We start from the raw sequence: 1,153,433 nt of genomic DNA, 5'->3' as shown, positions 1-1,153,433 counted from the left end.
TAGCTCTGTTTCCTGCAAAATTCAGCCTAGCTGTATGACGCTCATACCGGGCATTCGAGGACTTGTTATTACTAGATTGTTATTCAGGGGTTGATGGGTATTGGCGCTTGATACAAGCACGACTGTTGCCACATATTCTTTTTCTTTTTCGTAGTACTTAAATTATTAGTATTCTGAAAGCTTATTTTAAACATAATCCTGGGCGTGGGCAATGCAGTGTGTAATCCTGTGAAACTCTGAAGAGCCGCTCGCTTTTCTGAACTGGCTATTGTGCGTTTGTGAACAGTATTCTATTTAGGTGTTTTAGACGTACAAGTGACTGCACTGTTCGTCCAACATCTTGTAGAACGACACGTCCAGTACTGACCTTGTACAAGTTTTAAGTCCTACCCACACTCGGTTGTTTGTAAAGGGAGCTAATTGGGCACCTGCTGGCACACGTAATTGAGTTTTAAACTTTTGGCCAATCGTTTGTGTCTTGTTTCTTAATGAGAATAGTGCCGGTTCATTTTAATAAAATTGTTATTGTGCAAATGATGTTTATTTTGCGGCCTAGCCTCACCACTTCCCAAGCACCAAGCTCAGTGGCCATTTAGTGACAGGATGTCCCTGACGCATCAAATGCCATCTGAGTTTCCTCTGACGCTACTAGCCGTGACGTGAAATCATACCCGACGGTTTGTGTACTCTACAACGTCTGGTAGTGGCCTGCAACTGGAACAGAAAAGGAAATGAGTAATAGTGATACAAGGTACCTTCCACCATGCACCGCACGGTGGCTTGCGGAGTATGGATGCAGATGTAAATCAACTCTACACATGGACAACACTGATGTGTTCTTGTGACTTATCTACCCATCAAAGAGAATTACAAGTCAAGCCACCTACATATCGTCCGTGGTGTGTACGTGTAGGAAGTTAAACTGACATCTGACCATGCATTACAGATGCTTCACTTTCTTTGCCAGGCAGTGTATTTAGAGCGAGTGAATTCAGTGAAATCAGAAAGTGATATGAAATGAGACTATTAGTAAAATCATTATTCGGCTAAGAGAACAGAAGACTTAAAGATTTTGAAAGGTTCCTGGTATAAGACAATGCACGTATGAAGGAAGTCACTCACGAGACACGAAAGTGACTATTTCTGGAATAATCTTCCAGTTTTCGAAGTTCCTATCGGATACGCATGGCAACAGATACCAAATGCATTCAGAGAAGCGCTGCCTGTACCATAACAGGCCTGCTTATCCAATGCGAAAGTGTAGGGTAACAGCTGACAAACACGGCATCACCTGGGTATTGGTTCAAATGGCTCTGAGCACTACGGAACTTACCATTTGAGGTCATCAGTACCCTAGAACTTAGAACTACTGAAACCTAACTAACCTAAGGACATCACAAACATACATGCCCGAGGCAGGATTCAAACTTGCGACCGCAGCGGTCGCGCGGTTACAGACTGAAGCGCCTAGAACCGCTCGGCCACAATGGCCGGCTCAACTGGGTATTCACTGTTCCCAAAATCTTATCAGACATCAAAAAAGAAATTGAGCAGTAGTTGTAGTGAAATATTGAAATATTTTCTAACTATATATGACGGTAGTATCTGTTCGCGAAAGAACAGTTACCGTGGATGACCATGCAGCTTTGCTAGAAATGAAATGATAATAAAATGGACACCCTAGCTGCAAGCAGGCGTTGATACACTTCATTGGCGACATGTTGAAAATGTGTACCCCGACCGGGACTCGAACCCCGGATCTCCTGCTTACATGGCAGACGCTCTATCCATCTGAGCCACCGCGGGCACAGAGGATAGCGCGTCTGCAGGGATTTAGCCCTTGCACGCTCCCCGTGAGATCCACATTCCCAACATGTCCACAACACTACATTCGTAGTGCGCCTAATAGACGTTTGCCCATCATACTCATTACTCGTGGCAGATTAATCTACCAAGTCCCGTACGAGTTCGGGCATAGCGTGTGCGTTCGCACAAGAAGGTCAAAGGCCGGGAACCCATATTTTTAACTATATATGACGGTAGTATCTGTTCTCGAAAGAACAGTTACCGTGGATGACCATGCAGCTTTGCTACAAATGAAATGATAACGAAATGGACACACTAGCTGCAAGCAGGCGTTGATACACTTCATTGGGGACATGTTGAAAATGTGTGCTCCGACCGGGACTCGAACCCGGGATCTCCTGCTTACATGGCAGACGCTCTATCCATCTGAGCCACCGCGTGCACAGAGGATAGTGCGTCTGCAGGGACTTATCCCTTTTCTTTTCCATGTATTCACAAAAACACATTAGAAATTATGAAACAGTCGTACAAAGAAGTATGCGTCATGTACTGCTGTACTAGTACAGTATCCCGCAGTATCCTGCAGCTGCTTCACTTGTCTACAGCGCGATTTTGTAATTGTGTCTAAATGGTAACGCCTGTTCATAGATCTAAGGACTGCTACACTTTTCGCCCATAGCCGTCTATGCTTCGCAATTAAAAGCTATAATAAACGCTGGCAGCTGTCAAGGATTTCCTTAAGTTGACTCGATTGTAGGAATGTCTTAGTAATTAAGCATAAATGTAGTAAAACCTCCGCAATGGCCGTCGACTTAACGATCGAGAGCAGACTCGTTTGCGTAGAGTTGTCAGTGCTAACAGATAAGTACACTGAGTGAAATAACTGCAGAAGTCAATGTGAGACGCACGCCGAATCTATCCGTTAGATCAGTGCGGCGAAATGTGGCATAATGGTCTATGGCAGCAGACGACCGACGCCAGTACCTTTACTAACAGCACGACATTGCCTGCAGCACCTCCCCTGAGCTCGTGACCATAACGGTCGGACGTTAACCGACTGGAAAACGGTGGTCTGTCAGATGACTACAGATTTCAGTTGGTAAAAACTGACTGTACGGTTCGAGTATGACGAAGACCCACGACGTCATGGACCCAAGTTGGCAACGAGGGACTGTGCAAGATTATGATGTCTCAACAATGGTGTGGGTTGTATTTACATGGAATCGGCAGGGTGCTCTGGTCCAAATGAACCGATAATTGACTGGAAATGGCTATGTTCAGCTATCTGGAGAGCATTCACAGCCATTCATAGATTTCATGTTCGCAAACAACGTTGAAAGTTTTAATGGATGACAATACTCGAAGTCACAGGTTACAATTGTTCTCGATTGGTTTGAAGAACATTTTGGTGAGTTCCAGCGATTGATTTGGCCACCCAAACCTCCTGACATGAATCCCATTGAGCAATTACAGGACATAATCGGGAAGTCCGTTCGTACACAAAATCCAGCACCGGCAACACTTTCGGCGTTATGAACTGCTATAGATACAGTAGGGCTCAATACTTCTGAAAGGGACTTCCAATGTCTTGTTGATTCCATTCCATGTCGTGTTGCTGCACTACACCGGCAGTAGGAGGTCCGACACGATATTAGGACGTATCCCATGACTTTTGTGATCCCACTGTATATTTAAACGTCAAGCATAATGCCGCAATTTTCCAGGCATGTTCTTGTTTACAACGTCATATCTCCTGAACTGTGTTAGGTAGTTGGTTTTTACCTGCACAGCGATATTTTCCTGAAAGTAACGGATTTGTGTACCAAGTTTGGTTGCAATCTGTCAGAGGATTTAGGAGGAGATGTGCGAATACATACCCGCATTTACACATTTTTTTTTCTATAATACGTGTCGATTCTCAGAGATCTTAGGTGGGGATCCATAAAGAAAACCTATCTAGTTCTTACGAAATCCTTTTGGATAAATTTAGACAACATCTGTTCAAAGAAGACAGTTTCAAAGTTATGCTACCACATTTCTCTTTTAGGAGTTATGAGAATGAGTAAGAGAGATTAAGACATGTACAGGAGTATATAGACATTCAGTAGCTACGTTGACGAGTAGGAGAAGAAATAAAACTGATAACACTGGTACAATGTGCAGTCCACCATGCACTGTAGAGTAGCTTTCGTAGTTCGATTGCAGATGTAAATGTAGATGTAGATGACGTTCCTGCAAGAGCAGGTGCATATTTTCCGCAGTTAGTGCAGCAGTAAGTAGGGAAAATCGGGGAAAGTCCTTGGGCAAACTTGTTGCTTTACAGCTAGGCATGGTTCGGAGAGCACCTCGGTGGAGCTCTAAACGACGAGGTCGTTATATTCATAAAACGGAACTTTGATAATTATCGCGAGAGCAAGGACAAGACGGCGCCCGTGGGAGGTGTCGTAACAGCCGAATGGGCAGGCGCCGCCGCTTCGGAACTTGCGGCGTTACGTTACGATACGGCCTGGCGGGGTCGCCAGATAAGGGCCGCCTCCGATGAAGTCGTCCGGCCGGAGGCCCGGAACGGTTATTGACAGCGCGCCGGTTGACGCAGGCCGTGTTTACGCGCCGCCTCCCCTGCGCCCTCCGGAATTAATCCGGCCGCGCATTACCCCGCCCCCACTGCCACCCCCACTGCCGCCCCCGCGTGCCGCTGGCCGTGATTTAGGGCGGCAGCAGAGCGGCACTTAGCTGCCGGCGGCGGCACTACAGTCTCCGTAAACTGCCGCTGCGTGGGGGACAGAAGCAACAGGCACCTCCCTCAGACCCTAGCACTGAAACTGTATTGCACCCTCCCACCATCAAACGCCTGCAAACGGTTACTCGACTGATTGTGCGTGATACACAGCCACAGTCACAGTCATAACCAGATCGTGATTACGAATAAGACGTTTGAATGTATGATGATTAAGACATGTACATTCATATCTGAAGCTGGCAGAAAATCAGATACTTACTTTAAAGTGGTTTCTACAAAGTAATTTCTGGGTAAAAGTTAATCTTTTCTACAGGGTGTTCGGAAATTTCCGTTACAAACTTTTAGGATTTCTAGAACATTACGCCGGCCAGAGTGGCCGAGCGGTTCCAGGCGCTACAGTCGGCAACCGCGCCACCGCTACGGTCGCAGGTTCGAATCCTGCCTATGGCGTGGATGTGTATGATGTCCTTAGGTTAGTTAGGTTTAAGTAGTTCTAAGTTCTAGGGGACTGATGACCTCAGAAGTTAAGTCCCATAGTGCTCAGATCCATTTGAACCATTAGAACATTACGTTTTGTGCATAAAGTATGATGGGATCTTTATTGTTTTGAAATAATGTAAACACGTAACGGTTAAGTGTCAATCCTAAAAATGTGCTTAAATGATAAATGCATGCTTAGTTTTTTAACTGTTACCTAATAATTGTACTGCGGCACGTCTAATCCAATTCGTCAAGCAGAAGTGGATGAGTTTCACTTCTGAAGTGAAATCGTAGCATAACGGAAACGGTATGTTCCTGAACATGGGTTCCTATTCAAAATGCTAGGTATTCACTAAGCTCTGCAAGTCCTAGAAGTTTGTAACGGGAATTTCCCAACACCTTGTATATTATGAATGTGAAAGTTTGTTTTTTAAGTTTTAGTGTGTGTGGGCGCGCGTGCCTGTGTGTGTGTGTGTGTGTGTGTGAGTTAGTATATTTATTACTCCTTCGTGCCCAAATATCTGGACGGATATGGAACGGACGTAGTTTTTACCCACAATTAACACTTATGCTATGTAAATAAGCTGTTTAGGTTTTTATGTTGGTAACTCCATGTAGCGCTCTATATGAAAATAACTGACAGTGCTGTGTGCAGTCTGTGGCTGGCTCGCATTGTTGGAATAGTCGCCATTGTAGTGTTGGGCAGTTGGCTGTTAACAGCGTGTAGCGTTGCGCAGTTGGAGGTGAGCTGCCAGCAGTGGTGGATGTGGGGAGAGAGATGGAGTTATGAGAGCGGATGATCTGGACTTGTGTCCATCAGATACAGTAAATTTGTAAGACTGGATGCCATAAATTGCTATATATATTATGACTTTTGAACACTATTAAGGTAAATACATTGTTTGTTCACCATCAAAATCTTTCATTTGCTAACTATGCCTGTCAGTAGTTAGCGCCTTCAGTAGTTTGAAACTTTTATTTAGCTGGCAGTAGTGGCGCTCGCTGTATTGCAGTAGTTCGAGTAACGAAGATTTTTGTGATGTAAGTGATTCATGAAAGGTATAGGTTATTGTTAGTCAGGGCCATTCTTTTGTAGGGATTTTTGAAAGTCAGATTGCGTTACGCTAAAAATATTGTGTGTCAGTTTAGTGTTGATAAGAATAAGTAAAGAGCGAAATGTCTGAGTATGTTCAGTTCTGCTCAGCTGTTTGAAAATCAAATAACGTAAGGGGTTTACCAGCACAGTAATTCAATAATTTTCTAAGGGGACGTTTCAACTACCTTATGTATATCTAATTAGCAAGGGGGCGGGGGTGAAAAGAAGTGTAGCCCACGACGTTTGAGTACCCACACTTAGTTCTTGCCGTATTTGAGAATGATACCACTTAGAGACTTGCAATAAACTTTACACATAATATCAGAGGATTATGAAACTTTTTCTCGGTGACAATCTTCACCGAATGATGAAAGGAAAAAATCTTAGGAGATTACTACATTTTCGCTGTTCATGCAGTGGAACTGAAGCATGACGTTTTAATTTATTACTTCTCACTACTAACTGCAATCGCGACACAGTTTGCAGGTGGTGTTCACATCTAGCACTGGATGTACCTGCAAAATTATATGATTGTTCGACTTGGAGGTTATCGATCCGTGCGTCACATGTGGCAAACAGAGCACTCATTGAGTGGTATCGGATCTTATGGGGAAAGAAGCCGGAGTTCTCTTGCACTGGTTCGATTCCACCATTTTCCAGAGTGCGCGTGTCTCACTCCAGAGTTTTCTAAATTTGTGCCAACTGCGAAATTAAAGGACTGACTCACGTAAAACTAGACTCTTCAGAACGGAGAGGGAAATGTTTACTACACAATCTCTGATTGGCAGTATTTCTAACTTTCTATCTGAGTGTACAATCAGTAATCTCTGTCTTCCTGCAGAGAGCTAAAAGGAGGGTGTTTTTTAGGTTAGATTCTTAGTCGTTTCTGAGAAAATAACGGTCAACGTTTTCGATGTAACTTTTATTCCTTTTGGAGCGCAGTAACCTCACCTGCTGTGCTGGCTCAGTTGGTTACGTGCTGCGGGTTCTCAGTTTTGCACCCTATGTTCAAAACCTGATTTCTGTTTTTAGTTATTTTATTTTTTCATTTATCCACCGGTGTCCGTAGAAAGTTACTACATGAAAGTTTCTTACAAAGTTATAGGATATAAGAGTTTTATATTACTTGTAATATTACAGCTGGTTTTAACATTGTTATACATGTGTGTATGGTATTATCATAGGTTACAATGCATTTAAATTGTCATATTCTTATGTTTTATTTTGATAACCGTCCTTATATTTTGTTCTTACGTTCCACTTCGGGAAGATCTGGTGCATTCCTTTGGTTGATACTAGACGTAGAAACATACGGAATATTAAATTCCGAACACCACTGGCATAGCGCGAATATAAGTATGTCAAAGTGACATTTCTTCGTATGAATCTCACTTGCGATAGAAACGCCGACAACATTGCTGAAGATTTGAAGTGTTAGCAATAATTACAAAGCAAACCACACATAACACATCACTTTTCCGTAAACTGTCACTTGCAATTGATTCAAAATACAATTCAGGAGTTTCACCTAAAACTATTTCAAATATTTGTCTCCTCCATTGAATGTTTCTTCTTTTAATTCATTCGCCAGACACACAGTTAGTAGACGACTAAGGACAACGTTATTTCAGTATAAACTGGAAAATATTCGTCTAAGAATCTTCTACTGTCTTGAGAGAGTGGATGAAAATCAAAAATAAAAGTAATTATCGGATTTAGATCATGGGGTGCAAAAGCTCTGACGCTAACCTTTAACACCACCTCAGTTGGACTACTTACTCACTAAAGACATGTAAACTACCTTCAAAACACTGCCGCTGCTTTCTCAGAAACAGCCGAGTATCTATTTATAGGCCGAGACAGGTGTTCGCTTATTTCGACCTCTGTTCCACCAAGCAATGTTTCATGGCAATCGGGTTATGGCACTTGCCGTGTTCACCTCGTTAGTTGGGAAACGAAGAAAAGCAGTTTTCTTGGTCGGGCCGTGAAGCGGAACAGTCATCTTGGCTGGGACACAAAGCAAAGCAGTGCTCTTAGTCTGGACATGAAGCAGAGCTTTACATTTAGTCGGGAGAGGGTGAATCACTAGTCTACCGGTGGGCGGGGGCTCAGGCGAAATATTTAACTTCTGGACATGCCGTGGGCAGCACTTGCAGTGCAGACCACTTTGACAGTCACTGCAGTAGCTGCTCATCACTACGCAGCTCTAAGTAGGTAAGTCCAAGCAACACCGTGAGGCGAAACGTTAATAATGGCGTAAGGGTAGGAGAGTTCTCGTTTGAAGTTCTCTGGGGTTCTTGTTGTTACTTGCGATTTGGCAGTTGATTGCTTAAGCAGTTCATGCCCTATTTCCGGCTCAGTTGTTTATATTTCCTGCCGCAACTCCCTACACCGCATCACATCGGCACAATCATCACGAAAGTTGCATAACCGTGCACCTGATGAATTTAAATTACACTGTTAGCAATCAGGTTATTTTCTTCCCTTCTGTGCAGGCTTTACTGCTCGGGTTCTGGCAACTGTTTAGTTATACGGATTTTATATTCCCACATCTACTTACCTCCAGTGTGCGAAAGTTAAGTATTACAATTGTTTATCATGTGCTGCACCTTCTCTGGAATGTTCTGTAATAAACAGTGGTGTAAGTTACTGATCTTGAAATTCGGTGTATAGAGGTCAACTCCTCTATCCTCACTATTAGTATTTATTTCAGCACTAACCACACTTGCGTCTCCTTTATCAGGGCCAACAGCTTTGAAGCCATTTCCACTGCTTATGGTTTACTAAATACATATGAGGTGATGGAGTGGGGGCGGGGGGGGGGGGGGGTTGCGGGTGCGGGTAGCGATTAGCACATCGATAGGATTCTTTAGATTCGGATCGAAGGCACTCTTTGTGCTTAGCCCTAGTCCAGTGGAGTCTTAACTTCTAACTCTATTCTCTACACATATAATTCATTGGTCTTTCGGTGAATAAGTAATAAAACCATTTTACTTCCGGCTTTTTGTGTCTTTAACAACAAAAGTTTTACGTGGTCAACGTCAAATACTTATCGTTTGTAAAGCAATTAGGCGTTCAAAGATGTTTTATACATGAGAGTTCGATTTCATAATGAATATATGAACCTGGCCTTAATGACCTCGTTGTTAAGTGGACGTTAAACACTAATTAACTAAAGAACTGGGTTATTTGGGGTAGGGAGTGCTTGATTACTGGTGTCTCAAAGTACGTAACTGCATTTAACGTCAACGTACGTGGTCTTATCATTTTCTTAAAAAAAAGAGGGCGCTAATTAGGAACTGCCACAGGTACTCCGTAAATAATTCATCACTCTGCAGTATTTCAAGATATGAAGTTGAATCGTGTCGGAGGAGATGCATTAGTAAGCAACCGTTACTTTTCACCTAAAACGCATGCTTGGAAGAACGCAGTGTTCTCGATAGTGGTGGAGCAACAATTACACCCCTCTCACAAACAACGCATGCAAACAGTGCCACCCAAATAGTTAACAGTCATGTTTCCGTTATATCATTGGAAGGTCAAGCTCAGCGCGGCTGTGCCAAACTTGCTCAGTTGGTACTGGTGGTGGCTTAAACTGTTACTATAGCATTGTCTGGCATGGATGATATTATCCACAAGACGATAGCATTTACAAAAAACTGTGGTCCGCCCTTTGCGATATTAATGACCGCGAGAATGTCTACATTCCATACCCTCTAGTTAAACTGTAGAACGACTACATGTCCACCTTTACAGTGCGATCGCCATATCTCACCTCTATAGATCCTTTCCTATATGGTATATTAAATCGAAGCTGGGTGAAACCCCAGAGGAAACTGTGGAGGAACTGATAGGTAAGAGCGAAGAGGCTAAGGGACAGTTTTATGCGCCACTTAAATGTGTACACTGAGATTAGCATTTCAACCTTAGCTTTAATCATATAAAGCATTAGTTCTATCAGTTCAAATATTTTGTTTTGGTGTTCAGTTCGTTTTATGTTGACATGGAATAGGCATTTAGAAGTGCCTTACTTGAATCGTTATAGGTCCATGTAAGCCATACAAAACTATAACAGAGATGTGGTGGGAACTTGATTGTATATCTTTGTCAGAGTTTGTTCTCGTGAAACTCTGTTGTGCAAAATTAGAGCCCCAGTAGCCCAGTAATGTTGTACTACCACTTTCGGTGTAACGGAAATTAGCCGCAGGTACCTCAGGGTCCTTACTGCCCCAGTGTTTACAGGTGAGAAGGTTAGATAATGGTTGGTAGCTATTAAGTTATTGGATTTAGTATATGTTTTGTTATTTATATGCGTTGTTCTTATAATTTCTGTACATAAACAGTTGTTTCTGTTCTTTCCACGTCGCTAGGAGGAGTGCGGCAATGCGAAGACGGCAGCGTCTTCTTTGCTGCCTCTAGACATAATAAGCCGACCACTGCCTCAGATTAATCAACGGTTAGAGCGGAAAAGAAGATCCTGCCGGCGACTTTTGCCGATCTTAACTCTCAATTGAAATACTTGCAAAAAATTTTGTACTTGAAAAACACGATATCGTGATGAAAAGTGACGCATCTGAATTTTTTATCTGATAACTCTTCAAGCTTTTTAAATAAAATAAATGTTGTTAACATTCTACATTGTTATTCTTCATGTCTACGAAGGCCAATTTATTCCGCAAACTTAGTCACTCTGGCAACAAACAGATTACTGTCAACGAATGACGTGTTTGTTGACACCGTCACTGTAGAGTGTACGACTTTGTTGACGAAGGCACAACTTCACATCTGGTTGCACCACTTCGTCGCTATCAAAGTGAAGTCCTCAAAGTTTTTCTTTGAGTTTTGGAAACAGATGAAATCGGATGGAGTCGGGTCGGGATTGTATGGAGGATGATGGATAGCAGTGAATCCAAGGCGCGAGATTGTTGTAGATGTCGCAGCGCTCTTGTGTGGTCTGACATTATCACGCTGAAGGAGAGTGTGCTAATGTTTGGACGAACTCTCCGAATTCGAGACTCAATTGCACCAGGCTGCTTTTAACGCACAGACATAGTTAGTCACACTCCGCCATTTTACTCGGTACAGTTCGGAGTCCGTAAAAACGGGCGGCTGTAAATTTGTAGACATGAAGAATAAAGATGTAGAATATTATTAAAGTTTCTTTTACTTAAAAAGTTTTAAAACTTTTCTCTTCAAAAACTCAGAGCCATTACTTTTCAGCACGTTCTTCTAAGTGAATATCGTTATGTTAACTAAGATAGAGGACTGTTCGGAAAGTGAGGCCCGATCGGTCGCGAAATGACAACCATGGGAAGTAGCGTTGTACAAACTTTCCAGTAACCTCGTCACAGAAAGTAGCAACCTGTCGTTTCCGCCAATTCTCTACGCTGATCTATAGCTGGTTGTCTGTGTCAAAATGTTGTCTTCATAGCCAGTGGTTCACGTGAACAGAGATAAACAACGAAGGGAGCGAATTAAAGGCTGTATTGTCGATAATCAAATACTTCTCATCGAAAACGCTGCAGGTTCGTCTTCATTGCCCCTGCAGAATGTGGCTGAAAATTGTCTTGAAGAAAGAAACGCATGACATTTATGTTGAGTGAGCTGCATAGCTTCAGGCGAAATCTCTCACCAGATCCACACACTTGGCAGGAGACACAGTTGTTTTAGACATTTCAGCGTCATCACTTTGCGCTCTGAACTGAAAACAGCGACGTGAAGCGATCGACAGGCACACTAAAGACGCTGTCCAACACATGTGTGCAAAGTTCCATTGTGTTACTCAGTACGCTGATTGGCGTCGTACTGTCAAGAGCTGTTACGCATTTAGTTGTAACAAAGACCACAAGAAGTGAAAATTAGTTGTTCTCTATACCTTTCAAGAAGCATACAGTGGTTGATCATTTACAATATCAAACAGAATGTTAATCTAATTGTTGGCTGAAGATTAATGTGAAGAACAGAAAATATTTTCAGACATGATTTACGCATATCTAACAGTTCATCAGAGATTACCGACAGTGTTGCACGTTCCGGAGATAGGCTTCATCATTGACAATTTTCGGTGAAGTAAACATTATTTGCAGGACAGTTGGAAGTGCTTTCTCTCAAGGTACGGCATTGTTTCGAAGATCGAATCTGCTAAGTGCTTATCAGAAAACTGACAAAAGACGTACTTGTATCTCACACCCTGGGTAACAGAAATCCGAGCGCGGAAACAACGATTTAATCAAATATTTAGGTAAGTGCTAGACTAATTAACTGAAAACTGATCTTCTGCAGTACTTATACAGCGAAATCAGGGGCAGTAACGCCTCACGTTTTGCCCCTGCAATGGTATATCTCTTAAACAAATCGTATGAATAAAGCGAAAATACACTCCTGAAAATTGAAATAAGAACACCGTGAATTCATTGTCCCAGGAAGGGGAAACTTTATTGACACATTCCTGGGGTCAGATACATCACATGATCACACTGACAGAACCACAGGCACGTAGACACAGGCAACAGAGCATGCACAATGTCGGCACTAGTACAGTGTATATCCACCTTTCGCAGCAATGCAGGCTGCTATTCTCCCATGGAGACGATCGTAGAGATGCTGGATGTAGTCCTGTGGAACGGCTTGCCATGCCATTTCCACCTGGCGCCTCAGTTGGACCAGCGTTCGTGCTGGACGTGCAGACCGCGTGAGACGACGCTTCATCCAGTCCCAAACATGCTCAATGGGGGACAGATCCGGAGATCTTGCTGGCCAGGGTAGTTGACTTACACCTTCTAGAGCACGTTGGGTGGCACGGGATACATGCGGACGTACATTGTCCTGTTGGAACAGCAAGTTTCCTTGCCGGTCTAGGAATGGTAGAACGATGGGTTCGATGACGGTTTGGATGTACCGTGCACTATTCAGTGTCCCCTCGACGATCACCAGTGGTGTACGGCCAGTGTAGGAGATCGCTCCCCACACCATGATGCCGGGTGTTGGCCCTGTGTGCCTCGGTCGTATGCAGTCCTGATTGTGGCGCTCACCTGCACGGCGCCAAACACGCATACGACCATCATTGGCACCAAGGCAGAAGCGACTCTCATCGCTGAAGACGACACGTCTCCATTCGTCCCTCCATTCACGCCTGTCGCGACACCACTGGAGGCGGGCTGCACGATGTTGGGGCGTGAGCGGAAGACGGCCTAACGGTGTGCGGGACCGTAGCCCAGCTTCATGGAGACGGTTGCGAATGGTCCTCGCCGATACCCCAGGAGCAACAGTGTCCCTAATTTGCTGGGAAGTGGCGGTGCGGTCCCCTACGGCACTGCGTAGGATCCTACGGTCTTGGCGTGCATCCGTGCGTCGCTGCGGTCCGGTCCCAGGTCGACGTGCACGTGCACCTTCCGCCGACCACTGGCGACAACATCGATGTACTGTGGAGACCTCACGCCCCACGTGTTGAGCAATTCGGCGGTACGTCCACCCGGCCTCCCGCATGCCCACTATACGCCCTCGCTCAAAGTCCGTCAACTGCACATACGGTTCACGTCCACGCTGTCGCGGCATGCTACCAGTGTTAAAGACTGCGATGGAGCTCCGTATGCCACGGCAAACTGGCTGACACTGACGGCGGCGGTGCACAAATGCTGCGCAGCTAGCGCCATTCGACGGCCAACACCGCGGTTCCTGGTGTGTCCGCTGTGCCGTGCGTGTGATCATTGCTTGTACAGCCCTCTCGCAGTGTCCGGAGCAAGTATGGTGGGTCTGACACACCGGTGTCAATGTGTTCTTTTTTCCATTTCCAGGAGTGTATTATGTAGACAAGGAATTCAAATCAATCGCTTAGTATACTTGATACCCAATCACCTCTCTAATACCGTGTAAATTGTTTCGGTTAACTTAATCTTCACAGTATAGGAGAAAAAGTTTTGTCAGTTTATGTCGATAAAATAAACAACCAGTATACTTTATTTGCCCTGTCTATCTCGTGAACTTTTCTCACTGTTACTGTCGTCCCCCACTCCTTATCCCCACTCCTTATCCCCACTCCTTATCCCCACTCCTTATCCCCACTCCTTATCCCCACTCCTTATCCCCACTCCTTATCCCCACTCCTTATCCCCACTCCTTATCCCCACTCCTTATCCCCACTCCTTATCCCCACTCCTTATCCCCACTCCTTATCCCCACTCCTTATCCCCACTCCTTATCCCCACTCCTTATCCCCACTCCTTATCCCCACTCCTTATCCCCACTCTTTATCCTGAAATGTTCTTCACATAATCTTATCTTGTCTTTCTTTTCTCTTCTACTCCAGTACATTGTATACGTGTCATATGTCCTCCTTCTACCGACTGACCTGTTCGATCCCAAGTAACACTGGATCAAACGCTAGTCGTTAACATTATACTACAGGGTGTACAAAATTAGAACAGAAAGTCAGCTCCTGGAAAGTGTTTAGACATGAAAAGGCCAGTGAAGGCCACCTCTGAATTTTGTTAAAATGTAAGATACGCGATAATTCTTAGAGCTCTTTCTCGTACACGATTGTCGAATGATATTACGTTTACTCGTCTGACAAAGTTCTTAGAAATGGAAATGCCACAGATATCGCAGTTTAATATCTTACCATGAATAATTTTGAATGCTGTACGACAGTGGTGAAAGTGGACGTTTATTCATAAATTATGTCAACAAATTTTGAAAGTTTCTTGGGAATATTACTTGTTATTGCCCACTCGAAGGCGAAAGCGCAGCAATAACGCCTATTGTCCTATAAGTTTCTTTCGAGTTATGCTGGCGTAACTTCTACATTTGTTCCGTATTATCTGAGAGTTTCTCAACTCTTATAACCCTTTCTCTCCTTAAAGGCTATCGATTGTACGTAGAGAAATAACGGACCCGACTCTAGAAGTTTCAAATACTCAGCAGTCTTCGTTCTGTTTACACATTTCTGGCGGATGTTTTTCTTATAAGTCATCGGCTGTCGTGTTTTCTGAAGGTAAAGAAACTAATTCGTTGAGAACTTTATCGGCGGTGAATACACGATCGGAACAGCACTCTAGCTCGATTAGGTTTCTTTATAAGCTTTCATATCGGTTTCGTTGATGAAGTCGCTTTCGTCTTGGTGTGTTAACATCATGCTGTGACTTACTATTCTGTTTCAATCAACATCATTAGCTGCGGAATAGACAAACTATCATTTGTTTACTGAACAACGTTCATTGCGTGGACAGAACAAAATCAATGGTACAATCTGACATACGACGCGTGCTTTTGATTTAGTAGGCCAGTCAAACTGTGATACGGTATATGAGTATTCTTTATACAGGGAGTCCATGAGTGCAAAACTGTGAATACGGCTGTTTTCATCTTGGAATATGTAATTTCTACAGCATAATTACCATGAAGACGTAGAGGAAACGGTACCGATTGGTCACTGAGAAAGCTGAAATAAACATTCTGGTATATATTCACAGGTATCTGAATGTGTAGGCCCCAGACATCGTACGAAAAACATCTCCATAACTTTAGAAAATCACCTCCGGCCAATAGTACACACTCCAAATCGGGTTAGAAGGTCTCACTGGGCCGACGTTGAAATCGGAGCTGTCCGTCGTCTGAAGAAAGCCCAAATAGTTTTCGAAGCCACACGGCGTGCTTCCATTCAGTTACTGTCTTGTTTATTTGTCGCTAGGTCGCTGAAGACGAGAAACTGTGTTTTTCTCTTTGAGAAATGTGTTTGCCCGAAGTACCTGTGTTCAGATTTCCATTGCATGCAGTTAACCTCGTGCAGTTCGCTCGGAAACTGGTCGAGATGCATCTGCATTCACTGACATCAGCAGTTCTGCTGGGTTTGCGACCGATTGTTACAGAAAAGAAGTGACACTCGTCTCTGCTTCCTGTTGTTTAAGATCTTTTCTAACGGCCACTGCTTTTACTCCACGCTACACGGCTGCCTTTCCTGATAGACATGGTAGATATTTCACGCTAATATACCAACAATTCGGTCAGCATCATCACGGTGTAGTCAAGGGCCCATCCAAATACGATAGCTCTTCCCTGAAATTGCACCACGTTTCCACGTCGATCTAGTTTACTGCTTTGGTACCATTTAACTAACAGAACTTGGGTCTGGCATGGGCTTCTTGGTTTATCCAGTCACACAAACAATCCCTGCAACATCGACCGTCACTTCAGTCCACTTGGGAGCGATACGGAGGAAGGATCTCTAATCGTTTTTATGGCTGGTGAGTAAATTTTTATGTCGCAGTTTTTTTTGTTCTGCTAAATCTGTAGATCGAAATGAGGAGCTACTGATGGCAGTTTTTGAAAGAGCAGTTAACTATAGTAGCGTGCATGCATCATAATCTTTTGTTTCTGTTGTTACAGACGGTGAGATATTTATTTCGTTTTTCATATCGCTATGGCGCTATTTGGCAGAGTTAGGTATGGGATTAGTTGGCATACCTGTGACAACTTGCCCCATACTATGCCAAATAAACAGTCCATTACTGTTCATTAAAAAGAAACAATATCTGTAAAAATTGATAAATAAAACAGCTGGGCTACGACAGCAACCAAATCATGGTTGAAAAAAAACTTCCCAGAAAATGTCGATTTGAAATTGCTAATGATAGTGTGAAAGATATTATTAATGCCGGAAATGACGACCGCTTGGCCTTCCATAATAACTGTTCAGTTACTTAATAACCTCTCCCTGGCGTCGAGCATTCACCCTCAGCCTCCTGTCCTGGTCACAGCAGGCCCTTGAGATTGTGAGGGATTCGTTGCTAGTCTTGTTCGATGTGACCTGTAGGAATCTTTTTGAGGTTTACGAACATCCGTGGGAACTGTCGACTTAGAATCTTCACCTTCATCTGGGCAGGAGGCTGAGGGTCAATGCTCGACACCAGGGAGAGGTTATTAAGTAACTCAACAGTTATTAAGGAAGGCCAAGCTGTCGTCATTTCAGGCAGTGTTAATATCTGTCACACTATCATTAGCAATTTCAAATCGACATTTCCTGGGAAGTTTTTTTCAACCATGATTTGGTTGCTGTCGCAGCCCAGCCATTTTATTTATCAATTTTTACAGATATTGTTTCTTTTTAATGAACAGTAATGGACTGTTTATTTGGCATAGTATGGGCAAGTTGTCACAAGTATGCCAACTAACCCCATACCTGAATTCCATGTAAATTACTTTTTTGGGTGAAGTACCAGCCCCGCCAGTAACCTGGGAAGATTGTCGAAACCGATGGCAACGAGATTCGAGCGTCTACCATGGTTTAAGAGGGCAGAACATGAGGGGGTCAGTCGAGGATGAGTTAGCTGGATACGACCAAAAAAAAAGTGTGCTGAAATTGAAAGCACCTGCTCAAACACACGAGTACCATACCTCTACATTTGTGGTTGATTTACAACACTGATCTAACTCTATTTGAACAACTGTTGGTAGCTATAACAATAACCAAATTTATTTTTCGCGAAGGATTCATTGTTTGTTCACACATTTAAGTTCATACCGTTATTTATATATTTAAGTAGAATTAATTATTGTTCGAATGCTATTTCTTCTAGCGGAATTTTTGTTTTGCAAAATTTATTCTTTGAAAAGCAAGACACTCCAAGCTTTGAAATGGTTTTCTACGAAAACTGCTCTGTTCTGTCTAAGTATCCTATGTGTATCAGCTATTGCCAAATCGTTCCTAGTGTCATGTCAGCTACTCCCGCACTGGGGTTAGTTTTCATACAGTTAACTTCACATTCACACACACACACACACACACACACACACACACACACACACACACACACAGGCGCGCGCGCGCAGGTGGGGTTTTCGCAGCATTACACACACACACAGGCGCGCGCGCGCAGGTGGGGTTTTCGCAGCATTACCGCCTAACGCCTGATGCACATGCACACCATTTACAGTACGTTATAGAGACTAATTCGATTTTCCCAAAAGTTTGGTATATCACGATAACAACACTCCGGAAAAGTTGCTTCTTCACAGTGTCTGAACACACAGATATGTCCACCGCGATTCAGTATGCACAACTGGTACTTGGCTGAACAGAAGATGACACTCTTGCATCCAGTATTGTCGCTGGGCCGATCACGCTCGCCAAGTCAGTCTCAGCTTCCATCTCAAGGAAAGACTCGACAATGGTCGCTGTGGTGACAGACTGTATTGCTACAGACGTCGTTGTACTGTCAGTTTGGATACTTGTCTTTCTGCAAACAGTCCCATTTCCAGACAATGTATGCATCTTCGCTGTACCATCCTGCACGGACCATAACGGCGTTCAGCCGTTGATGCTGTAGATGGAGTTGAATGTGACTCTCCTACACTCGTCGATTCCTTGACTGCATCACAATTGTGGGATCCCGACCAGGGCCAGTAGCCGTGCTGTGGAATGCTAAAGCATAGTCTCGTAAAGACACGATACTGCCTCCGGTACATGCTGGTAACTGTTTTTCAGTTTTCCACTGGGGTAACAGTCCAAGGTGATTTCTGATTGAGAAACACGCAGACACAAAATTCAATGATGGGGGAGCTCGAGTCCTGAAATACGTAGCTGTGGATTATATTCCTCAATTTTGTGTGTTGTATGCTGAATACCGTTAATGATAATCTTCACATCTCTAGATAATAACAACGCCTGTCTTTACAGTCCTTAAGATGGATAACATTAGAGTACTTTGGCATATTCTCTTTGTGATCATCACACATCATGACAGTGCGTGTGACCAAATAATGTTTTTCGAAGTTTGAAGGTGGCGCTACGTATGATGAAACAAAGATGCAATTCGCAAACATTATATCCTGCTGCTTAATACCGTATTGGTCTGCATTTGGAACGCAATTCAGGGGTCATTGTGCATGGCATGGAATCGACAAGTCCATGGTAGATTCCTTGAGATACACAGCTTGTAACGATGCAAGTGTAGGTGTTTCTATTGGTGGCTGAGGACAACGTATTGAAAAACGTTACTTCAGTATTTAGGTCACTTGCTTTATAGCTGTCAGGAATTGTATGTTTTTAGGTTGGTTAGTACCTCCAAATATATGTGGCAAGAACAAGCTATTAATGTTCATTTCCTGTTGGGCGGCAGGGCAGGTGTTAAAGTGTGCATCTTGGACGCCAAACGGTTAGTCCTTGCTGACACTAGTATTCCATGTGATGGTGCAATTACATCCTTGTAGAAGACATCAGGTTGTAAAGTTTGTGGAAAGACTGTTGTATCCAGAGAGAAAGCAACGAACAAGCTGATGTGTGTTTATACTTTTTACTAAGGTACAACATATAGAAATATCTGCATCTATAGCCGATACGCACTGAATAACGCAACAAGGTAGAACATATAAAAATATCTCCATCTATACCCGTTATCCGCTGTATAACACAAGACCGACGGGACACATTATTTCCGTAAATTGCAGGCCGATGTTTCACGGGTGCGGGCCTAGCGCCCTGTGTCGTCCCAGTTCTACTCCACCTGGTTCAAATCACACGAATTTGGTGGCGGAGACGTAAAAGTAAATTTCTTCCCCTGCTGCAACGTATCACCGCTGTCACCTATGACGGGAACCATGTGGTTCGTAATCTACGAGGGTGGCCCAGAAAGTAATGCAATGCACTTTCTTTCTCAGCCGAAAACAATGCTACGAATGCTAAACGTTACGTATGTATTATGTGAAGTCTCCTGAGTGAGCGCGCCAAGTTTCCGTCACTTCCGACAGATAGCGTACCTGTGCCTCAGTTTGAAAATGGCGCCTGTAGGTGATGTACGTTAGAAGCAACGTGACGTCATTGAATTTCTCACAGCAGAGAAAGAAACTGTGGAGAATACTCATAAACGCTTGTTCAAAGTCTTTGGAGCGCCTGCCGTCGACAGAAGTTCAGCAAGTCGTTGGGAACGGAGGGTGAGGTCAGCAGAAGGCGGTTCGGCGGAGTTCCACGATTTGCAGCGATCGGGGAGACCATCCACAGCTGTTACACCTGACACGTTTCTGCGAGCTGATGTCATTCTCGACGACAGGTGCATAACGACTCGTCAGTTGGCGCTGCATCTGTTGATCAGCAGAGGAAGTGTGGATACAATTATCCGCACTCTTCGATATTCAAAAGTGTGTGGGTCTCGCAGTGTCTAACATTTGTCTTGATTGGTTGCAGCTTTTTGAAGCTAAGGGGGAGGCCTTCCTGTCCCGCATTGTGACAGGTGATGAAACTTGGATTCACCATTTTGAGTCCGAAACAAAACGACAGTCGATGGAATGGCGCCATTCCCAATGCCCACAGAAGAAAAAATTCAAAGCATCTGCTTCCGCCGGTATGGTCATGAGCACCGTGTTCTGCGACTGTGAAGGCGTGATTCTCATTGATGTGATGCCGAGAAGTGGTACCATTAATTCAGAAGGGTATGTCAACACATTAACAAACCTCAATACGCGCTTCCGGTGACTTCGGCGCCACAGAAAACCAGGAGATATCTTGCTGCAAATGATAACGCTCGGCCCCACACAAGTCTTACTACTGCTGAACAATCGCGAAACGGGGGTTGGATAGTGTTACCCCATCCACCCTACAGCTCTGAACGAGCGCTCTCGGACTACCACTTGTTTGGACCATTAAATGATGCTATTCGTGGAAGACATTTTGAGGACGATGAGGAGGTGATTTACATAGTGAAGCACTTGCTCCGCCACCAGGACCAGGATTGGTACCAACAGAGCATACGCGCCCTTGTTTCGCGCTGGGGGAAGGCCATAGAAGATGGGGATTACTTGGAAAAATAGGGTGTGTAGATGAAACACCATACCTTCGTGTGTGTAATTCTCATTATTTTCAATAAAGAATTGATGAAGAAAAAAATGCTTTGGATTACTCTCTGGGCAGCGCTCGTAGTTAACGTAGCCAGCAGCTGTCATGACGCCTTCGAATACGATCAAAGGACCCATTGGTTCCCAGATGAATGTCCCTCACAGCCTAACACAGCTCCCACGAGGTGCGCCTGTCGTGCAGTGTGTGTTTGAAGCGCCAGTTCACCTGGATGACAACATATTCGAACAGGACCCTCGATCTGATATAATAAGAAAAGACCAAGTGACATGTTTGCATTAATTCACATACGGAACTCGACGATCCTGGTTGGTTGACTGGTTGATTCGGGAAAGGGGGCCTAACAGCGATGTCATCAGTCCCATCACATCAGGGAAGGATGCGGAAGGATGAGCCCACTGCTGTTGTAATTGACAACGACGTCGGCTCCACGTCGGAACCCATTTGCTGCGGAACCTATGTGCATCAATGTGCTCTGAATGCTGTGCTCCGTGACACTAGTGTCTGCATTCGCATTATCATCAGTCTTGCAACACGCCGCTGTTTATCATGCTTCAAGAGCGGGCCAGCTTCCAGCTCCCGAGCTGTGATGATGCATGGACGTTCAGCTCCTTGTCGTGTGCCCGTGGTTTCACTGTCCGTTAATCACTTTCCACAGACGATCACGACAGTGGCAAGCGAACAGTTGACCAGCTTCGCCGTTTCCGTGATTCTCGTTCCGGGATGCCGCGCCGTAACAATCTGCCCTTTGTCAGAATCGCCAATGTCAAGGGGTTTCCTCATCTGTGGCCTGTATCGCCCCTGTAATGGTTCCTCATTTGTCTCTGCTCCGCTTTTGTGCTTTTCTAAACAGGTCACGAGCCCACAACGCCAAAGGGTGGCATTATATCATGCAGTGATTGTTTTTCGTAATGTCTTGGCTCAACAATGGATAATCAGCGTATAAAGTCGTTCCTGGCGGACAAACATTTTAAATCTAGACTCCGTAAGATCTGAGATAGCCATCCACAGCCCCCTTAAAAATGTACAGTTTAGGACTTTCTACCGTCCGTATAATTTTGAACGGAACATGTAGATAATCATACACACTAATAGGAGTAGACCGTTTTACTCATAATAAAACAATGCGACGGGTACTGAAGCATCGAGTTTCGGTTGTTGTTTCACACCGACGCGTCACTAACAATATTTTTACAACTATGTATCTGATCGACGGTTTTCCCTAACACAACTATACAGGCCAGTTGATAGGAAGCTATCCCCATAATGTCACAGTAACACGATGTATGTTTCTGTCGTATCATTTATATAATAAGATGTGATCGCTGTTTTATTTTGATACCATTTTCCGTTCCTTCTTATATTTTGCTAATCGTATTATCTGTCAGCTTTATTGTTTACACACAACTTCCTTCTCCATAGTGTGAGTAATGCATTTAGCGATTTGTAATAGTAAATCATCTGCTGCGTATATAAAAAACAATGCCTCAGTTAGCATTGCAGTATAAATAAACATACCACCCAGTGGTATTTCACTTCGAAAGGTATGTCTCCGACTGCAGCTGATATAATTGAGCCGTGAATCGTGAGTGCTTTTGTGAGCTGTGACACCTTGCATCTCGCTTTGGAGTAGTTTACTCAGTGTGTAGTGACCCCTATTGTTTTCTTGCCACCAACATGTTCTTGACAGAGCTTAAACATTCACAAGTAATATACTGAAACCTTCCCACTTCTCAGAATTTACTTTTAATCTCTGCTACGCAGAATGAATCTCTCATGTATTACGGCTTTAATTATTTATACTTGCTTTGAAATTCATTTCCGACTAAAGTAGACTTGATATTTATTTGCCGTTAGCAGAGACTAAACATCCAGAAACCACAGTTAACATCTTATATTAACTCTTCCTAAAAATTACCTTGGTATCCGTGATTGTACACGTTATTCAACTCATTTTTAAAAAATTTATTTCCAAGCAAGCTGAATTCTTGATTATATCTTTCTGCCGTTATATTATCGTATTGTTTCTTTTTGTCAGTAAGCATTTGTCCTTACTTAGGATCAAGTATCGGCAGATGTAGATATTTTTACTTTTTCAGGTTTCCGTACCTCTGTCGGTAAAAAACGGAACCCTTATACGATCACTTCATAGTCTGTCTCTTTGTCCGTCTGCTAAGGGTCCATATTCTCTGGAACGGGTAGATGTATCAAGAGGGAATTTGTGTCAAGTACTGAAGTCTATGGTCCCTTGGTGACGTAAAAAAATTTAAGCTTCTAAGTCAATTACACCAAAAGATACGTCTGCTGAGTCCTCTTTTTCTCAGCAACGGTTAGAGGTATCAATTTGAAATTTACGTCATATTAAGGTCTACAGTCATTGGCGGTATAAAGGTTTTAAGCTTGTAAGTCAATGCACTGAAAAGATGCGGAAATTTGCGTCACAACTTTTGATACTAGCAAACAAAGTCATCAAAATGTGTAAGTGAACAATCTATATACAGAATTAAGTTTGTACGGCACCCTCAAAGCACCAGTCCTACTCGTTCTTTTTTACTGTCTTTACTAGCAGCTTGGGACAACTTCCCGATTTAATTCTTTATCCTCCCGTTATTTTACTATTTTTACGTGTCATGTAATTTTGTCGTAATATACACACTCAAGCTAAAATTTTAGCTGTCTGTTTGTATGTCCTTGATTTCTGGGAATTTTTCTTTCTGCTTCCTTTTATTGTTTTACTATGTGTATTTCTGAATACTTTCAAGTCTCGCATACAACATGTTGTAAATTTATTGTATTAAAGACACTTCTGCTTTATTAACCTACTGACGTATTATTTTTATAACTGTCAAGACGTCAGTCTTTGTTTCTCTTTTGTTAAATGTTTATCATTTGAACAATTTAATATCATTCCTGCCTTATTTTTACGCCCAAAATTAATAATGGATTTTAGATATTCTTTTCGTCTTCTACTATAATTTTTGATCTTTAATGCTCCTTCCAGAACCAGGTTAGATTTTTTTCCTAACATACAGCTACACGGAAATGTTCTTCAACTTCGTGTTAACACTGAAATGCACTAGACATCTTTCACTGAAGAAAACTTTCATCTGCGTGAACGTCCAACTAGTGTCTTTCGATGGCAACCTTACTGCCAAATCAGTAAAAGTCCTTCTTGTGATCTATTTCTCCAATTTTCATGAATTTCGACTTCTTATTCTCCTGCGTTTTAAGCAAAGTCACTTTGAATACACTGTTGTATCAATTATCTTTGATTATAGCTGGTAATCACCTTCAGTGATTGCCGTCGTGGTGTAGTCGTATGTCCAACTGATGAAGGAAACATATGCTCGTATTTATCCTTCAAAACAAAAGTATTGAATTTATGCATAACATTGCATAAGAATATACACATCTCACTGATGTAAATGTAATTACTTAAATGTTAATATATTTACTGCGTGTTGCGCAATTTTGTGGTAATATGCACATTTAAGATAAAATTTTAGCTATTTCTTTGTATATTCGTATCCTAGATTTATAGCTAAGTTCAAATGGTTCAAATGGCTCTGAGCACTATGGGACTTAACATCTGAGGACATCAGTCCTCTAGACCTTAGAACTACTTAAAGCTAACTAACCTAAGGATATGACACACATCCATGCCCGAGGCAGGATTCGAAGCTGCGACCGTAGCAGTTGAACGGTGCTTAGAACCGCTCGGCCGCCGCGGCCGGCTACAGCTAACAAGGGAACCTCCCCATCCCACCCCCCTCAGATTTAGTTATAAGTTGGCAGAGTGGATAGGCCTTGAAAAACTGAACACAGATCAATCGAGAAAACAGGAAGAAGTTGTGTGGAACTGTGAAAAAAATAAGCAAAATATACAAACTAAGTAGTCCATGCGCAAGATAGGCAACATCAAGGATAACCTGAGCTCAGGAGCAACGTGGTCCCGTGGTAAGCGTGAGCAGCTGTGGAACGAGAGGTCTTTGGTTCAAGTCTTCCCTCGCGCGAAAAGTTTTATTTTTTTGTTTTCAGACACTTATCGAAGTTCAGGCACTCACACATAATCAACTTCGCTCTCCAAAATTCCAGGACATGTTCAGATTTGCTTGGACATATGCAGAATTTGACGATTTACACACGGAAAAATTTGAAAACGTTAAAAACATATGTTTTGACAGAGCACAGGGAAAACTGTGCGACTGTGAAACTGTTGCATTCATTTGTTGCAGTTTATGTGACAAACTCTTATGTCTTCATCACTTTTTTGGTAGTGATTATCACAGCCACAAGGAAACCTAAATCGGGCAAGGTAGACGAATCTTTTTACCCATTCGCCAAGTGTACAAGTTAGGTGGGTCGTCAACATATTCCTGCCATGTGACGCACATGCCGTCACCAGTGTCGTATAGAATATATCGGACGTGTTTTCCTGTGGAGGAATCGGTTGACCTATGACCTTGCGATCAAATGTATTCGGTTCCCATTGGAGAGGCACGTCCTTTCGTCTACTAATTGCACGCTTTTGCGGTGCGGTCGCAAAGCACAGACACTAAACTTATTACAGTGAACAGAGACGTCAATGAACGAACGGACAGATCATAACTTTGCGAAAAAGAAGAAAGCAAACTTTTCACACGAGGGAAGACTTGAACCAAGGACCTCTCGTTCCCCAGCTGCTCACGCTAACCACGGGACCATGCGCTCCTAAACTCAGACCATCCTTAATGTTGCCTATCTTGCACATGGACTACTCAGTTTCCATATTTTACTTATTTTTTTCATAGTCCCACACAACTTCTTCCTGTTTTATTGATTGATCTGTGTTCAGTTTTTCAAGGCCTATCCACTGTGCCAACATATAACTAAATCTGAGGGGGGTGCGATGGGGAGGTTCCCTTGTAAGAAGCCTGTCCATTCTCGTCTACTGTTTTGCCATGACGTCCTCACTATTGCCATCCTGAGGTAATACAAAGGCGCTTGTAATTAAAGTTTTGTTACTTGATCCAGTGTAGATGGAAAACTATGTACTGTATGAGTACCTACCTCACAGGAATGGTTGTCAGACTGTGAGCTGAGGGATATGCGTTGTTAGTAGTGTTAGTGTTATGACTAGCCACTAGGAGCCGGTACTGGTACGGTGACGTAGGGCTGAGACACGTGCGTCGGTATGCATTACAGCTGCAGACAGTCAACATAGGTCTGGGCGAGGTGAGCGTGGCTTTACTCGTAAAGCTGTTTTATCAGAACATGAGCAATAGCAATGCTGCTATTCACGATAATCGACACTTTAAAGGAGTACGTAGAGGTTCTCTCTTCGGGACAGGGTTGAAGAATCTCATTTCTGCCACTACTAATAATATTCGTCCTTCTTCGGCGAACCCTCCGCCTATATTCTGTATTCATTAAACAGTTCATTCCATGAAAAGGCCCTGCAATTATGCGTTGTCTTCTCTGAGGATAGCAGGGTCATCAGTGATTCTAATGATTGATAATTTTCAGCCTGAATTTTAATGTCACTCTTGAATCGTCCTTTTATTTCTATCATTGCTTCTTCAGTGTATTGATTGAATAGTACGGGCGAAGGCCTGTCTATACACCCACAGTAATCCGAGCTCTTAGTTCTGGGTCTTCCATTCTCAGTGTTCCCTCTTGGTCGTCATACACACTGTATAACGCCTGTCTTCCCCTACACGTTACACCCAATTTCATGAAAATTTCGAACATTTTGCCCCGTGTTACAATATCGAAAATTTCTTCTAAGTGAATAAAGTCTATCATCCGGTTGAAGCAGTAACAGTGTGTCCATTTGGTATTGTAACTGTGGAGCAGAAAGAAATGGATGAAGCCTGTGGTGTCTCGCTGCGCTGTGTAACATACAAATGTCATGATGTGAAGTATCACACCCTAATCTCTCTGTTCAGTATCTATGTACATCAGGAATCTATTTTCCAATGTCTTATTAAGGCATAACCTAAGGTGATTCACCTGTGGGGGCCAGGCGTTTGTTATCCTGTGGATGATATCACAATGTGAAATTACCTCTGATATCACTCTCGACTAGAGAACTTTTCCACAATCGGAGATCACCACATGGTGTGCTCTGTGTTTCAAAACTGTATCTTTTACGTTGTTAATTAAACGCCAGAACTACCTCTTTGGTGCCTTTATGTTTCCTAATGCCATATTGATTGTCGTCTAACAGGACTTCAGTTTTCTTTTCCACTCCTCTGTATATTATTTTTGTCAGTAACTTGGATGCGTAAGCTGTAAAGCTTATTATTGTGCGATAATTTTCGCACTTAACGGCTCTTGATATTTTCGAGACTGTTTGGATGATATTTATCCGAAAGTCTGATGGTACGTTGCTTGTCTCATAGAGGCTACAAGCCAACTCGAACAGGCGTTTGGTTGCCACTTACCCCATTGATTTTGGGGATACCTATGAAAATTTTATCTAACGTTTCTGCCTTATTTGATCTCAGTTCTTCCGGAGCACTTTAAAATTCTGACTCTACTACTGGATCCTACCTGACTCCCTTGTTGATTCCAAGTTCTTCTACTATCCCGTCATTGGGCAAGTCCTCCTCCTCATAGATGCCTTCGATGTACTCCTTCCACCTATCCGCTCTATCCCCTGCTTTTAACATTGGAATTCCCATTGCACTTTTAATGTTACCATCGGTGCCTTTCATTTCACTAAGCGCCCGGGTTCCTGGGTTCGATTCCCGGCGGGGTCATGGGTTTTCTCTGCCTCGTGATGACTGGGTGTTGTGTGATGTCCTTAGGTTAGTTAGGTTTAAGTAATTCTAAGTTCTAGGGGACTGATGAACATAGATGTTAAGTCCCATAGTGCCCAGAGCCATTTGAACCATTTCACTTAAGGTTCTTTTGACTTTTCTAAATGCTGATTCTTTATTCCCGACGATCGTTTCTTTTTTGATTTCTTCACACCATTCCTGCAGCCATTTCACCTTGGCTGCCCTGCAATTCTCATTCATTTCATTCCTAAGGGATACCGACGTTTGTCTGTGCAACACCTGTTACTGCCATTTTTATAGATGTCCACTCCTATTCAACTCAGCTGCCTACCCTGGTATTCCTTACTGCGTTATCCACGTTAGAAAATTTCAAACGAGTCTCATAATTCCTCAGTACTTCAATATCCCACACTTCTTTCCACTATGATTCTTCCGGACTGTTCTCTTAAGTCTACTCTTCCTCATTGCTAAATTATCTGATTTTATGGTTGGATCTTTGTTACACCCTATAACCCAATATTTGATTTCGGAGACTGTCTGACCATGATGTAATCCACGCTGAATCTACCCGTGTCTCCGGGTTTTCTCCAAGTATATTTCCTCCTCTTGAGATTCACGAACTGAAGTTTATTGAGCATCTGGAGTTTATTGAAGGATTCAATTAGCCTTTCTCCTCTCTCATTCCTGCTTGAAACCCATATTCTCCTGTAACAGTTTATTCCATTTTTTTCTCCGTCGACCGGAGTGGCCGCGCGGTTCTAGGCGCTTCAGTCAGGTACCACGTGCCTGCTACCGTCGCAGGTTCGAGTCTTGACTGGGTATGAATGTGTGTCATGTCATTAGGTTAGTTAGGTTTAAGTAGTTCTAAGTTTAGGGGGACTGATGACCTTAGCTGTGAAGTCCCATAGTGCTTAGAGCCATTTGAACTATTTTATTCTTTCTACAATATTGCCGTTTCAGTCGCTATGGTTATTATACTTTCATCACCCTTTGTATAGTGAATTACCCTCGTATACTTTCTCTATCTCCTGCTTGCGACGATGGCATGTATACCTGAACTATAGTTATCTGTATTTGTTTGCTGTCGAATCTAACGAACTTCCACAGCAGCTCCGCCTACTTTCCTGTTCATAATGAATACCACTCCAGCTGTACCATTTTCCGCTGCTCTCGATTTTACCCTTTGTTCGTCTGACCAGAAACCTTATCTTTTTTCCATTTCACATTACTGACTCCACAGATTCAGCTGCAGCACTTCCCTTTTCATATTTTGTAGCTTTCCTGTTACGTTGAGACTTCTAACATTCCACTATCCGGCTTGTAGAACGTTATCCCGTCCTTGGTTATCCCGTCTTTTTCTCTTGGTCACCTCCCCCTTGGCAATGCCCTACGGGAGATCCGAATGGTGGTTAAAATGGCTCTGAGCACTATGGGACTTAACATCAGAAGTCATCAGTCCCCTAGAACTTAGAACTGCTTAAACGTAGCTAACCTAAGGACATCACACATATCCATGCCCGAGGCAGGATTCGAACCTGCGACCGTAGCGGTCCCGTGGTTCCAGACTGAAGCGCCTGTAACCGCTCGCCCACAGCGGCCGGCGATCCGAATGTGAACTAATCCGAAGTCTTTCGCTGATGTAGAGATCATCATGACATTTTTCCAATTACAGGCCACATGTCCTGTGGAAACACATCATGCGCCATTAATGCAGTCGTTTCCACAGTCTTCTGCGGACTCATGCTGTTGATCGTAGCTGATTCTTCCACCTTTTGGTGGCAGTTTCGCAGTCCAGTGGTAACAGAGTGCCCTGAACCTCTGTCTGCTCCTCTGCTGCCTTTGACAAGACCGTTGGCAGCATGAGGGTGACTTCTTACGCCGGATGTCTTTAGGCGCCATTGCTGATGATTTAACAGTGGCAGCCTTCGATTCAGGGGCCGAGGACCTTTTGATTACTAATGATTGAAAGTACCCCTAGACCAAGGGTTCAGCTTTTACTGGCTGAAATTTATTAACTTTGTAGAAATGGGAAAATAAATAGTTGTTTTAGTGGTATACGTGCTTTAAAAATGAAGAACATTGTTGTTCGTATTGTTTTATTATGTTTGAGCATTGCATTCTTGCATTTGTGATTCCACGACTCACGTGAGAGGATTTTTACATTATCGAAAACGAGAAGCGGCATGTGTGATTCTGCACGAACGTCTGCTCACAGAGTGAAGACGAACAGATATAATGAGTGCGTTTAGAGATATCTTGTACTAGGCTCCACTTTCTATAGTGACATAGCTTGACTAGAAACAACGTATTTTTGTTTGAGAAAGTGTCAAAACAGGTCGCACATTGAGCGTAAGAAAACACGAGGAGGAACGTGTGCAGTTATATAATGAACTGAATGACCTCCATTAAATCTCGTCACAAAAAGATCCCTTGAACTTCAGGGGATCAACAATGCATGTCCACATTAAAAGTTGGAAAATGAGAATATTTAGATCGTTGTTTGTGAACAGGTCGTTTGGCAACAACTTGGAGCAAAGAGTAACAGACTGTTGTAGTTCTTTGGCACAATTTTGAAATGTCAAGTCTCGCTCATCAGTGGTTTTTTCAGAAGTGAGTGCAATATATCACTTAGGAGTAACGTAATTTCCTGGCCTAAGGCAAATCCCCATTACGTGCAAGACTTTAAAAGGAAACTATCTCATACTATAACATGTCATCACGATACCCAGGGCCGGTTTAAGATTCGAGTGACACAAGTCACGACTTTTGGAACCAAGTTGAGCGGGGTGGGAGAGGCGCCACAATTATAATATTTCTCAGTAGCGAGTACGATTAGACTTCAGCTGCACAGTTCATTAGCGACATGTGGAAACTTGTACTTGATTGGGACTCGAATCCGGACTTCCCGCTTTACGTGAGTGGTCGCCTTAGTCACTATCCGAGCACGCCTCCCAGAATGATCCAAATATACATAATGTTACTGTGAGTCCACATACTGCACTCGCACAGTTACTGTAACTGCCGCACGGTGAAAGATTATTTATTATTGTCGCGTCTTGTATAGCCATGTAACACTTCTTTGCCGTGTTTCTTACGGTATACTGTGCAGTTGCTTTCAGACACGCATACTTGTCTGAAGGAACAAACACTACTACCATCTACAGCTGTATAAAACAGAAGAAGTATATTCAGATATACTGGGAAATTCAAAACGTCTCTGAGTGTTCAACGCGTAGTCGTGCATATGTACAAATTTTAGAAAACGTAAACAAAAGTAAGAAATAAGGATTTCTGCGAAAGCACAACTAAATGGGAGACAGAGCACATTTGTAAATCGACATCTTAAAAATCACTGGATCCGTCGTTCGAGCTAAGACGCTGCTGCCTTGTGCTCTTGGCACCTAAATATGTGGACCTGACCTCATGAATCTATTTTAACTGTCTTATGTGAAAGACGTTGTGTATCTGTCACTTTATATTCTATTCTATAACTCTAAATGCGAATTTATAATGCATTCGCATCGATCACATGTCCCCCAGAATATATAGCGTGAAAATGCTCATCCCCTAGATATTATCCATGAGACCAAGGGAAGTTTCTATTTCTAACATTCTATATCTAGGTTTAACCTTGATGTAATCTTTTGGCAGAGACTAGATGCAATACACAACAGGAGCATATATTTTTGCGTAAGAGAAAATATAAAACAGTGTGATAGTCTATTAAAATACCTAAGCACTTTCATTTCAAAAAGATTCGTAGTGAATGCCACAAGTCTACAGTTTTTAAAAAGTAATCCATGAATATTTATCACTGTGCGTACTATAAGTCCGATAAACAAATGAACCGAGGTGTTACCTACCACAAGAACTACATTTCACATTCAGTCATAATGTTCCTGTCATACGGCTCCACATCGTCAAGTTTGGAAATGCATTACCATTCTACATTCCAGCTATTTACAGGCCAGACATGGAATCTGGAACTGTTAATATACGTGTTAAGCAGCATTGTACACGTGCAGACATTCAACCCAAGTTTCCAACACATTTATTGTACATTCTCTCAAAACGGGGAACAGATTATCACAAAGCTGCAGTTAATTACTACGAAAAAGAAATTTACTGTTAGCAAAAACTGTGTAATCTTATTACGCATTGCTCCCTGTCCTGCTAGATGACGATCTCGGTGTTGCAAATAGCTGCACAATAAAAGAAATTATAGCTTCTAGCAGCTTGCATGGTTTTTAATAACATACAGTTGAAAGCCTATAGTTAAAACGTTCACTTTCAAAGTTTTCGTTCCTCTGCGAGTTCTGGATCTCAAGTACGTTGCAGAGATATTTAGTACCAGGTGAGCGGCTACGTAATGTTTTGCATTCTTTGACTAATCTGGGAAAGACATGTTTGCTAGAGTATATTTAGGAGACAGCGTGTTCAAACCAGTCACAGGCGTGCACGGTCGGCATAACATCTTCGTGAGCCCTGTTGATCGAGAGGACAAAGCATTCTCCGTTCTCGTTCCGCTCTTTGTCTGAGGCTGCTGACTCGTCTCATCGCTTCTATGATTTCGTTACGAATTACTGGTGTGGCAGCTTGCTTTGAGGTTGCCTTCTGACAGCTATTCTATACAACGAGATATATGAAGTGTGGTGTGGCTGCGGTCTGCATTTTGCAGCTTGCCATTATACCTGCTGGGTCTAAAAAGGTATCTTAATTTGCACTCGAACTAAACATCTGTTGTTCAGCGAGGTAGACGGTGATTGATGCACATTCTAAAATACCAGATTTTCGCTAGTTCATCCGTGCAGTAGGTTTTCTGAGTACATCATACTCATAGGTGTAATGAGTTTTCAGGAACTGCTCAACTGTCCAGAATGTGTTCAGTTCATTAAGATATATTGTAACCCCCTATATCACGCGGTCCACGAAGGGACATGTGTAATCTTTTGTATATTACAGCTTTGTAATTGCGTCTTAGTAACCATAATCATAATCTACGATTTATTTTCATGCATGAATCACTTAAGAAATTCATGCTAGAAATGTGCTTTTTTTTCATTTACAAATACACCATGTGATCATATGTTTCTCATATTAGGTGCAGTGTGCTGCCACCTACTGCCAGGTACTCCATATCAGCGACCTCAGTAATCGTTAGACAACGTGAGAGAGCAGAATGGGGCGCTCCGCGGAACGCACTGTCTCCGAACGTGCTCAGGAATCGTGCCATACGTCTGTGCGCGAGATTTACACACTCCTAAACATCACTAGGTCCACTGTTTCCGATGTGATAGTGAAGTGAAAACGTGAAGGCACACGTACAGCACAAAAGCGTACAGGCCGACCTCGTCTGTTGACTTTCAGAGACAGCCGACAGTTCAAGAGGGTTGTAATGTGTAATAGGCAGACATCTATCCACACCATCACACAGGAATTCCAAACTGCATCAGCATCCACTGCAAGTACTATGATAGTTAGGCGAGAGGTGACAAAACTTGGATTTCATGGTCGAGCGGCTGCTCATAAGCCACACATCACGCCGGTAAACGTCAAACGACGCCTCGGTTGTTGTAAGGAGAGTCAACATTTAACGATTGAACAGTGGAAAAACGTTGTGTGGAGTGACGAATCACGGTACACAATGTGGCGATCCGATGGCAAGGTGTGGGTATGGCGAACTCCCGGTAGACGTCATCTGCCATCGTGTGTAGTGCCAACAGTAAAATCCGGAGAGGCGGTAGTGTTATGGTGTGGTCGTGTTTTTCAAGGAGGGGTCTTGCACCCCTTGTTGTTTTGCGTGACACTATGGTAGCACAGGTCTACATCCATGTTTAAAGCACCTTCTTGCTTCCCACGATGGAGCACCTGTTCATAACGCATGCTCTTTGGGAGTTGTTACATGACAATAAAATCTCTGTATTGGACTGACCTGCATAGAGTCGTGACCTGAATCCTACAGTACAACTTTGGGATGTTTTGGAACACCGAATTCGTGCCAGGCCTCACCGACCGACATCGATACCTCTCCTCAGTGCAGCTCTCTGTGAAGAATGGGCTGCCATTCACCAAGAAACCTTCCAGCACCTGATTGAACGTATGCCTGCGAGAGTGGAAGCTGTCATCAAGGCTAAGAGTGGGCCAACACCATATTGAATTCCGTCATTGCCGATAGAAGGCGCCACAAACTTGTAAGCTATTTTCAGCCAGGTGTCCGGATACTTTTGATCACATAGTGTATGCACTTAATTAGAACACGGAATATACTCCGAATTCGGCCTTTAGCAGGAATGTCACTCAATGCAGAACGCAATTACTGGTAGCAAATGCTTTCTTCACAATTGCAATCAGCTCTATTCCTTTGCAGTTCTTTGCTTGCTTCACAGTTCCGAAGGTAAATTGTGCTGCCAGTAGTGCTTATTATATTGTGTTCGACGCGACCCATACATACACATATTTATTTCAACTACGGTTAACAAGATACTTTTTTCAAAATTGCAATCAGCTAAAGCACTTTGCAATTCTTTGCAGTCTCCTGGAGGTAACTGTGATTTTAAAATTAGTCAGAAATTCGTTTATGCCACTGCACAATATAAGCATGCCCTACTTTTCAGTGTGTTTGTGAAACGTGGACAGATTGCGCTGTAAATTATTTCGTCGGTCAAGAATTTGTATAACCATGGCACATGTCCAGGGAACAGGAAATGAAGCCTTCACGGTATACTCTTTTGACCTAAGGATGCCTTCTCTGACACATTGTACAATTCTTTGTTTCTTATTCATGAGAATTTACCGCTCATAACATTTTTTGTAGTAATGTTCAGGTGTTGATATTGTTGGAACGTCTCAAAACTGATCTCAGAGTAAATAAGTAGATCCGCTTTTATTTCTGTTACCAGGATAAAAGTGTCGATATGATCAGTGATCCATGTTGACTCTTGCAGCAGCAGCAACTGCTTCGCAAGAGACGTTCATAATTCGCGAGAATATCCCCCGTACAAGTAGGTCAACGCGATGAAGTGTAGCAGGACAAAACCACTGCATTCAATAGCGGTGGTCGCGGTCGAGAATGTAATATCGGAGAGCACAAAAACGGATTAACCTCCGCGGCGGACAGCAGACTCATAAAACACAACTTGGTAGCCGCAGGTATGGATTTCTGCGCCGTGCCTCGGACTTCCTTGGTCCGCCACCGGCGGTGCGCGTCATCCGGAGGATCCTGCGCCGTCCCCGCGTGGAATCCGCGACAGCAAGCGTCCTGCCCGCTCCGGCACAGCGGGATAATATTTTGCGCCGCGTGAAAGCCCTCTAAGCCGCCATAAATTTCTAACCTCCAGAGACATTAAAAAGAGAAGTGGCCGAGCGGGCGCCACACGTGCAACGCTCGTGGGGGAGTTCCGCCAGGCGCTGAACGCTCGCCTCTCTCGACACACCCTTGGGATGCTGCTTGCTGTCGTGACGTAAGCGGGCGTTTCTGAAGGCGTTGCATTGTAGCGGAACAAGCAAAAGCTGTTACTCTAATAGTTCACTGTGGCCGAAACATGTCTAACACTATCAAACATCGGCCATAATCTGATGGAGACGTTTATAAGATAGTACAATTTGAAGCGGGCCGTTGACTGTGGGAAAAGAGAATCGACGCATTTGATATGTGGCGCTATTGAAGGTTGCTGTTAAAGAAGCTTCTCGCTTAAGTAAGAAATGAGTCTGGCTCTAGAATTAAGGAGGTGAAGAATGTGTGGAAAACGCTGACAAGAAGAAGGGACAGTATCTTAAGACATGTTGAGGTTGAAACGTCCCCTTTTGAAAAATTATACACGACTGTGCTTAAACTATCACACAATATTTTTAGTGCAACGCAGTCTGACTTTCAATAATTCCTACAAAAGAATGGCCCTGACTAACATTAACCTATACCTTTCACAAATCACTTACCTCACAAAAATCTTCGTTACTCGAACTACTGCAATATAGCGAGCGACACTACTGCCAGCTAAATAAAAGATTCTAACTACTGAAGGCACTAACTACTGATAGGCATAGTTAGCAAATGAAAGATTTTGATAGAGAACAAATGATGTATTTACCTTAATAGTCATAATATATATAGCAGTTCATGACATCCAGTCTTACAAATTTCAAAACTCCGCCATCTCTCTCCCCACATCCACCACTGCTGGCGGCTCACCTCCAAATGCGCAACGCTACGCGCTGTTAACATCCAGCTGCCCAACACTACAATGGCAGACAACAATGCAAACTAGCCACAGACTGCACACAGCACAGCCAGTGATTTTCATACAGAGCGCTATGTGGCGTTACTAATATAAGAACCTAAACAGTCTACTTACATAGCACCCATGCTCCCCACAAAAAATTTTACAAATTGTTTTGGGCAGTGGCCAATAATGATTTGATAAAATTTTTCATAATTACAATAACAAAGAAATCAAATGCACATACTTATTGATACAATGTTGGTCAAAAACTAAAATTTTCTCACAGTCCATAAAGACAGTCCTGATCGTTCAACACAGTAAAATAGCAGTGTTTTTCTCAAAGTTTCAGCATTAGAAGAAGATGCACACAGAAGTAGTGGATTTCCATGCAGTCTTGAAGAAGTAGTGTTGTCCTTCCAACAAAAAGACAGTGCTGACTCTTGACATGCAGACAGGTAATGGGCCACAACAGAGCAAACCCACCGCAGTCGAAGTTTTGAAGAATATTGGTAGGTAGGTCATCACAGAGTAGACCCACTGTAGTCCTGGTAGAGAGTATGGTATTGCTGGGCCACTAGAGGTGCAGACCCACTGAAGTTCTTGTAGAGATTACGCTATTGGTGGGCCACCAGAGGTGCAGACCCACTGCAGTCCTTGTAGAAATAATGGTACTGTGAGTCAGCAAAGGTGTAGACCCACTGTAGTCCTTGTAGAGATGGCCATCAGCCATCTGCTGCGACTGTGCAGGTGCACAATCACCATCGAAGAGTCTTGCAGACAATATACACTCCTGGAAATGGAAAAAAGAACACATTGACACCGGTGTGTCAGACCCACCATACTTGCTCCGGACACTGCGAGAGGGCTGTACAAGCAATGATCACACGCACGGCACAGCGGACACACCAGGAACCGCGGTGTTGGCCGTCGAATGGCGCTAGCTGCGCAGCATTTGTGCACCGCCGCCGTCAGTGTCAGCCAGTTTGCCGTGGCATACGGAGCTCCATCGCAGTCTTTAACACTGGTAGCATGCCGCGACAGCGTGGACGTGAACCGTATGTGCAGTTGACGGACTTTGAGCGAGGGCGTATAGTGGGCATGCGGGAGGCCGGGTGGACGTACCGCCGAATTGCTCAACACGTGGGGCGTGTGGTCTCCACAGTACATCGATGTTGTCGCCAGTGGTCGGCGGAAGGTGCACGTGCCCGTCGACCTGGGACCGGACCGCAGCGACGCACGGATGCACGCCAAGACCGTAGGATCCTACGCAGTGCCGTAGGGGACCGCACCGCCACTTCCCAGCAAATTAGGGACACTGTTGCTCCTGGGGTATCGGCGAGGACCATTCGCAACCGTCTCCATGAAGCTGGGCTACGGTCCCGCACACCGTTAGGCCGTCTTCCGCTCACGCCCCAACATCGTGCAGCCCGCCTCCAGTGGTGTCGCGACAGGCGTGAATGGAGGGACGAATGGAGACGTGTCGTCTTCAGCGATGAGAGTCGCTTCTGCCTTGGTGCCACTGATGGTCGTATGCGTGTTTGGCGCCGTGCAGGTGAGCGCCACAATCAGGACTGCATACGACCGAGGCACACAGGGCCAACACGCGGCATCATGGTGTGGGGAGCGATCTCCTACACTGGCCGTACACCACTGGTGATCGTCGAGGGGACACTGAATAGTGCACGGTACATCCAAATCGTCATCGAACCCATCGTTCTACCATTCCTAGACAGGCAAGGGAACTTGCTGTTCCAACAGGACAATGCACGTCCGCATGTATCCCGTGCCACCCAACGTGCTCTAGAAGGTGTAAGTCAACTACCCTGGCCAGCAAGATCTCCGGATCTGTCCCCCATTGAGCATGTTTGGGACTGGATGAAGCGTCGTCTCACGCGGTCTGCACGTCCAGCACGAACGCTGGTCCAACTGAGGCGCCAGGTGGAAATGGCATGGCAAGCCGTTCCACAGGACTACATCCAGCATCTCTACGATCGTCTCCATGGGAGAATAGCAGCCTGCATTGCTGCGAAAGGTGGATATACACTGTACTAGTGCCGACATTGTGCATGCTCTGTTGCCTGTGTCTATGTGCCTGTGGGTCTGTCAGTGTGATCATGTGATGTATCTGACCCCAGGAATGTGTCAATAAAGTTTCCCCTTCCTGGGACAATGAATTCACGGTGTTCTTATTTCAATTTCCAGGAGTGTAGCAAGTCCATAACCATCACTTGTGCACACACAAAGTTTTCGGAATTGTCCTTAGAACTAGCAATGCTGTTATCCAGTCCCTTGCTGAATTATTAACACACATGCAAACACTAACAGTCCCTACTTCTCACATATTGTCCATATACTATGACCAACAGAAACGTGTACAGCGAAATGAAACTTACAAGTTAATAATATGATGTACTGGTGTCAATTACAATTTTATAACATAAGAATACAACTACAAAGGAACAAAATACATCATTAAAGAACATAACAATACAGATAGCTCTGTAGTAGTACAGCCTTTACAAAAGAATAGAAATAAACAGATACATCAGTGTTATAGGAATTATGACATAAGTTCATACATAAAAGATCAGAATAACTTTTGAAACATCAACTTCACACATGAGCATTGAAACAAAACAGAATAAATAAGGTCTAAACATCTTTACAAAGAAAATAACATGTTATTAGCAAAATTCCACAGCAGAACTCATATCAGCTAAACACATAAAGACAGGAAAAACACAAATATACAAGAGTACACAAACACATAGCAGAATAACACAAGAGGAAAGGACAGGGTTTGTTTTCATTGTAACATTTGGTACTGCAGTCCAACCTAAAACTTCATTCCATAGATCTTTCATCTTATTTCAACATCTGTTTCCACCAAAAAAATCCTATCAAAGCATGCATTCTGTATTTATATGTTCACATATTTCTTACCCCATTATTTATTTTCCATTATCTTACCTCATCATTTATTTCCAAGAAAATCCTACCTAAACCTGTTGTCCCTAAACCCTACTTTTTTGTTCGTATCCTCTTTCAAAAATAGTTTTTCTCCACTGTACACTACTTTTTTGGCCAAACCATTTTCTTATAGCTTCTCAATGCATTTCTTCCAATTCATCATAGTTTCTTATATAGTCTAACCCCTCTTAAGGTAACTTAAATCTACTGAGCTCAGATATATATACCAAGGGACGAGGCAATGCAGCAGCACATAAAAAATTAACACAAACAGCAATGACAAAAAAAAATTGGAAATTGGCAAAGCAAGATACAGTAAATCTGAATTACCAAGCAATGCAACATTACAACTAATATGAGCCAATTTGTAGCAACAAGAAAAATAAATCAGTAGTAAAACTAGCTTAATACAATGTAAAATACAGTAGAACTATGCCTGGCAAACAGCAGCAGCAAATGCAATAACTTATACCTAAACATGACAAAGCTCAAGCAGAAAAAATATTACAGTAAAAATGGCCATGTTTAATACTTATGTCACATCTTAACACTAGGGTGATGCAACACAAAAACTTACTTCGCAAGAAAGTTACCAAGTCATTAAAAAATTATTTATACAATTCCTGTGAAGGGAAATGTCTATTTGTGCTCTCTTTTCTAAGAAAGTATATAAGAAACGTATTCTTTACTGGGTCTGTAGACAGAAAATAGTGATATTAGTACATCTATTAAATTTTATAATAACCAATGCTGCAGTGCAGCTAGAAACTAGATATTAAAGAAAATGAGCAAATATGTACAAAGGAAGGCATGAAACATCATTGATTAGCCATATGGCATTTCATAAGGTAGTAAAAAAAATCTCTCAACTAGAAAGACAGTATTCATAATCAGATGTATAACATAAAATATTTCTCGTCATTTCATTAGACATTTCAGTAAATATCATAAATTAAGGGCTCCACAGTGTTATCATATGTTTTCAACTTTGAGCGTGTCGTATTTGTGATGCTTTCTACAAAGGAATGTCAATAGCGAGGATAATTGGCCTCCCCCTTTTTTTTTACCTGTGCCTCTGAAAAGGCACACACTAATGGCTTTTTCTCCAGGCGTCTGACACAGCTGGCCACTCAAGATGTATTACGTCAAGGTCACTTGGCTTTCTTACCGAAATATTTACGACACCAGTTTGCACTACTGTGACAGTCTCATATAAAAATTTCACAGTTTGAGAATTTGTGTTGCAAATCTGTAGAAACGAAATCCTACAAATATAACAGTGTCCAAAAATATTCGTCAGCATTGTGATACATTCACGCATTTAGACACATTTCGTAACTCTTAAAGTACGATTCTTGATTTCCAACAACCTTTTTCACAAACCAGAGTCCCTAACCACTACCCATTATTCTTACCTTATTCATCGACACTTTTTCAATATTTCATCATAACAGATATGTAGCATACTCAAATAACTCATATAGCATCAGCTTATTGATCATAAACATACCGCAACACATAGTCATCGTAATAATAACATCATAACACCTCAGTCAACTCTCAAAATCGTCGTAGCTTCCTCCAATAATTTGAAAACCTAAAAAAAATTCTCTACTCTTTTCAATAGTGTCATCTACCTCAAACGTACTTTAAAATCATGATCCCATACCAAATACATCATTCAAAGCTCTTGTAATATCACAATGGTTCCAAAAAAATATGAACATTTCCCAAAGTACAGATAAAATACAATTTCATAAGTGTGAAGTTATCCAATTGTGTAATTACATAAACATCTGTCACTGATGTAGTAAGATAAATATTTGTCTCTCTCAGTTAAATGATCAGATAGCTGTGTAATTTGTGTGTTAGAGAAATATGGTACCGATGTGTACAGTTGTATAAGCAAATACCATATTATCTAGGGCTCCTTGTGCTTGCCAAACACATGGTACACAAAGTAGTTATGTACCCCCCTGAGGATTAATGTAATTATACCCTCAGGTGTTACAGATTACAGCAATGGAATGAAATGTATCACAGAAAACTTTCTTCGTCATTCAAAAATCTTTAAAAATAAATGTTTTAAATATAAAATTAATCTCTCAAATATATGTACAGTAGCGCTAAACTGTGCGTCTTGTTGCAACATAATCTCTGTGGAAGTGTTGTAGTTATCGTCCTCCGAAAGCTAAGTTCTGCAGAAGTCAATGTACTTACCTCATGATAAACAAAAGTGAAATGCTTTGCGTATAGATTTCGTAGTTATTATGCTTATTGGCGTGATGAAGAAAGTACTGTACAGTAACGTATTGTTGTGCCACGAAAAAGGCTGTCTCATTGTTGCTATACCACAAAAGTTACTACTAAAACATGTTTTACTTTCCAGAATAATGCAGAAAAACTGTACAGATATAAAACAGAAACACCGCAAAAGCAACATTGTAAATTGTCACTCATTAGTAGCGTCGTGATAAAACCGTGTAGTTGTCACATAAACTAACCACTGTGTCGTCTGGTATCTCACAGAAAGTACTTTAAATCCAGAATGTATTTTCAAGTAAACCAAAATGTTGCATTAAAATCTCATTAGCAGTACCAGTATGTAAGCCTTATAGTCGTTACGTAATCATGCAACTAACAAGCAAGAATGTACACACACAATAACACTGTGACGTCTGTTCACTATAACAATGCATTCGTAATTTCTGTTTCAATAAGTTCTCTTGGTTCTTGACTGGATATTTAACTTCAAACATTGTTGCATGTTAACAGATTCTAAGTCTGACAAACATACTAGTAATGTAAAGTGACAAATTTTATAGCAAAGACTAAGTTAAAAAGCAGATTATTTTTCAATAAACGGTTTTACATGTGAAGTGTGGTGCTATCCTTTACTCTTCATAGTACTCACAGTTTGATTTGAATGCTATTATCATGTTGTATACGTTGGTAAGGAATGCTAAAATTTTTCTCAAGGTTAGCGTGTATGCTATTTTTCCCTGAGCCAGCCGGCACAGGTGGCTGCCTGTGGTGCGAGTCATTGTCTGTTTCTTTGTTGGCGCGCGTCGTTATTGGGATTTCGAGACCTAACTTTTGCCAATTCACCTTGTCGAGAGCGCCCTGCTCTGTCTGAATCCCGCCAGTTCCGATGCAATTCAGCTCTGTCGTTACGATCATATCGTCTGTCGTCATGTCGGTAGATTCCATAGTTTCTTTCTTGTCGGTCACATGGTGGAGAATTTCCCCTGGAATCGTAACTGTGCGCTGAACTGTTGCGTCTGAATTATTCTGTCTCCCTTGATAATAATAGTTCAGGTTACCATATTGTCTGTTTCTATAGTAATCTCTGTCATATTCATTACTACGGAAATGCGATCTTTCTCTGTAACTATTATTACTTTGCCAGTGGTTGTCAGATGGGTGGTGTCTGTTTTGGTCACGATTTGCGTTGTGAGAATAGCCTTGTCGTTTCCAGTTATTATTTCTTTCATTGCAGAATTGCGACAGATGTGACCTGTAATTGTTGTGTTCCTGTTTTTGTGTTCCGCGATTGTCAGTGTCAATTTCTAATTCTTGTAAGAGTCCCTGAAAAGCTTCAATGTCGTCTTTGCAACGTCCTGCCAAAATAATATGTCGTAAATGTTCAGGTAATTTGATTAAGCAAATGCGGATGAGTTCTGAGGGGCTGTATGGGTTTGACAGGTACTGATTCATGTGCAAACATGTCTTCAAAATATTTCAAAAGATTGGAAAATTCAGATTGTTCGAAATGTTTCATCATTATGATGCTATGTTTTACTTGGTCTTGTGTAGCTTGAGATCAATATGCTGAGAGGAAGGCATGATAAAATTCTCCTTCACTGTGACAATCGTGAATGACCGATTGCATTCTTACAGCTGGTTCATTCTCTAAGTAGCCACACATAAATTCTAATCTGTATTCTAACGACCAGTTGGGAGGAAAACAATGAGAGAATTGATGGAGCCTTGCTTGTGGATGAAAGTCGTTGCCAGAATTCTTAAATGTTTTGAATTTACATGTAGTAATGAACAGCTTATAGTCAAAATCATCATGTCGGCGAGTCACATGTCGGTCATTGTTACGTCGTTTCGGCGGTTCCATCTCAAAATTCGGTGTGCCTTGCCAATTTCTTTGATAATTTCCGAAGTGTCCTGTGTTATTATTTTGTGGTTGTTCCGTATTTATAAGTCCCTCTTCCCGTGTTGGAGCGCGAGTTTCCTCTGAAATATGTAATTTTTGTATTACTTGTGCCAACTGATCTTGTACTTCCCGGATTTCTCTTTTGTGTTGCGTATTAATTTGATTCTGATTTTGTTTGAATTTCTTAATTTGTTCATACTGTTCTGTGTCAGTGATGGCTACAGGTCTTGTGTCATTCAGATCATCATCTACCTTTGTAGATAAGTTAGTGAACTGATCCGAAAGTTCGGCTACTTTCCCCGATAGTGTACTTATTTCCTCAGTGTGTTTTTCTGAACCAAGTTTCAAAGTATCTACTGTGTCCTTTAAGTTTTCCTGAGTTTTTGCAAGTTGCGTAACTGAATTGGGAGATGCAACTGAGTCAATTTTAGCTTGCAAGGTGTCGTGATTTTCATAACAATGGTTTGCAGTTCTTTTATGGCTGCTTCGTGATTCTGTAATGCATTTTCATGCCGCGAAAAAATAGGTTGAAAATGCTCACAAATTTGTGTTTTTACTTCATTACAGACTTTTTGACATTTCGATTCAATGTTATGTAACTCAGTAGTTAAATCTTCATGTGTTTGTTCAAGTGTGGTGTCTAACTTTTGAAGTTTTTGCTGTGTTTGTCTCTGATTTTGTTCCATTGTGTCTAACTGTTGCTGTGTTTGTCTCTGGTGTTGTTCCATTGTGTCTAACTTTTGAAGCTTTTGCTGTGTTTGTCTCTGATTTTGTTCCATTTGTTGCATTAGCTGTAATAACAATGCATTAGTGTCTGGAATCTGTTCCTCTACGCTTTTCGGCAGTGCATTTGCACCGGCAACATTTACATTTTGACAAGCAGAAAATGTGTCTTGACTTATTTGAGAAAACGGTGAGCACGCAAAACCTGAATCTACAGTATTTGCAAAATTGTGTCCTGTCATTTCGGATTCCTGAGGCGAGCTGTTGCCGAGCGATCGATCGATAATACTTCCCTGTTCACTAATTGTTTCACTGCCTACACCATTGTTCGCTGCCCGCTCAATTTCCCTATGCACAATTACCAGATTACTATGTTGAACATTAGTTAATTCATTACACAGTGGCGCTAACACACTGCTTTCGTCTTCACTGTCATTTCTCAGTTTACTTTGGAGCTTAGTATTACTGTGGTGTCACCGCCAGACACCACACTTGCTAGGTGGTAGCTTAAATCGGCCGCGGTCCATTTAGTACATGTCGGACCCGCGTGTCGCCACTGTGTAATCGCAGACCTAGCGCCACCACCAAGGCAGGCCTCGTGATACGAGAGAGCACTCGCCCCAGTTGTACGAGAACCTAGCTACCGACCAGATGTACGAAGCCTTTCTCTCTCATTAGCCGAGAGACAGAATAGCCATCAGCTAAGTTAATGGCTACGAACTAGCAAGGCGCCATTAGCCCTACAGTGATTGTACTTAAAGTCTCCTGTGTATCGTCAAGATCGATGTACCACAATGATTGAGTAAAGTTAAGTATTAAACCTGCTCCGTACTTTTCTTCCTAACATTAATTACGTATCCTGTTCCAGTACTTCACGCCCGTCTGCGTTAGTCTAGCTTGCCTTTTCAGCCATCTCAACTTCACGGTGTCGGCACAGATACCGACACAACATTGGCGACGAGGGAAAAGAGTTCTTTCTGATTGCTTACATTTAATTGTGTCATGGCTTCGCCACATTCTCCAGATGTACTGTCCGAATTTTATCGCTTGCAGAATCAGCAGACGCAGGCGTTATTGGATGCCCTTGGACAGCTCGTCCAGGGTCAACGTGCGCTGCACACCGATGCGGCCACCGCCGCTTCACCGCTACCGCAGCCACAACCTGCCGTTGCACCGCCTTTTAGGCACTACGACCCGAACCAAGAAACCTGGCACGAGTGGTCCCGCGAGTTTGCGTTCCACCTCGCTGCCTACGGAATTCAAGGTAATGAGCGGCAGCCGTTTTTGCTTTCTTGTGTCGGTGTGTCCACCTACCGTGTGATAGTGAAATTGTTTCCCCGACGCGACGTAGCAACTCTGTCCTATGAGGAAATTTTGTCTGCATTAGATACCTATTTCAAAGAAACAGTTAATGTGGTTGCAAAACGGTATACGTTCTTTCGTACAACACGTACGGCCGGTCAAACTAATAGGGAGTGGGTAGCAACATTGCAAGGACTTACTAGGGACTGTGCCTTTGAATGTGACTGTGGTCTTTCTTATTCAGATACAATGGTGCGTGATGCAATTGCACAGAACGTTTCTGATGTTCGCATACGGGAGCAAATTTTGAAACTAGTTAATCCCTCCCTTCAACAAGTGATAGACATATTGGATAGACAGGACACACTTGACTGTGCTCAGGAATCTTTTGAAACTTCGCCAGCCGTGTGTAACATTAACCGGCCCGCTGGACGCGCTGCGCGGCCCGGTAACCGGGCCTCGCGCACGTCCGCACAGCTGCCGCCGCGCGCTCAGCCACGTGTGCCGCGCCAGCCCACAAATGTAGTGAAATCGTGCCCGCGGTGTGCTACTTGACATTCGCGTGAACATTGCCCGTCACGCCGAGCTATTTGCTTTTTCTGCAATAAGAAAGGACATGTTCAAAGTGTTTGCCAGAAAAAGCTCAGATCAGACAATCACAATCATTCCAGGCCCTTTGCTTTGCGCCGGAATCGAACCAAGGACAATCAGGCTCGTGGACCTTCGCCTATGGACATTCATGTCGTTAATTCCACTTCGTCCAGTGACACTTTCTCTAACAGTGACTGTGATCGTCCCACAAAAACTGTGCGTCGACGTCGCCGGCAATCACGTCAATTAGCAAGTGATTCTGTACCAGTGTCTATTCAAATTGCACAAAACAGTCGCTTTTGTCGTCAGCAGGACAATAAACTTTTTGTGGACTTAGACTTTGAAGGCAAAGTGATACCATTCCAGCTCGATACCAGAGCTGCAGTTTCATTGCTCAATCATGACACGTACAAACAACTGGGCAAACCTCCGTTGCGTTCCGCAAATGTTAAGCTAACTACATATTCCGGACATACAATTCCTGTGTTAGGACAGTGCAGCCTTCTTGCCACATACAAGGGACAAACAAAACTTGTGTCATTTTACGTTCTTCGTTCTTCTTCTGCAGTGAACTTGTTTGGTCTAGATTTGTTTCAGTTGTTTAACATGTCTATTGTAAATCAGGTGCTATCAGTGAATCAAACTGTGCCTTCAGACAGTGTTTCTAGTGTATGTGAAGAATTTGCAGACATTTTTGCACTGGGCTTAGGTTGCGCTAAAAACTATGAAGCACATTTAGAACTGAAGGTAAACGCGCAACCGAAATTTTTCAGGGCGCGCAATGTTCCCCACGCATTGCGTGATGAGGTCGCAAGAACGTTACACGATCTCGAATCACAGGGTGTAATTGAACGTGTGCAAGCTTCTCTCTGGGCCTCACCCTTAGTAATTTTGCCAAAACCTTCCGGAAAATTGAGACTTTGCGTGGACTTCAAGGCCACAGTGAATCCACAGCTAGTGACTGCTACTTTTCCTTTGCCCCGCCCGGAAGATCTTTTTGCTAAACTGTGCCCGGGAAAATATTTTTCAAAGTTGGACCTAGCCGATGCGTACTTGCAAATACCGGTGGACGACGAATCCCAGCGCGTATTGGTGGTTAACACGCATCTTGGATTGTACCGCATCAAAAGACTGCCATTCGGGTGTGCATCCGCCCCTGCCTTGTTTCAGCAATATTTACAAACTATTTGTGCGTCGGTCCCTACTGCAGCAAACTATCTGGACGATATAGTGATCTCCGTACAGACAGAAGAAGATCATCTTGCGAACTTACGAACATTATTTCAGGTCTTGCGGCAAAATGGTCTTCGCTTGAGGAAGGACAAATGTGTGTTTTTTGCTCGTGACTTACCATACCTGGGACATGTCATTAATGCCCAAGGCATACATCCGAGTCCAGAGCACCTCCGTGCCATACAAGAATTGCCTTCCCCTCAAAATGTGAAACAGCTACAGAGTGTGTTGGGTAAAATTAATTATTACAATAAATATGTGCGCAATGCCTCTTCCATTTCAGCTCCGCTTCATCGCTTACGCCGTAAAGGTGTTCCGTTCGTCTGGACGACGGAATGTGAACGCGCCTTTCGCCAGTTGAAATCGGCGTTGCTTTCTAATACTTGCCTTACGCCATTCGATCCCCAGAAACCACTTTTGTTGATGGTCGATGCATCGGATTTCGGGATCGGTGCTGTGCTTGCGCACAAAGTTGGCTCCCATGATCGCCCTATTGCCTTTGCGTCCAAATTGCTCTCGTCTGCGCAAAGAAATTATTCACAGATAGAGAAAGAAGCTTTGGCTCTCGTGTTTGGTGTTACTAAGTTCCATGATTTCTTGTATGGTCGTCACTTTACCATCATCACAGACCACAAACCTTTGACATCGCTTTTTCATCCGACCAAGCCTGTACCTCCACGTACAGCGCAGAAATTCATTCGCTGGTCTATTTTCCTCTCGCAGTACCGCTACGATATCTTGTATCGGTCCACTGCTAAGCACGGAAACGCCGATGCGTTGTCCCGTTTGCCTGTTGCTGAGGATAAAGCATTCGATTCTTCCGAACTTGCTTGCATGTTCATTGATTCAGAAACCGATGAAGTGGTCGAATCGTTTCCGATTGATTTTCGTTGTGTCGCTACAGCCACAGCTGCTGACCCTGTCCTTGCTACTGTTTTACGTTTTGTTGCTACGCAATGGCCTTTGTCAAAGTCTCGGATCGAGGATCCGTTGGTTCGCCGATTTTTTGCTCACAAGGAGAGACTTTTTGTTCGACGTGGTGTTTTGTTGTTGCGTTCTGATAATGATCAATCCAGAGTCGTGGTCCCACGTTCGTTACAGTCCTCTGTTTTACGGCTTCTTCACCAAGGACATTGGGGTATAGTGCGAACGAAACAACTTGCTCGTCAGCACTGTACTTGGTTCGGAATCGATGCTGCGATTACGAATATGTGTTCTTCGTGCCCGGCGTGTGCCGAACAACAATCCGCACCGCCGCGGAAAGTCTTTGCGTGGCCAAAAGCCACTTCCCCTTGGCAACGCTTGCACATTGATTTTGCTGGTCCATTCTGGAATGCTCGCTGGTTGGTTCTGGTCGACGCCTTCAGTAATTTTCCTTTTGTTGTCCGGATGTCTTCCACGACGTCCTCCGCCACCATCCAAGCGTTGTCTGCTATCTTTTGCATTGAAGGTCTTCCGCAGTCTATTGTTTCCGACAATGGCCCACAATTCATGTCCGCAGAATTTCAGTCATTCTGCCAGGCCAATGGTATTCAACATCTGACATCCGCGCCGTTTTCGCCTCAGTCCAACGGTGCCGCTGAACGATTGGTCCGGACTTTCAAGTCACAGATGTTGAAATTGAAAGAGTCGCATTCTCGGGAGGACGCATTGTTGCTCTTTTTGTCTTCGTATCGCTCTCAGCCCCGAGATGGTCGCTCGCCGGCTGAGTTGCTCCACGGTCGTCCTCATCGCACCTTGATGTCTTTGCTGCATCCGCCGCATCCGGTTCCTGTGCAGCGGCAGACTCCTGCTTTTGCTCCAGGCGACGTTGTATTTTATCGCAACTATCGAGGTTCACGGCGTTGGCTCGCAGGGCGCATTCTTCGCTGCCTCGGCCGCGCGATGTATTTGGTTTTGGGGGCCTCTGGTGAGGTGCGTCGGCATCTCAATCAGCTGCGCCTCTGTCGTCGCACGGGTTCTGCCGCCCCCGTCTGCTTTCAGCGACGGTGCCGTCTGGTCAGCGCCCTGGGGACCCATCTACTGGCTCGCCTCATCCCCAGGTGTTACCGACGATGCCTTCCATTTTGCCCCATGGCGACGCGCCGCCGCCGCCGCAGCAGCAGCAGCCGCCGCCGCCGCCGCTTGTTCTCCCGCCGGCGCCGCCCGCATTCGACGCTTCGTTGCAGCCGCCAAGCGCCTCCCAGGGTCACGCGCCGCCGATCGCTTCCCGTGACCAGCTGTCCTCCGCCATGGAACTCCCGCCCGCTCCGGACCACACGACGTCATCGCGCGTCGGCTACCCCGACGCAATGGAGGTTGATCCTTCGGTCCCTCCTGTCTCTTTACGGGCGCATACACCGCATGTTGACGTGCACCCTGGACTAGTTTTTCAGGCGTTTCCTAGCTCCCCTCGGACCGAATGGCCGGGTGCGGGTGGCACAGCCTCGCCTGTTGTTAGGCTCCCCACCTCATCGCATACGTCAACATGTGGTCCTCCCCACGGCGGGCGGAAGCCTTATCACACGACCGTTCGCCGATTTGCGGGGGAGGAATGTGGTGTCACCGCCAGACACCACACTTGCTAGGTGGTAGCTTAAATCGGCCGCGGTCCATTTAGTACATGTCGGACCCGCGTGTCGCCACTGTGTAATCGCAGACCTAGCGCCACCACCAAGGCAGGTCTCGTGATACGAGAGAGCACTCGCCCCAGTTGTACGAGAACCTAGCTACCGACCAGATGTACGAAGCCTTTCTCTCTCATTAGCCGAGAGACAGAATAGCCATCAGCTAAGTTAATGGCTACGAACTAGCAAGGCGCCATTAGCCCTACAGTGATTGTACTTAAAGTCTCCTGTGTATCGTCAAGATCGATGTACCACAATGATTGAGTAAAGTTAAGTATTAAACCTGCTCCGTACTTTTCTTCCTAACATTAATTACGTATCCTGTTCAAGTACTTCACGCCCGTCTGCGTTAGTCTAGCTTGCCTTTTCAGCCATCTCAACTTCACGGTGTCGGCACAGATACCGACACAACAATTACGTTTTTCACACGCCATCATTGTCACAATATTTCACACGATAACACAGAAAAGCACAATTTGAAGATTAAAATAAGATAACATAACAATGGAAATAACGTCTACTTAATTGCAAGTGCAGTTGCGAAATACTTGGTGCAAATCTACACATGCATGTCACAACTGTTTTACTGTACAACAATGAAAAACTACAATTACAAAGGAAATTCTCTCTATGATTATGCGCTAGCAATAAACAAAGGCTACACTAATTACACAAACTACAAGAAAAAAATCAGGAGACTCCAGTGAGGCATCCTGGTAGGGTCGCCATATGAAACGTCCCCTTTTTAAAGATTATACACGACTGTGCTTAAACTGCCACACAATATTTTTAGCGCAACACAATCTGACTTTCAATAATCCCTACAAAAGAATGGCCCTGACTAACATTAACCTATACCTTTCACAAATCACTTACCTCACAAAAATCTTCGTTACTCGAACTACTGCAATATAGCGAGCGCCACTACTGCCAGCTAAATAAAAGATTCTAACTACTGAAGGCACTAACTACTGATAGGCATAGTTAGCAAATGAAAGATTTTGATAGAGAACAAATGATGTATTTACCTTAATAGTCATAATATATATAGCAGTTCATGACATCCAGTCTTACAAATTTCAAAACTCCGCCATCTCTCTCCCCACATCCACCACTGCTGGCGGCTCACCTCCAACTGTGCAACGCTATGCGCTGTTAACATCCAGCTGCCCAACGCTACAATGGCAGACAACAAAGCAAACTAGCCACAGACTGCACACAGCACAGCCAGTGATTTTCATACAGAGCGCTATGTGGCGTTACCAATATAAGAACCTAAACAGCCTACTTACAAGGTCTGCATAATATTGTAAAATGGATGTCTGTGTGTGAGTTCCACATCTCCTCCTAAACCATTGAAACCCAATGGGGAGAAGAACTACCTACCTACCATACACTACTCGCCATTAAAATTGCTACACCACGAAGTTGACGTGCTACAGACGCGAAATTTGACCGACAGGACGAAGATGCTGTGATATACAAATGATTATCTTTTCCGAGCATTCATACAAGGTTGGCGCCGGTGGCGACACCTACAACGTGCTGAAATGAGGAAAGTTTCCAACCGATTTCTCATACACAAAGAGCAGTTGACCGGCGTTGCCTGGTGAAACGTTGTTGTGATGATTCGTGTAAGGAGGAGAAATGCGTACCATCTCGTTTCCGACTTTAATAAAAGTCGGATTGTAGCCTACCGCGATTGCGGTTTATCCTATCGCGTAACAGCTGCTCGCATTTGTCGAGGTCCAATGACTTTTTGCAGAATATGGAATCGGTTGGTTCAGGAGGGTAATACGGAACGCCGTGCTGGACCCCAACGGCCTCGTATCACTAGCAGTCGAGATGACAGTCACCTTATCCGCATGGCTGTAACGGATCGTGCAGCCACGTCTCGATCCCTGAGTGAATAGAGGGGGACGTTTGCAAGACAACAACCATCTGCACGAACAGTTCGACGACGTTTGCAGCAGCATGAACTATCAGCTCGGAGACCATGCCTGGGGTTACCCTTGATGCTGCATCACAGACAGGAGCGCCTGCGATGGTGTACTCAACGACGAACCTGGGTGCACGAACGGCAAAACTTTTTTTTTTTCGGATGAATCCAGGTTCTGTTTACAGCATCATGATGGTCGCATCCGTGTTTGGCGACACCGTGTGAACGCACATTGGAAGCGTGTATTCGTCATCGCCATACTGGCTTATTACCAGGCGTGATGGTATGTGGTGCATTGGTTACACGCCTCGGTCACCTCTTGTTCGCATTGACGGCACTTTGCACAGTGAACGTTACAATTCAGATGTGTTACGACCCGTGGCTCTACCCGCCATTCGATCCCTGCGAAACCCTACATTTCAGCAGGATAATGCACGACCGCATGTTGCAGGTACTGTACGGGCGTTTCTGGATACAGAAAATGTTCGACTTGTGTCCTGGCCAGCTCATTCTCCAGATCTTTCACCAATTGAAAACGTCTGGTCAATGGTGGCCGAGCAACTGGCTCGTCACAATACGCCAGTCACTACTCGTGATGAAGTGTGGTATCGTGTTGAAAGTGCATGGGCAGGGGTACCTGTACACGCCATACAAGCTCTGTTTGACTCCAGTCCAGGCGTATCAAGGCCGTTATTACGGACAGAGGTGGTTGTTCTGGCTACTGATTTCTCAGGATCTATGCATCCAAATTGCGTGAAAATGTAATCACAAGTCAGTTCCAGTATAATATATTTATCCAATGAATACCCGTTTATCATCTATTTTTTTCTAGGTGTAGCAATTTTAATGGCCAGTAGTGTACTTCGGGAGGTAAGACGTCATAAACAATGAGATGCGTGGAAAACTGTCGCATTGAGAATAACGCTTCTTTTCTGCTCACTGTACTCGCAACACATTTTGCATACAGTATCCACATACATCGCTTGTGACGGTACGTCACATTAATGGTCATTTGGAGAAAGAGAAAAGAAGTTCTTGTTATGACCTCTGTGAACCACAAATTATCTAAAAACTATGTACATCTGTGCGATGTATAACAAATAGTAAAGAATGTAAATTATTACTATGAAAACTCACAAATATCGATGTAGTTAACAAAGAGCAGTTTTTTTTTTACCTCTGTATAACATAAGCCATGAAGATCAGAGACAATGCCTTGATTGAACTCTCTCTCCTGTTTTTGTTTCGTCTAGCGATATGCCGCCATTGTAGCGCTGTCTGATAATTTATGTTTTTTTCTGTATTTCAGCAAAATATAATAGAAATTGTTATTAGGAGTGTATTATAGCTTAGTTGTGCAACCATTAATTATCATTAACGAAGTTTTTTCAGAAGTTCGAGTTGCGGGGAGCTCTTCTTCCCTAGCAGCATTTAGTCGGCCATTACGCTGACGATCTTTTATAATCAATAAATCATGTTGTAATATTAAATGTAAATGCGAGAGGCTTCTCAGTTTTGATCTTTCGTTAATTTCAAAGTTAAAGAGAGCAGTGATAGATTTCATTTTCTAAAATTCACAGCACTAAATGAGTTCAGTATGTTTCGTTTTGGCCGCTTAACGGCAGATGAGATTCTCTCCAGTTTTGCCTTGTAAATAATGAACAAGAAATATCGAAAATTATTCCATTCAATAAACTCCGCTATATCTCAGTTAATCTCTGTGAAATTTGGTACATAAATAACCAGTAGCCCCTGAGACCCATATTAATAATCACTGTTTACGTAAGACCACTCATAATTTCTTTTCTACATAGCAGTGCTCACGCAAACTATTTATGAGAAGGCGGTGTGCGCGCGTTGTGTTTAAAAAATATTATATCGTACGTGCTTCGGGGCAGCCAATGCTCGTACGAGTGTTATCGCGGTATAAGTCTCATGTTAGCCCACAATGTTTAAAGACACCCTAGCCAATAAATCATAAATAAAAATATATAAAATATACAATACATTCACCGTAAATATATTATACCGCCATACGCTGAATATACCCGCAAAATTGCATCATTGTATGACTCGTAGACCAGGAGATACAACGTCATAAACACCTAGATGCGTGCAAAAATGCAGTATCATGTATGACGTTTAAATTAAATATTTCTTTGGTACTAATTCTATGCGCAACGAATTTCACAAACAGTATCTACATATATCGCTGAATGTATCTACATAAATATGTATTTGTACGTCATATAATTGAAGAGATAGGACGTCATAAACAATTAGATGCGCGAAAAAATGCCGCACCATACATGAAGTCTTATTACATTTATTCATTGCTGTTAAAATACTCAAACAATCTAGTCAACCAAAGGAAGTCACTGATACTTGGCAGCGCTTTCGACACCTTTCAATTGCGCTGCGCATACGTCAGTAGGCGAAAACAATAGCCTGCTATAAAATTACGAATAGGCGTCGCCTTAGAGCCGTTTACAAAATCGGGTTGTAGAAAGCGCGAAGCATTTGTACTTACACGATTGCACTGTACATTTCTTTGTATGAGTGTTTCATAATTTCAAAGGTTTTTTTTCCACAGATACAAGGACATTAATTACACTCCTGGAAATGGAAAAAAGAACACATTGACACCGGTGTGTCAGACCCACCATACTTGCTCCGGACACTGCGAGAGGGCTGTACAAGCAATGATCACACGCACGGCACAGCGGACACACCAGGAACCGCGGTGTTGGCCGTCGAATGGCACTAGCTGCGCAGCATTTGTGCACCGCCGCCGTCAGTGTCAGCCAGTTTGCCGTGGCATACGGAGCTCCATCGCAGTCTTTAACACTGGTAGCATGCCGCGACAGCGTGGACGTGAACCGTATGTGCAGTTGACGGACTTTGAGCGAGGGCTTATAGTGGGCATGCGGGAGGCCGGGTGGACGTACCGCCGAATTGCTCAACACGTGGGGCGTGAGGTCTCCACAGTACATCGATGTCGTCGCCAGTGGTCGGCGGAAGGTGCACGTGCCCGTCGACCTGGGACCGGACCGCAGCGACGCACGGATGCACGCCAAGACCGTAGGATCCTACGCAGTGCCGTAGGGGATCGCACCGCCACTTCCCAGCAAATTAGGGACACTGTTGCTCCTGGGGTATCGGCGAGGACCATTCGCAACCGTCTCCATGAAGCTGGGCTACGGTCCCGCACACCGTTAGGCCGTCTTCCACTCACGCCCCAACATCGTGCAGCCCGCCTCCAGTGGTGTCGCGACAGGCGTGAAAGGAGGGACGAATGGAGACGTGTCGTCTTCAGCGATGAGAGTCGCTTCTGCCTTGGTGCCAATGATGGTCATATGCGTGTTTGGCGCCGTGCAGGTGAGCGCCACAATCAGGACTGCATACGACCGAGGCACACAGGGCCAACACCCGGCATCATGGTGTGGGGAGCGATCTCCTACACTGGCCGTACACCACTGGTGATCGTCGAGGGGACACTGAATAGTGCACGGTACATCCAAACCGTCATCGAACCCATCGTTCTACCACTCCTAGACCGGCAAGGGAACTTGCTATTCCAACAGGACAATGCACGTCCGCATGTATCCCGTGCCACCCAACGTGCTCTAGAAGGTGTAAGTCAACTACCCTGGCCAGCAAGATCGGATCTGTCCCCCATTGAGCATGTTTGGGACTGGATGAAGCGTCGTCTCACGCGGTCTGCACGTCCAGCACGAACGCTGGTCCAACTGAGGCGCCAGGTGGAAATGGCATGGCAAGCCGTTCCACAGGACTACATCCAGCATCTCTACGATCGTCTCCATGGGAGAATAGCAGCCTGCATTGCTGCGAAAGGTGGATATACACTGTACTAGTGCCGACATTGTGCATGCTCTGTTGCCTGTGTCTATGTGCCTGTTGTTCTGTCAGTGTGATCAGGTGATCTATCTGACCCCAGGAATGTGTCAATAAAGTTTCCCCTTCCTGGGACAATGAATTCACGGTGTTCTTATTTCAATTTCCAGGAGTGTATTTTTATGTTACACTACAGAAACTGTTTACTTTTCGTTTCCGTTTCTAATACAAAACTGGCAAAATTGACATGCGAGCAATGCAGGGTTTGTCAGCTACTTAAGGAATAACTTCCATGATAATTCAGGGAGCTTTAGGTGCTTCGATCGTCGGGATGGCGGAGACTGCAATACAGCTCAAAAACAGTTTAGGGCGTTGCGGGTAGGTGCTGAACTGAGATAAAGAGGTGTCATGGGGGGGGGGGGGGGGGCGTATCAAACCAACCGAAAGACGGATAACCCAGAAAAGAAAAACCCGTGAGGGAGGTGAGGTCTTCTCAGACAAACGAAAAAAGAGAAAGTCATGAGGAATACGGGGACTTCTCAGACAACCCAAAAAAGGAAAAGTGTTGACGAATACGGGGACTTCCCAGACAATCTTCCAAATTGTCACTTGGCTCCTCAGTGCATTTCAGTACAGGACCGCACCCTACGGGCACTACAGGTTCTAAAACCAGAATCCAACTGATCTTTTAGTGTTACTTCTAGATCCGGTCGTGTTCATGACAACCTGCAATGATCGCACCGGTAGGTTATTGCCTTCCATTGACAGTAGGGCTGATGCTAAAGGACTCTAAACTTAAAATAAATATTCCTTGCAGAAAACGAAAGTCACTGTAAATGCTATTAAACATCCTACGCTAACGCTTAAAACATCATTACAAAGAAACAAAATAAGTAAAACTAATTTCATGCTGCTTTTTCCTATTTGATGGATCGCTTATGCCTGATTTGCTTCGCTAAAATCGGTAGTTACAATGAGGCACCAATGGAATTGAAAGAAAAGCGTTTCCATATTACCACTTTTGTGAATATTTTTCGCAGGTGGTGCTGGACAGATCTCATGAGCTCTAAAAACTGCATCATAAAACACACAGCTGGACTTTTATTTGTATTAAAGTCGATCGATTTCAGTCATTAATCTAACCATCTGGGGGTCACAAAAAGATATTTAGCCATCCACTGCACATAGCGGTACCAATAAAACTTTTAAAATGTTCCATTCGTGATAGACTTGTAACACAAACATCACTCTTCTGGTAGCCCTATTCTCTCACCTTGAACATAAAGGTTCATGACCGAAATCGGTCCAGTTTAATAAAAATAAAGAACTACATTTTATGATTGTAAGTCAGGAGTTAATGTAAAAATGAAGCAGCAGACGTTTGGAGACTTTCCACCGTTCGAAGTAATAACTGTCCTTTGATTTCACGAATTCATAGACGTGATATAATCCTTTGAAGAAGTGCCGCTACTGCAAATTAAATGAGCTTTTGGCTCCGACTGTAAGTACAGAGGAGCCACAGTGCACGCGTCAATAGGTGCAAGTGCAATCTTTAATGTAAATACAAAACTCCTACTTTTCAGGCCGAGTTACTATCCGTCATTCAGGTAATTAGACGAATCATGTAACTACCTGAAAGATTAATATTGTGTTCCAAGCCTGGATTCGAACCTGTAGCCTTACCTTTCGCGGCTGATGCTATAACTGAATGACACATGACCCTCGCTCACTTTAGATCTTGTAGTTCCCTTTCACATGTTTCTCAAACGTTACCGTAGCTCTCACACATAACGTCTTGAACTAGCACTGTAGGAAGAAAGGATCGTGTTCGAAAGAAGAATGCAACGCAAGTGTTATGTCAATCCACTCGCAAGTCTTGTTATAGACTCAAGTAGCAAACGCAGCTGCAGCGAAATTGCGCACACGGTACTTTCTACGTACCTCCCCTCCACCGATGAAGGCAATAAGGAGGCAGTACTTTGTCTTTTTTCTATGCAATTTCTGTGTGATTACGGCGTCAGGCAACGGTGTAAAGGCACGGCCATTACCACAGAGTCACGTTTCGTCAATACATCGACCTCGGAGAAACGACGGAGCTACGAAATCGCCGCACCGCGTGAATCTCTTTCCCGTGGAAGAACCACGGGTAATAGTCACCATACATGGTACCGAAGAAAATGAAAATTGGCTCTGAAAGGTGTAACAATGACTTCAGGCGGCTGTTTGGTATCAAAGTAAGCAGTAATACGCGGATGATTACCTATAATGTAGACAAATATTGTTATAACATGAGCCAGATGAACCGTAAAGGAACGTTCACTGACAGTGAAGAACACGGGTCTTCCCTTGACTCACAGGAGATACTCCGCTTCGCTTTGACCCATGTTTGGAGACAGATCTATCGTGGAGCACGTAGTACAGTATATTGTCTCAACTCTCGAAGGGTACATCTGCATCTACATCTGCATCTACGTGAATACTGTACAATTCAGGACTGGCAAAGAGTTCGTCCACCCACCCTCAAGTTATTTCTCTATTATTCGACTCTCGAACATTGTGCGGTAAAAACGAACACTTAAATCTTTGCGTACGAGGTCTGATTTCTCTTCTTTTCTTATGATTTTCATTTTTCCCTGTGTAGGTGAACAGAAACAAAATACTTTCGCACTCAGAGGAGAAAGTTGGTGACTTACATTTCACGAGAAGAAAAAACTCTTTTGTTTTAATGACTGCCACGTTAATTCTCGTATCATGTCCTTCGCACTACCTCCCCTATTTCGAAATAATAGAAAAAATGTTACCCTCTTTTGAAATTTTTCGATGTTCTCATGCAATGGTATCCGATGCGGAGCCGATACCGCACAGCAGTACTCCAGAAGAAGGCGGACCAGTGTAGTGTAATCTCTATTATTCGACTCTCGAACATTGTGCGGGAAAAACGAACACTTAAATCTTTGCGTACGAGCTCTGATTTCTCTTCTTTTCTTATGATTTTCATTTTTCCCTGTGTAGGTGAACAGAAACAAAATACTTTCGCACTCAGAGGAGAAAGTTGGTGACTTACATTTCACGAGAAGAAAAAACTCTTTTGTTTTAATGACTGCCACGTTAATTCGCGTATCATGTCCTTCGCACTACCTCCCCTATTTCGAAATAATAGAAAAAATGTTGCCCTCCTTTGAAATTTTTCGATGTTCTCTTGCAATGGTATCCGATGCGGAACCGATACCGCATAGCAGTACTCCAGAAGAAGGCAGACCAGTGTAGTGTAAGTAGTTTCTTTAGCAGATCTGTTGCATTTTCTAAGTGTTGCCAATATAACGCAGTCTTTGGTTTGCTTTGCATATAACATTATGTTTGCGATCGTTCCACTTTAACTTATTCGTAATTGTAATCCCTAAGTACTTATCTGAGTTTACAGCCTCTAGATTTGTGTGATGTATCGTGTAACTGAAATTTAGCGCGTTCCTTTTAGTGCTCGTGTGGATGAATTCACACTTCGCATGATTTAGTCAATTACCACTTTTGGCACCATACGGCTACCTTGTCTAAATAACTTAGCAATTTTTTCGATCTTCCAATAGCTTTACATGGCGGTAAATGACAGCATCATCTGCAAAAAATCTAAGAAGACTGCTTAGACTGTCTCTTAAGCCGTTTATTTAGATCAGGAACAACAGAGGAGCCTATAAACACTTCCTTATGGAACGCCAGATATTGCTTCTGTTCTGTTCCATGATTTTCCATCAGGACTAGGACCAGTGATCTTTCTTACAGGACATCAAGAGTCCAGTCGTGCAGCTGAGATGGTATTCCATAATTTGATTAGAAGTCGCTTGTGAGGAACGGTGTAAAAAGACTTCTGGAAATTAACAACTTGGAATCAGTTTGACATCCCCTGTCGAGAGCACCAACTACCTAGTGAGAAAAGGAACTAATTGGATATCACGAAAACGACACTTCATGAATCCCTACTGACTGTCAATAAATCATTTTCTTCGAAGCATTTCATAATGTTCGAACACATCATCCAAAGTCCCACTGGAAATTGACATTGGCGATATGGGTCTGCAATTCAGCGGCGGCCGTGGTCTAGGGGAGGACAGTCCGCCTTTAGCCGCGGAGCAGCTCGGACTTGTTTACGTCCCGGCTGCGAACGTTCGCGGAAGAAGCGGTGTTTACACCGTCGTCACTCGCGTGTGTTACTGTTTGAATCGAACGCAATGGCACACAATTTCCGAAAAACCACGATACAGTTCACGTTCTGTAACGAGTATGCACGACCGAAGGCATTCGAAATCGAACGTTTCTTGAGGGACGAAGTGCAACTTAATTACACTGAGGTTATTGGAATTCATTTATCGATCGTGAGCAGCACTCTTTACGTAAAGATGATTGACGACGCAGCATGCGATAAGATCATTGAAGCTGCCAAACGAGGATTCCAGTTCCGACACTCCGATGGTCATATTGGCGACGTGTTAGTCGCTCATTCGGGCCTGGGTGTGCGTACGATTCGAGTCTTTGAGCTGCCTTTCGAGTTACCAGAATCCTTGGTCACTGAATCGCTCCAGCCATATGGCAGAGTTATTAGTCATACAGCCGAACGTTGGGCAAGTTTTAGCACGTATCCAGTGCTCAATGGTGTCCGACAGGTGCGAATTGCACTTACGAAACATGTGCCATCGTACATCAACATCGGCGGCTGTCGAGCTATTGTCATCTATGATGGACAGCCCCGGACATGCTCCGGGTGTGGTGGTGAAGGACATCTTCGATCTGCGTGTATGCAGAGGAGACTCGTGCAACTCCCCAGCGGAGACCTCCAGAATCCGACTACACCAACGTCACTGCCGATGACTTACGTGGCAGCGCTTCGCGGGGAGGTGACGCAGAGGTCGGAGCGCACTATCGAACCGACGCCGCAGTTGATTGAGGCGCCTTCGGACCCCACTGAAGAAGGAACAGCTCCCACCAACCCTCAGTGCCAGACATTACAGGTGGTGCAGAAAGAGGATGAGAGCATCACAACAGGCATGGAAGCTGAAGTGGAACGGCCCCAGGGCGTTGTAGCGGCGGCGAGAGCGCAGGTGATGCAAGATTCGCCAACACCAGAGGCCGAGGTTAGGGCCCGCAAACAACGCTCGCCAAAGCGCCGCAAGAAGCGCCGACTAAACTCTGCGGAGACGCTCCCTTCTCTTCTTGGAAGCCCAGATGAGTCTAACACTATGGAACTGTCTGACTTGGAACCACAAGCTTCGGATGTCGCAGACCATATGAATTCGGACAGTGAAAAGATGTCATGTCGCTCGGAAGATGCATCCGCTCAGGGGCCTGCTACCCCTTCTGCGGTGGAGTCTAATGCTGCGAAAGAACAACAGATGTCACACATCAATGCCGCACAGGAAAATTTGGAGCACCCCAATAGTATCAGCTGGTATGAACAGGACGACGAAATCACCGATGCGGACCATTCTACTGGTGGGGACTCGCATCCGTCCGCATCTCAAGAAACCTAATGCCGCAGGGACACGTCCGTCGGGCGACCCTCTGCGGATGTGCAAAGGGACTATCGATACGGTGAAACTTTGTCATTTTAACATCATGTGGAGATGACAGCTACTCGACCCCAGGCATACAGAATAGGGACAGTGAATGTAAATACCATTAGATCGCCCGTGAAACAGCAGTTGTTTAGGGACATGATATACGCGTCGGATGTTGATATACTTATGGTGCAGGAAATTTACATTCCTGAGTTCCAGGAAGTCCATGGATACATCTCCTACACCTCGCCGCACTCGAACAACGACAGTGGAACGGCGATATTGGTCCGGGACGGGATTCCGGTCCGAGACCTGGCTTATCTACCTTCGGCACGAGGACTGGCGATAACTGTTAATGGAATTCGCATTCTCAATGTTTATGCCCCGTCCGGCACAGACAACAGACGGGCGCGTGCTAGATATTATTCGGAAGAGATTGTGCCCTTATTTACCGGCAGATTCGATCATTTCATTATAGGTGGTGACTTCAATTGTGTTTTAGCGCAAAAAGACCAGACTCCACATTACAATACCTGTCGTGAATTGCATGTGCTATGCCGGGATCTGGAGTTAAGCGACACCTGGGACATGATTCATAGGAACCGTGAGGGATATACTTTTTATACCAGTCACTCGGCGAGCAGACTCGATTGAATATATGTTTCGGTTGGCCTACAGGATAAGGTGGTCGACGCGGAACGATGGCCTGCGGCATTTACTGATCATCTGGCTTACATTTGTACCATATCACTCCCTAGGCAAAGTGTGTGGAGAAGCCGCGGGACATGGAAGCTCAATTCGTCACTTTTGGCGGACCCCGAATGTCGTCGGAGAGTCGAGGAGGTATGGGTCACATGTCAACGCCGTCTACCAACATATACCTCCGTGCTTCAATGGTGGCTCGAGTGTACTAAGCCGGCATTAAGAAGAGCTCTCATACAGTATGGTCGGGATAAGACGAGATGGCAACGAGACACTCTTGATTATTATTACACCATGCTTCGTGAGCTGTCCTTCCAGGTGCCGTCTGCAGAACATCATGCGGAAGTTCACCGTGTCAAGGCACAAATCCTATCGATCATGCGACGACGACTGGGTGGCATCCCAATACGGGCAAGATGTCTCGATACCATCACTGGGGAACGTACCTCGATGCACCATGTGTCGCGGGAACATAAACGTTACCGCCGGGCATTGGTAACAGTGCTCCACGGTTTAGATGGCCGTCAACTGACAACACAACAGGACATTGCAAATGAATTTTTAGAGCATTTCCGCCACCTCTATGCCGGTACACCTACGGACCGTCTGGTGGGGGAAGAGATACTGCAACATCTGCAAACGACACTGACAGAGACGGATAAGGCAGCGCTTATGGAGCCACTCACAGAAGACGATATAAAGGTGGCACTCACAAAAGGAGCGGCCCATAAATCACCAGGACCAGATGGGATTACGCTAGAGTTTTATCGAGAATTCGTGGACATGATGATGCCACAGTTGGTGTCGATGTACAATGAGGCGATGCGTCCGGACATGCGCCTACCGTCGGATTTTATGACGGGCTTTCTTCTTCCTATCCCGAAGATGGCGGGGAGTCGTTGTGTTAATCAATATCGGCCTCTCACTATGCTAAACACCGACTATAAAATCTTTGCACGACTACTAGCGTCTCGTCTCAAGCTGGCGATTTCCAGGACAATATCCCCTGATCAGGCTTGCCTAGGGGTGCGAAGCAACATCTCCTCGGCGTTAAGTGAATACCGTGACGTTATCGCCCTTGCGGAAACGTGTAAAATGCGAGCAGCGATGATATCTGTGGACTTCGATCGTGCGTTCGACAGGATAAACCATGACTTCTTGGTGTCAGTCATGAGTCGAATGGCGATTCCTCCGGTTTTCATCTCCATCGTTATGAGGCTAATACGAGGGGCTACATCGAAGGTGATTGTAAACGGTCGGGAAGCGGGCTCGATTCCTATTAACAGCTCAGTCCGACAAGGGTGCCCACTCTCCATGATGCTGTTTGCGATAGCGCTTGAGCCGATGATGTGTGTTATGAGGCGCTCACTTACTGGGATAGCGCTTAATGAGAACTCTTTCATTTGTCGCGCATATGCGGACGACCTGATCCTTCTTGTCAGATCAGGACATGAAGTTCGTCAGGCTGTTGAACATCTAGACTCTTACGGGACGGCGGCAGGCAGTGTCGTTAACATGACGAAATCCAAAATTATGCACATTGGACGGGGTCTGGTAGACGTACCGGGACCGTTCCAGACGGTGGAATCGCTGAGATGTCTGGGGATTACATTTACCCGTTCACTACGGCGGTCAGCGGCGGCGAGTTCTCGGCGGCTTCTGCAGAATGTTCGTCTGACGATACGCAACAACTCACTGAGAGCCTTTGACATGATCCAACGTGTGGCATACACCAACGTTCACATAGCGTCACGAATGCCCCATTTAGCGCAGATCCTACCAATACCGAAGGGTATCGCCGACCGCCTCATGGCTGCCTTTGGTTACTATGTTAGTACTGGGATGTTATTTAAGATCAAATATGATACGTTAACGTTACAGTTCCGGAACGGTGGCCTCAACCTCACAAACGTGCGAAACAAAGCTCTGGCGCTTTACATGCGAGCGATGATACGAAATTGGCAACAAAGAAAGCATACCATAACGTCAGCTCTGATAGAAGCACTTGTTCCGCCTTCGTACGAACCCCCTATTGCGGTGGGCAATATTTCGCCTTCTCTTGCACACATTGCCTCATTTCTTGTTGATTACAGTTATGTTCGTCTGAAAGTACCTTCAACGAGAATACCCACGACTCGGGAGATCTATAGATGCTTGATGGATCACCATGGCCGCAACATAATGGAATTCAAATACCCGTCGAGAACGTGGAACCACATTTGGTGTGCAGTGCATACTCCATTACTGTCAACAGCAGCGAGATCGATGTGGTATATTCTTATAAACCGTAAACTTGTGACCAGGAGTCGATTACATACAATTCATATGGTCGATTTTCCTCTTTGCACCAACTGTGGACTGTTAGCCACGGAAGAACATGGTTTAGTGTGTGGCGCAGCGAGGGACGTCTGGATGCTGACGCGTCGAATATTGGCCTTCCTTCGGCGCACTAACTACACAGAAATCACATCGGATGTACTTTTTCTACCGGACAAGACCTTTTTTCCGAATCAAAAGACGTATGCGGTCAATTGGATCGCTGGACATGCGGTGAAATATTTGTATTCGTACGATATTAAGTCCGTGATGGATTATTGGTTGTATTTACAAGAACAACACGAGCTCATACGGAGTCATACGAAATACAGGACTTACTTTTCCAATTTTTTAGGAAGTGTTTTTCACAATCCGCCCGACAGCTGGGGTGTCCCAGAACTGGGGAGACTCCTGCAGCAGAACGACTAGAGACACTGGCAGAAATGGTCAAGATTATATGGCTTTCTGCCAGGTTTATGATGCGACACCGCGTGCTGCAGGGATTGTGATGCAGATGATAACTTCATTTTCACTCCCGCCCGTGACTAGGATTGTCATTTACTTTATTCCTGTTACAAAAAAAAAAAAAACAAAAAAAAATTAAAAAAAAAAAAGAGGGCGGCCTTTGCGTTGATTTTATGGTTTTCAAATTGTTTTTGCTGTCTCGATACTTTACTTATCCCTAGGACAGCACAATTGTACGAATAAAGATTGTTTGTTTACCCTGACTTCCTGTCCCCCCCCCCCCCAAAAAAAAAAAAAAAAAAAAAGTGGTCGCGTTGTTGGACCATAAAGCGGAGGAACCGCGTTTTTATTTTTATTGAAAAAAAAGAGATTATGAGTTCAAACCTTGTGCGGTGTGTAAAATTTTCTTTATTTAAAAACAATATTGGAGTGCCTTAAAAAAAAAAACAAAAAAAAAAAGGGGTAGCGTCTTTGATTCATAATCAAAACGTCTCCGGTCCCGGGTTCGATCCCTGCCACTGCTTAAATTTTGATAAATAATCAGCATTGGCGGCCGAAGACTTCCGGCATAAGAAGTCAGCCTCATTCTGCCAACGGCCTTGTCAAAGAGGGCGGAGGAGCGGATAGAGGTTCAGGGCACTCTCTTGTCCTAGGGGTGGGAAATTGCCCCTAAAGGCGGAAGAATCAGCAATGATCAACGACATGAGGATGCAGAAGGCAATGGAAACCACTGCATTAAAGACACGTAACGTGTATCCACAGGACATGTGGCCTGTAATTGAAGAAGTGTCATGATGATCTCTCCATTGGCAAAAGATTCCAGGATAGTCCCCCATTCGGATCTCCGGGAGGGGACTGCCAAGGGGGAGGTTACCATGAGAAAAAGATTGAATAATCAACGAAAGGATAACGTTCTACGAGTCGGGGCGTAGAATGTCAGAAGCTTGAACGTGGTAGGGAAACTAGAAAATCTGAAAAGGGAAATGCAAAGGCTCAATCTAGATATAGTAGGGGTCCGTGAAGTGAAGTGGAAGGAAGACAAGGATTTCCGGTCAGATGAGTATCGGGTAATATCAACAGCAGCAGAAAATGGTATAACAGGTGTAGGATTCGTTATGAATAGGAAGGTAGGGCAGAGGGTGTGTTACTGTGAACAGTTCAGTGACCGGGTTGTTCTAATCAGAATCGACAGCAGACCAACACCGACAACCATAGTTCAGGTATACATGCCGACGTCGCAAGCTGAAGATGAACAGATAGAAAAAGTGTATGAGGATGTTGAAAGGGTAATGCAGTATGTAAAGGGGGACGAAAATCTAATAGTCATGGGCGACTGGAATGCAGTTGTAGGGGAAGTAGTAGAAGAAAAGGTTACAGGAGAATATGGGCTTGGGACAAGGAATGAAAGAGGACAAAGACTAATTGAGTTCCGTAACAAGTTTCAGCTAGTAATAGCGAATACCCTGTTCAAGAATCACAAGAGGAGGAGGTATACTTGGAAAAGGCCGGGAGATACGGGAAGATTTCAATTAGATTACATCATGGGGGAAGTGGCAACAAAACGACTATTCACGTTGGTGTGTAGAATATAAGAGTCTGGCGATATACCATCTGACTTTCGGAAAAGCATCATCCACACAGTTCCGAAGACGGCAAGAGCTGACAAGTGCGAGAATTATTGCACAATCAGCTTAACAGCTCATGCATCGAAGCTGCTTACAAGAATAATATACTGAAGAATGGAAAAGAAAATTGAGAATGCGCTAGGTGACGATCAGTTTGGCTTTAGGAAGAGTAAAGGGACGAGAGAGGCAATTCTGACGTTACGGCTAGTAATGGAAGCAAGGCTAAAGAAAAATCAAGACACTTTCATAGGATTTGTCGACCTGGAAAAAGCGCTCGACAATATAAAATGTTACAAGCTCTTCGAGATTCTGAAAAAAGTAGGGGTAAGCTATAGGGAGAGACGGGTCATATACAATATGTACAACAACCAAGAGGGAATAGTAAGAGTGGACGATCAAGAACGAAGTGCTCGTATTAAGAAGGGTGTAAGACAAGGCTGTAGCCTCTCGCGCCTACTCTTCAATCTGTACATCGAGGAAGCAATGACGGAAATAAAAGAAAGGCTCAGGAGTGGAATTAAAATACAAGGTGAAAGGATATCAATGATACGATTCGCTGATGACATTGCTATCCTGAGTGAAAGTGAAGAAGAATTAAATGATATGCTGAACGGAATGAACAGTCTAATGAGTACACAGTATGGTTTGAGAGTAAATCGGAGAAAGACGAAGGTAATGAGAAGTAGTAGAAATGAGAACAGCGAGAAACTTAACATCGGGATTGATGGTCACGAAGTCAGTGAAGTTAAGGAATTCTGCTACCTAGACAGTAAAATAACCAATGACGGCCGGAGCAAGGAGACATCAATAGCTGACTCGCTATGGCAAAAAAGGCATTTCTGGCCAAGAGAAGGTGTCTATGATTTCTAAGTATTCAGGTATTGTATTGGCACCCTCTGAAATGAACCTAGGTGGAACGCATTATGGACGGAGCCCTTGCATTTATTAAGTGGTTTAAGCTACTTCTCTACGCCGATAATATCTACTTCTAAGTTAGTCACGTTCTCAGATGTTCTCGATTCGAATCGTGGAATATTTACTTCGTCTTCTTTGATGAAGGACTTGCGGAAAGCTGAGTTTAGAAAGACTGCTTTAGCGACACTTCATCAGTAATGTCATCATTGTTATCGCGGGGTGAGGTGCTGATTGCATCTGGCCACTGGTGTACGACAGAATTCTCTGAGTTTTCTGTCAGATTTCGAGACAGAGGATGGAAACCATTAAAAGCATGAGATTGCTTCTTTGTAAAACTTCGTCAGTAGGAGTTTTACGCTCTTTTAAATTCGGAATGATTTATCGTTGCAGATTCTGCAACAGTGTTGTGACCAGTTTTATGTACCATGGCGCATCTCTCTCGTTTGCTCTGCGTATACAAGACGTCTCACTTGTTGTTGTTGTGGTCTTCAGTCCTGAGACTGGTTTGATGCAGCTCTCCATGCTACTCTATCCTGTGCAAGCTTCTTCATCTCCCAGTACCTACTGCAGCCTACAACCTTCTGAATCTGCTTAGTGTATTCATCTCTTGGTCTCCCTCTACGATTTTTACCCTCCACGCTTCCCTCCAATACTAAATTGGTGATCCCTCGATGTCTCAGAACATGTCCTACCAACCGATCCCTTCTTCTAGTCAAGTTGTGCCACAAGCTCCTCTTCTCCCCTATTCTATTCAATACCTCCTCATTAGTTGTGTGGTCTACCCATCAAATCTTCAGCATTCATCTGTAGCACCACATTTCGAAAGCTTCTATTCTCTTCTTGTCTAAACTATTTATCGTCCATGTTTCACTTCCATACATGGCTACACACCATACAAATACATTCAGAAACGACTTCCTGACAAATCTACACTCGATGTTAACAAATTTTTCTTCTTCAGAAACGCTTTCCTTGCCATTGCCAGTCTACATTTGATATCCTCTCTACTTCGACCATCATTAGTTTTTTTTTTCCCCAAATAGCAAAACTCCTTTACTACTTTAAGTGTCTCATTTCCTAATCTAATTCCCTCAGCATCACCTGACTTAATTAGACTACATTCCATTATCCTTGTTTTGCTTTTGTTGATGTTCATCCTATACTCTCCCTTCAAGACACTGTCCATTCCGTTCAACTGCTCTTCCAAGTCCTTTGCTGTCTCTGACAGAATTACAATGTCATCGGCGAACCTCAAAGTTTTTATTTCTTCTCCATGCATTTTAATTCCTACTCCCAACATTTCTTTTGTTTCCTTTATTGCTTGCTCAATATACAGATTGAATAACATCGGGGATAGGCTACAACCCTGTCTCACTCCCTTCCCAACCACTGCTTCCCTTTCATGCCCCTCGACTCTTATAACTGCCATCTGCATTCTGTACAAATTGTAAATAGCCTTTCGCTCCCTGTATTTTACCCCTGCCACCTTCAGAATTTGAAAGAGAGTATTCCAATCAACATTGTCAAAAGCTTTCTCTAAGTCTAGAAATGCTAGGAACGTAGGTTTGCCTTTCCTTAATCTTTCTTCTAAGGTAAGTCGTAGGGTAAGTATTGCCTCACGTGTTCCAACATTTCTACGGAATCCAAACTGATCTTCCCCGAGGTCGGCTTCTATCTGTTTTTCCATTCGTCTGTATACAAAGACAATGCAGAAGGTTACATATACGCAGCTTTACCAAAGTCTTTATTTGCAAGTCCTGCCATATGATAGGTACGGTAGGCAATAATGTCTAAGTCTACAAAACTTTCAAGTCCAGGAACGGTAGGAACACCAACACCTCCACGTACAATAGCTACAGTGAACCAACCATTACCCTGAGAAAAACTATCATTAATATCAATACTAAAATTAAGTCTACACCCACAAAAAACACAAGGTCCGTCGACAAGTGCAGTAGCAGCAACACTCTTAACTGGTATCCTATTCTTCTTGTCACCAGCTGTTGTGGAGAACTCGATGTTCTCGATGGTTTTGTAGACTGTCTGTTTAGAACGGCTGTGACTTATTAAACTGGTAGTTCAGTAATTTTCACATCTGTCAACACCTGCTTTCTTTGGGATTGGAATTATTATATTCTTCTTGAAGTCTGAGGGTATTTCGCCTGTCTCATACATCTTGCTCACCAGATGGTAGAATTTTGTCAGGATTGGCTCTCCCAAGGCTGTCAGTAGTTCTAATGGAATGTTGTCTACTGCGGGGGCCTTGTTTAGACTCAGGTCTTTCAGTGCTCTGTCAAACTCTTCACGCAGTATCATATCTCCCATTTCATCTTCATCTACATCCTCTTCCATTTCCATAATAGTGTCCTCAAGTACATCGCCCTTGTATAGACCCTCTATATAATCCTTCCACCTTTCTGCTTTCCCTTCTTTGCTTAGAACTGGGTTTCCATCTGAGCTTTTGATATTCATACAAGTGGTTCTCTTTTCTCCAAAGGTCTCTTTAATTTTCCTATGCGCAGCATCTATCTTACCCCTAGTGAGATAAGCCTCTACATCCTTATATTTGTCCTCTAGTCATCCCTGCTTAGCCATTTTACACTTCCTGTCGATCTCATTTTTGAGACGTTTGTTTTCCTTTTCGCCTGCTTCATTTACTGCATTTTTATATTTTCTCCTTTCATCAATTAAATTCAATATTTCTTCTGTTACCCAAGGGTTTCTACTAGCCCTCCTTTTTTTACCTATTTGATCCTATGCTGCCTTCACTATTTTATCCCTCAAAGTTACCCATTCTTCTTCTACTGTATTTCTTTGCCCCATTCCTGTCAATTGTTCCCTTATGCTCTCCCTGAAACTCTGTACAACCTCTGATTCTTTCAGTTTATCCAGGTCTCATCTCCTTAAATTCCCACCTTTCGCAGTTTCTTCAGTTTTAATCTACAGTTCATAACCAATAGATTGTGGTCAGAGTCCACATCTGCCCCTGGAAATGTCTTACAATTTAAAACCTGGTTCCTAAATCTCTGCCTTACCATTATTTAATCTATCTGGTACCTCTTAGTATCTCCAGGGTTCTTCCATGTATACAACCTTCTTTCATGATTCTTAAACCAAGTGTTAGCTATGATTAAGTTATGCTCTGCGCAAAATTCTACCAGACGGCTTCCTCTTTCATTTCTTAACCCCAATCCATATTCACCTACTATGTTTCCTTCTCTCCCTTTTCCTACGCTTGAATTCCAGTCACCCATGACTATTAAATTTTCGTCTCCCTTCACTATTTGAATTATTTCTTTTATCTCCTTATACATTTCATCAATTTCTTCGTCATCTGCAGAGCTAGTTGGCATATAAACTTGTACTACTGTAGTAGGCGTGGACTTTGTGTCTATCTTGGCCACAATAATGCGTTCACTATGCTGTTTGTAGTAGCTTACCCGTACTCCTATTTTTTTATTCATTATTAAACCTACTCCTGAAATGCCCCTATTTGATTTTGTATTTATAACCCTGTATTCACCTGACCAAAAGTCTTGTTGCTCCTGCCACCGAACTTCACTTACTCGCACTATATCTAACTTTAACCTGTCCATTTCCCTTTTTAAATTTTCTAACCTACCTGCCCGATTAAGGGATCTGACATTCCACGCTCCGATCCGTAGAACGGCAGTTTTCTTTCTCCTGATAACAACGTCCTCCTGAGTAGTCCGCGCCCGGAGATCCGAATGGGGGACTATTTTACCTCCGGAATATTTTACCCAAGAGGACGCCATCATCATTTAATCATACAGTAAAGCTGCATGCCCTCGGTAAAAATTACGGCTGTAGTTTCCCCTTGCTTTCAGCCATTCGCAGTACCACAACAGCAAGGCTATTTTGGTTAGTGTTACAAGGCCAGATCAGTCAATCATCCAGACTGTTGCCCCTGCAACTACTGAAAAGACTGCTGCCCCTCTTCAGGAACCACACGTTTGTCTGGCCTCTCAACAGATACCCCTCCGTTGTGGTTGCACCTACGGTACGGCTATCTGTATCGATGAAGCACGCAAGCCTCCCCACCAACGGCAAGGTCCGTGGTTCATGGGTCACTTGTTGACAATAAATGTCACTAGTGATGGCTATACCTTGGAGGACCAGTTCGTAGTACATCTTTCTGTCGCTGTTCCACCACATGCAAGACATCGTCTTCTGTTGGTGTTAACAGCTATAGGAGTTCCTACTTTTTCTGAGCTCAACCATTCCTTTCTTTTCCATTTGTTAGCACACATACACCAGTTCTCGTCACCAGTAGCGAAGCAAGATAGGAATGTTCGGTGTGATCCACAACACAATTTATGGCGAGGAAGCAGTGACGCACGTATGTCCACCTGCTGATTTTTGTGAGTCTGGATTAGACAATGCACTGCACACACATTTTTGAACCTTTCCCTTTCCATGCGAACGTCGCACGATGGTGGAATGATCACAGTTCATTACATATGCCAGTTCTCGAGTGCACAAACGTTGGTCGTTGGTAATTAACGGGTTTAAACGATCTTGATCAAAGCCTGAAGGTCTACCCGAACGTGTAGATTCACTAACGTCAAAATCATCTCCTTAAAACGAGAAAACAGTTTTCTTACCGTTGTCTGTCTCGTGGAATTATCCCCATAAACGGCCAAGTATTTCTGTATGCTTCCGCTGCTGTCGCCGCTCTACTGAACTCAGAGGGATATGTCGAAAATGTTCCGAGTTCTCCACTTGGCACTCCATTTCATATCGTTCAGAACTCCATTCACTATCTCCAAATGACAAAATGACAATATGTAAACTCAAATAGTAACAATGAATTACAAACAAAAATGACAATTGGTAAATAAACCCATAGCGACCGGAATCCAATATGCAGAACATAAGCGCTAAGAACTTATGCACCAACCTAACATAGCCTCTGCCAACAATAAGTCATAAGAACTATCTACTGCATTTTCACTACAAAGTAAGCTACTTCTGTCAGTAATAAACACTCCACCATCATGTGTATTTAATCCGTTTTTGCCGAACCTGATTAGGTCCTTTGAATAAAATTTGGCTTAACTTATGTCTGACTTTATTCACCTTTTCGTACCTATAAGGATGTGTGCTTCAGTGATTGCTGTCAGCGCTTGGAGCTGTGATTATTTTCCAACAAATCTACGACACTCTACAACAACAATAGCGATTGTTGTTAGGCCTTCCTTCTTGTGTCTGCCGTGCACCCTTTTAGACTGACATCATTTTCGTAGTTTCCCGTGGCCCTTTAACCCACATAAAAGGGTATTGCAATCGCTTGCCCCTCGTTCGTCAAATCCAGGCAACGACAAATTCAAAACTACAATCAATACCGGACGCCAGTCTTCACCTCCCCACTCCTTCCTGCTACCATGTGCAAAATCACTAAAGGGTGTCCTTGAAGTACAGGAATTAGGAGCAGGACCGTGTTAACCTCCTGCAGCCTAGAATCCTAGCCAAAAAGAGGCCCGCGCCACAAAAATGTAAAACAAAAAGAGCTGGGCGGCTTATAACTGTAAGAATCGTAGGCGTAATTATTTTCCAACGTTCAGTTCGTGAGAATTAAGTCAGCATTCGTCTATCCATACCCGAGTTCCCTCGCGTCAAATTCCCAGAGTCAGCCAATAAAACGTAGCGCCATTACACTTGGCAAAATAGCCACGACGTTTGAAACAATGATTAACGGAAGTCTGGCAGTTTGATGTTGGTTCCATTTCTCATAGTGTCGATCTTTTCCATGCAACATTTCATCCATACAGTGGACAATGAAATGTGTTATCAGTCGGGGTTTGTTGAATCCCTGAAGTAGGAGGAAACAATTTTTAGGTAATTTTATTCGTTAATGATATATTGTGGTAAACATGTAACTTCAGATCAACAGCGTCCGACAGAGAGCTTCGCTGGCTCACACATCGTAACAAGGTCACGTAACAACAGTGACAATTTTAGTGGGAAATTCACATACGCGTTGTTTATGTTTTTATTTATTTATTGTTATTTTTAGGAAAAAGAATCTTCTTCCACCGTTCAAGATTTAAGCAGTCGTGCCTGTTTCGTGTTTACATTTCACTAGCAACTAATTTTGTATCTTCCTACGTCCTTTCTTCGTCTTCACGAGTGCAACATGGCCTGACGACGGATTTTCTCTATACTCACTTGTTATAGATGCTGTTACCACAATATTTTATTTTCATCAAATTTTATTATAGTAAATATCTAATTGAGTCCTAACACCTTCACATTCTATATGGTGTCCTCTGGTAACATCTCTGACTGCCACTTGTAGGTCACTTTTATCAGGGATCCATGACTCACTTCTACAATACAGAAATATGTCTTATGGTCATAATAATTATTAACGACTGGAAAAGCTCGAAAACGTGGTCAATATCCCTGTTAAAGTATTATGACAGCTGCAACCGTCATTGCAGCACAACACAGAGAACTGCCGTCGTGGCGTCACCCGTCAATGTAAGAGAATAACAAAAATGTATCAGCAAAGTAAAGCTATCACTTTAATAGAACTTTTTTGCGGTTCTCCGTGTAATCTACTGGTCTGAAACACGATGAAGTGTACAAACTATACATAACAATAAATAGAAACTTAAATGCGGAACTGCCCCAAAAATTATTTTCATTTATTAAACAGCCACTTGTCCTACCCAACAAGTATTACCCTTTACAGTTCCATCTAGACGCCTGATGCCTTCACAGATTTCCTTCCACCCTGTCCCTTTTCTTGTCAGTGTGTTTTATATGTTCCACTCTTCTCTGATTTTGCGGAGAACCTTCTCATTCCCTATCTTACCAGATAACGTTAATTTTGAACACCCATCTATAGCACCACATCTGCGATTTATCTACAATCCATGAGTCGCTTCCATATCATTCTGTACATTCTCGGAAATTTCTGCTTCGAACTAAGGCAGGTATTTGATTCTAGTAGACCTCTTTAGATCTGTAGGCTCTGAGCACTATGGGACTTAACAGCTATGGTCACCAGTCCCCTAGAACTTAGAACTACTTAAACATAACTAACTTAAGGACATCACACAACACCCAGCCATCACGAGGCAGAGAAAATCCCTGATCTCGACAGGAATCGAACCCGGGAACCCGGGCGTTAGATCTGTAGGCACAACTACTCTGCTGTTGACAAAGTGATGGAAACAATATCTACCGCAATATATCTAGGAGTGGAATGACCACATGAAGCAAATAGTAGGAAAAGCAGATGTCAGAGTGATATTCATAAGGGCAATCTTAACGAAATGTATCTCATCCATTCGACTAGTTTTTGAGTATTGTTCATCTATCTGGGTTCCTTACCGGGTAAGACTGGTAGAAAAGATAGATAAGATCCAACTAAAAGCGGCGGTTTTCGTCACGGGATGGTTTAGTCTGCGAGAGAGCGTTACAGAGATGCTCAACAAACTCCATTGGCAGACGTTACAAGAGAGGTTTACTACTGAAAATTCAAGAGAACGTCTTCCAGGAAGGGTCAGACAAAATATTCGTGCCACATACACCTCACGAAATAACCACAACGAGAAAATTCAAGAAACTGTAGCTAATACAAAGACCTACCGACGTAATTCTTCCTACGCGCGATTCGCGAGTGAAACACGGACAGGGGAATCAGTTCGTGGTACCAGAAGTATCCTGAGGCACACACCATTAGGTGACTTGCGCATTATGATGCAGATGTACGTATACTCTCTTTGCCGGTGCTGTGTAAGCTCTTACACCCTCCGTAATTTTAATCTTTCTGTCTGTGGCTACAATTGGTTGGCCAGAGGCTTTCTTCAGCCACAGTCACATGAACAGCTAAAGTACTGGTTGACTGTGGTTACCATAACTGTAATAAAGTGTACTAAAACCCTGAATAAAACCAACCTACTTTCAGAAAAAAATGTATTGCATTACTTATTGTACTTCCCTCGAGATGGAAACAAATTGTACCTACAAGTTGAACAAGAACTCCATCGACAAACTTCCAGAGGATGTTGAGAGACACGTTCTGAGTAGTTTGGTATAAGCGTCTCACGGTCTCCGGAGGCTTGTTACAGAATTCTTGCATTTCGTTCGGTATCTTGCCGCAGTTGCCTTCGTATGTATTTGTATTGTCCACTGTGGACAACAGTGCAAACGGCGACTGTATGCGCAGTGTGTCTTTCTTTCTTTCTGTACTTGCTGTTGACAATAGTAATTCCCTCTCTAACTCGTTGCCCTCAAGTTTGCATTCGAAAAATGGCTCTGAGCACTATTGGACTTAATTTCTGAGGTCATCAGTCCCCTAGAACTTTGAACTACTTAAACCTAACTAACCTAAGGACATCACACACATCTATGCCCGAGGCAGGATTCGAACCTGCGACCGTAGCGGTCGCGCGGTTCCAGACTGTAGCGCCTAGAACCGCTCTGCCACTACGGCCGACTTTGCATTCGATACTGTTCGGTTGTTTCTAGAGTTTTGTTTTCTGGCAGTGTTACTTGTGCGTTTACAGTGATATACGATAGTACTACTGATAACTTTTCTAACAAATAGTGAGCCGATGTGTACACCGTGCATGGATTCAGTGAATACAGTGGAAGAGACGCAAAATGAAGGGAAGTTGAGCTGTTCCCGCAACGATGTTCACTCGGTAGAGGAGTCGTCCTAGCAACTAGGGAGCTAGCAGACAGTGAACTATGAAGAATCCACCACAACGGCGACCGAAGTGTCCAAGGAACGGAGAGTAAGTGCCTACGGATGTGAAAGAGGCGGAGAGTATTGTGTAAAATGACAAACTAGAAAATCGTTTAACTACTGTTTATAACATACTTCGTTACTTAACAGAGTATACATCTACATCTACATCTATACTCCGCGAGCCACCTTACGGTGTGTGGCGGAGGGTACTTATTGTACCACTATCTGATCCCCCCTTCCCTGTTCCATTCACGAATTGTGCGTGGAAAGAACGACTGCTTGTAAGTCTCCGATTTGCTCTAATTTCTCGGATCTTTTCGTTGTGATCATTACGCGAGATATATGTGGGCGGTAGTAATATGTTGCCCATCTCTTCCCGGAATGTGCTCTCTCGTAATTTCGATAATAAACCTCTCCGTATTGCGTAACGCCTTTCTTGAAGTGTCCGCCACTGGAGCTTGTTCAGCATCTCCGTAACGCTCTCGCGCTGACTAAATGTCCCCATGACGACGAATCGCGCTGCTTTTCGCTGGATCATGTCTATCTCTTCTATTAATCCAACCTGGTAAGGGTCCCATACTGATGAGCAATACTCAAGAATCGGACGAACAAGCGTTTTGTAAGCTACTTCTTTCGTCGATGAGTCACATTTTCTTAGAATTCTTCCTATGAATCTCAACCTGGCGCCTGCTTTTCCCACTATTTGTTTTATGTGATCATTCCACTTCAGATCGCTCCGGATAGTAACTCCTAAGTATTTTACGATCGTTACCGCTTCCAATGATTTACCACCTATGGCATAATCGTACTGGAATGGATTTCTGCCCCTATGTATGCGCATTATATTACATTTATCTACGTTTAGGGAAAGCTGCCAGCTGTCGCACCATGCATTAATCCTCTGCAGGTCCTCCTGGAGTACGTACGAGTCTTCTGATGTTGCTACTTTCTTGTAGACAACCGTGTCATCTGCAAATAGCCTCACGGAGCTACCGATGTTGTCAACTAAGTCATTTATGTATATTGTAAACAATAAAGGTCCTATCACGCTTCCCTGCGGTACTCCCGAAATTACCTCTACATCTGCAGATTTTGAACCGTTAAGAATGACATGTTGTGTTCTTTCTTCTAGGAAATCCTGAATCCAATCACAAACCTGGTCCGATATTCCGTAAGCTCGTATTTTTTTCACTAAACGTAAGTGCGGAACCGTATCAAATGCCTTCCTGAAGTCCAGGAATACGGCATCAATCTGCTCGCCAGTGTCTACGGCACTGTGAATTTCTTGGGCAAATAGGGCGAGCTGAGTTTCACATGATCTCTGTTTGCGGAATCCATGTTGGTTATGATGAAGGAGATTTGTATTATCTAAGAACGTCATAATACGAGAACACAAAACATGTTCCATTATTCTATAACAGATTGACGTAAGCGAAATAGGCCTATAATTATTCGCATCTGAAATATGACCCTTCTCGAAAATGGGAACGACCTGCGCTTTCTTCCAGTCGCTAGGTACTTTACGTTCTTCCAGCGATCTACGATAAATTGCTGATAGAAAGGGGGCAAGTTCTTTAGCATAATCACTGTAGAATCTTAAGGGTATCTCGTCTGGTCCGGATGCTTTTCCGCTACTAAGTGATAGCAGTTGTTTTTCAATTCCGATATCGTTTATTTCAATATTTTCCATTTTGGCGACCGTGCGACGGCTGAAGTCAGGGACCGTGTTACGATTTTCCGCAGTGAAACAGTTTCGGAACACTGAATTCAGTATTTCTGCCTTTCTTCGGTCGTCCTCTGTTTCGGTTCCATCGTGGTCAACGAGTGACTGAATAGGGGATTTAGATCCGCTTACCGATTTTACGTATGACCAAAACTTTTTAGGGTTCTTGTTTAGATTGTTTGCCAATGTTTTATGTTCGAATTCGTTGAATGCTTCTCTCATTGCTCTCTTTACGCTCTTTTTCGCTTCGTTCAGCTTTTCCTTATCAGCTATGATTCGACTACTCTTAAACCTATGATGAAGCTTTCTTTGTTTCCGTAGTACCTTTCGTACATGATTGTTATACCACGATGGATCTTTCCCCTCGCTTTGGACCTTAGTCGGTACGAACTTATCTAAGGCGTACTGGACGATGTTTCTGAATTTTTTCCATTTTTGTTCCACATCCTCTTCCTCAGAAATGAACGTTTGATGGTGGTCACTCAGATATTCTGCGATTTGTGCCCTATCACTCTTGTTAAGCAAATATATTTTCCTTCCTTTCTTGGCATTTCTTATTACACTTGTAGTCATTGATGCAACCACTGACTTATGATCACTGATACCCTCTTCTACATTCACGGAGTCGAAAAGTTCCGGTCTATTTGTTGCTATGAGGTCTAAAACGTTAGCTTCACGAGTTGGTTCTCTAACTATCTGCTCGAAGTAATTCTCGGACAAGGCAGTCAGGATAATGTCACAAGAGTCTCTGTCCCTGGCTCCAGTTCTGATTGTGTGACTATCCCATTCTATACCTGGTAGATTGAAGTCTCCCCCTATTACAATAGTATGATCACGAAACTTCTTCACGACGTTCTGCAGGTTCTCTCTGAGGCGCTCAACTACTACGGTTGCTGATGCAGGTGGTCTATAGAAGCATCCGACTATCATATCTGACCCACCTTTGATACTTAACTTAACCCAGATTATTTCACATTCGCATTCGCTAATAACTTCACTGGATATTATTGAATTCTTTACTGCTATAAATACTCCTCCACCATTGGCGTTTATCCTATCCTTGCGGTATATATTCCATTCTGTGTCTAGGATTTCGTTACTGTTCACTTCCGGTTTTAACCAACTTTCCACTTCCGGTTTTAACCAGTTACAGATAGGAGGGAAACAAGTAGTAGGACAATAGTAGTAGCAGATATAGCCAGGTGTTGTCTTCAGTAATAGTAGAAACTGATAAGGTAATGAGAAGTAGAATTGGTTTAGCTGTAATAGTGTATTTAGTATAATTAGTTTCGGATATACAATAAAAAATAAGACTGTTCGTAGTAATGATTTTAGTAAGATTGAATACAGTATGTGTTTATAATATATGTGAGAACGTTCTAAACAAATAAATAAATTAATATTTAGCTGCCTCGAGTTATTGTCCATCAGAATGTCGGACTGGCGAAGCTTATATGTCTACTTTAGAAATGCTTCTTCTTCAATTTCTTCAATGGATACAATTACGTATATGCACCAAAGAACCGCATGTGAATAATGTGTAATGTGTCATAGTATCAACGCGTGGTATGTTGATACGATGGGAAGTCAATCATAATACAACAAAATAATGAGTGGCAGTGGTTTAAATCTCTTCATCTACATCTACATACATACACCACAAGCCACAGTATAGCGCATGGCGCAGGGTATACTGTACCACAACTGGTGATTTCCTTTCCTCTTACCCTTATAAATACAGTGAAAACTAAAAACCACCTGTTATATGCCTCGGTACGAGTCTTCTCTTCTCTTATTTGCGTGGTCCTTACTCAAGGAGTACGTTGACAGTAGTAGAACCGGTCTAAGCCCACGTCAAATGCCGCTTCTCTAGATTTTCTCAGTAATGTTCCTCTAAAAAGATATCGTTTTCCCTCCACGTATTCCACCAGAGTTCACGAAACATCTCCGTAATGCTCGCGTGCTGATCGAACATCACGGCAAGAAACCAGCAGCGTCCATCTAAATTGATTCGATGCCTTCCTTTAACACGAATTTGTGGAGGGTTGGGGGGAGGGGGGATCCCAAACACTCGATCAGTGCTCAAGAACAGGTCACACTAGTGTCCTATATGTATACTCTTTTACACATGATCGATACTATCCTGAGATTCTGCAAATAAACCGAAGTTGACCATTCGCCTTCACTACTACATTCTTTACATGCACGTTCCATTTCGTATGGCTTTCTATCGGTACTCCCAGATATCCAAACTACGTGGCTATGTCAAGCAGCACATTACCAATGCTGTTTTCGAACATTGCGGGTTTGTTTTCCCTACTTAACTGCATTAGCTTAAATTTTCCTACATTTAGAGCTAGTTGCCATTCGTTGCGTCATGCTGAAAGTTTGTCACTTTCTCCTAAATTCACTCAACGACGAAAACACGCTATCAATATTAAATAGCCTCAATCTGCTTGTCACCATGTCCCTCAGATAATTTATGTATATAGACAGTGCGACACTCCCCTTGGGCGCTCCTGACAATACCCTTGCCCCTGATGAACATACGTCTTCGAAGACTGGACTCTGTTACTTAAAAAGTCTTCGAATCATTCACATATCTGTAAACCTATTCCGAATGCTCGTACCCTCGCTAACAACATCCAGTCACCCACCGCGTCAAATGCCTTCTAGAAATCAAGGAACAAGGATTCTGCCGAATTCTCTTCATACATGACTTGCAGCACCTTCTGAAAAATGGTCAAGTTGAGTTTTCGCACGAGCTGTGCTTTCTAACTCATGCCCATAAATTAAGGATAATTGTAGAATGTGGTGCCACACAACGTGGCACTACACAAAACTGGCGCTAATAGTATAGGCACATAGGGAACACACACGACACAGATCTGTAAGTCCACAATACTGGCGATAAGTTGAGAAAACCGTCCCGAAACACATGTGCTACAAAATGCCACTGATTCCTGCGCATGTACCCCGACATCAATATGGGATATGATCACCATGCACACGTACACAGGCTGCACAACGGATTGGCATACTCTCGATCAGGTGATCCCATTTTTTCACCAGTGCCTGTCGGGGCTCCTGCATCCCAGGCTTTCTCTATGGGGTTTAGTTTTGGAGAACAGCCAGGCCACTCCATTCGACTGATATCTTCTGTTTCAAGGTACTCCTCCACGATGGCAGCTCGGTGGGGCCATGCGTTATCATTCGTCAGGAGGAAGGTGGGACCCACTGCACCCCTGAAAATGTGGACATACCGGTGCAAAATGACGTCCAGATACACCTGACCTGTTACAGTTCCTCTGTCAAAGACATGCAGGGGCGTACGTGCACCAATCATAATCCCACCCCACACCATCAAACCACGACCTCCATACAGGTCCCTTTCAAGGACATTCAGGGTTGGTGTCTGGTTCCTGGTTCACGCCAGATGAAAATCCGGCGACAGTCACTGTTCAGACTATACCTGGACTCGTCCGTGAACATAACCTGGGACCACTGATCCAATGACCGTGTACTGTGTTCTTGACAGCAGGCTTTACGGGGTCTCCTGTGACCAGGGGTCAGTGGAATGCACCTTGCAGGTCTCCGGGAGAATAAACCATGTCTGTTCAGTCGTCTGTAGACTGTATGTCTGGAAACAATAGTTCCAGTGGCTGCGGTAAGGTCCCGAGCAAGGCTACCTGCAGTACTGGCTCTGAGCACTATGGGACTTAACATCTTAGGTCATCAGTCCCCTAGAACTTAGAACTACTTATAGCTAACTAACCTAAGGACATCACACAACACCCAGCCATCACGAGGCAGAGAAAATCCCTGACCCCGCCGGGAATCGAACCGGGGAACCCGGGCGTGGGAAGCGCTACCTGCAGTCCTCCGTGGCCGTCTGCGGGCACTGATTGTAAGATATCTGTCTTCATGTGGTTTTGTACACTGTGGACGTCCCTTACTGTAGCGCCTGGACACATTTCCTGTCTGCTGGACTCGTTGCCATAATCTTGAGATCAAACTTTGTATCACCGGAGGGCCCGTGCTACTTACGACCTGCTGTGTTTGACCAACCTCCAGTCGCCCTAGTATTCTACGCCTCATAACGTCATCAATATGTGTTCTTTGAGCCATTTTCAAAACAGAGTCACCATTATCACGTCTGGAAACATCTGCACACTTACTCACTGCACCGTACTCTGACGCGTACCAACACACCTCTGCGTATGTGGACTGCTGCCAGCACTACCGTGCAAATGCACCGCATGGTCATACCCCGAGGTGATTTAAAACCGCAAACCGCCCTCCAGAGCGTTGTTTACCATGTATCAGCATCATCCTTAATTTATGAACATGAGTGTAAATTATTCTTGATTTGAGGCAAAAGCTCTCCCATCTCAAGAAAATTTGTTATATCCGAATTGAGAATATGCTCACGAATTCTGCAGTGAACACATGACAAGGATACTGCTCTGGAATTTTTCAGGTTCGGTATACCATTCTTGATATATACAGGAGTCACCTGTACTATTTTCCGGCGGCGTTCACACTGATGGAAAAAACTGAGACACCAAAATATAATTAATAGAGTAATGGTACTTCCGGAACACATTTTTCTAGGTGACGCTTTTAGGTGATTAACACTGCGAGGCCACTGATTAATGTAAGGTCGAGGTAAACCCTCACAGATACGAGATTCTGGTACGTTAATAATCGGTGTAAACATCAGTGTTGAATTTAAACGTAGAAATATGCATGCATTACGTTTTAGAGGTGTCGGCTGTCAGTTTGTGGGATGGAGTTCCATGTCTGTTGCACGTGGTTGGTCAATACACGAACCTTTAAAATTTGTTACCGATGAAGCTGGAGCTGTCGTCCGATGATATCTCGTATGTGCTCGACTGACACAGATCTGGTGATGGAGCGGGCCAGGGCAACATATCGACATTCCGTAGAGCATGCTAGGATACAACAGCGATATGTGGGCGAGCGTTATCCTCTTGGGAAGCTCCCCATGGAATTCTGTTCGTGAATGGCAGCGCAACAGGTCGAATCACCAGATTTCTGTTCAAACTTGCAGTCAGGGTGAATGGGATGACAGCGAGAGTGATCCTGCTGTCACACGAAATCGCATCCAGACCACAACTTCAGGTGTAGCGCCAGTGTGTGCTCTCCTCCTAACCAACACACAGCCATTACTGTAGCCGGGACAGAACCAGCTCTCATCAGAAAACACAACAGACCTCCACCCTCTCCTCCAATGAGCTCTCGATTGACACCCCTGAAGTCGCAAATGACGTTGATTTCGGCTCAATGGAATACACACTACAGGCAGCCTGGCTCGGACCTGTAACCGCTTCGTAACAGTCCGTTGTGGCAACTGCTGCTCAAATTGCTCCTATAGATGCAGTGTGATGCCAGAAATCGTGTACAGTGGCTACACTCCTGCCAAGTTTTAACGCAGTATTGTAGAAGGAACATTCAGCCCTATTACACGACCTTGTTCAAACGAAGTGAGGTGTTAGTAATGGCATCTTTGTAGCCTTAAATGCATTCTTGACTAACATCAATTTACCACGTTGAATCTCAAAGGTAACTAATGCTCACGAGCGTTAAAACGTGAATTTAAAGCAAACCTGACCTGTATCCTCATAGCGTCGTTACTAGCACCACTCGTATGCGATCGACGCGAAATTTTAACAGACATCATCTTTCAAATGTAGGAACACGCCTACCAACTTTCATTTATGTCGCACACTCCCTCTTGTTGTTGCAATTTTTTTCCATCAGTCTAGTCATGGTAATCGAAAGCAACATTGTTTTAGCTGCAATAGCGCGTTTAGTATAATTAGTTTCCGATGTATAAGAAAGAAATAAGACATTTCATAGTAATAATTTTAGTAACATTTCAGATAAGCTGTGTTTAAATTATAGGTAACAAGTATAACGTAAAGTGTTTGCCAATTTTTCCATCTGTGAATTGCGTATGTTTACAATGCAGTGAATGAAATTCCTGAAACACACTGTGAAAGTTTTGAGAATACTTATGATAAGGTTTTTATCAAAGAGACAGAGTATAACTAGAGGAGCTGTGACACGTTGTTTAGCGCACCCTGCAGTGCCACACTGTACTATTACACGTCGTATTTTTGAAAGTAATTGTGTAGGAGCCATTAAAATGAGGGGGTAACTGCTGCGTGCCGCTGGTTTTTGAAAATAGGTCACGTGGCGTCAGTTGGTTGCTTCGTGGTGCGATATTTGTCTTGACCGCTAGATTTATGAAAGCGCTGTTAAGCATTCTATGGCAGCTAAATATTTGTGACAAACAGCATTATAAATATGACTGCTGCTGGTTTCATTCGCAGCAATTCAAGCTCTCGAAACCGAGACACACTTGGAAATAAAGGGCCCAGTATTCGTGACATGCAAGAATACAAATGTGATTGCTGCTCATTGCATTTGAAGCATTTAGATTAGGTTCATCCCTACCTGCACCTTTTGAAATAGCGAGATATTCTGAAAAAAAAGATCAAATTATTATTATAACTTTTTTTATCCGAATGAAGGAACGAATTCGAAGAAACTCGTTGCTGATAGAGCACCCTCTTATATGCAGATATATAATTCTTCACATTCTAACAGCATGATCACAGCGATCGGTTACAGCTTCGAAAATTATTACGGTGGTATTACAATCTCCTAAGGACTTCTGCATTAGATGTGTCCTTTTTTTTTTTTTTTTGGTCATCAGTCTACTGACTGGTTTGATGCGGCCCACCACGAATTCCTTTCCTGTGCTAACCTCTTCATCTCAGAGTAGCACTTGCAACCTAAATCCACAATTATTTGCTTGACGTATTCCAATCTCTGTCTTCCTCTACAGTTTTTGCCCTCTACAGCTCCCTCTAGTACCATGGAAGTCATTCCCTCATGTCTTAGCAGATGTCCTATCATCCTGTCCCTTTTCCTTATCAGTGTTTTCCACATATTCCTTTCCTCTCCGATTCTGCGTAGAACCTCCTCATTCCTTACCTTATCAGTCCACCTAATTTTCAACATTCGTCTATAGCACCACATCTCAAATGCTTCGATTCTCTTCTGTTCCGGTTTTCCCACAGTCCCGGTTTCACTACCATACAATGCTGTACTCCAGACGTACGTCCTCAGAAATTTCTTCCTCAAATTAAGTCCGGTATTTGGTATTAGTAGACTTCTCTTGGCCAGAAATGCCTTTTTTGCCATAGCGAGTCTGCTTTTTATGTCTCCTTGCTCCGTCCGTCATTGATTATTTTACTGCCTAGGTAGCAGAATTCCTTAACTTCATTGACTTCGTGACCATCAATCCCGATGTTAAGTTTCTCGCTGTTCTCATTTCTACTACTTCTCATTATCTTCGTCTTTCTCCGTTTTACTCTCAAACCATACCGTGTACTCATTAGACTGTTCATTCCGTTCAGCATATCATTTAATTCTTCTTCACTTTGACTCAGGATAGCAATGTCATCAGCGAATCGTATCATTGATATCCTTTCACCTTGTATTTTAATTCCACTCCTGAGCCTTTCTTTTATTTCCATCATTGCTTCCTCGATGTACAGATTGAAGAGTAGGGGCGAAAGGCTACAGCCTTGTCTTACACGCTTCTTAATACGAGTACTTCGTTCTTGATCGTCCACTCTTATTATTCACTCTTGGTTGTTGTACATATTGTATATGACCCGTCTCTCGCTATAGCTTACCCCTACTTTTTTCAGAATCTCGAACAGCTTGCACCATTCTATATTGTCGAACGCTTTTTCCTGGTCGACAAATCCTATGAAGGTGTGCAGATTTTTCTTTAGCCTTGCTTCCATTATTAGCCGTAACGTCAGAATTGCCTCTCTTGTCCCTTTACTTTTCCTAAAGCCAAACTGATCGTCACCTAGCGCATTCTCAATTTTCTTTTCCATTCTTCTGTATATTATTCTTGTAAGCAGCTTCGATGCATGAGCTGTTAAGCTGATTGTGCGATAATTCTCGCACTTGTCAGCTCTTGCCGTCTTCGGAATTGTGTGGATGATGCTTTTCCGAAAGTCAGATGGTATGTCGCCAGACTCATATATTCTACACACCAACGTGAATAGTCGTTTTGTTGCCACTTCCCCCAATGATTTTAGAAATTCTGATGGAATGTTATCTATTCCTTCTGCCTTATTTGACCGTAAGTCCTCCAAAGCTCTTTTAAATTCCGATTCTAATACTGGATCCCCTATCTCTTCTAAATCGACTCCTGTTTCTTCTTCTATCACATCAGACAAATCTTCACCCTCATAGAGGCTTTCAATGTATTCTTTCCACCTATCCGCTCTCTCCTCTACATTTAACAGTGGAATTCCCGTGGCACTCTTAATGTTACCACCGTTGCTTTTAATGTCACCAAAGGTTGTTTTGCCTTTCCCGTATGCTGCGTCTGTCCTTCCGACATGCACTTCCTATTTATATCATTCCTCAGCGACTCGTATTTCTGTATTCCTGATTTTCCCGGTACATGTTTGTACTTCCTCCTTTCATCAATCAACTGAAGTATTTCTTCTGTTACCCATGGTTTCTTCGCAGCTACCTTCTTTGTACCTATGTTTTCCTTCCCAACTTCTGTGATGGCCGTTTTTAGAGATGTCCATTCCTCTTCAACTGTACTGCCTACCGCGCTATTCCTTATTGCTGTATCTATAGCGTTAGAGAACTTCAAACGTATCTCGTCATAACTTAGTACTTCCGTATCCCACTTCTTTGCGTATTGATTCTTCCTAACTAATATCTTGAACTTCAGCCTACTCTTCATCACTACTATATTGTGATCTGAGTCTATATCTGCTCCTGGGTACGCCTTACAATCCAGTATCTGATTTCGGAATCTCTGTCTGACCATGATGTAATCTACACTCCTGGAAATGGAAAAAAGAACACATTGACACCGGTGTGTCAGACCCACCATACTTGCTCCGGACACTGCGAGAGGGCTGTACAAGCAATGATCACACGCACGGCACAGCGGACACACCAGGAACCGCGGTGTTGGCCGTCGAATGGCGCTAGCTGCGCAGCATTTGTGCACCGCCGCCGTCAGTGTCAGCCAGTTTGCCGTGGCATACGGAGCTCCATCCCAGTCTTTAACACTGGTAGCATGCCGCGACAGCTTGGACGTGAACCATATGTGCAGTTGACGGACTTTGAGCGAGGGCGTATAGTGGGCATGCGGGAGGCCGGGTGGACGTACCGCCGAATTGCTCAACACGTGGGGCGTGAGGTCTCCACAGTACATCGATGTTGTCGCCAGTGGTCGGGGGAAGGTGCACGTGCCCGTCGACCTGGGACCGGACCGAGGCGACGCACGGATGCATGCCAAGACCGTAGGATCCTACGCAATGCCGTAGGGGACCGCACCGCCACTTCCCAGCAAATTAGGGACACTGTTGCTCCTGGGGTATCGGCGAGGACCATTCGCAACCGTCTTCATGAGAAGCTGGGCTACGGTCCCGCACACCGTTAGGCCGACTTCCGCTCACGCCCCAACATCGTGCAGCCCGCCTCCAGTGGTGTCGCGACAGGCGTGAATGGAGGGACGAATGGAGACGTGTCGTCTTCAGCGATGAGAGTCGCTTCTGCCTTGGTGCCAATGATGGTCGTATGCGTGTTTGGCGCCGTGCAGGTGAGCGCCACAATCAGGACTGCATACGACCGAGGCACACAGGGCCAACAACCGGCATCATGGTGTGGGGAGCGATCTCCTACACTGGCCGTACACCACTGGTGATCGTCGAGGGGACACTGAATAGTGCACGGTACATCCAAACCGTCATCGAACCCATCGTTCTACCATTCCTAGACCGGCAAGGGAACTTGCTGTTCCAACAGGACAATGCACGTCCGCATGTATCCCGTGCCACCCAACGTGCTCTAGAAAGTGTAAGTCAACTACCCTGGCCAGCAAGATCTCCGGATCTGTCCCCCATTGAGCATGTTTGGGACTGGATGAAGCGTCGTCTCACGCGGTCTGCACGTCCAGCACGAACGCTGGTCCAACTGAGGCGCCAGATGGAAATGGCATGGCAAGCCGTTCCACAGGACTACATCCAGCATCTCTACGATCGTCTCCATGGGAGAATAGCAGCCTGCATTGCTGCGAAAGGTGGATATACACTGTACTAGTGCCCACATTGTGCATGCTCTGTTGCCTGTGTCTATGTGCCTGTGGTTCTGTCAGTGTGGTCATGTGATGTATCTGACCCCAGGAATGTGTCAATAAAGTTTCCCCTTCCTGGGACAATGAATTCACGGTGTTCTTATTTCAATTTCCAGGAGTGTAATTGAAATCTTCCCGTATCTCCCGGCCTTTTCCTAGTATACCTCCTCCTCTTGTGATTCTAGAACAGGGTATTCGCTATTACTAGCTGAAACTTGTTACAGAACTCAATTAGTCTTTCTCCTCTTTCATTCCTTGTCCCAGGCCCATATTCTCCTGTAACCTTTTCTTCTACTCCTTCCCCTACAACTGCATTCCAGTCACCCATGACTATTAGATTTTCGTCCCCCTTTACATACTGCATTTCCCTTTCAACATCCTCATACACTTTCTCTATCTGTTCATCTTCAGCTTGCGACGTCGGCATGTGTACCTGAACTATGGTTGTCGGTGTTGGTCTGCTGTCGATTCTGGTTAGAACAACCCGGTCACTGAACAGTTCACAGTAACACACCCTCTGCCCTACCTTCCTATTCCATTGCCTTCTGCATCCTCATGTCGTTGATCATTGCTCATTATTCCGCCTTTAGGGGCAATTTCCCACCCCTAGGACAAGAGAGTGCCCAGAACCTCTATCCGCTCTTCCGCCCTTAGCTGACATTTAATTACAACGAATGGTACCTAAAGTGACATGTTTGTGATAAATCTTCAACGAGTCTTTGCCCTGAAACAGCATACTGTCATAATGCACAAGTTATAATACAGAAAAAACGAAATTGGAGTCGATATGGAACACATACTGGATCCACTATTAGAATCAGTTTAAAAGGCTTTGGAAGACTTGAACTCAAATACGGCCCGAAGGAATGGACAACATATTGGAATTTCTAAAATCGTTGGGAGAAGCGGCATCCAAACGACTAGTCAAACTGGCTTGTAGAATATATAAGAATGGCGAAGTAACGTCAGACTTTCGGATAAATATCATCCACGCAATTCGGAAGACAGCATGTACCTCAGAAGGATAATATACAGAATAATGGAAAAGAAAATGGAGTATATGTTAGATGACGACCAGATTGCCTTTAGGAAAAGTAAAGGCATTAGAGGATTAGATGTATCGTTCCATTTGATAATGGAAGCTAGACTGAAGAAAAAGCATTCGACAGTGTAAAATTTAGCAAGATATTCTAAATTCCGAGAAAAATAGGAGTGAGCTATAGGGAAGGACACGTAATATACAAAATGCACGAGAACGGAGGGGGAACAACAGCACTGGAAGGACAGAAACAAAGTACTCGGGTTAAAAAGGGTGCAAGACAGGAATGTTGCTTTGCGCCAGTACTGTTGAATGTATACGTCGAGAAAGCAATGATGAAAGTAAAAGAAATGTTCAAGAGTGGAATTAATATTCAGAGTGAAAAAATACCGATCATAAGATTCTCTACAGAGACTGCTATCCTCAGTGAAAGTTAAGAAGGATCTGTTGAATGGAAGGAAGAGTCTAATGAGTACACAATGCGAATTGAGAGAAAGCCGGAAGAAGACCAAAGTAATGAGAAGTAGCAGAAATGAGAGTAACGAGAATCTTAATATCAAAATCTGTGATGACAAAGTAGATGAAGCAAAAAACCCACGACTGACTAAGTAAGACGGACATAAAAAGGCAGATTAACACAAGCAAAGAGGAGATTCCTGGTCATGAGAAGATTTCTAGTGTCAAATATAGGTCGTAATTTGAGGAAGAATTTACTGCATTTGCACGTTTGGTACATACCATCGTATGGTACTGAAAAAGCGATTACGTGATAAACGGAATGGTAGAGAATCGAAGCGTGTGGAATGTGGTGCTGCAGAAGAACGTTAAAAATTGTCTAGAGTGATAGGAAAGGAATGAGGAGAATGAGGAGTGTTTATGCAGAACAGGTGAACAGGTGAATAAAGGAACACGTGGGAACACTGACAACAAGAAGGGACAGGATGGTAGCACATGTATTAAAACATCCGAGTGAACAATAGGGAGTAAAAATTAACAGGAATACGGATATTAGAATACATCCAGCAAACGATTGAGGAAGTGGGGAGCAAGCTTCGCACAGGAGAGTAATTAGTGGCGAGCCGCATAAACCAATCAGAAAGCTGATAACACCGAAAAAAAGAGGATGTCCAGGCGATAGTAAATTTCACTCCATGTCTTTGCAACACGACTTATTTCACTGCCTCTACAGCATCAAGTATTCCTGTCGTAAAAGTCTGTATATAAGGAACGGGTGTACTGAACGCTTCGCCTTAGCGTAACGCCACAGAAAAGGTGATGAGTGTCATATCTGGTGAGCGTGCTGGCCATGATTTTGGGTCACCTCAACTAACCCATCTATCCGGAAGTGTTTCATCCAAGATCTGACAGTCAAATCTCTACTCCCTTTTGAAATTCCTGTAACTTAGATGTCAGAGGACATGTAGAATTTTATCTGCAAAATCTTCGTGAGTTAAGCTACCATTTTCAACAAACCGCTTACCTAGATCTAACATCGTTCCTTAGAAATAAATATTTGGAAATCAGCGAAAGAGTTTATATTCACTCTGTATTTATAGGCCTATAACGTTGCACCCACATGGCAGAATCTTCATCCATGTTTTGTCCAGGTCTCCAGGTCTTCCTCAGGTGCACTTGTTCAGTTGCAGGTACTGAGTCATGCTACAATCGATTGTGTCTAGTGTTACGTATTTAGGTTGCTTTATTTTTGTCTTTATACTAAATATGAAAGTTTATCTTTACATGAAAACGACTATAAAATACATAACGGTAATCATATTAGCTAAGAGATTCGTATAGCTAAAGAGCCACAATCTTTAAATATTCCTGTAACAGTTAAAATACATCTCACTTCGGATAATTTCCGCCCACGGTAGCTGAGTGGTCAGCGCGACAGAATGTGAATCCTAATGGCCCGTTTTCGATTCCCGCCTGGGTCGGAGATTTTCATCGCTGAGGGACTGGATGTTGTGTTCTCCTAATCATCATTATTTCATTCCCATGGACGCGCAAGTCGCGGAAGTGGCGTCAGGTCGAAATACTTGCACGCGGCGAACGGTCTACCCGACGGGAGGCCCTAGTCACACGACATATATGTTTTACTTCGGATAATACTTTTGGTGAGAGACAGCCGTGCATGACGAACTGCGTTATGTGGCTTGTGATACTGTAATCAACATACAGATGTGAAGATGACGCCTAGAGTCTGTAGTTGGTAATTTGATTGTGGCTGCCCTCTTTTGCAACTGGATAAGTAACAAGTTTAAAGGTTGTGCTTTAGGTTCTTCAAAATAACAGAAATCAGTTTCTATTTCCGTGTGACTATTTCTTGTAATTATTGTGTGCTTTTTTCAGACAACAGTTTTCTCCATAAATGAATACGACTTGGGGTGTGTGTGCAAAAAGTAAAGATAATTTTGTAATTTTACGTGTTGCTGTACTCGGACCTGCGTGATTTTTTCGTTGTTGTGTTGACAAATATTTCTGGAAATGATCAGTACAATGCGACTTTTAATCTTTATCATCTGTCATAATGAATCAGTGAGTTTCGTTAGCACCGAAATTTATTGTTCCGTATAAAAATGGATCAGAGTATTCGAACTGAATTTAGCTATAAAAACGACATAAATTCCATCAAGGCGTTACAGATGTTAAATATAAGTACTCGTGAGTCGTCTATGACTAAACTAGTAGTATAAAAATGCTAAAAGCGTTTAGAAGAAGGCCGTGAGGACGCTGAAGATTACGAGCGCCCTGGACATACCACTACATCATCAATCTATGAAGTCTTATAAAAAGTGAAAGGGATGATTATAAACGGTGGCTGAATTTGCAATAAGAGAAGTCGTGGGTGGTGTTGTCATGCCTTGAAAATTTTCAGATGTTTTGGTTATGAAAGCTGTGGCAGTAAAATTTATTCCAAAATTTTTGAATTTCTTTTAAAAAATAAATGAAGTAGAATAAAATAGAAAAGTAAGAAAACTGTACAGCCGCCAATAAAAGTTTCTCAGGAGTCGCTAAGTGAAGCCAACAATGACTGAAGCGTGTCATGACAGATGATCAAAAATGTATTTTGGGTATGACGCCGGTCTAAGTCACAATCGTCCCAGTGGAAGGATTCTGAATCGTCACGGTCGAAAAAAAGCTCGAGAAGTGTGGCTGTTCCGCTGTAAGGGAAAAGTGCACCACAAGTTTTTTCGACAAGGTCGAGCGATCACTTACAAGTTCCATACCGTTTGTCTGAAACAATCCGAAAAAAGTCGCCCAGATCTGTGACGAAGCGATTCACGGTTTCTGAACCAGGATAATGCACAGCGCACATTTCGGTGCTTGTTCCTGAACATTTGGCCAAAAACAATCCTGTAAGGATGGCTCGTCGTCCATGTTTGCCAGACATGAAGCCAAGCGACTACCCGCCTGACCTTCGACCATGCGGTCTGCGATGACGCAGTGATGAGTGAAGCACGGACTCTGGGGTACAGAGGGTCAGTGGGACATGGCGTGGGCCGAGCTAGCTGGGCACCGTTCTACAAGTATAAATGAGATTCAAAACGCATCACTGAGAACTAAAAGCCGTAGCATCAGTAGTGTTTGGAAGATTGAGAAAAGCACTGGAATGGGTGTGTAATATCTAGTGAAAACTACATTACCTGTTCAAAAGAATCCGGACACTCGCTTGTAATACAAAACTGACCACTAGATATCAAGAAAGGCGGATTCGTCAGTTTAAACGATGCGCTGAGTAGTGTACGGGGCGGCGCTTCAATCCGGAAAATTTTCAATTTGAATTTGCCGCGCCGTATCATAGTACCCCCGGAGGTCGCAATTGGCGTTCTAGAAAGCCGTAGGTATCTAGTAAAAAGCCAGAACCTCAAAATGGCCCAGATGTTACGGACAAGTGTGGAGTACAACCGTGATTAAAGTCCTCGCCCTGGGCGTTCGATTCTTCAGGTACCCGACGTCAACTGTTCACGATATTGTAGCCAAGTATGATACTTCGGAGAAGTATGGGGAAGGCTCCGCTAACCCGGCGAGGAAACCTCATTCGAGAACACGCATGTCATAAAGTGCGGCAGTCATTGGACAAGGCTCAGCCGCTGATTTAGGAGGACTCAGGGCAATAGCTGAGGAAATTGACGTCAGTATTGAATGTCAGCGAGCGAACAATGGGTCGGATGGTAGAGGATATTTAGTCCAAAACTGGCTCTCGGGTAGCGCTGACTTGTTCTGGTCAAAGGAGTTCTGGACCCCAAATAGCCCGAATATTAACCCACTCCACTACTATTGAAAGTCACGAGCTCTTTCTTCTTATCTCATGTTTTCTACTCAAAATTTCGTGCTTGTACTCTTGTTAACTTTTCTACTACAGAGATCGCCTAAACTTTATTTTTTTTAATTGGTCCTGTGCGCAACAGATAACTTACTTGGTCTTTCTGGTGCCACTGCTTGATCTGCTGCATTCTATTATTTAACAAAAACATAAAAAACTATTATTTATGATGAGTGCAATGCATGTTCTGTATGGCGGCTCCTGCTGTTGTTGCGGCTGCTGCTGCTTACGACAACTACATATAATTCAAGAGAAAGGGTTTGGTCAAATCTAAACTCGTTAAATGATAACCGAAACAAGTAATTCCTTTTTTTAAAAACTATATTCTGAAAGCGATTCTTTCTCATTCCATTAACAAAACGCTAGAAGCTCTTTGAACAATCGCTTGGTATGTAAATCTGCCTCCAGTGGCATTAAAGCAGTATTACAAATTGATCAAACTCTTGAGACAGACTGAAATAGTTCTCAATTATATACATAGTGAAACAATTCCCTGACAATTACAGAAGAAATCAATGACAAAAATCAATACTTAAGGGAACCCGGAACCTAAAAATGATGAAATTTTGGGTTTTCAGTTTATTGTGAAATAAAATACTACAGATCTTCCTCTTTAAAATGACATATTAATCTTACCTGTAGCTCAACTCCAAATATTGAAAATATTTTCAATAATGTGATGTAGAGGGCACTGAATTTCCAAGGATACATGTTCATCGAAAACATTGTTTTTCAAAACTTCCGGTCTTTCCAAAGACTTTATAGTATGTTGGCAACACGATTTGATAGCTAATTGTTTTGTCTGCGTATTGTAGTCTTTGGATACTGTTGTTTACATTGAGCATTTGGTGGTTATTGCACGATTTCACAATTTGTGTTGAATTTCTATTGCGTAACTGGAACTTATCAAATATGCCTCGATTTAGTAACAGAGTTTACAAGAGGAATAAGCCTCCCCGGAGGTACACTAGTAGAACTGTGACAATTTCTCCGACATTGGGAAATGATTCTGAAAATAGTGAGGTTATTCATGAAGTGAAATCTATTCCTGTCTCTAGCACAAGCAAGAAGTTGCATGGATCAACTGAAAAATACTGCAGTTTATTGGAGAAGTGTAGTGAGGATAACGTGAACGAAATAATTAACATTTCATTGCTCTCAAAGATAGTTGAGAGTTCAGTACTGTGTAAGGAATGTTGCAAATTGAGTATGTCAGTAAATGTCAAGCGACACATAGGGTTTGCAGCAGAAATCTGTCTCCATTGTACTAGTGGTTTCATTTTGGAACTCAGAATATGTCCAAATAGGAAGGCGAATCTGATAGTGAGAGAAGCAAGTACTATGGTGTAAATATTAAATGTGTTTATGCTCTAAGGTCAATCGGTAAGGGATACTCTGCTGGTCAAATGTTTTGTGGTGTAATGAATCTACCACCACCACCAACGAAATTCTCTAAGTATAACTCGGTTGTTGGATCCTGTGTTGAAAATATTGCCCAAGAATCCATGAAAGAAGCAGTGGAGGATGCTGTGGCGGTGAATGAAGAAATTCCAGATGTTCGCAATCCTCGGGACCTGACTGTCGCACTAGATGGTACGTGGCAGAAGTGAGGGCACACTTCACATAATGGGGTAATAACGGCAACAAGTGCTGATATTACAAAAGTTATAGACGTTGTAATTAAATCCAAGCACTGTAGGTGTCCTAAAATAGTGAAGGATGAGCATGCAGAAAACTGTCGATGGAATTACAGTGGGTATAGTGGGACCACGGAAGTTTCCGGTGTGAAAGACGTTTTCAGTCGCTCTCTTCTGTGGTACAAGATCAGATACCTAGACTTCCTGGTGAAGGTGACTCGAAGTCTTTTGCTGCTGTATCTGAGCTGAAACCTTATGGAAATGATGTTACCATTACCAAACAGGAGTGCATAGGTCACGTTCAGAAACGTATGGGAAGAAGGCTGCGTCGACTGAAGACCACAGTGAAAGGCCAAGTACTCAGTGATGGAAAACCTTTGGGTGGAGCTAAAAGATTGACAGACGAGGTACTCAACAGATTGGAGACAGACTATGGACTGGCAATAAGACAAAATACTCACAGTGTTGATGCAATGGAAAAGGCCGTAATGGCACTTTACTACCACACCTTATCGACTGACGAGGAACCACTACCTAGACTATGCCCACAGGGACCGAATTCCTGGTGCAAATACAACAAATATCAGAGATCTGAGCGTGCATGTAAGCATCATCACAGTCTACCAGAAACTGCCATGAAGGCTATAAAACCAATTTTCAGAGATCTTTCTGCAACTGAACTTTTGAAGAAATGTCTCCATGGCCGTACACAAAATCAAAGTAATTTGGACCAGAATCGCAAAAAATGTGTTTGTGGAAATTCATACTCTTCATTTTGGAGTATATGATGCCATTGCTACGTACAGCAAAGGTAACATTATAAAGTGCAATGTGCTGCAGAAGTTGGATGTGATGCCCGGAAAGTACACTGTGAGTGCAATGATGTCGATAGACAATGAGAGGAAACGGGATGCTGAAAGGAAAGAAAAGGAGTGTGAGAGGCAAGTCAGACAAGGAATGAAAGGTGTGAAAAGAAGGCTAGATGGGGAGATGTCTAGTGACACTGAAAACCCCTCTTATGGAGCTAGACTCCACTAAAATGGTAGTGAAACTTTGAAACTCGTTTTCCACAAGTTAACTTGTTTGCCTTATAAGGAACATTTTCTGCTAAACTATTAGAGATAAAGACTTAAAATTTTCAAGGAATGTAAACAGTGCCAATATACACCTTGTATCATAGCCTTTTTGTGATACATAGTTGATAACAGATTTTATTTCAAAGATACTATGACAAAAAAGTGTCAATTATTTTCAGTAACAAAATAATTAATATCTTCCCAAAAAAACACCAATAAATTAATATCCATATGGTACATGGTATTAAATATATGTAATATTATACTGTAAAAGTTTCATCATTCTGGTGTTAATAGTTCATAAGAAAATGTTCGTTACATTTAACATTGGAGGTATAGGACGTTCCAGGTCCTCTTAATCTATTCGACTAACAATGGTTTCCCTTAAGTATTCAACTCCTATCATTATCAAAATTACCGTCTACTGTTACGCACATACATAAACCCTTTTCTTTAAATTAATAAGCGCGCTGCAAATTATAAAAAATGTCAACTCAATACCAAATCCTGTGTCGCTGCTGGAGGACACGGCAGTACGGCAACTCGGCGACGACCCCTCTACCAACACACGTGCGGACCACAGAAGGCGGGCTCCTACACTGGCTTCCAAACTGCCACTAGTTAATCCGTACGCTGCGAAGCGCGACAACAATACCTTAGATTCCAGAGCTTGTGTATGCGCGCTGTTGCCAACCTTTAAATCCTAAGAGAGTATTGCCAACTCTCACTATGTCTGCAGCGCAGTAGAAAGTGTTACCAATACGACGAGGCACCCTAATGTCGCTTCTCTATGCACCGCTATCAAAGAAGCATTCACGATTACGGCAGCAGGCAAGACTGGAGGCAGTCACTGCAGCTGAAGGGGGTTACATTGAGTAATGTACTCGGAAAGGTACCTCTGTTTATACATAAAAGGACTTACACTTGCATTTGTAATTTGTTTTAATAAATTTGATTTTGAAAAAAAGGGCCGCACCCTGTATTGCAATTGAGAAGCAGTTATCAGCAGAATGTGTCGGTTTGGAAAGCTCAGCGACTTAGAATGCGTACCAATCGCAGAATATCACTTGAATAAGAAATCTATCAGCCACATTTCAACAGTTATAAAGTTGCCCTTGTTGACTGTTGGTGATGTGGTTGTGAAGTGAAAAAGCGAAGGTAAAATCACAACTAAATCAAGACCAGGCAGAGCTGATGTGGTGACGACCAGGGACCGAGGAACATTGCGGGGCAGTGTTGTAAAAAATCGCACGAAATCATCGGAATGGATCAGTCGTGAGTTCCAAAGTACTACCAGCGGGTCAGCTATCTCAATGACTGTGCGTTGGGCCCTAAAGAGAATGGGGCGCAATGGGCGAGCAGCTCCTGATAAGCCACAATTTTCTGTAATCCATGCTAAAAAATTATTTTCAGTGTTGGCCACCAGTTGCAAATCTGGCGCTGTGTATGCAAGGAAGACGTATATAAATGTCTCCATATGTAATGGATGAGGAACAGGACGTGCGCAGAAAAGTTCAAGAAAATGCACGTTATGGAGAGTTCCTTGTACTGCATGTGATTCTTGCTTTGAAAGAGCCAACTATGTGGGCAACATGGGGCATGTCTCGGTGCAACGACGAGCGCTTGCACAACCAAGAGCAAGAACGGAACCGCAGAGAAGGCTGTGAGACGACGTCAGCCAGTAGTACGCTGACCAGAATCGCGCCACGACAGGACCGGCCTCTATCCGAAGAGAATATATGCGCTTCTGCTGCCAGCATCGGCCGGACAGTAGAAGACGGACACTAGAAACCACGCACTAGAAGAGGGCGCTAGAAGAGCGGTGATTTGTTATTCATATGAACTTGTGTGAATTACTTGTACGGAAATTGTATATAGCGAAGAACATAAGATTATTTGCATTTCGCCAATTGCTTGCGAACCAAAGTTAAGTATTGTCAATCTACTTCATTGTAATAAAAACCAATCATGTGATTTGCCTGAATTGTTGTATAGCTATCCGAGAAAGCACCATCCTATAGGCACCCTATAAGAGACGAGTGGGCAGGACCCCACATTACAAAATATCCTGTCGCTCGCCTAGCGAAAGATCTGCTTAAAACAAGCTTCCACAAACCTGTTACCTCCAGAAGTTTTCCAGAAGCGTCACCTGCAAGGCCACCGGATCTGAATCCTTGTGACTTTGGGTCTAGGGATATCTAAAAGAACTCGTTAACCAGGAACACGTACAGTCTAAGGCTGTTCATAGACATGACGATGTATCGATATATCGACAGATTGCCAGAACATATCGATATATAACGGTAACTTTCTAATATATCAAAACGGCAATATCGATTGCTGAATTTTTATTACATGTTGTATTTTTTCACATTTTTCCGTAATACATGAAACTGTTGAAATAGTAGTAGGTCGTAATTTTACTTTCACTGTGTGATGAAGTCTTACTAGTTTTTGAGCTTTCATAACGTCCAGTCTTCATCTTAGATGTGTGAAGGAAGTATATGTGGCACAAAGAAGAAATCCGATTTCACTGGTTGGTGGCGGCGTAAATGCAGTAGCAAGATTTCTGATGTGGAGAAATAGCACAGCAGTTGCCCTAAGAAAAACAATTTTAAAGCAACTAGTGTGCTATTTCTTCACATCGGCATTCTTCAAAAACAGTTGATGAAAAAGCTGATCGTAATCCAAACGACAAGATTGAGGTGAGCGGAGACCTGTGAAGAGATATGCTGATGTAATCGGCATTGGCAGTTTCCAACAGAAACTGCAACGTTTAACTTCACTACGCAATTTTGTTACTACAACTGCTAGGCTGCTGGCGTTTGCAAAAATGGAAAAACAGGGAAGTCGGCATGAAGTGATCCAGACAAATATGTGTAGAAATCGTTGTGTCATTTCCATGCAGTTACCGATGTTAATAAAGCGATTATCACTAAGCGTGAACGTGCCTCGTTTTCCAATCAGTTCTAGCTCTAAGGGGGATAAGCAGACAACTGGCTAGTTGATGTACAGAATATCTAATAATAAATCAGAACTTAAATATACAGATCAAAAACTGGCTGTATGTTTGCAATGTGCAGCCAATATGTTTAAAGGCCGGTAGGACGATATTATTTTCGTCGATATATCAATACGGACGTGTTTACGATATATCGAGGACGCATAACAATATGCTTTTAAATATTAATCTACCGGTTTCCTGATATTTTTAAAAATATCAACAGTCCTAGGACGGTCTCTATCTGATCTGAAGACCAGCATATAGGAACACATTGCTGAAATTCCACCGGAATTGCTGCGAACAATTATTCATCGCGGCGTTTTACGGATGCCACGTCTCGCTGATGTCTTCGGTGCTCACTGTACAAATTCTGTTAGCAGCTGTCAATGGTAAAAGCAACATTGTGCCTTTCTCAATTGTTTGACCTTTTCTGACCAAGTCCCGTTCCTGATTCGTCACATATGGAAATATTTCTACACACCTTTCGTGCATTCACAGCGCCACATTTGCAGCTGGTGGCCAAAATCGGAACTAATTTTTCCCAGCGCAAATCAGCTCCGCAGTAACGCATTAGTATGTCTACTAATTTTCGCTGACAAATGATAATTGCAGCCCACACCGGATCTCTGTGAGTACACTCCCTACGCACTGACGTGACAAAGGTCACGAGATAGCAATAAGCACGTATACATATGACGGTAGTATCGCGTACACAAGGTATAAAAGGACAGTGCAATGGCAGACTTGCCATTTGTCTTCACGTGACACATGTGAAAAGGATTCCGAAGTGATCATGATCGCACGACGGGAATTAATAGACTCTGAACGCGGAATGTTAGTTGGAACTAGACACATGGGCCATTCTATTTCGAAAATCCTTCAATATTCCAAGTTCCATAGTGTGAAGAGTGTTCCGAGAAAAACAAATTTCAGGCAGTACCTCCTATCACGGACAACGCAGTGGCCGACAGGAGCGGCGGTTGCATAGAGTTGTCAGTACTAACAGACAAGCAGCAGTGCGTGAAATACCCGCATAAATCAATGTGGGACATACGACGAACATATCCGTAAGACACTGCCATGAAAGCTGGTGTTTATGGGCTATGGCAGCAGGCGACAGACGTGAGTGTCTTTGCTAACAGCACAACATCTCCTATCCTAGGGTCGTGACCATATCCATTGGATCCTAGACGACTGGAAAACCGTAGCCTGGTCAGATGACTCCAGATTTCAGTTGATGTGAGCTGAGGATGGGCTTCCAGTGTGGCTTAGACCCCACGCAGCCATGGACCCCCAGTGTCCATGAGCACTATGCTAGCTGGTGGTGGCACCATAGTGGTGCAGGTTGTTTCCACACGGAATGGACTGTGGTCCAGTGGAACCGATCATTGGCTGGAAATCGTTATGTGCAGATCATTTGCAGCTATTTGTAATGTTCCCAAACAACGATGGAGTTCTTATGAATGACGATGTGCCATGTCTACCCACAATTGTTCGCGACTGATTTGAAAAACAGTTAAGCAGAATTGTTTGGGTATCCAGATCGCCCGATATGAATTACATCGAATCTTTACGGGACATAATCGAAAAGCCAGTTGGTGCACAAAATCCGGCACCTCCAAGACTTCCGCAATTACGGATGGCTGTAGAGGCGGCATGGCTCAGTATTTCTGAAGGGGACTTAGCGCGACTTGTTGAGTATATTCCACGTACAGGGGCTGCACAACGGTGGATAAAAGTAGATCCGATACGATAGTAGGAGGTATACCATGACTTATGTCACCTCATGGTAATTATGTTGTTGTTGTTTTGGTTTTCAGTTCTGAGACTGGTTTGATACAGCTCTCCATGCTACTCTACCCTGTGCAAGCTTCTTCATCTCCTGTACTGCTTAGTGTATTCATCTCTTGGTCTCTCTCTACGATTTTTACTGTCCACGCTACCCTCAAATGCTAAATCTGTGATCCCCTGATGCCTCAGAACATGTCCTACCAACCGGTCCTTTCTCCTTGTCAAGTTGTGCCACAAACTCCTCTTCTCCCCAATTCTATTCAATACCTCCTCATTAGTTATGTGATTTACCCATCTAATCATCAGCATTCTTCTGTAGCACCACATTTCGAAACCTTCTATTCTCTTCTTGTCTAAACTATTTATCGTCCATGTTTCACTTCCATACATGGCTACACTCCATACAAATACTTTCAGAAACGACTTCCTGACACTTAAATCTATACTGGATGCTAACAAATTTCTCTTCTTCAGAAGCGCTTTTCTTGCCATTGCCAGTCTACATTTTATTTTCTCTCTGCTTCGACCATCATCAGTTATTTTGCTCCCCAAATAGCAAAAGTCCTTTATTACTTTAAGTGTCTCATTTCCTAATCTAATTCCCGCAGCATCACCCGACTTAATTCGACTACATTCCATTAATTTCGTTTTGCTTTTGTTGATGTTCATCTTATATCCTCCTTTCAAGACACTATCCATTCCGTTCAACTGCTCTTGCAAGTCCTTTGCTATGTCTGACCGAATTACAATGTCATCGGTGAACCTCAAAGTTTTTATTTCTTCTCCATGGATTTTAATACCTACTCCGAATTTTTCTTTTGTTTCCTTTCTGATTGCTCACTATACAGATTGAATAACATCGGGGAGAAGCTGCAGCCCTGTCTCACTCCCTTCCCATTTACTGCTTCCCTTTCGTGCCCCTCGACTCTTATAACTGGCATCTGGTTTCTGTACAAATTGTAAATAGCCTTTCGCTCCCTGTATTTTACCCCTGCTACCTTTAGAATTTGAAAGAGAGTATTCGAGGTAATTATAACCACCCGGTAAATGTTAACAACCAAATCAGTGCGGGAATCTCGGAAAAGGATAAGCTCTGCGGAGATACTCGAGAGAAGTTAACTGGCAGATAATGCAGTAACGATGTCGCGGCGAGACAGAGCAGCCAGCCCGTGCGGAGTGACTGCGGGCGCTGCAGCTGGGTGAAGGAGGCGCTCGCGTGCAGCGTGGTGAGCGAGTCGGCACGGCGCGCGCACGCCTGCCACGACCCTCGACCCCGCGGCCAGGGATGACGTAAGGCTGGGTGAAGCACGGGCTCTGGGGTCCAGGGGGTCAGCGGGACGTGGCTTGGCGTGGCGTGGGCAGAGGCGGCAGGGGCGCCGCGGCGGCTGAGTCAGCACCCGACGCGGCCTTGACACAGACCAGTGGGCCTGCTGCGAGTGGCACGGTCCCGTGCTCAACAGACATGTGCTCCAGGAGCAGGTGGCGACTCCGTGTGACTCGAAAATAACAGAGGGAAAAAAAGCATAATGTGGCAAACCTGCTCTACAATCGGGGGATTCTTTCGAACATAATAAAAACAATTGAAGATATTTATTGCAGCTACATAGAGGAGAGAATTGGTTCCAGGTAAACTAGTTGCATAGCAGTTAATAATGACCTGTAAAGGCAACAGTGATGAATCTAATAGGAATCTTTATATTTTATGAAGTTGCCAAGACCGTTAATAGTTGTAGTTCATTACTGATCACATGATGCAATATCTTAAAAAAAATTTTTTTTTGTTTTTTCTTTGGTAGCAAAGATGTGATGATTCTGAGATAGCTGCTAAGCAAAAGTCAATAAAGAAGTCTTAAGCAGGCCAAGTGGCGTGTGCTCTTGTCATCAAGTCACTCATTGTTATCGAAACATCCTGTTGGCTACAAGCGCCAGTGACGAACAATTCGTTACTGGGATTTATTTGTGCTATTCTATCAGCCATTATAGCCACCTTTTCGAGTCCCTCTCCACTGACAATTAAAATGTTCCTTACAGAATCCGGAAGTTTTTCTAGCCAAAGTATTTTTAGGACCTTTTCTGACCCATCTACACCCGCCAAGGCTTGCATTTTACGTAATAACTGACTAGGTTTTTGGTCTCCCAAATCAATTCCAGTAACTAATCTCTTAATACGCTTATCTTCACTTTTTTTGAATGTATTCAGTAGACGTTCCTTAGCCAACGAATATTTATTCGCATCTGTACCGCAAATAATGTCCCAAATATTCTCGATGTATTTTGGTTCTAATTGTGACACTAGGTGGTTAAATTTAGTTTCTTCTGTGACAATTTAGCAAATGCTGAACTGTGCTTCTACGTGATAGAACCAAATTTCGGGTTTTTCACTCCAAAAAGGCGGAATTTTGATGCTACCCTTGTTTACTTCCAGGCGATCTTCGGAAACGCTCCCGTTTGTCGTCATATCTTCTTATTATCACGTCGGGGTCACCAAATATAACTGCTGTAACGTAATATTTGCGGAAGTTCCCAAAAGATGTTGCTTGACGATATTTAGTCTCATTTTAAATCACCAAGAACACACGCCAATTGGCCTGCTTAAGACTTCTTTATTGATCATCTATTAATCTGCAGTTATAGACTTTAGACAAGGTGACTCTTTGAAGCCGCTGCATTTTAATACATTCACAGACGACACCATAAAGAAGGCATTGGCTCGTAATAGAACGTGAGGCGAAGAAATAAAAATCGTTTGTTATGCTGACGATGCAGTTCTGCTTGCAAATAGTGAAGATAACCGGTATAAACTTTAACGTGTATTTAATGTGGCAGCCTAAAACTTAAAAATGGTCATATCTGTTCAAAAAACAGCAAGTATGACAACGTCTCTCTGTAAGTACATAGATCCAAACTGAATGTGAACGGAAAAAACTATTCAAGTGATAATTACATTTCAATATCTTGGTTCTGAATTGTCCAGCAGCGTAAATGCCGGAAAGGAAGTTAGAGAACAAGTAGCAAAAGCAAAGTGGCAGGGTGATTAAATGGTACTGTTTGAAAAACGAAGCATATAGGGAGAGATGCAAAGCCCAGACTATACACAACATACGTGAGACCATTTATATCATACACATTTGAGACATGACCAGAAGCATCAGAAACGAAGAACTTTTGGAAAGCTTGTAAATGAAAGTTCTGTGAATGGTTAAAGGGAAGACTCAGAGGGGTAGAGAGAGAAGTGAAAGCATTGCAAACGGATGTAAACTGGTCTCCGTTAATGAGTGGGTAAAAAGGAAAAAGCATGAACGGAATGGAAACATAGACAAGATGGATGAAAGAATTATCGTGAAAATCGTAAGGAATAAATCACCAGCTGCTAAAAGAAATATTGACCCACCGAGGGAAAGACAGATTGACAACCTCAGGGTGGACTGACGAATACAGAAGGAAACGGGTTAACGAACTTCAACGTAGGAAAAAAAGAGGAAGAAGAAGAAGATGAAATCATCGAGACGGAATTCGAAACTGTAGTACGATGCCATTATGGTAATAAACAGGACAATGTAAGCTTCGAAGGTAGTATCGTTTAGGTAACTTCATTGAACCGTGCAGGCTCCTACCTAAGTCGTTGCTCGACGGGACTTTTATTCTCTGAGTGTGAGCATCGCCGTTAGAGATGAAGGGCGTGCACGGAGGCGCAAATGTGTTTAGCGGATGTCCGAACTGCGGAGCGTGCAATGGAGGGGCAGCTCTACCAGAAGCTAGGAAGTGAGCAGCATCACGGAGTGCAAACGCGGCGAACCGCGGCCAGTTTTGTGGAGAGTGTACGCGCATTTGGCCGCCTGGGATCGTAGCCAAAGTCATCTCCGTGGTTATTGGGCTGTACTGTGCTGCCCTCGACGGCTTAAGGCTTTCCTGTGGATTTAATGCAGCTTGATGCCAACTGCGTTTATCGGGAACATGGATCTACTAATTCACCTGGCTGTCAATTGGTTCAAAAGGCTCTGAGCACTATGATGACCTCAGATGCTGAGGTCATCAGTCCCCTAGAACTACGCGGTCGCGCGGTTCCAGACTGAAGCGCCTAGAACCGCTCCGCCACACCGGCCGGCACCTGGCTTTCAGGACTACCTATTATTTTGGTGAGCGATGCCGCTGTTTCCGTAACTTGGCGCTGTAGTTGTTATGTGCTTGACGACGTGAGATTCAGGTTTAAAAATCACTGTAAAATCTACAGTATACGGTCGTTCTATTCTATTAGGGTCGACACCGCAATTTTAATGGTGCCTGATTCTGCTCAAGTCCACGTCGTGACAGAAGTTGTCAGTTTGGGTGAATGCAACGCAAGCCTTATGCACAGTAACTGCGTGTTTGGTATTTCATAATTAACATTTGAACATCAGCCGAGACCAAGCTGTTTAGCAAACTTTCTCAGCGTTTCTGTTAAGGTTTCATTGTGGTTACGAAGCGCAAGTGAAACATATTCTCTTGTACCATTGAGAGAAAAGAGCTGTCAATCTTGGTAACGGTAGTTTTAGGTGCTTTATACTTTTGCTATTGAGCAAATTGATTATAACTCTCTGTTGGTTAGAAAAGTTTATGTACTGTGCAGTTTCAGTCACACTGGTAACCAACTACAGCGTCTTTGTGCTGAGGTTTGAACGTCCGCGATATTAAGTTGTTTAGTTCACAAACGTCAGTGTCGCTCAAGGGCTAACGGAGTAAATATAAGTTTTACCGCACATTCGGCGTGGTTGTTCTGAATTAAAATGAAACCCTCACTCAGGTATTTGCTCTTAACTGTTTTTTTAATTGTTTGTAACACATTTATAATCAGTGCTGTTGGAACAGGAGGCCTCCTGAAAGCATATTGGAATTTTCTTAAAGGTATTGTATATTTACAGGGTTTAATTATTTGTTTCAGTTAATGCTCGGCCAAGTTCCGGATGCACTCTTTTTAAATATATTTACATTGCCTTCCTACTGTGCTGAGATTTAAGAATTTTTTTAGGTCAGAAAAGGAAATATTATTAGGGCCTTGTATATATTTGAAATGTAATCCTAATTTTTAGTATGTTGCAGTGATTTTTTGTAATTTTTTTTTATCCGAGGCTATGGGACTTTCTGGGTTGTCCCGTCACGGTGACTGAGTCTGCCAGTTACAATGTCGCCGAAGGCGCCGCTCTAAAGATTCTTGTTCAAAAACACTAAAGAGCCAAAAACACTGGTCCATCCGTCTAATATCGTGCAGGGCTCCGGGGAGCACGCAGAAGTGCCGCAAGACGACGTGGCAAGGACTCGACTAATGTCTCAAGTAGTTCTGGAGGGAACTGACACAATCGATCAGGCAGGGCTGCCCATAAATCAGGAAGAGTATGAGGGGGAGGAGATCTCTTCCGAAAAGCACGTAGCAAGGCATTCCAGATATGCTCAGTAATGTTCAGTCTGGGCAGCTTGGTGACCTGCGGAAGTGTTTAAATTCAGAAGAGTGTTCCTGGAGTCACTCTGTAGCAATTCTCGACATGTGAGGTGTCGCATTGTATTGCTGGAATTGCCCAAGTCCGTCGGAATACACAATGGAGGTGAATGGATGCAGGTTATCGGACAGGATGCTTACGTATGTGCCAACTGTCAGAGTCGACTCTAGATGTATCAGGGATCATGTATCACTCCAACTACACACACCCCACACCGTTACAAAGCCTGCACCAGCTTGAACAGTCTCCTGGTGACATGCAGTGTCCATGGATTCAGGAGGTTGTCTCCATACCCGTACACGTCCATCCGCTCGATACAATTTGAAGCGAGATTCGTCCAACCAGGCAATACGTTTCCAGTCATCAACAGTCCAATTTCGATGTTGACCCACCCAGGCGAGACGTAAAGCTTTGTGTCGTGCAGTCATTAAGGGTACTCCAGTGGGCCTTCGGCTCCCAAAGGAGTTTTGTCGTTTTACCGCGTTTCTGAAATTCACGGTACTCTCATGAAATGGTTGTACGGGAAAATCTCCAATTCATCGCTACCTTGGAGATGCTGTGTTCTATCGCTCGTGCGGCGACTGTAATACCACGTTCGTACTCGCTTAAATCGTGATAACTTGCGATTGTAGCAGCAGTATCCGATCTAACAGCTGCGCCAACACTTGTTGTATATATAGGCGTTGCCGACCGCAGATCCGTACTCCGCCTGTTCACATATCTCTGTGTTTGAATATGCATGCCTATATCAGTTTCTTTGGCGTTTCAGTGTAACTATTCACAGGAAATGAATGTAAGTTAGGGAGCAGGTTGCCAGAGGTCTTACAGCCGTGCACGGAAAGCTGGATGTCACTTTGTCTGGGGTGAGTGTAACTGAGGACTGGTCCGCTGTCAAAGGTTATTGTTCCCGCTACGCGAGGCAATAGAAATACCAGGAAAAGCCGGTTTGTACCAATCAGCTAGTAGTTACTGTGTGCTGCGTGGTGTTCTTCTTTCCAACACAGCTCGGAAACGACATCTGAAAGAATTCACAAAAGGAAGAATCATTGGGAGACAGGAAGAAGGTCTTAGTTTCGCGAGTGTAATGCTCACAGCATTGTTTCACGTGCGTGGTGTACGTGCCGAACCAAAGGCACTGCTGCCCGATGGATGGAATGTGGTATACCACAGTCAGCTACAGCAGCAGATGACAGCTACACTGTGCAATAGCCAACAATTGGACCGTGTCAAACAGCGAGTGAAGCTGGAATCAAATTTAGCAGAACTGCAAGGCACGTAAGATTATGCTTCAGAGTGGCAGGGACAACTGCATGGGGGTGAGCTCTAAGCCCAAACACCAGTACGTTGTGTTTTGTAGAAACTTGCACATTGGCGGCACCACTTACGATGTGCCGAGATCATAGGTACTGGACCAACGAGGAGTGAGGTGGCATGCTCTTCAGATTCAGTCCCAGTAGTAATTACGGACGTATCCTCATATAAAGAGGTGTGGGAAACATAAGGCAGGCAGGAACATTTTCGAGCATGATCATTTTAGTGGTCCAGGTGTTATTTTGTGGAAAGTCATTGTTGCACGGGTGTACTGACCTAAAAGTCTTTGAACACGGTACACTCCCCATTCAATCTTATTGTGGCACTGTTCATCTCCGTCACATGCATCTTTACGAATAACAACGCCACTGTGTAAGCTTCCACGGCTAAAAGGGTTGAGTGGTTGAAATGGTGGTCACTAACTCAAGTCATTTGCATTGCATATTTGTATAATTTTACCGGCTAGAGAGATGCAGCTGGTTATAAGAAACGTTTTCTTTGTCCATGTTGGTACTCTAGTTACTGTAGGTAATCTAGCGATTGACAATTTTGATCATGCAACGAATTACCAAGTCAACTGTAGCAGAGCATGTTCTTCAATAGGAAACCATGAAGTGAGGTTTTCCGAAACCGAAGTTTTCTCTACCATGACAAACTACGTATTATCCACGACTATATAGAGAAGCCATAGAAATACAGGGTGTTTCCAGAAGAATATACTTATTGCAAAGTATTATTTTGTCGAAACTATCGATCGCTGCGAATTAGCTCGGCTATTGGAGAAATGAATAGGCCTTCGTAGTCTAGTTTACATTAATAGCCGCTACCTGTCAGTTGTCTTCTGATTTGCTTGGTAACCGTCATATGTTTAAAATGGCTGCTCCGCAGCAAAAATAATTTTGTGTTCTCGAGTTCGCGAAGTGCAATTCCATGATTACAGTGCAAAGACGTTTCAGGTTGAGTTCTAGGGGACTGATGACCTCAGTAGTTAAGTCCCATAGTGCTCAGAGCCATTTGAACTATTTTTGTTCCTGAAGAAAATGTTGCACGAATGGAGACTGCTTTGCAACGTAGTCCTTCAAAATCAACTCGTCGTGCCAGTCGGGACTTACAATTGCCTACAAAAACAATTCGGCCTGTTTTGAGACGTTGGTTGGTTATAAAGCCGTAAAGGTTACAGCTGCTACATGCTCTGCGTCCTGATGACAAACGCAAACGAGATTCTTGATGCTATTGACAATGATAACCATTTCGCACAACGCATCGTGTTCAGTAATGAAGCGACCTTCCATGTTAGTGGTCAGGTAAACAAATACATTTTTCGAATTTGGGGCCTACAGAACCCACATGCAGCCATTGAACATGTACAAGATTCGCCCCAAGTCAATGTGTTTTGTGCAATATCCCAATCATCTGTTTGCAGCCAATTCTTCTTTGATGGAAACACGATTAAAGGTAAGCAGTATATCGCTATGTTACAAACCTGGTTGTTGCAGAGGCTGCACGAATAAAACTTCATTTTTCAACAAGACGGAGTACCCCCTCACTGGAGTCTCCAAGTTCGTGAATATCTGAATGAAACTCCGCTGAACCGATGGATTGGTCGTCAAGGAGCGTATCTCAGCTGGGATTCACTGTCACCGGATTTGTCACCCTCTGACTTCTTCTGTGGAATTTGACTAAAGACAACGTTTAACCACTCCCACAGAACCTGGAAGAGTTAAAGAACAGGATCCGTACTGCCATAACATCAGTCACGAAGGACATGCTTGCCCGAGTATGAGTATTGATGTGATATTGTTTGTGTCGCTGATGGAGGACTTATTGAACATCTGTAATCTGAAGTTGAGAGGTTCGTAAATATGTATGTAAGGTTTCATCTTCGGTTGTCTTATAGATTAATAAAGATATGCATTCGAAATACGTATATTCTTTTTGAAACACCCTGTATATAAACATAGAGGTAATTTTAACGGAAAAGAAGGAACCATGAAACTCATTGGTATATGGACAATGGCTCTGCAGGATCGATAGACGAAACTCGATAATTAATGTCAGAATTGGAAAAGTATCTTCGACTACGGCCGTACAGGCCGACTGACGTTTTTATTTTGAAGGGATGGTCGCGAAGTTGTACATGAGTTTACTTAACTGCACTTCTCTACCGCGATTATGATTGTGGTATGCTGGCCAAGTCTGCGGGATGTGTCAAGATCCCGCGCGAATCCGAGATAGCTGAGACCATCAAGGTGGTATTTGTGTACTAGTTTTTTAATGGAAATCTTGCTGCTCCTTGTATAGGATATGGTAGCAGATATCCTAAACGCAGAATGCCTGATTTAATAGGGTTTGCTTGTGTTTCCATTAAACAGCGTGAGACTGCCGCTGTTCACTGCAGTTTTATTTCATTTTTGTATGTAAATGAACAGTGTCTAGATGAAGTAGAAGAAATTATTCAGTTCGTACGACATAGTCCTTCAACATGCACACAGAATTTTTACACCTATCGATATTCTGGATACAAGACCTTCGCATACTTAACGTAAGCCGAACTCAAGTCATATCATTCACAGCGGATTCAGTACGACCGAGACGCAGATCAATGTAGACGATTGTAGTTTTGTCGGTAGCTAATTGCAAATTGCCGTGTAGACCCATTACCACTCCTTACGGATGAAGCCACTTTCACTCGTGACGGCATCAATAACACCTATAACTCATATTGGTGGTCCGAAGAAAACCCTAATGCATTTGTGAAAACACATTCTGATGAACACCTCTCTATAAATGTGAATTGTAGTATGACGGTCAGTTGCTTTGGTCTTTCGTGCAAGGCATCGTCTCAGAGGCTACCGTTATCAAGACTCTTGAAAACGCGCTTCCAGCATTCATGTTACACGCTTACAAGGATGACTTTGTTGGCCCATGACGAAGCCCCTGCTAAATCTAGTCGTCAAATGACACACACTTTAACCTAATATCCTCCAGAAGATGGATCTGCTAAATTTGTCACATTTCTTGGCCATTTAAGTCTCTGGCCCTTACCACTTTCACCTTTGAAGATGCCTGAAACCCAAAGTCTACAAATTAGTATACAAGACACAATTGATCGTTGGGCTTGCGATCAATGCTGCACTCGTAAAACAAGGCGAATACGACCTTAGAAGACCGACACGTGGTGTTGCCAAGAGATTGTGAAAGTACTTTGACGTCTGAGGTGGAATTCATGAAAATCAACTTTGAACTTAATCATTTGCCTTTGCTTGATACCTTCTGTGAGTATTTGTGTTACATTCTACCAGCCGTTCCTCCGTAACGAATAAAATTTGGACACATGTTGTACATATAGTTTTCTTCGAATTAGACCTCCTCCCAAATATTTTTTTCGCTTTTCCGAAAATACCATACGTAGCTGTTATTACTTGTTTCTCGGTCTTACGTATATTGTAGTTTTAGAGAGTGTGACAGGTTTCTTCCTCACGTCTAGCAAAGGTAGCAGCGGAAATAAATTAGTTACACTTCCATCCTTCAAGAGCTGTCAGCTATTAGGATCTCGCCTTTTCTGTTGCTGCATGTACGTTCTTTGCACTTCACTTTCATAAAAATTCTCACAATTGTTTTTCATGTAAACCTGTTAGTAGTTTCACCAGTTGTGCGTTCAGAATTGCTTTTCGTGTGTATGAACGTTAAATGTTGGAGTGGGCGGAGAGGAGGGGAGGGGGAAAATGGTTGCAGGAAAATATATGATTGATTGATAGCACTTATTGCAGAAAATGGCCACCTAAATAAACGGAATGGTTGTATTGTGCGATCGGCCATTCTGATTTAGGTTTTCCGTGATTTCCCTAAATCGCTCCAGGCAAATGCCGGGATGGTTCCTTTGAAAGGGCACGGCCGACTTCCTTCCTCTTCCTTCCCTAATCCGATGAGACCAATGACCCCGCTGTCTGGTCTCCTCCTCCCCCCCCCCCCCCAAAAAAAAAAAACAATTGACACTTTCATCCTCTGAAAAAGAATGATTCGTCCATCCACATAAAGGTTGAAACACGTCCGGTAATACTTATCACTTGTCCTTAAGATCCTGAAGCAGTGGTCATGTTAAAGTCTCATACCTGGAGCCGTAAGTCAGTTGTCACTAGTAATCCTTAGTATTTGTTTTGCCTACTGCAGTGGTACTCATTTGTGAATTTGACTGGTTCTTAGTATCCATAGGCAACGGCCTTGCCGCAGTGGTTACACCGGTTCCCCTGAGATCACCGAAGTTAAGCGCTTTCGGGCGTGGTCGGCACTTGGATGGATGACCATCCAGACCGCCTTGCACTGTTGCCATTTTTCGGGGTGCACTCAGCCTCGTGATGCCAATTGAGGAGCTACTCGACCGAATAGAAGCGGCTTCGCTCAAGAATACCATCATAACGGCTGGGAGAGCGGTTTGCTGACCCCACGCCACTCCTATCCCCTCCTCCACGGAGGATGACACGGCGGTCGGATGGTCCCGGTAGGCTACTCGTGGCCTGAAGACGGAGTGCTTTAGTATCCATAAATCAGTTGACATACTCAGTTTTAGACTATGTTGTTTGTCATTACGTGAGACTCAATGATAGAAAATTAACTACAGAAAGGCGTGTATTTGTTTTCCAAACGTGATGGAAACATGAACAAAATTACTGTGATGTTTGTAATTTGTTCATAGAACGGTTCCCAAATATTCAACGTCCATCTTAGCGAGATATCCAGAAATTAAAGTTCAAAATGCTTCTTCGTTGTGGTACGCCAAAGTCCTTTATCACAGAAGAGAATCTTAATGTGGCCATCCAATGTTTTGTGCAGTGAGCGACTAAATCTCAAAATGAAGCGTCCAAGGAGTGTGGAATAGCAGGACAAAGCCACTAAGGACTTAGAAAAAGATGGACTTAAGACCATACGCCTTATATCAAGCCTAAATGACGATGATCCGGACAGGCGTAAAGAGTTCTGTGAGATGTACATTATCCGACAAGAATAACAAATTTTAGAAAATCATTCTTTCGAGCGACTCTTGAGGTGAATGGCAGAGTTAACAGACACAACTGTGGCTACTGGTATTCTGCGAATCCTCAAATGGGAATGGGAACTCTCCTGGCGTGAGTGTACATGCAGGGGTTTTCAGCGATGGGCTAACCGGGCCTTATTCTTTAAACGGTACTGTCAGTTCTACGATTACCTGGATGGGCTTCAAGAAGTGTTGTTAGAAGTCTGCAATATTCCACTTTTTGAAAATCTGCAGCCAGTTACGGAAATATTGCCAAGACAACAAGATGGAGCATCTCCTAATCATGGTGTTGCTGTGAGAGACATCCCAACTGAAAACTTTGCTGTATGGATTGGCAGAGGGCGTTCAGTTGAATTCTCTCGGTGATTCCCCGATATCATACGCACGGATTTTTCAATATTTGGTATATTCTACCACAACAGGAGATTTATTCCGTCAAGATTCGTAGCGTTGGGCATTTGAAAAAACGAACCCAATCACAATCTGAATACATGCAGTCCCGGAGAGTTTCTGGAGGTTTTGGAAGGTTTTGTGTCCACTCAGGATTTATGCATTAAACTGTCACAGATAACGTCGATGCTCACGCTAATTGTTTGAACATAGTTTCTGAACCAAAAAATTGGGCTGTACGTTCACCAGGTGAACTTCGTGTAAAGGAGAAAATAAGTTTTCGTAGTTCGCATGATTTAATTATGAATTAAAACATTAGTGTAGCTAGGTAGATTATAATTTCCGAGACATGAAGTCATTGGACACATCTGTAAACGGATGACCTTCTCGGGATTACTTTATAGATTTTAGATTGAAAATTGTTTACATTTTATCATGGAAATAGATCATCTTGTAATTTTGACGAATGGAAGTAACGAACGTTCCTACTGGCAGCTATTAATGCAAAAATTTGAACTGCTGTGAAATAATGGCGTTGAGATTCCATTATGGATGAAAAACGTTACACAATTTGCTTTCCTGTGATGTCCTTTTATATTCACTTTTCTGTAGCAATTCCCGATGCAGTGGTCGTTAAACCGCAGTGCGGCTTGCTGAACGCACGCCGCCCAAATCGAATATTCGTGTGGCACGCGGCTCTCAGGCGTATCTTGTAATGATATGAATCTATCAACGAACACACGAATCCGAAGACGTCACTAACGTTAAGAGTTTATTCAGAGTGAGGTTTTTCCCTCCTCAGTAATAAGCAAAACTGCTTCCTGAGACAGTAATATTTTAATTTGTGCTTAATTTTAACTAACGTTGAATAAGGGAAGTTGGCCGCTTATTTCAGGGGAAATGTTGTAAGTAGCGAGAATGTGAGACAGAGAATGTGAGACAGAGAACGTTTTTTTGTCTTCCAGTACTTACAAAGCACGGCGTGTGTACGGTCATCTGCTATGTTATAACGGAAGAAACATGGATTTATAAATGTGGATTCTAGAGACAGTCATCTTCAAATGCGGCACGTATTTGTACCAAGGAATTTGAAAGTAAATGAAGACTGTTTTATTACAAAGCAGTGGGTATAAGAAAACTGATCTTCAAAATATTTAGTAAAATATTTTTTGATCGAGTGTCATTATGCACGATGCATTTACGTGTAAGTACAATTACTGCTATAAAGCAATTAATCGTCCTCTGACACAGAAAACCGAAACAAGATAACAACGCTTTGTCGGGCAATTACAGAGCAACAAATATGGGATCGCTGAAGGTTGCAGCAAATCTGAAACATAAAACGGTCGACACGAAGAATTCCGAATACTTTTATCGATATGTAGTTTAGGGACTGTGGTAAATTTATCGCGCCCCTCCTATAACTAGTCTGTTCGGGTCTCATAACGTACCAACTCACGTTGTTTTCAAATTAATAAGAGATCGGGGCAAATGCCAACCGAAGTGCCACAGCTCAGTGTCTGTATTGGCTCTCGCATAACAGAGTGTGGCGTACCCTAACTTGCTGTAATAAGTGTAAATCATTGATGAGGGTACAATAAGCGCGCTTCTTACGGCTAGGTGATCTAAGTTTTGAAGCGAACGTTCACAACATTACAGAAGTAAGTAACACAGATGAAGAACAATCTACCTATATGTCTAAAACTACGTCCTTAAGATTTTACTATAACCAGTTCGTGTATAGCGACTTCAGAAACAAAATCGTGGGTACTAATATTTAGAATAGTGTTTTGGGTTGCGTAATGAAGCAAGAAATTTGAACATGATAAGGAAACTAGAAAATCTGAAAAGGGAAGTCCTTCTGAAACGGGAAATTTTAAGGCTCAATTTAGGTATAGTGTGGGTCAGTCAACTGAAATGCAAAAAAGACCAAGATTTCTGGTCAGATCAGTATAGAGTAATAAAAACAGCAGCAGAAACTGGTATAATGGGAGTAGGATACGTTATGAATAGGATGACAGACCAGTGAGTGGGTTACTGATAACAGGTCAGTGACAGGTTGTTCTCAACAGAATCGACACAAAACCGACGCTAACTACAACCGTATAGGTAAACATATCGACGTCGCAAGCAGAAGATGAAGAGATAGAGAATGTATTGGAGGAAACTGAACGGTTAATCCAGTACGTAAAGGGAAAGAAAACTCTAACAGTCATCAGGGAATTAGAACGGAGTTGTAGGCGAAGGAGTTGAGGAAAAGGTTAAGAGACAACATGGGATTGGTAGCAGGAATGAGAGAGGAGAAACACAACTTGTAATAGTGAATACTGCGTTAGAGAATCACAACAAGAGGAGGAGGTATACTAGGAAAAGGCCGGGAGGCACGAGAAGATTTTAGTTAGATTATATCATGGTCTGGTAGAGATTGCGAAAGAAGGTATTGGATAGTAAAGCATACGCTAGAGTAGATATAAACTCAGATCGAAATGTGGTAATGATAATGAATAGGCTGAAGTTTAATAGACAAGTCAGGAAGAAGCAATGCGCAAAGAAGTGTGATACGGAAATACTAAGGAATGACGAGATAAACTTGAAGTTCCGTAAGACTATAGAAACTGCGATAAAGAATAGCTCAGGAGGCAGTTCAGTTGAAGAGGAGTGATCTCTAAAAAGGACAATCACAGAAGTTCGGAAGATAAACGCAGGTAAAGGAAGGTAATAGCGAAGAAACCATGGCTAAAAGAAGAAATACTTCATTTAGAAGAAAGAACAAAAATGTTAAGGAAAATTCAGGAATACAGAAATACAAGTCGGTCAGGAATGAAATAAATAGAAAGTGTAGGGAAGAAAATGCGAATTGGCAGCATGACAAATGTGAAGAAAGCGATAAAGAAATGATTGTCGGAGGGACTGACACAGCATATGGAAAACTCAAAACAGCCTTCGGTGAAACTAAGAGGAAGATTGGTAATATTAAGAGTGCAACGGGAATTCCACTGTTAAGTACAGATGAGGGAGCAGGTATGTGGAAAGAGTACACTGAAGGCCTCTATCAGGGGGAGGAACTGTCTGATGATGTGATAGATGAAGGAACAGGTGTCCATAGGGAAGAGACAGGGGATTCAGTATTAGAATCAGATTTTTAACGAACTTTCTAAGACACAAACTCAAATAAGGAAGAAGGGATAGAGAATATTCCATGGGAATTTCTAAAATCATTGGGAGAAGTGGCCACAAAATAACGATTAACGCCGGTGTGTGGAATCAATGAGACTGGCGATATGTCATCAGACTTTCGGGAAAACGTCACACACAATTCAGAAGATAGTAAGAGCAGACAATTACGAGAATTATGGCACTATCAGCTTAAAAACCCCTTGTATCCGAAGTGCTGACAAGAACGGTAGTAAGAATGGAGATGAAAGTCCACGTCCTGTTAGATGACCAACAGTTTGGCTTTAGAAAGCATAACAGCACCAGTGAAGAAGTTCTAACTTTGCGTTTAATAATAGAATCAAGAATGAAGAAAAATGAAGTCACTCTGACGGCATTTGTCAATCTAGAATAAGCGTTCGACAATGTAAAACAGAGCAAGGTGTTCGAAATTCATAGTAAATTTGGAGTCCGTTATAGAGAAAGGTGGGTAATATATAAATTGCATATGAACCAAGAGGGAAGAATAAGACATGGATGCAATCTTTAGCACCTACCGTACAGCCTATACATCGAAGATGCTATGACGATAATAAAAGAAAGATTTAAAAGTGGGACTGACATTTGTGTGAAATAGTATTAATAATAAGCTTCGCTGATGACGCAGCCGTCGTTAATGAAAGTGAAGAAAATTAGAAGATCTGTTGGACCGAAAGAACACCCTCATGATTGATGTAGATTGAGAGTTAACAGGAAAACACAAAGGTAATGAGAAGCAGATGAAATGAGAGTAGGGAGAAGCCTAACATAAAAACTGGTCATCACAGAATAGGGGAAGTTGAGGAATTCTGGTACCTTGTAGGCAAAACAACATATGACAGACGATGCAACGAGGGCATAAGAGCTAGGCTAACACAGTCACACAGGACATTCCCGGCTAAGAGAAGTCTCGTGGGATGAAACATAGACATTAACCTGAGAAAGTAGGTTTGGTGCGCAGCATTGTGTGGTAGTGAAACATGGACTTTGGGAAAACCGGAACGGGAGAGACTCGAAGCATTTGAGATGTGGTGCTACAGAAGAATGTTGGAAACTAGGTGGACTGATAAGGAAAGAAACGAGAAGGTTCTCAGCAGAATCGATGAGGAAAGTAATGTGTAGAAAACACTGGCAAGATTAAGGTTCAGGATCATCGGACATCTATTAAAACGTCACCGAATAACGTCCATGGCACTAGAGTTAGCTGTAGTGTTAGAGGAAGACAGAAATTGAAATACATCCAGCAAATAGTTGAGGATGTATGGTGCAAGTGCTGCTCTGTGATGAAAGGGTTAGAACAGAGGAGGAATTTGCTATCCTTCAGCAACTGTTCAACTGCCTAATATTACGAAACTGCTTCTTCCATGTTCCACATTCAAATAAGTAAATGCTCCATAACACAATATATTTTGATTCACAGTTCCTTCACTCCATAGCATCTGAGTACAAAAGCAACTTCAATTGAGGCGAATACAAAGATACCCAAGTTAAAAATTTATACGTTATGTTCAGTGATATTTAGAATGTAGAAAGAATATAGAAGACTGGTGTGGTCTATTCTTTCAGACCTATATACAATAGATTAATTTTTTTATCACAATTGCCCTTGTTCCGGTTGAATCACCATATAAATTCTGAACAAAAGAACTACAGCTTTAAGCTATCTGAATTTGAGCTAAATAGTAACAAACGGTAGTAGATGGAGAAACATTCGCGCGAGAGTTATTCGGAAAGTAATTGTAATCTGCAACTTCTCCTTTAGATTCGGAACAATACTTTTAACAGAACACAGTGAACCTCTATCTACGAATATTGATATCTAAACTGCAGTAACTGCGTTGGGCTATTCAACTTGCGGACGAGAAAAGTTTCCTCGGGAAGTCAGAGTACTGCACATACACGCAAATCTGCAAATTACGCCTGACACACGGGAAGTGTAGTCGCCAATTCAACTGGATTGCCTAGGGGCCACCTACGTAAGGCCCAGATCTCGCGTCAGATGTATTTCACCTATTTCCAAATTATAAATTCATAAGTTACTTTTTTTATCAGCCTTGTGACTGGTGTGATGTGGCAGACCATCGATTTTTCTCTGTGTGATCGTAATCATCCAAGAGTAGTACTTGCAATAACTTCTTAAATAGTTTGTTGTATATATTCCAATATGTGTATTTCCCTAACGTTTTTCAGCTCCATCAGGTACCATGGTACTACGGAATGTCTCAACCCAAGCCCTAGCCTCCTCTCCCTTCTTCTTGTCAATGGTTTCCATGTGTTCTCCTACTCGCCAATTTGGTAAAAATAAACAGTAACCTAAAGCTGACAAGCATCGGCAGAAGACACAATGTGGAAGATGAGAGATACTTTATTGCTGAGGAATGGTGAGATCAATTTGAAGTTGTATATTCCTGAAGACAACAAAAGGACAACACAGATGTTGGGTGGACAAATATTGGTATAAGGAAGATAACTGCGAAGGAACCTTGGGTAGCAGTACAATTACTTCAATAGATCAACGAAATAAGGAAGTACAATTATTTTCAGGAAAAGACAGTCATACAGCAATATAAATCTTTTAGTAATGAAATTAAAAGCAAACACGACAGTAGTGAGAGTGCAAGAGGAATTCCATTGTTACAAGCTGAGAAGAGAGCAGATGGATGAGAAGGTTACATCGATCGCCTGTATGCAGGAGGGGAGGAACTGCCTGACATAGTAGCAGCAGGAATGGAGTCGATATGGAAGACATAGGAGACCCAGTATTAGATTTTGGAGAGTTTGTGAAGAATTGAGAAAAAACAAATCGGAATGCATAGACAACATTCCTTCGCAATTTATAAAATAATCTGTGGAAGTGGCAACCAACGAATATTCTAATTGACTTGTAAAACTTGTTGTAGTTTCCTCGCCAATGGACGCAACACAGCTGGGGCACTGAGATACCGGCGGCGCTCTGAAGTTCGCCACCAACCACAAGCGCAGCCTAATCGGTAATCTCCGCGCCGCCGAAAAATGAGATGGACTTTCGCGTTGCGACAAGCAGAGGCCACAGGCAGCAGGGGCTTTACGATCGGCGTCGGCATACGACAGTTCTAGTACAGAGCTCCATGGTTGTAGTTACAGTTCACATTGGAGATCAGCCTGGGAGATTGGTTCTACAAGTGGAGCAGCCTGTGTCCTTCGCATAGGGACAAGTGTTTACTACAGTGATCGACAGTGTGGCACCCAGGACGGACATAGTCTTGTTGGCATTGCATTCAGTAACGCACGCCCTGGCAAACCAATGCTTCGTTGTTTCTGTCCTCAAGCTGTACAACCTTTGTTAAGTATCGCAGGAAATAAAGTGTATAATGGTGTGTCACTAATTTGTTTCCACTGTCACAATTCCTCCGTCCACCTCGGAGTATCTAAACCTAATACAATGTATACGAGCCGTTCTACCTATACGTCCCCAAAACATCGCCTATAAATCTGGACACACATCGCCACTGCTTTCAGAATAATATCACGCACAGAGTACCGAAGACGTCAAGCACAGATAAATGTGAGAACTATTGCTCAATCAGGTTGACAGATCACGCTTCCAAGTTGCTGACAAGAATACTATACAAAGAAACGAAAAAAGTAATTGAAAATATATGACGACCAGAATGGCTTTCGGGGGGGGGGGGGGGGGGAAGAAGGAAACACAAGAGAGGTAGATCTGTCATTGCCCTTGATTTACTAATAATCGAGAAAAGTACAAAGGAGTTGTCGATTTCTAAGAAAGGTCTCGGTAATGATAGTGCAACACATTCGAAGTCCCAAGGAAAAATGGATTGAGAGAAGGGAAGAGACGGATACCATGCAATATTTTCGTGTACCAAAAGGGAAAAATGAGATTGGATAACCCAAAAAGTAAAATGTAAGATGCGAGTATAGTCTATCACCCCTATTGTTCAATCTATGCATAGCAGAAGCAGTGAGGTGAATAAAAGAATTCAGGGTGAAAGCTTATCAGTGGTAAGATTCACTGATGAAATTACTGTCATCACTGAAAGCGAGGAATAATTGCAGGCATCTTAAACTGAATGGACACTTTAATGAGTCACAGTATGGATTCAGAGTTAACTGGACAAAGGAGGAGTAGCATAAAAGATATGAAGCCGTAAGCTTTTCATTAAAGTTGCAGACCACGACGTACATGAAGAGAATAAGTTATGCTACCTTGGAGGCAAAATAACACATGACGAACAAAGCAAGGAGGACACAAGATGCATGCTAACATAGAAGAAGAGATCTTTGCTGGTCAAAAGAAGCATATTAGTCTCAAATATCAGTGTCAATTTGAGGAAAAATTTCTGAGAGCGTAGGATTGGAGGAGAGAATTTTATGAATGAGAAGCAGGAACTGTGGATCAACCGGTAAAGATTAGAATCGGAGCGTTTGACATGTGGTGCTATAGGTATTGAGAATTATCTAGTCTGATAAGAAATGGAGTTCTCCACAGATTCGGCAGGAGAGGAACATGTGGAGACCATTGACAAGAAAAAGGACACGTAGTAATAAATTCCATGGTACTTGACGAAGCTGAAGATGGTAAAAATTGTAGGTAAAGAGAGAGAATGGAATTCAAGCAGTAAATAATTCAGCACGTTTGTTGCAAGTGCTGCTCTGAGATAGGAATTCGTGGTGAACCTCAAAGAGCTAGAAGATCTTGTATTACTCTTGTCGATGCTAATCTCGTAACTTCTTTTCAAGACGCTATCTGTTTCACTTAATTGATATCCAAGTCTTTTTTCGCTTATGGCAGATTCATAATGTCATCAGCAACCCTGAAAGTTAACGAATTCTTCACCTTGTACATTAATTCCATTTCCACATTTTTCCGTGGTTTTCTTTTTCTGTCTGCTTATTACTGCAACACCTGCGTCCCTTCCATGTACTTCTATTCATACAGCGAGAACAGGGTTTCAGTACAAACTCTGGATAATATTTTGCTGCCACCAGAATTTCAAAACGTGTATTCCACTCTGTATTGTTTATCGTTTTCTGTAAAGCTATATGGTATAAAATTAGGTTGAGTGAAGTCTGTCTTCTAAGATAACCATAGAGTCAACATGGCGTCGCGTGGTTCTCCATTTTGCGGAACAAATTGATCTTCCCCGTTGTCTTCTTCCACCAGTGTTTCCAACACGTATCTTAAATAAATGAAAGTGTATAAGCCTAGTACATAAAACATTAAGAGGACAAAACTATCAAAATAATAGGTAAAAGGTGATAAAGGCATGTTAACACTTGAAGTCACAGTTGCGCGACCAGTTGATGACTGATCTGAAAAATACAGTAAAAGCTGAAACAGTTCATAAACAGCAATTTCTGCGATCTAGGCTACTGAATAAAACTTGTTATTATAGCTAATGTACCCGGTGTGTGTTTCTGCTGACCGCTATCAGTATTTCCAAATTATCCAAAGGTGTCCACTATCTTCATACACCTCAGTATTTAACTTCATCTTGACCTGCAGGGCAGGTATATCTTTATCCGATCTGTATTTCTAGGTGCATCTTTTGTAGTATAGATACAGTGTTTGACAAACATCACGGCAGTTCCTAGAGGGATGATAATAGGAGGAGGGAAAATTTTGATGGTGGGGAGATGTAAATACTATGAGGAAGTATAGGAACTTGTCTAATAGGAAAAAAAGCAAAGAAAGCACGGACAAGCAAGATGAATGTAGCATAAAAATTAACTGTAAACATTAACATTAATATACGATCAATGCGAAACTGAGACATTACCACACAGTGATTCGTCCTGAAATCTTACGCAGCAGAAAGAGTGAGCTTAGAGGAACAGGAACAGTTAAGAGACTAGGACTTGTGGAGAACAGTATTCACAGGAAGAAACTGGAATCTCGGAGCGAGGGAGGCGGTCAGTAGAGAAGGTGAGCGAATCAAGAACTGTACACGCAGATAGGGACAATTTCGGACGTCATAAAGAAAAGGAGAGTGCTCTTCGGACACATTCTTAGTATGGACCAGTGGAGGTCAACACGTCAAATAATACAGCTTCGTGAGAGCAAGAGAAGGAATCTACGTTGGGTCCAAGAGATAAGAAAGGATTTGGAAGAAATGGGAATACTAGAGGAATCAAAGATTTACGTCACGGTGGTTTTAAAATAATAAATTTAGCCTTTCACCGGCTTCCAGGTCAGAAACAGATCCAGGGCAAACATTACTAACAAGGAGTGAGGAAGGTAGCAAAGCCTCAAAATGAGAGAATATTGAACAAGGAAAAGACCAGAAGAAATGAGGCTGGCCAGAATTAACGTGGTGCACACATGGTTAAAACGAAAACTAGCAGATCTAGTTCCTCAACAGGGAAGTGGAACTGTATCTCTTTATTTCACACTGCTACAAAAGTGGTTATACGAGGGGCATTCAATAAGTAATGTAAAAGACCTTTTTTTAAAAAAGTGGGTTGGTTTTATTCAGGATTCCAATACACCATATTATTCTCCAGTCTTCCGACTAAAAAACGCTATTTTTCAACGTAATCTCCCTTCAGTGCGATGGCCTTACGCTACCTTACCGGGAAGACCTGTATGTTAGCATGGTACCACTCTACTGGTCGACGTCGGAGACAGTTTCTTACTGCATCAATAACCACCCCATCATCCACATACTGCTGCTCGCAGAGTGCATCATTGACCGGGCCAAACAGATGGCAATCTCAGGATACGAGATCCGAGCTGGATGAGGGCATATGAGAAAGACAAATCCTATGAGGTCTTATGAGCTCCTCTCGGGTGCACAAACTCATGTGAGGCCTGATGTCATTGAGAAGGAGAACCTGGTTTGCTTTTTATGACGAAAAACACGCTAAAGTTTTTTCTTCAATACCCTGATGGTAGCACAATACACTTTAGAGTTGAGCGTTGCACCTTGAGGAAAGACATGAAACAAAATAGCCCTTCAACGTCCCAGAAGACCGTCGCCGTGACCTTACCAGATGAGGGCGCGGCTTTGAACTTTTTCTTCAGGGGAGAAGTGGTGTGGCGCCACACCATGGGTTGCTGTTTTTTCCCGGTTCGCACATCAGCCTCGTACCACGTAAGCAATATCGGTGCCCTTTATGGCCTACTATTAGGTGGGGAGTAACCCAGTGGGCACACACCATTGAGTGCCCCAATTGCTGGACGAGTATGTCAGCACTAACATCAGAGCAGCGAGGTGTTGGACTGTGATACGTCGATCACCTCGAATGAGACTGTCCGCACGTTTCAACATTGTAGACGTCATAGTTGTGTGCGGCCGCCCAGCACGCTGTAAATCGGACAGGTTGCGCGACGTTGTTGCATTAATGACAAATGCTGCGGCCAACGACTCATCGTGCTTTCGTTCACTGCCATGTCTGCGTAGACATTCTGCAAGCTCCAATGAATATCTGCGATGTTCTGGTTTTCCACCAAAAGAAGCACAATAACAGCTCTCTGCTTGGAACACATCTCCGATATAGAAGCCATTTTGAAGTATACATATAGCCCTATCGGAACTTCATGAAACTACAAGGATTGAAGCGAGAATATTCTTCGACGTACCACAACAAATTCAGCAGTTTTCAACCGAAATAGGCGGAGAAAAAAATGTGTTCCGCTAATTATTGAATGCCCCTAGTAGTTCTGTTCCAACCTGAAGTCTACTTTCTGCGAAGATAAATAGTTTCTTTACATCGCACCAGTACTTTCCGGATAACCGTCATACCTCAGAACAACCCATCCTACGCCCTATTCTAAAAGAAATCCCCGTCGCTCATTGTTCAGACGTCGTTTTTCCTCGTACTTTCCCTTCTTTAGACTCTACAGCTTCAGTTACTGATAAATGACGTACCAAGTATGGTATTCACATAAATCTTTCAGATAATTGTACAAAAGTCTGTCTGCATTTCATTCCCAGTATAGCATAATGGTACGAAATATGATAAATAAAACCTTCAAACACTATAGCCAAATAAAGTAAACGGCAGAATTCTATAAAACTATGATACAGAAAAATTCTGAAATGGAAGTAAAAAGGAATTTGTAGGACAAAAAACAAGTACAGAAGTAAAGTAATATGAACAATTCGGGATCCGTGCAATGTGACATACATGTTGTTGTTGTTGTGGTCTTCAGTTCTGAGACTGGTTTGATGCAGCTCTCTATGCTACTCTATCCTGTGCAAGCTTTTTCATCTCCCAGTACCTACTGCAACCTACATCCTTCTGAATCTGCTTAGTGTATTGATCTCTTGGTCTCCCTCTACGATTTTTACCCTCCACACTGCCCTCCAATACTAAATTGGTGATCCCTTGATGCCTCAGAACATGTCCTACCAACCGATCCCTTCTTCTGGTCAAGCTGTGCCACAAACTTCTCTTCTCCCCAATCCTATTCAATACTTCCTCATTAGTTACGTGATCTACCCATCTAATCTTCAGCATTCTTCTGTAGCACCACATTTCGAAAGCTTCCATTCTCTTCTTGTCCAAACTATTTATCGTCCATGTTTCACTTCCATACATGGCAACACTCCATACGAATACTTTCAGAAATGACTTCCTGACACTTAAATCAATACTGGATGTTAACAAATTTCTCTTCTTCAGAAACGCTTTCCTTGCCATTGCTAGCCTACACTTTATATCCTCTCTACTTCGACCATCATCAGTTATTTTGCTCCCCAAATAGCAAAACTCCTTTACTACTTTAAGTGCCTCATTTCCTAATCTAATTCCCTCAGCATCACCCGACTTAATTAGACTACATTCCATTATCCTTGTTTTGCTTTTGTTGATGTTCATCTTATATCCTCCTTTCAAGACACTGTCCATTCCATTCAACTGCTCTTCAAAGTCCTTTGCTGTCTCTGACAGAATTACAATGTCATCGGCGAACCTCAAAGTTTTTATTTCTTCTCCATGAATTTTAATACCTACCCCGAATTTTTCTTTTGTTTCCTTTACTGCTTGCTCAATATACAGATTGAACAACATCGGGGAGAGGCTACAACCCTGTCTTACTCCCTTCCCAACCACTGCTTCCCTTTCATGTCCCTCGACTCTTATAACTGCCATCTGGTTTCTGTACAAATTGTAAATAGCCTTTCGCTCCCTGTATTTTACCCCTGCCTCCTTTAGAATTTGAAAGAGAGTATTCCAGTCAACATTGTCAAAAGCTTTCTCTAAGTCTACAAATGCTAGAAACGTAGGTTTGCCTTTCCTTAATCTTTCTTCTAAGATAAGTCGTAAGGTCAGTATTGCCTCACGTGTTCCAGTGTTTCTACGGAATCCAAACTGATCTTCCCCGAGGTTGGCTTCTACTAGTTTTTCCATTCGTCTGTAAAGAATTCGTGTTAGTATTTTGCAGCTGTGACTTATTAAACTGATAGTTCGGTAATTTTCACATCTGTCAACACCTGCTTTCTTTGGGATTGGAATTATTATATTCTTCTTGAAGTCTGAGGGTATTTCGCCTGTTTCATACATCTTGCTCACCAGATGGTAGAGTTTTGTCAGGACTGGCTCTCCCACGGCCGTCAGTAGTTCCAATGGAATATTGTCTACTCCGGGGGCCTTGTTTCGACTCAGGTCTTTCAGTGCTCTGTCAAACTCTTCACGCAGTATCGTATCTCCCATTTCATCTTCATCTACATCCTTTTCCATTTCCATAATATTGTCCTCAAGTACATCGCCCTTGTATAGATCCTCTATATACTCCTTCCACCTTTCTGCTTTCCCTTCTTTGGTTAGAACTGGGTTTCCATCTGAGCTCTTGATATTCATACAAGTCGTTCTCTTATCTCCAAAGGTCTCTTTAATTTTCCTGTAGGCGGTATCTATCTTACCCCTCGTGAGATAGGCCTCTACATCCTTATATTTGTCCTCTAGCCATGCCTGCTTAGCCATTTTGCACTTCCTGTCGATCTCATTTTTGAGACGTTTGTATTCCTTTTTGCCTGTTTCACTTACTGCATTTTTATATTTTCTCCTTTCATCAATTAAATTCAATATTTCTTCTGTTACCCAAGGATTTCTACTAGCCCTCGTCTTTTTACCTACTTGATCCTCTGCTGCCTTCACTACTTCATCCCTCAAAGCTACCCATTCTTCTTCTACTGTATTTATTTCCCCCATTCCTGTCAATTGCTCCCTTATGCTCTCCCTGAATCTCTGTACAACCTCTGGTTCTTTTAGTTTATCCAGGTCCCATCTCTTTAAATTCCCACCTTTTTGCAGTTTCTTCAGTTATAATCTACAGGTCATAACCAATAGATTGTGGTCAGAGTCGACATCTGCCCCTGGAAATGTCTTGCAATTTAAAACCTGGTTTCTAAATCTCTGTCTTACCATTATATAATCTATCTGATACCTTTTAGTATCTCCAGGGTTCTTCCATGTATACAACCTTCTTTCATGATTCTTAAACCAAGTGTTAGTTATGATTATGTTTTGCTCTGTGCAAAATTCTACCAGGCGGCTTCCTCTTTCATTTCTGTCCCCCAATCCATATTCACCTACTATGTTTCCTTCTCTCCCTTTTCCTACACTCGAATTCCAGTCACCCATGACTATTAAATTTTCGTCTCCCTTCACAATCTGAATAATTTCTTTTATTTCATCATACATTTCTTCAATTTCTTCGTCATCTGCAGAGCTAGTTGGCATATAAACTTGTACTACTGTAGTAGGTGTGGGCTTCGTATCTATCTTGGCCACAATAATGCGTTCACTATGCTGTTTGTAGTAGCTTACCCGCATTCCTATTTTCCTATTCATTATTAAACCTACTCCTGCATTCCCCCTATTTGATTTTGTGTTTATAACCCTGTAGTCACCTGACCAGAAGTCTTGTTCCTCCTGCCACCGAACTTCACTAATTCCCACTATATCTAACTTTAACCTATCCATTTCCCTTTTTAAATTTTGTAACCTACCTGCCCGATTAAGGGATCTGACATTCCACGCTCCGATCCGTAGAACGCCAGATTTCTTTCTCCTGATAACGACATCCTCTTGAGTAGTCCCCGCCCGGAAATCCGAATGGGGGACTATTTTACCTCCGGAATATTTTACCCAAGAGGACGCCATCATCATGTAATCATACAGTAAAGCTGCATGCACTCGGGAAAAATTACGGCTGTAGTTTCCCCTTGCTTTCAGCCGTTCGCAGTACCAGCACAGCAAGGCCGTTTTGGTTATTGTTACAAGGCCAGATCAGTCAATCATCCAGACTGTTGCCCTTGCAACTACTGAAAAGGCTGCTGCCCCTCTTCAGGAACCACATGTTTGTCTGGCCTCTCAACAGATACCCCTCCGTTGTGGTTGCACCTACGGTACGGCTATCTGTATCGCTGAGGCACGCAAGCCTCCCCACCAACGGCAAGGTCCATGGTTTATGGGGGGGGGGGGGGGGGGTGACATACATAACGCAACAAAAACTCTGTTATTTGGAACACGGAACCACGGTTGTTGCACAAGATCTAGCAGAACGGAGCAATTTGCTCTTATATAACCTCCAAATTACATAGCCGATTGAGGCATCGTGAAGAATTTTGTACTTATCTCCACCACCCGCTGTGACCGAGCGGTCGTAGGCGCTTCAGTCTGGAACCGTGTTGCTGCTACGGTTGCAGGTTCGAATCCTGCCTCGGGATTGGATGTGTGTGATGTCCTTATGTTAGTTAGGTTTAGGGTACTGATGACCTCAGATGTTAAGTCCCATAGTGCTTAGAGCCATTTGAACCATTTTTGTACTCATCTGATATCTAAAGAAATGGTGAGATGAAAATAAAATGAGGATTTATGAGGCAAAAACAAATAATGAAATGGAATACTGTGAGAAACCTGGAATCCATGGAATTCGTAGATGGCCAAATTTCGTTCGAATAACTTTGAAGGTATCCGAGATATTTAAACGTATGATGTATTCATTCAATAAAATCGTACCTGACCGATGTCTGTATGTAGGACATATTTAAGAAAACTTAATATAAGGGGTTTTTATAACAGCAGTAGAAGACAAAAAAAATTATTTTTTGAATTTTTGTTTGTTTGTCTGTCTATGTGTGTGACTGTCCGTATGTGTCATGCAAAACCTACTGCACGAAACTGAATACAGCTTTCCTATTGGTGTTGTTGGAGGTCCAACTTAAAATCTGGTACTTGCTTCGTCTTGATACGTCACCTAGAAGCCGAAGTACCTACGCATACGGAGTGTTTTCTTTAACTGAGTCAGTACGGTGAAATCGGAAACCATTGGAGATACAGGGAAATTGTTTTAGGAACCTTTAGGTACTTTTTGGTGAAAACAATTCTGGCATAATCGCATCTTTGTTCAAGCGTGAGTGGTCCATGATAATGAGTAACACTGACAATTTTTTTAATGTATACCGATTAGCTTTGTGTAAGGATCACTTCGTTGTATTGGAAGAAAATAATTGCGACAGCAGGAGATTTACAAAAATAAACTAAATAAACCAGATTAGGAATGATACAATCCGTGAAAATTAGTATTTTGGATGGTTTTATCATCATAATAATTATGTTAACAGCCTAACCCCTTCATCCACATACATTCATGAATTCAGTTTTGAATCGTTCAAACTATTGTGGTCGACAAGTTGGTCGCGTTGACGCTTCCATTAGCGTTGGTAAGTTTGTCGAATTGGCTGTTATCGTTGATAATTTTGTCGAGTTGACACTAAAAATCACATTCGTACATTTGTTCAGAGCTTTTCATTGTGTCTTATCGATATAACAGAAGGTTACAATTATTCTGATTTCTTATTAGTAGCCGGCCGCGGTGGTCTCGCGGTTCTAGGCGCTCAGTCCGGAGCCGCGCGACCGCTACGGTCGCAGGTTCGAATCCTGCCTCGAGCATGGATGTGTGTGATGTCCTTAGGTTAGTTAGGTTTAAGTAGTTCTAAGTTCTAGGGGACTGATGACCAAAGATGTTAAGTCCCATAGTGCTCAGAGCCATTTGAGCCATCTTATTAGTATCTTCGTTCGTAACTTCTTTCTTTCTAGAATTCATTTTTCAATTGATGTAACTATTACCGTCGCTAAGTTTGTCGAGTAGTAATAATGCCTTGCCCGCGACTTCATCCACATGAATCTCGATCACATATGAATTATGAAAAATACGGAAGTTTATTAGCGGTAAGCAAAACTATATAAAAAAAACTGAAGGTGAGGGTTCCAAAAGGGCGCAACGGTAAAGAATTGATGTGTTTATAAGCAGAGATTCTTTAATTTTCTTAATTTCTTTAAATACAACACTGGACTGTTTCCCTACAAAGGTTTATTGGTGTCCCGTACTTCAAATATCTGTATCTGTGCTTGCAAACACGTCAATACTTTACCGTTGCGCCCTTTTGACAGTTTCACCTTCAGTATTTGGTATCAGTTTTTCTCAACGATAATAAACCTCAGGAGTTTTCGAAATTCATCCAGGTTTGAGATTCACGTGGACGAAGTCGCGGACAAAAGCTAGTGCATAAATATTTGCCAAAAAAAGTGCAGAGAATTCTGTAGGACTGTTCACAGTTCAGACAAAAAGATATCTCACGCCCAAAGGTCTCATTACACGCCACGAACTGAAACTGGGCCTGTGTTTGTTAAGTAGCATAAAATCATTTGACTACGAGCACGCTTAAACCTAAAACGTTCACGAATGATGAAGGTCGATTTGAGCTGCGTCGAAGACTGAGGGAAATGGGAGAGCGAATAAGATATTTGCTTCTGACTGTCATATAAAATTAAGCGGTCAAAATTATAGCAAGTAACTTCGTTATAATTAAATGTAAAATAAGTTGCAGCTTTTGTGCAATACTACAGATGTCTCGCTCAATCTGTACGAGACACTAACATTCAGCACAACAAAAAATTAAAAAAGGGAAAAAGGGGGCAGGGTCAGCCCTCCACGTGTGTGACATGTGGCGTGCGAAAGCAACAATTTGTGTTTTCTCGAGTTTCCATTCATTTCATGTTTTGCTAATTAGTTACGCTGCAACTTTCCTCACCATATTGAGCTCACAACACGTGGATACTGCTGTCACTGTGAACGAAATAATGACGTACTGTGTTTTCGGTAATGCAACACGTTGTTCTGGGAAAGGTGGAGTAGAAAGTGCTGACAATTGACATCATTTTGCGCCGACGACGGAACTGCTGCGTTTGCAGGGTGTAATGTAATAATTTCCCTCCGCCAAGTATGGAAGCACTCGTTTGGTCACGCCGCACGCGAGGGGAAGCCTTAGGGGTTAATAACAGGCACATTTCTCGTGACTTGCGGGCCCGCCGGTCGTTATCTGATGGCCGTAAGAACTTAACAGTGCACGCGAAGTAACTATTCCACTTACAAGGCAAGGAAGGATAAGGATTGAACAAATAGAAACTGGGTTGCTTGGAGAGACTTTTATTGCACTATCGAGAGCTCGTGTTCATGCGAGATATACTAAAAAGGGCATTTATCGAAGAATATAATTACTTCTTGACGTGATTCGACCCTATTTAAACATTCAGAAGTCGTGTACTCTTTACTGACCATTAAGAATGGCGCAAATCGCTTATCCCGACGTTTTTATCTTATCGTTCTGTAATGACAAAATTGAAATAATTATCACTTTAAAAAATAATTACAGTAGCAGCATTGGCCGAATATATGTCTGCCTCGTTTTCTGCAGTGTGACTTAAAAGTACTTTCCATCACAGTTCAGTTACAACTAAGAAGCAGGCACATTACAAGAACGATCAACAAAATAATACAGTGTTTAGTATCCAAAGCAGTGTCTAAATGAAGTTGACAAAATCTGAAAAAAAATTGCACTACCATAAAAATTCACCAAAGTCTTAATCACTGAATTAGGTCAGATAGAGAAGGTTAAATAGCTGAATGAACTGTATTGTTGTTATGGACTTCAGTCCTAAGAGTGGTCTTAAGCAGTTCTCTGTGATAGTTTTATCTTGTGCAGCTCTCTTCATTTACTTTTACCCGCCCAAGCTCACATCCATTTGAACCTGCTAACTGTATTTACCTCTTGGTCTCCCTCTACGATTTTTACAACCCACGCGTTCCTCCATTACCAGATGAAGCTTCCTTGATACCTCAGGATGTCTGCTATTAGATTTAGTCACGTTATGATAAAGATTTCTTTCTTCTCGAATTAGATTCACGACCTCCTCATTCCAAACGCAATCTACCCATTCTATATTCTACATTTTTTTTCTGCAGAATCACATTTCAAAATCTTCTGTTCTCTGCTTGCCTGAACTGCTTATTGTCTGCGTTTAACATGCGTAAACGGCTGCACATCAGAAAAATACCTTCACAAAAAACTTCCCAACATTTAAATTGATATTAAATGTTAACAAATTTTATGTTTCAAACAGTGTCTTTCTTGCTGTAACCTGTCGGCATTTTATATCCCCTCGACTTCGGCAGTCGTCAATTATTTCCCTTCCCAAATAGCAAAACTCATCTACTATTTTAATGTTTCATTTCCTTAGCTGAATTCCTCATCGTCGCCAGATTTAACTCGACTACATAACCCTCACTTTACTATTTTTCATGTTAATTTTATCACCCTTTTTAAAGACGCTATCTATTCCGCTTAACGGCTCTTCCAACTTCTTTGGTGAGCCTGACAGAATCACAATGTTATTTGCCAACCTCAAAGTTTATAATTCTTCTCTCTGAACTTCAATTACTTTTCAAAATGTGTCCTTGGTTTCCTGCACTGCTTCCTCATTATGTACAACAAATAACATCGGGGATAGACTATCATCCTGATTCACTCGCTTCGCAGGCAATGTTCCTTCTCATGTTTTTCGACTCCGACAACTGCCCTATGGTTTCTGTACAAGTTGTAAATAACCTTCCGCACCCTGTTTTTATCGCTCCCAGCATCAGAATATCTAAGAGTGAAATGAGTATGATAAAGTGAGAAAATGGATTATGAAAATACGATCTTATAAAAGGTGCAAGAAAGAGAAAGAGGCTTATTGAATAGCCAAGAGCAGTTATAATAAACAGTGTTCAGTGAGAATTGCGTAATAACTTGGAAGTCAGACAAGAATTTCTCTGCATAAAATAATGTCTAGCGTTCGAATATAAATTAACCGAATCAACGCATTACAGAGAAAATTATGAGGAAAATGCTAGGTTTAATAACATGCACATAGGCCTGAAAATTAAAAGGTAACGAAGATACAAACTTATACACAGCAGATAGAAGAACCAGTACGGAAAATAAAATTGATACTTTTGACACTGTTTTGCAAACTGAGTGACGAAATAATCTTTAAACATCTGTGTATGAGAAGTTAAAAAATTTTAGAAACAATATGAAAAATGGAAACTTAAAAGAAAGGCATGGTTTTAGAGGTAAGGCATTAAAATTAGAGAAGGAAATTATCTAAGGGAAAATGAAAAAATATGAAAGGAAAAAGGACTGAAAATAAGACGGAATTAAAACCGGCATGTGGTACCTAAGCTGGCGGTAGCAGAAAAGAAACAACGCCTGTGGAATTAGGCAGACGCCTGATAAGCACATACCAAGTTATCACAAGTGATATCCACTTCCTACGGACGTGGTTGGCACCTCTGTCTAAGTTCGTGGTGCTCAATGTGTGGCGTGATTTACTCCATCCGTGGTCCATCTTCCTAATACTAAAACCCTTACGTTTCAGTAGGCATACTAAATGTTAGGTCGTGACAGAAAGAATGTTACTGGGAATATAAAAGTTCCAAATGACCCGTTTATATCTTAGTCATTAATAGCGCACAACCAACTATGTTAGTATTGAGTCTTGTATTGGTATGAAAAACATGAATGGTACTCTTATTCTATTTGATGGAACAGAAATTATTATTTTGTAAAAGAGCTAAAGAAACTGCACTAAAATGCAAAATTCTCTGTAGCACACGAAACAGATATTCTACAAACTGCCTTGGCAAAACAGGAACAATTCCTAATACACAGAAAACCTGCTGTTACTGATATCACAATAAATAGTACAACATGTCTATCCAAATAACATAAAATGGCATGTTATAGGGCAATGCTCGATATTTTACAATCATCTGGGTACTGAAGATACACTACTGGAAATTCACAGTGATGGTTATTGATCTGCCATCATCACTAAACTAAACAGGAGCAATAAAAGCAAATACAGAGACAAAATATCTCCATGTCTACCTCAAACAGTAGTTTAACACAGCCGTCACCAGCCCCACAACTCTGTAAAATACGAAGAACCATCAAATAATAAGATACACGTTATTACGGCAAGCCAGGTAAATTTTACTGAATACTGCACTACACAAAATGACACGGATAATGATACACACATGTCGGAAGTTTCTTAGTTTGCTGTTGTTTGGCTGTGAGCGCCTCTGAACTTTCCAATTGTCAGAGAAACCACATATATTTGCCCGCGAGAATACAACAAGAATTTGGCCCTGTTTTATAATCTTTCTAAAAATGTGCAAACTGATTAAATCCTGAACTTTATTATTAATATCTTTAATTAAACAATGTGGTCCCTGTGGGTTAACCATCTGTCTGATAACGCTGTTCATGAAATAGTCCCTGTGCGTGGATAAAATAACTGATCCTGAAATGAAAATATATCTTACGTCGTAATGTAATTTCTTGAAAACGTGGTGCTTGCTGCTCTCTGTGCACCAGCGGCAAATATCTGACTTCAGTTGCTGACAGCTTAGCACAATGCTCCAGACAACAAGTAAACTATTTTATACACATCACTGAGTGAAACACTCTATAAATAAAAATTACTTGGATCGAGTATGTGGACAATGCTCTTAGGTGAAATATTTCTTCAACAAACTATTTTTAAATTATCTGATATATTCTTACTTGTATGAAATTCGTGTTACAACATTCTTTAACACGACGAATGGTAACACTCATACCATACTTTTACTCTGACAAATATTAGACAAGTAATTAATAAACGTGAAAAATACCTTGCGCTGAACATTACACGATCTTTAACGAAAAATTTAAAATAAAGATGTCTCAGTCAACAATGGTTCCAAACTACGAGCTACTACAGTGCAACTAAATAAAAGTTATTACCTTCATTCCTCTTCACATGTCGTTTTAACCTCATTAGATCTCCATTCCTTATAAATCACTAATCGAATCTTTTTTCTCTGTTTCGCAATATTCAAACACAAATCATTTTACTTAAAGACAGAAGCACTTAACTTTATAACTATATTGCCACGAATACTCTGCTCGACGTCTGTCTCACTACTCCTCCAACGATAGAATTCCGGTTCTTCTCGCTGCCAAGCAGTGATGACAAGACAAGCTCATCTTCCAGTGACACAGCCACTCTGACCAAACATTGCGCACGAATAATAAGCAATTTAGAATTGTCGCTTAGCGTTTGAGACATCCAAAGTATGTAAAAAAACCAGAAATGCAAGAAACAAACTCCCAATGGACCTGTTTTCTTGTTACTGTTTTCGAACAAAGTTCACAAGTCACTGTGATCAATGGTCAGGATGTTGTATGAATCGTTCAAATACTCTATGATATAAATCCTATAGTTGGTCATGGAACCAACCGAGAAAGTCGTCATCGCTGGGAAATCTGCGTCTGCTGCGAATCAGTTCCTTGATTCTGTAAACGTTGCATTCTGTGGTTGAAGTCTATGGGTTTCTTTCGTGATCAGCATCCCCCATGTCTGTGTGGATCGGTCAAATTGTTGGCACCATTTCACTACGGCTGAACGTGACATTTCATTTTATCCATAAACAGCAAGAAGTTCATAGTGAATCGGTGTTTTGCCCACAAGATTTGTAATGTCCCACTTATTTCAACTTTGTAGTACATTTCCTGTTGGTGCACTATTGAACTCTCAAACTGTGGTACATGTGTTATTCGTACAGTAGCAGAAATGTGTCTGCAGAAAACAGAGAACATCTTCTCTCTTCTGATAATACGCTACTCTTGTTGATCAAAGGCTTCAGAGTGGGCCACATACGTACCTGTGTTCACCGAATTTTGTATTGGGCAAACTGGTAGGAGCTCCACGATAAAAGAACCCTTGAATACACTTGCGCTAAACAACTTACATGATTCAACTCCCACAACGTGAAAGCACAGAGAATATCGAGAAAGACTTAGAAAGACTACACTTTGATGAGAAAGAATATCTGGTAAATTTGTTAGAAGAAGTAGAAATATACAGCAGTAGTCAACCTTACTGCATCCTGGATGGCGGACCATAGTTAAGAAGCGAAATGGCCTACGAAATTCTATGCAGCATTTGCAGAGTAGAAAAATAAAACTGAGGCAGTCAAATGAAAACGAGACAGTTGGGAAACTAAGTAACCTGTTTGTTATTTGAAAACGTAATCGCCCTGAGAGTTAATACATTTATCACACTGTGAGACAAGACGATTATTACCTTCATAGAAAAACGTTTTTTGTTGCCTACGGAAACATTAATACACCCAGACACGCACCTCTTCATCCCTCTTCCTAGAGATACATCCACAATCTGAATACATGGCTCTTATGATGTGATGCGAGAAGAGGACGGATTTGATATCACATGATCGCTGCTTCAGAATGCATGCCGGGTGTTATGGAGGGATTTATATTCCTGCAGGAATTTGAACTCGATATAGGTGTTCGTGTATTTGAAGGCAGATTATTACGTAGGATATTAAATTTTGCTGGGATTATTACGAGAGCTGTTCAGCAAACATCAGTTCTAGGAAGCAGCTTGTGAGGATTTGTCTGCTAAAAGCAAGATTCACCCTTCAAGGGTTTATAGCGGACAAAGTACAGAGAAAGCTCGTCCGATGGGGCTCTCGGAACGGACACTCAGGGTCAATTCTCTCATGCACTGCTGCCACCATAAACAATTTTTGTCCTTTGTGCCCAGTACCTACAAATATCCAGAGAAGCTGAGATACAGACTCTTGAGAATTCCATTTAATCTGGGAGAGAATTCCTCAGCGCTGTCGCAAAAATACAAAAACCATTCAAAAGAACTTAGATGCAGTTGTAAAGTTTTACTGTAATACGAGAGTAAAATTACAATATATCTGAAGCATTGATCAGTCAGGAAGACAGGTTTATATTCGTCCCTTAAATTGTAAAATAACGTATCTTTCTTAAGCAACTTACAAATTTGTACCTCATTCTCTCCTGTGTCGTAAAATTTTCGAAGACCGACTTACATCAGTTGCAAAAAATAATCCGCTTCTGGGTCAATATAAGCAACGAAAGTGAGATGAATCGTCATGGAAATTAATGTAAGTAATTTCTGAACCTTTATTCAATAGATATTGTACCGTCCGAGGAAAATAATGTTTCATGTCCTTGGCAGACGTTGGAGGTCTCTTAAGTATGTTCTCTGGCACAGACGATGGCTCAGTAATGCTCAAATCTGGATATCTTAAAGCCAGGGAAACCTTATTATTAGGTCCTCATGTTCATCAAAAATATCTGGATTATTTTCACTTCTTTTCTTGTTGATTTGACTGCTGCGATAATTGGTTTGATGAAAATGAAGGATGTAACAACAACATGAACCATGGACCTTGCCGTTGGAGGGGAGGCTTGCGTGCCTCGGCGATACAGATAGCGGCACCGTAGATGCAACCACAATTGGGGGGGGGGGCGGATCTGTTGAGAGGCCAAACGTGTGGCTCCTGAAGAGGGACTGCAGCATTACCAGTAGTCGCAAGGGCAACAGTCTCGGTGATTGACTGACCTGGCCTTGTAACATCAACCAAAACGGCCTTGCTGTGCTGGTACTGCGAACGGCTGAAAGCAAGGGGAAACTACAGCCGTAATTTTTCCAGAGGGCATGCAGTTTTACTGTATGGTTAAATAATGATTGCGTACTCTTGGGTAAAATATTCGAGAGGTAAAATAGTCCTCCATTCGGATCTCCGGGAGGGGACTACCCAGGAGGACCTCCTTATCAGGAGAAAGAAAACTGGCGTTCTACTGATCGAAGCGTGGAATGTCAGATCCCTTAATCGCGAAGATAAGTTAGAAAATTTAAAAAGTGAAATGGATAGGTTAAAGTTATATATGGTGGGAATTAGCGAAGTTCGGTGGCAGTAGGAACAAGACTTTTTGTCAGGTTAAGACAGGGTTATAAATACAGAATCAAATAGAGGTAATGCAAGAGTAGGTTCAATAATGAATAAAAAAAATAGGAGCGCGGGTAAGCTACTACAAACAGCGTAGTGAAAGTATTATTGTGGCCAAGATAGATGCGAAGCCCACGCCTCCCACAGTAGCACAAGTTTATGTGCCATCTAGCTCCGCAGATGACGAAGAGATTGATGAAATGCATTATAAGATAAAAGGAATTATTCGAATTGTTAGCGGAGACAAGAATTTAATAATAGTGGGTGACTGGAATTCGATAGTAGGAAAAGGAAGAGAAGGAAACGTAGAGGTGAATATGGAATGGGGATAAGGAATGAAAGAGGAAGCCGCCAGGTAGAATTTTGCAGAGAGCATAACTTAATCATAGCTAACACTTGGTTCAAGAATAATAAAAGAAGGGTGTATACTTGGAGGAGACATGGAGATACTGGAAGGTGTCAGATAGATTATATAATGGTAAAACAGAGATTTACGAACCAGGTTTTAAATTGTAAGACATTTCCAGGGGCAGATATGGACTCTGATCACAATCTATTGGTTATTAACTGTAGATTGAAATATAAGGAACTGCCAAAAAAATGTGAATTTAGGGAGATGGGACCTGGATAAACTGACAGAACCAGAGGTTGTAGAGAGTTTCAGGGAGAGCATTAGAGAACGATTGACAAGAATGGGGGAAAGAAATACAGTAGAAGAAGAATGGATAGCTCGGAGAGATGAAATAGTGAAGGGAACAAAGGATCAAGTAGGTAAAAAGACGACGGATGGCAGAAATCTTGGGTAACAGAAGATATATTGAATATAATTGATGAAAGGAGAAATTATAAAAATGCAGTAAATGAAGTAGGCAAAATGGAATACAATCGGCTCAAAAATGAGATCGACTGGAAGTTTAAAATTGCTAAGTAGGGATAGCTTGAGGACAAATGTAAGGATGTAGAGGCATATATAACTAGGGGTAAGATAGATACTGCTAACAGGAAAATTAAAGAGACCTTTGGTGAAAAGAGAACCACTTGTATGAATGTCAAGAGCTCAGATGGAAAACCAGTTCTAAGCAAAGAAGGGAAAGCAGAAAGGTGGAAGGAGTATATAGAGGGTCTATACAAGGGCGATGTACTTGAGGACAATATTATGGAAATGGAAGAGGATGTAGATGAAGATGAAATGGGAGATATGATATTGCGTGAAGAGTTTGACAGAGCACTGAAAGACCTAAGTCAAAACAAGGCCCCGGGAGTAGACAACATCCCATTAGAACTACTGATAGTGTGTGTAAGTGATCGTGTAAGACGGTCATTGAAGAGAATTTTGATGAAAAATACGAAGACGAGAGCTGCAGAACTCACTGCAGAACTGAATGTCGCTCTCGTCAATCCCGTCAGCAGCAAAACAACAAAAAGGGAGCTCTATAAGTAGGCACGAGCTGGAATTCCCATTAGTGAAGTAAATTGCCTTAACAAGAAAACGTTGTGCCGGGGTCATAAAAACTGGGCTATGCAACAATCCAGAAGGAAACTTGCTGCACATTATTTCTAACTTCTGGCCAAGTTTACGTCACAAGAGTGACAATGGCGAGATTTCTTGATGATTATGTTGTGGTATTCCATTGGCCCTGTGGGCACACAGCAAAGTCGGATTAATGCCTCAGATTATGTGATCATTTTGGCAGAGCAGGTCCATCCCGTGGTACAACGTTTGTTCCGCTGTGGTGATGTATTCGAAGATGAGAAGAGCCCCTGTTCACACAGCTCGCATCGCCAAGACCGGTTTTATGAGTGCTGGGACGAACTGTGGCGTGTAACTGGCCACCACAGTCGCCAGCCCTCAATACTACTGAGTCTTTGTGGTCTACTTTGAAGAGAAAGGTTCATGATCGCTACTCACCTCCACCAACGTCGCCTGCCACTATTTTCCATTAAGAATGGTATTAGATTCCCTTGACAACGATACAGGACCCGTATTTTTCCTATCCGAGACGACCGTAAGCTGGTTTCAAGCCAATCGTTTCCCTACATCGTATTATGTAAGATAATGTGTTGTGAATTTGGTGTTTCCATGTTTTTGTACGCCCCCTGTATGTGACCTTCCAGTGCCAGCATGATATGCACAGGGAACACTGTACTATTACAGAATGAATAATTTACTATGGAGCAGAATCTGCGCTGGTTTCGTACTTCCTCACAGATTAAACCTGTATGCTGGACTGCGCCTCGAATTCACAATCTTAGCCTCTGTAGGCATGATCTAACCGACTCAGCTATCCAGGTGCGATTCGCGACGCGATCCTCATAGCTCTAAAAAAAGTTCAGACAGTGGTGGAGACATACTAGCAGAAATGAAGCTAAGAGGGCGAGTCGTGAGGCACGCCTCGATATCTCAAATGTCAGGAGGCTAGGTTTGCAGGTACAAGCTGCAGTCCGGCACACAGTTTTCTTGTCTCTCACTTTCAGAAGGCTCAGCACTCCGCTGCAGAGTGCATGATTAATACTTGAAACAACCCCATAGGCTGTTGCCAAGAAATTTCTCGGCAGAATCGTTTCTTCCAGGAGTGCCAGATAAGCAAACTATATATAATGAGCAGGCCGGAGTGGCCGAGCGGTTCTAGGCGCTTCAGTCTGGAACCGCGAGATCGCTACGGTCGCAGATTCGAATCCTGCCTCGGGCATGGATGTGTGTGATGTCCTTAGGTTAGTTAGGCTTAAGGAGTTCTAAGTTCTAGGGGACTGTTGACCTCAGCAATTAAGTCCCATAGTGCTGAGAGCCATTTGAACCATAGATAATGACGCGTGAAAAGTCGGGAAAGTATGAGACAGATGATGACAGAATTAGGGCTGTGGAGCCGGTTCCTCAGTGGTGCCTGGATAGCTTAGTAGGTTAGAGAATTTGCCTGCAGAAGGCAAGGAAAGACATGCGAGACCTGGTTAACACAACGTTTTAATTTTCCAGGACGTACCAAGACACAGTTTCCACTGTATAGTACATTACTCAGTGGTGTTGAAAGTTAGAAAAATGCAATCTGGCTTTCGCACTTTGAAGTGGTACTAGTAGTATGCATCATTGACGAAAGTCAATTCTGAGCAACATGAATGACAACTGCGAAAGAAAATGAATTACTTAGTTGATTATAAGTTACTATTAACGTTACAAGTTACTATCAACGTAACATCCGTCTTTTTTTTTTGCGTATCCCAACACATCGACATAGGATTTGTGAGGTAACAGGCGAATTGCGGCACGCTGAAACTATTCTGAGTTCGGTGTTGGCGTGGCCGCACGGGCCGCTCGGCTAGCCGGGGCTCGTCAGCAACCGCTTGGTGCCGAATGTTAGCCAGAGCAAGAGGGTTAGCCAGAGCGCATGGTCCAGGCGGACCGCGTGGCTGGGAATTCCATGTTGATGCTGTGTCGAGGACTGTGCTTTGTGTCGATGAAGGAGATATGTATGCTTTGAGTGCCAAAGATGACTGACTTTGTGAAACCATAATGGCAGACATTCCACAGTTCATGCAGAATTTAATAATAGCTACAGGAAACACAATACCTGAAAAAGAAACATGTACATTACCATCATTTGCACGACGATTCTGATGGTGTAATCAGATTTTCAGTATCTTTATTAGTTTGAAGTTTGGTATCTGACTGTAAATTATACAAGTAACACCCAGCAACGAATTTCCAAAATCTAAACGGTTCATCCGATGTGGTCAATCGACATGTCTTTAGAAATCTATTAGTGTAAACTTAAATTGATATGAATTACAGGCATGTAACTTGAATAGTACATGAGCTATCGGAGGTCATAGTGGCTAATTACTATTAATCGCGTCAGGCCATAAGTACTCCACAGTTACGCGAAGAAACGGTAGCTGTGTGCTTATAATATATTTATTCGTCTGTGTCTTTGTTTATATCCGATATATACTATTCATGAAGAAATTGGTCAAATATTTACCGTATTTTAGAAAGCACAGAGACATTAGGCTACTGGTCTACTTTCGGTTTCTGTTCCTTTGATATGTGTTTATTTGATATGTGTTTATTTGATTTGTTTAAGTATTTTATGATGTATGTTAGAGCGTGTTTATGGTCCAGCCGCAGGAATATTTATTTAATTTCAAGTTATTTAAATGTAAATCCAGTATTTCGAATGTGTTTATTATGTCTGTGGGTGTGCGTTGGCTTGGAAGTAGGGTGGGTGCGCTCTAGCCAGTGGCAGAGTGGCATGTGGAGAGACTGTATGGAAGTAAGGGAGAAGCATCGTTTCGAGGCAGGACAGGGGAGTTCCGGACAGTACGGGAGAGGACACGAGAGAGTCCTGGACAGTACAGCGCGACGGATGCACCGTCGCGGGAAAGGCTGGATATGGAGCAGTGACATACAGTCACGGGAAAGACTTGGTGAGTGGAGCAGTTTGCGCGTAGTCGCGGGAGGTAGAAATACACTCCTGGAAATGGAAAAAAGAACACATTGACACCGGTGTGTCAGACCCACCATACTTCCTCCGGACACTGCGAGAGGGCTGTACAAGCAATGATCACATGCACGGCACAGCGGACACACCAGGAACCGCGGTGTTGGCCGTCGAATGGCGCTAGCTGCGCAGCATTTGTGCACCGTAGCCGTCAGTGTCAGCCAGTTTGCCGTGGCATACGGAGCTCCATCGCAGTCTTTAACACTGGTAGCATGCCGCGACAGCGTGGACGTGAACCGTATGTGCAGTTGACGGACTTTGAGCGAGGGCGTATAGTGGGCATGCGAGAGCCCGGGTGGACGTACCGCCGAATTGCTCAACACGTGAGGCGTGAGGTCTCCACAGTACATCGATGTTGTCGCCAGTGGTCGGCGGAAGGTGCACGTGCCCGTCGACCTGGGACCGGACCGCAGTGACGCACGGATGCACGCCAAGACCGTAGGATCCTACGCAGTGCCGTAGGGGACCGCACCGCCACTTCCCAGCAAATTAGGGACACTGTTGCTCCTGGGGTATCCGCGAGGACCATTCGCAACCGTCTCCATGAAGCTGGGCTACGGTCCCGCACACCGTTAGGCCGTCTTCCGCTCACGCCCCAACATCGTGCAGCCCGCCTCCAGTGGTGTCGCGACAGGCGTGAATGGAGGGACGAATGGAGACGTGTCGTCTTCAGCGATGAGAGTCGCTTCTGCCTTGGTGCCAATGATGGTCGTATGCGTGTTTGGCGCCGTGCAGGTGAGCCCCACAATCAGGACTGCATACGACCGAGGCACACAGGGCCAACAAAAAAATGGTTCAAATGGCTCTGAGCACTATGGGACTCAACTGCTGAGGTCATTAGTCCCCTAGAACTTAGAACTAGTTAAACCTAAGGACAACACAAACATCCATGCCCGAGGCAGGATTCGAACCTGCGACCGTAGCGGTCTTGCGGTTCCAGACTGCAGCGCCTTTAACCGCACGGCCACTTCGGCCGGCTACAGGGCCAACACCCGGCATCATGGTGTGGGGAGCGATCTCCTACACTGGCCGTACACCACTGGTGATCGTCGAGGGGACACTGAATAGTGCACGGTACATCCAAACCGTCATCGAACCCATCGTTCTACCATTCCTAGACCGGCAAGGGAACTTGCTGTTCCAACAGGACAATGCACGTCCGCATGTATCCCGTGCCACCCAGCGTGCTCTAGAAGGTGTAAGTCAACTACCCTGGCCAGCAAGATCTCCGGATCTGTCCCCCATTGAGCATGTTTGGGACTGGATGAAGCGTTGTCTCACGCGGTCTGCACGTCCAGCACGAACGCTGGTCCAACTGAGGCGCCAGGTCGAAATGGCATGGCAAGCCGTTCCACAGGACTACATCCAGCATCTCTACGATGGTCCCCATGGGAGAATAGCAGCCTGCATTGCTGCGAAAGGTGGATATACACTGTACTAGTGCCGACATTGTGCATGCTCTGTTGCCTGTGTCTATGTGCCTGTGGTTCTGTCAGTGTGATCATGTGATGTATCTGACCCCAGGAATGTGTCAATAAAGTTTCCCCTTCCTGGGACAATGAATTCACGGTGTTCTTATTTCAATTTCCAGGAGTGTATTTCATAGGGCCGACTTGTGCACTTGTGAGACTTCCGTGGCTTCTGCAGTGAAGACGTAATACGCGTTCAGTAGTGAATGTCTCGCGAGCTATGTTGTTGTTCATAACTAAATACGTGAAGTAGGAATCTATTGCTTACGTGTTATTCAACTTATATTTTATTTAATTGGTTGACCATCGACACCAATAAGGGTTTTACAGTAATAATGGATATTCTTAAAGGTACTTCAGCTACCGTACTCATCATTTAAAGTCGTTAAAATAGTGCCTGCAGAATTTATTTAATTGCAGTCCTTCATGTATAAATGTCTATGTTACGTTCAAATTTCGCAACTGCTGAGTGATAGGAACCTTCAGCCATTCGATTCATGTGTATATTCGTAGTGTATACCGTAGTCTCAGCCGTATTTGACTTGTAATGTGGCAACTACGTATCCCAGCCCCTAGACAATGAAACTAGCCAGAACATTTTAATATTTCAACTCTGAGTCAGAGCGTACACAGTTGGGCGCGACACCTCCACATTTCATTCTTATTTTGGAAAGCCCGCAGAATGGAAAGAACCTTTTTTTTTCTCAATGAAGAGAGTGCTTGGTCACAATTCCTAATCCTTTCCATGATCTTCCTGCTATGTGTGTGAGCGTAATGATCTGTGAAATAAATAAGAACTAGAAGGGTGTAGCTACCTGAAAAATAGGTGGTAGGGCAGCAGGCTTCTCAATGCAGAAACTACTGAGGCTCAAAACAGGAATGGCTTGCGATGCTTGAGACGGATGAGTTAGGTAGAGTAGAGAACACACTGGTCGGCCTACAGCTAATGAGACCGTGTGATTAGAAAAAGGGACGTTCGGTCCAGCCAGGAGCCCTCTGGAGTGTTATTGTTAACTGGAGCGCGCTGGAGACAGGACGAGCCGCGGAGGCGTTGCGTCTGCAGTATAGTAATATGTGGTTAAATTACGATATTGTACTTGACACGTTTCTAGGCGTTGCAGTTTGCTTCATTTTAAGTGTAGAAGTACTGAACGAGGCAATAATTGTTCTAATTTTGGCAGACTGAGTGGTTTTCTAGGTCACAGTCGTAACGACTTTGTATTTGTATGAGCAAGTAGCACTTGGGCTGTTAAGACGAACAGCAGATAGCAGTACTCCTGTTTTTCGCTATAGTATAAATGATTTCAATTCGTAGCATAAATTTTGTAGTGAGAAATTAATATCTGATGTGGTGCGATGTGATGGTTATCGGAACGCATCTTGGCACGATTTTCCACGTGGCAGTTTCAGTGTCCAGGAATGTATTCTGTGAGCAAGTAAGGAAAGGAAGTGCTGTAGATTAAAGATAAGAGTTGTGCTGCTGTAAGTTTTACGTAATTATTTTGTGAATTTTGATGTGTTTCTTTAGGTGTTGTGTTCGCGCCACGTGTCGTGCAGACAGAGAATGAGAGTGGCAGTAGTAATAGTATTTCGCTTTTGTAACGTTCTTTCATGTTAAAAGATTAAGATAAATTTTCTGCAATGAGAGTGGCGCGTTTTCTGCAGGTTTTGTAAATTTTCAGGTGGCTCTCTATGTGCGAACACTGGTCGTTATTGCTCATACCACGTGACATGTGAGGGACATGTGAGGGTGGCTCTCGGCTTAGTGGAGACATGGGCACTATAGTTAAACAATACACGAACTCAATAGTGCAATTTTTAGTGTAATCAATTTACTGTCTCTCGTAATTTTTGTAAATTTTGTGTTAGTTTTTTGTTCGATCCCGCCTCGTTTACGATACTGGACGGTCTGACCACGTGTTCAGTTTGTGCTTTGCTTGGATAAGTATTCATTACGTAATTATTACGAATGATCATGGCCTTCATCCATCCCTGTCGTGTTAGAACCAGAATATTCGTCATAATATATTTGCGATGAGAGAAGCGTCTTTGCTCGCTTCCGCCAACTTCGGCTGGAATCGCGGAACCGCAACGGCACAGATCACGGCAGTTGATATAGAAACGCACTTTAATTCGGTTGACCTACTAATAAGTTGGGTAACGAATAATTTTTTTGGTCCGGCCTTTGATTTTGCTTATGGAACTCTCAACTTGCAGCCCATTACGCAACCTTTCTGGTTTCTGGAATTTGCACTTTGCGTAGCCGTGTGTGTGTGTGTGTGTGTGTGTGTGTGTGTGTGTGTGTGTGTGACGGAATGGAAAACCAACTTGGAAACCTAAAGAGAAATCAACGGAGAGAGAAGATTATTAAAGGAAGTGAAAAAGAGAAAAATGAAACTTATTCGACAGGCCATTAGACGCAACACTTCGATCAACATTCTTAAACGGAAAGTGCTGCGAAAGAGAGGAAGTATGTGGAAGACCTCGAGAAGAGCATAGAATGTATTATAAGGAATTGAAACGAATTCAGTGACGGAAGAGATTGGTTGCATCGACAATGCATTAGCCTCTGAAATAAGTATGTATATATGTATGTACACTACCGCTCATTAATTTCAGTACACTCTGGTATTTCAGATTTACAACACAAATCAAACGTTATTTCTACACGTCGCGCTAACCGAGAACTTAAAATTACCACGCGTGACAGTGTGGCGTGTGTTACGGCGTCCTTTAGCCCTGAAACCATATCGATTACAACTTGTACTCTTCGAGATACTGGCAAAGTGAAGCGAGTGGACTTCAACAATGCTATTCTAGAAGGCATGGAAGATGACACTTTTATGTCACAGTTGATATTCAGTGACCAGGCAACTTTCCATATTAGCGGTAAGGTTCACCGTCATGACGTGCGTATACAGGGGCTCGAAAATTCTCATGAAACAATTGAACAAGAACGTGATTCACCAAAAGTGAATGTTTCTTGTGCTGTTTCGCAAAGCAGCGTTTATGGACCCTACTTTTTCGAGAAAGAAACCGTAACAGGACAATCATATCTTTTAATGCTACAGAACTGGTTATTACCACAACTTGTCTCTGACAATTTCATCTATCAGCAAGATGCAGCACCACCGCACTGGCACAACAAGGTGCGCAGTTTCCTCAATGTCAAAGTGCCTCAACGTTGGATAGGGCGTACTGGACCGCGAGACCAGGCTTTACACTCTTGGCCTCCTACGTCCCATGAAAACAACTTGTGATTTCTTCCTGAACGGATATGTTAAACAGTGTGTTTACGTTCCTCCCATACCTCGTGACATTGATGAACTGAAAACCAGAATATCAGCTGCTGTAGTTTCAGTGACAGAAGACACCTTACGCCCAGTTTGAGATGAATTCGGCTAACGGCTAGATGTCGTCCGTGCAGCCAATGGAGGACTTATTGAACATTTATGATGGATTTTTATACACTTCTGTCTTTTCTGAGTAATTTGGTATGCAATATGTTGGAGTTAAAGCCTTCTTCCTAGTAAATAATTCTATTTAAAATTGCGTCATTCCTTTTGGGCACCCTATCTTTTACCTCCTCCTTTGGAATTGATGACTGTCGCACAAACTCGAGGCATGTAGCCAATCAGCTTTTGTAGGTATCGTGAATCTCTATGATTCCACACATCCTGAACAATATTACAGAGATGTTCCTTGTTGAATATATTAACTTCCCTGATACTTCTGTCCACTTCACCCAGACCATTTCAAAAGGAGAACGATCGGGGCTTTGGGACGGCAGTACCATATCAGTCAGTACTTTCGGTTTTTCCTTTGATGTAATGTAGTTCGTACAGTATGCCGACCGATGTTTCTGGTCATTATCCTGTTATAAGGTTAACCCTTTCCCTATTAAGCGCAATCCACTTCGTACTGCATGATACTGAAGTACGCGGTAGTACTGGTTCAAATGGCTCTCAGCACTATGGGACTTAACTTCCGAGGTCATCAGTCCCCTAGAACTTAGAACTACTTAAACCTAACTAACCTAAGGACATCACACACATCCATGCCCGAGGCAGGATTCGAACCTGCGATCGTAACGGTGGCGCGTTTCCAGACTGTAGCGCCTAAATCCGCTCGGCCACCCCGCCCGACTGATACATACATCCTCCTATTTTCGCAATGTCGCCAACTCTATTTCCAGCAAAACATCGCCAAACCACAATAGAACCTTCACCGTGTTTAACTGTAGGTAGAAAACACTGATGGGCTACCCTTTCCCCTACATATCGGCGAACAAATATTCTCCCTCTGGTTCCAAAAATCTCGAACTTCGATTCATCGGTGAATAACACATCCGTTCTCTCTTCCGATGTCCAATTACGATGTTTTATAGCCCATTCAAGACTCTTCTGTTTATTTATGGGCCTTAGCAGGGGGTTTCTTGCTGTGACACATCCTTTCAAGCCGCCTTCAGTCAGTCTCCTTTATATTTTTGCAACAGATATTGTTGTCGTTTTCATTTCTACCAATTCTGCACGAATTTGGGGCGCTGTTTCGAAACTATTTCTCTTACTGGTAATTCTGATATATTTATCATCACTTTTAGTTGTTTTACGTGGTCGTCCTCGTCATGGTATGTCCTTATTGCTACCTGTTGCCTTCTGGCGGTGAAGGGTGTATTGCACTCCCCCTGTACACACAGTGCACTGTTTCGCAATTTGGTGAATAGACAAACCTGCTTGGCTAAGTGCTACAATTGCAAAACGTTTTTCTATGGATATCTCCATTCGTGGAGAGATACTAGCGATGTACACACTTCAATCTCACGAAGGAACTGACTTGTAGGAACCACATGTTATGTATCGTAGCAATGCTTGCCGTTCGCTGCGAACATCACATCGCTACAGGAAACAACATAGGTGCACCAAATGCTGCGTCCGTCGGCAGGTAGGTACATAACGTTTATGTACACAACACTGTTTGTGGGATACTATTGTATCTCGATTACCACAAAGAAAAATCATGACATGTGTACAACTGTTGTACTATTCCTTGGCTTCTTCAGCCGTACCCACGGTATTAGACCTTATCTACAGGTGTATTGAAATTAATTAGCGGTACTGTTTGTAACCACGTTTGCGGTAAGGAATAGTGCAAAATGAGATTCATCTGGTCAGAGTCTCGGCAGGGCAGCAGTACTGGTTCATTGTTGCTTGCTCCACTGGAGTCTGGTGTTCAGTTTTGGCGAAAGTAACTACATCAATGATATTTTTGCATACATTTGTCGTCGCATTGACTTCGTTGACGATGAGGCTTGTAAAGAGAAGTTAAGGCTCTAGACTCATCAGTGAAGTAATATTTTTCCTGTATTTGTCAATTTAACTTGATTCTTTCGCCACTGAGTTTATAATACGAAATCTTCCACGCACACGATTTGTTGTTTGTGGCGCTCCTTTTACCATTGTTAATTATTTTGCTATTTCAAGCTGTTTTTCTGAAAAGATATACATGAAATAACATATGAAAAATGTTTGAAGTATCGGCAAAGTACAGAAACAAAAATTGTAATTTAACAAAGATTAACAATAACCCAAAGACATTATTACGTAATATTCACTCTCGTGCCTAGATGTTTGGAATGACAAGGGGTTTTATTAGAACAAAAAAAAAAAAAAAGTTCACAAAATGACCGACAGATGGCGCTGGACAGAAAAACTGCTACCGTGACGGGTGAGAGGTACGCCGGTATGTTACAGACTCGCATCATCCCCAGCCTGGCCGATAAACACCTGCTGGAACGTAGTATGTTTATGCAGGATGGCGCTCCATCCCATATTGCTAGACGCGTGAAAGATCTCTTGCGCGCGTCGTTTGGTGATGATCGTGTGCTCAGCCGCCACTTTCGTCATGCTTGGCCTCCCAGGTCCCCAGACCTCAGTCCGTGCGATTATTGGCTTTGGGGTTACCTGAAATCGCAAGCGTATTGTGATCGACCGACATCTCTAGGGATGCTGAAAGACAACATTCGACGCCAATGCCTCACCATAACTCCGGACGTGCTTTAGAGTGCTGTTCACAACATTATTCCTCGACTACAGCTATTGTTGAGAAATGATGGTGTACATATTGAGCATTTCCTGTAAAGAACATCATCTTTGCTTTGTCTTACTTTGTTATACTAAGTATTGCTATTCTGATCAGATAAAGCGCCATCTGTCGGAAATTTTTTAGAACTTTTTTATTTTTTTGATTCTAATAAAACCCCATGTCATTCCAAGCATGTGTGTCAATTTGTACCTCTCTATCTACATTATTCCGTGATTTATTCAGTTTTCAAATTTATACTGACTTTTTGATCACCCGGTAATATAAGATGATGCTTAATAATGCAATATCCTATTCTGATTCTATCTCTACTTGATGTATTATATCTTAATAATATCGGAGTAAAATAAGACTTCCATTAGAGTTGACAGCCTACCCTGAGTCGCTCTTTTTCAAAATCGAAATTTTTTTGTAAAACGTGGTGACCTCAGTAACTGTTATAGCTGATGCTTGTGTGGAAGTTTGGGTGACCGGTCGGCTTTGTCAATCGATCACAATTTCAGTATCTACAAAAGGGAACTTGAGTGATTCATTAGTAATATACTGAGTCCAATGTTTTATTGAAGGCGATGCAGTGCAAAATTTATTTACGTAATGCAACTTTATTTTAATACAATCACACAGAGCCGATGCTATTGCAGTAACTTCGTCTTGAAACCTATTTAAAGGAATAGCAGAGGCTAACGCATATGAAATTCTAATACTTCATAAGAGAAAGCTTTATTTGAGTGACATACTGTTTTCTTTCACTTCCATTATTCAGCAAGGAAATGATCTTACAGAGTACCAGCATTTTTTTCATGTTCGAAAATATAGCTTTTCTTCCTGTGTTATTACGAAAGGCATTTCGAAATACCTTTGCATTTCATGTAAGTAGGCTATATGTCATTAAGTTTTACGTTGCAAAGGTTTCAATAACTTTAAATAGCACTAGAATACCGATCGCTATCGTCCGGAACGTTGCACCTAGGCCAATATCGTTTACTCAACCTTTCCTGAAACCTACAACAACGACTGTCAGCTAGAAAAATACGAGGCGCGTAAAATGAGTACCATTTTAAAATAAAATAAAGAAAAACAGTATTAAAACAGCTTTATTTATACGTTAAGGTTTGGACTATAATCTACTTCTCAACATTATTCCTCCTTCGTTAAGGCACTTATCGTATGACCAGCTCCTGAAATCCACCCACACACAAATCTGCAGCCAGATTTCTGTACTATCGTTTTGACATGGCCTCCTTCCTCGTAGCGCTGACCGGCAAGGATCTTCTTCGAGACGAAAATCAATTCTAGGATTGGGCTGTAGGGGGGGGGGGGGGTGATCAGACTATTCCCAATCACATGGCGGGCGTCTCGCTGATTGTGCGGCCCCGAGGCAAAGAATCGACAAGAAAAACACGCTGCCCATCCCAAAACTCGGTGTACATGGTTTTTCGGGCTGGGATTATTTGCTAGAACTTGTTTCTTGGGGCGATGTTGTATGTCTCTATTATAAGGACTGATGTTTAGCTCCGATTTTAGTAATCCATGTTTCGTCACCAGGGAAAATATGACTCAAAAAGTCTCATCTCCGTAACAAACTAACTCTGAAGACAAAATGGTTTTGTGCCACTCGCTCATAGTTGTAGGAACCCAGCGTGCGTACTATCTCCCATATTGTAAGCGTTCTGTCACAGTCTCATACCGAACGCGGAGTAATGCACGAGATAATGATGAAATCGTATAGCGTCTATCTTCCCAAATTTTTTTGTCATCAACTTCTTGCGCAGGCCGTCAGTAGTGATGAAAGGTATCTCACACGTTTCTTATCGTGCACAGTTCTGTGGACATCTTTGAATGGTCTGCACCATTTTCTAACCACTCCAATGGTCACAGTGTTTTCTCGAAGCACTGCAGTAATCTGCTGATAATTCGGCACCTTCAGCATCTGTAGCACTTAAAAAATGAACAACAGTGCGCATTTCACAACCTGCGGCGTTTTCAATCAGCTGAGTCATTTTAAGCTCGTATAAATAAATGTTCATTCCAGCGAAAACTACCGTAATGGCGTTTATGGGTAGTCAAAGTTGAAGATACCTCGTGAGTATACCCTGTTCGGGCACCATAAAACTCTAATAGCTTGATTCAAGAATGATGCTTACTTTAATATCGCTTCTCGAAGAACTATCACATGCTGGCTGCTCAGAACACTAGCCGAAACACTATGAGGGCAAAACTGAACTCCCGAAAGCCACTGGGTTGCAGGTAACTCAGATTATAACTCAGAGTACTAACTCAGTAAATAAAATGGCGTATTGTTGTATCGAGTGCGGATATCTGATATACGTTCGAGTTGTAATTAACTGACTCTCAGATATTTTTAACCACGCGGATGAGCAAAACTAAATAAATTTCAGGAGGAAAAGAATCGTCAGTTACGTCGTTAACGTTTATCGAGGTGAAGTGGCACTCAGTTGCAGCTATCGCTCGTGGAGATAACCATCATGGACACGCCACGAAGTCAACGCGTTCATGTAATCACGCAGAAATTTTTTACTGTTCGTCCACTTGTCGCACAAAACTTCGACTAGTTCACTACAGATGGTGAAGCGCACCAAAAAACCTCAAGTGACAGCAAAATTAATGAAAACGCTAAGTTCAATAAGCTGTATGGAGCCGCTTTAGTTTCATATATTGATGAGTGATTGGTCTACAGTGCAGTTAAAAACAGTAAATTTTTGAGGTCATTGCTCAAGTTTTGCTCTTGAAAATCTAATAGATGCTATGACATGACGCGCGCTATCTCATGCCACAAGAGTCTCATAGACTGTATGAACTACTTTCTGATGAGGCAACGAAGGTCCTTTAATTTCGTGCTCTATATTCTTGTGATTATCTCATGTCAGAAAACAATCTTGTAATCACTATTAAACAGAAGTGGTTTGTAACAGGGTATTAATAGCAATAAATCTCGCTCTTGTGCCACTGTGATAGAAACAACAAGTATTTTGTTGTGACATAACTGTTCTTTTATTTAATAGTTTAAAGGACAGCGAACCCTGTGATTCTGTTCTAGAATTTTAATTTTTGATAAGCAATACAGAGATTTAAGACCTGCGTTATCATTTCATAGAACACGCAAAAGAACATATACTTCATCAGGTTTGCTAAGTGGACTACTTTCGTCGCATAGTGCGTGTTGTGAAACTACAGTATAAGTATGTTGGACCATTTCTTGTCATGGACTAATATTTCGCTAAGTACATTGAGTATACTGAGCACTTGTTGTTACATATGGATGTAAACATATCGAAGTGATGCACTTCGTAAAGTAATATTTAAGAGAATGTAAAAATTCAAGCATGAGAACTGTACCGAGAAACGTTTATAAGTATTGTGAAGTTGGCAGATAGTAGGTGTTTCGTGGGTGAAATTCGTTAGTTCTACACCGCGACCACAGACACTTTCATTTGACGGGAAAACTATAGATAAGGCATTTCCCACTACATTACTATATAGGTGGCAGTTGTAGTGGTTCTGCTTTAATTTATTTTTGTATTTACATTTGTTACGTACTTCTGTATTTTATTCTAAATTTGTCATTATATTTTTTCTTAATGTTGTTATTTCATTTGAATGTATATTCCTAGTGTCTGTTAATTTTACTTTTTATTTTCTGTGTTTAAGCAAATTTCATGTCGTAAAACGTTGTGTTTCAGTTAATATGTTAGCAAATTACATGCTGCCATTAAGTCAGTTGGCTTCGATGAATCAGGAATGAATATGTGGATCTTTTCGACAGTGAAGTGTTTACACGACGTGAAAACTTGTGACAGCTATTTTTTTCATTTAATTGCAGAACTAGTCATACAGCAGTACTCTCCACCCCTTACGGGAACTGGCTTATCTGTTTTTGTTCATACCAGTAATAGTCTCGGAATAGCTAGAATTTGTGTTTTTACCTATTCCAGGACTAGTGTGTTCTTGATATCCGTAGCACTGCCACTCAGAGAAAGAAGGCGTCTGTTTTCGCGAACCATCAGTAGATATAAACATAAATACGTAGCAAAGACTTCTCTATTCCTTAAAGGTCATCACATTCGCCGTTGACTGTGGTAATTATTTATTTCACAATTGCGGTTTCATCCTTTGGGCCAGTTTCAAGTCCTACTGCAAAATATTTTGCTTCAGCACATATAAGAATCCAAAGGCCGAAATTGCAATTGTAAGTAAATATTTTCTATAGTCAACGGCGAATATGATGATCTTTAAAACATTCTATATGACTGTGAACCCCGATCATGAAAAGTTACCTTCCTTATTCGTTTCCTCACTGTGAGTGGATTTCTAAGTTTGACTCTGCAGTCATACACATCTCCCCCTGCCAAAATAGAATTTGACACTGCAGTCCGTAGACGTAGTACGAGTGATAAGTTTCTGAGACACGCTGAGCATCACCATTGTATGACGAAGAATTGTATCACGTAAGTTTTATTCGTCGCTAGCTATACCAGTCCACCACTTCGTCAGCTGTTGGTCCATTATACGGTGCTACCTGACAGGTGTTTTGTCAGCTTTAACTACAGCTTTGAAGCCGTCAGCTGGCATTTGTTTAGACGGCAGTGTTGATCGAATGAATTTAGTAATGCAGCGACAGTTTCTCGTTTAGTGCTCGTATTGAATCGATAACGTTGTTTGATATGTAGATCAGTGTTTCTCATGAAATAAATTTGACTAAATTTGTGATCTGCATTCGGCAGTAGTAGTAAAGATACGGTATCATGACAAAACTGCCAGTGCAAGTTGAATGTTACCATGCAGTTCTCGCACATGATACTTGGAGCACCAAATGATGTTTTGCGCCTGCTTGTCTTAGCCAAGAAATTTTTTGAATTCCTTGTGTCACCTGATACCATGGGTGACGTTGTTTCGTGCGGTGAATTTAATTCTGGAAATTTCATTTTTCTAGCGGCGCAGTGCGTTCCTGGTATTTCATTCTTAAATTTGAGAACATTATAGTACAAGCGTAATTTATGTAGCTTTACAATAACCACGTTTTGTGTGTGCGTGTGTGTGTGTGTGTGTGTGTGTGTGTGTGTGTGTGTGTGTGTGTGTGTACATAGCTCTCTGAAATGGAACTCTGTCCACTACCTTCGAAGAACTATCAGATCACACCAACCCAAAAACACACCCACCCACTCTGCCACACACACACACGCACACACACACACACACACACACACACACACACACACACACATTTTTCAACACAGAATTAATTAATGTTAATCATAACCAAAACATTCCCACTCATAAAATTTCGAAGTAAATAACTTTTCTACATTGGGTTCTATATGGCTGCAGATGCCAAACTGTGCTAGGAAAGCAAGTATAACGTAAAACGTAAGAAAATACAGGAAACCACAGCATGTGGTAACAGGGTATGTATGTACAAATCGTTTCCTTGTTATTTAAATTTGTAAATACCTACTTAAAACTAAAATCTATGGGTGTACAAGTTGTAAAGAGCATTTTTACTGTGTAATAGAAAGAAAATAAAAGCACACTGATGATTCTGAGAGTAAAGCGAAACATATTTCGGTAAAGAAGAACAAGATCCCCTCTAAAAACAAATTTATTTGTAAGTAAACACTTACAGAACAGCTTTAACCTCAAGATGGTTATGACAGTCCAGTATTAAGTACATTTAACATCAAGACAAGCTTACCCTAGCACATCAGTCGTTGCAGTGTACAATCCAGACAAGAACTGAACGTTCATATAAGGAAACTGCAATCCATTTTCTTCAGCGGAGGTGGCTAGGACCTCCTAGGCTGCTATGAGATAGTACCCGCGTTGTCGCGGCTGGCCGTGTTGGCTTTCATCTACTGCTTGACTGTTACAAACACAGAACTTCTGCAACATTAGCTTTCCAACAATTAACACAAATAAAACCTCAAGTTTTTGACACACTTTATAGCCCTACCACTACTATTGTAATTTAGTATGCTTTTTCCTAAATAACAGAAACCCTGACTATGTTGCCACGTGTACTATATCCCAACAGAACAAAAAGTCCTGTCACGGGAAAAGCCAGGTATAACCCTCTTACTAAAATTTAGTTTAATTTCCAAATAAAGTACGCTATGGGAAGATAGTCCTGTAAATAGGAAAATCTAATCAATAGAGTTAGACTTTTTACAGGATTTGACTGTGTCTTGTGTCTAATGGATAAGTAAATCAGACTATTCACTTCTTTTCCTAAGATCTTACCCAGCGGTTAGATAGAAATGCAATATGAATAATATTATACTGTAGCTAGGACAACCCAGTTCCAAGTTCATTTAGTGGTTTAAAATACATACTAATGGTCACCTGCCTATCCAGGCAATTAAACAGAGTAGTTTGGAGAAGTATGAATTTTGCCTACCTTCTAGCTAGTATTTAATTTGGTTCTTCAAATTAAATATTACTCCACTTAAACAGTCTTGGACTACACCCTTATACATTACGCTTTTAAAAGAGAAAAAGCCCAGTAGATAACTTCAAGGAAGCTAAAAAACTTTAGCCATGAAATACCGGAGTGAACCAGTTTCTTTAAAATTCAAGAATGATTATTAAAACACAGTTTAAATTAATTGTTCACGCTGTACGAAAGAAAAATAAAAAAATCAATTCTGGTGGCTGTAGGCTTGTGTGTGGTGAACAATTATGACAGCTACACTATCCCATAATACGGCCTGCAAGTATCTTGCTGTATGGGCTCAATTTCTCTTCTTGGCGTCCTTCAATTTTACATACGTAGCTCAACAACTCGCAGCTATGCCGTAAGCCGTTTGTATTCTTCATCTGAGGCATTTTTGTGCAAATTTGTAGGCAAAACTTCTCCTGTTCCACAAACGTGTTGCACTAATCACTGCTGCCTACAGACTGTGTGACTTACATCCCCTGCTTTCGTTTCAAACAAAAGGACACTGGCTTTTACATAAGACCTATTTCTTACATTGTTCCTAAGCGTGACCATTTCCTTAATTGTCAAATTTACATCAACATGTACAATTTATACACAAAAATATTTTTCAATACAAAAGTCATCAGAAAATCATTCAACGTAATAAACAATTTACAATGTATTTTACATACATTACTCACTTACAATGCAAAGAATTTCAATCTCAGTATAGAACACTTTACTTTTCATATACAGAAAATATAGTACCAATATGAGAAAAATTTAAAGCAAAAATATTATAAAAATGTAAATAAACCATAAACAAATATTGTTATAAATTGTCCGCTCAGTAGTGATGACGGGCAGAAAACCTCCTATGCTCACAATATATTTGAGGATTAAAAATGGAAGTTGATGGTCCAACTGGGCGAATCGCGACAGGTGTGCTTAGTTTGTTGCAATAAATTTTATGATTCGACCATTCGTTGCCTTTGTTGACAAATAATGTTGATAAAAAGTTCATCCATCCTTAGAGTATCATCTGGCTACGTCCTACCTGAATTCTGCTATACTATTGCGTAATATTGATCTTCTACGTAGGCTGGTATGGCATGACATATTAAACGTCTTCACATGAACTTAGCACTAACTGTGGGTCTTCCAACCACCTTGCCAGATGGAAATTGACTGATAACTCCCGGGAAATTAAACCAGAAAATAAAACAAGCTTCTTGTTGTCGTGATCTTCAGTCTCAGAATCTGTCCTATCAACCGATCCCTTCTTTTGATCATGTTACGCCTCATATTTCTAGTCTCCCCAATACCACGTCACAAATCAAAAGCTATAGATGAACTGTCTACGTGTCTGTCAGGCTTGGTGGTATAGTGCCAAAGCACTTGCCTGGAAACTGAGAGGTCGTGGGTTGGAGTCGCGGTCAGATCACGGTTTTTCCAGTCTCCATTTTAACGTAACCTTCACCTCCCAATAATATGAGGAGACGCCAGAAACAACACGTGGATGGGACTCCATGTAAAACTGTGGGTCCCCCTTACCCTTTGGGATAGCTGGCGTACGTTAGGGACACATAAGACGCCGAAGTGGCGTTCAGCAGAAGAGGATTCACAAGAAACAACATGTGTTTTGTACTCCACGCTTAATTGTGGTTCCCCCTTTCTTGGTTGGATAACTGGGTAGGTCAGGGACAGGCAGGTCACCGACGTGGCGTCCAATAGAAAGACTTGCAGCAGACCATTGAGCCGCAGGAAATCATTATTATTATTAGCTACATACATAACTGTGTGCGGTACCGTGAGGGTGTGAGTCCAGCTGGTGCATGTCTATTTTTGTTGTTGTTTCTGTTTTTGTTTTATGAAACTTCCTTCTAGCGTTAGGTGGACGATCTTCTTTTGATTTGATTGACCCTTTGTTTTTGTACCTTCATCTTTTTCTGCTGTCTAATGACAAATTGTTGATACTGAACATTTGTATTTGTAAATTTGTTGGTGATACTAAAATAGATTGCAGGCTCGCTAGTTGTAGTCTTCATGTTTATGAGTTTGTGCATAGGCTACAGCCGTCAAACTGCACCTTCCCTATTATGCGTTGGCCGTTGACAGAAGAGCCACAAACACAGCCAGTGCCGTCTCCCCTGCAGTACCATCTGTTCAGCTACGAGCCAAATGACTTTCTGTGAACACTTCGTTGTATATGGCGTGTTTTCTCTCTCTCTCTCTCTGTCTCATCGTCATCAAAAGCACGCAATCTTTTAGTTTTGCAACGTTAGTGATTTCATTTTCATTTATTTCTGTTCCATGGAACACCTGTATCTGTAAAATCTGTTCATCTATCATGTATTTACGTATCCAGAACTGTTTTACAGGAAAATATCTGTATCAGTGGCGACAAGAATCTCCTAGAGGATCTACCACAAAAAAAACACTTAAGTAATAACAGATCTATACTTAGCATATAATTCCCACAGCCTACAAACAGAGTGTGACCGGAGCAGAGAGGCAACGGAATAATTATCAAACATAATTTCTTGTAGCACGAACTTTCCTTTAATGCAATATGTAGGGAAAGATCTCGCAGGGAGTAACACACCATTAATTTCTATTTGTGCATTTATATATATATATATATATATATATATATATATATATATATATATATATATATATATATATATAATTTCATGTCTGGCACCATTAGTTGGTTGATTGGTTAGTTTGGGGGAGAGGACGAGACGGTGATGTCATCGGTCCCATCGGATAAGGGAAGGATGGGGAAGGAAATCGGCCGTGCCTTTTAAAAGGAACCATCTTGGCATTTGCCTAAAGAGATTTTTGGGAAATCAAGGAAAACCTACATGAGGATGACCTGACGCAGCACCATTACTACGGCAGCAAGAAGTAAGTTTCAAATTCCGTATACACAGACCTGCCCACGGGAAACAAGACTGATTTTACATTCGTGTACCTAGCAATGCCATCTATGAGTCGATGCAGAATTTTACTAGCGTGGTACATCGACTACAATCCGTTTAAAATGTAACAATGCTTGCGTTACAATCTGTTCGTAGTAATCAAAACTTTAACAGCAGATCTTGAACTTGGGTCATGAGAACACTGAGTTTGTTTTTAAATTGCTTAAAAGTACCTCAGTCATTTTTTTGGGCAAATTGTTTATAGCGTGTCAGCGAGTCACACAAACGTGGTATGCAAGGTTTGGTGATGGTAGACACAGCTCTGAAGATGATCCACGTTCAGAAGCATCGTCAACATTATGAGTCGGAGAACACATTGAAAAAGAGACTGAAATTCTTCGAAATCATAGTTGTGCATTTACCACGGTAACTGAAGAGCTCACTCGATTTTCTAAAACAACTGTGTATCGCATTCTAGTTTAAAATTAGGGCCCACAGATCTGTTGCTGATTTGTATACTACTTATTCACCGATAATCAAAAATATCACGGAATGGAGGCCTACAGAGGTATGAGAAGGTCGGTCACTAGGGACCCAGACTTAATGTCGTGCAACATAACAAGTATTGAAACGGGGTATTTTCAGTATGAGTCTCTTACAAAACGCCAAAGCTTGGAATGGCAAGGTTCAGAATCTCCGAGATCGAAAAATGTGTGCATGAAGCAAAGCAGAGTCAAGACACGGTTCACTGTTTTCATTTATTCAAAAGGAATTATTCATGAAGAAATCGCTCCAGAAGGACTAATGGTGTCTGGGCGAGAATTTTTCGGATTAGACCCGAATACCGCAATCAAGGAACATGATGTTTGTTGCACGACAATGCAACAACACACAAAAGCAATGTCGTATGCGATTTCATGGCTGAAAAATGTTTCATTGTGCTTCAAAAAAATGGTTCAAGTGGCTCTGAGCACTATGGGACTTAACATCAGCTGTCATCAGTCCCCGAGAACTTAAAACTACTTAAACCTAACTAACCTAAGGACAGCACACACAACCATGCCCGAGGCAGGATTCGAACCTGCGACAGTAGCAGTCGCGCGGCTCCAGACTGAGCGCCTAGAACCACTCGGTCACCGCGGCCGGCTCATTGTGCTTCAACACCCTCCTTGTTCACCTGAATAGTCACTGCACTACTACATGTTATTTGTAGAACTGAAAATGTCAATGGAAGGGTAGCCTTTAGACGCGATTTCAGATATCCAGAAGGCTACGAACATGGTACTGTGGGCAATGTGTAAGGTAGTGTATCAGATTTGTTTCTAACAATTTCTCCAACACTTCCAGTTATGTACTGACTTACAAAGAGTTTATTTTGAATAATATTTTATTTCACAACAGTCACCTTTCTTTTAGGACTGAATGTGTATGTCCCAAAAACACATATTCACACTCGATGTTCAGGCTATGATATGAAGCTATACGTAAGCCACTACGAAAGAAATCAGGAGATTAATTTCTCAGAACTAGAACTTGAGATTCCCACATTGAACGAAAGGCGCTGTGACGAGTATATGAATGACGTGACTTAACATGAGGATATGGTAATGTTTTTCGCAGTTTTTGAAAATCATTGAGAGTGATTATAGCTTTTCTTCTGTGATAAAATCTTGTGTGAAAACGACCTATAAAGGAGAACCCATTAGCTACTTCAGATATCGCCTGCTTTATCAGCTCCGGGAAGAATTTATTTGTGTGAACTGTCTGTTTCGTACCTTGGCTGTTCTACATTCGAGAATGCAGGCCACGCCAAGATATTCCAGTAAACATCCGACAGTTGCCCATTTGTGCACGTATAAATTACTGTAAACTTTATTGCAGAAAGATCTTACTCTGAGCGCACGTACTGTCTCGTAGAGGTGAGCAATGTAACAATAGCAATGACTGAGAGGGGAATATCCTACTAATAACAGCGTGCGTAACTTGAAAATTACGTAGTCGTGACGACATACGGAAATCAGATGTCAGCAACGTTCTTGCGGTGACGTCATCATGTGTCCTCAGCTGTAATACAAGGTGAAACTGTACCGTTACTTGTCGACCACACCTGCTTCCAACTTTCACCATTTGCGTCTCTCTTGACGAAATATACTGTTGCGGTATATATCTGGTTAGTGCGCCGAATTAAGTGCACGTAAGATGCCAAGATGGCAAATTAAAATGAAGGAGTATTATTGTTATTACTTGAGATAGCGATGTAAACAGTACAGAATTTGAACAACTCTGGAATGAAGATTTCAGCGCATACCATTTGAATAAACGTGTTACGACCACCTTCACGCATGCTGCCACCTGGGTCTACGTATATCGCTGACGCTTTACTGCACATTCATCGTTTTCCTGTTTCTGTTGTTCAATGAACTTGATGTATCTGCCTTCTACATTCAGGTCGAAATTCGCCCAAGAAATCGGTTCCACGAATCAGACACTGACAGCAGCAATAGCTGCACAATTCTATTACGTCTGAAGTTGTACTTGCCTAAATGGGCAAAGAAAGTATACCTTAGCTTATTAGAGAAGAATGAGTTGTTCAAAAAGATAAACAGCCGCAAGCTAGACAACATGCGTCTCCAGAATCCTCGTAGTTTCCCCATCCATGTGATGTAGCCACTCACAGCTCATATAGAATCACACAGACGTTAACTGCATACATGGAATGAATCAGCTTGACTGTGGCAGATGTTACCTCAGTGAGCCAGCTTGCAGCGTCGGTCGTGAGGTGTCACCATCTTACGAGCAACAAAATATAACAGTTACTTTTAGAAATTGCATTCCACCTTTCTAATACAACAAATGAGATAGAGCATTGCTCTGCAACGTGGTATGTCAATGGCTAACAAGAATGTCAATTTAAATCTCATAGCTACGGTACTTTTAGAGTGGCGCGAAATCACACAAAATTTAGGGCTTTCATGAATAAGTAACTTCCTGATAATCTCTAACGTATTTCTGTGAAGAAATAACATAGAAAAATACATATTTTGAGATCATAACTAAATATTATGTAATAATTTGATGTGTTTTCTGACGCCATGTTTTCTGTGAAGTATTGCATATTTCATTTTTTTTGTTTGATTAAATGAATGATAAAGTACTGTATAATATGTATGTGACATATGAATCTTTGTTATTCTAAGTGACATATGAATCTTTGTAATTGTAAGTAACTAATCAAGTTCAAGCGTGGAAACCTAAGTATGAGACGTTCATTGTAAATCATATACGTGGGGAAGTTGTGAACTGTGAAACAGACAGTTTACGAGAGTTTGTGATCATAATACCCAGTACAGTCTTTCAGACAACTGATGGTAGCATTAATTTGTCTTTTATCTGTTTTTATGAAACTTATTATTTAATGACTCTAACAAAACCAACTTCATAATCTGATTGGTTCAGAGAGGATAACGAGGGATTGAATGGTTCTTAACGGAAAGGTAACTGACTACGTTTGGATTCATCGAATCAGAAGGTAGATATTTGACAAGCATCAATTCTATGGCACAGATTGTGATCTGCAATCAACAGGAATCGGTCTTCAGTCCTGATGACGGTTCGGTGAGTAGTCAGTGAGGTCTAACAATAGCCGTAAATGAGGATTTTACAAATTCCGGATTTTTTGTGCAACTTGTGACTTTACGTCGAATAACGTAAATTCCGTGGTGCATGCTGTGCATTTGTAACTTAGAAAGTACAGAGTATTAGGAGCATGAATTCTGATACTGGTGACTGAGGACAGTGTACTGAAAAACATTACGTCAATATTTACTTCATTTGCAGTTTAATAATTATAGCTACTGGGAGAAGTATGTTGTTAGGTTCTTTAGTACCTCGAAGCACCTGTGGCAAAAGCAAGACGTTAATGCTGTGCACCATGTCAGATGTCGAACTGAGTACACATGGACACAAAACGGTTAGTCTATACCGACAGATGTAGTCCACTCAGTGGTGCAGTTACGACAGTGCAGAAGTAGTAAGTAGTAGTAGTAGTAGCTTTATTCATCTTTGATCTCTTTTTATAAGGATATAGGACATGTCAAAGTATTTACAAATTTAGATCAGTTTAAAATAAGCTATTTTGTATACACATATATTTACAGACTTCTAGTTAGAGGCAATCATTAGAATTACTCCTGGTATACAATACTTTTTTCACAAATAACTTACTAAATAATGTAATACCACATTGTTCACTCATATCTCACTATCAGTCACTGCACATACTACACACACATTGTTTCATAACACCTCACATACTACACACACACACACACACACACACACACACATTGGTGATCTCTGGGCCATTATCTGTACCGCAACTTCCCATTTGCTATCCTGAAAAACTGAGTCAGCATCCCTCCATAATGAGTGAGATGTTGAGCTCAGAAAGAGGAAGAGGTGTTAGTATTGTGCAATGCATAGCTTGGGAGTAAGTATTTATAGAAAGGTAAAAAGAAGGGAAAAACATAAAGTGAAGATGTTATGTGAAACGTTGGATATTTTATATTCATTATTAACATTATTTATTTGTGTAACATTTTTTTATCAAGCCCTTACTCTGTTTCACCTAAGTAATCCTTCAATGTATGAAATGTATTGCATAACAGGTACTTTTTAGCTGCCCTTTTAAATAAGTGTATTTTGGCAATTTCTTTAACCCTGTTGGTAATTTATTGTACAGTTTTATTCTTTGGTAGAAAATGCTGTTTTGGGTTTTATTTTTATTTTTTCTTGGTAAATGTAAGTTGAATCTATCTCTTGTTGCATAGGCATGGACAGAGCTGTTTGTGCATTAATTACCAATCTTATTTTTGATGTGTACAACTGACTAGAAATGATGACTGGTAAATGTATTCACATGCAGCAGTTAAAATCCCTAGTGTTCTGAACAGATCTTTACAATGAGCTCGACTAGTATTTTTGGTTATTATTCTTATGGCTCTTTTCTGGAGTTTGAAAATTGTGTTCATATTTTCTGCATTTGTTCCCCAAAAAAGAATGACATAGCTAAGAATTAGCTAAGAACATATGAATAAAATGTAACTAAAAGACACTGCATATTAAACACTGATGATAGGATTCTAAGGGCATAACATGCTGATGACATTCTGTTTGTAAGTACCTTTGTGTGTTCACACGATTTCAACTTAGAATCAATACTCATTCCTAGAAATTTTGCATTTGTTACACAGTCTATAGCGGTGCCATCTACGTTTAATTTAACATTGTCTTTTTCCTCTACAAACTGAAATTCATGGTATTAGTTTCCTTTATGTTCACCAAGTGTTCTTTATGTTCATCAAGTAGTAAATTGTGTGACTAGTTTGTGGAAGACTGTTAGACGTAGAGAAAAACCAAGTGACACACTGACGTGGGTACATATTAAGGTACCAAACATCACAAAATGTGGACTAATACCCTTAACACCCTGTATATTATGAAGTAAAGAAGTTCTAAGCATTGTGTGAGCATTCAAACCACTAAAATCCATGTATATTTCGGTATCATGCAGTGCTGGCAACCTCTGACTGACTGCTTAAGAGTGATTGTATAGTGTGTGTGTTTTACCAAGCGTAACTAGTATGGAATTGGTGGCGAAATGTGTACTCACAAAGTCTCAATAGACTAATTTTCTTTCTAGGATGAGGGATCGGCCGATCGTGCAGTTTTACTGCCAGCGAACACAGCAACTCCGACAGCAGGCGCAGCGAGCTTGGGACAGTTTTTTTTTTTTTTTTTTTAGTCGTCGGTCTTCTTTCTGACTGTTTTTATGTATCCCGCCACTAATTTCTCTCCTTTGTCAACCTCTTCCTCTCAGAGTAGCAGTTGCAATCTACGACCTCAGTCATTTGCTGGGTATATTCCAGTTTTAATATTTTTTTGTGGTATTCAAAAAGTTTAAAAACCTCTCTCACACCGACCTGATTTAGCTTCACTGATCAGGATAGTAAAAACACGCGTATTTAAGGGAATTTTCATTCACAAAGCAGGCTTATCACATTCACACAGTTCAATACTGTTCTATCCTGATTAAATTGAGCTTAACTTAAATTCCATAAGGCAGTGAAGCAATTTAGAAGTCTCGGTGCGACGAAAATTGTCAGTCGATCTCCTGAAAACATTTGTAATAATTATTAACTTTCGGTGATCACATGGGGAAGACCGGAGATCTGCTGGTAAGACCGTGTTAGCCTATTTATTTGAAGTAACTGGATATCTTGAGCATACAAAACGGCAGGTTCTTTCAGTGTAAATCAGACGTTCCCCACTGATCCCGTGCAACACAGCGTAGTAAGCAGACATTGTCAATAATAATCAGTTAAATAATACGCGAACACACTTACTTTAGTTTAGTTCATGTATTAAATTCCTTCTCATACAGAATCTCATCAAGATGGCGACTAGCTCAACAATACATACATATACATCTTCCTCTTTTCACGGCTGATCGGCAGGATCTCCTCCATTCTTTTCATAAGAGAAAACATAGATAGCAGAGAAGCTATTCCATGGAGTAAATGGACGCTCCAAGGAATAATAGGGCTTGAAACTACTTTGCATTGATAATCATCGTATATTAAAGTTTAGGAATCGGTAAGATAAGAAGAGATATTTCGAGATATGTACTGAGCTATGTTATTTATAAAATTTCAGAAAATATCGCGGAGAGACCGCTGCAAGAGACATTACACAGTCTCTGTCTTCCTCTACAGATTTTGCTCTCTACAATTCCCTCTAGTGCTATGGAAGTCACTACCTGATGTCTTAAAGATGTGCTATCATCCTGTCCCTTCTCCTTCTCAGTGTTTTCCATATATTCCTTTCCTCTCCGATTCTCCACTGAACCTCCTCACTCCTCACTTTATTAGTCCAGCAAATTTTCAACATTCATCTGTAGCACCGCATGTCAAATGCTTCGATTCTCTTCTGTTCTGGTTGTCCCACTGCCCGTGTATCACTAGCATACAATGCTGTGCTCCAAACGTACATTGTCGGAAATTTCTTCCTACTAGTGAAGAAAGATGATACGATACAGTCTGTTGTGGGTGCCACTCAAAAAAGCACTTCAGAGCAAAGACAGGTAGTGTGGTCATGATGTTTCAGTCATGATGTTTCAGTTGAACACGTACCTCATTTACATTCAGTTGTGGAAATGAAATCGGAACATTATCCACTGATCGGTGTAAATACACAGAAGCGGCAAAGAAACTGGTATAGTCATGGGTATTCAAATACAGAGAAATGTAAACAGGCAGAATACGGTGCTGCGGTCGACAGCACCTATAAGAGACAAGTGTCTGGCGCAGTTATTAAATCGGTTACTGCTGCTACAATGGTAGGTTATCAATATTTAAGTGACTTTGAACGTTGTGTTAAGGTCGACACACGAGCGATGGGACACAACATCTCCGAGTTAGCGATTAAGTGCAGATTTTACCGTAGGACCATTTCATGAGTGTACTGTGAATATCAGGAATACGGTAAAACATCAAATCTCCGACATCGCTGCAAGGACGGGACCAACGACGACTGAAGACAATAGTTCAGTGTGACAGAAGGGCAACCATTCTGCATATTGCTGCTGATTGCAATGCTGGGCCATCAACAAGTGTCACCGTGTTAACCATTCAACAAAACATAATAGATATGGGTTTTCGGAGCCAAAGGCCCACTCGTGTACCCTTGATGACTACACAACACAAAGCCTTACGCCTCGCCTGGGTCCGTCAACACCGACAATGCACTGTTGATGACTGGAAACATGTTGCCTGGTCGGACGAGTCTCGTTTCAGATTGTATGGAGAGGATGGACTTGTACGGGAAAGAAGACAACCTCATGGATCCATGGACCATGCATGTCAGCAGGGGACTGTTCAAGCTGGTGCAGGCTCAGTAGTACTGTGGATCATGTGCAGTTCGAATAATATGGGACCACTGATACGTCTAGACACTACTCAGACAGGTGACATGTACGTAAGCAACCTGTCTGGTCACATGCATCCATTCGCGTACATTGTGCTTTCCCACGGACTTGGACAATTCCAGCAGGACAATGGGACATCCGACACGTCCAGAATTGCTACAAATTGGGTTCAGGAACAATCTTCTGAGTTCTTCAATTGGCCACCAAACTCCCCAGACATGAACATTGCTGAGCACGTCTGGGATGCCTTGAAACGTGCTGTTCACAGAGGTCTTCACCCCCTTGTTCTCTTACGGATTTATGGACAGCCCTGCAGGATTCATGTTGTCAATTCCCTGCAGTACTACGTCAGACATTAATAGAGTCAGTGCCATGGCATGTTGCGCCACTTCTGAGTGCTTGCGGAGGCCATACACGATATTAGGCAGGTGTATCAGTTTCTTTGGCTCTTCAGTGTATGACGAAGCGTGTCAAATCTCATTATAGTCGACTGAAGGACTTTAATTATTCTGGTACATCTTATATTAACAAAGGGGAATGGAATTAAAAAGAAACTGTGACAGTTGACGTAAAATTTCGACCGTTTCCTGTAAAGTAGAGCAAGCTAGAAGTGGTAGACGGGAAAACACAGAGGCCACGGGTATGACCTCGTCCATTGTGGGTTACTATGTTGCAGTGTGGAGTCGACTGAAGCCTGCCGGACACCAAGCACTGGGTTCCAGTGAAATGATATTACGGCTCTCAACATTTATTGCATATAAAATTTGTAAGTAGGCTGTTTATGTTTTCTTATTGGCAACGCCACGTAGCGCTCTGTATGAAAATCACTGGCTGAGCTGTGTGCAGTCTGTGGCTAGTTTGCATTGTTGTCTGCCATTGTAGTGTTGGGCAGCGGCAGCTGGATGCGAACAGCGCGTAGCGTAGCGCAGTTGGATGTGAGCCGCCAGCAGTGGTGGACGTGGGGAGAAAGATGGCGGAGTTTTGAAATTTGTAAGACTGGATGTCATGAACTGCTATATATATTATGACTCTTAAGGTAAATACATTAATTGTTCTCTATCAAAATCTCTCATTTGCTAACTATGCCTATCACTAGTTAGTGCCTTCCGTAGTTTGAATCTTTTATTTAGCTGGCAGTAGTAGCGCTCGCTGTACTGCAGTAGTTCGAGTAACCAAGATTTTTGTGAGGTAAGCGATTTGTGAAACGCATAGGTTAATGTTAGTCAGGGCCATTTTTTTGTAGGGATTTTTGAAAGTCAGATTGCGTTGCGCTAAAAATATTGTGTGTCAGTTTAAGCACAGTCTTGTATAATTTTTCAAAGGGGACGTTTCATAAATTGAACGGATTATATTTCGACGCTGTCAGTTGCGAGGTGCCCCGGCAGGAGACATCTACCGAGGCATGTGATGACCAGGACGTGGTTTGCAGCCACTGTAGTGGCAGCTGGCAGTGGCGTCAGGAATAGCGTCATCACAAGCCTCTGGCCTCGTGAAGTTATCGTGCAGTCTCGTCCAAGCTGTCAAAGGCAGCTAGCGGCTTCACAATTGGGTGACCATACTTGATCATGCTGTGGACAGCACACAGGAAAGGCAGCCACCGGCAGGGGAGTTTGCCCACAGCAGCAAGAGGTGGGCAGAGGAGATGACCCGCCCATCGTGATAACAGAGGAACAGCTGCACATCTCCAGATGGAAACCAGACACCCTCACAGTGGCAGACGGCACCAATTACATTGGAATCCACCAGCAGTCGAAGGCTCCTAAATTCTTCCCTGCACCGCAGCTAACAGCGTTGAAGTCCACAGGGCAGAACTTGCTGTTACATATAATCACAGCTAAACATGTAGGTGGCAGACCGACGGAAGTCTCTTATTCAGGTTGGGTCTCTTATTCAGGCTGGTCGGCTATAGACTGATTCCTTGTACTGGAAATGAGCAATAATTTTGTGAGAATGGCCCACGTTTCTCATGCTACTGTGAGGTAACAGTGATGTCACTTGGTCTGGTTTAGCATCTGGTTACCTTTTCAGAATGCTCTATGATTTTCCTACTTTGCGTATTAGACACTGTGGCTGGTGTTTTCTGCAGCCTCACTGTACTAACGAGCTCCTCTTGCATCCAACTTATGCTTTCTTGATCAGTCACACCTGGTCACAAAAATTAAGGAACCTCTCTTCATGCACCGTCGTTTTGCTGCGTTTTCACCAGATAGTTCAGTGCCCTGGATATAGGTGTTGTTCGACACTCCCATGTTGTGTGGTTTCTTGCGTTGCCAGGGAAGGGCGTTTTACTTTTTATTTGCCTGTGCCAATATATTATTCTGTGTAGCATCAAAAGTAAACGAGAAAGGCTACATGGAATGTTTACAGCTTCAGAGTTTACACTGAACAGAAATTTTGGTGATGTGAATCAGGAAATTTAACAGAAAATTGATCAGCAATAAAGTGAGTTTCAGCGATAGATAGGTTCAGCAAGCTTGGTTGGTGAGCTTAAAAAGTTTAAAAATGCAAATTGCTACTGATTTATAATAGACGTGGGAAAACAATTTACATTTTTTGACACTAATATTCAAGGAAAAATTTCTCAATTAAATATTTTGGAAATTCGATCTGTACAATAGTAGATGCAGGCAGATATGAAATAGCTGTGGAGCTGTCTCCAGTGGATAAAGAAGGATACGAAGACAGACATAAGACTACTGCATTTGCTGGCAGACCTTTACAGGAATAAGTAACCAGTTATTGTATATCGAAACAATATACTCTAGCTATTATTTTCGGATTCTAGGAATATCAGTAATATTTTTGGGACACAAAGTGACAGTTTATAGTGATCACAGGGCTTTGTCTTACTTAAAAACATGTAAGTGGAAACAGCTGAGGTTAACATAATGAACTTTGTATTTGCAGTAGGATATTAAATATATTAAGATTAAATACATTAATGTGTGTGGAAACGTAGCTGCAGATAGTTTACCTTGTTATGTTAGGGATAATGGACAGAATGAGAACCAATTTTGGTACAGAAAAGGACTGAATGTTTCCTTACACTGATATAGATTAAGACAGTCACCTGAAATGGTTTTCGAAACATTATGGAGGCAAAAGAACCAGGCTGATAAACTAAAATTAGTAAAAAGTTATTCAGCAATCCTACTAAACGCAATGTGACAGAATATTTTCAGGTACAGAAAAGCATTCTGCTCTGAAGGAGAATGAAAACTGAAAGTGTTTGGAAAACTCGCTTTCCTGAACAATATGTAGACTTGCTAATTGAATATGTACACAAAAAGATTAGTCACTACAGTGCTAGTAAATGTATTATAGAGCTTAGTGAAACAGTTGTTGTTAACGACATATGGAGCCAAGTGCAGAAAAGGGTGTAAATGTGTGAGCAATGTCAGAAAGTTAGAGTAAGTAAGAAAATTATGCAAATTCAAATGAGGAAAGTAGAGCCAAAGAACAGACTGGACTTAGCAGCTGCGGATCTGTTTGGATAGATACCTGTATCGAGGACAGGGAGTGAATATGTCCTTTTATTGGTAGAGAGCTTTATGAAGCATGTGAGAATGTACCCAGAAGGAAAATCTAACGCGAAAGTGCTGGTGGACAACTTCAGAATTAAAACTTCGTTAAAATAGGCATACCAAAATTTATATTACGGAACGATGGTCCACAACTGGCGAATTCCACAACAAACGAATTAAAGAATGTTTTAAAAATAAAAATTTTGAAGACACTAAAATTTCAGCACACTTTCCTCAAGATATTTTGTCTAAGAGATTCACGAAACGGCTTAGCAGGTTATGGAGTAGGTAATTTGGTGGCAACAGGTGGGAGTAATGCTGCTAGTCTGAGAGGTGTGAACAACTTATACACTCCTGGAAATTGAAATAAGAACACCGTGAATTCATTGTCCCAGGAAGGGGAAACTTTATTGACACATTCCTGGGGTCAGATACATCACATGATCACACTGACAGAACCACAGGCACATAGACACAGGCAACAGAGAATGCACAATGTCGGCACTAGTACAGTGTATATCCACCTTTCGCAGCAATGCAGGCTGCTATTCTCCCATGGAGACGATCGTAGAGATGCTGGATGTAGTCCTGTGGAACGGCTTGCCATGCCATTTCCACCTGGCGCCTCAGTTGGACCAGCGTTCGTGCTGGACGTGCAGACCGCGTGAGACGACGCTTCATTCAGTCCCAAACATGCTCAATGGGGGACAGATCCGGAGATCTTGCTGGCCAGGGTAGTTGACTTACACCTTCTAGAGCACGTTGGGTGGCACGGGATACATGCGGATGTGCATTGATCGCTCCCCACACCATGATGCCGGGTGTTGGCCATGTGTGCCTCGGTCGTATGCAGTCCTGATTGTGGCGCTCACCTGCACGGCGCCAAACACGCATACGACCATCATTGGCACCAAGGCAGAAGCGACTCTCATCGCTGAAGACGAGACGTCTCCATTCGTCCCTCCATTCACGCCTGTCGCGACACCACTGGAGGCGGGCTGCACGATGTTGGGGCGTGAGCGGAAAACGGCCTAATGGTGTGCGGGACCGTAGCCCAGCTTCATGGAGACGGTTGCGAATGGTCCTCGTTGATACCCCAGGAGCAACAGTGTCCCTAATTTGCTGGGAAGTGGCGGTGCGGTCCCCTACGGCACTGCGTAGGTTCCTACGGTCGTGGCGTGCATCCGTGCGTCGCTGCGGTCCGGTCCCAGGTCGACGGGCACGTGCACCTTCCGCCGACCACTGGCGACAACATCGATGTACTGTGGAGACCTCACGCCCCACGTGTTGAGCAATTCGGCGGTACGTCCACCCGGCCTCCCGCATGCCCACTATACGCCCTCGCTCAAAGTCCGTCAACTGCACATACGGTTCACGTCCACGCTGTCGCGGCATGCGACCAGTGTTAAAGACTGCGATGGAGCTCCGTATGCCACGGCAAACTGGCTGACACTGACGGCGGCGGTGCACAAATGCTGCGCAGCTAGCGCCATTCGACGGCCAACACCGCGGTTCCTGGTGTGTCCGCTGTGCCGTGCGTGTGATCATTGCTTGTACAGCCCTCTCGCAGTGTCCGGAGCAAGTATGGTGTGTCTGACACACCGGTGTCAATGTGTTCTTTTTTCCATTTCCAGGAGTGTATGTCACATCTTCTTTTTATTATAAAAGAACATCCCATAATCTAAACTCAAGGGATGTTCTCCCGGATTCGACAAGCCTCACTCACAATAAACATGCGCAGACTTCTAACAATCCTTAATAAATTTTAAAACGGCTTATAAAAAGAAAATCTTAGCAGCTACAGGCAGTCATTATATAAATACACTAGCACCATCAGAACCAAATTAATGGTTGAAAGACACAATTACACAGAACAATAAATCTAGTTTAGAGGAACCACTTTTAATAACAAGTATAAAAGAGATCACATTATAACTATCATGGTTCTGATAACAAAATTTAACAGTTAAAAGACTACACACACAACTGCATTTTACTTGATACCAAGAAACAGCTCCATGCAATAAACATTGTAGTTTTGGAGAAAGCCCGTTAAAGCACAAGTCAAACCCAACATACACAAAATACTACATAAGTAACACACCACTGGATTTAACTTCGTAAGTATAACCTCATAGATACTCCTAGCAACACTATACGTCTCCAAAACATACAAGATATCTTTATTCTCTAGATTCACTCTTCACACAAACCGAGCAACATTGAGACTGATACAAGGGAGTAAGTCAGCGGCCAGTCAAACTCATGGTCCTGACTTAGTATCCGGTCGAGCCACATAGTAGTAACCAGCCAATGTTTACTCGTTGCTCACTTGACAGGGAAGGATGGCTATGCCTGGCACACTAGCCAGGGTCAGCAAGCCAGGGCGCCTTCAGGAAAAGTAATTCTCTGGTCGCCATCTCAGACAGTGCCAGAGCCACTGGGCGAGAGATCAAAACACTGCCCTGCGTGACAGTACTGAACTCTCACACAGCGTGGGTAAAGTGTTACCTGAAACATTAAGACACAGACATCACAAGTTGTGAGGCGGTGTGTGGAATAAGGCCAAATAACCTATTGCTTGATTTGGTGGAATTTCTAGCTATCATTGATGTAGCTCAGGCTCACAAAGAGAAAATATCTCAGCCAAATATCAAGAAAACAGCTTTCCACAGCATAAAGCAGCTTGATCACTACAAATTTTCGAACAAGAGATAATTATTATCATGGTTATGTGCCGATAAATGCAGAGGTTATCATACCCTGTGTTTGCTGTATCCTCTTCACAGTCATTGCACTCCTTCCCATTTATCTTCAACCCTTACGAAACTATGTGAATAACACAGCTGAAATGAACATTCTCAACAAAGTAAAATCGTCTTGTACCTCTCCACAACACTGCCAGTTCTCTAAATACTTTCTGTTTCAGGAAACTAATTTTGGACTAATCTTCTAAGACATTAGAGAAATTAAAAACCTTTCAAACTTCGAAAGACAGCAAATGGCCCACCTATCACAATAGCTATTTCTTCTTGCAGCTCTTTCTGTCGACCATCCCTCTCTTACCATTTTCCCTCACCTTGCCTACAGTGTTTTTTACTGAGATTCTCTTCTTTGTTAGCAACTACTGTCTCTTTCATTTCAATCCTCTCCTCTTTTCAGTAGCCCTTACACATCTTCTAATACGAACCATGTTTCCACAGCGATAAAATAACTGTCTAATTTTCAATACCTATAACATTTTTCATTACTATTATTGTTATTACTATCGTTACCACTGTAAGGCATCTGCATTTTACAGACCTTACATGAGGTCAGTCTATAATGACAGTACAATGCAGTTTGACATCCTCAGAAAACTGTTATCAACAAAAAACAATTGTAGTAATCTCATGTACCGAAAACAAACTAAACAGTATCTACCAATATAAGGACAGGGGCATGCATAAATAAGTTAAAGTGAAACACAGTTTTGAGACAAACCGAGTAGGTGGTTAATGGCATTGGAAAACCCCACGTAACAAAAGAATTCCAAGCTTCACCGCAGGAAGGGATAAGGTCAGAACTATACATTACTCCTATCAAAGTAAATACGGCCGGGGCCTAGGGTAAGTGGCTGCATGGCTTTGATAGAGCTAACGGCGACACGGCAAGAAAAATAAAAATTCACCTCTAATGAGACGGCGGTTGGCTGAAGCCATACTGGGCGACGCAAACGCGACATGGTGGGGAGATTCCCAGTATATAAAAACATTTTGAGAAAATAAATTCTAGACCTCTCTCATCTCGCGGCAGACCACACAAGTGTGTGGAAAATAGTGAGGGCGTTGCGAGCTTTGCATCTGCAAAGTGTAGACGATATGCTTCACATATCATGGCGACAGATGGGAAAGAGTTAGTTAATCATTCGTGTGGTAATTTTTACGGGAAATGAAATTGTGCACATTACTCCAACCTTTAGCGAGTGTGCAATAGCCATTATTTTGACTAGGGAAACGTTAATGTTGTACAGAACGCATAGTTGAGACTGAGTGTATTCAGTCAAGGCCAGAGTAGGTAATTAGCGTTTCAGATCCAGCACAGAGACAACATCGTTGCATATCCTGGTTGTTAAAGTACCATCACACATTGGACCACAGTAAATGTTGAGTCGAAATTTTGCACACTCCAACCTGCGTACTCTTTGACCATTGAATATCAAAAGCTAGGATACGAACCTACCCTCATTTTGAGTATATAAGAGTTTGTTCATTGGTTTAAAAGGTAAACTTATTCTCCACCAACCCAGTGCACTGACCAGGTACGATATCGTAGAAGTAAATTTAATAGATGCTGATTTTTGATCATTTTTGCCTGTGATAACATTTTCATTTGTAGAGCTAACGATTTAGTAATTGCCAATTCAATACCTCCAAGAGTTAAATATTTTGTTATTGCGTTTTGAAACTAATTGAACATGATTGTTGTGTATCACTTGACCCCTGAAAGCACAATTGATAAATTTTATATACAATGAAAAAGGAACAGCTGTTTTGTCTTTCTGGAATAGACCCACAACTTTCACTTTTATTAATTCATGCTTTCTAGTTACGTGACAAAAGCATTTCTAAATAATTTGTTATGACCCACATGTAATGTAAGCTATCTTACAGGGCCAGATTCATATCCATATAGGATGTCTGTTTAACATCCTGGGCTTGAGAAGTCAGTTCAGATGTTTTATCCATTTGCGTGCATAGCTCACACCATTGGAAATTATTACTTCTGTTAGTAATGGAAATTATTACAATTGAGTTATGTAATAATTAATTAATATCGTTCTTAATTCCTCCATTATTTTGTGATTATTATTAGTATTACTAGCATTATTACCAATATTATTGTTATTCTTATTACCAATTACTATTTTTATTAATAAGGCAAATTAATATTATAATGATTGCTATGTAACTTTTTTGTGTGTGTTGTTCATGATCAGATGTGTGAGAGGGCCTTAAGGCCGTAATCAGGTCAGCCTAAGTATGCAATGTACCAGTAAATAAATAATCACAGAAAATCTAGATATGGAAGAGCCAAAACAGAAACGTTTACCGAGAAGTTTGTGGACCCATGTAGGGCAGCAGAAGAAACCACTTGCAAACGTGAACTTGTTAGTCTTGGAAGTCAAGGAAACCTTTTGGTTTAAGCAATATTATTAACTTTAAGAGACATGTGCACCAGAAATGGATGTGGGATCTTAAGGCTTCAGATAGCATTGCACTCTTTGCAATGCTAAGTCCTTAGTTAGCGTATTTGAGAATACTACTTAATTTTCTTTTCGTGTTCTCAGTCTTCCTCTTCTGCCTTTCTGAAGTACATCTCCTGTACTTAACATTCTTCGCTATCTTGGGCGGGGGGGGGGGGGGGGGGTGGAGGCAGAGTTACGAGAGATACTAGGGACTATTTGTGAGCAAATGATGTGAGAAAAAGTTAGTGAATGATGTATAGAGAATGAGTAACGACTACTATTCGCCGACTGCTCTGGTCGAGCGGTTCTAGGCTCTTCAGTCTGGAACTACGCGGCTGCTATGGTCTCAGGTTCGAATACCGCCTCAGGCATGGATGTGTGTGATGTTCTTAGGTTAGTTATGTTTAATTAGTTCTAAGTCTAGGGGACTGATGGTCTCAGAAGTTAAGTCCCATAGTGCTTAGAGACACTTCAGCCATTTTTTTTTTTTTTACTATGATTCGTGAGAAATGTTATTGGCGGGGAAAGAAGATTATACGGAATTAACTGTTGCTTAGACGAACGAAGTTTTGAGGTAAATAAGAAGCTGATTTTGAAGTAGTGACATAAATAAACCAGTTGTGACTTGTCACTTTGAAATTAAGTCGCTAATATGTGGAAACTAATGGTGAGTGTAATATGAGAATTATACTCTGTACCGACATAAGACGTGCTTAAAGAGTCTATGGTGACAAGGTTTTGGAGAGAATAACTAGATTTTAAAGCAAATATATGATAGCAGAGGAAAAGAGGTTTTTGTAGTGATGAGGGAGGAATGTGGAAGTTTTTACGTGGCTAACTTGGAAAGTATGAGAAGTGAGAAGTAAAAGAGATTAATGCGAGGATTTTCACAAACAGTGTCTTTATTTTTGAACCTGTTGTGAAGTTCTTTCTTAGGTTAAAGTTAAAAAATTATGAAGATTTTTGAGAGATATTGTAGAGTACCTACCAGACAAGTGACGGAATAACTGTAACAAGTAACCCAGATAGCAGCACTTCTTTCATTTATTATTTGCGGTAACCGATTTGTGTCTGAGGGACCATCAGCAGACCAGAAGCCCTGTAATTTATAATGGGCCATGTACGACAACCCCCCCCCCCCATCCCCCCCATGAACCATGCACCTTGCCGTTGGTGGGGAGGCTTGCGTGCCTCAACGATACAGATAGCCGTACCGTAGGTGCAACCACAAAGGAGGGGAATCTGTTGAGAGGCCAGACAAACGTGTGGTTCCTGAAGAGGGGCAGCAGCCTTTTCAGTAGAAGCAGGGGCAACAGTCTGGATGACTGACTGATCTGGCCTTGTAACACTAACCAACATGGCCTTGCCGTTCTGGTACTGCAAACGGCTGAAAGCAAGGTGAAGCTACAACCGTAATTTTTACCGAGGGCATCCAGCTTTACTGCATAATTAAATGATGATGGCGTCCTCTTGGGTAAAATATTCCGGAGGTAAAGTAGTCCCCCATTTGGATCTCCGGGCGGGGACTACTCAATAGGATGTTGTTATAAAGAGAAAGAAAATTGACGTTCTACAGATCGGAGCGTGGAATGTCAGATCCCTTAATTGGGCAGGTAGGTTACAAAATTTAAAAAGGGAAATGGATAGGTTGAAGTTAGATATAGTGGGAATTAGTGAAGTTCGGTGGCAGGAGGAACAAGACTTTTGGTCAGGTGAATACAGGGTTATAAATACAAAATCAAATAGGGGTAATTCAGGAGTAGGTTTAATAATAAATAACAAAATAGGATTACGGGTAAGCTACTACAAACAGCTTAGTGAACACATTATTGTGGCCAAGATAGACACGAAGCCCACACCTACTACGATAGTACAAGTTTATATGCCAACTAGCTCTGCAGATGACGAAGAAATTGATGAAATGTATGATGAGGTAAAAGAAATTAATCAGGTAGTGAAGGGAGACGAAAATTTAATAGTCATGGGTAACTGGAATTCAAGAGTAGGAAAAGGGAGAGAAGGAAACATAGTAGGTGAATATGGATTGGGGCTAAGAAATGAAAGAGGAAGCCGCCTGGTAGAATTTTGCGCAGAGCATAACTTAATCATAGCTAACACTTGGTATAAGAATAATGAAAGAAGGCCGTATACATGGAAGAACCCTGGAGATACTACAAGGTATCAGATAGATTATATAATGGTATGACAGAGATTTAGGAACCACGTTTTAAATTGTAAGACATTTCCAGGGGCAGATGTGGACTCTGACCACAATCTATTGGTTATGAACTGTAGATTAAAATTGAAGAAACTGCAAAAAGGTGGAATTTAAGGAGATGGGTCCTGGATAACCTGAAAGAACCAGAGGTTGTACAGAGTTTCACGGAGAGCATAAGGGAACAATTGACAGGAATGGGGGAAAAAAATACAGTAGAAGAAGAGTTAGTAAATCTGAGGGATGAAATAGTGAAGGCAGCAGAGGATCAAATAGGTAAAAAGACGAGGGCTAGTAGAAACCCTTGGGTAACGGAAGAAGTATTTAATTGATGAAAGGGGAAAATATAAAAATGCAGTAAATGAAGCAGGCAAAAAGGAATACAAAAATGAGATCGACAGGAAGTGCAAAATGGCTAAGCAGGGATGGCTAGAGGACAAATGTAAGGATGTAGAGGCTTATTTCACTAGGGGTAAGATAGATACTGCCTACAGAAAAGTTAAAGAGACCTTTGGAGAAAGGAGAACCACTTGCATGAATATCAAGAGCTTTGATGGAAACCCAGTTCTAAGCAAAGAAGGGAAAGCTGAAAGGTGGAAGGAGTATATAGAGGGGTAAAATACAGGGAGTGAAAGGCTATTTACAATTTGTACAGAAACCAGATGGCAGTTATAAGAGTCGAGGGGCATGAAAGGGAAGCAGTGGTTGGGAAGGGAGTGAGACTGGGTTGTAGCCTCTCCCAGATGTTATTCAATTTGTATATTGAGCAAGCAATGAAGGTGTAGGTATTAAAATCCATGAAGAAGAAATAAAAACTTTGAGGTTCGCCGATGACATTGTAATTCTGTCAGAGACAGCAAAGGACTTGGAAAAGCAGTTGAACGGAATGGACAGTGTCTTGAAAGGAGGGTATAAGATGAACATCAAAAAAAGCAAAACGAGGATAATGGAATGTAGTCGAACTAAGTCGGGTGATGCTGAAGGAATTAGATTAGGAAATGAGACACTGAAATAGTAATGGGGTTTTGCTATTTGGGGAGCAAAATAACTGATGATTATCGAAGTAGAGAGGATGTAAAATGTAGACTGGCAATGGCAAGGAAATCGTTTCTGAAGAAGAAAAATTTGTGAACATCGAGAATAGATTTAAATGTCAGGAAGTCGTTTCTGAAAGTATTTGTATGGAGTGTAGCCATGTATGGAAGTGAAACGTGGAGATAAATAGCTTAGACAAGAAGAGAATAGAAGTTTTCGAAATGTGGTGCTACAGAAGGATGCGGAAGTTTAGATGGGTAGATCTCATAACTAATGAGGAGGTATTGAATAGGATTGGGGAGAAGAGGAGCTTGTGGCACACCTTGACTAGAAGAAGGGATCGGTTGGTAAGACATGTTCTGAGACATCGAGGGATCACCGATTTAGTATTGGAGGGCAGCGCGGAGGGTAAAAATCGTAGAGGGAGACCAAGAGATGAATACACTAAGCAGATTCAGAAGGATGTAGGCTGCAGTAGGTACTGGGAGATGAAGAGGCGTGCACAGGATAGAGTAACATGGAGAGCTGCATCAAACCAGTCTCAGGACTCAAGACCACAACAACAACAACAACATGTACGACAAAATTATTCAGTTAAAAACTAACTTACAAACAACATAGATTTATCTGGAAAACTCAAGAACAAAATACATGAAGTAAACATAACACGTCATGAACATGGGTGATGCATTCTTGCCAGAGGTTTCCCAGTTGTGCACAGAAAGCTAGACTTCTCACGTCGCGAGGTCAGCGTGACTATAATGCCAAACTAGTCTGGTCCAATGACATGCCAATCCATGAGCAATTACGGTCCACTGTGATTGTGTTCTCTACATCAATATGGCCCGGAGACACCATGCCGATGACTTCAGAGGGGGGAGAATCATCGGAAAACTGGAGGAAGTACTAAGTGTAACGAGTGTAGCCCAGATGTCTGGTACAACAAGAAAACACTATTTCACCTGCATGGAGAGCGTTCCGAACCACAGACACAGCTTCTCGATTCAGAGGTGGCGGTTGACGATGGTCAACTACAGCAGTAGCTGGCCGCTACATTGGGCATGGGGCGAGAAGGGACCCTATTTGGCAGGACTACAAGGCAGATAATCTCATGCTCCTCAGTGGCATGGTGACTGCTTGGGAGACACCACCCTCGCCCTGCGTCCAATACTTTATGCTCCGTTGACGCTCGTCCATCGGCGGCACCGTTTGCGGAGGTGCCAAGAGCATAGGGACTGGACGAACGGGCCTGATAGCGTACGCTTCTCGGATGACAGCAGATTTAGTCTAAGTAGTGATTCTGGACGTGCCTTCATATGGCGAGAAATGGGAACAGGTAATGCACTGAAGAATAGAGTAGAAAATGGTTCGTTTTGTGGTCCAGGTGTTATGGTGTGCCGAGGCATGGTATTGCAAGAGACTACTCACCTCCAAATCTTTGACACGGTACAGTGAACGGTAATCATTATTGTGGCATCGCACTCCTTCCCCATGCGCGCCTATTCAGGGGACCATTCCGACTTGGCTATATTTTTGTGGATGAGCATGCGTGCGTATCGAGCAGCGCAGATGGAGGAGCTACTTGATCGAGATGACATTCGGAAAATGGATTGGCCTTCCTGTTCCTCCGACATAAATACCATCGAGAACGTGTAGGATTCGTTTGGGAGACGCATTGCAGAATGTCAACATTCACAAACAACCATCTAGCCGTTTTCAACAGCGCTGATGGACGAATTGAATGTACTACCACAAGAACTCCTTACCAACCTTATGGCCGGTTTGGAAGTATATTGGGGAGCAAACACTGCTGTCTGTGATGATCACACATACTATCAAGAATCATGTCCCACCTTTTGTAATGTCTGTGGAGAGCAGTATTGTTTCTGTTTATTTCATTCCGTACTTCTTTCACTTACGTTCTCCTTTATAATCTATCGTCTTCAATTTTTACACAGCAGTGTAGCTGCCTATTGGAACTGAACCATTCGTGCTGGTTACCACTATAACCTAAAAAGCCATAAAAAATTTCGTTTAACTTCTTGATTAACAGCAATATTTTCCTAGGGCTGTTCTTACATTTTCCTGATTTGTTTTTGTAAACTATTCATGACATTTTTAGTAAAAAGGCTGCGCGTATTTGCGTGTAAAGGTTTTGTGATGTAACACTGCATGACACTGAGCGTGAGGCGAGACACACATCGTATCATTGGCCCGCCTGCAGGACAAGTTGTCAGTGGTTCAAATGGCTCTGAGCACTATGGGACTTAACTGCTGCGGTCATCAGTCCCCTAGAACTTAGAACTACTTAAACCTAACTAACCTAAGGACATCACACACATCCATGCCCGAGGCAGGATTCGAACCTGCGACCGTAGCGGTCACGCGGCTCCAGACTGTAGCGCCTAGAACAGCACGGCCCCTCCGGCCGGCAGGTTGTCAGTGGAATGGCAATACTAGCTGACGTGTGTCTCCATGTCTTATGTTGAAACTGAGTCTCCAGAATGTTATACTGTTTTTCATTTCTCCACCAAGTCACGTTAATAGTGTTGTGGCTAATGTCACGCTTGAAGTAACTTCATTAGTGAAAAGAACGAAAGGAATTACTCGCTTATTAATGATTACCCAACGACAGGCTCGCTTTACAGCTAACCTATGTAGCATTTGCTGAAATGAACAATTTTGACGTTTTAAGCGCAACACCGACATGCCAACTCATTTCGATGGTTCGAGTGCTGCTCGCAAATCTATGATTAGCTGATTAAGGAATGGCGTTCAAATTAGTTTAGTTACACCTTCAGAAGGAATATTGACCCTGTTTTTCTATATTTGTGTGTCTGTATGTGAATGTGTGTGTGTGAGTCAAAGGCATACGAAAATTACCCAACCAAACCACAATCATATTTTATTTACGATTTATTCTACACGATTACATGACAAAATTATATATATATATATATATATATATATATATATATATATAGATTAAATTTCTTTTGACCAAGTCGCTTTGCAATAACTATCATTGACGACAAAAACTCGCAAAATTAAATGTAGTATTTTTATCGTAAAACATGATCATTTCCACTGCTATAAAAGTATTTCCCGCTTACGTAAAAGGTTTTAATTTGCCTGGAAATAAATGCAGTTTTAAATTTTGGCACACAGAAGTCAAAACAAATGCTACGTGCTCTCTTATTGCGCTACATATTTAAGAATATGAACTGTTTGTAACAATTTAATGAGTTTATGTTAACGTCTATTTGGCAACTAAATTTTATAATGTATACACGGTTTCGCTTTCTAGAAATTCTATCACTGGCATGAAATAACTATATAGTCCTCAATACCTACATTAACCTCTTCACAGTGACAGAATACATTTGCTGAGTGAGTTTGGTTAAAACAGATCATTTGGCAGTTTTGATTGCATCAGTAGTGTGTATCAGCAAAAAATTTCTCATCGATGAAACAGTCACCAAACAACGAATTCACTAGATATGAAGATGCTCTAGAAAGCAGTTTTCAAGTAATTTATAATTTCATGCTGTTGATAACAGCGTAGGAAACGAAAAATATTGCACGTAAATAATCATCGTAAATCCCATTTACACAGCAGATGACAAAATGAATTTATAGTATTACGGAAAAAATATGCCATAAAAGTCCGAATGCGGTATAGCTTTCATACCGCCCCTTTTTCGTGATCGGATCTCAAATATGATAAAGCTGGAGTGTTTTCAGCATCGCGCTTGAAATTCATGTTAATTACCATCGAAATAATTTATGTTTCGCTCATTGAGTTAGTCGTTCTGTTCTTCGTTTATAGACATGATAGAGATATGTCAGTCTCCTCTTTGAATCCGTTTTACAAGAATTGTAATTCTCACGAGGGTGCTTCTCTGGTACATAAACATTACATTTTTCCTAATTCTTCACGACATGGTTCTAATTGGAAATACGTGTCGAGTACTTCAGAGAGAATATTGTAAATACATTTTTAAACATACTCTGCTGTTAACCACTCTACAGGAAATTAGCAGTCTGGTGACTTGAAAAATGTATACCGTTTTTACAGAAATTAATTCCCTTCGTCATTTTATAAAAAAATCTGACTCCGATCTCACCTGATGTCAGCTCTTCCTACTTTCGAAGAACAGTTATTAAAAATAAATGTGGATAAAATTCACTGCATAGAAAATGTACAGATAATCTGCGCTCTTCACTGGCTGTTGTATGTGCACCGGGACCGTATTTCCCTCCCATTAGCTTGGATTAACAACGTTTCATTATGAGCATGAACAGTTGTGACATCGTAATTTAAGGAGTCGTTGCAGTGCTTGAACTTGGCGGGTGTTGAACCAGTCAGCAGAACTGGTCGGCTATGGAGTATCAATTAAACAAAATCGAACATTAAAACGCATTCTATACTTACCGAATAAAAACAAATGGCGTAGCCGCAACAGAGACATAAGAGCTAATGGAGATCTTGAAGCACAAAACGAGAACGAAATGGGTGGACTGTACTACAGACGTTTGTATAGACTTCAGTTCCCATTTGACTTACATCAATGATCCATATTTCTCAGTTTTGTGGTGGAAGAGGCTAACTAACCGCGCTGAGGCATTTTATGGCATGAGATTAGTTGCATACTTAACTCACACGTGCAACGAAAACAACAACACACGTCATTTAGCTGTCAACTGGCAGGGGCATTCGACATACCTTCCAGTCATATCGGAGTGGGCATATACAGATCCTGTGCAGTTTTCAAGAGAATTCTTCCTGCAAAATAGTGAGACGTTCAGGTACCGAAGATGGAGGCGGGTAAAAATCGCTCTTTATTGTTTCCAAAGTAGGTCACAAAGGATCGATAATATTGAGATCTTTTGACTTTGTTGGGCAGGGGAGATGTGACAACTCATTTTAGTTTTCACTAAAGCCTCCTGATGATGCGAGCTATTGAACGATTGGGGAAGAAATATTGTACTATCTCATGGACCTGATCTGCCAAAATGGTCACACAGTTCTTGGCAATAAAGCGTCCTCGCAGAGTAAACGTGGGACTCATGGAATACCACGATAAGGCTGCCCAGACCATTAACAAATGCTCTCATGGGGCGTATATTCTGTCGGAAGTTAGGAACAGTATGAAACAAGACTCATGCGACCAACTGACTTTCTTTCTTTGCTCCATTGCTCAGGTTCTGCGCGTCTGGCACCACGTTTTCCCGTTACGAGTATTTGGATTACTGTTGACTGATTCTTAAATTCCAGCTCGTCCTGAATTCCCTACTTCTGGAGTTCCGTTTGTGTCGTTTCGATGCTGACAGGGCTTACGAGTGTGACATTCAGTTCTTCTGCAGTGACTGTTGGAGCTGTCGTCCTCTTATTTATCGTTGCTATACTCTTCAATGACCATCTGTTACCATTATTCAACACACGCTTTCCTCCGCAACTTAGGGTATGATGTTTCTGTGCTTTCTCTGTTGCGGTATAAATCTTCGATACGGTGTCTCTTGGAACACGGAACACTCTGGCCCCCTTGGTTACGGCAGCAGAAGCCATACGAACATGAACATTTTATCCACGTCCTAGTTTACTCACGACTACATAGAACATCGATCTAAACACTAGTGACACTTGGAGCTTATTGCGGACATTGCAAAGGTGGTGCAACTTGCAGGCTTGGCTAATATCTGCATTTATGTTCATATTTGAATTTCTCGGGGTGTTTCCATGTTTTTTCCCAGACCTGCGCTGTCGATAAAGAAAAAAATATTGTGAGCTGATTACCGTGAATGAAGAATGAGGAGCGCTTCAAAACCGCATCAGAGCGTAAAAATGAGCTGCAGATAAAATCCGCTTATGCAAATGAAAATCGTAAACAAGAATATAAAAGCATTGATCTGGTTGAGTGGCACCACGTGAAATTTCGAAACGGACCGGCAGTAAAATTTCCTGATTCCGCCGGCAAGAAAGAGCTAATTACCTTTACTGATGGGAGCGCGGCTATCGATTTAAGGGGTGTTGACAGGTGTCGGCTGACGTATTTAAGAGTGATGAAAGGAAATTTTCTGAAATGTCTGAATAAATTAAACAAGTCTATCACGTTAATATCTGTTATTAATCACGAAACGCGATGCAACATTTTAAATACGTCCTGGAAAGAAAAGAAGCGAGCAGTCGCTAGCCACGGCAGCCGCCTGCAATACAGTCCACATTGCGATGTACAGAGCAAAAACGGTGAATGAAGCCCTGAATTAGACTGACAGGCTCACTCCCTTGACCAGTACCTACGCAACGGTAATGTGTTCTGACACATACTAGTCTCTCAGAAATTCCTCTGTTGCGTGATATGGAGTAAGTCAAAAGCCATAACTCTTCGCTTTTTCGGTATGTTACTGAACGTGACAAAGCACTGATAAAACAGCTCACAGATATTCCATAGGTAAGAAGCGAAAAAAGGTAGCTTAGAGTTGACTTCATAGAAAACATATGGTTCCAAAACGAGAATTGTATTCTAAGATCGGAAACATGAGGAATGTGGCTGCGAGAGTGTAAGGTTATCGTGATACAAGCAAGTATCTGTAGATGTATCTTTGAATTATTTTTTAATCGGACACATAACTCTCTCACTTACGTACTTGCTCTAAAATCTACAGAGACTTTGTGATAGTTGGAAATAGTAGTGGTAGACCAATATCGTTTCTTACTCTCGGCGACCCAGTGTGATACATTTCATTCACAAACAAGAAACTGCTCCCAGCTCTTGAAAGTCTGCGACTGATGTCTGCGCAGAGATTTCTTCACAGCACCCAGTAAGTGGTCATCAGAAGAGGCCAACCCAGGAGAATACGGTGGGTGTGGCAGTACTTGGAACCCCATTACAGCAGTGGCATGTTTAGCTCGAAAGAATTTTTTACCATTGTCTTAGATTTTTTATTTTTTATATAGGTTTAAAGATTCTATTGATTTCATTTATTTAGTGAAACTTTTTGAGAAAAGTTAATAGAAGAGTTTTATGTTTTCAAAATATATGCTTTTGCTAAGCCAGGACATTATGACCACGGACCTACTGTCAACATAAACCCGTTCAGGGATAGCAGCGTCACCTAGCGAGGAATTATTACTACTCAGGAACACGCTTGGTGCATATACTCGTACTATCGGTGAGCGTGCTGTCCATGTGTAGAACGAGGAAAGCAGGCGATCTGTATGAGTTTGACCGAAGGCAGAGTGTGATGCCCTGTAGGCTCGCCATGAGCATACCGGAAATTGCAGGACTTGTCGGGTGTTTGATTACTGCTATGATGAGTGCGTTTAAAACGTGGCGAAACCTTGGTAAAACCATGTCCTGGCGTCGTCGGGTTGGGCGGCTGTCCCTCATTAAAGATGTCCGACGTCGCAGGCTGGGCGGACGTAAAACCAGACAGGCATCGAATTGTGGCGGAACTAATGTCAGACATTAATGCCAGGCAGAGTACAAGTGTGACTGAACACACAGTGACAGAACACGCGATGGGTCTCCACAGTCGACGACCCAAGCTTGTGCCAATGTTAACACCACGACATCGTCAACTACGACTGAAATGGCTACGTGACCATCGACATTAGACATTGACGGAGGGCTGCATGGTCTGAAGAACCCCGATACCTTCTTCACCATGCCGATGGGAGGCCGCGAATCCGTCGTCTTCCAGGGGAAAAGCTCATTGACACCTGTATTTCGGACGGAGACAAGCTGACGGCTACTCCATTACGCTCTGGGGAACATTCACATGGGCATCCATGAGTCCAGTGGAGCTTGTGCAAGGCACCACAACGGACAAGGGTGCAGTAACTTGATTATAGATCACGATTATGTTTGCTGATGGCAGGGGCGTTTTTCAGCAAGATTATGCGCCACATCACAAGAGTGTGGTGGAATGTTTCGAGGAACACAGAGGGGAGTTCCAATTGATGTGCTAGTCTCCAACTCGCCTGATCTGAACCCGATCGAAAACATCTGGCATGTGGTTGAACGTGGCGTCAGAGCTCATCGTCGTTCTCCTCGGAATTTACGGGAAATAGGTGAGATGTGTGTGCAGATGTGGTGCCAAGTCCCTCCAGCGACCTACCAAGAACTCATTGCTTCCGCGCCTGACACTGGATAAGACATTGAAATAATGCGCCTTAGAAATAAATGTGGCTCGTTGCGTTATTCACTAACTACGTTATACACTGTTTACTCACATTTATGTGACCAGCTATTAAATGCCTGAAACACCACCTTTTACAGCACGAATGTGCACGAAGAGAGTCAAACAGATATTCGAAGGTACCGACCCGTGCCGATTGCAGTATTGGCCAGCTGCACCAGGTTTCTCGGTTGACCTTACTGCCCAGTCGAGGTGGTCCCAAAGATTCTTGATTGGGTTTTAATCTGGGGTGTTTGGTGGACAGAGGAGTACGGCAAACTCAATCTGGTGCGCTTAGAACCACACACATACACTGCGAGTTGTATGACATTTTGCATTGCCTTCTTGGTAGAAGCTGGAAGAATCCACCATGCCGAGGAGAAACGAACTACTCCTGGGAATGGTGAAGGTGTCCAAGGACAGATGTATGCTTGTGTTGATCCAGTGACCTTCCAGAAGGAAGAGATCACCTAGGGCATGCCTGGGCCTTTCCGACGATTGGACTAGAGTGTTTGCTTTCAGGCGTTTCACGCTGCACATGACCAAGACCATCTGTCTGATACAACAAAAATCTGATTTGTCTGGAAAGATCACATGTCGTCAATCAGTGAACGTCTATTTGCAGTATTGGCGTGAAAATTCCAGCCTTTGACGCCGATGAACAGTAGTTAGCATGGGTGAATGAATCAGGCGCCTGCTGCCGAGGCAACTTTCGTTGAGAGGTCATTAAGGAGACACTGGTGGTAGCCCATTGGTTCAACTGGGCGGTCAGTTGCTCAACAGTTGCAAGTCTGTTCGCCCATGTACGTCCCTGATCCGTCGTTTACCCCTGTCATCTAAGGCCCTTGCTGCACCAGAGGCTTCGCCAACGGTTTTGGGTAGGGTCATTTTGCCATAAACGGTGTACTTTAACTATAGATGCACGCGAACTGTTTAAAAACTTCCACCCTTGGTCCGAAAGCCTACGATCGTGCGGTCAGATAAATCACTGGGTTTCCGTTTTCGACATTGATGGGATTGTATACCGCTTCCCATGGACACGCTCCATATACCCTCCACTGCTAGTGCTACCACCTGTATTCTGTAAGTTGTATTGCACATTGACGTCGAACATAGGCGGTGGTCACATTAATGTCACCGGGATTTTTTGTTTGTTTGATTTGTGAGAGAGGACCAAACAGCGAGGTCACTGGTCCCATCGGATTAGGGAAGGATGATGAAGGAAAGTCGGCTGTGCCGTTTCAAAGGAACCATCCCGGCAATTGCCTGAAACGATTTAGGAAAATTACGGGAAACCTAAATCAGGATGGCCGGACGCAGGTTTGAACCGCCGTCATCCCGAATGCGAGTCCATGGTGCTAACCACGGCGCCACCCCGCTCGGTATTGTGACTGTTCGTATACTACATCAATTACAATTTAGTTACAACGTACGTATAAGTAAACGGACTATGCCCCATAATATAAAACATCGACATGAATGAGCAACATTTACTCTCCAGTATCATTATATCAAATTAGACGAGGGACATGAAATAGTATGTAGATATACTGATGAACGAAATACCAGTTCTATTCGCAAACCACGGAACGATCGTCAACAGCTCGTGGTCTAGTGGCTAGCGTTGCTGCCTCTGGATCATGGGGTTACGGGGTCGATTCCCGTCTGGGTTGGGGATTTTCTCCGCCCTGGGGATTGGGTGTTTATGTTGTCCTCATCATTTGATCATCATCATCATTCGTGACAATGAATAGATTGGACTGTGTAAAAAATTGGACTGCGAAAAAATAAGGCTTTGCTCGGGCGCTGATGACCGCGCAGTTGAGCGCCCCACAAACCAAACATCATCATCATTACGGAACGATCGGTTGCGAAATAGATACCAGAGTGCAAAACTAAACTGTTTTAATTGCAACAATTATCTACACCTTCAAGATTCTACTCTACATAGTCGCATCTCCGACTTAAACGTCTGTTGTAACATTGTAACAACTTCCTAATACCCTCGTCGTAGAAGGCAGCTTCCTATGCTTTCAGACAATTTACTAAGCTGGATTGTAGCTCGTCTTTGCCGAAATTTTTTCGTAGCCAGCGGTTTTACCTGAAAAGAGATGAAACTCAAAATAAGCCAAGTCCGGGCGGTATGGAGATCGATCCAACACTTTCCATCGAAAACACTGCAGGAGTGTCCTGATTGCCCCTTCATTCTGCGGTCGACAACTGTCATGAAGAAAGAAATACATGACATCGATATGACGGGTTGCATGAAATCAGGCGAAGTCTCTCGGCATGCGCCCATACGTGGTTGGAGGACTATTTTCTAAGCATCCTTGTGCGGTCTCCGTACAGTCAGGACAGAGAAGACAGAAATGACGCTATTATGGGCATACTGGAGACAGTGTCCAGCACATCTGTGCAAAGCTTCATCGGATTTTCACTATGATTTCCATTTCGTGACCGATCGTTGCTTACTTTCCGAATAGCCCTCGTATTATTGCCAGTGCTCCTAGTGAGATTCTGTGCTGTCTGCTGCCGTTTCAGGCAAATGATGCCATAAGGGAAGCGTATAAGCAGAGCTGAGACGTATGAAGGAATGAACCTAGTGCCGGGAGATTCACTGACACTAAAAAGAAAAGGCAATTTGTTACAGCCAGGCACTTGGAAACGAGCATCTAGGAATTGGTGAAACTGGTTGGCTGTTCGCGTGCTGCGTTCATGAAAGTGGGAGAGTGTGGAAAGTGGGAGAACAAGGCTGAAACTATGATTACAAAATAAGGTTTTGTACGAAGGGCTTTATTAGGGAAGCCTGTGGTCGGAGGCCTGCCCCTCGGTAAAGCGGTATAGTATATGTGTAGTAGACGTGACGACAGAGTACAATGCTGGTGCATGCACAATTGCTTCAGAGTACATATGTGGGTGCACATTGTTCAACATAGGGCTCCTCGGCGGACGACTCTACATGATCCCTTGTTGACTAAGATCTCTTCAGTTGTGATCGCAGTGGGTACGAGATCATCTACATTGGACCGTGGATCAATGCAAACGTGTCGGATCAATCACGTTTGTTGTTACTCCAGATCGCTGATCGCGTCCGAAAACGCCGTTGTCCTGGTGAACATACAGGGGTTGGTCAAAAATGAGGAAACACAGCATGCTTGAACATAAATGCACGTGTTGCCAAGCCTAAGCTTGTGCTGTTGTATTTGACCACGAACGGCACCTGTGCAGTGTCCCCTAAGCGTTACATTTGTCAATAGTGGTTAGAACAGTGTTATGTCGGAGCTAAGTGAATTCAAACGTGTAAAAATTGTTGGTGCTCGTAAGGTAGGTGCTTCTGTAAGCAAGGTACCGGAAGGTTCGGTGTTTCAAGACGTACCGTATAGAAGATTTATACCGCACACAAGCAAAGTGGAAAAATGACGTCCTCTAAGCCAAATCACAGACGGAAGTGTGTGTTCAGTGAGCGTAACAGATGGTATGACTGTTACAAAAAGTAAAGGGACTGCAGAACTCAATGTTACATTCGTGAACTCTGTTAGCACTAAAGCAACCCGAAGAAAGCTCCATAAGAAGGCAGTTGGAGGCCGGAGACATAAAACTTGGACTGTAGAGCAATGGATGAAAGTCTTTTGATCCGATGAGTCCTACTTCACACTACTTCCAACTTCTGCCCGCGTTTACGTCTCAAGAGGGAAATAAGGATGGGATTCGCTGAATATTTGGGCAGCCGTATCGTGGTTTTCACAGAGGCCATGGGTACTTTGCAAGGTCGCACTACTGCCAAAGACTATGTGAACATTTTAGTTAATCATAGTTAATCAGGCCCATCCTATGGTATAATGTTTGCTCCCCCAGTGGTGATGAGGTGTTCCAAGCCCAAAAGGGACCTTTTTAAAAAGCTAGTATCGTCCAGGGTTGGTTTTTGTCAGCACGAGAATGAATTATCGAAATTCTACTGACTACCACAGTCACCATATCTCTATATTTTCATCCTTTGGTTAGATGTTTCTAAGATCTGAATCTACAACCGTTATGTTTACCTTAAACTGCACTATTTTGCAGGAAGGGTGGTATATGATTCCCTCGAAAAGCGTGAAGATTACGTATTTATCTATTCCGACAGGGAGCAGTTTCGAATGCCAACGGATTTCCTACACCGGAATATGCATGGTAATGTACTGTGTTTTTGGTGTCTCCTTGTTTTTGTCCACACTCTGTACCTCCGAAAATCTACGAAACTGTCTTCTTGATTCCGTGCCACGCAGATTCGCAGCAGTATTGCACGTGGACCAACGCATTATTAAACGATTGGTCATAAAGTTTTCTGTCATCAGTGCATTCCCAAATCTATTGCTCGGTTTCAGCCCGTGCCCGCATGAAAAGAACCCTGTCTGTAACAGCAGCAGCCACTGCGTATGGGTCTACTACTGGACTTCATTGTGAGGCGGTTAAAACGGGAAGTGTGTTCGCACTGATGTAAAACTACACACTGCGTCTCGTGCTACTGCCACTGTACGAGTGCAGTCGTGTAGGAAAGAGTGTGAATCACGCCGTAAGAGCCCAATGCAGGAAGAGTGTGAGCGAATCACGTGCGGAGAGCATCACGTGCGCGCCTGCGAGACAATAGTCGCACGCGCAGAGAGGTGGAAGATCCGGACGTGGGCTCCGGAGCCTTGGTGTGTGACGTCCCGCCGCATCCGGGAGAGGAAGGAAGCTGCGACCTTTCACGCAGCGGGTACCAGTGACGTCATCACACGAGTCGGCAGACCTTTTCGGAGGAGCGACCTCGTACCCGCGTCGTGTAGGAATTCTGCGGGAAGTAGGAGGTGGCGCTGGAGCAGTCGGCAGACCCCGGCGTGCTGCCTGGCCCCCACCTCGCGGCTGCAGGTATTACGGGCTGTTATGCACAAACTGACCATTCAGCGGGCAACCGCCCAAGGCTGCTCCTGAGGATTGTGCAGCTAAATGCCGCGCCCTGCGTCACGGGCCACCGCCGTCGTGCTTCGTGGGCGCAGCCTCGTGGCAACATTGTCTATTGATCAAGTGCTGAACTTTATTGCAGGTACTTTATTCCGAGTCAAACCTTAAGATGTAAGGAGCCGCTGCTGGGACTACTAGGCATTATCAAGAGACATTTGGTGTTGTTGTCATCAATCGTAGCGAGGAATAATTTTAGGGTCTGTTAAATGGAACAAGCAGTCTAATGACACGATGGATTGAGAGTAAGCAGAAGATTGGCGGAAGGACTAGTAAACATGTGTCACCCGTAAACAAATAACATAAAATCTAACCATATCACAATGCAGACCAAGAGAATGAACTGTTAGCCGCGCAGGGTAGCCGTGCGGTCGTTGGTGCCTTGCCACGGTTCGCTCGATTCCCTCCTTCGGAGATTCCAGTCCTCCTTCGGGCCTGGGTGTGTGTGTTTTCCTTAGCGTACGTTACTTTAAGTTAGATTAAGAAGTGTGTAAGCCTAGGGACCCATGACATCAGCAGTTTGGTCCCATAGGAAGCAAAAAAAAAAAAAAAAAAAAAAAAAACAATACTGTGCTATGTTGAATGCAAAATAACACACAACGAATGAAACAAGAACACGAAGAGTACACTATCACAGACAAAGAGGTCTTTCCTGGCTAAATGAGATCTATTAGACGTTGGCCTTAATTTCAAGAAAAAAATTTCTACGAATGTACGTTTAAAGAACAGCTTTGTATCAAAGTCAATCACGCATTGTAGGAAAATCGGAAAAAATCTTTGCCGTGCGGAAGGGGCAGGTTGCTCGTAGATGTGTTAAGACGTCAAACAATGACATCCATGGAAACAGAGGGAGATTTAGGGCGTAAAAAGTGCGGAGCAAGTCACAGACAGGAAGAACTAGGCAGAGGAGAGGTGTTTCTGGTTGGTCGCACCAAACCAGTCAGTACACTGCTGGGAAAAATGTCGAGTCGTTTTCTCTTTAATAAAAGTGACTGTTAGTATCCTTGACACTTCTGCTTGTTGTACACGTAACATATTCCTAAGTGATAATAACGTTGCAAACAAGCCATGACGTTAGTGCGTTTGGGAAGAAGGAACTAAAGGAAAGAGAGGGAACTAAAAACTCAGACTCAAGATTTAGACAGTTGTTAGAAGATAGTTAGCTCTTTGGGCTTGGTGGCAACCTCATCTTTCCTTATTTGTTTTGATGAAAAGTTAGTAAAATCATCTGTATTAAGTGATACACTACATACAGTGGCACATCGCGTTTCATTGTTTGAACTCATCTACACGGAATACATTTAGATAGCAGGGAGTCAAAACACACACTGGCTGGGCAAAGTTCTCCAGACATCGAACTAAAGACCCAGCCAAATTCTTCAACATCACTGATTTGTTTCTTCTCAGAGTGAGACAGTATGTTTGAAATGGGCAGCAGTTTTCTGCAAATTATGTACTGCACAGAAAGGATAATTAAACTTCATTATGTCGAGAACAGGGTTAGCGAAAATACTCTGAAGTTAGAGCGTTGCGGAAGCTCAGACGTTCCCGTTCACTATTGAATAGAACATCAGATAGTGAGGGCCACACCAAAACGGTCCGACGAAATGCGATAGGTCCTCGCCTTCATGACCATGCTGTTGAACAGAGACTACTCACAGTAAGTACCATTCTCAGGTTTTCCATGAATTCCCTGAGGCTATCAAAGAAAATTCAGGAATGTTTCTTTCGAAATGAAATCAGCTGATTGCCGTCCCCATCCATGCCTACACGTAGCCTGTATTTAATTAATAATTACCTCGACGGCAATCACTAAGTCCTAATATCATTCGTTTATTTTACGTCCTTGTAGGCTGCAGAGATAATGACGTCAGCGATATCTGAGGTATCTTTTATGTTTCTGTAGTATTACGTTAGTGACGGAATGAATTTTTGCGCTGTAAAGATTCCGTAAGACTTTCTTTGTGCTGATGTTTCTACCTATGGTGCAGAAATCTGCGTGGCTACTCTAACGTAGGAGGGGAGTCTGTTAGTTTGTTGAAGTGGCAAACTGTGCTGAGTTGCTCAAGCGATTTCCTTTATCGAGTTTCCCAACAAATTAGGGCTAAGGATTAATAGCTTTTCGTAATCCGATGGTCGTAATTACCATCAGAGCTTATGAGAGACCTAAATTACCGTGTAAATTTCGTGAACTGGGGTTTAATTTCAATCGCATGGCATATAATACATTTTCTTTCGTTGGATACTTCCCCGTTGCTGTTGTAATAGCAGACACGCACAGAAATACGACGTATACCTGTCCACATATACCAACGATGTAGCAAAATGTGGAAATGACCCACGGTTGAAACTGGGTAATTGCACAGATACTAAAGAGATTCTAACCTACGTGGACCATATTTTCATTCTTAAAACGCAGTGAGGCACAAATAAAATTTTAAAAATATTCCATATGGTCACCATCCTCTTTCTTAACTGATGCCCAAGAAAAGTTTCATGAGGACAACAGATAACGTTGTTCAATAGATGTAGTCCCGGAGTATCTATGTAGAAAAAGAGGTCTGGACACCAATGGATGACACCATCCGAAAATTCAACTGCTGGTTTCATTGAAGAACGGCCCATGTGGAAAACACAGGACAGGCTCGGAACTGGGGTAGCAAGGTCGAAAGATAATTTTCTGAAACAGGGTTACCTCACGTCATCAATTCCTTGTGATAGTGGAGATCAGAAAAGTAGGGAGCACTTACGCCACTGGTGGGCCGCGATTGGTTCAGGCTGGACCTATAACACTCCCGTCTGCTACTGCTGTACCATAACCTTAAAGTTGTAGGCACGTTGTGAAATAAAACTATCTTGTTAAAGCAATTATGGTATAAAGCAACAGAGCAGTGTTGACCTCTGAGAGGAATTTTGTTATGTTGACCGTGTTGTACCTAACGGAGGTGGCTTATCGGAAATTAAAGTGAGAATTACGTAAATATTTGAACAGTAACAAACAAAATTTTGCCTATCCGCACTGTTTAACGGATAAAGAAAACGGTCGCCAGCCTAACTAGGCAAGAGAATGATTAACATTCTCGTTCAAGAAAATAGTTATTAGTAACTTTAATGGATAAACACAACCTATACTTTGTCACACGCGAGTGCAGTGAACCCTGACACATACATATGTTTACGGTAAGATTGAAACTAACAGTTAGAGCAGCACAAACTATTTTCAAAATTATACCAGATACCGAAACACACTATTACTTTCAGGGCTTACACAAACTGAATGGTCTTTATAACGTTATTATTACTATTCACTGCAGAATCATTAATTGGATATAGGTTAAGTCTCTCTCAGTTAAATACTTTACTATTTAAAATGAAAGTTAATTGGAATCCACTAACAGGTTGCTTCTAACTATCATTTGAATAAAGAAATCATGGTTTTCCTAATTAGTGGTCTTTCCGTTACTTGTTACCGAGCATTAACACAATAGACAAACTGTGGATCCTATTATACTATTAATGTGTACTTCTAATACACAAGAGAGACAAACACTTGGCAAACATGAGTATATAACGTTTCACAACTGCAGTCTTCCACTTTTACTACAGTGAGACACAAAATTAACATATATGTAAGATACTGACTCACCTTCTGCGATTTACAACAGGCAGTAATGTGATCATTTACTAAGCTAAACTTTATAAGCCTCAGTCTTAAGAACTTTTAATAACACATTAATAAGCAGTTTTACTAGGAAAATTATTTTCATCAAGCATCATTAACTTTAACTCACTCTCTTGCCACATTAACCTTAACTTTCTTTTTACTATGTTCAAGAGGCATCAATTAGCAAAACACTGGGCTTTAATGTTCTTTTAGTATGGACACTCGGAAGTCACTTTAGTTCAAACGGAGAGGATCCTGAGAGGTGTTATGAAGAGGAGAAAACTCAAGGTAGGTACATAAATTCAGATATAAATTACCTTATATTTGAGCACACTAACACATCCATTAAGCTGAGCCTTCACTGTTCATTACTATAGTGCTCCATTACAGAGATTGCGCAATGAGGTGGCGATTGCATGTTGGTAGGTGGAATTGCATGTAGAATTGCTGGACTCTGTCTTTTCTTGGTGGCGATGATAGATACAAATTCCAGCATAGTTCCAGCTATTTATCCATCCATCCGAGGCACTGGAAAGTAGCAGAAAAAGCCTCTCTCGGAACCAGCACGATATGCAACATTTTACATGGTAGTGCACAGTTTGGTAGGTCGTTCCCGACTGACTCTTGTTCCACCTTTTCTACCTAGGCCAACCACAATTTTCGCGCGCTACACAGTTCCGTTCCCGAGGGGAACCACAACAACTTTTACATATGACATAATTGAGAACCCTAAGTGAGGATCAGCAGTTTACATAACAGCAACCAAACACTTGAAATAAAACGGAACATTTGCACATACTGACATTTCTACAAAAAATTATTCACACAGAAATTACAATTATATATAGTAAGTTTTGTTCCCTCTAAATGGGACAAAGAATTTAAATGACAGATATACTACATTGCATAGACTCGAACCATGACATCAAAGTTTTTACAATGAAAGGAGTATACAATTTTGTGTTATCGATTCAATCAAACGTATTTACAGAAGCTCAACGGTGTAATATTAAATAAAACAAAAGCAAAATAAATCCATAGAGTATTAGAGCTATGGTGTTACGGACCGCGTAAGAAATTCGTTGGACATAGTGGAAGCACGAGACTCCCGAAATGTACTCCGACCAGGGCGCACTTTCTGATATTTCCGCCGATGCTCGGCTCCCTTTGTATTTGCACTTCATGACGGAGACTAGTGACTCTGCGCATGCACAATACCATTTCGCTTCCACTGGATTTGAACAACACTTGAATAACGTGGCTGTGGCCAAATATCGAAAGTTATTCCTAATTGCTCGTTGTCACGGACTGCCTGGGATTGCCTATCTCACTTTCATATTCTGTTTCTCTATTAAGTCTTGTATTAAGACTAGTAAATAGTACATGTTCGTTAGTTTCTAATGAATTAGTTGCAACCTGTTAGTTTTAGAGGCTGCCATATTTCTCTGAAAAAATTTCAAGATGCGTAGCATCTCATTTTCAGATGTTGACATTTATTTAGTGTGACGAACATTTTTTTTCCTAATGGCGTTCCAGGATTTTGCAACGAAAATGTTTAAGATATCTTTTGTAAAAGGTCGTAAGTTAAGAACACAATGTGCACGATGCGTGAATAAACATAAAAATCTGAAGATGGGGTGAACATTACATGCATGTATTCTCTAAAAGGCGTGTTTTGACACACACTTTCTTTCTTATCGATGCGTTACTCCAAAAGCGTGAACGTTACTGACGCTACAGTTTTGCCTTCATGCGCTACGAGTGCTGCTATCGGGACAGGTGACGTCATACTGATTAGGAGAAAAACATTGCATGTAGGGGTGAGCAGGGTCCCCAACGGTAGACGCATACCTGTCTTCATCCATTATGCCTTCCTGAATGGCGAGATCGTCCAGGGAATGCCAACAAAAAAATACTGTCCGGACCTCAACGCTCTCCTCCAGTCTGGCCCTCTCCGACGATTTTGCAGGATGTCTTCTTTCAGACGTTTGACGCCATACGCGCCAACGGCCATCTGTCTGAAGGATCATAAAACGTGATTCATTTGGTAAGGGCACCTGTCGCTAATGAGTGGATGTCCAGTCGCGGTACTGGCGTGCAAAATCCGGCCTCCGTTGAGTAGAGGGGATTGAACCAGGCATTCGCTGTGGAGACCCATATGCAGCAACGTTGACTGAGCTGTCGTTGAGAAGAGACTGTTGCTTGCCCTTTGGTTCATCTGGGCGGTCTGTTGCTCAACAGTTCCTCAACAACTGCACGTGTATTCGCCCATACACATCTTCACAGCCATCGTTCATCCGTGTAACCGATTGCCCGTGGTGCGCCGCAGTTGACTCGGTGTCGGTTTTGGATAGCGCCGTTTTGCCGTGCACGTTATAGGTTTACCATGGTAGCACGCTAAAAGTTTACAAATTTAGTCGTTTCGGGAATGGTTGCTCCCTTGCCCGAAAGCGAATGGTCATGCATTTTGAAAGTCAGCTAAATTACTCAGTTTCAGCATTGCAACGATTGTACTGCAGTCTGCGTCCTTCCCAGCATTCTTCATATACCCGCCACTGTTAGTAGTGCCATCTGCCGTCTTGAGAGGTTATTGCGCATTGATGCCGAACATAGGAGTTGGTCACGTTAATGTGACTGGACGCTGTGTATCAATGTAGTGTATGTTCTGCAAGACGTTAGTGACCTGCTGCCCGCAAGCTCTTAAGCTGATGTGATTGACAAATCCTGAGTTAATGTTGCTTAGATTGAGATCTCTGTCTGAATTTCTTTTGTTTAAGATTATTTCTAAGTATATCAATGTAGACTGCTATCATTAAGGCTTAACACTCCCTTCAGTACTTTTTTAAATTAGCAATTAGTTTATAGCTGTCATAATGTGCGCATATGCACTGAAGAGCCAAAGAAACTGGTACACCTGCCCATCATCGTGTAGCGCTCCCGCTAGCATGCAGAAGTGCCCCAACACAAGGTGTCATGGACTCGACTAATGTCTAAAGTAGTGCAGGTGGGAAATGACACCATGAATCCTGCACGGCTGTCCATAAACCCGTAAGATTACGATGGGTGGAGATTTCATCTGAACAGCACGTTGCAGCATGTGATTAATGCTCGTGTCTGGGGAGTTTTGTGTCCAGCGGAAGCGTTTAAACTCTGAGAAGTATTCCTAAAACGACTCTGTAGCAATTCTGGACGTGTGGGGTGTCGTACTGTCCTGCTGGAATTGCCCAAGTCCATCGGAATGCACAGTGGACATGAATGGATGCAGGTGATCAGACAGGATGCTTACGTACGTGCCACCTGCCAGAGTCGTATCTAGACGTATCAGGAGTCCCATATCACTCCAACCGCATACGTGCCACGCCACTGAAGAGCCTCCACCAGCTTGAACAGTCTCCTGATGACATGCAGGGTCCATGGATTCGTGAGGTTGTCTCCATACCCGTAAATGTCCATACCAGTACACGTCCATCCGCTCGATAGAATTTGAAACGAGACTCGTCCGACCAGGCAACATGTTTCCAGTCATCAACAGTCCAATGTCGGTGTTGACGGGCCCAAAGGCCCAAGGCGTAAAGCTTTGCTTCGTGCAGTCATCAAGGGTACACGATTGGGTTGGATCCGAAAGCCCATATCGATTATGTTTTGTTGAATTGTTTGCACGCTGACAGTTGTGGATGGTCCAGCATTGAAATTTGGAACAATTTGTGGAAGGGTTGTACTTCTGTCACTTTCAACGATTCTTTTCAGACGTCGTTGGCCTCGTTCTTGCAGGATCTTCTTCCGGCCGCAGCGTTATCGGAGATTTGATGTTTTGCCGGATTCCCGTTATTCACGGTACAATCGTGAAACAGTCGTACCGTAAAATCCACACTTAATCGCTAACTCGGAGATGCTGTGACCCATCGCTCCTGCGTCGACTGTAATAACACGTTCAAACTCACTCAAATCTTGTTAACCTGCCATTGTAGCAGCAGTAACCGGTCTAAAAACTGCGCCAGACACTTGTCTTTTATAGGTGCTGTCAACCGCAGCACCGTATTCTGCCTGTTAACATATCTCTGTATTTGAATACGCATGCCTATAGCAGTTTCAAAATTTGCCTCTAAGCACTGTGGGACTTAACATCTGAGGTCATCAGTCCCCTTGACTTAGAACTACCTAAACCTAACTAACCTAAGGACATCACACACGTCCATTCCCGAGGCAGGATTCGAACCTGCGACCGGACTGAAGCGCCTAGAACCGCTCGGCCACAACGGCTTTACCAGTTTCTTTTCCGGTACAGTGTATATGTACCTTGTACGCTGAGGTTTGATTCTTTGACATGATTAAATCAAATAAATTACTCATCAGGTGTACAAAAGGGTAGTAAGGTGCTAACTGCATTGTACGTATACACGGCAGGAAGGCGAACGGAGATGGCGGCCGAGCTCTACCCCTTCCTTGCCGGAGATGAGGGCGACTCAGGAGTTCGACAGCGGGTCATGCGGCCGGAGGCACCAGCGGGCGGAATCGGCGAATATCCGGGACTCGGCGCGACGAGGCGAGAGGAAGCGATGACCTTTCGGCGGCGAGTTTCGCCAGCGGCCGGCGTGGGGCGGCCGCAGGTGGCCACGTGTCGCAAGCGTGCCGCGCCGCGGCAGGGGGCGGTGGTGGGGGTTAGGTCTGCTGGCCCGGCCTTGGCGCCACGGCGCGGCTCGTGTTTGCGCCGCCTCTGCTCCTTTCTCCGGGCACCGCCCCTCCAGCAGGTGCCGGGGCGTCCCCCGCACATGCAGTCCTCTGACGCACCGCGCGTACCAGACAGACCCACGTCACAGGCGTGCTCTATTATTGTCCCGTAAAGATTCAGTTCAAACAGAAAACTTGTCACAAAAGTAACTGAAACATCCGTACTCATTTCTGCTTCAGGCTAAGGTATTGGGCCAAACTTTCCTTACGTTAGTGGGTTAGGCTCTGTGTAAGCCCCAGAAGTTTAGGGAAAATACTAAAAATTCGTGTATATAGTACTGAATTTATTCTCCACTTGTAAGCAGGTTACATTTAAATTGCTATAACATAGTTTTACGAGCTGTAGCAATAAAATAACCGGACTGATGCTGTTCGCAAGCCGCTGTGGCCGAGCGGTTCTATGCACTTCAGTCTGGAACCACGCGACCGCTACGGTCGCAGGTTCGTATCCTGCCTCGGGCATGGATGTGTGTGATGTCCTTAGGTTAGTTAGGTGTAAGTAGTTCTACGTTCTAGGGGACTGATGACCTCAGATGTTAAGTCCCATAGTGCTCATAGCCATTTTTTGATGCTGTCCCAAAGAAAGTGAGTAAGCGGCAAAAAGGAACGGCCAATAGCTGCGTGGCATGAGGAGTCAGTCCCGTGCGACATCTATGGTGTCTAGACAAATTAATGTGGCTGTGGACTTCGTATCTGTAAGAGCTCTTATTTTGTTCTGCTGGAAAACTGGTAAGTGCAATAGTAGTGCAACAAACTGTTGCCAAGTTTCACATGAAACTTGGGCAACTGCTACTGAAACCCATCTTTTACGAAAAGAAGAGTATGGTGAAGGCTGTTTACCACGCGCCTGAATTTTTTCATTGTTTCAACCGTTTCTAAGACGGCCGAGAAGGCGGCAAGGATCATCAGTTTTTATGTTGAAGGGCGGCATGCCCTTCAACACAAATACTGACGAAAACTTCGAAGAAGTTGGTAATCTTATTCGATCTGACCATTGATTTATTCTATCGGCTGCTGAAAGTGTAGGAATTGACAAATAGTTCATAAAACACATTTTACATAACCAATTTAACATGAGAAACGTGTGTGGAAACTATCGCTGAAAATCCTCAAGTTCGAACAAAAGTAAGCTCCTCAAAATGTTGTACTTCCCCTTTGAGTATCACTGAAAACCATCCAAATTTCTTGGAAATAGTGATAAAAATGTAATGAACCTTGGTTTCTCACTTATGATCCAGAAACTGCCAATCCATACACTGGAAGGCCCAACTTCACCGAGAGCGAATAAAGTTCAAAATTAAGATTCAAAATCATGATAATTGCTGTTTTCGATTTTCATGGAATTGTGTACCTTCACTTGGTTCCTGAAGATCTGACAACAAATCAACATTACTACTTTCAACTTATTGCTCAACACCGTGAAAACAAAAGTGAAAAAAAAAAATTAGTTGTGGAAGAACAGGTCATGTGTTCTGCGTAAAGACAACGAACCAACTCATAGCGCATTGTCTGCTAAGATCTTTCTAGAGAAGTGCAGCATCCCTGTGTTGGACGAACCACCTTATTCGCCTGGCCTAGCACCATGTGACATTTATCTTTCCCTCAAGGAAAAATCTGCATTAAAAAGAACAAGGTTTCAGTCCGTTGATGCAGTGAAAGAAAAATCGGCACGCGTCATCATGAAACTCACAGGGGAAAAGTTCCAGCACGTTTCAAAAAACAGAAAATAGCATGGAGCGTTGTAGTGATTAAAGGAAGAGTGTATATTGAGGGTGACAGTAGCTAAATATGTATGTTTTTGAAATAAAATATTGTACAGCAGTAGTCCTGTTATTTTATAGCCGTATCTCATGGTCATAGATATTAACATTGTATGAACAGGAGTATGATAAAAGTCAACATCGTGAACGAACGATTTGTTCTAGTTACCTTCAGCCTTTTGCACTTGTGTCACACATGAATTAATATGTCTGTGAAAACGACACGCATTTCGCATCTTTTTTTTTTTTTTTTTTTTTTTTTTTTTTTTTTTTTTTTTTTAAAGCATTTCGTGCAACGTATCGATTTCCCTCCATTCGCTTTCTTCCATATGTAAAAGGTTAAATAATTAATCTTAATAGACATCAAATAGAATAAAATTTTCATAAATCTTGGGGATATCATCCGTGGGACGAAAACAGGAACAGCACGACGAACGAAATTACGAAACTCCTCAGATGTATTGTTATGGCCGCTACAGTAAAGCACGCCAAACATTTAATAGCAATTACATGCTAGAAACTACAACATGCGATTGAAATACAGCTCAGTATTCGAAAATTGGTCAGTGCTCCTACTAGTAAATACAGGCTGTTTATTTGATTGCTGTGCTAACTGACATAAAAAAATGAATTCGCTAGTTCACGGAATCTAAACGCGTGGAACACAACAGACTCAACAAGACAATGGAATGAGGTGACGCGTGCACACGTAACTAATCATTAGAGACCAACTGCGGAAACCGGTAATTCCTAAGGGGAAGAAGATACGAGCTGGAACGTAATTAGGGTCACTAACGTTACGTCTTATTCTTTACGTTTTCTCATAACTGACTGCATGACTCAGAGAACAATGGCCTCCGTTGGTGTAGTGAATGAAGTTCACCGTCTCGTTAACAGTTTGCTTATCAATGATGACTGGTTTCGATCTAGCGCATCGCAGTCAGATCTGACTTGGGAAAGGGAAGCACAACATGCGACAGAAAAAAATTAAATCAAGGTCACACTATAAATAATACCGACAGTGTACCATGCAGCAGAAAGGATTCCCTAGAAATCCCAAAGAATCCAGAGACAAATGTTTCACAAAAGGGTTTCTTCCGATTGCATAAAAGTTTTCGACCTGGATAGTAGTCAACGATAAAGTCGACTGAAAGCAATTTTACTGTGTCCTATTAACGGAGCGAAGTTTGCCAGCTGCTCTAATGTTTAGTCAATATGCGTAACTCAGAAATAGACCTCCTCGGTATAGCAAAGCAGCTTAAACCACTTAATAAAGGCAAGGTCTCCGATCCGACTGTATACCAATTAGATTGCTTTCAGAGTAAGGTGATGTCATAGATCTACAGTTAACAATCACATACGACCGCTCGCTCCACAAAAGATCCGTACCTAGAGCCTGGAAAGTTGCACAGGTCATACAAGTACAGAATAACGGAAGTAGGGCTAATCGGCTGAATTACAGACCCGTATCACTGACGTTGAATTGCACTAAGATGTTGTAACATAAACTATTTTCGAACATTTTGAATTACCTAGTTGCTAAGATCTGTTGACACACAGTAAGAAAATACCGCTCTTGTGTAACAAAAGTAGCTCTTTAGTCTCAAGAGGTAATGAATTCTGTCGGCAGGGGATCTCAAATTGTGTACAATTTCTAGATTTCCTAGAAACTTTTCAAACCGTTCCTCACAATCGGCTTATAATGTGTGTGTGTGTGTGTGTGTGTGTGTGTGTGTGTGTGTGTGTGAAATCTTATGGCACTTAACTGATAAGGTCATCAGTCCCTAAGCTTACACATTACTAAACCTAAATTATCCTGAGGACAAACACACACACCCATGCCCGAGGGAGAACTCGAACCTCCGCCGGGGCCAGCCACACAGCCCATGACTGCAGCGCCTAAGACCACTCGGCTAATCCCGCGCGGCGGCTTATAATTAAACGGTTGCTTACGGACCGCTTTCTCGGTTGTGCGACCAGATTCACGATTCCCTGTCGGGAAGATCACAGTTCGAAGTAACTGACGGAAGGCCATCGAATGAATCAGAGGTGATATTATGTTCCCCGACGAAGTGTCCTTATCTGTATAAACGACCTAGGGGACCATCTGAGCAGTCGTCTTAGATTGTTTGCAGATGGTACCGTTCAGTAAAGTCATCAGATGATCAAAACAAATTGAAAGATGATTTAGATATGATATCTGTATGGCCTGAAAAGTGGCTAGCGACGCTAAGTAATGAAAAGTGTGAGGTCATCGAGTAAAAATAGTCCGATGAATTTCGGTTACATGATAACTTACACAAATCTAAAGGCTGCCAAGTCGAGTAAATATCTAGGAATTAAGGCAAGAACAATTTAAATTGTAAAGAGCACATAGATTATGTTGTGGAGCCGGCAAACCAAAATCTGCATTTTGTTGGCAGAACGCGTAGAAGATGCCACAGGTCTACTACAGAAACTGCCTACACTACGCTTGTTCGTGCTCTACTCGTGTAATGGTGTGAAGTACCGGAACCCTGTAGTTTAGTGATGGGGGATGTCGAAAATGTTCGTAGAAGAGCAGCTCGTTCTGTATTATCGCGATAGGGGACAGAGTGTCACGGATATGGTGTGTGAGTTGGGGTCGCAATTATTAAAACAAAAGCCAATTTCGTTGCAGCGAAATCTTTCCACGAAATTTCAATCTCCAACGTTCTCCTCCGAATGCGAAAACATTTCATTGACACCCATCTATATAGGGAGAGATGATTGTTGTAACAAAATAAGGGAAACTGTGCTCACAAATATTTATGTGTCCTTTTTTTGCCTGCGCACTGTTAGAGAGTGAAATGGTAGAGAAATATTGTGAAAGTTTTCAGATGAATCCTCTGTCAGGCAGCTAAGAGTGACTTGCTTGCAAAGTATTCGTGTAGACGTAGATGTACAAAATGACATAGGTACAAGTTGAGTGCATAAAATGTTATCGTTACGGAAGGACATATAAATTTAGCAAATAGTATTACTACGTATTAAGAAAGAACAACAATACAAGCCCGCATCTCGTGGTCGTGCGGTAGCGTTCTCGCTTCCCACGCCCGGGTTCCCGGGTTCGATTCCCGGCGGGGTCAGGGATTTTCTCTGCCTCGTGATGGCTGGGTGTTGTGTGCTGTCCTTAGGTTAGTTAGGTTTAATTAGTTCTAAGTTCTAGGGGACTGATGACCATAGATGTTAAGTCCCATAGTGCTCAGAGCCATTTGAACCATTTGAACCAACGATACAAGATAACAGTGAGGGGAAACATAGTGTGGCCATTGCGGTACACCACATGCCACAGCAGGTGATGCTGTGAGTGAGGCACCAGTTTGCTTATACATACCATATATCGCAGGCTACGCCGACCACCGTCCATCTAAAGCCAACTGTGTAATAAATAGTATTTTAACTTTTATCCAGTAACACATCATACATACCCATATGTTTTTAACGTATATTTTATTTTAATAATTTTCTTTTTATCTTACGATGGAAGACTCTACTGTATACTGTATCAACGTACTGGCCACTGACATGAGGACATTGGCTTGCCTACTTCTTGATTAACTATGTAACAAACCCCAGTGTATTACGTAGTTTGTGTTACATTCTTATCGCTATTATTATTATTACTATTTATTCGGGATCAGAGACAACTGCGACATATAGCAACAGCCACTAAGAGCAAATGAAAGAAAGAATTATCAAGCTACATTAATGTTGACAAAAATTCTACAACTTCAATTGCACGAGGGGCTAGAAGCAAAATAATTTCTTCTGAGCGAGGCACGTGGCATAATTGACAATCCAGTAGATTTTTCATGGTCTGTGCTTCTCAGTATTCACAGTTGGTGGCATCCACAGGCAAGTATAGTCTATGGAGACTGTTCCTGGACCTTCCAAGTCCAGAACGAAGGCGGCTGAGTGACCTTCCGAGGTGCCGGGCTAGCAGTGTATTTAACACTAAATTCTTCTACAATCTTCATATGTAAATGATGCTCTAAGCCCCCCCCCCCCCTCTCTATTCTAACTCCGACTTTTGCTGTTGCACATGGATTAAGAAGAAACTCGAACTGACTGTAATCGACCCTGCAAGTGGAGTAGAAAAGAGTTTGGCACCTGCAATAATTTAATTGGGTAGGAATTAAGGAAAGTTTCATTAATGTAGTGAGAAATGAAAGGGTTGCTCTACCGGATAACAGAATGAAAGTTCTGTCCAAAATAACAATTTGATTTATTATGACTAAACTCAAAATAATAAACAAAACTCATAAAACATTTACAATACATCAAATTGGATCAAATTGGATACTCAAATAAATGCTGTGAAGGTGAAGTTGTCCATAAACTAGATTGTGACATTTATGACAAAGTGGTATGTGAAGCCAATTCCTTGCAACTCAAATCTTAAGAAAAACACACAGCCAACGCAACATTAATTGCTGCTACAGTAGTGAGAACTCAGAGAATGAACACCCAAGATAGAACAAAGTTAGGAAAGACGAACAGGCGCGCTCTGCTGAGCTCTGATTATCACCTAACAAAATCCCTAATCTGCTGGTGCTGCGGACATACATTACCAAGCTGTATTCTTAACTGCAAGAACACGATCTGGCGTACTGGAGGCGATGGGTGGTTGCTTCTGCGTCCCGTCGTGGTGATGACAATGTCGCGACTATAGCCCGAAACAAATTTTCCTGGTCTGGTAGTTCCTAGCAATACAAATGCGCCTCTGAGGGGGACGAAGAAGGACCGCCACACAATCACTGACGGTACAGTGATTGATTTTAGAAAGCGAAGTCACACAGTAACTCTGATACAGTCAACTTTAGCCAAAACTGCTCAAGACAGACAACGTAGGCCACTTGTACGCAGAACGCTCAGTTGCCAACTGTACTCGGAAAGTTACGTTGAAGTCGAAACTTCAGCAACTTCGTCAAACAGTTACAATCTAATAAAAGTATATTATACAGCCAACAGAAGGCAGGCTGTCCAGAGCAGCGAGAGCTCAGTCTTGTAACCTACTCCGACCGAAGGGCGAGAGCTGACTTCTCAAGAGCACCCGTACAAACCGAACACACGACAGTGGCCGTGGTCAAACGTTCCAATCAGCAACTCGAAAACCGGCGGAGAATTCCACTCTATTGCCGAAGCACTACCATTCCAACAATGTAGATTCTTGGCGCCAATTTCTGCGCCGATTTTGCTACGTTACGGAGCTATGCCCTGAGCAAGCCAATCACAGTTCCGATTTTGCAGAAAACGCGGGAATTTGCCCGCCAAGACTGTCTGGGAGCACAAGTCATTCCCACGCCTCACCGATAGCCCGCCAGTGTTTTCACAAAGTTTCTGCTAAGTAACGGAATCTCTAGCCCAGCCGCCCCTTCTGGCCCCTCTGGGTGTGTCGCTCCCGCTCTTATGACAATGTCGGCGTCTGGAAAGCATCCACTCGACTCCCTCACACCCGTCAGTTTAACCCTTTCAAGCTCAGCAGAACTCGCCTGTCACCAGACCACCCGGGTGACGAGAGACGCAGCGTGGGAAGTCCGCGTGTGAAGGAATAGCAACTTTTCACCGCATGCAATTGGAGAGGAAAATCGAATTACTCAGAGTAAGAAAAAAATATGAGATGGGGCTCATGCCACCTGTCAAACTCCTCACGATCCAGTTGAGTTAGTGTCGAGGTTGAAGAGTTTCCGAAGGGAGAGGCAGGTAGAGTTACTCTGAAGTCGAGAAATCGACAGTTGTTTCTTTGCTGTAAAAAACCCCTGTTGTTTGCACAACTTAAGTTGTCTAGCGGAAGCTTCTTCCAGACCTCAGATCTGAGGCTGTGGGAAAGTGTCCGAGTTATGGATGATTTTCCTGATGGGCTAATTAGTTCTCTCTGCGCTGGCAGTTACTTCAGGACAGAGTACATGGTAGTGATATTTCCGGAAGGTGGTAGAGTTTTACAAGTGACATAAGTTTCAAACACCTCGTAGTAATCCTATGCGTTTCGTTTAGCACCTTGTCAACTCTGTTCGCATGGGTGGGTTTGTACCCGAGTGGGCACCTGCACTCTGCAGCACTGTTACGAGCGCTTTCAGGAACAGGGTCTGTGGCTGAGAGCCCCAAATGCCTCCAGCGATACTGCGAAGGATATTATTTCTAGTTTCCACTTCCATCCTCCTCACAATGGTGCCTGTACGGCTTAGCGATCCAGAATTACTCTCAGATATTTTGGTTGGAGTGTATTTGGCAATCGTATCCCTTGCTGATAAATTTGCAAAACGTGCCTCACTGTGGCCTGCGACAAAAATACGTTTAACTAAACACACCCTTAAGACCAGTTAAGAGTCGCTAAATAACAAGAATCTTCTTATAAAACTGTATTGACTCCTATGGGATATGCCTCATCATAAGAATACCCGGCACAAACACGATGCAAAACATCGCTTCAAGTGGCCACTCTGCAACTGAATTACCAGCATACCCTACACTTTGTATCACGTTTTCTTCTGATATTCCGATGATGGGGTGTGCTGGTAATGTATTAATAAACCTTTTGTAACAAGTAGATTTATGTTGTTTAGCGACATAAAACTGTGGTAAGCGCTGGCTCAGTTAAGTGCACGGGAGGTGGCCAATACTCTGGCGACTGCGATGTTTTTACCACACTGCGGGCTGGACCTACTGTTAAGTAGGATCGTAAGGTGGAAGGCAGTCACCTACTGACAGTAACAAGAGACAAATTTGCTAACTCACGCCAAAGTAAGATTTATAAGGTACTGCTTCATACTAAACCAAACGCCATTCCTATTGTATTGCTATCTGTTTAGACACGGGAGTAAATGAAACAGACAGTTTTCTTGCTGGGATATTCGACGTAAAGTAGCAGCCATTGTACTTTTAAAATCTTCGTCCTTCGACGGTTAATACATTTCTGACGAACCAGTGTTGCTCAGGCAACTTTCGATATACTGGGTACTTCAGACGTGTTCTACTACACTCACGTTTTGAATCATTAAAGGATAAGCATATTTATGTTCTTCTGCAATTTTTTGAATATGCGTTGAAATGGCTGGCCGCTGTGACCGAGCGGATCTAGGCGCTTCAGTCCGGAACCGCGCTGCTGCTACGGCCACAGGTTCGAATCCTGCCTCGGGCATGCATGTGTGTGACGTCCTTAGGTTAGTTAGGTTTAAGTAGTTGTAAGTTTAGGGAACTGATGACCTCACATATAAAGTCCCATAGTGCTTAGAGCGATTTGAACTATTTTGTGTTGAAATGTAGCAAAATACGACAGGAATACATGTAAAAACCGGAAGTTTAACCATCTTGATGAGGAGGAGATAGCATTAGCAGCAACATAGGCTGTAGAGTGAAACTGGCTGGGGTTGCCATGGTGTTATTACAATCTAGCCAAGACACGTTCACTATTAGTTCTACTGCAAAACAAAATCACAGAAGTGTTAAATGAAATTCTCCTAAAACAATTGTTTTGAGAGAGCACAGTAATACAGGTAAAATATTAGTTGTTCAATATTAATAACAGTAAATACCAAAACAATAACACAAAAATGATCAGTGGGGGAAATAGCATTACTAATAGTGCACTAACAGCAGAACTAAATCTCTCTGCACTGATGTTACTAGTCTCACAGTTCGTAAGGAGTACCAACTTAAAAGTATTCGAAACATTCAGCCAGAGAATAATCTGGAAGTTTGGACCAAAACTCTCACCTATGAAGCATGAAATACTATCGCAACCAAAACTTAATTCGCCAGAATCTATACAACGCAATCAACCATATACATTGCAATACTGCCTGAAGCCAAAATATTGCACGAACTGGAAACCTTCCTTACGTACACACATGCCATCCTACAAATCGCATAACATCGGGTCATAAGTGTATGACAAGCCCTACACACAGGCTTAATCCTGAATAGTATCATGACACCAGACTTGAAACTTGAGAATTTAAGAACGATGTTTGGTCAGTAAATACACGATTCTGCCCTAAGGCCTTCCCATGAAGGCTAACAATGAGACGGAACAAGGCAGGCAAGGTCACGGTGCTACCGATATTGCTACTTCAATCGGCTGTAGCCCATAGTGAACAATCGTCAGTATGGTTTCAGAATTCAATAATTAAACCAACTCACCGTGGCAAGCCACCAAATGCATACTAAGTATCAAAACTGCTAGTTGTAACTGTAATTTTTGAAAGCTTCCTTGAGCAATTCTGTGCATAGAGCACTGAACACCAATCACAGCCATGTCCTCTCACTCCATGCACAGTTTTCCCGGAAAACAGTAGAACGCTATCCAGTCCACATTCCATGCGTCTGGTGCCACTCTCTCGGTGTCGACAGCCAACAGCAGCCGCTCAGCTGATTGGGCATACTTTGCAGGACTAGGCGTCAATGCTGTTCCCCAATAGACTAACTTTTCGTCACTCGAGCCTCAAGCCTGTTGATTTCGATCGGAGCTGGAGCTGGCTCTGTTCCTGACGACAGTGCCCTTTCGGCAATGCGAGTAGACTACATTGCCAACTAGCCGCCATCTGCTTAGCGGCACTTATTCTGTGCTGAGAGATCACGGCCCAAATTTCATTATTAGGGCCATTATAAACTAAGTAAGTCCGTTTGACAAAATATTATTCTGCGACATTTCCCCAATTATCTATCAGGTACAGCATGTTAAGCCCTAAATAAAAAAAAAAGATTTTGACCATCTTTGTACAAGAAAGACTGTAGCTAAGCAACAAATATATGGAATCGTTTGTTTCTTCCTCTACTTGAATTTTTTTTTCTTTAATGGATTTCGATTTCCCCCCAGAAAGGGGGCGGGGGGGGCGGGCTGGCAGCAGCACATTACGCCGCTCTGCACCCTACAGAAAAATCAGAAAGCAAAATGAGGAGATATGACAACAATAAAAGTAGGCAATAAAACGGTGACTGTTAAAAACTAAAACATGGTGCAAAAGATGCGAAGAAAATATAGAAAACAAACGGCTGGTGATGTTGATTAAAACACATAGTAAATAGACAGGCACAATTAAAAAATACGGTGACAGTCTGGTTTCTGTTCGCACGAGATAAAAACACAATGAGCGACAGTATAGTGGCTGTTTGCAACACTGACAGGGGACGCAGAACACTGAACACTCACTTAAAAAGCGGCAGTAGAGAGGCAACACGATGGCAGATGGGAGGAGAAGAACCCAGGCCGATGAGAGGGTAAAGCATGGGGTGGGAGAGGGATGGAAAAAGGGGGGAGCTGATGGAGGGAGGGGACATACAACAAGGGGGTGCTGGGCGGAGGCGAGAAGGAGTGAGAAAGGTATGTGGAGGGGAGAGCAAAAGGACTTGGGGGAGACAAGGGATTCAGAGAAAGGGTAGGTAGGGATATCACAGGATGGGAGATGGGCGGGAGAGGGATCCCAAGAAAAGGACAGAGGAAAGGAGGGAGAGGTGAGGATCAGAGTTGATAGGAGGGATAAATGGAGGGAGAGAGGGCATCATCTGAGAGGGGGAGGTGATGTAAGCCACCTTCGGAAAGGAGATGAAGGGCTTAGAGGTGGAGGGTAGGGGGACACACGGTTAAGGTGCAGCAGAGGGTGGGGGATGTAGACTCTACTAGCAATAAACAGGACGAGTTTTTTATCTTGAACCAACGCAGCAGTTCAAAAACTATGGATCAGATTAAAAAGTGGAAAAATACAGTGCAATATTTAAAAAAATGCTATTTGGCGGTATCGCGGTTAACCCCTGGCCCAGTCCCTTGTGTTAAGGCTCGAAAAAACTTTGCAGTATTAAAGAGAAACGTCCAATTTATATTGTAGAATACTATGGGGAAAAAACTTAACTTTTGGATGTAACAATTCTGTCCTTGTGCGATAGATGCCATTGTTATCGAAAAACGTCACAGTTAATCCCAAAACCATATTACTTCGAGAAAAATGCATTGGGTCAAAAACATAGAGGCAGGCACGTATGGAAAATGACAGTTATTCCGTGTAGATGTTTTCAAGGTTCATTAAGTATTTGATCTGAATTATTCTCGTGCACGGCGTCCGTCATTTCTTAAACGCGTTCTTTCATAAACTAGTTAGAATGAGGGCCATTACAAAAAGGCAGGAATACGTATAATGCTGTAACCTTCTATGCTCAACGTTTTCCAAACGTAATGCGATCACGCGCTTCTTTTTGTCGCATTATTCGACGGTTCTCCGTTGAGAGAACAATACAACCACGGAAAAGGAACCGTCGAATGGTTGCTGGAGAGAATAATTGAACTACGTTGTTAGCTGCAGTGAATCATAACCACCACATAAGCACTCTACAATTAACTCATGAAAGGGGAATTAATCAGACTGCTGTTTGATGAAGTTTGAAACGTAGAAAACATCATCTGTTACACATTTCTCTCCGTCAGGAACATCGTGGTAATGAGTACGAGAAACGAGTAACATTTTGCCAGCTGCTTCAGCAAATACAGAGAGAGAACACAGTTCGTTTGCTCGAGTGTCGTTCTCTGATGAAGTGACCTTCACGAACCACACCACGATTAATCGACACATCATGCATTATTGGAATGCTGAAAACCAGCATAACTTATGCCGAGTTGACGTTCACATCAGAGTCCATGGAATATGAATATCTGGTGTAAAATAATTGATGACAAAGTAATGGCCCATTATTTATGGATGGTTGTTTAAATGGTGGTAAATAACGAAAATTTTTGCAGGATGATCTTTTAATATAGCTTGCAGACCACCCTTCCGACTTGCGGCAAAAAGTGTGGTTTGAACGTGATGGTTGTCCAGCACATTATTCTGTAGCAACAATAGAAGTATTAGACCATGTGAACATTCTTTGATGGATCGAAAGAGGTGACTACTGTCTTGGCCTCCAAGATCGCCAGATGGTACTTCGCCTGAGTTACTTGAAGAGCGAATTTTGTAATGAAATGCTGACAAAGCTCGATGACATAAATACAGCGTATCACTAATGTCTGTCAGCAGATTAATTTGGAATCACTTCTCAGTTGGTCGAAGGGTGAATAAATAAATGCATCGAAGTGGGCGTCGACGTTTCTGAGCACTTACTGTGAAATACTTGTAATTCTTACAAATAAACATCCCATTCACTAGACATGAGAGGTCACACTTAAAACGAGCAGCTCGTTGAAGAGATGTGAGAGGACACACCTCAAATATGCTAATTTCACAATTCCTGAACACGCCTCGTCTTCTTTCTTGTGTCCAGTGAAACTTTCGCGAGATAATACCGTTTTCGAACTCAATTATGTTATGTGTTGATTGCGGCGCTATCTATGCCAGAACAACAAAAGCGTTACGTGCAGAAGTTACGTAGTTTTCCCGTAAAAGCGTAAGCCACAGTAAAAGTCGGATGTTCCTATTTAAGTTGCCGTCCACAGGAATGTCAACATTAGTATCGGCGGATAGCGTTTGTAAAAATATTGAACACGTTTTTTTCCGTTTTTAATTGATGAGTAGCGTTTGAGACATTTCGTCTTGTCAACATAAAAAAAACTCACCTTGTTTTCAAGGTCTGTTCAGAAAATAACCGAACTTCATTTTTTAACTTTTGTTATTAATTCTAGAGATTCTTTGCCCTCGCACCCCTACTGACACAGTTTTCCCACCGGTGTTTCCACTTTGCAAAGCTGTTATGGACTGCTTCATTTGAGATGTCCTTTAAAGTCTGTGATAAATTTGCTCTGATGTCATTAACACTCAGAAAACGAAGTCCTTTCAGCACTAACTTTAACTGTGGGAGTAAGAAGGAATGCAAGGAGTTAAATCTGACCAGTAAGGAGGCTGCGGAAGGACAGTCATCTGGTTTTTGGTACAAAACTGAAGAAGTGAACAAAGGAGAGTGCTCAGGCGCATTGTCATGGTGCAAGAACCATGAGCTGTTTGGTACAACTCAGGTATCTTTTTTCGAATGTTTTCTTACAACCGTTGCAAAACGCTTTGATAGTTCACACGGTTCACAGCTTCACCTCGAGGCAAGAATCCAATTATAATCTAAACAAGCAGTGAGAATCATAGTGACATTGTATCCAGCCTGGGGATCCTAGGTGCCTGGGGATAGTTCGCTAGTACATTGCGATAAATGAGTCCGTCGCCGCAGCTGAGTCTTCAGTTCGGCTGACTGTCATGTGAGGAAACAAGTTCGATCCCTGTTATTGCCAGTGAATTTTTCTTCGTGAGAGAACTTGTACGGGGTGCACTCAACCTCTTAAGGCCAACTGAGGAGTTACTCTACCTATTAGTAATGGTTCCGAGGTCCAGGAACCCAATAACGACCGGGAGAGTGGTGTGCTGACCACATGACCCTCCACTCCGCATCCAATGATGCCAGTGGCAGAGGAGAGCACGGCGACTGGGCGGGCCCGATGTCCCATCCAGGCTCAGAACGCGGATTTTTAAAACTCGTTCACAAGGTTTCTTCAGAAAATAACCGAACTTCATTTTTATTAAACTTTAGTTATTAATTTTAGAGATTCTTTGTCCTCGTCTCCTTGGTTTGTTCAGTGAGTATCCGACAAAAGTCCATTCTATTTATTTTCTGTTATTTTTTCATCAAACGAAGAACAAATTTTGTTGCAACTCCACCCATGTTCAATTTTCGCGTCAAAATTTCGTGGTGTAACCGAATTGAGGTGCCAACATTTCTGACAGTCAATTGGCGATTTTGACTTACCTTATGTTTAATTTTTCGAAACTGTGAGTCATCAGTTGAAGTGGAAGTCTTCCTGCTCGAGGTTCACCTTCAGTTGACTGGCAACCAATTTTAAATCGTGAGAATCACTTGTTAGAACTCGCCGTAAGCTACTTTCAAAAGTTGAAACATTTCTGTAAAAGGTTCCCTCTGTTTCAAGTAAAATTGTACGTTGCATTATTGCTTCAGGAAATCGCACAGTTCAAAAATTACCTCTAACACTTAAACACTTTGCACTCGAATACCAGTATCCCGAAAACTAAACGGCATGCCAAACACTCCAAAAACATGTGGTTACGAAGGCGATAATGCACAAGATAGCATGGCGGTTGCAGTCACAATGTGAGAAGGCGGTTCTCTCGCTGCTGGAGTACTGGCTATTTTTCGTGCTTTACTATCCTTGTTAATACGTCTCGTAAAACTAATACCGCACTAGACTAATTTGAGACCGCTCTATTGGATGGACACGTGAAATTCTGCTGTAAAAATAATTTTGTTTGTAACGGAATACAAACCGGCGCTTTCCGTCGACATGAATGACGTGACGAGCAGTATCTGCTTAGGCTGACTCCAGCTACATGATGCCAAAATTAGATTGCAAATATTGCTGATAAACCAGAGAAAAGGAGCCTGATCACTGTTAGGAGGGACACTCGGTATACTATAAAATGTGTTCCATTCTGTTCAAAACGTGAACTTGTTAGATGACAACTAGAATACAGAAGAAAAATTAAATTATTTAGCGTATTCCACCGAAATCAGCTCAAATCCCCGTTATGGTTTTGACAGTCTCAATGTCATAGTGATTAGAAGGCACTTGAATCACATTCAGATAGAGTGTTTTTGAAATTTACGTCCAGACATCGTTATTTACGCAGATCGCTTAAGGCAAGTGTGAGGATGGTTCATTTTTGGTTAGTTCCCGCCCACTTGGATCTCCTGCACTGATTGTGCTCCGTCTCTAACGATTTCGTCGCCGACCGGGAGACATACTAATCTTACTTTCATCCTTCCTTTCTTAAGGAAAACCGTGGATGTTCAGAGGCGAAAGTTCTTCCTAGGCTATTACAGCACCGTTAGCAGCAACCGACGAGACACAATTTTCATCTAATCTCTTGCGGTTCGTTGCATGAAAGCGTGGCGACTGCTTCTCACAGCGTTATTGCAGCGGTTTTATGATAGCTTCCGCTGGTAAATAGTAGCTCTATGTTAGCCTTCTAGCTCTACAGTTTAGCTCCTGCTCTTTTGGAACAACAATTTCAGAAAAGATCCTTCTTCTCTTTTGTAAGCTACACGACAATAATAAGTAAGAATAGAGTTACGTAAAGATAATACAGTAGGTTTAAACTATTTCTTAAGGGTGAACTCAAACTCCAAAGAAAAGATTTCAGAGGTTGAGAGGTTCTTCTCGGACACTTTGATTGGTATCACGAACTCTTGGTCTTCTGTAGCTTGTTCCGGGTTCGCATGATTCGTAGCGGTGATTCTGTTCCATGGCCAGTTTGTCACCAGAAATGACACCAGAGGACTTGTGATTTGCCGGCCGCTGGTGGCCGAGCGGTTCTGGCGCTACAGTCTGGAACCGCGCGACCGCTACGGTCGCAGGTTCGAATCCTGCCTCGGGCATGGATGTGTGTGTTGTCCTTAGGTTATTTAGGATTCAGTAGTTCTAAGTTCTAGGGGGCTTATGACCTCAGGAGTTGAGTCCCATAGTGCTCAGAGCCATTTGAACCATTTTTTTTTTACTTGTGATTTGCGGACTTACGAAGAGCCCAGTTTGTGAGACTAGGGTCGGTTATTCATATGGCCCTGATTGCCGAGATGGTCGCAGCCTCGGACGTAGTGAGCCAAAGCTCTGGGACTAAGACAGTCGATGTGCGTCGCTGTGAACACTGTCCTAATCTCTGTAGTCGACGTTTTTAACTTTACTTGTAATGGAATACTTCTGTATTTGTTATGTACTGTACTTTACATTGACAGAATAATTTGAACACACTATGATAAAACTATGCGTGTTTCGTATCATGACTGTTGCATTACTTAGCGTTTTTTGTTGTACATTTTGGTCATTGTAAATTACAGCCTTCTTTACTGTTGTGACTAGTATTTCCGTAGAAATGAAAATAACTGGGGCAACATACCAGGTAAATCTTAATTACTTTATTACTCCGCAGCCAACTCCCATAGACCACGGATCATTAATAACAAAATATCTGTTTATTTTATTTATTCATTTATTCACGTTACAGTGACCCACCGACTTGGTAACTATGACCGGTCATTTACTATTAAACTCTGCTAACAAGCTGTAGAGACAGACTCTTCATCTTTTTTTACAGTGTCTCTCAGTACCGTTATTTTTTGTTAACAAAACAAACATGTGACACACTTAGTGCATTCTGGAAAAGGAGAAAACCATGCACTGTTCTTAAGAAGAATGTAATAGGCGAAAGGGAAGATTTAAGTAACAGAAGAGGTCCCTTTATCTTACTATTTCCAGTAGGAAGCCTTCGTTTAACACTTCGAGCCTCTCTCACCTCACTTTGTATATTCTGTTCTACTACGATTACTAATATACGTATGTATGTCGTGAAATTAACTCTTAGTGGTTTGTGTATGAGATTTAACTGTACTATTTGTTACTACAATTACTCCACTCTACTTGCCCTCATCATAAGCGCTAGAGGAGCCTCGGAAGGGTGACCTCGAGCCGTGTCTGGCCGAAGGAAGGGCAGTTCGTATCTATGCTGTGTGTTCATGTTCATTTAGTTGCGTCATATTATAATGTATATGACTTTTATGTACAATTTTATAAATTTCACATGCTTTACAATTCGCATCTGATACAGTTCTCAAATTAAAATTTTACATGTTTGAAAATAATGATCCAAAGAACTAAAGAATTATTTCTTTTCATTATCGAAACAAGAAAATTTGTTGCTTTAATTCTTATTACTGACTGATTCCTAAGTTCTATGTATATTTTACTTGCAGTGTTGTTGCAGTAATGTGATCTGCTAATATGCCGAATATGTATCTGTACCAAAAAGTATATATCAGATTGTCAGGCAATATACCTGAACCACCTCAAAAATCTAGCCCATACAGTTCGCGTTCGCCTTGCGCAGTAGAAACTTCCTACGATGCTGGCCATCAAAATTGCTACACCAAAAAAAAATGCAGGTGATGAACGGGTACACATTGGACAAATACACTCCTGGAAATGGAAAAAAGAACACATTGACACCGGTGTGTCAGACCCACCATACTTGCTCCGGACACTGCGAGAGGGCTGTACAAGCAATGATCACACGCACGGCACAGCGGACACACCAGGAACCGCGGTGTTGGCCGTCGAATGGCGCTAGCTGCGCAGCATTTGTGCACCGCCGCCTTCAGTGTCAGCCAGTTTGCCGTGGCATACGGAGCTCCATCGCAGTCTTTAACACTGGTAGCATGCCGCGACAGCGTGGACGTGAACCGTATGTGCAGTTGACGGACTTTGAGCGAGGGCGTATAGTGGGCATGCGGGAGGGCGGGTGGACGTACCGCCGAATTGCTCAACACGTGGGGCGTGAGGCCTCCACAGTACATCGATGTTGTCGCCAGTGGTCGGCGGAAGGTGCACGTGCCCGTCGACCTGGGACCGGACCGCAGCGACGCACGGATGCACGCCAAGACCGTAGGATCCTACGCAGTGCCGTAGGGGACCGCACCGCCACTTCCCAGCAAATTAGGGACACTGTTGCTCCTGGGGTATCGGCGAGGACCATTCGCAACCGTCTCCATGAAGCTGGGCTACGGTCCCGCACACCGTTAGGCCGTCTTCCGCTCACGCCCCAACATCGTGCAGCCCGCCTCCAGTGGTGTCGCGACAGGCGTGAATGGAGGGACGAATGGAGACGTGTCGTCTTCAGCTATGAGAGTTTGCTTCTGCCTTGGTGCCAATGATGGTCGTACGCGTGTTTGGCGCCGTGCAGGTGAGCGCCACAATCAGGACTGCATACGACCGAGGCACACAGGGCCAACACCCGGCATCATGGTGTGGGGAGCGATCTCCTACACTGGCCGTACACCACTGGTGATCGTCGAGGGGACACTGAATAGTGCACGGTACATCCAAACCGTCATCGAACCCATCGTTCTACCATTCCTAGACCGGCAAGGGAACTTGCTGTTCCAACAGGACAATGCACGTCCGCATGTATCCCGTGCCACCCAACGTGCTCTAGAAGGTGTAAGTCAACTACCCTGGCCAGCAAGATCTCCGGATCTGTCCCCCATTGAGCATGTTTGGGACTGGATGAAGCGTCGTCTCACGCGGTCTGCACGTCCAGCACGAACGCTGGTCCAACTGAGGCGCCAGGTGGAAATGGCATGGCAAGCCGTTCCACAGGACTACATCCAGCATCTCTACGATCGTCTCCATGGGAGAATAGCAGCCTGCATTGCTGCGAAAGGTGGATATACACTGTACTAGTGCCGACATTGTGCATGCTCTGTTGCCTGTGTCTATGTGCCTGTGGTTCTGTCAGTGTGATCATGTGATGTATCTGACCCCAGGAATGTGTCAATAAAGTTTCCCCTTCCTGGGACAATGAATTCACGGTGTTCTTATTTCAATTTCCAGGAGTGTATGTTATACTAGAACTGACATGTGATTACATTTTCACGCAGTTTGGGTGCATAGATCCTGAGAAATAAGGACCCTGAACAACCACCTCTGCCCGTAATAACGGCCTTGATACACCTGCGCATTGAGTCAAACAGAGCTTGGATGGCGTGTACAGGTACAGCTGCCCATGCAGCTTCAACACGATACCACAGTTCATCAAGTGTAGTGACTGGCGTATTGTCACGAGCCAGTTCCTCGGCCACCATTGGCCAGACGTTTTCAATTGGTGACAGATCTGGAGAATGTGCTGGCCAGGGCAGCAGTCCAACATTGTCTGTATCCAGGAAGGCCCGTACAGGACTTGCAACATGCGGTCATGCATTATCCTTCTGAAATGTAGGGTTTCGCAGCGATCGAATTAAGGGTAGAACCACGGGTCGTAATACATCTGAAATGTAAAGTCCACTGTTCAAAGTGCCGTCAATGCGAACAAGAGGTGACCGAGACGTGTAACCAATGGCACCCCATTCCATCACGCTGGGTGATACGCCAGAATGGCGATGACGAATACAAGCTTCCAATGTCCGTTCATTGCCATGTCGCCAAACACGGATGCGATCGTCATGATGCTGTAAACAGAACCTGGATTCACCCGAAAAAAATAACGTTTTGCCATTCGTGCACTCAGGTTCGTCGTCAGTACACCATCGCAGGCGCTTCTGTCTGTGATGCAGCGTCAAGGGTAACCGCAGCCATGGCTCCGAGCTGATTGTCCATGCTGCTGCAAACGTCGTCGAACTGTTCGTGCAGATGGTTGTTGTCTTGCAAACGTCATCTGTTGACTCAGGAATCGAGACGTGGCTGCACGATCCGTTACAGCCATGTGGGTCAGATGCCTGTCATCTCGACTGCTAGTGAAACGATGCCGTTGGGATTCAGCACGGCGTTCCGTGTTACCCTCCTGAACCCACCGATTCCATATTCTGCTAACAGTCATTGGATCTCGACCAACGCGAGCAGCAATGTCGCGATACGATAAACCGCAATCGCGATAGGCTACAATCCGACCTTTATCAAAGTCGGAAACGTGATGTTACGCATTTCTCCTCCTTACACGAGGCATCGCAACAACATTTCACCAGGCAACGCCAACTGCTGTTTGTGTATGAGAAATCGGTTGCCGGCCGAACTGGCCGTGCGGTTCTAAGCGCTGCAGTTTGGAACCGCGAGACCGCTACGGTCGCAGGTTCGAATCCTGCCTCGGGCATGGATGTATGTGATGTCCTTAGGTTAGTTAGGTTTAACTAGTTCTAAGTTCTAGGGGACTAATGACCTCGGAAGTTGAGTCCCATAGTGCTCAGAGCCATTTGAACCATCTGAGAAATCGGTTGGAAACTTTCCTCATGTCAGCACATTGTAGGTGTCGCCACCGGCGCCAACCTTGTGTGAATGCTCTGAAAAGCTTATGATTTGTATATCACAGCATCTTCTTCCTGTCGGTTAATTTAGCGTCTGTAGCACGTCATCTTCGTGTTGTAGCAATTTTAATGGCCAGTAGTGTATAACGCACCAGACGAGACACACAGTAAGTTGTTCTCTTAATCTGATAAAGTACAGAATGTAATTGTTTTAGTACTTTATAAACTTTGGGACAAAACTTACTTTAATTGGGGATTGTACTAGTATACAGAGCAAGGCTGACGGTTCCGAAGTAAAAGCGCATTTCCCTCACGCTCTCCGTCTGATGAATTTGTAATCGACAGTATGCACCTGTAAAACAGTAAATAAAACATAGTGGACAAGAAAACAAAATAACTGCGCAAGCTGCGACATCGTCGCGAAAAAACAGTGACCCCAATATGTAATAAATTTCCTTTAATTTACGTCTATGGTCACAAACTTTTTGTTTACACATTACCGGTTTCGGTCTTTAGTGACCATCAGCAGATCTGTTGCATAAAAAATATTAATGTACTGCAGCCATAGTGGCATCGTCAAATGGCTAAATCTCTCTGCACCGATGTTACTAGTCTCACAGTTCATAAGGAGTATCAACTTAAAAGTACTGCAGCCATAGTGGCATCGTCAAATGGCTGCAGTACATTACGACTTTGTTTTTATGCAACAGATCTGATGATGGTCACTAAAGACCGAAACCGGTAATCAGTTAACAAAATGTCTGTGACCATAGACGTAAATTGAAGGAAACTTAGAAAATTACTAGACATGAATAAAGAGTATATTCGTTTCCCTTCTTGAAATTTAAGTAGGCTATTTTTCGTCAGGCTTTTGACATAAAGAGTCACCAGGATACAAATGAATATACAGGGCAAATCTGAACTCGATCGACAAACTTTCTGGGGTAGTGGCCAAAAGAGGAAAAATATGTCTAGCAAATATTGGCTCTAGAAGCCTATCTTAAGAGCTACGAGCATTTGTCTATCCCTGCTGCTGTGAGACACATATATTCAACTGGAAATACTTGGTTTTCCGTATTTTGTGTCGTGGTACTGTGGAACGAAACAAGAAAAAATGTCCAGTAAATATGGGCTCTAACTTGCGTACCTTAAAAGCTATCTGTACTGTTTCATATTCGCTACTGTGAAGTACATTTGTTCTACTGAAAAAGTGCTCATAAGTCTTAAAGTACACAGTTTAGTCCCCATTTTTACTGGACATTTTGTTCTTATTTGATCCTTCTTTCAAAACATGGAAAGGAAAGAGTTTTTAGTGAAGATATATGCTTCACAATAACAACTGCTCGAAGATCTTAAGTTTGTAGTGCCATCTTTTGGCATCCGTTTTTTAAAAAGACGGTATGGTATAATATGAAATGAACGGGGAGATGATAAAAACGCTTCTAATTTGGTGCAGAGCTCACGATAATGGAATAAACCTCTGCAGTGACGTTTATTGAAATTCCTTACGAAGGACCTACACATATTTTGCGTTTGTTTGAAATTGCCGGTAACAACTTTCTGCAGACGAAACAGAACAGCAAGCAGTGACTCAATTCTCGCAAGTGGGCAACGCGGCTTTTATGCACAACCAAGCCTCGGCGCTATTACGGGATTCCGTGTCCCTGTGCTGGAATTTTCGCGTCACTCGCATGTACGCGCATTAATGAAACGGGTCTCAGAGGGAGAACAGGCCATCAGCTAAGGCGGCGGGCCGTCGTTTGCTGTAAAGGCACTCTAGTGCCGCCAGCGGAGCGAATTTGTAACTAATCACCAATACAGTGCCAAGAGGCGGCAAACACGGCGCAAGCGTGACACCTTCGTAAATCACTTGTCGCTTTATGACGACGCGTGTGTGATGTGCTCGATTCATAGACCCTGAACATGCATTACACTCGCAAAGCTATGAGAAGAAAACCTACACACCATTCTTAACTCATATATGCGTTAAAATTACCATTCTTTCCATTTTATTCGAATTTTGTTTGCTACCAGGGAACACTATCATTCTGCATTTCATCACATTTCCCTTGTATATCTCATCCTAAGGGTATAATAATTATATCGTTCCGGCTATATGCCTTTTTTCATCCCCCGAAAAGTAGTAAATCAGTACGGTAAAGGGAATCTAACGAATACTTAACAGTTGCTAAATGATAGGGGAATTGCGACGGATGAGAAATAATCCTATTATTAATAGTTTTGTAAACATCTGTTGGATGTTTCCTGGAAAGAAGCTGGTAGAGATGCGGAAGAAGAGACGTTACATAAGTCACCACGACATTTTTTTATTTTATGAAGAAACGAAGACTGCAAAATAAATTGTGATGCAGGACAGGATGAAGGATGGGAGCGGTAAATGGCTGGGAGTTGTGTGGGCGTAAGTACTGATTGATATTACTATAATTTATGGATGACAAAACGATAAATCAGAACGCATCAGAATGAATAAAACGGAAGATTACTTACGGTCACATTCCACAGCTATCCACAATCATTAACCAAATATAATTGTAAAAAAATAAACAAGATATCTTACAATAAACGCCCTCTTTGGGAGAATTCGGTAGAAGCAATGTACACTCCTGGAGATGGAAAAAAGAACACATTGACACCGGTGTGTCAGACCCACCATACTTGCTCCGGACACTGCGAGAGGGCTGTACAAGCAATGATCACACGCACGGCACAGCGGACACACCAGGAACCGTGGTGTTGGCCGTCGAATGGCGCTAGATGCGCAGCATTTGTGCACCGCCGCCGTCAGTGTCAGCCAGTTTGCCGTGGCATACGGAGCTCCATCGCAGTCTTTAACACTGGTAGCATGCCGCGACAGCGTGGACGTGAACCGTATGTGCAGTTGACGGACTTTGAGCGAGGGCGTATAGTGGGCATGTGGGAGGCCGGGTGGACGTACCGCCGAATTGCTCAACACGTGGGGCGTGAGGTCTCCACAGTACATCGATGTTGTCGCCAGTGGTCGGCGGAAGGTGCACGTGCCCGTCGACCTGGGACCGGACCGCAGCGACGCACGGATGCACGCCAAGACCGTAGGATCCTACGCAGTGCCGTAGGGGACCGCACCGCCACTTCCCAGCAAATTAGGGACACTGTTGCTCCTGGGGTATCGGCGAGGACCATTCGCAACCGTCTCCATGAAGCTGGGCTACGGTCCCGCACACCGTTAGGCCGTCTTCCGCTCACGCCCCAACATCGTGCAGCCCGCCTCCAGTGGTGTCGCGACAGGCGTGAATGGAGGGACGAATGGAGACGTGTCGTCTTCAGCGATGAGAGTCGCTTCTGCCTTGGTGCCAATGATGGTCGTATGCGTGTTTGGCGCCGTGCAGGTGAGCGCCACAATCAGGACTGCATACGACCGAGGCACACAGGGCCAACACCCGGCATCATGGTGTGAGGAGCGATCTCCTACACTGGCCGTACACCACTGGTGATCGTCGAGGGGACACTGAATAGTGCACGGTACATCCAAACCGTCATCGAACCCATCGTTCTACCATTCCTAGACCGGCAAGGGAACTTGCTGTTCCAACAGGACAATGCACGTCCGCATGTATCCCATGCCACCCAACGTGCTCTAGAAGGTGTAAGTCAACTACCCTGGCCAGCAAGATCTCCGGATCTGTCCCCCATTGAGCATGTTTGGGACTGGATGAAGCGTCGTCTCACGCGGTCTGCACGTCCAGCACGAACGCTGGTCCAACTGAGGCGCCAGATGGAAATGGCATGGCAAGCCGTTCCACAGGACTACATCCAGCATCTCTACGATCGTCTCCATGGGGGAGTAGCAGCCTGCATTGCTGCGAAAGGTGGATATACACTGTACTAGTGCCGACATTGTGCATGCTCTGTTGCCTGTGTCTATGTGCCTGTGGTTCTGTCAGTGTGATCATGTATGTGATGTATCTGACCCCAGGAATGTGTCAATAAAGTTTCCCCTTCCTGGGTCAATGAATTCACGGTGTTCTTATTTCAATTTCCAGGAGTGTATGTTGCTCCACGGAATAAGTGAAAGTGTAACTAATTCATATACAACTGAAAAAAGAACATTAATATAGATGCTATTTCCAAATTGAAGAAACCTATTTCTAAACTAAAGCAACAAGTACACAGGAATCCCTGAAAACCTTTCCATTCTGCAGAATCATTTTTAACATAGCCATGGCAGAAATTTCAAATAGTGCTTATAACCCAACATATTGCTGGAATATGGGGGAGATGAAGGGTACAGTAGCTGCACAATCACTAAGTCACAAATATAAGAAACCAAATCAGCAGTGACATAATAAAAAAATCAAGTGGACCTGTTTAACATAGATCATTCCAGGACATAAATTTATTTCGAGATAGTAGTACTTGATATTGCAGTTACACTGTTCCTAAGGCAACATTCTCAAATAACAATGAATGATACATTTGCTCGGACTACGTAAATGAGAAACACAGTCCAAGTGCACAACTCATGTTTCCACCGAACACCGCTGGGACGTCTCTCTCTGTCGCTGCCGGTGTGCCGCCAAGCAGTTCTCCACACGAGGCCAGGATTCACCAGTGTAGGCCTACGGCCACTCAATTCTTCGCATTGCGAGAGTACAATTCTCAATCAGGGATTGGGTGAACAGGTCATAGATATGTATGGAGTCATCCATCTTATCCATAAGACAAAACGATTGTCTTATGAATAAGGCAAATGACATCATACATATATACGACGTGTTCGCCCAAACCCCAATTAATTTAATGATTATTCACTAGTCTAAACGCGTAATTAAAGAAAGTAGTCACCACACAAATTGTGACTATCACTTGATTCATACAACCTTCAATCCAAGACGTGTCCAGCTCATATGCTGGTCAGCCCAAGGCTTATATTGCTCACGTGCTGGTCGGTTCAAGATTATTCCCGCCATACCAATCTACCTCCAACTAGGCTTGCTGTGACACATAGTCCGCAGGCTGCAATGTCGAGCCACACCCCTCTAGGAGACTGGAGATTGTGGCGACATAAATCATTCAATATGCCCAACAAATTTGAACACGCCATAATTCACAGCACAGCATCCTCCAATGAGATTCTCATAACATGAGGGAAGCAAGAACCATTGCAAGTGCCATATGTAGTAGCAAAATGCCTCTCAAGAAAGGTACACAATACAACATTCATATCACTCTGTCAACCGCTAGCACGACCTAGAACATGTGGATAAGACAATTTCTTGCTGTTGCGATACAATGAGCAGCACCACGACAGGAGTAACATAACTGAGGATCTGAAATGGTCATGAAACCACCTTAACAACTGTCCCGGTAACCTCAAGAGTCGGTGCGTCGGCCAGCGACGTTACAGCGGAGAGGACTGTGAGACGACGTCAGCCAACAGTACGCTGACGGACTCCTCTCTAGGACGACATCGTGACAGGAGCTGCCACTACACGAAGAGAATATTAGCGTCGCTCCGCCTAGCCGCTGGCTGGGTTGAAGACCTGCCGTCCTAGGAACGCTACAGAAGTAGCTTATGAACTGTATTGTTTTGCTTATATTAGAATTATGTATACTGAAGGACATACCTTTGTGAATAAGCAAAGGTAAGTATTTCATTTTATCTTACTATAATAAACTTCATTAATACGATTTGCTTGAATTAATGTCTAGCGATCCGAGAAAGCTGGTTTCTTAGGCACCCTATATTAGACGAGTGGGCAGAACACAACAAGAACTGTCAACGGCTTCTCGACTATTAAACTAAAAACACCGAAATTCCATACACAATGAGTCTCCTCAATGTCCATACCAGCAACCTTGGTGAATGAAAAACACAACACACCGGCTGCTATTTTATTCTAGTCACATACTCCAAAAAGTGCTCCCCTACACATTGTTTGCGCCCATAATGAATATCTACCAAGCGTTTCATTGCCCTAGGAACGCTTTGAAATGAGCTTCCTCTATTGTGGATAGTACATCCGTGATATCGCAGCATCTCCCAATTCAAACACGTGCTTCTGCTCACTGAACAAGACCAGAAAACACAACAGATGAAAAGTATCTGCAATACAATTCATAGGAAACATATGCTTCGTCATCACAATTAAAAGACAGTGGGGCAATCTAGAATCTGCAAGAGAGTTCATTTGGAACATTTGCTCCTTCATCATATATATATATATATATATATATATATATATACATATACATACATATATATATATATATATATATATATATATATATATATATATATATATATATATATATATATATATATATAACAGGCCGAGGTAACTCAGAAAACGGAGTAGAACGGTACTACCGTACCGCCTACACCTGTAAGCAATTAAACTTTAACAATGTGTAGTTGCCCAAGAATACGGTAAATAATCATTTGTTACACAGTAATTTTTTAGTTAATTCTATGGCCCTAAGACTTAAAAAGGGTGGTGGGATAGTGACACTGTTATTTAATTTTGTGACCAGGTGAAAGACGTATATGATGAAAGTCAAAATTAACATAAGTTCTATTCTTTATTACAAATCTTTACAAAAATTGAGAGCAATAGGTGCACTGAAGTATATCACAAACATATTTAATAACATCCTAATCGCTGACAAATTATCGCAAGAACATGAAACAGTTTCGGTTGGCGAAGATTCAAGACAAGGAACCGATACGAAGGTTGCTACGTTATTGGCACGCTCATCTCTTTCCGTGATCTGACGACATCGATTGCCAAAATTTGAATTCGTAAAATCATGTGTGCCACAAGGTCATCTTCCTCCTACTCATCAACACTCCAACATTTACTGAATACATTGTGACTTACACACGCCGAAACAGACTGCACATCTTGCCAATTTTTTTAACAGCATCGTTGTGTTGTCCGCCACTGCTGCTGTCAGCAACCAGTATATCGAATACGATCTCTGTGAATCCCGAACAGCAACCTAAACAAATTCTACATCTTGCTCCAGTAGGAGCTGCAAAGTTAAATCACTACCTCTCACACCGAATTCTGTAAGCAGAGCTCAAAGTGTTTCTCTGAGTAGCAGCAGACAAGTGTCACATTAATTCCTCCTGTCTTCCCTTCTAACATTTGCCACTCCTTCGAGAGCCATTCTAGCCTGTCACAAGCAGTCACTCATCCAATGAGAAGTGTCCATTCTCCTGGACCATCCACTTCCCAATAATTTTCCAAAACGACTATCAAATAAGGCTGACCAATGAAATTCTTGCCCTGAAGCCTACAACTAAAGAAATGAATTTGTTTTAACTCTGTACTGTCGGTGCCTCAAAAAGTGCAGTATTGTGTTACAGCATGTTGTTTCCAACGACTCTACTAAGATTCCTATTGATTTATATGTATGAGCGGCCAGATACAGATATTTTTGGGAAAAGAAAGTTGCGGTTTCACACTTGCAGAATCGTGGCATCCCTCCTGCCGTGTTCTGCCGAGAGAATAGAGCTCTGAACGCCTATAGCTTTCACAGAGCCTGCATGGTGTCCATCGGTATGTTTCCCTCCTAATGGCAGACTGGCAACGTCCTCTCTGCATTCTCCGCCCAGTGCTCATTGTTGAACGCCTTCCGGGACATCTACTACACTTTGCGATACCCTCACCGCAGAAAACCGTTTTAGGAACGTGAGGACGGCGGTCATCTAATGCAGAATTGTAACGACTCCTACGACTCCTCCGCAGTCATCAGGACGTCATTACCTGCCGGCCGCGTAATGTCAGCTCGCGGTGGGGGGTCCCCTCGTCCTACCCAGCACACACAACAAACGCTGTCCTACCTCATGCCGGCGTCACCTTTTTCAACCTGCGTTAAGTTAATGGTGCCTTCGGTTTACTTTGATCTGCTGTCTGTCTGTGAAACTGCCAGCCCAGCCAAATGTTATTTTCAAGAAATAAAATTCCTAGTAGTACTTCACTTATTGGCAATTACTTTCAGATAAACTTTAATAAAAACGAAGGATTACACTCTTTTAAAATAAAATTAACTCGATCCACATTTCACTCTACGTAATTTTCGTATCACTTATCGATAATGCGAAAGTCGACGAAACCGTCACCTTCGCTGTCTTTCAGAATTCATCGGGAACATTTTCTCCTTAATCTTATCTAAAAAAGGGTGAGGTAACCCAGAATCTGGAATGGAATTCATCAGGACCGTTTTCTCCTTCATCGTACCTCAAAGAGCGCGAGGTAGCTAGAACTTGGAGTTTGAATTATTGTGAACATTTTCTCATTTATCATGCTTACAAGATGGCGAGATAACCTATGAAACTGCTTATTCCACTTTACAGCCTCTACACCAGCAGCTCCTAACTCAAGATATTGCCAATTGTCACCTATCTGACCCACGATTATTGGAGCTGACTACATTGTATTGAGGATGCTGACAACTATTTCCACCGCCTTTGCCCGAGCCCCTCCAGCATAACGATGTCTACCCCTACCTTACTTAGGGACGTTAAGTCAGGCACTCGATGTAAGTAATGCAGCATCCTGGTCTGGAATCTCTTCAGATATGAGTGAGAGGGCGCTACTAGGAATTTCATGAAGAAATCGATTTCAGTTAATGCTAGTTTCACTGTTGCACTTGCATTACTCCACTAATGCTAACCAGAATGGTTCCTGTTGAAGCTGCTGTGTTAAGTCAGACACCATAGGCGTGGGGGCTCCGTCTTCGAATGGTGATTTCATAGATTAACTCATGGTTCCAAAGCCATTGCATCCTCAGCACATCTCTGACAACCATTCCTGCAACAGATAGAGCAAAAGAGCGAAAGCACACAGAAACCCCACACATTTACTTTAGTACACTAACAAAACGCCCTCACAATTCACAATACTCTACTACCAACTGTATTGCAGGAAAGGATGGAACGTTCAGTGGCTGAGGATTGTTTGGATGTAAGTATTTATATACCTATTTATAAATTTTACAAAGATAAATCGGAGTACGTCACAATCAATAACACTGATAATTACTTACCCTCAAATTTCGAAAACATCACCTGACGAAGCATAAACCAGATACTGGTTCACAAAAATCGATAGGATATCTTTCACGAAATGCCTTTTGGGCTACATCTTGACAAACACTGTAAATGATGAAACACCATGTAATGAGTGCATAGATCAAATCAGAAAACCTGTAACTGATTAATAAAGAACTGTAAAGAACAATAATAATTAAATGGCTGCTGTGTCGAGGCTCAGGAATACTATTTTTAAACTATAGCAAGAATTATAAAGAAACCCCTCAAAACCACAAATTAATTCTGAAGTCCTGATGTAACGTAACCACAGTAATAATTTCAAGTAGTGCAAACAAGATCTGCACATTGCAGTGTGGGGACCCGAGGATGGTTCAATTGCTACAAAAACACAAATTGAGAAACTGAATATAAGAAATCAAACGAAGTTTTACAGTACTGTAATATACTCCTAAGAGGTTAGTTTGACATAGAATGCCGGCCGTTGTAGCAGAGCGGTTCTAGGCGCTTCAGTCTGGAACCTCGCGACGGCTTCGGTCGCAGGTTCGAATCCTGCCTCGGGCATGCATGTGTGTGATGTCCTTAGGTTAGTTAGGTTTAATTAGCTCTAAGTTCGAGGGGACTGATGACCTTCGAAGTTAAGCCCCACAGTGCTCAGAGCCATTTGAACCATTTGACGTAGAACACTCCAGGACACACGCATATTTCAAAATACCCCAACTTAAAGTTATATTGGCGTGGCGGTAAGCTAATCAAACACAGAAAACACTGAATAATACGCTGGTTGGGACAACATGGAGAGAAGCACAGTACGACGAGTACACAACCAATGTTCCTGCTCACTCTCTCTCACTCTCTCTCTCTCTCTCTCTCTCTCTCTCTCTCTCTCTCTCTCTCTCTCTCTCTCTCCTGTGTCTCTCTCTCTCTCGCTCTGTACTTCTCTCGTTACTCATCAGACTATCACCATCAACTCTCTCTCTCTCTTTCTCTCACTCTCTCTCCTCTCTGTCTGTCTCTCTGTCTCCCCTTTTTACCCACACCATCATCATCATCACCATCATCTTCCTTTCAAGGATTAGCCTGCTGTTTATCCTGAACTCACAAACAAAATAATTCCGATTTTTTTTCGAAGTCTTCAAATATCTCGTTTCCCATTCTTCTGGAGACCTTTGTGATCTGGTATTCTCATGAGGTGTGGTCTCAAATTTTCATGGTACTTTTTAATTTTTTCATTTATGTTGAAAATATTTAATTCCTGTCTATTGTCATCATTTCGAATGATATCTCTTCTTTTGCAGCCCTTCGTCTTTCTTAGGTACCGCATCTCTGCAGTTTGAATTTTATTTCAACGGTTTTTGTTTGGGTAAACTAGCTTTTGCTTCCATAGGGTGACACAAGAACCGCCATCATTTTGTACAGTTTCATTATGGTCTGTTTTTGTACCTTATGGCCAAGTATTCTGTTAATGATACCATAGATAGCCATAATTTCTTGTATTTTATTTTCAATACGAGAGTGGTAAAGAAAAGTTAGAGAACAGCCTAAACAATAGATTTCAGAGACTTGTTCTTAAACTAAATTATCCAAAACAGTTTTTGCTCTGACAGGATTTCTCCTCGGAATTCCTTTATTTTCGTTTTAATACTAGAAATTTTATAGTTGTATTTTTTGCGTATTTCGTTTAGTTGTTATACTGATCTTTGAAGGTGATATTCATTCTTTTTAATAATAACTATATCATCTGCAACCGAAAGTGGATCCAGGACGTCGGGGCTAATTACCTCAAATCCTTAGTTTGGCTTATACTTCCATTTACGAAGACTGAAGTCGTAAATATTAAAAATATTAAAAACGTAAATATTAAACATTCTGGGTGATAGTTCACACGTTTGTCTAACACCTTGGCTAATAGTTACTTCTTCTAATCCATTCCTCCCTGTGTTTACTACAATGCACGTATTTTTGTAAAGATTTTTCACTACCTCCGTTAGGTGATAAAGACATCCATATTCAGACCTAATGTTCCATGGATTACCACGGCTCGCAGTGTCAGACACCTTCTCAAGGTCGATAAAGGACGTATGGGTTTCTATACGAAATTCTCTATGTATTTCTATAATGCTTTTAATTATGAATGCATTGTCTGTTCACGAACGATGTGATGTAAATCCGTTTTTTTCTTCAGGAACAGTGGCTTCCACGATACTATTCACTCGTTTCTTCATTATATTCGAAAATAGTTTGTAGCCAGTATTAAGAAGACTGATGTCACAATAGTTTTTACGGTCATTGCATTTCGCTTTCGGGAAATTGTAGGTTACTTCTACTGTATACCACGTCGTCCTACATTCTTATATTACAAATACACTTCCCGTGTTTGCCGCTGGCAAACCCGAGACGTGTATTTGCAACAGATCCGCCGGGAAAGCCTGAAAAGTCATATTTATTTATTCAAAAAAATGGCTCTGAGCACTATGGGACAACTGCTGAGGTCATTAGTCTCCTAGAACTTAGAACTAGTTAAACCTAACTAACCTAAGGACATCACAAACATCCATGCCCGAGGCAGGATTCGAACCTGCGACCGTAGTGGTCTTGCGGTTCCAGACTGCAGCGCCTTTAACCGCACGGCCACTTCGGCCGGCATATTTATTTATTCATTTCAAAAGTCTTTTTTCTAGTGATAACCCTCTACACTTAATTAATTCTGCATGTATTCCATTTATTCCAGTAACTTTTATTGATTGGCGACTCCATAGTGTCCTGTGCACTACGACCAGATAATGGGTATACTTGAAAGGAGAGACAGCATTGGTCGTATATTTTTGTTTATTATCGCAAATTCGGTTTTCGGTCACTTAGCGACCATCTTCAGTGCTGTAATATATAACTTAAATTAGTAAGCACTGGTGTCAATAAGCTTACGGCGATCACATAGAGTCTATGTGATCGCCGTAAGCTTATTGACACCAGTGCTTACTAATTTAAGTTATATATTACAGCACTGAAGATGGTCACTAAGTGACCGAAAATCGAATTTGCGATAATGGCTCTGAGCACTATGGGACTCAACTGCTGAGGTCATTAGTCCCCTAGAACTTAGAACTAGTTAAACCTAACTAACCTAAGGACATCACAAACATCCATTCCCGAGGCAGGATTCGAACCTGCGACCGTAGCGGTCTTGTGGTTCCAGACTGCAGCGCCTTTAACCGCACGGCCACTTCGGCCGGCTTGCGATAATAAACAAAAATATACGACCAATGCTGTCTCTCCTTTCAAGTAACTTTTATGTACTTAATGCGTTTCAAAGCGTCTTTCAGTTACTCCGTAGTAACCAGATCTACAGTTGCATTGGATATACTGTCACCAGTGTCACTTTCGGCCTCCTGTGCACACTGTAAGTCTGTATGATGATTTACCCATTGTTCGTTGCGAATAATGTTCAATGAGCCAGTGTCTTTTTCTTACCCACACCACCGGTAGCGATCACTGATGTTCAGCCAGCGCAGTCTTCGCTGAATCCGCGACACCAGGCACCTGCTCGACCCAGGAAGCAATGTTGGTGTGTTGATAACACTGCCGGTAGATCAGGCCCCTCCCTTCACAGCACTGCTGGCAGCGCAGCTCCGTCTGCGCTGTCCACTGTCATAACTGCTTTCCTTGCTCTCTTCCTTCCGGCCGAGCGGTTCTAGGCGCTACAGTCTGGAACCTCGCGACCGCTACGGTCGCAGGCTCGAATCCTGCCTCGGGCAAGGGTGTGTGTGGTGTCCTTAGGTTAGTTAGGTTTAAGTAGTTCTAAGTTCTAGGGGACAGATGACCTCAGAAGTTAAGTCCCATAGTGCTGAGAGCCATTTGAACCATTTTTTTTTTTTTTTTTTTTTGTCTTCCTTCGTGGTTGGGTCCCCACCGAGAGGCTCCTAACCGAAGCTACTCTACATGCAGAGTGCACGGAAAGCCATGCTTATAGCTCACACTGCTCCAGGGACAGCCTCTGCTGTCCACATTATGTGTCAGGGTGGCTGTTTCTTGCCACCACCACAATGAAGTCCACCGCGCCCTGCCGCTCACTGTGAGTTCGACCACTTCATATGGCTCACCTGTTGGTCAATCCTAGACTCGCCTGGAACGCGTGCTACACAAACCAAGTCCCGTCTGGCTCGTACATTGGTCGGCCAAACAAGGTTCGTCCCGCCATCCTAGGTGTCTGCCTGCTTGATGCGAGTAGCGCTGTCAGCTGTCTGCAGTGCTCTAGATGCATTCTCTAGGGGACTCTATACCGGTACCACAAATCATTCGACATCCCAGAAGACGGACGTGAATTTGAACGTGCCGTAATTCATAGCACATTTTGTATGCATCTTAAACTGACGTCTCTGAAACTTGCGGAAAGCTAGAGCCATTGCAGTTCTCAACCATTCAAGATGTTAAAAGGTCCTTCTAGGCTTCTGTATGTTGATGAAACAATATATAAATTTGTAATTCAGTGAGAAACGTCTTATTTTCATTCATCTTTCTTGATGTTTTGAAACCGCTGGATGAAGCTACGACAACCACTTACTCCTTCGGCTCAAATTTTTAGTTCCTTCTCTTTATTTAGCACCACCTGAACGTCGGATATTTTTATTGCAGTAGATGCTAATTTAGGGCCCCAGTTATGAATTTATTAGTGATAACTTAATATTCACAGAGAATTATAATTAGGCTTACAGTTGCGAAACTACCATAGCATTTCATAGACTATTATGAGTAAGTGTAGACTAACGTAGCCTTCCGTAGACGATCTTAAGTAACCGTAGACAGCGTAGACTACGGTAGTGTTCCTAGGAGACGTGGTCAGTTAAGATCGTAACCGCGTAACCTGTTCATTAGCTGTGGTGCATACCTTCGGACGTCACCTCATTTCGATCGTTTGTTCACGTATGCTATCATTGTCTTATTAGATGCCCCTAGAAACTGGAAGCGGTGAACCGTCTACAAACTGAATGAGGATACATAAAATGCCGCGTAATCTGCAGAAAATTAGTGTTGTACCTAGCTATCCTCGCCGGCCGGGGTGGCCGAGCGGTTTTAGGGGCTACAGTCTGGAACCGCGCGACCGCTACGGTCGCAGGTTCAAATCCTGCCTCGGGCATGGATGTGTGTGATGTCCTTAGGTTAGTTAGGTTTACGTAGTTCTAAGTTGTAGGGGACTGATGACCTCAGCAGTCCCATAGTGCTCAGAGCCATTTGAACCATTTTTTAGCTGTCCTCCTGTCTGGTACTTAAAAATAAAATATATTTATATAAAGAAATTGTCAATGTTCAATTCACGTTTTATTCCGAAATCGTTTATTAGGGATGTAAAACACATAGATACACATAAATACAGTGCACATTTTTTATAAAGCTCTGGAAAACGCAACTTCCTCGAACAATGAAAAGGTAAAATAAAAAAAGTAAAAAAAAAAACGTGGAATAAAATATATCATCCATCGCATCAATATTTCTTGGAGCTTATATAAAAAATATTTCTGTTATTCGTAAACAACTTTCGCGCTTGTCAGTAATAACAGGAAACAATCACCGTTGATCAAGATGAAATACATTTCAATGAATGAAAAATAACATAATTAGATTTTTTTATTTTTGCGAATGTAATCTGTACTTGCATCGAAAGTAACTGCTTTAAGTACACAAAAGTGCAGAAGCTACGCCATCAACAAGTCATATTTTGTAAGGATATAAAAAAGCACAATGGGCTACCACTGGACGATGTGCGGTTCTAGTTACGTGCAAAACAAACAAACAAAAGACAAAGAGAAGTTATTGGCTCCCAGTTTCTCTCTGACACGTCCACTTTCGTTTCTTCCTCTACCAGTGTTACTAGTACTACTGGTAACCGTACCATCTACTGCGTGACTTACGTACTATACCAAATCTACCGATCCATAGTTTTGGTAGAGTGCGTCTCCAATTATATCTGTTAAAGCAATGGCTGGCTCGAACCGAATTATTAAAAAAGCATACATTTAAGCTGAACTATAACGCTCAGGATTTGAGGTTATCCAGCAACTCAATTCTTTCCTGCAAAAAAGCATCGCGGGCAGTGAGAACTACCACAAAACTACAAAGTGCAGAAATTCATTCAACCCTATTAGATGCGAGAATTGAACAACCTCCCAAAGAAAGATTTTTCTCACTGTTTCACATGTTTGTATAAACGTTGTGGGGGGGGGGGGGGGGGGACCATGTAGAACACTTGAAGCATTAAAATCATCGCCATAACTTTCCCATAATTAATCCACTCTTTTTTTTCGATGCGGCCCGCCTCCAAATACCCTCCAGTGGAAAACTTTTCATCTCAGAGCAGCGCTTGCAACTTACATACTCAGTTATTTACTGGATATATTCCAATCCCCGTCTTCTCCTGCAGTTTTTTTTCGTCTACAGCTTCCCGTTATACCTATCCTCCTGTCCCCTTTTCTTATCATTATTTTCCTTATTTTCCTTTTCTCGCCGATTCTATGCGGAACCTCCTTATTCCTCCTCTTATCAGTCCACCTAATATTCAATATTATTCTGTAGCATCACATCTCAAATGCTTAGGTTCTGTTCTGTTTCGGTTTTCACACAGTCTACGTTTCACTACGATAGATTGCGGTGATCCAGGTGCACATTCTCGGAGATTTCTTCCTCAATTTCTGGGCTATTTTAATACTCGTAAATTTCTCTTGGCCACAGCACATGTACAAAACAAAAATAACCATGTATTTGTTATAATGCCCGTGAGATATAATCTAATGAGTGTAAAAACATTGAAATAACCAAGCTGCAAGCCCAGATGACTGAATAGATGTTGGATGTTGTTATCATGTGGTCTGATGAAATTGTGAAGTGGCTAAATGGCTAAAACCCTTCAAAATATCTAGGTGCTTTTCAATGTACACATGAATGCATGGCATGAAAGGTGTCTAACAGCAGATTACTTCCAAGTTGAACTTCCATTACGCATGAAATTTCAAAACATTTTCTATGACTCATTCTCCCTTCTTGAAAGTAAACTGATCTTCTATACCAATTTTCACATCTTGTCTTCTGTGTGTTATTCTGGTCAGAAGCTTACAAGCGTGAGCCGTCACACCAGTTGTCCAATGGTAAAGCGATGATGACACTTTTCTCAAAATCTGATAGTAGTAATTCATAACAGAAAACGTTGAAACATACCGCGATTATATTCGTCCAGCTAGATCTCCTTTAATACTTCACAAAACGTTTATGAAGTATTATGAACAACCTGCTTACGTGGGGCACCCATTATTATTATTTCCGGCTCCTCCCTCTAATTAATGTGGCACCTGTAGGTTGTGCAAACCAAAGACAAGCTTACCGTTTACATAACGGAAGAGGCGTGACACCCTCATTAAGGCTAACGATGCTGTGTTACGTGACCGTAATGTGCTATTGTCTACAACGAGAAGGCCATTGTTTCGATACCAGACAAATTTTATGTGCAGCGCGCCATTTGCCAAGTGGTTTTTTCACGGATGCACTTGTCGAACAACATATTTATAAGAAAACGTTTTTATGCAGGTACTCACTAAGTGTTACTGTCATCCACTTGCAGATAATAATACACACATCCGCTACAGAATCCTACTGTGCGTCTTCGAACGAATATGACCATTTGTAATCCTTCAGTCACTCATGAGACAAGATGTAAAACAAAACATAGATTTCTATCAGTAAGGGAAAATACGTAAACTAACACTGATGTAAATTAATGAACTTGGTTTGCAGGTATGATATTTAGATTTTGAAGAACGATCGTTTGGTTAGCGCTATTGAAATGTGATAATACTATTGTTATAAAATTTGTCATCTGATATTCGTAAAACAATGGCCAAGAAACAAAGAAGTTTATTAACAGTGAGCATTAAAAGGGACAGACTTTGAAAAAATGGAAATTCTACTTAAAGATATTCATTTGATGCATTTTTTTCCGTTTTTCACTATGGTGTAATCCAATAAAGATATCACACATCGCTTGTTCCCATTTTTGGCAAACTTCTTCCGAAAAGACTGGTGTGCAGAATTTCATCTTCATCACTCTTTGGTCAGCAACGGATTCGTGTACGACAATAGAAATTTTTGGTTGTTTCTAAAACCATCGGTGTTGAGTGTTACGTAATTAAAGAAGACGTGCAAGTAGTTACAATGAGATTCATCCTGTATATCAAAGACTCCTGTGCAATCGATTTCGCATGAACAATTAGGTGTGTGAAATATTTGTCCCTGATAGATTCAGCACAGTTTTATATAACGGATCCAAACTTCGAGCCAAATTTTTCTGAACTATCCAAGGACAGGTAATTCACAGACTAGATGTTCAAGTGAGAAGGAATGTTCTAGAGGCCGTTCACGGTGTATTTCAAAGTCTTAACGTCACAAGGAATAGCTTTTGTTAAGGACAAAATATTTGATGACGCTACCCAGCATCGGTAGTTATCTTATTATTGAATTGCACAGCCATGGGCATCAACTATCTGTATACTACCTACCCCCGATGATAAGAGTAACTTTCAACAAAAATCTTAACAATGCATGTTTCTAAGTAAACAAAGGTATTTCAGAAGTGAATCATGAGCATTAATTTTGCTCATCCTAACCCTTCCCACACAGAGCAGATGACTGGACTAAAGGGTAACACTAATTATATACGTATACTGCCGCCTCTAAGAGGCCTAACCAATAATAAAATACACTTAGCATCGCCTGAAAATCATAGCAAACATTTTGTCTCTGACAGAAGTTTCTCCCTGTCACAAGATCTATCAGTCCCAGGCATTTGATTGCAGAGGCTTTGAAACACAATATATATATAAACCAAGAAAGTGTTTGTACAGTATGTCCAACATCTCTCCCCAAACCCCTTGAACAATTTCAACCAAATTTGGCAATCTGACTTAAAGGTGTACGAGTATCGTCACTGTGGGTATTAGAATCTCATAGCTCCCAGAGGACAAGAGATGCGAGCAAAATAAGTTTTCCGCCCTTGATGTCTATGCTGCCTGGCTTGACAGACGTGTTGTGTTCGGGAATATGTGACAGGTGTGTTGCGTGTGGTAGTATCTATCGACTGCTTTATCAGCTTGTTTGCTGTGGTTACTTGTGTGGATGGGTATGGCTGGAGTAAAGTGGAGATGGACTGAGGAGGAATGGACAGAGAGAAGGTTCAAGAGGGAATGGACAGGGAGAGAGGGGGTGGGAGGGTATGAGCAGAGAAATGGGGGAAAGAGGAGGTAGTCAGAGAGACAGGAAGAGAGGAGAAGAAGATTGACAGAGAGAAGGTGGAAGAGGAGATAAAGGTGGAGGCCAAGATTTCATGTCGAATACACACATAGGGAAAAGGCTACATATAGAATGCGTCCTGCTTTGGTTAAGCTGACCATTTCGCTGCTATTCCTTTGGAGGATTCAAGAACAGTATATGCTCAATATGCAACAATTTATTTGCTGTATGTCCTCAACTGAAAACAATTCCAAAAGTCATACAGCTCATAAGACTCTTGATGGAGGAAACTACTGAAACGTCTCTTTGAGCTTATTCACCTGACCTTTTGTACCATTTTATTAGACGCTGAGCATGTGTTCAGAAATTTCAGCTTCTCAAGAACCTGCTGAATAGATCCTAAACCATGTTAGTGAGTTACCAAAACTGGAGTGGAAAACTGTTGTCAGAGGTGGTTCGAACTTTCCAGAAGTGCTTACAATTTAAAGGTAGATATTTTAGCTACTAACAAAACGACTATCACGCAAACACTGTTCTATTCTCATTATTTATGTAGCAACTTAAAATTCTGCGCTTCCATAAGGAACGTTGTGGAGTCAGATCCGTTGTATACTTGAGTTCTCTGGAATGCGAACCGGTCAGCTTACAGTGTTGCATTGTGTGGTCATTATTACGCAGTATATCTAACGTTCTTGAAACGTGATTTCCTTGTATAACCAAAATCGAGCAGGCCCTTATTTGAAGAAATATAGATACAGTTATGTTTCCAGCATTGAATTTACGAGGGTCGTTTAATAGGTAAGCACCAAACTTTTACCTCGGGTAATTTCGGTTGAAACATTGTTGTGGGACATTGTGCAACATTCCTGCTTCACCCCCTATAATTTCGTGAAGTTCCGATGGGTGGCGGCACTATACTTAGCGATCAAAATGGCGTCTGTAACGGAGGCGCGTTCCAAGCTGAGAGCTGTCGTTGAATTTCTTTCGGTGGAAAATAAGAACGTCGGAAATTTTCATAGGCGCTTGCTGAATGTTTACAGACACCTGGCATTGAACAAAAGCACGGAGAGTTGTTGGGCGACGCACCAAGATCACGCAAACCGTCCGATCTTACGACTCTGCTGGTGACACACATCTGTGCTATCCTCAGTCGCCACAAAAATGCAAACGAAATCCTGCTTCTCGTCGACAGCAGAAGGCGTCACGCAAGTCTGCGCACCAAAGAGAAACCCACAAAACTTCAATGGACTGCCCTTCCTCATCCACCCTACAACCCGGATCGCATACCTTCTATCTGCTTGGCCCAATGAAGGATGCACTCCGCGGGAAGCAGTACATGCACGATGGCGAGGTTATTGATGCAGTAAGATGTTGGCTGCGATGTCGACCAGTAGAGTAGTACCATGTGGACATACAGAGCCTCGTAGTAAAGTGGCTTATGGCCGTCGCATTGAATGGGGTTTACGTAGGAATAAACTTAAATTAATAGTTGAAAAGACTTCAACACAAAAAATTCTAAAAAGTAAAAAAATATGCATTGCCGCTTTAAGTTTAATATTAGCAGAAATATCTCGGTCCTAGCGTCGTCGCGTCGGGGGACCGACAAGTAACTAAAACCAAATAAGAAGTTAACAGCAGCTACATTTTCTAGAACAGCATACTTTCATTATTGCTGGGTATAAGCAAGCCTCTTCTGTTTGGCATCATCTCTTTCAATCCAACGCGTCCCGCGTCCATGATTCCAAATATCTAGGCAGCTATAATTATTTATTTTTTAAAATACGAAAACCAGTGCGTCTTTAATTAGCCAACCATTGTTAGGGAATAGACTTACCCCTATTTTTTATATCATATATTTACATAATTTCGTACGGACTTATCCTATTTTTGTATCATATATGTACATAATTTCGTACGTACTTAGTTCATGCAGTAATGTATCTCTCAAGGCCTATGTCCTGCAGTGCTCTTTATTGAAACGCGAGCGTGAGTCGCATAGTGCGCAGTATGGGGTAAGTTGTAGGGAGAGACAGATAATTTATAGTATGAACAAGAGCCAAGCTGGAATAATAACAGTGGACGACTGATAAGTTTGGGAGTAAAGAGGTACTCCGCCGAATTGGCGAGGGAAGGAATATATGGAAAACACTGACAAAAAGAAGGGACAGGACGGTAGAACATCTGTTACGGCATCTGAGAATAACTTCGTAGACGGTAAAAACTATAGAGGAAGACAGAGACTGGAGTCATCAAACCAGTCAGAAGACAGATGACTCAAAGAAAAAGAGTAATTGGTGGAATTCCATTATAACATCTAATGCAGTTTTTTTCCCTGAGCCTTTGAAATGTGGGAAGTTGGGAAGGGACACTCTGTGCATCATGGTAGTCTAGTGGAAAGCGCTTTCCTAGAAATCAAGGTATCGAGACATCGACTTTCTGTCAGACCATGGATTTCCCAGTTTTCGTTTTAACCCACTGTTCACCTCGCAGTGATGTGAGCAGTCATCAGAAACGTAGATCCACTTTCCCAGGATGGAGGACTAGGATGGATTACGGACACGGAAGTAGGCGATGTGACGTCCAACCGAAAGTCTTGCACCAGGCCACTGACCCATACGAAATTATTACTATAAATGTAGCTGAAATCTTATGGTTTGTTAGGCAGCGTAATATTTAGTGAAACAATCAACGTTTCGACCCCTCTGCTGGGGCCTTCAACAGAATCTCGGCGTGTCCACTGTAGATAGAGCACTGTCAGAGACCGATGACACGTTCTTTTATACAGGGGAGTTTTCCAGTGCTTGTGCTGGAGAAGTGAGATTATTGGGTAAAAATCTGTTATTGGGTAAAAGTCTTTTGCTGGACCACTGTCAATGGATGGTAATAGAAGTTTTTCCTCGCTAATTCCGAATTAGGCTGTTATTATCTGAATCTCCTGTGGCTACCATTCATAGGCCAACGTCATTGGTTAGATACGTGTTTTCCCCAAATTTTGCTGGATAACATTCCTCCTGCTGCTATTGATGGGCCTACCTTTCTGACTAGAAGCGAAACGGGCAGACGATGCTTTCAGGGCCTTGTTTGTATTGCTCTCAGCCAGCACACGTACATTATTGAAATCTACGTCAAAGCCACAGTTCTCTTGATGTTCCGCACACCACCGATTTCATACTTTGTTTCTGCCGCGTGTGGCGTTCGTGTTCTTTAATACGTTCGTTAACAGCCCCTCCCGTTTCGCATACATACCCTCTGCTGCAGTCACACTTCATTCCATAGACGCTCGCAGTGTGGAGGCAATCAGGCGTGTCCGTTTTCCGTCGTCATAAGTCTTTTATTTTATTTCGACTGAAGAAAGTGATCAGAATACCATTTTTCTTTAGAATTCTGCTTATGCGGGCGGTGGCCCAGAAACAAACGATAACTTAACACAGTGAGAGGGCGGTTCCTCGTCCTTCCTATTAGCATTATTAACATTTCGCTTAAAAGACCTGCCTTCGCACAAACTGTTATAGCCATTGGTCTTCACTGGCTTCCTTAAAAAAGAAAACTGTTGTCATCATGACATGGAAGACACGTGACGCTGAGTTGTGGTACAAAGTGGCAGCTAAATTGTGATTATCTATACCAATAATTAGGTTTTCATGGATTCACCAGAGCGCTGGTCCTACTCGCACATGTCCGTTTTTTTGGTTTTTTTTTTAATTGATGTGCCTTTCAACTTTTCTGTTACTAAACATATTTTCCTATATTGTTCTATTCGTTGTATCTCTATGTAACTTTTACATCCACGTCGGCTTTAATGCCCTTTTTATATTATGCTCATTGTTTGTCCTACTGCGCTGTCCCTCCATATTTCGTTTCAGCGCTCTTTAACTAATCCCTGACGTCATAGAATACATCCCACTAATCTGTCCCTTCTTCTAGCAGATATTTCCCGTTAACATCTTTCCCTGCGTACTCATTTTGGTAACACTTCATTCCGTCTGTCCACTAAGTTATTAATATTCTGGGATTACATTACATTTGAAGTTCTTCCAGTGTCTTGTTCCCCGGATTTCCAGTAGTCTACCTTTCACTTCCACACAATGCTATCGCCAGAAACTTCTTTCTCAAATGCTTGTTAGTACTTGATACCAGTACAACTTCTTTATTTGGGAAATCTTTCATAGCCTATGCCATTGCACTTGTGATATTTTCCTTGCTTTGACCAGTTGTGTAATCTTACTTTCTAGACTTAAGAATTAATTCACCTCTACCCTTACTGCATCGTTCCCAATTTCGATGTTAATCAAGTAGTTGCTTTCATTTATACTACCGCTCATCACCTTCGTCATTGCTCAGTTCATCTTTAAGTCATGATCTGTGTTGTATTTATTGTATACTCCTCTCAACCAATGTTCTAAGCCTTTCGTCTGTACGCCTACAAAGACCATGTCGTCAGCGAACCTTAGTAGAACTGTATGTATTGTTGAATTTTTTTCCCTTACACAATTCAGTTCCACTTACTTAATAGCTTCTTCCATGTACTTATTGAGTAACATAAGAGATAAAATGCAACTATACCTTGCACGTTCCGTAACATATATTTCATGGCTTCCACTTATATTACGGTACTTTAGCTTCACTATAGTGGACGATGTCAGTTACTCGCCTGTCTTTCGTTGTTGTACGCTATTGATCCACAACGCATCTTACCCTACCTTCACATAATTTTCGTAAGCTCTTAAAGATCTGTATTCAAATCATTGTGTCATCATGGCTAGTTTGTGTTTACCATTTTGACGAACACCAGTACAGTTCCTTCGATAACATCAAGGCCGAGACTTCATCTGTTTTTCAAAAAAAAAAAAGGTAGTTTTCCATACTTAATGATCACATTCTGCACGAAAAGTGCTTATTTCCTCCCTTGCACGAAATGAAATCCTTCGCAGAAAATCTTTTCGCTTAAGCAAAGATCGGGGTCTCATTTATTTTATGAGGAAACTACTCAATTAAGCAAAATGTCCTTTTATATAGGTTCGTCATTATCAGTAACAACATCAACAACGTTAGCTATTTGAGATCTAGAGCTGGATAAAGGCCCTTTCCGAATGTCACCTATCTTCCAATACATCATCATAATTTTTTGACACTATCACAGAGTAAATCTGACTATAACGCCGCATTACTATTGACACATTAAATTGTATTCTTTTTCACGAAGTTGATTTGTTTCTTATGTGTAATAAATTTCACTGTTGTACAAGTGTTGGAAATATGAGGAATGTAGTGCTTGTAAACGAAATATTAAAATATTACCTGAAGCGATTACAAATAATTTTGTGACATCTGTACAGTAGACACAATAGATGTATAAGGGTCTTTCTACTATGTTGAGTCACGAAAATCGTATGAGTAGTGAAACCTAAATCTCTGCACCATAGATGGTCTTTGACAAGAAAAGGCCGTAAAACGAAAGTTGGATAGCTGCGAATAACTAAGAACGCACGTGTGAGTGGCTCTGGATCCGCGAATGTGTGAGCAGCATCTCCTTGGGCTTGTGAGAGACACTGATAAAACATTGTGTCGCGCCTGCAGCATGCCGAACCATAAGTGGGGCCAGTGTTTTCGCTATCTAAAAGTCTTGCCAGTGTCTCGAGTTACTTGGAGTGTATGATTTTCTGTAAACTTTAATTATAATTTTGCAATCACCTTTATCCCAAGTAATTATTACCTGTAACAGGATTTATCACCTATTGTCCCATTGTCCCATATCCTTGGTGTCACATTATGAAAGCTAAATTTCATTTACATTGATGACAGTAACTTTGACAGTTAATTGTTTCTTAGTGAGAAAGTTCACTTCATAGCTAATCAACTAAAGTCTTTAAGTTAGAATTACAAAAAATATAATGACTTACTTTTGAAGTTAACATTTAAAAGAACTGTAGAAACAATTGAATCTTGTAAATTACCCATAATTTTATCTCTTATTTAAGTATGTTAATTGATTTTCTGAGACTTTGGTAATTTTACGTATCAGTATCTTTGGCGTCATATTCCAATATTGCTATCGTGTTTTGTCGTTGCTTTAAAGTGATGGGTGTTTGAGTGAAATAAAATTTGGAAAAGTTTTCCTATCAAAATTCGTAACGGTAGACATTATAACGATGTTGCGCTGCGTCATTATTATCACGCCGCTTACTGCTATGATCCATTCAGTTTTCATTTTGTTTACCATTTCTCTAAGCACATCTGAAGTGCTGTGAATAAACTTTGACTAAACCACTTTTTCAATCATCTGAATATGTCAATATACTCCTGCACAATCAATGATTGATATCATCAGTACATGTGTAACAGCTTAAGTAAACGTAGATGTAATTATAACCAGTTGGTCTAGGATTGGCGACAGAATTACTTGAGTGCCTGATCGAATTTTGACTAGAATACCAGTTTTAATTGATAATTTGATAATCCATTGTAAATTTCAGTTACATTTCTTTGGACTTGGTATTAATTAAGATAGTGTATTTGATTGTTATTTTGGTAATTACTTCTACATTTTTACACATCGTTTCTGTGAATTAACTTTGGAAGAATGCCTTTCCTACAAATTATGTTTATGAATGACGTAGACGTAATCACGGTCGGTTATAGCATACACGAGACAAATTGGAAAGTTAACAATCTTCATCTTTTCATGTCTCATGCAATCCGTTAATTATTTCTGCCATCCATCTAACATCCATTCCCCTGGCCACATGCCCCAGCGACAGACATTTCCTTTTCATTACATTCATGAACACGTATTTCAGTCCACTCTTTTCCCTAATTTGTTTGTATTGTTAGCTTTCTACTACTTCTCAGTATGAGCTTCTCTATTGCTCGATGCCAAACCAACTGTTTTGGGATGGTATTGCTTCGGCAGTCAGTATCGTCAAAACTGGATCCTAAACTAATGGAATAAAGTGACAGCTACATTTATGCAGATGATCAAACCATCTCCGCGCAAGACAAATATTTTGAAAGCACAGAGCGAAACCTGACAAAACCTCTAGCCCTATTGTCGATCAATTACAAAACAAACCAACAGAAGCCAACCCTTCTAAGATGAAGGTGTGTGCGTTCCATTGTGCAATCCACCTGAAGAACAATTACCTGGGAAAAAACTAACTAAGCTACTGTATAGCTCTTTCATGTATGAATGCTTCTGACATCAGAAATAAGTAAACTGTTCACTTAATATTTATGAATGTTGTACATATTAGTGAAACCTTAATTTGGCAAAGATTGCATTTCAAATAACAGTGATAGCATAACATAATAAATCCCCCTACAAATGTATCCATTTCTAAATGTATAAAGGTAACAAAAGGAAAATAATAATGTAAAGAAAACTCAACCAAGGGTAAATCATTGATACGGTAAAGCTACTAGTAAACTGTCGCTGGTGTATAATCACTTTGAAATTAGTAAGGATATTTACTTCCAAATAGATTGTCTATCTATGGATAGAAATTTACCTGCCTCGAAAGTCGGCAGTCAGTTTCATCAATGATCTAGAGAGTACATGTTTTCTTGCACACAAAGACCTGAAGGAGAAAACAATGTTGAGGCCTTTTGGGAAAGTAAGGTCCGATCGGTCTTGAAATGGAAACCACAGTGAAGATGAAAACTGTTTTATTTGCAGCAGTTAGCTATACCTTCCTGCTACTTCCTTATATAGTCGTCGCTCCGACTGAGACATTTGTCGTAGCGTTGTACCAACTTTCCAGTACCCTCGTCGTAGAAACAACCACCTGTGCTTTCTGCCATTTCTGTACTCTGGTCTTCAGTTTGTTGTCTGTCCAAAACGTTGTCCTCATAGCCAGCGGTCCACGTGAGTAGAGACGAAAATCAGAGGGAGCCAAACCCTGGCTGTATGGTGGATGATCAAACACTTATCATCGGAAACGTTGCAGGAGCGTCGTCATTGCCCCTGCAGTGTGCGGCCAAGAGCTGTTATGAAGAAGGAAACGCATAACAGTCATGTTGTGTGGGCTGCATGATATCAGGCGATATCTCTCACAGGCATTTTCACTTGGCAGGAGAAACTATTATTCCAGACATCTTTACGTGCTTACTGTGCGCTCATAACTGAGAAGAATGACGGGCATACTAGAGACACTGCCCAACACATCTGTACAAAGATTCATCGGGATATCACTGTGGTTTTCATTTTGTGATTGATCGGAACTTACTTTTCGAATAGCCCTCGTATTTAATGGTAATCAAACAGAAATTCTAATTTTCTTTTTCCTTCACTAAACAGGATAACTCCTAATGTAGTTGATGGAGAGCAGCAACCTGGTGCTATATTTAAAAATTAACAGTCAAGATCCCAATAATAGTTCTTTATTAACTTGCTTCGACTTATTCACACGATCGTACGACCATGGTATCACAATAAATCCGAGGAGCCACCTGCATCAGACATGGCTAACCAACAAATTCTGAAGATTGCCTGTAGATAAGCTGAAAACGGTTAAGAAAGAAATATATAGCGATCTCGACTGTTCACTTTTAAATAAAACTGCATATCATATGTTCTACCAACCACGGGTCTGTATTAATTATTATTTATACTTATAATCTTTTGCATCCTCACTACAAGTTGTATAAATGTTGTACATATAAAATCACATTACATTTGTTTATTGTAATATTGCCTCGTATTTATGAAGCCACTATTTACACCTGGAACATGGTTGTTGCTTCTCTAATTTTATTTGTATTTGGAAAATGTTAGTTTCTGGACACTTATGTCACATTTTATAACTTTAATATTAGCATTTATGTGTGCCTTTTTAACTGGTCTGTCGTTGGCTCTCTATGTATCATAACAAAGACACATTATACATGTAATTAATAGTAAGAACTGTCATTGTGGATTCCAGTCAATGCTACACATATACACTGGGATATGTGTGACTTTCACTTGCAGCCAATTAATCAAATTATTTTATTTCTTACTATCAGTTGTAGTTTAATGTTACAAGTATTGTATTATATTTCACATCCCTTATAACATAGTTTGTTGAATTTCATTACCATTTAATTATGCAGCCACTAACGTACGTGGAGGCTGTTTCCTCCTGGCTTCCTTAGTGTACAGTGAGGTCAAATGTAATTTCATTTAGTCTCTGGTGTATAATGGTTACTACTCTTGTAATGAGGAAAGTAAAGAATAAAATATTGTTACTGTTAATTCTGTCCCTGGTAATTTATATATTTTATAACTACAATTCTTCATTATATCTGGTGTTTCTTTTTTTAAATTTACTAATTTAGTATCCACCATTTAATTATTGTGTTAGATTATATTTAACTTCGTTATACTCTGCTGCCATGTGGCAGCGTCTTCGCTAACCTGTGAGCCCATGCACACATTTCAAGTCAGTCTGTTTGCTACCTTGGACTAGTTGACATTGACTGACGCTGAGTCTTCGTCATTCTGTCTTATATTCAAATTACTACAACAATGATTGTACAATATACTAAGCATACGTTTATTGTGAATACAGCTGTAAGGCATGTTTTCACTGTATTTTTGTTGCTCGCAGCTTCTACCATTGGCTTTTGATTACATTCAAGTAATTTTATTCTATGTTGTTTTATAACTGAAATTTCTTTAAGGATGTTAACACTATAATGACAATGTGTCTTACCTATTCTCTTCATTAAGAAACCACATGTTTGTTTCCTGGTATGTATTCTAAACAGCAGTTGCTTTTGATAATGCTATTCTATTTACAGGTGTTTAATTTGTGATCTTGTATGACAATTTCCATAACTAAGATCGCCTTTTAAGTAATCACATGTTTCTCAATTGCGATCTTGGGTAAAGGAATGTTTTAATAAAATCTACAACATTCAAGTTTACACGCCTGTCTCTCCATTCTGGCTATGACAGTTAATTATAAACTTCGTATTTTCTTTCACGCAATCCCAAAATATGTATTATATATTGTAAACTGGCCCTGGTCTCCATTCAAAACAGTGTTTCTCCTCTACTTGTCAGATGAATCGGGAAGCTAATTTCGAATAGAGCATTGGATCCTTGTACCAGCTTGTATCGATATCTCCCGATTGCCCCAGTGATATTGCCACTCCATCACTGGGTGACAGGTTATGCAGCGTCCCGACGGGGGCCTGCAAAGAGATGGAGAAGTGAACCGAAGGCCGAGTGCGTCTGCGCGAACTCTCACGTTGTCAATACTCTTTGCAGTTGCTGCTTTCTTTCTTGTTTAATTTATTAACGAATTTTTGGGATCACCCGTACAGTCAACGTCAGAATATAAAAGACGACAGTTATCAATTACATCCTTTTGAAGTAAGGGTACGTCAATGGTCTAAGCCTATTAGTTATTACTTGGTTACCGTTAAGCAGTATGTTGTGCATCGGATGGATTGCAAGTGCTTATGTATGGCGTGAGATGATTTCTTCATTTGGAGTTCGCGTGAGTAGAGGCGATGGCCACAGTCATCCAGTGTTGCATTTAGCCATAATCGTTCCCTGTGGGTGCTGCTTGGCGAACAGAAGGAAGTTTAGTGCCAAAGTAGTCTCAACCCTTGCCTCGAGCTACAGAAACCTGCATATTGCTGTTTGGAATGCCATGTAGGGATTGGTGAAGTAAATCTGCTTTCACTAAAGACATTATAAGACCTTCAGTAACTCATTGGTAGCCGAATGAATCTGGTGAACCTGAATTGTATTAAAGTTAAGTAGTTGCGAGCGACTCGCAAAGCCCCGTTTTCTTGTAATGCTCCTGTTTGGGCTTTGGGGAGGTTATAAGTAAAATTGAGTGACTGTTGTTACATTGAGAAAGTGTATCCTGTAACCCCCAGTGCCATTTGGCCAGTTAAATTCAAATTCTGTGAGTACCAGCGCTAGAAGCCATTGGCATATTTTCACTGGGATGTCTAATGTGCTGAAAGTAATCTTGTGATTTTATGTAAGATGTTTTAAGCTGTGCTTCTTAGAAGTTCATGAGGTTTCCTTTAATGGCTGTGAGGCCAACACTTTACTCATAATTGAAGTTTTATATGGCGTGTGTCATCTTAACATATACGTTTGAACATATAAAGTAGTTTATATGTCCAATCGTGTGCCGAGTGTTGTTTATTCATGTCAGTAAGTGTGCACTGCGTGGGTCTAATTTCCAGGCTGTAATTGTTTTCGGAGCGCGGATTTCATTTTCATTGTTAATCAGTGTTTGTATCACCTGTGTGGTCCCCTTTTACACAATGATTTATGTCGTATGTTTTTAGCTCTGCTTTTCTATGTTGTAGTGATTTGGGCTCTTAGTGTGGGCTGCTTTCGTAACTGAATTAATAAATTACCTTATCATGTTTGAGAAGTAGTTTTGGAATTATGTACTAAGCCGTTGGATCGACGTGCTTGGTAGAGAACATAAGCTGGTTTTTTGATGACAGAAATATTCCTTTTATTTTAACTGTAGCAGTTATAAAGGTATAATTTGAAATTACTGTCCTGAAATTTTTGCTATGCTAAATCTTGATATTGCTGTTTCTTTAGCCTCATACTGAATTCTCATTTTAATCATTTGTTCAGATTTAACTGACTTTCTTAAATGTTAAACCTCCGGGAAGAAAATAAAACAAGTTGTGGTAATTCTATGTTTTGTGGCCTAGTACCTCAACGCTCCCTGCTCCACACATTGCCATAGTTTCGGTATTACGACAATAGAAAGCACTCCAGTCCGTTTATACTTCTCCATTCTAGCTGTCGTGATCTTCCTGAAGTACTTGGTGAACTCTATTTTCTTTTCGAGGTATTTCTTGCAAATTATTTTAGTTGTATTTCAAACTTACTCCACTATGATCTTTCATTCGTCGTTGATCTGTACAGTAAAACGTCATCAGCATAATGAAAGTGATAGTTGACTGAAAAATGTTCCGCTAACAAATATTCCCTCTTTGCTATCCCAATTTAAAAGTCTTAAAACTTCGACCAGAATTTTGGAGAATAGTTCCCTGATATTCTTCTTGCGATTTTCTTCTTCCCTACAGCACTGCTGAGAATAGTTTTGGCGATACGTAATTTCCATGTCAAATTCTTTACTCAGTTTTAAATTTCTCACTGTCTAGGTGAAGATTATGCAAGCTGTAGCATCAAGTATATAATTTTAAATCCAAACCGCGTCTCTCAAGATCTGTCACTGTAGGTATTATTGCAACTGAGCCAAAAGATTTCGTAAAATCTAGGAACCCCAATTAAAGAATAATTCATATCAGTTTTCATTGCAGTATTTCTTCACGACTTCCGAGGGGACTAGTTTTCTATACTTACTTCTAAAACTATTTTGTTCTTCTACCCTATTGAATTCAAACTGTTTTCTCTCTGCATGCAATGATAAATTTAGTACATATCTGATCGGTCTTTATTTTTAATGTCTTGTGTCTCTCCTTTCACGTAAAGTAGACTAACTTGGTAGTTTTAAACAAGTATACAAACTCTTTTTCATTATGTTGCTTCCCACTTTAAACATTTCTATTATAGTACCACTGCCGCCAGGAGTATTTCTTCAAACCTTGGATAGACTCATACAATTATTTTGTAACTTTTTCACGAACAACATTATTCTCGTTACTGTCTGTGCTTCTTATATGTGTACTTCAGGATGTTAACATTTATATGTATCTCGTGTTCCTTAAACAATTTTCACCAGGTTCTTTCTTTACTGTATGACCTTATCGTCTTAGTGAAATGCGACGTGCACCAAATAAAAGTTTGTGTTGATCTTCTATATTCTCCTATTGATTACAGCTGTTTACGTTATAAAGTATGAAATCTGCCTCATCACACCCTCTAGAAGAATTTTCCAAATAGTTTTGCTAAATTCACCATTGTCTAGTGTCAGTTGAGATTTTCTTTGTGTTTATTCTCTTTATCCCGCGACATCTTTTATTTGCAAAAGTACCTACCTGAAATGATTGTCTCATTCGTCCAGAGCCGATTCCTCATTTTCTAAAATGTTGTATGTGTTTCTTAATTCAATCTATTAGTGACCTTATACTGAAATTCATCTGTTGTTGACACTTTTCATGCTATGCATTCATGCGTGCATCGACCAGCACATGTTTGTTTCAATCAAGCTATAGTCATTTATCTGTCTGCTAGATTATCTTTGGTTGGGAACCTATGCATGTCTTAAACGTGTCGCCTAAACTCTGAGGTGAGCCGTCCAGTATAACTGCTTGGTGGACAGCATCGGTCAGCGAAGGCTGTATGGCCAGTGACGGAAGGGACTCCTTCTCTTCTTCAACTTACTACTGTGAACACCCACTTTCCTTCGCCTGGTGTCGTGAAGTTGTGCTGATCTGCTTAGTACAGACTTTTTGTCTTACGTTAAAGAAATGTGCACTCTTCAGATATCGTTCTGAATTACGGTAACACAATTGATTGCTTGCACTGCTTTAGAGTATTTGTATTTTGTGATACTTCATATTTGTTTATGTGGCATACAGTCTGCATTCGTACTCGTCGTGGGCAATATTTGTTCTTTGTTCGAGTTCATAGCTACGTTAGAACGCGTCAGAAACCATATCCAGTTTCTGTTCAGTCATCTGCGGTTGTAAGTTGCTTATCCCACTGCTTTTCCGCTCGTCAAATAGTAATAGGATGGTCAGTAAATAAATATGTCACAAACTGGGAGAGAGACACCAGAGTCCCGTATATCGCCCTGAAATTTATTTTCTCTTGTCAATCTATTCACGTTGCAGCGACCTCTTGGGATATAACAAGTTTGTTTGGCTCCTTAAATTGCTGCAGTCCACAAGGCCGATGTGTTCTCAGGGCAGCGAAATACGCCTACACGAGGAAACAATATACCATCACTGGATAACCAGGACGGCCAGGATACTCCTCGTTTGGTATTTTTTTTTTTTTGCTGAATTCCTGTGTCCAATTGAACAAAAATTTCCATTATATACAGTTCTAATCATACACGGGACGAATTCCGCTACGAACATGCCTTGCGGATAGACCCTCGGCTAGCAAAAATCGCATTCTTCTAGTCGGGTACACACTCATAGTACACATCCCCTCTTGATCTGACCGCAGATCACTAACCACTGGCCGCGGAATACTGCGTGTCGGCTACCTTCCACGTGACATTTGTTGCATCTTCTAGATAAGTATGGGCGTGAAACTTAAAACGATACCCCCTATTCAGGCGTTTGCGACTTATATATCGCCTTACCCTCGTATTAGCGTTAATGTGTACATAAGCTGATGTTTCTTGTCTTTTCTAAATGTATGGTCATGAAAATCCACGTGGCCCATTGAAAGGAAATTAAATGTGAATTATGAGATTTTTATTCGTTTTCCGTGTAATATAACATCGTATATTCAGTATTTGTATAAGCTGGGATTCTTTCGAACTTATTTCTCATTCCTCTGATTTTTACTCAAATATTTACTGGTATTCATCTAAGTAATACGTTTTCGAAAGAACTACGGTCCGCTTTCCCATCAACAGTTACGACACTTTGTTTTTTTTTTTTTTAAATGAAATTTTCAGCTAGCCGGGTAAGTTTGCGTTGCAGCGGAACATCAAGCGACGTCGTTGTAGTGGCGGAGACTTCGATATTTTGCTATTACACTAGCTAAAAACTTTCAGTTTGTTAGGAGTCGAAGCGTTGCACAAACTGCACCTATAAGAAGTAGTATACATACTCATGTAGTGAGTAGCTGCACAGATCCGTTGTCGGGATTATAGTTTGTTTCTCTTATTTTGCTTTGTGTTAAGCCCACTGTAATTATTCCGTTTAACTGTCATGAATTCCCTTGTCACTACGGAATTTAGTCACGTTGCACTTGTTCACTTACGAGTCAAATTCCACATAAAGAAATAAATTTTCAGGGCATTGATAATCAGAGTCATAGACACTTACGACCTCAGGGTTAAAGTTTAAAATAGTGGGAAGCATACAGAATTTCGTTAAAAGTTTTCATACATCACGTGTGCGATTTGTCCCTTATCCCTCATTTCAGTCCGGAGTCATTATTCATCATTTTAGTCTTATTACACTTATTTATCAGTCCCCATTTCGAACTAATTCTATGAACGTCTTCCGTTCGTTTATGTCTCCACATTTTCCAAGACATTCTACTCAATGCGTAATTAAATCTATTAGAGAACTATAGATTCATACAGTGTCACGTTAAATCACAGCTGTAAGCTGTTTTTCCGCTCTTTCATTTAAAGTTGAAATTAACAACTTTAGCTTGCGCCTTTCTTGGGAAATTGTCTGTGAGACGGGGGCGGTGGGATTGGGTGGTGGGGGGGAGGGGCATCCAACACAGTGGCAGCTTACAGCTAAGCCAAGAAGGGCGCCAACGGAAATCCCCTCTTCTTTAAGAACCGAAGGCACGTTGCGACAGGAGGCGGTGTAATGCCTACTGATGGGGTTAATCGGAAAGGCTGGCAGGGAGAGCAGACCGCGATCAATTATCGAAGTGGCACTTGCCCGGGCGTTTCTCCGTCGCAGTCGCGATACGAACTCATCTACTCGTCTCTGATACAGGGTTACCGGCTAGACAACTGCCACATCTTAAATGCAAAATTTTGTCGTGCACTGACAGGGTTACTGATAGAACCGCCAAAATAGTGTCAACAACTCATCTCTGGTACTTAATTCCTCTTGTTTGCTAGCAGTATTAAGTAAGTCTGGTGTTGTCCTAAGATGCCAATGCACCTTCTATCGTTGTGGTGTTGGCTTGATATGCCATCAGTATTTTATCGTATAGACCAACAAGTAGGGCAAGCTGATGCTGCATGTCATCACTGACAACAGTTGACGATTCGAGTTTGGAAAGAGCTTATAGAGTATACTGAAGAACTTCGTTCCAAACTCAGTGTATGGACAAAGTATTGGAAAGAAAATTACTGTCTGAGAGACACAAGAGAGGAATGATGGTGACTGTTATATCTTACAATAACGTTACTGACACGAAATTAGCTTACATTGACTTTCGTCTAGGAAATATAGCTTCAACGAATCTCCACTGGTAAAAGTACCAGGTGTACCGGTATGAAACGAGCGTTTTTTGTGTGAAAATGAAACACTAATTTTGAATTGAAAAGTAAAAACATTTTATTCAAAGTACTGACCATTGCGTTCTATACATTTTGACCAACTTTCTGGCAATTTGTGGACACCACGCCAAGAGAAATGTTCGTCTTTTGAAGCAAACCAATCAGACAGCCAATTTTTGAATTCTTCGTAGGAATCGAAGTATTCCTGAGCCAATGCGTGTACCATTGATGAAAACAAATGGTAGTCGAAAGGGGCCAAGTCTGGTGAATACGGCGGGTGTGGTAGCAGCTCCCAGCCAAGTGTTTTGATTGTATCCTGAACCAATTTTGCTTTGTGTGCAGGTGCATTGTCGTGTAAAAAAAATTACTTTGCCATGTCTTCTGGCCCATTCTGGTCTTTTTTCGATCAATGCATAGTTCCAATTGATCATTTGTTGTCTGTAGCGATTAGTATTCACTGTTTCACCCGGTTTTAGAAGCTCATGATACACCACACGTTTCTGATCCCATCAAACACAGAGCACTGTCTTCTCGCCGAATCGATCTCGATTTGCAGTCGATGTTGATGGTTGTCCGGATTAACCCGTGATTTTTCCCGTTTAGGATTCTTAAAATAAATCCATTTTTCATCACCACTAACAATTCGATGCAAAATTTATTTTATTTTATGTCTTTGAAGCAAAATTTGACAAATGGTTTTTTAGTTTTCCATCTGTCTCTCATTCAATTCATGTGGAACCCATTTTCTACACTTTTGGATCTTTCCCATAGCTTTCAAACGGTCAGAAATTTTTTGTTGTGCAACATTTAGCATTGCTGCCATTTGATTCTGACTCAAAGTATCATCTACATCCAATATTGCTTGTAATTCAGCGTCTTCGAACTTTTTTGGTGATCTTCCACGCTCTTCATTTCTTACATCAAAATCATTATTTCTGAACCGTTGAAACCATCTTTTGCATGTTGCTTCTGATAGAGCATGACACCATATGCCTCGACAAGCATTCGATGCGACTCTGCAGCACTTTTTTTCAAATGAAAACAAAAAATTAATGCTTTCCGAAAATTATCACTTTCTGGTATAAAATTCGGCATTTTTAACACGATGATGTTGTTTGTTCCATGACTTGATGTATACTACATATCTTCGACAGATGTCATACCAACCAAATAAAAAAAATTAAGGCTCTTTCACAACAAATGTTCCCTATCGACACATTTGTATCTTAACGCTCATTTCATACCAGTACACCCGGTATAGAGAAATCCATTACAAACCGGGTTAATGAATTTACGATAGCGTGCTGGAAAGTGATGCCTGCGAATTTTTTATGTGGAAACACGGAAAGCTTTTAAAAATAAATGAAAGTTTTTAACATGCTGTCTCTATATCCTTCACGACGGTATATTTGCTAGCAGTAACTTTAATATGTACTACGCAAGTCTGGTGTAGCATTAGAGGGCTCCGAATTCTAGCGAGTAACATGATGGGGTATAACGCAACTATGTTAGAGTTTGGAAAACAGGGCGCTGTAATCTAGTTTCGAATTCAAAGAGTTCGTCCCCAATAGAGCATCCCCTCTGCTTCAGTAAGACAATGCCAGACCACGCACGAGCGCTGCGATATCTGCATCAATCAGAAGCCTTTTGTTCACTCTCGTCGATCATCCAACATACGTTCCAGTCTTGGCCCCATCCGAGTTTCATCTGTTTCCAGATTTTAATGAGCACCTTCCAGGATTTCACTTCCATAGTGACGAGGCGGAGGAGAGAGAGATAGTGGTTCCGTCAACAAAGTCAAACATTTTTACAGTGACAGTATCAACAAACTGATCTTCGTTCGGAGAAATGCTTTCGTCACCACTGGGACTACGTTGAGAATTAAATATATTGTCATGTAGAATAACGATATAGAATTTTAATAGCGTTTGTTTTATTTAAAAAGTTTTAAGAATTTTCAGGTTGTATATGCAGTACTGTCAACCCACAGCATTTATTCATGGGACACACTGTGTACGAACACAGATCTGCAGGTGTACAGATTATATACCCACTTTTTGATCACTTCAGTGTTTGAAAGAACACCTTTCTAACTTTATGCAGATTCATACTGGGCATGCCCTTGACCTGAGACCTTTGGAAGTTATGGAAGGGGTATTATAGTAGTTTGGATTGTATAACAGTTTATATTTTGATTTGATCTACACCAGTTCCACTCTTTTAATTTGAGGACAGGTATATTTTCATGTAGTTCCCACAGTGCGAGAGGATTTCCACCAGGCCTAGTATTAGCGATGCAGGACTTTAACCTAATCTAACCTCTGCAATTTGACTTTATTGACTCACATTTTATGTGCATATGTGCGTATTTTATTAAGAACTTTAATGTAAGTACCGTTTCGCTTTTGTAATGCTAACAGTCTGTATAGGTGCCATTATTTATTTATAACTTTGCTGACTCACCTAAAGATGGGACACAATTCCTGAAATTGGGTTGTGCTTTCCTTTTAGAAAAGAAAAAAAATTCCCATGATGTCAGAATCCAGAATGGCGAATTTCGGAACTGTATGCATGGTTGCCAAGTCCTTGTCCTAAGAGCTCAGTTGTTACAGGTTTAAAATGGCAATAAATTAAAAAATCTACTTGTGGCAAGCTTAAGCTCACAAGAATTTTCCCTACCTCTCTAAGGTCACAGCTCACTGCCACATCTTGCACATTTCCCCTTCCACAGTTGCCCCAAGCTGAAAACCATGTGACTCACCTCTGCCATGTGTATATGTAGTAGTATAGTATAGTAACAATTGCATCTTTATTTAAGCCAGGGAGGTCTTCCACTGTCCCCACCCTTCCATGCGTCACAAACAGTCTGCATGCAGCCTGCTGCTGCACCAGCCAACAGCTCCCATCACTGGTCACAAGCACTATTCCACCATAAGGCTACGAAACCCTCTCTGTCGTCCCTCTACTGTCTGTGTGAATGCTTTCAGCTGTGGTTGAAATGCATCTATGGGCTAATGACGCACCACTGTCACTATGTACCTCCCTCCCCCCCCTCCCTGACACACGTTCCACGTGCTTCAACGTAATGGCCGCCAAACTATGGAATCTCAGCTCTGTGTCACCAACCATCACAGCACAAGCACATCGCATACTACTTCAACATTTGCATACACCACACAATGGACAGAGCCCAATCTCTGATGAGTCTGGATCCACAGCAAATTTGCAACTTATTCCTATTCTATTTACAATTAGCATAGGAGGGAACTTAGAAGTATACAAACAAATGTTTCTCCTGGCAGGCTAAACAACCTTTGCAAAGCCCTAACACATTATTCGTTCACCAGGAATTTGGCATGCGAAACCACTTAAACATGCTATCCCTGTTATAATTTACAAATCCACATAGTAATCAGTTTGGACATATCGAAACCTGTAACATATTCCATCAGCTATTTATAGTGACCCCACATTCCCTGACACTATTTCAATGCGGTAATCCGTTCGCCAAAGTTGTGAAAATCTACTTCCACGAATACAGGTTTTTTTTCATGTATATACATAGAGGCTCATTTTACTCAACAGACAAATTTGTTTACACTCATCACAAGATAATTCAACAAATGGTAAATGAATTTATATGCTTTGAAGTTCACAAACAACAAAAGAATACATTGATTCAAAGATCATGGAACTGATCACAGAAGTAAACAAACCTGAAAATGATAATTGTACATTAATAGACTTCCTCTTAAACTGTCACCACTTAAAGTTCTAAAGGATGTGTGGTCAGTGTGACACAGTTGATATAGTCAATATAGTCAACACTGTAGTAACCATAGTGGTATGATGTTCAGTCCATAGTTTCAAACAGTGGGTCTCACAACCATGTCTACCACCAAGGATTCAAACAGTTGTTCCCCTAAGCAACTGTAAAACATCGACCATAGACATTTCTTACAAAGTTCTACACTTTGCAATGAGAAACTAAGAGTATAAATTGTTGACATATAATGATACACACACAGCAATGAGAAAATTAAATATATACTGTCAACAAATAATGATTTCAGTTACCAATGTGATATCATCAGTTAACATCATTCATTTTCAATTCAAACTAGAGTAAACATATCAGTGTTGGAATGATGTCTGATCTCATGAGTTCAACACAAATGAATTTTATTTGTAAAAAACCTTTATTGTGGCAGTAAAGTGATATTAACCACAACAGAGTGGTGTACTGGGTTTGGATATGCAATATAGTACATTTTGATTACTGGTCAAATAGACCACAGCTAAACCACAAGTCATCCCCAAAGAATGCTTAAAATACCTAAAAATACTTGACATTGGCATCAAATTGCCTTTATATTCAAATCAGAGGAGTTGTTTGAATACCCTATACTTCTTGGTGCATCTCGTCAATGATAGATCATCAAAATGTCAGTGGAAATTACAAACACCTCTCATTATCATATTGGCATTTAAAACCTATAGGAAAGTGATTCTGAAATGTGATATAAGTCAATGTGGCACTTGTAATTAAAAAAATACTGAAGTTTATCTAAATTCAGAGTTCTACCTATGCCACAGTGTACAATAAGATTGGACTAACAATGCCTCCTGCCTGCTGTTTGATGTGTTTCATCTAGCATATTATGACAGTGAAGAGAAAGAGGGCAGTTTTCTCAGTATAATGGACTTTATGAAGTCAGCTCCAGCTGTCATTATAGATTGCTCAAAAGAATGAGAATGTGAGATGTGGATGAACTAATGTCCTTGTCGAATTTGATGCCTGTGGCAACTTCCCACCAAACACAGCAACATTTACATTAATATTAAATGACTACATAATTAACTACTCCCAACTTCGAAAAATTGAGGTCTATAAAAATCATTATGTGGATTATCATATTCAAATTCTTCCACCATGATCCTGAAACTGTGAACATTTTAACTTATGTTCAATGCTTCATCAATAAAAATGGACAGTTTATATTTGAAGACATCACCTTCATTATCTTTCAAATGATTGACAAGCTGATATTACAGTCTCTAAAAATGTTACATTGAGGAAATATTTCAGAAATAAAATTCATCAAAACATGTAAAAGTACAAAATTATGAAGCCAAAGTTATCATGAAATGCACTGGGAAGATGATAGAATGACTTTTGCAGATATGATGACTTCCAAGTTTTGATCATATTGACTCAATTGTTTGCATTTGAAAGTAGCGATAAATATATGTGGGTATGTAACATTTAGAAGAAGTTGCAGCTAGGAAACTCGGGAAGTAAAATTATGTTGTGAGAGCATTACATAAAGTACAATTACAGTTAAGTTTAGTAAGAAATTATTTTTATTTTAAAAAATTTATAATGTTTCATTATTATTTTGGGCATGCACCCTGAGCACTCACATTCTCACCCTAGAGACCACAGATGCATGCATCACTACTTATTCTTTTCTCAGAGTGTCAAATAACAAGTTATCACCTACCCTTCATTTCATCGACAGTGTCATAAAGTGCTGCCCCAATGTGAATGAATCTATGAGTAATTGTCAAGTGACTTGTTTCTATGATTGACGAATAATAATGTTTAACCACACACACAGTTTACTGCATTGTCAGCATAACAGGCCTGGTACCCTGATGTACATCATTCTATTAACATTATTGGCAATGATATTACTGCAGCATCTCACAAAATCATTTATGTGTTTGTGTTTGTGTGTGTGTGTGTGTGTGTGTGTGTGTGTGTGTGTGTGTGTGTGTGTGTGTGTGTGTATCTGTATGTGTGAGTGTGTGTGTGTGTGCACATATGCTGATAGACTGCTTTATTTTCTAAGATGGTTGAATGATGATTTACCAGTTACCCACTACACTGCTACAGTGCCACAGGGCCAATGACCCATTGTAAACAATTACGTAGATATATTGATTACACCATTCCAAAATCTTGAAAATGATGCTGATAAGTAATATATCTTTATCTCTTTATGCGTGTGCTTGTATCCTTGCCAAGTGCAGTTGTTCTTACAAATGTGTGTATGTGCTTAACAAGTGCTGATGTTTCTTCTAGTGTGATAAACAGCCTCAACACAGGGCAGCCAACACATTATGGGCTGCTACAGTCTGTTGAACCTGCTCCTACTATCACAGGACTCTGTGTTACATCATTACTTAAGACCTGACACCAGTTGTGTACACATGCTAGAGAATAAACTCGAGGGAGATGTACACCATTGACTGATTTAGCTGAGCCTGAGCTCTTCCATAAGTCTCTCTCTCTTTCAAAACTTCACATATACATATAGACTCTTGTGCTCTCTTAAAAATGAAGGATGATTTCGGCCTGTCATCCTTAATGATGACGTCACCTATACTGATGGCATACACTGCACTGACTGCATTGTCAGTGGCTGTGCCAGTGCACAGGATTTCATGAGCACAGTGATGGCAGCAGTAGCACTTCCAGTCACTGAATCCTCATGAGATGCTGTGTTATCAATTTCCACATCAGCACCACCCACATCCAGAGCATTATGAGCTATGCCAACACTTTAGCCTCAATATCTGGATAGAATCATGGGAGCTTTAGTGACGATCATCTATCAGCTAGGAACAGCCTCTCTACCCACTCTGTTAGTGATGTGGTTGGTCAGGTATGTTACATAATATTATAGTACTCAGTAATTTGAAGTGCACTAGGGGATAGGATACAATTACATTTATTGGTATGTCAGGTGTCATGTTCTGATGTTTTCTCTAAACACGCACGTGTTTGGATTGGAATGGGAATTTCCCAAGATTGTAAACAATCCACAGTGTCCCACCATTAAGTGTAGTGCTACACTATGCAGAAAGTTCACACTCCCACAAAAGGACTGTCTCCAAAAACTCCATTGTACATACATAGTGTGAGTGTGGCATGATATTATAGGCACCTCAATTGTTGAGTGTTTTGAGAAATCTTCCTTGAGGACAATACAGGCCCAATTATCTGAATTTCAAGAAAGAGATTCCATGAAAGCTCTGGTATAACCCTACATTTGGAGGTTCTTGTGCGTGTGTTTCATCCAGTATATGTCAGGATTTCCGATATCCCTCCTGCAGGGGATATAGGTGGAAAATGAGCTATTATTAATTTCCAACATAAGGATGACTGTTGCTCTGTGACCACTTCTGGATTATAAAAGAAATCATATCATATATCATAAACATTAACACTATTCATGGGTTTTATAAACTTCATGTTATTGACTTCCCAATAGGTCTCCATGATGTTGGTAAAATCAATGTACGCCTGGATGAATGCAAGTCAGGATATTGGACCCATCGCTTCTCCCACTTCTCTGGCTGCTGGCAGAAATATGTAGAACTGTTGTCAATCATTCAATGAAAAAGCAATACTACTGCTGCATCAAAAATCGTGTCCCACCAAATATCCTCCCAACTGTCAAAACACAAATATGTGTACAATATTTGCCCTAGATGCCTGAACCTATTTATTAATAACAAGCGATTGATAAAGCATCTAGTGGATTGCTCTACAAAGGACCCAGTTTGTGGTGAAACAGTTCTTAATGTTTCTTTTCTCCAAATATACATGTTGCTGTATTTGCTAAGTTTCAGCTCATAAGGAAAGAAGGGGTCATACTACAGAATTCAATGAAGAACAAAATCACCTTAACAAATATAACTGCATGTTCCATTAAACTTAAAGGCAGTGTCATAATTGGTGTGGTGTATGGGCGTGAGGTGAGTATTTGGCAAGAATTTAACATCTGTAATTTTAGCAGAGGTTGCAAGCCATTATAAGGATGCAGATGTATGCTTATTAAATGATTTTGAAATGTATGAATGGAAGCAGAGATTGGATTCTGCATTGTGGAAGGCAATGCCAGGTCTTTTGAAGGATACCTTGTTCAGACAAACATGTCGACATTGAGCTCTTAAATGATGTCGACACGCTTCTGTTTCTGGAACAGGGGATTCATAAGGGACTTTGCCAATGTGGGCATAGGCACACCAAGGCAAATAATCCATGAATGAGTGAACAGTTTAATAAAACATTTGGCAATGAATTTTGGATGTATACAATTTACATTGTCTTCTGTGCAACAATCTCTATTTGGTGGAAGGTTTCTATGGTAGTCTAATGAAGAAATAATAAGATTGAGGGAAACCTCATCTGTGAGAGCAGTTCTGATGCAGGAGATGTTTTGGAGGTAGACTTAACATATTTAATACTCTTTGTGTCATTTGCCACTATGTCCACAGTATGGATTTCCACAAAACGGTTCCCACACAAGCTGTTAACAATGCCAGAAGAAAAAAAACAGAGAATTATACATTATCGAAACCGCCACCATGTCTTAAGTTGGATTTTCAATTCGATAGTGTCAACCACGCAAATTCCTTCCAGCTGTGCAGTTGGTTGAAAGAATAGATTGATGTAAATACCAATAAGAGGTTTTCAAGAGGCTTTTATAAATTAATAAGCGATGTGGTTTTGGCCAGAACTATGGAGAATGTTACAGACGACACAGAATTCGTTATTTCACCCACTGGGACAGATTTTATGATGTGAGAGAACATAATGCCAGGTCAAATTTTAATTCTGCGGTAGTCATGCCTAGTTTAGTGTCGCTAATAGTCACTGCAGTGTGTCACTCTGCATGGTGGTAAGTATAGATTTATAATTAAAATCAATGAAGTAATTGACAATATGCAGCTTGCTATGTTTAATTTTAATGTGATCTTATAAAGCTATATATTCTCTAAAGTTCCTCTGAAATTGTAAGTTTCCAAATATGGTACATTTATTTGTGGATGTGAAAAAGGTGTATAATAATATTGTATACAGGATGAAAGGCATTCATTGATTACAGTAGTTCTTCAGCTTACACAATTCAGTCACACTCTCCTGTTTTCAAACATTCTGAACAAATAACACTTGCTTGTTCCAAACCCAGATATTTACTATATTTACACGAGCTGTACCTGGTAGGTCTGTTCTTTCTGCTATCACAGTATGCACAACATCCTATCTGTTTGTTAGGATGTTCGGTGGACCTTATTTTTGCTTCAATTTAGAAAATTTCTCAAATCCATGAAGGAATAATAGACGGTATGTTACTCAAGGGATCTCGGACTCTCATTTGTTCTGTAACAAGCTCGTAAGACTAATGGCGCAAAAAATATCTTCGTGGAGTGCTGCTATCTGGGTTTTTAGCAGCATGAATCACTAAAGAACTGATGCCTCCAACATCGAGTAACGAGCAGAATATGACCATAGGCCATCGACGAGTTTGTGATGTGCAATTGTAGACGACGCACAAACTGTCATACATGTCTACACCTCCTTTCGTCTTGTTATACATGACAATCATTTCTGCTTTGCCAGCCTCTTAGTCAACACTATCATCATGGCAAAGACGAGATATCAGTACAACATTTTTGCCTTTCTTCGGAATATGTGACACAGGAGTACAAAATTTTCTGAAGGCAAACGTATTTGAAACCACTTGACACTTACTTATCTTCGCGAATTCTAGTGGCAATTCCTTTTCGCTTTTTCGTATGGTTCCTAATAAAGTTAGCCGAAAATCATTTTTCAGTGTTTCATCCAACTGAAGAATCGTAAATCAGTTATCCACTGTGATATTCCTGCCAGTTCCTTTGATGGATGTGTACAGTCTCTCAACTGCAGCAGCTAGAGTATTACTTACATAACATGGCCCCGCTGGTGGTGTTCCAACATACACTGCCGTATCAACAGTATAAAACACCATGGCAACACAAAGAGAAATATTTTTATTCCTTATTTGTTTGGATTGCTGGGTATGTACTGTCTAAACCGACAATTCCTCGAAATGCCTATAACTTCTCACGGATTTTGAGGTATTTGATGGGAGTGTATTCTGTTTCCAACTCTGTACAAAAATGTCAAAAATATTTCTTATTGGAGTTAACTTGTCATTTTTCAGTCTTTCTTCTCTTGTTAAATTGTTGTCAAATAGCAGATATCTGACAAGGAAGCGAAATCTAGGTAGTGAAATGATGAGCCTCAAAGTTTCTGCCAATACGCAATCAGTCTTACATTGATCGTCTGCATTTAGGTGGTTAGCCTCCTTCATTCCAGTAAAATACAGTAAATGTATTAAAGCTTGAAATTCCGTTGCACTCATAGCGTTGCAATACCTGTTTCTGAAAAATTTACTTCCGTGGGGTTTGATAAACAGGTTTCTGTTTTCTACTATTCTGCTGGTAATACCATCAGTAAAAAAGTTCTTCAAAATTTAATGTGGTGTTTTCAGTTATTTTAGAGTAGGCTTCGCACCCGAGAGATAGCTTATTATATTTTCGGACCTAGTTCTAACATTTGGAGATACAGGTTTATTCAGTTTTGTAACCAGATCTTTTTCAGTACACACTAGGGCGCCTGTGATATTGTCAACAGAGACTACACCATCAGTTCCCTCTTGTTCTATATCATTGTTTTCAGGTTGCTCCTCTACCTCATCTATACTTTCTTCATGTTCATCAGAGTCACCTTCATGATCACTCTCTGCCATAACCTCAGCAAGGAACTTTCAAATTCTTTGAAACTCTCTTTCATATGCATCCATACCACAAAATAGAAAAAAAAACTAAACTGAACATAGCAAAACAATGTAATCAATAGAAGGTAACACTGCAATAAATTAACAGTAATACAGCAATAATGGCTTACCTTTTACTATTACTCCTAAAGCCAACATCAAAAATCACATGGAACGGCATTGCTCACGTGGAACTCTGAGTCTACTATTGTAGACTGGTCCAGTCCAAATAAACCAAAGGAGTAACATAGTACTGCTGATTGTACAAAGGTACACGGGTAATGTGAGTCCTAAGTTCAACGAGATTAAAAGGAAAGAAAAGAATTCATCGGTGCAGGCTGTCAGTCTGCTCATGAATACTGCAGAGTTAACCATATCATGATCTTCAATAAAGAATTCTTCAATCGGGAAATGATGAAACTTTCAACAGAGTTCATGAAACCTGTTTATATGTATGCATGTTAGTCCTATCTCTACTACAAATGCATTGTTTTCACTATGAGTTTGGAAAAATTGCTTAATGAGGTCCCATCTCAATGCATTTAACTCATCATTTGAATGGATGTATCGGTCATATATACAGTAAAAATGTGTGTGTGTGTGTGTGTGTGAGAGAGAGAGAGAGAGAGAGAGAGAGAGAGAGAGAGAGAGAGAGAGAGAGAGAGAGAGAGAGAGAGAGGAGGAAGGGAGGGAGGGAGGTAGAATCTGAACACTAAGTTTGTGAGAACATATAAGTACTGTCCATGCTGGTTACAGTGCACAGTATGTTGTTTGAGAGCACACAGTGCATATTTTTGGACATTGTGTTAGAGTTAGTGAAGCTCTTTTCCTGTGCTGGCCATGAAAATCAGTATTTTATTTGTTTTTAAGTTATGTCTCCCAGGCAGACTGTAAGCATTTGAAACGCCCCCTTTGGAAAATTATGAATGACTGTGCTGGAAAACCTCTTACGTTATTTTATTTTCAAAAAGCTGAGCAAAACCGAACGTACTCAAACATTTCTCTCGTTACTTATTCTGATCATCACTAAACTGACACATAATATTTTTTAGCGTAACACAACCTGACTTTCAATAATCCTTACAAAATAATGGCCTGACTAACAATAACCTGTACCTTTCATGAATCACATACTTCACAAAAATCTTCGTTACTCGAACTACTGCAATACAGCGAGCGCCAATACTGCCAGCTAAATAAATGATTCTAACTACTGAAGGCACCAACTAATGATAGGCATAGCTAGCAAATGAAATATTTTGATAGAAAACAAGCAATGCATTTACCTTAATAGTGTTCAAAAGTCATCGTATATATATCTGTCAATTCACGACATCCATCTTTACAAATTTCCTTTTTTCTGGTGGACACACGTCCACATCGTCTGCTTATAGCAACCTCTCAAAACTCTGGCATCTCTCTCTCCACATCCACCACTGCTGGCGGCTCACCTCCAACTGAGCAAAGCTACGCGCTGTTCCCATTCAACAACCCAACACTACACAAGCGAATATTCCAACAATGAGTCCAACCAGCCACAGACTGCACACAGCACAGTCAGTGATTTTCATACAGAGCGCTACGTGGCGTTACCAACATAAAAACGTAAACAGCCTACTTACACATTCAGTGGTGTCAACTGCCTGACACATTAAAAATATTGAGCCATTGGAAGCTGTGCAAATTAAGTGCATCAGCATCAGAGATTTGATACTGTAAAAGTTGTACTAAAACATTGAAAACTTTGCTATGACTAAGCAAAACTTTGAAAACTTAAAAGTGCTTCAGTTGTGAAAGAGCATATTAACCTGTGGGACTTATTACGCAGATATTTTGGTATACTGTTAAATTTTGTTTGCATCCTATAGTCAGTATTTGTACATTGTCTTCTGTAAAAATATGTAATTATTAAATGAGCAGTAAAACATTTATGAGCTTGTGAAACATACATCTTAAAAAACGTGTTATTAGCTGAAATGCAAAGTGTCTGATATCCATTTTGAAAAAAAAGAACAAGTAAATCTAATTTTTTAAACTCGAGTTACACGTTTATCTTTCCACATCAGCCCAGTGAAATAATTGTTTAGAACATGAGACTGCTAGATCATACTATGGACAGACACATCTGCATTGCACGTGTCTTTTTTTGTAAAAACAAACGCTTTAAAAGTGTTGCTGTTTTAAATTTTTTACCACTTACAATGGACTGATGCATCTGTATTGCACGTGTCTTTTCTATGACAAGAAGTACATTTACACTTAATTAAAAGCGTTCTTGGTTTGAGATATGACTGCCAAGCGCTGACCTCACTTCAAACCACACAGTGAAGCAGACTTGGCACCACCTCTGCAGCTGATTTACTCTTTTCGGTCCTCAAAGTTTGGACCCTGACTCTTCGTTTTTCTCCAGTAAAGTTTTCTCTACACTTTCTTCTTTGTCATGTCATTTCTAACGCAACTCGCCTCTATTTTTGTTTTTATCGACACAAGATTTCTCTTAAATTACTTACATTCTCCATTTTTCCCGCTTCTACTTATCGTACAGAGACATGTGTTGTGCAGTATTACTAGTTTTTGTCGTTTGCCTGTATAGTAGTGACTGAATTTCGTACTGACAGAGATATTCTAATTATTATACCTTTGTTAGAGGAATTTATATTTCGCTTTCAGCCAGAATTGTTGTGTTGTCTGATTCACTGAGTATAAAGTGTCACCTAAATATTTAAATTGATTAACTTTTTCAGTTAGCATTCTGTGATTCAAACGAGGTGGTTATTGGATTGCAAGGATGTGAATTATATGAAACTGGAAGACCGACATTCTCTTCAATCTTATTTTTCAACTGGCAGACCTTTCTTCTGTGTTTACATGTTCTTTGATGAAACTGGTAGCGCTGATCTACTGAGAAGCGCGAGTTGTATTGATTTCCTTATATTCATCCAATAACGACATGCTGTTTTATAATTCATTCTTAGACTAAAAGTACAGGATTTATTTAAAAAAAATACTTTCCGTATTACAAGAGGAGAGTGAAGTCTCAGTCCGCAGTTCTAAAAATATAGCAGAGAATGTAAGCCTGACAGTATATTGAAATTAATATCATATCTGACATAACTGTGTATTATTCAGAAATGGAATACAAAAGCTACGTATTTTGTTTGTTGAACTACTCACATTTAGTGAATTCATTTGGGGAGTGAGACAGGAATTTAAAAATTAACAACAAAATCATATTGCTAATACTGATTTATTACGTATATTACAAAAATACATTATTTACAATTGAATAATGAGATGAACATTCCATAACTATGGTTCATGTTGCAACACAGCATTCCATACGTAATTCGGAGTGTTGTGCATTTATATACGTTTTCTCAACACAAGAGACTTCACACGAATGATTCGAAATATGAGCTAATGATTTCCTTTAACGTTCGATCACATACAAGTCATTTCATTTTTTTTAATTTATTACGTTTATTATACTAGTGAGGGTGGTCCACATTGTACGTTACACAGTAATACTATGTACATGATGGTTTAGCAATAAATATGGTGATGGTACGAGAGTCTCATTGGCAGAATACTGGTAACAGAGAATATCATGAAATACCCTAAGCTACGATTTGATTTGGTTACGAGTACAGGGGCCGATGAAAGTAACGGCACCTTTCTTTTTTATCCATCTCTTGACGCAGGTGAATAAATGGAATAGGGGAGTGAACAAGGCAAGGCGTGAGACTTGGCGCTCTACCTTTGAGCGGCGCTGAGGCCTCTGTGCTGCCGTAGCGTGGAGCGATCCCTGGGGCCGCGTTACGGCTTTAACGCCGAGCTATTTCATCTGTAGCACCCCCACCTCCCACCCCTCCGCCAGGCCACACCCCGCCCCGAAATTGGCTCCGCAGGAAGGATAAGCGGCAGTCCACACGTGTGGTGGGGCAGCAGCAGACACCGCTCGGAACCATACATCTACTGTGGCGCTCTAGCGGAGACAAAGCGAAAGACTGCTGCAAAGAGCATCTCCTCCTCTTCCCGTTACTTGTTCATGCAATTTGCAGGACAAGCGAGGAGTTATCTCTCTTCTTAATTAAATACGTCTACGAATAGATTTGTGGAGCGGTAGGGACGTAACTCAGATCAGTATCTTCAGCCTTAATGTTTTGTTTCCTACAACGAATATCGTTGTCAGTAGGACAAGAAAAGTTTCTTCTTTCCATTCAATATCATCTTTCTCACAGTCCTTTTCTGATTCATCTACTGACGTAAAATTGAAGGATAGTAGAAGAAAAATGACTAAATGACATGGACCTCCAATAAGACACCCCGTGCTAACATATTTAATTTACTAAATTCAGAATCTTAACAGTGAAAGTAATCTACAAATAGCAGCATAGCACTACAAAAGAAGCTGTGTTTCAGGCAACTCGCGGGAATCTGACAAGAAAATAGTAGTGATGGCTTTGGTGAGAAACAAAATCGGGTCCAAAATTGTAATGAATGGAGCGGCAACAAGCAAGTAACAAAGTCTAAATACTAAGGACGCTATGTATCACATGGAATGAAATTAATTTTCGACGGAAGGCAGAGAAATTTTTCTTGACAATTATTAAATAAAGCTTAAAAAGAAAGTAAACAAAGAGACACTTCTAAGGTTTTACAAAATACTGCTATACGCAGCTGCTATGCAGAGAAACGAAACCTAGATAACAAGACAAAAGCATACATTTATCATTTGGATTTTGTAAATGAGATTTCTCACTGTATAGAAGAATAGTCATGCCAATATCGAAAGGGAAATACAGAAATAAAAGCAGAATTATGATTAATGTCTTGAAATGAGAGAAAAAAGCAGAGCACAGAAGTAAATGGAAAGAGCACGTTGGCAGGATGGAGGACTACAACAAATACTATACGAATAAAAATCAACAGGACAAGGCAATACAAGGCGATCTGACACCAGACGAAAGGACGTTGACTAATTTCTGTGAGTAACCAGGGTCTAATATGTGCAGAAGATGACGATGACAATAGAAATTAAATTCACAACCTATTTTTTCAGGCCTTTATAAGATTAAGTTCCCTTGCTAAAATAGAGGGCAAAGCAGTTAAAAATAAAAATATAAAATGAGAGTGAAACGTTTCTCTTGTCTATTCAAGGAGTGAAGTCGAAGCGAGAGAGACTTTAAACTCAGACTGGCAAAGCTGAATAAAGTTTCGTTTGACGCAACAGTGTACATGTTTTATATGTGGGCTTTTACATCTACGTTACTCCGCATAGCTCAAACGTGAGCCACTGGAAGACGCGACAAGAAGAAACTGGTAACCTCTGAAATGTAATGTTACTGATTTATGTTAGAAGTTACGTAAGGATATGAAATTACTCATTGACACAATGAGTAGGTACAGGAAAGAAATGATACTGGGTGTAATAGGTCTGTATGGCTGAACATATTAGCACAAGATAGAAACTTCTAACAGAAAATTGTAAAAAGACGTGAGAAATGAGGCAATTCTTCTGCAATTATTATCACGAAAATCAGTGGACTATGAATTAGCATTCCAAATGACTCACCCATATTCTTTCTGTGTTCTAAACTGATGAATTATGAAACAGGTATTATAATAATCTCAGACATTTCGGAAAACCTGGAAGTATGTGGCCACAAATCCCGTGGGAAAAGAGAAACAAAGGAAAATCGATGCGAGAACAGTAGCAGTTAAGCAGACACCCTGTTCGCTTGCTAAGGAAACCAGCTTCCACCCTTCGCCGGAGGAGGGGAATGCACCATTTCGCACTGGCTGGGTCTCACCTGCGCCAGACAATTTGGATGCCGAGACTCGATTTACAGCCTGTCGGCGAAGGCACCATTAATTCGGGTCGGCTGTCCGCGCCCCAGACGGCTGTTTGCGTCACGTCTGGCTCATTAGACGGAGGAGACAGCTGGTCTACACCTCACTGAGGCGCTGCTCGCTTTCCAGCGACAGTCGGAATTCCGGACGAGGTGTAGAATTCAAAGGAAAATGACACTTGAACAATTGGGAAAAAAAGTGCTTCAGTGCGAAATTACATTCCTCACGTTCACAGATGATTTCCCTCAGATTAGGGTGGTCGGGTCTATCAGATGGCAGTACAAAACACAGTAATCTTAAGAGCACCTTATACGCGTTTTCACAGAGCAGCGAACGGAAGAGGAGGTTCAACTTCACTTCTGTCAGATACAGGGGCCGAATAGTGTACGTAGGGCGGGTAAATTAAGTAAAGCTTCAAAACACGACATGAAGATTGATACAAGTTCAACTATTTATATCATGGTAAAATCTGGACTCATTAAATTAGTTTGTATAGGATCAAGCAAAGATATTCTACAATTTCCTGTAATGTAGTTTTTGCTAGATTCTGGAAGAAATATAAGAAGATTATTGTTGCAAAACGCATATCCATCCACATCTTTAGCAGCCCAGCTGCCACGGAAAGTTTTTATTATAAAAGTTGAAGCAATACTCAGAGATCTGATACATAGCTACACAAAAAGACGATTTACTAAATAAATAAAACTATATAATAAGGCAATTATATACCTTTCGGTCTACTCCTTTTTATCTTTATATTTACGTGGTGTTGGTTAAAATTTTAACACAGGAATTGTTCAAAATAATTTTGAGTAGGCCCTTACATTTTTAGATGATCAAGTTCTGAAAGCACAGCAGGTTATGGAAACTTATTAATGACAAAAAGGTTTGAGACAGCGTTACTGTATGTCACCAGTCTTGTTCAATTTATATGTAGAAATGACTCTCCTGAAGCAAGAGAATAGCTATGGAGGAAGGGAATCAATGTTGATCATGTACAGGGTGTCCTCAGTAAGTTTTGCTGATGATCAGGCTAGTCTAGATCGCGTTGAATATAATCTTTTGAATGTGATACGATGTTCATATCAGCAAAATGGCAAATGGGAACAGCAGTAGTCATTAGTGACACTAGATTTCAAGTGCACGTCAATGACGGGAAGTTGTGAGACTACTAGAAAAAATTAAATACCTAGGTCCATATATTGAAAAAAGAGGCTTGGGTAATACAGAAGTAAAAATAGAGAATACATCAAACCAGAAAAGGTGTATGGGCTCTTTCTTGCTGGAAAGAGAATATTTACAACAACAACAAAAAAAGAGTAGTTAGGCTAACGGTTGAGTCTGTCCTATAGTATGTATCAAAACTATGGGTTGTGCACAGCTGTGGAAATTGATTATCTACAAAGGAACACGAGAATGTGAAGAAAAATACCAATGACGAAATAAGAACTATAATCAGGACGAATGGTAGATGGAGTTGAATTAAAATTGTGAAACTGATTTGTTGAGAACGCTAGACCACCGCTCCCGATTTTTGGAATGGAAACCATCTAGCAGATGGAAATGCAGCTGATCTCGACGTTTTGGAAAGATCACTTGAACGAAATGATGGAGCATCGCAGCATATCAAAGGTAATGCTCTAAATAGAGAGGCATGGTGAAAGTAACAGAAATGGAGCAAATTATTTTTTAATTGAGCTTAGTATTAATTAAGCTCGTGTAGTGGTAATAATAAAACTAAGTAGAAGAATAAGAAGAGGTGGAAACAGGACACTCTAAGGGGAGCAGTAATAAAACCATAAAGGGGTATAGGTTCTAGCGCTTGATAGTAGAAGAACAAAAACGTCAGCAGGTGTATGGAGTCTTGGAACGTTAGGAGCAGCAGAGCCATCTGGCGGCGTGGCGTGCAGTGCCACTGTGCGGTGGTGCGGAAGGCGCACGGTCGCCCCTTTTGCGGCTGCCCGCAGCGCACGGAGTGGCCGCAGCGCGACAATGGCCGGTAGTTAGCACGCCTGAGGTCTGGGGTCGCACCATTGTGGTCGCTCTCTTTTTTGCGGGCGCCGAGAGGCAGCCTCTTTAGCACCCCGCCTGACGACCGGCTCTCCGGCGCTCGCATTGTGTCTCCACTCGCCCCAAACACGAAAAAGCGCTAACACGGATTAAGGAAATCCGTTATGCGGTCCGGCCGGGGCGTGCCTCGGGGCGGCGTGCCATTTCTTGCTCCAGTGGTTCCCGCCGGCCGCAGTCCACACGCGCCGATTGTCCCGCGACCTGTCTGCAGATGGTATCGCTTCCATCCGGCCGCCGCGTCAACCAAACAATAGGCGGGGGTCACCAAAATTTTTCGACGCGTGAAAGTGGAAGGAGGCTTGCGACCGATAACGGATACCGAGCGCAAGTAAGAACACTACATCGGAATGACCTCCAGGAAAATGAGCCATTGTCCCACTTTCTTCTGATGAAAATTCGCTACATAGCTCGCAGTCTTTCACTTGTTCCGCCCGTTCAAGGTGAGGACGTGCCCATTCGCCGCGCGCCGCTCCACCCTCGCGAGCGGCGGAGTTCTGACGTGAACTCTCGACCGGCCCGTTAACCTGGCATTATCCCGCAGCACGTTCACCTTGTACTGCCTTACAGGCCTCTCCGTAACATGAAAGCAACGGAAGTACTTACATACCAAGTTGCTGGTATCTGACACTCTGGTATTTCCCACTGAAACCAATCAATGGTAAGAGTGCAGACCCAAACGATTGCAGCCCCACAATACCCCTCTCACGCCATAAAAGAATATTTTAGCCTTTTCCCAAAATATTCTTAGTATCAAGGCCACAGCTGTGACCTTACTTCAACAAGCTATACTATTCGTAAATATCAACAAATTAATTAGCCTCTTTCTACATTGGACCTCTATTATTGACATTTCTCAATTAACCTACTCAGCATGGGAGTACATATTACGTGCAAGCACTCAATATTTTTACAATTGTGACAAAACTTGTCAATATATCTGTTTTAGAAAGCACGAACGAGACACACGGTGCACTACAGCTGTGGGAGACAAATTATTTGGGAATCTCAGGTCCATCACTAACGATAGCACAGAGGTGGTAATGGTTTAAGGCTGATTTTGATGTCCTTTACTCACAACGGCCGAGAAACGTCATTTGATACGACAAAGTGACAATATTTCGAGCACAAATTTTTCACGTAGGCACTGTCGAATTTCGCACAGCTGACTAAGACATTTGTATGCAGCTACTGTGGTAAATAACTGCCTCTTTGCTACTCGTAAAGATCACTGTTCTTGCTGGTTATGACTACGACTACCAAGTATAATACCACTTTTAATCCCACACAAAGGCGTTTCCAGCCTAAATTAGTTGGTTCATAGCGTTATCAGCACAATACTGTAGATTCATAAAGTATTTGTGGATTTACAACTACTTTGACAATTTACGTACTTCACCCCAAATTGTCACTAAGACTGGAGGTTAGAAAACCACGTGACTTGTAGTGTGATCTTAAATATTACCTAAGATCCACAAGAAGTTCGTATCACTTGTATATACACTCATAAGCGCTTTCACCGTTTAAGTTTCGGAGCACAGAAACTGAAGAGCATCTATGTCCACCGATGACACTCAAGTGAAGAAAGTACGTATGATTCGATGCTGAAGATTCGTTGCTTCACAACCTAACTCACATTTGGTTTGGTACGCAGCGATAACGTTTATCGTTCGAACGTATGGTTGTGCGGAGCCAGAACACTGGCTGAGCACGGTTGAGTAAGGTTGAACAGGTAACTGCGGACGTATTTCGGGTTGACAGAAAGCGTACACTGTTGAATGTCCGTCTTCGCAGACACATCACTTGACCGCGACACTGTGAGAGGGATGCAGCGATGTGACGGCACGTCTTTTGAGCAAGCGCTATGTGTCGCGGTGGGCGGCTGCGAGATGTGTCCTGCGATGCGACGAGTGTAGCGGCGACTCGAAGAGCCGCTTCAGGCATCGGGCGCCGATTTCGCCCCCGCTCGGGCTACGCGCTCAGCCGACGAACGGGAACTGTGCGTACGGCGACGGGAAGAATCCCGGGAAAGCGGCGGCCGGCGGCGCCGTCGCCTGGACGGGAACGGACGTCGTCACGTACGTCGTCAGCAGCGTCGGCACAACGCGCGTCGACGTCAGGGTCGTGTACGCCGTCTTTGCGCCGAACGTCAGTTTCAGGATCTTGCTCTCCGTCTCGGTGACCACCGTTTGCGTGACAACTGGCGTCGAGGTGACTGCGAACTGCCCAAGGAAAAGGGGTGTTTTGTTATGACCAAGTTGAAACGATAATAACACAACACAAAAAGATACAAATACACTCGTATGGGCATGGGTTACAAGGATACAGTAGGACACTAATTTCAGTGTGTGAAAGACATCTTTTGCTATTTGTCATGTACACACTGCTGTTATCCAGATATCATGTTTCTTTCTTTCTTTGGCTTACGCCATAGTCCCGCAGCGATCGCAGGGTCGGCGTGGTTAGAACGGATTTGGCAAGGTTAGTTTTAGGGATGGCCAGATGCCCTTACTGCCGCCACCCCGTACCCCCAGGGATCGAATCAAGAGTACCCCAGCTGTCTGCACCTAGTGTAAATCATGAAATAGTGCGAATGTAGTTCAAATGTCTACGACGCGTGTAACTGAGGAGGAACGTGGGGACCAGCCCGGTATTCACATAGCGGGATGTGGAAAACCGCCTAAAAACCACATCCAGGCTGGCCGGCATACCGGCTCTCGTCGTTAAACCGTCGGGCGGTTTCGATCTGGGGCCGGCGTGCCTACCCGAGTCCAGGAAGCAGCGCGTTAGCGCTCTCGGCTACCCTGGTGGGTGTGATCCAGATGTCATCATTATGTTCTATTGTATACAAGTCAAATTTGACGTTTAAAAAACCTTATGTTAATGGGCCACTACACTTTGTAAGGGTACGAGGTTTTCCAGACGTTCTGTAGCGAAAGCGTTTGGAAATCAATCATTTCATTGTTTGAGGGCGAAATTTCGTATCAATTTTGAATATAAATGAACAAGCTTTATTAGCAGAAAATCTGTTCGTTTGTTTATCCAGAAGAATCGTCGAGAACTTAAAAGTTTGATTACTAAGTACAAGGATTTATTAATCATTTGTTAGTCGCGCGATAATATCTAACACGATTACTCGCGGGTATGACAGGTGTCATCGACAACGTAAGCAGTGTATCTGTACCCTTTGAACGGTGTGTATGAATTATTTTAGAAGAGCTGTTTTTAAATCTAAATGAAATACATTTAACACATATGTACCTTAGTAAGGTGTAGACTACGTGTAAAATATTTTTGGCAATTATTCGTAAATAGCTCCAATATCTTTTCTGACAGTAGTTAAGCTATCAGTCTCTCCACGAACAATTCCATCAACGATACTATCAAACATCAGACATCTCAAGAGCAACCTGAATCCATTTTCTCTCATGCATAAGTAACATGATTCAAGTCAGTTGCCATTTGATTTATCCCACAACGTCGATAAATTCTTTCTAGAACGTCTCAAAGATTCACACAGGCACTACAGGCCAATGAGAGCTCTGATCCCTATAATACGTTTCTTTAGCATCCCTTTCGCTAGAAAAGTGGGTCGGACTTCATTGACATAAATATAGTACATGTGCAATAACGCATATTATATTTTCATCCAAGTATAGCTTCATAATGTCTGTTTCTTTCTTTGTAATAGGAGCTACATGTTTGGGTCCAGGTAAATGAGTAATAATGTTACTAGATCATGTTCTAGCATCGACAGATATTTACATTTCCTCCATTTAATGATTAAATCTTTTCCTAAAGAGAATATTTATATTTCTTAGTTAAGAATTTTAGGTACGAAGCAAATTAGCCGTAATTAGTTTCAATACACCTACAAGTAAGCACACTAAACTTGCACTGAACCGAGGAAAGAAATAAAGGAACATACAATTACTTTCCTTCAGACTATAGCAGCAAAACTCGCGCGGACGACCAGTATCCTCCAGGCTATATAAATGTATCATAAATAATCTAACGTGCGTTGCTGAAAGCCAATAAAGCCTGAGGTTGGTGGATGGAGAGATAACGGTAAGGCACTGGAAAGTACGGGAACAGTCAGACGAAACAGAGCGGGAAAATCATGTGGATGACGAGTGTCATTCGCGTGGGAAACGAAGCGTTGAGGAGCAAGTCTCATTTCCTAAGTTGTGTTACTTGTCTGAGGTATTCCCCATGGTCTCCGTGCCGCCCCACCAGTGTTAAAGCTGTACTTGGCGTCGTGATGTGCAAAGTAATCAGATGCGGCAAAGGATCCTTTGCGTGAACGATAGGGTCAAGGAACAGCAACCACCAGATCATAACAATAATTTAAGTACAGGCCAACTGATACTTCCGTTGTTTTTCATGTTTGGAAGTTATTCACAAGGAGTTTTACCTAGATGATTAACCTCCGACTACTTTTTGTGGTTAAAGACACAATAAAAGATTTTGTATAAGCCAGAGTTGATAAGTCATGGTTCTGGTAGAAGCTGGGCTCTTCTACAGACGTACGAAGAATTATCAACGAGTCGGAGGCACGGAGACTTCTCGGAGCCACAGACCAGCAGTGAGGTAATTTAAAAGTTAAGTCAACCTTCTCAGCTTGGCATTTGATCAACACACTCTAATACTACATTGCTGCAATTGTGTCATAGCTTGTGATTATGTGTGTTCTTAAGATGGGTCTCTAGTGTGACAAGAGCTGTTTGGCTTTACTCAGTGTATTTACTCAGCATGTGTTGTAACAAAGTCCATTATACCTTCCGCAGATGACAACTTTAAAACTGTCAAAACCTAGGTCAATTCTTCCAAAAAATCTCTCCTTGCAGCTGGTTGGCTGATTTATTCAACTCCTCTAACTTTACATCATTGTTCATTGTAAATTTGTATTCCTCCTCTCTGCAGGAGATTTCTCAAGTACCTTCACCTGCACGACAGCTCAGTTGTCACTCATCACCAGTGAAGCACTTAGTTTCGTGCGTTATTCATGTTAGTGCATCTTGATTAAGAAAAATAGTATGTAATAACTTTATCTCTTCTTGGGTATGCTGAAGGTTTTATAAAGCTTTTTGAAGGAAGTCTTTATTACTTTCGACTGTTCAAAGCCTTCCACAGAGAAGCTCCCAAATTCCAGTCTGTCTTTCAGTTGTTTGCAGGAGAAGTAGTTCATAGTTCAGCAAATTTCAAAACAGTCTACTGATTTCTTGAATATTGCCATGTGCTAAAGCACGAAATAGCTCTGTTTGGTGGCCTACAGATCCAACTGCAGTAGTGCAATTTGTAAATAAAGTGATTGTAACAGTTAGGAGAGTCTCAGTCATGACGTTTCCATCTGCTAGGAAATTTCAAGGTTTTAATGGTCTACCAGACAAATATTCTTTACTATTATTCATGGTACCTGTTTCATACTGATCTTCAAAGGATTTGGATGAAGTCCCGTGGAGCCAATGTCTCTTTAAACTTTGTTTTTAGATCGTATCTTGAAGTTCACGTACAGTGTCTTAAACATAAAGCTTTTTTGTTGCTGAATAATTTTTAATTAAGGCTATAGTTATTTTTGCTAATGAGGATTTAGTTTTACTACGTTGCATGAAGAGCACAGGCCTGAATAGAATAGATTTGTTCACAGATTGTTCAATCTTTATTAACACAGTCATAAATGACTTCATGAATCTACAAAGTTAGCTAAAGAGAACGTATATATGGTATGAATGGTATCAACCTAGTGTTGGAAGTAAAGGTCTTGTAACTACTGACACTTCTATTTTCCTTCTTATGCTGTTATAAGCCTGTGTGGGTCTTAGCCTGGTCAACAATGTGTTCCGTTCTGACTTGTTATTTGTAATTACTTTCCGTCTTATTACTTGCATTATTTCGATGGTCCCTATAACATCTTTTCAAGGCATTGACGACTGTAGCTTTTTCCAGTAGATCTACATTCACATAAACATTTTTATTGTTCTTTCTCCGTTCGCTCATCGCGCGTGTTAAAACCGTATTACTCGCTTGCTCTTTAATTACCTCCCAGTGTCACCTTCTTGTATCGCATGATTACGTTCACCATTCGTTTTCAATTCTGCTTGTACCACTGGTCTGAAAAGCCCGGTAGGTTTTTCCCGCAGGCTTCTACTGTCAAATATTTTAAGCTGTTGCTCATTAGCATTGGTTTACGCTGAGATTTTGCATTTATAGGTGACAAGACACCCAAACAGAACATCAAATATTTACAGTTTGAGGCACTTGTTTAATATCCTGGAAAACATTCACCTTTTGGTATGTATTTTTACGTCACTGAATGCAGAATTTGTCGTAGTGATTTACTGAAATCTGTGTATATACTGAAAGTTTCATTTCGCTCTGAGCGTCTTCCTGTTATATAGACATTTTTAGTTTATGATTGATTGATCACCGTCCTCTTGATTCCCCTTTTGAGCCATTGTTCCCTCTAAGGGCACTATTTCTATAACATTAATACAAATGCCTACTTAGCAGCTTGCCCATATAAGCCGCCGTTGGTGTTTGGCCTCGCCAATCGTTCTTCTCCATCTTTTTCGGTTATTCAGCTGGTTACATTGTACGCATATTCTCTCAATTCCCATGAACCCATTTCAGCAGTGGTGTTTCTCTTGGTCTTACCTGTGGTATGTTCTTCCACCATCTGTTTGAAGATATGGCCCTATCGACATATTAAATGCCCGCCCCACTCAAGCCCCCTCTGTTTAATCACTGGCACAATGTCCTATATCTCTAAGAGTTTATGCTTAACTGGTCCAAAAATCTGTCAGACCAGTATTCTTAAATTTCAGGAGTCTTGTTTTGAATCTATTGGGTCAGAGCAGAGACCACGTCTCTGCTCCGAGTCGGACCACAGGTTGAGTTACAGTCCTGTTGATACTAGGCTTCGTAGGTCTCGATTAGCCTGGACTTGAGCAGTATCCGAGTGCAACTTGTTTCGTGCTTGAATTTGTTCCATTATTTTCTGGTATGTCTTATTTTCTTTCCTTGAGTACTGCCTCAAAATATCTGAAGTCTTTCACCCTTTCAAAGATTTTACCATCCACATCCAAATTATCACGTGCCAAGTAGTTATCATGAGTGAGCTAATACACTACTGGCCATTAAAATTGCTACAACACGAAGATGACGTACTACGGACGTAAAATTTAACCTACAGGAAGAAGATGCTATGATATGCAAATGATTAGCTTTTCAGAGCATTCACACAAGGTTCGCGCTGGTGGCGACACCTACAACGTGCTGACATGAGGTTGGTCGAGATCTAATGACTGTTAGCAGAATATGGAGTCGGTGGGTTCAGGAGGGTAATACGGAACGCCGTGCTGGATCCCAACGGCCTCGTATCACTAGCAGTCGAGATGACAGGCATCTTATCCGCATGGCTATAACGGATCGTGCAGCCACGTCTCGATCCCTGAGTCAACAGATGGGGACGTTTGCAAGACAACAACCATCTGCACGAACAGTTCGACGACGTTTGCAGCAGCATGGACTATCAGCTCAGAGAGCATGGCAGCGGTTACCCTTGACCCTGCATCACAGACATGAGCGCCTGCGATTGTGTACTCAACGACGAACCTGGGTGCACGAAAGGGCAAAACGTCATTTTTTCGGATGAATCCTGGTTCTGTTTACAGCATCATGACGGCTGCATCCGTGTTTGGCGACATCGCGGTGAACGCACATTGGAAGCGTGTATTCGTCATCGCCACACTGGTGTATCACATGGCGTGATGGTATGGGGTGTTACACGTCTCGGTCACCACTTGTTCGCATTAACGGCACTTTGAACAGTGGACATTACATTTCAGATGTGTTACGACCCGTGGCTCTGCCCTTCATTCGATCTCTGCGAAACCCTACATTCCAGCAAGATAATGCACGACCGCATGTTGCAGCTCCTGTACGGGCCTTCCTGGTTACAAAAAATGTTCGACTGCTGCCCTGGCCAGCACATTCTCCAGATCTCTCACCAGCTGAAAACGTCTTGTCAATGGTGGCCGAGCAACTGCGTCGTCACAATAGGCTAGTCACTACTCTTGATGAAGTGTGGTATCGTGTTGAAGGTGCATGGGCAGCTGTACCTGTGCACGCCATCCAAGCTCTTTTTGACTCAATGCCCAGGCGTATCAAGGCCGTTATTACGGCCAGAGGTGGTTGTTCAGGGGAATATTTCTCAGGATCTATGCACCCAAATTGCTCGAAAATGTAATAGATGTCAGTTTTAGTATAATATATTTGTCCAATGAATACCCGTTTATCATCTGCATTTCTTCTTGGTGTAGCAATTTTAATAGCCAGTAGTGTCGAATAGGGAAGGGGGAATGATAGTGATACATCAAACTCCCTCCTCCAAATGCAATATGGCAGCATGTGGAGTACAGAACTGTACACACTGCAAGCGTCTGTACCTGTTGTTGCGGTTGCAGCGGGTTGAGCGGGTTGAACGGCGCCAGAGGGTTGAGCGGGTTGAGCGGCGGCTGCGGCGCGGGCGCTTGCGGCGCCACCGTGGCGGTGCCGTACTCGAACTCGGTCTTGCTGACGGTGGCCACGGGCCGGCGGATCGTGCTGAAGACGGTGCTCTGGCCGTCGTACACGGGCACCACGTGCGAGTCGAAGATCGTCTCGATGCGCAGGACGGGCCGCGACGTGGTCACCACCTGCGGCAGCGCCGCCGCCGCACCGGGGTTGAGGTAGCGCAGCAGAGCCAGCTGCTGCAGCTGCTCCGGAGTCAGCTGGGGCTGTGGAGGCGGCGTCGGCAGCGGCTGCAGCTGCTGCTGTTAACACGGTAGGCCCCATTGGAAACTCTCACACCCATAGCGTTGCTGTTTTACGTTAGTCGGAGGAGGACAGATATGTGGACGTTATAGAACTGCGCCGGCCGGTGTGGCCGAGCGGTTCTAGGCGCTACAGTCTGGAACCGCGCGACCGCTACGGTCGCAGGTTCGAATCCTGCCTCGGGCGTGGATGTGTGTGATGTCCTTAGGTTAGTTAGGTTTAAGTAGTTCTAAGTTGTAGGGGACTGATGACCTCAGAAGTTAATTCCCATAGTGCTCAGAGCCATTTGAACCATAGAACAGCTGGAAACGTTTTACTTTCTGCTGAAGAATAAACTTCACTTGTAATGAACAAATCGAACTGAAAAACCATCTTGCCACATTGCAGAGTATCTTTTTAGAAAGATAATACTAGTCATCAAGGCCATTTGCTTGAGACTAGACCTACGGCATTTAGAGGTTAGTAATTATTTATGATAATGGTTGTTCATGAGTTTCTGGTATTTTTTAATCCGATGATGTTTGTCTTTAACTGCCACTCCAGGCGTCTCTGCACGGTTAATCACCATTAATAAATCTTATATTCCTGATATTTTGTTGTTTTTTGACCCATATATGGTGACTGAGATACACCTTCTGATCGGTTTTATGTAACACGTAACGCCTTCATATACCGGGCACGCGTTTTTCACATTTTCCCCTCGCTTCTCGCAAACTTTTCATCCTACGTTTTCGCTGGAGGCGACGGTTTTCGAGTTATTCAAAAGAAACGTATTTGAAGGTTACTTTTGAACAATTTACTTAATAATTCGAATAGTACAACCTCTGGTGAAAGCGTAAGCGAGGACAAAATTTAACTATGTTAAATTCCTTACAAAAAGGCTGTGTTCATTCTTTCCGTAGAACTATTTGTTTGGGTGTAGCGACTGAGGGAGTATGAAAATCTTGGGCGAGGTATTTGAAGGCGTAGCGGGTTGCATAAAAACCAGCGGTAGGGGCAGCTGAATCGCCCTGTATATGTAACTCTTGCTGTTAAACCAGGCTGTATGTATTGCTTGTAGTTTTACTACAATTTTGGAACGACCATTATACTTGAAATTTTTCTTTATTCATGACGTTTGCATAACAGAAGCTGGATAGCCGATCGAACATTAAAGAATTCTAAGAACACTTCCAACATTAGCTTACAGTGTGACAGTGTTGTTTGTATGGTGATTATGGGTCGAGGTAGCAGTTAAGGTAAGAGTGGCGTGCTCACGTTGTTGGCGGCGTCGAGCAGCAGCGCGGGCGTGGGCGCCTTCTTGGGTCGCGCGTGGTCCTCGCGGCCCAGCTGCCCGTCCTGCTGGTGGTTGTCGGACAGGTCGAGCTCGAGGTGCAGCTCGGAGCCCGCCTCCTCGAGGTGCGAGCTCAGGTCGGTGAGCGCGCGGCTCGCCTCGAACTGGAAGAGGTGCGTCGGCGGCAGCGTGCGTGTCGCAGTCACGTGACGCGTCACCTGGTACGACTGCACCAGCGTGTACCTGCTGGCAGGCCCAGTACGTCCGTTCACCCAGCAGCTCTCTCTCATTCAGGGCACTACTCGGACTATTAATGTTGCTATCCACTACTTAGCTCTATCTCAAAACAAGGAATTCGTTTTCAGTATTCTGTCATATCCCCTTTCTGATAATAAAACCATCATAATCAAGTAAAGATTCAGAGTCTTTTTTGTGTATTTGAGTGGTTGTTCGGGCAGACGGCCCTGATCAGTACCTACAACAACACTGCTGTGCCTTTACCTAAGAGGGTGATGCTGAGGGAATTAGATTAAGAAATGAGACACTTAAAGTAGTAAAGGAGTTTTGCTATTTGGGAAGCAAAATAACTGATGATGGTCGAAATAGAGAGGATATAAAATTTAGATTGGCAATGGCAAGGAAAGCGTTTCTGAAGAAGAGAAACTTGTTAACATCGAGTATAGATTTAAGTGTCAGGAAGTCGTTTCTGAAAGTATTTGTATGGAGCGTAGTCATAAAAAAAAAGATTGCCAGCAGCCATAAAAAGCTTAACAACCAATGAAATTGAGTTTAAGAGAAGCCTAAAGGATTTCTTGGTGACCAACTCCTTCTACTCCAGTGATGAATTTCTCAGTAAAACCAACTGATTTGTATATATATATATATATATATATATATATATATATATATATATATATATATATATATATAAGTACAATATAACTTCTGCGCAATTTCATTGCAGTAATTTGTTCATTGTAAATGTGTGTGTGTGTGTGTGTGTGTGTGTGTGTGTGTGTGTGTAAGTACAATCTAACTTCTGCACCATTTCAGTGCAGTAATGTGTTCACTGTAAATAAGTATTATAGTAGTTGTATTACATGTTTATTACCTTACGCATAAATAAAAAACTTTTTTATTTTAAATTCAGTGCATTAGTATTTGTAAAATGACTTTCATATAGTGTTCATTAAAAAATGACGATCATTCCACTTGGGACCTGTGGAATGGTACATTAGCTTATTTGTTTTAGTTGTAAATATTTGTCATGTATTGTTGTTTTTCTGACATGTTCCACATCCTGGAGGACCTCCTCACTACGGATCAATTGAAATGAAAGTAAATCAAATCTAATCTAATCTAATCTTAACGTTACAGTAGGACGAGGGAATCGAGAGCATTTGGAAGTGTCGTATGGCGGTGCAGCGCAACATCATCTATCACCTTTTATTTACCGGGTGATCAAAAAGTCAGTATAAATTTGAAAACTTAATAAACCACGGAATAATGTAGATAGAGAGGTAAAAATTGACACGCATGCTAGGAATGACAGGGGGTTTTATAAGAACAAAAAAAAAAAAAGTATTGCTAAACGCGTGGAAGATCTCTTGCGCGCGTCGTTTGGTGATGATCGTGTGCCCAGCCGCCACTTTCGTCATGCTTGGCCTCCCAGGTCCCCAGACCTCAGTCCGTGCGATTATTCGCTTTGGGGTTACCTGAAGTCGCAAGTGTGTCGTGATCGAATGACATCTCTGGGGATGCTGAAAGACAACATCCGACGCCAATGCCTCACCGTAACTCCGGACATGCTTTACAGTGCTGTTCACAACGTTATTCCACGACTAACGCTATTGTTGAGGAATGAGACATATTGAGCATTTCCTGTAAAGAACATTGTCTTACTTTGTTATGCTAATTATTGCTATTCTGATCAGATGAAGCGCCATCTGTCGGACATTATTTGAACGTTTGTATTTTTTGGTTCTAGTAAAACCCCATGTCATTCCAAGCATGTGTGTGAATTTGTACCTGTCTATCTACATTATTCCGTGATTTATTCAGTTTTCAAATTTATACTGACTGTTTGATCACCCGGTATATCTAAAGGGCGCTCCGAAAGGTATTAACATTTATGGAAGTCTAATTCGTACATGGCGATATACCAGGCACCTACTGGGCGTATGTTAATCACAGTGCGTCACGAGGAAGGAATACGGCACGAAAAAAATACATGTAAATGTAAATATTGGCTGGCGATAAAGAAGAACAAATCAATATTCTAGTACGTATTGGGAAAAAACTTTTTCAAGAGAATGGTTCAATAACTTACAGGTCATCTGAAAAACGCAGAATAAATCAAGGGTTGGAAACCGAATTTCTGAGACAAGAAATGCCTTCACCAAGGAGAAAAAAGTATTCTAGCAGCCTCTTTACTATACAAAAGTTTCTGAAAGTGAATGGATCAAATGATTTTAAGGCCTGTAGGAAAAAAAAAAAAATATGGCGATACCGAACTTACGGAACAGGTCAACTTGATGACGTAGGCAGCGTGGATGAAGTTGCAATTGGCCTTATGGGTCACCTGCAGATAGAGTACCAGCTAAAATCAAAGATCTACCGGAGTGTTACTCGCCCCGTCACTGTCTACGGCCAGATAGAAAAGAGGTAGAACAACGACTGAAGTTATGAAGACGAAGATGCTTAGATGGACAGGTGGTATCACTCGACTGGATAACATTTCGAACGATACTACCAGTAAAAGTTTTGGGGTAGCACCGATCCAGGAGAAAATGCGAGAAAGCACTCTGCGTTAGATGGAACATGTGCTGGACTACTGTACCAATGGCAGCCTACGCACTGGAACCCACGAGAAAGAGACCCAAGGGACGAACAAGAAAGTGATGGGCCGACACTCTAAACAACGACCAGACGGCTGTAAATCTTCATCCAGGCATGGCGTACGATCAAGCAGCTTGCATAAATCGAACCCACTCAGTGGATCCTGCCACCAGACGGGACAAACGCTAAAGGAGAAGGATGTATGAAATATTGTTTTGTATCGCTGTGACAAATGAATGAGCCGGATGGAAAGGGATATTTTTGACGATGTGCTCTGCGTTCTTGATGAAATTCAAACGGTGTGTCACGAGGAAAGCTATTTTTTGAACGGTTGGCGAAACAAGAATTCTGCAGAAGTTTGGAAGAATGTTCCTCGTTAAAGAACTATTACGACTTGAGACGTATAGCTAAGTAAGGAAAGCACTGCCCGCATTAAACCATAGAAGACATGGACCGTGGCGGATAAATATGAATGAAGGAAAGAAATCAATTGCTTGTAAGTTTGCTGCTAACTGCATTGACCTGTCTATCAAGCCTATGACAATATTTTCTTCCTAGTTCTAGTGTAGGCGACTGAAAGAGATATTCTGTTTGAGAAATGTTTCTTCTCACAGACAACTTTGCTGTCGTTATATTTTGTTTACACTAATTTACACTTAGGACAATAGAACCATAAAAATGCTACAGGGAAAAGTATATGTTTCAGAAGTTTTGAACGAGAGTGTAAACTACGTCCACAGGAACTGCCAGCCCCATCGGAACCGACCGGCCGCCTCCTCATCCTCCCCCAGTAGTTTCAGTGGATGAGGTGTGGAGGGTCGTGGGGTCAGCAGACCGCTCTTTCCGCCATCGTCAGTCTTCTTGACCTGGAGCCGCTACCACTTGGTCAAGTAGCCCCTCAGTTGGCATCACGAGGCTGAGTGAACGCTGTTCCCGCACTCCCAGCAAGGAAAAAGCCCCTGACAGCACCACGAATCGAACCCAGGTCCTCCGCATGGGAGTCAGCCGCACTGACTACTCAGTTGCAGAAGCTATCAAAACCTGGGGGAATACTACAGCCTGGAATTTTGTGTTTACCTCCCTGACCACATACGTCTGTTAGTGAAGTGAAAGTATAATGTACCCTACATCTGAAAAAGAAAGATTTACTTCATAACGGGGTATATGGGTTGAGACAGACTCTTCCTGTGAATCAGAAGGGATACAAAAGTATGAGGCCGTATCTAGCTATAGGTAGGTTGCCTGCGGCTGGTTGAATTAACTCACTGGTATTGTGACTCAGAAAGGAGAAGCTGTACAAATGTGAGGACTGATTTTTTACGCACACTCTCTCTCCCGCTGTTTCCACAAGAATGCTGTTTTACAATAAATTAGCGCCATTTACAAGCTAATGGTAGACGTAGTTATAGAAAAGTATGTGTTTATTGTGTTCTGGAAATTAATAAAATTTAAATAATCTATCACTGAACACTTTGAAAAAAGCTGAACTTGATCACTGAGGCCGGAACTTCTTTTTGCACTTTTAGCAACAGTTTCTGATAAATTAATAATTTTCCACGTTTTTCTGAAATGATATTTGAAGTGTGTTGTAATGTCCTCCCTTCCAGACCGTGTTAACTCCAGTATTATTTGCTTGGAAATTGTCGGGACATGGCTCGGTGACTCGAAGTGAGTCACTTCCGGAATTCTAGGAGAATCCTTTGCGGATTTTTCACAAAATGATACTTTCGTGTCCAGCGTGAAGTACCTCAAGAAGGCAACTTAAGTGGAGTTCTACGTCACATACACGTACGAGCCGCATACGTTGTTAAGTGGCAGCACTTAACGTCACACTATCATCACGAGTAAACGTAGACAACAGTCTTACATGCTTGTCACTGGTGCTCGAAAAATATTACGGTACTGTGTCCTTCCACAACAGTTGGCTACCACAATAAAACTCTCTCGTGTTGCGTGTGTGTGTGTGTGTGTGTGTGTGTGTGTGTGTGTGTGTGTGTGTGTGTGTGTGTGTGTGTGTGTGTGTGCCGACGTCGTAATGTCTCCTAAGATGGCCATTTCATGTGGGAAAGGACCATGCGTGGGCACCGTTAAGGCTTCTCAAGGAACAGACGATTAATCTTGGGAATGAGGCCGCAGTATGGAGACCGGGAAGCCTCTGAAGCCACTGCGTCGCCTCCGCTTGCTCCCACAGACGCTTCTCCCAGCCGAGGCTTTTTCTCATGTTTCATTCCTCATAAGTTCTCAGGGCTACCGCACGCCGTGGAGAAATGTCCGCCGCTTTGCGAAGTAGGAATGATTCAATCTAGTAAAATTGGTGTGAACTGCAGCTGCAATCGCAACGATCAACATGTCACACAGACTATGACGCTGCTCATGTAGAGGGAGCAAGAGTACATGGTTGAGAAGGACTTTCCAGGAACTAGTGTCTAGTTGATGAGTGAAATGGATAACTGGGGGAAATCACTAGCGCCGTTTTCCAGTTAAACCAGTAATTTCTCTAATCTTCTGGACTGCGAGGACTTCTTCACTTGTCAGGTGTTTCATCGCCTAAATGCTAGTTTAATTTCAGAAAAATGGACAGTGGAAAAAGTTTAGAGCAATGATAGCATACCACTGTGCTGTAAGAGTGCCGCAGATGACAGCCAAAGGACACCTGTTATGAAATGAAATGGCACCACGGACTATCACTCTTGGTTGTCAGGCCATATGGCAGACGACAGGCAGGTATCGGACCACTTTTCGAGGCGTCTCCAGGCACATCTTCGGTCTGGGATCTCACTGACTGGAGTAGAATTGCCTTCAGTGATAAGTACAGCTTCGAACTGAGCCCCGATGATTCAACAGACAGCGGTGGAATACCATCCTGACAGTCGCCCGCCAGATGGCCCGACAATCAAAGACTCATGGTCTAGGGTGCCCTCTGGTTGTCACCCGCTGTATCCTCACAGCACAGCTGTATATCCACGATATTCTATTCGCTTTATGTTACCCTTCATGGAAAGGCATTCTGGGCTTACACTTCACCAAGATAATTCCCCGTCGCACACGGAGAGAGTTTGTACAGCTTGTCTTAGTGCTTACTAGACCCCATCTTGACCAGGAACGTCAATGAATCTCTCCCGAATTGAGAACGTTGTGGAGCATTATGGGCATGATCCTCGAACCATCTCGTGATTTAGACGATTTGATGCGCCAGTAGTACAGACTTTGGCACGTTTTCCTCAGGATGATGTATAACAGCTCTATCAATGCCGAGCAGAATGACTGCTTGCATAAGGGCCAGAGGTGGACCAACGCTCAATATGTGGAGCTCATTCTGTTCAATAAATCATCCAATTTTCCTGAAATTGTAATCATTCCTTTTTCTTGTACATGTACATCACATGTACCGATTTCCTCGAAGCAATACATTTGATGGCAAAGAAGGAACAGTAATCTAGAACAAAACATTGTAGGCATTGCTGTGACAAACGTGTAGAGAACAGTAAACGGATGGCTGAACTGAGACGACATGAAGTAGGGCTGTACACAAGCGACAAGAGGTGCTGCGAGGTGTGCTTACCTGGTGGTGTTGCCGGCAGGGGCGACGATGGGCAGGACGTGCGTCTTGAGCAGCAGCGTGGTCGTGCTGAAGGTCTCGGTGGTGGTGTGCAGCGGCGGCGTCTCGGTGCCGGGCGACAGCGTCAGCACGGGCAGCGTGGCCATGCCCGCCTCCAGCGGCAGGCTGCCCTCCAGCGAGAGGATGTTCTCCGGTGCGGGGGCGGGCGCCGCCGTCGGCACGCCTCCAGGCGCAGTGCCGGGCGCCTCGGTCTTGCTGGGCTCCAGCAGGCGCTCGAACGTCGACGTCACCGTGATGAAGCGCGTGTTGCGCACCGTGCCCACCTGTGCAACGAGACAAACAGATCTCACTGCTACGCCAGTACCTCCGCTTTTGCAGCTTGTAATGATCCTACCTATGCTGATATCCTTTTTACAGACTGAACCGATCGATTCCGGCCACTCTATTGTTCATATTTATGCGGTACGGGATTTTGCAGGGGAGCTTGGTCTTTTATTGTATTTACCCGTTACCTCCGTTTGTTTACCTTATTTCATGTTTATGAGATTATTCGGTATGCTTTTATTCAAATGTACGTCCACCCCAGAAAGTTAGTAATCCTGGTATTTTCTTCTTCTTTCGTTTCAGGCTCTCTGGGTTACAATAAGTCAGTCATTTCTTTGCGTATTGTTCCTTCTTTTATGACAGGTATTTCTTCGTTCTCTCTGGCCTCCTTCTCTTCTATTCTGAAATTGTGGGTTTCGTACTTTATTTTTTCGTCTCTAAGTACTCACCTGAGCTGTTCTATGGAATAATAACTTAACTCTAATTTTTAATTCTCTTAGGTCTTTTTCAGTTTCCGTAAAGGAATTAGGTTTCATTATGCATTTATGGAAGAAATAAAAAATTCTTTTAGAGTATCTGTTAGAGTCTACTTAGGGATGTACGTAAAAATGTTGTCTCCTTTGACTCATAGTATCTCACAGTTTTTCGAATTTTTTGTAGAGAATTTCCTTCTTGCTGTATACGACCTTATCATCCTGAAATTTTGTTCCTCTGATTTAAAAAAAAAAATTCTTTCTGTTAGCTTTAATTGTTCTATCCGGCTTTTGTGATTCATGGTTAGGGTTTCTGCAGCAATAAAATGCTTAATTTTGGAGCCCCATGAAACGGATTTCTTGTCCCATATCTCTTTTGTCAATTGGATGGGCAATTCGAGTTCGTTTCTCCTGAATTCTATTGCCTTGCGCTCTATTGTAGTCCACCTTATCCATTTCTCCAGATATTTAAATTCTTTCACTAGGCCTCCTTTCATACGATACAGCAGTGCCTATATTATTCTAAATTACGATGGAAAGAAGAAACAGGAAATGCCGCAACTACAGCCGTTTTAAAACACGTTACATGTATTCGCAGTTAAGAATACGGACAACCATCAGCTGCATAATGCCATGTCAACAATGAAAATTTGTGACGCACCGAGACTCGAACCCGGATTTTCCGCCGTCGTCTTACCATTCGGCTCACGGCCCGACCGAAACTTCCGTATGTCGCCAAGTATCTGTCTACATCCTGTACTCGTATATCCAATATGTATATTGCCGTACAGGGAGAACATTTTACTTGAATATCGGTTGCCCATTGTCGGCGGATAAATAAGATACTACATCCATGTCTGAAGGAAATTTGCATCGCAATTCAGAATAACACAGCCACTTGTCTTACTTCCCTTTTTATTACGAGCAATTTATAAAAGTGTATAAAGTGATATAACATGAAAAGTTAAAATAATCTAATGCAACAAATGATATTATGAATACACATTTTCTTGATAAAACCGTAAAATCAGAGAGAATAGTTTGTTTGCGCCTAAACAGTGAAAATATGTATCTTCGACGTGAGATTGTTTTTGGAGGTTGATGGCGGCACGCGAGGCGATTAGTCGTGGTTATGTGACGGTTCTGTGAAGTCATGGCGTGCGTACGAATCTGAATTAAAAAGCAATGTCAATGAAAATATATATGTGTGATCTAAACCCTGCCATAATAATGTTAGCATTTAGCAAAAAATGTTTCAAATGGCTCTGAGCTCTGTGGGACTTAACAGCTGAGGTCATCAGTCCCCTAGAACTTAGAACTACTTAAACCAATCTAATCTAAGGACATCACACACATCCATGCCCGAGGCAGGATTCGAACCTGCGACCGTAGCGGTGGCGCGGTTCCTGACTGAAGTGCCTAGAACCGCTCGGTCACATTCAACAAAACGTCCTAATAAACATTCAACAGGAAACCACTAGCTTTAAGTCATTTCCTGAAGCAAATCCACACCTCCTTATTGGACAGTAACGAATAGATAATTTCAGCCCGTGGACTGATGTAGCCGTCCAAAAGATAAGTAGAAGCTCAGTTTTTATTTAACTACCACTGATTGGACTATTTTTATGTCGCAAGACTGTCGTGATTCAGTGCAACTGCACAACAAAAATTTGGCCGATTTTACTGTCACAAATAAGATAGGAATGGGATAATTATAGTACAACTATGCTGCAGTTCAAAGTATTGCGCGTTCTTACGGAGGCAGACACAAAAAGTGGTGACTGAAGAAACCTCGTGTGTTGTCGTGTCGGATTGTTGACAACGTTATTAAGTTTATTAAAGGATGCAAAACACTGAATGGGTCACTATTTGGAGCTAGTGATGACCGGTTTAGATATGATCAGCGAATCATCTTCAAATCTAAGTTGGCAAAAGGATCAGTATAAAAATTACTTTACGGTAACACTACAGCGATATCGGTAAATAATTTTTCTTTCTTCATGGGGACCACAGTTACGTAGAGAACATTTTAAAGAAATTTCTGGTGCTTGACTGAAATTGGTATTCGTTAACTTCGCGCAATCATGATCTACAGTGATTCTTAAATATAAATTGAACTGAACATTAATAAAGCACACAGATCAAACAGTGTAGAGCATTTGCTTTCCCATTATGCCCTGTGCTGTATAACCTTCACACTTTATTAATTTTCAGTACAAAGCATTAATCAGGTCTATGTGGAATGGTGGCCGAGCGGTTCTAGGCGCTACAGTCTGGAACCGCGTGTCCGCTACGGTAGCAGGTTCGAATCCTGCCTCGGGCATGGATGTGTGTGATGTCCGTAGATTAGTTAGGTTTAGGTAGTTCTAAGTTCTAGGGGACTGATGACCTTAGAAGTTAAGTCCCATAGTGCTCAGAGCCATTTGAACCATTTTTGAAGATAGCTCTAGAAAAAAAAAAAACTGTCACTGATACTACAAAGAACATTAAAACGGCGAGAAATTTTTAATACCTAATGCTAGAAAGTGTATTACATCAGCAGTGGTAAGAATGTAACATAAGAAACGTAAAAAGTACAGTGGATGCAATGGGAAACGTTACATAGTCAAAATTTTATGACGGAACCATTTTGTTAATACTTTATCAATACTCGTTACCGACTTGTGCATATCTCACGTCATCTTCCCCAACTCATCCTCTGTACGGTTATGTTACATTCCAAGCATTACTGAGCAGCTGCCCTTTCCAACACTCAGGATGAAAGAGATCATGATATTTTAACGTTATTTTCAGTTCCCCTGTCAAAATTATTTATAGTGTAACACTTATGTCAATATATTTTGCCGGGACTCGTTTTTACTTTGCCCAGCCTATATCTGCCGATGATCTACAATTCAGTTTGAAACAGGTAATCTGTAATAAAAAAGCGTGTTCTGTTTTGCACTCATTACACTTGCTTTGAATTACGAAATTAGCTTTGCTGGCAGTGAGAAGACCGCAGCATGGCACCCATCTCCCCCTTCTCTCCTAATTCCGCGGCGCCAATAGAATGGCTGCATTCCTATCCCCAGTCGTCCCGATACTCTGATCGCAGGCCTGCGCTACAGACTCTGCCTCTTACTCTACATTAGATTTTTACGGAGAATGAAAAATCAGAATTAAAGCCAGTGGTTTTTGTAGGCGAAACGTGCGTTTCATACAGGCTGAATTTTTTGTATTGGACTATTGTAGAAAAAAAAAGAAGGGTCAGTCAGTGATTGTTACACTACTCAGGTCACTGCGTAGTGTGTGGCAGTGCTGCAGTTGCAATAATACTGGAGTGTATACTACAACTACCACTCCTCTGTGTTTCTCTGGCGTAGAAACAACCAATGTGCTACCGTTACCAAGTCTTCACTTTGCCTTGTTGGGTAATATATCGACATGAATCATCGTTCAGTCACTTTTCTGTTATTGGAAAATAAGTACATGGTTTAGCAGTATTTCCTTTCCTTCCTCCCATCTCCTTCCAACCCGTCCACCAAGTGAGGTAACGCAGCAGTAAACCATTGGACTCGCATTTGGAGGGTCGGTGGTTCGAATCCCTCTCCAACAATCTAGATTTAAGTTTTCCATGATTTCCATAAATCACTTAAGCCGAAAGTCAGGATGGTACACTATGTGATCAAAAGTATCCGGAAACCTGGCTGAAAATGACTTACAAGTTCGTGGCTCCCACTATCGGTAATGCTGGAATTCAGTATGGTGTTGGACCACTCTTAGCCTTGATAACAGCTTCCTCTCTCGCAGGCATACTTCAGTCAGGTGCTGGATGGTTTCTTGGGGAATGGCAGCCCATTCTTCACGGAGTGCTGCATTGAGGGGAGGTATCATGTCGGTCGGTGAGGCCAGGCACTAAATCGGCATTCCAAAACATTCCATAGGTGTTCTATAAGATTCACGTCAGGACTCTGTGCAGGCCAGTCCGTTACAGGGATGTTATTGTAGTGTAATCAATCCGCCACTCGCCGTGCTTTATGAACAGGTGCTCGATCGTGTTGAAAGATGCAATCGCCATCCCCGAATTGTCGTTCGACAGTGGGAAGCAAGACGTGCTTAAAACATCAATGTAGGCCTGTGCTGCGATAGTGCCACGCAAAACAACAAGGGGTGCAAGCCACCTCCAACAAAAACACAATCACACAACAACACCACCGCCTCCGAATTTTACTGTTGGCACTACATACGCCTACGTTCACCGGGCATGCCATCGGATAGCCACATTGTGTACCGTGACTCGTCACTCCACACAACGTTTTTCCACTTTTCAGTCGTTCAATGGAGCCGCTCCTTATACCAAGCGAGGCGTCATTTGGCGTTTACTGGCGTCATGTGTGGCTTATGAGCAGCCGCTCGACCATGAAAATCCTTTTTTTCTCACCTCCCGCCTAACTGTCATAGTACTTGCAGTGAATCCTGATGTAGTTTGGAATTCCTGTGTGATGGTCTGGATAGATGTCTGCCTATTATACATTACTACCCTCTTCAACTGGGGCAATCTCTGTCAGTCAACAGACGAGGTCGGCCTATAAGCTTCTGTGCTGTACGTGTCCCTTCACGTTTCCACTTCATTATCAAATCGGATACAGGGGACCTAGGGATGTTTAGCAGTGTGGAAATACCGCGTGCAGACGTATGACACAAGTGACACTCAATCACCGGACCATTTTTGAAGTCCGTGAGTTCTGCGGAGCGCCCCATTCTGCTCTCTCACGATGTCTAATGACTACTAAGGTCGCTGATATGGAATACCTGGAAGTAGGTGGCAGCACAACCCACCTAATATGTAAAACGTATGTTTTTGGTGGTGTCCGGATACTTTTGATCACACAGTGTACCTTTGGAAGGAGAGAGCCAATTTTTTTCTTCATCCTTCACCAATTCGAGTTTGTGATCCATCTGCAACGATCACGGCGTCGACGGGGCGTTAAACCCAAACGATCCTTTCCAGTTGATTCTTGTCCAATTGGACACTGGCGGTGTTACTAACAGCCTTAGTAGGTGGACCCTTAAGTACCCTCCCAGTGGTTCCTCAGTCTTTGTCGCGTTACATGCTGGTACCAGCTCCCCGTAAATTCTTCGGCAGTACACAGGGCCGAACATGAGTCCTCTCTGTGGCAGTCGCACACTGAACGCTCAATATCCCAGCAGGGCAGTAAATGTATACATTTCATGAAATTTACTGCCACGTGACACATTTGCATCTCATGCTACACCAAAATGTTTGTGGAAGCCACGGTAGGAGACCTACGAAACAAAAACAACGGGACTTCCATCCGAAGGAAAGCTAAACAAACACGCTAATGAAACCAGAATCTACTTACACGAACAAATTGTTAGCAGTAAATTATTATAACTGGGGCTACTGGTGATATGAATTATGAGATCAGATTCAAGTTCGTATAAAAAAAAAAACATACGAAATGCGCAACAACATAGAACAAATAAAGTAAGAGTAAAGAAAAGCCTAATAGCTTTGGGTTATTTGTAAAGAACAAATGATAAACGATGACTAAATAGAGCTTTAAGCGTCTTTTTAAAACGAAAATAGGAACTGCGGGGGTAACAGATGTTATAAAGTGATATGCGGATCTATTGGGAAGAATAAGGAGAAAGAAATAATTTCAGATACATATTCTGCTGATATTGGAAGGCTTCCGTCGTACTAAAAGAACGAGAACAGCAGTGAAATTGTCTTAGAGAACATAAAAAAGCAGAGAATGTCTACGTGAAAGAGAGCAGTCGACGCAAAAGAACTACAAGTGACGCGCAGACCTAAGAAGTACGTAACAAAACTATGAAGAGTTAAAAAATCAGAAAGAAAAACGAAATACAAGAGCAAGATAGCCTTTTGGTTTGCTAAAGATTACAAGAAGTTACCGAGATTGCGTTTTGTAATATGGTTAGCGCTAGTGCCTTTAGAGACGAGGCAGTTTGACCAGACGGCGAAAGGAGAGCGAAGAATCTCACTACGGCCTCCAACGGCAGGTTTCTTCACTTTGCCCGAAGCAAGATTAAGAGAACGACTGCAATCAGAGCTGACAGTCATTATTTGGGAATTTTCATGTTAACGGCAGTGTGAAGGTGTTTCGCTTCTGCGTGCGGTAGTGGCGTAAGGATTTGTTTGTGGTACAGACTCCGTACCGTAATAATTCATAAGTTTATGAACACCTTCGAGGACTTCACTCTGAAAGTGATGAAGCGTTGCAAGCACATGAGAGGTTTTGGCTACGTCAACGAAGGCAAACATTCTGAAGTTACAGTATATACAAACTGGTCCCCCGTTGAGACAAATGTATTCGTCGCCACGGTGAGTATGTTGAAAAATAAATATGTAGACTGAAAAATAAAGATGTATATTTAAAAAAGTTTTATGTACTGTTTCATTTTATTCCTTCTCTCTTTCACTAGCATTAGTAACTCAGACATGACAGTAAACACTTCTCATGCATCACTGTCACTTACGCTTGAAAGATCCACTTTAGTCGCAATATTCATATATCGTGAATCAATGATGATATTTTGCGCGGGGCGGGAAATCCTTTCCAATCAGACCACTCAACAACCCCTTAGGAGTCTCCCCGCTGTTCTTGTCATATGACGTTGTCCACCAAAACATCAGTTCGAAAAAGCGAATTTCCCTGAAGTTTGTGGTTTGTACGTAGAATCCGTACCACTTCACTTTCTCTACATCACGCACAGAGTTATCTGTGATTAAACACCTCCAAAGGCCTACCACAACAACAGGAACCCTCCAAAAACCACTCTCGTTCAGCAATTCTGCTTTGCTTCGACCATGATAGCAACCTCTTACAAATAAAACTATTTACGTATTTTATTACTCGCATTTCGTGTAGGCACGGTGCCTAAAGACACGCTAAATTATCTCGAAACATATCACCGTGCTGTACATCAAAATTGGACAAAACGTTTAGTGTTGGCTGTTAGAATACAATACGTAATAAAAAAAGTTATCGTGCTGAGTGCAGGCAAAACGTAATACCGGACCTAACGTCACTAAATGAGCAAAGGAACAAGGCAGACTAGTGCTAATTTCACAAGAAATGACGTATACATACGAGGGAATAGAACTTACGTACATAATTATACCGTCTAAGGACGTACCCAGAACACCCAGAGAAACGATTAATGTTGCACCGACTCTCTGTAAACACAGTAATTAATGACAAAACATGACGCCCAACAAACCGAACAGAATCGGTAGCCCGCTATTAAACGACACGCCCATACGAATTAATATCATGTCACGAAGCCGTCGTGACATATGAGGTACATGGAATGAATACGTTCGTATCGGCAAGAACCACCCACGACAAAACACCAGCGATATTCAGTAGTCATGTGTTCTCTGAATTCGTGACTGACCTTGAACTTTGCTGCCGAATATGTTCCACCGAGAAATTCGAACCAACGCCGAACTCAAATTCAAGGCTAGTACGCCAAGATACCATTGTTAGGCCGTTCACCACGTCGAATGCAGGAAAGGATTTCACCGAAAATATTTCCTTCTTTCATATAACATTAAGAAACATGTTATTGATTCAGTCTGTGGTATTGTATTTAAGAATATGTACATGAATCCCAGAGATCCTTTAGATGTCAACAGGATAGTTGGAAATTCAGAAATGAAAGATGAATCAGGTAAAGATATTTTATGACATAAAAATAATTTTTGGAGTAGAGGTTATTTCCAGAGACTTAATCAGAGAAAATGAAGAAGGAATATGTGGGGATGAAACAAATACGATTCGTTTTACTGATTGCGTCTGGTGTACATGAAACTCAACAGAAAAATTTGAAAATTAACCTCAGTAATAAGTGACTGATCCCACGTACAGTCCTCAAAGAAAACTGTATAAACAGACAATAAAGAGGTAGAATCAATAAGTAGGATTATTGTTTTTACACCATTTGATTGGAGTGCGAAAGAAATAAATGCACGAGTAGAAGCGTCTTTGAGCTCTTTTTCGGAACTGAACAGAATTCAGAAAACGAAATTATCGAAAATAAAATATCTGAAAATTGAGCGAAAGTTAAGATTTCTTATTTCCCCTCCTTCTAGGACATATTTGGAAAGAGAATTAAACTCCACATAGAAAAAACAGGAAGTTTCAGGTTTCCTGATGCCAGTGTAATTCTGTGGCAGACAGCCAACGACTTGGAAGAACAGTGCAACACAATTGAGAGAGTATTGAAATGACGCTATAAGTTGAATGTTAATAACAGTAAAGCAAGGGTAATGTAACGTAGCCGAATTAAATCAGGCAACGCTGAATGAATTAGATTAGGATGAGACGCAGACACTTTGAAGAGTTTTGTCGTTTGGGCTGGAAAGTGACTGATGATGGCCGAAGCAGAGAGAACATAAAGTGCACAACGAGCACATCAGGAAAAGTGTTTCTTGTAAAAAGGATTTAATTAACGTCTAATATAAATTTTAGTCCTAGAAGGTCTTCCCTGGAGGTATTTTTCTGGAGTGTAGCATTATACTGAAATGGGACGCGGAGGATAGACAGGTTAAACACGAAGACTCTAAAATGTAGTGCTATCGAAAAATGCTGATGATTAAATGGATAGACTTATAACCGATGGGGAGGTACTGCATCGAAATGGCACAGAATATATTTTTGGCACATTTTGAGTAAAAAAAGAGGTCGTTTTGAAAGGGCACATTCTTACGCTTCAAGTATCTGTGAATTAGGTAATGAAGTGTGGAGGGTAAAAGTTGCAGTGGTCGAACAAGGCGTGAATAGAAGAAGCAGGTTCAAATGGATTTATGTTGCTGTAGTTACTCAGACAAGAAGAGACTTGCACAGAATAACCTAGCGTGAGGAGCTGTGTGAAAACAGTCTTTCCACTGAAGACCTCAACACAAATAAAACGTATATTTGGAAACTGATGGATGTAACTTTGTGAAGGGGCGAAATGACTCTACGACGAAACAGAACTAAGTGATTACACTGGCATCAGGAAACCTGAAACTTCCTGTTTTTTCTATGTGGAGTTTAATTCTCTTTCCAAATATGTCCTAGAAGGAGGGGAAATAAGAAATCTTAACTTTCGCTCAATTTTCAGATATTTTATTTTCGATAATTTCGTTTTCTGAATTCTGTTCAGTTCCGAAAAAGAGCTCAAAGACGCTTCTACTCGTGCATTTATTTCTTTCGCACTCCAATCAAATGGTGTAAAAACAATAGAACGTTAGTCAGGAGACTGGATGCTGTTTCATCTTCTTCCTGAGAGTCCGCAGCTCGTGGTCGTGCGGTAGCGTTCTCGATTCCCACGCCCGGGTTCCCGGGTTCGATTTCCGGCGGGGTCAGGGATTTTCTCTGCCTCGTGATGACTGGGTGTTGTGTGATGTCCTCAGGTTAGTTAGGTTTAAGTAGTTCTAAGTTCTAGGGGACTGATGACCGTAGATGTTAAGTCCCATAGTGCTCAGAGCCTTCTTCCTGAGGTATTTTAGCACGGTGAGCATGTTTATTATTCGACTTTATCTCATCTTTTCATAGCAGACGTGATACGTCACCCTCAGATAACATCTGGACTGACAACACGAATGTGAGTGAGCTGACTTTCATTCGTCTTACAAGAAATAAACCGCCCCATTACATGGATGAAACCCAGTTCCGCAGTGTCATCCAGTTCGAACAATAAAAACGAAGTACTAAGATGTTCAGAGAAATAAAACGAGTTTGCCTTGAAGATCTGGCATGGATAGTTAAAGAAGAAACGGTGTAATTCTCAGTATTAGTCAAACTTTAGTCTGTGTGAACAGATAACTCGCTTAGGTTTTACAGCGATCATTAGAGCTCAAAAATGCAGCAGCTCAGAAGAGACCTGGTCGTAAACGACAATCAGTTCTCCGCATCGCTGTTTTTACAAGACCTTACGATGGCTGTAAATCTGGAATAGGTTGTCTGTTCAAAGAAAGTGAAATTCAACAAACAAAACTAGTTCCGCAGTTTATATGGAGAAATAATAATAAACCGGACTCAGTATTTTTATCCAAACGTAATAAGTACCATCCAGTATTTTCTTCGCCTCATTAACGTAAATGTTGATCACATGGAATCGGTATGCTTTGACAACAGCGTCTTTGAAGAAACAATAGCATGTAACTGACTGTACCGATTTGCTACCTAAGAGCTTAACGCACGCAGCCGCAGCTCACAGTTTTTGCTCGCTACGTGTCTCTCCCATGTTGCAAATCAGTTCCTGAGGCAAAGGTTCAGATATGGAAACCAACGACATTTCATAAGGCGATAATTTCAATGAGAACGAAATCGTTGCTGACTTGAATTTAGCGTTTGAAAGCAGGGACTTGATTTTCAGAGTAAACGCCAGCTGCCATCCACTGCACCAATTAATTGTCTGCCCTCTTTAGACAATCGCTACGGTTTCTCGAGTTGCGACATAGTCGTAGCAAAAATACGCTGTCATCCAGGATATCATTTATACATTTACTCCATTTTATACCAGAATTTTAATTTCTGGAGGTAATGATCATCTTCATACCTGACAGGACTCCATTTTATAATGACAACAAGTCAAAATGGTTCATATGGCTCTGAGCACTATGGAACTTAACATCTGAGGTCATCAGGTCATCAAATCCCTAGAACTTAGAACTACTGAAACCTAACGAACCTAAGGACACCACACACATCCATGCCCGAGGCATAATTCGAACCTGCGACTGTAGCAGCAGAGCGGTTCCGGACTGAAGCGCCTAGAACCGCTCGGTCACAGCTGCCGCCGACAACGAGTCTACTTATGTAAAAATTGAATAGTTAAAACACAAAGACAAACGTACATCTGTGCAAAAAATAAAAATGGATATAGGTATGTCTTTATGTTCCACATATCCTCCTAAACAATGGACCGGCTTCAAATAAACTTGATACACATATCTTTTATTGTCTGGAAAGAATCATGGTTGTGGTAACAACGGTCAACTTATCAAAGTGATGACGGTGGGGTTTAGAAAGTAGTGCAGCCCATGACGTGAAAATACTATACTGTAGTCATCGATTATTTAAGAATGAGAACACTTACAGACTTAGAACGGACTTAACACATATTTTCAAAGATTTACAAAACTTTTCGTTCAGACTAGTCCCACAAAATGATGAACGGAAAAACAATTATCGCTTACTACATTTTCGCTGTTCACGCAGTAAAATTGTCACACAAAGCAAGACGCTTTAATTTTATTATTTCTTTACTATGAACAGTGTTTAGCGACACTTTCTCCAGACTGCGTTCATGTATACCACTGAATGTACCAGAAAAATTACATCAGTGTACCACTCTTAGTTCAGGAAGTATGACATCGTAAACACTGAATTTAAAATTACCGCATTATGCAAGACGTTCAAATTTATTACTTCGTTGCTACTCACTCTATTCGCAGCATACTTCCCAGATAGTATCCACATATACCACTGAATATATCTACAAAATGTATCACTGGGGGAAGGAGAAGGTTGCCAGATATAGGAGCAGGAAGAGACGGACAGAGTGTAGAGGATGGAGGAGAGGGATAGAGAGCGGTGGTGGTGGAAATGGGTACTTTTTTATAAATACGACGAAGCTTGTTTGGCTTGTTACTCCTAGTTGTGATTACATAAATTGGTGTTCTCAGGTCTAATTCTGCTCATTACCGACCGAACTTAATAACCCGGTGAAAATTTTTGTCATCCATAACTGGGAAAAATACGGAAATATTCGCTACAGCTTCTGGCGTTGCAACCTCCCTAGAGACAACAGCATCGTCTGCTGACAGTCTCAACGTACTTCCGACGCTCCATTTACGCATTAAATGGTATACTATTCCTTTGCAATTACGTGAAATTTAAATGCTTGATGATTTACGAGGTATTGTATCAAGTTCAATTTCCCTGTAAAGGTTAGAAAGTTCTTTATTTCCACGGTGACGATACGATCGCTCGTAAGGAACGGGCCACAGACACGGCCAACCGATTCGGCTCATATCTGGCAAGTCGACTGTGTACAACAAAAAATCGAATACTCTAAGATATTTTGACTCAACACCCTCCTGTTTCTTGAGGAAGTTACATCTAAAAATTACTGTCACTATTATTATTATTATTATTATTATTATTATTATTATTATTACTATTATTATTACTGTTATCACTCTTGGTGGCAGAAGCGGCAGTAGTACAACTACTGCCAGTATTAATTTTATTAGTTCATAGTCAGTATTATTTACTCACATTGTCACAATAGACACCCACATGATTTGAATATTATTTGTCGTATTAAAATTGTTATTTCTGAGGTCTTGTCCGATGTCACAGAGGGCCTGATGACTCCAATGGAATCACATTAAATAAATACGTAAAGTAAATAATGTTCACGGCACGCAATAACCACAGAATTATCGGGACCGATAGATAATAGCATTTTTCTCCGACATATATGGGTTAGTCTGGAACAAAGTAATAATGCGGACGCGATCGAACCGCGGTATTGACCGTCTTTCGTGCTAGCATGTTTCACTATAATCTCGGATTACTAGTCGCGTCACTTCGAATAAAATACTTCCTCTTTTCGAAAGGTGTTTCTACCGTCGTCATCGTCTTCAGAAATTAAAGTCACTGACTGCAAGGGATGGCAAAGTGTTCTGCTAGTACAGAAACGAAGGCAGTGCCTGGAACCCGTCTAGAGATGGTCGAAGTGACGCTTGCGCGGAACTCAAGTTGGGATCTCCTGGCTGGTATGTCCCGCCGCGGGACCAAGGTGCACAAGAAAGATAGACCGTGGCGCGTACGTCGCAGCACGTGCCACTACTTGGTCTTAGGAATGTCAGTAACTCCACAGGGAGTGATTAAATATTTCAGACAAGTGTAATAATTGCGCGTTTAAATGCGTGCAAGCTCTCGATCGCACACGACAAAGTTCAAATATCTAGTGGGTACCTTTTCAGTTACATGTTGATTCCCCGTGGGCCCCGCACAGAGTCGAGCGTTCGCCAGGTAGGGCGAACAAGCTGACAAGTGTGACGTCACAAGTTCGTTGCTGCGCCTGTTTTTCTCTTGAGCCCGTGCGGGACTGAATGTCTTCATGTGGCGCGAGAGGCCGGCACCACGATTGAAAAGGCCTCTCCCACCTCCCTACAAGTGTCAGGACTCCGTCTTTGCTTGCGCTCTCCACTCCCTGATAAGTGCGTATCCCTGGTTTCTGTTAAAACTATTGCTGTTTATTCCAATTTCTGGCGCTGCCTTTGAACAGAATTTCAGTACGAAGATGTTTTAGCCAAACTTTCGTCTTTTCTGATAGTATTTCACGCCCTTTCGTCAGGCAATGTTCAGCCACGGCCTACTTGTCAAGTTCGCTTTTTCGCTTTTTTTAACTCGTGAATGCTTTGCATAATGCTCAACAACAGCGCGAGGAGTTAGTCCTAAGAGAATGCAGTCACTTTCACAGGGGACACTAATACGTTGGGAACTAGAAGGCCTGTATTGTCTTTAATGGGACATAACATATCTGTTATTTTGGATGTCAGCCGGAACGCTGATATCAGTCCATGTCTCTACAGCACGCTTGCTAGTCTTTGCTCCACTGTATGGTAGAAACGCAGGCGGCTTAGCCTCTTCCGCCAACTCACGAGGCGTCTTTCATCAGTGGCACCTTAAAACTTTAGCAATTTATCCCTCGCTGTCACAAGTTTCCCCGAACACGCTCTTCAGATGCTAAAATACAGGGTTAACGACAAGCTACTTCCTGTGTCACAACCAATATTATGAGATAGCGGATGGCACAGCCTTGGGATCCCCAGTGTCTCCTGCCGTCGCGAACTACTTCGTGGAGCACTTTGAGAAGCAAGGAATTCTGCTGGGCTGCGTCCATCTCGCTTCCTACGGTAAGATGACGACACCTTCCTGATACGCCCTCGTGATGAAAATGCACTGGAGATATTCTACGGCCACATGAAAAGCGTCATCGCAACATTAAATTTGCTGTAGGGGTGTAGAGAGATAGCCAGGTTCCGTTCTTGGATGTGTAGGGTGGCACGATTTTGCCACCAAATATGAATAATTTTGATGTTTCATATTTCATATTTACTGCATTTTTAGATGGGGTTATCATTTACCGGTTGATACGGGTTGGCCTTATCCTAACATGTCTGTGGAGTTACATGCCTCGAGGATAATTTCACGCTGACTCTGACAGCAGGAAGAAAGAGGTCCTAGAAGCCGGTGCAATGGGCTCCTCGTGGTGAGCGTACAACGCCTATGAAAGAGTTGAGGGCGAGGCGATGCTTAAAAAAGCGTAAAATCGCAGACACAGCAGCTTTCAAGCGGAGCCAGCAGCCCTTTTAGCACGGAAGTAAGTGAGAGGAATCCCTGAGACAGATGCGAGCTAATTGTCGCAGAGGTTCTCACGCCAGACGAGAAGGCGAATTCCCACCACAAGGCTGTGAAATGAATCTGCTTTGGTTGTATTTGTAGTTGGAGCTACAATTTGTTCTAGAAGTTTCTACCGAGCTGAGCATGAGCTGAAGGCAGCTGTGTGACAGCTTCCTAAATCTTAGAGTGGGAGGTTTTACCTTCCTAACAGGTGCGGTGAGTGGCTGCATAGAAAATGCACGCTAACGAGACGAGGTTTGATTCAAATTTGGCACTGCAGGGCGAAGGACTCAGTCTCTTGTAGGTGTCGAGAGGACACACATCAATGGATAACACTGCGAGACGTTATTGGAAAGGTCCCAGTGAACAGTCTCACTATTAGATTTGATAGAGTGCTTTTCGCTTCTCTTTACTCATAGAAAAGGATCTGCAGCACTTTGTGAAGACGAAGTGCTTTTTTACGACCACACACTTGACTCAAGTTTCTGCTCCTGGCTTATGGACCAGCAGAGCTCTTGATTCGTGTCCGGCATTTTACCGATGTAATTTCTACCCAAGATATTTGCGGAAGCCATTTGGTGTTCTCTGAGTGATCATAATTTACAGCTACGGCACGCACTTCGTCTAAACGGCGATCGGCAGCAATGAGCAGTTCGGCGCTGCAGAATTGCCTTTCCCAACACTGAAATCGGTGATATAGGCACCTCGGCTTGACAGACAGGCAATCTTTAACAATAAATGTGTTAAGTTCTACTTGTTTGATCACAGAGCTCTTTACTACTAGGGGCAGACAGCGTGGAGACTATAGTAAATTTGATTCCAATCAGTATAAATCATTTAGTGTTGCTGTCGAACAAACAGGGCCGCGATTTCGATTCAGGCAGTAGATATTTTGCCTACCGAAATTTAGATAAATGAATAGGAAGTAACATCCTAGCTCAATACTTGTTGAATTTTCACATTTTTCTTTAAGTGTTGTTTACACACACATCAATAAAAGTTTTGCATCACCCCGGTTCTCAGAACTCCTGAAGATAGACGTTGACTTTGGATATTATATCACAGTCACAGTCCCTTTCACTGTTCAGAGATGTCACTAAGCCCGCCCAAAGATGTAAACAACCATGCATGAGCAGCGCCTATTAGACGGAGGGGGTCGAACAACAGGTCAGTTCTAGTCATTGCACCATCAAGGACGCAGAAGGCTCGTGATGTCTGTAGTTCAGTCATGCCTAGACGGTCGATACCACGGTTCGATCGCGTCCGCATTGTTACTTTGGGCCAGGAAGGGCTCTCAGCAGGGGACGTGTCCAGGCGTCTCGGAGTGAACGAACGCGACGTTGTTCGGACATGGAGGAGATACAGAGAGACAAGAACAGTCCATGAGATGCCTCGCTCAGGCCGCCCAAGGGCTACTACTGCAGTGGATGACCGTTACCTACGGATTATGGCTCAGAGGAACCCTGACAGCAACGCCAACATGTTCAGTAATGCTTTTCCTGCAGCCGCAGTACGTCGTGCTACGACTGAAACTGTGCGCAATAGGTTGCACGATGCCAACTTCACTCCCGACGTCCATGGCGAGGTCCATCTTTGCAACCACTACACCATGGAACGCGGTAAAGATGGGCCAAACAACATGCCGAATGGACCGCTCAGGATTGGCATCAGATTCTCGTGAGTGTCTCATACACTTTCAAACAGACAATCGTCGGAGACGTGTTTGGAGGCAATTCGGTCAGGCTGAACGCCGTAGACACACTATCCAGCGAGTTCAGCCAGGTTGAGGTTTCCTTGCTGTTTTGGGGTGTCATTATGTAGGGCCGACGTACGCCGCTGGTGGTCATGGAAGGCGCCGTAACGTCATCGGCGTAGATTGTTACTATTACGTACTGAGTATCAAATACTGTGTAATAACTGTACCAAAATGAAAATAATTTTTTAAAAAATCTATCCGGATAAATTGGAGGTCCGAATTACCGAGGGCTGGATAAACGAGGCTCCACTCAACTTATTTCATCGCATAGGATGTCATCCTCCGAATAATTTCATTTATGATACCGTGGCCTTATATGCAAATGGAAATGTAGGTGGCACGTAATGAAAATACTTCCAGCTTTTACTGCCGCTGAACAAATTTATACTTCCGCCCCCAAACCTGTTACGTGGTCGCGGGTTCTGCGCGCTAGCGGCACTGAGGGCAAACGCTCCGTTCCGCCGATGTGTCTGGATTTTCCAGGGTGCGTGTGCGCTTATAAGAAGCGACCACGGGACTAAAGAGAAACATGCTGCCCCGCGACTCAGCTGGATGTTCGCCAGCGTCGTAAAACGTTTACTGCAGGCGGGATGGCTGCGCTCCTCTTGACAGCATAATTTGGACGGGAGCCGGCGAACTGCAAGCCCCACGACCGCTTTGTGCTGCTTCCGCGAGCAGACACAGCCAGCGATACGTAACGAGAAACTATGTTCGCTCGCTACCCACCCCTGACGTTCTTCCGGCCATTTACTGGCCGGGAAGTGGGTTAATAGGAAACGTCAGGCTCTTGACAACCGGACGGCGAAACTGACAGTATCAGCTAAAATCTTACTTATTTCTGGAAGAGCTCCGAGAAAAGAGCAGATACTGCTGCAAGATTGACCCTTATTGACGAAATGTCAGCCACTTAATCACTCGTATTGCGACAGGGATTTATTACTTCCTGCTGGTATCCTTCTCTACAGAATGAGTTTTGTGCTTTACGTTATATAAATCTAATAATAAGTCGCATGTCTCGCAAGTGGGCTCATCTATGTTACTAATACAAGCGACTGTTCCGGAACCCGATGCAAGTTGTATGTAGCCTATCAAACGGCTTCCAGGAGGAACAAAAACGTGATTTTCAATATTTCGCGTAGATACTGAAACTAACTTCCGAACTGGGCATGAAGGCCCAACGGTACCGTCCGGCCGCCGTGTCACCCTCAGCCCATAGGCGTCACTGGATGCGGATATGGAGGGGCATGTGGTCAGCACACCGCTCTCCAGGCCCTATGTCAGTTTTTGGGACCGGAGCTGCTACTTCTCAGGCAAGTAGCTCCTCAGTTTGCCTCACAAGGGTTCAGTGCACCCCACTTGCTAATAGCGCTCGGCAGACCGGATGGTCAGCCAACCAAGTGCTAGCCTAGACCGACAGCGCTTAACTTCGGTGATCTGACTGGAACTGCAGCAAGGCCGTTGGCTCTGAAAGATGATGTCAAATTTCTCACGAGTCACATAAGAGTGTCGCTAGTAACACCACTATGAGGACGCATATCAGGTTTGCTTTAAATACACGCAGTTACGGCCGTGAGCATTAGTTACCTTTGAGACTGGACATACTGAGATGATACTCGTCAAAAATGCTTTTAAGTCGACAAAGACGCCATTATCAAGACCTCACTGAGTCCAAACGAGGTTGTGTAATAGAGCTACAAGAAGATGGATGTTCCTTCTACGATACGGCAGAAATAGTTGGCAGGAATGTAGCCACTGTGGATGACTTCTGATAACGGTGCTCGCGAGGACGTCTGGTAGCAAGAAGACCGGGCTCCGGACGGCAACATGGGCACTGCCAAGACGGAAGTCCATCGTCTTCGGCTTGCGGCTCTGGCGCATCGTATTGCATCTGCCGCAGCAATTTGAGCAGCAGTTGGCACCACAGTGACACCACGAACTGTTACAAATCGGTTACTTTAAGGACAGCTCCGAGTCAGACGCCCTGTAGCGTGCATTCCGCTGACCAAACCACCGCCATTTGCGACTCCAATGGCGTCAATTGGTAATTCATTGGAGGGCAGAGTGGAGGTCTGTTGTATTTCCTGATAAAAGTGGTTTCTGCCTCGTTGCAAATGACGGCCGTTCGTTGGTTAGAAGGAGACCAATTGAAGGCCTGTATCCATCCTGTCTGTATGTTAGACACGCTGGACCTACACCTGAAGTTATGGTTTGGGATGTGATTTCGTATGACAGCAGGAGCACTCTTGTGGTTACCCCACGCGCCCTGATTGTCAATTGTTCGTCAGTCTGGTGATTCGGCCTGTTGTGCTTCCATTCATGAACAGCATTGCAGAGGGTCCAAAATGAGATTTTCACTCTGCAGCGGAGTGTGCGCTGATAATGAAAGTTCCTGGCAGATTAAAACTGTTTGCCGGACCGAGACTCGAACTCGGGACCTTTGCCTTTCGCGGGCAAGTGCTCTACCAACTGAGCTACCCAAGCACGACTCACGCCCCGTCCTCACAGCTTTACTTCTGCCATTACCTCGTCTCCTACCTTCCAAACTTAACAGAAGCTCTCCTGCGAACCTCGCCCGCGAAAGGCAAAGGTCCCGAGTTCAAGTCTCGGTCCGGCACACAGTTTTAATCTGCCAGGAAGTTTCATCGCAGAGGGTGTTTTCCAACAGGATAACGCTCACGCACATATCGCAGTTGTAAGCTAACATGGTCTGCCGAGTGTCGACAACTTACTTCGGCCTGCTCTGTTATCACATGTGTGTCAAATCGAGCACGTATGGGACATCATCAGACGGTAACTCCAGCGCCACCTACAAAGAGCATTAACCGTCCCTGTATTGGTCGACCAGGTGCAACAAATATGGAACTCCATCCCACAAACTGACATCCAGCACCTGTACAACACAATGCTTGCAATTTAGGATGCTTACATTCAACGTTTATGAGTTTGCGCCGTTTGTTAATGTAGCAGCGTTTCACATTTGCAACATCTCACCTCGCGCTTACAGTAACCTGTGATCTTGCAATGTTAATCACTTAAAGATGTTATCTAGATAAATGTATTCCCGAAATTTCAACACCTTATCTTGATTAATTTTTGGTGTTGCTAATTTTTTTGCATCAGTAACTATTGCGTTACATGGAGGCAGCGGGGTAGCAACAGAAAGAGCACCCGGCCACCCCTTAAAACAGCCACCCCTTAAAACAGCCACCCCTTAAAATAACCTCGCCAAATCCGTTAATAGTCATATCAACCCCGCGCCGATGCGGAACAGAGTCACAAGAAGAAGAGTACTAGTAAGCGACATTGTCCTCTACGTTAGCTATTTTAATCTCTTTTTTATTTCATGAACATTCGTTCTGATAATGCCTGGTCCATCATAAGATGCGTATCTGCTTAAGAATGGGGTGAGATAGATGGGTGGGGGGGGGGGGGGGGTGGCAGGTCGATTATCGAAGTTGCTTGTAGTTGCGAACGTTCGCCATGAGAGAAGTTGGAGGGCTCAGAACATTATATTTACACAGTCTGCAACCTGTCCTCTAGCCTTGGCACGCGGTAAAAATCGGTAACGGGAAGGGTTCCCGTAGCAGCAGGCGCAATCACGTGCCTCTCGGGTCCAATATAAGTCCCAGAGCTTGGCTGCGGAGCTTAGGGGTGGATGCCACATTATTGCCGTCGCCGCCATATTGATTGGCAGACTTACTGGCTGATACCAATTCCTTCCCCTCCCACAGCGCCGACAGCAACCGGAGGTCGCGAGTATTACTGCCGGCACGACAGCTCCTGGTGACTCGTCTGCAGGCAGGCTCCGTCGCCACACTGCCTAGAGCCTCTAGGCTAGCCCGCTCTCGATAACACCGTCGACAGTTCAGACGGTACTCGTACAGAAATTTAATCGGCTCACCTGAGTCTGAAAAGGTGCTGAAAATATTCAGCAGGTCGTAAAAGAGGTCCGTACATTAAATGCGCCTGGAGACTGTACTAACAAAAATATTTTGTTCTGTGCTATGCGAAAATGTATGTCTGTGTTCTCAATAATTACGTTCAGTTCTAAGCACAAGAGGCAAGCCTTCGGAAAAAATTTAATACAAGTGGAGAGCCTGGAGGGCAACACTTGAAATATATAATAGCGTAGGAACAAAAAAATTAAATGCTACATAGCAGTCGTCATGGTTTGACGTGACATACAGAGACCGTGAAAGAGAGATATTTATTACATGAAAGTTCGTCAATTCCTTGTATTTCCGGTTTTTAATTTCCTATACATATTTCACCACTAAAGCCATCTTCTAAAATAAGCTTGTGAAAAAAGCGCTAAAAACACTCTCTACTCAATTTTTATTCATGTAATTACTCATACCTCTAAGAAAATTATAATGTTTGACAACTATATTATTTCTTCAAAGTAGTCTGCTACAGAGCAGAACTTTATTAAGCGAATTCACTGGTCATAGGATCTCTTTTTCAATGTCTTCATACTTCACTGTGTTGTCGATGTAGGTCCAGTGAAAACTTGCCAACGTTTAGGAATTTCACCACCGACTACCAGTATAGCTGGGCCTCGTAATATGCAAGTACGACGTCTTATCACAAGCATTGAATTGCAAAGCAAATAGGCAAATGTATTTATAATGTAGGGCTACAAGCCTCCAGCCTGCTACAGAGAAAGATATCAGTGACTCGGTTTAGAGGAGCATAAAGGGAATAGGTAATGGTTTTCTATTCGACTACTTCTGTTATACTGCACAGACGTACAATTATACGAGACGGGTGAAGTTCTTCCACATGTGTAACATTCCAAAGCACTTTAATTGCTTTCACGTTTCCAGGCTGTTTTTCTTTCTTTTTTAAGACAAGAAATAAGCTCGACGGCATTACAATTTAATTGTTTCTATATAGTTTGCTGTCAGCTAAAAAGTTTTAACTGCAGGATGATGTCACTTTCGTAATTGCTACCTGCTCTTAGCACTGTAAAGATCAAGAGCAATCACCGGAGCGCTGCTGCTAGACATAAACATGGATTACGCTCACTGACGGTATCTTAATGGCTTCTCAAAACTAAGACATAAATACACTACATCATAAAGCGAAACTTCGGAAGCAAAGCGGCCATTACAGTGTTCCGCACAATATCCAATAGGAGACTGGTGTTTCAAGTAAGCAATTGGCGACGTGCTTCAAAGAAAGGGCAAGAGTTAATAGTGTGTTTGAATTGAACACTTATATTACTGACCTCTGGCACACACATTCCATGTTACAATCAAGTTCACTAGTCCTTTAGTATTATGCGGCATGATCTTCACTGTGATAATGATAAATAGCAAAGTACATCGTGTGGAAAGCTTATTTTCACGAAGGACGCTGACCATTGTGAGCAAATTATGTAGTTATCGTTTAAACCCTCCAGATAACAACGATCTAGCTTGGTTACTTGTCAATAAATCGGCCCTCTCTTCTACCGAGGGAGACAAGCCATGTGCCGCGGTAATTTAACTCGCATCCGGGATGGTTCTGGTTTGGATCCCCACTTGAGCAACCATGATTTACGGTTCTCGTAGTTTGCCCGTACTTCCCCTGTTTTTGTCCAATCCAGTGAGTGATGCGTGCTGTCGATCACCGTTGCTTTAAATTGTATGGGTCTCTCCCTAATGGTGTACATAGATCAGGCAATACTGCACACAACTGAAACATTAAGAACGAATGGCGTAAGGGGGCAGTCAAATGAAAACGAGACAGATAGAAAAAAGTAAGTAAACTGTTAGTTATTTCAAAAGTAATCTCCATAACTGTTAAGACACGTATCCCACTGTGAGACTAGGCAGTCAGTGCCTTCATTGGGAAACGATTGCGCCTGCCTACGGAACCATGGTTATACTCAGGCGTGCACCTCTTCGTCCGATGCAAATCGACGTTCAAGACTGCCATTCGTCGGGGTTACAAAGATATGACATTCACATGAGGAGAGATCTGGATGTGTAAGGGCTTCTCAGCGAAACTTCTGCAGCATATGGAAGCAGCCTAGGTAAAATGTGGACAGACATTATGGTGCAACAGAATGGTTCTAACAGTAAACATTACTGGGCGTTTGGATCTGATGATGCGCTTCCATGTTAGCAAAGTGTCCACGCTGCGCTGTGCGTTAATTATGGCGCCTTGCTCCAGAAAGTCAATGGGCAGCCTTCGCAGTCAAAGAGAGAAGTGGTCTTGTCTCTCCCAGAGCTAGCGTGGACGGCTATGAATGCCTTAGGTGGTTGTTAAACCATGTGCTTCCATTGTTGGTACTGACGCTTGTTTCTAGCTCAAAAAGATGACACTACGCTTCAACCTCGGCGACATTACGGCAAAGGAAACTGTATTCTTCAACGTGATAAAGTTCCAGATGCTGCAATGATACTGAAATCGTTTTCAACTTTTGCCCCTCCGTCTGGCTGTTGGAAACTCACTGCTTATAGATTTTCCAGAACTTCAGTTGCTCGGTCATGATGGCGTGAGCGGTTCCGTGACAGATGCCCAATATGAGCCGAATGTTTTCCATCATCCGCCGACGGTCATTTCTGATGGCAGCATCCACTGGTGTCTTTCAGTGACTCCCGATCTTCTTGAAATTGTTTATTCCATGCAAACACACGTGCATATGCTGTCCTGTGTTCGCCGTACACTGGAGACCTTCGGGCATGAATTTCACTTCCTGACCCTCCTACCGAAGTCAAAAACCGCAACTACCGCTCGCTGTCCCTTTTTGCCAGCCTCCAAAGTGAAGTAGGACGCACAATGAGTCGCTGATCTCACACTGAGCACGTCTAACAGAACGTTGGCACATCGGTGAACTTTCGCGCTTCCCAAGTAGTGGGCACTTCTTTACACGAGCACACACTTACCTGCGTTATAAGCGTCCACACCCTGCTCGTTTTATAGCCTGTATTATTTGCATCTGGCCACCCCTTGTATTTAATATTTAAAATTCAAGGCCATAACTGATCGAAATAATGAATAGGATAGAAGCAAATTCTACCTACCGACGTATGTACAAAGTTCCTTCGGATATATTTAATGAGTCTGTCTGACAAACACGTATCAAAACCAAACGTTATAACACGACAGTTCAACGTTTGACAAGCTGCTACGACATATATGAACTTAGGACAATACGTCCCATATTTCCTTCGGCAAAAATGCAGTAAGAATAATGAACAGAGAAATCGTAAATATCCCCAAAAGAGTGGGCTGGTACGTTGATAAGTATACGGAAAATATATTACAAATAAAAAGTAATGAGAAAGTTAATACTTGTGCCTTCTCACTACAATATTAGGAATAACGCAACAGTTGATTTACGAAATAAGAAGAACGGTGAATGGGAATGTTTAAAGAAACAAACAGATAACAGTAGATGCATTTGCATGTACTATTATCTTAACTATCCGCAGGGAATTTAGAGGGCTTCTTCGTGACGTCAAGTGCATGGCCATATCTCACAGTACCAAGGCGCAGCATGATGTTCAAAACGAGTCCACATAATTGACACTTGTCTTTAGCGGATGCAACAGCGTCTTTATTAGAAATCAAAACGATTGGAATTTCGAGAGAGAATCCACTGCTGTCATTCTGAATATCCTCGACGAGACGGAAGACCGCAAACACCAATCTAGTATGACCGGAAGGAGCAAGAAAAAATTGTGATGTTGCCCACTCTTTCGGAGATATTTACGATTCGTCTGTTTATTATTCTTACTACATTTTTGCCGAAGGAAATATGCGACGTATTGTCCTAAGTTCCATATATATCGTAGCAATAGTTTTACCCTGTACTGGCACCCTCAGCGTTCCTGTGAAATCATCTGCCCACTCACCTTTCTCATAAATGTTATTGCACAAATGCAGTATTTCAGCCTTTCCTTGGCTCAAAGCTTTAACGAGTTCCCTGGAAATCCCATCTCCACCAGTCTGTACTTCACATTTCATTTCCGTAAGTGACGTCTCAACTTCTTCCCTTATGATTGGAAATCCTTTCGCCTCTTCAAATAACTCTTTTTCATTCTCCATATCAAAGCTCCTGAACGACACATAAATCTTTTAAGTCTCTCTTCTTGCTTTTCTGCATTTTCATTGCTTTTACCTTTTCTGTCATTCGATAATGTTGTCCTTTGTTTTTCAGAAGACCCATAAATCAAGTGGTAACTCCCCTTTTACTCTACATCCTACTTTCATTCACATTTCTGTTGTAGCCTTGTTGCTCTAGCTTTATCAGTTTCTTTTCGAAGTTCATTATTTAGCACCCTGAGTACAGAGTACAGAGTGTTTCAAGGTCTTTGCATCAAACGACTAAGAGTGATGGATGACTTCTTGAGGAATAACTGAACAAAATTTTTGCTGATGCTTCCCGGCAACATTAGGCGTTCTTTAATATTCGTTGGCACGTGAACGAAGAGATTTCACCTATCCAGCAGGGTCTGCTGAACGAGTTGCTCCATGCTAGCTATCCCACGAAACTGATAAAGCGATTTACAGCAAGAAAACTTTAAGAGTGAGTTTCTCTGAGCGAAGTAAGACATTTTAGAAACGAATCAGTAACTTTACTTTTGGTGAGCCTACTCTCTTTCATAGAGTGTAGACGACTGGATGGTCAGCATCACACAAGACAAACACAGGCGGCGAATTACGAACGCCCTCAGGGACATAACAATAACTGGTGCAATGACCATTTTTTTAGTTTATTGGTTTTCGGGACGTGCCCTTGCAGCCACCTCAACATTCGACGAACCATACAACAGTGTATTACGATATTTCAGAACATTCATTAGGGGCAATCCGTATCCTGGCACTTAGTTACTTACAGGGTGTTAAATTTCCGGCACAGACTTCTAGGATTTGTGGTTGGGAGCCATTAACGTAACATTTTTATTGGGAATCCATGTCCGCAAACGTATAGTTTCCATTCTATGACGGTTTCAATACAGAAATTTAACTCATCCACCTCTGCTTTAGGAATTTTAGGCACGACCCAGTAAAATAATTATTAGGTAACAATCCAAAAGGAAACGTAACGGAACATCCATTTATGACTCAAGCACATTTGTTTGTATTAATACTGAAACATTACTTACTGCACGTACAGTATGCAAGAGTCTTTGTTGTTTTGGAGAACTTAAGCATGTAATGTTTAAGTATTCATGCAAATAAATGTTCTTAACTGATAAATGGATGTTTCGTTATGTTTCCTTTCGAATTGTAACCTAATAATTGTACTGCGTTACGCCTAATCCAGTTCCTCGAGTGGAAGTGAATGCGTTAAACATCTTGATTGAAGACGTCGTAAAACGGAAGTGGTAGGGTTCCGGACAGTTGTTCCTATTCAGAATATTATGTACTCACTTCCCTCTACGAGTCCCACAAGTTTTTGACGGGAATTTTCGAACACAGCAGGACAGTACGAAGATAAGAACTACACAACAGCCAGCCCCTGAGGGGAGAAAAATCTCCGGCCCGGTTAGTAATCGAAACCGGGCCCCTTCGGTTAGTAATATGGCGCTCCAACCCTCCAGCTACTAAGGCGGACGTGCAAAGACATGGAAATATCCTACACATCTTGGGGTAAACTGATTTTTCTAATATAATCATGAGTTTTTATAGTTGTTTAATTAAAGAAATATCTATTTTGCGGCACCTTCTTACAATCCATTTTAAATCAGACCAGCACTACCAAATGCCAACAATGTAGTTTTATATTCTTGTTCTTTAATACATCAATAATGCAAGATGGTGTGTACAACAAACGGCGTAGCTATCTGAATTTTTAAGTTACTGAAATTTCAGGGGAAGTTCGTCCTTTATAAAAACTATCTATAGCCGAAATCAACTTAATTTACAAGTAATATAAAATTCGGTGCATCCTCCTCATATTTAAGCCATGTAAGTAACTTATTGGTGTTCCTTCTAGTATTATCTTCAGTTTACACAGTAACTGCGACATTGAAAGTTGTGTAATTTGCCATTTCGTGATGTACGACGCATGGCACACTTGAATTTAAACACAGCGCCTCGTAGTCAACCTGTTTATTTCGGAAGCAGATTCCTTTTCTTCCCTATGTAATTGATTTAGCCTAGAGCAGTTAGTAGGCAGGTTGTATAGCTCGTTAGCTGCTTCACTTTCAGCCATACTTGGCTGCGCCACGGAGATCGATTCTCAGAGATGTCCACATTAGGAGCCTGTAGCTTGCGTTGGACTATGTGCAAACAGGCAGATCAGTTGCCTAATCGAGCACATCTGTCGGCCGGCAGCAGTCTGGACGAACATCCGCAGCCATCCAATTAGCAACGGGACTCTCCTGCGACGGGCGAGTGCCTTTGTCCTGTCTGCTAGCCCAGGAATTTCCACCAACGCCGCTGCAATTACTCTAACAAGACTGCCGTAACATTGACGTCACGGCCGTGGGGTTTGTCATAAATCGCTCTGCAGTGTCTCTGCTCAATCTGTTAAGCAGCTTCCAGTATCACTTATGTACCACTGTACAGTTTCTGTGGGGGTTGTCTCTTGCTTGTTCATCTGGCAAGAGTGACTAACAGACAGTGAATTCATTACTTAAGCTACGGTTCTGTCTACGGAATTGCCACATTCGCTCAGATCCGAGGCGTTATCCGCCTCATGAATGAATTGTCACTGTTAAATAATGATCGGTCTCTCGTAGCGACACTGCTCGTTCGCGCACTTTGATTGTGATATTTTGTCGCAAAAGTGGACACGCTCCGATTCTCATAATATCTATGGAGCTGATACTGTGGTTTCACATGGACTCATTACAACACAGAACACTGATAAAACCACTTCTTTGGTGAAATACGATGACATATGCAAAGTGAGTCTGCTGCCCCTACCTACAGCTTTTATGCAACCTTCAACGCCTCCAAAAATCACCAGCGAAATTTCCATATTCATTCGCTCGCTATGTGCAAACTACTGGATCTACAGAAAATATGAACGGGACCCCGTTGTAGTAAAATCAGTATATTTAAATTTTATATTGGGATACGTTTTCGCTGTGGGTCACAGTTTTCCAGTTACTCAAGAAAAATGCGTTTGAAGGTCACTTTTCTTTGTTTTTCTTTCATAATTGGGAAAGTATGGGCTCTAAAGAAAACATATCCCAGTAAAAAATTTAACTACATTAATTTTCCTACAAAATGGTCCTGTTCATTTTTTCTGTAGAACTAACAGTCTGGTTCATTACTTAAAACTTGCGGGCTGAGAGGCTGTGGTCGGTCTGTAAAACTTCTTCTTCCTGACGTTTCGTTGCCAACTGCAGGCAACATCTTCTAAAATGAGTCAACGACTGCCTACCAGGCTCTGGAGGTCCCGTTTACATAAAGCGCATAGAGGGAACCTCCATCCGTCACGTGGGGCCGACTGTAAGTCTATCTCTGACTAACGTCATTATTTTCGATTGAAGGTAATCGATTGTCAAATCGTTGGTGCAAAGTCGACCGCCATATCTTGTCTTACTTTAAGCCGTTATCGACCACGGCCTCTCAGCCCGGAAGTTTTAACTAATGAAGACGCCGGCCGTGAAAGCCTACACGTTGTGGTAACAGTTTGGTTGTAGCGAGCTCGAGAGTACGAAAATCTTTCACGTAGTGTTTGAAGGCACTGTTGGTTGCATAAAATCGATCGTAGGGGCTGCTGAATCACCTTGTGTATCGGTAGTCTCACGCTTATCCTGGTTAATGTGGACCCATGTCTGCACTGATAATCAAAAGCATGTATAATGCAAAATACACGTTTCTCACCAGGAACTGTTATTTGTTGCATTTACAAATTATGTTACATGTCAAGTTCGAAAATTCGGTGCATTAGATACGTGCCTTCCTTCGGAAACGGACGACTTACACTCCTGGAAATGGAAAAAAGAACACATTGACACCGGTGTGTCAGACCCACCATACTTGCTCCGGACACTGCGAGAGGGCACGGCACAGCGGACACACCAGGAACCGCGGTGTTGGCCGTCGAATGGCGCTAGCTGCGCAGCATTTGTGCACCGCCGCCGTCAGTGTCAGCCAGTTTGCCGTGGCATACGGAGCTCCATCGCAGTCTTTAACACTGGTAGCATGCCGCGACAGCGTGGACGTGAACCGTATGTGCAGTTGACGGACTTTGAGCGAGGGCGTATAGTGGGCATGCGGGAGGCCGGGTGGACGTACCGCCGAATTGCTCAACACGTGGGGCGTGAGGTCTCCACAGTACATCGATGTTGTCGCCAGTGGTCGGCGGAAAGTGCACGTGCCCGTCGACCTGGGACCGGACCGCAGCGACGCACGGATGCACGCCAAGACCGTAGGATCCTACGCAGTGCCGTAGGGGACAGCACCGCCACTTCCCAGCAAATTAGGGACACTGTTGTTCCTGGGGTATCGGCGAGGACCATTCGCAACCGTCTCCATGAAGCTGGGCTACGGTCCCGCACACCGTTAGGCCGTCTTCCGCTCACGCCCCAACATCGTGCAGCCCGCCTCCAGTGGTGTCGCGACAGGCGTGAATGGAGGGACGAATGGAGACGTGTCGTCTTCAGCGATGAGAGTCGCTTCTGCCTTGGTGCCAATGATGGTCGTATGTGTGTTTGGCGCCGTGCAGGTGAGCGCCACAATCAGGACTGCATACGACCGAGGCACACAGGGCCAACACCCGGCATCATGGTGTGGGGAGCGATCTCCTACACTGGCCGTACACCACTGGTGATTGTCGAGGGGACACTGAATAGTGCACGGTACATCCAAACCGTCATCGAACCCATCGTTCTACCATTCCTAGACCGGCAAGGGAACTTGCTGTTCCAACAGGACAATGCACGTCCGCATGTATCCCGTGCCACCCAACGTGCTCTAGAAGATGTAAGTCAACTACCCTGGCCAGCAAGATCTCCGGATCTGTCCCCCATTGAGCATGTTTGGGACTGGATGAAGCGTCGTCTCATGCGGTCTGCACGTCCAGCACGAACGCTGGTCCAACTGAGGCGCCAGGTGGAAATGGCATGGCAAGCCGTTCCACAGGACTACATCCAGCATCCCTACGATCGTCTCCATGGGAGAATAGCAGCCTGCATTGCTGCGAAAGGTGGATATACACTGTACTAGTGCCGACATTGTGCATGCTCTGTTGCCTGTGTCTATGTGCCTGTCAGTGTGATCATGTGATGTATTTGACCCCAGGAATGTGTCAATAAAGTTTCCCCTTCCTGGGACAATGAATTCACGGTGTTCTTATTTCAATTTCCAGGAGTGTATTTGCATAATTACACTTACTAAAAGCTGTATTTCACGTCACTTCCTCATCGGCGACTTTTGGGAACTAATCTTCCATTTGTTAGGTCTCTTTTTTTCATTCGCTTTTATTCAAACAACGATTTTAAATTTCCTCAGCCAAAACATTGGTACAGTCAATCGCATTTTGGCCTTACATGATCTTACAACAGATGAACGAATTTCACGGCCCCATTGTGCGCTGCGGCTGGTATCTCCATTGTCTCATCTTCACTCCCTTCCTCTGTTGACCACACTTTATTCGCTATATTCACGCCACTTAGCTGCTCAAATACTGTGTCACAGGCATCGCTACTTAATCACTCTCGGATGCTTTTGTCATTTACGTCTTCACTAGTAAAAATAGCACCGCGGGAATGAAATACCCGCGGTGGAACAAAACTAGCAACGTGGTGGCGTCTGTACTCTAGTGGAGCGGCCTACCAAAGGGGTCTGTACCCAGTGCGAGGGGCGGCCTGGAAATTATATCGCCAATCCGTCCTGAAGCAGGCGTGGCGATTATGCTTCTCACCATTGAGTCATGATGTGTGACACTGACGTTAAATTTATCGGATTAATAGCCCCACGGATCTCTGGGTGGGAGCAACTTTGATGTCCCAAACACCGAGATGTGGTGAGAAGAAGATGCAGATTTTTCAAGTCTGTACATGTAATTGTCGCTCCCTAATAGGCAACGACAGAGTAGAAGAGATCGAGAAAGAGCTTACAAAAATCAACTGGAGTATTATTGGTTTAAGCGAAGTACGCCGAAAAGGGGAAGACTGTCTCTGCTTGGACTCTGGCAACTTCTTGTACTTTAGTGGCAACCCGGAAGGAAAACTCAGTGGAGTTGGGTTCTTAATTAACAAGAATATCGCTGATACAGAATCTGTCTTAAAAGGAACATCCAGCAGGATAGCTCGAATGCTCCTTAAGGTGTCCAATAGGTATAAAATAATCGTTCAGGTGTACTCTCCCATCTCAAGCCACCCTGACGAAGAAATTGAATCTTTTTATGAAAGCCTGGATAGCACCTGTAAAAATGTAGCGATTGTCACTTCCAGTTGGTTATTGGTGATTTTAATGCAAAAGTTGGCACCAAGAAACAAGGTGACACAGTGGTGGATAACTATGTGATTGATGACCGAGACGACAATTGTGAGAGATTAGTCCAGTTCGCTGAGTACAACAATATGTCCATCATGAATGTGTTCTTTAAGAAGCACCCTGACCGAAAATGGACTTGGAATAGCCCAAATTTCAGTGTTAAAAATGAGATACATTTAACTCTGTCAAACTCTCCGCAGATTGTAAAAGACGTATCGGTGATATATCAGTTCAACATTGGCAGTGATCACCTTCTGGTGAGAACAAGGGTCGAACTCAGTGTAAGAGATGATAGGAATAAACTTATCAAAGGGAAAAGAAGTGTAATCAACCTCAAAAACCTGGAAGAACATTCGTGGAAATTCCAAGAAGTCCTCCAAAGCAAGTTGCACATAACTAAAGATGGAGATTTGGGGGAAATGATTGTTTCAAGTGCACAAGAAATTGGTGGCTTATACCAAAAGAATAAATAGCTAAAGAAATTCAGTGCCGAAACTGAAAACATTTACAACAGAGCAGAGAAATGAAAATCCAAACCGATCGTGACATGGTAGCGTTTTCCGAACTATGTAAGGCAGTACGAAGAGAAATGAAAACTGACATACAGAAATTCAGTGAAGACACCTTACGAGCAAGCTTAGAGAACAAGACAAGTTTAAAGTCATCCAAACGCAAAATTAAAATCGGTAAAAAGCAGAACGAATCACTGAAAAGGATCAGGTTTTGAAGTTCATCAGAGACTTTTATAGCAATTTGTATAGCAAACTAAGGGAAAATTTGAGTGTATCTAAATTAAATGGTGTACTTAGTGTTCCAGATATACTCCCATCGGAGGTCAACTGTGCTGTAGATAGCATGAAGAAGGGAACAGTGCCGGGTGATGATGAGCTCAGTGTTGACATCCTGAAACTGGCAGGAGAGGTAACAACAAATCACTTGGCAGAAGTCCCTACCTGCACTATGCTTCAGTCCCACTATCGTGGAACAAGGCAAACATTATATTGATACACAACAAAGGAAGTATTCACAATATCAAAAACTATCGTCCTATTAGTTTGCGCTCAATTTTGTACAAAATTTTCACAAAGATCCTGTTAAATCGAATTAGTTCCACCCTATACTCCGCCACCCTATAGAACAAGCAAGATTCCGAAGCAATTTTAGCACTATTGACTACATTCCGATCGTTAGTGAAGTGATAAGTAGAGGAAACGAATACCAATTGCCTCTCTGCATTGCCTTTGTTGATTTTGAAAAGGCGTTCGACTCCGTTATCCATATAGCAGCCCTCCAAGCTTTGAGTGAGCAAGGAGTGGGAACATCGTACATTGAAGTGCTCAGCAATATCTACGGGACTTCTTCAGCTTATGTTAATATCGGCTAATCAACAAGAATTCTGCATCATGAGGGGTGTCAAGCTAGGAAACCCCATCTCCCCAAAACTGTTCTCCACTGTACTGGAAATGGCTATGTCAAAGATGAGCTGATAAGGTAAGGGAATTAGAATTAATGGAAGAAGGCTTACTAACTTGAGATTTGCTGATGATATTGCCTTACTGGCCGACGACTTCGCAGATCTCCAAAATTTAGTTACAGATCTTGCATCGGAATGTCAGTTAATTGGCTTGAACATGAAACTTTCCAAAACAAAAGTAATGTCTAACAAATGGGCCCCAGGTGGAGATGTGAAAGTCAAGAACAGTCCATTAGAAGAGGTCAGTGAATATACCTACTTTGGTCTGGTTATAAATGTGAAGAGAGATGTAAGGCCAGAAACCTACAGGAGCATCAAGCTAGGCTGGCAAGCATTTGGGCGGAATTCATTAGTATTCAGATCAAAATTGCCAGTAAAACTCAAGAAATCGGTATTTGATCACTGCATTCTTCCTGGGCTGACGTATGCTTGCGAGACATGGACACTTTACTCATTTACAAAAGGGAAGCTTAGGACAGCACAGAGAGCAATGGAAAAATCAATGCTGGGCTATAAAAGAATGGATAGGAAAAGGGCAGATGACGTCCTGTCTGTGACGAAGGTTAAGGACCGAGCGAGGTGGCGCAGTGGTTAGCACACTGGACTCGAGTTCGGAAGGACGACGGTTCAATCCCGCGTCCGGCCATCCTGCTTTAGGTTTTCCGTGATTTCCCTAAACCGCTACAGGAAAATGCCAGGATGGTTCCTTCGACCGACCTCCTTCCCTGATCTGATGAGACCGATGACCTCGCTGTATGGTCTCCTCCACCCAAACAACTCAACAACGAAGGTTAAGAACATCTTAGAGACAGTAAAAAATGGTTCAAATGGCTCTGAGCACTATGGGACTTAACTTCTAAGGTCATCAGTCCCCTAGACCTTAGAACTACTAGAACCTAGCTAACCTAAGGACGTCACACACATCCACGCCCGAGGCACAATTCGAAGCTGTGACCGTAGCGGTCGCGCGGTTCCCGACTGTGGCGCCTAGAACCGCTCGGCCACCCCGGCCGGCTTAGACACAGTAGGCTCCTTGAAATGGCAGTGGGCTGGCCACGTCGCGAGACGAAAAGACGGCAGATGGACGATGCTAGTAGTGGAGCGGTGTCCGAGAGAGCATCGGAGGCCTAGGGGAAGACCACCGGACAGATAGGACAAAGATATCAAGAAGATCGCTGGTAGCACGTGACAGAGATCTGCCAAAGACCGTTCCACTTGGAGAGGACTGCTGAAAGGCTACCTGAATCCACGACTCGAAGGAGCCACATCAATTAAATGGTTGAACTGGCAGATGATATATATACGTCGAATTATGTAGGTCTGTTCGCTAGTTGTATAGTTCGTGCCACATGCAATATATGTTTATGTTTTACGATATCAACTGCTTGCTCGTACTTCTTTCCGAGGCCATTCCGATAGGCTACCTGGCAAAGTCCGAGGAACGGACTGGCTCATATACGGAAACCGGAGACTGCATCCCCGATTCCCGCGCAGTGGCTGCCAAAGCATTCTAACAGTAAAAGAATCGTCCTGGACTCCCAGCCAAGATGTGAAACATACGGAGCACAAGATCCCCCCTCCCCACGACTCGCCCCTCCTCGCCTTACTGAATTAAGTTGTCCACAAATAAGAAGTAGAGAATTGTAGGAATAAGAGCAGGAAAATGCGTGGTTCAGTTGCCGCCACGAGCCAAGGCCCCGCGCCTTATGGCGTAACAAGCGACGTTGTTGCCAGCTGATCGGCTAGGGCTTCGAGGGCGCCGTCTCCAATGACGTCAGTGCAGAAAGAGCGTGTCCTTTGTCGAGGCGCAGCCAATTACGACTCCGCGGCGGACACGGTGCCGCCTGCGGCCGGCGGAGCTTGCCAAGGTGGTCGGGAAGACAACGGGTGGCGGGAACGCCAGGAATGTCGGCGGAGATCGATGTCGATAGCGCTGCGGGTATCGAGGCCTTCGCGACTGCGGTCGACTGCGACCCGCGACCTTTGACTCGATACAATCCACTCGCTTGTTCTCGACTGTGGAGTGAGCGAGCACCTACGCTTGCTCGCGCCTTTGTCTTCTACCACAGCTGACCCCGCAGATGAGTCACGCGAAACGTGACGATCACGCCACGTTCTAACAACAGCGCCTACGTGGTAAATACTAATTCGTGATCACTGTTTCTGCGTAAGCGTCCAGTACGCTTCCACTCTTGGTGAAAATGATTACAGGTACATCAACAGAAGAAAATGGACCACTGTGGAAATAGTTAAGAACGCCGTAAGTCCTCGCATACCGTGATATTTGCTCACACCTTGAGAAACGCAACACTGTTGAACAAACTAAACACTTCTCGAATTTGTAGAAGAGAGATTCGTCCGAAACGGGGAGGACTATCAATAAGACAGAAGCAACATCTGTAACACATATCTAACGAAGTGCAAATGACTCTCGTTACTCACAATATCAAAAGTAACAACTCCTGGAACACAACAAATGAGCAAGTACATCAGTTTAATATATACAGATCAAAGAAGTGGAGGAGCAACATTCATGGAGCGACGGTTACTTCTACCCACACAATAAAATGAACTAGTAACTGTTTCACTTCCAGTCTGGAGTTGGCTATCTTTTTCAAACAAACTCATCGTTTCACGCGGAAATATCCTTAGCATGAAGAGAAACTAGACCAACGGTCAAATTAAAAGGCCTTTAGAGCTACAACAGCTAGCTTCGAAAGGCGTCAGACATCTAATTACAGGCAGCCAGTGGTGTGCATAATGCTCGTGTCCAAGGACAGGTAGCTCATATACCCGCATATCGTATAAATTTTACTAACAGGACATATATTATAAGCCGTAATCTGACAGCAAGGTAATATTAAGGGAGGCCTCATACGATCAGAAGATCGTATCGCGATTCAGTCTTGAACGTAATAATTCTCCTTTCACTTGTGTATGTCTCGGAAGTACAGCGAGCAATTGAGCAGATAGCCCCTAGTGCTAATAACAAGGGTGTCCATGAACAGTTCTCCGAGCGCCTGTCTTCAAACTTTACGTCTGTTGATCGGAATACTGAATATGTTAGTTGCAGTTGAAAGCAGCGCGTCTGACCTCAATATTAATGAACTGTAATTTAATTTATAGAGTCCGAAAGGGAATATTTCTATTTTGTTCTACGTACTTAAGCTGCAAAGAAGAGTGACCTTATTCTTAAATAACTGTAGAGAAATTTTGAGCTCATCGTAAGTACATATTAGGGAATGTACTTTTCTGTGATATTCATAAAGGCAGCTTTAGTTATTGATGAAAGGGGAGAGATCTGGGATGTGACATCCCCTACACGAGGAGATCCTTAGAGAAGTACCACATATTCCATATGATCAAGGATATATTGCGAAATCAGCCTTGGTATGTCTAGTAGAGACTCCACTTTTCTGCGATATTCATAAAAGTAGCTTTACTTATTGATGAAAGGAAAAGAGATTTGTGGTTTAACGTTCCTTAGATCAGGAAGTCCTAGAACAGCTTGTGAAAACACAGGGCTACTTGGTGATTTTTCTTTGACAAATAAATGTCAGTGTTTGGCTTGAACGATTTACAGAGTTCTCACGGAAATTAAATCTGGATGGCCATCTTTAGAAATAAACCCAGCTTCCCTCCCCCCCCCCCCTCCCCCAATAACAACCGTATCGTTAAGTCCTTCCGTTCTAACGATCAATACGTGCTTGCACGCTTCATTGCAGACATGAGTTTGGTCCAGTTTTTTTCTTCGACAGAACTACGCATGGGATATGTTCTCATTATGAAACATTAATATACGCCAAAGAATGCGGAGAATTACAAGAAGCACATTATCGTATGAGCGGCTGGTTGTAGCTAAAATGACACTTGATCCGTGAACAGGTAGCGCGTCGTTTGCTTCCCACAAATTCTGTGGTGAACGCAATACAAGGGTACGATCCTGGTATTAAGAGCATGTCCGTCAGTTCTGTCCAGGAAACTACGCATTACTCCACTGTATACGTTACAAACACCTTCCCTGAGATCTGAATGCAGTGAAGATAAGAAGCAGAGTTTCAAATCAGATGAGACGGCGAACTTCTTCTTCTACTCCTTTCAGTAATACTCTGTCTCCTCAGTTACATAATGGGAATGTAGATGATTAAAAGCAATGTACAATTATAAAATAATTGTCGTATAAGGATAAGTGAGGTCCATTTTATTGTATTCTCTTAACTAAATTTTAATACAGGAAGTAAATATGGCAATAAAATAATTACCATAAAGTAGATTCATGTTTGTTTACTTGATTCAGCCATTCTAATTTCAGTTTTAAAGGCTTTTCTCAAATCATTAAAGGTGAATGCTAGAGTTGCTGCTACTGGCAGACCGCAACTAAAATTTTTCTCTTGCTAGTAACTTTAATGTTCCTGCTCCTAATATCTCTACAAGAATCCACTGTGCTTTTCCATCCGCTCTTCTAACCAGTCGTGTCAGGTTCCTTTCCACATTTGTTCTTGACTCTCTCGTTACTAGTATTCTTGAGACGCGCTTTTCGTGTCTTGTTAATCTTCCTTACTTTCTTTTAATTGGTTGATTTCGATTTTTAAGTAGAATTTTGATCAGTACGTTGCTGTCAGTTCTGAAAATACGTTCGCGTCATCTCAAGACTGTTAAAAATTTCATTGTGTAATACAGAGCTATACTCAATCAGATCACCTTCGGGTCCACAAAAACTGTTCAGCTACTGTACTGTCCAATTGCAACTGGTCAGTGGAAGCTGAATAGCTTTCTGTGTCCCGAAGATGGTGTGATTGATGGTCGAAATCTATTGTCTTTAATAAAATTGAATCAGTACTTCTGTGTATAATGCAGTGCAATTTTTGACCTTCCTCAAAGCTGTCCAGCACCACATACATAAAAATTTCAGGAATAAGCTCACTCGACAAAATATTAGTCACTGTAGTACACATGCGCAGATGAGTCCGTAAGTCTTTACAGATGGCGCAGTGATCGAGTCACGTGCTTAACCGCACACATTCCCCCTGTGTTAGTACAAGGCAGTAGTCGGCAGTGAGACATTCATGCTTCGAACGGTCGTTGTACGTGAACAGGAGTGTATGTAAGGACGTGACATGTGGCAGAAAGGGGCAATAGTGTTTGTCTCTACCCATGGTCGTAATAGCTGTGTGAAGTCACTGGATTTGTTGATGTTCCACTTGCGCACAGGCAGTGGTGTAACACACGTGGTCACAAACCACAACGTCAGAACTGTGGTCGGAGAAAGATCGTGGCTGAGGGGGACCAGAGATCCGTTTCACGGCTTGAGAATCAAAATCGCTTCCACACCCGACAGGTATTGCCACATCCAATAAATTAAGATCTATATCAACCTGTCAGCAAGGGAACATGGCGACGGGAATTGAATGCAATGAAAATTTCGAGTCGATCACCTCGCAAGAGGCCATTGATCACACAGGCACCCCAATACGACAACACAAAAGTTCAATGGGCTGGAAGAATATGGGACTCGTTGTTGAACACTGTGACACGCTACTGAATCTCGTCTGGCCTGCAAAATCACCTGACTTGAAAGCACAGAAAATCCGTGGAACATGTTGGAACAGGGGTTAAAATGCTCACACCAGCATCTCCGCAATTTGATGAAACTACGCGATCAAATCCTCACCGAGTGGAAAACAGGGTTTTTTCAGCCTCTGGCATGTATGCTGGCTTGGGTGGGAACAGCATCAAGCTGCTATGCAGGGCAGCCTATACCTCGGGGGAAAAGCTTTTGAAAACAATTATGTCTAAGTCACAAAGTGTATTTGCTGGAAAGTAACCCACATGCACAACCTTGTGGATTCACTTCCTAACCGAATCGAGGCCGTTATCAAGTCCAGGAGCGGAAATACACAATATTAAATGATTCTCGTAATGATTTCTCTAGGAGTAATTAATTTTTTGCTCAGGGAACTTATGTTGAGCATGCTACCAATAATCCTGTCTGTTAGGGTGCAAAAGTAAGAAGTTCATCATTTCATCATAATTCAGCTCACTCGGTATTAGGTGGAACAGCATTCAGTTTTCCCTCCTGCCGTTCAGACAGAGGTCTTCTCAGCCCCACTTTCATTAGTTGGTTGATTTGGGGAAGTGGACCAAACAGCGATGTCATCGGTCCCATCGGATTAGGGAAGGATGGGGAAGGAAGTCGGCCGCGTCCTTTCAAAGGAACCATACTGGCATTTGACTGTAAAGGTTTAGGTAAATCACGGAAAACCTAAATCAGGATGGCCGGACGCGTGTTTGAACTGTTGTCCTCCCGAATGCAAGTCCAGCGTGATAACCACTGCGCCACCTCGCTCGATAGGCCCACTTTAAGTGACCTCATCGCGAACAGGTATAAAGCCTTAAATAACCTTATTGTTTTTTCCTTTTTAATAAAAACAATTTCATTAACTATCATTCGACAAGAGCGTTTTTAGGTTCCATCACTACGTTGCACTTGCGGAGATTTCAGGTCTTACAATTTGGACAGTGAGATCAGTCTACAGAATGTATCGTTGATTGTGGAACTTTAACTCCCCGTGATGGTGAGAAAATAATGTACTTCTGTTTACTGCTAATGAAAGTGCATCCCTAGGAAAGTGAGCAGTAACTTGTAATTACTTCGTATAATGGCACATTTGTAAGTAAGGTCAGACATGCTGTTGAAACTCAGCGTAGATTAGCTTAACCTCGACGAGTCATTACGACCCGGAGTGTGTGGTGTTGGCTTGTTAACACGTCGTAAGCAAGTCAAATGAGCGTCGCCGTCTTCGCCAGTCGGCAGTTTGTTGCACGCCGTCGGGCGGAGAGCTTCGGTTTCCCAACACGCTCGCGATGCCGCAGGGCAGTGGAAAGTGGTCACAAGCCGGATGGAAGGCTGACAGAGAGAGAGAGAGAGAGAGAGAGAGAGAGAGAGAGAGAGAGAGCACAGTGGTCGCTTGAGGCTGGCGATTCCCAGACCTGCCCCGCCGCCGACACGGAAAACGACGCGCGTGATGCGGCTGCCAGATGTCTCATACCAGCCTGCCAAGTCCGAACGAAGTTACCGGCCATCTGGCGGTCAAAGAGGCGTCGATCTGTGTGTGTATGTGTGTGTGTGTGTGTGTGTGTTTGTGTGCGTGTATGTAATACGGAGCTGACAATATGTATGCCGTACAGCCACCAACAATACGTTTATCAGCTGAAATGGACGAAAGGATGGAGTACAGCGTTGTATCGGTATTTCCGACAAACAAAATCAGTGCGATATGTTCCCAGGGGATCGGGCAGTCTCCAAAATGATGCACCTACTCTGCAGTGCACTGGAATAGTCTGTGTGTAAACTAACTAGACAAGAATTAGGCCCAGGGGACACCACACTCCTGAACACAACAACAAAGCGCTTGCATGCAATGTAAATGTGATTTGCTTGAACCCAGTCAGGAGAGAAACATCATAATAATGATCCAAATAAAGGTAAGGTAGCTTCTTGGGCATTATTTGGGATATGAGACTATATCGGAACGACAAATTTTACGAACAAAAACCTAGGGGCTCATTCAATATACTAAATACACACGTCAAAAACAGTTTTGCATCATCTAGGTTCCAAGAGTTCCGGAAACTATACAGAAACTTTGAATAGAGATCAACATAAACATCATTCCCGCCCTTTTTATTGCTCATGAGAACCACACATTGCATGTTGTACCACTATACAGCGAGACCTTCAGAGGTGGTGGTACAGCTTGTTGTACACACCGGTACTCCTAATACTCAATAACACATCCTCTTGCATTGATGCATACCTGTATTCGTCGTGGAATACTATCCCCAAGTTCATCAAGGTACCGTTGGTCCAGATTGTCCTATTCCTCAACGGCGATTGGGCATAGATCCCTCAGAGTGGTGGGTGGATCACGTCGTCCATAAACACTCCTTTTGAATCTATCGGAAGCAAGTTCTACAGCGTTCATGTCTGGAGAACATGCTGGCCACTAGTCGAGCAATGTCGTTATTCTGAAGGAAGTCATTCACAATATGTGCACGATGGTGGCGCGAATTGTCGTCCACGAAGACGAATACTTTGCCAATATGCTGCTGATATGGTTGCACTATAGGTCGGAGGATGGCATTCACGTATCGTACAGCCGTTACGGCGGCTTCCATAACCACCAGCGGCGTACGTCGGCCGCACATAATGCCACACCAAAACAGCAGGGAACATCCACCTTGCTGCACTCGCTGGACAGTGTGTCTAAGGCGTTCAGCCTGACCGAGTTTCCTCCAAAGACGTCTCCGACGGTCGTCTGGTTGAAGGAATATGTGACAATCATCGGTGAAGATAAACTGATGCCAATCCTGAGCCGTCCATTCGGCATGTTGTTAGGCCCATCTGTACGGCGGTGCATCGTGTAGTGGTTGCAAAGATGGACCTCTCCATGAACGTCGGGAGTGGAGTTGCGCATCATGTAGCTTGTTGCATGCAGTTTGAGTCGTAACACGACGTGGCTGCACGAAAAATATTATTCAACATGTTGGAATTGCTGTCAGGGTTCCTCCGAGCCATAATTCGTTGGTAGCGGTCATCCACTGCAGTAGTAGCCCTTGGGCGGCCTGAGCGAGGCATGTCATCGACAGTTACTGTTTTTCTGTATCTCCTCCACGTCCGAACAACTTCGCGTTTGTTCACTCCGAGACTCCTGGACGCTTCCCTTGTTGAGGGCCCTTCCTGGTTCAAAGTAACAATGCAGACGCGATCGAACCGCGGTATCGATAGCCTAGGCATGGTTGAACTACAGACAACACGAGCCGTGTACCTTCTTCCTGGTGGAATGACTGGAACTGATCGGCTGTCGGGCACCTCCGTCTAATATAAGCTGCTCTTGCAAGGCTGTTTACATCTTTGGTTGGGTTTAGTGACATCTCTGAACAGTCGAAGGGACTGTGTCTGTGATACAATATCCACAGTCAACGCCATCTTCAGGAGTTCTGGGAACCGGGGTTATGCAAAACTTTTTTGATGTGTGTAATATTCATTATTTTTAAAAACATTACTGAAAATATCAACGATCCAAATATAACATTTGAAAATATTTAGAACAGGCTAGATCACACGGCACATTTTTTGAAAGGCGACCAATTTCGATTATCAAATTGTCGTCTTCGTACCTACACCATTTTGATGGACAATCGCTGTGTATGGAGCAGAAAGCTGTTGACTATCATCATTCAGCAGTCACCTTTCAATAAATGTGTCCTGTGATCTAGGATGTTATAACTATCTAGACTGTTGTAAGTATTTCTGTTTCAGTCTATGACTTTTCGTCAGTTACTGAGAACTGTGAACTCACTGGCGAGAAATCACGAATGCAGTGTCACAACTGAGACGATACGACATAGGTACGCAATTTGATTAGAAATCGCTTGTGAGGAATGGTGTCGAAATCGTTCTGAAAGTCTATAAATATGGATTCCAGTTTTACATCCCCTGTCGATAGCCTTCGACACTTCGTGTGAATAAAGAGCTAGCTGTGATTGGTTCAAATGGCTCTGAGCACTATGGGACTCAACTGCTGAGGTCATTAGTCCCCTAGAACTTAGAACTAGTTAAACCTAACTAACCTAAGAACATCACAAACATCCATGCCCGAGGCAGGATTCGAACCTGCGACCGTAGCGGTCTTGCGGTTCCAGACTGCAGCGCCTTTAACCGCACGGCCACTTCGTCCAGCCTAGCTGTGATTCCCAAGGCCGATTTCGAGCTGAAAATTTATCAGTAGAGGGTTTGGTTCGAGGCGGTTCATTATATTTAAATACAGTAGGATTGTATGTACCAGAATACTAGTGCAAATCGATGTTATTGATGTGGGTCTGTATTTCAGCAGATTACCCATATTCCCTTTCCTCAGTACTGTTCTGAGCTGTGCAGTTTTTCAGTATTTTTGTGCGAATTGCGGTTGCTTATGATTGCTAAGTATGGAACTATTGTATCAGCGTAGTATGAAAGGAAGCCAACTGGTATACGATCTGGATCGGAGATCTTGCCTTTATTAAGTGATTTAAGCTGTTTCGCTACACACAACGAGGTCACATGCAGAGCAGTGATGTAGACGTAGATTGTTTGTTTTATAAATTGGTAATTTCTACAGTAAAAAGAAGTAAACTGCAGTTTGGCGGTCAGGATATTAATGATGATTTTCAGAAGCAATGTGGGGCTCTGCTGTAGCACCCGCAACAGTGCGGGATGCAAGTTTCCCGTATCTGCGGGCGTTGTCACAGCCGGAGTCCATTCATCCATGCATTATAAAAATAGAGTTACCGCTAATACTGGGCGGTGATGCATGTCGCTTCCGCCGCAGTAGCTTCATCATAGCTGTATTTATGCATGCATTTGTCGACCTGGATGCGCGCGTCGGAATTGCTTCAGTACCGTTTTTGTGATGGTGGAATGCACAATGAAAATCTGTTTGTGCGACGCACAACAGAAACGTATGGTTGCACGTAAATAAAATGCCTGATCACCTGCTCTCAATCGAGATAAAATAAATTGGATTGAAGCAACACGTTCTTGAACGTCAGTTTCCTTAGGAGAAAAAGGAAGTTCGGTTGTATCGAGGAAAAGAATAAGATAAATTTTGTACAAAACTGGATAATTACTGGTGTAAAAGAAAAGTAAAAATTCTACTCTAATTTAAACAAAAAATTTCAGTCTTAAGTCTTAACATCTTCAGCCTACCAGAATAGGAACACAGAAGATGAAGAAAAGATGGCCGCTGTGGCCGAGCGCTTCAGTCTGGAACCGCGCGACCGCTACGGTCGCAGGTTCGAATCCTGCCGCGGGCATGGATGTGTGTGATGTCCTTAGGTTAGTTAGTTTTAAGTAGTTCTAAGTTCAAGGGGACTGATGACCTCAGCAGTTAAGTCCCATAGTGCTCAGAGCCATTTGAACCAACCCTATATTCCTTTCTCCAACGATTCACCGGAGGACCTCCTCATTTCTGAGTTTATCAGTCGAACTAATTTTCAACGTTCTTCTGTCGCACCATGTCTCAAATGCTTTGATTCTCTTTTTTTCCGGTTTTCCCATCATCCATGTTTCACTATCATGTAGTACTGTACTCCACATATACATTCTCAGAAATTTCTTCCTCAGTTTAACTTCTATATCTGATACTAGTAGACTTATCCCTTCCTTGTTTCGTGCATCGTGGGCTACTCTGCTACCCAGTTAGGAAAACTCCTTAAGTTCATCTGCTTCGTCATCACCAATCCTGATGTTGAGATTCTCGCTGTTCTCATTTCTACTGCTTCTCATTAATTTCGTCTTTCTCCGATTTACTCTCAGTCCATATTCTGTACTCGTCAGACTATTCATCTCATTCACCAGATCCTGAGATTTTTCTTCACTTTCACTGAGGATAGCAATCTCATCAACTAATGTCATCAGTGATATTCTTACACACTGAATTTTAATTCCACTCTTGAACCTTTCTTTTACTTTCGTCATTGCTTCTTCGATGTATATATTGAACAGTACGGACCAAAAACTACATCCATGTCTTACACCCCTTTTAATCCTAGCACTTCGTTCATGGTCTTCCAATGCTATTTTGCCCTCTTGGCTCTCGTACATATTGTATATCATCGATCTTTTTTTTTTCAGAATTGCAACCATCTTGCACCATTTGACATTGTCGAGCGCTTTTTCCAGGTCGATACATCCTATGAGCGTTTCTTGATTTTTCTTTAGTTTTGCTTATGTTATCAACCGTAAAGTCAGAATTATCTTTCTGATGTCTTTAACTGTCCTAAAGCCAAACAGATCGTCATCTAACACAACCCATTTCTTTTCCACTCTTCTGTATATTAATCTCGTCATCAACTTGAATGCATGAGCTGTTAAGCTGATAGTGCGATTACTCTCGCACTAGTCAACTCTTGCTGTCTTCGGAATAGTGTGGATGATTTTTTCCTGAAAGTCAGATGGCAGCTCGCCAGATTCACACGTTCTACACACCAACGTGAAACGGTATTTTGTTACCACTCCTCCCAATGGTTTTAGAAATTCTGATGGAACGTTGTCTATCCTTTCTGCCTTAATCGATCTTCTACAGCTCTTTTAAATTCTGATTCTAATATTTTGGATTCCCTATCTTTTTCGCTCTCGATCCCTGTTTCTTCTTCCATCACGTCATTAGACAAGTTTACCCTCTACTAGAGTCCTTCAATGTATTGTTTCCACCTACTCGCTCTCTCCTCTGCTTTACCAAACGAAAATATTCAACCTGTTGCATCGGTGGGATAAGTGCTTCAATGTACGGTGATTGCCTGATTGTTATACCGATTCTAGACTGTGTGGCTCTCGAACGGAAACGTTTTGATGATCCCTAATATGCTACTTGCTAGAGAAAAACAGAGATTCGTAACATGTGGAGAAATATAGGCGAAGCCGCTATACACAAGAGCATGGAGAATGATTGTTGACTCCGTCTTTGCTGCTCATATGTCCGTGCACGGTGCGTGGCAGCAGACGGAGCTAACACTGTCGGTACTCGCCCAGCTCCCAGGCGTCCTTCACCTGTCCAGTGGGTTGGGCCGTGCCGTACCGCATGCCAGCCTCTGCGTTTTGAGGGCAGACCGCGCCCCGACGCCCCGCAGAGCACACACACACACACACACACACACACACACACACACACGCACACACTAGCACATACGTGTGCCTTGGCGCCGGGGGGAATAGGCTTGACGCAACAGCTCTTCCCGGAATTACTATCACCAGCATGCGTTGGTCACAGGGGATGCCACGTCCGTTCAGCTACACGCCACAGCATTTCACGCAGCACCTCAGACTGGGCGTGGCTGTTCTTTCTCTTCTGCCTTCAGCAACTTAGTCGATATGTGTGACTGAGAAGAAGCTACATTTCTCTCCACTTGTTGCAGTGTCTTGCCTCCTATTCTAAATTGTATGTCCGTAAATGGTGATTACCAGACGAATCCAGTAACTGGCAATAAACTGAAGCAGTTATTCTCACTCCAATGGCAAAGGTTCCATTATAAGATGCCAAATAGTATTCAAGAATGGAGGAAAGAATGATAGGTTTAGTGTCAGAAGGAAAACGAGATCATTAGAGACGTAGCAAGTCTTCAAATGGGTGGCTTATGACCAGTATCTCGACAGTCTTCATCTGAACAGTACTCCACAAGCCACCTAACGGTGTGTGGTGGAGGGTGTTTCTGGTAACACAAACTGACGTCCTCTAACCTGCCACATTCGCGAATGGTGAGTGGGAAGAATTATTGTCAGTATGTGTCTGCTTTTTTTGTTGGGAGGAGGGTCATCAATCTTCTGACTGGTTTGATGCGGTCCGCCTCGAATTCCTCTCCTGTGCCAACCTCTTCATCTCAGAGTAGCACTGGCAAACTATGTCCTCAATTATTTGCTGGATGTATTCCAATCTCTGTCTTCTCTACAGTTTTTGCCCTCTACAGCTCCCTCTAGGACCACGGAAGTCATTCCTTCATGTCTTGAAAGATGTCCTTCCATCCTGTCCCTTCTCCTTATCAGTATTTTGCACATATTCCTTTCCTCTCCGAGTCTGCGCAGAACCTCCTAATCCCCTACCTTACCTTACCAGTCAATCTGACTTTCAACATTCGTCTGTAGCACCACATCTCAAATGTTTCGATTCTCTTCTGTCCCGGTTTTCCCACAACCCATGTTTCACTACCATACAATGCCGTACTCCAGACGTACATTCTCAGAAATTTCATTCCCAAATTAAGGCCTATGCGTCTGTATTAGCTCTAATTTCTCGACGTGGCCATTCGCGAGGTACGTATGGGAGAAAGGAATACTGTGTACAACCCCTCCCACAAAGTGTTCCCTCGAAATTTCCATAGTTAAGCTCACCCTGATGCACAACAACTATCTTGTAACGTATGGCACGGAAGTTTATTGAGCATTTCTGTAACGCTGATGCGTCGCCTAAAAGATCCAGTCACGCAACGCTCCGCTCTTCGTTGGATCTTCTCTGTCCCTTCTATCAGTCCAACCTGGTAAGGCTTCCATGTTGATGAAAAATACTGAGGAACAGCTCGAGAAAGCGCCTTGTAAGCCACTTCCTTCGGGGATGAGTTACATTTCCTTTAGATTCTTCCTACGAATCGCAGTCTAGCAGCTAATTTTCCTACTCTATTTCACGTGGCCATTCTACTTAATGTAACTCTGGATACCTACTCCCGGATATTTTACCTAAGATACTGTTTCCAACACCACTGTACCCGTCTCCTTTTAACTTCACAGGCACAGTGATTGTGCTGACTGGACTGCTGGCAGCACTTTAGAACGCACTGGTGACAGCTTCCGCTAAAGTCAGGCGATTTTTTACAACCACCCTCCGCAGTGTTCGACAGTCCTGTCCTGTCAGCATGTGAAGTCTACCTTGTCCTGGTTTCCCTGCGGCTGTCTCCTCACGTTTCCAGTTCTCAGTCACATACCAACAGTTGTCATGATCAACTTTTGAAGATTTAAAATGTCTGATGGATTTGTTATTCGGATGACGTCCTATGGTCAGTTCGCAATCGAAGTCACCGAGTTCCCTGATCGACACATTCTGTTGTTTCTTCTTCTACATTGACAGTAGAATGTACGACCTCCTGCTATGCTGGCGAGTCCAGCTCTGGTAACATCTATGAGGGCTATTCCGAAAGTATGGTCCGTTAGGGCGCTAAATGGAAACCTCAGTGAATATGCAATGAAGTTTTGCACAGATGTGTTGGGCAGTGGCTGTAGTATGACCGTCGATGGCTTCAAGTCACTCTTTTATGTTCTGAACGTTAAGACGTCTAGAACAACAGTCTCCCGCCAGGTACAAGAGCCTCTGAGAGATTTCGCCTGATTTCATGCAACCCACATAACAGAACTGTAATGCGTCTCGCACGATCGCACTCTGCAGGGGCAATGAAGATACTCCTGCAGCGTTTTCGTCGGAAAGTTCTTGCTCACTTACAATGCAGCCCATAAATGGCTCCCCCTGAGTTTAATCTCTGCTCACATGAACCATTAGCTATCAAGACAACACTATGGCACAGACATTACCCTAAAATCAGTTTAGACTGAAGTCATAACAAAATATATCCTATCAGAATTAAGAATAAGAGGAAATTCAGTCCGATCCATTAGCTGAGTGGTCAGAACGTCTGTCTACCATACAGCGGGCCCATCTGCGATCCCCGGCCGTGTGGGGGATTTTCTCCACTCGGGGACTGGATGTTCTATTGTACTCATCGTCATTTCATCGACGCGCAAGTCGCCTGAAGCGGCGTCAATGGAAAACACAACACGGCTGCCGAATTTCCCAGGTGGGGACTCTCAGCGATCAATGCCACACGATAATTTCATTTTATTTGAGAGGAAATTCACGATATTGGAGTTTGATACTTCTCCTGACTCGTGCTGCTTCTGGCTCATGCGTACTTCTCGTCGGATGACCCAGCCTCCAGTAGCCTTCTGGCTGGGTAGTGTAACCGCGCTAGTGTGAAGTGACCTCGGACGAGCGAGCGGCGGATGCTATCGGGCGTTTTTCGAAACGCAGCCGCGAGAAAAGGCGTGAAGCTCCCCTTGTGAAACTCTTGAGAGCGGCGTGCGCCAAGTCGGCGCCGGACGTTCGTGTCGAAACGCGCGCGCCTCGGAGGCGACACACGTAAAGAGTTTTGTGCCGGGAGCTGGTGAGGCGTCACACTCCTTCTGGCGGCCACCTCGCTCCTAATCTGAAGTCACGCCGCCACCAGCGCGGGCCGAAACGCAGGATTTACGACGTCCAACACCGGGGAAGAAGTAGCGGCCGCGGCGGATGCAGAGCTATGGGGTTGGGGCTGGAGGGGGCGGAGTGGGAGAGAGGGCTGAGGAAACCAGAGAGCGCGTTTTATTTGTTCTGCGCTCCGGGCCGGCCAAGTTTCTGGTGGCCAGGCTTCCATCGGATAGAAAACTCGCGGTAACTCGAAGTTAAATGGGGGCGCAGGCGCCGGCGGGCAGGCTGGTTGGGAAGCGATGCTGCAGAGTGTGTCCGCGCCACTGGGCCCCTTCTTCTGTCGCCAAAATTGTTTGCTCTACTCCTAGCTCAGGATTAGCGTCTTTACCGGCAGATTTAACGTCCAGGCTGCTTTGCTGAAGTGTAAATACTGCGTTGTGGACCAGTACGGTGGGCGGAAGTTTTCTCTTTTATTGCGTGGAATCAAGTCCTTCTGATCAGGCAATCAGCCATTGACAAACTGCAAAAGGTAAGGTAGCTGTGCTACGACTTTTTTTGTACGCTTTATGGAGCAGTAAGCTACAGACAAATGTGAGTAAAGTACTTGGCGATTAAAATTACAGTGCAGCCACTCGCAGAAGTCCGGTGTGGGGTGTAATTATCGTTTTGGCAGCGGAACATGGCAGATTTGCTAATGCGTTGACACAGAACCGATTTACGCTGGAAAAAAAGTTAGTCCCCATTTTTTTTCTCCAGGTGCAAATCTGTCACTTTACACTCTTGGTATGACGGCGTGACACCCAAGCCATGATATGAGTGAACAGTATGGCTACCGAGAATAGAGACTGTATGCTGTTAATGAAAATTTTATATTGATGCAGGTAATTACAGTGGTGCACTAACAAGGAGACGGCACGACCGTGGGGTCTGGGATTTGTCCGCAATTTTGTGTGGTCAAAGAGGACCCCTAACAACACCTCACGTGGTTAAAATATTAGGACGCACTACTCGGAAAATCCCGAGAAAAATCGATCCAAAGTTTCTTAGGTTCCGTATGAGTTTAAAATGTTAGTCCACTGCCGAGCCACCGTTTGGCGTCTCGGGTTCGATTCCTCCTCCTGGACTTTTTTTCCTTCTGTTGCTTGCAAAATTGCAGCGCATTGTTACAGGAGAATAGTGACATTAATTCCTGGGAAGATTGTATAAAAATTCATTCTATAATTCACCATCAATTATCGTCACTAATATTCCCAGACATTATTCAATATTCCTGGTTTGCCTCAAAATTATCAGAAACTCAAAACATTTTCGTAAATGATAATGGGGCATGTTTTTGTACAGATTTATTGCAAACGCCCTGTGATTGTAAGAAATCCGCTTTCGTATGTTGCGCAAGATGTCGCAAAAACTATTGCTTTGTATGTTTTTACGAAAATTACCACTGCGGTTCTTGTTTATAATTATTATATGTATAAAAATTGAATGTTTCCCAATAGACTTTGCTACTCTGATTAAAAACCCGATGTTTCTTCTCACATACTTTACAACGAAAAATGGAAAACCCACCGCCGTGAATTGTGTTGTTGGACAAAAAGAAAATAATTTTATTCAATAATGTAACAAACTTGTTAAAGATAATGTAGGTTTGGGAAACTTTCTGAATAATTGGCGGAATAACAAAAGAAAATGAAACAGGAGAAAACAAAGTGAAAGAGGAGGAATCGAACCCGAGACCTAAACATCTACGCCAGATTGCGCCTCGGCAAAGCGCTAACATTTTATACTCATACGGCACCTAAGAAACTTTGGATCGATTTTTCCCGGGATTTTCCGGGTAGTGCGTCCTAATATTTTAACCACGTGAGGTGTTAGGGGTCCTCCTTTACCACACAAAATTTCGGACAAATCTCCGACCCCACCGTCGTGCCGTCTCCTTGTAAGAGAGTACCAGCGAATGAAAGGTCTGAGAAGAGGCCCCATGTTATTAAATAGTTTAAAAAAGATGTTGCTGAAATTCTAAAACACGGGTGAGCTGGTGTGGCACCAGGAAGAGGAAGGCGTCCTGTCGCGGTAAATATTGACGACGTTGCTGTGGCTGTAGCTGACGATGCAGCTTTCGTGCCGCGGGTAGTGCCAGCGCTCGTTTTGTGTCAAGAGAACTTTCCACCTCATGGTCAACAGCACGGAAAGTTTTGCTGTCTGTTTTGTACTGGTACCCCTACAAGATCCAGACGATGAGCAACTGAAACCGTGCGATATGTAGCAACGTTCTGAATCTGCTCTTCGGTTTCTCGCACAGATCGAAGTTGCCGAGATGTGGCCGGACAAGATTCTATGGAGTGACGAGGCACATTTTATACTACACGGTGCAATGAATACACTTAACTGCCGAATTTGGCTTTCTGTTAAACCGCGTGTACTGCATGAAGAACCATTGCACGCGCCGTGTGTGACTGTGTGGTGTGGGTTTAAAAGCACTTCTCTCAGTCTGTTCTTCTTTAATGAGAATATACCTAGAGGGCCTGTCAGGTGTACCATGACGTCAGCATGTCATCGAAACCTCCTTGTACAGCATGCGATTTCTGCTTTGGAAGAGGGCAATTGTGTGGAAACCCTGTTTTCATGCGAGGTGGGACAACACCTCGTGTCACTCAAGCGGTGAAAGATCTTCTTAATGCAACCTTCTACAAACGTGTTATCTCCAGGGTTTCTCGAGATGCGGTGCCTGCAAGACCACCTGATATAATCTATGCAACTTTTGACCCTGGGGATATCTAAAAGAACTGCAAGGACACCTGATCTGAATCCATGCGCGTTTTTGCTCTGGGGTCATCTGAAAGACCACCTTTACCACGGAGACATTCAGTCTCTGACTGATCGGAAGGCCAGTATACAGGAACATGCTGTTCAGATTCCACAAGAACTGCTGGAAACGACTCCTGATCACGTCGTTTTACGGATGCAACCTCAAGTCGACGTCTCCGTTGCTCGTTTTGAACACCTCATTTGTTTAATTTATTCTGTCCATGTCCCGTTCCTAATCCATTACATATGGAAACATTTCTATACGTCTTTCTTGCATTCACTGCGCCAGATTTACACCTAGGGGCCAAAACTGGAACTAAGTCTTTTTCACACGTAAAGAGCTTCCGCATTATTGCAATAGAATATCTACCAAATTACACTTTAATTGTAACCACTCCATATAAAAAAGCTGTCACAGGTGCGGAAACATACCCCCAAGTCATCGCGGTGCTTTTGACTCCGTGGCTGAGCACAAATCCTTCGATAGGACTCCCATTCGGCGACTTGCGTGTCCCTAATCTAACCCAATTATTGAATCTGGGAAAGGATAAATACAGTTTAACGTGGAATCCGGACCTCATGAGGTAACTGGTGACTCCTTACATCGTCAAAAGGTGAAGTTAAGATTAAAGACAGATTGAAAAATTCCGAAGTCCAGCAGGGCTTCGATCCCACGAGCTTTCCGTTTCCCGTCACACGCTGTTGCCTCTTTTTTCTGTTTATTTCCTTTGTGGTTTTTTCGTCATTGGTTCTGTGCGGAAGTTCCATGACAGCTTCCAAATTTCATCGATGAGAAACTTGACTCAAGTTATATATAAGGGGTCGGGAATCCACTGATCGAAAAAGCAGACCCTACCGTGCCGAACTGACCTCCAAGCCCCACCCTTAAATCGTGAAAACAAAATTATCGGAAGAGAATGAGACACAAAGAAACAAGAAGCCAAGAGTTGCCTATTTGTCTTTCACTGGCTCAACATCCGGCTAGACTGGTAGAGTTTTATGCAAAAATGACAGCAAGTATATTTCACTTTCGTCAAGAAGGATAAGAAGTCTTCTTTGTAGTATTAAATACGAACCAAGTCTCCGAAGGGCCAGTGGGTACCTCAATCCACGCAAATGTCGCAAATCCTATGTGAGTATTCGAACAATCGAGGAGAGGTGCAAAAAATATAAGCGACGCGCCCAACTAAAGCCACAAAGAAAATCAGATGTCCTCTTGCACTGCCTGAAATTAATCGTGAAATGAAATATAGCCAGTATGCTGGAGCAATTTCAAACTTCTGCGACAGTGTTATTAAGGTGTCTATCGAAACAAAAATGTCGGAGAACGTTCTGCACTTTGTACTCAGGAGGATGGAGACTATGTAGAATATCTGAGGCATTAAAACCACCATCTTAGCTTTTCTCTATTTTATTATTAGACCAGTCTCGAAATTTTCTGAACGGCGGCATTAATCGCGAAATGCGCAGTAGCAACGTGGAAGATAAACAAATGTATGGATTATTACTATATTCGTTATGTTCTGAACAATTAGGAGCAAAATAGCGATTCACAAATGTTAGTTACTCACACGTGCGCAAATGATGATAATGGAATTTCCCAACCTCTCATACATACATATGCATGTACCACTTATTTAAACTATATGAACTACGATATCGATATAAGCATAGTGAATGGCAAGCATATATAAACGTGTCACGCTAAATCTGCATAAATTTTGTGGGGATAGAACTATGATTGACAGCAGCTTGTTAGATACAAATCACTGAAAATACGATAGTTAACGATGATACGGAACTAACACTTATCAACAACAAAATGGCGATGGACAATGTACAGTGAGAATAAATTAAATTTTATTAATATGCCACCGCCATAAAGAAGAAAGACATACCCGTCCTCAAATTCTATTCACGATGAATTTAGAGTATTAGTTTCCTTTCTGCGAATTCTTTCCTTTAGCGAACGGTAAATCCATCTCCATACAAACCATTATTTCTTTGATATTACCGTCATTGTGACGAAATAATAAGTTGGTATATTCGTCTTGGAAAATTACACAGATAATTTTAAAAATATTTATTCTACGATACTGAGAGCGTTTTTACATGCGCGTCCCAACAGAAGGAAGTATGCTCTACATTCAATGTAGCATCTAAGGTGCGGTCACGGTAAAGGGAGTAAGGTATATAGGCATTCAACGCACGGTCCACATCCAGATGATTAGAGACGGCACACACACTCGTGTTTGTTGAAAGACAGGCTAGAAAGTCGATCGTGGATTTCAAATCTACTCGTCCGTATATTTTCCTTGGCGGTTTAGAAAACTACTAGAAAATAAATTACGATTATGGGGCTGATGTTTGTTCTCAATTCCTCCGAAAGTCCAAGTCCTTAACCACTGTACCGGATTAGATATGCGGTAATATTCTCGCTACACTATCGCTTTGACTAAACAAACGCCTTATAAACATAGAAATTGATGTCTCACTTTGGCTATAATCAACTCAGGATTGTAACGACTATGGATTCTGCAGACTCCGAATGGATACCGTGAGACTTCTGAAAGTTCTGAAGTTCTGAGTCCCACGTAGTCACACATCCCATTGTCTTTTTTCTTCTTTTCGTTCTTTTCGTGTTACTTACTTGCACTGACATTCAGCATCCAATCTTCGCACCAAGAATCGATTAGTTACGAACTATAGCACGGGCACCTAGTGACATACGCAGTGTTACATACGACTATGTCGCGTACGAGCAGACTCAGTATGTTACCAATGCTGTCCATCAGGTAATTTGTGTGATTTATTGGCATTTACTAATCTTATCGCATCACCTCAAAGTACACTCTGCAATGTGTCCAACTCTGACTATGTCTCGCAATTGGTAAGGACGATTATGGCGTGTTTGTTAGCATGTCTTGAATCCAGTCACTTAACTGATGTAGTATGAGGTGGTGGTATAAGTCAGTATCAGACCAAATGTGTTGCCTGAGGCTTTACCGACGTAAGAACTACGTGAAAGTTTTCCGGGCGTTACATGTGATGGCGTTATGGAAACTTCACAATATTTCTGCGTTATAATTTAATCATATGTTTATGTGGAACACAATCATATTAATACCCTGACGCATTTTGACCATTAGCCATCTTAAATCACATGAAATATATTAACCCAAGGCATGTTCTTTTGAAGTGGTAATTACCCTAAAATGTAAGGAAATTAATAAAATTTTCGTTCTAGACAAATATAACACGAAATTATACAGTGTGTTTAAAAATTATTTTACAGACTTTGGAGACAGCTTTCGTACAGCAAAACAAGAAAAAATTGTTCAGTAAACATGGGCTCTAAAATGCAAACATTACGAGATATGAGCATGTGTTCATTTCCGCTATTGTGAAAAAATGCCCTTAGTTCTTTGGATACGCATTTTAGAGCCCATATTTATGGACTTGTCTTCTTGTTTTGGTCTCTAATACTCCCTCCCAATATATGAAAAGTACAGAGCTTGCAGTAGAAGATACGTGTTTCACACTATCTAAAATGAACAAGGTACGCATTTTTGGGCCTATGTTTACTAGACTTCTTTTCTTGTTTTGTTGCAAGAAATCTGTCCCCGAAGAATCTGAAAGCAATTTTGAAACACTCTATATAAGAATAGCTACGGCCGCTGCATCTCATTTGACGTTCATGCTATGTATTTACACTATTTCTGCGAGACTGCATCTCGTCATCTCCGGTTGTACCTGAAAATGATAAGTATCTGCCTCGCAGAAACGTTGGACAGTTTCCACGACACCATCCGAGCGACTCTCGAAATTCATTCAAGAAATATGTGACTATTGTACAGCAAATCAAATATGGCTTTGAAGATATTCCACTTACCTGGAATGTGTACGGCGATTTGATGGTGGCTATCTCGTAGTAGACGTCCTTGAAGTCAGCGGGAGTGGAAATCTCGACTTTGATGGTCTCGGCTACCGGTGGGGAGGCGTCTCCGTCTGGGCTGGAGACCAGTGCCGCCCTGTCCTCAGACGCCAGCTGCTGCTCCGTCTCGCCCTGGGGCAACGGTCCTTCCTGATGACGCACACACCAGAAGACCGTTCAGACACACGCAGTCTCTCAAGCCGCCAGCCCCACCAAAGACTAGCATCTCTGGATAGTTACGTGATGATCTGTGACTTACGTTTTGTATCCCAGTTGTTATGAGTTTGAAATCAAAGTACGTTATATTAGTTACCAAATCTGTATTTATTTTTATTTAATGAAGTATTTTATACAGGATTCTGGTTGGGTGAAGGAATCTGAGGACTGCTCCTTGGAGTGCCGATCTGCTCTTTAATTATCACCTCTTTTAAGCTTGCGTCGATAAAGTTCCGTTCAGGTAGGAAAATTAACGACAGGGTTGGCATTAATTAATTTGACCCACTTCTGCTTAGACAGCAGGGTAGGGAAAGAGCCAGCTGTTGTGGTGGCGGCTCCGAGACACCCGGCCACTGCAAGATAGGGGAGGTGCAGAATGACTGCTGAATTTTACTCACAAGAAGAACAAGCTACAGACAGTGAGTCCACTCAGCAAGTATTACTTTTTTTACTAGAGTACTGAATAAGAAAATCAGTAAATATACAACTGACATGACCACTTCCAACAGACGAACCCTACAGCTCCGCAGGCGACAGCAGACTAAAGCGGCCTCCCCGTCGGAACAAACGGGTGGATTCGCCCATTGCCAAAAACGAGAATGTGCTTCTGTGCGGTGGCAGGTTATACTGCATATGGTCTACGTACTGCGACAAATCTGAGGCCCCAGATGCTAAAGGGTTTTAGAATTGTGCATTGGCTGCAGCAACATAGTCACTAACTTTACATTTTTGTGGCTACAGTGGACGAAACAATATTTTTCAACAGTAACTGTGAGTCAGGAATAGTTTAATGGCTGTACGTTCCGCCTACACTACGGTGAGTTTATGGGGATGTTTTCTCTTAAATAAGTAATACTGTAGAAGCCTTGGCTTACTCGTTTACGGAAATATCAGTGCAACCCTTCTCGATTTGTGGCTGCATAATGTTGTAACAAAAACCAAATTTTCTACCACTTTTGGAAATGCTTTATGTAACCATATGACCCAATATAAGATGCCACTTGAAGCACTGCCCGAAATTTTTCAAAATGCACGATGATGAGGCCAAAGTAAATTTCTTGGTAGCTGTTTCCAGCATGCTGTATCTCAGGTATCAATATCTGAGGGTACTTTCAATTCAAGACAATGTCGTTTATTCAGTTAAAAACCCAACATGCTGTCTCTTTTATGCATGTGTCTGGAATGTTGTGTAACCAGATGAACAGTACCCTGAGAATTCGGATTTGTTCAACACGTAATGAATTTTTTGTCAATATTAGGCTAAGGCTACACGTTCTAGTTTCAAATTCAGTGACAAATAAAATGATCAGCAAAGACTTGCACACATTCTGAACAGAAACTGATACTTCTAGTATCAGAAGCTTGTTATCGAACTGATATAAAGATGTAGCAGAAAATATCACACTTTCAATGTCTTTTTCTCGTGGAATGCTGCAATAACAGGGTGTAAAGCCAGGCAAGACTGTGATGCAATTGTTTTGTTGAAGCTAAATTAAATTTTAACAGTCTGAAGAACAATGGGAATAAGGAGTGGAGTAGAAAATTCTTCTCCAGTGTTGACAACGTTGTCCTTCTGTAAGAGAAAATCTGTATTATACTACACATGTATTAAACACTTACAGTAAAGCAGTTTCGGCGACGTCACGTCACGGTCCAAGAAACTGCATCACGATCTAGAACTTGATTTTTGTATGTAACAGTATACAATTATTAGCCGAATTTGTCGCCGATAATACACGTGTATCAAACACTTACAGTAAAGCAGTTTCGGCGACGTCATGTCACAGTCCAAGAAACTGCACGAAGGTATAGAACTTGTTGCAGTTAGTGGCAGAACTTATCGCCGACTGCTAGCACTTAGAGCTAGTGTGTGTAGCAGTTTACTTGGAGTTCAGTAGATGATCTGTATTCATACCAATACATTTCAAACAGAAAGCAGATGATCCAGCAAAAGCCTACGAGCAGCATGCAGCGAGGACTAATATGATCTGCAACCTGGAAGCAACGCAGGGAAATGGCAGTTTGCTCAACCTGTGACATACGTAATATATTTAATACTTTGTTCTGTGTATAGCTACCGTTCCTATTCACAGTAATGTATTAGAGGAATACCACAGGCCTTAAAAGCCGTATTAATCGTCACGCGAAAGAAATATTCTGCTAAATTTCATCACAGTGCGTCGAGATCATGGTGGCTCTTTTGAGGAAAGAGGAAAATTTAAAAATAAATTCGTATAATTTTATTAAGACATGAATCTGCTATTTTTATTTGTTCTGTTATTACGTGACAACAAAATGGTTATGTGTTTCTAACCTCTAATATCAAAGGCGCTACTTAAAGGTGTAGCATCGGCAAACTACATTATAAAATCTGTTAACTGAGTATCCCCCTAAACGAAATAACAAAAAAATCTAAAAGAGAAAATAAAAAGTAAATAACTTTCTTAGCCTTAAGAGTAGCGTTCATTTGTTACAATACTCATAATCAACGCTTATAGAGTTGCTGGAAACTGTCAAAGACATTTTCTTTGCTAATCAGTCGCTACATGTTTCTCGACAAACACAACATTACGATGCACGTATTTGTGCACTGCAGACGTGTTGGTAGGCTACCCTCTTCCGAAATGAATGAGTAGTAACAATGCGCATGCCTTTTGATGATGGTTTACTCGACAGTTTCATCTCGGTCACCGATTTCGACTTAACTGGCAGGAATTTTCACCCTTGGTGCCTTCGGTTCATGATTCAGTATTTGCTCACAAGTTGGGAAAAGATCTTATGCTTATTTCAATTGGTGCAAATTATTGCGCTAGAATTATTCTTTCTATTACTTGATTCCTCGACTATCAGTCTCATGGATAGCTGGCGAAACAGTGCTAATATACGTCATATTTCCCGTTGTTATCGGCCAACATCTGCAAACCACTGTGAAATGAATTGCAGAGGGTGTCGCTATACTTGTTGTTGACCACTAATTAGTGTCTGAAGCGTGAACAACTGTTACCTTTTCTGTCACGAAAGCTTTTTAACTATTTGTAAACAAAGTTCTTGATCAGAAGTTCGAGAAACGTGAACCTGCATCGTATTCGCTTCCATCGCTATGTTGATAGTTCGTAAGAAAAATCTGAGTTTGTCCGTATTTCCATTCTATTAAGACACAATTCTGAGCACTTTCTAAGCCCCCTTGTCCGCAACAATCTAATTTGGCTGTGGGTTGACTATTTGACGTGTCTCTTAGTGCGCATGCGCGCATTTTTATTAGCAGTTTCTGTTTCAATATTGATACATTCAGCGAACCTTTCTTAAATGCATTCTTTCGCCTGAGGACGAACACCAGGCGTTCAGGGACGGTAACAGATTAATTTCTATTTTATTGCTAAGATAACCCGCCACACCTGATTTAATGTACGTTTTGTTACACAAAAATGGTTTTCGTTCTAATGAACACCATATCCGGTGAGACAGAAAATTCGCCAATAGTTTTCGTAACAAAATATCACAGAATTGCACCGGTATCAAGCACAATCGTCTTACATAGCACTAATGGCACATTCCGGAACATAAGAGCCACACAAACACTCGCCCGACCGCTTAACTTTAGCACAGCCAGCATTCGACAGTAATTTCTTCAAATAAATGACTGACATTCGTACTGCGGTACCCGTAACTGTCGAAATATTCGGACTTGCTACAAATGCAATCCTAGCAGTGCCTTGATGATGGACAGTAGAACAAATTCTGCCTACCCATTCCACAGAATTACAAGTTACGACCAAGTAAAGGCATCAAAATTGTAACTAAAATATTATTTTTTTCAAAATTTGATTTCTATAGCTCCATCTATGTTTCAACGTACGTATGCATCTTGTCTTTATTAACGTGGAAGTGTTGTTTACAGTACCTTTCTCGCAACACCATAATGAAATGTAGCAGAAAATTTGTCCATCGAAACGTGCTATGTGCTTTCAGTGGATTTCATGGTTTGAAGACTTGAACTCACACTAACTTCAACAGCAAGCGAAACCTACAAGCTGCTAAGAGACAATATATTGGCGCACTCCATTATTCCGATCGTGGTTTTTGTTGTGAGCCATATTGTCTCTAAGTGATACAAATAGTATTGGTTTGCCTTAGAAGATGCATTCCCATCCAAAATAGCATAAAAGCCAACGTTTCTCAGTTGGTTTGCAGCAGAGCATACAATGATTAGACATGCAGCTTTTGAGCGCGGCAGGCGTGATGCTTTTGCGCTGAGACATAAGCCAAGTAGTGAATTGTGTTGCTGCTCAGTGCTGTGTGGGTGGATGGTATGATTGCGTGGCACGATTCCATGAAGAATGAAAATGCACTTATGTGGAAAGATGGAAATATCGGGGAAATATCATAGCCTCTCTGGACGCATTCGAACGAAACAGTCTTGAGAAACGTATCAATATTTGTCTTTTAGGTGTGTAATGGCGTCACTGTGTTAAGTGTTCGAACATTTTGGCTATTACTGGAAATGGCCTTCATCAGAGTGCCGATGAATGCTGCTAAACTAGTGCCGCTGCAGCTCTGTCAAAAAATCTGAGACTTCTCTCCTTAATTATTTAATAACATATCATAGAAGCCGTTTTACATCTCGAGAGAGTGGCCAGGAGAATTGAGAGCGCGTCTGAGGTCGGGGGGCGGGGCTTGAGGTCCAAATGTACTTAATAATTTCTTACGAATAGGATCACTGTCACACATTTTAATGAAAGCGTACAACCTGTCTGACGATGAATGTACACTATTGTGCAAAACTTAAGGAAGAAAGTACGTTTCGCATAATGTGATACTGTCAAGTATCATAGGTCGTGAAGCCTGTACAATACATATAAGGAAATGATACAGTATAGTACAGAAGGTTAGTCCAAGAAATACTCAATGCGACGAACAGAAATGACACTTTTATTCGATCACAATTATTACGGCAGAGTGATAGCGATTTATGATGCTACCATGGACTTAACAAAACACGGATATGGTTCTTAAAAGCGTCTTCTATCACAACGGACGACACAGTACACTCTGCAAAGTCCTTCCATGCTGGCTACATGGTTGGTAAGGAATTCTTGTAGTAGGGCGTTCTATTCTTTCAACACCGCGATTGACAACTGCAGTACGTCTCTTAACACATTACACACGTAATCGTTGGGAATGAGGTTTGGGGGGGGGGGGGGGGGTAGGCTAGTCTATTCGGTGGATATCCTTGTACAAACTTACAGTTGGATGCGGTGGTGCACTGTCATCCATAAAAACCAAGTCAGGGCAAAACAGAGCGCTAAAAAACGCATATGGCGGATAAGTACAGAGTCCAAATAATGCAGAATGGTGAGTCTACCACGTTCAAACGTTTGGGGCCATGTTCGTAAATCTTGGAGTTAGTATATCCACGGAACATTAAGGCCGGCCGTAGTGGCCGAGCGGTTCTAGGCGCTACAGTCTGGACCGCGCGACCGCTACGGTCGCAGGTTCGAATCCTGCCTCGAGCATGGATGTGTGTGATGTCTTTAGGTTAGTTAGGTTTAAGTAGTTCTAAGTTCTAGGGGACTGATGACCATAGAAGTTAAGTCCCATAGTGCTCAGAGCCATTTGAATTTTGGAACATTATGCGTACCACAATATAACGCCTGGACCACCAGAACGAGCAAGTTCGAGAATTTTGCACGGTACACTATGTGCTCCCCTCTCTTTCCATACGAGGGTATGTAATGCACTCAGGAACACTGTCGAACATGATCATTTTGGTGGTCCAGCTGCTATAGCGAGGGAAGCATAGCGTTGCGTGGGCGTACTGACCTCCAAATTTTTTAACATAGTGCACTCTCCGGTCACCGGTATTGTGACGCTATACTCTATTCCCTACATGCGTCTTTTCAAGTGCGTATCCGACATTGAGCTCATTTCTACGGATGACAGTGCACGACCCCATCGAATAGCGCACTTGGAGGCGCTCTTGGAATGAGAGGATGTTCGACACATCGACTGCCCTGCCCGTTTCCTCGTTTCCATGGACCACGTGCGGCACGGATTGGAAAAAAAAGGCACATTTAGATGCAAGCGACGACCATCCAGCACTTGTCATCTACGCTGGTGGAGCAATGGAGCACCGTGACATAACTACTCTTTACCAGCCCCGTCGCCAGCATGGGAAGACGTTACAAGAAATACACTACTGTCCGTGGCGATCACACACCCTACTGACAACCATGTTCCGCATTTTGTAATGTCTAGGGGAGCATCACAAGTCGTGTTGATTGTCGTGTAACCATTGTCCTTGAATAAAAGTGCTATATCTATTCGTCCTATTTCGTACTTCGTCGCTATCTTCTGTACTATACAGTAGCATTTCTTTCTGTGTATGGTCCAAATTTCATCGAGCTGTGTTACTGGGCAGTGACTCATCACGCTAAAGTCAGTTTCGTACTTAAGTATTACAATCCACTGTGTAAATTCTAAATTCTTAAGAGATATTCTGGCACAGGGAAACTGATAAAGGCCGCCTGCAGCTATAGCGGAGACGCAGGGTGTACTTCACGCTGTGAGGCGTCCACGCGCTAAGTCGTCTACAGAAACTGGCGGTCTTTAGAGGTCTTTAGTTGAGCAGTTACCTAGCCGTGTGAGGTTTTCGTTGGTGTGTGGATGCGCGGCTGGTGGAAGCCGGAGGGTGGGTGTTGCGTTGGTGGGTGTTAGGGGTGGAAATCCCTTCGAGACTGTATTTGGGTGAGTGGCTGGGGGAGTTGCGAGGGTGGGTGTTGGGGGTGGAATGCGGAGGTCGCGGAGGATTACCAGGTCGTGGTCGGCGTCGGTGTCGGCCCTCGAGAGTGCCTGCGGCTCGGGCTGCAGCGGCGGCAGCTGCGGGGTGGCGGCGGGGGCGAACTGTGGTTGCTGCTGCTGCGCTGCGGAGGCGGCGCTGGGCGGCTGAGGCGAGGTGCCGGCCTGGGCCGGGGCCACGCCGTTCTCCTCGTCCTCCTGCTGGCCGCGCCGGATGGTGACGCGCGGCTTGGGCGTCGTCTTGTACTGCCAGCGGCCGCTCGGCCGGTTCAGCTTGAACTTGTACACGCTGGTACCGGCGGAGGCGTGCTCTGCCGCGGAGGACGCCTGGGGGGGAAACCGACGGTGCGCTAATTCCGCCAACCATCCCTCCCTACCTGCCAGTCTGACCTTCCCAACGTGCACTGACAGGACAAGTGCCGTACGACAGATGCATCAGCTACTAAGTCGTCACCTACGGCGACACCAGGATGGGCTCGGCTGATGGTAACTGGTACGCTGAGGTAGGCGAAACGACTTCAGGACAGGCAGATGATCACAACTTCAGAAAAATTGGTTGACTGACTCAAGAGAAAGACCTCACAAACTGAGTAAGTCAGTAACGGGTTGGTCTACCACTGACCCTCGCGCAAGCACTTATACAGCTTGGCATTAATTCACAAAGTTGTCGGATGTCGTCCTGAGCGATATCGTGCCAAATTCTGTCCAATTGGTGCATTAGATCGTCAGAATCCCGAGCTCATTTTAGAGATCTGCCATGATGGTCCAAACTTTCTCAGTTGGGAAGAGATCTAGCAACATTGCTGGCCCAGGTAGGGTTTGTCAAGCACGAAGAAACTCGAACGGTGTGCGGGGGGAGGGGGGGGGGCGTTGGGGGCGGCATTATCTTACTAAAATGTAAACTCAGAATGGCTTTCCGTGAAGAGCAACAAAAGGAGGCCGGAGTGTAACGCTACCGCGGATTACAACCAAAAGGGTCCAGCTATTGAGAGAAATGGCACCCCTGACCATCATTCATGGCTGATAAGCCGTACAGCGGGTGAGAACCAGGTAGGTATGCCGCTGCTGTCCGAGGCGTCTCCAGACACATTTTCTGTCTCTTATCTCATTAGCTGGAGTAGACTTGTCTTCAGTGATGAGTCCTGCTTCGAACTGATCCCCGATGGCCATCGAAGATGAATCTGAAAATTCCCCGGTCAGTGGTGGGAAACCAACCTGTGTACAGAGTTACTGAGGACAGGGCAGATATTTAACTTTCGTTTGTCAACATTTCTGGAAATTTATTTCACTCGTACTGATAACCGTTCAAATTATCTTAACCCTCAATAGACAGTAAGAGCTACCTGTCATACGAAATTTGTTCTGTCAGTGCATACTACTAATGTGTCTAGTGTGTCTGTAATTTTTTTATCAGTCACCAATTGGTCTTCAGCCCAATACCGTATTTAATTTCTTACACTTGCCTTTATTATTTCTCATATCCCTGCCTATGTGTGCTGGAACTTGTATTGGCTTTTCATATTCTGTAGCTTATTCATTGTGTCTTCTTTCATTTTAGAGATCAGAATTATTATGATTCATCTCACTAGGAAACTATATTATTGTAGGAGTTTCAACTAGTCATAATTTATGTTTTTAGCAATGTGGAAGTAGTCAAACAAATCATCCTTTTCGTCAGTCTTATCGTGCTTCAAAGCAATTGCAGTCAAACGAATTTCGTGCTCACAATAACGAATTGCTTTATCTCTTTTCCGTTATAAAATGCTATGAATATAGCCAGAGCTCAGCAATGTTTCTCTGTTTGCTACTTTTCTTTCTTTTAAAAGAGTCAAATTGACTAAATTTCTTTTGCACCTGTTTACAATCACTTTATCAGTTATTACACGTTTAACAGTTTCCCTCATTTTCTTTCATCAATACGTTCACAGTGTTGTTTCAGCTACATATCTGATACAGGTAGTTAGCGTTTCCGGGCACTAAATTTCCATGTCATCATCGACATATTTGCTACACGACACGCAACATGTCCCATTGGCAATGTTCAGCTTGCGTCTTTTCATATTTGGATTACTTCATACATTCGTTGCATCGTTACGCACAAATGATCATTTATCCAGTAGCATTTTACATAAATTTAATTTTTTTTCCTCATTCCTGTGGCATATTTTTACATTACTGAAGTGCAGAGGTCGTCAGTTTTTTGGCGGCCTGCTACATTTACATATATCACGTATTTATCCAGCTGTAGCAAAGATTTCTGGAAGTCTTGCTGGCAGTTAGCTGTGAAGTTTAACTGTTAAGTGTAAACCCTTGAACTGACTATCGTTCTTGCAGCCTCAGTTCTATCATAGAAATAGTCAGCTCAATCATTGATTAAGTATTTTCACAAATAATCTTCTATTCTTGCCGTCAGTTGCTCTGTCTCCAAGTTTATGACCCGCATATAAATGTTCATGATCGTTTCAGCACTAAAAATTCCTATGGTAACAGGAGCAGACTTGATTAATGTTACGTTGCACATGCACTTATTAATTATTTCCGTGTAGTTCAGTAACAGTGCTAAATGGCAAGAAAAAATATCAAGTACCTTATCAGTATATTATAAATTGCATTTCTTCATTATGTTTTCCTCTAGTTACTGATATTTAGTTTCTTTGCAAATGTTTCATATTCTGAAACATTGTCACGATACAAATTAATCAACATTCAAGGGCAGGCTTTGGTCAGCATTCATCTTCCGTAATACTTTCCTTCGCATTGCTGAATTTTATTATGTATGGGGAAACAATTTACATTCTCAAGGAGAGTCATTATTATGTATACATACGTTCTGGGAATACATATTACGCTTTTCCTCACTTAAGGCGAATTAAATCCCCAATTCAAGGCACTTACGCTTTGGTTACTACACAACAGTACTTCAGAACAATGCGTAACAGGCTTTAAGAATAAAAGAGCTATGAAAATGATAATGTAATTGTACGGCGCTGCGTGATGTTCGCTGTCGCTTCTTGTTAGACCTTGGCTTTCGCAGAAAGTCACACGTCGTTCTCGCGTTCGAAACTCGGGTTTCACCTTCAGGTCGTCATTTAGTCACGGTTTTCTGTTTTTTTTATTTTTTTTTTCTTCGTCTGTGAATGCATGCAGGAAATTTTTCGTGACTGTTACTTGGATGGCGCGATGGTGATGACATGCGATAGCCCTCTCCCAAGCACTGCGCATTCTGCACACTTTACTGGCAGCCATTTACTTACGGTCTGCAAGCTGCGGTGTCCTGTCCGCTGGAAGGCGATTTGCATACCGTTGCTCATGCTGTTACTTCACAAAAACCATGGTGGTAGGAGCTGAACGATGATTCAAGCAGAGGCATGCATATCTAGATAGCTTATTTCTAAAACCTCCTTACGTCCAGCGTCGAAGCACCAAACTTTTTAAATTACGTTGAGATCAACAGCGTTATGCCGCTAAAGTTTCATCAGCGTTAAAACTTTAAAATAACTTCTTAATATATGCTAAGGCAGTTGCTGCAGCATTGCATAATCATCCATCTTAATTTAAACCAAAGTACAATTTTAGTGTGTGCCATTAGCAGATTGGCAAGTGTACCAGCGGCCATTACTCTCAATTTGTTACTTAGTACTAATTTTACCAGATAAAAGTCTTCCTATAAGTTACCGAAATGTGTTAATTAAGAAAACGCTTAGTTTACAATCATGTCTGAATGCATAATTATAATATAAGATCGCTAATTTCGTATATCTGTATTTCTGAAATTATATGTATTGCAACTCTCATCTATCATATCACAGATTTTGATACATCCCTGAAATAATATTTCTGTACGTTTACTACAAGACATTCAAACATTTCATCTGGAATGTAATTAGTGTCGTGTACGTAGAGTGCTTTAAGAGGATATGCATACACAATTAAGAAGTTAAAAATCCTACAAATGTCTGCTCCATTCGCAACGGTTTCCAAGATAAAATTATTTGAAATTTACATAATGGATTTTCAATGCTCACGTCACAGAATGCACTACTAGGATATATAGAGATTACATTTGTACCAGGATGGTGTTACTGAACGTACCTTACAATCAGTAACACAGTACCCCCGTGAAACACGTACTGGGCTTCGGATCTGTACTAGTTTATCGTCTGTGAGGTCGTTTCTAGCAAGACGTCTACACTCAAATATAGGAGACAACGGACGAATTTCTCACTGATTAAATGAACTTGCGCATGTTTATGAATAGTACAGGAACAATATACATTTAGTCATGCAGTATCTTTCTACACGAGGAACAAAATGCACTGGCGTCCATTTTCGAACCTTAGCTCTACTGCGAAACTGGAATGGAAACCGAACTCTCAATGATTTGTTAATTTACTGGTATCTATATTGTGTCAATGCCTGACTCTGCGGGCAAAATCACGACGAACGAAGAATATTTTTATGCTTTCATTTCTGAATAGGCTACATCACGTCCTAAACTTGAAAGCTAGATGCCGTTTCTAAGACATCGTGTATGTTTTATCACTCTGTAAACATTAAGAGATAAAATGACGATGAACTACGTTTTGGATATATTGTCCATGTGTATTCTATGTCGTGTGACAAAACATTTCCAAACTCGTGTTATACACGACATAGGCAGACCAGTGACAGAACGTTCGTATGCCTGAAGATCGATGGATTTGATTACTGGAAGTAACACAGCCACCAGCCCCTTTTTATATGCTTTAGCTGCAACTGCCCTGTGCAAAATAACAATTCTTTTAGCTCCAATATTTCCCGAGTAATGTATTTACGTTCAATTAATAATTCGGCTCAATTACTTTTGTTCTGTAACTTGCAGCTCCTTTTTATATATACACAACACAAATACTTTTATTCCCTAAAGCAATAATGCAGAGCTGTAGTAGCGACGTGACCGAGTTTGTTCCTACCGGAAATTACATGTAAACACACAAACATACAAGTAATTCGGCCACATGATGAATACTGAGTTACGTCATTGCTTCGGTGAACCTAAAAGGGATTGTGCTACCCTTATAAAGGTGGAAAAAGGAGCTAATAGCTGCATAACTAAAATAAGTACAGCAAAGTAATATTTAAACAAACATATAATACACGGGAAATACTGAATATAAACGAATTTTTACTTTGCTCTTGGCATTCGGTACCTGTACAACACATACTTCCACATTTTCATTGAACATTCTGGCGGCTACACGGGTTACTAATGTATCAGCATCACACATTTACAACAGTTTTATCTCGTTCTTGTAGCTCTTGTACACTACTGGCCATTAAAATTGCTACACCAAGAAAAAATGCAGATGATAAACTGGTATTCGGTGGACAAATATATTTTACTAGAACTGATATGTGATTACATTTTCACGCAATTCGGGTGCACAGATCCTGAGAAATCAGTACCCAGAACAACCACCTCTGGTCGTAATAACGGCCTTGATACACCTGGGCATTGAGGATGGCGTGTACAGGAACAGCTGCCCATGCAGCTTCAACACGATACCACAGTTCATCAAGAGTAGTGACTGGCGTATTGTGACGAGCCAGTTGCTCGGCCACTATTGACCAGACGTTTTCAGTTGGTGAGATATCTGGAGAATGTACTGGCCAGGGCAGCAGTCGAACATTTTCTGTATCTAGAAAGGCCCGTACAGGACCTGCAATATGCGGTCGTGCATTATCCTGCTGAAATGTAGGGTTTCGCAGGTATCAAATGGAGGGTAGAGCCACGGATCGCAACACATCTGAAATGTAACGTTAACTGTTCACAGTGCCGTCAATGCGAACGAGAGGTGATCCAGACGAGTAACCAATGGCACCCCATACCATCACGCCGGATGATACGCCAGTATGGCGATGACGAATACACGATTCCAATGTGCGTTCACAGCGATTTCGCCAAACACGGATGCGACCATCATGATGCTGTAAACAGAACCTGGATTCATCCGAAAAAATGACGTTTTACCATTCGTGCACCCAGGTTCGTTGTTGAGTACACCATCGCAGGCGCTCCTGTCTGAGATGCAGCGTCAAGGGTAAGTGCAGCCATGGTCTCCAAGCTGATAGTCCATGCTCCTGCAAACGTCGTCGAACTCTTCGTGCATATAGTTGTTGTCTTGCAAACGTCCCCATCTGTTGACTCAGGGATCGTGACTGCCGATCCGTTACAGCCATGCGGATAAAATGCCTGACATCTCGACTGCTAATGATACGAGGCCATTGGGATCCAGCACGGAGTTCCGTATTACCCTCCTGAACCCACCGATTCCATATTCTGCTAACAGTCATTGGATCTCGACCAACGCGAGCAGCACAATGTCGCGATACGATAAACGGTATTCGCGATAGGCTACAATCCGACCTTTATCGAAGTCGGAAACGTGATGGTACGCATTTCTCCTCCTTACACGAGGGATCACAAGAACGTTTCACAAGGCAACACCAGTCAACTGCTGTTTGTGTATGAGAAATCGGTTGGAAACTTTTCTCAAGTCAGCATGTTGTAGGTGTCGCCACCGGCGCCAACCTTGTGTAAATGCTCTGAAAAGCTAATCATTTGCATATCACAGCATCTTCCTCCTGTCGGTTAAATTTCGCGTCTGTAGCATGTCATATTCGTGGTGTAGCAATTTTAATGGCCAGTAGTGTAATTTTAAACAAACATATAATACACGGGAAATATGGAATATAAATGAATTTTTACTTTGGTCTTGGCATTCGGTACCTGTACAACACATACATCCACATTTGCATTGAGCATTCTGGCTTTTACACGGGTGATTAATGTATCAGCATTTCACATTTACAACGGTTTATCTCGCTCTGGTATTAACCCGTGATCTTTCAATGTAAATCACCTAGATATGTTACCTAGACAAATGTATTCCCTAAATTTCATCTACATTAATTATTTTTTTGCAGTTATCGCTTTTTCCATCAGTGTAACAACAGTGCAACCAGCAGGCTTGGCCTGGTGTCTGCACGTTCAGGAATGCACTTCAGACGGCGTTTCCATTTTTTTGGTCCATCCCTCTGCGCCTTGCTGAAAACATTACGCCTATGGAGCACTAACAACAGAAAACAAAATATTAAATGTCGACAGTGGAATGATAGGTTTAATTTGACACTGTCATATCTGGCCTTTCGCTACAATGCTCAGAGCTGCCAAACGTCATATGGCCCTATAAGCAGATATTACCTGCTGACTACCGCATGTTTCATGAGGCTGTTATAGTCTCTACACGATGGTGAGTGAGGTGTGGCTGTTGACTCCTGGTCGCAAACCAGTTGCGTGAACTAACGGAATGCATAAAAACGGGAACGCTGGCAACGTACCTGGATCCTGGCCTTGTAGCCGGAGCCGCCGGAGGTCCTGCGCGTGGGCGGCTCGGGGGCGGCGGTGGGGGCGGGCTGCGGCTGTGCGGCGGCGCTCGACGGCCGGAAGCGGCGCGTGTTGGGGGCGGCGGCCGCCCCCGCGTCGCGGTTCTGCCCGCGGCGCCCCGCCGCCACTGTGCTGGTCTCGTGCACCACCGACACGGTCGACACCTCGGGCCTCGAGTAGCGGCTGTTACCCGACCTGGGGAGCAGCAGCAGACACGGCGCACTCAGTGACGTACACCTAGCGGCACAGTACACCAGCGTCCAGATTAGCCTAATAAGAAAAATTTATGAGGACGGCACCACTCCTCTGGTTAGAGATGGCGGTTATCACTGAAACACCAGTTTTCGGCTATACGGTTTTTGCAACGCCAGTTTAAACTGAGCGTCAAAACCACTAAAAATAACCTATTCCAGAGAAAAACTATTTTCGGTTTTGTATTATATATATCAAATGTAGAAATATATAGGCAAAAAATGAAAAAAAAATCTTATTCCGTTCACCTTCGCTGCTTTTCGCGAAGAATGTTAAGTCGTGAATGCTACCAAAAATAAATAAATAAATAAATAAAAAGAAAAAAAGTCAGCAGCATTCTCCTACTGATTCTAGCTTTTTTTTTCTCTGCTCAAAAATCATGTTGTAATTCAGGATAATACCACTATTTGGGCATTACGAACCGTTAGTGGTAAAGAAGTGAAACATGGACGACAAATAGTTTAGACAAGAAGAGAATAGAAGCTTTCGAAATGTGGTGCTACAGAAGAATGCTGAAGATTAGATGGGTAGATCACATAACTAATGATGAGGTATTGAATAGAATTGGGGAGAAGAGGAGCTTGTGGCACAACTTGACGAGAAGAAGGGACCGGTTGGTAGGCTATGTTCTGAGCCATCAAGGGATCACAAATTTAGCATTGGAGGGCAGCGTGGAGGGTAAAAGTCGTAGAGGAAGACCAAGAGATGAATACACTACGCAGATTCAGAACAATATATGCTGCAGTAGGTACTGGGAGATGAAGCAGCTTGCGCAGGATAGAGTAGCATGGAGAGCTGCATCAAACCAGTCTCAGGACTGAAGACCACAACAACAACAACAGTGGTAAATGGTGAACACTGAGACTGAAGAACTCTATTTCCCTCACTGATTTGCCCGTTTTCAAAAGCCACCAGCATATAACTGCGTATTATCTATACAAAAGCAACAGATTAGCTACTTTCTGTTTTTTACCGTAAACTCCGAAATAATTCAAAATGGTTCAAATGGCTCTGAGCACTACGGGACTTAACATCTGAGGTCATCAGTTCCCTAGAACATAGAACTACTTAAACCTAACTAACCTAAGGACATCACACACATCCATGCCCGCGGCAGGATTCGAACCTGCGATCGTAGCGGTCGCGCGGTTCCAGGCTGAAGCACCTAGAACCGTTCGGCCACTTTGGCCGGCTCAGAAATAATTATTGAGTTCTAAATTTTGTCCTTTACGATGTCCAAAGTTCGTTTGGGTTCTCCATTCCTAATCTTTTAAAGCAAAAGGAACATTGTACTTCACTGACACCTTTCCTTCTTTCTTCCTTTCTTTCGCTTACGCCATAGTTCCGCAGAGATCGCAGGGTCGGCGTGGTTACAACGGATTTGGCAGTGTTAGTGTTAGGGATGGCCGGATGTGTACTTGATTGACACCGCACTTTGTAAAATACTTCCAGACAAGGGATGGTGCCCATTTGTTATGCAGCTAATGTCCGACGACAACAGCGAGAAACCAACATATGCACAAACTGGGGCAAATCTCGCAAACTGCATGTATACGCGTACCATCTTACAGGTCACGACAATTGCTATCAGGTATGTTCTTCACTCTGCAATTCTGCACCAGTTTTCATGCCATGTGTTTATCAAGCCTTTCTGCTGGAATCTCTATTAAAATAGCTCACTTTCTGTAATAACGCATTATTTCAAAGCCATGGAAATCAAAAGAATAAAAGTAACCTGTTTTTTAAAAAAAAGGTTTATACAAAAATCAAAAATTTTAGCACTGCTGCTATTACTAATTGATATTTCGGTTTTTTACCCGGTTATTAGTAAAAAATTAAAAAAAAACACGCCTTTAATAACCGAGGCCAAACAAATACCGAAAAATACCGGTTATTCAGAACCTAAATACCGGTTATTCAGAACCTAAATACCGGTATTGCTCTTAAATGGTAGGTTTTTCGGAACCCTACCTCTGCTTTGTCCCACGAAAGCATCAAAATGGCGGACACAAACCACTCGCGGAAATACATAATGCATAAAATACGAGCTGTTACAAGAATTTTACTTATTCTAGTAACATCTACATCAAACTCTAACTTTCCGAACTATGCTAGACCTAGGACTAAACTGTTTGTTCACTCTGTTCAGTATCTAAGAATGAGAGCCCGTAGTGACTTGCCACCAGCTTCACACATAATTTTAAAACCTTTAGGGAATTTATCTCTCCGACAACTCTCAGAAAGTGACTAAAGGAAAAACAATTATCGCTTACTACACTTTCGCTGTTAGTTCAGTGAAACTGCCGCATAAAATATGACATTTTAATTTATTACTTCATTATTATTACATCCATGAGCAACACATTTTGCAAACAGTATTCTCGTATACCACTGAATCCATTTGCAAAAATTTATCACTGTACGACACACAGTTTAGGAGATATGATGTCACAAATAACTAGCTGCGAACGCTACTGTAGGGCGAAATTCGCTAGAGATGCAGGCGAGACATGTGTAAAAATACGTGTGAAATATGTTAAATATATGTGAAATATATGTGAAATTTGCACGCTCGAGCAAAGCCACAGGTAAAAAGCTCCTCTTCTACCCCAGGATCTATTTCAACCAAACTTGGTGCACATGTTAGTTCGTATCTGGAAAGAAATACTATGGGGATAAGAACCAGCAACCTCCTATTGATGTGGAGGTAACAACGTCGAAATAGAAGGGGGCTGGAAGAGATGAACAGAGGTAGATAGGAGGAGGAGGTGGACAGTGAAAAGGGGAGGGGTAAATAGACGGAAAGGGAAGACGAGCACAAGGACAGAGAGAGGGGAGAGGAGGAAATGGACAGAGAAAGAGGTGGAGATGGACCGAGAAAGCAGAGGAGATGGATAGAGACAGATGTAGATTGACAAAGGTAGGGGAGAAGAGCAGATGGGAGGAGGAAGCGAGAGGATGAGACGGACATTGAGGGGATGAGGAGGAGATGGACTTAGAGAGAGTGAGGAGATACATGCAGATGGTAGGAGGAGATGGACAGAGGAGGAAGAGGAGATCGATAGAGAAAGGGAGAGGGGAAAATGTACAGAGGGAGAGGGTCAAGTATATGGTCCAGAAGGGAGTGCGGGGGAGCTCGACAGACAGAGACAGTGGGGAAGGAAGACTTGGACTAACAGACGACTGGAATAAATACATAGCCAGGCTACGCCAGGTACTCAGCTAGCTGAATATGGAAGTTTCTTAAACATTATGGAGGATATAAATCCACGTACGGCGACTCTGAAGTTGGGATACCATGATTTCCCTGAATCACTAATCTGGAATGCTGTCGCGATTTATACTCCAGTTATAGGGAATTCCTTTCTCAGTTCTTCTCCAACTGTGTCAATTTTAAATGGCCCTGACGTTCAATTAACGTTACGTGCATATCGTCCTGCCAATCAGTCCTTAAGGAATGAAGATCCCGATTCTCCCCCGGTCTTCGTTTGAATCTACAAGAATTCGATTCATTAGCTTTATGAGAGAGTTATTTTAATCGCATGATTTTTTCTAAACATTATTGTCCAGTATTGTTACAGAACGTCAGATATTTCATTCTCACTGCTGTTGCGCTATATAAAGACCCGGGAAATTAACATTAAGCGTCTCACTTTTTCAATCTTTTTCGATTCTTGTACCACGTAATGTGTAAACGAAAACATCGTTTATATCAAGCTGCGAAAAAAAAGAATGGGTTATTGACGGATAATGACGTATTTCACAAGCGAAGTGCCAGGAAATATGGCTAACGATCATTAATTTTACGCAGTAGCGCATGAAATGATACCGCGCACCAATTTCATGGTCGTCTGCTTTTGAGTGAACCAAATCTGGAAACACATTTGCTACTCGACGTCAACCGGAAACATTGCACGTTATTTTGATTTTTCAGCGTATTTAGTTCCACGTTCTTGTGTTACAGGCGTCGTCATATTTTTGTGCTGTACAAGGCAAAAGCTATTTTGGCGTATTGGTGCAATTTTCTTTCTGTTTGTCCCTACCCATCAGCGTTCTACATTTACGATGGCATTGTAATCCTCTTAGTGACGGCAGAGTGCTTCGAAGATCACCTGACAGAAGGGATACTGCATATAGAAGGGACTACAAAATGAAAGTAAATGGAAACAAAGAAAGACAGATGAGGTGCAGTCGATTAAAATCACGTGATGCAAAAGTAGTAGGCGACTTTGCTACTACAAAGAAAAATAACTGACAATCGTTAAAGCAAAGTAAATACAAGACAGAGACGAGCGATGTTCATAAATGCTTATTTTAAAATGAGATGTAGGCCTATATTAACCTCGAAAAAAAATTAAGTGTTTGGAAGTCTTGACTGAAAGTGTTGGAATGTGGTGCAGTCTCATATAAGGTAAACTGTGCAGCCAAGACAAGGGTAGCGGTTTTGCGATGTGGTGCTACAGATGAAAGTTTAATGTTAGATGAGTAGACATGGTAACGAATGAAGAGCTGTTACATCGAATTGGAGATCAGATCTTCAAGGGACAACATGACCATAAGGAAGGATAGAATAGTAGATCCTGAGGCATCAAGGAATAGTTAAACTGGTAACTAGGGGTGGTAAACAGGGAGACGGGGAGATTGCAACCAAATTCAAATTGATATTGAATACACTGGTTATGCAGATCACTTAACAGAACGCAGGGAACGAGACATTACAATCAAGTTGAAATTTCGGAACAGTAGACTACAATTTTAAGGAGTGACACAGAGTGCCGGCCGGAGTGGCCGAACGGATGTAGGCGCTACAGTCTGGAACCGCGCGACCGCTGCGGTCGCAGGTTCGAATCCTGCCTCTGGCATGGATGTGTGTGATGTCCTTATGTTAGTTAGGTTTAAGTAGTTCTAAGTTCTAAGGGACTGATGACATTGGAAGTTAAGTCCCATTGTGCTCAGAGCCATTTGAACCAAACAAGCTCCGAAAAGTAGGCTTTCTCCTTCAGTGTGTTCAAATGGCTCTGAGCACCATGGGACTTAACATCTGAGGTCATCAGTCCCCTAGAACTTAGAACTACTTAAACCTAACTAACCTAAGGACATCACACACATCCATGCCCGAGGCAGGATTCGAACCTGCGACCATAGCGGTCGCGCGGTTCCAGACTGAAGCGCCTAGAACCGCTCGTCCACACTGGCCGGCTTTCAGTGTGTTCACAATGTTTTATGCAACGCCTACATGCGAAAAGACATTAATCTACGATTGACTGTACAGTCGCCGTGACGCCTCCTCATCCGTGCAGCGAGTGGCGGAACAAGCCTGGAAGCCCACCTCGTCCGAGGCGCTGACGGGTACGAAATAATAGGTGGCGCCCCGGCCGGCTTGCGCTCGTGCGTTGACGTCACGCGGGCGCGACCCACGCTCGGTCGGCGCTAGCTGGCGCCGGTCCCGGCCGGCCGCCCACCGATTGATTAATGTCCAGCGCGTGCCGGCCGCCCCCGTCATCAATTACTACGCGGGGCTCCAGTTTGTTTATTTAGCTTCCGCGAAGGGCGCGGGCGGGGATATGCGCACCTACTTGCCACCGGGCGGCAGCTCCGGTGAGCGATCGGATTACGTTACGCTGCCGGCGCGCAAAACGGACCGCGCACGCGTGTAATTGTGCGAAGCCGCCTCAAATACCGGAGCCGAGTCTCAAACGCCGCGCAGTTCCCCATACGTATTTGGTGTCCGTTCAGTATCAGGTGGCGAGTAATTTGCCTGGCTGTCTCTCACCGTTGGTAGGCTCACGTAGTCATTAATCTGCATCTGTGTAATGACTGGACGTGCGGAATATCAGTGTATCACCAAAAACTGTAGCGTTATTCGCCTCGCTCGCTAATGCAAGTATTTCCATCTGACACCGTTTCGGTAACATGCACACCCGTCAGCACATGATATTTTGCAACAATTCCAATTCCAAGGACAGCTGGTGTTGACAGACGTGAATATTGTCAAATCATCGGTTAAAAGATCATAGAAGTTATCTTACAGGTATCCACCGTGATCAAAACTCAATTTTAGCTTTTCTCTTCCCGACGTGTTTCGCTGAAATTTCAGCATCATCAGTGAGTTTTTACTTTCTGTATATTAAACAGAAGATATGCTGATAATCGGGTCTACTGCCTGATGTTTGTGTCGCTCTGGCACAATATTTCAGCTACGTAACTAGTTGCCTTCTTCAGGTGCTACCTGAGACTGTCCCAGAGCGACACAAACATCCGGCAGTAGACCCGATTATTCCACATGTCAAGATCTCGCCGGGAAAGCCTGAAGAGTTACGGGAGAAATGCTGTTTACTACATGTAAACAAAAAAATTTGAGTTTTTAAGACAGTATTTTCAAATCTGAGGAACAAATAAAGTTTTGTGCATGTATCTTGTTACCAAACGCTGTGGATTTCGTGGTTTTGTATGATTGTTTTTACACTGGTCTTCTTTCACAGTTTGTCATCTGTACCCATATAGAACTTAATGTAGAAAAGTTATTTACAACTGGGAATGATAACTTTGCGTGTAACGTTAATCATTCTGTGTCGAAAATATTTTGTTTGTGTATATGTGTGTTTCGCAACTGCTTCACTTCCTTTTTTTTTTATTTCCCTATTATCGTCTCTGGGAAAACAGCACTAGGTATTATGCGGCAATATATCGTGGTAGTTGTAGATGGGGAGTATTTTGAACTGTAGTTGTGTAAGATAGCGGTGAAGATCGGACTAGAACTGCCATTTCCAACCACAGCAAACTGTAGCCACTACAAATGCTTTGTGGACTCCAACTTACTTTGTGTTGTGGACTTTTTTTTATAGAAATGAATGAAGAGATAAAGGGATTTGAATGCGACTCTCAACACAATAAAAGAAATCAATGATCCCTATTGCCGTTATGTCAGTTCTTTTCCGTGGAAGCTTAGGGCGTCGACTAAGGATAGCAGCCCTTCGATTGGGAGGAGGAGCTTTTGTTTACTGTCGCGGCCGACTACCAGGATGTACGGTCCGCATCATAACTTCCACTGTCGCTGTTGGCAAACTATGAAAATGAAAACATAATGGCTGACAGCTGAGCAGTTGAATGTGTTCTGGGAGGCAGTTTATAATCTTTGTGAGATTAACTGCCATTTTGTGTGAGTGAATGAGACAAAGAAGGAGGAGAAAGGGAGGGAGGAAGAGAGAGAGAGAGAGAGAGAGAGAGGGAGAGAGAGAGAGAGAGAGAGAGGGAGTGAGAGAGAGAGAGAGAGAAAGTGTGCAAGTGTGTGTGTGTGTGTGTGTGTGTGTGTGTGTGTGTGTGTGGGAGTGCTTGTGCGTTCGTATGCGTATCAGAGAGAGAGAGAGAGAGAGAGAGATTGTGTGAAGGAGTAGATGAAAGAAATTAAAAAAGGATATATAAATAAACAAAACTACCACCCACCTGCCTACTCTGTCTGTCTCTGTCTCTGTCTCTCTCTCTCTCTCTCTCTCTCACTCACTCATTCACACACACACAAACACACACACACACACACACACACACACACACACACACACACACACTTCAACACAGAATTAATTAACGTTGCCTAACCATAAAATTTCCCCGTCGTAAAATTTCGAAGTAAGTAATTTTTATTCATTAAGTTCTATCTGGCTACAGAAGACAAACAGTGAATGAAAACAAATGCAAAACCGAACGTAAAAGAAGAACAGGAAAACCACAACATCTGGTAATAGGGTACATGTACAAAACCTTGTCTGTTCTTCTAATATTTAAATTCTGTCTTGAAAACTCAAACTGATGTTCATACAAGTACTAAGCAGCATTTTTCCTGCTTAGTAGAACGAAAATCAAAGCTCACTGATTATGTTGAAACTCCAGCGACATATGTCTGAGAAATAGAAAAAAGATACAACTGTGCTTTGCTAAAGGTGGATAGATCCCAAAAATAAATCCATTTGTAAGGCATACACGGACAAAAGAGCTTCATCCTCAAGAAAGATTATTAATAAATCGTGGTTGCATAGTATTAACACGAATCATTTAAGCGAGTGAGGTGGAGAGGCGGGTTGCCGCACTAGACGTGCTTGCGAGAGGACAAGGTTCAAATCCACAACCGACTATCGAGAATTAAGTTTCCGTTCTTTCCTTAAATTGCTCCAGGCTTTGAACGGGTACTGCCAAATCATTGAATGATTCATAGCTTGTGCTCCGTCTTTAAAGAACTCGATGTCTCTTGCTTCCTTAAGAAAGAATGGAAAAATTGTAGGAGCCGCTCTCAGGGAAGATGAATTTGGGTTCTGGAGAGAAAAGGAACACGCGAAGCCCTAGACGATAGGTTGAAGAAAGAGAAACTTAAGTTTACAACATTGGTAGATTCTGAGAAACGTTTTGACAAAGTTGGCTGAAGGTTTTGAAGATACCATGTAAAGATATGGGGAATTAAAGGTTATTTATACTTCTACAGAAACAAGACTGCAGTTATAAAAGTCGATGGACGTAAGAAGAAAGCAGTGGCTGTGAGCGATGTGATACAGTGTTGTAGCCTTTCCCGCAAGCTATTCAATCTGTACCTTGACCTAGCTGTAAAAGAAAACAAGGAGGAACATGAAAATGTATTAAAGTTAAATATCAATATGCAATATAAGTTTAAGTGTACGAATGTCTTTTCAGCGGTTGTTTACCTGGAGTACAACCTTGTACAGAAGTTAATCTTGGAAATAAACGGTTTTTAGGGTAATGCTACAGAACAGCGCTGAAGATTTAGACGAATCGTGTGCAGAACAGGTCAAAACAAGTGAGAAAGCCGTAATATTTCATTATCAATCGCGGCTTACACTGTTTTTTCAGTACGAGTACCGGAGACGTCGAGAAGATAGAGAGCCTGCATACAGATAGAGTGGCCATAGGTGAAGTTGCCGATAATTGGTTGACTAGCTTCGGCTCCATTTTTCTGCCAAACGTCTCTCGTGCTTCCTATGTTCGCCGTGCTTTTGAGTTGAATTGAAGTTCAGAGGACTTTTGGAAACGATTAAAAGGTATTTGAATTATTGTGAGACTTGTTATGCGTCCTGCATGCATGTTCGATTTAGTTGTATGTCGTTTTTAGTACGTAATTAGCGTTTGCGATCTTAAATACGAGTAGAAATAATGAGGCGTTTTGTGATGAAGTCGGTAGGCCTACATGTTTGAAGTAAACACGTTAGTAATTGTACAGTATTGTTTTTGACATCTGTAACTCGTTCTGCGGACGTTCGTAAACGATGTAAGGTTGTGCTGCATTTGGTGGTCCCAATAGAGGCGAAGGTGGATTTCGCATGTTAGCATTTCCACGCAATGAAGAAAGACGAAAGCTGTGGGCAGTCGCATTTAACAGGGCTGACATAAATCAAACAGGAGCCTTGTGGAAACCAACGAAGTACTCTTATCTATGCGAAGTAAGTCGTTTTTGCTTTTTACTACATATAAAAGAACTTGCAATATACATAGTTATATTTGGAAACAGACCCGTAAATTGGCTGTGCGAAAATTATTATAACACATTATTCTTATAAACATAGAATTAAAATGGGATTTCGCCATATTGTCTTGTGCTTTTAATTCGGTGAGTGTGTACTCCACTACTGGCCATTCAAAAGTCCCGCCCCCAGTTTGGCAGAAGAATGGCCGCCGTATCGTCCGTCTGGCCACTCTCTCCCTATACAGGCTCTGTAGATAAGATGCTCTACAGCGCCAGATCTGCACCTGGTGGCGAAAATTGGAACTAATTTTTTGTCCAGCGTAAATCAGTTCCGCATACCCAACAAGTTTCGCTGCCGTACGATAATTACAGCCCACACTGGGTCTCCATGAGTAGCTCCACTTTAATCACAACCACCCGGTACCTTCAGTCATACAGTTCGGAGGCCAGCTGTATGTAGATCTGGCCCGGAACCGATGCTCCAGAGGGGATACCTTAAACCCCTCCTGGCATCCCGCCCTGTGGGGGAGTGTCACACCGCGCACAGTGGCACGCGCCAGGCTTCCAGGTGGAGCGCCGGGCACGCACGAGCGGCGTGGACTTCCCGAGCGCGGCAAAAGGTCAGTGCCGGCCGGTCAGCCCCTGGATAGGACAGCGGAGAACCAGTCCGGCGCGCAATTGCCAGGCGCCTAATGCCGCTCCTGCCCTTTCCGTTTCCTTCTCGCTCCCCCTCCCACTCCCCCCTTTTTTTTACCTTCTTTCTCGCTGCGGCCGCACTGTCCTCCCCTTCCTCAATGCCCGCCGTTACGCGTGACGAAAAAGTGAAAAATGTAACGGGGAGCGTGAGAGTGCGGGCTCTGGGTGGCTGCCAAGCGGCGCGCCGACAACGGCCGCTGGCCTTGGGCTTGTCTGCCGACCTCAGAGTAATGTTGCGCACGCTTTTGTCTTCACGTGCCTCGACGCGCGACCCGCAGCACCGTCAACGCCCAGCACCAAACGGCCCTCACAGCTCGCTCGACAAGTTACACCAAATGCAACATCTGTCACTAAGCGCAACATTTTTACATCGTATGCATGGCGCCCTATGTAACCTGCTACGATGTAACCTGTATTACTAAACAACTGTTCCGAAACCCCAATACAAATGCAGGTAGCCTATCTAACGGCTTCCAGAGACAACATCAATTCGCTTTTCAAGACTTCGTTATAAACAGTGACCAGATTTAAAATTTAGATTGTTGACATAATCTACGAGACCTACTCTGAAAGTAAGCAGCGATCGGTCGCGAAACGGAAACCGCAGTGAAAATCAAAACTGTTTTATTTGCAATAGTTAGTACACCTTCCAGGTACTTCTCTGAATATATACTAAGATGGTATCTGTTCTTTCAGACATGTCCGAAAGAACAGATACCATCGGTGACCATGCAGCTCGTTAGAATGAAATTACAATTAAATGAACACCCTTAGCTGCTTACAGGCGTTGTCACACGTCAACGGGGACAGATGAAAATGTGTGCCCCGACCCGTACTCGAAACCAGGATCTCCTGCTTACATATGAGACGCTCTATCCATCTGAGCCACCGAGGACACAGAGGATAGCGCTATCCTGTGTGTCCTCGGTAGCTCAGATGGATAGAGCGTCTCATTTAATTAATGTAATTCCCGCAGCATCACCCGAATTAATTCGACTATATTCCATTATCCTCGTTTTGCTTTTGTTGATGTTCATCTTATATCTTCCTTTCAAGACATTGTCCATTCCGTTCAACTGCTCTTCCAAGTCCCTTGCTGTCTCTGACAGAATTACAATGTCGTCGGCGAACCTCGAAGTTTTTATTTCTTCTGCATGGATATTAACACCAACTCCGAACTTTTCTTTCGTTTCCTTTACTGCTTGCTCAATATACAGATTGAATAGCAGCGTGGAGAGGCTACAAGCCTGTCTCACTCCCTTCCCAACCACTGCTTCCCCTTCATGTTCCTCGACTCTTATAACTGCCATCTGGTTTCTGTACAAATTGTAAATAGCCTTTCGCTCCCTGTATTTTACCCCTGCCACCTTCAGAATTTGAAAGAGAGTATTCCAGTCAACATTGTCAAAAGCTTTCTATAAGTCTACAAATGCTAGAAACGTAGGTTTGCCTTTCCTTAATCTTTCTTCTAAGATAAGGCGTAGGGTCAGTATTGCCTCACATGTTCCAACATTTCTAGGGAATCCAAACTGATCTTCCCCGAGGTCAGCTTCTACCAGTTTTTCCATTCGTCTGTAAAGAATTCGCGTTAGTATTTTGCAGCTGTGACTTATTAAACTGATAGTTCGGTTATTTTCACATCTGTCAACGCCTGCTTTCTTTGGGATTGGAATTATTATATTCTTCTTGAAGTCTGAGGGAATTTCGCCTGTCTCATACATCTTACTCACCAGATGGTAGAGTTTTATCAGGACTGGCTCTTCCAAGGCCGTCAGTAGTTCTAATGGAATGTTGTCTACTCCCGGGGCCTTGTTTCGACTTAGGTCTTTCAGTACTCTGTCAAACTCTTCACGCAGTATCATATCTCCCATTTCATCTTCATCTACATCCTCTTCCATTTCCATAATATTGTCCTCAAGAACATAGACATATTTAAATGCACGACATGTAGGTTGAGTACGTTGAGGATATCTTTCGGCCTATAAGTCTCTGCCTCTTACTGAATTTCGTTGGCATTCTCCGTAAACGAGAAGCATATCGAATTGTTCTTTGAAGGGATACATCATTCACATTCGCTTGATTCGATGGTACTAGTCTTACCGTTCCTATTAGTGTTGTATTGCGTAACCGCCGAATGGTATTTACAAGTCAATGGCACGGTAGATGGATACGCCGTATTCGGCGAATGTTTACTATTTGCACGATCTATAAGAGAGAATTGTCAGAGCATGTGCTTCGATAAGTGCTGAAGTGATACGGAATACCACTCAATTCATGATAAGAAGACTGCACCACTGCACTGATATCAATGGTCATCACTTCGAACATCTGTAAATGGACGTTCATGCCACCTTTTTGACCTTCGTTGACATTCAAAGACCTTTGGATTCGTCTCGATAGCCGCTATCAGAAATTAAGTACCAAATTATAGCATCCCATTAAAAAAAATATTTGATTTTCATATATCTATTGTGACCCCACCTAACAACAGAAACCTAAAGTCATATCATGGCCCCCGTTGTCCCATGCGACATTTGTTCCACAAACTTTTCAGCTACTATCATACTTTCAGAGTTATTCTAGGTGGCAATGGTTAGTGAATCACCCTGTAGGAAGCTGTAAGCCCTTTGAAGATGCGATTAATTGTGATTTATTAAAGAAATACGCACGTGGTGGTAACAAAACAAGAATAAACGCTTTAATAGCCTCATTTAGAAGAGACGCACGAAGACAACATTTGCTCATCTACGATTTTTAAACTTCCTCATATGATGATTTTCTGCAGTTCAATGACGGTAACACGCGAAGAATCAGTATCCTTACGAGACTAGGATTTGATGCAAGCTGCTTCACTGAAAACTTTTGAAGATGGCTGATTATGTGCCAATTGCTATTTCTGGCCGGCCGCGGTGGTCTAGCGGTTCTAGGCGCTCAGTCCGGAGCCGCGCGACTGCTACGGTCGCAGGTTCGAATCCTGCCTCGGGCATGGATGTGGGTGATGTCCTTAGGTTAGTTAGGTTTAAGTAGTTCTAAGTTCTAGGGGACTGATGACCATAGATGTTAAGTCCCATAGTGCTCAGAGCCATTTGAACCATTTTGCTACTTCTGAATTGCCAATGAAGGATATTTCCGACAGGGCGTGCCAGAAAGACTAGACTAGAAGGAAGGAGCTACATGAAGACGAAAATGACCAAATGCATCGTTATGGCCTTCATATAGGTACTTTTCCCGGCGAAAATTTTAATAATTTTTTCTGCATTTCCTGTAACTTTCATTTTTCGGTTTACAAGAAACATTTTCTGTGGACCACTGCAGATAGAAAAGTGAAATTTCCTACAAAGTTTCTACATCCTATAGAATAACTACCTGTGATTCCAAAAAGTCGTCAGAGTGCATAACTGTAAAATTTATTTAAATTTTTGTGTAATAAAATTGCTGTGTATCTACACATCAATTGAAAAACTTGTTGCGATAGTTCTACGTCTCATATTAAAAAGCTGGTATACAGAGTTGTTACTCTAATTTCTGAGAATAACCTACCACATTCTGAAAGGGATGAATAAAGTAACCTTTGAGAAAATATTCCTCATGTGGCTGTATGTATTCTAAAAGAATCCTGCAATATCCTGATCAAATTATTTGACATAAAAATTGAAAAAAATCCAGATTGTACCCAGTGATATAACGATAGCATGTACAAAATTTGGTCCAGGTATCTCTCAAAAAGTAAAAGTAACATTAGCTTATATGTACCCACGTATTTTCTCATACGTCCCCAATTAAAGTCTCTATTCTCGAAGTATTATGAAAGTCGGAAAACGGGATATATATCTGAAAAATCGCTGTGCTACATTGGCACACGAGTCAGGGCAGCTCCTGGCGCTAGTTAATAACTGCATCGCTAGCTGGCCCTTCCCGAGAGACGTGGCTCTTAGACACTTTATGAGAAGGCTCTGTTTTCCGTGGATGTTATCGTTCCGTAGTAGGTATAATAAACCTCCCCTAACAGAAGTGGGACATATTTGGGGTTGACTGTCATCTATGAACGGTAATACCAAGCACTTACAGTAATTTACTTTGCCGTTACGACGGGAAATGCGCCACTCTTTGTTTGCCGAAGCACCTCGTCTATTATTACCTTTCCAGATAGGATTACGTATGACTCAATGCCTTATACGGGCAGCAGGAAATGAGAGCTCCGTGCTTGTCATGAAACACTAACCTAGTGGAGTTGAAGAGGGCACATGCTGAAGTGTTCCACAGCAAATGTCGTGACAGCAATGGCCTCCATATTTCAGAGCTCTGAGAAGAGTGTTTCAGGAACTCCCCACGGTGCAAACTGTAGCGGGACCCTGCTCCCTTGCCTCCCCCCCCCCCCCCCTCCCTCTTCGTCGTCGTCGGAACTCGTTTACGGCGGCGGTCATTAAATCTCGACCAGAGCGCATTCAGATCGAGACGCCCGGGATTTACGGTGGAGCCAACAAATTGCAGAGCGGGAAATGTGCAGGAAAGTTTTCTGGGGCTGCGCTCAGTTTTTTATGTCCCTCGTCGTAAAACTGAAATAAGCACTTAGATTAATACTTCTGAAGATCTGCAACTGCAGTTGCAAACGCTTGTCGCTCGGTTGGACAACAGCATTCGGAGAGTATAAAAGGGAAATTTGCATGAACACCGGCGCTAGTTATTGTACTCTTGTCGTTTTATGGACAGAACTGCTGGATGTTCACAACTGGACTTGCTAATATCAAGAATCATCCTACACCCGTCTATTTCGAACTCACGCCTAAAGTGTGGAAGACGGCCACCGGCTGATTCGACGTTGGCGTTTTGCATAGAGGCAGCGCCAGTCCGCACCCACCCCTCTAACTGTACTGTTCGCTCACGATATATGCCAATAAAAACCCGACATAAAACGAGTCACTCTCTACATACATGACACGAATTCTGCGTAGAACCGACTCAATTAGATGAGGGAGAGAGTACACAAGGTTCTCCAGGTATGACGTATTCAGTTGAAGATGCCCTGGTTGAGGATTAGACTCCATAGAGCGACTGAAGTACAGGGGTACATTTAATTTCTTTTCCCAGTATCTTCCTACTTTGAACGAGAACATTCCTCGACCATCGAAAACCAGGCTACGTAGTGTGACTCCCAGAGGGGCTCCTATTGTTATGTAGTTGCGGCGCCACAGTAAAGTGAAACTTAGATTGATGGAACTCTGTAGCTCATCATTTGTTAACTAAGTAGTTCAAAAATTTGCATAGCGGTATAAGTGTGTCCTTAAGCAAGTGAGAAACGGGAATTAATTAACTTTATGTATTCAGTACGGAAGTGTTTTTGGGATAAAACAATTTTGTTGTAATACCTCTCATTTTAACTGACGATCCAGCTCCGTTTATTCTTCTTGAAAATGTACTATGGTTTGGATCGATGTCGAAACGAGCACAGTTGTTACTGGGAATGTTTTTCTGAGTAGCAAGCTTCCCAAGTACAAGGAGCAATCAAAAAATTTCCGTTTGCTGGCGATGCTGCATCGTATATGCATCCTAGCGAGAGCCCGATGTCGGTATATAATCACCGACATTTAGCCAACCGGGTTCTGTGGTCTTCGAACGGAAACTTTTTGATCACGACTTATGCTAAGAATAATTCGGAAAGAGCCATTTTCTGTGTCAGCATGATAAAGTTTATGATTAGGTGACAAAGTCAACTGCATCAAAACTGATGGAAATGCTCGATCCTTCTGCTCAAAGCGGTAACCTTGCGCTCTGAAGCAACATCCTTGTGACGAATTACAGCGTCAGCAGCGTTCCACACCAATAGGCAAAACGGCGGCAAGAGTTATTCACTCCGATCCAGGAACATGGGAAACACATTCCGGCTTAGTACAAACCATTTCCAAAGATTAAAGGTGGTAATAGTGCACCAGATACAAATATATCGTCAAGAGTGCCACAGCGAAGTCTGACAAGACTCCTCTGATTCTCCGTATACAAAAACAATCTGGCGGACAGGATGAGCAGCAGGTAGCGACTGTTTGATGGTCCAGACGGTTCAAAGCATTATGGGTTGATTCAAATGGCTCTGAGCACTATGGGACTAAACATCTAAGGTCATCAGTCCCCTAGAACGTAGAACTACTTAAACCTAACTAACCTAAGGACATTACACACATCGATGTCCGAGCCAGGATTCGAAACTGCGGTTCCAGACTGAAGCGCCTAGAACCGCTCGGTCACAGCGGCCGGCTGACTGTTTGATGAAGACGTTGTAGTTTACGGGAATGTGTCGCCTTAGAGTGACTATAGGATGATACAAGATGACTTAGATAGAAATGTATCTGGCGTGATGAATATTAGCTTACCCTGGCTGTAGGAAATTAACTTACAGGAAGACCAATCCTATTATGCTCAAATGCAGTATTACTGGTGTTCTGCATGATAGTCACGTAGATTAATTATCTAGGCGTAAAGTTGAAAAGCGACATGAAATCGAAAGAACACGCTAAGGTTGGTTGTAGGAAAGGCGAACGGTCAGGTTGGTTTATTGGGAGAAATCTGGGAGAGTGTAGCTCATTTGTAGAAGATACTGCGTAGAGGCAGTGCGTACAGAACGCTTACGCGATCCGTTCCTAAGTACTGCTCGGATGTTTGGGATCCCCACGAGGTCGGTTTAAAGGAAGACATCGAAACAGTTTAGAGATGTGTTGCTCAGTTTATTACTATTAGCTTCAATCAGCAAGCGAGTATTACGGAAATGGTTCGCAAAGTCAAATGCGATCGCCGGTGGGATGGTCACGTACTTTTTGCGAAATGCCATCTATAAAGTTCACAGAACTGTCGAAAAATTGCAGAACGATACTACTGCTGTATGGAAGGAGACAGGCAGACTCATTTATCTCGCTCCATTTTGACTGGACCAGGAAAGGTACGTGCCACCCTTCGCTATGCACCATATAATGGCTTGCGAATTATGTACGTAAATGAAAGATGCTTCTACATGCTACAAGCGTAAATGTTGTTGTTTTTGTAGCAAACAGCTATTATACACAGAACAGTTTAGATCACATATACAGGGTGTCCCACCTAACTGTCACCTCATGTATTTCCGAAACAAAACAAAATGTAAAAAATGAATTGACCAGGGATGCACCTATGACGGGGCTCACACAATAGGCAGAAATGAACGATACATAAATATAAACAAAGATCACTTTCAACACAAAGTTAAGTTTTTCTAAATGACGCATCAATGTATTTTATACGGAAAAGAAAACTAGATGTACAGTTAGAGACGGAAGATTTGTTTTCACATTTCTATATCTCAAACCTTCTGAAATTGGCATACTTTAAAGGATAGCAACGGCGCTACTGCTTCTGCCGTAATGCACAGAACCACTGTTGCCTACAGCAGGTTTCAAGACACTGCAGCCAATATTACTACAGAAACTGTGGCAGCATTTCCGTTATTTAAAGACTGAGTATTCCAGCAGATATAAGGTTTACAGCAGTGAAACAGAGTCTGCCATCACTATCTCTACCTTCCAACTTTTGGTACGAAGTTATTTTTTTTTTTTTTTTTTTTTTTTTTGGCCGACTGTGCATTCCTGCGCATTGCGTGACTCCCTGATATAGAAGCATCTGTGGCAAATTTTTCAGATTTTGTTTCATTTCAGAAATATACTAGACGGTAGAGTTAGGTGGGACAACCTGTATACATATGGAGTAATTAATAATTGTATGCAGTCTAGGAAAACTGTAAGAAAATGGTATGTGTGCTCACGGATGTCTTCAAAACTATTTTATCCTGTGTAGTGAAAACAAAAATTTCTTAGTGTACGTTGCAAATACCACTTATTCAGAAGAAGAGATGATAAGAACCGATTGCTGTGGAGGAGGACGAGGAAGGAAGAATGTGAAGGAAACGCAAAGAAGACGCAGTAGTGACGAGGGTGGAACATGATAAAGATTACGAGAGGTACGAAAGATGAGGACGGTCGAAGGCGGAACTGAGTATTTGAATTCCTTCCTTTCAGGGGGAGATATTTTGCTTGTGTAGGCCGCCGGTGACGTCAGCAGCGTGGACCCGCTGCGAAGTAATGGCGAGTGGCGAGAAGGCCGTCTTGGCGGAGTCACGCAGCTGCGCATGCGTCGATCAGGATAGCGAGGAGAGGGCGAGGCGGGCTCGTAAATGTCAGAGCCGGCGGACGTCGTCCACATTTCATGGCCGGATGCTGGGGATCGATTTCCGTCATTGGCTCACCGACTGAAAACGCTTTGACAGCCGACGGCCCCGTCCTAGCTTCTTCGTGGAGCTGCATTCTCTCCGTAATCTCATCGACCAACTAGAGATATCTATTTTTGTAGGTGCTATCCAACTTACTGCGAAACTTACGTGGCTTCCATATTGTTGTCTATAATTACGTCACTGTCGTGAGCCTTAAAATCACTTTTAAGGCTCATGGGACATCTGGTACTCCGCGAAACTGCAATCTCTGAGAAATTTTCGGTCAAAAACTGAGCAACGGGGGGTAGTGCTTACTGTCGTGGAGTTGAAGGATCGAGAGGAAAGTGGTTAAACGTTTGGACTGGCCAAACTCATTTAGATTATTCCTGCTTTCCACACTGCCGCCTAATGAACAAAATATGAACGCACGGAATATCTGACCAGCTCTCTGATAGGACTGAAGGGTTTCTGGCAAATAGAACACAGCATTTCTTTCTTAATGGAGAGAAGTCTTTGGTTTTAAAAGTAGCTTCGGGAGTACATCACGGTTTTTTCTCAATGTATTTTATCAATAGCTTTATAGGCAATATCGGAAGCTCCATGAGGCTATCCACGGAAGACTCTGTCGTATGCAAAGAAGTCACAACACTAGACAATTACAGCGAAATGCGGGAATACCTGCAGAGGGTCGAAGCCTGGAGCAGAAAATTCCAGTTGACCCTCGACATAAACAAATGTAGCATATAGCGTATACGTAGACAAAATAACCCATTATTACATGACTACACGGTTGCAGACATTTTTAACCCTGATTTCGTAGGCTGACGGATCATAGGTGGAATGTCTCGTAGTATTGTTTGTGATTCAGTGATGTCGACTGATTCCCCTGATTGCCACTGGAGGGAATGGAGCTAACTGTTCTGTAGAATGGCCTTCTGGAGTTTTTGGCCACAGTTGATAACTATTTCGGACAGGAATTTCCATCTATAATTTATTTTTATTCTGTGTATCGAAAATATTTGCAGATTTTAGAGGTTTCCAGGAGAGAAAGTAACTGAAGATGGAGACCCGTATCCGAAACAGTTATCCACCGACGCAACAGAGCATCACAAGGCCTTTCTAGGCAGCAGTTAGCGCCATCTCCTCCACTGACCATCACGGCAATCTTCGCCATCAATGAATAACATACAACATAGCGAGACATTACGCCTATGGTCTGTCAGCACACAGTCACGTTTGCTGCCGAAAGGGTGGCGTCGTGGCAGGCACCATAGCTTGAAATTTCGACGTTCTGTAGCGTCGTTGGATGACGTTCCCGGATATGTGTTCCTATCATTGATTTGTTCCTCAATATACCATTTGCCACCCCTCAGAGTTTGTCGCAACATTTCTTAGACACCCTGTATACCTTTCCTCATCGATTCTGTGGAGAACGTCTTTATTTCTTATCTGATTACTACATCTAATTTTCAACGTCCTTCTATAGAACCACATCTCAAATGCCTCAGTTCTCTTCTACTTCTGTCTTCACACAGACCATCAGTCACTTTCACTCAGTACTGTGCATGAAATGTATATTCCCAGAAATTTAATGTTCAAATTAATGCCGACATCTGATACTAGTACACTTCTTTTAACGAGGAATGCCCTCCTGGCCAGAGCTAGTATATTTCTTACTTTCTCCTTGCTTCGCCAGTGGTGTGAAATTTTCCTTCCAAGCCACCTGAATTCCTTCGCTCTGTCTGTGATGCTCAATTTTTAAGTTAATTTTATTGCTGATTTCGTTTCTGCTACTTTCGTTTTACTTTGTTTTACTCTCAGTGCATATTCTGTGCTCAGCCGATGGTTCATCGTGCGCAACAGTTTTTACAGTTCTTTCTCCCTTAGTCGGAGGACAGCAATGCTATCTATGAATCTTATTATTGAAATCCCTGCCTTTCGTTTACTTATGTAATTGCTTCATCGATGTACAGATTGAACAGTAGGGGAGAAGGTATGGAACTTTTTTAATCCTATTTAATCCGAGTACTTCGCACGTGGTCTTCCATTTTTATTGTTGCTTGTAGGTGCTTGTGCAAACTGTATGTGATCTATCACTCCTAAACGAAATACGTATTTTTCTGAGCATTTAAAAGGTCCCAACGAACGATGGTTTTGGATCATCACATCCTACAAATGTGTCTTAATTTACTTGATGCTCTCTGAGATACAGTGTATAACGGGTATAAATGCACAAAAGTCGCTAAAGTGCCTCATTCTCAAACACTTGATGAATATAATATGGGTAATTTGCGTGTTGTGCGTTACGCTACCTCAATACATAAACAGAATTCCTAAGTTAATATTTGTCGTATTTTGTTAAACCCATAACATAACGTTATGTCTTTTACAATGACGGGAAGGAGAGGGTGGTACACATGTTAACACGTTAGAAAATAACTTCCACGTTACTAGAGGGCAGCGTAGAGGGTAGTAACTGTAGGGAAAGATAAACAAAGGAACATATTCAACTAACTGTTGGTGACATTGGATTTAAACGCTGATAAGGGGCCGGAAGTGATGGCTGGCTGCATCAAATAAGTCAGAAGACCTAAAAATAAAAGACTGTTGCACTTGACCAATTTATTCTTAAGCAACAGCACGATAACCAGCGTACTAGATGTCTACCACGACGTCTTGTCGTAACACCATCACCTCACAAATCTCATATAGCGATTCCGGAAATGAATAATTCTACTCTACATCGCAGAAGCAGTTGGAAATGTAAAATTTGCTTAGAAGCATGTGCATCGATTTTTGCGAGACTTTACTGCACTCCTCTTGGCCGACTAGAGGTCGCGTGTCGAGATAAGAGGCGACATTCGTGCCGTGTGTCGCCTATCTTCCCAGTCGATCGGCGAGAGCTTTACCGCTTTAAAACGTTCTGGTGGGTTGATTGATGACAGCAGTGAATTGCCCTCGCGTCACGTGACGTACCCTTACGTCACCATGACTCCAGATATGCGTAATGCAGTGTATTAACTACGCGATTTTCATGGAAAAGTGTAGTATTCTCTTTCATCCTTCGCACGCTCAGTTCATCGAATACAAACCTCTAATGTAATCTGGATCTGATGTTTGATATTTTTGTTTTCCGATCACTGTAATACATGTTTAAAACACTTCGTTCGTACAGTTTCAAATAACGTAAATAAGTGTGGATGTCATGGACTGTGCGGCTGGTCCGGCGGAGGTTCGAGTCCTCCCTCGGGCATGGGTGTGTGTGTTTGTCCTTAGGATAATTTAGGTTAACCAGTGTGTAAGCTTAGAGACTGATGACCTCAGCGGTTAATACCACAAGATTAAAAAAAAAGTGTGGATGGGTTCCTCACGTGAGGACATGGGTAGTTTAGTTGCCAGGACATTTTATGAATCGTACTTACTGAAAGATTACTGACACATACTGGGTGTTCCAAATTCAACAGAAGAACGTCAGGAATGTATTCTCCACATAACAAGAAGAAAATAAGTCCAGTTAACATGGACTTTAAAATACATACTACCTTAAAAGATGTGAGTACTAATTCGTCTTCGATACTGTGAAACATATCTGTTTTTCTTCGAGCTTTTGTCTTTCTGTGTTTTGGGATGAAGTAGTATGGACCAAAACAAGAAAAAAATCAAGTAAACATGGACTCTAAAACGCATACCATAGAGCTATGAACGCTTTTTTCCATAAACTCTCAATGAAATTTAAAATTAAATTAATATTGTATAGTTAGAGGTGGTATTCACGTGGTAGTTTTAGAACTTAAATTAAATGTAGTTTTCATCAAGTTTAATATTTTTTTCTGAAAATCACAATTTCAAACGGTATAAAAATTATGCCATATTTTCGGTATTTTATTTAAAAGCAGTTGTAGCAAACTTTTATGGTATCTTCATTGAAAAGCCGTAGGAAAAAAAAGGTTAATAGAAACAGTGCAACACCCACGAATCATGCAAAGTTCGTTGTTTGTTTGACGGCAGATCTTCGCAACTAAGTACAGCCAAAGATTAAATATTTATTATTTCATTCTTTTCCCACGTTTCAGACAAGGGGCTGGACGGAACTAGAAATTGAAATAAATGCATAACAAAAAGGGATCAAATCTGTGTAATTTTCAATGAGAAAAGAAGTCTAGTTTTTATTGACAGTAGAAGTTGTATTGGCGTGTTTCGCCACTTTGAGACATCTTCGCAATTTGTTTATCAACTGCAAATGAGACATAGTCATAAATAGCCAAAACATAGGGACGAAAATTTCAAGTTGTCCGATTTGCTTTAAAAGTTGTCTTATTTAGATGAAACAACACTGCATCCGTCATTGTAGTTTCTCAGTAAAACATTTAGTTTTCACATAAAAAAATTAAAAACAGCTCTTTTGGCATCCGCACATGTTCTCAGCTACGTTGTCTTTCTCAATTGATTTTGAGGAAACTATTTAGTAAAAACTATTTGTTTTTCACATCCTATAGCACAGCATCACAGCATGATAACACATTAGGTTTGTTTTCGTTATTGTCCGTTATTCTCCGAAGCAAAATAAAAAATTACACATATTTTGAAAATTTTGCATGTAAAATTTTGTTTCTAGCCAGATTTTTATTTGGCACATTATATGGCTTAACAAGTGCATTATCGACAGAAATAGAACAACCATGGTGTAGTGATTAAGTGGTCACAGTGTTGAACTGTGCAGGCCGCTGTTGTCGAGCGGTTCTAGGCGTCTCAGTCCGGAACCGCGAGATCGCTGCGGTCGCAGGTTCCAATCCTGCCCCGGGCGTGGCTGTGTGTGATGTCCTCAGGTTAGTTGGGTTTAGTTAGTTCTAAGTCTAGGGGATTGATGACCTCACATGTTACGTCCCATAGTGCTTAGAGCCATTTGAACCATTTGTTGAACCGTAAACGGGAAGAACCGTGTTCAAAACTCCCTCCCGCCATTCTTTTTATATGTAATTTTTGACAACATTATGAGCTGTCCATTCGGTCACTGAAATGTTTGTTCCCTTTTTGTAATCTTTGCAGTTGCACTAAACATTGGTTATAGAATATGAGTCATCTTGTAAGAATACGTTATCCTCGCAAGTAAATGTGATGAATAGTGAGAGCAGGCTTAATACCACATGGACGTCTCATATAAATGAAAACAACATATAAACGGGTGGGAACTATGTTACGTCAACGGACTTCAAGAGTCAAAACTTCCAAAACGGAACGCAACTTCAAAAACTTTAAAAGCATATGTTCTGACAGCGCAACGAAGAACTGTGTGATTACGAAATTGTTGCATTAATTTTTTGCAGCTCATGTGGCAAACCACTGTTTTTATCATTTCCTTGGGAGTGATCACATTCACATTCATACGAACATTGAAATCGGGCAAGTAGGCATGTCTCACTCACTTATCGGGCGTACAAGTTAGGTGCGTCGATAAGAGATTCCTATCCCAGGACACAGGTACTCTCACTAATGCCGTGTATGACACACCAGACGTGTTTTCTGGTGGAGGATTCGGCTGACTTGTCGCCTGTCCTCAAACTTTTGCGGTTACCATTCGAAAGCCACTTTCTTTCGGCAGCTAATACAGTAGTTGTGCAGAGTCAGTTGTCATTATAGGTCCCTACCCTACACCGTTACACCACGACACAGACACAAATTTGAAAACAGCGAACAGAGAGAGAAAAAAAAAACTGTACGAGGGAGGTTTGAATACCTTGCGTCGTTGTCCAACACCGTGGCCCCTTAACCACGAAGCCTTTACTGCTGCAAGCTGCTATGTATTGCACTCCTTATCCTTGGACCGCTGACTGCCTCTACTTTGCTTTCTTTTTCACAGTTCAGTACACCTTCATCCTCTTATCATGCCTGACCTGTGATCAGTTTTTGGCGAAAGTGCACTGGGCTGACCACAAAATCTCAGGGGGTGCGATGCGGAGTTTCCTTTGTCAGAGCTTTGTAAGAATGCCACCAGTACTTTCTTTTCCTTTTTTTAGCTACAAACAATGATAAACCGCAATAACGTCCTGTTCAGTAGAGCTCGTGATTGCAACTGGAACTGCAACAGAAACGTTATTCGTGCTGCCTTGGGGCTTGTCGTTGAACGAGACGCATTGCGTATCATCCCAGTGAGACCACGAGTGTCGCACCGAAAAGCGTCTCATCGCGCTACCTTTATAGCAACGTGTGTGCCGCATATCGTATCGTCTCAGAGCGAACAGCGACTTACAAATTCATTTTGGGGCGATCTCTTTGGCAGGACTGGTAATACTACTTTCCGATACCTTGCTAGGGGCGCTGACTTTTTAAACGCGAGGGAAGAGAAGCGGAAGGGTTTTGTGCCGCGGCGACAGCAGGGCCTGTTAAGACAAAACAGGCTCCGGCAGTGCCCATGCACCTGCGGCGCGGACACTGTTTGAGCGTGCCGGCTCGAGCACACACGCCCCCGCTTTGACGTGGCGCGGGCTTTGCGCAGCCGGCCGTACGGGCGGCCAGATGGGCCGGCGACGTCCTCTGGGACGCCGCTTTTGTTTCCGCGGGCACAATGGCTGCAAGGGCCAGGCCTGGCCGCCTCTTGATCTCTGCGGCGGCCCTTTTCTTTTGTGGCCGCGGGCACTGGCCATTAATCTCTGCGCCGGAGCCTCCGTCGGCCGGGAGCGAGCGCGGGTTATCTCAATCGCCGGGCCGCTCGTCGAACACCTGTCGGCGGCGACTGGCGGCCGGAAGCTTTGCCTTTCGGGCGGGGAAGGGTTGCTCGCACCACACAGTACAAAGACGGCTCTCGCGGCTCTTAGAAGATACTCTTTTGTATACATGGTGCCACAGCCGTTATGAATTTCTTCAGGGAACTCATATTCTTGAGTAGACAGTTTTTATTCTGAAGTAACAACCACATTCCTGTCTTTGTTACCCTCTTAAAGAAAGAGAATCGAATGATGATTTTTGCTGAACAATTCAAACAATGTTGGAAGCGTAGAAAATTTTAGTGACGGGGGAGAAATTGCAAAAGGAGTTCCACAAGGTTCAATTTTGGGACCACTCCTATCTCTAATGTCTGTAACTGATTTTCCACTCAACATTCAACATGTTTGGTACTTTTGCAGACGACACTGGCGTTCGGACAAATCTTATTAAAATGGAGTCTAATGGAGTCAAATGGATTGCTCAGTCCCTCCCGCCGGATGTTCGAGTCCTCCCTCGGGTATGTATATGTGTGTGTGTGTGTGTGTGTGTGTGTGTGTGTGTGTTGTTCTTAGCATAAGTTAGTTTAAGTAGTGTGTAAATCTAGGGACCGATGACCTCAGCAGTTTGGTCCCTTAGGAATTCACACACTTTTCAACATTTGAAGAAAATTGCCTGGATTCTTAAGGACGTATTCGAAACATTTCTTTCTGTATGTAAGTCAGATACCACCTTCATCACTGAAACATATGTAAAACGGTTCTGCGCACAGTGGTTTTATTTTAATGGAGTGCAAAGATCGAAACTATTAAGAAGTTCTCCAGAATTATATACTCGTTGGCAGGTGATAGATTTCATATCCCGCTTTTGGTGTGCAACTTTAACTAAAGGAGATCCTGCTCTCTGCTATGAACTGCAGTGATAAATATGTAAACTGGAATGATAAAAAAGTAGAACACTTATTTTCGTTAGTAGAGTCCATAGAGTCCTTACCACAGTACTTGAATTTAGAGGTTCCCCGTACGGTATCGACAACCACGTGACACGTTACAAGTACCTCGCCACTGACTGTTGACTTGTAACACTGTAGGCCGGTTCAGAATGGCGGATGAGCCCGGAGTCTCTATCGAGTATGTTCAATACTGCAGGTCGGCCGGCTCTACGTCAGCACCAGCGATCTCTCTTCCGACACGATGGTCACGTGGCGACAGGGCGCTAGGCCTTGTAACGTGGCGAGATCAGCCACGTGTGGTCGACGCTGAGGGATCTACAGCCACGGTGACGGACAAGAGGCAGCGGTTGACGTGATGAAAAATTCGGAAGCAAGCCACTCGAGCTGAGGCTCGGCTACCGGAAAGATTTATAAGGCCACTCCCACGCGTGACAGTATCGCCTGCAGACTCCCGCAACAGAAACCGCTTCGTGTTGCCTTCTAACGCAGCACGCATTAGATACATGCTATCATTCTAAACTTCGGTGACGTCAGAAATGAACGATACACCCTATGGGTGCCGTAACTCGACCCTCAGCCGCCGCTGTACAAGGAAGTAACGTCTCTACGTCTACATATCTACATCTAATACATACCCCGCATGCTGTACATTGAACCACTGTTAGTCGTTTCCCTTGACGCGTGCCCTGATTTCTCTTACCTTGTTTTTGCAGACGTTATCCTAGATGTATCTTGGTAACAGTACAATCGTTCTGCAGTCACTTGCATACGCCGATTCTCTGAAATGTCTCAATAGTATTTCCCAAATAGAATATCATATGTAGGAAGTATGGATAAAAACGCCTTCAGCCACAATATTTTTCTTTTTTACTAAGTTACACTATGTACACACATCAAAAACGTTCTGCATCACCTCGGTTCCCACAATTCCTGAAGATAGACGTTGACTGTGGTATTGTATCACAGACACAGTCCCTTCGACTGTTCAGAGATGACACTAAATCCGCCCAAAGATGTAAACAACCGTGCATGAGCATCGACTATTAGACGGAGGGGGTCCGACAGCCGATCAGTTCCAGTCACTCCACCAGGAAGGAGGTACACGGCTCGTGTTGTCTGTAGTTCTGACACGCCTAGACGGTCAATACCAGTTCGATCGCGTCCCCATCTTTATTTTGTGCCAAGAAGGGCTCTCAACAAGGTAAGTGTCCAGGCGTTTCGGAGGGATCCAACGCGAGGTTTTTGGGGCATGGAGGATATACAGAGAGACAGGATCTGTCAATGACATGCCTGGCACAGGCCGCCCAAGGGCTGTGGATACTCGCTACCTACGGATTATAACTCAGAGGAACCCTGACAGCAACGCCACCATGTTGAATAATGCTTTTCGTGCAGCCACAGGACATCGTGTTACGACTCAAACTGTGCGCAATAGGCTGCATGATGTGCAACTTCACTCCCGACGTGCATAGCTAGGTCCATCTTTGCAACAACTGCACCATGCTGCGCGCTACAGATGCGCCCAACAACATGCCGAATGGACCGCCCACGACCGGCATCACGATCTCTTCACCGATGAGTGTCTGCATAGGCCTTCAACCAGACGATCATCGCAGACGTGTTTGGCGGCAACTCGGTCAAGCTGAACGCCTTAGACACGCTGTCCAGCGAGTGTAGCAAGGTGGAGGTTCCCTGCTGTTTTGGGGTGGCTTTATATGGGGCCGACGTACGCCGCTGGTGGTCATGGAAGGCACCGTACGACTGTACGATATGTGAATGCCATTCTCCGACCGATAGTGCAATCACATCGGCAACATATTGGGGAGGCATTCGTCTTAATAGACGATGATTCCCGCCCCCCTCGTGAACATTTTGTGAATGAGTTCGTTCAGAATAACGACATCGCTCGACTAGAGTGGCCAGCATGTTCTCCAGACATAAACGCTATTGAACATACCTGGGATGGAATGAAAAGATCTGTGTATGGACGACCTAACCCACCAACCACTCTGAGGGATCTACGCCGAATCGCCGCTGAGGAGTGGGATATTCTGGACCAACAGTGTCTTGATGAACTTCTGGGTAGTATGCCACTATGAATAGAGTTTTTCGTCATTGCAAGAAGATTTGCTACTGGGTATTAGAGGTACCGGTGTGTACAGCAATCTGGACCACCACCTCTGTATGGTGGTACATTATGCAATATGTGGTTTCCATGAGCAATAAATAGGGCGGAAATGATGTTTGTGTTGATCTCTCTTCCAATTTTCTGTACAGGTTCCTGAACACTCGGACCGAGGTAATGCAAAACTTTTTATGTGTATATTTCGGACTCTCTGGGGCCATTTTCAAGTTCCAAGTGTTTAATACGTAATCTACATCCATTGCTAAGTGAGATGAAATGAGTTTTCCTGTAATGGGAAAGTTAGATATTGAGTTCTGTACTTTGTAAATGGAGTACGGAAAATATGCGAGAAATAGTGAAAACAAGAGAAGGAGAAACAAGAAAAAATAGTGAAAAAATTATCGAACAGACAAGGAAGAATCTTTTTAACCTTTTGAGGTCAGTATACAATGGTGTATTGATTCTGTCACCGCACATCACATCTCTCAGGGCGCTCACTTGTTTGTACATTGTAAAGATGCTTCACGGATGTAGTTTAACCTGGCACAGTGTCAGAGATGTGTGTTTTAAAAGGCTGACATATGTAAGGAGCAAATTTTTAAAATATCTTGAAAACTGCTAAAATGACTACGGCTAGCGACGAAATCTGTCGGTTCATTCAACATAGAGCCAAGCTTTTTAATTTTGTGTAGGCATATTTGCAATTGTTGGTTGGTTGGCTCTGAGCACTATGGGACTTAACAGCTGAGGTCATCAGTCCCCTAGAACGTAGAACTACTTAAACCTAACTAACCTAAGGACATCACACACATCCATACCCGAGGCAGGATTCGAACCTGCAACCGTAGCGGTGGCGAGGTTCCAGACTGAAGCCCCTAGAACCGCTCGGTCACTCTGACCGGCATTTATGCTTTCGATGTACTCGTACTCTATTGTGACTTTTATATTTTTGCGGAAAGAACTTAATACTGCAAGTAGTTCTTCAATCCCTTCTTTTGTACCACCACATAGTAGCGATGTGTAATCAACATGCCTCCGGTAGTAAACCATTTTACTTTTATGCCTGCTGTTTTCTTTATAGAACTTGTTTTCCAGATGATTGTGAAATATACATACCAGGAAAACTGATACACTACTGGCCGTGGCAAGACCCTCTTTCTATTCGTAAACTTTCCCATTGAAAGTAAAGCAATGACCTGACAGCATTAGATGCAATGCATCAGTGACCCCTGATACTTCTGAAACTAACTTCTTATGTTTTACTAACTTTTTAAAGCTTATCTCTATCGTTTCATCAGCTGATAAATTATTGAATAGGTTAGCTACAGCAATAGAAACAAATCTGGCAACTGTTGGGACTTCTATATCATTGAGTTACGTAGCTAAATAAAGCGTGTTCTTAACTGCGTAAAACATATCAAAAATATAGCAGTGCTTCAGAATTTCATTGAGTAATTAAGAGATTTTGAAGGAAGGTACAAAATGTGGATAAAATTAAACAGAACATCATCAGTCTCCTATGATTCCCATTTACGTTCAAAGAGTATTTCCCTAATACACGTTTTACCTGTCGGTAATAAACCTCACAGCAAACTTTTGAATCGCTTCAACATCTTTCTTTAATCCGACGTATTGGACCTCCCAGACACTCAAAAAGAACTCAAGCATTGGTTGCCGAAGGGTTCTTTATGCAGTCTCCTTTGTAAATGAGCTACAATTTCCAAGAACTGTTTAAATACAACCGAAACCGACCATTCGTCTTCCCTACCTTCTATCTTAAGCTCTCGTTCCATTTTATGTCGTTTTGCAACGTTACGTCTACATAATTATGGTCGTGAGTCTATCATGTAACACACCACTTGTAGTGAGTTTCCATTCAGAATGTTCAAATGTGTGTGAATTCCTACGGGACCAAACTGCTGAGGTCCTCTGTCTCCAGACTTACACACTACTGAAACTAATTTTAAATTACGCTAAGAACATCACACACACCTTTGCCCGAGGATGGACTCGAACCTTCGGCTGGAGGGGCAACGCAATCCGTGACATGACGCCTCTAACCACGCAGCCGCTCCGCACGGCACCTCTTCACTACGTTTTCCCCCCTCATTTAGAGCAATCCGCCATTATGACCAACTCATCTTATATCCTTCTACAGTCACCCAACGACAGCCGGCCGAAGTGGCCGTGCGGTTAAAGGCGCTGCAGTCTCGAACCGCAAGACCGCTACGGTCGCAGGTTCGAATCCTGCCTCGGGCATGGATGTTTGTGATGTCCTTAGGTTAGTTAGGTTTAACTAGTTCTAAGTTCTAGGGGACTAATGACATCAGCAGTTGAGTCCCATAGTGCTCAGAGCCATTCACCCAACGACAAAACTTTCCCAAACAGAAGAGCGTCATCAGCAAGCGAATCGAGGGCAGTGACTTTCGTGCACCAAAACCGCACCTGTTAACTGATTTTGTTAAAAAAAATAGTATACGCCCAAACTCTTCCGACAAGATTTCGGACGGTGTTAAGGGATATTGTCTGACTGTTCTGGTACCAGGGAAGTCATGGTATACGTTTCCCTGTTACGGAGCAATAATGCAGTTTATTCGGTTTGTTACAAAATTACTTACAAAATCATATGAAAATACCTTCACAGCAGTGAAACAGTCGGTACACGGTATCACCAAAACATGCAACGCCAAACCGAGAGTATTGCAACGATCCTCAGGCGCAAAAGTACTGTGATGTGGCTGCTGTCATTGTCGGAACAGCTTAAAGAAGAGTCACTGTACAGCACTTCCACTGCATTCAGTGAACTTATACTCGCGCTGCTATTCGCCCAGCCGTTCAACAATAATTATGTATATGTGTCACCTGTTCTTTAGGACATGTGCATAGGCTGAGAATTTAGGTCTGATGCGGTCAGCGCATCTGCCTAGTAAGCAGCAGATCTGGTTTCGAATCCTGGTCCGGCACAAATTTTCAACTTGGCAGCTAATGTCCTTCGAGGCGTGTGATTCATCAGTAAACCTAGACATACGCAAACGTACAGCTAACACTGCCAGAAAAAAGAACTAAATACGGAACAGAGCAGCGCTGAAGGCAGGCCTAACGGCGAAGAGTGGAGATGGAATTACTGTTTCCAAAAGCCTGTACCTCGAGTGAATGAAACAGCAACTTTTCGAAAACGTCAATCAGCACGCACTGTCAATATTTGCCCCGCTGTACAGATGTTTTCATTGTAATGCGGATATAAAAATAAATATTGGTAAGAAATCAAACAGAGCTGCTTAAGCCAAAATACTCAGAAAATATCCCTGAACAACACATCTGAAGAAGGCATGAGCAAATCTCTGTTAATCTAATAAAAAAGGTGTCCTGCGAATCTGCATTAAATTTCTGTGTCTTACTCAAGGAGATAGACATGAAAGTCCACTCACTCGCAAAACAGTTCCCAGATTGTCGGTTAAGTGGGTTTCATAACGACTGATGGGTTAATAGCCGTCCGGAGGGAGTAATAGTCTCGTAAGACGATAGTTACTGAGACGGACACCTTTCATCACTTTTCTACCTGTCACTAGTCACTGCGGATGTCGCTTTGATTTAAGAGCGTCTGTGACATACCTTGTCCCCACTCCCTTTTCCTTCTGCGGTGAAATGAATAACTAATCTGGTAACATTTAACGTGACATATTGAGTTGGTAGTATTTAAATGCCAGTTCCTTGTTAGCGGGGATTTTTTTTCCAGTATAGGATGTATGTCTAATCTACTTCATAATGTGTGAAGCCAAGAGTTTGTTAGAAGCACTTGCGGCCGGAACAATCTGGAAACTGCCTTTGTACTGAAAACGGAAATTACGTCTAGTTAACTGGCGACAGATACTTTGCTGGTAAGTAAACGTTCATAATCATTTCGCTCTTTGGAGAACTCTGCAGCTATAGCATACTGTCCTTTTCGGCTAAATCCATTACTGGTTCATGAAATTTATATTGACTTTTACACTACATGGATGTGTTGTACTTTTACATAATTATGACAATTGTGGCAATGCGGTCTTTCTTGTATGGGTTGGGTGAACTTTTGTCAACGCTTTCTATAAGAAGCAGGTTTTTGTTTTAACTTGTTTTATATGGTAAGTCGTTGAACCCACAATTTAATTTTCAAGTGAAATACAAACACGACTTCGCATCCACCACGAATGAGGTCAATCTCACTTTTACCTTTCTCTATTCTTCCAAGTCACCGCCGCATGGGGAAGGCGCCTTGCCACAGTTGCGCGGCTCCTCTTGTCGGAGGTTCGAGTCCTCCCTCGGGCATGGGTGTGTGTGTTGTCCATAGTGTAAGTTAGTTTAAGTCAGAATAAGTAGTGTGTAAACCTAGGACCGATGACGTCAACAGTTTGGTACCATAAGAAATTACCACAAATTTGAATTTTTTCTATGTCACCGATTTTTTATTGTCGCACATTCACACCCATACAGTGTTGTCTTCAATGTCATAACTTTATAGTATTTAAGTGTTGTCCTCTGTCAGCTATTTCAAAAAGATGATTGATGGTGCCACACGAACACTGCAACTTTTGCTAAACCCGGTTTTAATAATTTATTGATGTGTCCCGATGTTTGTACGTTAGTAACAATCTTAGTTTAGTATTGGCTCACTTCCTTACTTAGATACCCATAATTACTGCCTTTACTCCCTGACAAAAGTCAGAATACATATGAAGGACAAATCGATATCGTCCTCTCACGTTGCTACGTACCGCATCATCTTCGAACAATCTCAAAAAGCTTCCGACGCGTTCTACTAGAACCTGCAATGGAAAATCGAATGTAAGCAATAACGGTCCTAAAACACTATCTTGGGGTACTCCAGGAATTACATTTACATCTGTCGATTTTGTTCCGTTAAAAGCGACGTGTTGAGTTTTATCTGCAAGGAAGTTTTGAATCCATTTGCAAAATCTGATCCGATACACGGTAAGCTCGTATTGTTTTTCACTAATGTGCAGCTGTGGGAAATTATTAAATGTCTTTATGAAGTCAGGGAACAGGGCATCAACCTAGGTGCAGATGTGCTGTGGAGCTCATGCAGAAAAGAACGAGTTTAGTTTCGTAAGAACTCTGTTTGCAGAATCAATGTTGATTTTTATAGAGGAGTATTTCTTTCCCAGAAAACATCATAAGACTTGAGCATAAAACATTTCCCTTAATTCCAAAACAGAGTCATGTCAATCGTATTGGCTTATAATTATGTGCATCTGTCCTACGACTTTTCTCGAAACCGGAGATGACCTGCGACTGTTTTCTAGTCGCTAGGTATCCTTCGTTGCTTCAGGAATCTGCTCTAAACTGCAGCTAGAAGGGGAGCGTGAGCTTTGGCATAGTCTCTGTAGAATCTTACAGCTATCTCATTCGGTCCTGGTGCCTTTCCACTACAAAGCCATTGTAGTTGATTTCTTGTTCCACAATCAGTTATCTCAGTATCTACCATTTTGAAGTTCTTACGGAGACTGGAAGGTGGGATCACATTACGATATTCTGCTGTGAGATAAAATTAAATACTGTAGCCTTCTCTCTCTTATTCTCCGTTTTGGTGCCACTGCGCTCACTGAGTGACTGCGTTGATGATTTCGAACTTCTTACCGATTGTACTAAGACCAAAACCTCTTGGCATTTTTAGTCAGATACTTTGACAAATTTTTACTTTCAAAGTCATTGAACGCTTCTCTCACTGCTCTCCTTGCACTCATTTTCATTTCCTTCAGATTTTATTGGTCATCTAGGCTTGGACTTCTCATGAATTTGTGATGCAGCTTTCTTTGATTACGTAGATATTTTCTAGCACGGCTATTAAACCACAGCGTGTGTTTCCCAGTCCTTAAGAGCGTGCTCGCCAACGGCCGTGCCGTAGCGGTAACACGGGTTCCCGTCAGATGACCCAAGTTAAGCGCTGTCGTGCTTGGGTGGGTGGCCATACGGTCTGTCGAGCGCTGTTGGCAAGCGGGGGTGCACTCAGCGCTTATAAGGCAAACTGAGCAGCCACTTGATTGAGAAGTAGCAGCTCCGGCCTCGTAAACTAACATACGGCCGGGAGAGCGGTGTACCGACCAAATGCCCCTCATATCCGCATCCAGGGACGCCTGTGGGCTTAGGATGACACGGCGGCCGGTCGGTTCCGTCGGTACCGTTGGGTCTTCATGGCCTGTTCGGGCGTAGTTTAGCTTTTTTTCAATTTTTAAGACCGTGCTCGCAAACTACATGTCTTAGACATATCGAAGGATGCCTTTGAGAGCTTTTGTTTTGTTCTCCATATTTTATTTGTTGTATGTTGCGAATAACGAGTTTGCGTGAATGATAGAGATTTTCGTAAAACTTTAACGTAAGTTTTTTCAGTGATATATATTTTGTTGTTTTTTTTCCCTATGTGTGTCCATTACGAATGGGCTGGAAGAATATTTTTTTTAATTTTGGACTAGCAGAAGTTGGATTTAGGGTCGGATATGGTATAAATCAATTGAATTTTCTAATCACCACGGACCGAATGCCACGTATTCCGCTACAACTTGCGACGTAGAGCGGCACAGCGCTAGTGTCTGCACGATGCGGCAGCCTATTTGACGTGAGTCGTCTCTCTCCGTGGCACGTTTCTCAGCAGAGCCGCCAGAGGAAAGCCCCTCGCGACAGGTCATCGATACGTCCGGCGGGCGCCTGTCTCAAGCGTCGGATTTACGGCCAGCCCTGTCGGCGTCACGACGTCCAATTACCGGAGGCCTCCCCCCTCTGTCGCGGGCAGGGGGACTGCGAGATAAGGCGCCGAGGCACGAGCGGTGCCGTTTCGGAGAGCCGACCGTCCCAGTATGCGCCAGCCTCGTCCCTATGCCTCCTCGGCTGTTATTGCCATCTCACGGTCCTTCTGGCCGTATCTTTCTCGTTCCCTCCCTTCCTCTGTCACTTGGTTTATGAGCTACGTCGCGGCTGCCCCAAGTGCCTTCATCACGATGCAGAGACAAAGTAGGCCCTCTTCTTCTCCATGTTTCTCGCCTGATGTTTGTCTTACCGATAGTTTGCCTTTACGATAGCTCGCCTTCAAGGCAGCTCTTGATCTGTCACTTACGGATGAAAACCAAAACTGTAAATATCCTGAAGTACGAGGAGTACTCGATGTACGAAGCATACACTGAAAGTCTTTACGAACCCATTGTTAATGCACTGACGGGAAAAAAACCATTAATTAATAAGGAGTTGTGCGACATAAACGAAAGTTGGTAGACGTGTTTCTAAGTCTCATAAATTAGTCTCTTCATATTTCGCTCAAGTCGCACGCATAAGACTGGAGCTAGTAGTACCACTATGAGAATGCGAATCACGTTTGCTTTAAGTACACCCTGCAACGATCGTGAGCGTAAGTCACCTTTGAAATTGGAAGTGGTGAGTTCATATCAGTCTAGAATACTTTGAAGGCGACAAAGATGTCACTGTCAGCACCTCACTGAGTTTGAAAAAGGTAGTGTAACAGAGCTACGAGACACTGCTTGTTATTCCTTCGATAGTGCAGTAAGACTTGGTAGGAATGTAGCCACTGTACACGAGAGCTGGTAACGGTGGCCACGAGAATGTACCGTCGCAAGAAGACCAGGCTCCGGGCTGGCAAGTGGCGCTACCTAAAGGGAAGCCCTTCGTGTTCAGCGGGTGGCTCTGGTGCATCACACTTCATCTGCAGCAGCCATTTGAGCAGCAGCTGGCACCACACTGACACAACGAACTGTTACAAATCGGTTACTTAAAGAACAGCTCCGAGCAGGACGCCATGCAACATGCATTCCACCGCTATTTGCGGCTTCCGTGGTGTGAACGAGAGCTCATTGGAGGGCAAAGTGGAAGTCTTTTGTGTTTTCTGATGAAAGTTGGTCCTGCCTCGGTGCCAGTGTTGGTCGTGTGTTGGTTAGAAGGCGGCCTGTTGACGGCCTGCAACTAAACTATATGCATACTACACACACAGGACCTACACATTATAGTCTGGAGTGTGTTTTCGTATGACAGCGTGTGCTTATCCCACGGACCATGACCGCAAATTTGTACGTCAATCTGGTGATTCGATCTGTGATGCTGCCATTCGTGAACAGCATTCCAAGGGTGTTTTCCAACAGGATAATGCTAGCCCACGAACCACTGTTGTAACCCAACATACTCTACAAAGTGTCGGTACGTTGCTTTGGCCTATTCAGTTACCAGATCTGTCCCAAATCGAGCACATATAGGACATCATAACATGACAACTCCAGCGCCATCCACCAACAGCGTTAACCGTCGTGTACAGACCGACCAAGCGCAATAGGCATGCAACTCCATCCCACAAACGAGCATCGGTATCTGCAGAACACCATTTATGTATGTCTGCATGCTTGCATCCAATATTCTGACGACCACATCTGTTATTAACGTACCAGTAATTCACATTTGCAATGGCACATCTAGCGCTTACATTGACCTGGGACATTGTGATGTTAATCACTTACATGTGTTATTGTAGACAAGTGTATTCCCGAAATTTCATTGCTCTACATTAATTATTTTTGGTGTTCCAATTTTTTTCCGTTGGTGCATTTGAGTTCCAATACTGTAACGAAAATGACTACGTTACACCACGAGCTGCCTTATTCTGACGTCATTAGCCTGTCTCACATGACCAGAGGCAGCACTTCCAAAGTGGCAAATGTCAATGCTTCGTTTCGACAGTGTTGGCTCTGAATTCCTAATTAATGCGAGAAAATGTGCTTCTAAAATTCGCCTCAGACTTCACAGTGCCTATGGAGACGTCTGCATGGCCGCCAGCAGTAATAGGTGATGAATGAAACGTTTCAAAGACGGGGATAAGATCATCCAAGATGAGACTTGTAGGAGCTGCCCTCGAACAGCCTCCACGGAAGTCAACAGGGAAAACTGAGTTTTTTCAACATGGGCGAGCTATTAAAGCTGCCCGCGGGATCCACAGACCTTTGAAGCTCTGTCATTCATTGTGCGATAAACGCCCTGAAAATAAGATATTCCTGCGTCCTCATACTGCGGAGAAGATCAGGGCGACTAAGTGGAGAAACTCATTACACGTCTTCCCTATGGTACGCATTCGGCACCGTTCGTCTAAGATCATGTCGCTTCTGTTAAGGAACAAGTAGCAGGCCAACGCTACAAGATGATGTAGAATGTTCGGCATGTAGTTCGGTAGTGCAACAGTTTCTTCGGGAAAGTGGAATGGGCGTCTGCGTAAGGAAATTTACAAACTCTCATGACGAGGGGAAAGAGGCGGTTCTTTTCGAAAACTGTGCCTGTGTGAAAAGTAGACGAAGTGAGCCGCTGTTGTACGTCAGTTGAAAGAATATATACAAGATGTAAGCCCGACTGGCGACACGAAAATTTTTTTCTGTTCTTCTTCATTTCATTATTGAATGGAAAAATCATGGTTTTAACATCGTATACCTTTCAGGCATATCACAATGAAGGAAGCAAGAGTGTCGAATGAGTGATCGGAAGAGCATGTGGTATCTGCGTTTGAATTATGTTTCTGTGTGTGTGTGTGTGTGTGTGTGTGTGTGTGTGTGTGTGTGTGTGTGTGTGTGTGAGAAAGAGGGGGTGGGGAGGAATGTGGAGCTAGGAGAGAGAGAGAGAGAGAGAGAGAGATAGTTTTTGTGTGTGTTGGGGTCGATGATCTGGCCCACAAACGTGTTCCCGAAAGACTAGCAAGCTTTTGTCTGTCTGATAAATGTTGACAATATGAGAGGCGGTGGGGTTCCGTTCTGTTTATGAATAACAGAACGGCGCGCTCGCTAAAAGTAGCTCGACACTATAAGAGAGTCTGTAAGCTTGTTGTAGTTGCACTGAACACAACGGCGTGGCTGCCACGCATAAAGTGGAGGCAAATTGTGGCCCAGGAAACGCCTGCCTCTTGTTTTACGAGGACGCCGTCGTAGCGGCGATTCCAGAGCTCGTGGCTCGTCCCGCTTTCTGTACGACATGACAGCAACGAATGGTTACTAACCGTACGCCGGCGATGCAATCCCTGATCGCCGTCGTTTCGCAACTCGCCGCGCGATTTAGTTGTCAGTTACGAGAGCTGAACACAGCAGATGCAAACACGGACGACGGGATTTCTGCGCCACTGCGCCGTCCACGTATTGCGAAACTCTGTGCATTTTATGTAGCAATGTGCAGCATGTTCTTTTTATGTCTGGCTGCGTAAGGACTACGATTGACGACTGTGTAAACATAGGTGATCGGTCTGCATAGGCAAGAGGCAAATATGGTTACAAAGAATATATATGCATGTAGCACAGCTGCTGTGAACAACACATCCAGTGTGAAAGAGCATAAACCGACATTAATTTTTTGATTGTGTGCTGATGAATATCTTTATTTTTTATATAATTTTTATTTTAAATGAAATCATTGCCGCCATTTGAACACCCGCCCCCTTCTCACGACTCCCTTCCCACTCCCCCTCCACTTCTCGTGTATGTTTTTTAGCTACTTTTATTGCTACATAGGGTGCTTTTCTTTTAGTTTTTTGTTTGAGTCGTCAGTGTCCTGTTTCATGTGGTCCACAACGAATTCGTCTCTAGTGCCAACCACTTCATCTCATAGTACCACTTACACACTAAGTCCTCAGTTATTTGGAGGATGCATTCCATTCTCTGTCTTCCCTTAGAGATTTTACCCTCTACAGCTCCCTGTAGTACCACAGAAGTTATTCGCTGGTGTCTTAACACATGCCCTATCAGCCTATCCCTTCTTTTTGTCAGTGTTCTTAAAGTAGTCCTTTCTTAGCCGATTCTGCAAAGAACCTCCTCATTCCTTACTTTATCAGTCCACCCAACTTTCAAGATTCTTCTGTAGCACCGCATTTCAAACGATGCGTTTCTCTTCTGTTCCAGTTTTACCACTTTCGATGAATCATTGACAAGCAAAAGCTGTGCTCCAAACGTACATTCTCGGAAATTTCTTCTTCAAATTAAGGCCTATGTTTGATACGATAGACTTCTTGGGCAGCAATGCGCTTTTTTTGCCACTGCTTATTTGCTTTTTACGTCCTCCTTGCTCTGTCCGTCATGGGTCACTCTGCTTCATTAACTTCCTTCTGCTTAGTAATCACCAACTACGATATTAAGTTACACGCTTTTCTCATTTTGCCTCATCTCGTTACCTTCGCCTTTTTTTCCAGTTTAGTCTCAGTCCATATTCTGCACAACGATAGAATCAGTTAACGATTGATTTTATGACGGTGAGAGAGTCAATCAGTGATTTAGCTAAGAGCAACTTTTGCTAGGTAAGTACTTGGCAATATCGAAGCGGATTACTGTCTCATCTTGAAAGTCACGAGATGGTTTCTTTCCTTGTTTACTTCTCGGCTCCTAGATTCTCAGTAGCCACCCAAGGCTATAACGAGCTCGGACTGTAATGGCCACCTTTGCGGTCACAATGAACGCCACTTTTGTTTATTACAGTCATTTCTGACGTCAGCTGGTGGCGCGAGCATTTCCTGCTATGCTACAGTTGTCACGATTTGCATAATAGCATGGCCGAAAGCAAACGCGCTTTGACTTGAACAAAAGATGCCCTCTCTCGGATCTTGTTCTCATTTCATTACCAGAACAAAACGAAGTGCGTCTGATTTACTGAAATACTACAGAGAGGAGGTATAATGACACAAGATAACTAATAGTGTTTTTCTATCATTTTATTCTTCGTGTAATGTATACCACAGTGCCTAGTCGTAATATACTAATGGGGATATTAAATCTCTCTTAAAATTAGCCACATGGTACAGTAACGCCATAAGTTTCGACAATATTATTGTGAAGTACTATTTGTCGCTAGAATCTCCTCATCTGAATTTCTACTTTTCAGTTTGTTACGCCATCCACCAAACAATATTTAATACACCGTTGAGAGACAAAAATGGCTTTTATTTTCAGTTAAATATTGAACAGATGAATCTTTCTTGGTATTTGCTTATGTGTGCTTGAAGTTATTAACAAAACGTTAAAAAAATACGTCTTTAGGATTAAGTCAAGTCTTGGCGTTATTGAAACCACTGGAACATTTCTGAGCCCCCTGTCAAGCACATGTACGACACTTAATTTTCTTCATGTTATCTGTATTCACATTTCAGGTGATGTAAACTGAAATTTTCGGATCTCACCTTCACTATCCGATCAGTAAATAATCGCAGAGTTCTTCCATTACGTGGATTATCATCTTTCCAAATATGCGCTGAAATCAAAAATCCTTAAAGCGTGTTTACTTCGGCTCTGTATCATGAACGAGAAATTAAAAAATTACTTTGAAGCGTCAATATAGCTCCTCCGGGAACATATCTGAAGTAGTTCTATCAGGTACGTATTAAGGAAAAGAAATATCGATGTCTGCTCCCGATAAAAAGTGTTTTGCACAAGTATGTGTCGGTAAGTACTGACGCCGCTCGAAACATAGCTCTTCGATGCCTCTGTTCTGAACGAAGTTTAGTCACATCTGTGACAACAAATGCAACATCATTCATCATGTGTATGATGGGAAAACATTGAACTAAAAGTAGGAACGGGTGGAAGATTTCATTGAGGGGAAAAGGGGAAAAACGAGAGTCATTCTACACAGCCGTCTAATTCTCTGTCTAAATTGGGCTCAGATTTTGTGGAAGTTTCGAGCTCCAGCATAGCGAATTTCTTGTTCATCAGTTAGTCGACAGATACCCAAGCCTTGGAGTATATTTTTTTCCTAATGTAATAGAGAGTACACTTTGTTACCCCACATGGAAAACGTCGCAGATGCAAAGAAACGAATGAAAGGTTATGTACAAAATGTTTTGATTCCTGTTGGGAGGAGTATCATGTTACAGAACGGGTATTTGCTCACATATTGGTCTTCAGGTCAGCTTCCCTTAAATTTACGTAAGTTTTCTGAGATCTTACAAAATGTTTCATTACTAAAGCGAGCTGGTTTCTTATCATCAGAGATCCACGTATTAATTGTAGCACTATACGCTGAGATGACTGAAAGCCATGGGAGAGAGATATGCACATATACAGATGGCGATAATACCGCGTACACAATGTATAAAAGGGTAGTGCTTTGGCGGGGTTGTCATTTGTACTCATATGAGTCATACGAGTAGGATTCCTATGTGATTACATCAGCACGACAGGAATTAACAGACTTTGAACTCGGAATGATAGATTTAGCTAGACGCATGGGACTTTCTATTTCGGAAATCGTTATGGAATGCAATATTTCGAGACCAACAGTGTCAAGAGCGCCGAGAATACTACATTTCAGGCATTACCTCTCACCCTGGACGACGCTGTGGCCGATATCCTTCACTTAACAACAGAGAGCAGTGGCGTTTGCCTAGAGCTGTCAGTGCTAACAGACAAGTAATACTGAATGAAGTAACCACAGAAATCAATGGGGGACGTGTGATGAACATAACCGTTACGGCAGTGCGGCGAAACTGGGCGTTAATGGGCTATATTAGCAGACGACAGACGTGAATGCCTCTGTTAACAGCACGAATCGCTTGCACTGCCTCCTGAGCGCGCGTTCATATCGGTTGGGGCCTAGACAACTGGAAAATATGGTTAGATGAGTACCAATCTCAGTTTTATCAGTGTATTGGTTTCCAGGCGGTGCCCATTCAGTCATCTCAACATTGCAATGTCAATTAGGTATCACAAAACAACCAGTCTCCGAGAGGAGAAAATCTCCGAGCCGGCCGAGAATCGAACCCGGGCCCCTTCACTTAGTAATCCGCCGTGCTGCCTGCACGCAAGTTTTATTGATAAGAGCTGATGGTAGGGTTCGAATGTGCCGGACACCAAACAAAGCCATGGACCCAACTGGTCAACAAGGTACTATGGCAGCTGGTGGTGGGTTCGTAATGGTGTGGTGTGAAACATGAAATGGACTGGGGTCCTCTGGTCCAGCTGAACCGATCATTGACTGTAAATGGTTATGTTATGCTACTTGTAGAGCATTTGCAGCCACTGAACGACGGAATTCATGTGGATAACAATGCGCCATGTCACCCTCCCACAATTGTTCGCGATCAGTGTGAAGAACATTCTGGACAATTAGAGCGAATGATTTGGCCATACAGATCCCACGACATGAATCCCACCGAAATTTTTGGGTCATAATCGAGAGGTCAGTTCCTTCACAGATTCCTGCACTGGCAGCACTCTGGCATTATGAATGGCTACAGAGGCACCATTGCTCAGTGTTTCAGCAGTGGACTTCCAACGACTCTCTGAGTCCATGCCACGTCGAGTTGCTGCACTACACCGGGATAGTGGAAGTCCGACGCAGTATTAAGAGGTATCCCATGACTTGTGTCACCTCATTGCGTATGACTCTAATAACCTGCTCGTATAGGTGGACACGCAGCACGCTAGCTTGCAAGACAGGGATATGAGCGCGTGGCGGATTATCGGGACCACTGGGTGCGGTCTGACGCGTTTTCCACGCTCGTTTGGACAAATGGTCAGCTGCTCCCCAGTCTGGGGATATGTAATAGTAGATATGCAACATGTAATAGTGGAATCAATATGTTTTTGTGGTCTACAAATGGCCCATGCAACATCTTGTTAATGCCAGCCGCGGCAGTCTCCGATTTTGCTAAACTTTTACAGTCCAGTGCTTTAGTTACGTGTAATTACGCCATTCGTATGACATGCAGTGAAATTTAGTGTACCTAAGTTGCTACATTAACACATTTTCTGTAAATAAAAGGAAAGTAGACTCTATTCCATTAGAAACAAAAATTTTAAGCCGTAGAAGGAAACTAAGTACAGTTTTGGAATAAGTACAAAATTTAGCGAAGAATATGCAGACTGGTAATCTTCAGAGAGACAGAGAGATAGGTAGATAGATAGACAAAGAGAGAGAGAGAGAGAGAGAGAGAGAGAGAGGGAGAGTAGGTTTGGAGGGGGTTGGCAGGGAGATAGGGGGAAACGAACCGTATGATGAAATGGGTCATATAACGCTTGCACGAAAGGAGAGGAACTGGCTCACTCTCAGAAGATAATGGAGGTGGTGATGGTGGAAAGGGCTCTGGGGATTGGCTGCAAATTTAATGACTAAGGACGTACGCGAGGCCTGGCGCGAACGGTCATTTCGCGTGTCGGAGGTAAACGGCCAGCAGGTGGTGCGTCCCCGGTAGCTGACGGCCGGCTGTAGGTGGCAAGCGCCGCGTTTATCGCGGTCGGCGCCGGCGCGTTACAGTCGGCCGGAGTCGGGGTGAGTTAGGACGCAGGTGTCTACCGCAGTCCGCTTTATCGCGGCAGTTACAGCGTCCGCAGCGCCGGCGCCGGGTTCGAGGCCCGGTCTGCGCGGCGCAGAGCCGGAGGGAAGAGCGCAGTAGCAACGCATTCACAGCGGGCGGCCGTTAGTCCTTATCTCGCTTTAGCTGACCGTTAGCTGCCGACACTGTCGCTTCACACTTGCACTGACCGACCGTGCTTGATACGTATATATGGTGGCACTGCTGCTATGTTGAAGCGGAGCCCCTGACAGTGGACATATCAACACCCTTTTGTCACAATATAAAATAAAATTACCATTTGCCAAATAGATTGTACGGTCCCATCGCCGTAAGATGTGAAGCATCATCCATCTTGTACTTGTGCATCTGGCATCGATAGTATATTTACGTTTTACAGTGGATTCATTTCTTCAGACAAATACACATTGCTGTCATCATATTTTATGCCTATATAATGTGCGTGCAATTACTGCACTTTTGAACCCATGGTCAAAGCAAGACTGGTACCCGCTACCTCGACAGTTATCAATTTAAGCTTTCGAGGAGCCTGTGGAAATCGTTTCATTTCATTCTGCTGTAGATGAATCCACTCTTCGACATTTTCAGGCCTGTGCGTGAGGGCATTTTCACGTTTTAAGATACAATTGTCAGGAATTGTTCTAGAAACATTATTAACTGGTTATGTCTACTGAAGGTGGAGGGGCAGAAATGACTGGTTCTAGAAACATTACTAGTTGGCTGTCTATACTAAAGGCGGAATGGACAGTGTCTTGAAAGGAGGATATGGGATAAACATCAACAAAAGCCAAACGATGATAATGGAATGTAGTCGAATTAAATCAAGTGATGCCGAGGGAATTAGATTAGGATATGAGACAACTAAAATAGTAGATGAGTTTTGTTATTTTGGCAGCAAAATAACTGATGATGGTCGAAGCAGAGAGGATATAAGATGTAGACTGTAGATGGCCAGGAAAGTGTTTCTGAAGAAGAGAAATTTGCTAACATCGAGTATAGATTTAAGTGTCAGGAAGTCTTTTCTGGAAGTATTTGTATGGTGTGCAGCCACGTATGGATGTGAAACATGGACTATAAACAGAGAGACAAAAATATAATAGAAGCTTTTGAAATGTGGCGCTGTAGAAGAATGCTGAAGATTAGAGGGTTGGATCACCTAACTAGGAAGAGGCATTGAACGGAATTGGGGAGAAAAGTAATTTGTGGCACAATTTGACTAGAAGAAGGGATCGGTTGGTAGGACACATTCTGAGTCATCAAGTGACCACCAATTTAGTACTGCAAGGAAGCGTGGTGAAACTCGTAGGGGATGGCCAAGAGATAAATAAAAAAAGCAGATTCAGAAGGATGTATGTTGCAGTAGTTATTTAAAGATGAAAAGGCTTGCACAGATTAGAGTAGCATGGGGACTTGCATCAAACCAGTCTTTGGACTCAAGACAACAAAAGGGTGGAGGGGCGAGAAAGGAAAGGAAAGGAAAGGAAAGGAAAGGAAAGGAAAGGAATTAATGATAAGAGCTGCATCAGAATTTTATGCGGAATCAGCGGAGACGAGAGAAAATGTGTGCCGGACGGCTATTCGGAAAAGAGATCTCTTGCTTCTCAGGTAATTGCGTTAACCACTGTGCCACCCGATCACAGCGTTTGTCACAAATACGCTAACCATCTCGGTGCGCTTCCCTGCCGACTCACACTCCGATCTAACGCCACCACCTATCCACAGTCCCCGTCCTTATTCTTTGTGATCGCCAATTTTAGAATCCCATCGGAGGCCGAACGTAAATGTGCATCCGCACAGAAGATCGTGGATTCAGTGCCTATCGAGGCGAATCAATTACATGAATGCATTGTGGCCGGTTTTTTTTAGGACCACTCATGTATACATAATTATTAGTTCGCTTTCCGTTAATAAGAAATGCGTAAGATCCCATGAAGCAAACAACATGACTATAGAAATCCTCAAGACATTTCTTAGAAAAGCCCTAACATTGTTTCATTTTTCAAAGGAGGTCTAACCGTAGTTTTCCCGCATTATTACCTATATGTGAACACTTTTTACAGTGTGAAGCAGTAAAAAGAACTTCCAACTGCCAGCCCCCATTCTGAAACGTTTCATTTTCTTTTTTTAATTGCTCATTAGGCCCCTTCTCTGCGTTGTCCTGATTTGTTACACGTACCATTGCCTGAAGGCCACACAGCCGTCTCTTCATGTTGTGGGAATTTTCTAGAATTTCACGTAGTTAGGTTACATTTGTTCAAAAATTTCGTGATTAGTTTTGAAACTAATGCATTCTTTTGACGAAGGGGAGCTGCTATATTAGTTAGCAATTGTCGATTAGAGTTGTTTAACTGTTAAATGACTTCAGTTTACCGGATTGCGTAAGGTTTGCATTCTGAAAGAACGTGACTGATACTTCAATCTGTTACTGTGTCACATTCACTGTAAGGATTACCTTGAACGTGTAATCGATGAAACCGGCTAGAGAATGATCTGTAAATAATTCTAGTGATAATTATGGAACTTATTAACTTGTTATTTGCCTTAGTTGTATGGAACCAGGGATTCGAGTGAATGTTTGGCTGTATTTGTCCGTAATACTTGCCTTCATTGCATATTGATAACAGCTCTTCCATATGATTTAATCTTGCGGTGTGACTGCGGTACTACGATGTTCCTAATGTGCCATTTTGAGCGGCAGTCTTCGCAGTCTTTGTTGTCATCGATTATTTCATTATACCTCATGTTAGCGTATCACATGATCCACGTAAATTTTACTTTCTTCCTGAGATTTTCGTTTCCGTTGGTGGCTTTCATAATGGAACAAACTTCGACAATCAGTTAAATAGAAACAATCTTTTCCCTTTCTTATGATGAAGTTCTGATAGTAAATGTAAAATGCCCAGGAAAAGCAAGTAGCACACTGAAGGTGGTGCGTGTTAAAGTACAAATGATCACAATATCGGCACTTACGTCACGTCATCTAAGTATAGATATTTCTATTGGTGACTGAGAACAGTATTTGCAGACTAACACTGTAGTAAGGCTTTTTGTTTAGGTGGCTAGTACATCCCAGTAAGTGTAACAAGAGCAAGCGATTAACGCTTACTGCACCCTGGGCAGCAGATCAGGTGTTGAACTGTGGACTTGTGGATGTAAGCGACTAGTCTAGACTGACAGGCTTAGTCCACTTAGTGGTGCAACACGATCGTGTATAAAGCATCAGGAAGTAAAGTTTGTGAAGTGTTTGCGGGAAAACTGTTGGACACAGTGAAAAAACAACCAACGCGCTGGTGTGTGTGCATACTAAGGTGCCATATACAAAAATATCTGCACTTATACCAGTAACAGGCAACACACATAGTTTTTCTGACAGGTAGCTAGATAATGACCAAGGATACGAAACTGGCTGCTAAATATAAAATAACGTTTCCAATGAAACAAAAAGGAACCAGTAGCTTATGCAGGAACACACAAGAAGAACAACCCATTAACGTAGATAGCATGACACTGAGCACCAGCTATTATCAGATAAGGAAAGGACAACGAAACCGCCTTGTCAGTGGTTAAGGAATTATTCCGTTTTCCCCTGAAATTATTATCTGTTTTCTCCTGAAATAATTAGGGATATAAAAGTAACAGCGTAGCTGGATAGGAATTCGAACTGCAGTCCTTTCCAAAATGAAACCAGTGCTTTCAGGGCTGTGTTACCTTGCTCGGGCGAACAGCAGAACTAATGAGAAATAATTTAGATTCCACTCCAGAATCAGCTTTTCAACACGTCTAACCGGCAACTGGAGCTAATGGTTACACCGCGAAGTGCTGATTTGATGCTCGCAGTAGTGATTTAGGAACCACTTATCAGTGCTCCACTACTGGCGCCCCAAGCATTTACACCTCTTCGAGGAGGTGTTTCAGGCTGCTTCAGCATCCACTTTGTATTCAGCGACCACTCGGGGAGTTCCGATAGCACCTTGAGCAAATGGGGAGCGGACGAACGCGGGCGCTCCGATCGCAACCTCGCCCCGCCTTTACCGCTCGCATACGCGTGCCCTTGGCGGGGAGGTCGCAGGTTCACGCACAGCACCCGGCCGCCCTTTATTCTCCCATTAGCGGACCGGCGGCTGGGAGAGCGGTCGCCGCAGGACCAGATAAACATCTGCGGCGCCCAGCAGAGAGCCACGTCACGTCACGCCAGCCGCCGGAGCAGGATTTAATTAAGACGGGCAGCGAGCGGCCCCATACGTTCACGCCGATGGCTGGCGCACCTTCTGCAAGTCACTTCGCTGCGTATTCCAGCGACAAATAGCAGAGACAGGTCGGGAGTCGGAATTACGTGACAGATAGTTGATGGTGTCATTCTTTATCTTGAAAGGTTCCTTTCGTCCGTGCCTCGCAACAGTGGCGAGAATCTACGCATTCTTCGCGAGACAAATTACGCGACATGCTGCTCCACGGATTTAATCAGAAACTTTTAACATGCTTAAACTCCCCTTCTTCTTCTTCTTCCTTTATTTCTTTCTAGGCTAAAGGCTGTTTCCTTCACTGCACCTTGCTCTACCTTGAGGTTGTCACTCCATCCTTACCTTGGAAGACAGATATTTCTTTCACTAACAAGTGATTTTTACGACTTCCACAATCTTCGGTTCATCCATCCTGTCTATACATTCATTCTGTTCATACTTTCTCTTATGGAGCCACTTATTATGGACTCCAGTTTAGATTCTTTTATAATACTTTCAGCCGGTCGATGTGCCCGAGCGATTCTAGGCGCTTCAGTCTGGAACCGCGCTGCTGCTACGGTCGCAGGTTCGAATCCTGCGTCGGGCATAGATGTATGTGATGCCTTTAGGTTAGTTAAGTAGTTCTAAGTCTAACTGATGACCTCAGATGTTAAGTCCCATAGTGCTCAGAGCCATTTGAACCATTTTTATAATACTTTCATTTCTCTGCTTGCACTAGCCAGTCACATTAATGCGATCACCTATTAAATAGAATGAGATTTTCACTCTGCAGCGGAGGTTCCGCTGATATGAAACTTCCTGGCAGATTAAAATTTTGTGCCGGACCGAGACTCGAACTCGGGACCTATGCCTTTCGCGGGTAAGTGCTCTACCATCTGAGCTACCCAAGCACGGCTCGCGCCCCGTCCTCACATTTTACTTCCGCCAGTAATTCGTCTCCTACTTTCCAAACTTCACGGAAGCTCTCCAGCGAATCTTGCAGAACTAGCACTCCTGGAAGAAAGGATATTGCGGAAACATGGCTTAGCCACAGCCTGGGGAGTGCACACTCCGCTGCAGAGTGAACATCTCATTCTGTAAACATCCCCCAGGCTGTGGCTAAACCATGTCTCCGCAGTATCCTTTCTTCCAGGAGTGCCAGTTCTGCAAGGTTCGCCGGAGAGCTTCTATGAAGTTTGGAAAGTAGGAGACGAGGTACTGGCGGAAGTAAAGCTGTGAGGACGGGGCGTGAGTCGTGCTTGGGAAGCAGAGATGGTAGAGTACTTGCCCGCGAAAGGCAAAGGTCCCGAGTTCGAGTCTCGGTCCGGCACACAGTTTTAATCTGCCAGGAAGTTTCACCTATTAAATGCATGAATAGCCACCTTTTGCGCTGCAGATCGCTGCGAGACTTGCAGGAGGAAAGTCAGTGAAGTTCTATATGGTACCGACATGGATGTGGAGGCATGCCGACTCCAGTGCAGTGGACGATTGCACTACGTTGGATGAGGATCTACAGCGCGTACTGTTTAATCGAGGTGGTCACACAGATTCTGGATTGGGTTTAAACACATGGAGACCGCTGGGCAAGTGAGTAGGTAAAATCGACCTGTTACTTTTTGAACCATTCACAGACACTGCGAGCTGTGTGACACGTTGCACTGTACTCCTGGTAGAGTCCATCATGCCAAGGAAAAACAGACTGAATGTGGGGTGGGTACGGTCCCCAAGGATAGATGCATACTTCTGGTGATCCATTGTGCCTTCCACTACGACGAGATTGTCCAGGGAGCGCCCTCCGGCCTGGACGCTTCCGACGACTGCAACAAGGTGTTTGCTTTCAGACGTTTCACGCCGTTAACGCCAAAGACCATTTGTCTAATGGAGCATAAAACTGATTCATCTCAAAAGGCCACCTATCGCCATTCATTGGACGTTCAGAAGCAGTACTGGTGTGCCAATCCCATCCATAGTCGCCCATGAACAGCAGTCAGAATGCGTGCATGAAGTAGGTGCTTCCTGCAGAGACCCGTGCACAGCAACATTTGCTGAACGGTCGTTCAGGGAACACTTTTGCTAGCCCCTTGATTCATCTGGGTGGTGAGCTGCTCATAAGTTGCCCGTCTATTCATCCTACACATCTCCGCAGCCATCGATCATCACTCTCATCTATGGTCTGTGGTGCACAACGTGGCCTCGGCGACAGTTTTCGATATTTTGCTGTGCACTGGTACACTTTAACTAGGGCAGCACGCAAACTTACAGAATTAGCCGTTTCAGAAATATAGGGATGTTTACATTAATGTGACTGGACAGACACTGTTCGCGATCCGCATTTGTACGGAATACACGTACTTCAAAATTTATTCATTGACTGTGAATTGCTTTGCATCAGCTGTATGAGCTGTAGAGCTACCATCCAATTGTGACATATGAAAATTTTTGCTGGACTGGGACTCGAGAACCAGAATTTCCCGCTTGCAGTGAGCGGTCGCCTTAACAACTTCGACTATCCGTGTACGCACCTGAGACCGACCCGAATTTCCACATGTCAGTGTCAAAATGGTTCAAATGGCTCTGATCACTATGGGACTCAACTTCTGAGGTCATCAGTCCCCTAGAACTTAGAACTACAAAACCTAACTAACCTAAGGACATCACACACATCCATGCCCGAGGCAGGATTCGAACCTGCGACCGTAGAGGTCGCGCAGCTCCAGACTGTAGCACCTAGAACCGCTCGGCCACTCCGGCCGGCTGTGTCAGTGTCGTTTTCAATCGATTGCGCACAGGATCTTGAAGAGCAGATGGACTTTTCTTTCACAGTCACGATCACAGTAATCTAAAAATTATCAACTGCACAGGATATATCAGTCGATAGTAAGTTGTTTCCTACATTTGTCGTGCAGTTCCATTTACCGACCAACTGTAAGCACTGTGAGAAGTCTTTTTTCTTTTTCTCTACCTCAGATTATCGTGGCTTTTGCCGTTTAACAGTTTCGCGAGAACTTCATTAAAATATTGGTTTCACTTTACATTCCCAGCCTCCCACTATTTTTCAGCGGACACTCGTACTGTTACGTCAGAAGACTTGAAAGAAAGAAATGCAAACAGAGATCGCTGCCGGCGCTGTTCATTCAGCGGGACGACTGCTTTCTAAAGATAAGAAAGCTTTACGCTAAAGGCTTAACACTTTCAGCACTGGAAACGAGACTGCAAGATTTTCCTTTCCCTTCCGGTCTGCTGAAAGCATCCATTTAAATTAGTTTATTTTTCACCTTTCTGTTTCTCGTTATGCCGTCTTTGGTTCTTTCTTCCTGTGAAAGATATGCGTCCGCAGCTAACATTTCTCAGCACTCGAGTTATTAGGGAAGTAAATAGTAAGGTTCATACCTAGCGTGCCTTGTCTTTAAAGCTCGTGAATGTTCGACTTTTCCGTAACAGACAAAAATCATGGTATCACACAGTAGAACGGCATACATGTTAATATACGACCCGTTACAGATTCGGAACGTTCCAGTGACATAAGAACTGAAAATTTGAACCATCACTCATGTGCCACACATGATTTTAGTGCCAAATTAATCGTTATGTGAGCTGTCTGCTGGTCACACTGTCGCAAAAGTCAACATGTTATTAACCAAATATTTTGTGTCAGACAGATACAACAAACTCCGTCTACAGGGTTACTGAGGAGGAATGGTTATTATTCACGGATCTGATAGGAACGATAATTCCAAGCAAAAAAATGTCTAGTACACACTGCCCGAAAATGCATATTTCAACAGCCATGAGCATTTCTTCATCTTCGATACTCTGAAACAAATCTCTTCTACTAGAAGCTCTTTGCTTTCCATAATTTCAGAGATGGTAGTATGGACCAAAACAAGAAAAAAGTAAGTAAACGACCTGTAAGGTGGATATATTAAGATATATTGACCGTCATTATAAAAGCCTTCCCACAAACGCATCATATAATGTACTACCTGATGTTTCCTTGTTTCCTGCACGGTCGTAGCTGTACCGTGAACTAGATTACGCCTGCCATTATAGACTATCCATTTTGCGTCAACGGGTCCACCCGTCAATACTTGAACTATTTCCCAGGAGAAAATAAACATTAATGGGTTGGTTTCGCCGCACAGCACATACTGGGAGGTACTAAAACATATGCGTGTGTTTTACCAAATGGAATTCGTTAAGTCGGCTACAAAGACACATGGGCTCCTTTACTTTCATAGTGACTAATAATTTGGTAAACAGCAGAAAGATATCACCTCCGTATTCGATGGTATGGGCGTAAGTGGCGTGCAGTACAGACTACAGTCTTGAAAAATTTGCTGAAGGTAAGACTTCATGCAACACCACGACCTCCGAGATCGAGGAGCGTTTTGTGACATGCAATTTCCGGGCCGCTATAAATAGCTAGCACTGTTGGCTGTTCTAAACGACTGCGCCTCTTATCGGGATCTTTGGACGAAAGCTCATCTCCTTGCTGGAATAGTAGGCAGGTCTTCCTTTAAACCAACTAAGTGGGTGATGGTCTGGGTCGACAACACTGTTTTCAGATACGAGGGATCTACGGAGGAATGTCGGTGCTTCATAATATCCTTCAGGAAGTACATTTCTGGAAGCGCTGCCAGGAAGAGGCACTTTGCAGCTAGTACAATGAACGTTAGGAGAAGAAGAACAATAAAAGCGCTCGCAGTCCGCTCTGGAGGTAGACATGTCCAAAAGCCTGTAAGCTGAAATACTAGGTTGGTGCATAAGTTCATAGTGTTTCTTCGTGAGTATAATAAACACAACAAATACACATAACAGAGACTTTAACCAGCAGATATATCCTTTCTTTCACTATTTACAACAGTCTGCCATACACTGGCGTAGCTTCTAGAATCAGCGACTGTATATATTACGTGGTTTTGAGGCGAAGAACTCGTAGAGCCATATTTGGGGCTCATTTTTATCCGGAAAGGAATTCCCTTAAAAGTCGTTTGACAGAGAGCGAGAAAGGTGAAAATCTGGGGGCGCAAGATAAAGTGAATAATGCGAAATGACTTCCCGACCCACATCCTGTGTAGTGCTTTCTGTCAGTCCAGCAGAATGCGGACGGGCATTATCGTGAGGTAGCATCACTTCACTCAATCTTCTTGGACAGCGTCTGCAAGACGTATCGGTTCTTGACAGTAAATGTCAGCAGTGAGGATTACAACTCGTAGAAGCAATTCGTAGTACCCCACACAGTCTTCCTTCCACTAGATGCGTAACAATATCTTTTGTAGACGTACGTAGGTCATTACACGGGGAGTTGCTGCTTTGTTTCGGCTCAACCATTCCTTCCTTTTCCTTCCTTACGTTAGCATAAAGATACAATTTCCCATCAGCAGTAAAATTGCAGGATAGTAATGGTCGGTGCTGTTCACGAGCCAATTGATGACGAGCGAACACAGATGCATAAATGGCCTCCCGCGGATTTTGGTGCGTTTGGCTTAGATCATGCGGTACCCATACACCCGATTTTCTAACCTCCCCTAAATGCATGCAAATGTAGCGCGATGGTGCAATGGTTACAGTTCATTACATTTGCCAGTTTTTGAGTAAACTGACATGGATCATTGCGGATTAGTTCGTTGAAACCATCTTCGTCAGACACAGGTTTTTCTCAACGTGAAGAGTCACTAAAATCAAAAAGATCCACCTTAAAACGAGAAAATCATTTTCTTGTCGTACTCTATCCAGTGGCATTATACCCATATAGGGCGCAAATGTTCCTGGCTGTCTCCGCTGCTGTCACCCCTCCAGTACACTCTTAACAGAAGTATATATGGTAGATGTTCCGATTTCTCCATCTGTTACTACATTCAGTAGCATCCATAGCTTCGCTCACAATCTCCAGGTGACGAAACGACTATGTTTGTTGTTGTGTCTTCAGTCCAGAGACTGGTTTGACGCAGCTCTCCATGCTAATCTATCCTGTGCAAGGCTTTTCATCTCCCAGTACCTACTGCAACCTACATCTCCCTGAATCTGTTTAGTGTATTGATCTCTTGGTCTCCCTCTACAATTTTTATCCTCCGCGCTGCCCTCCAATACTAAATTGGTGATCCTTTGATGCCTCAGAATATGTCCTACCAACCGATCCCTTCTTCTAGTCAAGTTGTGTCACAAATTTCTGTTCTCCCCAATTCTATTCAATACCTCCTCATTAGTTATGTGATTTACCCATCTAATCTTCAATGTCAACTCAAATAGAAACAGTGAAGTACAAATAAAAAATGAAAATCGGGAAATGAATCAATAGCAACTGGAATACCTACATGTTGTTGTTGTTGTGGTCTTCAGTCCTGAGACTGGTTTGATGCAGCTCTCCATGCTACTCTATCCTGTGCAAGCCTCTTCATCTCCCAGTACCTACTGCAGCCTACATCCTTCTGAATCTGCTTAGTGTATTCATCTCTTGGTCTCCCTCTACGATTTTTACCCTCCATGTGGCCCTCCAGTACTAAATTGGTGATCCCTTGATGCCTCAGAACATGTCCTACCAACCGATCTCTTCTTCTAGTCAAGCTGTGCCACAAACTCCTCTTCTCCCCAATTCTCTTCAATACCTCCTCATTAGTTATGTGATCTACTCATCTAATCTTCAGCATTCTTCTGTAGCACCACATTTCGAAAGCATCTATTCTCTTCTTGTCCAAACTATTTATCGTCCATGTTTCACTTCCATCCATGGCTACACTCCATACAAATACTTTCAGAAATGACTTCCTGACACTTAAATCTATACCCGATGTTAACAAATTTCTCTTCTTCAGAAACGCTTTCCTTGCCACTGCCAGTCTACATTTTATATCCTCCCTATTTCAACCATCATCAGTTATTTTGCTCCCCAAATATCAAAACTCCTTTACTACTTTAAGTGTCTTATTTCCTAATCTAATTCCCTCAGCATCACCCGACTTAATTCGACTACATTCCATTATCCTCGTTTTGCTTTTGTTGATGTTCGTCGTATATCCTCCTTTCAAGACGTCCATTCCGTTCAACTGCTCTTCCAGGTCCTTTGCTGTCTCTGACAGAATTACAATGTCATCGGTGAACCTCAAAGTTTTTATTTATTCTCCATGGATTTTATTACCTACTACGAACTTTTCTTTTGTTTCCTTTACCGCTTGCTCAATATACAGATTGAATAGCATCGGGGAGAGACTACAAGCCTGTCTCACTCCCTTCCCAACCACTGCTTCCCTTTCATGCCTCTCGACTCTTATAACTGCCATCTGGTTTCGGTACAAATTGTAAATAGCCTTTCGCTGCCTGTATTTTACCCCTGCCACCTTTAGAATTTGAAAGAGAGTGTTCCAGCCAACACTGTCAAAAACTATGTCTACAAATGCTAGAAACGTAGGTTTGCCTTTCCTTAATCTTTCTTCTAAGATAAGTCGTAGGGTCAGTATTGCCTCACGTGTTACAATATTTCTACGGAATCCAAACTGATCTTCCCCGATGTCGGCTTCTACCAGTTTTTCCATTCGTCTGTAAAGAATTCGTGTTAGTATTTTGCAGCTGTGACTTATTAAACTGATAGTTCGGTAATTTTCACATCTGTCAACACCTGCTTTCTTTGGGATTGGAATTATTATATTCTTCTTGAAGTCTGAGGGTACTTCGCCTGTCTCATACATCTTGCTCACCAGATGGTAGAGTTTTGTCAGGACTGGCTCTCCCAAGACCGTCAGTAGTTCTAATGGAATGTTGTCTACTCCCGGGGCCTTGTTTCGGCTCAGGTCTTTCAGTGCTCTGTCAAACTCTTCACGCATTATCGTATCTCCCATTTCCTCTTCATCTACATTCTCTTCCATTTCTTTTATATTGTCCTCAAGTACATCGCCCTTGTATACACCCTCTATATACTCCTTCCATCTTTCTGCTTTCCCTTCAGTAGAGTACAAATAAAAAATAAAAAATGAAAATCGATAAATGAGTCAATAACAACTGGAATACCTACATATAAAACAAAAGCACTACGAACTTGTGTACCAACCTAACAATTCCCCGGAGCTGTTCTAAGAATGCAAAGAGGCGGAATGGAGTACTCACCCTGTCTTGGTGGAGCGGAAGCCGGACCTCTGGGTGGATGTGGGCCTGACGGCGCTGGCGGCCTGCTGGCGGGCGGAGGAGTGCTTCTTGCCGTGCTTGCCGTGGCTGCCGTGGGCGGCGCTGGGGGCGACGTGCGCCTCGTCGGCGGCCTCGTCGTGCTTGCCCGGTCGGTGGTGCTGGCGGTTGTTGCTGTTGCCGTTGCGGCTGCCGCTGCCGCCGCTCACCGCCGGCCGGCGCTGGTTGCGGGTGAGGCCCGGCGCCGAGCTGAAGAGCGCCTCCAGGGGCAGGGCGGCCGTCTCGTCGGCCAGCGTCCCGGCCACCGGCGTCGGCTCCAGCTGCTGCGCCTGAGGGCGCGGACGCGGCGCCGCCGTCTTGAGGATGCGCGCAGAGGACGAAACGGGCGTCGGCCGCACCTTGGGTGACGAGCCTGGCCGCGTCGAGCTGACGAGCACGTGCTTGCTCGACGACTTGTGGTTCGGGTGCACGCTCGACGACTGGCGTCCCTTCAGGTGGAACTTGCTGCTGGGCTTCAAGTTGATCACCTGTGGGACACAGTGAAGACGAGCTTTACTTTCTGATCTCCGTGAATAGTTTAACGCGCCTTCACACTCTCAATATGTACTGCACAGTAATACTGCGTCAACTAGCCGAGTACCTGGCGTTGCCTGAGTATGTATTTATTCCAGTCTTCTATTAGTCCATCCACTCCTTCCCCTTCTCTGTCCACCTCCTCCATCATCCTCTCTCATTCCATCTCCCCCTCTCTCTGTACATCTCTCCACTCTCTCACTCCCGCCCCCCACCCTCGCCGTACTCACTGTTCATCTCCTCTTCATCGTTCTTTGTCCATCACCTCCTCCCCCAATCTTCTATTAGTCCATTCACTCCTAACCCCTCTCGGTCTATCTCCTCCTTCATCTTCTCTCATTCCACCTCCCCCACGCCCTCTCCCTGTTCACCTTTCCACTCTCTCTCCCCCGCCCCCATCCTCGCGCACTCCATCTCCTCTTCCCCGTACTTTGTCCATCCCCTTCTCTCCCAATCTTCTATTAGTCCATCCACTCCCTCTCCCTCTCTGTCCATCTCCTACTTCACCCTCTCTCATTCCATCTCCCACATGTCCTCTCGCTGTTCATCTGTCCACTCTCTCTTCCCCGACCCGACCCTCGCCGCACTCACTGTCTATCTTCTCTTCCCCGTTCTTTGTCCATCCCCTACTCCCTCTCTCTATGTCCATTTCCTCCATCTCTCTACCCATCTCTTCTTCCTCTCTGTCTCTGTTCTTCTCCTTTTTTCTTTCTTTACACATTTCTTCCTCCCCTCTCTGTCCACGTCTGCTTCCTCCCTATCTGTATTCATCTCCTCTCTTCTGTTAGTCCATCCACTCCTTCCCCCTCTCTGTCCATCTCCTCCTTCACCCTCTCTCATTCCATCTCCCCCATGCCCTCTCCGTTCATCTCTCCACTCTCTCTCCACCGCCCCCACCGTCGCTGCACTCGCTGTCCATCTCCTCTTCCCCGCTCTTTGTCCGTCCCCTCCTCCCCCCTCTCTACGTCCATCTCCTCCATCTCTCTGCCCATTTCTTCTCCCTCACTGTCTCTGTCCATTTCCTCCTCTATTCTTTCTTTTTCCATTTCTTCCTCCCCTGCCCGCATCTCGTCGTCGTGCGGTAGCGTTCTCGCTTCCCACGCCCAGGTTCCCGGGTTCGATTCCCGGCGGGGTCGGGGATTTTCTCTGCCTCGTGATGGCTGGGTGTTGTGTGCTGTCCTTAGGTTAGTTAGGTTTAAGTAGTTCTAAGTTCTAGGGGCTGATGACCGTAGCAGTTAAGTCCCATAGTGCTCAGAGCCATTTGAACCATTTTTTTCTTCCTCCCCTCTCTGTCCATCTCTGCTTCCTCCCTATCTGTATTCATCTCCTCCTCCTCCCTCTATGTCTGTGCGTATCCTCTTCCTCTCCCGTCCTCTATGATATCACGCTCACCCCAACTGTAGTCTGGTGGTTCTTATCCCACAGTATCTTTTTCCAGTCTGTAAGCAATATATGTGCTAAGTTTCTTTAAAATCGTTCTTTGCATTTAGGATGAAATTTTTACCCGTTACTTAGCCCGTGTACGAACATGTCAAATATATTTAACGTACCTCACACGTACTGGTATATATATTTCACCTGTGTGTCTAGCGAATTACGCCCTGCTTTCTCGTTTTCGCTCATCTTAATACATTACTGGCCATTGAAATTGCTACACCACGAAGATGACGTGCTACAGACGTGAAATTTAACCGACAGGAAGAAGAAGCTGTGATATGCCAATGATTAGCTTTTCAGAGCATTCACACAAAGCTGTCGCCGGTGGCGACACCTACAACGTGCTGACATGAGGAAAGTTTCGAACCGATTTCTCATACACAAACAACAGTTGACCGCCGTTGTCTGGTGAAACGTTGTTGTGATGCCTCGTGTAAGGAGGAGAAATGCGTACCACCACGTTTCCGACTTTGATAAAGGTCGGACTGTCTGTGGTTCTCCGCCATCATAAAATGGGGATGGTTGCTTACCTCTTTTGTGTAAAAAATATACACGCGTTCCCTGTTTAGCACTGACCATGTTATGCGTGGCAAGTCAAATTGCGGTGGTCTTTGGGTGACACGCGGCATATAATAATTTTTTTTTATCCGGTCCAGTCTTGAATCCATGCATTAGTAATGTCGAACTCATCTTCCACAGCGACCCTTGCTGTTATTGTCGTTGGCCATCTAGAGTAGAATCAGTTACTGTGAGCATCATCGACATCTTGATGGACTGGTGGATTTTTACTATCCATGACCTTTTTATGCTCGTTCGTGAGAGAATTTATGTGACGTAGTTGAGGGGACGGAATGTGGCTTAGTGCTGGCAGCCATTTTTAGGTGTTGATTTTGTAACGCCAGCAAACATTCTGATGACGTTAATAGTTGAACGCGTATCTATTGAGCTGTTTAGCAGGGCATGTATATATTCTCCGTCTATTACTGTGCGTTAAACCGTTCTAAAGATTTCCATTTCAGTACACCCTGGAAAAGAGAAGGGGAAACAGAACCCTCATGCACTCGAATTTTTTAATTGCCGTTTTACACAATTAATGTCTGCCTGCCTTGATATACAGAGAAATCACGGTAATTTTTCTAATCGGACACTATATTAGTGTCTTTAGCATTTTGGTTAAATACGGTAATGGACAGACAAGTCAGGGGAACGATAAATGGAAAGATTAAACAAAATGCTGGACAGTGATATCGTTTCACTGCATTCTTCCACAAAAACTGTGACGAAAAATACAATGTAATTGAATGTGGCGAAACCAAAGAGCGTTCCCTCTTGTGCTTGTTCAGTAAAAGAAGCACATAGCCAAACATTCGTGCTCTGTCCATTTATTTTTCTGTAAAGGATTCACGAGACAACTTTTTCAGGAGAGTTACCGCGTTTTCATAGTGAGTCACACTGCCACAAGGTTTACGTTTTTCGCGATGAAATAATTTTAGCTTATACAAAATGCTGTAGTATTCTATTTTAGAAAAATTACCGGCTGTGATCAGCAGATACGTGAAACAGATATAATATGAGCTCCGCAGACCTCTGAAATAACTATTTAGTCATTATGTTACTCCGTTTATAACAAAGCTCAAATTACATCTCAGCCGTCGTCAGAGGACATTCATTTAATTTTTTTAAAATGGCAGAGTTAAGTAAAAATTTATTTCAGAAATGTTTGTTCCGGTTTCATTGTGGTAATGCCAGCTACTACCTACATTTGCCAACTTCTTGATAGTAAATGTTTGTTATTTTATCCAGTACTCAATTCACATCGAGTGCAGTCAATCCTTAACTGTTACTAACACTGTGGCTTCATCACAGCCGAACTTGTACAACTTATCAGTGATGGCCGAGATGCGCCGAATTCATTTTGTAACTGTGTAAAGACGCAGAATAGCTACAACCTTTGCAAGATGATGCAGTTTCAAGAACTCTATGGAAGAAGTCAACCTTGTCGGACCACGTCATTATACATGAGCAGCTGATGACGTCGGATGCTAACGACAAATCGCATACAAGTGTCGTAAGTGCTTTCTTGGTTGCTGCGGCTGGTATCGTGATAGGTCAGGCAGATGTCAGGAATAGAATTAATTGCTCGATTGTTACACGATGACGTAGACTGCGTTCATAAAAGTGCGGGTCTACATTTTCTACATACTGTTCTGACGCCATGTTTCGTAAATCCCTCTCCTCCAGTAATCCAAACCTCAATGATTTTATTAACAGACGTGTTTCCGGCAGGCACTTGTAACTATCGGTGGCCGAAGACAGGGTGATGTAAGTACACGTCTAACGACGAGTACCAAAATTGTATGAAATTTGTGTTTTTCGAGTGCTGCGAGATGGCTTTCTACTAGGGAGATGGGCGAGTCCGGGATCGAATAAACGCATTGAGTAAAACACCGCTGATCTGATTCAGCAGCCAGCCACATCATGAAGTTAAGGTGGTTTTTCACCCACTTCAAGGCAAATGTAGGAGGCAATCAAATGAAAACGAAACATGTGAGAAAATGATGAGTAAACTGTTTATTATATCAAAAGCAATAGCCATAACTGTTAATACATTTATCCCACACTGACGCAGGCCGGTCAATGCCTTCATGAAAAAATGTCTGCGATTGTCTATGGAACCATGACTGCACTCAGGCGTACACTTCATGTAGGAAGGCTCACATGTTGAAGTTTCGTTGGGAAGCCCTATACATTCCTCCATACAGTCCCAATCTCTCCCTATACGATTTCCGTATTATTGGTTCAAATGGTTCAAATGGCTCTGAGCATTATGCGACTTAACTGCTTTGGTCATCAGTCGCCTAGAACTTAGAACTAATTAAACCTAACTAACATAAGGATATCACATACATCCATGCCCGAGGCAGGATTCGAACCTGCGACCGTAGCGGTCTCGCGGTTCCAGACCGACGCGCCTAGAACCGCATGGCCACACCGGCCGGCACGTATTATTGGAGCCCTGGAGAAAATCTTTCGTACACTGACTTTTGTACGCTGCTGGGTATGATCTTCGTTCCGTAACCAGTCGCAAACGTTTATCCGTAAAGGGACCGACAATCTTTCCTCACAGTGAGGTGAATGTGTTTACAGTTATGGTGATTACTTCTGAAATAAACTGTTTTCTTACTGTTTTTCCATCTGTCTTGTTTTCGTCTGACTGCTACTTATATTTATGGAGCAAGTTCAGTACGGACTCTTTGTGTTTGCTCTCGAATGACACTTTTAAGTTGATGTTTTACACGACATACAATACTTTTATAAAATAAATTATGAAACTGAGGGTGTATCGCTCACTATTAGTACTTTAGATGTTGTAATTAACACGTTACCTACATGATGTAAAAGGAAGATACACGAAAATTTGGGAAATTTGTGGTAAGCTTCTTTGGGATCAAACTGCTGAGGTCATCTATCCATAGACTGACACACTACTTAATCTAACTTCAATTAACTTACGATGAGGACAACACAACACCCATGCCCGACAAAGGACTCGTACCTCGTATCGGGGAGACACGCATTCCGTGACAAGACACCGTGGACCGCGCGGCTAAAACCCCTACGGCGAAGGTATACAAAAAGAAAGCAATGTGGCCATCGAAAATCACGTGATGAACTAGTTTCTGATAGGTAGTGCTTCGAGTAGCGGTTATCACTCTGTTTCTTTCGATATGTCTACGTCATCAAGCACTTTCTACACCATTACTGATCGTCCACTACCATGTTGCGCACTATGGCGATGTTTACGTATGTGGTTGCATTTTTTGCAGCGTCCTTCAAGGGGGAACATTTTAAAAAGAAGTATGACAACGTTTACATTCTGTTAAATGAAGAGTACTGTAGAATTACAGTACACTCCTTAAATATTCTTTTAGACTAAAGGCAGAACGCTTCTGGATCATCGAAAATCCACCACACTAGTGCCTGAAAAAGCAGCAAAAATCTGTAATGGATCATACGACACCGCCTGTCACTTGCATTAATTTATAAAAAAAAATGTCTGCAGAGTGTAGGTTATCGAGATCGGATGCCCCAGAATGTGGGCTTGCATGAATACTCCTCCACCCTAGTCATTACTCTTTTTTTTTTTTCGCCTTTTATAAATGGCTGGCGGTGCAGGGAATACTCGCCTCTCGGCGTGGTCCGCCAACTCGGGGCCGCGCATGTTCCGCAGAGTGTTGTCAGTTTTTATGAAGGTAGCGAACAATGCACATATTAGCATAGACAATGGCTTGCGGCCTAGCTAACACAAACCCATCACCATAACGCCGCCGCCACGCCCCTTCGCGCTCTAGCGCAACAGCTGCAAGTTTCGGGTGCAAACCACGCCGCGTCACAAAGGTCGGTGGCGCGGCTCGCACGGCGTAATTTCGCTGGCATTCACGAAATTAATAACACAGAGCTCCGCAGCGTGCGGCGTACATAAAGGGAATGGGAGCGCAGCAAGCGATGTGACATTAATTCCCGCATGTCGGTCTATTTATAAACTCCCTGACACTCCCTACTCAACTTCCAGAGCACTTTAAGTTACACTTCCTGCATTTCATTACTAATGTTATTTCGCTGCATTTCAGCTTCGGAGTCGTATGCCACCTGGTACTTTATTGAGGATTTCCGTTGGGTACGCCAGACAACATCTCCTCTAGTGTACGAATCTTTTGTATGGTTGTGAACTCTTTGTTCTTTTGACGATTTAAAACTGTTTTCAGCTCTACGGTATAATGTCATTTTAAACATAAAAGTGTTTATAAATTCACTGCAGGTATCTAACGATGAATTTTTCAGCTTAAAACCGGTAATCACGTTTCACAATAAAACTGCACACCTCTTATCTACGAGGACAAGGGTGGAAATTTCTCGGTCTGGCTCTGGACAGCCATACTTGCTATTCTTCAGCGAGTAGATTCATCGTTCACGAGCGATTTTGGGAATGTATGAAGTACCCATTTTTGCTTCGCCTAGAAAATTTTAAAGCCCCTAAGGTGTTGGAATAGATGAAACAGGGTGTCAAATCTGTGAAATCGGATGTACACATTGTGAACGAGTGTGAGTGGTCAGTGAAGTATTATGAAAAAAAGATGGTAATTTCTTTGTCCTTTGGAAATCCAGGTCCGTTCTCGAATGCCCTTGATCCAGTTGCTCTTGAAGACTTGTGTGGTATTCGTTATTTATAGTTCTACACATTGTGGAGTAATTCACAAGAAAAGCTGCTTTTGCATCCCTGTAAACACTGGCCACAAGAGGAGCGAAAATAAAATCACTTTAGATGTTTCGCAGGAATTTTCAAATAACGTTGAGTAATTAGAATTCGTAGTTTATTTTGGTCAGCGGTCAACAAATGCGGCACTCGCCTTACGTAAATTTTACTCGCTCTTAATTCTTCGTGCTAAATGAATCATTTTCTTACGATACCCGTTTGACGTCAAATATTTTATAGTCTTTTACGGCTCATACGATGTTGCGCACTATTTCGATGTTTACACTGGTGGCTTCAGTTTTGAGAATTACTTCATACTGGTCATTTTGAAGAAGATAGTCACATTTGACTTCAGCCACCCAATTAAGAGTTGTCGGAAAGCTCTGCCGCACCTTTTTTATATCATTAGGACTGTTGTACACGCTGTCCACATCTCAGCAGCAATTTCAAAAATTCTTCTCCCAATGGAAAGTAAAAATATTCCTTAAGACGTGAAAAAGCTAAATACTACTTCTGCTTTTCAGTGTTATTCTGAGGCCGCATGTTGCTTACCTGTCTATTCAACGTTTCATACTGCGCCACAGGTGCGCTACGGCGCGAATCAACCTGTCTCAGAAAAAAGCACGCGATACGTGGTGATAGTGTCAACCACTGGAAGAAGACTATGTGCACGAGGTAACAAGTGTAGCAGAATATGAAGATACCTGAATGTAAAATAAGATATGAGCCGTTTGGTCACACAGTTTTACTTTGTTTTACGTCGCAAACGTATTAATCTTTTTGAAAGATTCTTGGGTATGTTACGTGAAGCTCAGAGGATGCTTTCGAAAAATCTGCTGTCACTTCTCCCCTTAACACGAATCTTGAGTGGTTCAGCAAAGTTGTAATAACCTATATCTATACACTGCGAGCCACCTTAGTGTTTGTGTTGGACGGCGTTTGGTATACCACTGTTACTTCCCTCTTTTTCTACACCAACCGCGAATGGTTCATGGGGAAGAATGACTGCTGTTACTCCTCCGTCTCATTTCGAATTTTACGTTACAGGACTCTTCGTGAGATATACGCTGGAGGAAGTAATACAGTCGCTGAATCTCCTATGAGCTTACTCTCTCTGCACTATAACAGCAACCCGCACCGTGATGCAAAAGACATTTTTGCAGCTTCTGCCACTGGTATCGGTTGTACCTTCTCGCTTACCGTATGAACCTGTTACGAAATGCGCTGCTCCTGTTTGGATCTTCTCTACTTCCTTTGTCAATACCGTCTGGTATGGGTTCCATATTGTTGAGCAACAGTCAAGGATTCTTCGAACGAGGGTTTTGTAAGCGACCTCCTTTGTGGATGGACTACATTTTATGAGAATTTTTTCAGTGAAGCTCAGTTTGGCATTTGCCTTACTTGCGATTAGTTTTATTTGATAGTTCTGCATTAAGTCGACCTGTACGCATATTTCTAGATATTTAATTGATGTGACGGCTTCCAGTGATTGTTCTGTAATCGTGTAATCGTATTTTTCTACTACAAGTAGTGCCTCAAAAATTTTTATGTGAAACCTCTTAAAGTTTTTCAAATAAAACAAACGTTATTAATATTATACATCTTTATTCTTCCTGTCTAGATATTTACTTCTCAAAATAGTCACCCTGGCGACGAACATATTTCTGCCAACGAGAGACGAGTTCGGTGCCATCATCACCGTAGAAATTTTGAATTTATTGATGGAGCCACGCCGGCCGCTGTGGACGAGCGGTTCTAGGTACTTCAGTCTGGAGCTGCGCTACCGCTACGGTCGCAGGTTCGAATCCTGCCTCGGACATGGATGTCTGTGATGTCCTTAGGTTAGTTAGGTTTAAGTAGCTCTAAGTTCTAGGGCACTGATGACCTCAGATGTTAAGTCCCATAGTGCTCAGAGCCATTTGAACCATTTGATGGAGCCACAGCTTCATCTCTACTTTCACCGCTTCACCATTGTCAAAGTGAAGACCCCGAAGATGTTCTTTAAGTTGTGGAAACAGATGAGAATCTGATGGGACCAGGTCGGCACTGTGTGCAGGATGATCTGTGACAGTGAAGCCAAGGCGGCAGGATTGTTGCAGATGTCACAGCCCTCATGTGTTGCCTGGTACTGTCTTACTGTTGGATAGGGCGTCCCGTGTCTGGACCCTCTTCGAATTCGAAATGCGATGACGACATACTGAATCTCACACGGTCCAGTCATACTAACGTGACCACCGTCTATGTTCGCGTCAACGTGCACTAGCTACACACAGACGGCAGGTGGCAGCACTAGCAGTGGAGGGAATAAAAAGCTTATCTGGGGAGTGCAGTCTTTGTCGAAATGCGTCAACGGAGCGATTCACACGTCAAAAAAGCTACGATCATTCGCTTTCGGGCCAAGGGTGGGAGCATTTACGAAAAGGCTAAGGTCGTAAATTGTTTGTGTCTCGCCGTGGTTGAAGTATAACGTGCATGTAAATACGACGCTATCTAAAACCGGCGCCGATGTCACTGTGGTTCAAATGGCTCTGAGCACTATGGGACTTAACATCTGAGGTCATCAGTCCGCTAGAACTTAGAACTACTTAAACCTAACTAACCTAAGGACATCACATACATCCATGCCAGAGGCAGGATTAGAACCTGCGACCGTAGCGGTCGCGCGGTTCCAGACTGAAGCGCCTAGAACCGCTCGGCCACTGCGGCCGGCCCCACTGTGGTTCACCATGGGCTATAGAAGACAGGGATGAACAACGGCTACGGAGATTTGTACGAGCTAATAGACGTGCAACTGTTGAGCAACTGATCGCCCAAATAAACAAATGGCCTACCGATAGTGTCTCCTCAACGACCGTTCAGCGAACGTTGCTGCACATGGGCCTCCGCAACAGGTGCCTGGTACATGCACCCTTGCTGACTGCTGTACATCGGCCATTAAGACTGTAATTTGCACGGCAGTACCGCAACTGGATATTCAATAAGTGGCGACAGATGCTCTTTTGAGATGAATCCAGTTTCATGCTCCATCGGACAGATGGCCATTGGCGTGTACGGCTTCAAAACTCGGGAAGCAATCAATCGGGAAGCAAACACCCTGCAACAGTGGTCGGAAGAGTCCAGACCGGAGGAAGAAGCGTTACGGTATGGGTACTTGCATCTATGAGGTGTGGTCCCGAAACTCCCCGGATGTAAACCGAATCGACCACCTCGAGCGGGCTGTTGCACCACATATCCCCAGCCGAGAACTCTAGTGTAGCTATGGAGTCGGCATGCGTCCACAGCCCTGTCAGTGCGTTCCAAAACCTCGTTGACTCCATTCCTCGCCGGCCAGAATGATCGTGCGGTTCTAGGCGCTTCAGTCTGGAACCGCGCAACCGCTACGGTCGCAGGTTCGAATCCTGCCTCGGGCATGGATGGGTCGCTGTCCTTAGGTTTGTTAGGTTTAAGTAGTTCTAAGTTCTAGGGGACTGATGACCTCAGCAGTTAAGTCCCTTAGTGCTCAGAGCCATTTTTGAACTCCATTCCTCCACGTCTCGTAGCTATCCGCGCTGCAAACGGTTGTTATTCAGGCTTTTGATAAGTTGCCACATTAATTGACAGGGCAGTGGAGTTACGTTACACACCGCAACGTTACACGCTACAAAATCGAAGCCCTCTACATCTACATCTACATCCTTACTCCGCAAGCCACCTCACGGTGTGTGACGGAGAGTACCTTGAGTACCTCAACAGTACTGCAGAGGACTGCAGATATGCAGGCAAGATGAAGAATATTAATGATAATATTAATAATTTTTAATTCATTTACGATTATTTAAGAGTTTTCGCATAAAAATTTGGGGGTTTACTTTCCAGCACGCTCTGGTACTTTACATTGTCGTAAATGACGAGCCTGCACGCTCTTACCTTATAGGTCTCGTCGACGACCTCCGAGGGCTGCCTGGAGAGGAAGTCGTACTCGGGCTCTAGGGCGTTGTCGCCGAGCAGGAGCGCCGGCTCGTCGTCGCTGGAGGAGCTGGAGAGCACCTCGACCACGGAGGACAGCAGCTGCGGGGGCGGCCGCGACGCGGGCGAGAAGACGACGCTGGAGGCGCCGCCGCGCACTTCGACCACGCTCGAGGGCGGCGATTTGGGCCTCGGCACAGGGCTGGCGCTCGGCGCGGGACCGCGGACCTCCACCTTGCTCACCGGCGCCTGCCACACACACACAAGCACACGTGCTCGCTCATTCCGAGAGCTTCCTGTAGTCAACGAAATGTGGCATTTAGAAACTGGAGTATGCTATCTACACTGCTTGTTAGTATAACTTCGTACGTGTACACACTATCGGTTGGTGTGTAAACGATTAGAGTCGCAATTCTCTATTACAGCTATAACGTCCATCAGAGTCCATTCGTGTTGTTTATATTTCGAGCCTTTATCAGGCCTGGTCGGGTGAAGGGGCGTGAAGAGCGTCAGATGTTGGGAGATCGCTGTGAAGGATATGGAGATGTCGCATAATCGTGTGAGGCAGCATTATCAGCAGTTAACACGACTTTGGAAGCCTCACCTTGGGTCTGATAGGGTTAGCTTATCAAATTTTCCAAGATCCAGCTTTGTTGTGCATTCAGATTTGACAGCGGTCCAGTGTTTGACTCCATGGGATTATGTGGGCAGGAATATTAGCCGCCAAGGTTCCGTTCGACTACTACGAGGGAAGATCGCTATATTATTCGCTCAAGTATACCGCAACCCCTACACATCGGTGCCTGCAATCGAGGAACATTCTGCGTCACCCCAGACATTGGTTAGAGACTAGCATCCTCTCTACGGAATTATCGTCCATTGTGTAGGCTGCCGTTAACACCACAACACAAACGGCTTCATTTCGGGTGGTGTCTGACCGGGAAGCATGGAGTGTCGATGAAAGGCATCGCGTTGTGTTGAGCGATGAACCGTGGTTCTGCTCGACTCCGGATGGCCAATGTCGGTGAGTATGACGGTGACCTGGAAAGGGGTGCCATGTACCATTCTTCCAAAGTTACGCAGATTTACGGAAGTGCTTTTTGGGGTTCTGATGTGGGATTCTTCGGGCCTGACTTCAGGTCAGGACTGGTAGGGATTGAGGAAACTATGATGGCAGAACAATATGTTACAGACATCCAACGTCCATTTGTTACTTCTCATGCGACAGTTCGGCCACACTTGGCACGTGTCTCTATAAACTATATGTGTGATGGAGAGGTACTCCCGTAGCCAACGATATCCCCATCTGTCCCCGACAGGACAAGTGCTAAAATAGTTCGGGCATCAACTCCATCGTAGTATCAGTGTCCGGGATATCAAGGGCCAGTTATCATAATTAAGTGACTCTGTTTTGTAATTACAGAAATAAAACGCACATCTCCCTAATCGATTATATTTCAGTTCGTTTCCGCGTCCCCTTATGGGTGCTTCACTTTTTTATCAGGTAGTGTATGTCAGACTAACAGTTTTGTTCAGCTATTTCTAGGTCGTGTTTGATGGATTAACGACAGTTAATCTGTTCAGGTTTAATAATTCATCAGCACAACCAGTAACATTTTGCTAAAACAATAGAAGTTGAATTCTATCGGTCATAGCTGTTATTTAAAGTCAGTCAGCTTGAAGGACAACGATGGGATCTAGATGACGACTTCATGTGTTATTTTCGTAAGATGCTGGTTCTGATGACGACTTACTACAGTGGAAACAGATCATCTGTCATCAATTTACCTAATACGATCAAGAAAGTGATGAATGGAAGTCTTACTGTGTGTCACAATCACGTCTTAAAGGAAAATACGTCGGGTAAGACCTGCTTTCGGAAAATGCAAATAATTCTAAAATTCTGTTATTATCCTCCTCAAACACTTTTCTTCGCCGATTCTGCTGAGAACCTCGTCACTCGTTATAGAAGTCCGCCTAATTTTCAATAACCTTCTATAGCACCCCCCTCTCCCCACAACAACTTGTACACTTCAATTATGTACTTTATCGGTTTTCCCACAGTCTACGAATTACTTACATACAACGTCGTACTTCAACATATATTCTCGGAAATTTATTCTGTGGTTAATATCAGCTGTATTTGATAGTAGGGAACTTCTTTTGTGAGGAATGTTCTTTCGATGCCAGTCCACTTCTTATATCCTCTTGCTTCATTCTGCATGCTTACCTTGCTTCGGAGGTAGTAGAATTCCTTCAGTTCGTCTACCACCTGGCCTCCAATTTCGACTTAGAATTATCGATGGTATCATTTCTGCTCCTTCTCATTACTTTGGTCTTCCTTTGGTTTAGTCGCAATCCATATTCTTTCCTCATTAGACTTTTCACTCCATTCAAGATCTCTTGTAAATTTTCCTCGCACTGAGGATTGCAGTGTCATCAGCTAATCTTACCATCGACATCCTATCACCTTCAATTTTAATACCACTCTTGAGCCTTTTTTCCGCCATTGGTTTTTCTTGGTGCAGATTGAGCAGTAGAGGAGAGGACTGCATCCTTGTCTTACACACATTTTTCTGAGAATTTGAAACATCTTGAACCAGTTTACGTAGCTTTTTCTAGGTCTGTTTTATAAATAGTCTTGAAGTTTGTTAATGAACTAAAATTTTGATCGCCAATAATGTGGCAGTATTTATATAATTTTTCATTTTTGATTTAATTAATATGCCTGCTCTTTTACAAATAACACTATGCAAGTGTTCTCAGAGTTCTTGAAATTGTAGCATGTTATCCAGGGCTACACGCTATACTTGACTTACAGCGAAAAGAATTTTTGCCACAATTCAGTTCAAGACTTTTATGCTCACATTTTCTTTGTTAGCGGTTGTGACAGCAAAATGTTTCGTTTTTAAATAACTATGTAGTATTTTCGATTTTGTATCTTTTAATGCTCATGTGGATACGATTTCACGAGTACTATTTTCTGCAATGTTTTATGAATAGTTTCAGATGAAACGGCCGTCAAGTTTTTCCTCGTTTTATTGTGATATACATTTCGATCGCTTGTGCAGAATTAAGGTTCGGTGAAATTTCATGACATATCAGTCGCAATAAATCATTATAGTTGCAGATGCACACTGCAAATAAATAAGTAAATAAACTGAGGATGATCATAACAGATTTCCAAAGAAACAGTGCGCAAATCGATGAAAAGTTTGGAACTTATTAAAAATCTGTGGAAGCATGTCTATGTTTTCATTCTGCAATATGTATTTGGAAAAAACTCTGATTATTAAACTAAAAAAATACTTAGCACATTTTTGCCCTGAAAGGACACAATCTGGGAAATGTACCAACAGGTTTCATAATGTCTTAAGAAACATTGCTGTGACGTAAGTTATGCAATAAGCCAAAATGTTACTCGAAAGCTACTGTTAATAATTATTACGGGATACAGAAAATTCCTCCATTTCCTTAATGACAACCATCAAATCTTGTATGCCAGTAATTCAACATCTTTTCCTTTCTGCTAGGTCCCTCAAAAGTGGGCAGATCAACATCACTTGTGGCATTCATGGTGTCCGAAATTGATTAACTACATCAAATCGACTTGGCGTGAGGGGTACAGACAGATGCCAAAATTTTATATTATTTTACATCTACACTGGCATCGTGGGTGATGCAGCTGTACGTAAGTCGATAAAACTGAAGGAGTGTCAGTGTTACAAAATTAATTTATTCACTACCGGCTTCGACTTTATCATAAGAAGCTACCACGTCTATCTAGGTAGAAAACTAACTGAGCTGTTTTAAGAGAAATACAAAATAGATTATGATGTACGTGAGTTAAAACATATTCGATAAAAACACAGTACATGGATAGCAGAATAAATGTCACATTAGAAGTAGGAGCACTCGTGTCGTCAAGATGACCTGTGAAGGTGTTGGACAATTCAGTTCACAAATTCGCAAACTAGTAACTGGAAGAATAGTGTGAGGAAGATCTCTACAGTACGGCGGAAGAAAGATAGATAACATCATCAAAAGGAAATTAGTAAAGTTTGCAATTACAAAATGAAGACCTATATATGAACGTTTGCCTAAGCTACAGGTACGAGAATTGTCTTCTAGGCAACCACTCACTGCAAATATATGCAGGATACGTGAATTTTTCTCGCGGAAAACGAGCTAGACAACAAAAATATTACCGCAAGATGTGTTCTGTGAGGCCTAGAATTTTTCATACACTTGTAATGCTTCATGATCTTCAAGTGCTAACTCTCTTTTATAGCACCTGACTGGAGTTTCACAAGTGGGTACAAATCTTCCTCTCACTCTAAGACGCGTTCGTTGTTGTGCCACTCAGTCACATTCCGCAATTGAGTGTCACTATGTACGTAGTCCAAAGGTCGCTCTCTACATGGAGACTCTGATTCACATTATAAAATAGATACGTCAGTGGAAATCACCTCAATTTCCGAATGTCTTGGTGATCAAGTTTTGACCTTTACGTTCATCTTCAGTTTGCTTCCATCCGTGATATATGTTACAAACAGACACGATGAACTAATGGAACTGTGACTTCAATAAGGATAAAAAAGGTGCTTATCTGTATGCGTGTATCGCGAAACATCCAATAAATGCCCAATAATATGTAAGTTATATCGACCAGCAAACAGCGAGAAAAATTGCTCTTGTTCTTGTGTTCGAAATTACTGTACCACGATGTTGTTATTAACTGTCATGGAATCCCAATTTCTCTTAGCATGCTGGAGTGTAAGGTGGAAATGGACAAATTCTGTATTTCGTGTTCTGCAGCAGAGAAGAAGATAAATAAAATTGTTCTGAGCCATGTACAATGCCATCTTTTGTTATTATGTACTCTGAGTTGTTTTCAGGTGGCAGAATCTTGAGTTCATCATGGCACGGAATATATACTCTTAAGAAACTGCCGAACATGCACAAAAATGGCCCTTTCCTAGACAACAGAAAAAAGAAAAGGAGGATTACTGGCACAATTAAAAGAACAGGAGCAAAGTTCGGCTTTTTAAGAAACCATAATGGAATTAGTCTAACGTCAACTAGGTGGACCAAGCTGAATCTGATGCAGGATTACTGGAAGGGAATTTGGAGTTTGTTCCACCAATGTCTTTACCACGTAACCACTCTGTTCACTTATTAATCGGAATGTTACGGTGGCACGTATTGTGCATGAAAAACACTCATTACCGCCGAGGTCCTAATCCTGTCACCAAGTGTCTCTGTCATTTAGAGGTTTTAGAGGACTTTGTAATAAAGCAACGCCTGCTATAAAAATGGAGTGCTAGTCTTGTTCTTTTGATAGGATAACAAAATTTAAGTAACGTTTCACAGTATAGGACTAACACCGAACATTATCGCAGCTCACAATTCAACCATCCACAACGAAATTGGCATCCACAATGCCATTATATTTTAGAAACTCAGAGATGCTGTCTCGCAATATTATTTTTCCTCGGAGTAAATAACTGTTACAATAAAAAATTTGTTCTAGTAGAAGAGAAAGGTTAAAAGAGAGAATGATGAATGCAAGCAGGATTCGTGACACCTCCGTCCAGACGCTATTGATCTATGTGTTACACCTGCACACCTAACAGGGCACCAGGTGGTAAGCGGACCTCAGGATGGCGGAACAAATTGGCGTGTACTTTGCATTTTACGAGATGAAGCAACACATCTATCGACGGAAGCATCTCTTGCGGATGGCGTGTGGTTTAGCAGATGGTCTGTCGGGTCACCAGGTTGGAGTTTGCGGCTTGACATTTAGGAGTTTCAAGGCCACCAGAGGAGGACTGCCGAATTTCACATATGAGTTATTCTACCGAGTCAAGGGTGTGGGTGCGGCATTAAAGGAAGTGTGCCATCTGGCAGCGCTATCTCTCAGCTTTGTCGCAGGATAAATAGTCTACAGCTTCTTGGGAACAGGAGACTTGAACTAGATCTGGATAACCTTGCACTAAGATTGATGGGTTTGGAAAAGGAGATAAAGGTGGTCAGAGTTTAATACCACTTTGACAACAATGTCATTAAATGTGAAATTATTGAAATTAATCCATTACCGAACTGATTCAAATCCCTATATAACTTAACCTGAAAAATAATGTACGAAGTGCTTAACCCTTTATTTGTCACACACAGAATTGTTGCGAAGAAGAAGTGTTAAGTAACTTAAATTAGAAGTATACAGTCATTTGAACAATTTTTCATACATCACTTCCAAATAAAGTGTGTTACTTGTAAGTATCATTGTCCATGGGTGCTACAATAAATGTACTACATCGTTGTCCCTGTAGCTGAAAAACGGTTGCATTTTGCACTATTGCAAGTGAAATGTCTTTCCACAAAGCACAAAACAATTTCACATTCTAAGCGTTTTACATTAGCCCGTCCATGAGCGCAATGTTTACATCCTCACTTTTGCTCCATATTCTGGCCAGTGACCAAAACTGTCATATCGTATATCGGTCAACGGCTCACGTTCACATGTTTACTTCTTCTCTTGGCCTTTTTGTCCGTCGTATACTCAAAGCCAGGCTTCGTCTTCGCAGAAAACAATAGTCCGTTTTCAATGCCCTAGGTAAAAACTCGCTAACACATCTCCATAATAACGCACCTTCAAGACTTTCTCTTCCCATTTATAAGCAATTTTCGTTGCACAATGAAGAACGGCGGGCAGAAAAAATTTATGAAACTGCTTTACTTGTGACTGATGCTCACATAACGGTGCAAAATGTCTGTTAAAGGTGCACACTATTCAGAAACTTTTCACCAGAGACTACAAAATATCGCAGTATATGAGATCTTGAATGTTGCTTGCAAGCACCATTACCCATCAAAGGACGAAACTCGAAACATGTCGCAGGAATCAGTACGCATTTTGAAGTTGTTTCACAGCAACAGTGCCAACCAAAGGGTTAAAGCAAATTCACCCTGCTTCACAAGACTGCTTCTTCTGAGTAAATGAAAATAATGCAGTTAGATAGAGAAAGTTTACTGTCGCATCAGTTGTAAGTTGATGTCTTATGTGGTGGCCGGTAGGGTTCTGCCTGATGGCGTTTACTAGATGTGGCGGTAACACATCAAAAGAAGTCGTTTTTACTTCTCTATAGCAGCAGGTGTAATAAACTTACAGCTGCGCTGCAAGATTCACAAGATTTACGTCGAGAACATGGCATTCCACCTAATGCATGAACATTTTAGAGGTGTGGATTTAATTGAAATGTACCAACTGAAGAGAGAATACAAAACGCCATCTGGATTGGACGGAAGCTGGTTAATTAACAAGTGAGTTAGTTGCATCACACAGATCCCTACCTACCCCACATGACGACAGTTTGCAATTGGCGCCCAGGTAAACTTTCAGTTTCGATGTGTAAGTTACGTGTACATCCGAATGGAAATCCGTAGTCTGCAAGCTACCTTACGGTGAATGGCGGAGGGTACATGGAGTGTCACTATCGCTTCACCCTTCCGTTCTCCAGTCGCGAATGGTTTGGGGGAGGAACGACCGTTGGTAATGCGCCGCGGGAGCTCAAACCTAATTTTACGTTCGTAGTCTTTTCTCGAGACGGACGTAAATGGAGGAAATGTATTAGTCGGTTCTTCCATGAAAGTACGATCTCGGAATTTCAACAGTAAAGTACAACGTGATACAGGAAACCTCTGTTTCAGCGTCCCCCACTGAAGGTGGCTGAGTATTTGCAAGAAGCTTTCGCGTTTACTAAATGGCAGTGAGAAGAAGCATGCTGCTCTTCTTTGGATCTTCAGTATATTTTAAATCAGCCCTATCTGGTATGGACTCCAGAGTGACAAGCAGTATTCAGTTTATGTCGAACGAGAGTTGTCAAAGCTACACGGGTGGACCACACTTCCTATGGATTCTTTTAATGAATCTGAGTGCGGCAAGTGTCTTGCCTTCGATTAGCTTTAAGTGATCGTCTCACTCTACATCGCTCCGTACGTGCGATTACAATTCACCACAAGTTTTTACCTCCATTAGTACATATTAACAATAAAACTGTAAGACTTACGTGTCTGTCTGTTTGACCATGCTAATCTCTCTAATGAAGTATTCAAAGGTAAATTGAGCATTGCATGAAGGCCTGTAATAGGCTTTATTTCATCAAATTCGGATCACAAAGAAAGATATGGCAATTGAAAGTTTTATGGTAGCAAATATTATAAATGCGAAATTATCTCTGTAAATAAGTTTTCGCGACTAACCCGCTGAACCGATTACGATGAAATTTCGTATGGAGATAACTTGAACCCTGAGGAAGAACATGAGCTGCTTTAGAAACTGTATAGTGCAGGTTGCTAATTGATATGAAGAATATAACGAGCATTAGGGAAAAATACTTATTCTTCAAAAAAGCTATTTACCGTTTTTAATCTTTACTATATTTGTGAAAAGAATTTTACTGTTTGATATGTGCTACGTGAAATAACTCAAAGTTATGAATACAATGTTTCTACTTCAGAGTGTTTGATCCATACTTCCACATCATTTGTTGCATACTGTACGACTACTTCAATAGCACGATGAAAAGTTGTGCGCTTCTTAACATGCCGACGCATCTTGCGCTGGGGCAGTGAGGCACACATAACAAGCTGCGTTTACCCCAACCAGCAGACGTGTGAGGGTAGTTGATGTCACTGCACATTCAGTAGGTAAGTTACTGAACATCACTCATCACAGCAAAACTGCTGATGTGCGAGCAGAGCTGCAGGTAGCAGCTAGTGTATCTGATGTGAAAGTGATATATAATAATAATAATAATAATAATAGTACTTTTGAAACGGGCTGTATATAACTTCTCAAGTACTGTTATGTTACAAAAGGAATCAATCATTTAATGGAACAGTAGCACACCGTCATCAGGCCACACCTGGCACACCGGGACCATCCGACCGACGTATCATCCTCAGCGCAGGGTGCGGATAGGAGGGGCGTGTGGTCAGCACACCGCTCTCCCGGTCGTTATGATGGGTTTCTTTGACCGGAGCCGCTACTGTCCGGTCGAATAGCTCCTCAATTGGCATCACGAGGCTGAGTGCACCCCGAAAAATGGCAACAGCGCATGCCGCCCGGATGGTCACCCATCCAAGTGCTGGCCACGCCCGACAGCGCTTAACTTTGGTAATTTGACCTGAACCGGTGTATCCACTGTGGCAATGCCGTTGCCTTTTGATAGAACAGGACTGATAGTGATTTTATGCTTCTAGTTAACCAGAGGCGAATCGTTTGCCTGCCGCTGTGCCATCTGAGAATGTGAACATGTAGGGCAGACAAACCTTGACGATGTGGACGACGCTGGAGGGCGGCCTGTTCTGGACGTGGACCTCGCTGGATGCGGGCCCGGTCAGCACCTGCACCTTGCTGGAGGCGGCCGGCTTGCGCACTTCGACCACGCTGGAGAAGACGACTGTGGCCGGAGCGCCGACGCGCACCTCCACGTTGGAGGCTGGCCGGGCCTTCTTGTCCGACGTGGGGTCGCTGGAGACAGTCTTGCTGGGTTTGATGGCCGCGGGCGGCGCTGCGCTGCTGGCGGTCGGCGGTCGAGTCTCGATCACGGTCGTCTTCGTGGTCTGTTTCGGGGTCGGCGCAGCTCCTGCGGATGAAACGTTAAACCCATATAAATCACTGCACGAGACTACTATAAAGTGAGTTCAGCGTTAGAGGAGACTACGAGTACACACAACGACCTTCTTAATTACAAGCACGTTGTAACTGTACCTCATGAGTTAGAAAAGTGCATTTCATTATAAGTCATATTCATTGTTGTTGTTGTGGTCTTCAGTCCTGAGACTGGTTTGATGCAGCACTCCATGCTAATCTATCCTGTGCAAGCTCCTTCATCTTCCAGTACCTACTGCAACCTACATCCTTCTGAATCTGCTTAGTGTATTCATCTCTTGGTCCCGCTCTACGATTTTTACCCTCCACGCTGCCCTCCAATACAAAATTGGTGATCCCTCGATGTCTCAGAACATGTCCTACCAACCGATCCCTTCTTCTAGTCAGTTTGTGCCACAAACTTCTCTTCTCCCCAATCCTATTCAATACCTCCTCATTAGTTATGTGATCAACCCACCTAATCTTCAACATTCGTCTGTAGCTCCACATTTCGAAAGCTTCTATTCTCTTCTTGTCCAAACTACACTCCTGGAAATTGAAATAAGAACACCGTGAATTCATTGTCCCAGGAAGGGGACACATTCCTGGGGTCAGATACATCACATGATCACACTGACAGAACCACAGGCACATAGACACAGGCAACAGAGCATGCACAATGTCGACACTAGTACAGTGTATATCCTCCTTTCGCAGCAATGCAGGCTGCTATTCTCCCATGGAGACGATCGTAGAGATGCTAAATGTAGTCCTGTGGAACGGCTTGCCATGTCATTTCCACCTGGCGCCTCAGTTGGACCAGCGTTCGTGCTGGACGTGCAGACCGCGTGAGACGACGCTTCATCCAGTCCCAAACATGCTCAATGGGGGACAGATCCGGAGATCTTGCTGGCCAGGGTAGTTGACTTACACCTTCTAGAGCACGTTGGGTGGCACGGGATACATGTGGACGTGCATTGTCCTGTTGGAACAGCAAGTTCCCTTGCCGGTCTAGGAATGGTAGAACGATGGGTTCGATGACGGTTTGGATGTACCGTGCACTATTCAGTGACCCCTCGACGATCACCAGTGGTGTACGGCCAGTGTAGGAGATCGCTCCCCACACCATGATGCCGGGTGTTGGCCCTGTGTGCCTCGGCCGTATGCAGTCCTGATTGTGGCGCTCACCTGCACGGCGCCAAACACGCATACGACCATCACTGGCACCAAGGCAGAAGCGACTCTCATCGCTGAAGACGACACGTCTCCATTCGTCCCTCCATTCACGGCTGTCGCGACACCACTGGAGGCGGGCTGCACGATGTTGGGGCGTGAGAGGAAGACGGCCTAACGGTGTGCGGGACCGTAGCCCAGCTTCATGGAGACGGTTGCGAATGGTCCTCGCCGATACCCCAGGAGCAACAGTGTCCCTAATTTGCTGGGAAGTGGCGGTGCGGTCCCCTACGGCACTGCGTAGGATCCTACGGTCTTGGCGTGCATCCGTGCGTCGCTGCGGTTCGGTCCCAGGTCGACGTGCACGTGCACCTTCCGCCGACCACTGGCGACAACATCGATGTACTGTGGAGACCTCACGCCCCACGTGTTGAGCAATTCGGCGGTACGTCCACCCGGCCTCCCGCATGCCCACTATACGCCCTCGCTCAAAGTCCGTCAACTGCACATACGATTCACGTCCACGCTGTCGCGGCATGCTACCAGTGTTAAAGCCTGCGATGGAGCTCCGTATGCCACGGCAAACTGGCTGACACTGACGGCGGGGGTGCACAAATGCTGCGCAGCTAGCGCCATTCGACGCAAACACCGCGGTTCCTGGTGTGTCCGCTGTGCCGTGCGTGTGATCATTGCTTGTACAGCCCTCTCGCAGTGTCCGGAGCAAGTATGGTGGGTCTGACACACCGGTGTCAATGTGTTCTTTTTTCCATTTCCAGGAGTGTATTTATTGTCCACGTTTCACTTCCATACAAATACTTTCAGAAACGACTTCCTGACACTTAAATCTATACTCGATGTTAACATATTTCTCTTCTTCAGAAACGCTTTCCATGCCATTGCCAGTCTACATTTTATATCCTCTCTACTTCGACCATCATCAGTTATTTTGCTCCCCAAATAGCAAAACTCCTTTACTACTTTAAGTGTCTCATTTCCTAATCTAATTCCCTCAGCATCACCCGACTTAATTCGACTACATTCCATTATCCTCGTTTTGCTTTTGTTGATGTTCATCTTATATCCTCCCTTCAAGACACTATCCATACCGATCAACTGCTCTTCCAAGTCCTTTGCTGTCTCTGACAGAATTACAATGTCATCGGCGAACCTCAAATTTTTTATTTCTTCTCCATGAGTTTTAATTTCTACTCCGAATTTTTCTTTTGTTTCCTTCACTGCTTGCTCAATATACAGATTGAATAATATCGGGGCAGGCCGTTGTGGCCAAGCGGTTCTAGCCGCGTCAGTCTGGAACCGCGCGATCGCTACGGTCGCAGGTTCGAATCCTGCCTCGAGCATGGATGTCTGTGATGTCCTTAGGTTAGTTAGGTTTAAGTAGTGCTAGGTTCTAGGGGACTGATGACCTCAGATGTTAAGTCCCATAGTGCTCAGAGCCATTTGAACCAATAACATCGGGGAGAGGCTGCAACCCTGTCTCACTCCCTTACCAACCACTGCTTCCCTTTCATGTCCCTCGACTCATATTCATTAACTGCTTGTAATATGGGCACGCAAACCTGTATGAACAGGTACTTTTTCCAGTATCAGTTTTCTTACTGAATCACAAACATTAATGTACAGTTGCCAGTTAGAAGTAACAATATGAGAAAACTACTTCCATCCGTTTCGTTTTCCAATGTGGGGAATGGTGAGACATACGAGTTTATTTATAAGGACCCCCGGTGTTTCAGAAGATGACTGCGCCAGAATTATCACACTTGCTGAAAACAGAAACACGTCGGTAGATAGCACATCTCTCGAACCTTTAACTTATTTTACAGGTCCTGAGTAGGGGCGACGTTTATGACACAGCAAACGTCGCCACGTGCGTGAAGTTCATTCTCGCGAACTGTCCAGCAGGGTGCTACAGCAGCCCATTTTACGGATCTGTTCATTGCGTTGCCTATATGAAGGCGCAGGATAGATGAATAACAATGAATCTCGGAGACAGCGCAACCTACATGTGCAGTCTATAACTATAATAAATGTGGAAACTATTAGAAAGCTTCCGTTAACCTGCAGGACACTGAAGCGTACCTAAAATGTGAAGCAAATTCCCACTGCTTTTCCGATAAACTGACATGGGACACATTCGTCTAAATGGTAGTGAAAGGGTCTAAAAACATCATTTTACACTTACAGCTGTAGATGGTTTTATTCTGCTGCTGGAATTTCGGTGTCACACCAGTGTACAGAATAAATATTCGATGTCATATCACAGCGTATATACAGTGTTCTTCCTACATAATTCCAGGGTTTCAGAAAATGACTGTGCGAAAAACTGCAAGATATCCATAATAATGTATTGAGCGTCTTTCCAAGTTCTTAACTCATGCTATAGGTACTCAATATGTACACCGTTTGCGATGTGGAAAATGTCATTATGTACGTGTAATTCATTGAAGTCGCTGTTGTTGCTGCTACCCAGGAAGGAACAACGACAGCAGCTCGCTTTGGAAATCAGTTTACTGAGTTGCCCTCTACAGGCGCAACCTATTCTGTTTGGCAATATGGAGCATATGATTTGTGGACATGAGGGATGGCCAAGAGTTCGTCTGACGAACCGTGCACTGGAACGAGTACCGTAGCACGCAGCCTCGCTGCACACTTTCCTCCCCCCCCCCCCCCCCCCCGCCTTACCCCTCTCCGTCCCCCTTCCCCGTGCCATGTTGTGTGAGAACAAAGAGGAGGAAGAGGCGGATACTGTGAACGTGCCGCATTTAAATGGCAATGAGGTCGTATTGCATGTGACTTGGTTTTATATTTCACATTTATCAAAAGCAAGGATCACAAGGGAAACAAATTTTCAAAAATATTTTATTATTTTTGGCGCTCTGAGGACATCATATAATTTTAATCTGGAACAAACTGTCGGCGTATAGATAGACGCAGATAATTTCACAGATTTTTGCACTAAAGTTACCACGTCATCGTGACTCAGTTTCCTAAGGTCTTACACACATAAATGTTGATCAAAATATTGTAGCACTTTTGCTACGTTATTACGGAGCAGTGTTGTCTTTAGAAGAGGAATTACCTAGCAGATCAATAACTTAAATCTACAAATGCACAGAGGTGCTTTCAACTGAAACGGCAAACAGTGTCTAAAACAGATCTAAGTTTGTCAGTGTCGGAAACTTCAAGGCTACAATGTATTCTTTAAACGTCGCGTTTTCTTTAAGCCAGTGAGCTTACCGAACTCTACTGTTTTGGTCATAATGTGTCTCTTCAATAATGCGGTTTTACGTTTCAGTGTATCCCCATCAAATAAGAAGGCAGTTGTTTCTCACCTTGCTATGTTTCACTTTTGCAAGTGCGCAGTCAAGTCCACTTAAAATGATAGGTGTTCAAATCCGTTCCGGATGTCCTAATTTTCCTTCCTTGACAAATTCAACAATAGCGGGTTTTAAATCGAGAAATCATTGCAGTCATGCCCCTTGATTTAACCATCGCACTTTGATGTAATTTATAAAGTCCCCTGCTCTTCGTTAAATCCCATCGGAAACTGTTGTAGCCGACAGCGACATCCTAAAATTTACTTTTTGTAGCAGCAATTTCTTCACGTGCCACTTGCTTGCAAAATTCGTACAAAATTCTTCTTGATGTACAGGACACTGAATCCTCCCTGTCGATCGTTGTAATGTTTTGCTCCCTCATTATCAACTAAATCCTTAAATTCTTTCTGTATTGTATTGCAATGTTGCTTCACAGCAAATTTCTAGTACCCATTGCTTATACGATTGCGTAACATACACAGATCAGACAGAACATTATGACCGCCGACCTACCAGCCATATAAACCCCTGCAGGTCATAGCAGCGACACCTGGCGTGGAATGACGGCTAGTGAGACGCACGTTCGGTGTTTGTTGTATCAGCGAGCATGCTGTCCTCGTGTAGGATTGCGAAGGCGCGCGATCTATCTGAGTTTGACCGAGAGCGTATTATGATGACCCGGATTCTCTGCAAGAACATTTCGGAAACTCCACGACGTATCGGGTGTTCTAGGAGTGCTGTGGTGCCTGCAACATGCGCCTAAACCAAGGGTTGGGCGGCCACCATCATTACAGATGTTGGGCGTCGTAGGCTGGGGAGGCTGGTAAATCAGGACAAGCGGTGAACTGTGGCGGATCTAACATCGGACTTTAATGGTGGGCCGAGTACAATCGTGTCTGTACACACAGTGCACCGAACACTCCTAATGATGGGCCTCCGCAGCCGATGACCCATGCATGTGCAATGTTAATACCTCTACATCGACAACCACGACTAAAACGGGCACTTGACTATCGGCACTGGACGTTGGTGCAGTGACAGAGCATTGAAAGGTCTGATGAATCCCGGTACCTTCTTCACCATGCCAATGATAGGGCGCAAATTCGTAGTCTTCCAGGGGAACAGCCCTTTGACACCTGTACTGCGTGACGGGGACAAGCTGTCGGCGGCTCCATTACGCTCTGGAGAACATTGATGTGCGCATCCATGGGTTCAGTGGTGCCATGAGGGTCAAGGTGTATCGTATACAGCTTGCAGACCACTTACACCCCTTCATTACGATCATATCTCCCAAAGGCAGTGACATTTTTCAACAAGATAAAGCGCCATGTCGAAAGGCCAGGAATGTGTGGAAGTGGTTCGAGGAACACATTGGCGAGTTCCAGTTGATGTGCTGGCCTCCCATCCCGCCAGATCTGAACCCAATCGAACACGTCTGGGATGTGATTGAACGTGGCGTCAGATTTCATCACCCCCTCCAATAATTTACGGGAATTAGGTGACTTCTGTGTGCATATGTGGTGCAAATTCCCTCCAAAGGCCTACCAAGTCCTCATTGTTTCCATGTCACGACGAGTTGCCGCTGTCATCCGTGGCTACTAGGCAGGTGCTTATAATGTTCTGGCTAATCAGTGTATACTGAGAATTTTCATCCCTCTCTTCTGTCATTCCCAATCATTTGTGACGATAGGTCGTTGGACTTCTTCAGTTTGTCCCAACAGCCACAGGGCCTGTGAAGATCGTTCACACCACAAACAAATAGCAAAGAGTAAACACTGAAAAACCATCATTCTGCCGTACAGACGAGAGTTGTGCCGACCGAAAAATGTAACACCGCAATACTAAATGAAATGAGGGAGCCGTACTGAGCTACTTATGAGAACGTCCGAGCAAAGCCGAAACAGTCCGAGCCATGGCCCGCATACACCTCGCACACTCGGCCCACGTGAAGTTTTGGCATGACATGCGCCCCCCCCCCCCCCCCCTCCCACCGGTCTGTGTGTTCAGATACGTTTGCCACCGTGTGGCGACACCGTGATGTGCATGATGAATCAAAACTTTGAAAGATGTTTTGTCCACTAATAGACGTCATTTTTCTGTGTGGATTGCAGTTCTCATGCAGTCGTCGTTTGAAACCCCAAAGGCTATAAGTAAATACCCCTGCAGGCTTCTGTCTCACTTTATGGAATTGACGTTAAAATACTTTGTACAGCGACAGTCGTATTTGAATTTGGATGCGAGTAGCATAAATTTCAGAACTATGTTACATTTGTCAATGAAAATAGCTGTTTCCTTCTCTGCTGTAAACTACGACCTATCCCTTCAAACGTACGTAAGACCGAACACTTTGCAGTATTGCTGCCACAGATCTGACAGCTGATTGCATCTGTTGTGAACGATATAAACTTCTAGAAACGCGTCTCAGTACTTCTACACGTAACGTTTGTAAAGCCAACACGCAACCTATCATACATCATAGCTGGATACGACAATGGTTGATTTTTCCGCGGCGGGCTTCCACGTAACTCGTTCAAAATTTCATGGGTCATAAAGCCCGAACCAGCAATTTACTGCGAGGTAATTCTACATCGGTCGTAGGAGGCGATTTTCCGACATCGTAAACCATTCTTTCCGGCCCCGTCGTCATTTCTCTAGAACGCGATGACGACTATTAACCGGGGTAGCAAGCGCTCCAACTGGTGTGGTTACCGAAGTTTCCCAATCTCTGTGCCGCAGTACAGAATAACAAATTGGCCCTCGAGTCTTTCTTTTATATGGCAATTAAATTCTACTTTCCCGCGCGACGCCGAGGTTGCCGGATAAATTTAAAGCCGAGGTGAGTCTGGGTTAATGTAACTCGCGCAACCGTAAATCATTCAAGCCGAGTTCGGAGAAACGGCGCAAGAGTCGGGGCGTTTCCATTCATATCTCATCTAATTGCGCAAATTATCTCGTAAAACGGAATATCTGGGCGGGAAGCAGTGGCAGAGTGGAATGAATAGCGTTGAGCATAAGGCACGGGTGCTCAGACTGGCTAAATAGTATAGTGTGTGTGTGTGTGTGTGTGTGTTTTTCTGTCTGAGTTTTCCATGAGAGCATCTTAGGTATATTTGAGATGCAATTAATGTTACGGCAGAACACGATGAAGAGCAAACAATTAAGGACTCATTCCTAGTTCACTTTTCCTTACCGGATACGAAAATGAAGTTACATTACATTAGTCGTATTCCATGGATCCCACAGAGACTGGTCTCTGAGATGTGGAAAGAAGTCAACGTCGAACATTTAATTTAATTTAAATGTAATGTAGTGAAACGACTTTGCATCACTGTGTTACAGTGCTAATTCTAATTATATTGCGTAACATATAGTTTTTTAATTCAGAGCCTTTCCACATTACCCACATGACAATGTGCTCTGGGAGATTCTTGAGTGCATGCATATCGCAGGGTTGGACACTTTTCTGTACAAACGAAGTCACTGCAGAGGGTTTTTCGTCCTAGTGTTGTATTCAGCTCTTCAAAATTTTCTGTACACAGAAATATATTGCTAATGGCAGAGGTCACTCACAGATCTATGTATTATGAAATATTTGTCAAAATATTCCGTTGTTTTGAATAGATTTCTGCGGGATGTTCTATGGTTAACGTCAGGTGTAACTGCAACAACACGGTTTTATATTCTGAAGATACATTCTCTGTAACTTGAATTTTCCCAACAAATATTTCCATAACTGATTAGTGTGTGGAAATGGGCAGAATAAAATAGGTTTATTTGAATTTCTACATCGCCTATAACAGTAATCATGCGTAACATATCTGAATCAAGGCACTTCATTAAATCCAAGCAACGGGTTTCCCAATTGAAGTTGCAGTGCATTTGTTGGCCCAGAAATGGAACATTTTCTACTTCTTTCATTTTTTCTTAATTTTTTTTCGAGTATTTCATTAGCTGTCCCCTCAGTAACTAGACTGGTATTTTTTTATCCCTTTACTTCAATCATCTGCAAAAGTATAGAATTTGCATTCTATGAAGTATTGTTACAGTCGAAAAAGCTTTTGATTGATGTTGTCTTGTGTTCTTGAACTAAGTGAATTTTCTTTTTGTTGAAACATTCCTCAGCTTCATGGAATGTTACAGCGAGCAGACGCATGCAGAATTAGACTAAAGAATGGACACAGAATGGGCTGTACGGAATATAAATGTATTCTCAAATGTACAGCGATAAATTATCGAAAAAGATAGGAAGATTTATAAATACAAATAATCACCGAAATTGTTTCAGCAGTAATGAAACTTGACATCACTTTACCACAGATCTTCGGTAGTGAGGAAAGGGTTGTGGCATTGCTATGACATATTGCAGAGCAATATTGTTTAATTTTTCTGAAACTGTTTAGTGGCTATTTTTTAGTGATTACTGGATATAATTGCTAACAGGGAAAGCGTTGCATTTTTCTTCCTGGGATGGTGCACTTCCAGTGGGGTCCCCGGTTCCTATTTGTCAGCAGAAGGCCGTCAGTGAATCTCTTTAGAAAAGGCGAGTATCCTCATGGAGATGGCCATTTTTCGCGGAAGTGCAGCAGTAGCTTCCTCCCTACCTTTGTGGATAGAGCTGGCGCCAGTCTTCACTGAGGACAGAATATACTGTGCCACCACCGATGTCGCCGAGAATAACTGAACATGACATTTACGTTTTTTTAGCATTAACAGCAAAGGACAAGAAGCCGTAGCTCTGCCCGGCTAGTGTAAGAAATCGATTGCTTTCAAACCCCAAAATTTAGGTATATTCAATCGAATGTGTTGCCTCCCCCCCCCCCCTCCCACCCCTTCTTCCCACCACTGTGCTTGGCGTAACGAAGCCAACCATTGAGGATGCACTGTTCCAGGCTGGTACCTATCTCATGTTTGTTAATGTGCATTTTGTACACCAAGAGTAGGAAGTTTCTAGTGTTTTCCTTGTTTTTTCTTTTTCTCAGATGACTGATATTCTCGTCCATCGCATTGACAGAAGCATTATGTTGTCCCCTCCATGTTAAGTTCCTAGGAAAGTAGAGAGTTGAGGATGGAGAACAAAGATTCGTAGCTATGTATCTGCCGGCTGCAATCTGGTGCTGATTTTTGCACACTTTTCTGGTTTTGGCGGACTGAAATTGCCGCAATCTGCGTTACCATGATGCATGTTCTGAGCAGCATGCAGCTTATTTGTTCTGGTACGCAACTGAGGTTGCCAAATTTACTTTTAATTTGTGATTTTGTCTCACTCACTATGCATTCGTCAGCTGTGCAGCTGAGGTTACCTTGTTGCGTTTTCTCCATGCAGTCTTCCCTATAATTTGGCACCTCTCCACAGTATTAGCGTCATTTCGTGGAAAATAGATCAAGAATTAAAGAACTTTGGCCTCTTTCAACTTATTTTTAACTGTCCCCTTCAATCAGAACAAATAACAGCCTCTTATAAGCAGACTTAATTTAAATATCAAGGTTCTCTAATGGTCGCAAGCTTTTCCGTGGTTAGGAGACTGAGTAATAACAAACATAACCTGTTGTACGCTTTATTTTGTTTTTACCACTGTGACACTATTACCATTGAGCATAGCGATCAAACTAAACGATCAATTACTTATTAATCAGTGAAAGTAACGACCAGTACAGTCGCTAGATTGTATGATTATAGATTTATTTATTGTCGAGAGAAAGTTGTGTCGTTTTCCCCTTTGTGCCACGATAACCCACGCCGCTCCCCCCCCCCCCCCCAAAAAAAAAAAATAAAAATAAAAATCCTCCCCACATCCCCAGCCCCCGGTCCACGAGATTCCACGCATCGGAATACGTAATACTTCACGCGAAAACCAACAAAGACTCTGTATGAAATATAAGTTTATAGAACAGATAAGATTATGAACATAAGAAGCTTCTAATCTACTTTGGCATTGCCAGAAACGATTCTATTTGGGAATACTTGCTTACGTTTGGTAGAAGTAACGCAAATTTTTCTCTTTCATTTTGCTATTTTTGTTTGCGTGGTATGAGAATGAGTCACAGGCACGTCGGAAATATTTTTAAAAACGTTTCAACCACACTACACAAAGCTATGCCATTTTTTGACATATTTCCTCTCCCTTACGTCCAATGCAAGTTTTTCATCGTTTAGAAAGTGCCCGAATATCCTTAGAAAAAGAATTCGCTTACGAGCACATGCAATCATCTGTGAAACGTGTAGCGTAACTATTTAGGAGAACGGAAGAACTTGCCGCACTGTGATTGTCTGAATGGCCCAGACTTATTGGAAACGTCTCGAGGAAAGTATCTCGGTTAATATACCGCTTCACGGAATACAGGCATACTTCTTTTTTCCTCATACATATAACTTACAACCGAGATGCAAACAGCAGCTAAGAAATGAGAGACGTATCACAAAACTTTGCATCCTTTCGAACCGGATCTCAAAACGCCAGTGGCTGAACAGCAGGTGTGACGGTTGACGTGACCTCGGCGCGAGAAATGAAGCCCGCACGAAGAACCCACCCAAGGATTGCCCACACCCTAATAAAACCATTAGGGTGACCTCGAATATCCTCTCCCTCACCGCCTTCATTACAAGTTATAAACCTTCGCATCGGGTCAGTGGCCAAATCTCTTCGAAAACATGATCTTTGACACGAAGTGTCGATATCTCTGGACGAAAGAATTACGCTTTCGGAAGTCGGAACTTGTCTTAAGTACCTTCTCACTAGGTGACAACGAGACCCTACAGTCGACATCTCTTTTGGTATGACTCTAAGAAGTTACTTTGAGTTGACGTCTTACTGTCTGCATAGACGTGTTGCTTTCTTAAGACATTTATTTCCATTCCACTAGTCAGAATCCGTACATAGAGCGTATGTCTGCATTGATCATAGATATCGTGTGTACTGTGTAAGTCTAAAGATCTTCGTGGCAATTGTAATCGTAGGTCAAACCACCTAGACTGTTAAGCCACGTCATTTTCGTCCCTGATTTCGTTTTAGAAAATCGACGTTTCGGTCCTTCTGTTGGAATCTTCTTCAAGATGTCCCAATGCATTTGGTTAATTGAACGAAGGACGAAGTAACAATTTTTCCGTTTGCGCAGAACACGTTATCCGTCGCGAACGACAGAAAATAAGTTACAGTAACAACCATGAATCACCAGCTAACCGGGGCACCTGAAAATCCTGAAAAAGTCCCAGTATAGAGGTCGAAACGTCGATTGTGTAAGAAGAGGAAGAAGACACGACATGGCCTAACAACCTACAAGGTTTCCTCTTCACCATACAGAGAGGAAAGTGTCCAAAACCAGAACCCATTTCATTTTTGTTTTAAAAAGTAGGAAATAACAAAATTTTTCGTTTTAATAGCATGTAATATTTACTTCATAATGTCAACAATATAGGGAAAGACAGATTGCTACTTACCGTAAAGAAAACACGTCAAGTTGCAGACAGGCAAAATTAAAAGACACTCACACATAGCTTTCGCCCACAGTCTTCGTCAGTAAAAGACACACACACACACACACACACACACTCACACACACACACACACACACACACACACACACACTCACACACACACAAGTAAGCACACCTGACGCACACACGACCGTCAGTTGCAGCATCTCAGGCATTCCGGCCCGAGATACTGGAGTTGGCGGTCGTGTGTGTGTGTGTGTGTGTGTGTGTGTGTGTGTGTGTGTGTGTGTGTGTTTTGGTGACTAAGGTTGTAGCCGAAAGTTATATGTGAGTGTCTTTTAATTGTGCATGTCGGCACACTTCTTTACAGTAAGTAGCAGTCTGTCTTTCCCTACATTGTTGATATCTCTATCCGTAGTTTCCATTGTTTCCTTTATAATGTTATGCACCATTTACAATTTAGTCTTAGAAAATACAAATAAAAGATATACAAAAATGAGTATAATAACCTTACGCTTAGCAAGTTTGAAAAATAGGTGCCAAAATGGAAACCTTGTAAAAATAATCAAAATAACGCAGAACGAAAATAGATAAAAGTATTAAACCAGACAAAATTAAATCAAATTTCAAAGAATAAGTATAACATATCATCTTTCTGAACTGAAGAGTCCTGCTATAAGATGTTCCGGTAGACTTTCTTTCTGGCAGTTTGGTTTTGTGGTATTGAAAAAGACTAACTCACTTTTTTTCTCAGCAATTTCGTCTTTGAAACGGCGTTCAGTTTCATTTCTCTCTTTCAGGTGTACGGCTACTCTTCACACTTCATTACGAGTATGCCCACATAAATATGTTTACATAGCAGAACAACAGTAAACCAGCTATTCTTCAACATCTATACCAAAATGTGTGTGTTTGCCTCAATATGCTTTTTCCTTAGGTGTACCATTCTTCATCTCTAACAACCTCATAAGCGTTTCTTTTGGAACGTTTAACTGTTTACTTGCCTCTTTACAACACATCTTTCTCTAACTGCACCTATAGCTTCTGGTGTTTTAGGCGCATTCTATTTTCTTGGTCACTGGAATCTACAATAGAATTCCAAGAAACTGTGTTCCCTAATACAGGCAGACATTTAACATGATAAAGTAGGGAGTGCGGTTCAAGCAATTTAACTGGGTCCAGTTTACGTGGTTGTAGCCTACATTTTGTTAACCCAATAATTTGTTTACGGAACATTAAAATGATGTGAATTAGTCATATAAACAATAACTTTGGACCTTACTATTGAAGAGCACACACAGGTCGAAAGGCTTACCTGCCACCATGTAGATGAAGTAACGAAAACTGTATCACAATTTAATAACTATTTTCATTGTTAAGAAATCTAAAGGCGAACTGATAAGCAGCAAGTGAAGCGAGCGAAGCATGCGCTCCGCTAGAGAATGGTGGAAGCCTGAACTACTTGTCCCACTAGAGTTCAGGATAACGCACAGCCAGATCAGGGGGCCATTTTAGGAGAGGGAGACCATTTTAGGGCACATTCATCTATTGTTTTGACTTTGTAACCGTTTCTCATTACACTTAATATTTATAAACAAATTGTAAGGAGTAAACCATATTTTCCATTTCAGTAGACCACCTCACTCGACGTACACGGCTGTTATAATGTTACAGAAACAATCATGAGTGTTTCCGGCAAGATACTCAGATTCACTGTGTATTCGGAACTCATCCAGAGTCAAAATCCAGTGACATGTGTGCTCTGACCACCGCGACAAATCGTTATTGTGTATCAATGATGTCCTTCTTTGTTACCAGAGATCGTTTGCCTTTGAGCCGCTGCTTCTTTCCGCTTCGTAATGTTTGTGATGAAGGAGAAACCAACAAGCACACCGGACGCGGTGATTAATCTCTCTTCCCGAAATGCTTACACACGACAGTCCTCCTACCGAAACTGCTGCTAAGCCTTTGCGCTGTCTCCGTGACTGGCCGCAAGACAGATGGCTGCTATAATCAATTTAAGAGTGGGGGAACGGGGGCGGGGGAGTGTCTGCAGCCTTCCAAAAACAGCTCTGCAGTATTCTGTACCTGTCTTATTACTATGAATGAAACACTGCACAGACTTACCTCATTAGCCTTTCGTGACTTGGTATTTCAGTTTTCCAAGCAGGAACGATAAATGCCTCAACACCAGGTCACTAGTTACGCACCCTCACTTTACAGGGACCTGTTTAGAATGGCACTAACTTTTGAGACAGATGACAAAGACCATGTTATGTAGTATAGTAGTATTTGTTGCGTGTGTCTCTATGTATTCAAGACAGTCATCTCTTGACAAGCAAAGACGTCGAAGTTATCCTCAGCGCTTAGAGAAACGAGTGCGTTTGTGGAGCCATGACTCCTCTGACGGCACTAATATCTCAGATACTACTACAGCGAACAAATATGCTTATCTTGTAGCACTCAATACTACATTCTCGGCGACTACCCAATAGCTACGTAACTGTAGCTGTCAGGCGATGTTACAACTACGATCCACTTTCAATGAAAAAATTTCCAAAGACTGCCTTAACAAGATACCACTGAGAAATTTTAAATTTCTGGCTTAACAGAATTTTTAGGTTTCAAAATTTTTAGGTGTGTCCATTGATGAGAGGTTAAAGTGGAAGCAACACACTGATGGTCTGCTGAAACGTCTGAGTTCAGCTACGTATGCTAGTAGGGCTATTGCAAATTTTGGTGATAAGAATCCCAGTAAATTAGCTTACTATGCCTACTTTCATTCACTGCTTTCGTATGGCATCATATTCTGGGGTAATTCATCGTTGAGTAGAAAAGTATTCATTGCTCAAAAACGTGTAATCAGAATAATTGCTGGAGCCCACCCACGCTCATCCTTCAGACATCTATTTAAGGATCTAGGGATCCTCACAGTAACCTTGTAGTATATATATTCACTTATGAAATTTAACGTTACTTAAAATCCGTCTTGATTGCAAATCAAGACGGATTTTAAGTTACGTTATAAATTACTGATTGCTGTTATCCCATAAGACATTATGTCTGTTTTTGCAAAACTTATGAAATTTGTTGCTAATAATGCAACCCAGTTCAAAAGTAATAGCAGTGTGCATAGCTATGACACCAAGAGAAAGGATGATATTGGTCTTCACTATGCAGGGTTAAATCTGACTTTGGCACAGAAAGGGGTAAATTATGCTGCCACAAAAGTCTTTGGTCACCTAACAAACAGCATCAAAAGCCTGACAGATAGCCAACTAACATTTTTAAAAAAAATTAAAAGAATTTCTAGATGACAACTCCTTCTACTCATTGGCTGAATTAAAAGATATAAATTAAGGGAAAAAACAACAACAACAACTTAAACATTAGTCATGCAATATTTTGTGTAATGTAATATCTTGTACAGACATCTTTTATTAACCTGACATGTTCCACATCATTACGAAGTGTGGTATTCATGATCTATGGAACAAGTATTAATCTAATCTAAGCAGACCTATGTCCTGCGACATTAATGTGACCATCTGTCAAAAGCCCGAATAGCCACCTTAGGTTCTGGAAGGACCAAGTGGGATATAGAGCCATACCACGACCAGCTGCAATAGTTTTCTCGGTTGAGGATCCGTGGCGCGTACGGCTCGATCAAGGTGGTCCTATAGATTCTGGACTGGGTGTACATCAGAGGATATCGGTGACTAGGGCAATACGGTAAACACATGCCGGTGCTTTTCGAACCACGTACATACACTGCTAGCCGCGCGCAGTGTTGCATTGTCCTGCTGGTAGATACCATCCTGCAGAGGAAAAACAAACTGAATGTAGGGGTGGACTTGGTTCCCAAGGATAGAAGCATACTTGTATAAATCAACTGTGCATTCCGGAATGACGAGATCACCCAAGGAATGCCTACAGCCTGGATCCATCCGTTGACTGTGCAGAGTGTTTGCTTTCAGACGTTTCACGCTGTACACGTCAACGGCTATCTGTCCGATGGAGCATAAAACATTATTCATCTGTAAAGGTACCCGTCAACGCTCAGTGGACGTCCAGTTGTGTTACTGGCCTGCAAATTCCAGCCTTCGTCGCCCATGAACAGCAGTCAACATGGACGCACGAACCAGGCACCAGCTGCAGACGTCCATACTCAGTAACATTCGCTGAACGATTGTCGAGGAGACGGTGCTGGTAGTCCCTTGGTTCATCTAGAAGGTCAGTTAATCAATAGTTGCACGGCTTTTCGCCCGTACACATCTGCATAGCCGTCGTTCCGATTTTATCTATGGTCCGAGATACACCAGAGTTGCCTCGGCGCCTTTTTCGGGAGCGGCATTTTACCATGCACGATGTCGATACGCGAAAAGTAACAGACCTTTGCCATTTCTGAAACGCATCCCCCTTGGCCCGAAAGACAGTGAGCATGCCCCTTCGGTCGTCAGGTAAATCTCTCTGTTTCTGTATTACGACAACTACTTCATTGTTTTCCACACCCTCCACTGCGAGTGCTACGACCTATCGTTTTGTGGGAGGTTACAGCACGTTCTACATCTACATCTACATCCATACTCCGCCAGCCAACTGACGGTGTGTAACGGAGGGCACTTTGAGTACCTCCCTTCTATTCCAGTCTCGTATTGTTAGTGGAAAGAACGATTGTCGGTATGCTTCTGTGTGGGCTCTAATCTCTCTGATTTTATCCTCATTGTCTCTTCGCGAGATATTCGTAGGAGGGAGCAATACACTGCTTGACTCCTCTGTGAAGGTATGTTCTCGAAATTTCAACAAAAGCCCGTACAGAGCTACTGAGCGTCTCTCCTGCAGAGTCTTCCACTGGAGTTTATCTATCATCTCCGTAAGGCTTTCGCGATTACTAAATGATCCTGTAACGAAACGCGCTGCTCTCCGTTGGATCTTCTGTATCTCTTCTATCAACCCTATCTGGTACAAATCCCACACTGCTGATCAGTATTCTAGCAGTGGGCGAACAAGCGTACTGTAACCTACTTCCTTTGTTTTCGGATTGCATTTCCTTAGGATTCTTCCAATGAATCTCAGTCTGGCATCCGCTTTACCGACGATCAACTTTATATGATCATTCCATTTTAAATCACTCCTAATGCGTACTCCCAGATAATTTATGGAATTAACTGCTTCCAGTTGCTGACCTGCTATATTGTAGCTAAATGATAAGGGATCTTTCTTTCTATGTATTCGCAGCACATTACACTTGTCTACATTGAGATTCAATTGCCATTCCCTGCCCCATGCGCTAATTCGCTGCAGATCCTCCTGCAACGACTCAGTAACATTCGCCGAACGATCGTCGAGGAGACGGTGTTCGTAGCCCCTTGGTTCATCTACAGGGTGTTTCAAAAATGACCGGTATATTTGAAACGGCAATAAAAACTAAACGAGCAGCGATAGAAATACACCGTTTGTTGCAATATGCTTGGGACAACAGTACATTTTCAGGCGGACAAACTTTCGAAATTACAGTAGTTACAATTTTCAACAACAGATGGAGCTGCGGTCTGGGAAACTCTATAGTACGATATTTTCCACATATCCACCATGCGTAGCAATAATATGGCGTAGTCTCTGAATGAAATTACCCGAAACCTTTGACAACGTGTCTGGCGGAATGGCTTCACATGCAGATGAGATGTACTGCTTCAGCTGTTCAATTGTTTCTGGATTCTGGCGGTACACCTGGTCTTTCAAGTGTCCCCACAGAAAGAAGTCACAGGGGTTCACGTCTGGCGAATAGGGAGGTCAATCCACGCCGCCTCCTGTATGTTTCGGATAGCCCAAAGCAATCACACGATCATCGAAATATTCATTCAGGAAATTAAAGACGTCGGCCGTGCGATGTGGCCGGGCACCATCTTGCATAAACCACGAGGTGTTCGCAGTGTCGTCTAAGGCAGTTTGTACCGCCACAAATTCACGAAGAATGTCCAGATAGCGTGATGCAGTAATCGTTTCGGATCTGAAAAATGGGCTAATGATTCCTTTGGAAGAAATGGCGGCCCAGACCAGTACTTTTTGAGGATTCAGGGACGATGGGACTGCAACATGGGGCTTTTCGGTTCCCCATATGTGCCAGTTCTGTTTATTGACGAAGCCGTCCAGGTAAAAATAAGCTTCGTCAGTAAACCAAATGCTGCCCACATGCATGTCGCCATCAATCCTGTGCACTATTTCGTTAGCGAATCTCTCTCGTGCAGCAATGGTAGCGGCGCTGAGGGGTTGCCGCATTTGAATTTTGTATGGATAGAGGTGTAAACTCTGGCACATGAGACGATACGTGGACGTTGGCGTCATTTGGACCGCAGCTGCAACACGGCGAACGGAAACCCGAGGCCGCTGTTGGATCACCTGCTGCACTAGCTGCGCGTTGCCCTCTGTGGTTGCCGTACGCGGTCGCCCTACCTTTCCAGCACGTTCATCTGTCACGTTCCCAGTCCGTTGAAATATTTCCAACAGATCCTTTATTGTATCGCTTTTCGGTCCTTTGGTTACATTAAACCTCCGTTGAAAACTTCGTCTTATTGCAACAACACTGTGTTCTAGGCGGTGGAATTCCAACACCAGAAAAATCCTCTGTTCTAAGGAATAAACCATGTTGTCTACAGCACACTTGCACGCTGTGAACAGCACACGCTTACAGCAGAAAGACGACGTACAGAATGGCGCACCCACAGACTGCGTTGTCTTCTATATCTTTCACATCACTTGCAGCGCCATCTGTTGTTGAGAATTGTAACTACTGTAATTTCGAAAGTTTGTCCGCCTGAAAATGTACTGTTGTCCCAAGCATATTGCAAAAAACGGTGTATTTCTATCGCTACTCGTTTAGTTTTTATTGCCGTTTCAAATATACCGGTCATTTTTGAAACACCCTGTAGAAGGTCAGTTGTACAGCAGTTGCTCGGCTTTTCGCCCATACACATCTACATAGCTGTTGTTTCGCTTTTATCTATGGTCGGTGATACACCACAATTGCCTCGGCGCTTATTTGGGTAGTGCCTTTTTACTACGCACGATGGCGGTACACGAAGAGTATCAAACTTTTGCCATTTCTGAAAAGCATCCGCCTTGGCCCGAAAGACAGTGAGCATGCCCCTTCGTACGTCAGGTAAATCGCTCCGTTTCTGTATTAAAACAACGACTTCATTCTTTTCCACATCCTTCACTGCTAGTGCTACGACGTATAGTTCTGTGGGGGGTTACTGCACGTTCACGTCGAACGTTGGCAGCGGTCACATTAATGCCACTAGATCGTGTATTACGTTATGTATTCCGCTCAGTCATATGTTTCGCGTTATAGTAAGCCACGCATCGATTTTTATTTCAGAACATTGAAAAGACGGATTTTTGGGAAAAAAAATGTTGAGGGTAAGAAAATGATTAGGGGATATAGGGTGTATGAGACCCCCATAGTTGAAGTGGAGACAAAACCCTGGCCGGCCTGAGTGGCCGAGCGGTTCTAGGCGCTACAGTCTGCAACCGCACGACCGCTACGGTCGTAGGTTCCAATCCTGCCTCGGGCACTGATGTGTGTGATGTCCTTAGGTTCGTTAGGTTTAAGTACTTCTATGTTCTAGGGGACTGATGGCCTCAGAAGTTAAGTCCCATAGTGCTCAGAGCCATTTGAACCATTTGAACAAAACCCTGCGATATAAACCCTCGTTTTCATGCTTCTTAAAGAAATAACCCATGTAGAAAAAAAGTGATATTATTTACACTATTTACCTAGCCCACACATCAGTTAACGAACACAACGTTGACAAGCCGGAAATTAAACAGCTGCAGTAAAAGCAGTGAAACGGTGGGCGTATTCTCATGTAGATACGATCTTGAAGAGTGAGCAGCAGCTACTGCATGTTTTAGTTGGCGTGCTGGAGACACACTGCCTCGAGAGTGTTTTAAAACCCTTGCACAATCGTCACACTCATTACGCCCCACTTGCTCCCAGACGAACACGCCACTTCATCTGCCAGCTAACTGTGTGTTAATGAGCACAGTTCTCTTTGCTTGCTTGTCAGGCAGTAATTGTTTCGACAACATTCTCTGCGAAGGAATGTTCGTAGCGTCCTTCAAGTACTATTCACTTGTTTCGTATACGACAGAAGGGCTCATTACGGTCTGCAACACATTCGTGAAGCGTCTGCAGTTTCCGGGTGTTTTACTTAGTGTTTACGTTCCACTGAGCATGCATGAAACGGTACGTGTACCCCTACTCTATTACATGCCTTTGTTATACACGTGCGTCTAAAATTATTTTTAACTGCGCATTTAACGAACATTACAACAACGTAGAAGCTCAGTATGTACAAAGACCAGTTTTAACTATCCTCGCTGGAGAAGCAGTAACCGTTGAGAAAAGCGTTTCTGGAAGGACGATTTGAAAAGTTCTCGAGCTTCTTTTGGTTTACGAGGGTCTCTGCTTCTTCAGCCTAAAAATTTTAGAGTTATTCTCTAAGAGTTTTCCGAAAAGTCTGAAGTACTGGCATCTCATCTAGTTGAGACTTTTGTATTTCGTTATTTCTTAGTTAACAGTGCCGGAGATGCCTTACATAGTTCTTTGAAACAAGAAACTTCCACATCCAAGTTGGCACGTTCTTTCTAACAATATGTATCAACCCTTTCGCCATCTGTTTATAGAGAATTAGTTTCTACCACATCATTCTGTAGCTAAATTGTGGACGCACGTACACAATCGAATCGGTAGCGCTTCTCTTTTCGTTGACAGTACCTTGAAATATGGCGGGAGGCGTTGACACATAACCCGATATTCCATTTGCTACCCAAACCGTGAGATTCTCCGCAGAATCATCTAAGAAAATCACGAATTACGTTTGGAAAACTTTGACAAGGAAAAGAGACAGCGTGTAGGACATGTTTTAAGATATCAGGGGGTAACTTCCATGATACTCGACAGAATTATAGAGGGTAAAAATTCAAGGGGAATATACCTAGCAAACAATAATAGCTGACGACGAGTGCAAGTCCTAGTCTGAGATGAAGACGTTGGCAGAGGAGAGGAATTCGCTGGAGGCTGCATCAAACCAGTCAGAAGACTGATGGCTGATGATACTCAACCCCCCGCCCCCATAACAAAAGAAAGTCTTCTTCACGATTCGTACAGTTCCCTGTGGGGTTACTGTCACGCGCAAGTGATATCAGCAACGCATGCGAAACGGTTATGTCTAAGGACAGAAGTTATTAGAATAAATATGTCAAGTATTCCTTTCCTGTTCAGTATATATGTCATTAGATATGAATTTTCGCGTCTTTTAAGGTTTTTGCGCATTGTGCACCGAACGTGATTTGGCGAGTCCTACAAATCATTCATATTGTGACAGTACCGGTATCATCACATCTTTAAGGGTATAAATTTCTTAAGAGGTCTGGGCTATAGGAAGCTCCAATAGTTTCATTACCCAAGGATATACCGATTATATGTACCTGACAACTGTTTGTTGTAGACTGAACATTTCACTCTGCAGTAGTATGTGCCCAGTCTTGCAACTTCCTAACAGATTAAAATCTCCTGCCGGGTAGGAATACGAGCCCCAAACTTCGCCCAATTTCGAAAACTCACCATAAGATAAAATTCTCGTATAAGTCAGAAAATGGTGATTTATGTTTGCACATGCTTACGCAGGTAATAGTTCACAAGAAAATGAGCCTAAGGACGAAATTTTTAGCGTTGTGATTGAAAATTGAGGGCAAAAGTCAAAATAATCTCCAGAACCGTGTTCATGAAAGGATTGATTTGTTCTGTGTAACTTTAGCTATTTGTGCCTTTATCTTACTTTAACTGCACCATCTTTGGGAGTCACTGAAACTTACCCCATCCTACTTGCTAAAGTTTGTACATCTCGTGTTCCATCCTATATGAAGGCATCGTGGCTACAGGCATTTAGGGTATTTTTTCTGAGAGAAACTAGTTATAATGATAAGATGAGAACTCGTAGCATACTGATGCTTTACGTATGAAGGAAAGGGATTCAGAAGGAGACTATCAGGGGCAAGGGGTGCATACCTCATCAAAATAAGTTTATTAGTATTACGCTTTATTTGGGAACGCAATTTCTATCGAAGAACATCGGGGCTAATTATATCGCCTGGAAGTGAATGGTGGATTATGGGGAAGATGGAAACTAAAAGAGTCGATTCTTTTTGATACGAGGTTTTAAAGAATTTCAAAACTTCAGTACATCGATATGATACGAAATTAAGACTTTTCCATGGAATCCGGGAGGAAAGGTATATGTTGAAAATGAAGTAGAGGGACAGGATGATAGGATACACGAGGGTCATTTTTAAAGTAAGAAACGATTTGTAACGGAGTAAGAGAAACTCTGTTTATGAACGTAAATTATATCTCAAACTACGAAGCTGTCCCCACCGGCGATTTTGAGTAGCGTGCCTAAACTTTAACAATGTTTCACAATACCTCTCAGCATTTATTGCCATTCCCCTTGACAAAAAGTATAACAGAAGAATATCCTTCCGCTTGCAAAAAACCGTGTCGAAGGTTCTTGTTCGAATGTTAATGGTTTTGTCGGAGACTTTGAATGATGCCACTCACTGGATTGACGTTTATCCTCTGTAGTGTAGTGTCCAATCCACTTTTCACCTCCGGTCACAAAATGACTCAGTAACTCCTTATCATACTTGTGATAGCGCTCAAGAATGTGCCATTCGCTTTGCATTGTGTTCTTTCAACATTTTCGTTACTCATCTCACCCACATATTTTTGTAGTGAAGTTTGTCAGCAATGATGTAATAAACTAATGATACTCAAACTTGTGGAAATCGCTCGTCAATAGTGAAGTGCCTATTTTGACGAAATGCCTCATCAACTTTATGTGTCAAGTCTTCATTCATGACAGTTGGCCGGCTAAATCGTTCTTCACCATTGACATTTGTCCTTCCTTCATTAAACCGTCTACAGCAGTTACGCACAGTTACATCATTCATTACACCTGCATCATAAACTTCAACAAAACACCGGTAAATTTCCGCGGGACGAACTTGTTTTGTATTTAAGAACCGAATAAGCAAGCGCACTTCACAGTCGGCGGGATTACTGATTTACAAGCTGACAAATGAAACAGTATAACCATAGACCCGACACCGGCAGCGAGGTGAGACGTGATACGTAGTGGCGGCGCAGTGAGAGACTGTCGAAGAGTGGCCGTCCGTGAACAGACGTCACGTGACAGGATGCGCGGATGCCATGCGCTATCGGCTTTTACTTTAAAAATGACACTCGTATTCTGTAACGCATTAGGGAAAAGATGGTACTAGATGGGTTTATAGAGAGCAAAAGTTGTAGGGGAAGACAGAGTTCGGAACATGTAAAACAGTTAACTGAGGAAGTTGGGTATATAGCACTCCGTCTTCAGGCCACGAGTGGCCTACCGGGACCATCCGACCGCCGTGTCATCCTCAGAGGAGGATGCGGATAGGAGCGGCTTGGGGTCAGCACACCACTCTCCCGGTCGTTATGATGGTATTCTTGACCGAAGCTGCTACTATTCGGTCGAGTAGCTCCTCAATTGGCATCACGAGGCTGAGTGCACCCCGAAAAATGGCAACAGCGCACGGCGGCCTGGATGGTCACCCATCCAAGTGCCTACCACTCCCGACAGCGCTCAACTTCGGTGATCTCACGGGAACCGGTGTATCCACTGGGGCAAGCGCTGGGTATATAGGCTAGACTGAAATAAAGAGACGGACTGCATCAAACAAATTAGAATACTGAGGACGCGCTTCAAACCTTCAAACAGCTTCCCACCGCCTCCGACCCATCCAGTGCGCCTTCTCACAAAATGATGACTAATGGTATCCTACTGTAGTCCATTTTCATAGAAGGGGCCATACGTTTTTTATTTCTTTTTAAGGTATTTTGCCTATATGCTATGCATTGGACAGGAGACACTTTCAGGCATGAACAACGTGATTGAATAGAGCGAGACTTCAATTCACATGGGTTAGTAGAGAAGACAGCTATTGTAAGAGCGGCCCCATGCGAATCCAACACATCGAGAACAAGTCGGCTTGTGTCCATACGGCAACAGCACTAGCTAAACTCTAAAGAACTGAAACGTTTCGCACAATCGTGGGCGTAAGAGCGCAGCACCGATTGTCTTTCACTACTGCTCAAGAATCTACCACAGAAGACATTTCATAAGTACAGCCGTGGATTGTGAAGAAACAAAGAAGGGACACGAAGATCACGGCAAATGAGGTAATAGTGCGGTCACGAAAGGGCAGGGAAATAACGATCGGCGAAGGTGACCGAGAGAAAGCGGAGTTTGCATAACCGATAAACTGGACCTTCGCTAGGGTCGTGCCGACCGCGGCTAGAGGCGGGGCAGACGGTCGGGGCAGCAGCGCAGTCCAAATTGGCACGTACCTGGCGGCGGGGCGCTCTGCGGCGAGAAGATCATGACGGTGTTGCCGATCGTGGTCGTGAAGTCGAGGAAGCCGTACACCGTCTGAGTGACCAGTGGCGCCGACCCCGTGCTCTGCACCGCAGCCGGCTGGCCGCCCCCGGAGCCGGGGTTCACGTAGACGGGGCCCTGCGCCGCGCACACTGCAACACAACAGGAGGCGGTCTCTCAGGCGCTTGTCGCTGCAGACGGACATAGCACTGCTGCGAAGGCTAATCTTAAGGCCACAGCTAGAAAACCGTCAAAGCAATCTGCTTTCTCCAAAAGGTGGCCACCGGCACATAAGCGATTGCTGAGCTTAATATGCGCCGAGAGGTTACAGGGTCCACAGAACAGAACAGACAATACGAGCTGCGTGCTTCAGAGTAACTTAGAAGTAAATTTGACCAAAAGCACTGAAATATTCGGTGGAAACATCCCTTTAGTAAGAGCTGCAGCTTAATTTAATTAAAATATTTATCGATATACAGGGTGATCGAAAAGTTAGTATGAATTTGAAAACTGAATAAATCACAGAATAATGTAGATAGAGAGGTACAAATTGACACACATGCTTGGAATGACATGGGGTTTTATTAGAACAAACAAAAAAAAAAACAGACGTTCAAAAAATGTCCGACAGATGGCGCTTCATCTGATCAGAATAGCAATAATTAGTATAACAAAGTAAGACAAAGCAAAGATGATGTTCTTTACAGAAATGCTCAATATGTCCATCATCATTCCTCAGCTATAGCTGTAGTCGAGGAATAATGTTGTGAAGAGCACTGTAAAGCATGTCCGGAGTTATGGTGAGGCATTGGCGTCGGATGTTGTCTTTCGGCATCCCTAGAGATGTCGGTCGACCACGATACACTTGCGACTTCTGGTAAACCAAAAGCCAATAATCGCATGGACTGAGGTCTGGGGACCTGGGAGGCCAAGCATGACGTAAGTGGCGGCTGAGCACACGATCATTACCAAACGACGCGCGCAAGAGATCTACACGCGTCTAGCAATAGTTTGTTTTGTTTTTGGTTCCAATAAAACCCCATGTCATTCCATGCATGTGTGTCAATTTTTACCTCTCTGTCTACATTATTACGTGGTTTATTAAATTTTCAAATTTATACTGACTTTTTGATCACCCGATATTTTATGTTTTCTATCGTTACTACCATATTTTTGGAGATACGATTGGTCTAATGCAGCTAAATGAATGGTTTTGTGTATTACACAATAAGCGCTTCATTAAGTCTCATCTGTGAAGAATCTTCAGTAGCAATTTGTGAACTGGCTTGTGCGTATGCGCTGTCCTGTAAGTGTACTTAGTTCGCTGCGTCCCCTGGATATCTGCGTTTCGGCGTTTTTCTAACACATTTCGGCTCAGTACCTTACCTTCAGTGTTCACTGTGCTTTTTGGTGTTTTTACTAGACGACATACACACAGTATGACATACAGGGGCTGGACAACAACATGGAAACACGGAGAGAATTGCATGATTGAACATATATGCAGGTGCTAGCCAAGCCTGCAGAGACCGCTGTTGTATATCATCAAGAACGGCACCTGCGTAATGTGCTCAGTACGTTGCAAGTGTCAGTTGTGGTCAGAACTGTGTTCCGTGTAGTTTTGAGTGCATCATGTCGGAGCTAAACGAATTCGAATAAGGTCAAATAGTTGGTGCTATAGTGATGGGTGTTTTCATAATCACAGTGGTCAATGCGATTTTTAAAAAAATCATTTATTCAGCCAATGATATTAATAGATAATAACCCACCACCTTATACATTAGTGGGTCTTAATGTCTACAATACAGTTATTTACTTTGGCAGCAGTGTTACTATTACAAATTTCCTATCTTCTTACTTGCTACAGTATGTGAAGGTGTTTATAATGGCCGGCCGGAGTGTCCGAGCGGTTCTAGGCGCTACAGTCTGGAACCGCGCGACCGCTACGGTCGCAGGTTCGAATCCTGCCTCGAGCATGGATGTATGTAATGTCCTTAGGTTAGTTAGGTTTAAGTAGTTCTAAGTTGTAGGGGACTGATGACCTCGGAAGTTAAGTCCCATAGTGCTCAGAGCCATTTGAACCATTTGTTTATTATGGTATGGGTAAGCACTACAGCCTACTTTACTCTATTCTACTGTCCTAGCAAGCTACTTCTGCAGCTTCACAGATGTGCCAGTTGATCTATAAACCTACAACTTTTTTGGCCGTGCCCACCGAGCTAACCCCATTGGGCGTGCCCCTGGCACTGGGCTGGCCTTAACCTGGAAATCGCTGCAGGTACTGTTTGAGGATATGCAAAAATCTGCAGTCTACTTAAGAACCAGCTACCTACTATAAGTCATTATAGGTGTGCATTATGTCAAATCTGGGATATTTTTGCACCTTCCCCCTACTCCAAGGCGTAGCGTATTCCGACCGTCCCGGCGATCGGCCAGTCCACGCCCCGGAGGAATGGGATAGGTGCGGGTGTGTCATATTATGATCACGATTTATAAATTGTCCCTACGATATTCCTGCAGGACTTTTGCTGACACCTCACTGGCAAGACTATCGATGATCTTGAATGTGGTTGGATCCCTAATCAGATGGTATGAGTCTTTGTCGGGTAACTGGCGTCGTAGATCAGTCGCTACGTCGTCGAAAATGGGACACTCGTAGATCACGTGGTCCGGAGTGCCAATTTCAGCACCACAGTCACACGAAGGGGTAGCCCTCTTCACGATCCGGCAAAGATATGCCGCATACGGCCCATGACCTGTAAGGAAGTGCAGCAATCCCTTGCTTGGGGATAAAGTGCGAAAGGTGGAGCCGTTCCTTGATATTTGGCCACAGCTGGTATGTCCTTCTTCCTGTCTCTTCTCTGTGCCAGAGTTCCTGCCACAGTTTATCCCCTCTTCTTCTAATTGCAAATTTGTCTCCTTTGTCCTCCCCCTCCCCCCCTACACCCGCACCACTAGAATGAGTTCAGTTTTTTCAATTTCCCCTCTTTTAACCAAGTACCAGGCGGTTTATCCCCTGATTTTAATATCTAAGGGACATAACCCCATGAGAATTAATAGTGTCCCCCCCCCCCCCAGCAGATGTTCTGTAAGCTCCGATCGAGGGTAAAAACAATTGCGCTGCATCCTCCTCACAGCCATGGCAGGCATGACCCTCGTGAGCCTGTTACCCAGATTCCGGACCCGTAACCTACGATGGAGGCGAGAATGGTGTTGTGGTATAGTCTAATCAGTTCTGGAGGGAGGTGAAATCTCCTATGCTCAATCATGATGACGTTATTCAAAGCCTCTAATGACCTTGGGGTCGTCGAAGGGTTTGGTATTTCAAGAGCCACCATGTCGAAAGTGTTCTGGCGTAACCACAAGCGGAGGAACGGACATAAAACGGAAGACCAGAGAAGGCGGTGAAACAACGTTGACCAATAGTGCTTTGATTAGGACCGCACCACGACAGGGGTGTCCCCTGCAAGAAGTGAATACAAGCGCCGCTCCTGCCTCCCTCCGCTGCTCATATCGGCTCCGTATACGGACATTAGTAGACAATATAGAAACAATTGCAGACCGGCACTCGCAGATCAATTAACAGTGACGTGTATCAACTTGCAGGACATTGTGTATAGCAATAACTCGGACATACGTTGTATGTCGCCCTCCGTTGGCGATACTTGTTCTAAATACAAGTATTGCCTATTTGCTTTATAGAAATAAAACTACTAATGTTATTTGCTTGAGTTGTTGTATAGCATTCCGAGGACGCAGCATCCCTTATGCACCCTCTATACGAGACGAGTGGGCAAGACCCAACAGAACTCATTCAGGGAAAGCTGAAAAACATCATACACTACGCCACAATTTTGACGCAAGTGTGTGTTGAGTAACCGTGGCCGACGTTTACTGAAGAGGACAGAGATGAAACATAAGAGGACGACAACTGCAAAAGTCACTCCATAACTGAATGCTACACTGGCGAACCTTGTCAGCAACGAAACAACATGAATGGACCTCCATAAGCCGGGAACTGCAGGGCGAACTCTAATTCCATCACCAGTCTTCAATGATAAAAATGTCGTGCAGAAGTCACAAAATCTGGACTATGGCGCAATCGAAGAAAGCCGTATGGACGGACGAGACTTGTTTCACATTGTTTCGAATTTCTGGCTTGGTTTACGTAGACGAGTGAAACATGCCGGGGGTTTGCTGTTGGTTTAGGCAGCCATGTCGTGGTAGTCCATGGGTATCACGATTACTTTGTAGAGTTCTATTGCTGCGAAGGACTATGTGACAATTTTCGTTCATCATCTCCATCCCATGGTACTGTTTTATTTATCCAATGATGAAGCTGTGTTCCAAGACAAAAGGGCCCCTATTCGCACTGCTCGCATTGTCCAGGCCTGGTTTTGTGAGCACGAGAACGAATTGTCGCGTCTCCCCTAGTCACCCAAGTCATCAGAACACAATATCATTGACCCTTTGTGGTTTCCTTTCGAGAGGAGGGTGAGTGATCGCTACCCACTTCCATTATCGTAAACTGAACTACACACCATTTTGCAAGAAAAGTAGTATAAGATTTCCTTTAAATCAGACAACACCAGAATTCATCCATTTTAAGACGAATGGAAGCATTTTTGAACCCCAGCGGTTTTCCTAAACCGTGTGGTAATGTGTTGTGTTTCTGGTGCTTCCATATTTCTGTCAACTCTCTGCACATAGTGTATGACATACACCAAACACATCAATCCAGAGAACAATGGGCAGTGAAAATAGGGTGTTAAATCAATGTATGTACAGAAAACTCCGAAAAGTTGACATCTTTGGTACTCAGACCAACTAAGTACACTTCCAGTATTACACATATGCACTAATACGATCAGATATAAGAAGAAACGGAACGTGTAGGGCACAAAATGAACAGCCTTACATTTAGTGACATTAGACGAACTACATCTCCAAGTATAAAATTTTTATGTTTGAAGCATAAGTTTCTTTCTCTCAACACCCCAAAGAAAAGTCACGCTGACATAAAGCCATTTGTAGCGAATATGCGAGGAAGATGTCCTGTTATGTTAAGTCTGCGGGATTTCGTGGCCGCTGTCACTAAAGTTAAAATCTTCTGGGTTATTACGCCGCGTCATGTTACTTCTAAAATGATCGACGTATCGACCCCTCTGCTGGAATCTTCCTCAGGATCTTCTGGTATCCACTACGGCTAGGCCACTGTCAGAGACGAGCGTCGCGTCCTAAGGGGACTTTTCACGCGGTCGTGCTGGAGAAGTGATAGTTTTGATTAAAATTCATATGGCTACCATTGGTGGGCCATAGTGATAGACTAATATTCCCGCTCTGATGCAGAAGAAGGGGCGTTGTTAGCTAATCTCCTGTGGATACCACAGGCAGCCCATCGTCATTGGACAGAAAGGCACTATTCCTAACTTACGCTGGAGAAGGGTACTGTTACCAGTCGCAGAGATTACAGATTACTCTAGACTAAAATTCTCTTTGTATACGGGAAGTGTGTTTCAGTAGTCACTGTAAGTAGGCTGTTTAGGTTTTTATGTTAGTAACGTCACCTAGCGCTCTGTATGAAAATCACTTGCTGTGCTGTTTGCAGTCTGTGGTTGGTTGCATTGTTGTTCGCCATTGTAGTGTTGGGCGGTTGGCTGTTAAAAGCGCGTAGCGTTGCGCAGTTGGAGGTGAGCCGCCAGCAGTGGTGGATGTGGGGAAGTGAGATGGCGGATTTTTGGGAGCGGATGATCTGGACGTGTGTCCATCAGAAACATTACATTTGTTTGAATGTATGTCATGAACTGCTATATATATATTATGGCTTTTGAACACTATTAAGGTAAATACATTGTTTGATCTCTATCAAAATCTTTCATTTGCTAACTATGCCTATCAGTAGTTAGTGCCTTCAGTAGTATGAATCTTTTATTTAGCTGGCAGTAGTGGCGCTCGCTGTATTGCAGTAGTAACGAAGATTTTTGTGAGGTAAGTGATTTGTGAAAGGTATAGATTAATGTTAGTCAGGGCCATTCTTTTGTAGGGATTATTGAAAGTCAGATTGCGTTGCGCTAAAAAAAATATTGTGTGTCAGTTTAGTGTTGATCAGAATAGGTAAAGAGCGAAATGTCTGAGTACATTCAGTTTTGCTCAGCTGTTTGAAAATCAAATAATGTAAGAGATTTATCAACACAGTAATTCAATAATTTTTCTAAGGGGACGTTTCATCACAAGTGCAGAAGTACTGACTCTACATTAAATCAGTTGGGGCATCTTTTCTCATTAAGATTATCAACAAATCACTCTCATGTATAATGTACTTAGAGAACTGCGTATCTTGTACGTTTGATGGCTCCACAAGTCATACTTATACTCATTTGTTTCATAAATCGCCGAAAATCAGTTGCACTGAAACTAAACGTTATGCGAAAACGGCTTGATGAAAATAGGATATATACTACCAATTAACTGGGGCTACCGATTACATAATTCAAAATGACCGTGCATAAAGACCACCTACTGCGGAAACATAATTTTCGTTCGCCATGACAAGAACGTCATTAAATTGTGACGACTAAGGATGCAGAGCAAATAGTGAAGCAATTAACGCGAAGATTTCCAGGTGCGTCGTTAACGTCGTCTAAGCGGCGAACCTTGTAATTCAAAGACTAAATGATGCAGAGGACCTTGGCGTATGGACGACATTCGCCGATCTAAATTAGTGCGGTCGCTTCAAACAAGTTTTACGGCCATCCTGCCTGCTTAACTACGTTGTTCGTTTGATATGCCTTTGGTTTCACAAAATGAACATTCAAAACAGCAGTTACTACACGTCATAATATGATACGGCAAAGCGCTCTGCGTCAAGATTATCGTGTCTATATACAGCTACGGAGACTTCAGCTATAGCCGAGAATGTGGCCACCGGAAAAGTCATTTATGTCGAAAGTGGTTCTCATACGTATCACGTCGGGCATGTGACACTGTATCTGTTGTAGAAAAATTGCAGATAATAGTTACTCGTCCCAGAACAGTGGTAAGACAAAGCACATATTCCTTAAGCATTAAATAACAAATGTGTAATATTTCATTTCTCCAGTAACATGAAGTGTTATATGGATTAAAAGACAAAAGACAGAGAATGTTGCGCTATGATTAGATTAAGAAGAAATTGGAAGAATGAAAAGAGCGAAGACATACTTCGATAAAATATTTTCAGGATCATTTTTATGAAGCAGTGCGAGTAATATTTTGTTTTATAATGCTGTTAAACATTCCTTTGCGGAAAGAAAAACTATTTGTTTGAAGTATATTCTGAAGCAGAACAGGTAGGCAATAATGGTCTATTGTAATTTAATAGAAACTATTCGCTTTAACAAACAACAAAAATTGTGTATAAAATATTTTCTGATGATTTTCCTAACTGGGAAAGGGATCTTTTTTTCTGTTATTGTACCAAGGACAGATATCAAATAATTTGACAATGTCTGTCGTTACTAGAACGTGTTGTGCAATATAAGCTCTGAAGCAAATACTCATGGCCAAAATTGTTTTGAATGCTAATTTTCAAAAGTAATATTGGCCAGTGTAGCACAGTAATGAGTAAATTGATCGACACCTTCTTTTGAGCTGTAAATGTTTCGATTTCTCATACATTTTGGGGTAGCCATGTGGTATTGCACAGTCAATTGCTTCGATTTAATTTTTCGCCAGCTGCAGATCACCGTTTTGTACCACAATGTTATTCACAAGGAAAAGGTGTCGATAAAAACAAGAGAAGTGGTAAGTAAATATCCATCCTAAGAAGGTACATTCGTAGAGATTACCGTAGCTATATCAAGGCCATATAGGCAGCTCCTAATAAATCGCTGAAGCTGCAGTCGTGAGACACTTCATTTATAAGATACAATAATCTTAGTCACACGAACATGACGATGTTCTAAAAATACGCAGAGTGAGAAACGATCATCATATTTTTAAATAGTTAGTTTAATATCACAATAAACATGATCATGGAGAAAATACAAAAAAGATTCCTCACTTTGTACACATTTTGTTATAACTTACTATGTAGATTAGAAGTAATGAGAAGAAGCATACGAAGAAATTCATTGTTAACAAATATCCGTATCACACTGTTACCACAGCGGGATTTCCTCAGTGTAATGAAAAAATAAAAGGTCTTTATAAAGTACCTCCATTGTTCATTCTAGTGGCATGTTTTCGTAATAGAGTGACAGGGTAATGTTATTACCATACATCCGCAGAAGTCGTAAAGTATGTGTGTGATTGCAGAAAGCTCACTGTATAACAAGACTGAAGAATTGTATATATTAATGTAATCAAGTTCCCGTTCGAGTGTTCTCAGAGACTGACGTAACTCTTTTTGAAAATGTAAGCTAGAAATTTTGATATCCTTGATACAAACTAAGAACGTTTTCCAGATACAACAGCGAACACGGTTGAACGCCTCTCCTTTTTAGCGACCGAAAAGGTTGAACTTAATAACAGGAATTTCAATCACTTGCGTACTGGCTCATTTGAAGTTTCCGATCATTCTGGGAATGTTAACGTCCTATTCCTTTAACTGGCAGTGTACCGCTGATGACACAATTGGTATAATATCGTAACGATCTCGCATGACTGGAACAGTCAACTGTAGGAGAGAGGATAAACCGACTCCATTTGAACGGCCGAAGGCCAAAATCGAAGTCAAAATGTCCCGTGATTAACTGAGCTACGAATTGTAACTCCGACCAGATAACTTCCCCTGGAGAACTGAACCGTCCTTATTGAGTGTCGTCTGATTGCAGCAGTCCATTCTCTTCTTTGAAGGTCAATTCGTACAGGCAGCAGTAGATATGGTTACGTAACATTAGTGATGGTACTCCTTGTACTGCTTTCAATGTCATGTCGTACGTTGTACCACGCTACTTGAAAACGTACTACTAAAGCACATTTTCTTGATAATTAAAGTCATTTTAAAGGCCAACATGTGACAGTTTATGCATAGACCAGAAAGATAGATTATTTGAAATTCAATTCCAAGAACACATAGAGCACTAAAAACCAAAATAATGCCATAGATCACCAATAGCCATCCACCTGCAAGAAACAAAAGACCAGGCTAGCAACAGAAGTTTCAACGTCTTACATATCCAACCAACGATTATCACAAGGTAACAAAGTCGATCGCGCACGATGTATGTTTATAGATACTGTAATTTTGTTCGTCTAGAACGTAAATCGTTGACTGAAGATCACGGAAGGGCGGTTACTGAACCTGAACACCTATTTCATCACAGAAATGTACGAGTGCTTCTATATATGGAGCAGTGATTCTTTTGCAAAATTTATCTTCATAACATGAAATAATTAACTCCATGAGGCTACAGTCGCACTGCACAGGCGAGTCTCTTCCAAGATTTTATATGAAAGTGCAAAAAGATTATCCAGAATTTTTTTCAGGAACGCGTGGATACCACATTATTTAAAATCAGTTTTATGATTCTTGCCGTTACAGTCGCGAAGGGAACAGTATCTCATAATTTTGTAAGAGTCATTCAGTGAATGGCGTCAATTCTTTTACAGCTGATTATACGTAAGTAATACAAGAAAACGCCCATTTAAGAGCTTAAAATTTGATGTTTGTTCTGCACGTGAGCGAAGTTTCGAACAATTCCGAGTGATGAAAGAGCCGTAGTGGACCATCATAAGGGCTTCCAAGCAAAACAGCTGTTACGAGCAACATGCTGTATGTTCTAGGTAGCAGAAAAAGAAATTGTGGTAAACTGCTATATACGTTTGTGTGCGGTGAATGATAATGATGCAGTTGGTAGTACTGTTGGACATTAGGTAAAGAGAGTTAAGGCATCAGGGAGGGCAAAACTGAGATCTATGATCGGCCATATTCGCGTCATCTTCTCTCTGCCTGTGTTGCCTGACACGAATAACAGGATGCATGCCATTATTTGTGCATACCGGTGCATCACAACTCGAAATTTGTTCTACAAATGCCTGTGAGCACTGGAATTGCGGGTGCAATAACTGAGAGTCCAGGATATTCAAAGATATGCTAAAGATGATTTCCATGAATGCTCCAGGATTCAGTGAACATTCATTTCATACGAGCTGTTGAAGCAGTTTGAGGTCAACGGAGGAGCGTTTCCGGCCTTTATCGTTACACGTGACGAATCCTTTGAGCTGGAAATAAAAAAGTAATGAGTGGATATGTACCACGAGCAACCACCAGAAAGGAAGATATTTAAGGCAGTTCCCTTCGCTGATAGTCATTACGACAGTCTTTTGGGCTGGCGATGGTGTCACTCTCGTGAATGTGTTTTCAAAAGAGCATCTATGAACACTGAATAAACCCAAGAAATATTTTCGACGTGTTCGGTCTGTGACGAATCCATAAAAAAAATATTACTCGAACACGACAATACATGCCCACAAGCAAGTCACAGTACTCGAGAACACATCACCAAATTGGGCTGAACATCACTGCCTCTTCCACGCTATAGCCCAGGTCCGCCGACTTCGAATTTCCTACTGTTCATGTGACTTAAGGATTCTTCTTTGACACACTTTGAAAAGAGCATAACTCTTTCAGTGGAAACACGGGTAAGAACACAGAACAATAGCTTACAGCTTTCATAAACAAGGAACACGTGCTCTTCTATAACGCGGGCGTAAGGCCACAGTCCGTGATGGAGCCTAACTGGAAAAATAAATGTTGACTGGCCCTGCCTCCAAATTCTAACTCTTAAGAACAAACACGTTCTAAGAAAACAGATTTGTGATACACTACTTACTGAACGGCTTTCATATGCCACCTCTTGCTAATGCCTGGTTGAAACGGCTCTAAGCACTGTGGGACTTAACATCGGAGATCATCAGTCCCCTAGAACGACTCAAACCTGACTAACCTAAGGACAGCACACACATCCATGCCCTAGGCAGGATTCGAACCTGCGACCTTAGCAGCAGCGCGGTTCCGGACTGAAGCGCCCACGACCGCTCGGCTACAGCGGCCGACGGTTAATGCCTGGTTTCCCAAATTTTTCTCCCTTTATGCTACATCTATTCGTCCGTGGCTTTTATCCATTAACGGCCGTACGCGACATTCAAAAACAGTACCTTAACTTGTTGCAACGTTAACTATATACAGGGCGAAAGCGATTAAAACAACTGAGAATAAAGCTCATGCATCCATTTAGCTAAAGGATAGAACCGCCGGCCCAGATGGCTGAGCAACTGTGCAAATATTTTTATTGGGAATTAACGCAACGCGATGAGAACGGCCTGAAAAAGTTTTAATTAAAACATCGCTGGAAATTTCGCATGCAGATTCTGCGCAAGGCTCCGTGGGTGGGCAAGCGGCGAGCACTCCAGGATGTACCGGAAATTTCTGCCACCCTGGGACGCGAATTAAAAACCGGTTGCGTTCAGGTCATCACTGTTCGTACTTCCTGAGGCACAAAACGCTACAAACGGCCACATACGTTTCTGATACTTCGAATGTGTCCAATTTACTTCTTATACCTGGCTCACCGAGGCGAGGAAATGGAATATTTCAATAGAAATTTCGTCTATAGCTGTAGGAGGAATACAATTTAATATCACGCTTTATTTATTTTGCATAGACAAGCGATGGAAAAACTTTTCCCAAAATTCATTTGCATCGTACAGAGAACACAAAAGGAACAAAGATACTCCCCATTTTCGTGCGTATTATACCGCGCATCGGATGTGACATTTTCTAAAAGAAAATCTTTTGACGTTGTTGTCAGTATTCCTCGTGTATCGTGCGAAATAACGTGCATAGAAATCCCAGGACACTTTCTAAGATTACAGTGAATCCTCAGCGTTACAACACGACCGTCAAATTATGTACACAACAACAGCAAGCCCAAAGTATTGTAAGTAGCATACGAATTATCAGGTTTCTTACTCTTACTATGTACCGGCACCGTAGGAAATGAGGCACAAAATTTTCTAGTATTCTGTTGGTAGGTATGTTCACGTTCTGCGACGTCACGAAGATCTGTAATTTGCTGATCCGTATAAACAAACGCTAATGTACGTCTTCACTACTTTTCACGATCTGTCTGTCTGATTGTACATTAACAAGTCACGCACTGTAGTAATAACGTGTCACGAATACTTTAACATTATCCACAACCAAACACGAAATCTTGTAATTTACCTGCCACTCTGGCTAATTATCTTCGATGGTGCTACCAACAATTTAGCCGTAATTACTTACTTTTCTGATACCCGCAATACAGACTTCTTTATCAACTGCACCAGTCATAAGAAAACTGTCATTTTAGAGACGGTAAAAAATAACTTCCTTCCCAGATAAAAACGCCCTACGGACACGGCTTGACGAGCTGGCCTCAAAACGAAGTAATTTCTACAGCCACGAGATCGAAAAATTATGCAAGCGTTGGCAGACTGTCGTAAGTAGTGACTGAGAATACATTATTGATGACTGAAGTCTCTGGTAAGTGGATCTGTAGTGTTTATTGAACTCAGAAAGAAACGCTATGAACTTACGAGGGCTATTTGGAAAGTAAGTTCCGATCGATCGCGAAATGGAAACCACACTGAAAATCAGAAATGTTTTATTTGCGAACGTTAGCTACACCTTACAGCTACTTCTTTACTAGTTGCCGCTTCGACTTACGCATCTGTCATAGTGTTGTAGCAACTTTCCAATACCCTAGTCATAGAAGGCAGCCAACTGTGCTTTTCGCCAATTCCCTACGCTCGTCTACGTGTCGTTGTCTGTGCCAAAATGTTGTATTCATAGCCAGCGATTCATGCTAGCAGAGACGAAACTCAAGACGAGAAAATTACGGGCTATGTTGTGGGCATCAAATATTTCCCATCGCAGGAGCACCTTCATTGTCCCTGCAGAGTTCGGCCGAGAATTGTCATGAAGAACGTAACGCATGAGAGTTATGTGGGCTGCACGACTGCAGGCGAAATCTCTCACCATGCCTTCACACTTGGCGGAAGACACTATTTTCTAGGCATCTTCCAGTGCTCACTGTATGCCCAGAACTGAAATAATCGATGTGCCGAGACCGACGGGCATTGTAGAGATACTACCCAATGCATCTTGGTAAAACTTCATCGGATTTTCACAGTTATTTCTATTTCCCAACCAATCGGAACTTATTTCCTGAATAGCCCTCGCATGTACTAACCTAATACTTGCGCGCAGTTGTTTTACATGTTTTGAAGCTATGGGATATCATTATTCAAAGTTTATATCATTCGATATGAATCGTCGAACCTATGCCAAGTTTCACCCTTGAGACATAAAATCGGCCAGAAGTAGGAAGGAATCATAAACAAGACTCATCCGACCAAATGACTTTCTTCCACTGTTCTACAGTCCAGGTTTTATGGCTTAGGCACTACGTTATTGTGTTACGGTTGTTTCCATCAACATTGATGTGGTTTTGGAATTCCATCTCGCCCTAAAATTCCCAGCTTATGGAGCTCGCTTCGTTTTGTGAGCTGAAAGGATTGCGAAGAGAAGACTTTTTCCAGAATAAGATTTTCACTCTGGATCGGAGAGTGCGCTGATATGAAACTTCATAGCACATTAAAACTGTGTGCCGGACCGAGACTCGAACTCGGGACCTTTGCCTTTAGCAGGCAAGTGCTCTACTTGCCCGCGAAAGGCAAAAGTCCCGAGTTCGAGTCTCGGTCCGGCACACAGTTTTAATCTGCTATGAAGTTTCAGAAGACTTTTTTCTTCTTTCAGACGTGCATGTGATTATTAGTAGCCTATGGGGGCTACTAATGATAACAAGATGAGGCTCACAACATAATACGTAATTAAAGATTAAGAGATTCATTGCACAGCTGTTTCGTCAAATATGAATTTCGTCAGAGTGCTGTAGGAACAAGTATTTAAAGTAGCTTTAAGTAATACACCCTTTACATCGCAAAACTGAAAGCTGTGAGAAGGAAGTATGCGAATCGAAAAACGTATGTGAATGTATGATGAAAACTACAATTGGACCAGTACAATATGGTAGTTTGCCTTATGCTGTCATATCAATTGAAGGATTTTCTTTAAATTTAAAAGTATATTTAAATGAACCTGATACAGAGCCAGCTGCCACTCCTTTAGCTGGGGCAGGAAATTTCTGGACAATCTGATGGTGGTAAACCTGCTGCGAGGACCAAGGTAATGTTGCGAGCATTAGGTGATGAATTTCGTATATATCGTTACAAGGATGTAATCGGAGTGACATAAGGAGGTTAGGACAGTGTGGTATAAGGCGAATTCGGAGAGTGTGGTATACGGCGACCTCTAGCAGCAAGCGGGAAATCCGGGTTCGAATCTTAGTTCGGCACAAATTTTCATGTGTGGCAGTTGGGCAGCAAATCGATACCCTATCCAGCAGATGTAAAGTAATTCGCTGTCAACGAAGTAATTTCGAAGTATTCAAGTATAGATCCAAGGTGCATTTTGTAAGCTATCTTCTTCGTGGGTGATCCAATCTTCCCACGGATTATTCAAATGAAATACTGGTATTTGCCTTCTCTACGCTTAGTTTCATGCAATCCTTCCACTTTATACCATTCCCTACATGTACTCTAAGATATTTAATGGGTGTGACAGCTTCCAGTGATTTTTCTGCAATCCCGTATTCAATCACAGATCAACTGCAGTTCCCGTGCTACACGGTGTTTAGACACGCCATCTACTCAGCTACTTAAAAACAGACATGTGGTCACAAAAGACGATTTCACGTCAGAGTGGGAAGTAATGTTAACAGTCAAAGATACCTAACGAGTTGTTTACAAAATCACGTAACTCCTATTTTGCGTTGTCCAAGATTAACTTGTGAGATGTTCACAGTATCTTAGGGTAATCAACTGGGTTGTTTGGTATCTCTAAGGCGTTTTTCGTGAAATGTGAGTATCGCCCCAACGAATCACGTCATCGACCGTTCTGTAATCGCTCATTTTCCAGAGCGAGTCAAATCGCGATTCAAGGCCAACAGTAGATGCTGTCGACGATGGGAGCAGTGGCTCCATGAAATTAGGAGAGTGCCAGTGGGGCCCTTACGATCGGCGCAACCAATAAATTAGGTGCTTGTCCGTAGGCAAGATTTATGGCGGTCGGCCTGAGGTAACGACGTGTACGCGCTCGCATCGTCTCACGCACGCACGCAACCTGCCGGCGCTGTACATTTCATCAATGTCGCCTGACGGTGAGCGTCTATTCGGAGGAGTAGCTCTGCGGGTAATTTGGTGACGCGGAAACGTACGCTGCCGTCGGGCGGACGTCACCGCCGCCGTGATCCATCATTGTCCAGTGGAGTCTTTATTGTTTGGCGATTAGCTCACGGTAAACTCGTTGCTCAGTGTCGCCTGTGCTGTGCGAGGCCTGCGCGGATACGAGAACTGCTGTCTGCATCTGAACCACATCCGCGTGTCCCTCACCCATAACTGTATCCGCAAGTCTTCGATCGGCTACCGAATCTGCAGATATTTAAGTTTTATAGTGCAGTTTAACCCGTGCTGGATGCCGCGGCTGTGACGATAAGCTTTCACTTGACCCTGTTTTTAATATTTTTTTATTTTTATTTTTATTGAAGTCCGAACTCACTCTGAAGCTCTTTGTTGCGACTTAACGGTTCGACATATTACAGTGTCATGACGTGAGATGCTAACTCATTTCTTTCAACATCTAAAAACGACACAAAACATTTTTGTTCCAGCAGAATCCATAATTTACTTTTCAAGCAATAAGAGGCCGACCATTTTTACGGAACAGTACCATATTCTCGATACCTTCCGCAAGTTTCAAAACTCTGTCATAATTACTGGAAAAGGATTTTAAGAATGTTTTTTATGGAACAGTTGCGCTTCATTAAGAAGACAAATGTAGTTGTGGGAGAAGTTGTCACTTATTGGATATTGTTAATTGTTGCTCAGTTACATTAATTCACTTCTCACAGTAACAACCATTACTACATCCAACCCCGTTCACCGATCGCAATTAAAACTGTTTCACGAAAACTACATGATATTGACACTTCCCTTTAACTTTTAACCCCAAAGTAATTATAATTATGATTATATACATCCATATCGGTCAACTCGCACACATACCTGGGTATAACATGTAAGGATATGAAATTGAACGATCAGATAGTCTCAGTTGTAGATAAAGACGGTATCAGTACGCGGTTCATTCGTAGAATACTAGGAAAATGCAACCAGTTCAGAAACGAGATGGCTTTAAAGCTCGTGCGACCCATCCTATAATATTGCTCAGGTGAGTGCGACCACTACCAAATGGGACTTCTAGAGGGTATTGAACCGTTAAACAGAAGGGCAGCAAAAATGCTCACAGTTTTGTTCCATATGTGGGAGAGCTGAAAGAACTGAACCGGCAGGCGCTTGGCGGTAGACCGAAATCGTAAAAACCTACTTAGAAAGTTTCTGGAACCAACTATAAGTGATGACTGTAGAAACATATTACAATGTGCTACACATCACTGCCATGGGCCATGAGGAACGCGAAGAGAAGATTATGCTGATTACAGCGCACACAGAGACATTTAGACAATCATTCTTGCAGCGGTCCACACGTGAATGGAACGGGGAAAAGCCATAATAACTGGTATAGTGAGACGTACCCTCTGCCATTAGCTTTACAGTGATTTGCAGAGATGCCATGTCCTATGTAAAAACACATGGTGGACTTGATATGTCAGTAACAAGGTGTAGATGTATATGTAACTGTCAATCCCCCAAAGCTCTTATCCGCAAAGTAATTATAACTGCGGTTATCCCCATGGTCTATAGACAACCTGTCACCCTTTCATGACAGACAGATGTGAGCATCTAGGCAATAAACTGTGAGAAAGTTAGCGTTTAGAAATCGACGTTTGGCTGAAACGTAAATGGAAAAAGCTGCCTCAGCCAACCCACAGCGCGTCGTGTAATCGTACTGTAAAATATGTTCCGAAGTTCACTTCCGAGCTATTCGCCAAGTGATGTGCGTAGGATTCTAAAAGAGATCCGTAGCTTGCGAAGAAACATGGGAAACAGTATGCAATGGGACTTCATTATGGTGATATTTTGAAGTACCTCAAAGGCAAAGCCGAGCCGTGGTGCAACGGTTAGATAACTGGATTAGCATTCCAGAGGACGGTGGTCCAAATCCCCGTCCACCCTTCCAGTCACAGGTTCTACTGATTTCCCTAAATCAATCAAGGCATATTCCGGGGTGGTTCCTTTGAAAACGGCAAGGCTTAATTTCTTTCCAAAGTAAAATGTAATAAGTGTTTTATTACGTTGGCATTAACCGTTGCAGTTTTTCTGCAACCAGGTATTGTGCGACAAATTTTTTGTGCACTATCCAGAACTGTACAGGTACCCAAGGTATAACTGGCAATAATGTTACACAGTTATACGTACACAAATACTTGAATTTTGAAAAGAATATTCTATTCCCTTGAAGGTGACACTTCCTTTCTGACAGCTTCATTAAATGGCTGAAAGGTTGCAGACTGACGCGTGTCCAAACATATACGCCAGTAATGGTCGCAAGTTTCTACGTGCCGATAGTTACTGTAATGAACTCCGCTTCTACGTTTCAAATAAAACCGCCACGTGCAAGTCATACACAATCATAACAATACAGGGAAAGGGTAAAACTAGTTGCTAGAAAAGTCAGCGGGGAGCAGGTCTATCAAAGGAAACTAGGATAGGCGAACACGAGGTATTGTGACGGAGACGGCTGCTGTATTGCTATTGTCAACTGAAGCTCCTTAAAAGGTTCAGCAGTTCGACGTGACAAACAAGAAAACCTCTGTATTATTCCCACAGGAAAGTGGCACGCATGGCTGCTACCTACAAAACTAGATATAAAGGTCGTATAGACAAGATACTCGACACCTGCGACATTTGAATACGGAAGTAACATACGAAGGACTGTCTGTCTTTCATCAGGTGTTTTAATACGACCTTAATATCACATTTCATGTGTATATTGTAGCTTCGGTTAAACTGTTTGAGGAGTTTGCTGTTCCTAACGTTCATCAGCTATCCTTTTCATTTCAGCATACGTGCTGCATCTAGGATTGTTGTAGGTCTCACTTATATACTCATGTTTATTTGTTCTCTGCTATTATTTCCTTCTACTATCCCAGCAACCAGAGCTTCCACCTACTACTTATGTCTTATTGAATTCCCGACATCTCTACATTTCGTTCTTTGTTTGGCATTTTTCCCCTTACTTGTTGGAGTACAGCTTTCTTCTTTGCTTTATCAGTCGACATGATGTTGTAGCACAAAATTCAATCAATTCATTTCTTTGTTCCCTATTGCCTTTGTTTCGCATCCACAACGAAGTTTATATTTTTGGACATTAGAGGCTGTTACTTTTTGTAGAAGCAGTTTTGATTTGCCCAATACATGCTACAATGCCTCTCTAGCACGTCTTATGCAACGTGAAACCGTGAGTGTAGTTTCATTATTCCTGCCACTTTACTACCGTTTTTATGGTGGCGGACACCAAACAAAGTAGCACCGGGAGATCTCTATTTCACATCTAGCGCATTCTTCGTCTAATTCCCTGTAAGGTTTAACAGGGAACTCCGATATCTATTAATCTGTTACAGCCATCCATAAAAAGTTGTGGCTGTATGTTACATGGGACGCACAGTGTATATTATAAAACATGGATGATCACTTGGTAGAATGAGTTCTGTTCTTAAGTTCCAAATATAGTATGAGACATTGCGTCTAGAATTGTAGTTCATTGTCAAAAAAGCAAATGACCATTCATGAAATGTAAAGTCATTTAGCTTCTAGTAGATATCTTAACGCGGTAATCCGCCTTGAAAATTTTAAAACAAAATGTATATTTTTTGCGTAAAATGTTCTTTGGGATATCTACATTATTGTAGTATTCATCATCGAGCTACAAGGCGATTAGTGAAACTGTGTCTCCGAATACCATTCACAGCGGTGAAAAAAATAGTCAACATCGTGGCTATTGTGGCAGCATGTAATTTCAACGTCAAACTAACAGGCATTATGGAAATTACGACATTACTCGAACTTGAGGTCGGACCAGACTTTTACAACTTCTGCACCGGAACCGAATCAAGGGAGCAGAACAGAGGAGGTCAGAAGCTACCAAAGAGGCCCACATGACCACCATGGCAACGAAGAAAGTGGAGGAGGATATTCTTTTGAATCTGGAGGGATTTCTGTATAATCTAGGGATTGCTGCTACGGTTCACAAAATGTAATTGAATACTTTAAACACGTTTTTCGCGAAACAGTATATTTCCGATTGGCGGGAAACAAAGTTGATTTTGATTAGAATCTCATGCCAGCCTTCTAAGTTGAATTCTGTATCAATGTGCGAAGTCGTTTTGTGATTTCTTCGAAAGGCCGTTTTCGGTACTCACTTTTGTTCTGATTTTGTGTGCGAAGAAAATATCATTTGTTTCAAAACTTCACCATTTTGTTAGGACCTAATATTTTTCAATAATCCTCTAATTGACGCAGGAAATTATACTGAAAATTTCTGACAGAAAATTATATTGTTACAGATCAAAAAAAAAAAAAAAAAGGGCTTCGGGTATTCCCGCCGAGGACTAAGGTTTCGGCTGCAAAGGGTCTTTTCACTTTGCGCAGTGATACATGGAGCATGCGATGTGGACACAACAAGGATTTCTTACAGAAAAAGGTGTAAGGAATAAAACTATATCATCAGATTAACCATATGCTAATTATCTTGAGAAAATCAAGAAAAATCACATATTTTTCATGCATTGAAAGAGAGCTAATCTCTTAAGTAACAAATTCCACAGAACATTCTGGATGTAGTATTAAACGTCGCTTACACGCTTTCTACGTATAAATGACGGTATATCAAGGTAACCACGGAGATTAAAACTGTGGCGTAAACTGGTCTGAGATATTTTTATGATTGTAAATGCAGTTATTTTCAATTGAATTTACGAACGGCGAGTGTGGAATGTGATTTGATTACAGCTTGCCACTTTGTTTACGTGATGTAAGTGTACGGTTTACAAAGCTGCTTTCGTTTATTTTAGGAGATTGCTATACACGAAATGCACGTGACTGAATGTCGTAACACAATGGCGTATGTTCCCGAGCAACTAATATATTCGATACAGAGATTATCTGGTCTTGGAGATGCGAGCAGAGGTGAAACCATCGCCAGGAGCGGCTAACTTTTCATATTTAATCGTCGATGCAAATCATCGATGCGGATCGAAGTTTGTGCGAATTGCTGCAGCCTTGACATTCACGTTCTGGCATAATGAGTGACCGGGTGTTTTGCGATACCTATCGTTCATCTAAAGCTGACTTTTGGCTTTTGCCGCTGCACTTTCTTGACCTTGGTCTATAGTGGTGCGAAATCGTGAACCGTTCACACAATTATTCCTTGTTACTGGCAACGCTACTTAAGCCAATTATCACCCCTTTCCGGTAAGTTGCTTGTTACTTCATCGTGGTTGGTATTTCATACTGCGAGAAATTGTGGAATGTTGCATGTGGACATAAATTAGAAATTGTGGAATGTTGCATGCGGACATAAATTATTGCCTAAAATTATCATGTTGTCTGCCGCAATCTACATAAAGTACCGATACGGTGGCCAAAGCCGAAGGAGGTGTATTGGCGTCTTGTAACTACCTCACTTCGATAGCTCTAGTGATTAAAGGAAACACATCAGCCATCCTCAGTCTGTCTCAATCGTGATGTTTTTTTTCTTGTGGCTGTCGTAGGAAGTGTTGATGTTTGAAAGGAACATATCTTCCAAAAGTTACAACGCTTTTCCGTTTTTCCGTCGATACGAAAACCTTCTTGTGCCCTGAGTACAGGACTATACCTTGAACTCTCATACACATTCCGTTAGACAAGTAAGGAGAATAGCAAGGGCAGCGGCAAAGGAGTGATTTCATTACTTTATCGTTGTCGACGTTGAGGTCATTGGAATTGGAGCAACACGTTCGGTCGCGCCGAAAATATAAGAATGAAATATTCTGTGGTGTCGTTCAATGCTGCAATTCGAATTTGGTATGAAAACCTAAATCGGGGTGTTAGATCGTTCTTCTTCCTTCCTGATATCCAAATTTGTACCTCTTATATTTTTCCTCGTGCTTTGATGCTAATCTATTAGCGTTATCTTACCTGTCTTGTATTATTCATTGCTTCCGCTGAAGATAATGGGTACGAAACTCACTGAAACGTTGCATGGTGCCACCGCGCAGCTGATCCCCCGAGAAGATTTTGTCACCTTCACTATCATATATCAATTTACAATTGTTAATCAACGTGGGGCTGTAGATGCAATATTCACCGGTTGCTATTCTCAATGGAGCCACTTTAATTCAGCGTTTGTCTTATCACCGTAAATCCTTAAGGACTCTGGAAGGTAGAGGGCGAGTCCCCTTCCTGATCTCAACGGAGTCAATAGTCACCTTCCTTTGTTGACGGAATTTTATCCCCTCTGAAACGAGCCCATCCCACCACAAAAATTTAAAATTTACTTTCTCATATCTTATCAGAAAATTCGCCTGGACCAAACCAAGAGGACTTAGGAAGAACTCACGACATCTACAACAAAAACATTTGCCCACACGTTATCAACGCAAGAACGCTATACGGTAGCGAAGCTCTCCTACTTCACACAAAAGACTACATGGAAAATGTACTGAAGAAGGAAAGTAAAATTAAAACTGAAGATGGCTGCAGGCTAAAAACCCGAAGAACGACAGGAAAACTGTACTATTTCTGGGCAGATAGCCGAAAAACAGAATGAAAATTTAAGGGACTTATCTATAGGCACCCAGCAACAAGACTTGCCCACAAAATTTGATCGTATTTGGAACGACTGGAAAGTATGCCCTGGATTTAACAAGCCAAATTATGTGAAGTGCAGTCGGGGAATTACATTGCGAAGAAAACGGTACCGATCGTGTGTGTGTGTGTGTGTGTCACGGCCACAGCACCAGAGCACCGTGCATGTAGCAAAGTGTTTACTTGCTGAATGCTACTCCTAAATATAAGACAGGGAAGGCAACACATAAGTCAAAGAAAAAGAATGATTGTCACATGTCACTAAGAATATGATGGATTACCTTTTGTGTGAGACGAAGCGAAGTTGCTGCTTATTATTAATGCTCAAATTAAATCCTCGTCAGACATATGATTTGATCTTGCGTGGAACTGAATTTGACAGCACGATACCGCTGTCTAACTCTACACAGTGTCTGACAGGAAAAGAAAAATACGAGTCGAGCTACGGAGCACCTTCGGCCTAAGGGCCTCCCTGCGACGGAGCTGCTGTTCTGACATGAACAGAGGATAAGGTCACGTCACGTCAGCAGGCAGCGCGAAAGTACACCTACGCTCCCCGTATCACTCGATTACAGCAAAGTCACCGGCGCTGTGCCACAATTAAAGCCACTCCCCCTTTCGGCATTGATTCCGCATGGAATAATGTTGGTAACTGTGCTCAGCTCGGAACAGCAGCCGGATATTGTAGCGTTCCGTCAGTGGTAAAAGAATTCATGAGCGGTTAATGTCAGAAGTTAACGTAGCTAGTATGTCACGGCAGTGAATCAGAGCAACACGCAGTATTGTATCACCGTAACAATGAGACTTTTCAAATGTCGGCGAGGGCTTCGTGTGGAGGTGTGTTGTCAGCCATGCAATATGCCCTCCCCGTCACACAGTGGAGAACTCCTTTTGCGAAGGAGGTGGCCATGAAGCTCCCGGTTGGTACTAAATATGCGTAGGGCCAAAGTAGTTTAGGTCCAAGGCGGCTAGAAAGAGTCTTACTTTTCAATAATGTCGAAGAAATATTTTTCAAAACTCTTTTATATTTTGGCGTGAAAGTGAAAAGACATAACAAGTTTCTACTTTCGGAGTTATGGAAAGCTCAAAACTATTAAAAAAAGTGAGAGACAACGCCGGATAAAGTGAAGCGTTTATAGTTTCGGGATCAGGCAAACTGCCAGGGAAGTGTAGATCGCAGACGATTCGAAAAAAAAAAAGAAAAACACACAAAATATCTCATTGTTCAACCAAATCTCTTTAGCCTCTGGAGCACAAGTATTAGTCAATTTTGGGTGCACTCGAAAAAATACTTTGCAGAAGTCTATTAGTATTTTGACGTAAAAGTAAAAGACAACTCCGCACTTCATGGTGTTTTGTGACTTTCGAAAGTATGGAAAGCCATAACCTGGAAAGTCTCGTGATCAATTTATTCTCGTATGAAGACGCAACTCTCGATAAAGCGAAATGTCTATGGTTTATCTATAAGACAAACTGTTCACAAATCCGACACACCAGCAATATAGTGGACGTTTGTGTTCTTTCGCAAATTTAGAATTCCGTTCAACGTTATACTGAAAAAACCAAGATTAGCGCTGAAAGTCCCTTCGACAGCGAGTTCATTACAGATGAAACATGAGTTCGAATTGGCATGGGTAGGAGAGGGAAACCATCCCGGATTCCACCTGAACTGATACAGTGAAATGATGTCATACCGCTCTAAGGATATAAATTCCGTTCCGACCAAATACCGTTGCATCATTTTCAACACTACTCCGAGAGAAATAGCTTGGTCCTGCTATATTGATCCCGAATTTGTGAATGAGGGGGAGAGGGGGGGTGGAGGGGGCAGGGGAGCAAAGCTGTGAAATATTTCGTTACCTAAAGCACCTAAGCATACATAGTTTTGAGGTTATTTGTGCCGTTAATATTAGGAATAACCTTAAGCTCTCGTTTCTAGGTGAAGAGAAATATGTTTTTCCACGAAGGAAAATATAACAACCTTCGGTCTTACCCAAGCTTTCCCGCTCTTTCCATGTCCTAGAAAGACTCATACTTTTGCTCACTTTCCGTAATCGGCTACTACATTAGTCGAGCATTCCACGCCATTTCCAAAATTCTATACCTTCAACTGTCCTAAATATCCACCAAACTCGAATATAATCCTTAAACGTCTCGACATGCTACTGCAATTCTTCCTCTGAGTCTCACCTCCTTTGCATTTCCAAACGCCCACGCTTTCTTTTATCAGCATAATGTTAATCGACTTCCTCCCCCTCATTCCGGAGATCTACCCTTCCTATCAACCACAACCCTCCCCAAATCTTCCACCTGAAACGAATACGCTAATAACCCATCCTCTCCCTGATATATACTATCCTACCCACTTCCGAGTACCTACATCCCATCCATTAGTTCTGTCCTATACACATTACAATGTTTTCCCAACAATATAGGGACTGATGCCCCTGTAGTTTGGCCCCTTTCTCTCCAAACCAACCAACCCTACAATAAATTCTTTGATCTTAAATTATTTCCGAGCCCTCATATCTGGTATTAGCACCATAGTATGCATACAACGAAAAAGAACAAATATTTCATCATAATCATTTCATCTTTACTAAAAATATGTTTACGATTAAACGTTTTAAATCAGGTGCCGAACAGCAGTGGCATGGATATATCGCAGCGTACTCCCGCCAGGGGGAATGTCAGTAGCAAATAACAGTACTAAAATAAATCTCTCTCAGCCGGCCTACAGAAAGAACCTAGTAGCTATTCCCGTTGTATTAACAGGAGACGCCGATTTATGATCGCGATTGATGGCTCAGTAGCTCAACACTGATCTCGCGATAAGAAGGATTGGAATCTCAGTTCCGTCTGCGTGATTTAGTTTTTCTGTAGATCCCATAAATCGTCTACCGTACCGTTTCTAAGAAATTCGCCGATTTCTTCTGTTGTCTCGTTGCATCCGAGCTTATGCTTCGACTCTAATGATTTTCTTGTGTTGGTTGAGACGTGAAACCCTAACCTTTCTTCCTTACTACCTTTCTGAAAGGAGTCACACCTGTGACTTACTACTTCCTGCGCAGTTTGCACCAGATCAGTTAGTCCCTATGGACAACAAACCTTGGTTTTAAAGGAAATTTCATTCTAGCTAGTGGATATAATGAACAGACAGTCTTTGCTTATCCGGTACCATTAGTACTTGTTTGGTAGAAACATTGTCCACAAAAAGCTCTAGTCACATTTTTATGAAACTGATCCCTCTTTTCCGAAAATTGTCGTCTTACGTCTTTCCTGTTCACTCCTGGTCACTTTAGGAAGATATAAATGTCTCAACAACCGAGATAAATGAAGACACAGAGATAAGAGGGTGCAAGTTGTGAATGACTTTATAGTTACCACGCAAACACATCAAACAATGATTATGCAACTTGCACTCATTTAGTACATTCGTATCCATTTCCTAACGAGTAGCCGTTATTTCTCGTGACAGAAAGATAACCAGTGGCGAAAATACAATTAACATAATGGTTCAATCGTAGATGGATGTTTAACCATCATTTGCTGTTTCTCAAACTCCAAAGAAAAAGAAATGTGTTCTCAACGATTATCAGATAACGAAACGCTAGTAACGTTGTAAATACGTACATTAGAAAAGAAAGACATTATTCTCTGATTTACATTATCATCTAGAGATCATGTTTGGAGAAATAAAGATTGCAGAGGGAACGACCTGTTTTCCTAACTTTAGTGTCTGCTTGCATGTTTACCCATAGATGTTTTCGTTCTCCTTCCGAATTGTCTATAGTATTAAATTTATTTTACAACAGAATATCAATTTTGACATAAATTTGTGGTTTCTTTTGCGATAAATCACTAAAGTGTTAAAACGTGTGTGGGTAAGGATATAACTAAAAATATAGCATGATAAAGATAAATGAACGCAACTTATACAATAGCAGGTATCAGCTACGGGAAAATTTATTTTCTGCTGCAGTAAGTACTGCAAAACTACTACTCCGTGAACGAGAAATTAAACTCGGGGCGTATAATCGTTTGACACGAATGAAATGTGTTGCTCTAACTAGTTCCGTTGCAGATAATGAGGGATAATCTCTTAAAAAGTTTTCTACTTGCCCCTCTTTTATCTGTGTGATGGTAGTTACGGCAGGCATCTCTCAGAACAAAAAGTGTGATACGAAATTACAGACATGCAGTGGCGTTTATCGCCCAGCACTACCAATCAAAGTGTCAGCAAGCGGGTGAAGAACACCGAGGAGCTGCCAGATCTCCAAGTGCAGAAAAAACGTTTCAACTGGCGCCACGATGCCAATTTATTACAAGGCGTGTGGTTTCCTTCGGAAGCAGCTATCACAGAAGACTTTCCAACGAAGTAAAAAGCTAGTGATCGTCAACAGACGGTCGGTACGCACTCGCCTTCCTCCAAATGAAGGCAGACCGCCAGTAACGATTCTGCCGCCGTTTACATGAGGCAGCGAAGGTCATAAGGTTGTCACGGATTTCGCGTAATACTTTATGTAGACCCTGTCAGTTTACTGCAGAACACAGCTGCTCCTGGTATGGATGGCGGTAACGCTTAACGTCGTTAGCCGACAGAAATAAGGCAAAAGTGGCGCAGTTGTTGAGATACAGTATGCATGATCTAGTCAGCTCGTCGTCGTTTGACGTTAAACCTCCGTCTCCCTCGCGTTCATCCGAAAGGCAAGTTCGATCGTCTCCGGAATTTTTCGGCGAATGGGCAAGATTCCCGCTGTGGGAAGACACACTCTGCTGTCACTTTGTACTTAAACAAACTATCTGCTTTATTTTTCTCTAGAGTTTGTGGTGCATACTATGACTGAGAGTCTGAAATTATTTAAAATTCGAGCCCACTATTCAAACGACGACCCAAATCCATGTAACAGATAGATCACAATGATGTATTTAAACGGATGCAATTGATTCCACGAGACAGCCCCCTGGGTTCATTTATGTTGAAGGTGCTACGTTCCAAGTTGATTTATTGGTAAACACCATTCACGGATACCACAAGATGCAGAATAACAAAGGGTCGGCCATTTTGTTTGAGGGTGCTAATTTAATTTTCGCAGATGATCAAAAAATACACGAATTTCAAGTTATACGATCTATCCCAGTGACATCTCACATTGAACTGCTTCTGGCGTCTCTCAGAAATATGTATATAGCCATGCCTCTCCCCATAAGGTTAGGGGTTGTGACGTCACGAAAACAAAGTCCTTAACAGTAGAAATAAGAGCTTAGTGGCAAGAAGTACTTTTATTTATAAGACTTGTAACACAGAAGAGATTGTCACTTCCAAATTAAATCTGTTCAAAACGTATACGAACGCAGTAGCAACAATTTCTGAATCAGTTATTCCATCCACTAATCATTCTTCCATCTTAGCAAAATAAAATAAACGTATTTTTCATGAAATTTGAAATGCCTACGTAATGTTGTATAAAGTGCCTCATCTTAAAGCATTTTTTGTACTGATTCCGAAAGTGTTCTTAGATTTCACGTGACAGCCATACTTCCAAAGTTCTGGGTAGCCAAATATTGAGATTAATTTGTCTAAACGTTATGTTAATATTAATTCCCTGATGCGTGTGCTATCTATTTGTACGTGTAAAACATTACCTTTCGTTCTTTAACATTAGTTGAATAAGCTATATAACTGAATACGTCTTTTAATTGGATTTTGATACTCCACAGTTGATTCCTTATTCCATATCAGATAGACTTTTGTAATTAGTCAAAAGAGTAGTTCCCCCTCTGACACCTACTATCCTACTGCTATCTTTAGTTGTTATAGATTTTCAATTTATGATAGTAAAATATGGTTTAAAGAATTTATCTGCTTACAATATTCGAAATATAGATTCCTTACAGAGATTTGAGAAAAACGAATTTCAGAAGTTTGTTTGCTATGAAAGGAATCAGCAGTTAGCAACGTTGTATTGCTGTTAGGAACATGTCTTGTGTAAAAAAGAATTGAATTTATGTAATATTTAGTTAGATTAGAGTCAAAGAGTCCGTTGCAAGTTGTTCGATCGAGTTGCTCCCACAATCGCTAACGGATTACTTAAACTACACTTCAGGGTTTCCTTTATTACGAGAGACTCGTCAGTAACAGCATGTAAATTGATGTTTTTGGAGTTTGTTTCTTATATTCGCGTCTCTACGTTCTTTTTACTTTTATGTGGCTGTCCCTGCATCACATGGACAATGGCTGCTAAACGGTGAGTTCCGTTATTTCGGTTATGGTTGACTACACTTATTTATTTAAACAGAGAGATACAAACTGCTTCCACATCATCAATTCTCAATTATCTTTTATTCTGCTATTATTTTGAGCACTTTTTTTATTTTACATGTTCGTGCATACTTGTGTAGAACGAGACGTTTGCTCGTATTCTGCTGATGAATTCTGTTTTAATAGTAAATGGCTGTCGAATTACTTAGAATTTGATATTTTACCTTGGGAAAAAGCCGTTGCTTTGCAAAAGTAATATTTCGAATCTCTTCACCAGTTTCTATTCAGCTGAATTATTGTTATAGTAATACCTATATCGCTATACAAACATGGTTTTTAATATTTTCCTCTTGTCATCGTTGGTGTGTAATTTACGTCCAAAATACGTTGATAGTCTCAATGCACGTAAATTAAAATTTCTCTCGTAATATACAAGGGCCTGATAAAAAGTAATGCCTCCGACTCCTTTAAGTGAAAACTCTCACAGCTCCTTAGACAAAACAAACATTATTAACATACTACATCTTTATTCTTCATTTCTACATATTTGCAGCCTTCGGCAGCTAGTGGGCTCCGAACAGTAATAATTAAAGTGGTGGTGTGGAACGTAACAAATTCAGCGCTGTACAGACAGCGTTCCTTGTTACCGAGTTTCGCAATCGAATACTTTGTCCACACATTGAGCACCCACTGCTTGAGCATGGCAATGCCAACTACACACGGGTGAGGAATTCATTGTCCGCGCGGGGTAGCCGTGCGGTCTGGGGCGTCTTGTCACGGTCCGCGAGGTTCCCCCCTTGGGAGGTTCGAGTCCTCTCGCGGACATATGTGTGTGTGTGTGTGTGTGTGTGTGTGTGTGTGTGTGTGTCTCGTCCTTAGCGTAAATTAGTTTATGTTAGACTAAGTAGTGTGTAAGCTTAGGAAACGAGGTCCTCCGCAGTTTGGTCCCGTAAGACCTTACCACAAATTTCCAATTGGGATTCACTGCCATCAAGTATCCTACTTACAGCCCAGACTCGGACCATCCGATTTTCAGCTGCTCCCAAAAATTAAAGAACACCTTCGAAGGCTTCACTTTGATAGTGATGAAGCGCTGCAAGGAGAGGTGAACTTGTGGCTCCGGTAACAGAGTCAGACATTCTAAACTGACAGTATCGACCAACTGGCCTCTCGTTGGGAAAATGTGTTCGTCGCCGGGGTGAATATGTTTTGAGGAATAAATATGTAGTCATAAAGAGTAATAAGGTTTGTTTTATTTAAAAAGCCTTAAAAGTTCTCACATTTTCAGCACGGCCTCTTATAAATTACACAAACAATGAAATGGAAAAAGGTAAGTTACGTTAAACATTTCTAAGACAAGTGGAAATATTTAGCCACATAACCAACACTCCAACAAAGAACAAAAACAACGCGTTTCATCACTGCATGTCCCGCACACACGATGAAATGCATTAACTAATACAGAGATCTACGTACGGAAGTATATTGTGTTAATCGTGTCGTGCTGTACTATTACCTGTAATACCAGGGACTGAAGCAGAAATCACGTGCAGTTTTGAAAAAGAAAATCTGTTTGCTCCTGCCGAAAAGCACTAAAACAGCTTGCTTCTATCCAAACAGTTATGACGAAGGTTGCCTCTAAAGGAAATCGAACAATGGGCCGGCAGATTTTTGCAGCGACCTTAACTTTTAGTGTGGCCCCCTTCGACATGGGCACCGACCCTGAATCTAACAGCCGAAAACGGCAAAAAACAAAAGCGGGCGATGGCGGACGGCTCTGGGAATTCTCCCGTCGCCAGGGCGCAGGCCGGAGGATAGCCGCGCGCACAGTGGAGAGGCGAGGCTGAGGTGAGGTGAAGGGTGATCTCGGGCTCAAATCTCCCCGGGGCCACGTTAGCGCTGTGAGCCAATCTGCTGTATTATTCACTTCAGCGGCTGCAGGAAAAGCCGCCAAGGCCATCCCAGGGGCTGCAGCTGACCGGCCACGCCCAGGGCGGACCGAGCCATCAGCTGCAAAGTGGCTCGGAATGGAGGGGTATCCCGGGAAATGCCTGGAGAGCTCCGTGCGTCCAGACGGTAACTACGCCACCGGTGAATGTGCAGACACTGAAGGCCGCTACACAGTACTCATTGTTTAGACTGGACCGGTACCAATCTTAAGGATTTCTTCGACGTCTGTTTTGAAGATCTGTAGCCCACTGGTGTTTTGAACATCAGCTGCACAATGGTTTGGAGCAGACGGTTATCCCTGGAAATGCCTACTGCGCAATGCGCTTTCAGATGCTAACAACGTCGCCAGTACAGATGCAAGCAGTGAAGGCCGATGCAGAATCTTGAAGATTTAGAATGAACATTACAAATCTTTAGTATTTGCTCAACGCGTTCTAGGAAGACCTGTTGTCAGTTGGCGGCTTATGCACTCCACCTAAGCAGAACCATGAGCTGGAAAGTGGTTCGGAGTAGAGGGGTATCGGTGGAAGTACCTGTAGCATTTCGTGTGTCCAGGCAGGCAGCCACTGAAGACCTCTAGGTTTAGACTGAACAGTGTAAGTAATTAAGTTAATTAGTTTCATGCTCCGTGGATCATTTTGCACGATAAGTGGTAATGCTATTGAACGAGTCATATTACATTCACACTGCAATTTAATTTGTACACATGGTTTTATGCTAGCAATTTTTTAACATACAGATGTGTGTTAGTAATTCTTAGCCAACAACTTTTACATGCTACAATAATATTAATTTTTCTACGGAATAGAAGGAATTGTCAAGGAGAAACTTTTTCAATTTCCTTTCAAATTTTACTTTGTTGTCTGCCAGATATTCTACATCACAATCAATTTTCGCTCTTCCCTTCATTGCTTTTGTTTCTGTGACTTATAGGTTCTTTGAAAAACTGCTGCTTTATTGTGTCTTAATTTGGCATTGATCGAGATGCTTCATTTACTGTGAACCTTCCATGCAAGTCTTTAGGGTAAATTGGAGCAAAGGTGCGCACTTAACACCTTTTCTATTTTTCCCTTGTGTTTTTGTGGTAACGTGACAATCAAATTTTTACGTAATACACCCAGGATTTTTTACGCGGTACCATAAGTTTAAGATTGCTAGTGTGATGTATTAAAGTTATATTTAAATGAAGAAACTGGATCTTTGCCCCAGGTCCGTGGCAAAAAATTCTATATTTATGGCGCAAATTCCACGTAAAAAGAAATCGTTATAAATATAATAGACTGAAGAAGAATGACAGTATTTGTCAGGTACTGCAGTTATTAACTGGATAATATTTTACTGTGTCAAAATCATCATCATCATCGTGTCTATCATCGTGATCGTATTAAATATCGAAACATGACACTAACATGTCACTAATTTAATTACAAGACATTTTAACACAAGGAAACACATTGCATTATTATTATTTGCTGCACTTTTCTGCAGTTTTCCCGCAACAGTCTATATTCATGGTACGTCTTCATTATACACTCGATGTGGCGTAAAATCATATTTAGATTGGAAAGCTTCCAAGTTGCCGAAACAAGTTCCATTTGTGGTTCACTGAACTCCGTTATCCTCCCGATAATGATTTTCTCCGCCTGCCTAAACTTAATTTATGACGAGCGATGAATGAGCGAGCCAATCTTGCTTTGTCACTTTCGTTTCTTTATTAAACGGGTGGTTTACGCCATTAATTTCAACAAACTGATATGGTAAAATATGTCGGATGTGTTACGGAAAGGTCATAGAATACAAGATCCATATTTATACAGTGATCCACCAACTGTTTCCCTGTCTCAAAAAATACTCTCTTTCTTTTACGTAATGCCGGTTCATTACATAAGCGTTTTAACAGCATTTCTAATGGAAGATTCATTTGCTGTTAGCTTCTTAGCTATCGGGTTAGAAGAGAATGGCATGGAGGACGTTTTTCACTCATAGTTTCAGCAACATGAAGTTGAACTAGGGTTATTGATACTGACTGAACGGTTTGAAATAGTGGACTATAAATTGAAATCCATTAAATATGTTAAATGAACCTATGCATTCTGTATTAAGACAGAAGAAAGAAAAGAAAAACATTTCGAGGCAAAGTTACGCCTGCCGACATTAGCCCCAGTCAGTTCGTAGCATCTTTGTCCCATGGCGCTGACTTCTGAACTTCTGGTATCAGCTGCCGTGTTTGGTAACTTGAAGACTAACAACTAATCTTAAAGCGTGTGTTAGGTATTGGTAACAGTTTTGGATTTTGTTATAGCAGACATATAGCCATCAATTACACCGGAAATACTTCGACCGAAAGTTACAAAAAATAACTCACTTCACATCTCGAAAGCTTCAAAGCGCCTGTCACACAACACATTTGACTCTCCCACTATGAAAGCTCTCAACTGAAGATGCAAGGCTGCCACAGCACACACAGGTGTAGGAATAAATTAGATTCGGGTCCTTGTCCCTTGCGCGCCTCTGCCCCTTCCACCCTATGCTTTTTGTAGTGTTACTTTTGAAAATGCTCAAGAGTTCTGCAAGAAGCCGACGTTAAGAATACCTGTACGTAATTTTTCGTGTCAGTTATTTTTCCCTTCTTACATAATTGTGTTACACGCGCTTTCTTTCAGTCGCTTGGAACTTTGCGCTGCGCTGTATATGCATTAGTGAACTACACTACTGACCATTAAAACTGCTACACCAAGAAGAAATGCAGATGATAAATGGGTATTCATTGGACAAATATATTACACTAGAACTGACATATGATTAGATTTTCACGCAATTTGGGTGCGTAGATTCTGAGAAATCAGAACCCAGAAAGCCACCTCTGGCCGTAATAACGGCCTTGATACGCCTGGGCATTGATTCAAAGAGAGCTTCAATGGCGTGTAAAGGTACAGCTAGCTGCCCATGCAGCTTCAACACGATATCACAGTTCATCAAGAGTAGTCACTGGCGTATTGTGACGAGCCAGTTGCTCGGACACCATTGACCAGACGTTTTCAGTTGGTGAGAGATCTGGAGAACGTGCTGGCCAGGGTAGCAATCGAACATTTTCTATGTCCAGAAAGGCCCGTACAGGACCTGCAACATGCGGTCGTGCATTATCCTGCTGATATGTAAGGTTTCGCAGGGATCGAATGAAGGGTGGAGCCACGGGTCGTAACACATCTGAAATGTAACGTCCACTGTTCAAAGTGAAGTCAATGCGAACAAGAGGTGACCGAGACGTGTAACCAATGACACGCAATACCATCACACCTGGTGATACGCCAGTATGGAGATGACGAATACACGTTTCCAATGTGCGTTCACCGCGATGTCGCCAAACACGGATGCGACCATCGTGATGCTGTAAACAGAACCTGGATTCATCCGAAAATATGACGTTTTGCCATTCGTGCACCCAGGTTCGTCGCTGAATACACCATCGCAGGCACTCGTGTCCGTGATGCAGCGTCAAGGGTAATTGCAGCCATGGTCTCCGAGCTGATAGTCCATGCTGCTGCAAACATCGTCGAACTGTTCGTGCAGATGGTTGTTGTCTTGCAAACGTCCCCATCTGCTGACTCAGGGATCGAGACGTGGCTGCACGATCCGTTACACCCATGCGGATAAGATGCCTGTCTCCTCGACTGCTAGTGATACGGGGCCATTGGGATGCAGCACGGCGTTCCGTATTACCCCCCTGAATCCACCGATTCTATATTTTGCCAACAGTCGCTGGATCTCGACCAACGTGAGCAGCAATGTCGTGATACGATAAACCGCAATCGCGATAGGCTACAATCCGACCTTTATCAAAGTCGAAAACGTGATGGTACGCATTTCTCCTCTTTACACGAGGCATCACAACAACGTTTCTCCAGGCAACACCGGTCAACTGCTGTTTGTGTATGAGAAATCGGTTGGAAACTTTACTCATGTTACCACGTATAGATGTCGCCACCGGCGCCAGCCTTGTGTGAATGCTCTGAAAAGGTAATAGTTTGAATGTCACAGCATCTTCTTCCTGTCGGTTAAATTTCGCGTCTGCAGCACGTTATCTTCGTGGTGTAGCAAATTTAATGGGCGGCCAGTAATGTAGTTATTAGCCTGCAAATGATACAAATACTGATGTTATGCCGTTCAGTACACCGCCTTCAGTCATCAATAGGAATATCTTCAGTTACACCTGTTACATCCTGTGTAGCTTTCAGTTGTTGATTGTGCTTAACATCTGAAAAGTTCAATATCATATCAAGATATCCGTCGTGCACCATAGGCCTATTTAAATTATCACTACTGAATATACAAAAATATACTTCGTTTGCGAATGTAGTCAGGAACTTTGCAAGCCATTGTGCGAAGAGGCAGACAAGGTCCCGTAATGGAGGTCTCTAGCAAGAATTCGCCACGGGCGCGTAGCAGACGAGCGGTCGCCTGACCCCGCGACTGTTAACCCCGTGACGCAGACCAAACATGAGAGCTCCCCCGGGAGACGGACACAGCCGGAGGGCAGACGCGGCGGGCAGCTGTCGGAGCGGCCAACAATTTGCATACAGATGCGGGGGAGGACGGCTGCGGCTAGGCGCCAGGCAACGGGGTACGGCGCTGCTGCAGCCGGCGACAGGTGTGTCTGCAAGGTGTTTGCTGGAAGCAAAGTTGCGGGTGCGGTACTGCTGGCTATAGATGGCGGCGGTTGTGTCTGCATAGATAGCCAACACGTCTTTTTGAGAGCTGACCTGGCGGTGTCGGTCCGTGTCGCTCCCGATACTACGCAACGCAGATCATTGGCGGAGCGAACCACGCACAGAAGTTCCAAACGAAACAGTCGTCGGAGCGCATGCATTTCACGTGCAGTATCTCTGATCGATATTACCACTAAGATGTATGAAATTGAACAGCGAGGTGACGAAATTAGATTGTGACGAGAATCACCATGGTTACTAGCTTTTATTACATTACTGGCCATTAAAATTGCTACACCACGAAGATGACGTGCTACAGACGCGAAATTTAACCGACAGGAAGAAGATGCTGTGATATGCAAATGGTTAGCTTTTCAGAGCATTCACACAAGGTTGGCGCCGGTGGCGACACCTGCACCGTGCTGACATGAGGAAAGTTTCCAAGCGATTTCTCATACACAAACAGCAGTTGACCGGCGTTGCCTGGTGAAACGTTGTTGTGATGCCTCTTGTAAGGAGGAGAAATGCGTACTATGACGTTTCCGACTTTGATAATGGTCGGATTGATCCCTATCGCGACTGCAGTTTATCGTATCGCGACATTGCAGCTCGCGTTGGTTGAGATCCAATGACTGTTAGCACAATATGGGATCGGTGGGTTCAGGAGGGTAATACGGAACGCCGTGATGGATCCCAACGGTCTCGTATCACTGGCAGTCGAGATGACAGGCATCTCATCCGCATGGCTGTAACGGATCGTGCAGCCACGTCTCGATCCCTGAGTCAACAGATGGGGACGTTTGCAAGACGACAACTATCTGCACCAACAGTTCGACGACGTTTGCAGCAGCATGGACTATCAGCTCGGAGACCATGGCTGCGGTTACCCTTCACGCTGCATCACAGACAGGAGCGCCTGCGATGGTGTACTCAACGACGAACCTGGGTGCACGAATGGCAAAACGTCATTTTTTCGGATGAATCCAGGTTCTGTTTACAGCATCATGATGGTCGCAATCGTGTTTGGCGACATCACGGTGAACGCACGTTGGAAGCGTGTATTCGTCATCTCCATACTGGCGTATGACCCGTCGTGATGGTAAGGGCTGCTATTGGTTACACGTCTCAGTCACCTCTTGTTCGCATTGACGGCACTTTGAACAGTGGACGTTACATTTCAGATGTGTTACGACCCGTGGCTCTACCCTTCATTCGATCCCTGCGAAATCCTACATATCAGCAGGATAATGCACGACAGCATGTTGCCTTTCTGAATACAGAAAATATTCGACTGCTGTCCTGGCCAGCACATTCTCCAGATCTCTCACCAACTGAAAACGTCTGGTTAATGATGTCCGAGCTACTGGCTCGTCACAATACGCCAGTGACTACTCTTGATGAACTGTGGTATCGTGTTGAAGCTATATGGGCAGTTGTACCTGTACACGCCATTGAAGCTCTGTTTGACTCAATGCCCAGGCGTATCAAGGCCGTTATTACGGCCAGAGGTGGTTGTTCTGGGTACTGATTTCTCAGGATCTATGCACCCAAACTGCGTGAAAATGTAATCACATGTCAGTTCTAGTATAATATATTTGTTCAATGAATACCCGTTTATCACCTGCATTTCTTCTTGGTGTAGCCATTTTAATTGCCAGTAGTGTATTTTTTTAAGGCTATTATACACTGACTGGTAAAAGATGGGCTTGTTCTTACTAAAACAAACGAAACCTATCTGATCAAAAGTATTCGAACATTCGTACGTAATACGGAATCGACCACTAGATGTCACTAGAGGTGGACCCGTCAATAAAAAAGTAAACGGGGACCGTCGTGTTGTCGGCACAGAGGCAGTAATAGCACAATGGGTCGGTCAAGAGGACCCAGTGACTCTCAGCGTGGAACAGTCATTGGATATCACTTGTGTAGCAGGTCCGTCAAGGGTATTTCAATTTTCATTAAGAAGTTCAAATCGACTTTAGGTGATATAAATGTGAAGTTGAAACGCGAAGGAATAACGACAGGTAACCGAAGACTCGTCAGGCGTCAGGGACTGACGGATAGAGACCGTCAAGTACCGCGGAGTGAGGTTGTAAAAATCACATGAAATCAGCGGAAGCAAACGCTCGCGAGATCCAAAGTAATACCTGCATTCCAGGTAGAACAATGAGTGTGCGTCGGAAATGACAATGAACGGAGTACAATGGTAAAGCAGCTCTTCATAAGCCCTACATGTCAGTGCTAAGCGACACTTGAACTAATGCAAAGAGAGATGCCCCTAGATAGTAGGGATCACTGTTATCTCTGGAAATAATCGATGTTCATTAAAGCGGTTGTTTCCCTCGCCTGTTTAACCTGACTGTTAAACCCAAGTAAAATAACCGCTTTCTGAAACAATTGACTTTCGGTTTTTGTTGCTATTATATCCTGTAATAAAAGTAGAAATCGAACAAATACTGAAAGATTTGCCTCACTTAGTTTCGAGATAAACTAAATCAAAATAATAGATTAGACAGGCAAGTAAAAGGAAACTTAGTCCGTCCACAGTTCAAAAACTTTTTTAAAAAAAATTGATAACTGGTTGAAGCAAAACGGATAAGTGGTTGAATACTACAGACAATCAGCAGTATTCTCCGATTGATTATAATTTTTTAAAACTCTTCTCGAAATTCTTGTTGTAATCGAAGATCACGTGGCTATTTTCACATTACGAGTATTCAGTGCTAAATGGTGAAGACTGCGAACGAATATGTCAATCATTCGTGTTAATTCGTCCTTTTTCAAGGAGTACAAGCAGCTAAAGGCATGTTAAGTAGACACAGCCAGTGTAACAGCTTCTTTCTACTTATATTGTAAACTATGAATCGATTTTGTTAAGTTTTCAATTTGTTACTGTTACCATAGTTTCGTTCCTCTTAATGGCAGCCAAGCATTTTAATGTTTTAAAGCAAATAAAGCATAGTACTTAATTGCGGCGTCACTTCGTTGGTACAACTCTTCAAATACAACGGATGTCCGGCGAGGACAGCGAGACACTACTGTACAGAGCAGGTGGGAGCCAGTCTTGCACATTGCATGTAAATGCATACATCAAGCCACGGTACATGACATCTGGCATATTACTGTTTCAGCTATACTGTACCAATTCTTACGCCACGTTTTTCTTGCTCGTTTGTCGGCATACTTATTAAAATACCAGTGATTGCTTCTCCCATTTTCGATAATAATGCAATATATCGAACCACGCAAATTTTACGAATAAAAATTATTCCTTTTTTAAAAAAGGTTTATTCAAAAACGAAAAATTTCAGCACTGTTGCTATGTCTAATTCATATTTCAATTTTTAACCCAGTTCTTAGTAAGAAATTAAAGTACACTTATTATAATCGAAACCACACAAACACCGACAAATAGCATTTATTCAAAACTAAGACACCGGTATCGGTTTTAACCGGTCATTTTTCCCCATCCCCTCTGGACAGTGGATGACAGGAAACTAGAGATTTGGGGAAAAATACCACGTTATACTCTGTGAAAATCCAATGAGAGTAGTGGGTCTGGCAAATGCGTGGAGAATGCTGCTTGACATCAAGTGTACTGCGAACGGTGACGTACGGAGGAGGTGGTGTCTCGACATGGGGATATGTTTGGCGAAAGAGAACATGAACACATTTTACAGCATTTACACACGTTTCATATAGCGTGATTGGGTGACCTCACAATACCGGATCTGGAAAGGGTAGCAAACGGTGTGTTGTGGCGGTGGCAGGTCTGCTCGGGCGGGCGTCGCTGGCGGAATGCACACGAGCGCTCGGGCAGCGACGGCGGTGCAAGGAAATCCTCTGAGCCGCCTCACAAAAGCCCGCGCCGCCGCCGACGCCACCGCCGGATCGGCTCCAATAGAGTGTGAAGTATGCAGCGGCTCCCGGCAGCTTTTCCAATATACACAACACGGCGAGCAGTCACTCGGCGGAATATCGAAAAGGGATGCATAAAGGGCGAGGGCTGAGGGCTGAGCGCTGAGCGCCGAGGGGACGGAATCCGTATTATTGTCCCGCTCAGCTGGCGCCGGCACGCCTTGCCTTGCCTTGCACGTGGCGACGCCTAGCGCGCGCTGGAGGCACCTCTCTCCAAGTAACGGCAGGCGACGGATAACGACGCCCCGGCTGCTCGTCTCTCGCGAAAATTCACCTCCCGTCATCTGTCAGCACGACGAGTTGCAATACAGAGTAAGAAGATGACGTATTTCTCGATGCACACCCTGGTTTAACCATTATACCGTTTGGACCAGAGCTCAAATAATAATAATTTCTGCATTTGCTCAGAGATGCTGAGTATTTTGCTATAATAGAACCATGGCTGTTGTAGAGTAACCAGTAAACCGTAGGTTCTTTACAAAATCTATCCCCAATGCATAAAATGGTTTGTAACGCTTGATTAAAAATGAACTATTGTATTAAATATTTACTCGAAGCAAATAAGCGACAAAAAATTAAGAAAAAATTCGAATTATGCTTGAAATTTGTTAGAAGCCTCTAAGCGCTCTCATTACGAAACTTTTCATGAATGTGAACTGGAAAATTTGTACGGCATTTTAAGAATAACTTGCTTGTCATGCATCTCAGCATCAGTGACGTAATATCTTCTGAATTATGTATCATATAATGACGTAGCTTTGCAGGCACATTCAGTGACATAATGTAGATACTGTAGCCGAAATGTATTGCGAATGGAGTTAGTAGTAAATAACTAATAAATTAAAACGTCATGCACGATGTGGCAGTTTTACTGTATGAACAGCGGAAAGGTAGCAAGCGACACACATGTTTCTTTCATCATTTTGTAGGGGGTGTCAGCGAGTAAAAGTTTCATGAAGCTCGAAATTGTATGTGAAATTTCTTTGGAAGCCGTAAAGTGTTCTAATTCTCAAAAACTGAATGAATAAATTCCGGGCATTTGCGAGCTGTCAACTACAGTGCCCGAGACAAATCAGATTTTGTAAGTGTAAAACTCTTAGTATCAGATTATTCCCGTTAATGATTATATTACATGTTGTTGTTGTTGTTGTGGTCTTCAGTCCTGAGACTGGTTTGATGCAGCTCTCCATGCTACCCTATCCTGTGCAAGCTTCTTCATCTCACAGTACTTACTGCAACCCACATCCTTCTGAATCTGCTTAGTGTATTCATCTCTTGGTCTCCCTCTACTACTTTTACCCTCCACGCTGCCCTCCAAAGCTAAATTTGTGATCCCTTGATGCCTCAGAACATGTCCTATTGACCGGTCCCTTCTTTTTGTCAAGTTGTGCCACATACTCCTCTTCTCCCCAATTCTATTCAATACTTCATCATTAGTTACGTGATCTACCCATCTAATCTTCAGCATTCTTCTGTAGCACCACATTTCGAAAGCTTCTATTCTCTTCTTGTCCAAACTATTTATCGTCCATGTTTCACTTCCATACAAGGCTATACTCCATACAAATACTTTCAGAAACGACTTCCTGACACTTAAATCTATACTCGATGTTAACAAATTTCTCTTCCTCAGAAACGCTTTCCTTGCCATTGCCAGTCTACATTTTATATCTTCTCTACTTCGACCATCATCAGTTATTTTGCTCCCCAAATAGCAAAACTCCTTTACTACTTTTAAGTGTCTCATTTCCTAATCTAATTCCCTCAGCATCACCCGACTTAATTCGACTACATTCCATTATCCTTGTTTGGCTTTTGTTGATGTTCATCTTATATCCTCCTTTCAAGACACTGTCCACTCCGTTCAACTGCTCTTCCAAGTCCTTTGCTGTCTCTGAAAGAATTACAATGTCATCGGCGAACCTGAAAGTTTTTATTTCTTCTCCATGGATTTTAATACCTAATCCGAATTTTTCTTTTGTTTCCTTCACTGCTTGCTCAATATACAGATTGAATAACATCGGGAAGAGACTACAACCCTGTCTCACTCCCTTTCCAACCACTGCTTCCCTTTCATGCCCCTCGACTCTTATAACTGCCATCTGGTTTCTGTACAAATTGTAAATAACCTTTCGCTCCCTGTATTTTACCCCTGCCATCTTTAGAATTTGAAAGAGAATATTCCAGTCAACATTGTCAAAAGCTTTCTCTAAGTCTACAAATGCTAGAAACGTAGGTTTGCCCTTCCTTAATCTTTCTTCTAAGATAAGTCGTAAGGTCAGTACTGCCTCACGTGTTCCAACATTTCTACGGAACCCAAACTGGTCTTCCCCGAGGTCGGCTTCTACTAGTTTTTCCATTCGTCTGTAAAGAATTCGTGTTAGTATTTTGCAGCTGTGACTTATTAAACTGATAGTTCGGTAATTTTCACATTTGTCAACACCTGCTTTCTTTGGGTTGGGAATTATTATATTCTTCTTGAAGTCTGAGGGTACTTCGCCTGTCTCATACATCTTGCTCACCAGATGGTAGAATTTTGTCCGGACTGGCTCTCCCAACGCCATCAATAGTTCTAATGTAATGTTGTCTACTCCCGGGGCCTTGTTTCGACTCAGGTCTTTCAGTGCTCTGTCAAACTCTTCACGCAGTATCATATCTCCCATTTCATCTTCATCTACATCGTCATCCATTTCCATAATATTGTCCTCAAGTACATCGCCCTTGTATAGACCCTCTATATACTCATTCCACCTTTCTGCTTTCCCTTCTTTGCTTAGAACTGGGTTTCCATCTGAGCTCTTGATATTCATACAAGTGGTTCTCTTTTCTCCAAAGGCCTCTTTAATTTTCCTGTAGGCAGCATCTATCTTACCCTAGTGAGATAAGTCTCTACATCCTTACATTTGTCCTCTAGGCATACCTGCTTACCCGTTTTGCACTTCCTGTCGATCTCATTTTTGTGACGTCTGTATTCCTTTTTGCCTGCTTCATTTATTGCATTTTTATATTTTCTCCTTTCGTCAGTTAAGTTCAATATTTCTTCTGTTACCCAAGGAGATCCACTAGCCCTCGTCTTTTTACCTACTTGATCCCCTGCTGCCTTCACTACTTCACCCCTCAGAGCTACCCATTTTTCTTCTACTGTATTTCTTTCCCCCATTCCTGCCAATTGTTCCCTTATGCTCTCCCTGGAACTCTGTACAACCTCTGGTTCTTTCAGTTTATCCAGGTCCCATCTCCTTAAATTCCCACCTTTTTGCAGTTTCTTCAGTTTTAATCTACAGTTCATAACCAATAGATTGCGGTCAGAGTCCACATCTGCCCCTGGAACTGTCTTACAATTTAAAACCTGGTTCCTAAATCTCTGTCTTACCATTATATAATCTATCTGATACCTCCTAGTATCTCCAGGATTCTCCCATGTATACAACCTTCTTTCATGATTCTTGAACCAAGTGTTAGCTATGATAAAGTTATGCTCTGTGCAGAACTCTACCAGGCGACTTCCTCTTTCATTTCTTAGCCCCAATCCATAGTCACCTACTATGTTTCCTTCTCTCCCTTTTCCTACTCTAGAATTCCAGTCACCCATGACTATTAAATTTTCGTCTCCCTTCACTACCTGAATAATTTCTTTTATCTCATCATACATTTCTTCAATTTCTTCATCATCTGCCGAGCTAGTTGGCATATAAACTTGTACTACTGTAGTAGGCGTGGGCTTCGTGTCTATCTTGGCCACAATAATGCGTTCACTATGCTGTTTGTAGTAGCTTACCCGCACTCCTATTTTTTATTCATTATCAAACCTACTCCCGCATTACCCTATTTGATTTTGTGTTTATAACCCTGTATTCACCTGACCAACAGTCTTGTTCCTCCTGCCACCGAACTTCACTAATTCCCACTATATCTAACTTTAACCTATCCATTTCCCTTTGTAAATTTTCTAATCTACCTGCCCGGCTAAGGGATCTGACATTCCACGCTCCGATCCGTAGAACGCCTATTTTCTTTTTCGTGATAACGACGTCCTCTTGAGTAGTCCCCGCCCGGAGATCCGGAGGGGGGACTATTTTACCTCCGGAATATTTTACCCAAGAGGACGCCATTATCATTTATCCATACAGTTAAGCTGCATGCCCTCGGGAAAAATTACGGCCGTAGTTTCCCCTTGCTTTCTGCCGTTCGCAGTACCAGCACAGCAAGACCGTTTTGGTTAATGTTGCAAGGCCAGGTCAGTCAATCATCCAGACTGTTGCCCCTGCAACTACTGAAAAGGCTGCTGCCCCTATATTACATAAGCATTCTAAATTTTTAAATTCGATCAATAACTAAGCGAGATACTGAAAATCGAATTTTTGTTCTCTCTGCAAGCTAAGTTAGACAGCCAGCAAAAGAGAAATGGTACCTTGCCAGGATAGTCATTCGTAGATAAGCCCCAGTTGCAGATTCATTATGAAGTATGCAACTCACGGGTAATATACACATCCAAAAGTTGGATTACTATACAAATAAGTTGATGTATCAAATATTTAACATCAAGCATATAAGTCTTATGGTCGAAGACGCGAAACCGTATGTATGTCGGACTGTTCACCTATGGAATAATAAGTTAAAATCAAAACTAGAGCACCAAACAAGTGGTGAAACCTCTATACGTTCATGCAAGACCTTTTTGGCAAATAGTACAGAGTGTTCAACTTCAAAATTCATGCTTCATCAGAGAAAAGTTGAGTTTTGATAGCAGTGCCATTAAATTGCAATTTAACAATATAATTTCGAGCAAATATTACAGTAGCAATTATTTTTAATTTAAATGATAGGTATGGTACATAATATAAATTCATCATCATCGAACAGTAGAGTTCCGTTTAAAGAAAAACTAGTTTTTCACATATCTCAATTTGCTTGCCATCATATCTCCTGAACTGTATTTCTTAGAACGATAATAATTTTGCAAATTGATTCAGTGGAACCTGTAGATACTGTGTGCGAAATTTGTTGTTACTAGAGTACCGACTGATGCTGTAGTTTTACTACAATAACAGCGAAAATGTAGTGAGCCATAATCTTTTTTTCCTGTTGTGATTTTGTGTAGGGTTTCATCGAGAAAAAGTTCGGAAAGGTTTGAAATTATGTGTAAAGTTTGCTGGAAGTTTATTACAGTGTGTTGATAATTTTTACTTTTGAGCTGTCTAATTACAATCAAATGAAACACAATTTTCGTGCCATACTTGTTTCGCCTTTATGTTTTGCAAGGTATCGTCAGTGACAGGTTTCGTGGATAATGTTCTACATGTTTGTTCTTCTCCCGAGTTTTTGTTTTCCAAACTTCACAGCACTAGGAAATGAACACTGTTTTTATACTACGTTCTGGTTTACGTTGTCGACTGTCCATTTGTTGGAAGTCACTAAGTGCCTTCATTCTCCAAGACCGGGTGAATATAATGTGGGTATTTTACGCGCCTAAGTTCCGCTGCCTCAAGATACACAGGGCGTAACAAAACGAATCGCCAAACTGTTACGGAACATTCCTCACTTACAGAAGAAGAAAGTATATTATTTGGATGTGGGTTCAGACACGCTTTATATCCATGTAAGTGCTCATTTTCTACTACTCTTCATAACCATATTAATCGCGGGAAACAGAAACATCAACCCGCAGTCGCACTGAATCCCTGATGTATCCCAAGGGGATTTCGTATTGTTTCGCAGCCTTCCACAATACGGGGGCGAAAATTCGTCACATCTTGTACGGGGTTCAGTACACAAGGACTTTCAAATGCTCCAACAAATTTGATAGAATATGAAAAGAAGTGGACAACGTACGATACCTTAAACACTAGAAGAGCGAGTGCTCTACATTTTACTTGACGTTCCAAAGAGCCTCTCATAAGTGCGTGCTGCGACCGTAAAATACATATCTTAATGCAAAAATAGTGACTTCTTAATCGCACGTACTACTTGTTGGTAGTGAAATTCGTACCACGAAGGACCTCAAAAACTGGTTCACCGTACCGGAAGCAATGTTTCACAATTCAGAGCACTTTGGTATGTTCATCTAACGTGAAACTGTATCTGTATCTTGAAGAATTTGCTTTAGACTTCACATCATACAAAAATATAGAAACAAAAATCGATGTAATAGCTGAGTCACGGCTCTCTGCCTGGAGGGGAGACAGCACTTGCAACACGTCACGAGCGAGCGATTGTGGTCGGCAAAAGCGGATACAGCCTCCTGACACCCGCACGTGATGGCTTCGCGGCAGTCGCTAATAGCCCCCACCACTGACTCATCCGTGCTTGTTGCGTCAGGGCCTTTCACCAATATCCACTCTGAGAGGTACACGTGAGGTTCAGACACGCTGACGTTTTATTGTTTCTGGTGGACGCGGTTAGCATCAGAAGCTAATGGACACGAACTTGCTGCATCCACAAGCACGGTAGAAAAGTACACCGATCAGACAAAACATTGCGACCAACGGTAAGTAATTCTAGCGATGATACGGGCCGCAAATGGAGAAATTCACTGACATAAGCGACTTCGCAAAAGGACAGGTTGTTATGGCCCGGCTCTAGCAACGCGTATCTCAGAAACGGCGAAGCTGCCATTTCTGTGACTAACAATCAAAATTGATCCAAGGACGTGGAAACCACGAGTAGGTAAGAAAGTGTTGAACGTCCGCACTGCACACAAAGTGGAGGTCGCAGGACACTCAGGGTAGATGGTGATCTGTGGCGTACCTCATGCACGTGCAAGGGTTACGCAGCACACCGTTCAGTGCACGTTGTTGAATGTGGTGCTCCGGATCATACGGGATGGTCGAGGTTACGCCTTGGATCAACGAAAACGCGTCGCCTGGTGGAATCAGTCACGTTTCTGGTAACTCCAGCTCGATGGTAGTGTCCGGATACACCATCATCCAAGCGAAATGTTGCTCGAAACATGCACCACAGCAAGGACGAAGGTCGCCGGGGGCAGTATTGTGATGCGGAGGGCGCAAAGTCACTAACCACAAACTAACGACTCCTAACTGTGTAATGTAGGCGTAATAATTTACATACATGCATGCATCTCTGAAGGAACAGACAAAATAATAAGTACTACATCCTACATCCAACGACGATAACACTAGCGTTGAACAGGTTTGTCTCATTCACCTAGATCTAAATAGATACTCCGCAAGCCACCGTACGGTGCATGGCAGAGGGTACGCTGTACCAGTACTAATCATTTCCTTTCCTGTTCCACCCGCAAGCAGAGTAAGGGAAAAACAGCTGTCTATATGCCTCCGTTTCAGCCCTCATTTCTCGTATGTTACCTTATTGGTCCTTACGGGCAATATATGTTGGCAACAATAGAATCCTTCTGCAGTCAGCTTCAAATGCCGGTTCCTAAATGTTATCAATGGTGTTTCTCGGAAATAGCGTCGCCTTCACTCCAGGGATTCCCATTTGAGTTCCCGAGGCAACTCCGTAACACTTACATGTTGTTCGAACTCACCGGCAACAAATGTAGCAGCCCGCCTAAGAATTGCTTCGATGTCCTCCTTTCAATCCGACCAGGTACAGATCCCAAACAGTCAATCAGTATTCAAGAAGTCGTATCAGCGTCCAATATGGGGGTCTACTTTAGAGAAGGAGCGCTATTTTCTAAAATTCTTCTAATAAACCGAAGTCGATCATTCTCCTTCCCTACCACAGTTCTCACATGCTCGTTTGATTTCATATCGCTTTCCCAGATATTCCAAAGACTTAGTCAAGCAGGGCACTGCTAATACTATATCTGAATAATACAGATTTGTTCTTCCTACTCATGCGCATTAACTTGAATATTTTCACATTTATAGCTGGCTGACATTCATCACACTAAATAGAAATTTTGTCTAAATCGTCTAGTACCTTCCTACAGTGACTAAACTGCGATACCTTATCGTACACCACAGCATCATCAGCAAACAACCGCAGATTGCTGCCTACCCTGTCCGCCAAATCATTTACTTACATAGAGAACAACAACGGTCCTACCTCACTTCAGTGGGGCACTCCTGACGATACCCTTGCCTGTGATGAACAATCGTCGTCGAGGATAACATACTAGGATCTATTACGTAAGAAGTCTTCGAGCCACTCACAAACACCATTTCTGGACAGCTTGCAGGTCCTCACAAGGTGACAAGATTTTGTAAGTTTTTAAAGTCTATGCCTGTATGCAGTACCTTTCACCAGTGCCATTAAATTCCTTTTCTACTTCGTACTGTAGCTTTTTTAGTTGCTTTTCCGATGTGTGGATAGTGAACCACTATGATATTTATGTAGACAGTTAATGAACAGGCTAAAAGCTACATTCTTGCCGGCAAGGTATTGGGGATACTCATGAAGGTTTAAGTTTTATCTCGAAAAAGTATAATGCCACGCAACTGTTTCTTTCTATGCCGGTTCATGCGTGCCCTCCTTGTATTCACCGTAATCCGCGCGCCAGAGAATAGCAGGGAGCCGTCACAGAAGCGAAAAAGATGTCTCGGTAGATCGATAAATGGAACTTGGCTGCATGATCTTGTTTTGGGTCCTGTGGTGGCGTGCCCGAAGGTCTCAATGTGTACCACGACTCCAGACGTGAACTTGCAAACAAGGAACAATTAATTATGCAAGACAGAAAAGTCAGTCCAACTTTGGATCAACTCCTTCGTTCGACTCGCTATGAAGTGTGAGGCAGATTACACTGGTAAATGCTTGCACAGTGTTGAGAGATGTTAACAGTGTTCCGGATGGTTATCGACGCTACAAGATCGGATCCCCTGCTGGAACCACGTCATTCTCTTTCCTATATGCCGAAAGTAATGTCGAATGAATCATCAGCAACGTCACTGTCTGGAGATGGTGTAATACACCTCTAACATCGTACTATTCTGATCACAGGACGACGACTTTATTAAGATTTATCACGAGGTTTCAAACTGAATTTAGAGCCAACACTGGCGATCCTATATGCAGAGGCGAGAGATTTGCAAATGATATGCGGTAATTGTCAATAATTTAGCAGAAAAAAAACTTTTGACTTTGAATAGCAGCCCTCCCGGCGCGAGAAGAGATGGGAATCTGCAAGAGAATAATTGCGAATGTAATGAGACGTTTTCACGCTAGCGCTTAATTAACGCTGCTGAATTTCTCTCGTAATTAGGGCACAAGGACAGGGGATTCGTCGCGGACAAGTGTCACGGTTTCCCTGCCTACCCCCCGTATCAGCCGCACATCTGCAGCGCCCCTCACACAGGATTCCCGCGCTTCTGAGACAGAGGTCTCCGTTCCGGACTGACGACTTTCGCACAGAGATTACGCTCCTCGGTTCCTTCCGCCGGAGGCAGACACAGTGGCCCATATAGGCGGTGGCACTCGCGTGTGGGATCCGGAGCGCCTTCTGCCAAGGTCTCGCCGGCCATTAGAGGCTTCCGGCGCGTGACGCGCGACGCTTGGCTTCGAGCGTACCGGAGGTGGGCCTCCGGGACTGCGAGTGAGCGCGTTCCTCCAAGAGCCGAAGGACGCTCCTGCTGGCCGCCGAGGCAATTAGCGAACGGCCTTCGGAGTCAGGAGACCTGCGGCGGTCTCCCAACCAGCCAAGCAGACTCGGAAACTTCCACTGTACGTATGTTGGCTGGGAAACGGACTGAATGGACAGCAGTGGTCATTTAAATAGGCCTATGGTGCACGAAGGAGATCTTGATATGAAATTGAACTTTTCAGATGTTAAGTACAATCAACAAGTGAAAACTACACAGGATGTAACAGGTGTAACTGAAGATATTCCTATTGATGACTGAGGGCGGTGTACTGAACAGCATTACATCAGTATTTGTATCATTTGCAGGCTAATAACTACATTACTGGCCATTAAATTTGCTACACCACGAAGATGACGTGCTACAGACGCGAAATTTAACAGACAGGAAGAAGATGCTGTGACATTCAAACTATTACCTTTTCAGAGCATTCACACAAGGCTGGCGCCGGTGGCGACACCTACACGTGTAACATGAGGAAAGTTTCCAACCGATTTCTCATACACAAATAGCAGTTGACCGGCGTTGCCTTGTGAAACGTTGTTGTGACGCCTCGTGTAAGGAGGAGAAATGCGTACCATAACGTTTCCAACTTTGATAAAGGTCGGATTGTAGCCTATCGCGATTGCCGTTTATCGTATCGCGATATTGCTGCTCGCGTTGGTCGCGATCCAATGACTGTTAGAAGAATATGGAATCGGTTGGTTCAGGAGGGTAATACGGAACGCCGTGCTGGATCCCAATCGCCTCGTATCACTAGCTGTCGAGATGACAGGCATCTTATCCGAATGGCTGTAACGGATCGTACAGCCACGTCTCGATCCCTAACAAATGGGGACGTTTGTAACACAACAACCATTTGCACGAACAGTTCGACGACGTTTGCAGCAGCATGGACTATCATCTCGGAGACCATGTCTGCGGTTACCCTTGACGCTGCATCACAGACGGGATCGCCTGCGATGATGTACTCAACGACGAATCTGGGTGCACGAATGGCAAAACGTCATTTTTTCGGACGAATCTAGTTTCTGTTTACAGCATCATGATGGTCGCATCCGTGTTTGGCGACATCGCGGTGAACGCACATTGCAAGCGTGTATTCGTCATCGCCATACCGGCGTATCACCCGGCGTGATGGTATGGGGTGCTATTGGTTACACGCCTCGGTCACCTCTTGTTCGCATTGCCGACACTTTGAACAGTGGACGCTACATTTCAGATATGTTACGACCCTTGGCTCTACCCTTCATTCGATCTCTGCGGCACCCTACATTTCAGCATGATAATGCACGACCGCATCTTGCAAGTCCTGTACGGGCCTTTCTGTATACAGAAAATGTTCGACTGCTGCCCTGGCCAGCACATTCTCCAGATCTCTCACCAATTGAAAACGTCTGGTCAATGGTGGCCCAACAACTGACTCGTCACAATACGCCAGTCACTACTGTTGATGAACTGTGGTATCGTGTTGAAGCTGCATTGGCAGCTGTACGAGTGCACGCCATCCAACCTCTGTTTGACTCAATGCCCAGGCGTATCAAGGCCGCTGTTACGGCCAGAGGTGGTTTCTCTGGGTACTGATTTCTCAGAATCTATGCACCCAAATTGCGTGAAAATGTAATCACATGTCAGTTCTAGTGTAATATATTTGTCCAATGAATATCCATTTACCATCTGCATTTATTCTTGGTGTAGCAATTTTAATTGCCAGTAGTGTATTACAAATCTTATATTTTTAAACTGGATAGTACCTCCAAGTACGCGTGGCAGGAGCAAACCATTAACCCTTATTTTCCCCTTTGCCAGCAGGTTAGGTGTTGAAATGTGGACGCAGGGACGTGCAATGGTTAGACCAAATGGCAGGCGTAGCCGAATTAGTGGTGCATTTACGACCATGCGAAAAACAAGAGCTCGAAAAGTCTCTGAAGTGTTTGTGGGAAGGCTGTGCGATGCAGAGGAAAAAAAGTCAACACACTGATATGTGTAACTATTGAAGGTACCGCATATAACCATATCTGCACTTACATCCATTAGATACTGTATTTTACAGGGTTCGCCCAGAAAGTAATAGCCCACACTCCTTTCTCTCATCTAACAACAGTGTTACAAATTCAATACACCAAAAACGAATTCCTTGAATTTTCCTGAGGGCCTGTCCAAAATTTCCATTTCGACAGGCGGCGTAGCTGCGGCAGTGTTTCAAAATGGCGTTTGTAAGTGATATGCTTTACAAGCAGCGTATCATCATAGAATTGATAACGATGGGCAAGGAAACTATGGGAAATATTCACAACCGCTTGTGTGAAGTCTACACAGCATCTGCAGTCGACTGGAGTGTAAATCGCTGGGTACAGAGCGTGATGCCATCAGAAGGCGAGCGAGCGAGGAGACCTCCACGGCTATAATTGCTGAAACATGCAACTTACTGATGTGAGATTCGCGAGAATTAGAGCATTATTACTCAGCAGTTGCACTCGCTACATTCAATCGGCAAAGGATATTTTGATTCAACACGGTTAAACGTTCAGCCTCGACCAAGTTTGTAGACTTCTGATCTCGAAACAGAGTTGGTCTATCCTACAGCCCTGACCTGGCTCCCTCGGACTTCTGCTAGTCTCGGAAATTAAGGGATAGCATTCGTGGACGACATTTTGAGGACGGTGAGCAGGTGATTCGCGCAAGTCAGGAAATGGTTTCCTGAACAAAATAAGGTGTACGGTCAGATCTTAGTGTCCCAAGGGCCCTATATTTCGGTAAATGGCAGCATTTCCCTCTTCAGGCACGCTGATGATTCACCAGATACTGCTTAATAATAACAAGCAGGTAATTCATCTAAACTGAGTGCTCATTAGCAACGAGATCTGCCTGTATACCTGTGAACCAGTCCCTCAATTATAAAACAATAAAATATATTCCTGGAGCTACAGTTAACCCTACACCCCACATTCGTTTGGCACCGCACAAATTGCTATGATACGGCTCCAAGCTATAGCAATCGTCTATTCCAGTTCTAAGAAAGACATGAGAGGAGATACAATGTATGAAATATGTGGAGCTATGCTGGATCCAAGCAACATGTACACTTGAAAAGAACTAGGGCTTTCTAGGTACACTCAGTGTAACAAGACGAACTCCGAATATAATTAAATTTGCTTTGTTGTGAACAGGAATATTTGATATCAAGCCTGTTTTATAAAGGATGTCTGAAATTGCCTTGGACATCAAACAGCTGACCGATGTTGCTCCTGTCATTTACAGTGGATACTTTCCATAGTGCAAAACTATATATGCACGGTTTGCACCTCATCTATAAATATTAAGGCAGATAACGCATGACCCAAGTAACGTTCCGACAACAACCTTTCCCTGGGGGACTGAAGGAAAAGACTCTTCCACGAAGCTAGTGCCCTGAGTACACCAGAACGGAACACCATGCAGAGCGAATGGTGCCTCCCAAGTCGCTCCCTCCAATTCATCAATAGGAATGGCCCGGCTAGTAGATAATGAACAGTACTAGAGATGTACAAATGGAAGCTTCTGCAAAATGGGTTAGTTGTAATGACGTCAAGTCCACTGTTTCAGTGAAAATCTACGAGTACAAACTACACGAAATCTGATGAGATTCAGTTTTGAACTGTTAAAGATACACGCGTTGATTCAAGCCACTGAAGAGAGACTTGGTATTGCCTGTGTCTGGGTTGATTCAACGTGAGGTACGTTCGTGACAACATTTTTATTTTACTTATATATTATTTTAGGGTGGGCCACTTGAGATTTCAATCACGGCAGTTCTCTTGTGCTTCATCTTAGCGGAATGTGAACAGCGCAATGAAGTTCCAGCTGGGAACGCAAGGAAAAGGATTACCAATCCGGCGTTTTGGTTACAAACAAGGGAAACTCGAAAAATCACTCGTCGGAAATGCGGAAATGGAGTTAATTTTATGTAGAATGTGGGATGATACGAACTAGACAACATGAAGAGTGCTCAACATGAAGAGCGTCTCACTGACAAATAATGTATGTGGTACGTTTCTTTCTCTACTGCGAGGATGGTTCAAATGGTTCAAATGGCTCTGAGCACTATGCGACTTAACTTCCGAGGTTATCAGTCGTCTAGGACTTAGAACTAATTAAACCTAACTGACCTAAGGACATCACAAACATCCATACCCGAGGCAGGATTCGAACCTGCGACCGTAGCGGTCGCTCGGTTCTAGACTGTAGCGCCTAGAACCGCATGGCCACTCCGGCCGGCTACTGCGAGAAATACGGTGTGCTGTTTGAGATCTGGCCCATTTTAAAGCCAGGTTTTTTGTCAGTCAAATACCTCAGGAGACTGGGAGTGGGGCAGAGGGCTCAACACTGGGAACATACAGAAGGACGTTTCCAGTTTTATCGTAGGTTTCATAAGGAGAACTTCCGAAAACTCGTGGTCGAAACCAGTGAACTGGAGCTATATTAATATGAACAGTCCGGTCACGAATGTGAACACAACCAGCAGTGTCTCCTAAACAACAGTTCAGCGAACGTCGCTGCTTGTGGACCTCCGCAGCAGGTGCCTGACGCATGCAACCACCGTGATTGATGTTCATCGGCGACGAAGGGTGGAATTTGAATGCCAATACCGCAACCGGACGTCCACTGAGAAGCGAAAAGCGACTTTTTCAGTTTATAGACGACCATTGGCAAGTAGGGCATGAAACGTCTTAAGGCAAACACACTTCAACAATTGTCGAGAGGATCCGGGGCGAAAGAGGGAGCGTTATGTTTTGGGGAATGTTTTCGTAGTATTTCCCGGGTGAGGTCGTTATTCTGGAAGGCGCAATGGATAAAAAGATGTATACACGTATCCTGGTGGACCATGTCCACTCCTACATGCAGTTTGTTTCTCCTCGGCACCATGGTATCTGCCAACAGGACAGCGCAACATGTCACACAGCTCGCAGTCTAAGTTCGTGGGTTGAAGAGTACCGGGCTAAGTTTACCCTACCACCCTGGCCACCAAACATCCTGGATTTAACCCCAATCGAAAATTATGGCCGGCCGTGGTGGCCGTGCGGTTCTAGGTGCTACAGTCTGGAACCGCGCGACTGCTACTGTCGCAGGTTCGAATTCTGCCTGGGTCATGGATTTTTGTGCTGTCCTTAGGTTAGTTAGGTTTGAGTAGTTCTGAGTTCTAGGGGACTGTTGAGCTCAGATGTTAAGTCCCATAGTGCTCAGAGGCATTTGAACCATTTTTTTGAAAATATTGGGGACCACCTCTATCGTGCTATACACGCCATGGTTTCTCAAGCGAGAAATCTGGAGTTGCTGGCCACGGCATTGGAGTCGGCATGGCTCAACATCCCTGTCAGTAGCTTCCAAAACTTCACTGTCTGTCTTCCTACACGTCCCGCAATGGTCCCCACTGCAAGACAAATGCTTTTTACTGGTGGTCACATTAACGTGACTGGACAGTGTATTTTTAGGACAACCCTGGATGTTGTCCTAGCCAAAAATTAAGGTTTTGTGTACGTATGTAACTCGGTGTGTTCTGGTTTATTTTCTTTTGCGGCAGCTGTACCGTCTCTGTAGCATACCGTAGCAGTCACCGCCAGAGAGGGGAGCGAGGTGGAGCACAGGTTGCAGCAAGTGTCTGTGCGGTGCGAGCGTCGGCCAGTTACAGTGCGAGCTTTCGCACGGCCCGAGTTGCCGCGGGCCCCTCTTCCCTGGGTCGGTTCACAGGTCGCGGGCGTCGTTACTGCCGGCTCGTCACGACAACGCTTCCCTCTCTCCCTGCCCTCCCCCTCAAGTCCTCTCTGCTTAAGAGCCCCTAGGCGGCCCGCACCTGCAGCAATCACCACCGCAAACACTAGCAGGCCCTCGTTATGGTACATCAACATCTGCGGGCTACAGAGGAGCGCACGCCCCACGACTGATGATAATGTGCTGTCTCGTCCCTCCGGCGGCTTGGCTCACACCGTACCCTTCATTTGATAGGTATAACTCCTCCGAGAGTGAGCAGGCTTAAGTATTATGCGCATTTGTCGGCTGATTACGGATACGCGACCAGGCCCTTTGCTCCATTTGTGAGCAACAGGACACGCATCTCTGGTTTTTGGTTTCACTCAAGACTACAGAGTGTCCGTCATGGATTTGCGTGTAACAGAGGGAAACCTCTCAAAAATTGTGGTCGGAACCGATAGCCTCTTGCGATGACATATGAGAACAAGTCAGACAAACGGAAGAATCGGAACCGCTACAAGCTGCTAGACTGTAAGAGACGAGGTGAAAAATGTAATGAAGTACAAACAGAGAAGACGTGTCGTATAATAACACAACATATTTTGTGCACGACGGGGGGCGGGGGAGGGGGCGATGAAGAGGAGAGAGGTGCCTCAGAGGGGTTTAGTTTAGGGCGAATTCAAATGTCATATACCTATAGAAAAGTTTTAATTGTTTTGAACTAAATAAAATGGAGACGATATCGAAGGATTGCGAAGATTTGGTCACCTTACGATGTATGAAATAAATTTTTCATCTATTGCCGCAGAATAAACAGAGATTTATGACGCTTGGCACTACAGACACAGAGCTCAAGGTCTCCAAAAATCAAGAGCTAACATGCCACAGCTGCTAGCTCCTTTGTGCGATGATCTCATTTTTTCTTTTTCCGGCCTCATATGATCACATTACTTCTTATTATTACTGTTGTGAACAGTCACAAGGAAAGATTACCACACACTTCTTCCCATTGATTCGTCCCTAATCACCTCCCACGTATCTGTCCTCAACAAACCATTCCTACCTTAGTAGACAGAAAGGAGACATTAAGTCCTCGCAGTCTTAAAGTGTAAACAACTTTCATTCCCTCGTAATATCAGAACCACCTAGGCCAAATTTTTCTGAATCATACGGTCTCCGTTCCGGAACTAGTAGCTCAGTACCATAACAGAAGATACTCGTTTTCCCGGCATCTCTCTTTCTTTCTAGCTAGATCAATATGCAGCAAAATCTGCAGCCCCTATATCGACACTCATGATGTCAGGAATTTCCACACTTACTGCCTTTTTTTTCTTCTTTAGTTCTCACCTTTTGCACTTTCTAAGCTTCCATTTCGTTGTATTTACAATGAAAGATATTGTCATGTTTGAGTGTTTCCTTTGAACGAAGCCTGAGGCTAAAGTACGAGAGTTTTTCGGTAAGCAAGGTTCGACGGGTCGCAAAATGAAAACCACAGTGAAAATCAAAAACGTTTGATTTTCAGCAGTTAGCTGCACCTTCTAGCTACTTCTTTATACAGTCACCGCTGCGACTTCGACATTTCTCGTAGCTTGGTACCAACGTCCCAGTAACTTTGTCATAGAAGGCAACAGCCTGCGCTTTCCGCCAATTCTCTGCGCTAGTCTGCAAGCCGTTGTCTGTGTCGAAAACTTTGTCTTCATAGCCAGTGGTTCATGTGAGCAGAGGTTAACATCAGTAGCAGACAAGTCTATGTTGGGTGATCAATTACTTCACACCGAAAACGCTGCAGGAGCGTCCTCTTTGCTCCTGTAGTGTACGGCTGAAAATTGTCGTGGAAGTTACGTTATGTGTTGTTTTATGAAATCAGGAGCAATCTCTCAGTAGGTAATCATACTTTCTACTCATCTTTACATACTCACTGTGCAGTCGGAACTGGAAAGAGAGATGTGACACAATCGACGGGCGGACTTCTTTGCATTTTCAGTGCTTTCGATTTGGCGACCGATGACACCTTACTTTCCGAATAATCCTAGTTCATAAAAACTTTTAGTTTATGTTGTGTACATAGTTCCGCGTAGTCAGCGCGTACACAACTTTCCCACTAGAGCGCGCCCCGCTAAGCACAACAGCGTAGGCGCAGCGCTCGTCCGTCTCCGCACTACGAGATGGCGCTGTCTTAGAGACGGACCAAATTCTGCTTCCGCCGATCCGCGTATTAATATGTAACGCAGCCAATGAGACTGCTGCTAACGTAGAACCTTTTCTCCTAGCGGATCACACTCGCGCAGTGATACCTGAACGCGCGAGGTATTATAACGAGTGTACAGACCTCCGAATAGTCAGTCTCCATTAGTCTATAGTCAAGTTTCAGTCTGTGCCTAATAAGATTATCATATTCCTATACACAGCCATGAAGATAAATGTATAGACACTTTTGTCAAGTATCAGAGATATGTTAGAATAACATTAACGTACCAAGACCAAAGGAACTTCAGATTAGCAATTGTAAACAGCATCCAGAATCAAGTTACGTAATGTCTATCCTTTTTATTATTTTAATAAATGTGTGTGAAATTGATCAAGTTCTGTTTAAAGTTGGTCACCGTCAATCTGCTACTCTAAGCGTGCAAGTGGCATTTCTATCGTCTGACCTAACGGCAGAAGATAAACACGCCACGATAAGACCACGAGACCTATTGCTGACACTCGCCTACTTCGTTAGAGTGACAAGTCAGATAATCTGATGGTGTGTGTACCGAAGGTATTACAGTACGCACACCACAGTTTACTTGAATGTCACTGTCTTCTCCTAAGGCACGTCTAGTTTGTGTAGTGTTTCATTTAACTCTTGCGATATGTCTAACGTTTAAATTGTGGGTGGAATAACAAATAAACAAATAATTAAAATACAAAAGTGGAAATTACGAAAGATTGTAACTGTTATAATGCGAAACCTTTGTCATGACAATTTCAGTTAAAACTATCTCGCGCTTTTTCAGTGATGCAGTCAATAGCGCATAGTCTATTTGAAATAAAAGGTTAAATTTAGAAGTTACAAGTGTCTTTTAACATAAAGGAAATAGAATTCACGCAAGGAGAAAACAGCTACAGTCCAACGAAGACATTTCAGCTAGATGCTACTGACACTGAGCACTTCGATTTCCATTTTTCTGATTACTTGCATTTAGGACTTACTGTAAGAACGACAACGTGATGAGGATATTTAAAATCCACTCTCTCTCGGTGTGACTGTTTACAGCACACCCAGAATCAAGCTTGGATGGTAACGTAAGTACAGCTTTTACGACACAGCCACGGCGCGTACATAAATTAAAGCAAGCATTCTTCTGAAATAGGTGCAGACATCGTTGTCGTTTGCCGAGTCAGCGAAGAGCTAACAGCTTGGCTGGTGCCGAAGGGAAAGAGTATAAACCTTAGCGTCGCGGTACGGAACGGCGAGCTATTTGCATGGAAGGTCAAATCTGAATACACAATAGGAACGCAGGGGTGAGGAGCAGGGAGGGGGAACGGCCTCGACATTTTGACGGACGACTGGCCGCTGAGCGGCCGCGTCCTCGCCACCGGAAGAACAGCACGGCTGTAGGCGGAACTTCTGCGTCACACTGTGCGCTCTACCCTTTCCCCACGTCATTTCTTTTTCAGTCTGTTCTCCTCACGGACAAAAAGACTTGTTAAACGGTTCGACGTTCACCCCAGTACTAAGTTCTCACAAACATGTTACGCCACGATTAGTGCTGTTGCAACCAGTACTCCCAACTACTACAAGAAACACTCATTTCCAAATTTACTCCGTACTATTATTACTTCCCGTTCACTATCAGTATCACAATTACTCGTAGTGATTAGATAATTTATATTCTTGATGTCAGATCTCAAACATACGTCGTTACGTATTTCCCCCTACTGCAGGAACATTCCTTCCCCTTATCCCCCCCCCCCCCACTTCTCCTTCAAAGGAAAGTATATCAGTAGTATGTGACTTTTATTTCAATTCGTCGTTACCGTTATACTGTTATGGTACTACGTTCTATAGACGCAGAAATCTGGCAGCACTTCAAAACACGACCCGTAAGCAAACGAACTGGCTATGTCAATGTTTGCAAGGATGTATTCGGACCACTGTTTCAAGTGATTTATGCAAGAACAATTATTAGAAGAATTCTGTATCCCATAAACGTATGTATCACTGGTTATGGTTCGTCAGCTAGTTTGGACTAGGATGGAGAACGAAATCAGTTGTCACCAAGTTGAAAGAACCATTCTAGACACAATCATTTATGAAAAGGGTGGTGTACCGAAATCAAAGTTTCTTGCAACTATTTAAGTTCACCTCTATTCAACAGGACGTCCTCTGCTGTTTGCTGCATAGCTCGATATATTTTAGGGAGGCCGTAACACCTTCATCTACTCGACTCGAACCTGTTTCCTTCCGAAAAACTCAGTCGCCTTTCAAGACACTTACTCATCGTGGTATCGTAGGTCGTTGATGCATTTTTTTTTTTTAAGGGCATTCGACTCCACCTTAGTCGACTCGGATTCTGGTACTGAAAATAATTCTCATAGACAGAATTTTACAGATACGAGAAAAAGAGGTTAAGCATTACATTCTTGAACAGGGGACTGTTTACCAACGTTAAACTTCATACTATCTAATAGCTTTTCATGGAGAGGCTAGGGGCTTGTCAATATAACAGGCAATCGGCTCTTCGGATAGGGAATTTTAGTTGCTGTTTGCAAGTAGATTGTGCATTGGTAAACATATTCAACCTACCGATTTTGGATCACCAATCTCGGCGTTACAAAAATGAAATTATCTAGTTATGTGAAATTTTGGATTAGAAAGTACATAAGTTTCTTTTGTGGTGAGACATCTTAGTATTAACAAATAGGGACTTGTGTTTTCAAAGATTTCATAGAAGGAGTATGTTCTGGAAGTGGTGAAATAAACCGAGAAATGTATGCCCTGTAAATATTTGTCGTCTTGATTAGAAAAGAGAATGCTACTGGAGCGAAGGAGGCTACATTCAAATGTTTGTTACACTCTGTCCCTTCTATGGTGAACAATAGAAAACGAAAACACTAAATTATACACGCAATCGTTTAAGCCGGCTAAGCAAGATTTCTACCATTCAGAAGCAATCAATCTAGGCAGTGTCTGCTGTTAAGGCCTGCACTTGTGCTTGAGTCAACTGATTGGTTAAATAGCTGCGTCTAACAAATAATATTTTTGAAAATTAGTGTACGTATAGTGTTGCTTTTAAAATGTTTTGTGCAAAACCCACATTTCTCAACATACTAGATTAACTCAAATGACAGTAAAAACGCTCAGTTCAAAGTACTGAGAATGTAGTCTGAAGTACAGCATTCAATGTAAGCGAATCGCGGACTGCAGGGAAACCTGGGCAGAAGAGGATCAAAGCGTTTCAGTTGTGGTGCTATAGGAGGCTGCTGAAAAATTAGGCTGACTGACAAGAAAAAAACTGGCCAGGTGGGAGCATGACCCGCGCACTGAGCGTTTCCTACAAACAATTCATACGTTTCGGGACTCGAGTTACCTGTTATCGACATTGATACTGGCAGGATATAGCTCCAAGGGATTCTATACTTCCTAGAATGTCTTAATTTCACATCACAAGTCTGGCAACAAATAAATACAGAAATTTTTTTCGTTTCATAAAATTATAGAGTAACAATTCTATGACTTTTTTCCCTTTCTTGCTTTGTGTAACCTTTCTTCTTGCCAATTTCATGATTTAACGTCAAGTCGAAGTTCTCTATAGATTTCAATGAGGGAGTTTGCGAGTCTCAAAATAGGTAGCATAAACGGCCGTATGTTTTGATTGCATTGACTAAGAAACTTAATATTTTTACATCAACTAAAGACTACGAACTTTGCACGTGACATAAATTTCAACTCGATACATCTGACCCTTCGTGAGAAAAAAAGGTTCTTAACAGACGGATGAACAGCCAGATGGTCTGATAACAAATGACATTTTTAGGTGTGATAGAATAAGTTTAAAAATTTTCGTTTCTTTTCCCTTAGGTTTTAGTGTGAAACTTTGCTCCTTGCGAAATATCATGATTCTAGGTCAACACTCTGGTGAGTGGGTTTCCGAGTATCAACATATATGACATAAATCACCTCTCTTTTGACTGTATTAACTTAAAAGATAAAGTTTATTACTCTGCCAAGGAACGTAGGTATTAGTATGTGAGACACACTTCAACTTGAACGTCTAGCTGTTGCTGAGAAAGAGGGGTCCAAACAAGTGGACGACAGACAGACACTGATAACAAATTGCAAATAATTTTTTTCGTCTGATATAATCATAAAACAATTTTCGGATTTTTTCATTTGGTTGTAGTGTGAAACCTTGCTTCTCGGCAAGTTTCATGATTCTAGGTCAAAGGGAAGTACCCTGTAGACTTTAATGAGTGAGTTTACTAGTATCAAAATACGTGATAAAAACTGCATTGACTTGACTTAAAAGCTTCACCTTTTTACAGTGTCAAGGGACTGAAGACTAAATATGTGGCATAAATTACAACTTTATACGTCTACACGTTACTGAGAAAAAAGGTTCTGATCAGTAGAACAGACAGACAGACAACAACGTGATCACATAAGAGTTTCATGTTTACCAAATGAGACAGGGAACCCCAGAAATGATATTCCCCACAGAACTGTGGACGACAGAAATACATGGAAAACACTGCCAAGAAGAAGGAACGCTAGGGGTGGGGGGACACATGTTGAGACATCAGGGAATAACACATGTGGTAGTAGATGGAGCTGTAGAGGCAATAATTATAGGTGAAGATAGAGACTGAAATACATACAACAAATAACTGACGATGTTTGGCGGCAGCAGCAGGTTCAGGTACCGAGCGGAACGCTAAGGGGTGAGCGCCAGCAATCGCTCCATAAAATTCGTTACCCGGTGTGGCTCTCGACTCGGTGACCCCGGCGTGGAAGGCTGCCGTAAAACGCTAATGGCTCATCTCATCGCGCCTTGGCGGCCTGAGCTGCGCTGCGCTCCTGCACCAGCTGCAGTTGCCTCAGGCAGCCAGTTGCGCACCGGCTGGCCTAGCTTTTAGGGGCTACGTAGCACGAGCCCGCTGTGACAGCGCTGAGGGCTGGCATTAAGATTTAGACCCCGCCCGCCGCGTAATTTGGTTTGTTGCGGTCTTAAGTATAATTTGTTGGGCGCTCGTGCGGCGCCCGCCGTAAGGAGCTTAACCCGGTCCCGTCTGTGTGGCCAGGTGAAGGAACCGAGCCCCAGGTAGCAAAGTGGTGGTCGCCGAGCCGGCAGGGATTCCCTACCCAACGGGGATTCCGTTTACTCAGTCGCGACCTTTAGCCAACGCGACATACCGCAGCAGCCCGCCCACCACTGAACATCCAATTAGTCGTGCTCTGTGCCTTACATGCATCCGAAGCGGCACGTAGGCGACAAAGGAGATGCGTTTTAACTGCGAATGTCTCATATGATTCAGACCTTTCAGTGGATAAATAATTATTGCACATTATTATGTAATCAAGCACAATGCATATTCGAAACACTTCGATACTGGTGAGTATTGAATATTCCATTCACAAACTGTATGTAACCGAGGGGTTCTAGGCGCTACAGTCTGGAACCGCGCGACCGCTACGGTCGCACGCTCGAATCCTGCCTCGGGCATGGATGTGTGTGAGGTCCTTAGGTTAGTTAGGTTGAAATAGTTCTAAGTTCTAGGCGACTGATGACCTCAGCAGTTAAGTCCCATAGTGCTCAGAGCCATTTCTTTGAAACTGTATGTAAACGACATACTCTGTAAACTACCCCTTCCATTCGACGTGAATAGAATAATTTTGAAGTTAATTAATAACGTACATGACTATGTAAGTTTTACGAAGATTTTAGAAAAAAAATTTACTAAATTTTCTTATATTTATGTAAATGTTTATGTGATTATAACTCCTTCGAAATTAGTGTCTTTGAGTGCATTTAAGCCACTACTTCTACGCATTTTGTTTTCTGTCACGGCTAATGTCATTGTAACACACACGAACTGCTATTAGATGCAATTTGTAGAACCCCTTTTATGACTGTCACATGTACTTATCGAAGGAGACGACACTCTGCTTAGTAAACGTAAGATTCTAATCACTATCGACGTATGCATAACTCTATGACCACCTTTGACTGTACCAGTAAAGAGTGATCAACTGGTAAGTCGCTTTTGTGTGGTATGAATCTGTACACGGCGTTAATGTCGATTACAGTTTTAACATGATAAATACACTCCATAACAACAGGTAAATCTATGTAAATGTGGCCCATCTACTTCTTTATGATATGTGGTTTTTGAAATGAGTCACATCACTGTGTTAGGGTACACTTTTATTTTCAGTGTGTTATTCATTATTTTATCATCTAACGATAACGGTTTTATATTTCACCTCACAAGGTGCTTTGAATACGTTTATATGAGTATATATATTCCATTATGTATGTGTTGTTGTCAACATTTACAGCAGTTAACAGATTTGTGACTGTTTAATCGTGGAATGTTACTTATGTATTATTTTATTTGTTACATAGGAACCAGATGATGGTCAGACGACTGAAACTGGTTACATAAGTAAAGTATTTTACCAGCAGCTCAAGGCGGTAGGTAATTCGAGATTTTATAAACTTTTTTTTATTTAATGAGCGTAAAGTCAGTCTAAATACGTCCGTTGCCAACAATGCAAATGATTAGTTTCTGTCACTATAATTATAATCTCTCTGACCACTCTCGCACGGCGGGAAGAGACGATGAAGAATGCAAACATGTTTTGCGCAGTCGTACCATGTAGTTGGAAGTTGGTAACTGATGTGAGCAAACTGGAATTAAATTATTGTGGAAGTTGAATAATAACTGTTTGTGTGTTTAAAAAATACAGAAACTGAAATGAATGAACTTTTATTAATTAATAGTTAAAGTCACCCATCGAGCTATTACGATTTTCTGCAGGAAAAACTCAGAAAACAGTCCACCCCGAGAAAGACAACGAAGCCAACACAGTACCAGACAAGTAACACATTTATATTTATCACAGTTGGCATGGCTACTTTCAGAGTTACAAAAACTGAAAGTCAGTGAAGTTGATACGTCATTCGAAATATAGTTTCTTTTGAAATAACATGTGACAAGATCACCTATCTTTACATCTTTGTTCCAATGTACAAGTTATGTTTCAAACTTTGCGCCCGCTTCCAGTTGTCTGGGCAGCAAAAGTACACTGAGAACTATATTTGTGGAGAAACGAGTTTGCTGTTACCAGTCAGCGTCTCATTTGTTACCACAACGTGTTTCAAAGGTTGAAACCTGCTTCATCACGTGGACTTGCCTGTCTTAGTGTGACACGAGTGTGTGTTGTGTGATAACTTCCAGGTTACCTGTAGCATTTTCTCGTAGAAACAAAATGGTATTTCAGAACTTGGCTCTATGGAGTCCATTCACAGAAAACTGAACGAAAAGTGAATGTGCAAATAAACAACTAAAATAAAATACCTTCAGTGGTCATGGGCTGCATCCTGTGTCGTAATAAATCACTTACAAACTGTCTCATTTTCTAAAAAAGGATGGTGTCTATAAAGTATAAGAATTACACAGAAATTGCAACTGTGTTTCTGAAACAAAGACCTCGAGCTCCCGTTCGGTAGATCAAGCACTGTTATACTTATATTTGATGAGACAGGTTATGTAGGTTACGAAAGTAAGTCATGGTGATGAAACCAAGCTGCAGACAGAGATTCGTCGATGTACTTTCTAGCAAATTAAAGTTATGTTCCGGTTCAGGATTCGAACCTAGAACCTCACCTTTTGGCGGAAATATTATAACCGGTTGAGACATACAGGCACGGCTGATGAGTTACGCTCACAGTTTTTCGTTCGTCAGCACATCCCTCCTATCTTGCAAATTTCACAGAAATGTTACTGATTACCTTGCGGAATGGTTAGGAGAGACGATACTGCGGAGAAATGGTCTACGTAACGCCTAGAGGATTGTTTCTAGAAAGAACTTTTGACTCCGCAGCACACAATCCACTGCAGAGTGAAAAATTCGTTCTGATTTATGGGTGTGCTCACAATTTATGGAAATAATAACGAAATACGATAGACTACTTATTGTTTCAAATTAATTAGTATAGTTCATTAAGTAGTTTTTAATAAAGCGTTTCAAAATGCCTTCGATATCAGATTTCCGTACTTCTCATACTGTATCTACGCCATATTTTCCTAATAGTATCTGTGAACGCGATACCTGCTGGCAACCGACGTTATTCCACGTGGAACTTCATAGGAACTAATCGCAACGTAATTTCAAGTTGGATTACGATTAGTGCACATCATTGTCCACAAAATGTTTTAATGTTCTTCACAATGTTCTTATAATTAGGTCTAGGTGTCGTGGTGGTCAGTATTTATTTCCGGACAGACCGAAGCAACGATCTACCGAACGGTTGTTTAGGTGCTTTGAAATCGCCAGGTCCAATTTAGGACACCTATCTTTTAAATGAGCACTAAACATTGTTATTACATATAATTTCTCATCAGTAAGTCTCAATGAGCTCATAAAAGCTTATTATATGGAAGACTGCACCTCACGTTGAAACAGCCCGACCTTAGTTTGTTCTTTTCTCTTTTTGTTGCCTGATAAGCTGCAGTTTATAACTGATGATCAAGCTTTCTCTTACCGATATGGCAAAAGCGTTTTATAACTATCTCATGGCTTTTTTTATATTACTCGAGTTTCCTTTTGCTTACAGCATCTGCTTTATGTGTGCACAGATGGAGAAAGCAGGCATAGCACGATCAGGATGTATTTCAGCAATACACCATATCAGTGCTCCACTGGCTACAAGTTTGTAACTTAATTGCCCAAGGCTGGTCAGTTGCCTGTAACAAGCAACTGTCAGAAAACGTACTTATCTCCATCAAAGATGTCGTAGCTTAGAGGAGCTCTGATGAGAAAATTGTGCTAATATCGTTTCGCTAGCGCTTTTCTCTTTTTGTATTTCATTTGTGCGTGTGTGTGTGTGTGTGTGTGTGTGTGTGTGTGTGTGTGTGTGTGTGTGTGTATGTGTGTGTGTGTATGTTTGTGTGTCCACTTTTCGGAGATTGTATAGGGTGCGGAACGATGGCGAACCGTAATCGCACGAGCCAAACGCCAGACAGACTGATGCGTCTCTAGAATGCTCTCAGCCATCCTGTGATATTTGCTGGTCGGAGAGCGTCCGCCAGCGGAGTTAGGTCAAGTGCAGTAAGTTTCGCCAACATCAAAGCCCTTAGGGCTGCAACAGTCCATTTCTCTCTCTAACTATCCTACAATTGCCGAAAACAAGGGGTGGACTGTTTGAAGTCTCCTTGGTTGACAAGAACTTTACGTGCTGTTGACATCCACTTTCAGGACAGAGCGTAGTTTGTCGTATTTTCAGCATTTTGTCGCTGTGGACAAGCGACTTACATGAGAGATCTCGGACAAGAATCTAAGTCAAAGGTAGAAAGCGACAGCGCAGCCTGAATGTATAGCTCGCTAAAACAGTATGTTCTTTTTTATGTTGTTCTCACTCACTTTACGAGTTTCACGGACTGCAAAACTCATGCACCACCACAGAAAGCTGAACAGGGAACAATGAACCAATGGGAAAAAATTTTATAATGGGTATATGAGGTAAAACCAATGTTCTTTTACTGCTTACCGGATCTGTTAGAAGGCAAAGATGGTAGATCAGCAAAATACAGCGAAGCACACCTCGCCAAACGCACTGAAATCCATCACAACTACTAGTATTACAATAGAAACGGTATTAATGACACTTAGTAACGTACATCTGAGGATTCAACGGGGATTTGTTTACATCACACAGTACTTCGGCAGCGTGAATTGTTAGCATCATCGGGCTGTCCAGAACAATAAGTTGTCTTGTGGTGTCAAAGTGTAAAGTTGGAGAAGCGCTAAAATTCTTGGACTTGCACCGCGTTTCAACCCAGCGATCATGATTCAAACGTAACTTTTATTTTCACATTACTTGGAGTAAATTTTCTCAAAGTAAAAAGAAATCGGCGATCCTTTTCTCCGTCCTCCCTGAATTGTGTAACTTAGCACGCAGCGCAATAGTTATGACATCGTTTCCAGTCACTGAATTTGAGGAAATCATGTATATCAACTGTGGTAGGTGAAACTATTGCTTGATTTATTTGCACAGCTATTTGCACTTGTCTAATCATCACTTTCCGTACTCAGTTATTAGATAACTGTAGCGAGTTGCTACTTTCAACTATTCGTCTGAAGATACAGCTTATTGTGGTTGAAACTATTAGCCATTTTAACTAGGTTTAACTTCACAAAACGGTGACAATGATGTAGAAATCCTAAACGCGCAAGTATTAGGCTGTACCTGCTTTACAAGATCGCTCACGTGAGATTTATGGTGCTTTACCGCTTGCACACTTAAGTACAGAGATGTGAAGATGGACACCTCCGACTAAAAGCGCATGTCGGATTTTTTAACATTTTCAATACTGGCTTGAACATACACAGTTTCCTTTAGAGGAATGAAACGATGCGGTTATCAATAGCGAATGTTAACATATTTTTACTGGTGTACGAGTACATGAAGACATGTTCAGTATCCTGATTCGGATAATTACATCACCTTCCTGTACAGCATTTAGCGATGTCCTACGAGGCGGAACGTTGGGCACAATGACATGCATCAGAACGTGGTATTAATCGAAAACTGTATTTGGGTCATACAACAGGTTAATACGTGTCTGGTTCATTGAAAAAAGTAAAGGAAACAGTCTTTATAGATGTTTCTTTCCAGTCTTGTACAACTGAGCCTCTTATATTAATGACTTTTAAAACTTCCTGGCAGATTAAAACTGTGTACCCGACCGAGACTCGAACTCGGGACCTTTGCCTCGAGCGGGCAAGTGCTCTACCATCTGAGCTACCGAAGCACGACTCACGCCCGGTCCTCACAGCTTTACTTCTGCCAGTATCTCGTCTCCTACCTTCCAAACTTTACAGAAGCTCTCCTGCGAACCGAGCAGAACTAGCACTCCTGAATGAAAGGATACTGCGAAGACATGGCTTAGCCACAGCCTGGGGGAAGTTTCCAGAATGAGATTATCACTCTGCAGCGGAGTGTGCGCTGATATGACTTTTAGTTTATAACTGTCTGAATACAACTGAATTTTTGTAGCCACAACTTACTGAATCTTCAGTGGCCTTGAATACATTTTAATTTATGTTCAGTACTTTCAGCATAAATTTACGCTATTGAACATGTAAATTACAAAAGTATTGACAAACACACCTTTTGGTCAACATATATAAAAGAATGGTGCCTTTAACCAACTGAACACTGACGTTCCTACATTGAAAATCATTAACATGATGGCAAATAACAACTGAGGATTGGCAGATCAACTACTTACAAGATGTAAGTGAGCATGTCTTCCGTCTATAATCACCATACTGTTAACAACATGTGAAACACTAAGCTTTCAAAATCAGTGCTCTCGTTCAAGTGCAAATAAATAAATATACATAAATAAAAATAAAAAATAAAAAGAAATCCTAAATGGAACACATTACGAATTTTTTGAATGACATTGCTTGATAATGCGCAATAATGCTAAAGTAAAAAATGGTCACTGAAATATCGTCCTCTTATGAAACGGAAAAGAGCCTGACACAGAAAGGCTTCTTTCAAGAAATTTAATGCCGCTGTGGGCTCAAGCATAAGGAAAATAACTTCACAAGAGTGAAGCAATGGTTCAAATGGCTCTGAGCACTATGGGACCTAACTTCTGAGGTCATCAGTCCCCTCGAACTTACAACTACTTAAACCTAACTAACCTAAGGGCATCACACACATCCATGGCCGAGGCAGGATTCGAACCTGCGACCGTAGCGATTGCGCAGTTCCAGACTGTAGCGCCTGGAACCGCTCGCCCCCCCCCCCCCCCCCCCGGGCGGCAGTGAAGCAATGCCCCAATGCCCCACCCTCAGTAGACATATACGACGAGACTGATCTTCTTTGAAAAATATTGAGAATGGATTAGCCACTGCAACACACTGGAGGCAATTCAATATAATTGGCATTAGGTCTGTGACCAGGGAGGGTGGGGGATGGGAGGAGGGCGGTATTAGGGGAAAAGCAGAAAAGACTGGCAGATGGAACAGCGGATGAAGAGCACTTTTCAGTGTTCGACTAGAGACCAGCGGACTAGCAGCACGAGGGAACATCACGATGTAGACTAGCACCAGTGCCGAAGAAGAGGAAACTGGGTCGCCACGAGAAAAGCCTGAGTTCCTATGAAACACTCGGGGCGTAATAATCATGCAAATTATGGTTTCGAAAGGACGGCGTTGCTGGCTGGGAATTTGAACAGCACGATCGGCGGGCGATTGCCCCGACATTTAGGTATCGTAGAGCAAGGCCACTGGTGCGGTGGGGGAGGAGGGGAAGGAAAGGTCCGCGAGTGCGAGATGGCATCGCGACTGCGACGGCGCATGCGCCAACACGCCACCAGGCGCGGACCAAGGGTCGCCGGAACAAAGCGAACGGCGAGCCGTCTCTCGGTCTCACGGTTTAGGATTTGCTTCCTGTGACTCGGAAATGGCAAGGTCGCCCGCGTGCTCCCTTCTCTGCGACCCGGGCGGATGGTTCGCACTGCCGCTACGTGAGACTGTTATTCTCTAGCCCTGAGATTTTCATGTCACAGACATTCTTTCTCCTCCAAGAACGATATGGCAACACAATTAACATTTAAATCCTTACTTCCATTCTCAGGTTTCTCCTGCTTATCTGGGGCGAAGGTAACACTTAAGGAGACGAGTACGGCACACACAAACTGAAAAATGTGTAGAACACTTATAGATGAAATTTGCTACACGATAGAACACAAAACCCCAACTACCAGGAATAACAATCGTAGTTGCACTACTATTGTTGGGATTTCTTCGTTCTGCTTGAAACTTACTGAAAATATAACCTGAAAATTAATACAGACCTTTTTGTAAAATAATTAGAGAAGTGATATCCAAGAGCAGATCGTTTATGTATCGAATCCATAGACTCGATACTGAAACTTGTTTGCCGCGAGGGATTAGCCGAGCGGTCCAAAGCGCTGCAGTCATGGACTGTGTGGCTGGTCCCGGCGGAGATTCGAATCCTCCCTCAGGTATGGGCGTGTGTGTACAGGGTGTTTCAAAAATGACCCGTATATTTGAAACGGCAATAAAAACTAAACGAGCAGCGATAGAAATACACCGTTTGTTGCAATATGCTTGGGACAACAGTACATTTTCAGGCGGACAAACTTTCGAAATTACAGTAGTTACAATTTTCAACAACAGATGGCGCTGCAAGTGATGTGAAAGATATAGAAGACAACGCAGTCTGTGGGTGCGCCATTCTGTACGTCGTCTTTCTGCTGTAAGCGTGAGCTGTTCACAACGTGCAAGTGTGCTGTAGACAACATGGTTTATTCCTTAGAACAGAGGATTTTTCTGGTGCTGGAATTCCACCGCCTAGAACACAGTGTTGTTGCAATAAGACGAAGTTTTCAACGGAGGTTTAATGTAACCAAAGGACCGAAAAGCGATACAATAAAGGATCTGTTTGAAAAATTTCAACGGACTGGGAACGTGACGGATGAACGTGCTGGAAAGGTAGGGCGACCGCGTACGGCAACCACAGAGGGCAAAGCGCAGCTAGTGCAGCAGGTGATCCAACAGCGGCCGCGGGTTTCCGTTCGCCGTGTTGCAGCTGCGGTCCAAATGACGCCAACGTTTACGTATCGTCTCATGCGCCAGAGTTTACACCTCTATCCATACAAAATTCAAACGCGGCAACCCCTCAGCGCCGCTACCATTGCTTCACGAGAGACATTCGCTAACGATATAGTGCACAGGATTGATGACGGCGATATGCATGTGGGCAGCATTTGGTTTACTGACGAAGCTTCTTTTTACCTGGACGGCTTCGTCAATAAAAAGAACTGGCGCATATGGGGAACCGAAAAGCCCCATGTTGCAGTTCCATCGTCCCTGCATCCTCAAAAAGTACTGGTCTGGGCCGCCATTTCTTCCAAAGGAATCATTGGCCCATTTTTCAGATCCGAAACGATTACTGCATCACGCTATCTGGACATTCTTCGTGAATTTGTGGCGATACAAACTGCCTTAGACAACACTGCGAACACTTCGTGGTTTATGCAAGATGGTGCCCGGCCACATCGCATGGCCGACGTCTTTAATTTCCTGAATGAATATTTCGATGATCGTGTGATTGCTTTGGGCTATCCGAAACATACAGGAGGCGGCGTGGATTGACCTCCCTATTCGCCAGACATGAACCCCTGTGACTTCTTTCTGTGGGGACACTGGAAAGACCAGGTGTACCGCCAGAATCCAGAAACAATAGAACAGCTGAAGCAGAACATCTCATCTGCATGTGAAGCCATTCCGCCAGACACGTTGTCAAAGGTTTCGGGTAATTTCATTCAGAGACTACGCCATTTTATTGCTACGCATGGTGGATATGTGGAAAATATCGTACTATAGAGTTTCCCAGACCGCAGCGCCATCTGTTGTTGAAAATTGTAACTACTGTAATTTCGAAAGTTTGTCCGCCTGAAAATGTACTGTTGTCCCAAGCATATTGCAACAAACGGTGTATTTCTATCACTGCTCGTTTAGTTTTTATTGCCGTTTCAAATATACCGGTCATTTTTGAAACACCCTGTATGTCCTTAGGATAATTTAGGTTAAGTAGTGTGTAAGCTTAGGGACTGATGATCTTAGCAGTTAAGTCCTATAAGATTTCACACACATTTGAACATTTTTTCTGAAACTTGTTTAGAGTGATTTCTGATGTTCTAACTACCGTAAGATGCACATTTAAAGTTGTTCAAGCAGCTTTAGAATGGCACTTTAGTTGAAACTGACCAATAGTGTGAGGTATAAGGGGCTATCAAAAAGTTTCTGTTGGAAGACAGTATCCTCCCAAATCGGTATGCCAATCATGTAAAATAGCTTTGAGCACTGAGGAAGTCATCCCATCAACGCACCGGGTTGGAAATTCCCGCTGGTAAAACACGGCGTCCTTCTGCATACAGAAGTCCGTAACTGTCGACCCTTCAAGGCTTTTTTATGGGACCGAAGGCATGATAATGGCATGGGGAGAGATTAAGACTATAGGCGCGTGGTCGAGTGACTCCCTCTTGAGTTGGCGTAACTTCTGCGTTACATCTACGATATGGGGGCATCTTAGGTCGAATTGCAACCAACACGGAACTTGGCGCACTATTCCACAAACACGAATTTTGACGTACATACTGCCCCATACATATCCTTCATACTCCGATGGGTATCTCCCGGAGCTTGTCCTCTGGCAGCCAAGAAAAGAAAAGAGAACATTGGTCCTGTTTGAACGCATTTGTTAATGATGTCGCCATAGTTAGTGTTTTCACATTTACCGCACGCACGTCGGAAGGACACGAATGCAGCACCAATCCCTTTCCTACATGTCAGTGCTCATATAACCGCATCGTAACCGCACTACATTGCATATGCGCTGCAGCAACGTCCTCAAACTGAAACTCTTTGATCGCCCCTCATAAATAAACACTACTTTCAGTAATTATAGACTTGTATATACAGGGTTACCAGATGTCTTTCGTTATTTAGCTAATGCTGATATTGTTGGAATTTCGTTTGTCATTCCGCTTCAGGAGCACAATTCGAGCGACGCTGTTTTAAACTGAAAAGGGTGCCACAAGGCAATCACATTTTTGCCTATTTTTATATTTGTGATACGTGAAGTTCAGAGCCCAAGTATTAATCTCCCAAAGCAGTTCGATGCTACCCACAAAATTTCTCAAGAAAATCGGTTTTTCTACGGTCGCAGGTTCGAATCCTGCCTCAAAATTTCTCAAGAAAATCGGTTTTTCTACTGTCGCAGGTTCGAATCCTGCCTCGGGCATGGGTGTGTGTGATGTCCTTAGGTTAGTTAGGTTTAAGTAGTTCTATGTTCTAGGGGACTTATGACCTAAGATGTTGAGTCCCATAGTGCTCAGAGCCATTTGAACCCAAAATCGGTTTTGATGTTTCCCGACCGTCTTTAATACGCTAAAGCGAAGTCCACTTGTTCGACATATCGTGTGACTGTGTGGAAGAATGGTCGCCTGCCACGTAGAAGTTTAAACTTTCATTCCCGGATGATGCAAATTTTTAAACAAATTTGTATGTTCTACTAGCTATTCCGTGAAGTTCGAAACACATGACGATGGGGAAAAAAAAATCAGTAGCGTTCGAGACTGGAAAAGTCTTGTTCGAGTCTCGTTTCGGGCATTATTTTTTTGTTTTTTTTTTCGATCAGTTCGAATACCCATGTCATTTAAATATAAAGTTCATCAAGCATATGCTATTTTAACAAGCATCTAAATGCTGTTTTATGAAAAAAGCTCGTCTTCTTCTTTGCAATTACATATTGCACACAAAATCCGGTTTTCATTGCAAATATAAGTTCTTAATTACTGATCTTTTACAAAACATCATTTAAATTTTTAAAAACTGCTATTAAATTATTATTCTTCTTCAATATGTATTTTAGGCTTCTTCATGAAAGCCTTTTCTTTCTTCCCCCTACACACTCAGTGTCAGAAAATATATATTTTCCAAAACGCGAGTACCATTGACCCCGTGCTAGACGGGTAAAATCCTTACGAAAAGTAGGAGTAGACAAAAGTGATTTGTTAATAAGATTGAGATCGTGTTATTTTATGTACTGCTGGAATCCATGTCACAATACATCTGCGCTACCTGACAAACCACTTGCTTGCCTATCCCCTCTCCTGCCCCTCTCCAATACTGTGGCTATGCGGAGTTCTCCTACACGCATGTCAGCTGCAAACGTACAGCCCAAGGGCGACGACTCGACATTTATTTCATTTTCTTTTCTTTTTCTTTTTTACTACGCTGTAACACGTCCTTGTTCAGACACTTATTACGATCGTAAGAGAGTACTTTTTTCTTTTCCAGGTTATTCCACAGGGGCGTATTAGGGACTCATTAAACAAACTAATACATCATCGTTAGACCATTATATTACAGGTTACTACAGATACCGTTTACTGTTTACTAGTGCGCCATGGAGGATAGGACGAGATGCTTGGACGCCTGTTATGCAAGAACCCTCCTGTTAGAAGCAGGCAGTTCAGAAAACTGCTTGTTAATTAGCTTAGCGCTGGTGCTACATTTCGCACCCGAATACAATGCAGATACAGCATTTCTCCCACGCTCACGGGAACATGCGACACGGTGGTAAGGTTTCGTCTCTACAGCTATAGCACAAATAACTCAGAGGTTTTGCTTTGTTCATTTTCTGTTACACATTATCACTCAAACACTTAGAATGACGAACTGCGCTGTGCTACAGTTTATGTCTACTTCTGATAAGCCACTATGAAGTTTTTATGTCTATTTCATTATCTGTAGGACATCATCAACATGTTGGTGAGACGATTAATCCATAAATGATACATTTTCGACTTTTTCTGCACGCTATACATTTCGTTATTCCGTAGCATTCTGAGCGGCAAGTGTGAAACAAATGAAGGTGGCTCTTTGCAGGTAACCGCTACGACATTCATCGCTGCCCACTTTCTCTTCGGCTACTCATTTGACGTGATGACTCTACACAGACCAACTAGTGTTGAGGAAAGCAACCAGACAGAACCTCATAAACCATATAGACGATGAACGCAGTGTGGAAAATTCTGGGAGACTTCAGACTATGTTCTGGTTCAGAATGCAAATCTCTCGCGAAATATTAGAGTTAGGTAATCATTAGATTAAAGGCAACTGCATTTAGGATCACTGTGTCTACAATTATAGTAATTAGTCATTCCTGTTAATTTTATATTGGAGAATCGATCGTGCACGATGTATTATAGTTACGTCGTCTAATACCGATTGTGTAAAACGCTTGTCAAACTTCCAACTAGCCTAGTGACTGTTTACTGAATGATAACGATGAAGGTGATTTTAAGGGATATAATTACATGCATATCATAGCCTCAATACTTCCTTAGCGTTAAATCTTAATGACGATATTAATTGCTCAGAATAAAGCAAAAATATAAATAAAAATGTAAACCCTCTATGGCAATGGCAATAGTTTTCTCAAGTTACAAGGAAACCGCTACTCACTACGAACAAATATACCTTAACTGATTAAATCTAGTTAACGGGGTGGTTATAATTGTAGTCAACGGTTGACAGCATTTTCAAAGTTTATTTCTTACTACTATTGATTTATACATTACTTTTACGACGTATAATACTGCAATAAGGGTTACTTATTAAATTCACAGTGTCAATACTGAACTTGGCAAAGTGCTATTGAGTTTCCTTTATCGTCTGCAGTGTACGAGTCGTGATAAGTTCAAGTTCAGTTTGTTTCCTTCGAGAAAAATCACTATACCAGAACATGAAATATTTCTATGTATATTATTAAAAAGAATATGAAAGGAAGTACGCAACCTTTTTTCCTAACTGCCAATATCTTCTGCTAAAATTAGGAATTACGCAGAGGCCCATTGTTACACAGCGTACTTCGCCACACACAAGCATTTCGAGGGGGAACAAGAATCTCTGCGATAACAGGGGATAATTCGATCGTTGTTACGGAAAATTTGATATCACGAACGGCGCAATAAAGCTATCTAGATCAACAAGTGATCCGGTGCAGTACAGAAGCGAGCCAGGAAACCAGCTTAATATGGGTGCTACTAGTCCCTGTAAACATCAAAAATTCATTGGAAAGATGCTTCACAGCGGATGTAACTTTTCGTATCATTCGTGAATCTCAAATTAGGCGAATTTCGTGGCATGCAAATAAATCAGGAGCCACTACCGTTGTTTCTTTTTTTTAGGCTTACCTGTCTATGATTCAAATACAGTTGTTTATCTGCTTGTTTACAATAAACAGGTATCAAAGTTCATGCGTCACAAACCAACATAAACGACGAGCCAATTTCGGAAACTGTAGACAGACTGTAGAAAGTCAACGTATCAGAATAGAAATTTATGCAGACCAGATGTCTTCGAGTATCAAAGTTCCATGACAGGTTTACCGCATTAATTGGTTACAGCGGCCAGTTCGACGGCGTTTTTAGATGAGAAGGGTGGAATCATGCGGTCCGTACCAATGTAAAAAGGAATGCACTGTTCACTCAATACAATGGTTTATTTAAAAAAAACATGACTGTTGTAACGTTTGAGCTCAGTTCTCTTCTTTGCGTTGGTGAAATTTGTTGTTAGTTAAGAATGCGCTGGCTAAATGAAGACCATGGTGCTGAGTGAAAGCTGACGAGAACGATCTTAGAAGCAGAGCTGGTAAGCGCTAAAGGAGAAGGAGACGTGGAGAGGGGAGAGGCAAGGGAAAGAGCCATAATGGAGAATATTAGAGAGGGCGATAAACACTTGTTTTACGACGGAGCGCGCACTTGCTGCTAGCGCTGGCTTCGTTCGGACGGCGCGCTTCTGTAAACCCCGAGATTAACATCGCCTCTCGCACGATACCTGTGTGCCCGCGAGCTGCACCGCCAGCCACTTCAGTCAACACGCAACTCAGCAGCGTCGAAACTGGCACCAGCGCGGCTATAGACCTAACTACTCTGCCGTCAGGCCAAATGTATGCCTGAGTAAAACGAAAACTGAGTCACGTCCACATACTGACTTTCAAGGAAAAAGCTCCTATGCAACTTTCCTCCTCTACAGCAAATAACCCAAGTACACTATTGGCCATTAAAATTGCTACACCAAGAAGAAATGTAGATGATAAACGGGTATTCATTGGACAAATATATTATACTAGAACTCACATGTGGTGGCATGCCGGCCGAAGTGGCCGTGCGGTTAAAGGCGCTGCAGTCTGGAACCGCAAGACCGCTACGGTCGCAGGTTCGAATCCTGCCTCGGGAATGGATGTGTGTGATGTCCTTAGGTTAGTTAGGTTTAACTAGTTCTAAGTTCTAGGGGACTAATGACCTCAGCAGTTGAGTCCCATAGTGCTCAGAGCCATTTGAACCATTTTTTGTGGTGGCATTTTCACGCAATTTGGGTGCATAGATCCTGAGAAATCAGTACCCACAACAACCACCTCGGGCCGTACTAACGGCCTTGATACGCCTGGGCATTGAGTCAAACAGAGGTTGGATGGCGTGCACGCGTACAGCTGCCCATGCAGCTTCAACACGATACCACAGTTCATCAAGAGTAGTGACTGGCGAAATGTGACGAGTCAGTTGTTGGGCCACCATTGACCAGACGTTTTCAATTGGTGAGAGATCTGGAGAATGTGCTGGCCAGGGCAGCGGTAGAACATTTCTGTATCCAGAAAGGCCCGTACAGCACCTGCAACATGTGGTCGTGTATTACTCTCCTGATATGTAGGGGTTCGCAGGGATCGAATAAAGGGTAGATCCATGGGTCGTAACACATCTTAAATGTAACGTCCACTGTTCAAAGTGTCGTCAATGCGAACAAGAGGTGACCGAGACGTGTAACCAATGGCACCCCATCCCATCACGCTGGGTGATACGCAAGTATGACGACGACGAATACACGCTTCCAATGTGCGTTCACCGCGACGTCGCCAAAGACGGATGCGACCATCATGATCCTGTAAACAGAACCTGGATTGATCCGAAATAAATGAGGTTTTGCCATGCGTGCAGCCAGGTTCGTCGTTGAGTACACCATCGCAAGCGCTCCTGTCTCTGATGCAGCGTCAAGTGTAACCGCAGCCACGGTTTCCGTGCTGATAGTCCATGTTGCTGCAAACGTCGTCGAACTGTTCGTGCAGATGGTTGTTGTCTTGCAAACGTCCCCATCTGTTGACTCAGGGATCGAGACGTTGCTGCACGATCCGTTATAGTCATGCAGATGAGATGCCTGTCATCTCGACTGCTAGTGATACGAGGCGGTTGGGATCCAGCACGGCGTTCCGTATTACCCTTCTGAACCCACCGATTCCATATTCTGCTAACAGTCATTGGATCGCGAGCAACGCGAGCAGCAATGTCGCGATGCGATAAACCCCAATCGCGATAGGCTACAATCCGACCTTTATCAAAGTCGGAAACGTGATGGTATGCATCTCTCCTCGTTACACGAGGCATCACAACAACGTTTCACCAGGCAACGCCGGTCAACAGCTGTTTGTGTATGAGAAATCGGTTGGAAACTTTCCTCATGTCAGCGCGTTGTAGGTGTCGCCACCGGCGCCAACCTCGTGGGAATGCTCTGAAAAGCTATCATTTGCATATCACAGCATCTTCTTCCTGTCGGTTAAATTTCGCGTCTGTAGCACGTCATCTTCTTGGTGCAGCAATTTTAATGGCCAGTAGTGTGGCTACACATGAAAACATCGTTTTCTTTTGCTCCTTACAACATAATTAATATTTTGCTGACGTGACGAAGGTCGTAGGATAGCAATATGCACATGGATGGAGGTAACATCGCGTCCACAAGGTATAAATGGACAGTTCATTGGCGGAGCTGTCATTTGGATTCATGTGATTCACGTGAAAAGGTTTCCTATGTGATTATTAACTTCGAACGTGGCATGTTAGTTGGAGCTAGGTTCATGGGACATTTCATGTCGGTAATGAAGTTCAGTATTCTCAGATACATAGCGTTAAGACTGTGCGCCGGCCGGAGTGGCCGAGCGGTTCTGGGCGCTACATTCTGGAACCGCGCGACGGTTACGGTCGCCGGTTCGAATCCTGCCTCGGGCATGGATGTGTGTGATGTTCTTAGGTTAGTTAGGATTAAGTAGTTCTAATTTCTAGGGGACTGATGACCTCAGAAGTTAAGTCCCATAGTGCTCAGAGCCATTTGAACCACTTGAAGACTGCAAACCGATAGTTCTGTACTGACAAGTTACTCTGTAACTGCAATATATCATCTGAAGATGGCCAGCTAGCCTGAAACCAGGCACTGAAAATAAAAAAAATAGTGATCAAAGACTGAAATGCCATATTTTTATTTTTTTAACTTACAACTTCAGGAAGAAAACGTACTTTCTCCCATACGAGTGTTACAGAAACTGCAGAAGTAGCGTGCATTAGCTGGACGTTGCGAGGACAGTTTTCTGGAGTGGAACGCTGCTATATCGCCTGGAAAGCTTACAAAAATTAATGAAAAGAGAATAGATGTACGAAACTGACTGTTTACTGGTTAGTTCTACAAACAAGGGCAGAGCAGTTCTCGCCAGCAGGTTGCAGGAACGCTAGGGAAGAATTGCTGGGTCACACCGGCAAAGAGCTTTCGGACTGGACGACGGTTTAGTCGTAGTATTGTGAAGCCGGAGCTAACTTCTTGACTCGGGGCGAGGTAAGAGAGATCGGGCGAAATGTCCGGCAGGGGCCGAGCGGTCTGCGAGTGGCGCTGCAGTCGAGGCGGCTCCCGGCAGCGGCCGAATCCCCAGCAGCGCTCCCAGGGCCGCCGGCGCTTCTAAATGGAACGAACTTCAACGCCGCCGACACTCGCCATGCAGCAGATATTTGCGCAGCTTAGTTCAGGCAGCACACAAAGCGACTGTGGCTAACGGCACGCACGAGCGTCAGCCGGCGGTTTACCGCTTCCAAGTACCACCACCGCGCTGCCTACTCATTCAACAACGCAAGCTTGAAATACGTTCCCAGTTTCCATGAACACTCGAAGCAGCTAATACCTTACAATACGTTATTAATTCCATCGTAGTGCTGCAGACGTTAAGGCCGATATCAGACAACCACCTCAAACACGTGTCCGTATCAATGTACAATGTCACGGTGGCCGAAGGCTAGCAGTACATTTTCATTTGATTATTACACTACTGGCCATTAAAATTGCTACACCATGAAGATGACGTGCTACAGACGCGAAATTTAACCGACAGGAAGAAGATGCTGTGATATGCAAATGATAGCTTTTCAGAGCATTCACATAAGGTTGGCGCCGGTGGCGACACCTACAACGCGCTGACATGAGGAAAGTTTCCAACCGATTTCTCATACACAAACGGCAGCTGACCGGCGTTTCCTGGTGAAACGTTGTTGTGATGCCTCGTCTAAGGAGGAGAAATGCGTACCATCACGTTTCCGACTTTGATAAAGGACGGATTGTAGCCTATCGCGATTGCGGTTTATCGTATCGCGACGTTGCTCCTCGCGTTGGTCGCGATCCAATGACTGTTAGCAGAATATGGAATCGGTGGGTTCAGGAGGGTAATACGGAGCGCCGTGCTGGATCCCAACGGCCTCGTATCACTAGCAGTCAAGATGACAGGCATGTTATCCGCATGGCTGTAACGGATCCCGCAGCCACGTTTCGATCCCAGAATCAACAGATGGGGACGTTTGCAAGACAACAACCATCTCCACTAACAGTTCGACGACGTTTACAGCAGCATGGACTATCAGCTCAGAGACCATGGCTGCGGTTACCCTTGACGGTGTATCACAGACAGGAGCGCCTGCGATGGTGTACTCAACGACGAATCGGATGAATCCAGGTTCTGTCGATAGCATCATGATGGTCGCATCCGTGTTTGGCGACATCACGGTGAACGCACATTTGGAGAGTGTATTCGTCATCGCCATACTAGCGTATCACCCGGCGTGATGCTTGGGGTCCCATTGCTTACACGTCTCGGTCTCCTCTTGTTCGCATTGACGGCACTTTGAACAGTGGTCGTTACATTTCAGATGTGTTACGACCCGTGGCTCTACCCTTCATTCGATCCCTGTGAAACCCTACATTTCAGAAGGATAATGTGCGACCGCATATCGCAGGTCCTGTACTGGCCTTTCTGGATACAGAAAATGTTCGACTGCTGCCCTGGCCAGCACATTCTCCAAATCTCTCACCAATTGAAAATGTCTGGTCAATGGTGGCCGAGCAACTGGCTCGTCAAATACGCCAGTCACTACTCTTGATGAACCGTGGTATCATGTTGAAGCTGCATGGGCAGCTGTACCTGTACACGCCATCCAAGCTCAGTTTGACTCAATGCCCAAGTGTATCAAGGCCGTTAATACGGCCCGAGGTGGTTGTTGTGGGTTCTGATTTCTCAGAATGTATGCACCCAAATTGCGTGAAAATGTAATCACATGTCATTTCTAGTATAATATATCTGTCCAATGAATACCCGTTTATCATCTGCATTTTTTTCTTGGTGTAGCAACTTTAATGGCCATTAGTGTAATAAGTTCCGTTAGGTAATTAGTAACTTGCATGTTTCATGTGTCGTTTTGCAAGCACAATATATCGTAATTATGTGGAACGAATCGTTTTACACGTACGTCGCAATAAATTAATTTTTAACTATTGCTACAACTTGCTATACGAAGGTTGGAACTTAAATAGTGGCAACTATTTTTTCACAACCGGTACAAAAGCGTTATGTCTTCATCTGTTACTGTCCTTCAAAGTAGTCACCAGCGTTGTGTAGAACCCGATGCCACCGATGTGGAAGGCGTATTATACCGTTAGCAGGGCCTGTTCTGTTGATGGTGCGAATGGAGCGGTCTACTTCCAGTCAAATCTCAGCAACAGTTCTGAAGCGAATGCCACGAAGTGGTTCCTTCACCTTCGGAATCAAACCAAAGTCACAAGGACTCAAATCCGGGGAGTATGGTGGATGGTACAGTACTTCCCAGTCCCATCGACTGAACAGAGCAGCCACAGTTTGCGCTGTATGCGCCCGCGCATTGTCGTGCAAAATGATGGGTTGGTTGTGCAGAAAGTGTCGCCGCTTCTTTCGCAAAGCTGATCGCAGTTGATGACCCAAAAACGAACAGTAATACTGTGCACTGACGGTCTGCCGTGGAGAAACGTGAAGCGTTAGGATAACACCATCACAGTCGTGCACGAGGCCGGCCGGAGTGGCCGAGCGGTTTTAAGCGCTACAGTTTGTAACCGCGCGACCGCTACGGTCGGAGGTTCGAATCCTGCCTCGGGCATGGATGTGTGTGATGTCCTTAGGTTAGTTAGGTTTAAATAGTTCTAAGTTCTAGGCGACTGATGACCTCAGAAGTTGTCCCACAGTGCTCAGAGCCACTTGAACCATTTTTTCGTTCCCGAAAGCTTCTCGTTACTTTCTGTAACTTTTCTTTAGAATGGCCTCTATCTCTTCATGGATTAGAGCTTCAGATCATCAATACTGTGGAGTCACCCCTTGAGATGATCTCAGAGAAAAAAATCAGGGGCTGAGAGATCAGGTTATCACGTCAACCATGGGGTATTCAAAAGGGTCAAATGGCTCTGAGCACTATGAGACTTAACATCTGAGATCATCAGTTCCCTACAACTTAGAACTACTTAAACCTAACTAACCTAAGGACATCACACACATCCATGCCTGATGCAGGATTCGAACCTGCGACCGTATCGGTCGCGCGATTACAGACTGAAGCGCCTAGAACCGCTCGGCCGCAACGACCGGCGACCATGGGATGTCACCGAATCGTGAGAGTAAATTATGTGGAATGTGGTGCCTCAGTGTTACCATTGGACTACGACCGTAAAAGGCTGTAGTCTCATTTTGCTCAAACACTATCTTCTTTAGACTAGGCTGTCCGTGCAGCTGTGGAATGGAGACATTCTCAGACATGGCCACATACCGTTCGGAATTGACACACACGCCTAGAACCGCTCGGCCGCAACGACCGGCGACCATGGGGTGTCACCGAATCGTGAGAGTAAACTATGTGGAATGAGGTGCCTCAGTGTTACCATTGGACTACGACCGTAAAAGGTTGTAGTCGCATTTTGCTCAAACACTATCGTCTTTAGACTAGGCTGTCCGTGCAGCTGTGGAATGGAGACATTCTCAGGCATGGCCACATACCGTTCGGAATTGACAATCACGGCTCGGGTGTTGTTGTCTTCAAAAATATGGCTCTACGATTCCACACCAGACAACGACCTTTGGGATACCCTACACCTTTTCGTGAAAGAGCCGTAGATTTCTCTTCGCGTAATAAAAAATTCAAATGGCTCTGAGCACTGTGGGACTTAACATCTGAGGTCATCAATCCCCTAGAACTTAGAACTACTTAAACATAACTAAGGACATCACAAACATTCATGCCCGAGGCAGGATCGGAACCTGCGATCGCAGCGGTCACGCGGTTCCAGACTGAAGCGCCTAGAACCGCTCGGCCACAGCGGCCGGCATGTTCGCGTAATTCCAGAAGTTCTCTTTACTGACAAACCCGTTCAGATGAAAGTTTCAGAGTTCAGTATCCTTTTAGAACACTTTATTGCCTTGATCGAAAGTTTTGTTGCATATATAACCAGTTCCAACCACTTAAATGGTGATCTCCAGAGTCATAATCCCAAAACCTGCAACGCATTAGATACTGTATTACAGAGAAAGGAAGAGAAAAACAGCGCACAATCCCGTGTATTTGGTGACTTACCTTTTCTGAGACATTAACCATAAGCAATGTAATACGCCATATGATTGGCATGGACACCAGCTGAAGTTGCCCTGCTGATGCAAACAGGCCCATTCATTTTTATAGGGTTCTTTATCTCGTTCGGTATAAACGGAACTGTTAGGATCACTTTGTGGCCCGTCCGTCGGTGTGTATATCTCTCTCTCTCTCTCTCTCACTATATTGGGAGAGAGAGAGAATATATTCCCCTTCCCCTCATGTCGCGCCCAGTGGTCTGCGGTAAAGTGAATTCCATGAAACCGAGAGGTTATGGGATTGAATTTCTTTCGTCTTTTCGGTCTTCATAAGGAGTTGTCAGAAACAACGCGATTTTGAATAGCCGGGAGAGTTTCAGGACACGCAAGTCTCCGCAGCAGCGTCCAGCAGAAAGACTTGCACCCACACGAAATTATTAATATTATTGTTATTATTATCCATACATGTAATTAAACTCGTACGAAACCCTCAAGTTAACGCTGCATTTGCGACAAAAATAAATTAGAAAACGTCTATCATTCTCAACGTATATTTTCTGTATGGGAGGGGCAGGGCAGGAATATCAATGGCTGCACCTGTTATCCGGTGTTTATTTGCCGAAGCGAGGAATATTCCCGCAGTACCGTTCTCCATGATAGTAAAAAAATCCAATAGGATCTCTATATTCGTAAGTTCCTATGTTCCTGCCGTCAGAGATACTTAACATAAAAGTTACTAATATAAAATCATACAGGGAAATGAGAATATAAAGAGTCTGAACAATCACTTCATATTATTTTACAGTGTCCATATTGGCACAATATTTACAGTTTCGCATATCGACTCTACACCGAATGGAATATGAAAAAGAACTCAGCAGAACACGGAGTGTACGGACCTGGTCATTAGAGTGTATGTGCGATAAATACAAGTTACTGTCTCGTGTAAAATAAGAAAAAGTGTTATGTATTTGAGTTTATTCATGAAACAGTAAAATAGCAGCACGTATTGGAAGGGACACCTTAAATTTTGCAAGTTTACAGAGTAAGCGATTTTGCTGTAATTCGAAGAAACTGCAGGAAACAGCAAATTGTTTACATCTCCTCTTCTTATCTTCGAACAATCGCAGAAAGGGTCATCCCTGTTGCCTATATGATGAAAATCAGAAGGAGCTAAACCATTGTTGATACGCATTCGTACCAGGGTAGTTATCAGTTTCGTGTTCACTTGAAATTTTCAAAACCAGCGGAAGCTTTATTTACGTGGCGTGCTTTAGACCTCTGGTAGACCGAAAGATGAAAAGATTCCTGCTCATTCTCCCACGGCCAGTTTCCGCATCCAGAGCCTGAAATCGGAAGATGGTAGACTCACGATCATTAAAGGGATCACTGATGTCCCATAACTTACCTAAACGTTCGACAATCTCTTCCTAGATCTCTCGTTTTGGTATGGATACATGCATTTCCTTGAGTGTCGGTTTCAGAGGACTCTGCTGGTACACGCGCCTTGCAGGGGTTATGCACTACGCGCGAAGGCCGCAGTTTTCCCTGAGAGGGTAGCTGGGGGCGGCGGGGTGTGAGCAAGTGGCGCTGTGGCGCTGGCCTAACGAGCCGGCCAGGCACTCGCCATGCCGGTGGGGGCGGCGGTGGCGGCGGGGGCGGTGGCAGGTTGGGGTGGAGGCGCCCGCGGCATCAAACTGGCATTAGCGACCGCGAGGGCGGCGTGGCGCTGCTGCCAACTTCACGCGGCAAAGGAAGACCCGTCTCCGCTGTCAAGCTGCAGCGGCTGTTACTCGTGAAGCACAGCCGGCAGGCTAAAGACATTCTCATAATGTTTCTTTAAGGCCTTGTAAACGAAAGGCATGATCTTTTGAATGTACTACAGTATTAATATCTTCGGTTAACAGGTTTTTGGTTTTAAAGGAGAGCATCGGAGTATAGGTATCATAATCGAAGAGGATACAGTAAACAACACAATGAACAACATTGTAAAAGATTTTACAGATGGAGCATGAATTGTAAAGCCAACAAATGTGATATTTTACTGTGCAGTCGTAACATAACTAAAACAATTTAAGCTAAACGGTAAATTAAGAGCCAAGACTGGAGTTATAAGGGCCGAAGGAGATGAAAGGGGAGAAATAGTTGAGAAGGGAGGGAAACTGATTTGCAGCTTGTACCCGATGTTATTCAACCCGTACATAGAGGATGCAGTAAAGGGAAGCAAAGAAGTATTCGTAGTGAACACTAAAAGTCAGGGAGAAAAATTAAATATTTGATGTTTATCATAGACATTGTAACTCTCTGAGTGACGGCCTAGAACTTGGCGGATGCGTTGAATGGACACGGTCTTAAAAATAGGATATAGGATGAACACAAACAGATGTGAAACAAGGGTAATGGAACGTTGTTGAATACCATGAGAAGATGCAGACGGGATTAAATTAGAAAATAAGACAGTAAAAGTAGTAAATTTTTTGTATTTGGAGAGCAAAATAGTTAACCATGGCCGAAATAGAAAGGATATAGTGCTCAGACTGTCAGTGACATAAGGGTGTTCCAGGAAAAGAGAAAATTGTTAACTCTAAATACAAGATTAAATGTTAGGAAGTCTCATCTGAAGATGTTTTTCTGGAGTGTAGCGCTGTACGGAAATGAAACGTGGACCATTAAAAGTTCAGACTGTAGAATATTTTGAAATATGATGCAGCGGAAGAATATTAATGGGTATATCGAATAGCTAGTTCTAAAACGAAACGAGGAAAAAAAAATTATGGCACAATCTGACCAAAAGAATGGCTAGATTGACAGACCCATCCTGAGGCATCAAGGAATTATCAATTTGGTAATGGAGGGAATTGTGAAGGTGAGCGATAAAAATAGTAGTGGGAGACAAAGCTCGAATAAAGCAAGCAAATCAAATGGAGTTTAGGTTGCCGTAGTCAAGGGAGATGAAACACTCACAGGATTGGCTAACTTGGATAGCGGCATCAAAAAAGTCTTCAGACTGTAGACACCAATAACAAATAAATGTTAATGGAATACTTTTTGTATCAGTGTTTGAATTTAGGGTATTAATGGAATTGTTGCTAACCTCTATTCTCGTTTGAGTGGTCTAATGGCGACTGTTCCAGTTACGAAAAAAATACGACGAGTTGTCTTTTTTAATGCATGTTAACATCATCTACGTGTCTGAATTAGTATTTAAGATTCACCCTCGTTCTTCACTCAAGATAGTTGTTCAGAGTGATGCGTCAACATATCTGCCAGAAGTAGACATATAACAAAGGAGGCAGTAGCTGAAAAGTAATGTCTCTGAATTCTTTTATGTGAAAAATATTAAAGCTGATTAAGTAAAACAAACATTAACATTCTACTTAATTATTCTTCATGTCTACATATTTTCAGCTCTCTGCCACTAGAACGCTCTGAAATGTAACGCGTACAATGGTGGTGTGTAACGTAACTATGCTGGCACGAGAGACAGCGTGGTGTAATCGAGTTTCGAACCCGAAGATTTCGTTCACACATAGGCAGCCTCTACTTCAGCTTGACGATGCCAAACCATACATGAGCGCTGCGATATCTGCAGCTATCCGACGACTTGGATACACTGTTATCAATCATCCTCTGAACACTCCCAACTTAGCCATTTTCATCTGTTTCAAAATGTGAAACAACACCTTCCAGGACTTCACTTTAACAGTGAGGATGCAGTACGAGCAGTTTTGAGGTGTCTGCGTAAACAAAGTAAAACTTTCCACAGTGGCCGGCCGGGCTGGCCGAGCTGTTCTAGGCACTACAGTCTGGAACCGCGCGACCGCTACGGTCGCAGGTTCGAATCCTGTCTCGGGAATGGATGTGTGTGATGTCCTTAGGTTAGTTAGGTTTAAGTAGTTCTAAGTTCTAGGGGACTGATGACCACAGATGTTAAGTCCCATAGTGCTCACAGCCATTTGAACCATTTTTGATCTCTCTATGGGTGGGATGTGTTCCTCGCCAGGGTGACTATGTCGAGATATAAGTAAGTAAACGTGAAGAATAAAGATGTAGACAGCTAGTAACATCTTTTTAATTGAAAATCTTTAACCATTTTCATATAATATTTGATTGCATTACTGTTCGGCACGCCCTCGTATACTCAGGAAGCCACAAACAGAAATTAGACTTTTGTTCCTAATCCGAGCATAGTCGTCTTTTGAGTAAGTCTACAAGACACACTAAATGCTTCTTCCAGAAGTTTCTTCTTTGCTAACGGAAGATCAGATGGATCATTTTCCTCGATTGTAGTAGAAATAGTAGAAACAGAGTGTCCCAATATAAATAATATTACACCAGACCCTTACGAAAAAAGGCGTATCATTTTATGCCAAGTCAAGGAATGATTTATAACAATTCTTGGAAGTTCAAAAATGGTTCAAATAGCTTTGAGCACTATGCGACTTAACTTCTGATGTCATCAGTCGCCTAGAACTTAGTACTAATTAAACCTAACTAACCTAAGGACATCACACACATCCATTCCCGAGGCAGGATTCGAACCTTCGACCGTAGCGATCGCGCGGTTCCAGACTGTAGCGCATAGAACCGCACGGCCACTCCGGCCGGCCTGGAAGTTCGACTGTGTCTTTAAGAACAGAAGTAATGACCCAGTTTCATACGGGAAAAAACGCCTCCACGCTATGGACGTCGTTGGAAAAGTAAACCCATTAGCGCCGTGCGATGATCGACGAACGCCCTGCATACCCACGGCGTCGCTTCTCGACCTATCGCACGTCGTCCGCGATCGAACGAGCCATTTCTTTCACTGGGCTGGCGCGACGCGTCTGATTTATTCGTGACGGAACGCGCGCCCGTAGCGACGGCCTGCTTCCTTCGGCCTTTCAATTTACGTTCATCCCCGCCCCGCGCCGGCTTTGCTGTCCGCGTGCCGCGAGACAAGGGTGACACATGCCCGGCGAGGGGCGTAAATCAAGCGGCACGCACGCCGGGACATCGATCAAGCGGTAGGGGCGGGTGGGGGGAGAGAGGGAGCGGGCTAGAGGGGCAGGTGATAGGCCGGGTCCTGGCGGAGTGGGGGCCGCAGGATAGCGCCCACATGTTTACGGACGTCTCCATCAGTCGCGCGCCCATTACGATTCGTCACGCGCGTGCCTCGCGCTCCGCAAGACCAACGGGCCCTCCTTTGTCGGCCGCAGCAGGGAAACACGAAAATAACAGGACGCAGGGAGCATTAGCGAGCCGTCTGCGCTAACAGTACGGCGCCTCAGCGAATTGGTAATGGCTGCCGTCGCTGGGTTCACAGGGCTGCCTGCTGTCGATAATGCGTTGTAGCACGTTTGCAGAATAGAATGGAACATACTGAAGTACACTGGATCTTAGTATTGATTGCTATTTAGTTAAAACGTAGATTTTACTGATACTAATTAATGGAAAGAAGTAGTCGCCTGTGGGTTTCTGGATTCCTGTGTGCGAGTGCGTGTGTTTAGTGTGTGTGTGTGTGTGTGTGAGAGAGAGAGAGAGAGAGAGAGAGAGAGAGAGAGAGCGCACACGCGTACTGGTTCAAATGTCTCTGAGCACTATGGGACTTAACATCTCAGGTCATCAGTCGCCTAGAACTTTGAACTAATTAAACTTAACTAACCTAAGGACATCACACACATCCATGCCCGAGGCAGGATTGGAACCTGCGACCGTAGCGGTCGCGCGGTTCCAGACTGAAGCGCCTACAACCGCTCGGCCACCAGCGGCCGGCACACGCGTACTCTACTCGTCCAAATATAAATGTGGCTTCACCGCAGCAACCAGGGTGGCCACTTGGACTAATACAGTGCGATCTATACAAACCTGATCTAGTTTACTGAATCGTAACGACTGAACCCGTAATAGGACACGTTTGAAATTTTGGGAAATGACCTGCACCGATGCACGACTGTTATCGAATCACCATATTATGCGAATTTCTGTTAAGTGTATGCTAGCCAATGTTGCTTGTTTCGTTTGCAGTGTCCTCACGGAATTATGCTGTTCGTGGTCTGTTCTTGTACAGTCGGCTTTTGGGATCTCCACAAGAAAAAAATCCAGGGGTGTTAGTTCATGTGATCTGAGGGACGACAATTTTTTTTATATTATTCGGTTACAATAAAAACTGGTCACAAGTCGCAAGAAAGCGTCAGATGTGTGACACTCTGCTCCATATTGTTGGAAGTAACATTCTGTAAGTTCAAAGTCATCCAGCTGCTCCACAAATGTACTGAAGATGACCGTACAAGCTGTACTGTCTACGGTCGTATCAAAGACAAACGGGCTAACGATCATGGAAGCAAGTACAGAGCTTTTCATCACGTAGTTGTGTTTCGCAGATGATATGGGGTTCACACTAGCCTATTATCTGCTGCTTTGTGTTTTTTGATGTAAAGTGACAGTAATAAAGTTATGGCGAGAATGCCTGGAAGTTGAATAAGAAACATCTGAACCCAACGACAGTAAAGCATTCTTTTTTAATGGTCTGTTTCTAGCATTGCTTGCATCATATGCACTTGTATGGTCACAATGCGGATTTCTTCGCAGCTCTCTGACGTGAGCCGTACGAAATGCCCGTCTGTCAGCACAACAGAAGCAACGGTTCCCTTGGAGAGTTCTTCAAGCGTCCTCGAACATTTTCGATAACCTCTGTACTCAGTGACGGTCCATATTCACCACTGTTCTTGTTCAGTACATAAGTTGTCTCTAGCTACGTTACAATCGATAAAACCATTCCCTTTATTTGAACTTCGCGGACACTAAATTCTCTCAGGAATGCCCGTTGTGTTGCAACCAATGAGTCTGTCATCCAATATGTTTTCACAATATAAACTCACTCTTTAAGTGTGCCCCTCGTGTTTCTGCCAGCTAAAGACTGCGAAAGAATCACTAATTTGTTCTTTACTCTCACGCGGCTCGAACAACACGCTCACAGGCTTCACAAACCTCGATCGATGAGGCTACGAACGAACTAAAACGAGCAATCGCAGCATTTTACCGGACAAAGGACTTCATAAGCATAAACAATAATCAACTTGTCAACAACTGGCGGTTCTTCTGATTCTTCCATAGCTACTTTTTTTTTTAATGTCGTGTGACTAGGGCCTCCCGTCGGGTAGACCATTCGCCTGGTGCAAGTCTTTCGATTTGACGCCACTTCGGCGACTTGCGTGTCGATGGTAATGAAATGATGATGATTAGGACAACACAACACCCAGTCCCTGAGGAAGAAAATCTCCGACCCAGCCGGGAATCGAACCCGGGACCTTAGGATTGACAGTCTGTCGCGCTGACCACTCAGCTACCGCGGGCGGACTCCCTAGTTACTAAGACCACTGAAACAGCTTTGCCGTTTCTAAGAGGTTCCGGAGAGAAATTATGACACGGATCGCTCTGCAGTTCTACGCAACAGATGTGCTTCGGACCAGTCGGTTGTGAGGAGGCATTGTGAAACTGTGGACTTTATATTTGCCACCGTTTCGCTCTCCAATGTGGCGAGACATAGGGTCCAGGAGTTATTCGTAGGTACCTCAGGGGATTCAGAACACAACTGCGCAGGAGCTACAAGATATCTAAATCCACCTACATCTATACTCTGCAAACCACCGTGAGGTGCATGGCATAGGGTACGCCCCATTGTATCAGTTACAAGGGTTTCTTGCTGTTTCATTCGTATGGAGCGTGGAAAGAATGATTGTTTGAATGCCTCTGTACGTGCAGTAATTAATCTAATCTTATCCTCAAGATCCCTGTGTGATCGATATATAGACGGTTGTAGTATACCCCTAGAGGAATCATTTAAAGCCAGTTCTTGAAACTTTGTTAATGGATTTTCAAGAGTCTGCCATTTCAGTTCCTTCAGTATCTCCGTGACAAACGTGAGACCATTCGTGCTGTCCTCCGCTGTATACTTCAATATCCCCTGTTAGTCGTATTTGGTACGGGTCCCACACACTTGTGCAATATTCGCTCTCACACGAGCGATTTGTAAGCAGTCTCCTTTGTAGGCAGATAGCACTTCCCCAGCATTCTACCAATGAACCAAAGTCTACCACCTGCTTTGTCCAGACTGAACCTATGTGATCATTCCATTTCATATCCCTACAGAGTGTTACACCCAGGTTTTTGTATGAGTTGAACGATTCCGACAGTGGGGAAGGGAGCTCCGTAAGCTAGGAATTTCACTGGGAGCTGGAATTCCAAAACCACTCATCAGTTACGCAAATACCGTAAAGACGATAACGAAGTTCTGACGACATAAAACCTGGACTATGGAACAATGGAAGGACGTCTTTTGGTCGGTTGTGTCATGTTTCACATCTGAAGAGTGAAATGTGGCGGCGGTTCGACAATGATTTGGATAGCCGTATCGTGCTACCGTGATTTCTCTGCAAGGTCGCAGTGGATTATGTGAGCATTTGCTGATCAGGACCATCCCGATAAGGCGTTAGTTTCCCAGCAGTTAAGTTGTGTTCCAAGGCAACAGAGTTCCTGTTCATACAGATCGCATCATCCATGACTGATTTTGTTGCATCTCCCCTGATGATCAGAGTAACCAGATCTTTATATTACTGAGCATTTTGCGTCTGCTTTGGAGAGAAGTGTTTATGACCGCTATCCACCTCCGCTATTGTTACGTGAACTTGCCACATTTTGCAGGAAGAATGGTATACAGGATCAATATTCATCCATTTCGAGAAGAACTGAAAGCTGTTTTGAATGTCAGCTGGTTTTCTTCACCGTATTATGCATGGAAATGTGTGTGTGTGTTTTTGTGATGTTTCCACATTTTTATCCACCCCTGTACTGCCCAGTGATAGCGAAAGGGCAAATAGTGATCAAATAAATTTCATTCATAGTCTGTGCAGCCTTTTCAAAAATGGTTCAAATGGCTCTGAGCATTATGGGACTTAACTTCAGAGGTCATCAGTCCCCTAGAACTTAGAACTACTTAAACCTAACTAACCTAAGGATATCACACATATCCATGCCCGAGGCAGGATTCGAACCTGCGACCGTAGCATGTGCAGCCTTTTCATGTAGCCCAAATGTGTTTTCTAAAAATAGTGCTACCATAAAATGCCGTCCCAAGTGGACGCACTTATATGTCGGGCACGGTGCTGCGCTATCGTCATCATCGTGGTCAATAGAATGCCGCGGAAAATTCGGTCGTGTGGGTACGACGTCAGTCACATTTCGACAGCGTTCGACGGGGGTCGACAGATGCAAGAGGGGCCAGGGCTGCGTGTTCACGTTCGTGACGAAACCTGCCAGTCAAGCCTGACGTGAGCGCTAGGGAGGTCATCACGGGATGCAAGTCGTCACTTAGTGCAGGCATAGGTGAGTAGCCGCATACGTCCCAGGTTCGCCCCCGGTTCCGGGAAGCACTTCAGAACCTGACACGTACGATGTCAAGGCTATATGTCCGGTAGGAGAGCCTATATGCTTCAGTTTCTTCAACAACAAAAATGAGCTCTTATTGTCCGTAAATCAGTAGGTACATTACATGAATACTCTTGGGCAAAGAGTCACGTTTTTCATAAAGTTCCCTATGATGAACGCATTGACAGAGGAGACTGACAAAGTAAACGAATCCTCATATTACAACAGATTTCTGATGCATTCAACGAGAACTCATTAATCATACGTCACACGATGACTAAGAAGACCATGTTGTCATTTGCACACTTCTTATATAAGACGACAGAACGTTTAACCGTGTATTTCCTTCCTAAATTGGATACGATTCAACAGACAGATAAATGTTCTCGATACTCCCTGGTTTTAAAACACCTAATAAACTGACAATCTTAATCAACCTTTAACAAATACCAAATCAGAAGTCATATTTCTTGGCGAAGTATCACAGCTTTTAGTAATTTAAAGAAACGTTTGACAATCAGACGTACTTCTTAAATTTTTTCCGGTAAAAATCATTCGAGAGTGGGTTGGTTTAAATGGCATCAATGGTATCTGTTCTTTCGAGAACAGTTACTATCTTCATATATATATATAGTTAAAGGCTACCCAGACATTGACTTTCATCTGTGTGAATGCGCACAGGTTGCCCTACACACAGGTTTACAAACTGTGATAAAAATGGTTCAAATGGCTCTGAGCACTATGGGACTTAACTTCTGAGGTCATCAGTCCCCTAGAACATAGAACAACTTAAACCTAACCAACCTAAGGACATCACACACATCCATGCCCGAGGCAGGATTCGAACCTGCGACCGCAGCGGTCGCATGGTTCCAGATGGTTCCAGACTGTAGCGCCTAGAACCGCTCGGCCACTCCGGCCGGCAGAGAGTAGGAAAAGGCACAATAACACACTTGAATAAATAATATAATCAAAGTGGGGAAAACTCACATCCATATTTAGTACCGCTTTTGAAGATAACCTAGCTATTTCTTTACTTTTTTTTTTTTTGGTTACAAAAGACGCAACTTCAGCCATAAGATACATACTCATAAATATTTTGCGAAAAATTCCAAACAATACACCCCTCAGATATCAAAACATAAAACGCAGTAAATAACCAACATTTTGGATGCACTTGTTGCAAGATTCTGGTTTTCGAAAAATCAAAAAAATTTTAAAATTTAAATACATCAGTAATGTGACTGATATAAATTGTTTGACTGAACCTGTTGCAACTGCAGTTTCTGACACTCTGTTCCTACATATCAAAGTCACCTATAATGAAACTTAACTTCATTAGTTGCAAAAAGTTTGGTCTGTAAGATGCATAACGTCAGGTATTTTGCAGTTTAATGCATTGCGTCTGTCAAAGTTGAAGAAATAGAACAAATTAAGAAAACAAGAGAGAAGAATCCTTGCAAAATCTGCGACCGAAGACTGTTAGAAAAGGCAGCTGGAATCTATGAATCAGCAAATCACTGTACAGAAATACGGTGCACCCTAAAGAGACATGGGTATGTGAGAAGAAGGAAGGAGTAATACTGTATACACCACACGAATTTGTCAGTATGTCAACAAAACAAAGAAGGCAATATATTTGCAGCATATCGTCACTCTCTAACTTATGGATGTCTTGGGATGAAAAACATCTTTGCTTCTTTTAGAATCGAGCACTGTAATACTAGGATGTGTTTGGTACCTGAGACGAGAAACGTCGAGTGTTTCTCATTGTCTGTAAGCCAAGAATGTGACATCAGTTCTGCTGACAATTTCACGGATAAAGCTCGAGAGCACTGGATGAGTTGGGGTCCGAACAGTGGAGTTCATAACGAAAACTTTCATTAATATGCATGCTGCGAAAGGAATTGACTCTACCCATTGTTCAACAAGAGAGGGTAAATGTTGCCGTATCTTGTGATCAAACTTACAATGTGTACTGTCGTTGTTTCACGATATACAATGCAGCGATAGTGCGGAACTACTTTATGTTTTACACGGGCGGTGTGATAATGATCGAGTGAACATAAACCCAAAAGTTTGCCAAGCTATAATTGCGGGTTTGAACTTATTTAATGATCGCGGAACTTTCATTTGAATCATAACTAGTATAGCTGCCGATTGCTAATTCAAGTTTTCATTCCAATTTGTACATCCTGATTTCTCGCTTTCCTTCTTTCCGATGGCTTACATATTCTTTCATTGGGATGGCTTACACATCCTTCCACGCGATTTCTCGGTGCTTATAGTAACTAAGGTTTAAGCATACATTTGAGTGGTTTGTACCTTAGTAAAACGTGTTCAAACGTCGCATGTCTTCAGCTGCTGACCACATCTATTTCAATTAAGGTCTGTAACAGGAAACCCAGTTGATTTACTATCATTTTCAGCGAAATATAGAGATTTATCCGAACTAGTGGGTAATGCTTTTTTACATTTGGAGCATAACTTTTGTAGTTCCCGCCCTGTCGTTCCCCTAGCCACAATCTCCTCTTCTTGTAACTTAGTCAGCTGCGTACATTGCACATAATTAATTTTCGTCGCCATACGAGTTCACGAGATGCGGGACAGATTTACTGCAGTACAAGCGTACGTGTGGGTTTTTACACGACATAATTCAGTTATTAAGTTGGTGTTAAAGTTAAGTTTTCTACAATAGTCAGATTACGATAAAACGTACAGGCAATGCACTAAATTCAAGATTTAAGTTCAAGCATAAAACGTTTGAATGTATCAATCAATGATTTCGAATAAGTCTTAGAAGAGATAATTTTTTCAGATGACAACAGTCGAAACAGGGTGCAATACATTAGATTTCGGGCTCGACAGAATCATTTGAATCGAAGAGGAGGATACATGTATGATGAAGATAGTGACTTGTGAAATGACGGCCGGCCGGTGTGGCCGAGTGGTTCTAGGCGCCTCAGTCTGGAACCGCGCGACCGCTACGGTCGCGGGTTCGAATCCTGCCTCGGGGATGGATGTGTGTGATGTCCTTAGGTTAGTTAGGTTTAAGTAGTTCTAAGTTCTAGGGGACTGATGACCACAGATGTTAAGTCCCATAGTGCTCACAGCCATTTGAACCATTTTTGATCTCTCTATGGGTGGGATGTGTTCCTCGCCAGGGTGACTATGTCGAGATATAAGTAAGTAAACGTGAAGAATAAAGATGTAGACAGCTAGTAACATCTTTTTAATTGAAAATCTTTAACCATTTTCATATAATATTTGATTGCATTACTGTTCGGCACGCCCTCGTATACTCAGGAAGCCACAAACAGAAATTAGACTTTTGTTCCTAATCCGAGCATAGTCGTCTTTTGAGTAAGTCTACAAGACACACTAAATGCTTCTTCCAGAAGTTTCTTCTTTGCTAACGGAAGATCAGATGGATCATTTTCCTCGATTGTAGTAGAAATAGTAGAAACAGAGTGTCCCAATATAAATAATATTACACCAGACCCTTACGAAAAAAGGCGTATCATTTTATGCCAAGTCAAGGAATGATTTATAACAATTCTTGGAAGTTCAAAAATGGTTCAAATAGCTTTGAGCACTATGCGACTTAACTTCTGATGTCATCAGTCGCCTAGAACTTAGTACTAATTAAACCTAACTAACCTAAGGACATCACACACATCCATTCCCGAGGCAGGATTCGAACCTTCGACCGTAGCGATCGCGCGGTTCCAGACTGTAGCGCATAGAACCGCACGGCCACTCCGGCCGGCCTGGAAGTTCGACTGTGTCTTTAAGAACAGAAGTAATGACCCAGTTTCATACGGGAAAAAACGCCTCCACGCTATGGACGTCGTTGGAAAAGTAAACCCATTAGCGCCGTGCGATGATCGACGAACGCCCTGCATACCCACGGCGTCGCTTCTCGACCTATCGCACGTCGTCCGCGATCGAACGAGCCATTTCTTTCACTGGGCTGGCGCGACGCGTCTGATTTATTCGTGACGGAACGCGCGCCCGTAGCGACGGCCTGCTTCCTTCGGCCTTTCAATTTACGTTCATCCCCGCCCCGCGCCGGCTTTGCTGTCCGCGTGCCGCGAGACAAGGGTGACACATGCCCGGCGAGGGGCGTAAATCAAGCGGCACGCACGCCGGGACATCGATCAAGCGGTAGGGGCGGGTGGGGGGAGAGAGGGAGCGGGCTAGAGGGGCAGGTGATAGGCCGGGTCCTGGCGGAGTGGGGGCCGCAGGATAGCGCCCACATGTTTACGGACGTCTCCATCAGTCGCGCGCCCATTACGATTCGTCACGCGCGTGCCTCGCGCTCCGCAAGACCAAGGGGCCCTCCTTTGTCGGCCGCAGCAGGGAAACACGAAAATAACAGGACGCAGGGAGCATTAGCGAGCCGTCTGCGCTAACAGTACGGCGCCTCAGCGAATTGGTAATGGCTGCCGTCGCTGGGTTCACAGGGCTGCCTGCTGTCGATAATGCGTTGTAGCACGTTTGCAGAATAGAATGGAACATACTGAAGTACACTGGATCTTAGTATTGATTGCTATTTAGTTAAAACGTAGATTTTACTGATACTAATTAATGGAAAGAAGTAGTCGCCTGTGGGTTTCTGGATTCCTGTGTGCGAGTGCGTGTGTTTAGTGTGTGTGTGTGTGTGTGTGTGAGAGAGAGAGAGAGAGAGAGAGAGAGAGAGCGCACACGCGTACTGGTTCAAATGTCTCTGAGCACTATGGGACTTAACATCTCAGGTCATCAGTCGCCTAGAACTTTGAACTAATTAAACTTAACTAACCTAAGGACATCACACACATCCATGCCCGAGGCAGGATTGGAACCTGCGACCGTAGCGGTCGCGCGGTTCCAGACTGAAGCGCCTACAACCGCTCGGCCACCAGCGGCCGGCACACGCGTACTCTACTCGTCCAAATATAAATGTGGCTTCACCGCAGCAACCAGGGTGGCCACTTGGACTAATACAGTGCGATCTATACAAACCTGATCTAGTTTACTGAATCGTAACGACTGAACCCGTAATAGGACACGTTTGAAATTTTGGGAAATGACCTGCACCGATGCACGACTGTTATCGAATCACCATATTATGCGAATTTCTGTTAAGTGTATGCTAGCCAATGTTGCTTGTTTCGTTTGCAGTGTCCTCACGGAATTATGCTGTTCGTGGTCTGTTCTTGTACAGTCGGCTTTTGGGATCTCCACAAGAAAAAAATCCAGGGGTGTTAGTTCATGTGATCTGAGGGACGACAATTTTTTTTATATTATTCGGTTACAATAAAAACTGGTCACAAGTCGCAAGAAAGCGTCAGATGTGTGACACTCTGCTCCATATTGTTGGAAGTAACATTCTGTAAGTTCAAAGTCATCCAGCTGCTCCACAAATGTACTGAAGATGACCGTACAAGCTGTACTGTCTACGGTCGTATCAAAGACAAACGGGCTAACGATCATGGAAGCAAGTACAGAGCTTTTCATCACGTAGTTGTGTTTCGCAGATGATATGGGGTTCACACTAGCCTATTATCTGCTGCTTTGTGTTTTTTGATGTAAAGTGACAGTAATAAAGTTATGGCGAGAATGCCTGGAAGTTGAATAAGAAACATCTGAACCCAACGACAGTAAAGCATTCTTTTTTAATGGTCTGTTTCTAGCATTGCTTGCATCATATGCACTTGTATGGTCACAATGCGGATTTCTTCGCAGCTCTCTGACGTGAGCCGTACGAAATGCCCGTCTGTCAGCACAACAGAAGCAACGGTTCCCTTGGAGAGTTCTTCAAGCGTCCTCGAACATTTTCGATAACCTCTGTACTCAGTGACGGTCCATATTCACCACTGTTCTTGTTCAGTACATAAGTTGTCTCTAGCTACGTTACAATCGATAAAACCATTCCCTTTATTTGAACTTCGCGGACACTAAATTCTCTCAGGAATGCCCGTTGTGTTGCAACCAATGAGTCTGTCATCCAATATGTTTTCACAATATAAACTCACTCTTTAAGTGTGCCCCTCGTGTTTCTGCCAGCTAAAGACTGCGAAAGAATCACTAATTTGTTCTTTACTCTCACGCGGCTCGAACAACACGCTCACAGGCTTCACAAACCTCGATCGATGAGGCTACGAACGAACTAAAACGAGCAATCGCAGCATTTTACCGGACAAAGGACTTCATAAGCATAAACAATAATCAACTTGTCAACAACTGGCGGTTCTTCTGATTCTTCCATAGCTACTTTTTTTTTAATGTCGTGTGACTAGGGCCTCCCGTCGGGTAGACCATTCGCCTGGTGCAAGTCTTTCGATTTGACGCCACTTCGGCGACTTGCGTGTCGATGGTAATGAAATGATGATGATTAGGACAACACAACACCCAGTCCCTGAGGAAGAAAATCTCCGACCCAGCCGGGAATCGAACCCGGGACCTTAGGATTGACAGTCTGTCGCGCTGACCACTCAGCTACCGCGGGCGGACTCCCTAGTTACTAAGACCACTGAAACAGCTTTGCCGTTTCTAAGAGGTTCCGGAGAGAAATTATGACACGGATCGCTCTGCAGTTCTACGCAACAGATGTGCTTCGGACCAGTCGGTTGTGAGGAGGCATTGTGAAACTGTGGACTTTATATTTGCCACCGTTTCGCTCTCCAACGTGGCGAGACATAGGGTCCAGGAGTTATTCGTAGGTACCTCAGGGGATTCAGAACACAACTGCGCAGGAGCTACAAGACATCTAAATCCACCTACATCTATACTCTGCAAACCACCGTGAGGTGCATGGCATAGGGTACGCCCCATTGTATCAGTTACAAGGGTTTCTTGCTGTTTCATTCGTATGGAGCGTGGAAAGAATGATTGTTTGAATGCCTCTGTACGTGCAGTAATTAATCTAATCTTATCCTCAAGATCCCTGTGTGATCGATATATAGACGGTTGTAGTATACCCCTAGAGGAATCATTTAAAGCCAGTTCTTGAAACTTTGTTAATGGATTTTCAAGAGTCTGCCATTTCAGTTCCTTCAGTATCTCCGTGACAAACGTGAGACCATTCGTGCTGTCCTCCGCTGTATACTTCAATATCCCCTGTTAGTCGTATTTGGTACGGGTCCCACACACTTGTGCAATATTCGCTCTCACACGAGCGATTTGTAAGCAGTCTCCTTTGTAGGCAGATAGCACTTCCCCAGCATTCTACCAATGAACCAAAGTCTACCACCTGCTTTGTCCAGACTGAACCTATGTGATCATTCCATTTCATATCCCTACAGAGTGTTACACCCAGGTTTTTGTATGAGTTGAACGATTCCGACAGTGGGGAAGGGAGCTCCGTAAGCTAGGAATTTCACTGGGAGCTGGAATTCCAAAACCACTCATCAGTTACGCAAATACCGTAAAGACGATAACGAAGTTCTGACGACATAAAACCTGGACTATGGAACAATGGAAGGACGTCTTTTGGTCGGTTGTGTCATGTTTCACATCTGAAGAGTGAAATGTGGCGGCGGTTCGACAATGATTTGGATAGCCGTATCGTGCTACCGTGATTTCTCTGCAAGGTCGCAGTGGATTATGTGAGCATTTGCTGATCAGGACCATCCCGATAAGGCGTTAGTTTCCCAGCAGTTAAGTTGTGTTCCAAGGCAACAGAGTTCCTGTTCATACAGATCGCATCATCCATGACTGATTTTGTTGCATCTCCCCTGATGATCAGAGTAACCAGATCTTTATATTACTGAGCATTTTGCGTCTGCTTTGGAGAGAAGTGTTTATGACCGCTATCCACCTCCGCTATTGTTACGTGAACTTGCCACATTTTGCAGGAAGAATGGTATACAGGATCAATATTCATCCATTTCGAGAAGAACTGAAAGCTGTTTTGAATGTCAGCTGGTTTTCTTCACCGTATTATGCATGGAAATGTGTGTGTGTGTTTTTGTGATGTTTCCACATTTTTATCCACCCCTGTACTGCCCAGTGATAGCGAAAGGGCAAATAGTGATCAAATAAATTTCATTCATAGTCTGTGCAGCCTTTTCAAAAATGGTTCAAATGGCTCTGAGCATTATGGGACTTAACTTCAGAGGTCATCAGTCCCCTAGAACTTAGAACTACTTAAACCTAACTAACCTAAGGATATCACACATATCCATGCCCGAGGCAGGATTCGAACCTGCGACCGTAGCATGTGCAGCCTTTTCATGTAGCCCAAATGTGTTTTCTAAAAATAGTGCTACCATAAAATGCCGTCCCAAGTGGACGCACTTATATGTCGGGCACGGTGCTGCGCTATCGTCATCATCGTGGTCAATAGAATGCCGCGGAAAATTCGGTCGTGTGGGTACGACGTCAGTCACATTTCGACAGCGTTCGACGGGGGTCGACAGATGCAAGAGGGGCCAGGGCTGCGTGTTCACGTTCGTGACGAAACCTGCCAGTCAAGCCTGACGTGAGCGCTAGGGAGGTCATCACGGGATGCAAGTCGTCACTTAGTGCAGGCATAGGTGAGTAGCCGCATACGTCCCAGGTTCGCCCCCGGTTCCGGGAAGCACTTCAGAACCTGACACGTACGATGTCAAGGCTATATGTCCGGTAGGAGAGCCTATATGCTTCAGTTTCTTCAACAACAAAAATGAGCTCTTATTGTCCGTAAATCAGTAGGTACATTACATGAATACTCTTGGGCAAAGAGTCACGTTTTTCATAAAGTTCCCTATGATGAACGCATTGACAGAGGAGACTGACAAAGTAAACGAATCCTCATATTACAACAGATTTCTGATGCATTCAACGAGAACTCATTAATCATACGTCACACGATGACTAAGAAGACCATGTTGTCATTTGCACACTTCTTATATAAGACGACAGAACGTTTAACCGTGTATTTCCTTCCTAAATTGGATACGATTCAACAGACAGATAAATGTTCTCGATACTCCCTGGTTTTAAAACACCTAATAAACTGACAATCTTAATCAACCTTTAACAAATACCAAATCAGAAGTCATATTTCTTGGCGAAGTATCACAGCTTTTAGTAATTTAAAGAAACGTTTGACAATCAGACGTACTTCTTAAATTTTTTCCGGTAAAAATCATTCGAGAGTGGGTTGGTTTAAATGGCATCAATGGTATCTGTTCTTTCGAGAACAGTTACTATCTTCATATATATATATAGTTAAAGGCTACCCAGACATTGACTTTCATCTGTGTGAATGCGCACAGGTTGCCCTACACACAGGTTTACAAACTGTGATAAAAATGGTTCAAATGGCTCTGAGCACTATGGGACTTAACTTCTGAGGTCATCAGTCCCCTAGAACATAGAACAACTTAAACCTAACCAACCTAAGGACATCACACACATCCATGCCCGAGGCAGGATTCGAACCTGCGACCGCAGCGGTCGCATGGTTCCAGATGGTTCCAGACTGTAGCGCCTAGAACCGCTCGGCCACTCCGGCCGGCAGAGAGTAGGAAAAGGCACAATAACACACTTGAATAAATAATATAATCAAAGTGGGGAAAACTCACATCCATATTTAGTACCGCTTTTGAAGATAACCTAGCTATTTCTTTACTTTTTTTTTTTTTGGTTACAAAAGACGCAACTTCAGCCATAAGATACATACTCATAAATATTTTGCGAAAAATTCCAAACAATACACCCCTCAGATATCAAAACATAAAACGCAGTAAATAACCAACATTTTGGATGCACTTGTTGCAAGATTCTGGTTTTCGAAAAATCAAAAAAATTTTAAAATTTAAATACATCAGTAATGTGACTGATATAAATTGTTTGACTGAACCTGTTGCAACTGCAGTTTCTGACACTCTGTTCCTACATATCAAAGTCACCTATAATGAAACTTAACTTCATTAGTTGCAAAAAGTTTGGTCTGTAAGATGCATAACGTCAGGTATTTTGCAGTTTAATGCATTGCGTCTGTCAAAGTTGAAGAAATAGAACAAATTAAGAAAACAAGAGAGAAGAATCCTTGCAAAATCTGCGACCGAAGACTGTTAGAAAAGGCAGCTGGAATCTATGAATCAGCAAATCACTGTACAGAAATACGGTGCACCCTAAAGAGACATGGGTATGTGAGAAGAAGGAAGGAGTAATACTGTATACACCACACGAATTTGTCAGTATGTCAACAAAACAAAGAAGGCAATATATTTGCAGCATATCGTCACTCTCTAACTTATGGATGTCTTGGGATGAAAAACATCTTTGCTTCTTTTAGAATCGAGCACTGTAATACTAGGATGTGTTTGGTACCTGAGACGAGAAACGTCGAGTGTTTCTCATTGTCTGTAAGCCAAGAATGTGACATCAGTTCTGCTGACAATTTCACGGATAAAGCTCGAGAGCACTGGATGAGTTGGGGTCCGAACAGTGGAGTTCATAACGAAAACTTTCATTAATATGCATGCTGCGAAAGGAATTGACTCTACCCATTGTTCAACAAGAGAGGGTAAATGTTGCCGTATCTTGTGATCAAACTTACAATGTGTACTGTCGTTGTTTCACGATATACAATGCAGCGATAGTGCGGAACTACTTTATGTTTTACACGGGCGGTGTGATAATGATCGAGTGAACATAAACCCAAAAGTTTGCCAAGCTATAATTGCGGGTTTGAACTTATTTAATGATCGCGGAACTTTCATTTGAATCATAACTAGTATAGCTGCCGATTGCTAATTCAAGTTTTCATTCCAATTTGTACATCCTGATTTCTCGCTTTCCTTCTTTCCGATGGCTTACATATTCTTTCATTGGGATGGCTTACACATCCTTCCACGCGATTTCTCGGTGCTTATAGTAACTAAGGTTTAAGCATACATTTGAGTGGTTTGTACCTTAGTAAAACGTGTTCAAACGTCGCATGTCTTCAGCTGCTGACCACATCTATTTCAATTAAGGTCTGTAACAGGAAACCCAGTTGATTTACTATCATTTTCAGCGAAATATAGAGATTTATCCGAACTAGTGGGTAATGCTTTTTTACATTTGGAGCATAACTTTTGTAGTTCCCGCCCTGTCGTTCCCCTAGCCACAATCTCCTCTTCTTGTAACTTAGTCAGCTGCGTACATTGCACATAATTAATTTTCGTCGCCATACGAGTTCACGAGATGCGGGACAGATTTACTGCAGTACAAGCGTACGTGTGGGTTTTTACACGACATAATTCAGTTATTAAGTTGGTGTTAAAGTTAAGTTTTCTACAATAGTCAGATTACGATAAAACGTACAGGCAATGCACTAAATTCAAGATTTAAGTTCAAGCATAAAACGTTTGAATGTATCAATCAATGATTTCGAATAAGTCTTAGAAGAGATAATTTTTTCAGATGACAACAGTCGAAACAGGGTGCAATACATTAGATTTCGGGCTCGACAGAATCATTTGAATCGAAGAGGAGGATACATGTATGATGAAGATAGTGACTTGTGAAATGACGGCCGGCCGGTGTGGCCGAGTGGTTCTAGGCGCCTCAGTCTGGAACCGCGCGACCGCTACGGTCGCGGGTTCGAATCCTGCCTCGGGGATGGATGTGTGTGATGTCCTTAGGTTAGTTAGGTTTAAGTAGTTCTAAGTTCTAGGGGACTGATGACCTCAGATGTTAAGTCCCACAGTGCTCAGAGCCATTTGAACCATTTTGTGAAAAGACAGGACCCGTAATTCATCGTCACATTTTCTCTAAGTTAACGATGCTAGATATAGGACCTTATATTTCTTTACCATGTTGTCAGTTTTGAGATTACTTGATTGTGAATTTCAAGGATAAACACACTCAAGCAGTTTCATCGCCTGTAGTTAAGGGGTTAGCTCGCGGAAACATCAGCTGAACCCAAATTACCTCACTCCAAAGCTACTGTTGTATTATTAATCAACCAGAAGTATCTTGAAAAGAACTACACCAGCGCTTTCTACAAGTGCATCTATTAGTCGAGAAGGGCGGCGACAGTGTCTCGGCCCTGAGCAGTAGAACAGGTGTTCCTCCCGGCTGTGAGCAGAAGAACCCACCATACTCCAGCAGCGACATTCAGCTGTCGGCGCCCCTAGCGCAGCCTTCTAAATCATCCTGATTAATTGCTCCTGTCTCGGTACATTCGGCACGGCCCGCGGGCGAGCACATCTGCAACGCGATAATTAGATCATGGTTCTGGCGGGCACCACATTAATCCAGATGGCACCGCGGTAGCGGACTAGATGTTCGCGTCGAAGATCGTGCGCAGTGACTGGAAACGTGCAAGCCTGCGCCAACGATGTCACAAGACAATGTTAACAGTCTGCAACCCACGACCCAGTTCTCGAACCAGGAGTTCCTCATCATTCCTTCCGTGGGTGTAATTCGTGTGAACGCAGACAGGGAAGGGACAAGTACCCATATACTAGCGTAGCGTTGATGAATGCTGTGTCACTTGAATAGAACTTGCATCGAGATACGTACGTAGCCAATGTGATGTAAAACTAGAGAGTTACGTATGTAACCAGTGTGATGTGAAACTAGAGATAGTTTTCACAGCAAAGTTTATACGGTGAAATGTAAAATTCGACTTTTGCGGACTGTGTATTTATTGCTAAATGTTAATAAGTTTTCACTATTGTGTCCGACAGGTTGAAAAATCAACAGTTCCCATGTGTATTTGCGATCTGTTTTTAAATTATATTTTAATGTCTAACTCTCGTTATGTTCTTTTATTCTTGTAGCACTGACGAAAGCTACGCAGCAGCTGAAATCGATCTGCAATCATTAGGTTAAAAAAATACGACAGATGTTGTCCTTTCTCTTATCTTGATGGACAGAAGATAACTAGCCAGTGATTCTGGACGGGATATACAGAGTGAGGCAGCTGGCTGTTGCCTGGGAAGACCTACAGGTAGAGGCGGCTTGGGCCACGGAAAGCCACGCGCGGTTGGCCAGCCGGCGCGAGGTGTGCCTTTTCGATGCCGCTGGGCTCTCGCCGCCACCACTCCGCATTAATTATGCAGCCGCTGAAAGAGGCATACGCCGGCTGGCCAGAGTCCGGCTCGCATCTCGCCCGCGCGAGGGACTCAGAAGCGCTGCTCTCTCTCTCTCTCTCTCTCTCTCTCCTTCTCTCTCTCCCTCTCTCCCTCTCTCTCTCCCTCTCTCTCCCATACCAATATTTATCTCGCCAGCTGAGAGTCCACTTCACCACTTCATGCTACTCATATGTACAACATGAAGACATGTGTGTGTGTGTGTGTGTGTGTGTGTGTGTGAGAGAGAGAGAGAGAGAGAGAGAGAGAGAGAGAGAGAGGGCGGGGGGAGGTAGAGAGAGAGAGAGAGAGAGAGAGAGAGAGAGAGAGAGGGGGGGGGGGAGGTAGAGAGAGAGAGAGAGAGAGAGAGAGAGAGAGAGGGGGGGGGCGGGAGAGACCCTCATTCAAAGCACGACATACTCTGTCTCCATCATTAGTGAAAACCCGAAGACCTGTAGAACTCCTGTAACCATTCATTCATATTCTACACTAACGGAAAAAAGTCGCAACAAAAACAAAAATTAATGTAGAGTACTGTAATTTTGGGAACATATTTGTGTAGCCAACATATTTCAGTGATTAACATTGCAAGATGACACGTTAATGTAAACACGAGGAACGCCATTGCAAATGTGGAATGCTGGTACATTGACAACCAGTGTAAACGCCAGAATGTTGAATGAAAACATTTAAACGTGCATACATTTTGTTGTATGTCAGTTTGTGCCATGGAGTTCCATGTCTGTTGAACTTGGTCGGTGAATGTAGGGACAGTTAAAATGGTTCAAATGGCTCTGAGCACTATGTGACTTAACATCTGCGGTCATCAGTCGCCTAGAACTTAGAACTAATTAAACCTAACTAACCTAAGGACATCACACACATCCATGCCCGAGGCAGGATTCGAACCTGCGACCGTAGCGGTCGCTCGGCTCCAGACTGTAGCGCCTAGAACCGCACGGCCGGCGGGATAGTTAATACTGTTCGTGGACGGCATTGGAGCTGTCAGCCAATTATGTCCCATATGTGCTCGATTGGAGACGGATCGGGTGCTCGAGCAGGCCAAGGCAACAAGTCGACACTCAGTAGAGCATGTTGGGTTACAAAGTATATGGACGAGCGTTATCCTGTTGCGAAACACCACGCGGAATGCTGCTAATGGCCGGCCGCTGTGACCGAGCGGCTCTAAGCGCTTCAGTCCGGAACCGAGTTGGTTCATCAGTTATACCTCCTGAAATGAATTGTGACACTACCCACACGATATTCCAGTAATGCAGGGCGTCTAGATGTCTGACGTTACCAAAGTTCTTCACCCCCCACTCCCGCCCTTAGCGAAGGGATCTACAAGAAAGCGAGCCAATGTTGCAGTATCATCCAGTTGTGAACTATACTTACAGTTTCAAGTCTCTGGCTCATCATCAGGAAATTAATTTAAAATTAGCTGCAAAATTTGTGTTGAACAGACGAACAGTAGGTCTGCCTCCATAGCGCGTGGTCACCACGTTTCATTGCCACACGGAAGACTCGTGTTCGATTGCCGGTACGGCTAGCTTTTTCCATGGTGGGAGGACTGGTAGAGGGTGCACTCAGTCTGGTGAGACCATTTGAGGAGCTACTAACGATTAGTAGCGGTTCCACGGTCAAGATACCCGACAACAACTAGGAGAGTGGTGAGCTGACCACATCCGCCTCCACACCCTATCCAGTGACGCCATTCGCAGAGGATGACTCGGTGGTCGGTCAGGCCCGATTGGCCCATCTAGTGCATGAACGTGTAACTGTATTTACTGTAGACGGACAGGAAATCGACATAATAAAAACGTGTCAAAATAACAAGGAGTCCGCAGCTCGTGGTCGTGCGGTAGCGTTCTCGCTTACCGCGCCCGGTTTCTCTGCCTCGTGATGACTGGTTGTTGTGTGCTGTCCTTAGGTTAGTTAGGTTTTAAGTAGTTCTAAATTCTAGGGGACTGATAACCATAGCTTGTTAAGTCCCATAGTGGTTCGTTGGTTTAGGGAATTCAAGGGACCAGACTGCGACGGTCATCGGTCCCTAGTCCCATAGTGCTCAGAGCCATTTGAACCATTTAACATAAGGAATTTTTTGGTATAGTACAGCCATGAAACTGCCTGTATGCAGAACTTTATGTACTTTACTTTAGACGAACAGGAAAGCAACATAAGAAAATGGGTTAAAATAAGATCAAGAAACTCTTCAGTGTAGCAGAGCCGTGAACAGTTCGTATAGTGTAATACCCAGTGCACTACCTTCGGAGATTGGGAGCTGAGGGAGACATGGATCGAATCCGCGAAGCGCATTAACGACTATGGACTGGTACACCGGCCAGCCTGAGTGTGGTTTTTTATGCTGTTTCCCACGCTCTTTTACACCAATACTGGCCTGGTCCCCAAATTACATCTCTTAGAATACGGTATACAAGCAGTTAAAGCAGAATTACAGGGAAAGAGGTTTACACGTTTCAAAGATAGATGGCTCATACGACTTCCCTCCTTGTGTTACCTTGAGGACTTTGGCGTCAGGAATGGTATCCCGGAAAAAATTAGATTACAAAATAAAATTTGCCAAATCCTGAAAAGCCGACCCGGCTCTAGACAGGACGAACGTAAGGTAAGGGAACAAAGAGTATGGCAACGGAAGCACCACTTCGCTCTCAGACAACCACGAGCGCGGAGCCGGGCGCCGGCAGGAGCGAGGACACACGGCGCCGTTGTGAGGCCGCCTTGCCGCCTTGCCGCCCGCCGCAGGCTTCCCAGAAGCGCGCAGCGTGCCGGCGCTAATGACGTAACGCCCAGAAGAAAGTGTCGCAGCCAGGCGCCCGTGTGAGCGTTCGTTAAGGAAACCGCTGCACCTCGGCTCCCGCTAATGAGGCCCGGCCGCCTTCTGCTTGCCTTGCCACTGTCTGCGGGAATTACTCACGGCCGTCCGTACAACCGGCGGTGAAATTGCGGGCGTCTTGGCGCGCCGGCGCTCGCGCAGGAAATCCGAGCGAGTCGGCAGGGTGTGGGCGTTCCTCCCACGCAGCGCCGCGCCGGCAGCGGCGCTTCCGTCGGGACGACTCCGCTAGTCGAGCGGTAATTACGTCACCGCGGTGTTACAGATCAGACCCAGTCGCAGCTCTCTACACTGGCTCTATCCGTTCCTCCCAAGCTTTCGCCGCCTACATCCAATTTCTGCTGTATTTTCGCCAAATCTCTCACTTCGCAACAGACGGTTATTCACAAGTACCTCCAGGGTTTCAGAAGGCGACTGCGCGAAAATTGCAAGACGTACATAAAATAGACACATCAGTGGATACATTTCTCTACCTGATCGTATACCGTAAGGCAGCGCGCTAGTTTGCAAGACGGGAAGGTGAATGAGACCATTCTTACCTCCCCCACTAATTATATCACCACTCCATTTCCTTTCTTTATTCCCTGCACGACTTTTAATAGTTCCACGATATGCTAGACGCCATACAGTTTGCCCACCATTCTTGTTATTTCTATTATTTGAAGACTTTATTCAACATTTATCAAATTTAATGATAGCTATCAATAAGTACACCGACTGGAAACAATGTCGGCTTCGTCCTGAGTTTGCTTAATCTCCTGGAGATTATTATGTGATGCAGAGAAAAGCATCGCCAGAAAACTCTCCGATAATGTTTCTGAACCTGTATGATAAATAATTTGTACGTGTACGTACCGGTAGTGAGAATATCGACGATCGCAAAACAATTTCTAGCATTAGACTGTAGCAGTAATTATTTTTTCGTATCTATGATGCGTCTCAATGACAGTTGGCACTGACTTATATGATCGAACTGCTTCACTTACACCTGTCATTTTCGAGAAAAAAGAAGGTTTTGCATGGAAATGCTATTTTCTCAATCGGGCCTGAAAGCAGATTTTTTTCGTTGAGGAATATCGTTAATTCCGAGCCTGAAACACTGTCTACTATCTTGCAACGAACATTAACCTGGATTATTCTATGTAACTATGTGCTTCCATCCATTTCCCATTTTACAATCTTTTCCATCCGTGGAGGACTATGGCTGTGAGGTAGTAAAAGAATTTGAGCTACTGAAAGAGAAAGGTTAAGAAAAACATTCTGTTTCGGACTCTCGGTTGCATGACAGCCTTACCCTTTACGTATGAGATAAACTGCCGGAACTCCTTCGAACGTCATAAAGTACAGTAGGGTACTACTAACGTTGAAATTGTATACTTAGTTTATACACTACACTTGTACTATGGGTACCTATTGATGCCACGGGGAGACGAAGTCTGAGGAGGAAGATAAAATCCCTCATTGAATCATAAAATAGGGGAAAAAGTTTTCCCCACTCCCTTTACAAGCACACATACACACACATATTCTATGAAACAGGATGACACCGTGTAGATATCGAAACACGCTGAATACATCATTTCATTTGCAAAAGGGAAGTGATACAAATCACGACAGCTTTTGGGCATACCTTTGTCGGCACCAGTGGCCTCTCCTGTGAAGTATTCTCACTTCACAATTGGAAGGGGGCACCGTCCCAGGGCCGAACGTGCGTTTGGCGAGCAGTGGCCGGTGCAACGGTGCTGTTTGTGTATTCACCGCTCACCACGGCTACAGTTTCTCCCGCTGCCAGCAGCATTCACTTTCGTTATGCTCACGAACCAGTACGCAAGCTTCTTTGCATTGTAATTGTGCTCGTGACTCTTTAAGGTTTGTGCGTTCTGTCAACGTGAACCGACGAGTTCACCCCGCGCGGACGTTGAAACACTCAACATAAGAGAATTCGTTTCAACTTTGTGCAAGGCAAAGTTCAGCTCAGCTACGGTTGCGGTTATTACTTCAACTGACGATTAACATTTCGAAGATGTTTAGATCCTTCAAAAGTTCTCAAACGGTAATTACAAAATTAATGTTCAGAGGAACACACAGTCATGGATAGTAATGAAGTATGCTAGTATACGTAGGGATTTCAGAAAATAAGTTACAGATGTGCATCTCAGTGTGTGACGGGAAATGCGCGGCAACTGGAAAGTTATTCTACAGGTGAATTATGCGGGACAGTACGATTCTTGTGGGCAAAACATCATTATTTCACTGAAAATAACACTGAATATCTGGCGGTGTATCGACCAAACGCAGTTTCACGTCCAGCCTTAGAGAAACGGCGCCAACAATTTGACCAAGGCGGCACAGACGTGGGTAATGCTAATTTCGAAGAAAGGCCATCGACATCGACAACGGAGGATTACGTGACAATCGACGAAGAGCATCTGGGGAGAAAAAGATTTTCCAACGATGAGGACTTCAACACAGCGGTTCTCGATTGGCCCCGTAACCAAGTAGCGGATTTCTATTGCCGAGAAATCTAACGATTGGCAGAACGTTCTGACCGATGTTTGCAGGAAAAAAAGAGAGCCATGTATCCGTGCCAATGCAGCATTTAATAAAATTTACTTGGCCCGTCATAATGATGCGTACCCTATATTTTGATGGCCTCTCATAAAACAGCGCTAACTCTCTTGCCGCAGTGGTACCACACACCGGTTTCTGTCAAACCACCGAAGTTAAGCGCTGTCGAGCTGGGCTAGCACTTCGATTGTTCAGGTCTGCCTAACTCTGTTGGCAAGTGGACTGCACTCTGCCCTTGTGAGGCCAACAGAGAAGCTACTTGTTTGAGAAGTGGCGGCTCCGGTCCCGAAAGCTGACAACGACTGGGAGAGAAGTGTGCTGACCACATGATCTCTCTATAGCCGCATCCAGTGACGCCTGTCGACTGAGGATGACACGGTGGTCGGTCGGTACCATTCGGCCTTCCGTGACCCGTTCAGACTGAGTTCATAATAAAGTAAGCAGGACTTTTTTTGTTTATCTATGCGTTTTTTTCGACAGGCGGTTCTGCGTCTCGTTATTCTAGCCGATAGAACACATCGGCGTCAAGCTGTATCTTTTATCGCTACTTGTCAGGTACTATTCATACATCGTGACGCCAGATTCTTCACTGATTACAGTTATCAAATACAAAAACCAAAAGAAGATGGAATATGATAATCTAAGGAGACAAATAGTTTTCTACATTTTTTAACATTGAGCCCTAGGAACATTCAGTTTCCTCTGAGGATTCCACTGCAGTCATACACGCAAGCTTGTGATTCGTGAAGGAGAATGGAATCTGTCGACACCAATGCGCCGGCCTCGACAGCGAGACTCAGAGCAAACCTGCATTCGCTCTCTGCTGTTCCGGCGACCTCTACACCTCTTTCCACCCGGTAACTGCTTCACATGGCCCTCTCCTTGGACAACTGACCCCGTCTTGGAAGTACAGAATTATTACTCACGACGTTTCCTCTGCAAAGCGGGGTCATTTCGCCTTATGCAAGGTGCAGGCATCACAGTGCTACAAGATAGGTTTCCTGCAACGACTGCACTTCTCTGCGCAGAACGCGGTGCACTATTAACATGAGCTCGGACCTTATCAAGTATTGACTGAGTACAGGAGGAAAAATTTTGTATTACACTTTTGGGAAATGTCTAAGAAGTGTTTAACCATGTTACTTTATTCGTTGCGTATTTTTTACGTACTGTGTTACGGACGTATATGACATACACTGCGTAACAACAATGTAGCTCGTGGTAATTGTGCAAAGCAACTACCACCACTCTCAATGCATACATGGCAACGGTCCGCAAAGTTCTGTCGCACTTTTTCAAAGATCCCTGGTGTCTGTTGAACCAAGAGACAGCTCGTCATGTGTTCATTCTTTTCTACGAAGGTTTCAAACCCCATCATTTCGATTTAACCCCAGAGTAAAAAACCCAGAGTGTGAAATCCGCGCTGGCCATGGTGCAGTACATCCCCTTCGTATCCAACGATTAGGGTACGTGTTGTTCAGGCGTTCGCAGACATTAATATCGATGTGGGCTGATGCACCGTCGTGTTGAAATAACATCCTTTCTCGGACAACAAGACGTACTCTCTCGAAGAACTGTAGCAACACGTATCGCAGGAACACGAAGTAACGTGGATCAATCAGACGGGGAGGCAGCAAATAAGGTCATATTACATGATTTTGGACAATATGTTGACAGAGAATAGTTGCTGGTGGCCACCGTTGTGGGTGGCATAGGAATTGTCCTCACTTCAGTCATGGCTGCTGTGACCGCGGAAAATACCATCACGTGTGAATGGCCTGATCCGTGAATGATACAAACTGGGCAGGGGTGTAGTCTGTTTATTAACTGCTGCGTGTCCCAGTGCGCAACGGACACCCGGAATCTTTGCGAGAGTGCGGCGGAACCGCATGAACCGTTGTAAGACGTGCACTGAGACTCGCGGTCGTCTCTTTTAACAATTACCATAAGCTATGTTGTTATACGGTGTATTCTGTGTATGTCCATAACACAATAAATACGCATTTCCGAACATTGGTTCCGTTGTAAGTGGGCTGCTTCTGTGTTGGCAGCGCTGTGTAGCGCTTTACATTGGATCTCTGGCTGCACTTTGTAAGAGACTCTGTGGCTGGTCGAACTCGTTGTTGGAACTTCATCGCCAGTACTGTTGGGTGGTTGGAAGTTAGTCGCCAGCAGTGATAGAAGTATTGTTGGGCAGTTGGAGGTGAACAGCCAGCAGTGAAGGATGTTAGATGTGAGAAGTTGGCATTGATGGAGGACAGAGGTCTGAAGTGTTAGCGTAGGCTAACGACCTGTAAATGTTCGACTTGGAGACTGAATATTATTCATGATTATATACCTTTGTCCCAGATGTCAATGACTATTTATATTCGTGATTGAACTGGATGTCACATTATTAAGGTAAAAAATACATTATTTGATTTGCAACAAAATCTTTCCTTTGATAACCACATGCCTATAGTAGTTATTGGCTTTAGTGGTTAAAACCTGTTATTTAGCTGGCAGTATTGACGCTCGCTGTATTGCAGTAGTTCGTGTAATGAAGATTTTTGTGAGGTAAGTGCTTAATGAAATGTATACATTACTGTTAAGATTTATTTCTAGTCAGGGCCATTCTATTGAATTAATTATTTGAAGCCTGGTTGTAATATTTTTGAGCAGTCAGATTGCGTTGCGCTAGAATATTGTGGGTCAGTGTTGACATGATAGGAAAAAGTAAAGAGAAAGTAGGCTCTACGTTCAGTTTTACCCAGCTGTTTCAGAGTTAAATAACGGAGAAATTCTATCTTCTCAGTCACCGTATCTCAATGTAATCGGCTATAGTAATGCAGTAACCTATATGTAAAAATCGCTAGTGGACCCACTGACACCTATTTCGGTTTGACCCAAAAGGTTTGAGACACCCTGCATATCAGGATCTGAACGGCAATATACGTTTTCTCATGAGCAACGTTCAACATTCTATACGTCGTCTTGTTTTCATTATAAAGAACGCACTAGAATTCTGGCTCTGACAGAGTTGTGTCATGAGGCTATTAAGAGGCCCTCAGTCAAGATAAAGTAATACGATACTAGCCAAAGTCTTAGTTTCCTGCTGTACAGGCCGACCAAGCAAAGTGCACCTGACTGGGATGTTATGGGTGCATTTTGCAGCTACCATACTTGAAGTGTTATATTGCAGTCTCGCCTATGACATTATTCTCTTCTGAAACTTCGAAGGAGAGGAGAATACTAGGTAAACTTTTGTCATTACTGCTTCTCTCTTCTGAGATATTCAGTAAATGAACATGTGAATACTTGAAGAACAGGGCACATTGCTGCTACTGTCGCAAAAAACACGCTTTGCTCTCTTGTGTTATAAAATAAATGCTGCTTGCTGTACTTACAAAGTCAAGGGAAGCTACAACCGCAAAGACAATATACTGAACGCCAATTGCAAAGATTTTGTATTTGACGACGAAAGCATGATTAACGCCTTTGACTACGTACGGTGAAAGCTACGTTCGGGGTCTTTCCGATGCAAGATATTGTAGCCTTCATTCACACTGCTTCGAAGATACACAGACTGCTAACTGACTGAAACCACACGACCGCCAGAGCTATAAACATAGCGGCCAAGTAGTTATCTCGTCAAGAAAAGTATGTTGTTATCCAGTGGTGAAGGGAACATTATGGACATGAGAATGTTCACAGCTTCTTGAAGAAATTCATATTCCTGGTTAAGCTGTTGCTTTAATTTGAAATAAACAGTTCACTTCGTAATTTAGCAACGATACACAGGGTGGTCAGTGCTCTAAATCGTGTATGATGTCATTTTAATAGTTACTTTAACGTATTTTAATGTGTTATACGCTGACGCAGTGACAAGACTTTTATAAGTGTTTCGTTTTTATGCACTTTACGTGACTTCACACTTGGATTGTTTTGCCCGTAGCTACTGTGGTTGTGAAAGGCTCTTAGCAGGGACGCCAACACGAGTTGCCTCCCCGAAACGGACGTGGAGAGTATATCATGCTGCATAAAAAAAACAAATTTACTGTGTGTAGCTAGGTAATGCCAAAGGGGATGAATTTAGTTAAAGGCTAAATTTCGAAATTCGGTTGCTGAAGGTGAATTTTATGGGTTGAATGGCCATGGTACACGAAACAGTTTCGTTTCTGACGTTTCATCGGAGCTCTACTGGACATCATTGGAGATTCTTTCGGATCCCCTGAGGTTCTGCCGACTGATGGTTAGGACGTCGGAGAGCGATATAAATGCTGTGAAATAGGGGTGACATAAAAGTCTATACTTATTCAGCACAGATAATTTTTGGCAATCACTCCCAGACTGTGGTTTGTCAAAGATAAATCTTGTTTATGCATTCCGTAGAGGAGAGATCGGTGGTTAAGTTTTATCTATGACAGGGGTTATCTCTGGTGATGACTTGTAAGCTTCTACCACGCCCTTTTTGAAAGTATTTATATCACTTTTTGACGCCTGACCTGTCAGTTGGCAAGACTCAGTGGAACCATGGGCATCACTGAATATGCCCAGTGCAGTTCTGGACGAAACGTCATGAAGTAAGAACCTTCATGAACCACTACCTTACAGCCCGGAAGATTCACCAGTAGCTAAGACAGAAATCCGTGAAAGACTTTATTGTATAATATTAGATGAGGAAACTTACCTCCTCCTAGAAATTAGCTACCACTGTAATCACAAAACACTAACAATTATACCGCAGTACTGAGCCTTTAATTTTTTTGTAGGGGCCACGCCTACAGCCTAAAACGTTGAAACAAAGTCTTGTGAAACAGCGGCGGGAAATAGTAGAGCGTCACATTCGGCCCTGCCAGCGCAAACGAAGTGATTTGTACGTGAGCGAGAATTTGTGGAGCTGCGTGATGGATGGGTTGTACTGCCAGCCGGTTTCGAATTAACGCTCAGCTGCGGCCCGTCACGGGAACAACGCGAAATGCGGACCGGCACAAAGGTCTGAACGATTCGCCGGAAGCTGCCGCCAGAGCGATGATTCACTGCTGCTCACTCAGGCGGAAATATTGGCACACTTGGTACACGTGCACGATAACCCACATTTCGGCTTAAACGCAAGAGGTGCGCGGAAGCGTATCACAATTTTTCTTTCTATTCTTTCCTTACACTTACATTCTTACTGAAATTTACCACCCAGCATAAACATGCCGTTCATAGACTACCGTGTTAGAAATTGTCTACTTCCACTTTATGGAACTCTGAATGCACTGCGTATTATGGACAGTACACAGTAATATCTTCAGAAGATAGAGGAGACCCCCGAACTTCCGTGAAACTTCAGCTTTTCTTTGTTTTTCTAGTTTAATAGTAGGGCTTACAGCGGTCAGTCCCTGCTTAGGTACCGAAATTTTATGATTTAAACACTAACACACTGCAGGAGTTACGATTTTCGTTCAGTTGTACGTACATATTTTATGTGTGTTGCAGCGATATCTGACACAAGAGACATTCGCGTCGCAACTTCGCTCAGTTTGCTGTGAACAATAAAACCTGAAACGTCCTCTTAGAAAAATTTATGAATGACTGTGCTGATAAACCTCTACGTTATTTGATTTTCAAACAGTTGAGCAGAACTGAACGTACTCAGACATTTCTCTCTTTACCTATTCTGAACAACACTAAACTGACACACAATATTTTTAACGCAACGGAATTTGACTTTCAATAATCCCTACAAAAGAATGGCCTTGACTAACATTAACCTATACCTTTCACGAATCACTTACCTCACAAAAATCTTCGTTACTCTAACTACTGCAATACAGCGAGCGCCACTAGTGCCAGCTAAATAAAAGATTCTAACTACTGAAGGTACTAACTATTGATAGGCATAGTTAGCAAATGAAAGATTTTGATAGAGAACAAACAATGTATTTACCGTAAGTGTGTTCAAAAGTCGGCCGGCCGAAGTGGCCGTGCGGTTCTAGGCGCTGCAGTCTGGAACCGCGAGGCCGCTACGGTCGCAGGTTCGAATCCTGCCTCGGGCATGGATGTGTGTGCTGTCCTTAGGTTAGTTAGGTTTAACTAGTTCTAAGTTCTAGGGGACTAATGACCTCAGAAGTTGAGTCCCATAGTGCTCAGAGCCATTTTGTTCAAAAGTCATTATATATATCAGTTCATAATATCCAGTATTACAAATTTACTCTTTCTGGCGGACACACGTCCAGATCGTCCACTCTTAAAATGCTGCCATCTCTCTCTCCACACCACCAGTGCTGGCGGCTCACCTCCAACTGCGCAACGCTACGCGCTGTTCAGAGCCAACTGCCCAACACTACAATAGCAAATTCCAACACTGCAAACCAGCCACAGACTGCACACAGCACAGTCAGTGATTTTCATATAGAGCGCTACATGTCGTTACCAACATAAAAACCTAAACAGCCTACTTACAAACCGTTGACGTTAGACAGTAATGGTCTCAACAGTGTTGCCTGGCCTACATTCTACTGTTATACCTGCTTGAATAACGTTGCCAAGCTAACTTAGTTCATATCTTATGATGGTACCACTTTGCCTCATCTTATTAAGATGATATACACTGATCAGCCAGATCATTGACACCACGGACATACTATCGATATAAACCCGCGTAGGCAAGTGCAGTGTCGCTTGGCGAGGAATGACTGCCAGTCAGACAGACGCACGGTGCGTGTAGTATCACTGGGCGTGCTGTCCGTATTTATAGCGGGGAAGACGCCCGATGTGTCTGAGTTCGACCGAGGGCACATTGTGATAGCCCTGAGGCTCGGCACGGGCATTTCGGAAACTACATTACTTATCGGGTCATCCAAGAGTGCTGTGGTGAATGTCTTCAACACGAGGCCAAACCATGGTGAAACCAAGTCCAGAGGTCATGGGGTTGGACGGCCACCCCCTCACTACAGATGTCGGAAGTCGTAGGCTGGGCAGACTGGTAAAACAGGACAGGCGGTGAAGTGTGCCGGAACCTGCGCAGAGTTGAAGTGTGTCTGAACAAAGTGCACCGAACACTCCAAACAATGGGTCTCCGCAGAAGATGACCCATATATGTGCCAATGTTATCACGACTACATCGGAAATTACGACTGAAATGGTCACGTGACCATCGGCACTGGACATAAGTGCAACGGCAGAGCGTAGCACGGTCTGATGAATCTCGATATCTTCTTCATCATGCCGATGGGCGGGCGCCAATTTAACGTCTTCCAGGGAAACTCTTCCCTGACACCCGTATTGCGCGACGGAGACAAGCTGGCGGCGGCTCCATTATGCTCTGGGGAGCATGACGGCCAAGGAGTACTGTACGCTGCTTGCAGACCACATACAGCCCATCATGACGATCATGTTTTCCGACGGCAGTGACGTTTTTCAACAAAATATTTCGCCTGTCACAAAGCCAAGAGTGTAATGGAGAGGTCCTAGGAATACTTTGGCGACTTCCAGTCGATGCTCTGGACCCCCAACTCACCACATCTGAACCCGATCGAACACATCTGGGACGTGATTGAACATCGCATCAGAGTTCATCACCTTGCTCCCCGGAATTAGCATGAATTAGATGACTTGTGTGTGCAGATACGGTGCCATCTCCCTCTAGCGAGCTACGAAGAAGGCCTCATTGCTTCCATACCACGATGTGTCGCCGCTATTATCAGTGCAAAAGGTGGACATACCGACTATTATGTACGTGGTCATATGTTCTTGCTTATTTGTGTTAGGTACGTTCCATCACGCTATTAAGTTGGTATTTTTAACACACACACACACACACACACACACACACATATATATATATATATATATATATATATATATATATATGTGTGTGTGTAGCTTTTTTATTACTTAAATTATTGTTTACATGACTTATATTGTCCAGCAGTTGTGTTTGGTTTCCCTTTCGTGACAAATCTGAAGGTGGACCGAACTCCGTAGTCTGAACAAAATTTGCTGACGCTAATTAAATGGGATTACAGAAGAAAATGTGTACTTCCTAGGTCACTGTCTTTATTCGCGAGTATATCGCGACCTGGAAGAAAGTAGTCGTTCGTTACGAAACGTAGCTTATAAAAAAAGCGCATCGCTCTTTCCAGACTTGAAACAGTCACTTTCGGCAACTAGTTACTTATCTATATTCTATATTCATTTTTATTTTGCTGTAAATATTGGCGACACCGTACAGAGATTTTACAATCCTTGCAGAACGCATATCAGTTACGAAATTTCGAATATATTCCCAACACGTGGAAATATAACTTCCACGCTAGAAACGTCGTCTCGTTACGAAGTATAAGAGCAACTTTCTGTACCTGCGCTAGCGCATTGCCACTCGGGTGTTAGCGGCGTCTGTAACTATGAACTTTTGGTTCGACGAACATGAAAGATGGTCAGCGCGTACCAAGTTGCTTTAACGAGGGCAAGTTCTGAACAAGCAGTAGGGGGCGGCGGCGTGCAGCAGTGTTATCGAGCGCCCGCCTGTCAGGCGCGGGGCAAGTTGTTCGACAACAGTCTCCTCTCCTGTCCCGCTATCGCGCCAGACGTCCCGAGGCACCGCTTCCGTACTAGAATTGTCTGCCACTTTTCGTGCAGCAGCACTCTTTTCGTAATGATACAGCAGTCATTTCTTTTGTAGCTCCTATGACACTGTGTCATAAACCGTATCTTGTATACGCCTTTCATCCGGTTTTAATGTCAGATTAAGCTGTCGTGATGACATTGACAGACCAATGGTATCCTAAATATTACTCAACCTCTAATTGTAAAATTAAGAAATCTGAAAATTCATCTGAACTTAGGGAAGCTCTGGGGTAATATTAATTGACTCGACTTGTAGTCCCATTATCATATTTCAGATACACATTCAGAAGAATTGAAAAGAAAATAATCTACTAATGAAAGAGTACAGTATACAGGTCTTAACTTGCGCTGCACGTTGTTGCGTGATTTGTGCTCCAGACACCCGCGGGACTGCTACGGTCGCAGGTTCGAATCCTGCCTCGGGCATGGGTGTGTGTGATGTCCTTAGGTTAGTTAGGTTTAAGTAGTTCTAAGTTCTAGGGGACTTATGACCTAAGTTGTCGAGTCCCATAGTGCTCAGAGCCATTTGAACCATTTTTTTGCTCCAGACACCGTACTCACAGCACTGTTTCTCGTGTTGTTTGCCAATACTGTGTGATTCTGTATCTCGATGACGTGAGGAAGTCTTAATACACATCTTATCTTCATTTGCCAATGCCTTACCCTCTCACATGTCTCTTCTCGCTCCTTCTGCGGAGAACTTCCTCATTCATTACGTCATGCAACTCAATTTTCAGGATACTTCTGTACCATCACATGTCGTATACTTCGATTCTCCTCCTTTCCGATTTTGCAGAAGTCCGTGATTCACTTCTGTCTAGAGCTTTTCACCAAAAGTACTTTCTCAAAATACAAATAAAACAGTTTTATGCGATAGACACTTTTCTTATCCCACTACGCGTTTCGATGGTTCACACCATCATATTCAGGTAGAGAACTGTTTAGTTACATAGCTGCTGTTGCGTCTGTATAGGGGCGGTAGAGTCGTAAGAAGTCTGCATACTGCTGCCTGTTGTATGTCCTCTTCATTGCACTATATGCCGTTGGTCTGCTATTGTGAAAAGACGTTTGTACCCTTCACCAAACCCAGCTACGTAAACAAACAGTTTTTCACTTGAAGATGATAGTATCAACATCGTAACGCGTAGAGGCCAAATGAACAAGTGACTGACGTAGAAAACCGTTTTATTTGTATGTATCAAGACTCGCAGCCCTCATAATACAGTCCATTATGGACGTAATAACCTTATTTTGAAAAATTTATTTCTCAAGCTAAAGCCAATATTAGACGCCAGCAGGCTTCGCTTTTTCTGCCGTTTTTTCCATCGTCAGAATATCCTCCTCTCCCCACCCCCTCCCCCCAATCTCAGATTCTTTAAGGAATCGAACTTCCATGCACAAAACAGCTTCAATCGTTTGATTACTTTCGGAATCAGTCGATGTTTTGAATGTTTGACGTTATGTAAATCTTTTATGATTTACGACACAAAACTTTAATCTTGTTGGTTTAACGGGTTTCGTATTATTCGCTCACAGACAAAAGAACAAGTCAAAAGCAATACTTGTGGAAATAGCTTACTGCTCTCATTATAAAACATTGCACGAGTGCAGTCTGTGTAATTTGAGCTCCATTTTAAGAGTAGCCACTTTTTCACGTATATCAATGTTTATGATGTCATTTCTCTCGAATAATATGTCTTACAAATATAACTTTGCGGGCATTTTCAGTGTTACTATGCCGTTTCAAATGGGTTTGTGAATGCAAAGACAAAATAAAACTTTGATGTCCAGTGCTGACTATTTACTTCAAGAACGAGAAATTGTGGCAAGCGAATATCTTGTTCCTCTACAGTATGTTGTGCACTGTGTTGACGAAACAAATTTGTCGAAAATGTTTGAAATTATGTGCAAAAGCTTGTGGGAAAGTGCTAAGCTCTCTCAGTATCATCAGTTGGATGAATATCGTATGGATAATAAGCGCAGCATGTTAAGGCTGTGTCAAGACATACACACAGTTTCTGACTGTAATGCTTGACTTACTGTGTTAAACATATAACGTAAGACTGCACCCCTTAATGAGCAGATTATGACACAATTTTAAATTTTTAAATTCGGTTAATGATTATATGAAGTACATAAAAATCATATATTTTGTTTCCTCTAGAAGCCTTTAGATATTGAACAAGAAACTGAGTCCGAATTTTCCCAGCCGGTTGGTAATATAGATGCATTATTTGGCTTCGTCAACTACGTAGTTTTAAATTTTGATGTTTACTTTGTCATTAACCTCAGTTCGGCTGTTTCTTAACAGACAATGAACTGCTAGTAAATACGTGGCTACATTGGTTTATACTGAGGTGAATAAAATCATGAGACACCTCTCAATTTTGAGCCAGAGTTGCGTCTGTCTGGCGTATTGCAGAAACTCGACGTGACATGGACTCAACACGTCGTTTTAAGTCCCCTGCGGAAATACTGGGCCATGCTGGGTCTGTAGCCGTCCGTAATTGCGAAAGTGTTGCCGGTGCAGGATTTTGCGCATGAGGTGGCCTCTCGATTGTGTCCCATAAATGTTTGGTGGGATTTCGAGATGTCCAAAATATTCGCGAACAACTGTAGGCCGGTGACATGGCGCGTTGTTATCCATAAAAGTTCCATCGTTGTTTGGGAACATGAAGTCCATGAATAGCTGCGAACGGTAATCAAGTAAACAAACATAGACATTTCTAGTCAATGAACGATTTAGTTGGATCAGAGGACCCGGTCCATTTCAAGTAACCACAGTCCATGCCATTATGGAGTCACCAGCAGCTTGCACAGTGCCTTGTTGAAGATTTGGATCCATGGCTTCATGGGGTTCTGCGCCATACTCGAGCCACACCATCAGCTCTTACCAACTGAAATCGGCACTCGTCTGAACAGGCCACGGTTTTCCGGTCGTCTAGTGACCAATCGATATGATTATGAGCGCAGGAGAGGCGTTTCAGGCGATGTCGTGCTGTTAGCAAAGGCGCTCATGCCGGTCGTCAGCTGCCATAGCCCATTTCGCCGCACTGTCCTAACAGATGAGTTCGTCGCACGTCCCACATTGATTTCTGCAGTTATTGAAAGCCACCTTGCTTGTCTGTTGGCACTCGCAACTCTGAAAACGCCGCTGCTCTCGGTCGTTAAGTGAAGGCCGTCGCTATTGCGCTGCCCGTGGTGTGGGCTAATGTCTGAAATCTGGTATTCTCAACACACTCTTGACACTGCGGACTTCGGAATATTGGATTCCCTTCTGATTTCCGAAATGGAACGTCCTATGCGTCAGCTCTAACTACCATTCCGCGTTCTCAGTCTGTTAATTTCCGTAGTGCGGCAGTAATCACTAGAATACAAATAACAGCTCTGCCAACGCACTTCCTTTTTATACCTTATCTAGCGCTACTATCGCCATCTGCATATGACAATATCGCTCTCCCGTGATTGCCCTCACCTCAATGTAACATACTACTGATATGAGCGACGCGAACAGTCGCTGCTCAGTCAGCCGGGATTGTTTCGTTGTATCATCCTCTCAGAGACCGGTGGTGGAAATTTATTCACAGAGTGAACCTTCCCGGGAGCATGCAGGGAGCTCGTATTCAAGCCGGCGGCCTCCTCCTTGCTCTCCTACAGAAGGGAACTGTGAGAAGGGTGGGGAGAATACTTTTGGCGGCGGACGTCTCTGTGGGTGTAATAAGCAGAGCCGCTATCAGCGGGTGACATCGGTAGGCTGCATTAGCATGGCGGCCGCAGATGACCCGCGAGATAGGCGCGCCGTCCCCGGGGCACTGCACTCGACCCAGCGCAGCGCACAGAGACTTTTGCGACACCGTGCCGGCTCGAGGGCGTGCCGCAAGTCTTCTTTTGTCAAACAGCGACTCGCTGGCGTACTGCTACTGTGCACAAGTGACGGCTAGATCTGTCCTCCTGTGTCTTATAGAGAGTACCCCCAGGATCACTAGATACGAATCCGTGCTGAAAAGTAATGCCCCGTAATTTTTAGACTGTATTTGCACAGAAGCGCCAAAGGATCTGATATAGGCCTACGTTCTCAAATACAGAGGTATGTAAACAGGCAGAATACTGCGCTGTGGTTGGGAACGCCTAGATAAGACAAGTGTCTGGCGCAATTGTTAGATCGCTTACTGCTGCTACAATGGAATGTTATCAAGATTTAAATGAGTTTGAATTTGGTGTTATTGTGAGTGCACGAGCGATGGGACACAACATCTCCGAGGTAGCGATGAAGTGGGGATTTTCCCGTACGACCATTTCACGATAATAGCATGAATATCAGAAATCCGATAAAACATCAAATCTCCGACATCGCTGCGGCTGGAGAAAGATCCTGCAACAATAGGACCAACGACGACTGAAGACAATCATTCATCGTGACAGAAGTGCAAGCCTTACGCAGATTGCTGCAGATGTCAGTTCTGAGTTATCTACAAGTGTCAGCGAGCGAACCATTCAAAGAAACATCATCGATATGGGCTTTCGGAGCCGAAGGCCCATTTGTGTACCCTTGATGACTGCACGACACAAAGCTTTACTCCTCGCCTGGTCCCGTCAACACCGACATTGGAGTGTTGATGACTGGAAGCATGTTGTCTGGTCGGACGAGTATTGTTTCAAATTATATCGAGCGGATAGACGTGTACGGTTATGGAGACAGCCTCATGAATCCATGGACCCTGCATGTCAGAAGGAGACTGTTCAAGCTGGTGGAGGCTCTGTAATAGTGTGGTGCGTGTGCAGTTGGAGTGATATGGGACCCCTGATGCGTCTAGATACGACACTGACACTTGCGTAAGCATCCTGTCTGATCTGCATCCATTCATGTCCATTGCTCATTCCAACGGACTTGGGCAATTACAGCAGGACACTGCGACACCCCACACGTCAATAATTGCTACAGATGTTTCCAGGAACACTATTCTGAGTTTAAACACTTCCGCTGGTCACGAGACTCCCCATAGATGAACATAATTGAGCTTATCTGGGAAGTCTTGCAACTTCCTTGCAACGTGCTGTTCAGAAGAGGTCTCCACCTCCACGTACTCTTAGGGATTTATGGACACCGGAATCTGCGGCGGCTGGCTTCGTCGAACAAGCAAGAGGGTAAGGGCCTTGCTTGTGCTGTAAATTGTGGCCGGAATCGAGGGTTCTGTGCTGTTGTCCTCATTTTCTTGGCCGGCTGTTGCTACTCCTACTGAGTCTGTCCTCGAATGTGTTTAATTTCAGCTTGCTTAGTACGCAATGTTCTAGTCAGAGCTGTATGTGATGTGATGATTAATATTTACTAGGGCCTAGAGTGGTGATACATTGTGTCAGTACATTGCTGCCGGCCGAAGTGGCCGCGCGGTTCTGGCGCTGCAGTCTGGAACCGCGAGACCGCTACGGTCGCAGGTTCGAATCCTGCCTCGGGCATGGATGTGTGTGATGTCCTTAGGTTAGTTAGGTTTAACTAGTTCTAAGTTCTAGGGGACTAATGACCTCAGCAGTTGAGTCCCATAGTGCTCAGAGCCATTTTTCAGTACATTGCTGCTGTCAGTGTTTAACCGTCATAGAAAATAGTTCGGCTGGTCCTTGTCTAAGTGCCGCCTTGTTATTGTATTTATATCACACGACGCAGTTAAGCTGGCCAGTTGCTATAGATACACTTGGATAATCTCTTCCCTGGATATATTTTGCCGTGAATTGCAATAACATTACTGTAACGTTTCTACCTGAAGTAATAGTGTGTCTGAGGGACACGTGTCTAATTTATGAGTAGTCTCATAAATTCTTACGAGTTACTAAGAGGCCAGTTGTTGTTGTGTGTTTAAATAGTTTGAAACCGATTTTATTAATGAAAGTACAAGAATTCCTTTACTGACAGTATGTGGATATTGTAATTAATTCAGATTTAATCACAAATTTGAGTGTGTTTATTTGCTGTAAGTTGCTTTGTGTTTTGCGTCAGTGTGTGTCTGTGTGTGTGTGTGTGTGTGTGTGTGTGTGTGTGTGTGTGTGTGTGTGTGTGCGGGAGGGGAGGGGGCGAACTCGATATACCGTTAGCCTGTACTCTAGTTACTTGCATTTGATTTAGTTTTATTGGGACTTCTGCTGTTGGTCTTGGTAGCGGGTGCGGGGTCCTGGGTTGCGTTCTGCTTATACTGTTGTGTTTTTCCGCCCCCTTTGCCCGCGCGTGCCGGCTGGCCTTGTATCTAGTTCTCTCGCGGCTTAATGAATAATTGGCCTTACGCACATAAGACAATAGATTTGTACTGCTTAGCTGATGTTCATTAATAGGTTGACTACTTCTATAGATCATGTGCTGTAATGAATTATTGTGTTTCTAGTTACTTAAGGCAGATGCCAGTCTGTTGTAGATACCCACTAGTCCTGGAATTTTTCGTGCTTATTCGTGAGCGTTGCTGCTCCCGTTTGGGGGTCCATGCCGACCGAGCCTGTATTGGAAACAGCTGAGTGAGCGGGCGGGCGTCCGCTTCTGGGCGTAGTTTGTTGAATCCCATGAGGTTGCTTGCTCACATGAAATTTTATATCCTACATTGTAGGGTGCCTGCCATTTAAGTAACGTGGTTGAGTGCCATGGTATCTGACTTGTTGTTGCCTGTACTCTGAATTACTTTGGTAATACGAATCACTACCGTAACGAAAGACTACATTTTCTCCTTAAATTTTAGTAATTTATTCTTCAGGTTGATCATAGTTTTTGAGTAAACAATTTTTAACTAATTTCACTAAATGTGTAATAGGTAATAAGTGCCGTGGTTTATGAATGTGTAAACTTTGAAGTAACTTACTCTTATCTAAATGGTAATTTGAAAGCTGTGTGGTAATTTTATTGTTATTTGTCTTATTTAAATGTGCCAAATAAATGTTCCGTGCAACTGTCGATGGTGATTGCCTGATGTGTCACTTGGTCCAGTCCTACCACCCCACGGACTATTGTGCTGAACTTGTGACATTGTGTAAAAGGTTGAAATTCATGCTGTGCTGACACATCAGTATCTTTTAAATACGAAACAGGAATTACTGCACCACATAATCATACGCTGCCATTCGATAGCAGTATCCCTTCCATATGATGCTTTCCGGTAAGGAACACGGATTTGTGGGAATGAAAATAAATAATGAAACGATCGCTGGCTCTACTTCGTACGTGGCTGGCTACAATCCGTCTGGGCGCTGATAACCTCATCGTTAAGAGCCCTCAGTCACGCGCGCGCACACACACACACACACACACACACACACACACACACACACACAAACCGTCAAAGGGTCAGTGTCCTACCAGCATCACGGTACAAAGATCTTCCACGCTGCAGAGCAAAGATGTATTCGCAGTACATGTTTCGAGCAGCTGTTAGAGTAGACCAAGCGACAGTTTCTACTGATCCACGGTCCTAGCTCGATGATCGCCTGCCCACTGCAGTCTAATTAACTCTGCCCTTAAGTATACACGGGAATATGCAAGGGTCGTCTGCTGCGGAAACCATTATTCAGCAACCGGCGCTAAATAATGTGCTCTGGGACACTTGCGTCTGTACCAGCACTGCACTGTCGTCAGATCTGCCACAGATCGAGACTTATCCTCCTTAATCTAGCGCACAAGCTTCCATCGCCCATTTTCTGGCGATGATGCATGGACACGTCAAACGCCTTATCGTCCTCTTATGGCCACGTGTTCCTTCTACCATTTTCCGTAGATTCTTACGAGAACAGCATGCGAACAGTTACCTAGCTTCGCTATTTCCGAGATACACGTTCCCAGCCGCTGGGTGACACCAGACGCCCTCCGCCAAACTTTTTGAGAAAATTTTTGAAGGTGTGGGGAAGGTAGAAAAAAATTGTTCAAATGTGTGTGAAATCTTATGGGACTTAACTGCTAAGGTCATCAGTCCCTAAGCTTACACACTACTTAACCTAAATTATCCTAAGCACAAACACACACATCCATGCCCGAGGGAATACTCGAACCTCCGGCGGGACCAGCCGCACAGTCCGTGACTGCAGCGCCTTAGACCGCTATGCTAATCCCGCGCGGCTGGGGAACGTAGATTCTGGTGGCTAATATGCTAAATTTTAGACAAGAGTGTTATAGTAAACAAGAGCACATATGAAACATCCTGGCAGATTAAAACTGTGTGCCGGACCGAGACTCGAACTCGGGACCTTTGCCTTTCGCGGGCAAGTGCTCTACCAACTGAGCTACCCAAGCAAGACTCACGCCCCGTCCTCACAGCTTTACTTCTGCCAGTATCTCATCTCCTACCATCCAAACTTTACAGAAGCTCTCCTGCGAACCCTGCAGAACTAGCACTCCTGAAAGAAAGGATATTGCGGAGACATGGCTTAGCCACAGCCTGGGGGATGTTTCCAGAATGCAGAGTGAAAATCTCGTGAGTCGTGCTTGGGTATCTCAGTTGGTAGAGCACTTGCCCGCGAAAGGCTAAGGTCCCAAGTTCGAGTCTCGGTCCGGCACACAGTTTTAATCTGCCAGGAAGTTTCATATCAGCGCACACTCCGCTGCAGAGTGAAAATCTCATTCTAAGAGCACATTTGCCTTTTTATCCGCTGCTGATAGAAATTCTTCTAGGGAATAGAAAGAGTAGACTAAGAGGAATTTCAGTGAATATCTTGCAACTGAAACGTAGGCGCTGATAGCATTGCCTGCAAAAGTGATCATTTTCAGTGACATACGTTTTAGATGGGCTCAACATTGCTCACAATATTTGTCCCAAGTGTTGCAGTGCTACCAGAGTCGTGATTAGCCGAGACAGCAGCGCCTGTGTCACTGAACTGTCGCTCCCGCGAGGTGACCGGTGAGCGCGAGAACCTCCTGCTTTGGATGGGCGATGGAAGACGGCCATTGCCTCCTGCGTACCTGCGCGCCGTGCCCGTCCGTGCGTGAGCGCGCGGCGCCGCCTCGGGTCAAGGCGCCAACGCTGCACGCAGCTGCTGATCACGGGACTCGCTCGCACGGAGACGCGGGGCGCGGGCGCAAAGTATACGGCAGCTTCCCTAAAGCCGGCGTAATTACCGGCATTACGCGCTCGTCGAGAGTCTTACAAGTGAATTCCCTGCATGGCAAGAAACAATACATCACCGCTCTCTGACAGCACCTTGTTTGGCGGTTCTATAATTCACCGTCATTGGTCCGGCGTTCGTGATGTTTTCTAGAAACAAGTTTGTACTGCAGGTTCTCTGTGTAATGTGCCTTCATCTCACGGAGTTTCATAAAGTGCTGTCAGACAGAAACAGCTTCACCTTTCATGTGCACACATCATTACTGAGTACCGCGGTAGCTCTCCAGAGGGTAGACAGTAATTCATCATACTTACATCATTGGATATTCACTAACCTAAGGTTCGCTCAGTGTTGTTCTCTCTGTACCACCCTCCGTATTCCGAGAAAGGAAAAAAGAGAAAAAAAGATGTCTAGAGTCTGTCGGTGACTAGGTCATTAGAGTTGATTGGTTGATTTGGGGGAGGAGACCAAACAGTGAGGTCATCGGTCCCATCGCATTAGCGAATGATGGGGAAGGAAGTCGGCCGTGCCCTTTCAAAGGAACCATGCCGGCATTCACCTGAAGCGATTTAGAGAAATCACGGAAAACTTAAATCAGGATGGCCGGATGCGGGTTTGAGCCGTCGTCCTCGCGAATATGAATCCATTGTGCTAACCACTTAGCCACCTCGCTCGGTAGGTCATTAGAAATTAAGCAGAAACCAGGATCGGGGTAAAAACCGTTGGTGACCTTACTCGATAGGACCACCCTGGAATTTGTCTTGAACGATTTAGGAGAACAACGAAAAACTTAAACGTGATGCCCAGACGGTGGTTTTACCCACCATCTTCCCCTTTATACTCGGAGTAACCTTCAGTGTCTTTCTCCGGAAATGAAGCGAATTCTGAAAGTGCTGTTGCTGACCGTTTCCTATAAAAAGACGTGATTCAGCGACAGAGAAGTTTATACCAATATGTTGTGGATCTAAGATACAAATTATATGCAAGCAATGCCTGAGATTTTATCCAAAAAGTGTCGAAGAAAATGGTTCAAATGGCTCTGAGCCCTATGGGACATAACAACTGAGGCCATCAGTCCCCTAGAACCTAGAACTACTTAAACCTAACTAACCTAAGGACATCATACACAACCATGCCTGAGGCAGGATTCGAACCTGCGACCGTAGCAGTCGCACGGTTCCAGACTGAAGCGCCTAGAACCGCTCGGCCACAACAGCCGGCTAGTGTCGAAGATCCCGACGAAGATATGTTTGCTTCACGAACGGATAATTAACTAATAATAATAATAACAATAATAATAATAAAAAGAAACAGCTTGAATTTTCTATTTCATGGTTTTTGAAACGTGTGAGCAAAACAAACACGAATAATGCAATGAAAACGGGTAACGTGTCATGAACATGTACTGTATATTTACAGATCTTCGAGTACAAAATAGATGCTGTAAATTTATGCAGTTCCTGCATCTTGTTGCGAAAGGACTAGCACCTTGGATTTGACGATTCATCGTTTAAATCTCCGCCACAGTTCGGTGTAATTTAACTGGTGGCTGGTTTCGAATATGGCCGTTCGTTTTAACACGAAATCTGCGCTAAATGTACTTATCAAAGCAAAATTCCTCTGACACCCTCGCGTAACGTCTACGCAACACATAATCATACAACACACATGAAATGATCTCGTTACATGCCTGGTACATTTAACAGATGCAGTGTAGTGTTATCTCTTGAATGTATCGCGAGTGTAATAAGATCAATCAATATCTATTGTACGACTGTGTTGCATGGATGTTACCTAAGAACGTCAGTGGAATTTTGCTTCGATAACCACTTCCAGTTTGTTCTGGTTTGAAAATGGCCGGTTACGTTCGACACTAGTCACTACTATAAATTAAAATCAATATGGCAGCAATTTAAATAAATAATTTCGAAATAAGTGACATGTCTAAGATACCTGTAAACGAGTCAAGAAACAGCGTAACACTTCCTCGAAAGTGAAGAACAATATGTAGCAATTCCTATTAGCTTCCATTTATCTGAAACTATATATTTCTCTTGAATAATAACTGTTTCTTAATTTGGCTGTGCTGTTCTTCATGAAATTTGAAACCAATGACAAAAGATGAAGCAACGATACATATTGCAGTTGATTTCTGTTCATCTTACCATACCTGATCGTCAGAAGAAACGTGCGAAGAAAACTCGTAAGAAGAATACCCACTTCGTGAATGGGTTGGCTCTCAGTGAAATGTATTGTGTGTATCAAAACTCAAGGAGAATACCACTTTCTCTGTCGCAAATGCAATGCTATCAAGAGACTCAAAACAGTATGTAACTTCATCGGCAGTGATTACATTAAATGCTTAGAAGCACAGTTTCCTCAAATGGCAAAATGGAGTGAGGCGCTACTACTTGTTTGAGAGCAGTATTCCTACGTAATTCCCTGAGAAGGAACCCTCTATTTACATAATGTCACTTCATGCTCGTTAGAAGAAGTTTGCCTCGTTGTGCTACTGACGGCTTCACAAAGCACTTGCACTTCGCAGAACCGTGCGAACTACGAATAAAGAGGTGGGATTTCTGCCTACAGCAGATGCCTGAGAGCTAACTCCGCTGTTCTGTCACAAGATGTACAAGTTTGACACTGCAGTGAGAACTAAATCTGAATAAAAGTCTAAGCCAGGACAAAAACATAGTGGTCAGAAGAGCGAAGATGCTTGCAAGGTGAAAGAGTGAAAGACATTAGGGAAGGCTCATACAAGAAGGAGTGAAGCTGGTCCTATTTAAGGTACTAGTCAGATGACAAAAATGGAAAAAGGAAGATAAGAAGGCGTGTGAAATAAAGTGAATGACAGCCTTCACCCATTTCAACATATACATTGAGGATGCAATAAAACATATTATGGTCAGAAACAGTCTGAAAAGATTTTAAGAGTGATGCAGGGTAGAATATTCGGAAGATAATTGTCACGAAAAAAATTCGATATGTTGCGCAATTATTTAGCGTTATTAGCAGGTCTTTGCGAGCAGAAATTCAAGCAGCCCGGCAGAGATGGTGTCGCCAAACGTGTTCTTCGTTTGGCTCCCTAAAACCGAGTAAGAAAACGATAAAAAAAAATTTGACCTGGAACTTTAGTTAAGATCGAAACAGAGCCAAAGGCTGAGCAGTCTCGTGCGATATAACAACTGACACAAATTACTTCCGGCAGGCCGTTTGAATTGCCGCGCGCTGTGATCTGATTGGCTAACTTCATTGCTAAACTACTCGGAAACGGAGGAATATGTCGAATTACGTTCTAAGCAATTTTTTATCAGCACAACCTACCATGCAACATCGTTACAAGTTTATTAGACTGTTTCTGAGGACCCTGTGCATATTTGTTTACCGAAAATGGAGTGAATATAAAAATTCTTAGATTTGCAAACTGTAATGTATTGTTTGTCGGACCACCAAACTGATACAGAAGGCATGAACAAGCGCTTTCAGAAAGACGTAATCTTAAAATAATTGCAAGGTGTACATACCAAAGGCTGGGACATTTTTAATTTCTGACCTGAGCATGTCTGTTCTACACTTTTACTACTGTCTTCTGGCAATGTAACTTCACGGATTTTAAATTTTCATCCTGATGAAGACATCCTTAGAGATGCCGAAACCTAGGTAAATGTATTAAACAATTATTTGCAACCAGTTGGCTGTGTTATTTCTCCCTTGAGAAGACCAAAGGCTTTATATGTAATGTATGTGGTCGAACAGCAGCAAAATTCCGTCTGGATAGAGAGAATCTGAAGCTAGTCACTAGTTTTAAGCACATGGGTAGTCGAATAACCTCAAGCTGAAGAAGCATTCAACAAGCAGAAAAAGGAACTGATATCGAAAAATCTTACGTTAAATACTAGAAACGAGTATGCAAAAACTTTTGTTTGGTGGAAGGCCCTATATCGATCGGAGACATGTGGAGGAGTCCAGAAAACGGAGAAGACTGCAAACTTTTGGCAGAGGATTATCGAAGAACGGAGGAACCGTTTGGCTTGGACGCCTATATCGATGTGGCGCATTCATTGTCCATTTAATACAGGGAAAAATGACGGACAGAGCAACAGCAAAACCAAGACTTCAATAGATCAAGCAGATGAAACGAGATCTGAAACTGACAACACGCACTAAACTGAAGTGACGTAGAAGAAAAACATGAAAAATGAGAACCGCTGTCCATCAGTCTACTGTTGCAGAACAAAAGGAAGATGACTAAACTTTGCTTTTAGTTTAAAACTGGATGCCGAATCGGGACTCTTAAGCCGAAATTGGTTTTTGCGAAAAGTATTCATACAAAAAGAGCTACTTTTTGTTTCCTTTTTATTTATATTTTTATAGGAACCCAGAATCTTTCCTTCCACAGGAAAAGTTCTTAGCGACAGAGCTACGAGTCCGACGCACCCTGGTACACTTTATTCTGCCAGAAGCTCTGTTCTACCTTCCAAACTTCACACAAGCTATCATGTATTCTCTACTGGGCCAGCGTTTTGGAAGCTTGTATTAACAGCACACGATCCGCTACAGCAGGGCTTCCCAAACTTTTCAGCAGGTGGACCCCTTCTTCGGTCGAAAATCCATTGAAGACCCCTAGTCAGTCAAGAGCACAGTAACTTTAAAATTCAGAGCGAAACCCATGGGAACTGAAAGCTTCTTAATGCAGTTCCATGTTCCCAACGATCCCCCCTCCCGAAGTATCAATAGTCTTTGGTTTATGAAATAGGTAGTGCACTGACAAAGCAAGTTTAACATTTAATGATGCCTGGGGCCGCATGCGTACCAGCGAGCGCTGTGATTGGTCGACAAATCTCGCTCAGCGCATGCGTAAAAGGTTTCAGCGCATCTACCACCGCGAGTCGGCGCACAAACGACCCCTGTATTGTTGCGAAACAATCAGAGAAGCCGTATTCTCCGGCACTAAACTGTGTATGCGTTCTCGCTTAGGAACCGCAAAGGCTGCTTGGGAATACGACCTGAAGTAAATGTACACATGTTTTTCACACGAAAAAAAGTGATTAATTTGATTTTCAAATTTTTATTCAATAATTTTACTCATTATTTTACACGATTTGGTGAAGGGTGGCCGCGGACCCCATAGAAAGAGCCGTCGGACCCTTAAGGGGTCCGCTGACCACACGTTGGGAAGCCCTGCGCTACAGAATGAGAAAGATGAGTTCTCCAGTGAAAGACTGTCCACTTCCTACCTCGTTTCTTCCTTTCCGACTCAACGGGAAAAATCTCCTCTCCTTCGTGATCTCCGAGCGTGCAGATTCACTGTACCGAGGAGCGGTACAGTGCAAGCAGTGGCGGAGGAATGCCTGCCGATGGCGCAACGGCCTTGCGGCGGAATGCTCGCCAGCACCGCGCATTCCTGGCACCTGCTGCCCCCAGAATTCATTAAAACAACTCCAGCAGTTGGCCGCACGCGGCTGCATTCCGGATGAGTGAACTGCCGGCCGACCGGCGCCCATTGTCATGAAGTCAGCTATCCCCACCTGCGAGCGTGGCTCGTATTGTTCGAGAGACTTCTCTCGCCTACCGCTGTCTCGAAACTAAGTTTATGGCCTGGTCGCTCTGCACTGGTATCGGAACCGATTGATACCTGTTGACGCGCCTAGCGCCGGTAGTTCTATGCTCCGCATAGCAACACACAGGTCTAGGATTCACCGACGATGATGATTGGTTTGTGGGGCGCTCAAGTGCGCCGTTATCAGCGCCCGTACAAATCCCCAACCTTTGTTCAGTCCAATCTCGCCACTTTCATGAATGATGATGAAATGATGAGGACAACGCAAACACCCAGTCATCCCGAGGCAGGTGAAAATCCCTGATCCCACAGGGAATCGAACCCGGGACCCCATGCTCGGGAAGCGAGAACGAGACCACGAGCTGCGGACAGGTTTCACCGAGAGCCGAGGATTCCCCTCTATGACATGCACCAAAGTTTATTGAAAATATTTAACCCCCTGTATTGTAGACGGCAGTTTCATATACCCAAAGTACCCCTATTTTATGCCTCTCAGATTCCACATTAGGTTCTGTTGCCTTATTAGGAACCTCAGTAAACTTCAGAAAGCCGCGCGGGATTAGCCGAGCAGTCTATGGCGCTGCAGTTATGTACTGTGCGGCTGGTCACGGCGGAGGTTCGAGTCCTCCCTCGGGCATGAGTGTGTGTGTGTTTGTCCTTAGGCTAATTTAGGTTAAATAGTGTGTAAGCTTAGGGGCTGATGACCTTAACAGTCAAGTCCCATAAGATTTCACACACATTAAATTAAAACTTCAGAAAAATATTTCAGTATTTGTTTGTAACCATAATGGTGAATGAAAATGGCTGTCAAGCTGTATGTCCAAAGCTGATGTCACTAAATGAAAATATCATGCGGCAAACACGGTTTCCTGTGTCATTATCCTGGTCTCTCAAGGTACGTGGGAGAACCTCTATGGAGTATGGAAGGTAGGAGAGAGAGATAATGGCGGAAACAAAGTTGTGAATGTGGTTCGTGAGTCGCTAACACAACTGCCCGCGAGAATCAAGGTTCTGAGTTAGAATTCCAGCCCAACACGGAGTTTTAACCTGCCAGAAAGACTGGAATACGACTTAGTTTCGCCATTTAAACTGTTTCTATTAAAATGTAAAACTTTTTTTTTCGCAAACCTCTTAATCACCTAGTTCGCATACAAGCATAAAAATTAAATCATGATGAGTAGCGTAATTTCAGGTGTCAATGACATCACCATCAGTTCATGCTCCTATCAGTCATGCTCCTAAATTTTTTTTTGTTTCATCGAACTTGCCTCAAAGACACGTGCAAGTTATTGCATGATATGGTTGCTACTTACCTATCCAGTTTTTCTTCAACCTGAGTCTAAAACGATCATGATCTCAGTATGGCTGCACTGACAACTAAAATTAGTCTAATCATATTTTAATTTTTATATATTGCGATATAGGAAGTTAAAAGTTTTTTGAAAAAAAAATATTTTATGTTTTCACAAATTACATAAAATCTTTTTCCCCTTCCCTTAAAATATCAGCCATTAATAAACTTTTTCTGCATTTTAAATGTAAATTTTGCTGTTTATTTGCATTACGTAATTGACATCTGTCCATATTATGTTATCTGACTACAAAGAAATGTTAGTGACACTTAAGAAATGCTTTTCAAAGCCTATATTTACCAGACATTTTTACTTATGTATGTATATGGAACCTGTCCCATATATATATGATGTTCGCTAGAAACTGTAAAGTATATATATTCTTTACAGCACTGCATCAGCTTCTAGCAAACATCCAAGTTGTTACTCATATTTTAGTTGCTTAGTTGCCATCCACACGTATGGTGGAACATTTGTTAGGGTGTTGTCAGTTGTTGAGTATTACTAACTAGCGACCGATATAGGGTACTGTGACGACACGCTTTTCTCGAGAAATTTGGTGACAGAGGGCACTGGTTCTCATGCATATTCACGTACTTCACGAACGCTGCATTTTCTCTTACAGTTTTCACGGAACTCTCCGAAATGGTCATCTGCTCGTTCCAGAACCACCGGCCATGGCCGCGAGCTCTCCGCTTTCTAATCTTGGAATTGGTAAAGACCAAGCGGAGGCCTGCACTTTATTGGGGCGTACACCACGCACCGACGCTGCCAGGGCTGTAGCCTTGAACATCGGCCATACTTAACTGTTGGCGGTCGTAGTTTGTCATTCGCCACAGTAAATTGTCCTCCATTAAGACAATGTTAGTCGCCGCATGGGACGCTGAGTACCTGTTTTAGTCGAATATCGACTTCGAATCCATCTGCACTGACGTCACTCGAAATGGACGCACAATCTTTCTGAACATGCTAAAATAACAGGATATTGAAAAAGACAACTGTATACATAAAATTGTGTGTGCGTGTGTTTACAGAAGTCTGAATCACTGATACTGAAGTGAAGGCCTGAATCACTGACAGTCAAGTGAAATATTATTTCTACCATTTATGTCATTGTCTTTTATGAAAATTATCTGTACGTCAATATATCTATTCTCTTAATGTGAAAAATGCCGAGTTTCATCTCGGTTCGGCATTCACGTTAAACTGCTCATGTCCTTGGAACTGGCTGCATAGCTGCGTAAGTCTGTTGAAAACGTGCGGAGGAACACAAGGGCACGAAACATTCAATAAGGCGATCCCTCGTAAAACACTGTACGATTCGGACTAACCTTTGGTGGGCACAGCATGACTTTCACAAAATTTAAAAATTATTGGAATATCTGTACTATCGTCTAGCTTCATTAATAGATGAGAACGCGACAAATTGGTCATCGAACTTTAAGGTATTAACCCGATATGACAAATAGAAAGACAATAAACATTCATTAGGGTTTACATAATTTCCTTGTCAGAAATACGCCGACTGCTGTGGCCGAGCGGTTCTAGGCGCTTGAGTCGGGAACCGCGCTATTGCTACGGTCGCAGGCTCGAATCCTGCCTCAGGCTTGGATGTGTGTGATGTCCTTAGGTTAGTTAGGTTTAAGTAGTTCTAAGTTCTAGAGGACTGATGACCACAGCAGTTGAGTCCCATAGTGCTCAGAGCCATTTGAACCATTTTTTGTAAAGTCCCATAGTGCTTTGAGCCATTGGAACCATTTTGTCAGAGATACACCGACGTCAATGAATATTCTGTACAGGATGAGAAACTGATAACATTTCTGGAGCGAACTTTTGTCCAGAAATGCATATATTTGACACTGTCGCATTTTGAGAATATTGTCGTCCAATCTTCTGCGGATTCTGTTTCGCGTTGTACATTATCAGTTCGCCAGCTATTATTGTTAACTAGACGCACAGACTATGATAGCAGGAATGGTTTTACGTTGAGCAGGACGGTAATCGTATAACTTATCAAGATGGACACAGTGCCCGGAAAGATGCAGGAATGCTATTTATTAAGGCGTAGTTCGTGCACCCATTTCACCCATGGCAAATGGGTTCCATAGCTCATTAGGAAACCAAATACAGTTCAAATTCGTTTTGACGTAATGTTCTCAAACTTCGACTCCCTACTGTCCACACTATGAACTTATTGATATGGGCTGGTTCTTGAAATGTGACCATTTGCTACACCAGGCAACATACTTCTGACCGTGCTTCTTTAAGAAGCTCTTGTAAAATTAAATACTGCATGTATCACAATTAACAGCGAAAACTGAAGTGGATGAGAGAGTATTACAACAACAGAAGCAAAAATGATCTAGTAACGTTATTCGGCCGACAATCCGGTTGCGAATAATTGGGAATGTGTGGTTACAAGAGCCCACTGGCTTCAATATGAATTATTGTCATTCTTTTCCTTCGTCCTATCTCAGTCCACATCTGGCCTCTTCCATATGTTTCCACTGTCTTCGATTTTGAGCCACCTGGTACCATCGTGTTCCAGCCACCATCTTCACGTCATCAAGCCTTCGCTTCTGGGATCTTCCAAAGACTCTCTAGCGGTCCTTTGGTCTCTAGTGAACAATTCTGGAGATCTACTTGCTGTAGTCTTGTCGAGCTACCGGTTCTCTCAGAGACGTCTCTTACATTTCTCCTCCTTGTAAAGTCCTCTGATCGAAATCCCCCCCAGAGGCTGACTGCTAACATACTTCGTACCTTGGCTCGGTGTGTGCCCTTTTGTTTACGAGCACTTGCTAGCATTCAGGTTATGAGGGACATGCTTGTTGGTCGGGACAAATCATATTTTCTAGAACGCGGCCTAACTTAGTCCTGTTCTGTCAAGAATTTCTGCATTTTGATTGTTGTCCCTAGTTTAATTTTGTGGACGAGGTAGATGTATTCACCAGCAGCTTCTATACACTGGTTTACGACCGTAAATGATTGGTTGTCTCAGATTAATATTTTTGTTTTAATGCTGTTCATTTCGAAGCCATTCTTTGCAGATGCAAGTTTCAGTTCTTCTGTCATATTCTTTAGTTTTATCATATCTTCACTTACAAGCGCAATATCATCAGCGAAGTGCGGATATTTTTGGTATCAGCCACTGATTTTTATTCCTCCATTACTCCAATCCAGTTAGTCTAAATATACGGAATGCAACGGGTATAAGTGCAGGTACCTTTATATATGGTATCAATATATGCACACAGCAGTGTTAGCAGCTTTTCTCTGTGTCGAACAATCTGCCCACAAACAGGTCACAAACATGACGACTTAATGTTTTCTGCACAGACGTACTGCTCCACTAACTGGACTACGTCTGCCAGTATAGACAAACCCTCTTGCTTCCACGCGTCCACACTTCAACACGTGACCTTCTTCCCAGGAGAAAATAAACATTAATGACTTGCTCTAGCCACAAATACTTCGAGATATTAACCAACCTAAAAATATATGACTTGTAATGGCTATAATTATTAGCCTGCAACAGACGTAAATAGTGACATAATGTTGTTGAGTACACGGTCATCAGCCACCAACAGGTATACCTGCACTTATACCCACTGCCCTCTGTATCTGAAATGTAAACTTTTCGATTAACTACTCATCTAACTGGACTCATATTCCACCTATGGCTGGGGAGTGTGTTAAATGCATGGCAGGGCACCACATATTTTGCTGCTAGTGTATAATCACATCTAACATACCAATATGACAGAATGATGCATAGGTCGAGCAAAGCCTGTGATTTGGGCTCCAACATCACCTGACCTTAATCATAGTGTGGCGTCAGCTCAAATGTTAAGTGTACAGCACACCCGCTGATGAGGCTGGCGACCTGTTGCATCGAATTGTACAGTATTCTCAAGATTTACGATAAGAGCCGGAGGTATCAGGAAGCATGCTTAACTCATCGCAATATTGCATCTAAATGCGATGACACCATGTTGAACGCGTCCTTTGAAAGTACAATAAATTGTGACATGTAACTTGCTGAAGAAGTACTGTACTCCTTATTGATGTAGGCAGTGGGTGAAATTTGATGATGACTTATCGGAAAGTTACATTTCAAACACATTTTTTGCTAAATAGGACAATACTTCAAACCAATGATTTCGCAAATGGCTAGTTTCTGGAGACGTGTTTTAAAAAAGTTTTTCTTCATTGTCGTATCCTTTCATCCGTGTCAGTTTCCGCTATTAATTGCACCCTGTATGCTGATTTCTAGCGCGGAAAAAGATGTGTCTAAGCCACAGCTCTGTGGAAAAAATGTTATACTGTTAGACACACGCCGTGTGATATGATGCAGTATGATATAAGCGATAGAATGAATACTGTTGTTCCAACGCCACGGTAAATACAACATACTGAAATTATCATACAGAAGGTGTATCCTGCCGAAAAAACTTATTACCGCATGCCAGGAGTTTAATATTTATACCATTATGTAGGAGCGTAAGCTTACGACTTCAAAGATGCGGAAAAAGAAAACGAAAACGCAATCCTTTCTCTTAGCTCCCCAAAAGCAATTTCCTGGTATTTTATTAGTGAGCCGGAGAGAACACAGTTCCTTTCTTGTAGGTCCTATTTATGAATACATATTAATAGGCGGTCTTTTTTTCTTTCCTGGATGGCGGCGTGGGGAGGGTGGACGAGTGAACGACGATGCTGATCCGGCCCGGCAAAGGAGCGTGTGAGCTGGCGCCAGGGGCTGGCGGCGAGCCAGGGATATAGATTTCAGGGGGTGGCCGTCTTGTGAGGGGGCCCTCCCCTCTTCCGTTTGCTCTGCATAAAACGCATCTTTAAGGCTCCCACGGTCGCTACGTTACTCGGTTTTCGCTGCTTCCGCTTTTTCTGACCTTTACTCTACCTTCCCATATCCTTCTCTTTCACCCTTTCGTCTCTCTCTCTCTCTCTCTCTCTCTCTCTCTCCATTTCTTTCCCCCTGTTGGCCCGCTCTCTCATCTCCTACACACACGCGCACCATACACTCGTAAACGCGCAGGGCCCTGGCACGTTAAGTTCTCAAGATACATAGCACATATTAAAGCTTAATAGAGCACTACCGTGTAGACATAATCGATTCGAGTTTCAGAAAACACTTTCTAGTGTTCATTTCTTGTGCACGATGAATGTGCATGTGGCCGTACGAAGGAATGTGGAGGATTCACCGCACACAGCAGTATCACTCGCAGCTAATGTGTAATTACGTAGACATTCTTCCGCCGAAGGGGTGTTTTTCTGCTCGTAGTTGGTAGATAATAGCTTACGTAGAAAAATACCTGAAGTTATATATAAGTGCTACAATGAAATCGAAACAATTACGGACAGAAGTCAACAGCGATGAGGATGTTGCAAGAAAGTGACCATGCCTTTGTTACAGGCCATACGGGGATTCCCAATGGAGGTACGATCTCGCTCTTGCCAAACAGTAATAGATTCTGCTGTTCACTAACTTGCTCCAATCCGCAGTTTCTTCTGTGGGCGATTTTGGCTTTCCAGTGTCTCGGAGACAGTATCAAGAACAAGAAGTCACAATACATTCGGTACGTGGAGGAGAGATTAGCAATATCAGAGACGACAGAAACGTTTATACGAAGCAAAAAAAATCAGACAATGATGTTGTCTATTAGATGCCACTTCTGGACAGAACTGATCTTATTGTCCTATCATGCTGAAGATACACACATCGTGCGTAAAGTTAGTCATTTTTTTTCTTTCCCTCTTTTTAAGATTGCAATGAGAACATAGGGTTACTTGCGACAAAACACATGAACGCCCACACCAGTCAGCGATCATCGACTAAGGTGACAGCGTCGTCTCCTTTCAAGTCAATTGTTAATCAATGTATTAGCCAGAACTCTAAGTGAAAGTTATTGTCATATATACTCAGAGTGAGAGATGTGTAATTTGTGTGTGTCGAGTGATACGTTAATGTTCTTGTGGAAATGAACTGTACAAATTTCATTAATCATTTTTCTCTATTTTCTAATGAAACGAACTAATATTTTATTTGTTATAGTATCCACTCCGTCTCCTAACAGGGGAAACAAAAGAACCCAACTTTCTAGCCACGAGTGTATCTTTTTCTACTACAACATCAAGTTGATGTACTTGATAATTATAAATATATGACCAAAATATCCCGATACTCCTATGTAACGTGGAGTTAACGATTAGATCTCATGAGAAGCGGACCAGCCAGTAGAAGAGTAGGCAGGGAGTATTGTGTTGTAAGCAGAGAAGCAGTGACTGCAGAGTGGGTCGGTGAGGAGAGTTCAGCGAGTTCGAAGGTCGCCTAGTCATTGGATGCCATCTGAGTAAACAATCCATCCTGGGCCTTTCAATCCTTCTAAATCTGCTCAAGTGATTATGCAGCGGAAACGCAAAGGAAAAGCCACACCTAAACCAAGACCACATAACGTCGAGCGCGACAGAGGGTGGTTGTAAAAAGATCGCATGGTATCAGCGGAAGAAATCAATCGTGAGCTACAAAGTGTTACCAGCAGTCCAATCAGTACAGCGGCTGTGCGTAGGGAGTTAAAAACAATGTGGTACAATGGTCGAGTAATCATCATACGCCAATCCTTTCTGTAGTTGGTGCTAAGCGATGCTTGAGGTGGCGTAAAGAGCGGCGCCACTGGAAAGTGCATGAGTAGAGACGAATGATTTGGAGTGATAAACCACTCTTTATTCTGTGCCAGTTCGATGGCAGGATTTGAGTTTCGCGAACGCCTGGAGGACACTACAAGCCATCATGTGTAGTGCCAAAAGGGGGAGGTGGTGTTACGCTGTGAGCGTGTTTTTCGTGCTTGGGTTGTGGTCCCTTATTGCTGTTAACAAAACACTAAATATGAACACATTCTACAGCATTGTGTACTGTGTACAGTAGAAGAACAATTTGAAGACGAACAGTATTAAGAGTGGTGGTATTAGTGTTGAATCCTCTGTCCTCGTTCTACACCATAAACTGCACGCAGTTATTAACTGGGTTCTTTATTCATAAATAAAGAGCTACTTAACTTAGGCTTCCATGTGCTGTGGTACAAGGTCTACTATATAGTCCACTGCTGTTGAAGTACAAAGTCCGCTACGAACACTATTATGTCCGCTAAGTGCGGCCTGCTTCTAAGCTAGAGACTGTGACGGCGGCTCCGTCTCAGTGACATGCTCGAACTCACATGGCGTACAGACTCGAAATAATGGGACCTATGGTCCGCGGCGGCTATCTAAATACTGGTGGCCGAGATGGCATTGGCGGCGCGTTTCCAGCGAGGCTGTCGTTGGCCTCTATCGATACTCTCGCAACCACTGTCCTGCATGCCAGCACAATTAGCATGACAATGCACCTTTTAAAGCAGCGTCTTTGAAGAAGTGGTTTGTGGACTCTCGTGATATGGACTGACCTGCCTAGAGTCCCAAACTGAACCCGATGGAACATCTTTGGGATGTGTTAGAATGTTGACTTGGCTCCATACCTCAGCATCCAAAGTCAGTACCTTCTATGGTTTTGGCTGTTGAGGAAGAGTGCACTGCAATTCCTCCACAGACTTCCAGACATCTAATTGAAAGTGTCGCCAGTACAGATCAAGCTGTCATAAAGGCGATGGGGTGGGGACATCCCATACTAATGTCCACGAATAGGGGTCTGGATACCTTTGACCTAACAGTGTACACGTAAACGATAAGTGGTAGTGGCCATTTGACGAGTAATTTCGTCAGCTGTCACAACCTGTGATCCCAATTGTCTGGATTCATATAAGGCTCTTTGTCTGATTGTGTGTGGACAACAGTTGTGAGCTCCCCAGGGAAAGCCTATACCTCCACCTTGGAGAATCTTCCTTTGCCGGCTCCGAGACGGTGTAAATTCTTTGAAACAAACCGGGCGTCCTGGGGATTCTGGGAAGTGAAAATGAAGAGGCCGCCTCGGGGGAGGCCCGCCATTGACAGCCCGCTCACGCCTTGCAGGAAATACTTGGCAGAAATCCGCCGGGAGGCCGGTGTGTTTCCGCGGTGAGCGACGCCGCCCCTCTAGCCAGGCCTGGCCGTCATTGGTATTCAGCGGCAGCGCGCTGGCGGGCAGCGCCCAACTCCGGCCGCTTGCAGACTCGGGGCCGAAGCGGCACACAATATGTGGGTGCGCCGCGCCACGCCCCCAGGGAAATCACCAGCGGCCGCGTAAGGGGTGGGCCCACGCCGACCGGCCGCCGTCCGTCTTGTGAGAAACTCTCGTTCGTCCAGGGTGGCGCACTGACACAGATTTCAGAACCCCTAGCAGAATCGTCAGAAGTGTCCAGAGAGTGCTGCTTACAATTCAGCACAAGGTTGGTATTCGTCACGTGCTCGGAAATATTGCTAGTATTGGAAGCAAATTGTGTTTGGGATGAGGCAGGACGAAGCGTCGGTGTCGCCAGAAAACGCCCGTGGTGCAGGACCCACTTGCGCGTGGATTGCTATGCGTCAGCAAAAAATTCTACGACCGATACTATCTCCGGAGTAGGCAGTGTTTTGACGCAGGAAATACACAAGGAGACAGCCAGTTTTGTGTCAGGTGTTGCGGATGAGCTTAAAATTTGCGTGAGGCGGTTGCCGAGGTGGAAAGCGACCAATCACGACTGGCGGGCGCTTGGTGACACACAATTGGCCTTTTTAAAAGCGTAGGAGCAAAGAGGCTTGTCGAATTCTGACCATTGAATGGCGCCAAGTTAAAACCACTAACTGTCTTTGGCCCTAAGCAGACGGTTCATCCAGCTTTGCGTGTCTAAAAAGTAATGGAATCCCCCAATAAATGGACTCCACGAATCACAGCCCTGCATTTAAATCGTGTATGTCCTAATTACTACAAGAAGAAATTCATATTTCAAAGCGTAGTCAAAGAATGTGTATCTCCTACCAAGTCATAAGGGACCAGCTGTTACCATAAGGTATGCCCAATTGCAAAGGACATCTCCGCTGCATCGTCGTCGTGTACTACCCCTGTGTGTGAATGTGTTTTACGGGAGATCTTGTGAAGATTTTCCCAATTGCACAAGCGGAATCAACGGTTCGCAACAATTTAATCATTTCTGGAGAGAGATTCTCATAGTTTCTTGCATGATGGATTCCTCCCGATCAGCACGAAGAGAGGTTATCCAATTTCTTCGCGTACAAAGGGAGCATACTTCACAGATTTATCGCAACATGAAGGAGTGATGTCTCGGTCGATGCACAATATTCCGGTGGAGTCAGCGTTAGGGCTGGGATGTGTGGCTAAAAAGCCCTTCGAACTTCCTCAAAAATTTCGATTGGATGTCCTGAGACATTCACTTTACAGCCATGATAGCTCCTATGTGACTCGCACATGTTCAGCCTCTTAAGACAACCTTTGAAAGGTAAAACGTTCACTTGCAACACATAAGTGCAGCACACAGAGGAAAACTGGATCCGTCAGCACCCCAAAAGTTTCCACATTGAAGTCATCTAACTTCCTGGCACAAACATACAGGATATCAGGGGTATAATTGCAGATACTGTGATCATTGGTACCTTAAACGTACCAACAGCAGTGTGTTTCTTGTTGTTTCTCTGCGTCCAACAGTGTTCCCGCAAACGCGTTACTTGGTTTATTATCTGATGTTTTCTGCATAGTCGTAACTGCACCACCACTTTAGGCTCACGCACTCGCATTTCAACACCTGATCTGCTGTCCAGGGGAAAATAAGCATTAATGGATTACTCCTGCCACATGTACTTTGAAGTACCAAACAACGTAAAATATACTACATCTATTAGATATAACTATTAGTCTGCAAATGGAGTTTTATCTGATGTAATACTTTTTCAGTGCACTATACTCATTCAACAATAAAAATACCCCTAGCTCACTGTATGTTCTGATAGTCAGTCTGGAGATGATATCGCTTAAAAAAGAATACTTGTTCCTGGACAATTCCGTGCATCGTAAACGGAAGTCTTCTTCATCGAAAATCGTGAGCAGGTTAATTGGTTTGAGTAGAGTAGTGCAAACAGTGGTGAGGTGTTGTGCATTGGTGACCTTGCTGCACTGGCGTTAGTTTCTTCCGTCCATAATCAATTCGCGGCCTAGCCGTTCTCGTGTCAATAATTAGCGTAACATCTAACTAATGCCTCCTAAAAGAAAATGCATAACATGTTGACTAAGCTTCGTTTCGTGCGTATTGAGAATTCTGTGGAGGTTTTGGTATTTTTATTACCTGCTGCTGATATTGCAAAGGCTGTACGCGTGGTATAGGGTGAGTGTATCCGTTGAGCGATAGCGCACAGAATGAAGGTCTAGGGTCGCGTGTGTTGCGTTTGGGCAGTCAAAGGCTGATTTCTATCCGCTGGTTGCAGGTTTATGGAATTCGCGCACAACATTACGATGTAGCAACAGCACTTGAAGGCCCTAATACCTATTTAAAAGAAAAAAACAGTTAATTGTTTGTTTTGGTTAATCTTAGGCTGTAATCTTCCGTAACACCACTAGAATTTTTGAAGTATAGCTTACTGCAGCCATGGTTCTATAGCTTGAAAAATTAGTGGCATTTCGTTTCTTACATATGCCAGTGGTAATGTTCCATCCTCATGCCAGACATCCTAAATTTGTACTGTCATTCTTTCACTTATCTCCAGAATTCCTTAATAACATTATCACGCAGCTCCGGCACATGAACAAGAAATACCACCCTACAATATCCTCCTCGCTGTTTTCTAGGAAGATGTCGTTGGTGCCTCATGTTGGGTTTTACCCACAGTCCTGAAAACACAAAGAAATAATCGAAACAGAAGTAGGCAACTTTGAAGGCGAAAAACAACACGCTTGCTGTTCATACATTTCGGGAGATTTTAGACAACTCTCCATTCAACTATGCTAAGGACGATTGCTTTCCTCATGAGTATGCATGTCGGTATTTCGTACCTAATGGTACCGACAGCGATTAAACATACATCCGAGGCCCAACAGTGTCGTAGGATTTCTAGGTACCCAGGAATCAATACTGATTAATGCTGCGAACTTTTAGCTGAGTTCATTTCGTTCATGGAACTAGGCGACAAATTACTTTTCTTTTAAGAGAAATTCTTACACTCCCTAGTTAGACACTATGAAAAATATCAATGTGACTCACTGGCTGATAAACCGACGCCATTTAAGTAGCTTCCATTGTAATGTATAACTTTACACTGTTGATAAGTATGCTGTGAGATGCAGTGTTGGCTTTTCTGACAATAGTAAGAATAAACAGTGAACCGGAGTTGCTAGCATATGGTCTACTCCACTCCACTACCATAAAGGTGGCCTTAACACCGAACGCCGTCGAATGTATCACACTTAACATCGCTCCGCGCTCTCACTCCAAATGACCTCGTGGAAAGGTTTGGATTTGACCTGGAGGATGAAGAAAGATCGGGCAGTTCCATTCCCGTGAAAAAAACAGTGGAGAAAAATTCAAGCTGGTCACCTCCGAGAGGACATAATCCTACTTTAGCAATCTACGCTATTGACGCAAAATAATGATATATCCTTGGATTTCAACGTCTAGTACCTGTCGATGTCACTAGAAACAGAACAACAGCTCACATAGAACTATAAATTCGGAAGATATTTGGCACTGCGTCGTTAAAGATGCCATTCCAGCATTTTCATGAAATCATTTTAGCTCACAATGGAAAAGCTAAATCAGAATGCCCGTAGGATCTTTCTAACCATCTTGAGGAAGCAAGGACAGCGCCTTCGATAATGTCCCGCTTTCCACAGTACGTTGTAACCAACGAAGCACGACAGTTTGAGAGCAGCACGGGGACTGAGGCATCTAAAAGAGATTAATGCTAATTCAGGGTAGAAACTGAATCCTCAAGTCTCCTCCTTTGGCCAGTTTCATTTGTCTGTGTGAAGGGAAGTCACCCCCAACTAATTCTGGTGCTACAGTGTGTTCTATCCTCCTAAACGTTTTGAAAATAATAAACGCAGTTTGCTTTGAGCACATGGTTACATACCTTCCTCTTAAGTCGGATGTACTCCACTACGGCCATATTTACCGTAACCAGAGTGACCTCAAATTAAATTATACGATGTCAGTGGCACAGTAAAAGCACATTTAAAAGTATGAAACCGCCACTTTAATTTGTGTGTATGAAAACTAATAATCCGAGAGCTGCTGCGGTTAAATATGAGTACTATAAGAAAGTGTTATAAGTAAATTAAAAGTGCACGCAATTTTCACATATTTCAGTTGCTTCTGTGAATCACCACACAATGAAAAACACACTGATGTGACAAAAGTCACGGGATACATCCTAATATCGAACTGGACCTCCTACTGACGGCGTAGTGGACAACTAGACGTAGCACGGACTCAACAACTCGTTGGAAGTAAACACAGCCACCGCCCTTATGGAGCCACCACGAGCTTGCACAACGTCTTGTTGACAACTTTGGGTCCATGGCTTCGTGGGGTCTGCGCCTCACTACCAGCTCGTACCAACTGAAATCGGGACTCATCTAATAAGGCCACGGTTTTTCAGTCGTCGAGGCTCCACCGATACGGTCACGAGCCCAGGTGATGCGCTATGGGTGATATCGTGCTGTTGGCAAGGGCTTTCACACCAGTCGTCTGCTGCCATGGCCTATTAACGCCAGATTTCGCCGAAATGTTCAAACGGATACGTTCGTCGTACGATCCACATTGATATCTGCGGTTTGTATAACGCAATATTTCTAGTCTGTCAGCACTGACAACTCTACGCAAACGCCGCTGCTCTTGCTCATTAATTGCAGGCCGTCGAACACTGCGTTCTCCGTGGTGAGAGATAATGCCTTAAATCTGTTACTCTCCTGATACTATGGATCTCGGAATAGTGGATACCCTAACGATTTCCGGAATGGAGTGTCACATGCGTCTAACTCCAACCACCATTCCGCTTTCAAAATCTGTTAATTCCGGGTGTGCGGCAATAATCACTTTGGAAACCTTTTCACATGCATCACCTGATTACAAATGACAATTCGATCAATGCACTGCCCTCTTATACCTTGATTACGCGATACTACCGTCATCTCTATATGTACATATCGCTATCCCATGATTTTTGTCACTTCAGTGTATTTTAAAATACGTTACAGGCAACTGTATTCAAAAATATCTGTTGATAAGCAACAGTGATTACGAAGAATCTAGCACAGGCCAAACATGCGAGAGCACAAATTTTCTCGAGTGCTGTCTTAATTCATTCAGGAGACTTCCCTTCAAATATCGTAAGCAGTAGACCTAACTACAGCTCACTAGAATCACGTACTGCTGCAGGCAAATACTAAATGAGATTAAAATTAAATATATCTGCGCCAATGTTTCATTGAGATTTTGTTTCGGTATTGGATATCTCTGAACGTATTTCATCTGTCTGATAAATGGTTGAGCGAAGAGCATTTCATACCAAAATTAAATTTATTAAAATTAAATTGCACAAAACGGCAAGCAGACAGAACGTGTCGGCCAATAGATACAATCAAACGGATGCGAAAAAAATTAATGGTACACCATAACTTGCCTTGTTGATTGCAGTTCTGTACGGTAAAACACTAGACTCTTTTTCTCACTCCTACCCGCGTATGCTGTACACTGGGGCAATTATTTCTGCGCGAAATTATTGAAGTCATGGCTGCCGGAGCAAATGAATTGTAATTATAAGTAATCAAGAGCTACGTATGTTCGCTTTCGTATGTGTTTCCCAATTCAACGGCCGACGGACCAGAAACGCGTAGAGTCGGGTCTCATTACGGTCATTTGGAATTCGAGTAGCCCCGAAATGAATCCTGTTTCATAGATAATTACAGCGCATCGGCTTGCAAATAATACATCATTAACTGTCGAACCTTGTATTAGCTCGGTCCCCGCGCTGCTACACAACTCCATAAGCCGCGAACCGTTTCGCCCACGCGCTGACGCATTTAGCCAGTATTCCGAAAAAAAGGCTTCATTTACCAAAATACAGTGTTATAACTAATAGTTCATTTCAAGCGCGATTTTATTTGTTTATTTTGATTAGCGTTACTTCAAAGTTTGTTATTTATTAACAGAGGTGTTTACTAGATACGAAACCGGCCAAAAACGATATTGTTACATTTGCACGGGTTTTTTCTTTCTATTTTGATTTTCAAACATACCACGCTTGAGTAAAACTACATCGTTGAACACAATCTTGTATCGGTCACTATGATTTATTAATAGCTCACTATGCGTTTTTGCCCGCATCTCGTGGTCGTGCGGTAGCGTTCTCGCTTCCCACGCCCGGGTTCCCGGGTTCGATTCCCGGCGGGGTCAGGGATTTTCTCTGCCTCGAGATGGCTGGGTGTTGTGTGATGTCCTTAGGTTAGTTAGGTTTAAGTAGTTCTAAGTTCTAGGGGACTGATGACCTAAAATGTTAAGTCCCATAGTGCTCAGAGCCATTTGAACCATTTTTGCGTTTTCGAGTTTTTTTACCCTCGTCTTTCCGAAGCTCTAATTTACAGCATCTGCATTAAAATCAGTTTGAGTGGTATGATACACAACAGTTCTAAGGAAACAGTTTAAGAGTGAAGTAGTGTTACTACGTGTCTAGGGACCCGGAACGCTCCAAAACTGAGCGCCCTGCCATAACTGTAATGACATCGTCGACCAGTAGATCCAAAATAATATGCAACACCTAATGACAGGAGTTAAAAATCTTAAAATGCATAGTACTGCATTAATAAACAGTTGTCACTGATCGATGAAGTTAATTTTTTCATAATTGATAACTTTTAAAAGAGACGCATCATAGTAGTCCGTGTCTATCGTTTAGCATAGTGAAAATCGACGTAGCCGAGTACTTACCAGTGAATCAGCCCATTTATCACGAAAATGTCTGCTCAACTCACCTGTAAAAGTAAAGAAAAAACTATTGGAAAAAGGCAAGCACTGTATTGGTAGTTAGTCATCGAAATATTAATCCAGCGTTTGGTGATATATTTTAGTGTTTACAGAAAACTAATTATGAGGTGAAGATACCAACCATGTTTCTTCACACGCAAGTATGTCTAGATATAACTAAAGACAGATACCCCACAAACAACAATATTACAACAGACTTAACGGTATCAACTGCTTTCGTACTTTTCAGAATTATGACTGTTGTGTATACAAAACTGCATTACAACGAAAATAATAAACGCAGTAGTGAAGAGCGTCTCTTATGACCCCCCAGTGAATTGTTTACCATACTCATTTTCTTTCTGACATTCCGCTTTATTGGAACGGAAATATCCTCTGATATGTCTATATTGAATGTGAAATTGTCAAAGTAAGATGTACCAATGTACCAAACCATTTCCCTGGACCTGCGAATGAGTTCTATATAATATAACCAACTTTTTTCGGAATGTTCGCACAACTCAAACCTAACGCATTTTCCTGCGTATATATAATGCGTGTGTGTGAGACACTTGTATATTGCATTCTCAGTATTATGTATTCACCGTACATCAAAATTCTCTACAAACGACTTCTATTGTAAACCAAAACTTTGAATTTTGCCAAAATAGGATTCCTGTTCAGTTAATCGAACCTCTACGATAGCTAAATAACACAATAACATTAGACTGAGGGAGGTTTATCGTTAAATTCTACCTGTTGTAATTAGCCATAAATCCTGTCTGCCATATTGATGTAGCTCGTAGTTCTACTATTATACCCAAAGTCTCGAATGAAAAGACTTCCACAGTATTTATCAACTAATGTGGTATCTAGAGACAATATAATATATCAGGCTATTCATTGCGATCAATTTAATAGCAAGTGTGCGAAGAACAACTGCACGTTGTGATACTTGAAGCGAGCTAAATGAATCAATATTATTGTGACAGCAATAGGTAGTTCAGCACCTGTAGTACGTTAGCCACTGTACACTAAGTAGCTAACTAGTATCTGTCATGGTCGTGTTATATATATTCGTGTACTGGCCAGCTCTGGATTACGATCAGAATTTTGACCTCGTCCATTTTTCTCTTAACCTAGTTTCCTCTCATAAAAGAACTCTGTATAGTCCGGCGTTCGTCAGTCAACTTCGCATGAGTTCGCTATTGGCCATCACAGAAAGTCCCAACAGTCTTGCTCAAGAACTCTCGACCATGTGCAGATTTTTCTCGTATGGCAATTTTCTTAAGACCTTTCTTCACTTCCAAGCACTAGCGAGCTGTTTTGTTTCTTAGTTTAGAGTAAAAGATTCCTTAAACCACGGGGCACTGTCCGCAGGACTATAATTTCTTTTGAATTGTGTGTATGACTTTTTGTATTCCTGAGTACGTGTTCAGTTTACACTGTCTTATGCATATCAAGTTTTTGAAGCCTGCATAAATGTCCATTGTTTTCGTTCTAATGCTGCAAATAAACAATTTTCTGGTAAACCGAGGCATTCAGAACATAGATTGGAACTAGCTAAACAGTAAGGTTATAATGATGAACATCTGTATTTGGAGAAGAGTATTTTTTTAATGTATAGATCCATAATAATCCAGAAGATTCATACTATTCAGGTCATATTATCCAGTCCGTTGAATTGGATACTGAAAAAAATTATGTTTCATTCCCTGCCCTGAGGAGTGTCCCGGGTTGTTTGAAATCAGACTCAGGGTAATGTTGTTTTATTTTTTTTCCAAAAGCCAGGAAGAGACCTTCCAAATTGTAAATATTTGGGTAGGGATTCCCACCCCTGGCTTTTTCCTTCCAGCCAACAGAAGCTTCTCGAAAATCTTAGTCCAAACTGGATGACTGGACTCCTTTTTTAGATTCCTGAGTATTTTTTCTCCGGCAAAAGTACTCTGACCTAGACACAATATGGTTATCTGTTTGTGCGTGTTAGAGATCAAACTGGATGACTTAGTCACCATGTTCTGCACTGTACCTGCCTCGCGATAACATTGTATTGTGCAACAAAAATGGTTCAAATGGCTCTGAGCACTATGGGACTCAACTTCTGAGGTCATCAGTCCCCTAGAACTTACAACTACTTAAACCTAACTAACCTAAGGACGTCACACACATCCATGCCCGAGGCATGATTCGTACCTGCGACCGCAGCGGTCTCGCGGTTGTGCAACAGAAACATGTATTTAATACTGATAAAACAATGTTCTACGGCCACGACATCAAAAAGGCCTGCTGAGGCGCTTACTCCGAAAGGGTTTTATTAGATTTTGTCCAAGGAATCTATCATTACAGAGTAGGAATGATACGTCTCAAATGTAGCATAGGTGCCTCATGAAATGGGTGCAGGAAGAGGTATACGTCTCTCATATTAGTGATGATAAATTAGAGAGAATTAAACAATCTGCTGGTAAATCACCTTCGACACCCGAACAGAAGTAGGATGACACAAAACTTCTTAATTCGTAATAAATGTCGAGACGAGAAATGTAAAAATTTTAAGAATTACGAACTACTTAATGCATTACAATGGCACAAAATACACTTATATTCTAAATGAAAATAATAGATGACGTGATAAACCGCGTCAATAGGGAGCAGATAATATAATTGTACAAATACTTCACATTAATACAAGTGTTTTCAATTTAATTAATTAGTTGCCGTCCCTCACTAGATAGATATATTACCATCAACAGTGTCATATATCATCACACCATGACATACTGTTGATAAAAAAAATTGCTATCGCAAATTTTAGAATTCGAGACGATCAATAAGCCTAACGAAAATACTAGGTAAGTTGGGCTTTGGTGTCATATACGAAAAGAATGTTTTCGTAACTCTGTCCCCTCACACTGACTTACGACCTACACTTTTCTAGAATAAATTTTAAGGCTGTTATGAAATCTACCAAGGTTAATCCATCGCTGTACAGTTGATGTACATTTTTGTATAAAAGCAGAATTGTGGCTGGTTGATTTCGAGCTATGGTTTCTACAGTCCAAACGGGCTGGTTATGACGTGCTAACAAATTTTAATTTTTGACTAATGCGTGAAGCCTCGGGAAGACGTCAGTATTAAAATTCAGCAACGTCGATCTCATTGTTTCGCAAAACAAATTCAGGAAGGATATGATCCCATCAACAAGTCCATGGCCGATGCTTTATTTCTCTTTCGTCACGCGTCTAACATAACAGTTGTGATATTCCGTCTCCTTTTTGTTATCCACAGCGACAGTAGCGCCCCAAGCGGTCAGCAAGTGACACTTACGAATACGATAACAAATTAGTGGGGATACTAACTTTTATATTCATTTGTAACATAGTTTTTTACAATAAGGGGTTTATCTAGTGGCATAAAAATCGAAATAACTAAAACAGACACCACATTTGTCATTATTCCGTTTCCTAAGGACCCTGGATGGTACTAAACGGTTCACTAGAGGCCAGTTTATTTACAGTTCTTTTGTAACGGGCAGACATTTACTAAATAATGTCGCTGTCTTTTAATAACAAAAAATTTCTAGTAAATGCCAGAAGACTTGACATTTTGAGGAAAGACGTCATACATCTATCGAACAAACCAGAGCTTAGTTCGCTACACTTTCAGCCAAATCAGTGAATGTGGAAGACAGGAAACCTATATGCAATGTAATAACTACATTATTTAAGCAATGAAGCTGTTTCCCATCACAGAAGAAATCAATTGCACAATTTCCGCTAAATCTGATCCACAAGCGGTAAAAATCTTCAAAACATTCACTTCTGAAGCAAAACTAATTACATTTCCAAAAATATTGGTGTATTAGAAATTCGAGTAAAGTGCAAGAATGGGGGAGTAATTTTTTTAAGCGTCAAAGAAAGTGCCTTTGATAATAACAGCAGACAAGAACAGATATATATGCTTCTCATGCATCACGTATGAGTGGATATTCTCTTGCTTGCAGCGGAAAAAGCTGCAGATATACACATTTCGAAAGTATTTTTTCATGAACAATTTGTAGCTTATGTCACTGAATCAGTGTGATGCGGTGGGTCTTAAATGTATTTCACGGTAATTCATGTCACTTGGTGATTTACTAACTCATAAATATCAAAAACATAAGAAATATTTCGTTAATTAAGTAGAAAACAATTAAAAACAAACATTACCGTTACGACTCATTTGACTGTCTGCTTTCTCATAGCTTGGAGTGTTAGTTTTGCTCCATCTGTCAGATGGTAACAACTTTTACAACAGAGAGTATCGGGTGTATGTATATTATTAGACTGTGATGTGGATAGTATAATGAATCTTACCTCCTCAAAACTTTGGTACTTTAACTGAAACATTCGATTACGTATAGATTTCGGCCTGATTTGAGTTACTTTTTGTACTTCCGTATCTAAAGATAATTTTTGTATATAACTGATCAACAAAACACTATATTTCTGACAATATAATTTTATTTTGCATACCGATGCATTTAGCAACATCGACCTTGAACTATGAAAACTAGTAATCTCGACTCTTAATTTAAATGAGTCAAAAGCCACATTGTAGTGAAGCTAATATTGTTATCCTTTAGTTTACAAGCAAACAAAATTTCAGCTTTCATTTTTAATTCTTCCAATTTTAGTGTCGATAATTCAATCAACGAAAGTACAAAGACAGGAAACCAGTAGTTTTTATATTGTCAATAATCGTAGCCTTCATTACTAAACATTGGGACCACAAATCTTTACATAAATAATGTTTTCCAGAAAACATTTTGTAAATTATACTTGCAAAATAGTTACAATAAAGACAGTGGTATCAAGATTAATTTTAACTACATCCTGTTCTAGAACGTCTCTAAGCTATGTACGAAATGCTTATAGAAATTTTTGGCGCCAAATGCACCGTAAAAGTTTCAGTTGTCGAGATTGCTCAATGTAATTACCAAGCTTTCGTGTTGTACTGAAATGTTGATCAATGCGTTTACGTAACAAGTGGTTTTGTGGAGAATGTCAAGAATTTACGAATACATACTGGTAATGTCAAAAAGCAACACTATTCCAGCGACTTTTACTGAAACAAATGCCTTGGATCTACTAATTGGGCAGCATAAACAGGAACTGACACCCTATAGAACGAGACAGCTTTAGCAAGACAAGTAACATTTATCTGGTAAAGAAACGTGTCTGACTGCATGCAATTATATAAACGTTGACAGCACTAGAATAGTTAGTTCGAGGTAGGATATTTAGTTTTTGTACATGTACAAATATTTGATTGTAAGGGATATACAACATTATAACAGGACGTCGAACATTATCTTTTCACATTCCCTTCCGATGATAAATACGGCGCAGTTCAGTCTGAATGAAAGAAATGAATAGGTTTCCTTAATGGGATGGAGATCGTCTTAAGACATACAGATGACGGAGCTCATTTGAGTGCTTGGTAGAATGTAGAGTCGTTTGTTGGTGGGGGATCGTTCGTAATCACAGCCAACTTGGTGGCTCGTTAAGCCAGTTAAAGTTATACTTAGTGGTAATTGGTAAGCTGCGATGAGGTTGTGGTGTGGGAGGTCTGTTTGGCGTGGGATGGGACTGTTGTGGTTGCCAGGATGGAGTGAGGTGGAGAGGGGGGGGTGAGGGTGGCAGTAATTCCATTGTTAAAACTAAATGCCGGTCTGCGGCGGGCCAGCGGGCCAGCGCACGATGGACGAGCGGCGGTCAGGCGAGGCGGTGTGTGGCGGAGGGTGGCTGGCGCTTATCGGCGCGCCCAGGCCGCCATAACCTCGCTTTAGCACGCGCGCGCCGGGCTTCGCTGCTTTATTGCCGGCTATCACACCACCCGCTGCGGCCGCTCACTGCCGACCGCTTTTCTTCGACAGAATAACTGCGGCGGATCGCATAGCTAGCCGGCAGGGCTCTACTGTGTCGAACTGTAGCCACTTGTTAAGCGAGACGGCACGGCGAAGTATGATACGACTCGCTCTTCACCTGTCATGGGCGCAGATATCGAATGCGGTGCAGTTTCGTGTGTATTCATTGGCACTACCCGCGGGAAATTAGGGAGGTTAAGCGCTGAGCTATAACAGAAGTTACCTGGCAGACTAAAACTGTGTGTTCGACTACGACTCAAACCCGGATTATCTGCCTTTCATGGGCAATTGTTCTATAGAAGGAGCTGTCCCCGCACAACCCCAGACCCACTCTTGCAGCTTTAGTTTTATTTATTTATTTATTTGCTTTCTGAATGAGCCTTTCAACCATCCAAATACAGGAAATGTTATATTAAAATTAATTTTGACAATTCATAGTGACAGTCTTTTAAGTCGTACTCAGGGACCAAGTAGCACAGGATTAACAAAGCACTGATTCGAGCCGGCCGGAGTGGCCGAGCAGTTCTAGGCGCTACAGTCTGGAACCGCGCGACCGCTACGGTCGCAGGTTCGAATCCTGCCTCGGGCATGGATATGTGTGATGTCCTTAGGTTAGTTAGGTTTAAGTAGTTCTACGTTCTAGGGGACTGATGACCTCAGAAGGTAACTCCCATAGCGTTCAGAGCCATTTGAACCATTTGAACTGATTCGACATAAAACGCTTTACAATCAGAATATACAAAAACGTGTAAGCAAGACGAAAGTGGAACACAGGATACACAGTGGTGAGATACTGTAATAATCCCACTGGTAACACAAGAAGAAATATAAATCGCCATTGGTATACTTATTGGATATTCTCAATTCGGTTCACATTAATGGCTTTGTATCTAAATTAACAATAAAATGTTCTTGGTCCACTGAGAACTGTTCCAAAAGCAGCGGGCAGAGAACTGAATGTTTGTCCAGGTCTGTAAGTACCATCCAGGCAGAACAAGTTTTGGAGGCTGCTTGGGAACTGATGACCAACAGCACGAAGATTACCAGACTGAAGCGCCTAGAACCGCTCACCCACAACGGACGGCAGCGAAATTTCGCTCTGAAAACATTTTCCCAGTCTGTGACTGATCTATGTCTTTGTAATATCCTTTCTTCCAGAAGCGTTAATCCCGCAAGATATGCAGCAGTACTTCCACGAAATTTGGTACGTGGGAGATGAGGTACTGGCTTAAGTAAAGGTGTGAGAGGTGGTCGTGAGTCGTGCTTGTGTAGCTCTGTCGGTAGAGCAATCGCACTCGAAAGTCGAAGGCCACAGGTTCGGGTTCCCGATTCAGTACACCGTTTTAATTTGCCAACAAGTTTTATATAAACGTACACTCCACTGCAGAATTAAAATTCGTACTGAAAACTTCTCAGTTTACCGTAGTAGTCTGCTGTTTAAACTTTATGGCGAAAAACACTAAGCCGGCCGCGGTGGCCGATCTGTTCTAGGCGCTTTAGTCCGGAACCGCGTGACTGCTACGGTCGCAGGTTCGAATCCTGTATCGGGCATGGATGTGTGTGATGTCCTTAGGTTAGCTAGGTTTAAGTAGTTCTAAGTTCTAGGGGACTGATGACCTCAGATGTTAAGCCCCATATTGCTCATAGCCATTCCTTGAAAATCAAAGAAAATCAACAGATCACACATGTGTAAACACGTTTAGTTGCTTCATGTATTCACTGTAGCACATTTGCTGTCTATTGCAGTCAATTTTCTCAAGTTGCGAGTTTAAAATAAAGTGATAGTATATGAAGTTTTCCAAAAAAGAGTAGACTAGGTAATTATTATACATTAATTGCGAAAAATATATATCATCGTTCTTAGAATAATTTTACCTGATGTGGTTGATGTGGTCTATGTGGGAGGCTACTTATGAGTCGAAAGTAAGAGAACCATCTTTTATGAGCCTCATGGAAGTTAACACACTGATTCGTGTTTACCACTACAAGACGGCAGTTCTGTGGCATATATCAACCAATTTTAATGCAGCCAGCGTATTCAGAAAGAGTCCAACAAATCCACGTCAACAGTCTGTCACACCAATGACAGATGAAATGCGCTTATTCAGCCTCGTATCTGCGTGTCACGATACACCGCGGCACGCAGCGCTTTGCTGTGAATATCGTGGCCTATGATGCCGGTTGACGCCCGGTATCCATATGTATCACTTGACATTTCATTCTACGTACGGCCAGCCGCAGCATTCAGCAGCTACAGGGCAATTGTGTTCGAAGTTCATTGTTATGGCTGCTCAACCTTTCAAGCCCAGCGTGCTTTAGCTCTTGAGTGGACTGGGGAATGTGTGTTCACAAACGAGAGTAGTGCACTTCACAGATCGCCTGCTTTACAACGGCTCTTAACAAAGAAAGTTGATCTGTTTTCAAAGGAAAACAGGACGAAAATTAAATGCAAACAACATTTCATCTTAAATAATAAATGGCGCAAGCATGGTTTCGTGATTGATTCCGCAGTGAACAGATGACTAATATATGATTCCTTGAAAATCAACGAAACTGAACAAATTTTATTGTTAACATTCTCAGTATTTAACGCCAGTGCACTGCTTCCGAGATTGAAAAATAAAAGAAAAGAGAAACGGAAACGCTTCTTTCATAAGGTAGCATAATTTCGACGTATAATCACTGAATACTAAATGGTTGTTGTAACGAACCAATTTCTTCTTTTTGCTCCTAGGAACCTAAGCCTGATGACCATGTGCCTCTGAAGCCCGCTTACAGTGGAAAGCGTTTGTCTCTGTCAAGTGTTGCTTTTATTTTGCAACTTCCCCGGTCGTAATCAAGAGCTTCGAATGCTCTCTCTCTTCACCAGGTGCCTCTAAATTGACTTGTGTTTTCACGCTGATCCTGTAGCTATCGGATACTTTTCATTGGAGAAGTTCGCACCGACGATGAAGCTATATGGAGAAACAAACGAAGCGACAATTGCCGCATTTCAGTTTACAAGCAAAAAGAGAAGATATAGATTTCAAGTAGCTTGCACAAGGCATTCTAACTTTTTAAAAGTGGAATCGCAAGCGGCTACGTTTTGACACAAAAGCACACGCAACACCCTTAATATTCGTTGCATTTACGTCAGCAAGCAGCTGTGAGTGCAGAAGTCTCTGAACGATTCTGTCGTCAGTTAGAACCTTCGCGACCGAAAGTGCACGTAGTAACAGAAACAGCGGTCGTGTAAATATGATTTAATGTAAAGACGCCTGGAGGTCAGAGTCTGCACTAAAAGCATATAATGCAACTCGAAAAAATGTATAAAATAAAAGCTAGTGCGGTATACCTTTGTGTCTCTTTGACCTCTAGGGTTGATCAAAATGACTCTGTTTAAAAGTCATATATTTATCGTAATAAATTAATTTGCACGCCGTTTTTTTACACTTTTTGATGATGTGGGATAGCATTATTCCAAGTTCAGAACTTTCAATGTGATATTGAAATAGTACACTCACACCACACGAACTGTTGCAACTAACGCTGTAACTGCCCTTACAATATCAGCTCGATACGTTCGGGATTACACACTTGCTACAGAGCTACAACTCTGTTTCTCCAGTCTGTGTGCGTTTGTCTCATATTTCTGACCGGAGTACTAAACAACAGATAAGTGAACTGTATGTAATACTCTGACATGTCGTACCTAAGCAACAACGAAGGATAATTAGTCTTTTGAAATGTTCTGCTCTTTTCATCATATTGCCTTCCTCTTCGGTAATCCACATTCGCGTTTTATGTTAGGAATCTTCTGTAACTATCCAACATGTAAAGAGCTTCCGTGTCAGGAAATGACTTTCGGGTAAAGCAGATTTTCTCTGCATGTGAGGCAAATCTTACAGATGCTTAATAAGAGCGATCCTCTCCTACATAATTACCATCTCGTTTGCAGCCATCTCTTGCAATCAACATTTATGTAAAAATTCAGTGCCAATTATACCGAATAAATGTTAGTAGAAGTAAGAAGTATGGATGCAATAAAACACGACGTCCGAAGATGAAGACTCCTCCACCGTTAGAAACAATTTTAAGGCTTTATCTAGAATTCGTTACAAAAGATAATCTTTCGGCGGGAACTTGTACAGAATAATTAAAATCAAACATAAACCGAGAGTAACTTTAGATTAGCTACTTTCCTCCTTCATTTCCCATCTTGATTGCTGTTGAAAAATGAGACCAGGGTCGGTCTACAGGTCACAAGACGTCAGTTTAAAGATATTGTTCCACAGTTAAAATGTTTGGGTCTCTACTCGACACGGGAAGTATCCTTCTGACGCCTTCCTCCCTTCTAGCGTCTTATGTAATGTTGCTATAAGCAAGGAAAATTCTTTCAGTTCCCTAGTGTGTCTCCTGCAGATCTGAACGGCTGATTGTTTTCATTCCACTAAGCTACATCAGATTCCTCTCTGTTTTGTTTCTCGCACACTGTACAACGTTGATTGCCGTTTCCATTTCAAGTTCTTGTAAGCCTTCCTCCCTGTACGATGAAAGGGCTGCATCGTCTGTGGACCAGCGATTTATATTCATTCGCCACACAATGTGCTAGTGTAGTGAGGTATCGTTCCGTTTCTTTCATTACTTCTTTGACACACAAATTTAGCAAATGATATATTAAACTGCAAACCTTGACCAGCACTCTTGTTAAAATATAGGGGAGAGTACTGTATTTACTGTGCCTATCAACACATGATGTTTATAACTAGGTTCTTCAGTCTAGTGACTGATATCAGAATGACATGAGACTATCAACAGCAATTTCTGACATTTTCATCTGCTTCTGTTGTTCCTGAACATGAGGTTGTGTTTTCTGCCTCATCTGGAAATTTTTAGAATTCTTCACATTTAGGTACTGTATAATACGTTAAAGGTATTTGGAGTATTTTGTTAATTCTTCTGTTACAGAATTTTATGTCAAGTAGAATTCTATAAATTTTTAAAACTAGTTACATAAATTGTGTACGCATACGACATACTTCATGGGTCGTGTACCAACTTGTATGTTGGAAATAGAAGGAAGTCTTTTTACCCTGGAACATGGGATGTTTGCAAATTAACTGTGTTTCGTTAAAATCCTAATAATTTTACGTGTTTTGAAAATGGATTTTGGGGTTCGTTTCCAATAACTTTAATTTCAAAACTTATTTAACTTGTAACTGACTTTTAATGATGCTTCTGCGTATTTTGATTTCATTTAGTGATTATTGGTGTGCAGTACGCTAATAATCTAACAGAAAGACGATTGAATACAATGCTGACGAGATTATCTCGACTGCAACACTCTTCAATATCAGGAGAATATTTGTTGCTAGGTATTTGACCTTGGAACATGTTTTTACATTTGTGGATACCTTAACGTTCCTGAACAATGTTTGTGATTTCAGAAGAAGACTACAGCACATAAAAACAGAACGTCATAATTTAAAAGCGGAATACGAAAATGCATTAAGCTTCTATTAGAGATTTGGCTATGGGTCGATGTCTGAAACGTGTCTCTAATTGACTCTATCCTTTCTTTCCCTCAGCTCATTTCTGTAAATACTACAGCATATTGGCGTCTACGAGCCTTTGACTCATATTGTCCTAAGAATTATGTTCTTTTTTTTTAATACAGATACCCATACAGGATTCTTAGCAAACAATTGTCCGTTATTCTTAGTTATCAATAAATTTTTGCCTATGAATGAGATTAACCATCTTCATATTTTCGAGGAACTACAGATCAATATTCGTTTCTCTTGTAAAGCCTACCCGGACGGTCCTACGTATCCGGGTTTCGGGAAGATGTGTCGACCTCGGAAATAATCCTGCCGCCTGCTTAACGGCGAGGACATTGTTTTTAGGCTGTTTCTCACATATGAGAGGACAAATTTCGGGTTGATACCAAAGTTCCATTTCAGTAACACGATTCACAAACATTTAAAAGATGTTCGCACGCTGTCACATGTATAAGAATACACGTAGGTAGTTCGGGTGTGCTTATTCATTTGCCAAAGCAAGTGTGTGAAACCAGTAGAAAACCACGGTCGTTATTCCACTTGGCGGATTCGGTACTGATGTGGCTTACCTTCCTGACTCGGAAGCGAGCGTGCGATGCGGTGGGCTATACAAGTAGGTCTTAAAGAGAGTATTTTCCTCAGTGGAAATTGTTGAATGTGACGTATAGTTCTTCAAAGTATTTAGCGAGGCTGTGAATCACACTGTATTACCTGCAAAAACAGCTGTCCTCATCGTCCGCCTCACTTTCTAACTGAATGAGGAAAGCTACGCGTAAAAGTACACAATATTTTGAGATAACTGAACCCAGATTCAAGGAACCATTAGCAGGCGCTTATCGAGTCTTTTCTACGTAGTTAATTAGCGGCTACTCTCAGCGATTGTATTGAATCGCCGTGAAAAGCTGTGCAGCCAGCCGGCTCCCTCTTCCCGCGGTACGCTAATGAACTCCATCCTCTCCGTCCCGCCCAGATCTCAGCGATGGCGCCGAACAATACGGACGCCGGCGCTAAGCTGGCGCGGCTCAGTCCATGCACAAGCTTAGCGGATTAAGTCGATCGTCTCGAAAGCGGTCTGATACAACTGAAGTCTCAGTGCACTTCCATCTAGCAAACAAACAAATTTGTATCGGCTTAGCTGACAGGATAGTGTTATTTTTATTAGTAATACCAGTTTTCATACCTTCTGGCACTAAAGAGGATTGGAAAGGCTTCCGTGTCAGTACAATAAGATGATGTTTGGTGCGAGATCTTAGGATCGTATATTTATGCATTTACTTCACATAATAAGTTGTACACATGCAGGCACACTCTTATGTATACCCGGATAGCCTTAATGAGTAACGTTGCAATAGACATAGAAAGTGAGTAGTCAATAGCACTGACAAAAATAATGATAATAGGTGATAGTATGGTATACCGAGGTGATAAAAGGTGCTATACAGGGTGGTCCATTGATCGTGACCGGGCCAAATATCTCACGAAATAAGCGTCAAACGGAAACACTACAGAGAACGAAACTTCTCTAGCTTGAAGCGGGAAACCAGATGGCGCTGCCACAGGTCAAACGGATATCAACTGCGTATTTTAATAGGAATTCCATTTTTATTACATATTGGTGTAGTACGTAAAGAAAATACGAATGTTTTAGTTGGACCACTTTTTTCGCTTTGTGATAGATGGCACTGAAATTGTCACAAAGATATAAGTCACAATTTTAGACGAACATTTGGTAACAGGTAGGTATTTTAAATTAAAATATAGAACGTAGGTACGTTTGAACATCTTATTTCGTTTGTTTCAATATGATACATCTACCTTTGTGAACTTATCATTTCTGAGAACGCATGCTGTTACACCATAATTACCTGTAAATACTACATTAATGCAACAAATGCTCAAAATGATGTCCGTCAACCTCAATGCATTTGGCAATACGTGTAACGACATTCCTCTCAACAGCGAGTAGTTCCCTTTCCGTAATGTTCGCACATACATTGACAATGCGCTGACGCATGTTGTCAGGCGCTGTCGGTGCATCACGATAGAAAATATCCTTCAACTTTCCCTACAGAAAGAAATCCGGGGACGTCAGATCCGGTGAACAAGCGGGCCATGGTATGGTGCTTCGACGACCAATCCACCTGTCATGAAATATGCTATTCAATACCGTTTCAACAGCACGCGAGCTATGTGCCGGACATCCATCATGTTGGAAGTACATCACCATCCTGTCATACAGTGAAACATGTTGTAGTAACATCGGTAGAACATTACGTAGGGCCAGCCGGCGTGGCCTAGCGGTTCTAGGCGCTACAGTAAGGTACCGCCCGACCGCTGCGGCCGCAGGTTCGAATCCTGCCTGGGGCATTGATGTGTGTGATGTCCTTAGGTTAGTTAGGTAGTTCTAAGTTCTATGGGAGTGATGACCTCAGAAGTTAAGTCCCATAGTGCTCAGAGCCATTTGAACCATTACGTAGGAAATCAGCATACATTGCACCATTTAGTTTGCCATAGATAAAATGGGGGCCAATTATCCTTCCTCACATAATGCCGCACAATACATTAACACGCCAAGGTTGCTGATGTTCCACTTGTCACTGCCCTCGTGGATTTTCCGTTGCCCAATAGTGAATATTATGCCGGTTTACGTTACCGCTGTTGGTGAATGACGCTTCTTCGTTAAATAGTACGCGTGCAAAAAAATCTGTCATCGTCCCGTAATTTTTCTTGTGCTCAGTGGCAGAACTGTACACGACGTTCAAAGTCGTCGCCTTGCAATTCCTGGTGCATAGAAATATGGTACGGGTGCAATCGATGTTGATGTAGCATTCTCAACACCGACGTTTTTGAGATTCCCGATTCTCGCACGATTTGTCTGCTACTGATGTGAGGATTAGCCGCGATAGTAGCTAAAACATCTACTTGGGCATCATCGTTTGTTGCAGGTCGTTGTTGACGTTTCACATGTGGCTGAACAATTCCTGTTTCCTTAAATAACGTCCGGCGAACGGTCCGGACACTTGGATGATGTCGTCCAGGATACCGAGCAGCACACATAGCACACGTCCGTTGGGCATTTTGATCACAATAGCCATATATCAACACGGTATCGACCTTTTCCGCAATTGGTAAACGGTCCATTTTAACACCGGTAATGTTTCACGAAGCAAATACCGTCCGCAATGGCGGAATGTTACGTGATACCACGTACTTACACGTATGTGCCTATTACAGCTCCATCTATCACAAAGCGAAAAAGTGGTCCAACTAAAACATTAATATTTCTTTACGTACTACACGAATATGTAATAAAAAGGGGGTTCCTATTTAGAAAAACGAAGTTGATATCCGTTTGATCTATGGCAGCGCCATCTAGCGGGCAAACCATAGCGCCATCTGGTTTCCCCCTTCAAGCTAGATGAGTTTCGTTTTTTGTAGTTTTTTCGTTTGACGCTTATTTCGTGAGATATTTGGCCTGGTCATGATCAATGGACCACCCTGTATATAGACGGCGGTAGGAGCGCATACACAAGATATAAAAGAACAGTGCATTTTCCGAGCTGTCATTTGTGGTCAGGTGATTCATGTGAAAAGGTTTCCGACATGATTATGGCTGCACAACAGGAATTATCAGACTATGAACGAGGAACGGCACTTGAAACTAGACGCATGGGACATTCCATTTTGTAAATCGTTAGGTAATTCAGTATCCTGAGAACCACAGAGTCAAGAGTGTGCCGAGAATACCAAACTTCGCGCATTACCATCGCCAACGCTGCGGCCGACGGCCTACCCTCAACGACCGAGAAGAGCGGCGCTTGAGTAGAGTTATCAGTGCTAATAGACAAGCAATACTGCGTGAAATAACGTGAAATAACCGCAGAAATCAATGTGGGATGTACGTATCCGCTGGGACGGAGCGGCGAATTCTGGCGTTAATCGGCCACGGCACCAGAGGATTGAAGAGACTGCTAACAGCAGACATCGCCTGCAGCGCCTCTGCTGGGCTCATGACCTTATAGGCTGAACCCTAGACGACTGGAAAACCCTGGCCTATTGAGATCAGTACAGATTTCAGTTTGTAGGAATTGATGGCAGGGTTCGAGGGTGTCGCCAACCCCACGAAACGACGGAAACAAATTGTCAACAAGACACGGTGCAAGCAGGTTGTGGCTGTATAAAGGTGTGATATGATTTTACATGCAATTGACTGGATCTTCTGGATGTTAGACTACTTGGAGACCATTTGCAGCCGTTCATGGATGTCAGTTCCCAAACAGCCACGGAATTCTTACGGATGACAATGCGCCATAACCGGTCCACAATTGTTCGCGATTTGTATGAACAACGTTCTGGACAATGGTCTGTCAACCCAGATCGCCGGCTATGAATCCAATCAAACATTAATGGAACATAATCGAGAGGCCAGTTCATGTACAAAATCCTGCACCGGCAATATCTTCGCAATTATGGACGGCTACTGATGTAGCGTGGCTGAGTATTTCCGCAGGGGACTTCCAGCGACTTGTTCAGTTCATGTCACGTCGTATTTCTGCACTGTTGTTGGTGTTGTGGCCTTCAGTCCAGAGACTGGTCTGATGCAGCTCTCCATGGTACTCTATCCTGCTTCTTCATCTCCCATTACCTAATGCAACCTGCATCCTTCTGAATCTGCTTAGTGTATTCATCTCTTGGTCTCCCTCTACGATTTTTACCCTCCACACTGCCCTCCAATACTAAATTGGTGATCCCTTGCTGCCTCAGGACATGTCCTATCAACCGGTTCCTTCTTCTTGTCAAGTTGTGCCACAAATTTCTCTTCTCCCCAATCCTATTCAATACCTCCTCATTAGTTATGTGATCTACCCATCTAATCTTCAGCATTCTTCTGTAGCACCACATTTCGAAAGCTTCTATTCTCTTCTTGTCCAAACTATTTGTCGTCCATGTGTCACTTCCATACATGATTACACTCCATACAAATACTTTCAGAAACGACTTCCTGACACTTAAATCTATACTCAATGTTAACAAATTTCTCTTCTTCAGAAACGCTTTCCTTGCCATTGCCAGTCTACATTTTACATCCTCTCTTCTTCGACCATCATCAGTTATTTTGCTCCCCAAATAGCAAGACTCCTTTACTACTTTAAGTGTCTCATTTCCTAATCTCATTCCCTCAGGGTCACCCGACTTACTTCGACTACATTCCATTATCCTCGTTTTGCTTTTGTTGATGTTCATCTTATATCCTCCTTTAAAGACACTGTCAATTCCGTTCAACTGCTCTTCCAAGTCCTTTGCCGTCTCTGACGGAATTACAATGCCATCGGCGAACCTCAAAGTTTTTATTTCTTCTCCATGGATTTTAATACCTACTCCGAATTTTTCTTTTGTTTCCTTTACTGCACTACACCGGCAAAACGATGTATGACACGATATTAGGAGGTATACCATGAATTTTTTCACCTCAGTGTAAGTGGCAATAGTTCAGCAGGAATGCAATCGGAAGAACAACTTCACTGGTACGGAGAAGAGCGATAAATAATAACGTAAGGAAGAATTGATGGAATTACGGAAACGGAAGTGTAACGGTAAAGGGGAAGCATAGATAGTGTCAGAAATGTGACAGAAGCACTGGTTCGCTGATGTAGACACGGAATATAGCAGAGATATGGCGAGAGGGAAACTACGGATCGAAGATTAACTAGGTGCGTAGGTGCGTGTTTCTTTCTTTGAGCTAAAGTTTCTTTCATCCCTGGCAAAGATTTGTTAGAGTGGAAAATGCCAAACTGCAAACCAGTCTACGTTAAACTACAGGTGATCCTATAACCTTTCAGATTTTCTCAGCGTTATTGATTAATAGTGTGCCTCTCGGCATACAGCGAAGTTTTCATATCCATTTCTGCACAACATTAGGCGCCCTAGCATCGCTTTAGGTGATCAGTGTTTTGCTGTTATGTGTACTTGCGGCCTGGACTCCATCCGGGCTATAAATTATTCTAGGTTCCGTGCCGCTACATGCAGAAAAGTTGGACTCCAGACACTCCCTACGCCCTCTTTTGTTTCTCAGACACCGTGCGGGCCGGCACTCAATTTATTAAGATCTCGCTCACCATCAACTCCACCAGAGATTGGACACGCTATAACATGTTCGTTTCAGAGAACATTAGTGCAGGCTCTGAAACATAAAAAAAGCATCAAAGCGCGCAGTGTGTGTCACGAGCCAAACTCATCTACAAATAGCGGCGTTGGACCAACAATAGTACACAGTCTGGTTAGGATCAAGGAAGGGAATACACATGACAGAAAACTCACTGTACTTGAAGCGGAATTAGAACAGAATTTGGTCGAAATGTTTTCCAAAAATGGAAACGACAACTCGTCTGTACATCCGGAAGCACGCCGTCAATATGAGGGCCTCTGTAACTAAGTGAGATAATGCTATTTTGTCGTCTTTGTATACATACCTCCATGTGATGAAACTTCTTAGTGTTCGAGTGGTGCTCTATATCATGTGCATATTTATACACAAAAAAGTGCGTTATACAGTTTTCCCTGCTGCAAGATGATAGCAGCCTGTACTGGAGCGCAATGGCGCGGATTATTCGTCGGTAACACCACCCCAAGGAAATTTCATCAGATGGGAAAACAAAACGTGAAACCTAATATCAAGCGCGAACTAGCCGTCTGAAGATCAACCTGTCGATTACAAACCGGTAACGGCGCTGTTTAAATACATAAATAGCATTGTAAAAAGTGGCTGCTTGCTGTAATCTTCTATGTAAGAGTCAACCTGTGCGTGAGAGAATTCTACGGTGGAAAATGAATGTTGTGTCACGTACGACGCATCCAGTTCATCGTCGGCAGCTTTTACTCGTTGATTTCCCTGTATGATATGACTGTGGGTGCTCTTACTAGTTGTTATTTCTTTGAATAAAGGTTGTAGTACGTTATTCAAGTATTTATCAGAAGCTATAAGTACTTTCAGCTTAAAGGAGACCACACAACGAAAAGCAGAAGCTCTGAGTTGTCTATAGACACACGCAAATGAAAGAAAACGTTTCAGCTTTCGAAATTATCATTTTTATCCCTTAACGAGTTACGGGAAAACACATACACACACACTCATACGCACGCCTACGCCTCTACATGGTATCCGATGAAACGCGTGAGTTTGTGTGTGTGTGTGTGTGTGTGTGTGTGTGTGTGTGTGTGTGTGTGTGTGTGTGTGTGTGTGTGTGGGTGTGTGCGCGTGCGTGTGTGTTTGTATTTTATTCTAGCTCATCAAAGGGTAACTGCGAAAGCCAGCAAGTTTTCTTTCTTTTGTGAGTGCGTATCGACAACTCAATGCTTCTGCTTTTCGGTGAGTGGTCTCCTTTAAGCCAAAAGTATTTGAATTCTACAAGAACGCTCCTACAGAAGGCATAAACTAGTGGGAAAAAATTGTTTCACCAGTTCTTGTGGCACTAATTGCACTCTTTTTTCGACATCATACAGAGGCTGCAGCTAATGAGTATTTACAGAACTTCAATGTCGATTTTTTTGCGATTTCTCGTGCCATTAAAACGCAGATGTGCTTCATGAAGAAAGAGCATTTCAGGATTAACCTTCCCATCATGCACAGAATGCAATAGTCAGATGTAATACTACTGACTGTAACCGTCCCTGAATTAGTCAGTTTATATGTTAACGTTGCTTTAAAAGGTTTCAGAATGACTCTGAAGGCAGATCTGTTAACAGATACTACAAACATAACAGCCTGAAACGAACAACCGCGCAATGATTATCTCGCATTTATTTTCAAAGCTGCTCCAAAGTCGTAAGGCTTTTTCATGCCTAAAACCAATACGTCACTCTGTCCGAGCAACGGGCCAAAGCGCCGTGCAGCGCTAGCAGGTTTGCCTGCTGGAATACTGTTTGCCGTGCAAAGCCGGAAAACAGATGCAATATTGTGTAGATGGGCCTCCATTCATTAGGGAAGATACGAAGGCTGCGAACTTCACGGCGGTGAAACGAAATGCAAAGGAGACAGCGAGGAACATTGTGACTGCAGAATTCCTGCTCTTTGGATATTGTAGAGGAAGGTGGGAAGTAACTGTAGGAAAGAACATCCATATGACGTTTTGGAAGCTGAACAAACAGTAGAAGAGGGTAGCCATCTGAACAAGATTCTTCCCCTGATCTACAGTCATAACTGGATGTAAATTACCGATCCCCACATGCCAATTAATGTACTTATACCTGCACATACCATTACGTTCATACAAATATGCCAGTAATTGTTAAAGAAGCTACTTGTTCAAGGTTTCTACGGACATCTGTAGCGCTGAAAAAAGTATAGCATTCATTAAAGGTAAAGTGGTCGTGTTACTTGACACCACTGGCGTCCTACACTCATAAAAAAATGAATTCTGTCAGGAAGGGTGCATGAGTTTGCCTGCTTGTTCGAATACAACGCATCATACGAAAAAAACTTTTGGGTAGTTTTCATTGTCTACGGATTCCCTGCGCATGAACGCAAATGTATTTCAACATAATCACTTTCTAAAAAAGTAGCTAATTAATTGTCTGATAATCTGACATGTAATGCAAATGAAATGATGGTGAGTGGGATTTGTAGCCACACATATGGGTGGTAGAGTGATCAAGGGAATTTTATGGTGAATTCCAAGAAAAATAAAAACGAATATAATGACCCCATTTTGCTCTATAACTGTACTTAAAAATTGCGCTGTATGAGTTAAAAATATATTTGTCTTAGCTGCGATTGACCACCAAACGTTCTTTAATAAGGCTGGTGTGTTGATGGAGTGCAACACTCATTAGTGTTTTCACATTCCACATGAACACTGTTAATAGCTCCACACTGATGAAACATCATTTAAATTGCTGTTTAACAACAAGAATTGGCCAAAAATCCCGGAAGTAATGTAACTGCTTCGTTGTTCTACGCACACTGCCCTTTAATACAGGGTGTTACAAAAAGGTGCGGCCAAACTTTCAGGAAACATTTCATACACACAAATAAAGAAAAGATGTTATGTGGACATGTGTCCGGAAACGCCTAATTTCCGTGTTAGAGTTCATTTTAGTTTCGTCCACCTACGCTCAATGGAGCACGTTATCATGATTTCATACGGGGTGCTCTACCTGCGCTGCTAGAACATATGCCTTTACAAGTACGACACAACATGTGGTTCACGCACGATGGAGCTCCTGCAAATTTCAGTCGAAGTGTTCGCACGCTACTCAACAACAGATTCGGTGACCGATGGATTGATAGAGGCGGACCAATTCCATGGCCTCCACGCTCTCCTGATCTCAACCCTCTTGACTTTCATTTATGGGGGCATTTGAAAGCTCTTGTCTACGCAACCCCGGTATCAAATGTAGAGACTCTTCGTGTTCGTATTGTGGACGGCTGTGATACAATACGCCATTCTCCAGGGCTGCATCAGCGCATCAGGGATTCCATGCGACGGAGGGTGGATGCATGTATCCTCGCTAACGGAGGAACATTTCCTGTAACAAAGTGTTTGAAGTCACGCTGGTACGTTCTGTTGCTGTGTGTTTCCATTCCATGATCAACGTGATTTGAAGAGAAGTAATAAAATGAGCCCTAACATGGAAAGCAAGCGTTTCCGGACATATGTCCACATAACATATTTTCTTTCTTTGTGTGTGAGGAATGTTTCCTGAAAGTTTGGCCGTATCTTTTTGTAACACCCTGTATAGCGTGTGGATAACTAATGAGGAGCCTCTTCGACACACAATGCTGAATGAAATGAAAGCTTTGAAAGTGCAGTATAATTTCTAGAAGTTGGTTTGGCAGTTTGCAAGAGTTATGTTTGAGTTTCGACAAGTGACGAACAGTTGGCAGCCTGTTGTTCCAACACAGAAAAGGAAGCCCTTTCAGTGTGAAGATGGCCGCCCCACTGTCTACTTGCATCGCGTTCGAACAGTAATCTGAGGTACGTTTTTTGAGCAGTGAAGCAATTAAACCTTGTGGAAATGAATCCTAGGACCAAAACACAGTGATCTGCGCGTGGCTCTGCAGTAGGTGATCGAGTGGTGAGGAAGTTTTAAAAGGACGCAACTTCCGTGGAAGACGCGTTGGTCCCGAGCCAAGCATATCACATGCTGGCGGACGGAAACATTGCCGCTGTGGAAGAGCTAGTGCAGGGAAACACTCTACTGATTGTAAACGAAATAGCCAGTACTTTTCGATACTAGTGTTGGTTCAGAAAACCATATTCTCCAACGTGAACGTGAAATGGCTGACTGCTGAATTGAGATATCGTCGCAGCGAGGCCTGTGAGGCAGGTCGAAGGTATTGGATTTATGGACAAAATTGTTAAAGGAGATGAAATCTGGATTTACTCCCACCAGCGTAAAATAGAAATGTAGAGAAAAAAAATGCCGCTATTGCTCTTCAACAGAGCCATACAAATTCTACTCTCAATTATCTACAGTGAAAGTCATTTTCACCCTTTTTTGGGCTGTAAAACTGGTAATTCTGGAGAATGACATGGAAACTGGCTCGATAATGTCAAGTAAGTCATACTCAGATAAGATATGTATTAGAGCCCGCATCTCGTGGTCGTGCGGTAGCGTTCTCGCTTCCCACGCCCGGGTTCCCGGGTTCGATTCCCGGCGGGGTCAGGGATTTTCTCTGCCTCGTGATGGCTGGGTGTTGTGTGCTGTCCTTAGGTTAGTTAGGTTTAATTAGTTCTAAGTTCTAGGGGACTGATGACCATAGATGTTAAGTCCCATAGTGCTCAGAGCCATTTGAACCATATGTATTAGCTTTCCTCTTGCAAGCATGAGACAAGGACGAAGACTTGTGACTAGAGGTGTTTTGTTGTAATATAATATTTCTCCCTACGCTGTGTGTGTGTGTGTGTGTGTGTGTGTGTGTGTGTTTGTGTGTGTAGATGGGCGCTGAATCCTGATACTGCCCTCTAAGAAGTAGCAACGCAGGGTATGAAATCTGAATGTTTCGAACACCCACCTCAGTTATCAAACCTCGCTCAGAGCAACTTTCATGCTTTCGGACGGTTCAGACGAGGGCTAGCATGTAGTTTGAGAAGCGATGAATATGTGAAAACAGCTGTGCACGACTGGTTGCATTCAGAAGCAAAAGAATTGTCCTCAAGAGTTATTCATGCACTTCCGAAGCGGTGGAAAGGTTGTGTCGAAAAATGATACAATTTGCTTTATTACTTCATTCATATAACAATAAATAATAATGGTTTTCGCTTGAACGACCCATGTGGTTCCATTTAGGTTACACCAGCTGTTAATCTGCTGATGGATAGGGTTTAGCTTTGTTTTGCTTCTTTTTTTATATACTGAGTCTTGTTTTTCATTTATTGCCACGCGGTTTGTCTCTCAGTGGAATTTAGCTCGTGACAGTTTTAATCTGTCATACTTCGATTATTTGCTAATGTCAGTATCTGGTCGTACTTACACCGTGAAGCCGCGCATTTTATTTCTGTATTCCGTCTCTCCAAAACATTCAAATACAGGGAGATTTCTGCGCGCAGTAGCAAAGCCAGCAGAAATTCAGTTTGCTGTATGCTCTGCGCCTTTTTAGTACAGTATGGTGCTCTACTCTTTTTCCCGGCATCTAATTAGCGAATATCTCTTTGATGACCTCTTCCCGGATGGTGAGCTACTTCGTTGCCGGTCGATCTCTATATTCCGCCGACCGGAATCCTCCGTTCATACGGCGGACGGGCCACACTGGGCGTTGCCCGAAAGCGCATTAGCGATAAAGCTGGGATTAGTGTGGCCGGCAGTTTTCAAGTGGAGTGCCGGGAGGGTGGGTAGGAGGGAGGGAGGGAGGGAGGGAGGGAGTTATTAAACGGCGGCTGAATGACGCAGGCGGCCGTCCTATTGGCAGCGGGTTGTGCCCCACCACGTCGCCTTCATTAGGCAAGTTCCGCCAGCGCCGACCAATCCGTCTTTATTAAATCGCTACAACGTAATGAAACTTCAGGAGCCATCGGGAGGGACGGCTACCCGTATCTGCAAAATCTCCACCCCTCCTCGCCCTCGGCCACTGCAGCGGTCCTCGCCGCACGGGTGGCGTCTGCTGCGTCCTCTAATTGAGCCACGGCGGTTCGTCTTGCCTTCGCCCGCAGCGCCGTCTTCAGACCTCCGGTCCCCTTCTCCTCTTGTAAACATTTTATTTTGCGCAGCTGTCGCCGAGGGGGAGACGGCCGGCTAGACGGGGCCTGTTATTCAGGGGCGGCGTGGCTTCATTACGGGAGGCGACCGAAATTAAAATGCAAATACAGCCAACGATATCGCGAAGGGACAGCTGCGCTAGTGGAGATCTCTGTATCGTTTAGAACGAAAACTGAGATAAACCACGAGCACTCACAATAAGGAAAATACAGACACTTATATTCTTGAGCGATCGCCACTGAACTGGCATCTACATCTACATCTACATCCATATTCCGCAAGCCACCTGACGGTGTGTGGCGGAGGGTACCTTGAGTACCTCTATGAGCTCTCCCTTCTATTCCAGTCTCGTATTGTTCGTGGAAAGAAGGATTGTCGGTATGCCTCTGTGTGGGCTCTAATCTCTCTGATTTTATCCTCATGGTCTCTTCGCGAGATATACGTAGAAGGGAGCAATATACTGCTTGACTCTTCGGTGGAGTTATGTTCTCGAAACTTCAACAGAAACCCGTACCGAGCTACACTCCTGGAAATTGAAATAAGAACACCGTGAATTCATTGTCCCAGGAAGGGGAAACTTTATTGACACATTCCTGGGGTCAGATACATCACATGATCACACTGACAGAACCACAGGCACATAGACACAGGCAACTGAGCATGCACAATGTCGGCACTAGTACAGTGTATATCCACCTTTCGCAGCAATGCAGGCTGCTATTCTCCCATGGAGACGATCGTAGAGATGCTGGATGTAGTCCTGTGGAACGGCTTGCCATGCCATTTCCACCTGGCGCCTCAGTTGGACCAGCGTTCGTGCTGGACGTGCAGACCGCCTGAGACGACGCTTCATCCAGTCCCAAACATGCTCAATGGGGGACAGATCCGGAGATCTTGCTGGCCAGGGTAGTTGACTTACACCTTCTAGAGCACGTTGGGTGGCACGGGATACATGCGGACGTGCATTGTCCTGTTGGAACAGCAAGTTCCCTTGCCGGTCTAGGAATGGTAGAACGATGGGTTCGATGACGGTTTGGATGTACCGTGCACTATTCAGTGTCCCCTCGACGATCACCAGTGGTGTACGGCCAGTGTAGGAGATCGCTCCCCACACCATGATGCCGGGTGTTGGCCCTGTGTGCCTCGGTCGTATGCAGTCCTGATTGTGGCGCTCACCTGCACGGCGCCAAACACGCATACGACCATCACTGGCACCAAGGCAGAAGCGACTCTCATCGCTGAAGACGACACGTCTCCATTCGTCCCTCCATTCACGCCTGTCGCGACACCACTGGAGGCGGGCTGCACGATGTTGGGGCGTGAGCGGAAGACGGCCTAACGGTGTGCGGGACCGTAGCCCAGCTTCATGGAGACGGTTGCGAATGGTCCTCGCCGATACCCCAGGAGCAACAGTGTCCCTAATTTGCTGGGAAGTGGCGGTGCGGTCCCCTACGGCACTGCGTAGGATCCTACGGTCTTGGTGTGCATCCGTGCGTCGCTGCGGTCCGGTCCCAGGTCGACGGGCACGTGCACCTTCCGCCGACCACTGGCGACAACATCGATGTACTGTGGAGACCTCACGCCCCACGTGTTGAGCAATTCGGCGGTACGTCCACCCGGCCTCCCGCATGCCCACAATACGCCCTCGCTCAAAGTCCGATAACTGCACATACGGTTCACGTCCACGCTGTCGCGGCATGCTACCAGTGTTAAAGACTGCGATGGAGCTCCGTATGACACGGCAAACTGGCTGACACTGACGGCGGCGGTGCACAAATGCTGCGCAGCTAGCGCCATTCGACGGCCAACACCGCGGTTCCTGGTGTGTCCGCTGTGCCGTGCGTGTGATCATTGCTTGTACAGCCCTCTCGCAGTGACCGGAGCAAGTATGGTGGGTCTGACACACCGGTGTCAATGTGTTCTTTTTTCCATTTCCAGGAGTGTATTAAGCGTCTCTACTGCAGAGTCTTCCACTGGATTTTATCTATCATCTCCGCAACACTTTCGCGATTACTAAATGATCCTGAAACGAAGCACGCTGCTCTCCGTTCGATCTTCTCTGTCTCTTCTATCAACCCTATCTCATACGGATCCCACACTGCTGAGCAGTATTCAAGGAGCGGGCGAACAAGCGTACTGTAACCTACTTCCTTTGTTTTCGGATTGCATTTCCTTAGGATTCTTCCAATGAATCTCAGTCTGGCATCTAATATACCGACGATCAACTTTATATGATCATTCCATTTTAAATCACTCCTAATGCGTACTCCCAGATAATTTATGGCATTAACTGCTTCCAGTTGCTGACCTGCTATATTGCAGCTAAATAGGGGCGTTCAGTAAGTAGGGCTAAGACACCTCATTTTTTCTGAGCCAATTGCGATTGGAAAATGCACAGTCTGTTGTGCGACATCGTGGAATATTCCCGCTTCAGACGCTATAATTTCATGAAGTTCCGAAAGGTAGCGGTGCCATAAGTAGCCGTCAAAGGGCCGATTATAACGGAGGTACGCTCCAAGAAGAGAGCGGTCACTGTTATTCTTTCGGCGAAAACCAGTGCGTCGCAGATATTCATAGGCGCTTTCAGTATGTACTTCTACATCTACAGCTACATTTATACTCCGCAAGCTACCCAACGGTGTGTGGCGGAGGGCACTTTACGTGCCACTGTCATTACCTCCCTTTCCTGTTCCAGTCGCGTATGGTTCGCGGGAAGGACGACTGTCTGAAAGCCTCTGTGCGCGCTCTAATCTCTCTGATTTTACATTCGTGATCTCCTCGGGAGGTATAAGTAGGGGGAAGCAATATATTCGATACCTCATCCAGAAACGCACCCTCTCAAAACCTGGCGAGCAAGCTACACCGCGATGCAGGGCGCCTCTCTTGCAGACTCTGCCACTTGAGTTTGCTAAACATCTCCGTAACCCTATCACGCTTACCAAATAACCCTGTGACGAAACGCGTCGCTCTTCTTTGAATCTTCTCTATCTCCTCCGTCAACCCGATCTCGTACGGATCCTACACATGTCGAACGAGTGTTTTGTAAGCCACCTCCTTTGTTGATAGCCTACATTTTCTAAGGACTCCCTCAATGAATCTCAACCTGGTACCCGCCTTACCAACAATTAATTTTATGTGATCATTCCACTTCAAATCGTTCTGCACGCATACCCCCAGATATTACAGAAGTAACTGCTACCGGTGTTTGTTCCGCTATCATATAATCATACAATAAAGGGTCCTTCTTTCTATGTATTCGCAATACATTACATTTGGATATGTTAAGGGTCAGTTGCCACTCCGTGCACAAAGTGCCTATCCGCTGCAGATCTTCCTGCATTTCGCTGCAATTTTCTAATGCAGCAACTTCTCTGTATACTACAGCATCATCCGCGAAAAGCCGCATGGAACTTCCGACACAATCTACCAGGTTATTTATATATATTGTTAAAGGTAATGGTCCCATAACACTCCCCTGTGGCACGCCAGAGGTTACTTTAACGTAGACGTCTCTCCATTGAGAACAATATGCTGTGTTCTGTTTGCTAAAAACTTTTCAATCCAGCCACACAGCTGGTCTGATATTCCGTAGTCTCTTACTTTGTTTGTCAGGCGACAGTGCGGAACTGTATCGAACGCCTTCCGGAAGTCAAGGAAAATAGCATCTACCTGGGAGCCTGTATCTAATATTTTCTGGGTCTCATGAACAAATAAAGCGAGTTGGGTCTCACACTATCGCTGTTTCCGGAATCCATGTTGATTCCTACAGAGTAGATTCTGGGTTTCCAGAAACGACACGATATGCAAGCAAGAAACATGGTCTAAAATTCTACAACAGATCGACGTCAGAGATATAGGTCTACAGCTTTGCGCATCTGCTCGACGACCCTTCTTGAAGACTGGGACTACCTGTGCTCTTTCCCAATCATTTGGAACCTTCCGTTCCTCTAGAGACGTGCGGTACACGGCTGTTAGACGGGGGGAAAGTTCTTTCGCTTACTCTGTGTAGAATCGAATTGGTATCCCATCAGGTCCAGTGGACTTTTCTCTGTTGAGTGATTCCAGTTGATTTTCTATTCCTTGGACACTTATTTCGATGTCAGCCATTTTTTCGTTTGTGCGAGGATTTAGAGAAGGAACTGCAGTGCAGTCTTCCTCTGTGAAACAGCTATGGAAAAAGGTGTTTAGTATTTCAGCTTTACGCGTGTCACCCTCTGTTTCAATGCCATCATCATCCCGGAGTGTTTGGATATGCTGTTTCGACCCACTTACTGATTTAACGTAAGACCAGAACTTCCTAGGATTTTCTGTCAAGTCGGTACATAGAATTTTACTTTCGAATTCACTGAAAGCTTCACGCATAGCCCTCCTTACGCTAACTTTGAAATCGTTTAGCTTCTGTTTATCTGAGAGGTTTTAGCTGCGTTTAAACTTGCAGTGAAGCTCTCTTTGCTTTCGCAGTGGTTTCCTAGTTTTCTTGTTGAACCACGGTGGGTATAGAGAGACCTGGCAGTGAACAAATTTACAGTGAATCGTTGGGCGAAGCGCCTGTCATCATCACACCAAGGTAGCGCAAACCTGTCCAACGTTCTATGTGCCGGCCAGCCGCACACATCTGTGAGCCTTGTAGTGTTGGAATGTGCGGACATTCACATTCCATGTGAACGACGGATCACAATGGTGCACCCCGCTGCCCTACTGCGCGTCTGTGTTGGTAATGCTGACACGCTCGTCCACTAGTTGGGATGCTCAAAGGGATCTGCCCACTGGGTTCCCCGCCGCTTAACAGAAGACCTTAAAGAGCATCTAAGGACCATCTGTGCAGCATTGCTTGCACGTTACGAAGCTGATCGAGAGAATTTTTTGTCAAAATTCGTCACAGGCGATGAAACCTAGGTTCGTCACATGGAACCGGAAACAAACGGCAATCCATGGAACAGCGCCACACCAGCTCTCTCTCGCAGAGAATGTTCAAAGCCGCAACCTCAGCCGATAAAGTCATGGCAACCGTCTTCTGGAAATCTGAAGGAGTTCTTCTGTTTGAGTGCTCCCTCATGGTGCGACGATCACCTCAGAAGTGTATTGTGCTACCCTCACGAAACTGAAGAAACGACTTCAGCGTGTTCGACGAAAAAAGAAGTCCAAACGAACTTTTACATCTCCATGCACAAGGCTTCATTGAAGTCTGCGCAGCCGAGACGAACACTCAAAACTTCATTGGACTGTTTTTCCTCATCGACCCTACAGCCCGAATCTCGCACCTCCCGATTTACATGTGCTTGGATCAATGAAGGCTGCACACCGTGCTAAGGACTACGTGGATGTGGGGTGATTATTAACGCAACATGACGCTGGATTCGGTGTCGACCAGTACATCACCAGGGCATACAACCGAGTGAGGTAGCGCAGTGGCTAGCCCACTGGACTCGCATTCGGCAGGACGACGGTTCAAACCCGCATCCGGCTATCCTGATATCAGTTTTCGATCATTTCGCTAAAACGCTTCAGGCGAATGCCGGGAGGATTCCTTTGAAAGGGCACGACCGAATTCCTTCCCTAACCTTTCCTAATCCGATGGGACCTATGAACTCGCAATTTGGCCCTCTCCCCCAAATCAATCATCCAACCAACCAACCAACCAACCAACAGGGCATACAGGCCCTCCCGGTAAGGTGGCGCAAGGCCGTCACATTGAACGGAGATCATATTCAACAGTAGGGTTTTGTAGCAAAAAGAGTGGGGAATAATACGGTGTACTTTAATCCTGAATAAAACCAACTTCCTTTCAGAAAAAAAGAAAAATTTGTTGCATTACTTATACAACGCCCCTTGCAATTATACGAATCTCAGAATTATTCTTTAACTGTTAACATTGATGTTCTGGTTTAAAGTATTTATGAGACGCCCTTCTTATAATGTTCTTTACTGTTATTTCTCCTTTCAGTTAGTGGTGGACAATCTGTATGACAAAGTGACAGGCAGTCACAATACCCTCAATTTGGTATTTGTCTTCATGGCTTTTTGAAAGTAAAAGGGGAACATTCGAGTACTACAGAGATTCAGATTAGTAGCTTCGTATAAGTCGACAGTTTACTTAAAAAAAGTCCTCTCAGCTCCCTTAAAGCTCCTCACCAAAAGTATAAAACAATAAGGAAATATTCAAACCTCATTTTCTCTCCTAGGCTCTACAATCGTTGTTTCATGTTCTATCGACCGATATGAATGAATACAAATACTTGATGCGTTGTGAATTAGTTCGTAATATATCGTAATAAATGCCTGCTTAGGTTTGTCTGTCGAAGCCAGTTTCATGCCTCATGTGATCATACATAAATCATGCGTTCATACTGCCAACAGGCACACATGGCACACAAAGCGCATATTTCACGTTGCTGGTGGCTGAGAACGATTCGATGAATCATATCTGACATTAAACGACCGACATTAAATTAACATTGTGGTCCATGACATAATAGTACATTGTATGGAGATATGGAGGAGGAGGTAGATACACGTATCTATGAGGAACCACAATCATAAATTTGTGTTATAATAGCTACGTGATCTGTATAGAATTAAACCTAAGGTTTTTACTGTCGATACTTGAATAGGACTTGTCACATGACGCACGTAACACACGGAAAAAGAAAGCGACTCTCATTCTTCCACAGAATGTTTTATTACGCAGCGCCAGTTTTTATTTTTTATAGACTTATTTATACGCGTCTGGCTGCTTGTAGAAGTGCTTCAGAAGGCGAGACGAAGAGAAACGTGGAAACTGAAGTAATGACCAATAAGCATACGAACTGACTTTAAGGGGCCACATACACAATTAAACAGGCTGGAGATGCCTAAGAGAAATTTACAAGGTAATAAATCGTAATAAACATCCGTTTAAGTTTTTCTGTGTGTCGATACCTGTTACATGTCTAACGTGATTATTAATTAAAGAAGAAGAAAATGCATTATATAATTAACTCCTGTAATTACTTTACTGTTTCATGGTACCTTAACTTTCTTAAATTTAGAGAGAGTATTCCACTTTTCCATAGCTACACGATTTCGGAGACAGAATCAAAGTATATTTCATTTATTACGTAACTTCCACAGCGTTTCCGACATTTTCTTGGAAAACTAACTGTCAACGCAATTGTATTTGTGTTGCACGCTCGTGTGTGTGTGTGTGTGTGTGTGTGTGTGTGTGTGTGTGTGTGTGTGTTGTGAGGAAAAGGGGAGCGAGGTTCTGGATATGATAAAGAACTTTCCCCTTTCTCTCTGGCTTACCAACCGTGTTCACCATTTAGGTTGCGTAGAGAATGAAGAAATGAGTAAACGAAAAACGAATGTGGTTAATCGACTAATAAGCCTAGTTACAGAGATTGAGCAGCTACGCACTGTGATATTAGCAGTTGCAATCTCGTTTGGTAATAGCAGGCTTCGTAGGGGCCCAACTTCAATTTCGGTAAACTTGCTTTCCAATTTGGGAGGGTCGTAATATCCTTTGTTTATACTCAGACGCCGCACTGTGCACGATCACATCACGACAGGTGACCCCGAAACTTGATGAAGATCTAAAGATTCCAGTTTGAGGGTTTGTCGGTTCGCCGACGTTAAGGTTGTTAGAGAGAGTACCAGCTAAGGATTTAGAACAATAGAGATATTAAGCGGTCCAAAGCTCTACACCATCTCACGCGATGAGACAACTCTTCCTAAGAATCTATAGATGACATGAGACAAATTAATTGAAAAGTCACCCAATACTATTTAAGAACGCCGCCTGATTGCAAAACAGCGTAAATTCTTCTAAAGATGTATACAGTTTCCGAACAGTAATATGCATTACATTACAGCATTCTTCCTAGAGAGACAATTCTATGCGAGATACAATACCAGAATGGGTGCCCATCTCTTGGGATGTAGCGTCGGCTACATTGACTCTATAATATTCGAACTCTGTGAATAAGGAAACCAGGGACAACGTATTATTACATCTCCATTCTCATAAAACCTTCGTAAGTCATTTACAGTCGTTAGGAGTTGGGGGCATCAGCACCGAGGGTGATGTAAACGGTCCACTGTTACAACCGATGTTTGGACCACTTAATGTAACAGCAGTGTAAGCCCTACGCATAGTCTTTCCTTTCCGTAGGGTCTTAGGACCCACATTGGGAAGAAGCATCGTGAAAATTCACGCTCATTAATCCACATTCAAGTTTTCCGTGGTTTCAGTGAATCGATTAAGGTGAATGCTACGACGTTTCCTTTGAGAAGGACGCGGGCGATTTTCAGCCTCTTATTTGTCAAGTAATCTCTAATGACGTCGTCGTCGATACGTAACCCCAAACCCAATCCTCCTCCTTTTTTTTTGTAAACGTATTGTATGTTTACATTGTTTGGTGATGTATGTTTTTATTTCGTTGCGCCACTGAAGCCTATACATTGCAGCTAGTTGTGTTACATGGTGTTTCACAGTGAATGTTTTTTCAAGCAGTTACCTTCGCACTGCTCTTGTTGACACTTCGTTGTCTAGACGTTTATTGAGCTCAGCTTTAATTTTCCTGGTAGGGATTTTCTTATCAGAGATAAGAAAAGCCTTGCATTTTTCTCATGCCTTCATCTGTCAGTTTCATTTTTCTTTCTAAATTCCATTTGGGAAACTTTGAGCCATTTGTGGATAGTAGAAACTATAGCTACTACTGTATGCCAGTGCATAATTCAGTTTTTTTTTTTTTTGTTACCCACTCGTTTTTCTCGTTGGTTGTCTAATTGTTAACCCAGACAAACTATTCAACAGCTGGCGAAAACCCTCATTTATCATTTCCCAACACAGAAAGCGTGCAGTCCAGTGGCTGAATTATGAGGTTGTAACACCTCTAGGATTAACCGTCTATAGAAAATAACATTATACATCAACGTACGTCCCATTTTATTTATTTTAGAATGAAATAAATTATACAACAACGGGTGCAATTTTTTTTCAAGAAGAGCAGAATAAAGTTACTACGACAGAAATGAAACTGGTGTGTCCTAAAACAAAGAATCGCGTCAATATAGCCAGAGTAGAAAAACTGATTGTCGCAAGACAGAACGGAAAAAAACCCTGATAATTGTTGGATCGCCACAAGTCCAAAGACAGTACAGTTGACATGGCCAATAAGAGAGACATAAACACAGAATTACCAACGGCTAAGAAGTATACCGCTGTACGAGCGACCAAATGTAATGAATTTCATTTACCTATGTAAGTAGATTCTCAGTGTCTGTAATCTTTCAGCCTTGGGAAAATATCAAGTCTTTGAAATAACAATAACAGAGCGTGGTGGTACAGTAATGAGACTGAGACTCGTATCCTCGAATACAGTGATTCGAATCTCCGCTGATTCCTCAGTCTTGGGTTGCCCACTGTGATTTGAGGCGAGGACTGGGATGATTTCTTCGAAAAGGCCGATTTCCTTCCCCAGTCCACGATTGTGCTCCATCCGTAATGAACACATCGTCGAGAGGATATGAAACCCATTATTTCCTACCTTTCCAGAAGCTATGAAAAACATGGAACTATGAAGGAAAGAAGGGCCACTTCAGAGATTCGGCAGTCGATCTCAGAGAGTCCCTGATGAGAACATTTGTTACGAAGAGTAGATCAGAAGATCGAAAAGAAACAGCATCACTACGGACACTGCAGTGCAGGTAGCATAAGAAGTTCATCGGAACGTTCTTTTACTTCGCGTTGCTACAAGATCATCTTCGTCCCCCTCCCCCTCTTTTGCCGATAAATTTGTGATCATCAGAAAGAAGGAATATTAAATTTTAAGGTATTTATGAGGTCGCTAGAGAAGCAGCACGAGCTCGGATAGAACTGGATAGAAAATACACTTACCCAAATAATAGAGAGGTCAGTTCGTGATGAGGATCCTGCACGAGCAACACTTCCGCAATTATGGACGGCTATACAGGCAGCATCGCACAATATTTCTGGAAGCGGCGTCCAACGACTTGTTGAGTCCGTGCTATGTCGCGTTGCTGGACTACGTCGGGCAATGGGAGATCCGATACGATATTAGAAGGTATCCCACGACTACTGTCACCTAATTGTAGATCTCCAGGTAATCAACACGAATTTCTATGTTCTATAATAAGTGCTCTGAAAAATTCAGTGAGATATTTATGACTTTCTTAACACTTTTACAATATGTTTTCGCTTAAAGCACTTAAAAAATTGATGCTTGGAGTATCATTTATAATATGGAACCAAAGTAAATTTTCTGGTACTCCCGTACCTGTTACTGGCTTCTCGAAATTCCACTAGTGAATTTAGCACTTCCTGCTTACAACGCATTTATGTTGGCTGTTACAAGATATTTTATCTTCCGTATAATATAGGTAATGAGGAAAAGAGGTCTGCTTTTAACTTTTCAGATTCGGCTGGCTATTTCATTCCTGTCCTTTATGATTTTCCACCTGACAAAACAAGTCTTGCACCGGGGAAAAAAATTAAGTGTATTAGTCCTCGACTGCGAACAATAACTCAGGACTCACGAAGAGAGAAAATTATCTTCCGCTTCTCCGAGCCTCTTTGCTCCGAAAGATGCAGAATATTTGAATTTCTAAACTGTGCACGCTCGTATCTTTCTCATTTGCGGAGTCCTCCCTTGCACTCACAAATTATTTTTTAACGTCCCCATGAATACGTAATGAGCTGAAATTTGGCCGCCTTGGATGAGTTACGCACTGCAACGCTGGTCCCCATCCCAGGAGGCACGAAAGCTAGCTGAGATAAGCAGGTCTGAGGATTTCACAAGGAGGAGCAGGTTCAGCTGAAAATCCGGCGTTGCCTTCGGATTAAGAGGCAATCAAGATCCTATGATGAGATTGGAAATCGCTGATATTTCCACTCTATTGAAATTTTTCCGTGAAATAACAGTGAAATGAATGTCATCATTTCAATGAAGATTCGGAATTATGAAGCAAAATGGGCCAGCTACTCAGGATGTTAGAACTTTCGTTAACGGGCACTTAATTTCGTGCTATGCTATATTGATCCATGCTGAAATTCGCGAGAGAAGACAAGTTCGGGCATGCCAGGGGGACTATTGTTACAACTCACCGTATTCATCATTTACAAAAAAAGAAAAAAAAACCTATGCCTTGTCGTTGTCAACAGTCATTTCTCTTGACAGCCGCTCTATTTTTTGCAATTTTCTCTTATTCGTTCTTCATAGTTGTGATTCTTGATATGAACCTGAAATTTTCTGGTTACCTAACATGACAGGTCTGCTTAGGAGGCGATCGTTGTAAAGACAACGGTTGTCGAAAGGAAACTGCAGTACTGATATTTTCTCTTTCGAGTCCTTCACAGTAAGAATGCTTCTTAGTAACCTGCTTGACTTTCCTTCTCCAATAAAATTACGGTTGAGAACGATTTTAAGGACATTGTTTAACAGGATTAAGAATATTTGCTCATCATGTTTCCTTCTTGTAGTATTAGTCTCTTGATATTCCTTTACGTCTAACTAAACCTGGTCGTCATATTCTGTATCAGCACTTACGGTGCATTTTCCTCTGCGGTGAGTGGTTTCAACATTCGAAGGTAATTACCTTCACATCCTTATTGGCAGAGAATTGGTAATTAAAATATCTTTCCTGTCTATATACGTTCATGTAGCGAAAGAAATCCTCCACGTAGTCGCTGTTGTGTACCTGCCACCATTAATACCGATCGACTGTAGGTAGCATGGCTTAGCACTTGCTTTATTTTATTCGAGCCATTTGTCAGATTTTCTCTAATGAATTCGTAATTAGACCATATATAAGATACGTAAACTACTGTGTAACTCAATCCTTTTGCTTGTAGATGATCGTCTATGCGCAAATAATTTGCTTATGGACGAGTAATTCTTGATACATAGCGTTTGATTTGTTAGAACAACATATATATAGAATTATGAAGCTGAAGCTCTAAACCAATAAGTTTGTGTGTGTGTGTGTGTGTGTGTGTGTGTGTGTGTGTGTGTGTGTGTGTGTGTGTGTAACACTTTGAGTGATGTGTGATACAAGAAATCTAGCCGAGTGACGCTGAAAATAGATTCCCGTCCGCAAGGAGAAAAGTTGCAGAAAGAGCTATGTTATGGTTATCGTATTTCAGTAGTTAAACAACAGTACATTTAAGATTCATCATTATTTAATCCATAAAATAATTATGAAGCGTACGTAATGTAGATGTTTCTCCTTATTAGAGCAAACTATTAAGAACATTGTTCTTCAGTAACAGACGATATTCGGGAAGTAATGACAGCTTTTGTTTGAAACGCGCCTCTTTTCTCTCTTAATGTTCCTCAAAGTCACTACTGAATTATTAAAAAAATTTACGTTAAGAATCCTTGTAATCTGTTGACTTGTGTTGTATGTCCTATGTAAGTTCATGGACTGCACTGCCGTAAAAATATTAGTACATCCTTTTTGACGTTTCCAGTTCACTCAAGATTTATTGTTGCAACATTGCCTATTGAGTATGATTACATGTACAGATTTATAGCGCAAGCGTTTCAGAGGTACTGGGTATCGACCCACTCTTAAACACCCATATTAGTATGTGGTGTAGCCTACAAGGGCCCCAAAGCAGATGCTGACTCCGGCACCCGGTTGATCCTACAGATGGCGAATACTGTCTTGGGATTCGTTACTGCAAGCCTACTCGACCTGTTCACATAGTTCTGTAGGAATTGTTGGTTGACAAGTCGCACGACTCACTTCTCGGCCCATCACATCCCACACGTGGTTGACTCCAGACAAGTCAGAAATTTGTGCTGGCCAGGGAAGTCGTAGCACGTCTTATAGAATACGTTGAATTTCGTGGTCAGATTGTTGGCGACCTTTATGCGGTTGGAACAACAAATGATTCTCCAGTTGCAAAATAACGAGTCTAAAAACATTGTGCACGTACCGACCTCTGGTTAGCGTCCTCTCCAGAAACACCAAAGGTCAAGGAGAGTAGTTTATCGCACCCCAGCAACAACGCCTGGGGTGACTACAGTGTACCATGGATAAATGCACCATACCAGACGGCTCTCATCGTGTCTACAGCGTACGCGCATACGACCATCACTTCGCGCAGGCACAATCCGCTTTCATCGCTGGAGACTACGGCGCGCCATTTCATCTTCCAACTGATCCTCTGACGGAACCAGTCGAGCCGTGCACGTCGATGCTGTGGGGGGAGTGGGAGATGGGCTAGAGGTATGCGTGTCCGTAGTCTTACTGCTAACAACCGGTTAACAACAGTTCACGTGCTCTCACAAGCCCTCTTTCCTGTTCTGGCGGTATGTCACCTGTGGGACACTAGATGCAGTGATAATAGTTTCAAAGTCATCCTCCAACAGCGAGCGTATTGGCATGGATACCAGAGAGCCATCTGTGTCCACCCTTTAATAGGGAATGCTCACAACTAGATGGCTCAGTGTGTTGCAACCCAGACAACCACTTCTTTAAAGTCAGTACCGCCATTAGACTGTGGTTTATTTACAGTGTTACATTTACACGTACACAATCATGATTTCGGCTTGAAAATACCACTAGCAAGTGTTTTCTGAAAGCAGGTTAGACAATAACAGTGAAATACATAACAAATGACATAACCGTATAACAATCCATATTTGTAACGCTTGCTTCCAAATGTTATAAATTGCCTAAGATGGCTTACTATCGTATCAAAATACATTACTAGACACATTGTCTAAGAGACGATATTTCTTGCAGAGCCTACTGCTTTGTTTCATTACTGAGTACACCACCTTCATTGAATGACAGTTGGCGAAGTGTCAAATTATCTTAGTCAAAGAAATACCTGTTACAAGCAGGTGACCTTTTTTTCTAGTTCAAAAATGGTTCAAATGGCTCTGAGCACTATGGGACCTAACTTCTGAGGTCATCAGTGCCGTAGAACTTAGAAATACTTAAACCTAACTAACCTAAGGACATCACACACATTCATGCCCGAGGCAGGATTCGAACCTGCGACCGTAGTGGTCGCACGGTTCCAGACTGAAGCGCCTAGAACCGCTCGGCCACACCGGCCAGCTTTCTCCTAGTCTTTGGACTCAGTGTCCGGTAGGATAGGAAAGGTTAGGAACAATTTATTTTCTTTGGTGGTTGTTACATCTTTGCAGTACCTGTCTATCTTAGGCAGATTCATTGTATACTAAGATAAACAGGTACTTCAAAGATGTAACAACCACCAAAGAAAATAAATTGTTCCTAACCTTTCCTATCCTACCGGACACTAAACCCAAAGACTAAAAGGAAAGGTCACATGCTTGTAACAGGAATTTCTTTGAACAAGGCAATTTGACACTTAGCCAACTGTCATTCAGTGAAGATGGTGTACTCAGTAATGAAACAAAGCAGTAGGCTCTGCAAGAAATATCGACTCTTAGACAATGAGTCTAACAGTTTTTTTTAATACGACAGTATGCCATCTTAGGCAATTTATAACACCTGGAAATAAGCATTACAAATATGGATTGTTATACGGTTATATCACTTATGTATTCCACTGTTATTGTCTAACTTGCTTGCAGAAAACACTTGATTATGGCATTTTGAAACTGAAATCATGATTGTGTATGTGTAAATATAACACTGTAAATAAGCAACAGTCTAACGGCGGTACTGACTTTAAAGAAGTGGTTGTCTGGGTTGCAACACACTGAGCCATCTAGTTGTGAGTATTCCCTATTAAAGGGTGGACACAGATGTCTCTCTGGTATCCATGCCAATATGCTCGCTGTTGGAGGATGACTTTGAAACTATTATCACTGCATCTAGTGTCCCACAGGTGACATATGCCGTCACAGGATCAATTTCGACGTTGTCCGGGAGTATTAATTTTTTTTCGGCACTGGATAAGTGTAGATTCGTAAATAGCTTTCACCTCACACGACGTTAGTGACTAAATTATTATGTATTTTGTGTTGCTTATAAATTCAAATTAAATACCAGAGCAACTCAGCTGGTAGAAGAATTACCCCCATGCAGGTGTGTGCCTGTAAAGACAATGAAAGACGAAACTTTTACGCCTCTGTCTCCTAGCTCAAAGAAAGCTTAATCGCCTTCCCAGAATTAACATGTACCCGCTTTAGCAAACACTTCTAATATAAATTAATCATCGCGGATATTTCTCAGCAGGTTAATTTATCCTGGCCACCTTAGTGCTATTTATTATCCTCAGAGCGCGGGCTCTGTAGCTCCGCAGCCAAGGACGTTTTTGCTTCGCAGCCTCATAATCTCCTTACCCCTGGCAAAAGAAATTAATGGCGCTCCATATCTTTTATTACGGGTTCATAACTCGACTTTCTAAATTGTGGTCTGTTGTAATTGCATTTTTAGTCCTTTTAATACCCGCCGCTGTCTTCCGCGCTTTCTTAACAAACAAAACTTCCCGGTGATAAAATGTTGCCGGCTCGTGTGGCGAAGAAAGAGCGGACGAGAAACGAGTATCAACTGACATCGCCCGTCCCAGCAGGTATAATTTCGTTTGTTAAATCTGTGTCACACCAGCAAGAAATTAAACACTTAACTACTCTCGAGTTGCTACTGTTTATATTTCACACATCGATACACCAAATATTATTGCTCTTACAATATTATCTACGAATATCCCATTATCTTCATTTCAATGTTTTTGATTTGTTTTTCGACACATAATTTTCACTAAAGCAATCAGTAACGCATCTTCACGAAGTTTGCCATTTGTCGCGCAGTATTTCCTCTATGGTGTCGTATACAGTGTGTCCCAACATTTTAATTGTTCGAGATGATACAATGTTGTAAAATGAGTAATTTGGCATATGGAACTAATAATCACAAATATTTACATTTTTATTAACACAACAATAATTAATGCCCATACCAGCTGTTCAGAGAGAAGAATGCAGCCTTAATTAATGTTCTGCAGTGGCGTTGAGCAGAACTGAAAAAAGAATTCTAATACATCTGAATCCATTGTTTGCACACTTTTTTTATGATACCGGCACTGTCATTGCTCCTACACTGCCTTGTATTCTTCTCATGGGTCTCAGAAGCAAGTTTAAGACCGCTTATTGGTGAATATTCTGTCAGCTCAAATTATATTTTGCTGACAATTCTTTGTCGAAAATCTAGCCCAACGGTCTATGTTTCGAACAATCCGATTTTACGTAGTCTATCGACGGCATTAAATTTATTCCGTTTAGTAAATATAAAGAAGGATACTTTTAATTTATTTATTGCCGTTATTATAGTATCGGCTGCACACGCCTTCCATCTGTGTCATCCTGCATCGTAGGTTTCCTGGATTCTTAACACATGCCAGAAACGTTTGCCGATAAGGTTCGCATGATTATCTAATTATAATAAGTCATGATGCGAAAGTTTTATCTGTACGTTCTTTGATGGCTGGGCTCTATTTCCTATTGCATCATGCATTAAATGGATGTATCCTTGTACCTGTAACACGTTGTGTTCCACTTTCAACAACCAGTTTTGACCTATAAATAGTGTAGTCTGCTCCACCAACATCGATGCGTCAGGCACTGTCTGTCATGAAACATAACAAGATTACAAAAAGGTAACTTCCATATGATCATCATTGTAGGTGTTGTACCGCACTTTAATTTCCAGTCTTTGGTTCCTGAGACAAAATAAATGTTTTAGAATCCTATCACTTTTGTACAAATCGAATCTTAAAAGTCTTTGGACTCTCTGATTTTTAATTTTCTGCCAAAAGCATCAGCCTTTTGGGAGACATAGATATCCCACTTTCCGACAAAGTGTGTTTTGTTCTCGGAGAGAGCATAGAGATACCCTTAATATACTATATTTCATTTTAATAGATAATTACATCGATAAGAGCAGTTGCGATATGTTTTACACAAGGCGTTCGGAAATTTCCGTCACACACTTCTAGGGCTTGTAGAGGAGAGTGAGTACATAATATTTTGAAATCGAACCCGTGTCCGACGGTTTCCATTTGGGTGTTTAACTCAACCACTTCTGCTTGAGTAACTGAATTATGCATAACGCAGTACAATTATTAGGTAACAATTCGAAAGTATACATAACTAAACATCCATTTATCACTTAAGAACATTTGCTTGTATTAACACTTAAACGTGATGTTCTGTACGTTCAGTCGGCTGGGTTCTTTTTTGTTTTGGAATCATGTAAACACTTAATGTTTATGTGTTAATAGAAACAAATGTTCTTAACTGATAAACTGATATTTCTTTGTTTCAGTGGCCGGCCGAAGTGGCCGTGCGGTTAAAGGTGCTGCAGTCTGGAACCGCAAGACCGCTACGGTCGCCGGTTCGAATCCTGCCTCGTCATGGATGTTTGTGATGTCCTTAGGTTAGTTAGGTTTAACTAGTTCTAAGTTCTAGGGGACTAATGACCTCAGCAGTTGAGTCCCATAGTGCTCAGAGCCATTTTTTTTTTGTTTCAGTGAGCTAATAATTGTACTGCGTCATGCGTAATTCAGTTACTCAAGCAGAAGTGGAATCCATCTGTCATGCGTTCCTACTCCAACTATTATGTACCTACTGCCCTCTGCAAGTTCTAGATGTTTGTGACAAAAATTTCCGAACACCCTGTGTATACAGAGGCATAGCCTTTAAACGGGTATCTCATGACGGTTAAGAGCAATGTCTTACGGAATATCGAATCTAATGATAGGAAGAAAGATGTAGAAGAAGCAGGCTTGAGGCAGGATGATCTGTAATTTACTGTGAAAGAGGATTTCAAATAGTGGAGCTTCTCTCAGAAGATATGACTTGTACTTGACTACTTCTTCTCTGTCGGGGTCCATATTTAAGGCGATTTACTAGGGAGGAATTGAAAAAAAATGATGACCAGGTTTCGAAATTACGAAGACGTCTGTCCGGTCCTAGATATGTTGTTTCAAAAATAAAATCATTAATTTCCTTAATTCATTGTTAGACTTTTATTTTCACAGAGCAAACGCTTATCGTTATGGTAAAAACTGCATTCAAGGGAAAGAGAGTCTTTTAAGCTACTAAGAATGTGGTACTTTTTCTTTGTTTCCTGGTGGGACATAAGTAGAAATGATAAAACTTCGGGAATTGTGGTATTTACAGGAACAAAGAGAGAATCGTCTTTCCCGTGTAGCGCAGAGGAATGCATCACGAATTGGTGCACGTAATGTCGACAGGACGTCGTGCACCATCCGTCATACTACGGGCTTCGTTTTGCGTGCTAAGAAGAATCTTGATGATACGTTGATGTGAGCAACGAAATTTTTCCCTCGTTTTCCACTATGCCCAGTAACCTGTGTCTGTGCCACACCCAGCTAGTAGAAACATCAGGAAAGTGAAATTTACTGTCTAGGAAAATGTAGTAAAGCGATTTAAAATACAAAGCAATATCATCAGTATCCTTAATACCTAATTTTACATTTAACTCTCTTATTCCACTGACAATTTACGGTCACCTTCCACATATAAGTAATCATATAGCGTTAATTAAATTCGCGGTGTAACGTCTTTGTTTAATTGAAAAGTATTATTCAAACAATGGAAAATCCAGGGTAGCTTCAGCTACCAAGGACTGTGGTCGTGTGTGTGTGTGTGTGTGTGTGTGTGTGTGTGTGTGTGTGTGTGTGTGTGTGTGTGTATTTTTGTGTGACAGTCTTTTGTTGTGCCTATCTGCGGCTCAGCATTTCCGCTATATAATAATTTTGAGAAGTATTCCTTCGGCAGCAACTTTTTCTAATTACATACGAAGGATGTTCCACTAATTCTACTTGTGAGAAGAGTGTCGTATTGTTGTTCTTACCTTGAAGAAGACAGATGATGAAGACGAGGGGATCCATTGTTAATTCTTTTCCACTTGAGGGAAGAGACACTTAGCACATTATCTGCACGCAGCCACGTGTGGTCGACGGCTCCGGTAACCTGTTGGAAGAGGAACATGCTAATTAATACCCTTGTCTTGGTGAAACACCTATAGAAATCAAAGCGCTAGTGTCCGAAATATAACAAACTTGTCTTTTTTGTAGAATTCATAAACTCTAGAGTTTTTCTCTGTTACTGTGTCCTAAGCTAAAGGTTTTTTTATAATCCTTCCATCGTTTTCGAAGTTCTTTAAACGGGTGTCTCCACTATCAACTCTATACGCCGAGAGACAGGATGTAGCACGCATCTCGCAACATTTTTGGTGTGATATCAGAAGCTCTGCACTAGCTGTTTCTTTTTTTTCCTTACACAGCCATTGTTGACACTCCGCATGGGCATTTTGAGTGACAAGAGTTGAAGACAGCAAATTAGCGGTGGACACACTTACAATGGCGCGTTGAAAAGCAATGGCTCCAAATTTTTTATGCGAAGCTGCTGAAGTTTCTTAAATAAAACAAACGTTTTTACCATCCTGCGTCTTTATTCTTTACGTCTACAATTTGTAGCCCTCTGCCGCTAGAGGGCTCGAAATTGTCACGTGTAACATGACAGGTTGCAATGTAACTATGACAGTGGGTGAGTAACTGGGTGCAGTAACTCGGAGTGTTGATACACATACGGACCACCCTCTCCTTCAGCATGACAATTCCAAACCACACACCAGCGCTGCGACATCTGCAATATACCACCGCCTTGGGTTCACTGCCATCCATCATTCCCGACACACTCCCGATTATGCCCAATCCAATTTTCATCTATTTCCAGAAAAATACCTTCGAGAAGTTCATTTTGATAGTGATCAAGCGGTGCAAGCAGAAGTAAGGTTACGGTTCCGTGAACAAAAGTCAAACATTCAACAGTGACGGTATCAACGAACTGGTTTCTCGTTGTGAGAAATATGTTTATCACCAGGATGAATACGTTGAGAAATATAGGGACATGAAAAATAGAGGTGTAGAATGTTAACAACAGTTGTTTTATTTGAAAAGTTAAAGAGTTTGAGCATAAAATATTCGGAGGCATTACCTTTACTCACATCCTCGTATAGCACAAAAAACGTCGAGCCTCTTCAAAAAACCACTGCGGCAATTGCTGGTGTTCTTACCAAAACCATCATCCCACAGTAGCGAACTCGCTACCGCTATAAGGGCGGAGAAAATAATGAAGTATTTATGACTTCGGGCTCATAAGAACTGCGCATCGAAATGCATCCCTGACGACTCTTAACTTTACGGGAACTCCACATTTCTTCGAGGACTAATGAAGGAAAATTTTACTATGTTATAATTAATCAGTAGTAGATATTACTCATCTTTAGAAGAACATAAAACAAAATATGAGTGCCAAATTGTCTCTGGAAGGCGAATTCTAATTATCGATTACTGTTACCGAAAATGTTTCGCTTGCCAGTATCATAAGCATTTGGCGCAACTTGACAAATTGTGGTGCACTCTGCACAGCTTTCAACGCACCTGCAAATTAATGGTCGTTTGAGTATTTTAAACAATTGGCAGGGTTTTACAACTGAAAAATCATTCCATTTTCTGGGACAAAACGTTAGTGAACAGTTGAATACTACATCTACATCTACATACGTACTCCGCCAGTTACAGTTCAGCTCGTGATGCAGGGTAAATCCTACCAATATTAAACATTTCTCATCTCATTCCATTCGTCTATGTCGTGCAAACAATGACCCCACTGATTGTGCCTTAATCTCTCTTACTTAATTAATATGATCGTTACACGACACATGCAAAGCTATCAGTATAATGGTCACCAGACTTCGTCGAATACAGGTCATTTAAATTGCAGTGTAATGAGGACATACTACGAACTGAGAGCCAGCCAAAGAAAGGCGAATGGAGTAGGAGAACCCAGAACCACGAAATATACAGTAAAGTAATTCTGTACTATGGTAGCAAAATTACGCATGACGGACGACGGAAGGAGAATATAAGCCGAAGACCATCACAGGGAAAGGGCCCATTCTTGGACAAGATAAGTTTACTAGTGTCAATCATATGCCTTAAGCTGAGGAAGAAATTTCTGGGAATTTACGTCTGGAGCACAGTAGTATGTGGAATTGAGTCATGGACTGTGCGAAGACAGGAACAGCAGAGAATGTAAGTGTTTGAGACGTAGGGCTGCAGAAGTATGTCGAAAATTAGGTGGACTGATAAGGTACCTATGGAAAACACTGACAAGAGCAAGGGACAGATTGCTAGGACATTAGTATAGTACCAGAGGTAGCTGTAGAGGCTTTAAAATGTGAAATGGACAGTGACTGGAATGTATTTAATTAATAAATTCATTTGTGTGTATTTAATTAATTTTGTATGTAGTTATGTTTTAATTAATTAATATTTAATTTAATAATTAATTAATATCTAATTTCAATAGATACAGTGATAATGTCAAGTGGAAGACGTGCCGCGACAGTGTGTCAAAGTAGTTGTGCCACAAATGGGAATGGAGCAATATCTCTAAATCAAGTTTTCAAGACATGTCTTGAGGAACAGAAAAGTGTGCGCCAAGTTTGTCCCACATTCGGACTCTAAACGAAAACAATAACCTATGGACTCTGCTGCAACTTGGCTAAAACGGAAAATGCGGAAAATTCTTTTCTGGGAACAAAACACCAGTGACGTGACTTGATGTAACCAGTACGACCCTACGACAAGACGAGAAAGTGCAAAACTTCAGTTGAAAGTTCAGCGTTTTGAAGACATAACCGACATTCAAGCCCACGTGACCTGTGGTCGAACATCCCAAAGAAGCACTTTCTAACATATGCACATGAACGTTCAGTGTATTACACCGAAATGGGTGGCGAATATGTAGGACACCCGAAGAATTAGAACTGACTCCTTAACTCTCATATTTTTTATTAATCGACTGTCGAAACTTTTTGGACTGGCAGGATTGTTGTAGATGCGGAAATGCGGATAGCGCAAATAAAGGCCACGGCCCACTGAGCGAAGGTGAGGTGCGGGATACGTGAAGTGCGCTACTTACGGGCAGCGAGCCGTCGCTGGGACACACGTCGGGTGGCGGAGCCCGCGGCACTGAGGCGACAGCGGCGGAGGGGCAGAGCGTTCCGTCTACCTGCGGTGCGCCGCGCTGCGTGAGAGCGGTCCCACCAGGGGCGCAGTGTTGCGGGCCGCGCCTGACGCAACGTCAGCCTCAGAGGGCGCCGCGGATAGCATAGTGGCCCCGCCTAGGGCGCAGGGAGCAGCCAGCCGGGCTTCCACCGCTACACACTACACGCCACGCGCTGGGCCTTGTGCAGCACCGAGATACGCCGCAGAAGCCTTGAGCGACATCCGGAGGGCCACTGTGTCGAGGCAGACAATGGCGCTGGCGGCAGCAGATGCGTTGTCGTACAACGCAAGCAATTACCGGCGGACGGCGCCGAGTTAGGGCAACTCGCAGCCGCTGCACTGTCAGATCGCTAGCTCTGAGAATGGCGCTTACTACTGGAAACTACGACGCGACGTCACAAACTTTTATCACTACGAAAATATAAAGTGGAGATTCTTTTCTGCGAATCAAAGCCTCAAAACATTGCCACTTTCTTCGGACTGTCTACAGGCGTAATAATAATAACTAAATGTAGTAGTGGGGCTCACTGTAAGGAAATATTGCAAAAACTGGGTATCCTTACGGCACCAGGTGCATACATGTACTAACCTGTTGTTGACATCAGGGATAACATTACGAAGTACTTCACTACTATAAGACGCGATCAAAAAGTTTCATTTTGAGGACACTGCTGCAGCATATACAGTACTGGCCATTAAAATTGGTGCACCACGAAGATGAAGTGCTACAGACGCGAAATTTAACCGACAGGTAGAAGATGCTGTGATATGCAAATGATTAGCTTTTCAGAGCTTTCACACGAGGTTGGCGACACCTACAACGTGCTGTCATGAGGAAAGTTTCTAACCGATTTCTCACACACAAACAGCAGTTGACCGACGTTGCCCGGTGAAACGTTGTTGTGATGCCTCGTGTAAGGAGAAGAAATGCGTACCATCACGTTTCCGACTTTGAAAAAGGTCGGATTGTAGCCTCTAGCGATTGCGGTTTATCGTATCGCGACATTGCTGCTCGCGTTGAGCGAGATCCAATGACTGTTAGCAGAATATGGAATCGGTGGGTTCAGGAGGGTAATACGGAACGCCGTGCTCGATTCCAATGGCCTCGTATCACTAGCAGTCGAGATGACAGGCATCTTATGCTCATGACTGTAACGGATCGTGCAACCACGTCTCGATCCATGAGTCAACAGATGGGGACGTTTGCAAGGCAACAAGCATCTGCACGAACAGTTCGACGACGTTTGCAGCAGCATGGACTATCAGCTCGGAGACCACGACTGCGGTTATCCTTGACGCTGCATCACGGACAGGAGCGCCTGCGATGGTGTGCTCAACGACGAGCCTGGGTGCACGAATGGCAAAACGTCATTTTTTCGGATGAATCCAGGTCCTGTTTACAGCATCATGATGGTCGCATCCGTGTTTGGCGGCATCTCGGTGGACGCACATTGGAAGCGTGTATTCGTCTTCGCCATACTGGCGTATCACCCGGCGTGATGGTATGGCATGCCATTGGTTACACGTCTCGGTCCATTTTGAACAGTGGACGTTACATTTCAGATGTGTTACGACCCGTGGCTCTACCCTTTATTCGATATCTTCGAAACCCTACATTTGAGCAGGATAATGCACGACCGCATGTTGCAGGTTCTGTACGGGCCTTTCTGGATACAGAAAACGTTCGACTGCTACCCTGGCCAGCACATTCTCCAGATCTCTCACCAATCGAAAACGTCTGGTCAATGGTGGCCGAGCAACTGGCTCGTCACAATACGCCAATCACTACTCTTGATGAACCGTGGTATCGGGTTGAAGCTGCATGGGCAGCTGTACCTGTACACGCCATCCAAGCTCTGTTTGACTCAATGCCCAGGCGTATCAACGCCGTTATTACGGCCAGAGGCGGTTGTTCTGGGTACTGATTTCTCAGAATCTATGCACCCAAATTGCGTGAAAATCTAATCACATGTCAGTTATAGTATAATATATTTGTCCAATGAATACCCGTTTATCATCTGCATTTCTTCTTGGTGTAGCAATTTTAATGGCCAGTTGTGTATCAACCTGTTGTCGACATCAGTGATAACACTGCAATGTACTTCACTACTATAAGATGTGATCTGGAAGTTTCCTTTTGAGGACGTTGCCGCAGTATATATGTAACGTAGCGCGATTCTAATGCGAATATCCACTAAACAGCGAAAAGATTATGACCACAGACCACCACGACGTCAGATGCCATCTGGTGGCGTTGCGGGCACGTGACGCGGTAACAAAAGTATGTAAGCGGAGCAGACACGGTTTGACCTAGCGAAGATATGGGATGCAAGTTGGGAAAGCCATTTAGATGGCGACTTTGACAAAGTGCAGATTATTATAATGTCGAGCCTGTGAACGAAACTGGTCGAATGTTCACGAACTACTGTCGTGAGCACCTACGGCAAGAGGAGGTCAGTGAAACTATCACTAGGGCTAAATGTTTACACGGTCACGACTCTTCGCAGAACTTGAGGTTCGGAGGCTTATCTGCTCTGTAAAGGAGAATAGATGGTGATCTGTGGCATTCCTGTTGAAACATCAGAATTTTGGTGCACGTACAAGTATTTCGGAGTACACCGTTCATTGTGCATTACTGAAGACGGAGCTTCGCAACAGACCACTCCTTCATGTTCACATGTTGACACAACGACATCGTCAATTAGTGGACGAGGGACCATCGGCATTCAACCGTCGATCAACGGAAACGTGTCGGCTCTTCGGGTGAATCACATTTTTGCTACACTAGGTCGATGGTCGTCTCCACAAATGCTGTCTTAGAGATAAACGCCAGCTCGAAACCAGCAGCGTTCCACGGACGCAGGCTGGTGGGAGCAGTATTATGCCGGCCGGGGTGGCCGAGCGGTCCTAGGCGCTACAGTCTGGAACTGCGCGACCGCTACGGTCGCAGGTTCGACCCCTGCCTCGGGCATGGATGTGTGTGGTGTCCTTAGGTTACTTAGGTTTAAGTGGTTCTAAGTTCCAGGGGACTGATGACCACAGAAGTTAAGTCCCATAGTGCTCAGAGCCTTTTGAACCATTTTTGAGCAGTATTATGCTATGGGAGACATTCTCCTGCGGTTGAATCGGACTTGTGGTAGTAATCAAACACAGGTTGACAGCTGCGAAGCACCTGTCTCCCATCATGCTTTATGTCTTCCCCGAAGGCGATGTCATCTTTTAGCAGTATAATCATCCGTGTCACGGAGTTTTTTATCGTGCTACAGTGGTTTCAGTGGCATTATTGTGAACTCACGCTGATGTCTCGGCGACCAAAATCGCCTGATGTAAATCTTATGGAATTCATCTGAGTCGGACGGCATCACTGCGTATGCAAATCAGCAGTCCGTTATTTTCGAGAATTATATGACCTGTGCGTAGACATCTAATACCACATACCTCCACAATCGTATCAACACACTGTCGGAGTTCTGATACGGTGGATCAGTGATTTATCGCGTTCCAAAGACTGACAAATAAGCTATTAAGCATGTGGTCGTCATATTTTGGCTCATCACTGTATAAGCAGCGACTTGTAGGAAAAGGGATTCGTGTCTTTCCGATGTGCGTTCGGTAAATGCATAATCGTGAACTATGGGGACGTTAAGTCTGTTACCAAAGGCATCAGAACGAGACTAATGTGCTGTTATTCTTTCCTTGGCTGCCGAAGGACAAACCGGCTGACATCAATCGGAGAATGACGATTGTATGGGACATCACGTATGTTAAAAATGGAGCGCCAAGTTCTGGGTGCTGCTGCTTCATGATAAGGCACGTCCACATATCACAAATGTCGTAATGCACAAGTTACTTCTGCCCACGTCCTGTAGCCCTTATCTTTCCACACGCAATTATCACGCCTTCGGACCCTTACAAAGGCCATGAAAGCTCGACGATTCCTGTCGGAAGAGCATGTGTAGCAGGCAGTTACGGACTTCTCCACGTAACAGGGCTCTGTGCTTTACCAAACGGATATCTTCAAGCTGGCGCCTTGGTGGGATGCCTCAGTGCTCACGTTGATTTTGCCTGATTGGCATAGCGATTCTGGACTGTACGACCTTCGAACAGACATATTTTGATCAGCCCTATATGAAAATCCTGTTTCATTGTAAGGTGGTCACTAACTGAATAATTAAATAAAGTAAATAAAGGAAATCAGCAGTTGAGAAGGGAATCAGACGGTACTGTAGCGTATTCGCGATATTATTCAATGCGTAAATTGAGTGATCAGTAAAGGAAATAGAGGAAACATTTGGAAATGAAATCAAATTTCATGCAGAATCCATAAAAGAAGTTGAGTATGTTAATAAAAAACTACTACAGTTGTTAAAACGAGTGCACTTTCCACACCACAAACGGTTTCGTTCTAAACAAACATCCTCAGGTGACAAAATGTGCAGCCGGCCGTTGTGACCGAGAGGTTCTAGGCACTTCAGTCCGGAACCGCGCTGCTGCTACGGTCACAGGCTCGAATCCTGCCTCGAGTAGGGATGTGTGTGCTTTCCTTAGGTTAGTTAGGTTTAAGTAGTTCTAAGTCTATGGGACTGATGACCTCAGATGTTAAGTCCAATAGTCCTCACAGCCATTTGAACCATTTTTTGACAAAATGTGCCGTTGTCATGACTCAAAAAATGCCTAATCGCCATAGTAAACGCTACAAGGCACTTGTTGAAACATGATAAGCACAATGATTCAGTAAAAAATGGCGCTGTATGCTATTTGGTTCACTGTAAGTACTGTCGGATATTTTTGTACCGGGCGGTCGTCACCTGTCCTGCTCTTAGGACGTAACGAACTCCGCTCACCGCCTCCGTGTGTTATCAACGGAGATAAATACCAGTCTGAAGATGGTATATTCATGACTGAAATCTGTTATCAGAAAAACAAACACCACTTTCGATGTGGACTGATTGTGTTTTGTTAAATTAATAACAAGGATCGTTATTAAACAGGACAAACACTTAAAATGAGAATCAATGAGGGTGAATCGAAGACTGATTTGTTGTAAGGGTTCTGCGAAAATTCAATGCATGTGTAAATACATGTTGGTTAAATTTACAGTACCTCTATTCGGAGATGATTGTGCGATCATTACATGTTGGTTAAATTTACAGAACCTCTATTCGGAGATGACTGTGCGATCATTATGCTACCATCAACGTTGTTTTTGCGCACTGATCTTTAGAACAAGGTTTAGAAATATTATAATGCGTACTGACGTTTACAGACCGCCAGTCTTCACTCACTCAGTATGTGAGTACAAAATCGTTAATACAGGTACGAGGTCTCATCCCCCATCTGCCATTTAATGCCTTGTGAAATACGTGTGTAGCTATATATGAGGGTGCAGAGTGTGTTTAAATAAACGTCTTCCACAAAAAAGCTTTATATGAACTATGAACCATGATATCCGGCCCTTGTTAACACGCCCACGTGTACTCTGATTTTGATACAATTTACGTTTCTTTTTTAATTTTATATAATTCTTTTTCGACATGGATTCGTAAAACAGCTTCATTTAAAATCTTCTTTACATCGCGTGTAGTGTTTACACCGTGCCGATTTCATATGATAAGTCGTGTGATCTGAAATAATATTGTGTTGTACCGTACATTAATTTGGTGGTTTCAATACAACATTTATTTCGTCCAGCGTCTTTAAATATGTGCCAGTACTTAAAACTCAGTCTTTTGTACTAAGTAAAACCTTTCCCCTGTTCCAGACGAAATGTGTGTATGGTTTAATTAAGTGAAATGACTAAAAACTTCGTCATGTTGTATCTAGGAAACCTTGCCTTCGTTCAGATATAGCGTTTACATGTGTAGTCCTCCCAGGCAGAATTACCTATCTTTTTGAAGCTTTGAAACGTTGCGGCAGTGACGCAAGGAATCATTAAAAATGACTCGTTTAGACACTGGAGAAAGTAGCACAAACCAAGTTGGATTCCCTAGGTCGTCACACATAATTAAAATAAATTTTTTTTATGGTTTCTTTTACTTACATATTCGATGGGAGTTATCTGAGTAACGGTTGTTTGAAACATAATGCATAAAATACAAATATTGCTAGAACAAACATACATAAATGAATTGTATTATAGTGATGCTGGCCAATTGACACATTGTAGAACGGTATTTCAAAGTTATCGCAATAGCTGAACAATGCACTTTGTAACAAAGGAAAAATTTCTCATTCCTGTCCTGGCCGTGGATTGGAGGATATTTTCCGTTGTCTTTTTGTTGATCAGCCAAGTAGCGGAAGACTTAGAAAGACATGAGTGTGACGCGAGCTGGAGTGGATCATATTTTCGATAATACCTTTAAAGCGAAGAACCAGAAGAATACAACAAATTTAATTTCATCGTGTATTTTTTATTATGACATATCAGCCATACAAGTTGTCCGTCTGGTAATCGTTAGGTGCCTCTACACAACAACACTTAATTACTTCTGTCAGTGCTGAGCGTCTTACGGAGCATTTCCTTTGCTTCCTAACCTTAACGACAGACACGTATTCCTTGGTAACTGGGAATGTGTAACCAACCCAGATGAATGGTGAAAGGTCGATGCCGGTAGCGTCAAATCTAATAAATGAGTTAAAATAAAACGAATAGTTATGTGATATAAACATATCTGTAATTAAATGTGTGTATTTTTAAACACTCTGAAGGATAGGAACCATGTTTGATACCCTTAACGCTTATTGTAAACTGCGAAATATTTTATAAAAGTTCTTATACACAAATACGCAAAGAAAAATATAGTTAAAGAACTACGCAATTTAATAGCCCAGGTCATTATAAAGATTACCTGGTAACATATGGAATATGTACTACGTACTAAGCCCGGTAGGGACAGGCGTTGGGTGGGGATAGGAGGACGTAAGTTTGACAGATTACATGCAGATTTAATGGTTACAGTATTACAGGATGAGGCCCCCCGTGTTTTGTTTGCAGACTTTCCACTCGCTTGGATGATGCAATCTGACTACTTGTTGGCTTTAGCACCACCACATTAACGTCACTTCACACGTTCATGAAATTAATTTAATCTGTCACTTGCAACAGACATATCAGCTGTTAGTCCAGCCTGAATGTTGCATTTTAATTATGTCATGAAAAATGTAACATCATGAAACAATACCAGAGAGTTCCGGTGTACCGCCAGAGGACTCACAAATAAGTCACAATAACATAGTCAATCTAATCTGCGTGAAACTGTGCTGCCGTTCGTAACAACAGTCCAAACAGTGCATAGCTTTTACTTGCACTGTCAGTGCCAGATTTACAAACAATACTAATTTTAAGATTATAGCACGATATTTGCTGAAAGATGGAGTGGAAATAGAATGTGCTATCACTCAGCTACAAATGGTTCCTTAGAAAAGATCCTGACGATGTTTACAAGTGAATTGCCTATCGAACACCAAGAAGGAATCCGAGTTATGTCTCTCCCCCGCAACCCCCTCCCCACTTCCATCGGATAGTGTGCAGAAATTCACTACGATGTAACATAAAACCAGTCACATCGGTTATAACTATTTTAATAATAATGACCAATTTCCTCTTTTTCTTCCTTCTATTACTCTTCCCATTCGTCCTCTCTCTCAAGTTTTATATCTTCGCCTATATCTACATATACTCCATAATCCACCATTTGGGGCATGGTGAATGGTACCCTTTAACACGACTAGTCATGCTCTTTCCTGTTCTCCTCGCATATGTAACGAGGGAAAAAAGACTGTCTGTAAGTCTTCGCACGAGCAGTAATTTCTCTTATTTTGTCTTCGTGATCCTTAAGCGAGATTTAAGTTGGGAGTCATTAAATCGTTCAGTATTCAGTGGCAAATGTTGGTTCTCTTAGCTCTGTGAACAGCGCTTCGCGAAAGAAACGTCGCCTTCTGTCGAGGGATTCCCGTTTGAGTCACGGAGCATTTTCGTGATTCTTGCGTGTTGTCCGAACCTGCCGGTATCATATCGGGCACCACGCCTGAGAAGTGCTTCGATATCTTCCTTTAACCTGACCTGGCTTGAACCTCAAACACTCGAACAGTACTACAAAACTTTTCGCACAAGTGTTATATTCGCGGTCTTCTTCATAGGTAGGCTACACATTCCTACTATTCTCCTAGCAAACCGAAATCGACGTGTCGCCTTCGCCACTACCAATCTTACGTGCTATTTTCAGTTCATATTGCTTTGCACCGTAACGCCTAGACATTTACTTGACGTGACTGTGTCAGGCTGCAGACCACTAATACTCTATTCGAACATTACAGGACTGTTTTTCCTACTCATTTGCACTTTCCTACATTTAGAGCAAACTACCATTCATCAACCGAAATAGAACTTCTGTCCAAATCATTCTGCATCCTCTTACAATCACTCAACGACGACACATTCCAGTGTAATACAGCGTAATTAGCAATTTGTTCCAGACCACTGCATACCCCATCCGTCAGATCGTCTACGTATGTTAAGGAAAAGGACAGTCCTATCTGCTTTGCCCAGGGCACTTCTAGCGGTACCCTGGTCTTTGATGGGTACTCGTCGTCCAATATAATGTACAGGTTTCTCTTACTTAAAAAGTTTTCGAGCTATGCAATTTTCTGAGAAAAGTTTGCGTATGCTTACACCCTTGTTAACAGTCTTCAGTGGGGCACTGTGTGTCAAAAGCTTTACGGAAATCAAGGAATGTGAAACCAGACTGTTACTATTCATCCATGATTCGCAGGATATCGTACGAAAACGAGACTGACACTGGATCTCTCTTATTATTACCAGTACTTCATTTTTTTCTTAAGTTAAGTGAAACAGTAATAGATTACAAAGATACAGTTGCAAAAGAACACTCACAGCAATTGCGGTCATCCGGCAGCAGCTAATATGGTCATTATACGAGTATGTTTCAGGTGTTCTAAGGAATGGCAATATAAATGTTGTGTTAATCTTTTGTTGTACTTGTTTCGAAAAGTAATGTGTAAAGAAATGGACAATTTAGAAAGCTGGTTGATGAATGATCAATAAAGATAAACGCATGTATAAAAAATTTATGTGCAGGTTAATATTTAAAGGATTTACACATGAAGATGGGAATTCGTTTCCGAAACGAATAAATTGATTAGCAGTTCTTTCATAACACTATTTTGTTTTCTGTGTACAGAAGCCTTGCCGAAATGAGTGATGGATGCAGAAATTCCGTTTCACGTCGTGACAGGAGTCGCTGTCGTTGGGTACCCATCGGATCACGGCGAAGCAGCGAACAGAGCAACGGGCGTTGAGACGAAGCCCGCAGGCGGGCAGGAATGCTGGGAGTTGGCACGAAGCGAGCTTCCCAGGCGGCGATCGGCAGCGAGATTGGTCCCCCGACGGAATCCATTGACGCCCCAACGGCCGCCATCGCCAGCGCAGCAGTCGTACGTCGGCAAGCAGCTGTTGCTACCCTGCACGGCGACGGAGAACTCACATCACCGGGACAGCATCAGATAGCTCATCGCCTTCCTCTGCTGGTACTGTGTTCGACCTCAACGTTCTTACTGAGCGAACCAAAGCAGAATTCTAGAGACCAAACCTCCATTCTGTACAAAGATTAGTTTTTCTTTTATTTATTTAGGTTATGGGCTAAGGATTGTGGCCTCATAGCTAAGTGGGATGGAGTCAGGCTTCAATTTCGAAGGCCGTAGAGCAGTACTCGGTACTTCCTGTTGAAACTTCCTAGCAGATTAAAACTATATGCCGGATCAGGTCTCGAACCTTGGACCTTTGCCTTTTGATTACAAGTACTCCACCGACTGAACTACCCAAGCACGATCCATGACCCGTCCTCACAGTTTTACTTCCGTCAGTGCCTCATCTCTTACCTTCCAGATTTCACGGGAGTTATCCTCCGTAACTGGCATGAGCAGCACTCCTAGAAGAAAGGTTATTCCTGAGACCTGGGTTACGCACGGCTTGTGGGATGTTTCCAGTATGATATTTGCACTCTGTAGCGGAGTGTGCGCTGGTATGAAACTCTGTGGCAGATGAAAACTGCGCGCCGGATAAGATCTCGAGTCTTTCTGTTACTTACGGCCTTTATTGTCTCCGGTAGTGACTTGTATATATGAATGATATGGATCCACGGTAATCCGACCACGTCTAGGAATGCAGAGAGAGCGTCCGTTACGAGCGAACAACCTAGTTTTCACCGGAAGTAGTGTTTGGATAATATCAAATTAGTTATCATATGACACGTGATGGACGTAAGTATAGCACAGCAACATAGAATGTGAACCGTGGTGAGATTGGGTGATGAGAAACCACGACCAATTGAAATACACTAATGACCCAAAACATTACCACCACCTGCATAATAGCGCGTTGGACCAGTCTTGGAAAGCAACACAGCAGTCATTGTGCGTGGCATGGATACTCCAAGTCCTTGGTTGGTATCCGGAGGCCCGTAGCACCTGATGTATACACCTGATGTGAATAGGTCACCTAATTCCAGTAAACTACGGACGTCGAGGAGCTGGCATTGATTACGTCATAGATGTGTTCGATCTGGTTCAGATTAGGTCAAGACATCAACGTGACTTCACTAGCATGCCCCTAAAACCGCTGTAACACGGTGCTGACCTTGTGACTTGGACAGGCTGCCAGCTGGATGATGTCGTCACTGTCTGGAAAGACATCAAGCTATAATGGATGCAAGTGGCCTCCAACGGTGTTCACATCGTCCAAAGGCGCTTTGGTGACTTCGATTACTTCCACAAGTCGCATGAAAGCCCAACTGACTGTTCCCTATAGCGTAATATTGCGCACACCGGTACGCGACTGTAGCGCAGTGTGTGTTTCAAACAGCTGTTCGCCAAGATGACCACATATTTGGACACAATCATCGATTCAGTGTAACTAGAACCGAGTTACGTCCGACTAGTTGACGTGTTTCCATTGCTCGATGGCCAAATCTCGATGAACCTGTGCAATGACAAGTAACAACGTCGTTGGGTAAACATAAGAACATGAAGGGTCGTCTGCTGCGAAAACCCATTTTCAACAAGCCCTGAACGGTGTGCTCCGAAACACTTATGCCTGCAGCAGCACTGGACTCTGTTGTCATATCTGCCTACTCTGCTTAACCGAACGAGTAAGCCTCCGTTCACCATGTTCCGTAATGATGGATGGACACATGTAACAATTTCTCGCCTCCTTGTGGTTTCAACGACCTTCAACCACTTCTCATAAATACTCACGACAGTAGTACGTCTTTGCCGTCTCCGAAGCGCACGTTCCCAGGAGCCGACCGTAAGAAACTGCCCTCTGACCAATTTGTTTTGTCACTGGAATTTTCCGATTGCGGCTCTTATCGTCACTAGAATGATCCCCCATTCGTCGCTATTCCGCTTATACACTGACGCGGCAAAAGTCATGGAATACCTCCTAATATCGTGGCGGTCCTCCTTTTTCTGGCTAGTGCGGCAAATCGACGTGGCATGAACCCCACAAGTTCCATACAGTAATACTGAGCGAAGCTGCCTCTACAGCCGTACATAATTGCGAAAAAGTTACCAGTGGAGAATTTTGTGCACAGACAGACCTCTCCATTACGTCCCATAGCTGTTCGATGGGATTGATGTCGGGTGGTCTGGATGGCCAAATCATTCGCTCGAATTGTTCAGAATATTCTTCAAACCAAATGCGACCCATTGTGGCTCAATGAGGCGTTTGGGATCACGAAGTCAATGCATGGCTGAAAACTATTTTAGTCAATGATCTGTTCAGTAGGACCAGGCGACCTAGCCCATTCCATGTAAAAACATCCCACACCGTTATAGGGCCACCACTACTTGCACAGCACCTCGTTGACAACTTGGGTTCGTGGCTTCGTGGGGTCTACGCCCAAATCTAACCTTACTGTCAGCTCTTACCTACTGAAATCGGGACTCATATGACCAAGTCACGGTTTTCCAACAGTCTACGGTGCAACCGGTATGATCACAATCCCAGGAGAGGCGCTGCTTACAATGTCGCACAGTTACCACAGACACTCGTGTCGGTCGCCTGCTCCCACAGCCTATTACGCCAGATTTCGCCACATTATCCCAACGGATACGTTCGTCGTACGTCCGACATTTACGTCTGCGGTTCTTTCACGCAGTGTTGCTTGTCTGTTAGCACTGACGACTCTCCGCCAACGCCGCCGCTATCGGTCTTTTAAGTGAAGGCCGTCGGCCTCTGAGTTGTCCGCGGTGAGAGGAAATGCCTGAATTTGGATTCTCGGCATATTCTTGACACCGTGCATCTCGGAATGTTGCATTCCCTTACAATTTCCGGAAGGGAACATCCCAAGCGTCCAGCTCCAATTACCATTCGCGTTCATAGTCTGTTAATTCCTGTAGTGCAGTCACAATAACGTCGGAAAGTTTTTCACATAAATCACCTGATTACAAATAACCGCACAGCCAGTGCCCTGCACGTTTATAACTTGTCGAAACGATACTACCGACACCTGTAAATGTACATCTCGCTATGGCACGACTTCTGTCACTTCAGTCTACACATTCCTTACCTCGTCGCGTGCTCGGAACGCAATCAGGCGCATTCCACTTCGCGGTGGTCAGTGGTCACACTGTTTTGGCTCATCATCGCATTATGCAATGCGAAGCTGTTAACTAAAAAACAAATTACTAAATGTAGCGCGTTGTGAAATAAACCACGGTGAACGAAGGGGAATATCAAGTTCCGTCCTCATTGCGGTATTTACCGAATAACTCGGTGCACTCTAAACAATGAGTTTTTGTGGCTCCGTAGAATGTTGCCATTTGCGATGCTGGTGCACTCGAAATTCGCGTATTTTACCGTTGTCCACGGTTTTGCTGTGATTGAAAAGAACTCGAAAGTATTGCGAAAATGTCAATAGCTCGATTGTTTGCTGAATTCCTGACAGGCGATTGATACGAAAAGAGATTCCCCACAGAGGGAAACAAAACCTACCGTTACACAAAGCTCACAGGCTCCCGCCACGAAAAAACTAGTTACTTACAACTGCGTACATGCAACGAGACAAAGCTCACCTCAGATAAAGAATAACTAATGGAATAGTGAGACCTTTATTTACAGTGAAGGTGTTGTAGAAATAATAAAGTACCAGATAATATTTAGTTAATCCTCAGCATTATATCTCGCATAATATCTCATCTTCTTCTGAATTCCAGTTGTTAAATAACATTCATGTTCGGATTCCATAAATCCATCTCGCAACGTCTGAAGATTTCTCCTTACAACCTTGTTGATATGGAATAATTTAATTCAAGAGAACTTGATCAAAAACTGCGTCACGGACATCAAGAGTCAAAAGTAATTTTGGTGAAATTTGCTCAATATCATCAGTGTCTTTTAACATGCGAATTGTTGCTCTGTGGCCTGAATTTCAGTGTGCGTGTGTGTGCGTGTGTGTGTGTGTGTGTGTGTGTGTGTGTGTGTGTGTGTGTGTGTGTGTGTGTGTCCGTCCGAAGTTCCATATGTCCTCGTAACTCACTGGACTGATTTCTACCAAACTTGGTACACACGTACCTTACGGTCAGGCGACGATCTCTATGGGGACGGGTGGTGATGAGGGTGCAAAATACGCACGCCTATCCATGCTTTAATTCTCAGTATTTATTTATCCAGTATTTGAGACTGACTTGCAAACAAACCTAGTACATAATAACAAACCATTATGAATTTTTTGCTGGCTGATAATACTTGAAAAATGATGAAAGGGAAAATGTTTATAGCTTACTTCTTTCCCGCTGTTTATGTAGTAAACGTACTACATGAGGCACCACACTATAGTTTATTACTTATTTACTGTTAACTGCATTGGTGACACATTTTGTAAACTGAATGTAAATATACCACTTAATGTAAGTGTGAAATTGTATCACTGTACGACGTACGGTTCTGATGATAAGACTTCATGAACAATGAGATGCGTGAAACACTGCCGCAACGAGGATGAAGTTTAAATTTATTACTTCCTTTTTATCAGCTCTGTTCACAACACATTTAGCTGACAGTGTCAACATACGTCGTTGAAAGTACCTACAATACTGTATCACTGTGCGACAACAGTTCGTGAGGTATGATATCATAAAAATTAAGCGTAACGCCACACGCTGCATGGTATGGGTGTGGACGCACAGATATAAATAAATACCTGGGCAGCTTCGTGTTTCTCCGTTAGTATTCTATAACATTCCCAAAACTTTCAATGCTTATAAGAGTAGAGTTATCGTCGAAACAGCTGCTACCGACTTGTTTACGTGCACTTAGAACTACCATCTTCTCATAATTAAAGTCCTTTGTTTTAGACAAACCCTTTCAGTGCTGTGGCGCTCCAATTCCATTTGCATTATAAGTCCTTACCACAAGCAGTAAGGTATCAGATCTTTTGGAAGCTCTTCTCCACCTTCCGCTCCCGCGTCTCTCTCAAAGCCCTTTCAACGTTACGTATGCGAAGTATTAGTGTGCGTCTTCAAATATCTATAATACTGAAAATTGAATATTCGCAGTTACAGTTGTTAAACAAACTGCAACTCTAATATTTCCATGTTTGTAAATAGTATCGCTTCGCTTTTCAACTCATGGCAAGTTTCTTACTTAGATTGTGTCGGTATGGAGTCATCGTATAGGTTCTAGTCTCGCATCTTCTTCACACGTCATTCATCCTTTACTGGGAACACGTCGTATGTAAACATTCTGTATCTCTTGGCGAGTGCTAATTTCACTTAATTTTTTGAGGCTAAGTATTTCCTATTTGCGTTCTGTCGTACGTCCAAAACAGCCGCCTGTTGTTGAAATCGGTGTTACAGCTTAACGTAGTACATGTTAGCGTAAATTAACGCACAATGCAACAGTTTACCATGCAGGGAGGTGAGGCACACCCGCATCTAATCTGTGAGTAGTGTTAACCATTCTTTGTGTTGTACAGCACGCCGGCAGGTTGCGATTTCTCTGTGATTTTCCACTTTCGTTTAGGATAATTTGAGGCTAGTTTCTAGTTTCCGCCACAGAAACACAATACAGATCGGAGCTGATACAGTAACTACACAGGCAGCAGACACAAGATTTCTTCACATGCAAGACTATAAAAATGGATTATAGATTTGTCAGGTATGTATTTTATTGTGTGCGCGCGCGCGAGTGTGTGTGTGTGTGTGTGTGTGTGTGTGTGTGTGTGTGTGTGTGTGTGTGGAAGGGCAAGGTGGCGGGTTTCATACAGCAGTATATTTCTATTTGATGAAGAATCACAGTTTAAATGCTTTGGAACACCATCTAGAATTTAGCCGTGTATCATTATCTAAGCGTAAACCGTTCTAACTACCTTTCACCTCAAATAACCTAAAAATATATCTGTGGACGCTGGGTTGTCGAGCTGATACCCTACGAAATTTTCTAAGTACCTGCCCTCCTTCAGTTATCTCTGTGCCGTCTTCCCCAACATCCACAGGGAAAATGTCTCTCGATCATTCACATTTATTCAGTACTTTTCATCGGTGTTTATGTGTTGATTGGGCACTTTACAGTGTAGCTGTTGCGCATCACCTGAATCTTACGGATGATATGGCGAGTGACGACATGCGTGTGCAAAGAAAAAGAGAACAGAAAACTGACAGTAATTCTTTTGCCTTTATACCAGTTTTAAGAATACAGGTTGTAGTCACATGCTCCTCTGTTGCTACCACGAGGTCTAAGTTAGTATGAAAGGTGACACTTCCTTTATGAGTTGCGAAGCCAACAAATTAAAGTATGAAATCTTAGATGTAATGGCACAACGATCTGAAGAGTAGCCCGAAGTCTACGTTATGCTAACAGGTGACAGTTTAGTTAAGTTCACTATGAGATGTCGAATATTTCAATTAATTCGCTGTTACTGTGAATTTCGCTGGGTCCTTCACGTGAGAGCGACGACGGAAGGTATTCCCGGCAGAGTGCTTCGTCGTGAGAGTGATTCTCAGTAGATATGCAAGGCTCAGACGCTCGTGACGGTAGAATGCCAAGGACAGTGAACAATTTTCCTGCGAGGATCTCAAAGTGCGGGGCACGACGTGATCGCAGAGGTTGCCGTGGCACACGCTCGCACGTGCTGATGCGAGCTGCTCGTGCCCGCTAGCTGAAAACGTTGCCAGGAGGCCTTAGCTTCAAGTTCGCGACAACGACAAACTATTAGTTTTGTGAGATTAAGAAAGGAAGTCGACACTGTTTCACTGGAAAATAAAGGTTATTGTCTGAATAATACTGCGAGATATTATTTAGGTGCTTTTAGCACTATAATTTTATTCATTTATTCACAACATATCCCTTCAAGGTCTCGACCCCTTAAAGTATTCACTACGAAAATTACTTTGCTTATCCTCGGCTGTTCAAGGCGAACTATAAGTGACAAATGCGAAATTCTGGTACAGTTTAAGAGTGTTGGCTAATATAATGCGGATGAGCAAAACATTATGACCACCGCCCACTGAAAGATATGGTGGCGTTGCATGCATGTGAAGTAGTAAGGAGAGTGTAGAGGGTGGTCAGAAACAATCTGAAAAACTTGTGTTAGAGGGTAGTTTGTGCTGAGAAATAAGGAAGAAAAATCGACGTGCTGTGCCGTTTCCTAGTTAATTAGCAGCCTGTTGTGCGAGCAAATTCAAGAGCCACGCCCCCAGATACAATTAGAGTCAATTGGTCTCATAGCGTGGATGACAGCGCGCGAGAATGCTCAGCCTTTGGCTCGCATTTCGTCCTAACTAGGGACTCTTCACATTTATGGATTTAGAAAACCAAATGAAGAGCAATATGAAAATGGCATCTGTTATATCGGACATGTCCGAAGGAACAGATGCCATCTTCATATCGTTTAAGGCTAACCGGCTGATGACCTTCGTCAGTGCGGATGCACACGATTAGCCTGAACTCTTACGGGACTCGGTGGATTGTCTACCGCGAGTAATGAATGTAATGGACAGGGGCACTACGAATGTAGTGTGTGGACTATAAGTTGAGAATGTGGGTCTCACGGGGAGCGTGCTGGCGATAAATCCCTGCAGTCTCACTATCCTCTGTGCCTTCGATGGCTCAGATGGATAGAGCGTCTGCCATGTAAGCAGGAGATCCCGTGTTCGAGTCCCGGTTGGGGCACGCATTTTCAACTGTCACCGCCAGCAGCTAATGGCATTGATTTAATTGCAATTTCAAAGAAAGAACACTTTTCGTGACACCGTCTCTGGCAGGCCGCTTGAATTAGCGCACGCGACGTCCTTTCTGGCTAACTTCAGTGCTAATTACTCGGGACTCGGAAACGGCGGAACATATCGATTTTTTCCTTAACAATTATTTCGCCGCACAAACTACCATGCAACATCCTTACCACCTTTTGAGACTTTTTCTGACCCTCCAGTATAAGTGGAGTAGAAGCAAATGTAGAATCATTCTAATGACAACACAAATGAGTAAATCCACTGGCATAATCGACTATGACAAAGGACAGACTCGTACGGCTCGGCGGTGGGAGGGAGCATCTCGGAAAAGGCAAGCCGGTCGACTGTTCGCTTGGTATTGTCGTGGGGTGGCCGAGAGGTTCTACGCACTACAGTCAGGAACCGCGTGACCGCTACGGTCGCAGGTTCGAATCCTGCCTCGGGCATGGATGTGTGATGTCCTTAGGTTAGTTAGGTTTAATTAGTTCTAGGGGACTGATGGCCTCAGATGTTAAGCCCCATAGTGCTCAGAGCCATTTGAACCATTTCTTGGTACTGTCGTGTGGGTACATGGAAAGTGATAGAAGGAAGATAAGGCGTAGAACGTCCACAGAGGACTTGTCCTCTCTGCAAATTGGGGTAGGTACGTCATGTACCAGATCTGACGACAGCGTCCACAGCTCGTGGTCTCACGGTCGCGTTCTCGCTTCCCGAGCACGGGGTCCCGGGTTCGATTTCCGGCGGGGTCAGGGATTTTCGCCTGCCACGAGATGACTGGGTATTAATGTTGTCCTCATCACTTTATCATCATTCATGGAAGTGACGAGTTTGGACTGAGCAAAGGTTAGGAATTTGTATGGGCGCTGCTAACCGCGCAGTTGAGCGCCCCACAAACCAAACATCATCGTCGTCATCATCTGACGACAGCATACAGTGCTGGTGCAGGTAGTAGTATTACAGAGTACACCATTCAGTGCACATCGCTGAACACGGAACTCCACTGCGGACGACATCTGCATCTACCCATATCAACCTAATGACATCGTTAATAATGACTGCAGTGAGGACTCTTTCTTAGACAATGCACCGTGGATCAATTGAAAAGAGTGCCTCGTGCAATGAATCACATTTCTAGTTATACCGTACCGATGGACGCGTCCACGTACGCCGTCAGCCAGGTGAACGGCTGCCTGATACATGCTCCACGCCAGGGATGCGAACGATGCGATCCGTTTTGTTCTATTGTTCACGCTAGGTGTCTTTCCCAATGGAGATGTCATCTCCCAGCAGGATAACTGTACGCGTCACAAGGCCAGAATCGTACTACAGTCGTTTCAGGAGCATGAAAGTGAATTCACAGTCTCTCCTAGCCACCAAATTCGTCTCGTCTACATCCGAGGGAACACACATGTGACGTTACCAGGCGCCATCTGCGCTTCCATCAACAGCCGTCCCGAGATTTACTGGAATTTGTTGATCTGAGCGTAGACATTTGGTATCGTGTGTCAGTGGAAACCTACACATTAACTTTCTAATCAATGCTAGGCGGAATCGCTGTTGTATTCCACTCCAGAGGTGGGCCAACAAGCTATCAATGAGGAGGTCGTACCGTTTTGTCTCACAACATTTGCCCGACAGGGCGGTGAGTCTGATTCATTGCAGTTGGCTCAAGAATAGGTAATCAGATTTCAAAGTTTTCTCGGCTAGAGTCAGCATCCATGTAATGATTCAGAATTGTTGCCCTAGTATGTTTTAAAATACTGTTCGAACGTGTCGGCTCTTTGCAAGAGTGGCGCAACGTTGATTCATTATTTTTAAAGATGGGGTTATCTACAACCCCATAGAAGTTACACGAACAGTTCACAAAGATATGCCACGACTAATGACTACGTTATCCAATTGATTCGATATCAGCTACTGTACAAATTGTGAACTAATTACCACAGAGAATAATTCAGATGCATGTGTGCAGAGCCAAATTTAACCTTAATAAATAGGAGAAAGCTAAAAATACAGTGACAGTGCAAGCAACATCGAAGCAAACGATACTTCAAATGAAGTGACATCCAAAAGTAAAAGACTTACAACGGCAGTACAAACAGCGTGAGATTCGCAAGTGACGAGAGGAGAAAAGAAACGAGCTCATTCAAATCTTAGTTTATAGGCTACTTTCACAGATAGTTTGCAGCTGGAGTTCGGGACCATCCCGTGTGTCCGAACACTGGCGTTGAAGCGGTCGCGGAACGCGGCAGCTCGCACCGTATGCAGCCAGACTGGCTTGTGTGCTGTGCGGGAAGCGGCTCAGCAGGGGCCGAGCCCGGCGTCTCCGGCCGGGAGAACACAATCATTACTGGAACGCCTGGAATGCGCTCCAGAGCGGCTGCCGCAGCCGTAATAGCGTTTTTAGTGGCCGCGCCCTTTGTGGCAGCCAGCCGGTGTGCGCTTTATAGCGCAGCGGGGTTGCGCTAGGATGGTTTTAATTAATCTTCCGCCCGTTCCGGACGGTGCGACCGTTATACACGGCTACCTACCTACCTGCAGTCACCCCGAACTTTATTAAAAAATTTCCTCCCCCCCCCCCCCCCACCACCACGAGAGCTGCATTTTTACCATCCAAGATGAGTGTGGAAAAGCAAAGCCTAACTACCGCAGGACCTGCCTAGAAGAGACGATGAAGTAAGTTTTCAACAAAGTAGGTTAGCCACTGGGATATGCAGTACAAGTTGGGACTTAATACTCCTCTTAATATGCCGACCGACGTGTAAATGGCGTTGTGCGAAAAAAAAAAAAAAAAGATGAGCGTGCTCATGCAGAGTCATATGAAGAAAGGCTACACGTTAAGAAGTAGCAGCCACGTGCTTCCAGTCCACCTTAATAAATATCATGGCACAATGGCGTGAAGGATGGACGTCTGGTTCTACAAAATGCTGCCAGGGAGAAGCATATGACCTGCAGGTGTGGTGACATATGACTAAAGATAAATCTATCTGCAAAAATCTCACAACTGTAAAGCGAAAATAAATGTGTCTTAAGTTCTGTGGACAGAAATTAGTTTCAGCGCTGCAATCAACTACCAAACGGCATTCCACTCCTCTTTCAGTCGAAAAATTCGACAGAAAAATCAAAACAACCAAGACCTCATTAGGTGTTAACTGTATCACATCTTCGTGGGAACTGAGGGGCAACGGCGCGTCCTGCGAGGACAGCTCATTTCAAGGAGAGCGAGGCGATCTCTCGGCATCTATACCACCCTACTTTTCCTGTTGCTATTTAATATTTTCTTATATTAAATTCTGGTTTTCTTGTCTCCGACTTGTTTCCAGCCGCGCGGACTGGCAGCGCGGTTAGAGGCACCATGTCATGGATTGTGCGGCCCCTCCATCCGGAGTTTCCAGTCCTTCCTCGGGGATGGGAGTGTGAGTGTGTGTGTGTGTAAGTGTGTGTGTGTGTCTGTGTGCGTGTGTGTGTGTGTGTGTGTGTGTGTGTGTGTGTGTGTGTGTGTGTTTTATTAGCATAAGTAAGTCTCGGGCCCGAAGATCTCAGCAGTTCGGTCCCTTAGGAATTCACACACACATTTGACGTGTCTCCATCTTCTGAGCGTTCATTTATTATAATATTACTCCAACCACTGGTCTACAAATTTTCAGTTTTTATTTTTTTACAGATACGAAAGTTGCGGTGCTTTGTGCATTTAAACGCGCCGAACGCGAATATCAAAGATAAAATTTTCTCCTGGCACAGGGCACCAAGTAAATAAGCTGTTTACCTTTCAGCCACTGATGTCGAACTTTATAAGAGCTACATGCAATGGTATTTTAAGCTTAATAAGTCCTGTGCCGTGAATGAGTGAATTGGACGCTATCATAATTTTTGGCCACACTGCTTTACACCACGACTCTTGTGATCTTCATCCCGTCACGTGAGCACCGTTGAATGTAGAAACAAGACGTGATTCTAATTGTTGTTAAGCATGAATGCGTACTCTTGTGCAGCGTTAGTTCGCTGTTACTGGAACGAGTGTCGTGCCGGCTGGCTGTGAATGTATGTGAGGTGAAGTGCTCTAACTGAGTGACTAATATGTGGAGATTCCAATGTCACTGTGATGCTGTTTGATTTGCAAGTGTGTGACACTAAGTATCGCTGCTATCCGTGTGAGTGAGACAGTCGCGCAAGAGAAGAACACTATACACAGAGGGAAAGGCCTCCACGAACAGCTCTGATGCCTGCGTCAAAAAACATTGCCGAAGAACCCCTAGTGAATCCGAAAACCATTGTTCTCCCACCGCTGCACATTGAGTTGGGAATCATGACAGCATTTGTTCAGGCTGAATGAAGCATAATTTCAGTAGTTGGGTTACGAGTTTCCACGAGTCAGCGCAGAGAAGATAACAAAGGATATATTCACTGGTCTACAGGTACGCCAGCTGTAGGGGACATGAAATCTGAATCCACTCTAACTCATGAGCAGCTGCAAGTATGCGACTGTTTTTGTAACATGACAACATTGTTCTTGGGAAAAGAAGAGAGCCCAAAATAACGGGGACCTTGTGGACGAATTCTTTCATGCTTATAAGGTCACTGACAGCATCATGGCCTTGGAGTTTCACTTCCTTTACTCCCACTTCTGTGTGTTGCTAGAGAATTCTGGCGAATTCTGTGATGAGCACGGCGAGCGATTCCACCGGGACATTTCTCTCACGGCCCAGCGTTACCCAAGACAGTGGACTCCTACCACGTTGGCTGATTTCTGCTGGATGCTACAGAGAGATGCCTTAGATACCGCTTACAAGAGAAAGGCAAAGTAACGGAGTGAATAAACTAGGCAAGTCCAGCTGAGGTATATATCGTATTCCTTATGGTAGTTACAACGTTAAGTTCCACGTATGCGTAACCCTGACCTAGGAGACAATTTTAATCGTGTTATTCGTGTACAACGCATCGAAATGTGTAAACACCGTCTCCTTTGGTTTCTTCAAAAATCCACTGTGAACCATCTTAGTTCTGTGATTTTTTGAGAGATTTTGCAATCCACCTCCCTGAGACTCCAATGGGTGCCATTGCTGCTCGAGAAAAGCCACGTGTTCCTACGTTCTCGCCTTCTGGATGGTCACATTTGACCGTCGACTGTTCTTTGATCTGTAAGTGGTGCTATTAGCCTCCGCTCGCTGTACCCTCCTAGCCCGGTGCACTAAAGTCAACAGAGTCCAAGTGCCTAATTTATTTAATGTATTTTAATCGCAGGACGGGGGGATTTTTATCCTAACAGTTCACAAGACCATATACGGTTTCGTACCGACCCCGAAGCCGGAACTACATTTGACAAGCTCTTCAGAAAATAGGAGCGAGGGTAAACGTGAAAGGAAACTAAGCTTTCGTGTTTGAACGACTCCATGTCCTCTTTCACGCGATAAGGCGCGTCGAATCGGCTGTAATGGCCGTTGTGTGGCCCCAGGGCGAAAGCGGAGATAGCGTTCTGACGTGGCAGCCGTCGCTCAAGCCGCTCCCAATGACGGAGCTTGCGCAAGGAGGGCTGTCGTGGAATGCACAGAATTCGCTCCATTGTGCGCGTGTGCAGGTGGAGACTCAGCAGTCGGGCGTGCGCTCTGGAGCTAATCGTCTCTCATTACTTGTAATTTTACTGCTAATGGATCCGAAGTAAATTACGGTCCTGTGACCAAAGAACTGCTGAGGACAGTGTGCGTAGAGAACTGTAATTAGGAGTGCACTGCTGATGCCTTGGCACACGTTGGGGCGTTACTACGTTAGGCAGAAAATCCGCTGCAGTGCGAAAGGACGTTCTAATGCGGTTAAGACTTCCGTGAGTTTCTGTGTCACTCTCTAAAGTAGTACTTGTCTCTGCACAGGCGAAAACTGAGTGGTGTTCGCAGATATTTTGTTTCCGGAAAACCGTTCTCCTTTGTCCAAGAACTACATTTTCAATTAAAATAATCGAGTTAGAAGCTGTTCCCTTTTAAGAACTTTGTTTTAGTGAGGAAAATTTTTCGTAAGATCATGTAGCAATACCTTTTAGGTTTGGTTTCACTGAGCAGAAATAATACATGAATCATATTCTCACAACAAGGCAGTTTAGAAAGAAAAATTTTGATGCATTACAAAATGATATCAGCTAAACAAAACGAGGGTAGTGGAGTGTAAGCGAATTAAAGTACGAGATGCTGAGAGAATTAGATTGGTGTGCGTGTGTGAATTCCTAAGGGACCAAACTGCTGAGGTCACCCGTCCCTAGACTTACACTCTACGCAGACTAACTTAAACTAACTTACGCTAAGAACAATACACACACTCATGCCCGAGGGAGGTCTCGAATCTCAGGCGGAAGGGACCGCGCAATCCGTTACATGGCGTCTCTAATCGAGTGGCCACTCCACGCGACCAATTAGATTGAAAAATGAGACACCAAAAGTAATAGATGAGCTTTGTTATTTGGGCACCAGAATAATTAACGATGGCTGAAGTTGACAGGATGTAAAATGGAAACTGCCAATAGCAAGAAAAGCATTTACGAAACGAAGATTTTGTAACATCGAATATATATATATATATATATATATATATATATATATATATATATATATGTATGTATGTATGTGTGTGTGTGTGTGTGTGTGTGTGTGTGTGTGTGTGTGTGAGTGTGTGTGTGTGTGTGTGTGTGTGTGTGTGTGTGTTAGGCAATCTTTTACAAAGGTATTTGCCTGTAATGTAGCCTAGTACAGAAATGAAACGTGGGCGTTGAACGGGTCAGACTAGAAGATAATAGAAGATTTAGAAATGTGGTGTTACACAATGATGATGATTCGATGGGTTGTTCTGGTAACTAATAATGCGGTACTGAACCGAATCTGGGGAAAAAGCAATTTATCATTCAACATAAGAGAAGGGATCGGTTGAAAGGACACATCATGAGGCATCAATAAACCATCAATTCGGTTGAGTAGGAATTGTAGAAGACGACCAGGGCTTGACTGATGTAAGTAGATTGCAGTAGTTATGCTGAGATGAAGAATCTTCGAAGAGATAAATGAGCCTGAAGAGGTTCTTCAGATCATTCTTTGTAATCAAGACCGCAATAACTTTGTGATACTACACAAAAATTGTTTACAGTTGCTTAATTTCATTTACTTTATGTTTTGAAAGCGAACTGAAGATGCAAGAATCAGTTGGAAACATTAAGTACCAGAAATGTCATAAATACAGCTGATTCTGCGTCCTATTATTAAACATCTGTATAGAATCTTAACAGCTCTTCATCATGAATATCAATGGTTCGGTAGAAGAGATATGTTTCACAGTAGAGAAGATGAACAAGTGATCATAGCTCTTAAGGTAAGCATTTCGGCATACATGTTTACTGGACCATTGTATTGTTTTGGTTCGCACTACCTCATCGCAAGACGAGAAAAGCAAAGAGTTTGCAGGCGAATAGGGCCATAGAAATCATAACGATTTTCGCTTATAACTTTCGACTCGGTCGTTTCCTCACCAAGATCGCTTACCTCAATTGACACATTTACCCTGCTCCTTCGTTCCAGAAAGTTTCTGACATCATTAGGGACTCACCCACTATATACTGCATGTGGTAACGACCCTATGCACTCCGTTGGGATAATCCCGAAGGTACATTTGCATCTCTATATTTCGTCCCATTAAGAACACCGAATTGAGTACAGCAGACTCACGCCTCGTCCGGATTCGGCCATCAAATACCCCGACTACGTCTTCAGCGTGATCATTAGTGCTGTAATTTAGCACAGGATCCGGTGATGACCCATATGCCGGGGCTACTTCATGGAGATGGTGGTGGTAACATCGTACTGACAAGCTCTCTGCATTGATTTTCGTGCGCTCTGCAAGAGCAGTATGGTATGGACTGTAGTCTTCATCTACCTGTCACCTGCCGTCAGGTCCGATTCCTTGGTAACAGATCAATTTGTTGTCGCAGAAATGCACGTACCAGTTTGTGACCGATGTAAGAGGAGCAGCACAGAGAAGTCTCACCCTAGTATCCAACCAGCTACGGTATGTCATTATCACTACTGACGCTTCATGTCGAAACAAATGCGGCATTGGTAATTTGAGGATATGGTATTTGATATTCTATATAGGAAACTAGACGCTCATCCGTCTTTGCCAGAGCGCTCCCGTCAGTTTTTCCACGTGTCTTCGGCTCTCTGCAGTTGACATCGTTCACCGCGTGAACCGAATGCATTCTCAGAGAAACTCACTTTCTTCTCTACCCTCCAGAAAGGAAGAGATTCCGTAATGGACCTTAAAGCCACTCGGTCTGCTTTTGTCGCCGCCCTAATCACGAGTCTGAGCGCCCCGCCGCCGCCGCGGCTGACAATTTGTTACAAAAGAAATTGCCGCGCCACAAAGTTTCACCGCGGCCCCAAAGTTTTTTCGAACCACCTCTGGTCACGCTCTTTTTCGTAAGAGGGTACAGCAGGGAGATGGACGGCGGGCGCTCAAAGGCGCTGGAATGGTCTCGACGAATGAAGTCTCGCTGCAACTTTTTTATAAAAATTATCCTCAATCCATTGCCCCGCAGCCTGCGGCAATCCAGAAATTCCCCGGAAATGGAGCGCAGGGGTGGCCGCGCTGGCCGCTTGCAGAGATGCAAGCCAGCGAGCGGCGCGCCCGTCATAAATTGTATTAATGCCACCTGGTTTATTCGACCCGCCGCCCCGGCTGCAGCTGACTTAATCTCGCGAGTGCCGCTGTCTGCACCTTCTGGCTGCTGCCGCCACCCTCCCCCCCCCCCCCCCCCCACCTTCCCCCACCACAACATCTACGAACCCACCTCTTCTACCCCTTGTAGTCCTCTGCGCGAGAGCGATAACTCGTAAGAGGATTGCTCAGCCGCGGAACCCTTGTGCGCTCGTGCCACTACTCATCTTATTTTACAAAACACGGGGAATGCCATTTTCGGCCGAGCTGTACTTTTAAGACGCTGTGCATCGGGGTATGTTAAATCTTATCTTCACCCTTCGTTTAAGGAAGAAGTGTTTAAAATTGGTCAAATACGTTGAAATTTTTGCCATCCTGTAGTTCTACAGCATGTTAGAAATATTGTCTTCAGTTCTCAGGGTTTAATTCGAACTACAAATGATGTGAAAGCTGTTTTGTTCCAAACTATGCGCAGTGCCACGCCCCCTTTCCTACATGATTCTGTCCATGTTCTCGATATATTACCTCCTGCCATCAGAGAAGACATCTGTAGAATATATGAGGCTGTGATCTCATTAAGGTGCGACTAATTTCGCTTTATTACGGAACTGCATACATGGTGGAACACAAATACCAACGAAAGTTTCAATAACCTCATAGAGAAAAGACGGTCAAAGACAACATTTTGCACATCTGCTACTGTTAAAATTTCTTCCTGTGATACTGGCCTAGGGTTCAGTTATGGTATCACGGCGATAACCAGGGTTCGAATGGGACAAAGTATTTGATGCAGGTTGCTTCGCTACTGAATAAGATTGGCGATGTTGGCATTGATAGTTCTTAAGTGTCAGTAGGGAAATTGCCGGAAGTACGCGCCAGAAGAATGAGCCTAGAAGAAAATAGTTACACGAAGAGCAAAAAGATCGAATGTATGGTTATAGCCAAATTACGATCCATTTTTCTGGCGTAAATGCTAATAAAACCTTCTTTCGGCATATCCCGCAACTTCTACTTTCCAAAGTATAAGGAATATTTTCTGTTGAACCATTGTTGACAAAAAGGTGACAGACGTTGTAAATACTGTAACACAGCTTCGCGTGGTACAAAATTTTTCAAACCGATTTATTGTCAACTTTATTTAAGTTTATGTGAACTAAAAACTGCCATGTGTCATACACACGAATTTTTAAAAAAAATTGTTGAAAAAGTTCTAAGACTGATACTAAAAAATTGTTAGCTAGATTTGTGTTCTAAGAATAGACTGCGATAGTTTGAAAGTGATAAGTTACTCTTGAGAAAATGTTCCTCATGTGATAGTATGTGTTCTAAAAGTATCCAGCAACGTCCTAATCATATTAATTGAGAAAGAAAATTGAAAAAAAAACAAATTATAGGCAATAAAATAATGACAACATGTGCAAAATTTGGTTCAGTTACCTCTCAAACAGTATACATTACATTAGCTTACATGTACCCATGTGGCACCTCGACTCTCACCAATGAGCGGTCTGTTATAATCTTTCGTGTTTCTACATACGTTGTTGTTCTGATCTTCAGTCTTACGACTGGTTTGACGCAGCTCTGCACGCTACTCTATCCTGCGCAAGCCTCTTCATCTCCAAATAACTACTGCAGCTTACATCCTTCTGAATCCTCTTACTGTGCTCATCTCTTGGTCTTCCTATGCAATTTTTACCTCCAAAACGTCCCTCCAATACTACCCTCACAATTCGTTGACGTCTCAAAAGTGTCCTGTCGACCAATCCCTTTATTTTGTCAGGTTTATCACTTCTTTTTTTTTCTCCCCAACTACATTCAGTACCTCTTCAGTAGCTGCGCGGTCTAACCAATCTAATCTTCAGCATACTTCTGTAACACCACATTTCAAAAGATTCTATTGTCTTCCTGTGTGAAGTGCTCATCGCCCCAGTTTCACTTCCGCAAAAGGCTACACACCAGACAAAGACTTCACAAGAGAATTCCCAACACTTAAATCTACAGTCAATGTTAAGAAATTCCTCTTTTTCAGAAAGACTTTCCTTACCATTGCCACTCTACATTTTATATCCTTTCTCTTTCGTCCATAGTCATTCGATTGCCCAAGTGGCCAAACTCATCACAAAATCGAAACATTTCTGGCATATTCTTGTGTTTGACTTCAACAGAAGGTGGCAACAGCGGAGACAACCACAAACGTTTGCGTCGTGTATAGGGTAAACGAAATGTCGTGTGACTAGGGCCTCCCGTAGGGTAGCCAGTTCGCCGGGTGCAAGTCTTTCGATTTGACGCCACTTCGGCGACTTGCGCGTCGGTGGGGATGAAATAATGATGATTAGGACAACATAACACACAGTCCCTGAGCGAAGAAAATCTCCGAACCAACGGGAATCGAATTCGGGCCCTTAGGACTGACGAAAAACGTTCAAATGTCTGTGAAATCTTATGGAACTTAACTGCTCGCTTTAAGGAGGATCGTTTTGACGTTAGTGACTCTTCACGTTCAGGAAAACTTCTGGGGTTTGATGAAGATCGTTTAAAAGCATTGATCCAGAATGGTCCACGTCAGTACACTCGAGAACTGACAACAGTGATGAACTGTTTTCTTTCCACCATCGTGCGCCATTTCCGTCCGATAGAGACAGTTCAAAAATCACGTGTATGGGCGTCGCATGCTCTAAGCCAAAATCACAAAATTCAGCGGGGAGCCACACATGCATCTCTGCTTGCTCGTCATCATCACGCTCGTGCACAACACCGATCATTCCTAGCGTGTATCGATTCTGTTGACAAAAATAATATCTTTATACTAACATAAGGAAAAAGGAAACGAATGATTCAGCCCAGAGAAAGCGACAACTCCCCTCACAAAGGCGGGCGCGTATACACAAAAATAATGTTATTCATCCGGTGGAAAAGCGACGGTGTGGTGTTCTACGAATTGCTTCGCCGAGATGTAGTCATCACTGCCGACGTTTATTGTCAACAACTGAGTTGCAGTCAAACAAAAACAACAAGGAAGAATGTGCGCAGTGGTGCTACAGGATAACAACAGCCCCCCCCCCCCCCGCCGTAATTTGCAGCAAAAAACACTATACAGGAGATCAGTTGTGAAGTCATTCCGCGCCCAACTTATTCACCTGACCTTACACCCTCACATTTTCACCTTTCTCGCTCTCTCGCCCTCTCGCCTTGAAGGAACTTTTTTCCTAATGAAAATGCTGTTCGAATATTGCTCGACGAGTTCTTCGCCTCAAAACCACGTGATTTCTACAGTCGCGGAATCGAAAAATTAGCCCAGCGTTGCCAGATTATTGTAAATAATGAAGATGAATTACAGGGTGATAATGAAGATCAATATACAGGATGTACATAAAGTCCGGGAACACTTTCAATTATTTATTGCACAAGAACCAAACGTTATACAGATACCATACATACGTCATTTTGAAGAGAAATCCTGAAAGATTTTTTCACGTATACCGCTACAGCGTAGTGTGGTAATTTGCCGATAGTCAGAGCTAGTCGCAAACATGGCGAGTTTAGATGCGGAGCGAGCTTTCTGTGTGTTGGAGTTCGAGAAAAACAAGTGTGCTACAGCTGTTCAACGGATGTTGGAGCAATGGCTGATGCCCCACATGCAATCGGACTCCATGTTTCAGCAGGATGGAGCTCCACCCAGTTTTCATCATGAAGTTTGTGGGTACCTGAACACGGAGCTGACGCATCGACGGATCGGCCTTGTTACAGAAGGGGACAAATTTTTCATGAAATGGCCTCCCCGATCACTAGATCTCACTCCGTGTGACTTTTTTCTGAGGGTACACGTTAATAATCAAGTGTTAGCACCGCCTCTGCCACGTGATGTAACAGATCTCCGGGAGAGAATACGGGAAGCGACTGCCACAATCGACGATGCCATGCTGGGACGGGTATGGCAAGAATGCGATTACCTTATTGACGCGTGCCGGGTCACTCATGGTTCGCAAATCGAATGTTAGTAAAAAACTTCCAGTTTCTCTTCAAAATGCAGTATGTATGACATCTGTACAATGTTTAGTTCTTGAGCAATAAATAATTGAAAGTGTTCTCGGACTTTATGTACACCCTATATTATTGATGACGAAAATCTCTGTTATGCGTATCGGTTCTATACTTGTGCACCAACCAGATAATATGTAAAAAATCTCTGAGTTTCTCTATGCGTGTGCAAAGCTCCGTGACAGAATTTCAAACAATATTACTACAGCAAATCTAAGAAATCGCTTCAGGCGTATATAATAACTTTGTATCTCACTTCTTATTACATTTGAGTGGGAGTCGTTAGCTCATATTTTCACCCAGTTAAAAAAAAAAATGGTTCAAATGTCACTGAGCACTATGGGACTTAACTTCTGAGGTCATCAGTCCCCTAGAACTTAGAACTACTTAAACCTAACTAACCTAAGGACATCACACACATCCAGGCCCGAGGCATGATTCGTACCTGCGACCGTAGCGGTCGCGCGGTTCCAGACTGTAGCGCCTAGAACCGCTCGGCCACTCTGGGCGGCTAGTTTTTCAACAAGACTGCTTTCACGGTTGGCAGCAGTGATCTGTGACTTGTCTATAGAAGCCTGCTTTCAGGTGTACTCTCATCCACAGAGACTTCTGAATTTACCGACGAAACAGGTTACCTTCCCAGCACAGGTTCGAAGCGAAACGCGAGGAAAACGAATCCCGGAGCTTGTATAAGGCTGTTATTTCGAAAGACTGACAAAGAGAAACGGAAGCTATTGTTCCCACTTCAAGTTCTTTAACTCTCTGTAAGTGCCGTAAATTCTTGGCCGACAGCGTCTCTCCTCGCAGAAGCTGAGAAACAAACAAATCCGCCCCACACGAGAAGAACACAGCTGACGCGGCGCGAGGCTCAGTAAGCAGGCTGTGCGGATCTCGGGGCCGATGAAGGAAGACGCGATAAAAATAAAAAAAAGGGGGGCTGGAGCGCAGAAGGAAGAAAATAAAGAGCGTTCCGCGCGGAGACAGCGGACTCCGTGTCTCGGGCGGGTCTCTTGATTAAAGTCGCAGCTGCCGCTCCGCAGACACCGGGGGATTATACCAGAGGCGGCGGCGCAGCCTGCGGCACTGAGCGTGACGTATCTAGCGGCTCCTGCTGCCGCTGCCTAACCTCCTCAAAGCTCCACACCAGTAAGAGAAAAGGCCAATGCTGGCGAACTTAATCAGACCACCAACATAAACACCCTCTAACACAAGAAGAAAACGACGCACCACGAAGGAATTATCGGAAGGAAAGATAGATTAAAAATTCTGAAGAAATGGTAGATCTATTCAAGACAAAGGGTTTGAGCATATTAATAACGCGTTGTTACACCGCTGACCCTTATGCAAGTACATTACTGGCCATTAAAACTGCCACACAAGGAAGAAATGCAGATGTTAAACGGGTATTCATTGGACAAATATATTATACTAGAAATGACATGTGATTACATTTTCACACAGTTTGGATGCATAGATCCTGAGATAACAGTACCCAAAACAACCACCTCTGGCCGTAATAACGGCCTTGATATGCCTGGGCATTGACTCAAACAGAGCTTGGATGGTGTGTACAGGTACAGCTGCCCATGCAGCTTCAACACGATACCACAGTTCATCAAGAGTACTGACTGGCGTATTGTGATGAGCCAGTTGCTCGGCCACCATTGACCAGACGTTTTCAATTGATGAGAGATCTGGAGAATGTGCTGGCCAGGGCAGCAGTCGAACATTTTCTGTATCCAGAAAGGCCCGTACAAGACCTGCAACATTTGGTCGTGCATTATCCTGCTGAAATGTAGGGTTTCGCAGGGATCGAATGAATGGTAGAGTCACGGGTCGTAACACATGTGAAACGTAACGTCCACTGTTCAAAGTGCCGTCAATGCTAACAAGAGGTGACCGAGACGTATAACCAATGGCACCCCATTCCATCACGTCGGGTGATACGCCTGTATGACGATGACGAATACACGCTTCCAATGTGTGTTCACCACGATGTCACCAAACACGAATGCGACCATCATCATGCTGTAAACAGAACCTGCATTCATCCGAAAAAATGACTTTTTGCCATTCGTGCAGCCAGGTTCGTCGTTGAGTACACCATCGCAGGCGCTCCTGTCTGTGATGCAGCTTCTAGGGTAACCGCAGCCATGGTCTCCGAGTTGATACCCCATACTGCTGCAGACGTCGTCGAACTGTTCGTGCAGAGGGTTGTAGTCTTGCAAACGTCCCCATCTGTTCACTCTGGGATCGAGACGTGGCTGCACGATCCGTTATAGCCATGCGGATAAGATGCCTGTCAGCTCGACTACTAGTGATACGAGGCCGTTGGGATCCAGCACGGCGTTCCATATTACCCTCCCGAACTCACCGATTCGATATTCTGCTAACAGTCATTGGATCTCGACCAACGCGAGCAGCAATGTCGCGATACGATAAACTGCAATCGCGACAGGCTACAATCCCACATTTACCAGCATGTTGTAGGTGTCGCCACCGGCGCCAACCTTGTGTGAATTCTCTGAAAAGCTAATCATTTGCATATCACAGCATCTTCTTCCTGTCGGTTAAATTTCGCGTCTGTAGCATGTCATCTTCGTGGTGTAGCAATTTCAATGGCCGGTAGTGTAGCTATTCGGCTTGGTAGTGACTGGTAAAGTTGTTGGATATCATTCAGAGGAATATCGTCTCGTATTCTGTCCAACTGGCACGTTAGATGGTCAAAATACCGAAATGGCTGTATGGTCCTGCCCGTAAGGCTCCCATAGTTCTCAATTGGGGGAAGGTCCGTCGATTTTGCTGGCCAAGGTAGAATTTGACGAGCACGAAGACATATGGTAGAAACTCTCGTCGTTTGTAGACCGACATTATCTTGGTGAAATGTAAATCCAGGACGGCTTGCCATGAAGGGCAACAAAACTGGGCGTACAATATCGTCGACATGCCACTGTGCTAAAAGAGTTTCGCGAATGACAAACAAATGGGCCCGCCTGTGAAAAGAAATGGCACCCCAGACCGTCAGTCGTGGCTCTTGGCCCCTATGGATCGCGATAATCAGATTGGTCACCCACCGGGGTGTCTCCAGACACGTCCTCCCTAATCATCGGAGCTCAGTTCGAAGCGGTACTCATCACTAATGACAATTCTACTCCAGTCAATGAGATTACAGGCCGAAGACGTGGGTGGAGATGCACCGGACAGTGGCAGGACAGCAACCTGAATGTCACCTGCCATACCCACAACCAGGATTTCACTTCATAGCAGGGTCACAGGGCCCTCTTCGTTGTCTTCCACGCCAACCTTGCAGCACAGCTGTCGGTAGACAATATTCTAAGCTCCGTTTTGTTGCACTTTATGAGAAGCCATCTTGGACTTAACGTTTCAGCAAGATAATGCTCGGAGGCCAAGGGTTTCTACTGTTAGTCTTCGTGCTTTCCAAACTCTGCCTTGACCAAAAAGATCACCGGATTTCTTCCCACCGTTTGAAGTATTATGGACAGGGCCCTCCAACCAGTCCTGGATTTTCACGATCTAACGCACCAGTTAGACTGAATCTGGTGCGATATCCCTCAGGAGAACATCAGACAACTCTATCAATGAGAGCCACGCTGGCTAACTGTTTGAATGTGCGCTCCTGGTAGCTGAGTGGTCAGCGCGACGGAATGTCATACCTATCGGCTCGGGTTCGATTCCTGGCTGGGTCGGAGATTTTCTCCGCTCAGGACTGGATGTTGTCCTTATCATCATCATTTCATCCCCATCGCCGAAGTGGCGTCAACTCGAAGGACTTGCACCAGGCGAACTGTCTACCCGCCGGGATGCCGCCACATAGAATTTACATTTTACTGTTTGTGTAAGTGGCAGACGTGGACCAACACGTTACTGACTTGCTTCGATAAATTATCAATTTTTTCTAAAATTATCATCACTTGTTTGTCTTCACACGTACGTCACATCTACCGATTTCCGTCCCACTCGGGTAATTTCTTCATGCAGCACCGTTTTTTCCTTATTATTTTTTTTTAAATTTATTTATATTGTCACTTCGAAAGATTATTGTGTAGGGGCTCCATTGTTAATGACCACGTCACGCTGGAGGTGGCGCAGCTCTACATGTGATGCCTATGCAGCAATACAACTCTTATAACTTGTAAACTACACAGCCCGCATCTCGTGGTCGTGCGGTAGCGTTCTCGCTTCCCACGCCCGGGTTCGATTCCCGGCGGGGTCAGGGATTTTCTCTGCCTCGTGATGGCTGGGTGTTGTGTGCTGTCCTTAGGTTAGTTAGGTTTAAGTAGTTCTAAGTTCTAGGGGACTTATGACCACAGCAGTTGAGTCCCATAGTGCTCAGAGCCATTTTTTTGTAAACTACAGCTAGCGAGTTAGCAAATTACGCTGTTTACAGGTTACACCATTACAGTCAATAATTTGGTGAATATACACCTTCAATGTCACGTTTCTCGTTGGAGTACTGAAAAAGAAATGAGCAGTCGGCCACAGAAAAGTAAGTCTGACACCACTGTACCGGAAGGGAATCTGGTAAAAGAAAAAAGGAGTAACAGCTATATCGTAGCAGACAACGTCGCATACTAAGATACAATCTAAAACAAAGAACGTGTGACATAGCACCGTTGCTGAGTACAATGCGCAAAATGATCTACCAGAAAGCGTCAGAAGCTCTTTAAGACTGTTCGCAGATTATGTTGTCCTCTATCAGAAATTAGTAACGCCAGAAGACAGTATCGATTTGCAGAATTACCTGCAGAGGAATGATGAATGGAGTGGGCTCTGACGGTTGACCCTGGATGTAAATAAATGAAACATATTGTGCATAAATAGGAAAAGAAACCCACTACTGTACTAAATAGTATCTGCTGTAAAATATCTCAGAGTAACTAGGCAGAGCGACGTTAAGGGGAATAATCACATGAAACAAATAGTACGAAAAGCAAACGCCGGCGTGAGATTCATAGGATGAATCTTAAGGAAATGTAACTCATCCAATAAGCAAGTCTCTCACAAGACGTTTGTTCGACCGATTCTTGAGTATTGTTCATCGACCTGGGATCCTTACCAGGTAGGACTGATAGATGAGGTAGAGGAGATGCAACGAAGAGTGACGTGTTTCGCCACGGGCTCCTTTAGTCGGCTCGTGAGATTCTCAATCCACACCAGAGGCAAACGTTACAAGAGAGGCGGCGTGCGTAATGGAGAGGTTTACTGTCGAAGTTTCAAGGGATCATTTTCCGGGAATAATCTATCAATAATTAATTCCCCCCCCCCCAAACACATTTCACGAAGTGACCACGCCGAGACAATTCGAGAAATTAGAGCTAATACACAGGCTTGCCGACAGTCATTCTTTCCACGCACATTCGCGGGTCGAATAGGGGAAAGGGAAGGGGGGGGGGGTGGCATACTGGTTAGCGGTACCAGAATTACCCCCGTTCACACACCGGTAGGTGGCCTGCCAAGTATGATGTAGACGTAGGTGTGGAAATTGTTTTTGGTCCACTTATAACCAATTTGGCAATATTATAAAAAAATGATCTTATCTTCGTTTCAAGTCTTTTCAAGATTATGATGTCCCAGGAAGTTCTTGTCGGGTTTTCCCCCCTCCTCCTTTGTTCCTTTTACTGAGTGCTTGGAATTGCTACTGATTCCAGTAATCCTCTCAAGCACAGTCTTTAATGAGATCTTTTGCCTCCTCAGCTGTCTCAAATGACAAAAGTTTGGCATCGGATAAAGTCACACGTTACTGATTATGGAAAACTCTCCCCGTAGCTACGGTGTGTATAGCTTGTGATGCTCATTTATGCAGTAAAGAGACTATAGAAAGAACACTCGAAGTATGCAGGTTGACCTGCACCTTCGCAGGCGCCACGTTATCTTGCCCAAGCTGTAGCGTCTTTCTGGAAATTTAGTACAGCAGAGTGTGTGCCAGTCCGTCCGCCCCCGTTAGCTGAGTGGAATGCCACGCCAAGGGGCCCGGGTTCGATTCCCGGCTGAGGCAGGAGATATTCTCCGCTCAGGGACTGGGTGTTCTGTTATCCTCATCATTTCACCCCCATCTCTGACTCGCAAGTCGCCCAATGAGGTGTCGAATGTAATAAGTACTTGCCCTAGGCGCCCAACTTTACCAAATGGGGGACTCCCGGCTCACAATGCCGTACGCTCATTTCCGTGCCCCAGTTTATTTTAGTTGGTGCCCACAGCAATTTAGACGTCAACACTTACACATATGGCTTGTCTCTTTGTACAATGCAGAAATTAGGTAAGGCAAAACAGATAAATTGACCCATTATAGCGCTCAGAGCTCTTGTGCTAGAGCTCAGAAACTTGAGAAGGTGTTTGAGAGTCCCAGAAGTGTAACATTCTGCTGTAGATTTTCAGCTCTGGCATAATTAGTTAGTTACATTTTCCTCAGATCACCTGAACGATTATTTTTTGTCGAAACGAGTCAGTTTACATGGTTTGTCTATATCGATAGTTTCAGGGAAAGGTTACATGATGCCGACTTAAAAGTTCCTAATGGTACTCTTGCCTTAACTTAATATTAATGAAAATATTACTTTTGCAGTCCTACTATACAATTACACTTGAGGCTAGTGTTTTATTGACTACCGGATTTTACATAAAAGTTAAAGTATGAAATACGTGTGCCGAAAAGTAAAGCTTCCGATTTTTTAAGTGAGAAGTATTAAACCTTTTTACATAAAGCAAACATTTTAACATCTTCCATTTTTGTTCTTCATACCCACAACCTCTGTTGCTAGAAGGCTCCGAACTGCAGCATGTATCACGGCGGTGCGTAACTTAACTGTGTCGGTGCATGAGAAAGAGGTCTGTACTGGTATTTTATCTAGTTTCTGATATGTTTCATCTGTCTTTTATTGAGGGCTTTCTGTTGCTAACCTTATCGGAGGCTTCTTTGTGTGTGAACGCAACTTTGTTTTCCGATTTATTGGATACAAGGACGCTGATAACTTGCTGTTCAGCACCCTCAGCCACAAATCATCACCATCATCATCATTATCATCACGATTATCATCATGAAAACGAAAATATTATCCCATGCATGTACCTACTGCGATTAAGTCGTCAAAGGAACCGGTCGGAGTGGCCGAGCGGCTCTAGGCGCTTCAGTCTGGAACCGCGCGACCGCTACGGTCGCAGGTTTGAATCCTGCCTCGGGCATGGATGTGTGTGATGTCCTTAGGTTAGTTAGGTTTTAGCGGTTCTAAGTTCTAGGGGCTGATGACCTCAGATGTTAAGTCCCATAGTGCTTAGAGCCATTTGAAACATTTCGTCAAAAGATAAAAGAGTTCTTGAATTCAAAATGTGTAACAATAACTGGGACAGTGGCTAATTCTTTGTGGTGCACTGAAACGAGTACTTAATGCTGAAATGCAACAGAGAAATGAACTAAATATGCGACGCTACCAGCGTTCACCAGCCATAGACATCATCATAGTCCCCGATACCATATAGAAGTTCGGTGACTTCCTGGCGTCACCAAACCATAATGCGGCCAACTAAAGTACCTAACGGCCCGCTAACATCTAAGCTCGTGACGAGATGAGAAGTAAACTCCTCCAATGCAAGAAGTCCGTGAAGCATTTATTCACGTTGTCATAATGTTTCGACTCATCCGTGTAAATACGAGGGACATTCCGAAAATAAGTTCCGCCATTGTTTTTCATCACGGAAATTATATTCCCAGAACAAATACACCAGGGCACCATGAGCTATACACTAACATTGTTTTTCGACGTAGTTGCCACCGACGTTGGGACAGTTTTCGTAGTTTTTAATCAGTTTGAGGAAACCACCTGGTGAGTGCCCTTCCACACAAGCAATTGTTGCACAGTCTGCTCCACCTCAGCATTGGTTCAGAGATGACGTCCCAAAAGTGTACCTTTCGGTGCAGTCAACAGGTGATAGCCCTTCTCTGAACATGCAGCACCAGTGACCAACCATATGACCAGACATGACCTCTTCACCATACACGGTCTGTATGCGTTCCTGGTTGACGGATATATTAGGCCCAAGTGCCGATTGATGCCGAATAACAGCACGCATTTTTATTGGCGACCATGTCCGTCTGCCATAGTGATGTGCACTCATATAATCTCCGGCACACCGGTCTGCTGCTACTGTCTCTTCTTCGGCGCTCAGTGCGGGCGTCATGCCGGCCGGAGTGGCCGAACGGTTCTAGGCGCTACAGTTTGGAACCGCGCGACCGCCCCATAGTCCCATAGTACTCAGAGTCATTTGAATCATTTTTTTCTTTTTTTTTGCGGGCGTCATTCCTCCACCGCTAATGCCACTTCTGTCTTAGAATCAGCAACGTATGTGGATTCATACAGCGTTTGTATGTGTCGCCTGGTGTACCACCCGCTCTTCCAACAACATTGACGAAACTTACTTTCGGAACCCACTCCAGTGACTGGTTCGTATAGTGCCTACAAGAGCAGCCAGTGAAAGGAACGAAATGGAATGCCTCCGCTGCGGGTGGTCGAAGGCGGCCGGCCGGTGAAGGTCGGTGTCACAGATAGTGTGGCGGGCAATGGGCGGCGAGTGCTGGGCCGTTGACTCTGACCGCATGTGGGTCGTCGCGCCGCCGCGGGCTCGGTGGGCGTGTCAGGCCTGCCTCGGGGAGGCCCGTAGAAAGTGGCCCGCCACCAGCTGCCGCCCCAGGCGAGACAGTAATTCCAAACAGCTGCTGCACCGAGGAGCAGCCGTCGTAATCTCACTGTCCACTACTCACGGCATTTCCAAGATTTCAAGTATGTTCCCCATATCACTACCAAAACTGTCCACAAATTTTTTCAGACTCCATAGCCGTTTTCGCAAACGCACGGTAGGAAGTCTGTTCTAATCTTTTTTATAAATAAAGTCATAGTGACCTCGGTGAAAGCGCACACCCTACTACACTTACACGTAAGAAATGTACCAGCTGTCGTCCAAATTACCGGCTACATGAACCAGAGGTATAGCGTAGTGTATGTACCCTATGACCCTCCATAATAGCACGCCAGGTGTTGGTCCGCATAACGATGACGAATGCGGTCTAGCAATGTTCGTTCTCCTCGGAGCCTCCAATCACGGCTACCTAAATAGTGATGCCGTACGTAAACCAGAACTCGTTCGAAAATTTTTAACATGTTCAGTATTCACTGGCACTCCCCAATATGTCTCTCAAAGTAGTAATTTAAAGTGTAAGTCGATGTATGCCTGAAGAGAGACTACAGTACTGTCTATCTCCACCAGATGGTGTTTCTGGTTCCCAGGGGTGGAACACTGCGGCACCACTTGTTACGGCCTGCGAGTACGCTGGTGGACATCGATAAGACAAGGAGGAGGCAGAACAGCATGGGCAGCGGGGGACGGTATTTTTTCTTGGGGAAGGGGGAGGGGGGACTGACGGAAGGATTGACTGCCTTATATATCCACAAGAGGTTAGTAGCCATATGTGGGGAAGCAGCACCTAGTCGTTGATCCGTATTTCGTTGGGTATCAGAGATTAGGGACGGCACACATTGTGCTGAAAAACGCAAAACGAATGGTCGGCGAGCAACTCCAACCAAACCAAAAAAAAAAAAACGCATAGCGTGTCAATGACTTGATAATGGGGCACAGGCGAGTCACGTTTGATGAACTTCAGATGGAAACAGGTCTATCACAGGGAACCGTCTGGATGAACATCCACGAGGATTTGAAGATGAAGAAGCTGTGTGCACAATGGGTCCCCATCCCCTCACCACCGCCAGTAACAGATGAGTGTAGAGATATTCCAACAGTTGGTGCAACAGTACATTGACAGTCCAGCGGAGTTTTTTGAGCGTCTCACCGTCGAGGGGTCAGATTCTTTCGCGAGACTCTAGAAAAGAAACGCTACTTTATGGAGTGGAACCATACTAGGAGCCCTCGTCCCAAGAAATCACCGTCGGGATTATTCATGCAGAAGCTAATGGCGACCGTGTCCTGGAATCAGGAAGGGATATTGCTGGTTAATTTGGTCCCGCTCAGTACGAGCCTGAACAGTGATCGGCACTGCAGTTCACTGTTCCAATTCCACTGACTCATTCAATAACGCCGCGATGGAAAATCGGTCCACTGTGTTTTGTTTCAAAGCGACAATTTGCAGCCACATGCTGGTCACCAGACTATAGTGACCGTGCGTGAAATGTCGTTTACTCTGCTGCTACATCCTCCATGTTTTGAGGATCAGGCTCCCAACGATTATGCACCTCTTGACGCAATGAAGTCATGCGGGGTAATAAGTTCACAACTAGTATCAAACCGTATGCATTTGTCGATCAGTGGTGGCGAGATACCCTCAAAGCCATGCAAATATGGAAGCTGCCAGAACGATGGTAAAAGAGCATAGACTATTAGTTTCTTCAAATGGTTCAAATGGCTCTAAGCACTATGGTTCTTAACGTCTGAGGTCGTCAGCCCCCTAGACTTAGAACTACTAAAACCTAACTAACATAAGGACATCAAACACATCCATGCCCGAGGCAGGATTCGAACCAGCGACCGTAGAAGTCTCGTGGTTCCGGACTGAAGCGCCCAGAACCGCTCGGCCACCGCGGCTGCGCTGTGTGTCTGTATCGGCCGTCACCAACATATTCCCCGTTTGTCGTCTTCAGTAACACAAAACTCATCTCTCCACTTTGCTATTACTCATCACTGTCACCTTACACTTAATCTGATAGACGAGCCAACGAACTGGCGTTTTGTCTGATGATCGCCCACTTAAGAAAGTAAGTCTTGTTGTCTTTGGTTTGCTCCTTTTCCTCACACCATACTTGTCTTCTCTTTCAAGTTAATACTCCAGGCAATCGGCATGGTCTGAACTGATTCTGATTTATTCGCTTGCGTGTGCTGGTACGATGCCTTAAACAGTCCATGACTGTTTCCTTACGTGAGAATGCCAAGTTTCACCGTAGCTGGGAGTCCATGTTAAACTGCAGGTGCTCAATGAATAGTTGCTCAGGTCGGTGAAAGGCAAGGGCACACAACCCTCAGTACGACCGTGCTTAGTGAAGCACTGCTGTGTTTAGACTAAATTTTTGATTGAACAGGCTGTACTTTTTACCTTACTTTGATGTTACCTGTCTCTTGAAGTGTACGTTGAACGAAACATCTCTAAAGTTAAGCACTCCGCAAACAGTATATCTATTGTTATTCGTTCCTTCAAAGCAATACACTATATGAACCTCTATTGAAGTAAAGCATTATTTCTACATAAATACTTTTCAATCCGCGTACCTCTATTTCAGCATACCGTGTACGAACATTTTCCACGCATTTCCCTGTTCTACTAGGAAATGCTGCACAGATAAAAATTTCGTCTGCATACTTCCGTAAGGCTTCTAGCCACACGCATCTTGTTTCTATCGCCATTACGTGCGGTGTACGACTGACTAAGTAGAATTTATTTACAAGTTTTATCTCAATGTCATCCATTTACTACTGAATTTCATGGGAAGTTCCTGAATACCTCCTTAACATTCTCGTAATATCTCAACAGCCTTGTTAGAGCTTGCCTTTTTAAGGTTCTATGTCACTACACCGATTTTAGAGTGTAGGTGACGGTTCATGTGTGCAGAGGCTAAACTAGTTCGCATTTGTTTCCCTCAAAGAAAGAATGACGGATCTCTTAAATGAGCTTGTATTGTCCATAATACCGGCAAGAAGCATTTCTTCTACAGCCAGTACTTCTTACTGATTTGCAGTATTATTAAAGTGTGATAGAAAGATTAAAATTGCAATGAAAATAGTTTAAATTTTTCAGTTCAGTTTCCCTTTGCCAGGAGCTAGGTAAACCGTACCACACGAGAAGAAAAAAAGCTACAAATAGCTGAATCAGTCCCCTTCATATGCACATTACTCTCGACATCTGGAAAAGGAGCAATTAACTAGGAGCAATATCCACTTTGTTTTATTCACGCATCCCCTGTTTGCGCAACGATACTGCTGCGAAAGCTGCCTCAGTCCATTTGCTTGGAGCCAAAAGCGAGCGACCTCTGCCCGCGTGAGCTCACTGGACTTTCGCAGTACTTGCTGACGTCACAAAAGCGGTATTCCTGGAATACTTGGACCTTATGTGGAATCAGGTGTTGTACTGTATCCCTTGTTCTGTCTTTCAAGTTAAGTGAAAGTGAATCGAAGCAACACCTTTGCAGTTATTCTGTAGGCTCATCGTACCGAGAGTGGTTAACCTTCCTTTAGTTATTTGACTTTAAGATTCGAGACTTCTGTCTCTTCAAGAACGCATTTTTAATGGAGGCATTCACTGGATGAAAGGTATTTTCTTCTGTTTTAAGTGTTACAGTACCTTATTTTGTCACTTTTATTACAAATATTTTTTTTTTTTTTTACAATCAGTATGCACTTTCCGTTTTTAGTATTGCATCCACAAAAGTGGCTGCTCGTAATATGGTCTTCCGCATAGTTCCACCAAGACACATTAACTTATCTGCTTTCACGGAACTGCAGTGTACCATGGTAGTTTGTCTTGAATGTGGTCTTCTCTGCAAGGATATTGTTTGTGCAACGATCTTGTCCAGGGGATATATTTGTATGATTCCTTATTCTGGGCTTAGTAATAGCCATACCGTCATCAGTATGAGCCATGCTGACTTTCCCCCAAAACGGTTCCAGTTAGTATCCTGATTACGTTTAATATTAGAATTAGTCCTGAAAATACATTCGAAAATATGAGGGAATAGAAATGTGAAATCAACATTTCGTCCCAAAAAAATTCCTCAGCAGATGACTACCCAGAAACTGATATCAGATACATATTTATCGACTTGAATCAAGTCTTGCACCGTACATTAGGCAGGAAAGAACGGCAGTAATTGAAGTGTGGAGTAATTTGCAGGTTCCCAAAGTCACCTCCTATAAGAGGTATTTAGTTCCATTTTTTGAGCGATCCAGTGTCTTCCAAGTTGCTTCATTCCGTCTGTTGTTAATAGGTAAAGGCTTGGAAGACACAATCCCATCTGCAACACAATTCTACTGAAACGGTTCACATACAAGTGGCGTATAGGCAGACTCCGATCATTTATAACCGAAGTTGCGATTTGGTGTCTTCAGTGGCAACACGAGAGAAGACACTACAGAACAATGATGAGGATCACTGGATCAGTGACAAGAACATAAAATGATTATAAACGTAAGCACTTTGCTAATAGACATACGTAGTGAAATTCGAAATTTCCAACTTTCGTATAACTCACTTAAAAAATTTATAAAGAAATTAAATATTCTGTGCCAGAATAATGCTGGTTGATATACTGTATTTTTCGTATGGGAGGAGCCAGGAATACTGAAAGTGCCGACCTCCGGAGCGACAGCGAAGTTTACCAGAACAAAGAGCGAATTTTCGGAGCCTTGGGGAGGATGGTTCAAAAGGCTCTGAGCACTATGGGACTTGATAGCTGAGGTCATCAGTCCCCTAGAACTTAGAACTAATTAAACCTAACTAACCTAAGGACATCACACACATCTATGCCCGAGGCAGGATTCGAACCTGCGACCGTAGCGCGTGGGGGGGAGGTGGAAAAGTTTCTGGTAAAACTGTATAGACTTTATGAAACTAGTCTTATCAGAAAAATACTGAACTACCTTCGCAAGGAGAAGGCCATCACAGTAGGAAAAAAAGGAAGTTAGAAGTGAGTTATAAAGGTTTAAAACTCTCATAATCCTAATGTTACAAACACACATAAAAATATTTTTTGCATCACCCCGGTTCCCAGAGCTCCTGAAGACACACGTTGATTGTGGATATTGTAACACAAGCACAGTCCCTTTGACCATAGATGTCACTAAAACCGCCCGAAGATGAAAACAACCATGCATGAGCTTCGCCTATTAGACGGAGGAGGTCCGACAGCCGATCGGTTCCAGTCATTCCACCAGGAAGGAGGTACACGGCTCTTATTGTCAGTAGTTCAACCATGCCTAGACGGTCAATACCGAGGTTCGATCGCGTCTGCATTGTTACTCTGTGCCAGGAAGGGCTCTCAACAAGAGAAATGTGTCGGCGTTTCGGAGTGAACCAAAGCGATGTTGTTCTGACGTAGAGAAGATACAGAGAGAAAGAAACTGTCGATGACATGCCCCGTTCAGGCTGTTCAAAGGCTACTACTGCAGTGGATGACAGCTACCTACGGATTATGGCTCGGAGGAACCTTGTCAGCAATGCCACCATGTTGAGTAATGTCTCTCGTGCAGCCACAGGACGTCGTGTTACGATTAACTGTGCGCAATGAGCTGCATGGTGCGTATCCTCAAACTCGACGTTCATGGTGAGGTCCAACCTTGCAACCACAACACCGTGCAAAACGGTACAGATGCCCCCAAAAACATGTCGAATGGACCGTTCAGGATTGGCGTCACGTTCTCTTTAGCCATGAGTGTCGCATATGCCTTCAACCAGACAATCGTCGGAGACGTGTTTGGAGCCAACCCGGTGAGGCTGAACGCCTTAGACACACTATCCAGCGAGTGCAGCAATGAGGAGGTTCCCTACTGTTTTGCGGTGGCATTATGTGGGGCCGATGTACGCCGCTGGTGGTCTTTGAAGGAGTGAATCCCATCCTCCGACCTACAGTGCAATCATATCGGCAGCATATTCGTGAGGCATTCATCTTCATGGACGACAATTAGCGTCCCCACCGCGCACATCTTGTGAATGACTTCCTTCAGGATAACGACATCGCTCGACTACAGTGGCCAGCACGTTCTCCAGACTTGAAAACTATCGAATATGCCTGCAATAGTTTGGAAAAGGCTGTTTATGGACGACGTGACCCACTAGCCACTCTGAGGAACCTACGCCGAATCGCCGTTGAGGAGTGGGACAATCAGGACCAACAGTGACTTTATGAACTTGGGGACAGCATGCCACTACGTATACAGGCATGCATCAATGCAAGAGGACGTGCTAGGGGTATTAGAGGTACTGGTGTGTAAAGCAATCTGGACCACCACCTCTGAACGTCTCGCTGTGTGGTGGTGCAACATGAATATGTGGTTTTCATGTGCAATAAAATGTGCAGAAATGATGTTTATGTTGAGCTCTATTCAAATTTTCTGTATAGGTTCTGGAACTCTCGGAACCGAGGTGATGCAAAACTGTTTTTGATGTGTGTAGAAGTACATTTAGGAATTTGGAGGGTCTCAGATTTAACAAACATATTTTTATAAAGAAACAGATGGGTCTGGAAATAAGAAAAGAGAAAGCACACCAGCGAAAAAGTGAAGGGTGCTTCGAACAAATGAAAGTCGAGTCCTACGAAATACAAGTTCTTGAAGTAAATGAAAATCCGTTTCTTTTATGTCTACCGCGTTTTGCTTCTTTTCATTTGTAAGGAATCTTCAGTGGCCTGTAATACATGTTTGTTTTGCCTGTTTGATAAATAAGTTAGACAATGATTCCAGATTTGTTACTACGTTAAAGTTTTTTTTATTTTTATTTTCTTGATCTTATGTGAGAAACAACTTATGGATCCTAAGATCAGAAAGATTAGCTTACGATTGTATCTACTTACGATTTTGTAATCTTATTATTCAGTACTGCCGTCGTAGAGTTTAAGTTCATTGGCCTCCGCACACCAAGATGTCCGATTTTCGGCGTTTCCTAACACATTTCGTTGTCGTCTGTAGTAAGGCCTGCTCTGGGAAAAAGGGAAATATGGAGTGCTGGGAACCGCAAATGAAAGTTTTTCTGTATTTGTAATGGGGACATCAAGTAAATCTGTTCTACGTCCCTCTTTCTCATAGTTTTATTGGCTAACATGAGAAATGAGTTTCTGCTTATATTGATTTCTCCATTTATTAATGTCTTGTTCATTGCAAGGGCACATTGTGTGTGACAGATTTCATGTAAAGTTAAGAGTTTTTGTTGTAATTATTCATTACAATAATTCTCATATCCAGTTCCATTTTAGGTGGTTTATATACATGATTCACTAGGTGATCAGCGAAGGTAGAATGGCTACTTTCATACTTCCTGGTTCTTGTGTGGTTTTTTCTACCTAGTATTGAGATTTATGCCTGTCGCCCCTAGATAATCGTACAACTATTTGCAATCTTGACTTCCGAGCTGGATGTACCAGCTCCGTAGTAACCGTCTGGTTTTTCTATTACAGTTTGTAAACCTGTTTGTAGGGCAACCTGTGCGCATTCATACAGACGAAGGTCATTGGCTGGGTAGCCTTTAACTACATATATATAGAGATAGTAAATGTTCTCGAAAGAACAGATACCATTGACGTCCATTCAACTTCTCTAGAATAAATGATAATTAATTGAAACCCTCGCTTGCCGATAGGTGTTGTTGATATACCTCTATGGGGACAGCTGAAAATGTGTGCCCCGAGCGGTACTCCAACTCGGCCATTGACCTTCGTCTGTGAGAATGCGCACAGGTTGCCCGAAATCTTACGGGAATCGTCAGTGTGCGCGAGTAATGAGTGGATGGGCAAATATCTGTTAGGTACATTACGTGTATGTAGATTGTGGACAGTTGGAAATGTGTGTCTCACGGGAAGCGTGCACGGGATAAGTCCCTGCAGTCGCGCTATTCATCTGTGTCCTCGGTGGCTCTGATGGATAGAGCGTCTGCCATGTGAGAAGGAGATCCCGGGTTCGAGTCCCGGTCGGGTTACACATTTTCAGCTGTCCCCATCGAGGTATATCAACAACACCTGTCGGCAGCTGAGGGTTTCAATTAATTATCATTTATTCTAGAGAATCTGCACGGTCATCAATGGTATCTGTTCTTTAGGGAACAGTTACAGTCTTCATATGTATTAAATAAGACTGTCTGTGAGGGAAACGTCTGGATCTTCGCTTTTGACCCATACTCTGACCAGTGATCAAAACTCTTCCATCGTACACGCTTCACTGGCACAGGAGCTGCTGTTTACTTCTTCTTCTGGCGTTGTTGTCCATCCAGTATTCGAAGGTAGGCTTTCTCTTTCCAGAAGAGGTCAATCCACTTGCTATAACCCAGGTTGCAATGCCCCTTTTTGGATTCATTAACAAATTTGTATAACAGTTCACCTTCAAGACTACTTCTTTCCGTTTATAAGCGTTTTTCGTGGCACAGTAAAAAACAACACCACAAAACCAAATGAAACTGCTACACTGGCAACTGATGCCCACATAACCTCGCAAGACGTCTGCTGAAGACGCACACTATTCAGAAACCTTTCACCAGAGACAGTAGGTGTTGCTGTATATGAAAGGTCAAATACTACATCGAGGCATCATTATCCATTCAAGGACTTAACTTGTAGCGTGATGTAGGAAGCAGTGTGCAATTTTACTGTTGCTTGAGTGCAACATTGCCAGATAAAGGGCTAAATGACTGAGGCTGGAATTCTTCGTCGTGGAGACGCTTTCGGCGTGGCACTTTGCGCGCGGTTTGACTGCAGTTCCCCACGCAGACCTGAGGCGGATTTTCTGCGATATGGAGGACGAAACGGCCGCATACTCGCAGTGAGCGCCCCCACTTCTCAGAGCAGCCGTTAAGACGGCGCCGCCCCAGCGGCAGGTGCGACGGCGGGGGCGGCGGGGGCGTTGTTTGTCGGCGGCGGGGCGCTGATTTATCCCTGTGTTTGGTGGCGAGCAGTTTTCGCGGTAACGAGATAAGCCTGAGTTACGGCCGCGGGGCGCACCTTGCGGCGGAAGGGGCCATCCGCAGAGAGCTTCCCTGGCCGCTGCCGCCGCAGCAGCAGAAAAAGACGTCGCGCGGAACGGCGAGCGACTCGCTGGAGGGGGGCGTGCGGGCCCCACCTGTCGCCGTTAATTCCCACCACTGTCTCCCCCTTGTCTTACCGACCGCTGCAGCTCTAAAGCATTTCAAGCGCCTCAGCAGATTGTCTAAACAATAGTGCTTTCACCATTCGTTATTTTATTTCTTTCTGGACAAACTACGCAACATCGGCTTTTTTACTTTAATGTTACCCATTTTTCGGATGTGAGATACTGGTTCTTAGACATTGATCAGAAAAAAATGGCAGCACCAAGAAGGAGTTGTCCGACATAAACGAAAGTTGGTAGGCGTGTTTCTACATCTGAAAGATGACGTCTCTTCAGATCTCAAGCCAAACGCCATTATGAGGATACAAATCAGGTTTTGTCTAAATACACGCTCTAGCGATCGTGAGTTTTGAGATTGGACGTATTGGGTCGATAGTGCTCAATAATGCCTTTAAGCCGACAAAGGCACTATTATCACACCTCACTGAATTTGAACGAAGTCGTGCTATAGGGCTACGAAAAGCTGGATGTTCCCTGGGCGATTCTGGAGAAAGTCTTGGCGAGATTGGAGCCAGTACACGTGACTGCTGACAGCGGTGTTCACGAGAATCCGTGATCGTGAGAGGACTGGGCTCAAGAATGGCTCTAAGCACTATGGAACTTAGCATCTGAGGTCATCAGTCCCCTAGAGTTAGAACTACTTAAACCTAACTAACCTAAGGACATCACACATATCCATGCCCGAGGCAGGATTTGAACCTGCGACCATAGCAGCCGCGTGGTTCCGGACTGAAGCGCCTAGAACCCCTCGGTCACAACGGTCGGCGGACTGGGCTCGAGACGGCCACGTGACACTACTGCGAGGGAAGAAATGGTTCAAATGGTTCTGAGCACTATGGGACTTAACATCTGTGGTCAGCAGTCCCCTAGAACTTAGAACTACTTAAACCTAACTAACCTAAGGACATCACACACATCCATGCCCGAGGCAGGATTCGAACCTGCGACCATAGCAGTCGCGCGGTTCCGGACTGAAGGGCCTAGAACCGCTAGACCACCGCGGCCGGCTGCGAGGGAAGACCATCGTGTTAAGCGTATGGCTATGGCGCATCGTGCTGCATCTGCAGCAGCAATTTGAGAAGCAGTTGGCATTTCAGTGACACAACGAACTGATACGAAACGGTTATTTCAAGGACAGCTCAGAGTCAGACGCCTTGTAGCGTGCATTCCATGACCCAAAGCCACCCACATTTGCGACTACAGTTGTGTCAAGCGAACGCTCGCTGGAAGGCAAGGTGGAGGTCTCTTATTTTTTTCTGAAGAAAATTGGTTCTGGTTCAGTGCCAGTTATGGTCGTGTGTGGATTAGGAGGAAGCCAGTTGAGGGCCAGCAATCAAGGTGTCTGCATACTAGACACACTGGAACTACATTTGGAGCTATGGTGTGAAGTATGATTTCATATGACAGCAGGAAAACTCTCGTGGCTATGAGAAGTATCTTGACTGCAAATTTGTACGTCAAGCTGGTAATTCGAACTGTTGTGCTGTCATTCATGAACAGCATTCCAGGGGGTGTTTTCTAACAGGACAACGATGGCCCACATGAAACACTCTACTGGAGACCGATCCGTTGATCGAGCAGGCCAAGGCAACACTTCGACACCCTGTAAAGCATGTGGGCGACCATTTTCCTGTTGGAAAAGACCCACTGAAATTCTACACATGAATAAAATCACAACAGGTCGAATCTCCAAACTGAGGTACAAATTGGAAGTCAGGATGTGTGAATAATCACAAGGGTGCTGCTGCAGCCATACGAAATCGCACCACTGACCATAGCCCCAGGTTTACGTTCAGTGTCTCTACAACAGAGGAGTTTGGTTGAAGTAACTAACGTTTTGGCCGCGATTGCAGTAGCCTTCTCCTGGGACATATCAGAAAGTCCAGAAGAAGGCCACTTTAATCATGGCCGAAATGGTGGTTTCTCCAGTATAGTATTTTACACTATAACGCCAACCCATACGCAGAAAACTTTTTGTCAAGATATTTTTATTCTTTTCCCAAATAAAAGCAATACCAAGCGTCGTACAAACAAATAAAGCAAAGGGAAACGAACAGTTTTCAACATTTCTTTAAACCCTATAACGTACATTCAATACGCCTAAGTTCCAATGGACCGATCAATCTGCAATAAATTATTGTTAATTTATAAGTAAGCCACTAGAAAGACGAGTCACTCTAACAGAAACAAATTTCTGCTGTGGCCGCATGTACAGATTTATAAAGGAAAAAATGAAATGATCGTATGGCATTGTTGGCAGGGAGGTCCCATTAGGGTTTGGCCGCCGAGTGCAAGTCTTATTTCAGTTGGTGCCACATTGGGCGACTTGTGGCCGATGATGAGGATGAAATGATGATCAGGATAACACAGCACCCAGTCCCAGAGCGGAGAAAATCTCCAATCTGGCCGGGAATCGAATGGGCGGCAAGCACGTTACCACCCAGCTAAGCAGGCGGACTTTGAAAAGGGAAAGAATTGTTGGAGTTTGGCGACCCATAGATACCGGAATCGTTACATACTCAGCACTAGTTTGAAAATGCCAACAACAGAGGAAGAATAGACTTTGGTCTAGTGAAAAGAACAATCCTGACGTTCCCCCCGAACTGCTTTACAATAACCGATGAACTGTGAATTCTTGATTGTCGGGCGAGGATTAAAACGCACGCCTCCTGTATTTACAACGAAACGTAGTGAAATTACAATTATCCTCTTGAAACAATGAAGTTCCGCAAAGCGGTGGCTCCGTTGTACAGTGCCAGATTACAATCTATAGGTCTCTCTTCAATCCCGGTTCAGTTTTAGAATTTTAATTCGTCACTTATCCCCTCATTCACTCTTAGTAACGTTTGTTAATGCGAAAAATACGTAGTTTCGCCGTCGTTCGGAGTTTCGTCGTTTAAATTTTGAATAAATGTTTAATACTGTGACACTGACTTCTAGTTATGATTCTTCTTCCTACAACTTCTGTCATAACTGGGCGACCATTCTTTTACAAATATAATGAGACTTACCCTAAGGTGTTATTTGAGTGTGAAGGTGGTACTGTTGTGTGCAGTGGCCGAATGTTCTTGGAATGCTACATAACCTGCAAAGTTTTTTTTATTGAATAGGTGCTTAAATGTGCAGCACTTCATGTATAACTGTTCAAGTTCTGGGAAACCTTCTTTCGTTTCCGCCTCATTACACTTCCGACTGGCGATACATCTCAGTGAAATCAGCCCAGCGTTTCTTTACAGGCATCGACAGACATCGCTAACCCTCTAGCGATCAACACAAGTGGTAAATATTCTCCAGAACAACATTGACAGCTATGATGCGTCCTTGAACTAAAATACACACCATGCACAGCCCCTTCCGCTAAGCCACAATGTGTTTACTTCGTTTCCCCTCGCCAATAGACTTTGCGTCCTGTCTTTCAAAGCCTAGATTTCGAGCATCTTATTTCGTTTCATCATCTCTTTATACCCACCACAAATATTTGCAGCCAGCACGTTCATATTTTAGCGGAAAGCTCTGTCAACATTTATAATGGCCTTATCTCCGCATTCGTCAGGGTTTTCTTTCCGTGCCTCGCGCTCTATTCATCTCCTTCGTTTTGTGCAGCCACTGTTCCCCACTGACATCGTAGAAAAGGATTATTTTTCTTCAGGGACCAGGAATGGACGTAAATTCCACCGCTGCGAGGTGATATATTTCCTGCATGTGGCGCACGTCCAAGAAGTTCCGGCTGCAAGCGAGCTGCATTTTCAGGTCAACTGATGCTGCAGACACTGTAGAGTCTCGTGCGAAGCCATTAGACAACGAGGGCAGCACAGAATTAATGCTTACCGCTGATCCCCAGTGGCACAACTTAAGTGCTACGAGATACAAACATTGCGACGACAACTTCCTTATCTGACGCCGGACAGGACAGTCATAGTGTAGGGGTTTGCTAACGATGAGCATTGTTTCTGAAAGTTTCTTCGCTGAAGGAAAAATAAATAGTTTTCAAGGAGTGAAGTATGATACAACTAGTTGTTATCTGCAGTGGCCGAAATAGAGTTGATAATTTAATGTAGTAGTTTAGAAGATTAACCGAGAGAAGTGGCCCAGTGGTTAAGACACTGGACTCCCATTGGGGAAGATGGTAGTCCTCATACAGCAATCTAGATTTTAGTTTTCCCTGGCTCCATTTAATCGTTTGCAAGAAATGCCGGGATGGTCGCTCTGAAAGGGATATGCCCGATATCCCTCCCCAGTCTTAGTCGGTCCTGCGTCGCTAATGACCTCACCATCGACGGGACATTAAAAAGCTATCTTCCGTTCCGAGAGGATTACGCTCTTCATCACATTGTGTGATTCCGAACGCATGTAAATTTTTGAGAAGCAGTTCGAAAAACTGAAAATTCTTCATGTACTTCGGAAGATATTTGTGAACAGAGATTCTTACGCGTACCTCTCTTTTTTTTTTTTTTTTTTTTTTTTTTTTTTTTTTTTGAGGGCTAATGGATGCCAGGTCAGATGCGGTTGTCGTCGATACAGTTCCCTGATACTGCAGAGCATGAGACACACTACTGAGGGGAGTCCGTCACAAATGCGTTTGGCGCACGGAAACTGAAGATATTTATCTTTTATTGCGTGCATTTCTTTCTGCCAAGAACTCTGACAGAAAGTCCAAAGTAATTCTGAGTGTGTAAAGTACACCAGCGGCAAGACGTAACCAATAATTCACTCTGCGATACCAGTGGTAATATTACCGTTAACTCTGTTACTAAAGCCAAGTTACTACACATTCTTCCGAAATTATTTCACCACGGAAGAGAAAGAAAGTATTTCAGAAATCGAAGCAAGAACAACCGCCAACATGAGTAACTTGGTATCCTCTGTGTGGCGAAACAGCTTAAGACACTTCATAAAGGCAAGTCGTTCAGTGCAGACAGCACACCAGTCACGTTCCTTTCAGAGTACGCTGATACAGCAGCCCTATATTTAGTAATTTGTGTCGGTGTTACACAGCATTACTCAGCGCCAGAACCCGTGTAAATACTACAAGACAGTCTGTATTCCTGTTTCTCAAGTATAAAGAGAGACACTCTGCGTGTACAACACCTAGATAGTTCAGATTATTGCCTGCGAAAGGGAATACTTCCAGCCAGAATCCTGATGTGAAACACTGTTTTGATGTGTTGGGAAATTCTAAAGAAAGTCCGCCTCATAGTGAAAGATTACCCTCGAGGAAACCACTACGATTATTCTTTGTACCAACAGCGCAGTTATGCAGTAGAAAAGCGTGGGAAACGGTATCGAGAGGTATCGACAAAAATAGAACTATGAGGCCTGATCGGTCGTGAGTTGCGCCCGGATAGGTCAGTTAGTGACAACAGCGACTGCAGAAGCAAAACCTCCGGGTTCGATTCCCGGAGCGGCTCAGAGAGTTAATCCGCCAGAAAGTTCCGTAGTGAAACATTTCTTCCTAGTCTGTGCACTGTGCGATGCACAACCGCCGATGATTCACTGGAATCAATTACAACTGTAGAATACATGAAAGTTCACGAGGTAATTTAAGATTAAATAAATATATTCGTTTGGATGGTAGCTGCCAAGACTGAGATACATCGGAAGAATACTTCGAAGATGTAATTCACCAGAAAACTGTGCAAAGAATTTACGGCCGACTTTGTTTTTAGATATTACGATTTGGCGTAACATCGACGACGAGGACATTAGAGGTGAAGTACAAGATCGAAGTGGATAAACATGGTTTAGGAAATCCATTGTAGTCGCTCTAAATGAACCATATTAGCAACAACGAGAATCACAAATCGGCACAGACCGGTGAGGGCGTCGTTCCCACTCCATCGGATATAAGACAATCGTTTGTCAAGTTAACTTAACAGGAAAGATAAATATGAACAGCGTGACCCTTTACCAAGTTTTCACATTTACACTCAGCAACAAACTCTTTCTAAACTCCTATGGGAGCCACTCTGAGAAAGACGTTACGAATTAAGGAGGGATCTCAAAATACAACGTTGCTAGGACAATAACAAACCCACAAGAAACAAAACATTGGTAACTAGTAAACTATATATACCTGTGCTAGTTCCTGAAGTCAGTGCTATCACAATCTGAGCTATCCAGGCACAGCTCACGATCGGTCAGCCATCACAGTTGTATTTCTGTTGATAACTCTCGATAATATTTTCAACGCTTGTATGTTTTTCTAATGCACAACTTGCTTGAAACCGCTGCTAGTATGAAGGATAAAGCACTGAAACGGCTGAGGCACACCCTTGAGGTTTTTTCGAGAATGAGTATTTCCATCTGAGATGAACTTGATTTTGAACTTAAGCGATATTGGTTTTGAACTTCGTTCATGTATAGCACGTCTCGTGCTAATTAATAGCCGACCGATGTCGTCAGATGCCATGTGAATCTTGATTTTTATTCTCAGCAGTACTGCGCGTTCGTTACTCTCTAGGATTTCCATGGCCTGCTCAACGAATGCGAATTTCGTAATTCACGTTACACTTCCCTCTCGTGTATCACCGTACTTAAAGAACCACAGAACATTATTGAACATTTTAAATTCACAATCTCTTATCATTATTTCGGCTTTGAGAACGATTCTCGAACTCCTCGAAGCAACAACTGGAGCACTACATTGAGCCTGTAAGATATCATATCATATACGAACACGTATCGACTGCCGAAAATCTGCAATTTTCTAGTGCACGGCACGATGCGCTTCAGAATTTTGGGATTGGTACAAACTTTCAAACCTTCATATCTAATCTCTCCTTTTCAAAACGTGATCAAATTCATTTAAGTAATAAAACATTGCACCTGTTTCGTTGCTCTAACAGTCTGGAACCGCGCGACAGCTACGGTCGCAGGTTCGAATCCTGCCTCGGGCATGGATGTGTGTGATGTCCTTAGGTTGGTTAGGTTTAAGAAGTTCTAAGTTCTAGGGGACTGATGACCATAGAAGTTAAGTCCCACAGTGCTCAGAGCCATTTTTCGTTGCTCCAAACTGGGAAAACGAACCTGCTGCAGTGTTTTATTATTTAAATCTTAATAACGACATACCTGCAGGCTCCCTGAAAGCATAGGTAATGATGAGTGAAATTAAGAGATCGCGATGGCTGCTCTACCTCTATTTTTAATCGAGTTACTGAATGTTGAAATAAACTTAGGCTTAGTAGCTCGTGTAGACGAGATTAGGGCCCCGCGCCCCGCTGTATTTTAAACGGATTTCAAAGTGAAGTTCTGGCGTACACGGTGACGTATGACCGTGATGTCACATTCGCAATTGGATTAGGAACAGGGTGAAATAATATGGGCGCGCTATTGCGTTTGCATCTAAATCATTAAGTGCAGGCGGTTTCCTACTCAAAGCTACGAGCAGCACTACATTCAGCATCTATGTCTATATCTGTGCGACATGTGGCGGTAGATAGCCTACACTGCGCTAACCAGTATGAGCCTATCTGCCATTTTTATGCTTACCGCGCACAGTTTCTTGCTCGTAACGCAGTTTATTGAGAATCTCAGTAACACGCTGACAACACAATTTCTTGATGATTCGTGCAGCTCTCCTTTGAATCCTCCTCCAGTAATTCAACCTGGCAAGGATCTCAGAACGAGCAAGGTTTGGTCGAACGGGGCGTAGGATCCTACATATTTCGTGCGTTAATTACGTTTCATTTGCAATCTTCCAACAATTTGAGATTGACATCTCACTTTCACGTGGCTAGGTTAATGTGGCCGTTCCACCACAAATAATATCGTACGTATGCTGTCAGATACGTGAAGATTTGGACTACTTGCAGAGACTGATCATCGATGGCGTAATCAAGTGACGCAGATGAACAAACACTATGTGGTAACAAAAGCACGTCGTAGTCTCTATCATATTTGTGTTTGCTGACACATCAGTGAGTGTCCAGAAACCTCTAGCTAGACAGTGCAATTGCATTGACGCGCAGAACACGGTAGCAGAGCCAGCAATCACTCCAGCCATTACCTGCTAGCTCAGTCATCCTACGACATTAGCTCCTTTCTACCCATAGCTGAACATCTATTTATTTGAATCGACCTACTCCTTTATTGCTTGTACTTGTCCAAGAGCTTGAATAGGACAGGTTATTGTTCCGATATTACTGCGGGAGGAAAGTACTGAATTGCTAACAACATTGCGAGGGTAGAAATTAGGTAGCAGCAGCCAGACACTTGGGTGATGATGAAATACTACCCTCGCATATTGCTAAGGCAGTGAATCAATATCCGGGTCACCGGTTCACTGCTCCGAAATTCTAGAACAGTGACTCATTTCGGCACACAGCGTGGAGACGACCGATCCCTCTCTCTCTCTCTCTCTCTCCCCGTTTACTGCCTCCACCGACTCCGGCCGGGCGAATTCAATACCGGCTGACCCCATTGCGAACGCACTCGTCCGCTGCGTGTCCCAGCCCATTGGGAAACGCAACGCACCGGGCGCTGACATTTCATGCGCCGTATTGGCCCTGCTTCTCTCCCCCCTCCTCCCCCCCCCCCCCCCATCCCACCAGTCCTGAAATTCCGCTCCCCTTGTTAATAACCGAAAAGCCGACGTGTGTGGAATACGGCAAGCAGGGCTAATGGCGCCAGAATGGTATTATTATTCCGGCGCTAAATGCCACGAGAGCGATCTCGAAACGATTTGAATGTCGAGCCGCGCGTCCTTGAACGCTACCAGCCAGTCAGCCCGCGCTGGAAACTTTGCCCGCGTTTTGTTATCGCCGCCATTAATTACGCTTTTGCAACCCCAGCTGCCACAGCGAAGAGAAATGCTGTTGTGCTCGATTTTAATAACGTTTACGCTCGACTGTGTCCTCAAATTGGTACTCGCACTGACAGACAGCTCTCTCTCTTCAGTTACTTTAGTCGGATACCAATATATTTTGATCCCTTAAAATGAAACGTTTCGCAGGACATTACGACCTTTCAACTATGAAAACCCTGTAACCCCGCCAGTCTGTCTTCGCGGCTGAATATTTAAAATGTCCGATTTACACTCGATGGACCGGTGTTCGCTCCCCGGTGGAGGTAAACGTTTTTATCTGATGTATCTGCCACCTGACAGTCCACTTTACGGCTTTAATCAGGTGTTTTGGCTCCATAGAAACGTACGGGATCTTTACCACTGCTAAAATCTTTCAGCACCAACCCTTCCGTAACGTTTTATTGCTAGGTGCATTATAAATTAAAGTAAAACGAAGAGAAAGCCAATGTTAATTATTTTAATTATAAATACGAGAGATGTTAGCAGTTTCGAGGTGATCCGTCGGATACAGATTTTTATGACAATTACACGAAATTGGTCGCAGGATGTCGGTGGTTTCCAGTAGTGCCGGAAAATTTTTTGGACAAAGTTCGCGTAATAAATCGTGTGTCGTTGAGATGATTCATATGTGCGGAATACTCAGCTAGGATAGCCAATTACCCACTTCTTTGGAACACACACACAATGCTATGATGATGTTATAAAACTTAAGTTATAAGCGAGAATCGCTCTGATACCTCACACAGCGAATTTCGTCTACCGCAAGCTCTTTGCTTTCCATATTTTCCAATGAGGCAGTATCGACCAAAACAAGAATAAAATATCTAGAAAACATGGGCTCTGAAGTGCATACCTTAAGAGATACGACCAGTTGTTCGTCTGTGATATCTCTTCTAGTGAACGGCTGCTCATGACTCTGAAACTATGAATTTTAGAGCAGTGTTTACTAGATAATGTTTTCTAAGTCAGTCCAACCTCGTCCAAAAATATTCTCTCAGAGGTATTAGTACGATTTTCGCTTATAACTTTCGACTCGGATCCTTTCTGTACCAGGGTCTCTTCATTCAGATTGATGCATTTACTTTTCTCCGCCGGCCGCTGGTGGCCGAGCGGTTCTGGCGCTACAGTCTGGAACCGCGCGACCGCTACGGTCGCAGGTTCGAATCCTGTCCCGGGCATGGATGTGTGTGTTGTCCTTAGGTTAGTTAGGTTTAAGTAGTTCTAAGTTCTAGGGGACTTATAACCTCAGCAGTTGAGTCCCATAGTGCTCAGAGCCATTTGATTTTTGAATTTTTCTCCATCCCAGAAAGTTTGTAACTTCATCATGGAATCACTCTGGATAAAGAGCCACAGTTGCACTACACAATAGCATTACAGGACCTAACAATTGTGTACCGTCTTATCTATTCCTCAACGAACTGTACAATGCATGGCTGTTGGTATATCAGCATTTGGGATTTTCCGATTTATTCCATTTGCATATGGAGCACCAGTCTACGTAGCCGAGGATCATAACGCACGTCTTTACGGTAACGTTCGATTGGGAGTTGGTCCTGGTTGTGGAATAGATTTTCACCATCAATTTTCGGGCGGCAAGCGGACGAGATGTGGTGGCGTAATGTCTCTGATCGCCAGATTTGTCACCAATGTGCTGGTTTAAGTTACAAACTTGTTTTCACTTTCTAACAATATGAGGATATGTAAATCTGTTGATGCCGATTCGATCGTCTTATGAGGCATTGTAGTTGGAGTTACAAACGGTGGCGTTCGAGTTTAGGCTTGTTCTGCGCACCTACTTCACTCATTCTCCGGGAGCCAATGAGCCTTCAGTATTGCTCTGTAGGCTGTGCAATGAATGTCGTACAGAACGCGAGCATTAAACGTGATCGTAGCGAGTTATTTAGGGAAATTTTATGTCACGGCTGATGGTGATGGTAAGCCACAAAGCTCATCAGGCGAAAATTTAGAGCTAATAAATAAACGTTCAGAATCAGTTGCAACAAAACATGTGACTAAGCGGCGCATCAGGAGTAAACGCTACAGTTATGTGCAGGTTTTATTGAAACTGACATTCGAGTTTGATTCACAAGCTATACGTTTTAATCTGCTGATGGGAGTACCCGAAACATCATTATAAATAATAAAATACGTTAAGAGATCTAGGCTACTTCATTCATAGAAAATGTTATAACCACAAAATACAACGATCACAGTTTCATCTTTTTAATAATTCTAGTGTTGGTCCCTGGCGTCATGTATGTGATTTATTTTACAAAGGGTGCTCACTTTTCCAAAACTCGACAATCCATACAATTACCTTCGTTATCAATGGTATTCCGTTGTTATTCATTCGTAGGCTACCCTTTTTTTATGCAGATACTAGCATCTTCGTTCTACTACTGCAATATATAACGCTCGATCAAGCGTACACTTGCAATAATTTCGCTATTTCTAGCATTAGTTGTACGCACTTCTTAAGTGCTAAACATAAGCTATTTTGAAATTCGTAATTCCTTCATCTAAGACATTCCTGGAGACCTGTTTCGCTCAATCAGTTTAGATATGCATCAGGATGTACAAACTTCTAATACTTCTAACACGAAACATATAAATTTTACGTTTAATGATGACGTATTTATGCTAGGAAATTGTTCTTCTTCCACTTTCTTACAAATCCTGTCGCAAATGAAGGCGAGAGAGCGTGCTTTTTCTTTTGATGCACATTTCACCGGTAGTAACAATTTATGAACTTCGTTAAGACAGTCCTCAAAGAAGGATAGCAATTCTGGAAGTCTTTGTAACGCCGAGGAGGAGTCGGCGGAGGCTCTCTGGGCCGGTTGGCGGCGGTCCTTTGAAGCGCGATTTGCTTTACGCCTTTGTCCTGACCGATCCCGTATTATATGGGCTGCCGCCGGGCGACAAAGGGCCGGCATCAGCGCTTTATTACGATCAGAAATTTTCCAGAACTGAGGTAAATTGGTTCTACTGTGGTCACGTGAAGGCGTGATGTGGTGCGAGAGTCTTTTGATTTCAACTCTTTCCGTTATTGCGTTTGTCAGGGGGTTCTTCAAGCAAGAAATAGAGTACTTTAAAAATGACATTATCACCTTCATGCAATCCAGGAAAAGCACTATAACTAAGAAATTACAAGTTAATTCAGGCGACGAAGAGAATTCCGTATTGTTTATATAACCAACAATACCGTTTAAACCTTTAAGAACGATAGTTACACAAAGTTTAAAAAACAAGAAGTTACAATAAAATAATTATTTCCCGCTCAAAGTTGATTGGAAACTTAAGTAGCACTCCAAAAACAGCAGAAGATTAGATGTTTCCTTTTAAAATAAACAACAGTTCTTGGTCATGCTGTCTTGTTTCATGTTGGCATTAATTTTTATCTATTCATTGTTATCCTCTAGATCTTGATACATACATGTAAATCAGCAAAGAAATAAAAGGAAGTTAAAAAACAGCATATGTATACGACTGATTGAAATGAACACACCGTGAAGTGCAGTTTTTTAAAAAATCATCTCTCGTAATATCAAGGGAGGGGAGTAGGGCTGGGAACACTTTATGCCCACCTTTAAAAAATATTTTAATCTGGTGAACTACTTTATATCTTAAAATTATGAAAATGATATTTATTGTTTTTAATAAATTCTTCTACCTGACTACATAAATGTTTTAATTTATTGAGTTAAACTTAAACTAAAAATTTAAGTGTTAATACAGTAGCAGGTGTCACTTCCCCCAATCAGTGTCATATTTAATAATTTTAGGTTGAGAAGTTTACTCACACAATAATATCTCTCTAAAACTTATGCTGTGAGTAAAAGCCAACAACAATTAATGAAATGCACATTTTTAAATTTTTTTAGAGTGTGCACGAAGTAGCCCCTCGGCAGTACATGTTAATGAAAGTGCGTTGACGTTTGTAAGAATGTGCTGAAAGGTATTTTCATTTTCTGGACCCTAATAACACATCAGTACTTCTTCAAAATGTATGTTGTTACCCTAAGTCAAATTTTTTAATTATTTTTGTATGTTGAGCATAGAGTACCGTCCCCCTCCCCCAACCCCCCCCCCCCCCCTTTTAGTGCGCGGTGTTGAAAATGCCTTGATATTGTTACGTTTAGGACTGGGAGAGTAATAAGCAGCAAAGGTACTGCTATGCATACTAGCTTTTTTTTATATATTGTTCGGGAAAGAGGTGAAAGTTAGATACTTATTCTGCAGAAAACGTTCTTAATATCACTGATAAATCTAATTACCGTTAGGTGAAAAACGGCAGTACTACTCACCGTTACCTTCGTGGTTTCGTGAGGTATCATAGTCTATATTAAAACCTACCATTTTATCTTATTTTATACTATTCATTTATTATTTTAAGTATTATTATCCCTTACCCTTACACGAGGAGGAAATGAGCCCACCTGAAAATAGAAAAAAATGTCAGTTAGGTACACAGTAACATTGCAGACGTTGTTACAAATTAGATTCTTGTACGGCAGTATCAATCAAATAGAATTACAAATGCGTGAAGAGTTGTATCGTACGACAGACAATATGTGCGAATGACAGACTGGAGGAAGGTGGGGGAGAGACGGTAAGGTGTATGAGGAAAGCTACCTGAGGAAAAACATTCATAGAAAGCCATAAGTTAGCGAAGTATTAGCAAGATTGCTACATGTGTAATGATCTTTCACTAATAACAGAATGCCGCCCGGACTGGAAACTTAGTAATGAGAGAACACATTTGTCTGTGAACAAAACAAAACAGACCAAAGGACAGAAAATTACGTGAGTACAGTAAATAATCATACGAGCAAGTGAAATGCATTCTCTGGAAGATAAACGTCCAGTATATAGGAAAGCGACTTTCGAAACAGTCTCGCTATACTCATAAACAAGCTGACAGAGCAGACTAATTCCAACGTTGCGACTTTCGGAAATTAGTTTCAACTGTGGACAACGCCCATCCCCTTACAACTGTACACGTGTTTGCCTGGCCCGCTCTTTCGTTTCTTATTACAGGGCAATTCAGGAGCGGAGCCTGCTCGCCACGTATTCGTCTGCTAATCGAATACACTATTTGAAGGAAGCGAATTTCTTTTTTCCGCTTCTCTGAAGCGCTAGACTGGCCACAGCTTGTGCCCTCTACTAACTCATTGATAATGCCCTCTCTCCTCCAATACTATTTCTCTTTCTTCGTCCCTAAGTTCTATTTTCTCTAAATTTTACTGTCTGAAAAATGGTAGCCGATTTGGTGCAGATGCATACCAAACTCCCATTACCCCTTTATAAAAGTTACAGATTTCAAAGAAAATCAAAGACTGTAACTCATGTGAAAAGTAACTTATTGCTTCCGTTTTGCATTTAGGAAATAAGTAACGGTTAGTATGGTCGTACGTAGCTGAATACTATGAACTTCGGATGTATGACTTATAAAAAAAAAAGACAGTGAAAGTTAATGGAAAGGATTACGTTACCATTCTGGTACAGTTTTGGTTGATGGGACTCTAAATAGCAATAAACTACAACAGTCCGTAATAAACATGGTAATATCTCAAAAGACATAAGCAATGATGCATGTACTATCAAAACAGTGTATGTCTCAGCCATTCCACAGAGTTAATTATAGAAAGTTGAAGCCAGATTCCTAAAAAATACCTATTTCAGTCTCAAAATTTTTATGAAGTAGCTACACCAACATAATAGCGAAGTACTCCTAATTCATAAAAGATATTAGACAATTCTTCGATCTTCTAGAGTTGCAAATGTACAAAACCATAATCGAGAAGGGACAGAACAAAACCAGGCAGGTATCAAAGGAAAACCATGGAAACAAAAACAATGAATTTAGGTACCTGGAAAGGGAAGAACGTCTAACTACGCCACCTGTACACACGTTTTGCCATCCTTGATTTCCACTGGAAGATATGCCAGAAGGTCCCTTATCACGTATCACGGTCCCAAGGAAAACTGCATCTCCAAACTGTGCAACAAACTACGCTCCATATACCATTTAGTGAAGAGTGAAACCAGAACTCAACGGCTAAGCTCGTTAACAAAAATTTGGTAGAAACATAATTCAAATGTAACCATTGGTATCCACTGTGCTTACAGAAATGTATTACTTATAATTATAAGCGCCGCGCGGAGTAGCCATACAGTTTGAGGCGCCTTGTCACGGACTGCGCGGCTCCTCCCGCCGGAGGTTTTAGTCCTCCCTCGGGCATGGGTGCGTATGTTGTTCTTACCATAAGTTAGTTTGAGTAGTGTGTAAGTCTAGGGGCCGATGACCTCAGCAGTTTGGTCCCTTAGGAACTCACACACATTTGAACATTTATAAGCCTTCTTCACAGAAAATTTGGAGGTCGTTGTATCACTCATTCGTAAACCTAAAATAGCCTGCATGCCCATCCGACATAAACCTCTGGGCTTATATCAGCCTAGAAAATCAAAACAAGAGATCTACAAGAAAATTCCTGTGACTCCCGAAGACAAGGAGGCAAATCCACCCGAGATTCAGCGTATCATGTTGTCTCTTCGGAATCGCTTTATTACATGTTTCAGTTCTCGAGATCAACATTTTGAGCAATTATTATAATAATACACGCAAAGAACGGCACCTGTGTCATGTGTCTGCTTGCTTTCGTTATTGTAGGGCAGGCGTTTGTGGAATTTCTTGTACTGACAGCAGTTCAGTGGTTTTTACGGCAATGTTATCTCGTTAGTATCTGATCACGTTCCACACATGCTATATCACTAATCATTTTAACTGATTCTTCCGTAGTTTCTTGGTAGATAAAAACAGAAAGAACAATATTGTGTACTTTATACGTAATAAATTTATTTAATTAATTGGTAATCGGCTTATAATGTCATCATCAGACTCCAAAGCGTTTGTTATATCGCAAAGGTTCCACTGAAAAAAAAAGTCGATGTCATATTTCTGCTGCTATAAATGTGAAGAATGAAATATTGAAAACAGCAAATTCCCCACACCCCATTATATTCACTCTTACTAGATGTGTTAGGTCACTTGTCTTCTGTTTCCCTCTCTAGAATATCTATGTAGGGCGTTTTGTATGGAAACGAAGTACAGCCATGATGATGTAAAACTGTCATCATTTTATGGCTTCACATTGTAAGTTACGTGACTGCCATCGACGTGGTAAAACAGGCGTGTGATGATATAAAATTCAAAAATTAAGAGCGACTAAAATAACATACTTGGTCTACGTCTGAGGGGTCGCTCACGTCTTTTGGCTTCCACTACGAGGAAGTAAAGTGCCTTACTGTCTCTAAAACATGTTGTTGCTAACTCTGGTTTCGGAAGTCAGTAATTAGTGTTCCTCACTGACGATGTTCCTTAGAACTTTGACATCAGATCCTTCCTGTTGGTTGATATCTTACAGTTATCCGGAGTCCCTAAACGAAGACGGTACTATGAGTATACGAGGTGTGTATCGGTTTGATTGTGACGAAATGTGTAGTCGATAATTTTTTCTACAAGTAATGGAGCTGATAAATAACATCTTGTTGTAGTACTTCGTGGCATCATCCGTGGTATCAGATACTGAGGATAAAGAAACAAATGTGTTGATGCGTGTGTGGATAAGAAAAGGACCCTTTTCATTCACTAAAGCAGAAAAAGGCTTCCTTACTTACTGTGAACATCTACATTAGAAGACGCACATTTCAGGTATAAAATCGTTGTGACAATTATAAATTATTTCAATCCTGAATCATAGAACCACGCTGAATATTTGAAAATATAATTATAGTCCTGCATGTTATCATGCACACGTGACCACGTTACGGTCTATTGCCGCGTGGCACACAGATTGTAAAGTGTACACGTAGTAAAAGTGTAAACCACTTAACGGAATAAACAATTTTTTGTGTCAGTTATGAGCAATGTGCGACGCCTTTTGTCCCAGTCACACTTCTTCCTCGTATCGGTCACTATCATCGCAGTAAAAAAGCATGGAAATGGTGCTCATTATTCAATGTACGTTGAGCACGCCACAAATCTCTCTAGTTGTGGTCTCAGAAGAAGCAACAGACGTGTACTGTGAAGCTCTTTGCCTTGACCAACGGTTCCATAATTTCTTACTGTGACGTTAGCGTCCGATACGGTCCACGATTGTGACTGAGATACGAGACATGGCACTTGACGAAAATGGCTCTGAGCACTATGCGACTTAACTTCTGAGGTCATCAGTCGCCTAGAACTTAGAACTAATTAAACCTAACTAAACTAAGGACATCACACACATCCTTGCCCGAGGCAGGATTCGAACCTGCGACCGTAGCGGTCACGCGGTTCCAGACTGAAGCGCCTTTAACCGCACGGCCACACCGGCCGGCGCACTTGACGATATGGTGATCGTGTTTACATGTATTTGAAAGAGATGGTCACTCTCATTCAAGTTAGCGATTTACCGTTTTTTAAGTTATACATGCAATGTTCTGTGTCCGGCAGATTGAGGACACTTTAATTTTTACTACGTGGTAATCCTACCTTGGTCATGTACGTATGATTATGTACATTGTTATAACAATGTCTTTCCCTTTTTTTAAAAAAAAAAAAAAGATAGGCACTCGTTTTCTGAGTTTCTTGATCAGTAGTTCTCAACCTTTCTTAGAACATTACCCCTCAGAGCAGTTAGACATTAGTTAGTACCCCTGCCGTCTCCCTTCTCCCCCCTTCCGTCTCATGCCCCCTATGCCCCCTGCCCCCCCCCCCCCCTCGACATTACCACCAACTTTAGCATTTAAATTAACTGTAGAATGAAAGACTTACCTAGGAACATATTTATTTTTAAAATGATGAAAGATAATGTGTGTGTGTGTGTGTGTGTGTGTGTGTGTGTGTGTGTGTGTGTGTGTGTGTGTGTGTGTGTGTGTATGTATTAGAATGAATGACGAAGCAATTCGTGGTGCATCAGAAGTGCTACCCACAACTCCTCCTCAGATAAGAAAGCTAACTATCCACATTGAGGGTAGCCACTTGTTATAAAACATGTTTCCCCTGCGTTACCTCTCTACATTGCGTCACTTGCTTGACCTGCACATTGCAACCCCATTTTAAATCAACCAATTTTTCGCAAATCACTTCATTGCACCATTCTCTGTGTTTGAACTGGCGGAAATCGGAAGACGTCCGTCTGTTTATGCTTTGTGTCTGACCACAGCCACTAACAGTAGTAGCAGTAATAACAATAATAGTAATAATACTGTGTACAACACTATAGTAGCCATTATGCTGTTCCGTACTGACAATTAATTCATTTATCCATTTGGAAACGACTGATGAAGCAATTTGTTGGGTCTATCTACCACTTGGAGAAGATATTTTCTTAAGATATTTAGTATTTGTTACGCATATGTCGCATTTTTATCAACAACGACGTACGTGTGTAGTGTGTGGACGACGTGAGGAACCTGTAACCTAACTGAGAAAAAGTAATTATTAACAAGTTATATAATCAACATTAGAGTGTTACGAAATTATAGTAATTGTAATGATCTTTCGAGAACAATTTAGTTTCGTGACTGAAACAGGATTGAATCGTTTAGTTTCTACCCCTCAGAAAATTTCATTTTATCCCTCAGAGGGTAATTACCCCCGTTTGGGAACCACCATTCTAGATCGACATCGTTTACAATCGCCATAAGGGTGTAATACCTGGAAGGCAAGTCTTTTGAAGTAGACGATCACATTGTGCAAGTAAATATTTTTGTGTTTTGGTGTATTGGACGTGTTCTTGTGCTGTCGACGTACGCATGCATATATTTGTTATTTATTCTCTATATCAGATGCTACTGGCGAAGGGCTGTACGCCAGAATACCGGTCTGTCAAATATTTTTTGAGTGCAGCTCACGATGTACAATGAGATGTCGTTTATCAAGCAGACACATGCTACTGTTGCACTTTTAATGAACAAAGAGCATACAAACTTACGCATCAACCAATACATCAATGATTGTGGTAGACGTGGAGCACGTTCCGCTACTTAACAAAATAAACGAGCAGCGTTTACGCTGCAGAAGAAGGCAGGTCTCTGGACGTCGGAAGCGGCGTCAGCATGGAAACGAACGGCGCTGATCGCTGATAGAGGCTACAGGTCTGACAAACCGCGCTGTCAAACAGCAGCAGGTGGAGGGACGGCTGTGCGACACGCGAGCAGGCCCAGTCACGCCACGGCCGACGCTCCAGTCCGCGCCCACAGCTCACGGCGAGTCGCGGCTCTCCCAGGCTAAAGCTAACAAAGTGCCGGCGAGATAAAAGAAATCCGCTGCAGCTCATTAGTCGCCTGCCGGCATTCACTCCCCCGGGCGGAGATTAAGGAAGCCTGTTCTTAAACGGCCCTTGCCGGTACTCGGCCTGCTACTGTGTCGCTCCCGTAGCCACCCCCACTCTCCCTCCACCTTTCAACAACTAAGTTTTTACGGCGCCTCGAGAGAAGTGTTACCGTCAGCACTTCGCTGTCGTAGTTAATTTCCATAATTATGAATCCGCTTTGCGCTCAAGTCTGACGCTACGGGGAAGCGGTACGGCAACGAGATAACTTAAATCACCGAGAGTCCTAGACAAGTCCGTGAAAGAATTCCCGCACTCCGTAGCCACTGGGACACATCGATCGTTAATGGCAACATTCTACTCTGAAAACAAGGCGCTGGCTTGAACACCGCCCTCAACGGCGCTTTATCGCCACCTCCAGTACCAGCAACAGGAACATCACCATCATATTGTAAAAGTTTCGTTTTACACAGAAAATTGTAATTTTGGTAATATTTTTGATGTAGAACGGAAAGATGAAGCTTCAATAGCACTTGAGAAATAGCGGACGACATCTCTGCCAAAGAGGCTGCCCTGCGAGACATTGTTAGTACAATGTTTGCTTGTGAGTAAAATGCAGGCTTGCAAAAAAATGGTTCAAATGGCTCTGAGCACTATGCGACTTAACTTCTGAGGTCATCAGTCGCCTAGAACTTAGAACTAATTAAACCTAACTAACCTAAGGACATCACAAACATCCATGCCCGAGGCAGGATTCGAACCTGCCACCGTAGCGGTCGCTCGGCTCCAGACTGTAGCGCCTAGAACCGCACGGCCACTCCGGCCGGCTACAGGCTTGCAGAGGGAGAGAGAGAGAGAGAGAGAGAGCAGGAGTTGTATATTGTAATGGAGTAAGATGTGTTTGGGCCTGAAGTATGCCGGAAATAACTTTCTTATACAATTTTTCATTCATGGGGAGATATTTTGTAAATCGATTTAGAGTATTTAAAAAGGTACTGTAATAGAGGATTTGCCGAGACATCCGAGCATAGTAATTAATTTGGTCAGGGACTTAGATTGGAGATTTTAATGACAACATAACAATGTATGATTTACTGATTCTTCTTCAAAGATGGATAGCATACGTGTTTGTAAGAAAATAAAGAGAATTTATTTAGATTTCTTCACTACTAATGTAAAGCGAATTTTTAATATTTCAATTATTACAATGTTTTCTCTTAGTGATGTAAGGGTTTGTTAGTACACTTACTTTATTGTTTTTCCAACTGTCTCTTTACTTCATGTTTCAAGTATATAATTTTGCTTATGCGAGTTTGTCAGTGACAGAACCTTAATTGACAATGTTCATTACAGTACTGAGATTTACTAACACAGAAATTTTGTGGATGTCTCTATAAAGCACTGATTGCATATCGCGTTGCTAGTAGTTTGAGTTTTTAATTTTTAACAAGCATAGCAGCAGCAGTAGTTCGGAATTCACTCATCAACTAGTAGACTTTGTCCTGCCTGTGTATATCATTTGCCTCTGCATACAGAAAATTGGACGATCTATGTGTAGTCTAGAACCTATAATTCATTGCAGAAAAACGTGAAAAAATTAAAGATTGTTCATAGTGATAAAATTACATTACTTTTATTGGTGTAAATTCACGTAAATGAACAATAGGTCTGACTCTTCCATTCGCAATATAACTCAGCCAATTTAAAATAAATTTAAAGTAATGCAAACATTTAGCGTAACGTTAGTGGATAAACAATCACTTTTTGTTATTATGGACGGCTGAGGCGCCGATATCATGGTTGCGATCAATTGAATGGTAAAGAAGTTGGTATCCTGCAGCTCCATCTAGTGGCGAACTACAACAAAGTGGATAGTACGAAAATATTTTTTGTGTTCCAATACCTATGTATATTGGTTTTCGTTGCGATCGGTTGGATGGCGTAGAAGTTGACGTGCTGCATCGCCATCTAGTGGTGAATTATAACAAAGTGAACAGAATAAAAACTTTCTCCATGAAAAAATAGGTACATACCTCAACTTCCAGAGTGCTCAGTCAAACGGTGTTTAAGACTATTAATCTCAGACAAATATGCGAAAACCATTTTTATATATAGGTCTAGACTATCTGTAGGGATGAGGTGATCTGCTGAGTTTCTACCAACTGTAGGATTTATAAACACAAGGATGAGGTATTTGTTGTTCCTAAATATTTTTAGAGTTTCTAAATATTTTAATTTTTAGATGACTGGCTGTAAACACGGCAAATCATTGGAACATTAGAATTCAGACGTGTCTCGAACAACGAGAACTGTGCTGCGAATTATAGAAACTCTTAGAATGTGTCGTCCACTTGCGCCCACAGCGAATCAATTGTATCGCTGTGAGAAAGTAAAAGGAAATCGGTGAATGGCAGAATGCAGCCAAGCTGTTTCTCAAGGAAGAAAACATCAACGATATTTTATATGTGCACTGTGAGAATAGTTGGTTCTTTCGTTGCTCGCAATGCTGCGCGTACTTGCGAGGAAAAAAATGACGGACGGTTTCTCCGTTCTTGCGCGCCTTATTTTCTACGGCGTGCAACTAGTCTGACATGTTCGCGAAGTCATGCGTTCTAATGAGAGAGCGCTAGCAAAAAGTTTAAAGATTCTTATACGTCGATCTGTATCCGGTATCTCGTGCTACGTCCTGTATGCACCTGTCGGTAAAAGATGTTCGCTTCAGGGCGAGAATTCACACTTTCCCGTTATATAAACCGTACTTGCTAATGTCAACAAATCTTATCTGTCATACGAGTGTAATCCCAAATAAAGGATCAAAACTTATTATTGAATAAAGTCTGTGACACAGCTCCGTCTCAAAAAGGTTGCCGCTATACAAATTTTAAACGCAAAAATGAGGGTACGCAGTTTGGTTTAATGACCTGAATTTTAACGCTACGTTATCGACGCCATCCCATCTGGATAAATGTGTTTTGCAGACCAGAAGACCAGTTACCTGAGGTATGAGACTGACCTGATATCTCCACGCTACTTAGAATCTTCCTTTCGATGACAGGAAAAAAGTGACTTACATTCATTTGAACAACACTACAAGGTCGTTAAAGAGGAATGTGAATCGAACGATACAACAAAGGACACCGGGGGAATGATTTCAGTTTGACTTCAATGTACTCTTCACTGAGTATCATACGTTCTGTGAAATGTAAAACTCTGAGTCTGTTACCGAAGGTTTCTTTTCGAACTGTTCTCAAGAAACGAAGCTACTTCCGTTATTTACATAGAAATATGATGCACACAGCAGTGAATTCCAATCGCGATGATTGCTTCTTCCACTCCTCATAACGATGGTTTGCTGAAAACGTTCCTTTTACATAAATATCTGTCAATCACTACGGCAGCGTTCTTAAATGTAATCATCAATTCCTCTGATGTCAGTCTCAGAGACAGTCGCAGTTTCTATGCGGCCGCTTTCGCAATTCTCTGTTGTTGCCTCACCTTACTTTTGTTGACGATCGACCGAACCTAGCACATCAGTCCTGTTTTACCTTGAAAAATTGTGGCTAACTCACAGTATCTGTTCTATACACTAGGACCAACATAGACAAGTGTACTATAGATCAATATGTGTGGTGCACGAACGTTCAAAACTGTTCGTGGATAGATATATTCGCCAAACATTTTAGATTAATTTTATGCTAGAAAATGTTAAGACACCAAGAAAACAGATGCTCTAAGAATTTTGGAGGTAACGAAGTATTTATGAACAGAAAATGACAAGGTCTATATGATGTACAACTCTGGAACGACCTTATCTTTACAGCACTGTCACGTCAGGAGAAACGGTGATGGTATGTTACGATTTTCTAAACAAAGCACGGTACAGAGCTATAGATCATGTATTTCACTGATATTATTTACTTAAGCCTTCTTCAGGTCCAACATATGCGGCATAGTATCGACAAAATAGGTTACCTAGATTTAGTTTTGTTACCAGAAGTTATTTCCTTTCTTGACATAATACATAATAATTTACTGTACTATCAGTTCATTACATGGACGTGTCAGTGTCCACATATTTTATTTTTTTATTACCCATCTACGAAGACAGGGCAGGCTGTGTTGTGTGTGTGTGTGTGTGTGTGTGTGTGTGTGTGTGTGTGTGTGTGTCTGTGTGTGTGTGTGTGTGCGCGCGCGCGCACGCGCTTTTTTTTCCTTCTTTGTGTTGCTATTTTACACCCGAATGACCTTTTATTTCCGGACGTAAGTACTCGTAAATATGTTTCGTGTTACCACACAGATGGGATCTGCTAAAATATTGACAGCACTACTGGACAGCAACTGTAGGAAAACAAATTTATCTGATTAATATCAGCTTGTGGCAACGCTTTGCATGTATACTTATCACCAGGCCGAGCCATGACTATGACACATCAAAGTTCACTAACTGCTTTGTCCTACAGAGACTATCCAAAATGATAGTATTTTTTTAAATTTACTAAGTAGCCCTCTCAAACTATTACGTCGACGAATTGTACGTGTGTATACAGATGGGTATCGTATACCACCGAACTAGGGGAATTACCTTTTGTTTAAAAATACTTGCATTGGTCAGCACTAGTCTACTCACTATATACGCATATCTTCGGCCTTCTTGTGTGGTACTAATACTGAAGTGGTAGACTTCTGTCTCTAGTTCTGTCGGACATTCAACAATTTCATATTTAGAAGGTTTGTTTTCTACCGCTCTTAATCACTTTCGTTTTCACCATAATGTAAATTGCAAGGTAGATGGATGACTCAATTCCATAAGCTCAAATACGAGTGGTTCCATTTTAAAGCTTTCTTTTCTATTTATTTCTTTAGAAAGTATAGAAATGTTAAGAATTACAGTTAATTATAGAAGACAAATCGAATAAAAACAACACTTGCAGTGCTCGAGACAGACAGCTACAAAGACGAGCCAAAACATTATGACCGCCTGCTTAATAGCTTGTTGGTTCATCTTTGGAACACAATACAGTACCGATTCTGCGAACCATCGATTCTACTGTCTGTCGACAGGTTTACGGAGGTATGTGGCATCAGATGTCTGCCCACAAGTCACGTCATTCCAGTAAATCACGGGGCCGCTGATTTGTGTACTTGGTGATAGCGTCCGACAGCGACCAGGAAATGGTCCATCGGATTCACATCAAGCAAATTTGGTGACCAAAATGTCAACGTGATTTCACTGTCATGCTCTTCAAACCACTGTAGCACGATTCTGGCTTCGAAACATGCACAGCTGTAAGATGACATCGCCGTTAGGGAAGACATCAAGCATGAAGGGATCCAGATGGTCCGTAGCTGAAATGATGTCATCGATTACCACAGGTCCGTCCGCCCACGGTAGCTGAGTGGTCAGCGCGACGGAATGTCAATCCTAAGGGCACGGGTTCGATTCCCGACTGGGTCGGAGATTTTCTCCGCTCAGGGACTGGATGTTGTCCCAGTCACCATCCCCATCGACGCGCACGTCGCCGAAGTGGCGTCAAATCGAAAGACTTCCACCCGGCGAACTGTCTACCCGACGTGAGGCCCTAGTCACACGACATTTACGTTTTTTCCACGGGTCCTATGCAAAAGCGCAGGAGAATGTTTTCCATAGTATAATACTGCCCCCACCAGCTTGCACCCGTGGCGAGGAGCGTGTTTCGAGCCGCCGTTCGTCTCGATGACGGCGTTCATGAAGACGACCATCGACATGGTGTACCAAAAAACATAATTCATCCAAAGAGCCGACACGTTTCCAATGATCCATGGTCGAATCAAGATGGTCCCGTGACAACTCCAGTCGTAACTGTCGATGTAGTTGAGTGATGTCGGGAACACGTAGAGGTTGTCGGCTGTGGAGTTCCGTGTTCAACAATGTACCACGAACAGCGTGCTCTGAAACACTTGTGGGTGCCCCAGCACTGTGCTCTTTCCGCAGAGATACTGCAGATCACCATCTATCCTACTTTACAGAGTACACAAGCTTCCGAATCCCACGTTCTCTGATGAACCCTCTACGTCTAACCACTTAGCGCCTAGTGGTAGTTTCACTGTTCTTCTACCACTTTCCGTAGATGCTTGCAAAAGTAGCAAATGAACATTCGACCACCGTCGCCGTTTTAGAGATATTCGTTCACACGCTCTAGGTGATATTAAGCTACCCTTTGAAAGAGTCGCAAATCTCAACGGATCTCCCCATCTGCTAACCATATATTCGCCAAGGTGAACCCCCATCCGTTCAAGCTCCGCTTGCTTGCTTTCCTTACCGCGTCACAGGCGCCATCCAACGTAGCGGTGAACAGTGGTCATAATGTTTTGGCTGTTCAGTGTACGTGAACTACCAAAAGCGCTGTTGAGATAAAAGTTTTGTAGAAAAAGCTTTCTGAACCTGATTACTTAATCCTTACCTGCATGTAATTTTATTCATCCCACTGACGATGGTATAGCATCATCGAAACATGTACAAAAAATAATATTGATGAATTGTTTTTAGCTCAAGATGGAAACTTTCGTATTTTTTATTTAAGCAAATTCGTGTAGAAAGAAGTATATGAAGAGAATGGCACGATGGATATCAGTGTGATGCATCGCAGGTTTCAGTTCTGCTACAAAATACCTCTATACGAGAAGCCGTGTCAAGACGCGGGACTGAATGAGTCTTTTGGGCCAACCCACGCGGCGCCTCGTAACCAAACGCGAGGATCCGAAAGCCCGAGGCGATCACTTGAGGCGTAAGCGGAAAAGTTTGTTGGTGCGAGGAGGGCGGCGGTGCGGGCAGAGGGGTAGACGTGTCTAGAAGGGGAGAGGGTGGGGAGCATTAGCATGGGAATGGGCTGGGGTGGGGGTGGCGCCAGGCTGCGGCCCTAATGAAGCTCCCACCCCTAATGAGTCAGGCCGGCGCCGCCTCACCTGAGCGACGCCCACAGTGTCTAGCGTCGCGACCCCCACCACACGTCGCCTTGTTCCCGCTGTCACCGCCACGCCAACCGCTCCGGTTAGCCGTAAAACCTATCCAGTACTCAGCCGATTAATGTGTGACCCAATTACGCACTGATTCTTAGCTTTCAGCTTAGACACTGTGTTACGAAATTTCTTCAGCGCTTGGGAGTTGTCTCCGCCAGCGTGGACTACTAATAGACAGAGGCACTTCGTGTAACGGACCTTACTGTCAAAGAACGTTATTCTGGAGCAGTTCTTTCCGGAACTAGCGGCTTCGAAACCTGCTGGTGAAATATTTTTATCCTTCATTATTTCGCTGCCGAGAGGAGGAAAGACATCGTCGGGCAGTTCATTTCCGCCACATTAAGTGCGCTGCAACTTTCCGCTAGAGTCTGAGACGTTCCTCAGTTTCTTAACGTGCAGATGGTGCGTTTCTACTGTAATGCTTTCCTCACTTCAAGCTTTTTGTGACATAGTACTTTGACGAACTGCAGTTTCTATTGTAACGCTTTTCTCACTTGAAGCTTTTTGTAACATGGTACCTAGACGAACTGCAGTTCCTCAGTATTATAGGAATGAGTCGACACTTACTGTTTGCTTTACATACATCTAAGACTTTGATATCCGCACATATCTAAAGGTATGTGTACGTACACGACTCCATCCTGTAGCAGGTGATCCGTTAGTCACATAGCCGGCCGCGGTGGCCGAGCGGTTCTAGGCGCTCCAGTCCGGAACTGCGCGACGGCTACGGTCGCAGGTTCGAATCCTGCCTCGGGCATGGATGTGTTTGATGTCCTTAGGTTAGTTAGGTTTAAGTAGTTCTAAGTTCTAGGGGATTGATGACCTCAACAGTTAAGTCCCATAGTGCTCAGAGCCATTTGAACCATTTATTTCGTTACTCACATAGTCCAACTCTAGTAGCTACATTCATCTTTTGACTAAGATCTAATCGGCATTCTTCCCGACACCCATAAGCTTTTAATATGGAGAAGCATTTCTCTGAGAATGTCCTTAATCAGCTGCATGACTGTGGACAGCTCTCCATCCAGAATAACGCACGGCGTCTCTAAGAAATTCCTCTGTCTAATTGCATGATCTATTACCGACAGAAAATCAGCCGTTCCGCTAAATACAAAGAAGGCCTTACCGATTTGATGAAGGTTGTGACTCGTTCCTTTATTTTGATAGCAATACTATCGATAAAACATGTTGAAAATTTCAATAAGTGCTAAGGTGAAGGACTCAATTGTAAAGCCAGTTTCCATCATACAAGATCATCATAAGAAACCGGCACCTCAATATTCCTGTGTTAAATAATAATGAAGTCGGAAATTACCATTCTATGTCGAATCCGCACAGAAACCAGTCCGAACACACAACAGTCATTTCCCTAATTATGATCGTCATCACACAGAAATGTTGTATTTTCAATGCCTGACAACGATCACTTACGATCAAAACTGCCACAACAAATTCATCTTTTAAGCTGTTTGGGTTCCACCTCGAGAACCCTCATTGAAAATATCTCATAATGTTTACAAAATCTCTCAGGCAGTTATGCGTGGTCCACATTAATGTGACCACCATCTGTGGGCAGTAACCACTCACAGTCGGCAGGTGGCACCAAGCAGTGGAGGGTACATAAAGCGAGTGGGGCAGTCGCCGAAAACAATGCCATTGTTGTCGTGAAGCGGAAACATCACGATTTATCTGACGTCCGAAAGAACATGATCACTGGCCATGCATGGATGCATTTCCGACCAGCTAAGTTTGTAAATAGTTCGCGTGCCGCTGTGGTTAACCCTGTATTGCTACTGTGTTCGTTTGTATCATCGTGTCAGACCCGATCTGCGTATCAGTCTGATTTGTTAAGCGTAGGGAGCACAAAAAGGCTTCACATTCACGTATGTTGTCTACATGAAGTAAACAAACACGTTTTGCTTTGGGCTTGAGTAAATTGTTGTCTTTTATTACAAAGTAAGTAAATGAGACAGTGATTCTAGTATTTGCATACCGTACAGGACAGATATGGTCACATAGCACACAAAGTAGAACAAACTATGGAAACGACACTCAGGTATGAACAGATGAGTAAAAAACATGCACGAAAACGTTGTAAGTAAACGGAGAGTATCCACAATGTCTTTTTAACGTACTGTTTCTACATGTCGTTTTACCAAACCATGCCATACATGCAGTATTAGAAATTAAATTTGAGTGTTTTTTGAAACACAAAAACTTGGAGCATTTGTAACAAACATATTCCGTTTTGCTATCTTCACACCCGTAGCACTGTCCTCTGTTAGGAACCGTACTCTATTTAGCGGCGAAGCGTCATTCACCAACAGCGGTAACGTAAACCGGCATAATATGCACTATTAGGCAACAGAAAATCCACGATGGGTGCGACAAGTGGAACATCAGCGAAGTTGGCGGGTTAATGTATGGTGCGGTATTATGGAAAGAAGGATAATTGACCCCAATTTCATCGATGGCAATCTGAATGGTGCAATGTATGCTGATTTCCTACGTAGTGTTCTACCGATGTTACTACAAGATGTTTCACTGCATGACAGAATGGCGATGTACTTCCAACATGCTGGATGTCCGGCACATAGCTCGCGTGCGGTTGAAGCGGTATTGAATAACATATTTCATGACAGGTGGGTTTGTCGTCGAAGCACCGCACGTTCACAGGATCTGCCATCCTAGGATTTCGTTCTGTGGGGAAAGTTGAAGAGTATTTGCTATCGTGATCCACCGACAACGCCTGACAACAAGCGTCAGCGCATTGTCAATGCATGTGCGAACATTACGGAAGGCGAACTACTCACTGTTGAGAGGAATGTCGCTACACCTATTGCCAAAAGCATTGAGGTTGACGGATATCATTTTGAGCATTTATTGCATTAGTGTGGTATTTACAGGTAAACACGTTGTGACAGCATGCGTTTTCAGAAATGATAAGTTCACAAAGGTGCATGTATCACATTGGAAAAACCGAAATAAAATGTTCAAACGTACCTAAGTTCTGTATTTTAATTTTAAAAAAACTACCTGTTACCAGCTGTTCGTCTAAAATTGTGAGCCATATGTTTGTGACTATTACAGCGCCATCTATCAGAAAGCGAAAAAAATGGTCCAACTAAAACATTCATATTTATTTACGAACTACACGAATATGTAATAAAAAATGGGGGTTCCTATTTTAAAAAATGCAGTTGATAACCGTCTGACCTATGGCAGCGCCATCTAGCGGGCCAGCCATACCGCCATCTGGTTTCTCCCTTCAAGCTAGACAAGTTTCTTTCTTTATAGTTTTTTCGTTTGACACTATTTCATGAGATATTTGGCCCGGTCACGATCAATGGACCACCCTGTATAGTATTGTGCTCTCCACCCTTGACTACTGACACAATACTTATCATAATATTCGGAAATTTTGCTTTCGAGAAGTTGGAAACTAAGCATCTCGACACGTAGAATCTGTGAAGTTCAGCGAAGCTCTTTTTTTCCTAAATGTAAGCTAGTATTCTTCAATACTAGAGGTGCACATCCAGTGACAGCCCTTAGCGTGGACGAATTGCCCGCCGCGGGCGGTAATAAAGATGCAGAACAGGTGATGGGCCCTCGCGGCCTGATGGATGGCCCTTATCGCGATCTGTTAATAACCGGTGCGCTCGATACTCGCTCCCCAGGGAGGTGTGGTCGGGAGGGGGAGGGGGACGGAGGGGTGGAAGCTCTACAACACGCTGTGCGGCGAGCGAACGAGCTAGACCACACGCGACAGTCTAGCAAGTAACCGCGATATCATTATTTGATTTGCATACCATCGCGTCACGTCAGCTGATACTCTGAGTAATTGTCGGCGTGCAGCTACGACCGGCCAGTCACAATCTGTCGATGGATACTTGTGATAAACTCTTGCGCGTACTCAGCTGGAAAACACAGCCCCCACAGGAGAAAATTGTTTGCATAATACAGTAATCTTATAATAAATACCTGTTCTGCGCGCAAAAGATATCCCGATACCGCTGAGTCGTAAGCACAGTTCTACGTAGAAATGAATGCTTTTTTTTTTTTTTTTTTTGTCATCAGTCTACTGACTGGTTTGATGCGGCCCGCCACGAATTCCTTTCCTTCCTTTCCTGTGCTAACCTCTTCATCTCAGAGTAGCACTTGCACTCTACGTCCTCAATTATTTGCTTGACGTATTCCAATCTCTGTCTTCCTCTACAGTTTTGGCCCTCTACAGCTCCCTCTAGTACCATGGAAGTCATTCCCTCATGTCTTAGCAGATGTCCTATCATCCTGTCCCTTCTCCTTATCAGTGTTTTCCACATATTCCTTTCCTCTCCGGTTCTGCGTAGAATCTCCTCATTCCTTACCTTATCAGTCCACCTAATGTTCAACATTCGTCTATAGCACCACATCTCAAATGCTTCGATTCTCTTCTGTTACGGTTTTCCCACAATCCATATTTCACTACCATACAATGCTGTACTCCAGTCGTACATCCTCAGAAATTTCTTCCTCAAATTAATGCCGGTATTTGATATTAGTAGACTTCTCTTGGCCAGAAATGCCTTTTATGCCATAGCGAGTCTGCTTTTGATGTCCTCCTTGCTCCGTCCGTCATTGGTTATTTTACTGCCTAGGTAGCAGAATTCCTTAACTTCATTGACTTCGTGACCATCAATCCTGATGTTAAGTTTCTCGTTGTTCTCATTTCTACTACTTCTCATTACCTTCGTCTTTCTCCGATTTACTCTCAAACCATACTGTGTACTCATTAGACTGTTCATTCCGTTCAGCAGATTATTTAATTCTTCTTCACTTTCACTCAGGATAGCAATGTCATCAGCGAATCGTATCATTGATATCCTTTCACCTTGTATTTTAATTCCACTCCTGAACCTTTCTTTTATTTCCATCATTGCTTCCTCGATGTACAGATTGAAGAGTAAGGGCGAAAGGCTACAGCCATGTCTTACACCCTTCTTAATACGAGCACTTCATTCTTCATCGTCCACTCTTATTATTCCCTCTTGGTTGTTGTACATATTGTATATGACCCGTCTCTCCCTATAGCTTACCCCTACTTTTTTCAGAATCTCGAACAGCTTGTACCATTTTATATTGTCGAACGCTTTTTCCAGGTCGACAAATCCTATGAAAGTGTCTTGATTTTTCTTTAGCCTTGCTTCCATTATTAGCCGTAACGTCAGAATTGCCTCTCTCGTCCCTTTACTTTTCCTAAAGCCAAACTGATCGTCACCTAGCACATTCTCAATTTTCTTTTCCATTCTCCTGTATATTATTCTTGTAAGCAGCTTCGATGCATGAGCTGTTAAGCTGATTGTGCGATAATTCTCGCACTTGTCAGCTCTTGCCGTCTTCGGAATTGTGTGGATGATGCTTTTCCGAAAGTCAGATGGTATATCGCCAGACTCATGTATTCTACACACCAACGTGAATAGCCGTTTTGTTGCCACTTCCCCCAATGATTTTAGAAATTCTGATGGAATGTTATCTATCACTTCTGCCTTATTTGACCGTAAGGCCTCCAAAGCTCTTTTAAATTCCGATTCTAATACTGGATCCCCTATCTCTTCTAAATCGACTCCTGTTTCTTCTTCTATCACATCAGACAAATCTTCACCCTCATAGAGGCTTTCAATGTATTCTTTCCACCTATATGCTCTCTCCTATGCATTTAACAGCGGAATTCCCGTTGCACTCTTAATGTTACCACCGTTGCTTTTAATGTCACCAAAGGTTGATTTGACTTTCCTGTATGCTGAGTCTGTCCTTCCGACAATCATATCTTTTTCTATGTCTTCACATTTTTCCTGCAGCCATTTCGTCTTAGCTTCCCTGCACTTCCTATTTATTTCATTCCTCAGCGACTTGTATTTCTGTATTCCTGATTTTCTCGGAACATGTTTGTACTTCCTCCTTTCAACAATCAACTCAAGTATTTCTTCTGTTACCCATGGTTTCTTCGCAGCTACCTTCTTTGTACCTATGTTTTCCTTCCCAACTTCTGTGATGGCCCTTTTTAGAGATGTCCATTCCTCTTCAACTGTACTGCCTACTGCGCTATTCCTTATTGCTGTATCTATAGCGTTAGAGAACTTCAAACGTATCTCGTCATTCCTTAGTATTTCCGTATCCCACTTCTTTGCGTATTGATTCTTCCTGACTAATGTCTTGAACTTCAGCCCACTCTTCATCCCTACTATATTGTGATCTGAGTCTATATCTGCTCCTGAGTACGCCTTACAATCCAGAGTCTGATTTCGGAATCTCTGTCTGACCATACTGTAATCTAATTGAAATCTTCCCGTATCTCCCGGCCTTTTCCAAGTATACCTCCTCCTCTTGTTATTCTTGAACAGGGTATTCGCTATTACTAGCTGAAACTTGTTACAGAACTCAATTAGTCTTTCTTCTCTTTCATTCCTTGTCCCAAGCCCATATTCTCCTGTAACCTTTACTTCTACTCCTTCCCCTACAACTGCATTCCAGTCGCCCATGACTATTAGATTTTCGTCTCCCTTTACATACTGCATTACCCTTTCAATATCCTCATACACTTTCTCTATCTGTTCATCTTCAGCTTGCGACGTCGGCATGTATACCTGAACTATCGTTGTCAGTGTTGGTCTGCTGTCGATTCTGATTAGAACAACCTGGTCACTGAACTGTTCACAGTAATACACCCTCTGCCCTACCTTCCTATTCATAACGAATCCTACACCTGTTATACCATTTTCTGCTGCTGTTGATATTACCCGACACTCATCTGAACAGAAATCCTTGTCTTCCTTCCACTTCACTTCACTGACCCCTACTATATCTAGATTGAGCCTTTGCATTTCCCTTTTCAGATTTTCTAGTTTCCCTACCACGTTCAAGCTTCTGACATTCCACGCCCCGACTCGTAGAACGTTATCCTTTCGTTGATTATTCAATCTTTTTCTCATGGTAACCTCCCCCTTGGCAGTCCCCTCCCGGAGATCCGAATGGGGGACTGTTCCGGAATCTTTTGCCAATGGAGAGATCATCATGACACTTCTTCAATTACAGGCCACATGTCCTGTGGATACACGTTACGTGTCTTTAATGCAGTGGTTTCCATTGCCTTCTGCATCCTCATGTCGTTGATCATTGCTGATTCTTCCGCCTTTAGGGGCAATTTCCCACCCCTAGGACAAGAGAGTGCCCTGAACCTCTATCCGCTCCTCCGCCCTCTTTGACAAGGCCGTTGGCAGAATGAGGCTGACTTCTTATGCCAGAAGTCTTCGGCCGCCAATGCTGATTATTTATCAAAATTTAGGCAGTGGCGGGGATCGAACCCGGGACCGAAGACGTTTTGATTATGAATCAAAGACGCTACCCCCTTTTTTCTTTTTTTAAAAAAAAATCTCATTTTGTTCGCTACTGTTCGTTGCATCTGCTCGGCGCGGACGTCGTAAGACATCCATTTATGTTCGTTGTTGATCGATTGACTCAGTTTTTTTATTCCAGGGAGCACGTAACCCTCTGACCGAGCACGCTGAGCTACCGTGCCGGCATAATGCTTAGAATACTGTATTACGAGCGTAGCGTTCATGGTGTTTTATACACTCTTCTATGCCTGATGGTAGAGTCATTCCTTTAATTCCATCAGAATACTTGGTGTAATTTAGTTTCTTGTCTAGTCATTGCCAAGTTTTGGAAAATAGGCAGGGCGTGCTGAAAAGTAATGCCTTTGATCTTTTTAATGTGAAAACTCTTAAAGCTTCTTAAATAAAATGAAAGTTATTAATGATGCCAGCCTGCGAGACAGCGATGTGAGCCGGACTCGACGCGAATCAGCGCGGTGGTTTGTGGACCAGCCTGAGTGTGGTTCTCAGTTTCTCACGCTTGTTTAGGAAAAGCTGGATCGGTCCCCAGCATCCACCTCATAAAATAACATACACAAATAGTTAAAATATGAGAACAAAAGCCGGCCGAAGTGGCCGTGCGGTTAAAGGCGCTGTAGTCTGGAACCGCAAGACCGCTACGGTCGCAGGTTCGAATCCTGCCTCGGGCATGGATATTTGTGATGTCCTTAGGTTAGTTAGGTTTAACTAGTTCTAAGTTCTAGGGGACTAATGACCGCAGCAGTTGAGTCTCATAGTGCTCAGAGCCATTATTTTTTAGAACAACAGCGTCAGCGTTTACACGTGCCGTAGACTCGCTAGTGCACAAAATGGCCGCGTGTACCGGACTTCGTCCGTGAGGCGAACAAATCATAACGGCACTTGTGGCCGGCCGATGTGGCCGAGCGGTTCCAGGCGCTTCAGTCTGGAACCGCGCGACCGCTATGGTCGCAGGTTCGAATCCTGCCTCGGGCATGTATGTGTGTGATGTCCTTAGGTTAGGTAAGTTTAAGTAGTTCTAAGTTCTAGGGGACTGATGACCTTAGCTGTTAAGTCCCACAGTGCTCAGAGCCATTTGAATCAAGCCAGCCGTTGTGAGGCAAACTGAGCAGCTACGTGACTGAGAAGCAGCGGCTCCGGTCTCGTAAACTGACTTACAGCTGGGAGAGCGTTCTGCTGACCACATGCACCTCCATATCCGTATTCAATGACGCCTGTAGGCTGATTCAAATGGTTCAAATGGCTCTGAGCACTATGGTACTTAACCTCTAAGGACATCAGTCCCCTAGAACTTAGAACTACTTAAACCTAACTAACCTAAGTACATCACACACACCCATGCCCGAGGCAGTATTCGAACCTGCGACCGTAGCGGTCGTGCGGCTCCAGACTGTAGCGCCAGAACCGCTCGGCCACCCGGGCCGGCGCATGTAGGCTGAGGATGACACGGTGGCCGGTCGGTACCGTTGCGCCTTCATGGCCCGTTCGGGAGGCGTTAAGTTCAGTCTTTTATAGAGAGTTGGCATACATGACTTCTCCCGCTCCCTTATATTAGACTAACCGACGACTGTGCCGACGGGAAGAACATTCAACCAGAGTCCAAATAAAAGTAAATTTGAGAAATCATGGAAACAACGGATCCAGTCTGACGCGATAATCGTGAGGAGAAAGAGAGATGCACCATGCTATCTTGGAGATGTCGGTAGATACCAGTTCTTTGTTGCTTTTTAAGCATTATTAAATACATTAACTGTTTTTGGAACAGTTTTAATTTAAATAAGTTCTCGTGTTACGCAAATATAAATTTATTTTCGTAACAGAATAAATGTCGTGTAATGGCAGCTGCACTGTGCCGCTATCTTCGTCACGGTTCTGCTCTGCTGCATCCTTTCTTTCTCTCTCTCTCTCTCTCTCTCTCTCTCTTTCTCTCTCCCCTTTCTCCCTCAGATATGTGTGGAGAACCACTCTCCATAATTGAACGGAAGTTTAGCGGACGAGCTGAGCCGCTCTCTGTGAATGACACGTCATTGCCGTCGGCCGGGCTATGAGCCGGCCGGCCGGCCGCAGAGGGGCAGCGCCCTTGTCAACGTGACGGGCCGCTCTGCGGTCAAGAGTGGTCAATTTTTCAGGCCGCAGGGAGCCGCCGCCCATAGCTCTGATTAAAAAGCCGCACGGGGAGGCCGACAGCCCCGCCACAGTGAAGGCCGCGCTGGCGCCGGGGGTACTGAACGGGGCGAGCTTTCGCGACAGTGGCGCCGCCAGTTGCGGTCACCCTTATGACCGCTACTCACTCGACTACCCCATCGCTTCAACAAATCATCGATACTTTTTTTTTAATCTTTTGGTAGTCAGTTTTATGTCTGGAACTACGTGGGTCGACTCGATTTCATCTCGTGGGACAAACTCTTCATCTCAGAGTAGTAGGGGGGCCGGTTCACAGCTACACCAATTTCTTTCGCAATTTTTTAATTTTTTTTTTCGAAGTCTTCCATTCACATTCCATAGCAACTGTTAACAGAAAAGCATCACTAGAGTGACTGGAGGCTGTTGGTCCGATTATTGTGAAAAAGGCGCGTACACACTGGGCAACGAACGACAGAGATTGGATTCGGCCGAACGTTGCCCGCCAATGCATCTACATTTATACTCCACAAGCCAAACAACGGTGTGTGGCGGAGGGCACTTTACGTACCACTGTCATTACCTCCCTTTCCGGCCGGCCGGTGTGCCCGAGCGGTTCTAGGCGCTTCAGCCCGGAACCGCGCTGCTGATACGGTCGCAGGTTCGAATCCTGCCTCGGGCATGAATGTATGTGATGTCCTTAGGTTAGTTAGGTTTAAGCAGTTCTAAGTTCTAGGGGACTGATGACCGCCAATGTTAAGTCCCACAGTGCTCAGAGCCATTTGAACTATTTAAACCTCCATTTCCCGCTCCAGTCGCGTATGGTTCGCGGGAAGAACGACTGCCGGAAAACCTCCGTGCGCGCTCGAATCTCTCTAATTTTACATTCGTGATCTCCAAGGGAGGTATAAGTAGGGGGAAGCAATCGGTACCTCATCCAGAAACTACCTTCTCGAAACCTGCACAGCAAGCTACACCGCGATGCAGAGCGTCTCTCTTGCAGAGTTTGCCACTTGAGTTTGCTAAACATCTCCGTAACGCTATCACGCTTACCAAATAACCCTGTGACGTACCGCACCGCTCTTCTCTGGATCTTCTCTATCTCCTCTGTCAACCCGACCTGGTACGGATCCCACACTGATGAGCAGTATTCAAGGAGCGGGCGAACAAGCGTACTGTAACCTACTTCCTTTGTTCTCTGATTGCATTTCCTTAGGATTCTTCCAATGAATCTCAGTCTGGCATCTGCTTTACCGACGATCAACTTTATATGATCATTCCATTTTAAATCACTCCTAATGCGTACTCACAGATAATTTATGGCATTAACTGCTTCCAGTTGCTGACCTGCTATATTGCAGCTAAATAGGGGCGTTCAGTAAGTAGGGCTAAGACACATCATTTTTTCTGAGCCAATTGCGATTGGAAAATGCACAGTCTGTTGTGCGACATCGTGGAATATTCCCGCTTCAAACGCTATAATTTCATGAAGTTCCGAAAGGTAGCTGTGCCATAAGTAGCCGTTAAAGTGCCGATTATAACGGAGGTACGCTCCAAGAAGACAGCGGTCACTGTTATTCTTTCGGCGAAAACCAGTGCATCGCAGATATTCATAGGCGCTTGCAGTATGTACTTCTACATCTACAGCTACATTTATACTCCGCAAGCTACCCAACGGTGTGTGGCGGAGGGCACTTTACGTGCCACTGTCATTACCTCCCTTTCCGGTTCCAGTCGCGTATGGTTCGAGGGAAGAACGACTGCCGGAAAGCCTCCGTGCGCGCTCGAATCTCTCTAATTTTACATTCGTGATCTCCTCGGGAGGTATAAGTAGGGGGAAGCAATATATTCGATACCTCATCCAGAAACGCACCCTCTCGAGACCTGGACAGTAAGCTACACCGCGATGCAGGGCGCCTCTCTTGCAGACACTGCCACTTGAGTTAGCTAAACATCTCCGTAACCCTATCACGCTTACCAAATAACCCTGTGACGAAACGCGTCGCTCTTCTTTGAATCTTCTCTATCTCCTCCGTCAACCCGATCTGGTACAGATCCCACACATGTCGAACGAGTGTTTTGTAAGCCACCTCCTTTGTTGATGGACTACATTTTCTAAGGTCTTTCCCAATGAATCTCAAACTGGCACCCGCCTTACCAACAATTAATTTTATATGATCATTCCACTTCAAATCGTTCCGTACGCATACTCCCAGATTTTTTACAGAAGTAACTGCGACCAGTGTTTGTTCCGCTATCATATAAACATACAATAAAGGATCCTTCTTTCTATGTATTCGCAATACATTACATTGTCTATGTCAAGGGTTAGCTGCCATTCCCTGCACCAAGTGCCTATCCGATGCAGATCTTCCTGCATTTCGCTGCAATTTTCTAATGCTGCAACTTCTCTGTATACTACAGCATCATCCGCGAAAAGCCGCATGGAACTTTCGACACTATCTATTAGGTGAGTGCACTGGTTTTCGGCTTGGGGCCAAGGGATTAGGCCATTTGTAATCGCAGTTATCTCTGGTATCTCGCCATTATAGGCTATTTCATAATTTTTTCCCTAGTAAAAGGTACAGATTTTGAATTCTTATTGGATTGAGTAGCCCTTACATTTTCGAATGTCACACCTGTTTTAGGAGACCTGTACCAGCGGCAGAAACTTAATACTCATTCCCAGTTTTGTTCGTTTCTCCTTGCCGTTAAAAGCGAAAAGACATCAATAAAGATGTCATTTTCTTTCTAATAGCCGAGTTATTTCCCCCAAAGCGTCCAGTCTTTTTAGGATGTTTTTAAAATCGCAGTTCAAAGGGGCTTATAAACATTCTCATTCACGATAAAACTTTCAGCATTAATGTTCTCTCCATATTCCACTCTACATTATTTTTAAACACAGTAAATACATGCACACTTAGCGAGAGCAGGCAGTGCCTGTGTTATTCAGAATGGTTGAAACACGTATGTAACGCAGCAGCGATGGCGAGGCATTGTAGCATCTGTGACCAGAGAGTATGCGCTTGACCGCGCGAGTGTTGCGAGCGGTTGTCTGTCTGTTAGTAGCTGTAGGCCAGTGCAGTACAGTAGTCGTTGCGAGTCTGTCAGTCAGTCGTTGCGAGTCTGTAGCTCTGTCTAGTTGAGAGCAGTACTCAGTCTGTAGTCGTCATGCAGAGCGGTCGGTCAGTAGTAGCAGCCCAGGGCGGTTGTGTGATGTAGGCGGTCGGCAACACTGGTCAAGATGAGGAATAAGGTATATTGTTAATTAATATAATCATTAGATAATGAAAAATTTTATTTATTGTAATTATTCTCCAACAAGTCTCCCAATAATAATTTTTTTATTTCAAAAGCATTTTCTCAAAAATTTAATTTTTTATTGAACTCAAGATTTCGTTGCACTTCCCATTTCATTCCACTTCTTTTGAAGAAAAATCCCACTAAAATCACAAAAAAAAGAGAATATTATTATTTGCAATGCAGTTCCTCCAAGCGGTGCGCAACAACAAGAGCAGATATGTGACATCCATTTATTCTGAGGTAAGACTTTAATTCTGATTGTTTTACACAGGGCCAAAGACCGATATTTCGGTTTAATTGAATTTTCTTGTCACTGAATGGACTTTAATTTTTTGAAGGATTTATATTTGAGTCAGATTGCGAATTTCACATTTTTGTTGCCATTGTCAGTACATTTCATTGTGGGCAGGTTACGCATAGAGCCATGTCCATCAGCATTTCTAATTAGTATCGTCCTTTTCTTTAAAAATTTTGTGGGGAGGTTACACTTGGTTCCCATTTGTATTAAGTATTGTCTTTGTCTTTTCTTATAAAATTACGGTGGGGAGGTTACACTTGGCGACACCCAGTCCAGGATCGTATTTCGTTGAGAGTCTTTTGAGCGACAGTCAGATATCTGCTCTTGTTTGCTTAGATATAATTAGGATTTGGCGCTACGCTTTTATTAATCTTGTGACTTTCCTTCTACAGGTCAACGGCAATTTGTTGCTTTGTTGTATTTGTGTGTTGCTTTTGCATTGTGTTTATTTGTTTTGTGAAAAATTTTGACTATTGTAAAAATGCCGCGAAAGACTGTGAATAGTGTATCGCGAGGTATTATGAATGAAATTACCGACGCAAACAACTTTACCGATAGGACATGTGACACGCAGTGTAATGATGACAATCCTGCGTTCACTAACAATCAGTGCATTACAACCACTAGTGATGACTTTTACCTTGATAATGAACAAACGAACTCAATTGTCTCGTCTGTTAATTTGACGACAATTGATGATGCGGAGCGCTCTATTGTAATGAGCGCTGCCGAGCTTAACACACCCGATTTGGAAAATTTAAGTGACGAACAGACGAATTTGTCTAATGAAAATGAACAGGATACACAAAGTAAGACGGATTTATTTAATTCCGAAATAGTGAGTGACAGTGTACATCGGACTGATAATCCTTTTTGTAAGTTGCAAAATGACCAAATGGTCACACAAAGTGCGGCAACTGCAGGGACATCATTAAACAGTACTGAGAATAGAAATGCTAATTTTGGTTCGGATCAAATTATGACACTATTGCTGCAACGAATTAACCAAATGATGGAAAACCAAGACCACAGTAGTAAAGAGTTCAAACAACAATTTAGTGAACAGAACGAAAATTTTAAACAACTTAGTGAACAAATTACAGCCGTTGCCGCGCAGTGCCATGACACTAAGGAACAGTTGCGCGCGGAAATTGAGGCGTGTTCACAAAAAAATAGCGAAGAAATTAAATCTGTTGCGCAAGAATTAAGAGAAATGCAAACAGTCGCAACAGAAACACTCAGAGACGAAATTAGCGGAGTCGCTAAACAATGCTCTGAAAAAGCTGCACAATTACGGGACGAGTTTAAAGCAATGACGGTAGAACTTTCGCGCACTATGGACGCAAAGATAGACGCGAAATTCGAACAGCAGAACACTCAGATTAACGAGCGCTTTAGTCAGCACATACAGAACAGTAATACGCGTTTCCGCAGATTTATTCAAGATCAAAACAAAGTAAAACGACAAGTCATGGAAACAATCACTGCACAGAGACAAGAGGACAAACGTAAAATATTCGCGAAAGCGAAGACGTATGTAGACAATAATATTACTACAGTGTCCGACAAAATTAATACCATAGAACAATTGAACGCGGAATTACGGGATGAAATTTCTGATCTTAAAGCAAAAACAGATACACACACAGTAAATATTCAAACAGTGACAGATAGATTCGAACAACTAGATCTAACACAGGATTGCGATGTCATCAAAGCTGATGTTAAAAAACTGAGCGAAACTACGCGCAAGTTGCAAAAACAGATTAATGCGTCTGATTCTAAAACCGATGATCAGGTTAAAATACTGACTGAAAAATGTGATGAATTGGCCAGTCGTATTGATGCTATCGAAAATACTAATGACAATAAATCAGACGATACTGCACCGGTTTCATTTATCCAAACGCCTGAATTTCAAAATTTACAGCAGACAATTAATGAGATCGATTCATCTAACAACACGTTACGTAGGAAGTTATCAAATTTACAACAAGAAGTAACAGAGATGAAAAACATTTCAGTTAATAACATACCACAACAGACGCCACGTTATGAACATTTGTCAGACTCACGCAGCGTGTATAATGTGAACAATTTACAGAGACTACGCGACTTAAAATCCGAAAACCCACGCGACTTAAAATCTGAAAAGCTACACAACTTGAAATCCGAAATGACACAGACGAACAGATTCACACACAAACCTGAACGTGTTATCAAACTGAGTGACGAGAACGTAGATTTCGAGCAATTTGCATTTGTAAGAAAATGTAAGGAATTTAATAATGACAGGGTACAGGTACACGATTTGCACTGTATACGACAATTTATCTTTGTACATTCACCGCTATTACCTATAATGCAGAAGCTAGCTTTGAACCAGATGCGACAATTTATTTTTGTATTTACAACAGCATTGCCTATAATGCAGAAACTGGAATTAGCACGGATACAACAATTTGCCTTTGGAATTTTACCGCTATTGCTTGCAACGCAAAAGCTAAAATTTATTTGCAGTGCGTAATAGACCTCAGGGGATTCATTACGCTTTAATGAATATGTGCCGTAGCGAGCATAGGGCCCCGAGCTGTAGTAGTGCTGTTTCATCTTTAGTTTTCTGCACTGCTGCCTTCTCTTCTACTATCCTTTATATCTATCAAAACTGCTCTTTAACTATTGCTCTACCTAGAATTAAGAAAAATGACTAAAGAAAACCCGATGTGACAAATTTTTACTGAAAGTGACAACATTCTTTAGGCACTCCAGAACCAGCGTAATTTTAATAACAAATAAAATGATAATCATCAGTATGTACAAAATTTTCGGCAGTCGCAACCACATTTTTGTAACAATAGATGTTTTTCACCACAATAGCATGAAAGTCAACCGCTTAGCATACGTAACCAACAATGCAGTCTACAAGGTCAACCAAACTTTAATGTTTCGCCGCGTGCACGTATAGTCCCAGCCCCAACAAATAGTAACGCATGCCAGCAAAGAAATAACAACGTACAGACAACACACCATTTCAACTCGTATCGCAATGCGCCGTATAGAAATTACTATCATGACAGACGTAAAAAGAATGATGAGCACAATTTTCAGCGTACATTTAATAACAGTCGATCTTATGAGCAGCAACAACATCAGCAACAACAAATAATCATGAATGAAACAGACAATAGGTGTCATCCATAGCGTAACACGTCAGTAAGAAATAACAAAGCAGTTCATATAGTGGATATGCCACAATATTCTCCCGTAAATAACAGCACGTACGATAAATTTTTAACCAGATAGAGCACAGATTGCATATTACAGTAACGCAAACATTACTTTTGACACGCAGAATTTTGCTCACGAGAATGTTATTTGAAACATGCTTTGTTGAATGCATCACTATTATCGCACCCAGATCTTAGTAGAAATTTTTCGATTGCCACCGACAGTTCTAACACCGCTTTAGGCGTACACATTTTCCAGGAAATTGAAGAAGATGGCTCTACAGTAATGAAAAACATCGCATTTGCAAGTCGCATTTTGTCACCCGCTGAGCGAAATTATTCCGTTACAGAATTAGAAACATTATGTGTTGTATGGGCTTTTACGAGATTTCGGCACTTTCTTTACGGCAGACATACCACCGTCTACACAGACCATAGAGCGATACAATTTTTACTTTCAGCTAAATTCACTCACGACAGGTTAAGCAGATGGAAGCTATATTTACAGGAATTTAATTTTACAATAGTTCACATTCCCGGCACGCAAAATGTTATAGCAGACGCACTATCGCGTTCTCTCGGCAACAATCAGCAAGACGTAGCAACCAACTTTTGTAAAACAAATTTCAGTGTCATGTACATTCAGCAAGTCGCATTTGAAAATTTTATTTCATCGTCATTACAGGACATAGCACAAGAGCAAAATAAAGACAATGTGTGGAAAGAAATTAAACACCTTTGGCAAGATAGGAATAATGTTACGATTAGAAACCACTACACTGTACGCAATGACATTCTGTTTCGCCGCTCTCATCCTGACAGCAACAATTGGTTATTATGCATTCCTGACGAACTGGTTAACAAATTAATTTGGTACACTCATTTAAGTTACGCACATTACGGAGCACGAAAATGTTTTCTTATACTGAGACAGAACTGTTATTTTGCCAACATGGAGAAACGTATACGACGAGTTTTAGCGTCTTGTAAAATTTGCCAGAAAGCTAAATCAGACACCACTTCACATGTTCCTCCTTTATATCCCATTATACCTGTGAAATTAAGACACATGGCCGCAGTAGATATTTTTGGTCCGATTCCGAGAACTAACAGAGGTTTTTGCTACATATTTGTCGCTGTTGAGCTTACTTCAAAATTTGTTACTTTCACTCCATTACGCAAAGCTACTGCTAAAACTGTTTCGAAAGCATTTGTAAAACATTTTCTATTTCATGTAGGGCATGTGATGGAAGTAATTTCTGACAATGGATCTCAATTTCGTAGTAGCGTATGGACACGCATGTTACGAGCCAGAAACATTTCTCCGATCTATATATCCAAGTACCACGCTTCTTCGAACCCTTGTGAAAGATTAATGAAAGAAATTGGTAAACTGTGTAGAATATACTGCCACAAAAGACATATTGATTGGGATACACACATACTCTCATTCCAAGATGTAATTAATTCCATTCCAAATGAATCCACTATGCTATCTCCGTCTGTTATACTGAAAAACGTTGAACCACCGAACAAAATTAAAGAATTAATAGAAATTCCCAAAAGTCGTCGCCTACGACACCACGAAATAATTAACATTGCGCTGAACAACATCAAACGTGCCGCAGAGCGCCGGAGAAGACAGCAAAAACAGGTTTGTAGACGCCGAGACTTTCACGTTGGACAGAAAATATTAGTACGTACACATTATTTATCCAGTAAATTAAAAGGTAAGTGCAGTAAATTTGAACTTCTATACGCAGGTCCATATCGGATTCGCAGCATCCCTCACCCCAATGTTGTACATGTCGAAACTTTGAGAACTAGAAAATCGAAAGGCAATCACCATATATCAAACATTAAACCGTTTATTGAGTGAAACCACTGTATGATTCAACACACTATGATGCCATTTACTAATGCAATTATTTCACGTGACTAATTACTGATGATTATCGTATTTTTTCTTGGCAAGTGCCCGGCAAGGTAAGGTTAGCAGGTCGCTCTTCTTGTCGTTACACATCAGACCGTGCATATTTTTCCAGATGAATTTACACATTTACGACTATTTCTGCAATTATATTTATGTGACTACTTATTGATGATTATCGTATTTTTTCTTGGCAAGTGCCCGGCAAGGTAAGGTTAGCAGGTCGCTTTTCTTGTCGTTACACATCAGACCGTGCACATTTTCCACTTTTTTGTGTGTATGATTGTTTTCAAGTTTTGTTTGTATGTACTGTGAAATAGTTAAGATATAACACACACCAGTTGACTTTGACATATTTTGTTGCCATATGACACCTCAAGATCGTAACTGTTTAACATTTTTTTTGCTACTGCATTGTATTATTCTGTGTACATTTTTGCATCTGAACACTGTCAATGTCTTTGACATATTACGTTTTCTGTCATGTTATGCTGTATGGTTAATTATGTTACCATAAACCAGTCATTATTTAGTGGGTATATGATTTAAATGCAAGACATTAATCTCTGTCATCAATTTCAGGAAGAAATGATGTATGTAAGAAAAAAATTTAACATAAATGGGAATTTCACCTACGGACTAAACGAAAGGAGATGCAATAACTTTATGAGGAAGAGTAAATGGATCAGGATTAACAAACATTAACACGAATATACTATACTCATCGTAGAATAGCAGTCTTAACTAATTTTTTCTTTCAGAATACAAGGTGATTGATGCAGGCTGTCAGAGAGAACTACACATCTTAGTTTTAGTGATGAAATATACTAGAGATAAGGAATAGTTATGTAATGAGTAATGAAGTGATTTTTTTGCAGATGATAATGAATACTGATGAATAATGATGAAGGAAATGGTATTATGAATAATGAAGTTTTTCTTTACAGGTGATGATAATGGTGAAGTTATGATGATATGGATAATGAAGTTTTTTTCTTTACAGATGAGGATAATGTTGAAGTAATGTATTTATGCTACGTAGTTATTTAAGTATTTGATGCAGTTGGCTTTGACAGCAGGTGTTCTATTGCATAGTAGGATGACGGAAAGTTTTGGAAAGGACAGCTATGGAACACATTTTTATACACATTTCACTACCTGTTAATTCGAAGTTCACTACTTTTCAGCATAGTGTGCGTTTCTTCTTTCAGGTCAATAATCCGTTTTTGTATTTTTTCCAGGAGAAGTTTTTCATGACACTTACTAAACCTGTTAGTTATTATACCTGTTCTAGTACTTGCATTTTATTTTCTTACCCATTTGTGTTTATCACTTCTAAATGTGATCACATGTACTGCCTTGTTACATAATCTTGCTACAGCTGACTCATGACGAATGACGTTACCTATCCTCATTTGCTGCAATAGGTCAAAAGCAAATAGTGTTATGTTTCAGCAATTAATTATCGATCCCAACGCAATGCATTGCTACCAAAAAAATGTATTACCAGTCCCACATAATGTCACTAGTTTATGATAATTCTGAATAATACTGATCAACTCTGAATAGCATGTCACTTGAGTAATGACCTCTTAATGAGACTATATTCAAAATAATGCTTTGTCACTAGCTAATAACTGCCACTGTTTATTGTAATGATACTACGTATAATGCCTGTGATTATTAATGATTTGACTGTAATTAACTGATTTTAATAATGACTTTGTAATGGTCTGAATACTACTGAAGGAGGAACACTGTTTATTGTAATGTTACCACTTATAATGCCTGTGATTATTAATGATTTGACTGTAATTAACTGATTTTTAATAATGACTTCGTAATAATCTGAATAATACTGAATGATGATTCTATTCAATACTTGCTGGCCACTGAGTGCCAATAATTAATGTCACTTGAAGAATTGTTATTAATTATGCCATTAGTTAGCCTTTTTTCCCATGTTGACTTTTCATGTTTTGGTTAATGGCCAATGAGTGCCAATAATTTGTATCACTCAATGTATTATGTTAATGCTAGGCCAATAATTGACTCTCCTTTTCAACTAAGACTTCTGATGAACATTATTCTGTCGTACTAAATATACTTTGTAACTGGCCAAGGACCACCACTGTTTATTGTAATACGATCACCCATGATGCCAGCTAGTGATTCTTAATAGATTGGAATGACACATAATTAATTAACTATGGTACTGTTTAATAATGCTTTGTAATTAATTAAGGCTAATAATTCTTACTATATTGAAATGACAAATGATCAATTAATTAACTGTAATTAGACAAATGATTAATTAACGACAAATGATTAATTAACTGTAATTAGACAAATGATTAATATGATTAATTAACTGGAATTATACAAATGATTAATTAACTGTAATTAGACAAATGATTAATTAATGACAAATGATTAATTAACGGTAATTAGGAAAAGGCTAATGATTATTGGAATGACAAATGATTAATTAACTGTAATTATGAGAAGGTTAATGATTCTTAATTATACTCTGTAACTGAAAAGAATGCGATTATTTCGTAATGCTTTGTAACCAGGAAAAGAAGGCTACTGATTCTATGTAAAACAATCAATGAACATTTTTCTGTAATACTACATACTTGGTACAGAAATGTTCAATAACTGGGCTATGAATGCCACAAACTACTAATTAAGTCTGTAATTGTCAATATTATGTGACTTGATGTCCTTCACCTCATAAGCTGACTACCCTGAATTACTGCAATGTCCATTTGTCCTGTTTATCCTAGTGATCATGGAGCACTATCTTTGGTTTTGCACTAATTCTACGTTGGTGTGCCTTGTAAGAGTGTGGTGTTGACACGACATGCTGTCCACCACCATGAGCGATGAAGACATTATTATGGTCCCACTGTTTGGTGTACCTAATGTACTGCCAAAATGAAAACATGGAACATTACTACGACAGTTCAGTGTCTTTGCTACACTGATAAATTCTGATGGGAAAAGATCTTCAAGTTGTGTCACTTGGTGTTGTACTTCTGTGGAAAGATATGGACTTTCAGAGCAGCTGTGTGCAATCTAAAGTGCTACAACCATGATACAATCCTTCCCTTCCCTATCCTGATTCTTGTCACATAAAGAAAAAATTTTTTTGGTAACATCATTTATGTTCATAGGTTATACATTTTTCGATTCGCTAAACTCTAGTGTGAGTACACTTATGTCACTGGTCGACATGATGCTTGCCATTATGTTTATTTGTTGTGAAAATACTAAAGACATTTTTCAGTGCATGTGCACTTTGGACATGATTTTTTTTTGCCATTATGTTTATTTGTTGTGAAAATGCTAAAGACATTTTTCAGTGCATGTACACTTGTCAACATAATATTTTTTGCCAGTCTGTTTATTTGTTCTGAATATGCTAAAGAATTTTTTCAGTGCCTGTGCACTTTATCTGTCAAAAAATTTGTATATACTTTTTTATGATTTGCTACTATGTTTAGTATTCACATTTTGTCTTTGTCTGATATATTTTGTACTTAGTGCGTGTGCACAACATTTAAATATTCTGTAAGTTGTAGGATTTTGTTACTTAAAGAAAAATTTTGCCGCGATTGGCAAGTCCAAATGACTCACCATCGCTGCCAAATTTTTGCCCCCCCAGTGGAGGGTTATGAAACACGTATGTAACGCAGCAGCGATGGCGAGGCATTGTAGCATCTGTGACCAGAGAGTATGCGCTTGACCGCGCGAGTGTTGCGAGCGGTTGTCTGTCTGTTAGTAGCTGTAGGCCAGTGCAGTACAGTAGTCGTTGCGAGTCTGTCAGTCAGTCGTTGCGAGTCTGTAGCTCTGTCTAGTTGAGAGCAGTACTCAGTCTGTAGTCGTCATGCAGAGCGGTCGGTCAGTAGTAGCAGCCCAGGGCGGTTGTGTGATGTAGGCGGTCGGCAACACTGGTCAAGATGAGGAATAAGGTATATTGTTAATTAATATAATCATTAGATAATGAAAAATTTTATTTATTGTAATTATTCTCCAACAAGTCTCCCAATAATAATTTTTTTATTTCAAAAGCATTTTCTCAAAAATTTAATTTTTTATTGAACTCAAGATTTCGTTGCACTTCCCATTTCATTCCACTTCTTTTGAAGAAAAATCCCACTAAAATCACAAAAAAAAAAGAGAATATTATTATTTGCAATGCAGTTCCTCCAAGCGGTGCGCAACAACAAGAGCAGATATGTGACATCCATTTATTCTGAGGTAAGACTTTAATTCTGATTGTTTTACACAGGGCCAAAGACCGATATTTCGGTTTAATTGAATTTTCTTGTCACTGAATGGACTTTAATTTTTTGAAGGATTTATATTTGAGTCAGATTGCGAATTTCACATTTTTGTTGCCATTGTCAGTACATTTCATTGTGGGCAGGTTACGCATAGAGCCATGTCCATCAGCATTTCTAATTAGTATCGTCCATTTCTTTAAAAATTTTGTGGGGAGGTTACACTTGGTTCCCATTTGTATTAAGTATTGTCTTTGTCTTTTCTTATAAAATTACGGTGGGGAGGTTACATGGTTCAAATGGTTCTTAGCGCTATGAGACTTAACATCTGAGGTCATCAGTCCCCTAGACTTAGAACTACGTAAACGTAACTAATCTAAGGACATCACACACATCCATGCTCGAGGTAGGATTCGAACCTGCGACCGTAGCAGCCGCGGGGTTCCGGACTGAAGCGCCTAGAACCGCTTGGACACCGCGGCCGGCAGTAAGTTTTATTGAGAAGTTTCACTCTTTAATTTAACAGCCAACTACTGTAAATTAATCTCCAAATTCTATAGTTTGCGATGAAGCTCTTGTTAAATGAAAGAGCGAAACCGAACAGCAAAACACGCTAAATGCGACTTGTGGCTGTCCTGCAAAGCATAAATACGCACCCGTTGTATAGACACAACAAACCGCTGCTAAACCAACGAACATTCGATCCGGCGTCCACACTAGGAGAGGGTCCCAACGCTAATCAACAGTCAAAGCTTTGATGTTACCGCCAGCAGACCAAACCGTGAGCAAGGCCAGCCGCTTGGTGGCCTCTAATTTGCCTCCCGTACATGCTAAGCAAATCCTGGACAGTGAAGCATTTGGGTATCGTTGGCATATTGCATCGCCTTAACGCGACGAAACTTAACGATTGGAACGTGATTCTAGGAACAAGAGCCGAGTCGCTTTACATTGCGGACATTCCGATTGCACCTGGTAAGTACGGACTGTAGCCACGGCTCTGTGAAAATCATAGCGAGGAGGGATAGTCTTGTACGGCCCCACCTGTAGCGGTTGAGTGCTCCGGATCGGCTGAGACCATCACCGCTCGCGGCGAAGCGGGTGAAGGGAGTAACAGCGCGGAAGAAACGGCGGGTAGCTCGCGGACTTCCTAGCTGCGGCTACCACGTGCACCTGACGCCCTGCCGGCTCTTCCCGGTAATCTCGTTACCCAGCGGGGCGGCGCGGACGAGCAGTGAAACCAGCCGCGCCGAGAAAGCGAACCGGCGCACAACTCATCACCCGATGACCTGGCTACGTCATAAACGCTACATCTTTACTGCCGTTTTACGGCTTGATTGTTCGTTTACTTTCATTGGAAGAATCCGACCGCAACGAAGTGGGCTGGCCAATTCACCAGCATCAGACCCGCCCCTTCAAATTAGGCTATCAGTACTGACTTTAGAGAGAGAGCGAGGGCTAGCCATTGTGTCCATGTAAGGACTTCAGGGTGGAGGATGTGTAAGGGCTTCCCAGCGACATTTCTGCACCGTACTCGAAACAACTTTGCCAATATATGGACGGGCCTGGGTACAATCATGGTTTCGTAGGCAACTTTTCTCCATGAAGGCAATTACTGTATTGTGTCAGAGTACGAAAAAAGTAATAACAATTATGGTGATTATCTTTGAAATAATAGACAGTTTCCAGAATGAGATTTTCACTCTGCAGCGGAGTGTGCACTGATATGAAACCTCCTGGCAGATTAAAACTGTGTGCCGGATCGAAACTCGAACTCGAGACCTTTGCCTGTCTCGGGCAAGTGCTCTACCATATGAGCTACTCCGCTGCAGATAGAAAATCTCATTCTGGCTGTGGCTGAGCCATGTCTCCGCAATATCCTTTCTTTCAGGAGTGCTAGTTCTGCAAGGTTTACAGGAAAGCTTCTGTATAAAGTTTGGAAGGTAGGAGACGGGGTACTGCCAGAAGTAAGGCTGTGAGGAGAGGGCGTGAGTCGTGCTTGGGTAGCTCAGATGGTAGAGCACTTGTCCGAGAAAACCAAAGGTCCCGAGTTCGAGCCTCGGTCCGGCACACAGTTTTAATCTGCCGGGAAGGTTCAACAGACAGTTTACTTACTATGTCATCTCTACAGTTTTTATTTGATTATCGCTTATAAATTCGCACCGTGAGCTTCTAAACCGTGGAAAATTAGGTTTTAATACCTCGTCAAGCACACGGTCACAGGTTATAAGCTCAGATTGTACTAGAAAAGGGAAGCAAATTGTCACGTTCTTCTCAATCGCAGAATCTCAGTATTCGATGTAATTGCTTTAAGAATACTACAGGGAAGACGAATGTGGGTACTCCAACGAAGATTTGGTCCCTGCTCAATAGCGTGGACTTACAGCCGCCATTGAGTAAGTATCAGCTTGAACCACAGTTATGACCGGATTCAGTTTTCGACGTGCAGGAAGTATTGTCTGGCGTTCGGCGTTTGCAGGGTAAAAGAGCGATACTATCTCAGTGAGGCTCCGGTGGTTATTGTATTTGTAAAAGAAAGGATACTGAAACAACAATGGACAATGTTAATCACTATTCCAAAATAAAACTATAGACCGAACGATCCCACGGCTAAAACTCCACATGTGTTGATATTTTAATTCCGTTTGTATGACACTGAAACCATAATCGAATTTTATATCGATAAACTATGCTAAGGGGTTTGTTTCTCTCACCGGAAATAATACATTCCACAGTTCCTGGGACGATCTGAATACGCGCGTCATAAAAAAATCCGTCTCTAAACAATAACCGCCCGATTACCCAACAAATACTGTTCTGTGGAAGTAAACTGGGCAATGAACTATCTGAAACTAAGTAAATGCTCATGATAGTAGTGGTGATAATCAGAAGGTAAGCCCATACACTGAGGTCTTCTGCCAGGACAGGGAAATATATGATAGACTGTAAAACTGGCGACAAAAAGTAGAATGCTGCTAGAATCTCAATCATAAAGCTAGCGGAAATATGTTTCTTGTATCGTACAGTGAGAGTCCACTGTGTCACTGGTGATTCATGCGGCGTATGTAGCCCCACGGTTTTATTGTCTGCTGCAAAATGAAAGCTGTACTTGGCAGTCTGCTGATAGAACGGTAGGGAAGCGGAAAGAAAGGGAACTCACTGCCAAGGGGAATCGCAATGCTATAAGTTATATTACCGGTACACCAAGACAAATTGTCCAGTGGAAAAATAGCACGTAGGCTGGCACTGGGAATAAAATTATGTGGTCTTGCGCCTCCTGTGTGGTTTCCGCAGTCTTTAAGGGGAACGATCTCCGGGACAAAGTGTGATATCCATTTGCTTCCTGTAGTGTGACGCAACTCACACGTTTACGCCCTTCCTGCAGTTAGGTTGGAACACATACTGCTGTGCGCTCTCTCTCTCTCTCTCTCTCTCTCTCTCACACACACACACACACACACACACACACACACACACACACAGGCAATTCTCAGAAATCCGTCTGATCACGACGCAACCCGGCAGCTGCCGGCTCTGCGATAGTGTAGATACGGGTCGTAATCACCGGCCGCAAGTTAAAAGTCGATCTGCTATGACAGGCTGTAATTAAAACGGAAGAGAAATCGCTGGCGCGTGATTTATGGACAGCAAGGCCTGTCAACATCCGGTAGCCCAGCCTAACCAGAAACACGACCATACCCAACTCAAGGAGTCCCGAATCCGATCAATAGCTAAGACCGGGAAGTATGTCTCGCCGTTTCCACATTTCCAAATCGTTTCTTTTTTTTTTTTAGTATGTCATATCTACATCTATGTAAATCTTCAGCAGGCTACAGCTGTAGATTTCATAGTACCAGGCGCATGGTACTGATACTTAATCTCCCTTTCCTGTCGCGAAGAAACAAAGTGTGTATGCCTCCATGCAAATCGTAGCTTCTCATATCTGATGTCTCATATCTGATGTCTGCCAATAAATTGTAGTTGTCCTTGACAGATATTTTTGTATCATTCGCATAAAATGGTTCAAATGGCTCTGAGCACTATGGGACTCAACTGCTGTGGTCATAAGTCCCCTATAACTTAGAACTACTTAAACCTAACTAACCTAAGGACATCACACACATCTATGCCCGAGGCAGGATTCGAACCTGCGACCGTAGCGGTCGTGCGGTTCAAAATGGTTCAAATGGCTCTGAGCACTATGGGACTCAACTGCTGAGGTCATTATTCCCCTAGAACTTAGAACTAGTTAAACCTAACTAACCTAAGGACATCACAAACATCCATGCCCGAGGCAGGATTCGAACCTGCGACCGTAGCGGTCGTGCGTTTCCAGACTGTAGCGCCTTTAACCGCTCGGCTACTCTGGCCGGCGTTCGCATATATTTGTGGAATTTTCTACTTTGTTTCGTTTCGCAGCGACACACTTAGATATACAATAGTGTGACGGAGAGCTGAAACATTAGCATCTTTGTTATTATCGGCCACCCGACATCCGCTGCTGGACAAATGCTGCCATCAAACTTCTCCATGATCTTTGGCAAATCGTATACATATTTCTTTTGCAGTTATCCATCTGCTCTTCAGCAAGCTATCCTCTCTATTCTTGTCACATATAGGAATCGAGCTAAGAACTTCTTTGCGTCAGGTACAGTTAACTTACATAGCTACATGTTATATTAAATTCAGTTTTGATCACAATCATAAACACACTTTCCACTCCAGGCGGTTCCTGTATCTGTACACTGATGGGGCCAAATGTCATGAACACCTACCTAATAGCTTGTTTGTCCGTCTTTGGAATGAAATACATAACTGTTTCTGCGTATCAGGTATCCGACAGTTTCTTGATAGGTTTTTGGAGGTATATGGCATTAAATGCCTTACCACGGGTCATACTATACGCGTAAACAACGGCAGGCTGATATGCGTACGCGGTTATGGCGCCCGATAGTGATCCATATGGGTTCCATTGGATTTACATCAGGCGAATCTGGTCCCCGAGACATTAACTTGAGTTCGCGATAATGCTCCTCAAACCACTCTGGCTCCGAGACACGGACCATTATACCGCCGAAAGATGTCATCGCCGTCAGGGATGACATCAAGCACGAAGGGATGCAGGCGGTTCGCAGCTGTCAGCGTGTCTTCTATTACTACTGCAGGTCCCATGCAAGCGCAGGAGATTGTCTCCCATAGCAAAATACAACTCCCAACACAGTCTGTGTCCACTGCGCTCTGCACGTTTCGAGCCGCCGTTCACCTCGGTGACGGCGTTTGTGAAGAGGACCACCGACGTAGTGTAGCAAAAATGTGATTCACCCGGAGAACGACACGTTTCCATTGATCGATAGTCGAATCCCTACGGTCCCGTGCCCACTACAATCGTAACAGACAATTTCGTTGGGCCAACAAGTGAACACGCAGGAGTGATCTGCTGCGAAGCTCCATGTTCAACAATGTACGATGAACTGTGCACTCCGAAAAACGAGTGCACCTGCGTTGTGCTCTTTAGCAGAGATGCCATAGATCACCATCTATCCTACTTTGCAGAGCAGAGCAGCCACCGAATCTCACGCTCTGTGAACAGTCGTGGATGTCCAACCATTTGGCGCCTAGTGGTAGTTTCACTGTCCTTCTACCTCTTTCCGTCGATGCTCACAACAGTAGCACGTGAACATTCTACTAATTTCGCCGTATTCGAGATGCCCGTTCACAGACTCTGCAAAGTAATAATCACCCCTTTGTCGAAGTCGCTTATCTCAATGGATTTGTAGCCCATAGGGTGATCCCCCACCGGTGTCTGCTGCGCTTACGTGCTTTAGGTGGCATCCAACGTCACGGTGGGTAGTGGTCATAATGATATGGCCTATCGGTGTAGATTTGTAGTGCATTTCGTAATTCGCATATGTCGGTTAACTGTGGAAAAATTCTTAGTTTGGAAAAGATATTCAAATGAAAATTTCACTTTAAGAACAAATAATACTTACTGTTAATTATCTAGATTCTGACACGGTATGGAAATCAGTTTGGGCTTATTTCTTTCGTCAGTCTTTTGAAAAATTTGATGCAGGCCACCGCAATTTCCTCTCCCATTTACCTCCAAGTAGCACATGCACTCAACATACTCTATGTCGTTTACTAAAAAGCATTTAGGACTTCTGTTTATTTTCTTTCCGGTACGTCTAGTCGTTGTTCTGAGTTGTCATAAACACGTAAATTCATTCACTTGTTCTATGACTCCGGTCTCGTGAGAGATTCGTAAATATTTTCCGGTTTAATCTTATTTTTCGCAACCTATAGAATAAGTAGAAAGGAAAATTTAAGATGGTTATAGTTGCAATATGAAGGGCATTTTTAAAAAAGAAACAGCTGATAATAATCAAAAATATAAACCGAGTGCGAGCAATGAGCGTCGAGGAAGACAGAAACGAAAAGATAAAAAGCAGTTAGAAATGTGATGTATCCAGAGAAAGCTGAATAGTAGGGGCATTGATCAAGGAAGGAATGACATCTCGCATTGAATCGAGGACTATGAACAAGAAAGATCTTAATCAAACCAAAGGTTGTTGACCGAAACAGCGACAGCAGATACGTTGCGGAACGATAAATGAAAGTTCAAAAACAGTGAGAGCGTGAAGAGCTGTTTCCAAATAACTACTCAGAAAATCTTGCATGTCGGGCAGCCTACTGATAAAAAGCGACAAAAAGTAGACCTGGGCGTTCTATGTGTTCCATATTGAAAGTACTGCTCGACAGAACGAGACTAATTTCGCGATCCATTCAACGGCTCAAGTCTTCCGTGGTGAAAGGATGTGAAGTATAATCACGTGCTTCGCTGCAGCTAAAATGAGAAGACTGTAGAGAATGCATATTACTGTAATGGTAACTGTAAGCTTCTTTTTATGCTTCCTTATAACAAGGCGGCCACGCCTTTTCTCGTCAAAGGTAGTTGCAGGTATAGTTGTGATAATTGTTGTACGTAAATAGTGATAAGTTTCCTGACTGAGCAGGGCTAACTGCACCCTGCAAATGAGAGGTTGGAAACGCTTCCGAAACTGTTATTACGGCAAAGGTGATATCAAAACATTGTCCCAGGTTTCTGCGTATCCTTCCAATGAGGACGTCTGCTGAATGTTGGTTCATAGCCCAAATGAGACTGTGCTTCCGTTCTCACTTGTTTGTTTTTATACGAATCGGACAGAGTAACAGCGAATTTTCATAGGCAGTAAACAGGAAGTTGTAAAACGTAATTGTGGTCATTTTATCGCGAAGCGCGTTATGCTCGCCGTTTCGGTTCTCCTGATAATTCGAAAGGGAGGGAGAAGGGGAGGGGAGCGGGGAAAAAGAGTATTATGTCAGATATTTTTAGAGAATTGCAATGAAATGAAAGAGCAACTTGAAGTTAAGCCCTCTGCACACACTTTCGCGGCTACTTACCGTCTACCTAGGGCACGTGACAGTGCCGAAAATTACAGTTTCAGAGAATCTAAACATCAGGAAGAAAAAATAATAAACAACTGTATGCTTTACCCGACGGGTAGAATAATGCAGAAGTACTTGCTTGTTATTATTCCACGTCGCTTAGAGATATGCAAAAAAATAATTTGTTTGCTAAAAGACTTAAAAGGAGGAGTTAAGCGCTATTTGAAGGTAATTTATTTCATAAATCCGGCAAAAAGTCACAAAATTTTATTCAACAACGCAATACAGAAATTCTTTATGGGTGATTATATGCATCGTTAGAGAGAACGCATGAATATACATACCTGATTCAGACTAACTGAGAAATAAACTGTAACAAAAAAAAAAAAAAATGAAACATCCGTCTCTAATTTCGGAAACTACGAATGAAAACTGTTGAGATCAAAGTATTACGTTACGCACAAAATGTTATGTGGTAATTGGCAGCCTACTAATTTTGAAACATATTTTCAACTAAAAATATCTGCAGGTATTTAAATCCGAACTTTAATCACGTGGAAACGCAAAACAGTCATTTGTGACGAGGTAATGAAAGCATGGATCTCGTCAAGCTTTCTTGATATTCCGAAGGGAAATTATGCCAATTTAATGGTGACAAAACAAAATCACATGAACTCTATGTGGCAGAATGTTTCAGGACTTAAACATGTTCATTTCGCACTGAGACTAAAAGTTTTTCTTTAAGCTGCAAACGCACTATAGATGCAGTCCATAAAGCTTTCTGTTCAACAACTTTCCGAAGTACGCTTTCGCACCATATAATTTTCACTGTGTCCAGGATTCCACTTATTTATGTATTTCGCTGCTAATCGATTTGACAGCGTGTTTAACTAAAAGGGCTCGTATTCGGAATGGGCTATGTTGTATGTGCAAAACTTAAGAACGATGTCCGCAGCTCGTAGTCGTGCGGTAGCGTTCCCGCTTCCCGCGCCCGGGTTCCCGGGTTCGATTCCCGGCGGGGTCAGGGATTTTCTCTGCCTCGTGATGACTGGGTGTTGTGTGATGTCCATAGGTTAGTTAGGTTTAAGCATTTCTAAGTTCTAGGGTACTGATGACCATTGATGTTAAGTCCCATAGTGCTCAGAGCCATTTGAACCATTTGAACTTAAGAACGAAGGTAACTTTCACATGATGTGTCATTGGCAAGTAATGCAGCTCGTCGGAACTTGTTCTGCACACAAAAAGAAGTGCTAAAGTATAGTATAGTATGGTACAGAACGTAGCTGGACAAATATGCAATGAGACGATCAGAAATGGTACATTTCGTCAAAGACAATTATTACACTGCAGTCACCGCGGTTTATGATGGTTCCCCGGACATTAGAAAAGACGGGACATGGTCCTTAATTGGCTGTGTTATCACCTCCCATGCTGACCACAAGGTTAGTAAGGTGTGCTTGTGATAGGACTTTTCATTCCTCCATCAGCGCGGTTGGTCACTGAGGGATAGCTGTCGGCGCATGCGGACGTGCTACAACACGTCTTCCCACCAACGCTTGAACGGATTTAAGTCGGGTAAATGGGCAGGGCGGTCATTTTGCCGAATATCCACTAAGCCCTAGAGCTCTTCAATCTGTGCAGTTCGATACTATCGCACATTGTCAAAAACTGAAGTTGTGGTCGAATGAATCGCGGAAAAGACCGATGAGTGCAGCCTCTTCAAAGATTTGGAGGTCATTACACCCATGCAAGATTGTCTTCCCACACTATAACACCTCGATCACCAAAACGATCACGTTCGACAATGGTCTTGGGTGCATTACCTGTTTCCACCTCTCCCCATATGAATCTAATTGTCTAACATGATCGTATTGGTGATCTGTATAGGATGGCGTTATATTACATCAGCGTATTGATCTACATAACTAGTAAACTTTTACACACATTTATGAAGACCATGTCCCACCTTTTGCAACATCCAGGGGACCATCATAAGTCGCCGTCACTTCAGTGTAATAATTGTCTTTCACTAAAAGTGTCGTTTCTGTTCGTCTGACTATGTATTTGTTTCAATTACCTTCTACATTACACTACACTAGACTGTACTATAATGTGGCAGTTCTTTCTACATACGGTCCAAGTTCCATCGAGTTATATTACTTCGTGGTGACAATCATGCAAAAGTTGCACTCCAATGCATATATATGTCAGCACTCTAGGAATAACCATAAAATGTGTGGCCAACAATGTTTCCTGCTACGCCATTTGTAACAAATCCTTTTTCTGATCCAACAATCAACTAGCTCGTTTTGCTGTTGTAGTCTTTGGGATCAGTTGCAGGTGTTCGTCCGGCTTCGAGGATATGGTCGGGATTTTTCTAACGCTTCACAATGGGTGGTCGGCGGAGCCGACTATGCTTACCTAACGGGCGAGTAATTTTCCCACGACGGCCGATGTTTTCCAACTTGCCTGTATGCTGGGCCTTACGAAAGCGATATAAACCAGAGCAAGAAGTGAGCTATGATAAAACCTGTATTCTGCTCCTGATGCTGACTGGCTGGCAGACATAAGTGTTAAATAATTTCGTGGAGCCGTTTGGAGCTCACAAGAGAGAGAGAGTCGGCCTACAGCCACCGTATAGTTGACGTGGCTAAATCGAGGGGCCTAAGGCTCGGAATTCGTGTTTTACAGCGGTAATCAATAGTGGTGATCATTCGTCTTCAAACATGTTAAGATATTACTTTGCGGTACGAAAGGCTACAGAGTCTTCAAAAGTGCGTTCCCATGCGAAGGGGTAGAATTCTGCTTAGGCACATTCCCACTTTTCTTGTGAATTTTGCGGATAAGTAAGCATGGACTTGTTCGGTAGAAAGAGGCCGCAGAGGAAAGCACAGAGCCATTAAGCAGCAGTAGTTGATGTTGGATGAAAGTGACGGACGTGGCTTGAATTGTTTGGTATAAATATATTTCACTTGGCTCTGGCATTTCTGTACTAGTTAGTACGGTTAGCAAAGGGAAGGTCGTCGACATATATAAATTTGTAGGTATTGTATTTGATATATCCGAAATGTACAGCTTAAACTGGGCCGCAGCGAGTACTGAACCTCGGAGCAGCCCGTTATTTAGACGTCTCATTTTACTCTTGCTGTTTCCTGTTGTTATACAAAGATCGTTCCATGAGCAAAGACGGTTTAATGCCCAAGAAACATGCACTGGGCGTGGCACGTCCGCAGACGACCGAAGTCGCGACCTGCACCGCTAGTAGAAAGTGGACCAAGTGTTGCAGGGGAAGGCGCGCCCAGTCCATCACTGCGAGCACACCATGACGTGATCGGTCAACCTGACGAAAGCCGGCTTTCGCTGAGGGGTGAGACAGTCTCTCAGGGCTCTTGCGTACGTTCCGTGTAACTCCCTCAGGATAAAAGTCAGTAACAAGTGTACGGGTATCAGTATGAATACGACACAGGCTACCTCCCAATGAAGGTAATCAAAGTAGGAAATGAAGCAAGATTGTGCTAACAACGATGAAAGCTGGAATTGAACATTACCATCAATGTTGTTCAACTTGTACGTCGAAGGTGGAGTGAAAGAAGTAAAAGAACATTTCGGAGGAAGAGGAAAAGTGCAAGGGGAACAATTGAGGTTCGGATGGAAGGACAACAATTGAAAACAGTGTACAATGTCGCGCTGTGATTATCCTGAAGAGATGTTGTCACAATGCCTAATCATCCGTTCTGAGTGGCACCATTTCCTTGTTAGCAGATAAACGAATTCAAATGGTTCAAATGGCTCTGGGCACTATGGGACTTAACATCTGAGGTCATCAGTCCTCTAGAACTTAGAACTACTCAAACCTAACTAACCTAAGGACATCACACACATCCATGCTCGAGGCAGGATTCGAACCTGCGGCCGTAGCAGACGCGCGGTTCCGGACTGAAGCGCCTAGAACCGCTCGGCCACAATGGCCGGCGATAAACGAATTCCTATCTGCCGATCTTTTGACCACTGACTGTAGAGACATCTGACCCTTTTCGTAATACAGGTAGCCGGAATAAATGTTAAAAAGGGAGACAGTGTAAGCTACAAACAATAAACATACAAGGATTTAACTGAATCAAGTACATTGATAGTCAAAAGCAGATTTAATTATAGGCATCATTTTTACTCTATGCAACGAAATCAGCCGAAAATTCGGTATGACTTGTTTCTAAGACTTTCTTCTGCGTGGGTGCCTCAACGCACGTTTTATTTCGGCGGACGAATATCCGTTGTTCATTAGTGCATTGTGAAGATGTTCCATCTCAGCGTCGAGCAACTCAGGTTGACAAATATTTCTAGCTCTGTCCGCTAACGTCTTGATAACACCCCGTAATGAACAACGGATATTCGTCCGCCGAAATAAAACGTGCGTTGAGGCACCCACGCAGAAATCATACTGACGTACAGGCTACTGCAAAATCTAAGGTTTTCCTGCCGTTTGTTAAAAACGTAACGGAAAGAATAGGGAGGATCTTGACGAAGCGGAATATTACCGTAATTTACAAGCCCACCAGGAAGATACAGGAATACCTTAAGCCTGCCAAGGACGCTCGCATACCACTGGAAAAAGCTGGAGTGTATAGGATCCCATGCAGCTGTGGTGATGTTTATGTGGGTACCACTAAAAGAGCTGTTTCTAAACGTTTGGAAGAGCATAAGGGAAATTGCAGAAGAGGAGAAACGGAACGATCAGCTGTTGCGGGGCATGCTTTCCAGCCAGGGAACCACAATATTCGTTTCGAGGAGAAGCAAGTACTAGCGGTCACAAGGGGATATTACGAAAGGCTCTACAGGGATGCAATCGAAATCGCTAAACACCCTAATAATTTCAACCGTAAGGAGGAGGGTGTGAAATTAAACGGCATATGGATGCCGGTGTTAAAGAAGATGTGTACCACCCGCCCACTACTGGGTGATGGCAACGGCGATCGACGGCGACGGACAGCGGCCAATTGCACTGACGTTTTCAAAACACGTGACGTCACGCCGCGGCGTGGGAGCGCGCGGACACGGAATTTAGCGGCAGTCAGTAGCGAGCCAGTGGGTGTGTTGGACCTTCCATTGAGCTGCGGACCCCCTTGAAGATGTCTCCCGCAGTCGGAGACGAAACGTTGGGAATCGACACAGAATTCGTCAACCGACCACGGCATAACAGCCCGGATAATTATAATGGACAAGAGATAATTTGCTATACCAGGAGAAATAGATATCTTTGAGCATCTACGCAGGACGACCTAAAGAACTACGTCCAGCCACTTATAGGGGAAGTAGATGACTTACATATTCATTTTATCTGCGGAGTTCGATACTGTCACTCATTGTCAAGAAATGAAGTCAGGGCCGAACGAACCGCTGAAAAGACGCACATAGGGGTGGTGCACAGTGTCACTGACCGATGAGTGAACCCTCTGCAAAGAGGTCAGTACACGCATGCAACATTATGTCTCCCCACACTATAGCATCTCGATTACCAAAACGATCACGTTCAATACATATTCCAGGATATGTGATTCACATCTGAAAGTAGTTGCTTAAGAAATACTGGTTCGACCAAACTTTTTGTATTGGTCGCCAGACGGAACCATACAGGTGGAAGTAATAGAGAAAACGAAGAAGACCTGAAGAAGAGTGTGTTGGCTCAGCAAGCGCCAGAGCGTTAAGCATTTCCTCATCAGTCTCCTGTGACGGACCTTACAAGGTAGGTGTAGTCCTTAAGGGGGGGGGGGGGGGGGGGAGTTATTGTTAAAATTTCCAAGATCGGACGACTTCCTCCTACACGCATGTCCCGGAATGACCTCGATGGGAAAATCAGATGAGTTTATGTTCATTAGGTGCCCTAGCGAGATGGCCTAGCGAGAGTGACTCTGTTGTATCGTCCGAACAAGACACAACCAGGGCAAAAGCACATCAGGCGCAAAGATGGGATCTGGTGCCAGTGCCATAGAGGTGCGGATCGAATACAATCCACCAATGACCGGACGACAACGAACAGAAGCGTACTCGGAAGATAGAAGAGCAGCTCTCGCCCATTCGTCCAGGGCTGACTTAGACAGGGAACGTCGTTTAGTGAATACTTGGAAGTGAACGGACAGTTGTAAATTGCATTTGCTATGTACTGTGAAGTTTACCTACGATTATTTCCACTTAGCCACTGAGGACCTTTTTGTGTAATATTACAGGCAGATTTACAGACTTTATTATTCAATTAGTCACTAACATAAGTAAACCTTTTTAACTCATTTGTGTGACTTTGTTACTAATTTGTTGGAGTGTTGTAGAACCTCCGTTCTCCTATCCTGTTACCTGACGCTAGGGTATAGCTGTGTAATAGTGGCAGGGAGAAAATGCATTAGCGGTGTTTTGCACCAGAAACCCTTTCACGAACTCACAAACTCGTTCTACTGTAACAGGGAAAATCGGCCTCCACAGCAGTAGCGACGAGACCTTTACAAAACTAGCGACGAGAGTTTACAAAAGGTTCACTCTACGCACCACTTACGAATGGAAGCTGAATTTGGGGGAGGGCAAATGCTAGGTGTATAGGAACTACCCACTACCACACACAGTAAGGTGGGTTTCACAGCATAGCTGCACATTTAAGATTCCACAGTCAAGATATACGATATAAGAGTAACCTAGCAGTCGGAGTTGGACGGTCCTAGCGAACTTCGTTTACTACAGTTCTAGGGTGCGCTTCGCGTCCGAATGACTACCTCCTCATTTTGAGATGAAACTGCACTTCCTCGCAGTGAAGAGAGCCGTAATCGGCAGCGCATCGGCTGACGCGCCGTGGCGAGCTCTTAGGCCACGGCTGCAAGAAAGCACTCAGCAGATGGCCTGCAATTTGACGCACGTTAGCATCGGCGGATCCCAATTTTACGAGTCAGTGGTGCAGACAGACGAGGGAGGAGTCGTGCGAGTGCCAGGGAGCGAACATTAGTGGGGGACCTCCCGCAGGTTCTTACGCTCCGATGACGAGGCACGGCAGAACAGCGATTTAAATCTGTGGGGACATCGACGAGCATTGAGAATACATCCTTTGCCAAGAACGTCTGTACATAAGAAACAGTGTCACTCTCTAGGTACACTGAAGCGCCAAAGAAATTGGTATGGGCATACATATTCAGAGATACGTAAACAGGCAAAACATGGCGCTGCGGTCGGTAACGCCTATAGAAGACAAATGTCTGGCGCAGACAGAACGGTTACTGCTGCTACAATGGCAGACTGTCAAGAATTGAGTAAGTCTGAGCATGGTGTTATAGTCGGCGCATGAGCGGTGGAACTCAGCATCTCCGAGGCAGCGATGAATGGGGAATTTTCCCGTACGATCATTTCACTAGTGTACTGTGAATATCGGTAATCCGGTAAAACATCAAATCTCCGACATCGCCGCGGCCGGGAAAAGATCCTGCAAGAACAGGAACAACGACGATTGAAGAGAATCGTTCAACATGACATCTCTTTCGCAAATTGCTGCAGATTTCAGTGCTGGGCCGCCAACAAGTGTCAGCGTGCGAACCATACAACGAAACATCCCGAGCCGAAAGCCCACTCGATGACTGCACGACACAAAGCTTTACGCCTCGCCTGGGCCCGTCAACATCGACATTGGACTGTTGATTATTGGAAACATGTTACCTTCTCAGACGAGTCTCGTTACAAATTGTATCGAGCAGATGGACGTCTAATGGTATGGAGACAACCTCGTGAATCCATGAACTCTGCATGTCAGCAGGGGCTGTTCAAGCTGTTAGAGGCACTATAATGATGTGGGGCGTGTGATATGGGACCCCTGATTCGTCTAGATATTTCTCTAACAGGCAACACGTACATAAGCATCGTGTCTGATCACCTGCATCCATTCACGTCCATTGTGCATTGCAACGGACTTGGTAAATTCCAGCAGGACAATGCGAGATTCCACACGTCCAAAATTGTTATAGAGTGGCTCCAGGAATATTCCTCTGAATTTAAACACTACGGCTGGCCACCAAACTCCGTAGACATGAACATTATTGAGCATATTTTGGATGCCTTGCAACATGCTCTTCAGAAGAGATCTCCACCCTCTCGTACTCTTGCGGATTTATGGACAGCTCTGCAGAATTCATGGTATCAGTTCCCTCCAGCACTTCTTCAGACATTACTTGAGTCCATGCAACGTCGTGTTGCAGCACTTATGCGTGCTCATGGGGGCGCTACACTATATTAGGCAGGTGTGCAAGTATCTTTGGCTCTTCAGCTTATTTACGTGATACAGATTAGGCGCAGAGTGCAGAAACAGTTGTGTTGATGTAATGTTATTCTTCAGTTCTGTATTTCCTTGAGGCCTAGAGAGTTTCTAAAGCCACCTAACAATATATACAGCACGACTGCTGTGCTCAACATTACGCGGCGTCATTATCCCCACGGGCAGGCCTCGACAGCCAGTGATGCTCTGACGTGTTGCTCAGATTGTAACAGGTTGTGTACTAGCTTTAACTGGAAGTAACTGTTTAAATAAAAATACCTTTTCAATAGAACACGTGTTCAAATAGGACTAAAGAGTATCGAATAATTCCTCGTAGAGGGGTTAGGAATCTGTCCGAGATTAGGAGAAATTATTTTGCAGTCTTTAGTTCGATTTAAAAACGTGTTATATTGAAAAAAAGTTTGCAAATTTTTAATAGCTATGACAGTATTCACAAGATTTACAACGAAAAACGTCGGGCCCACGCAAAACATAATAATAGGGTGCCCGGAAAAAGGCCGTTTCTTTATATTAAATTCAAACACACAATTTGTTATTAAGTTTCTAATTTTAATCACTGATGTAATCACCCTCTTTATCAACTACCCTTTTGCCATCTAGTGTGCAAAATTTCAATGCCGTATTAATAAGAATCAATTGGTTTTTGAAAAAATATCTGGAGATGGTATTTTGTTCAAGGTTTTTGCCATTTACAAAATGATGTAGCGGTCGGAACAAATTGAATTGAAGACTGATTTACTCGATCCAAGTGTTCACAGTTAAGTTCTTTATTCACAGCTTATCCAGGTTTCAGAACTTCAAAGCGGACGATCCCAAACATATAAAAGCTCCTTTTTTGGGTGCAAATTTGGCTTAGCTGTAACTCCTGGCGTTCATTCGAAGACAGCCACTGCCTTTTGCGCTTTGGGTTATTATAGATGAACCATGTGTCATCTCCAGCGATCAAGCGATCAGAAAACGCTTCTGCACTGTGCCGCTGAAGCAGTAAGTGGCGTGTAGTGGATCTGTTAGCTTTGTTAGTCTTTGCCAGTATCTTTCGGATGGTCGATCAAGGTTGGTTAAGGGTGTTTAACGGTTCTTCGATTGTCTTACAAGGGTTTGCGTCCACTTTAAAGTTGCCGGTTTTGAACTTAGCAAACCACCTTTGGCATTTACGAACGTCTAATGCACTTGGACAAACATATGAAATGTTTTCGATAGGAACTGTTGTGTTAACTGTTGTTATCTCAAAAACCATACGATGCCGGTTCCTCTTCTAGTATTTGGCTATACCTCTTCTAGTACTTGGCTGTCCATTTCACCATAAATCGAAAAAGAAAAATTGGTTCAAATGTCTCTGAGCACTATGGGACTTAACATAAATCGAAAGAAAAAAAAATACAGATTTAATTATTTACGAGTAAGCATACCAGTCTAGCCTTAAAATTGCTTTTGTACAGCTTCGAAGTACACAATGAGCTTATAACTCACAAATAAACAACGACATGAGCAAGAATAACATTACGCTTATGACTCCCTAATAGATACATGAATACTCCACCTCATCTTCTACGGCACGCGCTCCACTTTTCCGTTTTAAATCTTACAACTATTGCCGTCACTTTTAAAAATTCATGAGCACAAATTTTCAGAACTGTCTCTACGGTATTAGGACTCTGTATGGCGCTAGGTGATATTATTTAATACTTTTTATCCAGTTTAAAAAGTTGTTGACTAAAAATTTATTTTCCATTATCACCGATCAGACCGATAAGAAAGCGAGTTAATATCGTATTGCCATCGAGTTCTCAGGTATATTTTAAGTTTCAAGTGTATAGTTCATCGGGATGTTAGTTTAAAATTATTTGTCAAATTTCTATCGAACAGACAGACAGACAAGAGATCGACATAATAAAAACGTCTTAACTGATCGACTTCAGAGCCGCCTTAGTAAGAAGAACCATCCTATTACCGAAAATACCTATCCATCCTGTCACAGAAGCATTGATTGTGTCCTATTGCATTGTGCTGCACGAAGTCACTATAAATCTTTTCGTTAGTAGTTAATTCTCCGAAAAAAATCTCATTATTTTGCTCTCATATTCCTATCAGAAGCTATGATATGAAAAGAGGAGGATGGTGTTCAATTAGTGGAACTCGTCCGCTCTTTTTCCACCATCCTCCTCTTTTCATATCATGAATAGGTTATTGGCGTAACGGATGACGATTTTCAAAACTATAACGCTGATTAATGTGCTAGTTAATATACCGTGATAAATGCTGCCATGTGTCATTAGCAAAAAGAGCGTATGAGGATAGACCACTCCATAACAGACAGACTTCAATAGCCAGTTGCTGTACTGATGTCCAGCAGGATCGCCAGAATTGGTAAGTTTTTTCACTGCCGCTTAATTTTACGTTTCTGTTCGCGTTGATGATATGGATACACAAGTGTTAAGTACTAATGAAGTAACGAATTTGCTGGTCTTCTTTCCGAGGCTGCATTTAGTTCTTCTATTTTGGCTAACGCAAATGCAAAACTTGCGAAAGTTCGAGGAAAGGGCTGAAGCGTATACGGGTACGTTAGAATTATAGTTCTCGTGCAGTACTGTAGTTAAGGCTCGCACTGCGGTTAAGGCTTGCATTGTAGGTGAAACGCTCTAAAATTCAAAGTTTAAGAGCACCAATTTACTCATATTATTATTATTTTGTGTGTGTCGGTAGTTGGACTTGTCAATTCAGTGGCTCACGTGACAAGGCTCTCCAACCGTAACTGTTTGAATGATGCTGACAGAAATGAGTGCGGGTGTTGCACAGCGTCGTATTTGTTTTGCGGATAACGCTACGAGAGAGGAAAGAGGGTGAAGCTTAGAGCCTAAACACAGCCTCCTCATCGTGAATAAAACAAACGTTATTGGCGAAATTAACGTCCTCGTACGACTTCGAGGTTAACATCAACAGTGTTGCGTGACTCTTTAGGTTAGGAATTTATCCCACAGGCTTAGAGCAGGTGATCACGAATAGTACGTAATCACGGCACATCTATTAGATTGTCAAAGAGTAATGATTAGTTTTTCCTTCGCCTGTACATTTCGATCTAGCTACCTCCATCGCTGGAACCACGTCTATTGTTTACCAGTTTTTTTTTATTTTTTTTAACGATGGTGTACTGGTATACTTAAAATTGCACAAGAGAGACGTTGTACATGTACTTAATGGATGAAGCAGGCTTGTTTGTTACCACTTCAAATCAATGCAAAACACATATATATTTCATCTACTTGTACTTGATCTCCTTTGAAACATGGACTTTTTATAGCTTAACGTTTTTAGATTTTCAGTGTTTCCGCTGTCAGTATATCGCTCTCATAAGACCGCCTTTATTGCTCGCTAAAATTAAATATTTCTTTGCAACGATAAACTGAGGAACGCCGATTTCTGAGGAGGAATAGTAACTCCTGAACGCTAGAGGACGAAATAGTTAAGCATTATGTTTCTTGTACGTACTTCTTTACAATCTGACGAAACATATCTGGGTAAAGGGGTCGCAGTGCTGATAAGTAAGATCTGTTTCTCGAAACGCATATATTCTGATCAAAAAATAGTAAAATATTTTCACTTCCGCGGCCTATTAGCTGGCGTAAGAAAAATGATAGAAGTAATGCTGGTATCCATCTTTTTTTTCGCACCTACATTAATTAACTTCAACTGACTGACGTAGAGTTCTTGCAGCTACTGCAAGTCTGATATTTTCCTCTATTACTGTCCATTTAGCCCTCTCTGATATACTAATGCTTGGTACGGAAGACCAAAGGGAAACGTACTTTCTGATTAGCTGTTACTCTAGAAGTGCTTTCTTACTGTAGACCACTGACGTACACCGTGAGGTTAATGCTCGAAGTGAACCACCATCAAGGTGGAAAATGGTTAATTATACTCTTCTGCGCATCTTATGGGGTATGAAAATCCTGAGGAATGTACGAAATTTTGGGAAAATGAGTCGACGAGAGAATGTTTAGAGCAATGTTTGAGATTGCGTATGAAATACAAAACTGACTGACCAACTTGGTAGCTGAGACAGAAGAGCTTATCATAATCCGTAAATAGGAAACTTTAACGGTTAAATGTTCTTGCAACATTCATACCTGACAATTATTAATTATATTCCGGACACTCTTTTGTGTGCTGAATTCCACATGCTAATTTTATTCCAGTATACGTAGAGAGAAATTAATTTTGGAACAGCAAAAGAAGCATTCCACGTGAAATTATACTGCAGCCACGTCTTCCGAGAAAACACGCTAAGGGCGAAAACTTCCGATGTGGCAGAGTAAACGGACGTACGATACAAGATGACTGGAGCGTTTTCGGACGTCAGGAGGAAGCTGTCTGTAATTACCATAGCAAGACCAAGCAGCCGTCACGCGATGCGCCAGTTTTGCCTGCCGGAAACGCCGCACCCAGGCAAGTAACTGAAGCCTTTGGACAAAGACTGCAGCAAGCTGGAAATTTCGAGGAAGTGCCCTTGCACAACAGCAAGAAACTACCCGAAATTCTCTGCTAGACACACTACGTCTTCAAAGACCGCAACTGGTGAGTTAGGTCAAGTAGTACTACTTCATGTTACAGAAACCTCTCTAATTGAGCAGAGTATACGCGTTAGTGGAATTCCTCCCAGTGGTACTTTCTCGTAAGTCACTAGAGTGATGAATGACACCCAGCGATAGGAAAAAAGCAAAATGCAGCTGCTGATGGCTGCTGTAGACAATGGTTTCAAAAATAATAAATGTTAATTTGCAGAGATGTCGCACAATAAGTACTTGTACAGACGGTTTATCTCTTTCCCTGCAAGTGGTGAGGTTTGTCCCCCACATGCCTGTCGTCTGCTGTCCCGACCGTGGCTGGCACTGAACTAATGCCCTTCTAGCAGGTGTTCAGTTGATGGTTAATTGATATAATGTATAGGACAACAGGCAGAAGCTACAGAAGAGAGATTTTGTGTCTGATATCGTAAAATCTACTATGTTTTTCCTCCAATAATACATAACAAATTGTGGGGGTAGCTTGGTACACGAGTATGACGGTAAATTTATGAACGCCAGGTCCTACTGATTCTAGCTGCAGGACAAGTACACAAAATATAATATAAAACAGTCAGCCGTATGGAAGGCATTAGATTAAAAGGTCCAGCTCTTGAATTACGAAAGAGTGCGAGGAGAGAAAACATGGCGAACTATGGGCTTTTTTTTTTTTCTTTATTAATGGCTCTGAGCACTATGGGACTTAACTTCTGAGGTCATCAGTCCCCTAGAACTTAGAACTACTTAAACCTAACTAATCTAAGGACGTCACACACATCCATGCCCGAGGCAGGATTCGAACCTGCGACCGTAGCGGTCACGCGGTTCTAGACTGAAGCGCCTAGAACCGCACGGCCACACCGGCCGGCTTGGAGAGTTCCCGAGACGCTGTCAGCGTTAGTGTTTTTCGTAGAATCACATCTCAGAGGGCACTAACTGGCTGCCAAAGCTGTTGTCGTGTGCCATGTTTGGTTGGCTACCTGACTACGTGAAGAAGCATCTGCTGAATTTTACTTGATTTGCTGCCGTAGTGAGTCAACGTAATCACGAACGTAGAAGAGCACTTGTGAAGGAAACCATTAACACGAAAATACCCGTGGAGAGATTTCTTCTAACTCAAGAACGTCACGGTTCAGTGGCAGTAACGTCATAGTCCGAGATACCAGGAAAACCATGACTCCAGTCACACCTGTTTAAGTTCACGGCAATACGCAGACTTGACAACATCTGAAGTAAAGGTACTAGATTAATCAACTGACTGCAGAAGTCCACTGCGTTCAATGATATGACTACTTGACTGTAGGATGCGTAAGTCCGCAAACAGGCAGCAACTAGTCGCTCACACTCCACACGATGTTATACGTAGTAGTATAAAACTTCCTCCTGTTTGGGAATAAGAGAACTGTGTAGGGATGAATTATATTCCATCGTCTTTCTGGTTTATGAACGAGTGCTGATCTAGCGGTTGTCTTGCGAACAACATGTATCAGTAAGACGTGTCTGTGGTTTGAGGAATTCTTGTGCGCTGCGACTATAGCTGACGTTCGATGAACTCTATCTAGCGGTCACCATTTGGTAATCCGCACGATGTTATTTGTATGTTTAATGGAAGAATAATCCATATTACAACAGCAGTGTAAAGGAATGGAGTTGAGCTTTATGTTTGTTGATAACTGTTGTAGTAGGACTGATATGAGATCCATAGTTCAGCTGCGGTCCGGTAGCTAAGTAGACAAGTGTCACACTACATAAACGTCTGGGCTTCAGTACTCGGTTGATTCTAGCGTTTTGCCTTTTATATGTCACCTATTTCAAGTTTGATAATTATTTGTATGTGTAAACAACGTCAAGCTACACCTTGATTGATTGGGTGAGTCAGTCCGAAGGTTGTGCAGTACCATAGCCTGTATTTGTTGGGTTCGTATAAATCACTGGGTAGATGAATAATTTTAAATCCCCTATTAGTTATTCACTGACGTCGTTACGATGACTAATTTGTGAGCTCGGAGGTTTTATTCCAACACGAATCATTTACATCATGAATCATTCTGTTTATATGAACTTTAATCTTTATTCCCGTTCAGGGAAGCACAGCATAGTTTCTCATATCAGTATCTTACAATGGTGAAGTATTATTGGAAATGAAGAAGCTTAGTATATCATATACCACCGAAACTGGTTAAGAAAGCTGTTATTCAAAATATATATACTTCTTAATACTTACGAATACTTGAATTATAACGTGCTACGATGGCACAAAGTCACATACCTGTAAAGAGAAACAAATGCAGTGAATTAACTGTTTCGCAAATTATATCTTACAATAAATAACTGAAATAGGAAAATAAGTGTTTTACAAAAATATATGTTGAGAAGAAATCTTCCTCGATAGATTCAAAGCAAGGTTTCTTGGCGTCAAGTACATAATAATTACTAGTTGCATAATCTAAATAGTTAAAATTACAATATGCCCGCAGAAATTAAAAAACATACTAGGCCATGCTTAAATATACAAATTATATACATACATAAATCTAACATTAGTATCTGTCTCTTACATGAGCACCTATTAACATATAAATTTTTGTATTAATCAATGTTCACATAATGCCAGTCCATTGAACTTTTTAACATACTGTCTCTCCAAAGTTGTTTCTTCAAATTGACGACTGACTACACTATTCTAATTTATGCCTTAGCATATATATATATATATATATATATATATATATATATATATATATACTCCTGGAAATTGAAATAAGAACATCGTGAATTCATTGTCCCAGGAAGGGGAAACTTTATTGACGCATTCCTGGGGTCAGATACATCACATGATCACACTGACAGAACCACAGGCACATAGACACAGGCAACAGAGCATGCACAATGTCGGCACTAGTACAGTGTATATCCACCTTTCGCAGCAATGCAGGCTGCTATTCTCCCATGGAGACGATCGTAGAGATGCTGGATGTAGTCCTGTGGAACGGCTTGCCATGCCATTTCCACCTGGCGCCTCAGTTGGACCAGCGTTCGTGCTGGACGTGGAGACCGCGTGAGACGACGCTTCATCCAGTCCCAAACATGCTCAATGGGGGACAGATCCGGAGATCTTGCTGGCCAGGATAGTTGACTTACACCTTCTAGAGCACGTTGGGTGGCACGGGATACATGCGGACGTGCATTGTCCTGTTGGAACAGCAAGTTCCCTTGCCGGTCTAGGAATGGTAGAACGATGGGTTCGATGACGGTTTGGATGTACCGTGCACTATTCAGTGTCCCCTCGACGATCACCAGTGGTGTACGGCCAGTGTAGGAGATCGCTCCCCACACCATGATGCCGGGTGTTGGCCCTGTGTGCCTCGGTCGTATGCAGTCCTGATTGTGGCGCCAAACACGCATACAACCATCATTGGCACCAAGGCAGAAGCGACTCTCATCGCTGTGGACGACACGTCTCCATTCGTCCCTCCATTCACGCCTGTCGCGACACCACTGGAGGCGGGCTGCACGATGTTGGGGCGTGAGCGGAAGACGGCCTAACGGTGTGCGGGACCGTAGCCCAGCTTCATGGAGACGGTTGCGAATGGTCCTCGCCGATACCCCAGGAGCAACAGTGTCCCTAATTTGCTGGGAAGTGGCGGTGCGGTCCCCTACGGCACTGCGTAGGATCCTACGGTCTTGGCGTGCATCCGTGCGTTGCTGCGGTCCGGTCCCAGGTCGACGGGCACGTGCACCTTCCGCCGACCACTGGCAACAACATCGATGTACTGTGGAGACCTCACGCCCCACGTGTTGAGCAATTCGGTGGTACGTCCACCCGGCCTCCCGCATGCCCACTATACGCCCTCGCTCAAAGTCCGTCAACTGCACATACGGTTCACGTCCACGCTGTCGCGGCATGCTACCAGTGTTAAAGACTGCGATGGAGCTCCGTATGCCACGGCAAACTGGCTGACACTGACGGCGGCGGTGCACAAATGCTGCGCAGCTAGCGCCATTCGACGGCCAACACCGCGGTTCCTGGTGTGTCCGCTGTGACGTGCGTGTGATCATTGCTTGTACAGCCCTCTCGCAGTGTCCGGAGCAAGTATGGTGGGTCTGACACACCGGTGTCAATGTGTTCTTTTTTCCATTTCCAGGAGTGTATATATATTAAGGCAAGTCTGTCGCTGAGACTCCTGTGCTAAACTAGTTTTATTCATCGTCCACAACCTAGGTCACAGATATTGTAATACGCAGTTCTGATGAAATTACGATGGGTTGTCCTAACTTGCGAGCAATATCGCAGTACTCGCATAACAACTAACAGCAGCTAAATTCATTCTTTAGTATATGATACGGCGTAGGTAAGATAGTGTGTTAAACAGTGCAATGGACTATCAATTTGTACACTTATCGACTAATAGAAAAGTTTATTATTTAATGGCTAGATGTGTAAGTGACAGCTACTTGTGTTAGATACTACCTTAAAATCTCCATGTACATTGTAATTACAACTGTTTCATTTAATTGTTGCAACTGAGAACCGTTATACACTTGACGCCAAGAAGTCTTGCTTTAACCAGACATAAAGATATTCGTGAGTATCTGCTATACACAATACTTCGCCTTAATTATTTAAACATTTATTATTTACTGTAGATTTTCTTGATATGTAGGTTATTTCAACACTGTTGTCTGTAAGTAAATACACGTTACAGCGACCGTTGGGGTTTCGTGATGTCGTTCTTTAAGTATCTTGTAGACGAAATAAAAAGTGTTACGTCTTAACTGACTCAGGGTAAATAAAGAATCCTCTGCTGAACGTCAAAGAAAATACGAGGTCGTACTGAAAAGAAACTCCTCCGAATTTTTGATTCTGGTGCGAATAACGGTAGAGGTATACATGTCACGCATGCAGCACTTTGCTGACGCAAGTTGCAACCCTATGCCGGGAGAGGGCTCCGAACTGTAGTGTGTAGCGTGACTGTGTGTAACGTAGCTATGTCGATGCTTAAGACACACCAGAATACGACGATTCGTCCATACATGGAGCATCCTCTGCTTCAGCATCACAATGTCAGACCACACCTGAGCACTGCGACATCTGCAACCATCCCATGCATTGGCTACACTGTTTTCGATCATCCTCCACGCGACCTCGACTGGGTCCAATCCGAAGAAATGAAATGAAATGATTGTATGGCATTGACGGCCGGGAGACCCCACATGGGAAACTACGGCCGCCCAGTTGCAAGTCTTTTCAGGTGACCCCACATTGGGCGACTTGTTGTCGATGATGATGATGAAATGATGATGAGGACAACACGACACCCAGTACACGAGCGGAGAAACACTCCGACCCGGGCGGGAATCAAACCCGGATCCGCTGCATGGCACTCCGACGCACTGACCACTCAGTTAAGGGGCGGATGCCCCATTCGATTTTCATCTGTTTCCAAAACTTGGAGAACATCTTCGGCGTATTTGCTTTTATCCTGATGAAGCAGTGCAATCAGTGAGTTTGTGGCTGCATTAACAAAGTCAAACGTACTACAATGACAGTACAACTGGTCTCTTGGAGAATTGTGTTAGTCACGAGGGTGACTATTTGAGGAAATAAATACATAAACAAGAAAAATAAAGATTTAGAGTTTTAATAACGTTTGATTTATGTAAAAGCTTTAAAAATTTTCACTTAAAAATTCGGAGGCACTACTTTTCAGCACGTCCCCCCACCGTTTTTTTTAGCCTTGCGGTGGTAATTGTAACGACGCTGACGTATCTGCACTTTCGAAGCGCCCTAGCGACCTCTTGCTGGCGCGAAGTCATAAACCGCAGGGCCCAAGACTACCGCGTCCTAATTATCCCACGTTGGGCGCCAGTAGACCGGCGGACGTTGTTACTGGTGCCAGGGTGCGACCGCGGTCGTTAGGCGCTGTACGTGCCTGAGGCCCCTGCCCGGCCGACACGTCCAAGAGACTGCGGCAGCGGTCCCAAACGGTTCGGGACGGGTCGAGGACGGCTGACAAGACAGCAGAGCGGACTGCGACCGCTGTCCACCCTAATTGCGTGGCGCCACAACACTTTCCGGCCCGTAGGCGCCGCCCGGCAAACCCGCCGCGGCCCTTCTTCATAAGCCTATGCATTATTCATGCGCCGGTACGCGCACTCGGACAAATTGGCGCCAGCTCAGGAGCATCCGGCCGCCCGGCCGCCCGCTTAGCCGTGTCGCAAATTGGATGACACCGCGCCCCGCCACTACCACTGCCACTGCCACGTAACCCGAGCGCGCGCGGCCGGGCGGAGCGTCTGCCCGCTAACAAAGCACTTGGACCCTAGCGACGATCCTAACGGGCGGCCATTATTTTCCGCCTCCGCAAAAGAGAGCCTCTCTACGGCGCAGCTGAAAACGCTCGCTGCAGCGTTGCGACCCCAGATCTCCGCATCCTAGGCGCCTCGTATAAGACAGTTCACTGCTTATCCGCGAACAGCCATATTTTCTTCCAGTGTTGTCACATGTTCGTTACAACTGTTACTTACAACGTCAATTAACGACACAATTCACGAGTAACTTTCCGTCTATAGGATGATATTTTTTTCTACAGTACTTTCAGCTGCATATACTCTGTAAGCCACACTCAAGTGTTTGGCAGGCGTTTTGTAAACCATTTACTGACTATTTTCTACTCATTAGCTGAAGTGACGACATGACCCCAAGCAGGAGGCATGTGACCTTGTATGAATACTGAGCACATTTTTACCACTACTTATTCGCCAGTAGTAACTACAGTCCACTTATTGTTTCAACTTTATTTATTGATACGTTTAGGGCACGTCTGTATTTGATACATGTACTGAACACACCACATCCTTCCCCTCTCTGTGTCCACCTCCTTCTACTTTGTCCACTTCATCCTACCACCTCTATCTGTCGACCTCCTCCTTACTCTCTCTGTCTCTTTATCTGCTCCTCCACATCTCTCTGTCCCTTTCCTCTATTCCTCCCACCCAGCATATCTTCCTCCACCTCTCTGACTGTATCCCCTTGCCATCTCTCTTTCCATTCCACCTGTACCTCTTCCTTTCCCTACCGTCCACAACTGCTCTAGACCTCAACATTTCCCATTGCATGCTCATTGGCATATGTAAGCCTTGCAATAAGTTGAACACAGCACACTGATACTACTTCAACAACACACCTGTCATGCATGGTGGGCTACACAGCAGAGGCTAGAAAATAATTTATTTGACCATGATGTACAGGCCACCATGCAAAGCAGGTAAATAAAGTAGACAAAGCCATCCAGCACCATGCAAAGCAGATCACTAAAGTAGACAGAACTATCCAGCACACCACACTTGTCATGCAGGACAGCCTACAAATCTGGGCCTGGAAAAATAGGTTCTTACCCCTGACATGTAGGCTGCTCTACAGAGCCAGTTGGTTTGGCAGGCCAATATTGTTCCCACACAACATGTGTTAGCAGGAGAGCTTCTGGAATGTTTGGAAGGTAGGAGACAAGGTACTGGCAGAAGTAAATCTGTGAGGACAGGGCGTGAGTCATGCTTGGGTAGCTCAGTTGGTAGACTACTTGCCCGCGAAAGGCAAAGGTCCCGAGTTCGAGTCTCGGTCCGGCACACTGTTTTAATCTGCCAGGAAGTTTCATATCAGCGCACACTCTGCAGCAGAGTGAAAATGTCATTCTGGGAACATGTGGTGTTGTACAGGGCAGCCTATACATCAGGGGCTGTAAAAACTTGTTTTTGTCCTATCTTGGGTCCCATTGGAACAATAAGGTTATAAGCCCAATGAATATGACATATTCGTGAGTTCTGCTGTTTCTGTGACAAAATTTGCTTCAAATCATTCCAGGGATTTGGGAGGAGATGGCAGACATACATATATACACTTTGCTTTATATATATTGGTTTCCAAAATTAAAGCAACAAACAGAAATTTTGCAAAGTAGCGTTTATTTTGCCACGAAAACAGTATGAACAGGTGATAGTAAAGTAGAAACAATGTAAATAATAAAGAATACAAACATCTGAAACATATATAATGGTAGGCAAAAATGTTCTTCGTCTTTTTTCCAACTTGCACGAAATTACATACACATTCTGAGAACTGGTTAATGTGCTCAGTATGGTGTGTGACCACCTCTGGCAACAATACAGGCCTGATAATGAAGGGACACGCTGAGAATGATGTCATCAATCACATGTTGAGGCAATAATGCCCATTCTTCCTGCAGAGCTGCTCACAAGTCATGGAGAGTGGTTGCTGGATGCTGATGTGATGCAACTCATCTCCCTAGTGCATCCCAAATATGCTCTATGAGATTCAAATTGGGAGAGCAGGCAGACCCCACCATGCATGCAATATCTTCCATTTCCAAACAAACGTCAACCACCCATGATCTGTGAGGTTGGGCATGATCAGCCATCAATACAAAGCTTGGATCCACGACACAATGCAACAACTGTGCATCAGACGCCAAGACCTCTCACAGTACCTGACACTCGACAGCAGTTAAATTTTGCTGACTCATCCATACAGTTTCAGAATAATCCCTGCCCACACTATTGTGGATCCTCTTTCCACAACACTTGGGTCCTGAAATCGTGTTCCACATACCCTCTGGACTACAGACCAAATCTAGGCTCATCTGTGAAAAGAACATTGGCCCACAATTCAGCTGTCCAGGTGCCATGTTGGTGGGTCTACTCTAGACCTCCCCTCAGTGAAGACACTAGAGGTAAACACGCAGCATGTCTCCAACAATAAAAGCCATGCTGATGAAGCTTTGTGTATACCATTTGCCTCGATACAACACGCTCAGGGATTGCTTCAAGGTCAGATGCTAGTTGCAGTGCAGTAGTAAGTCAGTATGGTCATGCAAAATAACATTCTAATCTTTCTGATGTCACACGTGGTCAGCCCTGTCCTGATCTCCTGGATATAGTTTCAGTCTCTATAAACTGTCGCCTCATCCGAGACACAACAGAACGATTCACATTAAGCTATAGGGCCACAACTGTATGCAACTCTCCCACTTCCATTCTTTCTAAGACCCTCCTAAGCAGAGAGTTCGTAGGCGTTTTCTCTGTGCCATACTGCACCATCTGTGACTGTGTACACAGCGATTGTGGATGTGGAACTACCCTCCAAACACCACCACACTTGATAGGCGCCCTCATGTCATTGCTATCGTGGCTGTGCTTTGATCAGAATGCAATTTTCCATGCGGAACATGATTGTAATGACATCTGTTGACAGTTTGTATGATTGTATAGTGAATTAAGCACAGGGCGACAAAACAGCTTTTTTTTTTTGCTTTAATTTTGGACACCAGTGTATATATAATAAATTAAAGGGCCCTATCACTAATTTCTGTCTGTACATTCAGACTAATTTAAGGAACTACTCCATGGATTTTTATACAGGTTTCACTAATATATATATTATTTCACAAGAAAGATTTATGTACACAATTTATTACCCTGTAGTAGTAAGAAGTGTACAATATATATGTCATTATCACTTCCATAATTAATTGGCATACGGAGTGATATCTCACGGCAATGGTGGCCGCTAGGACCTAGTCGGCTAGAGAAGATACAGTATGTGGTGGGAAACTTGGTTTCTAAACAGCTACTGCAGCTACAGAGAGCAACCACACTTAACCATAATCTTCATGAGGCCTGACAGCCTGGAAACCAAGAGGTCGCGGGATAAAATCCTGGTCAGACCATGAATCATTGCGTCTGCATGTTCATCTATAATTCACCTCTGAATGATTTGGAGATTCTTCAGAAATGAACATGGTTCATGTTCCATGTTAAACTGTAGGGACCCATTTCTCCACATGAATAACTGGTGTAGGTTAGGGACAAGCAAGTCGTTGTGATGGCATCGAGTTGGAAGACACGAATCAGGTCGTTTTACCATATGAAATCATTATCACCAATATCTGTATGTCTATACATGTCTTTCTTCATCACATCACCTGGCCATAAAATATAAAAGAACTTAATACAGTGTATCACATTAGATGATTTCAATCTTAACGCTGATGCTTAACACTGATCATAAAGGTAGCAACATCAGAATTTGCACAATACACATTCGAAGTGCGCATTACTTCACTTTGCACACTGGTTTTGACCTCCAGTCTGAAAACTATGTCTACAGTGTAAATGAAAGGAATCTTTTTCCTCCAGGCCTTTCCATCTAAGGTGTGAGAGTTGGCCTTTCCATCACTCTTTTTGTAGTGAAGTGTCTTTCCCTTTCTGTCTTGCTTTACCTAACTTCTTGTGGCCTATCGATCCTACCTGCACACACTCGAACCATTTTCGATCTGTTGTTGGCAGCGGCACAGTCACCCTATACAGAGACATTCAGCTGCGCCTACAGATGAGATTTAAGCAACCTGTGAGTCTTCAAATACCAAGCGAAAGATTTTGATAATCGCTTGCTCGCCACATGCAAACTATTAGTCCCACAGAAAAACTGAACAGCTGAATTTTGTGGAGGGATATGTTTTCAGTGGAGTCCACGGTTTTCCAGGTATTCGAGAAAATCTCATTTGAAAGTCACTTCTATATGTTTTCCTTGAATATTCGAGAACTAAGGGCTCTTGTGAAAATGTATCCTAGTACAAAATTTAACTACATCAAATTTCCTACAAAAAGACCCTGTTCATTTTTTTTTTTTTTGTAGGATTGATAGTTTGTGTGTAGCGATAGAGAGGAAATAAAAATCTTTCGCATGGTATTTGAACGCGTTGCGGGTTGCATAAGACCCGTAGGTAGGGGCAGCTGAATCACCCTACATATCGGCGTCTTTACCTGGATGGATTACCCAGCATAGGCGGCTAAGACCGATGCTCTTCCAAGTGAGTATGTAACTGAAAAGTCTCCTGTGCCAAGCATGGCTAGGAAGTATCTAGATATCCTTGCATTTTATTTTCCGGAATACATCTGAGTGATTTCTGTAAGTTAAAAGCCGGCCGAAGTGGCCGTGCGGTTAAAGGCGCTGCAGTCTGGAACCGCAAGACCGCTACGGTCGCAGGTTCGAATCCTGCCTCGGGCATGGATGTTTGTGATGTCCTTAGGTTAGTTAGGTTTAACTAGTTCTAAGTTCTAGGGGACTAATGACCTCAGCAGTTGAGTCCCATAGTGCTCAGAGCCATTTGTAAGTTAAAAATAGAGCCCCTCTACTGCAATGTTGTATTTTTTTTGGGGGGGGGGGGGGAGGCGGGGAGGATTACGAGCCCCAGTACCCCTCCCCTTTTGCCACCGCCTTGTTTCCACGTCTGGTGACAGGTGAGCTTCCCGCAGCTGTAGTGGCGTGTGCGCTAACGACCGCACCGTTTGCCGGTGGGAAGCCGCGCCATCTGCATAATGAGTGGTTCGCAAAAAGGCCGCAGAGTGTTGACAGTGCGGACGCACTGTGCACTGTGTTTGGCGGCGGCCGCTCATCTGCATGCCAGAGCCACCTCCTCTCTGCTCTCATAGCCGGTCTTGCGTGGCGACAGTTTGCCCTCCGGCCGACTGCGTTTGTAGACGCCGACCAGGTTTCAAACGACTGGCAAACTACCGCCTGTTGGCGCTAATGCGGCATCCGACACTATTACTTTTCTCTCAGAAATTTAGAGTTCCGTAGAAAGAAAAGAAGAGGGACGGGGATAGGAAAGACAGAGTTGAAATTATCGTCCAGATCCAGGTTGTTAGGAAGAAATGAGGTGGAGGAAAGAGTGATTCCCTTCCCCTCCCCCCCCCCCCACCCGCCCCAACCCCCAATATCCCAGTCATCCCTCTGAATAATAACAACTGCGATCCTTTCTCTGGAACTCTCCAAGATATATGAAATAATCAGCTTAGTGAAACCATACAGGAAATTCGGAAATTTCCATAACAAACTTCTAGGATTTATAGACGGGAAAGAGTACATGATATGTTGAATAGGATCCCGTGTACTGAATCGTACCGTGTCTGTGCTACAACCATTAGAGACCATGTTATAAAAATGCATCATATTCCGCTGCAGAGTGAAAATTTCATTCCGAAAACGTTCCCCAGGCTGTGCCTGAGCCATGGCTTCGCAGTATCCTTTCTACTTAGAGTGCTAGTCTCGCAAGTTTCGCAGGAGAGATTTTGCGAAGTTTGCAAGGTAGGAGAAGAGGTACCCGCGGAAGTGAAGCTGTGAGGACGGGTGGTGTGTCGTCCTTGGCTGGTTCATTTGGTAGAGCACATCAGCCAATCCAACGTAACCACACCAACACCTGTTGCGTACCTCGCTAACGAACATGAATTCAAACGGCTGTAACACGGAAACGGTTCGTTTTTGGGTATGGGTTCCGATTCAAGACATTGCCTACTCAGTCCCCTCTACAAGAACTAATAATTTGTGACGGGAATTTCCGAACACCCTATAATCATCAGAATATTGGTCATTGGATGGGCAATTCAACCCTGGTCCTCCAGAATGCCAGATCGGTGTTGTACAATTTTGTTGGCTGAGCAACTGGATCAACAGGAGCCTTGAAGAAAACACTGACCGGGGGCTGATATAAGAAGGGGTGGAGGAAAGGATAGGAGAGATCAGTTAGTGGTACCAGGATTACCTTTCGCCACCCATCGTTAGGTGGTTTGTGGAGTATGATACAGGTATAGATGTTGAAAACCATACAGGTCTTGTAATTATCCATTCTTAGACGATTGTCAACAGTTTTCCTACATCGTATGATACCGCGTTGTGTTTTTTGGTGTAGCTGCGCATTTCGTTACAGGTTCATTTAATAAGCACGAAACCATTAGGCAGATGTTCAGGCAAGTCTAGTGGAAATTTCCGATCAATCGTTCTGCCCGCAATTAGTACGCGACCGGAACAGGGAAAGAGGGTAATGACAGTGACTGAGGGGGCTTACAAATAAGAAATCTCGGGTCAACGGAAACATCCCTTGTTAGCTAAACTGATGCGAGCAGGAACATGATTGTAAATTTTTAGCAAGTCAAAATTGTGCGAAAGAATTGTCCCGATCATTACTAGTGAGGAGACTTACAGTTTTGCCTATAATCTAGAAACAAAAGTAAGAGATTCTAGTGGAGCCATGAAACAACTACACGCCGGCCGGTGTGGCCGTGCGGTTATAGGCACTTCAGTCTGGAACCGCGTGGCCGCTACGGTCGCAGGTTCGAATCCTGCCTCGGGCATGGATGTGTGTGATGTCCTTAGGTTAGTTAGGTTTAAGTAGTTCTAAGTTCTAGGGGACTGATGACCTCCGATGTTAAGTCCCATAGTGCTCAGAGCCATTTGAACCATTTTTTTGAAACAACTACAGCACTGAAATTATTATTGGTTTCATAGAAGATAATCGGCTGGTTTTCCGCGACACCTTTGGAGACCTACAATCAAAATTAGTATGTCCTGGCAAAAATTAAATAACGAACTCTGTGTGGACGAACAGAAAAGCTTCTTCCTTACGTGAATAAAACGAGTCAGATGGCTACGATGAATTCACAGCGTGTGACACAGGTGCATTTTAAAGTAATTGATTTCTGAAAAATGTTAACTAAGTAATTACCTGACTGTTCATAATTGAAACGCAATTAAGACTGTAATGAAAATGAAATAATGGTTGATGGAACTTGGTGGCCACCAAAATGGATAGTAAATGGATCAACGAAGTTTTTTTTTTTTTTTTGTTTAAGGTGTGTACCAGGAAATAAGAAAATTGGTTTGCAACAACTCCATTAAGCTCCGTGATTGTACAAAAAAATTACACATCATAAGCCATAATCTTTCAGTATTTGCTACCATCCGGTTGGCCATAAGAATGCCTGATGCAGGTATTGGTGTGCTTATATAGCAAAATCCTTGTTAGTGTCCTCAGATTTCCCATGATTATAGATACCAGCTTCACAATGACAAAACATAAACTAAATCCCATTTTAACAACGAGGACTGGCGGAAAACCCCAGAAAATACTTCCTAAAAGTTGTACTACTGTTTTGGCAAATGGCAGGAGTTTGTGTTTCGAAAAATGAACAACAGTTGATACCCTGCTATTGTATCACAGAAAAGAAAGCTACGTCAGTGCAGAGATGGCTGTTCCATGGTCGACTTCCGCCGAGATGGTTTTGTGATTCGTTTTTTTGAGTAGTGAAGCTTTTGAACCTTTTGAAATGTATCCCATTGTGGAAGCATCTACGGTAATTCGAATGTTCCAGGGCATCGTCGTTACTAACGGAAACATTGTCGCAGTGGAAGAGCTTGTGAAGGAAAACAGATGTATTACTGTAAACAAAATAACGATTATTTTCGATATTATTGTTTGTTCAGCATACAAGATTATCCAAGACGGGCTGTGATCCACTATAGCGTCCACAAGATGGATACCATGTCAGCTCAGTGCTGAACAGAAATACCGAGGTGTCGATGCCTACGACGAAGTTTTGCATCATTTTCAGATCGAATGCAACGCATTTCAGGGCAGAACTGTTACAGGAGATAGAAGCTGGGTGCACTATTACCAACCTGGAACATAAACGTCGAGCAAGGAGTCGCGCTATACCGTTTCGCCAAATCAAAACACAAAAAAAATCCGCAGTCAGCCATCGACATGACATACATGCTTGTTCTCTTTTGAGATGAAATACTTCTGAAGCATTACATGGAAAGAAGATTAGCAATTACCAGAAATTAATACTCAAATCTGCTGCAAAATCGCCTTCTCCCTACAATCAGGTATAAACGACAAAACTACTTCTGAATTCAGATGTTTTGTTGCAGCACATCGCTGCTTGTCCCTGTGTTGTCCGTCTAACTGTGGCAACAATACAGGACACAAAATGTGAGTGTCTCGAACCCTCATCCGACTCGACGGTCCTTGCTCCAAGTCACTTTCGTGTATTAGGGTGATTCAGAGATGCACCAGGAGCCAAGGTATTCCAAAAGGAACGAAGATGTCAGAACTGCGGTGCTCGGTGACTGCATTCACAACCAAGAGAATTCTTCTCGCGAGGTATCCACGTACTTCTGAAGCGTTGAAACGCCTATATCACACGTCGTGCGGTCTACGTCGAAAAATGGGAGATACGTAATTCTTATGTATCACCTCATTTTTCTAATGACATATAATTTAGGAGTCCATCTGATTTACCTCTTTTTCTGTATTTGCTGACAAATAAATTACGAAATTTCATAGCAATTACTTCTCATTATAAAAAGAGTAATAACGCTGCTTGATTGAGATATTTGGAGCGAGTGGAAAGCAAAAAGCACAACAGACGCCAGTTTATGAAATTCTCAGAGTACAGTATGTGCTAACCAGGTTCATGTAAAAAGAGGACAGGAATTCAGAAAGCCTTCCGCTGACGCTGAATTTAATTTTATCTCACTGGCGCAAGCAGTGTGCTTGGCTAACGCTCTATTTTCTGTGGGGTTTTTGGGAAGCTTCTCTCTTTCACATTTTTTTTTTAATGCGAGCATCATTCAGTTTCTGACTGGCACAAGCACCCTTGCAAATGAATCACAAATGGATAACAAGACAGTCTCGGTGTGTGGAGAGGAACGTGCGTTTAGAAGGCTACGTGTCCCTGACCACACTGCTCGGGGGTTTCAAAACTCCATGGAGCGGCGTTGGAACGACGGGACCGAACTGCGGTACGCACGCCACCCTGCATAGTGTTCCAGCGCAGTTTGCTGAAAAGCGTTAAAGGGGCCGTACACAAGGTAAGAAGATCCACTCAAATTTTATGTCAGGTACTCCCAAATAAACCGTAAAGAGGCGAAACGTTCTGTCCAAGATACGCTACGATAAAGCTGAAATTCAACCGGCATGCAGAGATGGAGAAGCGGTGTTCAAGTTTCTGACAGCTGTTAAGTACGACATGTGTTGACGACGGTGACTACTGGTGTTTTAAATCGCTATAGCAATGCCACCGAGAAAATGAATGTCTGTGGCTGCTGGCGCCTAATGTGCGACACTAGTCGAATAAATCATATTACTCTCCGTTAATCGCTGCACTAACTACAGCGATCGATATGTCCCCTACAAGCGACGCCTACGTTTGCTAAAGTTTAAAAAAAAAACACGGTGCATCGTAGTACTAAAAGAGATTTAACGCCAAAAGGTACAGTAATGCCCATATTAACGAGTTGCTCTCTTTCATACTGCATGCAAGCACATTCCACGCGAGCCGCTTGTTTGAAATATCGTGTAGGTGGAGATGTATTAAGATGTGATGGCGCAATAGACTTATGGCTGTACGTTGTTTTGAACCCGTTGCCACCATACTGGATCTCTAAAACATTAAGAGACTGCTGTTGTTCACTGTTGATTCTTGTTCTTAATTTCAGTTGTTTCAAATAGTAAATATTACAGCGCCTTCGTGTATACGACAACGTCAGGAACGCATTCTCACCAGGTTTTTTGATCTTCAGTGGATATTTGATCCAGTAAGTCCGCACATTTGCAGTCGTTAATGTAATTTCCTTTTTGTTACAAGTTTCGAACAAACAAGAAGAGAAGTATGGGACGTGAAAAGGCTGCTTTCGTATCGTTGTTAATACGTTTTGACGAAAGAGATGTTCGGTCTGTGTTCTCTTTCCGTAAATGCTGAGAATATGTTTTGCTGTGTTTGGTCGGTTTCCAATCTTTCCTTCTCACACTTTTTTTTTCACTGCTGCTACTCTTTGTAATAACCCGCCATCTTTATACATAAGACGCGTCCTTTCTAGCCTATGGGCTGGTCACTTAGCCGACACACAGAGCGCTACGACCATACTCTGTGTGTCGTTGCCCGTGCCCCACCAACGTCGAGATGGACCACTATGCCCTCTTTCTGAGTATTGATTTGCAGCCATAAATACTTATTAGAAAATGAATATACAAAGATTTGACAAAACTATAATTCTAGAGTTTAAAGTCAGTTTTAAGTTGAGCGTTCCAGAAAGTTTTTGGATTGATAGGAAATCTAATGTCAGATGACAGAAATGGAAAACGAAATGAGTGTGGCGTCATTGTCCGAGAGGCCCCTTGCGGGGCAGGTCCGCCCGCCTCGGTGCAGGTCTTCTTATTACATTCGAAGCCACATTGGGCGACCTGCGCGCCGGATGGGGATGAAATTATGATGAAGACAGTACAACACCCAGTCCCCGAGTGGAGAAAATCCCCGACCCAGCCGGGAATCGAACCCGGGTCCGTAGGACGGCAATCCATCACGCTGACCACTCAGAAATCGGGTTGGACAGATGACAGAAATAAAGCAACTGCAGTAAAAACTAACAGCGGAACCAAAATTCTTGTACACAGAGTGTGATTCCTATACCCCTTGGGCTAAACACTGTCCAGTCACAACGTGACTACCCGTCAAAATCCTGAATAACCACCTCTTGCTGCGCGGACCATTGTGACATGTGAAGGAATAGTGTCAGTGAGGTTCTGGCAAGTGGCGACAGAAACGTGGAGGCATGCCGGAGCCGTGGCCAGCTGCGTTAGATTTCGCATTTGAGGATCCTTGGCGAGAACAGCCCAATCTACGTGGTCCACAGATTGTAGATTGGGTTTCAATCCGGGGAGTCTGGTGGGCAGGGGAGTACGGTAAACCCATCCTGGTGCTCTTCGACTCAAGCACGTACACGGCGAGCTGTGTAACACGTTGCATTGTCCTGTTGGTAGAAACCATAGCGCCGAGGAAGCATGAACTGCGTGCAGGAGTGGACATGATCCTCAAGGATAGGCGCATTGTTATGTTGATCCATTAAGCCTTCTAGAATGATGAGATCACCCAGTGCCTGCCACGAAACCTTTCCCCAGGGCATAACGCTCTCTCCTCCGGCCTGAACTCTTCCAACAATTGTTGCAAGGTATTTTCTTTACGACGTTTCAAGCCGTGCCCGCCAACAGCCAAGTGTCCGATGGAACATGAAACGTTATTCGTGTGAAAATGCCGCCTGTCGCCACTCATTGGACGACTGGTTGTGGTACTGGCGTGGAGATTCCAGCCTTCGACGCTGATGAGCAGCGGACAGAATGGGTGAAGGAACCGGGCACCTGCGGTGGAGGCCCGTAAGCAGCAATGTTCGCTGAACAGTTGATGAGGAGACAGTGTCGGCAGTCCCCTGGTTAATCTGGTTTGTCAGTTGCTCAACAGTTGCACTTCTATTCACCCGTACAAATCTCCGGAGCCGTTGTTCACCCATGTCATCAGTGGCTTGCAGGCGCTACAGTTGCCTCGGCGCCGATTTTGGATAGCACCACTTTGCCATGCACGGGATGCCTCAGCGACGGTGCCACAGGAACAGTGTACAAACTCTGCGGTTTGGGAAATGCTTCCACCCTTGGTTCGAAAGCCAATGATCATTCTCTTTAAGACGTCTCATAAATTGTTCCGTTTCCGCATTACAACTAACGGTCACATTAATAAGACCGGACCGTGTACCTGAAATCTTTCGAAAGAGCCACGTGCATAGATCTACAAATGTATGGTGATAAGTCTCGCTGTAAAAACTACGTTTTGGCAAGGTAATAAAAGTATTCACAGATAGTTTGTATCTATTTCCACACTCTTCAACAACCACTATAAAAAAGTTGTGAAAGTAGCATGCCGACGCGCTAGAACACGTAACACTTAACATGGAGACGTTTGTTTATTTCTCCTTGCGTGTTCTCCATTCATACAATCGGACCAGCGACAGTATTTGCTCTAAAGTTATCGACGTGGTGTAAATTGGATGCAATCTGTCCCCACGGAGACAAATGGAACCTACGTGCTAAAGGAGCTCACGTGAAACAGGGAAAAAGTACTACGATATGTGACGAAAACTATAAACCAGGAAACAAGTAACAAGCAGATATGTCATGGGCAATTTGCAGACGGCGAAAGAGAGAGGAGTTTTGTTAGCTGTGCATCAAAACCGATTCGCCTCTTCCCTGAGTGTTCTGTTGTTGTAAGCTAGTGTACTTCATTCAAATGATGGAGTATAGCAATCAGTCTTCCTTTTCTTGCAGGTTTTATTCGGCAAATCCGGACTTCGGCTAGAACCTAGCCTTTTTTAATTTACTATTTCTTAGTTTCAATTCATTTTCTAGTACGTCAGATCTCTTTTATTCTAGCTTCTATCACAGCTCGTTCAAGACTACTGCGACAGTGGCCCGAAAAACGGGGGGCTGACGTCCTAGAACATGCACTGATATTACGATATGGTGCGTTGATAACGGCTAGGCCCTAGCCGAAATCTAGATTTTCCGAATAAAACCTGCACGGAAAGGACGACTGATTGCTGCGCTTTGATCATTTGAAATGCATTTCGCAGTCTTTGAGCGTACCCACCTTCCTAGCGGATTGTAACTCGACTGTGCTGTACTTCGTGCTGTTCAGGACGTATAGCGGCGCTTAAAAAAAAAAAAAACGTGTAGCCTATTATGTTTCTATCCCATTACTATACGAATACAAGAATTCTTTTTAAATTTGTTATCAGAAATTTCGAAATCTACTAGACAAACCCATTACATATTTAATTGGCCGATTCAATATTTACCCAGTACTCTCTGACGACTTTTTTAAAAATGTATGCGTAGCTTTATGTAAAATCCGACTGCGAGAAATAATATTCTCCGCTATGTCTTGCTGTGAAAATGAGCCGTTTTGTTTTTTACTTTGCAGTCAGTTTTAACTACGATGGCGGGGCAGTGAAATTGTTAGACAAGTTGTTTGTCCCGTATTCACGGTGATAAGAAACAATCTCAGAAGCCTGTTAAGTGTGTTGCAGGGCAGACTGTGCTGAGAAATAACACTTTACGAAAAAAAATCGTCATGTTGCGCCGTTTGTTAATTGATTAGTATTGAAGGTAGCCAATCAGGCTGTTCCGCTTGCAAATTCCAATAGCCCGTCAGATTCAGTTAGTGTCGGTTGTTCTGATAGCATAGAAGACAGCTCAGACTTTGGGTGGGTTCGACAGTTACTGCCGTCCCACGTCCCATTTTTGTATCGCTCTTTTGTTCAGGTCGAGGAAACCGAACGAAGAATCCCATCTCTGGGGGGGGCAGCTTGAATTTGCGCACGCAGCGGCCTAGATGGCTAATTTAAATGCTAAGTTATGCAGAAACGGTACAACGTATCGAATTCTATTCCACTACCCCAGGGGTTGAATTTCCAAAAAGACAAACACTTTTTTTTCTCGATTTCTGACCGAGAGGTCAAATACCACTTGTCATAAATGTAGGCTTAAAAATTCTTAACACCTATTTCACCAGCTTAAGGGTTGGAATTTCGAAAAATCCCTTCTTGAACTACGCCTGCGATATAAAAACCACATCTTCTCCAAATTTCAATTTTCTATCCGTAGCAGTTTGGGCTGGGCGATGATGAATATAAATAGATTTTAGACAAGAATTTTATATGCAACTGTGTGTTGTTCTGTATTCTTCTTCGCACTCAGTTTGAACAGAAAACATAAAAGTTCTATAGTCCGAAACTTTATAATCCTACTCGTTTGCAAATTAAATCTATGTGACATACTGTCATTCTTCCTCACCGATTCAGCAGCAGCAGAGGTCTTTCACACCGGTATACCAATGATCCCAACCGTTTTACCCACTTACGTTAAGCAACTTAAGTTCTTAACCAAGATTTCGTTGGCAATAGCAATAAACAAGGTTCGAAAAAAGGAAGAGGAATAGGATGGGGGGGCGGAAGGGGTAGGGGGGATGGGGGGAAAATGGAATGGACATAGAGAGGGGGAAGGAGGACGTAGAGAGAGAGGGGAGGGAGGATGGTGTGGTCAGAGAGAAGGTGCAGGAAGAAATGCTCAGGGAGAGGAAGGGAGAAGGAGATCAGGACGTATATCCAATTCCCATTCATATTTAGCGACTGCGAAGCGTTGCCGGGTTCGCTGGTGCTAATTTAATGTAGAGGAGAGATGAAGCATGAACCCGACAAACTACGGGAGTACAGTTGAAACAAAAATAGGAACGTCACTGGTGATATACCATTTTCACAACAACGCTTCTGATGTGCTGCATATGCTAGATAAATCTGAGCCGCAGAAATAATAGCCTATTACTGCCGAAAGTCTTCCAGAGGCTATACAGTCCTATGCAAAACCAGAGGTGAGAATTAGTCATAGTACTGCTTGAAGGCGACATGATTGTAGTGGCTTTCTAGAAACAGGGAAGAGTTTGTCACGGGTATATGTGAGTCATCCTGGCAATAATTACAACAAAGTCATTTTTGATGTAGCGAGATGTTTTCGCAAAATTTCAATGACCACCTTTCTCCTTCGAACGTTAATATATTTTGACTCCAACATGGACGGGAAAGAAAGGACCACCGTAATAAAATAAGAGAAATCAGAACTTTAACGGAAAAATTTAATTGTTGATTTTTTCCCATGTGCCATTCGAGAGTGAAACGGTTGATAATTAGTCTGAAAGTGGTTCTATAGCTCTGAGAAACAATTTTGGATTACAAAGCAATCATGTTAATGTAGATGTCGATAATACTCTTGCGCGGACGTACGCTGTGAATTTCAGATAGCAACCAAAGTGCTAACGAAGATTAAGCGAAATTTGAGCTTCGAAATTGTAGCAAAGAGTGTGTATTTCTCTGGTGTATGAAGGAAGGAGTAATGACAAAACTGCTATACTTAAGTCTTTTGTGTACGTATGTGAGTGAATGAATAGGAGAGTGTGTACGTTCGTGCGAGGGCGCGCGCGCGTGTGTGTGTGTGTGTGTGTGTGTGTGTGTGTGTAGGCGCGCGCGAGCGCACGTGTGTGTGGTCTGAACGTTTCCCACAGACGTGCATTGCGTAGCTCCACGGGCGTAACTAACGCAGAATAACGTTTGTGTAAATCGCATGAATAAATTCCCGTACCAGCCGTTGTCGTGCAATAAGCAGTAAAAATGCAGATTTCGTGGCAAGCGAAACAAATCTCGTGTGCTGCCAAAAACAAATGTGAATTTCTGAAAGTGATAGCCTGGAGGCCTTAGAGTATGTGTGAACGTATAATGTCAAGAGAATTTCATTTCCACAGCAAGCCTCTCACGGACGCATTATAATGCAAATACCTTGTCCGGATGAGATTTCTAACAACAGTCCTTCAAGCACGGTTTCGTAGAACAGACTTAGCTGCGTTCAGTAAAAAAAAAAAAATCCTCAATAGCTTCAACATAGTACAGCGCCGTACTTAAGCCCGTCTCTTTCAAGCATTACCAAGAAAAGCAACACTATTGTCTTGTGATGAAACCTCCCACTTTTCTGTAATATGCTTTTTTCTTCACATTGTATCTCTTATAAGACTGTGACCGTCTTTCATACTTAATTCTTTCAAGAAAGGTATTCGTTCTCCTCCCTGACTCGCTTCTGGTCTTGGATTGGTTCGCAGGAATAATTTCTGCGCTCATAATATACCTGGTAGTGGGAAATGAATTGTGCAGAGATTAAATAAGAGACTAATTATGTAATAAAGGAGGACTTTGTGAATAGAAACCGCCCCTGTGCAGTGTTCCGATGTTGAAGAAAAGCAGAGAAAATTGGAGTGGAACCATGTAATGAGCTTCGTGTATTCACGTCCCGTTGCTCATAAGAAATTTTAATTGCATATAGGAAGCTCCAGCGATAATTAATGGAAGCAAATGTGGAGAAGGAAGTTTGCGAGAGCGCGTTTATATTGTTCGCGGTAATGTTCTTATATGACGATCTGTGACTTTGTTTGAAATCACCTTTCCTGTACTGATTACTGTAATAAGGAAAGTAAAAATGGCGCTAAACGTAGTTTCATCAGGAAACGCCTCGATGTTTGCAAAGACAAACGATGATTCTCTAGCATTATTAGGATTTCTTGGTCGCGATTTTAAACACCGTTATAAATATATTCTATTTATTTTCCTCCTTGGAGAATAAATGTTTATCATATAATGTAGCTCGTGACCCTAAATTATCATCAGGAAATTGATGTTACAAAAAATTACGTAACAAAACTTGAAAGATAAATTCCGTTCAAAACTGCGTTCCTTCGCCTGTTTACAAGAAGTGACAATGGACTCGTAATGTTTCCTTTAATGATGACTCAGTCGATTTCTTCCCGTACCATTCCCCAAAAAGACCTTCACCTCCGTCTTCAGTAACCTCGTAGTCGGCGGGACTTTTGAACTCTTTAATCTTCCACCTTCCCTTTCGCTTACTTGTCTTTGCTCGATATTCCCAATTCGGACATTGGAGATAATAGCGCGATCAATTATTAATCCTTGTCCTAAGAAACTGGTACAAGCAACTTCAACTGAGGAACAATTGGCAAATGGTAACAAAAATACAAGTTATTTGTACACACATAAGCTGCAACTACACCAGAGAACCAGTATTGATTATCAGTAAATAGGTGTAAATAGCAAAATCTATTACAGTTCTTCACGGACAACAATGGCTCTCGGACCTCTGCTCCGAAACGACGAATATTCAAACAGAGTCAACGGTCTGCAGTCTGAAGGAATAAGGAACTTCACAAATCCGAACACGCTTGCGATGACTCTGACAAACAACTGGGCAAAACGTGTCAGTTGGTGTTTGCAAGCACTTTCTTTGACACGAAGGAATGTTGAACGAAGTTCATCGAAATGACTTGTCATGACGATTGCAGACAGTTTACTAACTAACATGAAGATAATGGAGAAGTGTGTTGTCATTGGAAAACTACCTCAGTTGTAAGTCAGATAAACCGTACAATATCCAAACAGAGAGAGCCCATAAATTATTAGACTCTCTTAGAAGGCTACTCACGTTTGAGAAAAATTAAAATGAAGGCATTTTTAGTCATAATGCGTCACTATGAAAGCTATTGTCTACACGGTACAATAAAAAATGTTATTAAAAGCGTAGCAAGTATAATTACATCGTATTATTTCCTTTTTCCGTCAGTACAGTTTATTTCAAATAGGATCTTTCTGTTTATTTTAGAAAACATAATTTGAAGACGCAAATGTATACTAAATCAGAAACGTAAAAGTGTGCATCTTGAAAGAGATATGTACTGACTTTACATTCTTAATGCACGATCAACAGGAGAAGAAAATTCTGGGAAAGGGTATTTACAAAAGTTTTGGCTCTTTGATATTGGTCGAACTTTCTGAAGGTCGTTTCTTGGAATGGATATGACTGCTCCATCGCAGAGAACATCTACAAGGGAATGACTTCAGCGATATTGGCTTTTTCTGATTCCGTCTACAGCCCGACGGTCTTCGTGGAAACGAGAATGACCCCTGCCTTTCTGGACTCACTTCCTTGCTCCCTCGACTAACGATAAACAGGTATTGGAAGGGGAGCAAGTTCTTTCACAAGGTCTATAAACAGGATGACCAAGAAACCGTGCACATATAAAAGTAGTAAAATAAATACAGCCAGAGGAAAAATGCTCCTGTCGGCTCACATAAAAGACGACTATGTCTTTAAAAGACTCTGAGAAAAAAGTTAAAAAAGTAGGAGATCAATAATTTTGGCATGCGAACATTTTCACGCTCTTTTAACGCAGGACTTTCTAAATCATTTTACACACCCTCTCTTTGTATTTCAGACTTCACACTCAGTATCTTCCTCTCTCAGCCACTGCCTATATAATAATGTCTCTCTCCCACTGTCCGCTTTTTCTCAGACTGATTTGTACTCTAGTATATCCCGCTGCACTTGTCAACTCTCTCACGTACACTGTCTCCTTTTAAGACTATGTCCACCGTACCTCGACAGCTAAAAAATTCTGATGGGTCCAACTTACTTTTACCTCTATACCTGCTTGTTTAAAATTTCGAAGCAAAATTCGCCCTACCCTACACGTACGTGTTAAGGTTCCCGATTTTGGTGCGGCCAGACCACCAAATGTATGTGTGTGTGTGTGTGTGTGTGTGTGTGTGTGTGTGTGTGTGTGTTGGGGCTTACTGGCTCTCAACGCCGAGGTTATCAGTGCCCTCTATGTATCGCCTTTACTCATCTGTACTTCGATTTTTCCACTGTCTCCTCTATCTTTTGCTCAAGGCAGTGACACCAGTCATTCTGGCTGCAACATTCGAGAATCTGCAGCGTCATGTTCAACTGTTTTTCAAGTCGAGGGCGGTTACTTCCAGCACCTTTTGTGATTAACCTTCATTTCCCCATGAACAAGATACGACATGTTCATTTCATTTCTTCATTTTTCTGCAAAACCTTTAAGTGTAATTGAAGTGATTGTTTGTTTGTCGGGCCTCTTTCGAGTGGGACACTCTGTAGAACCTTCCTTTAAGCCGGCCCGATAGGAAAGAGTCTGGAGACATGAAATAGGGATACCATTCGAGTCCACATTCCCTTAGAGATGATTAAATCACCAAAAAAATTGCTTTATAAATGAGCTGTTGTTACCTTATAAACGTGACAAGTGTCTGCAGCCCAAAATAATGTTCACTTGCCTCACAAGCTAATGAAACCGTACTATGATGTCTTGGTATAAAACACTGTTCTATGTAGTTTCAAAAAAAAGCCCACTATTCGACGAGCCAATTCGGCACACCACACTCCACGTTTTAGACAGTGCAACGTGTTTTTATGAGAGACACGAGGGTTTTCGGCCGATGAAATCTTTGTCTTTTGAATATTGCTTTATCCACTAAAGTGAAACTGCACCTCATCATTCAAGAGAACGTAATCCATTTATGCGATTTCGCAACTGTCAATAAACGACAGAAACGGTTTATTGTACGCGAGACACTTTTCTCTTTCTCTATTCGATGTCTTCTATTACTTACGGGACGAGCATGATATGCATGAAATTCATGAAATTTTAACTTGTGGATATCTTTCTGAGCGCCACCATACGAAATATGAGAGTGAACATATCGTCTTCTCAAACATTTTGTTAGTGAACGCAGCATTACATGCCTCACGTCAACGAGTCTCCGTGAAAACGACCCTTTTCCCGTTTTTTTTTTTCTTGTCTCCAACTAATCCGCATTCCCGGGAACGCGAGATTAAGGTTGTTATTGAATTTTTCGGCACTGAGGCAACAGGGTATTTTCCACGAAACACGTCTACAGTACTCACGAACATGCGAACGAGTGGTAAAACCTGTTCAGCAATGAAAACTCGATGCTCTTGTAAAATCGATGTATTTATCAAGCAATGAAACGCTTGGAACTTAAGACGTTATCCGTCCTCCTTGTCTGTAACTGGCTAAGAGATTGTAGCAAGAACCATAACCCGATTTTTAACAAACATCGCTGAGTGTAAGAGGGGTCAAAATAAGCGAACGAGTGTCTCGGCTTGACCTTTGATATCCGGCCATTTCTGATAAAACAACGGTCAAAGTTTTCCTGGTAATTTATAGACGTTTTAGCGGGTACACAGTCAAATCCGAGGCAGTAACATAGTTGCTATCGACGTGGCTTCACAATTTTGCGCCGAGTGTTGGAGGCCCTATTACAATTTTCATTTCTTTTCATTTTTGTTTTTCATTTATCTAACCATGTCTGTGGAAGATTACTATACGAATGTTTCCCAGTGTATACTGCAATAACGTTGTCATTACTCGAATACCAATTGTATGTCTGGTGAATGAATTAGACAGAAATAAATGAGTGGAAAAATTATTCGAGATTGCTTTCGGTGAAATTCCTGTAGTGCATCTTGATTTATAATCAGTTTCAATCACCAGTTTTCGGAAAAGTCATCGGTTATGCGTGGTTTGTCACGAAATTATTGTCACAGCGTGAAATCTTTAGAAACGTTAATGACGTTTCTTTCCCGAGTGAGATTCATACGAAGAAATGTGGCTGTGATGGACTTGTCTTCGCATGATGCTCGTCCTGTTCGGAATATCTGTGTATCGAATGGTACGATCGGTATCATCCAAGCGAATGCACCAAATCTTCCTTAATAATAAACATAAGCATAAAATATAAGAATTAAGAACTGATATAAGAATGAAATATAAGATTAAGAGAATTTAAAAAGATTGTAACCCCCGAAAATACCATTCACGTGTATAATATAATATACACTCCTGGAAATTGAAATAAGAACACCGTGAATTCATTGTCCCAGGAAGGAGAAACTTTATTGACACATTCCTGGGGTCAGATAAATCACATGATCACACTGACAGACCCACAGGCACATAGACACAGGCAACAGAGCATGCACAATGTCGGCACTAGTACAGTGTATATCCACCTTTCGCAGCAATGCAGGCTGCTATTCTCCCATGGAGACGATCGTAGAGATGCTGGATGTAGTCCTGTGGAACGGCTTGCCATGCCATTTCCACATGGCGCCTCAGTTGGACCAGCGTTCGTGCTGGACGTGCAGACCGCGTGAGACGACGCTTCATCCAGTCCCAAACATGCTCAATGGGGGACAGATCCGGAGATCTTGCTGGCCAGGATAGTTGACTTACACCTTCTAGAGCACGTTGGGTGGCACGGGATACATGCGGACGTGCATTGTCCTGTTGGAACAGCAAGTTCCCTTGCCGGTCTAGGAATGGTAGAACGATGGGTTCGATGACGGTTTGGATGTACCGTGCACTATTCAGTGTCCCCTCGACGATCACCAGTGGTGTACGGCCAGTGTAGGAGATCGCTCCCCACACCATGATGCCGGGTGTTGGCCCTGTGTGCCTCGGTCGTATGCAGTCCCGATTGTGGCGCTCACCTGCACGACCCCAAACACGCATACGACCATCATTGGCACCAAGGCAGAAGCGACTCTCATCGCTGAAGACGACACGTCTCCATTCGTCCCTCCATTCACGCCTGTCGCGACACCACTGGAGGCGGGCTGCACGATGTTGGGGCGTGAGCGGAAGACGGCCTAACGGTGTGCGGGACCGTAGCCCAGCTTCATGGAGACGGTTGCGAATGGTCCTCGCCGATACCCCAGGAGCAACAGTGTCCCTAATTTGCTGGGAAGTGGCGGTGCGGTCCCCTACGGCACTGCGTAGGATCCTACGGTCTTGGCGTGCATCCGTGCGTCTCTGCGGTCCGGTCCCAGGTCGACGGGCACGTACACCTTCCGCCGACCACTGGCGACAACATCGATGTACTGTGGAGACCTCACGCCCCACGTGTTGAGCAATTCGGCGGTACGTCCACCCGGCCTCCCGCATGCTCACTATAGGCCCTCGCTCAAAGTCCGTCAACTGCACATACGGTTCACGTCCACGCTGTCGCGGCATGCTACCAGGGTTAAAGTCTGCGATGGAGCTCCGTATGCCACGGCAAACTGGCTGACACTGACGGCGGTGGTGCACAAATGCTGCGCAGCTAGCGCCATTCGACGGCCAACACCGCGGTTCCTGGTGTGTCCGCTGTGCCGTGCGTGTGATCATTGCTTGTACAGCCCTCTCGCAGTGTCCGGAGCAAGTATGGTGGGTCTGACACACCGGTGTCAATGTGTTCTTTTTTCCATTTCCAGGAGTGTAAATGTATGGCATTTGTTATGAAACCTGATGTAAAATTACGATTAATATAACGCCCTTGCGTTCCCTATCTTGATAAGTAACCTTCTGCGAACATGGATAGATAAACGAAAAAATGGAACAAAGCAAAATAAGCAAATACAATAATCGGGTCTCGAACACGGCACAAGAAAGTGAGATGCCGCTACGCTACCCACTAAGCCCCTACTTGGGCTGAAGACATCGCCCTTTAAAAGGCATCTAAATCACGTAGAAAACCGTAATCGTCATTTCCTCTGAATCGGTCGAGTATCTACGGATAAGTCCATTCTACGCATTAGCCTATTTTGGCTCCTCTTCCACCGAGCAGTTTCTGTAAATCAAATAACGGGACCTGCCACGATCTCGTCGCGAGTGGTCAACGCGGTTGACTCCCACGCGATGGAATCTGCTTCGATTTCCGGAACTGCCAAGGATTTTCCCTTGTTGGGAGGACTGGACGGACTTCACTCAGCCTCGTGACGCTCGCTGAGGGGCTACTTGATCGAACAGCAGTGCCTTTAGGTCAAGAAAACTGACAACGGCCGGGAAAGCGGTGTGCTGATTCAGTGCCTCTCCATACCACATCCGATGACGCCATTGGCAGAGAATGACACTGTGGTCAGTCGGTGCCCCGCCATGATGCGGACGTAGTTTACACTACTTTACCCACTATACCATTACACTAGCGTCTGAGTTTGTTGTGTGTACTTCCTGTGGTGCTGTCATACAGTGGTTGATCGAATGAACGTATTGAAACTACTGTTTACATAAATATTTATTTACATACATACATAAATCCTTGTTCTATAGATCATGAATACTACATTTCGTAATGATGTGGAACGTGTCACTTTAACATAAATTTTCTTTACACAAAATAATTAATTAATTTTTTTCACAGTTACTACTTCATATCTAAGAATTCACCTATTGAGTAGAAGGAGTTGCCATTCAGAAATTCTTTTAATCTGCTTTTAAATGATGGTTGGCTATGTGCCAGACTCTTAATACTATTTGGCAAATAACCAAAGATTTTTGCGGCAGCATAATTCACCCCTTTCTGTGCCAAAGTGAGATTTAATCCAGAATAGTGAATATCATCCTTTCTTCTAGTGTTGTAGCTATGCACTTCGCTGTTGTTTTTGAACTGGTGTGGGTTATCAATGACAAATTTTATAAGTGAATATTTGTATTGCGAAGGTACTATGAATATCCCGAGTTCCCTAAATAAGTGTCTGCAAGGTGATCTTGGGTGGGCTCCAGCTATTATTCTGATTACACGCTTCTGTGTTGTGCAATGAATACTTTCTCTCTTAATGACGAAATTCACCAAAATACGATGCCATATGAAACCAGTGAAAAAAAACAGGCATAGTAGGCTAATTTACTAATATGTTTGTCGCAAAAATTTGCAATAACCCTAATAGCATAAGTAGCTGAACCTAACCGTTTCAGCAGATCATCGATGTGTTTCTTCCAATTCAATTTGTCATCAATGCACATGCCCAGAAATTTTGAGTATTCTACCTTAGCAACAGGCTTCCGTTCATAGTCTATATTTATCAATGGCGTTCTGCCATTTACTGTACAGACTTGTATAAACTGTGTTTTCTCAAAATTTAGTGAGAGTCCATTTGGAGAGAACCACTCAATAATTTTCTGAAAGACATTATTTGCAATTTCCTCAGCTGATTCTTGTTTCTTGGGTGTGATAACTATACTTGTATCATCAGCAAAAAGAACTAACTTTGCATCTTCATGAATATAAAGTGGCAAGTCGTTAATACATATTTAGAACAATAAGGGGCCCAAGACTGAACCCTGCGGGACACCATTCTTGATCCTCCCCAGTTCGAGGACTCTGCTGGTTTTTGTAGACTATTTGTACTGTTAATTCCAACCTTCTGCATTCATCCAGTTAAGTATGAATTAAACAATTTGTGCACTGTCCCAATCATACCACAATCTATCTATCTTATCTAGAAGAATTTCATGATTCACACAATCAAAAATCTTTGAGAGATCACAAAATATCCCAATGAGTGGTGTTCAGTTATTCACTGCATTTAATACTTGATCAGAGAAAGCATTTTCTGTTAAAAAGACTTTCTGAAAACCAAACTGACATTTTGTTAGTACTTCATTTTTACAAATATGTTATGCTACTCTTGAATACATTACTTTTCCAAGAATTTTGGATAAAGCTGTCAGAAGTGAGAATGGGCGGTAGTTGTTAGCATCAGATCTATCCCATTTTTTTATGCAATGGTTTAACAATAGCATGCCGGCCGGGGTGGCCTAGCGGTTCTAGGCGCTGCAGTCTGGAACCGCGTGACCGCTATGGTCGCAGGTTCGAATCCTGCCTCGGGCATGGATGTGTGTGATGTCCTCAGGTTAGCTAGGTTTAAGTAGTTCTATGTTCTAGGGGACTGTTGACCTTAGAAGTTAAGTCCCATAGTGCTCAGACATATTTCAGTGTATCTGGAAAAATTCCCTGTTTCAGTGAACTACTACATATGTGGCTGAGAATCCTACTAATTTCTTGGGAACAAGCTTTTAGTATCCTTTTATTTTCATGTTCAAGACTTTTCGATCGCACTGTAGACTCGTACAGGTATTTCCACAAGCCGTCACAAGCTGCTTTTTTGTCTTTTGTCCCTGCTGAAGTAATTCATTATATTTTCTAGTCCACCTACTTCGATGTATTCCACTGCTTGATGTGTAGAAGTCTGGTGCCTCCAGTGAATGAGCAAGCCCACTCGTCCCTGCCCACATTCACCCGCCAAACCCATTTGCTACAGCTGACGTTTGCCTTATAACGGCACAACCGTATTTCCATACGTGCGAGCTGCTGACCACGCTGTGAATGAAATCGTACGACGAAGATGCGTCTCAGGTGGAGGTTGCATTGGAACAGCTGTGACGTTCCGGAGGCGGCAGCCGGCGACCACCCTCAGGAAACAGAAATGTATGGCAGTCTGCGGTGGCTGTCTGTCTAATTGCAGGCCATCGTCCCGCGAACCAGTGTACCAGCCTCCGCCTGCGCAGGCTGATGTGCGGCCACAGTCGCAGTGATGGTACCGCGTAAATGGAATGGCCTTTCATTGGCAGTCGGGCCGCAGAGGGAATTAGGAACCAGCAGTCCCTGTTCGCAATGGCACAGCATAGAGAAGCGTAACACTATTAAATTGGAGCCCATTTGCCTGTCGACCTTTCCTGTTATTGTATTCAGGCTGGACTGACAACGTCTCTTCCAGTAACTGAACACAACGACTCCCATTCATTCTGATTCCACCTAGTGCTGTTGCCTCCCACTGTACACATCAAATACAGCACGCGGTCTACACTTATATTAGGTCCGTCAAGCAGGTACAGTTCTTGCTCGCCGGCCGGAGTGGCCGTGCGGTTCTAGGCGCTACAGTCTGGAGCCGAGCGACCGCTACGGTCGCAGGTTCGAATCCTGCCTCGGGCATGGATGTGTGTGATGTCCTTAGGTTAGTTAGGTTTAAATAGTTCTAAGTTCTAGGCGACTTATGACCTCAGAAGTTGAGTGGCATAGTGCTCAGAGCCAATTGAACAATTTGAGTTCGTGCTCCTGATGAACTCAGTTTCAGTGTTATTTCTACTGACAACCTTTCTGACGTGTCTTATGAATTGTGATTTGATGTAATGAATCCTTGTTCTCCAGTAACTAGAGCCTACCTGTAAGTGATTTTATTACGGGACACTGAGAAAATATCTGTCTAATAAACAACTGGAAAGCACGAATGAATACCCCCTATTATTATTAAATTCTCTTCTTATACTTAATAATGGACGTTCGTTAAACTTAGATTAAGTAGTGCGTAACTCCCATAAGATCTTACCACCGTGCTGTGTTAAATGAAAACTCCACTTCGTAAATAACTGTAAAATGCAGGTTGTATCTGAATGTACAGCGCGAGAAATGAAAGAAAACTAATTTTAAACTGTTTTTGGATCTAAATTACAAAACCTCATGAGCTTCCGTCCCTATAAAGCATTAGCCACATTTACGTAGATGGTGAGGGGAGGAAAAGATTTCCTTTTCAAAGAACAAATTTTTAAAATTCAGAGTTGATAATTATTATTTAATGGTATTTCAACTTAGACGAACAGGAAGGAGGCCTCTATATATCGATTGGCATAGGGGAACAGGAAGGAAACCTCTATGTATCGACTGGCATAGAGCCACGAGCGCAAGGCAAGCAAGAGTTAAGCAACAAAATCTAAAGAACAAGAGATACAATAGAGACAACATGGCCTCTTTCCTTTATGTAGTAGTTCATGGAATCTTTATACGTCACCTAGAAATATAAAGTTTCAATACACTATTTGTGACAAATATTCTTTCTTACGATCATCTCGCTGTAATTACATTTACCGCTAATCAGAGGCGTCACACCAGTAACCCGTTAAAGTTTATCGCTCATTATGGTACATAGATTTTTATCGACAGCCCACTGAGATGGCGGAAAAGCACCAACCACTGTTTTGACACCAGGGTGCAGCGAAGAATGCTGATGAGCCAAACAGAGGACATCTGCAGTCATTGTCAGCAAGACATAAACGAATGTGGACAGTAGTATTTATTCATGCTTTGGTGTACACACTTTATTCAGCAACCCCGTGAGTCAGCTAAATGCAGATCCTACCACGTGCTTCACATTATTCGCCAGATGACTGCTATCTTCGAAATTGCTGCCTGTGTGGTCTAAACCTTGTCTCTGTGAACTGCCAACATCTGATCCACTGATGTGAGGTCTTTGAGACTTCTAATTGTGGCTTGCTGAGGGTGTAACTGATGATCTTTGATGGGCTGTCAACGTGTCACCGAATCCAATAGGTGCACTAATGGCTGGCGCCCCAGATTCGCTTCAGGAGGCAGACACTGGTATCCACAGCCTACGTCTAGTTGAGAGGTATGCCATAAATCTGCACTAACATCTACATCCCTTGCAAAGCTGATAGAGTTTACTCGGACATACCCCTTAGATGTCCACAAGAATGCCCTAGTAAAATGCATTGCACCGCGGTATTACGTGAATGATCGCAGTGGAGACAATGGTCTCCAGAGATTGCTGAGCACGCATGTCAGCATGTTCCATTCTGCACACTGTCTGCAGCCCTCCTCGATGCTGCCATAGAGAAGATGACTCATTTGTAACACGTAAAGCAATGATTGCATCTTTTGCTAATGCTATTTCATTATCGCACAGAGTGCCAATTGGCCGTGACCACTATATCCATGCCTCATCATCCTGCAACTGTAAGGGTCACAGCCAGAGCAACTTTGACAACATCACAATTCATACAATGTAAAATCAAAGTTTGTAATTACTGTTATCAGTATTTCGTTTGGAGCTAAAAAGTGAATATAGGTCTGCCGAACACTGTTATGTGAACGTGTAAATGAGGAACTTTTTTGTTTTGGGAAGGTTTTCCCCCTTACATCTTCCCTTACTCAGAGCTTTCTGTGATTTGTCCTAGTACTTGTGGACTGACGAACCATTTCGAATTTGTTGTTAACAGCAATTACAAATAACCTATTAACGTGGATCTTTACCTGTATGGAAAGTTACCAGTTGGACCACAAACACGTCCACATGGGCAGCCCACATGTAAGCAACTGTAAGGTATCCTGTGTTTATTAATTTACGAAATTTCTTTCCATTTGCGAGTCTGTTTTCATGCTACTTTATTTACCGAAAAATGCTAAATTTGGAAACTGATTTCCTTGAAAGTATAAACACTTCTCCTATTACTTTGAGGGGATATTTGCTTAACTTAAGGGTGGAAACTATGAGAAACTTTCGTACTACTTACTACGTTGCATGATTTTAAGCGAAACCTTAAGTAAGTATGTGCACTGAAGAGAATGACGTTTGGTGGCCGCTTTCTTGGCTGTTTCAGTGGCACAGAACAGGTAAATTTCGGCACGGTAACTTCGTCTTCCCCTGCCGAGTGGCGCAGTAACTTCGTCTTCCCCAGCCGAGATGAACAGGTTCCAGGCAGGAAGAGCGCTAGCCAGGCCACCATTTAGCACTTGGAATCTGGGCGCCGACAGCGCCCGCGGCGGAATAATCTTGAAAGAGCGGCAGTATTCCCGCGCGGGACACCCCCGCGGACTGGCGGCAGATTGCTGGGATTGGACGGCCGGCGAGGCGCGCCGCCTCTCGCGCTTCATTTGTCTTCGTACTGCGAGACGCTGCCGGCGGCCTGGCGCGGTGAGAAATTGCTCCCGGCTCCCTGTGCAGCGCGGCTGCGCGTCGCCCAGACTCCAGCTGTTCGCACCGCTAAACTGTGCTCAGAGGTAGGGAATAGGGCTCTGTCACGTTACGTGCTGTCACGCCGTAAGAGGGCAAGATTTCAATAGTGTGCCATTTTGGCTGTCAAGATTCGATAGGTCGATATTTGTGACAAGTTTAGATAGACAGACAGAAGTTGGTAAAATGGCTTTCTACACGAAAAAACAACGAGTCGATGTTGTTAAATATGACCACCAAAACGTTGAAATTTCGGTTGCTACGATTCGTAAAGCGTGTCCACTTTTCCTAGGCCATCCACTACGAAAGGAATAATAAAAATTTCGAGCATAGTGATTCACTTGTTGATGTTACACACGACAGAACAGCTCGTACTGGTAGTTCAGAAACAATAGTTGCGGCAGTTCGCCAGAGTGTTGTTGAGAGTCCAGGGACCTCTATGCATCACCGTGCACTGTAACTGGACATTTCAGAGCCACTATCTACTGTATTCTCAGTGTATATTTGCATCTCCATATTTGCAAAATCCAGTTGGTTCAAAAACTTCTGCCAGCAGACCACGCACAGTCAAGGGATTTAAACAAATGGATCAATGAACAATAATAAGTGAATTCGTGTTGTGTGGATAAAATCATCTTCAGCTACGATTCACATTTTCACCTCTATGGCTTGACAGTCACAAATGGCGCATTTGGGGTTCAGAAAATTTTTTAAAGATTAATGAGAAAAAAATAGCAGCCCCATCGTGCCACTGTTCCGTGCGCACTATGTTCTGAAGGAATCAGTGGACAAATTTTCTTCGATAACGGGATATGTAAGGAAGTAACGATAAAGGGTGAACGTTATCATAACAGAATGACGAAGCTCCTTGCGCCTTAATTGGAAAACGCTATTCTTGAAGGCACGTTTCTGTAGGACGGTGAAATAAGCCATTCCGCTCGTGAACTACTGACTGTACTGCACGAGTCTTGTCCTGGTCGTGCTGCCCAGTGTTTTGGTGACCCGAATAGGCTGGCACGATCTTTTAGTACCCTCTGAATTTTTTTCTGTGGGGTATCTGAAGTCTGAAGTGTACGCCAATCAACCCACGATCCCCCAAGAACTAAAGACCGAAATTAAATGACGTATCAACGAAATATCAAGACATTTATTCACAACAGTTATGGAAAATTTCACCAGAAGTGTACGCTTGTGCCACTGAAGACGTAGCGGCTATTTATGGGACATGTTGTTCCATTCATAATTTCCAAATGTCTGCATTATAAATCAGTATACACACATCAAAAAAAGTTTTGCATCACCCCGGTTCCCAGAATTCCTGAAGACAGGCGCTGACTGTGGATATTGTATCACAGACACAACCCCTTTGACTGTTCAGAGACGTCACTAAAACCGCCCAAAGATTTAAACAATCATGCATGAGCATGGTCTATTAGACGGAGGGGATCCGACAGCCGATCAGCTCCAGTCATTCCACCAAGAAGGAGGTGCACGGCTCCTGCTGTCTGAAGTTCAACCATACCTAGACGGTCAGTTCCGCGGTTCCATCGCGTCCGCATTGTTACTTTGTGCCAGGAAGGTCTCTCAACAAGGGAAATGTCCAGGCGTCTCGGAGTGAACCAAAGCGATGTTCGGACACCCAAGGGCCACTCAACGGCTACTACTGCATTGGATGAGCGCTACCTACGGATTATGGCTCAGAGGAACCCTGACAGCAACGCCACCATGTTGAATAATGCTTTGGGTGCAGCCACAGGACATCGCGTTACGACTCAAACTGTGTGCAATAGACTGCATAATGCGCAACTTCACTCCCGAAGTCCATGGCGAGGTCAACCACGACACCATGAAGCGCGGTACAGATGGGTCCAACACCATGCCGAATTGTCCTCTCAGGATTGGCATCACGTTCTCTTCACCGATGAGTGTCGCATATGCCTTCAACCAGACAATCGTGGGAGACATGCTGTTTTGAGGTGGTATTATGTGGAGCCGACGTACGCCGCTGGGAGTACGATATGTGAATGTTATCCTCCTACCGATAGTGCAACCATACCGACAGCATATTGGCGAGGCATTCGTTTTCATGGACGACAATTTGCGCCCCCATCGTGCACATCTTGCGAATGACTTCCTTCAGGATAAGGACGTCGCTCGACTAGAGTGCCCAGCATGTTCTCCAGACATGAACCCTATGCGAACATGCCTGGGATGGATTGAAAATGGCTTTTTATGGACGACGTGACCCATTAACCACTCTGAGGGATCTACGCCGATTCGCCGTTGAGGAACGCGACAATCTGGACCAACAGTGCGTTGATGAGCTTGTGGATAGTATGGCATGATGAATAAAGGCATGCATCAATGCAAGAGGACGTGCTACTGGGTACTAGAGGTATCGGTGTGTACAGCAGTCTAGACCACCACCTCTGAAGGTCTCGCTGTATGGTTGTACAACATGCCATGTGTGGTTTTCATGAGCAATAAAAAGGGCGGAAATGATATTTATATTGATCTCTATTCCAATTTTCTGTACAGGAATTGAGTGGATGCAAAACTACTTTTGATGTGTTTGTATTTCATTGTTTTGCTTCAGAAACCCATGTGTTCGCATCCTTCTCCATAGACGAGGTTGCCAACGTTTTTAAGGGTAGACCGTTCGACTCCAGGCGCAGGAAGAAATTTTCGTCAGTAGTGTTTGATATCCAATGATATCCAAGAGCAGGAGTAGTAGTAGTAGTAGTAGTAGTAGTAGTAGTGTACAGTTAGTGACTGTGGGTCTCCGTTCTAAGAGGAAGGAAGGATCAGCGCTTACTTCCTGAAGACGACGAAATCCGTAGAGCACAAGCTCAGAAAAGATATCTATGGAAATCTCGACGGCGTTGTATTAAAAAAAAAATTATGCTGCCATTCGTTTCAAACGATGTAGGGAAATAACGGAATAGCTGAACACCGATTTCTGGGCTGGTTTTTAAACTCCGTTCTTCATGACGGACTATACAGAACAACTGTGTGTATCAGAAATACTGTACAGGTAAAATGCAGAACAGTTCTTTTACTAGCTATTTAAGCAAGAGCAGTATTATCGCGAGAGTTATAAACGTTAGTCGTATCTGTAACGTAAATGTACAGTGAATCGTGCATGAAAGCGACAGCAATGAAATACCAACAAGAATACGACAATGAGTATGAGCGAGAAAACGTTGCTTGAAATACAAAATTAGAAACATCTTATTTGACAGCAAAACCACTAGTCATGTACGGCTTAGAAAAAGTCTGCGGCAATTTAGACATGCTTCATTCATACAGACTTGTGTCAGGAAACACAGCTGTATTTCTCACCTAAGTCATTTGATGCGGCCCGCGACGAGTTTCTCTTTTCTGCCAACCTCTTCATCTGACTCAATTATTTGTTGGACGTATTCTTGTTTTTGTCTTCCCTTACAGTTTTTACCCCTACAGCTCCTAGTACCATGGAAATTATTCCTTAACGTCTTCATAGATTTCCTACCATCTTGTCACTTCTTCTTATCAGTGCATTCCACATTTTGATGTCTTCGCCGATTCGGCGGCGAACCTTGTCATTGTCCGCAGCTCGTGGTCTCGCGGTAGCGTTCTCGCTTCCCGAGCACGGGGTCCCGGGTTCGATTCCCGGCGGGGCCAGAGATTTTCTCTGCCTCGTGATGACTGGGTGTTGTGTGTTGTCCTTAGGTTAGTTAGGTTGAAGTAGTTCTAAGTTCTTGGGGACTGATGACCATAGCTGTTAAGTCCCTTAGTGCTCAGAGCCATTTGAACCTTGTCATTCCTTATCAGTCTCCCTAGTCTTCTACACCTTTCTACAGCACCACGTCTCAAACGCATCGAATATCTTCTTTTTCGCTTTTCCCATATAATGCCGTACTTCGAAATGCATCTTAGAAATTTCTATCTCAATTCAAAAATGGCTCTGAGCACTATGGGATTTAACATCCACGGTCATCAGTCCCCTAGAACTTTAAGAACTATTTAAACCTAACTAACCTAAGGACAGCACACAACACCCATTCATCACGAGGCAGAGAAAATTCCTGACCCCGCAGGGAATCGTACCCAGGAACCCGGGCGTGGGAAGCGAGAACGCTACCGCACGACCATGAGCTGCGGACTCTATCTCAATTTAAGGCCTATATATTTGACACTAGAAAACTTCTCTTGGCCAGGAATGCCATCTTTGTCTGTGCTGGTCTTCCTTTTACGTTCTTCTTTCTTTGTCCATCATGTTTTATTTGGCCTCCTTCCAAGGAAGTAGAGTGCCTTGATTTCGCCTGCTTCGTAATCCCGAATTCTGATGTTTTCTCCTACACTTCATTACTTTCATCATTCTTCCGTTTATTCTGAGTCCATATTCTGTACTCATTAGACCCTTCGTTCTATTCAACACGTCCTGAAATTCTTCCTCCCTTTCAATGAGGACAGCACGACCATGAGCGAATTTCAGCACTGATGTCTTTTCATCCTGAATTTTTATGGCAATTCTGAACCATTCTTTTATTTCCATAATTCCTTCTTCAGTTTACAGATTAAACAGTATTGACGGAAGACTGCGTCCCTGTTTTACATCCTGTTTAACAGGAGTACTTCGTTCTTAGTCTCTCGTTCTTATTGTTCCCTCTTGGTTCTTTTGAATATTAACTATTATCAGTACTTCGCTTTTCTCTGAGTCAAACATCTTGCGCCATTTTCCAGTGTTGAATGCCGTGCGGTTCTAGGCGCTTCAGTCTGGAACCGCGTGACCGCTACGGTCGCAGGTTCGAATCCTGCCTCGGGCATGGATGTGCGTAATGTCCTTAGGTTAGTTCGGTTTAAGTAGTTCTAAGTTCTAGGGGACTGATGACCACAGATGTTAAGTCCCATAGTGCTCAGAGCCATTTGAACCATCTTTTAGCTACAAAATAGCAGGTCAGCAACTGGAAGCAGTTAATTCCATAAATTATCTGGGAGTACGCATTAGGAGTGATTTAAAATGGAATGATCATATAAAGTTGATCGTCGGTAAAGATTCACTGGAAGAATCCTAAGGAAATGCAATCCGATAACAAAGGAAGTAGGTTACAGTACGCTTGTTCACCCACTGCTTGAATACTGCTCAGCAGTGTGGGATCCGTGCCACATAGGGTTGATAGAGGGGATACAGAAGATCCAACGGAGAGCAGCGCGCTTCGTTACAGGATCATTTAGTAATCGCGAAAGCGTTACGGAGATGACAGATAAACTCCAGTGAAAGACTCTGCAGGAGAGACGCCCAGTAGCTCGGTACGGGCTTTTGTTAAAGTTTCGAGAACATACCTTCACCTAAGAGTCAAGCATTATATTGCTCCCTCCTACGTATATCTCGCGAAGAGACCATGAGGATAAAATCAGAGAGATTAGAGCCCACACAGAAGCATACCGACAATCCTTCTTTCCACGAACAATACGAGACTGGAACAGAAGGGAGAACCGATAGAGGTACTCAGGGTACCCTCCGCCACACATCGTCAGGTGGCTTGCGGAGTATGGATGTGGATGCAGATGTAGATGTAGATTTGAACCAGTGTTGACTGCTTCCTCCAGGTCGACATATTGTATGAACATTTCTTGATTTTTCTGTAGTCTTGCTTACATTATCTTACAAAATAATAAATGAAAGTGGGAACATGTAATCTCCGTCCACAGGCCCTGGAGGGCGCATCGACACCGACCGACCGCCATGTTATCCTCTGTATATGGTGTCATTGGATGCGGTATGGAGAGGCGCGAGGGCAGCACATCGCTGTAACTCCTCAGCTGGTATCACGAGGCTGAGTGCACACTACTGCAGTCCTTTCACCAGGGAAAAGTCCCTGGTAGTACCAGTAATCGAACCCGGGTCCTCGGCATGGCAGTCAGCCGCACTAACCACTCAGCTATGGAGGTGTACAAGAGCGAGAATAAATAAAAGGGAAAACTGAAGATGTAAACTATGGTGAAACGTGTCTGGAACAAAGAGCAAAACTCTATTCTTGTAAGAACGTAGACCTCATTAACTTATTATTATTGTCTGCAAGTAGGGGAAATTCTATCATGACGGCATATGCTCATAGGCACAGATTTTGAATAGTAGAAAAGATTTCCTACAGTGTGTTGTATCGCAGCGCCTCTGCCGCTGCGTTATCAGCCATTAACGGTGGTAGGTTACGGGGAAAGCCACACAGCAGCCACTATTACAGTGCGGATATCTGCTCCCGGAGCAGCCGCACAACGCAGCTGTCGCCCGCCGCTGTGACAAATGACGGGTGTGTCTACCGCACTGTGTGCGCTGCCAGCAAGTGGATGCGAGCATCGAGCTACGTCATCACTGCGGGACGGCGAGTCCACGGTGCAGCTCGGATTGAGCAGCGCAGTGTCGCGGTATCACAGCACAGGCTGCTACTGCTACCCGACCCTCCGTGCGGCGTCCTCTGCAAGATATACGAGAGCCGGCAACAGCTGGGACACCGTGTACGACACGCTTCGTGTCCCGACTGTAGCAATCGCTGTTGCTCCTCGAGCTAACACGCTGGCTTCCGCGCGGGTGTGTAGTGTGCAATGCGCCCGCTCCTGAGGTCGTGCGATATATAGCACTATTTAATAGGGGGGTGGGGGGGGGGGTTGGGCCCCTTGCTCTTCCTAATATGGATCGGTAAATACCATTTCCTTGTCATGATTTTATGTAACATTATTGGAGAACAGCGATCTTTATTGTCATAAAATTATTTAAAAACAGTCTCGATCGGAGCCGGTTTCGGTCTTTTAATTACGGGCCATCGTCAGAGTTCGCACTGTAATAACAAAAGCAAAAGTGCTATATTACGTAGAGAAGTCAATGGTGTAAATGTATGCTCTAAAACGATACATCATTACCCATCTGTACGGCGGCGATAGCGCCTGACCAGCTGTAGATGCCTCAGTCACTGTAACTGCTGCTGATAGATAAGCAGCCACGAGTTATGTTGGGACAGAGAGGGTGCCCTACAGTGCCTAGGGCATCGCCGTCAGCCATTGGGTAACGACTTAGATATCGTTTTGAGCCTTCGTTTGTAAATATTTATCTTTTAAATTTAACTGGTCCAGAAACGAGTTTGTATTCATCTATGGCTCAAAATCTCTGTTGTCATTTCATCTACTTGCATGAAATCATCCAGGCATGGCTCACACTTTGTGATGTCCCAACAGTCAGCCTGCATAGCAAGTAGCCGTTCAGAATAATTCCTGAATGTCATCTGAGGCCGCAGTTTAATAAAGCCACCTCTGTGTTACCTATAATGCAACGGTGAGCCGATCTGGTTTAATCCACATTGCTGTTTTTACCCCATCATTTGGGTTTTCCTTATCCTCTTCACTCCGAAGACAAAAAAAATGGCAGGAAATTTTTCTTTTCATATTTCCAAGCAAACTAATAAACAGGCGTGAATCAAATGCAAATGAAATATTTTTTGGTGATTTGCTAAGGCATAAATGGAGGTCCACATATGTGCACCTCAGGTCGCAGTTATCGTGAAAATTTACTAGTCTTTGCCGTTTCTTCAATAAGAACATTTTATCCAGCTACGTATACATTTCATTCGAAACAGAGAAGTGTATTTGCTAGCGCATACAGAATATATGATTCTTAATGTTACTATTTTTTAATCATAGCCGGCCGAAGTGGCCGTGCGGTTAAAGGCGCTGCAGTCTGGAACCGCAAGACCGCTACGGTCGCAGGTTCGAATCCTGCCTCGGGCATGGATGTTTGTGATGTCATTAGGTTAGTTAGGTTTAACTAGTTCTAAGTTCTAGGGGACTAATGACCTCAGCAGTTGAGTCCCATAGTGCTCAGAGCCATTTGAACCATTTTTTTTAATCATATGATTTCTAATATAGGTTTTTGTTAATCCTCTTGCGCAACTTCAAAAATGTAAGGAAGTAGTCATCATATATTAATTTCTGGCAAGTAATAATTTGTTACTGCCAGTAAATAAACTTTATTAGTACGTTGTATTATAAAGTTGAAAATAATTATTTTTCACGATACTTTATCTGCATCTTCACTCTATTTGTAATTTACTGTACAAGGACTTTTTCTTCTCCTTACTACTGGTATGAAATCTTGAGGTTCTTATTGTTTACCAGTCAGTTTCATCAATCTTAGCAGGACAACCTTCCCTGACAAAAGAGAAATCATCATTTTGCCAATCATATATTTTCACTTTATTGTTTTTAAGAACAGCTTCTGATTGTTCATCAGTTAATATTTCATGCATTTCTTTAGAGTAGAGATATAAACGTTACTTCACTATTCCATTATCGATGGCCAAATTGAAATTATCAAACATGCATTATGACATGAGGCTCAAGTACGAGGACGTTCGGAAAATGGTTTATTTCACAGTAGCGAACAAAATTTGTACAAATCTGAACGAATTCTCAACATCTAGACTAGTTAGGGAACACAGATTCTCATTCTAATATTTAGGCACACACAATTATTCATACACTTCTCGATTTGTAGAAGTGATCATCTAATTCCCTCAGCATCATTTGAATCAAGTCAACCTCACTTCATTATCCTTGTCACATTTCCTTCATTTCCATGTTATAATCTCTTTCACAGGTACTATCTATTCTGTTCAAGTGACCTTCCGAGTCCTTTGCCGTCCCTGAAAGTATTACAGTGAGGATGGAAGCAACGTTTTTATATTTCTTATCCATCAGCGCTAACCTTGGTTCTAAGCTTCTCATTGTTCTTCAGATTGCTTTTCTCTAAAGTCAGTGATTCATTATATTTCATAACGCGAATTTTAATTCTGTTACCATTAGAATTGCAAAGAGTATATTCCAATCGACATTTCTCATCATTGTTCCTCTCTATAGTATGTAATCTATTTGGGTTCGTTGTTGATCATAACGATGGTTTGTAGTAAACGTTGCACCGTCAAGGCTGCTAATATTTCTCGTTGTGTGATGTTTTCATTTCGTACTCGTCCCATCTGATCTTAAACTGTCCTCTGTAACCATGCATTTCCAAGGGAAAGGGTGTTATGCGCACAGATATAATAAAACTCAGACGCCTCGCCGTCATCACTGATGCTGCATAATCGGGGAAATGTTGGGGCTACCGTGGTTTTCCTGCTAGAGTGATGTGGATGGCGTTAATGGATAATGGATAATGACATATATAATCTAAAGAATGCAAACAGTTGTACTTAATAATCCAGGAACAAGGGGAACTTTCTGCCTGGGGAGAGATCATTATGAGGTTCCACAAAACTCAGTCGCAGGTGTACAGTTGTTTCTCATACACGGAAGAGACCTTCTGCCTGATATACAAGCAGAAGTAGTTCTAGTTCTTTTTCCAGATGACATTGGTACTGTAGTCAATACAGAAAGACATAGCAATAGAAGTAACGGGAAATGACGTTCTTAAAAATTATATTCAGTGGTATTCCGCAAATGGTCGCTGTCTCGATTTAAAATGGACACAACATATTCAGCCATTCTTCCTTAAGAACTCACACCAGTGTATACTTAGATGTCAGTAGGAATTCGCGCTGTATACAAAACACCTGTTGTAAATGGTCACCATGTAGCCATATCTGCATATGAATGTAAAATGACGCGCTCTATTATTATTATGATTAACTGTAAAAATGATCGGCAGTACATACAGGGGATAGGCAAAATAATATAAACAGTGGTAGTAATGGGATGGTTGTGCTTGACGATCAACAACTCAGGTGAGGCACGTGTCACGCTGGACTGTGCGTGTTCATTAGGGATTAGGCATCAGTGCAGGCTGTTTACGAGAAGTGCACACTTCGTATTTGCATTCAGAGGCCAAGGTCGACGCGCTATGAAAGACCTAACAGAGTTCTAAAGGGGGCAGTTTGTGGGGGCCGCATTAGCTGAAGTATCAGTAATCAAGACAGTCAACTTATTGAATGTTTCAAGTACAACTGTTTCAACAGTCATGACGGCCTACACAAAACATGGAAAGACATCATGGTGTAAACGTAACTGTGGGCGCAAATCTAAGCTAAATGAGACAGATCGTCGTACTCTAACACGAATTTTGTCAAAATAACACAAAACAACGGCGGCTAACGTGACAGCAGAGCTCAATAGCCATCTTCGACACCCCGTATCTATCGACACTGTCCGCCGAGACCTCTATAAAGCGAATATTCATGGACAATCTGCTATACCAAAACCGTTTGTGACGACAACAACATGGTGTCAGGAGCAGGCTGGGTTTACGTCTGGAGGACACCACAAGAAGGCTACAGTCCTCATTGCTTCATTCCAGCGGTTAAGCATGGAGGTGGAAGTGTGATGGTTTGGGCAGCCACATCATGGTATTCTGCTGGTCCCATCATTATCTCAAAAGCCGTGTTACCGCCAACGACTGTGTGAAGATTTTAGGTGATCAAGTGAACTCCATGATTCAAATGTTGTTCCCCAAATGTGATGTCGTATTTCAAGACGGTAATGCACCCATTCACACTGCCAGGACAATACAACCATGGTATGAAGAACATGCAACTGAACTGCAGGGTCTCCTTGGCCAGCACAGTCCCTGGACTTGAACAATATCGAACAAGTGTGGGCGGTGTTGGAGCGGAGACTACGAAACGGATTTCCACCTCCCTCGTCACTACAGGAGTTAGAAGAGGTTCTGATCGAAGAGTGGCATAATATTCCACTGCAGACTATACTATCATTATATGCCAATATTCTAAGAAGAATCGCAGCTGTTTCAAGTGCAATTGGGGGTCCAACTCCTTATTAATATACCATTCCCAAGTAGGCTCAGGCGTTCACGTTATTTCGCCTATCCCTCGTAAAACTAATACTGCCAGTGTATGCGTCTTGTGTTCCTTTAAGTCCTTAGTAAAGGTTGCATCGAATTTCAGAATGACATAAGTATCAAGAATAACCGTACGTAATGCAAGAGTGTCACCGCGACTCAGCACTTTCTCCCGTTTTCCCGGCTCCCGGTAACCGCTTCCGCTACGCAGCTGTCCGATAAGGCTGGCCGCAGCGCCCCACCGCGGCGGCGCTTTCAGCGAGGGTGAAAGATGAAAGCGCTGCTGATGGGACAGCGGTCGGCGGCCGTCCGGCCTCTGGCCCCTCGCGGTCACTGACCTCCGACCCGGTCCGCCGGCCAACGACGAAAGCTCCGCCGATGGGCCTGCCGCTTGCTCGCCACCCTCTCTTTGAGGCGCCGCAAAGCTGCCAGCCGGATCCAATCACCGGACTTTAAGCTGGCGTGCGGCACCACGAGCGACCGTGGCAGGTTGCTCCAATGCCTTGTCTGACCACACCGTATGCGCACCCTTCTTGGGTGAACTTACTCAGAAGCAGGAATACATCTATCTTCATTACCCGATCTCCTTCTCGCTTGAACTTCGGTTATCCATTTGTGAAGGAAGGTTTGGATCGGAAGTCGGGCTCGACTTACCACTCACGAACTAAATATGATTTTAAGCTGCTTGTATCACTAAACGAGGGGCGTTTGAAAAGTCCGTGCAAAAATAAAAACTACTAACGTGTTTGGGGTAAACCTATTTCAGTTTTCGACATAGTCTCCTTTTATACTTATTCACTTCGTTCAACGCTGTTCTAATTTTTTGATCCCTTCCGAATGATAGAAATAGTTCAACTCTGCAAAATAGCTATTGGTTGCTGCAGTCACCTCCTCGTTTGAATAAAATCTTTGTCCTGCCTGCCATTTCTTCAAATTGGGGAACAAATAGAAGTCCAACGGAGCCATTCTGGAGAATAGGGGGAGATATGAAACGAGTTGGTATTCTATTTCCATTAATTTTGCGACCACAGCTGCTGATTTGTGCTGGTGCATTGTGATGGAAAAGGACGTTTTTGAAGTCCAGTCGCGTTTTTCTTGCAGCTCGATTGTCAAACGATCCAATAACGATGAATAATATGCACCTGTAATAGTTTCACCATTTTCCAGATAGTCGATGAGTATTATCCCTTGCGAATTCCAAAACACATTCGCCGTAACCTTTCCGGCCGAAAGAATGGTCTTCGCCTTTTTTGGTGCCGATTCTCCCTTGTTAACCCATTGTTTAGTTTGTTGATTGGCATCAGGAGTATAGTAATGTATCCATGTTTCATCCACAGTGACGAAACGACGCTTAAAATCCTGTAGATTCTTCCTAAACAGCTGCAAACTGTCATTGCAACACTTCACACGATTCCGTTTTTGGTCAAGCATGAGCAATCGAGGAACCCATCTTGCGGAGAGCCTTCTCATGTCCAACTGTTTATGCTGAATATTACGTACCAATTCATTTGAGATGCCCATAGCACTAGCAGTCTCACGCACCTTAACTCTTCTGTCATCCATCACCATATCATGGATTATATCAATTATTTCTGGAGTTGTTACCTCCACAGGGCTTCGAGAACGTTCAGCATCACTTGTGCCCATATGGCCACTTCGAAAATTTTGAAACCACTTATAAGCCGTTCTAATCGAAGGTACAGACTCACCGTAATGTTTATCAAGCGTCTCTTTAGTCACCTGAGGCGTTTTGCCTTTCATAAAGTAATGTTTGATCACCATACGAAATTCTTTTTCATCCATTTTTTGACAATCACTCGACTTCCTTGATTCACACGAATGCCAAACACAAAGAAATAGACCAATATGGTTGAAACTAGGTGTGCATTCTTTACAAAGATGCTACTAACTAAACATGACCTCGATATGAGCCGGTGGTGCCATCTCTCTGACTTTGCATGGACTTTTCAAACGCCTCTCGTACAGTGTAAGTATAAGGGGGCGATCAAAAAGTTTCCATTTAAGAACGTTGCTGCAGCGTATACGCAGCATAGCGCAAACCCAGTGCGGGTATATAAACACCGACATGTCGGCAAAGCTTCAATGTGGCATTCGTGTCTCTCCGACGTGCCTGCGGTAAATGCGGACACGTGAACTATAGCGACGTTATTGCCCGATGCGTCAAAACGGGACCAACGTGCTGCCATTTCTTTCTTGACTACCGATGGACAAACACCAGTAGATATCCAACGGAGAATGAGGAATGTATATTGAGCAGCATGTCCGTCAGAAACCACCGTTTCCGTGCTGGTCGCGATTTGACTTAAAGACGCCAGTCGATCTGGAAGGCCAGCCGCATCCAACTCAAGTGGGTGACACTCGAGCATCCGCCTTGTAGTCCTGATCTCTCCCCAAAGGATTATCACACCGTTGCTCACTTAAAACGGGCCTTGAAGGGTCGACGATTCCTGTTAGATGAGGACTTGTAGCAGGCAGTTGCAAGCATCTTCACGCATCACGACACGGTGTTTTACTAAACGAGTGTCTTCAAACTCGTATGTCGGTAGCACTACTTTCTCAGCGCTGATAGCGATTTTGACTGATTGGCTTACCAGTTGTGGACTGAACGGAAACTTCTGTTCGCCCCTTATACGTGGGTCGAACGAGCTATCCGCTATGGGGAATATCTTTACGTAATTTAATATCGGATTCTTTCGAAAGGAACATGTGCGCTTTATATCTAACACAACTAACCAACTATTGCATTAGTAGCCACATTTTCATAATGAAAAGTCGTACTTGCATCCTTAATACATTGAAAGAAAACAACGGAGTTGTTGAATTCATACATTTCCTGCATGCCCAAAACTGAAAATTCAGCATTAAATTTACAATCGAGGGCTAGGAGAAGAACCAAAGTTCATGGTCGCAGCTTGACATTTTCGAGGTGATACTTAAAATATTACTACTATCCCTGATACAGGTGTCGAAATTCATGACAACCTTTGTTACGTCTTACTCGCATCAGGTATTAAGCCACGCAAAGTCTTTGGTTATTCGCGATGTTTCGCCTTCGAATCTGCCTGCTACTTTTAAAGTATTCCCACTAACAAGTTATTGCTTCTTTTCATTTAAGTAACTGCCTAATTTTTATCAACAAAAACGAAGACAGTTTGTTTAGTTCCTAATAACTTGATATACAAGGGACGACCAAAATCTTCCGTTTCAAGGTGTTGCTGCAGCATATCTGCAACCCAGTGCGACTTCGATGAGGGTAAACATTCACCGTTGTGTAAGCAAAGGATTAGTGTTGCCTTCGAAAGGAAAATTTTCTATCACCCTTTCTAGATTCCCTCGATTATTTCGCTCAGCAAAATTTTACTGTGACAACAGAAATCTGTACGTTCATATCAGAACAATAGTTCGTATTGGTAGCGCTTGACCCCGTGGGAATTCTAGCGAAAGAACACCAGTATTTGGCCAGGCAGTGTACGAAAGGTGATTGCGAGAAGCTTGTGATCACAGTACTGCTCACCATGACCTGCCTGCAGTGAACCAGCAAACACACAGTACACTTCTGGTAACACGGATGGAGCCACGGTCACTTTGAGGACATAGGAGGAAGTACCAACGTACGGATTAAGGCACATACGTCTCTGCCGTTTGTCATGATGTGAGGACTGTTGGCGATAAACCATCCTGTGATCTACGTTTTACGATCTTGCCTTGCATTATAACACAGGAAACTCGTAGTTTCGTAAATTCTTGTCTGGACGCTTAAAAGAAAGACCGATAGTATGAAGTAGTTTAAACTTTCAGTTCAATTCGGTGCAAAGAGCTGGTTGTTACGTGACACAATTAGCGTTACGTTGGCAACGTGAAAAAAACGGTCACCGAGTTATTTAACAAAAAAAAAGTTACTAACAAATTGTGCCAGGGCTTGCCACGAGACAGTACATCGTACTGTGAAATATATATGAAATAGGAGCCACAAGCTCGTTCACTTACCAAACCGATTATCGTTTGTCAGTGCTCTTTCATGTTTCCTTTAATGAGTGTTTGACTAGGCTAGGCAAAAGTTAAGATCACTATACAAATAAATCACCACATATTGCATTTTATTTTCTTGATAGTTCTAACGGAAGAGAACATCTTCAGCTGTCCATTGCAAAGGTTAAAGGTTCACAGTTGCACGTAGAACCATCGTAACATACGAGAAGTTTGTGTGATGTTTTCAACGGCCTGTTTCTGTTATACGTACTACAATACCAAATTAAAGTCAGAATACGAAACTAAATGGTGAATGATTAAGAAAAGGACTATATATTCAATTCGCTGTGTGTAACTTCGAAACAGAGGGCTGGTAGGTAGGAATAATTTTAGTAAGATATAACTTACGAGATTGATTATAAATGGCCGTAGACGGCGGCTAATTGATTTTATTGAGTTAACCGTGCGTTATTTAAAATTTTTCAGTTTGCATTGAAAATCAATTAAAAATTTGTTCTTTAGAGTATGAATTGGGGGGCGGGGGGGGGGGGGGGGGACCCTTCTGCGAAGGATGTCGTCACAGTAAGTGAATAACGGGAGAAGCTTTAGACATTCCCATTTCGTAAATGGACTAAAGGACCGTCAAGGAGAAATATGCAGATTGATCATTTCACACAAAGCATTTCCTCTCTGAGGCGTAACTGAAACGAAGACGCCTCTTCATTTTATTACTGCAGTTCAAAGACTTTTAATCACAACGGTAATAAAATGGAGGACGCCTGAATAAGATTATTAGTGGTATAATTATGAATGTTCTACAAATGAAATTTGTGAGGCGTCATACGTTAAAGTAAAGCTGCTAGTGCCTCGTAACGTACTTCTAAAGGATGTAGTATTTTATCCACACTATTCGAAGCATCGTACCATTAGTTTCGCCAAAATGGCCAGTATGACGAAGCACTTCATTAATCCCTTACGTAATAATCTGATAATACGTTTCAATCGACGGAACACAGCTCCCTGCCGAAAAAGTGGCTGCAGTTTTCGAAAGAAGTCGAATTACTAGTGCAGAGAGTGATTCTTAATCGTCAGAAAAACGATCGATGCAACTGTATTCACATTCAGCGCGAGACAAATCGTATTACGGAGGAGCTGGTTACAAAGCTACTTTTACCCATCTTGATTTAGGTTTCCCAAAATACGTCCATATAGCCTTAGGTAAAAGCAGGCGTGGTTCTTCATGAGGATGCGATCGAATCCTCTCCTGGCGTCGGTATTGTGCAGTTAGTGTCCTGTCATCACAGGCCGTGACGCCGACAGAATATCACAGAATAAACGTATTTCGTTTCTCCTATATTAGAAGAAGGGAACCAAGCAATAGCATAATATCATTATCCCACACAAGACTATTTTTGTAAATCCACAGAAATAATCCTTTTTTTAAAGAATGATCTACGGGCAGTCTTAACTTTTACATCTTCCGTCCAAAAAGTATGGAGTCTCATTCCAATCCTGGCGTACAACCAAGATCAGCGCAATAACTGCGGCGGCAGCTTGAACTACTTGTAAAAAATGGTTCAAATGGCTCTGAGCACTATGGGACTTAACATCTGAGGTCATCAGTCCCCTAGACTTAGAACTAAGTAAACCTAACTAACCCAAGCACATCGCACACATCCATGCCCGAGGCAGGATTCGAACCTGCGACCGTAGCGGTCGCGCGGTTCCAGGCTGAAGCGCCTAGAACTGCTCGGCCACAACGGCCGACGAACTACTCGTAACAACTGTCAACAACAGATGTGCGTTGGACAAGTCAGTTGTCAGCAGGCGGTTTTAAGTAATGGACGTGCCGCCATAGTGTATTAGCTTTCTCGTGTCACACGTCGCTCTGGAGTAACAGCTCTTAATCAATGTTCGTAGAGAATCTCCAAAATGATTTGAGGAAGAGGAAAGTTTGTTCGAAGTTTGTCCAGCACACCTTGACTCCCGAACAAAAGCGACGCATGGACCTCTGCTGCAACTTGACTGAAGTGCAAAACGTGGACAATTTCCTTCCCTGAAAAAGAAATCGCCATGGGAGACGAGACTGTGTTATCAATGCGAACTTACCACAAAATGCCGAAATGCAGAAATTCACATGAAGGGTCAACGCTTTGACGACATAGCTAACATTCAAGGTAAAGTGGTGCGCAAGTTTAACAACATTCAAAAGAGACAGAGAAAATCCCTGGCCATTTTGGCGAAACTAATGGTATGATGCTTCGAATAGTGTGGATAAAATAGGGGAGGGGGGGGGGGGGATATAAAAGGTGACTGAGCTGCCTCCACCGATCGGCTGCATAAAAACCCGCAATGCCCTCAAAAACCACATATGAGACTTTCATATTCTCTCACTGGCTATGCGCAGACCATTAGCCCTACAGAAAAAGAGAGTGGGGCGTTTTTGTAGGACATTTAATTTCATTACATTTTGTACTGGGATGCGTTTACGCTGGAGGCCACGGTTTTTCGAGTTATTAAAAGAAACGCATTTGAAGGTCACTTTTGTATCTCTTTCCTTACATAATTCGTAATCTACAGCCTTAGCAAAAATTTATCCCAGTACAAAATTTAACTATAATACATTTTCTACAAAAATAAATGTTCATTTTTTTCTATAGGACGAATACTTTGCGTGAGTCGAGCGGAAGAATATCAAAACCTTGCACATAGTATTTGAAGACGACGTGGGTTGCGTGAAACTCATCGCTAGCAGGAACTGAATCGCCAGGTATAGGACACACGAAGTATTAGAACGACCATCTTAACATTTCTCTGTTTTGTATTTCCAGACTGAACTGGCATGATATAGATAAACTCATAAGAGGTACACGTGTCACTGATGATTATAGCACACTACCATTTAATTTTTAAGGAAAGCTGTGCATTTAAATGAATCCACATGTAGATACGTTTACAAACGACACTGTTAACCGAAGAAGACACTGTGAACAGTTTTTCACTGCAAGTGAACAGCTGGTTAAAGAGGGCATCAAGTGATGCTTTCAAAGTCAATGACAGTTGTAAATTATCAAGCAATCCTGTGACGAAGATCTGTGTCAAAGCTAAGTAAATATTTTATTCATTTATATAATTAGGTAAGTAATATTTTGTGTGTTCGACTTTGATGAGCAGTCAAAGAAACAGCAGCTATGGCCAGACGAAAGTCAAAAGAATCGCCTCACGTTTCTTTATCTCAGTGATATTCTGACACGATGCACATAGGATGATACATTGTTGTGTACTTCCACCTTCCTAGCATGAAATGATGCAGCATTGTTCCCTCTTAGCGCGGGATTAGCCGAGTGGTCTAGGGCGCTGCAGTCATGGACTATGCGGCTGGTCCCGGCGGAGGTTCGAGTCCTCCCTCGGGCATGGGTGTGTGTGTTGTCCTTAGCGTAAGTTAGTTTCAGTTAGATTAAGTAGTGTGTGATTTCACACACATTTGAACTTTTTTGTTCCCTCTTAAAAGTGAAAAATGAATTGGAGCACTATACTACACTTTACATCAGAGGGCAGTGACATTTTCCTTAGGCTAGTCCAGCGGCGTGGTACGGTATTTCATGACCACCCCACGACTCTTTGACAACGTAACTCGTTGAACCAATCCACAAATATGTAAGTCATCCGGGGTGTGTAGTCGACTCTGACGGAGTCTGTAGTGTTATGGGATTCCGCCCTGCGACAACCGCCTCAGGGTATATCGACCGGGGCCCTCCGCGGCCAACATCAAAGTTAATCACAGCGGTAATGAGCTGTATAACAAACGCCGCGCAGATTGGATCTCAGCCCGGCCCGCCTGACGCAACGCCGCCTTACCGCGTCCCACACACACACACACACACACACACACTCACTCACTGTGTCTCTGGTGCCTAGTCGCGACAGGTCGCGCTAACTTAACGCTTAGGCCCGCGTTCGCACCGACTCTCATTTGAATAGATATTGCGACGCGGCCCTGTGGGTAGCGGCACCTGTTGCCGGCCTTCCAATACCAGAGTTTCCCCGCCAGAGCAACCAGGTCACAAGCCGAATCCTTTGTCTCCTCTGAAGACGCCTCGACGCCCACAGCCCTCCGGTAAAGGCAATCTCGCCAGGACGACCGAGATGTATGTGCAGCTACCAGAACAAAAACTCACATGAATTGTGTGCAAGGTGTGGTCCTGACCTCTGCCCTTGCATCAACAACTACAGTGATAATTAAAATTCAGGTAATCTGAGATACAAGTTGCAGCACGACCAGCAGTGTAGACAAAGTCTTAATTATCATCTCTAAACGTATAATTGTCTCATCAATTTATTGTACAATTTTGCTTTAAGGGCATTATTACATGGCCTAAACCATATTTGTGTGTCTGATGTTTCGTGCCCTAATGCTGGAGAACTCAGAAAGCAGCTTCAAAATTAAACAAGTTTAGCAAGCCGAGATGCTTATAAACAGCTTGAGTTGTTGTCTTGCTTAAGTTTGAAACTGCGTCTGAGACTCCACAACATCTGTCAATGACCAATACTTCATCCTCTTAAAACTAAATTCGCCAAAGACTCAAATAATGTACGCGAATACCTCCATTCTATAGGGCTGCCAAAATAAACCCCTATTTACGTTGAAGGGGATTACTGCTGTTAGCTGCAGCGGGACATTACGCGGAATCAGAGGCGAAGAGTGAAAATGTGTACTGGGCCGGGATTCGATCTCCGGGACGGCCGGGGAGGCCGAGCGGTTCAAGGCCATTACAGTCTGGAACCGCTCGAGCGCTACGGTCGCAGGTTCGAATCCTGCCTCGGGTATGGATATGAGTGACGTCCTTAGGTTAGTTAGGTTCAATTAGTTCTAAGTTCTGGGGGACTAATGACCTCAGAGCCATTTGAACCATTTGAAGCAGGACCTCCGGCTTACTGCGCAGGTGCGTTAACCACTGCTCCATCCGGGCACAGCGTTATCGCAACTGCACAGATTATCACGGCACGCCTCACGGCTAATCCACAGTCCCACCAAACGCCACTTATTCGCAGCCCCTCTCTATTAACTGCCTTTCGCCACTCTGTGATCCCCATAGAAGGTCGAACGTATGTAAGCATCCGCACTGATGAAGGTGGATCCACTGCCACAGACACCACACATTCATGTAATTGATGCGCCTAGCTCAGCAATGGATCCACCTTTGTCAGTGGGGATGCAAAATACGCCCGATCTCCTGTGGGGATCTTAGAGTAGTTAACGGGAGTGCAACGGGCAGGGACGGCGGATAAGTGGCTCCCGGTGGAATTGTGGGCCGTCATGAGACGTGCCGTGATAGTCCGCGCAGTTGTGATAACACGGTGTCGCGGATGGTGTATTGGTTAACGCACCTGCCGAGTATTAAGGAGATCCGGTGTCCGAATCCAGGACCATTACACATTTTCACTCGTCGCCGCTGATTCCGCGCAATGTTCCGTTGTAGCTGACAGCAGTGATCCCTTTCAATCTACATTTAATGTTTCACAGCTGCGAATTCTAAGTGGTGTCCAAAAGAACAGACACCACACATTCATACAATATAAAACTAAACTGTAAAATATTTAATACGCTGAAAGATGGGCAACCAAACTTGCACCCTCTGCACTCCGAGTGGAAGATGTTGGGTTACCCCTTTTAAGGTACATGGAACACACTCTCGGAGGGGAAAAAAACGTAAAATGATGCACCACGAAGGAATTATCCAAATGAGACGGAAAAGCGAGATGTGATTTACATGTACAGACAAACAGATGATTACGATTTTAGAACAAATGGATGATCTATTCAAGACAAAGAGCTTCAAAGACTTAACATGCCAATAACGCTTTCGTCCATTTCTGGACTCCCACTTAACGCAGGCAGTTACTAGGCATGGGATTCACTGAGTTGATGGATGTCGTCCTGAGATATATCATGCCAGATTCTGTTCAGCTGGCGCGTTAAATCGTTAAAATCTCGAGCTGATCGGAGGGCCCCGCGCACGATTCTCCAAACGTTCTCAATTGGGGAGAGGTCCGGTGACCGTGCTGGCCCAGGTAGGGTTTGCAAGCACGAAGACTTGAACTAGAAACTCCCGCCGTGCGTTGGAGGGTATTATCTTGCTGAAATATAAGTCCAGGATAGCCTGGCATGAAGAACAACAAAACGGGGCGTAGATTATGGTGGGCGTACTCTGTGCTGTAATGGTGCCGCGGATGACAACCAAATGGTTCCTACTACGTAGACAAATAGTACCCCAGACCATCATCACTCCTGGTTGTCCGTCCTTATGGTGGGCGTCGTCAGCTTGGTATCGCACCGCTGTTCAGGGCGTCCTCAGAGAAGTCTTCACTGGTCATCAATTCCCAGTTCGAAGAGGGACTCATCACAAAGGACAATTCTACTCCAGTCAATGAGATTCCATGCCGAAGACCCGTCTGGAAAAGCCCTGAACAACGGTCGGATACCATTCTGAATGTCGCCCGCCGTAGGGTCCGACAACCAGGAAAATTTTTATTCTTTTTATTTTTTACTTTTTTTTATAGCAGGAATCCCTTGGTTGTCATCTGCACCACCCTTACAGCACAGTGATACGTCGACGATATTCTACTCCCCTTACAGAGCATAGAATGCCGTCTATTGTGCGCACGTACCTTATTAAGCATCATATTCCGCCTTTTATGTCCAGGATATTACCTTGAAACGCGGTGACTTCAGTGTAGCCGGCCGGAGTGGCCGAGCGGTTCTAGGCGCTACGGTCGGAGGTTCGTATCCTGCCTCGGGCATGTGTGTTTGTGATGTCCTTAGGTTAGTTAGGTTTAAGTAGTTCTAAGCTCTAGGGGACTGATGACCTCAGAAGTTAAGTCCCATAGTGCTCAGAGTCGTTTTTGAACTTCAGTGTAATTGTTGTCTTGAAATGTAAATGTCATTTCTTTTCGTCTCACTGTGTATTTTTTCAGTTATCTGTTTTAGTAATCTGTAACAGCTCTTTGCATGTATGATCCAAGTTTCAACAAATTATGTTATCTGACACTGACATATCACGCAATAGTTACTTTCATCCCTAAGTTTTGCACACCAGTGTATTTATTTGCTATAGCTGAAAAGTAACTAGATGAAAATCAGCCACAAAAGTAGTTACAGGCTATAGAATTGAATACTGACTTCAAAACCACACGACTGTTACGGAGTTTTGGCTCACTTATGGCAAACACAACTAAACGCAAAAAAAACACTCCCAGTTGTTAGAAGGATGGATTATGAAATGCCGATTTGTAACTAGGCTCTGGTACGCGACTTTGAAAAGTTTCAGTAGCGGTTTTCCGAAGATGGAGGCTGTTCGTCTTCATCTCTAACACATTGCTGGCATAGAGTAGCGGGTGGATGTGATACACAGCTTCTCGGCTTGCGGCTTGCTTTGTAGGCGAATATGCTGGTAGCCTTTGAGTTTGCCAGCAGCATCTCGTCAGCGCCTACGCCTGCGTGTGGCAAACAGTGCGTCCGCAAAACATAAGCGTTAACTGGAGAGATTCCCACACCCTCGCCGCCGTTCCCAATTAAAGTCTGCTGAGACCGCTTAAGCGCGCTAATTAACGAGCCTTGCGTATCGCAACCACCGGAAGCTTAGAGAGCTAAACCGGCCTCACAGAAGACCTGTGACGGTATCAGCGGCTGCATAGGTCGATGTCAGGTGACTGGACGACTCTTTCCACCTGTCGTCCACCGGCTGGAAACTGGACGAACATCAAATAGTAAAGCATCTTTGCCAACCTATAGGAACGGACTGCCGGAGGAAAAATTATTCGATCCTAATTTTTGTCAGGAGATAAATCTCACGAGAATTACGTCACAGAGACCTGGGAAAGCATCCCACAAGTTTGTCGAAAGACGGTTAGAACCAGGCGGGATATCGGATGGTGTCTTTATTGGCCACCCCGTGGAGATAGACGTTTCTTTCCGACTTCGAACATGGCATGACAGCAGAACGCTGATAAGGTTTTCTATGACATCACGAAAACTTTGCTTCACAAATTCGAGAGTCGTTATTCGCTGTAGTGATAATGTTGGTGATGTGTTCTACCGATTTGGAAGGTCCCTCAAGGTCACCATTCTCCAGTACTTCCCAGCTTTTCGCCATCTTTTTCATATCTGCAGATGACGCATTTGTCTTGATGCTGTCAATTAATTGCACCTTCTTCTACCTGTGGTCATCTTCTCTTTCCCCATTCCTTCCTGTGCATCCTTTGTTATTCAGTCTCTTCTCATCCAGTGTTATAGCTAATTTCTTTTCCTACTCTTCATTGTTTCTAGTATTTGTTTCTTCTCATTCACCCTTTACAGCGCATCTCATTCCTTATTTTATCTGTTGTTTCACGTTTACCATTCTTCTCTATATCCATACCTCACTGGACTGTACACATTTTCCTCTCTCGATCAAACTGTCAATATTTTGTCACCATAATGGATAACACTCAAGGCAAAACACTTCACTAAGTACTTTCCTTAATTTGAAGGACTGTAGAAAACACTCCTCCTCCTGTAAAACGTATGTTTTGCAATAGCTATCCTTGTTTTTATTGCTTGACTACACGTCATTTTACTGGTAATTCTGCATCCTACGTGTCTGAAGTTACAAATCTGTTCCACTTACTCATTACAAATTTCCACTTTTATCTTCCTTGATTGCCATGTAAAACTCATTACCTTTGTCTTCTTCACATTTCTCTTTGTTCCACATTCTTCACTGCTGATGTTCACTTCTTTCACCAGGTTTTTAACAGTATTTTCATTCATTACTATCAGAAAATCTTATAAACAAGTGGTTTATAGAAGCCGTGGAACCCATTCATCAGGGTGGAACGGTAGTCATCCTGAATGTTGGTCCAGCATATCAATCGTGCAAATTTCGGCACATTTGCTACAGGCAATGATATTAACATGTCAGATTAGATATTAGAGTATATGTAGTTTATTATTTAAGGTTTCCGTCAGAGCATCATACAGTATTTTTATTAGTGACCTGTTTCGAACATTTTCGTTCATTCTCAAACCATTACCTGCCTTTGTACAGACTGACTGCACGCAATACATTTGCTTTTACATCAGATCAATGTAACAAAAGTTATTTGACTGTATTACGATTGCCACGGTACATTTTAAATTCGATAAACGTCTTTTAGTTGTTTTTATATAAAAATCGAAGGCGTCTGTGAAATGTTTGTGTAATTAACTTAAGACGCATATCGATTTTGAATCTAACAAGATAACCGCAGTACAGTGAAATAACTTTTGTTTTCAGGTAATGGTTTGAGAGTGAACTAAAATGTTTGAAATTAGTCGCTAATAAAAATATTGTCTGCAACTCTGACGGAAACCTTAAATAATAAACTACAAACGTATTGAGTTGCTAATCCCCATACCAACACAGAGTTGGAATTACGTACATTTACATCATACTCTGCAAGCCACCTGACGGTGTGTGGCGGAGAGAAGATCTGGTACCATTAATTTATGCTCCATGCCCTGTTCCACTTGAGAATGGAGCGTGGGAACAATGACAGTCGGTAAGTCTCTGTAATTTCTCGAATTTTATCGTCGTGTTATTTCACTAGGTGAATGTGGGAGGAAGTAATATGATGTCCGACTCTTCCCCCAAAGTTCTCATCCGCAATATCAATAGTAAACCTTACCGTGAGTTCTAGGCGCGCAGTCCGGAACCGCGGGACTGCTACGGTCGCTGGTTCGAATCCTGCCTCGGGCATGGATGTGTGTGATGTCCTTAGGTTAGTTAGGTTTAATTAGTTCTAAGTTCTAGGCGACTGATGACCTCAGAAGTTAAGTCGCATAGTGCTCAGAGCCATTTGAACCATTTGAACCAAACCTTACCGTGATGCACAACGCCTCTCCTGTAGCGTCTGCACTTGCAATACTCTCCCGTCGACTAACCGATTTCGTGACGATACGCGCCGCTCGTTGTTGGACCTTCTCTATCACTTCTATCAGTCCTATCTGACAACGGTCCCATATTGATGACAATACTTAAGAATAGGTCGAACGAACGGCTTAGAAGTCACTCCCTTCGTGAATAAGCTACATTTCCTTAAAATACTTCTTATGAATCTCGGTCTGGAATCTGCTTTAGATACTATCTGTTTTATATGGTCATCCTATTTGAAGGTCGGACTGCATACTTGCTTCTACATGTACTGTAGTATGGCAGATACTGTTTCCAGCACCTTCTCATCAGTAGTGCAGTTGTACAGTAGTGGTTTTCTTTGCCCATGTATGCACAATATGTTACAGCTATTTACGCTCAGGGTCAACTGCTAGAGTCTGCATCATTCATCAGTCCTCTGCAGGTCATTCTGCAAATCGATACTGCCTTCTGGCGTTGCTAGTCTCTTATAGACAACCGCATCATAAAAGAAAAGCCTTAAAGAGCTACTGACGCTACATTTAGCAGGGAGCACATTGTGCTCATGTGGGAGCGATCTAGATGCTTGTAAAACAATAAACTGGTCGTCAAGATCGCAGGAATTCTTTTTATTCCATGATTACCGGTTTCGGCGAAACTAAACCTCCCATCATCGGATCTAGGTAGGACAGAAAACAATATAAAAGCGAGTTTGGATCCCACTTACATGACATGTATACGCATAGGACACATATAGATTACAACATCAAGGCAAACAATGGTGCGCCGGCCATAGTTGCCGAACGGTTCTAGGCGCTAAAATCTGGAACCGCGCGACCGCTACGGTCGCAGGTTCGAATCCTGCCTCGGGCATGGATGTGTGTGATGTCCTTAGGTTAGTTAGGTTTAATTAGTTCTAAGTTCTAGGCGACTGATGACCTCAGAAGTTAAGTCGCATAGTGCTCAGAGCCATTTGAACCATTTGAACCAAACCTTACCGTGATGCACAACGCCTCTCCTGTAGCGTCTGCACTTGCAATACTCTCCCGTCGACTAACCGATTTCGTGACGATACGCGCCGCTCGTTGTTGGACCTTCTCTATCACTTCTATCAGTCCTATCTGACAACGGTCCCATATTGATGACAATACTTAAGAATAGGTCGAACGAACGGCTTAGAAGTCACTCCCTTCGTGAATAAGCTACATTTCCTTAAAATACTTCTTATGAATCTCGGTCTGGAATCTGCTTTAGATACTATCTGTTTTATATGGTCATCCTATTTGAAGGTCGGACTGCATACTTGCTTCTACATGTACTGTAGTATGGCAGATACTGTTTCCAGCACCTTCTCATCAGTAGTGCAGTTGTACAGTAGTGGTTTTCTTTGCCCATGTATGCACAATATGTTACAGCTATTTACGCTCAGGGTCAACTGCTAGAGTCTGCATCATTCATCAGTCCTCTGCAGGTCATTCTGCAAATCGATACTGCCTTCTGGCGTTGCTAGTCTCTTATAGACAACCGCATCATAAAAGAAAAGCCTTAAAGAGCTACTGACGCTACATTTAGCAGGGAGCACATTGTGCTCATGTGGGAGCGATCTAGATGCTTGTAAAACAATAAACTGGTCGTCAAGATCGCAGGAATTCTTTTTATTCCATGATTACCGGTTTCGGCGAAACTAAACCTCCCATCATCGGATCTAGGTAGGACAGAAAACAATATAAAAGCGAGTTTGGATCCCACTTACATGACATGTATACGCATAGGACACATATAGATTACAACATCAAGGCAAACAATGGTGCGCCGGCCATAGTTGCCGAACGGTTCTAGGCGCTAAAGTCTGGAACCGCGCGACCGCTACGGTCGCAGGTTCGAATCCTGCCTCGGGCATGGATGTGTGTGATGTCCTTAGGTTAGTTGGATTTAAGTAGTTCTAAGTTCAAGGGGACTGATGACCTCAGCATTTAAGTACCATAGTGCTCAGAGCCATTTGAACCAAACAATGGTGATATTACTAGTTGCCTATAACACGCATGCCTTACAAAATTTTCATAAGAAGCACATAGGCGTCCACGAGAGATGACATTATAAATGTTATTGCTTTCAATTAGATCATTTATACCATACTGAACGGTGACGGTCCTATCAGACTTATCTTTTAATTAGTGTGTTAGTCGTTCCCCGTTGACTTTCTGTTCAATTGCACCATCCCTTATAATACAACCAAAGAAGCATGAGCATATATAAAAAATTGTCACATCTTCAAATAAAACAATTCCACAGACTAATTGCGCGACCTGATCTCCGAACTTTTTGTTTTGTGCGTAACTTTACAATGAACGCATTCTCCGTTTTGTTGTAATCTCAGTTAACTAAAAGTGGATCTAGCATTTAACGGCATATTTTAAATTTTTTCAGTGTCGCATGTGAAGATCAATGGCCGAAATAAAGTAATTCATCATACGTTTATTGTGTAAGTAAGAGTCTAACATTGGGCCGAGGCCAGTAACAATAAAATGAAATAAAAGTTTCTTCGTGGAATGGTATCCTAAATAATTAAATCTCGTAGCAGATATGATGGCTTCGGTACGACGACGGTATTAAATTGCTTTTACTTGTGCAACGAACTAATTTCTTCTATAAAATAACTCGTTTCATTTGTGGAATAAATTAGAAACCTATTCTGACACTACAGTGCTTTACTGTCCATAGAATACGTTGCTATGGAATTAAACTAAAATTATCAGTTGCTTTTTCACTGTGATCACATCATAAAAGACAAGATCTCCCCCATTTATCCTAATAGTCAGCATTAATATTCAGAGGGAAAACTGATCGGCCATTCTGTATACCAGGTCAAATGCACATTCTGATAATGTGGCCGAGAATGCAAGCAGATTCAGTACGACAGATGTTTGCGCACACACTGTTTGCCTTTCTAATCGCATCTACTTTCGGAATTAAGAGCCGGTACGACATGCAAAGCAACAGGGTCGCTCTTGCCGCGGGCGGTGGCGGTGGTGATGGTGATGGTGGGGGTGAACGGCGGCGGGGGAGGGGGTTGGCGAAAGACAGTAGCAGCACGGTGACCCAGAGAGATGGACACAGAGGCAGACCCGCAGTGCAAACAGCGGCAGAGGCGTCCAAACATCCGCGGCAAACAACGGCCGTCCGCTGCAGCTCGCAGCAGTTCCACTGGACCAAGAGCTGCAAGCGTGATTCACTGTTGCGGAAACAGCGGTGTATCAGTGATGCAGCAGGTTTCCAGTGCTCCGTGAGCGCTGATGCTCTACATCTGGCTGCAGGGGCGAGCCTAATAGCTGGGTTTTGCCTAGCGAGAGCAGTTATCGCTGAAACAACCGGTTTTCGGTTACATCGACTTTTATCCACGCCAGCTGAACCTGACTGTTAAAACCGCTCAAAATAACCGAACCCCCTCCCTTCAGTATTTCTAGTATGTTCTCGTGACACTCCCTCCTACCACTGTACAAAAATTTACAACTGCACGTATTATTTCCCAAATTCAGCTTTTTTTTATCTTAATTGATTGCTGTTATTACGCCACTAGCTTGGTCGAGCACTTATATGTGGGGCAGTCAAATTAAATCCGAACACCCGCCACACATTCTATTGTATTGTATGGACCTGGGGACCTAGAAACGACGGAGAAGCTGCGTCGTCGCCGTAGCTCTCAGTGGTTCACAACCCCACAACAGGCTACAGCAGTCCACCCACCCCACCGCCGCCTCACACCAAACCCAGGGTTATTGTGCGGTTCGGCTCCCAGTGGACCCCCCCCCCCCCCCCCCCCCCGGGCAACGTCACACACCAGACGAGTGTAACCCCAATGTTTGTTACGCGTACGTTGAAAAAAAAAATGTGTGTGAAATCTTATGGGACTTAACTGCTAAAGTTATCAGTCCCTAAACTTACACACTACTTAACCTAAATTATCCTAAGAACAAACACACACACCCATGCCCAGAGGGAGGACTCGAACCTCCGCCGGGACCAGCCACACAGTCCATGACTTCAGCGCCCTAGACCGCTCGGCTAATCCCGCGCGCCACGCGTACGTGGAGACAGTGGTTGTGCAGGAATCGCCGACATAGTGTCACTGAGGCGGAATAAGGGGAACCAGCATGCATTCGTCGAGGCAGCCGGAAAACTGCCTTAAAAACCGTCCACAGATTGGCCGACACACCGCAGCCGGCCGAAGTGGCCGAGCGGTCCTAGGCGCTACAGTCTGGAACTGCGCGACCGCTACAATCACAGGTTTGAGTCCTGCCTCGGGCATGGATGTCTGTGATGTCCTTAGGTTAGTTAGGTTTAAGTAGTTCTAAGTTCTAGGGGACTGATAACCTCAGAAGTTAAGTCCCATAGTGCTCAGAGCCATTTGAATTGACACACCGCAGCTCGATACTAATCCCCCGGGCTGATTCGTGCCGCGGACCGCCTCCCCGACCGGAAACCAAGGAATGGTTCCATTCAATAGTAATTGCCACATATGTTAAGACCACCAATTTCCGTTACGTAGAAAGTGGCTGACGGCTGACGGATCCACAACCTCAACCACTCTTGCACTTCCTGTCTGAATGCGACGTTCACGCTTGTCTTTCTTCTGGTCACCAAATATTTGTAAATCACACCGTTAAACATCCAGGGTGTGTGGAGTACGTTGCAGTGTTTCCTATCCAATTCGCTGAAGCGTACCCTTCGTCCGATTGGCAGTATGAGATCGAGCGTTATCATGCAATAGAATGATACTGTCAGAACAGCATTTTTGGGCGTATTGGCTTAATGACGCGTCGCAGTTTCTGCGAAATGTCTTCATAGGTCTGTGCATTAATTGTCGTTCCACGCTCGAGGAAAAGGCCCCTGGCAATCGAAGGAGGAGGCCAGTATGGACTTATAGGATCTTGTGTAAACGACTTGGGATTTCTTTGTCTGGAGAGATGCGGAATATTTCCACAGTTGGCATTGCCGTTTGCCGTCGGAAACCTGTCGGACGGAGTCATTCTCTTGCACAATAATGCCCGCACCCACCCACACCGCCAATTGGACGAAGATTGCAATAAAGCAGTTTGCTTGAGAAACACTGCAACAGCCGGTCGGTGTGGCCGTGCGGTTGTAGGCGCTTCAGTCCGGAACCACGCTGGTGCTACGGTCGCAGGTTCGAATCCTACCTCGGGCATGAATGTGTGTGATGTCCTTAGGTTAGTTAGGTTTAAGTAGTTCTAAGTTCTAGGGGACTGATGACCTCAGATATGAAGTCCCATAGTGCTCAGAGCCATTTGAACCATTTTTGGAACACTGCAACAACCTCCGTACATCCTCCCCCACCTTTCAGCAGGTGATTTTCACATCTTCGAAGAAAGACACGTATGGTCGTCGGTTTCAGCCGGAAGAGAAAGTGCAGGTGTAGGAACGACTGGGGAGCCGTCAGCGGGAGACCGCGTTCTGCGAAACGGGAACCATAGGTCTTAACTCATGTGGCGACTGCTCTTGAATGGAACCATTCCGTGGTTCTATTGTGGCTGCTGTTCGGTTTTCATTTGACTGCCTCTCATGTAAGGTGGCGACCAAAAAAGTTTCCGTTCGAAGACAGTATAATCTTTGAGACTTCCTGGCAGATTAAAACTGTGTGCCGGACCGAGACTCGAACTCGGCCCGCGAAAGCAAAGGTCTCGAGTTCGAGTCTCGGTCCGGCACACAGTTTTAATCTGCCAGGAAGTTTCATAACAGCGCACACTCCACTGCAGAGTGAAAATCTCATTCTAGTATAATCTTTGATCGGGACGCCAATATTTGATGTTTGTGTGCGACTGCGTGTGATGAAAGGAAATTTGTCTACACGCATTAGTTTTTTTATTCAGTGACTGCAATAGGCCTATTATTTTCTACGCGATAAAATTCTTTCACACCTTTAAAGGTCTCTACATACTTGTAAAATGCGAGCACCCACACTCACACACACACACACACACACACACACACGCACACACACACACACACACACACACACACACACAACAGGGTATAGAGGGTATAGAGTGTCGTCATTATTCAAGCAATACGATATTTAGCGGCTAGTGGGTAACGAAGGCGAAGACTCTCTAGATGCGATAACCTGCCACGTGGGGGTAATTGCCGTCACAAACACTTTCCATTGTAGCGTTGTTCGTGAGCAACACGACGCTAAGCCATACCTTCCACGATCTTCGGCTAAACAGGGTACTTGAGTGGAGTGAACCCATCACCCTCTTTAGGGAGAGAATACCCAATTTGCATGTCTGAGTGTCGTAAGAATTTATTCGAGCTACGCCGCCTTTTATGTAGTGTGCAACGAGGGGCGCGATGAAATAAAGATAGGCTTAAGGAGCCCTCCCACTCGTAACTTGAAGGCGGGGCGCCGGTTTATAGCGCAGATGGCGCTCGACAACGCGACACTGCCTGCGGCCGAGGCGAACCACAGCGGCCTCGGGCACGCGAACTACCCGCGACCTAGGTGAGGTCCGCGGGAAGGCAGCCCGGGAACTGCCGAAGCCAACTCTGGGCCACGGTGGCGCTTGCTGCGCTCTGCTGCTGGAATAGCAAAGTGTGGGCCCAGGAGTGGTTGCTACGCTACCAACCTCGTCAAGCCACGAGGTACTGCCACGTCATAGTTCAAAGCAGTGCTGGCTTCAATGTAAAAAGGAACGCAATGATATACATATTTTAAACACGTTCGAAAAATCATGGTTTAGCTCGGTAACTATACGTCATTTTGCTAAAAATACCTGTTTCTTTCAAAAACTGGCCATCTTCAGGCATGAAAGACGACATGATCTACGGGACATGGACCCAGTCGTGATAATTTATTTCTACTGCTATGTTAAGCTCTAAGCTCATGAGAATTATTGAGTGCAGAAAGTCACTAATTTAGGCATTAGGCAATACCAGTAATCCCTCATACGCAAGAAGCTACCTTCTACCTTCGCCACTTTAAATTGACCTTTTTTAACGTACTAATAGTAGGGCACTGAAATTCCGCACATTTTAGAATCGTATGTAGGAAAGAAAGACTACATATCGAGACGAGCGGTTTCCGTATTTTCTACTGTCATTGATGTGAGGCATGAGGTAGCGTTTCGTGTAGCATTTGTAAATGAGTCGGTTGGTTGATTTGGGGGAAGGGACCAAACAGCAATCCCATCGGATTAGGCAAGGATGGGGAAGGAAGTCGGCTGTGCCGTTTCAAAGGAACCAACCCGAAAATTGCCTGAAGTGATTTAGGGAAATCACGGAAAACCTAAATGGGAATGGCCGGACGCGGATTTGAACCGTCGTCCTCCTTAATGCGAGTCGGTTCAATTGGCTCTGAGCACTATGGGATTCAACTGCTGAGGTCATTAGTCCCCTAGAACTTAGAACTAGTTAAACCTAACTAACCTAAGGACATCACAAACAACCATGCCCGAGGCAGGATTCGAACCTGCGGCCGTAGCGGTCTTGCGGTTCCAGACTGCAGCGCCTTTAACCGCACGGCCACTTCGGCCGGCATTAATGCGAGTCCTGTGTGTTAACCACTGCGCCACCTCGCTCGGTATACTTTGAGTTCAACTAATTTAAGTGATGTATAATGTATTAAAGCTACTTGGAAGATATTGTTAATTCTTCACTTGCAGAATTTTGGGGTGCGTCAAGTTCTACTCATTTTTAAAACTAGTTACACAATGATTGGAGGATGAGACGTGCACCTACCTGCATCTTGAAACGGAAGGGACACGTGATATTTGCTAACTAACTGAGCTTATTTAATCTTTTAGAAACTTCACTGGTCTTGAAAATGAAAATCTGTGTTGATTTTCAATAGCTTCTATTTCAAAATGCATTTACGAGGGACATCGAATACGCAAGGCAATTTCGGTTTAGGAAAAAAAAAATTACGTAACTGGTGATGGAGCATCGTGGAATATTCCTACTTCAGTACCGGTAGTTTCAAGAAGTTCCGATAGGTGGTGGGGCAGTACATAACCTTCGAAATGGCGTCAGTAACGGAGGTGCTTTCCAAGCAGAGAGATATCGGTCAGTTTATTTTGGCGGAGAACCAGAATATTGCAGATATTCATTGATGCTTGCAGAAGATCGACCGATACCTTGCAGTGAACAAAAGCACAGTGAGTCGTCGATCGAGGCATGTGTCACTATCACAACAAGGTCGCACAAAGCTGTCAGATTTCCCGCGTGCCGGCTATCCACATACAGCTGTGACTCACGCAATGTTGAAACGTAGTGACACTCTCACTCGATGTGATCGACGGATCACAATCAATTGTACCGCTGTATAACTGGAGGTCTCTGTTGGTAGTGCTCACACAGTCGTCCACTAGTTGAGGTGCTCAACAGTGAGTACCAAATGGGTTCCTCATCCATTCTACTGCCTGGGTCGCGCACCTTCCGACTTCCATCTGTTTGTTACAAAAAGGATACACTCTATGGGAAGCAGAATGTGGCTGATGATGAGGTTATTGATGCCGCATGACATTGGCTCTGACGTCGATCAATAGAGTGGTACCGTGTGGGCATACACTCCTTGCCAGTAAGGTGGCGTAAGGTCGTCGCGTTTAACGCAGATTTTGTTTAAAAATGTGGTTTGATAGCCAAATGAGAGGGGATTATATGGTGTACTTTAATTCTGTATAAAATCAGTTTGCTTTCAGAGGAAAATAATGTGTTGCATAACATATTGACCGCCCCTCCTAACTTGCAACTGGTGTCTGATAATAGTTCTACTTAGTTTGTTCTTAGTTACCGGCTATTGGTATGTAGTAGAATAATAACGTAACAGATCAATTCTTAAATACAGTACATACAAGATTTTTCTCGATTGCTACTCATTTAAATTTCAGAAGAATACTTGTTCTTGGGTACATGACCATTGTGTACCAAGGAACATGTTTTTGATATTTGGAAAAACCTCACTTTTATGGAGTAATTTTTATAGTTTCAATAAAAGCCTTTTACCGAGAGCCTGAGAAGTGTTCCTAGATACAAGATTTTATCCTAGTATTTTAAATAAAGAAAAGGTGATGCATGTTATAAAATATGGTGTTTTTTACACATAATTCAATCAGCTGTCTGCTCAGTAAAACAGACTGCTGATAAGACTAATTCTTGGGTAATAATTGAAATAAGGGTGGTGTGGACTGCATCGTACTGCCAACATTCTCGATTTGATTTTATTTCGTCGCTTTCGGTGTTAAAATTGCTGTTCACTTCCTCAGGAGCTCACTATTTGTTATCAGGATACTAGTTGGACCCTGTTACAGGTGAGTCTGAGGTGCTCACTGGAAATCAAACTCTGATCCCCTGCCTCAGCATCCTCTGGAACTCACTGCTATACTGCTGAAGCGGTCTGCATAGGCTTATAAAATAACTGTGCTGAAACACTAAGTTATATAATTGAAGACGGCATCCCACATTCATTAACTGATCCCTATCGAGTCACCCGTAACGACCACGAAAAACGTTAGTTACCCGTGAGGCCCTGAATCGATACTGAACAGGTCTCTGTCCCACACACGCCTTCGATTCTTGCACCTCTTTTCAGAGCAATATTGAGCGCCTCGCCATGTTGGCATCGCGGAGTCAGACGCACAATGGCGGCGCTATCTCGCACGTGGCAGTGAACTGTGAATGGCAGGAGCGATAGCCATGCAGCGGACCGTGCGGTGTCGACGGCGTGATCGACGGTGCCGGGAGCGAGGCGGGCGCGTGCTGTCAGTCGTCAGCGGGGGCGGCGTCGGTGGCGGCGGGGGCGGGGGGCGGGGTTGTATCTGCGTGCCACGCGCCCGCCGACGGTTTTGTTATGCTAATGGGGGCGCATGTGTTCGACTCCCGGCCGGCTGCCGACAGGGCCTTCCGCGCCCGATCAATCACGACTGCACGTCACGCACCGACGGCTCCGGACGCTAGGGGCAGTGGAAAGGGGTCGGCGGGAATGTGTAGGAGATGGGGGCGGGAGGCGGGCGGTGAATGTTAGCATCTGCTCACGTACTCCCCAGTGCAACGGACGAAAGAGGTTGTTAGTGCCCCGTGCATGGAACTGTGGGAAATAGTCGACAAGTAGTAACAAGCACCTGTTATAGCAAAATCACTCTGCCAAACGTTTACATTTCAATCGTTGCTCACAAGTGAGCAACTGTCTACCTTAACAAAGGTACAACTATGTCTCGCATTAGCATAAACGAATGGAGATTACAGTGTAACATTCCGAAGACATCGGTGAAGAAGAAAAGGGAAGATCAGTCCGCTTAGAGACGAAGGTTTAAATGTGGAGCACTAGCTTGGATCGGGTATAGATGGAAAAGGTATTAATCTACGTACTCTGTCAAGGAACCACCTCGAAATTTTACGAAATTTATGCTCCGATGGCGAATTCTTTGAAATCAGTTGTGTCAGGTATTGAGATACTACCTGTTAGTGACATATGGAAGTTTCTGCCGGACCGGGACACGAACGGTAATTTTCCGCTTATCGAGAGTGTCGTCTTACTAACTTCGACTATCCGTGCACACTTCCCGGACAGATCCAAGCCTTTACACGCTACATTATCTACATCCGCCGGCCGGAGTTTAAAATGGCTCTGAGCGCTATGGGACTCAAAATTTTCCGCTTGAAAGCGTTGCTACAGCATATCTGCAACCCAGTGCGACTTCGATGCGGGTAAACATTCACAGATGTGTGGGCAAACAATTAGTGTGGCCTTCGAAAGGAAAATTTTCTATCATCCCTTCTAGATTCTCTCGATAATTTCGCTCAGCAAAATTTTAATGTGACTGTTTATTCAGACATGCGTGCAAGTATGAAAAAACAGACGTTTTACAATGATATATGCACTTCGAAATTTGCTTGAAATTATTTAGGGGAAGTGTTGGGTACTAAAATTGCATGTACTGAATACGTAGAGGGTGATTCGAAGTATTATGCACGAACTTGGAGATATGATAGAGCACTCGACATCCAGCAGTTTTGGAATAGGAACTAATCCTGAGCCTTGGTAGCTTTTTAATGGTAGAAACGACAAGAACAATCAATGAAGGCGAGCCTGAAGTTCAACAACGATAATGTATTATTTATTCAGCAGTACGGTACGTTACAGGAGATGTGAAAATGGTGAACACCACATTCAGCACAGTGCAAAGACATCGCACGAACCTCATCAGACGTTGGAAGTATCCTGGCGAGAAGTGTCGCTTCGTCCGCGCCTGGTGTCACGCACACGAAACATTTGATACAACCCCACAAAAATATTAAAAAATGAAAATGAAATAAAAAAAATCAGCAGGTGTCAGATCAGGGAGTGAGGCGATCATCCAACTGGAGCTCCCCGTCCATTCCACCGTCTCGAATACGAATCGGTGAGTACGTTTCGTATTTGCACAGCAGAATGTACAGCTGATCAGTGTAGCTGAATACGTATTTGACGAAAGATGTTAAGTGGTACAACCTAGAGTATCAGGAGTGCTCAAAGACTTTCCGTTCAAGGCCACACAGTCCAGAATCAGCATGCCAGTCAGGCAAAATCGGCATGAGCATCAAGTTCAAGATTCCTGTTTGGTAAAACATTTTCTGCTGCGTGAAGAAGTAAGTAATTGCCTGCTGCACATCTTCTTCTGACAGGAGTTGTCGATCCTCAGCGTCGTTTTCAGAGACCACAACGCGTGATCATCGCTTGGGGAGTGATCAGGACTGTAAGACAGGTGCTAGAGTGTCTCCCACTTGAGATTCCCAGTTGAGGCTGACCTGACCCGCGTCTTGTGCCGAAATGCGACTAGAATGGAACTTGGTGCTCCATTCCACAACTAGGTTTTTGGACAGACAACATGCCCCAAACGCATTCTTCATTCTCCAATGGATCCCTACCGGCGTCGTCTATTTCATGTTTCCGCATTTACCACACACGCGTCTGAAAGACACGATTGCCAAACTAATTCCTTGCTTACATGTCGGTACGTACATACCCGCATCGCAGTCGCGCTACGTCGCGTATACGCTGTAGCGACGTCCTCAAACAGAACATTTTGATCGCCCTTTGTCGTTCTTATAGAACTTGTTCGATGTGGTGTCACCGCCAGACACCACACTTGCTAGGTGGTAGCTTAAATCGGCCGCGGTCCATGTAGTACATGTCGGACCCGCGTGTCGCCACTGTGATCGCAGACCTAGCGCCACCACCAAGGCAGGTCTCGTGATACGAGAGAGCACTCGACCCCAGTTGTACGAGAACCTAGCTACCGCCCAGTTGTACGAGAACCTAGCTACCGCCCAGTTGTACGAGAACCTAGCTACAGACCAGAAGTACGAAGCCTTTGTCTCTCATTAGCCGAGAGACAGAATAGCCATCAGCTAAGTTAATGGCTACGAACTAGCAAGGCGCCATTTGTATCAGTGCCTATAGCTTACGAGTATTCAAGAGAGATGTATTCCAAGGACTAATAAAAAGATAAGTAATAAGCATCTACATACTTTTCTTCTTATTCATTTATAAGTTCTCATGTTCCAGACTTCACGCCCGTCTGCTTTATCCGTGCGTGCCCTATCGGCTACAGCGTTAGTGTAGATTGCATTTTCAGCCATCTAAACTTCACGGTGTCGGCCCAGCTACCGACACAACATTCGATGGAGTCATTTCACTCCACTCAAACGTGTTGACAAGAGGTATGATCCGATCAGTGGCTCAGGATTACTTCCAAGACAAAGAAGTTCCAAAGTCGTCGTAATTTGACTCCTTTGACAGCATCTTCGATACGTGCGCAACTTCTTGAACAACCCAGTGTTTCAGTTACAACTGATATTTTATATAAGCGACTACTGGTTTCGGCCTATGACGCTGCCATATACAGCGATGCACTGTAACGTAAACCGGTAAAATCTGAAGGTGGTCGGTAACGTCCGAGTGGCGCGGGATTAGCCGAGCGGTCTTGGGCGCTGCAATCCTGGACTGTGCGGCTAGTCCCGGCAGAGGTTCGAGTCCTCCCTCGGGCATGGGTGTGTGTGTTTGTCCTTAGGATAATTTAGGTTAAGTAGTGTGTAAGCTTAGGGACTGATGACCATGGCAGTAAGTCCCACAAGATTTCACACACATTTGAACATTTGATAACGTCCGAAATTACGAGTGTGACTGACATAAATTTTTCTATGCTTCCAACAGTCTTTGTATCCCACTACAGACATTATTGTGTATCATGGTAGCCAGATTACCATGGACATCATTGCTGGAAGCTCTGACTTTCTGGTTGTTGAAGTAGGTGGACGCATCTCTACGTTCCAGCGCTAGGTGACATATTTGTATAACTGTCCGCCCCGGTAGCTGAATGGTCAGCGTGACAGACTGTCAATCCTAAGGGCCCGGGTTCGATTCCCGGCTGGGTCGGAAATTTTCTCCGCTCAGGGACTGGGTGTTGTGTTGTCCTAATCATTATCATTTCATCCCCATCGACGCGCAGGTCGCCGTAGTGGCGTCAAATCGAAAGACCTGCACCAGGCGAACGGTCTACCCGACGGGAGGCCCTAGCCACACGACATTTCCATTACAGAAAGAAATGTTATCTTGCTCGAAATAAAGAGGGTGATTGTGTAACAACTGTCTATTAGTCGATGACAAATCCGACGGAAAACAGCCTAAGTGAAAAATTACAGTATTTCTGATGCTAAGACGGCTTCAAACATCATTGTTCTATCTTAAAAGCAGTTAAAGTTTATTTTAACTGTTCCAGAAGGCAGAATCTAAGAATTGAGGTGCATTTCTAAAAATTAATTGCTAATATAATTTTTCATTTTGTGGGTCCTCTTTGAGAAGAGCTTAACTTCCTGAAGCTATCTTTAATCTTTTCTCTTCTCTAAATTCACTTATAATGATAGCATAAGTGATGAACGAAATCGGTGAGAATTTCTCTTTATAATAAGTGAATAAAACTTCCGTGAACATGACTCGACAGAAATGGAAGTATGGTTTACTGACCTGGATTCTGACCAGTTCGTACGGCCTAGTTTCCATTTAAGGAGAGCGATGCATCAAGCTGAATTCAACAGGAGAACGTGCTTGGCAACTAATAAATATTCGGCTTTTACGTTTTAATGGCGCCGAAAAGGAAAGCTGGTTTCAGAGTTGTTTATTAACATCCTCGTCTGGGTATTTATATTCATTCAGCAGCTATCGTGGAATTCATGTATCTTTTAGTGAGTTACAGCTCAATTACTACGGACTTGACCTTCTGGACTGTTTTTCTCTAGTTCCTTTTGGTTTTTCACCATCTGCTGGGAAGCTTGTCTTCCTCTTTCTTTGTTAGATGATTATTGTCAAAAATTAAGTCATCAGTTACTCATCCTTAATTATATTTAGCACCTTCTGTGCCACTGTCAGGTATTGCTCTTCTTGTAGACTGCTTCTTCTAATATATAGTATTATGTGAGATTATGACTGTTTGATGTTAATCATATCACTACTAATTATGAATGAAACACACACGACACTGGTGTAATATTATACAATGTCTGTTACTTTTACAAACCCATTTTCGGCTGTTACGCCATCGTCAGTTACAAAGATAAATACCTGTGGCTGTCAAATTTTTGTGGTATCAAGTATTTTAAAATAATGCAACTACAATCTCGGATCCCACAAACATTTGAGAGCCACTGATATATAACTTAGTATCTCACGATGGCGTAACAGCCTAAGGCGGATTTGCTAAAATAACAAATATTCTAGGACACTGCACAGTTATCCTATGTTTTCTCGTTTATAATGTACAACGTATTCTAACAAGATCTGACGGAGCAGTCAATCAAGGAGACTTTTTCTGACAGGATGTACTCGTATTACAGGGTGACATTAAAGTATTCCAATGATAAAAAAAATTTATTTCTAAGGGAATTCCACATCCGCTACGGCCACATCTGATTTCTTTTTCCACTTGTGCTTGTCAACAAGATGGGGCACCGCCTCTCAGATGAGTATTAATTCTTGGATGAAACCTTTCCAGGCAGATAGCACTGTGGAGACAGTTCGGAATCACGGTCATGACGTTCGCAAGACACAACCCCACTTTACACTTTTGGTGGTCTCCAGTTCACCTCAAGACATGAATACGAGAAGCTGTAGAGGTGGTGACGGAAGTAATGTTGGCAAAGAAGTGGACAGAAATTTCGTAGTAATTTTATGGGAGTACAGCTGGAAGACTACCCATAAAAAACCTTACGAGTTAAGCTACCATTTGCAATAAATTGTATAGCTGTATCTAGCATAGTTCTTTTGAAATATTTTTTTTTGTATGTATTAAATGACTTATCAACCTAATATAAAATGAAATAGCTGGTTAAAAGCAACAGATGAAACGAAATTGAACGCTAGGATAAATGTGACTGACGTGCTAATTTTAATACACATTTATGATATATTTATTAGATATATCAAATGCGTCTTTGCAGCTATTAAAAATGCGTATTTACATTCCCACACTAGTTGCGTTTTATACATTTGAAACATTGTCAAGGGTCCTGGATTGCAGTGCTGGTTGCATCACAGTGCTGGGACACGAGCCCGTCATCAGAATGGTGCGTGATGATCGCTATATGAATTTGTTTGATCTGTGTCGAGAGTAACCGTGGACTGTCTTAAAATTTTATGCCTCTATATTGCAAACTCAACAATGACTTTCAGTACAGTGAAACTTTTAATTCAATCAGACATTAGCAAGCAGGGTTCTGGCGCTGCAGTCCGGAACCGGGGGACTGCTACGGTCGTAGGTTCGAATCCTGCCTCGGGCATGGCTGTGTGTGATGTCCTTAGGTTAGTTAGGTTTAAGTAGTTCTAAGTTCTAGGGGACTTATGACCTAAGATGTTGACTCCCATAGTGCTCAGAGCCATTAGCAAGCAGCTATAATGTCATTACAACACCTCCGTGACTAAGCCGGTTAGGCATGGTCACAAACTAATTTTCGGCTGATTTCTTATTTGAAGGAAATTTTTTGGTAATAAGGAATCAGGAGTGTTACATGGTGTACCGCAATAAGCGGTTTTCGTAATTTGAGGAGCTTCTATAGAGTGGAATACATTATAAAATAAGTTCATAACACGACGAGAAGGGTTCTCGAATCAACTACAGTCGTGAATTGATTCTAGTGGTTCGCTGTATCGTCACTTCCTTTGACTCCGTTGGTTAACATGCTGAAAAAGAGAGAAAGGGGGGGGGGGAGGCTGACGGGGGAAGTGGGGGAACATTGTATAGCGCGTGGCGGAGGGTATGTTGTACCACTACTTGTCATTTCTCTTCCTGTTCCACACGCAGATAGAACAATGGAAAAGCGACTGTCTATATGCCTCCGTCAGTGCCCTAATTTCTCTTACCTTGTTTTCGTGGTCCTTACGAGAAATCTACGTTGGCGGCCGTAGGATGGTTCTGATGTGACTTTCAAATTCCGGTTCTCTAAATATTGTCAACAGCGTTTCTCGAAAAAGAAAGCTGTCTCCCGTCCAGGTTTTCCCATTTGAGTTCACGAAGCATCTCCTTAACACTTCCATGTTACCCATCGGTAACAAATCTAGTAGCCCACCCCTGTATTGCTCCAATGTCTTCCTTTAAGGGGGGTAGGACGTCAAACGGGCCGACTTGGAGCAGGAGAGGCACGACAGGACATTTTAATTTCCACTGTCTATACTTTTACAAGTAAATTCATAAAACTTTGTCAGCATGACCAGGAAGGATTCAGGATCCACACTCGTAGCAGCGGAAGTTCAAAAACGTAATTTTTTTACATGTGAAATTTCATCATTTTTTCACTATTGGCTGCATTTGTTGCTATAGGTACACTTTTCTTCATGAGTAAGAGAGACTGTTCGATGAATTTTGCACAGCATACAAACCATACTTACAGGTGTCTGAAACTCTAGAACCTATTTAATTTATGAAAAAATGAATGAGCTGTTACGTTTTAAACTTTATGTTTAGAAAAAAAACAAATTTTGTAGTTAATTGTCTCAATTTTTACCGCAGTTTTCAATATATTTGGAAAATTCTATAGTTTCATACATCTGTAAGTATGGTTTATATGCTGTGCAAAATTCATCAAAGAATCTCTCTTACTTGTGTAGAAAAATGTGCCTATAGCAACAAATGCAGCCAACAGTAAGTGAAAAAAATGATGAAATTTCATATCTAAAAAAATTATTCTGTTATATTTTTGCACTTCCAGTGCTATGAGTGTGAATCATGAATCCTTCCTGGTCATGCTGACAAAGTTTTATAAATTTATTTGTAAAAGTATAGACAGTAGAAAATAAAATGTCCTGTGGTGCCTCTCCTGCTCCAAGTCGGCCCGTTTGACGTCCTACCCCCCTTAATCCGACCTGATGGGGATCCCAAATTCTCGAACCGTACTCAAGAAATGGTTGTGCTAGAGTCCTCCTTTACAGACGACCCATACATTCCTAAAACTCCTCCAATAAACCGAAGTCCACCATTCGCCCTCCCCACCAGAATCATTACAAACTCGAATCAATTCATATCACTTTGCAGTGTTACTCCTACATATTTAATCTACCTGACTGTGTCCATCAACACACTACTAATGCTATGTTTGAACTTAGCGGTACTCTTTTTCCTACTTATGTGCATTAACTTTCAGTTTTGCTACAGCCATTCGATGATGACGCCTTCCCGTACGTCGCAGCATTATGAGCGAACTGCCGGAAGATGTCACGTGTTCCCCCCCGCCTCCCTCTTCCCTCTACCCGTCCCGTCCCTTCCACCACCAAGCTCCCTTCCCCTCCCACCCACACCTCACGCCTTGGTGTCTGTGGGCGCCTATGGAAGGCATTCACCACTGTCAATGGCTCCTCTTCTTCCTACGAGTTTCCTGCTCTCGTATCTGCGAGCAAGATCCGCTGTGGCTCGCCACCGGGGACGGCGGTGCGTCCCGAGCGGTTACCTAGCGGGAGGCATCGACCCGGCGTAGAAAGTCCGGCATCAGTCAGGCGGTTTCTTCAGTGCCGAGACGGCTCGCCTCGGGCTGGCCAGCTGTCGCCGAGCTCAAAAACGCGACCGCAGGCCGGCAGGGCCGGAGAAATCGTCTGCCAGACGGGGTGGCGCCACCAGCCCGCCAATATGACCGGAAGGCGCGAAAAACGCAGCGCTCTGCCTGCTTTCTACGCGGATCGATTCGCCGCACGGCCGGAGAAGAAACGCCGTTCCTCACAGCCCCTATAGTATGGTAAACCACTTGCCTCCAGTAAGAGCTATGCAGGGACGATACCTGACAAACCTCAGTGGAACATCTACGCTGTGAGTCATCGCCGGCACGACGCTTTCCCATTGCGTAAGGGATCACTGAAAATGAGTCATGTCGATTCCAACTGGGAAGTGATCAGTTTTCACACAACTTGCAGCACTGGTGGAAAACAAATGGCGTCCCATAAATAGGACGTCCACTGGCTTGGAACGGCTCCACCAAAGACAGTAAGTAGCCTGAAGTGAAAGCTCAGCCGGGACGATACCTGACATTCCTAATGCAGCGTGTACGCTGAGCGTCATCGTGCGTACGACACTTTCTTCCATGTGTTGCAGCAGGACCACTTTTATTTCAGGAGGAGGTCGAGCGGGTACAACAACTTACGTAAGGTCATAGTTCATTTCACTATGACTCCTTAATGTGGAATAAAAAGCACTCTGTCTTCAGGCCACGAGTGGCCTACCGGGACCACCTGACCGCCGCGTCATCCTCAGAGGACGATGCGAACAGGAACTGCGTGGGGTCAGCACACCGCTCTCCCGGTCGTTATGTTGGTATTCTTGACCGGAGCCGCTACTATTCGGTCGAGTAGCTCCTCAATTGGCATTTTGAGGGTGAGTGCATCCCGAAAAATGGCAACTGCGCATGGCGGCTGGATAGTCACCCATCCAAGTGCCGGCCACACCCAACAGCGCTTAACTTCGGTGACCTCACGAGAACCAGTGTATCCACTGCGGCAAGGCCGGTGCCCCTTTATGTGAATACTTAATTTAAATGCACTCCATGTTGACTTGAGTGACCAATTTGTGTTTACTATCGTCATCGAGAGCAACAATACTTTTTTACTTGAACAGTACTGAAGGACAATATTATTTCAATGGACATTTAACGTTAAACTTTCGTGCACAGTTCTGACCTATAACACTAGTGTTTCCGGATCTGAACGGTATTGCTGCTGCTGTCTTAATCACCAATCACACACTGGGCAACTGCGGTTGCGATCTGACTGAAGATGATATTCAGTAGCGCTGGCGTGTGCAACCTCTTGGGGCATGTCTGGTAGCGAATCTCTTCAATCTCGTGGTGCCGTTTTGAGGTATCCTGTGACCTGTAGCCTGTGACCTAACTGCACGGCCGGCACCCCTCTTTCAAAGGCCACTAGAGGCGATTAAAATGGCCCCAGTACGAGCGTTATCTGTTTTGTAAGGATAGCAATCATAAGATTCACCGATGACATTGTTTTCTTCAGTAAAAGTGAGGAAGAACAGTAAGACTTTTTGAATGGAGTCAATAGTATAATATAGCCGGCCGAAGTGGCTGTGCCGTTAAAGGCGCTGCAGTCTGGAACCGCAAGACCGCTACGGTCGCAGGTTCGAATCCTGCCTCGGGCATGGATGTTTGTGATGTCCTTAGTTAGGTTTACCTAGTTCTAAGTTCTAGGGGACTAATGACCTCAGCAGTTGAGTCCCATAGTGCTCAGAGCCATTTGACGCCAATAGTATAATAAGCTCGCTCTATAGATTGAAAATAAACCTAAGAAAGAACAAAGTAATGAGGGATAGCAGAAATGAGGAGACGTTAATCTCACAACTGGGTTCGACTCACAGAGTAAAGGAGACCGAAACAAGGAAGGGATTAAAAAAAAAAAAAAGACCACAGAGAAAGTGGGCATTCCTGGCTACAAGAAATCTGCTAGTATCAAACATCGTACTTCATTTGTGGGAGAAATTTCCGAGAATATACTGTACATTTGCTGCGAAGTACTGTTCAAAATGGCTCTCTGAGCACTAAGGGACTTAACATCTATGGTCATCAGTCCTCTATAACTCAGAACTACTTATACCTAACTAACCGAAGGACATCACACAACACCCAGTCATCACGAGGCAGAGAAAATCCCTGATCCCGCCGGGAATCGAACCCGGGGACCCGGGCGCGTGAAGCGAGAACGCAACCGCACGACCACGAGCTGCGGACGCGAAGTACTGTATAGAAGTGTATTAGCGACTGCAAGAAAACCGCAAAATAAGATAAAGTGGTGCTACAGAAGTATGTTGACTCGTAGTCTGAATGATAAGTAATCAGGAGGTTCTCAGCAGAATCGGCGAGGAAAGGAACATCTGCAAAACATTTACAAGAACAACGGGCAGGATGGTAGGAAGTGTGTTAAGAACCAAGAAAAAACTTCCATGGTAATAAAAGGAGTAGTATGCAGTCCTGAGAAAGCCGAACGATGTACACAATACAGTTTCACAACAATCGTGATCCTAAATGGAAGAAATCTGTAGCAGTAAATGGATAATTAGTAGTAACTGTGTCATTCATGCCACTGATTAAGTTTCGTAACTGAGAATTCGCACCGCAGATTTTGAAAAAGTGGTGCTGAACTGCATGGGTGAACACTTATGATTATCATTAATGACCAATCCACTTTCTGTGGAATGTACGCTCGGAAGAGTTCAGTTTGCGCATTACTAGTGGAATAGACGTTTCATTTCCGTGATAAAGTGCTAAAGCAATGCTGTCAATGGTTCTCAGACCATGTTTCAATTTTGCAAATGGATTATTCAGCGCCGAATGGCAGTTAAAACGTTGTTGCAGCTAAAATAGTTCACGAGATTTTACATGTTTCTCCGTATCTGAGCGGTCAACTAAGATGGCTGCCATGCCAAGGAGTCAAATTCGATTTACGGTAATGCCAAGGGCCCCTACCTGGTGGAAGGACTGGTACGGGGTGTATAAAGCCTCGTGGTTTCGACTGAGGAGCTGTTCAACCGAATAGTAACGGCTCCACCGTCTGGAAAATCTGCAAAATGGTGGGGAGAGCGGAACGTTGATCACCGCATTCGCATGATTTCACAAGGCACAGAATGACATGTCAGCCGGTAGACGTCCACTGGGACTTCACGGCCTGATAAGGAGCCCGTTCATGTTGCCTCTCTCAATCGTACTGGGATTTTATACTACCGCTATATCCATGTCTTGAATGACTTAAGTCAGTCCGCAACGCTCGTCATACATCACCATCAACGATTCCCTATCAACGTGTTGCATCGAAATGTTTACGATAGACTGATAGGTCTTTAGTTGGTGCAAAATATTTTGAATGATGCAGCTTATCTGGTGATAATTCCAGATCTGCTCCTACGTTTGATGGAGTCTTGAGTTCTTGTTTTCGGACGCGTGATTGGCTGTGAACAGCGCAGCGCTTCACTTAGATTTTAGTGTCCAAGCACTGACAGCCTTATTGTTAGGCTGGAATTTCAGCGTGTTAGCCGGATATCACTCGTGTCGATTTTTTTCCTACGGGAATAAATGAAGTCGTTGTATGAGGGTGTGCTGAAAAGTAATGCCTCCAAATTTTTAATGCCAAAAATCTGAAAGCTAACATCCTACATCTTTATTCTTCGAGTCTATGAACTGGTGACGATCACATTTCACCCAACGAGAGACTAGTTTGTTGATTCCGTCACTCTAGAGTGTCTGACTTTGTTGACGAAGCCACAACCTCACCTCTGTTGGGACTGCTTCGTCGTTACTGAAGTCAAGTCCACGAAGGCGTTCTTTAAGTTACGGTTCAGATGGCTTTAAGCGCTATGGGACTTAACATCTGAGGTCATCAGTCCCCTAGACGTAGAACTACTTAAATCTAACTAACCTCAGAACATCACACACATCCATGCCAGAGGCAGGATTCGAACCAGCGACCGTAGCAGCAACGCGGTTCCTGACTGAAGCGCCTAGAACCGTTCGGCCGCAGCGACCGGCCAAGTTTCGGAAACAGGTGAAACTCGGATGAGAGCGAGTCGGGACTGTATTAAGGATGATCGAAGACAGTGAACAGTAGGCGTCGCATTGTTGCAGGTGTCGTAGCGTTCGTGCGTGGACGAACTCTTCGAATTCGAAACTTGATTACAGTAAGCTATTTCTCAGGCACCGACCTAGTTACGTTAGACACCGCCATGTTACGGCAACATTTCGGAGGCCTCTAACGGCATAGAGCTACAAAAGTGTAGACATGAAGAATACAGCTGTAGAATATTAATAACATTTGTTTCAAGAGCTTTCAAATAAACATTTCGCAGACATTACTTCTCTGCCTCGTACTATAAGACGAAAGTAGGAACTGGGGAGGAACGTTGCCAGGTGCTTCGTTGTACAATAGACAACAGAGCATACGAGAATTTTCTGCAAAAACCTAAATGTTGATACTCAACCACAATGTCCTTATCTCAAAGTGTTCAGTGAAGGAACTTCTGCCACCTATATCTGACGAAAGCACATGTATATTTCAGATCCGCTAGTCTCTTACTTAATGAAGTGTAGACCAGGGAAAATGCGAAGGTCAGGGACTGCCGGTATAGAAACACAGGTGACGAACACTCGGAAGCACTGATGGTACTTTGCCTGCAGTCACAACGCCCGTTCCGGTTACATTGGCTACGAGCCGACTTCCAGAGGCACAGGCGCAAAAACGATGACGCATGGCGTCGTGCCAGAACCGACTACGTGTTAGCACCCTAGGAGGGGGTCTGATGTAATAGCGGCTGGCAGTAGCAGCCGCCACGGTAGCTCCGAGGAATACTGGTTTCCGGAACGCTGTCGCGTAGATCACTAGACATTAATCATAAATTAAAATGCAGTTGGAGAATCACTTTGCAAATATACGAATTTGAATATGAAGAATGTAAAGAAAGTGAAGGTCATGTGTCGGATTCCAGCGCGTGCAGTTCGTACGTCAGTTCAGTGACAAACGTATAGGCCGCAAATACTTTAGGTTGATGGGATGGAAATTAAAAAAACTTTATAGTTACGAGAAAATGGCATGACAGCGTCGTTTTTACTTTCAGAAACCAGTTACATGAAGGGATAATGAGTCGAATACAACAAACATTAATGATGTACATCAACCTGTTACCCTGAAAGGATCAGCGATACATTGTTAAGTGAGAAGGAAATCTTCTCGAAAACGTGACAGAGAAGAGAAGGATGATTATTATAAGATCGAAGAATAGCTGAGAACCTTTGCCGACAGAAGTGTGGGGTAGCAAAAACGCGTCCTGAAATAGTGGAGATGTAGAGCTTTACGTTTAAATGATTCTCTAGTTTTCAGCCAGCATTTCTTATATATCAAATACGTGTGATGAGCATTTGAAATGTATTTCCTTACATCCTTCCACTTTCAAAGTAACCCACTGGGTGACTCCGAATTCAGGCGGTAAACTTGAAGAGATTTGTTTGTTAAGCATTCTGATAGTAATAGTAACTGGTTTATACTGGCTTGGTGCAGAGTAATTATTTCGATTCCTTATTTGAATTATCTTTCACCAGGCAGTGTTAAAAATACTACACATCAGTGGAAATACGTGTAGTACGATATGTGTGTCATGTTAGTGAAGGTAATATCTCCTTTGATTCGTAGTACTCTATTTCAGAAAAATACTTTAATGCCTCAACTGCCTGAAGTTTGAAATGTGTACTCAAATGAACAGGACTAAATAACATAAACTTACAGAATAAAGTATAACGTCATACCTCTGTTAACGTTCACTACAGCTTATTATAACACAAACTTGTTTATGTGCGGGAGCTGGCCAAAATATGCACCTCCATCATTGCTTTGGAGTAGCAAACAGATCTGATTATCATGTAATGAGTTAATGCAGGCATTTTTATAAGAAAATACTGAAGCAGAGGTGCGAATCAGTCTTTGTTTGACTAAAATATCAAATGAAAAATGCCTTCAGCGGTCTATACTTCCAATTTTACTTTATTTTTGCTATCAATTTCGGCGTAACACCATCTTCAGGTCCCTTGACCGACGTGTAGGAAGAATTCAGATTCTTGTAAAATCGAAATAGGAGTCACCAACTGATACTGATATCCGTAGAATTCTTTTTAACAACGCCATCTCTTCGTTCGTCAAGTGAAGTGTTGTGTTAGCGCGTTGTTAAGAAGTCTACAGATACCAGTGACTGTATACTAACCCCTATTTCCATTGTACAAGAGGTGGGATTCCTCCTACAAATCGTTCAGTGGGCCTGAAGATGGAGTAATGTGATGCCGAAACTGAAACCAAAAATAAAATAAAATTGGAAATACAGACGGCTGAAAGTGTTTTTGATTTTATATTGAACAGCCGAGGTCACGCAAGCATCCTTACCCCATTCTCGTAAATGTTTTCCGCATACCTCGCCTGTTTCAACACATTCTCATCACATTGTTTACACGTTTACTTTGTGAGGCCGGCCGAAGTGGCCGTGCGGTTAAAGGCGCTGCAGTCTGGAACCGCAACACCGCTACGGTCGCAGGTTCGAATCCTGCCTCGGGCATGGATGTTTGTGATGCCCTTAGGTTAGTTAGGTTTAACTAGTTCTAAGTTCTAGGGGACTAATGACCTCAGCAGTTGAGTCCCATAGTTCTCAGAGCCACGTTTACTTTGTTTCGGGCCGGTCAGTAGTGAAAACTGCCAACTGCCCATCTCAGGTCGATAACATACGTATTCATTGTGGAACCTGGAGATATCAGAGGAATATGGAATCACATGCTTCCTCTTCACTAATTCTCCCAGATGAATTTTAACCCCATCCTCAGAGTTCTACGCTTTTAGGCCATGTGATTCTACTGTCGGCTTCCATGATGTCTGTCAGTGGTTGTAAATTAAGCGGCTGAACTCTGTTTCACGTTCACCTTCTCGCATATCATTAACAGAAACACAAACACTACACTCGACACTCCACACACGCTTATCACACTCACGAACACTGGGCACTTACACGGAAAAGAATTTCGTCCAGATAGTGTCTGACTGAAAAGCGATTGTCGGTACGGAATGTAAAGCAAGTATTTAAAAGCTACGCTTTGCTCCTATCGCTCTTTTGCTCTCTTGGAATCCTCTCTGTCCGGAAGCACTGTGGGTAGGCCGGTGCTGCGAACCCCGCTTCGCAATTGTGGCAGACTGACGTCTGACCACCCACAGGCAGGTAAAAGCGGTGCGGGAGCAGGCGCTCTTCTTTTGTTTCTTGTGGGCGCCACTGCACAGCTTCGCCCGTGCATAATTAGCTGAGCTTCAGGCAAATTTCTCTTCTACTGACGCAATGCGCGGAACATTCCAGGAGAGAAAACTCGCTTGTCGCGAAAAGCGGGCGGTAAAACTCTGTTTGATTCCTTCTGCGGGTGGTTCGTCGTTATCGCGTACAACTTGTTTCACGCTGTCTTTTGCATTTAAATCAAAGCTTACAACGTTTGACAAGACGTTGTCCCGCCACAAAAACAATCATTATTTTTCTTCTCGTACTTTAAAGTATACCCTCGGGAAAGGGCTGAAAAAATTATCGCAATATGCTGCATCGCTATTGTAAAGCTTGGTATCTTTCTTGCTATATGAAAGAACTGTCATCTACACTAGCTTTGGATGAACACCACAGCGTCTGTTCTGATATGGCCCCTCTTGAAGTAGTATGTCGATGTCTGTCAACCAGTCACTTACAAGGAGTCTAGTAGTTTAATATGCTATACGCAGAAGGGTACTTTAAAATTGTATACGTACCATGGCGTAGATTGGTATTTTCGCATGTACAAAGAACTATTCGGTGCGAATCCCATGTTCCGGAAGGGCAATCCTGGAAATAACTGAGGAATGATCCCTGGACTTTTGGATTGTAAGACTGATACGCAAAGGGAAGCTTCAACCGAGTGTGGCCACATCGGAAAAGTAGGCAGAACGGAAGCCAGTGGTAAGAGAGATTAACTTTCAACTTAAATTAGTTAAAAGCTGGCCTGATGTTAAAAAGTCTACGCTATCGTCATCGAAGAGAAGGGACCGATAAAAGAAAATCACATAAAAAATTCAGTGTTCTTGCAACGACACCGAATTGGAAATTATGTTCTAGTGCCTCTTCTTTTTAAGGTCAGCAACGACGTACTTATACCAATTTTACATTTTGTAAAAGATATCCTAACTCATGCAAAGCAGTCAGCCCGAAGTCCTATAGTATTATTGACTTAGAGAACATTTTCAAAACTGAAATCTTCGTCCCACACATGGCATGCCCGACAAAGGTGTCATATCTGAAAGAAATAACAATAAAACTAAGTTACTTTACATATAGCGTCTCAGTGGGAACACGTATAAGAGGAGAAATGTATACAAATGTATCGAACGTCTACTTTTAACTACTTAATTGTATTCAGACCGAATAAATCCTTTTCTCGCCGTTTTTTTTTGTGTTGCTGTTTCCTCTATTTTCTCTTAAGGAAACTGAAACCTCAATACGTTATTCATAATTGTGATCAAAGCCGTTCATTTCCTAATTATTTTCTTGTGCTTATAATAGTACATCTTTGTATTAACGATGGCACAGTGGTAAGAACACTACGCACACATTCGAGTAGAGGAATATGGTTAAGATACCCTTGTGGCCACCCACATTTAACATGTTCTATATCGTTTAAGGTTCAAATGGCTCTGAGCACTATGGGACTTAACATCTGAGGTCATCAGTCCCCTAGAACTTAGAAATACTTAAACCTAACTAACCTAAGGATATCACAGACATCCATGGCCGAGGCAGGATTAGAACCTGCGACCGTAGCGGTCTCGCGGTTCCAGACTGAAAGGCCTAGAACCGCTCGGCCACTCCGGCAGGCTATCGTTTAAGACGAATACCGGGATGGCTCTGATATTATACATGATCGTTTTTTTCCACAACCAAGTCTATTCGATTTTACCAGGACTATTCGGAAAGTAAGATCCGATCGGTCGTGAAATAGAAAGGACAGCGAAAATCGAAAATGTTTTATTTGCCACAGTATGCAACACCTTCCAGTTACGTCTCTGCATAGCAGCCGCTCCGACCTAGATATTCGTCGCAGCGTTGAATTTACTTTCCAGTATCTTCGTCATAGAAGACCACCATCTGTGCTTTTTGTCATTTCTCTATGTTGTTCTGCACCTAGTTGTCTGTGCCAAAATGGTGTCTTCATAGCCAGAGGTTCATATGAACAGAGAAGAACATCAGAGGGCGCCAAGTCCGGGCTGCATAGCGGGTGATCAAACACCGCCTATAGAGAACTCTTCAGGGGTGGCCTCATTGCCCCTGTAGTGTTCTGCGGAGAATTGTCATGAAGAAGGAAATGCATGTTATGTGGGGTTGCATGCAATCAGGCGAAACCTCTCAAAGGGACCCATTCTTTGAGAGAGATACGATTATTCTAGACACCTGTATGTGCTCACTACGAGGTAAAAACTTGAAAAGAGTGACATGACACGAACTACGGGCGTACTAGAGACACTGTCCAACACATCTACGCAAAGCTTCATCGGATTTTCACTGTCGTTTCCATTTCGAATAGCCCTCATACGAGGGCTGTCCAGAAAGTAAGTTACGATCGGTCGCGAAATGGAAACGACTATGAAAATCCGATAAAGCTTTGCAAAGATGTGTTGGGCAGTGTCTCTAGTATGACTCCAGGTATAATTATGTCGCTCTTTTCATTCCTGAGCTCTTAGTGAGCGCGTAAATATGTTATAGAAAATAGTGTCTCCCGCAAAGTACGAGGGCCTGATGAGAATTTTCCCCTGAAGCTATGCAACCAACATTACAATAACTGTCGCGCGGTTTCTTCTTTAAGACAATTCTCAGCCTCATTCTGCAGGGGCAGTGAAGATGTTCCTGCATCGTTTCAATTGGAAATGTTTGGTTACCCACAATACAGCCCGTAATTGTCTCCCACTGAGTTTCATCTCTGCTCAAACGAACCACTGGCTACGAAGACAACAGTTTGGCACAGACAACGGGCTTGAGGCCAGCGTAGAGAATTGGCGGAAAGCACTGGCGGCTGCCTTCTAAGATGAGGGTATTGGAAAGTTAGTACAACACTACGACGAATGTCTGAGTCAGAACGGCGACTACGTAGAGAAGTAGCTGAAAGATGTAGCTAACTGTTACAAATGAAACATTTCTGATTTTCACTGTGATTTTCATTTCGCGATCAATCGTAACTTACTTTCTGGACAGCCCTCGTATACTCAGTCCATGATTTGTTATGGATAGCACCTTAAAGCATTATCATTGTTCCCTTTACTATCTTTGCTTTACTCTGACAAGCCTTAATTTCTTTCTGTAGTGCTGTGAAATGCTACATGTTTGACTGCGTACGCAAATTTCCTTCAGTGAACGCCCTTTACCACAAGATAAATAAGAGAAAGAGTCGCTACTGAGGCACCGAGTACTACTGCTTCTTACTTCACGCCTTGCTCCGAATTGTTCCGTTACTCGTGAATAGCGTGCCGACGAGGTTGTAAGAAATTGTACACCTGGATCTTATGAGCACAAAACGTCTGCCTTTACCGCGTTTCAGTCTACTGGACGCTACAATACAGAGAGTCCCGCCCCACATTGAGTGTGCAGGACTGCTGCCCTGCAGCACAGGTGCGGGCCGGAGGATTCGCCAGCGTGAGTTACAATCGCTTATTAGAGATCCTGAATGCCAGCAATTGCAGGGCATAATGCGCCAATGCAGACCTGACGCTGCCGCGTGCTCAGAGCCAGCAATGCGCCCTTATGAATAATTCAGGCGAGCCATCAGGTTCGTCAGTACGTCAGCCGCGAGCATCAATCCCCCCGAACGCTGTCCCTGTGCAGTGCACTTTTAGCTGCTGACAGAACTCTACTAGTCAGAGAGAGAAAGCGGCACAGGATATTCGGGCCATTTCCCGCAGAAATGCAACGAAAAAACTGTGTCTAGTTGAAATTATCATACGCTACAGGCTGTTGGGGCTCTATAAGGCTTACGTACACAGCCTGACAAAAGAACTGAAGCTCTCAGAAGGGGAGGACGAAATAAAATACAACGTAACGACTTGAGACGGTATGTGATGTTATTTCAATGTTTACAAAATCGAATCAAATTTACAAAGAACTTGACAGTATGGTACTAGTTATCAGTACGATGTCACATCCTCCCTGGCCTGAAACGATGCGCTGAATGTACTGATTCGATTGGGAAGCAGGTGTCGGAAAAACCGATTGGTTAAAGCTGATACCAGTATTTTAGTTCTGAATAAACGGTATTTTTCAGTATGTTTGGTCTCGGTTGTAACAGGTCCTCTTTTTCTATTTTTTTACCAATAACCGCGTAAAAAACGGCATATCAGTTTGTGATAGCAGCAGTGTTCAAATTTCTGGGTTTATTTCGAAAGCGATAATTTGAGCCCTGCTGCTATGCAAAATTGGTATGACGGATTTTTTTTTTTAACGAGTAATTTTTATTCGTACGATTTTCATTCGGTTCAAATACTGATTCGGCCCTACAGTAGAAACTGGGGAAATGAATCAGTACTATTTTAATAACAACGCCTACTATTAGAAACTAGCAATAAACTCATGACGTGAGAATCGGTACAGCATTTAACAGACAGTAATGTAACTCTCGCCGTCTGACCTGTTATATAGACGGTACGCATCTACGTGCAGTGTGCAGGAGATGCCTCCACCTGGTCTCTACGGCAATTTCTCATTGCCGTCGCCGGACATCCCTAGTTTGCAAAGCTTTTACAGAGTGCGGTAGCAATGAAGTACAGTGCTCCATTTGCTTTAAAAGATTACAAGGGGAGAGGGTACAACTACCTTGAGACATCATATAAGGAGAAAAAAATCGCAATGCGCCTTGAAAGAGAAGATAAATTTGATTGATATTCCTACAATTTTGCTGACGTGCTATAAACTAGGTATAATAACAGAATTCTTTTGTGATCGCTTCAGGTGAAAAGTTGATACCATCCAAAAATGACTATGCTGATCGTCAATTTCTGATCTTTAGCTCTCGCTGTATCTGGTCTCATCTCCTTCACATTCGCTGGAGACAATGGGACAGATTTCTGCCACAGTCTCATCCCCATAACGACAGTGATTTCCTACTCCTTCACATGCATCAGAATTTTTCAGTCTTTGTTCGAAGCCTACGTTTCTTACTGGAAGCAATAGTAATAAAAACCGGTTATTTCAGAAACTGGTTATTCTGAACGGTTTTAACAGTCAGGTTAAACTGGAGACGAAAAGAACCAGTGTAACCGAAGACCGGTTGTTTCAGCAACCGCCATCGCTATGCGAAGTGTGTCATAAAAACGTTGCATCCTCTCCTGAAGTAAGATAGTACACAACTGTTGTAACTAGACCTCGATATCCTGGCGCTGGGACAGATCTGATCCCACATACGTTTTATCAGGGAAGATACAGGGATCCTGCTAGCCTCGGGAGAACCTCATCGTCACGCACACAGTTCAGACAGACACGAGCCATATGTGGGCGAGCATTGTCCTGCTGAAAGATGGCACTACGATACTGTCGCATGGGAAGTAGCACACGAGAACACACGATGTCCGTGACGTCCGTTATGTCGTCCGATTTCCATCAGTCAGTATCACCCGTCACGTAGTCACATCCGATGACTTCCCACATCATTACTCTAGGAGTAACATCGGTGTCCGTCTCCGAAGATAGGATCCTCTCACCCCAGGTTGTTGCCGTACTCATTGAGGGTTGTGCAGAAAAGCAATTCACCGCTGAAGACAATGCCACGCCGTTCTTCAGCAGTCCACGCATCTCTGTCACGCCGTCACTCCAAACGCAGCTGTCTGAGTTGTGGAGTTAACGGCAGTCTACGCATTGGACGGTAATTTTCTGCTGTTGCTAATATCCGACCAATGTTGCAGGGACGCCAATACTTGTTTTCGCATAGCAGGTGCACACGGAAAGCTGTTAAGATATACTTCGTACACATTACGACGATCATCCCTTCGGATAGTCAGCCGGTTTGGTTCGTAATCTTGACGACTAGTTTGCCTGCTCTCAGATTCGCAGGCAGACCAACATCGAGCCACTACGGCATCCGGATGCACCACTAATCTGGATATCGGACGCTTCGAACACCTGCCTAACGTGAGACCCAAATCGTCAGGTGCTGATAACGATGTCTCACCCAAGTACTTGGTACCTACGTCTCCTTAACAGTGATCACTCAACATCTTGCGCTGTTCATGCCCTTCATATACCCTTCCAGGCCCGGTAACAACAGTAAATGCGAACAGCTGAGTGTAATCATATATCTTGAGAACAAAAATCACTCCATCTCACCGGGACCATCCGACCGCCGTGTCATCCTCAGCAGAGGATGCGGATAGGAGGGTCGTGGGGTCAGCACACCGCTCTCCCGATCGTAATGATGGTATACTTGACCGAAGCCGCTACTTTTCGGTCGAGTAGCTCCTCAATTGGCATCACGAGGCTGAGTACACCCCGAAAAATGGCAACAGCGCATGGTGGCTAGATGGTCAGCCATCCAAGTGCCGGCCACGCCCAACAGCGCTTAACTTCGGTGAGCTTACGGGAACTGGTGTATCCACTGCGGCAAGGCCGTTGCCACATCTTGAGACCAGGCGAAACTAATTCTCTCATGCCACAACTGTGGGTTCTTTGACTATTGCTCTGGGAAAACGCTCATCAAACTGAAACAAGTGATATATTAGTTCACTATATTACACAAATGAATAGAATATTTACGTAACTTGCACACGCTTCTTTGCCACAGGGTAGTGGACATTTTACAACTGTCGTGGACTAGGAAAGCATCACTTTCTGCACTAAGCTACAAACTGTCCTCTTGAGGTACAGTGATTCGACGTTAACAACACACCAAGTTCATATGGAATTTTAGCTACTCGTCGTTCCTAGACAATAATGTTGACTGCTGTAGCTGAAATCTCGAACTAGCTGAACTCTTGCACGTCAAGAAAATACTGACGTCATTGTAAGGGCGCTGCTGTTGCTGAGGGGGAGGCATGACCCTCTGGAGAGCCTCCCCCCTCCCCCCAACATGTCGTTGTCTGTCAATAGTTTTCGTGAAGTATGCGCGCCCATAAGGGAGCTGAGAACATATTGTACATGTGCTATGAGCGCATGACTTTACTTGAAAACTCTGTAGACTGTTATATCATTAACAAATTAAAAACGATCGTCAGATATGTTTCCGTCAGTTTTTTTCTGCCTATTCTCATACAAGGAATCCGCCCAGAAGTTCGTAGAGGTATTTTTTATACACGGTGTATAATAACTCTTGAATACAAAGTTTCGTCTTCTGGGAGCTACTCATTATCCCCCTTAGATGTGCCTGTCCGATATTTAACTACATGTACGTCCGAGGTATATGAAAGGAAAACATTCTTCAACGTGACGGAAGGATATTTCTAAAATTTTTATGCATATAACACCTCAGAAATTTTTTTAATATTTGCTACATGCAGTTTGTAATCTACGGAACAACAAAGAGTGTTTAAGCGGGGATAACACTAGTTAAAAAACATTAAATGAAGCGTTAATGGCTGAAAACGTGATCATGCTTTATTACGGATGTGGTGTATCAAAATAGCAATTAACGGCTATATGGAATGATAGATTACAGGATATTAATAATTGGTTCATTTCATATGAAGCAGCAAACAGATTGTGGATTTACGCTAATCTAGTGTACAGCAGTGTTGACTGTTGGATTAAAAGAAAGAGGCGACTAGACCCCCACCCCAATGTAAATCGTCACTTCTAAGGGGAAACTACCTGTAAAAACAGGTGACCGTATTCGTACGTACTTTTTAAATCCGCTAAGAAAGGCTGCAAAAAATTGTGACGCCTAGTTTTAGAACGCAGAATACGTTTTACTTCCGAAAAGAGAAATGTGATCAATAAACGAAAATCGCTTGTTTGTAGATGTTTCAAGAGTAAAAAAGCGAAATGAGAGTGTTTTTCGTCATAAAAACTGCACATTTGAAGACAATCTGAACAGTTGATTGCATTTGGAGTTAGAGATCTAGGGAATAATTTACAAGCACGGTGTGAACTGTTTCTGGTCCTCTCTGTCTAATGATGTCAGCGTCTTCTTCGGGAAGCCGTGTTTCTAAATCTCTTTCGAGTAGTTTCACTTTCCATGGAAAGAAGACTAATCGCAAAATAGCTCCAGAAGCAGCTGGCGGGCGCGTTTCTTATTTGTCGGAACGTAATTGTGCTCCGTCTGGCCGATTTTGCGCGCTTTCTACAAAAGGCACAATTACGCCCATCGCGAGGAAAGTGCTCGCAAACTCATAAGCGTAAAATAACAGAGATGTTTCGGAGTAGTTAGGAATTCCAATATCCGAGCCGTGATTGAAACTGACAAAGTTCTGCGCCGGCGCTCAGGGAATACTTTGAGGCGCTGCCATGCTCCTCGTGCTCGGCGGTCCTAAGCTAGCCAGCCTGTCCCAATATGGTGGATCCGTTATTAGCCGACAGAATCCAACGGGGGGCCGCAGAAACACAAGATCCGCAGGGGACAAGGAGCTCAGGAAGGTTATTGTCTCAGTAATCAGTGCTATCTACAGGGGAACTAAAATTGATTCCATTTTTCTAGATTTCCAGAAGACTTTAACACCGTTCCTCATAAGTGGCTTCTAATCAAACTGCTTGCCTATGGAATATCGTTTCAGATGTGCGACTGGATTCGTGATTTCCTGTCAGAAAGGTAAACGTTCGTTGTAAATGACGGAAAGTCATCGAGTAAAACAAAAATCATATCTTTTTATAATGTTTGACATACTCAAGAACGTGGAAAACCGATCTTAATTTTCAGTACAACATTTATTTGTCTAGATCGGGAGTTTATAAATGATAATGACGACTTCGATTGTGCTAGTAATCACCTTGATGTACTGAGTCATTAAAGTTACTATTTAAATGGCTCACTACTTCAGCGTAAAACATGTGTCTAACGATATTTTATGATCTGGGGATGATAGCTAGCACAGTCGAAACCAGCTATAACATTTTAAAAACTGGCCATCTAGACAAATAAAGTTATATCTGACGTCCCTAAGGAAGTGTTTTAGGCCCCCTGCTGTTATATAAACGATTTAGGAGACAATATGAGCAGCTTTCTTAGAATGTTTGCACATGGAAATTTGTAAATTTGTGGTAAGGTCTAATGGGACCAAACTACCGAGGTCATCGGTCCCTAGGTTTACGCACTATTTAATCTAACTTAAACTAACTTACGCTAATGACACCACACACTCATGCCCGAGAGAGGACTCAAACCTCCGACGGGGGGAGCCGCCCGGACCTTGACAAGACGCCTCAGACAACGCGGCTATCGCCCGCGGCGTTTGCACATGGTGCTGTCATTTACCGTCTAGTAAAGTCATCAGAAGATGAAAAGCAATTCAAAATAGATTTAGGCAAATATCTGTAAGGTGCGAAAAGTGGCAGTTGACTCGAAATAATGAATAGCGTGGGGGCCTCAACGTGAGTCCCAAAAAGAATCCGTTAAATTTCAGTTACAGGACAAATCAGACAAATCTAAAGTCTTTTAAATCAACTGACTATCTAGCTACTGCAACTGTGAAGAGTTTAAATTGGAGCAACCACACTTATAATGGGGTACGGAAGGTGAACCAAAGACTGCGTTTTTTGGCAGAAAGCTTAAGAGATGCAACAGAGCTGTTAAAGAGACTGCCTACACTAAGCTTTTCCGTTCTTTTTTCGAGAGTAACGCTGCATGGCACGGGACCCGTACCAAATGGGATTTACGGAAGACCCTGAAAAAATTAAAAGAATGACAGCTTGTTTTTTATTACCGAGAAATATGATAAGCGAGTTGGGGTGGCAATCACTAAATTAATGGCATATTTCGTGATCTTATCACGAAATTTCCATCACCAGATTTTCCTCAGAATGAGAAAACATTTTGTTGACGCCAACCTAAACAGGGCGAAATTATCGTCGTAATAAAATGAGGTAAGTGAGAGCTCGCACGGAAAGATTGAAATGTTCGTTTTATCCGTGCGTCGCTTGGGAGCAGGACGGTACAGAAATAGTGCGAAGGCGATCCGACTGAACACTCTGAAAGGGGCTTAAGTGTGAATTGGAGAGTAGTCTTGTACATGTAGATGTACGTGAACACCTCAACGACGATCATTACAAATGGTGCGCCAGCTCGTATATGACCGGGATACAGAAGGAACTGGCCGCGACCTATAAGCATGGACAATCCCGGAATGTGTCACAAGTGATTTGAGAAAACTTAGTAAAACATAAATCAGGATCACTGGACTGGGATCTGAAAAGCCCTCCTTCCAAATTTCAGTCCAGAGTAAAAACCACTGTGCTACCGAGCTCGGTCTCATCCATCGAATCTACATCCATGTCAACGTACCTACAACGCTACATTAGCTCATACTCCTTCACCTGCCAGGTTTAGCGATCTGGAAACGCCTACGGGTGCCTAAAATAAGGTCGATGCTATGTAATCACTCTGCCTGGTCTCTTTAAGGTCTTACTATTGTAATAAATTTTAACTGAAGCTATACAATAAAAGTAACCTATAGATTTGACAGTATACAAACAACGACTGAATTAATGTCATGCTTTGCAATGGGTATTAGTAAATAATTTGTTGAAACTGCACCAAAAGCTTCCTCAAAAGCTATGAATCTTAGAAAAGCTGTAATCCACGCTCATTGCTCCATTCTTCAACAGCTCCTTCACGATTTGTAAATGCTCAATTTTGCTACAGCCACTTATGATGCCATATTGCTTCTGTGCAGGATTAAAAGCAGTTTCATTTCAAAGCGGTTTGGGATCATTTTCGTCAATGTTTTATACACAAGGGGAAAGAGATTGTCAGGTCTACGGCTCTTTTCCATGTTTCCTGTGTCAGTTTTCTTGTGAGGTATAACAAATACAGCGTTGTTCCAGTTCCAGCGAATTATTTATGCTGTGCTAGCACGAAGTTAAAAAACTCTGATCTTCAAACGCAATCGTCCTAGTTGGCCAATATGCTTCCTAAGAAATACCACTTACAACAAGCAATCAAAATCTTTTTTTTTTTTTATTCTTACAATCAGAGTATTTACACTTGGATGGTTGAATACATACACTGCTAAGCCAAAACACTATGACCACTGTCCACCACGACGTTAGTTGCCGCCTGGTGGTGTTGCGAGCACGTGACGCGATAACTAAAGTATTTAAACGGAGCAGAGAAGGATAGGGGATCACCCCAGCAAAGATAAGGGCTGCATATGGGAAAATCCATTGAGATAAGCGACTTTGATAATAAGCAGATTATTATTACGCAGAGTCTGTCAACGAATATCACGAAAATGGCGTAGTTGGTCGAATGTTCACGGGCTACTGTCTTAGCATCTACGGAAAGAGGTAGAAGCACAGTGGAACTATTACTAGGCGCTAAAGGGCCTGACGTCCAGGCCTGTTCACAGATCAGAGTTCGGAAGCTTGTCTACTCAGTTAAGTAGGATAGATAGTGATCTGTGGCATTTCTGCCTTAAGAGCACAATGCCGGTGCTCGTACAGGTGTTTCGGAGCACGCCGTTCATCGTACATTGTTGAACATAGAGATCCGCAGCAGACTACCCCTACGTGTTCGCATGTTGATCCAACGACATCGTCAATGACGACTGCAGTGGGCAAAGGATCATCAGGATTCTACCGTCGATCAATGGAAACTTGTCAGCTCTTCGGGTTAATCACATTTTTGCTACACTAGGTTTAGCACAAACGCCACAGTCGAGGTGAATAGTGGCTTGGCCACGGACGCAGGCTGGTGGGAACATTATTATGCTAAGCGACTCATTCTCCTGCGCTTGCATGGGACTTGTGGTAGTAAACGAAGACACGCTGATAGCTGCGAACCAGCTGCATCCCATCAATGCTTCTTGTCTTCCCCGACGACGATGTCATCTTTCAGCAGGATAATTGTCTGTGTCTCGCAGCCATAACAGTGCTGCAGCGGTCTGAGAAGCATTATACTGGGCCCACGTTGATGTCTCGGCGACAAGATTCAGTTGATGTGCCTCGCGCAGTGGCTGCGTGGTTTGAGGCGTCATGCCACGGACCGCGCGGCCCCTCCCGCCCGAGGTTCGAGTCCTTGGGCATGTGTGTGTGTGTGTGTTGTTTTTAGCGTAAGTTAGTTTAAGTAGTGTGTAAGTCCAGGGACCGATGACATAAGCAATTTGGCTCCTTGGACATTGACACGCACATTTCACCTGATGTAAATCTGACGGAACCCATCTGGGGCGCTACCGGGCGCCATCAACGCGCACGCAAATCAGGGAATTACATGACCTGTGCGCAGGCATCTAATGCCACATACCTCCACAAATTTACCAACAACCTGTCGGATCCCTGATATGCAGAATCGGCGATGTACGAGTATTTCTTTCCAAAGACGAACAAACAAACTATTAAGCAGGTGGTCATGATTCTTTTGGTTCATCAGTGTAATTCCCCCCCCCCTTTTTTTTCTTCTCTAAACATATTCATTCTTAACAGTTGGAATTTTATGAGAATATCGCTCAATATGTACTATTTTCCTTTAAGTTTTATAGCTTTATATGGCCTTAAACCTTCTGTATGAGCATATACCTGGTGTCCCAGGAAAAGTGCTCACTACTTAGAGATCAGACAGGAATGATCATTAGATGCATGGTAAACAAACGCTCTAATATGCTCACCTTCATAGTTGTGAGCATTTACTCAGTTTTTCAACTCCGAGACACATCTGTTCTTCTGAACAGGTGCTCCCAGGTCTTAAGATATGTATTTTAGAGCACATGTTTATTGGACTTCTTTGCTTCGAATGATCGTTCCTGACATGTCCCTTAATAATAAGCGTTACTCCTGGGAAACCCCATATTCCCTGTCGACTGAAGCTCCTGTACTGTGCTCGGAGTTCATGCTTTCACTTCATGCATTACACCTTCATCTTCTTCTTTGGCGTTCAACAATTCAGATGAAACAGTTTTTCGTCGAGTCTTATGGTGTGCTGTGAGCATTTGTAAAACCCATCTTTAGCTCACATTTGAATATTAAAGAGTCTGAGTCATTGCACACGTACTTCCAATGCTCACGTATAGCTATAGAGCCAGTTGTCGAGTCTTGATGTTCCAGGATGCGTGAATAATGGTATCTGTGCGATTTACGAAGTCGGCAGCAGTGGCTGTGATTGGAAGTCCCGAATGTCGTCGATGATGGAGCTCAGTTTCTGCATTTCCTGACGCTTTAAATCTCTTTACCGGCCCCGTTACAATGTTCCTATCAACTGCATCATTACTATACACGGCACAGAAACATTTATGAATGTTCACCACGGTACAACAAGAAATCAATTACGGCATGTTGCTTGAAATGAGTGTCTTGCGTAGACGTCATTTTGAAGCTTCACTAACGTCTGCCATACGCAGGAACTTCTCGAAATTTCTCTTACATGCAGAAGATAAAACCGAATTTGAAGCACCCAAAAGGACGTTTTGTGGTTCCTGTTGAGCCGTTCCTTTGTCCGTGGACTCAGTAAGTGTGAAATTAAGTTCCCAAATGGAGTTATTTTTTTCCCGACTTTGAAGCCGGAGCACCCTGTAAGAAAACATAGTACGCGGGTAGCAAAGTATATTGCCACACATTAATTCCCTCATTCATCCTGTAATGCAACGCTGCCGATGCCTCCCTGAGACCGGTGCAGCAGCCGGCAGCGCTTTGTTGTTCTTCGGGCTGTTGCTTGCAAACAAAATGCTCCAGCGAACGCCCGGTCACGCCTTGTGGCGGTTACGAAAGACGCTGTACCGACGCCGCTAGGGCCGTTGACCCGCTAGACCGTTAGGATGACCAAGGCGCAGCACTGGCAGATCCGCAGAAAGCGCACACGAATAGCCTCGCGAGTGAACATTTCGTGCTGAGACTGAAGTCACCGCTGTGTCACCTCGATAAGTTCGTCATGATGCCGATCATGTTCGTTAAACCCACATTCTACTTGAACATGAAGTAGTTGTGGATTACAGGGAAAAAAAGGAAATTTCAGTTTTAATGAGAATTCAACCTCTTTATTCAAGCTAAGACCTTTCCGGTACATGAAAAAACCTCCCTAAATAACACCGACATTTCTTTTGGAATGAAAGAAATGGGTGTATTGTCCATTTCCCGACATTTCTTTTGGAATGAAAGAAATGGGTGTATTGTACATTTCCCTAAATACATAGGTTTAAGTACTTACTATACGATACAAAATTAAGACAGTTCACAATCTACAGTACCTAGCGACTATCCCGTGATTCAAACACAACAGAAGGCTGCCTATCTAAGGGCTTTCAGGGGGAACAAAAATTTGGTTTCATGTATTTCATTTAAATAGCGACAAAATCCACTCGTTAAGAGGTGAACTCTTACATGAAAGATTCAACACAATATGACAAATATTACAGTTCTAAACTGTGTACATGTGTCGAGGCAGCTTGACCTACTGCATGCAAACGCCCAGAGTATATTCGCCAAGTATTTGAGAATGCGAGCACTTAGTGACTTCAAATAAATCTGAAACATAATTAGAGGCCTTTGCGAAACTTCTCGCTGGCATTCCCGACAGTATGTGGAAAGGAAAAATGTTCGTCGCTCACTACATTTTCGATGATCATGCACTAAAAGTGACGCATCAGGAGTGTAGATTTAATTTATTATTTCCTTATTACTTATTGTATTAGTAAAGTATTTTACAGACAGTATCCACATATACCAGAGAAGGTATCTGCCCAATTATACCAATCTGCGACACAAATTTTAGGAAATATGATGTCCTAAACACTGAGATGCACAAAAGCTAGCTTTTCCAGTTAAAAACTGTGTGTATGTCATGAGGCAAATAGCCTCCATAATACAATTTTAGAACGAGAGTGCTTATTGACTTGCAAAAAACTTTACACGTAATTTCAAACCTGTACGAAATTTTTCTTGTTGCCACCACTCACAAAAATTGAAGAAGGAAGAAAAGTTTACAACTTACTACATTTTCGCAGTTTACGCAGTAGAACTGCCGCAACAGGCATGACGTTTTAATTTATTTCGTCTTTACTACTAACAGTATTAGCCACACATTTTGCAGACAGTATCCACAATATAGCACTGACCGTACATACAAAAATATATCATTGTACCACACGTGGATCAGGTAATATGATCCGATAAACATTGAGATGCATGAAAAACTAGCTTTTGCTTCAAACAGAACTCACATTCCCTAGAATAAACCCGCTCAGTGTCTGATAATGAGACCACTTAGCGACTTCCAAAAACCTTCAATCATAATTTAAATTTTTTTCTGAACTTTTTCTTTCTTATATTCTCAACGTCAGTTAGTTAACACATTAACTTATTTGTCAAGTGATCGGAAGTTTGAATATGTTTTATACATGGGAGCTGGATTCTTTAAGTAATCTGGAGTTTACTGATATTTTCATAAATTTTTTCACCGTCGTCAACGCTTGTGTGTACTTACACTAGAACGTAGCATCTACCTCGCCTGAGTGCAACTTCAGGTTTCCAAATGAAGACGGAAGCGGCTTCTGCTGTCTCCTGTTGTAAACCTTTTCCTTTCTGTTCCCATACGGCTCCACCAATAAAGATGTACGAAATATTCATGACAAGCTGTAATTGTATGTGTGATGGGAAATCGAATGCCCATATTTGTCTTCAGCGGGAAATATCCTCTCAATTTAACTTGTCAACCACGCTTCACGAACAGACTTGGAAGTTCAGCGTAACAACGCGGCATGTTTATTAAGACAATTAAGACTTATCTAAGTGAAGCGGGATTGAATTTCCCGACCTGTCGTCCTGGTTTAAGTTTTCCACAGTTCCCAAAAAGCTATTAAAGCCTATACTTCGATGGCTGCTTCAGAAAGTTGGCTGCCATTGCCCCCTCCCATCCGTGTATGCCTCCTGTAACGATCCCATTATCGACAAGAGACGCAACGCAAACTTTCCTTCCCATCTTGAAAACTTCGGTTTACTCCAGGCTCCCCCCTTTTTTTTCTCACTCACGGAAAGACGTTATCGCCTGACCTCATTCTAGTTTCTTCTACGAGACACATAACTGATGCACAAGTGCCTCATGGCTCTATTAATCTCTATCTAAATGCGCGGATACCATACTCTTACAATGACCACTACCTCCCCTCACTTATCTAAGTTCCACAAATGTAATACTCCAACAGGAAGTACAGTTACGAGACACCGCACCATTACATTATAAATTAATTTCAGTTCCCATTCAGACGTCAAGGGTTTACGGCAAATCCTGTGTATATTAGATTCCGTCTTTGAAATTAAAACAGAGAGAAAGGGTAAGAGGAGTTACGTATTTCCCCGTCTCGGAAGTCAACACATATGCTTGTCCCTTTCCAACAAATCAGTATATACTATAGTTTGCAGCCTTTACACGTTTTCACCTAAAGTCCCATATTTGTTTGGACTTCCTACTCTCATGTCCTTCTTGTCTTTCAGCTTTTCTTTTTTCTCTTCTTGATGTGAAACATTATTTTTTAATGTATTTATTACATTATAAATCTAACGATTTTCTCCAATGTATTGCCATTACAATAAAATGTAAAAATATTGAACTATCTGAATGTTATTGTCACGTAATAATTACAACAGTATCCGAAAGTAAGTCATAGACCTAAATGACAGTCTGCAGTTTTTATGCATTGTTTCTCGTATTTGTATTAATCTTCTGGTTATATTTTCTTCCTGTCTTTCGCCTTGTCTTTTACTTTCTGTTTTATCATGAAATGTTATTTTACAATACATTTAATGTACTACGAATGTATGATGTGTTCCCTTGTATTGCCATTAAATGATGCTCAAAAGTCTTAAATTGCGTAAATGAAGTTAGGGTCGGAAATTCGACATTTTGTTCAGGGTAAAAGCAGAATAAATAGCCTAATAAATTAAACCAAAATAGTATGGGCGCCGGTTTATGGCCAGCCTCTCCCGATAGTTGCAGTCTTTTACAGAACTGGTAATGATAACCTATGAATCAAACTGGGCGCGTGTGGTATCAAGAGAAATAACAGAAGCGTGTAACAGAGATAGCCATGATCTGGATTATTTCTGGAAGAGAACGAGAGGGGCTTGAAGTCGGGGTTATCTGCAGTTCACGCTCGCTATACCAGAAAGCATTCATATCGCATTTCCAGATCGCTATCCTCGAGTTCGACTGCCTCAAGAGCGCCTGCTACGGCGAAGTCTGCGCGCAGTATTTTGTTGACGGTAACTTTAAAATATTTATTATCCGAGCCTTATCGCGAGCTCCCTAGCTCGCACCATCGTCCGCCCCTCTGGATTTATTTACCCGGAACGGCAGAGAAGGGCTATCGATTGGAGAAGACGCTGGATATTAAAACGTATTCATCACTCTGACAACAGGGAGCATCGGCCCAAGTATGAAGAGCAGGGAAGAGATGAAGGATACGGGGCGAATATCAGCGGGGGAGGAAGATGGAACGCGCCAGGGAAGTGCTTGCCGGCTCTTCTACGCGAACGCCGCCAGCTTCCAAGCAGATAGTACTGGCTGATGACGGAATTTATGACCTTCATATTCTCTGGTGCTGGTATGCTCTTTCAGCTGCACGAAGGTGCACTCTTGTCGGGTAGAGGCTTCCAGTATATATCGTTGTGTCAGCAGAGGATGTGGTGGTGTCAGAATTGACGGAGGTTGGGGTGAACATAGAAGCTTCTCCGGGAAGGGGGAGGGGGGCGGGGAACAGCTAGAGGTGCTAGAGAGGGAGGGGGGTGAGAAAGCAAATACTTATGTGGAAATTAAACACGCAGTTTCAAATGTGGTACTACAGAAGAATTATGAAGAGAGCAAATTGACTAAACGAAGGGCTCGGCTAACGGGACACATCCACCAAAGGGACCGAAGTATCGTCAGTTTGGTCATGAACGGCTTTGTTTGTTTGTTTGTTTGTTTGTGTGTGTGTGTGTGTGTGTGTGTGTGTGTGTGTGTGTGTGTGTGTGTGTGTGTGTGTGTGTGTGTGTGTGTGTAGGGGATGGGGGTAAGATTTCAAGGGAATACGAGAGCGTGAATACAGTAGGCAGGTGCAAATGGGCGCAGGTCGCAGGAGTTATGCGAAGATGAAGAAGCTTGCATAGAATGAACTGTAAGAGAGAACAGCGTTCAAGCAGTATTCGGTCGGAAGACCACAAACAGAATCAATAACGAACAACGTCTACACAGTTATAATACGACATAGCGTGCTTTACTTTAAAATATTTGGGTCTTTGTACAAAGCGGAAGAGAAGTGTGTTCTCGTAATGCGGAATAGATAAAGTAAGTAAAAGGTACGAAAACCCACAGAAAATTTTCTCTTTGGTCACATGCCACCCTCCTCGCCCCCTCCCCATACTATAGTGTGAAGAGCACAGTTGTTATTCGTTATAGAATTCTCATACAGTTCTAGAAGTGAGTGAGGAACCATCAATTTTCGTGTCACCTATACAATTTAGTTGTGGCGTGAGACATCTTGTAACAAGCTCATTTATGTAACAAATGACAATTTTAGAGTCTCGTTCTGTCCGGGTGCATTTCTGCGGACTCCCATGGCGTGCGTCAGAGATGACACAGTTGGTACAAGAACGTCAGTCACATGTAAAACTTTCTACGTCTAGGAATGAAACATAGCAAGTGCCGAGTTAACAAATCCACAGTGCTTACGAGTAACGTGGTTAATGTTAAAACGAATGCCATGTATTGGAATGCCAGGCACTGTTAGTGAGAACAATCAATATTCTTGCTAATTACTTTATTTGCTGTTTCTTCTATAGCTGCGACATTATTTTTATGTCATGATGTAACTCTAAACCTGAGATACAAAACTGTAGAATACTACTTGTGCTTCAGACCCATCTGTGGCTGAAATGAACGTACAGCCAAAGGCAATTGAACATGTAATGTACAGTGAGATACAAATGACAGAAATATAATGTAACCATCAACGATAAATTTGGTGGCAATATATTTCAGATTCAGACGTCTTTAAGGGTTTGTTTCTGGTAGAAATATAGAAATAGCTAACCAACTGGAGTATCTCCACCGCTAGACGCTTGAGTATAATCAAACACTGTGTTCCTGAAAGATGGCTGTCCCCTCCGAATGGCCGAGACCATTAAAGCGTTTGCTTCCGAGACAATGGGAGGCGCGCGAGCCCTGCAGCGAATTCGCTCGGGCGGATTAACAACGAGGGTATCCATAATGATGATTCGTTTTTCGGCGAACAGATCTTGTACTGCGCTGCATATCGCATCTTCAGTTGCAATAGACTGGTGTTGTATGATGACCTTAGGTTATTTAGGTTTAAGTAGTTCTAAGCTCTAGGGGACTGATGACCGTAGATGTTAAGTCCCATAGTGCTCAGAGCCATTTGAACCAAGTTACAATAGAATTGGCGGAAATAGTGCTCGGAGGAGCTATTGTAAGAATGGCATTACTGAGTTCGCCCTCCGACTGCTCATCACACTCCTCTACTTCTAATGGAACTTCTTTTGGCTGTTCTTCTGTAGATATGCTTTCTTGGCACAGCCTTTACTGACGACACATTGCGAATAGCTGATGCTTCCGGTTCACAGGGCCTGGGAATTCCGTATAGACCATGAGGGAGAGGGGAAAACAGGCGAGGTCACACCTAGGAAATGCGGGGAGCGAATATTGTCCAAATATTTGGAATTTTAACAACTGACTACACACGGAGTATACAATTGAAGAAATTTTTCTTTAATGACTGATTATTAATAAGATTACTATGTAGAAAATATTTTTGAATAATTTTGTATGACATATACTGTTTAATGATATTCTGTACGATTAAGCTGAAAAAAGTTCAAAGCCTGGACTGCCAGTGCTGTGGCCGTGAACTTCAGTTGCTGCACTTTGCTCGCTGGCCGAAACTTAACGTAACGTTTGAGGTGTACAAGGTACGCAAAACACTTCAACGTCGCTTTTCTGGAGAACTAGGGGCCGTCGCATGAAAAGCCGCTAGCCAGGCTCTTGGAACAGGTCCCTCTGCAACATACCTAAGCACGATCAAAATCCGTGGTTAACAGGTCTGATAGTCCTCTTGTTAGAAGGTCTTCTCACACTTTTGGTAAACATTTTTGGAATACAGTGATCAATTAATTGTTATATTTAGATTAAAGTTCAGTCTTGATCACGTTATGTCTGTTTTAATGAGTAACCGGTTTCGGTTTTTTCTATAAAACCATCATCAGACCCATTGGCTCCCTTGGGTTGGTAGGTGGAGCTCTCCTTGCTGCTGTGCAGTCAACTGATGCAGTTGACTGCACAGCAGCAAGGAGAGCTCCACCTACCAACCCAAGGGAGCCAATGGGTCTGATGATGGTTTTATAGAAAAAACCGAAACCGGTTACTCATTAAAACAGGCATAACGTGATCAAGACTGAACTTTAATCTAAATATGCTTCTCACACTTGCACATGAGACGACATGTAGACACGTAGTCAGCTGTCACACAGAAATTCCGTCCAGGTGGGGAGGTGGATTAGTCATGAAGCACATGCGGCGACCCAATGTTACTACAGTGGGGTGCACGTGAGAAAGCTGCAGCGCGATGTGTTCTGTACAGAGAAAAACGGAGAATACTCTGTAGCGCCGCCAGTGTGCTGTCTGTCTGCCCCTGTCCCACGCCTCATGGTCCAGCCGCAACGTCCCCCGATAACTGGCAACGCAGGTGTGAGCGCCACTGTTTCTACTCATGTCCTAACCTAGCAGAGTTTATATGCTCGGAAAATTATCGGTGTCGCTTCTTAAATATTTGCCGTGTTTGCTTTACCCTAAGGGATCAAAAGTCATGGGATACCCCCTAATATCGTGTCCGATCTCCTTACGCCCAGGGTAGTGCAGCAACTCGATTTGGAATAGTGCAGCAACTCGATTTGGAATCGAATCAACAAGTATCTGGAAGTCCCCCGCAGAAATAATGAGCCATGCTGCCTCTATAACGCTTCATTAACCAAAAGTGTTGCCGGTGCACGATTTTGTGCACGAACTGATCTCTCGAATATGTCCCATAAATGTTCGACGGGATTCGTGTCGGGCAATCTGGTTGGCCAGATCATTATGTCCCGGATGCTGTTCAAACCAATCGCGAACAATTGCAGCCCGTAGTTTGGGCAGCAAACGGTCTCGAAGTAGCCGAACATAGCCATTTGCAGTCAATGATCATTTCAGCTGGACTAGAGGACCCTGTCGATTCCATGTAAACACAACCCACCCCATTGCGGAGCCACCACCAGCTCGTACAATGCCTTGTCGAAAACTTGGTTCCATGACTTCGTGGAGTCTGCGCCACACTCGAAACCTGGTGTCAGCTCTTAGCAACTGAAATCTGGACTCATTTGACCAGACTACGTTTTTCGAGTCCAGGGTCCAACCAATGTGGTCACGAGTCCAGGAGAAGCGGTGACGGCGATGTCGCGCTGTCAGCAAAACCACTCGCGTCGGTCGTCTGCTGCGGTAGCCCGTTAAAGCTAAATTTCTCCGCACTGTCCTAACACATACGTTCGTCGTACGTCCCACATTCATTTCTGCGGTCATTTCACGTAGTGTTGACACAGCACTGACAACTCTACGCAAACGCCACTGATCACGGTCGTTAAGTGAAGGCCCTCGGCCACTGCGTTGTTCGTAGTGAGACGTAATTCCTGAAATGCGGTATTCTCGGCACACTCTTGACGCTGGGGATGTCGGAATACTGAATTCCCTAACGATTTGTTCAAAAAAAAAAGTTCAAATGTGTGTGAAATCTTATGGGACTTAACTGCTAAGGTCATCAGTCCCTAAGCTTACACACTACTTAACCTAAATTATCCTAAGGACAAACACACACACCCATGCCCAAGGAAGGACTCGAACCTCCGCCGGGACCCCTAACGATTTCCTCTACCTCCAACTACCATTCCGCGTTCAAAATCTGTCAATTCCCGTCTTGTGGCCATAATCACGTCGGAAATCATTTCACATGAATGACCTGAATATAAATGAGACCTTCACCAATGCACTGCACCTTTATACCGCGTTTACGCGATATTACAGCCATATTTATATGTGCTTATGGCTATCCTATGTCTTTTGTCACCTCAGCGTAATGCCAAACCCGAAATGACATTCCGATGCCGTTGTGATACAGGATAGGACCAGGAAGAACAACAACAACAACAAGAGCTGGTAAATCACGCTGCACTGGGTTCGAGATCTCTGACTCACACTTCTGTACGGCCTAGCAAAGATGCAGCATGTCCGTGTTCCCGTGTGTGTGTGTGTGTGTGTGTGTGTGTGTGTGTGTGTGTGTGTGTGTGTGAGCGAGCGAGTGCGAGCAGAGGAAGGAATCTCGGGCCGTGCCCTAACTCTTCTGTGAGAGCAGCACTTCGCCTGCGAGGCCATGGCCGGCCTGGAATGGTGTAGCCCCTGCCCGGCGCGGTCTCTGATGAGTGCCGACGTTTATTGGCGTCGCCCGCCAGCGGCCGAGAAAAACCCGGTGACGCGGCGCTGCGCACCCTCCGCCGGCCGCTGGCGGCTGATGGACGGCGGCCTTTCAGCGCGCGTTACCCCGGCAACCTCTCCTCCGCCCTCCTCACTGTGCCGCTAAATGGACGCCGGGCCAAGCCAGCTCTGACAGCCGCGCCCGAAATAGCCACGCCCATCTGCTCCACGCCAATCACCCTGACCCCTCGCTGGCAGTCCTCATTTATTTATCTCAAGGTTGCACACCAATTCGTCCGTATATTATGTCAGCGCCATCTCTCTCTCCCCTCCCTGTTAACAGTTGTGTACAGTAATGTGGAAAAAGGAGAAAAAGTTCTCTCCTGTGCCCCTCCTCCCTCCCCTCCCCCCAATCTCCGATACGAATCCTGCATTGGATCTGCGACCATGTTTGGCTCTCGTACTCCTATTTTGGTCGCTAAATTCTTTGTATTGTATTCTTTGTAACACGTTACGGTTTACAGCATCAGACGAACTACATACACAACCCAGAAAAACAATCCAGCACCCTCAAAGGTAAGGCTGTTTTAGTGACAAATGAGGTGCAAGGTAGTTCATCATTGTGGGAGTATGTGATAAGAACTTCAGACCAAATGGATCACACATATCACAGTAAAGGGTGTCCAAACAGTCCCATCAATACACAGTGTACTCCCTCCCCCTCCTCCCAACTGGTGGCAATGCAGTCAGTAATTCTCACATGCAAACGATCGTAAAGGTGAAGAATAGTATCCTGCGCTACACTGTTCCAAATATCTTGTGCCTTTTGTTGCCTTTCGGCAATGGTTTTCGTAGGCCCTGGAGAACAAGTAAGTTAAGGGTGGATAGGACTTCAAACGGGCCGACTTGGAGCAGGAGAGGCGTCACAGGACATTTTAATTTCCACTGTCTATACTTTTACAAATAAATTCATAAAACTTTGTCAACATGACCAGGAAGGATTGAGAATTCACACTCATACGAGTGGAAGTTCGAAAACATAACGAAATGATTTTTTTTACATGTGAAATTTCATCATTTTTTTCACTTGCTAATGGCAGTATTTGTTGCTATAGGTACACTTTTCATCATAAGTAAGAGAGATTCTTCGATGAATTTTGCACAGCATACAAATCATACTTAAAGGTGTATGAAACTCTAGAATTTTCCAAATCTATTAAAAACTGTGGTAAAAATGGAGGTAATTAACTAGAAAATTTGTGTTTTTTCTAAACATGAAGTTTAAAATATAACAGTTAATTCGTTTTTTCATAAATTAAATAAATTCTAGAGTTTCGTACACCTGTGAATATGGTATGTATGCTGTGCAAAATTCATCGAAGAATCTCTCTAACTTATGAAGGAAAGTGTACCTATAGCAACAAATGCAGCCTTTAGTAAGTGAAAAAATTATGAAATTTCGATGTAATAAAAACAATTATTTTGTTATGTTCTGGAACTTCTGTTACAATGATTGTGAATCCTGAATCCTTCCTGGTGTTTGCTGACAAAGTTTTATGAATTTATTTGTAAAATTATAGACACTGGAAATTAAAACATCCTGTGATGCCTCTCCTGCGCCAAGTCGGCCGGTTTGACGTCCTACCCCCTTAATGTTTCATCGCGTCCCATAAGTGTTCACTGGCGAGAGACGCAGTGCTCTAATTGGCCAGGGCAGTAGTTGTACACCACAGATGTCACTTTGCGGCGCAGCAACTGTATGTGTTTGTGCACTGCTCTGTTGAAAAAGTGGGTCATCTTCCTGTTGAAGAAATGGGGAAAACAGCCTGTGCAACTTAGCGGGCACTCATTACGTTACCTTGCAGAAACACCTAATACAACAGCGTGTCCATCACACAATGAAGCCTGGGATGGCACCTGTTGCCGTAGGAGAAAGCAGCTCACCAATCTACGCCATACACGTTTACGTCCATCACTCGCATGCAGACAGAACCTACTCCCCACGACTGAAGACAAAAGAGCGCCATTGCACTTTCCAATCAACCCACACAGGACACCAGAATAGCTATGCTTGGGACATGTCGTAGTTTCAGTGGTTACACGGCCAGAGCCACATATAGTTTTAGTCGTGCGGCAAGCAGACGGTTCCCAGCGGTCCCTGCTGAAACAGAGGGTGCAACATTTACCCGGATTGCGTCGCTGGATGATGTTCGATCGGTCATCAATGGTCGCACAATGTATCTGTCTTGGCGTGCGTCTCCGTTACCCAAGCGTCCAGAACCTGAGCTACACGTGCGGGAATGTGTGACAGACCACTGTCGAAAGCAGCGACACATCACCTCTGCACTGTGCCCCACATCTGCAGCAGTCCTTAAATGTGTCTATCAAGCTTTCCACAGGCCCGCAAAGCGGCCCCGTTCAAACGACTGAAGCTCTTCACCACGAGTAAGTTCTCGTCGGTGGGACATGGTTATACCCTACGTTGAATGTTCACCTCTAAAACAATGTTCACCTCTAAAATTAGCACAGCTTCTGCCTCCAGACGCAAAACAGAGGGGTTACAGATAGGTCTCAGTATGCACATATCATACTCACTTGCCACTGAGCACAGTCCTTGAGGGTGTTGAAATTTTTTTGCCGGCAGTGTAGTATCTGTCTAAATTAAGCGTCTTACTCAGCTTCAGACACCTCACAAGTTCTGACGACGCAGTAAGGCGAAACGTGTTATAGTTAGTATTAAATAAAGAAAGTAGCAACCAAGACAAGAATATATTATTGAAAGTCTTGTCTGTAAACTGAGGTCTGATGTGGATTGCGACATGTGAAACTTACGCCAAAAAAGGGTAGAGATAAGGTCCTGTCCGAACTCCACAGCTTGCGTGGTAAGCAGAACAGGCGAGGGCTCTTATGCGCTATTTTCTTTTGTGATAACTGCTGATGACAGGTCTGGAGAAGCAATAACAACTGTAAAGCCATTTCCTTTTCAACTGGAAGTAGCTATAATTTATATATTTTAGAAACCGAAATCTCTTCCACTCGTGCGTTCTATTACACCTGATTTATGTTTTATACATTACTCTAAGCGAGCGGCATATGGGACACATGTTATACGACGAGTAATCAGCCTCCGCATAAGTTATGATTCTTATCCGAATTTTCTTTCCGAAGTTTGTACGTCGCTTGTTTCGAGCTTTCTCCCAGAATAACCTCACTGTGGCTTACGTGCTTGACCGAGCCGTGGGAGCAGCAGACGCCAACGTTTCCAGTGTTCTGCTGAGTAAACGTTCCACCCAGGCAGCCAGTTGGAAACGTGGGAAATGAGTCATTTGAGTGGTTGCTGGCCGCATCTCGGAGGACGGAGCACTGCCTACACACTCTCTTGTGTTCGAGCCTAGCTTCAGAGTAGACAGCTTTAAGCCGTCTACCTCTGCCTCTCCTGAGTCATACTTTTATACTGATCATATTGCTTAGATCACCCGCCTTTGTCTCTGTTCTTCAGGACTGGCCACCATCTAACTCAAATCCGAGCAGCTTCCTCTCACAGTTCCTACTTCCTTTATTTTATTCGACCACCTATACAGCCAGTCGTCCTCTATTCATGTACTAGGCGAGCTAATCTGTAATCTGTAATTTTACAATATATCCTGAAGTTCGGCGTATTTCTCTCTTTCATTTCAAAACTCCCTTCTGATGCCCGACCTGTTCTATCCTGCCTGACCAGTCTCTACTTTTTACGATTGTTCAAACTGGTATCAGAAGTGGTACACTCGTTTCAGCTATGCACTTTAAAATGCTCGTAATTAAGCATACATCGGCAAGACATTGATTTCTATTGTGAACGGCGCCACATCATGGTCCTGTATACTTCGGCCCTTATAACATGTGACGAAACGTTCAACTCAACGAAAATTAGAGTTATATTATGGGTGATTAAACGAGCGTCCATCCATTCGGGACGGCCGAGGACTCTCCGTGTGCAGGTAGTCCGTCACTTAGTGAGCAGTTAGTTTCCGGGACTACTGGAAGCAAATTTAACATTTTTTATTTGGGCGCAAATTTCACTGGGAACAGTTTTCACATACCTGTCAACTGAAGATCGAGCAGACGAGTCGTCCTGTCCTACAAAACTACGTCACTGGGAGGACCTACTGGATGTTTGCCATTGGTATACCACAACGCACCTTTTAAATGAATGGCATCACAACGATCAGACACGCCTGGGAGAGTTTATTTCAACTAAGTATGTTACCAATATGCGGAATATAGAAGCTAGTAACTAAATATAAGTAACGCAGGAATCACTCAATAATAGAACGTGCGTCAATCATCGCACGCTGCACTGCACTGCTAGGAGGGAAACTGATTCTTAATCATTCCGTACTTCATGCGTCAACTCCTCAACAACTTGCATACCAAATACTGTAGGGTTTCGTAAGGAATCCTTCGTAGAGACCTGAATGATTTTTCACGTTGCAGCAGAGTGTGTACTGATTTGCAACTTCGTGGAAGATTAAAATTGTTTGCTAGACCGGGACTCGAACCGGGGAACTCAGCCTTTCACGTGCGAGTTCCCTACCGAATGACCTATCCAAGAATAACTTACCCCTGAGAGAATGGATATTGCGGATACATGGCTTAGCCAGAACCTGAGAGATTTTTTTCCACAATGAATTTCCTTTGTAGATTGACTAGAATGTCCCAGGAACCTACTAATGAATCGATATCCTCAGTTAATTTCATTATTTTCGTGCGTTAGATCTCAGATGGAAATGCAGACTCAGTCTGTAATTTGCCTAAGGTTGTGTGGAGAGACGCCTAAAACCCAAAACTGTATTCAAGATGGACAGTGTATCACATCATGGCACGTTAACGTCCGAGGTTACTCATCTTTGGGTGCTGGCAACTACCGTGCTGCGTGTAAGGTAAGTCAGCTGCTCGATTTAGGTCCACCTCCCAACGTTAATCGGAGGTCTGCTAACTGTAGCAGTGCTGTTGTTTACAACGCTGTAGTGGGAGGAGGTCCCACGGGCGCGTAGCGTTCCGGCCAGCCGGGGCTGTGGGGGCGTGGCAGCTTTATCAGAGTTGCCAGCCGCTTCCCGCGGGGGCAGGAGCAACGGCTGCATCAGTATTCAGGGCGGGGCGAGTGCGGTCGGGGATTCCCCTGGCAGGTGGCACGTCTCTGAGGTACCAGTGCAGCCATCCCCCTCACACTACGGACAGGGGTGCGAGGCGGAGATTTACAAGCCGCACGGGTGGGGCTTAAAGTTTTACGCCCCTGGCTTGCATACGCGCTTTGTCGCCGTTGGGGACAGCTTCCGTCGCTTTTGTCGGGACAGTATCCCGTGCCTGTTTTCTGCCCTGTGTGAAGCCGAGTTGCAAACGAGACCGCAGGGAGACGCTCCAGTTCTCTACACAGTTTGTCGTTCATAATTAGAGGAATCAGTAGAAGGAGGTCGGTGTGACAGCAGTACATATGCTATCTGATCAAAAGTGGGTTACCTGTTACTGGACATTAATATGGATTGTGCCCACCCTTTTGAATTCTGCTGGGGACAATTTCAGCACAGTGTCTTACTGTCTGTAGAGGAATGACAGCCCATTCTTGCTCAACAGCCGAAGGTAGTGATCCTGGACTCCGGAGTCTGTAGCGAGGTCTAAGCTCTAATTAATGACAAAGAAGTTACCTGAGGTTGAGGCCGATACTCTGGGTAGGCCAGTCCGTTTCAGAAACTTTATTGTTCCCCATATCATTGCCTCACAGATGTTGCCTTACGATAGGCTGTACAGTCATGATGATACTATGACCATCTCCGAACTGTCCCTCCGCTATACGCAGTACACAGGGCTGTAAAACTGTTCACAAACCCGCACTAAGCATATCTTAATTGGCAGTAAGCGGACAGCATCCTAACCACGAAAAACAGCAGCTCCTCCATGCTTCACTTTTAGCACTACACATGATAGCAGGCATTCCCCAAACCCTTCGATTGGACTACCACCGGATGTAGCGTGATTCATCAAAGTCACTCATATCTAGTCGTTCGTTATTCTGTGGCCTTGATTTTTAGACCACCTCAAGCATCACTTCGCATTGAAAAGAGGAGATAAAAAATGGTTCAAATGGCTCTGAGCACTATGGGACTCAACTGCTGAGGTCGTTAGTCCCCTAGAACTTAGAACTATTTAAACCTAACTAACCTAAGGACATCACAAACATCCATGCCCGAGGAAGGATTCGAACCTGCGACCGTAGCGGTCTTGCGGTTCCAGACTGCCGCGCCTTTAACCGCACGGCCACTTCGGCCGGCAAGAGGAGATACGTGTGGCTTATGAGGACTTGCCGGACCACTGAACCCCATTCCTTTAAATTCTCTACGCACAGTAATCGTGCCACTTAGACTACTGGCAGCGGTTCGGAACTCTCGAGTGATTCCTTCCGTTGGTTTCGTGCGATTTTTTTACAACCATCCTCTGCAGTTCTTAAATGGTCCCTGCCAGGTCTTGGTTTACCTGTGGTTGTTCCTTTGCATTTCAACTTTTCGTCACATCAGCAACAGTCGACTTGGGCAACCTGAGAAGGGTTTGTATGTGTGTGATGGATTTGTTACTGACATCGAACGACTATTCCACGTTCGAAGTCACTGAACTGTCCTGACAGAACCAATCTGCATTTATTGGTTTTCTCCTGACAACATTCCTTGCCTTCTTTTATACTGTCATGTCAACCTTTCGTGGCACCTGGTGGTCAATTTCACATTAGATAGGGGTACCAGGGTACCTTTGGTCAGATACTGCATGTTTAGCTCGTTTCCGGTCTGTGACAAAAGATAATGTTTGAACGTAAATCGTGTCGATAAGTCCAAAACTTTGAAACTATCCGAATACGGACAAGGCAATTCTCTTGTTTAAAATTTCCCTCCTTCCATGTTTTTAAGAACTGTTAAAAATCTAGCATTTCGTCAGTAATTACTCATACTCCCGTCAGTTCTTGGTACAATAATTCCGTATTTACGGTTGAGAAACTAACTATTTTTTGTCCTACTAAGCTTTGTTTATTTTGAAAGGGTTTACGATTTATTGAACTATAGTAAGGAAACACCGGACCAGCATCCACAAGAGACACTAGTGTGTATAAAACCAAACGTAAGGAACAGAGACCCTTTCAACCCACACACAGAATCTATGGTTATGACATTGGATAATTTGACATTACTCACCAAATGACAAGACGAAACATTCTCTCTCTCTCTCTCTCTCTCTCTCTCCCTCTCTCATTCACTCACACACACACACACACACACACACACACACACACACACACACACTCACTCTTTCTCTCTTCAGTATCCGACAGTGTTCTGGATTCCCCATCCAGTCCGAGTATCGATATGGAGGAAAGGTCAGAGAAACCCGGGGTCATATCACCGCCACCGCTTGCTTTCGAGAAGTGCCCTGCCGCTGCTTCGGGCATGTCACTTGACTTGGGCGCTTCCGCTGACTTGACAGTGTCCACAAATACCGCTTATCCGGTAGTTCTCGCCATTACATGAAGCCTTCGGTACACACCACTGAGAGCAGAGTAATCGATCTTACCTGTGTCAGAGTCTTACGACTTGGATCACTCTCTGGACTGTCTGTGCACACTTACGAAGACTTTCAAAACTCTCTAGACTTCGCTTTTGCCAAGTCGACCACTTGGTGAACTCAGTGGTGAACTCAGCCGTCATCGGCCATGGGAACTCCCCGTATGTACCCAGTCTCTAAGTCGCCGACAGTGCAAGACATCGAAAACTGCGTTCCATTTACGCCGAACGGGACGGCAACTTTTTGTTCGCTCGCTCGGTTTCATTCGCTCCTACTGTCCCTCCTCATTTCTCTCTGACATACTCACACAGATACAATGCTCACTCTCATATGATACCTTGTTACTGTAGAAAGCAGCAGTAGCCTCGAAAAACTGGAGAAAGAAGTCTGGGTAGAGGCGTGAGGTACAGAAGGAACTACACACACTTTTACAAATTTAACCATGGGCAGTGGCGTGATGCTGAAAGCTGGTTTAATCCGCCAGGTCGTATCAATATCGTAGGCTACTCAAATGTGTGTGAAATCTTATGGGACTTAACTGCTAAGATTATCAGTCCCTAAGCTTACACACTACTAAACCTAAATAATCCTAAGGACAAACACACACACCCATGCCTGAGGGAGGACTCGAACCTCCGCTGGGATCAGCCGCACAGTTCATGACTGCAGCGCCTTACCCCGCTCGGCTTATCCCGCGCGGCTCGTAGGCTACTGTGGGAACATTTCAATTCCAAGTGCACGGTAGTCGGAATTTTTATTGTGAGGTGTAATTTACTTGCGACAAATAATAGCCTATAAATTGTAGTATACAGTACAGAGTAGCACTGCACCTATAGAAAGGGCAAAGCAACAGAAAATCGCAGACACACCGACGAACTTCGATCTCATCGAGAAAGGTTCTGTTTGACAACCGTTAACTCTACACAGAAAGCAAAAGTAAAAGAAGCAAACAGAAAAATCAAGGAATAAAAGTGCTGAGTTACTCCTCCTTGACAATAAAACAGTCTACGCAAGGCCGTTTTGTATTTTTTTTCCTTACGTTTGCGCATTTATAGTAAACATACCGCTAGAGAACCGTTACGTAATACGGACATCAGCTACGGGTGTATTTAACGGTATGAGCACCGCTAACATTCGAAGACACCACGACAAAGTAATATAAACAGTAGTACTTTTTATTGTCTGTAGAATGTCTTTCGTGTTTCTTCGCAAATTTCTCTTCCCTTTCAAGTGACCACTGAAAGCAAAGGTTTGTTTCGAGGTACTTTGCAGATTTGACGTTGAAACTTTCAACTACATTCAGAGCAGTAAATGATTTGGATTTGGCACCTACAAAAGAGCAAAGAGTTACATACCTGTAAGTTGCCTTCAAGGTAAACCGGTATCTTTCTTGCAGTCAACAGATGTCACGGATTGCGCAGTTTACCTGAAAATGAAAAAAAATATCTCTCAAACATGAGGTTTGTGTCAAGAGATGACATAGAACAGAAAGCATTTTTAAAATCTTAAAAATTTCGCTAGTTTTTAAATGGTTCAAATGGCTCTGAGCACTATGGGGCTTAACATTTGTCGTGATCAGTCCCCTAGAACTGAGAACAACTTAAACCTAACTAACCTAAGGACATCACACACATCCATGCCCGAGGCAGGATTCGAACCTGCGACCGCAGCAGCAGCGCGGTTCCGGACTGAAGCACCTAGAACCGCTCAGCCACAGCGGCCGGCAATGTGTCGTATTTTGGTGATTTCATGTTTTAGTCCACCACATGTGTGTGACCGTTTACGGCTATATCATCATGATCATCATCACCATCGTCATCATCACCCTATCATTAGCCAATTCGATCACTTTGTGATGTGGCCTCTTCAATTCAGCGTGCAACGTAAGTTCCCCGCAGATTCTTCATTTCTGCCGATCTTGACCTTCCCGTTGCTATAAATGTATACGAAAAACAAGAGCGTACTGGAATAAAGAAGCTATGAAAAAATAAACTTTATATTACGTTGCTAGCTATTGCTAGCGACTTCGTCCTCGTGGATCTCGAGCCCGCATTAAATTTGTAAAATTCTGAAGTTTGTTAACGGTGAGAAAACCGGCTGCCAAAAAGGCACAACTGTAAACAGTTGATGTGTATGTATCGTGATACAGATATTTGAAGCCTGAGATACCAATAGGCCTGGATAGAGGAACAGCTTATTGCTGTATTCAAAGAAATAATGAAAATTAAAGAATTTCTTCGTATACAGCATTTTATTTTTAGCCATTGCAGCCATTATAAACAAGTTATTTGAGCTATTGACCCGTAAACAAGCTATGTAGGCTTGTTTATGCGAGAAACAGTTGGTCCTGAGGTCGACGCCGGTGTCTCGAAGCACCTCTGCTTGCGACCCGTTGATGGTCATGGCGAAGCATATGCTCACGGGAAACTGCACGTGTTTGAATTGGAAAGGGAAATTCTTGGGAACGAGGAGCATGCGTGATATGAAAACTATGTCACCCGCTCCACAGCCCATGAGAATTTCAGCCACTATAATATTGTTACGAAGCGACTCCATTTTAAGGCGAGTTCCATTACACAGCTTCAGAGGGGTTAAGTTCCGAAGCAGCAAAATACCCACTTTCAGAGCGACGTTGTTAACGGGGCGTCCGGATGCAGAAAGGGAGTTACGAAACTCTACCCGATAGTTGGTAGCATCAACTTGGTCCAGAACTGTGTTTATGGACCGATATACCACCTCGTTGCCGCGAGGGATAGCCGCGCGGTCTGGGGCGCCTTGCGCGCTTCGCGTGGCTGCTACCGTCGGCAATTTAAGTCCTCCCTCCGATATGGGCGTGTAAGTTAGATTAAGTTGTGTGTAGGCCTATGGACCGACGACCTCAGCAGTTTGATCCCATAGGAACTTACCACCACCACAATATCGTTCCCATCATTATTTTTCCCAGAAAGCTCTGGTTTGTAGCAGACGCTGTACCATTTTTGGGTGTCAGTATTGCCCGTTCAAAAGACAAGTATTCTCGTGACATGTTATTTTGAAAACATCTCCGTAAACGATAACAGTTACACCATTAGCAGAAAGAATCCAAGAATGGAATAATTTAAACGAACGAAGACAATAATACGAAATCATAACAATAGTACCACTTCACTTATATCGATGAGACACAATGAAAAGCTCTGAAAACATGTACGTAAGTGAATTTTACGGTCAACTGGACAACACTTATCAACGATAACACTATCGTCAACTCTACAAACTTATCAACGATAATTGTTATACAGATTCAAGAATGAATTCAATAATGTCTATGGATAACGGGATTAAAATGTTAGCATTATTATTATGATGTAAAATGTTTCAAAAAACTGCTTTTTACAGATTTTATTATTCTTACCCTGGTTCATATACACTCCTGGAAATTGAAATAAGAACACCGTGAATTCATTGTCCCAGGAAGGGGAAACTTTATTGACACATTCCTGGGGTCAGATACATCACATGAGCACACTGACAGAACCACAGGCACATAGACACAGGCAACAGAGCATGCACAATGTCGGCACTAGTACAGTGTATATCCACCTTTCGCAGCAATGCAGGCTGCTATTCTCCCATGGAGACGATCGTAGAGATGCTGGATGTAGTCCTGTGGAACGGCTTGCCATGCCATTTCCACCTGGCGCCTCAGTTGGACCAGCGTTCGTGCTGGACGTGCAGACCGCGTGAGACGACGCTTCATCCACTCCCAAACATGCTCAATGGGGGACAGATCCGGAGATCTTGCTGGCCAGGGTAGTTGACTTACACCTTCTAGAGCACGTTGGGTGGCACGGGATACATGCGGACGTGCATTGTCCTGTTGGAACAGCAAGTTCCCTTGCCGGTCTAGGAATGGTAGAACGATGGGTTCGATGACGGTTTGGATGTACCGTGCACTATTCAATGTCCCCTCGACGATCACCAGTGGTGTACGGCCAGTGTAGGAGATCGCTCCCCACACCATGATGCCGGGTGTTGGCCCTGTGTGCCTCGGTCGTATGCAGTCCTGATTGTGGCGCTCACCTGCACGGCGCCAAACACGCATACGACCATCACTGGCACCAAGGCAAAAGCGACTCTCATCGCTGAAGACGACACGTCTCCATTCGTCCCTCCATTCACGCCTGTCGCGACACCACTGGAGGCGGGCTGCACGATGTTGGGGCGTGAGCGGAAGACGGCCTAACGGTGTTCGGGACCGTAGCCCAGCTTCATGGAGACGGTTGCGAATGGTCCTCGCCGATACCCCAGGAGCAACAGTGTCCCTAATTTGCTGGGAAGTGGCGGTGCGGTCCCCTACGGCACTGCGTAGGATCCTACGGTCTTGGCGTGCATCCGTGCGTCGCTGCGGTCCGGTCACAGGTCGACGGGCACGTGCACCTTCCGCCGACCACTGGCGACAACATCGATGTACTGTGGAGACCTCACGCCCCTCGTGTTGAGCAATTCGGCGGTACGTCCACCCGGCCTCCCGCATGCCCACTATACGCCCTCGCTCAAAGTCCGTCAACTGCACATACGGTTCACGTCCACGCTGTCGCGGCATGCTACCAGTGTTAAAGACTGCGATGGAGCTCCGTATGCCACGGCAAACTGGCTGACACTGACGGCGGCGGTGCACAAATGCTGCGCAGCTAACGCCATTCGACGGCCAACACCGCGGTTCCTGGTGTGTCCGCTGTGCCGTGCGTGTGATCATTGCTTGTACAGCCCTCTCGCAGTGTCCGGAGCAAGTATGGTGGGTCTGACACACCGGTGTCAATGTGTTCTTTTTTCCATTTCCAGGAGTGTAGTTTAGTTTCGTGAAACGTCTGCTGTCCAAATGTTCTTCCAATATAAAGAAATGATCCTTACACGAAACGGAGTCAATCCACATCAAAAAATATTGCTAATTTTACTCATTTTCATAGACAATTCACGCTTGACCAAAAATTTGATTACGACAAAACTGTTTGCACAAAAAATTCCGAAGACAGTTTCCTTGTATCTCCAATGGACTCCGATTTACCCGAACTGGTCCAGATAAAGAAAACACTCCTCATGCAGAGATAATTCGGCTTCCAGGTGGCATATCTAGATGAAACTTGCACCAGATTTTAAGTTAGACCTCCAACAATACAACTGTGAAACCCGCATCCAATTTCGTGCAGTAGTTTTTGCGTGATGATCGTAAAAACATACGGACAGACACACAGACAAACAAGAATCCCAGAAATAATTATTTTAGTTTTAGTATCTGTTATAAACATCACTCATATGAATCATTCTTAAATATTTCCTATGTACAGACATTAATGACGTACAGTTTTTATGTGTGGTGGCAGATACTCAGAGATTAAAATTGTAAGAGTATACGAGGCAAAACAGTAAACAAGTGGGTGCTGGCACAGGCTATAGTTATTCGATACAATTGCATTCTTTACTATTTTATCAGTAACGGTTTAGAGTTCCCGACCAGTTTAAGTCGCAAAGGAACTTCGAGGGAGCGCGAAACAAATTCGCACCCACCCCTTATTTCAGCTCAGTTTTCCTGCAGATCCTCATCGTCTTTGGAGCTTGTAGCCGGAGGCAGACCACGTCGCCGCACTCGGCTAGCGAGCGCCTTCTGTTGCTTTGCTATTCTTATGGGGCGAGACGGCGGGTGGCTGCTCTGCTCGTGGTCTGAATGCGCCAGCGGTCGACCATCGCTTAGAAATTCGGCGGCGCGCCACCCCACCGCCGCTTTCATTTCACACGTGAGCAAACACGTCTTAAACAAGAATTACCGCACGCCTGCACGAACAGCACTGTATTCAGATACCGTCCCAGTGAACTGCTTTGACTCGAAAGAGAAAGGGTACCTCCAGGATTCGTAAACATTTTTCTTCCGTCTCAAAGCTCCTAGATTAGAAAGGCAAGAACGGAATTTCGCACGTCTAGTCGATTACAAGTTGACTTTGGTACAGTAGAGTCGTACCAATAACCTCCCACCTTCGATTCTATGAAGAATCGGGCTCCCATGCATACAACGTCCGTTTCAGGCTCCTCAATGTTGAAGACATCATATCTCCACAGCTATATGTCGTACAGATACAATTTAGTAGGTGAAGTCAGTAGTATATGTGGATTTTGCGAACATAAAGAAGTAATAAATTAAAACGTCATTCCTGATAAGTTTGATTGCAAGAACAGCAAGTAAGTAGTAAGCCATAAACTTGCCTCCTTTCACTACTTTATATGAGGCTCAGGGGGAAAAGTTTTAAAATCTTTTGTAAATATGGGTAAAATCGATTGAATGTCGCTAAGTGCTCTAATTCTCAAATACTGGGCGAATATAATCTGGATAATTTGCGCGCCGTGAGTTATGCTGTCTTAAGACATTCGCACGGTTTCTAACTTAAATGCCGCGCGGGATTAGCCGAGCGGTCTGAGGAGCTGCAGTCATGGACTGTGCGGCTGATCCCGGCGAAGGTTCGAGTTCTCCCTCGGGCGTGTGTGTGTGTGTGTTTGTCCTTAGGATAAATTATGTTAAGTAGTGTGCAAGCTTAGGGACTGATGGCCTTAGGAGCTAAGTCCCATAAGATTTCACACACAAAGACATCTAACTTAAATACTTGACTTTAGTGTTAAACCTTTATTGCAACATTACACGTCTTAATAAGTAGATTATAAAAGCATTTTAAAGTGCCGGCCAGAGTGGCCGAGCGGTTCTAGGCGCTTCAGTCTGAAACCGCGCGACCGCTACGGTCGCAGGTTCGAATCCTGCCTCGGGCGTGGATGTATGTGATGTCCTTAGGTTAGTTAGGTTTAAGTAGTTCTAAGTTCTAGGGGACTGATGACCTCAGCTGTTAAGTCCCATAGTGCTCAGAGCCATTTGAACCATTTTGAACCATTTTAAAGTCTTGAATTCGGTCAATAATTGTATGAAATAATGAAAATGAATTTCTGTGACCCCTAGAAGCCGTAAGATAGGCAACGTTGAACTGTGGCTATATACTGTGTGTGCATTTTGAAGCGTTTTAACCTATTTGTAACATAGACCAGAGAAGAATTAAAATTACTAACCAAAAACTATGCAACACATTCCCCATTACTGCCCTAAATTACGTAAGATGAATGGCGGATTGGTAGTTTCTTCTTTTATTTTTTATAATATTTACAACACAGTCACACTTGCATTTCACAATTATGTAATCGGGTACGAGCAGCCGGCAGTCATCTTTAGACTTTCATTAGGTAAGAAAGGAAACAGAGGATCCTTATATAACCACGACACATTTCATTTACACTCTAAAGAAAATGAAAAATGAAAAGGAAGCACCACGAATGAATTATCCGAGTGGGGTGGAAATTAGTAGATGTGATGTACACGTACAGACTAAGAAATGATTACAAATTCAGAAGAAGAAAGAGCTTCACATACTGAGCAAGTCAACAACGCATTGGTTCACATCTGGCGCTTATGCAAGCAGCTTTTCGGCTTGGCATCGATTGATAGGGTTGTTGGATGTCATGGCAAATTCTGCCCAACTGGCTCGTTAGACCCTCAAAATCCTAAGCTGGTTGGAGAGCACTGTCCACAACCCTCTAAACTTTCTCAGTTTAGGAGAGATCCAGCGATCTTGCTGGCCAAGGTATGGTTTGGAAAATATGAAGACAAACGGTAGAAACAGTCGCCGTGTGCGGCGGCTGTCATCTTGTTGAAATGTACACCGAGGACGGCTTGCCATGAAAGTAACAAAACGGGACGTTGAATATCGTCGACATATCGCTGTTCCGTAAAGGTGCCACGGATGACCAGCAAAGAGGTCCTGCTATGAAGTGAAATGATGAAGTGAAATGGCATCTCAACATGACTGTCGCCCGCCACACGGCATAACAACCAGAAGTGATAGTCCAGGGTGCCACTTCTTTTCATAGCAGAAGCCCAATGGATGTCATCCGCTGCACCCTTACGTTGTAGCGATACGTCGATGGTATCCTGTGCCTCGTTTTGTTGCCCTCCATGACACAGCATCATGGCCTTACATTCCAGCAAGATAATGCCGAACCCTCCAAACGCGGTGACAGTTTCTACTCCCGGTTTTCATGCTTTCCAAACTAAACCTTAGCCATCATGGTCTCCGGATCTCTCTCCAACTGAGATAGTTTGCAGTACTAGGGGCAAAGCCCTCCAATTAGTTCGATATTTTGACGATCTAACGCGTCAGTAGGAGATAATTTGTCGTGATGTCACCCAGAAGAACATCCAACAACTCTATCTATTAACGCGTAGCCGGAAGACTGCTAGCATAGTTGCTGGAGGTGGACCAACGCATTATTGACTTTCTCAATCTGCGAAGCTCTTTCCCTTCAAGAAATTATCCAATTTTCTGAGAAATGATTATAATTCGTTCGTTTGTAGATGTACATCACATTTACCAATTTCGTCCAGTTTTCATAATTCCTTTGTGGTGCATCTTTTTTTTTGTTTTAGAGTGTATGTTATTCACTCTTTTTCCTTTTCTATCTACTGAGAGTCTGAAGAACCACCGAGTGGTCGAAAACGGTTACGACATTGTGAGATGCGCATTTGATTGTACCGTAGATAATATCAAAGAAAGAAAAAAGAGGACATAAGTCAGTCACCTAATCTCCAAGACAGTAATACACTTTTTTCTAAAACGGTCCCTTCTACAACGTCTGTACCAGCTGATTCCACAATACTTACTCACACCCAGCGAAAAGTTCGTATAGAGTGACTTCATTACGATGGGACGTTAACATTTCTTCTTTCCTTTCAACTCATCGAACACGTCCAAAACTAAGGTACATTTAGTTATAAAATGTTGAGGCGTCGTCATACAATTACGGATCAGTAACGCTTACCTGAAGTATAGAACATAATGTACAACTATTCTACAAATGGAAACATTGTACCGTATTTAATTGTGCAACAGTAGGCTTTTTAGTAAACTATCCAATCATGCTTTTGATTCGGGAAGTGGGTCTAGAACTACAAGAACCTGCGGAAGATTATGGGTACACAAAAACTAGTAGTTTATGTACTGTATCTATGACGAGCGCGGTGCGCCGATGGAATTTCGGCAGACTCGGCTAAACGGTGCCCTACAGCGATACTCCCTTTGTTATCAGTACTTAGCTGGTGAGCAGTATTTCCTTAAACTGAACATAGTTGGCTATCGGTAGGTTGTCGTAACTCTAAGTACCTTTGATGGGTCTACATAGATGGTGAGAGTGTTAGATGTTTTCCTGGTAACTTCGATTAATTCCTATGTACATTACGCGGCATAACATAGTGCAGATACTGTGACAGAAGGTTGCAATTCGTGGGAGAGGGGCACAACGGAGAGTAACGTTCCTGAGTGATCTAAAAGTCAGTGCTGACGGCACGAAATATCTAAATATTTAACAGCTTTGTAGGGTTGCTGCGAACTGGAGGAACGAAAGATTCTGTGCCGGACTTTCTTGGGGGGTCTTGGTGTCCTCCGGCATAAGGAACGTGGAGATCATACCTGAACTTCTATATTTTCTTAAAATGAAGCTGAGATCCACACTGATCAGCAAAGTTACTTTCAGGTGCGGAGAGCTTTAATTTCAGTGACACACCGTTGACCAACTATCATAAACAAAAGAAATTAAATTTTGCACCATCATCTAAAAGCTTCTACAGAGTGCAACACGCTTTACGATGAAGTCATTCCAAGTAAGTAACGACCGTGAAACCTTTTTTCACCTAGCCGTATCAGCAAAATTTTTCAGCAAGCGCCAATTGTCATTTACTGTTCCTGGTCATTTATTTGGAGATTCCACATAGTGTCCGAAACCTTCGAGGTCAAAATTAGACTGTAGAAGCATTTAAACTATCTTGAGATTTGGAACTAATGGTCCGAAACGAGTGTCTTTGCTAATACGAAGCTTCGAGTGAGAGCGACAAATGTTTGTTGATGTACAAGGAACTGGGTCGTTCAAGCAACACACAGCAGCGAAGGTGCTAGAGAAAGAATTGTTGCAACAGTAATATTTAAGAAAACGATATTGGATCGTGTGGGGTGAAGATTCACCGGTAATGTAGCAGATGAGCAGACGAAAGAACACTTAGAATAAGGTAGTGTGGTGAGTTGTGGCGGTGCAAAAATTACAGCTCCGTCGTAAAGAAGGAGTGCAAGTAGTGCAGCCAAATGATTTTGAATCTACGTTTCAGTTCTGTCAATGAATTGGCCAGCGCTGTACTGCAGCGATGAAATTTCTACAGCTTGAATCGTTCAAGCATGCTTCTCATTTAAACTGGCGCAAAAACCATGTGTAGTGTGACTAAAATCGGTACACGACGCTTATTTTAGACCACCAACCGGAATCCCTTTAAACGTGTGCACTGGTATTGTGCAATATCGACAAACAGTGACATTGTTTCCTGTCGGCTCGTTGTTAATTTGGGATGTATTGCGATAGTTGTTTGTACCTCTTCTTGTCCGCATGTGGATGTGGTTTCAAAACGACGTAACAGTATCTTACCTTCACATAAAAGGCCGTGAGTACTTCAACAAGAGAAGCATGTCGTGGTTGGAGATGTAGGAAACGTCATGTTCCTTTGGCATTGCGTTCTCTACATTTAGAGGCTTCCGCTGTTGGCACTGGAAAACACAGTGGAAAGTGAAGTGGATGTGACTGGTGTCATACTTGGTCCCTGTCTCATTGTACAACTGTGATTTCAAACTTTACGATTTATTCGGAAGTATGCAGTGGGAATAGCGGTGGTTACTACTGATTGTTGCTGTCAGCATACATTGTTAGTGTGAGATGTATGTGCCATACATCAATAAGAAACTAAATACTAATTTACGACCATTCGTTTCTTATCTCTAAGCTTCTCTGTTTCCGATCCCTAACTTAATATTTTGACCTTGACGTTGGGATACCCAAGACGAACTTTCTCATCAGAAAAAAAGTTCGTTCCTGTTGCGGTTAATCTGGTATTTGTTACGAAGTAGCTCCCACGACCATATCGATATTACCTTGACATACGTGCCATTAATACCCGTATATTCATATTATCGATTTCTTTGGTGGTTTCCTTAATACGCCAGCAGTACGGGTGTACAGGGACACAGTGCGTAATTTTACTGCGAAGCCTTTAGATTACTCAATTGCTAGGCATTTTATGACCAAATTTCATCGTCACAGGTTGAGATATGAAGGAAACTTGCTGCTTGCTTCGCCATCTCCCAAGCAAGAAAAATTATGCTGCAACTCAAATTTTACAGTCAAGAAGAAGCAAACTACACCCCGAACACAAACGTTGTGTTCCCATATATCAGGAAATCACAGCTGGAAAAAGCACGGTGCACTGGGTCGCGTGTGGTGTGCAGTGAACTCCACATGCTGTACACACAGTGGCAGCAGCAGGCACACACAGAGTACCAGGCGAACAGAGCCACGGAAGAGTCCCTCCCGCTGTCGGGGCTGCATTGGGCCGTGGCGCCAACTAATTGCACAAAGCGAACACCCGTCCCTGTCACATACGCGATGCTGAAAGAGCAAAAGTTTCGGCCAGCTCGACCCCTACTTTTTACTCACTCTCCGCTGTGACAGGAAAGTCAGAAAGTCTGCTCCCAGGTAACGTTACTGGCCACACCGGTTTCTTCTTCAGGCCATTTTAGCTATTTTTGTTGTCTTCAGTTGCCCAAAATACAAAAAGTCATCAACTGGTTCAATGACTTAAATGTTATTTATGTTATTTTCGTTTTTAACTATTTGTTGTAATAGTCTCATTTGCGAACCGGCACACTTAATAACCAGTTTCCAATACATTTTATTGATAACGTTCAAAACGACTTCCTCACGAGTTGTCAAAAGTCAAAATTCTTTAAAACTGTGCTTTCACAATTTGTGATTAATCTACATCCACATCTCTGCCCCGCAAGCAACCTAATGGTGTGCGGCGGAGGGTACTTTGTGTATCAGTCTCACTTGCACTTTTCCTGTTCCAGTCGTGTATCGCTCTCGGGAAAAATCTTTCTTCGTTTTTCCATTTCAACATAATTCTTTCCAAGCCGTCTTTGAGTTTATATTTCGGAGTTCAAAAATGGCTCAAATGGCTCTGAGCACTATGGGACTTAACTTCTGAGGTCATCAGTCCCCTAGAACTTAGAACTACTTAAACCTAACTAACCTAAGGACATCACACACATCGATGCCCGAGGCAGGATTCGAATCTGCGACCGTAGCGGTCGCGCGGTTCCAGACTGTAGCGCCTAGAGCCACTCGGCCATTCCGGCCGGCATATGTCGCAATTCTTCGCCGATTTTCCATAAAGGAGATCTAGATTTAAGTCTGTTTATAGGTGCTAGGTCTCGGTGTGTACGGAATTCTGGGTTGTCTCACATTTTTCGGAATGCTCTTGCGGTTAAGTGTGATCGCCTGATTTCAGGGTGTTCTATGTCTGCTACGGAGAGGGGCCACACATATAGATGGATATGAGTGTTCCAAAGGTTATCCGCGTTGTCTCCTTCAGATGGATATCCACTTTCGCTACGTGTGCATTTCTCATTCAAACTGGAGGTACTAACGCCTCTCGGCCGATACGAAGGCAAATGGAGAAAATTTGCAAGTTCTGAAGTTCCCCTCCACTTGCTCAGTTCGTTGATGACTACTCCTGTCCTCGACAATTATAGGTATTTTCATCATTGTGTTATTTGATAAGGATGACTTCATTAAGCACAATGGATTAAGATACTACTATTAGTTAATTAAATCATTCGTCGAAAGGTATTACTGAATTATAGTAAAAAAGTCATGCCACGAGATTCAAACAAAACTTCACTTTTCATGAATGCTTCAATCTTGGACGACGTTCCCTCCGTGCGAATTCCTCTGACTGAGCGCTCGTGACAGACCACATCTGAAGACGCCAGTTTAATGACTACCGCTCTGGTATGTGCTTGGAATTAAGCGACCGTAAAACTCATTTTCGAATCCAAAGACGCTGAGCTACTCGTTGTCACACCTCGCAGAGGTTATATTTGTTCTTATAAAGATCAGGATGGAGCAATGGTGACCCAACAAATTGGTTCACTGAGGACTTTTTCTTTTTCTTTTTAAAATACAATTTGATTCTACGACTGATATTTATTTTAGTAAATACCTTATGTCTTATGAAGAGAAATGTGAGAGATCTATAGCTTCTTTAGATTTTTTTTTCAAAATAGGTTGCCTGTCTCTTCTTATTAAGTAGAAATTGCATTGTTCCAGTTACAGGGACTTATCTTACTCTGCGGACTTTCTATTAAAAATTTCGAAGAGCCCTAGTGTATTGCTTTACTTCCAATTTTAGTAATTTTTTATCTTATTCATGATGTATGTTCAATTACATGCTTTTCTTTAGCTCATTAATTTTAAAAAGTAGCACCACATCCTAAAGCTTTGATTTATTCATTACTTAAATCAGTTTACACACCTAATATCATTTACTGTATTCCATTGCTTTCGTTACGGAATTTCTTTCTTTATCATTCAACTGCTTAAGGATACAAAGGTTTTATAAATCTTTTGTTACTTGTGTGGCTCTCTCTATTTTAGGAGAGAATGACATTTTAGTCGAGCTGGAGACTACTGTGACTGATTGCTTTGCAAATAATGTATTGTCCGACACAGTCTTCAATAATAACATACATATTGCGATTTTATTTCACCGCTACTGAAATCACGTTCGCAATATTGATGACATCAAACAGCAGCGTGTATTTTATGATTCGAGGGTGGCTGATGCCGGCCGAAATCAGTCATTTCGTTCGAAATTAATGTGATTGTGTCATACAACAGATTATTTTCAGTCTTCCGTCTGGTGTTAGTTACTGTGCTATTTATTTGTTACTGCACTGCCTGGTGCCGATCTAACGCCAATTTTTTTTTTTTTTTTTTGTAAATCAGAGCATTGTATCATGATCGTATTGCAATTTGATACATAGTCCCAATTCCTCTTTAGGAGCTGTCTTGGTCCATTTGTGATTGTCTTTACTTCTAATTTCTTCCTGCTTGCTACGCGTTTTGTTACAGACGCCAAATGAGAGATGTTTTGCCTACCAGTTAAATGAATCAGAACTGTTGGTAGTAAAAATTCTTCTTGTTTAAAAGTGCCCATACAGGCAGTGCATATTTCGAAGCGGAGAGCGTCTGCTGTGGCCGTAGACGAGGCTTTATAGGGCGCGCAGGCACTGGCGAGTGGCGAGCGCCGAAACTTGCGTGTGAGCTGGCGCCAGCACCGGACAGGAGCGCCCACCCCGTAATTAACTAACTCTGGCCGCATAGCTGGCGCCAGCAAGCATAGCCCCAGGCACGCGGCCGGCGCGCGGTCAATCTGCTCCACCTGACCGAGGAGGTGGAAGAAGGGGGGGGGGGGGGGGGAGCAGGGTGTTCTTCCCTGCAACCTCCACGGCGTAGCACAAACAGTTCGAGCAACACGACCCTTCCGTCGTCTAGTCAGTGAAATACGAGCCTGAGGAGTATCTCAGTTCCTCAGTTATAGATCGCCTAGCAGATAGGATTTTTATCACATTCTCTCCATACTATCGATGTATAAAATGAATTATGGAACATCTTTTATGCTCAATAATTATGACGTTTTTTTTTTGGTAAATGAACTTCTCGTCTATAAAAATCAACACGCGTTCCGCAAACGGAGACCCTGCGAAACTCAGCTCGCTCTGTTCTTCCGTGAGATTGACAGCGATGTAGACAACGGTGCTCATGTCGATGCCGTATTCCTTGATTTCCGTATGGCATTTGACACCGTCCCGCACTGACGTTTAATGAAAAAAATACGAGGTTCCGGAGTATCAGAGCAGATTTTCGACACGATTCAAGACTTTCTTGCAGACAGAACTGAACAAGCCGCTCTTAACGGGACACAATCGACAGTTGTGAAGGTAATATCCTGAGTACCACAGAGAAGTGTGATAGGACCGTTGCTGTTTATAATACAAATAAACTATCTAGTAGGAAGCAACGGATGCTCTTTAAGGCTATTCGCAGATGATGCAGTTGTCTATATCAAAGTAGCAACGCCAGAAGATAGTAAGAATTTGCAGAACGACCTGCAGAGAATTGATGATTGGTACAGGCTCTGGCAGTTGACCACGAACGTAAATAAATGTAACACATTGCTCATACATAGTAAAAGAAAACCACTACTGTACAGCTACACTATTGATGACAAACAGCTGGAGACAGCGTCTACCGTAAAATATCTAGGCGTAACTATCCAGAGCGACCTTAAGTGGAATGACCACATAAAACAGATAGTGGGAAAAGCAGACACCAGGCTCAGATTCATCGGAAGAAACTTAAGGAAATGTAACTCATTCAGGAAAGAAGTGGCTTATAAGGCGCTTGTTCACCCGATTCTTGAGTATTGTTCATCTATCTGGGATCGCTATCGGGCTATGATAGAAGAGAGAGAGAAGATACAACGAAGAGCGCCACGTTTCGTCACGGGATCGTTTAGCTGGCGAGAGAGCGTTACGGAGATGCTAAACAAACTCCACTGGCAGTTGTTACAAGAGAGACGTTGTGCATCACGGAGAGATTTGCTATCGAAATTCCGGGAGATAACTTTTCAGGAGGAGTCGGACAGCATATTACTTCAACTCACATACATCTCGCGTATTGACAACGAGGAGAAAATTCAAAAAATTAGAGCCAATACAGAGGCTTACCGACAATCCTTCTTCCCACGCACTATTCGCGAGTGGAACAGGGTTGAAGGGATCAGATAGTGGTACCAAAAGTACCCTCCGCTACACACCATTAGGTGGCTTGCGGCGTATGATGCAGATGCAGATGTAGATGTTCACTAACTCGTCGGGAATTTATGATAGCCGTTGTTGTATTTAATTAGAAAGTCTATAATTTGAAATAGCAACCAGCCATCGTTCGTTTAAATCACATCAGCGGTTTCCAGAAATCCATCTTCAGATGGCTCCCTACAGACTTTCTTGCTTTCCTGTCGGGCCCTCGCTTTCCAGTTGTTATCGGTTTTCTGCAAAAATTAAACAAAATGCTTTTCTTTCAAAATTCAGTAAACTGATGAGAAGAACTTCTCAGTTCTTCACAGAAGCACACGTTATACGGTCTTACGGTTAATAAAACATGAAATGTGGTGACAACTTATGTGGCATAAATTTCGGAGTGGCATATTTGTCGTCTATTTCTGTTCTACATTATAAAATTTCCGTAGTTTGACACGTGCACTATGCGAGTGCTAGCAAATTCTCTGAAATCTGGTTGAGTACACTCTATATTACGTTTTATAGCAACACACCCGTCATTCAGATTCACATAAGAAATAAAAACATTTCTTTGAAACACGCTGAAGTTGCATATATTTTACTGCCTGAACAAAGAGTGGAGCAACCAGCAGGGGAGGAAACGAAATGAAACTACAAAGATTGAGACTGGTTACAAAATCAAGTCAAATTTGCTGAGAACTTGACAGTATGATCTCACTTATCACAATGACGTTGCACACCCTCTGATCTGGAATACGCACTGATTCTGTTGGGAAGGATGTCACAAAGCCCTTGTATCCTCTCCTGAGGCAAGCTGGAGCACAACTATTATAAGTGGTTGTTGATACCCTGGACACTGACACTGGGGTGGAACTGACGTCAGAGTTGATCCCACACATGCTCTGTAAGGGATAGATCTGGGGCTCTTGCTGGTCGCGGGAGTACCTCAACGTCTCGCAAACGGTCCATAGAGACAAATTCCGTTTGTGAACGGGAATTGTCCTGTTGAAATATGGCACCACGATACTGTTGCATGATGTCTATGGATGCCCGCAGAACGTCTGTGTCGTGCTGTTATGCCGTTAAAATTAGCTCAGTCGCTACGAGTCGTGACCTAAACTCCCCAAACTATGACGCCAGAGTTAACTCGGCTGTGCCTCCCTAAATCATTTGAAGAATGAGCCCGGTCGCTACCATATTCGTCGAAGGTCATCCGGGGTAGTGCAGAACCGCGATTCTTCGCTGGACACCATCAACAGTCCATATTTCTCCGTCACGAAACCCTTCCAAACACAACAGTCCATGCCTACCCAAGGGACAGTAAAAAGTTTCTAGTCCAGCTGCTACAAGTCCCCGACCAGTGGCTCGGGATGACACAGAATATTACAAGGAGTGAATTACTTGTTGTCATACAGCAGGCGATTTGCCTCGCGATCATGCCTTGTGGTGGTCAGATGTAGTCGACCATAACCTTGAAGAGGATTATACCTGCTCTCAAGTCCCGAAGCATTCCAAAATCGAGCCACTGTCACATATGAAGGCCAAGACGTCTCGAAATTGCATGATTGGACCAGTTGGCCAAACAGACTGACAATGAGGCCCATTTAGAACTCTGTTGGGTGCTGGTAACGCTGTCTCACACCAGTGCGCGGCATCTACGTGTCCTTCACTCAAGATCAGACTCTGTTTTGCTCCTTATATACGTTATCAAACTTGGCAACAACACTTAACACGAACAACACTAACGCACCCTGATGGTCGTCCTACCTGTTACAGTGAATGCCAGCTCTAATCTTCCACGTACCCGCCAATGACGTCTACGTATTCGAAGTTCCACTGATGTCTGATCATGTCTCCTGGATACTTCCGTCTTTTTTAAAGGCTGTCTGTATGTATTCGTGCAATCTAAATTCACCGATTTGTGAACTAGAAACGTTTCTTCTCTCTTAATGGACAAAACAAATGACAACTACAAAAGAAGGTCTCAACAGAGACGCAAGAAAATCTGTAAGAGTCATCTCAGGATGCAAACAAACTTTCAACCATACTTGTTGCTGTTATCAGTTTCAAATTATAATCTTCACAAACATCGATATTTCCTACTCAACATTTTTATTTCGTTGGATCAAAAATTTTGTCGTTAAACATTTTAGTACACACCTATTCAATGGGCACATCTCCGTCAGATTATTTACAAATTTTGTTCCTATACGTTATGGGGCGAACAAACAGTTTAAGTTTGAATGTGTTGCTGCAGCGTGTATGCAACCCGGTGCGATTCCGATGCGGATTTGTACAAGTACCGACATGTAGGGAAGGTGTTGGTGTAGCCAACGGACGGCAACTTATTGTGTGTGTGTGTGTGTGTGTGTGTGTGTGTGTGTGCGCGCGCGCGAGAGAGAGAGAGAGAGAGAGAGAGAGAGAGAGAAAGAAAGAGAGAGAGAGAGAGAAGACGACTATCCTGAACCTGACCTATGTGGGCACGATACGAGAAGTACTGAAGTTCCTATGATCCTATTCCATCTTGACGCGGGCTAGTGGAATCTGACCACAGGGCAGTCTCACAAGCTAAGAAACAAAGACGAAGTATTTCATATAGTAATTACCATTGTTATTATATGAACATATACGAACTGTGTGTAACGCGAGATATGTGGATATTTAACGATTTAAAAAAGAACTTACAATCGTCAAATATTATTATTATTATGTGCGATTGGACCCATACGGATCACGCAAAGCTTTTCCGATTCAATTTTTTAATTCTCCAAACTTCTTTCATTCTTTCCCCATGAATTCTCTCTCTTTCCTCTGTCCATTTTGTCTCCTGTCTCTTGCAAACTTCATTCTCGGTTTGTACTTTCCAACTATTGATTTTTTGCCTGTATACATTTCTGTTTATAACTTCTGAAGAATTTATTTGTGCATTTGCTAGATCTGTTTTGGTTTCTTGTATCCAGGGTATGGTTTTCAATTTTTCAATGTATATTAAAATTTTGTGGGAGAGTCTGGGTGTTGGGAGTCTGTGGATATGACCGTAAAATTTTAGTCTGCTTTTCCGGATGTCTGCGGCGAGGTTAGATAATTTTTCTGTAGTTTTCCGAGACTGTAGCCTGTATCCATCTTCAGTTCTTTTTGGGCCAAGAATCTTTCTGATAATTTTGCGTTCCTCTTTCAGGATGCCTTCCAGGTCGCCTTTTCTATGGAGTGTGAGTGTTTCGCTGGCATATAGTGCTTCGGGCTTGATTACTGTATTGTAGTGTCGTATTTTTGAGTGAATGGAGAGACACTTTTTATTGTAGATGTTGTGGGTTTTCCAGTATGCTCTTTTCAAATATCGTCAAATATTTATACAAGGCCTTTTTCCTTTTAATTAAATGTAGATATTTAACTCTGCGTCTACCGTAATAGTCTTTTAAAATTCTTTCAGTATCTTCCAGAAGGGTACAAGTTATTTCAAATAAGGTGCATACTAGTATTTGGTCCAGCACACTTTTGAAATATATGTAAATGATGGAGGGAATTCTATTGTATCCATGCCTAACTAGTGATAACCCACCACGTCTTCGTGAAGTGCCAGTCGTATTTCTCTGAGCGTGTCGGAATGCCGTCGAACTACTCAAACAGACGCAGAGCGGAATTACCTGCCATCATTAATTAGTACCACATTCCGTATTCCGTTGCGGAACTCCCGAATTCGACGTTTGCCCCCGTTTTGGAGAGCTCCTAATCGGATTCTGTGTGTGCTGCGGAATTCACACAACTGCAGCGATAGCCCCTCTTACCGCTACTCCTGTTACGTGCACGCACCGCACATACCACATATTTTGCCGATGACTGTAACACTAATCTTGCCTTGCTCATTAGAAATTCAAAGCATAAAACAGATCACTCGAATAACAGCCATCTAATCTGTTCCACTTACCACAGTCGCTTCTCACCAGATCTCTGCAGCTAGGATTACATCATAATAAGTTACTGCAGGGGTTGCAACACTAGTATGAGCTCTAATAGATCTCCACTGACACGTTATAACTTCGAGTATGGATAGTGTACCAACAGAATGTGCCATCTAACATTATTACGTTTCACACAAATGGCTTATTGTGCTCTGGTTCAGAAGACGTCAAGTACTGCGTACTGTTGTGCCTTATCAACGCTGTCTCGATAGGCTTCTGGACCTCTTTCATTTCGATATCCACTGTGTAACTAGTCTGAGAGTGTATTATCTTCTGCATTCAGTAACTGCCCTGACAACAGTAAACGATTCTTTGACATTTCTCGCTGGCGTAGCACAGTGCGGAAAAGTTGTCTAATGTCGACATTTAAAATTATATCCAGTTAATCAAAGACTTGTGTATTGTACGGTATTTAATAGACGCAATACCTCCTTGGTACGGTAGTGTGTAGTGGGACCGAGAGAAATGGCTCATTGATTAGCACAATGGACCTCGAACTAAGAACGAGTGGCGATTTAAGTATGATTTTGTGGCCCTAAATCTCTTTAGACGAAAGCCGGGATTTTTCTTTTTTTTTTTTTTTTAAAAAAAAAAAAAAAAAAGAAGCATCGGGGCCAATTTCCTTCCCCCTTCAGTGTTAAGTCTACCCATCTTACGAGGGCGTTCTGAAAAGTAACGCCTCCGAGGTTCTTTTATGTTGAAATCTTAACGCATTTTAAATGCAACAAACTTTATTAACATTCTACGTCTTTATTCTTCACGTCTAAATATCGATCTCTCAAAATACTCACCGTCGCGACCAGCACATTTCCCCCAATGTGAGACCAGTTTGTTGATGTCGTCACCGTAGAATGTTTGACTTCGTTGACGGAACCACAACCTCTCTTCTGCTTGCATCGCCTCATCACTATCAAAGTGAAGTCTTCGAAAGTGTTCTTTAATATTTCGGAATAGATGAAAACCGGATGGGGCCAAGCCGGGACTGTATGGAGTATGACCGATAACTGTGACCTCAGGACCTCGGACTGTTGCAGATGTCGCAGCACTCGTGTCTGGTCTGGCATTGTCATACTGAAGCAGAGGGTGCTCCTTGTGTGGACGAACTCTTCTAATGCTAAACTCATCTACAGCACACTGTTTCCGACGCACACCGCCATGATACAGGCTAGAGAGCATGTATAGGGAGAGAGTGGCCAACCGGACGATACGGCGGAAACGAAAAAAGTAACAAAAATCAGGTAATGTTAAATGTACGCTACTGTAATAACGACCAAATATAACAAGAAAACTACCGTATCCCTTCTACCCCAGAGGCCTATTAAAAACTGTCTTCAAGAGTACCTACAATTATTTACTACGAATAATGTTTCAGGAACCACGACAACTGCGGAAAACGTGCTTACAACTTGCCTGCTTCAACAGTCAGGCAATAACACTGAAACCAAAATAATGCCTAGTGTTCTGATTCGGAACGAAATAAAGTTTGACGCTATAAAGTCCAATGAGCGCGCCACAACAATTACAGGAACTTTCCGTTTCCAGCAAGGACTGTCAGATATTGGCTTCAGGAAAGCTTGTGATGCTACCAGTATGCACGCAAACGCTAATTACGTACTAAAAACGATATACAACTAAATCGAACATGCATGCACAACGCATAACAAGTCTCTCAATAATTCAAATACCTTTTAATCGTTTCCAAAAGTCATCTGAACTTATATTCAACTCAAAAGCACGGCGAACATAGGAAGCGCGAGAGACGTTTGGCAGAAAAATGGCGCCAAAGCTAATCAACCAATCACGGGCAACTTCACCTACGGCTGCTCTCTCTGTATACAGGCTCTCTAATACAGGCTACAATTAGGAGACCTCTGGCGACAGAGAATTGCATCTAGCGTCAGCGCAGCGAGAAAATCGACCGAGTAATATGCATGTTGTGTAATACCTCAACCGATATTGAAAACTGAATAAAAAATTGGGAGGCATTACCTTTCAGCACGTTCTCGTAATACCTCAACCGACAAAGATAAAAAAATTCAGCACGCTCTCTTACAATAATCAACGATACGTTTAACCAGAATCCTTCTTCCTTAACTAATATTATTCCTCCTGGCTCGGAATATCTACGTCTGAGGTTCCTGTATGTGGCAAACCCACGAAATTTCATCCTCAGATTCGCTGCCACCATTTTCAATTATCAGCTGACCGGCCTTGAACTGTGGACTTATTTTACGTATTTAGGCCTGAACAGTCCAATATTGTAAGAGAACGATCAGTAGGGACAAAACGAACTGGAAATGAGCTCAACACGGAATAAAAACATAGAAGTGAACCGACGGCACAAATACTTACTGTCAGAAAAGTCACTTACCATAGGCATATAGACTTTGAGGATACCAGCTTTGTGAAGTAACCAGTTTCGATCCTGGTCACTGGTCAGAACCATAATGCTATGACACGTTGCGTTGAGTGACTGTGGGGCTATCAAATGCGTACATGCGCCTTCTTAAATTCTCAGCGTATTGTGCCATGTGCCTGCTGTGTTGCCTGTTTCTCCCTGACTACTAAGATTGTTACTGTTGAGTGTCTGTTATGGAAACAACCGAGAACGTACTACTCAAGAACAGTATCGGAGGCCTCGCAGAGGTTCATATCTGGAAACAACGGACGGGTCACCATCGGTGGAAGTTAATGAGCAGTTCTTTGAAGTTACAGTGCACAGTCTGATAATTACGAACTGAGAACCACAGCATTTCATTTTTTTCCCACCAATAACTAAAAAATTTCGTCTTGGATCAGTATTCCGAAAAGCTACTCCCAGACAGGTCGCTGTAATAAATTAAATTATCTCGATATGTCAGACATCAAATTGTACTCATTATATCTCATATGTGCATTTGTGTTTCCTAAGTGTCGAGCCTTGCAATCTAATTTTCTCATAACGAAGCCCAATTATTGTTTTCATGCATATCATTTGGGTGCAATGTATTCCATATTGTCACAGTCCGCTGTCAACAAACTTTTCTGCTGCCCAATGACTTCTCTGTGCCTGGCACTGAAAGAACTCTCCCCCGCCTCCCAAAAAGAAAACTTGCATGTAGAAGAGCCGACATTGGGCAGGTAGGAGCTGTAATGCTATTTAATAGCAAAATCCTAATTATTCACATTCTTTAATGCGCTCCTGCTGTGGTCACTTTGTTGCATCCCACTTCTGAAAGATTAGGATTTCGGAAGTTGTTAAATTCAGTCACTTTATTAAATATTCGTTCCACTTCTTTTCACGAGATACACTACACTGGCGACCGTGACAGGACTCCAGCCTGCACTCTTTATCTTGTATGCGTCAGCAGCCTATGGATTTTCCTGTGAGCGAGCAGACCTACTGGAGAGACAGAGGCCTGTGCTCCGGTTCTGAACTGCGCCACAGACGGCAGGCGTGCTGAATAGTAAGCAGAATTCCCCAGAAACTGTTTAAGCAAACGAGGGTTTGCGTGTGGTTAACCGCAAGGCAGTGCAGCAGCGCCGCTTTCAACAGACAGGATAGAGCGTTGATAATCGAAGCTGGCTTCTGGCACACAACGGGCTGCTAGGCTTGGCACTGAAGGACTTCATTCATTAGGTTAAGTATGCGCTTATTTTTGACAAAATCATCTTTACTGGTATGCACTTATTTTCGACAAATTTACATTTACAGGTGAATACACTTTGTCAAAAAATAATTCGACCTTTAAATGCGGTTTTGTAAGGTCTCCCAACTGCCTATCTAAAGTAAGATGTCACATTACAGATCAAAAGACTTCTTGATCTGTGGAGATGCCTCTACGACTATACGTAGACTATGCGAAAGAAGCAGTTTGCCTTAGATCCGATAACTTGCCCCTTCTTCTGGTAATGGTCTCGTATAAACTTCTTTCCTCACTTATTCTGCTTATTCTTTCTTCCTTTTGTACTTTAACTGTACACTTAATATTCAGAATTCTTTCATACCACTGCACTGTGCCATGTTTCTTAGATAGGGAAATTTCTTTGTCTTCTTCCTTTTCCGTTCAGTTCTCAGTTCCTTTGTTAAACTAACTATTTTACTCCTTTCTACAAATATTCACCATATTCTTCTTTGCTTCTTTTTTTAACGTGGGGCCACAAAATATACTAAGCATGCTACCTTCTCCTACCAATAGGTGTTTCAGATGGACACTATCTTCGGAAAACATTAGCATATCTTACACACTAAACAGAGGTTATAATGATGGCAAACTCTAGCTTCACGAAAGTAGTTGCAGAAATTGATTGTAAGATCATAATTTTTAAAATTACCACTCTACAATAACTGTATGAGAATAAAGAATGCAAACAAAATATATAAATGTACTTGAACAAAAGAGAAAATTCTTGCTTGTAATTTACTTCCGCATGTTGGAAAAAAACCTCGTAGTAAAGCTCAAACTGGTCTTTCTTGAGTGTTCGAATGACTGACAGGTGACACAATGAAGGCCTCACATTGTGTCTCGGTCTATTAGTGCCAGTTAAGTTGTTAGCTTGGGTTCCCGGTTTTCTGAATTAACTAAGCTACTTTAGCTTAACGAATATCACGAATTAAACCCATTCCGATAAATTAAAAAATTACTTTGTATCATTTTGTCTCGAACGACATTCGCGTGTCTACAGGATAAAAAAAAATGGTTCAGATGGCTCTGAGCACTATGGGACTTAACTTCTGAGGTCATCAGTCCCCTAGAACTTAGAGGTACTTGAACCTAACTAACCTAAGGACATCACGCACATCCAAGCCCGAGGCAGGATTCCAACCTGCGACGGTAGCGGTCGCGCGGTTCCAGGCTGTAGCGTCGAGAACCGCTCGGCTACTTCGGCCGGCTCTACAGGATATTTCACCTAATCAAACCAAGACAAATCCACAATATTGATGCTATTCAAGGGATTTACTTTGTTTTATAAATCTGAATATTTTATTAGAACTGGACAACGGTGAGTAACAGACTATGCTTACGCACTTAACGTACTGCAGAACATTCTTTTACCTACTGTGTGTGTATCTCTTTATCTTTCACTGTTTTGTGCACACTTCCTACTCAAATATACTCACACGTATTTAAATTCCTGTTGAAATAAGTACCCATATGTTACAACATCATTCAAACTCAGAGATAGCAATACTGTGCCTGCAAATACTTACTAATCACCAAACGGATAATTTTGTTAAACAGCAGATAAAAATAAAAAAAAAACGAAAACTCTGCCAAGAGGCGTATCTTTTACTTCGGAAATGGACTATTATTGGATTCGAAAATGTGAGAGGTGCCCTAATAATAAAGAAATTTAAATAGTAATAACAAAGACCGGGTTGATATCCGCGACATGTTAATAATAAATGTTTTCCATGATTTCACTGGAGCGTTGCAGAGGGATACCGGTCAGTTCCTATGACAACTTCTCCTTCTGTGCTACACGTGAACTAACGGCGCTCGCTGATCATGCGAGTTTGAACTTTATCGTTCTTATCGCGTGTTGTTCAGTTTGTGAGATGTACCTGCAAGGTGGTGTGGTTGGTTCTGCACTTGCAAGTGTTTCACCACAACAGACATATACTCTGTGAGTCATTTCTTGCATTTTGATGTAAACTTCTGTATACATTACAGATCTGACACCTTAAACTAACATTCGGTCAATTGATATCCCGTTTCCCTTATAGACATGATGAGAAATTGTTGTTGAGTTGTTACCGCATCACCCAACTTCAGTAAGTTGGCGTGTACAATGTATCACTTTAGCTCATAATCTTGTGCAGCTGATGTAAATCGCTGGCGTAATGTTGATGCGAATACATAAGGTATGCTAATTAACGACAGTCGTAGAATAAATATGAAGCTGAGAGCGTGTGACTTTCTCTGTGCAAATGGTGTAACGTCAATAGGCGCCAGAAAAGTCTCACACATAATCTGTCTTTACATGCGAACCTAATTGACGTCTTAATGTGCACTCCGTCAAGAAATGGTTGCACAAGCAACGCACCATGGACTCCAAACACATAAGTCTTGGACGTGCGTTTAGTGGTAGTTCTGGTACTATGAAACAGAAGAGTGCATCGAACGCACATAGGAAATTGTCAGCAGTGCTTTGTAATAAGAATAAGAATTAAAGCTATCACGTTTGAAAGTAGCACGAGCGTTCAAAAGTCTACAACACAGACAGTTTGGTTGTAGGCCCTAAACTAAGCATCACATGCCATAACTGGCACCGAGGCAGAACCAGCTTTCATCAGAAAACACAAGAAACCTCCATCCTGCCCTCCAATGAGCTCTGACTTCACACGGGTGATTTCGCAAATGACGCTGGTTTGGTGGTGGTGGTTAGTGTTTAACGTCCCGTCGACCACGAGGTCATTAGAGACGGAGCGCAAGCTCGGGTTAGGGAAGGATGGGTAAGGAAATCGGCCGTGCCCTTTCAAAGGAACCATCCCGGCATTTGCCTGAAACGATTTAGGGAAATCACGGAAAACCTAAATCAGGATGGCTGGAGACGGGATTGAACCGTCGTCCTCCCGAATGCGAGTCCAGTGTGCTAACCACTGCGCCACCTCACTCGGTGCTGGTTTGGAGTCAGTGGAATGACTTGGAGCTGTCCTTGAAGTAACGGATTTGTAGAATTTCGTTGTGTCACTGCGGTAGCAGTTCTGCTCAGAACGCTGCTGCAGATACAGTACGATGCGCAGAGCCATACGTCGAACATGACGGTCTTCACTCTCCGTCCACGTGGCTGTATGGAGCCCGGCCTTCTTGCGACTGTACATTCTCGTGATCACCGGGACAACAATCACCTACAGTTGCTGCATTCTTGCCAATTCCTTCTGCAAAATCGCGTTAGGAGGATCCAGCACCGGCCACAGTGGCCGAGCGGTTCTAGGCGCTTCAGTGCAGAACCGCGCTGGTGCTGCGGTCGCAGGTTCGAATCCTACCTCGGGCATGGATGTGTGTGATGTCCGTAGGTTAGTTAGGTTTAAATAGTTGTAAGTCTGGGGGACTGATGACCTCAGATGATAAGTCCCATAGTGCTTAGAGTCATTTGAACCATTTGAAGATCCAGCTTCTCATAGCCCTATTAGACGGCCGCGTTCAAACCCTGTGATGTTTTGATAATGGCGTATCCGTCATCTTAAAGGCATTATTCACTAACACCAACTCACCACGTCCAATCAAAGGTAACTAACGCTCACGACTGTTATATCGTGTATTTAAAACAAACCTGATTAGCATCCTTATTGTGGTGCTACTAGCGCCACTGTTATGCCACTGGTGCGAAATCTGAATGGGCATCATCTTTCAGACGTATAGAAAAACTCCTACCAGCTTACGTTTAAGTCACACAACTCCTTCTTGGCGCTGCAATTTTTTTATCTTTAGTGTATGTCGTTCATTTTCTGGTGGTAGACAAATGTAACAAATGTAAGAAGTAAAAAACTTAAACACGTCCTTGAGATTGGTGTTACAGCTCTGAAACGTGATTCACTTAAGCGAGAAAATATTTTTTTGTATTGCAAGCACAATAACTGAAGACTTGAGATGTCACCAGGAGGTGGAAACTCGAATTGCCATAGCGAAGGAGGCATTCAACAGAAAGACGAGACTCTTATGTGGCAAATTAGATAAAGGACTAAGGAAAAGGCTTGGCATATTTTTTTCTCTCGAGTGTGGCACTATATGGGGCAGAAACATGGACACTGAGACGAGAGGATGAAAAAAGGGTAGAAGCATTTGAGATGTGGATGTGGAGGAGAATGGAGAGAATAAGCTGGATGGAAAGAGTGAGTAATGAAAGAGTATTGGAAAGGGTTGGTGAGAGAAGATGTCTGCTGAAGGTTGCAAGAGAAAGGAAAAAGAACTGGTTGGGACATTCATTGAGAAGCGAGTGCTTCCTAGTAGATGCTTTGGAAGGATTGGTTTGTGGGAGAGGACTGAGAGGAAGAAGGAGATACAGGTGATAGACGACATAAAGGGAAGAGGAAATTATGCAGACCTGAAGAAGATGGCAGAAGACCGGACAGCCTGGAGAAGTACCATGTGAAAACCTGCCTTTAGGCAGAACACTCATGATGATGATGATGTATTGAAAACGTCGTGTTAATAAAAAAAGATCCCGAAGGCGAAACCCGGCTGAAAGGAGCCCCCCCCCCCCACCCTTCCGTGCACTAATTCGTTGTGAAGCCTTTTGTTTTGCGTTCGTTGCAGGTATCGCTATTGTCTTAGCCCCAACAGTGGGGTATGAGGGGGGAAGAATCCTGCATTCCGCTCAGATGGGAGACAAAGTAAGGGAAAGCGACGCAGCAACTCAGCTACCGCGTGCAAAGGAGGGAAAAAATCGTGACTCGCAGATTGCGGGCCCTGCCTGGGAAGTGCTGACGCCGCGCCGTAAATGCTGGCGCTGTTTTAAGCGTCGCGGAGCTGGAAGACGAGCCAGGGCCGCCCGCCCCTGTCGCGGGCCTCGGCGGTTTCCGCCTCTGGCCCCGCCTGACTTTCTTTTTGCTTCATTTTCCGAGTCCCCGCATTCTCCCCGGGGCGCCGTGGAGAGCGCGACCCCGCGAGGAGCTCTTCCGCTGCTCTGCCGGCGGCCCGACTCCCTAAGTTGCTTAACTTTACTCCTCTGGCCCTGCTAATTTAATGCGCGTCTCTTTCACTGTAAACATGTTATACTCGTTGCGAAGAAGTTTGGTCCGACACAGCCCCCGGAGAGATGTCTGTAGATTTCTGTTAAGAGAGCGGTAGGTACTCGAAGTAAAGTGTTAACTGTGCTGTAACAGTATAATGCCTTCACAAGTGTTCCTAGACTTACATTTCCTAACGTCTGTGCTTGCTGCGAAGTTTTTATTGCCTGTTGGGAGATGTCACGTCCGTATATAAAAAGTGGTGGGCGTTTATGCTTTCTGGTTTATAGGGTGTTTGTTTAGGTAAACACCAGTATATTGTGGGCACGAAGTAGTCGCTTTGTTGAAGACACCGAGAGATCTGGAAAACACTGCACTCACATTCACGAGGATGGTGGTTCGAAACCCATCGAGCCATTCAGATTCAGGGTTTCCCTGATTTTCCTAAATTGCTTACTACAAATGCCGAGATGGTTCCTTTGAAAGGACAGAGCAATAATCACCCCATTCTTCCCTCAACCCACGACTGCACTCCATGTCTAATGAAACAGTGGTCCATCGGACGTTGCCATAAACTTCCTCTTTTAGCTGCAGACGACGTGTGTTTACGGAACGAATCACTCTGCATCGGAGTGTTTGAAACGTTTAAGGAGGGCTAACTTTGTGTCAGACCGAGATGCGGACCCGGAACATATCCTTTCACGGAAAATGTTCTTATGAAATCAGCTACGTGAATAGTGCTCAGGATCTGCCCTCACACCTTCAGCTGTCGTAGAGTATGTTTTTGTGACGTAGCTCTTCAATCCAAGCTTAACTTTTCCGAGTGCAAAACTATGTGATGCGAGTTATACGCAGGCTGAACTAGAGAACATCTTTTGGGATCCCCTCTGTTTCGCAGTATATGAGGTGCTTCATCATACCTATTAAAGCTCGTAATAGCAGTTGTCAAACACTCTGTATGGATTTGTTAAAGAAATTTGCCATAAATAATATAAAACATAATTTTTTGTCATAGCAACAGCACAGTTCATGGAATCATCTATATGAAAATACAATGTCAGTAACTCTGATCCAAAAAAGTGTGCATTATACAGGATCTCACATTTTCAGTCACATGTCAGAGGCGTAAAAAGTTTAACTGCTAATTAAGTTCTGTTTAAGCAGAGCCTAAAGGCTTTCTTGGTGACCATCACGAGCGACAGATTTCTTAGTAAAACTGACTGATGTTACGCATTATAAACACCAACAAATAATTCTAGTGTTATATAAAATATGAATTCTGTACATATCAGTGCTGCAATGTGATCAATGTAAGTAAGTATTTGATGCTGGTTTTCGTTTGACGATGCGTGGCTACAATAGCCTGAGAACTATCATACGCACTTCAGTGTACTGCACATTACATGCTTTGTGACCAGTTTGTTACCAACTTTTGAATGGAAACATATTTAAGATATTTTGACTTATCAAAGATCGTTGAGAATCATTTCGCATAGGATCCCTGGGAAAGATATTAGTCATCTCTCATTTTGTTGTAGTTATGTATTATGTACCCCTGTTTCATGATGTGCTCTACATCCTTCACGATCTCTTCACAATGGATTTACGGTACGAGAAGTATATTTAGTGTGATCTAACCCAATTTCTAGCAGTCTGGTTAGAGATAGCACGGTTTCCATTCTGGGGAGCAGTACAACAGTTACAGATCTTAACCAAGGACCCAGCGCTCTCTAAACAGTGTACACGATGTCTCTCGTTTCCTTTTTTCATAATTAGCTATTAAGTAACATCAAAATCAGATTCAATTTAACATCATTATAAGAAATGCACGCAGCATATTTAGTCAAGGACATCTCATTTTCTGACACTTTATCACAACAGACAGTACTAATAATGACGCGTTTAGGAGAGATACTAGTTGCTGCGTATATTAGCTTCCCAGAATGTTCAATGTTTCTCCCGTTTTCATTTCCGAACGTGAGATGTTTAATGTTTTTGGTGCGTGTTGACTCCGCGGTGTTTATGAGTTCGCGTGACGAACCCATAATGCTCCGTTTCACGGGTCTGTGCTGTGATTGGCTGAAGAAACCCCTGCAATTACCGTGTTGATTTAAGTACATGCAACGGTCTCATGACGTATTTGTTGGTTTTCATATGTATACCTGCGAATATGCAGTTTAAGTAGTGCACCACATTAAAAATCCCTCCATTTTAGTATGTTTTATTGAGCTGAATTGTTGGGAAATGTGTTGTCGGTGGCTAAACGTGCTAATGTACATCGTTCCATTGAAATTATATGGATTTGTACTCCGTAGAAGTCCAGACCTCTGTTACGGGAATTTAACCTGCATTTAATGACATAGCCTTAAGCCCAGCTACTACCTTTTCGAAAAACATCTATCTGTATCAACAGTTCCAAAACCATTGACAGTCCTCCCCAGTGTCTGGGTTAGGGTAATACTTACTGCTGTGAAACATGCTGAGGAATAGTTTCAAGTGTTTTGCGGTATTTTGGTACAAGTTAGGAAGAGGCATTTATCGGTTGAGTAAATTTAATGAAATGAAGGATTAGTTTCTAAGAGTATTACCTGGCAGTGGGTCTCATTCTTTACAGACGTACTGGAGACTCTCCTGTCGCAACTAATACACTCGTGAACTACTGAAGTGCACTTCTGGAGAGAGAACGCTTATGTCACTATGGCAATTGGCATATACCAAACTGGGATATCAGCAGACATGGTACTGGCGACAGTCAGTCGGTGTACGGGCAAGACGCACAGTATCCCCAAGTTTGATCATGGTCAGATCGTGGGTGCCAGACGCATCATCGGCGTAGGGATAGGAAAAATGGACTGGTTAAAAACGATACCGGTATTTTACTTCTGAATAACCGATATTTTCCGTAGCGGTCATAAAAGGTGTTTTTCTTAATTTTTATTAATAACCCAGTACAAAAACCGAAATGTCGATTACCTACAGCAGCAGCGCTACAATTTTTCAATTTTAAGTAAACCTTTCTTAAAAAAAGGAGTATCTTTTTCGTAAAATCAGTATCGGTTTGAAATACTACGTTATTATAGAAAGTGGATAAAGCGATCAGAGCCACTTTAATAACAATGCCGACAGAAACGACCAACAAACAAATGTCACAAAAATTGGCACAGAATTGCTGAGACAATGACGTCCCTGTTGGCGTTGACTTACGGTGCGCATGTGCGTGCAGTGCGCAACACTTGTCCCCACCTGCCCGGGTTCGATTCCCGTCTGGGTCGGAGATTTTCTCTGCTCAGGGACTTGATGATGTGTTGTCCTAATCATCATCATTTCATCTCCATCGACGTGCATGCCGCCGAAGTGGCGTCAAATCGAAAGGCTTGCACCCGGCGAATGGTCTACCCGACGGGAGGCCCTAGTCACACGACATTTATTTTCTACCTGCTCCATACGGAATTTTCCCGCTTTAATCGTCGGACATCCGTTTCATTACTGAATGGCACCAACCGTAGTTGGAAATATTTTGACAATGTCACCTAAGAATGAAGTACAATGCTTCATTAGCTGTAAAGGATTAACGATGTATCTGCCATTTCTATGAAATACTAAAAGACGAAGGCAATTATGGTAAGAGTAATACATTAAAAATTTCACAATTCATTCATAGTACACAACAAAAAGAGAAAGGGGCTAAGCTGCTCCCTGTGTCTACATAATATTCCTTTAACTGCTTTTAGCCCTTGAAAATGAACAAACATGAAAATCACAGTGCTTCATCATCAGTTTTCATCCTTTAACACTAACTATTCGCAATACTCAAATAGTTGTATGATCTCCGATTACAACATCATTTGTGAATAGACAGGAGAATAGTGGTGATTTTTTGTAGTATTCAACTTATCACTTTTCGAGAAAAGCAGCTAACGGTGGACAAACTACGTTTTCTATTGTTCAAATGTGTGTGAAATCTTATGTGACTTTAACTGCTAAGGTCATCAGTCCTTAAGCTTACACACTACTTAACCTAAATTATGCTAAGGACAAACACCTAAATTACTCTAAGGACAAACACACACACACCCATGCCCAAGGGAGGACTCGAACCTCCGCCGGGACCAGCCGCACAGTCCATGACTGCAGCGCCCTAGACCGCTCGGATAATCCCGCACGGCACGTTTTCTATTATTTCGGTATTTAATTTAATATTTTGATTTTACTTAACTCGAAACTGAAAGAATAAACATTTTTCCATCTTTGTTCAATTTTTGTGTTTATTACAGAAAATATTTAAAAAAACGGAAAATCGGCTGCTTCAGAATTTGTTTCATGTGAGCCGTTGTAACAGTCAGGTTAAACTGGCGTGGAAAAAAGATATATAACAAAAAGCGGTTATTTCGCTGATAATTGCCATCGCTACCCAGATAGCGATTAGACACTAACCAATCCACGTGTTAAAGTATCAAGGATGTGCAAATATTACATGATTCCGGGAAACTCGCTGCTATCTGAGTCAAAATTCCATCTGCGACGACGTGATAATGAGGATCGGAGATTTAGATTTCTTTCTGGATTCTGCCATTCGAACAATATTTTTATCTGGGCATTGTTCGTCTAATAACACCCGACATCCAACTGTTAGTATTTTACGTTTGTAACCGTTTTCAGTGACTGATCACAACAGATTTAATAAAGCAATAATGAACCTTTCCACCTTTTGCATTACGTTTATTTATTTCCATTTCTTATCCAAACAGAATTTTGATCTACGACATCGACACCACAATGAATTTGCAGTTTTGGCAAGCTGCAGCAGTTTTTGGCTTGGTAATAGCCAGGTAACGTCACTGCGTTTGCTAGCAGGCATGTAGTGCTGAAGGGAAGCTGACACCTTCTCCATGACGGCCTTGACTTAACACTGACCCCCGTTGCAGAGCCTTTGGTTTTCTTGTTTTGTGACCTTGTAAGCAACACGCAAGTCACAGAGATTTCTTTATTCACGAATTACGTCAGCGTGGTAAGCAGCACCGGCAAGTCCCACGGCAGAGGAGCGTTAAATGCTGTTAGGTATACCTTGTAATATAAATCTTCCGTCGACTTTCGGCAGGGTCCCACCACATCGTTCAAGTGCTTCATGCGGATCCTCAATTACACTTAATGTCAGCCAATTACTCTGACAATGAGCGTCAAAAACAATGCAGGAATCTTGCATTACTGTAATTGGGATAATAGTAGTGGGTTCGCTGGTGCCTTCCTTGACCTCTTACGAAATGTTATGTTTATGTCTATATCGTTTGCATGTACTTATTTAATCTTAGTTTTATATGAAACTGGTGTAACAGGTTGCCTGTCTGTGATGTTTGATTAGGAGGACGCCTGAATTAAACCATCTGAAAGAACATGGCTTGTGGTGTGAGCTCAAGAGGGGCATAATAAAAGGAAGAGAAAAACCCTCCCCTCGAAAGCGCGATCACTAGAATCGGAGCTCTGCTTACGAAAGGATGAGGAAGGAAATTAAATATGTTTCTTTTTTCAAAGGAGCCATCCCGACATTTGCGTAGAGCGATTTCGGGAGATCACGAAAAACATAAATCTGGATATCAGAACGGGGAATTGAACTGTTGTCCTCCCGAATCCGAGTGCAGAGTGTTAACCATTGCGTCACTCCGATCAGTGAGGTGTAAAGACATCAGCTGTGTTAGTGTACTGCACTAACGAATCGGTCGGTGCTTCGAAATTGCCAAATATGTATGAGGATATGAGTACTGGATATACGTCCTAATCTCTTGCTCACCCCTCCACCCTCTGTTCATCTCCTCCTCCCCCTCTATATCCATTACCATTACCCCTCCCCCCTCCCCCCCCCGTTTGTCCACCTTCTCTTCCACCTCTCTGTGACCTTCACCCTTGATTATTTTTATTGCAAATTCGGATTTCAGAGTAGCATTGTAATCACAAGCGATAAATACAACTTTGTTGTTTCTGTGAACATTCGACTGTGAGGTAGTAAGTAAAAGTGGATTTTGTTACACGTACCATTTTCTTATGATTTACATGTAATGGGGAAAGTAACATAAGGAGATAGTAAAACTGCCATTTTTTACGATTATTCTTATGTTTAAAAAGAAAACAACTAGTGTAATGGTTAAACAGCTGTCTTAATAAAAGCAGACTGCGATAAAGAAAACAAATCAGCACTATTTCGCAGCAGGGCACACCACAGAATTTCCTTTCTCGCAGTCGGTTTTAAGAATAAACTAGTACATTATTGTTCATATCTCTGTGTAGTTGAGTTCAAAGTATTGTATTAATTACCTATGAGTCGCATATTCTTGTATTACGCAAATTACTAGCTTGAAATACTATTGTATGTAATTTACAAGTGTTGTGTAATTATGCATTCTCAGTGATCATCGTAATGCTCTTTACACTAGCAGGAAGAAATTGAAATGCTTCATGAATACGTAGCTTGTGTCCGTGTGGATAAATTAATTCATCTAGAGATTTATGGTAGTGACAATAACTTGTCTTTACAGTGAAATGAATACCCTTAGCTGCATACAGGCGTTGATAAAGTCAACGGGGACAGCTGAAAATGTGTGCCCCGACCGGGACTCTAACCCTGGATCCCCTGCTTACATGGAAGACGCTCTATCCATCTTTTTTTTTCATTTTGTTCGGTATTGTTCGTTGCATTTGGTCTGTGCGAACATCACAAGACATCCGTTAGAGCTGATCGTTCATTCCTTTACTCAGTTTTTTTATTACAGAGGGCGAGCAGCCCCCTGACCGAACACCCTTAGCTACCGTGTCAGCAGTCCATCTGACCCACAGACGATAGTGCGACTGCAGGGACTTACCTCTGTCACGCCTCCCGTGAGACCCACATTGGTAACTTATTGTCCCGCACTATATTCATAGTGCCCCTGCCCATCATACTCATCACTCGCGGCTTTACCGCCGATTCCCGTAAGAATTCGGGCACTCTTTGTGCATCCGCACAGAAGAAGATGGTGAAATGGGTGGTGAACCTTAACTATACATATATGAAGTTGCAACTTCATATATATATCGACTTGTCTTATGCACCAGTATAGATACAGATATCCGTAGAGGTGTGTAACGTAGCTTCGCGGGATTTTTCTTTCCTACTTGTGTGCCGCTGACGTAGATGGGGAGAGAGAGGAGAGGGGAGTGATTTGTGTATATTTCTGGTTTTATGCACTATCTCTTGTGTATGATTGAGTGGAACTGCATTTTTGCTTCTTGTTTGTAGCACTTGAAGACTTTTATTGTGTGTTTCCATTGCCTGTCAGCTTTTTCATTAAGAATGACGTGGTTAACATCAAACCTGACCAAGCTTAGATTGTAAATTCTAAGGGTGAGGCTGCAGAATTTGACCATTAGCTACTCTAAGCTAACGAGGCAACGAAGTAATAGACACGAAACCTATAACTGCAGCCTCTCATTCTCTGTTTTAACGATTTGACTTCTTTCGTGAAACCTCTTTGGAAGGCAGGGGTGGTTCCCCAGCAAGGACACGATCCCTGCCCGCTCTCGGCATCGCTCAGATGAGGCAGTTGACCTTCCCTAGTCACTTCGCCAGCAACCAGGCACTCGAACCGTCTCAACGAACTGTAGATATCTTTATGAAGGTGACAGAGAAAACACGTATAGACGCTCGGAAAGTGGCTTTAGATGTAAATGAATGTGTGCAGAGCATTCGTTTTGTCCTGACAGCATTAGTAGGGTGGGCGTCGTATAAACAGCAACAACAGAGAACAGCTGCTCACGACCTGTGGTAGCGCCACAAGTGGCGGACATCAGATACGTGAAGCTCGTGATTCACTCGTACGGCGTGCGTTCTCAGGGATCCGTGATACACGCAGACGTGGCGTTGCTGTGTGGTGTAATAGTCGTAGCAGGAAAAAGCAGGACCTTGGAGCAGCCGTCCAATGCCAACGATGTGAGCAAACTCTGCGTCACCACCAAAGCTGTTCTCACAGCTCCCGTCAGGTGCAACCAGTTAGGTGACGTCTGCATGCTGCGAGGAAAATTCTTCTTTTGTTTCAGCACTCCCTCATTACGGTTTTGTGCTGTCGTCTAATAGAAAAAAATCTGCGTATGGGATATCCGAATAGACTTCTTAGTTAACATGATTCAGTATGTTGTTGCTAAAGGTTAGAAATGCAAAAGTAGCGTCCTGCGTAGTCCAAAAAGAGTAGTGGGACCACGGTAATTGGACAACTATTGTTCACAATGTGTATGTGTGTGTGTGTGTGTGTGTGTGTGTGTGTGTGTGTGTGTGTGTGTGTGTGTGTGTGTGTGTAAGTATTAAATTGTGGGTAGCTAGTATTTACGTCTGTGAGGCTGTTGGCGGTGTACGTTGTCGAGTGCAGGGCTGTAAGGATTACTTACATAATTTCGAGATGTCGCGTTCCAAAATTAATCATGGTACATATTACTTCCTGCAAAACTACAGTTTATGTTCCGGTATACCGTCGACTAATGCAAGGTCTAATGTCGTGCCACTCCAGCGATATGGAGACGGACTCCGAGAAGAGCGGCGGTATTACACCATGTCATCAAAAGTATCCGGACACCCGCAAAATCATACGTTTTTCATATTAGGTGCACTGTGTTGCCACCTACTGCCACGTACTCCGTATCAGCGACCTCAGTAGTCATTAGACATCGTGAGAGAGCTGAATGGGGCGTACTGCGGAACTCATGGATTCGAACGTGGTCAGGTGATTGGGTGTCACTTGTGTCATACGTCTGTACGCGAGATTTCCACAATCCTAAACATCCCTAGGTCCACTGTTTCCGATGTGATAATGAAGTGGAAACGTGAAGGTACACGTACAGCACTAAAGCGAACAGGCCGACATCGTCTGTTGACTGACAGAGACCGCCGACACTTGAAGAGGGTCGTAATGTGTAATAGGCAGACATCTATCCAGACCATCACACAGCAATTCCCAACTGCATCAGCAGCCACTGCAAGTACTATGCCAGTTAGGCGGGAGGTGAGAAAACTTGGATATTACGGTAGGGCGGCTCCTCATAAACCACACACCATGCCAATAAATGCCAAACGACGCCTCGCTTGGTGTAAGGAGCGTATACATTGGACTACTGAACAGTGGGAAAACGTTGTGTGGAGAGACGAATCACGGTACACAATGTGCGATCCGATGGTAGGGTGTGGGTTTGGCGAAAGCCCGATCAACGTCTTCTGCCAGCGTGTGTAGTGTCAACAGTCAAATTCGGAGGCGGTGGTGTTATGGTGTGGTGGTGTTTTTCATGAAGGGGGCTTGCATCCCTTCTTGTTTTTGGGTGGCACTATCACAACACAGACCTACACTGATGTTTTAAGCACCTTCTTGCTTATCACTGTTGAAGAGCAGTTCCGGGATGGCTATTGCATCTTTCAACACGATCTAGAACATAATGCACGGCCTGTAATGGAGTGGTTACACGACAATAACATCCCTGTAATAGACTGTCCTGTACAGAGACCTGACCTGAATCCTATAGAACACCTTTGGGATTTTTTGGAACGCCGATGTCGTTCCAGGACTCATAGACCAACATCGATAGCTCTTCTCAGTGCAGCACTCTGTGAAGAATGGGCTGCCATTCCCCCAGAAACCTTCCACCAACTGATTTAAAGTATGCCTGTGAGAGTGGAAGGTGTCATCATGGCCAAGGGTGGGCCAACACCATATTGAATTCCAGCATTACCGATGGAGGGTGCCACGAACTTTTAAGTAATTTTCAACCAGGTGTCCGGGTAGTTTTGATCTAATGGTATATTTGTAAGTCTTCTTATTCCGCCTTCCGTGGCTAATAAATAACGCAAAAAATACCCTGTACGGTGGGCAGAGGCGCCACGTTGGATTTCGTGCTTTTTTAAAAAAAAGAAGAAGAAAAATGGAAGAAAAAAGAAACAGCAGTAATACCGCGAAGTACATATCTGCACATATCTGGAAATGGCAGCGACTTTGGATTTGAATTGGAATTTGTGTCTGAAGCGTAAGACATTTCTGGATTTCGTTCAAAGGTACTGGTTCCGTCTGACGTTACTTATAGCCGTAATGTTTGCTCTCTGCCGCATTTTCGGCCACCAGTATAGCGCTGATCCTGCTACGTGGTTCGCGTCAGTGACCGGCCGAGATTAGTGTCACGGTGTGATTTCTTGGTACTCTGTATTCCTTATGGATAAATGACAAGCCATCAAGAAATCCACATCGGCATTTATGCTGCAGCGCTCGTATTACTGCCGTTGATGCTACTAACAAGGTCAGTAATTATTTGTACCTGTATATCGATCACTGTTTGCTACAGCAGAGATAGTGACAGTGTCCATGGCGACATGTACCGACATCCTTCATATCACTGGAGGACCGGTCTTCCCAGATTGTTAGCTAGCGTCGTGCTAGCACACTTCTTTGAAATGGAACCTTCACTTGGGGTCATCAGTTTTGATGCGATCCGCAGCGACTCCCACTTCTGTGACAACCTGTTCATCTCACGGTACCATTTACAACCCATGAACCAATTATTTCTTGAATATATCTTTCTTGAATATATCTTATCTCTGTCTTCCCCTGCAGTTTTTAACCTCTACAGCTCCCTCTAGTACCATGGAAATTATTCCTTGATGTCTTAACACGTCCTATCATCCTGTCCCGTCTTTTTGTCAATGTTCTCCACATATTTCAATCACAAACGGTTCTGCGAAGATTGTCCTCGCCTTTTTTATAATCGGTCCAACTAATTTTCAACATCCTTCTATAGCATCACATCTCAGATGCCTCGATTCTGATATTTTCCAGTTTTTCCATATTCCACGACCCACCTCCATACAATTCGATGGACCAAAACGGCTAGGCTTTCCAAGACTACGAAGATACCAGACTTCCTTAGAATGCTTTGCTCCAAACGCATGATCTCAGAAATTTCTTCCTCAAATTAAGGTCGATGTTTGATATTAGCAGTCCTGTTTTGGCCAGGAATGCCCTCTTTTTACCCTGTGCTGGTCTGCTTTTGATGTCCTCCTTGCTACGTCCATCATTTGCATTTTGCTACTACGGTAGCAGAATTCCTACACTCCGTCTACATCGTGACCCCCAATTGTAAGGTTATGTTTATCGCTAATTCAGCTTCTACTACTCCTCGCTATCTTCGTCTTTATATTAAATTTCAGCCTCCAGTTGCATAAGCAAAGAAACCTTACCTAGGCTTCGGCTATAGGTAGAAAAAGTTTCTTTGCTTATGCAACTGGAGTCTGAAATTTAATATACGAGGGGCGTTCAGAAAGTAAGCTCCGATCGGTCGCGAAATGGAAACGACTATGAAAATCCGATAAAGCTTTGCACAGATGTGTTGGGTAGTGTCTCTAGTATAACTCCAGTTAGCATCACGTCGCTCTTCTCATTTCTGAGCTTGCAGTGAGTGCGTAAAGATGTCTAGAAAATAGTGTATGCCGCCAAGTACGAGGGCCTGGTGAGAAATTTCGCCTGAAGCTATGCAGCTAACATTACATAACTGTCGTGCTGTTTCTTCTTCAAGACAATTCTCAGCCGCATTCTGCAGGGGCAATGAAGATGCTCCTGCATCGTTTTCAAATGGAAATGTGAGATTACCCACAATACAGTCCGCAATTGTCTCCCCCTGAGTTTCATCTCTGGTCACATGAACCGCTGTCTTTGAAGACAACATTTTGACACAGACAACGAGGCGTAGGCCAGCGTGGAGAATTGGCGGAAAGCACTGGCGGCTGCCTTCTATGATGAGGCTATTGAAAAGTTGGTACAACACCATGACAAAAGTCTAAGTCAGAACGGCGACTACGTAGAGAAGTAGCTGAAAGGTGTAGCTAATTGTTACAAGTAAAACATTTCTGATGTTCACTGTGGTTTCAATTTGGCAATCAATCGGAGCTTACTTTCTGAACAGGCCTCGTATAACTACATTTTACAGTTGCTGACTCTGCTGCACAATGCTAAAAATATTCATCTTCGTCTTTCTTTGGTTTACTCTCAGTCCATATTCTTACTCATTACATCATTACACTGTTCATTCAAGTGCTTCAGTTTAAATGAACTCCTGATCATTCGTTTTATATATGTTATGTGTCCTTCAGTGCGTAGATCAAACATAGGCAAGCAGGGCTACATCAATGTCTCACACACTTTTTAGTCCGGGCACTTCATTCTAGGTCTTCCAAAACGATATTATGCACAGAACTTCCAAGAAAGATATTCTCTCGAGAAGAGACAGTGTCTGCGTGAGCGGATAAACTGAATAACGTTCTTAGCTCTCCACGCCGCATCGTGACTACACAGATTTATAACGATGCCCTTCAACCAGTGCAATACTTGGTTATTCGTTCAACAATGGAGAGCCTCGTTCGGCTACAAACGGTTCATCTCTCGGGCGATCATATTTAACAGAAAAAGATTCGGTACATTATGTGACCAACTTGATCTCTCAACTTGGACCTGAAGATGACGTCCAGGAATGTCGCTGGCCCTCTCCCCGCACTCTTGCTACGCTGAGGGCAACTATGCAAGGAGAATGGACTTCATTCTTTTCACACCTCACATTGTACGGCGCGGCGTGTTCTGCATTCTTTCTCGTGCGAACTGTGCCCCGTATTGGGGTTACCAGGAGGAGTATATTTTTGAACATTATAAAAATGTGATATTCAGTATAAAATCATAGTCCGGAAGGGTGTTTTCATGTTTTATTTACGCTGTGTCATAACTTCAACCATTTTCTTAATATTCAGTACATTTCATACATAACATTGGCAGCTATGTGTGCTTTTTCTTTGCTTTAGAAACTAGCGCAGAAACCTACAAATTCTTTTACAATATTTAAAAAAATATTTTTGACACGACGGTGTCGTTTGGCAAGTGTTTTAAGGATGGCACAGCATCCTTGCCACAAAGGCGTAGCAATGCAGAGCAATGTTTTAATGGATTTTAAGATGATCTACATTTACACACATACCCCGCAAACCACCGTACGGTGGATGGTGGAGGGTAGCTTGTACCGCTACTAGTCATGTCGTTTCCTGCTTCATTCGCAAACAGAGCGAGGGAGAAACGGGCGTGTAAAAGTTTGCTATCGAACCCTAATTTCTCTCTCATCTTATCTTCTTGATCCTTACGCGAAATATACGTTGGTGGCAGTAGAACTGATGTACATTTTGCCTCAAATGCAACAGTGCCTTGCAAAAATAATTGAATCGTGTTCCCTCTAGGGAAAAAAATTAAATGGTCGTGTGGCTTTGTTGGCCGGGAGGTCCCATCCGGGGAAGTTTGACCGCCGCGTGCAAGTCTTATTCCAGATTACGCCACATTGGGCGACTTGCGCGTCGGTGATGACTTAGTGATTATGAGGAGGACACAACACCCTGTCCCCAACCAGAGAACAACTCCAAAGCGGCCGGGAATCGAATCCGGGAGCGCTGCATGGTAGGCAAGCACGTCACCACTCAGCTAAGCAGGCGAATTCTCTCTACAGATTCCCGTTTGAGTTGCCGAAACATCTCCGTAATACTTGCATGCTGATCGAACCTGCCGATAACAAATTTAGTTCCACACCTCTGAACTGAGTCGATGTCTTCCTTTAATACGACCTGGTAGGGGTCCTACACTCTCGAACAATACTCTAGACTGGATCGCATTAGCGTTCTATAGGTCGTCTCCCTTATGGACCGGCTACACTTTCCCAAAAATCTCCCATTAAAACGAAGACCAACATTCGCCTTCTCTTCTACCAACTTGAGGTACTCATATTTCTGTGCTTGTTCCGGAGGATGGCCACGCCAACGAACTCGTCATTCCAGTTCATTATTGACTTGGGTCAAGCTGCACCCTACTAATTCTGTATTCGATGGTTGCAGGATTCTTATTTCAACTCCTCCGCATTAACTTAACATTTTTCTACATTTAGAGCAAGCTGACATTAACCACACAAGCTAGAAAGTTTCACCTCAGTCATCTTCTATGCTCTTATAGTCACTCCTTCCCGTACACCATAGCGTCATCAATAAACAGCCGTAAATTGCTGCTCATCCCGTCCGTCACGTCTTTCATGCATGTATAAAACAAAAGCGGTATTATCAGGTTTTTCTCGAGCACTCCTTGCGGTACCCTTGTCTCTAACGAACACTCGCCGTCAAGGCCAACGAATTGCTTTCTGTTACTCAAACAGCCTTTCGAGCCACTCACATATCTGGGAACGAAAACCGTATGTTCATGCCTCCGTCAACAGTCTGCAGTGTGCCACCGTGTCAAACGCTTTCTGGAAATCTAGGAACATGGAATAGGTTGTTGCCCTCCATCCGTAGTTTGCACGATATCATGTGAGAAAAGAGCAAGCTGAGTTTCGCGCGACGGTTTCTCAAGCCTTCAGCATGAAAGAGACAAGTAGCTGTAGCGTTTATCTATTAACTCTAGTGATGCTAAGCACAGTAGATTTTCCTGGATTCCACTGTAAACAGCAGTCTGAAGGTTACCGGCAACGGCTCGAAGGACAGCTGGTAATACCCTTTCGTTTTCCATGTAACAACTGACCATCGTTGGGAGCAGTTCGAAAAATGGTGAGAAGAATGGTTAGTGTTTACAGTCAAGTCTGCGGCAAGATCATGAAAGACAGAAGATGCACGCATTCCGATCCAGACGGCAAAAAGAATTGCGAAATTATTCTAATTGTCCTCAGGAAAAAAGAAAACTGTTTTTATTACTCTCCTACGAGAGCATCTGTCCTTTGCTCATTTCACTACGAAACTAGACTGATCTTCCATTTAACTCCAGTCAAATACTTGCCACCGTCATTCTGCGGTTCTGCATTACGATAAATGATTCTGAATTGTTTTCAGTACTCAACACAGTGTATCAGGCATGCTTTTATTAGATGACAGATTACAACATCGGTACTCTTTAGGTTCACCTGCATTTTTTCCCTTGTAATTTACAATATACGCATTAGCAGTCGCAACGTTCAAATTCTAATTCCGTTGAAGACTATTTTCGCGCACTTTTTCAGGTGGTGTGTCAGCTTCCGACCCGCACGCATGACCTTGAATTTTTATCTGAATGATGATTCACCTGGGATGCAAATTTTTGTGCCCCACACCTGTAATTGAGTCTTCCACGCTTAGCTTGGGCGCCCATTTATTCAGGTAATGAGCGGATCCTTATCGAATCATGTTTATTAGCCAAACCTGTTTGCTCAGCAGTCCAGTCTTAGTTTTCAGTGTTTAACGAGGTAGTAACATGTGAATTCACTTTTGTAATATTGCAAGGTCTGTTCTCTCGGAATTAATATCATTTCATTACTCGGTGGGACACATCTATGATTATTGGGACATATGCATGTTGCGTGGTCGGATAAGAAAATTTTGCTATTCGTGTTATCATTCTCGTAACAACATTGAATCTTTATGTAAAGTTACGTGAATGAATAGACGTGGAAAGATGGGAACTGAGCCCTTTAGACAAACCTCAAAGAATATTGTGGAATACGAGGCCCTCTTCCATTCGTGTTTTGTGAACTTCTTTGATATTTCATCAAAATGTACCTTTCCCAGCCATTGTTTCTGAAGCGGGAAAGTATTTCGCAATTAGTGAAACAAGCTTTACCGAGAGAAAGAGCTAAGACCTTGGTGAATCAGAATCAAATGGTTCAAATGGCTCTGAGCACTACGGGACTTAACTTCTGAGGTCATCAGTCCCCTAGAACTTAGAACTACTTAAACCTAACTAACCTAAGGACATCACACACGTCCATGACCGAGGATGGATTCGAACCTGCGACCGTAGCGGTCGCGTGGTTCCAGACTGTAGCGCCTAGAACCGCTCGGCAACTCTGGCCGGCGAATCAGAATCGATTTTTCTAAACATTAATTAGGGAGCGGCTCTTTCTGTGTGAGTTCCGTAGCCCATTACACCATTTTACAAATCCACAAGATTTTCCACCACACAAAAGACAACAGAACTGGCTTGCAACGACAAAGAAATTTAACATGTTTTGATTGACAGTTCCATTCCTAAGTATTCTAAGAAGTCCAGTCAAGATTTTCCTTTTTTGTTGTATCCTTTTGATGGTTCTACTGAGATCTTTCCAACAGAAACATTTCCCGATTATCTGCTTAAGCAAGTTCAGCTTTCGTGCGAGCCAACGGAAAACATCCAAAATGGAAATATTGGAGCTTTAGGCTATAAGACTCGCATAAATCGTATAACGTATGACATCCCAGGGCTATGATCTCTTATGCAACTTTTCGAAATGCTTCCCAGGCGATGTCCGTAAGAAGGGCGAAAAATTTCTAGCTCAATATGGTGCATCGTTTGCGAGAAACCCTTGTGATAACATGACATGATGGAGATTGTGGTTTCACATTATTTTATACACATGGAATGCATAGCTGCTGTCGTACCTCAGCGGTATCGTTGTAGTTCCAACTACCGTATATTTCGTGTTCGAACTCGAACAGTTCCGGAAGTCGAAAAAAGAAACTTTATTTGAAATCACAATTGCAATGTTTTCAAAATGTTTTCCTTGGACGGCAATGTATACTTCTGAACGCTGCATCACATGATTGCGAGTATAGCCCGCGTGTTATTTTTAGTTGTAGCTATGGCTCTTTGGAATACCGTTGTCAATTGAAATACGAATTCTGTCCGATTCCTGCCGTAGCCTCGAGAGCTATTTCAATGGTGATGCTTATGCTACAAAATAAGGCACACTCTCTACTACATCTGATATTATAATGTAATTTATTTCCGATGTACTTTACCACCTGTCCTGCAATTATGTCGCATCACAGACTTAACTAGCGTCTTCTTTTCTGCTTAAGATCGATAAGTTAACATTCTGACACAATGCTGTTTAGAGTCAAAATCGAATGACGCATGGAATATTAGGCAAAAATGTTGCACTTACATCCTATACTGATTGCGTGTGTACGTGTGTTTTGTGTTTGTGTGATTGGGTAAACGCACAGTATCGTAATGAATGTCGCGTCCTCGTTTCTCGTCACGCCACGATCCTCATGTGTGTCGCCTCACGAGGCGCGTCCCTGCTTGCGCAATACGCGAATCTCTTAGAGGCAGCCGCAATCGTCCCACTCCGTCCTTGTGTCTGCAGCTACCGACGCAAACTGCAAGGACAAAAGTTCCCTCGCGCCTCCATCTATACGGACGCATTCGCAAGCCTCACTCACGTAAACACTTGGACTTCATGCACCGTTGCAATAGCTACATTACACTGTTAATGCAGGTACTCAGCTGTATCTTCGTAATTCATAATGTCTCCAACCGTTATTGCTGTCTCTGAAAGTTTACTTCCATCCATGATTATACATATTACTTTCCTTGTCCTCCATCGCACTTCTCCATGACCGACTCTTCATCTTTTTATCCTTCTCTCTCTCTCTCTCTCTCTCTCTCTCTCTCTCTCACACACACACACACACACACACACACACACACACCCACACACACGTCGTCAGCAAACATCCACTAAAAGAGGAGGAAGAAACTGAGTAGAATGGAGAAAAACAAAACAACATCTGTGGTCGGAGTCATCCGCGGCGCCATACACGAACAAAATCGTTTTCAGTTGTCGAAGGCTCGACAGTTTTATTCGAAATGACGAAGCATCCTAACTGAGAAGAGTTTATTGGTTCAAATGGCTCTGAGCACTATGGGACTTAACATCTATGGTCATCAGTCCCCTAGAACTTAGAACTACTTAAACCTAACTAACCTAAGGACATCACACAACACCCAGTCATCACGAGGCAGAGAAAATCCCTGACCCCGCCGGGAATCGAACCCGGGAAGAAGAGTTTACTCAATAATACTTTTTATACCATATCTAACGCAAAGCGAGAGAGGTTCATGAGTTACTGATGAACGTCAAAATAGTTGTATCTCTAAATTAGTATGTTTCGGAGTTTTTCATATATTTAATACCTCAGTATAACAGTAGAATATAGGAATACAATCTTTGTTGTATCATTCTTGCCACAGTTTGTCAAAATGTTGACATGTGTGTGAATTCCTAAGGAACCAAACTGCTGAAAAAACGGCTCTGAGCACTATGGGACTTAACTTCTGAGGTCATCAGTCTCCTAGAACTGAGAACTACTTAAATCTCACTAACCTAAGGACATCACACACTTCCATGCCCGAGGCAGGATTCGAACTTGCGACCGCAGCGGTCGCGCGGTTCCAGACTGTAGCGCCTAGAACCGCTCGGCCACCGCGGCCGGCGTACCAAACTGCGGAAGTTATCGGTCCCTAGACTTACACACTACTTGAATAACTTAAACTAAGTTATACTAAGAACAACACACACAATCATGCCCGAAGGAGGACTCGAACCTCCGGCGGGAGGGGCCGCGCAATCAGTGACATGGCGCCTTAAACCGCGCAGCCACTCCGCGCGGTACACAGTTTGTCCCCATGCTACAGATTCGGCGATAAGATCTCCCCTGAAGCTAAATCCAGTACCATTTCAGATAGTGTTAACTGAAATTAGTCATAGGGTGGATGATAGCAGATTATTTATTCAATCAACTCGGCCTTGTCTTAAGCATAATGCTTTTCCAGAGACGAAATTTTCCACTATTCCTGAATAGAAGGATTAAAACACGCGTATTTGCCAAATAAAGCAAGTAAATACATAGTGCGGCGTTAATACTATTATTTGTATAGTACAGGGTATCTATTCTGTATGTTTACCGGTTACACTGCAGTAAAGTGCAAGATTGCGGATCGAAGGGCCTCTGATCGATTCCTCGTAAGTGCTAGGATTTCCATGTATCACTTACTTCGCCACTAGTAATTTTCGTGAATGTGAGAAATGCCGATCATCACCGTGATTTGGAATCAATCTTAACCTGTATGTCATCCTATAGGTGGATGGATGAGTCAGTTCGAAGCTCGGAGGAAAGCATCAGCATACAACCTCAAATAGTACCATGCCTAGCAAAACACCGTGGTATTCAAACCAGCCTTTGTGTTGATGATAGTCATGCTTCCCAATGGAATGGGAAGAAAACCTAATAAGTATTATTGCCTGAAGTACCCTCTGTCATGCACTTCATAGTGGTTTGAAAAGTATGGACGTTGCTGCAAGACGACAAAAATTATAGATATTGTTCGCAAAATTGTCGGCAGAAGAAAATCACAATCTCAGATCAGCAGGACAAGAACGATCCGCTTCACTCTTGATTACTAGCAACACAAAAAAGAAAAAAAAAGCGTACTTGCAACTCCCACACACATTCGCACTGAACGCATATGACATGCAAATCTAAACTTGCGGTGAACCGTAAAGAACGGTCAGACACCACAACGACCACGTCGAATCGTACTAAACGCTTTTCCTACTCGCCGTATTCAATAGAAGAACGGAACGAATGACTTCATCAGCGATGACCATCCTCCGCGCAGACATGCTGCCTTACGTAATGTAATTTCCGCGAAGATGAGCTCATGGTGACTGAAACGTCCCCCAGTGAAACCTGTAGTCTTATAACTTGCGTCTCCATTGTTAGAATCAGTAGTTTCTTGGGACATTTATCGAGTTCGGCCTACATTTAGATCACGTTTCGTTAAATCGATGGGAGGTAGACGCGATAAAAGTACGTCGCAGCTACAGATAACGCATGAGGCGAGCATGGTAACTCTTTCTTCTACTTACGTTAATAAACTTACCATAGCAACAAGTCGATATTTGGCCCAAAGTACTTATTTTAGTTTCTAGTGTCTTGATACAGAAGACAATGCTGAACTGCAAATGTAAAGCAGAAATGAATTGAAATATATCTTATTTCTTTGTGAAGCACAGGCAGACGTAACCTAGCGTGTCAACTAATGGCCTGTAAAATGCGATAGCGTCATTAAAATCAAAAACTCAAAGCTCAGTAGCACAGTATTCCTTGTTTTGCTAACGTTATGATCGTTAGAGCCCATTTTTCTAACACTGGCGAAAACTTCACGAAATTATCCTAATGCCCGCTTTCCCAATATAGGAATGAATGTTGAAATACTCCATAAAATATGTCAATAAACGAGTAATTAAACGCTAGAATTCAGCGCAAAGTAAGCGGTATACGACATATGCAGCACTCTACGAGTAATCTTTATGGAGGCGTGTTACAATTGAAAGTAATAATATCTTACACGCTGATAGACACGAATGGCCTCAATCCATCTATAATGCGGAGAGAATGCGCGACACCACCCTGTGAATGAAACTTAAGCTTAACGTCGATATCGAGTCATTACAGACGGAGAACTCACTTGCAGAATGCTGAAATGAAGAGTGTACAGTAGAAGCATTATTGTGGTAGTTCCTCTAAGTGATTTAAGAAATCCATCTGTTCATTTACACGAATGGTCGAGTGTTTACACTTTTTGTCTGATGTCAGAATGATAATGAAACGTGCAGGTAAACGAAAGTGGAACGCCATAGAAGTGACAACACGGGTGATTCAGTATACATTTGCGTTGTTGGCTGGCGTAACTGATGTTCAAAGGGTTCAAATGGCTCAGCACTATAGGACTTAACATCTGAGTCCATCAGTTCCCTAGAACTTAGAACTTCAAAAAAAAATGTTCAAATGTGTGTGAGATCTTATGGGACTTAACTGCTAAGGTCATCAGTCCCTAAACTTACAGCCGGCAGCGGTGACCGTGCGGTCCTAGGCGCTCCAGTCCGGAGCCGCGCTGCTGCTGCGGTCGCAGGTTCGAATCCTGCCTCGGGCATGGGTGTGTGTGATGTCCTTAGGTTAGTTAGGTTTAAGTAGTTCTAAGTTCTAGGGGACTGATGACCTGAGCAGTTGAGTCCCATAGTGCTCAGAGCCATTTGAACCATTTGAACCTAAGCTTACACACTACTTAACCTAAATTATCCTAAGGACTAACACACACACCCATGCCCGAGGGAGGACTCGAACCTCCGCCGGGACCAGCCGCAGAACTTAGAACTACTTAAACCTAACTAACCTAAGTACATCACACACATCCATGCCCAAGGCAGGATTCGAACCTGTAACCGTAGCAGTAGCGCGGTTCCGGACTGAAGCGCCTACAATCGCTCGGCCAGAGCGGCTGGCTTAACTGACGTTAACGCGACAGCATTTACCTAGGTATACCACCCTCGGAACGCTTTTCTTGCCATATGTTGTAACACGAAGCTCTGCAAACTGAACTGAAGTGAGTGATGGTTTTGGTCGAGCGTCACGGCTAAATTGTACGCGCTGTCAGATGGCTGGAGAGATTAGTGGTCTTGGATCTGCACGGCTGGGACCGTGTGGAACTGCCAAATCTGTGTACTGCCAACGACGCCCACTAGAAATACAGGCCATGGCGGATATGTAGTGATTCTTAACTGCGTGTTTAAAACAATGCAAGCCCTCGATAGCACACGATGAAGTTAAGAGCTTTAGTAAATAGCTTTTCATTGACATATTGATTTCTCGTAGGTCCTGTACAGAGCTGAACGTCCACGAAGAACGGCGGACAAGGTGACTAGTGTGACGTCACAAATTCGTTGCGGGGCCTGTATTTCTTGTGCACCCCATCTTCCAGGATGTGAATCCATGGTCGCTCGGCCACAGGCACCAAGAGGTGAATTTTCGGGTAAGGAGGCGCCAAACTTACTTTAGCCAGCCGCCACATTGCTTCTTTCTCAATATTGTGGATGAAGGTGCAGAGGTAAGACTACGTCAGTTTGAGGTATGGTAGACCCGCTCGCTTTTGGAACTTTGAAGTTCTTCCGAGGCGAACAGTAGGGGCGTGTGCAAAATTTTACGTGTGTGTTACGATGTAGTGTAGACTTATAAGGGTTGCAAGTAAATTGAATGTCTTAATTCTGTTTGAATAAATTGAACGGCTGAAGTATATTTAAATTTTATAATCGAGTATTTAATATCGCAAGGAATAAAATTAAATGAAAAAGTTTGTGCACTCAGTGGAAATCGAACCCGAGCTGGTGGGTTTAGGCTTGGCCCCACTCACCCACTTAAGATTACGGCAGTTGTTCCTTAATACGCTTGCACAGTACATTACACGGAGTTTCAAAGGAAAAGGCGGAGCTAGTACTGTGAGCAACGTAGCACCCGTTGTGCCGAAATAAATGACATAGCACTGGAGCCTGCAAAGTTGAAACAGACAACTGAGTCCCTTCTCCGAGTTGATCGTAGTGGGGCTGACCATGATTTCAGCACCCGACACTGGTTTCGAGTTATCTTGGAGAGAGCGCTACAAAAAACAAGTTTTCGGCCATTTTATTTGCATACCAGCACGTATTCGAAGAGAAATGGTGACGTTTCAGTGCGTTTTCTGGATCGCTTTCTGAGGGAAACGCCATAATATTACTGTGATTTGTGGCTGGCATTCGAAGAGAAATAGCATAATTATAGAGCTATTTTTACCGTGTGCTGTAGCTCATTGGCACATGATAACTGGCCACCACTGGAGACAACGGTCCCAATATTTGTAGATATTCTGCGATAGTTCAGTGGGAGTTAGAAAAATCTATAATAGTCAGTACTCTGATTTTATTCCTCCAGCAGTTCTGTGGAACTTGTATTTATCGTAGGTTAAGCTGGAGTGTACTTGGCGCTATCTGCAATGAGTCTAACTCAGTTAGCTAGTGGGACTCTATTGATTTGAACGCCGATCAACAATTAAGTTCATAACATCGCATGTTTATTGCTCTTTAATTTTCTTGTGATAGTATTGAAGTGACTTGGAACAATTTAAGCAGTGAAAATTTGCTGTTTCTCTTCCTTTTTTTTTTTTTTTTTTTTTTTGTTATATAACTTGTTTTCCAACCAGTATTTTGGCGGCTCGTGCTAAATTTATTTCGCTTAACGATGTCATCCGGTTTAATCACCAGTTTTTATTCTGTGTGTGTGTTGAAGAATAATAAACTTTACATTAAGCTTTGACAGTTTGTAGTTGGGGAATGTTATTTAAATCGCGGCACCTACATTCAGTCAAGCAACATTTGAATCTCATTTACATCAGGAACAATTATATTATTTTTATTAACTAAAGCGACATAAATTTAAGTGTAGTTATCATCACCCGGGCAAACAGGTCAACATCGCTGCCAAAGTTTAAACGCTTTAAGACGCAATCTTTTGGGCTCCTTATCAGAGACAGCAAAGAACCTGGAAAAGCAGTTGAACGGAATGGATAGTGTCTTGAAAGGAGGATACAAGATGAACACCAACAAAATCAAAACGAGAATAATGGAATGTAGTTGAATTAAGTCGGATGGTGCTGAGGGAATTAGATTAGGAAATGAGACACTTGAAGTAGTAAAGGAGTTTTGCTATTTGGGGAGCAAAATAACTGATGATGGTCGAAGTAGAGGGGATACAAAATGTAGACTGGCAATGGCAAGGAAAGCGTTTCTGAAGAAGAGAAATTTGTTAACATCGAGTATAGATTTACGTGTCAGGAAGTCGTTTCTGAAAGTATTTGTATGGAGTGTAGCCATGTATGGAAGTGAAACATGGACGATACATAGTTTGGACAAGAAGAGAATAGAAGCTTTCGAAATGTGGTGCTACAGAAGAATGCTGAAGATTAGCTGGGTAGATCATATAACTAATGAGGAGGTATTGAATAGGATTGGGGAGAAGAGAAGTCTGTGGCACAACTTGACTAGAAGAAGGGATCGGTTGGTAGAACATGTTCTAATGCATCAAGGGATCACCAATTTAGTATTGGAGGGCAGTGGTTGGTAGAACATGTTCTAAGGCATCAAGGGATCACCAATTTAGAATTGGAGGGCAGTGTGGAGGGTGAAAATCGTAGAGGGAGACCAAGAGATGAATACACTAAGCAGGATGTAGGTTGCAGTAGGTACTGGGAGAAGCTTGCACAGGATAGAGTAGCATGGAGAGCTGTATCAAACCAGTCTCGGGACTGAAAACCACAACAGCAATAACAACATATTCTCAAGTAATGTTTGTTAGAATTTTTACACATTCAGCAAAATCATCCTGTTATATTAGGTACGACAGTGGGAGTATAATATTTTGTTGCCTGTGGAGTTGGTCTCACTGTGTATATCTACATACTACAAGTTACATCAGGAATGTGGTGGAGGGTATGTCTGGTAACACTACACTCGGCTTCTTTCCTATTCCATTCTCGCGTACTAAAATTTCTTGTCACGCCTGTTGGCGAACTTTGCTGCGTCAGACAGAAGCGCTGCGCATCGCTATCAGCGGTCTGGTAGCGGAGACGGTGTCTGTCGCCGGCCAAACACAGGGCGCGCTGCTGGTTCGCGTTGCAGCGCACTGTGGCGGGCGGCAAGCCGTTTGATGTCCCGCACTGTGTGCGCACGTGTGTGTGAGGCGGGGAGCGCCCTCCTCAGCGAAATACTCGTAATTAGCGGCCGTGTCCACGGGCCGTGGTGCACCCACAGCACGGCCGCTTTGTACAGCGCGTCCACCTGCCACGAGGGCGGCCACGCGCACAAATCCTGCTCGTGCGCGACTCTGAGGCGGCGCTGCTAAACGCCCGCGCCAAAGAGGATCAGCGCGAGGGCGCACCCGCAAAACAGAGAGTATCCGCTGGCCTCTAGACCGGTGACTCCCAACCTTTCTGATACGGTTACCCCCGAGTACCGATATTATCTTGTACCCTGCACTCATCCCCCTTTCTCCGTTTCCAGTACCAACATTTAGCCTAAGTAACTACAGAATATAAACTTTTTTTTGGCACACATTTATTTTTAAAAGGATGGAAGAAGAATGGTATTTACTAAATCTATAACTTTGCCTCCGCCGTTTTGCAACAGATGGCAGTAGCGGCAAGTCCAGGTGTAGGTCTTGTCACGAAAGAACTTAGATATTTGTAAACACACCACCATCAAAATATTAATCGGTCTGTGATGGTATTATAAAGCTGCTCTCGACTGAACATATACAGGGTAGAAAGTATTTAAACCAACAAACTAGGAGGTAGTATGGGACATCAAAACAAATATTTTTGGCTCTGACCACTATGGGACTCAACTGCTGAGGTCATTAGTCCCCTAGAACTTAGAACTAGTTAAACCCAACTAACCTAAGGACATCACAAACATCCATGCCCGAGGCAGGATTCGAACCTGCGACAGTAGCGGTCTTGCGGTTCCACACTGCAGCGCCTTTAACCGCACGGCCACTTCGGCCGGCACAAATATTTTTCCCTAATGTCTTTTTTTGTACGAGGATTATTTAAACCAGTGGAGGCCGTATTACGCTCTTCAGTTGTAGGCAACTGCTGTCCACCAGTGTACTAGTGCGTTGTCTCTCTTTACTAATGGAGCCATACACCTGAAGTGAGTATACTCATAATGGTTGGTGCGTACTACGCAGCGCACCACAACTGACGAGCTGAACAGCGGGTTTATCAACAACAATATCCTAATCGTCGTATCCCGCATCATACGACCTTTGGTGCTGTGTACCAACGTCTGCCTGAGACCGGGCCATTTAGCAGATTACTTGGACTGGGACGCCGTCGCACGGTAAGAACGCTGCAATTTGAGGAAGCTGTCGTGCAGCATGTGGAGCGGGATCCTTCAATCAGCACTCGTGCAATTGCACGTAACATGGGGACGAAACAGACAAACGTAAGAACAGTCCTTCGAGAGCAGTTGTTACGTCCATTTCACATACAGCGTGTCCACAACATGGAACCAGTTGATTATCCACCCAGAGCACAGTTTTCGCAGTGGTACCTGGAACAGTGTGAAATGCATCCTACATTTCCATCCTCTGTGTTGTTTACCGATGAAGCAACGTTCGGGCGTGATGGAGTCTTCAACATGCACAATTTGCATGTTTGGAATGAGGATAACCCACATGCCACAGTTAGTAGCGCTCATCATGTGCGGTTCTTCGTTAATGTGTGGGTCGGTGTTGTTGGGGACTGTTTAATTTGGCCGTATCTGCTACCTAGGCCATTAAATGGCAGGCACTATTACAATTTTCTCGCCAGAGCATTGCCAGAATTGCTGGGAGACGTTCCGCTCCCTACAAGACAACGCATGTGGATCCAACATGACAGGGCGCCGGCACATTTCAGTCGTCGTGTGCTTCGATTCCTGGACCGACGGTTCCCAGAACATTGGATTGGCAGAGGTGGTCCTGTACCATGGCCAGCTCGATCCCCAGATATGTCCACTCTGGACTTTTTTGTATGGGGAGATATGCGCAACCTTGTTGACGCAACTCCTGTCGCATCAGAAGAGGATCTGGTTGTCCGGATAGTAGCAGCAGCAGGAACAATTCGGGATACTCCTGGGGTTTTTGCCCGTGTCAGACAGAAAAAGATCCGACGGTGTAACCTTTGTTTACGTGTCAGTGTAGGCAGTTTTGAAAATTTACTGTAATTGAAATTGGGTTGTCCTAATGTACTGTCTCTTGGCCATAAGAAAATGGAAAAGTATTTGTTGGTTTAATTAATTTGCCGCCAGAGAAATCTTCTTCTACAGGTTTAAATATCCCTCATAGGAAAAAATGACATTAGGGAAATATATTTGTATTGATGTCTCCTACAACCTCCCAGAGTTTGTCGGTTTAAATACTTTTCACCCTGTAGACTTACGAGTCCACATATCGCTGCAGGTAAAAAGGATGTTTCTATTACATATGAAACAGACAGCAAAACTTACCAGTAACCAAGTCTCTCCACCTCTGCAGCTCGTTGAATGAGTGAATCCCCTATACCCGGCTGCCTCTTCTTGAGTGATAACCTGTAACAAGAATGAAAGCAGTTGTAAAACGCTATTATCTGAGGTGAAGGAAAACAACTTCCACGAATATTACATTTCTTTCATAGGCAACGTCTCAAATTCAGTATTCTATGCCATACCAAATAACTATGCTGTACGATGTGAAGTCTCTATCGCGATTTGATTGCTTATACAGGGTGTTCGGAAAAAAATGTTGGGTATGAAGTTCATGGACGTCTATACAAGCCTGAACCCGCTTAATTTTGTTGGGAAACAAGTTCTGCAGAACAGATTACGGTAATCTTCCCAGGTACGCAGCTTTTTGAGATTTTAAGTCACACAGCGCACGTCGGAGATTGTGATGTACTGCAGATTTTGCTGGACTCCAAAGAATAAAGCCTGGTGGAGTGAGGGCCGAAGAGTGATGGGGGACCACAGATTAAGTGAGATTATAAGTTCCCCCCAAAAGCTGTGTTGTTAGCTGTGTACGCAGTAGCGACATTTTGTTGAAACTATGAGTCTTTCTCTACGTGGGCAATGAAATCGTGAATTATTAAACAATTAAACAATAACGTTTACTGTTCACGGTTTCATCAAAGATAATGGCCCAGTAATGCACTGTATACTGCTACCCGTACTCCTATTTTCTGGTCACTCGATTGCGTTTCAAGAGCAGTACAAGGATCCTCTGTTGGCTATAATCTTGTTTCTTTGTGTTTGTTGACATGATCAGACAGGTGGAACTTGTCCTCACCTGTATAGAAATGTAAACCATTTGCAGTAACGGTTTCACTTTCCACGATTTGCATGTTTCAATCCGTGCACTGCTGTCTCCTTATAAGGGAGCAGTTTCAGTGTTTGTCTAAACGCCTTATGCGAGGTGACAAGCCGGATATCCTTTTCTTGTGTCAACTAGGGCAATAATTTTTTTGTGCTCTACATCCTAAAGTCAGAAATTTCCAACAACTTCTGTCTGTTGGTCTTCCAGTTAATTCGGAATTTAATACTGAGCCTGACTGTAGAAATTTCTCCATAAGTCGGCGAACCTTATTACGATGAGCTACATCTGTTTCTGGGAATTTATTCAGCAGATGCCTCGTGCACTAACCTGTATATTTATCGCCTAGTCGAAAGGCGTGTTCAGTAAGAAAAATACATTCATCTGTTGAAAGCTCCTTAATTTGCAAAGAAATTGATAATCTGAACACTATGCATCGCATTCGATAGCTTTCAGAGAACTGCGTATCTGTTAAAAAAACTGTTGTACCAGCTTGTGTTCTACCAATTTTGTTTCTATGTTCCAACGTAATCTATAACCGTACTCCGTAGTCCAGTGCACAGCTAAAGTTTTCATTGCAGTAGAAATGTTAAGAACTTTGTCTTGAGTTTAACCTAAACAAAGAGTGAAGCAGTCAACGCGCCTCGTAATGGCCGTGACACAGGGAAGTGAACCAGGCTGTTTCGGAATCTGTTCAAAATGGTTCAAATGGCTCCAAGCACTATGGGACTTATTATCGGAGGTCATCAGTTCCCGAGGACGTAGAACTACTTAAACCTAACTAACCTAAGGACATCACACTCATCCATGCCCGAGGCAGGATTCGAACCTGTGAGCGTAGCAGCCGCGTGGTTCCGGACTGAAGCACCTAGAACAGCTCGGCCACAGCTGCCGGCTCGGACTCTGTGCCGAGGAAGATGGATAGCCCGCATATTAATTTTTAGATTGTTTTTTTGCACTTGCTTAGGTTCTACATCTAAATCTACATCTACAGCGATACTTCACACGCTACCGTATGGTGCGTGGCGGAAGGTACCCTATACCTACTACTTGTCATTTCCCCTATTCCACTTGCAAATAGAGCGATGGAAAAACGACTATATGTGCGCCTACATATGAACCTTAATTTGTCTCCTCTTATCTTCGTGGTGATTTATTTGTTTTGAAATCTTTCAGTTGTTTCTCAACGCCGGGCATGCTTATTTTTGTGTCGTCCGTACAGGTGTATGCCCGGAGGTCAAATGACGGTACGGTTCTGCTATGTGAACGATTTCTTGATCATGGAATTTAAAACTTTGGCTTTTGTTTGGTGCCTTCAACTGCCTATGCTGAACTAATTCCCTATCTCCGCCTCAGGAACACAATTAAAATATGAATAAACAGATCAGAGTACACTTACTTTGTCTGACTTTTGGTGTTTTGTTATATCTTGACCATCGGTTTCAAGACTGTCACAGATCTTCAGATCTGTTAAAATTACAAACGCAAGCGACAGTTGGTTCCTAATCCTGATTTCACAGGACTAGGATCCATTTGTGGTTTACTTTTGTATTTTTAACTTGTATGTTGATGGGAGGCTGTGCCTGACACCCTTAATCAGAAGATAATAAAACAGCGATCGACACGTCGAAAATAAGAGTCGCGAATAGCTCCTTACTGAAAACTATCTCCAGAGTTGAAAACCAAAAAAAGGCGACCAGCGGAATTGCGGTTCATGATTTAAAATCAGCTGATGGGCAAGACATTCCTTATGGTGTAAGACGATTGCGACGACAGGAAGTATCTCTGGTAGCAGAATTAAAATGAGACAATTAAGGTTTCATATACGGAGGATTGGCCGTCATTAACTGCCACTGCCACTGATGGTAAACATCCAATGAAAAGACAGCGGTTACGTAAAGACAATACCCCATTTACAGATTGTGTTCAGTGTGAAGTGCGTCTGTGACATGCGAGAATATTCAGCTGCAAAAACCGTGTCTCATCGTTTGCAGAACATTGTGCGTTTCGCAGCTTATATGCGCGCTACGGGTCGGGTCGTCGACTGGAGCGGAGAAAGCGGCCAGCTGCTGGAGAAAGCGGTGGAACTGCTGGAGGCTGCGGCTAGGCCTCACGGTCAAGGTTGCTGGACCAGTTCTCGACGGCTGCTCGGAGGCTGCTGGCTGGTCCGCGCGGCCACTGACATCTCGCCGGGGCTAAGGCGGAGGTGTTTGCGGAAACGTCTCAGTCGCTAGTCCCACCGAGCCGTCGGTTCAACGTCGGCTGAAGTGACCAGCAGCGAATTCTAATTCGTGTGTCCTTGTAAGACCGGAATGTGAAACGTTGAAAGTAGAAAACGAGGCGATTATGGCCTACTTTCTCCTGTAGCGGTACACATCGGTATATGTATCCGAAATAATGAGCAATACATTTTTGGGGCTACTTCTTTAGCCACTGCGTCTCTGATCCAGGTTTCTCATACCTTAGTGGCTCTTAAAATTGCAGCAATTCGTTCAAATCCTTGAACAGTAAGCTCTCCACTTCGCTTTCTCTACAGTCTCCCATCTTTACTGTCTACCATTTCATTAAGTCATTCCCCGTCCCCTAATAGCAGCACACCTCGTCCTGCTCTGCATCTCTATTGCAGAAGAACCCCGACTGGCCCATTACATTCAGCATTCTTGACTATCATGTACTACTGCTGCCCAAGTAACAACTAGCCTTCCTTTCTTACGTCTCCATAGCCTCCACACCCTTTTCTTCTCTAATTTTAATAGTCTCCAGCTCCAAGACCTTACTGTTATCCCTCCTACGTTACATTTTCCATCTCAGATGGTTCCTGCCAACTTTTTCCCAACCACGAGTCCTTCCCCGTCCACACGCTTCACGTCCTGTTTGACACAGAATCCTCTCCGTGCCCTCATGCGCACCAAAATGCCTTCGCTGTTAATTATTAGTAGGATCTCACATCACCGTCATATCCATTGCTGCAGGGAATAGGTCACATAAACCAAATCAAGTCACCCATCAGAATATTCTTGTCTTCTCTCGATTTATTTCATGTCTTTGATTTTTTTTATTAATCAGAGGCTGAAGAACAGCATCCTGGGGGCTGACTGCCCCTGAAAAGGTGGAATTTTAATGACAACTCAAAAAGTAAAGAATCTGTGAGGATACCTTCGAGTGACGTCAGACACAGTTCTCGTGCAGTTTATTTTATCGGGTATGCCATTGAAGTAGCCCTGCCGCAGTAAAGCAGTGATTTATCGCACAATGCTCCTCACAGACTTCTGTTTTATTCCAACTTGATACTTCTTGCTAGTAAAAAAAAAACACAAGGATCGCTTGATGGAAGGTATTGTTAGTTCAGTTAGCCTCCAGACCAGATGTGAGGAAACGCAGATCAGCAAATCGTAAGTAATTACTTTTCTTTACAAAAAATGGCGAAGTGAATTGTTTGATAATCTATAACTAACAGAACTGTATCGTTATAGATCCCACTGAAGATGCCTTAGAACAGGAGAAGGCGAAACGCGTATGGGATAAATAAAGTAATTAGCAGCAGGAAAAGGCAGTTTTATTTACGAAACAAATATTGAATTAAATTTCTTTATGATTCTTACAATCACTCTCAGTCTGGAATTTGCCTCAATTGTTACTGCGTTATAAGTCGATCCCTAGGTAGATACCCACAGTTTTTAAGCTTTTGGCTGACTCCAGAAATCCGTAGACAAGGTGTAGCCAGACAGGAGGTCTTTTTTGGGTCGTAAAGATGAACAGTTCGTGCTTCGATCTCGCTACACAATTTTCCAGGTTCTTTCACAAACAGTTCCAGAAAACAGTAGCAGTTCCTGGGAACTGTGGCATTTGGCAATTCCTTCTTACTTTTTCCCTTTACTTTTAGATACATGATGTGCCTTAGTCCTGTTCACAAAAGCTTTCTAACCCTCACTGTGTCAGTCGCAAGGCTGGTAAGCAAGAGCGTAGCAGCAAATGTTTGTTATCATGTTGTCCGTGGCAGCCTCTTACCCATCTTGGTATCTAAAGTCATGCCAGATCCTTTCTAAGGTATTAAGAAATTGTACCGCCTTTCTTGTCAACATCGTACATCTACCGCTAGTACAATGGCGACCTGCTTGAAAAACAGAATTATTTTCGATGATACCTGGATAGCTGGTTTCAATTCAGGCGTGAGAGGACAACTTCATCATCATAAGACATTCAAGGTATCAAAAATGGTTCAAATGGCTCTGAGCACTATGGGACTTAACATCTGTGGTCATCAGTCCCCTAGAACTTAGAACTACTTAAACCTAACTAACCTAAGGACAGCACACAACACCCAGCCATCACGAGGCAGAGAAAATCCCTGACACCGCCGGGAATCGAACCCGGGAACCCGGGCGTGGGAAACGAGAACGCTACCGCACGACCACGAGATGCGGGCAAGGTATCATTATGTACACTTTCTGATTAGCATATTTTGCGCTAACGTCAATGGTTAAATACTAAACATCTCCGCAATGTTTCGTGATGTTAGGACAAGTGATAATCCGTTTATCAAACGGTACCATTAAATTCGACAATCGCTCTGGTATCATCCGATTGGCTATAGTATATCACGCAAACTGATATCATCCTGTCAATAATACTCTTCTGTGTGTTCTCTTTCTCTTCTGAGTGTCGTTTTACTCTGTTTCTTCCTACAGTCGTCCTCGAAAGCACAGACTCGACTCTGGACTACTCGTCATAAAAATCCACACGGTGTGGATACGAACGCTGAGTAAGGGAAAGGGATGGTATATCCGTATTTCACCATAACCTGTGAGGACCAACAAAAATTAGTCATCCGACCCAGGTCCAAAATAGTGAATATGACTGAGGTTTTGTACTCATGTTGACATTGAATAAAGGTTGTCATTCAAACCCGAGATGACAGAAGCGGTATTCTGAGGAGTAACACTTGACTGGATCAATAGGTCGTTCAGCACGCATACGATTTCGACTTTGCGAAAAAGCTAACTCACTTTATGATCTCGCAGAATTCGTTCTATTAATAGCCCGACTAGTGCATGTTAAAGTGCCACTTCCGGGACCTGAAGGTGCGCCGGCCCCGGATCGAATCCGCCTGCCACATTAACGACGAGAAGTCGATTTTCCGGCCAGCCTGCATGTGGGTTATCAGGTGGTTTCTCACATCCCACTGGTTGAATACCGGGCTGGTACCGAAATCCCGCCTCAGTTTCACAATACAGCCGGCCGCGGTGGTCCAGCGGTTCTAGGCGCTCAGTCCGGAACCGCGCGACTGCTACGGTCGCAGGTTCGAATCCAGCCTCGGGCATGGGTGTGTGTGGTGTCCTTAGGTTAGTTAGGTTTAAGTAGTTCTAAATTCTGGGGGACTGATGACCACAGATGTTAAGTCCCACAGTGCTCAGAGCCATTTGAACCATTTTTTGATTAATATTTGATTCATTAGGACCTCCAGTCATTATCATCACTCTACTGCATCACAGAGAGTAGGAGCACCTTGTTCTCGAGCCAACTCTTATTCTCATAATATGTCAGTATCCTTTAACTTACTGTGTGTGTAGACAATCATGTGCATTTATGTCCTGATGTATAATAAACCACATTGTAATATATAATCCGCCTATCATTTCGTAGATAAAGGCAGAATCCCATTTCCTGTTGTTTATTATGATGAAGTTCTCTTTTTTTAGTAGCTTACAATTTTTATTGAATTATTGTGAGTGTGCACTCCTTATTTTACCAACTAGCAGGGTCCACTATGATTTCCTTACCGTTGTGCTCATAATTAATTAGCTGGTAGATAAGGAGGGGGTCGAGTGCATGTCTCGTTCTCATGCAAAATTCGTCTGAATTAAAGAGGTACAAAATCTTCTCCGCCCCGGCACCTCGCACCGTTCTCAGTCAAAAATAGAAATACCTGCACTTCTGTCCGTTACACCCATATATATAGAAAGGAAAAGCGGTTAACGCACATTTCGAACACCAACATACCTCACCACAAAGAAGCGCCAGCATTAAATGCTGAACGCCTCACTGCGCCGACATGGCACGTACAGGGAAGGGTGTAATCACAGGCGCGTGTTTCGCGAGCGAAACACTCGCACTGGCGGATCTCGGCGAGATGAAACAGCTAGCCGGGATTCAGATGCCGGAATAAGCGGCGGGGGAAATCTCTGTCGGAGAAAGTGCGCCCCGCCGCGGCTAATTCCATCTGACGCGCGGCGCACGGCCGCCGCCCGCGCCTGCGCCGCTGCGGTCGATGGTGGCCGCGTCTGCGGCAGTCTGCGGTTCGTAGACCCGCTGGCGAAAGCTGCACTGCTCCTGATGACGTCGCCTCCTAGCAGTAACCGGTGCCGCGTGCAACCACATTCCGTGGCGCGGTCGTACTATGTTCGCTGGAGTCAGAACTACGAGCACGACGCGCAGTGATAAAGTTTCAGTTATTACCTCGTAAATAGAAGGTTACGTAATTAATTGTTTTTTTTTTTTTTTTGTTTATTCGCAAGCACAGGGAAATAAATTGAAATCCCCGAGCTATGGCACCGTAGCACTCTGCTTGATAGAGTGGTGGTGGTGGGGGGGGGGGGGGGGGGTTGAGGGGGGGGGGGGGGTGCAGCCTATCCGCACTTTGTCAGCGCGGGCTGCTACACTTTGTTTTAGCTCTCCTAGCGACGCGGTACGATACTGTGGCGCGGGAATTTCTGAGCTTAAGACACGCACCTATGAAAAAAAAAAATTACGTAAGTTAACTATTTTTCTGAGGGAACTTTGAGACTATACTTCGCAACAAAAATGGCTACATCTACATATATACTCCGCTAGCCACCAAGCGGTGTGTGGCGGAGGGCACAATTCGCGCCAAAGTCATATTTCCTCCCCGCCCCCCCCCCCCCCCCCCCCCCCCCCCCCACTGTTCCACTCCCGGATCGCGCGAGGGAAAAACGACTGTCTGAACGCCTCAGTACGAGCTCTTATTTCCCGTATCTTTGAATGATGACCATTACGCGATTTGAAAGTTTGTGGTAATAATATATGACCTACATCCTCGGCGAAGATTGGATTTCAGAATTTAGTAAGCAGCCTCTTCTGTTTGGCACGTCATCTATCTGCAAGTGTGCCCCACTTCAAACTTTCTATTAGATTTGTAACGCTCTCGCGATGGCTAAATGTACCAGTCACGAATCTTGCCGCTCTTCTTTGGACCTTCTCAATCTTTTGAATCAGACCCAACTGGTAAGGGTCCCATACAGACGAGCAATACTCTAAGACTGGACGAAATAACGTACTGTAAGCTATTTCCTTTGTTGAAGGACTGCATCGCTTCAGGATTCTACCAATAAACGCAATCTATACATCGCCTTACCCGTTATTTGTGTAATCTGATCGTTCCATTTGAGATCATTTCGAATAGTCACACCCAGATACTTGACTGATGTTACCGCTTCCAAAGACTGATCATTTATTTTGTACTCATACATTAATGGGGATTTTCGCCTTGTTATACGCAGTAGGTTACACTTACTAATATTGAGAAACAACTGCCAGTCACTATACCACGCATTTATTTTCTGCAAATCCTCATTGATTTGTTCACAACTTTCATGTGATACTACTTTCCTGTAGACTATAGCATCATCGGCAAACAGTCTAAGGCCGCTGTCAATACAATCGTCCACATCGTTCATGTAAATCGTAAAAAGCAGAGGACCCACCACGCTGCCCTTGGGCACACCTGAAGTTACTCTTATGTTGGCGTTACCTAGTACAGGACGATATACGGATCCCTGTCTGTTAGAAAACTCTCTACCCAACCGCATATGTCATTGGATAGACCGTAACCGCGCACTTTTTGTAGCAAGCGACAGTGTGGAACTGAGTCGAACGCCTTTCGAAAGTCCAGAAACATGGCATCAACCTGGGAGCCGGTATCTGGAGCCTGTTGTATATCATGCACAAAGAGGGCTAGCTGTGTCTCACATGACCGCTGATTCCTAAAACCGTGCTGGTTTCTGCAGATGAGCTTCTCAGAGTCTAGAAACGTCATTATGTCTGAACACAAAATATGTTCCATGATTCTATAACAAATCGATGTCAGTGAAATTGGACGGTGATTATGTGCATCCGATTTTCTATCCTTTTTATAGATTGCTATGACCTGGGCCTTCTTCCAGTCCCGTGGAACTTTCCGCCGTTCCAATGATCTCTGATAGATGACGGATAAGAATGGTGCATAGTAGCATTGTACCATAGTCAACATAAAATCTTACGGGGTTACCGTCTGGGCCATCTCTGGATGTGATTATATATTCTTTCCTTTATTTGTCTTTTGTACACTCTATCTCCTTCCTCCATCCCCCACCGCAATATTGCTGCTCCTCAGCGAGATGACCCCAGACTTACACACATAGTTTTCTTTAGTGTTACTATCGTTAAAATAATAGTATTATATCTCACTAAAGACTTCTTTCTGTAATTTTTATATAAGGGGCAACCAAAAAGTTCGGGGGCCGTACAGTGCAGATTGAGTATGCCAATAAGGCAAAATCGCGGTGAGCGTTGAGCAATCATCTCTCCGACGCACCAGTTTCAAAGTACCCGTTTACTAAAACCCCGTGTCCTGCTGCGAGAAGAAGACCATGACTCGCCCGACTTGAATCGCTGATCCTTCAAGGGCTGTTTTAAGGGACCGAAGGCGTGATAATCGCATGGGATAAGGACTATAGGTTGGATACGCGAGTGTCTCCCTCTTGAATCGGCGTAACTTCTGCGTTACGACATTTTCGATATCGGAGCGAAGTAGCAGGATCCCTGCCGCAGCTTTTCCGGCTGTTTCGCCTTAATTGCGCCTCGTAAATTTCTCTAGTGCTGCACAGTACCATTCCATACTGACGGCAATACCAGATTCCTTGAAATCAATAGGCATTGGGCCCCAGTAATCATAGAACAGGATGAGCATCACCTTTCCAGTAGATTACTGGCTCTTCAAGTTGTTGCGACGAGGAAACGACGGACGACGTTATTCCACCGACGAAGCTTTCGACTCCAGTTCCCGGTGGTGGCATTGGATCACGTCGCATTTAATAATACTATGCCTTCAACACGCAGCAGGTGCTTCAGGCAAACAGTCATCCGGTTTGCTGTCCGCCCTAATTGCATCGTCAACCGTCCACTTGCAGTTGTTCTCAATGGATGGGGCTGGCCTCCCAGACTGAGCGCCATCTAGTGTAGAATCGTGACGAGCACGGAACGGTGGTTTTCGACATTTATGCTGCTCCATACACATTCCTCATTATCCGGTGGAGGTCTATCTGTCTTTGTCCTTCGGCAGCCAACAAAAGAATTAAGCGCGTTGGTCCTGAAACTTCCTGGCAGATTAAAACTGTGTGCCGGTCCGAGACTCGATCCCATTAACACTGAAGTACCCGAAAATTAAATCGCAAGGCGAAATGCGCTAGAGATACAGGTGAAATATATATACGAATACGCGTGAAATATATTAAATGTAAGTGAAATATGTGTGAGAACGTGCGCACCAGGGAAAAGCCAAGGGGGAAAAGCTCATCCTAAACCCCTGGGAAGATTTGAGCCCAATCTGGCACACGTGATAGTTGCTATCAGGGAAGAGATGCAGTGGGGTAAGAACTGCTAGTCTTCTATTGGAATTGGGGGTGGTAACTTGCGAGAGAGGGTGAATGAGTAGGTGGACAGTGAGAAGGGGGGAGTGGGGGGACAGAGAGCGAGAGGGATGAGACGTTGGACAGAGAGAGAGGTAGGAGGAGATGCCCAGAGACAGGGGAAAGGAAGAGACGGACTAATACAAGGTTGGAGTGAATACCTTCCCGGGCAACGCCAGGTACTCAGCTAATAGTGTATATGAATATACGTAAGGCCCCGGGAGTAGACAACATTCCATTAGAACTACTGACGGACTTGGGAGAGCCAGTCCTGACAGAACTCCACCATCTGGTGAGCAAGATGTATGAGACAGACGAAATACCCTCAGACTTCAAGAAGAATATAATAATCCCGATCCCAAAGACAGCAGGTGCTGACAGATGTGAAAATTACCGAACTATCAGTTTAATAAGTCACAGATGCAAAATACTAACGCGTATGCTCTACAGACGAATGGAAAAACAGGTAGAAGCTGACCTCGGGGAGGATCAGTTTGGATTGCGCAGAAATGTTGGAACACGTGAGGCAATACTGACCCTACGACTTATCTTAGAAGATAGATTAAGGAAAGGCAAACCTACGTTTCTAGCATTTGTAGACTTAGAGAAAGCTTTTGAAAATGCTGACTGAAATACTCTCTTTTAAATTCTGAAGGCGGCAGGGGTAAAATACGGGGAGCGAAAGGCTATTTATAATTTGTACAGAAACCAGATGGCAGTTATAAGAGTCGAGGGACACGAAAGGGAAGCAGTGGTTGGGAAGGGAGTGAGACAGGGTTGTAGCCTCTACCCGATGTTATTCAATCTGTATATTGAGCAAGCAGTGAAGGAAACAAAAGAAAATTTCGGAGTAGATATTAAAATCCATGGAGAAGAAATAAAAACTTTGAGGATTGCCGATGACATTGTAATTCAGTCAGAGACAGCAAAGGACTTGGAAGAGCAGTTGAACGGGATGGAAAGTGTCATGAAAGGAGGGTATAAGATGAACATCAACAAAAGCAAAACGAGGATAATGGAATGTAGTCGAATTAAATCAGGTGATGCTGAGGGAATTAAATTAGGAAATGAGACACTTAAGGCAGTAAAGAGGTTTTGCTATTTGGGGAGCAAAATAACTGATGATGGTCGAAGTAGAGAGGATATAAAATGTAGACTGGCAATGGCAAGGAAAGCGTTTCTGAAGAAGAGAAATTTGTTAACATCGAGTAGAGATTTAAGGGTCAGGAAGTCGTTTCTGAAAGTATTTGTATGGAGCGTAGCCATGTATGGAAGTGAAACATGCACGATAACTAGTTTGCACAAGAAGAGAATAGAAGCTTTCGAAATGTGGTGCTACAGAAGAATGCTGAAGATTAGATGGGTAGTTCATATAACTAATGAGGAGTTATTGAATAGGATTGGGGAGAAGAGAAGTTTGTGGCACAACTTAACTAGAAGAAGGGATCGGTTGGTAGGACATGTTCTGAGGCATCACGGGATCACCAATTTAGTATTGGAGGGCAGCGTGGACGGTAAAAATCGTGGAGGGAGACCAAGAGATGAATACACTAAGCAGATTCAGAAGGATGTAGGCTGCAGTAGGTACTGGGAGATGAAGAGGCTTGCACAGGATAGAGTAGCATGGAGAGCTGCATCAAACCAGTCTCAGGACTGAAGACCACAACAACAACATTATACATACAATATACAGTGTATATAATGTATTGTACGTAACAATATGTATTGTGTATAATAGCGATTTCTGGGGTGTAAATTTCGATACGCAGTTCAGGAGCTGGGTAACAAACACAGATGTGCTACGCAGCAATACCGCCACAGTCGAATGCTCGAGCGATCGGTAGCGTTTGTTTACAGGTGCCGGGTTATCGGATACGCCCGTCTCGTTTTGCGGCGCGCGTGTGGTGGTCTGTGCGCCAGGTGGAGTCACGAGGAGTTGGCCAGGGCGAGATAAGGTGGCAGCCATGCAGCTGCTGCTGGCGCTCACGCTTCTTGGCAGGTAATTTCACGCTGCGCGGTGCTCCACCCCTCCTACGTATATGCCTGATACACTATTCCAAAGAAACCCGGTAATTTCTATGCAAGGAAATTTCAAGGCGCATCCCAACACCGTGAAAATATGGAATGATGGATTAAGGAAGCCACTGGCTTGTGCCCTTTGAGACACCTCAGAGACTTTGAAAGAATGAGTCAATTTTTCACTAGCACGAGCACCTCAGGTAACAGGCTATTCAAAATGCTTCTGGATGGAATTAGTAGTTCTCAGCCCTTGAGAGGCAAATTGAGGAGCTACTTCATTGAGAAGTAACGACTTCGGTTTCGCAAACTGACATACGGTGAGGAGAGCGGTGCGCTGACCACATTCCCTTACGTATCTGCATACTGTGACGCTTGTGGGCTGAGGGTGACACGGTGGTGGGTCGGTACCATTGGGCCTTCAAGGCCTGTTCCGGCAGAGTTTTAAGTTTTAAGAATTCGTACTTACCTAATTCTTTATTCCCTCTGTTTTCGTTTTATTTCAACCATCTACTTTTTCACTGATTAGACACTGTCCTCCATGCACACATCACCCTCTAAAAACTGTTTCTTATACACTCCTGGAAATTGAAATAAGAACACCGTGAATTCATTGTCCCAGGAAGGGGAAACTTAATTGACACATTCCTGGGGTCAGATACATCACATGATCACACTGACAGAACCACAGGCACATAGACACAGGCAACAGAGCATGCACAATGTCGGCACTAGTACAGTGTATATCCACCTTTCGCAGCAATGCAGGCTGCTATTCTCCCATGGAGACGATCGTAGAGATGCTGGATGTAGTCCTGTGGAACGGCTTGCCATGCCATTTCCACCTGGCGCCTCAGTTGGACCAGCGTTCGTGCTGGACGTGCAGATCGCGTGAGACGACGCTTCATCCAGTCCCAAACACGCTCAATGGGGGACAGATCCGGAGATCTTGCTGGCCAGGGTAGTTGACTTACACCTTCTAGAGCACGTTGGGTGGCACGGGATACATGCGGACGTGCATTGTCCCGTTGGAACAGCAAGTTCCCTTGCCGGTCTAGGAATGGTAGAACGATAGGTTCGATGACGGTTTGGATGTACCGTGCACTATTCAGTGTCCCCTCGACGATCACCAGTGGTGTACGGCCAGTGTAGGAGATCGCTCCACACACCATGATGCCAGGTGTTGGCCCTGTGTGCCTCGGTCATATGCAGTCCTGATTGTGGCGCTCACCTGCACGGTGCCAAACACGCATACGACCATCATTGGCACCAAGGCAGAAGCGACTCTCATCGCTGAAGACGACACGTCTCCATTCGTCCCTCCATTCACGCCTGTCGCGACACCACTGGAGGCGGGCTGCACGATGTTGGGGCGTGAGCGGAAGACGGCCTAACGGTGTGCGGGACCGTAGCCCAGCTTCATGGAGACGGTTGCGAATGGTCCTCGCCGATACCCCAGGAGCAACAGTGTCCCTAATTTGCTGGGAAGTGGCGGTGCGGTCCCCTACGGCACTGCGTAGGATCCTACGGTCTTGGCGTGCATCCGTGCGTCACTGCGGTCCGGTCCCAGGTCGACGGGCACGTGCACCTTCCGCCGACCACTGGCGACAACATCGATGTACTGTGGAGACCTCACGCCCCACGTGTTGAGCAATTCGGCGGTACGTCCACCCGGCCTCCCGCATGCCCACTATACGCCCTCGCTCAAAGTCCGTCAACTGCACATACGGTTCACGTCCACGCTGTCGCGGCATGCTACCAGTGTTAAAGACTGCGATGGAGCTCCGTATGCCACGGCAAACTGGCTGATACTGACGGCGGCGGTGCACAAATGCTGCGCAGCTAGCGCCATTCGACGGCCAACACCGCGGTTCCTGGTGTGTCCGCTGTGCCGTGCGTGTGATCATTGCTTGTACAGCCCTCTCGCAGTGTCCGGAGCAAGTATGGTGGGTCTGACACACCGGTGTCAATGTGTTCTTTTTTCCATTTCCAGGAGTGTATTTTAGTACTTGTCTGCCCCAAATAATTGCACACTGTCCTCTCGTCCTATTGCTTCTCTCGTATCGAAGAAAACTGATCACCTGAGTACGCACTGTGTTAGACATCACTCGTTGGCCGGCCGTAGTGGCCGAGCGGTGCTAGGAGCTACAGTCTGAAACCTCGCGACCTCTACGGTCGCAGGTTCGAATCCTGCCTCAGGCATGGATGTGTGTGATGTCCTTGGGTTAGTTAGGTTTAAGTAGTTCTAAGTTCTAGGAGACTGACGACCTCAGCAGTTAAGTCCCATAGTGCTCAGAGCCATTTGAACATCACTCGTTTCCTCGAATATGTGTAACTGTGACTAATTCGAAGTAGACGATTTTGAGATCCGCAGCCTTGCGAAAGCCTTTTGTTTGGACACGTCTTGGTTCATGTCGCTTTCTGTGGTTGCTGAGAAGGTTTCGGTAATGTTGTAGCATCACCAGTGGGTTTCACTTTATTTTACCTGACATAATGTATATTTCTCCATGTCGCTGTCTGTGATCAGCTGTACATCTGGTATTTCAAAAAGTGAAAGACAGATAACGGCATGAACAACATATGCTCTTAAGTTAAATACCAGTGACCACGGTATAGCATGGCTGAAACATTTATGGATAACGAGCGAAAAAGTAGAAATTGTATTTTGCTTAAGGCAACATTTTCAGAGAATGTTTATTTTTTGTCCGCAGCTCGTGATTGTGCGGTAGCGTTCTCGCTTCCCACGCCCGGGTTCCCGGCTTCGATTCCCGGCGGTGTCAGGGGTTTTCTCTGCCTCGTGATGACTGGGTGTTGTGTGCTGTCCTTAGGTTAGTTAGGTTTAAGTAGTTCTAAGTTCTAGGGGACTGATGACCATAGATGTTAAGTCCCATTGCGCTCAGAGCCATTTGAACCAATTTTTTTGTTTATTTTTGAAGCAAATATGGACACTAATGGTGAGCTTTGATAAAGAAAATCACGTAGTGATTCATCGCATGATCAGTTTACTATTTATTTCAGTTTCAGTATCTATTTACTCAATAAACTAGTCCGTTGGTCTCACAAAAAATTCTAAAACCAGATAATGACCTTTAAATTCCCAAAACAGCTATTATCAATTACTTGGTTTCAAATCCCTATCCCGAGTACCTTATTTGAATTTTCTGTTTTTTTCTTAATTTATTTCAGATTATTGTTAGACAGCTTACCTGAAAAATGTCGTGGGAGTTTCTAGCCCTGTCTCTGTCCAACGCGGAGCGTGTCTTTTGTCTCTAGCAAATCAAGTCGGTTGAGACACGCAATACGGAAAAATTCCTTATTACATTCTTCCCTTCTTGCATTCAATATTTCACAGAAATACCGGACCTGGTCACCGAGAATCTGACTCGGAACTATCATTATGGTTAGCAGTTTGCCGATACCTACCTCGTCTATCGGTTCACTGAATTCAATGGAAGAGCGGAACGGTACAACGAGGCTGCGTCCGCAGGAACCACATCACAGTACTTTTTCAACTACAAGTTTTGCACCTCTTCATCAGTAGATCTATCCATATTTCTGTGTATCACTTTTAACACACGACTACACTGCTAGAAGAAAACTTTGGCAGTGCCGACCAGCACTGAATGCAAGATGGAGGGCGAGAAGTACTGTGGACGTTATTGTTGGATCGATAATGTTGTGTGCTTTGCCCCGAATGACGAAATGCTGCATCTACACATGTCAACAAATCTAAGGTTGTCCGAATTAAAGATTTATGAGTAATATAAAATGCTTCATGGGTCATCGCAGAAACTTTATAGTCTACAATGATTTAAAAATTAAAACTGTTTCAGAAGAAATTTACTCCTTATTTGAAGGCTTTTACGGAAAACTTTCTTACTCGGTCAACACAAAAATTCGTCAATTATCCACATATGACACACATGTTCAGCACAATTATGAACGATAAAAGTTCGATAAAAGTTGGCACTGTCCCCACATCATAATATCATTGTAAACAATTATCTGTTCTTTTTACTAATGTTGAAGCTTGTTATCGAAAACTCAAGCGTAAATCTATCAAGTTTAAAATTTAATTACGGACTAGCCAAATTTTAACATGAAACTTGATCGTATTTTCAATTGTTCTTCTGCCTTATGTCATATTGTGGCATACTGTGATCTACATGATAAGATGTAGACTTTCACGGCCGGAAATATCATGTCCATTATAATTATCCGCGCTGTTATGCCGTGGTTGGTTGATGAAATCTGTGTCAATTCCCAACGTTTCGTCTCCGACTGCGGGAGACATCTTCAAGGGGGTATGTAGCTCGATGGAAGGTCCAACACACCCACTGACTGTCAGTAGCGAGCCAGTGGGTGTGTGGGACCTTCCATCAAGCTACAGTTCTCCTTAAAGATGTCTCCCGCAGTCGCAGACGAAATCCCGCGTCCGGCCATCCTGATTTAGGTTTTCCGTGATTTCCCTAGATCACTCCAGGCAAATGCCGGGAGGGTTCCTTTGAAAGGGCACGGCCGATTTCCTTCCCCATCCTTCCCTAATCCGAGCTTGTGCTCCGTCTCTAATGACCTCGTTGTCGACGGGACGTTAAACAGTAATCTCCTCCTCCTCGGAGACGAAACGTTGGGAATTGACACAATTTCATCAACCGACCACGGCATAACAGCTCGGATAATTGTAATGGACACTACTGGATAAGTTATTTGTCCTGGTATTATGACATCATGTTAATTACAAACGTGTTTATGTAGATGTGTGTGAGGGTTCATGGGTCTGAGCACTACAATAAAAATAAATATTAAAAAAAGACATTGCTGTTGGTAACGGGAAGTATTTTGAATGAACGGATTACGTTTGTTTCCAAACAAAACACACAGCGCACACAGTCTTTATTTGCATTGTCAAACATATATTTGCAGTGCAACAAAGAGGCAAAGATAAATTAGGGCCAGAAATCAAATGAAACGCAGTTATTTTGCAACGAGTCACTGGAGACCAAGCGCCAATCACACCAAACTATCCAGGAAATATTCCTGTAAGAACTCTGAAAATTAACGTTGGAGTTCGATTTCTTCCCTTGGAACCCTGTTGTTTCTGATGAATCAGGTCGGCCAGTTTCAAATCCATCCATACAAATTATACCACATCTCCTCCTAAAATACCGGATCGATTTCAACCAAATTTGGTGCACATACAACTTGCTGTCTGGAAAGAAGCTCTGTAACAATTATCTAACTCACAAAGGGAGACGGGGTGCAAAATGAGCGAATCGCACCGCATGCAAATAGCCAGACTATATCCATCCAGTATATGGAAAGGCAACAAGGTATTAACATAATTTCAAATTCTTACTAAACTTCCTGTGACACACAAGAGCTGAAGGGGAAAAACTACCGCTTACAATAATTTTGCTGTTCATGTAGTAAAGTTGCCACATCAGGCATGAAATTTTCCTTTATTACTTCTGTAATACTAGCTCTATTCTCAGCACTTCTGCAGACAATATTCACATTTATGAACGAATATACCTGCAAAATTATATCGTTATATGGCATACAGTGCATGAGATACGACGTCATAACACTGAGGGGCGTGAAAACGAACCTGCAATGCGAAATTCACAAAATACAGAGATCGAAATCTGTGTGGAATGTGTTAAATACATGTTAAACATATGTGACACGTACGTATGCACGCAAAGTCACGGGTAAGAAGCTCCTCCACAGCCCTGGATAGATTTCAGACAAACTTGGCGCGAATGTATCTTACTATCTGGAAATAAATACTTATAGCGGGGGGAGGGGGGGGGGCAAGAATCGACAATCTCCTATTGGACTGGGAATAATAAAGCGGAGAGAAAGCAGGGGAGGAGAAGGACAGAGAGAGAGTGAGAGATGAGGAGTAGATAGGCAGAGGGAAAAGGAGGAGATGAACGGAGAGGAGGAGAACGACTGAGAGTGGAAAGAGGACAAAATGGACGAAGAGGTGTGAGAAAGACATAGACAGAGAGACGATGGAAGAGGTGATGGGTGGTGAGAGGGGGGGGGGGGGGGGGGGGAGGAAATGGACAGAAAATTGAAATTGAAGGAGATGCACAGAAAGAGTGGTAGGAGGAGTTGGGCAGAGAGTGGTGGTGGACGAGGGGGATAGAAATAGAGGGAAGGAGGAAATGAACTAATAGAATGGAATAAATAATACCCAGGCAACGCCAGGTACCCAGTTAGCAGCAAATAAAAAGCTTCAGTTTAATATGTAAATACGAATCCGTCGTTTGGACTGACGGGAACTGCAGAGGTTTGTCAGCCAGCAGCACCGCCAGCGGGCTGTGGCTTTTCGGACAGCGTGTTGGCAGCGACACGGCTCGCTAACCGGATCACGGGCTCACTCCCTGCCGGCTGTTTAGAGCTGCAGCTGCCGCCGCGGGCGCCATGAATATTCAGATGACGCCTACGCGATCCCCATTCAACAAACATTCTTCCGGGCTTTGACCGCTGCGAGTGTACTCAGCTCGACACCACTCCACGTCCTATTCATGCGATCCTCTTTGGCACTCATACCGTGTACATACTCAGCTGCAAATCTCTTCTGTTCATAATGGACCGCGCGTTTGTCTCCCGTACTGCAGTCTCGTATCTTCCTCTTGAGAATTTTCGGAATTTAGCTGTAGCTGAAGCATTTACCTACAGCTAGGGAATCTTCGATTCGCAAAGTCGACACTCTCATTTGTGGGTCCTCTCCTCATAGAGAGGTGAACAGGTTAACGAAATGGGTTCGAGTGATAGCGATCCAATCACCTGATAGCTACCTGAATTACGTTTTTAAGAATTTCGTACCCCGGTTAGGCATAAGACGCTAAGTGTAGAAACCAAGTTCATGAAAGTGGCGAATATTAACCACTAGGTGTTTTCTCGAGAAAATGATATTTTTGTACTCAAGAGATGTCCACTATAAATCACGGAGGTGTGATAGAGTTTACTGACAATTTTGATATTGAAACTTCCTGGCAGATTAAAACTGTGCGCCGGACCGAGACTCGAACTTAGGGCATTTGCCTTTCGCGGACAAGTGCTCTACCAACTGAGCTACCCAAGCACGAACTCACGTCCCGTCCTCACAGCTTTAATTCCGTCAGTACCTCGTCTCCTACCTTCCAAACTTCACAGTAGCTCTCCTGCGAACCTTGCAGAACTAGCACTACTGGAAGAAAGGATATTGATGAGACATGGCTTAGCCACAGCCTGGGGGATGTTTCTAGAATAAAATTTTCGCTCTACAGCGGAGTTTAGACTAAAACCTGTGAGGACGGGGCGTGAGTTGTGCTTGGGCAGCTCAGTTGGTAGAGCACTTTCCCGCGAATGGCAAATGTCCCGAGTTCGAGTCTCAGTCCGGCAGACAGTTTTAATCTGCCAGAAAGTTTCATGTCAGCACACACTCCTCTGTAGAGTGAAAATTTCATTCTAGAATTTAGATATTACTGCCTGGGGAATGATGCGCTATATTAAGTGAATAGTCGCTACATCTGTAATTTCCTGGGTTCATTTTATCTGAAACTAAATACTAATACTCGCTTTGACTCTTTCCAGGTTCCAGTATCTTATCAAATACTTCAGGCTAATAAAGAATTACCGCGCATATGATAGCCAAATGCACGGCAGATGTTGTACATAACGTGTGTCAATACTTATAGGGAAAACAACTCGAGAACACTTGGTTAAGAAATGTGGAAAGTGGTAACACTTGCGATCTGGGCTGTGTTTCAAACGAAATACTTCTAGACGCCTTTACGCTTCGATGAAACAGTTCTAACTTAAAATACATGCGTCAAAGCAAGACAGACCCGGTTAAATCATAAATAAATGTCATTCATATTGATAGCAACAAACATAACACAGGAAATTAGCATGAGTTTTAATAATCTCGTTTATACCTAACAAATACTTTAAAATCACTAAATAAATAAAACTCGAATTTGTTACATTTAAGTGTTCAAATTGTTAGAAATATAGAAAATTCTTATGTCGTCCGTAACCTAAAAATAACTTTTAGTTATTTGATTTTTGTTATAGAAAAATAGCATATTCTTAAGTTCTGAGAATGAAACACTCTGATCAATATCCCGCAGAAAGTTTTCTCTACAGCCTCCTGAACAATCTGATGCGAAACACACGATTTGCTGTTCTATGGTAACCTGTTCGTCTCAGAACAGCACCTACAGTCCCAATTTTTAATTGTTTCCTGTAGGTCTATATGATATAATCTCTGTCTACTACTAGTTTTGCTCTTAACGGTTACCGCTATTGCTACGGAATTCATTCCATGATGTCTTAAAGCAGGGCCTACCCTCCCATACTTTCTTATATTTAGCGTTTCCCTCATGTGTCCTTCCTCGCTCATTTTCTAAGCACATAATAAATAATTCTTGTCACTATTCTACAATCATGACTTATTAAACAGATAGTTCCGTAATATACCTGTCACAATCTGCTTTCTTTGGAACTGGGATTACATTCCTATTGAAATTTATGGGTATTACTCCTATCTCATACATCTTGTACACCAAGTGGAATAGTTTTGTCGTGGCTATCACTCCCAAGGAAATCAGTAGTCCTGACGGAATGTCGTCTTGTGCAGGGGTCTTGTTTCGACCTAGGTCTTCCAGTGCTCTCTCAAATTCTTCTCGCAATGTCGTATTTCCCATCTCTTCTTCATTTCCTTTCTCTTATCTTTTACAATATCTCTTGAGTGTCACTTGTTTATATTCCTTCCATGTCTCGGCTTTCCCTTCTTTGCTAAAATAATCGCGATTACGGTAGAAGCCAGACTGAGATTCATTGGAAGAATACTCGTGTCTCGTCCTATCAATACTTAAATATTGACCGTCGGTATCGGACCGTACGAGGTTAGGTTGGCAAAGGAAATAGAGAATATTCAAAGAAAAGCAGCACGTACCTTTACAGGTTAATTTAGAAAGCGGAGAATTGTCAGCTAATTCCAATGGCAGACGCTGCAAGAGAGGCGTTCTGCATCAAGGTGTGGTTTATTGTTAAAGTTCTGAAAGTGAACATTCATAGAAGACTCAACCAATACGTTGTTTTTTTCTTCGCATATCTCACGAAAAGACCCTGAAGATAAGATTATAGAGATTCGAACCTACAAGGAGGATTACCAGCAATCATTCTCCCTGCGAACAATACACGACTGCAACTGCGAAAGGGAGAATTGACACTGGTACACAAAGTACACTCCTTTCTCACACCGCAAGGTGGTCTGCAGTGTATACTTGCAGATATAGATGTACTGGTTTTCTATCTGAGCTCTTCTTATTCGTACATGTTCTTCTCTTCTCTACAAGGTCCTCGGCAAGGTGCGTTGCTGATGGGGAGGCTTGGTTCAAATGGTTCAAATGGCTCTGAGCACTATGGGACTTAACTTCTGAGGTCATCAGTCCCCTAGAACTTAGAACTAGTTAAACCTAACTAAACTAAGTACATTACACACATCCCTGCCCGAGGCAGGATACGAACCTGTGGTCTCAGACTGTAGCGCCTAGAGCCGCTCGGCCACTTCGACCGGCGATGGGGAGGCATTTAAGTATATGATATTCGTTTCTTTAGGTAAAGTTCAAGGTTGGCTGGCAGTGGTACTAACAGTAAAATAGTTTCTTTATCCGACACCGAACGACATATGCTTCCCTTTACTCTCAAGCTATTACTTGCTACAGGTACAGCGTACAATGTTCACTTCTTTACGGCGCGAAGAAGTTCATAAGAAATAACCTCTGAAAATAAAACTGCGTGACAGAATGCCTTTTAGAACTCAGCACCTATGGAAGGCTCTTGTTGCAGCGTGCGTCTCTTAGACTGCTACAGGATACAACGCATTTCACGTAGCCAGTAGGTGGTCTCCCTAGTGCAGGGTTGCCGGACCGTCGGGAACTTGTATCGGTAACGCGGAGAGGACAGGACTGGAGAGATTGGCCAGTTAACGGAGTTAGCTTCTCCGGCTAGCGCCCCGACCGCAGTATCAGCTGTGACAGCCAACTGAGAAGCCAATAAACACTCCCAGGGGCAAGGCGAGCCAGGCCCGTAACGGCATAACAGGTAATGGACTCCGATACAGCCACCAGGCTGCGAACTTCGGAGATACCTCAGCGGGCTTCTGTGATGGGTGATTATACAGACCGAACGTAGCTCCAGCATACTGCGTTGCGTGAAGTATTTTGCCATCCAGCTAAAGTTTATGTTTTGTGATTCAGTGAAGTCTGAGACCTTTTTCAGTACAATACCCACGTATTGCGCTTTAACACTATAATCTCTGGAGGAGTAGATCATCTGAACACATTATCACGTAATAAATAAGTGAGGATGCCTGTCAAATTTTGATGTATAAATAACTAATGACTCCTATCGGATTTCGATTATACCAGGAGAACTATATTCCAGTCTAATTTGCCATATTTAAACGATGTCAGAACAAATCTGTTACATTCTGGTTGACACGGTGTGCCTGTTTTAACATGACACAACGAAATATCTCGAAAACAACGCATCGCATGAAAAAAATGTTGTAGCTGAAAAATTAATATTAGTAAATGCGGGGAGGGGGGGGGGGGGTGTCACCTGTCTGCGCTACAACTGGGCACCTCCTACTAACCACCCCTCCGGCGTGAGCAGGATCAGGTACGTGTTTTAAAATAGCAACCACCCATTTGTGCTTTATGTTCTAACTCTACGCCAAAAAATCACATAGACAAATATCAAGTGTGCTTGTTTTTGCATTTAAGGACCAACAAATTTTGTTCTACATTTCATTCACGATGTAAATATAAATCTTTGCGTTGTAACGGTTATTTTTGTTATAAACTTTCTTTTAGTGTTTCAGATTTGATTTTCCTGTATAATATGGTTAGCCGTTTTAATTTATGGTTAGAATCTCCAGAGTGATACAGCACCGACGACGTGGATGTAATAGTTATCTGTTCCCATCGGTATGGCCGGCCGGGGTGACCGAATAGTTCTAGGCGCTACAGTCTGGAACCGCGCGACTGCTACGGTCGCAGGTTCGAATCCTGCCTCGGGCATGGATGTGTGTGATGTCCTTAGGTTAGTTAGGTTTAAGTAGTTCTAAAGTCCTAGGAGACTGATGACCTCAGCAGTTAAGTCCCATTGTGCTCAGAGCCATTTTGAACTTGTTAACATTGGCCAGACAGTTTGTTTTTAAAGAGTTTAATGTGGAAGACCTTTCACTCTTAGACTGCACTCGACTGTCACGCCCACGGCAGCATAAAACCTGACGAGATCCGGTGGGGTTACTTGCCGAACTATTCCGTTCGCCATGGTAACAAAAGCAGTCTCCCTGCGACACAGTAGAAGTCTCTGCTTGATGTGTGCTCACGAGTGTGCAACTTAAGAGCATGCGACGACTGTCGGCACGTGTTGCGTGCTGTCAGCTGGAGACCTTGGACGCGATGCGCTCGCCGTCGCGCCCTTTCGCCCCGTGAGATCAGCCGAAGTTCAGGGTCGCCTGCATCGCACGCGGATGACTCGTTGTCCGCTGCCTTCGTCGCCGTGCACACAGCGCCGACGTGCCGTTGTCGTCGGGGATTTACTGCCCGACTGCAGTCGTAAAGGCCCATCTTCTGGCCATTGCCACCTCTCCGGCACAAGTTTACGGTGCCTTTATTATTGCTCCGTTCTCTGCTACTTGTATCGCAGCAATCGTTGGCTCTCATTTCAGGTGATGAACTTCGACGTTTACCGTCCCCTTGTACCTTTACTGTCATGTTTGGTAAGTAATGTACAAAGAAACCTGTATGTTGTGTGAAGGAAACAATAAAATAATAAAAAGTATGTAATACGTCGCGAACATCGAAAACTACACACACTGAGCTGACAGAAGTCATGGGCCAGGGGAATGCACATATACAGATGGCAGTAGTGTCGCTTACACAAGATATAAACGGATAGGGCACTGGTGGAACTGCCATTTGTACTTAGCCGGTTCATGTGAAGAGGTTTTCGACGCCATTATGGCGGCACGACGAAAATTAATGGACTTTGAACGAGGGTTGGTAGGTGAATCTAGACGCATGGGACATTCCATTTCAGAAACCGTTAGGGAATTCAATATTCCGAGATCCACAGCGTCAAAAGTGTGGCGATAATACCGAATTTCAGCATTACTTTTCACCATTGACATCACAGTGGCCAACGGCCTCCCTACTTAACGATAGAGAGCAGCAGCGTTTGCAATGCTAACAGCCAAGCAATACTGCGTGAAATAACCGCAGAAATCAATTTGGGACGTTCGACGAATGTAACTGTGGTGTCTCTGCCAGACACCACACTTGCTAGGTGGTAGCCTTTAAATTGGCCCCGCGGTACGTTAGTATACGTCGGACCCGCGTGTCGCCATTATCAGTGATTGCAGACCGAGCGCCGCCACACGGCGGGTCTAGTCTAGAGAGACTCCCTAGCACTCGCCCCAGTTGTATAGCCGACTTTGCTAGCGATGGTTCACTGTCTACATACGCTCTCATTTGCAGAGACGACAGTTTAGCATAGCCTTCAGCTACGTCATTTGCTACGACCTAGCAAGGCGCCAATTCAACTACTATGAATGTATTCTGAACAGATAATATCGCGAATCATGTACTGTCAAGAGCGACGTTCATCATTAATGGATTAAAGTTAAGCATCAAACTAATTACGTCCGCTTTCTGAATTCAAATTCCTTGTCATGTTCCAGACCTCACGTCAGTATAGTTCTTCCCTCCTGACGCCAGCCTGCGTGAGCTAAAACGCGTGCATTTCGGCCTCCACTAGTAACACGGTGTTGGCTCTTCTGCCAACACAACAGTAACCGTTAGGACAGTGCGGCGAAATTTGGCGTTAACGGGCTACAGCGGCAGACGACCGACGCGAGTGCCTTTGCTAACAGCACGACGTCGCCTGTAGCGCCTTTCTTGGACTCTTGACCAAATATGTTGGACCCTAGACGTCTGGAGAACCGTGACCTGGTCGTTATTTCAGAGCGTAAGCGCTGACAGTAGGGTTAGGGTGTGGTACAGACCCCATGAACCCAAGGGGCCAAGTTGTGAACAAGGCACTGCCAAAGTTCGTGGTGGCTCTATATGGTGTGGGTTATGTTTACATGGAATGGACTGGATTCTCTGGATGATCGGCTACTGGGTGATCCCTTGCAGCCGTTCATGAACTTCATGTTCCCAAACAACGATGCAGTTTTTATGAATTACAATGTGGCGTGTCACCGGAACATTTCCAGCGAATGATTTGGCTACCCAGATCACCCAAAATGAATCCCATCGAACATCTATGGGACATAATCGAGAGATCAGTTCGTACCTTAAATCTTACACCGGTAACACTTTCGCAGTTATGGGCGGCTCTGGAGGCACCGTAGGTCTGTATTTCTGCAAGGGACTTCCATCGATTTGTTGAGTCCATGCCACGTCGAACTGCTGCGCTACACGGGTAACAGGAAGTCCGACACGATATTAGGAGTTATCTCATAACTTTCGTCGCCTTGGTGTTTTTGTTAATTTTCCGAATCAACCCCGCGTCGGAGGTTCGAGTCCTCCATCGGCCGTGGGTGTGTGTGTTGCCCTTAGCGTAAGTTAGTTTAAGTTAGCTTAAGTGGTGCGTAAGCTTAGGGACCGATGACTTCAGCAGTTAGGTCGCACAAGACCTTACCACAAACTTTTCCGAATCAAATGATTCGTAACAGGAAATAAGGGGAACAAATAGTACTTACTGGATTAAATGCAACTGTTCATCAATCAATTTTTCATGACTTCATATTACGGCCATTGATGCAACAGCATTTCATCATTCATACTTGTCCTGCTACTTAGGTGGCTGCGAAGAGAGGAATTCCTAATGTGTGATACTGTACCAAGTACCCTTTTCCACGAGTCTTTGACGACTGTGGATGTTGTTGCAGATAATAAAGAAAATATCAGAGGTACGAAATGAGGTCCGAGACTTCGCACACCAATTTTCTTACTTTTTATAGAACGTTTCAATTGCTGTTGTTTTCGAAACGTTTTGTGCAGTACGAAACCATCTCATAAAGGCGGACACTATCTCTTCTGAAAAGTATTTCGTACATTACTTTAAAGCAAAAGTAAAGCTTTCTTCAGCTCGAAGGCTGGGATGAGCATCACAGTGGCACGTGAACGTGGCACACCGTTGCCTCGTTCCGATCTTTATACTGACTTACTTATTCAGTTATGGGGAGACTTACCCTTTAACGTGGACTACGATTCCTAAGTCAATTAGGTAAATTTTTCTCTAATAAACATTTACAGGGGTGAAAGATGTGATAAGTGAGGAACAATAATTCTAGGATGGACTGGGAATCAAATAGCAGATCTTCGAATGCTTTGTCTGTCAATTAACGGCAGCGTCACGTTTGTGATGAAAGAATTTCTATAGAATGCACAGTGTTCCTAGACCCCAGTGTTTGACTGTCATTACTAGCGCTCAATATGGGCACCATTTGTGAGGTTGCAAACATCACGACTGCAGCCTACTTCGGTGACATATTCTTTAGGTTGCCTGTCTGCAGGCGCGAACTAATTCGATCCGACGACACGGAGCGGACGACTTGCCTCCATGTTCTGCAACACCTGCCCTTCGTTGAACCACGCCATGGAACGTATTACGAACAAAATTAGGATAAATTCGAAATCACTGGTTATGTCTCTTTATCTACATGTCTAATAGTTTACGCTCATTAGTCTTCTAAAACGCCATTCCGCTTAACAACAATCCCTCCGTATTTTTGCGATTGTACTGAAGTTTTATTTCGTTCACTATACTTTCCAACGGTTAATCATGATCACCAGCCTGAAGGCATACCGTGCATGGTTATTACTGGTTAGCACTTCATGCAAAATCATGTGAGACGGCTGGGAAGCTAGATTGTAACTAGCACTGTTGATAATACCGTGAATTAAAGACTGAACTTACAGACGGTCCAGTCACATCAACGTGACCACCTGTTAGACGCCCGTCTTTTCCAGCGCGGACGTGCAGGAAGACAGTCAGTGACTTTCTGGAAGGTGCCGACATAGACATCGAGCCATGTCAAATCCAGTGCTGTGTTCAGCTGCGCTAAGTTGCCAGGCTGAGGATCCATGGTGCGAAAAACCCTATCGAGGTGGTCCCACAGATTCTCGATTAGGTTAAGCTCCGAGCACTCTGGTGGCCACAGGAGTACGGTTAGCTCATGTTGGTGCTATCTGAACCACCACGTACACTGTGAGCTCTGTGACGCGTTGCTTTGTCCGGTTGGTAGATGCCACCGTGCCGAGGAAAAAATGAGCTGCATGTATGGGTAGACATGGTCTCCAAGGGTAGATGCCTTCGTAAGTTTTTTCACTCTACCTTCCAGAATGACGAAATCACCCAGGGAACATTTCCCATAACATAATGCTCCCTCGTCTGGCCTGAACGCGTCCAGCAATTGTTACAGTGCCGTGCTATCTGTCCGATGGGGCACAAAAATGATTCGTAGGGAAAGACAACCTGTTGCTACTCAGTGGAAGTCCAGTTCTGGTACTGGCGTGCAAATACCAGTCCTCGCCGCTGATGCGCTGCAGTCAGAATTGGTGCATCAACCAAACACCTGCTGCGGGGACCCGTATTTAGCGACGTTCGCTGAACAGTCGTTGAGGACTGTTCTCATCTGGGTGGTCAGTTGTTCAACAGTTGCACGTCTGTCCGCCCGTACACAATACTGCAGCCATCGTTCGCCCCTGTCATCTATGGTCCGTGGTGCACCTCATTTGTCTCAGCGGCGGGTTTTGGATAGAGCCAGTTTGCCAACCACGGTATGCTTTAAAAACGGCAGCATGCAAATAGTTCACGAACTTAGCCGTTTCCTGAATGCTTCTACACTTGGCCCGAAAGAAAATGGTCATGCCCTTTTGGACGTCAGATAAATCGCTCCGTTTCAGACTACTGCTGGCACATGCTGTCTCAAGCATGGCTACCGCACATTTGTGCCGAACATAGGTGGTGGTCACCTTTATGTGACTCGAAGAATTCACATAGATGATGTAGAGTTATTAATGGCGCTCCTAAAGCAGCGGCCCTGGAAACATATGGATGAGGTTGAGAAAAGTATGTACTCTTGCAGGGAAATTACGTTGAGAAACGCCGGAAGTTCCAAGTTTCTTGTGACTATTCCGTCAAAAAGGTAATTGGAGACCTTAAAACTTAAACACACCTCGTATTTCACTGACCCTTGACTCAGAAGGCGGTAACATATTTCCCGGTCTTGAGAAAATGGTATAGCAATTGGAGAAGGGCACAGTGAGCTCCGGCGGTGACGTAACCTGTGCGCCGACCAATCGGCGAGCGCCCTCGTGGCGGAAGGAAGCAGCAAGCCGCCGGCTTCCGGCCATTTCTGCCCGCCCCGGCCCGCCCGTAATTGCCTGAGCCTCCACCCCCGCCGCCGCCACTGCCCCCCGGGCAACCCCCCTTCCGCAGAAGCACCCGGCGGCGACTTCCAACCTCGTTAACTGCGGCCCGGTCCGCTCCGCGCAAACGCAACACCGCTTCTGCACCTGCCGTGCCGGCGCCAATTTATTTTATAATTGCCCGGTAATCGGATTACCAAATCGCTATAACGAGGCAAACTGTTTTAAATTTATTTTGACGCAAAGGTAAGAACCAGCCGGCGGACACAGCGGTTGACTCCAGCGGATAAATCTGGGCGCCCTCATGCGAAATTTCTACTGTGGTCTTAATTCGATTAACAGCGTCGCTTTCGCGGCACGCTCGCACTTGGGTCGAAAGTGATAAACCACGTTTCCCGGAGACTAGATTCTATTTCAGAGTATTACGGCGTATGGACATGCTGAGAAATTTTAGAAAGCTTAAAACACATTTCAGGTACGAACATATCCGAACAGACTATTGAAAACAGAAGTGCGCACCAGTGAAAGATAAATTTTGTTTTGAAATTCCATCCTCCTCCATTTGTTTATCTATATCCAAACCTTTATATTTAGGCCAAATACCGATGATGAAAGTAGACAGTTTACGGCTCTCGACATCATGACTGACTCGTCCGAAAGCACGGAATCGATAATACGGTCATTACATCTTTTCTTAACTGGGGAGAATAGGTTTACCTACCGCGCCCACAGGAGGCAGCCGGCGCAGAGGTAACTTACGCGGACCGGTCGATCTCGCCGGGTCAGTCGTGTGCTGGAGTGAGTTGTGACATTATCAATCGTGAGGGTTAGGCGTAGTACATTGCCCCATTATTCCATGTCCACAAGAGATACACCGAGCAAGGTGGCGCAGTGGTTGGCTCACTGGACTAGCATTCGGGAGGGCGACGGTTCGAACCCTCGTCCGGACATCCTGATTTAGGCTTTCCGTGATTTCCCTAAATGGCTTCAGGCAAATGGCCGACTTCGTTCCTCATCCTTCCCTAATCCGCTGGGACCAACGACATCGCTGTTTGGTCCTATCTCCCAAACCAACCAACCATGAAAGACATTTTTATTTGCGTATACAGGGTATACTGGGTATAAACGCAGATATTTCTGATGGTGACTGAGGACTGTGTACTGAACAACATTACATCAGTAATTACGTCATTTACAGACTAATAACGTCATAAGATTTTAGGCTGGTTACTACCTCCAAACACATGTGGGAAGAGGAAGCCATTATATTCCCCTGGGCAGCAGGTCAGCTGTTGACATGTGAAAGCGTGGACCCAAAACGGTTAGTCTGTACCGACAGACGTAGTCCACTTAGTGGTGCAGTTACAACCATGCAGAAACCATCAGGTCGTAAATTTTGTGATATTTTTTGGGAAGACTGTTCAATACAGAGAAAAAGCAACCGATGCACTGAGATATTAAAGTACCATATATTTTTATTTTATCGGACTGGGCACATACTATCACTACCAGCACATGATGGTTGCAAGACCTCGAATACAAAGTGTTATTCTATGTGGTGGCTGACTGAGAAAGTTCTCTTGGGCGCCTATCTTCTTCCAGTGCGTTTCTTGCAGGCCAAGCCTAGCTGTTAGTGTATGTGTGACCTCGTGCCCTCCTAAAATATCACAAAGAAGTTTACTTCTGAATTTCCGAGGCTATATGTTCTGGGAGGAATGAAGCAACATACTGGTCCCTCCCACATAAGTCTCATGAAGTGACCACAATGAGAAAATCAGAGAAATTAGAGTTAATATGAAGTAGGGACATTCGCCGACAATCAGGCTATCAGATAGTGGTACTAGAAGCATCCACCACCACACACCTATGGTGACTTGCTTCGGAGTATAGATTTGGTTGTGAAGAGACTGGGAGGTGGAAACATCTGAACGGGACCAGCCGAGTGCTAGGAATCATCGTCAGGAGGCTCCAAACGAGCGGAATGGGGAACGACCTCTGCCCTGTGTGCTGCCTGCAGGGGAAAGCGAACAGCTGCTACAAGGGAGAGCCCGTATCTTTATCACCATAGTGCGACCTTCCGGCCCGCTCGGAGTGCGCGTCTCATAACCACTTTCTCTTAATGAAGCTTTCCGGTAAAGTACAGCAGCTGAAGAGCGTGTGTGGCAGGGGAAAGGTCTCGAGGATATTCTCTATGTTCTACGATTTGCTAATCTGGCGGATCTGTGAAGTCCAGTGGTGGTCACTGACTGTATGTGACACAACAACCGAGTAGAGGCCTGAGAGGCGCGACTGCAGAGCAGACCACATAAACCCATTACTGGTAGATTGCTACACCTCGGGTAATGTTGCTTGACTACCGTCTAAGGGGCAATAGCAACGAATCAGCGTAACTTGGACTTGCTGTACTTGTGGCTTATTCCTTCGGAATGATGTTACACGTTTCCGCGTCAGCAGTCCTCATTATATAAACTTAAGAACAAAGTCATTCAGACGAACTAAGCCGAAAGTTGAATGAAAAACGAGAGATATGCCGTGTAGAACTACGTGTAACACTGAATCATGCAAGCTAATTACAGCTCCATTTGTCACATGATTGTAGCGCATCTATACATATTACTAAATTAAAGTCCCCCGCCATCTTCTTCTGATGTGTGCGAAGATTATTCTCAGGAACTTCTGCAGGGACTCTCGGGGAAGATCAGTGCACACAATTTACTGTATTAACCGCTACGTCATAGTCGTATTACCGGTGTGGAATCGGGGCAGGTCGCTGGTTGTATCTAAAACGTTCTTAGACAACTCAATGACCATCAATACCAACTGTCAACATAAGAAGAAACCTAGGAAAGTTTTAAGGTTTTTCTTATAATACTAGCCCCAAGGGTCTGAATGCCTCGTATATATAAATAAAAATCACGATTTGTGACTGAAGATACTTTCATTTTACGGCTGTCACAGCAGCAACACTGACAGCAATGGGCAAAATTGAGCAATAGTTGTCTTTATACACACATCAAAACATGTTTTGCATCACCTCGGTTCCGAGAGTACCGGAACCTGTACAGAAAACTGGAATAGAGATCAACATAAACATAATTTCGGTCCTTTTTATTGCTCTTGAAAACCACACATTGCATGTCGTACCACCACACAGCGAGACCTTCACAGGTGGTCGTCCAGACTGTTGTACACGCCGATACCTCTAATACCCAGTAGCACGTCCTCTTGCATTGATGTATGCCTGTATTCGTCGTGGTATACTATCCACAAGTTCATCAATGCACTGTTGGTCCAGATTGTCCCACTCCTCAACAGCGATTCGGGGTAGATCCCTCAGAGTGGTTGGTGGGTCACGTCGTCCATTAACAACACTTTACAATCTATCCCAGACATGTTCGATACGGTTCAGGTCTGGAGAATATGCTAGCCCCTCTAGTTTAGCAATGTCGTTTTCCTGAAGGAAGTCATTCACAAAATGTTCACACTGAGGCGCGAATTGTCTATTAAGACGAATGCCTCGCCAATATGCTGCCGATATGGTTGCACTATCGCTTGGAGGATGGCATTCACCTAACGTACAGCCGTTACGGCGCCTTCCATGACCACGAGCGGCGTACGTCGGCCACACACAATGCCATCCCAAAACAGCAGGGAACCTCCACCTTGCTGCACTCGCTGGACTGTGTCTAAGGCGTTCAACCTGACAGGGTTGCCTCCAAACACGTCTCCGACGATTGTCTGGTGAAGGCATGTACGACACTCATCGATGAAGAGAACGTGATGCCATTCCTGAGCGGTCCATCTGTACCGTGCTGCATGGTGACAGATCTCGCCATGGACGTTGGGAGTAAAGTTGCACATCATGTAGCCTTTTTTGCACATTTTTAGTCGTGACACGACGTCCTGTGGCTGCACGAAAAGCATTATTCAAAATGTTGGCGTTGCTGTCAGGGTTCCTCCGAGCCATAAACCGTAAGTAGCGGTCATCCACTGTAGTATCAGTCCTTGGGCGGCGTCAGCGAGGCATGTCATCGACAGTTCCTGCTTCTCACTAGCTCCTCCATGTGCGAAAAACATCGCTTTGGTTTACTCCGAGACGCCTGGACACTTCCCTTGTTGAGAGCCCTTCCTGGCACAAAGTAACAATTCGGATGCGATTGAACCGCGGTAGTGACCGTCTAGGCATGGTTGAACTACAGACAACACGAGCCGTGTACCTCCTTCCTGGTGGAATGACTGGAACTGATCGGCTGTCGGACCCCCTCCGTCTAACAGGCGCTGTTCGTGCATGGTTGTTTACCTCTTGGGGCGGGTTTAGTGACGTCTCTGTAAGTCAAAGGGGCTGTGTCTGTGATACAATATCCACAGTCAACGTCTATTGTCAGGAGTTCTGGGAACCAGGGTGATGCAAAACTTTTTTTTTTTGATGTGTGTACTTTCGGGGAAAAACGAGGTAATAATGAAACGTGTTATCCGAGTAAATGAAGGTTGGTAACGACTACTGTACGCATATGAACATCTACTGGTTCGGCGATAAGAATTTCCAGTATTCTCCCACCCCCTGTTGCTCGGGTTTCGGTGGGCTGTTTCTCGCGGCATCCTATGATACACACAGCGCGCCACCCTGCAGCCCCCCACCTTCTTTCCCCCTCTGTCTCCTCTCACCATGGCCCGCGGCGGCATGCAAGAAATATGAGCCCATGGCGCATTCTGCGGTCCCGGCGAGGCGCTCTGCCCAATACGGGGCCGCCCGCTTTCATTTGTATATCGGAAGTTTACTTTTATACAGGCGCTTTTTCCAGGTGGCGGCCATGCCATTACCATAAAGTATCGGCCCCACCGTGCCCTCTCCCCTCCCACCACCGCCCAGCAGGCGGGCCTAATTTAGTCGCTGCGTTCCGTGGCTCTCAAATTTACTCGCCACTGCCGGGCTTTCTCCGTAGCTTTCCCCTGCACCGCACCAGCCCACGCGACATTCATTAACTGCACGGGAAGCTGTTCTCTTCACGCGGACAATCGCTCGTCGATACACCGACCGATCGTATCTGGCCAGACTGCCTCCAGAATGAACGACCCAGGGGAACCACTGCCGCGTTTGAGTCTGCTATGATGCCGAACATTAATTCTTGGGTGACTGGTATGTTGCGGTATGTACGACTGCTCTGTTTCATCGGCTGTATAATATAGCTGTGGAAGCCCTGTTTAACAGCCAGTAAACTCCAGAGATGCCGGCACCATAGCCGAGGTGACTACAACCCACTGGGTTCTCGACGCAAATGTAACCACTTCACATCCTGGTGGTAGAACTGCTAATATCGTCCTTGCTCTTAATTTCGTTCCCATAGGAATTTCCGGTTTCCAGTGTTCCTAACAAAACTTTAACTACACGTGCATGCGTGACCTCAGTGCACTGTTTTCTTGTGAGAGTCTGTTGTGTGCAGCTCGTTTGATTTCCGTGTGCGAGTGAATTCACTTTTTGGTGCCGTGATGAGTTAGCACAGCAGGCAAATTAACAGGCTGTAATTCGTAATGTGAGCACTGATTTGTGTTCAAATATTCCGGTATGTTTCAGTCGTATGTTGTAGTTTCTGGTGTGTAATCGCTAAAGTCGAGGGTTTGGCCTATACTGGTGTAGCAGTCATTATAATACATCTGAGGATGTTCGTAATTTCTTCCCATGCACCGCTCCTACTTCCATTCCGTCGACGAAATTTGAAACTGTTACTGAAAATTGATCTTATTTGCTGTGTATAAAGATTACTTCATTTTTTTCGTATGAGAAAACGCAAGCGGAGAAAAACGGAATAGTTCCACGAAATGCTTAGTTTGTCACGAAACATCCTTTTCGTGTAGACAGACATGCAAATTTATATGTGACACATATCCAGAAGTCTGAAAATAATTTGAAAATATTGTTCATTCATGGCTTTCTCGTGATTTATAATAGCGAAAACGTTTGGCAATGTTAGAATTGAAAAACATATTTAAATTGATTGTACTTTAGCGAATTTTTATGTGAGACGAAATTACGAACACTTTTATTGTATTTATGTTTTTCCAGTGTTAACGTTTATGACAAACACTGGCTTTAGTATATTGCTACAGTTTAATTATAGCTGCCCTACTAGTGAATGATAAATTCAGGTATATACCTCTATTCCTGAAATCATTATATTATATATATATATATATTCATTCCTGGATTTATCATTCACTTGTAGGGAAGTTACAATTAAATTGTAGCTACATACTAAGGCCAGTATTTGTCATAAACGTTAACAATGGAAAAGCATAAATACAATAAAAGTGTTCGTAATTTCGTGTCACATAAAAATTCGCGAAAGTACAATCAATTTAAATTTATATTTCTATTCTAACATTGCCAAATATTTTCGCTACTATAAATCACTACAAAGCCATGAAAGAACAAGGTTTTCAAATTATTTTCAGCCGTCTGAATATGTGTCACATATGAATTTGCATGTCTGTCTATACGAAGAGGGTGTTTCGTGACGAACTAAGCATTTCGTGGAACTAATCCATTTTTGTTGTTGTTATTTGTACACCGGTGATCCATGTGAAGAGGTATCTGACTTGATTACGGCCGTACAATGGGAATTAACAGACTTTGAACCCGGAATGGTAGTTCAAGCAAGACGCATGGGACATCCTGTTTCGGAAATCGTTACGGAATTCAATATTCTGACATCGACGGTTGGAAGAGTGTTCCGAGAATACCACATTTCAAGCTGTACCTCTCACTACCAGCAACGCAGTGCCCTGCGGTCTTTACTTAACGACCGAGTGCAGGGGCGTTGCGTAGAATCGTCAGTGCTAACAGCCAAGCAACACTGCGTGAAATAACCGCAGAAATCAGTGTGGGACGTACGACGAACGTATCCGTTAAGACAGTGCGGCATAATTTGGCGTTAATGGACTATGGCAGAAAACGACCGACGTGAGTATCTTTGCTAACAAGACGACATCTCCTGCAGCGCCTCTCCCGGGCGCAGGAGGCGCTGTTTTCCAGGCAACTTTACGTGTTCGCTGTGCGCTCAGAATTAAAAATAGCAACGTGCCGCGATCGGCAGGCATACTAGGAACATTACCCAACACATCAGTGTGAAACTCCATCAGATTTTCACATTGGTTTCCATTTCGCGACCGATCGGAACTTATTTTCCGAATAGCTCCCGTATTTAATGAGATTTAACAACCATGTACAAAGCACTCTTATATCACAGTGTCCTAGTTTCCTTTCTTCACGTCAGTATGGTTAATTTCAAATCTGTCTTCCTATCTCCCGTGAACTCGCAGACCACTTGTACCTTTCATAAATACTGCCGATTCCATCTATGTTGCGATATTTCGTCTCTCGCTATCTTTCCTCTCAGAAGATATCGTGGGCAACATTATATGCAGACTCTGTTATTCTCATAACCCTTTAATTTGCAGTTTCAAGCGCTACATAATCTGTGAAATTTTTGAGCCGTCTGGGTACATTAAAGGGCCTCGGATGAACATTACACGTCTACGAACGAGAATTGAACACTTGCAGTGCGAAAATCTGCCTCGTCCACTTCGCCCACTCCTTTTATTCGGGAGTCGGCCCATACGCACATTTAACTTCGCCTGACATCGTTTCCATTTCGCCGTGCATTTAAGCGAACAGATTTGTATTGCTCGGCTTTAATTACACTGATGCTGCACGAACTATGCGGGCGCAGTAGTCTGCGCATTTTTGTTTTAGCAACAGTGCTGTTTAGCACTGGAATTACTAACACGCAATTTGCATCGAAAGATTCAGCTTAATAAGAATGAATAAAGCTCTACAATGAGCCACTTTTGTTATCTGTTTATTGCCGATGTGCTGTCCGTTGAACGTTTCAGTGTTTCTAAAAGTGCTGCAGGGTTCTGCGAGGTTAATCTGCTCCATATTAACTCCCAGAAATTAATGTCATAGAAAATTTGTAGGAACTTTGATCATACTGTTATTATCAGCGATGTACAACGAAGAGCGTTATCACCGTTTTCTTTCGGCTTTTATTTGTTTCCATATTGCATTCATTCAGTCAGAAGGGGCTCTTTTCCGCGGTCCAGACCAAGGTGTTCCGTCTTCCTCTGTGTTTTTTTTTTTTTTTTTTTTTTTTTCTGCCAGCCCAATTGTCCATTCGCGAATTTTCTGCCTAAATTTTTTCTGTCTGGATTATCTGAGTGTGTTTTTATTGCTTCCTTCATTTCTTCTGTTACTGCACTGAACCATTTCGGCTTTATGCTAATTGCATATAAGGGTCTATAAAATGAAAACAACACACATAGGGAAAAAAAGTAAATAATTTTTTTTATTGAAAATATAGTAGCCATAATTGTTCGTAAGTTTAGCGCACTGTGAGACAAGACAGTCAGTGCCTTCAAGGAAAAACGTTAGCTGTTGCCTACGGAACCTTGATTATACACCGGGGTGCAACTCTTTATCCGAAGCATATCGACGGCCACGAATGTCTTCCTTCAGGACTAAAAGGTACATAAATCAGATGGACAGAGGTAACCACATGGAGGATGTATTAGGGCTTCCCAGTGAAACTTCTGCAGCGTACTCGAAACAACCTTGGTAACATGTGGGCGGACCTGCAGGGTAGGCCGTCATTGCTCATTTGCTGTTAAACGCAGCTGGAAATAGGAAGGGGATGGAAAGAGAAATAGCAACCGGCGTGGCGGATGTGCACACGCGGGAAACTGAGCCAAAGATTGGCTTGTCGCATCAAAGAACTTAGAGGGGTTGGACAAAAATGTGAGGGGCTGGACAAAAATGTGGAAACACTGCGAGAAATGCACGTTTGAACATCCGGACCAGACGAGATACCCTTAAGATTCTACAGTGATTATGCTAAAGAACTTGCCCCCTTTCTATCAGCAATTTATCGTAGTTCGCTGGAAGAACGTCAAGTACCTAGCGACTGGAAGAAAGCGCAGGTCGTTCCCATTTTCAAGAAGGGTCATAAATCAGATGCGAATAATTATAGGCCTATTTCGCTTACGTCAATCTGTTGTAGAATAATGGAACATGTTTTGTGTTCTCGTATTATGACGTTCTTAGATAATACAAATCTCCTTCATCATAACCAACATGGATTCCGCAAACAGAGATCATGTGAAACTCAGCTCGCCCTATTTGCCCAAGAAATTCACAGTGCCGTAGACACTGGCGAGCAGATTGATGCCGTATTCCTGGACTTCAGGAAGGCATTTGATACGGTTCCGCACTTACGTTTAGTGAAAAAAATACGAGCTTACGGAATATCGGACCAGGTTTGTGATTGGATTCAGGATTTCCTAGAAGAAAGAACACAACATGTCATTCTTAACGGTTCAAAATCTGCAGATGTAGAGGTAATTTCGGGAGTACCGCAGGGAAGCGTGATAGGACCTTTATTGTTTACAATATACATAAATGACTTAGTTGACAACATCGGTAGCTCCGTGAGGCTATTTGCAGATGACACGGTTGTCTACAAGAAAGTAGCAACATCAGAAGACTCGTACGTACTCCAGGAGGACCTGCAGAGGATTAATGCATGGTGCGACAGCTGGCAGCTTTCACTAAACGTAGATAAATGTAATATAATGCGCATACATAGGGGCAGAAATCCATTCCAGTACGATTATGCCATAGGTGGTAAATCATTGGAAGCGGTAACGACCGTAAAATACTTAGGAGTTACTATCCGGAGCGATCTGAAGTGGAATGATCACATAAAACAAATAGTGGGAAAAGCAGGCGCCAGGTTGAGATTCATAGGAAGAATTCTAAGAAAATGTGACTCATCGACGAAAGAAGTAGCTTACAAAACGCTTGTTCGTCCGATTCTTGAGTATTGCTCATCAGTATGGGACCCTTACCAGGTTGGATTAATAGAAGAGATAAACATGATCCAGCGAAAAGCAGCGCGATTCGTCATGGGGACATTTAGTCAGCGCGAGAGCGTTACGGAGATGCTGAACAAGCTCCAGTGGCGGACACTTCAAGAAAGGCGTTACGCAATACGGAGAGGTTTATTATCGAAATTACGAGAGAGCACATTCCGGGAAGAGATGGGCAACATATTACTACCGCCCACATATATCTCGCGTAATGATCACAACGAAAAGATCCGAGAAATTAGAGCAAATACGGAGACTTACAAGCAGTCGTTCTTCCCACGCACAATTCGTGAATGGAACAGGGAAAGGGGGATCAGATAGTGGTACAATAAGTACCCTCCGCCACACACCGTAAGGTGGCTCGCGGAGTATAGATGTAGATGTAGATGTAGATGTAAATGCAGGTGGTAGCCAAGGCTGCAGGTTTCGCTGTTTATTTGGCCATGAAACACACCTATGCAATGTCCTCAGTACGTCGCACGTGTCAGTCGTGGTCAGAACATTGTTCTGTTACTTGTGAGAGCATTATGTCCCAGGTAAGTGATTCCAACGTGGGCAAATTGTTGGTGCTCATATGGTAGTTGCTTCCGTAATCGAGCTGAAGAGTACGGAGTTTCAAGAGCTGCCGTAATGAAGAGTGATACCGCGTACAGGGAAATCCGAAAAACATATGCGCTAAGTCAGAACGCAGACGAAAATGTATGTTGAGCGATGTTAACAGAATGTCACTGAAGAGGATTGGGAAGAATAATAAGGAGACGGCATTTGCAAATGTCACTGCACATCTAAGTGTTACATTCGCAAAGCCTATAAGCACCAAAACAACACTAACTGAGCTCCATAAGCAGAGAGTTTTAGGATATGCTGGAATTCCAGAATCACTCGTTAGTGAGGCAAATATCCATAAACGTGGCGCCAAAGCCATGAAATCTGGACTATGGAGCAAGGAAAGAAGGTCATTTGATCGGATGACTCTTATTGCTCACTGATTCCAACTTCTGGCCGAATTTTGCGTGTCAAGACTGAAACACGGCGGAAATTCGGTGACCATTTGTGCAAGGATCGTATGACCACCTAAGCTGATCAAGTTCACTCCGTGATAAAATCTTTCTTCCCCAAAGACGATGCTATTCTCTAAGACGACAAGGTTCCTTTTCACACAGCTCCCATCGTCCTGGACTAGTTTTGTGAGCACGATTATGAATTATCGCAACTCCACTGGCAAACAGTCACCAGATATCAATATTATTAAGACTTTGTTGCCTGTTTTGGAGAGAAGGATGGGTGATCCCCACACACCTAAACTTGCCAGTATTTTGGAAGAAGAGTGGTATAAGGATCACTCGAAAACCATAAACGATCTGTATTTATCCATCTCGAGACGACGGGAAGCTGTTTTTAAATGCCAACAGTTTTCCTACACCGTATTATGCTTGGTAAATATTGTGTTTTTGGTGTTCCATTTTTTTATATCCCCCCGCCTGCCGGAGTGGCCGTGCGGTTCTAGGTGCTACAGTCTGGAACCGAGCGACCGCTACGGTCGCATGTTCGAATCCTACCTCGGGCATGGATGTGTGTGATGTCCTTAGGTTAGTTAGGTTTAATTAGTTCTAAGTTCTATGCGGCTGATTACCTTAGAAGTTAAGTCGCATAGTGCTCTGAGCAATTTTTTTTAAACCCCCCCCCCCCCCCCCCCCTACCACATAGACGGCAAACTGGGTCAAGGATTATCTTGTTGTATCAAAGAAATCATCACTCGGGAGTGAACCTGGCAAAGATTACTTTGGAAGAGCGTGATAGCTTGTCACACCAAGTAAGTTATTTCAACTACCGTCGATATTTGACACAGAGGGGGAAAACAGCCAAATCAAATGTTACCTGTAGATGATGAAGAGAAGTGGAAACATGATGGAACGAAGCCAAACAGACTGCTTTCACATCGTCTTTGTGAACTCTCCGTCCTAACAGGCCGCAGACTGTCCCGGTGCACCCCACTGCCATTTTCGGATGCGGATATGCAGGGGCGTAGAGTCAGCGCACCGCTCTCTCGGTCGTTGTCAGTTTTCGCGATCTGGAGTCGGTACTACTCGGCCAAGTAGCTCTTCGATTGGCACCACGAGGCTTAGTACGTTCCAGTAGGTCAACAGCGCACGGCGGCCAGGATGGTCACCTATCCTAGTGCTAGCTACCCCGGACGGTGCTTAACTTTCTTCATATTACGGGAACGATCGTATCCACCGGGGCATAGCTGTTGACTATTTATGAAGAGTGTAGACCTTTTTTCTTTGTCTTAATTTGTCTTTTTTCTAGTGCCTTTGTCCAGCATTTTCGCAGGGTCGGCATGGTTATGGGCGGTTTTCGCATGGTTAATTTAAGGAGTGGCCTGATGCCCTCCCTGTCACCACTCTTTGTTTGAATTTGTAAGCCGGCCGAAGTGGCCGTGCGGTTAAAGGCGCTGCAGTCTGGAACCGCAAGACCGCTACGGTCGCAGGTTCGAATCCTGCCTCGGGCATGGATGTTTGTGATGTCCTTAGGTTAGTTAGGTTTAACTAGTTCTAAGTTCTAGGGGACTAATGACCTCAGCAGTTGAGTCCCATAGTGCTCAGAGCCATTTGAACCATTTTGAATTTGTAAATCTAAATAATGATTCACTTTCTGGTGTTAGCCACATTTTAAGGAATTCAACGGAAGGAAAAATGTTAATTACAATGCAATCATCAAGAAAATGAAGCAGTCAATAAAATAAAAATTTACAAGCAACAAAAACGCCAAATCCACCTCTGGAGCACGAATGATAGTTGCGGGAGCAGATTTACAACGTGGCCTCCCTGCCCCGTCCCGCTTGCGCCTGTACGGCCGCCCTTCGCCCTTCCACTGCCACGGAGGGCACTGGGACGTCCGCGTCAACCTGCTTCGCTTTGGCCGGCCAACCGTGCGCGCGTTGCCCGAGGCGCGGGCGCTAACCGGCAGAGTCCACTTTGGTAGGCCAGCCGGAGCGTGGCGCGTGGCCGGAGCGGATTACTTGCGGCGGGCGGCTGCCGCGTAAGCCCGGCTGAGCCCGGCGCGCGCAGCTCAGACCTCACCTGCGATCCGTCCTTTGCTCGCTACCTGCAGGGGGGACTCGCCTTATCTCTAGCGGAGCGACAGGCAGCTGCTACACCAACCTTCAAAACTCCTTGCTACAACTCGATGAAATGTGTTACCTGCCAGCACTGTTCCGTCGTCTTTTCGCTGTTGCCGTCGTAAGCTCCCATTACTGTCTCGTCGTTCCGTCCTCACTGTCGCACATGTAAAAATGAATATATTACAGGGCTCAAAGAACCTTGCCATCAGGTTAGTGGGACGGCCCAGCCAGAATCCGACATAAGAAAGGGGGCCCAAATTTCATTACCTTAGTAGTTTAGGGCCACTGTAAGTCCTGAAAGGTTATGGAAAAAGGCAATAAATTGATATATATATATATTCCGGAACAAATTCTTATGAACATATATTCTGGAATAAATGCTTATACTGTATATAAGTATCTGTTTGTCATTTATTCAAGTCCTCAGTTTCATTCAGCTCTTGTAGAAATTTTCCATATTTTACCTTCGAGACAAGAGGCAGATCACTGTCTACATAAGATTTCGTAATATGACCTGAAACATATATGTACATAATATATAAAGGGGACAGCTTTTTGCGAAAAACCTCTCGAAGTACTTGGCCCATTCACTTCAGATTCCTACACGATCACCTAAGGAACATTTGGGTGGACATAGGTTATATATTTCCTTCTAATTTATATAATGGATGAGTACATATATAAAATACACTGAGGTGACGAAAGCCATGGGATAGCGATATGTACATATACAAATAGCGGTAGTATCGAGTACACGAAATATAAAAGGACAGTGCATTGGCGGAGCTGTCGTTTGTACTAAGGTGATTCATGTGAAAATGTTCCCGGCGTCATTATGGACGCACGACGGGAATAAAAAGACAGTGAATGCGGAATGGTAGTTGGAGCTAAAAGCATGGGGCATTCCCTGTCGAAAATCATTAGGGAATTCAGTATTCCGAGATGCACAGTGAGCCGGCCGCTGTGACCGACCGGTTCTAGGCGCTTCGATCCGGAACCGCGCTGCTGCAACGGTCGCAAGTTCGAATCCTGCCTCGGGCATGGATGTTATGTAATGAGCGTATGGCACTGGTGGCCGGGAGACTCCTCGCGAGGCGGTTCGGCCGCCGCTCCACAAGTTCTTTAACGCCACTACGGCGACTTGCGAGTGAACACCCAGGCAGAGAAAAATCTCTGACCCCGTCGCGAATCGATCCCGGGACCCCGTGCGCGCGAAGCGAGAACGGTACCGCAAGACCACGAGCCGCGGACGGCATGGATGTGTGTGGTGTCTTTAGGTTAGTTAGGTTTTAGTAGTTGTAAGTCTAGGGGACTGATGACGTCACAAGTTAAGTCCCATAGTGCTCAGAGCCATCTGAACCATTTTTGAGCACATCCAAAGAGAGCATTCCTCGTCCAGGGAAAGCTGCTTGTTTCAAACATGGACCTTAATATGTGAAAGAAATATGTACAGGAATGTACATCTGAAACAAGGTATTATATGGAAGTGAAACATGTACTGTGGAAACACCTAAAAAAAGTGTCGAAGAGCTTGAGTAGTGGTGTTGCAGAAGGACGCTTCAAATTAAATAGACCTATAATACAATAGAGGACGAGGTTCTCCGTGAAATCGGCGACAGAAATTTAAACGCCTAGGTGAATGGACAGAGCCTAACCTATCAGAGAAAGAAGCCCTCGTGTAATGCCTTAGCAAAGTGGAAATGGCCAGCAAACTGATATCTACAATAAGTGATCGATATCGTAAACGCTACCTCACTCCTACCCGATTTCAAGCTCTATAGCCGGCAGTGACTCCTACAATGAAAAAGAAAAGGCTAATGGGGAAACATAAGGCTAAGGAATGAAAGAGTTTGAGAAAAATCCTGGGTTCCATCAAAGGAAGCAGCGAGCACAGAAGCACTGGAGAAGTTAAGTGGTAAGATTTGGAAAAGTATGACGGGCGCCGGCCGCGGTGGCCGAGCGGTTCTAGGCGCTACAGTCTGGAACCGCGCGACCGCTACGGTCGCAGGTTCGAATCCTGCCTCAGGCATGGATGTGTGTGATGTCCTTAGGTTAGTTAGGTTTAAGTAGTTCTAAGTTCTAGGGGACTGATGACCTCAGAAGTTAAGTCCCATAGTGCTCAGAGCCATTTGAACCATTTTTATGACGGGCTTTTATGGTCAAGTGATGCCAATAGGCATAGGAAAAATACCTAAAAGGATACTAGCCACAGGGGCGGAAATCACAGAATTTGAGAAAGATATATTAGAATCAGAAATTTGTCTTTAAGACATTTATGAGAGTGACCCACTTAAGAAAAAAATACTGACATATGAAAGCAAAACGGAAGCTGAAGACCGGCAACATGTGGACCCGAGAGAGAAAAGGACAAAACCGGAAACAAATACACGTGCATATAGCGGCACTCAAAGCTCGTAAAAAGAGTCAGTTGAACTGACGTGGGCCTTAGTTAAGTAAACGACCAAAGATAAGAGGGTTATGGTAATAGGACAACAGGGAATAATTTCTGTATACTACAGGGATTTTCGGAGGGCAAAAGAGGTAGCTGATAGCTGAGATTGGATCAAATCCTACGAATGATAGAGAATGCTGGCCGTTGGGTGCAAGTCCTACTCAATGACGAAGAATCTGGCACATATTAGGGTATCTTGGAGAGCCACATTAATTGAAAAACAGAGGTGGCGCATAGATTGAAACATCTCGGTGTCAGTTTTGTAGGCTCAGACTACTTGTTCAAAACTCGATCCCATCACCAATTCCCTTTACTGCTGTCATTCACGGTCCGACGCAAATAGGGTGATCTTACATCACGAATTCTTTAAGGAAGAAAGGAAAACTTTTGATTCTGGAAAAATGTAGGAACACACGAGGCTACACTGACACTAAACTCTAGAAGCTAGATTGCTACGTCTATAGCATCTTTAGATTTAGAGAAAGCTTTTGACATTGTTGACTGGAATACAGTCTTTGATCTTGTGAAGTTAGTAGAGGGTATAACGCAGGGAGAGAAAGGCTTCTCACAACTTGGTCAGATACCAGACGGCATTGATACCAGTCTAAGGACATGAAAGGGAAGCACTTGCTGAGAAGGGTGTGAGGCAGAATTGTAGCATATCCCTGATGTTATTCAATATGTACATTGGGCATATAGGAAAGGAAACCAAACAAAAATTTGCAGTAGATAATAAAATTCAGGAGGAAGAAATAATATGTTTTAAGTTTGCCGATGATATTGAAATTCTGTCAGACTGAAAAGGACTTGGAAGAGCAGTTGAACGCAATGGGCAGCGTCTTGAAAAGAGGATATGAGATGAACAACAGAGGCAAAACAAGAATAATGGAATGTAGTCGAACTAAATCAGGTGATGCTGAGGAAATTTGAGATTATTAAACGAGACGCTTAAAGTAGTAGATGTGTTTCGCCATTTGGGCAGCAAAATGATGATGGCTGACGTAGAGAGGATATAAAATGTAGAGTGGCAATGGCAAGAAAAGCGTTCCTATAGAAGAGAAAATCTTAATAACGAATATAGACTTAATGTTAGGAAGTCTTTTCTGAATGTATTTGTCTGGAGTGCCACCGTGTACGGAAGTGAAGCATGGAGGATAAACAGTTCGGACATGGTTCTACAAAAGAACGCTAGAGATTAGGTGGTTTAGGTAGTGTAACCAGTGAGGAGTACTAGGGAAGAGAGAAATTTGTGGCACAACCCGAGCAGAAGAATGGATCGGTTGATAGGATACATTCTGCATCACCAAGGGGTCACCAGTTGAGTAATGGAGGTAAGTATTTGTGGAAGGATAGCAGAGGGAGACCAAGAGATGAAAGCAGTAAGCAGACTTAGTAGGATGTGGGTTGCAGTAGTTATTCGGAGATGAAGAGGCTTGCACAGCATAGAGTAGCATGGAGAGCAGCATCAAATCAGGCTTCGGACTGAAGCACACAACAACAACAACAACAACAACAACAACCTGTCACATCATTAGAAGTCCATTAGTAATTTCTCAGTAGTGTACTTATTGTGAACCGCTGTTCCAGAAGCGTACTAATTAGGACTGCGAACTGCGTACGATAGCTAGAAGGCAGACCGGAACAGCCATAAGCGTTGTAGTTAATTCCAGGAAAGCGTCATTACTCTAATTGTCGCTGGAACATTTCAACTGGAGACACATGAGGCCGATTCCATCGACGGCCGTGTGAAACAGGGGACAGGTCGCGGGGCTATTATCTCTCCCAAGTTTCCGGGCGACGTCTCGCGCGGAATTAGTGGGGGGGGGGGGGGGGGGAAGATTTAATCCCCGGCCGTAATCGGCTTACCTAAAAGCGGGACTTGTCGATGTTCCGTCCCGTCCCGGCGCGCCGTGCGCCGGCAGCTGGGGTCCGCCGCTAGCCGAAGCGAGCCGAGGCGAGGCAGCCAAGTGGCCGCGGTGGAGCGGCGGAAGGAATCGCGTCACAAACTTTCTGCTGCACCTCTTCGCAAACATTTTCATAAAACCGTCTCCGGATCCGGAGGAAATGAGTTACTGTGCTCACAGAGTTGCTGGCCGCTCCGTAGGCGCAATTTCCAAGTTTGCTCAGACGGCGCAAATCCTTCCATTACAGATAATGACAGTTGTTCGCTAACTTATTAAACTGGGGAAAAAGCGTGATTAATTAGGCCACACGCAAACGGATCGGTCTAAAATTGTCCTTCAAGGTAGATGCCCTGCCTACTGTTAATATGAAAAGAATGGAAATGGTGCAGTTAATCAATGGCGTACAATGAGTACGCGAGACAGTAACGAAATTTTAAGTATCACCTGGAGAAAACAAGTGACGTAATAAATTTTGTTTGTTTGTTTACACGTACAGCTTTCCCTACGGGCAGCTGAACGTGACCCGTGGGTAATCAAGCCATACGGCATTTGCTTTCTTTATCTGCATACTAAGAGAGCTCCTGTTGATTGTACGAAGAGATAATCTTACCCTAGTCTCTCTGCAATTCCTTACGATCGTTTAAGGAAGATAGCCTCATGAGAGAAAAACCTTAGTGCTTCTTCAGAGCACTGCCGATGTCTTTTCTTTCATTTTGGTAGAACATTCGCCGTCCGCTATAGCATACTGGGATCTAACGGACAAATATCCCTCGAATCAGTATTATATTTGCGAAGATGTTTCGTACGATCGTATCTCGTTTGCACGGGGACAGTAATAACTTCCCCAACGATATGATTCATGTTCATCGAGTATGTAGGATACGACCATGACTTCAATATATCTAAACAGAGACGCGTAACTCTCAATCGTTGCCGAGAAAATCGAGTTTGAACATTTTAGGCGCTTTTATATACTTCGTATGGTCGCTAATAATAAAGGATTCCGCAGCCGAGCAACTAAGCGCTTAATTTAATAAGGGTGAGGGCTGCAGATCGAATGTTGCTGGTGGTACTTTTTTCTCATTCCAACGCAAGTCACGTAATTGTGCGAGGATCGAGAACGGTGTATGAACATATACCATCTTTGTTTTGCAATAGTCACGTTGAAAAAACTATGAACATGCAAAAATTTGGCTTTCATTGTAAATGCTGTGTCGCAATAATTATGGTTTTGCATATTTCTATAATCAGAATAATCCTTCTCTGCGCAGTACTTCACAGCTTGCACGTTGTACTTGTCACAAAAGTAGATACAATAAATAAACAAAATGACTGTACTTATTTGATTGGAAGTTCGTGTGTATACTTTTCTTTATTAGGAATCCGTACCGGTACCTCACTCGGTGACGTCGGAACCCTGAAAGGGTTACTTAGATCTCCATCTGTCTTTGTGTTTGTCCGACTTCTAGAAACCGATTTTCTTCGGAACTGGTAGATGTTCCAATTTGAAACTGCTGCTACATGCTGAGGACTACAATCCACTAATAGTGTTAGAAACTGTAGCTTCGAAGTCAATGCAATCAAAAGATACTGCCATTTATGTCACCTATTTTAATCCAAGCTCACTCATCAAAACCTGTAGGGTATTCCTCGTTGGCGTGAAATAGTGAAATTTGGCATGAAGCAAAATTTCACAGTACAAGCCAATGAAAATACCTGAAAATCATTAATTTGTAACTATAGCACATGAAAAAAAATGTCATTTGTTACCCGACTTCAGAATTAAAACTAAAACATTCTCGAAAGTTTTGGAATTTCCTGGACCGATATCTTGCCAGCATCAATGTCGATAACAGGCAAAAATCGCCGAGATTCTAGATTCCTGGAATGGATGGATTGTCAATATACGTAATTAAGTCTGTACGGAACCCCCAGAGCGCAGGTCATTCTCGCACCTCGCCAGTTATCTCTAAAGTACTCGTTGTTTACATGCCAACGGCCTTGCCGCAGTGGTAACACCGGCCCCCGTCAGGTCTTCGAAATTAAGCGCTTTCAGACTGGGCTATCACTGGGATGGGTGACCATCCGGTCTGCCGAGCGTTGTTGGCAAGCGGGGTGCACTCAGCCCTTGCGAGGCAAACTGAGGAGCTACATGAGTGAGAAGTAGCGGCTCCGGTCTCGTAAACTGACATACGGCTGAACACATGCCCCTCCATATGCGCATTCAGTGACGCCTGTGGGCTGAGGATGACACGACGGCCGTTCGGTAACGTTGGACCTTCAAGGCCTGTTTGGGTAGAGAGAGAGTTCTTGTTTACATATGTTGAAGTGCTGTTCGTGCCCTACACATTGTGTCCATATGAATCAAATCTGTCCACTACTCTTCTTAGTAGTGGACTTTGTGGTGCCGTATAGCACACCTTTTCGGAATCTATTAGGTTGGTGCGTAAGTGCGTACTGCTTCCATTTTGCATGTTGGTATTCCGGTTGGTATGGATTTATTTATTGATTGCCCGTTTTGTCATCTGGAGATACAAAGTGGAGCTGTGGACGCTAGAAAATGAACTGCCAAGTGGATAAATCGGAACTTTGGGACGTGCCCTACACATTGTGTCCATATGAATCAAGTCTGTCCACTACTCTTCTCAGTAGTGGACTTTGTGGTGCCGTATAGCACACCTTTTCGGAATCTATTAGGTTGGTGCGTAAGTGCGTACTGCTTCCATTTTGCATGTTGGTACTCCGGTTGGTATGGATTTATTTATTGATTACCCGTTTTGTCATCTGGAGATACAAAGTGGAGCTGTGGACGCTAGAAAATGAACTGCCAAGTGGAGAAATCAGAACTTTCGGACATATTCTTCTGTTTCAGTTCAATAGTAGGGTGACAGCAGTGAAAACAACCAGAAACATTTCTGTCGTGTGTGCGAATAATGACATTGGACAGAGCACAGCAAGAAAATGTTTTTCTCGTCTTAAGGAGGATCGTTTTGACATTAGATACTCTGCACGTTCAGGAACACCTTCCGATTTTGATGAAGACCTTTTAAACGCAATATTCCAGTATGATCCACGTCAATTTACTCGAGAACTGGCAAATAGGAACTGCAGTCATTCCATCATTGAGCGACATCTGTATGCAATGGGGAAGGTTCAAAAGTCAGGTGTATGGTTACCGCATGCTCGAGGCCAAAATCAAAAATCTCAGCAGGTGTTCTTACGTGCTTGCTTGCTCGTCATCGATTGGCTCTTGAACCACACCAACCATTTCTATCCTGTATTGTTACCAGTGACGACAAATAGGGCCTTTATGCTAACGTAAGGAAAATCAGTTAATCGTTGGGCACAGACAAAGTAAGACCTGCTCGCATCCACAAAGGATTATGTTATGCACCTGGTGGGACAGCGACGGTGTGTTGTACTACGAATTGCTTGCCGAGGTGTAATACCAATGCTGACGTTTATTGTCAACAACTGAGACGAGTTGCAGACGCAGTCCAAGAACAACGATCAGGAAGAATGCGTGTAATGATGCTACTCCACGATAGCGTCGCCCAGCACTCTGCTTGACTGACAAAAAACGCTATCGGTTGGGGAGTAATTCAGCACCCATATTATTCACATGATCTTGCACCCTCAGATTTTCACCTTTACCGCTCTCTATCGAACAACCTTCAAGGAACTTCCTTTCCGAATGAAACTGCTCTCAGAACATGGCTCGATGAGTTCTTCGTTTCAAAAACACGCGATTTCTACAGTTGCGGAATCTAGAAGTTACTCCAGCGTTGTTGTTGCTGTTGTGGTCTTCAGTCCTGAGACAGGTTTGATGCAGCTCTCCATGCTACTCTATGCTGTGCAAGCTTCTTCATCACCCAGTACCTACTGCAGCCTACATCCTTCTGTATCTGTTTAGTGTATTCATCTCTTGATCTCCCTCTACGATTTTTACCCTCCACGCTGTCCTCCAGTACTAAATTGGTGACCCCTTGATGCCTCGGAATATGCCCAACCAACCGGTCCCTTCTTCTAGTCAAGTTGTGCCACTAACTTCTCTTCTCCCCAATCCTATTCAATACCTCCTCATTAGTTGCGTGATCTACCCATCTAATCTTCAGCATTTTTCTGTAGCACCGCATTTCGAAAGCTTCTATTCTCTTCTTGTCCAAATTAGTTATCGTCCATGTTTCACTTCCATACATGGCTACACTCCATACAAATACTTTCGGAAACGACTTCCTGACACTTAAATCTATACTCGATGTTAACAAATTTCTCTTCTTCAGAAACACTTTCCTTGCCATTGCCAGTCTACATTTTATATCCTCTCTACTTCGACCATCATCAGTTATTTTTCTCCCCAAATAGCAAAACTCCTTTACTACTTTAAGCGTCTCATTTCCTAATCTAATTCCCTCAGCATCACCCGACTTAATTCGACTACATTCCATTGTCCTCGTTTTGCTTTTGTTGATGGTCATCTTATATCCTCCTTTCAAGACACTATCCATTCCGTTCAACTGCTCTTCTAAGTCCTTTTCTGTCTGTGACAGAATTACAATGTCATCGGCGAACCTCAAAGTTTTTATTTCTTCTCCAAGGATTTTAATAACTACTCCAAATTTTTCTTTTGTTTCCTTCACTGCTTGCTCAATATACAGATTGAATAACATCGGGGAGAGGCTACAACCCTGTCTCACTCCCTTCCCAACCACTGCTTCCCTTTCATGCCCCTCGACTCTTATAACTACCTTCTGGTTTCTGTACAAATTGTAAATAGCCTTTCGCTCCCTGTATTTTACCCCTGACACCTTCAGAATTTGAATGAGAGTATCCCAGGCATTGTCAAAAGCTTTCTCTAACTATACAAATGTTAGAAACCTAGGTTTGCCTTTCCTTAATCTAGCTTCTAAGATAAGTCGTAGAGTCAGTATTGTCTCATGTGTTCCAATATTTCTACGGAATCCAAACTGATCTTCCCCAAGGTCGGCTTCTACCAGTTTTTCCATTCGTCTGTAAAGAATTCGTGTTAGTATTTTGCAGCTGTGACTTATTAAACTTATAGTTCGGTAATTTTCACATCTGTCAGCACCTGCTTTCTTTGGGATTGCGTTACTGATGACCAAATTCCCTGTTAAGTGTGTCAGTTGTGTTTATCAAATTCGTGAATAAACGCTGAGATTGTATGCACCGACTCAATACTTGGCGAGCTGTATACAGCACCTCGTCTTCTCCTGCTCCACTGCGCATAAACAGTGCCCGCGACAGCGAGGAAACGTAACGCCGGAGCGACCGGCAGTGCCAGGTGCGGTGGGCCCCTGAGGTCACGCGGTCGGCCGGCGGTCGCGTGCCGCGGCTGTCCGCAGACTCGCGTGGCGCGCCACACCCTGGCTGCCTCCCACACGTGCCGGCGCGGCGTCGGGTGGGGTGGGGGCGGCACTCACGTGTGTCGGCACGCAGCCGACGCCGCCCGGCCTTGCACACAGGCGCCGGGCCAGACACCGCCCACGCGCCGCTCCAGACGTCCGGTATGGTCGCGGCTCGAGTTACTTCCCACCAAGGTTGCCCCACGAAACATCGAAGTCTTCTTGTGTATCTCAGTTCTTATCGTATTCCTTACACGCCAGTGACTCGACAGCTACACTACTGGCCATTAAAATTGCTACACCACGAAGATGACGTGCTACAGACGCGAAAATTTCCCCGACAGGAAGAAGATGCTGGCGACACCTACAACGAGCTGACATGAGGAAAGTTTCCAACCGATTTCTCATACACAAACAGCAGTTGACCGGCGTTGCCTGGTGAAACGTTGTTGTGATGCCTCGTGTAAGGAGGAGAAACGCGTACCATCACGTTTCAGACTTTGATAAAGGTCGGATTGTAGCCTATCACGATTGCGGTTTATCGTATCGCGACGTTGCTGCTCGCGTTGGTCGAGATCCAATGACTGTTAGCAGAATATCGAACCGGTGGCTTCGAAGGGTGATACGAAACGCCGTGCTGGATCCCAACGGCCTCGTATCACTAGCACTCGAGATGACAGGCATCTTATCCGCATGGCTGTAACGGATGGTGCAGCCACGTCTCGATCCCTGAGTCAACGGATGGGGACGTTTGCAAGACCAGAACCATCTGCACGAACAGTTCGACGACATTTGCAGCAGCATGGACTATCAGCTCGGAGACCATGGCTGCAGTTACCCTTCACGCTGCATCACAGACAGGAGCGCCTGCAATGGTGTACTCAACGAGGAACCTGAGTGCACGAATGGCAAAACGTTATTTTTTCGGATGAATCCAGGTTCTGTTTACAGCATCACGATAGTCGCATCCGTGTTTGGTGACATCGCGGTGAACGCACATTGGAAGCGTGTATTCGTCATCGTCATACTGACATATCACCCGGCGTGATGGTATAGGATGCCATCGGTTACTCGACTGAGTGACCTCTTGTTCGCATTGACGGCTCTTTGAACAGTGGACGTTACATCTCAGATGTGTTACGACCCGTGGCTCTACCCCTCATTCGATCCCTGAGAAACCCTGCATTTCAGCAGGATAATGCACGACGGCATGTTCCAGGTCTTGTACGGGCCTTTCTGGATACAGAAAATGTTCGACTGCTGCCCTGACCAGCACATTCTTCAGATCTCTCGCCAATTGAAAACGTCTGGTCAACGGTGGCCGAGCAACTGGCTCGTCACAATGCGCTAGTCACTACTCTTGATGAACTGTGGTATCGTGTTGAAGCTGCACGGGCAGCAGTACGTGTACACGCCATCCAAGCTCTGTTTGACTCAATGCCCAGGCGTATCAACGCCGTTATTACGGCCAGATGTGGTTGTTCTGCGTACCGGTACTGATTTCTCAGGATCTATGCACCCACATTGCATGAAAATGTAACCACATGTCAGTTTTAGTATGATATATTTGTCCAATGAATACCCGTTTATCATCTGCATTTCTTCTTGGCGTAGCAATTTTAATGGTCAGTAGTGTAGACCATAGATTTTTATCTGTATACAAACTAACGGTAAACTTCACATGTTTTTAACCCTGTCTCCTAACTGTATTTAGTCTCCCTAAACCGTACTCTCTAAGCCTCTCCGTCCGCCTCTCTCTTTCTTTCTCTCTCTCTCCCTCTCTCTCTCTCTCTCCCTCCCTCCCTCCCTCCCTCTCTCTCTCTCTCTCTCTCTCTCTCTCTCTCTCTCTCTCTCTCTCTCTCTCTGTGTGTGTGTGTGTGTGTGTGTGTGTGTGTGTGTGTGTGCGCAATGGTGGCTGTAGGCAACTTACTGTAGGTTTGACAGGTACAGTGGAAAGTTTTTCCATAATCTCTTTATGCAAATCTGTCATTAAGCCCGTGATATTGTTCGACGTTTCAGTGCATTACGACGCATGATGACCCTATTATAGATGGTACGCCGTTGTCTTTCTCTGGCCTTCGAATTAACTTTCCCAGCCACTTATATGGGGTACACGGTTCAATTTGGATTTCGAAACACGATGCAGATCGGTATTTCTCACATTAACAAAACAAGAAGTGTAAAGTGGCAGTTACAAATCCTAGGGCGGACAGAATCCATAGTGTGGCACATTATTCCTAAGTACTTTTTTTTATTAAGTCTTTTACTGGCCTGAAGTCCAATGAATTACCAGGTTCTATCAGTGTTAGTGCCAAACTTAAGCACTACCAACACATCCATCACATTACTACCTTTCATAAGGAATTAAATTTTAAAAAATTGAATTAAAATCAACAAAAGAAAGATTCAGTACTAATATCTACTTCTACCAACAAGAACATAATAGAACTGCTTTTGGATATACACTAGAGAAACTAATCAGCAGAATTGTAACAATTATCACGGAATATTTCTTTATCCTAAAAAAGAATTTAATGCACATCATAAGAAAGTGAACATAAAATAGTTATGTTAATGAGATGAATAATTTGTTCAAATTTGTTGTAGACTAGAAGAACCCTACCGACAGACTCTGATGCCCTTTGTTCGTTTTGAGTTCATGTATTTCACCACTGACTGTGTTACACATGTAGGCCACTCAAGTTCCATAGTATCTTGCAAGCCTACAATAAGTTCCTTAGTTTCTTCCACTTTCTCTTCAATTCTCATTTCTTACGTAGTATGTCCTTAATCTGTTGCCCTGATAAGATTTACTTTAATTTTTGTTCTGCAGCTTCTGCTTAAAACATTTTTATGCATAACGAGCACAAACATGCTAAAACCTTTATCGTTCTGGAATTAGTTTTGACTGTATGTCAACGTCTGGAAGACTACAATTTTTACTTTCTATAACTTCAGATGTACGAACATTTGCGCGGTAATGAACAAGTGCTCGGGCGCCCCAATCCAGTTTATTACAACAATCTTTCTACATTAAACGTAAGCTAAGTTTTCATGTATTTAAAAAAAGAGAGAGAGAAAAAGAGAGAGAGAAAGTGCCCAAGATGATTTATTCAAAGATTCGTCTTCATTCCACTTAGATTGAATAAGTGAGGCGCATAATGGAATCGAATTCCGGAAAAGCCTGCTGTAATTTCCCGCCTGATCACCCTAACTTTCGTTTCCTATAACTTACGTAATTTCCTTCACTTTGATAACAAAACACTGCATTGCAAAATACCTTGCACAATTAGTTCGAAGAGAAATACGTGTCCAAAATGCTCTCTGAGGATATAAAGTTGAATGTAAACTTTCCTTACATTCAATGCTGCTCTAGATGCTCGTACTTTCTAAGAATTGCTGCTAGCTGTTATGTCACGTATATGACTAGAATTTTTTTCTTACTCCATTCAACCTGAGTGTTCGATAATTTTTGGGGAGTTTCCTTTCACAGCTGGAGATTTTTCGTTTAAAATCCGACTATTTCCTTGTTTAGGTGCATTAAAAGTAGTACTCGTCGCTTATTCGTCTCTTCAGTCTCTTCACTGATCAATTACACCAGAATCATTGCGCGGACAGAAGTGTCTTGTTGTACGTTTGACACTCTTATCTCTCGTGCCATCTCATTCTGCTCCAGAAACCAACAACGGTGAGGCACTATGGAACAGCGCACCAGCGCCACGGTAGCTGCTCGTTTCCTTTCGTGAAGCCGACACTCCGTGACGCCGATGCGATCTGGAGCAGCATTCCGACCGGCCACCCGGACCAAGATACGCCTTCGACCGTCGTGGCCTTGACTTATAACGGAGGGATCAGCTGCCGAGCATTTCAACGTGAAGATCTGAAAACTTGGTGTACTGGGTACCATCAAGCATGAGAACATCGTTCCCCATTTATAAATCAAACTCTTTTCTGTGTGACTCTAGCGAGGCCTGCTCGCGTATCCGCTTCCTTCTTTCCGTTTCCTCCCGAAAGTAAGATAAGATCCAACGGATCTAAGAATAGCTGCTGTACTTTCGGAAGTCACTAGCTCGCAGGCTCTAAGGAGGCCAACACGCACCACGGTTTTTTGCGTTTTTCCAGTTTCTCAGTAACGCCTAACTTCCTGGTTGTGACAGACGTTACAACTATCTCTTCGCTCACGCTAGTTATTACATGCCTGCTCCTAGCAGCAAATTCAGTGTCAGCTAAAATTGTAATTCTGATCATCAAAACTTTCAATGGAGCGATAGTGTTATGCCCTCTATCTATATATTAAGAAACGGCGATTCACTCCGTCTCACATAGAAAATAGGCTGAAACCTAGAATAAGATTAGCTAGTGTACTGCTCTTTGGTCACTTATCAAAACAACCACTTCTGAGATTATAAGGAGAACAGATGTATAAAGAGATCAGGACCACCTGTCTGTTCAGTAGTCTAAAATCTAGATCATTGTGCTCAGGGAGTGGTGCTCATAGAGCGGAACATACAAGGCGCTTTTCTAACGAAAGCCATCTCAGAAACACATTTATTCAGAAGTAAATTAGAATCAGTTCTGCATTCTTTATGAAGAATACGAGAGGCTATTCTTAAAAGCGAAAAACCTCTCAAAGTACTTGGCCCATTCACTTCAGATTCCTACACGATCACCTAAAGAACATTTGAGCGGACATAGGTTATGTATTTCTTTTTAATTTACTTAATGTATGAGTACATATATAAAATACACTGAGGTGACGATAGCCATGGGATGGAGATATGGACATATACAAATAGCGGTAGTATCGAGTACACGAAGTGTAAAAGGGCAGTGCATTGACGGAGCTGTCGTTTGTACTAAGGTGATTCATGTGAAAATGTTCCCAGCGTCATTATGGCCGCTCGACGGGAATAAAAAGACAGTGAACGCGGAATGGTAGTTGGAGCTAAAAGCATGGGGCATTCCCTGTCGAAAATCACTAGGGAATTCAGTATTCCGAGGTGTACAGTGAGCCGTCCGCTATGGCCGAGCGGTTCAAGGCGCTTCAATCCGGAACCGTGCTGCTGCTACGGTCGCAGGTTCGAATCCTGCCTCGGGCATGGATATGTGTGATGTCCTTAGGTTGGTTAGGTTTAAGTAGTTCTAAGTTCTAGGGGACTGATGACCTCAGAAGTTAAGTCCCATAGCGCTCAGAGACATTTGTACCATTTTATTCTTAAAATTAGATGTATGATTACTCTTAATCGAGAACTGTATTTCAGGAATCAGAGTCATCAACAGTGTGACGAACAGCTAAAGGAAGTGCTCGAGCAAAAATTATTTTCAGGTCTCCCAGGGTCATTGAAAAAGAACAGTAACAGCGTTGTCTTATGAAAACCAGAGAAGGCTGAAGGTGCTATTCCGACAATTCACTTAGCATCTCAGACATTTCAGAAGCTGGAGAATTTTGATTACTGTGACCGGATGACATTCGATGGTGATCAGACTGTGGTCGACCGTGGAACATTCCGTTATTCTACGTTTCGTTCTAATACAGCAAGAGAGTCAAAATTGGTTACTGTTGTTATTAAACATCAAACGGAACATCAAGTTCACAAATCATTATGCCTAGGTTGCAAGTGGCCAACAGTTACACAAACACTCTACAAGCATTTCAGTATCTGCTTGACAGTCCACATGAAATTAGAAATAAGTAGGAAGAGAAAAATTTCTTCAAAGTGATAGTTGTCACAGCATTGCCGTATGGGTATTAATGGTAGGCCATAACAAACAATTGGCAGAAGGCACGTTTTGGATTACGAGATATCTGGAGACATCTAGTGTTAATGAGGAAACAGTAAAACACAGAAAGAAATAGATGCGGCACTTGGTAATCAATAAAGGATTGAGCTACAACGCGAAAGACACTGACGAAATACCTGGCCGAACGGTGAGAAATATGTTTACGACTGAAGAATGCAGAATTTACTTAAGGTTCATGATGACGGTGATGATGACAGTATATTCATTTTCATTAGGTGATTCTCGATCTTTCGGTAAGTCGCTGACTAGCTGGCAGTACAGGACAGGGTTCGGCGACAGCTGGGACGCGTCACTGTCCACGCTTCCTCCGACCACACGAGCGAATCTACGGAGTGCTAATCCTTGTTGCGGCCAGCACAGAACTGCACTCCTTCTCAAATTGCGTTAACTGCGTGTCTGGATCTCGTCCCCTGTGGAATTAGCCCGCGGTGCGGTAACGCGGCGCTGAACTCGGCTACGGCTCCACGCAACCGCTTACCGCGAACTCTCTCTTTCACAATCACAAGAAAAGAAGATAAACCTGGAAAAAGATAAGGATATATCAACTGGAATGCATCGTATTTGCATGAAGATTTAGAAATCGTGTACTGGACAACGTAACATACGCAAGTGATCACGTAGACTGCGGCAATAATCCAGTAGCGACAAACAGCATGCTGATACTCGAGACGATAAAAGCAAATGCGATTAAAATTTGTGACAGAATATTACCAAGTGTAAGTTACCTGAGGCAGTCACCACGGGTTTCAGTAAAGCGTTGTGAGTAAATGAATGGAAGAGGAGTAGAACACAATGAAGAATAAGATAATTAGGACCGGAGACTGGAGATCTAATGACACTAGAAGCTATGAAGCCACAGATGATTCATGAAATTCACTAACTTACGGATGGAAAAAAGAAAATCTAAAAACATTTTGAGTGAAAGCAGGAATGCAGTAGTACAGGCTGTTTACGAACGAAATTAACACAGATAGCAGAGTAAATGAATGAGAGAATCGTTTGAAGATACTGAGAAGGATGTAATTTTCGGACAGATTGCTACAACCAACAGTAAAGTCAAAAATAGTTTCGGAGAAGTAATACGTAAACGTACAGATGGAAAACCGATAATAAACTTAGAAGATGGGCAGACAAATGTCAGTTGTACAATCGAAGGTCTGTACGATGCAGCAGAACTGTCTCAACATTAGTAGATTAAATGTGGAAGGCCTAGATGAGACAGTATTGCTGTAATAATTTGAAAGAGCAGTGAATGATGTCAGTTCAGACATGAAATCGTGAGCCGACGATGTAGCTTCTGACTTAACTGAAATCTGTGTAAGGTGTAGGAAGTTGGAGTTAAAAATATAAGCAACAGACAAATGACCATCAGACTGGAGAAACATCATTACCATGATATTGCAAAAGAAGGCACGCTTGGGTAAATGTGAAAGTTATCGGGCTATTGGTGAGAGGTCTGGAGAATATGCTGGCCAGGGCAGCAGACGAACATTTTCCGTATCCAGAAAGGCCCGTACAGGACCTGCAACATGCGGTCGTCCATTATCCTGCTGAAATGTAGGGTTTCGAAGGGATCGAATGAAGGGTAGAGCCACGGGTCGTAACACATCTGAAACGTAACGTCCACTGTTCAAAGTGCCGTCATTGCGAACAACAGGTGACGGAGACGTGTAAGCAATGGCACCCCATACCATCACGCCGGGTGATACCCAGTATGGCGATGACGAGTACACGCTTCCAATGTGCGTTCACCGCGATGTCGCCAAACACGGATGCGACCATCATGATGCTGTAAACAGAACCTGGATTCATCCGAAAAAATGATGTTTTGCCATTCGTGCACCCAGGTTCGTCGTTGAGTACACCATCGCAGGCGCTCCTGTCTCTAATGCAGCGTCAAGGGTAATGGAGCCATGGTCTCCGAGCTGATAGTCCATGCTGCTGCAAACGTCGTCGAACTGTTCGTGCAGATGGTTGTTGTCTTGCAAACGTCCCCATCTGTTGACTCAGGGATCGATACGTGGCTGCGCGATCCGTTCCAGCCATGCGGATAAGATGCCTGCCATCTCAACTGCTAGGGATACGAGGCCGTTGGGATCCAGCACGGCGTTCCGTATTACCTTTCTACATCTACATCTACATTTATACTCCGCAAGCCACCCAACGGTGTGTGGCGGAGGGCACTTTACGTGCCACAGTCATTACCTCCCTCTTCTGTTCCAGTCGCGTATGGTTCGCGGGAAAAACGACTGTCTGATAGCCTCCGTGCGCGCTCGAACCTCTCTAATTTTACATTCGTGATCTCCTCGGGAGGTAGAAGTAGGGGGAAGCAATATATTCGATACCTCATCCAGAAACGCACCCTCTCGAAACCCGGCGAGCAAGCTACACCGCGATGCAGAGCGCCTCTCTTGCAGAGTCTGCCACTTGAGTTTGCTAAACATCTCGTAACGCTATCACGGGTACCAAATAAGCCTGTGACGAAACGCGCCGCTCTTCTTTGGATCTTCTCTATCTCCTTCGTCAACCCGATCTGGTACGGATCCCACACTGATGAGCAATACTCAAGTATAGGTCGAACGAGTGTTTTGTAAGCCACCTCCTTTGTTGATGGACTACATTTTCTAAGGACTCTCCCAGTGAATCTCAACCTGGTACCAGCCTTACCAAAAATTAATTTTATATGATCATTCCACTTCAAATCGTTCCGCACGCATACCCTCAGATATTTTACAGAAGTAACTGCTACCAGTGTTCGTTCCGCTATCATATAATTATACAATAAAGGATCCTTCTTTCTATGTATTCGCAGTACATTGCATTTGTCTATGTTAAGGGTCAGTTGCCACTCCCTGCACCAAGTGCCTATCCGCTGCAGATCTTCCTGCATTTCTCTACAATTTTCTAATGCTGCAACTTCTCTGTATACTACAGCATCATCCGCGAAAAGCCGCATAGAACTTGCGACACTATCTACTAAGTCATTTATGTATATTGTGAAAAGCAATGGTCCCATAACACTCCCCTGTGGCACGCCAGAGGTTACTTCAACGTCTGTAGACGTCTCTCCATTGATAACAACATGCTGTGTTCTGTTTGCTAAAAACTCTTCAATCCAGTCACACAGCTGGTCTGTTACTCCGTAGGCTCTTACTTCGCTTATCAGGCGACAGTGGGGAACTGTATCGAACGCCTTCCGGAAGTCAAGGACCCACCGATTCCATATTCTGCTAACAGTCATTGGATCTCGACCAACGCGAGCAGCAATGTCGCGATACGGTAAACCACGTTCGCGATAGGCTACAGTCCGACCTTTATCAAAGTCGGAAACGTGATGGTACGCATTTCTCCTCCTTACACGAGGCATCACTACAACGTTTCACCAGAAAACGCCGGTCAACTGCTGTTTGTGTATGAGAAATCGGTTGGAAGCTTTCCTCATGTTAGCACGTTGTAGGTGTCGCCACCGGCGCCAACCTTGTGTGAATGCTCTGAAAAACTAATCATTTGCATATCACAGCATCTTCTTCCTGTGGGTTAAATTTCGCGTCCGTAGCATGTCATCTTCGTGGTGTAGCAATTTTAATGGCCGGTAGTGTAAATTTGCTGTGGCTTCACGCCACATTAAAACCCTTAATTGTAGGTATAGTCACAAATTTAATGACAGGGCCAAAACCAAGCACCTCATATTCTTATCGTGCCGAACAGCATAACTATATCTTTCGCATGTGCTGGCGCTCCTATTTTTGACGCTCATAACAGTGCAATCAGACGATATGTGAAATCCCTCGAGGACTGAGGCGAGTCCAGTTACACACTGGTGTGTCGTCACTCGCGCAGCCCGCGACATGTGCCAACCGTTTCCCTTTCATCGGCATCACCGCTCGCGCCTCAGGGGAAACCTCGTACGTGGACAGGGTGCCCGATGGCTGCCCTGGGAAGGTGGGTGGACTCCAGCCGGCTGGTCACTAGCCAAGCGGCGCGTCCACCACACGCCGCGGCGGCCACTTTCCCTGCCCCACGGTGCATCTCGCCGGACCCGCCGCTGCTTTTACTGGCGCTTCTCCGAGACGAGGCGTATTTATTACCGGCTACGTGCCTCTCGAGACAGGCGACACTGCCTTCCTCGTCACGGGGAAAACGAAGTATTCCCACGTGCGACAAACCGTAGGTCCGCACCGACTTGCTCCTCGCGACCTGTTACGTCGGAGTGAAACCGCGCTCGAAAGCGCGTCAGATGTGGCGTCATTAAAACGCTTCCCGTTGACGGTTACACGTCGACTCTGCTGTCGCAGAAGCCGCAGACACGTGGGGGACAATTACCGCCATTTTAGAGTCATGCTTATGAATAGTGTCCCACTAGATTTTCCAAGTATGTAATAAACTCCGGCAAATAAACTTTAGCTGATGACGGGTAATATTGCGGTGCCGAGAAACTCCTTGCTCAAGCCAAGGCTACTGCGCTTCCCGCCAGCTACTCATACGACATAAAAGGGAAACTGACTCTGTTGTGCAGCAAGGCCGAAGAACAAGTTAACAAACAAGAAAAAACCTTTTTATTCAAACCGTGCCACCTGTGAAATTCTAAAGAGTTTTCATCAATACTGATGCGATGAATCTATATTCTGATCAAATGTGTCACCTTAACAATGCCTGCCAGGGCGTGAACTGACGCTTGGACGACTGATAAAAGTTTCGAAGTGAACAGTCTACACAAAATACTGTCTAGTATAAACAAGAGAAGAAACAGAAACGTCAACAGACGAGCTGTAATCTGAATAGTAACGTTACTTCACAGATCGAGACGTGACCTTTTCTGAGCGTGAAACAAATGTTTCGTAGAATCAAACATCGCTTAGTATTTCAGAACGCTTGCTGAACACCATTTTAAACTAACTGCGAAACATGTTCATATTAAATGCTAGTTGAGTACACAGCGTTTCCACGTTATGTATTCGTATTTATTCCACTCTTCTATTGCCTATCTCCTCCTTCCCCTTCTATCTGTCCACTCTTCCACACCCCTAGTCTGTGTCCATATCGTCCTGCCCCAAACACAATCCATCTCCCCTTCCCCTCCCCCCCCCCCAATCACTCTGTCAATCCTCTTCTGTCTCCCCCCCCCCTCCCAACGCCTGTCCATATGCTCCTTCTTCTCTTTGTCAATCTCGTCTTCCTCCTCTCTCTCTGTCCATCTCCTGTTTCCCCTCTCCATGTTCATCTGCTTCCCTTTCCTTTCTGCGTTCATCTTCTCCTCTCACCTCTCTCTGTCCATCTCCTTCTCTTCCCTTTCCCTGTCCATTTCCTTCTCCATTTCTGCCTCTTCATCTATTACTTCCACATCTTTCTGCCTATATCTTCCTCCCCCTGTCTCTGTCCATTTCCTCCTCTTTCCATTCTCTGTCCATCTCCTCCTCTCCCCCCCCCCCCTCCCTCACTCTATCCATTTCCGCCTCCCCTATCTGTGTCCATCTCCTACTCCTACTCCTAACTGTGCCTGTCTCCACATTCCCACTAGCTGTGTCTCCATCTTCTCGTCCTCGCTTCTCTTCCCACTTTACGAAACTCACCCTAATAGGAGGCTGGTGGATCTTACTTGTGGAGTATTTCTTTACAGATAGTAACTAACATGTATAGCAAATTTGGTTGAAATCATTCCACGGGTTTATGATGACTTTTCCAGCGCACGCATATGTAAAATGTATTTCACGGATATTTAACATATTTCGCGCGTATTTGTACGCATATTGCACCTGTATGTCTAGCAAATTTTGGCCAACAGTCTCATTTCCACGCAGGTCAATTCTTATGACGTCATATCTCCTGAACTACGTCTTGTAAAATGATATATCGTCCTAGGTACGTTCAGCGGCGTATGTGGATACTGCCTGCTCAAAGTTTTGTGAATACACTTAGTAACAACAAAATAATTAATTTAAACGTTTAGTTTTTCACGCATCTCAGAGTTTTTGTCGTCATACCTTCTGAACTGAGTTTCGTACAATGATGTATTTTTTCTGGAACATTCAATGAAATGTGTGAATACTGTCTACAATCTGTAGTAAAGATGTAATAAATTAAAATGCTATGCTTCATGTAGCAGATTTAGAACATGAACAACGAAAATGTAAAAAGTGATAAACTTTTTTCCTTTCATCTTTTTTCTTGGGTCGTCAGGGAGAAAATGTTTCGTAAAATTTCGAAATTATATGTAAAGTTGGTTGCAAGTCTCTAAGTGATCTCCTTCTCAAATACTGGATGACGAAATGCAGCTTTTCTCGCGTCGTGGGCTCACTGCTTTTTCACCCCCACCTTTCGATAGGTGCGTGGCTCTCACTCCCCCAGACAGTAAGTGATATTGTACAAAGTCTGGTTGAAATCGGCCCATGGTTTAGCAAATGTGAGACAGACATACACACGTACATACAGAGATACATAAGTGTATATACATACACACATACATATCATATATACATATATACGTGCATCCATTTTTATAAGCTGCATTCGTATTTGCAAACTTTGTCATGGAATAGAGAGACTTGTTAATTATAAACGATCGCTCTATTCGCTCCAATTCCACGCTGCTATACGGCTATACAGATCGTACTCTGCATCTATAAGGATCTCCGATGGGTATCAGCACGTTTCCGTATTCGGTCTGGGGCGGCGGTGGGTGGGTGGACTACTATGGCCTGTTGTGGGGTTGTGAACCACTGAGGGCTACGGCGGGACGAAGCCTCTCCGTCGTTTATAGGTCTCCGGTTCAATACACATACACACACACACACACACACACACACACACACACACACACACACACACACACACACACACGTAAGTGACATGTCGAGGAATATTGGAAAGCTAAGGGTCTGTCGGTCTTAAAGGAATATGTCCGTGAGAAAATTTATTAGCCGTCAAACTTTCGGTCGAAAGCACTGACGTTGATCTCTTTACCCTTGTAAGTACTTTTCGCAACGTTACTCCAGTTTCTTTTACCCCTCTAGTAATAGAATGGTTGGAATTAGCTTTAGTTACTGGACGTCCCTACGACGACAAAGTGAATAAAGTTGCCCGATTTGCTGGCGTATCACGCGGACTCTCCACCGTGTCGACGGGGATCGCTGAACCACTCCCAGCCATGTAAAACGCCTTAGCTAAGTGCACAGTTCATAAAATGATCTTAACCGATAGAGACCGGACACTAGCGACACGCTTTTCAATTGCAGTCAACTTCGGTCAATGTGAACAGATCCACAGAGGCTATAGAATGAGGTATTTTATCGATCCTCAGCAGATTGTAACAACAACAACGATGTACTATTGTACATATAATAAATTTTTCTTCTGATTTTCGATAAATTAGTGTAATCAATGTTCTGATTTCATTTCTTTTTTGTTTCATACCATTGTGTTAAAGAAACTGTAAACAATTTTCGATGTGAATATTAATGTTTATGTCAAATTTCAAGCAATATTATAACAGAATTGAAATGTAAGAAACGTTGAAACTATTGTAAGATCTTAAAATTGCAATTGTGCGTCTGGTCCATACATAGGCAATGTATTAGGATATGTAGAATGCAAAACCTCTGGTGAATACCCTGTCTGTAGGGGAGTGGTAAAAGGTGGATGGCAGGCGAGCGCGGGAAAATGCACACGGGCACTGCACGGCCTAACGGGCTCAGCAGTAGTAGTCGGAACTAAATGGAAAAGTATTGCGACGCTATGAAGAAGTAAAGTGCCGATACATCAAGAGCCATTGCTGTGGTTGCATGTGTGCTCCGTGCCTCGCCATCTCGCCGCCTGCCAACCGCCGCATCGATACGAACAGGTTGAAACTTTTAGTACTGTATTGGTGTGGACCAGTGTTACTTTTGTTCCATACTGTTCAATAACAACTTAAATTTTACCAGAACTGTCCTGTCATTTAATTATCCTCACAACTAACCTAGCCAGGGTCCTTTCCAAATGTTGTGCAATCCGAGTGTCCCGAAATGAAGAATTAAAGTTTATGTTAATAATAATTACCTGCAGACCTAGCTATGTTAGAATGATGTTTAAAGAACTTTTTTGTTAATGAACTAATAGACGAATAACAAAGGTCTGACAAAGTTGGAAGATAATTTTGATATTGATTTAGTAATGAAGCTTAATTACTTCGAGACAGATATAATGGTATTTAAATGAATTGGAAATAAGACAAAAAGAGTAGTAAATCTTATATTGGAAATCTTGAGGGCATAATGATTTCAGTAATTAATTGCTGTAATACAGTGATCATAACAGTTTCAGGGTCCCCCCCCTTTTTTTCTTCATTTGAATTCTGAAGTGTTCTAAACTGATTTGACCAGCAAAGTCAAAGCCAAAATAGAAACCAAAATTTATCAGTGTTTTACCTTTATCAAAATTGACATTGTGTGTGTGTTTCGAAAGTGCTATTTCTAGGGTAACCTATGCCCGATTTTAATCAGATCAATAGACAGTACGAAGTTTTCTAGTAAATATTATAATGTAATGTTATGTATTTATGGTTTATCCATATTAGTACAGAAAGTGAAATCATCAGTTAAGTAGATTTTCTGGTTCTAAAATTTACCATATTATGCAGTGTTATTACGTGTGGTTTCGCACGAACGTACATCAACTTGTACAGGGAAGAAACTCAGTTAATGCCTAATTAGGCTGGCGACCGTATTATTAACAAATTGGTAGCATCTTCTGTATTGTTTCTTGTCCGTCCTGACGTGTAGTTGCATTTCGGACTTGCTTGACGTATCATTGTTATTACAGAGTGGGTGTAAGTCTGATTTGCCTCCATTCAGGTACACGCGGTCACTTTCTATACAAAAATCCTTTCTCATAAGGTGAAGCCCGTCAACTTACCATAGTAAAGGCTTTAAGGAGTATCGTGTGCCCACAAGCGCATCGTTACAAGATGTAGACGTATATAACGATATAATAAACAACTAGTGGCATAAAAGAAATTCAATTTCTTTAGCGGTTTCGACATCAGAAGATTACACCTACCGCATTATTTGCGAGTGTCAGTAAAGAGATGCGTACACCAAATTCCCTGGTAATGTGGCTCATAATGTCTGTACCAAGTACACTAGTACACTACTTTTGTACAGAGACTATGAAATATATGACCACGGCATTTTCCTGCGGGCAGTCTATTGTTGACACTCGCAGATAATACGATGGGTATAATCTTCTGAAGAAGGGCCCTAAGCGCCGAAGCCGGTAAAGAAATTAAATTTCTTTTATGCAACTGGTTGCTTATAATTTCATTATCTATAGAATGAGGTTTATGATACGGATCTATAACTTTTTCATCATATGTACGTTTGCGAATGGTTTTTACATTGAGTGATTAGCAGTAGCCCAACTGCTTCCAACCGGGCTGCAACGGCAGAAACGTGAACAACAGGTCAAAAATAGGAGTCAGCATCCTCTCAGTTTGGTAGCTACGCGGGATCTGGTCACCAACGAATGGGTTGATCTGTGTAGCCTATATCTACGTGAGGAAACGCGTGGACTCTTTTCGTGACCGAGTCGGAACGATTATGAAGGCTGGAGATGGTGTTGTGCGGTAATAGCCTGTTGTCTTCTGGCGTGACAAATTTTCTTTCCGGTGCGCTTACAAGAGATTGGCTCCTATTTTTAGAATAAGCCTCGTACAAAAACACAAGCTTCTAAAGCTGCAAGCATTCTATAAGGAGATATTAGGTCCAAAAAACCTCTCCCGCAGTAATTGCTGCAAATGTTCCAGTAGTGCTGCAAAGACGGGTGAATAATTGCGGACAGTTCCGACAACAGAAAGGTTGCAGCTGTCAGCGGCAGAGCATCAGCTGGTGTCCTTTCAGCGCGACATATGTAGCGGAATTCCGCTTACAGCCGTGCTAATTGCTGGACTCCCTTGCCCTTTCCAGGAGGCGGCAGCTGCCGCAGGCCGAACCAGCTCTCTCGCACGCTCTGATGGTCTTCACAGCTGCAACCCACAGCTTCCCAGTCCTCTCCGTCACACACCTGTTCTCGAAGCATCTACCACAATGTCACGGTACGATCAACGTCTTCCTGTTGACTCTTGTTTTACGTTGTCTACCAGTTGCAGTTCTCGTACTGGCTGGTTCAAATGGCTCTGAGCACTATGGGACTTATCGTCTGAGTTCATCAGTCCCCTATAACGTAGAACTACTTGAACCTAAATAACCTAAGCGTAGTGGTCGCGCGGTTCCGGACTGAAACGCCTAGAACCGCTTGTCCCCATCGGCCGGCGCTCGTACTGGATACAGGCTTTTAGTGATCTGGCTACTGCTGATCAGGCAATTTAAAATGATGAAACGGTGCAGATGAAACAACTGTCATGGTCCTAAAGATGACTATTATTCTACAACGTAGGGAATGACTGTGGTTAATGCTACTTACTATTGTTTTAGCGTGTTAATAAGAATGCAAAAAATGTCGTAGAAAAAGGATAGTGAATTTGTATACAGGAAAGATCTAACAGCTGGGACTTGGATGTTGGATGTTGGGTGGGACTTTGAAAGGTTTTGTTTCCTCTCTATTTACGAGTTTAATTATGTCTCACAGCTGTCTTCAGGATATATTTGGGCTTCTGATTGTCTTAATGATTTACCTAGAGAGGTCCTGTCCACCGAAAGGAAGGTTGCAGTTAAGCATCTCGTTCGTCACAAAGAGAGGTGAAGCAGAATCTCTAACTGGACGAGGGAGGGAATATACGAGGGCTGTTCGGAAAGTAAGGTCGGATCGGTCGCGAAATGAAAATCAAGGTGAAAATCAAAAATTCCGCACCTTCCAGTTACCGCTCTAAATAGCCTCCGCTCCTACTTAGACACTTGTCGTGGCGTTGTACAAACTTGTACCAGTACCCTCGCCACAGAAAGAAGCCACCTGTGCTTTCCGCCAGTTCTCTACGCTGATCTGCCTTTCGTTGTTTGTGCCGAAATATTGCCTTCGTAGCCAGTGGCTCACGTGAGCAGAGATGAACATGGGTGAGAGCCAGTTGAGGGCTGTATTGTTGGTGATCGAACACTTCCCATCGGAAACGCTGCAGTAGAGTCTTCATTGCCCTGCAGAATGCGGCTGAAAATTATCTTGAAGAATGAAACGCATGACATTTATGTTATGTGGGCTGCATAGCTTCAGGCGAAATCTGTCACCAAATCCACTTGGCGGGAGACACCGTTGTTTTAGATATTTCTACATGATCACTTTGCGCTCTGAACTGAGAAGAGCGACGTGAAGCGATCGGCAGGCACACTAAAGACACTACCCAACACATCTGCGCGAAGTTTCATCGGATTTTTATAGTGGCTTCCACTTCGCGTCTAATCGGACCTTACTTTCCGAATACGCCTCGTAAATATGCATGTCCTTTTCAAGGGAATCACACTGGTATTTGCTAAACTACATCTTCTTAACACCATGAGCGCATGTAAAATATTTTATTGCTGGTGTTAGGTCACAGCACACATAGTCAGTAGCATTATTATGTACCTCTATAACAAATGAGCCCGAATACCGTTGTGGCATTAAAATACTTCACATGCAGCTCATAGTGTACTATAAGAGTCTCTTAAAACATACAGGCTGTGAAATTCCACACATTCAAGATTTTTACCTTGATATTTGCTTCAAGTGTTTCCGGGAAAATGCGAAAATGTAAATCTCGATGCCTGGGCTAGAAACCCGCACCCCATAGACACTGTGCCACCTCTTTTGATACTTGGTTCACTATAAGTGGCAACTAAAGGTGTCAAGGAATGTATTCTTATGGAAATTCCACAGCTGTAGAAAGAAAACTAACAGAGGTTAACTAAGAACAACGCAAGAACCCACCATTGTCTGGATAATTGATAACATTCCCTGTTTCAATCTCCAAATTCTCGTGACATACAAATTGTCGTTATCAGATTTTTCGACATTTAACACTATTACATTGGCACCCTATCTTGTGAGAAGCAGCTTTTTACGTCATTAGTTGTTGTGAGATCTATATTAAAGAACTGGACATGTGCGGCTACTACTCATGTTCTAAGAGTTCCGTACAAACGTAATTATGTATGCGGATAAAAATAATTTCGTTTGGCTCAATGCCCTTGTGCAAGACTTTCTACTGAACGCCAATTCGGCGACTTGCATGTCTCTCACCTACCCCAGTTATCCAGTAAGGAGAAGCGGTTGCACAGATCAACGTGGAATACGAACCAATTGTGGTTTCTGGCGATTCTTCACTTCGTTGAGAGGTGAAGACTTGGTTAAAACGAAGACTGAAAAAATGTCATCCGGCAGAGACTCGATCCCGCCGCCTCCCGGTTTCCAGGGACGCGCTTTACTGTTAGACCAGAAGGCCTGACATATATATTCATACATCATCCATTGGGTTTGATGAGTGACTTTTCCAGTGTCAAACCACATAAAATATATGGCCGTATCTTTTGATTCAATTCATTCAGGAAGTTGAAATATTTACACTACTAAGGGACGTATACCTTAGTATTTGACTTAAATTTCTACTTGCTACCTCTACCCATTCCTGAGAAAAAGGTGTCGTAATAGTCGGATAGACAGACAGACGGTTTGTTGGTTGGTTGGGGGATGGGACCAAACAGCGAGGTCATCGGTCCCATCGGATTAGGGAAGGAAGTTGGCCTTGGCCTTTCAAAGGACCCATCCCGGCATTTGCCTGAAGCGATTTAGGGAAATCACGGAAAACGTAAATCGGGATAGACGGACGCGGGTTTGAATCGTCGTCCTCCTGAATGCGAGTCCAGTATGCTAACTACTGCGCCATCTCGCTCTGTTACAGACAGACAGAAAGCAAATGGCAAAAAAATATGTATGTGCTATATTTAAAAATTAATAGTTTCTTCCCCCTGCACGCTTAGTGTGAGACGTAGTATACATTTTGATGAGTGAGTTTGCGAGTGTCGAAATATGTGAGATAAGTGGCCGTATCTTTTGACTGCATTCACTTACAAGCTTAAATTTTTCACACTGCCAAGGGACCAATTCAACTTGATACCGTCCCTGTTCTAAAGAAAAACGAATCTTCACAATCGTACGAACAGAGAGAGAGAGTGAGAGAGAGAGAGAGAGAGAGAGAGAGAGAGAGAGAGAGAGACAGACAGACAGAGGAAGGACGGATGGACGGACGATCAGACAACAAAGAAATGCTATAAGGATTCCGTTTTTACCCACTGAGATACGGAGCCCTAAAAGCGGACTCACACAGCAGGAGTACGAGCTAGACACTGGCAACCTAAAGACTTCACCGACCACGTATATCGTTTTTTGATGAGTATTTTCTGCCAAAGGTCAGCGTCCAATTGCAGCCCTGGTTCGTTTCGCATATCCAGTCTGTCACATAATCTCTGAATTGACAAAGCTCTAACTTGTAAGGCATATTTTTGCGTGGGATATTGCGATATTGCAAAGAATTCCTAAGATGGGGAAAGGACCACCCAATTAGATGCATCAGTCATACATCTAATTTATAAATAAATAAATAACATATGCAATATAAAATATGCAAAATGCCTGCTTAAATGTAAGAGAGTGCTTGATGGGCTTAATCTCGCCAGGTTAAACAGATAAGTCGAATGATAACTGAAAGCAGACAGAGTCCATGATAGCCCTATTTAACTAATACCCTCAAGCTGAGAAATGAGAAGGAGCGATTATTTTACTTGGGAAAAACTTTCTAAAGCCAAGACCGTATAAATATTTCTTCATTTACAAACTATCGGTTTCTACAGACTTTGCAGTGATTTTCAGGTCTTCAAAAATTTATGTTATGAAATGTGTTCATTTTGAGTTTCATCTCACGCCAAGTTGTCATGCAGATAAAATGTAGCACATAATAAAAAGGTTTGCCATAAATAAAACATTTAAATTCAAGAAGCACCTGGAGAAGATGGGCATGTCCATATATGTAGTGCTCGCAGATGATTGTTACGTCATAAAAAACACAGTATACAATAAAATTAACAGAAGCACATCTGTTAACGTTGGATGGACCTGTTGTATTCCCTGAATATCCACCTTAGACGGCGTATAAGGATACTATTATGTAAGGCAACTAAAATGTGTTTGACAACCAGAATCGTCCAAAGTCGAAAACAGACAAGCGATTTTTTTTTAATTTTTGTAAAGGGCGGGAGCGAGGTGTCTATGGCTTAGGGTGGCGCTGTGCGTAAATTTGGCCGTCACTAGCCTCCGTACGGCGCTCGAGGAAAGCAGAGAAAGCTTCCTCGCCGAACACGCCCAAAGAGCGGCATTTGTGTCACGGGCAGGGAGCGGCTATCTGGAGCGGCCATCGGTAGTTCTGACCGCGTCCAGGCTCCGCGTGGGTTGCGGAACAGACGCGCCGCCGTGACGTAACGCGTCTTGTTGCACGCTGTTGACATCAGCATCCGTTCAGTGTAACGGCGTTAAGCGTGAGCCCGCGGTGAATCTGATCGACCCAGTTCCCCTGTCTGCACGGAGGCTCCTGCGGCGACTCGCGCTGCTACCTCACCACGGACAATGTGTGCCTACCAGTGGCTGTCAGCAGGCAGCTGCCAGACCACGGACAACGTGTGCCTATAGGCCCAGTCCATAGACGGTCAGCTTGCGGCCAAGCATTCACGAGCTGCTGAGGACGACTGTCGGTTTATTGGGCCATGGTGATACCGTGATTGGACAGCTATTGCTCCAAAGATTCTGTCTGAAAGTATACACTGTGTACAGGACTCTGTAACGCACGAAGGGAGCTGTCTATAACACTGTAGGTGAGTAGCTGTCGATTTGGGTAACTGTCGGATTGTTACTCTTAAGGTACGGTGTTCTAGCCGGACTGTATCTTCGATTTATTTCCGAAGAAGACCTAGGTAAACCAACCCCAAAAGGACCACGCCCACCCTCCATCAAACTAATCAGAACAATATTACGAAAACGGAAAAGAGCTGGGTTGGCCACACAGAGAAAGAAAATGTTGAGAGTTTGGCGGAGGAGTTCCTGTGTTGGTTTGCTCACTACAGGAAAAGAATTTGGGGAGAAGCTTGTGGAACATGAATTGAAGATATAAGGAAACAAGAATAAAGTTGGTTGCTAAAAGATGAAGACGGTAACGCATGAACCAGCTACGAAGATACCTATATCCATCACTGAATGATACTGATGAATCTGACAAAATATTTGTGTAAACATCAGCTGTTAAATTTTTAGTTGTCTACACTACCTGATCAAAGCTGACATCACTATGTAAAGTGGAATTGACAACAAGATGTTGCGTGAGACGGACCTCACAGCATAAAAGGACGCGGGGAGTACTGTCCGTAGAGAAGCATTAACAGTAGAATCGGTCTGTCGGAAGAGCCCAGTGACTTTGAGCGTGAATTAGTCATTGGGTGCCACGTTAATAGCAAATCCATCAAAGTTATTTTAACACTTCCCAATCGGCTGTTGGTGATGAGACTGTGAAGTGGAAGCGCGAAGTCACATCCGCAACTAAACAGAGACCAGACAGATCTCATGTAGTGGCTCGTAGGGAACGTCGAGCATTGCGCAGGATGGATGTATAAAAATTGCATAGAATCAGCGGAAAGAATCACACTTGAGTTCCAAAGTGCTACCATCAGTCCAAGTAGCAGAATTACTGTGCATATGTAGTAAAATAGAATGGGGTATAATGGTCGAGAAGCCCCTCATAAGCTACATATATGTGTAGTCAATGTTAATGACTTGGTGCAAACGCTGATGCGACTGAACAGTGGATAACTGGAAACGAGCGATTTGGAGTGATGAATCACGCCGCACCCTGTGGCAATCGAACATGAGGTTTTTGGTTTTCCGAATGCCTGGAGAGCGTGTGTATTGCTAACAGTAAAGCACGGACGAGGAAGTGTTACAGTGCGGGCCCGTTTTCGTGCTTAGTGTGTGCCCTAGCCGGCCGCTATGACCGAGCTGTTCTCGGCGCTTCAGTCCGGAACCACGAGGCTGCTGCGGTCGCAGGTTAGAATACTGCCTCGGGCATGGATGTGTGTGCTGTCCTTAAGTTAGTTAGGATTAAGTAGTTCTAAGTCTAGGGGACTGATGACCTCAGATGTTGAGTCCCATAGTGCTTACAGCCATTTGAATTTGTGTGCCCTACTCATTTTGCTTAAGAAAGCACTAACTGCGGAAGAACACACTTTACAGCGTGGTGTACGTACTGCGTGTAGTAGAGGAACGGTTCGGAGACGATCAATGTATCATCATGACAATGCACTCTGTCATCAAGCTGCGTCTGTGAAGCGATGGTTTGCGAACAATAAATTCCTGGATTTGAGTAGTGTGTCCAGGTTTCCCACCTGAACGCAGTGGAACACCTTTGGGATGAGACAGAACGTCGACATCTGTCCAGACCCCAGCGGCTCACGTCGCTACCTTCGACACACCACGCTTCAATATCACTAACTACTCTGTTCTCGGTTCTTTAGGAGAAATGGGCTGACTCCTTCACAGACATTCAGACATCTCTGTTACATTTCAAGCTGTTACAAGGATAAAGCGTGGGCAGACCCCATATTAAAGTCCTCTAATGGAGGTCAGCATAATTTTCAACACACAGTATATTTGTCAATGATTACACTTTATAATTTATTCTGCTGATACCGATGTGAGCATTTTATGTCAAGTTTTATAGTGACTGTTATTAATATTGGGAACGGCCTTGCCGCAGTGGATACACCGGTACCCGTCAGATCACCGAAGTTAAGCACTGTCGGGCGTGGCCAGCACTTGGATGGGTGAATATCCGGACCGCCGTGCACGGTTGCCATTTTTCGGGGTGCACTCAGACTCATGACGCCAATTGAGGAGCTACTCGACCGAATAGTAGCGGTTCCGGTCACAGAAAACTACCATAACGACCGGGAGAGCGGTGTGCTCACCACACGTCCTCATATCTGCATCCTCATCTGAGGATGAGACGGCGGTCAGATGCTCCCGATGGGCCACTTGTGGCCTGAAGACGAGGTGCTTATTATTATCAATTAAATTAATGATTCACTGTCATCAGTCATCATGTATTTTTATTTTATTTCCACTGCGTGTTTAGAAGGTTTAAACCTTCATCATCAGGCATATTCATGTCAATTAATGACACGTATATGTGTTCGGTGCGCGACTTTTGGGTAACCTGTGGCATTGTCTTCTTCCAGATAGTGCCACATGCTACCCAAAAGTCGAAAGCGCTACACATGCAAGTTTTATTAAATGACATGAATCCACCTGATGATGAATAATTAAGCCTCCAAAACGTGTAGCAGAAATAACACTAAACTATAACCAGTCACGATAAACTAATCGTGTAAGTTTATCGTGTAACTGGTATTGACGCTTTCCCTCAAGATGTTCCTAACAACTGAAGTTGCAATTCCTAGGAATTGTTCCCTTCATAAAATTTTTGCAGTCTCTATCTTGTACTTCTGCTACTTGCAGTCCGATGAACAGAATGTTTTCTTCGTTCTCTTGCTTTCATTGTTAGCTGTTGAAGTATACCTTCTACTATTGTAAAACTACCTATTCCCCTCTTACGTTGAGTTCCATCGACATCAGAATATTCTTGCAGAATTGCACTTTAGTTTCTATCCCCTTTGTCTTGTAACCAATCTGATCTAGCTACAGTTTACTTCAGGAGAACTGTGGATCATGTCGGAGTTGTCGTTTTACAGTCCGATATGTATCAAAATGTAAGTAAGTACAAGGCAAAAGGAAAGGATGCAATGTTGCCATGCAATTGCTTTCTGGTAATACAAGTACAACGATATCTACCCCTATCTATGTGTTGCTCGCTTTGTAAAAATGGTATAACATTGTTCTCTTTTATGTAATCTAGTACCGTCCCGATGGAAAACTTTTGCGCACAGGGTTCTTGAAGTCTGCATGGAAGTCTCCTTTCGGCCAGTATACTGACACTTTGCAAATCAAATTCGCAAGAAATTCTACGTTAAAAATCGTATTTCAAGAGGCTGTTTCCGAGTATATGCATGGTAGTGTAACGGTACAAATCTGTAAGTTGTCCGTAGATAGATTTCTCCAGTACTTCATTTCCTTTATCGTTCCTAGAAATAATATTACAAAACATTCTAGATATTTTCCAAGATTCATAATAAAGCGACTGATGATAGTCTCAATTGTTATATGTGCTACGCTGTCAAGGTCGAGTATAAGGTCGCTGACGAGCTTAGTTTACGAACTCAGTCTCCATTTTTTGTTTGTAAGTTGTGTCACTAATGCCTAATATAGAAAACATGGAACACAAGTTTGGTTGTAAAGCTATAGGGACACCATAACGTGTTAAAACTAAGCGAATGTAACCAGATAGTAGTAAAGCTACTTCTACACCTATACATTCCACACATCGGTATGGAGTGAGTCTTGGAGGTAACGTTTCTATACATATTAAATGAAGGTTTCTTCCCATAGCATTCGTGGGTTGAGCATAGGAATACTGCCATTTTATAAGCAGTTGTTGCTATATTTTATCTTTAGCGTGTACCTGTTGTGAAGCAAACTTGTAAATTCACTGCTGTGTTCTTGGAAGTTTCTAAAAAGTTCGTCGCAAGACAACTTCTATCATTCTCTGTTATTTCAGATGTCTCAGCTATTGTATTACCTACTCTTCCTTGGTCAAAACGCATCTGCCTATTCCGTTGCAAACATTCGATGTTCCATGTTGGTGCAGCCTTATATGTATCTCACTCCACTTAACATGTTACCAGCCCCATCTCCATGAGTGATTTGTAGAACAATCTTAACAATATTTACTGAGGCAGAACGGTTGGGAAGATACAAATTTTAGAGCAAAACTGGGTGGTTGCCTTTCGCCTCTTCATCTTAGTAACAAAATCGGGTAAATGGCTATGAGTGGGTGTTTACAGCAAGAAGCGTAATTAACCAACTCTTAGAAATACCGGAAACAGATCACGAAAGCGAGTACTCACCACTCAGTTGGCGACGGCTAGACAGGAACCGCTCTTCATCCACGCACACTGTGACACCTGCGTCGTAATCGTTCCTTTCAGAACCTGCAACAAAAGACAATAGCCTTTTTAATGCAAATGATTAAGTTTTAATTCTAACTAAGTGCTACTATAAAATGACTCACAATGTGAGTAGGCACAAAGACTTCTGGTTTTGAGTCTGCAAGACATGTATGGTGTATCAACACTATGAATGTCATTATCAGCAAAGAAACAGAAATAACCTAAGTAAAAAACTTCGTTGGACACTTGATTACGTGCTTCTGAAAGCATTTTCACTTCTTCAATAGAATGGTTAAGAACACTGTATTCTCGTAAAAAACTACAGTGGACCTGGTTTTTATGCGCTCTCCCGAAATCTTTTAGATGAATGCTTGGTTGGTTCTATGTTTGAACTTCATAAATTCGACATGCAAACCGTTATGGCACGGAATCATAACAGGTTTCTCACAGTCCGAAGCTGGCACGAACATTACATTCGTAGATGTGGACGAGGGTTTTGATTCTGTAGAATAAAAAGTTTTTCCCTTCTCAGCACAGCGTGGTTTCAAATGCGCCGTTAGCAGGATAACACTTTCTCTTTCTGCTGAGGAGACTACAGTAGTCAGCTGTGACGGAATTGAGCCCGAGGACAGTATCAGAAATTGTTTAATTCTGCGCTGCTCAAAGTAGCCTGCCACATTTAATTTGTACAGAGAAAGGACAGATAAGGAAGTAAATGGCTAGTGATTCGTCCTTTCACATAAGACTAAGTTGAAGCTCTTATTAACTGACCGAGTAAGGAATGAAGGCATCCAGTCACCCAGGAAAAATAAACAATAAAGACTAGAATGATTTGTAAAATCAGCTTGGCTGGGCACTTATCACATCATCAGATCAGTCGTTAGTGAAAACTTGAGGGGTGGTATTGCTAAGATCACTGGTGATGTACAGTGCAGTAAAAACAACATGAGGATAGCACTGATGTGACGTCACACCGACATTATGATTGATGACCAAAACAATAGCAAATTTAGCATCACAAAAATGTAACAAAAGAGAAATTTGGAATGAGTGAGTACATCACAAGACCTGCTCTGCATAGCTTTCCTCACATGTCTTTGTTTCTGAGGTTCCCGTTTTTGGAGCCAGGTACTTAAACAGTTATTTTTTAACAGTTCACAAATACGTGGATTGTGTATAGTGAAGGGAAAAAGAAATGACGTCAGTTCGATACATCAACACACAGATTGTTTGCAAAGCAATGCAGTTTTATCGCTTCACCAAAGTTTTTGTCAAAAAGAAGATGAAGGAGGCGAAGGGCTTCTTGGAATTGCATTCAGCAATGGGAAGCAAGCCCACGAGGCAATGAATTTTGCTGCGAAATCTCTGTGACAAGGCTGTTGAACGTTAGGGAACACCTCTTTGCTGTAACGAAGTGAGCGCGCCGTTTATTTCAGACTGTGGGTCCATTCATTGCGTTATAGCATTATGCTAATTTTTCGGCACACCCGAAATACTTGCGTTTGTGCCCACGCTGGGCGAACGCGGCAGTAGGCGCGGAGAGACGGGCCAGTAAATCGCATCGCGGGCAGCTGGCGGCAGTTTGTGGAGACGGCCCGGTTGGCTGGCTGGCTGGCTGGATGGCTACCCCTTCCACGCAAGTGACTGCCCGGGCAGCGCTAATTGCAGCCGCTGGCCGAGCAACAAAACACACTGTGGCTCCATCAGGCGCGCAGTCGAGGGCCGCGCATCTGGCCTGCGAAATTTGCGGCGCGCGCAACTGGCCGCTCTGTTGTGGCAATTAGCGGGCCGGTTCTGCCGTCTCCTCTCTCTCGGCTTTAAGTTTTGCGGAGCTGCGCGTGACAACACCTGGGCAAGAACTCCACCGACCACTGGGCTGCTACAATTGTCGGGGCCATTACGGTTCGGTCTACAGTAAGTCACCTTACAACCCTGCTCCTACTCTCCTGAAGACTCAAATTCTTACCGCAACATCTCTAGAGCGGTCATGGCGTAAGCTACAAGATAAACACCAGCTACGAGAGATTTCACTTATCACCTCAAAAAATTAGGCGGCTTCCTTGCACGCCTCATTTCCATACACCAGAACATCAGTTTCCCCATAGAAGTCGAACTGGATGGAGTGCTCTCCTTTGTGGATGCCCTGGTTGAAACAAGAGCCGACGGCATTTTGGGCCACAGCGTGTACCATAAGAAGAAGCACACTGACCAATAGTTACATGTGGAGAGCCACCACCCAAGTCAAAGGAACGGCGTGCTCAAAACTTTGTTACATAGGGCTCTGACAAACAAAGAGTCAACCACGAACTTGAATCTCTGAGAGTGGTTTTCCGGAAGAACGGCTACAAGGGGATGCAAATTCGGAGAACCCTACGTCCTATACGCTCCGCACGACCGGCGGAACCAGAGAAGGATTTTCAGGAGGACGCGGCCATTGTATTTATTCCCTTTTGTGGCGCTTTATCCGGAAAGACAGAACGAATTCTCTAGGAACACCAAGTGAAGACGGTCTCCCACCCAACAGCCAAAACACAGGCACTGCTTGGTAGTATGAAAGACGACCTTAGACTGTGGAAATCCGGGGTTTACCAGACTCCCTGCCAATGTGGTAAGACATACATAGGTCAGACGCTGGGTTCTGTCGAAGATGGTTGCCGAGAATACCTACGGCACACTACACTGCAGCACCCTAACAAGGCGGCAGTCGCAGAACATTACCTGACGGAATTACATGGAATGAAATATGACCACACAGAGATTCTGACACAGACGTCCAACTTCTGGAACTGCGTCACTAGGGACTCTGTTGACTTTCGAATATGGGAACCGCTGATAAGTTCAAAATGGTTCAAATGACTCTGAGCACTATGGGACTTAACTTCTGAGGTCATCAGTCCCTTAGAACTTAGAACTACTTAAATCTAACTAACCTAAGGACATCACACACATCCACGACCGAGTCAGGATTCAAACCTGCGACCGTAGCAGTCGCGCTGTTCCAGACTGAAGCGCCTAGAACCGCTCGGCCACACCGGCCGGCCGCTGATAAGTGGACACATCCATAGTAAGGCATTGGACCCCACTTTAAGAATGATGAAAAAGAGAAAAGAGATCCGACACACCTAACTGACTTCTGTGGCAGGTGGAGGAACAACGCAGGTGCCACCAGCACGCATACCTGGCCGGGAACCTAGGGCGGAACACCGTTTCGGTGGGAGGAGTGTGGGTAGGGATGCTGTGCGCGGATGGCCGATGGAGTGGGCGATGAGAAGGAGATAAAAGCCCAGCGTTCATCAGCAGACTTGATGATGTCAGCGTGGTCGTTTGGTGAATTATTGTCCCCGTTGGACATCTTAGATTTTTTTTTTTTTTTTTTTTTTTTGTTCACAGGTGCATGTCCTCAGTCATAATATACACCGAAGACAGAGCGCCACAGTACCGTAGCACACCACCAGAGCGGCCTAAAGAAAATAGCACTGCCTGCTGATTTAAATGGGAACAGTGCTACAACAACCGATGTTAAGTCGGTGAAAGTGTATGGTAACAACACACCAACATATGACACAGTGGTTGGGCGTCGCAGACTTTTCCTTCGTTGTCAACCAAGCCTAAATAACGCAAGATGTTTCAGACAACATCTCTGTGAAGAACCAGGAGTCGCAGGAGAATTGGAGGCCGTGCTGCTCGAAGACTGGTGTATCAAAATCGTGGAATACTGAAAAAAGTGAAAAATCAGCTTTAGATCATTTTTCAACAGCCTTCACGACATTTTGAACATGGCAATGGTCGCCGCTCGTTGGGTTTCGTCATAGATTACTCCCATCCGAAAAGACCGTCACAGCAGCGTAAATGTTGCTACCGTGTCAGGCCAGTCCAGGTGACCTCTTCAGCCAGATGACGACCACGGCCGGCCAGTGTGGCCGTGCGGTTCTAGGCGCTTCAGTCTGGAACCGCGTAACCACTACGGTCGCAGGTTCGAATCCTGCCTCGGGCATGGATGTGTGTGATGTCCTTAGGTTAGTTAGGTTTAAGTAGTTCTAAGTTCTAGGGGACTGATGACCTCAGATGTTAAGTCCCATAGTGCTCAGAGCCATTTTTTTGACGACCACGGACTAGAGCTGGCAGTGAAAACATTTGAATTCACATCTGACGCAACAGACGCGTCTCCATCGACGTGTCCAATGGGAAACTTCGGAGAATAAACACTGTACAACCATCTCTTCAAGACTGCGAGACAGAAGGGCCAACGTTTGGTTTGGGTGATTTTATTGCGGCATTGCTAAGACCATTAGTACACGTGGAAGGCACTACTGAAATTTTAGGCTCCGCTCATACTGCTCAAGCGCCCTTTCAAAAGTTCACCATGACTGACTCTGCTGGGGACAGTGGTGTACTTCAGAATGACAATGTGCACCGCCAGACTACTAAAAGCGTAGTTGCGGAGAGTAAGAAGACGTGAACCATATAATATTAGGACGTCATGAAACGATAGGCAGGCAGACGTGACACTACATCAGCTGAGTGCTGTACGTTACTACTCTTCTGGCACCAACAGACGTTAAGGTGTAAGTCTAAGTGCAGATTCTACGTGCACAGTAGGGAAGAGGAAGAGACCGATATCACAAGACAATAGGCGAGAATGGCCACTCCGATGGGGGAGAGCAGAAACGAAGAATCGCATGGCCTGGAGGTCGTATCCCAGTCACCCAGTACATCGGAAGATAAATCGGACACACTAAGTGAAATGCATTTATACACAGTTATTGAGTCATAATATTACTCCTTTTGTTGTAAATGACTTTAAATTAAATTTTGCACATAGATAAGCGTAGTACATACATACCAATTTCATAAAATTTACGCTTGTTTTGCTATAACTGCACTGAAATTTTTTCATAGATAATAATCGAAACTGATGTGCTTAAACTGTGATTGTTTGCATGTCCTGAAACCAAAACCCAAAATAAATTACTAATAAATAGAAGTGTCAGCAAATGGTGGCATGAGCACGATAGAGACTAATCCCCTCCGCTCCCTCCTGTCCCTTCCCAAATGCCTGGGTAGAAAATCAACTTAAGGGTCTTACACGCCGCTCGCTTCCCCTGTCACCCTCCATTAAACGGGTGTGTAAATCAGCAGGGAAGACAACTAACTCCGAACACCCGTCGAGGACTATGAGTACTTGTCCTAGATTGCTTCAGCTGGTATAGCTGTTGTGTACACTATTTACGGATTTGCCTAAACGGATGCCATTCTAAACACTATCAGGTAATTATGTTGACATAATTGTTATCAGCACGACAAGTGGAGTGGACCCGTCAGTGCTTAACCTGTTGCTACTGTCTTCCTCCGACCGATGAAACGATAAACACAGTTAGCTATGTACTGCTGTACAAGTTAACGTAGAATCGTAACTACATTGCACCTTGGCCTTTCTGAAATATTAAAAGTTCCGCCAGTGCTGAAAGTCGCATTAAATAAGAGAAAAAACTTTATACGAATGAGGACTGGAACCATAAAGCTTTTGCGTTGTAGACTAGAACTTTTCACTAAGCCGTTAAACGACGCTTTACTGTAAGGCAACGAGGCCCTAATGTGGAAAGAGATCACGTCAGTAGCTTTCTATTACGAGACACAAGTTTCAGTCAACAGAGGCACAGCTGTTAAGTTTCCTGAAACTTGTCCATCACATGAATGCTTCATAGGTAATGAGTTTGCCAAGCAAGATTATTCGCTCATTAAAAAAGAGAGAGTAATTAACCAGGACCTTTTTAATAGCTTGTAGGGGCACTCAAAAGCAGCATCACTTATTTTTAACTACATGTCGGCTACTGTTTTTCCACTTGCTTAATGAGATATCTTACTTCATTCTTATTTTCCAAGATTATGTTAACTACACCAAATACATGAAATTTCTCCTCAATTCATTTAGTGTTATATCTTCTGCTACAACTTGAAACTTCTTTCCCTGCTCTCATGTCGAACTTATACAATTCTTCGCACAAAATCTGCTTATATTGTGTTCTGTATCACCATATTCCATTTAAGCTAAACATAATACCTTTATCGTTTTCAGGTTTCCCTTTCGCGGAGATTCTACCTTAAAGTGACAGCATGAAGCTTGGGCGTGCACGGTGTTTACATTTATAATTGGAGGACAGTAATGATTCAGATATACGGAAGCAAGATTTAAATGTAATATTTCTCAGTTCTTGAACTTACATGGCATTAAACCTGGGCGTGGGATAAACATAAATAAAAAAGATAGAAAAAGTAAAAGCTAAACAACATACAAATTGTTAAATAATGGTTATTAACATCATCTCTTAATCATATTTAGAATTTTTCACTTTGCCTTGCACGCAAACGACTCACTGAGAATTTCGCTGATATATTAACAAAAGAACTTAGAGGCTATCTGATACGACTTGAGCTTCAGCTAAGCCGAGTATGTAGCACAAATATAGTAGTCATTGACAATTGCCTTCAAATAAAAGTACATCAACATCTGACAGTGTCCGTGTGTGTACAGTAGAAGTAATGTTACAGACATTTTTCCCGGAGACAATGCAGGAAATACCACTTCCTTTACTGCGTCACACGAGATTATCTGCCAAGGACAATCTCGATTTCCGTCAGCAGCAGCTAGTCGCTTGTCAGAGGAAGTTATCTTATGGGGAGGAAACGTCGTGAGACTTACAGGGACGCCGCTGTCGCAGACAGAAACATGTATGACTCAAAATATAATCGTTCTTGGTGGCGGATAGAAATCAGTAACCCGTGAAAGAAAAGGGTACGACTTGCAATGAACACTACTGTGACGTAATGTATTGATGCACTGTGCCATAGTAGTCACGAGGTATGGAATAGTGTGTGAAAAGAAAGTGTAAATTTACTAGCAAGATTTTATCGAAACTGATATATGACAGTAGAACACACGGGTTACAGCTAGCAGTGCTGATATTCTTTACAAAATTTGTTTCAGGTATTAATTTCCGACTTCGTGAGCCGTGTAGTGATCAATGAATAATGTAAGGATGGATGAAAAAGAGCACGAAAGGTGAACAGATAGTAGTCCTTCATCTCACGAATTTCACTCAAATGTCACCTGGAGCTACAGAGATTTGTCGTTCCATTAGTACGTGGTTGTTATTTGACTAACCGGCAAACGGAAGAGCACCAGGCTTCTCAAAATACATGACGCAACTACTGGCACGAAACATAAAGAGATGAGATGCTGAAATTTTGCTTGTTGGTATGCCGTTTATGGTTACTGACCATGAAAGTCCTAGCTGATACACAATGCAAAACTACCGATCCATTATTTTCATGGATGGATGGAGCTGCACCGTTTACAGATCGTTCTCATTCTACTGGCACCGATAAGCAACTCACACAGCAGAACGAATGTATTAGTGAAAAATATTTACATATCACGTTTGACTTTCATGTGACCAAGCGATACAGTTTATTGTAGATGTTGCAGAAACAAATCATACCTCCTCATATGCCTCAGAGTGCAACTTGTAGCTTCCGAGGGGGTGGGAGGGGGGGGGGGGGGAGATAAAAAATACCTATTTCGAACGTGCGTATCAGAGACTCGAACGATAATCTGCTACATTACCGGCTTGACAGAGTTTTTCAATGGGACAAAACGATCGTCTCTACATATTCCACGTGTACACTCCACATTATTTCTCTACCGTTCCACTGTCGAACAGCTCGCTGGAAAAACAAACACAAAAATCTTCTTTTTGCGTGAGATCCGGTGTCTCATTTTATTACAATGATCGTCTCTCCCTATGTCGGTGGGCATCAAGAAAATATTTTCGAATTCGGAAAAGATCTCTCAGCCACAAAAACCATCTTTGTTTTAATGATTGCCACCCCAGTTCGCATATCGTACCCTTGATACTCTCTCCCCTACCACGCGATAATACAATAATACAAAAAGAGCTGCCGTTCATCGAATTTTTTCGATGTGCTCTGTCAATCCTATGTGCTAAAGATCCCATACCGCACTGAAACACTCCAGCAGAGGACGGACAAGTGTAGTGTATACAGTCTCTGTTGTGGATTTGTTAAATCCTCTGCGTGTTCTGCCAATAAATCGCTGGCTTTGGTTCGCCTTCCCCCACAACATTATGTATGTGATCCTACCAATTTAAGTTGTTCGTAATTTAGCAAGTGACATTTATAGAAGGAGTTTCCAGTTTCGCCGCTGTGTGATAGTAATTTTTATCTATCACTTTCACGATACACTCATTTCGGCTAACAGTGCCATTATCGAGTGACGTACACCGAAATAAAACTCGTTGTTCACACATATATTCTGGAATAAATATTAGATCGACAATACAATACCTACGAGAATGTCGTAATTTACGAAAAATTATCGAAAAAAGAAGGGGGAGGGGTGTACTGGGTGGCGACAACAGGAAGGGCATCCCGCCACCCAACTAAATAACGGTGCCAAATCCGTTAACGACCATGCCGATGCGGGGGACAAAGGCACAAGAAAAAGAAGACTCCACATGCCAGCTAATAGTGTGCAGCGAAGCATCACGATTTGTATCACTGTCCCTCCAAATTTCCCTGTTCCACTTTTGTCCCACACCGTGATGCATAACTCCTCATTTGTAGTGCCTGCCACTGGAGTTCGACGAACATCTCTGTGAGGCTTTCGCACTTCCTAACCAGTCGCTTAACGAAACGTGCTTGTCTTCCACGGATATTCTGTATGTCCTCTTATCAGTCCTTCCTGTGCTGGTACAGATGCGTCTGTCGAACGAAGGGTTAGTAAGCTACGTTATTCCTCTGCTTCAACATCTCCAGCTAAGGAAATTTTCCATCTGTGTGATCTTGAGATAGACGACATTTCCACTTTGCCGTTTTTGCTTCTCCCATCGCCCCGGGCTTGCACTGTCCAATTGGCCAAAATTACTCACTGAACAAGCTTTACGAACTCTTGATTGGACTGCGGTTCTGTTTTACACTTGGAGAGTAAAATGGAAAATTTTTAGGTCTCCTGCATAGTGTCCAATTTGCACGCCATGTACGAGTAATGCAACGCTTGTTTTCGGAAAGCAGGTTGGTTTTTTTCAGGATTCCAATGCACAAAATTACTCCGCTCCCATTTGGCTAAAAAACAGTTTTCTTTTTTTTTTTTTCAACGTAATCTCCATTCATTGCGGCGGCTTTAGGCCCCTGTAGAAGGAGTGTCTTCTGTATGCCCCCGCTCGATACCACTCTACTGGTCGACGCCGGAGCTGACGTACAGCTGCACCAATAACCTCCTCATAATCCACGTACTGCCCCCGTGCAGTGTACTCTTCACTGAGACACACAGATTGAAGTCTGAAGGTGAGAGATCCGGACTGTAGAGTGGATGAGGACGAACAGTGTAATGGAGTTTAATTAGCTCCTCTTTGGCGCGCAGACCTGTGTGAGGCCTTGCGTTGTCATGGATAAGTTCAAAAGGGGCTCTGAGCACTATGGGACTTAACATCTGTGGTCATCAGTCCGCTAGAACTTAGAACTACTTAAACCTAACTAACCTAAGGACATCACACACATCCATGCCCGAGGCAGGATTCGAACCTGCGACCTTAGCGGTCGCGCGGTTCCAGACTGAAGTGCCTAGAACCGCTCGGCGACTCCGGCCTGCGAGGAGAAGTTCGTTTGCATTTGTGTGGTGATGACCATGCTGAAGTCGCTTCTTCAATTTACTGAGGGAGAGCACGACACACTTCGGGGTTCATCGCTGCACCACGATGTTCGTGCCACCTTATTGCGATGATGACAGACGGCTCGCCCAACGACTCACCGTGCTTTTGTTCACTGCCAGCATACATTCTGCAAGCACCTATGAATATCTGCGATGCTCTGATTTTCCAACAAAAAATACTCAACAACTGCTCTCTGTTTGAATTGCACCTCCATTACAGACGCCATTTTGAGGGCTACGTATAGCGCCAATACCTATCGGAAGTTCATGAAACTATAGTGGCTGAAGAGGGAAAACTCCACGATCTCTCAAAATAGTCGCATTATTTCAACAAAAAATGGCCGAGGAAAACAAATGTGTTGCTTTACTTACTGAACGCGCCTCATATGCTGCGTAGCTGGAGACTGAATAATCGTGCATTCGTTATTGCGCAGTCAGGCGTAACGTTTGGTCCTGAGTGCCCTGTGTTTGCCTGTCTCTAATGTGAGATGGTGACCCAGTACACTTCGACAAGACGATCCAAAACTGGGACTGCGCTGTCGAAAGAGGGGTGGGGGAGTCGTGTGTCGTCACCGGGTTTGCCTCGGCGGAATGTGCTGACGCAAGGGGCGTGCGCCCACAACAATGGGACGGCGTTAAGGTCAGGGCGGGCTACGACCCGCCCGCGCCTTATCTGATGGGGACCGGCCCAGTGGGGCCAGACCAGACCGTACCAGACCGTCTGGGACGCGGCGGAGACGCTCCCGCCCAAACAGCCCGGCCGCGCAGGGTTCGGCGGGTCGGGACCCCTCTGCCCACTGCGCGCGTCTGCCCAGTGGGCGGACACCAGCTGTCGTCGCACCGGCCACCTGTTCGCAGACTCAAGGCTGCCACGTTACGCTGACATCATTGCGAGCAGCGCTGCAGGTGTACGAAGAGCACCTACACACTTTTTTGGTAGCAACTGCTTCTACGTGGGACGAAATCCGTAGTTTCTTGTAGATCCATCATTTAGGTGATGCTGGACAGTGGCTTACCAGTAACTCGTAGAAAAAGCTTACAAACCGCTGTAATTCTTCCTAAAAATTTTATTATTTAAGCAATCATTTTCGAAGTTTCCTTAGAGTCCTGTTCAGGCCCGTATGTGAAAAGCGAATAGAAACATCCAAACTTCGGCGCACTTTCAAAGTAGTCCCTCACAGATATAATACACTTGTGCCGGTGTTTCTTCCAATCTAGGAAGTACCCCTGGAACTCACTTTTCCTTATGGCTTTCAGCTCATTCGGCGATTCTCTTTTTGTCTTATTAGTGGCGGCAAAACGATGTCCTTTGATGGTTCTCTTCAGCCTCGTGAAGACCTAGAAGTCGCAGGGAACCATGCCCGGCAAATAGGGAGGCTGAGACCATATTACGGTTCTGTTTTTTGCCAAAAACTCACGAACAACCATTGAGATCTGAGCGGGAGGATTATCGTGATGCAATTTGCATGAGTGATTTTGCCACAATTCTGATCGTTTTCTTCGGAATACTTCACGAATAGTGCGCATAACGTCCACATAGTAATCCTCACTGACTGTACGACCGTAAGGTACGAACTCATGATACACTATTCAAAAATGGCTCTGAGCACTATGGGACTTAACATCTGAGATCATCAGTCCCCTAGAACTTAGAACTACTTAAACCTAACTAACCTAAGGACATCACATACATCTATGCCCAAGGCAGGATTCGAACCTGCGACCGTAGCAGCAGCGCGGTTCCAGACTGAAGCGCCTAGAACCTCTCGGCCACAACGGCTGGCTCATGATGCACTATTCCATTGTAATCGAGGAAAACACTGAGAAGAACTTTCACATGTGATCGAACTTGTCGATTTTTTTTCCGTCTCGGCCCTTCAGGAAGTTTCAAGTCGGACGATTAGGCCTTAGTTTTGACGTCATACACGAATACTCATGCTTCGTCACCTGTTATAGCCCTGATTAGAAGTTCTGGATCGTTGTCGACTTCATTCAGCAATGCCCGAGCGATATCTACGTAATGTCTTTTCTGGTTGAAATTCAATAATTTCGGAACAAACTATGCTGCTACACGTTTCATGCCCAAAACGTGCGAAAAAATTGCTTGGCATGAGCCAAAGGCTTTGCCGAGATCATCAGCAACCTCTCTGATGGTGATTCGACGATTTTCCAAAACCATATCCTTTAGTTATTCTACATTGTCGGCAGTAATCGATGTGCTAGGGGGACCAGGCCGGTAGGCCTGTTCAACGTCTTCTCGACCCTCTTTGGAACGTTTATACCAATCGTAAATTCTTTGTCTTGTCAATATTCAGCTCCGGACAGGCAGACTGCCACATCACCACAAACTGTAGGAAGAAACTGGTGCTGGTTATCTACCGAACGTGGAAGAACCGGAAATGTTGCGAGACTCACAGCATTTCTATGTGATTTTCGAGTAAAATTGTAGTCAGAAATGACAAACCGGCCGCTGTGGCCGAGCGGTTCTAGGCGCTTCAGTCTGGAACCGCGCTGCTGCTACGGTCGCAGGTTCGAATCCTGCCTCGGGCATGGATGTGTGTGATGTCGTTAGGTTGGTTAGGTTTCAGTAGTTCTAAGTCTAGGGGACTGATGAACTCGGATGTTAAGTCCCACAGTGCTTAGAGCCATTCGAACCATTCAGAAATGACAAATAATACAGTTCTGTTATCTTCTGGACGTCCGTTACATCGCTTTGCCCACATAAGTCTTATTTGAATGTTTGTTAACGCTGCGTTATGACCTAACAGCTCCTTACAGCTAACGCTGACTGCGTTCAGATTTTTAGATCTGCATCTGACAGGGCACCAGACCTCGACAATTTTAATTTCCTGTATATTATTCTGTGGCTATGCTGTTTTCTGCATTAACAACACGTAAAACGCACTCAGCGAGATACACGGGCCCTGTTTCGCACGTCACAGCACGTGACACTACATGCCTTACGAGTACCGTCTCCAGCGGGGAGCGAGATATTTTTTGAGACCACTTTTATACTTCGTAGCTGCGCGACTAATTAGACTCACATTCGCGATGTCATCAGATAAAAGTTGCGGACTTTATAGGTTGCCTGTTCGTTAACATGTTGATTTCTCGCCTGGCTCCGGAAGCAACAGAGTGTACGCGATGTGCGTCGGGCAAGGGAATCAGTATGACGTCACAAGCTCGTTGCTTGGCCCGGATTTCCCGTCAGCCCCGTAGAAAAGACCTTTAGAATATCGTTCAGAGCTGAGCACTGTCAGAAGTAAGAAAACAGGACAAGTTCGAGTTGAACTCGCACTCTGGTGTTTTGGTACAAACTTATTTGATAATAATAATAACAAAAATATATTAACAATAATGATTTTTCGGTGGGTTAATTGCCTGGCGCAAGGCTTTCTAGTGGGTGTCACTTAGGCGACTTGGATGTCCCTAACCTAACCCAGTTATCCAACACTGGTAAGTGAATCTACGGTTTAACGTGAAATCCGAGACATGTTTTGTTTCTGGTGTCTCATCACGTCCTTGAAAGGTAGCGATTAGGTTAGAACGAAGACTGAAAAAGCTCTTTGCTTCAAGCCCGCACTTTACCAATTTTTTTCCTAATTTTTTCGTCATTGTTCTCGTCATTAGGTCTGGGCAGACATCACATAACACCCCTTCAAGTTCAACACTTCACCCAGTTTTTCTTTTAGATCGCGTGACCTCTTGGTTTCCACCTACGCGCTCTATCACTAAACAACCAGGATCGACATATTTACTAACAGTTCAACTAGAAGTTTTGATGACTGATTTTGCGAGTAACAAAATATGTGTGATATATGGCCATACCTTTTGGTTGTATTGATTTAGAATTTTAAATTGTTTACTCCGCCAATCGACCGTGGATCTTAGCATTTGACATAAATTGCAGCTTGATACCTCCATCCGTCCCTGAGGAAAACGGGTCTTTACAGATCTGAGCAGAGACCGGTAGAGATACGGATAAGAAGACGGTCATACAGAGGCTCCGATTTTACCGACTCAGATACGGAACCCCCAAAAAAGAAACTAACAAACTGTACGGGGACACAAGCATGCCATAACTCTCGACTCTCAACGAGTTTCTCGCATTATTAGCGAATTACTGTGTTCTGTAGTTTTTTTATGAACAGAGGTAGTATAGTGTGACGTAAAAATAATCCGGGAATTCGTGCTTCGTCTCTATGAGGCCCACTCAATTATTCTCGACAGAGCTCGGGGGCTCTCCCCGAGACGAGGAAGAGCAGGACAAAAATTAATTCCACAAAGAGGGTCGCAGTCGCAGGGCTTACGACCCTCCGCGCTCGCGCAAAGCCCGGTAATCCTCAAACAGGAGGGGCAGCCGTCAAGCGTGGAGCGGAATCTCTGCTGTGATCTGACGCAATGAGTGCACTAGAGGCGGCTGAGAGCGGGCCACGCGAGCAGAATAGGATGAGGAAGAGGGCCGGATCCGGCACTACAAAGCGGGCGGGGCACATGTTGAGTGAGCTACGAGGGCCCGACGCTAATACTTTTTATCGCTCGGAATCTCTACCTCTCTTTCAGGCGGCTCCTGGTGTGGAGAGATACGTTGAGACAAAGCGGGCGGCTTGGGCCGTGCTAGATGGGCTGTCCATTTCATTGGAGGATGCAAGTCAGTGGAGCTGATACAGCGAGTCCAGTCCGCCATACTCTGGGTATGGGATACAGCCATCTTCTTTGCACACAAAGAAGAAACAATATGGTACTAGTTCTCGACAAAACACTGATGAAAACAAAGAAGGAAGGTAAGTTTTTCACATTCAGCTATATCTTATTACCAGAAGAGCGACGGTTTCTGCAACGTATACACCTGCGACTATCACATCAGCAAGTCTATCCAGTAATGGGACCTCCTCGGAATATGGAGCTGCTGCCAGGATTCGGTTTCCAACTATGTATGCAAGTCATGCCACCTTGCAAAGGCCATTCACTAAGAATGTTTGATAAATAGCTGGGAGATTCCGTCAGGTGAAGTATGCAACTGTAAGCCGTGTTCCACGAAACATGAAGCAGCATCAGAAGCTCATTGAAGGCGGAGTGGTTACTTACTACGCAGTATTTTACGGTGAAGCGTGAGAAAAGTTTGAACCAACTGTATTCTGGCGCCCTATGAGATCATATCTTATGCATCCTCTATATATCGCGGAAATATCTTCGTGGTCAAATGGTGATTTCTATACTTTTGACACAATGGTTGTGAAATAAAGTACAACAGTCATTTATCTCAAGAATTTTGTTATCTCTTCAAAGGTCAGGAATTGCGGGATGGAACTTCATTTCTCGTCTCGTAGACGCTGTTAATCATAGATACAAAATGACATCGAGAAAGCACGGAAACTCAAGCACCATGCAGAAAACTGGATCAGGACATTAGAGGCCAATAATTATCCACTACGTCATCTAGTCTGCGGTCTGGTCTGATTTCCTGTGTTGGGTGTCTGTTTCGCTACCAGACGAGGCACCATCTCTCAGTACTAAAGGCAGCACGCGAATTACTCATACAAATATTCTGCAGACTAATGTAAAAGTTACCATATACTCATGCAGTCAGCTGAGCCTCGAAATTGACATGAAATAAAAGCTTTTAATTAGAAAACAATCCCTTTTTCTCAGCTCGACATACACTGTTGATAAATATCTAAGTTATAAACAAAAAGCATACTCGATTCTAATACTGCAAGCTCTTGTTACCTCAGCGCTTTTCCTATAACAGCAAAGTGTCACTTTCTTCTCCACAAAACTTGTATCACTCCCTCAAAATACCCGAGTGTAACGTGTTCCACTCACGTATCTATATCAGTTTACCAACTCACACGAATCCTTAACCTGCTCCCCTAAGTGCCCCTCATAATGAACATCTTCGTGTATCTGAATAAATAGATACACCATTTGCATAAAATATAACAAACTTGTTATCTGTCACTCCATTTTCGGCTACTATGTCATTCTCAGGTGATCATCCATTATTTACGTATAACTCAAGCAGTCCAGGAACTAGGAGCTAGCAGCACCACTGCTTCTCCCTGATATCTAGCCTCAATTTCCTGTCATATATGTTCTATACATCTCCCTAATCCTACAACAACACGCACCCAATATATTCTTCCAACTATAATTTAGTTTTCAGTCTCATGAAATCGCCGGCCGGAGTGGCCGAGCGGTTCTAGGAACTACAGTCTGGAACCGCGCGACCGCTACGGTGGCAGGTTCGAATCCTGCCTCGGGCGTGGATGTGTGTGATGTCCTTAGGTTAGTTAGGTTTAAGTAGTTCTAAGTTCTAGGGGACTGATGACTACAGCAGTTAAGTCCCATAGTGCTCAGAGCCATTTCTCATGAAATCTGTCACATCCAGCCCTCTTATCAGCTCTAGCTTAATCTTCTCATCCTCATCCATTAACCACGTAAGTACGCCCACACCTCTTTATGTAACATACCCCCACAAACCCCTTGGCTCAGTGTCCTTCCTCGTTACACACATACCATCTCTCCAGTCCTGCCACAAATCCTAGTTCATTATACCTACCCTCACATCCAGTAAACCCTGATGTTCACACTTTGGCTCCCCTATCACCAATCAATTTACCCAGTGCTAATTTATCATAGACCCGTATGGATAATGATAGTGCTTCTATTTAAATCTATTGAGATCATCGTTTTAAAGCAAGTCAACAACGATTATTTACTCTTTTAACAGCGTAAATCATTTTCAGTCATTCGAAAACATATTTAAATGTTATTTTTAAACTATTTTATATATCTAAAGCTTTATGGGTGGAGAGCGGTATGTAACACTGTTGCCAGCCCACACCAACCGAAAGGTGGCAAGGAATGGACATATAATAATAATAATTATTATTATTATTATAATAGTACTTCTCTTGTTTCTAATTTTTGGAATTCACCCCTTCCTCTTTATTACGAGGCAGTTTTATTACGTACAAATCAATGGAGATTTTCAGGATTCTCTTCTCATTAGAAGGAAACTATCAAACTCAGCTGTACCACATCCATGCGAAAAAGAATGGTAAACAGCCAAATAGAGACAAGAATGTCAACAGCACTTTCTCATGGTTTCACAAAATACGAGTAATAATCCACTAATGGAATTACAGATAACCTTGTGTTTACGAAGATAATGCAGTACCTTTCTATCGCTTAGCTCATTTGTGTTGTTGAGACATGTCTTGTGCACTTGTGATGCAGTGTTGTGAAAGCGAATGGTGCTCTACAGAGGGGCATATCTTCCGTGTGACTTATGCGTTGAGCGTCTACGACGCATTGTTCTCTGCAACCGAGGGTCATGCGGCCCATTCATGTCATTATACGTACTCAGCTGCATTCCGAAGTAACTACTGCAGGAGAGAGCTGACGCAGACCTAGAAAATAGTCAGCGGAATAGTTCCAACCTTTCCGACGGTACGAATGAAACCTGTCTGCCCTAGCATTATGAGGAAGAGGCATCGAATACAGACACGGAAAATGTCCGTCATAGCTCACTTTCACTGGGGTTCTGCGAAAATGGAGAAAGCGTCAGGTCACCAAATACTAATCGTTTCTGCAGTCAGGTGGAAGTGCATCTCTGCAAAAGCGAGACGTTTGCGTGACGAATGGAGATCACCTAACTCTACCGACAGGCGCCATGCTGGCGGTATCCAGCTGATATAATTAGCACGACCAGGCGGGAACGTGACTGGTATTGCAATAAGACCACGGCTTTCGTAGAAAACCGGAAGATATTAATCCCCACCTCATCCTCGCTTCATCCCTCTTAGAGAGTTTTCTACTGAACGCTTCTTTGTTTGATATAATGTCATTAGTCTGAGAACACTGTCCATTAGTTTGCTCTTACATATTTTGTGTTTGATCGTTCCGTCTACAACCGAGTCTTTATGACAACACTACATTGTTGTGTTTGACAGAAGGTGTGAAACGGTTCGACAGCGTCATCCATTCATATTATAAAATGTATGTATGTTCCACATTTCCTCCTAAACCACTGGAACGAGTTCAATCAGATCTGGTGTACATGTCATTTGCTATCTGGACAGAAGTGCTGTTGGGATAATAATTATCTACCTCTCAAAGGACCAGTGGTGAGGGTGAAAATGTCTGCACGCACAGGGGACACTGCGATTTCCCTTTCTACGCCTCCTCGGGGGGGAGAGGGGGAGGGAGGGGGGGGGGGGGGGAGGGAGGGGGGATTGCTTTCAGTCCTCAACAAGTTTAAGACACTGATTTACACAATGTCTGTATTTGTACAGTGTCTTTATATTAAAAGGTCCTTCGGACATGAATGCATGCATATCCGAAGGAACAGACACTGTTTCACGATTCACAGCTGTTGTAAGTATTACGAAATGAATTCACAACTCTGGGTTCGAGTCCCCAAAAGGCACAAATTTTCATGTACCACTAATAAGAAATACAGATGACTTCAAGCGTAATCGCAATTTTCGAATCCATTAAAAAAAAAAAAAATTATGACACTCCAGTCCTGTTAGGTTAACTTTCTCATTGCGAGTCAGGTAAAGAAACCTCCTGATATTGCAGAAAGTAACGGTAATAAAAGGAAAGGAGAAGAAGAAGAAGTAATTAGCAGTGCAAACTTTGGCCGTAGTAAATGCTGTCTGCAGTTCTCAGGCAGCGCCAAAGAATCGACTATAATGACTATTGTGATGTGCGCATTATATCATAAAATAGGTTGCGTGATGAGCATTTTCAGGGTAATTTTGCTTCATTTTAAGCAAAAGGTTCTTCTTCACGCATCTCGATGTTTAGGACATCCTATAGAAATAATAATTTAAATCGTCTTGCTTGAACCTGAAGTTTTACTGCATGAACTTTGACAATGTACTGTGCGATGAACTGTTCTCCTTTTAACATTTTTTGGGAGGTGTCGGCGAGAGATATTTTTAAATTATGTATGAATCTCATATGAACTCGCTAAATGGTTTCATTTTCAAATACTGGATGACTATACTATGAGTAATTAGCGCCCTGTTAATTATGCTTGCTCAAGACGTATAAGTAACTTCTAACTGTAATAATTGTCTTACTTTTTAAACCTTTATCACAACATTAGGTCTCTTAATGGGTAGATTATGACAGCATCATAAATTTTTAAATTTATTTGATAATCATGCCATGTGGTTATAATTAAAGGGGTTGCTCAAAAAGGCTCATATAGGATGTAATTACCGTATACCACCCAAACTTGGTGTACAGGCTAATGCGTTAATCTGGAACCAATTTATACTGAAAAAATAGGTCCAATTTTAGCCACCAGGTGCAAATGTGGGCTGTGTAGCAACTTGTCAGCATGTCCGTTACTAATTGTGCAAGTGTCGTTTAATAATATCAATAACATGCCTTTCTCACTTGTTTGACATTTTCTGCCCACGTTGCATTCCTGATCCTTTACATGTGGTGACATTTCTATACGTCTTTCTTGCATTAAAGAAAAAGGGGGGGGGGGGGGTCAAATGGCTCTGGGCACTATGGGACTTAACTGCTGAGGTCATCAGTCCCCCTAGAACTTAGAACTACTTAAACCTAACTAACCTAAGGACATCACATACATCCATGCCCGAGGCAGGACTCGAACCTGCGACCGGAGCGGTCGCGCTGTTCCAGACTGAAGCGCCTAGAACCACTCGGCTACACCGGCCGGCTCTTGCATTCACGTTGACAGGTTTGCACCTGGTGGCCAAAATTGGAATTAACTTTTTTCTAGCGTAAATCGGTTCTGCATTAACGCAGGACAATATCTGTCAAGTACAACTGCCATACAATAGTTACAGCCCCCAACGGACCCCTGTGAGTAGTCGCACTTTAATTATAACCACCCGGTATGAAATACAAAGACGTAGTTGTGTTACTAGTGGAAGCCGTCAGACCGGTGACATGCTACTGGGACTGTGCACTGTGCTCCTGGTTAACCGTTTATTATACAGACATGTTGCAGAAGTTTGTCTAATAATGAGGACCACATCAAAGTGTTACCCGGCCAGAGCACGAGTCTACCACGCCACCTCGCTGTCTGCGTGCCGTCTGCCAATACCCTCGGAATGCTCTCAGCAGGAAGCTGGAATCTAGAAGCTGGAAGCCGGCCTCGTCTCCAGCGGACACAGCGTGGCGTGGCAGGGAGCGGCTAGGCGCCGTTATTGAAATCCCGCCCCCGACAACCGCCGCCTCCGCCGCCGCCGCTGCGGCCGCCTCACACCCTGGAGCCCTGCCGTCCCCGCTCTCTTGTGGCTCCGCGTATTGAATAATTCACCCGCGGCCGTCTCCATGGTAACAGGGGCGCGCCGCGGCTGGCCACAACTGATAATAAATATTTATGGGATTTAAGGCGGCGGCCCGGCCGGTTTACATACTGCGGTGCAACCCCTGGTGCGGGGGTGGCCCGGTGCAAGAAACAGACAAATCACGCGCGTAGGGTGCGGCCGTGCCTCATCTCGCGTGGGGTGCAGTGTGGTGGCAGCGCGGAGCGGCGCGGTCGCCCGTGAAGGCGATAACCGCTGTCGGCGAGGTATGCTGCGTCGCTTTATGGGCGTAACAGCAGCAAAGCTGGCCAGCTGGGCAGCACTTTATGTTTTCGTCCTTACCGTCAGAATCAACACAAGTAAAAAATTAGAAAAATGTACAAGACTGCACGAGGTATTGCTATATTTGTATAAGCTACCGACACAGAAAGGCAGTAAAGAAAATTGTAGTTCTCTGTAGACTGAATACAAGGAAAGTATGGCGCAAGAAAACGTTGAACACGTAAAATCGGTGATTAATACAATGAGGTGGCATAAGTCATGTGGCCGACCGCAGTGGTCGAGCGGTTCTAGGCGCTTCAGTCTGGAACCGCGCGACCGCTATTGTCGCAGGTTCGAATCCTGCCTCGGGCATGGATGTGTGTGATGTCCATAGGTTAGTTAGGTTTAATTAGTTCTAAGTTCTAGGGGACTGATGACATCAGATGTTAAGTCCCATAGTGCTCGGAGCCATTTGAACCATTAAGTCATGGGATACCACAAGCACATGCAGAGCTGGCGGTAGTACTGCGTACACGAGGTATAAAAGGACAGTGCAGTAGCATTCTCAGGAAAGCACTCCGTCTTCAGGCCACAAGTGGCCCATCGGGACCATCCGACCTCCGGTGTCATCCTCAGATAAGGATGCGGATAGGAGGGGCGTGTGGTCAGCGCACCGCTCTCCCGGTCGTTACGAAGGTTTTCTTTGACCGGACCCGCTACTATTCGGTCGAGTAGCTCCTGAATTGGCATCACGAGGCTGAGTGCATCCCGAAAAATGGCAACAGCGCATGGGCCCGATGGTCACCCATCCAAGTGCCGGCCACGCCCGACTCCGATTAACCACGGTGATCTGACGGGAACCGGTGTATCCACTGCGGCAAGGCCGTTGAGCACATTCTCACGTGATTCATGTAAAAAGGATTTCGACGCGAATTAACAGACTTGGGACATTCATTTTCGGAAATCGTTATGAAATTCACTATTCCGAGATCCACAGTGTCAAGAGTGTGCCGAGAATATAAAATTTCAGGCATTACCTGTCACCACGGACAACGCAGTGGCTGATGGCCTTCAAATAACGACCGGGAGCAAAGGCCTCTGCGTAGAGTTGTTAGAACTAACAGACAAGCAACACTGTGTGAAATAACGGCAGAAATCAATGTGGGATGTACGACAAACGTATCCGTTAGGACAGAACGGCGAAATTTTGGGTTAGTGGGCTATGGCAGCAGACTCCAACGCAAGTGCCATTGCTAACAGCACAACGTGGCCTGCAGCGACTGTCCTGGACTCGTGACCATATCGGTTGGACATTAGACGACTTGATAACCGTGTGCTGGTCAGATGCGTCCCGACTTCAGTGGTTAAGAAATGATAGTAGGGTTTGAGCGTGGCGCAGACCCCACGAAGCCATGGAACCAAATTTTCGACAAGGCACTGTAGGAGATAGTGATGTCTCCGTAATGGTGTGGGCCGCTTTTACACGGAATGGAGTGGGTCCTCTGGTCCAACTGAAGTAATCATTGAAATGATTATGTTCGACTACTTGGAGACCATTTGCAGGCATTCATGAACTTCATGTTCCCGAACAACGATGGAATTTTTATGGATGATAATGCGCAATACCATCGGGATACAATTTTTTGCGATGGTTTTAAGAACATTCTGGACAGTTCGAGCGAATGAATTGGCCATACAGATAGCCTGATATGAATCCCATCGAACAATTTTGGGACATAATCCAGACGTCAGTTGCACAAAATCCTGCGCCGGTTCAAAATGGTTCAAATGGTTCTGAGCACTATTGAAATTAACATCTGAGGTCACCAGTCCCCTAAAAGTTAGAACTACTTAAACCTAACTAACCTAAGGACATCACACATATCCATGCCCGAGGCATGATTCTAACCTGCGACCGTAGCGGTCAGTTCCAGACTGAATGGCCTAGAACAGCTCGGCCACAGCGGCCGGCCCCTGCACCGGTATCCCTCTCGCGAACATGGACAGTTATAGAGGCAGGGGACTTCCAACGACTTGTTGATTCCATGCCTTGCCGAGCTACTGCACTACGTCGGCAAAGAGAAGGCCCGACACGGTATTAATATATTTCCCATGACTTTTGTCACTTAATTTTATAATGCAACGGATAATAAATTCGGCTTCGTTGTTGATGGTTTTTGATTCACGTACGTGCCCTGTTGGACAAAATTTCGGGAGGAAAGTAACTTTTGCATGACGTGTCACTGGAACTAAGATATATCGATGAAACTTGGACCGTACATGGAAAGAACTGCTACAGTGTAGTACAGATAGTAACTGAAAAATATACGCACCGAGACACTTTTAGTCTAAGACAAGAATTACACTGTAGCCACCGCGATTAATGGTGGTCCCCTGGGCAGTATAGAAGGCGGGACATGGTTCTTATTCGGGTGTGATTTGGAGATCTGCATTCCCGTGAATACCTTGCAACCTGCACCCATGCTAGCCACAAGGTTGGTGAGGAGTTCTTTCGGTAGAACGTTCCAGACTCTACCAGCGCGGCTGATAACTGCCGGACAGTCGTTGCATGAGGACGTTCTGCAGTCTGTCTCCCCAACGCATTCCTCAAGTGCTCAACGCGGTTTTACGCTGGGGAACTGGCGGACCAGTCCATTTGCCGGGTATCCTCTCGTTGAAAGAGCTCCTCTATCTGCTCAATTCCATGTACTCGGGCACTGTCATCGAAAGAAATGACGTCAGGCCGAATGCACTCCTGGGAAGAGGTACATTTGAAAGGAGTACAGTATCAAAATCACGATGACCGGCAGGTGTTCTGTGTACAAACGTCTGGAGGCAGCCCGCCCATGCAACTTTGGGCCTCTCCACACCACAATACGTGCGCCACCAAAGTTCATGTTCGACAATCATGGAAGTGCCCTCACATGACGATAACACACAGGAAAATAGTCGAACATGATGTTTTGCTGGTTCAGGTGTTATTGTGTAACGAGCCGTAATGTTGCACGGGAATGCAGGTCTCCAAATCACTGAACTCGGTAGACCCTTCAGCCAACGTCACTGTGACCCTGTACTCATTCCCCACGTGCACCTGTTGAGGGGTGCATTTGGCCCTGACAATTTTGTGGATGACAATGTGCAAACGTATCAAACTGTGCCAAGTGGAGGAGTTCTTTGAACGAGACGATATTCGCCGAATGGACTGGCTTGCCCGATTCGCTATTTAAATCGCGTCGAGCACGAATAGGACGCGTTGAAGAGACGTACAGCACGCCCAAATGCACCAACTACCATCCAAAAGTTACCAACCACGCTGCTGGACCAGGGGAACGCCCTAACCCTGGAACTCCTTACCAGCTTTGAGGGAAGCATGGTAGCACATTGCAAAGTACACATTACAGTCCCTGGTGATTACACGCCATTTTAACAACGATACCCCGCCTTTTGTAGTGTTCAGGGAACCACCATAAATAGCGGTGACTCTAGTGTAATAATTGTCCTTGATTAAAAGTGTCGCTTCTTTTCGCCTCATTTCGTATTAATGCCCCTTACCTTCTGCTCTATACCGTAACAGGTATTTCCTACGGTCTAAGTTTCATCCAGCTATGTTAGTTGGCAGTGTCACTTCATGCAAAAGTTACTTTTGTCCTCAAGGTTTGCACATTAGTGTATATTTGTGTTTTGTTAGCCTGCGAAAGGCATTCGATGATGTGACTTTGGGATAAGCTTGCAATTATGATGAGGGGAGAAAAGGGTGGTCTTGAATATCACACGAAGTATAAACTCATTATATTATAAATCAGAAAGCGCCAATAAAAGACGAGAAATTACCGACTGAATAGAACCAGAAAAAGTAACAAGACTACTTTCAAACTGCAGTTAGAGAAAACGACTGCCCACTGGATGACAATGGGGTAAAAACTGGAGGAAAAAGAATGTGGTTGTTTCAGGTTTGCAGACAACATAGTCCTTCTAGCAACAAATGAAGAATTATAGGATATAATGGGCACTATTCAAGATAAATGAATGATTTATGAAATCGAAATCACTACAAAGAAAACAAAAGTAATACTACTAGGGTAATGATAATACTGAATTGAGAGGTAATAGAACATGTGCAAAACTTTAAATACCTAGGAAGCAGGATAGAATCGACTGGAAAAGCAGCACAGAAATTAAAATTAGATCACACTGACGAAAGAGGCGTTTCAAAAAAGGGACAGGTTTTTACTGAAACATGGACAAAGATATGTGGAAAATATTAATGAAAGTGTTGCATGGTGATGAAATGAGGACACTGAGGAAGAAAGATACTGCAAGTCTAGAGGCTTTTGAGGTATGAACATGGTGGAAGATGGAAAGAATATGCTGAAGGTATAGAGCGGAACGTGAGCAGGTATTGAAATAAGTGGGAGATAAGTGACCGTTATTGTAAGTAATAAAAAGAAGAAAAGATATTGCATTGGGCATATACTACGAAATAAGGAAGGGTTTTTAAAAAGTCTTAGAGGGGTATGTAAGAGGAGGTGAGAGAGGAAGAGATTTCAGATCTTTGGTGATGTGATGGATGGAAGCGCACACAGGAACATTGTGAAGGAAGCAATGGATTGCAGGAACCTGAGGCGTGCGGACCTGGTAAAATAGCAGAAACCTTATGATGAGTTTACTCGTACAAGAGCGATTCCTAAACTATAAAATTTCACCTTCAGCCGTGGGTTTGGCAGTCCTTCTCAACAGCAACACTAAAGTACCTACAGTGATACAAAAATGTAGCCACATCGAAGATCAGAAGTGATACTGTAAGCATAAAATATGCCAATATGCCACCTCTGCAGTATGAAGGATAAACATACAGTAACCAAAATTTAAATCGTGAAAAACGAGATCTACTTTTCTGACTTAGTTATTGTTGGGCAGGCATGCACACGAGGTTGCATAAATTATTCTTAAAGTAGCACGCCTGATTTTCGATATTGTTACACTTAGGATTACCTTACGCACTTATTTATTACTGTTGTGTCGGATTGCAACAAGTACGTCAGAAGAAGGCGTTATATAATTCCTAAATACACCATGTGAATTAAATAGTGTCAATAAAACAGTGAGCAGGTTATCCAGTAAAAGCAGATTAGTGAAACTCAGCTGAAAGCCCCTAAAGTTCCATCAGTGAACATTAATCACACCAGAACGTAAAGCCTGTATTTATCGAAATGGAAGAATATTTGTGGTTACAAGCAAGGAGATGGGTTATCAAACGTCGTTGACATGGCAGCAAGATCACAATTGGTGGAAAGGCGTCACTTCGCGAACTAAGGGAAGTTGGTCTTTTCAAAGAATTGTTCTACACTCTTCTGGATGAAGAGCTGGATCAATTTACACACTAACGATCAGTTTTCCTCCATTGGCAGACCAGAAATCTAGACAATGGCCACTGTACTCGTGACCGTAATGTCGGTTTCATTCATCTAGTAGCAGCTGTTTTACCACTTTTATGTTAATTGACTCCAGGCGCGGAAGCTTGCCCAATTTCAAATTGAACTTGATGAGCCGGCTGTACATCAGCATTTGTCCACAGAAAGCACAGACACACAAAAAGCGCGCATGTACCATCTGATGACACCTAACAACTATTGTATGCGTGCGCATGTTTTACATTGTGAAATTGGTACAAGATGACACAGAACTGTAATGTGTGCATTTTTTGTGGTGAATTATACGCTGCATGAAGGAATTTTTCTTGTTATCCATTCACTTTCTCTTAGAGCCAGTAGCGGCGATTCTTTATTCTTTGATATCAGTGTGAAATCATTGTGACAAATGTTCGTGTATAACCATGTATTGGCTTTAATGGTGACCTGGAGTGTGTGTGTGTGTGTGTGTGTGTTTGTGCCCGAGCACTTAGCGCGGTATCAGCGGACGATTATCGCGGCTCCTGGAGAAACTATTTCGCTCCGGTGTCTGACTGGCCAATCGGGATCAGGGCGGTTCATTAGGCTCGCAGCCAACACGCATGAAAGTGGCGGAAGAACCATATCCCACCGTACCCTCCACGCAAGCGCGTTACGTAGTTCACTGGCCCCTTTATTAAGCTGGATAATAATTCTCCTCGTTCGCCCTTAATGCTCAGTAGATAATTACAATAATGACCGTAGATCCCTCTCCACCTGCTGGCTGTAGACTGTACTGCTTGCATCAGAAGCACGTGGAAAGCGAAAGGCACACCACGAAATATTAAAACACTGGAAGAGGAAATGTGTGAAGTATAATGTCTCGTCAATGTAACAAGCCGTAGCCGCGGATAATCTAAGAGGATATCCCTCCTGGCCTCAGGCACACCTGGCTTCGGTCGTTATCTTATAGAGCGGTCATTTTAAGTTGGAGCCAAATGTCGGGCAAGAATGTGACGCTTTTTAACTATAACGTATAGATGTCTTGATGTATTTTTCTTAGCATGTTTCAGCTACTGCCAGCGTCATATCCAAGACTTAGAATTGGGGAAACAATAAAGACAGTTTGCATTTCAGTTGCATTACATCAGTATCTGCATGTGTACATCGTTAGCTACTGTTTAGTATACGGAGAAGGGTACAAATTATCAGTATTAGAGATTTTGCATCCTATTCCATTCGCCGTCGTTCTGTCTCAGTATACATTCATTATATTGTAGCTTTGTAGTAGAAAGTCAATTTATTGCTCTGTTGGTGCTGCAAATCCGAAGAAGATAATTAGCTTGGCGACCAGTAATACCAAAAGTTTTCCGCTTTTGTAGATGTATACTCGGAAGCAGAATACCAAAAGCTTTTTCGCTTTCACAGATGTCTGCGCTATAGCAGGTATTTTCCAATTTACCTGCAGGTAGTCACAATAATAGCTACATCGCCATTCATATTTAAAAGTATTGTGTAAATACTCCTAACAAAGGAAGATGAAGAAGGGGAGAAGGAAAGAAAAGCTAAACTTCAGAGGGTTGAGTGGGTGTGCGACGTTATTTTAGTTAAAATTTGCAGTAAGAACCCACTTACCAGTATGACGTTACGCCACCTCTATCTTGGATTCGTGCACTGATTCGGTTGTTAATGTTGTCATAATGTCGTTCCAATATCTTAATCTTAAAAGAATTAGGGAAATATGACTTTGGACGTCTGCCGTACTCCATTGAGCAATAATTGAGGACTGGGTACGTTAGTTGCCAAATTTTATCTTATATTTAATAAATTGAGTTCACAGCAGTAAATCCTCGATCTTTTACATAAAAAGAACTGAAATGTCCGACAGGTGCCGAAAACAAAGCGGAAACCATGGTTCACCACGTCATCTTGGGTGGCTGTCATTGGATTTTGAGAACTTCAGTAACATGTATGCCATCAGTGACCGTTTATCACTGCCTGACAATTGCGTGGCATGCTCCATATAAGTCTACAGAGGTCAGCCTCTTACATCCGTTCCCATTCTTCAATGAGAACCCACAAGAGTTCTTGGAAACTCTGTGGTGGAAAAGGGCGACAACGAAGACTTCTGTCAAGCGTATCCCACATATGCATGATAGGGTTTACGTCAGGACTCACCGCTGACCATTACATAAGTCCTATGTCCATGCTTCGTAAGACACTCCTGCTGACCCCAACCACATAGTCCCTGGCGCCACCACCAATGCAGCAACCAGCACATGGTCCAACAGGATCTACGGTAAGGCGACCATGCACAAGACTATCCGTATGGCTACGAACACCGAAGCCTCCCCACAACATGACAGAACCTTGGAAATCTGTCGATTTCCTGGACAACCATTGGCAGGCACCGCTCACCACAGGTCTCCGCACAAGAACACGGCCACCATATTGTGTCAGGGGACATCTGGACTTGTTCGTTAATAACACATTTCGCCAGAGACGAAGTTGCCAGTTGGTATGGGAACAGCAGAACTGTAGGCGAGCTGCAAGAAGTTGTCGTGTCAAGCTGTGTACTCGAACATGACGTCTAGGAGCGTGAGATACTTTCTCGTAACCTCTTCACACAGTCTGATTGGACACAGCGCCTCCAGTGGCCCATCTGAGGTCATCTTACGGGGCTTTGCCGGTATCCGTAGGACGCCGCAACGCAGCGATTACCAGATATTGGTTTCTATCTGGGGTTGCAAAGCGTCAACCACCTTGTCCAACACGCCTTGTGTACTCTGTTGTCTCCCTGTAGCGCGTCTTCTATCTATGGGTGAAACATCGAAAGGCGTTTGCAGCTGCAGTAACAAGACACGAAGTCCATCATTTTTGGAACAAACAGACCGCCCTTGCAACTTGCACTGCATTAAGATGCCGCATTGTATGTGCTTGGTTGAATACATAGCCCCCAACAGAAAACACTGCAACACCGATACTCAATCCATTCTGAGGTGTCATCAGACACTGTAATACATCACACAGCCTACAGATGCCGACAGATTTTAATTTTTTGGTACATTGCAAGCGAAGATCTCAATCCACGGAATAAGACCACAGGCTATATCAAAATAGATTTAACATACCGGACGTTGACACAAGTGTTCTCCTAAATCTTTTGAACAGTGTAGCAAGCGTGCCGACATTGCGTTGTATATATTTTACGACATACTGAAGCAGCAGACTTCCCAGTCATTTCCCCTTAACATAAACTCAGTGACTATGACTACGATGAGTAGTGTTTGTACAGTAATAGCTAACTTAGGGAAACGCTGAAAATTACGCACTAGTAAAGCGTTTACTTTAAGGTAGCTTCTTAAGACAGTAGCTCCTGGCGTCTTTAATGAGTCCTTATTCACGGGTTTGAAAGCGAGTTTGCTGCCCTTTGTGCCACTGAGCACACATTACACCTGCTCTTTAAGTAAATGTACGCCCCTGTTGTGCAAGGTGCCCACTAAGACTCAGCGAGAGAACGTGTTGCAAGTGATTGAGCGTGCGACATATGTCAGGCGACACGGCGCCCAAATGAGGTCAGGCTACTGAGTGCATTGTGCTTAATCGCTGTAAAACGTGACGGCGACTGCCCACAACACAGCTGCTGCGGAAAGCCAGCTTATGTAAGCAAAACAATAATATAAGATTTATGCGTCACAAAACTGCCATCGAGCTCTGCGAGTTAGGGTCGGCAGCTATAATATCCTGAAAGGCAAGCGAGCTATACAATGAAAGAGTACGTTCCTCAGTAAGGAAAAGCAACTGCAGTACGGAAGCTGTAGAATTCTCTGAGCGTTTTATAACAGCAGTAGGCTAAAACATAATGATTTCGTGGACTATGTCTACATAAACCAGTTGGTAAGGTTCAAATGGTTCAAATGGCTCTGAGCACTATGCGACTTAACTTCTGAGGTCATCAGTCCCTTAGAACTTAGAACTACTTAAACCTAACTGACCTAAGGGCATCACACACTACTATTCCCAAGGCAGGATTCGAACCTGCGACCGTAGCGGTCGCGCGGTTCCAGACTGAAGCGCCTAGAACCGCTCGGCCACACTGGCCGGCGAGGGCAGATGATGGACAGTTTGACATGAAGATATTAAAAATGCTAAACTATGAAATTTCGCATTCTCATATTGGAGCACGCTATTTATTTACAAAATTCTTTCCTACTCACACTTGCCTTGCTGGTACTTAGAAGGGAACCTCCCCATCGCACCCCCCTCAGATTTAGTTATAAGTTGGCACAGTGGATAGGCCTTGAAAAACTGAACACAAATCAATCGAGAAAACAGGAAGAAGTTGTGTGGAACTATGAAAAAATAAGCAAAATATACAAACTGAGTTGTCTATGCGCAAGATAGGCAACATCTAGGATAATCTGAGTCCACGAGCGCCGTGGTCCCGTGGTTAGCGTGAGCCCTCGAGTTAAAATTTTAATTTCTTATTTTCGCAAAGTTATGATCTGTCCGTTCGTTCATTGAAATCTCTGTTCACTGTAATAAGTTTAGTGTCTGTGTTTTGCGACCGCACCGCAAAACCGTGCGATTAGTAGACGAAAGGACGTGCGTCTCCAATGGGAACCGAAAACATTTGATCGCAAGGTCATAGGTCAACCGATTCCTCCACAGGAAAACACGTCTGATATATTCTATACGACACTGGTGAAGGCATGTGCGTCACATGACAGGAATATGTTGTCGACCCACCTACCTTGTGCACTTGGCAAATGGGTAAAAAGATTCTTCTACCTTGCCCGAATTAGGTTTTCTTGTGGATGTGATAATCACTCCCAAAAAAGTGATGAAAACATAAGAGTTTGTCACATAAACTGAAAATAAAATATTAAACTTTTCACTGGAGGCAGGACTTGAACGAAGGACCTTTCGTTCCGCAGCTGCTCACGCTAACCACGGGACCACGGCGCTCCTGAGCTCATATTGTCCTTGATGTTGCCTATCTTGCGCATGGACTACTCAGTTTGTATATTTTGCTTATTGTTTTCATAGTTCCACACACCTTCTTCCTGTTTTATCGATTGATCTGTGTTCAGTTTTTCAAGGCCTATCCACTGTGCCAACTTATAACTAAATCTGAGGGGGGTGCGATGGGAAGGTTCCCTTGTTAGCAGAAAAGGCGACTGCTCAGCTTTTGTTAATGAGGAGAGTTTTGGGAAAGTGTAGCATAGACACAAAGGAGGTGGCGTACAGAACGCTAGTGCGACCCATTCCTGAGTACTGCTCGAGTGTTTGGGATCCCCACCAGGCCAGGTTAAACGAAGACATGGAAGCCATTCAGAGGCATGCTGCTAGATTTGTCACCGGTAGCTTCGATCAACGCCCGAGTATTATGGAGATGCTTCGTGAACACAAATGGAAATCCATGGAGGGAGACAGTACTCATTTCGCGAGACACCACTGCGAAAATTTAGAGAGCCTTTATTTGAGTCCGTCTGAAAAACGATTCTACTCTTGCCAACGTATATTTCGCGTAAGAAACTTGAGGATAAGGCACTAGAAATTAAACATGTACGGAAGCATTTAGGCAGTCGTTTCTACCTCTCTCACTTTGAAAGTGAAATAGGAAAGGGAATGACTAGTAGCTATATGTGGTACCCTCCGCCATGCACCGTAAGGTGGCTTTTGGAAATAGGAAAGGAAATGGGTAGTAGCTATATGGGGTACCCTCCGCCATGCACCGTAAGGTGGCTTGCGGAAATAGGAAAGGAAATGTCTAGTAGCTATATGTGGTACCCTCCGCCATGCACCGTAAGGTGACTCACGGTGTATGTATGCAGATGTTGATGTAGATGTAGATTAAACTAGTTAACCGTTTCGATTCTAATGAGTCGTCATCAGGATCAATATCTTGTTAAGAAACTAGCACATTAAGTTGCCATCGAATAGTCTTCGAGGTCCCTTAAAAAAAACTTAAGCGACTACAATGAACTGTAGATGGCGATCTGACGTTTTACTTTCGTAACAAGATAGTATTTTTGATAATAAATCGTCAGAATAGAAACACGCTGTCATAAATCCAGCCGGCTAGAGTGGCCGAGCGGTTCTAGGCGCTGCTGCTACGGTCGCAGGTTCGAATCCTGCCTCGGGCATGGATGTGTGTGATGTCCTTAGGTTAGTTAGGTTTAAGTAGTTCTAAGTTCTAGGGGACTGATGACCTCAGATGTTAAGTCCCATAGTGCTCAGAGCCATTTGAACCATTTTCTTCATAAATCCACCAAACACGATCAAGATATTTGTGAGAAAAGAAAAGCAAATGCAGAATTGGTGCAAAATGTAGGGAGTGATTGGTAGTATCAGAACTGCAGAAAGTCGGATAATTCGCATCAAAATGGACTTACTGGGTAACAACGTATCTCTGTTGGAATCCAAGGAATAAACAACGCTGTCTGCGCGCAACTAACACTTCTTTTTTGCAGTGGAACTGAAGGTACACCTTAGACCTCAGAGTTGCGAGCTCTTCGGTACCAGCCTTGTTCTTCGGTGGACTGGCGGAGGAAGACGTCTCGTCCGGAGGCCGTGACGGGAATCTGGATCACGGCGCGGCGCCGCCGGTACCGTGGAGGCACGACGTCACGGCTCTGCGCCCGCGGCCGCCGCCGTCACGACGCCAGCGTCACGACGCCGACAGGAAGGCCGGCGATTCTTTTTCCCTCCCCCTGTCTTCCTACAGTTTCCTCTAAAGTTCATCGCAGCTGTCCGCTTTGCGGTGAAACCTCTCACAACGGTTGTGGGAACAGTCTGCCCCCATTAACAAACACTATCCTTGAACGATCAGTGAAGCGTAAGAGAATCTGCATACCAAGTTCGTGCACTTGCACTTCAGAATGCGAAATTCCTTTTGAGGTAGAGGAAGTTGGAACTAACCTTTTAAATCCTTCTGCCGATAGTGTAATCGCACTTGCTGATTATGAAAAATGAGCACATCTTACGAAATGACGTTGAAACATAATATTTGCACAAGACACTTGGGAAAGAAGAAAAGAGAGCATGACACGGGCGGGGTAGGAACCGCGAACAGAGCCGAACTTCCATCAAAATGGAAGCAGACAGATGGACACTAACGGAGAAAAGCCGCCCACACTGTCGCAGTAAGTAAAAAATGAAATTTACATCCCCTCCATATGGACAGATAAACAATAGTCATGCCGATACATTGAAGCGTGTTCCGTCTTCTTGTCACAGAGCCAGCTACCAGCATTATGCTAGAGATAAAGATGTAACTTCCAGAAACCATCTCAAGATGAACGTGAAAAGGTTCGAAAACAAAGTGACTTGTGGCAGTTCTATGTAACTTATTTACATTCAAACTACCCTAAGCCCATCACTACGGAATTTTGCTTGCAGAAAGAGTGGTGTGCTGTTAAGAGTATCATTGTTGTTTAACTACAAAAATGTTCAAATGTGTGTGAACTCTTATGGGACTTTACTGCTAAGGTCTTCAGTCCCTAAGCTTACACAATACTTAACCTAAATTATCCTAAGACAAACACACACACCCATGCCCGAGGGAGGACTCGAACCACGGCCGGGACTAGCCTGTTTAACTACAACTGTAGGCGTAGACGGCTCGTGTTTTAGGGAGATACAATTCGGACAATTTTGCTTCTGTAGCTGAACCGTCAGGCCATCTGATTGCAACGGGAAGACGCAGGTTCATCTCCGAAAGCTGCCGAGGCTTTTTCCTTAGTGGGAGAGATGCTACGGGGTGTGTTCAACCTTGTCGTCCCAGTTGAGGAGCTACTTGAGTGTGAAGTAGCGCCTCCAACGTCTCAAATGCTGACAATGGCCATTAGGGAGCTTTCATTACCTTATGTCCCTCAATACTACACGCAAATGACGCCATTCGCAAAGGATGACGCGGGAAGCAGTTGGCACTGGATGGCTCTCACGGTCGAAATGCGATCTAACATGTGTAGTATTGCATTCCTTTTGGAATTAGGCTGATTCTTTCGAAACATCCTGGTCCTTAAGATTAGCGACCTAGAAGGCCATGGATGAATCGCCTCGCAACGGACAAGTAGTCATACTAATGAGAACTAAAACCAGATTTCCGACCAGAGTGTCAATTAGGACCACAAGGTACTGTTCCTTGAAACACAGATTACTAGAAAGGGTGAAACTCTTAGGATGCTCCTCCTACATGATACTGTAGTGTGGACGAAACCGGATGAGTGGATGATACAAGATGGTGTTTAGTGATGGAACTAAATTCCGCCTTGGCAACAGTAATGGTCTTTTGCAGCTGAGGTGCTGACGAATATCACTTTCACAATCAAGAGTACATCAGGTGGTGACATATGGCGTCTACGCTGTGCTTTAAGCGCCAAAGCTGTTCAACGTGGATATATTAAACGGTGGGATATAGGTCCAGAGCAATGTATTTGTTTTTCTTTTGCCGTTCTGTAACGGCTAGACATCAAGATCTTCCGTCAGCAGAAATCCGGAGCACAGTTTTCGATTTCTTCAACTCTCTCTTTCAGAATTTTGGTCACATCTTTTGTTTAGCTCAATTAGTCTATGTTTTCCTTAGTAAGCAGATGTGGGATCTCATGAGACACTGTATTGTCCGGTCAGCATCACAACATTGCAGCCCCATTTCCTCAACTATAACAATAGGTAAATGTAGAATAGTACACCACGTCTCACAATCACATCCGATAAATTTATGCTGGTCTCCATGCACGATCGCAGGACTCAGCTGTAGCTAGAGGATAATACGGTATTTTTCGTAATCTTTGTTCAGCTGATACTTGTTGGCCTACAAATGGAAGTGCTGAGTTAATTTTTTTTTCCTTTTTGTAAGATTTCTCCTCTTTATAGTACAAAAAAGTCTAGTACTACCTGATTTTCCTAATTAAAGTTGTCTTTCAAATCAGCTACAATTCATACACTAACAAACAATTCAGTGTGCAGCGCCACAGTTAAAATGGGCAAGTTAATGAAACCTGCCGAAAGCCTTATCCATATTTTGACTGCTCTGCTCATCTGCTTTATAACTAGGGACTTTCCTACTTTTCTCTTTTTGTTTGGAAGTTTTTATTTAGAAGTTAGTGACCACAGTCAGATGCTCACTTTGCTATCCTGATAAATGAAAAGGAAAAAAAAGTCCGTATTGCTGGAGTGTATTTGGTACAGTAAGTAAGAATTAGGGTATTGTTACAGAAAATAAGAATGAATGGTATTTCGTATTAAGAATGTATCCTACGTTGAATGCTGGGTTTAGAGTTACAGTAAGGGTCAAGAATAGATCACACTAAGTTTTCTGTCAGTATGACTTGTTTCTATGACAGCAGCAATTGTAGCAGTACTCCAAACATTGAAACTTGCTTATTCTTCTTTTTCCTTTGAAGTCTTACATCACGAAAGGCTAGTGCTTCCATTAGGTGTGTGTGTGTGTGTGTGTGTGTGTGTGTGTGTGTGTGTGTGTGTGTGTGTGTGTGTGTCTTTCCACAGTAAATACTGGTCACTGTTGCGTGGAAACACCTCGCTGTCGGATCCTTAGTGGTGCCTCTCGTCACATAAGGCACTTTCGGAGTTTGCGGACGCTGAGGACCTGTTTTGGTATTCCCGACGTGCGCTCGCACGGACCGCTACATTTGGCCCTCACGCATCACCAGCTTGTTACGCAGGCTTCGCGAAATCTACTCCAGTGGAAAGTATAGGGCTTCTTCAGCTGAGTATCTATCGCTTACGGTCGTCTGAAATTTTCGCTGGATTTGAGCCACAAAATCATTAGTTGGTGGGCTCGATGGACAGAACGAGTTCTAGGATTGTCTTACGGGTGCTAAGCAAACAAAATCGTGTTGCAGCACATCAATTAAGAATGCGTGTATTATTTTTTTTATGTTCCTCTATCTCATATCTTTCCATAGGTACTGATATTTAAAGTGTGCTCAAAGGAGGCACATTATTTTACATTTACTGGTTGTTCATCACACCAAGTTCCGTTACATTGCTTACTTCAAACAAAATTCTGTGCCTCCCATTGCCTGGTTATATCTCAGTTTAGAAAATCCGCAGAATATTACCACGTACTTCTGCAATGAAATCCGAATAAGTTACAATGTGAATAACGTAATTGAAGTGTTGCACCATACGTTTGATAGTATTTTACTAGAAAGCAGGGAGAATAGAATAAATAGATTGTCGTGTTACTATATAAAAGCGGACGGGAAAGCAGCTTTATCAAAAAATTTAACCACACAGAGTAAGTATTCAGATTAGAGACAATTTTAGGTATTCGATCATAAGTGACTGCTAATAAAGCACAGACGATGAAAAATAAAATCGCATTAAAAGTACATTATTATACGGTACTTTAACTAGAATACAGTGTATCGGAAGATGCAGATGATAAATTTACAGCAGCGTGACAAACAGTTTAATTGCTTTCCAAAAAATAAGATTCAAAATTAACTTCGATATATAGTTTAGAAGTTAACCATATTATCCAGCGGGAATTTATCAGTCACACAGAAATTTCCCGAGCCTAATATTAGGTCTAATACGTATCTGCTGAGAGTAGATTATACAGAAGAAAAATTTCATAGTCAAAATGTCGCCGTAGCAGTATACTGGAACCAAGGAAGAATTGAGACATGAATCTGTTATGTAGCAACGAGTTGGTAATATAATAATAGGGACAACTGTGCGTCAGGATGGAATTTCTGCCATCTAGATACCAGATGACAACTGAGGCAAGCAGTTTAGTTTCGTAAGTCAAAAAGCTCTGTCGTAACTAATGTAGCGTCTATTCCCTGAAACGGGTAATTTATTACAGAGAACCTGCCGCAACTCTGTCTTCCTGAAATCATAGACATTATAGAAAAATCTTCAAGACATCCACAGGAACGATGATTTATAACGGAAGTAGTTTATCTTCCCCGTGATACTTCACATTTTGAATGAAGATAAAAAGGAGAGAATAAAATTATTGATTACTTCGTGTCTGAGATAATGAGATACGACTGGTACTGTAAGTGAAAGAATTGTACTAGTTTCGTTTTCGACTTTCAGCTGTAATGCACCTGTTATTTTAATATAGCTTTCCAGGGTTAGGGAAGTTTTCCTAAACTGGAAGACCCTTCCGAAGCATATTAGTAGCTCGGTTTTATTGGTTCTGAACAGAGATTATACTTTGTTTCACTATAGAGCAACCATGAAAAATTTTCTTATGTTTCCTGGATTAAGGGAAATCTATGAAAGATGCCATTGTCAGAAATCCCCTCCTGTGACAAATAAGGCGATCCATTCCCGTCAGGAGCATGTCGAGTGAAGAGATGTCGTTATCTCTTCGTTCGAAGTATTGAGAAATGGGCTGCAGTAACAATGTCTCTTAAGCTGAGGGTCATGTTTGAGATTGGTCTCTTTCCCCGAATTCTGCGGGTGACATGAGAAAAATTACTACTCATATTGCTTCTTATGTCTTGCGATATTCGAGAATTGTAGGCGGACGGACAAACGGCTGGGAAGTTTTCTGGAAAGATTTTTCATCAGAATTGATCCATTACTCTCTACGTGGAGCGCGAGGAAGAGACCGTTCAAGAAATTGCGCTTTTATTGATAAATAGAACGCGCGTGATCGCAATATCCCAGAGATTCGTTTATCTGCAGCAATCACGGAACCCAGATTTTCAAGCATATTTTCGCCGTATTCGGTAAAATAGAGATTTTCTTTGAAGAAACCTTATTAGCTTTAACAAACATACTGCTGTATGAGATACATAAACTTGCAAGACAGTAACTTTCTACTACTGAACTCCGGTATCAAGGAACGCAAATTCGTAGAAAACGGTGTAGAAATATTCGTTAGACACGGATGCTATATCTACCGTAGACCAACGTAATTACTTTTTACACTTTTACAAGAGTCATCTTTACATAAGTAATTAAATATATTACGTCTGTATTGTTTCACTAGTAGTAATACAGAAGCACAATAAATCTACTGGTAAATACACATTTATACTTTTACGATAAGCTACTGACAGTACAGACCAAATTAATAGCATTCGTTGTATAACCCACATTGGAGCTTGGATAGCACTTACTTCATACGATTTCAGACCTACAATGGCACGAAGAGTGTTACAGGGTAAGATACTATTTCCATTTGGTGCCATTAGACAGCCAAACTATTCTATGAGGACCGATTTTCTTCTAAATTTAAAACAATAATTATGAACTGAAACTTGTAACGTATAAAGTTCTACTGCTTCGTCGCGTATTAAGATTACAGGAAAAACAAAACTGTGGAAACAGGAGGTAAGGGTAAAATGAAGAAGGAAATACGTAAAGGTCCTGGTACTGGAAACAGCTGCTTCGAGTCTCACTTACTGTAAAGAGAAGCCTTACTTGCTCTTTCAATATTTTGTTTTTCCGATTTGCATACTGGGTTAGTATGCAACGCTGAACAAGTGAACGTACTTTTGGTACCTATTGTGCCTTTGGTAGTTTTCCACAATTCATACGAAAGAGTCAGATTTTATTAGAAATCTCGACTCAGAATATAACAGTCAGAATATGCTACCTAGCGTCTTTAAAATTCTCATGAGAATTTTAAAGACGCTAGGTAGCATAATCTGACTGTTATATTCTGAGTCGAGATTTCTAATAAAATCTGACTATCTTTCGTATGAATTGTGGAAAACTACCAAAGGCACAATAGGTACCAAAAGTACGTTCACTTGTGTACAAACATGCTGCAGGAAGTATGTTTACTTGTGACTTTGACGTGTGAGGTGTTCCACGAAAGTGGGTCTCAAGGACACTGAACTTCCTTAAAGGTCATCTTTCAGCGAGTTATTGCATTGACACGGCCTGGGGGTGTTAGCACAGCTCGTCCAATGGAAGGAGACTTACCTCAGTCGCTCTCACAGTCTGGTAGCGCGAGACACTGGTGTTCAGTCAGCAGGCCTCATCATGCAAGGGGAAATCGTTGTGATCATAACAGTCTTATTCTGTAGTAAAGCGCAGCTTATGGCCAAGAGGACATTAGGATTCTGCTTTCTCCACGTAACTCGGACACTGCCGCCACCTGCTCATTTTACGGCTGGGTGAAAAGAATCCGCTACACCGTGACCTAAATCAGGAGGCATAAAACTGCGTGACCGCGAAGTGGCTGGGCACGCAGTAGACGCCGCTGCACACACATTTGTCGCGGCCAGCGTCTTTTGATATCAAGTAATTTGAAACCACTCTTCGCAGTTAAGTCTGGGAGAATAAAAAAAACAGTAGTTTTCGGAAAAGTAACAATGTTCCTGTAATCAGAACGAATCTAAAGATCAGCCAAAGGAAAGACTAGGTTATACAAAATAGTTTAACTTGAGTGTTTGTAGCTTCCACAAATTTTCGTTTGTAATTTTCTAGTAGTAGACTACAAACTTTCAGTTTCTTGGAAGAAGTAATGACGCAAAATACGGACGTTAAATGAAAAAAATAGTTAAGGAAACACATAATATATTACATTTCATTTTGTAAACGCAGGACGTTATAGCGATACAGAAACTTATCGATGACGAAGAAATAAGACAAACTAAATAAATTACGTTTTAAGGTATGTTATCATCTGTTATGATCCTTACATTGCATGATAAATATCCACAAAATCATGGCCGGCCGCAGTGGCCAAGCGGTTCTAGGCGCTACAGTCTGACCCGCGCGACCGCTACGGTCACAGGTTCGAATCCTGCCTCGGGCATGGATGTGTGTGATGTCCTTAGGTTAGTTAGGTTTAAGTCGTTCTAAGTTCTAGGGGACTGATGACTACGGCAGTTGAGTCCCATAGTGCTCAGAGCCATTTGAACCATTTGAACAAAATCATGCGATTCCGGAACTGATCAAAATATTACAGGTTAGTATCTCCTTAAGTGTCTACGTTAATTCATTTGAGACAGGATTTCTCTTAAAGTAAACCCTAAAACCCTGGTTGCTTCACAGTCATTTCCACAGGCATCTTCTCAATCTTAGCTGCTGCCTGATATATATATTCTATCCGTTTATTTCTGTCTCTCTCTATTTTACAATCGTGATGGAATGCAACATCCGTTTTCTGCAGATTCCCATTGTTTAACCCTGCAAACGGCACAGCTTCCAGCCCGTATGTCAGTCCAGATACGGGGTTCTTCATGACTACAACGCTTTCGTATACTGCGGTTTGTTGATGACATTGTAATTCTATCAAAGACGGCTAAGGACTTAGAAGAGCAGTAGAACAGAATGGATAGTGCCTTGAAAATATATTACAAGATGAACGACAAGCAAGAGTAGTGAAATGTAGTCGAAGAGAATCAGTTGATGCAGAGCGAATTAGATTAGGAAATGAGACACTAAAAGTAATAGATGTGTTTTGTTATTAGGATAGCAAAATTACTGATGATGGCCAAAGGAGGGAATGTGTAAGAGATTATAAAAAAGTTTCCATTATAAGGCCGCACAGTCCTGAATCGGTATGACAATTGGTCAAAATCGCCATTAGCGTTGAGGCCATCATCCCCTGACACACCAGGCTGAGATTACCAGTTCGGTAAAACACCGTATCCTGCTGCGTGACGAAGTCCTTAACTGCCTGCTGCACATCTTCGTTCGACAGGAATCGTCGACTCTTCAAGGCTTTTTTTTTTTATGGGCCGAAGGCGTGACAATCAGGTGGGGAGAGATCAGGACTATATGGTGGGTGTTCGAGAGTCTCCCAATTGAGTTGGCATAACGGCCTCCCAAAGCGAATGGCGTCTTTTGTCGAATCGCGACCGGCATGAAAATTGGCGCACCATTCCAAGACGGTTGCTTTTGACGGACATGCTTCTTCATACTCCAGTGGAGGTGTAGAAGTGTTTGGCCTTCGGCAGCCAGGAAAAGAGTAACTGCACGTTGGTCCTGTTTGGATGCATTTGGTAAAGTCGTCGCCACTGTTCACATTTCCGCGTTTGTTGCGCACACGACTGAAAAACATGAATGCCACACTAACCCATCGCTTATCCGTCAGTAATGATAGACCCGCATCTATGCAGCAACGCATTCAAACGGATACTTTTTGACCATCCCGTGTATAAAATGCACACTGGCGAGGTATTTTCAAGGAATGTATCTGTTAACGCCGAAAATAAATTTAAATGTTAGGAAGAATCTTTTGAAAGTATTTGTCTGCAGTATAGCGTTATTTGAAATTTAAAAGTCTACGATGGGCACTTCAGACATGAAGAAAAGATTTTAAAATGTGATTCCATAGAAGGATGCTGAAGATTAGAAGTGTAGACTGAATAACAAATGATTCGACTAGAGGGAAAAGAAATTTATGGCATAAAGAAACTAAAAGAAGGGATCGGTTGTAAGAACAGATCCTCAGGCATCAGGATAGTACCAATTTCGTAGTGTCCGCTCCGGTAGCTGAGTGGTCAGCGCGACAGAATGTTGTTCTTAAGGGCTCGGGTTCCATTCCTGGCCGGGTCGGAGATTTTCTCCGCTCAGGGACTGGGTGTCATGTTGTCCTAATCATCATCATTTCATCCCAATCGACGCGCAAGTCGCCAAAGTGGCGTCAAATCGAAAGACTTGCACCCGGCTAACGGTCTACCCGAAGGGAAGCCCAAGTTACACGGCATTTGCATTTGTTTAGTAGTGGAAGAAAGTCTAGGGGATTGAAAGGTGTAGACGGAGACCAAAGCTGGAAAACAGCTAGCAGTTTCAAATGGATGTAGGCTGCAGCTGTTATTCGGCGATGAGATGGCTTGCACAGGATTAATGTGAAGAGCTGCATCAAATTAGTCTTCGGACTGAATACCACAAGAACAAAACAAGTTGCTGTATGAAATACAATCAAGACAGTTTGGTTCGTTGGTCTTAAAATCCCTTGTTGCATAAACAGATTCTGAGGACAACTTCGGTTCGATATTTAATGTTCTTTCTTCGAATAGCGCCATATATCTAAAGATGGATGGCAAAATACAGAAACTTCCTGGCAGATGAAAACTGTGTGCCGGACCGAGACTCGAACTCGGGACCTTTGCCTTTCGTGGGCAAATGCTCTACCGACTGAGCTACCCAAGCACGACTCACGCCCCGTACTCACAGCTTTAACTCCGCCAGTACCTGCTGTGAGGACGGGGCGTGAGTCGTGCTTGGGTAGCTCAGTCGGTAGAGCACTTGCCCACGAAAGGAAAAGGTCCCGAGTTCGAGTCTCGGTCCGGCACACAGTTTTAATCCGCCAGGAAGTTTCATATCAGCGCACACTCTGCTGTAGAGTGAAAATTTCATTCTAAAATACAGAAAATTTCCAAAGTTTTCATGTTGTGTTATACACTTGGGGCTGGGGGATTCCGGGAATCGTCCAAATTCGTTTCGTGCGTCGTGCCACAACAAGCTGAAGGCACAGCAAAATAAACGCCAGTCGCTTCTACATGGAAGACTCTTTGAAAATTGATTTTCATTTAATTTATGATTCAGATTGGCCCAATCCATCTAGAACGAGCTGTAGCCTGCAATCAGCTGCCGTTAACTTGAGAAATCCAGTTTAGAGAGCGGAATGTTCTGATCTTTCACTGCGTGCACTGCCGAGGAAGTGGAAGACGCCACATTCGCAATGCTCCAGAAACGAGCGCCGCGGACCGAATAGAGAGTTAACATTAGCAGAAAACCCATCTCCTCTCTCGATATTTCACAACGACCTTATTCTCTGGAGAGACGCCGCGATGCCGAAATTGCCGGCGCCGATTGGCGCTGCGCTGTTTCCTCACGCGGGTCGTGTCGGGTCGACAAGGCTCGAGAATTCACGACGAGCACGCGGGCGGTTGCAGACGCGGGCCAGACGATGGCTGAGGCAACCCGCGGCACCCCGCGGTAAGCCCAATTATTCCGATAATTGCACCAGACGTCGATCAACGCAGAGCGCTAATTGCCAATTGTTGTTGCGTCGACTTTGAACCCTGGAGCTCCGGTTGTGTTGTCACGAGAGCGATCATCCGCCATTAAGGCTTCACGGGACGAACGCCGTTCGACATCGGTTATTGTAGTCGCACTGAAAGTTAAGTACAGGCCTCATAATTGAACGCAGCCACATTACCGAATAATTACGTAGTGACAACGCAGTTAAGAGGGTGGTCGAAACAGTCGACGATTTATTACTGGAAAACATCGATTATATTCGTACACTCTGTTTTCTAATCCACTTGTCTTTCACTGACGCCATCTTTGTTATTTATCACATTTCCCAGGACTGCAATACACTGATAGTAAAAAAAAAACACCAAAAAATAATTAATGTAGAGTAATAAAATTTCGTGAATACGTTGAATCCGACCTGAAGAAGAGATTACTGGCGGGAAATGCGTGCTACTTCTCACTGAATAGATTACTTTCACCACGGATATTCTCTGGCAATTTAAAGATTAGAGTATACAAAACTATTATTCTACCAGTTATGCTGCATGGGTGTGAGACTTGGTCTCTCACTGTGCAAAATGAAAAGCCGTTTCGAGTATCTGAAAACAAAATTTTGAGGAAAATTTTCGGAGCAAAAAGGGATGACATTAGCGGAGAGTGGCGAAAACTGCATAACGAAGAGGTTCACGAACTCTATTCAAGGCCTGACATAATCAGTGTTATTAAATCACGTAGGCTGCGATGGGCGGGTCACGTAGCTGGAATGGATGAGGGCAGGGCAGCGCGCAGACTACTGTGGGGAGACCGAGGCGTAGATGGGAGGACAATGTGAAGGCTGATTTGAGGAGCCTAGGTATTGAAGGTGAATGGAAGGAAATAGCCCAAGACAGGGACAGATGGCGAAAATACGTTGCTGCAGTAATGGACTCTCGAGTCCGGTATGGCCAGTGAGTGAGTGAGTGAGTGTGTGTGTGTGTGTGTGTGTGTGTGTGTGTGTGTGTGTGTGTGTGAATACATTTGTCTAGGTAAAAGTGATTAACACTGTAAAATCACAAGTTAACCGAAACACTAGAAAAGAAAATGTGACATGCTGGTACATTAATAACCGGTGTAACCACCAGAGTGTTCAATGCAAAAAAACGGTCAATGCTGTTTGTGGACGACACTGGATCTGTCATCCGATGATGTCCCTTATCTGCTCGATTGGAGAAAGTTCTGGTGATCAAGCGGGCCAAAGCAACATGTCGTCACTCTGCAGAGCATGTTGAGTTACAACAGCAGTATGTGGACGAGCTTTATCCTATTTCAAAACACACCCTGGAATGCTGTTCGTGAATGGCAACGCAACAAGTCGATTCACCAGACTGACATACAAATGGTTCAAATGGCTCTGAGCACTATGGGACTTAACTGCTGTGGTCTTCGGTCCCCTAGAACTTAGAACTACTTAAACCTAACTAACCTAAGGACATCACACACATCCATGCCCGAGGCAGGATTCGAACCTGCGACCGTAGCGGTCACGCGGTTCCGGACTGCAGCGCCTAGAACCGCACGGCCACTCCGGCCGGCAGGCTGACATACAATTTTGCGCTCAGGGTATCTAGAATGTCAACGAGAGTGCTCCTGCCGTCATACGAAATCGCACCACAGACCTTAACTTCAAGTGTAGACAGGTTGGTTGCTGTCTCTCAACTGTCTTCCTCCTGACCAGCACACGGCCACCACAGGCATCGAGCGGAATCGGCTCTCATCAGAAAAAACAACAACTTCCACCCAGCCCTCCAATGAGCTCTCACTTGACACCACTGAAGTCGAAAATGGTGCAGGTTTGGCGTCAATGGTATGCACACTACGGGGCGTCTGGTTTGGAGTTTTTGTAGAAGAAACCGATTTGTAGTAGTTCGTTATGTCACTGTGGTGCCAACTGCTGCACAAATTGCTGCTGCAGATGCAGTACAATGAGCCAGAGGCCGTCCGGAGCGCGGTCTTCTTCCGACTGTACATTCTCGTGGCCACCGCTGTCAGTAATCATGTACTGCGACTACATCCCCGCCAAGTCTTTCTACAGTATCGCAGAAGGAACACCGAACTTCTCATAGCCCTGGCCTCGTTCAACTCAGTGAAGTGTTGATAATAGCTCCATTATCACCATGAAGGTATTCTTGACTAACATCAACTGACCCTTTCCAACCTCAAAGGTAACTAATGTTCATGACCGTTACAGCATATATTTAAAGCAAATCTGATTTGTATCCTCATAGTGGTACTACTAGCACCACAAGTATGTAACTGTCATGAAATTTGAACAGACGTCATCTTTAAAGCGCAGAAACACGCCTACCATTTTTCGTAAATGTCGTAGAACTCCTTCTTGGTGTTGATTTTTTAATCCGTCAGTGTATCTCCGAAAATGTTTTAAAGTAGCCAGTACTTCTGAGATTGTTTTGTTGGTATCCAACACCTCATACTTGTTACAAAAGTGTGCATTTTGGCGTGAGGTATCCAAGGTGTCTGGTGGTTCATTACAGAGAAATTACATTTCCTTTGATTTCTTATCAAAATTTATCTTTGTATTTTTACAGCACTGGAACTACAGGGGGCGGACAAACATATGAAAAAGCCATGTCTAACACGGTGTAAGAAAAGCGTTAACATTCGAAACAGCTTATGGTCGTCTCGGATTGAGTAAATACGAGTCCTTTATGGTCTTCAAGTGTACGTTATACTGTATGTTATACCATTCTTCCTGCAAAATAGTGGTAAATCAAGGCAGCGATGATGGCGGTCGATAGTGATCACGCTCCTTTCTTTCCACAATAGACCACAAAGCCTCTGTAACACTGAGATCTGGTTATTGTGGTGGTCAGCGAAGGTGCGACAACCTTATCGGAAAATTTCGTCTGCGTCACAGCAAGGAAGGAAAACTAATCTTTTTAAAAATGGCCGAAATTTTGTCTCTGACAGGTCAGCCGCTGCCACGAAAGTTATTTGCTGATCGTACTACTGCAATAAGGAACAGAGTGATTACGAGAACAGTGTGACGTAGTTGTGTATGGTTAACCGTTCTTGGTAGATTGCTCCTGCCAAAACATTACACGAGTGAACTCGCAGAAGACGCATTAATGCTAGACGAAAGGTAAAATCTTTATTAACGACCAAGGGAAACATGCAATGAGGCCATTTCTTTTACAAGTCACTAGCATAAAATGACGTATGCATGGAAAAAGCTAAACAAGCGCTGAATCCAGTAGGTACTGTTCCAAGTGTAAAGTGGAAGTTCTGTAATGGTCTGGATAGCCACATTTTGGTAATGCCCATTACACAATGCTAGAAATTGTGAAGATTGTTTTAATTTGGTTCGGCGTAAGGTACAAAATGTTCTATCGTGTATTTGAATTTAAATATTATCGAGGTGTTCTCCTATTTATTAGAAATACAGTAAAAGGCTTGTTATTCTCATATTGTGTCTCTCAAAACACATGACCGTTTCTTTGTGAGAAATGATATAATGCAGCAAGCTGGATTTATTACCTGCACTTCCAGAACCATGTCAAACTACCCTACGTTAGCAAGCGGAATTCCTACATGCAAATGACGATATTTGAATTCCAGATCACTTATTAAGTGAAGACCCATTTTTCTTACGCAACCTTCCACAGTCACAGCTCTTGTCCTTCGCCAATGATCTTATCACCTACCTTTCTTACAACTTCCAAACTTTTTATCGTCTTGTTGTCTGAGCGAAACAATGGAACCTACCATGTTTTATGAAAAGTTGCTCTTTCCGTAACGTAATAATATTATGAAAGGGCAGATTTGAATTTGCTTCTTGCAATTCTTTAACGAGACCATACAATTCTGGTGACTAGTAACGTACTATTCCACATCCACTTCAGTTCCCTTTTACATTCGACGAAAATGCAGCTTGCTCCGATGAGTGAACAGATTCTTTGGAAAGAATCGGCTAATGGTCTTAAGCAGCTTTTCTCGTTAGATCTGCGCCCCAACGCAAAAAGAGCTATATATTCTTGGATCTCTTAGCTGTGTCTTAAGCACGTGAAAGATCGACGAAAGGATTTTACTTCTTTCTTCTTTTTACGAAATAATTTTCCTATCTCACCAGGTCTTTTCGCAGAATTTACGAATTCGCTACGTCCTGGGAGTAGCAGAAAGCTTTTATGTTATTTAACACATAGTACAATTACCTGACATTATCAGTTCTGTAAGAGGTGATATATAATTACGCTGTAATCTTCTTCCAAGAACGCTTTATCAGTCAAGGTAGCAAATATTTGTACAGTGATAACTAGCGTCAGTAAAATAAATTTTCATTTTGATATCACTTAGTACAAAGTACTAGTGTCTACATCGATCTTTCAAGTTAGACATTTTGTCACAACTGTGTTTTGCAGTTTTACTCACGGTAAATGCACTTCGGAATACTATAGCAGTTGTCTCTCATCCGAGAAGAAACATCCATGATTAGCGGTGATAGTTCCTTCATCACATGAAATAGGCTATGAGCATGTACCAGCCTCGTAGATGTCACGTTTCATATTCTTATGGAAGGGAATATTACGAATCTTCATCCGAGATGATACTGAATCCACGACGTTGATGATCATAAAGAATGAATACCGCTGTATGTAAATGCGAGCTATTGTCGTCAAGCACGGCTTTCGTGACTTCCAATGCCATTGCCTTTCACTAGAGACGAACCTTCCTTCCATCTGACTTTAGACTACATATATGTATGAGACATTCACTTGTAGGCGAGGGTTCATTCGGCTTAACGTACATGTAATTTTAAATGTGCTTTATCATTTCAGTTAACTAATGAACGTGTTCAGCATTTTTATGGTTTCATGCAGGAGAAACAAAAATACCGTCGTAGAATATATCTCATTCCATGAATGTTCTGTATCAATGAAACTCTGACGTTTAGATGTGTTGAATGCTTTTGCAACACCATTTGTTTCGTGTTGTTTTGGACCATTGTGGAAATGAAAAGAAGCGTCGTAACCCGTTAGTGGAACACAGGCTATCCCTCCTGAATAGCACCAAGTAACTTGCCGGGGTTAATACCTACACAATAAGAAATATTTACAAGATTACTTTTCCACCAAAGACAAACTACTCCACCACCAAACAGTCCTTCTCACAGAAACACTCTAGCAGCTGAGACACCATAATTAACTAACGAAAAAACTGAACGACAGATACTGCGGAAACTATTTGGACCTAACATAGACAGTATTTGGATGCACAAAAGTTAGGTAGAAATGTATTCCCTGACGGAACGATTTAGTTTCATTGCACGGAAAAGACGCATATAATATAATGGATATACAGCACGAAAGAACATCTAGCTATTCACCAAGCTATTCACATTCACCCTCTCGCAACTAAAAGGATGACATTTTGACAGAAGATCAATTCTGGTAAGTTCACGACCATACAAACTGACAGATCAAAGTCTGAAACTGAAAAATGCATGGACACTAGAACGACGACAGACTGATAGTGACAGGGTGAAGAAGTTGCAGTAATTCTAGAAGAAAAAGAATCCTAACGCTAACTAATAGCTCTATGTACTCCTTAAAGGCCCAAACGATGTAATTAAGGTAGTACATAAAATTTAAACTCTACGAGGGCGGGCTGAGAAGTAATGCATCTGAATATTTTTATTTGGAGACTCTTGAAGCTTTTTAAATAAAATAAATGGTATTCAGATTCCACACCTTTATTCTCCAAGTATACTTTTTTCAGTCCTCTTGCGCTAGATTATTCGGGATTTAGGCGCGTAAGATTGCGGTGTATAACGTGACTTTGTCGGTGCGGGAGAAACAGTATGTTGCAATCGAATTTACAACCGTAGGAAACGTCCATGCATGGAGCGCCCTCTCCTTTAGCATGACAGACCTCCCACGAGCGCTGAAACATCTGCAACAATACGAGACCCTGGGTTCACTGTCGTCGATCATCCACCATACAGTGCCGACTTGGCCCCATCCGACTGTCATCTTTCCGGACTTCACTTTGATAATGATGATGCGATGCAAGCTGAGGTGAAGTTATGGCACCGTCAACAAAATCAAACATTCTACAGTGGCAGTATCACAAACTGGTCTCGGTGGGAGAAATGCGTTAATCGTTTGGGTCACTATGTTGAGAAATATGTATGTAGACATGAAGAATGAAGACGTAGAATGTTAATAACGTATTTTATCTAAAAAAACTATCAGAGCTGAAAGGTGTGAGTAAATTTTCGTAGGAATTTTTCGTGTTTGGTACGTATGGAATCGCGCTCGTAAGGTTCGAATTGGCTAGACATGCGCGCGCACCCTCGGCAGAGAAGGTGCAAAACACAGAGATGAGTTGGAGGTTATCTCTGCTCTGCGAAGATTCTCGCCAGATTTATCTGTTGATCGCGAGGAGAGGACAGCAGACAGACGGTTGATCTTTGATGTCATATGTGAACAGCCGAGTTTTCCTTAGTAGTAATAGGCAGCAAACAATGGAGATATTTGAAAATTATATTATGGATTAATGGAAAACTTACGTTGGAGCGAGAAGGAATTGGTTTTTACATTGGTACGATTATTCTCTTTCTGAAGAATGAATTGCAGGTAATGATTAAGTTTGTTTTATTTCCGGTAGCAATTTGATAACGCAGCATTTTTGGATCGTCAGATATCCAGATCAAGAATATTTTTTGCTTTTCATTCCTTTGTTAGGATTTATCGATCATTGTGAGAGAAATGGATTTAAGAATTAGGTTTTGGAATTTTGGTTAAGGAGAGATTATACATGTTAAGTTTAATTTTTGTAATTCTTTCGTGATTTCAGTGAAAGCTTAACTATTATTGAAGTTACATTAAATGTTAATAAGTCAAATGATGTGAGATTGTTATTGACCTCATTTAATCCAGAGTCATTGCACACATCGCAAGAGTCAGTTAATTTCCGATTTACTTAAAACCATTATCGAAAATCATGAACCAGGAATGATAGCCATGTTTTTAGAGAACGCATTGCACTCTTGCCTGTTTCAGTAGTCAGATTTGGCACCTCTGTTATCGAGACGCACTGTAACTATGAGAACAAGTTGAACAGCGTTATCCAGGGCTACGTAGGTAAACCTAAAGAGTAAAAAACAGATTCAATTAAATTTCACAGGGACCAGCTTTGCCGGCCACGGTGGACGAGCGGTTCTAGGCGCTTTAGTCCGGAACCGCGCGACTGCTACGGTCGCAGGTTCGAATCCTCCCTAGGGCATGGATGTGTGTGATGTCATTAGGTTAGTTAGGTTTAAGTAGTTCTAAGTTCTAGGGGACTGATGACCTCAGATGTTAAGTCCCATACTGCTCAGAGCCATTTGAACCATTTTTTAGACCAGCTTTAGTTTCAAAGTAATCAGTTTTTCATTTAAGTTCATAACCAGATTTTATGATAGCAATAAGTTTCAGACTGGGCATGATTTTCTTAGAATTCTCGCAGTTAGATTTCTCTGTGTATTCCCACATCTGAATTTCTTCACCAAAACCAACCTTTAAAGCTATAACGTCTGGTATGCGCACCGTTCAAAACAGTACGCCTAAAGCTTAGTATCTGAACAACTATTAAACATTAAAAACACAGTCAACGTTACAGATCTAAACATTAAGTTTCAAGGTTTTCACATACAAAATTCGGAGGTATGAGTTTTCAGCACTAGTTCGTGGGATGTACAGAAGTCCGTCCAGCCCTTCAGATGACGCCAGCATGACCGATTGCTGTATTCTGCACACGTAGAAGAGTTGCGGGTATTGTGTTGGTGGCGGATGTTGCAAGCGACCACGGACTGCGCCCACGCGTAGGGCCTGCTTCCTCCGAAACCAGACACCGACGCTACTGGCGCAGGCTCGCGGCTGGTGAAAGTAAATAATGGTTGCGATAACAATCGCGAGGGGTCTCGCGGACCGGGAACGTAATTACGGGGCGCAGCTACGCGCTCATTCTGGTGGCGACCACAGTTTAATTAGAGGCGTTTACAGCTTGCTTCCTTCTTCCTCCCCACCCACCTGAGAAACCCGCTCGATATTGTGCAATATGCTCCAGGATGACGTCAGCTGTACCAAATGGATGCTAGCTCCAGTCTTGGACCTGTAAACATGTAAAAAGAGCGACTTTGCGAACTGATAGGAGCGGAGGTTCGAAGTATGGAAGGACGATTAGGGTTGAACGTCCCGTCGACATCGACGTCATTAGAGACGGACGGAAGTTCGTTCCAGCCGCTGGGGCTTGGCTACTGAATTTTGTGCTGAGGTATATTGTTGGTTAATAGCGAAGTATGCAGAAGCTGGAGGGTGTTAATGTGGTAGGGAAGCGTAGAGAAAAAAATTACTCCAATGACATTACTGGTAGAAGACCAGGATCTTAACTGGAATCTTTCCCAGTTTGCGTATTCATTGTTCTTCATCTAATGTGATTAGGAGTTTAGCCCATGCCGTTATTGGCAACAGCAAATTTGGTACCTGAACATCGTCAAGAATATAAAGTGGAAGATAAAAAAGTACAGAAATTAAGCGAATACAAGAATAGAAAGTGGAAGATGAAAAAACTACAGACACTAAGCGAATAGAAGGTTTAAAAATGTCGAGTTGTTGATCACTACTAAAGATGGATAGATCGGGTAGCCAATGAAGAGGAACTGAATTTCACTGGGGAAGTAAAATCTTGACGACATAAGCTGAATAAGAGAAGGTAATGTTAATAGCAAACTTTTCGAGCTGATTAAAGTAAAACTGAAAAGTGTGCAGAGGAAAAGTTGCGGGCAGAGAACAAAGCAGTTTCCAGTGAAGGTAGGCTGCAGTAGTTAGGTAGTGAAGAGGAGACTTGCACGTGATAGGATCGTGTGGAGAGCTACAGTCATCGTTATGAAGAAGAAAATACTATAACAATGTTGCATACAATAATTTCGAGAAACATATTTATTTCTAATCTTTCCAATCTCACTCCAATGATTTGTGGAATAGAAGATCGTGGTATCTTACTAGTAGTTCCGCTATGCAAGCTTTTCCCCTTAAATTACTGTGTTGTATGCAGAAAATGGGCAAACCTCGTGTGATACGAGCGTCAGTCTGAGTAATTTGAGGAAGGACAAGAGCAATATAGGGGGTGGACAAAAACATGCCGACACCAAAAACACAAAACATTATCAAGCTCAGTACGGCGCAGGAAAACAGTTGGTATTCAAAACAGCTTCCAGGCGTCTCGGAATTGGTACATATAGGTCCTGTGTGGTTTTCAGGGGAATCTTACAGCATTCTTCCAGCAAAATAGACGCAAGTTCAGGTAACGACGATAGAGATGGATACAAATCTCGCACCCTTCTCTCAAATCTAAGGCTCCATAGTATTGAAGTCTGGTGACTGTGATGGCAGGCGAGACTGACAATTCATCCTTGTACTAACAAAACCAATCTTGGACGATGCGAGCTGTGTGGACATGGGTCCTGTCGTTTGGAAAGCACCATTGGGGAAGAAACATTAAACTATGGAAGGACCACATGAGCCAAAATTGTCACATAATCCTTGGCATTAATACAGCCTTGCAGAGTATCAATAAGGCCCATGGAATACCACGATATGGCTGCCAAAAATGACTATCGAACACCGGTCATTAGTCACTGTTCGGACATAAACTTCGCCATTAGTTGTAAATAGTGCTAAACAAGGCTCATTCGACCAAACGACTTTCTTCCATTGCTCCACAGTCCAAGTTTTATGGCTTCAAAACCACATTTTTCTGTTGTAGGCATTTGCATTACCGATGAGTGCTTTCGTAATTTCATTTCGCCCTACAGCTTGTTTTTTACGGAGCTCTCTTTCTGTTGTTTTGGTGCTGACAGGATTCGTGAGTGCGACATTCAGTTCTGCAATGACTTTTGCAGTTGTCGTCCTCTTATTTCTCGTCAGAACCTTATTCAGTGTCCTTATCACGAACACAGAACACAAACTCTCGTACGCTTTCTGACTTTGCAGATGACGTATTTCCGCTTTTCCTGTATTGGATATTTATTCGGATATGGTGCCTCTTGAAACACCAAATACTTCGGCTAATTTGATTTCGGAAGCAGCCACCAAAAGCTCCAACAGTTTACCCACGTTCGAAATTACTTAGCACCGACGTTACGTACTCAGAAATTGCGCGGGTGCCATACGTTGGTCAAATACAACAGCGCAACCTGCAGGATTCGCTAGCACCTGTATTTGTGTTCACGCAAGAATTTCTAGCGGTGTTTAGATATTTTTGTCCAACTCCTGTAGATCACTATGGAAATGCTTAATTACTGCTGGTTGAATCTAATCACCTAGTCTCGCAGCGATTGCTTGAGAGTGATGATGGAGAGGGAAAGGGGGTGATGGGGGGGGGGGGGGGTTGGGCGAAAGTTTAATCGGAACTATTGTAGGAGCTCTGTTGTATTCTGTGCACTCTGCTAAACCAATTAAGCATTAGTGCATTACAGACGTAGTAAGGATGGGGCAGTATTTACACTGCTATCGAGTTACGACTTTCGGCATGTGTTAGTATTTAACAAATCTGTGAGATTTTGAATTGAATTTGAGAAGCAGTAGGGGAACGGCGACGCTAGCTCCCGTGGCTGGAGCTAGAAATTAACGATCAACGGCACGGCGGCTTCGGCTGACACACCGTACTCTGTCCGAGTGAAAGCGAATTCATTCAATACGGCGGCGTGTTCCGCCCCATTGGGACCGCCGGGTCGTGTTATGAATTACCCGTCTCCCATCTCGGCTGCGTACAGGCACTGCAAGCGAGAAGTACCACCAACATCACCACCATCACCACCATAACCACCACCATCACCACCACCATAACCATCACCACCACCACGGATGACGCAGCAGTTTTCGATGGGTTCTTTCCAATAGGAAGTTATTAACGTCAAAACTTAACTACCTAAATGCGAGACTTCCAGTGAACAGTTTACACATCCAGACAATGATCATCACACGATTTTACTTCATGTATTCCGTTAATGTAAGTCAAAAACATGGAAATCTTTATATTCTTTACCTGTCTTTAGTGTAATGAGTCATTCAATAAAATCTCGGCAGAGTGAGTGACGATGAAATTAAGAAAAAGGAGATGTAGAAGCCATACGTCTTTAGCGATTAACCTTGAATTGGTATTCAGTACTTAACTATATGACAGAATTTCGTACGTTAGTAGATACTGTGAAAACCTGGTAGGTCCTATTTCAGTAGCGGGACTATGTAGCTTTCCTGCGGTTCATGAATTTTTACTAAGGAAAATTAAGGTGTAGCATTTCGCCAACTAGGAGGTCATTAGAGACTAAGGGCAAACTAGGATTGGGGAAACACGTAGGAAAGCCGGCGGAGTGATTCTCGAAGGAATCATCTCGGAGTTTCACTTAAGTGATTTACAAAGTCCAAAATCTGGAAGGACGCAGAGCGATTTGAATCGCCTTCCTCTCGAATATAAGTGCTGTGTCTTACCGCTGAGCAATCTCAATAAACACAGATATGCAGTACACCATCATGCTGTTAAAGTAAATAATTTCTTGTTCGAAGTAAGTACTGATGAGATAATTTTCTTAAGTTTAGTCAAAGTTAAGTTCCGTTATTAAATAGCAATTATGATTGACTCAGTTTCTTTCAGTCGATAGTTTCAATGTACGTACAGCTCTGTCTAGACAGTGTTATTTCATAAAAATTATATTTGCTACCATCGTTTTGAAAATTATATTTTGTCTTCACGCGTTATTACCTAGTCTGCAGTGGTACTTTATTTTGTCTCCCAGTCTAAAACATCCGTGACGGAGGCGATGTAACCAAGAAGATGATCCCATTTTAGCACAATATTTATGTCTCGCTCGTTTGGTTGTGTTGAATTGTGGGCTAGGGGTAGTGTGGCCTTTTTAAAAAAATTATAAAAAAAATTGTATCTGACGCGACTTCACGGTTTTATTTTTTATGTAGCTATGCCATTATTCTAATGGATCCGTCAACGCTGCAGCGTTCGGTAAGAAAGACGTAACCTCTCTCGTAAATAAACGCAAGTCTATGAATATGAATCCGTAGTCCTCCAAAGAATATAAACAGAAAAACGAATGAAAAGAGAATCTTTCTTGATTCTGAGATCGCGAGTAGCTATTAAGTGTTGCTGCTGAAATCGGAAAAGAGCATCTGTTAAAAAGAAAACGTTCGACGAGGTCTCTCTTCATTCTCTCTCAATTCTTTTTCGATCTTAAGCTACTATTGTTCATGTCTAGTTCGGGTACAGGGCGAACAGTTTTAGAGTGTTGCTTCAGCGTGAAACAAAGGTCCGATGTAAATTTCCGGACCCGCATATAATTTTAATCTGCCACAATGCTCCATTACTTCCACTCACTTTAAAAATACGTATTTTATTGTTCTTCAGTCTACAACAACAGAGAGGGAACAAATAATTCTTGTGCATTAACGTAAAATCTAGCACCGAGTCGTGTAATTCTTTCACTGTAAGCCAGTACTGGAACATGCAGTTATTGTTTTTACTGTGCCATGTAAGGAGTAAGCTACTGCATACTGACATACACGCCAGGGAGAAGCAGTGCCTCATTTCCCAGAAATGTTATTTCAGGGGCGACAATTGATAGAGTAAATAAGATAGTAAGATCTACTGAAGAAAATTTTCAAATGATTCAAATGGCTCTGAGCACTATGGGACACAACTGCTGAGGTCATCAGTCCCCTAGAACTTAGAACTACTTGAACCTAACTAACATAAGGACATCACAAACATCCATGCCCGAGGCAGGATTCGAACCTGCGGCCGTAGCGGTCGCGCGGTTCCGGACTGTAGCGCCTAGAACCGCTCGGCCACTTCGGCCGGCAGAAAATTTTCAGGCCTTGCGTATCATCCAGGCGGTTGCATTACATGTGTAGCGTTAGTAGTACGGAACAACTATTATAGACAAACTGCCTGCCTTATTTCAGGATACTTTTAATTTGGCGTCATGACTGGGGTGAAATAATGGCAAGCTGCATAATTTTGTGTGTCACCCTCGATAGTATACATGACGAAAATGCATATATTTGCAGGTTGTTACTTTCATATAGGACTTTAGGTTACACTGAGTAAAATGCAAACATTTCACCGAATTGTTCTAGCTGTTAAGAGGTAAATTTTCGTGGCTTTTACAGAGTAAAACAAGAAAGGAGCACATATATTAATTTCTGATTTAGAATATTGTTGTGGAGAATACTGAATTGTCCGACTTATCCTTAGAACCAATCATCGTTCGTTATGTATACTAGAAGTAAGTTCAGTGGAAGGTCAAATGTAACAAATCGTATTCATGGTCTCTGTAATAAATATCACAGTAGCACACGCACTAACAAAACTGTCCTAAAAATATAACAATGAGAGAACAAACTCGATGGTGTTCTTCACAGAAAATGTTCTTGTTTGTAGAGTACTACCACTACCGAAAACAGTACTTTCGGCAGATATTTCCTTTTTGCTTGTATCACCGTATTGCGCAGAAATGACTTTCTCGGGAAGCCACAGTGCTTGCAGGCTGCAGGCCGAAATATACCAAGCGTTGCTGCCTTTACGCAACATGCCATGGATAAAATGTGGCAGGTGGTCTGCACACACCCACACGTAATCAGACGCTAATGAACCCACGGCGGAAGTTTGTGAAACGTGAGCTAGCGAAACCATAACTCGGGCGGGCGTTTTCTCTCTGCAACCAGTGTAATGCTTCCCATTTCTACACCAGAAATCTGCTACAGTGTTGATTATCTTAGAGACAAAATGACTGAATAACCAGGAAGAACTCCGAAGTGTTAGAACAAGTCTGCAATGTTTACAATGTTCGGTACTTTCAAGTCTCAACTCAAATGTCAGTTCATGCTGAATCAGTAGACAGACTGTTTCACTCGCCTTCTATAGCGCACCTGAATTACCTGATACGACTGTTACTTCTCAAATCATTTTCATTATTTCACAATAGAAGGTCGTGGGCATTTATAGTAGGCTGCTATCATTCTTTCACGTAATCGATTAAGCCGACAACCTCAAAAATGCTCCAGTTTTCAGTATTCATACTTAACTCTTCTATCGTTCGTTACCCAAGCAAGTAAACACTTTTCGAGACGCAGCCGAGCCTTACAGGCATGGTATTTTAATTTGTTACTTCTTCACAACTAACTCAGTTCTCAGTAAATTTTGCACACTATTCACACACTCTGCCGAATAAATCTGTAAAATAATATTATTATACGACACACGTTTCATGAGATATGATAACTATAGCTATGGACCAGCGTCCGAGTGATACTCTCACGCGTGTCGAAAGTGTTAACTACCCCTCTATGACGTACTGAACATCTACCCAACCTGTCACTTTCTATAGGTTTCTTTCCCTGCTGTCCACGGACGCTGAAACCTAACAAACAATATTATCCTCTGAGGTTTTTCAGTTAAAGCTCCATCGACGGTGAACTGTCTGTTTTGATACAACCATCTTAACACGTAAGTTATGATATTGCGAATGAGTCAAAAAAGGCTCTCAAGACGGTATATTGTTATGGGATGTAGTTATTTCAGTATTTAACTCAATAGTTTAGATGTACTTCATCACTTAGCATCTAATATTCTACGTATTCCTTGCATTCTCTAGTAGCAAATATGAGGCGCAAGGAAAAAGAGATGAGATCATTCCAGTCGTGCACTGAATTGCTAGAGGCGCAGCTTGGAATTGCTGTGCTTTGTAGGAATGCCAGCCATGTCATAACTATGTCAGAAATGTGTCCACTGCGTTGCACCCGTTGGAGTGCGTCCGTGACGTTATGTCACCGTGACTACTTGGTGACGTATACCAATGTTCTGACCTTATGTTAACTTTCCGTTTATCTAAATTTATTTGCTTTTAACGTTGCTTACGTACTAAATTTTTCGTTCTACATTATCGAGCGCCTATCTTTGTGAAACGATATCTACAAAATATATTATATAAAGCATATTAAAGCGTAATGCTAATTCGGCGCGAACAGACAGAAAAATGTTAGAATTTAACATTTGTGCAATGGCGGTTGCAGATGGAACAGAAATTTGTACTGGGAAGGACGGGGATGATCATCGGACGTATCCTCTTCGAAGGATCCTCTTAATGTATAAAAACCTCGGAAATCTCACACCCATATTGCCCCACTGGAGCGTGAAACCCGTTTTATGCATATCTTAAGTCCAAATCGCTAGCCTCAGGGCCAAGTGATTTCAGTGCAATTAAGCTGCTGTAGATGTACGCAAATCTTTTGTCAATGTAAGAACCATAGCCAATACTCTCGGTGATGATACATCGTTTATATTATCCTACTAGCGGACCCAACAATGCTTCGCAATTGCTAAAAATGTATGGGAATAATTGACAATACATTCAACTCCCCCGAACCAGCACAGAAGTGTCGTATTGCTGACAATACATTCAACTTTACCATATCAGCACGAAGGGTAAATAACCGTATTGCTGTGTTGTCAACGCCGGTTACACGCTTACATAATTAGAACCTACACACACGAGAAAAGCAACATGCGTAATGGTTCAAATGCTCTGCTATCGTAGTTAAGACTGCGAGAAAGACAACAATAACAGAGATTTTCGCAGTAGAGCGCAACACAGCATTCTTCCTCGCAGTCCCTTTTAAAAGAAACATATACTCTGTTGTTTAAAAAGGTGTATAGCCCAAGCCCTTCTGAATGTTTATTAGAATATCGTGTAGAAGTGTTAAATAAACTGGTCAAGAAATTTTCGAGATTTTGGTAAATTACATACATTAATAAATGTATAGTTTATTTTCGTCCAAGAGTATCGTGTGGTAATTTGAATGAAATCGGCCAAGTACTTCTTGTGATTTTTGGCAACAAAATTAAACATTAACTTGTCTTTACATATCCATGCACCATTGTTTGCTAATATCTCCGTGTTATATTAGTAAGGTAGTCGCGTTACCGTGAATGAGCCTGAGTATTTAAACCGAGAGAAAAGAGACCTTAAATAAAAAAGGAAATAAGACTAGATGGGAACGAAGACTGAAAGAACCTCGGCTTTCATAAATGTTGCTTATGAGCGTGGAAACAGCTTTCATGCCGTCTTCTTCACAAACGAGAATGTCAGTCAGACGTTAAACAAAGCATCTGAAGCGCCATAAAACAACGTTTGCGACGAAAATTAAATGTACGAGGAAACAGTGCTGCAGCGAAGAATTCAGCGCAAGCGGTAAGAGGCGGAGCAGAACAGGAAAACAAATTTATTCAGGGACGGATGGCGTGCAAATGATGTGGATTTCAGGTAAAGCAAAGAAAGCTCTGAGGGCTTTGGCATGACGGTGTGTTTTTCAAGCAGACAGAAGTTTTCAGCTGAATCATGAGTCACGAATGTTTAAGCGGGTGAGTAAGAGCACTGGAAACGAAAAATTATTGATCAGCGGATGGACTGTGTAAGTGATTCCAACGACCTGCAGGGAATGGTGGGTGCTTGCTGGGTCCAGAATACGTGAACGATGGCTTTACACTTAATCGCAGCCTAGGGAAATGTCACTTCCAGAGAACGCGTTTCTTATAGGTTTTTATTGTGTTTATTATGGTATGTACGCCACGCATTCCTTACATCGCAGAGCCTGTAGAGAAATGTTTATTTTGCGTATTATCAGTTCATTTAATTGTCAGGATTCTTCTGTATCACCAAGTGTCAGATCCTTTGCTTTCCGGGAACCCCGCAATCCATGATTCACTTCTGTCTATACTTAAGAGAACTGATATGAAATGACGAATGGTTTTTGCACGCAAAAACTAGTAAGTGGCTAACGGCATTAAGTTCGACGTTGAGAAAACAAGATCTAACCTATGCATGTGCTGTTGTTACGACAGCGTGTTGTGTGCTGATCCTGATCTGCTTATTGTTCGCCAGGAAAAGATTTTGTCGATACTACGTGGACACCGGCTGTCATTGTTTACAACATTCCCTCCAGGTCTCCATATTGTATTCGTTGCTTCTAGCTTAGCGCTTGTCTTGTATTATGACGATCCGTGCATCTAGAAGCTATATACAACGTTCTAGCATACGCTATCTGCATTATATACCAAACAATGTATTGAGGCTATGGCGTAATAATAACAGTAACAATCGGAATTCAACTCTCAACTTGCAACATAGTTTCAACACGTTAATAATTTTCTTTGTTTATGCACTTCAGTATCCTGATAACCTCATTATACAGGAACTGAAGCTTACATTTCATGTGTTGTTCAGCTTAGCTTACTGTTTATGCGTACAAAATACGTAGACCTAATGAGCTGTACTTACTTTACTTGACAAATGGGCTGTATACCGTCTCGCAAATTTCCACAAAATACAGTTTTTACGGATTTTAATGAAGTATCAGTTTCATTACTTAGTTTGTACAGCCGCTATGAACCTGTTAAGGTTTGGAAATATGTTTATGCCAAACTGTACTCTTTTACTGAGTTATTAAAATTTATTGGCAAATGAAACACATCAATGGCCTCAGCAATCTTACGACAATATGCGTTGAAAGTAAATGTATTGATGGACAGTTTCTAAATTTGTCAGATGCATACTACGAGGAACGAGTATGTTCCCAAGAAGTTGCCAAATACATCGGCTACCATAGCCGTACGAAGAGGAGAAATCACTTATCATCTCATAAATATGTCATTACATAGAAACCATTTTGGCGCATCTGTTCTTGTGTGTCCATGTACTACCGAAAAAACGTTGGAGGTCGATACTGGCGGGATGGGGTTGGTTAAAAAATTTAAAGTTAGGCCGAAAATTATATAGATCCGTCTTAACTATTGTTACTAATAACGGCAAATACGTAAAACTTGTTGAATCCCGTCTAAACTACGAAGAAGTTGTCAAATATGTCACTCTTGTTATAATACGTAACTAATTTATGCTTGACAAGAGGCAGTGTTACAGTTGAACCATTCAGACTGTTTCGTCTCAAGCACCTCGCCGTCAACAACACGGGAGAATATCAAAATTTTCAGACGGACAAATGGTCCTACTAAAACGATGCATTTATCAGCAAAAAAAAAAAAAAAAAAAAAAAAAACAGGCTCGGGACCTAATTACGGCACCCCAAAAACGGAAGAAATTGTGGATAAAGTAACACACCTCAAAGGAGGAACTGAAATAGTCACACTAGTTTTATAGCAGCACATGTGATTGTCCGCTCCATACTCCGATTGTGAAAAAAAAGAAGAAAAGCGCAAATTTAGCGAAACAATGGGAGTCTAAATGACTTCATGCAAGTTTCGCGAAGTTTACAAGGATATATTCTTGACCACTGAAGGTGCACATGAGAATTTGCATTTAACGGTGAAGTACAATTATAGAGATGACGCGGAAGGACGGCTCAGCAGTAAATCTAACGTCACCATGTCCCGTATTGCTGGTTGTCTCTGGAGATTACGTTGTCTATGCGCCGTGTTCTTTTTAACAACAGTCTAAAGTCATTGCCTGGTGTCTTCTAATGCAGTGGAGTCTCTGTTCCCCACGAAAGAACCTCTATCCCAAAGATGCGAAGAACTGCGCAGGTCACATTCCTTAGTTTCTCTGTTTTCATCAAAATTTTCTGGCGAATGGCGTAGCAACCCATGGAAGTCTTTCAGAAGGTTCATGTCCTATAATACACCTTTCTGGCCACAGTGTGTTTTAAAATAGTCTCCTGGTTAGGTAATTTGATCGACATATGTACCAGCTATTGGAAATTATTTATTAATTTTCAGCAGGTTACATGCCGCAGCGGCTGGATACTGGACTCGCGTTAAGTAGTAGCGACGATCAAATCTCCACACAGCGTTCCTGATTCAAGTTTCTAAATTGTGTCCGCACATGCCATTAATGTTCCCTAAAAGTATCTCATTATTCTCCAGTGGTAGTGTTGAGGAAATCAGAAAAGCCCAAACAGCAATTAAGGTTTCAGCAATTGCCTTTGTGATATAGGAACCTGAAGCGAGATTATTAAAAATACGTGACAAAATTCAAAAATGATATGGTTATCGATTCAAAATTGAAGTTTTGTTGACTAGGCGTGACTGCCGTCAACTAAGGATGAATGAATTCTAAAGTAAACGTAAGATACGTGTACATATTCGTAACATTCAAACTTATTTTCAACTATCAATGCCCTTTCTGAGGACAGACAACTAGACGGATCGACGGATAAAAGGCATTCTGAGCTTCTGACAGCGATAATATAAACTGCTCTCACCGCCAAGCCTGAATTGGACACTTTATTGCTTTCCTACGTACGGTCCTTCTGAAGACTGTATGTCCTCCGCTCCCATTGAGTGGACTTACCCCGTCATTTCTAAATGGACCAACGTTCGACTCCCAACAACGGTGCAACTTCGAATTTTTTTCACATTAAAAAATCATATCCTTAAGTGAAAGAAGCAATGGGTGAAAAAGAAAAATCATTGGAGGCATTGAGTATTGTACTATGGACCATTGGATGTCCAGTTTGTACGTTACCTACTAAGTCATCGAGCACCGTGAAATTTCTTATTGCCAATGTCGAAATCGTTAATTCACTGTCAGTCTCTTTCTAAATCGCTCTGCAGCAGTGATACAGTGTTCAGCCACTCAAGAGCGCGCTGTTCATGAGATAGGCTATAACCTTCCTTTCCTCTGCACTAAATAAGCTATGAGAAGCTTGAGACTTTGACCTACTCACCTGTAAATGTTACAGGAGTGTTTTCTACTCGGTTGCTTCTGCTGTTCGCTGCTCTGGAACACCATAAAATCCTACCTAAGGACAAATAGTCCATTAATTCTAGGTGCTAAGAGTGTAGGTAATTCACGACTTAGCGATGTTGAGAGCGTTAACAATTCAGATTTTGTTAAGTGCACTGGCGTGTACCGATGTATTGGTACAGCTATTTATGTGAGTGAGTGGCAATTAGAGTGGCGAAGCCGACCGAGGAAGTCACAAGAGTAATTCACTCGCCTTTTATGTAAAAGGTGCAGAAGTAGAAACAGGAAAAAAAAGAACTAATGAAGGAGATGAAGGAAACCAGAGTGTATAAGTTTTGCAGATACGCAGGAATCGCCTGCAGGGGACACAGTGGCCGCCAAAATTCATGTTGTTGTGATCTTTAGTCGGAAGACTGGTCTGATCCAGTTTTCTGCGTAATCTATATTGTACAAGTCTCTTCATCTTCGACTAAACTACAGCAAAATACACCGTCCTGTCACAATAACATGACCACCTGTCAAAAGTCTGAATAAGCACGTTTGTAGCACGAAGCGCTGGGAGATGTGCAGGAAGAGTGTCAATGAGGTTCTGGAAGATACCGACAGGAATATGGAGTCATGCCGATTCCAGTACCATGGCAATCTGCGCTAGGTTTCTAGGTGGAGACAGCGCGTATAGCCTGATTTAGGTGGTTCTAGAGATTCTCGACTGGGTTTATATCTGGGAGTTTGGTGGCCAGGGGGGTACTATAAACTCATCTTGATGCACTTCGAAACCACACACATACACTTCGAGCTGTGCGACACGTTGCATTGTCATACTAGTAAATACCATCGTGCCGAGGAAAAAGTAACTGCATATATGGGTGGACATGGTCACCAAGGATAGTTGCATTCTTTTGTTGATGCACTGTGCCTTCCACAACGACGAGATCACCTAGGGAATGCCAGGAGGACATTCCCCAGACCATTAACGCTCCCTTCTCCGGTCTGGCCTCTTCCGACGATTGGTTCAAAAATGTTCAAATGTGTGTGAAATCTTATGGGACTTAACTGCTGAGGTCATCAGTCCCTAAGCTTACACACTAGTTAACCTAAATTATCCTAAGGACAAACACACACTCCCATGGACGAGGGAGGACTCGAACCTCCGCCGGGATCAGCCGCACAGTCCATGACTGCAGCGCCCTAGAACGCTCGGCTAACCCCGCGTGGCTCCGACGATTGGTAGAGGGAGTTTGCTTTTAGGCATTCCATGCAGTACGCGCCGACAGCCATCTGTCCTATGGAGCATTAAACGTGATTCGTGTGATAAGGCCACCTGTCGCCAACCAGTGCACATCCAGTAGCGGTATTGGCGTCTAAATTCCCAGCCTTCGTCGCCGATGAACGGCATTCAGCATAGATGCACGAACCAGGCGTTTCAGAGGACCATACGCAGCAGTGATCACTGAACGGTCGTTGAGGAGGTACCGTTGGTAGCACCTTGGTTCATGTTATCAGTTGCTCAACTGCTACATGTTTGTCAATCTACACACAGATCCGCAGCCGTCGTCCACTCATTTCATTTATGGCCTATGATGCACCACAGTTGTGTCCGTGCCGGTTTTGGATAGACCATTTTGCCATGCACGGTATATTTTATCTACGGCGGGAAGCAAACAGTTTACGAGTTTAGCAGTTTCAGAAATGGTTCCACCCGCGACCCGAAAGCCAACGGCTATGCCCCTTTGGAAATGAGATAAATTATTCCGTTTCTGCTTTACGACAATGGCTGCATTGTTATACGCGCCCACCTGACGGGCTTTACATATCCTCCACGGTCAGTGCTGCCACCTGCTGTATGTTAGTGGTTATTGGATGTTGGCGTCGTACGTAGGTGGTGGTCACATTAATTTGACTGGACCATGTAGGCGACATCTTTTTAAATTTGCTTACAGTATTGATTCCTCGGTTTCCGTCTACAGCTTTTACCGACACACTTGCCTCCGAAGTGAAGATCTTTTGATGCTTCAGGATGTGTCCTATCAACCGGTTCGTTGTTTTAGTCAACTCGTGCCATAAATTTCTTTCTTCCCCGTTTAGACTCACTATCTTGTCAACAGTTACCCGTACAAATGAAGTGACAGAATTTGAGAGACTATACTGGTCTCATACAGAAATAATTTTATGTATAAGCATATAGCCTGAAGTGGCGAGTGAGAATTTGTACCAAGGCCGGGAATCGAACTCAGGTCTCCTACTTACTAGGCAGGTGTGTTAGGCACTAAGCCACTTTGGCACAGTAGTTCACATAACTACATGAATTACCCTGGCATGCCTCCCTCCTCTATCCAAACTCCCGCTTAACACGACAACAATTGCTGAGCCTCTCTGTGTTCTGGAATGACACCTCAGCATCTGTCTTAAATGGGGGATCCAGACAGAAACCCAGCTGCAGATCTCCTGCTTAGTAAGCAGGTGCGTTAGCCGCTTAGCCACCTTGGCATAGTAGTTCAGAAAACTGTATAGATTGTCCTGGCATACCTTCCTCCAGTGAGAATTTGGATCGAGGAGGGAGGTGTGCCAGGGTAATCCATGGAGATGTGTAAACCGCTGTGCCGCGGTGTCTTAGTGCCTGACGCACCTGCCTAGTAAGCAGGAGACCCGGGTTCGACTCCTGGTTTTGGTACGAATTTTCATTCGCCACCTCAGTCTGTATACATCAATTAGTTACTCGATCCATCCAATTAATATTCGGCACTCGTCCTTACCACCATATTTCTAAAGCTTCTTCTTGTCTCCCCTTATCGTCCGTATTTCACTACCTTGCTGGCATACAAAATGGTTCAAATGGCTCTGAGCACTATGCGACTTAACTTCTCAGGCCATCAGTCGCCTAGAACTTAGAACTAATTAAACCTAACTAACCTAAGGACATCACACATATCCATGCCCGAGGCAGGTTTCGAACCTTCGACCGTAGCGGCAGCTCGGTTCCAGACTGTAGCGCCTAGAACCGCACGGCCACTCCGGCCGGCGCAGGCCTACACATCGGACAAAATCTTCACAAAAGACTTCCCAACGCTTAGACTTATATTTCACGTTAACAAATTGCTCTTTTTTAGAACTGGTTTTCCTACTGTAGCCAGTCTGCATTTTGAATCCTCTCTCTTCCGGCCATCATAAGCTGCCTCACACCGCGAAGGTCATCTACTACTATTACTGCCTCATTTCCTTATCTAATTCCCCAGCACCGCCTGATTTAAATCGACTACATTCTTTTACCTTGGTCAAAATGGTTCAAATGGCTCTGAGCACTATGGGGCTTATCTTCTGAGGTCATCAGTCTCCTAGACATAGAACTACATAAACCTAACTAACCTAAGGACATCACACACATCAATGCCCGAGGCAGGATTCCAACCTGCGACCGTAGCGGTCGCGAGGTTCCAGACTGTAGCGCCTAGAACCGCTCGGCCACAGTGGCCGGCTTTACCCTAATTTTACTTTTGTTAATTGTTACAGTTCTCTCTCGTCAGACGCGAGCACCTTTGCATAATCGTTCTGCTGGTGGCAACGGTTAAGATAGTGAAAAAACTTTGGTCCATAAAATAGTCAAAAGTGAAGAAGGCGAAGACTTCTTGTCTGACTGTGGTGCCGATCAGTGCTTTTAACTGCCTAACCCCTTGCACCAGGGCAGCGATTCTGTATTGCAACTGACGAACGAGACCGGTAATAGTACATCCAATTGTGCGCTACCTGTGGACGTGTTTGTTGAATATTACTGTAGTGTATAATACATACAGCTAGTTTTGCGACGCTGCGCCAGAGAGGAAGACGTGGTGTTGTTGTCTGGCAACGATCGCCAGCGGTTGGTCACCAGCCAAGGCCGCAGTGCTTGGCGTCACCAGCCGCAGTCCTGCGGTGCTGCTGTTGCTGCTGCTGCATCCGGCCGCGGATGAACCAACTCACCTTGGATGACGCGTCGCCGGCTGCGTGCGAGCACTCTACTCGCTGCCCCGCCGCCCGCTGACCTTGAGAGAGCCGGTTGACCACAAGCTATCGTCCGCAAACTGCATTGGCATAAGAATAGCCGGCAGATGCCACCGCCTGAATGTTTTGTCGCGTAAGAAAATATAGACACTTGTTCACGAAATTCCACCCTTTGACAAAAAGAAAAGGAAGACCAGAACCAGCTAGCTATGGGGTTAACATCCCTGTGCCTACGAAGGCTATGGAGACGGACCATGGGCTCCATTTATGGTAGGATAGGAATGGAAAAACCTCGTGGCCTCTCCCAAAGCCACCCACCATTCTGGTACTGAAGAAATCTGACATCGTCAGGTGACGGAGAAATTGCGATACGTATTTTTTATTACTGATTTTAACAGTCTTGATCGCAATACGGACCAATAGTAATTAGACACTACTGTATTGTATTGCTATTAGGACTATTAATATTTGTAATACCGGGTGATCAAAAAGTCAGTATAAATTTGAAAACGCAATAATGTAGATAGAGAGGTAAAAATTGACACACATGCTTGGAATGACATGGGGTTTTATTAGAACCACCCCATATTGCTAGAAGCGTGAAAGATCTCTTGCGCGCGTCGTTTGGTGATAATCGTGTGCTCACCCGCCACTTTCGTCATGCTTCGCCTCCCAAGTCCCCAGACTTCAGTCTGTGCGATTATTGGCTTTGGGGTTACCTGAAGTCGCAAGTGTATCGTGATCGACCGACATCTCTAGGGATGCTGAAATACAACATCCGACGCCAATGCCTCACAATAACTCCAGACTTGCTTTACAACATTCACAACATTATTCCTCGACTACAGCTATTGTTGAGGAATGATGGTGGACTTATTGAGCATTTCCTCTAAAGAACATCATATTTGCTTTGTCTTCCTTTGTTATGCTAATAATTGCTATTCTGATCAGATGAAGCGCTATCTGTCGGACATTTTTTGGACTTTTGTATTTTTTTTTTGGTTCTAATAAAACCCCATGTCATTCCAAGCATGTATGTCAATTTGTACCACTCTATCTACGTTATTCCGTAATTTATTCAGTTTTCAAAATTAAACTGACTTTTTGATCACCCGGTACTTCCAGCGTTTGCCTTATTAGATTTAAGGAAACCACGAAGAAAGTAAGTCTGTGGCCTGGCCCGGGACTCGAAGCTGGAACCTTCCTCTTTGCCGGAGATTCTCTTACTGTTTTTTGTAATGAAATCAATGCTAAAAAAATTTTGAGGTTTATGTGCCCGACTGATGAATTCGATGTTGACTTCCTCTCGAAATCTTCGGCCGAAGTTTCTTTAGCAATTTTTCCGGCGTTTCACCAGCATTAGTCAGCACTGTGAAAGATTCACCCTTCAGTGTTGACGGCGAAAAGTCCGAAAAATCATTAAACAAATTGCGGCGAAAAATCCCTACGCGAGCCAACAGACTGTACTAAATAAAACATTTTTTTATTATCTGCAAGAAAAACATTAAAAACTTGTAAATTAATTGAAGATATTTTATATCCGTCTGTGCAACTATGAGAAAGTGCGTACATTTATCACCAAACACGTTTCGTTTTTGTTGTGTCTAGACAAGACAGTCTAGACACAATCAGAGGAAGCCGAAAGGCACGCGCTAAGCTAAAGCAGGATGGCGTGAGGTCTGAAACAGGATACATAATGAATGCTATAAAGAAAAGTACGTAGCTTCTGGAATACTTAACTTTAATCCATCCTTTTGGTACATCTGGAGATTGTGGCGATACAAGTGAGACTCTTTAGATACATGCAATGTTACTAATGGCGCCTTGCTAGGTCGTAGCCATGGACTTAGCTGAAGGCTGTTCTAACTATCTGCTCTGCAAATGAGCGAGGCTTCGTCAGTGTGCATCGCTAGCTACGTCGTCCGTACAACTGGGGCGAGTGCTATCCCGTATCTCGAGACCTGCCTTGTGGTGGCGCTCGATCTGCGATCACATAGTGGCGACACGCGGGTCCGACATGTACTAATGGACCGCGGCCGATTTAAAGCTACCACCTAGCAAGTGTGGTGTCTGGCGGTGACACCACAGTTTTGTTGTTGTGAAACAAAATCAATAGTGATATCTTAGCCCGAATTACGTTTACATCAAAATTTTTTGTACATTTTTGTAATATTTCGTCGTTTAGTACTGATGTTAGGTGCCAAATCACACCTTGCATAACAGGGTAACACGCTTCTTACATACAAACAGTAGTAGAGTTACATTATGTCTTGTTCCACATCAAGAAATGTGTAGTGTTGCAAAGGAAGGAGGAATTACGCACAAGATATCAGTGACAAACGAGGGAATATCTGAAAAATCTTCAAGCAGACGACACTTTTAATGTAGCCGACAATGCGACATAAAATATCGCCACTGATAATACATTACACCAACAAAATGAAAAAGATTTGGCGATAATGCACACATTCGTGTAGTTGCATAGTCGGATTTAAAACACCTTCCGTAATTATTTAGCAACTACGGAGAATATGGTCACAAAAAAGAAGGACTAAAAAATTATAAATGAATTGCTTCTTGATAAAGCCTTTGGAATTTTCTTGTGAGCTAACTCATCTCTTGCAATTTGGAAATTTGTGGTAAGGTCTTATGGGTCCAAACTTCTGCGGTCATAGGTCCCTAAGCATACACACTATGTAATGTAATTTAAAATAACTTACACTAAGGACTACACACACGCACACCCATGCCCGAGGGAGAACTCGAGCTTCCGACGGAGGGTGTGGGGGTGTGGGGGGGGGGGGGGGGGGGGGGTGATCCGCGCGGACCGTGACAGGGCGCCCTAGACCGTTTTCAGTCAGGGGACTCGAACTGGGGCTTCCTCATGGCAGTCAGCCACACCGATGACTCAGCTACGGAGGTGGACTACATTACAGTTAAATGTTGTGTAACGCTCGCGAATAGTTCCCGTTTCGTGGTATTTATGCAATAACAAAAAGTGCGGGACTTTTGTTAATTGTTGGTGGTTGCCATGAAGCAAACCTGGATTTTCGTTAACTCGGCTATGCATTTTTGGACTGAACACAGTACTGACATTATTCGTAAATCAAGCTAACAGTATCCCGCTGCCTCTTAGACCCTCGTATATATACGACGAAAATAGAAGGAATTTGATGTTTCTTTCTGTGATGCATAAGTCCGGTATTGACTAATATCTTAAGGTATGTGAAATGTGAATTTAACGAAAAGATTATTTTATGCCACAATAACTGGTCACTCAGGTAAATTATCACCTTCAAGGGGAGTATCGTAAGACCCAGCAGAGCACGTGTTTGTAATGAGGATTTAAAAAAGCTAAGAGTGGAAGATGTACAGACGCCCCTAAAACAATAATTAGACCAAAGCATTAAAGTGACTTACTTTCCGACTCAATTATCTTGTCACTTGAATGGTTAACGAGCGTCGCAAATAGCTAACCTCAGATCCATGTACTGCACTGGGGGAGCGTTGCGCATCACATGGGTCTGTGAGTCTCAGGATGGCCGTTTTAGATAGTGGAGATCGGTTATCTGAAAACATAATTGTGGCTGTGTGGGTACATATTTTGTAATAGCAACCAGCTTCGTTTGCAGACGATAATTTTGTCGCACTACATAGAATATGGCGTCACCGTTTCTGTAAGCTGATAATGTAAGACAACAAAAGCTGTAGCAGGAGTTCTTTTTCAAGTTTTCTTCTGCAGCTGTTGCAAGAAAAATCGAATAAACAAGTAAGCTGTCTCTCAACCGGTGGCGCGTGTGGTGTCAGTTTCTCCGCGATACTGCACGTAGATTTTGTCATCCATTGCGAAATGTGAAAGCAAACATTCCCCTCGCTGAACAATGCAAACAGTGGTGAAAAGAATCGATAAAACGCAGTGCTGGTGGTCCGGTGCGCAGCCGCAGTGGTCTCCGATCACGTAGACAAAAGAATGACATGCTCTGCGTATCAGATCACCGACAGAATCATAAAAGCGGTTAGCTTTCGTTTGAGAGCCATTCAGCGACATTTCTGGAGCTTCTGTGAGGAGATAAAGGACTTTTATTACGAACAGATAGTGACCTAGTAGTAATAGGACACTGTCTTTACGTTGTCAGACTTCAGAACTTCAAGCAGCTAATGGCTAATACTCGAGTGACCACTTTGCTGGCTATTGTAAAGACAGCGGTGGGCGAAAGCTAATTATTTCACAACAGCATCGACTGAATTCCAGGGTAGGTATGTGAGACCACTACGAAGTAAAACGTTGCAACGCTTTGATCACTATTGTTAATGAACATAGTCCTTATAATGATGCATATCGACTGTACATTTTTACATTCGTCGTGTCAGCTTGCAGTAGTTGTCAATACATTGGACATTTCACATCATGAAACATTCGCGTATCGATTAGCATACAAACCTTCTCCAAAGAACCGTAAACAAGACTGTAAACTCAGTAGTAGTACGAAGATAAACTTGGAGAGCTTGAAAAATCCACCAAACAGTTGTAACTAATGAGCCGCCTGGTATTATTCAATGTACTTCATTAGCTTGTGATGTAACAAGATCCAGTATACATTCTCAAGTAGGCTGCTTTACATCTGTTGAAACCTAGTGTCAAGGAAGAAACCTTTGTTTGCAAGTGGTTGGCAGGTTTTATCAACCTCTCCAAGTTTTCAAACCATCTCTTTAATCCTTTATTATTCCAGTTTCAGCACAAAATATTAGAGTAAAACGTTGAGGGATAGAAATAATATGAACTATGGTTCACTGCACTATTGATAAATAAAAAGAATTCAGTCCATTTAAAAAATGTTGGTTTATCAAGCAAGAGGCGATAAACTAATAGCGACAAGTGACAGATCTTATGAATACATGTTTTTGGTTACGTTCACACTGTAAGACAAAAAATAATATCTCGTAAAAAGCAGTGTTCTGTATCTGGTGAAAAGACGGCAGTAAATTTTCCACGGGAAAAAATGAGACGATTCAAGAAATTAAAAAATAAATAGCTAGCCATCTGGCAAATCCTAGAAACTATCTTCATATTTAGATTACATGGCAGCACTATATTCATCATATACAAGCCTCTCAAAGAGTACATTGTGTTACTCTTAAATATTGAGGAATACGATCACATAAATGTCAATTATGCAAAACCATTTTAAAAATAGGTGAATAATACGAGGGGCGTTCAGAAAGTAAGCTCCGATCGGTCGCGAAATGGAAACGACTATGAAAATCCGATAAAGCTTTGCACAGATGTGTTGGGTAGTGTCTCTAGTATAACCCCAGTTAGCATCACGTCGCTCTTCTCATTTCTGAGCTCGCAGTGAGTGCGTAAAGATGTCTAGAAAATAGTGTCTGCCGCCAAGTACGAGGGCCTGGTGAGAAATTTCGCCTGAAGCTATGCAGCTAACATTACATAATTGTCGTGCTGTTTCTTCTTCAAGACAATTCTCAGCCGCATTCTGCAGGGGCAATGAAGATGCTCCTGCATCGTTTTCAAATGGAAATGTGAGATTACCCACAATACAGTCCGCAATTGTCTCCCCCTGAGTTTCATCCCTGGTCACATGAACCGCTGTCTCTGAAGACAACATTTTGACACAGACAACGAGGTGTAGGCCAGCGTGGAGAATTGGCGGAAAGCACTGGCGGCTGCCTTCTATGATGAGGCTATTGAAAAGTTGGTACAACGCTATGACAATAGTCTAAGTCAGAACGGCGACTACGTAGAGAAGTAGCTGAAAGGTGTAGCTAATTGTTACAAGTAAAACATTTCTGATGTTCACTGTGGTTTCAGTTTGGCAATCAATCGGAGCTTACTTTCTGAACAGGCCTCGTATAAGAAGAATAGCACAGCGTTTTGTGTAGTAGAGGTACTTCCGCCCCTTGTGCAAGACATTTTTTTTTCGCGTATTTATTAAGTAGAATGTGCAATTTGGATACGGCCTTTGTCAACAACAAAAATGCTGCCTGTATTGAACGATAATACTATATATTGTGGAAGTAGGTAATCACAGCTTCAACACATCACTTGTATCAATTTTGTCTAATATTACATTTCTAACGGCCTTTCCTCATGATGGGTTCTACGCAACATAGTGTATAAAGGAAGAATAAAAGACAATTAGTGGTTCGTTTAATATCCAGTATTCGGCTGGGCACAGTAAGCACAGTTACCATACTAAAAAGTTTATCACTGCCGTAACTAGGGTAAAGGGACGTCTTATTTTCGTGAAAGTGTGGGTTCAGTAAACTTTAACAACGTGAATTATACACCTAGAATCCACATTAAATTGTCATGACTGAGCTGCATTTGCTTTCCCTCACTTTACGCAGCAGTCACGTACCTCGTGCCAAGATATCGCGCGAAAGATCTCATGTCCGTAGGTAAGCACAACTACTACATTTGGAATTTTAGCTCTGCCGTAACTATTGTAACGGAAGTTTTACTTTCATAGAAGTGAGGGTTCATCAAACTTTTACTACACAAATAATACTCGTAGAGTTCATTTTAAATTATCATTACAAAGTGACAGTTGCTTTCTCCTACTTTACGCAGGAGTTACGTCCCCCACGGTGAAATATCGCACTAAAGATCTCATGTCAGTAAGTCGTTAGAAATGTTAGTTGAGCTTTCACCATTAATATTCTTGATGAAACTTCCTGGCAGATTAAAACTGTGTGCCGGACCGAGACTCGAACTCTGGACCTTTGCCTTTCGCGGGCAAGTGCTTTACCAACTGAGCTACCCAAGCACGACTCACGCCCCGTCCTCACAGCTTTACTTCTGCCAGTATCTCGTCTCCTACCTTCCAGACTTTCCAGAAACTCTCCTGCGAACCCTGCAGAACTAGCACTCCTGGAAGAAAGGATATTGCGGAGACATGGCTTAGCCACAGCCTGGGGGTTGTTTCTAGAATGAAGTTTTCACTCTACAGCGGAGTGTGCGCTGATATGAAACTTCCTCGCAGATTAAAACTGTGTGCCAGACCGAGACTCGAACTCGAGACCTTTGCCTGTCGCGGGCAAGTGCTCTACCATCTGAGCTACTCCGCTGCAGAGTGAAAATCTCATTCTGGAAACATCCCCCAGGCTGTGGCCAAGCCATGTCTCCGCAATATCCTTTCTTTCAGGAGTACTAGTTCTGCAAGGTTCGCAGGAGACCTTCTGTAAAGTTTGGAAGGTAGGAGACAAGATACTGGCAGAAGTAAAGCTGTGAGGTCGGGGCGTGAGTCGTGCTTGGGTAGCTCAGTTAGTAGAGCACTTGTCCGCGAAAGGCAAAGGTCCCGAGTTCGAGTCTCGGTCCGGCACACAGTTTTAATCTGCCAGGAAGTTTCATATCAGTGCACACTCCGCTGCAGAGTGAAAATCTCATTCTGGGAATATTCTTGATACTAGAAGAACAAGTTGGAAGCTTCTACTCAGTACTTCTTATTTTATCGGCTGAATTATTTCGAGTTCAGCTCTGTCAGCATGATCCAGGGCCTTTGAAAAAAGTGTCGGAACGACGCAAGGATGAGGGGCCGGGAGATAGTGAGAGAAAACTTACTGGCACATAATGGACACTGTTTCACTTCCCATGTTGCTTTCATTCTTTGGACCACTAACTGTATGCACACTCAACAGTTCTAACCACATTGCTCATACCCAGTTCTAATCATATTCGTACGTTCTGGCTGTGTTACTTGGTAAAGATAGGTTTTATGGAAGAAAAAGGAAAAGATATTTCCCAGGGAATTAGATCACAACCTGTGAACCGGATCGACTTGCGAAATAACTTCGAACACCTGCAAACGCGCAGTTGATGCGGCGGACTTGTGTGCACTTGCAAAAACTCAAGAGCTGCTACCAGCTGGCGGATGACGCACTGAGAGTGAAACCATAGCAGGAACATTCCAAATGCGGCGCGCAGCCTCCGACGACGCGACCCGTATACTGAGCAACCGGTTTTCCTGCTGACCGACATAGTACCCACCCGCATCTCTCTGGGCGCTCCCAGCCGCTTCACTACCGTTACGCTGCGTCTCGGCCTACGATGAGAAGATATGGGTGCACAACCACCGTACAGTAAATGCGCTGAAGATGAGAAATCGGTTTGAAACGATCCAGGCAAGTTCTTGCTTTCTTTTCCTCACAATTTCGGTGCTGTTTATGTATTCAAATTTTTTCTACCAGCCTTTTAAACGGCCGACTTTACGTCATCAGTACTTAGTTTGTGGAAATGACTATGCAGGCTATGTAGCGATAATTAGCACAGAATACAGTGAAGTATCAGTGTTGATAAAATAGCTTTTATTACAGCTGTACTCGGTATACTTTCAAGCTCATACAGACCGACTTCGACTAATTCTAACTATCCTCCTTTAGCTCCATCTGCCACATCTTTCTTGCTGACTCGACTCCATGCATCGTCGATCCAAACCTTTATCACTGTCTCCAGTCATACTGGAGTTACTTGGGTGATTTGACTTTTTCACCTTAAAGTATCGACATCTTTGAAGGATACCAGACGAGAATGATCAAACGGCAGAGAAGACGTGAAGGATTATCTGAGGGCGACCAGCATGGATAAAACCGGTGACAGTTAACATAAACTATGAGCGTGACTGGTATCAAACAGTTTTAATACCATGAATGACATTGCAGATATGAAAGCTAAGTAATTTAGCAAGAGCAAGCATTGAATGCAGGGGAGCAAATGTTACAACTATGTTCTTGAAAACAGCGACAAGTCTCACTCTTTTATTTTTTTATTACCTGCTTTTCTCTTAGAATCGACAAGAGCATCATCAGAATATACAGCTGAAAGTTGGCTGACAACATTAAAGTTTGCGTTTAAAGTTGGCAAATGGATCTAAAGATTAAACTTGCCGTCCACGTTATCATTTACTACCGCACTTTAAACGTAAGTTTAAGTACTATAGTACAGTCAATTTAATCTTTAGCACTCTCAACCAGCTTTAAACACAATCTTTAACGCTATCAGCCAACTTTCAACTGTATATCTGATGAGCGAAACGGCAAATAAATAAAACATTAAAAATTAAAAAGCTTGTGGCTGTTTTCAAGAACTTAGCTAAGTAATTATCATTACATGACAGAACAGTTGATTTACTCTTCTTCAGTTTTAGCTTTTTAAGAGCGCTCATGGTAGTCTATACGCCGCTGAAGAGTAAAATGGTCTCGTATCAATACGCAATCTTCTTTCTACTACTTTCTGCTTCAGTACCTAATGTCTGTAGACCCAGCACAGTGCTTGTAAACAATAAATGCAGTCTTGTACAAACAATAATTGGTCAAAATTGCCGGGCGCAACTGACAGTCCTAGGGCTTGCAAGTTTTTCCCTCATTACGCTGATGCAAACCAGCAACAATTTGCTTCAGCAGGGGTCAGTCATCCCACGACTAAAAAAAGCCAGTTCTTAGCATTATCTGATGTGGAACTTTGTGCGTAGTAGACAGTGAACTCCACAGAAACATATTTTGAAGTAACATCATTTCGTGGTCAACACAGATCTTCCACTACACTATTCCATAAAAATGATCGACGTTTAATGTAGGTGCACAAAACGTAATTCTGTAATATGCAAATTAAAAGATGTAACTATTCCGTATTACACCACTGTTTTCTTTTTTCTCTTTTCTGCGCTGATTTCTTAAATCCCATCTACGGAGATATCATAACAGATAAAACGTGGAAGTCGCTAGGATCGAAGTGCAAGAAGTAAGAATTTGGGCGCTACCACAACAATCCTCTCATTCTCTACAAAAACACGAACCAAAAGCAACAAGAATGGAATATGTCAACTACACAAAAGCACCAAATGAGAATGAAAACGATATAATATGAGAGATATGAAATATAGAGATATGAAATAAAACCGACACTTCATCCTTCTCGTTTTGATTTTACTTTTAGAATTAATATACACTGTAGCGTGCTTTCGGCTTCATTATAACTCCTCTAAGAAATAATTTTCACTTTCAGATTTCAGATAAGTTATACATTATATATCGGGATTTTCATTGTGCCAGTCTCTTCAGAATTAACTGATATAGAAGAACACTGAATATATTAAAAAGGAAAGCTGTAAACGACTTTGGATATTGTACGATACTTAAAATGTTTGGTAAAGGAGGACCATTTTGCTCTGTTCCCACCTCCAAAAGATTTCTCCCCGACAAGAACTGTTCTCAGCCTTTAGCCCTGAAATGTTTACGCCGATTTCTTTTTTCCAATGTACGTTTCCAGCTGTTGGTGACAGAAAGAAAGTACTCGATTTGCTCGCGAAAAAGCGTTACACGAATCGATGAGGGGGGAAATTTCTTGTGTAACGTCGGAGAAGAAATCTGGAACATCTTTCGCATCAGGAGTTTTCCCAAGCTTCGGAAATCATTCCACGGTGATTGTTTCCGCGACTGTGTCTGATTCGGAGAGGGACGAGGGACGCGACGAAATGAAGGTTTGCCGCTGTTGCTTCTGAGCATCTTCTAGATTAAAGGATCCCTCTGATGGAAATTCAGCGGTAGATTTGACGGCTAACAGTAAATCAAGAAGCTAACACAGTGGCAAAGCAACAGGCCTGTAAAAGTACCCGCACCCTGCCATATAATCTCAGACCTGAGTCGCAAATACACGCCTATGCATATTTCGCGTCCACGACAGATTGTAATGTAACAAAAACAGTTAAATCGATGAAACTTACTTAAATGGCTGCTCATCACAACAATACCTTTTTATCGACAGAAGAACTGAATTACGTCCTGTAACTAAGTCGAAACAAGGCCACAGGGGTAGACGATATGCCATCAGAACTATCGATAGCCTTGGGAGAGCCAAGCCATGACAAAACCCCGAAACTATTCCATTTGGTATGTAAGATGTATGAGACAGGCGTAATACCTTCAGACTTCAGGAAGAATGTAGCAGTTCCAATTCCAAAGAAAGCAGTTGCTGACAGGTGTGAAAATTACCGAGCTATCGAATTAATAAGTCATGGTTGCAAAATGCTAAGACTAAGAAGAATGGAAAAACTGGTAGAAGGCGACCGCGGGGAAGATCAGTTTGGATTCTGGAGAAATGTAGGAACACCCGAAGCCCTACTGACCTGCGACTTATGCTAGAAGACTGGGCAAGGAAAGACAAACCTATGTTTATAACATCTGTAGATTTAGAGAAAGCTTTTGACAATGGTGACTGGAATACTCTCTTTGAAATTCTGAAGAGAGCAGAGGTAAAACCCAAGGAATGAAGGGCTATTCACAACTTGTACAAAAAGCAGATGGCAGTGATAAAAGTCGAAGGGCGCGAATGGAAAGCACTGATTGAGAAGAGAGTGAGGCTGAGTTGTAGCCTACCCTCCATGTTATTCAGTCTGTAAATTGAGCCAGCAGTAAAGAAAACCAAAGAAAAATTTGGAGTAGGAATTAAAATTCAGGGAGAAGAGATAAAAACTTTAAGGTTTGGCGATGACACTGTAATTCTGTGAGAGGCAGCAAAGAACTTGGAAGAGCGGAATGGACACTGTCTTGAAAGGAGGATATAAGATGAACATCAACAAAAGCAAAACAATAATAATGGAATGCATTCGAATTAAATCCTGTGTTGCTAAGGGAATCATATTAGGAAACGGGACAATAAAAGTAGTAAATGAGTTTTGCCATTTTGGCAGTAAAATAACTAACGGTGGCAAGTAGAGAGGATGTAAAACTTAGACTGGCAATGCCAAGGAAAGCGTTTCTGCAGAAGAGAAATTTGTTAACATCTAATATTGATTTAAGTCTTTTCCGAAGATATCTGTCTGGAGTGTAGCCATGTGTGGAAGTGAAACATGGACGATAAACTGTTTAGACAAAAAGAGAATAGAAGCTTTCGAAATGTGGTGCTACAGAAGGATGTGGAGGATCACGTAACTAATGAGGAGATACTGAATAGAATTTGGGAGACAAGAAATTTGTGGCACAAGTTGATTAAAAGAAGGGATCGGTTGATAGGACACATTCTGAGGCAACAAGAACAAGAGATCACCGATTTAGTATTGGTAGGAAGTGTGAGGAGTAAAAATCGTAGAGGAAGACTAAGGGATGAATACAGTTAGAAGACTAGAAGGATGTGTGGTGTCACCGCCAGACACCACACTTGCTAGGTGGTAGCCTTTAAATCGGCCGCGGTCCGTTAGTACACGTCGGACCCGCGTGTCGCCACTGTCAGTGATAGCAGACCGAGCGCCACCACACGGCAGGTCTAGAGAGACTTACTAGCACTCGCCCCAGTTGTACAGCCGACTTTGCTAGGAAAGGTTCACTGAGAATTACGCTCTCATTTGCCGAGACGATAGTTAGCATAGCCTTCAGCTAAGTCAATTGCTACGACCTAGCAAGGCGCCATTTATCCTTTGCTATGTATCTAATGAAGCATATACAGTAACAAGACCAATGTTCACCAATTGTGGATTAAAGTTAAGTATTCCAGCAGCTACGTACTTTTCTTTATAGTATTCATTACGTATCCTGTTTCAGACCTCACGCCAGCCTGCGTGAGTTTAAGCGCGTGCCTTTGGGTTACCCGTCACTGTGGATTGGCTGTCTTGCCAGTCCACAACAGGATGTATGTTGCAATAGTTATTCGGAGATGAAGCGGCTAGCTCAGGATAGTATAGCATGGAGAGCTTCTTTAAACCAGTATTCGGACTGAAGATCACGACAACAGAAACTAAATGGAATTGCTTTTCAATGTGAAACAGCAGGAAACCTCACAGTTCATTTTATAAACATCTAAGGAAACTGTGGATCAGTTAAATGCTGCGTGACGTTTTACTGTAAGTATTTACTGGTTTATTCACGTTAGAAACAGCTATTTCTAAGGTACTCCTCACTGCTTAAGCTAACAGAACTCTGATTACATCATTGTTCAGCAGAAGATAACGATGAAGCTGCCATGTAACCTCTATTTTGTTAACCTGAATCGCAGACCAAATGGACAACATCAAGAAAATGTTTTACTACTTCGACAACGTCACTATGCCGCAGGATTATCTAGTGTATATACTTTGTAAATGAAGGCTCCCTGATTTCCATAATGCTCAGAGATCGTTTGTGAAGAGTCATTAAAAGCCATAATATATCTCAAACATTTGCTTTCCTTGATTTTATTAATACATTTGGTTGTGTTTTTAAGCGATAAGCTGATACATAGTTCTGTTCCTATTTGAAAAATATTTTATTTACATATTTTTTGGGTGCTTCCATCTCTCAGCTACGTAATGAAAAGCTTTTAAGCATCAAAATTTCAAGTTCGTCCGTGCTCGTTGACGCCAATAAATAATTATACTAATGCTTAGTAAAACGAAAGGCCACACGTCTCATTCGGAAACAATTGCAACAAGGTTGTTAAACAAGCAATGAATACTAATTGTTTTCTGGTCTGAAGAATTCCGGGGGGAGGGGGGGATACCTTAGCGATGAGTAACGAGGAAACTCAACGAAAATTTGTTTTCTCCAGCTTACAAATGTCAGACGCACAGGTTTTTACTTCTATGCGTCACGGACTAAATGTTCTCTTTCGTTGTCTATTCTTATGAGGTGGTTTTGATCAGAAGGCAATATTTGGAAGGGCCTTGCAAGACCGAGACGCCTTCCTGGTTTTTTCCTCGCAGAACGGGTACGAGAATGCGGCACTGTGCGTGTCGCCGAATAACTGCACAGCCTTGTCAGGGCTTTTATTGTTCTAACGCACGTTATATTCTAGTAGCGTGAGATTGGTGGTTTCCTCGTAGCATAATTATAGGGAACGAATTTTTATGCAACATATTCAGTGTAGATTTCAAAATCCAACTGACTGCGGTGGTGGTTCGCTTAGGCACTAATTAAATACTTAACTACGTTCCTATGCAGGATGTTTTAGAGAGTATGTGGGAAAAACAGTGACGTACGTGATGTGTTCTTTAACTTACCCAAGGCTCAATGGCTTGTGCACAGGCGAAATACAATGATGGAAAAACTGTTAAGCTATAAAAGATATTTGTCTGAGCCAGCAGTTAATGCAGACAGAATATCATATTCCACTTTGTCGTAAATATGCTATTCTCAAAGAGTGAGAGTATTAAACAGACAAGAGTGGTCTTTCAATGTTCATGTTTCTCGCATTACTACGCAAGATAGTTTATCATTGAAGAAAATAAGTTTCTGAGCTTTACTTTACTAGCTACAGCAGATAGACTGACTACCTACCGTTCTCACGCACGAAATGAGTTAAAAAAATTTCTCCTTTGATGCTTGTACAGCCGTAAGAATCGATTTTAAAGAACTGTCTTTCTAAGTAAATGATGTTCGAATGTTTGCCCTTAACGAATCATATATTAAATAACTGCCGCAACAGTTCCTTTAAGAAATTATCCTCAGCATTTGGTAACAATGCCTGTTAATTAACACGGCTGAGTGTCTGCTAGGTAGCCCTGCGTTCTTGTCAATGAACGAGCTTTATACGGGCCTCGAAAGATGGATGAAGGCCTCGATGAAGAAAAGCGCTGTTATTGAGGCATCAGGAAGCAGAAAGACGTCCCCGGTACCAGAATGAAATTTTCACTCCGCTGTGGAGTGTGCTCTGATATGGAACTTCCTGGCAGATTTAAACTGTTGGCCGGACCGAGACGCGAACTCGGTCAAATGCTCTACCAAGTGAAGTTTCGAAGGTAGGAGATGAGATACTGACGGAAGTAAAGATGTGAGGCCAGGTCCTTAGTTATTCTTGGTTAGCTCAGTCGGTAGAACACTTACCGCGAAAGGCGAAGGTCCCTAGTTCGGGTCTCGATCCGGCATATAGTTTTTATCCGCCAGGATGTTTCACGTACCGGGTAGATGATTAGCGGTACCAGATTCGTGTCGCAAGAAAGTTTTTAATGTGTTTCCCACATTTTGCGCCACTTTACAGAGCCTTGAAATACCTGAGGCGGATTAATTGGTCCGAGCTGAAACCCCACGACGCCTGCCTAAGGAGAGCTACAAATCAGAATGGTGCAAGTATGGCGGAAAAAAAGTTATCACTGACTTTCGAATCTTCAAAATCTACTAGAACACCATTAGATGGCACATAGTTGGATGCACATACCCTTAATCGATTATCAGGCAGAGAGAAATCTCCAAAAGCCTGTAGCAAAATTCATTTCGAGCTATACTCGCACTATGGAGTCACGAAGTTACCGCGGAAAAATCACTTTTGCGTGCACGTTACAGAGCCTGGAAATATCTGCGGGCGATCCATTGGCCCGAGTTGAAACCCGACAACGGCTGCCTAAGGAGAGCTGCGAGTCTGATGTTAACGGAAGGTGGTTCACAATTCGATACTGAGGAAGAAGACTGGAGAATCAATTCCGAAGAATGAAAAAATTGGACACGATTAATCGCTAGAAGTCGAAGTCCTTCGGTTGAATGACTAGTAGACACTGATCAGCGGCATCGCAGGACCACAGTTGGGTGCCCCTCGCTGGAACTGGAGCGCCCATGCGTGAAAGTGAAAGAAGAGGAAAACATCGATGAAGATCCGCGAGTAAAAATCAGAAGCCGTCGCTGGTGTACAGCAGGCGAGTACCTACCGTTTAGTGTAGGCGGAAGCACGAAGAAGAGCCAGCAGTTTCGGTATCGAGGACGTGGAGCAGCTGGTTTCCAGTAAGTAGGTCCACGCAGAAGCTCTCGCTATCACGGTCTCTTCGCGACTGGGGAGGGGAATCCTTCACTCCATTGTTCGCGCTATCTCGTCATCATCATCACCGGTGCCATTGGTTGGTACCGGGAAATGTGGAGGGGGGAGGAGAGAAATAGGGTAGGGAAAGTAGAGGGGAGGGGTGATACTGGGGTGGCGATTCAACGTAGGAACAAAAGAATGTCACGAGAAGTGGGAAGCAATTTTTTTCCTATCGGAAAGTGGAACCTAGTGACCCCCCGAGCCTTTAAATAGGGTAGAAGCGAATGGAAGAGGTTCCAGTTGCTTTTAGAGTACAGCCCGGAAGACATCTGTGTAGTACCATACTGGTGAATTCCGTGTTAGCCGCCATTTTCAAGAGATATAACATATTGTTTTGCGTGGGACTACATATTTGCTATAATTTTTAGGGTCTGTTTGATTTGTGAGAGAGAATTATCTGCAGTGATAGCTAGAGAAATTCCAAAGTTTTTTGCTAATAAAGGTAAAAATAATTGTTACTTCCTATAGATCTGTGTTAACAGAAATTTGCTATAACTTTTAGGGTCCATTGGCTTTCTGTAGGGGAGTTATTTGCAGTGATAGCTAGAATAATGCATTTATTTTGCTGAGAAAGGTAAAAATAGTTGTTACTTCCGAAGAAGTGTCTCCTTCGTAGGAGAGACTACTTCTTTGCTTATAGACAAATTTGTAAAGCTATCTATTTGGAAATTGTTGAGGCAGCTGCGAAAAACAGTGGCTTACCAGGCAGGACCACAGTTGGGTGGCCACGAAGTACGCGTTTCTCGGAGGTGTACTCTGTGTATATCAGCAAAAATTGGCAGCTAGAGGGATCTCTGCGTTGGCTGGTGCTGTTTAGGCTCTGGACTACGCAGTGAGGATCTGACCTGTAACAAAAGTCACGTTTCTGATTTGTTTTGCTACATTGCCATATACTTATCTTAAGACTGGTAAATATAAATTTATTACTTACAGAATAGATCTAGAACACTTTTATTCAGTATTTTAGTTTTACTGATAGTTCAATCCTCAGACAGTGAGGACTTTTTCTGCAGGACTTTGACACATATTTCGTTTAGAGAGGGCCGGTAAGGCAATTACGAAAGAAGCGGAAGCAGCTTATCCCCACACAAAGGCAGAGAACCAATTGTGTTGTTGAACAAACTGTGAGGTGGGATATATTACTCCGCGGAAGCGAAGTAAAGCTATGTCATCAGAACCATGAAGTCTGGCGTTACGTGTCCATCCAATGAAGATGGGAGCTGTTTACCATGATATAATTGTATTGGTGGTTATTTCAGTCTCTCCGAGGGTTGGATCTCTAATACACCCACCTCCGCAGCTGCACGGTCAGAGCGGCAGACTGCCATGGGATGAGGCCTGTGTTCTGTTCCCGACTGGTCGGGAAATTTTCACCGTACGCGGACTGGTATTGTATTATCCTTAGGTTAGTATTGTCATAACTGACATTCCGCTACGGAGCCGGCTCGATGGGCAACTCATAAAAGCTAATAAGGTGAAAAAAATTTTCGATTCAAACCAAAAGTATAGCCATCTTTCGATACATAGCGCGCTTAACGTGACAACATTACTTTGGAGACGTGCCAACAATTGTCGTTAGTTCGTCCTGTTGTTATAAAGAGAGGATTTTAGTGCTGTTGCAATATATAACCAACTAATGAAAGTTGGGAGCATTTCCTTCTTGCGTTTGCAATAAGGGTTTGCGCGAACGCTCGAGAGCGTACATTTTACTGAAAGCGTACGCAAGGCTGATTCCTCCTACTTGATAGGAAAACTAATTCAGATGCTTACCAACAAAAAAGTGTGTATATGTAATGTCAGTTAAGCTTTTTGCTTTGATGAAATGTAGTTTGTGTTGTAGCTTGCCGGCCGGGGTGGCCGAGTGGTTCTAGGCGCTACAGTCTGGAACCGCGCGACCGCTACGGTCGCAGGTTCGAATCCTGTCTCGGGCATAGATGTGTGTGATGTCCTTAGGTTCGTTAGGTTTAAGTAGATCTAAGTTCTAGGCGACTGATGACCTCAGAAGTTGAGTCCCATAGTGCTCTGAGCCATTTGAACCAATTTTGTTGCAGCTTGTTGTTATCGGTCTTGGATGTACTGACGAAACTGCGTTCATTACAACGTCGGTGTAGGCCAGTTACAGGGTGCACCTATTCTTTTTAGGGAGTGAGATAGGAAATCAGAAGCGAATCGTTTCTGAGGGAACCATCCCAGCATTCGCCTCAGGTGCTGAAGAGAAGCTTATGTGGGGATATCCGTAAAGGAGAATGAAAACGGGATGGACCTCATTCTTACGCTGTCTCTGGATTTTAGAAGATTCATCACGTGCGTTTCCCAGTGATTCCCTCGCTCTGAGCTTTTCGTCGGGGATATTTACTGTACAGTCAGGACGAGAATTTGACAGGTGTGACGTGAGCTGACGTAGTGTGGCGGCACCGCTGCAGCGGCTGTGCAGGGCGTGCGGCGTGGCTGAGACAACGCTGCGCTCCGCTCGGAATGCGGCTGCGGCCACCACGGCCAGGGTCTGGGTCGCCGACCTGCAGCGAGCGGCGTGTAGCGGGCTGACGCCGGCCGCCCGGCTCAAGGGGAAGGCTACGGCGCTGAGCCGGTAGCCGCCGGCACCAGCTGGCGAGTGCGCGGCTCGGGCCGGTCTCACTGGGTCGCCACCGTTATCACTTCGCATTGCTATCAGCGAATTTAATTGTCACTGGTAAGCTGTGCGGTCACATTCGATGTTGTGAGCAGAAGGAGCTTTGGTATTCCATTTAGTGCAGTGCTTCCATATTAGACTTTTAGCGGGCTCGAAAAAGTAAATAAAGGAAAAAAAAACTCCGGGTATTTGTTAATGTGCATGTGCGTTTCACTTTTTCACTTTCTACGTAAGCTCTTCCTCCTTCTCCATATCATATATATATATGTGCGTCTGTGTGTGTGTGTGTGTGTGTGTGTGAAGCAGGATATCCAGCAGGTGGTGTTTGTAAAATGTTACTATTACTTCCACAAATGCACTACAGCGCCGCAGGATGGAACGACGACGATGCGTGTCTCCGAATGCTGAGGATATGCTTTATTCCAGTTGGCACGATTAATCTCAGCTGTCAGAATTCTTCTACACGTTTCAGTATTGTTATTGGTCTTATGTAGATACTATTAATGTCAAGGAACCAAGGGGTGAGAACAAGAGACAGCGATAATTTCGACATTCCGAACAGGAATCCACCAAATGCTCAAAATGCAGATTCCTACAAAGCACTGGATTCGTAACTGGGGCTGTGTAAAACATGTAATCTCACACGACTCAGTGTCTCGGAAAAATAAAATACTATTGTATTGCGCCAGCTATAGGCCGTTAAATGTGAAATCGATTCTGTGATAGCACTCAAAAAGTACGGTCATCGTAGTGTAAACAGTCTTCGAATGTAGACACACAAAGTACCCATAAACTTCACTAGGTATTTATCAGTGCCATGTTTTTGCCTACATTTCGTCCCCTGATGAATCTTGAGTTACCTTAGTACCAGTTAATTACAAAAGTCACAGTTCGTTATTAGACGTCGCTGTCACATTACAATTTGCACTTCACTGTCAAAAAAGCTTATCATTGCTGAGGTGATCGTAAAATTAACTTCCTGTTGACGCGTGTCACTTCAAACGAAACATTGTAGCATTCGATTAAGCAATAACGCTAAGTTATAAAAAGTTCATGTCTTTTTAGTTTATTTATTTTCAATCATGTAAAACATCGTCGAGTAATTTTATTATACAATAGTTGAACTAACTTTCGCCCAGTGGCACGTATCAGTTATGCTGAAATCTTATGTGAAAGTGATAGGATGTTATCACGTAGAAACATGCGAGTGTCTCAATAATTTATACACGTCCGTTACTTTACAAAGGCAATAATGTCGCTTGTGTTCGCATCTGACCCCAGCATCCAAACTTACATGAAATACGAGTGAGACGCAATCTCCCGACCAAAAATACCATGCGATCAGTTAATGTGGTAAAAAAACTATAGTGGCTCACGAGCTGTGAAGAAATTTAGACTTTAACCTAAGTATTAGTATTCTATTACAAAGATGGACCGCTGTCACGCCGAAATTCCCGAAACTCTTAAGTAATTCACATACTTTCAGAATGTGGTTGGTGTTTGTGTCTTGACCCTGCATTGAAGTCTCCACAGATGCGTTGAAAAAGATCATGGTAGTTCATGACTGTGTACGTATTTAGACTAACCTTTATCTGAAGAATAGTGATGTATTGAAAGAGGTGGACAATTGTCACATTGAAATTTTCGACTGCCTAAATAATTCTTACACTTTCAGAATACCATACGAGGCATTGGATATGCGATTGGTGCTGGTGTCTGGGCCCTGCATCGAAGTCTCCAGTGGCTACTCACTGTGCGTGCGGTGCGGCAGGTCAGGTAGTGAGGCAGCGACTGCTCGGTGCGGCGTGCTGCGAGCGACTGAGCGGCTGGGCTGGTGCGCGGCTGACTCTCTACCGCTGCGGCCCGCCTCTCTCTAGGTCATAGCGTAGCTCAGTGCGACTGCCCGCCGGTCGCATTCCTCTTACCGCCGGCGCAACCGTTCCTAATTGTCGGTGGCGAGAGGCAGTTTTTAGACCGCTGCTTACTGAATACACAATCAGCCGGACACGCACGCGTACGAACAGGTACCGGCTTTGTTCTCCGCTGCTCCGAAAGAGTGCCGAGGGGGCAAGAATCAGTTTGCCTGGCCCCGCTGTCTACGATACCTGTATTTTCGTGTGCTGGCACCCGCCTCACTGCCCTCGTGTGCTGCAATCCCTGTCACGTTTTTGCCGCCGGGGAGTGCGAGTTGGGTGTTACTCAATCGCGTTATCGGCACGGCGAGTACTGACAGCTTGTGTTGCGTTTGAGTGAAAGGGAACGCTTGGACGTCTTGCCACTGTCGTGTTCAGGATGCGAGCCTGCAGCTCTGTTTACGTGATGTGCACACAATGAGGGTGTAGGATGCTGAGGCGACCGTGGGTGTCCGAACAATGAGTATAGGAGAACGAAGGCAAACAAAATACAGTGACTTTCGTCCAAGGACAAAAAGTACTCTCATCTCCATCTGATGTTATTGTTTCACGCGCAGTATCATCTCTACATACCAATGTAAAAACCAATATCTGCCTTAATGGCTGATAACTGTTATGCTTATGTTTGTTATTACCTTGACGAACATGAAACGTTTTAAAGAAATGTTTTTTTTTTCTTGTACTTCATTCTTTGATCTCTCTCTGGAAACAAACTAAGCTTGTAAATGACTTAATACGATGGTATTTGAAAGGAGCTGAAGAGTTTGCTAGTGAAAGACCAATTCACTTAGCATTTTCGATATCAAAGATTTCGATGCACAATGATCACTAGGATTTGCCAAAGCTTGTAACTTTGCAGCTAGTGTACGTATCAGATTCTTTCAAGTCGATACAACTGTAAATTGGAATGTAAAGTGACAATGTTCCCTCTGGTCAAATAAGTGAGTTAACTCTTTGAAGGTGGACGGTCAAGCAAGAATTTGGTCTCCACAGTTGACTGCAGGAATGAATGCACTTCCGACAGCGTAGTGTAGCTTCTATTGTGTTTTAATCTGGCGTTTAGAACGTTTGTCTGTCTAGATACAAATATTTGGACGAAATAGACAGGCTAACGACCTTTAGCATAGCTCCCACACTGAGTATTTTGAAATCATAAGCCAATACAGCACCTGAATCTGAATAAGCAATGTGTGTGAGGTATCTACGTCGATGCGGCACACAGTTCCCTGTTATGAAACTTGAGTAGTCAACTTCGGTCGGAGTAATGAAACCCGTACGCCAAGAGCGCCTCAGATCACGAGCCACGATTCTCAATCAAATTGTGGGCTGAAATTGTGCAAGATCAGCTAAAAGTGCTATACTTGCTGTCACTCCCTTAGAATGGTGCATGGTACTTGGTGTTCAGTCGTGGTGTGTTCGCGTAGTAATTGGTGGCTGTGCTTTCGTTTTGTCCTTGACGGGGTGCGAACTCGAAGGTGCACCTTCCCACTTCGATATTAGCACCAGAGTAGTGAATACCTTTATCGCCGGATTTGAAGTATTTATGTCACGACCAGCGTGATCACTATACATCACCCCCGTAGACTTTTCCCTTTTGAAATTACAGTAAAAACTGGAGAGGAATTGGTTGGCATAGTTCCAGCTGCCCGTGTCACTGTATAGCAGACAACGCTTATAGTTTATGGTGTGGCAAAATTTGATGCGACTTTGTAATACATAAATGAATGTTTACAATTTCAGCCTAGGATGCGAAAAAATGGTAAAGTTTTATGAAACACGTTAAAAAAGTGCTTCGTTTAGTTAATACATAATTCATAAATGAAGACTTATTGTCACTTAGAACAGAAACCTTGACCTTAATTTGTTACTAAGAAGTACATTTTATCTCAATTTAAAAAAATTGCTTACGCCCACTAATCACGTATCTCAGACTAATCAGTTCATTATCATCAACAGTTTGTGTAAGTTTAAACCTGAGGATTTAGCATATAATGTATTTTAAGCTGATCTGATATGAGACCCGTATCTTCAATCAATCACTCTGTGTCAGCTAATCAGAACTCCGACCACCACCAGCTAGGAGATCATACCCCAAAACCGAATATCGGCATTTTCAAACATTCCAATTAATTTACGCACATCATACCGAGCTGAGAGACTAAACTTTAATGATAATTCTGCATGTGGATTTTGATACAGACCGCAAAGTTATTAGCAACGAAAGCATTTTGAAATAAAAGGCAATGCAACATTCCACAGCTCTTATACGTAACATACCTCACCTAATCGCCTACGTTTGGAGCTTTATCTATGAAGACACTTACCAAAAACACGGATATGAAAATGCTGAGATAAAAAAGGAGAGGAAAACAAAAAAAGTGCGCGACAGTTTGAGTTGAGTATTACGGAAAACGTATTATCCTTAGCCTCTGCATACAGTTTTCACCATTCTTAAACTATATTTTCAGCAATAAGGTACTCGTATTCTTTACAAATGTGTGTAAAAAATCTGATTATATTGACACTCATTTAGTTAGCACTGCCAAGGAAGATCACCTGGTGGATAAAAGAGCACAACGTTTCAAACTTTGAGTGGGTGGTGATGTGGCTAATAATACACAACATGAACGAAGAGCGTTCAGTTAACAATTTACCATTACTTTTCACCACCTCGAATCAACAAATAATTTCATGTCAAGTACTTGAGCAATTTGAAAGTTACAAATTTCGGCTTAAAATGACTTGAAATTTTTTAATAGGCAGACATACATAATTATTGTGCACAAGAAAGAGTAACATGTGCAGCGTGCAGGCTACTGGCTATCGTCAGAAAATGAAGACCAATGTCCGTAGTATGCCACTCCGACAGTCTACAAGGCGAGAAATTATAGTTGATTTAAGGGAGGGAAAATTAGTGTGTTACTTGAGGTCTGAAGTACGGGGAAACAGGGTGGAAATGTCACTTTGGTAGGTCTCTTCGGCTCGCATAGTATGCTTTTCGACCAACTGATGCCGGATGAATTTCCCCTCCAAGGTCAAGTCGTTTGATTTCCATGCCTTTCGCATACGCTGTAGAGCATTCGTTCTCAACGATTCTTGTCGATCGTTCTCAAACGTCTGAAGTACGGCCTTAGCCTTCGAAGACTGAAGGTCACACACGTAGCAGAGATACCTCTGGCTTCCAAGAATATTCCAATGTATCATACTGTTTATCGTGCAACTTACGACTGGGATCTCTCGTTGTGAATACACGCGTAGCAAGACGCGTAATAAAACTCCAGAAACGTTAAACGTCAAACATTTTGAAGTTATTACTGTAGCATATTTACAGTCTTATAAACGTCCTAGATTTTAATACCAATTTATTGCTGTTCCCGAAGGACACGTAGAGGCAGTTACTGAAAATCACTGCGAAAATGTGAGCCTGCCAACGAAAATGTTACGTTTTTAAATCCATCATAGCAGCAGAAAATAAGAAAATCAGTCGTCATCAGTGCACTAAAGAGCGTGCATTACAATTTGCTACTCAATGAACATTTGATACAGATTATTCTACGCTGTGCTAATTATCCATCCTCTGACTTTCATCTTTCTTCCCGGAAACCATGCTGCTCCCATATCCTCTCACTTAACAAGCCAGATTTTCTTATTTCATAGTTAGTATCCTCTGAGAGAGACATTAATACGCAGTCAGTATATCGAATTGCCTTTTGGAATACACAGTTTCATTGTTAAATTATAACTCAATTTCATGCATAAAGAACATTTAGTTTGACATAAAAGTTATACTTGATTCAAATCGCTAGTTTACCTTAAAGAATACTTAAGTAACTTAATATATTATCTGATATTATTAGGACAGTCGCCTGAGTGCACCTCTCAACTGGAGGAATGGTTACAAACCACAGATTTTCGTCAAAGGAGGCAACGCGAGTGGTTATTTTAGATAATTTATGGCATATGGAATAGAGAAAATAGTGGTGATACCGAACTTGGACCACCGTATAAAGTTTGAGTCTGGGTATTCCCAGTTTCATACCTGTTAGAGTATGCTGAGTGATATTTTATTTTCTATCTTTTCTATATTTGGTCTTACTTTAACCCAATTGCAATTGAATACTGAACATGGTTTCTCCAATACGGAATGGAAATTATGGAAAATTAACTGGCAGGCTCATTCAGATTATTCAAAAGAATTCCGAGATCGAATGAAGCACTCTCTTTTTTATAGTCATCCATATTACATTTACTAATGAATACTAGTATAGGTGCAACATTACAGAAATAAGTGAGGTGAGATATTCTGCACACTGCGTAAAACCGTAAAACTACAAATTTGCAGCTACTGTGCCATAAACAATGCAGAAAAGTCATAGATCTGAAGGAACGGAGAGAGGTGCGAAGAACATTTCATAAAACCCACAGTTTTGCCTTGGTCTTAAACGCCTGCTAAGAACTTAAAGCATATTCCAGCGAAACTCCAGAAGAAGACAGGGACAGACATAAAAAGTGGCTACAGTGAAAATCAAAAGGAGGCGGCAATTCTCGTCTTTACCTCGTATTACCTCTTTCAACTTCTGGACAGGCTCAGATTTTGTTTACATGCTGTTAGATTTGGATTTTAACCACGTTCTGACCAGGCACAGCTTTTATCATCTGTGTTAATTGAACCCCTCTCCCCGTAATTATATGTGAGAGATCATAGGTGTGTGTGTGTGTGTGTGTGTGTGTGTGTGTGTGTGTGTGTGTGTGTGTGTGTGTGCGCGTGTGTGTGTGTGTGTGTGTGTGTGTGTGTGTGTGAGAGAGAGAGAGAGAGAGAGAGAGAGAGAGAGAGAGGGGGAGGGAGAGAGAGAGAGAGAGAAAGAGAGAGAGAGAGAGAGAGAGAGAGAGAGAGAGAGAGAGGGAGGGAGAGAGAGAGACAGAGACAGAGAGAGAGAGACAGAGAGAATGCAAAGGATATGAGATGATATGCACTGTCTGTTGGTTCTTTCGTACAAAGAAGAAAAATGGTGACAAATTAGAAATACAAATATCAGAAGTTCAGTGCCCAGTCATTGCTGAACGACTGCTGTAATTGTGAAATCCATTGAGAAACCTCAATTACCTTCAAAAAGAAAAGTGGATGTGTGCTTAGGAGAACAAAAGTGTAAAGTAAGATCTGTTACCAGCACAGCTAGAATGATTAAGTCAAGGAGAGTATTCTGCATCTGCGTTGACCCGCAAAATCTGTATGAGATGTCAAACTTTCACATCATTTTATGTAGGCATTTACTTGATATGGTGATAATATGTTATGATACTTATTCGGTAACATGTGATAAACAATACCGCTAAACGCTAACGTCAGGGCAGATTTAGAAGTCAAATGTAGGTACTATATGATTTCATTAGCAACCAAGATGGCGCATTGGTTAAGGCTTGGGATTTGAGTTCGAGAGGACCAGCGTGCAATTCCTCCTCTACCCACCAATATTTGCTTATCCCATGGTTTCTCTAAATAATTTCAAGTGAATACCGTAACGGGTCCTTTTAATGAAACATAGTTGATTTTCTTCCCCATTGTTGCCCGATTTGAGTTTTCGCTTCGACTTTAATGACTGACCTCTTTGTATTGGGTGGTTATAATTAAGATGCAGCTACTCACAGAGGTCCATTTTCGCCTGTAATAATCGCGCAGAACCGATTTACGCCGGAAAAAAATTAGTTCCAGTCTTGGCCACCAGATGCAAACCTCGCACTGTGAATGCAAGAAAGACGCGAAGAAATGTCGCCATACGAAATGGTTTAGGAAAGGTACGTGGGCAGAAAAGGTCAGACAAGTTAGAACCGCATAACAGTGGTTTTATTATTAACCTCCGCTTTCACGATTTATTCGGCACCAGCATTGGAGACATTAAAGAAATGTTGTAGAGGACCAGATTTGCACCTGGTGGTCAAAATTGGAACTAATTTGTTTTCCAACGTCAATCGGTTCCGCATTAACGTATTAGGATATCTACCAAGTTTTGCTGCCCTACGATAATTACAGGCCGCACTGGAGACGCGTGAGTAGGTACAATTTAATTATAGCCACTCGGCAGTTGTGGTGCTAAACCTTAACCATCCACGCTATCAATAAGTGTGCGATTCACTTTAGTTCCAAGTGGCGGGGGCGGATTTTATTTCTTTTCACCTCTGAGAAATTCAGTAGCTTGCCGTGCGACCTAAGAAGGTAAAGTAACTTGCGTTGTTGCTGTCAGCAGCACGAAAGCACAGCACGGCCTCGACCGTACTGCTCAGCCCGGCGTCCGAGCGCACACTGCAGGCTGGCGAGAGCTAAGACCGCTGTCTGCCGCCGTAACAGCGCAGTAGTCGCGAGAGGGCGCCACCGACCGCCGGCGCTCCGTTTCCACTACGAAAGATGTTTCAGCCCTCAAAGAGCAGCGGTGGACGCGTGTAGTTAATGATAGTCACAGTGGTACGAAGGAAAAGAGGTCCTAGCTCAACAGTTTGCATAGATGACAGCTGAAATATAATTCGCATGCTCTACATGTGCTTATTTTTCGTCTTCGGTAAGCCTTTTAACTCCAGGTCGAGGGTAGGGCCAGTCACGACGGTGTTCTGCTACTGCTCAGTGATTAACAACACGTCAGTTTCACTTGTCCAATGAGATGCAAGAAAACACACAATGTGGCGGGTTGGTGCGTAAGTTCGTAGCGTTTTTCTAAGTTTAAGACACGCAACAGAAGCATATCAAAGAGACTTTAGTCATCGGTAATCTCCTTCACGATTTATAACAGTCTGCGAACGCTCGGGTAACTTTTCGATTGCGCGACTATAGAAATCACGTGGTTTTGAGCCAATGAACTGGTCGAGCCATATTCGCAGTGCATTTTCATCCGGAAAGGAAGTTCTTTGTAGGTTGTTCGGTAGGGAGCAGGAAAGGTGCAAATCTGAGGTGAAAAAGGTGGGAGCGGAATGAAGTGTTCCTGATCGTTGTTCTTTAATTGCGTCTGCAGGACGTCTCAGTTGTTGGCAATAAACGTCAGCAGCGATGATTACTCCTCGAAGTAGAAAGTCGTAGTAAACCAAACTGTCGCTGTTCCATCAGATTCTTAACATTATCTTTGTGGATGAGCACGGGTCTTTGAACGAGAAATTGCTGCTTTGTTTGGTCTCAGCCATCCGTTTCGTTTCCTTATGTTAGCGTAAAGACTCCATTTCTCGTCACCAGTGACGATACAGGATAGGAATTGTTGGCGTTATTACGAGCCAATTGATGAGGAGTAAGCATAGATGCACATACGGCCATGCGCTGATTTTTGGGATTTTGGCATACAGCATGCGGTATCCGTACACCAGATTTTTTGAAGCTTTCTCACTGCATGCAAATGTCACACGATGGTCTACTGATCACAGTTCATTACATTTTCCAGTTCTCGGACAAACTGACATGGATCACTGTGGAGTGTCACTAATGTCAAAAAGATCCTTCTTACAATGAGAAAACCGTTTTATTTTTATTTTTATTTATTTATTTATTTTTTTCTGTGCTCTGTCCAACGGCAGTATCCTCATAGACTGCGCAAATGTTTCTGACTGCCCCTGCTGCTGTCATCCCTCTACTGAACTCAAACAGAAGAATACGATGGAAATGTTGCGATTTCACCACTTGGCACTCCATTTTCTAGGGTCCACAGCACCACTCACTATCTTCGAATGACAAAATGACAATGATAAATCAACCCATAGCAACCGGAATACGAATATGCAAAACGCTAGGAAGTGGCGCACCAACCTAATACTTCTAGTGCCGACTCGATTGAAAGTTGTGGTGACAGGCTGACCTGTACCACAGCTCAAGGTTTAGGTCACACTGGACGGTGATGATTTGATAGTGATTTGGATAAGCCAACCAATGTGTCAAATAAAAAGAAGCATTTTCTCGGAAAGAAATTTATGGTGAGAGACTGATCCGTGGCGTAGCACGAGGACTACGTTAGGAAGGTAGGTGATAATTTAGTTTTGCTAGTTGGCGAGACTAACGAATATGATATTACGACACGAATTTCAGGTACACTTGATGAGGAATTCATGTAAGTATTCACATGAGAGTCAGTCACCACAAATCATGCGCGTCTCACATCGCTTACAGGCTACACTTACTTTGTCTACTGTGACAAATATTTTGTTAATTCTTGCGAACACGATTGCTGTTTCTTTCGGTATACATAGTGGATTCCGTGTCAGTATTCACGTGGGATCGAGACAATGTTTCCTTCTTTCACATCGAGCGCTGTCAAGATTACTGCACGAAATACGTAAGTACGGCACTGGTCCTGATCTAAACTTCTATTCCGTGCTAACAGTTACAATGCGTGCTCGTTGAGCTACAATTAAAAAAAAAGAGCTAGCAATAGGTATAAAAACAAAATTTTGGGTATGAAGTCAGTAATTTGAACAACTCCATCCTCTGGAAGGAAGGATATCAAGATCTAAGAAAGTAAGGAGAAAGGAAAATTGGCGCATAGCATCCTGTCGATGTCGATGTCATGAGGGGCGGCGCATCAGCTCGGAAAAGGCAAGGATGAGGGCTGAGAGGTGTGCACCCTTACTAATTAAGCCACACTGACATTCATCACGGAAAACCCAAATCTTGGGGACCAGAGGAGAAAATGTGACCTCACCTCAAGTGAATGCGGTTGAAGTTTGCATACATTGTATGACAGATGGGTGAAGTAACAATGAAGATAGTGAGAATGATTTCAGCTTTTGTACAAGAATGTTTACACATTTGTTATAGAAATGGAAAACTATTACCGTGAGAATAGATATCAGCTTGTGATAGCAACGAACATAATGGCATGCTAGTAGCAAGCGTAGAAGCATATACTCTCTCTCTCTCTCTCTCTCTCTCTCTCACACACACACACACACACACACACACACACACACACACACACACACACACACATACATATAGCAAGTAGTAATAAATAATGGAAGAATAATTAAGATAAAGGTGAGCTTGTCAACCGAAATGTCGGTTTGAACACAGTAGTACTCCACAGACATAACCCTCCTGCAGAAGATATGACCTTTTTATTCTCAGACCTTTACCTTTGAAGTGGTTGACCCGGTCAGTTACTGAGTGACTTGTGTGTTTTAGGGGGACTACGGATAACAGTAAAGATGAAATAATGAACAAGTGAAAGATAAAGGTACCAGTATCTATATACCATTGAAATTCGGGACTTTGATTTGCAGCAGAGACCTTCCCTCTATGCCAGCGAACACCCTTCGGCCCAAAGAAGATTTACGGGGAGCTAAGAGTAGCTGTCAGCAAAACCACACCTGTTTTCGTGATATTACACCCATCCTGAAAATTTACACCTTGAGATGTTTTCTTTAAACGCAAAGATATTATAATCGTCCACAATGTATCCATTGTCATCTCCCTATTAAAACTATATTTCGAAGTGCAACGGCACAGCTATCTCTATCTACTTGCCTCATCGGAAGGCTTTGGTCATCGCTTCTGTCTAGACGTGCACTTTAATTCACACTAATATTCGTTGACTTTATTTTTTATTTCCGAATACTTATTCAGATTTGCATCTAACTACTTTGAGGATAGGAAGTACTATCTTATCTAACACTGTTGAATTTCTTGAAATATCGAATTATATGTATTACAAAATCACTAACTTTAGTACAACCATATCCAACACATTTAGCACCAGACTTTTTCTGTTGTCGATATTATGATCAGGAAGAAGAAACGGGGCACATTAAATTTTCCGAGGACCAGCATTAACTGCGCAGTGTATCGGCGAGATTCAAGGACCCGGTAGAAACTTCTTCTCGTTCCCGATTACGCCTGAAACGCTTCGTAATTCGCTGCCCCATTTGGTAGTTGTGTAATGTGCTCACTGCTAAAGGTCTCATGTTTACAATGCGTTTGTCATTCAGCACCGAGAAACCTTAAACTGGCAACCTTTCTCAGATCATAAATACAAGCGTCAGTTTAGATTTATCGTTGCTCCCGTTTCAGTCCTTTGAAGGGATTCCCTGAACAGAACCAGGGCGCATTTATGTAACGTCCCTTGATTTAACGCTGTGTGGCAAACCACGCCTTTTCATAATATAGCCAAGATTTGCCCCATCACAAGACATACAAACATGATAATCTGTGATATGCACACATCTGTAATGCGTTTATCATAGTGTTATCATATTTTTAAATGTTGTGACCGTGTCAATCTTGGTTACAAATTTTATTTGTTTTGTTTACTAAGATTAAAGAGAGAGACGAATCTGATGGCAATGTAACTCATCGAAACCAGTCATTAAGCAGACCTACAGTAAAAATCCACGATCAGAGATTATTTTGGATTCCACAGGTTCTCAAACGTTAATTTTCCTGAACTGTATGAATACAAGAGAATTCGATATCTTACCAAACTAAAGGTGGTAAGTGTCTTAAATACTCCTCTTGTAGTTCACACGTTCAATGTGCGGCACTGGTTGACAGCTAGAAACGAAAGTGGATACGGTTGTATTGTTTTGAGGTAATACTTCTTGCAGCCTCTATAAATGATGACGAAGTTAAATTCAGGAATCCAGACATCAGCTACCCATACAGTGTATTGTTCGTACAAGTATGCTGAAATATTGTCTGTTCATTATTTGATCTTCGTCTGACATATATATTTTTATGTTGTACCCTAGAATTCAGTGTCACTACAAATGAACATTAAATTTGCCCTATTTTTCCCAGTACAGGTACGTTTCGCTTCAACGTATCTGTTGAACAACAGTGATTTCTTTTCTTATTTGAAGAACTCTGGATATTAATGTAATAACGTGGTCAACATTTTCAATTTGTTTTCGAAAGAAGTGGAACTATTGCCATAGCATTTAGTTAGTAACTGAAGAACTAAAGTTAACACACATGACACAAAGAGCTATGAACGGTCCAATTGTTATAACGTTAACACAATTAATGTTATAAATGAAAATTCATAGATAACTTGGAGTGAGGATTACCAATGTTAAAGGCCATAAGTTTCAAACAAGTACAGTTTTGGTAACTGGCGAATTTCTTCCCCACGTAAAACGTCCACGATAATTAACCAGTACCTCTGTGCGTGTCATACTTAAAAGAGTTCGATTCGTTTGAAATATTTTCTCCTTGAGAATTCTGCTCATAAAGCCCGATAATGAAATACGCAGACTAGCATGGTGGAACTCTTTACCTGAAGATGGCAGTGTATTAGAATATGAAGCCTGGGAAATAAATCGAACTCTTGTTCGTAACCTTAATTAGTAATATCAACAGAAAAAAGGAGCAGTGGAAAGTCATAGACAATTATGTCCTCATACTGGCATACTAATCGTGTCGGCATGTGGCTGTCAATAAGGAGACTCTGTAACAGTATCATCACAAACATTTCCGCTTTCAGATCATCTAAGAAATAATGCGGTACATGTCCGTCCCCAAAAAACTATAAACATTTTGCACAAACGTAACAGTAACGTCCTCTCATAATGTAGCAGAATAAAAACTGTTCCGATTTTCATAGCAACAGTACACTGAGGTGACAAAAGTCATCGGATACCTCCTAACATTGTGTCCAACCTCCTTCCACTTGGCGCAGTTCAGCAACTCGACGTGGCATGGACTCAATGAGTCGTTGGAAGTCCCCTGCAGAAATAGTGAGCCGTGCTGCTCTACAGCCGTCCATGATTGCGAAAGTGTTGCCGGTGCATGATATTGTGCACCAACTGATATCTCACGTATGTCCTATAAGTGTTCGATGGGATTCATGTCGGGTGATTTGGGTCTACCAATCATTCACTGGAAATGTACAGAATGTTCTTCAAACCAGTCATGAACAGTTGTGGCCCGGTGACGTGGCACATCGTTGCTTGGAATCATCAAGTGCATGAACGGGTTCAAATGGTCTCCAAATAGCCAAACATAATCATTTCCAGTCATTTATCGGTTCAGTTGGACAAGAGGATCGAGTCCACCCTACGTAAACACAGCCCACACCATTATGGAGTCACCACCAGCTTGCACAGTGGAATAGTGGCTTGTTGACAACTTGGGTCCATGGCTTCGTGGAGTCTGTGCCACACTTGAACCCTGCCACAACTGAAATCGGGACTCATCTGCGCAGGCCATGGTTTTCCAGTCGTGTGGGGTCCAACCGATGAGGCCACGAGCCCAGGAGACGAGCTGCAGGTGATATCGTGCTGTTAGCAGAGGCACTATCGTCACTCGTCTACTGCCATAGTCCATTAACGCCAAACGTCAACACACTGTCCTAACGGATACATTCACCCTACGTCCCACATTGATTTCTATGAGTGTTTCACGCAGTGTTGCCTGTCTGTTATCACTGACAACTCTACGCAGAAGTCACTGCTCTCGGTCGTTAAATGAAGGCCATCAGCCACTGCGTTGTCCGCGGTTAGAGATAATGCCTGAGATATAGTGTTCTCGGGACAGTCCTGAAATGTGGATCTTGGAATATTGAATTTCCAACGACTGACGAAATGGAATGTCCCATGTATCTAGCTCCAAGAATTATTCTTCGTTAAAAGTCTGATAATTCCCGCCACAAAGTCATAATCACGACGGAAATGCACATGAACCACCTGAGCACTAGTGATAGACCATGTGACCAAAAGTATCCGGACACCCACAAGAACATACGTTTTTTGAATATTAGGTGCATTGTGCTGCCACCTACTGGCAGGTACTCCTTATCAGTGACCTCGTGAGAGAGCAGAAAGGGGCGCTCCGCGGGACTCACGGACTTCGAACGTGGTAGGTAATTGGGTGTCACTTATGTCATACGTCTGTGAGCGAGATTTCCACACCCCTAAACATCCCTGGGTGCACTGTTTCAGATGTGATAGTGAAGTTGAAAAGTTAAGGGACACGTACAGCACAAAAGCTTATAGGCCGACTTTGTCTGTTGACTGAAAGAGACCGCCGACAGTTGAAGAGGGTCGTAATGTGTAATAGGCAGACATCTATCCAGACCATCACACAGGAATTCCAAACTGCATCAGTATCCACTGCAAGTACTGTGACAGTTATGCGGGAGGTGAGAAAACGTGAATTCCATGATCGAGTAGTTGCTCACAAGCCACACATTACGCCGGTAAAAGCTAAAACACGCCTCGCTTGGTGAAAGGAGCATAAACATTGGACAATTGAACAGTGGAAAAAAGTTGTGTAGAGTGACGAATCACGGTACAAAATGTGGCGATCCGATGGCAGGGTATTGCGAATGCCCAGCGTGTGTAGTGTCAACAGTAAAATTCGGTGGCTGTGGTGTTATGGTATGGTCGTGTTTTCATGGATGGGGCTTCCACCCCGTGTTGTTATGCGTGGCACTATCACAGCACAGGCCTACATTGATGTTTTAAGCATCTTCTTGCTTCCTACTGTTGAAGAGCAATTCGGGAAAGACGATTGCATCTTTCAACACGATCGAGCACCTGTTCATCATGCACGGCCTGTGATGGAGTGGTTACACGACAATAACATCCTTGTAATGGACTGGTCTGCACAGAGTCTTGACCTGAACTGTATACAACACCTTTGGGATGTTTCGGAACGCCGACTTCGTGCCAGGCCTCACCGACCGACATCGATACCTGTCCTCAGTGTAGCACTCCATGAAGAATGGGCTGCAATTCCCCAAGAAACCTTCCAGAATCTGATTGCACGTATGCCTGGGAGAGTGAAAGCTGTCATCAAGGCTAAGGGTGGGCCAACACCGTAATGAATTCCAGCATTACCGATGGAGGGTGCCACGAACTTGTAAGTCATTTTCAGCCAGGTGACCGGTTACTTTTGATTACATGTGTATCTCCACCACTGCACTGTCGTTTTATAGCTTGTATACACTGTACTCCTACCAGCTGTATACGTGCATATCGCTATACCATGACTTTTATCACCTCAATGCATATATCTAAAAGATTCGAGGATTTTTTTACATTCAGTCAGGTATTGTTGTGTGGAGGTCTCTATAATAAAACTGTATACTTGTACGTTTGGAACACACGAATCACCCACTACTGCTATGTAACAGACAATTACAACTCACGAAGTGTGAAACTGAAAAACATTGTGTAGCTGCTATTTGTAGAGTATTACTGAATTCATATAAGAGGGAAACCGAGAATTGTGCGAGGCCAGTTAGGATTGTCCAGTAGTATTTGACGTTTTCTGGTATTTGAATGTGACCTTGGGAGAAATTTTTATTGCCGCTACCCGACAGCAGTTACAGGCATTGTGTGGACCCGATCAAAGATAATTTAAACAAGACTTGTAGCTTTGGTTTCTTTGGACAGCGAGCACCGGCGGAGCACGTGTACCTGCCGACCAGTCGCGTGCTCGCGCTGTGACATTTGCCGGCGCACTGCAGGAAACGGTAACCCTGCGGGCGAGCGCGCGCGGGCGCACGTGACGACAGCGCCGGCAAACGCGGCCAGCTATTGGCGGCTCAAGGCCAGCGACGGCCCGCGTCCGCCAATGGGTGGCCGCGTTGCAGCGCGGGGTGGGGCGGCGCGGTGGCGCGTGGTTGTGACCCCTGGGCTCCGCTCGCCGATGCCCTTATTGCGATACAGGCGGGCACCGCACAAAACGGAGCTGCAACCTTTTCGGAACGCAGTGGCGCGCTCAACCAATCCCGGCCCGGCCCGGCCCGGCCGACGTTGTTGAGAAACGCGGCCGGGACAGAACGCTGCTAGCGGGGTGGATCTAGGACCGAGTGACCTGCGCGTTCCTCTCTCGTTGCATAACACACTCGGATGTTAATTCCGGCCTGTCCTCCATATCCCGTACCCCTGCATTAACCTCACCTTCTTGAAACTCTGTCTTCATCTGCCAAGCACAGCGATTGGTTCTTCTCAGACAGAGGTACAGCAAAAAGTGCAATTTTTGTGACTGAGGATATATGCTGAGCCCTTATGCATCTGTCTCTACACTGACGGAAAAAAAATCGCAACAGCAAAATATAATTAATGTAGAGTAACGAAATTTCGAGAATACACTTTTCTAGGTAATGTACGAGATGCTACAATAAAGTAATGAGACTGATGAGAAAAAAAAATGTTGCTTTAAGTCAAGTTTAGTGTTGTCTCCTTTCTCATTGCACACACTTTTTCCAGCGCTTCTGCCATTGATGGTAACATTTCTGGAACTCATCTTCTGTAATATCCTCCAGGACCCTCGTCATAGCTTTTTGGACATCTTGTGTTGTTTTAAAATGGTGTCCCTTGACCGCCGTCTTGACTCTTGCAATTAGAAAAAAATCGCACGGAGCGATATCTGGCGAATAAGGTGATTGTGGTAGTACAGAAATTGGCTTTGAGGTTGCTGTACTGACAGAGCAGTATGGGATGGCACATTAACGTGATGCAGAATCCAATTATCAGCAATGCTGGCACAGACACGAAGAACTCTTTTACGAAGTCTTTCTATGAGTGACCCATTTGAGCACCATTGCGAACTTTGGCGTTTTGTTTCTGGTTCTTACTGAAAAAACCAGCTTTCATCGCCAGTGATAACACAGCTCAACAATTCTGGACTGATTTTCGTTTGCTCTAACAGATCGGCTGCCACATTTTTCCGTGTTTCTCGCTGTTGTAGTGTGAGATTTTTGGGGACCATTTTTGCACAAATCTTTCTCATACCAATATCTTCAGTTATTATTAGACGAACCGTTTCTCGATTGATGTTTAGTTCTTCTGGAACCATTTTCACGGATAATCTTCGATCACATCGTACGCGTTCACGCGCCGTAGCCAAGTTGCCATCCGTCCGTGAAGTTGATGGTTGTCCACTGCGGTCTTCATCCTCAACATTCGTTCTACCTTCACTAAACATTTTATGCCAACGAAAATCTTGAGCTCTTGACATAACCTCCTCTCCAATAGCCTTCTGAAGCTTACCGTAAGTTGTCGTCGCGTTTTCACCCAATTTCACGCAAAAAAGGGAAGGCATACCGTTGCGCAATATTATGCGGTTCCATTTCCGTGACGAGAGACACAAACACGTGTTAACTTATTACAGCACAGCTCACGACTGAGCAGTTGCTACTATGTGCCGCTTGGACTAGAAGCAGCTTATAGACCAAGGTCAAAGATATTGTGCCTACGCAAGCCTTCTGAGTTGACACATCTTGCAAAGAAAATCAGTCTCTTTACTTTATTGTCACACCTTGTATTTAAGTTAGAAACATTGCAGAATTGCAGGTTAATATAAGCGCGAGATAAGCAATTGTAGCCGCGCGGGTTAGCCGCGCTGTCAGAGGCGTCTTGTTACGCTCCGCACTGCTTCCCCCGTCGGAGGTTCCAGTCCTCCCTCGGGCATGGGTGTGTGTGTTGTCCTTAGCGTAAGTTATTTAAGTTAAATACTGGTACATTAATAATGGGTGTGTTGAATGCAAGCATGCAGACGTGCATGCATTGTGTTGAAGAGGAGCCGGATGTTAGTTTGTGGGACTGAGTTCCATGCCTGTTGCACTTGATCGGTCAGTACACGGACGGTTACTACTGTTTGTGGATGGCGCTCGTGTTTTCATCCGATGATGCCCATATGTGTTCGACTGGAGACGGATCTGGTGATCGAGCAGGGCTAAGGCAACATGTCGACACTTGTAGAGCATGGTAGGTTATAGCAGCGCTATACTGTTGAAAACACACCCAGAATGCTGTTCATGAATGGCAGCCCAATAGGTCGAACAATCATACTGACTTACGGATTTGTAGTCAGGGTGCGTGGGATAATGACGATGGTTCTCGTCCTGTATGCTAATTCACATCCCATACCATAACTCCAGGTATATGTTCGGTGTGTCTAGTATACAGAGAGGTTGGTTGCAGGCCCTCGACTGGCCTCCTTCGAACCAAGACACGGCCATCACTGGCACCGAGGCAGAACCAGCTTTCATCTGAAAACACAACAGATATCCACCCTGCCCTCCACTTGACACAATTGAAATAGAAAATGGCGGTGGCTTGGCGTCAGTGGACTGGACACTACAGGGCATCTGGCTCACAGCTGTCCATGAAATAACCAATTTGTAACAATTCGTTGTGTGACAGAGGTACCAACTACTGTTCAAACTGGCGTGGCAGACGCAGTACGGTGCACGAGAGCACTACGCCGAAAACGGTGGTCTTACCGTGCGATAGTGCGATGTGGCCGTCCGAAGTCCGGTCTTCTTGCGACCGTATGTTCTCGTTACCACCGCTGCCACTAGTCATGTACAGTGACTACGTTCCTGCCAAGTCTTTCTGCAGTTTGGCAGAAGGAAGGTCCAGCTTCTCGTAGCTCTATTACAAGACCTCGTTGAAATTCAGTGAGGTATTGATAATGGTGTCTTTGTCGCCTTAATGGCATTTTTGGTTAACATCAGCTCAACACGACCACTACCAAAGATAACTAACGCTCACGACCATTACAGAGTATGTTTAAAGGAAACTTGATCTTAATCCTCGTATTGGAGCTACCACCGCCATTCTTACGCAACCGGCACGAAATCTGAACAGGCATCATCTTTCACATGTAGAAACACGCATGTCAACTTTCGTTTATGTCTCACAACTCCTTCTTGGTGTTGCGATTCTTTTCATCAGTGTATATCTACAATTACTTACGTGCCCTGCAAGCCACCGTACGTTGTGAGACTGAGGGTACCACGTTCTACCACTAGTTACTTCCTGTTCTGTTCCACTCACAAACAGAGCGAGGGAAAAACGAGTGTCTAAAACCCCTGCACGAGCCGTAATTCCTCGCATCTTTTCTTCGTGACGTTCGTGTACGTTGGTGGCAGTGGGATCGTTCTGCAGACGGTCTCAAATGCCAGTTCTCTATAATTCCGCAATAGTGCCTCGCCAAAAGCGCGTCGCCTTCTTTCCAGGGATTTCCATTTCAGTTCACTAAGCATCTGAGTAATACTTTCTGATCAAACCTATTTGTAACAAATCTGTCAGAACGCCTCTGAACTGCTGAGATATCTTGTTTTAATCAAACTTGGTGGGGATTCCAAACGCTTGAACAGACCTCGAAAATGGATCGCATTAGCGTTCTAAGCGCCATCTCACAAAATTTTCCTAATAAAACGAAGTCGAGCATTCGTCTTCCCTACTACCAACCTGCCGTACTCTTGTCATATCATATCGCTTTAAAACGTTAGGCCTAGACATCTAATCGATGTGAGTGTGTCAAACAACACCCTACTAATGATGTATTCTAACGTCATAGCATTGTTTTTCCTACATGCAGAGCAATTGTCATTCGTCACACCAACTAGAAATGCTGTGTAAGTCATCTTTTATACTTCTAGAGTCAATCAACGAGGACACCTTCCCCTACATCACGCCAGTATTAGCAAACAGCCGTAAATTGCTGCTTACCCCGTCCGTCAGATCAGTTATGTATACAACGAATACGAGCGATCCCATCACATGTTTTGGGGGGTATTCCTGACGATACTCTTGTCTTTTACGAACACACGCCGTCGAAGATAACGAACTGGATTCTGTTATTGAAAAGTCTTCGAACCACTCACATATATGGGAACCTGAACAGTATGCTCGGATCTTCGTCAATAGTCTGCTGTGGGGACTATGTCAAACACTTTTTGGAAATCTAGGAATACGAAATCTGGCTGTTGCACTCCATCCATGGTTTGGAAGATACCAAGTGAGCAAAGTGCAAGTTAAGTTTCGCAGGAACTATGCTTTCTAAATCTATGCTGATTTATGGACACAGCATTTTCTTTCTCAAGGAAATATTCAGGCTCATAATGTATTTGTCCCCCCCCCATGAACCATGGACCTTGCCGTTGGTGGGGAGGCTTGCGTGCCTCAGCGATACAGATAGCCGTACCGTAGGTGCAACCACAACGGAGGGGTATCTGTTGAGAGGCCAGACAAACGTGTGGTTCCTGAAGAGGGGCAGCAGCCTTTTCAGTAGTTGCAAGGGCAACAGTCTGGATGATTGACTGATCTGGCCTTGTAACAATAACCAAAACGGCCTTGCTGTGCTGGTACTGCGAACGGCTGAAAGCAAGGGGAAACTACAGCCGTAATTTTTCCCGAGGGCATGCAGCTTTACTGTATGATTACATGATGATGGCGTCCTCTTGGGTAAAATATTCCGGAGGTAAAATAGTCCCCCATTCGGATCTCCGGGCGGGGACTACTCAAGAGGATGTCGTTATCAGGAGAAAGAAAACTGGTGTTCTACGGATCGGAGCGTGGAATGTCAGATCCCTTAATCGGGCAGGTAGGTTAGAAAATTTAAAAAGGGAAATGGATAGGTTGAAGTTAGATATAGTGGGAATTAGTGAAGTTCGGTGGCAGGAGGAACAAGACTTCTGGTCAGGTGACTACAGGGTTATAAACACAAAATCAAATAGGGGGAATGCAGGAGTAGGTTTAATAATGAATAGGAAAATAGGAATGCGGGTAAGCTACTACAAACAGCATAGTGAACGCATTATTGTGGCCAAGATAGATACGAAGCCCACACCTACTACAGTAGTACAAGTTTATATGCCAACTAGCTCTGCAGATGACGAAGAAATTGAAGAAATGTATGATGAAATAAAAGAAATTATTCAGATTGTGAAGGGAGACGAAAATTTAATAGTCATGGGTGACTGGAATTCGAGTGTAGGAAAAGGGAGAGAAGGAAACATAGTAGGTGAATATGGATTGGGGGACAGAAATGAAAGAGGAAGCCGCCTGGTAGAATTTTGCACAGAGCACAACATAATCATAACTAACACTTGGTTTAAGAATCATGAAAGAAGGTTGTATACATGGAAGAACCCTGGAGATACTAAAAGGTATCAGATAGATTATATAATGGTAAGACAGAGATTTAGGAACCAGGTTTTAAATTGTAAGACATTTCCAGGGGCAGATGTGGACTCTGACCACAATCTATTGGTTATGACCTGTAGATTAAAACTGAAGAAACTGCAAAAAGGTGGGAATTTAAGGAGATGGGACCTGGATAAACTAAAAGAACCAGAGGTTGTACAGAGATTCAGGGAGAGCATAAGGGAACAATTGACAGGAATGGGGGAAATAAATACAGTAGAAGAAGAATGGGTAGCTTTGAGGGATGAAGTAGTGAAGGCAGCAGAGGATCAAGTAGGTAAAAAGACGAGGGCTAGTAGAAGTCCTTGGGTAACAGAAGAAATATTGAATTTAATTGATGAAAGGAGAAAATATAAAAATGCAGTAAGTGAAACAGGCAAAAAGGAATACAAACGTCTCAAAAATGAGATCGACAGGAAGTGCAAAATGGCTAAGCAGGGATGGCTAGAGGACAAATGTAAGGATGTAGAGGCCTATCTCACTAGGGGTAAGATAGATACCGCCTACAGGAAAATTAAAGAGACCTTTGGAGATAAGAGAACGACTTGTATGAATATCAAGAGCTCAGATGGAAACCCAGTGCTAAGCAAAGAAGGGAAAGCAGAAAGGTGGAAGGAGTATATAGAGGGTCTATACAAGGGCGATGTACTTGTGAACAATATTATGGAAATGGAAGAGGATGTAGATGAAGATGAAATGGGAGATACGATACTGCGTGAAGAGTTTGACAGAGCACTGAAAGACCTGAGTCGAAACAAGGCCCCGGGAGTAGACAATATTCCATTGGAACTACTGACGGCCGTGGGAGAGCCAGTCCTGACAAAACTCTACCATCTGGTGAGCAAGATGTATGAAACAGGCGAAATACCCTCAGACTTCAAGAAGAATATAATAATTCCAATCCCAAAGAAAGCAGGTGTTGACAGATGTGAAAATTACCGAACTATCAGCTTAATAAGTCACAGCTGCAAAATACTAACACGAATTCTTCACAGACGAATGGAAAAACTAGTAGAAGCCAACCTCGGGGAAGATCAGTTTGGATTCCGTAGAAACACTGGAACACATGAGGCAATACTGACCTTACGACTTATCTTAGAAGAAAGATTAAGGAAAGGCAAACCTACGTTTCTAGCATTTGTAGACTTAGAGAAAGCTTTTGACAATGTTGACTGGAATACTCTCTTTCAAATTCTAAAGGTGGCAGGGGTAAAATACAGGGAGCGAAAGGCTATTTACAATTTGTGCAGAAACCAGATGGCAGTTATAAGAGTCGAGGGACATGAAAGGGAAGCAGTGGTTGGGAAGGGAGTAAGACAGGGTTGTAGCCTCTCCCCGATGTTGTTCAATCTGTATATTGAGCAAGCAGTAAAAGAAACAAAAGAAAAATTCGGAGTAGGTATTAAAATTCATGGAGAAGAAATAAAAACTTTGAGGTTCGCCGATGACATTGTAATCCTGTCAGAGACAGCAAAGGACTTGGAAGAGCAGTTGAATGGAATGGACAGTGTCTTGAAAGGAGGATATAAGATGAACATCAACAAAAGCAAAACAAGGATAATGGAATGTAGTCTAATTAAGTCGGGTGATGCTGAGGGAATTAGATTAGGAAATGAGGCACTTACAGTAGTAAAGGAGTTTTGCTATTTGGGGAGCAAAATAACTGATGATGGTCGAAGTAGAGAGGACATAAAATGTAGACTGGCAATGGCAAGGAAAGCGTTTCTGAAGAAGAGAAATTTGTTAACATCCAGTATTGATTTAAGTGTCAGGAAGTCATTTCTGAAAGTATTCGTATGGAGTGTAGCCATGTATGGAAGTGAAACATGGACGATAAATAGTTTAGACAAGAAGAGAATAGAAGCTTTCGAAATGTGGTGCTACAGAAGAATGCTGAAGATTAGATGGGTAGATCATGTAACTAATGAGGAAGTATTGAATAGGATTGGGGAGAAGAGAAGTTTGTGGCACAACTTGACCAGAAGAAGGGATCGGTTGGTAGGGCATGTTCTGAGGCATCAAGGGATCACCAATTTAGTATTGGAGGGCAGCGTGGAGGGTAAAAATCGTAGAGGGAGACCACGAGATGAATACACTAAGCAGATTCAGAAGGATGTAGGTTGCAGTAGGTACTGGGAGATGAAAAAGCTTGCACAGGATAGAGTAGCATGGAGAGCTGCATCAAACCAGTCTCAGGACTGAAGACCACAACAACAACAATGTATTTGTGGTCTCTGGCGAAACTACCTTTACAACAAGAATTCTATTAAAACTGATATCCTAAGTTGGTTAACCAACGAATTTTTACTCTTTGATCTCAACTATGGTATGATTTAAACGACCTTTGTGCAAGCTCTAACATTTATGGCTCTTGCAGTCAACCTAACACTTTATTTTGCAGTTAATATTTTCTATGTTACAGCAAATGCAAATGTACGCATCACCACTAATCTTGCTTTTCATCACTGTGTGTATGGTTAGTGATTTGTTTGTTGATATTGGTTCATAATGATCCAACTGAAATAATCCTGTTGTTTCATACGTCCCAAACGTGCACCATACTAAAATATCTCTGTCTGTACATGTTCCGAGACCAACAAAATCTGTATTGCTGCCGCCCACTATAGTTGTAGTCACGTACTTACTATCTCCGGAAACGGCACTAACAAGAACGGAAGATTCAAACTGGGATCCTCTATGTAGATTACAACCTCTAACAATCTGTTGTTTGTTTGGAGTCACAGAAACTTCAGTTGTAATTGCCTTCAGTCTCTTGTACACTGGAAAGTGTCGTTGATGTCTTTCATAACGTCGCTCCGGCATTGCAGAAGTGTGCTAACTCACGAGCAGTATTGTCTATGAACCTCCTATGTATGACAGCAGGCAGCAGAGATTATAAGAAAGTATTGATAGCTGTATGCGACCAGGGAACGCTACAGGAGTCATTCTGTATACGACACCATAGTTTTGTGGACACCCTTTAATTGACATAGAACTTGCAAAGCTATCTTACACCTTCATTGGTACTGCGTTGCTGCATGCATGTAAAAACTTATAAATTCTATTACCTATCAATTTTAGTTAAGAAGTGAAATAGGAGTTCGCGTGTATAAAGTGTCTTTCATTGGTGTGGTCATTGCAAAGTACCAATTTTAATCATCTGAAAATAACATTTGAACATAAAAAAGTTATGAACCGTCCAAAACATTTCGTGTATTGTTTTGTCAGGAACGGTTCCTCACGAGAGTGCTCCATGCTAGCCGTGATTCGAGTTTTAGTCTTGCCGGTGTCCAGTGAACCAGCATATTGTAGTGCTAGGCAATGAGATTCATGTCTTCTGACAGCGAGTAAGGATGTACTTCGTGCCATCAGTCACCAAGCACTGCAGACCCATTAAGTATTAAGAAAATTTTAGTCAGTGTTTATTTGTATACTAGCCATTTTCCCGTGGCTTCGCTAGTGCACGTGCTGACACTTATGTGGACACATCTCCTCCAGCCTCCTCTCCGTGTCCACCTGTCCCTCCCCCCTTTTCTCTGTCCATCTCATTCTTCCCAGCTCTCCATATCCCTCTCCTCCTCCCCACTTTCTCTGTCTCTTCATCTCCCCCTCCCCCTTCCTCCGTTCATCTCCTCGACCCCTCTCTTCCTTTTCCACAGGTCCACTAAACCTCTACACCATCCATCTGCCTTCTGAATCTCCCCCTCCTCCCCCCTCCCTCTGACCAACTCCTTATCTCCTTCTCTCTGAATATCTTCTCCTTCCCCTCTCTCTCTATATCTCAACCACCTACACTCTCAGTCCATCTCCTTCTTCCCTCTCTCTTTCTATCTATCTTATCCTCCTCCCTTCTGTCCATTCCCTCCTTAACCCCCTCTCTGTCCATCATGTCCTTCCCATCCTCTCTTTATCTATCTTCTTCCCCTTTTCTATGTTCACCTTATCCTCCCAATCTCTCCTTCGTCTCTCTCCCTCCCCTCTCTCTTCTCAGATACACCCATCCACACTTGCAGCCCCTGCAAGGGATACTAATACTACCTGTGCAACATGCTTATCATTAAGGGCAGCATACGTGTTGGGGGTAAAAACACTTTTTTGCTCATATCTCCACAGCTGTAGGAGCTACATATCAAGCAGCATGTGCGCAAACATGGTTCAACTGATGTTGTGGTTTAGGTCGAGACTCTGGATATACATACATACACACACACACACACACACACACACACACACACACACATGCACAAATACATACATACATATATGTGTGTGTGTTTATCTATGAGGATTATATTAATCATACAATGTATAAGTCACTACTGATGTTCCATATTCATGTCTTTTTGAAGTGAATTTCACTTTTCATTTCTGCAACAGTTCTAATTTATGTGATGTAATCTGACTGCAAAAGGAAAAGTTACTTAAAGGATCTGTGACATACAATATTTATCTTAGAGTACTGAATTCGGTAGTTTTTACACTGAAAATATGTTGGGATGTATCTTCAACCTTTGAAGAAGTACCCTCCAGAGCATGCGAATAATGTGCTTTGTTTAACCTCCAATATAGTGGTCTTTCGTTGAGCCTGTACCTCCTTTGCCGGCCGGTGTGGCCGAGCGGTTCTAGGCGCTTCAGTCTGGAACCGCGCGACCGTTACGGTTCCTTTCAAAGGGCACGGCCGACTTCCTTCCCCGTCCTTCCCTAATCCGATGAGACCGATGACCTCGCTGTCTGGTCTCCTTCCCCGAAACAACCAATCAACCGCTACGGTCGCAGGTTCGAATCCTGCCTCGGGCATGGATGTGTGTGATGTCCTTTGGTTAGTTAGGTTTAAGTAGTTCTAAGTTCTAGGGGACTGATGACCTCAGATGTTAAGTCATATAGTGCTCAGAACCATTTGAACCATTTTGTAGCTCCTTTCTTATTGATGATTTGTGGGTAAATAATTAAGTGAAAGAAGAGGCCCAATTCGTTTTAAGCTGTAGATTATTATTTTCACTTTGTTTACTAGCATCAAGTTTGACATCCTATCCCAAATGTTAATTTATCGATGTTCTTTAACACACATCCACGTCATCCGTCGGCGATCCGTTTGCTACCACCGACCGAATTACACTGAGATGGTGTCGATTCCTTCGGGTGCACCACACGACGTAGTCGTATGGACATCCCACAAGGTTTGACGGCTATAAAGCAACAAAACAAACGCCTTTAATATGATATATGAGCGTAATACTCTTCTGGACTATTTTCCTTTACGTTACTTTTCTATTCTAACGTCTACATCAAAAGGCGGTACAAACTCCAGGAGCATACTTATATGTTCATTTACATACAAAGACCTTACTTATCTGTAAATTAATGAAAATGTGAGGGGACATGAGAAGTGACCAGAGGTGTGATCACCCTGCAGTTACATTTGTGGATTATTTTGTGTGGGGATTTGTGGATCGCTTTTTGATGTGAGCACAAGACTTTTTGACGACTGTGATCTCGTAATTTTATCGAAAGCTTATGTCGTGAATAAAATAACTGCCATTTGTTCTGAAATTTCGGCTACATCACTTAATAGCCTGGCTTAGCCTTAAAATCTGAGTCACGTATTGCAGCAATACATTTCAGCCAACAGTACTGATGTAGGTCTGACGTCTCACATTTCAATGTGCTGTGACAGCTACTTGGAGTGCAGACGCGAGGTCGGGAAGATTTATAGGACTTAGCGATCTCTTTCGACGTCTTAATATCCAACTGCGGCCAACCCCAGCTGTGTCTCCTCACGGACTGCAGTTTCAGTACAAATGTGGCCAGCACTGTGAACAGTGGTAGCGTTTGTGCGGACAAAGCTATTATAGTCAGATAAGAATAAAAATCATCATTGGGCACAAGGGATACTGTTACATCTACATACAGCCACAATCAACTCTAGGATGCATGGCACAGGATACTTCGCGAAGAATTCCACGAACTCTGATTCTTTAAATTTGACCAAGATAAATGAGCCGACCATCTAGGACCAAGTGCCAATAGCATTCTACGATCATAGCTTGTTTCAGTCCTGTATGGGCTACATCGCACTGTTACGATTCTAGAACCGCTTTTCTCTCCTTTCTATGATGAAGTACTAGAGAATGCATTACTCTCCCTTACCGTTCTTCCAACAAACATAGTCGATTGGTCTTACCTACTGCCGTCTTCAAGTTTTCGTTACTGTAGCGAGAAGCGGGATTTGGAAGATGTGGCGCAGGGTAGACAGGCGTGTACATGAAACCATTAATTTCTTCAAACAATTGAAATTATCGCTCCAAGAGGGTGTATATCCAGTTCGCTATTATTAACAAACAATTACTCTACAAAATATTTAAATAATCTTAAGAAAATTAACGTTAGCACAATTTGTAAAAGCTCAAATATGAAAACAGGAAATTATCCTACCAAATTTACAATTTTCGTAACACAGGTCTGACAGATTCAGGTCGGACAAACTCCAGGGAAAGCACTGTCAAATTAATGTCTTTCAGTGGTTAAACAAACTTTTCGTACGAGTTTCTCGACCTACACAAGTTATAATTCCGTAAGACTAGTGCTGGTCAAGCTCCAGCTTCAGTTACGATTTCAGTATCCATCAAGATTCATATCAACAGTTAATCTACGCTTAACGCGACCAACGGTTAATACAACAGTTTTGAGAACAAACAGTACAATGCCAAGTATGCCAGAATGATGCGTGTGTAAGAACAGTCAGTACGAAATAGCGGTTCAAATGGCTCTGAGCACTATGGGACTTAATTTCTGAGGTCATCAGTCCCCTAAAACTTAGAACTACTTAAACCTAACTAACCTAAGGGCATCACACACATCCGTGCCCGAGGCAGGATTCGAACCAGTGACCGTAGCTGTCGCGCGGTTCCAGACTGTAGCGCCTAGAACCGCTCGGCCACTTCGGCCGGAGAAATAGCGGTGGCCGACAACAGATTACACAAACGATCTTTTACTGTCAAAAGAGAGGGCATCAAGATAAATGATACATAAATGACGCTACAGTCAACTGTTCAACAAGACAATAAGCTACTCACAAAATCTACTCCACTCTGATTAAGAACCAATAGTACAGAACACAAACCCGCTGATGGATGGCTATATGTGCACAAAGCGTAAGTTGCATATTTGGTTGGTTGGTTGATTTGAGGGAGGGGACCAAACAGCGAGGCCATCGGTCGCATCGGATTAGGGAATGATGGGGAAGGAAGTTGTCCGTGCCCTTTCAAAGGAACCATCCTGGCATTTGCCTGAAGTGATTTAGGGAAATCATGGAAAACATAAAGCAGGATGGTCTGACAGGGTTTGGACCGTCGTCATCGCGAATGCGAGTCCAGTGTGCTAATAACTGCGCCACCAAGCTCGGTATTCCGTATTTCAATATCCACCACAGCAGGAACACTTCCATGCAATTTGCACCTCGGCTGCGAAATTCTCTGTTACAAGCACGCCTCACAGCACAGCAAATTTCACAACAGGTCAAGCCATCAGTATTTGGCGACAGGACGAGAGAGGGGAAAAAAATATCGATGACCACGCAGCAGAATTTGGGTTTGACCCTCTCTGACCACGCACGAACCACCATGACTTGGTACCACAGGATATATGGATGTGCTCCTGTTATTCTGGATCCTGTCTTGTACCAACTCACTCACACTGTTACCGAGCCAAAAACACTCGATGGCCGCCCACTTCACCCGATGAAATCCAAACAGCGCGGTCGCGTCACATACCATGCTGCCCGCGTGAGCTCCCTCGCAGACCACGTTAACATGTCCGTCTCTGATCAACAGAAAGCCCACCAACTTCCAAAGCCCGTCGGACCGACGAAATCCAGCCGGGGCGGAAGTGTTACCAGTCGTTACGTCGGCCCAGCTGTTCGCTTCGAACGGCGCGCTCTTCCCGAACTCCGACCGGCAGCGGGGGTGTCCAATGGTAGCGCTCGTGCTGACGGCTAGTGTTGTCACTGTTACGTTTCATACTGCATTGTAATGCTGCATCCGTATAAACGTAAGATGCGACGGGCTTGAGTCTTACCATTTTTCCCATAAGCTAATAACGTCAGGCTATTTTTCTCGCTTTTGTTCATTATCTTAATTTTATATGCGTTTAATGAAAGCTGTCATTTACTCCATCAAGCAGATATATTGTGTAAGTCATTCTGCATTATCTTAGAATCATCCAGTGGGAAACAAATCACCAGTGAGATGCTCAAGAATGCTGCTGGCCCTTTATAGTTAATTGTTTACGTACTTCCACAATATTAGCGATTCTCTTTAGCTTGCTTTAGGTACTTCCGAAGTTGCTTTCATTTCATTTTCCAGGGAAGCATTGTGACTTATAGCTGTCAAGAATTCTTCAAGACAATATCCTGTTGCTATACACGCGACACGATGTGTACCTCATATGTTCCAAAACGCCACGCATAGAAATGGGATTTTCCATTGCTCATACCTCGGGTTCTGTTTGTGACAAAAAGGTTGGATCAAGTGTTTGTGATAGCCCTGGGCTAAGGACCACTTGTATAGCCAACAGACGGCTCGTGCTAGTGTTACTGTCCTACAGTACAGCGTCGACGTATGAATATTACATACTTTCTCCTGTTTAGATAAGTGGGTAGTTCGGTTGTTTCTTTTTGAATTTGATGTAGTCTACTGTGGGCTTGATGGGACTTACGGAGGCACTCTCAAAACCCCAATAATGTGGATTTTTGCTATATTGTCACCTTCACTAGCGGACCAAAACTCAGCAGATGGTTCCGGGACGGCTATGCACAGTAAATGGCTGTAATTCTTTCGATGTGTTCTTAATATCCCTATCTTGAACAGTCTTGAAAATCTTCTTCTTATCTTCATCCGCATCCGAGATACAGACGTTGAAAGTTACCCTACTTGTGCACGTAAAATACGGAGTGAGACGAGAACGTAGTTTACAACGTGACCTTTCACGGGATAAATATATCGTAAAGTGTCCCCGTTATCATCTGAAAACCCTATGTTATAGTATTGGAGAAGATGCAATTTTTTTCACGTAAACTTCGGGCTTATGTGTGAAATTGGTTTCACGAAAGTTAACTACCTAAATTTTACTGTCCAATACATTTCTTTTCACAAAAGTTACATGCACTGCTGTAGTGGGGAAAGAAGAGAACCAGCAAATAAACGCTGGTATCGGTGGACAAAAAATGCGAATATGTTCGTGTTTATTTAACGGAGTTTGTCTGAAAAGTGGCGTACCAGCTGCTTCATTGTACCATCCTCAGTACCTTTAAAAATGTTCATAAAAACTTCGCTCTCATTTTCCGACTGCGTTACCATAAAAAGTGCGATAGCAAACTGTGCTTCGGAAGGGAATCGTTACCCGTAGACAGACTGGAACCATATCGAATGACTTTCGTACATCTAACCAGAGGCCACGTAATTGTTCATCTGTGTACACTACAAACATTACCCTACAGCGTGTAACGGGTATAAGTGCAGATATTTATATTGGTGACATCAGTATTTACGTCATCGTCAGATTAATAATTACAGCCTTCACATGTCGTATGTTTTTGGTTAGTACCTTCAAGTGACAAGAGCAAGAAGCCGTCCGCAGTGACCGAGCGGTTCTAGCTGCTTCAGTACGAAACCGCGCTCCTGCTACGGTCGCAGGTTCGAATCCTGCCTCGGGCATGGATGTGTGGTATGTCCTTAAGTTAGTTAGGCTTAAGTAGTTCTAAGTCTATGGGACTGATGATCTCAGATGTTAAGTCCCATAGTGGTTAAGAGCCGTTTGAACAAGAGGAAGCCATTAAAGCTTATTTTTCACTGGTCAACAGGTCAAGTGTTGAACTGTGGACGCCTGGACGCAAAACGATTGGTCTACAGTGACAACCGTATTATACTAGCTGGTGCAGTACTACTGTGCAGAAAACACCGAGTCGTAAAATTTGTGATGTGTAGTTGGGTCGACTGTTCGACACGGAGAAAAAACAACCAGTACACTGATGTGTGTGTATATTAAGGTACCACATTAAAATGTCTGTACTTACACCCTTTGTGCCCTGCATATATAGTAATATCTACGAGAACAGATGGCTCACATAATGTCAGTGCGGATTCGCACTACGTTCGAATTCTTGCAGGACTCACCCAAAAGTTGCAAGGTAGGAGTTAATGAACGGTGGACACAACTCGACGGTGGACACAACAGCAGGGCAACAAGTTAAGGATTTGAGTCGAATGGGAATCGAATCAGGGTGGCTGAGGCAGTTAAGGCGTCCGATTGCGTAAAGCGAGAAATCCTTTCTCGAGTCCCGGTCAAGCACAAATTTTCACTTGTCACCATTGAATTTATTTCAGTGTCTTGTTGCGGTCGATGTCTTCGTTTCTCTTAAAATCTCAGTTGCTTACATCACCTTGTTTCTAAAAAAACGTGAGCCCTGTTTCCAGTTTTCTTTTCATTTTATTCCAAAGGTGCTCATCGTCTGTCAGTTCTGATGCTAATCCAAGAATTTCATGTAGGCAACTACATATAAATATTGATTCTTATACGGACTTAGCAATACATCGAATCTCTCACGTATAGTTAAAGAAAAAAGGAAGAGCTGGGCCACTTTAGTGAACATCAAAGAATGAAATGATGTGTATGAAATTACCACGTGCTAGTTCATTGCCCATAAAATAAATTTTGTGTCAAAAATGTCGTAAGACGAATCAGCTGAGAGTCGAAACATCCGATAATTGACTCTTACAACCAACATGCTACTGCAACTGAGTGTGTGTGCAGTACCTCCGATGACACCATCGTGAGTTTAATCTGTAGCCTCTAGCGGGGACAGTTTAATATGGAATCCGAACAAAGATGTATTTTTTTTATAAGTAGCGTACTGGGACATATATTAAATTCCAGAGAAAACTGAATAAAAAACAAAACAAAAATGAAGGTACACAGGCTGCAGACAAGCGAATCATAAGTAACTCTGCACTTTATCAGTAGGTTTTCTTCTGAATCTTACAAATACCTTCGGAAAAGTGAAGGTAACATTGAAGATACGAGCCGAAAAGTACCGATGAGAATGTGCCTATCCTGAAATTATGGCCATAAAAGAGTGAGAAAGTGGTAACAATTCGTTCCTGCTTATTGTAACTGCAGAACAAACTGGCCAATAATAACGCAGGCGCGGCAGAGCTGCGTGTATAGTTTCAGCTTTGAAGCTCGGTGCAGTAAGCAATAACCGGACACTGCACGAGGTTCCCTAGTGACTTACCGAACTGCGGTAATATATGTTACCTTGTAAACGAGCAACTATCAGGCTTCTTGCCAAGAGGTCCGTGGGTCAAGGTGTGGCCATTATGATTATCCGTGGCTCACCGACCGTCCAGCGGGAACAATATATTCCCTCAAAACATTCTTAATCTTTAGTTATCTGCAACTCCCTAAAATGTAATTAAAATTAAAGTAATTTAAGATTATTAAAGAGATTGACTTTTGGCTATATACTGCACGTCTACCTCCAGTAACACAGTTCATTTTTACAAAATAAAGTTTCTAAGTAGTACTGGTGAATGCTTAATTGGACACAACAGATTATAAAAATGAGGGCCGCTCATTAAGTAATGCAAAACATTTTTTTCTCTCGGCCAGCTTCGGTTGAAAAAATGCGGTTTATGTAGGATATTACCGCTTCAGTCCGTACAGTTTCATGACTTTCAGTTAGGTGACGGTGCCACACGCAGCCTTCCATAAGGCGTCTGTAACGGAGTTGCTTTCCAAGAAGAGAAATGTCATTGTATTTCTTTTGGTGGAAAAACAGAGCATCGCAGATATTCATAGACGCTTGTAGAATGTCTACGGAGTCCTGGTAGTGAACAAAAGCATGATGGGTCATTGTGAAAGGCGTCTGTAATCATCGTAATAAGGTCGAGCAAACCTGTCCGACCTCCCGAGTGGTGCCATGCTATCCTTCCTCCGAAGGAAAAGTCCAAAGCCGCACCCTCAGCCGATAATTCCTTGGCAACGGTCTTCTGGGACTCGGAAGGGGTGTACTGTTTGATGCCCACCTTCATGGTTCAACGATCAACTGTGAAGTGTATTGTCGTAGGAAACTGAAGAAATGACTTCAGCATGTTCTTCGACACAAAGATGCGAACCAACTCGTCCTTTACCACGACGACACAAAGCTTCACTCACCTCTTCATACCCAATAGCACTTTACAGAACTTCATTGGACCTTCTTCGTCATTCACCCTACAGCCAGGATCTCGCACCGTCCGACTCCCACCTGTTTGGACCAATGAAGGATGCACTCCACGGGAAGCAGCATGTGGATGATGGGGAGGTTACTGATGCAGCGAGACGCTGGCTCCGATGGCGCCCAGCGGAGTGGTACCATGCGGAAATACAGGCCCTCCCAGCAACTTGGGGTAAGACTGTCGCACTGCACGGCGATAATGTTGAAAATTGGGATTTTGTAGCCGAAAGAGTGTGGCATAATATGGTGTACTGGAATCCGGAATAAAACCAACATGCTTTCAGAACGAAATGTGTTGGATTACTTACTGAACGCCCCTCGTAGAAGCTGAAAAACTCAGCTGAGTACTTCAAATGTTGCAAGTTAACGTTCAATACGATAAAATCTGCGACCACGCTAGCAACCCCATTAATGATTTGGTGGAATACTTCAAATGCCACAGTAGCTTTAATCAGTCAAGATCCTGGGCCGAACAGACAATGGAAAAATATTAAAACACCTGAGTGAGCACAAAAATAATTGAAATACTGTACATGATAACCATCAAGAAACGAAGCTTCATTCATACCATATTTAATCAGTCCTTTGACGTTGACCCGTTACGAACGAGGTGGTCGCGCAATGTAGTCATCACCAATTTCATCCAGTTTTCATTAATATATATGCAAGGTGGTCTACTGATAGTGACTGGGCCAAATATCCCACGAAATAAGCGTCAAACGAAAAAAGTACAAAGAACGAAACTTGTCTAGCTTGAAGGGGGAAACCAGATGGCGCTATGGTTCGCCCGCTAGATGGAGCTGCCATAGGTCAAACGAATATCAACTGCGCTTTTTAAAATAGGAATACACATTTTTATTACATATTCGTGTAGTACGTAAAGACATATGAATGTTTTAGTTGGACCACTTTTTTCGCTTTGTGATAGGTGACGCTGTCATAGTCACAAACGTGTAAGTACGTGCTATCACTTAACATTCCGCCAGTGCGGACGGTATTTGCTTCGTGGTACATTACCCGTGTTAAAATGGACCGTTTACCAATTGCGGGAAATGTCTATATCGTATTGATGTGTGGCTACTGTGATCAAAATACCCAACGGGCGTGTGCTATGTATGCTGCTCGGTATCCTGGACGACATCATCCAAGTGTCCAGACCGTTCGCCGGTTAGTTATGTTATTTAAGGAAACACGAAGTGTTCAGCCACATGTGAAACGTCAACCACGACCTGCAACAAACGATGATGTCCAAGTAGGTGCTTTAGCTGCTGTCGCGGCTAATCCGCACATCAGTAGCAGACAAATTGCGCGAGAATCGGGAATCTCAAAAACGTCGGTGTTGAGACTGCTACATCAACATCGATTGCACCCGTACCATATTTCTATGCACCAGGAATTGCATGGCGACGACTTTGAGCGTCGTGTACAGTTCTCCCGCTGAACACGTGAGAAATTACGGGACGATGACATATTTTTTGCACGCGTTCTATTTAGCGACGGAGCGTCATTCACCAACATCGGTAACGTAAACCGGCATAATATGCACTATTGGGCAACGGAAAATCACGACGGCTGTGACAAGTGGAACATCAGTGACCTTGGCGGGTTAATGTATGGTGCGGCATTATGGGAGGGAGGATAATTGGCCCCATTTTATCAATGGCAATCTAAATGGTACAGTGTATGCTGATTTACTACGTAATGTTCTACCGATGTTACTACAAGATCTTTCACTGCATGACAGAATGGCAATGTACTTCCAACATGATGGATGTCCGGCACATAGCTCGCGTGCGATTGAAGCGGTATTGAATAGCATATTTCATGACAGGTGGATTGGTCGTCGAAGCACCATGCCATGGCCCACACGTTCACCAGATCTGACGTCCCCGGATTACTTTCTGTGGGGAAAGTTGAAGGATATTTGCTATTGTGATCCACCGACAACGCCTGACAACATGCGTCAGCGCACTGTCAATGCATGTGCGAACATTACGGTAGGCGAACTACTAGCTGTTGAGAGGAATGCCGTTACACGTATTGCCAAATGCATTGAGGTTGACGGGCATCATTTTGAGCATTTATTGCATTAATGTGGTATTTACAGGTAATCACGCTATAACAACATGCGTTCTCAGAAATGATAATTTCACAAAGGTACATGTATCAGATTGGAACAACCGAAATAAAATGTTCAAACGTACCTACGTTCTGTATTTTAATTTAAAAAACCTACCTGTTACCAACTGTTCGACTAAAATTGTAAGCGATATATCTTTGTGACTATTACAGCGCAAACTATCACAAAGCGAAGAAAGTGGTCCAACTAAAACATTCATATTTCTTTACGCACTACTCGAACATGTAATAAGAAATGGGGGTTCCTATTTAAAAAAAAAACGCAGTTGATATTCGTTTGACCTATGGCAGCGCCATCTAGCGGGCCAACCATAGTGCCATCTGGATTCCCTCTTCAAGCTAGACAAGTTTCGTCTTTGTAGTTTCTTCGTTTGACGCTTATTTCGTGAGATATATTTGGCCCGGTCACGATCAATTGACCACCCTGTATATATATTCGGAAAAGCAAGAAAAGGAAAGACAAAGGATAATCTGATGGAAGAGCACATGGCAAAATATAGGAAGGCGTTATTACTTCATCAAAATCTGGGGAACAACAGCCTTATCTTAAATATTTTGACGGATGTGATTAAGCCGGTCGTGCAGAAGTACAAGTTTACGTTTTTGAAGATGAAGAAAAAGTGTCACGATGCAGTATTAAAGCGGCCCCTCTCCCAACCCCAAAAATGCATCCGCTCGAGCAACCATGCAATGTCTTTTTTTAACGTCGCGTAAGGAATTTCACTAAAAGCTTTGTAAGTCTTCTTTATCTCATAAAGAGATCGCATTCCAAGAAGACTGTATCAAAATATATTCTACTGTCGTTATTTAGTGAAATGATGCCTTATGCGTGGTTTGCTGTGCGATGAGAGAGAACCTATTATGAACGTAAACGAGATTTGTTTCTACAGATACTTTAATGTAACTATGTAACCGTAAAAAGAAATTTTAATAAGGTGTGCAAGATGCCAAGAACATTTCCACTTCCTGTATTTACGGAGGATATCGCCCCAGTACGTATGCGAGGTGCCGGGGCTAGCCGTGTATTTAACACTAAATTCTTCGAGAATCTTCATATATAAATGATGCTCTAAGCCCCCCCTATTCTAACTCCGACGTTTGCTGTTGCACATGGATTAAAAAGAAACGCGAACTGACTGTAATAGACCCTGCAAGTGGAGTAGAAAAGAGTTTGGCACCTGCAATAATTTAATTTGATAGACATTAATTAAATAAAGGAAAGTTTCAGTAACATAGTGAGAAATGAAAGGGTTGCTCTACTGATTAACAGAATGAAAGTTCTGTCCAAAATAACAATATCATTTATTATGACTAAACTCAAACTAATAAACAAAACACATGAAACATTTACAATACATCAAATTGGCTCAAATTGGATACTCAAATAAATGCTGTGAAGGTGAAGTTGTCCCTAAACTAGATTGTGACATTTATGACGAAGTGGTATGTGGAGCCAATTCCTTGCAACTCAAATCTTAAGAGAAAACACACAGCCAACCCAACATTAATTGCTGCTACCCACGACAGAACAAAGTTAGAAAAAGACGAACAGGCGCGCTCTGCTGAGCTCTGATGATCACCTAGGAAAATCCCTGCCTGCCGGTGCTGCGGACATACATTACCAAACTGTCTTCTTAACCGCAAGAACACGATCTGGCGTACCGGAGGCGATGGCTGGTTGCTTCGACGGCCCGTCGTGGTGATGATAATGTCGCGAGTATAGCCCGAAACAAATTATCCTGGCCTGGTTGTTCCAGACTAAAGACTTCCTAGCAATACAAATGCACCTCTGAGGGAGACGAAGAAAGCTCGCCACACAATCACTGACGGTACAGTGATTGATATTAACAAGCGAAGTCACCCAGTAACTCCGATACAGTCAACATTAGCCAAAACTGATCAAGACAGACAACATAGGCCTCTTGTACACAGAACGCTCAATTGCCAACTGTACTTGGAATGTTACGTTGAAGTCGAAACTTCAGCAACTTCGTCCAACAGTTACAATTAAATAAAAGTATATTAGACAGCCCACGGAAGGCAGGCTGCCCGAGCAGCAAGAGCTCAGTCTTGTAACCTACTTCCACTGAAAGGGGAGAGACGACTACTCTAGAGCACCCTACAGGCCGAACACAGAACATTCCCGCCCCCACGACAGTGGCCGTGGTTAAACGTTCCAATCAGCAACTCGAAAACCGGCTGGAAATTCCACTCTATTGCCGGAGCACTACCATTCCACCAATGGAGATTCTTGGCGCCAATTTCTGCGCCGATTTTCGCTACGTCACGGAGCTATGCTCTGAGCAAGCCAATCACAGTTACTATACGGCAGAAAACGCGGGAATTTGCGCGCCAAGGCTGCTTGGGAACACAAGTCATTCCCACGCCTCGCTGGTAGCCCGCCAGAAAGTGTTTTCGCTACGTTTCTGTGAAGTAACGGAACCTCTAGCCCAGCCGCTATTTCAGGCCCCTCTGGGCGTGTCTTTTGACAATGTTGGCGTCTGGAAAGCATTCACTCGACTCCCTCACACCCGTTGGCTTACCCTTTCAAGATCGGCAGAGCCCACCTGTCACCGGACCACCTGGGTGACGAGAGACGCTGCGTGGGAAGTCCGCGTGTGAAGGAATAGCAACTTTTCACTGCATGCAATTACAGACGAAAATCGTAAGATAGAAATATGAGAGGGGTCTCATGCCACCTCTCATACCCCCTACGCCATTTTAGATTGTAACTGGTGAGCGGTTGGCTCACTTAGGAGCAAGGTAGTGAGTCAATCGCCCAAGAACAATCTCGCCAACTGACTCCACATGCCGCACTCTATAAAGAAAATCACTGCAACTGAAAAAATGCAGCTCATAGAGGGAGGATTATTTATGATGTAGCCAACTTCACCTTCTTAATATGGAACTCTAACACTCACATCACACATCCATACCCAGGGAGCCCCTTCCAAACACCGATTCACACAGACATTCACTCTCTAAATATGGCCCGGGCATGTGAGCCAGATGTGGAGCAATTTATTCTTCACAATCAGAGTTGGAGTGCTCCGCGATTAAATGCCAAAGATGTTACGACAATTTGAATCATTCAACTAACCTGAACTCACTCACACATGATACTATTGAAGTTAACAATCTCTTTATGAGCTTTCAGAATCTAATTACAACCTCTGATTCATTCTGTCTCCCTGCAGCAAGCATAACCTTTACAAAATGTTCCCTGAACTGATGGTCCATTCACAATGACAGTGATGGTATCTGCTTCAGTTTACGGGGACTTCATACACACTGTTTGCATACACACAACAATAAATACAAAATACAAAAAAACAACATGGTGTGGAGAACAATACAGTAATTTGTAAAATGTGCGCCCTACTCTATCACTTACATAAGGATTACAGTGTAAAACACAAACACATACAATGTATAACATACATTACAAAAACAACACTAGAGAAAGAAATATTAAGAAAGAAACATGGTTCATGGGGCGTCAAGTTGTGCTTGCAAATTGCACAATGTTCACGACTGTGTTGAGAATGAGGCACTAAACCACATTGTTAGAAATATTCGAAGCACTTCACAAATTCCTTAATTTCTCTCAGGGAGTTGGTATGTTGAGTCATATGCATTGATGCACGTGGTTCCATGTCTCGAGCATCGGAGGGGGGCTTTTGGGACCGCGCCACAGTACTGACATCACATAGGGCTAAACGTCGGGTGTTGTTGCTACGTTGTTGCAACAGCAATAGGGAGTGCTGGAGCATCTGCAGTACGCTGTTGAGATTGCAGTCAGACCCACGCATATGATAACGGCAGTACGGTAGGAAGACATAGTGATAGGCTCTCCTCATGTCGATTAAATGTCTCTGAGGCCTGCTAATTGGGATGCATCACTAGTCCAGATCTCTTCTCTCCCTGGACAGTACTTTACTTCCCAATATTGAAGTTCGACGGGGGATGATGGCACATGGAGTGACTCCACAAGTGTGTGAGGTCATCCAGACAGGATCGAACTAGGAGCGACGATTGCTACAACTGCTCTCTAATAGAGAGGAGAAGTTAGAAATAAGACAATTCATTTGTTAGAGTTTGTGGCACGATACTGCTCTGTGTATGCAGATCGGCCAATGCTAGTGAATTGTAAAAACCCAAACAGGTGAGTATATAGCGTCCCTTTCTGTCCTGAGGCACATGAGGCGCAGGTTCTGACACCATATGTGATCTTCTTCATGTACTCATGACAACATGGTCTGCCGCAGGCAATCTCTCCAAACAGCTGCCGCGTCCGGAGAGCTAGCTGGCTGTCGCGTGTGGGTCACATGTCAGTGTCAACGGCCAGCCTCACTTTCGCTTGTGGCCCGGCGAGGATCCCGCCTAATCCCTCAGGTATACGGCCCGGTGACTGACAGCTTGTAGGACCGGATGCTCTCGCGCCCTTCACGTCAGGTGGTGCGCTGACGCTCCCCTTCCTGCAGGTAGCCGATGACCTCTTGTTTTTTGCTCTGCCTGGCCTCTGCATTGCCATGATTCCCGTCATCTGCACAGTTCTGACAAAAATCTTATGCCTAACTTTTTCCCATGACCTTCTATTTTATAATAAATTTACATAACGATACATTGATGGTCTGTCATTTCAGACACTCTTATTTTAATTTTATAGTTATCAATCTACGGCTATCACTATAACCAAATCTTGGTGTATCTAAGCTAGACATGGAAATAATCTATCTTGATATTTGTGTAGAGACTGATCTCACTACTGTACATAGTGTGTGACGCTATACTGGATGAACAGCTAAATGTGCGGGCCCGCACTTATATTACTATTACTTATATAGAGTGACAGCAGACATGCTCAAGATTTAACTACCAACTGCCAATGATCTACATTCTATGTCTTTTGAATACATTAGGTGATTATGCAGGTTGAAGTTTTACTGAGTTATAAAGAACATGCAACTATTCTACATTCGCTCGCCCATCGCCCCTCCACTTGGGGTCTGTGGTTTGGTGACCTGAAACATAGCATCCCAACAGGCGCGCGCCAAACACTTATGGTAGAAAACCCCCACAATATTAAGGATCTAGCTATTGTTAAATCCTAAGTTTAACTTATCCTAGTATATAGTACTCTCCTTTTTTCTACTTTTATTTTATTTATTTATTTATTTATTTTTTAGCCTTATACAATAGTCTTACATAATTCCTGTTACGTTGAGAGGTCTCGCTGCTCGCTGCTATTGACGACAGTGATGTGTGCGCCGTACGACATGACCTCCGAGTTTTCATTACGCCTCACTGAAACTCTGGAGACTGGGTTAGCCATGGCTATACAAGACAATAAATTTATAGTTGAACTTAATTTTGTATGTGATGCAGTTTTGGCAATGAAAGCGCACCTTTCCAGAGGCAATGTAATATGACCAAGCCAAGACTGGTTCCTGTTGAGGATTCAGTCGCCCACCACACGCCAGCTACACAGTATGTCACGAATATCCAAGTATAAGTCCCTGGTTATTCATCTGTGACAGTCGCAAGCAGCATGCTAAATCCCCAACCAGCACATTGGCATGGTAGGCTTGTAAGTAGGCTGTTTAGGTTTTTTCATTGGTAACGCCACCTCTGTATGAAAATCACTGGCTGTGCTGTGGGCAGTCTGTGTCTGCTTTGCACTGTTGTAATACTCGCCATTGTAGTGTTGGGCAGCGGCAGCTGGCTGTGAACAGCGCGTAGCGTTGCGCAGTTGGAGGTGAGCCGCCAGCAGTGGTGGATGTGGGGAGAGAGATGGCGGAGATTTGTAATTTGTCATGAACTGCTATATTTATATATGATGATATCAAGGTAAATACATTGTTTGTTCTCTATTAATATCTTTCATTTGCTAACTATCCCTATCAGTAGTTAGTGCCTTTAGTAGTTTGAATCTTTTATTTAGCTGGCAGTAGTGGCGCTTGCTGTATTGCAGTAGTGGGAGAAACGAAGATTATTGTGAGGTAAGTGATTTAGTGATTTGTGAAAGGTATAGTTTAATGTTAGTCAGGGCCATTCTTTTATAGGGAATTTTGAAAGTCAGATTGCGTTGCGCTAACAAAATATTGTGTGTCAGGTTAAGCACAGTCTTGTATAAATTGTTCAAAGGGGACGTTTCATATGTCGACCCTTAGCCGAGGATACCTCACTGGAATCTTCTGATTTTTCTTGTAGTTTGTGTAATTAGTGTAGATTTTGTTTATTGCTAGCGCGTAATTATAGAGAGAATTTCCTTTGTAGTTGCAGTCTTTCATTGTTGTACAGTAAAACAGTTGTGGCATGCATGTAGATTTGCATTAAGTATTTCGCAGCTGCGCTTGCAATTAACTAAATATTATTTTCAGTGCTATGTTAATGTGTTCTCTTATTTTTGCTCTTCAAATTGTGCTTTTCTGCGTTGTCGTGTGAAATATTGTGACAATAATGGCGTGTGAAAAACGTAATACTAGGCTCCAAAGTAAACTGAGAAATGACAGTGAAGACGAAAGCAGTGTGATAGCGCCGCAGAGTAATGAATTAACAGACATTCAAAGTAGTAATTTGGTAACTGTTCATAGGGAAATGGAGCAGGCGGCAAACAATGGCGTGGACAGTGAAACAATTAGTGAAGAGGGACGCATTATCGATCGATCGGTCGGCAACAGCTTGCCTCAGGAATCGGGAATGACAGGACACAATTTTGCGAATACTGTAGACTCAGGTTTTGGGTTCTCGCCGTTTTCTCAAATAAGTCAAGACACATTTTCTGCATGTCAAAATGTCAATGTTGCCGGTGCAAATTCACTGCCGAAAAGCACTGAGGAACATGTTTCAGACACCAGTGCATTGTTATTACAGTTAATGCAACAAATGGGACAAAAGTTACAAAAGTTAGACACAATGGAACAAAATCTTCAAAAGTTAGACACCACACTTGAACAAACACGTGAAGATTTAACTACTGAGTTACATAAAATCGAATCGAAATGTCAAAAAGTCTGTAACGACGTAAAAACACAAATTTGTGAGCATTTTCAACCTATTTTTTCGCGGCATGAAAATGCATTACAGAATCACGAAGCAGCCATAAAAGAACTGCAAATTATTGTTCATAAAAATCATGAGACCTTGCAAGCTAAAATTGACTCAGTTCCATCTACCGATTCGGTTACGCAACTTGCAAAAACTCAGGAAAACTTAAAGGACACAGTAGAAAGACACATGGAGGAAATTAGTTCATTATCAGAGAAAGTAGTTGAACTTTCGGATCAGCTAAATAATTTATCTACGAAGGTAGATGATAATCTGAATGACACAAAACCGGTAGTCTTTAATAACACAGAAGAGAGCGAACAAATTAGGAAACTGAAACAAAATCTGAATCAAATTGATACGCAACACCAAAGAGAAATCCGGGAAGTACAAGATCAGCTAACACAGGTAATACAAGAATTACGTATTTCAGAGGACACTCGCGCCCCAATAAGGGAAGAGGGACATAGAAATACGGAACAGCCACAAAATAATAACATAGGGCATTTCGGAAGTTACGAAAGAAATTGGCAATGTGCACCGAATTTTGAGATGGAACGGCCGACACGACCTAACAATGACCGATATGCGACTCGCCTACATGATAATTTTGACTATAAGCTGTTCATTACTACACGTAAATTCAAAACATTTAAGAATTCTGGCAACGACATTCATCCACAAGCATGGCTCCATCAATTCTCTCATTGTTTTCCTCCCAACTGGTCGTTAGAACACAGATTAGAATTTATGTGTGGCTACTTAGAGAATGAACCAGCTGTGAGAATGCGATCGGTCATTCACGATTGTCACAGTGAAGGAGAATTTTACCATGCCTTCCTCTCAGCATATTGGTCTCCAGCCACACAAGACCGAGTAAAACATGGCATCATAATGATGAAATGTTTCGAACAATCTGAATTTTCCAGTCTTATGAAATATTTTGAAGACATGTTGCATAAGAAGCAGTATCTTTCAAACCCATACAGCCCCTCAGAACTCATCCGCATTTGCTTACTCAAATTGCCTGAACATTTACGACATATTATTTTGGCAGGACGTTGCAAAGACGACATTGAAGCTTTTCAGGGACTGTTACAAGAACTAGAAATTGACACTGACAATCGCGGAACGCGAAAGCAGGAACACAACAATTACAGGTCACATCCGTCGCAATTCCGCGATGAAAGAAGTAATAACTTGACACGACAAGGCTATTCTCACAACACAAATCGTGACCAAAACAGACACCACCCGTATGACAACCGTTGGCAGAGTAGTAATAACTACAGGGAAAGATCACCTCTCCGTGGTAATGACTATCACAGAGACAATAAGAGAAACAGACAATATGGGAACCAAAATAAATACTATCAAGGTAGACAGAATAACTTTAGACGCAACGGATCAGCGCGCAGTTACGATTCAAGGAGAAATTCTCCACCATGTGACCGACAAGAAAGAAACTATGGAATCTACCGACATGACGACAGACGATATGATCGTAACGACAGACCTGAATTGCATCAGAACTGGCGGGATTCAAACAGGGCAGGGCCTTCTCGTCAGAGTGAATTTGTAGAAGTTAGGTCTCCTAATCCCAATAACGACGCGCGCCAACAAAGAGACAGACAATGACTCGCACAGCAGGCAGCTGCGTGCGGCCGCTGGCTCAGGGAAAAATAACAAAGACGCTAGCCTTGAGAAAAGATTTAGCATTCTTTACCGATGTAAACCACATGATAATTGCGTTGAAGTTGAAACTCTGCGTACTAGGAAGAGTAAAGGTTTACACCACATTTCACATGTAAAACCGTTTATTGAAAGATAATCTGCTTTTTAACTTTGTCATTGCCATAAAACTTTTCGCTTCACATTACTAATATGCTTTGTCAGACTTAGAATCTGTTAACATACAACAATGTTTGAAGTTAAATATCCAATCAAGAACCAAGAGAACTTATTTAAACAGAAATGACGAATGCATTGTTATAGTGAACAGACGTCACAGTGTTATTGTGTGTGTACATTCTTGCTTGTTTGTTGCATGATTATGGAACGACTATAAGGCTTACATACTTAGAACATTTACCAGTACTGCTAATGAGATTTTAATGCAACATTTTCGTTTACTTGAAAATATATTCTGGATTTAAAGTACTTTCAGTGAGATACCAGTTGGCACAGTGGTTAGTTTATGTGACAGCTACACGATTTTATCACGACGCTACTAATGAGTGACAATTTACAATGTTGCTTTTGCAGTGTATCTGATTTATATCTGCACAGTTTTTCTGAATTCTTCTGGAAAGTAAAACAGGTTTTAGTAGTAACTTTTGTGGTATAGCAACAATGAGACAGCCTTTTTTGTGGCACAACAATACGTTACTGTACAGTACTTTCTTCATCACGCCAATAAGCATAATAACTATGATATCTATACGCAAAGCATTTCACTTTTGTTTATCATGAGGTAAGTACATTGACTTCTGCAGAACTTAGCTTTCGAAGGACGATAACTACGACACTTCCACAGAGATTATGTTACAAGACGCACAGTTTAGCGCTACAGTACACGTATTTGAGTGATCAATTTTATACTTAAAACATTTATTTTTAAAGATTTTTGAATTACAAAGAAAGTTTTCCGTGATACATTTCATTCCATTGCTGTAATCTGTAACACCTGAGGGTATAATTACATTAATCCTCAGGGGGGTACACGCTTACTTTGTGTACCATGTGTGTGGCAACCACAAGGAACCCTAGCTAATATGGTATTTTGCTTATACAACTTTACACATCGGTACCATATTTCTCTAAAACACAGAATTACACAGCAATCTGATTATTTAACTGAGAGAGACAAACATTTATTTTACTACATCAGTGACACATGTTTACGCAATTACACAGTTGGATAACTTTACACTTATGAAACTGTATTTTGTCTGTACTTTGTAAACTGTTCATATTTTTCGGAACCATTGTGATACTATGAGAGCTTTGAATGATGTATTTGGTATGAGATCATGATTTTTAAAGTACGTTTGAGGTAGATCACACTATTTAAATGAGCAGAGAATTCTTTTTAGGCTTAGAAATTATTGGAGGAAGTTACGACGATTTTGAGATTTGACTGAAGTGTTATGATGTTATTATTACGACGACGATGTGTATTATGTTGTTGAGGAATGTTTATTATGCTACGTATTTCTCATGATGAAATATTGAAGAAGTGTCGACGAATATGTATATGTATAATGAGGTAAGGAATAATGAGTAGTGTTTAAGGACTCTGATTTATGAAAAGGATGTTGGAAACCGAGAATCGTACTTTAAGAGTTATGAAATGTGTGTGTATATGCATGAATGTATTACAATGCAGACGAAAATTTTTTGGACACTGTCATATCAATAGCATTTTGTTCCTACAGATTTGTAACGCAAATTCTTGACCTGTGAAATACTTTGTATATGAGACTGTCACTGTAGCGGAAACAGCTGTCGTAAATATTTCCGTAAGAAAGTTAAGTGACCACCTGCACATAATGCGTCGTGGGCACACAGCTGTGTCAGACACCTGGAGAACAAGCCATTAGTGTGAGTGCCTCGTCAGAAGCACAGGTAGAAAAAAAAAGAAAGGGAAGGCCATTGTCCGCGCTACTGACATCTCCTTGTTGAAAGCATACTGTGGAGCTCGTAATTTATGATATTTACTGAAATGCCTAATGAAACGATGAGAAACATTTCACGGCTATTGTCTTGCTAGTTAAGAAAAATGCCATATGGCTTGCTTTATGTATTTATTTACACATTTTGTTTAATATCAAGTTTCTAGCTGCACTGCAGCATTGGTTAAAATAAAATTTAATATATGTACTAATATAAATATTTTATGCCTACAGATCCAGTAAATAATTTTATGATCTATCCAAAACAAATGAGGGAGCACAAAAAGACATTTCCCTTCACAGGAATTGCATAAATAATTTTTTTACGATTTGGTAACTTATCTACTAGCATAAGTTTTTGTGATGCGTCACTCTAATGTTAAGATGTGACATAGGTATTAGACATGGCCATTTTAGTGTAATATTTTTTCTGCTTGCGCTATGTCATGTTTAGGTATAAGTTGCTGCTGTTTGCCAGGCATAGTGTTATTGAATTTGACTTTTGCTCATTTATGCTGCTAGCTTTGCCAATTTGCATTTTTTGCATTGTTGTTTGTGTTACTTATTTTGTGCTGCTGCATTGCCTCGTCCCTTAGTTTAGCATTTGAGCTCAGTAGATTTAAGTTAGCTTAAGAGGGGGTAGACTATATAAGAAACTAACTATGATGAACTGGAAGAAGTGCATTGAGAATCTATAGGAAAATGGTTTGGCCAAATAAAAGAAGTAGTGTATAGTGGAGAAAAACTATTTTTGAAAGAAATATGAATAGAATACAGAAAGCAGGTATAGATAGGACTTTTTGGGAATAATGACGAATGAAGGGAGATCTCCGAGAAATAATGCAAAATACTGCAGTACAACAAACCCTGTCCTTTCTTTTTGTGTTATCCCACTATATGTTTGTGTACCATTGTGTATTTGTTTTCTTCCTGTCTCTGTGTAGTTTCATAGAATTTTTTCTTCTTTTAATATTAAGCTACATTCACTATGATGAGGAATACTGTTATCCTCAAATATAATTGGCATTAATAATATGTTATTTACTTTGTAAAGATGTTAGACATTATTCATTCTGTTTAAATGCTCATGTGTGAAGTTGATGTTTCGCAAGTTATTCTGATCTTTCATGTATGTACTCATGTCATAATTCCACTGATGTATATGTCTATTTCTATTCTTTTGTAACGCCTGTTTTACTACAAATGTTATCTGTATTATTATGTTCTTTAATGATGTATTTTGTACCTTTGTAATTGTATTTTCATGTTGTAAATTTATAAAATTGTAATTGTCACCAGTTCATCTTATTATTAACTTGTAAGTTACATTTCACTGCACACGTTTCTGTTGGTCATAGTATATGGACAATATGTGAGAAGTAGGGACTGTTAGTGTTTGCACGTGTGTTAATAATTCTGCAAGGGACTGGATAACAGCATTGCTGGTTCTAAGGACAATTCCAAAAACTTTGTGAGTGCACAAGTGGTGGTTTATGGACTTGCTATATTCTCTGCAAGACTCTTTGATGGTGAATGTGCACCTGCACAATCGCAACAGATGGCTGCTGGCCATCTCTACAAGGACTACAGTGGGTCTGCACCTCTGGTGACCCACCAATACTGTAATCTCTACCAGGACTACAGTGGGTCTGCTCTGTGATGACCTACCTACCAATATTCTTCCAAACTTCGAATGACTCTGCTGTGGGTTTGCTCTGTTGTGGCCCATTACCTGTATGCATGTCAAGAGTCAGCACTGTCTTTCCGTTGGAAGGACAACACTACTTCTTCAAGACTGCATGGAAATCCACTACTTC

At 43.2% G+C, this 1,153,433-nt stretch overlaps 1 protein-coding gene and 1 non-coding gene across 2 annotated transcripts; both read right to left on the bottom strand.

The window, feature by feature from the left end:
- Positions 1 to 275,006: 275,006 nt before the first annotated feature.
- LOC126413115 (calphotin) lies at positions 275,007 to 1,106,475 on the bottom strand. Its single transcript, XM_050083006.1, has 19 exons — positions 1,106,417 to 1,106,475; positions 1,102,738 to 1,102,880; positions 1,019,835 to 1,019,918; positions 943,283 to 943,363; positions 889,511 to 889,581; positions 653,452 to 653,570; positions 461,049 to 461,228; positions 436,333 to 436,649; positions 426,961 to 427,248; positions 416,000 to 416,317; positions 415,776 to 415,951; positions 359,809 to 359,920; positions 352,465 to 352,626; positions 352,315 to 352,392; positions 345,247 to 345,438; positions 289,933 to 290,252; positions 283,517 to 283,778; positions 281,893 to 282,231; positions 275,007 to 275,667 (listed from the first exon to the last, which is right to left on the bottom strand). Exons 6-19 carry the CDS (start codon positions 653,486 to 653,488, stop codon positions 275,425 to 275,427), a joined length of 3,024 nt encoding a protein of 1,007 aa, XP_049938963.1. The 5' UTR covers positions 653,489 to 653,570; positions 889,511 to 889,581; positions 943,283 to 943,363; positions 1,019,835 to 1,019,918; positions 1,102,738 to 1,102,880; positions 1,106,417 to 1,106,475; the 3' UTR covers positions 275,007 to 275,424.
- Trnas-cga (transfer RNA serine (anticodon CGA)) lies at positions 309,325 to 309,399 on the bottom strand. Its single transcript has one exon. It is a non-coding gene; the product is annotated as a tRNA-Ser (tRNA).
- Positions 1,106,476 to 1,153,433: the final 46,958 nt, after the last annotated feature.

Source organism: Schistocerca serialis, chromosome 7 (assembly GCF_023864345.2).
Source record: "Schistocerca serialis cubense isolate TAMUIC-IGC-003099 chromosome 7, iqSchSeri2.2, whole genome shotgun sequence".
NCBI classification, from domain to species: Eukaryota; Metazoa; Arthropoda; class Insecta; order Orthoptera; family Acrididae; genus Schistocerca; species Schistocerca serialis.
Note: the sequence above shows the minus strand (reverse complement) of the source record. Positions and strands in the feature narration are given on the sequence as shown.

What these genes read in the sequence shown, in the direction of transcription:
- LOC126413115 (XM_050083006.1), bottom strand. Translation starts at nt 653,488, where the DNA reads ATGGATCCCCTCGTCTTCATCATCTGTCTTCTTCAAG. An exon ending in TCGTCGACGAGACCTATAAG is followed by an intron (nt 416,318 to 426,960) that starts GTAAGAGCGTGC and finishes TGTGTCCCACAG; the next exon opens with GTGATCAACTTGAAGCCCAG. An exon ending in TTCCGCTCCACCAAGACAGG is followed by an intron (nt 359,921 to 415,775) that starts GTGAGTACTCCA and finishes GCTGCTCCCCAG; the next exon opens with GTCGGGTAACAGCCGCTACT.